Source organism: Lampetra planeri, chromosome 47 (genome assembly GCF_965212315.1).
Source record: "Lampetra planeri chromosome 47, kcLamPlan1.2.h2, whole genome shotgun sequence".
In the NCBI taxonomy this organism is placed as follows: Eukaryota; Metazoa; Chordata; class Hyperoartia; order Petromyzontiformes; family Petromyzontidae; genus Lampetra; species Lampetra planeri.
Window position 1 is genome coordinate 6630822 of NC_136153.1, and position 1153433 is coordinate 7784254.

The 1153433-nt window shown below is 48.0% G+C and overlaps 19 protein-coding genes, 1 non-coding gene and 1 pseudogene across 55 annotated transcripts; 12 read left to right on the forward strand and 9 right to left on the reverse strand.

Annotated features, from left to right (window-relative positions):
• Window positions 1–216: 216 nt before the first annotated feature.
• LOC144733554 (protein eva-1 homolog C-like) lies at window positions 217–65820 on the forward strand. Its single transcript, XM_078615534.1, has 8 exons — window positions 217–907; window positions 46718–46935; window positions 51143–51287; window positions 52080–52232; window positions 53314–53457; window positions 56929–57120; window positions 58694–58846; window positions 59748–65820. The coding sequence occupies exons 1-8, from the start codon at window positions 835–837 to the stop codon at window positions 60161–60163; spliced, it is 1494 nt and encodes a 497-aa protein (XP_078471660.1). The 5' UTR covers window positions 217–834; the 3' UTR covers window positions 60164–65820.
• LOC144733553 (small ribosomal subunit protein uS14 pseudogene) lies at window positions 21639–21968 on the reverse strand (annotated as a pseudogene). Its single transcript, XR_013588375.1, has one exon. The product of XR_013588375.1 is annotated as a small ribosomal subunit protein uS14 pseudogene (transcript).
• Window positions 65821–72751: 6931 nt separating the features above from the next.
• Window positions 72752–121590, forward strand: CYB5R4 (cytochrome b5 reductase 4). 4 transcript variants are annotated; one of them, XM_078615537.1, is made up of 19 exons: window positions 72752–72848; window positions 74323–74531; window positions 77101–77254; window positions 81396–81496; window positions 82903–82984; window positions 84920–84967; window positions 86153–86228; window positions 87519–87563; window positions 88720–88777; window positions 90522–90615; window positions 92388–92420; window positions 99304–99429; window positions 100474–100614; window positions 106915–107064; window positions 109912–110059; window positions 116271–116357; window positions 117600–117776; window positions 120072–120167; window positions 120465–121590. In XM_078615537.1, the coding sequence occupies exons 2-18, from the start codon at window positions 74364–74366 to the stop codon at window positions 120124–120126; spliced, it is 1743 nt and encodes a 580-aa protein (XP_078471663.1). In that variant the 5' UTR covers window positions 72752–72848; window positions 74323–74363; the 3' UTR covers window positions 120127–120167; window positions 120465–121590. The 4 variants fall into 4 exon arrangements, with proteins under 4 accessions (XP_078471663.1, XP_078471662.1, XP_078471664.1 ...); XM_078615536.1 differs by having other exon boundaries at window positions 72761–72968; XM_078615538.1 differs by lacking the exon at window positions 87519–87563 and having other exon boundaries at window positions 72761–72968.
• A 55752-nt stretch (window positions 121591–177342) lies between these two features.
• LOC144733556 (nephrocan-like) lies at window positions 177343–200230 on the reverse strand. 3 transcript variants are annotated; one of them, XM_078615542.1, is made up of 4 exons: window positions 199892–200230; window positions 189960–190263; window positions 184820–185730; window positions 177343–179751 (listed from the first exon to the last, which is right to left on the reverse strand). In XM_078615542.1, exons 2-4 carry the CDS (start codon window positions 190215–190217, stop codon window positions 179292–179294), a joined length of 1629 nt encoding a protein of 542 aa, XP_078471668.1. In that variant the 5' UTR covers window positions 190218–190263; window positions 199892–200230; the 3' UTR covers window positions 177343–179291. The 3 variants fall into 3 exon arrangements, with proteins under 3 accessions (XP_078471668.1, XP_078471667.1, XP_078471666.1); XM_078615541.1 differs by having other exon boundaries at window positions 189960–190296; XM_078615540.1 differs by having other exon boundaries at window positions 189960–190260; window positions 199892–200224.
• Window positions 200231–206020: 5790 nt separating this feature from the next.
• Window positions 206021–206092, reverse strand: TRNAC-GCA (transfer RNA cysteine (anticodon GCA)). Its single transcript has one exon. It is a non-coding gene; the product is annotated as a tRNA-Cys (tRNA).
• Window positions 206093–211532: 5440 nt separating this feature from the next.
• On the forward strand, window positions 211533–229107 carry GOPC (golgi associated PDZ and coiled-coil motif containing). Its single transcript, XM_078615543.1, has 8 exons — window positions 211533–211798; window positions 213994–214158; window positions 219678–219853; window positions 220664–220829; window positions 223820–223915; window positions 224500–224664; window positions 225755–225935; window positions 227080–229107. The coding sequence occupies exons 1-8, from the start codon at window positions 211547–211549 to the stop codon at window positions 227247–227249; spliced, it is 1371 nt and encodes a 456-aa protein (XP_078471669.1). The 5' UTR covers window positions 211533–211546; the 3' UTR covers window positions 227250–229107.
• A 4631-nt stretch (window positions 229108–233738) lies between these two features.
• CEP97 (centrosomal protein 97) lies at window positions 233739–251371 on the forward strand. Of its 2 annotated transcripts, none has more exons than XM_078615546.1 (12): window positions 233739–234114; window positions 235235–235331; window positions 235697–235836; window positions 236568–236726; window positions 238390–238491; window positions 239619–239732; window positions 240435–240601; window positions 241522–241686; window positions 242893–243035; window positions 243894–245487; window positions 246465–246540; window positions 246998–251371. In XM_078615546.1, exons 2-12 carry the CDS (start codon window positions 235298–235300, stop codon window positions 247982–247984), a joined length of 3681 nt encoding a protein of 1226 aa, XP_078471672.1. In that variant the 5' UTR covers window positions 233739–234114; window positions 235235–235297; the 3' UTR covers window positions 247985–251371. The 2 variants fall into 2 exon arrangements, with proteins under 2 accessions (XP_078471672.1, XP_078471673.1); XM_078615547.1 differs by having other exon boundaries at window positions 233739–234027.
• Window positions 251372–253762: 2391 nt separating this feature from the next.
• LTN1 (listerin E3 ubiquitin protein ligase 1) lies at window positions 253763–426529 on the reverse strand. Of its 2 annotated transcripts, none has more exons than XM_078615544.1 (32): window positions 426324–426529; window positions 424312–424569; window positions 422999–423097; window positions 421812–422042; window positions 420786–420838; window positions 419659–419836; window positions 418620–418793; window positions 417570–417760; window positions 415757–415970; window positions 401654–401848; window positions 399451–399703; window positions 396794–397269; window positions 394989–395030; window positions 375049–375271; window positions 367504–367743; window positions 296285–296438; window positions 290043–290199; window positions 278927–279218; window positions 267473–267680; window positions 266666–266776; window positions 265796–265938; window positions 265001–265139; window positions 264657–264798; window positions 264136–264406; window positions 263380–263626; window positions 261001–261075; window positions 260160–260346; window positions 259156–259354; window positions 257092–257318; window positions 255840–256034; window positions 255144–255311; window positions 253763–254318 (listed from the first exon to the last, which is right to left on the reverse strand). In XM_078615544.1, the coding sequence occupies exons 1-32, from the start codon at window positions 426363–426365 to the stop codon at window positions 254256–254258; spliced, it is 5847 nt and encodes a 1948-aa protein (XP_078471670.1). In that variant the 5' UTR covers window positions 426366–426529; the 3' UTR covers window positions 253763–254255. The 2 variants fall into 2 exon arrangements, with proteins under 2 accessions (XP_078471670.1, XP_078471671.1); XM_078615545.1 differs by having other exon boundaries at window positions 278927–279215; window positions 426324–426528.
• LOC144733564 (uncharacterized) lies at window positions 335375–342107 on the forward strand. Its single transcript, XM_078615553.1, has 3 exons — window positions 335375–335637; window positions 337526–337921; window positions 340795–342107. Exons 1-2 carry the CDS (start codon window positions 335571–335573, stop codon window positions 337888–337890), a joined length of 432 nt encoding a protein of 143 aa, XP_078471679.1. The 5' UTR covers window positions 335375–335570; the 3' UTR covers window positions 337891–337921; window positions 340795–342107.
• A 30-nt stretch (window positions 426530–426559) lies between the features above and the next one.
• NSUN3 (NOP2/Sun RNA methyltransferase 3) lies at window positions 426560–441550 on the forward strand. Of its 4 annotated transcripts, none has more exons than XM_078615551.1 (7): window positions 426560–426835; window positions 427866–428707; window positions 431168–431325; window positions 435695–435819; window positions 439030–439153; window positions 440160–440364; window positions 441236–441550. In XM_078615551.1, the coding sequence occupies exons 1-6, from the start codon at window positions 426597–426599 to the stop codon at window positions 440328–440330; spliced, it is 1659 nt and encodes a 552-aa protein (XP_078471677.1). In that variant the 5' UTR covers window positions 426560–426596; the 3' UTR covers window positions 440331–440364; window positions 441236–441550. The 4 variants fall into 4 exon arrangements, 3 of the variants coding, with proteins under 3 accessions (XP_078471677.1, XP_078471678.1, XP_078471676.1); XM_078615552.1 differs by having other exon boundaries at window positions 441347–441550; XR_013588377.1 differs by lacking the exons at window positions 440160–440364; window positions 441236–441550 and adding an exon at window positions 437768–437847 and having other exon boundaries at window positions 439030–439109.
• Window positions 441551–441762: 212 nt separating this feature from the next.
• Window positions 441763–459108, reverse strand: LOC144733561 (F-box only protein 30-like). 2 transcript variants are annotated; one of them, XM_078615549.1, is made up of 11 exons: window positions 458837–459108; window positions 456236–456314; window positions 452372–452635; window positions 451689–451895; window positions 451020–451484; window positions 450639–450758; window positions 449861–450078; window positions 448140–448284; window positions 446151–446381; window positions 445417–445716; window positions 441763–445168 (listed from the first exon to the last, which is right to left on the reverse strand). In XM_078615549.1, exons 2-11 carry the CDS (start codon window positions 456236–456238, stop codon window positions 444971–444973), a joined length of 2151 nt encoding a protein of 716 aa, XP_078471675.1. In that variant the 5' UTR covers window positions 456239–456314; window positions 458837–459108; the 3' UTR covers window positions 441763–444970. The 2 variants fall into 2 exon arrangements, with proteins under 2 accessions (XP_078471675.1, XP_078471674.1); XM_078615548.1 differs by having other exon boundaries at window positions 448140–448287.
• A 4813-nt stretch (window positions 459109–463921) lies between these two features.
• LOC144733565 (uromodulin-like) lies at window positions 463922–487818 on the reverse strand. 2 transcript variants are annotated; one of them, XM_078615555.1, is made up of 10 exons: window positions 487582–487818; window positions 482935–483047; window positions 479600–479688; window positions 475023–475127; window positions 472211–472371; window positions 470781–470916; window positions 469417–469511; window positions 468426–468594; window positions 467444–467603; window positions 463922–466473 (listed from the first exon to the last, which is right to left on the reverse strand). In XM_078615555.1, the coding sequence occupies exons 2-10, from the start codon at window positions 483014–483016 to the stop codon at window positions 466130–466132; spliced, it is 1341 nt and encodes a 446-aa protein (XP_078471681.1). In that variant the 5' UTR covers window positions 483017–483047; window positions 487582–487818; the 3' UTR covers window positions 463922–466129. The 2 variants fall into 2 exon arrangements, with proteins under 2 accessions (XP_078471681.1, XP_078471680.1); XM_078615554.1 differs by having other exon boundaries at window positions 487558–487818.
• An 11436-nt stretch (window positions 487819–499254) lies between these two features.
• On the reverse strand, window positions 499255–573832 carry SH3KBP1 (SH3 domain containing kinase binding protein 1). Of its 7 annotated transcripts, none has more exons than XM_078615559.1 (19): window positions 573660–573831; window positions 558003–558160; window positions 542662–542809; window positions 518325–518437; window positions 517438–517579; window positions 516312–516490; window positions 515333–515435; window positions 514873–514967; window positions 514057–514158; window positions 513108–513161; window positions 511027–511078; window positions 509857–509931; window positions 509022–509172; window positions 507370–507446; window positions 505543–505658; window positions 504464–504559; window positions 503494–503834; window positions 501379–501442; window positions 499255–500612 (listed from the first exon to the last, which is right to left on the reverse strand). In XM_078615559.1, exons 1-19 carry the CDS (start codon window positions 573661–573663, stop codon window positions 500571–500573), a joined length of 2112 nt encoding a protein of 703 aa, XP_078471685.1. In that variant the 5' UTR covers window positions 573664–573831; the 3' UTR covers window positions 499255–500570. The 7 variants fall into 7 exon arrangements, with proteins under 7 accessions (XP_078471685.1, XP_078471684.1, XP_078471690.1 ...); XM_078615558.1 differs by having other exon boundaries at window positions 513108–513164; XM_078615564.1 differs by lacking the exon at window positions 573660–573831 and adding an exon at window positions 564594–564690 and having other exon boundaries at window positions 513108–513164.
• A 4127-nt stretch (window positions 573833–577959) lies between these two features.
• On the reverse strand, window positions 577960–596402 carry LOC144733567 (uncharacterized). 4 transcript variants are annotated; one of them, XM_078615568.1, is made up of 13 exons: window positions 596313–596402; window positions 594167–594252; window positions 592433–592555; window positions 590677–591621; window positions 588057–588186; window positions 587520–587601; window positions 586393–586501; window positions 585707–585782; window positions 584243–584364; window positions 583692–583887; window positions 582384–582710; window positions 580541–580798; window positions 577960–580172 (listed from the first exon to the last, which is right to left on the reverse strand). In XM_078615568.1, exons 3-13 carry the CDS (start codon window positions 592516–592518, stop codon window positions 580140–580142), a joined length of 2364 nt encoding a protein of 787 aa, XP_078471694.1. In that variant the 5' UTR covers window positions 592519–592555; window positions 594167–594252; window positions 596313–596402; the 3' UTR covers window positions 577960–580139. The 4 variants fall into 4 exon arrangements, with proteins under 4 accessions (XP_078471694.1, XP_078471691.1, XP_078471692.1 ...); XM_078615565.1 differs by having other exon boundaries at window positions 584243–584370; window positions 596313–596401; XM_078615566.1 differs by having other exon boundaries at window positions 584243–584370; window positions 596273–596372.
• Window positions 596403–601757: 5355 nt separating this feature from the next.
• AGPAT4 (1-acylglycerol-3-phosphate O-acyltransferase 4) lies at window positions 601758–633453 on the forward strand. 2 transcript variants are annotated; one of them, XM_078615585.1, is made up of 10 exons: window positions 601758–602052; window positions 608840–608927; window positions 620721–620928; window positions 621720–621889; window positions 623946–624107; window positions 625008–625161; window positions 626968–627070; window positions 627507–627582; window positions 630508–630706; window positions 632831–633453. In XM_078615585.1, the coding sequence occupies exons 3-10, from the start codon at window positions 620751–620753 to the stop codon at window positions 632917–632919; spliced, it is 1131 nt and encodes a 376-aa protein (XP_078471711.1). In that variant the 5' UTR covers window positions 601758–602052; window positions 608840–608927; window positions 620721–620750; the 3' UTR covers window positions 632920–633453. The 2 variants fall into 2 exon arrangements, with proteins under 2 accessions (XP_078471711.1, XP_078471713.1); XM_078615587.1 differs by lacking the exon at window positions 608840–608927.
• A 3696-nt stretch (window positions 633454–637149) lies between these two features.
• Window positions 637150–649370, reverse strand: LOC144733574 (uncharacterized). Its single transcript, XM_078615588.1, has 9 exons — window positions 649248–649370; window positions 647333–647400; window positions 646373–646420; window positions 646198–646256; window positions 645538–645575; window positions 644206–644285; window positions 641817–641879; window positions 640468–640518; window positions 637150–637831 (listed from the first exon to the last, which is right to left on the reverse strand). The coding sequence occupies exons 1-9, from the start codon at window positions 649291–649293 to the stop codon at window positions 637778–637780; spliced, it is 507 nt and encodes a 168-aa protein (XP_078471714.1). The 5' UTR covers window positions 649294–649370; the 3' UTR covers window positions 637150–637777.
• A 4279-nt stretch (window positions 649371–653649) lies between these two features.
• LOC144733569 (vesicle transport protein SFT2B-like) lies at window positions 653650–674826 on the forward strand. 2 transcript variants are annotated; one of them, XM_078615569.1, is made up of 9 exons: window positions 653650–653892; window positions 660007–660093; window positions 661965–662078; window positions 663217–663299; window positions 663529–663610; window positions 665108–665143; window positions 665976–666034; window positions 667181–667210; window positions 667842–674826. In XM_078615569.1, exons 1-9 carry the CDS (start codon window positions 653827–653829, stop codon window positions 667879–667881), a joined length of 597 nt encoding a protein of 198 aa, XP_078471695.1. In that variant the 5' UTR covers window positions 653650–653826; the 3' UTR covers window positions 667882–674826. The 2 variants fall into 2 exon arrangements, with proteins under 2 accessions (XP_078471695.1, XP_078471696.1); XM_078615570.1 differs by lacking the exon at window positions 661965–662078.
• A 6534-nt stretch (window positions 674827–681360) lies between these two features.
• On the forward strand, window positions 681361–687344 carry PRR18 (proline rich 18). Its single transcript, XM_078615572.1, has 2 exons — window positions 681361–685370; window positions 685829–687344. Exons 1-2 carry the CDS (start codon window positions 684752–684754, stop codon window positions 686080–686082), a joined length of 873 nt encoding a protein of 290 aa, XP_078471698.1. The 5' UTR covers window positions 681361–684751; the 3' UTR covers window positions 686083–687344.
• Window positions 687345–708171: 20827 nt separating this feature from the next.
• PDE10A (phosphodiesterase 10A) lies at window positions 708172–844696 on the forward strand. 12 transcript variants are annotated; one of them, XM_078615573.1, is made up of 23 exons: window positions 708172–708813; window positions 786079–786207; window positions 798589–798668; window positions 804976–805099; window positions 807859–807908; window positions 810613–810753; window positions 811619–811774; window positions 812178–812228; window positions 813207–813269; window positions 814147–814205; window positions 817300–817351; window positions 818597–818739; window positions 819247–819339; window positions 821922–822108; window positions 823264–823406; window positions 824545–824628; window positions 830455–830605; window positions 831654–831809; window positions 832282–832454; window positions 832602–832713; window positions 833293–833373; window positions 834915–835003; window positions 837356–844696. In XM_078615573.1, the coding sequence occupies exons 1-23, from the start codon at window positions 708624–708626 to the stop codon at window positions 837465–837467; spliced, it is 2619 nt and encodes an 872-aa protein (XP_078471699.1). In that variant the 5' UTR covers window positions 708172–708623; the 3' UTR covers window positions 837468–844696. The 12 variants fall into 12 exon arrangements, with proteins under 12 accessions (XP_078471699.1, XP_078471700.1, XP_078471701.1 ...); XM_078615574.1 differs by having other exon boundaries at window positions 804979–805099; XM_078615575.1 differs by having other exon boundaries at window positions 798589–798617.
• A 130372-nt stretch (window positions 844697–975068) lies between these two features.
• On the forward strand, window positions 975069–1028015 carry GRIK2 (glutamate ionotropic receptor kainate type subunit 2). Its single transcript, XM_078615355.1, has 11 exons — window positions 975069–975252; window positions 984327–984584; window positions 995656–995837; window positions 1003474–1003527; window positions 1004057–1004227; window positions 1006042–1006185; window positions 1013257–1013364; window positions 1022610–1022723; window positions 1023755–1023969; window positions 1025724–1025775; window positions 1027950–1028015. Exons 1-11 carry the CDS (start codon window positions 975069–975071, stop codon window positions 1028013–1028015), a joined length of 1548 nt encoding a protein of 515 aa, XP_078471481.1.
• A 24174-nt stretch (window positions 1028016–1052189) lies between these two features.
• On the forward strand, window positions 1052190–1100856 carry LOC144733575 (glutamate receptor ionotropic, kainate 2-like). Its single transcript, XM_078615589.1, has 6 exons — window positions 1052190–1052407; window positions 1061644–1061762; window positions 1070167–1070384; window positions 1081636–1081858; window positions 1082494–1082744; window positions 1100311–1100856. Exons 1-6 carry the CDS (start codon window positions 1052223–1052225, stop codon window positions 1100467–1100469), a joined length of 1155 nt encoding a protein of 384 aa, XP_078471715.1. The 5' UTR covers window positions 1052190–1052222; the 3' UTR covers window positions 1100470–1100856.
• The last annotated feature ends 52577 nt before the right edge of the window (window positions 1100857–1153433 follow it).

The window sequence follows — 1153433 nt, forward strand, 5'->3', positions numbered from 1 at the left end:
ACCACGCCCACTACGTTTTAACCACGCCCCCTCCCCCGTTACCCCTCCCCACCTCCACTCCCTGCAGCGCTTGTCAATCCCCCCCCAAGCCGCCGCATGAGCCACTGCAGTGGTGGGGGTGTAGGGGTGGTGGGGGGTGTAGTGGGGGTAGGAGTGGTGGGGGGTGTAGGGGTGGTGGGGGTGTAGGGGTGGTGGGGGGTGGAGCGGTGGGTCCTGTGGTGGTGGCGGTGTGCGGTGTGCGCGCGTGTGGCAACGCTGCGTGGTGGCGAGCGATTCGGCCAGCGAAGGTTTAAAAAAAAAGAGAGAGAGAAGCAGCGGATGGGAGACGACGCAGAGTGTAGCTAGAGACGTCCACCGAAGGAGTTGAAGAGGGATTTGGCTTCCAAAGGACGAACTTCTGTGGGTCACCGCCGCATGACAAAGTTCGAGTGGTGGTGCGCATGTGAGTTTGTTGTTTATTAAACTTTTGCAGGAGTGACTTTTTCTCAATGTGCTGCAAGATCTTGGAGGGGCTGTCCGTGGCGGCAGCGGCGGTGGTGGCCGGATAACCGGGAGACGCGGATTTAAAAAGCACCCCCTCCTCCTCCTCCCACGCCCCTTCTTGCGTGCGAAGATCGACCACCGCAATAGTCGCCACTCCACCACATTTGCGTGCCGATCGCAGACAGACGCAGGAGGACAGGGGGAGAGGGCCGGGGAAACGGAGAGCCTCCGACGAGCTAGGGAGGAGGAGGAGGCAGCGGCGGCGATAAGAGCGCATTCATCGCCGCTCGCGGTTCAAGATACGCCGGGGGACACAACGCGGAGTTTGGAAGGGGATTATCCATCTCTGTGATGGGGCGATTTCTCCGTCATTCCATCGTCTCCCTTCTTCTGCTGGGGGTGCTGATCAGCGTCACACGCACGGGTGAGTGAGCGAAGTGGAGATTCGCGTGTGTGTCTGTGTTACTTGACGGATGTTGAACCTCTTTCGCACCGTACGTAGTAGGTCACCGTGCTGATCGGAGGTGCGTGGGGGGAGGATATTAAACACGACTAAACGCACACAGCGGTTCTAAATAAATGTTGTTTTCAACTTAAAGCTAGACAGGACTTGAGTCGGATAGTGCGTATGCATAAAGGTTGGTTGTGGAGTTATGCGATGGGCAGTGCAGGAACTTTGTAGCTAAGTCCAGTGTTGTACGGTACTCTGCTACAACGTCTATGGTCACCCGCCTTCATCAAGCCTAGACTGACCAGCGCGGTGACGTACGGTCAAACACCCCTCAAAACCCACGCTGTGGATTGACAAGGGCCGATTGCGTGGATTGTGATGGGCCCCCTTTGCAAAGTGTCTTTGGTGAGTCCCAATCTGAAACTATCTCGCAATACACGATGCGGCCAGGAGAGGGCGGTATAGCGGTGGATTCTTGAATATATCATTGCGGCGCTTAAAGCGCTTTATCCACCTCTTGCATGTGCGTGTGTGTGTTTTTTTCTCTCTGGGCACTTCGGTTTTCTCACACGATGAGCACGGTTGGCCACGTACGGTGCAAAAGAAGTTCAACAGACATGCGTTCGTACACAAGAAGCCAAACTGTCGTTGATATTCTCATTAAAATTTTTATAATATTGGCCAAACATTCCAATGCAGGACCCTCCTGAGAAAGTTGTGTGGGTTAGTGAGGATTTACTCTCTAAATGAAGTGCATTATTGTTGTTATCAACGTACGACTCGTTTGGCGACTCTGTCCTTGGTACCACTTTCCATGACAAAGCTGTAGAGCCACCCACGTGTTTGTATGGCCAATAAAGCGTGGATTATTGCGAGTGATAACCCACACGATTGGGAAGGTTATCACAAGATTTGCTTTATTGCCCATATAAAGGGATTTCGTTCCACTAACGTTGAGCTGCTGCGAGTGTCGAGAAATCAAATATCTTGCTCTGGGTCCATGGACTGTGCATCATATGGACAGCATGGGACCCCCAACAGCACTCTGGTGGCTTTGGCACGGGTGTTCACATAATTGGTAAATCCTTTGCACGTGCAGTCCATCGTCAATCCACTGCTGGATGAAGGCCCTCCCCAAGCCGTGCACGTGGTGGTCGGGGAGGGTTATTTTCCCATGCTTTGAACCACTCTGCACGATGCTAAGCCTCAAGACACGATTTCCTTTTTTTGGCAGGGTCCTCGTTGCATCGAGACGTTTGGCCAGCTCCACGTATGAGTGTTTGTACTTCGTGTGGGAGGAAACAAGAGTTGTTACCCGGGGAAATGCCACGGACTAGGAGGAGGTGCGCTCAGTTCTAAGCGTGTTTGTATTCAAGTGAATTTCGAGATCGTGGCCCTGTCGAGTAACGTGTCTAAACTATACTTCCAGACTGATGCTTAAACCCAAAAATCGCCTGGAGTTTTTTTTGGTGTTTTAATCTAATACCTGTTGGAGGCTGGGGTCTGGAATGTGGGGAGACTGACAGGCTGAATGGCTGAATGTGTGTTTTTTTCCCCCTGTGTTTCCACTGTCTCTCTTTATAAAATGCTATATTAGTCCCCATGCACCGTAACACAACTATAAGCGTGCGTGAGAAATGTGTAAAGGCATGTGTGTGTGGCTTTTCAATTAGACACCCATTGAATGAGAAGACATACTAGTTCCTACATAATGCATTCATAGAGACGTGTGTGTATAAGTGAATGCAGCACCCTTTGGCAAGCCACTCCTGAATGAAAAATTCCCCCCACTCTAAACTAAACGATATAAAAAATATATATTTTACCAGCTAAGGCCCACTGCCCAGCTCTTTTTCAGAAGTGACCTGGCCACAAATGATAGCTCAACTAAGTGGTTTATCGCGTGGAAATGTATAGCAGCCAAATACTCTGAACGCATGTCGTTTCTAAATGTGGAGGGAAAAGCCGGAGGAACCGAAGAAGAATCCAAATGGCCACGGGGAGAACATCCAAACTCCAAATATAGCGGCGTCTGGATCGGTATCGAACCCACGACCTCCTGTATACTAGGCAACGTAGTTAACATCTCGGCGCCATGGCACCCACTCTGTCTGGGACGTGGGGATTGTTGGACCTTACTTCCCCACGTTGATTTGGAGAAGTGTGGAGGGTGATCATGCAGTGCTAGTTTAGATATCACTCACCCCTGATGTTAGCCACTACTGGGGATTGAACTCTGGTGCCTAGGTTTTCGTGTATTTCGCACAAATCATTCAAATAACAACGAGCGGCATGCCACCATTCTATGCACTGAAACGTATAAGGCTATAAGCTACACACACGTGTTCTCTGCGTCCCTGTATTAAGTGCACATGCTTTACATTACAGTCTATGCCTATAATGATACACTTGGAATATAAAAGTCTGTCCTGAGTTGCAATGAAATACAGCTAGAAATATATGAAAGGTTTGTGTGTGTGTGCGTTATGTTTAAAGGAACTGCTCGTTGTTTAAATACCACAGGTATACATTTGTTGACACTGGTAACCCGGACATCGTGAATACACACCGGTATCTATAAAAGAAAACAAATTCCACCCATTTTTGTCCATCTGTGGATGAAGGCCTCGCCACGCTATCAAGGGATTTTGTTTTGACCACCGTGGTCCGTGAAGATTGGTGAAGGACCAGGGAGGGCAGGGCCAGTTATGATATTACTGGCCAATGATGTTAACCATGGCCCGGGAATTTAACTTGAGTCCCTGGATTCCCAGGGCAGCGCGCTAACAAAGGCACCCACCACTCCACCCCACGATGTCCATAGCACGTCTTAACAACATTACATTAGGTGACTTGAATTTGATTGACACCATTTATAATGGCTTCTGGGGCATTACACCTCCTCTCTTGGAAAATGTATTAATCTTTATCAGCTGTCCAAGATCTGCATCTATTATTGTTCCGTGTTGCACACTCGTACTTGTAAACAAAACTATTTTAAACAGAGCGGTCCCGTCACATGCAGCTGTCGTTGACATTGCATCACGTGCCTTTTCTACTGGGTGATACTCTGTGCTCAATTGGACGGCACTTCACTGTTGTTTCAAATCTTTTCGTTGCTGCATGGGTGGCTCACCTAGAAGAGAGGAGGAGGTGGGGGGGCGGACACAAAAACAACGAAGTCCTCGTTGTTTTTAATTTCTCGCATTCCTGAGCTATTGCGATAGCGGTCTTTTTTCAGAGTCAATGCGTTATCACAAAAGGTCTTCTCTGACCCACCACCCACACTGCATGCCATCGCCACCGCCACTGCCGCCACCACCACCACCCCCAGATAAACGGTCCGTGTGTTATCATGGCCACGGTGCTGGTCGGGCAATGTGAGGCTCACGTTTGCCTCGTGCTGTTTCCTCAGCAGTCAAAACGCTCAACTCCCGCGGTGGCCGGGGGGCTGGTAGTGGAAACTCCACATTCCTATGGCTGGGTAGAGTCTTAACAACCACTGCTAGCTTGGCCTGAGTATGTGTTGCAGCCTTAAGCAGGTGGTGCTGCTTTCAGGAGAATGAGCCGGTGTTGATGTCACGTGGAGAAATAGCAAAACGTTTACAGTTGGAGCGATGGCTGTGAGTTTCGATATCCAGTCAAGAGCTTCAGGAGATGCAGAGTGTACTTTCAGAGCTGTTCGTGGGGAATGAGGAACAGCGGAGAGAGAAGTTCACCAAATGTTCCACCGTTCCAAGTTCATGACGTCCACGCTGTTGTGGAGTGTCCTCTTTGAGTCTGCATTTGTGCGTAAGATATCTGCAGAATTCATGTGATGTTCTGATCACGGTTCATGACTGAGTCAACGTTGGCTGGGATTTGAACGTGTGCCACCGAAGGCATGAGACCAATGCTCTTCAACTGAGTTATGTGTTCGTGGCTCAGTGAGTAGACAGATTATTTTTCTGCCAACCTGGTTAATGCCATATTTGCCATTCTCTATTCTGTATTGTGACTCTTCAGTGGTGTCCATGCATCTATTTCATTCAACATTCGTGCTAAAGAGTGCTAATGTAGAGCAATTGCATGTTCCATGGCAACGTCTGTCGATCGGTAAATATGGAATAGCGAACCGTGACTCAAGTGTAGAAGTGCCCTTGTTATGTGATGTACAATGCTTTGGCCAAGAGAGAGACAATGCTTTGGCCATCTACTGCTGGATGAAGGCTCCCCATGCCCTGAGTCTGTGATAGAAATTCCACATTCTTATGCCAAGGGTTAGTATACTCAGAGGATATGCCAAAGTAGACTATTTGGCTGCCATAAATTTCCACGTGATAAGCCACTTCGTTGAGCTATCATTCGTGGCCAGGTTGTTTCGTAAAAAAAGAGCTATATAGCTTAGTGGGCCTTACCTGGTAAAATAATGTAAAAAAATGTATAGATCGTGATATAACACTTTACAGCCCTGTGGTTGACCCACTGCCGGATGAAGGCCTGCCCCACACAACGTCGGTGATGTGTGATCACACTCCGCCCACGCGGGTCGGTGCTGTTTGGTGAAGGTTCATGCTTTGGTGGCAAGGACCAGCACCGGTTCCGCAGCTGACCGGAAATTGCCCTCGGGTATGGTTAACGTAGGCACCGCGGAATAATTGATCTTCAGCAGAGCCTGAAATTGCACGATGGAACCGCATTGATGTGAAAAAATCCACCTGACGTGATGTGGAGCGTTAACTCGTTTCATCTCTTTAACGTGTTTTTTGGGGGATGTCACTTCGCAAAGCAGCTCCCAGAACGTGGAGTGAAACTTCGCCGCACTGGACATGACAGCCCTAAGACATGCATCTTCATGAGCTCCTGGGGGACACAGGGCTAATGTAGCTGCTCACCCCGAGCTCTCAATGTCATGATAGTGATATTGTATTTTGCTGTTCGTCTTTTGGCATCCTCTGGTCAAACACTGTTTGAGACTAGGCTCTCTGCCCCCTCCCTCTCTCCGCCCCCGCCCCCTCTCTATATTTAAGGCCTCGTCACAGAAACGACCTCTCTCTTTCTGCCGATACGTGTTCTCTCTCTGTGTGTCTGTATGATGTCTGTCTGCTTGTGTGTCTGTCTATAGTTTTCTGGTTAGATTTTTGTTGCTATTTCTTTTATACCTGATGATGATTGCTTGTGTTGCAATCGAAACGTCGTATGCTATTATTTAATTTATTATTTTATCTTTATACGTGACTTAACCGAAAGAACCAAAGAATAATTCCTGCAGTCACGAAAGCTCCAAAATTGAGATCTAAAGAAAGCTGTCTCTGGTGTGGACCAATCAGTTTGAAAGACAAAGCATATACTACCAGAGCATTTGTTTTCATGTTCACCACAAGTAAATGTGGTTAATACAGACATGATTCCTTGCAAAAGGTTTCAGTTTTGTGTTTTAACAACTTAACACAACTGTTTTATTGCCAGAAAGGGTTCAACTTATTGTTATATTTTGACATGGCTGAAATTTGCTTCTCATTTCCTCCAATATCCTATTCCTGATGTGAGTGTGACTACCCAATGCGTCATACCTGCAGCCATCGTTGTATGTCTCTTGAACTTCTTTCGCACACCGTGATACAAAAACACCCAGGACATGTCTCAGGAAAAATAATATATCACAATACCTGTAAGACCTCGGGAACTACACGCACAAGCATCGCGTTGAGCTAAAGTAGACCGGGGCTGTGTCCACGCTCATAACATACCGTGTTTTCCTGTAAATATTTCTGATTCTCTTTTAAAAAAGAACAAAAATCACGAGGTCCCTTTGATCAACGATGCTGATCATTGCTGAACAAAAGGCTTGCACGGACACAATCGTATCGCTTTCCGTGGGGCGATTTCCTCGGGGTAATGCGCGTCGGTGTGTGAGCACGACTCTTAGGTTATGTACGTGTCTCCGTGTGTGTGTGTATGGGGGGGGGGGGAGCGGTAGTGTAGCGGTTAGCGCGCTGTGCTATGAACCCAGCGACCTGGGTTCGATTCCCGCTCACAGCCAAAACTAGTTACGATTATCTGAACCGATACTGGGCCTCCCCTAGGTCGATTCACCCACATAATGATTACCTGGTGCGGTGTGTAAACATCGCCACTGGGAAGACAAAGGCGGTCGGGCATGGGGCTGGCCAACCCACCCCCTCGTGTACCGTTCTGGCCTTCATAGGTGCTCGCTAACAGCACTTGCCCCTACGGTCTCCTAACCTGGCCTTGGTGGCATTACTGCCACTTAAACTAAACACATTAAACTATTTTTATTTTACGAGGTAAGGCCCACTATGTAGCTTTTTCTCAGAAACGACCTGGCCACAAATGATAGCTCAACGAAGTGGCTTATCACGTGGAAATGTATAGCAGCCAAATAATCTAAAAGCATGTTTTTTAAATGTCGAGCGAAAACCGGAGGACCCGGAGAAAAATCCACGTGACCGTAGGGGAAAGCTGCAAACTCCAAATATGCAGCAGGTGGCAGGGTCAGGATCGAACCCACGACCTCCTGTATACCAGGCGAGGGAGTTAACATCTCTCCACCACAAGCTGCTGATGACGCGTGGAATCGCCAGCAGTTGTTTTTGTTCGTGTCTACCTACAGTATACAGTATTGATAATAGCGCCTGCGTTAACAATGTCCTTGATAACAACAACAAACGGGGACCTTTGTGTCTCCACACACTGCAAGGAAGATAATGCCCGGCTCTGCGGTTTTTAATATCTCGGCAGAAAATCTTGACCAACCTTAACTAAGTACCTGGCGCGGTGTGTAAACATCAACACCGGCGAGCCAGAGACGGCCGGCTTCATAAGCGCTCGCTGACAGCAAATTGCCCCAGCAGCCTGTGCAGGCTACTACGGGAGCGGGGCATCTTTGTCTCTGCGTGGTGTGCGTGGTGTGCGTGTGTGGGCGAGTGGGACGGAGTCAGTTTCTGCCTGCGTGTGTGCGTGTGGGTCCATTCGTGCCGACTGCTCACCTGGAAGCCGTGCTGTGTCTGTGTTGGCGAGTGTGTACACCTGTCACGGCTTGCAAAGCAACGCATTCTCAAGGCTGGCGGGGGCGGCGGTGACTCGCATTCCTCAGAGGGGGCCCCGTGGGAGGGAGAACACGCGATTCCATTCAGCTCGCCGGCACGATCAATGATCCGAAGGTGTACAGGGCAGAAAGGACACGGGCTGAAGCTGCGTGTGTGCATACGTTATTTGCGGCAGTACCCGGCGAAGAAAAAACATCGAACGAAATATTATAAAATCGTCCCGAGATGGTACGGAGAAATGCACGCATGGGATTGCGGTGAGAGACAGGAAGAGAAACACCGCTGACCGAAGAGAAAATGCAAAATTAGAGACCTCGCATTGACCGTCAAGGGAAGTAAGCGGACTTGGGCAGGACACGTGGCCAAAACGGATGCTCAGAGATGGTCGTTATTGTAAAGCTCGATATAAAATGACTTTCTCATTGATTTTGAATGACGGCCGGTGGTTGGTACCAATGAAGGAGTGACAGTCACAGAAGTGAACGCGACCGAGAGGAGGTCTCACGCAGGGATGATGCAATCCAGAAACTCGATGGATTATTATTGTTGCGTTGTGTGTGAACGTGACTGATGGTGACCGCTTGGGGGGGACCTTCATCCAGCAGCGGATAAATCATTGCTGCTCATGATGATAAAATCACATGAGTGCACAATATTAGATACATACGTTCCATATATGTGTCTGTGTGCATACATATGTATATTGCAGCTGGGCTGTGTGTTAATAAACAAAACTAATTTTTTTTGCAATTTTTATTTTACCATGTAAGGCCCACTGAGCTCGACCTGACCACAAATAATAGCTCAACGAAGTGGCTTATCATGTGGACATTTACAGAAGCCAAATACTCTAAACGCATATTTTTAAATGTAGAGGGAACAACTGGAGGAGGTGGACAAAAATCCACGCGATCACGGGGAGAACATGCAAACTCCAAATATACAGCAGGCGTCAGGGTTGGGATCGAACCCACAACCTCATGTATACCAGGCGAGGTAGTTAACATCTCGTCACATATCTGCAACAGTAATACATGCCTAATCTTTATCCTGATGGAATGACTGAGTGGTAAGCCCTTTATCATTCGGCTCCTTCATTGAGATGCTCAATCAATTCCGTAGCAAGCGTTTGCGCTTGAGCGACATTGGCAGATGTGAACCATTTCTGCCTTGAGATGTCACGAAGTGACACGTTGCATTCAAAACCAGCAGACGAGCAGCAGGACAATGAATTAATTTGCATTAATAATCTTTTATGCAAATGCGAAAGTGCTGACTACTCTGTATGGAAGCTTGCATGATAGACATATGCTAGAAGAGCAACTGTCAGCATTGAACATGTTACTTCCAATCCTAAAGGCTGGAGAAAAATCTATTTGATTATGTTTTATTTATTTATTGGTAGGTAAGGCCCAGTGAGTTATACAGCTCTTTTTCAGAAGCGACCTGGCCACAAACGATCGTTCGACGAAGTGGCTTGTCATGTGGACATTTATAGCAGCCAAATACTATGAACGCACGTTGATTCTAAATTATAAAAAGACGGCCACGCTCAGCTCCCTTTGGAGTTGGTGGTCTAGATAAGGCTGGGGTGGTCACATGAATATGGACGCACACCTTTGTTTACTGCTGTTTGCTTCTGAACGTGTGCACTGAATGTGCACATGCATATGTTTCTAAACATAGAACTTGTTTTCACGTAATGTGCACCTCCTTTTCGCAATGCATCAGAATATGATTTTATACATACTGGAGGAATCCGATGGGCTATAAAGCTCGTTTTCACAGATGTCCAGTAGACATCTGTGAATCTAAAGCCCACCGTGAATCTGCGTTAAGGGCTCCCCCACACTGTATAGGCCACGGGTGTTGTTGACCACATTTCGTCACGCCGCTCAGCGCAAGCTCGTGAACGGGAAGAGCCCGCGACCTGTTCTGGACGTCAACTCGCCAACGACGCTCGATGTGCCGGCCTCCACGAGTGGCCGGACGCTTTGCCACGTTCTCACGCTCTCGGCGCACACACGGTTGTCACAATTTAGACCTCGAGAGCCGCACGTGGCCCAACGGCCGGCGACTGCTTCTGAAGGGGACACGGCGGTGCCGCGCAGATGGTGTTCATAAGCGCAAACGAAACCGGAATGAAATGAAATGTGACTACAACCGCGATCCAACCTTAAGAGTTTTTGGCACCGGAGGCCAAACCTTGTGTATTTGGTGGGGAGGGGGGGGCAGAGTTGGTTGGGGGGGGGGGCTCCCTGGACCACCTCCTAGCACTGCTGGATTAGAGCCACATATTTGTTTTGAGTGGCATTGACAGTTGCCCGTCACGGTGTACGTGGCCAACGGAGGAGGTGTAATCCGCCAAACACGGAGGATGATGCTGTTTAGACAGCCGACGCCGTCACACGAGGACGTGCGACTCCGTCAGAGGTGCACCAGGGTGGGGGGGGGCAGGCGATGCGGGCCGGCGAGCGGACGGGGGGATGCGGATTTAAGGACAGGGCGGCAGAGAGACTGGCGGCAGGACAGAGAGGGAGGTTTCTCAACACACCGCCAGCCCCTCTGGAAAGAGGACGGCAGAGAAATGACGAAGGCGACGAGCGGCCTCGGGGTTTCACCTCTTCATCATTGATGAAAAGAGTTGGATTGACTCATGGCGACGCTTCCGTGCAAGGATTGATGCATTTCTTTTAACTTTGTGAATCTAGTGGCCACGAGTGGATACAGAAGTCAGGTGAAATTAAAAATAAACTATTGATTCTTCACAATAGAGGTTTTGTTGGGTAAGATTGCGTAAATATAAATGTGTCCACGTGATTCGATGCATGCATGGATTCATATCTCACTTCCAGGTCGCTGGAAAACCGGGAGTAAGCCGCTTGACCAGTAGCCACAAGCATAGCAAGAGGCATACGTGTATCTCGAGCTTAAAAACAATGGATATCAATCATTTAATTGATGCATTATTACACCTCTAGTGACAAACACGTGTGAACAGTTGGCACAATCAGCCCACAATGAACGCACAACGATGCCCACTTGCCCAGCAGTGGACGCGTGACTTATTACTCCGGCCGCATGGCCTGGTGCGAGACCACAGTGCCACGAGGCTGCCTCTGTTCAGTTGGGGGGGGGGGGGGGAATTCGTATGCTTAGTGAGCAACATGATGGAACATAGTGGCCTGCTCGAGACACTTTTTTGGGAGGTTCCAATCGGGCATCTTCCCTGTTTGTACGTATGTTGAACTTCTTTCACACCGTACGTAGCCAACCGTGCTAATCGGAGGTGCGGGCGAAGGATAAAACAAACTAAACACAAAAGAGCAGTTCTAAAGAAATGAGTTTTCAACTTAGATGACTGTGCACAGCTCCAGTGGCTTCCTCATATCGGAAGGAAGAGCGTTCCAGACGGCCGCAGAAGCGCATCGGAAAGTGTGCGATGCGGCGACTGTCTTTGTTCGATGGCTAGCCGAAAGCCGCTGCTGTGAGGATGACTGGAGTTTGCGTGATGATGGTTTATGCTCCTTGACAAGAGAATGGACCAATCGGAGGCACAACACACACGGCGTTCCGCTCCAGCACCTACCCTGCATGCCCCGCTGCACGCTCGCTGATGGTCTGAGTGGCATGTGTGCGTTGTTCCCGTCTTATTATTTTCCCTTGCTGGAATTGACATACCTGGACGTGCATTCGCTATTGACAGTCCCTTTGACAGTCTACCGCTGGATGAAGGTCATCTGAGGGCCGTGCCGAACGTGGAAGTCGTTTGGTTATACTTCACCATGCTGGTCAATGCGGATCGGTGAACGGGGGGGGGAGAGGGTGGGACCCAGGACCAGTTGGGATGTCGCTCACCACTGGTGGTGTTAGCCGTGGCCTGGAATTGAACTCGCTTGGTCAGATTGGCAACTTGTGTTACTGCCGAAGGGACAAGTGTTCACTCGAGTAAATCCACTGGTTCAGCAGTTCCACTGCTGGATTATATTTTTGTCGCCTGAGGAAGACCGCTTGTGTTGCGATCGAAACGTCGTGATTTATTTTATTTTCTACCCACGTGACTTTACCGAAAGAACCAAAGAGTATGGATTCCTGCAGTCACGAAAGCTTCAAATCAAGATTAAATCCGTTGTATTAGGGGGTTTTGCAACGATACAAGTAAAAAAGTGAAAAAATACATTCGGACGTCTTCACGTTTTGATTGATCGCCGGGAACACATCGCGATCGAATGCGACGCTGCAGATTGTCTGGGCTTTACTCGGCTGATGGGCCACAGCTGAGCAGGCTCGCGATGCCATGCTGCTGTTGTGGCAATGTCTTGTTGCCGTCACGTGAAATATTCATGGAGTTAATTTTATGTTTGTTTGTTTCAGTCCTAGCTGCCATCGTTGACATTGCCTCGTTAGCCTCCAAGCGCAATTGTGTACGAGCCCCCGTATGAATTACGCACGAAGTGTTTCAATGCACGCGTCGTGTTTTGTATTGTTGTGTTGTTGTAACTTCCTGACCACCCCCCCCGTGCCCCTACTGAACATCTTTGCTAAAAGGTCTCCATCGCTCTTCGGATTCCTCCGGTCCTCGATAAAAATGCCGATTCTGAGTGGCCTTCTGGCCCAATTTGTATCGGCGGGCCGGTTCATATTAAGGGGCGCGTGATCGCGTCGGGCCGAAAGCCACCACACACGCGGAGGCCCCCACAACGATTTTAATTACAGGAAGAGACGCCTGGATGGGGCGGCAGCTGCAACCCAATATTTTTCGCGCCAAGTCCCCCGTATTGTGTTACCTGGCCCCGCGGAGTGACGCTCGTGCTGGGGGCAGCATACCGCTGCGGGGGTCTGCCAGCAGGGCGAAGGGAGTGGGGAAATGTGGGGCGCGGGGAGGGTCGCAGGGGGGCTCCAGCCAGGAGTGGTTTTCCAGTTCGGCGCTCTCCCATCCCCCATCAGGAGCAGAGTGGTTTGTAGCTTCTCTCGCTCAACGTGGCGCAACAGCCCCCAGTCTGTGTCACCGCAGGGCAGTGGTTCTCACCAGCCTTGCACCACTTTGGTTCTGAATCGTTGAAAAAATATGTATAATGTTAATAAACAAATAGGGTTCATACTCTTAGTTTTTTGTATCAAGTGCTACAGCAAATCTGGCTGTGACGGTTCCACCTGATGACGGAGACTTGTGTTGCCTCCGAAACGTCGTGATTTATTATTATTTTATTTTTTATTAATTTTAATTTCAATGTTTTAACCTACGTGACTTTACCGAAAAAATCCTTGCAGTCACGAAAGCTTCAAATCTAGAATTGAACACACAGGGTTTGGTGAAGCATAGCAGACGTGCTTGCAGTGCCCGTTCTTAATTTGTGTTTCGATGATTTAACTTGTAAACAAATCTCGCCGTGTCTGACACCCCCTGAAAGGGCATCTCGCACCCCATGGGGGTGCGTGCACTCAAGGTTAAGAACCCCTGCCGTAGGGGTTTAGGTGGTGTTATATTGTGGTGCTGTGCCGTGTGCCGCTGTCTGTGTATCTGTCTGATGTTGTGTTTTGTCTGGGTATTATTTACCAGGTCTGTCTGTCAGTGTGTTCGCCTCTCTGTCCATCTGCCCATAAGTGCATGGGTCTGTGCGTACGTGCCGTCTGTCCGTGTGTCTTTGTGTCTTTCTGTTTTGTTTCCACCTTGGGGTTTTATTCAAAAGGGCCTATGTATCTTATCGTTTTGCTCAAAGCCAACTAGATAACAAAAAAGATCTAGAAAAGTTTTAGTGAAATGAGAACGATGCCGGAGGCGTCAAACCTTGAGAATGGAACCTCACCAATGGTGATGCTTGCACTGCCCAGAGATTCATTGACCCCATCAACTCCCACGCTCATTCTCAGAGCTGAGATAAGCAAGCCGCTGGTCCCAGCTCGGATCTGTGAACACGCTTAGGATGCCTTCGGCTCCACCACGGATGGAAAATCTATAGCACGAGGGACAGATATCAACCTTGACTTCATTTCACGCTGACCCGAGGCATACCAATTCGCAATAGCACACAAATTATATATATTTTAACCGGAAAATACATTCGACGTGGAAAAAGCTCTGCTTCTAAATTATAGTTCGCTCTGTCAGTTTCGTCACTGCAAGGGTCTCTTCAGTTCCAGTTTCATGTATTAGGTATTACCCTGTGAGCCATGCGGCTCTTGACTCGGTTGCAACCGCAACAAAACAAAAACATGAACAAGAAACATCTTAAAGTGACTACACGCAACAGAAAAATCCGACAGTGGCAGGAACGACTGAGAGACGACTGAGCTGCGTGATCATCCCGAAACTAAAAATTGGACTCTCAGTTCGAGGGAAAAAGGGTCCCCCGCTCGTGGTTTCGCTTACAACGAACGAGCAAGTCCACGCGCCCTGCGCCGGAGTGAAACCTCGCCTCGCTTCTCAGGCGAGCCGAGTCTGAAGTCTGCACAAGCGCCGAGCAGACAAACAAAGACGGCTCGCCGTTTGTAAGCCGGCGGCCGCCAGATAGATGGCTCCTAGGCACCGAGGGTTCCACGGCTCTCGGTTCAACGTCAGTTTCGACCGTTCCCAAGTTGCGCGGGGGGGCAGGAGACGGGGGGGGGGGGTTCGTGTAACCCTTGGCCGCGCGGCCGGCGATTCTGTTTGGTCACGACACGGTGCGGGCGGCACTTTGAAACGCGCCGTAGCACGGGAGCGACGCATCCGGTCGTAATTCGGGCATTTATTTTTACCCCCGTGTGCATTCTCATGCATGCACAGGCACGCACTCAGACTCACCCATAGGATTGCATGTACGTACGTATGTTGAACTTCTTTTCCACCGTACGTAGCCAACCGTGCGTAATCGGAGGTGCGGAGGAAGGACAACGAACTAAACGCAAAGATCAGTTTTAGTAAAACATTGGTTGTCATTCGAGATTTGAAAGTGCATTCCAGACGGCCACAGGAGCGTATCTGTAGGCGCGCGATGCGGTGGCCGACAATATATTGGCGTGTACATGTGTGGCAGTTCTTTTGTCCAATCCACCGCTGGGTGAAGGCTTCCCCCACGTGGCCGTGCGGGGCCGAGGGGGCCATTGGGCTATACTTCACCACGCTGGTCAGGAGGGGCGCGGCGCACCCAGCTCAAAATGTCAGAGCGTTCATATTTCAGAGGAAGAACATGACTACGGGAAACAAAGTTAATTGCATAGAAAGTGAGGGAGGAAAGCAGGAATGCATTGGATTTCGCTGCACAATCCTATGGAGCGCCAACAGCAGCACAACTTTGCAAATCATGAGTTCTGTTTTCCCAGTGGTCACCAATCTAGGCCCTATCCAGGTGCAATCCTGCCCGGCTTCTGATATGTGATGAGTTTGATGAACTCTCTAGGAGTTCGTCTTTGGCACGTACGATGCGCATGTATATAATATGCATGCACGTACAAGGACGCCACGGTGGCCAAACGTTAACTACCTCGCCTGGTATGCAGGAGACCGTAACGCCTGCGTATTTGGAGTTTGCACGTTCTCCGCGTGGTCGTGTGGATTTTTCTCTCGGTCCTCCGGTTTTCCTCTCCAAGTTTAGAAGCATGTTTTTCAAGTATTTGCCAGCTAGAAAATTTCCACCTGATGATAAGACACTTCAATGGGCTATCATTTGTGGCCAGGACCCTTCTGAAAAAGAGAGATATAGCTAATGGACCTTGCCTGGTAAAAAAAAAAAGTTTCATTTCGAGATATTGGTATTAGAGAGAGGGGAAGAGTTAACAGGACACTGTAGAATGTGGGAGCGGTGGCACAAAGGTTAGCACACTCCCATTTCATCAACCGATAATTATGGCCTGCTGCTTAAGATTGATCAAACAAAACCTCAAAACCGACACGGCAAGATGGGCCTTCATCGCGCAGTCTAATGATTCGTGCTGTAAATTGTCATTTGTATTATTAGACTGTGACATTACCTTTGAATATACGGACCCTTACAATAGAAATGTGGAATTTGCCCCACTGAGCCATGGCTACCAAATGAGATGGACATGACCCCCCCCCCCCTTGCTCCTGTGAGCTGAGGCACTTTCACTTGCCATGGACGCATCCAAAGAAAGCAGCACACATCACCCATGGACACACATCAAACGCTTTCTCTGCAGAAAGGGACACTCACTGCCAAAGAAGTCTGCTTATTACGTTTCCTTCAGTCATATGGCATTGATTGATAATGATGGCGATAAAGTATCTCGGACTATGCTGTACCATTGCCAATTCGTTCCGTGAAATTTTACGTGAAGCTGAAAACACATGGTGGGGAGTGGTGGCGCAGCGCTTAGCGCATTCTACTATGACTCTGGTGCCCTAAGTTTGATTCCCGGCCATGGCTAACACCAGCGGCAAGTGGTATCTGAACCGTTCCTGGGCCAACCTCCCCTTGACATCAACTCCCGCTGTCCTGTGTCCCCGCTGCCCTTCTGTGCCCCGCTGCCCTTGTGTGAGCCCCAATGCCCTCGGGCCTCAGCTCCCCCCTCTTGGCTCCCACGCCGTGCAATCTGAACTTCATTAAGCAGTTCGTGCCGAGACGCCAATTGCGCCCCATTGTGCCTTTTGAGGGCCACCCTCCTCGGCCCCGTGGCTGCCGCTGGCAGTGGCAGAATCGTGCAACTAAGGCACGGCTGTGGTCTCTAGGCTCCAACATGGGCTTCTCTAGTTGTTGAACACCGCTGAAGCGTCGGTGAGACTCACGCGGATTCCTGCTGCCCCCCGTGACCCTTTCACGGCAGTGAAGAGCGGTGCGCTGGCGTCTCAGTCGGACAACCCATGGCACCTCCGCTGGGTCTGTCCAGTGACCTCCTGTGCCGGCGGGCGTTCGACACTTTGCGTGGCCTTAAAAGTGCACATAGCCTGGCACAGGCGCCGTGGCGACAGCCCCGTCACTTAGTGGCGAAGGCGGTTGTTGTTGCTGCTGCTGGCGTCTGTCGAATTCTCGTCCCCTCGATGTCCCATTCTCAGTTATTTTATCGTCCATTCTCTGTGTGCTTGAATGCTTTGCCATCTCTACCGATGTCGGCGATTTTTTTTGTTTAAACCCCATCGTCGCATACCGACGACTGTCAAATGCAAATCATCGGCGTTTTTGTTCGTTCAAAAAAATGATGAAATGTTTGCTTTGAAAATCCGTCTGCGGTAAGAGGGTTCAACAATCGGCAGGCTTCCACTTAAACCGGTAGGGTTGCCAAGTACAGTCACGTGCTTGGCTGTCGGTGGTAATTCCCGTCGTGGAGTTTATCTGCTTTTCATTCCTTCATTTCTACTTCTCTCTTGTCTATTGTTCCTCGTCCAAGGTTGCGTTGATGTTGACCGCACATGATTATTATTGAGTTGCTGTTGATGGCATCAACCTTCCTTCGACACCGCTAGTGCCGGATGAAGCTAGTGCGGGACCTGTAGCATATGTTATAAAGGGGCCCTAAATAAATAAATAAACACAAATATTAAAACACACATTTTTTACTTGCATAGTAAAGTCATCGTATTTTTTCATTTTCTATACAGCCAGATAATACGACAAACCGCTAACCTTAAACACCAAGTCATTCATAAAAGTTGAAGGTAGTTTTTGTACTATAGTAATAGAGCAAGTGTAGAATCACTGAACCGGAATTAATAGCTTGAAAGCATTTAGCGTGGGGCCCTTGACAGTGCGGGGCCCGTAACATTTGCTACTTTTGCTACTAAGATAACCCGGCAATGGACACCCCTTACAATGACCGCTCTTTTCCCTATGACAATGTTTCCACAACATGCACACGCGCACGCGCTTGGGCTGCACGTGACTTAACAACCCTCGTTCGTCAGCGGAGATGGCTCACAGGGAGACCTCCTCCAGTCCGTCGAGATCAATGTTTGGCCCCGGTACATGTTAGCTGGCTAGGGGGGGGGGTGGCATTGTGATGTTTTAGGGCTGCCCCCCTTGAGCCAGGGGACCTGGTATAGTTTTCGATTTAAAGCTTTCGTGACTGCAGGGATTCATCATCTTGGTTCTTTCGGTAAAGTCACGTAGACGATGTCTTTCCGACAGACCTGTTCTTCACCTGAGGACGGCTTCTTGCGTTGTGGCCGAAACGTCGTGAGAATTGTATTTGATTATGTTTTATTTTTATTATTTTATTATTTCCCTTCTACGTGACTTTACCGAAAGAACCAAGAAGATGGACCTGGTATAGTTGTACCGTTCCGCCTTCCCCTCCCCCACATTTCACACCAGTTCCGGTCTCAGGCACCACTTGGGGTTGCCACCTGTCTTGATTTCCCCAATGATCTTTCTTGAGTTGCGGTCAATGCTGTCCCAGTAAATCTCTTAACAGTCCCATTTTTTGTCAATTGTTTAATAATATTAATGTGGCTGCATCTGACTTATAATGACAAAATTCATGCATTTACATGGAGTTCTCCCCTCTTAAAGCATTGCGAAAATCTCCTCTTCCCCACGATACATCCCGGCTGTTTGTACCGCAGAGGTGGCAACTCCAGGCATTGTGCATAACGCCCCCCCCCCCGCCCCCCCCCCCCCCCAAAATGTCCTGGCCTGAGACCAGAGGCGACGTCACCCGATTCCTGAAATGCACATCCAGCAATCATGAAGCAGGGAAGTGACCTCCCATGGGCCCTACACCCCACCCCCCCACCACCACCACAACTCCTGACCCTGACCTCCCTGCACCCTCACCCCCCACACAACAACAACCACCACCACCGCCGCCACTCCCTCAGGCACCATGCAACCCCCGCCATCGTCCGGCACAACAAGGGAGGTTGAGGCTTGTCGTCCTGTTTGCGTCGTCGCGGACGGACGCAGAGAGACGGCCGGCGCTGACTCTCCGCACACACACAGAGTAACACAGTAACACAGTACTGCCATTGTTGTGTGTGCGCGTTCCATGAACTATGGCCAAGCGCACCAGACAAAAATGTTGCCTCTGGCGTCCGTAGCCGCCCAGACAGCCGGTGAAGATGCCTCGCCGAGCTGGACCCTGGTGGGTTTCTTTGAAGGTAAAATGTTTGTATAAATATGTCAAATTTTATATATTTACGAAGGTGCATCCTTGAGACCGCTTGCTCACCCCACTGCTGGAGGAAGTGAGCTCTTAGAGAGCCGCTTGAGAGTCGAGGGTATTTGGCCTACTCTTCCCACGCTGGCACAAAAACGTTGTGGTGGAAGACGAAAGAGGTGGGAGTATCCACAATGTAGCCCGCCCGCATGTGACCTCGCTATAGACTCACGAACTGGTGAACACAAATCTACACTTTGTGTGGATTTCAAGGTACTCCGTTGTTTCGACTGCCACCCACAGGAGATCGAATCTAATCGGGGACCTCTGGGATTGCACACCCAGTGTGCTCACCGTTATAACACCGCGGCAGCGTAAGTTCGCTTCATGAGCACATCTCCGTGTGTGCATGTGTGAATAAACTGTTGGGTTTTGAGGGGTGTTACTGCACAGTTATCCGATACGCGTTTTTATTTGTGTTTTTTTTTGTTCTTTGCCACTCGTTGTTCGGCACGGTGTCTCCGACCCGTTAACTCGACACGCTGGGGAGCTTCTTCAGGAAGTGAGGCAAGAGACGATTCCAGGCGGGCACGAGGAGGTGCCGGGGACACCGCGCCGCAATCCAATCCATGAACGGGGGGGGGGGGCGGGGGGGGGGCGGCTATGGACAAATCGATCCTTGACTCGCATCCCCGATCACAATGGAGAAGCGTCGAGCAGATGTGGCACCACCTCCCCCCCCACCCGCCTTGCAGAATCACAGCAGCCGTGGAACATCGTTTCCTTTCTGTACCCGCGGTGGAATTTTAAAGGCAGACTGAGTGACAAGTGAGTTTGGCGTTTTGCATTGTCGCTGGTGTCTCTCTCGGGACAGGCTCGCGCAGAGACGCAGCAACCGCCTTGCCACTGCTTTGCCGTTCTGGTTTTGTATCCACGGCACACGTCTCCTGCTGAGACTCGCACAAAAGACCAAAGATTCCCCCCCCCTCCCCCCGTTATAGCCTGAACAAACTGTTGGGGCAAGTGCTGTTAGCGAGTAGCAGCACCTATGAAGGCCGGCACTGTGGCACACGAGGGGGTGGGTGGCCAGCACCAAGCCCGACCGACTTTGTCTCCCGAGTGGCGATGTTATTTTTTACACACCGCACCAGATACTCATTTGAGGCTGAATCGACCTAGGGGAGGCCCAGAACCGGTTAACATAATCGTCACCAGTGTTGGCCGTGAGCAGGAATTTAACTCGGGTCGCCGGGTTCGTAGCGCAGCCCACTAGCCGCTACACTACCGCTCCCCACTACAAAGACAAATATCCCCCGTATAGCCCGAAAAACAGACTGTTGGGGCAGATGCAGTTAGCGAGGACCTATAAAGGTCGGCACGGCACACGAGGGGGTGGGTGGCAGAGGTCGCAACCGGGTACCCGATACCTGTACCCGGCCGTTTGCGACCCTGGTGCGGCCGGGTACGGGTAGGCCGTGAGTCACTGGTTGAGTAACCGTTTGTCACTCATTTCGGGTAGGGTACGGGTACGGGTAGGGAACGGGTACCCGTACCCGGCCGGGTAACCATTTGCGACCCTGGTGCGGCCGGGTACGGGTACGGGTAAGGAATCAAAACTCGTTTGCGACCTCTGGTGGGTGGCCAGCACCACGCCCGGCCCGTCTTTGTCTCCCTCGTGGCGATATTTACACACCGCACCGGGTACTCGCGCGCACACACACGCGCGGTGCGAGGCCATCTGCTGTGGCAGACTTCCTGCAAGGGTTGTGCCCTCCTCCAGTGATGCGTGCCAGCTGAGGTGAAATGTCGGTGGAGTGGGAGCTGTCATGCATTCAAAGTTGTGGATAAATCGGCAACCGGACTTCAGCCACCCATAGCTCACCGACAAATAGATCCCGATCAAAACATTTAAAATAAACGGAGGATCAAACAAAAAGAAGAATTAATTTCCACCGTAAATTTTGTGACACATTTATGAAGCTCATTTCGGCAAGGAACTCAAAAGCGCTGTACATCACAAAAACAAACAAATCATCATCCGAGGGGAGAGGAATAAACGAAGAGGTTTTGAGCTATCTTGATTTGAAGCTTTCGTGACTGCAGGAATCCATACTCTTTAGTTCTTTCTCTAAAGTCACGTAGGTAGAAAATCATAATAAATCACGACGTTTCGATCGCCACACAAGCAATCGTCCTCAGGTGGGATAGAGATGCTTGCGTGGCGATCGAAACGTCGTGATCTATTATTTTTTCTACCTACATGACTGTACCGATATAACCAAAGAGAATGTATAGGAGCTAATTTAGAGACCAGAGAGCAAGTAAACGCATCTTGAGGCGCTTTTCGGTTCAACGCCGCCTTCCCGTGCGGTGGTGAGTGGCTGTCGAAAGAACCCACGAACTGCTGCTGGGTGCTCAGCAAAAAAACTCAGCAGCAGCAGCAGCAGTCGTGTGTCCTGTCCCAGAATTTCAATCCGATCGGCGGGGCAGCTCTCCGATTGTGTTGTTGTGTTGTCCCCCCGCTCGTCGCCTGGCACGATGTCCATTCGACGTTTCGGGTTTCGCGTCCTGCGAAGAGCCCTCTTCACCAAGCGGTGCCCACGTGCGCCAGCGACACGAGAGCTCTCTTTTTTTTTCCATCATCTCACATCGTTTATTTAAAACCCAAAATAACAGCGGTGGCGACGCGAGCTCAGAGTGGAGGCAACGACGCCTTCCATCCCCCCTCTCATCCGCCGCCGGCTTTAATCGAGCTTCTGGAAGCCAATGTCCTTGGCGTACTGACGGAAGCACTGGCGGCACATGTTGAGGCCGCACTTGCGGATGAGGCCGTGGCGGTTGGAGCACACGCGGCAGGAGTGCGAGCCCTGGCCGAACTTCCTCGGGTGAGAGAAGTAGATCTGCTGGTGGCCCATGGCGGACAAGGCGGCGGCGGTGGCGGCGCGAGCAGGCAAGGATCTCTCAAGTTACCCTCCCGCTCTTCAAATAATTTCCTTGCGATCTTCCGGGTCCCGCATCCGGTCCCCTCTCTCCATCAGCCGCACGTTCAATTCAATAAGTTTTTATTTTTATTTTATTTTATTTCTTTATTAAAACTTTTTTATTTATTTTTATTTTACTTTTATTAATTAAAAAATTTTTACCTACGTGACTTTACCGAAAACCCTAAGAATATAAATCCTTGCAGTCACGAAAGCTTCAAATCTAGAAGTCCCCCGGATCTTTGGATTTGCCCCAGGACACGAGGGAGAGAGAGAGAGAGCGAGAGGGAGACACGCCAGCGGATGCATTGCGAGCGCATTGTGTGCAGGAGGCAGGCTCTGGGTACATCGCTGCTAATTGAATGAAGTCTGCCCTCGGCTGTGTTGCGTTGGCCTAGGGACTTCCCCTTGCCCGGCCTCGATTAAAGGCCCTCTTGACGCATTGTCCCAATAAACGAGGCACATCCTCCTGCGCCCACTGCCTTATGTCACCGATTGCCGCCTAGGGCCCCTACCTCCTCCCCGCTATCGGACGTTTCCGCAATCGCTGGTGAATAAATAAACACGTTTAAGTAAGCACGGGCATCGTGCTGTGTTGCATTGTGCACGAGGCGTGTAGTAATAATAATGATGATGTACACACACACGCACACACACGCGCGCTGAGCTGCGGTGGTGGTGCAGCGGTAAGCACGCCGCGCAGTGAAACCGGTGACCCGAGTTTTGTGTCCCGGTCACTGCTTAACTAAACATCACTGTGCCGTTGTTATATGAATCGGACCTAGGCCTCCCCTAGGTCGGCTCGGCCTTAAATGAGTAAACCTGGTGCGGTGTGCAAACACCACCACTGGGGGGACAAAGGCGGCCCGGGCGTGGATGCTGGCCACCCGCCCCCTCGTGTGCCGTGCCGGCCTTCGTAGGTGCTCGCTAACAGCACTTGCCCCAACGGTCTGTTACAGGCTAGACGGGGGATCTTTGTCTTTGCGGTGTTTGTGTGAAGGCTCGAGTGGGATGTTTGTAAACGCGAGGGGCAGGGAGCCCACCAGTGAGAGTGACAGATTGGGAGGGCCGTAGCTGGGGGGGGGGGTAGGGAGTTCGTGTGAAACGGGACATCTGGTCAAGCCGCCTGACGGCCGAGTGTGCGTTAAAGCTTCGCGAGGAAACGCACGGGTGCAGCCAACAAGCACGAGACAAAGACAAAGACCCCCCCACTCCCCCCCCCCCCCCGTATAGCCTCAACAGACTGTTGAGACAAGTGCTGTTAGCGAGCATCTTTGAAGGCCGGCACAACACACGAAGTGATGGGTGGTCAGAACCACGCCCGGCCGCCTTTGTCTCCCTGGTGGCGATGTTTACACATCGCACGAGGTACTCATTTGAGGCTGAGTCGACGTACATCTCTCCGTTGGGTCTTCGGGTCGTACCGCCCGTTGTGAAGCCACGGTGTTGCGATGTTCCCGAAGGAGCTGTCGGCACGTGGAGCCAAAAGTACCGAACGTCACTCCGAACAGCACGAGGAGCAACCTGAAAACACATGCGAGAGATATACACGCGTACGGGACAACAGCAAAAAAAAAACGTGCACTGCTGTCGTATCACAGGCAAGTGCTGTTTGCGAGCACCTATCAAGGCCAGGGCTACACACGACGCGGTGGCGAGGGACGAAGCACGCCATCCAACTCCCGTTTGTCTCCCCAGCGCTGCCCTGAGTACATTTTTAGGCTGAGTTAATCTAAAGGAGTGGGCGGAGTGGTGGCGCAATGGTTAGCACACTCCATTGCGAACCAGGTGACCAGGCTTCGATCAGTGGCGAGTGATAGTATATACCGTCCTGGGTACCACCCCAGCCCTGCACTGACCAGCGTGGTGACGTTTGGGCAATTTCAATGACACAGCATGAATAGGCCTTCATCCAGCAGTGGATTAGGCCAATGGCTGTAAATCATTTCTCATTTATTTACAATGGATAGCGAGCCCAGGCCTGTCTTACATCATTTGCCACTGGTGCCTTGCGTGGCTTGGAATTGAACTCGGGTCAACCCTCCTATGACACCACTTCCCAATGCAGACCATGAAAGTCGTATAGAAACGCTCACAAGTCATCTCATTGCATCAGCCACAGAGATACGTGTGCTTGACGCTGTGTGAGCGGTCGTGGAGTGGATAGCGCGCTGCACTACGAGCCCAGTGAACCGAGTTCAATTCCCGCTCACGGCCAACACCAGTGACGATTGTCTGGGCCTTCCCTAGGTCGACTCAGCCTCAAATGAGTACCTGGTTCTGCGTGTAAACATTGCCACTGGGGAGACAAAGGCGGTCGGGCGTGGTGCTGGCCACCCACCCTCTCGTGTGCCGTTCCCGGCCTCCATAGGCGTTCACTAACAGCACTTGCCCCAACAGTCTGTTAAAGGCTATACGGGGGATCTTTGTCATTGTTTGATCCATCAGCATGATCCAGCTCGGCTCTAGCCAAACACAAAAGTATCGACGCTTCACTTAACCGGCATCGGACAAACCCCTCCTCGTGAAAGCTGAATAATACAATGAGACGACTCAATGGGCTGTTCTTATGACTGATGGCTGGCTCTTCTTCCACACGAAATTAGAGGCGGGTGGTGGAGGGGTAGTGGGTGTGGTGGGGTGGGGGGTGGTTAATACTCAATTTCTACACACTGGACGGAAAGAACTGGAAATGCAGTGGTTTTACCACCGGAAAGCAGCCGACGATGGAAAAGCCCCACTCGGATTAATCATAATGAGCATTAGCATGTGTTTTGAAAGTGCCCACAGCTGTAGCAATGAAGACACAGAGGCGCTGTGCACAGTGGAATTGGCACGGAAGGACTTCTTAGACCCCGTCTTGACAGCTGACGACCCAGCCACCATTCATTCGCCAGCAGTTCTACTGGTGAATGAATGGCTTCGGAATAATAATAACAGCAACAACACTTGATTTATAGAGTGTGTGTGATTCCTTTCGTGACACACGTTCACAAAATCCTTCACCCGTCTCGACCGTAAGGAAAACTACGTAACTCTAAAATAATGAAATACGGTTGCACGCACTCGTAACACACAACTTGACGCGGGGTGGCTTGTAAACGCGCGGAGATGGATCACGTGGGATTTGTGAAAATCCAAACCCACCCGGCTGGGAGGTGGCTAGAGTTGTGGCGGTGTTGGGTTATTAATTCCATCTGTGTTTCCTCCCACACGAAGCCAAACATTCGTAGTTGCAATTGGCCAGGCATTCATTCCAATGCAGCAACCTCCTGACAGGGAAGATACTCCTTGAGGCTGTGATGGATAAACACGTGACATTGTTGTTATTTAAATTATTTTTATATGTTTATGTTTTAGCTGTGGTTTCAACACAGCTAAGGACATAGCGTCCCAGATGAACTCGGCGAGTGATTTCCACAAACTGGGCCCATAAAAACTAAACGTCATGCGCCCATCAGATTGAACATGCACGCACAGTCGTGAGCTTTATTCGCGAGTGGGTGAAAGCCCATTCTGACTAAAATCTCTCCTTTTCAAGGGAGGCCCGGGTTAAAAAAAGAAAATAAATGTGAAATACGAACTAAACAAAATAAAAATAATTTGTGAAAAAACATGTACGCAAGCACATTGAGCGCAGTAATACTGCCATTCATGGCATGTTTCAAAAGCGCTTACACTCAAGAATGATTCTATGTGTCCAAGCACGAATGTAAGTTAACGCCAGTGTCCATGGTCTGAACATTCCGAGTGATTATGACTTTGAGGCGTAAGGAATGCCCAGTTCCTTGAATACCGAAGTATTCACTTCAGAAGCAGTGGAGAGAGCACACGATGGGAGCCTTGCATCCCGTGGCAGCGACCTGGGAGCTGTGGGCAACCGCGATGATGATGCAGCACAGGCCACGCTCTCTCCTTCCTTCCACTCACTGCTGCTGTTCATTTGTCACGTCCATGATGAAACTACTACACTCTTAGCGGTGTTGCCCTTTTGCTACGACATGGGTACATCTTCTTGGTTCTTTCGGTAAAGTCACGTAGAAGGGAAATAATAAAATAATAAAAATAAAACATAATAAAATAATTCTCACGACGTTTCGGCCACAACGCAAGCAGCCGTCCTCAACGGCTGCTTGCGTTGTGGCCGAAAGAATAAAAATAAACATAATAAAATAATTCTCACAACGTTTCGGCCACAACATAATAATTCTCACGAGGACGGCTGCTTGCGTTGTGGCCGAAACGTCGTGAGAATTATTTTATGATGTTTATTTTTATTATTTTATTATTTCCCTTCTACGTGACTTTACCGAAAGAACCAAGAAGATGAATCCCTGCAGTCACGAAAGCTTTAAATCGAGACATGGGTACTGTTGTGAAAGACCCAACGCAGAAGATTCCTGCGTTTGATCTTGTGCTAAGCTCGTGGTCCACCCTAAATCGCGTCCACTGCACAAACCATGGCAGATGCGGATACCTGATGCGCAAATGGAAAAGTTAATTCTCTCCTGTAGTGTGCGACTGTGATCATCCAGAACAGACCGTACAACCTATAACGACGCAATGACCCGATCCACAATCACGAAGGAGGCAGCGATTACACTCCACTGCTCCTGATGCGGTTATCTGGCTTGACCACCTGAATGTGAAATTGTATTCTTAGGTTTTTTCTGTAAAGTCACGTAGGTAAAAAATAAAAATAAAAATTAATAAAAGTAAAATAAAATAAAAATCACGACGTTTTTATTTTACTTTTATTCATTTTAATTTATTTTTTTTACCTACGTGACTTTACAGAAAAAACCTAAGAATATGAATCCTTGCAGTCTAAAAGCTTCAAATCTAGAATTGTGAAATTGTAGTTGCTGCTCTGCATCTAAAATTTGTCATGCGAAAGAAGAAGGCACCGTACACCATTCTCCCAGCTACATTTATTTTTGTTAACTAATTTCTTTAAAACTGCTTTTTGTATTTAGTTTGCTGTCCTTCGCCCGCACCTCTAATTAGCACCGTTGGCTTCGTACGATGCGAAAGAAGTTCAATATAATATGTATAATACTACCGTATCTGTCCGGATTAGTCTCTCTTCACCTCTGTACATTTTTCCTCCCACTTTACCAAACGTCAACAGTTTCAGTTTTTTGTCCCCAGCACCCATATAGCCACGTGTGCAAACTACTCTGTTTGCCATCTCTATGCGCCAATTCTTCTCGCTGTCCATGGGATATGCAATCGTCCTCTCCCGCACCATCGCCAGGCCTTAATTTCCAGCTGAACAACTTACAGGCCGCTCGTAATATGGAGCAGTTGGCACGTGACTAGTAGCCGCAGCCACAGCGAGAGGGATACTGGATGTGGTGTGCTGGTGGACAAAAAAAGTCGGGTCACCGACCCGGATGGACCTTGTTACAATTAAGCTCTGGCCGTATTTTAAAAAGCCCTTGCACTCCGAAGAGTTTCTCCTATCGCCCGCTTGCCTCTACATCGTGCCACTCTGCGTTGGCTCAGTGGGCTTTGAAGCGCTGTCTGTCAGTCAGGGGCTGCGTGGGAAAGTTGACCGTGATCTCCGTTCCATCTCCTCTCCACTTAGAGCCACCGCAGGGGACCAGGAGGCTCAGGCGTGTGCGAAGCCCCCTCTGTGTCGCTGTGTGCAAGCACACATGTCCGTGTTTGTTCAAGTTCGCCCGCATCACCAGCGAGACACTCGCTCTGTCCTGGAGGCTCTTTTTTCGGGGATGGTACTGCGTCGAACCGTTTGGCCATTTCCCTATCTGAAGGAGCGTTTTGCATTCGGGAAGAAGCTGGAGTGTACGGAGGGAATGCACGCGCGGCCAACGTGGGTGTCCGGACACCCACGAAAACTGATCGATGCCACGGCTAGAAGACACCTACAACATTTCGCGCCCCTGGTCAAAGTTAAATGTACGCTAAATCGAGTTTTATCAGGACAGAAGCAATTATGGTGTGACGAGAGTAGTGAACGGTAGCGTTATCAAATAACCGGCTCGCCGTGCATCTCTATTAAAACACCAGGAACCCGTTCGCTAGTTGGACATCCCGGACATGCAAAGTGTGGCTGCACCACTGGCTCGCTGACAGTGTGGGGACACGCGGGCGTGGAACTCACTCCCGGGGGGGCCCCTTTTGTGGCTTTTGGTGGCCCGCACTGAAGTGTCGCATATCGCAGGGAGCAGAGCACTTGGCCACGGAGCTGTGTGTAAACACTCAGGCGCTGCCCGTTTCAGGGAGTGATTAAGCGTGGGGAGAGGTTGGAGCACGTGGGATAGGAGCCGTCTTTTGTCACATGACGGACGTGACACTTGGCTGATCGCAACCAGGGCTTAATGTCTCACTGAATATGTTCGCGGGTGGACTGGAGTAGGTGCGTGAGTGTTATGCACAGCTGGAGCGTGTGGCATTCTGGATGTGGTGTGCCGAGTGTAGAAGAGCATTTCAGAGTCGCTGACTTGGACAGTCCCGGCTGAAATAAAGCCCTGAGTGAACCCACTTAAGGAAATGTGAAACAAGATAAACTAGCTCCAGTTGAAGGTAGTCTTTTTCTAGTTTTATGCGATTTGATGACTGCATTTAAATGGGCCCATTATGTGAAAAGGGTGCGTATCTGTCGTGCATGTGCATGTCAGCGCTTGATTGTTTTGTGTGAGTGTGTGAGTTGTGAATGTGGGCGCGCACTGGGCGTGGGTTTGTGTGTGTGGTGTGTGTGTGGTGTGCACACAAGCTGATGTCATCACACATAAAACAAAACATTACTTTAATTAGTGTTTATTATTCACATAATTTATGCGTTTTCGAGAAGAATGCGAGCATATGTTTGTGCCAAATTACCTGTTGGAATTTGATTCAACATGCTCACTCCACTCATCGCCTGCAAAATAAAATCACGGTTAATTTATCTGAGTTTTTCACTGAGACAATTATTTTACTCTCTCTTCTCTCTTGTATCATACAAAACCAGTAACTCCTCGTCAGGAATAAAACATTTAAAAAAACATCCAGTCACATTTAATGTGGATCAGCCAGACTGCTCTAAGTGTGGTGTGTTTGCGTGTGTTGGTGTGTGTGTGGTGTTGGTGTGTGTGTGTGGTGTTCGTGTGTGTGTGGTGTTGGTGTGTGTGTGGTGTTGGTGTGTGTGTGGTGTTGGTGTGTGTGCGTGTGTTGGTGTGTGTTCGTGTGTGTGTGGTGTTGGTGTGTGTGCGTGTGTTGGTGTGTGTGTGGTTTTTGTGTGTGTGTGGTGTTGGTGTGCGTGTGGTGTTGGTGTGTGTGGTGTTGGTGTGTGTGTGGTGTTGGTGTGTGTTCGTGTGTGTGTGGTGTTGGTGTGTGTGGTGTTGGTGTGTGTGTGGTGTTGGTGTGTGTGCGGTGTTGGTGTGTGTGTGTGTTGGTGTGTGTGTGCTGTTGGTGTGTGTGGTGTTGGTGTGTGTGCGGTGTTGGTGTGTGTTCGTGTGTGTGTGGTGTTGGTGTGTGTGTGGTGTTGGTGTGTGTGCGTGTGTTCGTGTGTGTGTGGTGTGTGTGTGGTGTTGGTATGTGTGTGGTGCTGGTGTGTGTGTGGTGTTGGTGTGTGTGTGGTACTGGTGTGTGTGCGTGTGTTGGTGTGTGTGTGGTGTTGGTGTGTGTGTGGTGTTGTTGTGTGTGTGGTGTTGGTGTGTGTGTGGTGTTGGTGTGTGTGTGGTGTTGGTGTGTGTGCGTGTGTTCGTGTGTGTGTGGTGTGTGTGTGGTGTTGGTATGTGTGTGGTGTTGTTGTGTGTGCGTGTGTTGGTGTGTGTGTGGTGTTGGTGTGTGCGTTTGTTGGTGTGTGTGTGGTGTTGGTGTGTGTGTGGTGTTGGTGTGTGTGTGGTGTTGGTGTGTGTGTGGTGTTGGTGTGTGTGTGGTGTTGGTGTGTGTGCGTGTGTTCGTGTGTGTGTGGTGTGTGTGTGGTGTTGGTGTGTGTGTGGTGCTGGTGTGTGTGCGTGTGTTGGTGTGTGTGTGGTGTTGGTGTGTGTGTGGTGTTGGTGTGTGTGTGGTGTTGGTGTGTGTGCGGTGTTGGTGTGTGTGCGTGTGCTCGTGTGTGTGTGGTGTTGGTGTGTGTGTGGTGCTGGGGTGTGTGCGTGTGTTGGTGTGCGTGTGTTGGTGTGTGCGTGTGTTGGTGTGTGTGTGCTGTTGGTGTGTGTGCTGTTGGGGGGAACAGTTTTGCAGCGGTTAGTGCACTACGATACGAATCCGACGACCCGAGTTCGATTCCCGCTCACGGCCAACACCAATAACGATCATCTTAACCGGTCCTGAGCCTCAAATGAGTACCTGGTAGCGGTTTTGTAAACATCGCCACTGGGGGAGACAAAGGAGGCCAGGCGCAGTGCCGGCCACCCACCCCTTCGTGTGCCGTGCCGGCCTTCATAGGTGCTACTCGCTATACTGGGGAGCTTTATCTTTGTGCTGCTCGTGTGTGTGTGTACACGTGTGTTTTGTTATGTCAACCGCCTATTTATTCCGGCCCAACCGCACTGCTGTCAGTCGGGCTTCAGTGGCTCGGCGTGTGTAATTACAGCTGCCTGCAGGTTGAACACACACAAAAAAAGCAAACAAGCTTGCTGCTACTAGGCAGTGTTTGCCAAAAAATATTCAATCCGAAAAACTAACTTTTTCATTACGCACCACTCCAGCTTGGTAGGCAAACGTACCCTCCTGGCTGATCGTGGGGGTTGGTGGAAGGCTCAGGGATGGGAGTGGACATGCTGTCCGAGTTTGCAGGGAACAGGCACAAGGTTTTGATGTGTGACCTTTCACCAGAAAATATCGCACTTGCAGACACGAACGCCGCAAAATGTAATTATTGGCAGAATTATTTTTTTTTTTATCAAATATTAAGAACGTCGCCAGTAACTTGATATATGCTGGAACAGGTTTAAGCTTTCCATTAAATATTCATATAGAAAGGGCTTAATGTTTCACTAAATGTATTCTGGGTAGCTGGTAGACTGGAGTAAGCATATGATTTATAGTCACAGCCATAGCAAGAGGTATCCTGGATGTGGTGTGCAGGGTGCGGAAATTAATATAATGTATTTGTGGATCGCCAACCAGACAGATCTGTCATCTGTTGTCCATATATATGGAGAACGGTGGCGCAGTGGTTAAGCATGCTGCGCCACAAGCCAGCGACCAGAGTTCGATTCTCGCTCGTGGCCAATATCGGTGCTGATCAACTGAACCAGTTTTTGGGCCTCCCCTGGGATCAACTAGGCCTCATGTCAACTCAACTTGGTGTGATATGTAAACATCGCCAATTAGGATACAAGGGTGGCCGGGTGTTGGTGCTGGCCACCCACTCATTCCGTGTTGGCCTTCAGAGGTGCTTTCTAAAAGCTATACAGAGGATCTTTGTCTTTATAGAAATATAGCCAAACGTACATACGAATGCAAATCCAACACACAGGGATATGTATACGCTGTTGTCTGTAAAATAAATAATCAGCATATAGAAGAGACAAAAGTTACGTTGTATTGTATGTGTGTTGGACTTCTTTCGCACCATACGTAGCCAGCCATACTAATCAGGGATTAGCACGTAAAATAGAAAATATTTTTGAAGGTGATCTTCTGGACCACGGGCGGATGGTCCACAATAAATAGAAGAAAAAAAACTCTGCCTACCCACAAATTCTGTCGTGATTTTTTTCTTTCTTTCTGTCCAATGCTTTGTTACCGCCGCAATCTCCCGCGACGGCCCACGATGACCATCCCGGCGTGTGCACGGTTACGTGCGTTCGTCCGTGCGCTTGATGCGGGCTACACGCGACAAGGCAGCAGAGGTTAGCGCAACAAACAAATCCGTTGTGCTCTTTCTTTACGTGCGATCGCTCACCGCAGCCTTAACCTCGCGCAACCGCCCCCCTCCTCCCGCCCCCCCCCCCCTTAAAACCGCGAACACACGGCCGAGTTTACACGCGGGACATCGCGAAGCCCAGCTCCCGCCACTTGCATCGCAATGAAGCGTTGCCTCTCGTCGCGCAAAAAAAAAAGTCTTGCCCTACCGTGCCCTGCCTGTTTCACGAGAGCAAGTGAGGCCCTTCACCACATTGTGGGATGCACTCTGGGCGTATTTCTACGGCAGGACAATGCGTTATGGACTGTTCATGCGGAGCAGCGGCCGCTACCGCTGTGGGGTGTCGTGGTTGTTCAGACCCCCCCCCACTCTCCCCCCCCGCCCGCCAACAAAATGTTTTAATACGGCTAAGAGCCACCACCCACAACATTTTGGACACAACAAAAAAAAATCGTTGTTTTTTTTGGGAGGTGGGCTGCATTTTTTTTTGGGAGGGGGGGCTGCATTTTTTTTGGGAGGGGGGGCTGCATTTTTTTTTGGGAGGGGGGGCTGCATTTTTTTTGGGAGGGGGGGCTGCATTTTTCTCCCTGAAACAAGGCCACGAAAAATACCCAATTACGCGGATATAAACGAACCCTTAAACTCACAGGAGCGCACGAACAAGCAGGCCCAGTACCGAATCATTATTCAGTAGCCGTGTAGATTTATTATCATTATAGTTACAGGATAACTTCGATCTGTAGCCTATCTGTAGTCCAACAAATTACCATTGGGGACCAGCAGGGCACGCCTATCCTCAAAACATGGATGCTGCCCCATGAGATTCCGTTGCACTGTCCCATGTGGTTTGGTTAAACAGTCAACAGGTTGAAGTCCTTTGGGGCAAATGCCCATTTGTGGAAATCATTAAACCCTCAGTGCTCGGTACACGACAGGGCGGGTTTGAGTTGGCACGGAACCCATGCCACGGCTTGACATTGAAGCCTCCATGAGCTAAGTGCTCGGGGAGGCTGGCAGTGTTGTGATTCACTCGATGCATAATTTTGGTCAAAATTTTACGGTCTCATTTGAATTTCGATTTAAAGCTTTCGTGATTGCAGGGATTCATCTTCTTGGTTCTTTCGGTAAAGTCACGTATAAGGGAAATAATAAAATAATACAAATTAAACATAATAGAATAATTCTCACGACGTTTCGGCCACAACGCAAGCAGCCGTCCTCAGGTGAAGACCAACAAGACCAGGTCTGTCGGGGAGACAGCTGTTTAATTTTTATTATTTTACTATTTCCCTTCTACGTGACTTTACCGAAAGAACCAAGAAGAGGTCTCATTTGACATTGTTTGTAACGTCTATTCCACGTTCACAGTACAGTCGTGTTTTTCTCCGTTCACTGCTATGGAAAGGACTCCCCAATTCGTCTTGATTCTTCATGGTGTCACGATTCCATAATCCATCCCGCTCCGGCACAATCAGCAGATATCGCTCCATCTCCACAGTGAGCTCTCTCCCGGGCATGGTCCCTCCTTTGGCTGACATTCTCTTGCCAGTCTCGACGACCGGTCATCATCCCCCCCGAGCGATGTGTTCTGCACCAGCCCCACTGAATTTTTCTCAGCGTTAAATATCGTGCGTCTAAGTTGTGTTTGTTCGGTCATCCGGTGTAATTCCAAGGATGCTCTCCTTTACACCATTGGAACCTCATTTGCCAGTAAAAAATATGATAAGTTATTTTTTACCCTTCTATCTGGCATCAAAACTGGCATCTTTTTTACAAGGAGTCATGTTTGCATAGACCACAATACCTGCATACATTATCAGAGTTATGTTTTTTGTTTGAATTATGACTGCAGGTATTGTGGTCTATGCAAACATGACTCCTTGTAAAAAAGGTGTCAGTTTTGTTGCCAGATAAAAGGGTAAAAAATCAATTATCATATTTTTTACTGGCAAATGAGGTTCCAATGGTGTAAATGCTTACCCCGAGCTCTCATACTCTGATGGTGCATTGTCTTTGAGCTGTGTGCCTTTTGGCGTCATCTGGTCCAACCCATGTGAGACTAGGCTCTAAGGAAAGCTGTCTCGGGTGTGGACCAATCAACTTCAAGGACAGTGCATACATTATCAGAGTTATGTTTTTTGTTTGCATTATGACTGCAGGTATTGTGGTCTATGCAAACATGACTCCTTGTAAGAAAGGTGTCAGTTTTGTTGTCAGATAGAAGGGTAAAAATCAATTATGATGCTCTCCTTTTTTTCACGTTTTTCACTGCACTTTTCAGGTTTAATTCCGTTTCCGTTGCCAGAGTTCATTCATGATTATGGTCCATCAGCACCTGTTGGCTACGTACGGTGCGAAATAAGTTCGACATACAATCACACATACGTACGGCCAAGCAGTTAATATTCCCCATTTGAAAACGTTCTCATGTTGCGCATAGTTTTCCTACATAGTGAATAATTACTTCTCACGGTCACAATTTAACGCACGTATCGCGAGTGAAAAGAATAGAATAACATCTGTGAATCGTTGCATTGTCACATGCTCTGGACTCCATGCCCTGCATGGGACCCCCTCCAAATGTGAATGCTTGGCTAAATGCTCGTCTGTTCGCTGGGCTCCAATCTTTAAATTATACCCCTTCTCTGAATTACACCCCCTTGTTTTAATACGCGTGACATGTGCTATTCCCCTGAAGCAAGTACTGTGCTGAACTAAGAGGTACCGCATACCGTACTGCGTAAATATGCGTTAGACAAAAAAAAAGAAATAATGTTCTCAGACACATTTCTTTTTCCTCCATTCAATAACCAGACATTATTGTTAAGTGCAGAGGAGGTGCACGTCTAAACTTGCGGGGGTGGGGAGGTGGGTGTATAGATAAACGGTGCCCGTTTGAAGATGTCAACCCTTGATATGGTACATTTTCCCTCGTCTTATTTATTTTATTTCCTTACAAACGTTACGATACCGAATGACAACCGTGCCGTTGGCATCGCGCTGAGAGCGGTGTACGAATTGCCATTTGGAGCTGGCGCAGCTAGCAGTGCACCACCTTGTGTCAAAGAAAAAGAAAAAAAAGCCCCGCAAAATTATTTTTGACAGACGCTACTTCTTTGAGGCCTCTGTTTCCACACCAGGTATGCCCATGTCATGCGCACTGCAAATACAAGGACTCTTCTACTTACGAACAAGTTCAGTTCCAGAGGTCTGTTCATACGTCGATTTGTTCGTAATTTCATCTTTACTCCTGTAGAGTCTAAACATGTTGCACGGCATGTCGACTAAACACGGGTAATGGATTTAAAAGTTGTATAATCTCCTGTCCATGTAGATGCCATTGGTTCTTCATATTTTGCAGATGTAGATGCCACGCTTCCGTGTCACGATGGGGTTGATAATGTTCATGAAAAGCACAGAGAATATCGTAGTGAACCACACAGCGACAACACTAACAGCAGACAATGGCGGCGGCCCAGGCATAAATGCCGGGAATGCTGGGTAATGACACTGAACAACCACCGCCATTAGTCGTGCGGCGATTGAACTGTTGAAAACGGACCGTACAATTATTGTGGACCTTACACTGTAGATTATATTGTAGTATTGGCAGCTCGCTTTCGAAGAGAGAGGGACGACGACTCAGAGGCGCGATGAGGAACCCAGGACAATCGGGAACGCAGCAGCCACGCTGTGAGTCAGCGCCAGCAATTCCTCAAGATCTGCAATCCTCTTTATATCAAGGTGTTAAGATTCATAGTCACATACATGTGCGAGGAAGCCGGAGCACAAGGAGAAAATCCACGTGTGTGGGGTGGCAATACCATTATGGAGTTCCACATTTTCTGACATTTGATCCTTATGGCGGTACCCCGGGGTACCAAATTATACAAAATGGCCGAGGCAATTAAATATTATATTTCTGGGACACTATTTTTTCCAGGGGTGTACTTCACTCCGCGACTGGGGTACCAATCAATCCGAAATCGGCGCTACTCCGCGATGTCAAAACGCAGCGAGGACGATTGCGCCGAAACCCTGAACGCTCGTACGCACCGTAGTGGTGTATCGTGTACAGCTAGTCGAGATGAGTCGATTGCCGCATCGCCGACCATCAACAGATGAAAGATGACTGCATCACGGACATTGTGCGAGAGCCGAGGTACTATGGTTAATTTGTGTGATCCACCAATCCTCCCTCTACCTACACAGCAGTGGATTACAGGCGTGCGCTACCGCAGCTGCCAAGGCTTCATTCTCAGGGAACATTTTCCAAAGCTCAGGCCTGGTCAGCTCCAGCTCAATTGAGCCCTGGTGGCAACGGGCGGTCCCAACCTTGTGACTCTGAAAATTTCCATTTTGATCGATGCTGTATTTATCAGACTTTTTTTTCCACCAATGTAGGGCACCTATTTTTAAAAAAGATTTAAGTGCTAGGACCACCCCACCGGGTCCCCCTTGGGAAGTTTCTGGATGGATCCGCCTCGCCCCTGGTTAGCGGGAACCAGACAGAGTGACCCCACCGCCTCCTCCCAACACAGCCGGTTATTCGCGAGTCGCGAGAGACGCTCCCACCGAGCACGGCGTCGTTATGCAGGAGCGCACCCGCCCCCTTAATTGGGACGCCCGTTGTGGCAGCGGTATAACAAATACGACGTTGTGTGTGGCGTTTATGCGAGTCTGCGTGTGTGTGTCTTTGCGCAAGTCTGTGTGTGTGTGTGTGCGGGGAGCGGTAGCGCGCTGCTGCTGCTACAAAACCCGACGACCCGAGTTCCCGCTCACGGCCAACACCAGTGACGATTATCTAAACTGATCCTGGGCCTCCCCTAGGTCGACTCAACCCTGAATGACTACCTGGTGTGGTGTGTAAACATTGCCACCGGGGGATACAAAGTCGGTCGGGTGTGCCCACGTTAATAGGTGCTCACTAACAGCACTTGCCCCAACGGTCTGTTATAGGCTATATGGGGGACCTTTGTCTTTTTCTACGCGTGGGTTTATTAGTGTGCCCTCCTCCGCGCCTACATTGTGCCACGTCTGGGTGACACAATGAGCTGTGGGACCCTAGATTCTCCGTTCTCGCGTTAGCGAGCGGTGATTAACGGAGTCTCCGCGCTTGCAGCATGGGTCGCCCTCCCGGACAGCACCAATTAATTGTGATGCGAACAACGCATTTGCTGTTTCATTATCATCCTCATCATCAGCCATTAAAATTCTACTGTTGGTTGAAAGCCTCCCCAAGCCGTTGCCATCTCTCACGATCCTTGCGATGTAACAAGGCAGCTTGTGCACCGGCTCACGCGCTGATTTCGTTACTCCATCTCTCCACGGTGGACGGAGTGCCGGATTAAGCTAGTGCGGGGCCTGTAGCATATGTTATACAGGGGCCCTAAATAATAATAAAAACACACATTATTTACTTGCATAGTAATGCAATTGTATTTTTTCATTTGCTATACAGCCAGATAATACGACAAATCGCTCACCTTAAACACCCGGTCGTTCGTAAAAGTTGAAGGCGGTATAGTACTATGGTAATAGAGCAAGTGCAGAATCACTGAACCGGAATTGATAGCTTCAAATCATTTAGCGCGGGGCCCTTGAAAGTGCGGGGCCCGTAGCTACATTTGTAGCTACTTTTTCTACTAGGATAATCCGACACTGGGTGGATGTCCACTCTTTGACGCGTTCCTTGCCGTGCCTGGGTGGATCACTTAAGAGCCCGTGTGATCGTGACCACGCGTATGTACGTGGAACTCCTATCGCACCGTACATCGCCAACCGTGCTGATCGGAGGTGCAGATAGCACGTGCTAATCACATACTACGAAAGTCAACGAGATTCCCACCGGAGGCAGTACAGCAAGTGTGGCTCTTGACATACCTATGCAAACTGTGAGCTGTTATCTTCACGTGCCGTGTGTCTGTTTTCTCCAGGTCACTCCTGTTTCCTCTCTCTCGCGTGCGAAAAAAAGACGCTCCGGCATTCAAACTGGAGCCTTCAAGGGAAAAAAAAAAATATCTTTAGCGGCTCGGTGCACGGCTCGCCCTCTCTCTCTCTCTCTCGTGGGTAAAGATACTGAAATAATCCTCGCGCGCGAAACCGTATCGCCGAAATCTCGACGAGCACTCGAATGCCGAGACGGTGACAATAGGGGAACGGTGTTTGGGGGCGGGGGGGCACGGTTGGTTACGTACGGTGTGAAAGAAGTTCAACGTACACACAAAGACAAAGATCCCCCATATAGCCTGAATAGACTGTAGGGGCAAGTGCTGTTAGCGAGCACTTATGAAGGCCGGAACGGTACACGAGGGGGTGGGGGTGGCCAGCTCCACGCCCGACCGCCTTTGTCTCCCCAGTGGCAATTTTTATACACCGCACCAGGTACTAATTTGAGGCTGAGTCGACCTAGGGGAGGCCCGGGACCGGTTCAGATAATCGTCACTGGGTGTTGGCCGTGAGCGGGAATCGAACCCGTGTCGCCGGGTTCATAGCGCAGCGCGCTAACCGCTACACTACCGCTCCCCACCCCCTTGGAACTTTCGCTTTTGCTTGGGCTTACTGCCTAGCAGCCTCCAGTGTGCCAGGCAAGGTGCACTTTGAGGCCACGTGAAGTGTCGAAGGCTCGCTGACCTCAGGAGGTCTCGGGACAGACACAGGTGGCATGGGTTGACTGACTGAGATGACCGCTAGATGCACCAGCTGCACTCACACGCACACACACTTCCTCAGATTTGGCGGCCACACATCACACACTTTCAGAAGTCATATTTGCATTCCCGCATGTCCATTTTAGCAATCTGGTTCGTTTGTTTATTTCCCTCCCCCACCAAAAAAATCCCCTTTTACTGACGAGTGACCCACGCGAGATTATCAAATATTTAGTCGTCGTGAGTTGTGTTTCTCTTGCGTGTAACCGGCGCTTTTCAATTTTTTTGTTGTAAACAAACCTCTTCGCCAAAACGTAATTTCCAGCGCGAGGTGGAACTGAAGGTGAACACCGCGGCTCGACGAAACACCCACGCGCTGCTTTATCAGAAATACAATCGCAAAGTTAAAGCCCTTTTTAACTTTGCGGGCGATCATTATCCATCTACTCGGTCTTTTAAAAATATTTTACTTTTTTTAACGGTGGCACACACGTGACTCTTGTGGTCTCGCAGCCGAGATAGCCTGTTTGGACATCACAGACTTTAAATTTCGATTTAAAGCTTTCGTGACTGCAGGGATTCATCTTCTTGGTTCTTTCGGTAAAGTCACGTAGAATGGAAATAATAAAATAATGAAATAAAACAATAAAATAATTCTCACGACGTTTCGGCCACAACGCAAGCAGCCGTCCTCAGGTGAAGACCAGGTCTGTCGGGGAGACAGCGTCTGAATGACGTTGTAGTCCACCGACTCTTTCCCCCTTTAAAAAAAAATTCATGAAATCTGGGTCAGTTAATGGTCAATTTAAGGGATAATGCTCGTGGTTAATGACTCATCGATTATGGTTAGCGCTAGATTTAAGTTATGGTGACTGGTCTGTTCACTGCTTTAGGGTTAGAAGCAGCGAGACCGCCACTAGTTTCAAGTTCAAGTTGATTTAACCGGTGAGGGCTCATGGGACCAGGATGGTCTCCTCTGCAAGAGTAACCTTGGGTCTCGGCACACTCACAAACGCAGAACAAATAAAGTCCAGTCTGTTCTGCTATAACGCGTGTTTTTCATGACGCGAATTGGATGTAACACGATGGATGTACGGGATTAGAGAACACTTTTTTTTTTAAACGCGGACGCGAATTGGATACAACGCGATCGAGTGAGGGGCCGTCCATAAATGACGTCACGCGATTTTGGACAATTTTTGACCCCCCCCCCCCTAATCACACGGCGTCACAAAAAGTCAGACCCCCCCCCCCTCAAATATGACGTCACAAAGCTCTGCCCCGCCTCCCCTCCATTTTTTTTTAACATGCTTCAAATCGCTTTAAACTATTGTCATTGTAGTGCGTATTTAATGTGCCGCTGCACTCTGATGCTGTAGGAGAAACATTTATTAAAAAGTCTATTTAATTAAGTAGAACGTGTTGTCTATATTTATTTAAAGTTGCGCATTTTCACGTGACGTCACATTTCTCAACCCCCCCCCTCCCCTCGTCACACATCGTCACAAATGTCTGACCCCCCCCCCCCTCGGTGCGTGACGTCATTTATGGACGGCCCCTGAACGGGACTAAGTCGCGCGAGTAGGAATAGCCGGTTGTAGCGGCTGCCTCGGCGGAGCATCACGCGAGGCATCGGGATGCCGCTGGATGCTTCCAGATGCCTCGTTCTTTGTTCAGCCTGCGTTACGCATCTCACGTGTTGCATTACCCCGTATGATTCATGATAACGCGGTGTTCTTCGGCAACGCAACTACTAGTGCGTTCTATGAGAACAGGCTGTATGGCAATGGATCAGTTCTTTATCGGAGCAAACAACAACTACGTCGCGTGAAAAGTATAAAATATCGCGTGGACGGGCTGTCTACCTGGACAGGGGCCCTACACCTCCTCTTGAGGACTTGGCACAACCACCGTCTGGCAGAGGTCGCGAACGGGTTTTGATTCCTTACCCGTACCCGGCCGCACCAGGGTCGCAAACGGATATCCGTACCCGTACCCGGCCAGGTACGGGTAGCCGGGTATCGGGTAGGGTACGGGTACCCGGTTGCGACCTCTGCCGTCTGGTCGATGTTGCATTTCTGATGTCGAGGAGCGCTGCCACCTCTGCCCCCCCCCCCCCCTTGTCCGTCTGCCTCCCTGACCCCGTCGAGCCAGAGATCTGGCAACATAATAACGATGATGGCGTTGATGGCGGGTCGTGGGTTAATTACGCAAGGCTCAAAAGGATCGAGTCGGGCGCGGCTACGATTCTCGGTGGTAATGACACGGCTGCCGTGGCTGGGGAGTAAGGCGGTGGGCGGGTGCGTTGTGCTCCGCTTGTCGATTTATGTAATAATAACGCCGTGCGGCATGTGTCCGCCCCTACCTCTACCGCCAGTCGATTTTAAAGTGTAGGGTTTGCTGTGAATCGTTTGATGTGCTGGTGTGAAAGCTTCGCTCACTCACAAGTGTGCGCGTGTGTGCGCGTGTGGAGGCGTGGGAGCGGTGGTGCTGCGGTGAGCGCGCTGCGGAAACGAACCCGGTGATCCGAGTTCGATTCCCACTCTCACTGCCCACACCGGTGACGATTATCTGAACACGTCCTGGGCCTGCCCTAGGTCGACTCAGCCTCAAATAAGTACCTGGTGCGGTGTGTGAACATCGTCACTGGGGAGACAAAGGGGCCATCCATAAATGACGTCACGCACCTAGGGGAGGGGGGGGGGTCAGACATTTGTGACGATGTGTGACGAGGGGGGGGGGGGTGAGAAATGTGACGTCGCATCAAAATGCGCAACTTTAAATAAATCTATAATTGTTATAACAACACTAATTGTTATAACAACACTCCTACAACATCAGAGTGCAGCGCCACATTAAATACGCACTACAATGACAACAGTTTAAAGCGATTTGAAGCATGTTGTATTTTCAAAATGGAAATGTGTTTTTTTTTGGGGTGGGGGCAGAGCTTTGTGACGTCATATTTGAGGGGGGGGGGGTCTGACTTTTTGTGACGCCGTGTGACGAGGGAGGGGGGGTTCAAAAATCGTCCAAAATCGCGTGACGTCATTTATGGACGGCCCCCTAGCTTAGGGACTCTGCGAGGCGTCCCCCTGGGTGAGACACGTGTGCCCTGCCGGCCTTCATAGACACCACCACGACTACTACCCCCAGCCCCCCCCCCCCCCCCAAAACAAAATAACAACGCCGTCGTGACAATTAAGAATGCTGCCTCGCAGCCGGCGAGGACTTGCAAGGCCCAGGGAGTTCAAAGTAAACAACCCTCTGGCTCTTCATGGTCGAGTGCCGCACGGAGGAATTGACCGACCCGGGGCTGTCGATGGGTCCCGCTCGGAATGCAGGTGAAGACGCAGCCCTGGAATTTGGGGCCGTGCGTAAATGACGTCACGCACCTAGGAGGGGGGGGGGGGGGTCAGACATTTGTGACGATGGGGAGGGGGGGGTTGAGAAATTTGACGTCACATCAAAATGCGCAACTTTAAATGAATATAGACAACACGTTCTGCTTAATAAAATAGACTTTTTAATGTTTTCTCCTACAACATCAGAGTGCAGCGCCACATGAAATACGCACTACAATGACAAGAGTTTAAAGCGATTTGAAGCACGTTTCATTTTTGGGGGTGGGGGGGGGGGGCAGACCTTTGTGACGTCATATTTGAGGGGGGGTCTGACTTTTTGTGACGCCGTGTGACGAGGGGGGCGGGGCGCCAAAAATCGTCCAAAATCGCGTGACGTCATTTACGGACGGCCCCTTTGCTCACAAGCGCCACTGTCGGCGCTTGAACAGAAAAATAAGTCCGAGAGTGTTTTTGGCCTACTCTTCCACGCTGGCCAGACGTCTTAGAATTAACGTGGGAGTGTCCCTCCTACCACGCGTTGGTGTCTGCCGATCGACTGTAGTGAGCCCTAGGGAGCGGGGTTTGAAGAGGCGAGCGCCCTCGCTTCGACTGCCACGTGGGAGGGAGATCGAACAGAAACGGCGACCTCCCAAGCGATGGGCCACTTGTTGAGCTATCATTTGTGGGATTTGCCTGGTTAGGATGGAGATGTTTACACTATGAGACATCTCCTTTACCAGTGGCAAAATATAGTAATAGGTTTTTACCCTTTCAACTGGTACAAAAACTGACACCTTTATACAAGGCATCGTGTTTGCAATAACCACAACACAAGCAGTCAAAATGCAAACAAAAAGAAACAACTCTGATGATGATAATGATAGGCACTGTCCTTGAAGTTGATTGGTCCACACCCGAGACAGCTTTTCTTAGAGCCTAGTCTCCATTGGTGTTGGACCAGATGACGCCAAAAGGCGTATAACTCAAAGACAGCGCACTATCAGAGAATACTCTGATAGTGCGCTGTCTTTGAGTTGTAATCTTGTTTCTTGCTGTGGCTGTCCCACCTGATGACGGAAGCTTGTGTTGCTTCCGAAACGTCGTGATTTAATTTAGTTATTTAAAAATTGTATTATTATTTTTTATTTTTCCACCTACGCGACTTTACCGAAAGAACCAAAGAGTATGGATCCTTACAGTCACGAAAACTTCAAATCTAGAATGTTTTGGTGATTTTACATTTCTTGTGCTTTTCACTCATCTCGTGTTGTTGTCCTGTTTGTTGTTGTTAACGTTCTTACCCGCCCCTGTGAAAAAAAGAAAGCTTTGTAGTTCTTCGGATTCCTCCAGCAGTACAAACAAATATTCTGATTCCGCAGAGCAAAAAAAAATCACACCGGACATGCCGAACAAGATCGCGCCACAACCCCAAAACACATCGGAGCCGCTGCATAGCACAGCCACGCAAAACATACGCAGCAGTGTCACTTCATAGTCGTTTGGTTGATGTGCGCGCGTGTGTGTGTGTGTGAGCCACGAGCGCGTGTGTGTGTGTGTGAGCCACGTGCGCGTGTGTGTGTGACAACCCGCCTACGTGTGTGTGTGATCCCACCACTGTGTGTGTGACCCCGCCATGTGTGTGTGGACCCACCTGTGTGTGTGTGTGAGAACCACGAGCGCGTGTGTGTGTGTGACCCTGCCAGCGTGTGTGTGTGTACCCACCTGTGTGTGTGTACCCACCAGCGTGTGTGTGTGTACCCACCTGTGTGTGTGTACCCACCTGCGTGTGTGTACCCATCAGTGTGTGTGTGTGTGACCCCACTAGGATGTGTGTGTACCCACCTGCGTGTGTGTACCCATCAGTGTGCGTGTGTGTGTGACCCCACTAGGATGTGTGTGTACCCACCTGCGTGTGTGTACCCATCAGTGTGTGTGTGTGTGTGACCCCACTAGGATGTGTGTGTGTGTGTGTACCCACCAGCGTGTGTGTGTGACCCTGCCAGCATGTGTGTGTGTGTGTGACCCCACTAGGATGTGTGTGTGTGTGTGTGTACCCACCAGCGTGTGTGTGGTCCGTGTTTGCGCGTCCATGAGCCTCCTGCCCCCCCTCTCCTCCTCCTCTTTCTGCACGCATGTTGAGTGAAGCAGGCTAGCGCCTCTCAGCAGGCAGGGACATTCCTGAGCTCTCCATCATTACCCACCTCCTCAGCCCGGTATCTCTGCTCCCCTCCGACACGCCGTGCACCCCCCCCCCCCCCGGCGCAAGTGAACGCTCGTGGTGGTGGTGGCGCTGGGACACAAGTGAACAGAGCAAAACGCTTCAGCACCCCAAGTCGACCGAAGGGGCCCCCTGGAATCATCTATCAGCTCAAATTTGATTCCTAAAAAAATATTGATTAATTCATAATTCTCTCTTCACCCATAATGTTCGTTTCGTTTGTCAGTCTGCTTGTCTCTCTCATCTAACTGCCATCATATCTCTCTACATTTCTCTCATCTCTCTACATCTCTGTCATCCGTACATCTCTTGAGCTCTTTGCATTTGTCCACATTTCTCTCATCTCGTTACATCTCAGTCTCTTGTCTAATGTCTCTTCTGTTGTCCCAGGAGTTTAGAAATTGAATGGTGAGGTGGGGCAGGGGGGGGCAAAATAATTCTGCTTCGGGCACCCAGTGAGCCCATCCACCCACTCCGCACGCCCGATATACCCCACGGCGCCAAAGACGTTCTCTGCACGGAGATAGAAAACGAAAAGCCATAAGCGCACCCAATTTCACGCAAATGTTGTTTGCCGTAAATTGACTTCGCCGGGGCTATATTTAAATGGATGGCTTTTGGATAATGGGGTCACGGAGGTCACGATATGAGTGCCCCCGCCCTGGCACGAGACGGCCGTGATGGAGAGTGTCCCAGAGGCTGCGTTATAAAACACGCATCGATCGTTGCTCCAACAGCAGACGGACGGTGGATATGTTGGCACGCTGTCGACTAAGAGCCTACAATTACGCTCTTCAATCTGCTGCCTTGCTGCAGCTTTATTTACAGCCTTCTCTCGAGGGCGCTTAATGTTTATAAGTGGCAAATTGGAAAATAACGTAGCCTCGATGCGCCCCCCTCCGCGCGTGTACACACAGACGGCGCTCAGCCGACGATCAATAACAACTCCCGATATTTTCTCGCCGTCACCAAAAATAAAACACGAACAAAACGTCCGTAATGCAGGTCTTTTTTGGGTTAGATTGCATATGTATACACGTGTCGTTAAACCCGCCACCACCCGACACAGCCAATTAGTAAGGTTCGTCACATGAACAGAACTTGCCAATTCGTAACTAGTACAGCACACCCAGTGTGTTGGAGAGTAAATCCACAACATTTAGAAACTGAGTATAATCTGAGTAAAAAAAAAACTGTATTATGGATGAAACTGGTCGTGAAAGCCTTCGTGTTAAACGAACGAAACAGCGGTAGCAGCACGTTGGCGGCGGAATGCGCGTAGTCGTCCGTTCGTGAAAGCTTTCGCGCGAGAGGACGTCGTTTTAATGTCAGGCCTTCAGTCTCTCCACACTCACCAGTGGCACATCCCGTGGGCAAATGAGGACCAAGTTGATGGCACCGTATACTTCCCCAGATCTCGTGGTGGTGCACACCTTATAATCCAGCGAACCGGGGGGGTTAAGGGTTGGTCCGTCTCGCAGATTTGTGAAACTCCAGAACCCCTCTGGGCTCTGATGTGGCAAGGTGATGGCAGCGTAGCAAATGGGTTCTTGAATCTATCCATGCAAAACTTTTGGGCGGTATGCCCTTGTTCGCTTGGATTTTCTCTTGGTACTCCACTTTATTCCTGCATGCCAAACACTGAAATTCATGGTAATGGGTCAAACATTCCGATGTAGGACCCTCCGGGAAAATAGTTCAGACACAGTGAAGCTTTCTTGGATGAAGGACATTATTATTATTTCTATCAAACTTGATTCTGAATTTGACTGTGATGGCTCACTCGGTGAGTTCTACCCTTGGTCAGGGTCAATTTGGCCTGCACAGGCTGAATAGTAATATGAGTAAGCTGTATGTCTTCAGCAGATGTGAGCCCACCAAGAACTAAAATATCTTATTCTTGGGTTGACCTATGTTAAAATAGACCACACAAAATATATTCGGAACCATGAAAAAAATCAGACTGTTTATGTTATTAAGGATACATGGCCCAGTCATGGCAACGTGGAATTTCCTCAACTGGCTCAGGACTGCAAGCAGAGATGAACACCGCTCACTGCTTTATTAATCACGTGACAACATCATCCCTCTCCATTCAATTCCGTCCGAACTCTGTACAGTGTCTCGGTTGCAAAGCATTGTTTCCAGTCACGAGCCGAAGCTTTTATATTTCAGCTACACTGCCTTTTCTTCTTTGAGCAGTGCAAGTCATTGTTTCCCTACCTCTAGGCGCATTAGAAGTAGCTATCAAGATCTAACAAAAAATAATAATGATATTAATCATCTGAGAGTGCAGAACCGTGTCACCAAATCACCAGGAGTGCACCGATCAGATTGTCGAAGTTAAGCAGGATTGAACCCCGACATTGAAAATGCTTCTGGGCAACGGCACAGCTTTTTGAAAACTGGGACTAGCCCATACTCTTAGTTCTTTCGGTAAAGTCACGTAGGTAAATAAATGAAATAAAAATTAATAAAAATAAAACAATAAAATCACGACGTTTCGGAGGCAACACAAGTCTCCGTCATCAGGTGGGACCATCACAGCCAGATTTGCTGCATCAAGTGACTAGCCCAGCCAAACCAGGACACTCGGCAGTTTTTAATTAAAGCCATCATGCGTGTTCGTGGTGGTTAGTTTCATATTTTCTCATTTTTGTATCTCTTACCCTGCTTATTACCCTCACCCGCAGACCATGTGTGGCCACTCCTGCGAGAGTTCGCGGTGTCTGCGTGCGGCGGGGAGACGGTGTCGCTGAGCTGCCCACGCCACACGGCGCTGCGCGTGCAGGGCGCCACGCGCGCCGCGAGGGCACACGCTCCCTGCCCTTCTCCGCCGTCCGCTACCCACGCCGCTGCCCACGGCGACCACAGCCGTGCCCACAACTGCACGGACTCTGCCCTGCTTCAGGTGCTTGCCCAGCACCGTCGCAACGTGAACATGAAAAAGTTATAAAACGATTAACAAAAAAGAGAAAGGTGACGAGAGCCCCGGGTTGGCTTGTGCGTGAGAGGTGGGATTTATAATGAAGCCACCGGCTTTCTTGCAGTCTCAACCAGGACACGTGGTGAGGGGCTGTCAAGCCCCTCCCTCTAATTAGCCCCACCTACTTTTGTATAGCCACACCTACTCAACCACTATCCCTGCCCACGTGGCGAGTGGCTTCCTCGATCTTTCGGTAGTTGCCCGTATCGCGAGTCGCGCACATTAGACCTGAATATTTTTGACCGGGACAAAAATACGCAAATTTGCAAATGCTTCGGAGCACCTGGACAGGCTCTTGTGAAAGGAGCACTCGTTCCAGCCAAAAAGGACGTTCAGAAGCTTTGGGGTGGGGTCAAGTTCGGATTAATGCTGGGAGCCGGTGGGCCACGTTGTTTTGGTTAGGGGTAAGGGTTGGCTTGTGTTTTCCATCAGCTAAATTTACTCCGCTCTACTGAAGTGGAATATCACTAAGGGGGGTGGGGTGCCTGGGGACTCGCGTCCTGTCATAATGAGCAGCAGTGCCCCCCTGTGTGCCCCCTAGGCTGGCCCCCCATTCAGAGGCAGCTCTTGAGGTTGCTGGCGAGGAACTTAAATACAAGTGAAAGAGCCATGGGCGGAGTTTGCGGGGGGGGGGGGGACACAGAGGGGGGGGCAATACCCCCCCCCCTAAACTGGGCGCATTTATTAGTTTATTTCCAGTAGTTTACAATTAAGGTAATAAATAAATTTGTTATATGCGACAGCGATTCCTAATGTGAGGGACAAAGCACCCCCCCCCCCCAAATATAGAAGTCAAACTCCGCCTATGCAAATAACTTATCGTGACTACTGCCATTAATAACGCTACACCACGCCGTCGCTTCCTTCCTTCTGCCAGATACCACAGCTGTTGGCGCATTTAACACCACACCTCCACGTTCTGCCGTTGTAACATCTCTCCACTCGTGAAATGTCACTTCCTGTGTCTCAGGATCCCTACGGTCTCACTGCCGATCACGGACTTTCCAGTTGCCGCTCACTTCCTCGCGATGTTTATATCATCCTCGTCGCACACCGACCCCTCCCTAACCCCCACAACCCCTTCCCCAGGCACCTGGGCTTCAAGCCAGAGCTCAGCGCAGTAAGGATTTCATTTGACCCTGCCGTGGGCGATGCACGCCTTTACCGACCGGTCACCGGGGGGGGTTTGCGTAGAGAGTAGGTGAGAGAGAGAGAGATGCAAGGGGCAGGACAGCGGGAACGTCTTTCACTGATCTCCGCGGGCTTCCTGTAAAGGTTCTCCAAGACCATCAAACAAATGAAATAAATAAATACATTCCGATCGGTTACGAGCGATTGAAGTCGAGCACCGCTTTAGAATGCTGGCCAAAAACATAAAATGTGCCGAATTCAACCGAGAGAGGCTCTTACCGGTCGTGCCGTATGTACTGTGTGTATGTTGAACTTCTTTCACACCGTACGGAGCCAACCGTGCTAATTGGATGTGCGGGGGAAGGACAACAAACTAAACGCAAAAAGCAGTTAAAAATATATTAGTTTTCAACCTCGATGTAAAAGTGCTAAGTTCCAGTGGCTTCCTAATATCGGCAGGAAGAGCGTTCCAGACTTCCGCAGAAGCGCGGTGCAGTGACCGTCCTTGTTCGATGGCTAGCCAGAAGCCGCTGCTACGAGGATGACCGGATTTCGCGTGATGGTTGATGCTCCTTGACGAGATGAACAAGGTATTGCGGATTATTGTTGCGAGCACTGTGTGTGCAATGAGCGCGACCGTAACACATTCCTGCGGAGGGAGCTGGTAGGAACGTTGGGTTGCTCGGTCAATGGCCAGGGTCAACGGCGACGTGGTGTATTCCGAAAATATGCCCGACTGTGAGGGCGGGCACAAGCCGGCGTGAGTAGGTTAAACGTTGAGTTTTATAAGGGCACCACGGGGTGACCAGCCCCTCCCCACCCAGCCCCACCCCTCCCACCCCCACCCAGCCCCACCCTCCCCACCCAGCCCCTCCCCACCCTCCCCACCCAGCCCCTCCCCACCCTCCCCACTCAGCCCCTCCCCACCCTCCCCTCCCCACCCAGCCCCACCCTCCCCACCCAGCCCCTCCCTCCCCACCCAGCCCCACCCAGCCCCTCCCTCCCCACCCAGCCCCTCCCTGCACGACGGAGACAATAATCCCCTGTGGGCTGGTGTAACCAGGAGGTTCCTACCAGTATAACATGCCAGTTGGGTTACAAAGAAAATATCATAATAAATGGCAAAAGCTAGGAGAGAGGGGGGATGGGTGAGGGTTGAGCGAGCGAGCGAGCGGGGAGGGAGGAAGGGGACCGCTAAAGACCCATCCGAGCAGACAGCTCCATTGCGTTAGCGCAGGGAACCTCAGAGACGCTCTTTGTTTGGCTTTCAGACGTTTGAGTCAACCGGGAAAAAAAATCTAACCCGTAAAAACAAAGTTTTTCACTATAAATCCTTTATATGCGTGGCATCGGTTTTATTTTATTATTCATTTCTGTTTTTCTTGAGTAAGAGTTTCATTTTTATCACATTGATATTTTAAATTAAATATGAAAAAAAAATTTTCCTAAAAAGTGGAAAATTTGGGAAAAAATTTTCACAAAAATAAATTGTCACGCACAACGAGTCTGTGTGCAAAATGTCAGCTCGATTGGATCACGGGAAGTGGGTTAAAAAACGACCGAAAGATTTGCACGGTCGTAAGCGCGCAAGCAAGTGAACTTAATATAAAGGATTTAAAAACGTAAACCACGGAGAAATGGAAAGAAGAGGTTGTTGTGGCAGAGGGGGGAGGAAAAAATATTGGTAAAATAATTAGAAATGAATCCCTCTCTGTGTGGTACAGGGTATATGTTTTGAAAATATGTCTGGCAAATTGACAGTTGCCAGGACTTGAGGCGGAATCTGGTGAAGAGTTGTTTCATTAGAACAAGCGAGGCTTTAATAAAGTGGAATTAAACGTGGCCGACAAAACGTGAAAGAACCGTGGCTCAGCATGTACAGGAGTTTGGCTCTAATCCCTCACGATGAGGGCCAGACCTTGAGCGTGCAGTTCCGAACGTATTTGAACAGTAATCATGAATGTTATGGGGTGGGCGGTGTCTGTGTGTAACTTAGAATACTTTTGGTTCTTTTGGTAAAGTCATGTAGATAGAAAATAAAAAAGTAAAAAAATAAAAAAAAAATAATCTGGTGGATACTCTTTGGTTCTTTCGGTAAAGTCACATAGGTAAAAAAAGTACAAATAAATAAATAAAATCACGACGTTTTGGGCGCAACACAAGTGCCCGTCATCAGGTGGGATGATGACCGCTTGTGTTGTGATCGAAACGTGGTGATTAAATTTATTTATCAATATTTTTATTTTATTCATATTATTTTTCTTTAATTTTCTATCTATATGACTTTACCGAAAGAACCAAAGAATATGCATTCCTGCAGGCACGAAAGTTTTTAACTATGAATACGACCACGGTGTAATGGTCAGCGTGCTGGGCTTGCAATCGAGAGGTGGCCGGTTTGATTCTCTCTCTCAGCGCAGCAGTTGAGACGATGGTGCAAGTTCCATTAACCGCCCCCTTCCCAGCCTCTGTCTGAGCCCGCAATTGTAATCATGGGCACTCCAAGTGTCCGTCCGTATGAAGCAAACATACTCATTGAAGGTTGATTGCTCAAATATTCCGATGCAGGTCCCGACTGAAAAAAAAACAAATATCGTGTCATCGTGAGCGACTACTTTTACGGCACGTTACAAGTTGAAATTATTATTATGGTTAAAACGACCTATAAAATCAATGGTGGAGCTCTGGCGTTACACGATGCACCGCCATGTGCTCGAAGACACAAAAAAATTGGTATTTACATAGCACCCAAATTCAATCTCATGCCGCTGTACAGAAACATTGCACATGTTTATTAAACATCCGTGCACAATGTGTGGTATGCGACGCGTCATTGCGAAACATTTGACTACGTGAATCATTGCTACACGATGCACTGATCTTATCTTGCACATTGTAACACGTGGCATCACTGCGTTACGTATCACACGCCGTCCTGTCGTGCGTTATGTATTCTGATGTACCGTTATGTGCTGTGCCGTGACGTGACGTCACATTGCAGCGCGCTCTGCAGCAGTGCCAGGACAAGCGGCGCTGTGAACTTCGTCTCCCTGGCCGCCCTCTCGGCCCCCACGGCCGCCTCTCTGGGCCCCATGGCTGCCCGTCGTCGGTGGCGCGGCACTCCGTGTCCTACCGCTGCCGGCCGAGTGAGTCCCTCACCCCAGGCCGAGCGCAGAGAGCATTCGCACAGACGCAAATCCACGACTGAAACCCTCTGCTACCTTTACAGCAACCCTAACACGGATGGTAATCCTGCACCCGGGTCGAGTTTTTAAAGTTTTTAAACTATTATATAACTATTATAAAACCTACTCTGGGATGGCGTCACGATGTGATGGATTCGCACACCGAACTTCCAATTCGGAGGTCACCAGGTCGATTCGATCTCCCGGCACGGCAATTGAAACAACGGTGCCATTTCCTTAAATTCCCTCGCCTCTGTCCACCGAGCGTCAGTAAGGCACACTTGGCCTATTGACAGGTCGCACGTGGTGGGGTAAAGTGTGGGGTACTTCCACTTATTTCAACACATCTCATCAACGTGGAAGAGTAGGCCAAAGTACCCTCCAGAGGAAGCTCCCTCTGGAGTGAAGGCCTATTAGTGGAGGCTTTTTGCCAGGAGTGGTCTGAGCAAGCAATTCAGAATCAGAATGTATTTACACTGGAGGAATCCGATGAGCTGTAAATCTCTTTGTCATAGATGTCCAGTAAGCAATTCCAAGGGCTACACCGTCTACCTTCACTTTTTTCCCACCCTCGCCCTGACATCGATCGCAGTCTTGACCTTCATCATGCCACGCTGTAGCCGTGGACGTACCCTTCCCCTCCCACCACCCCGCACGTCGAGCAGGGTGCGCGTGTCCGTGGCCGCGTGCCTTCACGCCGGGCAAGGCATCGCCGGGGCGTCTCAGTCTCTCGTGGACACCTTCTGCCCGCAGACGAGTACCAGCGCAAGGTCGCTTGCGAGGAGGACTGGCTGCAGCTGCGCTGCAAGAATTCGCGGGTGGTGGCGGTGCAAGCCGCCACGTTCGGGCGATCCAAGGACGGCGGCCTCGAGTGTCCGTCGCCGCAGGCGCGCGCCTCCGACAGCCGTGAGTTTGGCGAGCGTGCCCGACCCCGCGAACAGTAGTTTCGTGCAATCCCGACTGTGACAATTCGCGGTTTTGCCATGCGACTCAAAAAGTCAATTAATTTTGTGCCGTTCTTTTTACGGGTACTAAACTAAAAGAATGTTTTTTTTTACCAGGTAAGGCCCACTGAGCTATGTAGCACCCGGAGACAAATCCGCGACCGCTTTATTATCGTCTCTTGTGCTGCAGGGTTTGCATGGCCCAATTATGTACTGTGTAGTTATATCAATGGAAATAATGTATTGTTACACATCGGATCTGTTACATATATTGTTTGTAACCTTAAGCATCGATTTTTAACCGACGCTGCTGCAGTGTAATGGTTAGCACAGCAGACTTGCAATCCAAAGGTCGCCAGTTTGATCTCCCAATGCAGTAGTTGAAACTAAGGGTCACCCAGCCTCTGCTGTCAACCCAGCAGTATTATTGGGCACACCACAGTCAATCGGCAGGTCACGTGTGGCAGTGTACAATCTGGGTATTCCCACCTCTTCTAAGGTGTCTGGCCAACACGTAGTAGGCCAAATACCCTTTAGAGAGGGCCCTATAACTCCCTGTATTGGAGGCTCTTCTACCAGCAGTAGTGCGAGACAGGAATTGCAGGGCTGGACTTTAACCTTTGATGCATCTTTGTGTGCCTAATCGTGATAGCTCATGGACCTTGGGCAAACAAACCCAGGCCCTGGTGCCACTCCTGGACCAGGACAGGGGAGTTCCTGGGCCAGCGGAGGCTGCTTCACATTGATTATAGAATCGATGCAATACCTCCACCCCGTGTCCACGTGTGTGGGGAGCGGTAGTCTAGCAGTCAGCAAGCTGCGCAATGAACCCGGTAATCCGGCTTCGATTCTGGCTCACGGCCAACACCAGTGACGATTATGTGGACCGGTCATGGGCCACTGGGGAGACAAAGGCGGCCGGGCGTGATGTTAGCTACCCACCCCTTCGTGTACCAATGCCGGCCTTCATAGGTGCTCGCTAACAGCACTTGCCCCAACAGTCGTGTCAGGCTATATGGGGGGGGGGATCTTTGTCTTTGCAGAGTGCCAGTCTCCGGAGGCGCTGGCTGTGTTGGTGCGGAGATGCCAGGGTCTGACGAGCTGCAGCGTGGAGACGCGATCGGGAGCCCTGGGCAACCCCTGTCCACCCGGCGTGCGCAAATACCTGGCTGTGCTCTACACCTGCGGTGAGCAAGGCCCCTCCACTTTCCTACCACTACCACCACGACCACCACGGTCTCACCTATAGAGAGGTAGGGAGAGAGGTTGCTAGATAGATGGAATAGACCGGCTTAATAGATCGATTGATAAACGGATGTTAGATAGAGGAATAGAAAGCATGATTGGTTAGCCGCATACATGAACTGGCGGACAGATGTATATGGATCAATAGAGATATTGGTCGAGACATTTATTAAAAGGGTGTATAGATAGATGCAAACTTTCCATCTTTGTCGGAAACTTTGCAAAATCAAGCTCTGCCCTGATCCTGCTCTAACCCTGTCCACTTTGGGCCTTTAACAATTGTCAAATAGAAGGTGGTGGAATTAGCTGTTAAAAGCATGCTGAATTGATAATGGTGGAACAATGCTGATTGATTTTACGCAAAAGCAGCCATCGTTCCACCAAAATATGCCAGAATTGTGGCCAAAATAGCAACGTGAACTGTGGCTTGGAAGTCCTTTTATCAAGGGATACCTGGGTGTGTAAAAAAATGACAAGAAAACAGCAAACAAATTCCACTTTCATCCAAGATTGTTTTACTAATAATGCCGAATGACTTAATCCACATTGGAGATGAGGAAGCTGGAAACGATGGGGCATGACGGCTGGAATATTGGAAGCCCTGAGTTACTTCTGGGACAGGACAATCAATCAGATCGTCAATTAGAAAACCAAGATTTATCACGAATTATTGTATCACATTATTCATAGCCATACAGTTCTGTTCCACCATACCAGAGTTGCAGCAGAGGACACAGATCTATGTAATCCAAAATATCTGTAACATTAATGTAATTTGCGCTTTTATGGTTTCTAAATATGCTTACACAGCAGCTCAGTGTGACATGAAGGTCATTTCATCAGCGGGTCATTCTCTTATAGAGGGATATGTTTCAGAAATGTAACGTATTTAAAGATAAAGGCTCAGTTTATATGGAGCTCTGTGTGTCCCGACAATAAACATTTTCAAGTCACGTAGAAATTAAAGAGTTGAGGTCCTTACAGAAATGACACCAACCCAGAAGCCATTTAAAATCTCGATTGAAAAACTAATTTCTTTGGAACTGCTTTTTACGTCTAGGTGGTTGTCCTTCCCCCATACCTCCGATTAGCACGGTTAGCTACGTACGGTGCGAAAGACGTTCGACACACATCCATACATTGCGACACAATTCAGCAAGGCACCCACATATGCCACCAAGGCTGGGAATGACTTTTTAACGGCACTTTGCCCTAAATAAATAAATAAAGCTTGCCAGCACTCGGGGAGGAGGGGGGGAGGTGGTAATACCATTAGGGCCCTCTCGCGAGCCTTTGATGAGCGCCGTTCGCCGTTGTTGCCAGGACTCTGTGTTCACAGCGCCACTTTTTTTTTTTACAAGTGCCCTGTTTGCTGACGACTCTGCCGCACACGTGGCATCGGGGACTGCACGGGGCTCTGGACAATCCCACCGGGCACTGCGGGGGGCGCGGGGGTTAGCCCGTGCAGTAGCGGTCCATGTCTGTTCTACCCCCCACCCCACCCCTCGCTCTCTTCTCGCGAGGGGGAAATAAAGCTAACGGAGTAAATGGACTTGCGGTTACGTAATTAGCTACCCATTAGCAGAGTGCTCACAGGTTTGGACAAGTAACTCGATTAATTTACGCATGCGGGGCGCTGGGCACGGACCGCCCATGCCTCGGTTTGAAGGCTTACAGCGTTTTTATGTATGTATGTATTCTAACACGATTTAGCGTTCCCGTTAGAATTGATTGACAGGGTGCATTTTAGAGCATTTAACTGCTGCTTCTGCTCCAAACGCCTTGAATGCCGCCATGTAATTTGAAATTTGACTTGCAATTTTTTTTGCATAAAGTAATGTGCTACAGTAGATTTCTTTAGATTTGGAATATCAAGACGCTGTACAAAAATGACAAATGCAAATGAGTCCAGTTGGTAAATTTGCTTAAGCTATGGGTTTTTATTCAATGTCCTTTTTATTCAGAAAAGCCAAACAGGGTCAAAACTATTTTAGGAGGAACCTGCACTGGGACGTTTGACCAATTTTGTTGAGTGAGTGTTTGGCATATGGAAGGAAACCAGAGTACTTGGAGAATACCCACGCATACAAGGAGATAACTCAAGGCTCTGCACAGATACATTTAAAAAAATCCATTTGCCGCCTGGCTATCTCCTGGCTCTCTCACAACCTTGTGGGTTTGGGAGTTTCAAAAAAAACATTTTAAAACTATTTTTATTTACCAATGAAGGCCCACTGCGTTTTTTTTTCGGAAGCAACTTGGCCACAAATAATAGCGCAACGAAATGGCTTATCATCATATGGAAATCTATAGCAGCCAACTACTCCATGCGCATGTGGATTCTAAATGTGGAGGGAAAAACCGGAGGACCCGGAAAAAAATCAACGCGACCACGGTGGGGAACATGTAAACTGCTGGTTGTTTAACAGTGCTCATTTATCCTGGTAAAATATCCGCGTGGTATGTTTTTATTTGCAGGGGGGTTCTTCCTTGGGACGTTTGGCCAATTCCACAATAAGCGTTTGAGCTTGAGTAAAATTGGCATGTGTGAAAATGATTTGCCTTAACATGTCACTGAGTGATGCCTGCGTTCAGTACCAGCAAATAGAATCGAGAGAATAAATAGATTTGCATTCAAATATTAAAGGCAAATGACTCACTGCTTACCACTCTTTTAAGTAGCTTATATGATAGACATCTTCTCGGAGAGCAACCGTCAGCACTGAACTTGCAGACTGAATGTACACATGCATATATTTCTAACAAAATAATATTTATTCATATCATGGAATATTTGTCATCGTAATAATAATGACACGACTAAACTATAAATAAATAACATTTTGTCAGTCTTGGTCAATCCACTGCTGGACGAGCAGCTCCCTACACCGTTCGGGTTGAGTAAAAAAAAAAAATTACATTTCTCACGTACCACAGTTGTTTTTGTTCCGATTTCTATTTCCTTCTTTAGTGTAATTTATTTGATTTAATTTGTTTCCATCCTTTTTGGTGACCCAGGTCAAATATGACTCATCCTTATGGGAAATCCTTTGCCAGTACCAAAATATACTAATAGGGTTTTTCCCCTTTTTTCTGGCAACAAAACTGACACCTTTTGCAAGGAATCATGTTTACATTAACCACAATACTTGCAGTCAAATGCAAGCAATTATCAGAGTTATGTTTTTTGTTTGCATTTGACTGCAAGTATTGTGGTTAATGTAAACATGATTCCTTGCAAAAGATGTCAGTTTTGTTGCCAGAAAAAAGGAGATAAACCCTATTAGTATGACTCATCCTGTTCACTTTTAAAAATGGAACTCATCCTGGTCCCTTCAGTTCTCACGTGGTGATGAATCTTTGCGCGGCGTGAAATCGCACAAAGCAAACCGTCGCGAACGTGTGCCCCACAGTCCCGCGCAGGGTGTTGGACGACCACAGGCCCCGCGGAGTGCGCCTCTCCAGCCACTCGCGCTCACTGCCGGAGCCCCGAGCCGCCCCCTCCCTGAGCCGGGAGGCGCAGGCAGCACCGCCGGGGCCCGCCGGCCGCGGGCATCCGCACGGATACGCAGTGCGCGACGCGGCGACGCACTACTCGCCTCCCGGTTGGTTTACGTGTTCTCTCTCTGTGTATCTTTGTGATATCTGTCTGCTTATATGTCTGTTTATGGTTTCCTGGTTAGATTTTTGTTGCTATTTTTTTTATACCTGATGATGATTGCTTGTGTTGCAATCGAAACGTCGTAGTATACTATTATTTAATGTATTATTTTATCTTTATACGTGACTTTACCGAAAGAACCAAAGAATAATCCCTGCAGTCACGAAAGCTCCAAATTAAGATTACAACAACAACACTGACAGCCGCCGCCACTCGTCACGTGACGTTCACCGCGGCGCTTGTGCCAGGCCAGGTGCACTCCGAGGGCCACGTCGAGTTGTCGAAGGCTCGCTGACCGGAGGTCACGGGACAGGCACAGGTGCCGTGGGTTGACTGATTGTGATGACTGGCAGATGCACCACTTTGTGTCTCCTGCTGTGCCACACGAACTACACAGGCAAAGACAAAGACGCCTCCCAGGGTTAGCCTGCATAAGCTGTTGGGGCAAGTGCTGTTAGCGGGCATCTATAAGGCCAGCACAGCACACGAGGGGCTGGTGTTGTGACCAGATTCATGGCCAGCCTTCTTTATCTCCTAAGTGCTGATGTTTACACACTGAAATGGGTTAGGGTTGCCACCTGTCCTGGTTTTCCTAGGATTATCCTCTTTTTGAGGTAACTGTCCTGGGAAATCTGTAACTCTTTACAAAATATAAACCATTCTTAGGTTGCTTTTTTTGCCACATGTGCTCAAGACAATGCGTTTACAGGTATATTTCCCCTTTTTCGGTATTGTGAGATATTCTTCTTCTTGTGATATGTCCCGGTTCTTTGTACCTCAGGGGTCGCGACTTTATACCAGGTACTCAATGAAGAGCCTTCAGTTAAGAACTGAAGGCTTGCAAGAGTGAGCTAGACTCAGGACCGAGTATGGGTTTGAAACCTAACTATTTAAAACTAAACTATGTTTTATTTTAGCAGGTAAGGCCCTTAGAGCTATATTGCTCTTTTTCAGAAACAACCTGCCCACAAATGATAGCTCAAGGAAGTGTCTTATTACGTGGAAATATTTAGCAGCCAAATACTCTAAACTCATGTCTCCAAATGTGGAGGGGAAAACCGGAAGACCCGGATAAATATCCACGCGACCACGGGGAAAACATGCAAACTCCAAATATACAGACATCAGGTTCAGCATCGAACCCACGACCTCCTGTATACTAAATTTCGATTTAAAGCTTTCGTGATTGCAGGGATTCATCTTCTTGGTCCTTTCGGTAAAGTCACGTAGAAGGGAAGTAATAAAATAATAAAAATAAAACATAATAAAATAATTCTCACGACGTTTCGGCCACAACGCAAGCAGCCGTCCTCAGGTGAAGACCAGATCTGTCCCTTCTACGTGACTTTACCGAAAGAACCAAGAAGATGAATCCTGTATACTAGGCAAGGTAGTTAACATCTCGCCCCCGTGATGATTCACGACTGACATGAGCCTTGGCCAGAAATCAAGCGCAGATCACTATTGCACCCCCCAGACTTAATCCAGAGAATGTTTTTCTCACCACGTGGGTGCAGCTGGCCTCATGGAGCTGCAGAAGGAGCCTGCAGATGGACCGAAGTTCTCGGAGGGCGAAGATGCGGATGTGCCCACCCGTCTCAACGCCACCGACATCTCCCCGGGCGCGGCCATCATCCTCAACACGCTTGCGACATACAGCTACCTGTCCAGTGAGACTCCCCTCGCCAAAGACAAAATGATAAAGATCCCCCCTCCACCGTATAGCCTTAACAGACTGTTGGGGCAAGTGTTGTTAGCGAGCACCTATGAAGGCCGGCATGGCATACGAGAGGGTGGGTGGCCAAGACCGTGCCCGGCCGCCTTTGTCTCCCTTGTGGCGATGTTTACACTCCGCACCAGGTAGTCACTTGAGGCCGAGTCGACCTAGGGGAGGCCAAGGAACCGGTTCAGATAATCGTCACTGGTGGGAATCGAACTTGGGTCGACAGCTTCGTAGCACAGCGTGCTAACGGTTACACTGTCCAGTGTAGCGGTTCAAACAACTCCCCACGACAGTGAATTGATGAAGCGCTGCTAACACTGGTCAACAAAAAAAAACATTTTTCTGGCCTGGACTTTTGCAGCTGTTTTAGACTAATTTCAGGGTGCTGATTCCAAATCTGATCTCAGATTTGCTCTATCACATCAAATTTTTATGCTATCGGCATACCCCATTTTCATTGATTTTACCCGAAATTAACTCTGTCTCTTATGATTGCAAGTTGTTGCGAGTCAGTGACTGCTTTAGTGTTAAAATATGGTGCTGTATTTTTAGGATAGTGTGTTTACAATATCATTTTATGTAGATATCCACATTTATTTAACATTTTTCTTCTGCAGCTTTTATTGAAAATGCAATATTTGATATCTCAAAAACCGGATTTGATAGACAAAAACTGATGCCAGATTTGGAATCAGCACCCTTAAAACCGTTGAAATACCTTGCGCCAGAAAAAGTGTGTTGACGAGTGTAATTAATGAATTCCATTCTGATATATCTCCCTCAATGTTGTTACGCGAGCGAGCGCGCAGTATCTACGATTGACCCCTTCGCTCCCCGCGTCCCCGCAGAGCACGTGGAGCGAGCGGCGCTGGTGTTCGTCTCCTGCCTGTGCCTGGGGCTGGTGCTCACGCTGGCGGCGCTGGTGGTGCGCGTGCACTGCCGCCACGACGTGCGCTCTCTTAAGGGCGGCGCGCGCGCCCGCGCCTCCCGCTCGGATGGGGCCTCCGACGACAGCGACACGGACTCGGACTCGGAGTCCGACTCGGATTCGGACGGCGGCGGCGGGATCGGCGGGATCGGCGGCTCGACGTCGGGGTCGAACCGCTTTGCGCGGCGCTTCGACGTCACGCACAACGTGTTCACGTCGGCCGAGGAGATCGAGATGGCGCACCGCATCGAGGAGCGCGAGCGCATCCTTAACGAGATCTGGCGCAACGGGAGGACCAATCCCATCGCCACCACCAGCCTCAACCGCTACTATTGACCGACCCCTTGACCTTTTCTTCGCCGGGCGAAGGCAAACAGCGGTGAAGCGTAGCTTTGCAAACACAACGGAGCTGGCGGCGGAAGGCCGGTGTTCCGAGTGTGCCGAGCGATGGGCCGTGTCCCGCGATTTTTGCGTCTTCGGAGAGTCCGGGATGGCCATTGCGTGACTGCCCTTGCGGTTGGCTGTATGGACGCACAGCACCGTGATGCATCTGCAGCTGTGTGTCTTGCAGAGCAGCGAGTAAAGCAATGAAGACGACCTTGAATTCGCATTGTCTTTGAGATTCCCGACTCATACATTGTCAAGGATCGTAAGATTCCCGACTTATAAAATCATCGTGGAAAACAAGAAGTTTTATTTTTATATTTTGTATTGTACACGTTTTACTTTTGTCGTGAACGCTGTGTGACCTGGTGCTGTAAATGAAACGTTATTTGCACACTTAGTGGTTTTGTAAAAAAAAAAACTAAAAGAGTTTATATTTCTGTTTTATTATTAATGTTATCAGCCAAAGTGCTGGGTTTCGAATGCTGTTCTATGTTAATCGTGTGCGCCTGACTTTAAATGCAGAAATTCATCTTGAACGACGAATTAAACAAAATAAACACTTGCAACCAAAGCACGTGGTTCTGGGCATCTCACCCTGCCTGCCTTCGCAGGATCAGAGCAGCGCTCGGCGCAGAAAGACTATCCGCGTCCGAGCGTACTTCTCTTACAGTCCACTGCTGCATGCCCCAGGGCCTTGACAGACATTTGGCCTCGTTGCTCACTCACGACTGTTGTTTGTTCATTCTTGACGGTTTTTGCTTCAACTCTAATTACCTATATTTTTACTACTGATGGGAAGAAAGGGGGGCAAAGAAAACAAAAGTGACCCCGGAAAGGAAATAAATAATAAACAATCACCCAGGGCAAACCGCAGCTGTGGAAACGCGGCTTAGCACTCCGGCTAGGCCTGACCTCGGGTTAGAGGGGCCAAAGGGCGACTGCGCGATTTGAGCGCGCCGTTGCTTGATTACGTGTAATTGAGTTTTATCGCTTGAGCCAAGTGGCTTTGCGCGGCTGTGCGGCTGTACAGCGGCTTGCCGGGAGAAACAATTGCTGTGGGCCCCATGTGTCAGAGGTCGCAAATGGGTTTTGATTCCTTACCCGTACCCGTACCCGGCCGCACCAGGGTCGTAAACGGGTACCCGTACCCGGCCGTACCCGTACCCTACCCGTACCCGGCCGGGTACGGGTAGGGTACGGGTATCGGGTATCTGATTGCGACCTCTGGGATGAAGCCATGTTGCAGGCGCGGGTGAGTTGATTCTAGGAACTTGAATTGTGAGAAGAGACAAGACGTTGGGAAATGAGTGACAAACAGTTACTCACCGGTGACGCACGGTCTACCCGTACCCGTACCCGGCCGCACCAGGGTCGCAAACGGGTACCCGTACCCGTACCCGGCCGGGTACGGGTAGCCGGGTATCGGGTAGGATACGGGTATCGGGTACCCGGTTGCAACCTCTGCCATGTGTGTCAATTTTTTTATCATTGTTGGTCCACTAGCGCTGCACAAAGTGTCGCAAACGCCGCACACCGGCGCCGGCCATGTGTTTGACCCTTGGTGGTCTAATACAAGGCTCCTGTGCATTATCGGCGAGGTATGGTTAAGTCACGTGACGTGCAAGGCATGATGGGCGGAATGATGTCACAATCGTGCATCTTTCCTTCTAGGAATTGTCTTTTTGCGTGCATTATTATAACTCGTACTTGTTTCCTGCCTGCACAAAATTTTCCTGTCCGATGAGTTTATGATCATTTACAGAAAGTGATGGAATTGGTGCGATGTTGATGCCATCTGCAGATTCCTTTTTATATTGGTGGCAATGACGCAACGTGGCGATGTGAACGCATGCCGCCCATCATCGTAAGTAAAACGGTTTCGTGCTTGGATTCTCTTACTGAATCCCGTTGGAAGTTCTTGATTTACGACGCAAATACCGGCCAGCCTTTCCCACGGCTAGGTGAGGTTCGCCCGTGCCTCAGCGACGTGGGAAGAATGACCTGAAAATATCCCTTAGAAAACAATCAACACGATTGTAGGACCTTCACTTTTGGTGTACGTACAGAAATGTAGAACATGCATCACCATTACATGTGCACACGGCCATTTGGCAGCTAATTTGGGCACCTTTAAAAATACAAAAAAAAGAGGTGTTCTTGAAAATGCCTTGGGACTTAGGGCACCTAAGAATCCCCATGACCTTTGCCCTGTGAGTCTTTTGGCAAGGGCTCACAACTGTTCCCCTAAATCATTTGAACAACTTGCCTAATGGTTTTCACATGCCGATGAGAACTTACTGGTGTTCTCTATCAACCGAAATGTCTCGATTCTTATTTTTTTTTGCCAAAATCCAGTGTGAGGGAAATAATACATTATATATATATATTCAGGGACAAAAAGCAGCCCTCTTTTACGTTCAAATGTTATATATTTTGTTCCATCGTGTATATATATATATTTATTTTATAGAGTACTCGCTTGACAAGATTCCGCAGCATTGTCCGCAAGTGCATCGCAAATCGAACTTCATATTGCTCTTAGAACGTGATGCAAAAGGAAAAGGTCATAGATGTTTTATATCGTACATTTTATGCCTGGCTGCTCAGGGAGTGTTTCTGAAAATTTAATAGAAAAAAAAAACGCAGTGTAATTACATTTTCGTTTTTGCAGGTATTCCTAAAGGCGGCTCAACAACTCATGCATTAAACTGCCCATGCCGCGTCGAAATAATATGCACTCGTGATTAGTAGACATGTTCTAGACTTGAATTCTAGATTTGAAGCTTTCGTGACTGCAAGGATTCATATTCTTGGGTTTTTTCGGTAAAGTCACATAGGTAAAAAAATAAAATTTATTAAAGTAAAATAAAAATACAATAAAAAATTAAAATCACGACGTTTCGGAGGCAACACAAGCTTCCGTCTTCAGGTGGAACCGTCACAGCACGCTTGCTGTATCAAGTAAATGTGAAATTCCAAGAGATCCGACCCCGTATATATACTGGTTGAGGTGGGAGGAGCCAGGACAGGCCCCCTTTTTATTACTATGGCAAGGTTAGTGCGGCTGAAGCTACGGCTAGTCTACATAACAAAGGACTGAGCCTTTGTTATGTAGACTGGCTGAGAGGGGGGGGGGGTGCCAGAGTTGTTAAAAAACCCAAGAATAGTAGACATGTGATGATGCATCAATTCATCGCGTCACGTCGATTCTTATGCTCAGGATAACATCGAACTCTGTGTGGAAGAATCGTTTATTTTCGATTCGTAAATGTTGTATGTAATTGGTTAATGTAATCAACTCTGTGGTCATGAGAGGCTCTAAATCCATGACAATTGTAAAAAAATCAATAGAATTTTATCGAATTGCGACCACCGAATCGTGACAAATCTTCAAATCGCGAGGTGATAGAGGGTACAAATTGTTACACGACTTTGATTACCATACATTCGTTCAAAATTTCGCAGAGGCACATGAATGGTCATTGGTACCAGAACATGCTTGACCCTACATGTGTCTCTCTCTGCCCTGTCCGAAAGAGTTCCCCAGCACTTGCCTCTAAATCTGATCCCCTGCTGGATTAGGGTCTTGTAACCAGTTGCATTATATTCCTTTAAGGATATTCCCCCTAGGTTCACACTGTCACTTAGGATATTAACGTCACTTAAGATAGTGTGTACAACGGACCCGCTGAACTTAACATCTGCATGAAACACCTCCACCTCAGTGCACCCGTCATGCACGGCATGGAGGTGCAAACGTTAAGAGTTCTCCAATGTACAGACATTACATTTTTTGTTAAAAAAATAACAGGCAGCATGAATGGCTTGGAACATTGGCTGCAAGAATATCATCGGGTAGTGACCTAGGCTTTAATTTCTTGAGCTCATGCAGTGATGCCTGCAATTCCACAATGCGGTACTGGCAATTTCGTCTCATCACTGCCAAGCATTCCGTGCACAGAGAGGGCACTTAGTGCATGCGAGCGAGCCCGCGGCAAACTCCAATTTCTACTCGCCACGTGGGCAGATTGCCTGGGCCGACAAAGCTCCCCTCGCTGCATCGATGTCACAAAATAATTATTGGAAAATATACACTGTAATATCACGACGCCCGTTCAGGTTGTTAAATGAAATGATGATGATCATAATAACCTCCGGCTAATGAACCATCGGCGCACTTCATCAGTCGGTAAAGATTTCCTTGGCCCAAGATGTGTTGGCTGAATGTTGACCGGCCTTTCTCCTTGAGTTGCTGACTCACTGCCGTTGTTGTTGCATTTGTGTTTCATTTTACGGCAAGTGATGACAAACGACAAAGTTATATTTTTATCAAGAGGGGGACGCTATTATGTTGCTGTTGTCTTGCCCGGGTGTGATTGTGTACTGAATCAACGCTTGAGAGTGCATCAACATTGTTTGGCATGGTGCACATTAATTTGAGTTGACGGTTTCCCCTGCTTCTGTGTAAGCATCGGTGCATTGAATTCCGGACATGGTCAAAGTTTCGCTGCATTTCCACACCGTGCACTGGCATCGCCTAGCCATAATCAGAGACTTAATTGCGAACAGCCAATTTGCCAATTCCGCCTGAAAATAGATCTGTTACGGAAAGGATACTTAGCAGCAGGATAGCATGGAGAGCTGAAATTTGTGAAAGTAAATTGGACTAGTTGTTAACTAAATTATAATTCATTAAATCTTGACTTAAAGCTTTCTTGACTGCATTAATTCATATTATTTGGGTCTTTCGGTAAAGTCACGTAGATAGGTTCAAAGAAAATAACAAAAAATGATCGCAACACAGGCGGTCGTCATAATTTATTTTTCCTGATGACGACCGCTTGTCTTGCGATCGAAACGTCGGAGTATTTTGTTACTTTCTTTGAACCTATCTACGTGACTTTACCGAAAGACCCAAAGAATATGGAATTTATTATTTACATAATGACATGGGGGCTGTATCTGTTTGTGTGTGTTGATTACACAAGAGGCTGAATGGTCTTCTCACTCCACGGCCTGGGTTTGATGATTGTGGAACCCTATTGCTATTGCACCTTAAGGCTGCGCTGTTCACTCTGCCCAAAAACATGTTCTCACTCGTAGCATCCACACAGTGAGCCATTGTACATGTGCAGCCCTCTGTCAATCCACTGTGGGACGAGGGCTTCCCCATGCCATGCAAGTATTTCGACCAAACTTGACCACGCTTGTCAGTGTAGGTTGGTGAAGGCAGGGAGCATAGAAGTACGGTACAACATTGATTTGTTTTTCTACACTGCCCACAAACTTGCCCTGCAGAAGCCTATAACAACCTGCTATGCATGGTGGTCATCCATCCATGCAATGGCCAGGCTCAACCCTGCTTAGCTTCGGAGATCTGGTGAGATCAGGCACATTGTGGGTGATTTGGTCTTAGATAATAAGTCGCTATTGGTCGCTTAAAACAATATGTCATCGACTAAGTTATGATTAGGTCAGAAGTGCCTGTGTATTGTACTGTATTGCAATTGTGTGCAAAGCAAGAGTTGTAAGCGTATCCTTTTTTATGACCTAAACATTTCAAAACGTTGTTTAATGTTTATAAATACAGCACATTTATGACGTGGTATGGTTTTTTTGTCGATCATGTTTATACCATTTCCTCAGCAATGGATCCCCTGCGTGCACTGACGTGGAGTTGCTTTTACAGCGGCAGTATCTGCCTCAAGAGGGCATGCAAAAGTGTTCATGCGAAATGACAAATGAAACTTTGGCAGAGAGATCCAGGATTCCTCGGTGTGGCCGTGGTAGATGGGGTTGTCATGGCCTGGTGTTGACTTGGGCTGAGAGGTCAGGGGTTAAGGGCTGGGGGTGGGTGGGTGGGGTGGCTGGGGGCAGAAAGCACCGGTATCAATCACTCAGAGAGTTTAGCTGGCGATGAAATCCCTTTCATCGATCATTGTCTGTTCTTCTAACACCGTCCCTGCCTCGAACAATTTCACAATCGCCACTTCTTCACTATCCACGTGGGTATCAACGACACTTGGATCTATCGATTATAATCGATTCCTGTGCTCGCAATACGTGTATCGGTTTCGTGCGTGTGAGAATCGGTTATTTAAGATTGATTAAATTTAGCCTCTAAAACAAGAACTGGACAAACGAGGATTGAGAGGGACAATCAACGAGATTATGAATAAAAGAGACGAAAAAGACCGGATGCTTCAACGGTGACACACCGAATCGTGACGCCAAATAGTGACTTCATCAAATTTCTGCCGAAAGGGCTGTGGGGGTGGGAGGCTGAATCATGGCGTGCCTAGCTCGCTACGTGATGACGGGGGCCGCGACACAACTTGTTGTTGTACAAGTGGCACAGAATGTGAAATGTATTACCACCGTCGTCGCAGACAAATGCTGCTTTTAAAACGAACAAATAGGACGGGGTCCTAGCGCAGTGATTAGCTCACTGCGCTGTAAACACGGTGGCCTGAATTCAAATCCCGGGTGCGGTCAACCAACAGTGGCGATTGATATCTGAACGAGTTCCGAGCTTGGCCTCCCTTAAGCAACCTGCATTGACCAGCATAGTGAAGTATGGCCCAGCAGCTTCCCTGACCAACACCAACATGGGGAGGCCTTCGTTCAGCAACGAATTGACAAACGGCTGAAATGTATTGCGATTTTTTTGTTGTTGAAACGACGCATTGTCACAATCTGACATTTATTACGGTGGCCCTTCACAAAAAACATTAGTTCTTTCGGTAAAGTCACGTAGAAGGGAAATAATAAAATAATAAAAATAAAACATAATAAGATACAATTCTCACGACGTTTCGGCCACAACGCAAGCAGCCATCCTCAGGTGAAGAACAGGGCTGTCGGAAAGACAGCGTCCTAATGAACCTGTGGCCGAAACGTCGTGAGAATTGTATCTTATTATGTTGTATTTGTATTATTTTATTATTTCCCTTCTACGTGACTTTACCGAAAGAACCAAGAATCCCTGCAGTCACGAAAGCTTTAATAATCGACGCTGGTGTGATAAATAAACTGGGCCTAACCTACGTAAGTAGATTTTTTTTCTTCTTCTCCCACCAAACTTATTGACACGAAGTGATGGCTCGAAGCTGACATTTGAGGAGGCAATTAAGTCCACTTTGCCATTTGTAGTTTCAGATGACATATCTAGGCGATTGATTTTGCAGTCAATTTCACAGAGAAAGGCAGCTTTTGTGTTGATCTAGAGGGCATTCATCGCACTTTGCAGACAGCTGAAGACCTGTGTTCTACGTCTATGTCCATTAGTAATCGAAGTGTGAACATTTCTCATTTAAATTTTCGAGACAAATTTTCACCTCCACCCCCCCCATCGTATTGGAAGCAACCTCCCAGATAATCTCACTCTCACAACTGATGTTACTACATTGTAGACTGGTTGTGCGGTAGCAACGTCTGGGTCCAGGTGGTCAGTTTTTTTTTCCTTTACCAAGATATATCAGTCGTTTGGATGGAGTCGTGTTGTAGTGGTTTGCACAGTGTACAATGAATCCGGCCACCTGAGTTTGATTCCCGGTGACGGCAAACATCAGTGGCTCGTGATATCTGAAACCGTTCCTGGACCATCCCCTTCACCAATCCACATTTTACCAAATTGGTGAAGTATCGTCAAACAATCCTCATGTCCAACATGAAACTATGAAAAACTATTTTTATGTAACCAGGTAAGGCCCACTGAGCTATATAGCTCTTTTTCAGAAGGGCGACCTGGCCACAATGAAGTGGCTTATCATGTGGAAATGTATAGCAGCCAAGTACTCTAAACGCATGCTTCTAAATGTAGAGGAATAAACTGGAGGACCCAGAGAAAAATCCACGCGACCACGGAAACTCCAAATATACAGGCGTCAGGGTCGGGAAGGAACTCACAACCTCATGTGTATATGACTTGGGGAGGTCTTTATACATAATGGGATTAATAAGTGGATACAAATTACTATTCAGTCATAACAATGTTATGTATGGTGGTAATCAGACAGAGAATGGATCATGGCCAAATGACTTAGCCTTTGATGGCTTATCACTTTGGTATTTCACATCAAATGTAATAGTACTGTAGATATATTTATTTTACAAGGATACTGGCTTAAAATCGTGAACATTTACAGGAATTAACGTTGGTCATATTACTAATATGCCTTTGAAATAGTTTTGCAAGCCAAATGTTTTTTTACGTATGCTTAAATCACCCCTTTTCATTTTAAGCCAACCAAAACAAACGTATTAAAGATGTCTGTTTAAAAAAAAAGTCAATTAAATTACCACGATTTTAAAAGCCCTCACTCACATTTCTCTTGGCTTGTGTTGCCTTATTCACCCTGTGCTCATTAAAACACAGCAGAAACATCAACTCAGCAATACTATTATGCAGAGGGCACAATCCCCACGTATTAAAAAAAAACTTTAACACAATGTCCATGGATGTCTATTATTTTTTGCGAACCTAATGTCCTTGCACGCGGCGTCATTGGTTCGACAGTATTACATCACCGGTAGCCTTTCACATTCCTGCGGAGGGAGCTGGTAGGAACGTTGGGTTGCTCGGTCAATGGCCTGCAAATATGGCCGAATATGAGGGCGGACACAAGCCGGCGTGAGTAGGTTAAACGTTGAGTTTTATAAGGGCACCACGGGGTGACCAGCACCTCCCCACCCAGCCCCACCCGTCCCACCCCCCACCCAGCCCCACCCTCCCCACCCAGACCCTCCCCACCCAGCCCCTCCCCACCCAGCCCCTCCTCACCCTCCCCTTTCCACCCAGCCCAACCCCTCCCATTTTTGGATGCACGACGGACGGACGGACGGACACAATAATCCCCTGTGGGCTGGTGTAACCAGGAAGTTCCTACCAGTAACATTCACTTCACTCTTGTCATCACCATGGTTTCCATGCACATGAATCCAACACCTTTCAGAGCTCCATGGACCCTGGGAGAAAAGATTATTCAGTGGGAAATGTCCTGCACAGACAACTCATTCAACAGGTGGCGTTATAGCATTTAACTCTGGAGCTTCCACTGTTAAATTGCATGATTCCTTCGGTTTTTCCGTCGTTGAGTTATTTTCACTGCCCCATCAAGGTACAACCGATCATTCAAGTCTTGGCTCTTGCCCATTCATCGTCGTCATCATCAGCCATGGTCGATCCCACTTCTGGATGAAGGCTTCCCCAATCCACCGCCATCTGTCACGATGTAACGATCCACCACCTCGTACCTGCACTCGAGATGGATTCACCGCTCCCTCTCGTCAGTCAGTCCATGTCCTTTCGGATATGTTCCATTCATTGGCTGCCACTTCACCCTAATTATTGATGACCTGCAATCATTTATTATACCGATGTGTTTTGCCCAAGGCCACTTTTCTGAATAATTTGAATTGTCATAAACTTGCGTATGCCTTCTAATCCATGCGTTGCTCCTTCTCCGCGCAATTCTAAGCATGGAGTGGCTTATCATGTGGGACATTTATAGCAGCCAAATACTTGAAAAACACACTTAGTAGTCGTAGCTAGACTCCTGTCTTCATTATATCAATTGGACGGTCCTTAACTTCCTCGGTCCTGCGGAGGACTTGGGGAGCCTTCGTGCTTCCATTCGAACCTATACCGGTTAAAATTAGTACAATCTAAACTACTTTAAGTAATAAAGGAATAGACAATTACATCAAGGAATGTTTGAAATATTTGAAAAACAACGTATTCGCCAATGTAAATGTTATAACAGGACTGAACATGACATTTTCACCGAAATTGGCCCAAAGCATTGTTTCTAAATGTTTAAAATTATTTTTCCTATCTTATCTTCTTCCTTTCTCTGCTTAAGTGAGTTGAACTTTTGAAAAAAAATGAACTCACTAACTTTCTTCTACGTTTCACAGTGGAACCATTGATGTTCAAATGTGTTCAGTCGTGTTGGAAGATGGGTCGTTAACGACGTCTGAAATGTGTGGCGCAAATGTGACTGTCGTAAACTGGACGTAATGTTTCCCAACTTAAAATCCCAATTTTTTACTGACATTTAAAAAATACGTAAACAATTATTTGGGCTATATTCTATTTAATATTAATGTTTCAGAAATATGTGCTAGAAAAAAATTGGCATAAAAAATTCTGATAGAATACAGTAACAAATCCACACTTGCTCCAATATAGCATTATGGTGAGATGATGATGATGATGGCATAATGCAGAAATTTTTATTTTAACTCAATAGTCTCTTATCTGCTGTGGAGAAGATTACATGGTTCATTTTATTTCACCATAATTGCATCACACGGTGTGCTTAAATAATTTGCAGTTTAGTAACGGTTGAAAGAATTAGTGGAGCATTTAATAAATGTATGAGTATATTTCGTGTTCGTATGCGACAATTGGCTTGAAACGCTTTCGATACGGAGGGCAGTGCTGCACAGTCGGCACCAATTAGTGTAGGACATTGTTCGTTTCAATAAAGTATGGAATTCTGGTTTTGGGTTGCCATGTGTGCCGTGTGGTTTGTGTTTGTGTATGGAGCAAGTGGCTGTCTTACCATCTGGTGGGTGGATCACAGAACAGCTGCGATGTGACTCGTCAAGGAAAACATGACAGCCAATTGTAAGGACAGGTTGTATCAAATGTAAAAAGACTGCTGGTTGCTCACGTTTAAATAAACTCTCTGGAACAAATGGGTTTTTGTGTTTTGTGGACCTAATCCATGAAAATAATCGCCAGGCCAAGTTGGATCCCAGAGTCCGTCAACATTTTTCTGTAATTTGTTTAAAACAATTTATTTACGAATTGTTATGCTTATTAAAAATACAATGTGTAGTCTTAAACACGTATTGCAGTACTAGTCCTTCATAGACCATTTTTTATGTGAACAATAATTGTCTGATTTCGATTTAAAGCTTTCGTGACTGCAGGTATTCATCTTCTTGGTTCTTTCGGTAAAGACACGTAGAAGGGAAGTAATAAAATACGTGACTTTACCGAGAGAACCAAGAAAATAATTGTCTGTATTAACAATTGTCGTCTTATGGTTTTGCTATGCCCTTTTCTCAGCTTGAGAAGGACCCTTGAAACATATTGATGTGAAAGATGCTATGTAAACTTATTTATTATATTGGAATTATATTTTTAATAGAAAATATAACAAGGCAGGCGCTGGGAGAGGACTGCTGAAGACTTCCAGGATGGCTTCTTGAAGCCAAGTGATCGCTGGCAACACTGATGATGTACAATATTGGCGTAAAAACCAGACTGCTTTGAGACACATCTGGGAATCAGAGTTGAGTTGTTATGGATGCAATTAATACACCCTGAAAAGGTTGGACTGGCCCTCATATAATAGTTTTTTTTACGCATGAAAAGCTCCCCGATACAAATTAATATTTTTTAGATGGGGTCTACTTGTAATATTTGGCTAAATTATCCTCTTGAGTATTTTTTTACCTGTGCGATTATGCAATGCGATGAGCATTGCAAAGACAATGTATATATTAATCATGCATGTTTGTATGCATGTTTTGCCACAAGTGCGTGTGTTTAATGCAGATGTCTTTCAAAAGGTATCGATTTGGTGTTTGACCATCTTAATACCTGTTTTATTACCAGAAAGAGTTGACCTATTCTTAAAATTTTCATCATTTTAATATTGCCAAAATGGCCCCATAGATATAGGCACTTGGATATTACGTATAGCTTCATGTAGACGAAGTGCTAATTTTGCAAGGATGTTATTATTTTTTGTCTGTGGTCACCCAGAGCAGACCATGGAACAGACCATGGAGGCATCATCACTGCGATACACTCCGCTGCTTCTGACGCAATTACAGGACGGGTATCTTGAGGCTCAACCGCCTAAAGCTAAAATTATAGCGGTTGCTTACTTTAGCGTTCTTCATTGCAAGGACACTGGCGGCCCAATACCAAATGAACACTGTGCCCTGTGGTAATTTAGTCAGCAATAGCTGCATGAAATCCACAGACTAAGAGCTTAACGATAATTCCACAGGGTACCGTCAACGAGGCGAAACAGAGTAAACAAACGCTTGATATATTAACGCTTCGCAGAAGCGTCTGGATGCATGGATATGAATGAATGAATGAAAATCTATGAATGAATGGGCTCAGTGCCACCATCCGCCAGATGCCAACGTTATGGACATTATACTCTTAGGATTTTTCGGTAAAGTCACGGAGGTCAAAATAAAGAATAAAAATAATAGAAATAAAAATAGCAATTAAATAATATTATAAAAATAAGATAAATAATAGAAATAAAATAACATTATTTTATTTATATTATTATTTCTATTAGTTTTATTATTATTTATAATGGAAATAAAATAATGTTATTTAATTAATATTATTATTTGTATTATTTTATTATTTATTTTTACCTACGTGACTTTACCGATAAAAACGAAGAGTATGAATCCTTGCAGTCACGAAAGCTTCCAATCTAGACGTTATGGACATTGAGTTGAACGGAGGCCCTCTGGCGGTGACGGAAGAAATGTTTCTGAACGTCGCATTACGAAAGGGTTACACATTGACGGGAAACTCACTTCCGTCTCTGCTGGAATATATTTATTGCACGGTTTCAACATTCCGGTGAGGTTAAACACAACACAACACCACCACCGTTCACGTTTGTCTGATGAATGGGCGCATGAGGGACGGAAAATCAACTTCTTGGAAGATGTTTCAAGGAGATCTCGGCTACGTCCTCTGGTTCGGAACAATTGCGCAACACCCCACACACATTCACCGCTGTTTAACAACTCTCCCTCTCTCCCCCTCCGTTCCACGAGACCGTCAAGCCCATTGGGGACAAACTCCCGCGGAGCGAAGGAGGAGAAAGAGGAGGGAGAGGACAAACGTGGAGCCACGGAGAGAGAACCCCGTTTATAGACGCGCCTAGGCCTCTCGGTCTTACCCACCCTCGGCTAGATTCGTTCGCCGGCTCGGGCGGCCTCGCCCCCGGCCGCACCGGGGTGGCTCGTTCGCCCCCTTTCGGGAGCTTTTTCGATTTAAAGCTTTCGTGACTGCAGGGATTAATATTTTTGGTTCTTTCGGTAACGTCACGTAGAAGGGAAATAATACAATTGTATTTTTATTATTTCCCTTCTACGTGACTTTACCGAAAGAACCAAGAATATGAATCCTGGGAGATTGTTGCCTACGAAATAGAAGCAAAGCTGCTAGTGTTTTATATACAGTATTTTTAAAAATTGTATATTCTGTGTATTTAATTTTTCCGGGGTGGCTCTGTGCACCTTATCCATCGCTTCGGAGGCGTGCGTTTTGGTTTAGCCATATTTGTTTGTTGTAGTACATAGTTAGGCTGATAACTTTAATCTAAATTGTTTTATGGTTGTTATTGTTTGACTTGCATCCCACTGTGATTTTTGCACACAGCGTTGGTGTACGGTGCTTTTTCTGGAAGACTTTGCTGTTTTTTCCTGGATTTTTCTGTTTGCGCGTAGTCACTTGAGGATGTGTTTGTCATACTCTTTGTTTTTTTCGGTAAAGTCACGTAGGTAAAAAATAAAATAAATTAAAACAACTAAATTTTTCATTTAAAAAATAAAATAAATGAAAACAACTAAATTTTTCATTTATTTGGTTACGTAACTTTACTGAATCCTTGCAGTCACGAAAGCTTCAAATCTAGAATGTTTTTGTCACTTTAAGATGTTTTTTGTTCATGTTTTTGTTTGTTGCGGTTGCATCCGATTCAAGAGCCAAATGGCTCATAGGGCTATACCTAATGATTGAGACTGAAACGCAGAGATTCTGTGAGGCTGCCGCATCCGCTGGGCTGCGAGGTGACCAGGTAAGTGGCAGTACAGCGAGTGGGTTCAAGAACTCGTCTGTAGTGGGAGGGGGAGACTTGTGTTGTCTCCATCTGTATACCTATGGATGTTTATACCTCCCACAGAAGAAGTTTTACTTTTGAGGTAATTGACCTGACATACGAGAACGCAGGATCATGGTGGTAAATAAAAAAGCATTAAGAGTAAGGAATCCGTTCTGAGTAAGTAATTTTTTGCGGTATTTGCTCTCATCCGCTGATTCTCAACAGTCGCGAAGAAGTCCGCCCAGCCCGCCCGCCTCCGGCCCACGATGTCAGCCGAGAAGTCGCTCCCCGTGTTCAAGAGCCCCGCTGCTCTCGCTGGGACTCCGCTGCCTCCATCCGTGGGGGGCAGCGCCCCCCTCCTGGGCGTGTTCCCTGCCCCCGTGTCCCAGCAGCGCGTGTCGGGATCGGGCTTAGCGGGCACCCCCAGGAACAAGGTGCGACCTCCCCCCCCCCCTCACCGAGACCCCCCCCCACGATACCCTCCACCGAGACCCCCCCCCCCGAGACCCCCCCCCCGAGAACTCCCCTCGAGACCCCCCCCCCGAGACCCCCCCACGAAACCCCCCCAGACCCCCCTCGAGACCCCCCACAAGAACCCCTCCCAAGAACCCCCCTGAGACCCCCTTCAAGACCCCCCCCCTCGAACCCCCCACCAAACCCCCTCCTAGACCCCTCCACGAGAACCCCCCCCCCCCCCCCGAGACCCAGCTGGACATCTGTGAAATATAAGTGTTTTGTAGCTCATGGGATTCCGCCAGTATAAATACAAACAGGACCCTGCGGGGTGGGCTGGTAGGAATAATACTAATACCGGTACAGGGATATCGACCGCACACACACGCGCACACACACACGCACATACGCGCACACACGCACATACACGTACACACGCACACACACACACGCACACACACCGCACGCACACACACACGTACACACACATGCACGCACGCACACGTAATGAAGTTGTGTTGCTACGCTTCCAGTTCGCCGTGAATAACGATCCGAAGCCCAATAGCGCCCATTCATCACGCCGCTCGAGTGGGCCGGACACGCACACACGCACGCACACACACGCACACAGTCACACATATACACACACGCACGCACACACGCACACACAGACACGCACACACACGCGCATACACACGCACACACACGCACGCAAACACACACGCACACACACACGCGCATACACACGCACACACACACGCACACACATACACACACGCACGCACGTGCACACACGCGCACACACACACACGCACCTCTCACCTGCAAGGCAGCGGTCGCCGCTTCTCCTCCCACATCTCTCGTCGCGGCAGCTGTAACGATGGTGCAAGTTTGTTTTTATCATCAATTCCTCCTCACCCCTCCCCGCCACTGTTCACCCACCAGAATAAATGAGTTTGCCCATAGTCAGTCGATCAAAAAGTTTCGCCGTGAGGCGCCGGAAGCGACGGCCATCTTGTTTAATTCACAGATCGCAGGGGGAGCGGGCGGCCATCTTGTCGGACAGGGTCATGCCAAGTGTTTGCAGTAGGGGGCGATGTTGATACACGGACGGACGGACGGACGATATCATCTATTGGTGGTCTGGTCCACTTCGTTCCTACCAGTATAATCTGATTCTGAACTCACTCCCTCCATGACGTGCTGATGCAAGAGACGGTAAAGAGTCAGGGCCACTTTTGAGTTAAAATTAAGACAATTGGGGAGAGAAAAATCTGCCTAAATTGTCTGAAAACGAATGCTGTACACCCTATTGTAATTAACCTATTTAAGTCAATCACATGGAGCTTAGATTTAAACCACCAGAAATCTTGAGATATGTTTTATTTATTAAATTGGTTTAAATAGCCGCGCTAAATCAGTGTGTCATGTAAAACGGGTGCCTATGACGCGATCATCCGTAATGTGCCGAATCTCTGCAGATATCGGAAGCTAAGCTGAGGTTGAGGCTGGATTGTGTTTGGACGTGTGACCATCAGGCACAAAAATATTAGCATAGCGATTGGAAAATAATAGGCTTTCCCCTCTCCGGCAATAATACAGGTGTTAAGATGCCATAGCTCTGGTTGGAGAATACAACAAAAGCCCACCCACACTGACCAGCTTGGCAAAGTATGGCACAAAAAACAACAACCCCCACGACCCTTATAACAGCATTGGGACGCCCTCCAGAGGCCAGCCCAACACAACCCAGCATTAACCTCCAGTCTTAACCCTGCGCTGAACTTCGCGTGGACCCCAGGCTTAATCCGGAGATCCTCTTCACTCTAAACACCGGTAATCAAAGTCTAAACTCGGAAGTCCAAATTAGAAGTAACCCCAGGCATAAACTTCGTTCAAGATTACCGATGGGTATGAAAAGCTCCCAATACTCTTAAGGATGGAGACATCTTAACTTTATACTGAAATTGGGATGAAATTAAATATTTTTGGAAATTGTACATATCTTAAATCTTAGATTATGCATCGCAGAAAAAAATGCATGAGTTTGATGTCTCATGAATTATAATAATTTTTTTTAAACCAAAGCCAGGTAATGCCATAGTGCTCTAAGGATATTCATATATTTACATTTTAAATGGGTTAAAATGTTTTAGAGTGATGTCATTATGTAATACAATAAAAGGTGGCTGGGTGGCTCTGAGGTCAGCGTTGACCTGGTACCGCTGAAATCCTGTGTTTGAATCTGGGCAGCCGCCCATGATTGTTGAGCGTACTTCACCACATTGGTAAATGTGAGTTTGTGAAGGAGGAGGGCAGGACTGGAATAGACATGACTCGCTGCTGGTGTTATCCATGGCTGCTAAGCGTACTCTACAGGTTCACAGCGCAGTGCGTTAACCTGTGCGCCACTGCTCGCCACTGCTATACAACAATGACTCCGATGAGACCACGGCCTTCACGAGAGGCTATCAATCCCCGGACGCAACGTGCCTCGAGCGGGGTACCCTAACGTGCGGTGGTGCTGTCGCCATTGGCTTTTGTTCGCAGGTGTCGCTGAAGCCAGGCCGCTCGCTCATGGACTGGGTGCGCCTCGCCAAAAGCGGGCGTGACATGACGGGACTGCGCGGCCGCCTGCTGCACGTCACCGAGGCGGAGCTTGCACGCCACAACCTCCGTGACGACTGCTGGACATGCATCAGGGGTGCGTCTCGTGGCGCCGTACCGCGCCGCTTTGCTCCGTTTGTGCCGAGCGTGCGCGTCTTTGGGACTCGGTCGAAAGGAAGTGGCAAACCAAACGGGTTTAAAAACTACAATGCGCCGCGCATGGATCGTGTAACACTTTCCAATAAGTATTTTGTCTTTTGAAGTGTTGATTAGTATGGGAGCCGATGGATGACCACGAGGGTAAAAGGCTTTTGGATATTTGGAGTTTGTCCTTTTTGCGGTGGTTTGTCTGCATGTTTCGGGCAACGCTTTGATCACTTTTGCCGATTTTTCCAGACGCCACGTTCCCAATAGCGAACACAGATTTTATATGACAGCCATGTTCATATTGGGTCATCTTTAAGAGCGTTAAAATGCCCCCCCTGTTACGGATGGATGGCCCAAAATCATTCACTCTTTCAACCTTGGTTGTTTGTTAGCTTTGTGTGTTCTGAGCTGTTTAAAGTTTAAAGCCCAAGGTTAAAGCTTGGTAAGTGCGAAGCAAGACTTCATAGGTAAGGTCACGAGCATTGTTATGGCACCCTAGAGACTTCATGGGAACATCATTTCATTGTCACTCCCATACATTTAAATAAAATCGTATTTTTTTTTACCGCTGTCACGATCACCATGAGCGTTTTATTTAAAAAGATGACGGGCTGAACGAGCCTCACTGTCTCATTTGCAATAAAGACTCAGATCGTGTCACGAATTGCATTTAACAAGCAGTGCTGTGTGAAAATGACCCTGCTATGTAGTTAAAGAGCCTGTCAAAGCATCATCGATCAGATCGAGTAAATGTAGTGTTTTATTAAAGTAAAGGTGACAGCACATTCAGACATATTCTCTCTTTTGCAAGACCCAGGCAATGGAGGTCTCATGATTTAACTGCTCACCCCGAGCTCTCAATGTCCTGATAGTGGCATGGTCTTTGTGCTTTGTGCCTTTTGGCGTCCTCGGGTCTAACACCGTTTGAGACGAGGCTCTAAAGAAAGCTGTCTCTGGTGTGGACCAATCAGTTTCAAAGACAATGCACATACTGTCAGAGCATGTCTTTTTGTTTGCATGTTCACCACAAATATACGTGGTTAATGCAGACATGATTCTTTGCAAAGGTTTCAGTTTGGTGTTTTAACATCTTAACACCTGTTTTATTGCCAGAAAGTGGAAAACCGTATGAGCATAATCCTAGTTTGTTGAATTTCTGCAAGAATTATCAATGCAAGTAGATGACTCTGGCTTGTTGTTAGTTTACTCAAAGGTAATATGTTTATATATGTTTATATTGTTATGCTGCCATGGTGTAATGGTTAGCACACCAGACTATGTGGCCCAGAGGCCACCGGTTTGACATTCTGCCACGCAGTTGAAACAAGAGAAAAATGTATTAAATCCCTCTTCCTCTGCTCACCCAGCAGTGTAAACGAGGGGACCACAGTCCCATCGTCAGGTCACGTGCGGTGGAGAAGAGTGTGTGTTCTCCCACCTCGTCAAAGATGTCTGACCATCGTGCAAAAGGAGGCCAAAGCACCCTCTATAGGGTTTTTCTAGAGCTCTTTCTGTGGAGGCCCTTCTGCCAGAAGTTGCATGAGCCAAACAATTTCAGGATTTCACCTTTATCTACCTGATAGGCAGTGTCCATGGACTATGAAATGGTAATACGTGGTTCACCTTTGTTTGTACAGGCTTTCTGCTTCTCTCTGGCAATGTCCACATCTGCGATTCATGGTGTTCCACGTTATGCGGATTACTCGTATTGGTCACGCCTGATGAGGACGCTATGGGAAATCTGGACTGCATCATCTCTTGTCCGCATCATGCGGATTAGGCTGATCCCTGGCGATGGTGCCTAATGCTCCTAAAACCCATTCCCACAACCATGCCCATGCATTCGCCTCACTTGCCCCCTTCCCATTGTACCTCCCATCCATGGTCCAAATCACCAAGCATTGATGCATGTTTACATTGAGTGTAATTTTTGTTTGGGTTTTTTTGCACCGAGAGTGTATGTATGGTAATTTGTAATAATGAATTATGTAATTTCATGTATTTGACCGCATCTGTTTGACACACCAAGGGACATCACGGTAACTCGTTTTCAGGAAGGTCCTTCATGCACTGGGATGTTTGGTCAAGTCCTTATTTGGCATATGTGTTTTGTGTGTGCATAAAGTGCACGTGTCCGCATGGACAGGTTCACGAATCCACTTCACGTACTGCCATCTCCTGGCCACTTCACAGTCGAGCAGGTTGGGTGTGTAAAAACATCTGTGTGGTCCACCAAACCTTGGTTTCCAAAACAGTCGATAAAAGATGTGCCGCTACTGCACTTTGCATTGTAACGCGGACATCCTAATTATAATTAGGAAAGTGTTATACAGCTCATTTATACATAGCCTTAGCTAATATTTGCTAAATGTGTGTCAAGCAAGAGGAGTACATGGGCCCGTGGCTGCAAGTGTGCATTAAGGAGTGCGTACCACTATTCGTCCCATGATCTCGTTATGCCCCCTACCAGACCGTTCTCTTGGAGCAGCCTGGGGTGTGTTGCGTTCTTCCGCGATGACCTCTGCGTATAGCCTCGTCTGGAGTCTCGGTGACGGCAGCAGACGCGGACGGCATAGGTGAAATATAGTAATAGGTTTTTACCCTTTCAACTGGTACAAAAACTGACACCTTTATACAAGGCATCATGTTTGCAATAACCACAACACAAGCAGTCAAAATGCAAACAAAAAGAAACAACTCTGATGATGATAATGATATGCACTGTCCTTGAAGTTGATTGGTCCACACGCCTTTTGGCGTCATCTGGTCCAACACCAATGGAGACTAGGCTCTAAGAAAAGCTGTCTCGGTTGTGGACCAATCAACTTCAAGGACAGTGCATATCATTATCATCATCAGAGTTGTTTCTCTTTGTTTGCATTTTGACTGCTTGTGTTGTGGTTATTGCGAACCTGATGCCTTGTATAAAGGTGTCAGTTTTTGTACCAGTTGAAAGGGTAAAAACCTATTACTATATTTTGCCACTGGTAAAGGAGGGCTCATGGCATAGGTGAAGTTGACCGCGAGGTCTTCACCGGATTGCTGAAGGGCCTCCTGCCTAATCCGACGTTGCCCCACGGTGTCAATGGCAAGCTTTAGGGATTCACGGGAAGGGGGTGGATTTGTCGCTGCTGTGCGACGTGCCTGGCGAGTGTGAGCCGTCGATGTCTGAGCCACGCTTCAGTGTCCTCAAGCCCGTACTGTCGTGCTTGACATCCGTGTTGCTGACAAAATCATATCACATCACCAGCATAGTGTGCTAATGAAATTGGGCAGGTGAACTTAGTGCTCCAGGCCTGAGATTTCTTCATGGCCAGTGACGGGACTGCTCCGTGTAACTTGTCATTTTGAAGGCATTAAAATTATTCCACATATCTCTGTTTAAATTGAAGAGCTTTGGCAGGATTTGGAGAATGTATGCAGGTTCGAGACGTTATATTGATTGTTGGGAAAGGTAAGTGGGCTTGGGCAGGACACGTTGCTATGTGGAATGAAGATAACAACAGAAGTAACGTGTCGAAGATGTCTATTGCAGAGATTGTGCGATGAAATCAGATGGTGGTGCGCAGGTTTTAATTGGATTGTTGCACCGCAGGGGTTTGATGGATGGTGATGGTTTGGAAGGCCTTCCATATCATGAAATAAAATCATAAGTACCATTGTAATTGTGCTATTCTTATCACGCAATACTATCAAGAAGGCAGTATGTTTTGCAGACGAGAACATTCTTCAGTAGTTTCACAGTAGGCCACGATGTTGCCACGTAGTTTTACCCAGTTAGGTAATTTGCGAGTAACCTTGAAATTTGGCAAAATCTGAACCGTGATGGCAGCACACGTGGCCAACTATTTTTTTTATCACGTGACATTATTTTTATTGATCAATCTGAGACAGACGATGTGTAGTTTTGGTGAATACACCTGCAGCATTAACCAGGGCGGCCGCCAGCCTTGAACCGGGATCCTTTGCAACAAGCGGCAAACACATGACCGCTCAGCCGTGCCCCAGGAGGGGATTGATGGTGGCTGATGATGATAATAATAACGAAGAGCACGTGCCGTTCCTGCTGCTGTTGCTGCTGCGGCTTGTAGGGCTGGTGTACAATGTGACGGCATACATGGAGTACCACCCCGGAGGGGAGGAAGAGCTCATGAAGGCGGCCGGTATGGATGGCACGGAACTCTTTGAACAGGTGCCGCTTGCTCCACACTCTTCATTTCCACTTTTCCATCGTTATTCACGAACTTGCTGTCCGCGATTTTGGCTATGCGCGAATCGCATCTGGGACTCTAGATGACTGCATCGAGAGAGAGAGAGAGAGAAAGTGATTAAATGAAGTGGCGAGAGATAAATTGATGAGAGAGAATGTGATGCGAGAAAGTGATGACATAAAGTGATGTGAAATATCATAATTTTCATGTATTTAATGGCTTGTTTATTTATTTTAGGTAATTCATTCTAAAGATTTGATATTCACAGGCATCTATGGAATGTATCCCACGCGACTAACAAGGGAAGACTGTACACACGTGCCCATTGCTATGGGCGACACAATGGCACTTCATATATTTACCGCATTGAAAAGGGAACCGATACACTGAAATGACCCAAATCACATGCAATTGTGGTGCGATCTCATTAGATGTTGGAAGCTAAGAAGGGCTGAGCCTAGAGAGTGCTTGGATGGGCGATTGCCACGCAAGGCATGTTGTCACATGCCGCTGTGCGACTAAGTGGTGGGCAGCATGATGGAGTTCATAAAAATCTATGAATATCATGGACATCCTGTGCCTTTTAAAGCTGTGAAGAGAGACGTTCTTGTTTTTTATTTTGCGAAACGGAACATTTCAGCGTGCATTTCAGGCTGGACCGTTGTGTACGGCACATGCCAACAATCCAATGTTCACACTTTGTAAGTTTTACCCGGTTTTTTTGTAAGATCTATTCTTGTCAAATTTTACGTTGACATTTCAATGCGAAATATGATCAATGGTAAGCGATTTGGTTTTATAATAGTTGGTGATGTTATCTATTAAAGTTGTGGCATTTCACGTAATAATTCTGAAGACAGTAAGTGACTCTGACGTCCTATTAATAATTCCTGAGACTGCAATTGATAGTAAAGTGCTATTTAATAACTCTGGTATTTTAAGCTATATGGAAGTTTGCAGTTAATGATTCTGTGAGCAGTAATTTGTGGCAGCAGTGGTCGCGGGATTATAATTGATCGTGGCATGTTCATGTGTGAGTGTAGGCGTACGTAGTGCACTACGCTGCAAATCCGGAGACCCTAGTTCAATTCACACTCACGTCGAACATCTGCAACGAATATCTGAACCGGTTCTGAGCCTTCCCTTGGTCAACTCAGCCTGAAATGAATACATTGTGCGATGTGTAAACGTCAGCCGGGCATGGTGCTGGCCACCCACCCCCTTGTGTACCGTGTCGGTCTTATTCTGTGCTCACTCACCGCACTTGCCCCAACAAGCCTGTTAAAGGCTACTCGGGGGCTAGGGGGGTTTGGCGGGTGGGTCTTTGTTGTGTTGCTGCATGGTGGAGCCTTCTTGTTTTTGTCTTCACGCGACTTGGCTCTCTTAGGTTCATCGCTGGGTGAATTTTGAGTCAATGCTCAAGGAGTGTCTGGTCGGGCGAATGGCTGTCTCCTTGCCAATCCCAAAGGGTAATGCGACACATGGGCCACACGCAGCGTTGCTCCGCCACAAAGCCACGAGTTTGCAAACACACGACACTAGCCGCTTTGGTTTTAGGCAAAAGACAAAGGCCAGGGTAACTCGAGACACTGAAATGTTTAGTTTTTTGCTTTGCTCTCCTTAGTTAAAGTTCTGATTGTGTTCTCGGTCTTCATGGCCTGCCTTCTCTTGCTGTTCTCTGCAATACAGTTTCACCAAACACATGCACACCTATGTTAATACTCAATGCACGTGTGACCCAAACGTAACTTTTACATGTGCAGCCTTTTTGAAAATCTACTGCTGGAGGAGGCGTCTCCCCATGCTGTGCAGATCGTGGGAGACCATTGATGATACTTCACCGTGCTAGTCAGTGTGGGCTGCTGAACGTGTGGAATATAGATGACATCGGTCTATAGCAACACGTTATGCATGGTGCATGGTAATCAGCCATCCGAGCTCTATGCAGGCTACATTCGTACCTGCTTGACTTCGGAGATCTGATGAGACCAGGTGCATTCTGGGTAATTTTGTCATATGCGAACAAAAAGGTCAAGTTCTAGATTTGAAGCGTTCGTGACTGCAAGGATTCATATTTTTAGGTTTTTTCGGTAAAGTCGCATAGGTAAAAAATTTTAATTAATAAAAGTAAAATAAAAAATAAAATAAAAATCACGACGTTTCGGAGGCAACACAATAGCTTGATACAGCTATCGTGCTGTGACGGTTCCACCTGAAGACGGAGGCTTGTGTTGCCTCCGAAACGTCGTGATTTTTATTTTATTTTTTATTTTAATTTTATTAATTTAAATTTTTTACCTATGTGACTTTACCGAAAAAACCTAAGAATATAAAAAAGTCAAGCTTAACATCGTGCGGGGGCTAGAGCCAGGCACAGTTTTTGGTTCATCAGAAAATGTACAAGCGTCCAATTTAAAACACTTTTAATTTAATTCTTACAGAATTTGAATGTTAATGTAGGCGAGGAAAACACCAGGGTTGTAGAGTTTATTGAAGCGGTTTATTAAAACATGCGGTTTAGACAGGCACTTTAATCCGGAATGTGTTTGTGCCGGTGTCAACATCCTTTCATACCCTCTGTGTGTACCTGAATTGTCTTGTTAAATAAAATACTTGAGATTTTTTTTTTATACAGTCTAAATCCACTTTGAATGAACCGCAGTTTATCATGTTAATTTTATATAATGTACAGGAAATGTTGTACACAATATAAATGAGAATGTATTGTGGGAATAGTTGGCGCAGTGGTAGGCACACTGTGCTATAAACTCGGCAGCCTTCGTTTGATTCCAGACCATGGATAATATCAGCGGTTAATGAGATCTGAACTGATTCTGGGCTTCGCCAACCTGCACTGACTGGGATGGTGAAGTAATCAAACAATCCGCATGACTGAAACATTGAGGAGGCAGTGGATTGAGAGTGTGATGTATAAGATCTTCATTATTGAGAGGCATTTGACAGTTTAGTTCATATTTTAAGGGTGACCTGGATATCAATAATTATATGAAAACAGCAAATACATTCTTACCATTAAATTTCGATTTAAAGCATTCGTGACTGCAGGGATTCATCTTCTTGGTTCTTTCGGTAAAGTCACGTAGAAGGGAAAAAATTAAATAATAAAAATAAAACATAATAAAATCTAGAATTGTATTTTATTATGTTTTATTTTTATAATTTTATTATTTCCCTTCTACGTGACTTTACCGAAAGAACCAAGAAGACATTCTGACCAGTAAAGAAAGCAATGCAGAAATTGTCCTATAGATGTCATTTTATATGTGTACATGGGAAGGGCTTTGTGTACGAAAATACATTTTGACATTCATGAACGACTCTACTGACTGATGGAGATTTTGATACAAAAATATTTGAACGTTGTCTTACGTGTCGTTACGTAGATGTCAAGAAGCAAAAAGATCACATTGTGTGCGACATTGTAAAAGGAGGTAAGCCAATTATGTTTCCACTATAATTAAAATGTACTGCACATGAAACGTCTCTTTAATCGTGAGTGTGGACATTTATGTCACGTACCGAATTAAACCCTTCGCCAATATCTCTTGCTCCAAGAGACATCGTGAATATTTAACGATGGCAACTCAGCGGTGGGTGAGTTATAATTCCGTTTACGAAACGTTTGCGTGGCTTGCGCGAGCCAACTGCACTAACTTAAAGCGGTATCATCGCTCAATTTTTATATACTTAACCTGCAGTTATTGTTTGATTTTGAGTAGTTGTTTACATTCCTTACCCGCACATTCTGTGGAACACGGGGGTAAATCAATCACTCCTCTAAGGGTGCACACAGAAATATGCCTTTGTCTGGCGGTGACAGAAATAATGAAGAACGCATAAAATAAGTGAGAGCCAATGCTGTGGAACATGCAAGCAGCACTGGCATTATTTATCTGGAAATGTCATCAGCGGGGTGCAGAAAATTACATTTGCGCAAGACAACCTTTGGGGCAGGATCTTTTGCGATCATTTCCATATCTAAAAAAGAAATTAAGTAAAAAAAAAACTACTTGGAAAATGACAATTCATCGTTATCATCGTGACGATTTATTGCTCATATTGCAGCATGTTTCACAAATGTTAAAACGCGTCTCGAAGGACTAGCAGATTGCATCAAGGTCCAAGCCAATGTCCTGAACTGTGAATCAATTTATGACATTCGGTCCTGTGAGTATACATGTTATTAAAATGGTAATGAAATTATCGCAGACAATATCCACTAATTGTGTAAATCCCTTAGTTACCCTAGTCGACTAACTGATGCACCAACAAATGCAAGTGATTGTGACACTTCCAAATCTCTTTGATTTGTTTTGCTTTTGCCAATCGAGCAATGTAATAACTGTAATAACTTCTTGCAATAAAAGCACGCAATCAACTGAGGTCACATTCACCTTATTCTTAGGTTTTTTCGGTAAAGTCACGTAGGTAAAAAATTTTAATTAATAAAAGTAAAATAAAAATAAAATAAAAATCACGACGTTTCGGAGGCAACACAAGCTTCCGTCACATTCACCCACAAGTTCATACGACGAGAATTGGCGATGTAGGAGTCACGGTGGCGGCGGTTCAAACACCGCGGTTTCTGGTTTACCACCCATTTGCTTTGTGCACAGACAACAACGTGGAGGCACAGGGGAGTGAGGCCTTAACCCCGCTCATCCTTGCGGTCCCACAGACGCCCACACCGAGGTGAGTGTTCAACACTCACCATATTTTCGGGACGACCTACGGGACATGTCATGATTTTACACTTGGCCGCCTGTGACAAATTGACATGATCCGGGGTTGCAGTTTGATTTAGGAATCGATTCTTGCCGTGGCCAAGTGGCTTCGAGGTCAGAGGGCTGTCCTGGCCACGTCTGAGATTACGTGTAATGAAACTTGGTCATCAAGTGCAGTAAGTTGATGGTACTCCATTTGCTCACCAAGGAATGCACAAAAAAAACCAAATTACATTAAATTTGCTTCTGGACTTCATTTGACTAAATACCAGATTTAAATTATTGATTTGAACGTCATGCGATGAGCAGTGACAGAGTGTTGATTTGAAGCTTTCGTGACTGCAGGAATCCATACTGTCTGGTTCTTTCGGTAAAGTCACGTAGGTATAAAAAATTATAAGAGAAAAGAAAACGCGACGTTTTCGGTCGCATTACAAACGTCCATCTTCAGGTGAGAAAAGTTTTTTCTGAAGACGGACGCTTGTGTTGCGACTGAAAACGTCGTATTTTATTTTATCATTTTTTCTATCTACGAAAGAACCGGAGAGTAGTGACAGAGTGCTTCATGCTAATGTTTTGCTGCACACAACTGTAGAACAGGGGTCACTTCAAGGTATCTTAGACGTAGCTCTGTGATTTCCACTTCCAAGGGCTGTTCTCATACATGAAGGGTTGCACTGCTGTACAAGACATCCAAATGGATACTTCACCTTAGTACATGACGCTAATAATACAATCGGCATAAAATTCGAGAAAACCTTGAAACTAAAATGTTCGTCTTATTTTTACTGTCTCTTTTGTATACTTTAGGATTAATGAGCATGAATCTTAACTTCTCACACGACTTTTTGCAAGAGGCTTTTATCTCGTGCGTCAATTTATGCATGCGGCATGCGCGTTTACACGTATTTTATAATTGGTGAATTGTTACAGGCCTAGTGGCCTTCGCGTCACTCTTCAACGTTCACACAAGGCAAGTGCCCCCACAGCCTCCGTGTGCTCAGTCAGCCATGAGCAATGTTTGTTTGTATCTCTGTACAAGTGAGGATGTACCATCAGTACAACACAGAATTATGTAACTGACGCTTAAGGAGACTGTGTTGGCAGTGATCTTTCAACACAGCGTTAGTGACAGTACCGCACGTAGCCAACCGTGCTAATCGGAGGTGCGGAGGAAGGACAATTTACTAAAAACAAACAACTGTTCTGAATAAATGAGTTTTGAATCTGGATTTAAAATGTTACATTTTGCTTGCAGTTATTACACGGACTCCACACCAGGACTCCACACAACTCCGCTGAGGTGTGGAGTCATTGGTCATCTGTGCACAGGCACATTTTAATTGCTTCGTTTTTATACAAAAGTTAAAAAAATAATTTAAACAAATTAAATTGCAGCTTGTGGCAATTCAAAATGTCCTTTCCATAGCCTCGAGTAAAATGCATCTTGTGATTTACCTCCTGCAATTGACCTCAAAATGTATATTTTCTTAACGAGCTCTTTCATACACATAACCGCTTTCATCCCTTCGACGGGAGCTGTCGGCAAGTTTTCACATCTCCAGCAGCCGACATGTGTCTTTGATTCAGCAGCTTAACACTTTAAAAAGCGTGAACTTTGAACACTTATTTTAATAGAAGCATGAGAAAATTAATGGCCAGCGTTACTCCTGCAAATATATTCGTGGTTGCGCTGTGCGGTTCTCCGATGTGTTTTGTGGGCTGTGCCGCGTGTTGTTTGACAAGACATCCGACGTCGCGCCCCCACGTCCTGGGAGCTTCTTCGTCTTCGTTTACTCCGAAATATTCAGTTTGTAAAATCTAAAAACCCGGCACTTGTGGAAGTGAAACATCGGACGTCGTTCAACCCAAAAACGCATCGGAGAGTTGAGGCTGGTGTTTTTCGAGACGGACGGGGGGGGGTAGCGCCCTGCCCGTGTCACTCTGGCTCGTGCGCTCAGCACGAGCCCACCCCTCGCATTTGCGTGAACCAGTGCGGTGGAATCGTGGGTAGCGGAACGCAGAGGTCGCAACCGGGTACCCGATACCCGTACCCTACCCGATACCCGGCTACCCGTACCCGGCCGGGTACGGGTACTCGTTTGCGACGCTGGTGCGGCCGGGTACGGGTACGGGTACGGGTAGGCCGTGAGTCACTGGTGAGTAACTGTTTGTCACTCATTTCCCAACGTCTTGTCTCTTCTCACAATTCAAGTTCCTAGAATCAACCCACCCGCGCCTGCAACATGGCTTCATCCCAGAGGTCGCAATCAGGTACCCGATACCCGTACCCTACCCGTACCCAGACGGGTACGGGTAGGGTACGGGTACGGCCGGGTACGGGTACGGGTACCCGTTTGCGACCCTGGTGCGGCCGGGTACGGGTAAGGAATCAAAACCCGTCTGCGACCTCTGGCGGAATGGTGCTTAACTCTACCCGATGCTCCGCCTGTCTTCAGGTTCGATTGGTTCCAGACTGAGTGCAGCGTCTCCCTGGTTGTGTACTCCAAGCACAAGGTATCACGTCCCACAGCAGGGGGTGGGTGGGTGGGGGGGGGCGCTTGCCACCCCAGCTGTACGTGCCTCCACATCGCCCTGCGCTGATTTGTTACGTGAAGTCTTCAGTGTTTCCTGTTTTTTTTTTCAATTGTTCTCTTTTTCCCGTTATACGTTCTGTTTTTGTCCGACCAAGTTATTCTTTGGCAAAGAACACTCAAACTCACAATTGCATGAAATTCATATCCTGGTCTGCTGTCCATTTTCCACCGTATATTTTCATTTTGTTAGAGCGTTGGCACAGTGGGTATCGCTCTGCCGTATGAACCCGATGCCCTGAGAGTGATTGCCAGCCACGGCTAAGATCATTGGCGAGTGGTATCTGAACCGGTCCTGGGCACACTCCCCTTTACCAACCCGCACCGACCACAGTAGTGAAGTATGGCCAAATGACTACTATAACACAGCATAGGGAGGCCTTTATCCAGCAGTGGATTAAGAGATTTGTTAAACTTGGTCATTCGTAACCACTCTAAGCACCACTCTGGAAAAGGCAGCAACAGTTAAATCTTCACTTAAAGCTTTCGTGACTGCAGTAATTCATATTCTTTGGGTCTTTCGGTAAAGTCACGTAGATCGGTTCAAAGAAAAATAGCAAGAAACGACGTTTCGATCGCAACACAAGCGATCGTCATCAGGAAGAGGATGATGACGATCGCTCGTGTTGCGATCGAAATGTCTTAGTTTTTTGTTATTTTCTTTGAACCTATCTACGTGACTTCACCGAAAGAGCCAAAGAATATGCAGCAACAGTTGCTTCTCAAGGCATATACTGGCCCTTGACACCACAGGATGAGAGCTATAAATCAGTCACCATTTAATTAAAAACAACTGGTTATTTTTGGTCTTGTTTGTCCTGTTTTGTCTCCCACGACGTGACTAGTTAATTATTTATGTACTTATTCCATTAATCGACATGTGACATTTGCCTGTGGTTCGCATACAATTTGCTGGCATCATAAATAAGCAATTGTAACACGCATGATATGGTTCAGATGTCATAACCATTAGAGACTTTTAATAAATGCATTGCTTTGTGCCTGATAGGTTTAAAACAGACTCAAGCATACAGCCCTTAACAGGGCGAGGGCATTTCCATTCCGTGTTGGTTACGCGAGTTATTTGAATATATTTAACCGTAGACGTGGAGTAATGAAATAGGTTTGTGCGCACGTGCTCGGTGTTGATCGTTGCATCCCACGACCGTGAGGGAGAGTGGTCACTTGGGGAGGGCTTCATCCAGCATTGGCTTGATCGTGGTCAGTGACTTAGTAATAAACACGTTCATCCTGCGGAGGGAGCTGGTAGGAACGTTGGGTTGCTCGGTCAATGGCCAGGGTCAACGGCGGCGTGGTGTATTCCGCAAATATGCCCGACTGTGAGGGCGGGCACAAGCCGGCGTGAGTAGGTTAAACGTTGAGTTTTATAAGGGCACCACGGGGTGACCAGCCCCTCCCCACCCAGCCCCTCCCCACCCTCCCCACCCAGCCTCTCCCCACCCAGCCCCTCCCCACCCTCCCCTCCCCACCCAGCCCCTCCCCACCCTCCCCACCCAGCCCCTCCCCACCCTCCCCACCCAGCCCCTCCCCACCCAGCCCCTCCCTGCACGACAGACGGACGGACACAATAATCCCATGTGGGCTGGTGTAACCAGGAGGTTCCTACCAGTATGATGATGATGATGTCAAACATTCATTGTCTGCAGGACCTGGAACCTGAGTGCGTGGTTGTGGATGTTAGCGACCGTGAGCTGAGGGTGTCCGTGGCACTGGGGGAGCAGTCCTACTTACTTCACCTTGGTGAGAGTTGCTTCGTGGGATAAATCTGCCTCGCGCCCACGTCTGCGTAGGTGGCTCAGTGTAAATTATGCGAGGTGGTTGGTCGGGTAAACGTTTCTTACATGGCAGGGTTTTTCAAATGGAGTCGAATGCGATGGCTCTTTAAGTGGCTCGCTGAGAGATGTGGTCCTCCAATAGATACGGCTTTCCGAGCTGTGCACTTTTTAATCTTAAGATTGAAAACGAATTTCTTTAGAAGTGATTTTTGTGTATAGTTTGTTATTCCTTCCCCCGAACCTCCAAAAAGCACGGTTGGCTACGTACAGTGCACAATAACTTCACCATACATACAGTTCGTTTATCAACAAAACCGGAATTTTTTAAAGGAATCAGAATTTGTGATGATACATCCAGCATCATCGCGTGTTAACAAAAGCTCAGCTCTGCTTGGAAAACCTTCCTGATCTGAGTCTTTAAATAAACGCCATATTATCAGCACAGTCATGCATGTGATCCAGTTTAATCATTAGTTTATTGGCCAATGATTGGTTGTGATTGGCAGGCCAGATTAGTGTAATAAGGTGAATTTATTTAGCGTTGGTAAAAATAGGTTATCCTCCATCATATTAAGGTGTAATGCATTCTAATGAAGCTGCCTGTTAATGGGATTGTGATTCTCGATAAGCGTTAAATGGTTAATAGGATTAGCTAATTAGTAGTATGAGTATTAACACGATCTACCACAAATGCCTCATCGTGGGGTTATACTTACAAATATGTGTTAAATCTATATGATCTAACCCAAAATAAACTAATTGGAATGATAATAAGGGTGATGAAGTCTGCGTATAAAATTACTCTATTTTATTTTCCAATCACATTTATTTTACTTCATAAACTATCGATTGCATAAATGTAACTAAAACAGAAGCAGATCATCTTGCTGCATACATTACTTTATGACCCCTGTAATTCTGCACAACCCTTCATGTCTCATGTAAGCCCTTTCTAGACATAAGTGCATATTCTTTGGACACCCAATTAATCTTTCTGCCTGCATCAGCTCTTTCATCCACACTTCCGGACAAGTGATAAATCCTGCCATCGTTTAATGGTGTGAATCACTCTGCCCGCTCTGCCTCCACTCTAACGCCTTCTACTTATAAGGCTGGCTGCTCAGAACGTTTCTTAAGCTTATTCACACGAATTACGCATTGCCAGAGCAATCCAACTGCATTTACAATTTCTCTTCATTTGTAATTTTTATTTTCGACAGGCCCCGCTCAAGGATAAGTGCAAAATTCGCCACAGATGTTTGCGTCTGAACCGGCTCTCCGTATTGCAGAAGATCTCTGCATATAATTTTTTGCTGGTTAAGTTGAATGTAATTGCGAGGAAGTGTGCGCTCACCATTAATTTAATGATGGCAAATTGTTTCTGTAATGATGTAAGCGGGGGAGAAGTCTAGGTCAGCATAGATGGTCTTGGAAAATTTTATTTTGCGTGTCTGCAAGACGGTGTTCCAAATTTGGCTCTGAATTTCTGACGTGCTTTCTGCCCTGTGCAAATGCTAACGGTTGATGTGTACCCGCCCCTGTCATTTCCCCGCAAGAAATTGTGGTATTCTGTTGAATGTTAGAGAGCATTTCATATTCATACATGTTTATTACATTGTTGATTACCGCTGACTCGCTGCAGATTTTATTGTGCTTGGTTCGTGCCGAGTGGTTGCGAGAAATTGCAGTCACTCGTACTAATTGCAAGTCGGTGATATTTTTGTTTTCTTTACACAGAGCTGGAAGACAAGGTTCTGGAGGAATACACAGGTAAGGAAGTGGCCCGATGTAAAGTGCGCGCTGCAATTTAGTCATGTCTGTCGGACGGGGTCAAGGACTAGAATAATAAAATACGATTATCACAAATTATCCTGGCAGAGGTCTTTCAGAGCCATTGGGGGCACTGGAAGCACTCTGCATTCCCAGTTCTCGCGACATTTGGTGGAACCAATGAGTTTTGCCGGAGTGGCAAAACTAATTTGCAGCAATAGATAGGCGTTAAACGCCCCTGAAGGCACTTGCATGCATCGTAGATCCGCGACGATCATTTCGAAGAATGTATTACAGACAGGGCTTCACGACGAAACGTTATGCAAGTGAAATGAACGCTTTGGTGGTGGGAGGCTGTACAGTGTGGCCACCAAGTTGCCGTCATTTCCGTTGATGAGCAGAGCTGCGTTGGTGTTAACCGGTTCCCGTTCCGATGAAATACGTGTACGTACGTGTACGTCATAAGTTTTTCTTACGATTCCGTTCTGACGACGTACGGAAAAAGCAGCATGATGCCGTTCTGATGACGTACGTGTATGTGTACGTAATTAAAACGAAAGTGGAAGAAAAACTAGAATAACTCTATCGGTACCGAGGCTCCCACAAGGCCACTTTTGACGCCAGCTATCATAGAGTGCGGTTGTGTCACTACAGTTCTCTGCGGTGAGTACAATGGCTGATATGCCTCTCTAAATACAATTACCGGTTCGCTGAGCCACTTGTGCATTGCGAGGTTCAGATGTGAACGGTGACTCAGCCTGCAACTTGCAGATATTTCGGAACGGGAGAGGGTTAAGGGTCCACACTTAATGTGGATGTTCTCTCCATCAGTCGCTATCCTTTCACACCTCATTCCCCGGTCGTCAGTGCTGCTAGCAACAACAAAATGGTAGCACATCAAGCGTACTGCATGGTTGCTGTGTGGTTTTTATGTTTAACATTTTCTACATATTTTTTTAGCGAGCCTGCCTTCATTTTGCGAAAAATTCATTGTGGCGCACGAGGGGAGAGTCTGCATAGTCTGCTTGTTTCAGTGTTTCCCATCTGTCTTGCTGTGGTAGGTCAGAAACGCAGTTGCTGCATCCAAATCGCCAAAAGGATAGATGTGAATTCAAAGAAATGGGGAAATCGTATAATTTAGAAAACACGAAGAGGGTGTCATTTTAAGCAAGCCGGGGCGACTGTCAGGATTACTCGCCTGGAATCGTGGTAGCCAGAACCAAGCTGAGAAAACTCTGGCCAAGCAGTGAAAGGGTACACCTGCACGCATGACGTTGCGTGTGACGTCAGCAACTTGGCTGGCGTTCTACGTTGATGGAAAAGCAACCGGACTCTTCCCGAGGCGCGCCAGGCTAGCTCGGCATAGCCCCGACGCAGCTTTGTACGTACAGTGGAAAAAAGCAGCGTGAGAATTTGATTACGATTCACGCAGGATTTTTGCCGAGGAAGCTTGCCATAAATCCAGCTGTTTCTCCCCGTCGGATTGCTTTTGGAACGTAATTGCGCGCGGCAGGCTGAGTGATGCCCCATGCACGCACGCGAGCGCTCCTGCGGATCTGTGTCGGTGAACTTGCCTGTCAAAGGTGCAGTCTTCCCTGTTGTGCGCAATGATTTTGTGTGGCGAGGGGGGGGGGCTGGTGTAGGGAGGTGTAAACGATATGGTTTTTGTGAATTATGCAAACCACCACGTGCACCTGCAGCTACGAGGACTTGTTTACATTACTATTTTATTTATTAAAAATATGTTCCAGTTGCACGCACGACTGTTATAGAGGCATGAATGTTCAATATTTTGTTGGTAATCACTGGCGGAGCCAGTGGGGGGGTGGGGTGGCACGTGCCCCCCCCAATGATCCGATCGAAATCCCTAATTTACATCGGATCATTGGGGTTTTTTAGTAATAAATCGGCATTTTGCAACCCCCACTGCCACTGTGTAGCATATTATGAGATGATAGTAACGGCAAAGCGGGTATAAGTGACTCACAGAATTGTGCGCAGTTGCGTACACAGTAACCGACTTCCCTGAAGGCATTAACCTTCAGCGAGCGCGATGCCGATCACACACGGTTCGAATTCGACCCTCGATCGATGGCTGTGCCATCGCCGCACACGCGTCGAATAAAAAGCAAGGGACAAGTCCTTACTTACTAACAACTCCTCTATCATTTTTCATTGCTGGAGGGGTCGCCGCCCCCTACCTGAAAATTCTGGCTCCATCACTGTTGGTAATGAGTAACCCAACGTTTCCATACTCGATTTATTACTGATAACCCAAGGTTTGTTGTGGATACATTGTCCTTTCTGTAATCTCCAGCCTTTAGGGAGAGCTATCGGATACATGTAACATTTACTTCGTTTATTATTTGTTACGATCGTTTTCACAAAATATGAAATCACGTGATTAAGAAAAAAGTTGTCATCTTTAATTAATCTGTGAAAATATAATCAGACTTTGTTAAAATTGAGTCCTGTTCACACAACCATGCATTTGTTTCCACACTTGCACATTTCTTAGGACGTGTATGATCCAAGTACACATTCTCACTAATGCCAGGACTGCGTCGCGAAAAACAAAGTTGGACAGCTAGAATTTAAAACAGCACCAACATACCGCTGTTTCTTTGCCCCATTATGGTTTCCCTTAACAACAAACACTTTCATGTCATCCTCAGAACTGTTTGTAACCCCACACAGCACATTTCCACTCCAGCGGCTGTCTGTGCTCTATCGTCCCTGTCCAATCAACAGTCAATTGCAAACTAATGCAACCTAGTGGTGGCCTTAACATTCATTCCAATGCAATATATAATCTGTTTTTTGCACGAAATTGGAGCCAGTGAGATTTAAAGAGCTCCTTTGTGTGATTTCAAACTGATTGTTGCAGCATGTTCCCTGCCTTTTAGAGAAGCAAATCAAATGACGAATGAAGTGTTCTGCAATAAAGGCTTCTGCGCCTGGCCATAAAATAACATTTGCCACATCCTACCTGATGATCACACTGAAATGTCGCGACATTACAGGATCGCAAAATTGCATCTGCTACATCACGGGTATGCGTCTTGTGTCCAGCGATGGCACGTGCACTCTTGGGATTCTTGGCGAGGCCAGAGTTTCACAGTTTGGTGCTGGCTCAGCTTGGCAAAGAGCCAGTGGAAAACCACCCGTGCCATGAGAAACCCGCGCTGTTGCGGCTCGAGTTTGTCGGTGGCAAAAGAGGTGACCAGAAGTCCACGTTTGGGCACTTAGGCTGGCACTTTTGAGCTCCTGAGTTTAAATCTGGGCATTGACAATCTCAGCCAAGTCACCAATGAAGGAACTTAGAAAAAAAACAAGCCGTTATATTGAGTTAGATTTCTCACCTAATTCTGTATACATTAATACTGCTCTGGCAAACAAATTTTTGAAGCTATTTAATTATCAACTTGAGATGAGCGTTCATTTTAGAGCATGAAGTAGTGCCACCCTTTGCTTCGCAGGCTGTTGGAAGTTTTCCGATTCGTGCTTCCCTGCCTTGTGGCGTGAAGCGGTTCAAGTTCATTTATTAGGTATAGCCCTGTGAGCCATTCGGCTCTTGAATCGGGTGCAACCGCAACAAACAAAAAACAAAAACATGAACAAAAAATATCTTAAAGTGAATACAGTATGTGACTAAGTGCAAACAGAAAATCCAAGAAAAGACAGCAAAATATTGCAGAAAAAAATCACCGTACACCAACGCTGTGTGCAAAAATCCCAGTGGGATACAAGTCAAACAACCAACAACAACCACAAGACAACTTAGATTAAGGCCATCAGTCTAACTCTGTACTACAACAAACAAACATGGCTAAACCAATACACTTTTCGAAATCACCAAAATGAAGCCATGAAAGCAATGAAACAGTGATCATAGGAACTGTGACGGAATTTTCACAATAAATGGCATAAACAACATGTACTACCAAAACCCTGCAGCCATAAGTTGGCTGCATGAGTCACTCCACAACAGCAGGAGCATCAATCGGAGTAATCTAATTTTTCAATGCAGTGACCCCGAGTTCGATTCCAGGCCGTGGCTCTAACGTCAGTGGCGAGCGATATCTCAACTTATCCGGAAACCTCCTCCCCCTCGCCAGCCTACACTGACCAGTGTGGTGACAAGTCAGATGAAGCAAGCCCCGTGACTGACACGGCATGGTGTGAAGCCTCGTATCATCCAGTGGGTTGATAAACCAGTAACTTCCTGATGCATAATGCACGGGCATATGTAGTACTAATCACATTCCTGCATTTCCCATTAATATGCTAAATTCCTCTTGATATGCACATTATTTTGTCGAAGCGCCCTTTCCCCCCCTCCCAACCCAGCTCATATACGTGCTCCAAGCTCGTGTGCTGTTTCATTCAGACGCTGTCTCCCCGACAGACCTGGTTTTCACCTGAGGACGGCTGCTTGCGTTGTGGCCGAAACGTCGTGAGAATTATTTTATTATGTTTTATTTTTATTATGTTATTACTTCCCTTCTACGTGACTTTACCGAAAGAACCAAGAAGATGAATCCCTGCAGTCACGAAAGCTTTAAATCGAAAAATCCAGTGGGTTGATAAACCAGTAACTTCCTGATGTAGTTTATATTTTAGTTTATTTACGTGGTGGTTTAGCTGCCGCAGCTCCATACTATTAACATTCCTTCCCTTTATTAATGCTAACCCTACTCCCTCCCTTTGATGCTGCTAATCCTGCATAATGCACGGGCATAATATGACTTTGAAACCCCCCGCCCACCTCCTACGCATTCCACAAGTAGTGACTAATCCCATATCTGCATTTCCCATAAATATGCAAAATTCCTCTTCATATGCAAATTCCTTTGTCAAGGCGCCCTTCCCCCTCCAACCCAGCTTAAATATACGCTGCCAAGCCTGGTGGTGTTCATTCAGACGCTGTCTTTCCGACAGACCTGTTCTTCACCTGAGGACGACTGCTTACGTTGTGGCCGAAACGTCGTGAGAATTATTTTATCATGTTTTATTTTTATTATGTTATTATTTCCCTTCTACGTGACTTTACCGAAAGAACCAAGAAGACAGTAACTTCCTCTTGATATTTTTGTTCACCATTACCGACCAGCTTGGAATGAACACCCGCGTGTAAAAAACCTTGTAGGTTAATTGGGTTCTTCCAGCTTAATACAAATGTAGATGACAAAGAGGGTGCATCATTATCGTCATCATTAAGACACAGAAACTTGAAGGTTAAGACCAGGTTTCATAGTTCCGTTGTTTGGTTAATGGAGAGGTGAGTTCCGATATATTTAGATTCAGGAGGGGAATAACAGAGTGTAAGTGAATTTGAAGCTACTCTCGCCCACAGCAGTGGTCTCCTCAAACCTGTAGCTATGGTGACTAGCCAAACTCTGCTTTAATGAGACAGTATAGCATAAATAATAATAATGATGATAACGATGTAAAACTCACACACTGTCTTTAAGGCATTTGGCCGGAGTTAGAAATTGCAAACCATTAACAGTGACTCATTCGTACTGTCGGATCTGTAATTGGCGAGAAAATTCCTCCATAACAGAAAAGTCGGTGAAGGCTGGAAAGCCACACGTTTCAAGCAATACACAATAATGCGTAAAAATAACACGGCCATTGTGCACATGCAAAGATAAACATAATCAGCATTGCCTGAAGAGTGCATTATGGCCCACTAGCGCTACATCTCTGCTGCTGTCAGTTGGACACGTTTTTGACTCGCATTTCTTTTAATGGTGAGCTGAGACAAGAAGACCACAGATACACTTCAGGAAATGCTCATGTTTTTTTGTTTGCATACGCACAAGATGCTGTGGGATTTTGACACATTTTTTGTGGGTCTTGTTTGAAACGTATGGTTTTCGCAGCCCGCACTATTTCCCATTTACGATGGGTGTTTTTCTCGTCATCGTTCAGACGTTTGATTGTATCAATCACTGTTCGTGTCTTGTATGAGGCGAATCGTAATGAGCACGCGAATGTGCAGCACACGACGAGCGCACGCTCCTGCGGTGCCGTTGCATATACGCAGCAGGAGCTGTGGCAGCAAGACTACTTAAGAAGGGAGCAATGGGAATACCTGGAACAGCACTTGAATGCTATTACTTCTTTGTCATGTGGTGGCGTGGGGTTGTTTGCCGGTCCGGCGTGCTAATGTATTGGCTGTGTGTGTGATGGCTTCGGTCTGTGTCTTGGTTATGCGAGTTGTGCGTGTCCGTGTTGCGATGCGGGTTTATGCTCGCTGTGATACACCAACGTATGGTACGATATAGGATAATCGTATCGTCCATTTTGCTAAATATCGTCATGATTTGATTTTTTTGATTATTTTCTTTGAACCTATCTACGTGACTTTACCGAAAGACCCAAGACGATTTGATTATCGTTGCTTATTTACATTTTTGGACATTTACTTCCTGACAAAATGTTTATGAACCATCAGACTCGGTAATATTACAGTTCTAAATGAAGAGCTGTTATCGAGTGAATTGATGTTTTGTCAAATGTATCCCGGAGTAATTGGCAGAACGGTAATTATATGACATCACTGTAGTTTATTGTTCGCGGGTTGTACCCGTTTGTAGGTTATGCCTGTTTGCAGTTGTCCATGTTTGTGGGTTGTGTTGCTTTGGATTGGTTGTGTGTGTTAGTGGGTTGTGTGCATTGGCAGATTGTGCGTGTTTGTGGCTTGTGCCCATTCGTAGGTTATGCTTGTGTGTGGTTATGCCTGTTCGTGGGTTGTGCATGTTCATGGGCTGTGCACGTCAGTAGGTTGTGGCTGTCCGTGGGTTGTGCGTCTTTGTGGGCTGTGCGCAATCGTGGATCGTGCCACTTTGTGGGTTGTGCGGTTGTGCATTTGTAGTGCAGGTGACGTCCCCTCTGGGCAAGGTAGAGGTCTGCCTGAAGAAGGCGCAGCCCAGTATGTCGTGGAAGAGTCTCGGCCAACACCTTGGGGGATCCGGGCTGCTCGACAAGACGAGCTCGCGTGGTGAGTCGGCACCCCACCAGCGACGGTCAAGAGTAGGCGCAACGACGACTCCGCGATCATCGCACGTGATCAGTGTGCGTGCAGTTGAGTGCGGAAAATTGCGAACGTAAGAAATTACGACGTACGATTTGAACGTGTGCCACCCGTTTCGATGAATCCGCTCCCCATGCCACGTGGGATCTGGGAGGTATTTGCCCATGCTTTTCCACGCTGTCCATTGCAGGTCGGCGAAGGCGGGAAGCATCGACAGTGGAGTATGGATATTTGCTGCCCTGCCACCAGCTGACAAAGTAGCCCCGCAGCAAGCCTATAACACCTGTTTTGTGCATGGTGGTCACCTATCGAGCAGTATCCAGACTCAACTGAAGCGATTGGGCACATTCTGGGTGATTCGCTGTTAGGCTGTTTACTAATTATGAAAACTCATTGGGCCAACAAGCCTCTTTTGCAAGTGTAACCTGGATCGACAAGTGACGGCAACATCTATTAAGTTACTCGTGAAATGTTTCGAATTAGTTATTCATTCACCCTTACAATAAGTGACGTTTTGAGTATGCAAATGTTACGTTTAGGCTCACGGAGCAAAACGAGATCGCACAGAACAGAACGAGAATACCAATGCGAACATGACGGAACAATTTCGATTTAAAGCTTTCGTGACTGCAGGGATTCATCTTCTTGGTTCTTTCGGTAAAGTCACGTAGAATGGAAATAATACAAATAAAACATAATAAAATAATTCTCACAACGTTTCGGCCACAATGCAAGCAGCCGTCCTCAGGTGAAGACCAGGTCTGTCGGGGAGACAGCATCTGAATGAAACAGCACCATGCTTGTCTCCCCGACAGACCTGGTCTTCACCTGAGGACGGCTGCTTGCGTTGTGGCCGAAACGTCGTGAGAATTATTTTATTATGTTTTATTTGTATTATTTCCATTCTACGTGACTTTACCGAAAGAACCAAGAAGATGACGGAACAAAGCAATCTTGCGACGTACGCGTGATATTTTCTACCATTCCCTTTGCGACGGGGGATGCCTGCAGAGCTGCTCTTCCGGCGCGGCATTGTGACCGCCCGCTCGCCGGTGACCCACGACACGGTCCTGCTGTGCGTGCGCCTCCCGCGCGGGACGCACATGGGCCTCGCGCTCGGCCATCACGTGTACCTGCAAGCGCCCGTGCAAGGTGTGTCTCCACCGCCACTCGCCTACATTTCTTCCCCACATCGTTCAAGGCCCGGTGGGGCCAGGCGTCCCGCTTGTGAAAAAATAAAAAGGGTGGGGGGGGAGAAATGCTTAATTACTGCCTGCTCGATAGAAAAAGAAATGGGCTTTACCCTTTTTCAGGAAATGATTCAGGAGGTCTTCTTGGTTCTTTCGGTAAAGTCACGTAGAAGGGAAATAATAAAATAATAAAAATGAAACATAATAAAATAATTCTCACGACGTTTCGGCCACAACGCAAGCAGCCGACGAAAGAACCAAGAAGATGAATCCCGGCAGTCACGAAAGCTTTAAATCGAAATGAGTCAGGAGGTGTTAAGATGTTCAAACACCAAATAGACATCTATCGCAAGGCATCAAGCCTGCATTGACCACACACAATTGCGGTAAAACATCCACACATAGAAGCTTTGATAATGCATTCATTGTCCTTGAAACTGATTGGCCTACACCAGAGACAGCTTAATTTATGGACTTGGCTCACCAGTGTGAGACCAATGAACGCCAAAAGGCATCGAGCACAAAGACAATGCAAAATATCAAAGCACTCATAGCTCGGATTGAGCAGTGAAAATGACCTGCTCAGTATTATAAAGCACTGCATACACCTCCCCCCCCCTCCTCATCCCCCCTCGCCTGTGCTTTGTGCCCCACCAATATATATTTGCTGCCATTGTACGGGACTCAATTGCTCACCGAATGTGTTGCTGGTAGGCTGGAATGGGTGGTAGACACGGTGCGGAAAGGTCAGCTGGTGAGAGGCTTTCCTGGTCACTGATCTGGACTGACACATCGGCTGGGATTAAGCCCCCCGTGTGTGTACGGTGTACAGCGGTCGTGTCTCGGTGTCAAGGTGCGGCCGCGCTTGAGCTTTCGTTAATTCGAAAAGACATTTAAAGGTCTTCGTGTATTTGTGTTATCTTCAGACAGTTTGGGCAGTCATTTGGAACACTGGCAGGTTTCGTAATTAATTTGCGTGTTAAATCTTTTGCTGTTCGTATGATGATTAGTTGTTACGCAATTTATTCTCAGACTGTGTTGAACCAACTGTTGCATGTTTTTTAAATGTCATTGTTTTAAGTAAACCACTGTTTAAAAGCTTACAGGGCCCTATTTATTTGCCTGCTCTGAACCAAGGGGGATTGCAAGACACAGTAGCTATGATTCGGCACTGTGGGGCCAGGGTTGGCGGACCACATGGAGATTTCCGTGTGATCTCATTAATTAAACCTGCGGGGTTGTGAGGCGCTTATAAGATGGCACTCAGTGAGGCTTTCCTGGATTGGCAATTGCTGTCATCACCATAGTTATAAGTTAATGAGTTGGAGCGGTGCTTAGTGCGCGGCACTATGAACCCGGTGACCTGGGTTTGATTGCCAGCCATGTCTAACATCAATGGCAAGTGATGTATAAACCAATCCTGGGCCCTGCATTCACTAGTTCCCCACTGACCAGCGTGGTGAAGTATGGTCAAACAACCTCAAGGACCAATACTTTCCTGGGGGAAAGGCCTTCATCCAGCAGTCAATTGATAATAGGCTAAAAAAACATTGTTTGTATTATATTACATGTGAGTTTTATTTTGTCAGCTTGATGCTGTTACTCCTTATGAAGGTTTGCTTCGACTGTTTTGTTGAGGTTCAGTTTGCCTCCACGGTGGTAATATATTTTAAATTACTTGTGTTCGGTTGAGACCCGAGGGACCACCTCCTCTCTCCCACCTTAAGTGTCAGTGAAATATTTCTTGAACGGTGTCGCCGCGTAGGAGCGATGGCGTGAGAGAAACACATTGTCCTGCACTCTGATTAGCATGTCTCAAACGTACGTGACTGACACGTTTATCTCTCAAGCAGGATGCGGTGCTGCACGTTGTTCGGCTGCGTTTTATTGAGCGGCGTGTATGGTACTGACAGTTTTATTCTTTAAGCTGCGATGCTGTGTGGAAATTTCCACATTTTTTTTTCTACCACTCTCAACATGTCTGCTTTGACAGCCGTCCAGCGTTCACGTGAGCGATTGCGTTTTTGTGGATTGTATTTTAACATTCTGTATGAAACACAATTTTGCACCGAATGAATCTTTTATCGCGCATTATTATTATTATTTGGATATTGGACGTGGCCGTGCGGCTCAGTGGACCAAAACTGCCCAAGCACCAAATCACTTCCACTGTGATATCCTGGGTTTCACTCCACGTAAGCCTCGGTGATTTAACTGGATTCCCGAGTCTTAAGTAAGTTGATGGTCTCAGTCTCGTCACCGTTTGCCAAGAAAAAAAATAAAGCCTCCTAACACACTCGGTTAAGAGAAATCACGTTGGGCTGCAAAAACAAGTAAGCGAGCTTGAGCAGGACTCGTTGTTGGACGGGATGATGGCCAGTGGCTGAGACTAATGATGGCGTGGCAGCCAAAGGAGGCAACGTGCCTGAGAGCATGCCCACTGCAGGGGTGGAGCAATGAAATCAGCTCGTGTGCAAGTGCTATAGATGGATTGTTTAATCACAGCAACACCTCCGATATCCACTTCACGAAGGGGGAATTTTTATTGTTTTAAGGATGACATTCCTCCCGTAGTTTGTTCACGGTGCGGTACATTGTAAGGGCTTCGTATTCTTGCTTCTTTCGGTAAAGTCACGTAGAAGGGAAATAATAAAATAATAAATATATAAAACAATAAAAATGTATTATTTCCCTTCTACGTGACTTTACCGAAAGAACCAAGAATATGAATCCCTGCAGTCACGAAAGCTTTAAATCAAAATCGTAAGGGCTGTTCCCGCAACACGTTAATTAAAACAAAGCGGCGTGCATTTGTCCTTGCCTCCAAATGGAGTCTAAGCAGGCAGCAACGTCTTACACTGGTCAACACACTTTTTCTGGCATAAGGTATTCCAACGGTTTTAAGGTAATTTTGGGGTGCTGATTCCAAATCTGGCATCAGTTTTTGTCTATCACATAAGGTTTTTGAGATATCAAATATAGTATTTTCAATAAAAACTGCAGAAGAAAGATATTAAATAAATGTGGATATCTACATAAAATTATATTATAAATACACTATCCTAAAAATACAGCGCCATATTTTAAGAGTTAATTTCGGGTAAAATCAATGAAAATGGGGTATGCCGATAGCATAAAATGAGATGCGATAGAGCAAATCTGAGATCAGATTTGGAATCAGCACCCTGAAATTAGTCTAAAACAGCTGCAAAAGTCCAGGCCAGAAAAAACTGTATTTTTTTTGTTGACCAGTGTTATCATCTCCGGGTTAGCGGCGCTGATGAGCACGTTTGGCTACGTACGGTGCAAAAGAGGTTCAACGTACGCACATACAGAGATGGTTTGGGCTTTTGGGAGGATCTCCATCCAGCAGTGGATTGATTTTGGCTGATGATGGTAAAGATGCATGTTTTTATTTGTGCAGTGCAATATATTCAGGTTCTGAGGACATTGCAGTTTTACTGCCATATGACAAACGTTATTTTCAGGGCCTATAAAAATGTGCTGTGAGGTTTGTTATAGATGCAGCTTGAGAAATATTTCTGTAACAGCGTCTTCTAGGACCATCTCAGTGCAATATTTCTGACTTGATCTGATAGCAGAAAAAAATAAGTAAAAAAAACTATTTTTACAAGTCTCCAGCTCCATTGAGGGTCATAATTGCGTCACTTTATTTTGAATGGGCTCCTATTTTCACTGGAAACAGTGGACGCCTTGTTCCATGGCACACCACTCATACATGGACCGCCTTTCCATTAACGACATCTGCAAGCAGTTAATCAATCACTGGCCCCCTTACCCGTGCACCATTGACAGTGCCTGCCGTGTCCTGGCATGACCTGCTCAACCCACGGGGGGGGTGGGGGGGGGGCATTCAGGGGCCTTCGACTGTTGTTGCTGGGCCTCCCAGCCTTTTTAGGGCCTCAAAAAATAAGCCTCTTTTCGACTGCACAACCGAGCCGCACCGAGTCACCCGGGCACAGGTCAGGCATCGGCAATGTTGTTGGGCTTTTTTTCCCCCACTGAGGAATTGGAGCCATGCTGTGCACATCGCATGCAGAAAATGAGTCGACTCGCTCGGCCTGGATCTGAATAGATTAAAATGTCTCGTGAGGCCAGGGTTTCATGATTTCGTTCTGGCTCGACTCAGGAAATTTCCAGTCGGGAAAAAAAAACCACCCGTATCGTTCAGGGCCCTGCACTGCCGTTGCTTAGATGTGCAATCGGGGTATTAGAGACACTGACTATGAGCCTGTGGGCTCAGGGCCAGACTTGCAAATGTCATGATGAGGAACAAAGAAAGACCTGTGGTGTGTGGCACATACAGACTCAAGCAGTGCGCTGTCAGCAAAGCAGGGGAAAGCCTGTTAATTAACAGGGAAAGTTCGCTGCGCAAACACAATCATCAACATAACTGGGTTTCATCTTCTTGGTTCTTTCGGTAAAGTCACGTAGAAGGGAAATAATTAAATAATAAAAATAACACATTTAATAATTCTCACGACGTGTCGGCCACAACGCAAGCAGCCGTCCTCAGGTGAAGAACTTTCTTTACCGAAAGAACCAAGAAGATGAATCCCTGCAGTCACGAAAGCTTTAAATCGAAATATAACTGGGTTTGGTCAATAATGGAGAGAATCTCATCACGGTAACTCAAGCATTTAGCTGTTGATTGATTGGCGTTGATTGACTGGGACCACGGTGTTTGATCAAAGTGAGAGCCATTTGGGCTAACATCTAGCATCGCTGTGTTTTGAGATTGTACAGTTACGGCATTTGTGTCAGGCACGATTTCTGACATTTCGCTCCATGTGCCGAGAGCTTCAGGAACTGAAGCAAAACGTCGGACATTGTGGCGAGCAGCACGCTGTTCAACCTGAGAACACACGGGAGAGCCAAACAAAACAACCGTAAAAATGTATGCAGTTGTAACATTGAGCAGTTGCAAAAAAAATATGTGGGAAAGTGCAGGCACAACAGGACAGGGAATACATTTGGGCCAAAGAAAATCTGTGCAAACAATGCAAATAATTTCGATTGAAAAGTTTTTCAATGTAAGATTCATGACACGCAAAGAGTCACGGAGATCCTTTAAACATTTATATATTCATGTTTTGAAATATAAACAATGTAAAGTATGCAATAGTGAATGAAAATGCAGCAGTATTTTGTGTTATATTTTATTGCAAAAAAAACACTTTGGCATATGTTCCACAGTGTAGTTTGCATTGTAAACCTGTTGTTTGCTACATCCATTGTGACCGCAATTCATTATTACTGCTTGTTTAAAAAAACTAAATGATACTGCACGCCGTGTACTTCACAGTGGACGTTAAAGATCCCCTTCTTGCCGTATGGCTGATGTTGATGCAAACCAACAACTACAATTTTAACATTCAGTGGTCAAGCCAGATAACCGCATCAGGAGCAGCGGAGTGTAATCGCTGTGATGTCTCCATCGTATTTGTGGATCGGGGCATTGCGTCATTATAAGTTGTACGGTCCGTTCTGCATGACCACAGTCGCACAATGGAGAGTTTTTAATTTTCCATTGCGCATCTGCCATGGTTTGTGCGGTGGATGCGGATTAGGGTGGACCATGAGCTTCGCGGAAGATCAAACCCAGAAATTTTCTGCGTTGGGTCTTTAACAAACATCCCCTGATGTCACGAGTAGGCCATTGTGTGCCGGCATTGTGGTCCAAATTTGACAAATTCAAAATTACACGGCAAATTACTCAATTGGGATTATAAATAGAAATTATCGTTCTCTCCGGGAAGGCTAATGCCTCAAATCACGCTTGTAAATGAAGAGATGCAGGTCTCTAAAATTCTCACCTGGTTAAACAAAATAATCTCGAACTTGATACCATGCATGCAGCATAGAAAACTTTCTGCAAGCCACAATTCTGAACAGCTGACACCCTAATGTTCTGAGATTTACGAGCTAGTGTTGTGCATGTGTGTCTGTGGTGCAACTGATGCAACGCGGGTTCATTGCGCAAGCGTGGATAACACTAGTTGCAAGTGGTAACTGGACCTCTCTTGGGGTCTCCTTGGGCTTAAAAAAAGTACTTAGTGAAGTATTTAAACAAATTCAGTACTGGGGAGAGACAGAGGGAGCCAGGCATGGTGCCAGCTACACCATCCTCTCACGTACCATTCTGACCTTCACAGATGCTTGCTAACAGCACTTGCACCAACAGGCTTTGAGGCTTTTTGGTGAAAATGTGTCCGTTTCTTGCATGTGTGCGTGTTCACAGGAGTCGATATAACGCGTGCTTACACTCCCGTGCTGCCCTCGCTGACAGCGCCCTGGGAGGTGGTGCCGCGTCTCTCCACCGTCTTGCACTTCATGATCAAGGTTTACCCCAACGGCACCCTGACGCCAGTGCTTGGCTGCCTTGGCCCAGGTAACCCCCCCCCCACCCCCAACCTCTCACATTTGACCCCAAGAAGCAACGGCCGATAGGGCCTGGGGGTGGCAGGTGGCCGTGGCCTTGGGAAGGAGCTTATGGCAAGGATGGGGGAACCTATGACCCACGACTTAATTTGATCCGATCTGCTTGGTAACGATCCGCAAACGATGTTTATCAATTTCGATTTAAAGCTTTCGTGACTGCAGGGATTCATCTTCTTGGTTCTTTCGGTAAAGTCACGTCGAAGGGAAATAATAAAATAATAAAAATACAACATAATAAAATAATATAATATAATACTTTTATTATGTTTTATTTTTTTATTATTTTATTATTTCCCTTCTACGTGACTTTACCGAAAGAACCAAGAAGATGTTTATCAATTTAACACGTAGGCTTTCGCGACCAATGTCATCCATAATTCAGGTTTTTTTTTGGGTTAGATCGTGTAAATATATAAGGAACGTAACAGGAGGATTTCTCCACATATCTGGCTGTCACCTGATGAAGCTATTTGTAATTAGTGGCGAAATGTCGTACTCAGATTGTGAATTTTGTGGCTTTGCTCTCCAACATAACAAATTGGCATGTTCGTGACAAACCTTACGAATTGGCTGTTTAACGACACATCTATATCCTTACTCGATCTAACCCAAACAAAAACTTTATTCTGGATGTTTATTAATCGCTACGAGTATCTTTGAGTTTATTTGATTTGTTACACAGATGATCCCGTTTAGCCAGTTTCACGCTATTTTAGAGGGAAATATATTTTCGACCTCGGAGCAACACTGTTTTATTATTTGTAGTGTGCACAGTTACTGCTGTCACTGCAAGGGCCCATTTATATGCATTCGATGGGCAAGTTTTTTTTCGCGTAATTACATCGATAATGCCATAGGTGTGTGTCGATGCGTGGCCCACTGTTTGGAATTTATTTTTATCCTTTATGTAGAAAAAAAGTTCCTGATTACCTGTCTTAGCGCAATCTGGTTGGTCAGCTAAAACAAATTAACTGATGTTCTAAATCTACCGGAATAAGCTTATGGAAATGTATTATTCAATTGGCGACTAGACTTTTAAAAAAAGTATTTTTTTGTCACATGGACAATGTGATACTTATTGCAATGCCTTGTGCTTATCCACCACGGATCTCCCTTATAAAATAGCCGGGCAACTGGCTGAACAAAACCATCCGTATAACCCATACGAGTCTCTTTTTTTCAAATATGATTGACAATAAAATATTTATTCTTAAACATATATTATTTTTTTTCTGAAAAATCTACGTTATTTTGCATAGCAGCAGGATTGTTGCATGAGCATTAGTACGCGAACACGGGGGGGTGTTAGAGCATCCGCTTGCATGTGCTTTTGTTTAGCTGTGCGCATTTCTTTGCCTCGTCGAATTCTCTAAAAAAATTGAGGCTCACTTAACAGTCTGGTTTTCCAGTAGAAGGCTTATATATCATGTAACCGTGTGTGTATACGTGTGTAACAGGTCAACTAAAATACTTACACGTGGGTAATGTTTTTCTCACCGGTACCGAGAGTAAAGAAACGTCTCGACATTTTGGCCAACCGGCTTTGTTCAGCAATCGATTTGCTGAGACTCATAGTGTTTACAGAAAATACGTTTATTGACAAAGCCCAGTCAACAAAAACAACCATATCTTTCGCTCCCTAGGTCTTGTTATTTGATTTCAAATCAACTGTTATTCATGGAATAAGTTCACCAAATCAACACATTTATCACATTTAAATATATATGTATATAAGCCACTTAACAAATGTTTTGTCAAGTAAAATAAATTTCAAACTTATTTCACAAGAACATATTATGAACCCACAATGATTGAAACGAATTTTCATTTTTAAAAATCTATTCCATTTCAGTCGTTTAAACCTAAAGTAGACAGGGCCAGGATGGGATAAAAAGTGGCTCAGACCGTTTAAGGAATAACAACGGCTGTGCTTGAATAGGCGGTAGTCAAAGTGCACTCCTGATAAAATGAGCACCCTATTGATAACCCCAAGCCAGTGGTCAAATTACACATTCCCATAGCACGTGCCAATATCTCCGTAGACTAACCGCGGTGAACTGACCACAAAATACTACTAATTTTACAGGCCGAAAAAAAATAATGAGTGGTGTCAAATCTGCGCCCTGGATATGAAATTTTAACTTTCCAATTGTTTGTCAAGAGTTCTTATCCACAGTGCACGTTGGCTGGATTTATCCCTGGAAACAATAAGTTCAATCCAGAGTTCAATGTATCGGTTCTTTCTCTCGGTCGTGCCAGTTGAAACAATGGTGCAAGCTTCTTGAAATTGGGTACACCACAATTAGTTGACCGGCAGATCGCGTGTGGCGGGGTAAAGTGTGGGTACGCCCACCTTCCAAGCGTAGGCCAAAATACCCCGTAGACGAGTTCTCTAGAGCTTTCTCCAGTGAAGACCCTCCTGGCAGCAGTGGTGTGTGCAAGTAATTGCGGAGCTGCACCTTAACCTTTTTCTACCTCTTCTTGGTTCTTTCGGTAAAGTCACGTAGAAGGGAAATAATAAAATAATAAAATTTACCATATAATATACTAATATAATATTTTTATTTTATTATTTCCCTTCTACGTGACTTTAACGAAAGAACCAAGAAGATGAATCCCTGCAGTCACGAAAGCTTTAAATCGAAACGTAACTTTTTCTACCTCTTACAGTAAGTTTAGCGTTCAAACGAATACCGTGGGAAGTATTAATTTCCCAACACCCAAGACCAGGGAGGAGTCTCCGGTAAAACTTGGCGCTGTCGGTGCTCTGGGTGGCGCGTGGTGTCACGGCACACAGGGGACGCGGTGCTGGTGTGCGACGGTGCTGGCACCTTCCGGCGAGCGCAAGTGGCTGGTGTGTCGCAGCTCACCCTCGTCGCGGCCGGCACGGGGCTGACACCCATGGTGCGACTCCTCGCTTACGCCGTCGTCAGCGACCACATCCGGTGGGACTCCCCCCCCCCCCCCCCCCCCTTTCACTCGCTCGCTTAATGAATGATGTGGATATTGTAATTTATGTAAATATATTTAATGAGTTGAGTCGATCTTCTTGGTTCTTTCGGTAAAGTCACGTAGAATGGAAATAAGAAAATAAGAAAAATGAAACATTTTATTACTTTATTATTTCCATTCTACGTGACTTTAATAATAAAAATAAAACATTTTATTACTTTATTATTTCCATTCTACGTGACTTTACCGAAAGAAAACTTTATTATTTTATTATTTCCATTCTACGTGACTTTACCGAAAGAACCAAGAAGATGAATCCCTGCAGTCACGAAAGCTTTAAATCGAGAGTTGAGACTAATGTTGAAAGCGTTTGTACATCAGTTTTGTCCATTTTCCATTGAGAAATTGAGGGGGGGGGTGGTTGGTGGGGGCTACGATAACTCTGGAAATTATAATCCAATATGAACCAAACTTTAGTGTAGAGTTGTGTTACTGTTGGGGACTTGCTTTATTGAAAACCGGTCACTTTGATCAATGAACTTTGTAAAACTTGGAAACAAACTGGAGCAAGAAAGGAGTACTATATTTGCAAATGTACAAACCTGTGTTGCCCTCACAGCTACCTATCGGCTCCATACTGCTAATTACATCTAAGAACCAACTCAACCTGGAAAGCATATTGAATGTCATTTTACTGACGTGTTACAATTTCAAGCACATATGGTGGACAATAATGGCTACACCTGTACTGATGAGTTCAAACAATGAAGAGTCCGGTGTACAACATCATTTTTCTTAGGTTTTTTCGGTAAAGTCACGTAGGTAAAAAATGTAAATTAATAAAAGTAAAATAAAACAAAATAAAAAATTACGACGTTTCGGAAGCAACACAAGCCTCCGTCTTCAGGTGGAACCGTCACAGTCTATACTTAGTCTTAAGCCTCACCTTACCATATTAATAAAAAGTGTGCCATTCCTGGCCCTTCACCCCTCAACCATTATATATACGGGGTGGTATTTCTTGTGATCTGTCATTTACTTAATACAGCTGTCGTGGATGTGACGGTTCCACCTGAAGACGGAGGCTTGTGTTGCTTCCGAAACGTTGTGATTTTTTATTTTGTTTTATTTACTTTTATTAATTTACATTTTTTACCTACGTGACTTTACCGAAAAAACCTAAGAATATGAATCCTTGCAGTCACGAAAGCTTCAAATCTAGAATTACAACATCATTGTTGTCCTTCTGCTATCTGCCTTTAAAAAAAATCCTCAATCTCAGCTCTTTTGAGCTGCCCCATGCTGAATCATGGGCAAGAATGGTGATATCATTATTGACATGCAATACAAACACAAGTCTGTAGTTTTATCAGGATGAAAATAAATACTCTAAAGTGTCTTATTAGTGTCTTAGAGTGTCAGCGATGTCACTATTTTACATCTAAAGCATTGTTACTGCAGTTACATCACTCAAGTGCTATCGTCGTGCTCCTAAAAGTGACTTTAAATTCTCATCACGTGGTTTGGTGTGTGGAACAATGGGCACGTGTCTCAAATCCCTCCCCTTAGCTCCACCCAATAGTATAAATAGCTAAAGCGGTCGAGGGGCAGGTCTTAAAGTGAAGGTGCTCCCAACTCTTACATGGCCTCTGACCAACATGGAACATTAAGCAAATTATCCTCTCGAGCGGGGAGGGAGCGCTTTCTAGAGCTCCCTCTAGTGGCGGCACGTCCACCAGCGGTGCTGTGAGTGAGCCATTGCAGGGCAAAATGCCTCTATTCGTTATTTATGTTCTTGGTTCTTTCGGTAAAGTCACGTAGAAGGGAAATAATAAAAATATCAAACAATAAAATTCTCACGACGTTTAGACTGCAACACAAGCAATCATCATCAGGTGTGAAATCCACAGCAAGAAAATTTGAAAAAAGTGGCGGTTTTTTCTTAACGTCAGCACCACGGACAGCGATTTGGCAGTTGGTCAGATGGACGAGTCCATCTATGTTCGGAAAAGAGGAGGGGGGAGAAGAAAAGAATGGAATGCGGTCTGAAAGTCACTTTTTTCAAATTCTCTTGCTGTGGATTTCACACCTGATGATGATTTGCTTGTGTTGCAGTCGAAACGTCGTGAGAATTGTATTGTTTTATATTTTTATTATTTTATTATTTCCCTTCTACGTGACTTTACCGAAAGAACCAAGAATATGAATCCCTGCAGTCACGAAAGCTTTAAATCTAAATTATTTATGTTGTCGCAGTCAAATGGCTCTGAGGAGCAGCGTGACATGAGAGCAGCCCTCGTGTTATTTTAAGAAGCGTGGGCCCTTACAGATGATACGACAGATGTATTCGCGGTCACTTGGGTAAGGTCTTTCACACAAAACTGGACACCACTATGCCATGCTATGCCTGCATATGTCACTCATTTGATTTCTTTACAGCCCTCTGAGCTGGGCCAGACTAAATTTAGTTTCGGGCAGGAAAAGAAAAGCTACATTTGTTTGTAGGCATTGGTGACCAACACCTCCAGAGAGCATAATAAAACCGCAAATCCAGTGTTGGTGTAAAGCACCGATATACTTGAGGGTTTAACACTCAAGACGGATGGAAATTATAGTTTGGTCAAGAAGCAGGAAGCATATCCGTGCCTGCAAACTGGATTTATTCGGCACTGCCAGGCTAAGGTATCATTTCCATGCTGACGAACGATCATTCCCATCAGATTTTTTTCGTAAACATGCGACAGTGTCCCCACTGCCACCAAGGGAGCTGCCGCTTCATTTTTACGAAGATTCCAATAAAACCGAGCAACCGTCAAGATGGGAATGATACCCTTAATCTGCAGGTTTATTCCTGAGCTTTCATGGTGTGAGCCACTGATTTGCCGTATTCGCATGTATGAGGAGTCAGTGTGAAGCCTTCTCGACCACATCACTTTATGCCCAAGAAAATCAGTATTGAAATCAGGAATTACTAAAGAGCCAGCTCTGAAAATGTAGTAAGTGGATTGTTATCGGCCGCAAAAACAATTGTATTTTATTTTCGGTTATGCAATTGTGTTCTGTATTATGGGGGAAATGAGTGTTCGTTTTTGGCTATTGCCAAATCAGCCACACGTCATTAAGAGTAAAAACGAAATGTAAACGATTCCTGGGTGTGGTATCTACAAATTGGAAAGGTTATTTTAAGCGTGGAGTAGCCGGACAACTGATGATGCTTTTGGAAATATTTTAGGACAGACATGTAAGCTGACAATGAAGCACATTTGTGAACATTATATGTAAAACAAATATATATGTACAAGTTATAAAGAGGTGTAATTTTGGCAAGCTGCCTAAAAATGTAATGTGACACAAGATTCGTTCACGAGAATTTTGGTGCCTTAGAATATTACAATTATGCAAATTTTATTTAAAATCTGGGATGCTTAGCATGGCCCGCACAGTGGCCAAGGGCAAGCCCTTCTGTGCCTCATCGTGTTTAAATAACCCTCTTCAGCATTTCCATTTGGAAATCAATCTCGGCCGGCTTTATTGTGAGTCGGGTGCTTTCCAGGGACTTAAAGGATTGCCTATTTGTTATCAAATTGAAGCATTTGACCACATTCAAAATTGACTGCCTGGGGCCCACTGACATGTCCATTGCAAGTTGTGGCAATGGTGCCCTTGTGAGCATCTTGTGATTCAAAGCACGAATGGCAAACAGTGAAGTTTTTTTAAGAAATAGCTTTTTTCCCCTAACACTTTTATCAGAAATGTTCCCGAATGGGGTCACACGAAGAATACATTTGGAATTTTTGCAGGGTGTGCAATATTCCATGTGGGAAAATGGTCCGTGGAAGCAGATATCGCAGAATTACTGATGATATATGTTCATAGATGACCTCCAATACACTTTCCTAAGCACCATTTTCCTATGCACACTGCGACAGAGAAATGTATGTTGTATGACAGTCAAATCGATATGTTTCATTCACGGACTAAACTTTGGAGAAATGAAGTGCCAAAATAAATTTAATATTGTTGTATTTTTTGTGTGCAATCACTGACAATTGAGCTGGGACTATCATTTTACTGCACCTGAGAACCCAGTTTAATCGTAGGTGACTGCCTTGATACGAACCCAGAATCTTAGTGGTGCCTGTCACGCGCTCTGACCACCGAGTTATCCGGCCGCTTCGAGCTGAGAGATGTTTAAATGTCTCACCACCTTCGATTGTTTTATTGAGTTATCCGAAATGAGGACTATTGCTTAAATGAACACAACTCCTTCCACCACATACTATATGTACATGGTAGATGATTACCATGTACGTACAAGTGTCCGGGTGAGTGCCCATGGCACAAAAAAGCCTCAGTGGTAATAAATGTTCTGGTAATATTTACATTGTGATGTTATCTAAGCCTCAGAGTAGGGTCCCTTATCTTGTGTGTGTGCTGGGAATGCATAAATATTAAGTCTGGAACTGGGAAACTATCTAACTCATTGATTACTCTCCCAATTAAAATTTAGATTCATGAAGTTGGGGGGGAAATGTCTCACCTCTGTTCCCACACGTGTGCCAATGGACAGGAGGTGATGAATGGGACTTGGTAATGTAATCGGCATCATCAACCGAGTGTGGCTTGGGGGTTTCCTGACTTCAGGAGTCAGGATGTGTGTTGACGGGAGGTGTGGCATTGGTCATTGCAATGCACGATGGACCCGGGCATCCCGAGTTTAATTCCATGCCACGGTCCTGGCTCCCTGCTTCACCAACTGACCAGCATGGTGAAGTATGGTCAAACAACACCTACGACCGACATGGTGTGGCGAGGCCTTCATTGTCAAAGGGCTGTGAATGTATTTATTTTATTCTATATCCCTAACAGGAAGTGACTGTTGCTGCTACACAGTGGAAAATTAGCACTAAAAATCACATCAGCGTCAAGAAAAATGAACACTTAATCGGGCGTCACAGGCTCTCAATTACCACTCAGCTTCAACGCCGAGCTACCACTGCATCTATCTGCTTGTTCAACATCGCCAAAGGGAAGCATTGGAGGCCGTTATTCAACGCAGCTGTGCAGTTTAAAAAAAAAAAAGAATGTCCTGTCCATCTTGCTGCTGGAGGGGCTATAATCATCGACCTAGATTTTATCCTTTGCATCGCCGCACATCCATGTGTATCAGTACTATTTTGTACAGAGAGCACTCCTTTATTCAATTGTACTGCTCCATATAAATGGTTCTACTTCGGAAAATTGTTGGGTGCACTTATAGCAAAGAGGGGAAGTAAATTGCAAAGTATTATTTTGCTCGATATAGTCTTTTCACGCTTGGAGTTTTCTTCTCTCTTTAAATGGGTCATTACAGAGATGCGAATTTTGGAACAGAGTGCGTCAAGCCAACCAAGAGCTATTGGATATATTGACTCTGCCTGTCCACAGATGGCCTGAGGCTTAATGCACCGAAACACAGTCTAGGGGCATTGCCTCCGAGAGCTTTCATAGCAGCCCAAGGGTTAAGATGTTAATGCGTGATATTACCAGTGACATTGTTTTCCTGGGTATCGGGTCCTCTTACATGGGTGTCTTAGGTACCAATGCAAAGGGTAAATTGTGCAGAAGCATTGTTTGTAAAAGGTGAAGGACTAGATCCACGTCACTTATGTGGGAATGAAGTGGATAATACAACAAGAGGCATTTTCTCAATATGATAGGTAATGTGCCTGGGCCAGATGGCTTGGGAGCAAATGCTATATTTGGTCTCAATCTGTGGGCTGTGACTCAATTGACAGCGACCCCTGTCTGGAGACCGAGTAAACAATTCCACTTGTGTTGCACCGGTCGTAGAAGGCAGGCAGACAAACATTACGCAGTGGAGGGTAGCGGCAGCTTGATGAAGGAAGGGCGAATCAGTATTCAGTCGGTGCCCATAGAGTATTGGCGAAAGTTGAAAAAAACCTGTATATTTTTTATTTAAAAGAGAATAAAGTACACTTATTATGTGGCGTTGGTTCAAACGGATTCAACCCGTGTATAGCACGACATGTCACGCTCACTGTGCTGACATTTGGGTTTTGCATTTCTCGAGTTACAGGAAGCTGATTGCGTCAATGTCCATGCCTGCAATTTTGCGAGGAATTTTTGTCGCGTGCATCTACGTATTGTGTTGTATGCATATATACATCTATTTGTTTGCTTGATGAATTCACTTCATTGCAGGAAAATCGAGCTGGTGTTTTTTAACAAGTCACCGGAGGACATCCTGTGGAAGCAGCAGATTGATGAGCTGTGCCACCGAGACTCCAGGTGCTGCCCCCCCCCCCCTCCCGCCCGCTTAAGCAACCCGCCTCCTATCTCCGTCGTCCCCTTGATTGAATAACGAACACCTGCTGCTCTTGACCAGGTGATGGATGGAGAGGGGTTGGTAGTCCTCATTCGCCCTCCTCCCCTCCCCGTGCAACGAGCGGATGCTTGTCTTGCACCCCGCGTGACAGCAACCGCCTGTAACGCTGACGATTTAACGAGCCGTACTGTTGTTCTGAAAGTATGCTTGCTGTGTGTGACGATAATGTTTTCGAGGGTGCAAATGCGGTGATTCAATGCGTGAAGTGAACAACTGAGCGATGCTAGATTTCTGCAACTTTGGGGATTGCCGCTTGCCTCTCGTGTGATTTACATGTGTAAACACAGTACAGGGGACTGGCAGTCCACAGGGGGTAATGACAGGGGAATTCGCATGGGAAGAGACGGGGCCACAGGGGGTAATGAGGGGTTAAGGGACACAGGGTAACGAGCTGGGGGTCTACGAGAAGGATCGAGAATGGGGCTGTTGCCTAGTGATGGAAGGGGACAGATGCGGATCAACGAGCCATTGAGAGGGTTCGAGAGTAGAGAGCGTGGCCAAGGGTCAAGGGATGGCCACACTGGAGATAAAAGGGGTTGAGAGGAGAGGCTCGGGGCTGTTGTGGAAGTCAGGGTCTTCACCTGTTAAGTGAACGTGTCTTCAATAAATAATCGTCAAAAGAGCAGTGTCTCCTGGAGTCGTTACACATGTTTAGCATGTTGCAAGGGGGTTCAGTCAGACCTAGGCGAGGCCAAGTGAATCGACAGATGAACATTTATATTTTGTAGTGTTTTGTGCAGTCACGGATGATACATTCCACTTAAAACAGGTTCACTGCCTTGATGGTTTGATGGTACTCTATTTTGACGAATTTACAATTTACGTCTTGGCTTGTTTTGCCACTTAGAGCCAGAGAGTGGACAGCAATTGTAATTTAATTAAGGTCATGGTTAAATAAACATATAAACCACTTAAGCTCAATTAGAAACAACAAAATGCCTTGACATTTGTCTGACCTGTAAGACAATTGAATGATGCGCCAATTAACCAAATAGCTGTTCATTTATTTACATTGTATTTCTTTTTAATATCGAAGCTACTGATTTACGGCTGAGCCCGCTGCAGCAGCATCCACCCACCCACAGCCACGATTTTTGATTTCCAGCCACCACCAACTAATCCCTTGCAATTGCCTCCCCTCCCAGGTTCGAAGTGCACTATGTGCTCTCGGAGGTGAGCGACGGATGGCACGGCCGCATTGGCAGGCTCAGCAGGACGCTGCTGTCAGAGCTGCTCGTACCGGTGGCGAGTGGCGTTGGCGAGCGGAGGAGGCGGCTAGCGTGCGTGTGCGGGCCGACCCCCTTCACCGAGCTGGCCGTCAGGTGGCCGAGCAGGCGGCGTCGCACAGATTGTGTGTGTGTGCGTGGGCGGCGGTAGTGCAACGGTTAACGCATTAAATTTCGATTTAAAGCTTTCGTGACTGCAGGGATTCATCTTCTTGGTTCTTTCGGTAAAGTCACGTAGAAGGGAAGTAATAAAATAATAAAAATAAAACATAATAAAATAATTCTCACGACGTTTCGGCCACAACGCATGCAGCCATCCTCAGGCTCCCCGACAGACCTGTTCTTCACCTGAGGACGGCTGCTTGCGTTGTGGCTGAAACGTCGTGAGAATTATTTTATTATGTTTTATTTTTATTCTTTTATTACTTCCCTTCTACGTGACTTTACCGAAAGAACCAAGAAGGTTAACGCATTGTGCTACGAACCCGGCGACCCGAGTTCAATTCCCACTCACGGCCAACACCAGTGACAATTTTCTGAATCGGTCCTAGGTCTCCCGTAGGTAGACTCAGCCTCAAATGAGTACCTGGTCCCATGTGTAAACATTAGCACTAGGGAGATAAAGGCGGCCAGGCGTGGTGCTGGCCATCCACCTCCTTGTTTACCGTTCCGGCCTTTATACGTGTTCGCAAATGGCACTTGCCCCAACAGTCTGCTAAGGCTATACAGGGGGGTCTTTGTGCCTGCAATAGAGTAGTCATTACCATACTGCGCTATGAACCCGATGACCCAAGTTCGATTCCTGCTTAGTAGCGAATACTTTAACTGGTCCTGAGCCTCCCCTAGGTTGATGCAGCCATAAATTCGTATCTGGCGCGGTGTGTAACATCATTACTGGGGAGGCAAAGGTCGCCAGGCATGGTGTTGGCCATCCACCCCCTCGTGTGCCCTGCCGGCTTTCGTAGGTGCTGGCTAACAGCACTTGTCCACAGTCTGTTTAAGGCTATACAGGGAATCTTTACTTTCCGCAGTCAGGATTGGCGCTGGGTCTTCCGGCGATATTGACAGCCACGGCTGGAGCAAGGGAATTTGCTTAGAATGAGCCGCTGAATCATTATTATTTGTTTTGTGTGTGTGTATATTTCTTTCTGTCATTGCTCGTTAAATGGGCGCTTTTACGGAATGGTTTGATGTGTTGCTTAACGCGCTGTGTCATCTTGTCACACGGCTTTCGTTCCCGAATCAAACATTTCAACGAATTGAATAATATAATGCGGACGTGAGCTGACCTATCTCCAGAAGCAACATCGACACGTCTTTTTAATCACGTGTCCGTGTATATCAAGTGTACTCGCACCACATCTTCACACAGCCAGAAGTGAGCGGCTCAGGGAGTGGGCTGCTGGCTTGCGGTGCTGAGCCTGCACTGTGGAGAGTTGCAATTTCCTCTGCTGCCTACCCACTCACACAGGCATCTCTCACTGTGGCCGCATTGTGACAGTGAGCATCCCTTGAAGGGATAACAGCTTTACACTTTCAGGAACACTTTTGTTCTGTCATGAAAGGGAATTGAAAGTCGGCTTCAAAGGAGATGTCGATTTTGTTGTTTTCACTGCTTGTAAAAGTACTGAAATCAAAGAGGAGTGAATTAAAAAAAAGTTCTGTAGAAATCTAAATTCGGTCTACACATTCAGCTTTAATGCAATGCTTAATTATGTATTATACGTATAAAGCAGTATAAATGAGTACACCAATCTTGATTTGAAGCTTTCGTGACTGCAGGAATCCATACACTTTGGTTCTTTCGGTAAAGTCACGTAGGTATAAAATAAAATTAAAATAAATCACGACGTTTCAGGCGCAACACAAGCGTCCGTCATCAGGTGTGAAAGCATGGTCTGCTGCTGAGGCAGACTGTTTTAAAAGGTTTGAAATGGTCGAGGAGGCCGCTTTCCTATCTTACAGTTACATGCTAATTTCTCACATTAACATCACTAGTCCTCGCCACTTCTTTATTACCCTTGGGCTACACCCATTTCAAACCTTTTAAAACAGTCTGCCTCAGCAGCAGACTAAGCTTTCCCACCTGATATCGGATGCTTGTGTTGCGCCCGGAACATCGTGAGTACACCAGTTTGATCAACAGGTCACATGTGGTGGGGTAGAGTGTGGGTATTCCCACCTTTCAGGACATCTGCCCATTGTGGAAGAGTAGACCAAAATACCCTCAAGAGAATGTCCTCCTGCAAGGCGTGGCATAGCTAAGTGATTTCAGATAGCACCTTTAACTTTGTATTCTGGATGTCTGTATTTTACTGTCAATCCTGAGTTTAATGTGAGGTCTGTGTGTTTGCGTGTGCGTGTGTATGCCTGTATGTGTTTCTTCCGCAGAATTCTCGATGAGCTTGGATTTGAGGATCAGGAAATTCACACATTTACAGAATGAGAGATGCATCTGGTCTGGAATTCCCGCAGACATTCATTCAGGTATTACAAAAAAATCCCTCGACAGACCTGTTTCTTCACCTGAGGACGGCTGCTTGCGTTGTGGCCGAAACGTCGTGAAAATTATTTTATTATGTTTTATTTTTATTATTTTATTATTTCCCTTCTACGTGACTTTACCGAAAGAACCAAGAAGAAAAAAATCCCCACTTAAACCTTTACTTCTACCTTCATTAATATTAATATTATTATAATTTATAAGTCTTTAATTGAACATGTTCCTCGTTTGTGCTATTTCACAACTCGTGTCTCACTTGGAATGATTTGCGAGGCGAGCAGGTCTGGTGCGTGACGGTGAACGTGTCCTTGCCCACCTCGGGACATCAGTGCAACTATCGTGACATCACAGCAGCATGATGGACCAATCGTTCTACCCGTGCCCTTTAGCTCTGAGCCATAACAGCACAAACGACTGAAATCTTTCATATCTACTGCCTTCCCATATCTCGACTCCTGGGATTTTAAAACACAGCTGTATCCAGCTCAGCCTTTCCTGAAGCTTTTTTTGCTGTCCATCGTTCTGCGCTCCCTGCGTTTACACCAAATAAGTCTTCTCCACAGGAGACATTTGAAAACATTGGACATTATTCTTGATGGGTTTGTGCACCGAGCCTTTCTCACTATTTAAGTCTTGGCAAATATGGCATGTAACCTTTCAGCCGTGCCACCCCCCTCTCTCCCTACCAGTGATTTGATGAATTATCTTGATTTGGGGGGTAACAGTTGAACTCAAGAAGAAATGTATGTCACTTTTACCGTCTCATTTGTATTGTATGATTATTTGTGTGGTGTAATGTGTGGGGTGTTCCCACATCTTCCTAGATGTCTAGAAAGACTCGATTAGGACAAAATAGCGTCTAGTAGAGGCCCTTCTACCTGCAAGTGTGCAAGCATGGTCAGATCCGCACCTATACCTTTTATTTATTCTTCCTGTTGAAGGAGTCACGGCTCAAAGAACGGTAATGTAATTCCAGCAAACACCTTCAGGCAGCAGAGCGTTGTGTTTGCTCTGTAATGTTCGTTCTGCTAGCCTCGAGTACATTACCATATGAATTTCATACAATTTGCATTTTCCGTGAAAGAGCCATTTTCCTAGACACGCAATTCGATGCACGTATCGTGAGCGTGAGATTTAGTTGTGACGACTTGATGGACACGTCTATCTCTAACCCACAGCAACATGGCGCGTGGCCATCGGCGACGTCCAAAATCCACCGTGCGCGCGGCGTCGTAATCAATGCCTGCGTGCCCACCCCCGCATCACGACACTGTTTGCTAACATCACTGCTAAAACGAGTGCCTTATCTTGCTTGAAAATGTTGTTCCGCGCAGGCCCTAAATTATTATTTTCCTTGAGAGTAGTTTTGAAAAAATGTGAGTGCGAAAATAAAAACGTTAAACGATTTCTTCTTAGCAACGGCTGACCTATTTTTTGTGAGGAAACGGCAAAATCATGATTTCGTGTGGCCAATGAAAATGAACTGTAGATTCAGTTTTAAAGAATTTAGCCATTAAATTGCTTTGTCCTTCAGTTCATGAAATGCAGATACAATCACCCACCCACCCACTCAGCCACCCACTTCATCACCTACTCACCCACGCACCATATGGGGCAGTGTGAAGTTACGTGGTCCATGGTTTGGTATTCGTAGCCGCAGTCGCAGCAAACCAAGGCATGGTAGCACATCTAAAGTAACCCCAATAGCTAGGCGAGAGGGGTAGATCACAATGTTTTTTTTTTACCTTTGTTGTGCTGTACTACTTAGCTTGAGGCAGAAAATGTCCTTCCTGGAGCTGTATGGCAGAGCATAAAACAACATCAGATGAGGGAACAACCCTCGAAGATAAGACCACAGATTTACTTGGGTGATTGAAACAATCATGGAACATAAATTGCAGTGGTATAAAAAAAAACATGACAGAAAATTGCCACGTGCAAACATGAACACTACCTTGCAGGAGTAAAAGTGTACAGAAGTTCAACATTTTGGGTGTTTTTTTTTCTTGCAGTGACTGCAATAGGAACACTTGGAAACAGCCGACTATTTCGGGCCATCCGTGTATAGTTACCGCACTAAATTAGTTGGTAGAAATTCTAGACAAAACAACATTTTACTTCAAAAGCTCTACATTGTCACCCACCAATTCCAAAGCACCTTTTTAAAAAATGTAACAGCCTCCTTGGTAACATATGCGGCCATGGTTTTCACAATTGTTAAATCACTTTTTGAGTAGAGGGTCATTCGAAATATTTTGGGTGTCTAAATGTATCACCCCGAGTGTTTAGTCTATGATAACATAATGAGTTATTTTATTTGTGTAATTCCAATATTACAACAACACCCAACATACCTATTTTGTTCTACTTTGTACATTTAAGTTGTTGAAGCAGAGTTTTCCAATTAAGCTGATTAACTCGGTGTCACAATTTGGTTCTTAATGTATTGACGAATGGCCTAAAATCATCGCACTTGTTACACTTGAGAATAACCTGCTTTAATCGCAGTTGGGATTGCATCCTGATGCAAATCGACCGGGGTCTGTGGCGTCGCCATTATAAGCCCACTGAACTACCGAGCCACTGCTAGGAAACTCTAAATCTCACTAAAACAGGACGATGTTCGTCCAACATTTTGTGTAGAGCGTCCTGAGAGATTCATCAGTGGACTTTGAGCGTCTTGTGCTGTAAATGTTTGTGTACGGTCAATACGACCATAAAACAGCCTCGTGACATGGCCAATTTAGCTCGTGAGGTCGCGATACTCCTATTGTCATTGATTTGATGTCACGAGGTGGTGTAATTGGTATGTACTCGGCATTTGAATGCAACTTTCTCAAGATGCCATGTGCGTAGCATAGATGTGCACATCAAGGGAGCCCAGAATGTCTCTTTTTTTACAAAATATTCTCAAGTGGTAGAGAGGGGCTGAAAGACGGGAGATGAATGTATGACATGTCAAGCCAAATACATGTAATTTTAAAAAATTTAACAAATCATAGGTCGAGCAGAAGGACTTGAGCCTGAACAAATAGCAAGGGTCTGTAGTGCCGAAATCCATCATCATTATCCTCAGTCCTGATTTATTCATGGCTGTATGAAGGACATCCCGAGCCGTTTCCATTTCTTGCGAACTGATTTCATTGCTCCGTCTCCACAGTGGACATCTTCATGGGCATGTTCCCTCCCTTTGGTGACATCCATTGTGTATGTGGTGTATGTTGAACGTACGTAGTCAACTGTGCTAATTGGAGGTGCGGAGGAAGGGCAACAAACTAAACACAAAAAGCAGTTCTAAATAAATGAGTTTTCAATCTAGATGTAAAGGTGCATAGCAGTGGAAAGCCCATTAATTAGGAGGGAAAGTTCACTGCGCAAACACAATCAACAAAATAACTGCTTTTGGGCAATAGTGGAGAGAACCTCATTGCAATAACTCGAGCATTTAGCTGTTGATTGATTGGCTTTGATCGACTGGGATCACGTGCTTGATCGAAATGAGAGCCAATTGGGATTACAGCGAACATCGCTGTCGGATGTGTTTTTGGGATTGTACAGTACAGCGTTTGTGTCAGTCTGACATTTCACTCCATGTGCTGAGATCATCAGGAACCGAAGCTAAGACGTCGGACATTGTGGCGAGCAGCACGCCGTTCAACCTGAGAACACACGCGAGAGGTGCCACACAGCACAACCATGAAAGCGTATGCAGTAGTGTTGTAACGTATGTTGAAGTTAAATTTCGTTTTAAAGTTTTCGTGACTGCAGCGATTCATCTTCTTGGTTCTTTCGGTAAAGTCAGCGTAGAAGGGAAATAATAAAATAATAATAATAATAATAAAAACTTAATAAAATAATTCTCACGACGTTTCGGCCACAACGCAAGCAGCCGTCCTCAGGTGAAGAATGAAACACCACCAAGCTTGGAGCGTATATTTAAGCTGTTATAAGCCCACTGAACTACCGAGCCAGTTCTTTTGCACCGTACGTAGGCAACCGTGCTCATCGGAGGTGTGGAGGAAGGACAAACTAAACACAAAAAAGCAGTTCTAAAGAAATGAGCTTTCAGTCGAGATTTAAAAGTGCATTGCTCCAGTGACTTCCTAATATCGGCAGGAAGATGGAAGGTACAGAGCTGCACACCGTGAAACTGCTGTGTGTATAGCCTGCCACTGTTACAGGAAGAACAACCCACCCAAAGCGGTCAGAGGGTAGCACCGTAATGCATTCAAATATTAAATCCAGTCTTTCATCCTTCTAATAATTATCTAAATGGTTCTGCAAGAAATGAAACTGAAAATGCGCAACCACTTTCATTTGCCGAAGCCTTTTCAGTCATCCCTAAGCGAAATAATACAAACAGCCTGTTAAGGGAAGTTCTGTGGGGGTGGGATTTTTTTGCAAGAATTGCTAAATTTGTGGCACCCTAACGATCTGCATTCTTTTCCAAGACGCCCTATTAAAGCGACCGCTATTCTGATATCGATTTCAAGCCATTGCCAAACAACGGTCTTATTGTATTTTCACAATTGCAATGGTCGTAACGCCAACGCGGACCCGTCCCTACTGGACACCTGTAAAATAAGAGCTTCCTATTTCATCGGATTCCTACAGGTTAAATAAAGATTCTGATTCTGTTCATATCAATACAATGCCACGCTGGTTACTTTTTACAGTAAAGTCACATAGTTAAAAAATAAAATTAAAATTTATAAAAGTAATAATAGAAATAAATTAATAAAAATCACGACGTTTCGGAGGCAACACAAGTCTCCGTCATCAGGTGGGACCGTCTGATGACGGAGACTTGTGTTGCCTCCGAAACGTCGTGATTTTTATTATTTTATTTCTATTATTACTTTTATTAATTTTAATTTCATTTTTTACCTACGTGACTTTACTGAAAGAACTAAGAGTTTGAATCCTTGCAGTCACGAAAGCTTCAAATCTAGAATTACTTTTTACAGGTTGAAGTGGTTGGCAGGAAACGTGCAAGGACATTTGTCCAAACATAGACACAATGATTGTATCAGTTTTGGTAAATATCATCTCGGCAGCACCAGTGTCTATGGCGGGGCATACGAGTTTCTGCGTGGGTATATGGTGCCATTTATCCTTTGACTCTTCGTTGTTATCTGCTGAGAACATGTTCCCGAGACCGCCATCTGGGACACGCGTGACATTTCTCTCTGCGCCGTGGTCGTGGGTAGTTTTCTCGCATTGGGTAGTCACGTCTAAATTAGCTGATTGTGTGAAGCTTCACCCGGACACTTTACAAGGGCCCAGTTGTGGCCGCGAGAGATCGTGATTAGAGCGCAGTGTTTCCATGGAGGTGGTGTGTTGGTGGGGTTTTTTTTATGTCCCCTTGTCCCTTCTGGCGAGATGTTAACTCTGGGGTGCCGCGGTGGCGAGATGTTAACTCCCTCGCCTGGTATGAAGGAGGTCATGGGTTGGATTCCCACCCTGACGCCTGCTGTATATTTGGAGTTTGCGTGTTCTCCCTGTGGTCACGTGGATTTTTCTCTGGGTCCTCCGGTTTTCCTCTCCACATTTAGAAACATGCGTTTAGAGTATTTGGCTGCTATAAATTTCCACGTGAAAAGCCACTTCGTTGAGCTATTATTTGTGGCCAGGTCGCTTAAAAAAAAGCTATATAGCCCAGTAGGCCTTACCTGGTAAAAAAATAAATACAGTAGACTCTCAATTATCCACGCGAATGATGAGGAGGACGGCCGCGGATAATTTTCGCAGATCTCTCTGCTAAAAAACACTAATATAGGTATAAATTGTTTAAGTCGCATTTTGGTAAATTAACACTTTCTATTTAGAACAAATACTAACGATTGACCCATCAATGCGCGTGCTCAGTGATAACACTTTCCTGCTCCCGCGCAGAAGACTTCGCTACGAAGTGGATAGAGCCACGCCAATCAAAACCAATCAAACTCTGCCCACTGTTGTAAGGATATGCAACTACTGTACTGTAGAGGCAATCACGTGTATTTCGGATTAACCGGAGCACATTTCTTCGGTTTAAGCACGTAACTTGCAATAAACATTGTAATAACAATGTATATATGTTTTTAGAGAATTCATTTGGGCTTCAGGGAAAATTCAGAATTCATTTGGGCTTCAGGGAAAATTCACGAGTTATTAATATATGTCAAAATCTCAGGTGTGTGGTTAATCCGCAAATCGGATAAACCGCACGCGGATAATCGAGTCTACTGTAATAGTTTAGTTCTGTGAGCTGAACAGTCCACAGAAGAGACACTAGCAGCGAGTTGTTTTGATCGCGTTTCTCAGCGCGGATAAACATTTAAAATGACGAATTTCAGTGAGTTTAATTACGCGATCCTTGATAAACAGTCACTTACCGTTTCATCTTCTCTTTGTCTCCAAATCAACCTTTCCGTAGAACTTTCCCACGCCGGTTTAATGTGGAGTTTTAACAGTGTAGAAGTTTTATTTTACGTCTATGTAAATAAAATGTGAATGCTCAGGAATATGAAGCTATATCCAACTATTTGGGGATACGGCAGTGGTGCAAAAGCACACAATATAACTCAGATTCGCCAATAACGCTGCCCTCACAAGCAAATTGCCTCTGTCCAATGTCACCTCTTACATGTTTCCTTATAAGGCAGTGTTGTTGTTGTTGAATGTGTCGAGTTAACAGTAACGTATATGTGTAGTGTAACGGTTGACGTTTACAATGTCTATGTCGGTGGTAAGGCCTAGATGCCGAGATGTCACTGACTTCTGCTCCCACTCGCGAGCTGTACTGTATCTGCGCTCTGAGACGTGTCACGTTATGGGCGCATTACCGATGAATGTTTTTGTTGGATGACCGAAAGGAAATTTGCCATCTCTTTCCATGCTTTATTTTTTTTAAACATTCCCCATCCTTATTTACGCACTTAAACCAGCATGGATCCAGGGCGAACATTTGTCGAAGATAAAAACAAATTCTCACGTGACCATTTGTGAGCAGTTATTATGTTGTCAATGTAGGCCGTCACATTTAAAGGGTGAACAGATGAACATGTGAGGGTACTCGATCTCGGCTGTACGATGGATGGGATGGCATAATCCACCCAAAATTTGGTATGGCCTCTGATGGTCAGGCCCGTGAGCGTGTGCGAGTCTGCCGTCTGGTATTGTGTTGGAAGGCCTACCTTCGAAACATCTGAACCCATTCGTCAAATACAAACTTTCAACAATAAAAATCCCGCACCTCCGATTAGCATGGTTGGCTACGTACGGTGCGAAAGAAGTTCAACATACATACATAATTCAGCATCTCAAATGTGGGGACCAATTTATAAGCAAGCAAAGTTATTGAGAAAAATAGGAGGGCATTACCCTTTGTAGAATATATCATTTCGTTTCCAATTTCCCTGTGCAATGTGGCTGTGGCAGTCCTGCAGCATATATGTGAAGTCTTTATCTGTAGCTCGCTAATCCTATCGGACGTGATGCACCTTTTTTCGGTGGAGCCAGTATGCCTGTTATGAAAACCATGACAATAGCAGATCGTGGACGAGAGCTGCATGGTCAGAACACAAATACGATTCTTTTAAGTAAAATCTGGCAGCAGTGCAAATGTAGCCGGAGGCACATTTTGTACACAGACGCTGGTGATAAACTGCATCCATCGTTCTGCCGAAACATCCCTGGGCTTTTGAATATCGCGAGAGAAAAAAACGAATGTTAACAGCCAAGTTGAGATTAAACTGTGTGTGTGTGTTGTATTGTGGGGAGCGGTAATGTAGCGGTTAGCGCGCTGCGCTATGAACCCGGCCACCCGAGTTCGATTCCCGTTCACGGCCAACACCAGTGACGATTATCTGAACCGGTTCCTGGCCTCCCCTAGGTCGACTCAGCCTCAAATTAGTACCTGGTGCGGTGTAAACATCACCACTAGGGAGACAAAGGCGGTCGGGCGTGGTGCTGGCCACCCACCCCCTCGTGTACCGTTGCAGCCTTCATAGGTGCTCGCTAACAGCACTTGCCCCTACAGTCTGTTAAGGCTATATGGGGGATCTTTGTCTTTATATTGTGTGTTCAACGCACTGCGCTACGAACCCTCCACCCCGAGTTCGATTCCCGGCCATGGCTAATATCAGTGGTGATCATCTGAACCAGCCCTGGGCCTCACCTTGATGGGCACAGCCTTAAATGAGTGCCATGCTTCAACATCAGCACTGGGGGATACAGTTCAAGTTCAAATTCATTTCAAGTTCATTTATTAGGTATAGCCCTGTGAGCCATTCGGCTCTTGAATCGGGTGCAACCGCAACAAACAAAAACATGAACAAAAAAACATCTTAAAGTAAACAGAGGTCACACCATCCCTTAGTGCGCCGTGACAGCCTTCGTAGAAACCCGCTAACGGCACTTTTGTAGTGGGTTCGAATTAGGTGCACACACACACACAGCTTGGAGGCAACACTATTTATTAAACGGTAAGTAATATAACACTGTACATGAGGTGGTGACCACCTTCCTCAACTCACTAACACTCTGGAACACGACACAGAGTGGACCAGGCAGGCGACGGGCTGCCTGGTCCAGGACGATGACCCGGGACTTGAGGAGCGATGATGTCGTCTTCACTTCGGAGTTCAACAGCCCTGCTCTGCATCCACACCCCGCTTATATCCCCTTCCCAGGCCACGCCTCCCTTCTCAGGCCACGCCTCCCGTCCCAGGCCACGCCTCCCTTTCAGGCGCGTCCCTGCCCAGGCCACGCCTCCCTTCCCAGGCCACGCCTCCCTTCCCCCACCTCACGGGAAGGTCTGGGTCCCTCCACCACGTGACCCCCCAGGCACCCCCTTGGGGCCCCCAGCCCTCGTACGGGCCGACACAGTAGTGACGTCATATGTCACTACACTTTCCACAAACAGCATTTGTGGGCTATGCAGGGGAATCTTTGAAAGTACGTCGTCGTAACCCTCGATTGTATATATATATTTATTTAACCAGGTGACAGCAGCGAGATGATACAACAGCTTCTCGTTTTGAAACTTCAGCTGCCACGTGGTCGTGAGATGACGACGGCGTGTGTAAAAGGTGGACGAATGCGTTCGGCATGACGATGCGAACGGCGTGGGCGAGATGCGGGCTCTGATCTCGCTTGGGGCGTTTTCCGAACGCGGTGAAGTCCTTCGGGGCCGTCCATAAATGACGTCACGCACCTAGGGGGAGGGGGCGGTGTCAGACATTTGTGACAATGTGTGACGAAGGGGGGGGGGTTGAGAAAGGTGACGTCACATAAAAATACGCAACTTTAAATAAATATAGAATGGCTATAACAACACTAATTTGTATATCAACACTCCTACAACATCGGAGTGCAGCGCCACATTAAATACTCGCTACAATGACAATAGTTTAAAGCGATTTGAAGCATGTTTTATTTTCAAAATGGAAATGTGTTTTTTTGGGGGGTGGGGCAGAGCTTTGTGACGTCAATTTTTTAGGGGGGTCTGACTTTTTGTGACGCCGTGCGACGAGGGGGCGGGGGTCAAGAATCGTCCTAAATCGCGTGACGTCATTTATGGACGGCCCCTTCCTTGCTCCTTGTGCCGCTGCGTGTTCATGCTGTCACTGCGTAGGGGGGGTAGAGTAGCAAGGGTACAGCGATCGGCATATCCTGAAGCGCCGCGATTGTGCACGAATTTCACGTGTATATGCAAGGCGGCATACATCTGAGATGTGATGAGCACAGCAGTGGCGAAGACTGCAGTTGTCACTCTCTGGCCACGTCTCGGCTTCCCTGGGAGAATGCGAGGCCCCATATTCTTAGGTTTTTTCGGTAAAGTCACGTAGGTAAAACATAAAAATTAATGAAAATAAAATAAAAAATAAAAATCACGACGTTTCGGAGGCTTATTTTCATTAATTTTGATGTTTTACCTACGTGACTTTACCGAAAAAACCTAATAATATGATGCCTTGCAGTCACGAAAGCTTCAAATCTAGAATTAATGCGAGGCCCGTGCACTTTGACTTTAACTCATTTACATGCTAGCGGGAGAAATGTGGTAAGCCGAGAAAAGCTGGACTTTCGGTGGTGGGATTGTGCGAACGGCAAGCTAAGCCGACAAAGCCCCATCGAGATAATTATTTATCGAGAAAGGTTTGGTTCCACTTATAAGCATTGTTACTTACATGTATAGTTTAAACAATGTCACGTGCCTCAATTACAAACGTGTTTGTCCGTGTGCTTTGTTAGCGTGCCTTAGTCCAGCCCTCTTGATGATTTTGCTTTAGAAGGATTACCGCATGCTTTCGACAAGTCATTTACATTACGCGCGGTACACACAACAAATCCCGAGTGCCTGTTGCCGACTTCGTCTTAGCTCTGAGCGAGTGCCACCCATGTCTACAAACCGGAGTCCTACGATCCCTGGCCAGCCAAGCGCTTGATGCTACGGAGAATGCGTCCCTGGAGCGGGGCTTAGTCGTCCCATCTCTTTACAACTCCGCGAGGTCTGATTCGCATCGTCTGACCCCGCTTTCTGACAACCTTTCTTCTTTCACCCCATCTCAGACTGAATCTTACGAGAAGCCACCTGCAGTGAATGCTGCCTCCGTTAACAATGGGGCTATGTTTCGATTTAAAGCTTTCGTGGCTGCAGGGATTCATCTTCTTGGTTCTTTTGGTAAAGTCACGTAGAAGGGAAATAATAAAATGATAAAAATAAAACATAATAAAATAATTCTCACGACGTATCGGCCACAACGCAAGCAGCCGTCCTCAGGTGAAGACCAGGTCTGTCGGGGAGACAGCGTCAGAACCAAGAAGAATGGGGCTATGGTAAGGGTTTTTTTATTTTAAAAGGGCTCCCCACCCCCTCCAATTGTTGGACGTTATTTGACAAATTTCCAGGGCTGGCTGTCAGTGTTTTGAAGGTTCCAGGTTTTTCTTTTGCGCGGTCAGATAATTATAATTAAATGTTTGTTTCTGCTGAATACAGCAGAACAAAGCAGTCTGTTTGTCGTATCGCAATGATAGATGTGTTTTCAAGTCCACCGTCCTGAATTTCTGCTGGAATGCATTAAACTCCGCTTCCAAGCAATTGACGAATGGCGTGCCCGTTGCTTGTTGACAGGTCTGCTTATACTGGTAGGAACGAAGTGGACCAGACCACCAATAGATTATATCGTCCGTCCGTCCGTCCGTGTATCAACATCGCCCCCTACTGCAAACACTTGGTAGGACCCTACAAAAACCTTTGACTCAGTGGGGCTTTCCTGGCTTAACAAGTGTAATTCATACATTATGTTTATATTCTTTGGTTATTCGTTCTTACCAGCCCACCCCGCAGGGTCCTGTTTGTTTGCTGTAAATTGTGTTGTGCCCTGGTGGAGAAGTCGAAAGTATCCCCCGCGGGCAAAAGATCGTTTGGTCTTCTCCGTTGTGGTCCTGAAACTGGTTTGGCGTCCCTATGGATGTGGACCAGCCCCTCCTTCGGTCCTCCCTAGATTATAAGACCCTCCGGAAAGGAAGACGCACCCCAAACTTGGCCCCAACGCCAAATAAAGTTAAAAAAAGATCCATAGATTAAAAAAATACCCCGAAAAGCCTTAAGTCTTTTGGCAAGGCCTGAGCCATGGAGTCAACATTGGGGGGGACCAAATTTTCCAGGGTGTCTGGGGGTCCCAACCCAGAAAAATATCTACATTTGAAAACGAATTTCCTGCCTAAAATATTTAAAAATTCACTAACACATGGGATGGACTTTTCATTAATTTTTTTACAATAATGTCTAATAGTGTATTGTATTTACATTGCTCTGTTTTTACTTTTTTACCATTTCTTGTTTCATTGTAATGGCCGAAATTAGGGATTAATAAAGTACAACCATAACCACAATCATATAAACAAAAATCTATGCATTGATTTATATGAAGACAAGTCCAGATATTGTGGCCAAGGTGTAGCAAATTGTTCTTTTTATTTACATAGCATAGCATTTTTTATATATATAGCAATATATTGGGGGGGACATTTTGAGCATATTTGAATATTGGGGGGAATGTGTCCCAACCAATATATATTATAATTACGGCCTTGTCTTTTGGTAGTGAGCGCGTATAAATGCCGGCACAGCGCACAAGGGGGTGAGTCGCCTAGCACCATTATCGGCTGTCTTTGTCTCCCCAGTGGCGATGTTTACACATACATTATTCATTTAGCTCTGAATCGACATGCCGGAGGCCCAGGACCAGTTCAGATAATCGCCAGGGTTAAGTTAGGGTTAGGGTGCGAACCACAGTGCCAGCGCTCCACAGATAAATCCAATCAGGCACAGACAGCTGCCTGATCGTAAGACGCACCCCAAAGTTTTGCTCTGAAAACACAGGGGAAGGAGTGCACCAATACAATAAAAAAAGGTCGTCATTTTACCAACTCCACTTCGGACAATGGGCTGAATCGAACACCAACCAGACACGAATTTGAAAGCATTCTCCTGTGACTGGGGATCTTTTTTCTCTCTCGGTGAACATTTTATTTCTGTGCCCTCGGCCTTGGCTGATTCACGTTGGATCTCGCGACAAGGGCGCTATGATACAACAGCGATAATAATAAAAACAATAGGATTTTATCCCATTAGAGCGGCGGTTCAGCACTCCAAAACGCTCATCTCAGCACGGCAGTGGTAAGCGCACACGCACGAACAGAGGCGAAGCGAACCGTGTTTATATACCCATCTTCCATTAAGTCTTTGAAGTGAGCAGTCATTATTTCTGTAGCCTTCGGGCTTTGTATGACCCAATTGATGGTTCAGTTGTGCCATGGGTTTGGCACCTCAGAAGTGAACGGTGTATATCATACCTGTCAACCCCTTATCAGTTCCCTACCTTATTACAGACCAATTCAGACCGTATTGGTCACCCCGTGCCCTTAAAAATATCAACGTTCATCCTACAAAGTCCCATCACAAGGGAACAATTGATGTTTTTTGCCCGTGTTGAAACGGCTGTACGCCACATGGACCCGAAAACTCAATTTCCCTGCACAAGAATACGTAGTAAACCGTATGGGTTGACAGGTATGATATATACACACATATCAAAGGGAGTCCACACGGGTCGTCTTGCATAATAATGTCCGCAGGTCTAAGGAGATTTAGAAACACACGCGCCATTTACTCTGTGCCGTGACTTCGTGTGAGTTGTGTGTGTTTGTAGTCATTGTGGTGGTGGTAGTTGTTGATGTTGTGTTTGCAGTTTGCGTGTTGAGTGGTTGTTTGTTCGTGTGTCTGCACACCAGGGCTCCTGGTGCATTGGTGGCGGTTGTTTGCATTAAACATGTGTAACCATATTCTTAGGTTTTTTCGGTAAAGTCACGTAGGTAAAAATGTAAAATTAAAACCTCTCACTTGATACAGCTATCGTGCTGTGACGGTTCCACCTGAAGACGGAAGCTTGTGTTGCCTCCGAAACGTCGTGATTTTTATTTTATTTTTTATTTTATTTTACTTTTATTAATTTTTTTTACCTACGTGACTTTACCGAAAAAAACCTAAGAATATGAATCCTTGCAGTCACGAAAGCTTCAAATCTAGAATGTGTAACCATGCCATAGACTTTAACATTTACAACACTGCATTCGACACACATCACCTTCGATAACACCGTTAACATTATTCATGATAGAACACACGTATAACAACATTGCATTCAACTTTAATAACATTCCAAACACGGTTAACATTACTACCACTGTACCATGAACGTTTGCAGCAAAATAACTTACCGCTTTAATTCTAGATTTGAAGCTTTCGTGACTGCAAGGATTCATATTCTTAAGTTTTTTCGGTAAGGTCACGTAGGTAAAAAATTAAAATTAATTAAAATAAAATAAAAATCACGACGTTTCGGAGGCAACACAAGCTTCCGTCTTCAGGTGGAACCGTCACAGCACGATAGCTGTATCAAGTAAAAACTTACCGCTTACCCACGCACGCTCCTTTCTTGCGTGGCTTCAACTTGGCGTGCTATGAGGTGGACACCCGTCGTTTATTATGCGGGTGTCCATCTCATCACTTGTGAAATTCACTCCTCTCCCTCTGAGGAGAGAAGAGAATTTCGATTTAAAGCTTTCGTGACTGCAGGGATTCATCTTCTTGGTTCTTTCGGTAAAGTCACGTAGAAGGGAAGTAATAAAATAATACAAATAAAACATAATAAAATAATATAAGAAAAAATATTTTTATGTTTTATTTTTATTATTTTATTACTTCCCTTCTACGTGACTTCACCGAAAGAACCAAGAAGAGAGAAGAGAAGTTGTGGAGCTCCTGCAGCAGCGTCCATGGAAATTGGCGCCAAACCCCCCCCCCCTCCTCCCCACCGCAGCCGATTGGCTGGTGTGGAGCAAGGGAGTGATGATGACATGGTTGGCTCACTCCTGATTGGCTCACAGGTGATGACATCACATTCATCTCTCTGTTTAAGACCTGATGAAGCTGGTTGTTGTAATTCACGGCGAAACGTCACGGTACTCGAATTGCAAATGTTGTGGGTTTACTCTCCAACACAAACAGTGTGCTAGTAACGAACTGGCATGTAATGTTAACGTGACAAACCTTACTATTTGGCTATGTCGGGTGGTTGCGGGTTTAACGACACGTTTATATTTACACGTCCTAACCAAAAACCTCTATTATGGACGGGTGATGAACTCTTCTCTTCGTAGCTGATTTGCTCACAAGGGACGCCATCACATTTACCCCCGCACTTAGTTATTCCTTGACAATACCGTTTGACTGTTGTACATTTTGTCGTCACCAAAACATTCCATATTGACCCATTCCCAGCCATATTTAATCAATTATCATTACGTTAAATTATGTTTAAGTTTTTTTTTGTTTTTAAACGGCTGCCCGCAAAGGGGGCAGCCGAAGAGCCGCATGCAACTCCGGAGAGAGGAATCCGATGAGCTATGAAGCTCTTATATGGGCGGGTCAGCAAAGCAACCCACTGCTCACGCACCGCCCACGTGTGCGAAATGGCTGCAACGCACCCAGGAACATTGCTTTTTTAGCACTACGCATTTTCGTAGCGTACGCCAATCACAAGCTGCCCGATGAGATGCGCGCAGTGTTTCAGTTCTCAGGCCCCAAAGTGAACAGATGTATTGCGCATTGCACTAAACCACTCTGCCACTGCCCTACTCGTGCTCTGTAGTGTTGACGCCTCAGATATGTGCAATTACGTTAAGGGGTGACGAGGGTTGACTGTCGCAAAACAAGAGATCGTATGAACATTTTCTGTCCAGTCCTTGGAAACGTTTTCTCTGCCCCTTCTTTGTGGGTGCACTTTCATGTTTGCCATTCGCTGTAGAAGGGCTCTCATTGATTGTGTAGGCGTTGAGGGATCTCAGCTGTGTTCTTCTTTGTAATATGAAAACGAAAATGGGCGTCTTTGTGTACAGATATGAATGGCACGATGAAGCACGAAACAAACCTGCCATTCATTGGCAACTCTCCGAGCCAAATGTACGGAGAAATGTGTGCGTGTGCCGATTCAACATTTGACTATAAAAGCGGACTAAGGATAATATCCTCTCACATTCGAGCATTTATTCCGCAGAGCCGCCTGCAATCGCAGCGGAAATTAAGCATGCGTGTGAACACAACAATGCGCCGTCTAGAACACCGCGGGGATAAATGTTTGCAATTAAAAGCGATGGAAACACAGATGTTCGTCGCATTTGTTTGACGGAAAAAATTATCGCCTGGTCGTGCAATGATTTCTGATTGGAATAAACCGGCCGACAATTTGAATGAGTGCAATTTAGAATTTCATTTTAATTCACAGCTTCGCCGAAATGTGTTATGAATACCCAACATGTACTCCCCGGCCTCGATGTCCGCTCTTTGCAAATTTGCCATGCATTAACTACCTCAAGGAGTGGCGCTGCCTTCAGGCAAATCAGCTTTTTGCTGTCATCAGAATTTAAAAGTCCACGCGGACCGTTTCGTCCGACAAGACAGGTGGCCTTGGACTACGGCGGCAGCGTTTGTGTGGGCCTCGTCGAGTTCCCAAGCCCGTGTCTCTGCAAATGTGTCACACCGATGTGTGTCCTTAGGTTCGGCCCATGGAGAGGGCCTCAACTGGCTCGGATGGTGAGCCGTGAGGTGTCTGTTTGCCGGTGGGTCTTTGTCTAGATCTTGCGATTCTTAGCAAATCCGTTGAATACTCCTCTGGTGAACGATGCTGCCTGTGTCAGGCAAAGCCGGTCCTGTTGAACACACTCAAGTTGAGGAAATCTGCGTTGGCCCCGGGGGGAAAATTGCCCACAGAGGGAAGTATTTGCCACGCCGACGATGTTATTCCATTGCGTTAAGTAGCTGCGCAATTGTTTATTCAACATTTATTTTTTTGTTAACCCCTTGAATCGTCATTAAATAAATGATGTACTTTACAATGTCAAAGCTTGCTCTCAGCGGTGAAGACCAGTCCAGCTAAATGCGGGAATATTTAGCAATACGCTGCCCTTTAATGTCAGAAGCAAGCTCCCAGCTGTGCATTATCTCTGCTAGTGAAAGGGCAGAGTGGGTCCATTGGAGGCCCCCGGATGCTTTAACGATGAGATAATGACCCCCGGCAGTGAGGCTGTTTTCAAGGCCATGAGACAAATGAAAGCTCAGACGATTAAACAGGCGAGCTTCAATTAGCGTGGTCCACATGGTATGAATAACCACCTCGTGAAGGCCACCTATTAGTGTCGCGTATATGGGGCATCGTGCTCGCGAGATGCCGAGAGTGGATGACGTCTCGCTTTGAAGTTTGCAGGGCCTTTTACACACAAACCTAAAAAAAAATCCCAGGTGCATTGCGCTATATATACACAGTAACTGTGAATTATTTGTCCTGCCTTCCCGTTGCACCTTAACCCCAAATGCAACCTTTTCGACGGCTTTAACGAGGCTTCATCCCCAAATGTTCAGAGGTGGCTGCTGTGCGAGGGGACTGTGAGAGACCCGAGTTCAAATCTTGCGCCCCACCGCACGTTTTGCAAGACACGCGGTGAGTTTAATCATCAATTAATACGCTCTACGGCCAAAATAACGCTATCGTTCCCACCACTCGTACTATTGTTGAATTGAATACTCTACCCTATACCCTCACCAATGGCATTTTGAAACGTTTGCTATGTACAGGTTGATCATCGATTATTCCGGCTGTTTCCAACATTATCCGGCGGCTCCGGGCCGATCCGGCAAAACCGCTCCAAAGGCTGTTGACAGTTCCGCTATCGTCAAACACAATCATCCCAGGCAGAGTCTTTGAGATTGGAGTGCAAAGTACGGAATAGTAAATACTTTATTACAGATGGTTATTTATTTTTGCTTATTTGTATGTTTATGTTTTCCAATTTCAAAGGGTAAACTACTTTAAAACACTAAAAAAACATATACAACACACCTAAAAACACAATGTCAGGCAAGAATGTGTAAACAAGCTATTTTAAATGATCATTTAGTGATTATCCGCCAGTTTTTGAAAATCCGGCGCCCCCCCCCAGCTCCTGAAGCCGCCAGATAATCGATGATCGACTGTGGATGTGATCATCTTCATGTCCAAGCCCTTTTGCCTATCGGGCCATTGGAGCGTGACCGTCTGGTTCGCCCACATCTCCCTGCGGTGGACTTTCCACTTATTGATGCGTCCTTCTCCTAAGATAGCTTTCAACATGATTACCCAAACCAACAGAGTATATAACAATGAGGGACGCTGCCATGGTCTAAGTCAGTGGTTCTTAACCTGGGGTGCACGCACCCCTTGGGTGTGCGAGATGCCCTTTCTTGGGGTGCGAGACGTGGCCAGATTTGTTTTGGAAGGTAAATCATCGCAAACACAAATTAAGCACGGGCACATAAGTACAACTACTTTGTTTAATCAAACCTATGTGTTTATTAATATTGTACAATTGAGAACCTAAGGGTTGCAAGGCTGCATTGAAGGTTAATAAGAACCAACTGGTCAAAATGGTTAGCACACTGAACTGGTTTGGCACGTGACATGGCACAAGTTCCTTAGAGTTTCTGCCTCTGTCCACCTATTGCAGTATCAATGGTTGCACCACAGTTGGTCGATCAGAAGTTTGGCGCGTAGTCGGGGTAAGGTGCGGGGAGGTACTCCCATCTCTTCCAGCATGGAAGAGTAGGCCAAATACCCTTTAGAGGTGTTCTCTAGAGCTCCCTCTAGTGGAGTCGCTTCTGCCATCAGTGGTGCGAGTAAGAATGTATATGACTGCACCTTTAACCGCCTCTATAACAATTGCCCCCAGATGTAGTTATTTATCATTTGTGGATGGATATGACAACATCCCCTTGCCTTCTTACCTGATGACCTCCGATTAGCACGGTTGACTACGTACAGTGAAAAAATAAGTTCAACGTATCATGTGCACCAACAGGTGCTTGTGCACAAACATGTCCACGTACACGTACACCTCGTGTTCTCTTTTAGCCCCGCCCCCCCTCCCAATACGTTCCATTCATTGGCTACCACATTCTGATAAGCTCCCCCCCCTCCTCCCCCTTAACTTGTATTTAAGAACTTGCATCTTGGAATCCCTGCCTCACTTGATACAGCAAACCTGGCTGTGACGGTCCCACCTGATGGCGGAGACTTGTGCTGCCTCCGAAACGTCGTGATTTTATTATTATTTTATTTATATTATTACTTTTATTATTTTTTATTTCATTTTTTACCTACGTGACTTTACCGAAAAAACTAAGACTACTTACGAGAAAGTTTCATAGACCCTTGCAAACGACTTCGAACAGGCTGCCGATTTCCATTCAGCCAACCCTGCACATTTAATCATGGACTCTGGGCACTGCACTTGCACATCACACATCCAGTGAGCAGAGCCAGGTGAAGGGTCAGGTCTGGCGTTAGGGGACGCATTTTGGGTTTCCAGTTGGCCCGGTCTCCAAAAAATAATATATAGCGCTTCATACCGGTTGAAATGCAATACAGTACTGCAGCACTGTGGTAAATTCTGTAGATCATTTAGTATTTAGCACCTTGGCTAGACCATGTGTATTTATAGGATCTGTGTGCCAAACGTTCATGTTTTTACAATTCATAGATCACATTTAATTCATAGAATACATTTTTTTTAACTCGATCTGAATAAGCCACAGTGAATAACAGTGGAGTGTTTGGCATCGGGCATGCATGGCGTAGTGGTAAAATCTGAACATTTATTTATCCTGGAGCAATGCGATGGGCTATAAAGCCTTTCCTCCGACTAATGAGATGAAGACGTGCAGATGTCAGAATCTCTGGATGATCACCCCTAGCAGAGGGAAGGCTTTTTCAATTAATGTATTCACTTCAGGCACAGATTTGTGGCTTTGGCAAATGTTGACGGAATGGTGTCAAAAGTCGGCACGTTGTTGACCTTGCAGAATGGATTCTGTGTGACGGCTAAACACACAATTGCTGTGCTCGGGCTAATGATGATTACCATTGAAAGAAAAAGTCATTTGTAAATCCACTGCTGGATGAAGGCTTCCCCATGCCTGGTCGGTCAGATCTGCAAATTATTATTATTATTGGATAATTTATAATATTCTGAAATGTGTTGTACATTTTCTTGGTTCTTTCGGTAAAGTCGCGTAGAAGGGAAATAGTAAAATAATAAAAATTAAACATAATAACATAAAATGCGATAATAATCAAATAAATGCGATAATAAAATAAAATGCGATTATTATGTTTAATTTGTATTATTTTATTATTTCCCTTCTACGTGACTTTACCGAAAGAACCAAGAAGATGAATCCCTGCAGTCACGAAAGCTTTACATCGAAAAGTCTTGTACATTTTTAAGTTGCTATTTGCATTGGATTGTTTTTTTTTTACACATCATTTGTTATGAATCTGTATGCATCAAAACATATCTTCCTAGAAAAGCGAAAGACTTCCGATCTCAGTGGCACCTTGTCAAGCTATCAAGGTCTCTCTGTCTAAGCAATCTAAGAGACCTCCAGGAATTCACACAATACCACCAAGCTTCAATCGTGTGGTATATTTGTTGGAGAACATGACCAAATGGAGGAGTCTATGGGAGACCCGGTATTATCTCAAAGCCTCCAGGTCGGTAAGGGGCAGAGATCCTTTAATGCAATTAACATTAACCGCTTCTGTGTGGACTCCAGAGAGCTTTTGGTGCAGCAGGCTTCATTCTCTGCCTTGGGTTTCCTCGCCTCTGAATAACGTTCAGAAATTCTTATATGCAACCGACTGTCTAAGAACGCGGCGTTCTGACGCAGCGAGCGCATACACGCACGCACACACTTACATGCAAGCTGCTGCAAAATGATTATACTTATATTTTAATCGCGGTGGCTGAGCCACATGCCCAAAGGCCCCAAACATCAAGTGGCGTGCAATAAACATCACAACTGATGGTGTAATGGGCAATAACTTTATTTTTTTTGCGCAGGGTTTATAATAACTTGGGGAAAAACAGACGACTGGAGAGAATTCCTAGGTCGGAGCAGTGCGGGTAAGGAAGCAGAATGGTGATTGTGAACTATACTCATGATAATTAGGATATTGACAACATGCTTCCGAAATAAATGTAGTACAAGTTTACTAATTCTGGGTCATTGAGAATGAAAATGATGCTTAAAATTGTTGATTGGCTCTAGTTTTCAAGATGTGCTGCTGGGTCAGTATACACGACCCTTGACTTGGGAATGGCGGAGGATAAGTGAGTTATCAAGGGAAGGGATCTAATTTTAAACCAGAAATGACTAAAATACATGTGACTGGATATCTGATGAATCTATGACTGGATTTGGACAGTACTTTTTGAGCAAAACAATGAATGATGCAATCTGAACCTAGTATTGCGTCATACATGATATGAATTGCATCATGTTATTCCTCGAAGTCATGGATGATGCAATCATGACTAGGCTTACATCCCTCTGCTGAACAAATTGCCCAATATCAGCTCTAGAAATCATGCAGTGTCGTGCTCTCTTATTTGTCAGTGTTTGATTGTGCAAGGGGACACATTTCTGTTGAGCCAAAATGAGCAGAGATGCCTCGTACTTGTGTGGACAAATGAGTAATTTCTGCTATTTTTGTGGTGAAGTGACTTTTGCTTCACAAAAGTGCAGTATAACCACTATGGTAAAGAAATACTATCACCTTTATTTTGGCTGCAAAATTGGAGATCAGAACAAGATGTGGGCCCCACACATATGCGGCAACACTTGTGCAACAAATCTTCACCAGTGGTTGAACAGGAAAAGGAAATATATGCCTTATGCAGTGCCAATGATTTGTAGAGAGCCAACAGATCATATCAGCAATTGTTACTTCTGCATGGCGCCTCCAGTTGGGAAAGGCGTGTCACAGAAGAAAAAGTGGACTGTGCATTATCCAAACATTCCATCAGCGATATGCCCAGTACCCCACGGAGAAGGACTGCCGCTTCCTGATGCACCAGAATCATTCTCACTTGAGTCAGACGAGGAAGAGGATGAAACTTCTGGTCCTGAACCATCAAGGTCACATGACCCAGATTTTTCCCATCCTCCTCCTCTGAACCACACCTCATAACACAAGGTGAACTGAAAGACCTTGTCAGGGATTTGGAACTACCCAAGAGTAAAGCAGAGCTGATGGGCTCCAGACAGCAGCAGTGGAATCTCCTGGCAGGTGATGTTAGGGTTTCCATGTTCCATGACCGTCACTGCACGCCAAGCGTGGTGCCATCCAGCGCTATCAATCAGCGCTCACCGGGCCCCTCTAGGGTCGGTACTACACCCACACCACGTGGTGTCCGCGATGTCGTTACACCGCACGCCGTGTCTCTCGAGGGCCGGCACTGCACAGTGACATCCCGCGATGTCACTACACATAGACGTAAAATGTAAAAGCTTAAATATCTTGGGAACAGTAGCCAATCAGTTGTTTGAATTTTCCCATTGGAATTCAGCACATCAAAATCCATAATAAGCAGCACATTTCATCTCTGAAGCAGACGACGTCTAAAAAATTGTAGACCAGTGTTATTAAAACTAAATGCTCAGTAATGTCTGGCTGATTGCATTGTTCATTTCATCATCATCATCATAATCAGGTGGAATTGTGCGCTTCTGCACGTGCTGTTGACATGAGTTTCTTTCAGCCCCTTCCCGACCTTCGGCCGTCTTCTCTGCTGTCGGATATCATTCGCTACCCCGTCGTGCCAAATGTCCATCTACTTTGCTTCGCCGTCTGCTCCGAGGTTTTGTTTACTGTTTATTAATTATTGGAGCCGCTGCCATCCACCGGACCGCGATCACATCTGTTATCGACTGCCGTTTTGCGGAGGCTAAAGTGCATTCAATGTGAGATCGAATCCATCATGACCGGTGCTTTTAATGCCACCGCAGATTGCCCTTACTTTCTTCCGCTGGATCCCGTGGTTGCTGTGAAGTCGACACCTGACCTCCCAAGGTCTGCTGCTACTCTGACAGCGTCATCATCACCACCACCACCACCGTCCGGCTTAATATATATTGACCGAAGGTCGACAACCTCGGAGTGTCACTCCAATGCCTATCTCTGTAACCAGCCCTCCTCTCTTCTACACGCGTGTCCACAGTTCAAAATCCCATTTCTTCAACGTGGACGATTGCAGGAATAGGGCGCGCTGTGTATAATTGCAAGTTTGAAAATGTACCCCCGACCCCCCCCCCCCCCCCCCAAAATAAAACGTATCCATAATTAATCTAATTAATGAATGATTTAATGAAGTCCATGGGTCTATGCGGTGGGAATGCTAATATTCGTGCTTCTTCGCAGTGTGTCTCAGTCATCATCGGTGGTGGCCGATGGATTCTCCTAGCAGTGCATCTGATTGTTGCTCATTTCTTGCTTCGAGGATATTTTTTTGTTCACACATCAAGTGCTGATCGATAAAGGATTCTGTGCGAGCCCAACAAATCCACCCCGCAAGAGAGTCTGAAACCCGGGCATGTGTAACCGGCCTGCCTTAAGCCCAAAGCCTTCCATGGGGTCACTAAATTATCGCGGGTAGACAAGATTGCAACGCATGGCAACTTTTACTTCCATAGCATCTTAAGTGCAACCGCATCATCTCAAGGCGCTGGTCGGAAACAGCAGTACACGTGCTTCAAAGAGAGAACAAAAAAGGACGCTTTAGTTTTCTTCGCTACGGGGGAGTGGAGACAGTCGCGGAGACAGAAGAGCAGAGCTCTTGAGCCTGGATTTGTACAGAGGCAGGGAATCAATAGCTGGTGAGAGAGGATGTTCCAGATGGCAGGGGCAGCAGCGGAGAACGAGTAACCTCCTAAGTTGTGTGTGTGCTTGACTGAAGCGTTCACTTGTTAGAGCCCTCTGAGATAACAAAGAATATCAGAGCGCAATTGCAAGGGATGTGTGGTGTAAAATGCAAAAAATCAACAACTGGTACAAAAACTGATCCCTTGTATAAAGGTGTCAGTTTTTGTACCAGTTGAAAGGGTAAAAACCTATTACCATATTTTGTCACTGGTAAAGGAGGTCTCATAGTGTAAATTACGTAAACTGCTCATACGAATTATTCAAAATATGTCAGAATACGAAATATGTAAAAAAAATTCACGTGTAAAGGATTAATTTAACAAGGAAGAACATTCATGGATATGCATGGAAACGCTTTCCAACAACACGCGTTTGTCCTCGGATGTATTTTTATAAGTACGGAAGCTGACGGGCAACTGCCAGGTGAAAACATCTTTAAGCATTTCAAAGATTTCTTATTTATGCTGTTTTTGTATGCAAAAGTTTGGGCAACTGTTTGATACATTTGACTGTCTATTTGGAGGGTGAGTCCCTAACAGCAAAGTTGTAGTTGTTTTTTTATATTGGAACATCTTTGCGGGAGTTATCGTGACAGACAGAGCGAACGCATTAAGCGTTATCAACCTTCGCTGCACAAAAAAAAGCCATTAAACACAATTCCCCGGGTGCGGCCAGGGCTGCCAAGTTCTATTTTTAAAAGTCGATGGCAGGAGGAGCAATCACTGGACCTGCAAAAAAATATATTCGCCGACCTCGTTTTTTAAATCCTTTATATTAAGTTCGCTTGCTTGCTTACGACCGTGCAAATCTTTCGGTCGTTTTTTAACCCACTTCCCGTGATCCAATCGAGCTGACATTTTGCACACAGACTCGTTGTGCGTGACAATTAATGTTCGTGAAAAAAATATTTCCAAAATGTTACACTTTTTAGGACAAAAATATTATGTTTAATTACCAATTGCGTAATGGTGCAATGCAATCATCTGACCCATAGGTGGCAGCCATCTCAAGCCAGAGGACGAGAGGACTAGCCGCCACGCATATAAAGGATTTATAGTGAAAAACTTTGTTTTTACGGGTTATACTTGTTTACGACCATCTTAGTTCGTGGCTTCCATGTTGCTGTACTACCGACCTCATCACTACCTTCACATACAATAGCAGCCCCCTGGATTCAAGCTCCCCAGCAAGGAGTGGTCCGCTCTCAACAGGTTCAGGACTGGTCACGGTTGAGGGGCCGTCCATAAATGACGTCACGCGATTTTGGCCGATTTTTGACAAAAAGTCAGACCCCCCCCCCTCAAATATGACGTCACAAAGCTCTGCCCCCCCCCAAACCAAATTTCCATTTTGAAAATGAAACGTGCTTAAAATCACTTTAAACTATTGTAATGCGTAATCTGATGTTGTAGGAGAAAACACGTCTTAAAATGGAGGCATTGGAAAGTTGAAATTTAGCATAACATTCACTTGAAAATATTCAACTTCTAACTAAAACTGCAGATGTTCAGAATATTATATTTAAATTCTGTTATAATTATAAAATATTAAAAGTAATTATAACTATAAGAAAATACTTGAAACTCTGTAGTAGAACGAAGCAAAATGGAGAGTACAATTATAACAATCATATATTCATTCCACAGAATAAAAAGCCCTGGTAGAATCATTAGAATCAAAATGTTTAATAACAATCATTAAAACATGTTCAAATTGTATGCTTCTCCATTCTCCCATGGAGAAGCAAAATGCTCCTTCATGGAATAAATAAAAGGTTACCTTAGTAATTATAAATTATGAAATAGTTAATCATGAAAATTAATCCAAATTAGTGTTGTTATAACAATTATATTTAATTAATATGTATTTAAAGTTGCGCATTTTGATGTGACGTCACATTTCTCAAACCCCTCCCCCCTCGTCACAAATGTCTGACCTCCCTCCCCCCCTAGGTGCGTGACGTCATTTATGGACGGCTCCTCATGCCTCGCCAACCTCCACAGATGGGACATAAGAGCAAACCCCGCTATGTGCCTGTGGGAGCGGAGCAAACCCATGCACCACATCACATAATTCTGCCCAATCCACATGCCCAGCGGAGAAAGATACCGCTTGGCTTCGGGACTTTGTAATCGCCAAATAAATAAATAAATAACCTACAATCTTCACGTCGCCACACTTCAATATATTAGCCCCAAGAGAGTGCAACGCAAATTGATCGACGAAAAAGATTGGGCATTGCAGACGCGGCTGGTGGTTGTGGGTTGCCTGCTTTTCCACTGTGGTGGGATAACCAACCTTCATCTCTACCCCGTGTCTCCCGCCTCTCACCCCCACCCCCCACTGGCAGACTTAAGCCGGATCAATGAAAAATTTGGAGAATACCTCCAGAACTGTCATCCCTTCAGAAGTGGTAGATCTCCCAATTGATTTCCTGTTTCGTCGTCGGAAAGATGCGAGGTGGATTTGATCAAATGTGAAAGTTAGCTCCACAACAGCCCTTCGTTTCGAATGTAACTTCCTCCTTTTCACTTGATCTCTTTCAATTTTTTTTTCTATTTTCGCCTACTCTTCTAGGAGTATGCATGAAGTCCGTTTCTCGCTCTTCCAGAAAACGCGTCTTCGTGGAGCATATTCAATAAGTCAAGCGATAATGCTTTTAATGAAGGCAACCTATTTTTTTTCACAAGCTGGTATATTCGCATAACTCGCAGCTGTCGATTGGCACCCAACATACCCTGCTGTCAGCTGTTCGTCAGAACTAATAGACGGTGGGCTCTTGCAGTATCTCCAGGGTGATGCATTTATAAATACTCTACTCTAATATCATCCGGATAAATTATAGGGACTACGGTATTTTCTTTGAAAGCTTCTGCCTGTCTCCCACGAAATTTCAATGCACATATTCAAACCTTCTCTGTTCACCTGCACGATACAGAGACATCCCTTCCTCAATGCAGCGTTCAAACAGCCTTTGACCGTACGGAAAGATGGTCATTATAAATTCAGCGGGGTATCTATAAATTGTTCATCCCTGGAAAATATTGCCTTTTTCTATCCGGGCGATGGTGGCGTATGTCTGTAATCTATGGCGGAGCCAGGATTTTCAGGTAGTTGGGGGGGAGGGGGCAACCCCTCCAGCAATGAAAAATGATAGAGGAGTTGTTAGTAAGTAAGGACTTGTCCCTTGTTTTTTATTCGACGCGTGTGCGGCGATGGCGCAGCCATCGATCGAGGGTCGAATTCGAACTGCGTCGTGTGATCGGCATCGCGCTCGCTGAAGGTGTTTGCCTTCAGGGAAGTCGTGTACTATGTACGCAACGGCGCACAATTCTGAGTCACTTATAACTGCTTTGCCGTTACTTATTGCCAATTATGGACTCAGACTATTGCCCTATCATCTCATTGAGTCCCTGGCGCATAATAATATGCTACACAGTGGCAGTGGGGGTCGCAAAATGCCGATTTATTACTAATAAACCCCAATGATCCGATCAAAATTAGGGATTTCGATCGGATCATTGGGGGGAGGGGCACGTGCCACCCCCCCTACTGGCTTCGCCAGTGCCTGTAATCTAGCACAGTGGAGGTGAGTGTTGGTGGATCGCACAAACGTTGTGAAATTGTATTCCTGCAGATGTCGAGGTGCCATAACCCTGGCACACCAGGAGAAGGCAGTCCAGCAAGTAGATTCATCGCCATATATTGCCGTCTCTACTGGGATAAAGTGTTGCCCCCTCGAACGCGTGGATTTTCTCCGGATGCTCCAGTTTCTTTGCACGTGTGTAAAAACTTAAAAATATGGCTGAAATCATATTTAAAAAAACAATGCAGGACACTCATAAAAAAAGAGGCCAACGACTGAGTGTGGCTTTTACTGGATAAATAAGTCAAAAATAAGTACATTAATCAAGTTATAACATTGCTGAACTACTTTAGAGCCTGGCTGGATCGAATAACATTCAAAAGCAAATAAACACGATGGTCTATTTGTGACCGGGCCTGAGACCAGCGACACACTGCAAATGTTAAAAATGGTCACGGTGCAGGCTCTGACATTTGTGACTAAAGCCACTGGCTGGTGTGCTTACCATTACGCACGGTGCGAAAGAAGTTCAACAAACTCACATTGTGAGCCTGGATTCGAACCCAGACTGCTCGGCAGTGCTGACCCACTGCCCTTAATATCGGCGTAGCAGCGGCTTGCTGAGCCACCAGAGATATACGACATGAGCATTCCACGCGCTTCTGCGGTTGCATTTGTATGAACGTGGGAGAGATATGATGAGCCTGCGGTGAATTTTGCGCCGCGGTATGGAATTGTGGCGTTTCTGAGCTCAGTCAGCCACACACAGTACATGGCTAAATAATGTTGTGTGTTGGTGTAAATAGTTGCACACCGCTGTAAACGCCCGCGTAATCGCAACGCATACTAATGAACGTATTGGCGGTACACCGGTGCACGGTATATATAAAACATAAAAAATAAAATCGCGATATTATTTTTTCTCCAGCAATTTGCAACCCCGGTCAGAAAACCTTGCGTGGTGGTTGCGTCAACATCGGTCCTCGTTGATGTCAAAGCAGTTGGATTACGAATGTCATTTAACATGTTGATTTTAGACCAGTGTTATGAGGACTGGTGGGTAATGCGGCATTGGTGTACTGCCAATACGTCTACTTGTTGGACAATGACGGTTCCGGATGAGCCACACACACACACAGGGGCATGAGGGCACCTGCATCTTCCACCATTTACATTCAATTTCTTCCAGAGACGCAGGACCCGTTCCCATCAAGCCCCCAACACGCCTCCTCACCCCCCATGGTTCCTCCGTGTGTAATCGGTCCTGGTGCATTCCAGGACAGCCCCGTAACTGGTAGGCGAGTCAATGAAGCCACGGGTGGCCAAGGTGTGTGTGTGTGTTGTCGCTGTAAAACGGGATGGGAAGAGAAGGGGATGTAATTAAATGTGTGGATTTAGAATGATCACGCCCAGTCAGAGGTGACCGAACGCCTGCTGAGATGTGATCTAACCTTTAAGCGCCAGTGTAAATGATATTGTACTGTGTATGTTTATATACTCGAACATGTGCACGCGTGTATGTGTGGGTAGCGGGGAACGGTGGCGCAGTGGTTAGCGCGCTGCGCTAAGAATCCCGGGCGACTCTGGTTTGATTGCCGCTCATGGCCACCACAGGTGATGATTATCTGAACCGGTCCTGGGCCTCCCCAGGTCGACTCAGCCTCAAATGAGTACATGGTGCGGTGTATAATAAATATAGCCACTAGGAATACAAAGGCGGCCGGGCGTGGTGCTGGCCACACACCCCCTCGTGTGCCGTGCCGACCTTCATAGGTGTTCGCTAACAGCACTTGCCCCACTAGTCTGATGAAAGCTATACAGGGGGTATTTGTAGCGGTAGAGTGTGGTGTAGAGTGTGGTGGTGATACGGTAGTGTGGCAGGGAGCGGTGGCGCAGTGGTTAGCGCACCGCACTATGAATTCGACGACCCAAGTTGGATTCTCTCTCACAGCCACGACCAGTGATCAATATCATTCTGTAAAGGTTGCACAGGGGTGATGTATGTGTGTGTACACAGAGATCTCAGCAACCCGGGTTCAATTATTGACCACGATGCATATCATAATGCCTGATCATTGGTATCTAAACCGGGTCTACGCCTACAACACATTCCTGCGGAGGGAGCTGGTATGAACGTTGGGTTGCTCGGTCAATGGCCAGGGTCAACGGTGGCGTGGTGTATTCCGCAAATATGCCCGACTGTGAGGGCGGGCACAAGCCGGCGTGAGTAGGTTAAACGTTGAGTTTTATAAGGGCCCACCCAGCCCCACCCTCTCCACCCAGCCCCTCCCCACCCTCCCCACCCAGCCCCTCCCCACCCTCCCCTCCCCACCCAGCCCCACCCCACTCTCCCTTCCCCACCCAGCCCCTCCCTCCCCACCCAGCCCCTCCCTTCACGACGGACGGACGGACACAATAATCCCCTGTGGGCTGGTGTAACCAGGAGGTACCTTCCAGTATAATATATTTTATATGGTCAAATATCATAAGTAAAATGTGCGTTATAACCCCCCACCCACCCAACCGGACATAGCCAATTAATAAAGTTGCTACGTGAACAAACATACGATCTACAACGTTTAACAATTGGGTGCGACGTTTCGCCGGTGATTAAACCCATCGCCACCATTAATTTGCCAGAAATCCGCGTCTCCCAACCATTTGTTGACGAAAACGAGCTCCAAGTGATGTCGTGTGGCCAACATCTCCACCGAGGAAACAAAGGTGGAGTGGTGGGCTAAGTGGTCTTGGAAATTGCACCTGGTTATTATTGGACGAGGACTGCAATCTCATCGCAAGCGAGGAGTGGGGGGCGAAGACAACTTGCCCCTAACCCCCCCCCCCACCGAATGCCAATCGTCTAGCCGTGGTTCTGCAGAGGGGGCGGATATATTTGTGTCCCTTTCGTTTCAAATGTTCGATGGGTGCCACCAACTCCATGGGGAGTGGTTTGAATTGGCCACTCGGCAGATGTAACATCCATCTTACGAGGGGCGGACAAACCAGGCCCCCCGTATTTAAGTTTTTTAATCGACAGTATTTTATTTTGGCAAAAAATGAACACCATGAATTACACTATCCACTAGTTTAAGGGATTTTACGTACCTTTTAAAGAGGGCAGAAATATAAACTATTTTAAACTTAGGATATCTGACCAAATACAATCGATTAAGTAGGCGTATTTATATAGATATTTTTAATAAGCGACCTGGCCACAAATAATAGCTCAATGAAGTGGATTATCATGTGGAAGTTGATAGCAACCAAATACTCTAAACGCATGTGTCTAAATGTGGAGGGAAAACCCGGTGGACCTGCAAAATAATCCACGCAACTCCAAATATGCAAACTTCACATATCCAGGGGTCAGGATCAAACCCACGACCTCCTGTATACCAGACGAGGTAGTTAATATCTCGCCACCGTGCCGCCCCTATATAAAATAGCGATAAGCTAATGATTAAGTGGCATGCCGCCCAAACACCCGATACAGACCAGCTGCCACTGCGAAAGTTGGCCAGCTGTGTGCAGCTGCCCAACTTTCACATCATCATATGTGCCCGGCCGACTTTGAAAGCCACCTTTCTAAATGCATGTATTACTTATCAGCCTGTGTACGATGCTTTTGATGTTTGTACGTGGGTGTGTTTTGCATAGCCATGAATGTTTTATAGTCTCGGGGATGTTTTGATCGACTATGATCTCCGGATAGAAATGGCTTGCTCATACCTCGCAGCTCATTATCAATCTCCATTCAGATGCAAATGAAGAACATTCTAATTATGCACTTGCAGTGAATTGTGTGCATATACTCCCTGAGGAATTGGTCACATTTTCCTCCCCAAGCGAGACTGTCTTGAAAATTGACTTAATGTTTTGTTTCCGCTACGGGAACGAAATTAATCGTCAATCGCCACTACGAACGGCCTCGAATGAACGGTACACATTTTACAATGTTTGACAACTACAGTGACCACGAGACCGCTTCTCTGGTCTGCATAATAATAATAATAATCCCAAAATCGCTTAAAACCTCTGTCTGACATCCGTTCTTGAAAAGTGCGGAATTGGTATCTCTCATTGAATGACGAATTGACAATGAAGCACACAATGACCACTCAGTCAGGCCGTGTGCGGTCTGTCGTGTCGTGTGTCTTTTTAAATCCTTTATATTAAGTTCACTTGCTTGTTTGCTTGCGCGCTTACGACCGTGCAAATCTTTCGGTCGTTTTTTAACCCACTTCCCGTGATCCAATCGAGCTGACATTTTGCACACAGACTCGTTGTGCGTGACAATTTATTTTCGTGAAAAAACATTTCCAAAATTTTACACTTTTTAGGAAAAAATAAATTATATTTAATTACCAATTGCTTAATGGTGGCAGGCAATCATCTGACCCATAGGTGGCAGCCATCTCAAGCAAGAGGACGAGAGGACTCTAGCCGCCACGCATATAAAGGATTTATAGTGAAAAACTTTGTTTTTACGGGTTAATTTTTTGAACTATATCCTCTTTCATGCACTGGAGGCACGAGTAGACCTCGACATTGAGCATTTAAGCTCCTGAACACATCGCCATACTCGAGAATAGAATGTAGTGGTAGAATAACGATTAGCGGCACTGCGATACGAACCTGGTGACCCGAGGGTTCGATTCTCGCTCATGACTAATAACAATTGAGAACATTTGAACCGGTTCTGGGCCTCCCCTAGGTCGACTCAGAGTCAAATGAGTACCTGGTGCGGGGAGACAAAGGCGGCTGGGCATGGTGTTGTCCCCCCTCTTGCGCCGTTGCGGCCTTCAAAGGTGATCGCTTACAGCACTTGTCCCAATAATCTGTCGTGGCTCTACAGAGGATCATTGCGATTGCATATAGACACACACATCGGCAACGGCAGCATGGTGCTTAGCGCGCTGCGCTCCGAACCCGGCGACCCGAGTTCGAACCCCACTCACGGCCAACCAGCACCATTGACAATTATCTGAACCGGTCCTGTGCCTCCCCTAGGTCGACTCAGCCTCAAATGAGTACCTGGCGCAGTGTGTACACATCGCCACAGGGGAGACAAGGGTGGCCAGGCGTGGTGCTGGCCACCCACCCCCGCCGTCTGCCATGCCGACCTTCATTAGTGCTCGCCAACAGCGCTTGCCACCACAGCCTGCGAAGACGATATGCGGGGGGGTAATCTTTGTCTCATGTACACACACACACGTGTGTGTGTGTGTACATGATACACACGTGTGTGTGTGTACATGATACACATGTGTGTGTGTGTGTACATGATACACACGTGTGTGTGTGTACATGATACACACGTGTGTGTGTGTACATGATACACACGTGCGTGTGTGTGTGTGTACATGATACACACGTGTGTGTGTGTGTACATGATACACACGTGTGTGTGTGTACATGATACACGTGTGTGTGTGTACATGATACACACGTGTGTGTGTGTGTAAATGATACACACGTGCGTGTGTGTGTGTACATGATACACACGTGTGTGTGTGTACATGATACACACGTGTGTGTGTGTACATGATACACACGTGTGTGTGTGTACATGATACACACGTGTGTGTGTACATGAGACACACATGTGTATGTGTGTACATGATACACACGTGCGCGTGTGTGTACATGATACACGTGTGTGTACATGATACACACGTGGGTGTGTGTGTACATGATACACACGTACGTGTGTGTGTGTACATGATACACACATGCGTGTGTGTGTGTGTGTACATGATACACACGTGTGTGTGTGTGTACATGATACACACGTGTGTGTGTGTGTGTACATGATACACACGTGTGTGTGTACATGATACACACGTGTGTGTGTGTACATGATACACACGTGTGTGTGTGTGTACATGATACACACGTGTGTGTGTACATGAGACACACATGTGTATGTGTGTACATGATACACACGTGCGCGTGTGTGTACATGATACACACGTGTGTGTGTGTACATGATACACACGTGTGTGTGTGTGTGTACATGATACACACGCGTGTGTGTGTGTGTACATGATACACACGTGTGTGTGTGTGTACATGATACACACGTGCGTGCGCGTGTGTGTACATGATACACACGTGCGTGTGTGTGTGTGTACATGATACACACGTGCGTGTGTGTGTGTGTACATGATACACACGTGTGTGTGTGTACATGATACACACGTGTGTGTGTGTGTGTGTACATGATACACACGCGTGTGTGTGTGTGTACATGATACACACGTGTGTGTGTGTGTACATGATACACACGTGCGTGTGTGTGTACATGATACACACGTGTGTGTGTGTGACCATGATACACACGTGTGTGTGTGTACATGATACACGTGTGTGTGTGTACATGATACACACGCGTGTGTGTGTGTGTACATGATACACACGTGTGTGTGTGTGTACATGATACACACGTGCGTGCGCGTGTGTGTACATGATACACACGTGCGTGTGTGTGTGTGTACATGATACACACGTGCGTGTGTGTGCATGATACACACGTGCGTGTGTGTGTGTGTACATGATACACACGTGTGTGTGTGTACATGATACACACGTGTGTGTGTGTGTGTACATGATACACACGCGTGCGTGTGTGTGTACATGATACACACGTGCGTGTGTGTGTGTACATGATACACACGTGCGTGTGTGTGTGTACATGATACACACGTGTGTGTGTGTGTGTACATGATACACACGTGTGTGTGTGTACATGATACACACGTGTGTGTGTGTGTGTACATGATACACACGTGCGTGTGTGTGTGTACATGATACACACGTGCGTGTGTGTGTGTACATGATACACACGTGTGTGTGTGTGTGTACATGATACACACGTGTGTGTGTGTGTGTACATGATACACACACGTGTGTGTGTGTACATGATACACACGTGCGTGTGTGTGTGTACATGATACACACACGTGTGTGTGTGTACATGATACACACGTGTGTGTGTGTGTGTACATGATACACACGTGTGTGTGTGTGTGTACATGATACACACGTGCGTGTGTGTGTGTACATGATACACACGTGTGTGTGTGTGTACATGATACACACGTGCGTGTGTGTGTGTACATGATACACACGTGTGTGTGTGTGTGTACATGATACACACACGTGTGTGTGTGTACATGATACACACGTGTGTGTGTGTGTGTACATGATACACGTGTGTGTGTGTGTGCATGCGTTGTGTCACAGAAAACCGTGCCCAGCCCAGGCATTCCGGAATGCGTTCACTCTTCGCTGACGCGCGCGCATTTTCCGCCTCCACCACCACCGCCACCATCACGCAGCACACATCCCTCCTCGAGACGTCGAGACTCGAAGAGGAGGAGGGGCCCCGCGGCTTCCCAGCCCCTCGCTCAGCCTCCCCGCTCGGCGTCGCCGGGGCTTTGCGCGAATTTCGCGCCGCGCTTCGCGGACAGCGAACTTACTCGGGTCCGTTGACGCTCGAAGGGTGGTGGTGGTGGTGGTGACTTTGCACGGGGACCGGGGGATGTGACCCGCGTTGTGTCGGGGGGGGGGCAGGGGGGGCAGGGAGTGTGCCTGTCGTAGGGCGGTGGATGCGGGATTATTGGGTGCAAGGGGGGTTCCGTGGGTAGCGTGTTTACGCCGATAGGAAACTGCTCGTGTGTAAGGGAGTGCGTGCCAGGCTGTAGGATGCTGTTTGTGTGGATCGGTGTAGGAGTCTGGGTTATTTGGTGTAGGGCAGCCCTGTAGGGTGCCTGGTTTGTTTTGGGTTCTGCGTGTAGGGTGCTTTGCTGCACGAGTTTCCGCGCACGGTTTAAACTTCGAGGATCACCTATAAATAGGCGCGCGCAGATGATCGCAGGGTGCTGGTGTGTAGGCTCATCGGGCCAAAAAAGAGGGCTATTATGTGCCTGTGTGAAAAGGTTACCCGGGCATAGAGTGTGCAGTCAGTGCTGGTCCCTGCGTGACAGGCGCATGCTGTTGAGTTCTGGGTGTTGAGCGTGGAGGGATCGGGCATAGAGGGACTTCGAGTGCGTGCGTTATAAGATCCCGGGTGTTTGCTGCCCGGTGCGCATGATAGGATGCTAGGTGTAGGAGGTCAAGCGTAGGGGTGCAAGGGCTGTGTGTGTGTGTGTTGTATTCTACACACCGAGTGTTGGGCGCTTGCACGTGCAGGGATTTCCCAGCGATGTCGTCGGGAGAGCGGATCGATGCTGCTGCTGCCGCTGCTGCGTTCAACGGGAGCGCGTCCACTCGAACCCCGGGAGGCAACCGCAGCAAGGAGTACTACTGGGACTTTGAGTACTACGACTATGAGCCCATCTCGTTCGAGGGACTGCGCGCTCACCGCTGTGAGTAGAAGCGTGCTTCGGACCTTCGCGAGCCCACGGCAACCTGCGGGCGGGCAGCAGGCGACGACCCGCGATGTTTGTCGTCACCCAGAACTTCTTCTCTGAGTTGTGGTGCCGTAACTTTTAATTCTTTCGCGCGGATTTTTTGCAGCGACGTACACGTATTAATCGAGTGCGGTTTGGTCGTATACAAAAGAAGGGGGGGGGGAGCCGCTAAAGAGTTGATACTTTTCGATTTAAAGCTTTCGTGACTGCAGGGATTCATCTTCTTGGTTCTTTCGGTAAAGTCACGCAGAAGGGAAGTAATAAAATAATAAAAATAAAACATAATAATTATTTTTATTATTTTATTACTTCCCTTCTACGTGACTTTACCGAAAGAACCAAGAAGTTGATACTTTATTCGGTATCAATTGCCCCTGTCGGAAGCGTGGACTATGTATCTGCATTGTCCGTGAGTCATATGGCGCACAGCCCAGTGTATCGTCGCGTCTTTGTGGACTGTGTTCGTATTTAGAGAGGGGTAGGCGAGTGCGTATCGCACGCCGCTGCAAGCGCGCCCAGCCGAGTTCGATTCCCGGCCGCGACTAACATCGTCGGTGGTGCAGTGCCGGATTATCCTAGTGGCGCCGGTTTAGTGATTCTGCACTTGCTCTATTACTATAGTACTATACCGCCTTCAACTTTTGTGAACGACTGCGTGTTTAAGGTTAGCGATGTGTCGTATTATCTGGCTGTATAGCAAATGTAAAAATACAATTACTTTACTATGCAAGTAAAAAAAGTTGTGTTTTAATATTTACGTGTTTAGTTTTAATTTAGGGGCCCATTTACAACATATGCTACGGACCCCGCGCTAGCTTAGTCCGACACTGTGGTGGTGTAGATTTGAACCAGTTCTGGGGAGGGGCTCTATCGAGGTTGACTCGATCTTAAATGAGTGGCTGGGACAAATATGAGCACTGTGGAGAGAACGGTGGGTCAGGAAATGTTCTGGACACACCACTCGAGCAATGCCGGCCTTCATGGGCTTCGTGGCGGTGTGATGTTATCTCCCTCACCTGGTATGCAGGAGGTCGGGGGTTCGATCCCGATCCTGACGCCTGCTGCTGTGTATTTGGAGTTTCCGTGTCCTCCCCGTGGTCGCGTGGATTATTTTTTTCGGGTCCTCCGGTTTTTCTCTCCACGTGTAGAAACATGCTTTTTAGACTATTTAGATTATTTTGCTGCTATAAATATCCAAATTGATAAGCCGCTTTGTTGAGCTATCATTTGTGCCAGGTCGCTTTGTAAAAGATAATATAATACCGCAGTGGGCTTTGCCTGGTAGGATGGGGATGGTTTAGTTGTGTTTGTATGTGATTGGGTGATTTGTTTACCTTTCTTGTACTTTTCAGTCCTATCGAGTTTTTGTTTTGTTTGTTGTTGTAACGTTCTGACCCGCCTCTACTGGACATCCGTGCAAAATAGCTTTATAGCTCATCGGATTCCTCCAGGATAAATACATACTTGATTCTGACTTGCCCCAGCAACCTATGCAGGTTACTTTGGTGGTTATTTTTGTTTATTTGTGTGACCAGAATACCGTGTTGCATACGGTCAATTCGTCTGTAATAGAATCACAACATATTTATATATATATGTGCGTATGTGTGTATATATGAACACTTTCATCTCAATTGGGCTATCAGTATCGTGTCACGAGATAGTATCCAGGGGCATAATTTCTCACTGAAAGTAATCTCGGTCACTGTTAGGTTAATGTAGGCATGTGTGACGAGTCATAGCCACACCTGATTGATAGCGGTGTTGTGCTGGGCATGGACACATTTGCAGTGTCACTGACCAGGACAGACACAACTGAAATTAAACCCAGGAAGTGTCAATTCGGAACTCTCGCAGAGCATTGAAACCCCCTATCATATTATAGGGCAGCCCACAAAACCGGACATCACAAAACTACCTCTGAGGCCGCTCGAGGTGAACTCTGTCACACAACGTAGGGGGCAGCACTTCCCTATCTTCTCTGCCACACAGTGAAACTGACACTAAAAATTGTCAGAGGTAGAATTTGGACAAAGGCAGTGTGGAATCAAATTAATGATAGGGTCGTTTTTGTGCAGTCATTTGTGACCAGACTGATCATTTCTGTAACTCTGACCTCTCAGCCACCCGGCAATTGCGCAAATTACCACCACCATAATTTGGGCTTTATCTAAGAAACCTGCACCCTCGTTTCAACTGTCAGCAGGAGATCGAACCAGCGAGCTCAGGATTGCACGTCCAATCTTGTGGCTATTACACCGTGAAAGCGGCAGAATGAACGCATTTCCATTAATATGTAAGTGTAGCTTCTGTGTGAATGCATCCAGATGACTCGAAACCACACACATGTCTAGAACGTTTAAGGGCTTACACCTGCTAGATGCATCGTATTGCAATCCCTCGCTATAAGTGAAAATAATTTCAGACGTTGTGTGTGCAAATCCTGAAGTGGCGTAGTCTCCCTGCCACCTGCTGTTTCCACCTCCCGTCATCGGTATACGCATGATTGGAGGTCTCTCTCTCTCTACTCTCTTCTGTCCCCATGTCTACGAAACCTTCCTTTCCTTCACTGTCATTTCCCCCCCCCCAGGCAATGCACGTCTCCTGCCTATGATTGATGGGTCCACCTGCCTTTATACCCTTGCCTGTCTCATTGTTTCATGGGATCGTGGCTATTACGTGATTTCTCTCATCTTACACCTCTGTATTTCTGCTTTTTCCTTGCCTCGACCTTGAAATATATGTAATTATTCATTGCCCAAACCTCATTAAGTATTGCCCTTTCGTGACTGCGCAGGATATATTGATTCATTTACATTTTGACTGTAAGAGACAACACCGCGCCTCTTGTATATATATACACGTGCATGCTCTCTTTCAACCCTGTACGTGAAATGTTACTGTTTTGGTCCTCAGCCCCTGAAGATCCCTCTTGCCAGTGAGTCACTTCCACCACTCCACCCTACCACACGTTATATACAAAATGTGCATTAATAGCCCCTTGCATGCCATGCGTATGTTCAAATAAAAACGAAGCCGAATCATTAGATGTGACCTCTCACCCAATTACCCACAATGCACCTTATTTAATAGAATCTCGAAAGCTAAGCAGAGATTTTTTTGTAGTTTTGAGCCTGGCCTTTGCTGCGACGGGTGATCACCGTGCATGACAGACGGGGCAGTCGGTGTTGTGGGCAGCAGAGGGCAGTGCGGGAAAACATCCATTGGTGTCCTGCACTTTTCCCATCGTCAACAAGCCGCACTGAACAGCGTGGTTGAAGTTACGGGTCGACTCATCCCCATGGCCTGCAAAGAGTGGGGCAGCCCTCATCCAGCAGTGGATCGAAAATGTGCTGTACGTGTCCAGTGCAATTATAATTGTCATCCATCGCTGGAACTTGAACGTACATACATGAAGGAACCTCAATGCTGTATCGGCAACTGGGGTTTGTTTTACCATGTCGGTCATTGAAGGTTGGTGAAGGAGGAATCGAACTCGGCTCGTTGGGTTCATTGCAGAGGACATCAATCACTTGTTTCCATCGCTCCACCGCAATACATGGATTATTAAAAACGATGTGACGTGTTCACATTAATCATTGCATTGCATGTGCATCTGTGGAAAGTGGCGTGATGCTGGCCACCCACCCCCTCGTGTGCCGTTCCGGCCTTCATAAGTGCTCGCTAACAGCGCTTGCCTCAATCTAGATTATTTGAAAGTGCATAGCTTCAGTGGCTTCCTAATATGGGAATCAAGATCGTTCGAGGTGGCCACAGAAGCGCATCCGAAAGCGCTTGATGCGGAACCCGTCTCTCTCCGGAAGTTTGCGTGATGGTCTGTGCTCCAAATTTCGATTTAAAGCTTTCGTGACTGCAGGGATTCATCTTCTTGGTTCTTTCGGTAAAGTCACGTAGAAGGGAAATAATAAAATAATAAAATATAAAACGTAATAAAATAATTCTCAACGACGTTTCGGCCACAACGCAAGCAGCCGTCCTCAGGTGAAGAACAGGTCTGTCGGGAAGACAGCGTCTGAATGGTCTGTGCTCCGTGAAGACGAGGTCAGCAAGGCATCGTGGTTTATTTGTGTATGAACCCTACCCTGGAGTGCGCCTTAAGAAAATGCAGCGTCGGGTGATTTTTGAACATCGCCCCGGAGAAACATCCACGTCAGAGTGTACGCCGGACTGAGCTGTGGCCACAGCCCCCCCACAGTTTAATTTTGACAGGATAATAACTTCTGTAGACAAAGAGCTCTGCAAAAAATTACTTGATGAATGAGACCCCTTGAGGAGTCCCGCGGTTCCATATTGCTGAAATTTGCCGAGATAGGCATACTCGCTTCTTCTGATGGCACAGACCCTTCCGCGGGTCTTAGGTCCATAATTGCTTTTGCTAAATCAATGGACCTCGCTATAGCCGACTGATGTGGCTTCCCAACCAAACGGGGTGGCTGCCTTTGTCCAGCATGTCGCTGGCTTTATTTACGTTGTGCCTGGCTTGTTTTGTGTTCGCAGTGGAAACTGAGAAGTTTCAACAAATGGTGTTGTTGAGGTTTGTGTAGATCAGTTGAGATTGCATTTTCCACAGCAATCGGCGGTGGACAAAAAGGGTGCAGCCCTGCAATTGTTTCCTTACCCCACTGCTGGCGGCAGCGCCTCCACGAGAAGGAGCTCTCAAGAAATCCCACTTCTACGAGGGTAATTTGGCCCACTCCTTCCTGCACTCTGCTCCAACGTTCTAAAATCGATCAGAGTATCCCACGCGATACCCGGCTGCGCACGTGACCTGCCGATTGACGAAAATGTGGCGAAACTATTTATGCCGATCGGGTGGACAAGAGGCGCGGGGTTGGGGTGGGGGAGATTTTTGCTTGAGAAACTGGGCAATTGGCTTCACCCGCTGTGGCGGGAGATCAAACGGGTGACCTCTGGCTCGCGACACCCAGTGTCCGAATCGTTGCACCACGGGAGCATTTACCCCAGCCGGGCGGAAGCTGTGCACGCCTGTAAGCCAGCATTGCGACCGAGTCGAAGGTTGGTGGGGAGCGGTGGTGTAGCGGTTAGCGCTACGCTGCGCAACGGACCCCGGCCACCCCAGTTCGATTCCCCGCTCACGGCCAACACCAACCGGTCCTGGGCCTCGTCTAGGTCGACTCAGACTCAGATGAGTACCTGGTGCGGTGTGTAGACATCGCCACTGGGGAGACGAAGGCGGTCGAGTGTGGTGCTGGCCACCCACCCCCTCGCGTGCCGTGCCGGCCTTCATAGGTGCTCGCTAACAGCACTTACCTCAGCAGTCTGTTAAAACTATACGGGGTGTCTTTGTATTTGGTGAATCGGACACATTTCTGAATGTTGCAAGACTCTGCGATGTCGTGGGCTCCCCAGCAGAATGCAGTACAGCAAAGTGTGGAGCGATGTCATCTGTCCCTTGTGCACGCGAAGGTTTTCTCCGGGTTTCCTGGGTTTTCTCCCATATGTGTAAAAACACTCACCACTAATCGTCCGTAAATGTTTCGATAGAGAACTGCAGAGCATATTCTTTGGTTCTTTCGGTAAGTCACGCAAGTAGAAATAAAACAAAATATGTCTACTTACGTGACTTTACCGAAAGAACCAACGAGTATGGATTCCTGCAGTCACGAAAGCTTCAAATCATCTGTAAATCCTCAGCGATTGAGATGCAATTTGCATGAAATATGCAATATTAATTTATTTTAATTAATAGTTAATCATTGACAGCCATTTGTAAATCTATTCTTATTCTTTGGTTCTTTCGGTAAAGTGACGTATAAAGATAAAATAATAAATTTAATTAAATACTAGCATACGACGTTTCGATTGCAACACAAGCAATCTTCATCAGGTATAAATTAAATAGAAACGCAAACCTAGTATACTTAGAAATGTAATGTAATACAACAGAGAGTCGGATAACATAACAGTCAACACCCTACCTGGTTGATTACGTTCTTCCCGAGAATGCTAAATTTAAGAGAGAGATAAAACACAGAACCAGAGACATATAGACAGACACATAAGCAGACAGATATCACAGAGATACATAGAGAGAGACAACACAGAGACACACAGAGAAATCACGCCTCTGTGTCGAGGCCTTAAATAGAGAGAGGGGGGCGGGGGTGGAGAGAGAGGGAGGGGTTAGAGAAATTAGCATGTCCATGAGTGGTACGGTGAGGGGCAAGGTGTAAAAGCTTGAGAGAGGGGGGCAGGGACGGAGAGAGAAGGAGGGGTTAGAGAAATTAGCATGTCAATGAGTAGCACGTAAATCTACTGCGGATGGAACACCGCCACATCGTGTTGGTCACAGGGGTGGTTTGGCCATACTTCACCACGCTGGTCACGTGTTTTTCATCAACGGCTATCACGCGCCACTGATGTTAGTGGCCTTGGTTGGGATTCAAACCTAGGTCGCCAGGTTGACGGGACAGCGGGGTTAGCATGCAGTGTGACTGCTCTACGCCAGTGCAAATAAACACGTGATCAGTGTGTGCCATTCATGTGTAAGGGGTCGTAACAATTATTTTTTAAGAACCACACACCAAAGCGTCACAATTGCTATCATCAGAAAGTGAAGCCCCGTTTCTGTAAGGCGGTAATCATACAGCAGAATACCTAGCAATTTGAAACCGCGTATATGTTCTCGATCCGACTTTTAAACCTCTCGATAAGCCTTGTGTGCGTTGTTGGAGGTGATGTTTCTTTGATGCGCAGCGTTAATTTTTGCTGAATATAAAGCATTCTGTGCAAAAAATAGAAAAAACCGACAGCGCTTGCTTTACAATGCGGCAGTTTGATGTGCATGTCATAGTCGCCGCGATCAGGCATTTGAATAAGATTTGTATTTCCCCGTTAACGCACTGAGGGCGGGGTGAGACAACGACCACTATAATTAAGGTATTACAAATTGGGCTTATTGGAGGTAATGGCAAACGCCCAGTCCTGTCACACTGATGTCCCTTTGTATGAAAATACATTGCGCAAGAGGGTTCATCCACAGCTCGAGATTTCCCATTCACTAAAACATAATTGTGATCTGGATCATTTCCATGCCTTTCTGTCCCTAGCCTAGCCATTGTATGTGCCCGCACCTCAATCGCTGTGCATTTGACAGCATTAGCAATTGCGACTTGCCGACGATAACGGGAATGAAAGCAGCCGCGCTGAATAATTGCCAGAGGAAATATGTATCCCGATGCTCTAGCCGGTGAGCGTTTCTACTCAATGTCCACGGGTATTGTTCTTTATAAAAATGCCAGTGGGTGTTGGATTGATGAAATATTTCCATCCCATCAGTACATGAGCCACCCACAGATGATGATATTTCCATCCCATCAGTGCATGAGCCACCCACAGATGATGATATTTCCATCCCATCAGTGCATGAGCCACCCACAGATGATGATATTTCCATCCCATCAGTGCATGAGCCATCCACAGATGATGATATTTCCATCCCATCAGTGCATGAGCCACCCACAGATGATGATATTTCCATCCCATCAGTGCATGAGCCACCCACAGATGATGATATTTCCATCCCATCAGTGCATGAGCCACCCACAGATGATGATATTTCCATCCCATCAGTGCATGAGCCACCCACAGATGATGATATTTCCATCCCATCAGTGCATGAGCCACCCACAGATGATGATATTTCCATCCCATCAGTGCATGAGCCACCCACAGATGATGATATTTCCATCCCATGAGTGCATGAGCCACCCACAGATGATGATATTTCCATCCCATGAGTGCATGAGCCACCCACAGATGATGATATTTCCATCCCATCAGTGCATGAGCCACCCACAGATGATGATATTTCCATCCCATCAGTGCATGAGCCACCCACAGATGATGATATTTCCATCCCATCAGTGCATGAGCCACCCACAGATGATGATATTTCCATCCCATCAGTGCATGAGCCACCCACAGATGATGATATTTCCATCCCATCAGTGCATGAGCCACCCACAGATGATGATATTTCCATCCCATCAGTGCATGAGCCACCCACAGATGATGATATTTCCATCCCACCAGTGCATGAGCCACCCACAGATGATGATATTTCCATCCCATCAGTGCATGAGCCACCCACAGATGATGATATTTCCATCCCATCAGTGCATGAGCCACCCACAGATGATGATATTTCCATCCCATCAGTGCATGAGCCACCCACAGATGATGATATTTCCATCCCATCAGTGCATGAGCCACCCACAGATGATGATATTTCCATCCCATCAGTGCATGAGCCACCCACAGATGATGATATTTCCATCCCATCAGTGCATGAGCCACCCACAGATGATGATATTTCCATCCCATCAGTGCATGAGCCACCCACAGATGATGATATTTCCATCCCATCAGTGCATGAGCCACCCACAGATGATGATATTTCCATCCCATCAGTGCATGAGCCACCCACAGATGATGATATTTCCATCCCATCAGTGCATGAGCCATCCACAGATGATGATATTTCCATCCCATCAGTGCATGAGCCACCCACAGATGATGATATTTCCATCCCATCAGTGCATGAGCCACCCACAGATGATGATATTTCCATCCCATCAGTGCATGAGCCACCCACAGATGATGATATTTCCATCCCATCAGTGCATGAGCCACCCACAGATGATGATATTTCCATCCCATCAGTGCATGAGCCACCCACAGATGATGATATTTCCATCCCATCAGTGCATGAGCCACCCACAGATGATGATATTTCCATCCCATGAGTGCATGAGCCACCCACAGATGATGATATTTCCATCCCATGAGTGCATGAGCCACCCACAGATGATGATATTTCCATCCCATCAGTGCATGAGCCACCCACAGATGATGATATTTCCATCCCATCAGTGCATGAGCCACCCACAGATGATGATATTTCCATCCCATCAGTGCATGAGCCACCCACAGATGATGATATTTCCATCCCATCAGTGCATGAGCCACCCACAGATGATGATATTTCCATCCCATCAGTGCATGAGCCACCCACAGATGATGATATTTCCATCCCATCAGTGCATGAGCCACCCACAGATGATGATATTTCCATCCCACCAGTGCATGAGCCACCCACAGATGATGATATTTCCATCCCATCAGTGCATGAGCCACCCACAGATGATGATATTTCCATCCCATCAGTGCATGAGCCACCCACAGATGATGATATTTCCATCCCATCAGTGCATGAGCCACCCACAGATGATGATATTTCCATCCCATCAGTGCATGAGCCACCCACAGATGATGTGGGAAGGCTGTCGCAACCGTGACCGTTTGGAGTACGGTTTGCGGTTGGCCACATTTAATGAGCTCGCATTGAGCTACGCGAACATCCGTGCACGATGCCATTTATTGACAGTCTTAAATGCTGTGCTACAAACCCCCCCCATCAAATTGGAACTCGAGCGGTAGGAGCTCTCATGAAGGCGTCTTGACACTCGGAGTCGCCCGAGTAGCCCAGGAGGGCGGGTCACAGGTGTCAGCAGACACCACCCATATCCTGGGTTGTGATCCAGGCAGCCGCCCCAAAAAAGCCAGACTTTCGAGTGTCGCGAGTTTACGGTCCCACCAATGGACTGCGTGCAAAAAAATTTACAATCATATTAACTCCCTCGTCCATCTCTCTATCTATAACATCAGCTCAAGCCTCCTGTAAACCACGTGACCTCAGTGTGGCCAGCCTCCACTCTGGCCGCCGCCCCCTGCGAAAACAGACGCCGTTCCTCCTCGCAGCTCACTCCTGCTCGCTCCTTCCTTCTCTCTTCTCTCTCTCTCTCTCCCTTATCATCAACAGCATCATCACCCTCTCATCCCCGACATCTTGGCCCGATCATTCCTTCTGCCCGTCTTCCCTTTCCTACCCTCCCTTGGTGTGCCACGGGTAAAACGTTGCAGCAAATATTAAAAGGAAATCCGACAAAAAAATGTGGTTTAAGTGCGACTTTAGGAGTCAGAGCAACTCTCCCACGTGTTGAAATGTGTCCTAGAATTTACATATATATGTATATCACCCGACCCCCGCAGTGAACATGATGCATGAGTGCATTTGATTTGGTTTTGTACTTAATTTCGCGAAATTCCAGCTCTGTGACAAACATGCTTTTTTGTTCAGGGCTCATGAAATGTGTGACCTTAGTAGGGACGACGAGGTGAGCCTATTGCCGAGACCTCAGACCTCGTTCGGTGACGTCATATTCAGGGGGTCATTCTCTGACGAAATGGTGACGCGATCTGCAAGAGTTCTCAATGGAACAATTCATCTCACCAGGGCATGATGCCAATAGCGGCACAAATGGAAAATAATTGGGGGGGATAAAAGCTTTGAAAAAAATAAGCCTCAACACCGTCTTTTGTCAGTAATAAAATATATATTGTCCAAAAATTACCACATTCCATGTATATATAATTGAATAGTACTGCCTTAAAATATCTGCCTAGTTATTTTGACCCTAAATGGAGCAGTTAAGATTAATGTCAAGCACCGTTAAAGTCGCCTTCCTAGCTGTGGTTTGTGTTTCTGATGAAGCAAGATTATGATAAGAAAAAAAACCGACAGACGAGGGAATTTGATGACCCCTTGTCAAGGTGTTATGTGAACATGTTGCTCTGCAATTAAATCAAATGATGCCGATTGACTTTGGGGGGTGCAGGTTGAGTGAGGCGTTTCCTCTCGGCACCCAATTTCCAAGTAAATATAATATTTTCTTCAGAGACTAACTAGAACTGAATAGAAGCTCCTGGCAACGTGGAGTGAAACGTCGGACATCATGCTGAACAACACGTGGTACAAACCGACAACACATCAGAGAGCTGTGCATCACAATTCGCAAAAACGATGCAGTATAACTGCAAATTAGTTTTAAACTAAAACTATAAAATGTTTATACCAAGTAAGGCCCACTGAGCTATGTAGCTCTTCTTCAGAAGCGACCTGGCCACAAATGATAGCTCGACGAAGTGGCTTATCGCGTGGAAATGTATAGCAGCCAAACACTCTAAGTGCATGTTGATTCTAAATGTGGAGGGAAAAACCGGAGGACCCGGAGAACAATCCACACGACCAGTGGATAACATGCAAACTCCAAATATACAGCAGGCTTCGTAAGGGTCGCGATCGAACTCACAACCTCCTGTATACCAGGCGAGGTAGTTAACATATTGCCATATATACGTGTAATTATATTCAACACGATCTCTCTACATGACAAGAAAATAACAAAACTCTGTGGGCCTCTCATCTCATTGAATCAAGGACATCGTGGCTTCCAAGAGGAGCCTTCCCAGAGGGCGTTTCCTTTTTAAATCCTTTATATTAAGTTCACTTGCTTGCTTGCTTAGGACCGTGCAAATCTTTCGGTCGTTTTTTAACCCACTTCCCGTGATCCAATCGAGCTGACATTTTCCACACAGACTCGTTGTGCGTGACAATTAATGTTCGTGAAATTTTTTTCCCTAAATTTTACACTTTTTAGGACAAAAATATTATATTTAACTACAAATTGCTTAATGCTGCCATGCAATCATCTGACCCATAGGTGGCAGCCATCTCAAGCCAGAGGACGAGAGGACTCTAGCCGCCACGCATATAAAGGATTCATAGTGAAAAACTTTGTTTTTACGGGTTATACTTGTTTTCTGCGAGCGTCAACGTCACTTGCCAAGTGCCTGGCAGCGACAATGAGCCAACGTCTGCCAGGCATGAGGTTGAGTGCACCTCGTTGAAGAGCAATCAGTGCCACTAAACCCAGTTACCATTTCGCTATCGATTTCGAGCGGCTGCGATTGATCGGGGGGCTGATCCTGTGACACGGGAGTGTCTGGGCATCGGGGAACGCGTTTATTCATGAAGCTCATTCTCTCGTTCTTTCTCTCTTAGCCCCTTTTTTTGAGACCGTTGGGAGCAGTCTTCCACTGTTGGGAATTTTCGTCATCATCACATGCCATCTGTTGCTGATGTTTTCATGTCATCCATCTCTGTACGAGTGCCTCTTCCACTCCAGCTGTCCATCTCTTTCCTCTGCTCTCTACCGCTGTTTCCTTCCTCGAGAATTGCCATCGATTTTCTGTATTCCTGTTGGGTGGCATTTATGAAGCGTTGCATTGGACCGCCAATTCAGGCTGGGTGGTGCAGCGCCCACAACTGTCAGATTGGATTCAAAAGGTCATGAATTCAAATCCCAGTGTGGATACAATGATCTTCTTGGTTCTTTCGGTAAAGTCACGTAGAAGGGAAGTCTTTCCGACAGACCTGTTCTTCACCTGAGGACGGCTGCTTGCGCTGTGGCCGAAACGTCGTGAGAATTATTTTATTATGTTTTATTTTTATTATTTTATTATTTCCCTTCTACGTGACTTTACCGAAAGAACCAAGAAGATGAATCCCTGCATTCACGAAAGCTTTAAATCGAAATTCATCCCCATCATCTCCAAGTGTTACCATTTGCCTCGGGCATCTCTTGCCATGCAGTTCCTCAAGCCTCTTCCCAGCCCCCCCCCCGCCGCCGCTGTTCTCCCCTCCCCTGCGGGCATCGCTCAGGCATCGCTCAGGCAACAACGACAAATAAAAAGGGGAAAAAGGGGAGACCGCATTAATGACCACATCAAGCGGTGAATGAACGAGCGAGCGCGACCTTTGCGCAGCACCGCGGCAGCCTGATGAGCGTAGACGTCTCACGGCGTCGGCAAGGACCCGTCTGGCTGTCTATAAAGGCTGTGCGGTGTGCCGTGAATAAGAGAGCCGTTGTCCAAAAGTTGGCCGATTACATATCGTGATTTTTGAGGCCACGCGCGGTGCTACTGGCGATTGTGTTGAATGTATGTTTTGTGTTGTTGTTTCGTCTTCTTGTCATTTGTGCGGCATTGCCAACACAGCAGCATCGCCAAATATTTCGTTTTCCAACAGTGTGGGTGTATAAACAGTGAAAGGTTTAAAACAAGTACCTAAAGCAATGCTCATTGAATTTCGATTTAAAGCTTTCGTGACTGCAGGGATTCATCTTCTTGGTTCTTTCGGTAAAGTCACGTAGAAGGGAAGTAATACAATAATACAAATAAAACATAATAAAGTAAATAATAATTATTAATTTATGTTTATTTTTATTATTTAATAAATAATAAGTTTTTTTTTTTTCCCTTCTACGTGACTTTACCGAAAGAACCAAGAAGATCAATGCTCATTGATCGGGTGTGGGGTCAGAGGCCGCAGGTCAGCTCAGAGGGCGTCACACTTGTGCCGAGTGGAGATGCAACGAGACATCTCCTCTGTACAGTCGCTTGCTTGCCGGCACGTGTGTCAGAAAGTACGTATGTGTGCATGGTGAACTTCTTTCACACCGTATGTAGCCAACAGTGCTAATCGAAGGTGTGGGGAAAGGACAACAAATTAAACACAAAAAGCAGTTCTGGAGAAATTAGCTTTCAAATACTCTTAGTTTTTTCGGAAAAAGTCACGTAGGTAAAAAATGAAATTAAAATTAATAAAAAATAAAATAATAATAAATCACGACGTTTCGGAGGCAACACAAGTCTCCGTCATCAGGTGGGACCGTCACAGCCAGATTTGCTGTATCAATTGATTTAAACGATCACACAGATTGCCAGTGCCTCTTGCATGTTGCTTGGGCCGCGGCGAGCAATTAAAAACACAAAACAGCTGTCCGCATGACTCCGCGCTCAGAGTTAAGTTTGATGTGTCATTCGCAACGGAGCAAAGTGACGCGTGTTCCGGCCTCGCGCCGTGGATCTGCGAGTAGAGAGGCGGCGAATGTGATGGACGAACCACGCGGCAGGTCTGAGACGGCGTGCCTAGCACTCGCGGATTTCATAACCGGACATTAGCGGGAGCTCGCTGGATTGTGCTATTTTTTTTTTTAACGCCACCAGAACAACGGAAGATGGAGAAAGTGACCTAACCTATTCTGTGGTTTTTTTCGGTAAAGTCACGTAGGTAAAAAAAATCGAATGAAATAAATGAAAAAATAATAAAAACAACTAAATTAAATCTAGTTCTTGGTTTTTTCGGTAAAGTCACGTAGAAGGGAAATAATAAAATAATAAAAAATAAACATAATACAATACAATTCTCAATTGTATTTTATTAAATAATAAAAATAAAACATAATAAAATACAATTGAGAATTGAGAATTGTATTTTATTATGTTTATTTTTTTTATTTCATTATTTCCCTTGTACGTGACTTTACCGAAAGAACCAAGAAGATGAATCCCTGCAGTCACGAAAGCTTTAAGTCGAAAATCTAGTGGTTTTCATTTATTTTTAATTTATTTTATTTTTTACCTACGTGACTTTACCGAAAAAAACAAAGAGTATGACTCCTTGCAGTCACGAAAGCTTCAAATCTAGTGACCTGACCTCTGCGAGCGCGACGGCTGACTAATAACGCGTTGGCCCACGAGAGATGCGATGTCACGCTGAATGCCCTGTGCTTGACGTCTATCAGCCTAACGCCACCGCTGCCTTCTGCCCCTGGCTCTGCCGCAGATTCCATCGTCATCGGATTCTGGGTCGGCATCGCCTCGTTTGTCCTCTTCATGTTCTTCATCCTCGTCATGCTGGTTCGGTCCGGGACGACAGAGTGAGTCCACCCTGCCACCGACACGAATGCTCGCCTCGCGGGAGGCGATGTTTGCGGGAAACGTTGAAACTTTTGAGGCTCGGTAGCAATTCGCCGCTCCCTGCTGCGTGAACCAGAGGTCACTTCAAAGGATCTTAGAAGTAGCTCAATAATATTCATTTCCTTGGGCTGCTCTCTCTCTTGCTGTGCGTGGAGCTCCAATTGCTCGCCTGTCAACCCCTTCACGGTTTACTCCGTATTCTTGTGCAGGGAAATTGAGTTTTCAGGTCCATATGGCGTACAGCCGTTTCAATACGGGCAGCAACAACAATAGTCTGTGTTTCTCCCTGGCGATGGAACTTTGTAGGATGAACGTTGAGATTTATAAGGACACGCGGTGACCAATAAGGTCTGAATTGGTCTGTAATAAGGTAGGCACTGATAAGGGGTTGACAGGTATGCAAATGCATTATTTGTCTCCTAACAAGACACCAATAATATAAAACTGGTCAAGATCGGACTTTTTCGTTAGAAAATTTGCGTCATTGTCCGTATCATCTGGCGACCAGCGGTGTGATGATTCGTGACGCGATTGAGCGAACAAGATTCCTTCTCAGCAGCAGATATTCGTGATGAGAACGTTTTGGCCTTGAGAGTCAACTTTACTGTAGGTGCGTGCGTGATGTCACCAGTGGCGCACCCAGATCAAATATTCGGTGCAGGTAAATTGTAATACAAACAAGTCAATCGTTTTTTGGGGAAACGAAATTTATTGCATTTAACTTTAGTTTTTCACTGTATAATATAAGCCAAATTTAAATATGCATACATTTATAATGGTATTTAATATTTACTTATTTCCAAGTTTTAATGTAAATCTAAAAATGTATTTGATGATAAGAAAAGTGTCTGTTTAAACATTTTTGGGGGTGGGAGAAATGATCCCCCCACCCGCTCCGCCCCTCCCCTCACCCCGCCCCTCTCCCTTCACCCCGCCCCTCCACCCTCCTTTCCCCCACCCCTCCCCTCACTCCGCTACCCCCAACCCCGCCCCCTCCCCCTCCTTTCCCCCACCCCTCCCCTCACTCCCCTCCCCCACCTCCCCCCTCCCCCCTCCTTTCCCCCACCCCTCCCCTCACTCCGCCCCTTCCCCCCACCCCACCCTCTCCCCAACCCGCCTCTCCCCTCACCCCCACCCCGCCCCTCCACCCTCCTTCCCCCCGGCCCTTCCCCCTCCCCCCTCCCCCCACGTGGTGCACTGCTGCTTGTCATCACCATCCACATTTCCATCACCTCCACAACAATCATCATATTCACTACAATCATCATCACACCGATGTTGACCATTGTCTTTAGATTATCATCACTGTCATTATTACTATTGTTGTCTCCATCATTATTTTGTTTTTATTGGGGCGCTTGTTCTTTATATCGTATTATAATTATTATTTGGCATCACCATCATCAGCCGCACGAGCATAACCCATCGCCATATATCGTCATCGGGGTCACCTTCAAATGTGAGACCCCTGCACACACTTCAGGAAGTCAGTCAATGGCTCGCTCGCTCTCGCACCATTCTAAATCAATAACTCCATTCGCCGTGAATGCAGTCCCCATCTTTACCTCCACTTAAATGAAGACGTAGCCAAAAACGAATGGCCCCCGACATTGTGGGCACACAAACTACGGCTGTACCCAGTCTGACGAACGTGAGTTTGAAGCTTTACAAAATAAATGCAACTCTTTATTTTTATCACTCGGAGCTATCTCGGGCTGAGCTACAGAAAAAAAAAATCACCGGCACGCCACGTCTAGTGCACCCCTTGCTAACAGCACCCTGAGATATTGAGCCGGACATTTTAACGATGTGGCAGCAGTGTCGCTTTTGGGAGGGCTGAGATCAGCTACCTCCCCGAACTTGTTCGTGGAAGCCAAGTGGCTGACATTGTAGCTCATGAAACACCCTCTTGAGACACTCTCCAGATCTTCCCTCTCTGTACGTGCGTTGCACTTCTTTAGCACCGTACGTAGCCAACCGTGCTAATCGGAGGTAAGTGGAGGGGGAGGGGAAGGACAACAAACTAAACATAAAAAGCAGTTTGTGTTTAGTTTCTTGTCCCCCCCCCCACACCCTCTGATGGAGACCCTTCTGCCAGCAGCGGTGCGAACAGGCAATTGCGGGGCTTTATCTGCGTGACAGCTATGCATTGAGAGGCGAGAGAGCAGCATCCCTGTGACTTGTTCTTGGAAAATCCAGTGACCGGCGTCGTTGCAGCTCGAGGGGACCGAGCGTGCGGCGGAGAGCGCACGCCCTGCCGCGGAGTCCCAAGGCCGGTGAAATGAGCTCCGTGATCGAGCCGGGTTTCGGCAACAGGCGGGGCGACGACGACGCTGATGAGGAGGAGGAGGAGGAGATGGCGGCGATGACATGCATTCACCGCGAGCTGAGGCCCGGCCGCGCCGCGCTCCTCCACGCTGAGCAGGAGTGTCCTGCCGCCATCGCCATGGCCACCACCACCACCACCACCACTGCCGCCACCGCCGCCACCGCCACCTCCATCCTCTACCACTCGGACAGCTTCGACATCCCCAACCTGATCTCCGAGTCGCGGGTGGACGCCGCGTCGGGGGCGGCCGACGTGAGGCCCTCCCTGTCGGATTAGCGGCGACTGACGCCGGATATGTCAATGCCTACTGTGTAGGTGTCAACAGTTGTCCGTCCTGCGCCCCCACTTGATGCCAATGGTGCATTCGAATCTGCTGGTTTGACTTTCATGGCTCACTACGCGGCCTCAGACACGTCGGCGCCGTGATCGGCGAGTGCCAACTATCGCCGCGTGGCTACGTCAGACGGACGGTGGGAGGTTGACGCAGCCCACGCACTGGGCTGCGTCGGGGTCGGCACGTCGAGTGGGAGATCAAGCGGTGACTGGAAGCGGTCCAGCTGCCCCGCGCGAGATCGAGATGGCAGCCTCTCTGCTGCGGAGGCGTCGACTGCTGCGAGTGGTGTGGACGCTGTAGTAGTAGCCTCTGTCGGTCGAGCAGAATAGTAAGCGGTCGTAGTTTAGCCCTTTGATTTGTATTTGTTGCGCGTGCTACCCGCTGTGCTGTTCGCTCTTCTGGAGACAATGGATGCCAAATCAGGAACTGAATTGGAGCGAAAAACGATGCACATGATGCCAAACAATAAATAGTCCCAAGTCGGAAGCGCTTCAGGGAGCTGCTATACAGATACCATTACGATTACGCTTCACCGACAAAGGATCGGAGTGCCCAGCCGGTTGTGCAATTTGGCGTCGTGTCGTCAGACGAGGTCCGTTTGGAGCTGTGGAAGAGCAGTGTGACTCCACGTGTCTGAGCGTGGCTCCGTGGAAGCAGATTTCACAGAACTTCTTCTGAGATCCCTTGAAAGTGGCTTTTTTTAGCCACACACTAGGAGCACTGCACTTTTCCACATGCCCTGCCCCGGGGAAATGTTTGTCTCATGGCAGTCAAATCAAATAGTTTGAACTCAATAATGCTGCTCCGTAGGCAAATTAACAAGGAGCCCTTTAAATTAACGTGATGTGTCCTGTGCAATCAGTGGTGTAGGGATGAGGCCATCAATACACACTGGGCTTGAGGACCCGGTTGAATAACAGGTGGTTGATATTTATATTCGAAACCTAGATCTCAGTCTTCTTTCGAATAGTACTTCTGGGGATTGCAACAGATTACACATCATTATGGGACCTCCTTTGCCAGTACCAAAATATGAGAATAGGTTTTCCACTTTTTTCTTGCAACAAACAGGTGTTAAGATGTTAAAACACCAAATGGAAACCTTTTACAAGGAATCATGTCTGCATTAACCACAATGCTTGTGGTCAGAATGTAAACAAAAAACATACTCTGATAATATATGCATTGTCTTTGAAAATAATTGGTCCACACCAGAGACAGCTTTCCTTAGTGTTAGGCCAGAGGACGCCAAAAGGTATAACTCCATTTCAGACTAGGCTCTAAGGAAAGGTGTCTCTGGTGTGGACCAATCAGTTTCAAAGACAATGCATATATTATCAGAGTATGTTTTTTGTTTGCATTCTGACCACAAGTATTGTGGTTAATGCAGACATGATTCCTTGTAAAAGGTTTCAGTTTGGTGTTTTAACATCTTAACATCTGTTTTGATTTGAAGCTTTCGTGACTACAGCAATCCATACTCTTTGGTTCTTTCGGTAAAGTCACGTGGGTAGAAATAAAATAAAATTAAAATTAAATATAATTTATTTTATTTTATTTCTAACTACGTGACTTTACCCAAAGCATCAAAGAGTATGAACACCTGTTTTGTTACCAGAAAAAAGGGGAAACCCCATTCTCAGATTACACATCAATGTCGAGATTTAATATCTATTGGATTTCTTCAAGAGCAGCGACGTGGTTGTGTTTCAGATCGCCGTTGAATGATCTGACTGGGCAGTCGTCCACGAGGTTTTGCACGGTCTGGATCTCAGTGGGACAAAGTCAGCGCTGACTTTCTGTGCCACCCGGCCACCCCCTGGTGGTATTATATGAATGGGAATTAACCCGTGGGGCCCAGTCAGACGTTATCGAGCCTGCGCAGAGGATGCCACGTTGCATGTTAATGCACTCCCTTGCGTGGAATCGACCTACATTTTCCTGAGTGCGGCTTGATGAAATTGGGTTTTTGCACGGCGAACTCCGTGGAAATTCGGCCACTTCGCTGGCGGTCATGGGCGCTGCGGAATTTGGATGGACACACGCGTTCGGCCCGCGGTGGAATTGGTTTGGCGACTTATATTCTAAGCCTCTCGTAGAATCGGTTTTCATGGTAGCGCACGCCGGCCATTGGAAATCAGATTAAATATTAAGAATCCCCGAACTGTTAACTGTCATAGAGTGATGATAAATATTGGGGTGAGGATAAATATTGTACAGCCAAATAGCTGAAATGTTACATTTCAACAGCTAAGGGCCCCCCCCCCCCCACCCCCCCAAATATGGAATGGTTGAGCTGACAGCATGGTGCCGTGTGATGACCTTTCACTGCGTCATCCTGTGTTGGAGAACGGCCCCCAGAAAATGAAGTGGCAGAACTACTTAAGAAGCCGCTTCAATATACCTCTTTAAGCACGCCAAGTGCACGCATTTTACATGCCCTGCGAATTGTTCCGGTCCCTCGTTCACACAATCTAAATGTGAAATTCGTGGAAATGGAAAATAGGAATTCGGTGAAAGAGCTATTTCGAGAAGCCGGTTTTATTCACGAGTGGCTGAAAGCATGGGCAGAGTTTGCGGGGGGGAGGGGAGGGGGGAAATAACCCCCCAAAACTTGACATCTTTATTATTTTTAGTAGTTTAGAATTTTTTTTATTATTTACACCCACGATTCCTATTGTGAAAGACAAAGTTAACCCCTGCCCCCCCCCCCGCCCCCCCCGAATAGAAAATTCAAACTCCGCCTATGGCTGAAAGCCAGATTCAAACCCAGGATGTCAGTGGTGCCGGTTCAGGGCTCTGGCTCTGTAGTGCCAGTGGGCCAAGCGACCCATCCACCTCTCAGCATCGGCGTGTATACCCAGCTCTCCAGAGACGTGAATTAAAGGGATCTCGGACGACTCTCATAGCGTTACACAAAATGTATTTCAAGTGGGATGACATTGGCTGGCTCTATGTGACAACGATCTTTTTGTAAATAAGTTATAATGTATTTATAGTCCCCTTGAGCCACTAAACACACACACACACACACGTGCAGTATATATTTGTATAGCCATTGTGGATATTAATAACAGGTTTGTCATAGTATCAACCTACATGCAGCTTCAGCTGCCCTGTCTAAACCTTGCCAAATAAAAATTCACGGTGAAAGTGCGATTTTTTTTTTTACTGGTTCAGAGCAAGGCTCCCGTTATCGTTTTTTCGCTGCACAACCACGCCAGGGTCATCCCGGCGCACCTCGTGATGAGACGCCGGGTTTGTTTTCCCTCTGCAGAAGCCGAGCCGTATCGCTGGCGTCAAATGCGAGGAACGCATGTGGCGCGACATGTACGGCGAGATCGTTAACCCCGTCTGTGGCCGTGCTTCACCCCGACAGTCAGGTTCAGATGTCTCGTGGCTCCAAGGTTTCACGGTTTGGTTCTGACCAGAGGTCGCAATCGGGTACCCGATACCCGTACCCTACCCGATAAAAGGCTAACCATACCCGGCCGGGTACGGGTACCCGTTTGCGACCCTGGTGCGGCCGGGTACGGGTACGGGTAAGGAATCAAAACCCGTTTGCGACCTCTGGTTTTGACCTGGCTGGACCAAAGACGTTCCGTCTTCCCAGCAGCCCTCTCTGTAATATCTCTTCACCGACACCTGCTCTGTAGTCACCCGCATGTGGCCAGTGAGTGGTGTGTCGGCCAGACAACTCTTCACGTAAAAATCGTCCAAATGGAACCTTAATAAACACTACTTCAGCATATTCTTAGGTTTTTTTCGGTAAAGTTACGTAGGTAAATTTTTTTTTAATAAAAGTAAAATAAAAAATAAAATAAAAATCACGACGTTTCGGAGGCAACACAAGCTTACGTCTTCAGGTGGAACCGTCACAGCACGATAGCTGTATCCGAAACGTCGTGATTTTTTTTATTTTTTTTATTTTACTTTTATTAATTTAAATTTTTTACCTACGTGACTTTACCCAAAACCTAAGAACATGAATCCTTGCAGTCACGAAAGCTTCAAATCTAGAACTACTGCAGCAGTTTAACTCCTGCTGATTGCAGCCCAGCTCCTTGACACTGCTCATCAACAGCTGTTTGTTGTGATTGTGGCAGAGCTTGCTCTATTGTTGCTGCCCCTCATGATGCCAACCTGCCCGCATTACCCATCCGTCGTCTGCGCCCAGTGCCGATATTCTCGCTGTTTGGACGTCAGACGGGGAGTTATCTCCCAGGAGCGGCCGTGCGTTTCCTGGGTGACAAGCAAGGCTCGTTTTGTTTAATTTACACCGCTTATCTATCGTTCAGCTCATTAGACATGCAGGCAGGCTTTTGACAATTTAGATTAGCACAAATGGTTTGACCTCCCCCGTGTGATTAAAACACCGTGGGTTTTATGGCACAAAGGAAGCCTGGTTGCAAACCAAGAGCGCAGGTGGTGTTTGAAAGACAGACTTTTTTTTTCTACGTTTGATTCCTTTTATTAATGAAAAATACAAACTTTACAGAAATCGTAGGAAGATCAATTATGCTTCTACAAATGATATTTTCGAAAAGGCAAAGTCAACTTTACCACTAACAACCAAAGTACTTCACGTATGCATTGGTAAATAACTACGTATATTTTGTTTAACTAAGGCTAAATAAAACATGTACTAATCTGCGATGAGTTACATGCCCTTAACTAACGTAAAAACGTAAGTTTATTAGTATAAACAAAACAACCGTAGAAAATACTGCAGAAATATCATTAATGCTTTGTGTGTAAAATTACTAACTACCTTCAATATATAAGCACATTTGGTCTGAGATCCGCAGATGAGCGCTCAGTCACCCGCAGACAATTATCAAGACAAATAATTATTTGGCCCAGCAGGCACATTATCAACCCAGCAACCAATTGAGCTAAATTACCGGCACCCCGCTTGATTACACATTGACATTCGGCGTACCCACCGTGTTAATTTGTAAAACAATCCACATACGTTTCACTATTCATAACTTTGGCAACAATGGCCCTCAGATGCTAGCAAAGCGTCGTATGCCCCCTTGTGTTTTAACACGAAAAAAAACCCTCTGGATCCCACAATAAAGTCGGCCAAAAAATGAACACTGCCCAATATTTAGGCGCCCACCGCTATAAACAGGGCTTAATTTACACCATTGGAACCTCATTTGCCAGTAAAAAATATGATAATTGTTCTTTTACCCTTCTATCTGGCAACAAAACTGACACCTTTTTTTACAAGGAGTCATGTTTGCATAGACCACAATACCCGCAGCCATAATGCAAACAAAAAAACATAACTCTGATAATAAGGTGTCAGTTTTGTTGCCAGATAGAAGGGTAAAAAACCAATTATCATATTTTTTTACTGGCAAATGAGGTTCCAATGGTGTAAATGCTTACCCCGAGCTCTCATACTCTGATGGTGCATTGTATTTGAGTTGTGCGCCTTTTGGCGTCATCTGGTCCAACCCTTGTGAGACTAGGCTCTAAGGAAAGCTGTCTCGGGTGTGGACCAATCAACTTCAAGGACAGTGCATATATTATCAGAGTTATGTTTTTTGTTTGCATTATGGCTGCAGGTATTGTGGTCTATGCAAACATGACTCCTTGTAAAAAAAAGGTGTCAGTTTTGTTGCCAGATAGAAGGGTAAAAACCAATTATCAGGGCTTAATTTCTCACTGTGCATTCCGGGTCGCCGGTCTACTGACTGGAGTAGGCATAGAAACCGGACCGTAGGGTAGCCACAGCCAGAGCTGTGATGAATGTGCTCTGCCTGGGCACAGAAGTATTTTCCAGGCCATCGCCTCGGACAAGACCATGGCTAGAATCATGCCCTGACTATAACCGCCGTACGTACAGGAGTGTTGGACGCGAGGTTTGCCACCTCTTAGGTAAAAAAAACGGGGAAATATCAATGGTAGAAGAACGTCTCACATTACCAGAAACGGATAATCTTGAGTGTTGTATTGTCACACAACGAATACAACAAAAACCGCGATTGTTAAATGTTTAATGCCCCGGGAAGACTTAACACTTTTCCCCAATTTCGATTTAAAGCTTTCGTGACTGCAGGGATTCATCTTCTTGGTTCTTTCGGTAAAGTCACAGCTTAAATAGACGCTCCAAGCCTGGGGTGTGTCATTCAGACTCTGTCTTCTCGACAGACCTGTTCTTCACCTGAGGACGGCTGCTTGCGTTGTGGCCGAAACGTCGTGAGAAATGTTTAATCATGTTTTATTTTTGTTGTTTTATTACTTTCCTTCTACGTGACTTTACCGAAAGAACCAAGAAGATGACTTTTCCCCAAGATGGCCACCTCCTATAGATGGACGATCTCGCGAAACAGGACGAGGTAGCGAACCCCCCCCCCCCCCGGAGTGTCCGCGCTTCCCCTCAGTACTCGTCCGTGTTGTCGTAGTCGTAGTAGTACTCGCCGTCTTGCGCCCCCGCCGACAGCTCGTCTTCCCCATCGCCGCCCTCCTCTCCGCCGTCGCAACCAGGTGCCCCTCCGGGTGCCGCCCCCGCCGCCCCCGCCACCGCCGCCCTGTCGAGCCAGCTGCGTCCAGCCTGCGCCGGCGGGGACCGGCAGACGCCGGCGCGCACCTCGGCGCGGCGGCGGCGCACGAGGGCGCGACGCGTCTCGGCCAGAGCGCAGTCGCAGCGCCACGGGTTGCCGTCGAGGTAGACGCGCCGCAGGTTGAGTGCCGGCGTGAGTGCGGCGGCGGGCAGCGTCGAGAGGCGGTTGTCGCGCAGGTTGAGCACGCGCAGGCGGTGCAGCGGCGCGAGCTCCGAGGCGCGCACGCTCGCGATGGAGTTGCCCTTCAGGTCAAGGCGGGTCACCGACTCGGGCAGCCTGCGGGGGTTGGGTGAAGTCCGGCGCGCCCCGAGAGGAGACGGTCACCGATTCGGTCGGGGTGGAGCGGGGTTTATAAGCGCGTTGGCGCAAGAAACAACGTAGCGCTTATACCCCCCCCCCCCCCCCAATTTGCCACTGCTTACGTGTCAACCCATGCGGTTTACTCCGTATTATTGTACAGGGAAATTGAGTTTTCAGGTCCATACGGCATACAATACACAAGAACAAAAAACGGTGTCTATTTGTGTTTTTCCCTAGTGATGGGACTTTGTAGGATGAACGTTGAGATTTATAAGGGCACAGGGTGACCAATAAGGTCTGAATTGGTCTGTAATAAGGTAGAAGGTAGGCACCGATAAGGGGTTGACAGGCATGCCACTGGCACGGATGAGCTAAGCTGGCGTGCAGCCCTCACGACACAAGTGGTCCACCAGAACTGAACCGAGAAACAATGAACTCGCAAGACACCTGAATCTAAGAATCGGAATATTTATTTCCACTGCAGGAATCCGATGAGCTATGCAGCTTTCTTTCACAGATGTCCTGAATTTGGATCGATGCCCAAGCAAGGCTCGGGCGTGCGATTGATCATTGTTTTGACATTGCAATGTGATGTCAGCAGCACACCTCGGGTTCTGCATTGGAAAAAAAAATAATCTGGTGCCTCTTGAGCCACACCGGGCTGCCTGAGTCCGGCTCCAGCACAGCTTGATTGTGCAGTGGAAAAAGTGGTAACTTGGTGGATGTGTGTTGTGGGCTGTCATGAGTTTATATGTAATTATACAGCCCCTTTTGTCAATCCCTCTCTGTGCTGTGCAGATCGCGGGGGGGGGGGGGGGTGATTTGACCACTACGCTGGCCTGTGACGGTTTAAGGCGGGCAGCACAGACGTGGGAGCATAGAAGTACGGGACAACAGTGGATTTTTCCGCGCTATCCTCTGCTGCCCACCACGTAACCCCAGAGTGCTGACGTGAGCCGAGAGCTTTGTTCGTGACAACAACAAAAGAGACACCATTGGAACCTCATTTGCCAGTAAAAATATGAAAATTGTTTTTTTACCCTTCTATCTGGCAACAAAACTGACACCTTTTTTTACAAGGAGTCATGTTTGCATAGACCACAATACCTGCAGTCATAATGCAAACAAAAAACATAACTCTGATAATGTGCACTGTGCTTGAAGTTGATGCCTTTTGGCGTCATCTGGTCCAACCCATGTGAGACTAGGCTCTAAGGAAAGCTGTCTCGGGTGTGGACCAATCAACTTCAAGGACAGTGCACATTATCAGAGTTATGTTTTTTGTTTGCATTATGATTGCAGGTATTCTGGTCTATGCAAACATGACTCCTTGTAAAAAATGTGTCAGTTTTGTTGCCAGATAGAAGGGTAAAAAAACAATTATCAACAAAAGAGACTTTGAAGTTATGATCGGGCGCACCACTTGCGACACTCCTAAGATGCGACTGTAATGTCACCCGTGCACAGTATAATGTGGCCGCGCAGCGACGTCCACTCTATAAGTCTTTGCGTCTCATGAATACAGACTACGGCTTGGGGCGGGGGGGTCATACAGGCTGTGTGCTTTGCATCCTCGGAATGCATGTGCTAGAAAGACACTGTTAGAATTTTCAGTTGCAAATTTATTTTACGTTTTCACTCGATGCTGGGCGGTGCAATGGTTAGAATGTGTGGTACGCATGCAGAAGGGGGGTTAGGGGTGTACCCGGCTCATCATACCTCATAGGTGGTTAAATTAGGCACCACTTTGCGGGAAGTCAGAATCGGAAATGAGAATTATTTATTCATACTGCGGGAGGAATCCGATGAGCTATAAACTCCTTCTCACAGATGTCCAGTAGGGGTGGGAAAGAACGTTACAACAACATACACTACAAAAACGGCGGTTGTCACGTGTTTACAGACTCCTCCCGTCATGAGAATGTGGAATTTCCACAACTAGTTCTGATGCATTGCCCAACTCTCTTTTCTGCAAAAGGGGTAGCTATTAAAGCGCTTTGGCGAGTTTTTAAAGTGCTTATGCCTTAGCGCTTAGCTCGATCCATCTCCAACAGGGGCTCCTGATAACTCGCGTAAAGATAATCCTTTGCGAATGAAATATTTAGCGTCGTGTTGATTTGATATTTAGGGATTTGCTTTGGGAAAAAAAACGGGCAAGTTGATTTTAAGGGCTATACTGAAAACATTGGCGAAAAAAAAACTAATGATGGAAGTCTTCTTGGCCAAATGCGATGATGGTGCACACCGTGCACACACCTACGCACCCAATGTGATAATTGCACGTGGACTTCATTATTTTTGTTCATTTAAAATAAAAAAACACCAGGACAGATGCACGTTGGAAAGCGTTACAGAATCCATCGCGCGTACGCGTAAATTTTTATTCCTCGTTGACTTGATGGGCTTAGAAGTGCTGGCAAAACGCACTTGTAATCTAATGGTACAGACAGCTTTTTTAAGCGTTGTAGCTTTGGGCCAAATTGATTTGTGTTAAGCCGTATAGTAATTGGATACGTCACATACGGCGGTGAAGTGAGTCCATTTGATCACAGGAGCCATAACAGTGGTCATGCATTATTGAAACACCTATGCACATCGCAATTTGATTCACGCGCTACTATTGCTGCGCTGTTCCAGGGTGATCGATTTCCCGTAGCAGGCAAATTGATGGCACCAGAGTTTTTCCAGCAATGCCAACGCTGCCGTGGGGCGGTGGTCTAGCCCGCTGGACTTGATGTCCAGATTCTAGATTTGAAGCTTTCGTGACTGCAAGGATTCATATTCTTAGGTTTTTTTTCGGTAAAGTCACGTAGGCAAAAAATTAAAATTAATAAAAGTCAAATGAAAATAACACTTAAAAAAATCACGACGTTTCGGAGGCAACACAAGCTTCCGTCTTCAGGTGGAACCGTCACAGCACTTGATACAGCTATCGTCACAGCCAGATTTGCTGTAATCACTTGATACAGCTATTGTGCTGTGACGGTTCCCCCTGAAGACGGAAGCTTGTGTTGCCTCCGAAACGTCGTGATTTTTATTTTATTTTTATTTTACTTTTATTAATTTTAATTTTTTACCTACGTGACTTTACCGAAAAAACCTACGAATTTGATGTCCAGAGGTCACTGCCACGAAACAAAGGTTCCGAGTTTATTAAATGCCACAACCGCCCACCTCCCCCACTGCCGCCTGCCTTTATCTGCTCAGCAGTATCAATGAGTACACCACAGCCAATCGGCAGGCAGCGTGTGATGGGGTAAAAGTGTTGTCCTTCCACCGCACCTCCAATTAGCACGTTTGGCTACGTACGGTGTGAAGGAAGTTCAACGTACGTACAAACAAATGTGAATACTCCCATCTCTTCCAGGACATCGGGGCCATCATGGTAGAGTAAGCCAAGTTGCCCTTTGTGGAAGCCCTTCCACCAACAGCGGCGTGATCAAGCAATTTCAGTGCTGCACCTTGACCTTTTTAAATCCTTTATATTAAGTTCACTTGCTTGCTTGCGCGCTTACGACCGTGCAAATTTTCGGTCGTTTTTTAACCCACTTCCCGTGATCCAATCGAGCTGACATTTTGCACACAGACTCGTTGTGCGTGACAATTTATTTTCGTGAAATTTTTTTTCCAAAATTTTCCACTTTTTAGGAAAAAATTTTGTTTCATATTTTATTTAAAATACCAATGTGATAAAAATGAAACTCTTACTCAAGAAAAACAGAAATGAATAATAAAATAAAACCGATGCCACGCATATAAAGGATTTATAGTGAAAAACATTGTTTTTACGGGTTAATTTTTTACAGCCTACTAACCGTCTGCGCATACTAACCTCGTGACTAATAGCCTGCGAGCTAAATGGTCGTAACATGCTTTCTCAAGCCATCCAATTATTGGCCACTTTCCACATGACCGACCCCTAAATCTTGACCCTGGCCCCAATCATAACTTGTATGACAACACATGGGGCATACTATTTTGCTCCAAGGCCACTTTTCTATTTGGTTTACAGTTAGAAATCCGCGAGATGGCATTCGAAAAAGCAGGGAACGCTGTCGCAGTACCAAATCTCACGTTCTAAATGTAAACATCACTTTCAGCTCAATTACACAAATAGCCATCATTTTTTCCCCCCAATATTTTTTTGTCACAGGAAATCATTCATGTTTGTGGGATTTCACTTGGCTAAATAAGAATTAGAGAAAATGTATTTCAGAGAATTGTTGCTTCATAAATTATCACATGCAACCAGGTGAATTTCCATAATTATTATATTTAACCTTCAGCAAGGAATATGCAAAGAATAGTCTCTTCTAAACAAGCATTTTTGGTCTCACTATTTTAGCTGTGGGTTTATATTCACAACTGGCCATGCAATGCACAATACTGCCACAGATTATAGCACTGCAATTAACCTGTAGCCTCACTACATCCCTTACCCCAACAGTATCGATCCTTAATCCCATACGTGGGTATGATGTGCCCATTAGGACGTCCATTATAGCTTCAATTTGTCCATCCACTGTTGGATGATCGCCTGCCCACTGGGTGGATGGCAGGAAATATTTGATCATACTTTATCATGTTGGTCAGTGTGGGTTGATGAAGGCAGGGATCGTAGGCGTTGGAGGATAAAGGTAAATACAATATTGGATTTTGATTTCACTGCCCTATGCTGAGCATGGTGGTCACCCATTCAAGCACATTCCAGTCTCAACTCTGCTTAGCTTCTGAGATCTGATGAAATTGGGTGCATTTCTCGGTGATTTGGTCATTACCGCGCCCAAAATCAATTCCCAGTGGTAGCAGCAGTAGTGCTGATGTCAGCAGAATATTTCACTGCAGCCCACAGCTGTAAATGCATGTTCTCAAGATGATGATGATTGATAATGATAAATTGAAAATGATTATTGACAATGATGACTGATGATCACAGTAGATTGATGATGATAAATTGATGATAACGATGGCGATGACGATGATGATGCACCGCATGGATCCGCAATCCGCGGGCAGAGGTGTCGGCAGCCGAGGCTGGGGTCACCTGACGGGAATGGAGGTCAGCTGGTTCTGCTCCAGGGCGACGTCCGACAGCTTGCCGCAGCCGTAGAGCGCGTCCGTCTCCACCGCGCTGATGTTGTTGTTCTCCAGCAGCAGGTGCCGCAGCTCGTACAGCGCCGACAGGTCGGCGCGCGACACGCTCGTCGCCGCGTTGTAGCGGAAGTCGAGCTTCTGCAGCTGCGGGGGCAGCCCCGCGGGCAGCGCGCGCAGCTGGTTCCTCGGCAGCTCCAGCGACACGAGGGCGCGCAGCTCCGAGAACGATCCGTCCTCGATGGACGACAGCCGGTTCTCGCCGACGCTCAGCTCCCGGAGGCGGACGAGGTGCGCGACGTCGGCGCGACGGATCGCCCGGATCTGGTTGCCCTCCAGCGCCAGCGTCTCGGCGCTCGCCGGCAAGCCGGCGGGGAACCTGCGCAGCCGGTTGTGCGCGAGGCCGACGGAGCGGAGGCTCCGCGCCGCGCCGAAGAACGTCGCCGGCAGCGACGCCAGCCGGTTCCCGTCGAGCTTCAGCGCGACGAGCCTGAGCAGGGGCAGCGCCGTCGAGCCGAGCGCCTCGATGGCGTTGCCGTCGAGGCGCAGCGAGGCGAGGCTCGCGAGCGGCGCGAACGCGGCCGGGTCGAGCGCGCCGATGCGGTTTCCGTGCAGCTCGAGCACTCGCAGGGAGCGCAGGCCCGCGAGATCGGGCGGCCGCACCCCGTCGATGCGGTTGTCGTGCAGGCGCAGCGTGTCGAGGCCCGGCGGGAGCCGGCGCGGCACGGCCTGCAGGCGGTTGCCGGCGAGGTCGAGCGTGCGCAGCGAGCGCAGCGGCAAGAAGGCGCCGTCCTCCACCAGCTCGATGCCGCACGACGACAGGAAGAGCGACTCGAGTGTGGGAGACGAGCGGAAGTCGGACGGCTGTGTGCGCAGGGGAGATGAACGGCAAGGGGAGAAAGACGGGGGAGATGGAACAGGGCAGATGGACAGGTGAGAAAGACGGGGGAGAAAGACGGGGGAGATAAACGGGAGAAAGACGGGCAAAGAATACTGCTGTTTTTACAGCAATAGCATAAATAATTCCCCATCATCGTCGTCGTCATGAGCCATGGTCGATGAAGCCGCTGCCATCTCTCGCGATCCTGCGAGCGAGCTCTCACAACATGGCCATAATGGGCAGGCAAGGAACGGCAAAGCCCCCATGCCGTGCTCATTAGGAGCCGATTTGTAGGGAGGCACTGGGGTCAACCTACTCGTATACACGCCCTCACAGGGGATATACAGCCATTCCTCGTTATTCGCGAGGGATACGTTCCGGAATGGGAAATTTCGCGGGTGAAAATATGATAGCGGACGTGTTCGAGAAAGGACACGGCATATTAGAGAGCTTTTTGTTTTGCCCAATCTCTGACCTGGTCTCCACACTGTCTCCTGGCCCCACGCCTGGCTTCCTGACCCACAGATGTGCCCCCGTTAGTCTTTCAGCGTGGGATCTCTAGCGGCCGGTTGCCTGTCGTGACTACATTACTTCATCTGGCTGTCGCCTGATGACGCTAGTTGTAATTACTGGCGAAACGTCGTACTCAGATTGTAAATGTTTGGGCTTGGCTCTCCAACACACAACCGGTTAGTGCTGTACTAGTGACGAATTGGCATGTTCTGTTTACGTGACAACCCTTACTAGTTGGTTGTGTCGGGTGGTGGCGGGTTTTAACGACACATTTATATATTTACGTGATCTAACCCAAAAACCTCTATTATGGATGATATTGGTAGCGAAAGTCTACTATGTGTTAAACTGCATTACGTCTGTGCTGGGTTGGTGCTTGGTGAAGGTTGATGGTGGTGATTTCGTGAGGTGCCTGGATGATGGACTGGATCAGCCATTTTTTAAATCCTTTATATTAAGTTCGCTTGCTTACTTACAACCGTGCAAATCTTTCGGTCGTTTTTTAACCCACTTCCAGGGATACAATCGAGCTGACATTTTCCACACAGACTCGTTGTACGTGACAATTAATGTTCGTGAAAAAATTTTTCCAAAATTTTACACTTTTTAAGACAAAAATATTATATTTAATTACCTATTGCTTAATGGTGCAATGCAATCATCTGACCCATAGGTGGCAGCCATCTCAAGCCAGAGGACGAGAGGACTCTAGCCGCCACGCATATAAAGGATTTATAGTGAAAAACTTTGTTTTTACGGGTTATACTTGTTGTTCTGTCATGCCGGACTTTCTCATTTTGTTTAGAGACTTGCTGGGGCATGGCTTTTTGGTGATTGTCGCGGCGTTTCTGTGTGGGTCATCGTTTATCTCTCTGCAATGCCCGTGATATATTTTATTCCCGTTTTATATTTTTTACCTCTCTCTTTTCCCTTTGTCCTAGTGAAATTATACATTTTTGTAATTGTTGGGCGAAGAGGGTGGGTTATATGTGTATGAAGCTCTTGAAATACTGTGACATTCAAGTGAGAATCCTTATCCTTACCTGGCAATCATTCAACACCGTCACAGATTAAAAACAGAAACACGCTGGCATGCAATCAACCCAAGGTCCCCAAAACACAACGCGGTCAGCAACATGCAGCACTCTTGATTAAAACACTAAGATGAGGTGACACGAGATGAAACCAACTTTGCTCACAATGCCTTTGCAGAAACCCTCTGCTTGGAAACCCACTGGGGCAATTTTCGAGCGGGCCGTTGTCAACGGCCGGATTAACAAGGGAGGCGACACCACGTGTTCAACAACCGTATAAACACAAGGCGATCGATGCACGCGCAAAAGGATTGGGTGGGGGGGAGACACGGTCCGGTCGATGATGAGCTGTCGTTAGCGCGAGCACGCATCGTCGTTCAAACGTGTTGCAAATGAACGCGGGGCCAACGAGACCTAATCGGTCACAATTCAGTGGCACGGACGAAAGAATGGACGTCGCTGGCTCGTCGTGTCAGGGCAGAGGTGGGTGAAGAAGGGGGGGCTGGGCTGGGGTCCCTGTGACCTCGCATGACCCACCCTGCTCTGCACTCCCCCACCCTGACCGTAGAAGGGAATGCTCCACAGTAAACATCCTGCACCTGGGCGGCCCCACCAATCGCTTGCGCAATGACGGGGGTGAGCGGGGGGTGAGCGATTGTTTGCCGGCGGTCCCGAGCAAAACAAGTCAAAGGACAAATCAATCAGCCGCTGCACGAATGCGTCTTGACAGCGTCTCCGCTCACATTGTCAGCAGCACCCAGGTGCTTGCATCCTGTGGTTCTGTGTCTTCATTAACGAACCAATCAGCCGCTAACGAAGGATGCTCGTGTGCGGGGTTACCCTCCTTGACCCCTTCCCAACCTAATAAAGCTGATAATTACCGTCGTGATAATGGCCAGGAAGAAGTCCCATTGTGGGTTATTTCGGTAAAGTCACGTAGGTAAAAAATGAAATAAAAATTAATAAAATAAAATAAACATCACGACGTTTCGGAGGCAACACAAGTCTCCGTCATCAAGTGATACAGTAAATCTAGCTGTGACGGTCCCACCTGATGACGGAGACTTGTGTTGCCTCCGAAACGTCGTGATTTTTATTTCATTTTTATTAATTTTTATTTAATTTTTTACCTACGTGACTTTACCGAAAGAACTAAGAGTATGAATCCTTGAAGTCACGAAAGCTTCAAATCTAGAACCCATTGTGGGTGTTTGTCAAGAGGGCACTGCTAATGGCGTTGGCTGATGGCGCAGATGTTTGGCGGCGCTGCTCGTGGAGTTAAATCAATTCACGGGTCGTCGCCTGTTCAGTTGTTCCCAGGGCAATCCTCTCAGCTGCTGTCCTTAAAATCTTTCCGGGACATTATTAAATGGCCTCGTTTTGTCGGTTGTGTAAAAGTACACCACTGAAGGTCATGCAGTTACGTGCCGTTATCACTGGTGTAGTGAAATAGCCTTCCATGATGTCTCAGATGTTAGTTTGTTTTTTTTACCTCAGAGATGGAAACATTTCTGCCGGATATAAAAACTTCGCCGCTCATTTTCACACCTGTCAACCCATACGGTTTACCTCGTATTCTTGTACAGGCAAATTGAGTTTTCAGGTCAGTACGGCGTACAGCCGTTTCAAGACAGACAACAACAAAAGTGTCTGTTCGTTTGTGTTTCTCCCTGGTGATGGGACTTGGTAGGATGAACGTTGAGATTTATACGGGCACGGCGTGACCAATAAGATCTGAATTGGTCTGTAATAAGGGGCCGTCCATAATTGACGTCACGCGATTTTGGACGATTTTTGACCCCCCCCCCCCCCCTCGTCACACGGCGTCACAAAAAGTCAGACCCCCCCCTCAAATATGACGTCACAAAGCTCTGCCCCCCCCCCCCCCACAAAAAATATAAAACATGATTCAAATCGCTTTAAACTATTGCCATTGTAGTGCGTATTTAATGTGGTGCTGCACTCTGATGTTGTAGGAGAAAACATTTATTAAAATGTCTATTTAATTAAGTTGCGCATTTTGATGTGACGTCACATTTCTCAAATCCCCCCCTCGTCACACATCGTCACAAATGTCTGACCCCCCCCCCCTCCCCCTAGGTGCGTGACGTCATTTATGGACGGTCCCTAAGGTAGGGCACTGATAAGGGGTTGACAGGTGTGCCTTTTGGTCGTAGTGGCTGTTTGACCATCCTTCACCACACTGGTCAGAGCGGGTTCTGCTGGGGCACATTAATGATAAGAGGTTTTCATTATGATGAGTGAATAATGGTGCTGGAGGAATTTTTAAGGATGACGATGGTGTTAATGCAAGTGTCCAGTGGTATTAATAACGTTAATGGCACTGGTGGGTGTGTGAACGATGCTCCTGTTATAGAGTTAGTGGTTAACCGTGTCAATGATGATGATGATGCTGCTAGAAGCGGCCGTGTTAATGATAGTGCTGACATTGTTGCGTGTGCAAACGCTGCAACATCTGCTGCTACTAACGCTGTTCTTGTTAGTGGTTAACGGTGATGCCGGTAATGCCGGAGCCTTTGGTATTAATGACGGTATTGGAGGGGGTGTTAACACCAGCAGCAGAATTTACCGGCACCTGCAAGGCACTGCTGGAGAACACCATCGGAGACACCCCCCCCCCTCCACCCGTCCACCCCGCTCCTTGCCTGCAAGCGACGGAAGCTGTTGTGCTGCAACTCGAGGCGCCGCACGCCAGCGGGCAGCTCGCTCGGGACGCTGCTCAGTCGGAAGCACCGAGCGCTGACGCCCGCCTCGCCCGCCTCGCACGCACAGCCTCGAGCGCATCCCTCCACTGCGCTCGCCCCACACGGAGCCACCGCCACCACCAGCAGCAGCATCAGCAGCTTCGGGAGCAGCTTCGGGAGCAGAGCGCGATGCTCTGGGTGCGTGCACGTCGCTCGCATGGCGAGCAGTCCGCGTTCGCTCAGTCCACCTGGGGTTCACTCGCTCCTCGCACGCACAGGTGACCCAGTTTGTTCAGCCCTATCGGGGAAAAATCGCGCGTGTCATACATGGATATTGATTCATCCTGGAGGAATCCGATGAGACACAGAGCTCTTGTTCACACATGTCCAGTCGAACTAGGACCCATATCTTGTAACATCTGACACTTTAAGCAGATTGATTCGACCAAGCCTGACTCTGCTCATGAGCCATTATGCGTTTGAATTCGAGCCAGAGTTTGCTTGTACTGACTCAATGCTGCTGAAATGGTGCACTCCCAGAATGCTGTTGGGCCGATGGGTTGTTTAAAAATTTTTGTTTTTTTGGAGAGATATCCATATGAAGGAGACAATATCGTTCGCTTGTTGATGTCATCAATGTCCACGCCAGCTCTTCGCAACTCTTGACTGTGAGCCAGGCGATCGAAGGTTCATTCACAGCCACGGCTCACGTCAACGGCACGAGAGCGATGCCGTTTCTGGTGAAGTCTTCCGACACGCGGAGCGAAACGTCGGGCAATGCGCCGACCCGAAAAACCCACATCGGACAGCTGTACAGCAACAACCCCGAAAACGTAACGGCCCGTAATTATGAGTGCAAATTTCGATTCAAAGCTTTTCGTGACTGCAGGGATTCATCTTCTTGGTTCTTTTGGTAAAGTCACGTAGAAGGGAAATAATAAATAATAAAACTAAAATATAATAAAATACAATTGTATTTTTGTATTTTATTATGTTGTATTTTATTATGTTTTATTTTTTATTATTTTATTATTTCCCTTCTACGTGAGTTACCGTGTTGAGATAATCTCCATTATTGACCAAACCCAGTTATATTTCGATTTAAAGCTTTCGTGACTGCAGGGATTCATCTTCTTGGTTCTTTCGGTAAAGAAAGTTCTTCACCTGAGGACGGCTGCTTGCGTTGTGGCCGAAACGTCGTGAGAATTATTTTATTATGCTTCATTTTTATTATTTTATTATTTCCCTTCTATGTGACTTTACCGAAAGAACCAAGAAGATGAGTGCAAATGTTGAGAGAGCCAATTTGTCAACACGCTGTTGGGTGAGGGCTTGCCCGTGCCGTGAAAGTTGTGGGAGTCATTTCACCAAACTTCACCACGCTGAGTAGCGTGGGTTGGTGAAGCCGGGGCACGTGTTGGATCATAGTACAGTACGACATGCACTACTGTGCGTAGCAGAAAGTGGATATGGAGACTGTAACACACACAAAAAGGTCCCAGCGTGCATTGCACACCAAGGTGACAGCACCGTGTATGTTGAACGTGCCTTCATATTCTTAGGTTTTTTCGGTAAAGTCACGTAGGTAAAACATCAAAATTAATGAAAATAAAATAAAATAAAACTAAAATCACGACGTTTCGGAGGCAACACAAGTCTCCGTCATCAGGTGGGACCGTCACAGCCGAATTAGCTGCATCAAGTGAGGCAATGATTCAAGATGTAATCCCTCATAAGCAAGTTGAAGGGGAGAGGAGAGGGGGGGGGGCTCATCAGAATGTGGTAGCCAATGAATGGAAACGTATCGGGAGGGAGGGGGGCGGGGCTCAAAGACAGCACGGAGTGCTCAACACGTCCTGCACTCAGCCGATGCTGGCCGCTAGCCCAATAACACGGAGAGGTGGCCTTTTAGGTTGAGCTAAGACAACAATGCTGGTTTCCTCCCTATTCAGTATAGTAAGGCTATCATGGCCTGCGGTTGCCGTTTGTCTTATGCCGAACAACCCTCTCCCTACATACACTTATAAATTCCAGTGCTTGTGCTGATCTTTCAAAATTGGCTATCTGAAGAGAGTCCTAAAAAAACAGCAATACGTATATCTGATTTAAATAAAAATCAGCAATATTGTTTGTATACGATCCTCTTATTAAGGCATCACAAACCACCGAAAATGTGTTCCAGTCTCACAGGAATCAATGGATGCGATCATGTTTATCTGGCAGTGAATGTTATTAAATTCACCTTATGGCGGTTCCCCGGGGTACCATAGTACCCCGGCTCTCGCATGATGTCCGTGATGCAGTCACTGTTACTCTGTTGATGGTCGGCGATGCGGCAATCGACTCATCTCGACGAGCTGTACACGATGCACCACTACGATGCATACGACCGTGCGAGCGCTCATGGTCTCAGCGCAATCGTCCTCGCTGCGTTTAAACATCGCGGAGTAGCACTGATTTCAGAATGATTGGTACCCCAGTCGCGCAGTTAAGTACACCCCTGGGAGAAAAAAGTGTCCCAGAAATAAAACATTTAATTGCCTCGGCCATTTAGTATTATTTGGTACCCCGGGGTACCGCCACAAGGATCAAATGTGGATTCCTGTCACGTGTTTCTTCCGGTGGGAACTGTGGCGAAGTGGTTGCCACCACCGCACCCTGAACCCAGCGACTTGAGCTTGATTCCGAGCCCAGTGGCAAAGTGATGTCTGAAACCGGACCCGCACGGACCTACTACCCCGCTTCACCAGCCCGCAATGACCAAGTGTGTTGATGTAAATTCAAACAGCCGTCGTAACCGAGAGACACGGCGAGGCCTCCATCCAGAAGTGAATTGATAAAGGGTAGTAAATAAAATAAAAGGTTTAAAAAAAAGTTATCGCATATCTGAGATGTCCAATTTAAATATATCTGTGAAATACCCCTGAACCCCGCATCTCCGATTTTCGCGGTTACTACGCATGTTGGACAAGAAGGTCAACATCCAAACTCACCAAACAGACAATGCCTAGTATTTATATGTGAATCTCTCAACAAACTGCCTTCACTGTAGAGCACTACCCTACATGATCACCCACTGTCTGGAAACGTCCTGCAACCACTGCTCCATAGAGTACTGTATTCACAGGACTGATTTCTGCAATCAGCTCAAAAATGTTAGTTTACACGACGCTATCCTAAAGGTTTGTTTCTTTCATCTGACTTCACAATCTTTTTTTTAAAATTGCATAAGCTCCACTTAATCTTCAACACGTCAGCAACGGTTGGGACGGAAAATATTGCAGAATTGGAGCAGTGTTGACAAGTGAACTTTGACAACTCACGCGAGTGAAACGTAAAAGAAAAAAATGCAATTTTCACTTCATGGTCAACTTAACGGCACCGAACATCATTACGCAGGAAAGCCTCAAGACTGTATTTTTTTTTCAGGAGGGTCCTGCCAAGTTTTAGAGGGAAATGTTGCTTTGTGTAAGCCCAATTGAGTAATTTACTGGTAATTTCATCAGCATTGGGGTGTTTGGCCAATACCGGTTACATTGTATGTGTTTTATCTTGGAGAGGAAACCAGATAACACATTGGAAACCCATGCAGTACAGGGGGAGAACATACACGCTCAACAAACCCGAGTTGGGAATGGAACCCAGGCCGATCTTGTTTTGCACCCAAAAAAATACTGAATTAAAAACAATTAATTGTATTCAGAAGACTCGGTCCAAGAACCTGTCTTTAGGTAGAACACTCAAGAAGACGAAAATACATAAAGCCTCTTGCTAAATGCTCATGACATGAGCCTGTTAAGGGACTAACCTGGATGACACTGGCAATAGCTGTGAAACTGCAACTATGTGAACACGTAAGCCTTTGTTTATGCATATGTGAGCTTTGCATCACTATCCTGTGACAGACGACCATTTAACTAGTACTCTATTGACTTCTGCCATAATTAAGCTGTCACGATTCCTGGTCACAATTCAGGGTCATGGTTTTATTCAAATACTGTATTTTTTTGCCTCTCTCTTGGATTGTTCATCTCGAATGCTAAGTCTCGTTTGTTCTGTCTATCTCCATTAGCCTGAGAGTAACATCAGCATATCATTTGCATACATTCTAAATAGTTGATTCTTACGCACAACTTTTACGTATATATAGTGGCATAAGAATATATTTTAATTGCTCACTTGGGGAATCACCGAATCACTACATTTCTGCTGACAGCGCGTGGTTATTCTGACGTTAAATTCTGACATTTAATATAAAATATATGCCATTTGTCTATTTGCACACATTTCCTTAATGTAAAAATAAAGATATTTTTGTTAGTTTTTATCACGCTCAGATACTGACACTGAAACCGATAACACACGTGCACAACAATTGCAATTCTATAGCCTTGCAAATCCAGCGTACGCTAGCTGTCCAACCTTCACAAAATATGTGTGTCTATATATATGGGGTGAAGCGGGTGACCCAAGCTTCTTTACAGATACGGTAAACATCAGTGGCCAGTGACATGGTTAATTTAGACTTTAGAGCGTCTCGCGCAAAGAACGGCAGCCAAGACCTCGTGTCATATCTAAACCAGCCGTGGTGTGCCCTCACCTTCACCGCCCCAAATTCACAATGGTGGTTCAACAATACCCACAACCAACACGGCATGGTGAGGACCTCAACTCGTTGTGGAGTAATAAAGATGCTTCAAATTGTATTTGAAATAAATAAAAACAATTGTATGCTTGGCGTGGCAAAGATCTCGTCAAGGAGCATAAACCCTCACGCGAACTCCGCTCATCCTCACCGTGGCGGCCGTCTGGAACGCTCTTCCTTTCGATATTAGAAAGCCACTGGGAGCTATGCACTTTTAAATCGAGATCAAGAAACTCATTTCTTTAGAAGTGCATTTTGCGTTCTGTCTGTTACCCCTCCCCTCCTCCCCCGCACCTCCGATTAGCACGGTTGGCTATATACGGTGAGAAAAAAGTTCAACGTACGTACGTCCCGATGAGGGCGTGTGTTCATGAGCAGGTTGCGTCCGTGCATTAGTACGCAGTGACCCCGGGTGCCTCCCTCCTAATCAGTCCCTAATGAGCACGGCATGGGGGCCACGCCGCGCCTCACCCTGCCATTAAGACCATTTCGTGCAGGGCCCGAGACGTCAAAAGCGTTGACCCTTTCATCCGTGAAGCGCGACCAGGCTATGCCCGGACACACACACACACAAAGACAAAGGTCCCCCGTATAGGCTCAACAGACTTTAGGGGCAAGTGCTGTTAGCGAACACCGATGAAGGCCGGAACGGTACACGGAGGGGATGGGTGGCCAGCACCACGCCCGACCGCCTTTGTCTCCCCGGTGGCGATGTTTACACACTGCAACAGGTACTCATTTGAGGCTGAGTCGACCTAGTGGAGGCCCAGGACCGTTGCAGATAATCGTCACTGGGTGTTGGCCGTGAGCGGGAATCGAACCCGGTTCGCCTGAAATGGTCCTGATCACCCCTTTCACCAACCAATCCTGACCAAAATGGTAAACGTATAGTGAAACGACAACCACGATCTAGATCGCGTGAGGAGGCCTTCATCCAACAGGTTCGAAGCTTTCATGACTGCAGGAATTACTCTTTGGTTCTTTCGGTAAAGTCACGTAGAAAATAAATAAATTAAATAATAATAGCATACGACGTTTCGATTGCAACACAAGCAACCATCATCAGGTTACAAATGAATGAGAAAACAAACAGTAAACTTGGAAATAGAATGCAATACAACACAGAGAGTCGGCCAACACAAGTCAACACCCTACCTGGTTGATTACGTTCTTCCAAAGATTGCAAAATTTGAGAGAGAGACAAAACACAGACACGGAGACACACAGGCAGACACACAAGCAGAGAGAGAAACTCACGATGTGTGTGTCTCTCTCTGTTTGTCTCTGTGTGAGTCTGTAAACTATTGCTACTATTTTTCTTTCGCGTCAACGTATAGTGAGTTTTTGTACAGTTGTTTTTCTGTTTTGCGTGTATGTTGAACTTCGGTGCTGAACAGGCTCCAACAGTTGAAGGGAAGCGCTCTGTCTTCAACATTTGCTCACGGTGCCATTTACTTTCACGTACATGACTGCTGATGACACCCAGACACGCAAAGCGTGTCGGAGAGTTTTCCTGCATCAACAGAAAGCCAATAGGATGATGTACTACACTATTATTTTTACTGGGATAAACACGCTTTCTCTCTTAACTGTGTTTTTTTTTACATACAGTACATACCGTATGCATGTGGCAAACATCATCCATTCACAGTAACCCAGTTAACATGGAACGTTCAGCCAACGTTTGGTCCAACGGTTCCAACCACATGTGAACTGAAAAAGCCCTTTTTATACTATGATACAAAAGTCTATTTTAAAAATCCCTTTATTGTGAATCGTTGAATGTGTATTGTGTAACGTTGGCGAACCCAACTGCCTGCCTGGAGGTGCATGCACACCCCCCGAATCAGTGTATTTTATTTAACCAGGAGGTCAAATCACCTGTTTTGAAACGCATTAAACAGCATTGCCACTTTTGCAAGGGAAATCTGAGACGTCGTGATTTGAATGAATAGAAAGGCGTTAAACGCAACACGAGCAGTGTAATGATGTATTTTATATGTCAAAAAATTGTCACGTAATTATACTTTTGGAAAAAATAACATTTGCAACCACATAGTAAAAAATACGTGTCTGAATATTAACAGTATAATGTGTTAATGGTTGATGTTGAGAATAGACGCAGTATGTGGATGATTAAAAAAAAACATAAGCTAGTTTTAAATTAACCTTCAATGCCCTAGATTTGAAGCTTTCGTGACTGCAAGGAATCATATTCTTAGGTTTTTTCGGTAAAGTCACGTAGGTAAAACATCAAAATTAATGAAAATAAAATAAAACAAAAATCACGACGTTTCGGAGGCAACACAAGTCTCCGTCATCAGGTGGGACCGTCACAGCCGAATTAGCTGCATGCAGCTAATTCGGCTGTGACAGAGACTTGTGTTGCCTCCGAAACGTCGTGATTTTTGTTTTATGTTATTTTATTTTCATTAATTTTGATGTTTTACCTACGTGACTTTACCGAAAAAACCTAAGAATATACTTCAATGCCCTGCTTTAGTGATATATACACTGAAGAACATGTCAATGAAATTACATACCGCAGTGGTTGTTTAAAGTCACGAAAAGGAAATAATCTCGTTTGGCCGATAGGTCGTTATCTACCCTGTTAGTGTACGTATAAATCTCCAATTACATTTCATTAACACGTAAATGTAATTGCGGTGGTCGTTTTTGCCCACAGCTCTCGCTGATGTTAAACATGAATATATTCCGCACCATTTCAGAAGATTGATGTTTGCATCTTCTATTGAATTTACATGTTTCGTTTTGCCTGAAGCGGCAGTAATTGAATATGTATGATACATATATACACACACGCGCGCACACAATGTGAATACAATATAATCTGGTGTTAGCTACTTTTTGCAGGGGGCGAACAGCAGTGCCACGGTTTGCATACCTAATGCGCTACGAATCTGCCGAGCTGCAGTTTGATTCCTGCCCACCACTGACAATCAGCCTGGGCGAGTGATATTTAAACCGATCCTGTGCACTCTCCTTATCAACCCGCATTGTTCAGAATGGTGAAGTATGGTCAAATATCTCCCATGACCCACAACTGTGCGTTTTTTTAAATCGACAATAACATTTTTTGTAACTATCTATATGAATAAGTGTCAGATGTCACCAGATATATAGTGGCACGTGGGGACTGTGATACATCACAATGAAGGGCAAAACATAGCTTAACTTTTGTTATTAATATTTGTAATTATAACCACTCGTAGTGTATATACGCATCGATTAACACATCGGGTGCCTGGGAATCACCATGACAGATCCTGCACGCAATCGACCTCCTGACGACATCCGCAGTGAATTAGTAGAATATCATGAGTATGATATTAAACTAAGCACATTTCGTGCAAGATTAATATCAACGTGTGAGGCTCAAACGGCCAGTTCATAAGACTGTTTTGGGATTGCTTCGTATCCAAAATCTCCTTTCCAAAGGTTACAATTGCTTAAGTGTGATTCCCTCTACTGGATATTAAATTAAGTCGATGATTATTGTTAATCCCCTAATGCTTCGAGAGTCAACCCAATTAATTATAACCACTCGTAGTGCATATACGCATCGATTAACACATCGGGTGCCTGGGAATCACCATGACAGATCCTGCACGCAATCGACCTCCTGACGACATCCGCAGTGAATTAGTAGAATATCATGAGTATGATATTAAACTAAGCACATTTCGTGCAAGATTAATATCAACGTGTGAGGCTCAAACGGCCAGTTCATAAGACTGTTTTGGGATTGCTTCGTATCCAAAATCTCCTTTCCAAAGGTTACAATTGCTTAAGTGTGATTCCCTCTACTGGATATTAAATTAAGTCGATGATTATTGTTAATCCCCTAATGCTTCGAGAGTCAACCCAATTAATTATAACCACTCGTAGTGCATATACGCATCGATTAACACATCGGGTGCCTGGGAATCACCATGACAGATCCTGCACGCAATCGACCTCCTGACGACATCCGCAGTGAATTAGTAGAATATCATGAGTATGATATTAAACTAAGCACATTTCGTGCAAGATTAATATCAACGTGTGAGGCTCAAACGGCCAGTTCATAAGACTGTTTTGGGATTGCTTCGTATCCAAAATCTCCTTTCCAAAGGTTACAATTGCTTAAGTGTGATTCCCTCTACTGGATATTAAATTAAGTCGATGATTATTGTTAATCCCCTAATGCTTCGAGAGTCAACCCAATTTCAAGAGCTGCACGTCATTAAGAGATTAACCCAGTTTGCACACAAACTCTCAATTATTGGAATTCAATTTGTCGCGCGGTAACTTAGAAAACAAAAAAAATGCATGAGGGTTTGTGTCGCCGTATCAAGTAAACAAAATATAAAATAACGAGACTATTCCACGTATGAGTGTTCTGAAATAATATATTCCGAGGAAAAAGCAAAGTTTGCAGAGTATTCTGCTGAAACCAGTGGTTTTGGAAAACATCGGACCCCGGACCGCCCTCGTGGTCTCATGAACAAAACTCTGAGTTCACCTTCTTCACACGACGAATCGGAAGTCTATTATTTTTGTTAAAACAAATTATATTTATTTCGGCAGTGTACTTAAGCTGCCAACATTTTAAGTCATAACGTGAAAAAAATGTGTACCCAGCACATTAGAATAATAATCGTGACAGATTATCGTGACAGATTAACATGTGGACACAACCCAGAGAAGCACGTGTTAATTTTGTAGACATCAACCTCGGCAGCGCATCTCGTGATATCTGACACAAATTTGAAGCTTCGTTAACGGGGAAAAAAAGAACAGCGTTAGAGTTAAGGTCAGACTCTCCTGTGACGCACTGTATTGACATTTACGAAAATGTCGTGACTATCACATCTTGTGCTTGGCGAACCACCGCTTCGTTTGTAGTAAACACAAAACAAAGATCCCCCGTATAGCATATAACAGACTGTTGGGGCAAGTGCTGTTAGCGAGTAGCACCTTATGAAGGCCGGCACGGCACCACGAGGGGGTGGGTGGCCAGCACCACGCCCGGTCGCCTTTATCTCCCCAGTGGCGAAGTTCTACACACAACGCACAAGCTACTAATTTGAGGCTGAGTCGACCTAGGGGAGGCCCGGGACCGGTTCAGATAACCGCCACCGGTGTTGGCCGTGAGCGGGAATCGAACTCGGATCGCTGGGTTTGCAGGGCAGCGCGCTAACCGCTCCGCCACCGCTCCCCACGAACGCACACACACACAACATACCTTGCAAATAACTCGCAGACGACGAGTTTCCCTCCACTAAATCCAAGACTTTGGCCACGATGGGAAGTTTATATGCAGCCGCCCGCTCAATTATAACACAAAAGAGCGCTTCCAGATATTTGCCCTTATATGTAAGTGCCGCTGCGCAATTATTTGCCAAGGTCTGGAGGTGTGTTCGTGTGTGCGTGTGTGTGTGATGCGAGGTGATGTGTGCACGTGTTTGCTGTGGGTGTGTGCGCGTGTATGTTACGGGTGTTTGCCAACTGTGTGTATGTGCGCGTGTGCGTGTGTGGTGGGAGTTCGGGTTGGTGCACCTTAGTTCTTTCGGTAAAGTCACGTAGGTAAAAAATGAAATAAAAATTGATAAAAATAAAACAATAAAATCACGACGTTTCGGAGGCAACACAAGCTTCCGTCTTCAGGTGAAACTGTCACAGCAAAATATCTGTATCAAGAGATGTGTTGCCTCCAAAACGTCGTGATTTTATTGTTTTTTATTTTTATAAATTTTTATTTCATTTTTTACCTACGTGACTTTACCGAAAGAACTAAGAGTATGAATCCTTGCAGTCACGAAATTTTCAAATCTAGAATTGGTGCACCTTGGTGTGTGGCCTATGTCTGCGTGCACGTTAGCCTGCAGTAATTCCGCTGAATGGGGGAGGGGGGGCACATGTGTGTACGGTTTTACCTGCAGGTTGTGCAGAAATATTGTACGGATAAGCCATGCCGTGGAGCAAAGTATGAGCACAGTGCTTACGCATGTGTGATGTGTGGACGCACTGGGATTCATGCGTGTTGTTTATGTGAGACTCGTGGGATACGACACCTTAAATGGTACAAAGACCCCCCCCCCCCGTATAACCTGTCAGTGAACACCTATGAAGGTCGTGGGAGTAGGCGGCCAACAAAACCCCCCGGCCGCCTTTGCCTCCCACGTGTCGATGTTTACACATACTGTACTAGCAGGTACTCGTTTAAGGGTGAGCTCCGCCGATGTTGGAAAACCCAGGACCGACTGCGAATTGACTCGCCACCGATGTTAGACGGTAACCGTGGTTAGGAATCGAACTCGGGTTGCCAGTGTGCAACCAACTCTGCTGCCATGCAAAGACAAAGACCCCCCACCCCGTGTAGCCTTTTCAGATTGTTGGGGCAAGTGCTGTGAGCGAGCACGGCACACGTAGGGGGTGAGTGGTCAGCACTATGCCCGACCGCCTTTGTCTCCCTAGTGGCGATGTCTACACAACGCACCAGGTAGTCATTTGAGGCTGAGTAGACCTAGGGGAGGTCCATAATCAGTTCAGATAATCGTCCCTGGTGCTGGCCGTAGCGCAGAGCCCTAACCGCTACACCTACGCTGTCACCACAAAAACCACAAAAACAACGACAAAGATCCCCCGTATAGGCTGAACAGACTGTTGGGGAAAGTGCTGTTAGCGAGCACCTATGAAGGCCAAAACGTCCACGAGGGGGTGGGTGGCCAGCACCACGCCCGACCGCCTTTGTCTCCCTAGTGGCGATATTTACTATACACCGCACTAGGTACTCATTTGAGGCTGAGTCGACCTAGGGGAGGCCCAGAACCGGTTCATATAATCGTCACTGGTGTTGGCCGTGAGCGGGAATCTGAACTCGGGTCGCCGGGTTCATAGAGCAGCGCGCTAACCACTGCACTACCGCTCCCCCAACACACACAGACACACACACAGACACACACACAGACATGCCTTACGCACTTACCCAAGAGGTCCTTCCTCACTTTTTCCGGATGCTGGGTCTCATTACAATCAGCTTGAGTGAGCTCCTCAAACAAAAGCCCCTGTGATAGAATGTTTTTTTTTCCTCTTGACTTCTTCCGACCTTATTTCCTTTATAAGCAATCACAACACTGTTTGAACTACCGCACATTCTTTAGTGGCAAATGTGTGCAATCTAAAATAAAGAGATAAAAAAAACTTCTGAAATTTCTTTAGGGCGGTTTTGCCGAGCAAAGGCTTGCCACCCGAGGCACATTCTAGTGATGTATCTCAACGTGCAACGCATAGGAGAATAGCTGTGCTACAAACCTTGGAGTAATCGCGGCCACAGCGGTGGTGCATCGTGGCCAGATAACTCCCGTAATCTGCACGGTGTGGAGAGGTCATCATCCATCAGTGGATTAAAATAAGGCCTGTACATGACCTATCGGCAGACACTGGCATCGGTAAAGTTGTATACGCAGCGGTGGTGCATCGTGGCCAGATAACTCCCGTAATCTGCACGGTGTGGAGAGGTCATCATCCATCAGTGGATTAAAATAAGGCCTGTACATGACCTATCGGCAGACACTGGCATCGGTAAAGTTGTATACGCAATATATCGCTGACAGTTGTGTTGTGCTAAAACGTGGGTACCAGTCCTTTTCACGAGCAAACGGCATTTGTGTTTTTGCTGCACCCTGTAATTATATAACCTGCATATAATTGAAAATGGAAAACAAAAACTGCCAGAAATGCATAAATTGCCTTAATTTATAACCGGTTAAGAGGCCACAGCGACCTGAAATCACATTTTCCCAGGGAGACCATTACATAAACATGAGTACAAACAACTGCAGGTAAAAGTGAACTTTGGACTACAGTTATACTGTACTGTTAATCTTAATTGCTCTCGCTTGATGCCAGTTGCAATTCATTGTTGGCGACCAAGCAGCAGAGGGAAATCACTGAACTTCCTCCATCCATTTGTCTTCCGCTTGACTCCGCCAAAGTTTGCACGGCAATCAATTAAATTGCAGTTCAGACAGCTGCTCTCTGATAACCAGGAGGGGAAGCGTTTACTTTTGAGAGTGGCTTGGCAATGCATGGATTGGTGTGGCTTGTGGTTGGGTGAGTGGGTGGTCGAGTGGGCAGCCCTGGCTGCAAGTTTCAGATAAGAGAATGACAGATGGATAATTAATCTGACCCCAGCCACAACCTTATTTATTTCCGTAACGAATGTCCTACTCGACTCGACAGTAGTTTGCAACAGTGGCTCATAAAGTGCATATCTATTATGTCTAAATATATTTCAAATATACGGAAGTAGCCAAGTTGCAAAAGCAGGTTCTGTGAAACAATGATGCAATACCAAACAAAAATTACTTTGTTTAACACGTAGGCTTTCGCGATTAAGATTATCCACAATAGAGGTTTTTTTAGGTTAGATCGCGTAAATATAAATGTGTCGTTAACCCCACCATCCGACACAGCCAATTAGTAAGGTTTGTCACGTGACCAAAACGTGCCAATTCGTTACTAGTACAGCACACCGGTGTGTTGGAGACTGAACTCACAACATTTACAATTCGAGTACGACGTTTCGCTGGTAATTACAACAGCCAGCCTCATCAAGCGACAGTCAAGCCTGATTTGTAAACGAGACATTTCATCGTCTGTGTTGGGTAGTGGCTGTTTAAACGAGACATTTATATTTTATGCGATATAACCCAAAAAAAACACTCTACAATGGATAAACATTGATGTGTTAACATGATACAACTGGATCTAACATGGTCTTCATTTTTCAACCAGGGATGTCACGCAATGCATCAGCGTTCATGTTTCGAGCCTCGCTCGTACCCGGGCTCCCCCCAAGAAGCGAACGATCCAGCGGAGCAAATTATGCGGGCTCCGAATCTAGGAATCCCGGTTTCAAATGCAACATGCGGAATAAATACAATTTAAACCACATTAAAATGGCATACAATACTTTTCACTTCCATGAGCGATAAACCCGGCGACCTGAGTTTGATTTCCGGCCACAGCTAACGGCAGAGGTGAGTGATTGTTTTAACTAGTCCTGGCCACTCCCTTTACCAACATGCACTGACCATTGTGGTGAAGTAGAGTCAAACAACCCCCATGACTAACATGGCATGTGGAGGCCTTGATCCACCAGTGGATTGACAAAGGGCTGTAAACTGTTGTTATTATTTATATTTCGTGTCAACGTATGAGTTTTTGTACAGTTTTTGATGTTGCTGTTTTGTATGTATGTAGAACTTCTTTCGCACCGTACGTAGCCAACCGTGCTGAACAGGCCTCAAGTAACACATTCCTGCGGAGGGAGCTGGTAGGAACGTTGGGTTGCTCGGTCAATGACCAGGGTCAACGGCGGCGTGGTGTATTCCGCAAATATGGCCGACTGTGAGGGCGGGCACAAGCCGGCGTGAGTAGGTTAAACGTTGAGTTTTATAAGGGCACCACGGGGTGACCAGCCATTCCTCACCCAGCCCCACCCCACCCTCCCCACCCAGCCCCTCCCTCCCCACCCAGCCTCTCCCTGCACGATGGACGGACGAACACAATAATCCCATGTGAGCTGGTGGAACCAGTGGGTTCCTACCAGTATTTTCATGTATACATGTATATTACAAGTACATTACCCGGCTTGTGTTAAACTTGAATGTTAAATTAATGCACTCAGTGTTGTGTGAAAGGCCCACGGTCAACCACTGAATACGTATTATATAATGGAAAAAATAAAGACTACATGACATTTCAAAGGCTCACAAATGCTCACATGTACAGAATATGATTTCAATTAATTGTGTTGACATTTATAGTCAAATAATATACTCTCTTATTACAGCACACGTCTTTAAATATAATTGGTTTCAAACGCAATGTCGCGATGTTATTAACCAGTGGTCTTCAACCTATTAAAGCACCAGTGTCGCAGTAGCGGAACATGAAAATTCAATAATTCCACTGCTATTAAAAATGCATTCATTTCAAATTTACAGATTAGTCACCTTATGCATTTATTTTACATATATATGTAATGCTGTCATATTGCTCAATTCTGCCTGTGGCACTATATGTGCAGGTAAAAAAAATGCTGTAATAATCCATGTTTTTGCTCTAGGGGAATTTATTACAGCTATGGCATGCATATGTGCAATATATGCATAAGGTCATTGCCATGGGAATGGTATTCCAGTTTTGGATGCACATGTTATTCACGATATTTAATATGCTATTTTTTCATTTCTGCTTGTTCTCAGACATCACGTTGGTGTGATCCATCACCTTATTTAATATCATCATCATCACCAATGAATATTTATACCGTGCCTCCCATGTAGTGCGTTATAAATATCGAGGCACGGTACCCACGGTAACAGCCCTCCACTGTGAGGCACAAGGTAAACACAGCCAGTGAACATCAGCCTGCCAGCAGGGGGCAATGTCGCTATGCGATTTCTCAATTAAGTAATTTGTGAGCGATTGATCAATCTTGATTTGAAGCTTTCGTGACTGCAGGAATCCATACTCTTTGGTTCTTTCGGTAAAGTCACGTGGGTAGAAAATGAAATAAAATAAATGACGACGTTTCGGGCGCAGCACAAGCGTCCGTCATCAAGTGGGAAAGCATGGTCTGCTGCTGATGCAGATTGTTTAAAAACTGTTTTAAAACAGTCTGCATCAGCAGCATGCTTTCCCACCTCATGACGGACGCTTGTGTTGCGCCAGAAACGTCGTCATATACCTTTTTGGACCATGAAATCGGTTACGAGTGGCCTACCCCATCGAATACTTCCACGATAACTTTATTATCTACTGCGCAGCAGACGGCATGCATATATCTATTTTTTACTGAAAATACACCCGCAGTATTAATCAGGGCGACCGCCGGGTCGTATAGTTTCCTTGTAATTCCAATGGCCGTGGAATCGCCCTCATAGAATATCATGAATTCCTCTTCTCCATTCCGCATGAGTACATCATGGGTCAGAGCTGAAATGGATGTTATCTGAGGTGAAAACATTTTAGTGGTACCAATTACGATGCGTGGGTAATTATTAGCCAAGCGCCAACAAAGCGTTGCCACCGCAAATGTGTTAAATACATCTGAAGCAGGATGTTAGTACATCCCTTGGAAGCAAAGCTGGTGTGCGAAAATCCAAAACGCGCTTCTTCCAGAAGTTGCTTTTCGCCTTTCCCTGACAAAGGGTTTTAAAGTAATACGGATGTATGTTACATGAGATCTGTGCTTATCCAAACGTCACATATGACCTCTGTCTCACCATTGTGAGCATCGGTTACACAAAGATTGTGTTGCTGTGGTTAAATACGAAACACCGCGACATAAAAAAAATCGCTGAGGGGGCACCCGGATTTGAACCGGGGACCTCTTGATCTGCAGTCAAATGCTCTACCACTGAGCTATACCCCCACATGTGGAACAAGCGAGGGTGTAACCGTGTTAAGTGGCTACTGGAACGTATTTGCATTTCAATAGCCATGGCATGCGTGCTCTGTTTCTGAGTTCCTCTATGAGGCAAGCCAAGTCGGGCTTAGGGGCCGTCCATAAATGACGTTACGCGATTTTGGACGATTTTTGACCCCCCCCCCCCCCATCGTCACACGTCGTACCAAAAAGTCAGACCCCCCCCCCCTCAAATATGACGTCACAAAGCTCTGCCCCCCCCCCCCAAAGAAAAAACATGCTTAAAATCGCTTTAAACTATTGTCATTGTATAGCGCGTATTTAATGTGGCGCTGCACTCTGATGTTGTAGGAGAAAATATTTATTAAAAAGTCTATTTAATTAAGTAGAACGTGTTGTGTCTATATTTAGTTAAAGTTGCGCATTTTGATGTGACGTCACATTTCTCAATCCCCCCCTCGTCACAAATGTCTGACCCCCCCCCCCTAGGTGCGTGACGTCATTTATGGACGGCCCCTTAGCCATTAGCACCAATGAAGGTCGGCACGGCACACGAGGGGGTCGGTGGCCAGCACCACGCCCGGCCGCCTTTGTCTCCCCAGTGATGATGTTTACACACCGCACCGGGTACTCATTTCTATATCTGTACGCACACACACACCAGCAATTCAGTGTGGACATCATGGTGAGACATCAGCTTTGAGATATACACGGTCATGTCATAAGTCAAATCGTTAACTGCTCTTGCGGTTTCAAATATTATTAAGACACCTGTGAACATTTTAGGTCTCTGTCCAAAAAAACGAAATAAACTAGCCCAATTTTAGGGAGATTTTCGGGGTTATATCCAGTACAGTTATTGTTATAATTAATGTGCTTCTGCGATTTAGATTAGTACGCATGTTTTACCCAGGAAAACCTCACAGAATCTCATTACTTTCTATGACCTTGCCAAACTTTCTCAGTAGGGGGCGATGATTGACGGACACTCACTCCCTCGTGACCATTCCAAGAGGGAAAACTCAGGGCTGGTACCGGATCGTTCCCTTTGAGCATCAATCGCATGTTTTTAATATCCTGATAATATGAACAATATTAATATTCCACATTGACCTTCTATATCTAGCCATGCAATAAATTACTTTTTAATTTATTTAACTAGGCAAGACCTACGTGAGCTGTGTAGCTCTTTTTTCAGAAGCGACCTGGTCACAAATGATGGCTCAACAAAATGCCTTGTCACGTGGAAATGTATAGCAGCCAAATAGTTTAAACGCTTGTTTCTAAATGTGGAGGGGAAACCCGGAGGACCTGGAGAAAAATACAACGATTACGGGGAGAGAGAGACACGCAAACTCCAAATATAAGAGCAGGCGTTAGGGTCAGGATCAAACCCACGACCTCCTGCATACCAGGCGAGGGAGTTAACATCTCGCCACCGTGGCACCCCTTGTATGTTCAGGCCATGCTGCAGGATCACCCCTTGGACAAGCGTGAATGCTGTAACTAAGCTCCATTGTGTCTGAGGCTGTAAATACTGTACGGTTTATTTACAACCGTACGTCCAGGACACACCTCGTTGGTAAACACAGCCGCAAGAGAATGATGAACAATGGCCTCCCTCAAGGATCGAGACTAGTGTAGTGACACCCGACAGAGTAGTCTTCGACAGTCGGAGTCTTGATTTCTTCAGGCACGAGACACGGTCATCTTCCCTGTTCTCCAAGCGTACCGATCTCTCGCGTTTCCCCACTTAAATATCCCTCGAACCCCCTTTTCTCGAAGGTTCCTTGACCCATTTTCCCTCCTGCCAATCACCTTCCCACTTTCCATAACCGATGCCAACCGACCTCCCTGTCAATAATACTCCGTTTCCCGCTCTTTCCGTGTTGCATTTCTACCTCCAAATCTCTTCGATATTCCTGCCTCTCACCCCAAACCGCCCGGCGACCGACTCAGTTGGTAAGCAGGCTTTGAAAACTGGCATCGGGAGAGGCGAGGAGAAAAGACAGAAAAAAATCAACACATCACTGGAGCTGGCACTGCATTCACTTGCAATGGCTGTGGCAAGGATTGTCACTCAATAATTGGCCTACTAAGTCATTCTAGGCGCTGCAAACCCCACAGCTGACCTCGTAAGGCGCGCGAAATAATTGTCACACAAGCCTATATAACCCCAATCCCCTTATAGGCCCGTTAGAAACCCATAAGAGGGCTTGTTTTACTTCACGATTATCCGTGTCACGTGGTGTCCACTGCGTCAGGTGAGTATTCTTCGTAGCGATATAATCTCTACACTAGCGTGAACATCATCTCGACAGTTCATATACACCGATGTCATAGTCCTTTGCTGCACAGAGCACAAATCTCGAGAACACTGAAAATACTCGTAGCAGCTAATGCAACGTTATTGGAGGCATATTTCCGACGCTTGGAGACTCCGATAATATCCACAACAAGCGATTTCCTACTTGAATAAATAATCATGCAGCAGATGCCACCCTCTGATGTGTCCTTCTGTGCTAAGCCCAGTGTGCTATGATCCCTTTCCAAGTTATCTCGGGGTAAGCATGACCAGAAGCCTGGCATTTCAAGCCCACCCACACGAAATATATTTGTGGAAAGACCCAAATCAAGAATGATCCTGCTACAGAAACGACCTGCGGTGATGTGCTGTGAACAGAAGCCCTCTCTCACCCATCTACTTAAGCGACGGTCACTGCATTCCAGCCTGGTCCGATAAGATAGATATCCTGTAAACTCACACGATTTACCCGTATTATTGTACGGGGAAATTGAGTTTTCAGGTCCATACTGCGTACAGCCGTTTCAATACTAGCAAATGTTTTTGTCTATGTGTTTGTATTTCTCCCTTGGGATGGGACTTATAGTTCAAGTTCAAGTTCATTTATTAGGTATAGCCCTGTGAGCCATTCAGCTCTTGAATCGGGTGCAACCGCAACAAACAAAAAACAAAAACATGAACAAAAAACATCTTAAAGTGAATATGTGACTAAGTGCAAACAGAAAATCCAAGAAAAGACAGCAAAATATTGCAGAAAAAACACCGTACACCAACGCTGTGTGCAAAAATCCCAGTGGGATGCAAGTCAAACAACAACAACAACAACCACAAGACAGCTTAGATTAAGGCCATCAGTCTAACTCTGTACTACAACAAACAAACATGGCTAAACCAATACACTTTTCGAAATCACCAAAATAAAGCCATGAAAGCAATGAAAAAGCAATCATAGGAACTGTGACAGAATTTTCACAATAAATGGCATAAACAACATGTACTACCAAAACCCTGCAGCCATAGGATGAACGTTGAGATGTATAAGGGGTACGGGGTGATCAATAAGGTCTGAATTGGTCTGTAATAAGGTAGAAGGTAGGCACTCATAAGGGGTTGACAGGTGTGCGATAGATCGTGAACACAACTGCTAGATGCACAGTTAAATAACGCGATGCGAGCACCATAATCAAACACAGAGCCAAGGGCAGCTGGCACCACGGTGGCGAGATGTTAACTACAGCACGACGCATGGTTCGGTATTATCAACCAGGACCGCAACAATGTTCCTCGCATACCTGTCAAACCAGACGGTTTACCCCGTATTATTGTACAGGGAAATTGAGTTTTCGGGTCCATACGGCGTACAGCCGTTTCAATACGGGCACACCAAAAAAACATTTCTATTTTTCGATTTAAAGCTTTCGTGACTGCAGGGATTCATCTTCTTGGTTCTTTCGGTAAAGTCACGTAGAATGGAAATAATAAAATAATAAAAATAAAACATTATTAAATTATTCTCACGACGTTTCGGCCACAACTCTGTCTTCTCGACAGACCTGTTCTCCACCTGAGGACGGCTGTTTGCGTTGTGGCCGAAACGTCGTGAGAATTATTTTTTTGTTTTATTTTTATTATTTTATTATTTCCATTCTACGTGACTTTACCGAAAGAACCAAGAAGATGAAACATTTCTATTTGTTTGTGTTTCTGGCTTGTGCTGTGACTTTGTAGGATGAACGTTGAGATTTATCCGGGCATGGGGTGATCAATAAGGTCTGAATTGGTCTGTAATACGGTCGGGCACCGATAAGGAGTTGCTGGGTTCTCTGCTGCTGCTGTCACCACGCTCGAATCGCACCCAGATCCGAAAGAACGCTGACGAACAGAGATGGACATTGGGGGAGCTCTGTTCCAAGACAGCGAACGATTGCAGTTGTCGTGGCCCTTGGGTTGCTGTGCAAGACAATCAATTGATTTGAGAGGATTGATGGGTGTCTATGTATGCCCAAGGTCGTTGTCATGGTTCTTGTGTTACTGCATGTTGAACTTCTTTCGCACCGTACGTTGCCAACCGTGCGGGGAGGGAAGGACAACTACACGCGCAAAAGCGGTTACAAAGAAATGAGTTTTCAATTCGGTCTGGGCTATAGGGGCCGTCCATAAATGACGTCACGCATCTAGGGGGGGGGGGGGTCAGACATTTGTAACGATGTGTGACGAGGGGGGGGGTTTGAGAAATGTGACGTCACATCAAAATTCGCAACTTTAAATATAAACAACACGTTCTACTTAATTAAATATACTTTTTAATACATGTTTTCTCCTACAACATCAGAGTGCAGCGCCACATTAAATACGCACTACAATGACAATAGTTTAAAGCGATTTGAAGCATGTTTGGGGGGGGGCAGAGCTTTGTGACGTCATATTTTAGGTGGGGGGTCTGACTTTTTGTGACGCCGTGTGACGAGCAAGGGGGGGTCAAAAATCATCCAAAATCGCGTGACGTCATTTATGGACGGCCCCTTATAAAACTGGCCCACGTTGCACATCGGTGGGGACGGCCTCCCCAGATCGTGGGTCGGGGGGGGGGGTTAATTGACCATACGTCACCATGCTGGTCAGGGGGGGGGCGGGTTGAAGGCATAACAAGGTGTCTTGGCGGTTTGTCTCCGCTGTTTGCAGTGCGGGCCAAACCCAATAACTTCGCGCTCAACGCATCTCTGATTAAGTCACCGCAACGTGACGTCGTCAGCCGCTGTCGACACTCGGGCCGGCGCGGTGACGTCACGCGCGACAGACAGCGGACTCCCTTTTGTCCCCCCGAGGTGACGTCATCCACGCGTTTGCGAAGGAGGCGTGACATCACCGAGGCCGCCGCCGCCACCACCCGGCGCCGCTCGCCTTGACGTCACCCGCAACATTGTCCGTAACGATGAAACAACCATTCGTGTGACGTAATCGTTCACCCGGAGATGACGTAGAAGCCAAGTGACGTCACCGCGTCGTTGCCGACAGCTGTCATCGCGCGCGTTGACGTCATCTCCGCCGGCGGGACCGTCCAATCACGGCAGCGGGCCGCGGCTGGAGCCGGAAGCCGTGCCGACCGGTCACGTGGCGCGTGACGTCACCGCTGCCAGCGAACGCGGAAGAAGGCAATGGCGGCGGGCGGCGGTGGAGGCGGTGGCGGGGCGGGAAGCGGCGGCGCGTCGCTCTTGCGATGGCTGGACGTGCTCGAGAAGGAGTTCGACAAGGCGTTCGTGGACGTGGACCTGCTGCTGGGCGAGGTGGACCCGGACCAGGCGGAGATCACGTACGAGGGCCGCCAGAAGATGACGACGCTGAGCGCTTGCTTCGCTCAGCTGTGCCACAAGGCGCAGTCCGTGTTCCAGCTCAACACCAAGCTCGAGGTGGTTAGCAGTGGCGGCGTTCTCCCCCCCCCCCCTCTGCTGCTCGTCTCTTCCCCTTCTCCTCTGCAAGCACGGCATAGCGCCCGCGTGGTTACCTACTGCCACGGCACCGCGACAACGCGTGTTGCCGCACTGCTGCATGGCCAACCGTTCTAGGTTGGCTGGGAATGTAATGCGCACTGCCTTGGTGCAAGAGTCAGGGATTAGCCGCTTTCCCCACCACGTCTTCACCCTCTGCCCGACTTCCGTAGGTTGTCATCTTGCAGAGACTAATCGGGGCATGGCTTGTCCTCGAGACAACGCGCTGCGAGACCAGGCTTTCCTGGTCCCGCAAGTGAGACATTTTAATAGCCCCCTAATCAGACTGGCCATGCCTGGCCCCCCTCTCTGCGACGTGCCTTTTCTATCCCTCCAGAGACGAGACTTTACTATCTGCCCGCTCACGCAGAGACTTAACATTTCGTACCCACCCACCCTTCAAGAAAGTTTCATTTCCGCGATATCCACGTGAAAGTCAGCTGCCCCTCGCCTTTTTTCGGCAACTTTCCAGTTAATACTTGCATTGTCTTTGGACTGTTCGCCTTTTGGCGATCTCTGGTCTGACACTTGTGAGACAACGTCATAAAGAATGCCGTCCTTGGTGTTTACCAATCCATTTAAAATAAGCGTATATTATCATAGCTTGTTTGCATGTTCACCACATACACGTGTGGTTAATGCAGACCTGATTCCTTGCAAAATGTGTCTATTTGGTGTTTGAAAATATTAACACCTGTTTTATTGCAGTACAGTATTAAATGCGTTTGCCGGCAGCTTTTGCCACGGGAGTCACTTCGGACTTAACGGGGATCTATGCCATGGTATTTATTTAGTGGAAGTAAATGGCTTCAAATGGGCTTTAAATTCCCGGCAGCGTGGTTGCTCTGGCTTGTCTGGTGTGTGTGTTGTCATTGTTACTGTGACCGGCATCGGTCATGGAATAAACTTTGTTGTCCTTTCAGGCTGGGGTGGGAGCGCTGTCGCAGTGGTTCATGCATTGTGCCATGAACCCAGCAATATTCGTTTGATTCCCGGTTTCACCTAAGACCAGTGGCTGGTGAACCGTTCCCCTTTTCTAACTCGCACTGACCAATCTGATGAAGTATAGATAGAAGTCACTGTGACCGGAAATGCATCCAACAGTGGATTGTATAAGGTCTGTGTACATGACCTTAAATGCCCCATGCCACTGACCGTTAATAGGACTTCCTTATAGGAATCTGCGTTGTTTTGATACATTTGCGTGCCTGTGTACAGTGGATGTGTAAGGGCTACTCGGCGTTCAGTCATACTGTGTGAACGAAGTTTGTGCAGTGAGGAATTATTTGTTGAATGACTCATTCATTCATTATAGGAAGAAGCAACCCAAAAAAAGAGATTATATCTGATAGGTGCATACCCAGACTGCATGTCCCAGGAGATTCGATGTTAGTTTGTAGCTTTGTTAATGAGGAGATTGGAAATTTCTAATGAGTGACATAATTGCCCACTTAATCATGGTCATTATTTCACTCTCTTAATATTATTTAGACATTACTCGCAAACCTTTTCTTGGATTTATCTTTTTTCGATTCGTCAATATCAATCCCTAAAGCATCGGGTTACAGTCCACGATTTTATTGTTCAAATGTTATGCAAATATTGCATTGAGGCTAACAGAGTGAACAAAAATACACGAATGAGATGGGAAAAATGTGTGGCTCTACATCGTTAAAAGTCATAAAATGTGTTACCAAAATGTCTCACGTGGTTATAATTCAAGACTACCACCGTTTCTATTTTCACTACAAGCGTGTATTTAAAATATCTTATTAGGCAACTTAACATGTTTGAGTAACTTGGGCAATGTGGCTGTCCTCCACCTTGGTTGACCCTGACAACCAGCTTACCTATGCTGGAGAACCGTGTGCGCTGAGGAGGTGGCCATTTGGCTATCCATAGGCCGCTTGCGTGCATGAGATAGACTACTACAGTAGTATGTCGAGACATGGGGGTTAGGAGTGGAGTTAGCTTGCAGGCTCTGCGAAGAGGGACCCTAGAGGTTTCCGCCAAAGGGTGGATGCTACTGCTCACTGTCCCTGCGTGTGCTCCCATGCTTGGCTTGATCAAATGTTTGCGCTGCGTCGTTAACGTGGTTCTCGTTTGGCGGCATGCAGGCCCAGCTGATTGGGCTGCGCTCCGAACTGAGCGAGGCGATGGCATCCAAGGTGGTGCTGGATAAGGAGCTGAGGGATCAGCTGCTCCAGCTGCATGCCGTGCAGTTACAGCTACATGCCCATTCGGGGCAGAGCGTCGACTCAAGCAACATCAAGGCCAAGCTGGTGAGGCCTGTCACGGGCACACTAAAGCCATTCAGCGCCATTCTCCCTCCACAAGGTCCACGCACTTGTGCACCCTTGCGTCCCTGCCTGCATCCTGCACCTTGCCTTGTGTCCCTGCCTGCATCCCTGCTTTTACACCATGCATGCACCTTACCTTGCCTGCACCCTGCAGCTCGCACTACGTCCATGCTTGCACCCTGCATTTCACCATGTATCGCTGCCTAAAGCGTGCAACTCAGTCTGCATCCCTGCCTACACACTGCGCCTCAATCTGCATCCCTGCCTGTATGTGTCACCTCTCTCGGCATCCCTTCCTACCCTCCATATCCCTACAGGCACCCTGCAACTTTAACCCTGCAAGTTTTTATCATGAACAGAATTACACAGTCCAATCCAGGTTGTATTGTGTTCCATGTACAGAATGCATTTCCAGTTTGTTGGAGAAATGTGTAAAGATAGTGAAAAAAACCACTAAACAGATAGATGTTATCTTTTAGTTATGTATCTAGGCTGTGTGCCCCAGGCTGTCCAACATTACTTCGGTGAGGCCTCATTATTGAGAAAGGAATATTTAGAGTTACGGTCAGTCACATGACATATTTTATGGTACAGGAGTGATGCTACAGTGATATCACTAGTGTGCTCCAGGTCTTGACTTCAAATGCAGTTTTTTACAGTAACAGTTCTTCAAATTCTTGTCGGCCAGCAAAATGCACAGCTTAGATAAGAGCTGGAGCTTTTTAGGTTGCAACACCCCTCAATCGAGTCTTTTGGATGGTTACATTCTCCTTAACCCTTTCTCGTTCCGATGATGTACGTGTACGTCATAGGTTTTTCTTTTTATTCGGAAGAAAAACTAAAATAAAATAATTGTATCGGTACCGAGGCTCCCTCAAGGCCATGTAAGAGGGCGTGCTGCACGGTTTGGCCCCAGCTATCATAGAGTGCGGTTGTGTAGCTGCGGTTCTCTGCGGTAAGCACAACGTCTTTAAAAACAATGGTGCTATGCCCCTTAATAAAATTAACGCTCAACCGCTTGCTCGTTCCGAGATTCAGCAGTGAACGGGACTCGCCCTGCAACTTCAAGTCATCTAGGAACGGGAAAGGGTTAAGAGGTCTGATTCCTGTTGCTCTTCAAATCTTTTCCATCAGTTTATTGTGATTTCTACTACACTTGCCCATCTTACAGAACCAACCAGTGCTTGCGTTTAAACGAATTGCGTCATCCATATGTAGCATAATTGTACTGTGTTGCATGGCATGGTGATGGGGCTTCTATAAGGCATGCCCAATACAATGCAGTATCAGCAAGTGCTAAAAGTCAAGTGAAAACTTAACATACAAATGCATCATACCCTGCCCATGGCTTATTAAAGTTGTTAATTACTTAAGCAAGCTCGGGTGCATAGAAGTGTAATAACATTGGAATTAATAATGCGTTCCTCTTTCAAAATGTGCCAAACGTGTTAGTGACAACCACATACCATGTGGGCATGCTTAAGGAGTCATATACTGCATGGATTTGCATGAAAGTTAGTTACAAGGCCAGCCTCTGTTCTCATTTGCAAAAGCTAGTGCCTGGCAAATTCCACTCTAACGTAACCTGTCTGTCCACTTCAAATGTTATTTTCCCTATGGCAAAAATATTCTCGTGAAAAATGTCACACTGACATTCTGTGTTTCCCCCCCCCTGGCACTTGTAATGGTGATGATATTGATTGAGTTGAAAATGGTGAGGGTGGTGAGTTCTGTGAGGTGTCATCTCTCAATGTGCTTCTCCTAACCTTTCTGACACTGTCTTTTCCTAAAGTCTGTCCCCTCTTTGGAGATGATGGTGAGTTCATTTTCACTCGGAACAACTTTCAGCAGTTTCACTCATTCACAAAAGGGAGTAATTACGCAATAGAAATTATACTAAAACTGTCATATATAAAAGTGAAACAATCGTGACATCCTTATTCTCATCTATTTTCAGAAAAATATCTCAGTTTTTTTTTCTCAATGAACTTTTTTTCTACCACCTAACCTTGCTGATGTTTTCTACTCTGTGCTATAACCCCTCAGCCGCTACACTATATAGACACGCGACCTCCAATATCCTCCTATCGTTGTTTTAGAGGTCGCATGTAGCTTGCTACATATACGACTAACAATAATAAGAACAAGGTGGATAACAGACATGGGATAATGGTTAACTGTGGTCCTTACCATTTCACAGTGCAATGTCAGTACCTCTGAGCATCATTATTTGTCAATAACATAGATGGGGTGGAGGGAGGGGTGGCATCAGCTGGTCTTCCCCCCCTTAAACCACCCCACCAATCACAGGCGCTGCCTTTTCTAAGGGCACCCTCATTTGCTAGCCGTGTTTTTTTTCCCCATGACATTCGCGACCTCCGACTGACCTTTTGCAGGGCACCCACTTCCTGACATCTCTCAACATTCTTGAACTCCTGCACGTGAAGAGCGATAGCCCGTGCTCTGAGTCGGTCATTTGGTAAATTAATAAATGGCTGTTGGATTCACCAAAAGTCATTATCATGCCCTTTATTTACCCCAAAAATGCCTCTGAGTCTCGAGTATTTTTCATGAGGATCCTGCATTGCGATGTTTGGCTTATTCCACTAATGAGTGGTCGGCATGTGGCCGGAAACCGGAGCACCCGGAGAAAGCGCGCGCGTACAAGGATAACACTCATCGTTCTGCATGCTGCTTCACAAATCCATCGCTGCTTGGCCGATTGGTAGCCCAAGCCTACAGCGTCTTCTATAGCCAGGAAATCTTCCATCCAATGACTAATTACACTTTAACAATTTTTTTTGGGTAGTAAGTGTTATTTCCTAATTGCTTATGCCTCAAAAGTACAGAAAATTACTATTATTCCCCACAAACTTTGCTTTTGTGACCAAGACAGTGAAATGTAACTATTTTCAATGAGAAAACGGGCGAATTTGTGTCTTTTCGTTCACAAAAAGTCAGAAAAAAACAACATGAATCAAAATTTACGTATATTTATACTAAAGTAATACAAAAATGACTACAAAATATTTAGACACCAAGGGGCACTACCACAAGCGACACTGGCCACAACGGTCCGAGTTCTCTGTGGGGAGGAACAACGTCAAGTGGGAGCCACTGGTGGACCCCCGGAAGGTGCTGATGCCACCACTGCACATCAAATTGGGCCTCATGAAACAATTTGTCAGAGCTGTAGATAAGGAGTCGGTAACCTTCAAGTACCTTAAAGACTTCTTCCCTAAGCTGTCTGAGGCAAAGGTCAAAGCTGGTGTCTTTGTCGGACCACAGATAAAGAAGATCCTGGAGTGCAATGAATTCCCCAAGAAGCTCACTAGTCGGGAGAAAGCGGCTTGGAACAGCTTTGTCGCAGTGGTTCGTGGCTTCCTGGGCAATCACAAGGTCAAACTATGTGGAGCTGGTTGATACTGGTGAAGAACTATGGCACAATGGGCTGTAGGATATCCCGCAAAGTCCATATCTTTGATGGTCATCTTGATAAATTCAAGGAGAACATGGGAGCGTACTCGGAGGAGCAAAGCGAGCGCTTCCACCAGGATGTACTGGACTTTCAACACCGCTACCAAGGACAGTCTAACAAGAACATGATGGGAGACTACTTTTGGGGGCTGATTCCTGAAAGTGATTTACTGTATAATCGTAAATCTCAAAAAACTACTCACTTCTTAATTTTTTCTAGTAATTTTTTGTATTACTTTAGTATAAATACATGTACATTTTTATTCATATGTTGTTTTTTCTGACGTTATGTGAACGAAAAGACACAAATTCGCCCGTTTTCTCATTGAAAATATGTAAATTTCAAAATATCACTGTTCTGGTCACAAGCAAAATTTGTAGGAATAATAGCCATTTTCTATACTTTTTAGGCGTAAGCATTAACGAAATAATACTTACTACCCAGGAACAAAAATTGTCTTGCATAGCATTATGCTTAACCCTGCTTAGTGTTAAAGGTTTAAAAATAGATCGGGTGGATTCAGTGTGCTTTAGTCATGAAGTAGTGTGTCCCCAATCTGCATTTTAAGTTATTCCTATGCCCTTGCTTCCTGCTGCAGATCTTTTGTGCATGTTTAGATATAAAAACAACGTTATGCTGTGTGTGCATTTGCTTGTGCACAACAAACGTGTAAGTGTGCAATACATTTGCATAGATGTCGAGTGTGGGAGTTTTGCTGACATGCCCCTAGGACAAGCTGTAAAGCAGGATGCATCTTTGTTGTCTCCCACTAAGATTCAACTTTGGCATACATGCTGTGTGGAAGCCGAGGCAAAACATTACAGTTTCACCAATTCTTGCTCCATGCCGTAAAACGCACCATTGTTGAACTCCTAATGCTTGCGCCCTCACTCCCGCACACAGCTCCACGGTTCAATTTTACTTCAATATTTGAATTATCTTGTTGACTATAAAGAAAATGACCACCTGATACTGTATATATCTTTTTTTATGAGTTTATATGCACCACTGCCAACATAGTCCCGTATTATATTTTCCTTATTATTTTGAGTGGGTGAAGCTCTTAGTCCAGAAATCTCGGGGGTAATGAACGTATCACCCGTCAGCCAAATATCGCCTTCAACTTAATTTCATACAGCCCACCGCCACGTGGACACCCACCACTTAGAAATGTATTGGAAAGGATATTTAATCAATACTGTAATCATCTTGGCTGCTCTAATCGGGCACGACAGGGGAATATTTTCTACCTGGCAACACTGTGCTTCTAATTTTAGCAAGCTCAGTCATCTGCAAAGGTGAGCACTCATTGTTTTTTTTGTTGAGTAACGCGGAGGTGTGTTAATGTGTGGCCCACCGGAGGTTAATTGAAAGTCATATTCTGTCCGTAGTAACTCTAAAAGGTTCCTCACCCCCTGCCCTAAACCCAAGGCCCTGTACTCGCTAATTATTCACGCCCTACTCTTCACCGTTATGTGCATGTATGTTGAATTTTTCTAGCACCGTACGTAGTTAACCATTTAACATGTAGGCTTTTGCGACCAATATCATCCATAATAGAGGTTTTTTTGGGTGAGATTGCGTAAATATATAAATGTGTCATTAAAACCCTCCACCACCCGACACAGCCAATTAGTAACGGTTGTCACGTAAACAGAACGTGCCAATTCGTCACGAGTACAGCACACCGGTGTGTTGGAGAGCCAAGCCACAACATTTGCAATTTTTGGACAGCCAAGCCACAACATTTGCAGTCTTTGGACAGCCAAGCTTGGCTCTCCAACACACCGATGTGCTGTACTAGTGACGAATTGGCATGTTCTGTTTACGTGACAACCCTTACTAGTTGGCTTTGTCGGGTGGTGGCGGGTTTTAACGACACATTTATATATTTACGCGATCTAACCCAAAAAACCTATTATGGTAGCTAACCATGCTAAACGCGACTTTTGTGAACGTGCACTGTCCTGCTAACCGCCGCTCTATCCGATTTCCCCCCCCCCACCTCCACCGTGCCCACCAGGAGAAGGAGTTGGAGAGCAACAAGCGTGCGGGCATGAAGGACGCAGTGTGGGAGAGCGAGGCGGTGCTGCTGCGGCGAGAGAATGACGATCTACGGCGCCACCTGTCAGTATTGCAGGGCGAGGTCTACGGCGCTCGCCTCGCCGCCAAGTACCTGGACAAGGAGCTGGCCGGCCGGTAGGAGCTTGGCTTCTTGTCCGTGGTCTCCAGAATTAAGTGGAAGAACTAACTTCATGATAATGATGAGCACCCCGGGATTGGCTGTGTGATGCGGCATAGCGGAGAGAGAATTGGAAGCTCGAGAGAGAAGAGAGAGCGTGTTAGTTTTTGTCTTGTTCTGTTTAGCCAGAAGTTGCATTTTGCATGTCGTCAGCTGGTTGCATATTTTGAGCTCCGTGTAGTTTTTTTAATGTACCTCCTGTGAGCCCTGCTGAGGCTTTAACTTATTCATTCTGCCTTGTGAGAGGCGCCTAAACTCCACGCTGTGGATGTTCTCATATTAGTTAATCAAATGACACCTCGAGGTGGCACAGGAGTCGTTGTACAGGCACCTCGAGGTGGCACAGGAGTCGTTGTACAGGCACCTACACGTGTATGCACATGGCGACTGTGCACGTGTTCTTTTTTGCCTGAATATTGGAAGAAAAAAAACGTGCTAATATCTCCATTGCCACCAATGAGGCAAATTGCCAAGGTGAAGTATGTCAGCTGTTTGTCGAAGAACTTGCGCACATTAATGTATGCAGGTGTTCATTATCATAATACGTCAGTAAATACATGTGTGCTTACGCATATGTGTGTATTAATGTATGTGTGTGTATTAATGCCTGTATGTCTGTAAATATGCACGGCACATGCATTTTTATGCTGTATTGTGTGTTAGTGCATTCGTGCACATTGATATATGCATGCGTCAGTGTACATACCCGTGTCAAGTGATGCTTGTGTGTGCTCATTCGTACGTGTGTGTGTATATATGTGGTGCAGCGTGCAACAGATTCAGCTCATGGGTCAGAATCTGAAGGGTTCGGCTCATGACAAGCTGTGGAATCAGCTGGAGGCGGAGATCCATCTGCACCGTCACAAGACGGTCATAAGGGCCTGCCGTGGTCGTGCCAACCCCAAGCACATGTTACCCCAGCCGGCCGGACACGTGGGTTTGCATTGCTCGCACACCCGCGCACACCCTGGCAGCATGTTGTGCTCATATGAACTGTGTGTGTATCTTCTTGGTTCTTTCGGTAAAGTCACGTAGAAGGGAAATAATAAATAATACAAATAAAACATCATAAAATAATTCTCACGACGTTTCGGCCACAACACAAGCAGCCGTCCTCAGGTGAAGAACAGGTCTGTCGGAAGACAGCGTCTGAATGTGTGTATGTCTAGATTTTAAGTTTTTGTGACTGCAAGGATTTATAATATTTGTTTTTTGCGGTAAAGTCACGTGACTTTACCGAAAAAACCAAAGAGTATGTGTGTGTGTGTATGTATTTTGAACTTCTTTCGCATTGTACGTAGCCAACCGTGTTAATTGGAGGTGTGTGTGTGCGAGGGAGCGGGAGTGCAACGGTTAACGTTGCTGCGCTACGATTAACGCTCACGGCCAACACCAGTGATGATTATCGGAACTGGTCCTGGGCCTTCCTTATGCTCGGCTCAGCCTCAAATGAGTACCTTGTGTGGTGTGCAAACATCGACATCGGGGAGACAGAGGCGGCCATGTGTGGTGTTGGCCACCCACCGCCTCGTGTACCGTTCCGGCCTTCATAGGTGCTCGTTAACAGCACTTGCCCCAAAATTCTGTTAAGGCTACACTACACAGGGGATCTTTGTCATTGTCGCAGTACCAGGAAGCGATTCATTTAAATTCTATGTTTCTCATTTTTGATGTAGCGTGTGTTTTGTTTCATATCATTTGGCTATGTTTGCATACAATTTTCATGTGTAAATAATTCTTACACCCACAATTTTTAAGCTCGTATCAGTTTAATCAGTGAATCGTTACATGCTTTGTGGAACCACATTACAGGTTGACCTCTATAATATTATATTAATGTTCTATGCTTAAAAACAGCATGTGGAACATTGGTGCATTGGCTGGCTCATTGCTATACGTTTCTGATGTCTTGGGTTTTATACCTTGTAATGCATTTCACCAGTACAAATTGGTATCCAAACTTGGAATGGAGTCTTCATCTCGGTCAACTCAGCCTAAACTATTACTGGAGCTGTGTTTAATGCCAGCACTGGGCAAACAAGGGTGGCTAGTCGTGGTGCTGACCCTACCACCCACTCATGTGCCATGATAAGTTGAACATTTGCTGACCCAGTAGTCGTACTTCCTGTTCATGATACTATGCTACTGAATTGGGGATCATAGTCTTTTGTTCCACAACAGTAGCATAATTGTGGCAGAGGCATGCTTGCAACACAAGAATGCTTACATGCTGCTTAAAGGAAGCCACAACCAAAATAAAACATAGCTGCAACTTTGTAAGCTAACAAACAGATAAGGGTCTGTTTCAACCAAATTTACATTAAATTCATTTAGAGTTAGGTCAATCAGCCTCTGGGCCCGCTGTACCAATGCATTCCAGCAGCATTTGTCTTAAGCAGCCATACCCAGTGCTGCTTTAAACTTTCTCAGTGCTTGCCAACAAATTATACTGGTTTGCCTGATGTTATGGCCAACAGCATTCCATAGAAATGGTAGAGCCAATTTAAATCAGTATAGCAGCAAGAGCAACGATGTTTGCCATTTTAGTTATGGAAAATAATATAATTAAAGACACGTTTTTTTCCATTATGTATAGATAGGCAAAAAATACTTTGTGTCCAAATACTTTCATACAAACGTACCTGTATATGTAAGCTGTGCATCGCAGGCCCTTCAACACGAGTCGACATCTTCATTCATAAAAGACTTTTAAGTCATGACCCCACAACCTTCTATCGCAAGGAGAGCCTCATTATCCCGATTGCTTTGCTACTTCATGATGCCGGTGCGTGTGGTTGTAGCTTTGTCACTCTCTGCAGGATGTTGACCACACCAATGCACCAGGTACTAATTTTAGTTTGAATTGATCTAGGGGAGGCTTATTCCAGGTGCAGATACCAATTCTGACCTGTGATGTGCATGGCAAGTAATCAAAGCTAGAGTCCAGCGCAAAGATACATGTTAGGGTCATATGACAGTACGCCATCCTGTAGCTGTGAGCCGGAATTTGAGAACTGAATCAACAGTATTCTTTTATTTGCAGAAGCATAGTTCAAAATCTCTGTCGACATGAATCAATATCGTAATAAAACACCACCCAAAAAACAAATAGTCTTTGTAGATAGACTGTGCTGCAATCTTCGACATGCATTTAAAGCTCCGTTAATGAGATAAAAATGCTTCAAATTACTTCCAGGATCAATACTGTGATGCTGGAGTGAAATTACAGCAGCAATGCCACGGTAAATGCACAAGCGACAATGCAAATACAATTTGGATTTTTCTAGCGTCTAAATGCATCTCACGACGCTTTACAGACACACTTGCCGTAGTTTGTAGATGGAGGTAGTCAGTGATAAGTAGAGCAAAAAAGGAAAATATTGAGCCTGGACTTGAACAGCAGAGATGGCTGTGGGAACGGTGTGCCACAATGTGAGGCCAACAGAGTAGAATTAAGTGACCTCCCACTGACATTCTGTAATGTCCCTAAAGCATGCCTGAAAGATACTTTATAGTATATTTTGTTCCTTTAATTAAGCTTGGACATATAGCTTAGATACTCGTCTCCAAGATGAGGTGTATTATTGTGGCTGGGTTTGTCTTTAAGGAAGGCGAGCGCTTACAGCAGAATCAAGCATTTTGTTGAAGGACACTAGTCAAGAGGTATGCAAACTTTTTCGAGTGCAGGCCACATTTGTAATCTCCTAGCTCCCCGCAGGCCATCAAGATCTCACATGTGACATCACGTTTGCCTGTTTGCGGCGAAGTGAACATTCACATTTCCCCGACGCTCGCGTGCCTGTCAAAACAACGCTGTAGGTTTGCAGAGCCCCCCCTGCCATTGTCAGCAGCACACTCGCGGGCAGGGAGATTGGCGCACGCCTGAATGTCGCGCCGTGATCGTGTGTGCTTCTGCCCTGCAGGAGCCGGAGACGCTGAGGAAGCAGCAGGGTGTTGGGCAGGTGAGGAAGGTGCTGCTCGTCAAGGCTGACGACGAGGGTCTGGGCATCTCCATCACCGTGAGTTATGCAGCAGCAGCAGCAGAACCACTTTGAACTAAGAGATTTTCCGTTCCATGCCAGAGAAATTGCCTGGCGGTCAGAGTTTCGGGCATTAACAGGAAACCATAAGAAGCTTAATGTAATTTAGTCTGCCTCGTCTAAGCCTTGGGAATATAATTTGAACCCTAAAAATCCTAAATGTAGCTTCGTTTGGCTCTGTGAGCTTTTGGTGTTAACTTTGTAGCTTAATATTAATAAATAATTGACGTTGCCTTATTTTGCCTTTTTGTGAGCAGTTGTGTTACTTTGGGCATACATACATATATAGGAGGTTGCTGAACGTGTCCACTCTGTCTTTAATATCTAAAATATATCAACCAAAAGCAACAATTTAATAGTAATATGAATCAGATTTTTTCGAGATACTCAAAACTCGGTCACTTCATTGGGTTCTTCCCACTGGGTGCACGAATTGTCGCAGAGCAGTAATTGCAGAGGTCGTGTCAGCTTGTGGAGATGCTCGCTAACAGCACCTGCCCCAACAACAGTCTTTTAAAGCCTACATTGTGTGGGGGGGGGGGGCATCTTTGTCTCGAATGAAGGGCGGCAAGGAACATGGCGTACCCATTATCGTCTCCGAGATCCACCCGGGGCTGCCGGCCGAGCGCTGCGGTGGCCTCTACGTTGGCGACGCCATTCTCGCCGTCAACGGCATCAACCTCCGCGACACCAAGCACCACGAGGCGGTCGGCATCCTCTCCCAGCAGGTGGGGACCTGCCAGTGGGACGGACGTGTGTGTGCGCGCGCTTGTGTGCACGTATTTGCGTATGATGGGGTGCTCGCTAACAGCACTTGCCCCAATATTCTGTTAAGGCTATACGAGGGATCTTTGTCTTTGGTGGGGAGTGGTAGTGTAGCGGTTCGCGTGCCGCGCTACGAATTCCGGCTCACGGCCAACACCAGTGGCGATTCTATGAACCAGTCTTGGGCTTCCTCTAGGTTGGCTCAGCCTTAAATGATTACCTGGTAAGGATGTGTAAAAATTGCCACTAGGGAGACACAGGGTGTGGTGCTGGCCACCCACTCCCTCGTTTGCCGTACCGGCCTTCATTGGTGGTTGACTAACAGCACTTTCCCCAGCAGTCTGTTGAAGGCTATATGGGAGATCTTTGTCTTTGGGGAAACAAAGGTGGCCATGGGTAGTCCAAGTGACACCACATCCTCGCTTGCCATTTGTAGGTGCTCGCTAATGGCACTTGCCCCAATGGTCTATGAAGGCTATCCAGGGGATCTTTGTATTTGTGTTTGAGCCTATAACTGCGTTCATGCACTGTGGCCCCAGTGACCTTCAAAGGCCTTGGCCCAAAATTAACACCTGGAATGTTAACAAATCAACACGCATCTATCGGTTTCATCCTGATAGCAATTCATCGACATTTTAATTCATTAGCCTATGGGCTTCCTGGACAACTATTTTACTGGCAGCGTTTAATTATTCTGGCAAACTGTGGCAATGGTTCAACTTTCTGAGTCTCGTCAGGGTTTATACTGCTCTGCCCTCTAACATCAAGCAACCCAACAGCATTTCATATATATTCTTGGTTCTTTCGGTAAAGTCACGTAGAAGGGAAATAATAAAATAAAATAAATATAAACAATAAAAATTCTACGTGACTTTATCGAAAGAACCAAAAATATGAATCCCTGTTGTCACGAAAGCTTTAAATCAAAGCATTTCATATGTTCATAAGGTTACTCCTGAAGCCGTCCAGTGGCTCTCACCACCTTTGACAGATGCTCCAGCTCTTCACTCTTTGCCTCCCCCACCTCTCTGACCACTCGCATGCCGAGCACAGGTGGGAGAGATCGAGTTTGAGGTGGTGTTCGTGGCGCCGGACGTGGACTCGGACGATGAAAACGCGGAGTACGAGGATGAAACAGGGCGGCGCTATCGCCTCTACCTTGAGGACCTGGAGGAGCACAGCGTGGCCTCTAGCAAGACGGCCACGAGTGCTGGCTCCAAGTCGCCTACGCCCGGTAAGGAGCCACCGCCACCCACCGCCTACACCAGCACGGAGTGCGGCCAGATTGAGCGCCGTCAGTGGCGAAATGTTAACTACCTTGCCTGGTGTGCAGGAGGTCGTGGGTTCGATCCCGACCCTGATGCCTGCTGTATGTTTAGAGTTTGCGTGTCTCTCTCCCTGTCGTCGCGTGGAATCTTTTCCGAGTCCTCAGGTTTTTTTCCCTCCAAATTTAGAAAGATGCGTTTAGAGTATTTAACTACTATAAATGCCCACGTGATAAGCCACTTCCTTGAGCTATCATTTTTGGTCAGGTCGCTTCTGAAAAAGAGCTCGGTGGGCCTTAACCTGGTAAAATAAAAAGAGTTTTTCGTACATTTTTATGGTGTTGAAGGTTTTCGTGGCTCGATGAATGAGAAATCTTCTTAGAAGCTACTCTTTCAAGATATCCTTGGCGAGTACTTCTCCTTTTTGCTTCCCGACGTTTTGCCTCCCACTTTAGAGCCATCTTCAGGCAGTCTGCCGTAGCCTCCGAATAACACCGAATGTGCCACCGCAAGCACTTATCTCATGGCCATGCTGTCAGTAGCTGAGTACCTTGATTCTGCCATTGAATTTTATCCAATTAAATTGTCGGTGTTGTCTTGAAACGAAGTATCCATTCAGATTCCTCACAGAGCAAGACATCTATTTGTGCTTGAGAGCATTCGAGAGAAGTGCACACCACAGAGCTACCACTGAGATCCCTTTAAGTGACCTCTTGTCCACAGGGATTAGCGCTCTTCTGCTCCTACTCACTCAGCCACAGAGAATAATGTTTGTTATATTTGCTCCTGGATTTGTGGGTGAACGCTATCACTCCTTGACCCCACACTCCCAGCTTCACCCAATCCCCACCTACGTTTACTCAGTCCGCCTGCAGGCTGAGTTGGTGGCAAAGTCAATCTGCAGCGGTTGTCCTTTGCATAAACTTGTCCCGGTTAATTAATGTATAATTTACACCAATGACTTTGAGTTACAAACAAATGACCAGCACTGCCTCACACTCTCTTGAGTGAGGATCCAGTTTTACTTATTTGACTGAAAGTAAACATTTCATGTTTTTATTCACTTTCTTCCTGAAAGACTCAAGGTGGTGGTGGTTGTTGTTTTTGTGGCAGATGTAACAGCGGTGGCCACCTCGGACGGTTTGAGCCTCAACAATGGAGACTTGAGCGACGGCTCTGCCTCGAACGGAACCCTGTCCAGCGCCTCGGCTCTTGAGGAAACAGCGACGGCTACCACCGGCACGCAGGAACCCACCGGACCCACCCCTCCCACCTCCCCATGAGTCCTCCTCTTCCGGGTCACCCTGGCCCGCCGTTCCCCCCGGTGGTTGGGATGTTCCCTGCGTTTTATTCTGGCCGTATTCCCCTACCACGTGGAATTCGGATGGTCTCCTCGTACCGCACACATCCCCGACATGAGCCACGTTCGCTGTTGTCTGCCAAATGCCTAATTCTTGGCCCGCACATCCATCCCAAAACACAACCCACATTTGCACCGAAGCTCCAGGTCTCTACGGATGCTGCGGAATGGCCACGTGATGTGAGTGTCCAAATCGTGCTATGGAATTGACCGAAAGTCAATCGACTTTAGCATTGGCTTGGCTGTTGCCTTCAATCACGTCTTCGTTTCACTGGTAGAATGACCCATTCAGGGGGGGGGGGGGGGGGGGATATGATTTCCAATTCTCGATATCACACAATACACAACCTTCTGGAGTCCACATGTGGTTCCACTATGTTTCCTGCTTTGTAAAGCAGCGATTGATTGGTATTTAATGCGGTATGATTTGAGCATTGCATTGTTTATCCAGCCTGGCATTTCAATCAGCGAGTCAACCCGAGGAAACATCGGATATACCCTCACACTTCATAGCTTAGCAGTATCAGCATGGTGTAAAAGTGCAGCTTACAGCATTTAGACTTATTTTATTGTTGGCGGGGGGAGGGGGGGCTTTTGTTTGTTAACCATTTACAGCCAGTGCATATATTTAAATTCATAGTACACATTTTCCTACCAAAAGAAACCTGACATTCTCCACATCATCTTTATCACACACATTTGCTCAATTGTATCTTTGAGTGTGCTACCCTTCGAATATAATCTATATATATATTTACACGGTGGATCAAACTACATGCTGTCATTCATGGTAGACTTAGAGAGCTCTGACAGGATGCTCTACAAAGGGTTCTGAAACCTTTGCTAGCCATTGTATAAATGTCATCCGTTAACTTGTACAACAAAAGTGCTGTGTTACACAGTTGTGAGGTTACAGTAGATTAAAACGAGAGATCACTTAAATCATCATTGAGACAGCTGAAGCCCACTGGCATTTTCTCTGTACATTTGTACTCATACTATGTGCTTAGGTATACGAAGTGATGACATTGTAAGTTACTTTGCAGTCTATATTTATTCTTGTCCTCTGTAGGCACGACCACAGGAGTTGACTCTGCAGGCACGCGCTGCATAGATATTTGACCTCTTCGGCTCTGAGCTTGGCAATGATTGGCCGAGGCGGTCACGTGACTCACACATGTGACACCGAGCCATGTAATTGGCACACGGCCACGCATCTTAAAACACGTACAATAAGTTTGGCTGCATTACCAATATACAGCCTGTGCGTGTGGTTTCCTTTTTAGATAAATGTATACATTTTTAGATTTTCCTTGAAGGTTACTTTAAAATATGAATTACTACCATGATTGATTCTGCAGTCATGGTGCATATGTAAAGATTAGTGATGTTTTAAGGTTAAGTGTCCTCGGTCACTTGTGAGATTATTGTCAACGCTTGAAATATTAATGTAGAAGCTTTAATCAACCAAACACTCGGCACAAAGCCCAGTGAATCTGCTTTCTTAAATCTGGGAAAAGCCTAATCCTTTGGAAATGTGAAGCGTTTGGAGCGACAACCCTAAGCCTAATCTTTTCCTCAAATATTCCAACAGAGCTATTCCAACTTATTTTGAATTTGTCATAAAGACGGTCCACAGGAATTCATAAACTGCTCACAACATTCACATTTGTGAAATATATTTTAATCTTTCAAACACTTAATTTTACTGTATTTATTTGCTTTCGTTACAATTCATGGAGACGAGAAAACTCGATAAGAACATTAAACTTATCCAACAATATTGCATTCCATTGCACATGAATAACGGAGTTGCTTTTTAAAGGCAATGTTGGAAGATGGGTCTAATATCACGATTTGCAGGGGTAACAATCTCGGACTTCGAACTTAAAAGCTGTTAACAGGTATGTCTGTTACAAGCCTTGGAGGGAGCTTGGAGAAGAGTAGGTTGTTCACTTTCGGCCGTGGGCAGTTGGGACATCACCTTTGGGTGAGTCCAGGGAAATTTGAACAGGGCCGTACTGAGGCACCATTGATGCCGTCCATCTGTGCATATTGAATTCCTTCCCTTTACTATCCTGATGGATTATTTTCAGGGCCGTCCATGCACACATGAAGGGCATCTCATCGAGAGGGATGCTAGTTCTTGTCAGTGGCTTTGGAAACGAAGTTGTTGGGCTCACTCAATTTTTTTCCTCTTCGTTTGGTCTGAGTACTTTAATAACCGATTTAGGCTTTATTTATTTACTATTTTTACTGTTTTAGCTTTATTTTCTCTGTTTAGTTCCAGAAAAATGTGGAAAAATGTAAAATAAAAAATGGAAACAGCCTAAAACATCGGTGGCATGAAGCAACACTTTTTATATAATCTTAACGGTTTTTGAAACATTAACATTTTGATTGTCATTGTGTATGCGTTTGGTATGTACATCCGTGCATGACCATGTGGTGTGGGGGAGTCCTTTTTTAATGTTACTGGAAAGGAAGCAATGGTTGAGGGTCATTGGGGTACCCAAAAGGGTTGGGTAGAAATGTTTTGCACCAAGATTTTCGAGTCTTACGACTTACAAAATATTATCTCTAATCTAAAACAGACGTCCAATGAAGAGTGTGAATACTTGATGTGCCCAGTTTTACATGGTCTTCACAGCATCTATTCAATGTTACAAACAACGTTTTGTACGTACTGTACTGTGCCGTGAATGTTAGTGACTGGTGTGAGAGTACTTCTGTATAAATTATAATCCGATAGCTTTGTGTAATTAAACAAATTAAAATTGTAAATGTTGCTATGCTTGCTGACCTACCAAACTAATTTGTGTGTTATTACATGTGTACGTACTTTTGCTTTGTTTTGGTAACAATGTCTGTCAAAAATTTATAATATGGTAAGCGTTAATCATGGTATTTTATACCGGAGTGTTCTGTACAAGTATGATTGTGGAGGAGCAGTTTCATATAACCGTCTGGGACATTTAGCCTTATTCTAATCAAACCAACTAATAGCACTGCGTATTGTTTCATGATGCTCTAAAAATTTGTAATAATAGGCTTCTTATAAATATTACAGAAGCTCAAAATGTATATCCGAGACCATGCCACTTTAACCAAAGGCCATGCCATCTACACAGTCTTACAAATATGCGTTGTTGCAAAACATTATGCTCTGTCCAAAGTGCTCATGTAATGGGTTTTAATTTGTCAAAGGTCCTGATGCTATAGACAACTTGGATGCAGGTAACACAGTCACTTGGGAGGACCAATGTGTGATGTGATGAAAGTGACGAGACAGCTGAGGAAGCCAAGAGACAATCTAATAATTTTTCCGTATTTAAATGTTTTCTGTCTCGGTTTTGGTCATGTAATGAGAGAAATATCACCTTTTGGAAAGTATTTCCCACTGCTTATCGGTGGTATGTTTTCCACATTTATCAACGTTCTCAATTCAAACATGAATTACATTGATACATTGAATGGAATCATGTTGATTGGTGAATAGGGTGAGGTGCATTGTGGTTGGAGGCTTTTGAGGACTTTTATTAGTGCTGCCCTGCAGTGTCGGATTTGTGTGTATGTTGAACTTCTTCGACATCGTATGTAGCCAAACGTGCTAATCGGGGGGTGCGAATTAGCTCTTCATAGTTCATGTTGGGTTTAAATTGTAGCTTTCCAAACTCTAGTCTTGCTTCACCCCAGCCCATGCAATAATTGGTTATAATGTGTGCAAAAGGTTAACGACTTGATTAGCAACACAATTGGAAATATTGGTGAACTTGGTTTTTCTATTTTTAATGCAACCTTTTGGAATTTTAATAACACCAGATACACCATTCTAAATGTTTAAATAAGGAAGCCCTCGACATATAAACCTTATAGCGGGACCCCCGGCTCTCGCATAAACTGCGTTGCGACGTCATTTGATGTCTGTTGAAGGCGAACGACACGGAAATCTATTCCTCTCGACGCACTCTACACGATGCGCTAATCAACGTTTTCTGCGCATTCGTCCACGCTGCCGCTGCTGCGCTAGGACGACACGGCAACAGAATGATCCGCGCCAGGCGGGTCGCTGCGTTTATGTGCGCGGTGGGACGGAGTCGCCAAAAATAAACAAATTAATTGCGATTTTGACTTTCGTTTATTTGGGACCCCGGGGTCCCGCAATAAGGTTCATATCGTAACAATGTTTCATTGTATATATGTTTTATTGCCAGCGATCTCAATTGGAGCAACAATGGTATTTGCATGTTTAAAGGCCTCCTACACTTTTGAAATATGTTAAATTAATGGAAATATTAGATTGTTTCGGTAAAGTGACGTCGGTATAAAATAAAAATAAAATAAATAAACGATTCTTATTTTAAACACTCTAAATACATCTGTTTTGTGTTTTTTACTTTTTTATTTGTAATTAATTTTTCTTTTATACCTAAGTGACTTTACCGAAATAACTAAAGAGTATGGATCATTGCAGTCACGGAAACTTAAGATCTAGATATTAGATTGTGTTCAATGAAAGTAAGCATAGCTTTTAAGTCCAGGGAATTGGTTGTGACAGCACAACTGTGGCACACTGGCACCGTGACGTGTGCCACTCAAGCGCATCTCTCTTCCCTCTGCCCATGTTTATTTCTGCCTGTAGTTTGGACTTCAAATAAAACATGACAATTTCCGTGTACTCGTAAGATAGATGCGCTGTGCATTTAATGTGACCTCACATAGTGGTACAGTATTGTTGCACCGGACTGAGTTTTCATTTGCAAATAGAAATGTTCACTTAAATAATATCTTTCTCATTTACTGCATCTTACATGCATTAATAAAACAGCTCCTTACGATTAAAATGTCCCTCCCTTTATTACTGCTAATCCTACTTCCTCCCTTTATTACTGCTATTCCTACATAATACACGAGCATAATATGACTTTGAGACGCCTCCCACCACCTACACATTCCACAAGTAGTGACTAATCCCATATCTGCATTTTCCATAAATATGCTAAATTCCTCTGTTGATATGTAAATTCATTTGTCAAGGCGTTCTCCCTCCTCTAACCCAGCTTAAATATACGCTGCCAAGCTTGGTGGTGTTCATTCGGACGCTGTCTTTCCGACAGCCCTGTTTTTCACCTGAGGACGGCTGCTTGCGTTGTGGCCGAAACGTGAGAATTTTATTTTATTATGTTTTATTTTTATTATTATTTCCCTTCTACGTGACTTTACCGAAAGAACCAAGAAGATTAAAACAATACACAATAAATAATGTATTTTTTAAAATAGTGTATTAATATCAGATAATGTATATTTAAAGGTAGTTTCCATTGTTTTATTATCCATTCAATGTGCTCACAAATACAAGACTGTCATTACAGATGTTGCAAAGGGCCATTACAAGACATTATGCCCTGCATACTGAGGGTAATGCTAGGACAAATATTGTTTTAAAATATTCTAATCACAAATAATTATAGTAATTATGAACCCAGGAAAGCTTCACTTTTTTTAAAGAGGGGTCCTGCTTTGGGATGTTTAGCCATCACAATACCAATACCATACATGCATTTGGATTCCAGTGGGAAGAAACCAGAGCACCCGAAGACAACCCATGCACACAAAAGGAATAACAATAAAAACTCTGCACAGATAGATTCAATAAACTGACAAAATGTAATCTTAGTTTACTGAGCCCGTTACTGTGCTGTCATCTGGATAACTCACATCCGGGAGCGCTTGTGGGTAACCTTACCAGTCACCAAGCTCGGCCCTCATTTAGCATTACTGCTCATAGGCAAATGTACGACGGAAATTTTAAGGTCATTTTTATTGATTCACATGCCATTCTGAACATGTGCACTTTTATGGTCCTAATACAGGTTTTTAGAAAAGTGAACCAAAAATGCAGTCAAACTTTGAAGCTCTCTGATGTGGACCAATCCGTTTCAAAGACAATGCATATATAATCAGAGCATGCTTTATGTTTGCATGTTCACCACAAGTGAGTTTAGTTAATGCAGACAGGACTCCTTAACGCCTGTTTTCTTGCCAGAAAGGGTCAAACCCATCATTATACGATGCCATGCTCTGTGCAGCACAGAGACCACGTGACGGGTTTGTTGACATCCGGGTTACTTACCCAAGTGAGCGGAGCGCGCGCGGGGGGTGGGGTGGACTGCGGGAGGGGGCGCCCGCGCGCGTGACAAGCGGAAGCCGTCAACGCGCATGCGCAGTCGCTCGATTAATTCAAGCGATTTTAAAATATTACGCGCGGCAAAACTTTTTCTTCGACGTTTTGTTACGCCGACGCGGATAATAAATCGTTGGGTAAAAATATTTGTAAAAAAATAATTTGATTTTGACGTTGACAAACAAAAAAATCTCGCCGACCAATCGGGGAGGAGCTCGCGCCGCGGTTGCTTGGCGACAAGCGCGCGCCAGTGCGGCGCGGCCTGGCGGCAACGCTCGCCGCGGTTAGGACGGCGTCGCCCGCGATAAATCAACTTAAAACTTTACTAAAGCGACGAAATAAAAGCAATCACAATAATAATAAGTGTCGTTATACGCGTCGCCTGTTAGGGCAGAGCTACGCGGTCGCAAGGAGCCGTCGGCGTTGCTCGTTGAAGCCGTCTTGCGCGGAGCCTGCCGAGTGTATGAGGCCTCGTGGTGTAGGCCCCAACCGACAACTCGTTAAGGATCTTCCACAGGTCCGGGTTCTCATCGATTGACAGTCATTCTCGTCCACTGCTGGATGAAGGCATCCCTCCCCCACCTCCTTGCGCCGTGGTTGTCTTGTGAGTGAGGGTTTGTGAAGCTGAAAAGGGCCTCGCTTGGACCTGGTTCAGATGTGACTCGCCGTGGCCGGAGATCGAACTCTGTTGGCTTGGTTAAGAGCAGCGCGCTAACCACCCTCTAGCATAATTATATTGTTAATAGTATTAGTATTAGCTTTACTGTCATACAATTGCTGTTATGACTATCAGCATTGTAATTACTGTGCAGTATTTGTATACATTATTAGCAACATTAAAACATGGAAACGCATCGCTTATACTCAATACTATGATTAGTATTACATATCTTAATATTTAATCGATTGTCATTACTGTCATTTTCTTGGTTCTTTCGGTAAAGTCACGTAGAAGGGAAATTATAAAAATTAAACAAAATAATTATCACGACGTTCCGACAGACCTGTTCTTCACCTGAGGACGGCTGCTTGCGTTGTGGCCGAAACGTCGTGAGAATTATTTTATTATGTTTAAATTGTATTATTTTATTATTTTCCTTCTAGGTGACTTTACCGAAAGAACCAAGAAGATTAATCCCTGTAGTCGCGAAAGCTTTAAATCGAAAATTACTGTCATTATTTGCATCTTTACCGTAATCGCTGTCATGACTTGTACTGTTAATATGCACAAATTACGAATTGAAAACACGACCCATAAAACAACTTTCAGTTACATGCAATTGGGCTGCGTGTCTCGGGATCTTTAAGACGACTTTTAAGTTTAGATAATGAAGAAACCTACCCTGCCTTTTGGCGTCCTCTGGTCTAACACCGTTTTGAGACTAGGCTCAAAAGAAAGCTGTTTCTGGTGTGGACCAATCAGTTTCCAATGCAATGCATATATTATCAGAGTATGTTTTGTATTTGCATTCTGACCACAAGTATTGTGGTTAATGCATACATGATTCCTTGTGACATGTTTCAGTTTTTGTGTTTTAACATCTTAACACCTGTTTTGTTGCCAGAAAAAAGGGGAAACCCTATTCTCATGAAACATACCTTAAAGTTATATTACTTAGTATCAAATGCTTTGGTCAAGGATTTTATGACCCAATTAAATGTTCCCGCAGCCGAGCAGTTTGGATTTATTTCATTGTTAAAATAACCTTTTATATTTTTCGTAGGCGGATGTGCAAATACGCACAAGATAATCAGTTAAGCCTCTCGCGGAAAGGACTCTATGAATTATGGCAGCGCATTTGGACATCACAGCCAGCGAAGGTAAATGTGTTTGAATAAACATCGCACAATAGCATTGGAATGACCTGAATTCTGTCAATGTTTATCATCACTTGCTAACCATTCCTTTTGAACTGGTAAGCTAGTAAAAATAATGCAATAGTCTACGGTACTGTTGCTAGGAAAAATACTGCTGCCACCAATCACAATCGGTTTTGGGAGTCGCAGAACATGGTTAATGTGCAAGCTTATTATAACCACAGATTGGAAATAAGAGATCGATAGGACTGCAGCGGACAATAAGGTTTGAACCACCAACTAGCCGCACCGTGATTTTTCAGGAAAGCGATATTTCATACCACGCTGACATGGTCGAGGTATGCGTGTCTCTTTTTTTTTTGTGGCAGGCCGGGTGGTCGACCTGTCCGATCGTGGCCTGGTCCGGTTGTCTGCGGTGTCGCTGCCCACGGACGCTTGCACGTTGGTGCTTGACAGTAATAACTTGCCCAAGCTGGACGGTGTGGAGGGCTGCAGGCAGCTCATGCAGGTGCGCACGGCACAAACTGCTACTCGTTTGGGCTCCTCCTTTGGGCTATCCACACAATGGGGAATGTCATATACCATCCATGTATCACAGGGTTCTGCAACTATATTTTCTGGCGAACAACGAGGGCTGGTGTCGCGTTGTGTGATAACTTGTGACCCACTCATCAGCACCTCGTCTCCAGGTCTCTCGCATCTTGTGCATCTTTTTTTCTCTTACTAAACTCATATCGACAGCTCTGTAATCTCTTTTGTGTCTCTTGTTCGTGTTTATTTCATCTCAGCCAGCCATATCTTGGCCAGCCACTTCAAAAGCTCTGGCCTGTGGGCAACTAGTTGATGTAATGTATAGGATATAAGGACGTGCTCATTGAATAGGGGTTACACCAGCCCACGGGATTATTGTGTCCGTCCGTCGTGCAGGGAGGGGCTGGGTGGGGAGGGAGGGGCTGGGTGGGGCTGGGTGGGGAGGGGCTGGGTGGGGGGTGGGGCTGGGAGGGGAGGGGCTGGTCACCCCGTGGTGCCCTTATAAAACTCAACGTTTAACCTACTCACGCCGGCTTGTGCCCGCCTTCACAGTCGGGCATATTTGCGGAATATACCACGCCGCCGTTGACCCTGCCCATTGACCGAGCAACCCAACGTTCCTACCAGCTCCCTCCGCAGGATTGTGTTAATATTTATTCAATGCATATATAAGGATGTATCTGCTTATTATCCCTCTGTGTCCCTCAGCTGTCAGCTGCTGAGAACAGCCTGGTGCGCATGGGAGGTGTGGCCAGGCTCAGCAGCCTCAAGCAGCTCAACCTTCCTCGCAACAGCATCGCAGCCATTGAGGGCCTCAAGGATCTCTGCCATCTGCAGTGGCTGAACCTTGCCGGCAACAGCATCAAGGTGTGCACAGGCGGGCAGCTACTCACCGCCCCCCTCCGGGCACTGGGGCTGATTGTTGTCCTTTTAGAAACATGCTTTTAGGTTACTTAGATTATTTGGCTACTGTAAATTTCCATGAGATAAGCCACTTCGTTGAGCTGTCGTTTGTGGCCAGGTTGCTTCTGAATAAGAAGATTATAGTTTAGTGGGCTTTACCTGGTAGAATAAAATAGTTTTGTTTGTACATTGTTTTTGGTGATTTGCTTATTGGATTTCTCCAGTATAAATACATATTTTGATTCTCATATACCATTAATGCTGTTGGCATCATGTCACGAGATATGAACTGTCATATGTAACTCTTGCAAAAAACAGTGCATCACCCACCCCATGTTACATAGCAGCATCGAGAAGATGACTTGATATGGGGAGGTGTTGATCACCTACCTACTCTTTGGTTTTTTTCGGTAAAGTCACGTAGGTAAAAAATCTAATAAAATAAATGAAAACAACTAAATTAAATCACGACGTTTCGTGCGCAACACAAGCGTCCATCTTCAGGTGGGGACAACGTAGCGAAAGCACAACCGCTTAAGTGTGTTGGTAATCAAATAGAAAATTTGTTCTCGGAGTGGAACGAAAAACCATACTTAATGCAATGGATGTTTGTGCAGTCATATATTACTTGAGATCTTCAAAATGCTATACCTATGAACAAATTATTTTCATAGATTGCTGAAACTTTAATTTAATGAAAGATCTCAGCAGTGCCACGTTTGTGCTCAGATGTGTTATTAGGCTCCTGAGCTACTCGGCCTCCTGTTTTAAATATCAGGAGGAAAAGGAACCCCCACAGGCATGAATAGTCTGTTGCAGTTGTATGGAGTTACCATCAGCATGGAGCTTGGAAATGGACGTGACGTTCTTGTGCATTCTCAGGGCAGTGATTGGCACAGACTCCTGTTGCTTTGGCTTGGTAAAAGGCACAGCTCATGTTACTGACCATCACTGGAGGGATTTAAGAGTCGGCAGTGCCGAGTTTAGACTTGCAGCCTCACTCATGATTAGCAGTTGTTCAGCTGGGCGGTCCAGCAGGCATGGAACGAAACATCGGTTTATCATTGAAATGTAAACTTATCCTGGCAATATACAGTTCAAATTTAATGTGTCGAAATCCATTACTTACAGTTTTTTTTGTACTTGCATTGTCTTTAGGCACATGGAATAAATAAAACTGTACAAATCAGACTGCACAAATGGGAATTGAATCTAATTCTAACCCTGAATTGTGACAGTCAAATCCCTGGGGTTGTGTATCTACTATTCAGCTTATTAGTACCGCCTATGCTGCATGTTTTTCTGCGTACTTTGTTTGCCTGACCTCAAATAGCTCAGCTCAATACATTTCACATGGTTGTATCTAATTCTGTAACTTAAAGAATGGGATTTCAATTTGAAATCATAATCAAATTGGTAAGAAATATATAACAGCTGTAAGTTTTTGACAAATGATGTATCTGATTAAGACAAATAACGATACATTGACTAATGGGTGGTATATACGTGATAAGCACAACACGTGGAAAAAGCTTTTTAACATTTCGTCAAAGGCATAATTACTTTTCAGACCATAACTTTTGGATTATTAGCATTGTCTCTAATATGTTGTATTTGTTTCTCTCAGACGATAGAACACCTGAATGGCTGCACCTCCCTTACGTACGTGGACCTATCTGACAACAACATCTCCCACCTGGGCGACATGTCGAAGCTGTCCAACCTACGGGTGTGTCACATGGGGGGCACCAGATACTCGCACAATGTGGCACAATTGCAGCTAGTCTGCTTAGTGAATTATTCAACTATTACTTTTCCTCAAATATTAATCCATGTAATTGCAGCAATTAAAATGTACTGTTAGAAACGTGTTGATTCATCTCTGAAGTTGTTGCTTGGAGGCTTCTAGATTGAGTGGTGCCATAATTGATGATAGCATCTAGGTTTGCAGGCTTGGTGTCATTTAAAATGAAGGAACTTCCACCATTCACTACTGTGTGATGCTGCGCAATTGCTGAGCACCACACGCTCCATTAAGGGACTGTTAAGTGTGGCTCCGGTTTAGTGTTAATGCTGCGACAGCACCTTTCTTTGCAGCTGTGCTGTGTAGTAATATCATGTAAATGAGTCCGCAGAAGTGTGATGTATAAATTACCACACATGCAGGCTTGCATGTCCATGTATAATACATTATATGTTTATTGCAGTAATCATGAGAGGGCAATATGAAAGTTCTTGAAATTCAGGTTTTTATGATGCCATGTATATGTATGTTTGTTTCACTAATGAAGTGTTTAAGTTGTGGTCTGACAGCCTGGGGGAAAACAGTCTGGGAATCATCCCATTGCTTTCATGTTGCGTCTTTTACACCTCTTGGTTCGGGGGCAGAAGCCAAAGAATTGGTAAAGACATGAACCAAGCAGTAGATCCAAGCAAGGAGATCTTGTGAATTCACTTATATAGGTGTTGTCCATGGGAATTTCTTAATTAATCTAAAGGGCTAAACATATCTTTTGCAGAAAATAATGCACATTAGTAACGAATGATTTTGGTCCAGACAGATGGTCATGCAGTAATTAAATTGCTAACTTGTCCCTAGAGATGAGTGTAATCCATACATATATATGCATGGGAATTCTGAGAATATTTCAGTTTTCTTCCACATGCAGAATATTTGAGAAATTGGACAACTATCCCAAGTAAGGCTTTCTTCAAATAGTGCCTTAAGAAGTGAGGCTTTCCTTTTTAATTGGGAATTATTATTTTACATAAGCATATGACACAATGTATTTTTGATGTATGCACCATCTAAATGTGACTGCATCTGAATGAATGGGTGTTGTGTTCCAAGTGTAGACCCTTCTGCTGCACGGCAACATGGTGACAAGCTTGCGCGCTGCCCCCACGCATCTGCCTCCACAGCTGGGCATCCTTTCTTTGGCTGAGAATGAAATCACCGACCTCACCGAGGTGTGTCAAAGCACCCCTTACCCCATCCCCCCCCCACCCATCGTTCATCACCTCCGCAGTTTCACCAGTCACCTCATGATGCACACATGGGTGCTGTGAGGCCTATATGCATGTTCGTACACTATCAGTCTGAACACCTACAGTACTAATGAGAAACACACCGGCCCACCCATCGTTCATCACCTCCGTAGTTTCACCCGAGTCACCTCGTGATGCACAGATGGGTGCTGTGAGGCCTATATGCACGTTCGTACACTATCAGTAATAACACCCACAGTACTAATGAGATACACACTGGCTGGTGCAGTCCAACTTAACATACATTACTACATAATGAAATTGCAAGTGCTGTCCGTGTTCCTGCTATTTAAAGCAACACAAACACACCCTTTATATATCTGCACCTATGCAAATCTGTAGATGCATAGCAATGTTGGAAGTAGGTCTTTCCTTCAGACATCAGTTAAATGAGCATAGAGCAGTGAATATTAGGAAGCCACTGGAGCTATGGACTTTGAAATCTATATTGAAATCTCATTTCTTTAGAATGTATTTTTGTGTTGAGTTTGTTGTCCTTCCCCCGCACCTCTTATTAGCACGGTTGGCTACATACGGGGCGAACTGAAGTTCTACATACATCATACATACAGATGGACCATTTGTTGTAACTGTATGTGCGTGGTGGTTGGTGTCTGTCTGCAGATGTCACATCTGTCATGCCTGCGCAGCCTGGAGCAGCTGTCGGTGATGAAAAACCCGTGCATGCTAAGTGCACCCTCAGCGCCAGTCTGCGATTACAGGCCCTACGTGCTCAGCTGGTGCCTGACACTGCGAGTGCTGGATGGGCATGTCGTCACGCAGAAGGAGAGGTAGGGAGTGCTCTGCACGGGGTCGTGATGCGGCCACACGTCTTTGGTGACTCAAATACCGTGTACTTTGGTATATGTTAGGCACTCAACATGGGTTATGGCACACCCCATTACAACGGTGACAGCGTCATGGGTGAGTTGGCAGAAGGTGGCACTGGAGTAAATGTGTAAGGCAGCCACCTGAGCAGTGTTACACACGTTTGTCAGACATCGCAGGTTTGGCTTCTGCTAAAGTGGCTTTCGGCACGGCGGTGCTTTCCTCCGGTTGGGTAGAGGTGCTGCTACGACCTCTTCTGATTGGATGTGGGTGCTGCCAGGCCATATATGAGTGTAAGATTTAGCTGCATAATGTAGTATTTAGTTCTTATGTAAAGGTGGATTTTAGATACATTTTGGGAGACCTTTGCCGCACCCACAGAGTTCCCTCCTCTATATCAGCAGCGCAGCACTTGCTTAAGGACGTTTTTTTCTGCATAATGTAGTGAAGACCTTCTGCATGGTGTGGTGGACACCAAAGTAATATGGTTGTCATTTACTTTTGTGAGGGCTGCCAGACCGCACAAAAGTCCATAACTACATCAGAAGAAAATTCTACATTAATCGGATTATGTGGGGTTGTGAAGGGGTGTTACAATCTAAATGGTTGTCACCATCATTACATAATGAGGCCTGGTGTGCAGGCATTTAACGATTTACCCCCTCAGCAAATTGTATACAGTTTGCACAACCTATAAATATCCAATTCTCATACACGATTGAATTCAGGTATTGTGTGCGTGAGAATCAATATTAATTGAATAATTATGGATGCATAGTTAAACAACTAGTGGTTTGTAACTCTTTGAGGCTTCATTGCTAATCTGAGTTCACTGTTGCACGAATTGCGCTAACAACACAGTGTGCTTGCCGACTGGCTGCAGCTTGAAGGCGGAGTGGCTGTACAGCCAGGGTCGTGGCCGTTCGTTCCGGCCGGGCCAGCACGCCCAGCTGATTGGCTATCTGGCACAGGTGTGCCCTCAGTCCACCTCGCCGCAGCTGATCACCGCTGAGGATGCCAAGCTCCAGAAGATACTCAAACAGCAACAGTGAGAACTCTTGAACTGCCACTTTATAATTATCGAAGGACATTACAGCATGTGAAATTCCACTAATTATTTTCCGTAATTTCTGGGCATTCTTCAGTTAAAATAATGTGGGCGGACATATTGTTCCACAGGTGATGGGGTTTTTTGGGGGAACCCCTACGGATAGGAAAGGAACGACAATCGTATACATCTTGAAGCTCAAATAGAAGTGTGCAAAGCAAAACTGACCTTTCGTTAGCTGTGTCGCTGCGCTGAGCAGAACCGTCATGCCAGCCAGTGCTAGTTCTATACTGTACAATTACTACCGTGGCATTAGATGTGCAGTCTATAATTGTGATTTTCAGTTTAACACGTTGGCTTTCGCGACCAATATCATCCATAAGAGGTTTTTTGGGTTAGATCGCGCAAATATATAAATGTGTCGTTAAAACCCGCCACCACCCGACACAGCCAACTAGTAAGGGTTGTCACGTAAACAGAACGTGCCAGGCAGGATGACAGGAATCCAGGCAGGTAGTCAAGAAAGCTGAATGAAAAGCAGTTTAAATAACATTACAGAGCTGTCTCATATTGAGACCCCCCCCACCACCTACACATTCCACAAGTAGTGACTAATCCCATATCTGCATTTGCCATAAATATGCTAAATTCCTCTGTTGATATGCAAATTCCTTTGTCAAGGCGCTCTTCCTCCCCTAACCCAGCTTAAATATACGCTGCCAAGCTTGGTGGTGTTCATTCAGACGCTGTCTTTCCTACAGACCTGTTCTTCACCTGAGGACGGCTGCTTGCGTTGTGGCCGAAACGTCGTGAGAATTGTATTATTTTATTATGTTTTATTTTTATTATTTTATTATCTCCCTTCTACGTGACTTTACCGAAAGAACCAAGAAGATGAATCCCTGCAGTCACGAAAGTTTTAAATCGAAATTTATACCAGTTTGCAAGCTGTTTTTGGACTATATTTGGTTTTCATGCAAATAACCGAGTATTTGTTGAAAATGTTGACATGAACTGGGGCACTCCACTCAGTGTATTTTGAGACACGCAGTAGTTTCATGCAGCGCGTAATGTTTGTACATTTGTGAGGTACAGAATGTAGCCTTCATCTGCCATTTATAATTCATCGCACTATAGACTTGGTTGAAACAGAGAATATCTCAACTACAGTGCGTGTTTTTTTCCTCTCCTCTCTGAACGACACAGGCGCCACCAGAAGGAGCTGATGGAGGAGCTAAAGGAAGAGCGGCATCGGAGCCTCTCTTTGGGAGCTTCCCAAACACCGTCATCCCTCAACCCTGGAGACAGCAGCAGCCTCACGTACAGCGAGCTTGCTTCAGAGACGCCAGGTACTGTCAGTCGACAATGCAGTGGCTCCTGATTAAACCCAACTGTGCCTCGTTTTGCCTGTCTTGTTTAAAACACTTGTTGAGCGTGCTCCACACGGATAGAGTTTATGGTAGAACTAATCAGCTTGGTTACACGGCCATTGCAATGTTTTAAGCAGTGAGGAATCATTGTGGAATATAATGAAAGTGGTATGCCTATGTCATGGAATATGTATACTGTTTTGCTTTTATATCAAAAGTTGATTTGAACTGATATGTTAAAAGTATTGTTGATATGGAATGTATTATGAAGTTTTAGCATCCATCCATCAAGCACAAAAACATTTAGTTGCTCATACCGGGAGATCGATATTTTGTTGTCCCGTGTGTTGGTGAACAGCACATAGCAAGCAGGCATACAATACTTAACAGGAGTACCATTTAGCTAATATATCCTGCCACAAAAAAATAACATTTAGCTTTTTTAGGTACATCTTCTTGGTTCTTTCGGTAAAGTCACGTAGAAGGGAAATAATAAAAATAAAATAATTCTCACGACGTTTCGGCCACACCGCAAGCAGCCGTCCTCAGGTGGAGAACAGGTCTGTCGGGAAGACAGCGTCTCCATTCAGACACGTCTCCATTCAGACGCTGTCTTCCCGACAGACCTGTTCTCCACTTTAGGACGGCTGCTTGCGTTGTGGCCGAAACGTCGTGAGAATTATTGTATTTTTTATTATTTCCCTTCTACGTGACTTTACCGAAAGAACCAAGAAGATGAATCCCTGCAGTCACGAAAGCTTTAAATCGAAACTTTTTAGGTACGTCCACTTTCTAATCACATTTCCTCATGCCGGTATTTGGTGGTGGGTCCCGCAGACAGGCCCATTAAGGTGAATTTGTGGATGGGCGGAGGGGGTCTGCACGAGATGGCGTCCCCAGCCCTTTCACAGCGGACGGCGGCGTCCAAGCTCGGCGTGCGCCCGGTCAACTCCGACCTCCACCTCGAGGATGTACACTCGGAGGACGACCGACTGGGCTCCAGCATGCTGTTGTCCGAGTCCACCTTTATGATGTGCCCCAGCTTATTACCATCGCCCAAGTCCGGCAAACCAATGGGCGTCGCGGCAAACGGTGCCCGGACTCCGTTTCAACAAGCCCTGAAGCACGAAGACAAACCCCTGCGTCCTCAGCAGTCTCCTCAAACGGAGGTGGTCGGTCAGAAGAAGTTGCCGCATAAACGGAGGCAGTTGCCTTCGGTGCAGGGGTTGAGCGGGAAAGTATCGGCGCCTTCGCAGGCGGGTGAGGTTTCGAGGCCCAGTATCGATGCATACGGTCGTCCGTTATTAAAAGGAGCTCCGACATTCAAGTCGTCGCTACACGAGGGCAAGAAAATTGTGTCGACCCAGAGAGATGTCGGCACGCCTTCTCCATGCTTGCAAGAAGTTCACGAAGAGCACGATGATAGTAAATGGACACTCAATGCTCAGGCGGAGAGTGTGCCAAGTCTCAGGTTAGCTTCGTCCGCCGCTGTTCATCTAATGCAGCACAGAGAGACGCACGAGTTGAAAGTTGGAACAAAAGCACAAATTAACAACTTAGGTAGCAAAGCTTTTCAGGAGACAGTGCCGCAGAAAGATGTGGAAAAAGCACTTCAAAAGAGAGGGGAGCACTTGAATAGATTCCCTATTGCTGCAAGCTTTGCACAATTGTCCCCTGAAGAGAAGAGTTGTGGTGAAGAGCAGCACAACAGGTCGGATGCATGCAATGCCTTGCAGCGAGGAAACCACATCAGGAACGTCAGCGAACCTGAAACGAATGTCCAAGGCAAGTCGCGTAGCCGATTACACAATGACGAAGTGAGCCCTGCTTCCCTGCCCTGTGTTAAAGCTCTTAATGGAGGCTCCCTTGCAGACAATGGATCGTCCGTTCATAAAAATAGTGACAATGCTTTTTGTACGGTGCCGTCAGCAACCGTGGCATCCAGCGTTCAGTTCTTGACACGTGCAGACAGGCAGATGGATTGCACAGAAGCCAACGCAGAGCACTTGGTCGGCGAAAAATCCCCTGACCGCCGCGGTGGTGGAAATTCACCAAGAGCGACCGACAAAAGCACAAGACGGCACAATGTGAAGCCTGGCTTGCCAACTGAGCGTGCAGCGAGAGAGATTGCCCCTAGCACGGGAGAAGCATTCGAACCGATTTGCCGTGAAAGTCCTGCGAGCCAGGAAAGCGGTTCACCCTCGGCGGGGGGTAGTAACATCGGCGGTGGGGTGGCTGTGAAGCTGGATAGGGAGGCGGGGCTGGTGCGAAGCTTCGGGCCGCGTGCAAGAAGCGCCGCAGTTCGCATCCAAGCAGCGTGGCGCGGCTACCATGCTCGCGAGCACGACGAGCGCGTGCGGGCGGCCCGTGGGGAGATGCGACTGAGGCGCCTGCAGGAGCATGTGGTGTACCTGGCACAGGAGCTGGAAAGGTTCGTCTCTTCGCTCGCCTGAAGCCGAGGAGCCACACTCTGAAACACCATTGTTATTCATCTTCTTGGTTCTTTTGGTAAAGTCACGTAGAATGGAAATAATAAAATAATAAAAATTACACATAATGAAATAATTCTCACGACGTTTCGGCCACAACGCAAGCAGCCGTCCTAAGGTGAATAGGTCAGCCGTCCTCAGGTGAAGAATAGGTCTGAAGAGAAGACAGAGTCTGTCTTCTCTTCAGACCTGTTCTTCACCTGAGGACGGCTGCTTGCGTTGTGGCCGAAACGTCGTGAGAATTATTTTATTATGTTTTATTTTTATTATTTCCAATCTACGTGACTTTACCGAAAGAACCAAGAAGATGAATCCCTGCAGTCACGAAAGCTTTAAATCGAAACCATTGTTATTCCTTAGATCGCCTTCGCGATGACCCTTGTCGGCAGCTTCGTCATCATCACCTCATTTTTAGTGATATTAGTACATCGTTGCCAATGACCAGAATGCACCCGATCCCATCAGTCGTCGAGCTGAGCAGACTTGACCCCGGATAGCGCTTGGATGGGCCATCATAATTAAACAATTTTTCAGAGGGCTGCGGAGCTACATTGCAAGCAGCAGAGGTTAATGCAACAAATCAATAGTACGGTCCTATTCTCCCAGGTCTGCTCTCTGCCTCCACCGACCTGAACTTATCAGCGCAGTGAAGTATGGTTAAATAACACACGCATGACCTGAATAGCGTGGGGAGGCCCCAATTCAGCAGTGGGTTGACATGCACATATTAGTACACCGATGTAATGGGCTTGGATTCGCTAATACCAGAGTTTGATTGGACAGCCTCTGCTCATGGTCTTGCAATGTACATTTGGTCACCATATCAGTGGTTATTTACGTTTTCAGGACACATCACGTAACCCAACAATGTGCCTGATGTGAATAATGACTCTTTGTCTGGTGCGTAACTTTCTACCAGGCTGAGAAGCATGCACGAGGCGGAGAGAAGGGAGCGGCTCGTGCAAGCTGAAGCTGTCAAGTATCTGTGGAATCAGGTGCGGGTTCATCCGTTACTCAGTCGTCTTTGAATTTGAGGCTGTAATGTCACTCTTTGTGTGCCATTGTGTGATGTGTGTGACCATGCGTTGTTTTTCTTAAATGTACACTAAGATCCCCGTATAGCCTTAACAGACCGTTGGGGAAGTGCTGTTCGCGAGCACCTATGAAGGCATATGAGGGTATGGGTGGCCAGCACCACGCCCGGCCGCCATTGTCTCCCCAGTGGCAATGTTTTTACACACAGCAACAGGTACTCATTTGAGGCTGAGTTGATCTAGGGGAGGAACCGGGGACCGGTTCAGATAATCGTCACTGGTGTTGGCCGTGAGCGGGAATCGAACTCGGGTCACCGGGTTTGTAGCGCAGCGTGCTAACCGCGACACTACCGCTCCCCACTTAAATGTACAACTATCTTCATCGCAAGCTGTTGTTTTGTGTTGATTGTTTTAACAGGTGCGCACCCTACACGAGTGGAAAGAAGAGTTCACTCAGTCGCTCCGTATGCAGTCGACGTTCGCCGGCCAAAAACCTGAACCTCAGGAAGCCCTGCCTTTAGCAAATGAGCGGCCTGCACAAGGCACCTCCGACAAGCAGAGTGCAGCGTCTGTTGAAAGTGACGCTTCTGACTCCGACAGCTCGGATGACAGCGATTCCAGTGACTGGTCGGAGGGAAGACCGGACGACACCCCAAGCCACGCTCAGGGTGTGGCAGTCCAGAGCTCCCCCAGTGACGGGGAGCCCAGTCTCACACAAGAGTACCTTCATTCGGTGCAGCTTATGGTGGAGGAGGAGGAGGAGGAAATGGGGCCAGAGCCAGAAGGATCGGTCAGTTGGACCCTCAACTATGAGACATCCGTCAACCTGTCTGGGCAGCTACCTCAGGATGATTTGAGCGAGCGATCGCCAGTCGGCGCTCAAGCTCGCCCTGAAGCCCTCACTGCGGGCGTTCCAGCAGACACTGTGACCACTGTCCCTCCAGGTGAAGTTCTGCCATCTGCCGAGCTGTCTCCAGAGAGCAGATCGGCGGATACAGTGGCAGAAAACGGATCGGTGGACGTCTCCGAGGCGTCTTCAGGGTTCCGAGTGCCCAGCCTTGTGCCAGACGGTGCCACGTGCGGTTGTGAATCAGACGTCCACGCTGTATCTGATGAAGCAGGCCTGGATCTTTCCAAGGCTGTGTCGCCACCACCACCACCACCACCTCTGTCGCCGCCTGAAGTTGGCGAGCTGCCTCCTGTTACCGCTGGCACGGTGGGGGCAGACGACATCGCTCTTGCTGTGGAGAATGCGCCAGGGGGGCAAGCCCTGGGCGTTTCTGTTGATGCAGATGGACAGGAGAGCTTGCACCAACTAGCGCAAACAGAAACGTCGGTTTCCAAGCAAGCCGCGTCGCTCTCACGAGCCTCGAATGGGCACAACAGTTTGGTGAGCCTGGTATAAAACCAGCGAAGGGTTTTACAATTTCAATGAGTGCCTGCTACAGCTGAAATATATTTTCCGTCAGAATAATTGCCATTTAACAAGTGCCTTGGTTTTCGCCGTCATTATACTATGCTGTTTTGAAGTGCCATCGTGTGTGCAGGCTTATTCAAGTGTGCCGCTTTATTTAAATGCCTGGTTGTCCATTTAGTGTTTTTTTTGGGTTGCGCGTTTTCTTGTATTGCAAGTCTGTCACGTGGATGTGAATGCTGGTGTTGTTGATGGATGTGGGTATTTATGTGGATGTGATTGTGAAGAGTGGGATATTGAAGCTGGGTCAGTTTGTTATGTCACACACCTTGGCAGACTTTCCCGTATTCAAGTCCCTTTAAATCGTACATCTTGATGTGTTTTTTATTGAAGGCACTTCTTTTCCCAGGAGGTAGCTTTTTCAGAAGGAAAAAAACAAGCAATATGTTGAAAAAGAAATGTTTCATTCACATGTTCATATTCAAATATACACATACCTTTATATGCATTAAGCTTGTGTGCTTGCTTGACTGATATTAATATAATGTTTGCCTCGTGCCATTACAGTTGTATATTTCCAATCTTGCAGTGATTTATGGTTGTAGTTTCATAAGAAATATACGTGCAAATCTCTAAAACTAAACTCAATGTAATTTAACCTACAATAAGGTAGTAAAGCGAAAACTGCAAATTAAGTTACAGCCATGTCTCGCCTAACAAGCTAAATATGCGAAAATTGTTCGTTAAGAAAAAACTCGTGAAACAATCGTCGTTTTCCCATTGACCCCCATGTTTAAAGGCGAGTTAGGTTTCAGCCCCAACATGTTCCACTCCTGAAGAACTTTTTTGAACGTGAGAAATACAAATGATCACCTTAAAATAAAGTAGTAAAAGCATCAAATATAACACCAACACGTGAAGAAACACAATGCTTGCCAGGTGCCTATCCTCAGCACCTGAAATTAATTAGCGCCACCACTCACCCCTCCCGACCGAGTGACTCGAGGCAGGCCCCCTTCCCCCAGGGCGAATCGCGCACGATGCACAGCTGGTAAACACAATTGCAGGCTGCGATGCGCCGCCTTTGCCTCCGCTCGTTGCGCGAACATTTGCTCGTTTTGCGAACAAATTGGTCAATTCAAATTGCTCAGCGAATTATTGTAGAAAGGATGCTCGTTAACCCAGGCACACCTATAGTGTCTGTCTTTTTTTACCTCTGTAATTGTGTTGGGGACATTAGGCAGGGCGAACATTTACGTACGATTTTAATATCACGATGCTTAAATGCATTTAATGCACATTGAGTTGTAACAATCGATTGTAAGTAACGGATTGAACAATGATTACATGGCTAAACGTTGCCTCGCGCTTCAGCCCCAGAAATTGGATTAACTGCAATTGATTTAGACATGGCGGTAGTCATTGATGGAGGCCTTGGTAATTTGCGGGGGGAGCTGTCCTATAGTTTGACAAAAATTGGCTGTTTTGGCTGATCCGTGGATAGTTTTCGACTGCAGATTCACCAACAGTAAAATTAGTTATCGCAATGACTCCGACTTCTTTCCATTACCTTAGATGAAATCTCCCTGGGGTATAGACTGCTTCGTTTGAGCTGTATTGAGGATTCGCATAACTTATTTTCTTCCTGAAATTAAAATTCTGTGGATTTATATGGCAATAAATGCAGCTTTATCTCATCACTACATTGAACGACACCACTGGCATATTACAATTTATATTCTTTGGTTCTTTCGGTAAAGTCACGTAGATTGAAAAATATATTTTTTACTGTAAGAACCAGATTAAGTCTACATTACAGACTGCCAAGTACGCTCACTCAGGTTAAGAACCAGGCCACAGTCTACATTATAGACTGCCAGTACACTCACCCAGCTTAATAACCATTGCTACAGTCTACATTACAGACTGCCATTACTCACCCAGTTTAAGAACCAGGCTACAGTCTACATTCTAGGCTGCCAGTACACTCACTCAGCTTAATAACCATTGCTACAGTCTACATTTTGACTGCCAATCCACTCCGATTAAGAATCAGGCTACAGGCTACATTAGTAGATTTTTGTTTATTTATTCACTTTTTATTATTTTTCTAACTACGTGACTTTACCGAAAGAACCAAAGAATATGAATTCCTGCAGTCACGAAAGTTTTAAGTCAACATTACAATTTCTCCCAATGTTTTTGTTCAGTTGGAGAATATTTGGTCCACAGATATCAGTCGAATTGCCCCGGTGCTGACAGGCTTTGATGAATTTTTTTGGGGCAATGGATTTCACGTGGCTTGTTTCGCCATTCGCGTTTTGTCAATGCCACATTTTTAAAGAATCAAGCAAACAGACATTGAACATTGCCAGTACCCTACGCAAGCTATAAAAAAAATTCGGTGTTTTGATGTTGTGTAGGTCACATTTATGAACCTGCAATAACTAGTTATTCAGTGAACCTTTCATAATATGCACTTCATATTTTGAGTTTGCAGTTGGAAAATGTGTTGGCCTGCTCTAGGCAGATTGACATTAGCGAACAACTGAGAGCTCGTCAACAGTATGTGGGCTAGTTACGGCACCGTCTACCTCTGGATAATCGGAGCCACAACGGCTGTAAAGTCGTGTTAAATATGAGCTTGATAAAAAAAACACTTGATAGACGTAACAGTTGTTTAATCGTTGTTAAACCATTGTGGTTTTAAAAAAAGCACTTAGGGCAGTGTGACCAGATACATGAAGATGGTGTGCAATGGAGAAACAAGGTGCTCTGTGTGACACACCACGTTCCTTAAGTTTATGCCTCGCGTTCACTGTGCAAGCAGCAATTATTCCGGTCCGAGTTTTTTTGCAAATGAGCTACTGGAGTTGTTTACCGCGAGAGTTGATAACAGGAAGCACATGTGGTTGAAATTTGCAAACTATGAGTGGTTGAGTCTTCTGTTGCGAACTGCTGTTCGTTCCTGCATTTTACTCCAAGCTACACAATCAATGATTTGAATCATACATTCACTCGAAGCTGCAAGTCATTGATTTGAATTGTACATTCAAAACGAGAGGAGCATTTGTAGTTGTGTGGTGTATACGCACTTGTGAGCATGCAATGTTTTTCGAGACCACGACGCTTTTTCTTGTAGGACTTTTTTAAAATGTCAAGGCACTGGGAGCTTAGTGGCGTTAGCCTGACGTAGAAAACTATCTGCTAGAAAAATAGTGCATTTTTATATGGGAATTCAAGCGTTCAATAAGGGGCATTGCTTTGAATTCTGCTATGCTGGACCATGATGTGCCTTGGAATTGTTGTGTTATGAGTTTGGCTCATGACAGTTGTGCACCGTGACGTGGACTTCTAATAAAATTGACTGTCATTGCACAGCGTGTTGTTTTTAAAGTACTTCAAATATTCGATTTTTTATCTAAGTATTATTTTTTTTCAAAGAATATTTAAAAGATTCACTTGGCTATTGTTGTGCACTTTGCCCCTTAACCTCCAGTATCACTTGAAAAAGATGAGTGCATCTGAATAGCGACCTCTGGCGAGTTGACATCTCGGTGGCGAGATGTCAACTACCTCGCATGGTCTGCAAGAGATCGGACCCGACGCCTGTATATCTTTGATTTGCACGTTCTCCCTGTGGTCGCGTGGATTTTTATCCAGGTCCTCCGGTTGTTCCCTCGACATTCAGAATCAATGTGGTTACAGTATTTGGCTCCTATACATTTCCACGTGATAAGCCACTTCGTCGAGCAATAATTTGTGGCCAGGTCGCTTCTAAAAGAGCTACATAGCTCAGTGGGCCTTACCTGGTAAAATAAAAAGTTATGTTTAGTTGACTTAGTTTAGTTTTATTTTGGATTGCTACATGAGGTCTAACTAACAAACAGCCCCTAACTCTTAATTTGCAAACACCATAATCAATGTCGGATCAACTTAAAATATCTGGGAGCAATTATCACTGATGGGAAGGCCAAAGGATAGCAACAGTAATCCTTGCAAATATGGATCCCATATGGAAAATAAATGTTAACACATCAATAAAGATTGAATTCCTTCAGGAATTGAGGTCAGTGGTTTTGTATGCATGTGAAGATGGATTCTACCCGCTAAAGATGAAAAAAAACCCAGGCTTTTTCAATTACATTTTTTAAGTAATTATGAATGGAGAGGACACAACTAATTACAATGTATGCGCCACAGTTGCTGCCCAATCAGGACACAAAGGAGTACTTCTATCCGCCATGAAACTAGGAAAAATAAAGTTATTTGGGTATATCAATCGATGCAGAAAAGGCCATCCAAAACAATACTACAAAGCACCATCGACATTGAGGGGACTAGAAAAACGGGGTGCTTTAGGAGACGAAGTCAGAACATCGCAAACTGGGCAGGCTTATACCACACCCAGCTGTTTTGTGGGGTTAAGGATCAGGAAAGGTGGAGGGAGAGATCATGATCAAAGCTGCCAGCGCAGTGCTCCGAAGACATCATCAGACTGGTCATGGGAGACGGATAATGAACGCACAGAATAAAGACCCACAGCAGATAGATTGAGACATAGACCAGAACATCACCATCGCATTTGAATACCACATTCTCCAAAACATGTGCACATGAATGTACTGTGAATAAAAAAACACTTGTATCCAGCTTTAAAACTGCTGGGAATACTTAAAACAGGATGAAAGACATTTATCAAGCGGAAACACCCACGTTCATAATACCTGATTTGCATGTGAAAAAATGTCACTCGTGAAGTCAGAAGGATTTGGGGAATTCCACAAAATAATTGCAGGGTGGTACAGCAATTTTCTGGATTGCTGTTCTGTCTCATTTGTACTTGGGCTCGTTTGTATGTATCTAATCTAGTGAGACAACCATGGCTATTGGCGAGAAATTCCCATCCATTACAAAAGACTTAAAATATATCCAGGACCTGAAACTAAAAACGTTTTATTTTACCAGGTTAAGGCTCACTGCTCTTTTTCAGTAGCGACCTCGCCACAAATGACAGCTCAATGAAGTGGCTAATCACGTGGAAATTTAGAGCGGCCAAATTCTCTAAACACATGTTTCTAGATGTAGAGGGAAAAACCGAAGGACCCGGAGAAAAAAATCCACACCGTGGGGAGAACATGCAAACTCTAAATATACAGGAGTCAGGATCGAATGTATGTTGAACTTCTTTCGCACCATACGGAGACAACCGTGCTAATCGAAGGGTCGGGATTGAACCCACGGCCTCCTGTATACTCGGAGGTAGTTAACATCTCGCAACCGTGGCGTCGGTGGCGAGATGATCTATCAGGGCTAGGCGGAGGAAGAGGGTGGACAATTTTTCATGGTGCAAAATTTCAGACAGATGGTGACTACGATCTCCAGGTTGCAGATGAAACATCTACCTTTATAAATAAGAGGCAGTGTGCACTGACTGATTTCCATAAGTATTCATATTCTTAGGTTTTTTCGGTAAAGTCACGTAGGTAAAAAATAAAAATAAAAATTATAATAGAAATAAAATAATAATTGTATTTCTTTTTTATTTCTATTTTATTTTTTACCGACGTGACTTTACCGAAAAAACCTAAGAGTATGAATCCTTGCAGTCACGAAAGCTTCAAATCTAGAAGTAGTCATATTGCCAGCTGGCTTCATGTATACCCATCCCTTTATGATTCAAATATAAAAAAAAAAACATTAATTCTGTTGCACTTATTTAACAGAAATGAGAGAGGCAAGATAGCACACAATGACAAGAGATGCAACTTTTCTTAATTATAATTATATCTTTTATTTACCAATTACCACTCGTGTTGTTTACAAGAAGGCTCCGCTTTATTGAATGACACCTCTATACAAACTGGCTCTACTGGACTGCGCGTGGTTTGACGATAATGCAGACCTGTTTGTAATTCCATTAAACGTTTGTGTACACGGCTCTTAGCTCCACTGGGATGAAGTCAACACGTTCAAAATATTGTTTTTTTTTAAGACATCCCAGCAGTGCCCAGGTTAACGAATCACAATGCCGAAGTAGCCATCACTCACACACCAAGTCACAGGGATTCAGACTCTAAAGTGCCAACTCATGAATATAGTAAATGCGGTGGTGTAATGCTGCTCGGCTCATGTATTGTAAAGTCTCCTTGGGGTGGAAAGCAGCGTTTGCAGCTCAATGCGGGATGAGGTCACCGTGCAGTCGACGAAGTGAATGAGATTCCCGTGGGGGCGGTCGGTTTTGGTTGAGATCCACCTGGACTTAGAAGAAAGTCTCCCGGCACAAGGGGCATGTGGACTTGTTGCTGGACGTGAACCACTTGTACTGCAGCACAGCAAGAGCACACAGGAAGGGGAACGTGCACGCACACACACACACACACAAGCGCGCTGTCAGCAATCGTCACCGTCACGTTTCTTTTGCAGAGCGTTTTGCTTAAAGGGCCTCGAAATACAACCAGTCAGCTCTCTTGCGATCCACGCTTCTTAAAGACACCAGCTAAAAAAAACAGCTCTTACCGTGCAGATATGTACCCAAGCTGTCCATTGCTAATGTGAAGAAAAATAAAATCACATTAGAGTTTGCTTCGAGTAACTGCAAAAGGGTTATCTGCTCACATTCCTGCATTGATCTATTAAAGTGTGCGGGTGGGATGCCAACTACAATTGAATTGATTTGATGCCCTCATCATCGACGCCATCCCCAAATGTCACCGTCGGCCCCCACGGACGGTTTTTGTCTCCCCCCCCCTCTCGTCTCAGTGAACCCTCGCACCCCCTACAAAGACAAAGATCCCCTGTATAGCCTCCACAGGCTGTTGGGGCAAGTGCTGTTAGCGAGCACCTATGAAGGCCGGCACGGCACACGGGGGGGGGGGGGGAGGGGGGTGGCCAGCATCACGCCCGGCTCCATTTGCCTCCCGAGTGGCGATGGTTAGATACCGCACCAGGGACTCATTTAAAACTGAGTTGACCTAGGGAAGCCCCAGGACCGGTTAAAAATAATCATCACAGGTGTTGGCCGTGAGCGGGATGTGAACTCTGCTCACCGGCTTCGTAGCGCAGCGCCCTAACCGCTACACAGCTACTGCTCCCCATACTCCCCCTACCCCCACCCCCCCAACCCCCACCACTCCAGCCCCGCTCGCACCAGGCACGCCGCGTGGAATTTCTTGCGGCACGTGCGGCAGGCCTTGCGCGGCAGGGAGTAGTTGGAGCCGTGGATGACGGAGTAGCAGATGGTGCACTCCTCCACGCCCTCGAAGCGCTTGTCCACGTTGGCCTTCCACAGCGCCAGCCCGTCCATGATGCTTCCGTTCTGAGGAGGGGGAGGGGGGGTGGAGGATGGTGACGTGGATGGGGCCAAGCTTACGTGTGTAGCTACAGCGGCTCAGGTGCACGGAGGCCAGGTGGCTCAGACGTCAGTGGTGAGCTGGCACCGCTGAGGACCCAGTCGCCTGTGAATTAACCAAATTCTCCAGAATGATCTCAAGCCCGGTCAACATTGACTGCACGCAACCATTGCATGCAAATTTGGTTCCGCATTTACATTTCAGCACTGAGGAATAAAACAAATATTGGTGTCACACTCATGCATCGAACCATGACTCTCAGTGGCATAGCAAGTGGGAAAGCGCTGTCCCAAACTGTGGACCAAATGTCACTGGAAGCAATCTCAGAAGTAGTTTTGTGATATCCGCTTGTGTGGGCTCTACTCTCACACAAAGGGTTGCACTGCCCAGAGAGAGAGAGCGACCCAACTGTATACTTGGTGGTGGAGGCGAACACGCTGCTATCACAATGGCGGCCAAGGTGCAACAGCGCTGGCTTGGCAGAGCTGCGGTACCTGGTGAGTGAGGAAGGTGCTCAGCTGCAGCATCCAGTTCCACCACTGCTGGCTGGCGACCCCGACACGTTTCCCGCATTCCACGGCCACCGGCCCCAGCGGGTGGTTCGGTGGCAGCGTCACCACCAGCTCCATGTACACCTCCTCCACGTTGTACGTGGCCACCACCTCACGGGCCGCGGGCCGCGCGCGAACCTGCGGAAGTCGCGGCGACGGCCGTGATTGTGACTTCCGTTCAATTTTATTCGATCGCGGTTGCCGAGCGCAGGCCTAATAAGATGGCAAAAATTCCAAGCGGGACAGAAGCAAACTAACCAAGGTAGAAGTGAGATAAAGGTCGCACGTAGAAAAAGACAACCTGATCACGATGCAAGTAGCGGTGAGAAGGAAACCGGCACTATTTGGACACGTGTAGGATGGACAGCAACAGGAATATTTTAAAGTGTGTTGCTTGGGAAAAATGGAAGGAAGCGGAAACAGAGGAAGAGCTATGAGAGGATGTCTTGAGGACATCACAACAGATTGGTGCCGGAAAGATGTGGCACTACTTGAGCATATTGGCACAAGACAGGAAAAGTAGAAACAAATGAGGAAACCTGAGTGGTCACCTACGGGGCTATCTGTCCATGGATCGTGACAATGATGAGAAACGAATGGCAAACAGCACTCTTAAGGTCGTAATATATATAAAGAGTCGATGTGTTTCTTGAATTGAGCCAAGGTTATGAGAGCTTGGGAAAATAGACGATGGGTGGGAATTCTGAAGCGGAGCAGTGCGAGGGAAGGAGACGGAGTTAGTGTTTCGACCTGTCGTGTGGCGAGTGGGCAACAACGTGGGTGCAGGAATTCACGAGCGAAGTTCAAGCAGAACAGTAAATATTGTGGTGGCAAGAGAAGAGTTTTCAATCGAGATTTAAAGTGCATATATCCAGTGGCTTCCTAATAATATAATCGGAGGCAAGAGTGTTCCAGGTGGCCGTAGAAGCGCATCTTAAAGCGCGCGATGTAGTGACCGTCTTTGTTCGACGGCGAGCCAAAAGCCGCTAAGAGGTTGACCGGAGTTTGCGCGATGATTTATGCTCCTTGACGAGATCAGCCAGATATTGTGGTTTACTTGTGGCAACGTATTCGTTCGGCAACTTAGCTGCTAGCCAAAAGCTGCCGCGAGGCCGTGAATCCGATCGCACGATTGAAATACGAACGGGGGGATGGAAAACAAAGTGTGAAGAAAGAATCAGCGTGCCGCACGCACCGTCATGTCGTGGATGCGCTGTCCGGTGGCCTGCACGGCGGCTATCTCCTGCGCCGACAGCACGGGGCTGGCGTGGCGGCTCGTGAAGCGCTCCACCACGCCCGACACGCGCTTGTCCTGGTTGTTCCACCAGAGGCGCACCATGGCCGGCAGGCAGCGCAGCGCTTCGGCGTACACGCAGCAAGCCACGTGCGGCACCTCCACGGGCAGCGCCGCGGCACCATCGTCTGCGGGAGGGGGACGCGGGGGACGGGACGCGCGGGTGTGCGGCGGGGCCCGGAGAGGCCGCAAAAGTCGCACGTCAACTACGATAACTAAACTATAAACTCGTTTTTTATTTGACCAGATAAGGCCCCCATGAGCTGCAGAGCTCTTTTTCAGAAGCGACCTGCCCGCAAATGATAGCTCAACGAAGCGGCTTATCGTCACGTGGAGATTTATAGCAGCCAAATACTCTGAAACGCATGACGTTGGTTCTAAATATGGAGGGGAAAAACCGGAGGACCCGGAGGAATATCTACACAACCACAGGGAGAACACAATATACAGCAGCAGGCGCCAGGGTCGGAATCGAACCCACGCACTCCTGTATACCAGGCGAGGTAGTTAACATCTCGCCGCCTGGCCGATATGCCTAAAACCGAGTGCTTTTACCTGAATGTAACCTTTAATCACAATTTAAATGTAACGTAAACCTGACCCTACCACGGATTTTCAAAGTAAATCCGAACCAAGTTGCTGTTGTCAGCCTGAAGTATGACAATCACACACACAAACATCTAATCTAATCCATATTTATAGACCGTCTTCACTCAAGGCGCTTGACGTAGTTTACAAAACGATGACAGCATGAAATTATGTAATTGGCGGGGGGCGTACTCGGATTGAGGAATGGGTGACCGCGATAGAGAGGAGAACTTAGGGATCACGGAAGGGTAGGGGGGGGGACGGGAAGGAGTGGAGCGGAGTGGGGAGGGAAGAGGAAGAGAATGGGCAAGAGAGAAGAGGTGGAGCTTTGAGAGAAGAATGGAAGAAGGTTGAGGGGGAGACTGCTTAATGTGCAGGGGCAGTGTTGAGTCTATGGGCAGTGTTGAGTCTATGGTGTAGCGTTGAGTCTGTGGGCAGCGTTGAGTCTGTGGGCAGCGTTGAGTCTATGGGCAGCGTTGAGTCTATGGGCAGTGTTGAGTCTATGGGCAGTGTTGAGTCTATGGTGCAGTGTTGAGTCTATGGGCAGTGTTGAGTCTGTGGGCAGCGTTGAGTCTATGGGCAGTGTTGAGTCTATGGTGCAGTGTTGAGTCTATGGTGCAGTGTTGAGTCTATGGGCAGTGTTGAGTCTATGGGCAGTGTTGAGTCTATGGGCAGCGTTGAGTCTATGGGCAGTGCTGAGTCTATGGTGCAGTGTTGAGTCTATGGGCAGTGTCAAGTCTATGGGCAGTGTTGAGTCTATGGGCAGTGTTGAGTCTATGGGCAGTGTTGAGTCTATGGGCAGCGTTGAGTCTATGGTGCAGTGTTGAGTCTATGGTGCAGTGCTGAGTCTATGGTGCAGTGTTGAGTCTATGGTGCAGTGTTGAGTCTATGGGGAGCGTTGAGTCTATGGGCAGCGTTGAGTCTATGGGCAGCGTTGAGTCGATGGTGCAGTGGTGGGTCTATGGTGCAGTGTTGAGTCTATGGGCAGTGTTGAGTCTATGGGCAGTGTTGAGTCTATGGGCAGTGTTGAGTCTATGGGCAGCATTGAGTCTATGGGCAGCGTTGAGTCTATGGGCAGCATTGAGTCTATGGGGAGCGTTGAGTGTATGGGGAGCGTTGAGTCTATAGTGCAGTGTTGAGTCTATGGTACAGTGCTGAGTCTATGGGCAGCGTTGAGTCTATGCGCAGCGTTGAGTCTATGGGTAGTGTTGAGTCTATGGTGCAGTGTCGAGTCTATGGGCAGTGTTGAGTCTATGGGCAGTGTTGAGTCTATAGGCAGTGTTGAGTCTATGGGCAGCGTTGAGTCTATGGGCAGTGTTGCTCAATGTACAAGTGAAGTTGATTCCAGTGTAGAGGGGTGCACGCAGTCTTGCTCACCTGTGAGTGCCAGTGGCGGAGGCTCCGTGAACATGCTCCGCGTGACTTTATCCGTGGCTCCTCCACAGCTTCCGGCGCCGGAGAGAGATGGGGCGGCCGAGGGGAGAGCTGGACTCTCCGGCATGAGCCTGAACAGTCCCTCGAGCAGGCGGCTCAGCGAGCCCTGCTCACGGATGAAGCCCGAGTACTGCACGCGCAGCTGTGCGGGGGACGCGCAGACGCGGGGCAAACAGACGGACAGACGGGACGAGACGTGTGGACTTTAAAACCAAATAAGAATTCGTTGCCTAGGACCAATTCAATTAGAGCGAGGGCAATGAGCAAGGTTGAGCCTAGACAGTGCGTGCATGGGTGATCACCATGCACAGATTGTAATCGGGCCATTGTTGTACTGTAGTTCTATGCTCCAAAATGCATCCTCCCCACCTTCACCAACCTGCACTGACCAGGGTGGTGAAGTATGGTCAAAAAACCCCCCATGATCGGAAGGTGTCAAGAGGCCTTCACTCAGTAGTGGACCGACAAAAATGGCCGTATAAGCACATGATGACGATGAGGACAGTGCTGGTAATGTCGACGACGATGATGGTCACGAAAATGACGATCCTCTTGGTCGAGGAAGACACAACCCTAAATCACATCATAGCTCACCTCGAAATGCCGTGTTCTGTGCCGTCCGACACAAACGTAAACACTAACGAAAGATCATTTATCTTTAAAGTCACAGTCAAGCAAATCATTACAGCACTCTCGTGACGTCACTCCGACGTCGCTCCCACACAAGGAGCTCACTCGAGCACACGACATCAGCACACTCGACCGGAACTCTAAATCGATTTTTTGTTTTACTCATTAACAAAGTAACAGGTTTATTCTATACCCATCACCCAGTGATTGAATGAATGAAAAGACGAGTCCGAGTCCATGGCCTCGCTCTGCTGCTGCGAGGGGGCGGGGAGGGGGGGCGGGGGAAGGGGGGCGGGGGTGGGAGGGGGAGGTCGCACCTCTGACGAGGCGGCCTGGAAGAAGCTGAGCAGCAGCTTCCAGGCGAGCAGGTAGCCCAGCGTGGTGTGGTACGCGGGCGTCAGCGGCTCCACGCGCACCGGCTCGCCCACCGGCACCGGCGACAGCAGCTCCAGCAGCTCCTCCTCCAGCGATGCCAGCACGGACATCAGGGCGGCCGGGGGAGACCTAGCGCCGGGCGAGACGTCAGTTTGGGCCCCCCCCGCTCGTCGAACTTTATTTCGTTGTGGGTCAAAGGTGAGGTGGCAGTCACGTACTGCTGGGACCGGAGGAACGCTACGGCAATGTTTGTGTCAGTGTTTGGGAGTACGGAAGTGGTGGGTGACTTTATTTTGATGGCAACATTTGATTGGTAGAATACTTATGATAATTTGTAATTTACGTTGATTCTTTGTGTATTCTTGCACACCACTACTGATGCAATCATTAAATTGTTTTCACCTATACGGTACGTGTTTAATTCAACTGGCTACATCTCTCTTGTACGCTAGAGCACCTGTAGAACGAGTCACGTGCACAATAGACGTGCGGGATACGAGTTGTCTTGTATACAAGGTAAGTGTTGTCACCCGAATAAAATCCTTTCAAGGTTTTTGTTTATAATACTTTTTTTTTATATATATCATTTGCTAATATTCACAAGACACAATTCTGGCCACTCGATCGTGCCAGCCACAGGAAAGCCCTCATCACTCACAACTCACACTATGAGTGAAGTGGCTTCACTGATAAGTCTCGACACATGGCGACAATGTTAGGGAAGAAAGAAACCACTGCGGAAGGCGTGCGAGGTCGGACAGGATGATCACGCGGGCCACTCACAGGCACGACTCCGTCTCCCCCTCGTCTTCCGGCTTTGCTTTCCCGGTGTCAAACGCCGGCAGCTCGGGCATGAGCCTGAGGAACACAAGGCGGCAGATGGCAACACAACTCGGTACCACACACGTCACACACTGGGGCAGTATGAGCAGTCGGCACGCTTGCTACTGCTGGTCCCACATACTATTCAGGGCTTTCATTCATTCCGCTAGATGAAGCTGATTACTTATACATTGCTTCTCATCGTTGTTTGCTGTAATGCACAGCACCTGTGGAGTACCTACTCCTTCCGGAGAGCCAAATAGGACGTTAAAACTCCGGTTGCGGGCCAAGCATTACCCACACACACACACACCTCTGTCACTTCTGTCACTGCAAGATACCCTTGCAGTAGCAGAAGTGAGTGAGCACACCAAATTAAAAACAGAGCACGCAAAAATATTCTGCCCCGAGTATCCGCTTAGCGCAGCTAAGACGCTTGCAGTGAGGGATACATATTGTTCGTAGGCCATTTTTCAGTGGTAGGCCTCTCATGGTTGTGAGCCATGCGAGTGGCGGGACGAATACGAGCCGCGGGCTGCAGGTCATTCACCCCCTGACGTGCATAAACAACATTGTGCCGTCATCATTTGCAAAAGCAGGCCACCGTGTACTGCTATAATGACCCAAACCCGTAGCGTGATAATTGTCTGCGGCGAGTTGCAACAGGCTGGAGCCGAGGTACGGCGGTGAGAGCGCGTCGCTATGAACACGATGACCCGAGTTTCCGTGGCGAGTGATATCAGAATCGTTCCTGAGCCTCTCCTTTTCGCCAATAATGCGCACTGAGCAAGGGTGTTGACATGGAGAGGCCTGAATCCAGCGGTGGATACTATAACCAATCTGGCAAGCCGGGCCATTAAGCCAGCCACAGTTTATGACTTGCGGATTTGATTGTATAAACAAATGCAAGCGTGCGCACATGCAGATTCACGTACAAATGGATGCATGCAAACGTTAGGCACGCGAGCTCACACTCAAATGCACACACCCTAACGTACGAGTGCTTAAACGCAAAGGCGCATGTTCCAATGAAGCCGTGGCAATTACTCTGGCACACAGACAACATTACACATCTTCGTCTCTTCCTCCGATTGTACTCCAATTGTGCGATGTCAAGAGGCAAAATAATCCATTTACAACTCTCCGTGGCAGTGCATCATCCCGGGAAAGAGAACGGTCCGTGTATTATCACAGTTGTTCTTGTAACATGTCCTACAAGTGACAACTCATGCACACCAAGTGGCTCGGCAGGAGAGTGAGCGGTGCAACGTCACGAGGTTGCTTAAATCCCGGTTACATGATAAAAAAATAGTTCAGTTTTATTATTCGTTTCGTTTGTGATTTGCTTAGCTGTTATATACTTTGCACTCGCATCGTGTTTGTTGTTTTAACTTTCTGACCGGCCCGACTGGACATCTGTGACAAAGAGCTTCACAGCTCATCGGATTCCTCCAGTATGAATAAAGATTCTGATTCTGAACTCAGCCCATCGTTCCATTGGGGGTCGAAAGATTGAGCACAACTTTGTGTGGAAGTCCACAGTGAATATCTTATGGACAGACTCACTCAGTCGTAGGAAATTCCCTCCCACTGGCTCAGGGTGAGCGCTGCTTCGATGTCCAATCAAGCTGGCAACCACTTATTAAACTGATTTTGTTATTTACCAGGTAAGGCACACTGAGCTATATAGCTCCTTTTCAGAAGCGACTTGGCCAGAAATGAAAGCGCAATGAAGTGGTTTAAGTGGACATTTATAGCAGGCAAATAATATAAATAATATAAATGCATGTTTCTAAATGTGGCGGAAAAAACAGAGAAAAATCCATGTGACCGCGGGGAGAGAGAGAGAACATGCATACTCCAAATATACAGCAGGTCTCAGGGTCGGGATCGAACCCACGACCTCCTGCATACCAGGCGAGGGAGTTAACTCTAGATTTGAAGCTTTCGTGACTGCAAGGATTAATATCCTTAGGTTTTTTCGGTAAAGTCACGTAGGTAAAAAAAAATCTAAATTAATAAAAGTTAAATAAAAATAAAATAAAAATCACGACGTTTCGGAGGCAACACAAGCTTTCGTCTTCAGGTGGAACCGTCACAGCACGATTGCTGTATCAAGTGAGAGAAATTCCAAGAAAACAGTCCTTGTATATATACTGGTTGAGGGTGGGAGGAGCCAAGGCACGCACCTGGACATTATTATTGTGAGGTTCGGTGCGGCTGACGCACGCTGCTAGAGGGAGTTAACATCTCCTAGCCACCGTGGCGCCCACTTTGAAAGGTGGGGGGGGGGGGGACACCCGGCTTGCTTGCGCAACTCGTGGCGGCGAGCCTCCTCACTTGTCGAGCATGTGGAAGGCGGCGAGCTGGACGGGCCTCGCGGGTGCGCCCAGCAGGGGCGCCAGCGTGTTGAGGGCCGTCTGCAGCGCGTCCGGCAGGTGGCTCCGCTGCCCGGCCACTAGGCGTGGTGGCAGTCGGTGTCCGTGCAACTGCTCCACAGGGATGGGGCCCAGGGCCTGCGCCGTGGCCTGCAGCAGAGCCAGGCAAGGCCTGCCGGGGCCGGTACCCGCCGCGCCCACCGCGCCAGCTGCGCACGCACGAAGATGTACAACCCCACCCCCCCGCTGTGTATCCAATGCAATCGTCCAGCCATCTGCATTCTATCGTCCGACACCATCAAGTGTTTTAGATTTGTGTTTGAGCATCACTGGTAATGGAAGCGATATATTTTCTGCTTCACTTCAGGTCATCATCATCTGGAATGGTCAATCCACAGCTAGATGAAGCCCTCCGCAAGCGGTCATCCTGCAACGTATCAATCCACCTGGCGTCTACACACACAAGCCGATTTGTTCATCGGTCCATATCTCTGCAGTGGACATCTTGTCGGACGCGTTCCACTCCTCGGCTGCCACTCCGTTATTATTCTTGACCATCGGCCATAGTCTCCCCATGCGACGTGTACTGCCCAGGCCCACTCATAACTACGTCATTAAGCTGCAGCACATTCTCAAATGTACATATTCCTATTTCTCTCTCTCAATATAATTCCAGGCTTGCAAGGTGGGGAGGGGTGGGGCGGGGAATGATGCGTACCGCACAGGGACACAAACGCGGGCAGCAGCAAGCTGTAGGCTCCGTCCGCGAAGAACTCTGCCCACTCGGTGAAGAGGTGCGGAGGCACCGCAGCGGAAGCCTCCTCCGGATCCACGCTCTCCGGCGGTGGCGCGGAGACGGCGGCGGCAGCGCCGGGCGGAGGCGTCTGCAGGAGGTCGGCCACCGACGCCAGCAGGCGGCAGCTCTCGGCCGCAAAAGCGAGCACGTGCAGCGACGCTCGTCGCGCGTCCCCCAGGCTCTCGCCTGTGCTCTGCGCAGCGGGGGAGGGGGGGAGGGGCAACACAGCACAGGGGTCGCGGTGACACTGCGGTTATTACCTGTCCCGATTAACACACCCACACTATTAACCCTTTTCCGTTCCAATGACGTACACATGGTGGGCTCGAAGCGCGGACCTCGGCGATGAGCGGAAAAAACGCGCCGCGTCTCGTCGGCGCCACCCGCGACATCGTGAAACGCGACCCCCCGCCCCCCGCCGCCGTCACGCGCTCCGCACGAACCTGCAGCCACGAGAGCATGGAGCACAGCAGGAAGTCCCAGTGGCGGTGCGAGAGCGGCGAGTGCGCAAACAGGAGCCCGCGCAGAAACCGCATCATCTCCACGTTGCACGCCACCGCCGCCCCGTCCTCGCCCGACACATCCCTGCCGCGCGGACAGACACAAAGGCAAAGACCGTTTGCCACCCGCCCCACTGTGTGCTGTACCACAGCCTTCAGCACTTGTCCCAGGGGACCTTTGTGTTTGTCGTCATGTGCGATTGCTGTGTGTGTCTGCGTATGCATCTGCGTAACACTGATGGATATGAGACTACGGTGTGTCTGTCTGCGTGATGGTTGGCTCTGACCGTGCGAACAGGAAGACGTCGTCGCTCTCCTCGTCCCTCCAGGCAGAAAGCGTGTCCAGCGCCCTGTGCAGGCCGTCCGTGGGGAGCTCAGGCTGCGACAGGAGGCACACGGACAGCAGGGAAAGGCAGCCACGGGCCCCTGCAACACAAACGCACGGCCCCCAAAACCAAGTCTCAGAGGGCCGTAGGGATACGTTGCCGTCAATGATGGCCTACTAAGGCTGGCACGGCACGTGGCGGTGGGGCCGGCATCACGCAGGCTCGGCCACTTGAAGCACTCCTCACTGCCGGCGTCGTTAAACACACACCGATGACATTTTGTGCAAGGCCATGTTAACCTGGAGGAAAAGCCCAACCCGGCACAGGCACCACGCGACCTTGGCGTTGTGCATCGCCGAAAGACCCCCAAAAACCCTGGCGGCAAAGTGTCAGAATGACTGACCCCACTCGTGGCGAGTCCATTGATCTAGGAGAAGAAGAAACTGCCCACCTGTCTATTTCCCAATTTGTCCCTAACATGTTTTTCTGCCTGTTGCCTGTATGCATCCCCTGCATCTGTTTACTTGTCTGCCTGCCTGTCTTTACGAATTTCTGTCTGTCCGTCTTGTCTCTAGCTGTCTGTCCTGTCTCTACCTGTCTTATGCCCTCCTACCTGACTGTCTGCCTGCCCATCCATCTCTCTGCCTGCCGTCTGTCTGTCCATCCATCCATCCGTCTGTCTGTCCGTCCACCTGTCCGTCTGTCTGCCTGTCCATCCGTCCGTCCGTGCGTCCGCACGCCGATCCGCGGACATGCCTTGAGCACGGGTGCGAGCGTCCGGCGAGCAGGACATGAGCAGGGCGGTGGCGACGTCCACGAGCGCGTGTGCGTCTGAGCGCGGCAGGAACGGAGCGAGTGCCCACGCCGTGTGCAGCTTGGCCTCCGTGGGCTCCGAGAACCTGCGGCGGTGGTGGATCAGCAGCAGCAGCAGCAGCAAGCGCAGCGCGACGGCAGTCACCATACAGGACAAATACACAAGGATCCTCCCTATAGCCCTAACAGACTGTTGGGGCAAGTGCCGTTAGCGAGTAGCAGCTATGACTGCCGGCACGGCAAACGAGGGGGTGGGTGACCAGCACCATCCCCAGTCGCCTTTGTCTCCCCAGCGGCGATGTTTACACACCGCACCGGGTACTCATTCGAGGCCGAGTCGCACAGCGCCAACAAGGAAGACGGCACTGGCGGTCCAAACGTGACACCGTTCGAATGAGACACAGAGAGGTGACGACAGAGAGGCGACAGACGAATACCAATAGGAGGAATGGCACAAGACAGTACAAAGAGTACATAGGATGCACACTGCAAATGAGGAAGTATAAAGGAGACAGGCAGTACGAATGCAATAGTAAGGAGAGAGAGGAGCACTGAGACACAGTACAACACAATAAAAGCGGTACAAACAAGACAGTAAAAACGGCACATGCAAGACACAGTGCAGGTGAGGTAGTACAAAGGAGACAGAAAGTACAACTGAAACGGTGACAGTATCACCGAGTTCATAGTACAAGCAAGACAGTACAAGCAGTACACACAATACACAGCACAAAGGAGACGGTACAGAGGAGTCTGTAAAGTGCGGTGGGTCGAACCCGGCGTCGGTGATGGTGTGAGCGCATCGCGTCGTACCACTCGACGGAGCCGTAGAGGGCCTTCACGTCCGTGTCGAGGCCTCGCCTGGAGGCTTCGGGCAGCGCGTGGGACAGCGCGAGGGCCCACAGGCCCCCGTGCTGCACGGATCTGTGCGGCCGCACGCGAGATAGAGACAGAGAGAGAGAAATAGAGGACACATTACTTATTAAAAGGTAAAAGCGAATGACCAAATCACCGAGAATGCGCCCCATCTTATCAGATCCTGGAAGCCAAGCAGGATTTTAGCCTGAGCTTGCATGGGCAACCTCCATGCACAGCAAGTTGTTAAAGGCTGCTTGCAGGGATATGTGTGTGGGCAGCAGAGGGTAGTGTCAGCGTTAACTCTGCAAATGGTCAAGAATGAAATAAAAAGGCAAAATATCTCTGTAAATTCAGATTTTTATTCTGTGACGTGGCGCTGTGCACAGGTTTACCTTGCGTTACGCGAGAGTAGTCGATGCGTTCCACAAAACCGAGTCAGCTACCTCGCCGCATGTCGAGTGAATTCAAATGACAAAGAGCGAATTTTGTGCAGAAGTATTGTTAGCCGCATATACGCGGAACCGCACAAAGCGAACTTACACCAGTACGCCACGGAGACCTATGGTCAGTGTTCACATTTCGCTGAAACAGGCTCTGGCCCCAGGTGAAACTTCTGGACGAAGCACGCCCTGGCGCAGCGGGCACAAAGCGTGCTTTACTTGCGCCTGTAACGACTGATCGGTGCGGTAACGAATTGTGAACTGCAATTATCCACCTACAGGTCACCTGTCACCCCTCCCGCTGTCCCGTCGTGCCCGTCACCTGTTAAAGAGCTCCCCGAGCAGCTGGCTGAGCGCGAGCGGTGGGTCAGCGGCAGGCGTGGACGGTGTGGATGCCGCGCCCACGAGCCCCCAGCAGAGGGCACCGACGCAAGGCGGCAGGGAAGGCCCGGCTGGGCCGGAGCGACTCAACCGGCACCACGTGTCCGCCAGCATGCACTCGCACGCCAGCTCCAGGCAGCACGCGGGGTCTGCGCGCAAACGGTGGGGGGGACCACGGTGGCGAGATGTTAACTCCCTCGTCTTCTATGCAGGATGTCATGGGTTCGGTCCCGACCGTGACGGCTGTTGTATAGTCGCGTGGATTTTTCTCAGGGTCCTCCGGTTTTTCCCTCCGCATTTAGAAACACGCGTTTAGAGTATTTGGCTCTTATAAATATCCACGTGATAAGCCACTTCGTTGAGCAATCATTTGTGGCCAGAACGCTTCTGAAAAAGAGCTACATAGCTCAGTGGGCCTCATCTGGTAAAATAAAAAGTTATGTTTAGTTGACTTAGCTTAGTTTTAGTTTATTTTGGAATGCTACATGAGGACTAACTAACAAACAACCCCTAACTCTTAATTTGCACACACCATAATCAATGTCGGATGAACTTAAAATATCTGGGAGCAATTATCACGGATGGGAAGGCCAAAGGATAGCAACAGTAATCCTTGTAGCTCAGTGGGCCTTACCTGGTCAAATAAAAAAAATTGTTTATAGTTTAAACAGAAGTGTTGCCCGTGCAACCTTTAACGGACTGTCGGGGGAAAGTGCTGTCAGTGGGCACCTGCGGTGGACGTCATGGAACACGAAGCATTACCACCGGCTACCTTCGTCCCTGATGATTATACACAGCGCCAGCTACGTAGAGGTGGCCCACATCTGATTCAGATATCGCTTGGGGAAGACGTTATTAACAACACACTGCTTTGAAACCCACCTCGAATGATCGAGCGTGATCATTATTGTCGTGGCTTGGTTCACATTGGTTTACATCCACGATTGCCATCCACTAGACACTGTTTTGATACTTCAAATAATCAACATCCTTTAACCAGGCAAAAACCACCGTGTGACCTCTATTACTCACACAAACAAGATTTGTAAAATATTAGCTACAATCTGAGGTGTTCTTGAATGTGGTTTACAGCGACAATTGTATTGCCTTTTGACCTAATTACCTGGAATGTGCCCCATCTCCTCAGACCTCGGAAACCAAGCGGCAAGCTTGAGCCTGGATAGTGCTTCAACGGGGAACCAAGCGTGCATAGAGGCCGTTATTGGCTGCTGCGTGGCTACGTGGCTAGCAGCAGAGGGCAGTGCAGATTCATATATAGTTGGACTGTACTTCTATGCTCCGGCATCTACGTCACCGAGCCACACTGACCCTCGTAGTAGAGTACGATTCAATAAGCCCCTCCCACGACTCGCACGGCGTGGGGAGGGGCCATCATCCAGCAGTGAATCCAACAACGCTGCACGGGCGTGCGCCACCGTGCGCCACCGTGCGCCGCCGTGCGCCGCCGTGCGTTTCCTCTGCCGGGCAAAGCAAGGGGGAACTTACGCTGCAGCAGCGGCACGGTCTGGCCGCCGCCAATGGTGAAACTTCGCGCGGAAACATTTTTAAAAGCGCTTAGCGCTCACGCTCTGGAATCGCTCCTGCTAAACAGATAACCCTCCCGCGGCTCCGGTCCCAGCGTCTTCGCCTAAGCCGCTACTCCGGTGGGCGGGCGACTTCCCGGTGTCGTTTTGCACATCTTCGAAATAAATCAGCGCCGCATGCTTCCCTGGGTCTTCCCCCCCACCCTGTAGAAAGGCGGCTAGTGATTTAGAGTTCCCTTAAAAGGCGAACCCCCCCCCCCCAGCCCCGTTTGTAAGCGCAAAAATAACGGCCGAGAAACCCTGGGATGTCCCCCCTTTGTGCGAGATCCGTGCGCCGTCGTTCATACATCACCGGCGTACAGAGGCACTCAAGAGTTTTCCTTCACTGCGCCAGGCAATCGCCACTAATGACTCGTGTGTGTGTGTGCGTGCCACTGCCGCGTACAGTTCGAGCGGTACCTATCACCCCTTAACCTAATTCTAACCCCGATGCAGACTCCTCACCCGTTTTCGTATTCCTACCACCAACCCTGAGCATCACTCTAAAACTAACTGCTAATCTCTAAACGGACCCCTGCGCATATTCCGCAAAACCCAAATTATTGTTTTGTCAGCGTGCCATCGATGTGCATTCACGTGCCATTTATAGTCCGCAATTCTAGATCAAAAGTTCTCGTTAAAATACAACTTTGTTCCTATGCAATAACCTTAAGGGGAATCCCACAACGCTTTCTGAATCGCAGTGCTGCAGAGCCCACCGCGGGCACCGACCGATAAAACCATCAACGCTTGCTGACCGGCCATTAAGATGTGAGCGTCGTAACGGAGACCCGTCTCTGCAGAGGCATTAAGTGAGATGGGGCATCGCAGTGCACCGCTGGGCCATAAACCCTACACATCATTGGTTAAACAGGAATACGACCGATTATTATTATTATATCCCGAAGTAGACTAAAGGGATTTCTCAAAAGCGGAATGTCTTCCTGTTCACGAGACAATTATAACGGAGGTAAATCGCTCGTCCCCCTAGAACACGTGTTTTAAAAGAAGATCTGCGCAGCGGAAATGTTTATTAATTCAGGAGAGAACTGCACGCTTGTCACTGTGATTTGATCGCAATATTTAACGAATTTTTTTTCCTCCCTCCCTCCCGGCTCTGCCAATTTTCTGAGCCAAATTCAATTCTCTGACGTGCGGAGGCGTAGGGGTCGGCGCGTGCGAACTCTGCGTTTCACACCAAGAAAAGGGACCAAAAAAATGCGGAGAGAATAACAATATAAAGTAGAAAAAATGCAGTATAAATCAGAATGAAACATGATGTCCATGATTACCGGGTAATAAGCGAGCCCCATAGGATGAAAACGAAGGGAGTGAGAGCGAAGACAGACGGGTTACATGGCCAGAACAAAAGGGAGCAGTGGTGCAGGAAAAGAGGCGGCAGTGATGAAAACGGGTGGCAATGGGGAAAGGAGTGGGTGATGAAGAGGGCGACTGTCTGGAGAGCTAGCATCCATTTAACAATGGGAGTCAGTGTGGAAAGAGGGCATCAATAAAGGGGCATACGATGGATAAGGGGGCGGCAGTGACGATCGAGAAAGGGCCACTGTAAAGGGAGCCTGTATGTGTGTGCGTATAACTTATTTTGCACCGTACATAGCCAACCGTGCTAATCGGAGGTGCGGGGGGGGGGGTAAGGACAACAAATTAAACACAAAAGAGCAGTTCTAAAGAAATTAGTTTTCAATCTAGATGATGATTTAAAGGTGCATAGCTCCAGTGCCTTCCTAATATCGGAAGGAAGAGCGTTCCAGATGGAAGCGTGCGATGCGGTGACCGTCTTTGTTCGATGGCTAGCCAAACGCCGCTGCTGCGAGGATGCTGACCGGAGCTCGTGTGATGGTTTACGCTCCGTGATTACATCAGCGGGGTATCGTGATCCATTTTGCGGCAAGCACTTCGTGTGTACCGAATGCGAACTTATCACGTATTCATACTCTTTGGTTTTTTCGGTAAAGTCACGTAGGTAAAAAATTTAAATAAATTAAATCACGACGTTTCAGGTACAACACAAGCGTCCTTCTTCAGGTGGCGACAACTTAGCGAAAGTACAACCGCTTAAGTGTGAATTTAATTTATTAGAATTTTTCACCTACGTGACTTTACCGAAAAAACCAAAGAGTACGAATCCTTGCAGTCACGAAAACTTCAAATCTAGAATTATCACGTGATTCATTCGGCAACCGGCTGCAGTGGAGAGGCAGGGGCCGGCAGCAGCAGGTGCCAGCTCCTTGGCGAAGATAAACAAATCCACTCGCACAAGGGTGGCCTCTGCAATGCGGTCAACCTGCACAATTCATCACGGACCCTCCTCCCCCCCAAACTTCCCGGCTCAAAAAAAAACACTTCACCGATAAGAGCTATGGGTCCCCGGTCACAGAGTCGGCGAAGCTCAAGGGCCGAACGCCAACGCTGTTCGGCGTGCTTGCGTTCGGTTCTTCCCCGGCTTGAGCAGCGACGTCAGCGGTATCGCTGTCGTGCGGGGAGGCAGTGCCACTGAAATGGGGGGATCACGGGCCAAAGGGGTCTGGGTTCCAAGCAATGAATAGGGCCCCCCCCCCCCCCCACTTACCACCCCCCACTTACCTGCTCCCCTCGCTGCGCATTTCAGAAGTTCGCGTGATGGTTTATGCTCCCCGACGAGATCAGAAAGGGATTGCGGTTCACTTGTGGCGAGCGCTTTGTGTGAACTTCCAAAATATTCGTTCAGCTAAGCCACTGACAGGAGCATAGATGGGCAGGTGCGTGTGCCAGCACGTGCCAGCATGTGCCAGCGTGTGCTAGCATGTGCCAGCGTGTTGGTACATACATGTAAAGAAAACGCACACGCGCATGCTGGAGTGCTTTTAAATTGCACGTATGGGACATCGGAAATGAATGTTTTCTCTGTGGTGTATAAACTGCCTACGACCAAAAATCACCTGGGATGTGCCCAATGGAATCAGATCTAGGTAGAACGTATCAGTGTTGAGCCTGCACAGTGCTGGGTGATCACAATGCACGTGACTCGTGCTGCTCCCCACTTTCACCAAACCCGCACTGACCAGCGTGGTGAAGTATAGTCAAATAACATCATGATCCGCATGGCATGGGCAAGAGGCCTGTCAATCATTGTGGATTGTCAGCAGGGCTCTGCATGTAGAAGAGTTGCCACCCACTGCTACGATACAAATGGTAAAAATCTTTAAAGTAAAATCGCTAAAGCCAGCCCTTTCTGAGGGGCTCTGATCTCGAGGCACTGTTGGTCAAAGGGCAACATTCCCCGTGGTATTTTTCCACAACTTCAGGCAACCAGGGGTTGCTTTGACAGGGATCAGAAGCGAGTTCTCTGGAAAGCTTGCTGGCTGTGTTCCCCGACACGGTGCATTATGGCCCCCAGAGACACCCAGGCACATGGCGTGAACCCAGGACCTCGGCAGGGCTGGCTCAGCACCCCCAGCGTGATACATTAGCCCCCTGAGGCTGCCGTGCCTCCTCCGTCGAGGCTCAACTGGAGCTTCTCCATCCCCCACCCGGCCCCAGCCCGGAACCCGTCACTTCCAGAGCGGCTTCGGTCGAGTCACGGCGGTGACACGGTCGGCGGCGGCGTCGCGTCATGCAGCGCCCGCGCTAAGCGAGGCGCGGCGAGCACGCGCGGGGAGATGCAGCGAGTCCGCCGCGAACCTGGGCCGTGACGTCAAGGGGTTTAGTTCTGCCATGGAGAGGAGTTGAACCCCAACGCCGACACGTTACGCAGGCTGATGCCTATGTCCAACATCACCGTGAACTGCCCCGGATCTCGTCCGCTTTTGACAACTAAGCACCACTGAGCCTGCTTTGTACTTGGATGGGGAGGACTGCCTGGAAACACCAGGTGTTGTAGGCTTGGGCTATAAGGTTGTCAGTACAGCAATGCGTTTTCTTCAATCTATCTGTGCGGAGCATAAAGTGGTGGGACCTGCATGACTGCGCCGTGAGGTTATGATCATGAGAAAAAAATAATCTAGAATATTTTTTTCTCCAATATCTTTGCAATTATTCCAACAATTTCGTGTTAGAAAACAGCCCGCGGGAGGGGGGATATCTCAATGCTACATCCGAGATCCTTTCAAGTGAACTCTGGAAACGCAGAAAGTTGTGACCGGAGTTCATCGGAGCGGATCGCCTCTCGCGGAGCCTCGTGAGGAGCCTCGTGAGCAAGGCGAGGGGAGTGACTGTCTGCATGCCACTTGCCTGCTTGAAGCTGCTGGTTCATTGCGCGGGGATTTTAAACGCTTTCGTGAAAGCGCACGATACATGACCAAGCAGTTGCAGCTGTACAAACCCATCGTTGCATCCTAAAGCATGGCGAGCCTCTTGCTGTACGAGCTATTTATTTTAAAATGTCTAAAAATCCAGGACATTAAAACACAAACATGTCCCAACGAGACTGCAGTGCCTAGTTTTGATAACAATTAAAATGTCTCTGTAAAACTAGTCTGGGTAGATTTCTAAACGACGCGCTCAGACGGATCCCAATGAGCTCATTAAATTAATTTGCTCAATTCGATCTGCGACACTGTTTTCTTTCCCTGATTGCCCCCTGGGCAAAGACGTATTTGCACAATAACAGAACCCCATGCAGGAGCTTGCGACCACACAATGATGACTCGCTTTAGGGTCAACGGGGGCCCCAATGATGGCAACCGGCGCATTTACTCATGGAAAAACAAGTGAAACAGCCTAAGGCCTACTATACGTGCAGGTCACAGTCACACATAAAATCATGTTAAAATATAGGGTCAGAGTTTGGGCTGGGATTCCGTGAAAAGTTAAAGAGTCTGGAGTCGAGTTGCGAGTTATAATGGAGCGCGTCGCTTTTTCAAGTTCCGTCTTATTCCGCGTAAAAGAGGCCCTCCTGGAGTGACAATGAAGTGTCCGATTTCACGCGGCGGACACCTGCCTTGATATCCATCCCGCGCACGCCCGTAGGCTGAGATTTGTAGCCGTGTAAATGTGCCCGAGCGCGTGCCGCACGCACGTTTAGCCGCGGGCGGCGAAGGTGCCGGTGGAGGCCGGCGCGGGCTTTTGGTGCAGGTGGGGGGGGAAGCGTGGTGGGGGGGGGTAGAGGGAGCGTGGTGGGGGGGGGGGCAGCATTCATTAAATCGCGCGTACGGAAAATAAACGAGGGCCAATTTGCGGTCGTCTGCGTCGGCAAGAATTCAACTTGGCCCGGCGCGCGCCGGTACGTTTGCGGGTCGCCTGCCAAAGACAATCCGCGGCTCCGCGCCAATCACGGAGAGCCGGCGAACACAGATGAGTATCGGCAAGGCGGCATTTGAAGTCCCCGCGCACTCGAGCGCGGCTCAAGATTTAATTTCAAGCGGTCGAAGGAAGGCGAGAGCACGACAGAAAGAGAAAAAAACTTTTATCGGAGAAATCTGTGGGGAAATTTAATCCGACTTCATCTCAAGAGTTAAGAGGGAAAGGGTGCGATAAAAAAAAACTTTGGAATTTTACAACCACCGTGGTCGTAGCTGCAGGATGACAATGGGTGCGCGACCACGAATTCACTCGTTTGCTCGCTCACTCAATAATTTACTCACCCACTCATTAATTCGCCCGCTCACCCACTCACAGTGATCACCCGAAGGGCGTTCGCTGTTCGGTGCGAGCGCAAAAGCAATTTCTCTCCTCTTCCAAACACCGCTTGTTCTGCCCCCCGCCCCGACCTCCTCCGACTTCAGCCGAGGCTCTCTCAACATGGGCACAACAAACAAACAAACGTGCGTGCAATTTCTGCCACTTCTTTGCTTTTGCTTTGCCGGAAAGTTATTAGTGGCGCTTACAGTACGGGGTCAAACTTTTTTTTTGTCCTTGTCCACATGTGGGAATGAGAACGAGGCAGAGGTCTGGATCGCTTAGGCTGGGGCCCACGTCAGGTGCGGGCCCCGGCAGAAACGTTAATGCGAAAAGCATGCGGAGCCATCAATCATTAGCGAAACTCAATTGGACGCACCCCGGACCGATGTGTCCTGGGAATTACAACATGGATCACTGAGGACTGGGAAATGAACCCCGATACGGGGCTCTTCATGTAATAAAATCATTATGATTAGACAGATGGAATTTCCACTGGCGCTCACAAAGACAAAGATCCCCCGTATAGCCTTGACAGAATGCTGGGGCAAGTGCTGTAAGCGAGCACCTATGAAGGCCGGCATGTACACGAGGGGGTGGGTGGCCAACATCACACCCTTTATCTCCCCAGTGGTGATATTTACACACCGCACCAGGTACTCATTTGAGGCTGAGTCTACCTAGGGGAGGCCCAGGACCGGTTCAGACAATCGTCACTGGTGTTGTTGGCCGTGAGCGGGAATCGAACTCGGATCGCCAAGTTCCTAGCACAGCCCGCGAACCACTACACCACCGCTTCCCACAGACGCTTACACACACGCACATGTGCTCACTCTCTCGTACTGCACGCACTCGCTCGTACTGTACGTGCACGCCTAGAAGAGTTGGGAATACGCGCATGGTTTTGGAATGAAATATGAATGTTCGGGGGAATCTTTTTATGAGCGTTTCAGTGAGACGATGATACACGATTCCCTAGAGGGCAATGGTGAGATCAGAGACGGGAAAGGAAAACGAAGATAATACGATAAATTATTAATAATAATCATGCGACATAGATTTATCTCTCTATGTCATTCATTCATGCGTGGATTTAATCGTAACATTTTTAAAAGCCGTGTACCCTTTGCAAGCGACGACTGCGTTCGTTTTTATTTCGAAAAATTTGATATATGTAGTTTTTTTATATATATAAGCAATGTATAACACGGTGCTGCAAAATGTCGAATTTGTTTTAGAATAAAAATAATAATAATAATATCGAGAGCCGAAGCACCACATATGGAAGAGAAACACATGAAAAAACAATAGGTTTTATTTTACTCAGGAAGCCCTCACTAATTATGAAGATTCATTTTTCAAAGAGTCTGGCTTCAGCATGATTGATCAATTCTGTTTTGGAGTAGTTTTCTGCGCACGGGATGGCATGAGCGCCAATGTGAATGCCGGGGGCCTACAACTCAAATTGCACACTGACATTTGTGGCCAGGTTGCTGCTGCAAAAGTAAGTTAGAACCTCAGTGGGTTCATCTTCTTGGTTCTTTCGGTAAAGTCACGTAGAAGGGAAATAATAAAATAATAAAAATAAAACATAATAAAATAATTCTGACGACGTTTCGGCCACAACGCAAGCAGCCGTCTGTTGTGGCCGAAACGTCGTGAGAATTACTTTATTATGTTTTATTTTTATTATTTTATTATTTCCCTTCTACGTGACTTTACCAAAAGAACCAAGAAGATGAATCCCTGCAGTCACGAAAGCTCTAAATCGAAACCTCAGTGGGCTTTGCCTGATACAACGGAGATGGTTGCGTTTTATTTGTATATTGTTAATTGTAATTTGCACTAATCTATCGCGTTGTTGTACCGTTTGTTGTTGTAAAGTTCTTACCCGCCCCGACAGGACATCAGTGGAAAAGAGCTTGACAGCTCATCGGATTTCTCCTGCAGTGTCAATTCATATTCTGATTTGGAACCCACTCGTTGCCTGGCAAGTGTGGGGCTCTCTCAGACAGCCTCCATCTTTGTAAGACCCACCAACCCCAACCTACGAGTCTCAGTATTATATTCTTAGGTTTTTTCGGTAAAGTCACGTAGGTAAAACATCAAAATTAATAAAAATAAAATAAAGATCACGACGTTTCGGAGGCAACACAAGTCTCCGTCATCAGGTGGGACCGTCACAGCCAGATTAGCTGCATCAAGTGAGGCAATGATTCAAGATGTAATCCCTTAAAAGCAAGTTGAGGGGGGGAGGAGAGGGGGGGGGGAGCTCATCAGAATGTGGTAGCCAATGAATGGAACGTATCGGGAGGGAGGGGGGCGGGGCTCATTGGCTACCACATTCTGATGAGCTCCGCCCCCCTCTCCTCCCCCCTCAACTTGCTTTTAAGGGATTACATCTTGAATCATTGCCTCACTTGATGCAGCTAATCTGGCTGTGACGGTCCCACCTGATGACGGAGACTTGTGTTGCCTCCGAAACGTCGTGATCTTTATTTTATTTTATTTTTATAAATTTTGATGTTATTACCTACGTGACTTTACCGAAAAAACCTAAGAATATGAATCCTTGCAGTCACGAAAGCTTCAAATCTAGAATTCTCAGTATTATGTAGGCGCCATCCAACTTGCTGCCTCCACAAATGTTAGGCACCTACAAAATCCATACAGAAATAAAAGCAATATATAGCTTGTAGAATGATGAGGCCTAAAGTGAAACTTGGACTAATTTCTTAAAACCGAATCACTCCTGTGTGTAACCCACTGTGGACAGACTTTTGAGTCTTATCTCCACGTATAAGTCTTTATTTATATGGATACTCCAGATTTTCTCCCACAAGAGAACCACTCCCTATAAAGCATTTGGCCAAACGGCACAATGCAAAGCCCTCGTGACACACAGTCAAGATAAATAAAAGGCCTGTCGTGATAAATTTATGTCGCCACTAGCCATGTCTGCACTGCCTGGGGTCGCCTTAGGGCGATTGGAGTGATCTCCACGTCAGGTGAGCACCTTCAACAACCCACACCGTCCACTACGGCGAAGTACGGTCACACATATACATTTCCCCCCTAAGATCGTGCAGCCTGAAACTCAGTCCTCAAGTCATTTACAACTCTCTATGTATGTACGTTGAACTTCTTTAGCACCGTGCATAGGCAACCGTGCTAATCGGAGGTGCGGACAACTCTGATGTCGTGAACCACGACAACGGCCGCATGGCGGTTGGAATAAGCGACATTCGGAGAGTACATCCGACGCGGAGCTGCAACGTGGGTGCATTTGAGATTTAAAGTTGGGGTCGGTGGATCATGCAGGGATGGGGCTTGTCTGAGAGCCCCATTTGCAGGCTGGCAAGTGGGTCACTGACATATCTTTATATTTGAACTGCATTTCATAATTCGAGGTGCTAGGTTTGAGTATTCTAAATGTTTTATCCGTTACACGGATGATCCCATGTAGCCAATTGCCTGGATATTTTACAAAGGAGATCTGTGGTTAAATTTCGATTTAAAGCTTTCGTGACTGCAGGGATTCATCTTCTTGGTTCTTTCGGTAAAGTCACGTAGAAGGGAAGTGATAAAATAATAAAAATAAAACATAATAAAATCAAGTAATTCTCACGACGTTTCGGCTACAATGCAAGCAGCCGTCTTCAGGTGAAGAATGAGACACTGCCAAGCTAGGAGCTTATATATAAGCTGAGTTGGAGGTGGAAGAAGAAGAGAGCCTTAACAAAAGAATGTGCATATCAAGAGGAATTTAGCATATTCATGGGAAATGCGTATGTTTTATTTTTATTATTTTATCACTTCCCTTCTACGTGACTTTACCGAAAGAACCAAGAAGATGAGATCTGTGGTGCGTGAGCCCAACAGCAACAACAAAATAAAGACAAAAACGTCAACATTGCAGAGGATGAGTACAGGGTCCTGCAGGAATATTGCATGATTAACAAAGGGGATACTTGACAGTCAAAAACTAAACAATCGCCGATCGAAAAAAACTGTCCAAATATGATGACAGAAAGAGGTGCTCGAGAAAGGTGAGGTACAGGTGCAATAAGGTGCACTGTTACATCGCAACAAAACACCATGAGATACGATACCGGCTTGAGCAGGCCTTCATCCAGCAGTAGACGGACCATAAATAACCACGATAATGATAATGATGCGCACGCATGTCCACTCACCCAGCAGGCGGGAGTCGGCCTCCCGCTCCTCGGAGTCGCCGATCTCAGCCGCTGTCCCCTCGTCTCCGTCGGCGCGACCGCTCCGCTCGTCCGCCCTCTGCAGGTGACCCACGAGACGCGACAGCAGCGAGACGGCCGACAGGTGTGCAGGGGCGGCGGCGTCGTCGGCGGCGTCGCCATCCTCACCGCCGTAGTCGTCGCCGGGCGTCGGGCTACAGGGTCCCGGCTCCTCCGGCACCGCGTGCTCCGGTAAGGGCAGACGGCCGATCAGCGTCGCCTCTGTCAGGCTCTGCTGGGAAGGGGGGCGCAGGGGGACGTGAGGTTGAACTCTGCCGTGGGTTTTCACGGCCGTGCTGCTGCGTAGCTTCCCGCGATGTGTTTCTGGGTGTGTACGGAATCGGAATTTGTTTTTAGACTGGAGAAATCCGATGAGCTATAAAGCTCTTTTTCGCGGATGTCCAGTAGGGGCGGGTCATGAAGTTACAACAAGAAACAATACAAAAACACGATAGGAGTGCAAAGTATAGGAAAGATAACAAAATCACTCAAAATAAATAGATAAATAGATCAAGTAAATAAGCAAAAATTACAGAAGTACACCAATTCCAAGACTTGGGCAAGGCAGCAAAATAACAGCAAAAAGAGTCCCAAGATACAACACAGTCCCCGAATAAAAATTGCACATTAAAATCTAACTATCGATATATGGGTAAGGACGACGGTTTACAAATCACATTCACCAATGCAGAAGTATCTGGGTACTACCGTGTGCCGGGTCGCACAATGACCACATGCCGGGAGCTTGTTTATGAACTCAAGCGGTTAGTCCACCGCATTCGCAACCTACCAACCCAAGTTCAATTACCGGCCGTGGCGAACAACAGTGTGGTGAAGTATGGTCACACGAACCCCATGACTGACATGCCATATAAGGAGGCTTTTTTCCCAGAGTGGATTGACAAAGGCTGGTATATCACGATTATTAATTAAGGAAAAAATTAAGGTGTCGAAATGTCTCGATTTCTATATTTGTACGCTGCTCCTAACACATCTGATCCATTTTTACGTGAATCGTCTCCTGGCTCAACACTCACAGCTTAAGGCATCGCACGTCAGGTGTGACCGCACTGTTGCATTAATGTCACGTGATCTGTTTACAGAGTGATTGCCACTGACTAAATAAACTGCTCATCGGCCGTCACAAAATGTTTTGTTTAACTATTCATTAACCGCGGACCGTGCGCGGCCTTCCTTTTCTAGGAAAGAAAAATAAATGTTAATAAGTTGAAGAAAAACACTCACCATTCTATGCCAATTATATAAATACAACACGTGTGGTATTATTCAAGAGAACTAAAAAAAACATAAATATACGTGCATTTTTATTCATATTGTATAAGTGAGATGGGTTTGTTTTTATTGTTTCGAATTAAGCAAGCCAGCTGTCATCTGCCAAGCAGAGCCCAAACTCTCAGGAAAATTTGCAAAGACCAAGCCGGAATTATCATCTCACCAACACCGACTCCGTTCCATGCTTAAACGCAATCCACGCTCGAGCTTTTTTGGCATGCGCTGTGGCTGCAAGAGCTGCAGAACGGTAGGTAGGCAATTAAAATAAACACACTGCCAAATTTACAAAAACACGCTCCATGAAATGAAACTAAATCAATCTCGTAGCCACATGGAGCTCCCAAATTTCTGCGCAATTTGACGAGAGGGTCTCCCGCTGCGCTTTGACACCTGCCCAACGTCTTGCCGCTGTGGTCGCGTGAAAAAAAAAGAGCCGGTCTTGAGAAAAACAAGAAATGTAATTCTCTCTCTCTCTGGGACAGAAACTAAAAAGCACAGGGCAGGAGAGAGAGAGGACAGCGGACAAGAGAAGATGGATCGTAGTGAATACAGGCCCGGCATACCAAGTGGCATTCTGATCACCAAAAGCTCTTTCGAATTATTGCTATTCACCAGACATTAAAGGTCAGGAAAGTCTGCAACGGGCATCGTGAATAAATGGAGAGCCAATGTGCGCGTCGCTGTTTATTCCATAACGGAAGGGGAAGAAAATGGATTAGCGGGGCCGTATAATGAGCGCCTTAATGCGTTAATTAAAAAGCAAGGTTGAATGGAAAACATTTCCTATTGTCGGCGCGGTGGGAAGCGGTGGGAAACTGATCGAGGTAGCCAAACGGAAGAGGGGCTCCGACGCGCCGCAGTACACGCCGAGGTCGTCGGTTTTTCGTCATTCTTCAAGAGAGAAACGCTCCCTGCGATTCCCGCAACGCCGCACTCCGGAGGTTTAACTCACACGGGCAATTCATCAGGCCTCGTGATCTATGGCACTATTAGTAACCCGTTGTCGACAAACTGTCCCAGTTAAGCCTTAAAATATCTAAAGCAGACAGGGCCGGGTCCTGGGGATTGTAAAAGCAGGGAGAGGATGGGAGAATTTCGAGCAAGGAGCAGGAGGGGGGGGTGTTTGATAATCGCTGCGTCCCAGGGTCATCAAACAGTGGGGCAGGTTTGAGGACACGATTGGTGGTTAGTACAACGAGGATTTTCACAGAGTGTGTGAAAGGATTGGGGCCAGCACACAGGCAGTGGCCTCTATCGCCCCGAGGGCAATGATGCTGAGGTGGAGGCCGTTTGGACCATGAAGCACCACCTGTAACCAAACTTCCTCCTAGTAAATGCAGGTGCCTCTCCTCAACACCCACATAGACCCCTTAAAAGAAAAAAAATTTTGGTCGAGATTCTCATATCAGAAGGGCATAGGAAGATTTAAGAGTTTAAATGCGGTCGTCGCATTTGAACAAAGCACCAGTCATAGTTAACCCTGGATAGTGCTTGAATGGAAGACCCCGGTTGGCTACGTATGGTGCGAAAGAAGTTCAACATAAACTCAACAATTTTTTTTCTTTTACCAGGTAAGGGCCCACTGAACCACGTAGCTATTTTTCAGAAGAGACCTGGCTATCACAAATGATAGCTCAACGAATTGGCTTATCATGTGGACATTCATAGCAACCAAAAACTCTAAACGCACATTTCTAAACGTGGAGGGAAAAACCGAGGACCTGGAAAAAAATCCACGAGACCATGCGGAGAACACGCAAAACTCCGAATATAGAGCAGGCGTCAGGGTCGAATCCACGACCTCCTATATACCAGGCAAGGTAGTTAACATACATACATACACACATACATCCATCAATATCAGCTGACAATTGTGCCCCTCGTTTGGCACTGCGAGTTCCAGGGGGTCGAGCGATGCGGTTACGCTGACCCGTGCCTGGCCCCCGCCACAGATAAGGCAGTGCCAGACGCCTGTCCTGGGCCTTGACAGCGGTTTATTCGCAGTTAACGAAGCCTCGGAAATTACAAACAGTGGACTGGGCTGAAAGCATTCGGCCAAGATGGCCATTCCCGGCTCACGTTCCCAGCGCGGTTTAAAATCTTGGCTATTATGTAAAACAATGCGTGTCACGTGACCCCCACCCCGCACCTATCCCCTATTTATCATGGGCCAATTATTATAATCAGTTTGGCTGTGCGTGTAGCCTTGTGCCTCAGCACAGGGTGTCCTTGCACCTGAAGGGGTATAAAGGAAGAGGCTGTTTTTCATTGTTTGCTGTCATTTGGTTCACGCTGAATACATTGAATATGTTGATCTGGACGATGTGCTGAGGCAGCCTGCTCTAACGAACGTCATCGCAGGGTATCTAATGTGAATATGCTTAACCAGGTCAGCTTGCTTTGGTAATGTTGACCTACGGGATTAACTGGGCACCTCCGGTGACGAGATGTTAACCACCTCGCCTGGTATGCAGGAGGTCGTAGGTTCGATCGGGACCCTGATATCTGTATATTTGGAGTTTGCATGTTCTACCCGTGGTAGCATGCGGTTTTTTATTCGGGTCCACGTGATAAGCCACTTGGTTGAGCTACCATTTGTAGCCAGGTCGCTTCTGAATAAGAGCGACACAGCTGAGTCGGCCTTACCTGGTAAATACAAATCTTAGTTTAGTTTAACTGGTGAATTCAGCTTCTGGTGAATTCAGGTTTCAAAGTGCCAAACCCTTGCAACTGTCCAGCTTGTTTGACAGTGTGTATTGTGCTGAGCTGTCTAGATGTGAGTGTCTGTGTGTGTCTTTGCCTTTGTGACACAGTGGTTAAACCACAGCGCTAAAAACCCATCGATTTGAATCTGATTCCTGGCCAAGGCTAACTAACATCAGTGGCCAGTGATATGTGAACCACTTCTGGGCATCCTCTATGTTGATTCAGCCTTACATGAGTGGGTGCTGCAGTGTATAAAACATAAGCAATTGGGAAACAAAGGCGGTCAGGCGTGTGTGTTTTAGTAGCCACACTACCCTCTCGTGTGCTGTACTATCCTGAACAGGTGCTCACTAGCAGCACTTTCCCCAACAATCAAAGTGGACAATACCGGACATGGGACCTTTGTCCCTGCGTACACGACTGGCACGATTCGCTATGAAGCCCAAGTTCGATTCGCGACCATGGACAACATCAGTGACGAGTGATATCAGAATCTGCCCCTGGGCCTCGCGGCTTTGGTGAACTCAGTCTCAAATGCGTGTGTCCGCCACATCAGCACTGGGGAGACAAAAAATGGCCAGGCCATGGAGCTGACCCCAATACCTCCTTCGCGAACAGCACTTGCCACGACAGTCTGGAAATAGCAGTACTGGAGGTTCTTTATCTAGGTGTGTGTGTGAGAGAGAGAGAGTGTTTACAAGTCACGCAAAACTGGATCAAGGGAGACCCAACATTACGACATCATTTGGTCAGGCTAACGTAAACAGGCGCAGGCTGTAGCTGGCTGCTAGCGTGCGTGCGGCGATGGGGGGTGGGGGCATATGCGCTTCGCCAAAGGGGCGTAAGGATAAGGGAAAAAACCTGGGAGGCTTTACTCGAGGGATAACCGTGGGGGGGGGGGGGTTGAGAGAAGGGGGGGGGGCTGAACGATGGTGCAGAGCGCTCGGGAGGTTACCGCCGCCGCCGCCGCCGCCGCCGCGTGAGCGAGAGACAACGGAGACGTTGGCAAGGGACGCTGTGCAGAGCGAGCGGCGCAGATCCAGACGCTGATTTCGCGTCGGGGATGAAAGGCCGATGGAAAGCGAAAAGTTGTCCATTTCCTGCGCATTTTCTTGCACTTAACTCTACCTGGACAGATGGTATTAGCATCGTCGTCTGCGGGCAAAAAAAAATTGGCGGTGTTATTTCCTGTGTCCAGAGTCAGAGAGTTCGAGTGTCTGTGTACTTACTGTGTGTGTAGTAAATTATCTCTGAACAAGTTCCACATTTGAGAGATAATAAATAATTGAACATTTAAAAACATATGCTACTTGTAAAATAATGTTTAATGTATTTGCTTACTGTTATATAAACCAGGTGAGAGTGCATGGAGTCACATCCTCGAGGGCACAGATGACAAAATCAGTGCTAAGCTGTTCAAAAACTGAATACTCCAAGTAAAATCATTCATAATACCACAAAACGTCCACTGCAATTAATCATATCACAGGACAGCACCAAAAAAAAACTCATTACTTGCCGCCGTTCATTTTGAGACGTTTCTTTACGCTCGCACACTTTCAGAGTCCTTTAAAATGCAATATTTTAGGTCACCGCTTAAAAAAAAAGTTCTCTAGCAGAAATTCCAGAAGAGGGGGCTTGCTGCCCGCAAAGGGCGGAGGAAGTGCTGTGAGCTTGTCTGCTTATAATAAGAATTAGACTACGTATTATTACGTATGCACCGCACTGTGAGAAGAACCCGGGTTTAAGACCAACCTCCCGTAGACAGGCATATGAGCATGCGGTTAAGTCAATCTACTGCTGGATGAGGATTTTTACCATTCCGGTGTTAATCAGCATGGTTGGCTACGTACGGTGCGAAAGAAGTTCAACGTAGGTACGTACGTACAACTTTAGCTCCACAATAATCAGCTAGCTCCACTTAAATTTCGATCTAAAGCTTTCGTGACTGCAGGGATTCATCTTCTTGGTTCTTTCGGTAAAGTCACGTAGAAGGAAAATAATAAAAATAAAACATAATAAAATAATTCTCACGACGTTTCGGCCACAACGCAAGCAGCCGTCTTCAGGTGGAGAACAGGTCAGACTCTTCAGACTCTTCAGACTCTGCCTTCTCGACAGACCTGTTCTCCACCTGAAGACGGCTGCTTTCGTTGTGGCCGAAACGTCGTGAGAATTATTTTATTATGTTTTATTTTTATTATTTTATTATTTTCCTTCTACGTGACTTTACCGAAAGAACCAAGAAGATTAGCTCCACTTATTACTGTGCTTCGTGTGCAACCCATTCAGTTCCAGTTTTGGTTCTTAATTAAGACATACTTTAAGTTATCCTTGCGGTTATAGCATTTTTGTCAGTGAACCAATAGTTATTGCAGTTCTCCCGAAGAGAGTGGAGCAATATAAGAATAGGTTTTACCCTTTCTGGCAATAAAACAGTTGTGTTAAGATGTTAAAACACCAAACTGAAACATTTTGCAAGGAATCATGTCTGCATTAATACTGGGAGGAACCACCTGGTTCCACCAGCCTACAGGGGATTATTGTGTCCGTCCGTCGTGCATCCAAAAATGGGAGGGGTGGGGCTGGGTGGAGAGGGGAGGGTGGGGAGGGGCTGGGTGGGGAGGGGAGGGTGGGGAGGGGCTGGGTGGGGAGGGTGGGGCTGGGTGGGGGGTGGGAGGGGTGGGGCTGGGTGGGGAGGGGCTGGTCACCCCGTGGTGCCCTTATAAAACTCAACGTTTAACCTACTCACGCCGGCTTGTGCCCGCCCTCACAGTCGGCCATATTTGCGGAATACACCACGCCGCCGTTGACCCTGGCCATTGACCGAGCAACCCAACGTTCCTACCAGCTCCCTCCGCAGGAATGTGTTCACATAAACATGTGGTGAACATGCAAACAAAAAACATGCTCTGGTAGTACATGCATTGTCTTTGAAACTGATTGGTCCACAACCAGAGACAGCTTTCTTTAGAGCCTCGTCTCAAACAGTGTTAGACCAGAGGATGCCAAAAGGCGAACAGCACAAAGACAACGCACTATCAGGACATTGAGAAGTCGGGGTGAGCAAGCTCGGGGTGAGCCAGAAAGGGTAAACCCTATTCTTATATTGTGATACTGGCAAGAGAGATCCCATGATAAAGTGGAACAATGTGGATGTCCAGAATAAACGCCTCATTCGAAACCCAAACATCGCACCCCCTGGCTTTGACACATCTCCAAGACACCGGTGTAACCATCAACCGCATCAGAACATCACCAGGCTGATTCGCACATCTCCTTCGTGAATGGAGAATTAAAAGGACACAAGCCACCGTGTGACTGCGGGCATGCAACACAAACTACGGACCATCTAAGTAAACCACTGTGGGTCTACGCTCCTTCGACGGAGGAGGAACAGCAAAAACGACACCAAGTCTCTCCTGAAGCCCTCTCGTCGTCGTGGCTAGCTAACCTTGACATTGGCATCAAGCTCCCAAACATATTGCCAAAACCAAGATGGGATTATCTATACTCTTTGGTTCTTTCGGTAAAGTCACGTAGTTAGTTTCCCAGGAAAGAACCAAAGAGTATGGATTCCTGCAGTCACGAAAGCTTCAAATCCAGATGGGATCATCTGTCGTTCTCCCTCCTGTTAAACGCTTACATTTAATCATAATCAATGTGAGCAGACCAAAGCAAAGGTATTGTCAGAAAGTAAGAGGTGAGTTTTGTGAAAGTGTTATTATGTAATGCGTATTGACACCGTGTGCGACCTAGCGCCGTTAAGCTTGACACCATTCGATAACATTATTCTCTTACATATGTTGAACATTCATTTTCAGTTCCATTCTAGTGCCGCCAACATCATGCCATATATATTCGCTGTGGTTGCTGTTCAGGGAATCTACAAGCGCTAAGTTCTGGCCCTCGGTCGCGATCGTGACCACGGATTGCACCCCATCGCCCCACAACTGTTCACTTGCCACAGCGCAGAGAAAAGAAAACACTGCACAGCGCCAGCAGGCAGGCTCCGATAGAACAAAAATATATAGCATTGCCCATTTTACGGAAAAAACAGGCGAAACTCATCCGTTTGTAAAACAGCCCTTCTAAAATGTGACTTGTTTGTTTATCACGTTAATGCGTCATATACTACCTTAGCTGAATCATACAAATGTAAGACTGCAACAAAAACAACGATGAGTCATGTGTTACTTTGCACATCCGAATCCCGTGTTATTCTTCGTGAAAAATAAACACACGCACATACACAGACACACACCGCGATGCGTTCGGCGTTTTCACGTGTCCACATTCCTGCGTGCATGCGAATAAACGTAAAAATAAAAACTGTCAACAACAAAAAAACCTGTCACGTGTAAACCTCCAACCGTTACGACCCAAAAACAAACGGTCGCCTCAGCGGTATCACCGCACCGTAGCTCCACGTGGTGGGGCAGCCAAAGCGACGGTTTTGATGAAGAGGGGCCCCCGGAGGGATATAGGTAAGAGGGTCATCATCATCACCATTACCACCATCCATGGGCAGATAGCCCGTAGTAGCTGTCCACTGCACTTTTTGGAATTTGTTTCCGGTTTCCTCGGTCTTTGCGCCAATATGCTCACAAGTGGTGGCCACATCTTTCCGGCACCAATCTCTCATCATGTCGTCGTTTAGCCATTCTCTGTTGGGGCTTCCTCTCTTTCTGGTTCATTTCAATTTTTCCCAAACAACAACAACACTTAAAATACTCTTTGGTTCTTTCGGTAAAGTCACAGGGGTATAAAATAAAATAAATTAAATCACGACGTTTCGGGCGCAACACAAGCGTCCGTCATCAGGTGGGACAACCACAGCAAGAAACAATTGCTGACGTGGGCAAAAAGACTGCCGTGACAAGAGGCGAAATAGGTAAGAGAGGGGGGAGGAGCAAAGGAGGAGAGATAGAGAGGGGGGTGTGAGGTAGGGGGAGTGGAGCGCTGCTAGAGGGATGTTCCTGTTGTTGTCCACCCTACGTGTGTCCAAATAGTGCCAGTTTCCTTCTCATCACTGATTGCATCAGGTCTTCTTCACATGCAGCAAAACGTCGGTCATCGTGACCAATATTACGCAGCACAACCCGTAAACTAGATTGGAGGTGTGTGTAGCACAAGTGCGAAGACATATACGCAGCAGAATCGTGTTACGAATGATTGCAAGAAGGGGCCCTTCTCTAGCAATAGTATGAGCGGATGATATTTGCCTCTATATATATATAAATATATATTCCATCCTCATCAGCCGTGGTCAATCCACTGCTGGATGAGGTCTTCCTAAACTGCCAGCACCACATCTCACGATCCTGCGATACAATAATTATGACAATAATAATCCACCTAGCACTTGCAAACATATCTAACAGCTACAAATTAATGGATGAACGAATGAGTGGCGATGAATGAGAGGCAACGAATGAACAAAATGGACAAAATGAACGAACCCAAGGAGGCACTGAGTGGGCTACGGACATGGACATAAGCTCACGCGTCAACCCTGTGGGAAGCCGGGTTCCAGAGACGGTGGCACAGACCCACGGTCCCACGCAGCCCGCCCAAGTTCTCGCTCACAGCGGCACGAGTCTCGGAGCGAGTGTCGGCTTCAATTTCTCCTCCCGCTCTTTGTGTTGCTTTTTTTTTAACTTGACTGGAGTCTAAAACCTGGTGCATTTTCTATGTCGGTAAACTTGTTATTCACAATCTCACAAAATGCACCTAAGTTACTCCTTCTGTTGATTGCTTCCCCTCCCCTCCCCCATCACCCCGCGTTTCTCTTGCGGCCAATGACCAAATCATCAGGAATAATAAATAAAATAGTTTTAGAAAGTGCCTTTTTAAAAAAATACACAAAGCGCTTAACAATTACGCAGCAGTATTGTGGCCACAAGAGAGGTCCGGATAAGAGAGAGATGTGTGGGGGCCGTGACAAACGTGGCGGTTGCGAGGAGGGAGAACTGAAAGGAATGGGGGAAAAAAAAAGATTGGTCTTGCGTCCACGCCCCTCGTTGTATTTCTGAGCTCTCACTTGCACTCACCCACTGTGGTCGTAACGGACGTGACAGGATGCCATCGTGCACGGGTGACCTCCACGCAACGCCAGGTTGTCATCGGCCGCTGTGAGGCTGTACTACGTGGCGGGCAGCAGAGAGCTGCGTGGGAAAATCCATTGCTGAATTGAACTTCACTGCTTCCCACCTTCATAAAACGTGCATTGGCTATTATTGATTTGCTGATTGACCTATTGATTGACTTACCAAACTAAACGACCAATTGCATGACCAAGGAACTGCGTGCAATGCACGTACCGCTCCACAGATGAAATGAAAAGTTTCACAGCCAGTGCTCGGGACAGACAGCTCAGCGCGCAGCGTAGCGGTGTAGCTATCTTTTCACGCAGATGGTGCAACTGCATCGGAGAACATGGGCTGGAGGGGCACAGGTGCTGGGCTACGAAGAGGGAGAAAAGCAGGTGGCGAGAGCTGGAGAGGGGCCCCACTCCCCCCTCCCCCCCCCCCCCGTTTCATTTCTTCCAACAGGACTCAATGCAAAGGTCGCGCCGGTTCAACCTTTCGGCGCAGCGGTTGAAACAACGGCGCAAGTTTCTCAAGTCTCCCCTTGGAAACCTCCGCCCGGCCAGCATCAGCGTGAACGGCTTCACCGCAGTTAGTCGATCAGCAGGTAGCGTTTGGCGCGGTAGAATGTGGGGGTTACTCGCACCTATTCCGAAACCGCCTGACTAGCTGCACAAAGTAGGCCAAATACCCTCAAGATGGGATCTCTCTCGGGCTTACTCGAGTTGAGGCACCATCTGCCAGCACTGGCGTGGACCCACACCAATCAACCAACAGCCCTGGCACAAGTGGCTCTTTAAACACGAGAAACCACGACAATAACGACTCGCATTTTGCATCGCACAACAAAACGCCCCGGAGAACGTGGCTTTATTTCTGCCCGGGGGACCCCCACCCCACCCCCGATGAAAGCTGTGTCCCGTGAAACGCGTTCCCATTGAAAGAAGGAGGGGGGGGGGGGAGCGCCATACCGTTTGTCCCAGCAGCAGCGGCGCCCTCAGGAGGTCCCACTCGGCTGCTGAGGGCAGCAGGCAGCGCAGCACAGCAGGCACTGGGTGGGCGGTGGGCAGGCCCGACGTCAGCGCGACGTCGACCAGCGAGCAGACGGCGGCACCCAGCACGTCCAGGCTGGGGGACAAAGCTCTTTTGTCACAGATGTTCAGTAGGGCACGGAGTCAGAAATTAGTTTGTTATTTTACCAGGTAAAGCCCACTGAGCTATTGGCTTCTTTTTTCAGAAGCGACCTGGACACAAAGAATAGTGCCACCAAGTGGCTTATCACGTGGAAATTTAGAGCAGACAAATAACTCGCAGGCACCGGGGATACTCAGAGAGGCACGTGCAGACGCACGCACAAACGTTCGGAACACAATCACAAAAAAATTGGTTTTGTACCTTGGTAAAAACTGTTCTTTTGATGGTTGGTGTCGCTGAGAGATACACAATATATTTTCAGTAATGTGTTACGTAACAATGATAATGGCCTTTATTTATCCATTACAGCCTCACTCTTGAGCCTCCAGGACTTTTTTTTTTCGGTTGGGCACTAACATTGAGATGTTTGGCTCATTCCATGAAGGAGTGTTTTGCATCTTGGAGGAAACCAGAGTAACCGCAGCAGATGACACATATGAGAGAGGACAACACTCAAAGCGCCGCACAAGTGGATTCAAGGATTTACTTTCTGTACCGCCATCTCCAGGCCACCTGGTGGGCGCCGTGCATTTGGGACTTTCACAAATAAAGAAATAAATAAATCTGCCCCATCCACCCTCGCCTAGAAGGCGCTGAATACAGGCATTCACCACTACGCTTGGCTCTGACATGCATCTGCAATTACAGTAACCGTTCACTCGGTGGAGAGAACCTGAAATGTCCAAAATTGGAGAGATTCTGGATGACAGGGAGGAGCCGTGGCACACACACACACAATGGTTCCGACCATTTATCGATTTAAATTTCTATTTAAAGCTTTCGTGACTGCAGGGATTCATCTTCTTGGTTCTTTCGGTAAAGTTACGTAGAAGGGAAATAATAAAATAATAACAATAAAACATAATGAAATAATTCTCACGACGTTTCGGCCACAACGCAAGCAGCCGTCCTCAGGTGAAGAACAGGTCTGTCGGAAAGACAGCGTCTGAATGAAACAACACCAGGCTTGGAGCGTATATTTAAGCTGGGTTGGAAGGGGGGAAGGGCGCCTTGACAAAATAATTTGCATATCAAGAGGAATTTAGCATATTTATGGGAAATGCAGATATGCGATTAGTACTACTTGTGAAATGCGTAGGAGGTTTGGCGGGGAGTTTTATTTTTATTATTTTATTATTTCCATTCTACGTGTCTTTACCGAAAGAACCAAGAAGATGAATCCCTGCAGTCACGAAAGCTTTAAATCGATATTTTTATTTTGCCAGGTAAGGCCCACTGAACTATACAGCTCTTTTTTCAGAAGCGACCTGGCCATAAATGAGAGCTCAACAAAGTGGCTGATCATGTGGAAATGTATAAAAGCCAAATAACCTAAACGCATGTTTCTAAATGTGGAAGGAGGAACAGGAGGACCCGGAAAAAAATCCACGAAACCACAGGGAGAACAATACAAATTACAAATATACACCAGGCGTCAGAGTAGGGATCGAACCCTCGACCTCCTGCATACCAGGAGAGGCAGTTAACATCTTGCCACCGTGGCGCCCCATTTGATTGTCATACTCAAAATAGAGTTTGACAACCTAAAGTAGGACTATTACTTGCAAAAATGAAATATTTATCAATGAAACCACAAATAATATTTTTTGTTTTTTCATATATCACATTTTGTAAAACAAATTATTATTTAAAGCCTTTGTCAGTGCATCAGCAGAAAGCATCCCCACCCCACACCCGTTGTGGGTCAAGGGGGTTGGTTGACTACACTTCACCACATTGCTCAGTCAGAGCACAGGGCCCAGCACTGGTTCATCGTGCAATATGCTAACCAGAGCACCCAGCAACCCAACGCTACCCGCGGTTTTAGAATTATGTTTTGTTAAAAAGACTCATAAATCTGAGGCCTCAGACATATACGTACACCATTGCAAACACTGCCTCATCATGTTGGTTGTGTAGGTTGTTTTTCTTTTCCTCCCCAGCCCCCCCCCCTCCAAAATAAATTTGCGTATTAACAACAGCGAGTGGGAAAAATACAGATTAAAAAAGCAACACCTGGCATGGTTCACCAGACTTCAGAGAAGCCATCTCGGTGAAAAACCAACTGCACAACATTGCCGTTGTCGGCCACGATCCGACGCGCGTATATCGATATCGACTCGCGCCGTTTGAACCTGTTTCTGTTTTGAATCGACGTGTATTTTGAGTTCGGGATTACTGAACCGCTGCCAAGTGATTACAAATGCTCCCCAACGGCAATGCCAGTTACGTTTGAGTGCCTGGTCAACACCCAACGGCCGTAACAAATACAATCCCCGACTCTCCCGTTAAATGCGCGCATTAAGGGCACCGAAAGTTCACTGCGAGGCGCGTAAAAAGACGTTGCTCTAGCTGACAGAGGGTTGTGATGCGATTATAGGGCGCAGACTTTAACCTGAATTCGCTCACCGCCGTGCCAGCATTGCACGCGATCGCACAGACGGCACACGCTGCTTGACGCCTGGAAACTGTCCAAAAGCAAAGTGACAACCCACGAAGGTTGTTGTGATGGAATCGAAAACATGACTCTTAAATGGGCTGCAAGCAAGCACACTTTATTATGTTACTGACTTTGGGGCTGACTGGAAATGACGAGGAACAAACTGACACGGCCAAACAAAGTAAACAAGCTTCAAAATAGGGGTGCAGGTGATTTTCATGTCGTTTGTTTTTACAAGTGGATATGTTATGACCAACTGCAATGCGACTGTGTCATCCCTCTTAATGAGATGAAACGTCGAACGGGTTTTTTCGTTACGGCAGGCAGATCCTCACGTTGCGTTAACGAACTGCCCCAGACGATGTCTCCAATTCAGCCGCTTCTCGAATCGCTTCAAACGCCTCTCTTGCTCATCGCTAGACAACAGTCCTTCGCTCTCAGATACATCCGACAACTCTGACCCTCAGAACTGCAGGGGGCCTAAGTGGCTGCAGCCTCCATCAAAATGATTGCAAACGCAACACTGTAGCACGGTGATAAATCACACAGGTAATGTGGCCATGAAAGCCATAGAATCACTCTGTGTATGACTACCAGTTATGTGCCAAAATTGTAATAGTTTTGATATTTTGAGCTTTGACTTAGCTTTACAATTGCTATTTCACATTTTTTTAAACGCCAGTGAAATAACCAAGGTGTATAACAGTGGAGCATCTGGCATGGGTGGCGGTAATACGCTAAAGGGAAGGAATTTAATTTCCAAAGAAGGGCCCCCCCAGAACTATAACAGCCCTGGGCCCCCATCAAACTTAATCCAGCCCTGGGAATCAAGGGTGACAGTTCGTCAAATTGCTGCACCTAAACATTCCATAGCAAACCCTTCAGGGATTAAATTTAAAAAATGTGACCGGTGAATCTTTTGCTTTTGATTTAGACGCTGAAACTGCACGTACACATCGGGGCCTACCACGACCACCCCTCCGCCCACATCTTGCTGATCGTACCAAAAACTCGGCTTTGATAAGCAAATAACTGCAAGCAAGCAGCAGGAGAAAATGTATTTACACAACCCCTCGACTTGTCAATAGTAATTGGTGTAAACAGTTGCCCGCTCCCTGCGGCTAAGCTACGTCATGTGCCAAGCACGCGATGGCTCTGGGCAGGTACGATGATCATGTAATGACGGCATCGTGCCCACACAATCACTCTGAGGGTGTGTGTGTGTGTGTGCACAAGTGTGTATGTGGGGCTGCGATGGCTGGGTCATTTAGCCCGCATGCCCAGCCACCGCATTCATAAACAGCTTTTGTTCGGCCGGATAGAGGGGGCTAAACGGACGCGGCACGGGCTAGAGAAGAGATGGAGTGATGTGGTACAGGAGGATGTGGAGCTGAGTAGACTTGCCGATGACTGGTACCAGCGGTGTCATGATCGGCCTCTGTGGAGGAGGCTCGTGAAGGACGCTGCTACTGGGCAGTTAGAGGCCGTCGCCCTCCAACAACAACGGAGGGCAGAGGAGCGACGCTCACAACAACGAGCGGAGCGCCGGGTGGCTAAAGCACAGCAAGTTAGTACAGTAGGGGGCACAGGTGGTGCATCAGCCAGTCATCTCAGTCAGTCGACCCGTGGGCACCTGGGTCTGTCCCGTGACCTCCTGCCAGCGGGCGTTCGACACTTCACGTGGCCTCAACGTGCACATGGCCTGGCACAAGCGTGGTGGAGATGTCACCGCCACTTAGTGGCGAATGGCGGTTGTTGTTATGTGGGTATATATATGTATGGTAGCACACAGGGGAGCACAGGTGGTGCAAACTGCCAGTCATCTCAGTTAGTTAACACACAACAGCTGGATTGGTCCCGTGACCTCATGCCAGCAAGTATTTGGCACTTCACGTGGCCTCAACGTGCACATGGCCTGGCACAAGCGTGGTGGAGATGTCACCGCCACTTAGTGGCGAATGGCGGTTGTTGTTATGTGGGTATATATATGTATGGTAGCACACAGGGGAGCACAGGTGGTGCAAACTGCCAGTCATCTCAGTTAGTTAACACACAACAGCTGGATTGGTCCCGTGACCTCATGCCAGCAAGTATTTGGCACTTCATGTGGCCTCAACATGCACATAGCCTGGCACGACTGCTGCGGTGACGTCACCTTCACTCAGGTGCGAATGGCAGCTGTTGTTTTTATATATATATGGGGAGCGGTGGCGCAGTGGTTCACGCCATGTGCTATATGAATCGGGCAACACTGGTTAGATTCCCGGCTATGGCTGACATAAATAGCTAATGTTATATGAATTGGTCCTAGGCCTCCACGAGGTTTACTCAGCCTTAACTAGTAACCTGTAAAACAGCAGCAGTAGGGGGAGGAAGGCGCACTTGCCTCAACAGCCAGTTAGAGGCTATACAGGGGGATCTTTGTGTATGTGCGAGTGTGTGTCTGTGCGAGTGTGTGTCCATGCGTGTGTGTGTGTGCGCATCTCCCAGTCGTCTCGGTCAGCCGGCCCCATAGTGCCTGGGTCTGTCCCGAGGCCTCCAGTCGGTGAGCCTTCGACACTTCACATGGCCTCAAAGTGCACCTGGCCTGGCACAGGCCCCGTGGTGACGTCACCGTCACTTCGTGGCGGGTATTGGTGTGTGTGCGCTAGTCTAGCGGTTAGCGCGCTGCGCGATGAATCCGGTGACCCAGGATCGATTTCCGCTCCTGGCCACCGCCAGTGACGATTAAGTCAACCGGTCCTGGGCTTGCTCTAGATCGACTCAGCCTCAAATGAGTACCTTGCGCAGTGTGTAAACATCGCCACTCGGGAGACAATGGCGGCCGTGAGTGGTGCCGACCTCCCACGCCCTCGTGTACCGTACCAGCCTTCATAGGCGCTCTTAAACAGCACTTGCCCCAACAGCCTGTTATAGGGGATATACAGGGAATCTTTGTCTTTGTTTGCGCATATGTGCGGCGGGGCATTCTCTCGCGGCTTTGAACGCAGCTCGTCTGTGCTCGTCTTGCCGTGGCCTGTGACCATGCGACCTTCGACCCCCAGTCAAATCAGGTCTCGGCCTAGAGCCGAGGGGCACAGCGGCGGGACGGGGGGAAGGGGGGGGGACCGCCGATGGTTTGAGTTCAAACAGGGCCCCAGCTCGGTGCTGGAGGGCAGTGCGCTCTGGGATGCGCCAACCGACCTTCGGATAAGACGTTAAGTCGACATTCTATTTGCTCCGCGGATGGAGCCCCGAGTCTCCCGTGGCACTCTTCAATCAGACGCTTCGACTCCAGTGTCCTGGCAGCGATCCCACGACGGGTCAGAAAAACACGTCTGGCCTGGTCAAATTACCCACCGCTTGGATGCTGCCCAAATATCAAGACTTCCCCTGTGTGGGCTGGACATCTCTAACAAAGAGACGTATGGTTCTCAGCGGAGTTACCCTGCATAAATATGTCCTAAACTAAACAACTTATGCAAAGTCACGTTAATGTTTTATTCTCAAACTTAGCAGTAATTCTGGATTTTTCGTTGACATTTTCACAGTACTTTACAGTGAGGAGTTTAGTTTTTTTGTGCTGTAAAAAATATGTACCTTGCAGGGCTGATTTGTTTTCCCATGATCCTTTCCTTCACCCACAATGCCGTGCTGTGGAGAAAGCCGCCCTCCTTCATGTAGCCTCCCTGTTGCGTGAGCAGGGCCGTGAGACCGGCCTTCCATGTGCTGCTCAACTTCTCTCTCAGCTCATCTGCGCAGGGTAAAAAAAACAAATTCAACCACTTTTATTGTCTTGTATAAATATTAACTTGAAAAATGGGCCAGCAAAACATTTTACAAAAAACAGGAACTAAAAGGGCACAAGTAGTAACACTCGGCTCTTCATAATTTTTTTTATGATTAAATCCACCCATATCATAAAGCTCCATAAAAAGTTAAACATCGTGTTGATGTTTATTCTGGCACGATCCTATGTTTATCACATACACTACATTTGTAACACGCTGGTATGCACGGTTAAGGAAAATTGGGGCATTAGTCGTGTTTACACGTATGAAAATAAACCAGTTCAGCACAACCGTTCACAACACAATGTTTCCAAAAATAAACCACCCCGTTTAGGTGGTTCAAATACATAAATCACTGTATCTCGTTGTGCACGAGTGGGTGGATCGGTTAAAATTATTCTGCTGAATCGGTTTATTTTTATGCAGGTCAAGAAGTTGCGTGTAGTGTATCGGCAACACATTTTTGTCAGGGGGAATCCACAATGGGCAGATGCAGCGACTGGGCCAGTACCTATATAACCGCGGTTGTTATTCGATGTGTTATCTATCGGTAACCGCTAAAGGAATCGAACATGGACGTCACATGTCAAGCAATCGATGATCGAATCTGGTAAAGTTTTAGCAACGATCGAACCAATTGGCAAGTGCGAACGTTCGAACAGTAAGGCAGGAGGAACCAATGTGATTGGTCACGTCACAACCCATTATATATAACAAAATATATATATACTTTTGAAAGTTACAGCCCTTCGTCAGTTACAGCTAGATGAATGCTTCACCATGCCGTGTCGGTCACGGGAGTTGTTTGACCAAACTTCCCCACACTAATGAGAGTGGGTGGTTTTATTGATCATTGTTTTGCATGTCATTATCAATATTGCTGAAAAAGAAACTGAAACCCTGAAATTAACCCTACACACCACCCAGACAGAAAATGCACAGTGTGTTATACAGTCACGACATCCGTCCCACACACACTTCCAAATAGAATCACACGAGGTCTCAACAGAGCCAACGACAGCAGAAAAAAGTTCAATTGTGGGGGACGGGCATCGCCAATAACACAATTCGCAAAAACAACGTTTACTGGGCCCCCAGCACAGGAAATCCCTTCCGTTCACGTGGAAAAACGAGAGCAAGTTGCGGCAATCGCCGCCCGTGAACCTTTTGGGAAAAGCTCAATATGGCAGGAGCAGTGGGGATGTGTGGGCTCCGGACAGGAACTTGCCAGGGAGGTGACGGGCAGCACAGGAATGTTCCCAGCAGTATGGCACGCGTAAAAATCGAGGGTTAAAAAAAAAAATCAGTTCGGCTCGATGTATTTTTAGCCCTCGACTTTCGATCTGGGACACTAATTTCGAAAAAATGTTTCAAAACGAGCCAGCCACGGGAACATTATTATTTAATAGGCCTACGCCCTCCGGGAGCCGAGGTCTCATCTGCTTGTTTGTGGACATTAATGAGAAACAAAAACTCCCACGGCACGCAGCGGTCCGGTGTCGTCGCTAAATCTGCCAACAATTTGGTCGTTGCTCCTCAAAACAACCGAACAGAGAGAGAGGGATGCTCCCACAATCATCTCAGCGCTCGGCTAATGATCGCCAACTCTCGGCGGGCATGACGGCCCTGCATTAGAATTGCCACCTGTCCTGGTTTTCCCAGGATTGTCTTTCTGTTTGAGGTAGCTGATCTGGGAAAACCAGTACATGGCTTTTGTCAGTTAAGTAATATTACACCCACCCTACGGACAATGCATTACACGTATTTCTCCCATCTTCCGATATTGCAAAGAATTCTTCTTCTATATGCTTATATATTTCTTTTATTTTTATTTTACTTTTATTTAAAAAAAATTTACCTACGTGACTTTACCGAAAAAACCTAAGAATATGAATCCTTGCAGTCACGAAAGCTTCAAATCTAGAATTAATTCTTCTTCCCAGTTTTTTGTTGTACCGCAGAGGTGGCAACCCAAGCCATTATCACTGCCACCGGGCGGTTCAAGAGACCGACCGCCTTATTTAGGCGCTTCCTGGCCATGACGATCAGAGGCAGGCGGGGCCGCATCATTTTGTGATTTCGCGGAAGAGGGGGGGGGTGACCTGACCAAAACCACATGGCGGAGGAAGGTTGTGTCGTCAGCCACGTGACGCCGTGTTGGCCGCAAGGTGGTTGCGGCCTACGGGGGAAGGTTTAAAGGTTTTAGACAGCTGCGGCTGAGATTCTGGCAGAGGCCCCAACGCGTGGCACGACCAACTCCACGGTGTCCCACGCAACCCGTAAACGAACTCCCTTTCCAGAATTTGTCTCGCTCTCGCGCCTTCCGGACCAAACCTTGGATTGTCGACGCAGCCCCAAAATATGAAGAGCGAGCAACCGCGGGGATGACGCATCGTGATTGAAAGAAGCCACTGGAGCTATGCACTTTTAAATCTGGAATGAAAACTCATTTCTTTAAAACTGCTTATCGTGTTTGTTGTTCTCCCCCCTCGCCTCTGATTTGTTCAGCTGGCAACGTACGGTGCGAAAGAAGTCCAACATACATACATTGTTTGCGTCTCCTTGACTTATGTTTTGGTTTTACTAAACGATGATTATGATGATGACCCACAAATGAGTGCATTCATACTTGCAGGGAAATTGGCCATATTAACCAATAAATGAAATATTACATAGCATTTGTACACAGTAAACAGTTGTTATGAAAGATATAAAATATATATCCAGTAATGCACAAAAAGTAAACGATACTGGACTGTTTAACTAGTTACGTAAAACCTAAATTTTAAGTTAAATGTAAAAAGAGTGTCTTTTTACATTTAACTTAATCCGCTTTGAAAGAATCCCTTTCCCCATTCGTTTTGCCACCGCCACTTCCGCCACCGCCACCGCATGAATCCCAAACGCCTCGTATTCGCGGGCGGCTCGGGCAAACGAGACGCCATTTCTACATCGCGAGGCATGGGTTACTGTGACGTCTCGGGGTGAAGCCGTCAAGTGTGTGTGTCGGTGGAACGCGCAACTCCATAAAGACGTCAAAATGGTTCTCCCACGTGCCCACGATGCCACGGCCACCACCACCGCCGCTGTGCGCTGCATTCCAAGGAACCGTTTTAAAGCCTTCGCTGCTGCTGCTTTCTCAGCGAGGCACAGGGTTGGTTTATAATTAAAACAAGCCTCTGTCTTTTTAATGGGTCGACGCTATCTTTAGCCCAAGTCCCAAACTTAGCGCGCGTCCCCATCGAAAAATTGCGATCCAGTATTGAAAGAAATTTCGAACACGCTGTCCTATCTTCGACATGAATCCTGTCTTTAAATCATGGTCCGACATATAAGATGGGTCCTGTCTTTAACATGCATCCTTTGGTAGACACTGAACATGTGTTTAAAATGGATCCTATCTTTAACACCGTCTTCAAAAATGGCCCTCGACTTAATACGGGTCTATAATTGACTGACCCCATGTTCAACAATGACCCGATCTCTAACTTGGTCGATATATTTAACACGGGCAACACTTTCAACAGTGACAATGACCCTCGAGTGATATGTTTGGTGATGAACACTGCTGAACATCCGTGTTACAAACATCGCTCATGAGAAATACCGTTTTGTAACGCACGCAAACCATACATCACTTCTTTACTTGTTACGGCTAGACATTTCCACAAGACAATGTCCGAGCGAGCAGTGCACCATGTCGTGTCGGAGAACGGCCCCAGGAATAAGACATCGCAGAACTACTTCTGAGGTCACTCTTTATTCAGATTAGGGGCATGCCTGCTACACACGTCAATCAAAGCAAAACACACTGCATGAGAATAACTCCAATTCATACAAAAACATTGAATATAATGTTTTTTTTGGGTGCAATCAATCCTGAGTGGGCTGAGACCATTGACGCACTATACTCAGGGCAGCATTAAGTTTGATGGGAGCTCAGGGACTTTCTAGTTTAAGGGCCCCTTCTGTGAACTAAATTCCTTGCCTCGACTGTTTTAAAGCCACCCATGCCCCATAACAAAAGGCCCCCACTGCTATTCGCTTTGCTGATTTCAGTTCCAGTTGTTAAATGTGATGTACAAACTTTGAAGCAAAATCAAAGTCCAAACGCACAAAACGATTTCAGTATCGGCGATGCTATGGCTTCAACGACCAAATTACCCGTGGGATTTATCATATCACTACGACAGTGTTGCGTGTTTCAATCATTGTAAAGCAGTTCATATATTGGGGGGAAGGGGGAGGGGAGACACTTTAGAGTGCAGGCTGCAGCCCCTAAAGCCCTGGCATCAACCCAGCCACGCTGGACTCAACGTGGACATTCGTCTGCTTGGTTCTTTCGGTAAAGTCACGTAGAATGGAAATAATAAAATAATAAAAATAAAACATAATGTCACGTAGAATGGAAATAATAAAATAATATTATAAAGAACAAAGTCGCGTAGAATGGAAATAAAACATAATAAAATAATTCTCACGACGTTTCGGCCACAACGCAAGCAGCCGTCCTCAGGTGAAGAACAGGTCTGTCGGGGAGACAGAGTCTGAACTCTGTCTTCTCGACAGACCTGGTCTTCACCTGAGGACGGCTGCTTGCGTTGTGGCCGAAACGTCGTGAGAATTATTTTATTATGTTTAATTTTTATTATTTGATTATTTCCATTCTACGTGACTTTACCGAAAGAACCAAGAAGATGAATCCCTGCAGTCACGAAAGCTTTAAATCGAAAAGTGGACATTCGTGTTTCACTTAACGCAACCCCCGTGTGCATTCACACAGCACTTAACTTAGCCTCGTGAACATTCGTGAGGCACTTAACGTAACCTCGCATGCGTTTGTTTTGTCAATTAACATAGAATCGTGTATATACATGATCCACTTAACCTAGTCGCGTGTGCATTTATGTTTCCCTCCACGTAGCCTCAACTACATTCGCGTGTCACTTAACATACCATCGTGTAAATTCGAGTGCCATTCAACGTAGCCTTGTGTACGTGCATGCCTCCATTAACGCAGCCCCATGGACACGCTTGTTCACTTCACGTAACCTCACACGTGTTCGCGTGTAACTTAATAATGTAGCCTGGTGTGAATTCACACTTCACTTAACATAACCTCGCGTACACTCGTGTTTCGCTTCACGTAGCCTCGAACAGCTCTGTGCGCTAGAGCGAAAGGAATCGTCGCCTAGCGATGGCAAAGACAGGCGGTTGCAATTTAATTGGTTAAAAAGTAACCACTTAACAAAAAAACTACCTTTGCGAAAATCACCTGCGCGTGTCATGTGATTTACTTCTAATTCACGGTCAGTTCCAGTCGGCAATACCGCAAAGTAAAGTAATTTTAAAAAATTCTAGACATAACTGGTAGTAATGTGCATCGTGATGCTATGGCTTTAACGACTAAATGAAACCATATAATGTATCACAGTGCCGCAGTATTGAGTTTCAATCGTAACAAAGCACTGTATTTTGATTATTTTGGGGGGGGGGGGGGACCCTAAAAATACCAGGGCCTAGGCTGCAGCCCCCACATTAAGCCAGCCCTGGCCACACTTGAGAACCTGGTTTCATCACCGTTAGGCAACGCAAACCCCGGATTAGGAACCAGGATCTCAGTGGTGCCGGCTCAACGTCTCTAACTGCTCTGAGCCACCGGGCAAACCCCTAATAGAGTGTCTCTCTCCCACCCCCAGAGTGTCTCTCTCCCACCCCCAGAGTGTCTCTCTCCCACCCCCAGTGTGTCTCTCTCCCACCCCCAGAGTGGCTCTCTCCCACCCCCAGAGTGTCTCTCTCTCACCCCCAGAGTGTCTCTCTCCCACCCCCAGAGTTTCTCTCTCCCACCCCCAGAGTGTCTCTCTCCCACCCCCAGAGTGTCTCTCTTCCACCCCCAGAGTGTCTCTCTTCCACCCCCAGAGTGTCTCTCTCCCACCCCCAGAGTGTCTCTCTCCCACCCCCAGAGTTTCCCTCTCCCACCCCCAGAGTGTCTCTCTCCCACCCCCAGAGTGTCTCTCTCCCACCGCCAGAGTGTCTCTCTCCCACCCCCAGAGTTTCTCTCTCCCACCCCCAGAGTGTCTCTCTCCCACCCCCAGTGTCTCTCTCCCACCCCCAGAGTGTCTCTCTCCCACTCCCAGATTGTCTCTCTTCCACCCCCAGAGTGTCTCTCTCCCACCACCAGAGTTTCTCTCTCCCACCCCCAGAGTGTCTCTCTCCCACCCCCAGAGTTTCTCTCTCCCACCCCCAGAGTGTCTCTCTCCCACCCCCAGAGTTTCCCTCTCCCACCCCCAGAGTTTCCCTCTCCCACCCCCAGAGTGTCTCTCTCCCACCCCCAGAGTGTCTCTCTCCCACTCCCAGAGTGTCTCTCTCCCACCCCCAGAGTGTCTCTCTCCCACCCCCAGAGTGTCTCTCTCCCACCCCCAGAGTATCCCTCTCCCACCCCCAGAGTTTCTCTCTCCCACTCCCAGAGTGTCTCTCTCCCACCCCCAGAGTGTCTCTCTCCCACTCCCAGAGTGTCTCTCTCCCACCCCCAGAGTGTCTCTCTCCCACCCCCAGAGTGTCTCTCTCCCACCCCCAGAGTATCCCTCTCCCACCCCCAGAGTTTCCCTCTCCCACCCCCAGAGTGTCCCTCTCCCACCCCCAGAGTGTCTCTCTCCCACTCCCAGAGTGTCTCTCTCCCACCCCCAGAGTGTCTCTCTCCCACTCCCAGAGTGTCTCTCTCCCACCCCCAGAGTGTCTCTCTCCCACCCCCAGAGTGTCTCTCTCCCACCCCCAGAGTTTCCCTCTCCCACTCCCAGAGTGTCTCTCTCCCACCCCCAGAGTGTCTCTCTCCCACCCCCAGAGTGTCTCTCTCCCACCCCCAGAGTTTCTCTCTCCCACCCCCAGAGTGTCTCTCTCCCACCCCCAGAGTGTCTCTCTCCCACCCCCAGAGTTTCTCTCTCCCACCCCCAGAGTTTCTCTCTCCCACCCCCAGAGTGTCTCTCTCCCACCCCCAGAGTGTCTCTCTCCCACCCCCAGAGTGTCTCTCTCCCACCCCCATAGTGTCTCTCTCCCATCCCCAGAGTTTCTCTCTCCCACCCCCAGAGTGTCTCTCTCCCACCCCCAGAGTTTCTCTCTCCCACCCCCAGAGTTTCTCTCTCCCACCCCCAGAGTGTCTCTCTCCCACCCCCAGAGTGTCTCTCTCCCACCCCCAGTGTCTCTCTCCCACCCCCAGAGTGTCTCTCTCCCACCCCCAGAGTTTCCCTCTCCCACCCCCAGAGTGTCTCTCTCCCACCCCCAGAGTTTCTCTCTCCCACCCCCAGAGTGTCTCTCTCCCACCCCCAGAGTGTCTCTCTTCCACCCCCAGAGTGTCTCTCTCCCACCCCCAGAGTGTCTCTCTCCCACCCCCAGAGTGTCTCTCTCCCACCCCCAGAGTGTCTCTCTCCCACCCCCAGAGTGTCTCTCTCCCACCCCCAGAGTTTCTCTCTCCCACCCCCAGAGTTTCCCTCTCCCACCCCCAGAGTGTCTCTCTCCCACCCCCAGAGTTTCTCTCTCCCACCCCCAGGGTTTCTCTCTCCCACCCCCAGAGTGTCTCTCTCCCACCCCCAGAGTGTCTCTCTCCCACCCCCAGAGTGTCTCTCTACCACCCCTAGAGTGTCTCTCTCCCACCCCCAGAGTTTCCCTCTCCCACCCCCAGAGTGTCTCTCTCCCACCCCCAGAGTGTCTCTCTCCCACTCCCAGAGTTTCCCTCTCCCACCCCCAGAGTGTCTCTCTCCCACCCCCAGACTTTCTCTCTCCCACCTGCAGAGTTTACAGCGCAAAGAGCGGCAGCGCTGGCGTTCGCACTTCAGCCGGCGTGGGACGCAGCGTAGCGTTGGGTCTGGGAATGCCGTCTGGATTCGGTCAACAACTCTATAAAGATCGCTCGGTCGACAGGCAGAAAACCCAGCGACGTCTCCTTTCATATTTTGAAACATTCCTTTGTTTTTCTTGATGAATCTTTTTTTTTACTTTGCACCCCCCCCCCCGCCCCCCCCATTTCCATTCGTGCTCTTGTACGAATGGGGTCTTGCTTCGTTCAGCCGACACCAGCCCTCGCTATCATGAGCAGAGGGATTGAGCGCTATCGCTATCGTCCACGCACACGAAGCAACGACAAATGAGACTAATGATCTGTAAAGCGGCACAACGTCCGATACAGATATCCCATCGCAGTGGACATAACACAGCAACACGACGGGGTTATGTAAATATACCTCCTATATACGCGTGTTCACGTTTAAGACTATGCAAGGATACACATTTTTGCCAGCGTATATGTACCATTAAATAGTTTTGTTACTATGTATGTACTTGCATGCATATGTTTGCATGAACTGGCTGTACGGGCTATGTGGCAAGGCAGGAGACAATGGCAGTCCAGCAAGAGGGTTCGTGAACACAAGTGCTGGCCCTAAGTATGCGTGTGTTTTCTCTCAATGCAGTTGCCTCCCAGACGAAGCAAAAAACACTCTTTACAAGGTGGAATAATTGGCCGAACGTCCCAAAGCAGAACCGTGCTGAAAAATATTTACTTCCCGAATAAGTCACATTATTGTTAATAACGTGGCATTCGAATCGATCTCAGGCCTGATTTACATTTCCTCAGCATTCAATCGGTGATATAAGCCACCTAGACCCGTCGCGACAAAATCGGAGACCTCCCTCGTAACCAGGACCCCAGACCCTCGCGATAGTTGGATGGGCGACCTTTTCTGCCTAGCGCGGTGCCAATAGGATCTTGTGATTAACTTATTGTAATTGCACGTGGCTTATCGTCTGCCATTAAAAACGATCAACACTTTTAATGGCGCAGCTTATAAACGCGTCGCGGCGTCACCGCCATCATGGGAAATCATCCGAACGGAACAAGAGGGCCAATAAAAACCTCGCGATAACGCCCACTAACTTGTGGGAAATCGCAATAAAAAATTTCTATAAAGGAAAGCAAAAAAAAACGCAAGTAGAAAAAAAAGCACAAAACAAAAACATGGAAAGAGCGTGTTGCTCCATCGATAAACCGAAGAACTACAGATGCAGAGTGAAGTGTAAGGGCAGAGGGCTGGGCACGGGGGGACACCGACTGATGCTATGACCGCGTAGCTTTTCGCTGCTGCTCCACAAAGCGCTCCGATGTGTTTTCGGGTTGCGCCGCTGCGTGCTGTTTGGCACGACGTCCAACGATTACGGTGAAACAAAATGCTCACGGAACTGCACGCAGTCACAACCCGACAACAACAACAACACATCTGAGAGCTGCGACTAACTATGTTAAAAGGTTCTTTCGGTAAAGTCACGTAGAAGGGAAATAATAAAATAATAAAAATAAAACATAATAAAATAATTCTCACGACGTTTCAGCCACAACGCAAGCAGCCGTCCTGCTTGCGTTGTGGCCGAAACGTCGTGAGAATTATTTTATTATGTTTTATTTTTATTATTTTATTATTTCCCTTCTACGTGACTTTACCGAAAGAACCAAGAAGATGAATCCCTGCAGTCACGAAAGCTTTACATCGAAATTTAAAGATGTTAAAAGGGTTTCTATTTGGTGTTTGAACATCTTGACACCTGTTTCATTGCAGAGAAAGGGTAAAAACTATTCTTATTTTTCATGATGTTAAACGGCCTCTGCAGGTGCCGTCACTGACGCACGATCGATCCGTGCTTTACGTAATCCTGCACGTGGGCGGCATGATGTATGTGGCATGATTTACGCTGCTCTGTTGTTTTCCTCACAATTATATTCCAATTGCAGCTGTCGGTGCTCAGTCATGCGACAAAAAGGGTTTCACTTCAGAACTCTTGGGAGTGAACTGCCAGGAGATTGGGCCCTGGAAGATGAGATCACGAAACTACTTCTGAAAACCGCGGCGATGGAAATGTTATCCATGCGAGGTGGTACGCTTCTTACTCGGAATGTGAAGTGTTTATCGCACGGCAATCGTAAAGATATGTTAAATCATCAGAGACATAATTATCCAAGTTAAGTGAAACAACTAATTTTGTATGATGGGGTGGTTTTTTTTTTTGGTGACCAGGCTGAGATCATCAACTGCCTATATACTTGAGAATGGTTTCATCACAAGTGACATCTTAGATAATGTGGGAGTACCCACATTTTACCCCACAAAAAAAACCACGGCCCACTTTGCGAACCAGCTGCACGTAGCACAAAGTTCACACTTAGAGCATTTATTTAAAAAAAAAACGTCAGCATATTGCAAACAACCAAAATTCCGCTCAATGCACACACAGGAAATCAAACAAATAAATTAGTCATCTTTTTCTCCACATCGGTTTTTTGCATTTGTAGAATGTCATGGGAAAAACATCCACGGGTGCTGCTGCAATTGCCTTCAAATGAAGTGTGGCTTAAATTAAAGTTCAAACCCCACCGCTTACTGGAGGCCCTGCTTTCTATCCAAGGGTGTAAACAACCCTTCATGTACCCCGCATGCATCCTCTGGACCACTGGCACACGATGGCTGACTCGTAAAGAGTCTTTAAACCTCTTGGAAAGAAATGAGATGTCATGCTGTTAAGAAGAGTAAGTGGGCTTGTGTAGGTCACGTTAATAGGGGCGTCGTGGTGGCAAGATGTTAACTACCTCGCCTGGTATGTAGGAGGTCGTGGGTTGGATCCCGACCTTGACGCCTGCTGCTGTATATTTGGAGTGTGCATGTTTTCCTGTGGTCGTGCGGATTTTTCTCCGGCTCTTCCAGTTTTTACCTCCACATTTAGAATCGACATGAATTTAGAATATTTGACTGCTATGAATGTCCACCTGACAAGCCACTTCGTGATAATCAGGTCGCTTCTGAAACAATTGCTATATATAGCTCAGTGGGCCTTTATCTAAATAAAAAGTGTAGTTTAGTTTAGTCTAGATAGGATGGCGAAGTGGTACCTATGGGAGAGACGAAGCAAAACGATCGGCTTGTGTGGAGGCGCTACGTGGATTGTTACATCGCACGCGCGTGAGAGGTGATGGTTGCTTTGGAAGGCATTGAACCAGCAGTGGATTGTCCATGACTGATGATGATGATGGAGATCCACAGCATTATTGAGTGTCTCTTGGCAGCAGATGTCAGCAGAAAGGGTGATCTAAGCAAGTGTGATAAACACGCTACTGCTTGTAAGTTTTTTTTTAAATGCCAGGGTATTAAAGGCAAAACACAAACTTTAAATAAAAAGTGAGCATGTACAGCACATCATTTCCTGTCCTGAACGAAGTTGATCTCGGCCTTGACAATGCAAGAGCAGAGCGTAATTCACAGCACATTGAGGATGAGTCTATCTGTGACCACGTAGACTCCCGTTAAAAGTTTAACAATGCCATCTGGACAGCAGTAAAATAAAGCAGTATCAAGTAAAAAATACAAATCGCGCCAAGTTACGCTCAATTAAAATACCGCTTTGTGGAAAACATGCACGAGTGACATCCCACAAGAAGCAGCAGTTAACCATTTCCCAGGATTAGCGGGTATCTGCCGCCCCGTAAAAGTTAACGGGATCGCGATGGGCGCTTCTTTTCGGCCTGGGAAATGAACTGACTTGTGAGATCTCTCTTGCCTAGACCCATAACCTTGCACCGTAAGGACAGAAAAGCAAATGTTATGGCCTTATCGGCAAACTGTCGCAATTTTTCAGGACAGTGTTTGTGATTTTTTTCATTAGTTTTATATCCAATATTTCTCCAAGACTTCATCCTTCCTCTCATCACTAAGCCACACATGGCAGTCATTTAATATTTTTAAAAATGCATTATCTTACTGCCCTGCACATTTTTGTTATGATCAAAGCAAAAATGTTTTTACTAAATTTAACCTTTATAAAGGCTAGGAGTTTAAGACTACAGAGAAAGTGACCTTGTAGAGCATATCTATGCTCCCATAATATTTCCTTTAATGCCAGTATGCTGAAATATGATATACACACAGTGCATAGGCACACACACACATTGTGCATATACACACACATACAAAGAATGTATGATTCGAAGCCAAATTTCAAAGTGTCTCAACACTCTAACAAGAGCGGTGCTCATCTTTGTAGATATTAAGCCGGTGGTGGACATTCTACATTCATAACACAGGGACCATGCACGGTCAAAAGTATAACCACTTTTAGATTTGAAGTTTTCATGACTGCAAGGATCTCCATACTTAAGCGATTGTCCTTTCGCGGTGTTTGTCCCAAACTGAAGACGGACGCCACTTGTGCTGCGCCCGAAACGTCGTGATTTAATTTAGCTGTTTTCAGTTTAAATTTATTTTATTTTTTTACCTACGTGACTTTACCAAAAAAACCAAAGAGTATAACCACTTTTGTTGACTTGACAATCTGGAATGCTTTATACTGGCCCCGGAAAATCTGACAATGAATCATATTTATTAAGCCTATGACCATATCACACAAAATATGCCCGTTCTCATCTGACCTTGGAAGCCAAGCAGAACTGAGCCTGAACTAGGCTTGGATGGGTGACCATCATGCACAACACAGGTATTGTAGGCTGGTGCGAGACTACATTGTCATCAGAGGGTACGGCAGCAACATCCATCGTTACTCTGGAATTCTAGCCTCCAACTCATGCTGTTGCAGGAGGTGCAAATGGAATCCATTTGACAACCCCAGATGCCATCGGCCCTACCATGTTTTGATGGTAGGGGGCAATGGTGCTGTGTGTAATCCCAAATGTGTTATTTGTAGATAACGTTTCAGCAGTGGGATGTTTGGTCAACACCAGTTACATTGTATTCTGTTTTTATACATGTAAATATATTTAAAGAAATCAGAGTGCCCAGAAGAAACTCGTGTAAAACATGGGGGAGACACAAGCTCCACACAGTCAAAAATCAAACCCAGGCCACTCTTGCTGTGAGGCACAGGTGTTACCACCATGCCGGTCAAATAAACCCGGCCCGTTACTTGTTAAAATGCATAGGAAAGAAGAAACGCACTCATCGCTGAAAAGCGAATTGTGCCCGTCTCGTCTCCTCATCCGTTGAGGGTTCTAAGGATGCAGTCGCATTTATTTAGATGCTTGCAATACAAATCGCTTCGTGCTCTCGGGAGAGACACCCACGCGATGACGTCAATTCCTCAGTGACAAAGGGCGACGGGGCGTCATCCGCAACGGGACCACGCGCTTGCAGCGACCGCAACGGCGTGATCACGTTGGAGGATGCCGCGAGCAAGCGTGTCTCTCGTCGCCGCACCGGTTATTTGTTACACCATCGCGATCCGTTGGATGCGAAGCTCTGTCGTCGCTAAATCGCTTTTGCAGAGCAGCGTGCCGCTTTTTCACACAGAATCTAAAGTGGTACTCGCCCCGAGATAACGTCAAAGGGCTCGGAGGTCACAGAAGGCTGAGTTGGGTTCGAATCCAGATTTCAGCCGCACCGTGATTATGATGGGAGTTATTGAGTGTACAGAGGTGATAATCATAATACTTAAAATGTATATAGCGTCATTGATGCTAATAGCATCCAACAATGCCACACATTAATTATATATATAAAATCCCATATCCAGCCACTAACAAGCAAATTAAAACCCTACTATCAAACAAAATAAAAAATTTGTGAACCAATTAATAAATGGTACCGCAATCAACAAGTGACTGTAAAGACACACGCACACAAAACCCCCATGTTAAGTTTGAGTTTGCAATTCATTTGGGTAAACTTGCAGCTCCAACAATTGAAGATGGCAGTTTGACCGTCATGTGACAATCTCCTAAGCGGGTGTGTGGGAGAGTGTGACAGCTCACCCCCCCCCACCCCCAACTGTGTAAATGATCAAAGGGGGATTTGGAAGGATATTTATAAAGTATATGACATTTCCCAATGGATTGATCATCTCCATGATTTGATGGTGCCCACTGCACAATTCTGAATACATTTATTTAAAAAAAGGTAATATAAACACACATTCCAAGACGCCAACTGTAACATGAACTTTACGTGATGGGCACGTTTACGAGAAGCGCGCCAGAAGGAGGAAGTGGCCGGCGAGACTCAGAGTACTTAGCATACTTTTGTCAGAGTAAAGAGTCCGAACATCTGTGTCAGAGCACCCAGTACACCAGCCAGTGACTATACCAGATTCTCAAGTGTGAAGATTTAATTTCCCGAATGAATATGAAACAAATAACATGAACAAAAAAGTAATACAATATTATATTATTTCAACTCCCATCCGAGGAGTGAGTTAACGCATTCACATGTACACGCCTCGGTCAGTCCACTGCTGCATGAGGCAGGCCCTCCTCCAAGTTTGCACGGGCTGAGCAGGTTATGTGACCAATCCTCACCATGCTGGATAGTGCGGGTTGGTGAAAGCAGGGAGCATAAAAGTGGGCGCATGGAAGTGTAGTACAACAACGGGTCTTGCTGCTCTGCCCCCTGCTGCCTCGCACGTAGCCCCGCAGCCAAAATAACAATTCTCATCCTCTTACTTCTACCGGCACGCAAGGGATATAATTGGTCGGAAAACCATAAATGTCTACGTTTACACAAAAGTATAGTTTTCCATCGTATAATTGCCGGGCAGGCATGCGGATGTGGGATTTCATGGGGCCAAAAACGAATACCGCCACATTGTACTGAAGCTCACTCCAGCCTCCGCCGCAACAGACAAGGCTGACATTAAATGATAAACAAACGCGGACGATGCTTTTCAAGTTTGGAGTGAACAAAGCGGTGGCCGGGTGAAGATTTGTTTACATTTTTAGCGACTCCACTGGAGCTATCGCAGCTCCTTTTTCTGCAGGGAAACAAAATGTTTATTCATCTGGCGAAAAATGTGCAGCGCAATTATCCGTGGCAGGGTTCCATAGGGGTGCTTTTATTTTTAATTCAAAAAAGCAGTTTAACGATGTATATTTTGATAGGATGTGCATTTAAATAGACACATAAATAAGACGCACACGTGTGTATACCAACGGCAATAACAAAAATAACAGCTGATAATGTGTAACAAAAATGTCACGCAAATGTATTGTGACTCGGAAGGGTGTTTTTTTTTATGCAAACGTTTTGCTATTTTCTCCCAGTTACATTGCAAGTGAGCTAAGAGAATCACTTTTTCAGATTACAAAAGACACACTTGGAACTCTCATCGATAGCAGTCCGTCGCCTTTTGTTTTGTTTGAGCAGCCTTTGGAAGAAGACATCACGAAACTACTTCTGAGATTCCTTCCCTTGCCCCAAATTAAGAGGCGCACGTTCTCAAACGTCCCCATTATTTTGGTATCGCATGACGATAAAATACATCTAATTTGTTTAAGTCCTCAGAATTGTAATGCCCCAAATGCTTCTTCTCAGTAGACTTGAGTTAAACCTAGGACTGAAAGGTGGCAGCTACGTGCTTTTGACATGGAAGTTTTTGTTTAACCAGAACTCGAGAGACCAGGATAGTCAAATTTACATAAGCAACCGGCGTCAATTGCTTACGTACAAGCCCAAATTTGCAGGAAATTTTCGAATAAGAAAAAATTGGACTGGCACACCATGGGCCTACTCTTGCAAATGACGTCAGGGGACCTTTAACGCTCACTCGTCAAGCAGACAGCGCATCATCGTGGTCATCACACCCACAGTTATAACCAGGGCGGCCGCTGGATTGAACCGTGGTATTAGTCCCGCTGAGCCACCTGTCCCCCTTCTGTACGAGGCTCTAAAATAAACACAATGTCACATGAGGTGAATTTTAAAAATAAAGTTTTGCGGTATGGTGTGAGTTTGTGTAAAACATTTTATATCTCATTGTCAGAAAATCCTTTGCATATGCACACACGTAGACACGCATATACATTTTACAATAACGTTGTGCCCTTATAAACCTCAACGTTCATCCTACAAAGTCCCATCACAAGGGAGAAACACAAAAACAAATGTTTTGTTGTTGCCCGTATTGAAACGGCTGTACGCCATATGGACCTGAAAACTCAATTTCCCTGTACAAGAATACGGGTAAACCGTGTGGATTGACAGGTATGCTACCACGTAGAAGCCGGTTATGAAGGGGAATTATCCCATACTTGAGGTCGGCAACCAAAATAACAAGAAGATAAAAAAAAATTCGAAATCGGTAAAAAAATAAATATCGAAATCGTAAAAAAAAAAACTCAATATTTCAAGAGCTGCAATGCACCGTGTGGTGAATACGAGACGGTGGTCCTAAAAAGAAAACATCGCGAAACAACAATACTTAAAGAGCAACCGCATGCGGCGCCGGTAGAGCAGGTTGCCAGCCGTGAAGACAGACTTATGATTTTGTCAGATTAACCTTACAACAATAATAATGTCCAATATACAAATAATATAACAACAACCATGCCCTGTATCTACAAAAGCCTCACCGCGTCTCAAGGTCCTGCAGTATTACACGGGGCAAATTCCTTTCAAAATGTCGCTGTAAAAGTGGAAATAACCTCGAGCAAAGCACAAACACATGGGGTTAACACCGAAAGGTGTGCACAGATGGATTCATGAATTTGTTTTTGCTGTACAGACATCTGGCAGCCAATTGACAGCTCAGAAGACCTTCACTCAAGACCCTTTTTTTTAGAATGGTACCCTTTGGGATGTTTGTCCAATTTCATTTTTAGTATTTGTGTGTGTGTGGGGGGTGAAATCAGAGTTCCTTGGGAACACTATGCACGAGAGAAAAGATTACGCTCTAAAAAGTGAATAGCCACCCGATGGGCGAGTGTCTCAGAGGTCAGAGGACTGAGCAGGCACGGGCTGAGGCCTAAGGTTGGAATCCAGTCACCTGTGATTAAACCAGACGTTCAAAAGTTGATTGTCTCGATAACGAAATCACACGCAAAAAAATCCATCACCACTAATTGGCATTCATTTAATTCAGGAGAAAACTACATTAAAAAAAAGAATCGATTTCACTGTCACACAACTTATTCTCAGTGGCAGGAAAGGTGGAAAAGTACCACCCACTACCATGTGACCAGAGGTCACTTAAAGAGATCTCAGAGGTCGCTCTGATCTCCACTTCCACCATGGGCTGTTCTCGAACACAAAGGGTTGCAAATGCTCTAAGAGAGAGCTCAATGGATTCTTCACTTCACGCTTGAAATTGTATCCACAGTTAAATCAACAACCCGCTCACTGCACTTCTACCCAATTCCCACAGCCCTGCACAGGTGATGGGCATTCTCACGAAACACGACGAGATCCCCCAGGTAATCCGCCAACCCCAGAACACGGACGAACATCGCTAACAAATGAAGCTGTCAAAAAATGCAGGCGCGCCAGTTTACATCTTGTCATCTGTGCTGCATCTTGCTTCTAGCTCCGGCCTTAAGTTTGGGCGGAAGGAAATGCATTCCAGAACCCTAAATAAGTCGCCTGCCGGACCAACCCCCCCAAATCTCCCCCCCCCCAACTCTGCGTACTCTCCCGCTCATTCCTGCGCTGGCCGAGAAAGATGCATTCTGGCCGAACAAGATGCATTCTTTATTTGAACCCGCCCGCCCGCCCCCCTCCCTCCCTCCCGCCCACCCCACCCACCGATGTATTTGCCTGCTCATTCCCTCATTCCTTTCATTCGTACATTTCACATAAACACCGAGGGAAACATCCGACTGTCACGAGCACTTCCACTGGGAAGATGAGCGGAGTCTCCCGTGAGAAACCGGGGGTTCGGGTATTACTTAGTGGGGGAGGGGGAGGGGTGTGTTTGCCGTAGAGCGACTGCCTGCGGTGATGGGAAGCACTGCCGCCCCCGGTTCTGGCAAGAAGGTTTGGGGCAATTAAGCTGACGAAACAAATTGGCGATCGTGGCCACAGCTGTCTGCCGTCCAATCGAGAAAAACCCGGGCATTGGTTTGAATTTGTTCGGTACCTTTCGAGCGTTTAGTAAGCACGGGCATGTGCGTGCGTGCGTACACACGTGTTGCATACATTTCAACTAAAAACAGCCGTTCGCTCTCTTGTGCAGGAGTTCTGGGCCTTTCAAATTTGTTCCTTGACAATCCCTCGGTGAACCGGTGGCTACATCCTGCAAGCACAGTGATTGAGAGCTTTGATCGCAACGTTGGTCGGGGGGGGGGAGGGGGGGAAGCACCCCCCAATCAACAAGCGAAACCACCAAACCCAGCTCTCCCCCCATGCCGCATTAAAAGGAAGCTGGCTCCGATCCCACCTCAGCTGCGCTCACGTTCACCGCCACCCTCCACCGGGCTCTCTGCGCATGGGACCGAGTCGTGCCGCTTGTTATCGTTACACGAATGACTGAGCCGCTCTAATAGAGGGGCCACTTCAATAACCGCAAGAGCATTAGGCTGCGTAGCATTTAAAATCAGCGGGCGATAGGGGAACGGTTCCGCCAATGCACCTGCGCCTCCTGTACTGTGTGGGCTGGCGGGCGCTATGATAAACGGAAGTGTAATATCGGCCCCTGTGTTCCGCCGCTGTGTGTGCGTGCGTGTGCGAGTCCGAGGCCTCTGTCTGAGATTGACAAGAGACGCTGCCCATGCCACTGCGTCGCCAAACTGTAACCTTGAGAGCCATGGTGAACATTCTCTCCTTGGCTTATGCTCCATGCCTTTGATGGCCAGCTGTCCTAATAATGAGCCCGATTTGAAATAGAAATGTACTTGTGTTCAGGGGGAGCAGTTGCGGAGTGGTTCGCGCGCTGCATTGTAAACACGCTCGCCGATGTTCGATTCCGGGCCTTGGGCCCCAGGCCCCTTCGCTAACCCGCGATGCCCAGCAAGGTGAATAATAACTAGTTGGTTATAGATAGCGTCGTTCCTGCAAATTTCTCCCTCAAAATCACCGAGGAGCCACAGACAAGCTGGAAGGCAGCCAGGCGGTGAGCCGGCACCAACGATTGCTCACAAGCTCTGCAGTCCTCTGTATATTCAGATGTTTTCCGCCAATTAATCAGTATTCGTACATGTGGGAGGAAAATGGAGCACGCGGAGAAAACCCATGTGTGCGAGGGGGTAACACTATCCCCTTACGGAAGGGACAGATTAATTTAGTCCACACTTTTACTGGACCGCCTTCTCCTGGCAAGCCAGGGTATGGCAACCTCGACGCTCATGGGAAGGGAGTTGCCCAACTTTTGCTGAGATCTACCAACCCTCGCTGCCTCCACAGTGCTGGATTACAGGCCACGTGCATAGCCACGACCGCCCGGCTGAAGCCTGATAAATAACCACCATGATGATCATTCACGCAGCAGTGCATTGACAAAGGGCTGGCAATTATTACGACTATTATTGTGTTAAAGAGAAACATATATACATTGTATTTTTCTACAGGCAAGTAGTATCAGGTTTCTGAACATGAAAAAATGCATTGAATTAATGAAACGTTAACAATTTTAAAACAATTACAAACCCATCATGATTTGGGTGGATACAAGTTTTTCATACCAATTAACAAAAAAAGTTAATATAAAGGTACAGTCGTGCATTTTAGGATTACCGTGGCAAAATTGTCACTCAACATGTGTGCGGGCCTGTGTTATGGGGAGTGTTGGCGCAGTGGTCAGCGTGCTGTACTATGAACCTGCAAAACTGAGTTCCATTCCCGTTCAAAGCCAACAGCGGTGATGAATATTTAAACTGGTGCTGGGTATAGTGCGGTGTGTAGACATCGCCCCTGGGAGCACAAAGGCGGGCAGGCGTAGTGCTGGCCACTCGCCAGAGGTCGCAACCGGGTACCCGATACCCGTACCCTACCCGATACCCGGCTACCCGTACCCGGTCGGGTACGGGTACCCGTTTGCGACCCTGGTGAGGCCGGGTACGGGTACGGGAAGGCCGTGAGTCACTGATGAGTAACCGTTTGTCACTCATTTCCCAACGTCTTGTCTCTTCTCACAATTCAAGTTCCTAGAATCAACCCACCCGCGCCTGCAACATGGCTTCATCCCAGAGGTCGCAATCGGGTACCCGTACCTTACCCGATACCCGGCCGGGTATGGGTAGCCAGGTATCGGGTAGGGTTCGGGTACCCTTTTGCGACCCTGGTGCAACCGGGTACGGGTACCGGTAAGGAATCAAAACCCGTTTGCAACCTCTGCCACCCGCCCCCCCGTGTGCTGTGCCAACCTTCATAGGTGCTCCCTAACAGCATTTGCCCTATAAGTCAGTTAGGGCTATACGGGGGATCTCTGTCTGTGTCTTATTAGTGAAGTCAATGGTTCAGTCAGATGTTGTTTAAAAAACAACTATTATTCTTTGCACTGCTCAAGAGCTGTCACATTAAACTGTTGCCATTGGCTCATCCATTGCAGCAGTTTAATTAATTTGCAGATCATTATCAGTCATTGATAAATATATTGTATTTAATGGCTAAAGAATGCTACTTATTAGAAGAATAACAGAAACGTTCTCAGGCTCACTTTTTTTGCAGAAATTATCTTCCATTATTTGAACATGAAAACAATTGTTAAAAAAACAAGGAATAAAACTGCATTTTTCTCTCCCCCCCCCCCCCCCCCCACTGAGAGTGAGATAACTTCACAAAAAAAATAAACTATGACCCAGCAACAACTGAGAACACAAAAAAAAAACTCAGTCCCAGGGTGACTTGAAGAATTCTCTGACATGTGCGATGATGAAGTTAAATGAAAGCATATTTGGAGCCTCCCTTAAGGAATATATCTGGAACCAAAAATAGCATTATATGGTTCATGTAATTATTTATGTTCACCTTATATTATTTTTAGCGAACACACATCTCGAATTATCCCATCCTCGGTTCATCCCACGGGTCGTCAAAAAAAACAACCCACACACATACACACAGGAAAAATGTAAAGAAACAACACAAGCCAGGCAGACACGCGTGCCAAACTCTGCAAATATGGTCATGCAGGATCCAGCGGCAGAGGGTGCTGACGCATGCTCGTTTGTCTCCGGAATTCGCTCCTCCGAGTTTCCGGAGCCTCGTTACTCCACGCAGGATCTCATCCCCCACCACCCCGTTGCCCGCCCACCCCCGTCCAAGCGATCAAATGCTTGGAATGAACCACAAGCCACGTTTCCTGTTTCATCATCATCATCATCGCCGCCGCCATCATCATTACCACCGTCATTACAATTATTAGTATTCCTATGACTGTTTTGTTGAAAATAATAGGATAAAACAAATATTTAAAACTTTAGTGGTCGTTTCCTGCCGGGGCTCCGCTGCCCTGCAGTTACGGGACCAATTGTACGCTTAGTTCAAGTGGTTTGCGATAAGAGGGAGGTGCGGCAGCGGAGGATGGGGCAATCGGCGAAGGGGGAGTTGTGAGCGAGCGTGCCACAACCACCCACACGCTCCATCCCGGCAGCTCCAGTCAACCGAAAGACCGCAGCAAACGCTGGGGGGGGGGGGGGGGGGAAAGATTCCCTAATGAATGGGTTCTCAAAAAAGGCCCTGCGGACCCGTCTGAGTGTGCGCAAGGATAAAGCGTCCGTGTCAAAATCTGCGCTGCTGTACGACGCGGTAAATGCATTCTCTTACCTCTTCAATAACGATCGCACAACGGCCGCATGCTGACGAATGTCTGCGAGATTTCCAAAGGGGTCTCATGAAATGTGCCCTCAAAACCCAAAAATGGCCAAAGGAGCCTGTGCAGTACATGGTGTGTTACATCACACACAGCCAAGTGAGAAAATAATCGCCAATAAAAAATATTATTAATTAATGTAATAGACATGAGTGTATATCGTTTAATTTGCAAACCTTAGTAATACGTGGATAATACAAAAAAATAATATATACTCGAGGCTCATTTACAATTAATTATTTCCGGGCACACAAAAACACATTTGTGCGTCAAACTCTCTCCCCGTATATTATGGCGCTGCATGGACACGTGTATTAGCGCGTCGTCTACGCATCGCTAACCAGTGGCCAGGCTTACAACCAACATGCCCTGCGAAAGGGCCTCGGATGTAAAGTAAACCAAATGTTCCTCACATACATTTCTCTCCGAATTTATGGAACGAGACATTTTATTCTTTCAAGCGCGTGTAATTGACATGTGGACGTTTCGACGAGCCTGCAGGGGAGAAAAAATGTGCAAGAAACTTGACCTTATTTCTAAACTGGAATTAAATGATTTCCAAATGAGACCCCTAACGTTTGCAAACGTTACGGAACGATACAAAAAAGCACACATCCAGGGTTCGCTAAGAGGGCACTGCTGTTGAAGAGAGTGCTCAATGGGGAATCTATGACAAACCGTTCGTGCTCACAGGGACTACGCAAGATCTTTCCACGGATAACCTACATAATGCGCACGATTGATCATTCAGAGAATAATGATGTGGATGATAAAGATTATGTACTCCCCAGTAAATATGTGCACGTGTGCAACATGATATAACATTTTCGGAATTGAGAATAAATAAAAAAATGTTTTCTTTTCTGCCGGTTTTGGATACTAACAAACCGTATGTACCAGCTGACTCTTTCAAACAAATCGCTACATTTTTAGCAACGGAATTACAGGAATAACTCACACTCGAAGAGATCCAAAATGGAGTGGAATATGAAATGATTCTGACAAAACAAACAAGTTACAGTTTTGGATGTTTGGCCATAAATCAATCTTTCCCGAGGCCTCCAGTGGCCGTTTTTTGGATGCCATGGAGTTGGACTCCTGAAACACTTTTCTGGCCAAAATATTATTTCACTTGCATTCCTTTTCCCCCAGTCTCACCCCCAATTTATTTCTGGGTTTTTTTTTTCATAAAAATTACGCTGGTGTGGAGGGGCGCGAGGAGGGAGAAATACAAACCAGAATGGAACTGAAAACATGGCTACAGTGCAACGAGGGTTCTGCTTGTGGCCATGGTTGGGCGTTTTAAGCCGTTTCACCGAAATGTTTGTGAGACCGGTGAGAAGATGGTCAATCAAAGCGTCGTGTGAAACCAATACACCGAAGAGAGAAAACAAAACAACTGCACAGCACGGCTATTAAAGGGAACCTCAGATTTGTTCGGGAATTTGACTGCATGATAAACAAAAATTGTGCGCACAGGCGTACGCAAAATGCTCACACAGATGCACGCACTGATCGAGCAAACTTACACCCCCCGTGCCATTTCAGCTTGTGGGGCACGGCGAAACTTGCCACCTGAAGTGGCAAAACTTTAGCGAAACTCAATCACCCACGAATGTCTGTCCTTAACGCTCGTGACGTCACTCCACATCGACCAGCTCCCTCATTAATATTGATGAGCAGGTGACGTCCTCCATATGGACACCCCCCCCCACTAATAATCATGAGCAAGTGACGTCACTCCACATCGAACAACCCCCCTCATTAATAATCATGAACAGGTGCCGTCACTCCACAAGGAGCACCCTCTCCCCCATTCATAATAATTAGTGGGTGACGTCACTCCACATGGGGGGCCGAGGCGCCTCCTCCCCCCACCTCGGCGTCAACTCACAACCCTCACTACAAAGGCAGAACCCTCACGTCACGTGATCTCCGTCACGCTGTTGAGACATCGAAGTAAAAAGGACGTCGTGATGAACAAGAGATTATAACCTTTAAATGAAATAGGTCTGTGTCACCGCGCCCTTACAAATTGCACACGCATTGATGCAATGAATATATCACGTTGTGGTCTGCTTTTCGCTTGCAAGTTTCAGATTTACTGCAATACACCCGCCCTTGGATGGGCGGGTGATGGGCAAAAGGCGAGGCTATAATATATCCTATCCAAATGAATTGTTTAATATTGCACCTACGGTCATCGCTGGCCACGCCAAGTGGAACTAACGAGTGGGATATCTGAACCGGAGCAGCCATGTGCTGCTCGATGCACACTACGCAGAACGGCGACAGTGCTCACACCCAGGGGCCCCCGGACGATATCCGGCTCACCGAGATATTTATTTTCACGCACGAGAGAGCGAGAAATGGGCGGCAGTAGCAGCGGCGGCAATTTGATACCTTCTTATTTTCCACTTTCAATAAGATCCGTGCCGAGCGAGGCGGGTGGGCGGGGTTTACCCAAAAATGTATTTTCGGCGCAGAGCGGCAGCGGCGTGCGTTCGAGGACCCCCTCGGCTGCGAGCAACGAAACAGCGCCCTCTGAGATGAGCCGAGGGGGACCAACATCTAACCCCACCCCCCCCCCCAAGGGAGAATTCTTTTCCATCATTAAAAGCCCATTTTGTGTGTAAAAAAAACACGGGGGAGGGGGGGAAATAAATAATACATGTGGGCAAAAAAAACACCCTTTGGCAGACTCTCCGATATGCGTTTGTTCGCTGTGGTCGATGTTTTTTTATGCTGCATTGTAAGGAGGTTCATGAGGAAACACAAGCTTTCGAATTTTTTTTTTAAATCGGGGATTTTTTTGTTACGTGGAAGACATGCGCCAGATGCCAACATTTTTAAAGTGGGTCATGGCGCGGCAGTGGCAATTATTTCGGCTGAACGAATGTACACGCACAGCATTGTCCCTGCTCGTAGTTTAAGGATTTAGCGCAAGTTATTGATACGTAATGCCCGAGAGACAGCGACACGACAGGGATTTAGAACAACACTTTTGAGCGCAGGGGACCAGCCAAGTTGGTTATATAAATAAATGCTTAGCATTGCGGCACAGAGATATCCAGGAAAGAAACACACGCTCAATGGGTAAACGTTTGTTACAAACCATCTGAGATTAATTTCGTTTTTTTTGCTAGTTTCGCAACAGTAAATCTAACTCCGGGGGTGTAGTTGCCCTGACTTGAGCAAGTTTTCTGGACAGCCAGCTTACAATGCAATCCTGTAATCGACATGCCATAAGGATCCTGTCGGTGTGATGACTTACACAAAATATGCCAGTTACACCTGAATGACGCCACACTTAAAGCAGAGAGCATTTATGCAAAATGATTAATCGCTTGTCCACAATGTGAATTCACGGTACCCATTGGTGCTGTGGGCAGCTGAAAGTTTCCTGCAGTAAATAAAGAATGCTTGGATTAAGTCCAGAATTTAGGAGCAAAGTACTTTTAACTTGTAAATCACTGCAAACAAATCAAAAGCATATTTATATATAAACGAAAATGCTAACAAGGCCAGAACAAGTTTAGAAAAGATACGCAACTCTTGGCCGACTAAACAACCAAATTCAATGTCTTTTATGAAGAAAAGAAATACTTATATAATCTATATGCGTGAAAAAAAAGGAAGAAAATAAACAAACAACATGTCTTGCTACGCACACAGCATTTACACGATGAGCGTGGTTGGCTACGTACTGTGCGAAAGACGTTCAACGTACATACATCCGTTCCGTGTTTTGATATTGTTCAAAAGTCACTGCTCAAATGTGAGTAGTGAGCGTGGGCCTGAAGAACCGGAAATGTAGACAATTCCAGCCACTGGCTGACCAAAGCAAGCTCCCTGAAGGAAGGACCATCCCGGGATAGAGAACTCCCATAACTCAGCAGCAAAACATTTTGGCCTGCTCGCTAAATAATAATTTTAAAAAATCATAAAAGCAAAGTGAGACTAAAAAAACAACATTCTTAGTGTTTCGGCCAGAATGTCCACGAAGGGGATGCAAATGAATGCTGGATGGGGCCTGTGCGAATTGCGGAGGCTTGCAGCGATATCGCCGACTTGTGACCGGAAATGCTCCAGATTCCATGATAGTTCCCAACTGCTCAACGGGGACTGGGACCAGTCAGGCCGAGATGTCCCTGCTGGCCCTCTGATCACCATCGGGGGCCTCCTCTATCTGCAGGAGACCTACCACAGCAGGCATGACCATGAGCGCATGCTGCGGGGGGGACAAAGGCGGTCGCGTGTGGTTCTGGCGACGCCACCCCCTCGCGCGCCAAGATGGTGGTCTTGGTAGACGCTCAGGAACGGCACTTGCCCCAACAATCTACGCGGGCTACGTAGGGCATCTTTCCCTTTGTGTGCAGAATTAGTTTTGCAGTGGTTACTCTCCTGTGGCCATGAAACCAGCGACCTGAGTTTTATTCCCAGCCGTTGATAGCATCAGTGTTACGTATTGTGTTGTAAAGTAATCTAAAAAAAAACCAGCACGGATGTACACATTGGAAGTTATTGCGTAAATGCCAAAACTTGCTTCATGAGTAAACCATGTCGTCGTAGACGACTTCCATGAAGAGGAGTTCCTATTTAGAGCTGGGTAGCAATCCCACCAAGCAAAAGTGGACACGGCGTAAAGTATCATCAGGAGGAGCCACGATTAATACACTGCTGGATGAAGGCCTCCCCAATCCGCCACCACTTCTGATGATTCTGCGATACAAGGATCCATCCAGTACCTGCGCAAGCACTGGTTTCACTGCTCCATCTCTTGGCCACCACTCATGCTGTCACGATGTAACAATCCATCCGGCACCTGCGTATACATTGATTTCATTGCTCTATCTCTTTGCTAGACATACCCTGGACACTTTCCATTCCTTGGACGCCACTGCGTTATAATTCTTGACCATAATATAGGTTTTTGGGTCAGATCGCGTTATTTACAAATGTGTCGTAACCCTCCACCACCCGACACAGCCAAACAGTAAAAAATGTGTCACGTTTTTCAAAGGACAAAATAATAAGCGAATTATTTTGAGGATTACGACACATTTATAAATAACGTGATCTGACCCAAAAACCTATATTATGAATAATATTGGTCGCGAAAGCCTACGTGTTAAATTCTTGACCATCTTCCATAATCCCTTCTACCCGTGCCATGTTCTGCGCAAGCCCATTTACTTTTTTTATGGCTTGAACGATGGCATTAAACTACGTATGTTCTCTAATCCATGTCATCCTCTTGCTGCCTCTCTATGTCATTCCAAGCAAGCATCAATCCATGGACGCTTCTTTGTGCATTTTTCAGTTTCTGTTTTATATTTTTCGCTCGTGACCGACCGTGTTTCTACGCCATTCAATAGCAGATAGTAAAAAAACAATGCTACCGATATCAGTTTTGCTATACAATGTTCCCTAAATGCTAATGCCCAGCTTTACCTTGCCTTTGTGATACGAACAACGTGTTAACACATTTAAAGCAATGCGTAAGTTTATTCATGAATTTGTTCATTAACTTATCCTCCCATATCCTCATACGCCTACGTCACCATAAAGCATAAAGCATGGCAGGGATTTCCACATCTCGACTGAGTACACTCCTCTGACAGGGAACAAACATCGGCTATTTTTAATATCTGATCATTTTTTTCCATTCCGCTCTTGCAAAACGACGGCAGTGCCCCGAGCACGTAGCACAGGTGAGGTGACAAGCGACCGCTGTCAGAAGTGGACTGACCAGAAAGGCACGGCCAGTCATGCGCACGTACACACAAGACAAAGATGCCCCGTATAGCCCCTAACAGGCTGTTGGGGCAAGTGCTGTTAGCGAGCGCCTAATAAGGCCTGCACGGCACGCACGGTGGTTGTGGCCAGAAGCACGCTTGGCTGCCCTCGTCTCCCCAAAGCTGTTGTTTACACACCACACCAGGTACCCATTTGAGGCTGAGTCGACCTAGGGGAGGCCCAGGACCGGTTCAGATATATTCGTCACTGATGTTGGCCGCGAGTGAGAATTGAACTCGGCTCACGGGTTCAAACAACGCGCTACCCAATGGACAACCGTTGTATGTGTGTGAGAGATCAGCGATGGAAGCACATTGGGAGTCAGATGTTATCTTATCTAGATGTATATAGCGCCTTTATTCAATCCGATTTACGGCAATTATAAAAGCGGTACATTTGATGAAAAGACAAACACACACACACATATATAAAACACAATACCATCTAATTGGCACATGCGCAATGCCGCACGCACACCGCCACGGCGCTATACGCTTGGCGACACACCTTTGTGTGTCGATGATTAAAAGACACTTTGTGCGCCTTTTGTCGAGCACGGCGGAGCCACATGACGCGTTGCAGCTACAGAGCCCCCCCCCCCCATCCTGGAGCTCAGAGCCTCTCAGCTGCCTTCTCATCTTCACATACAACACGGTACCAACAAAAGCTTCAGAATCCTCACGCGTTGTTGTGCGTGTGCGCACGCGTGCATATTCGTCTTCGACGATATACGTGTGTGCATGCGCATATATTCCAATCATCTCATCCAGTTGACCCATGACACCTGGGGTCTGTCTCACGACCTCTGCCATGGAACTTTCGACACTTCACGTGGCCCCAAAGTGCATCTGGCCTAGCACAAACGCTGTGGTGGTGACCTCACCGTCGCTTAGTGGCATATGGCGGCTGCTTGTTGGTGTTGTACGCGGCGGGGCGGTGGTGCAGTGGTTATCGCACTCCAAAGCGGATCTATCCAATGCTGGATGAGGGCCTTCCTTCCCGAGCTGTTGTCACCTCTCACGCTCGTACAATGTAACAATCCACGCAGCGTCTCCACACGAGCCGATCGCTTCGATTCTCCCATGGGTACCACTTCGTCATTATTTTTTACCATTGGTCATCTGTCCCTTCTATCTAAACTAAACTAACGAAAATGTTTACTTGACAGGGTAACTTCCACTGAGCCCATATATAGCTCTTATTCAGAAGCAACCTGGCTATCGCAAATGATAGCTGAACAAAGTGGCTTGTCATGTTGTTAAATTCTAAATGTGGAAGGAAAAACCGGAGGACACGGAGAAAAATCCACGCAACCACGGGTAGAACATGCAAACTCCAAATATACAGCAGGCGCCAGAGTCGGGATCAAACCCACGAACTCCTGCATATCAGGCGAGGTAAGTTAACATCTCGCAACCGCAACCCCCCCCCCCCATCAACGTGACCTGCCCAAGTTCACTCACTTTTAATTCTAGATTTGAAGCGTTGATACAGCAATTGTGCGGTGACAGTTTCACCTGAAGACGGAGGCTTGTGTTGCCTCCGAAACGTCGTGATTTTTAATTTTACTTTTATTAATTTTATTTTTTACCTACGTGACTTTACCGAAAAAACCTAAGAGTATGAGTATCACTCACTCTTCTTAACAGCATGACATCTCATCTCTTTCCATGCGGTTTAAGGACTCTGTACGAGTCAGCCATCGTGTGCCAGTGGTCAAGAGGATGCCCGCTGGGCACATGAAGGGTTGTTTACGCCCTCGGATAGAAAGCAGGGCCTCCAGTAAGCGATGGGATTTGAACTTTAATTTGAGTCACCACTTCATTGAGAAGCTATTTCAGCACTGCCCGTGGATGTTTTTTTTTCCCACGACATTCTATAAACGACATTCTATAACAACCAACGTGAAGAAAAAGATTACGAATGTATTTGTTTAATCTCCTGCGTGCGGAGAAGTTGCATACAGTGAGAATACGGGCTGTTTAGGGGACAACCCGCAAGGCTCGGCTGACGGCCACCGTTTAATCTCCTTCATTAACTCCCATGTTTCTGATCTATGTGTCACAGCGGGATAGTATTCACTGATTACAAGCACAATATATACGATTATAAAAAGGCTCTTTGTCTGTATATGTAAACAGTTTATTGTGCATTGCAAGAACAGGCAGTCCTTGCTGCCAATCTTAGATGCAATCAGGCATGAAAGTTAGTGGGCAGGTGGAATTCTAAATGCGGGTTGGCTGCCGTCAATCTTTTTTTACCTTTCCACTTCACTGCACAGTAAGTTCACGTGCAGCAATTTCGCAGTTTCGTACCAGTTGCTTAATTCCAACTATGAGCCCACTCTCACGTCGTAAATCAAACAACTGCTCACTCACTGACATGCATAAAATGCCCATTGTGAAACTCGGAGGGTACGTACATGACATATAAAACAACCACACTGAATTGTGGTGACAAAAGCACGCCGATGACGCAGTTTGATCAAACGCGGCAATGCACGCAGGCGGGCGTGGAAGTTACGATGTGCGGGGCGCGCAACTCGCGGAAGTTCAACAAGACGCGAACGTCGTCGTCCTCCCAGAGCGACCGCCGGTCACAGCAAGCGCTCGTTGCGGCATCGCAGACTTCCAGACGAGGGGCATCTGTCCGAAGAATGGCTGACTACTTGGCCCCATCAGGATGACGCAGAATGGGCCGTTAATGTCCCATGTAACTCCCCATCTCCCCCAACTCACCCCCCCACCCACACAACACCCCCAATTTTGATTCATGCAGCGCAGGCTGCCCGTTCAGAACGACGCCACTTTCAATCGCAAACACGTGCAATGCTCCTGCACTTTCCTTACTAATAAAACACGACATTGCGAGTGACGCGATAGGTACGAGGAGATCGTGCCAAATTATTATGCTGTGCCTTTGCCGCGAAAACACAGAAGCTTGGCGGGATTAAGGTTGCACGTCATTTTCAGTCGCAAGATAATATTAGACCAAACAGTACTTGGACACTGCTGATGCTCACAGTGGCTTAGCAGAATCACAACTGTTTACACGAGCATGGCACGGATTTTGGATTTCAGGGAGAGAAGGCGGCTGAGCACAATTGCCAAAACAACGGGCCGTTGTTTGGGTATTCTTGGCAAGATGTACTGGACGAAACGATATCATAACAGTTACAGATGTCAACTGGCGATTAAAGAAGATATCTTTTTTACGACTGCGAATGTTTTTGAAATGTTTTCGGGCTACACCACGGTGCTGTTCGGCACGCTGCCTGTCCCACGAGCTGGGAGCCATTTTTTTTTTAAAATTAAACCTCGCTTTCATGTCATTTAAAGGTAACATAAAATATAGTCTAGAATCCTGTGAGGCAAAGGGTCAGCGAAAGATTTATGAGGTTTTTCTTTTCCTTTACATTTTTTAAAATTGTTAAAATATTTTTTTTTTTAATCCACTGTTTCAAGGTGGGCTGTGAGTTAGAGTCGCTGAGAGGGCATCGCTCTCCGTTGAATGTGGCTGCCCGGACGCTTTCACCACCCACGCAGACTCACAGAGCGCAGCGGCTCAAACACAGCCCTGCTTGAGGTGGACATGGGCGACTCAGGGGAGGAGTAATGTGGCGAGATACTTCGGATTCTTTTTTTTTGTCACTGTTGCTAAGCGCAGGGCCCAAAGGCCCCACAATGACAAGTTGGTCGTAACAAGCAGCACTGTTAAAGGTGTAATAGAGAAGAATTAAGGTTTCTTGGAGTAAGTGAAGTTGAAAAAACTTGGTCATGGAGACGACTGGAGGGGAAAGGATGACAAAAAGAAGTGTTGTGACCTGCAGTGCAGTGGTGATTGAACGCAGCGTGGGTGAAACGAAGCAGTCGGTCGGTTAGGCCGAATCCTCAACATGGGAGGAGGAATCAATAAGGGAAGTTCATGGAAACAGTAGCCATGTTGAGTAGCGATAGAGGAGTGGCAAGAAAGAAAGTGACCATTGGCGAGGGGGTGAATCGAGTGGATCAAAATGAAGTGCCCACTCCTTTACGTTCAATTCCATCCGTCGGATCCTGGGTCCCAGCCACCCGTGATAAAACTGCGTTCTCAAATGCAGCACGTTGACGCCAATAACTGAACACGCGCACACACGCAAAGTCCTTACATCTCATTCCTGAGGATAAAATATTGTAGCCTCATTGTTACACAACACTCTATGATGTAGGGCCTATAAAAATGTCTCTCTCGTGTCAATAAGAGGCAATTTAAAGGAATTTAGAATCACTTATGTGATGTCACCTCCCAGGGGTTGTTTCTCTCAACACATTCTCGTGTTGAATGTGAATTTCTTCATCTCCTGAGATGATGCACATGGCACAATCAGAATTGGCAGTAAAAGACAAAACAATGTTACACAACCGGACTAAGGCGGAAGGAAAAAATGTAGACTGTGGTGAAACTCAGCCACGGTAACTAACACCGGACTGTGCGCAGCAGCTCAAACTCCAATACCACTGCTGGCGTCATCAACCCACCATCAGTATTCGTTTCGTAAAATGAATATCAATTTGTCGAAATGGCACGCGGATAAAGTGGCAACCACCACAACAATTTAATTTACAAATGGAGCTCGGCGCTGCCACCGTTGATGGGGCATCGCTCCGTCGTTGTTGCTGGGATGAACTTTGATCTTTGACCTTGACTTCATCACGAGCCACCCAGCACACAAGCTGCCCCCCCCCCTTCATTTTGTGGGCTAAACCATGGGGACCCCCACCCCACCACCACTCCGTGTGCCGCCGTGCAGTGCAGGGTTCAAGTCTCATGCAGCGGCTGGGTCACGTGGACCATTTCCAACTGCCCACCACTCTGACACCCACCGCCCGTTCATCCACAGTCCCGATATCAACATCCCGCATCTTCGTTTAGGGTGATCGTACCGCTACTGTTGCTGATGCGAAGGTCGTTCAGCCCCAGGTCTCAAGAGCTTCACTCCTGACGGGTTGGCCACGGCCAAAGGGTATTTTGCTGCCCCTGTACTAAATGACGAAGATGAAACTGCACTGCATGGGTGACCCCCGCTAGAGGGAGAGCTACGGTCTCTTCACGTGGAAACGCGGCAGGCTGAACCGAGTGACCCTGTTTAATAGGCGTGTTGTGATTCATCGAGTGAAATGTTATTCTTACACTCGTATTGCAGGCACCGAATTGCCCGTGAAAGGATTCTTTATTCGCTACTTACGAATAACGGTTTGCGAATGCGACTCACAGGTCAATGGAGCGGACGAGAGACGAGGGGGGGAGCTTACGAGACAGACAATCCACACGAGGAGGCGGCACAAAATAAAACAACAAAAACATCTCGAATAGAATTGTAAACCAGACTTGTGGCATTTGAATGGCTGCATGCCTTGCATAATATATAATTGTTCTCAATAAAATATTGAAGGTTTCCTTGTAAACAAGCTGTACCACCATCACTTTATAACTCCACACTGCGAGTAAATAAATAACACGATCGAGTAGAGCTGTAATTTCAGCCAAATTCGTATCTAATCAGACATCCCACCACTTCGCTATTATCCACCGCACTCCGAATAAGTTTAACACAAACGTTCAAAATGCTTTCACTATTTCATTATTTCTGAACTCGGCTGAATATTTTTTCTCACATCTTTCATGCATCCCCACCGCTCAATTCCCCACTGCGGCCCACCCGCTCACCTCAATCGCCTCAGTCAAGTTTTATCCCGTTACTTCCAATCTTTATTGCCGGCAGAAGATAAGAAATAAAACGTAATTCCAAAGGTGACAAAGTTAATCATTGCCATCGCTTGCACTACACGTTCATCCTTGCAGAGCTGCGCCTTGCCCGGGGGCATTGCTCGCAACAATATTTTGCGAGTAGACAAAGCGAGGATTTTGCATTTACTGCCCCCAAGACACTTGCAGTCTGAACCTCATCAACTGCCGGTGGTTTGGCGGTGCGGTTTGGGCAACGTCGCCGTCAAAACAAGCGCAGGCTGTGAACAAATTACAGCGCACGGAGAGCGATGGCCCACAGATACCGTAGATTTACAACACTCGCAAGAGCGCCGCGTTAAGCAACGCGACTTGTCTAGGGCCGGACGCGTTGCTGAGAAGGAAATGAAGGCCGGAGAATGAGCGCAATGACAAAGTGGGAGCGAAGGGATGGGAGAGCGACGGGAGGAGGTGGCGGCGGTGGCAGTGGCTTTGGGAGGACTTCACCCGATAGGGTTGCTCATGACCGGTGATGCAGACGGACGAGACGGGACGGCATTATCGAGCGTCTCTTGGCAAAGCAGACATCAGTTGAAAGGGTGAACTGAGCGTGAAAAACACACTGCCACTTGCAAGCCTGAAAACATCCTGCGGCATTAAAGGCAAGACACAGTTCTTACGTTGTTGTTATTATGACGCTCGTTTACCCAGGTGAGTCTAGCCAAGTCTCAAAACTATTTTTTTCAGGAGGGTCCAGCCAAGATTTGCTCACAAGTGGACAATGCTTCTGTTTTGGTATCTCACGAGTTATTTGAACGGAATTTTTCAACATGGGGGTTTTTTATTACTTACTTATTCATTTATCCGGAAGGGCCACGCTGAGTCTATAACTCCGTGTGGGACTCTTTTTTGTTCAGGAGGGTCCTGTGCATTGGGTTTCCATTTCAATATGTTTTCAACCAATTAATGGTGAGCTGTGCATATATCGAGGCTGCTTTGGCTGGTGGGTTCACAACTGCCGGGATTACAGGCCACATTTGCATAAGTCTTGCCCCCCGCCGCCACCGCCCTCTAATTGAATGCATTTCATCACATCGACATGGATAATGCAAATCGGGACGTTTCGGCGTAGCGTGATGTACGGATGTCCATAGATGGAAAAAGATGGCGATTAATCCACTTGCTGTACTGCCTTCTCCTGGCCAGCCAGGGTATGGCGGCACCTCGGCACCCAGGCGGTAAGGGAGTTTCGCAATGCATGTGCAGCGATCCCACCAACCCTCACAGTGGCGGATTGCAGGCGCGCACCACCACCGGCCAATACCTTCCGTTATGTTTTTAGCTACGGGAATATGCTGGAGAAACCCCCGGACACACGGGGGGAGGACATACAACCTCCACAGAGAACGGTGCCCGTGTTGGGAATCAAACCTGGGGACTTCTTGCTGCGAGGCAAACGTTTTACCACTGCGCAACCACCCCTAGCGCCCACGTAACAAGTGACGATTTACAGCGCAAAGGAATGTTTTATTTCACGTATCCTAAACTGTTTATCTCGGCCTTGACGGTGCGATTGCAGAGATGGCCCAATCTGTGCCCACAAGCACTCATAATAAAAACATTTAACGTGCCATCGGGAGGCCGTAAGTTATTTCCGTAACTCGGCACACGACATCCGGTAAACCTCCCACGATGGTTGTGCCTGCTTAGCCGTGTTTTTACCCCTGGTCTATCACCGACCTGGAAAAACGATCGCCAAAAAATGGATCCGTGGATCCATTGCACGCATGGGGCGCGCCGGAATACAGCTGTGTGCTTTCTGCCACGTGCCAGGGCGTGCTACAGTTACCGCGCGCACAAACGTGCTTGTCGAAATTGTCCCGCATGGGGACAGAGGCTAAACGACGTAGGTACAGCTGTGAGGATACGGCAATGCCTCACCACGCCAGACTGCAAACACTGCAACATCCTGTTGCCTTCCCTCTGAGGTTAGCGTTACCTCTTCCATGTGATGAGGCCACTTTGGCAGGTGGGTTACAACTGCCGGGATTTACAGGCATCATTTGCATGAGTCTTGCCCCCCCCCACCACCCCCCTCTAATGGTATGCAAAAGGTAGCCAAGTAAGCATTGATGATTGAATCCATTTCATCACAGAGCATCGAGATGGATTATGCAAATCAAGACAGATAGGCGTAGCATGATGTGCGGATGTCCATGTAGCCTGGTTCGCTTGTTAGCGGATCAACTGCTAGGGTAACATTAGCAAGGCTTTCATGCACAGGAATGAATCTAACCCACAAGGCAGTGCCATCAGCCGCAATTAAAGAATACAATAAAACCAACACGATAAAATGTCGTACGACCCACTGAACACAAGGGGCGATGTTTGCAAGATATGACCATTATACTGCCGATGTTGTGACCATAACAACAATGTTACGACGGAAGTTTTTCAAGGACGTGCTGTGTTGCCCTGCCATGCTTTGTCGAGTCATACCGTGCGCTGTTCGGCACGGTGCCCGACGTTTCGCTCCACGCGTTGAACAGGCTTCCAAGCAAGTGGAGCAGATACGTGGGAACGCATTGCCGACCAGCATGGGAGGGGGGGTACAACCTGACAACCCGTCGAAGAGCCACCCTCGAGACAAGCACCCACACTTTAGAAACATTTTTATAGAAAAAAAATGCAAGCTTCACATCTGCTTGGGTGGGCACATGGCCCAGTTGGAACTCGTCTCTGTGCTAATAATTACACTGGGCATGTTTTGCCAAAGACAATGGTTTAGAGACGCTATTACACCATCTTGGCCGGGCCCTTCTATGGCTTCACGGCCACCACAGGCGCGCACCCTCTACTCAACCGTGCGTTCCACATCGCACGCCCGCGGACACACGTGCCGTGGACAACTGCTGCCTTTCAACAGTTTGGACGATCGAGGCCTGTCCGATTGAGCTCAGCGGAGACACCGAGTCAGATTACAATTCATACTGTCTTTCGCTTTTTGCTTTTTTCGACGCAACTATATTTGCAATCATGCAATCAACGACACGTCACGACCCATGCACCACGTCTGCTTCGGAAAACGACCCTGGAAGATGGCGCGACAGAAATACTTGTGAATTCCCTCAAATAGACTTACACAACTTTGCCACCGTAGATTGTATTGTTAATGTTGTGCCCGCGCTATTTGTGTTCAACACAGACGATACAATTATCTGCACGCCGTACGATCTATCGTAGAATCTCCATATTGTGGCACAACAAGCAGGTAATGATCCAGCAGCCAAAACCAAGCTGATGTCTGTGAGTACAGAGTCCAGGAGGGGTGAGGAGACAGCAGTGCCCATCGAAAAGCAAACAGAGCCTGCAGCATGGTCATTAAGGCCGTGCATGACCCCAACATGCTGTGTATACGTATATAGCCTCACCCAAATATGTCAACTGGTAAGAGCACAACAGCATTCCCCAATAAGGAGATATTAAAAAGGAAGAAATGAGACATCGGATTTTTTAAATTCAGATAACAGAGCTTCTGCTCGTAGGGTGCGGTAGGGCCTGGCACTCCGCCGCTGAAGGATAACAGCCACAGGCACACATGACTGAGTCTGAACACACCAACACAATACAAAGATGCCCCGTATAGCCTGAGCAGACTGTTAGGGCACGTGCTGTTAGTGAGCACCTATGAAGGCCAACACGGCACGCAAAGGGGATGGGTGGCGAGAGCACCACGCACCAGCCACCTTTCTCTCCCCAGTGGCGATGTTAACACAGCGCACCAAATACTTATTTAAGGCTGAGTTGACCTAGGGCAGGCTTGGGACTGGTTCGGATTTCACTCGACAATCCATGGAGGGGAATTAAACTCAGCTTATCGGGTTCATAGCTCTGCTGCGCTTGTGTGTACAGGTAGTCCCCGAGTTACGATGGTCCGACTTACGATATTTCGATCTTACGATTGCGATAGCGATACGACAAAATTGTAAAATATTTAAAATTTTGCGCGGCAGGCAAACGCAGCAGCGTACGTGGTACGGTGCTGTACGTTGGAACGCTGACGGGATGTAAGCATGTTAAAAGGTTTGATAGCAGATAGGATTGTTTCCTGAAAAAACTTAAATTGCAGTTCATATAGGTAGGCTAAGAATTTACCTTGTTTTTTTTACTTTACATTTTACTGTGCAATACAGTATTGTAATTCATAAATAAATACAGTATATAGTTTATACAGTACGGTAATGTAAATTGCTCTGTTTTGCTAAATTATCACCATTCTTTAAGACTCCTGGGTAGGCTAGGCTATCTTCGACTTACGATATTTTTGACTTACGATGGGGTCGTCGTAACGCATCTCCATCGTAAGTCGGGGACTACCTGTATATTTATACACAGCGACTCTCAAGTGGCTTCTTAAAGAGCAACGCAAAATTTGTGATCCAGCAGAGTTTTAAAAGGCAACTTTAGAGCTTCCTGGAGGAACACAAGCCGACTGACTGAGAAAGCAAACATCGTAAACACGTCAACTGAGAAGGCAGACAAAGACAACTGGAGAGATTGTGCACAATTAGTTGAGGGGGCGAGGAGGAGGGCATACATTTCACTCTAACACGCCGCCTGCTTCTCACGTCAGCGCCAATTTGAGGTTAATTGAAAATCGAGAGATGCACAGCCAGCCTAGTTTTTATTCACAAGTGGCGAATTCAAAACATTCCTGCGGTCTCGCTGCCGCGTCCTCCACATTGCGCGGAAGCTGCGACACCGAACTGCGGCGTGTACCCTCCCTGGTCTCCCCGCGCAGAAATCAAGAGTGCAATCGAATCGATTGCACTCTTGGACTCGTATTTTTGACGCATAAATAGAAAGTTCATGAATACCACGAGCCGAGACGTGCCAAGCGCTGGAAATATAACCTGATACAAGCAAGCAGAAAACTCCCAGTAAGCATTTGGGGATATAAATCGGTGAAACCCACATTTTGCATAACACCCTGCCCCTCAATTGTGTCTACATTACAGTGAAACAAAAAATACCAAAATAAAACTGCCGAAAGGCCCCGATAAAGCTCGATATAAAATGGCTGTACACAATGTACAGCCATTTTGTCACTCCGCTGATCACAAGGCAAGGGTCGTGGGGGTCACTGGACCACCATGTAGCCCCTCGAAATAACGACAACCTGTTTATTGGACAGCGATCGCCCCGGTCTGGCACCATATCCAGGCTCAACCTGCTTAGCTTTCTCACAAACTGATGAGATCATGCGCATTCCAGGTGATGTGGTCAAAGGTTTCTGCCCTTGCAATGTTACAATGAAGCAGCATTCCTCCGGACGATTGGAACATGAGCTCACGGGGGGGGGGATGGAACAAACACTCAATGACTGCACACACAACAAAAGATTAGAGGCCACTTTGGCACACTGGCTCGCAAACAGGTGAGGCTCAAACTCAGGAGGGTGAGGCAATCTCTTTGGTGATGTGCAGAGAGGGCAACAGAGAGGGGCAAGAGGTGCTGTTCCTCCATTGCTGAATAACAGCAAACCGCTGTCGCTGCCCATTTAATTCAGCGGGACAGGCAGACCGATAAGTCAAGCATCATTTTGTTTTCAGGAAGCAGTGGGCGGAGGTTTTCTGGGGGGGGAAAGGCGGAGGGGCAGGCAAGGGGTGGCGGTAGTTGTTGTGGAAAGAGGGGGTGACGAGGGGGGGGTGGCGAGGGGCGGGGGGGGAGGGGCGGAGGGGGGATAGATGGATGGAGGGAGGGGAGAGGAGGCGGAGGTGGTGGTGGTGGGCGGTGTGGGTGGAGGCATCCTTGCAGATAAAGCGCGTTGCGGCTCTGGTGCGGAGCAGTCGTGCGCTACTGAGCAGCACATTCAACGCCCACTGGCTACGCGCGTGTGCTGCACCAGCCAGAGCGCGCGGACGCAGCCAGCCACAGCAGCGCGCGGACGCAGCAGCGAACCGGCGCACGCACGTGCACAACGATCACGCGCGCCGTCTCACCAGCGAGCAGCCATGAGCGGCCGGCTTAACCTCATCTGTGCGTTTGTCTTGGTCGCCCTGCTCGAGTCAGCCTACGGAGGTGAGTGTCCGTCCCGAGCAAAGCGCCGTTCGCCGTTTGCTTCGCTGCAAAACTTTCTGTCGCGCTGCGCGTTTGTATGCAATGAAATGCTCGCTTTCCTTTTTTGTGTCAATGCACGATGAACTTGGCTAAAGAGAAAATGTTTGATGTTGGATGCACGAATAATGTAAACGCGTTTGCGTAAAAAAAAGGTGATGAACCTACCAACAGGTTTTTTTTCCCGTCGATTGTTTTTGGAACGACTCCAAACGTTTCAAAAATTAAGAAGATTCGTGCTCACATCCAATAGGCATCTAACAGCGTATAAAAATCACTACAGATTGAGTATATTTAAAACAATTCCGTGCATCTGTAACTTATTGCACTCAGCTTGGTTCCTTTGTGATGCGTACATTTGCTATCGCGACCTGTTTGCGGGGGGGGGGGGACCGAAATGGTTACATTTGTTTGGCGGGCACTCAAATCTAAACGTTGCAGAAAAAATAATTACGCAAAAAAAAAATATGAACCGCAGAAAAAGCAAAGCGACGCGAGACAGTGATCAAACAAATGCGGCTCAGGAACTGTGATGTCTGTATGACAAACCGCAAGCCCAACGGCGCATGAACGACTCGCTAAACTATGCGCGCAGCAGATGGCTTTAATTAAGTCCTGGCTTTAAAAAATGCTCTTGCGAGATTTAACGAACACTCAAATATTTTATGTGCCAGGTTGGAAAAAAAACGGCGAATGAGTGGTCCCACAAGCACAGACGCGCACACACAGACACACACAGATACACACAGACACAAATAGACACACACAGACACACACAGAGACACACACAGACACACACAGACACACGCGTGCACACGCTTACAGCTGCCTCCCCCTTCGCCCTGCACAATTAACACCTGGGTTGATTGATGTCCCCTGTAATCGCGAGCCGAGCCTATGCAGCATTAATGGATGCGCGTCCCAACTTGGCGGGGGATCGTTCACTTGTGCCGCTAACGAGGTGTGACCGTTGCGAATCGTTCTGGCAAAACAAAAAAAAAAACCTCGATGCGAATCAAAAAAAAAATGATCGACGCAATTCACGAGCGCCGGATAAAAGGCGACGTGACGAAAAACCTAAACGTGCCGCCACTCCAACGGCGCGGCCCCTTTTGTCGCGTCGGCCGCCTGCGCGGCTCGACGGTGCGGCGGTCTCCGTCTCCACCCCCCCCCCCCTCCCGTGCCGGCCACGAATCTCTAAACATCGAAAGGGCAAATTTGCCTTTGCGACTGAGTTTGTTCAGAAAAAAAAAATAAACAACCCCGCATCCAATCCACCTTGGGTGCCAGAGTCCACGGCGGGGCCGTGCTCCAGCAACTCCGCCAAGCTTCTCCGCGTCGGGGTGCTTTGTTAGGCACGTGCACTCTCCTACTGCCTTGTTGTTCCTCAATTCTTGTTTGTGGTGGTCGTGTAAAAAAAAACATTTTCAAACAAAACCTCGAGACCCTCAGCAAGGGGGAAGCAATGGAAGAGCGCACGTGGTGTGTGCCGTCCTCTACTCCATTTAACTTCACGACAGAAGTTAAGAGTATTTTTATTGTAATATTGTAATGTCAATCATTCCGTGTCAGTCACTGGGGTTGTTTGAGCATACTTCGCGACGCAAGTCACAGCGCTATTTGGCGAAGGAAGGGACCTCATCGCCACCGATGTCAGCCAAGGTCATGGATCAAACCCAGGTCACCGACTTCACGACCCGCCGCCACTGAACAGTGATGCGCGTGACCCCGTGGGAACATTGAGCGAACACTACGTAACGTGGTTTTCGCCGATTGACCGCACGAGTGCGAATCTGCTCCCGCGATGGGTCGGCTAAACAAACACCTCCTGACACTGCCTCGCTTTTAACAGGAGTCATGCGGAAAAGGAGAGACACCTTCCAGCACGGTCTCCAGATGTCGTCGTCATCGCACTCGTCGCCGTCGCGATCGTCGTCGTCGTCGTCATCATCAGCAGCGACGTCAATCTTCTCATCCATAATGGAGGGCAGAAGGCCGCAGGCGGCGGCCGCGGCGAGAGACGCAAGCGCGTCGCACCACGCACGGCGCCACCAGCACAGGCCGCGGTGCCGCGATCACCCGCACCAGGGATTCTACCCGCAGCACCAGCACCGGCACCAGCAGCAGCACCAGAAGCACAGGTGCAACCACAGGACGCCGCAGCAAACCTTGCACTCATGGAATCGCCCGTCTCTCAACGGCCGGGGACCCATTTAAGCGGCGGCGCCGGCTGCTCCACACCCACACGGTAACGAGCGCGCGCACGCACACGTACGCACACGCACGCGCGTACGCACGCACACGTACGAGAACTGTTGCTGTCCACATGATGTGTTCATACAGCAGTGGCGTGGCTATCGCGTGTGCGGGCGGTGCAATTGCACCTGATGTGGTGGGAGGGGGGGGGGTCCCATTTCATTAGTTGCAGCAGTATACCCCGACGTGTACATGTGGCACATGTGCTCGTACCTAGGCCACCCGCATGTCTGTATAATCGTGTCTGTACATTGGAACTGTACACCTGGCCGGTACACCTGTGCACATTCAAGCTGTGTCTCTGTGCATCCGAGATGGGGAATTACATACATACCTTTACAGCTATTCATCCCATCCAATCTGCACATCTCTCGACACAATCGCCCGATCCGCATGGCTTTACACGACCACTAAAATCCACACGCTTCACGCACAGCGCGACGTGTTTACACAGCTGCACGGACTCACTTCATCTTCCCACCTGCATCAGTGTAGCGCAGTGGGTACACCTGTGCTGAGCGAGATGACCCCGACACCTGCCGCCACTGTGCATACTGACGGCTAGGGCCAGGAAATTGGAAGTGGCAGTGGGGTCATGGCCATGGAATTAACCTCTACGTGAGCTCATCCTGTGGCAGTTCTCCCAGCGTACGCGTGTGTACGCATGTGCAGCATTTACACGTACACACAGCAGAAAACACGTATTTTTAGCAAAAGTGTATTCATACTTCAAAAGCCATCAATTTGGTCACCCACCAATTAAATGAAAAAAAACGGTTTAGTTTTCGTTTGCTTGGTTCTCTTTTCCTTTCAATGAAAGCAACGCCCCTATCAATAGGTGGTTAATGCTCAGAAAAGTCACATTCCACAGCCTGCTTTTTGTCCAAATGCTGTTTTGGTTTTACAATGCGGTCAGAGGAGGATCAGGCAGCCACAGGAGCACAGTACCACTTAGTCAGCTGACAGGTCTACGTGGAAATACTTTCATATGAAGAGCAGACAGATGTAGAGGCATGCGCTGGCACTCGCAATGTGCATCAAGTCAACGCACACACACTGCACACTCTTGGGTGGTGGTATTGCCTGCACTGCCACTCAATAACTTAACTATATTATAGACTTTCAATCGTTCATTCATCTTATTTCAGGATCAGTGAACTACACACTGTATTTACATTTGCCTCATCTTCCGTGGCATTAAGTAAATAAAACAAATCATCCTCATAAAATCTTGTAAATTTAAACTATTTGCAGCTAACCATCTGCAGGTGACACCAATGAAAGTCACGAAATCCCACTGTGCAGACCAGGGGCCCCCGAATGAAACCAGTTTACCTTGTCAGCGTCAGGGAAGTCTGCCCACCGCCCAGCACAGAAGGCTAGCAGACCTCAAGCGGTATTAAGCCGGCTTCTGCAGCCTGCATTGCGGACTTTTGGGCGACCCCGTGAACGATCAGTCGCCTAAATCAGTGGTCGCTGATAACACGGTCTGCCAGGGCCTTGACAAAAACCACTTCTGGTCTCACTGGACTCCCACCTGGGTACCACGTCATAAAGAGCTATCTTTCTGGGCAATTCCACTACTGCACAGCTGGGGATCGCCCTCGAAATCGATCGTGTCGATCGTGAAGTTCGGTGAAAACATGGAGATAAGCGATAGTTGCCGAGCTGAGAAGCGAGAGAGGCTCAGCTTGATATCTCCCCCTTTGGATAAACGCTAATTCCCTAGGTTAAACTCCGATAATTGATCTTGGGATATTTTTTTTTTATTAACGCCGACGTTGCTAGGAGAAGAGAGCCGACTGGCGGGTAGCCACACTCTCCGGGCGGGTCTCGTTCGCGCTCGGTGCAAATCATTTGCATGAAAGGAGCCACTTTGGCGCTTGACGGCACTGAGGATCGGGGCGTGCACGTGGGTGGGCAACCTCGCCACGCTCTCACACACACGCACACACAGTCGAACGCACACGCGCTCTCGCACGCGCAGGCTCGGCACACGCAGAGGGCATGCAATTCACCAGTGCTTATTACACTTCAGCAACATCCTTCGGCACAACCTGGCGAGCGGCAACCCGGTCGCTTTTGTTTCCAGAGCTCCCGACAATTCTCTCGCGCAGTTGAGGCCATCGATCCCTCCCCCTCTGCGCTACCAAAGCCCCACGGAACCCTTCCCGTGCTCACGGGCATCAGTCACAAACGCCAGTCGGATGACCTGGACTCAGCAACGATAAGAAACAGACGCTAGAGCCACATTCTCACCACAGGGATGTGCGACACCAGAGGCAATAAAATAACAAGCGAGCTACTTCTGCAGCGTGTAGCCTACCGACGTGGTCGCTGCCCACCTCTCCCCCCCTTATCAACGTTGGCAGCACCACCAATCGTGTGAGCGTGGCCACGGCCAGGGGATTAGTCACTCGCTTCTGAAGCACTTTGGTGCGGCATCACACGTTGGGCAAAGCAATTGTGAGCAACGTACAAAAGGAACGGTGTAAGTGTGGATTAACGCGGAGGGAATGTGGAGCTGCATTGCACTGGCAGTGGGGGGGAGGCCACTGAGATTTGTTTTACGAGCGACGGGACCTTGCCAGCGCTGTGCGGTGGCAGAGTGGGGAGAGGGAGGGCAGGGGAGGGGCGCAAGTCGACACAGCAAACCACTGCAGGCCTCTAGGTCATGGTCAGATTAGAGGGGGGAAAAAAACCCTTTTCAAAACACGCCGGTTTACTTTTTGGGAATTGTGTTTCAGTTGCTGCTGTGCGGCACTTGCCGCGGCTGAACTTTGGTTTACAAAATAAACATGTTGAAAAAAAACTAAACGGCAACAATCTAACTCTGGCGCGCGTGCCCTTCGATGTGCTTCACAGGCAGCGGGGATTTCGTGAGGAGCGGACGGGAGGCAGCAGACACGCGGAGCGCAAGGTCCTGGCGACGCGCGTGCGATGAAGCGTGACAAAAACAACAACAACAAAAGAAGAAAAATCAAACCACCAACAACCGTCAACGGGGGCAATAAAAACCAAACACTTACAGAAAAAAAATAAACAAAAAAAACGGCAGGCACCAGAGAGCATTTTTGTGTGGCTGCACATCAACTCGCAGACGCCACGATGCTTGCCGACTGTAGATCGCTCCTCTCTCTACGGCTAGCCAGCGAGCGAAGTAGTGAGCGAGGGACTGAGCGAGCTGGCGGGTGTGCTGAAGGATTCTGCGCGCTGCGGTTTGGAGGAGAGCACCGTCAAGTGCCGTGGGGGCTCTCTCCCAGCCCGCGAGTGTTCTGGGCAGAACGTCAATGCGTCCCTGCGGACGCTAAATGAACCACCCCCCCCAACCACACCGCGTTTGCCGACCCCCTCCTTCGCCACGCTACTCAAGCTCCTCCAACTCTCCCAGCTTCTTCCGCCAGCGGGACCGCTCGAGTTAAAACCCCGCGCGCATTTCTCAAGCATGTGTCGAACATTTTTCGAACATTTTTCGAAACTGTAAACCACCGTCTCCTGTCCCGCCCCTGCCGCCTGCCTCACAAAGCCTCCACCACCCCACCCTCCTTCCCCCCCCCCCACGGTCTCTTAATTGAGAACAAATTAAACTGGAACACAGCGTCCTGCTGCCAGGCTTCTGTGGGGAGCGTAGGTGAATAGCTGTCACAAAGGAACCCTGGTGTGAGATTCTGGGGCGTGAACGTCGTCGAACGAATGCGGTGTGTGTGTGGAGAGGCACCGCGGTCGGTGTGGCTTTGGGGGTTGGAGGGTCACGGCAGCGCTCTAGTTTTGCAAGTGTCCAGTGGGACTGGCACCGTCTCGCCACCGTTGCTTTAGTGTTTATAGACGAATGTTGTAACCTCTCCTCTCACGTGTTCTTTTTTTTTGCTGCTGCTGGTCAAGTATGAAGTGCTGCCTGTCTATGGGCTGCTACGTAAAAAATATATATATAAAATTAATATTATTATTTTTATTATCTTTTTGGTTTTTTTTCTTTCACTTTTTTTATAGATTTAAGATGGCATTTTTACCAGGTATGAAGCAACAGTATTTAACTTTGTCATTTGTTTCGTTCAGTTTCTCTCATTTGTTCCTGCATTAAAATGTTGTTATACGGACATTTTTTTACGAAAGATGTTTGTTAAAATGTTTCTCATTTGAATGCTCACTGTAAATAAAACTTTGGATAATAGACCCAACTGATGACTTCAATCTCTCCTCCTCGCTCTTTACAGCCACCGTGACCTTGTATCTCATAACAACTTTTGGTATAACCTACGACCCCACAATGAAACATTAAAACAATAAAGCAAACACACAAGAGACTGCTTAGTGGTCTAAGGCAGTCATGAACGCTGCGTGGACGTTCCAGAAAACGCTCCGTTGCTTTTACAACCCGCGTAAGGTGTCTTCACGGCCGTACCGTAGAGCTCCCTTGCGTGCTTTTGGGCCGTCACCGCGACATGTCGGGGTGGTACAACACGTGGCGGTGACAAACACAGCTCTGTTAAGGAAGTGCGAGCTCCTTTGGGAAAAAGGACCTGAAGAAAGTCCCGGCACGCGGAGCAAAAAGTCGGACGGTGGTACTGAACAACGGACGGCACAACCCCCCCGAAAACGCACGTGCGCCTGTGTAATGTTAAACTTCTCTGGCACCGTACGTAGCCAAACGTGCTAATCGGAGGCGCACTGCAGATCTATCGGTTACTTTTACTGCCCCGAAAGCTTTCATTGGGCACTTTGGCAATGGACAGAGGTGCCTAGCGAAGGCCAACGGCAAATCCTCGCTGCTGTGACAGGACAGGGAGAAACCGGCGGTTTACGGCCACGAGCGATCAGTTCGTCCCCACGCCTCCATGCAGGAGCTGTGTGGGAGCGGGGGGGGGGGGGCGACGGCAAATTTGAACGTCGTCGAACGAATGCGGTGTGTGGAGAGGCACCGCGTTCGGTACCATACGCGCAAAAAGAGAATACAAATTGTAACCATTTGCCGCCGCAGTTATGCCAAGGGGTGTTCAAGTGGCAGCCTTAAGTGTGAGCAGGTGGCAGTCACGGAGCAGGTGGCAGGCTCCGTGGCGGGGCAGCCCTGGGGGTGAGGCGAAGGCAGCAGCGGCACGAGCCGAGGGCGTAATTTTAAACAGGGGAAGGCATCATTACGTCGCTTTGTAAGTGGTGCGGCTTCAAAAAGAGAGGGGGGGCGGGTGGCATTTGAATCTAAATTCTAAAAAGCTGAACTTTCCCCCCTTGAAACGACGCCAAGAGAATTAACAAACCTAAACACTACCATGTGGACATTGGGGCCAAAGTTAACACAAACGTCTATCCACATGCCACGCTAATTGGATTAAGATGTAATGGTTTGTTGATGAAATATGCACACGGTTACGCCGTCGCCTAACGACAACAAAAACGTTGCACCTCGAAGCCGCCGGCGCTTCGTTACTTCTGCTTCAGCGGGCAATGTTCACACATTGTCCCCTTCAGTCGAAAAGACACAACTTCATACGCCGGTGGCATCACCGTACCGTACGCGCAAAAATAATAAAAACATCGCGCTGCACCCACCGCGCAAACGTGTCAGGTCAGACGTTTTGTACAACTGGCGTCGTGGCGGCATGCTGATCGATTGCACTGAAGCGCCCTAGGCGGTTGCAATTTGATCGACGGTTTGCAAGGCGGCTCGCGTGAGCTGTGTGCGTGTGTGTGTATTTGTGCGGGTTTTTAAGGGCAGCGGTAGTGCAGAGGTTCGCGTTACCTTTTATGAGCCCGGCAACGCGAGCTCGGTTCCGACTCACGGCCAGTACCGGTGGCGAATATCTTAACGGGTCCTGGGCATCCCCTAGGTCGACTCAGCCTTAAACGAGTACCTGGTGCGGTGTGTAAACATCGCCACTCGGGAGACAAAAGTGGTCGGGCGTGGTGCTGGCCACCCACCTCCTGAGTGTGCGTGCCGACCTTCACAGGTGCTGCTCGCTAACAGCACTGGCCTCAAAAGGTCTGTAAAGACTTTATGGTGGGACCTTTGTCTTGTGTGGGCTCTCAGCAGCACCGTTAATCACGCACAAACTAACCGCCCCATGAACACCCCCCCCTCCCCTGCCGCCCACAATCTTGCATCTGCTTTACTTCGAATTCAACACCAAACTGTCCTCGTTAGCAATTCTTGAAAAAGGACACAAAAAAATCCGTGTGCTGACAGAGCACGTGTTAGCGAGTTGGGTTAAGAGTCAAATTAATCTGTTAAAATTCGTGCGGCGTTAATTTTTCAATCGTATAACACGAACGTTGGCGGCGAGCGCTGGAACACAGTTGGCATCGCGAAACATTCCAGCAAGCCAACTGCGAAGGCACCTGGTTGACAGCGTGTTACGTCTGGCGTGTTTTATAAGTTTATATTAAAGCAATGGCATCCGTGTGCAACCCAGTTGCTGCTTTGAAATCTCATCTCCCGGTTTAAAAAAAAAAAACAGTTTCTTAATTTGTGATAACACATTGACAGAGGTGAGTGCAATGTTAAATAATGTAATGAGTTAGCCGCTGAGTGTGATTTTTTTATACTTTTAATACCTCGCTCGCAAACCATTTTTTACCGACCCTCTTGACACAGACGTAAAAAAATCCACTTGAGAAACGCCGCTCTTATTAACGACAGGCGGTCGGGGGTTAGGAGACAACAGGTGAAACCTAGTATGGTTTTGGCCTGCGATTGCATCTGTGCTGAGAGACAATCGTTTGACGCTGTCGAAATGTAAACATAGCCCCGTGTGTCTGCTGTACGGTGGACGTTACACGACCCCCCCCCCCCCCCGTGACATCGACGTTCACGCGAGTGGAACAGGGCGACTTGGTAACAGATACCACGTCTAAAGTTGTACATTACACTAAAACATTTGGTTCACTGAAATCTTCTACATTACCAGAGTTATACAAATAACAACATATGGCCATTTGTCAATTTACTGACAAATGGGGTCTGTTTGGCCATCCCTCACCATAACTGGTGAACAGCGGAGGGATGCAGGAACAGTTCAGAGACATTATCCAGGGCTGGAAATTGAACTCAGGTCACCAACAGTGTCGTGCGCAAATGACTATCCTGCAAGTTTCCTCCCCCCCCCCACAACTACAGTGATGGAGGTGAGAGGAAAATCTCACGACCACCGTCATTAGCACGGCCGTATAATAAGTGAGTGATATTTCAGAGGCTGACATGACGCACCGTATCGCTTTTTTAGAGCCGGAAAAGGGCATAAAGACTTGCATAGCTGTAAATCACACTTTATAGTGCGATACTACTCTCAGTGAAAACACCGAGAAACGTGATATTCGCACACAAGTTAGCTCTCAAATGAAACATGAACACTCCTGCATAGGTTTTCGCGGTTGAGCTGCACGGCTCTCCGACGATGAGTTTTCGGGTTTCACCACGCAATGTTTGGCACACCATGTCCGACGTTTCACTCCACATGCTGGGATCTCGTTGAGGACCTGAATATTTGAGTTTCACTGACTATTCATGCCAAACAACAAGACGCAGTACAACCCAAAAACATAGCGGTGTATGAATGGTTACGGAAAAAAAAAAGCTAAATTACATCAATGGACTTCTCACCCGGTGACGTAAAGGGAATTGAATGAAACAAAAGGAATGAACTAATGAATACATTTTTTGTTTAAATATCTGACAGCTCTCTCCCGGCCTCGCGCTGCACCTGCCACGCATGGCTGAGTGAACGAGTATCTGATAACCGGGTCACATGCCCAGTCTGGGCGCCCCAACGCATCCCTGGGCATTCCTGTACAGAGTCGATGAGCTGAGCAAACAAAGCCCAGCCGTGGTTATTGTTGTAGGCGTTGGATATTTTTTTTTTAATGGACGAAAATAAATAAGCTGTGCACAGCTTAATGGAGCGGCTCCAAGGGTCCCGCACCGACTTGATATACGATCGACGGGCGGAATGACAAGAATCAACGACGGCGGTGATTGTCACGACGATTATGATGATGATGATGTTGACGATGATAAAGCTGACAATACACGGTCAGGATGATCACTGCGATGACAATGATGGTGCTCATGATACTCATGATGATGATATTTTAAAATATATTTATGCAGAACAGCATGAGCAGTACGATATTTATAACTTCCAATTATGATGTTTGGCTATTTCAATGTGAATTTTCTTTACAATTTTGTGGTATTGACGATCATAACACACAAATATGGAAAAATGCAAAATTCAATTAAACTTTCTTGATTTAGAGCCCAGTGGCAACTTTCGCAATCCTCTTCCACTTTGGGAAACGCAACGTAATTTTTGCGCAACACTTGACCGAATTAACCACTCCCCGTGCCGGCATGAACCCCTGAGAGAGTTCAGAGCACAGAGGACTTCAACTGGCAAGACTCGAACCCATCGGCGTTCGGAGTTAGAAGCGAAAACAACCTCGTTGCACAAAGTCAAGGTCAGAAAATTGCAGTGCTTCGTGTATGTTGCACTTCTTTCGCTTATAACTCCGAACACCGTCCGTAGCCAACCGTGCTAATCGGAGGTGCGGGGGGGACAACAGATGCATTCTGGGAATGAGCCTCGTCAGCATCTCGTACTTGGCAATGCAAAGAAGAGAAAGGATTGCCACCAAACGAAGCAGAAATACTGGAGGAAAAAAGAGATCCATCATCGCGGAAATGTGTTTGTTAATAAGCAGTTGGAAGGGACAGATGATGATGATGCCTCACTCATCTCCTTCCATGTCCCCCATCGTGCTCTTCAATCCAAAACTTCTCTCGGTCTCTCACTGTCCCTCCCTCCTCCTCCCTGTGCCCAATCCCGTGTTCAGTTCTTCTCCCTCCTTGCACTCCTCCACTCGAATCAACTTCCCCTGTACATTAAGCAGCACCGCCCATAGACTCAGCACTGACCATAGACTCAGCACTGCCCATAGACTCAGCACCGCCCATAGACTCAGCACCGCCCATAGACTCAACACTGCCCATAGACTCAACACTGCCCATACTCAGCATCGCCCATAGACTCAGCACTGCCCATAGACTCAGCACTGCCCATAGACTCAACACTGCCCATAGACTCAACACTGCCCATAGACTCAGCACTGCCCATAGACTCAGCACTGCCCATAGACTCAACACTGCCCATAGACTCAACACTGCCCATAGACTCAACACTGCCAATAGACTCAGCACTGCCCACAGACTCAACACTGCCCATAGACTCAACACTGCCCATAGACTCAGCACTGCCCATAGACTCAGCACTGCACCTGTACATTGAGAAGTCTCCCTCCTCAACCTTGTTCCATTCCTCTCTTAAAACCTTTCTCCATCGCCCATTCGCTTCCTCTTCCCTAACCCTCACCCCTCCACGCTGTCCTGTCCCTCCGCAGTGCCCCTTAGTGACCCCCACGTGCCCTCTTTCACGGTCACTCATTCCTCGGCCCGAGCATGCCCCTTGCCATCTAAATCACTCTATTTTTACACTATGGGAACCTCATTTGCCAGTAAAAATATGATCATTGGTTTTTTACCCTTCTATCTGGCAACAAAACTGACACCTTTTTACAAGGAGTCATGTTTGCATAGACCGCAATACCTGCAGTCATAATACAAACAAAAGAACATAACTCTGATAATGTGCACTGTCCTTGAAGTTGATTGGTCCACACCCGAGACAGCTTTCCTTAGAGCCTAGTCTCACATGGGTTGGACCAGATGACGCCAAAAGGCGCACAACTCAAAGACAATGCACCATCAGAGTATGAGAGCTCGGGGCAAGCATCTACACTATGGGAACCTCATTTGCCAGTAAAAATATGATAATTGTTTTTTTTACCCTTCTATCTGGCAACAAAACTGACACCTTTTTACAAGGAGTCATGTTTGCACAGACCGCAATACCTGCAGTCATAATACAAGCAAAAGAACATAACTCTGATAATGTGCACTGTCCTTGAAGTTGATTGGTCCACACCCGAGACAGCTTTCCTTAGAGCCTAGTCTCACATGGGTTGGACCAGATGACGCCAAAAGGCGCACAACTCAAAGACAATGCACCATCAGAGTATGAGAGCTCGGGGTAAGCATTTACACCATTGGAACCTCATTTGCCAGTAAAAAAATATGATAATTGGTTTTTTACCCTTCTATCTGGCAACAAAACTGACACCTTATTATCAGAGTTATGTTTTTTTGTTTGCATTATGACTGCAGGTATTGCGGTCTATTCAAACATGACTCCTTGTAAAAAGGTGTCAGTTTTGTTGCCAGATAGAAGGGTAAAAAAACCAATTATCATATTTTTACTGGCAAATGAGGTTCCCATAGTGTAGATGCTTGCCCCGAGCTCTCATACTCTGATGGTGCATTGTCTTTGAGTTGTGCGCCTTTTGGCGTCATCTGGTCCAACCCATGTGAGACTAGGCTCTAAGGAAAGCTGTCTCGGGTGTGGATCAATCAACTTCAAGGACAGTGCACATTATCAGAGTTATGTTCTTTTGTTTGTATTATGACTGCAGGTATTGCGGTCTATGCAAACATGACTCCTTGTAAAAAGGTGTCAGTTTTGTTGCCAGATAGAAGGGTAAAAAAAACAATTATCACTCTATTTTTGTTACCGCTTTAAAAACTATGTATAGCGCTTTGAGCTAAGGTGCTCCATAAATATAAAATATGATAAGATAACAAGATGACCATGACACCCCATTGAGTGGCTCGACTTGACGAGCCCAACAGGGATAAGAAAGAAAAGACTGCGGAAAGGACATGGAAGACTCTTCGGCGTTGAACACCCACGGCGGCCGATGTCGATCGCAAACACTCCCGCACCGATTTACAACACAGACCCCGTCAAACCTGCTGACATCTGATCGGCGTGATGCAACTTGCTGCTGCAAGGTTCACCTTTCCCTGGAATAATAAACGGGGATGACAGATGCAAAAAAAAAACCCATAGTCACCATTGCAACATTTTTACGTCGGAGGTGACAGCAGCCACTGGAGTCAAAGTTAAATATTTTTTTTGGAAATAATTCAGGAGCTGTAAAACAAGAATGTAATTGAGCAATAAAAACCAGGGCAGCAATGCAGCCGTCGCCCGTGACGCGCGTACAACTTCGCGGGTCCCGTGGGACCTGGACACTTAACCCCGCAATCGCTCAAAGCGACGAACTCCACCGCTGACGCGGCAAAACATGCCCCGCTATCTCGCACGCCGTCCGGCTAATCGCTCCGCCTGGCCCAGCGCACGCCAACGTTCCATTGTCGGCAGGACATCAGAAATATACGCTGCCCATTTATAGAGGATTAGAACGGTTGGCTACGTATGGTGCAAAATAAGTTGAACGTACATGCGTAAATAAATACAGAAGAGAACGACTGGAAATCCATCCATGAAACTAGACGGCCAGCATATCTCTTTAGTACGGAAGTTCAAGTATATTGGAATCCACAAAGCCAGACAATGGAGAGAGATTGACAAGTAAAGTTAGGAGTGGAATAATCAAGGTGTGGGTCAAGTAGAGTTGGGTGATGCACAAAAATAAAATGCCAATTTTTTATGCAAGGCATCGTCCTTAAGCCAGGGTTCATGCGTGATTCGGGAGTGCTGGGTACGAGAGAAAACGGCCGGAGCACACGATGAGGCTGATGACGGAGATGGATTTGTCGAGTCGGGCAATTCCGGCACAATTTGTCCGACAAAGCCAATTGCTGTATTCACCAGCAAAACATCAGGGTACTCAAATACGTAAATGTTGTGGGTTTACTCTCCAACACACCGGTACGCTGAACTAGTAACTAATTGGCACGTTTGGTCTACGTGACAAACCTTACTGATTGGCTGCGTCGGGTGGTGGGTGGGTTAACAACACATTTACGCGATCTAACCAAAAATAACTTTTATCATGAAGAAAAGATCGCGTGGGAAATGAACAAGTGAGCCGACGGGTAAAAGTCGCGGGCATCGATATAGGAGCAGTTGGGTCGAATAGACTGCAACGGTTTGGGCATATGTGCAGAACGTCGAGGGGGTAAGTTGAAACTAGAGAACACGAAAGTTGAGGGAAAGAGAAAAAGGGGGAAACTGAAGATGACAAGTCAATAATGAGGACATGAGAATATGTGGCGTTACTGCGGAGATGGTGATAGATCGAAGACTGTGGATGGAGAGAGGACTTGGCCAGGACTACGCCCGGCCACCTTTGTCTCCCCAGTGGCAATGTTTACCCACCACACTAGGTACTAATTTGAGGCTGAGTCGACCTAGGGGATGCCCAGGACCAGTTCAGATAATCGCCACTGGTGTTGGTGGTCGAAACTCGGGTTGCCGGGTTCGTAGCGCAGCGCGCTAACCACTGTTCCACCACTCTCCACAGACCTCACCAAGTGGAGCAAATGCTCAAAAGAAGAAATACGTTTCACAATCATATTTAGCCACAATGGTTGGCACAACCGGTGATGGAACTGCCACTGTGGTATGAGGCCTCGGGTTCATATATAGGGTTAGCAGTTTCTTCCACTGCAGTTCACTCAACATAATCATTGCAACTTTACAGCCTGTAATGCTTATAATGCACATTCTGCCAGTTATGCAAGAAATAATCAACGAGGTGAATGAATTGACAAGATTAGGAGACCATATAACCACCACATGGTAAATAACTCCAGGAAATTGTTTGCAAAGCAATGATTTAATACATAACAGCAAATTGACTTCAAAATGTAATGATTGTGATTTTGCTAATATTTTGTGATGATTTTTTGTGAACCTTATATTTTTTGTGAACCTTATATTCTACGGCATATCGTGTTATTATCATATCACGAAAACCCTTATTGTCATGGCAAGGTGGCGTAATGGTAATAGTTGTGCCTAGCAGCAAGAACGTTTCATGCCCCGATCTGCATTAAGTTTATCCTCCAGGTTCTCCATTTTTTTTCCTCTCGCAAGAAAATAACAATCAGTGTAACTGGCGTTGACCACAGATCGCAAATGTTGAAAAATTACCCGCAAATTACTCAAATGAGACAAAATACGGCAGCAACATCGTACCCCCTACTGCAAAAACTTGGCAGGACCCTCCTGAAAAGAGTCTTGAGACTCGGTGAGACTTTCCTGAGGTAAACTAGCGGGGTAGTAGTAATAATAATAGTAGCAGTAATGACAAAAAATCATTCTCCAAAAACATTACCGAGAACCCTACTTTGTTAAAAGTAGCGTCTTGCACGCCGCACGTTTAAATACATTTTCTGCCACTTCTGCCAAATCGATTCCAAATGATCCAATCGCCACCCTCCCTCGCTGACGGGGTCAACGGGGCTAAACTTCGCAACAAGAACATTAATTTCCGGTTGAAGCGTCATTTTCTCCTCAGTTATTCCGGCTGCTGCTGCTGCTGCTGCTAAAGCCACGAGGTCATGCGATGCTACACAGGGGGTTGATGCAGCGCAGGGCTCCGACACCGCAAAAAAACAGACGTACCAATTTGGCCCACGGGCACGATTTTACAACGGCCGGGGCCGGCGGTGGCGGCGAGATGATATCAGATTGCCGTGCGTTGGATGATAAAGTACAACGTCTGCAATTCTTGCAAGATTAAAATAAATAAAGGTGGAGACCTGCGGCGGGCGGAGCCGACGCGCACTCGGCGTGATTGACGCATCGCCAAAAGCCCCCCCCCCCGTTGTTTCAACGCAGCCTTTGCACCACAGACATCACCCCATGAATCTCCTGGCCCCCCCTGCGTGCGCCAGCGGACTCAAAGTAGTTACAAACGACGGCCATCTGGGGTTAAACCGGGTTCTCAAGCGTAGCGAGCTGATGGTGCTAGTTCGATCACCGATGACTGCACAAATCTAAATGAGATTTACTTTGTTTATTCAGCTCTGAGAATTGTATAATTTAGTTTCATTGACTTGACATATGAATAGGAGGGCTTACTGACGTTCAAGGCAATCTGTACAATTGCGATTAATAGCAGCAGATTAAAGATGTAATTTTTATTTGTTATCCACTCAATTGTCTGTTCAGAAGCAGAGTGGATCTCGTCCATTCTTCTTTTAAAGGAGTGAAGACTGCAAGTGTTTACAGTTGCACCAGCTTATCTCATGGAACGCGGCATTAAGTTGTCCATCTTCATGGTTCTTTCGGTAAAGTCACGTAGAATGGAAATAATAAAATAAATACAATTACACATATTTTATTACTACCATTCTACGTGACTTTACCGAAAGAACCAAGAAGATGAATCCCTGCAGTCACGAAAGCTTTACATCGAAATTTAAGTTGTCCACTTAATTAGGCTAATTTCCTAGCTTTGAGAATTAAAATATCGGTTTGACTTGTCAAGCAACGAACATCATTCTCATATTCAGAGCGGATAGGAAACTTTTTCCGCCTTGCTGCGTGAACATGACGTAACTTGAAGAAATCTCGGAGGTAGTTCTGTGGTATGCGCTTCAGTGATAAATATCATTGTGAACACACGGGCAAATGTATACCGTGGTGATAATAACGTACGTACAGATGCGAAGAGAACTTTGAGAACGGAGTAAGAATTAATGAGGCAATAATTATTATTGCACACGGACTGTTAATAGTTCAGGCCCAACCGGTGTTCATTGATCGGGCTTGAGATGTTAATAGAATAGGACACTAAGCCAGTTACTGTGTCGTGTTAAAATCAATTCAAAACAATCTCCCACAACATTTTCCGACTCCTGCATCAAATCAACATCAACATGATGAGCAGCAATAGCCATGGGCAAATCCACTGCTGGATGAAGGCTTCCCCGATCCGGTGCCACCTATCGCAATCCCACGATGTGACAATCCACCCGGCGGCAACCGCATACGAGCCGATAACTACATCACTCCAACTCAACGCTGGATGGTCCTTCCGGGAAGGATGACCAAATCAAATACGCCAACCATGAGTGCCATGAGTGAGCGCATTGTATTGTTGTCACGTAAACTTCCGTACACCTGCCGACGACGATCACGGATTTCTTCGAGATGCCCTTGCTGCTGGCTAGGAATGTTCCTCCAGGTAACCGAAGGCCTCCCTCCCTTAGATGACACCCCGGCGTGACGCAGGATTTGCTGTGAGGCATCAAACAAAATCTCACACCAAGCCACGCGCCAATAAGTCTTTGCTCTCCAAGAATTGCAAAAATAAAATAAAAACCACTCCCATCAACAATCGGCAGCCTCGTAAAAACTAGCAATAGCTCATGTAAACTGTTTGCACAGCCATATTTGGAGGGGCGGGACCACGTGAACAATAAAGCAAACGTTCGAAAAGCTGTTGCCAAAGTCTCAGCGTCCCGAGTGAAATTTTCTCCGGCACGCTGGCAGACAGGTCATCCCGACTGGAGCCAGGAATCTGCCGCGTGTTGCTGGTAGCGCAAGTTCCCCTTCCCCCCCCCCCCCCCAAAAGTGCGTTCAGCTATTGTGGCGTTTATCCACTACAACGGCAAGAAACACGCACAACCCGTCCGAACACCATCCCGAAGTTCACCGCCCAACCGAGACCTTCCTGGGGCTCAGCGAAGCGCCGCTGTGCGTCGATGCACTCGACCGTTTTGGAGCGTGAGTAGTTGTTAAAGTGCCGAGTTATTTCCCAGAGAACGTAAGTTCTATTTACTGCCAGCTGTCACTTTCTTGGCCAATAACCTAGGAGTGTCTGAATGAAGTAAGTGCTTTCAATGAAAAAAAAAATCTAATGAAATAGAGATGTTGAAAGTTCCCACCAATTTTTTTGGTTTTATTATTGGTGGAGCACAGTAATATTTTGATAATCCTAGGATATGTAGAGAACAATCATTTATATTTGTGCAAAGTAAATAAAATTGTAAAAAAAATCTGAAAATGCAGTCGATAAAGAAATATAAACATTGGGCTTAAAAATTAACACCACCAAAACAGACCTATTTTTGTATAAAAAAGCAGACAATGTTTTATACAAGTGGGCAGCCAAAGAGATGCATCACAATATCTCTGTTGTCAATGCGCCTATGCATACACTGTGTTATATAACGGAACAATAGATCATGGGCAAGAATGGAGGTCCTTAGAACAAGTCGAAGGGCTGAGCATGAGAATCTTAAATAATCGCGTTCTCATAATAATTTTTCCCATCTTTGAAATATCTAAATGCTTAATTTAGATCAACTGTTTTTGTTTATGAAATTTATTTCGTTTCCTTATTTATAAGTTCGTAATTTCGAGATGACATTTAAGTGCTGAAACGTAACATGTTGCTTACACTGTGCTCTGGGCAGAGTAAGTAAGTTCTATTTACTGCCAAATTAGCGCTTAAAACTTTGACGCGAAACCAAACATCGCACAAAAACACAATGCGCAATTACGTAACACGGCTACAGAGTGCAGAAGTTATAATACTGGTAGGAACCACCTGGTTCCACCAGCCCACGGGGGATTATTGTGTCCGTCGTGCATTAAAAATGGGAGGGGTGGGGCTGGGTGGAGAGGGGAGGGTGGGGAGGGGCTGGGTGGGGAGGGGCTTGGTGGGGAGGATGGGGAGGGGCTGGGTGGGGAGGGTGGGGCTGGGTGGGGCGGGGTGGGGAGGGGCGGGGCTGGTCACCCCGTGGTGCCCTTATAAAACTCAACGTTTAACCTACTCACGTCAGCTTGTGCCCGCCCTCACAGTCGGCCATATTTGCGGAATACACCACGCCGCCGTTGACCCTGGCCATTGACCGAGCAACCCAACATTCCTACCAGCTCCCGCCGCAGGAATGTGTTAACGTGTTAGCCAGGCGAGGGCATATTTGAATAGCTCTCAATTTTCCCCATGCAAGCAAAAATTAATATCAATCCGCATACAATAAATAACAGTTGGCAATCCCATGCAAAGTTCATTGCACGCATAGATAACTAACTTATGAGCAAGGACCATATAAGACCGAAACACCTAGGACGGAATACTTCAGCATGGCCACAATTATATATATTTAAGCCCCTTGTCAAATCCACTGCTGGGCCTCCCTACACCATGTCGGTCATGGAAGTTGTCAGGACACACTTCACCACACACTGGTTCCACGTGCGTTGAAGGGGGTGTGCCCGGACAAGTTCAGTTATCACTCGCCACTGACATGATAGCCTTGGAAGGGAATCCAATTCAGGTCGCTGGATTGAAAGCGCAAGTGTGTGTGTGTGTGCAAACCACCGCACTGCCCTTCACACCCCGGGTAATAGGCCACACACGTCATATCACTTGGAAAAATGCAGAGGCGTACGGCCGGGGGCTCTTAATCCGGGAGATAACGGGAGGCGTCAAGGGTGGAACGCAACTGCCGTGCGCGCACGTGCCGTACCCCAAGCCGTCTCTCCACGTCGGTTTGCACGCGGATTACCGCTTGCTCGTTCAACCGTGGTCATTCTGCCGCGATCCTTCCGCTGTCACCTTCCATGTCACCAGCCACACTTTTTTTTTAACGCGGTACTTTCCCTGGAGTGCATTAATCCTGCCCCAGCATGAGCGCCATAGATAGGCAGATAGATGTGCACACACATCTGTGTGCGCGTGTGGGTGTGTACGTGCAAATCCACCGAGCTGCGTTCCTAGCAACCTGAGATTCTATTCCTGGCCATGCATAAAGTCGGCGGCGAGTGAACCTGACCTGGGGGACTTCTGTAGGTTGACTCGGCCTCAAATGAGCACCTTGTGCAACGTGTAGACAATACTACTTCCTCGTGTTCCCTGCCAGGCTTAGAAAGCACTCAGTCAAGGTCATCAGTGTAACATTAGTTGTAGCAAACGTAGCGTAACGCTACTCCATTTACAGCGCAAATCACTGATGCACTTATCAAATTATGCACAGAGACAGGGCAAATGACATTAGCTTGCTGCGTCTCCTCTTAGGGCAGGGGTTGGCCACCTGCGGGCTCTTTAAGAACCGCTTCGTGATATTATTTATAAAGGATCGGCTCTTGAAATAGAGGTTATTAACCAAATTCGAGAATAAAAATGTTCTTCTTGTTATTTTGGTTGCCAACCCACTCTCTTAGGGCATTCTTACGAGAGCTTTCTGACAGCTGCCCTGTGCTGTCGCGGACATGCATCTGTGCTTTCAGCGCACAGCCAGAACCCACGCTGCAGCAAGCACACAGATAAGGGCTGCGAGTCGCTGTAGCTTATCAACATTGTGCCGCACGCATGCAGGCATACGCAAGCATCGCAGCACCGTGTGACGGAACCTCTCAAGAACATATGACTCATGCCATCTGCGTATTGACGTGCAAAAAAAATACACAAAATATCTTCACAACAAAAGGACAACTCATGGTTTTGGCACGGCCTCTCATTCTACATAGTTTACGTATCTCCATGTAAAATATACATGTGAGTTTGTGTGTGTAATGAAGATTAAGCCATTCGGGTACCAGCTGTTGGAGCAATTAGTTTGGCTTGGGGTTCTGTTCTTTAACATATGGGCTTTTTCTCCAGCCAACGAGAAAGTGGGTGGCGTCCATAAAATAATAAAACATAAGCTGGTCTCTGGAAGGCAATGCCTATGATTTATATTATTCTCAATTCTTTCCTTTCTTTGAGATACAGTGCAAAAGTTGGACATACATCGACAGAAAACCCCCCCACCCCTCCAACTGCTAAGCCATGTGAGCTGCTGCTGCTGCTGCAAATGCTCCGAGCGAGCTCCTAGTATGGGTGAGCATGACGCCGGAAGGAGTGAACAAATGTGACCGCCACCACGCGCACACCACGACGCTCTTCATTCCCAAGTGCTTGTCATTGCTCAACTAAACCTTTTATTATACCAGCTAAGGCCCACTGAGCTACATAGTTCTTCTTAAGAAGCGACCTGGGATCACAAATACATAGCTCAAACACAAGTGACTTATCATGTGGAAATGTATCACAGCCAACTATTCTAAACGCATGTTCTTTCTAAATGTGGAGGGAAAAACCGGAGGACCCCGGACAAAAAAATCCACGCGACCACGGGGAGAACATGCAAACTCCAAATATACAGGTGGGTCAGGGTCAGGATCGAACCCACGACCTCCTGCATACCAGGCGAAGTAGTTAACATCTCACCACGGGGGTGCCATTGTTCGTCTGCGACACAGCACCCGTGTAGTTACTTCACATCGAGTCGTCTACCGGGAGAGAGGCACAAAACCACCGGCCAATGGAGTTGAGATTTCGCTGTTCACTGGCTCGACGCAGAGCCGGTAATGGAGCGTTCCGTTGCTGTCTCTGTAGAACGTTGTGTGTAAACTACGATTCCTCTCTGTTCGCACGCGCTAACACACGCACATAGATCCCCCCCCACCCCCGTCTGGGGCTACAGATGATAGGGGCAAGTGCTGTATCTCGATTGCTCATGGAAAAACACCAAAACAGGTACTCATTTGAGCCTAAATAGACATAAAGCAGGCCAGGTTTAGTGACGACCCGACAATGACTTTATGGCAGGATCAAAGCGCACTGCAACAAACACTCCTCCCCCATAATAATACCTCCACACACAAACAAAGATCCACCCATGAAGCCATTACCAGACTGTTAGGTCAAGTGCCGCTAGCCAGCGCCTAAATAGGCCGGCACGGCGCAAGGGTGTCGTGGTCAGTATCGCAGACGGCCACTTTTGTCTCCCCAGTGTCGATGTTTACACAATGTACAAGACATTCATTTCAAGGGTGGAGTCAACAAAGTGGACTCATGTGATTAGCTCAAAGATCAAAATTGGACCATTTTTTCTGCCAGCATCCAAAATGATGAAAAATAAAAATAGGTTTTTACCATTTCTGGCAATAAAACAGGAGGTGGTAAGACGTTCAAACACCGAATGGATACTTTTTTGCAAGGCATCAATTCTGCATTAACCACACATACTTATGGCAACACAAGGAAACAAACACGCTCTCATAATATTTCCATTGTCTTCAAAACCCGAGCTATACGTGTTCTAATACTTGCATTGTCTTTGTGCTGTTCGCCTTTAGGCGTTCTCTTGTCTAGCACGTGGTGAGACTAGGCCATGAAGAAGGCTGTCTCTGGTGTAGGCCAATCAATGTCAAGGACAATGCATATACATTCATTATCACAGCTTGTTTGTTTGCATGTTTTTCCACAAGTACGTGTGGTTAATGCAGACTTGATGCTTTGCAAAAGGTTTTTATTTGGTGTTTGAACATCTTAACACCTGTTTTATTGCCAAAAAGGGTAAAACCTATTCTTATTTTGTCAGGCTCATAGATGATGTTAGCTGTGATCGCGAATTGAGCTGAGGTTGCGGGATTCGTGACTCAGCGAACTAACCGCTGCACCACCACTACCCGCAACAAATACACAAACATGTACACAAAGTAGCTGCCTTCACAATTGACCTGTACACCAGATATTATAATTTCACTAGCTTATGCAAGCAGTTTCCTTTGCCAGAACTTGTCAGCTAATATTGATTGAAAGCATGCGATTTACACCTATTATTGTAACATTAAAAAAATGCTTAAATCACACACACACACGCACGGGGCGAGTTGGAGTGACACATTATGAATCGTGGATCAATTCTGCACCATGCCAGACTCCACCAATTGCACCACAGTGACAAGATATTAACTCCCTCGCTTGGTATACAGGAGGTCATGGGTTCGATTCCAACCCTGAAGCTTGTATATTTCGAGTTTGCCTGTTCTCCCCGTGGTTGCGTGGAAACATGCGTTAAAAACTATTTGGCTGCTATAAATTTCCACCCGATAAGCCTCTTTGTTGAGCTAACATTTGTGGTTATGTCACTTCTGAAAGAGAGCTATAGATCTCAATGGGCCTTAACTGGTAAAATAAAAACAGTTTATAGTTTTACAAACCATAACATACCAAGTTCACTACAGGGTCACTGCCACACCCTTTCCCACGTCCAGCGAACCTCAAAAAGCCCCTCCCCATGATGACCCCAATAGGAAGCGGCCACTCTTATCAATCAATACAAGAGAAGGCGGCACGATCCGGCAGACCCATGAGTTGGCCTGGTCCATGGGACAATTGCTGCTCCAATAATATTCACTCACTAACTGCCTGTGCGTAGGCCACTGGGCATTGGTGGTGGAGGCTGTGAGATGCACACAGAGGGCTCCATTGACCAGGCAGCAGCAGCAACCACAGAAATCCTGGAATTGGCAGTGTGGCTCATTGGCTAACACCAGGTGTCAGGGCACAGAGCCAGCACCGCTAACATCCTGGGTTCAAATGTGGGTGTCAGCCACTCGTGGTGAAACTTGCGAGGAAAAGTAGCAGTGATGTGGCCACGTGGTTGAAGGGGATGAAATCTGACGAGAGTGCATTGAACTGCCGATGTGAGTGTTGTGTTTTGTGGCCTGCAGTGTCGTGGTGATGGTGATGGAACACAGTGTGGGTGAGATGAAGGAGCCAAGTCATTGGAGGAGGAATCAAGAAGCGAATGGAATAAATAACTGGCATAGAAGCGGGAACCAGAGTCTGTATGGATCATACTAAAAGTTGCTGGTTACTGATCGCATTTGCTTTGTTAATATACATGTTTTACCTTCCTTTATTTTTGTTAGTATAAGAATGTAGTCTTGTATTGTTAGTTTTTTACACGCATTTTCAATCGGTTCCCTATTCCTGTATTGTGTAAAGCAAGTGCTGATAGTCGCTGTTTGTATCGCGACCAATGTAACCACGATTGCGTTTTAGCCACCTGCGATTAAAATAGGGTTCCCGTGAGTAGCGAATTGATGGCCACCAATGACTGCACAACAAAATATCATCCAATTTGGATTTTCAGTCAAGTTTTCACTTTATTTGACTTACTCCAGCTCTGAGCGATACAACATGTGTCAATATTCCTATAGGACACGCACTCTTTTTAAGTTGTATGAAAGGTATGCCCCGAGTGTAGGTGAACATGTCTAATGAAGTCGTTCTAAAAGATCATCTTCCAGGGACATTCTTCTAACACAGGGTGGTGCACTGCTATCTGTGAGAGTTCAGAAATTGAAATGTTCATAATATTAAAATGGCAACAATAGTCCAGGAAGTTGAACCTAGCGAGTGACGTCTCACTTCCACGTTGACCCCATGATCTTTCACGACGACTTGCAGGGTCGGCTCAGCTCAGTTCTAAGTGGGTGGCATGGGTCAGGAAGTAAGGTCAGGGGCTCCAAGGGATAATTTTGGCCTTCAAGGGCTGTCATGTGGACACAGGCTTGTGGGTCCAAGCGAGTGCCAGCAGCGAGCCAGCCTAGTTCCACCCTCGCCACGCAATACAAGGAACAGAGTACTGCCACGTTATAAAATTGGATTATACTGTTAGGAAACTAAGCACTCGGTGCACTGAGCTGCCCTCACTGTGACACAAGAATTATCGCAGCCGCACGCCTTCGTCAGCAAACCCACACCCGAAACGATCACACGTTTTCCAAAAAAAACAGACCAATAATGATAGCGGCAACACCAACGCACCGAGTGAGTTATAAACAAACCAATTAATCGCTCCTGGAACCCATTAGCTTGGACGCATGAGCGGGTGCGCTCATGACACCAGCACTGGCACCGCTCCAGACCCACAGTGGATGCAACATAGATAGAGAGAGAGGGGGAGAGGGAGGGGGAGAAAGAGGGGGCAAAAGCGGGCGGTGGTGGGAATGGAGGGACAGCAGGAGGTGAAGGGGGTCGGGGGGAGAAGGGTGGCAGTGCAGCCCCCCACGTGTCCCGGCGTGCTCGCCCGTCACCGGGAAGGTGACCGAGCTGACACCGTTGCCGGCGTCCATTATCAGCGGCCTATTTATAGGCGCGGTGTTGCGACGCGAGTGGCGTGCGTAGCCCTGTGGATCGGCCGGATGGTGAAGACGCGTGGCGCCGCTGGCGTGCGACGTGCGCCACCGCACGAGGCCCCGCCAACGTTTGTCGATGGAGCCCCGTGCCGTCGAAGAGCCCCCTGTGTTTTTCCAGAGTGTAAAAATAAAAAAAAGTCGATGGAGCGTACATTCCCTGAAGCTCAAATTAAATGTTGGGGCAAGTGCTCATCTCTGTTGGTGGTCAACAAAAATGTGGTAGAAATTCCACATTTCTATGGCAAGGCCCAGTTGTCTCAAAGAGACAACCTGAGATTATGTCTCACCAGACGGTGCTTATGTTGACGATTCTGAAAGAATGTGGATGATTACGATGATGACTCGTTGATGGTTACCATGATTAGGTCAAGAGTGATTTTGATGATTGCAATGATGACAATAAAGATGATGATGATGACTGGCTGCGATTTGAACGTGCAATGTCAATCGTGAGCAATGCCGCTCTACTAACCGAGCTTGACGTTGGACACGGAGTTGAAAGAGAGTACTACAAATAATAGACTCCGAGGGCCGGTGGAGTTGGGAAATCTGGTAAGGTCACGCGTGCGCGCCGTGGATTTCTGAACGCTTGCGAGTGGCACACAGAGACCTGTGGCCGGGAATTCACTTCTCAGAACACAAGGCCCAACCCACAAGGCAATTATAGGACGACAAACTCAAGGTCTTTCACGCAAGCGAGCGGTGTCACAGCAAACTACATTACAACAACCTCGCCCGCTCCCGGCACCGTACGACTCGCTGTAACTTAATAAAGGACATTACTCGAGTTTAAAATAGTCTCGTAATTTAAAAAAAAAAACACGACGTGGAAATTTCTGAATTAAACCTGACACATGCTTCCAGTTAAACAAGGCGACCAGTGTTATGAAAGGGTTTGCGAGTGGATTAATGAATAACGCGAGTTTGAAATGTGTGTTTAGGTCACGAATCGGCGAGCACACCTCATCGAAAACGAGGTCTCGCTGAAGAGAAAAAAGCCACCCCCATCCACCGACCAAATTTACAACCCCTGGAAGGCTTCAAAAACATTCCGAGGTTCAATTCTGTATACATACCAACTTTATTTGTGTGTATAATGTTCGTGTGTGTGTATATAGTATACATAGAGTGGGGAGCGGTGGTGTAGCCATTAGCGCGCTGCGCTACGAACGCGGCAACCCGAGTTCGATTGCTGCTCACGGTCAACACCAGTGGCGATTATCTAAATCGGTCCTGAGCCTCTCCTAGGTCGACTCAGCCTTAAATAACTACCCGGTGTGGTGTGTAAACATCATCACTAGGGAGACAAAGGCAGCCGGACGTGGTGTTGGCCACCCACCCCCTCGTGTGCGGTGTCGGCCTTCATTAGGTGCTCGCTAACAGCACTTGCCCCAACACTCTGGTGGGGGCTATACGTGTGACCTTTGTCTTTGTATATAGCAGTAGTACTAGTAGTGGGGAGCAGTCGTGTAGTGTTAAGTGCACTTTGCTACGAACCAGTGCTGCCCAAGTTCAATTCCCGCTCATGGCCAACATCAGTGGCAAATATCTGAACCATTCTCGGGCATCCCCTAGGGTGACAGCTTTAAATGAGCACCTGGTGGCGAGATGTGTAAACATCAGAACTAGTTCTGGCCACACCACCCCCTCGGATGCCATGCCTGCCTTCATAGGTACTCGCCAATATCGTTTGCCCTAACAGTCATTTAAAGCCTATACAGGAAATATTTTGAATTTGTGTGTGTGTATATAGTACACATATTAGTTTATTGTCCTTCCCCCACACCTCCGATTAGCACGGTTGTTTACGTACGGTGTGAAGGAAGTTCAACATACGTACATATATGCATTGTACATTGTGTACATTGTGCAAGTATACACACGTATACGCACACACGAGTGGCAGTCAAAAGGTTTTGAATAAATATATATACATAAGGCTCCAAAATCCTGAGAAATGTATGAATGTAAATACAGAGCTCATTACACTTAGCAAAACACAGCATTCCGGTGTCAAAGCGAGTGTCGCACGTTTTCCCTTCGCCATCACATTGGCGAGTCCCCACTTTCAGTGCGGCTTTCATCTCTCAATCTTCTACGGCAACATCTCTCGTGACAGCCCGACCCCGAGTCTGTAATTGAATAAATATTATTGCTAAGATTATTTTTTAAGTGCCGGCTTGTATAAATGTTTCCGCAAGCCTACGAGCGCTGCACTGACGAGTACATTACGCGCGGCTGTTTGCGTGTGTGAGCGCGTGCTCGCTAACAGCACTTGCCCCAGCAGTTTGTTAAGGCAGTGCAGGGGATCTTTGTCTCTGTTGTTTTTAAGATGTAGTTGGTTAAGCAATTTTAATAGCTTTGAAGACAGCACTCACGATAAAAATCAAAATCTGAAACTATTTGCATTTCTCCAACAGTCGTAAGTCCCCCCCAAAAAAACGATAAAAGCATTCCACCTTTTACATTTAACACACACACACACACACCACGTTCGCTGGCAAAATTGACATTTTTTTTTCTCTAATGCACATACACAGTGATACATTCACCAGTGCAGATCTCCAGCGATTTGCGTTTATCTCAAACCCGAGGGCCGAGTGGTGCCCGACCAATTGTAATCGCTAACGGGCGGGCGGTGCAATTTTTACGTAATTAAACGGCGCAAAAAAACTAACACCACACGCACGCCTGCGATGCCAGCTGGGTAGGGTACGCTCAGTGGATTCGTTCCGATGCTACGTGACAAGGTGAAACATGTGCGAGCCAAGGGGCATCATGGGAAATACCAATGAGGAATACCAGCGAGCAGTGTACAACGATAAATGACCCCATTGCCCCAACAATGAGCGTACACTACGGTAGATTATCTCGGTTAAGCAAAGTTACGTAAACAAAGCAGTAAATAAGTAATGGAACTGTATTTAGAAATAGTGCTGCCCTTGCAAAGTATGCTTCGTGTTAAGGCCCAGTAACAAAGATGATATTTTATGGCTCAATGGATATTATTGACTGTGGCCTGGTGCAGCCAAAGGTCATAAAGTGTCCGACAATAGAAATTTGGGGTTTAAAGTCCCCAGTCAACCTTCGCTCCGTGGGAGGTTCCTCTGCTGCGATTGTTTGGGACTCCCTTCCATCAGTCATCCGTGCTGTCGACTCCCTGCTTCTGTTAAAGTCGAGGCTCAAGACCTGAATTTTTCTCTCGGCCTAGGACTGCCTCTTTCTCTGTATAAAATATGCCCAGCTTGTATACATTGTTGTTTAACAGAGCAGCTTTAAATGTTTCTAGTTTTTAAATGCACGAGTATGCAGAGGATGATAGAAGTTCAAAGGCAAAAGAGTGCGAGTAAAGTTTGATGATGTCGGAGCAAAGTTTTATAAATGTAATCAGGGAGTAAAGGTTGTGACGAGTAGTGGGGGACATACAGAACAGGGAATTGGAGAGGCACGCAGAGGCTGGAGACAACACAGGATGACCATCAGCCCGATAGTGATGAGATTGTAAGAGCAGATCTTGGAGGTCAGTACAGTTGTCAACTGCGCCACGTTCATTAGATCTGGCAGAAGTTAAACGAGGCGAGGTGTGAAGGTGGCACCTGTGGGAGCTGTGGTTGGTGGTGGCAATCTATTTTGGGCCTTTAGCAGAAATTATTTCTGGGTGCGTCATGTGGCTCCAAACATTGCTATGGTCAAGCCACCCAGCTCAATTAAATCACAGTTGTGTGAAGTAATTTATTTAAGACACAAATTACGAGTAATATTATGTTTACAGTGTTACGAGTCAGATTTGGGGTATCCCTATTAACATAATGTATCCAAGGTCGCTTGAGTAATTATTTCGATTATTTGTCTGCTATAAATTTCCACGTGATAAGCCATTTGTTTGAGCTACCATTTGTAGCCAGGTCGCTTCTGAAAAAGAAACTTAATAGCTCGATGGGCTTTAGCTGGCAAGATAAAAATGGTTTAGTTTTATTTGGATATTTTTTAACTGATTTGTTTACCTTTCCTATACTTTTTACTCCAATCATATTTTTCTTTTGTTGTTTGTAACGTTCTGACCTGCCCCTACTGAACATCTGTCAAGAGCTTTATAGCTCATCGGATTTTTGGGGGCCCCACGCTTATGCCGAGCACCGCCACTGTGCGAGAGAAGGGGGCGAGTGGCCTGACCTAGCAAGTAGTGTTATTTTAACCGGCACCGACCATTTCGCTCGCTAGACGGGTAGCGTAATTCGAGCGGAGCGCAACCCTCCGGCCGTGACAAAACTTGCCCGCAGCATCGTAGGGGGAAGGGGGGGAGGGGGGCTACCCGGGCACAAAACGGCGAGTTGTCGGTCGGCCGGCACTTTTGAAACAAACCCAACGATTCCTCTCCGCTGATCGCCAGGGCTGCGGGAGGCGTCACGACATAAGGCAACCACGGCCCATCGCTCCGTCAGCACCCTCCTTTGAAGGCATGGGGGCTTCGTGCATCGGGTGCTCTCACCCTTTCATGTGCTCTTTTTATCTTCGTTTTAAAGATAACAAATATTATTAGAGTGGGGGGTGTACTGAGACGACGTGATTTAATTTTTGACGGCTTGGAGGCAGAGCATGCCGGCGGTTGGTCTGATCTGGAAAGTTCAATCAAAGCGACCAACGGCTGTCTGTCAGCCACGATCGACTTATCGGTCTTGTAAAATCTACCAGCAAACCGCTTGCTACTGGTGCGGAAGTGAACATTGAGCAAAAATAATGTCACCATTGTCGTCGTAATGGTCAACTCGCACACTTCACGCTCGAGTGAGTGGCAGGCCAGTAATTGCCTCCGGTGTCGGCCTTAGCCGATAGGCGGGAATTCCGCACTCCAACAAACAAGTTTTGCTGTTGCACACCGCACTAGCCCCGCAGCCTATAACACCTGCTGTGCACGATAGTTGCCTTATCCACATGCGACATTATTGTATGAATGTGCCACTGCACCGTTAGTCTACGAGAATGAACGAGACAGTACGTACGAGGTAATCGTGCACAGCACCACCGTTGAATAAGCAGTGTTCATGTAGGGTGATATAAAACAAGAGGGGGGGTGGGGTGTCATATTACGAAGCGTGAACCAAACCATATTTTTCCCAAATGCCTTTTGAGTTTTTGCGGATCACGGATTTGGGCAAGGGATTTCATTGTCCTGCACTTCCATGCACCCATGCCTTTGCCTCTACGCCTTTGGCGAACCCGCACTCGCATGTTCACTGATTGTGCTCCCAGGGCATTCACATTTTCCCACACGTATTGCGTGTACGCGCACATCCAAACACATCTACGTACGAACATGATAAATTAAAGCGCGTCTTGGGATTTCTTCCTTCAACGATAGCCAGACAAAATATGGAGTCATTTGTTTTCACAAAAAGATTATTCCCCGTTTATGTTTCAAATAAATGTCTGCATTGCCGTAGGAGAGCGGTGACAAAGTGATTAGCACGCCGGACTAAGCAACCGCGCTGCTTGATCCCAGGCCACGGCTAATATCAGTGGCATCTGAGCCAGATTTGCCCCGCCCCCCTCCACCACCGTTGGCTCCCTTCATCAAGTTGTACCGACTAGTATGGTGAAGCACGGTTAAACAACCCGCCAAGACCCACACGCCGTAGAGGAGCCCCCTCAACCAGCAGTGGAGTGACACAGACATAAGGGCTGCGCATGTGCGTGACCGTTTCGTCGGCGAAAAATTGTAAGCTGTGATCACGTTAGTGGCACGAGTGACGCTTTGCATGAAGCAATTGCCATTGGCTACACTGAGCAATGAATGTATTGCAATACGGGCACTGCCAATCGGTGCAAGTGTGGTCTTCAAGGTTAGGCTACGTGGTAGAAAACCCTTGGATTGCTACTGGTGGCTGTGTTGAATCGATATCCCTCACGAGGGAGGTTACCATCCAGCGAGATAAGACAACTGGAATGGTTCCTCTGCGAGGAGGAGGAGAGAGGGTACGCTCAATACGCGGCCCCAACCGCACGTCCACACTTGGATCCCGAGCCGCTGTGAATAACCTACGTGTAAACAACTATCAATCCAGTTGCTGATATTGTGACTACCTTGTGGTATAGGGCATCACTACATCTGTACACAAAAGTAACTAGCAAAACAAACTGCATTGATGTTGCGCCCCGTAACGTAAAACAAGTATCGGAGCGCAGGTTTTTAGCCAAGGGGACGCCCCTAATGGCAGCTGTCCCTGTGCAGCACAAGGCGAACACAGAAGTTGGGAGGCGATGTTGCTATTGGTTTTTCCAATGAAGCGACAGGTGCAACGCACACACAGAGGTGTGAGAAGAGCCCGGGTGACAGAAAAGGAGTCGCGAACTCACCTGTGAAAGTGGGATTTGAAATTCACACTGCCGATATACACAATGGCGAGGAGCTTTGAGACAGGCAGGCATTGGTAAATCTGTCGCCTGTGACGGTGGATTTCAAATTGACACCGCCAAGAGGCAGGTGGAGAAGCATCCCCGCCGGGTGGCGGTCCCGAAACGTGAAAAAGTAAATATCAAAAAAACTTGTGTTAACTCAACTAAAATCTGTTTTTCATAGGTGGTCACCGACACGCTCCGGCAGGTTACCACTCTCGAGGGGCTCTCAGGCAGTGTCAGTGGATCCACATGGAGGCGAGCAGTGCGGGACAGGCAGACAACAGGCAGACGACAGGCAGACAAGGAAGTGGGGGGGGGGGGTTCAATCACTCGCCTGTGAACGCATCCTTTTCCCTGCTCTGGCACGCGAGGCGGAAGATGGCGGAGATGAGGTCCTCTGCGGCCGCGAGCGCCGCTCCGCCATGCCTGGCGCCGAAGAAGCTGCAGGCGACGTCGCACACGAGCGACACGCACGGCTCGGCGCGTGTCGGGGCGCCGTCCACACCGCAGCGCGGGAGCGCCGCGCGCATCGCCGATACCACGCGGCGCACGCACTCGGCGGGCAGCAGCGGCTCTGCGGGACACAAGGCGCGCGCGCGCGACGGGGAGATGTTAACGACCTCGCCTTGTGTACGGGAGGTCGTGCGTTCGATCCCGACCCCCCCCCCCGACGCCCATTGGAGCTTGCGCGTCTCTCTCCCTGTGGTCGCGTGGATTCTTCTCCGGGTCCTCCGGATTTTCCCCTCCACATTTAGAAGCGTGCAGATTAAGAGTATTTGGCTGATAGAAATTTACACGTGAAAAGCCACTTCGCTGAGGTATCATTCGTGGCCAAGTTGCTTCTGAAAAAGCGCTATATAGCTCAGTGGGCCTTACCTGGTAAAATGATAAATGAATCAGAGTTGAATAGTGTATAGTTGAAGACGCACGCACGGCGGACACACCCACGTGAACGCACGCACGCGAACGCACGCACGCGCACACGCACGTGCAGCTGTGTGCGAATACACACCGGGCTTTGTTTTCATGCAGGGATTTATTCCGGGTCACTGGTAGATGAGTAGCCACGGGCAGCTAATCAGAATCAGAATGTTTATTTATGCTGGAGGAAGCCGATGAGCTATAAAGCGCTTTGTCACAGATGTCCAGTAGGGGCAGGTCAGAGCGTTACAACGACAATACAAAAACACGATTGGAGTGCAAAGTATAGAAAAGGTAAGTAAATCGCTCAAATATATATAAATAAAACTAAACTATTGTATTCTACCCAGGTAAAGCCCAATGAGCTATTAGCTTATTTTACAGAAGCGACCTGGCTAGAATTGATAGCTCAACGAAGTGGACACGATGTTCAGGGGTGGAAATATTTTCTGGTTTTCTGACCCAGGCAGACCCAGCTGAAATTAAGCCACACGCACGCATAAACAAACACATACATTCACGGTATAATGAACACACGTGTATAAATACACACAGAGACGCATGTGACTATGAATCGCTTGCTGTCAATCTCCCGTGGAACAACAGCCTCGTCACGGCGTGTCAATGACGAGTTGTTGAACCGTACTTCATCACACTGCTCAATGGTGGATGCCGAGGGCGGGGAGCACAGACACGGGAGCGTAGAAGTACAATGGAGCAAAGGATTTTTCCGCGCTGCTCTCCGCTGTCCACAGCGGAGACTCGCAGCCAGCTATGACACCTGTGATGCATGGTGGTCACCCTGCTCAGCGCTATGGAGGCTCAAGCCAGCTTTGCTTCCCAGATCTCATGAGAAGTGGCGCATTGTGCGATTTGGTTGTAGGCTTCCTGCCACATGAAACAAAATATACTCAGTAAGCAACTGGCCAAGAGGACCGCTGCTGGATCAAGCACTGCAGAGTTGTAGCTTCCCGCTCTGTGAGAAGGCGCGCCTCCAACGGAGGCATCTGCTGTAACGCACAACTAAAGAATCGCAGCCCTGCTTGCCGTCAGATGATGACGGTCCGTCCCTCAGCCGGCCTGCCCGAGACGCGGCCTCTTCGGCGCTCAGCGGCAGGTGCCCGAGCGACGTGTGCTGACGCAGGCGGCGCTGGCCCGGCACGATCGTCGCATTCCAGCGCCGGGTCTGGCCCAGAGGTCGCAAACGGGTTTTGATTCCTTACCCGGCCCGTCCGAACAGCGCCCGGCGTGGTGGAGGGGGGGGGGGGGGGTCGCACGTACTCGCGACCCGAGGAGGCCCCGCAACTCCTGCCTCGCGAGCGGCCACGTCGAGAGCTCAGACGTGAACTCGGGAGGGGCCCCGCGCGCGATCCGTCTTGCAGACAGCCGCTTCGCCTTCGGGGACCGTTCGCGCAATAAATCACGCGACGTCAAGCCGCTTGTTTTCCCTGCCACGCTTCGCGCAGAACGTTAGGACATTGCGCCGGTTTGCCCGACGTGAGCATTTGCACAGGAAGGCCGAGGGGAAGAAGCCGTTACAAGGTGGTGTTTTTTTTTTCTTTCACTCGCTCGTTCTACTTCTCTCCTCGCAAGGGCTTCACGATAAAAAAAGATATAAGAAAAAAGTTTGCATCAACATCCCACACGTATTTATCAGGAGCATTTCACTGAAAAACGTCAACGTTGATTTTTAAATCCCCAGGGGGTTCTGCGGCAGCTAAAATTCTTGATGAGGTGTGAATGGGTTTAGGAAATCCGTGTTGATTTGGTAAACTGGGTCACAGAGAAGACACGCAATAGTCCACTGCTGTAAGGAGTAGTGCAAATATTTTTCCAGTTACATTTCATGTTCTTTTCACCAATTCTATCGCAACTGTTCCACGTTCAATCATCATCCAGGCACACCGCAATGCAAGACAGCAGCGCCACAAATCACATCACACTTTGTTTCAGATCACGGAGGTCAGGCCAGATCCTGGAGGTCAGATGTCGATTGAGCAGTAGCTGCGGGACCTGGCGCAGGGTAGAACGCGTTGCCAACGGGGCGCGGTGGCACCAACGACTTTGGCCGTGATGACCTCTTGATCTTTGCTTCAAGTTCTTCATTGGTTACATTTGACCACAATCTCCACATCATGCTCCCTGGATGTGGAGATGAGCGAGCGGGTAGGTTTGTACCTGTCGGCCAAAAAATTGTTTTTGCAGTGAAAAAGGGTCAAATTAAGTGCAAAACCAAATTGGGTTCGAAGCCAGGATCTCAGCACTGCCAATTCTAGACGTATTCTTCTTGTGTGTGGCTTTTTATAGAAACTGATGAGTCCATCACGTGCAGGCCGTAAGCACAGCCTCGGGGGAAGCCGAGCGGAGGATGTCTTCACAACGCCTCCGCTGACTTTAACCGCGGGTCGCGATGCGGTCCCCTACAGTCTCCCTACGGTCGTGGTCAGGATTTCCGCAGTCGCATGTCGCCGGGGCTCTCTCTCTCTCTCCGACCGTCCGCTTTGAATATGCGGTGGTTGCCCCATCCGGTGTGGGTGCTACGGGTCGTTCGGTTCAAAGGCCGATGTACCACCCGGCCACGTCGGCCTCCCAGTGACGATAGCCTCGTCATTCCCCTTTGCACGGTGCCGGCCAGGGAAACTCCCGAGTTTATTATGACATTAAAAACCACATTCGTCAATAACACCACCCGATAACATAAACACTATTTAGCATGATCTTTTGAAAAAAGGGCCATTGTCTGTAAGGTAGCCTTTAATACATCCGTGTCTGTAGTGAGGCGGCGTTTAACGCTTGGATTTGAAAGCGTACGCAAGTGACAGGCTGCCAAGGAACCCAAAGTGGGCTTGGCAGGGACAATTGGCGGTGGCCGAGCTTGTCGACGGAGTGGCAGCCGAAGGAGGGAAGGCGCCTGGACGTTCGTCCACCGCAGGGATGGATCACTGACATCGGCTCGCGTGCGAAAGCCAAGAACGGATCGTTCCACTGCAGCGGTGTGCCAATTCAGTGCGTAATTTTTTGTTTTGTTAATTTAATATCTCATCGTGAACGCTGGGCGATCGCGTGTGTGAAGGAGCCGTGGCGCAGTTCTCCACCCCCCCCCCAAAGCCCCCATCCCATGTGTCACGCATCCCACAGTTGGCAGCCGTGCGAGCGCTACGCGCTGAGCGCATAGCGACAGGGACAAGACAACTCCGCGATTCCCACGACATCAACGTCCCGAGGGGCTACGCGACGGGATGTACAGGGAATTGTAAAACGGGAGGGGGGGGGGGAACAAAAAAAAGACATAGTAAACTAATCGGACGAGCGGGGCGGTGGACACTGCCAGACGCCACCCCTAAAAACACCGTCCCCCGAGGTAAGACGTATAAACAAAGCAACAGCTGCGTTCAAACGCGCCTGGCGGCAGGGTAAAGATAACCTCGCAATAAATCGCGCGCCCGTGCACTTCACAGTCGCAATCTGCAATCCGGGCGTTGGTGGCGCGGGGACGGGTCGAACGTCGAGGAGGGGGGGGGGGGGGGTTATGCATCGCCACACGGAGGGGGCCGTTAGAGCGTGCCGCAGAGATGCAACGCAAGGTGCCCTCCCGAGCGTGACTGGCCGATGCCCGTAAGCGACGGCCGCCACCGTGACGGAAAATATTGGAAAGCGGACAAGGAAACCGGAGACGATGAAGGCGGCGTCGTGCAGTTTGCACCGCGCAAGCCCGCGACATTTGTGCACACGTGCGCGTGTTTTCCGCCCATGGAGCTCTCGGTCGATCTCCATGGACACGTTATCTTATCTCCAGAACGCTGACAAAACGTAAACGTTGAGGGATGCTCCAGAATGAGGACAGCTCCGATACACGGATTAAAAGGTCAGGGGGTCAAGTGTCGATGCGAAGGCACGCCCTTGGAGCCGGGTGCATCTCCAGGACGACTCCCGGAGATGCATTCCCCTTCGGAGGCTTCTCCGCTGGGTGCTGCTGCCGCTGCTGTAGTTACTGCGGCTGTCGGGCCGAGTAGGGCCACTCGAGATAAAGTCCCTCGAAGGATGAGACTCGTTGATGGAACAGTGGAAGCTCAGGATGCGGGTCTTGCGTCCGTACGCACTACATACGCTCGCTTGCCTCTCGCTTGCCCGTCAATCACATCTTCGTAAAAGTTAAACAGTGTTATTAGATTTTTTTTTTATCTCGCCACATCAAAGCAGGATGGAGAAAGGGCCCGTTTAAACGCGGCATTGTTGTTACGAGGCCATATTTTACAAATATAATAATTCTGCGCTACTTTAAAATAAATCCCCCAGCAATGTCCGTAGCAACAGGAATGCTTTGATTTGTGAATAGACCGCCGGGGCACTGGTGCTAAAAGGGCCCGCACGGTGGCACGTCAATCTCGGCGATTAATCCCCCCCCCACCACCGTTGCGGCTTGTGGTGGGGAACCGGCGACACCGAATCGAGAGCTCTGGCGGTGCTGGGGCCTTTGTTTCAGATCGTTCGATGGCTCGCTTCCTCCGAACCGGTTGGGAGGGGGGGGGATGAAAAAAAACTAAAAGGAAAACAAGAATTGACCGTCACGCTTAAGAGGAAAACAACTTTGCGCGCTCGGCTGCTCAGCTACGTAACTCTGCAGTTGTATCGAGTTTGTTGACAACATTCGGTGCGTGAGGATGACTGGACAGGCAGGTTCAGTGGTGTGGAGCGAGCAGCTTCACAATCGCAACGTTGGGATTTCAAATCCTGGCTTGGGGGATAACTCGGCCCATCATCCCCGCTAGGTGGATAAAAGGAATGCCCACTGTGTGGGAAGTCAACGGTGGTTGTGCTCTGGAGAGACTCAGCCCCACCATAAGAATGTGTAGTTTCCACCACTGGCTGAGACCTATTTAAAATGTGGTAAAAAAAAGTGATTCGCAGTTAAATCTCGTGTTTTTGTATTAAAACCTCCACCCATCCTTATTATAGAGCCTCCATCATAGCTCAATAACAACAACGGAAAGAATAAACTTCCTTTTCTCCACCGCCACACTCGAACATTAATCCTTCTCGGAGGCATGGAACTGCAAAATTCCGCGGTGCATCGTAACCTCGGCACCGTGCCGGGGTGGGGAGGGGGGGGGTGTGGCGGACAGGCGGGCAGGCGAAAGCCATCCCCAGGTGGGAGGATCGCAGCGAAGGAAACGAAAACCGTGCAGGCCACCTGCCGGGGCGATCACGTCGCGAGAACGCGAGAACACACTGCGCTGATTGTTTCTCCACCGGCCGCTCTCTCGCGCTCCGCTCGCGATTTGTTTCGTTCCAGCGGCTCTCCTGGGTAGGTGAGCTGGCCGGAAGGAAGGCTCCTTCAGGCCGGTCACAGCAAGCGACGGTCGCTTTGCTACAACAATAATGAGAATCACTGCGTAGGCTACAGCGGCCGTGCTGCATAGCCCTACAATGTGTTTTCGGGCTGTGCCGTGCGTTTGTTCGGCCCGCGTCCCCGCACCTCCGATCAGCACGGCTGACTACGTACGGCGCGAAAGAAGTTCAACATACATACGTACATACACGTCCGACATTTTGCTCCACGTGTTGGAAGCTTCTTCAGAAACTAAACGTGCACGGACGTCCTGAAGAGTCAAACAACACGTGGTACGGCCCTAAAACACAATAGCGCGGTTGCTTCGCGAGTATTTTACATAAGGGAGGAAACAATAGCACCTGGAAAGAACCGCCAAGTGTGAGAGGGTAGGAATTAGATGTATGCAGAGTTACTCTTCAAGCAACTGACTAGAATGACAAATGTGATTCACACGTGAATTAAACGGTAAATTATAGAGGATCTCACCCAATCAGCGTCATCAGTGCAGTGAGGGCAGCACTTTTATATCCCACAGGCCAGAGGCTATGCGGTATGCGTGGAGAGACCACGAAGAATTTGGCAACGCGGGTGTTTTTTGTAACGCTCCAAAATTCTGGGAATCTTTGTGAAAAAAGTAACATCTGATGTGAACGTTGGGCCCACTCAAGCCGCACCGACCAGGCCTCTTCTGGGCTGTAACCAAAAATAAATAAATACATTATTAAGTTTTGGCAAGGAGTCCAAAAGGAAAGTTAATCGTCCGTGACGTTTCCTAAACTTTGGTACGCACATCAATTTGGGGGGAGGGGGGGTTAAGTAACGGGCCTGTTGGTTCGCAATACGTAGAGTGGGAGCGACGGCTTTAGCCAGCAAAGTGCCCATAAATCCACTGGCTCACGCTCACCCTGAGCCGACATTGGTGCTTCCAGGAAGGACGCGATGCGAGCATGTAAAGTATTCCCTCGTTATTCACAAATTTGCTATCCGCGATTTTGGGCTATCCGCGAATCGCATCTGGAACTGTACACGGCTACTCAGCGTCTCGCTTGCAAACAACCGGACAGTATTGTTTTATGTCGCAGACAGAAGGTTACATAATTAGGGTTCTCTCTGCATTACTTTAGCGCGTGGGGAAACGACAGTTGTTATGTTGCATTAAGTGTGTGTACATAAAGCATATGTGAGAACAAATACAATGAAGGGGCACTGTTTAGCCTGGGGACACTAGTTGAGGCAAGGGTTATTAGCGAGCACCTATTAAGACTGGCACACGGCACAGGTTGTTTGTGTACTCGGCTATGAGCTTGGCAATCTGGCTTTCATTCTTGGCCATGATGTAGCAAATGGATTCTTAGACTCGAGGCTTAAGTTTTTCGCTTAATATTTTCCAGCTTGCTAGTCGACACTGGTGGCACATCACAGCCATACGGCGGTATCGTGGACAGCAACAGCACGGAGGAGACAAAGACGGCTGTGTGTTCGCACAAGGTACCAGGCACAATGCGCACTGTGCCAGCCCTAACAGGTTCTCGCCGACGCCACGCGCCCCAGACTTAGGAGCAAGGCTAAGAACGGGGAGGAAAGGCGGGTCTCTGCGTTTGCCGCTGTGCGTGCAGCGTCACTCACTGCCATCGGCGTGTGAAGAGAGCGCGAGAGACAGCAGGGCCCAGCTGTCGGCTTGCTCCGCAGACAACGACGCTACTGCTGCTGCTGCCGCCCCACCGCTCGCCGCTTGCTTGCCCTGTCCGGGCCGGCACAGCCTCCGGCACGTGACCACCAGTGTCTCGGTGAGCACCGGTCCCATGAGCCACGCCTGGGCCAGGCGCAGGCGTCCCGTGTCTGCACATGCCTGGTGAAAGCAACGACCACAAACAACAACAACAGCTCTGTGAGCAAGGTTACCGCCACAACAACTATCATCAACAATGATAACCACCATCTTCGGCAAGGCCACCAACAACAACCATCAACAACAGCTGTTGTTGGCTACGTACGGTGTGAAATAGGATCAACATACATACATACAACAATAATAGCACAATCAGCAAGAGCACCAATGGCACCGTCATGAATAGAAACGATAGATTCTTGAATCAATCGGTGCAGGGATTAAAGATTTATCAGGTTGTATATGCAGCTTTAATGCATGTACTCCTATTTGCTCTCACATGCCAAACACACTCATTAATGTAGGCCTCTCTTGAAAATAACCTGTTACGGAAGTGCTTGATAATACGCCGAGTCAAAAAGCCATAAGTCAAGGTCACAGGTCAAGGTCACGGTATTCCTAAAAGAGCAGCGGCACTCGACAGGATGCGCTTGTCACGTGGGTGCCGGTCTTCCGCACAGTCGCAGGATCCAAACCACCGACAAATAAAAATAACAACACAAGAGCCACCACGTGGGCGCTGACGTTTTAAACGCGTGGCTCGCGAGCAGCGGGCTTCACCCAGGGTGTAACGGAGACCGCGCGCACGGCTTTGTACATCTGTTTTCACGAGCCTTGCTCCACCGGGCAGCTACGAGACGGGCGCTTGATCGCCGAGGGCAATTAGCATTGCGGGGAAACTCCGCGGGGGAGCACGGCAATAAAACGCGGCAGCCGCGAGCGCCGTGCTTCTGCGGCAAGCAACGGACGAGAGCAGTTCGCTCGAAAAGAAAATGTTAAAGGGATCCAAGGAGGCGGCTGTCTCGGTCAGACGGTGCTCCCGGCCACAAATCGTTGACAAGAAACGCCCCATCTGCCTTTCACAGTGGCCTCTGTGTTAACACAAAAAAAAAACACACACCAAAATAATAAATGAAAGAAAACGGCAATTCCCACGTACGTGAAATACGACAAGACCTCCACTTTGGCCCGACGCCCCCACAACCGACTTTACCTCCTTTCCGTCGAAGCTGTGAAAGATCTGCCCTCCTCCCTCTTGCGATCAACACCCACGTCTCTAGTTGCCCCCACCCACCCTCCCCAGCCTCGGCATCTCTAAGTCTAATGATATTTTTATCCCCAAGGGCTATAGCAAGGGCCAAGGGGCTGTTTGTGATTAAGTGAGATGAAAGATGACCCATCTGCGCCCTTTGGTGCAGCACGCTTGGCTGATACATAGCAGGCTCCTTCGAAGCGAGGCTGTCGACGTTTTGAGAATCCAAGCTCGCTCGTGCCTCCGCCCACGCGGCCCTTTAGCGGACGGTGAGAACAGCATGCTAGACTCCCAGCATGCACTGCATGGTGCAGCCCTGCAAATGATCGCTCACGCCACTGCTGGAGGCTCAAGAGAGCCCCTCTAAGAGAGCATCTTTGGCCTATACTTCCTCGCTGGAAGAGGTGGTGGTACCCACACTTTACCCCAATGCATGCGAACTGCCGATTGACCAACTGTGGTGGTGCTCATTAACATTGCTGGGTGGACAGAGGTGGGCGATTTAAGAAGTTTGCACAATTCCTTTAACTGCCACACAGGTCAGACTAATCAAACCGGCCTCCACTTTTTGTGTGCTAACGATTACAACATGGTAGAAAATCGTGTACGTGTTTGATAATATACGCGCAAAGTTCAGTAACGAACGTGAATTCTGTATTTAATTCATTTGATCTTGATAAACAACGTAACTATGTGCTTGAAAAAAAGCCTTTTCAGTCAATTTACATTGCCCGGTATAACGACATGATAGAGAGATATGGACATTTAAAAACAAAATCAAAGCTCAAATACACTAATCATACACAGTGACTGAAAGAAAAAAACGTGGATTAGGGAACAGACACAAAATGAAAGACATAATATTGACTGTGATTTAAAGTGACCTCTGGATTGCAAGTTCAGCGTGACTCCAACAACGCTGCAAGTAAAATAATAATTGCCGGGCGGTGGTGGCTATGCATGTGACCTGTAATACAGCACTGTGAAAGCAGCGAGGGCTGGTGGATGGAACAAGTATTGTGAAACTCCCTTCCCGTGGGCATCGATGTGCCATACCCTGGGGCTAGCAGGAGGCAGTACAGCGAGTGGACTGATCGCCATCTCGTTACATCTATACAGGGGTAGAGTGCTGCTCCCTTGCGCGTGTTCCGGTTTCCGTCAATATGTACCGTGCGTAGAGGGGTCGCTACTTAAAAATGATAATCATAATGTTTATCGAGATGTCGCGCAATGAATTAGCACGCACATTGCAGGTGATCAAGTCATCTGGTCGTAAAATGTGTAATACAAATGTTAATAATTATTGGGGTGGATCAGTTGCAAAAGGGTTGGCGCACTGCACTATGGACCCAGCCACTGCTGACATCTGCACCAGTGCTGATGCCCACCACTTCACCAACCCGCACTCTCCGGCGTGGTGAAGTATGGTCAAACAACACCCGTGAGAAAGAGGGGTGGGGTGGCCATCGTTCAGCAGCGGATTGACAAACGGCTATGTACGTTATCATCTTCACTTTCTCCACTCGATTTCCCAGCTCAGCACCTCCTCACGAAGCCCAATGCGTTCGAGTGAAACGCCGTCGCATGTTGAAGTTCGATTCAGTGACAAAAAGTTTTAATCCAATGGTGAGGAGGGAGCTTCGTTGGTCAAAATTTGATCGATACATCAGCGTGGATAAACATTATCCTTGTGAATGTGACAGCTTTGTTTGGTGGTGGGGAGTTAATGATGAGAAGGTTTGCATAAACCTACCACGTGGATCATTATTGTCATCGATGTTAAATTACATACCCAGTAATTAGATACAAATGATCGGATCTGCCACAGATTATCATTGGCGATCCCAAGGCGGATCTGCACGTTAGCAGTGGCAAGCGAGAGGCCCTGCTAGTCTCCTCTTGCCCTTCCCCGCACCTCCGATTAGCACGGTTGGCTATGTACGGTGCAAAAGACGTTCAACACACGTTCAAATATATATACACACAGAAGCTGAACAAAATATAAATAGCAACTGCATACGCCGTGCATTCATCAACCTCCAAAACATGTGGAACATTTCAAAAGCCCTGGCTGGCTTCATTTCTAGACCCGACAGGGGCGTCCGTTTGGAGCGATCGAGGGCTTCTGGCAAAGGCCCTTCGCTCGGCCGTTTGGACACTTACAAGGACACAAGGAGAAATATATCAGCCCAGGGACAATTTCTCTTTTTGTAGCACAGGAAGCGTGCGAGCAGACGCTGCGCTGTGTAAATTAGGTTGCCGCTAGGGGATGCAGACACTGCGCGCGCATGCATGCAGGCACACAGGCATGTGTACACGGCATATTTGCGACCGAACACAAGGGGCGATCAGCGTGCTTTGGCAATGAGAGACTATGCATGTATGAAGTCACGCTGACCTAAAGTATTCTTTACCGTCGAGCCTTGCATTCATATGTCACCGGAATTTCAGTGGATGCAAGCAGTGATAGGAATGATAATCTAATTTATCACTGTGTAGGGTTTCGCAGTTGTGCTGTATAGTTCTCCGATTTGGCATATCATTACGATGCATTGTAAATTATATTTTACACACACGATTCATCGCTTGCATTGTGAGCACCGCTATATACCCAATAACCACACTTTCATTCATAAGAGATTGAAGATGGGTACATATCATCCACTGTTTCCAGCCATGAGTATCTCTCACGACAGGTTCCATCCCAACGGCTCACAATGTTTCTCTATATCGCCTCCTATTTTCCACGACAGAATCATCGCCATCATTCCTCCAGATGACCCTCGTACGGTGCACCGTGTATGCGAGACCTTCCTTCTCATTAGACTTCACAGGCAATTTCTGCGGGAGATAAAACTCCATCGTAAGTTGAACTTCTTTCGCGCCATACATAGCCAACCGTGATAATCGGAGGTGCGGGGGAAGGGCACCAAACTATGTATGTACGTTGAACTTCTTTTGCGCTGTACATAGCCAAACCACCCTAATTGCATAATGTACGTTGCCTCAGTAATTTCCCCCCCCCCCCCCCACATTGTGCAAGAGTGCATAAGCGTGGTCACCACATCTACGCCTCGATATAAGGAACGAAACAGATGGACTTTTCCCCAAATCTGGCTGTCGTCTGATGAAGCTAGTTGTAATTACTGGCGAAACGTCGTACTCAGATTGTAAATCTTGTGGCTTGGCTCTCCAACACACAACCAGTGTGCTGTACTAGTGACGAATTGGCCACGTTCTGTTTACGTGACAATCCTTACTAGTTGGCTGTGCCGGGTGGTGGCGGGTTTTAATGACACATTCATATATTTAGGCGATCTAACCCAAAAACCTCTATCATGGATACGACAACCTCTTTGTTCATCTTTGATTCGCACTGGCTCGCTCTCGCCGTTCTCCTGGAGCGTCTCAAACAGATTCCGTATTTGCGCGTCGTTCTTCCACATGCTGCGCGCTCCGCTCGCGTGCCTGTCAACCCATACGGTTTACCCCTATTCTTGCACAGGGAAATAAAAGGGTGCAAACTATTCTTATTTTCCATAGTACGTATGAATATTAATTATTTCGCACCGCACGTAGCCAACCGTGCTAATCGGAGGTGCGGGGCCTACTCGGCTAGGCTAGCCTGCCACAAGGCAAGGGAACGGTTGAGATGAGATGTGATGCAAGGTGCTTTGGGATGCCGAGGCATTTAAGCGAGCGGCCTATAAAACCTTACCCTCCTTCTGACCCTTTTTCCCCACACCTGTCATGCTCCGTGATTGTGCTCCCGAGGATTTCAGTATTCACAACTCCCCACATGCGTTGCGTGTATGCAAGCGCACAGACATCCGACATGTCTACGAACTAATAAAATAAATGAAAGCATTTCTTCCTTAACGATAGCCAGACAAAATAGGGGGTAGTTTTTTGCAAAAAATCATCACCGCTGATTGTTTTCACAGACAAATGCGCGCATTGCGTAAGGGAGCGGCGGCGTAATGGTTCGCAAGCTGCACTACAAACCCCGTGACCCGAGTTCGATTCCCGGCCAAGGCTAACATTACCTCCGATTAGCAGGGTTGGCTACGTACCGTGCGAAAGAAGTTCAACATACAAGTGATATCAGTTTTAGATCCTCGCTAAGGCACATTGACCAGCGTAGTGAAGTAAGCTCAAACTATCCCTTTGACCGACACAGAGTGGGAATCAGTTTAACCGACAACAGACCATATTATTGTGTATGCACATAAGAACGGAAGACCCCGCAAGTCTTCCAATCCCGACATCAATCTTGACCCAAACAGCTGCACCAGGACTGCGTGGCACAGACCGGCTGACGGGAGGAATGGAGGACAAAATCAGCTCCAAACCAACTCCTTATCGGGGATCCTACAACAGTCTGTCCACCTGGCTTCACCCTGCCACGCCATCAGCAGGTGCTGCTGGACAGGTACCGGACACAGGACGAGGTCGCTGTGCAGCCGACTTCCACCGTCGGGGTCTCTGTGACAACCCACAGTGCGGCTGCGGACCGTACAAACAACGTCGCGAATTGCTGATGACCATCCAGCGCTCGGTTCGGCGATTACGCGCACGATGAACTAATGTAGCGTAGACACGTGCAAGCGGGCACCTACGTACGCTTTGGCGATGCCCTCAACGGAATGGGCAAGTCCACATTCTGTTGCAGAGATGACTGACAAAGGCCACTCGTACGTTGTATCTGGCCTCACACTTAGTAAAGGCCTAAACCTAACCACAAAAACAATAACACAAATGTACTTTCTCATCATTTACAAAATGGGCAAAACCGACGCGGCTCTGGCCGGGCGAATCGGAGAAACTCGCGTGCGTCTTAGGATTAACTCAGCGGCTGGGCCGTTTACGTAAATACTTTTTTTTTTATAAAAGCACAGAGGCTTTCCGTGTCTCCCGAAAGAAGCCAAGCAGCACCCATGGGGCATTACGTTAATGATGTAATTTTAAATAAAGGTCAGTGTCAAACAAATCACTCTTTCTTTCTATATTTCTGGATTAAACTGTAAAAAATCTGTGCATTTTTTTTGCTTTGCTTACGCTTCGGCTGAAAACAATGACGCCAAATATTTCCACTGACCTAATTCTTAACCGAAGACTCGCGATGTTTGAAAAATGCATTGTGGGAATGCGTAGCGCGCTCGAACGTATGGCAATCGCAGCTGTGTCATAACGGCACTCTCGTTTCCCCAACGCGTTTTTAGAGCAAAGATCGAAAAACCTGACGTCGAACACCGCGGCAAAGGCAACCACCAGAATCTGGCCGCCACTCACATTTTAACGTGAGTTATCGTAAGATATATTTTTTCTTCTACGTATTTCTGGGAAGTCGCTGCTTTGGCGCACTTATTTTATGGGCTTGTTTGTTCACTACTTATCAGCTGAAAAACCTAACTTTCCTTTTGAAATTTCAATGCAGAGTGCAAATCCAACCTTTGTACAAACTGGCTGAGAGGCAAATGTAATGACCCGGACCACTATGCCAACATGTCGCCCACATTACACACAAAAAGCGCTCGCTACAAATGAACCACAATACCTTGCTGATATCATCAAGGAGCATAAACCATCACGCAAACTCCGGTCATCCTTGCAGCGTCTTCTGGCTCACCATCGAAAAAAGATGATTACTGCATCGCGCGCTTTTAGATGCGCTTCTGCGGCCATCAGCATGGCAACTTCCTTCCGATATTAGGAAGCCACTGGACCGATGCACTTTTAAATGTAGATTGAAAACTAATTTATTTAGAACTGCTTTTTGTGTTCAGTTTGTTGTCCAATTTCCCTGCACCTCTGATTAGCACGGTTCGCTATGTATGGTACGAAAGAAGTTCAACATACATACATTAATGAATAGATAGATACATGTAGAAATACTGGGTACATGCTGAAACGGCATGGGTAGACCCTCATCCAGCAGCGGACTGACAAAGCGCTGTATGTGTACACATCAAATGTAATGTTGTCACATCATTGACTATTTCCAAGGTTACCCGGTGATTGTATTTAAGCGGCCCCAGTACCTGTGCACGTCAATCGTGCACTACTTTGCCCTCTCACTCATTCATTCCGATAACCTTTTACGTGACAGACCAATGAATTCCCACCGCGGAGCAGTGCTGAGAACATTGCAAGGGGACCCCCGCACGCGTGTGGGAAGGGCGAGATTTTGTTTGCAGGAAACAAATAAGGGACGCGCCACCCCTCCAGAGCGGGTGGCAAAACCCTTCTCGGAATTAACGCCACGGAGACCGTTTCAAGCCTAACAAACCCTCCCGCGTGGCGGCAGTCGTGCTGGTGGCAGTAGTATCAGCAGCGGCAGTAGCAGCAGTAACAGTAGCAACAGCAGTGGCAATGGCAGTGGCAGCAGCGGCAGCAGTGGCGGCAGCAGCAGCAGCAGCAACGGCAGCAGCAGCAGTGGCGGCAGCAGCAGCGGCAGCAGCAGTGGCAGCGGCAGCAGCAGTGGCAGCGGCAGCAGCAGCGGCAGTGGCAGCAGCAGTAGCAGCAGTGGCAGCGGCAGCAGCAGCGGCAGCAGTGGCAGTGGCAGCAGCAGCAGCGGCAGCGGCAGCGGCAGTGGCAGCAGCAGTAGCAGCAGCAGCAACAGCAGCAGCAGCAGTGGAAGCGGCAGCAGCAACGGCAGTAGCAGCAGTGGCGGCAGCAGCAGCAGTGGCAGCAGCAGGAGCGGCAGCAGCAGTGGCAGTGGCAGCAGTGGCAGCAGCAGCAGTAGCAGCAGTGGCGGCAGCAGCAGCAGTGGCAGCAGCAGTGGCAGCAGCAGTAGCAGCAGCACCAGCGCGCAATCAACCGGAACAATAATTGGCGGAGGCAACTACTCTGCTGCCGCTAAACCTCGGCGATCGCGGCGACGCCAGTCCTGTCTGCGAGCCGTGAAGCGGGAGCGAGGCGCCTTTTGTCGGACGAAACACAATTAGCGCTCGATTGTGCAAAGTGAATTAGCGCCGACACTTTTTGTGAGGTGACGCGATCCGCCGAATGGCGCCTCCCGGATCAACGCAACGATGCGTGCGTGATCGTCATTGTTGTTGTTGTTGTTCCCACCCAGGTATCAAGTCGATTTGGGCGCAAACAATAAACCCGCAGAGATCAAACGCTTGGAGGGATCGAGGCCGCTACCCTGTTTACTCACACCCTTGCAATAGCCAACCTACATGCTTATTGAGGTCACCGTTATTTCATTTTTATTTCACTGCCAATGTTTTTTATATGATATTGGTCATTGTTTGTACGCTGTTTTTTATTTCTTCCCTAAACGCAGCTGTTTAAAAGAAACTATTCCCGATTCGGTTTGTTTTTGCTCCGATTTCTATTTGCTCCATCGCTGTTACTTCTTTGCCAGGTTATTGCTTTGGTGATTTTGGTGACCCAGTTCACACTTGCAAATGAGACCACTCCTGTCATCTTGAGTCCTTCACCTGGTTAAACAATTTCAACTTGAACTTCAGCAAAACGCCCTCTCCTCCCATCTACGTTGTCGCGTCGCGTGTTGTTCGGCACAACGTCCAAAACTATTCATCAAATTATTATAACTGCACCATATTGACATTTAACAGCGCAGTGACCACAAACAAATGACCTCATCCAATTTAACATTGCGGGGAAAGTTCCTCTAACAGCATTTGCTCCCCTTTTCTCAACGCGGTGCTGCGCGCATGTTATGTCATCGGCCTTTGAGTGGTTTTACGTAATCTACGCAACGCAAGCGTCTGATGAAACGCGACCCTGTGGTGTTACTATGGTCGCACGGTGCCAAGTAGAATGTGCACGGTACCTATGCGACGGGGGTGGGGGGCATTGATTAGAAAAAAACAAATAACTTGCGCGCTAAGAAACTCACTTGCCGAACAAAAAAAACAAAGACGAAGATCCCCCCGTAAAGCCTGAACACACTGTTGGGGCAAACGCTGTTAGCGAGCACTTATGAAGGCCGGCATGGCGCACGAGTGGGTCGGTGGCCAGCATCACCGCTTTTGTCTCCCCCAGTGTCGACGTTTACACACCGCACCGGGTACTCACGTGAGGCCGAGTCGACCTAGGGGAGGCCCAGGACTGGTTCAGACAATCGTCACCGTTATCGTCCACGAGCGCGAATCGAACTCGGGTCGCCAGGATCAGAGCGCAGCGCACTACAAACTCGGGTTGCTGGGTTCATGGCGCAGCGTGCTAACCGCTACACTACCGCCGCCCACACTTGCAGAACAACACACACACACACAGGTGGTATTTCAGAGTCTTTCGTCTGGCCCCGTAAAAACAAACACTGCAGATTAGTAATCGGATGAGCTTATAGGAACCGAATGCCGCTAAACACAAACACCTGACGTGTGTGCAGCAGCGTGAGAGTTCAATGCCACCGCCCCTCCATCCCCACCCAGCACCACCACCACCACTACCTCCACGCAATCCTAACTTCCCTGTGACCCCTGTTTGACCCCGGCTGCGTGGAGACGCGCGAGGCCCGGATTACGAGCGCCTTTCATTCAACCGCGGCCACTTAGGTGCGAGCACCGTCTAATCCCGAGCTCACCCAGTCAAGTACAGGTCAGACTCGGCAAGGCCGCAACACTCATAAAGGGGAGCCATTGTCACGAGTCAGAAATCCGGTGGGGCCCACAACTCAAATTGAATCTGGTTTGTGGGTTTCTCATCGTGCGGTGCGATATTGGGTTGCTAAGGCCAATCCATGCTTGAGATTGTTTGCATGCATGGACAAAACTAACAGCCGGAGAAATTATTGAACTCCACATGGATAGGTTGGCAACCAGGTGGGAATCTTTATTGTAACCAGTTGAAGCTCGACTGTGCTATCGGTGTCAGGTCGGCAGATGACGTTACCATTCGGATATGTCACAGAGCGGCGTAACCCGTCATGTTAGAGAACGGCCCACAGAAGCGGACACCACTGAGCTACCTCTGTGAATCCTTCTAAGTTAGGGTGCAGCACTTTGTCAACCGCTACGCATGACAGTAATGCTCTTAGCAGGGCGGTCAGACCAATATTTTTCATTCTCAGAGCTGGAATTTACCCAAATTAAGCGCAGAAACAAATGCAATGTGTTTTATTTTGCAGTCAGAAGTGACCAGGCTGAGAACATCAATACACCGCACTTGCGTGGGTGGTTTAGTCACAGTGCTGCTCATCGCTGTGACACCTCTGGCCACCTCCTGCAGGTTGGGGTATTTTACAAATTCTCCTTGCGATCTGCCAAGCTGACAGGCATGTGCCACCACGCCCTGCCATTGTAAAAATGCCATTGGGATACATGTGTGGCAATGGCGGTGACGAGGGAAATTCATTCAGAGTGATAATCAAGATGCGTCTCTCCCTATTGCAGTCACTTTGTAACGCAAGACCTGCTGACGTAAAAAAAAGCCATAATGTGCCGGTAAACACCTGACCCAGAGACGACCTGCAATAGCGCGCAAGGACACTCACTGCCCGTTGTGAACATTGGTGCAATGATTAAAAGAGACCTCCTAAAAAAAAAGTCACGTACAGCCCAAAGACATTTACATTACACTAACACCAACAAGGGGTCCGATTCCAGACAAGGTCTAATTACACAGCCGCACGTAACACAGGAAATATGGTCTCTTGTAACCAAGGCACATGACGCTCAATCAAAGCACTCAACGGTAAAGACACCTCGGCATTCATATATGGTACCCAATGTGAAGTAAAGCGTGGATGAAGCCTGGTTGTAAAAAACTCTGAATCGCCAACTCTCATACACACGATTCAATGCACGTAAAACGAAGGCAACAATCTATTTTTCATAGATTGTTACGTCCGATGGATCGTTGCATGCCTAGCCCACGCACATGCAACAGGGCAGATTACGTGTGTGGGCAGAGGAAGAATCAAGATTGAGGAAGGCCGGGAGAGGCATGGGAAACAGGCCCTGCCATGCCATGGCCCTGTGGTAGAGGAGGGGCGGGGGGCAGGCTGGTGGGGTAGCACGCATACCACCAAAGGCTCTATAAGCCGGCCGCTGATCAATCATCATCGCTCACAATAAATCCACAGCTGGATAAAGGTCTCCCCAAACTGTTACCATCACAGTCCTGCAATGTAGCAAATCCATCAAGTGCTCGCACACGAGCTCAGTGCATAGCTCCATCTCCGACGTGTACGTCCTCCTGAGCATGTTCCCCTGTTTGGCTTGCTACCGTCATTAGTCTTGTTTACCGGCCACCGTGTGCCTTCATAGTTGCGCATCTTCCCCAAGCACCGCCACTCCTGCTTGTCTCAACAGTCAACGTGACATCTGTAAATTGAGTGCGTTCTCAAACCCATGCCAATGAACAGCAGGATGTGATTACTCTTAAGATACAAACATTATGTGGTAGATGATTTTGCTGCTATAAATTCCACGTAATAAGCCACTTCGTTGAGCTATAATTTGTGGCCAGGTTGCTTCTAAAGAACAAGCTCATAGCTCAGTGGGCTTTACCTGGTAAGATAAACAAAATTGTTACATTTTATTTGCATAATTTTTTTTTAATCGATTTGTTTACTTTTCCAAAACTTTGCACCCCCATCATATTTTACTACTGTTTCTTGCTGTAACATTCTCACCTGCCCCTACTGGACATCTGTGAAAAAAGAGCTTTATAGCTTATCGGATTCCACCAGTATATATAAAGATTCTGATTCTGAGAGGGGGCAGTGCTATCGCTTGAAAGACTTAGAGGGGGGAGGCCAGAAATCTGCCAAGGCTTAGGTGTACGCTGTGGGGGGGGGTCACACGAGGATAGTGTGATGTGTGAGACTGCCCCTTTGAACTGAGCGAGTAGCACTGGGTGGGTCCCAGTGCGTGGCGATAGCGGTGGCACATTTTTTGTTTATCATGTGCCGCCACAGTGCACTGTGGGTAATAAAATACAAATCAAACACACCAGGGTCTACCTTGCCGTGTAAACACAAACCAACGTGGCATCTTAGCCCATTCCTGGTGATCCAGAGGTCGACGGTTTGATTCGATCTCCCCTGGGCGAAGTGGCTGAAACAATTGACAAGTTTCTCAAATCCCCTGCCCCGCCGCTTCTGTCCACCCAGTTAGTCGATGGGCAGGTCGTACGTGGTGGGGTAAAGTGTAGGTACTCTCACCTCTTCCAAGCTGTCTGGCCAGCGTGGAAGAGTAGACCAAAATACCCTGTAGACGGGCTCTTTCGCTCCTGCTAGTGGAGGCCCTTTTGCCAGCAGTGGCGTGAGCAAGCAATTGGAGGGCTGCACCCTTTGTGTTTTTAGTCCATCAGACGATGGGGACTTGTGGAGCCGTGTTTTCAGGCAGCACTTGTGGAAGCAAGCAAACTCAGACTGGTTCAGAACTTTCTGGGTCTCATTAGCAGTGCCGAGATCTCGGTGAGAGACACTGATGGATGGCGATGTTCCCTCCGCTAAATGCTGCTGGTTCAGTGTTTACCACTGGCTTTTTCAGACAGTCGCCGATAAGATAAAGGACAATAATCGCGAAAAATTACATTCAGTGCCCGGTCTTGGATGTCCAAACAAAACCTGACATGAATAAGAACTGTACCGAGTCTAATGTGCTCAAAATGTACAGGCCAATGCATGGCATGCGTAAAATACCAAAGTTACATAAATATGTACTTAGTGGCGGGATAAACCTAGTAGTATGAGATGTCATCGCGGGGCCAGTTTGTCCGGAGTTGATGGTTTCAACTCAACAGGGAATTACCAAACCGTGTCGTCGGTTGCAGAGCGAACATTAAAATATATTGTGATATTTTCTAGCAAGAGCAGGCTTATTGTAGGGCATTGTTGTGGTGCCAAATTCCACATGTGAAATTTACCCGCGGCAAAAAAAAATTGTCAGAAAAAATATCATCCACCGACTGTCCTTAAACAACTTCGGCATCCGGCGCTGCATTTCAAGTGTGATAACAGCCACCAATGAGATCCCCACCTGCTCTAAATGGACGATTATTGAAACGCGAATGAATGCAGCATTGTATCTGGCTTTGTAAAGGTGCCTCACGGAACATTTCACAGCAGCAGTTTTGCTGAAGGTTTTTTGCCCGCGAATTAACCTAATTCCCTCCGCTGAGTGCATTGTTGGGATTTTTTCGCGAGTTAAGTTTCTTTTTGAAACTCACAGAAAGCCTCCGCTCTTAATTCCTTTCATTTTAAATTGCCTCTTTATTCCTCACAAGTAATCGCAACTGATGTTTAAAATGATTTTTAATCAGAGAAAGCTTTAAACAAACACGACCGTTTTTTTGTCTAACTCTTCGAGCAGACCAGTGAAACGAATTTAAATCTACAAAAGACCGTAATTATTTCATTTCGTTTTCATTTGGCTACAAATGAAATTTCACATCCGAGTGCACGGTATTATCACCGACGCAAACAAGCACAGTATCGCTTTTTACCCAACCTGGCTCAGGGGCTACAAGGCCTACAACACAACCCAGTGCAGACCAAGCGTTCACAAACACACAAGCCCAGCAGCGCTTTCACTGAGCGGTAAACGACTCTCCACATAGGACACTGGCGCACGAAAAAAACGGCTTACTCACAAAGATCAACAAAGATTCATGTAGGGAGACATTTACAGCAGCATAAACTACCCATACACATGCACAGGGCACTTACGCGCATTTGAAAGACAGGAGAGCTGATGAGCGGATGTAAGTGCACAGGTAATAATTGAATGCTCGCTAAGAATGTTGCGGGTGCAAGTGAGCGCAAACCACCACCGTCTAGGGAGACATTCAAGCTCCAAATTCCTGAAGTAGTGCAATGCAGACACCAATTACCGATTGACTGTATGCCTCGTGGAATTGAGATTTTAAATATACTGATTGCACAGCTGTGTAAATTAGAAACGAATTACAACTGTAACACAATTACATATTTAAATTACGAAGCACTCTAAATACTGCTCTACTAAGCATCTAGGCATTTAACAACTTAACGCTTCACCTGTTGAATTGTCAATATAGGGACTCACAATCTGGTTCAAGAAATAAACATTTTGTTGCTTGCTTCTTCCTTATTAGAGGTTATTTTTAGTTTAAATCACGTAAACATAAACGTGTCATTGCTTGCTTCTTGTTTTTCTAATCTGTGCTATCTCAATTTGGTCCGTCTCATCTACATCGACCGTCAGAAGCAGGGCTGTGCGCAACCTGTGTCGAGTGCAGGCCGCCACGTCGGGGATTCCTGAGCTCCCCGCAGGCCGCAGAATCTGAATGGTCCTCGTGGACAACTTTGCGAGAGCAAAGTATGCAAAATATAGTTGTTTTTTTAACAAAACTGTATAAATCCCATACAATCATAAAAGGGAGCGTGTGTGTGCCTTGTTCGATGGATGAATTATAAGCCAAGTCAATGTGAAGGGTAACTATGTATGCTGAACTTCTTTCGCACCGTACGTAACCAACCATGCTAATCGGAGGAACTATTTCAGGCTGGGTGAACCTGAGGCGTAAGTTCTCCTTAAGCAAAATGTCAGGCATCATGTCAACTGCAAAACGCTATGTGGTGGAATAGCAGAGCACTGCTCAAACTCGGAATAAACCTGGTGCCTTGAGAAACGGAACATACCCCCCATTGAGAAAAGAACCAATCCTGTCAGTGGCCCTAAATGTATTAGAGCATGGGAGCCTGGTGCGTGCGCACATCTCCCAAAGCCTCTTGCTGTCAAGAATTACAAATCAACAGTCCGGTGCAACAAATCCAGCCCCCGGCTTTACGACGTGCCGACTGGTGTTTTCCAGCCGTCCCGAGTCCACAAACGTCAAACTCTCATTCCGCGCGGAATCCGTCAGCAGTCGGCCAAGCGGAACGAGTTCCGATCGTTACTCTCTGCACTGGGGCTTGAACCCGGGCCCCGAGAGGTGCTGCTTACAAGGCTCCCCCCCCTAATTTGGATCTTATCCAAACACGAGACTGTCAGCCACCGATGGGCAGACCAAGACGTCTGCTGGTCGTGCCGCACGCCAAAGAGGGTTGTTTAATTCTCCACTAAGAGGTGTCGGAGGCTTCCTCTTTCAAGTACCAACTCCCTAGGGTCACATCTGAGCTTTGGAATTTGTGCGTGTGAGAGGTTTTTTGGCTAAAGAAGTCTTGATTGAAAATCTGTGGAATTTTAACTGCCAAAGCAAACGTAACATTTTTTTATCTGGCATCGGGCGAGTGGTTTTGACCCATCGGTGATAGAATGTTTCATCTGGGTTTTTTTTTTTATAAAGCTCAGAATGTTGTTTCGTGGTTAGTGGAGACAACAGATGCCACTGCAACCGTCGGTTTTAATCATCCGGCATGGAAAATGCAAAAACATTTGTGCTCAATTATTCCAAGAAATTAACTCTGGTGTTTTTTTTTACTGATTAAAGCCATCCGTTAATTACCCCTTATTACCCCGAAAATAACAAGGGCTTTCCATGAAGGAATGATAAAATAACAGGCTTGGTGGAATTTTAATTTGGGCTACCATTTACGCATTTGGTAAACCCTTCCCTGCAATAAATGACGAAAAGCAGCCTTAACACAACCACAAGTGAGCGAACACTGATTACAGGAAACAGGTGGCTGTGGCCTGTGTGGGGAGACAAGACTGAGAGGTGAGCTTCGATCGGGCGTTGGGCTGGTTTCTATCAAGACTAAAGCAACAAGTTCTGCCCGAACCGTGAAATTAACTCTCCGCACGTCTCTTATTTACAAAGCCGGCGAGATCCTTTGTTTGCAATTTCACCGCGCACGGGGGAATTTTGGGAAATTCCGTGGCAAAGGAAGCCCGGGTTGACGTTCGGTCGGCAAATCGGAGGTGCTGAGTGCGCAACGCGGTCAGACGCCGGACACTGGAGGGCATCAGCGACTGCAACCAGACACGGCGATTTTAATAGCGAAATGTTTTAACGACAACGATGAACTGAGAGCTCCTAATAAAAGAGCAATCACTTTAAATAGTGTTTCGGGAGACTGTTTATAGACGGTAGGGGTCAGCCAGCTGGACTTTTATATATAGCCACACAAGATGGTACACATAGGAGTTCATGGAAAAATAGGTAAGTAATGCGAAAGATAAAATAGAAGTGGCAAGACAAGTATGAGAGATATGCTTTGCTCTCCTGCCATACCCGACAGCCCGTGAAATACGGTCACTGCTTTGGTACGCGCATTTTCAGACATCTACACTGTATTTGTATTGTAAATAAACGAATGATAAATGAAAAAGGCTCTTCAAATTATTGTTTACAGTCCACCCGTGATGGTGGTGACTGATGCTGCGAAGGCATTCCGTGCTCGTGTCTCGGCCACACGAAGGGTGGTCGCCGCACAAAACAATGCAAAAATGCGAAGGCTCTACAGGGAGAAGAAGAAAAAAAACTTGTATAAATAAAAAAAGCGAAACCAATTATTCCCTAAACAAAAACAGATTGTCAAAACCGCAAGCTCCCAAGTATGCGTCGCATCACAAAAAAATAAATAAACCGAGTCGACACAATAGGGGGAGCCAAGCTGACGTCATGCCGAGAATTCTGAGATTATACACGGGGCCCTATTCGTTACAGAAGACATGTTCACCACGGTGACAAGATGTTAACTACCTCGCCTGGTATACGGGAGGTCGTGGGTTCGAACCCGACCCTGACGCATCTATATTTAGAGTTTGCAAATTCTCCCCGTGGTTGTGTGGCTTTTTCTCCGGGTCCTCCGCGTTTTTCCCTCCACATTTAGAATCCGCATCCGTTGAGTATTTGGCTGCTATAATTTCCACATGCTAAGTCACTTCATTGAGCTATCATTTCTGGCCAGGTCGTTTCTGAAAAAAAGCTATACATCTCAGTGGGCCTCACCTGGTAAAATAAAAAGTTACGTTTTTGAGAAATACCAGCCTGTTCAACATCACCAACTTGCATTGTGAGAATATTTGTTCCGCGCAGATACAAACGAATATTACAAAAGACACAGACAAACACAGAAACAGACATGTGTATATATATATTTTTTCTTAGCACACAGCTCTTGGCTGTGTTTCGGAAATGATTTAAGTGGAAGTTATTATTCACGTCTTTATTTATTTATTTGCCGAAGCGCTCTCTTTGCAAATCAAGGCTGCAACGGCCCACAGCGATACCACGACCACCCGTTCTGGCAGGCGCCGGGGGAGGGGGAAAGATTAAGAAACCCCAAGACCATTCGGTTGGAGGGCACCCTCCTGTCCTCCCGTCCGCCAGGAACCTTTTCCATGGCACAAGAGGGGAAAGAGGCGGCGTGCGGTTAACGGCCGCACTCCAACGCCGCCTGACCTAACGACTTCCAAATGTGCGGGGTCGAGAGTTAAAATGCTTTCGTACTTCCGCGTGTGTGTGTGTGTGCGTCCACGTTTTCGAGCGAGTGGGCAGGCAAATGACGGGCGAGGTGGATGCAATGCTTTACCCGCCCCCCACCATCACCCCCACTGGCCCCCCCAAAGTCAGGAATTCCGCTTATTTACAGCGGGGACACGGGGGCCCAGGTTCACGGCCCCGCTGTGTTGCTGGGTCCCCTGCCACTAGAATGGGGGGTCGTCATGGGGTCACAACCGGGCGAAGAGGGCAGCCGGGGCGCTTGCCCCAGGACCTCGCCCCCCACCCCCTCTCCGCTTAACGAGCTTTTGCTGAGATTAACTTTTTTTCTCCTGTTCTCGCTTTTTATATACGTTTAAAAGAATTCCTCGGTCTGTGCTGGCACATCGAGAGGTAACTGCATGCGAGGAGCAGTCACAAACGACGATGACAACGACGATGATCACGACGCTCGCTTCTATGTGTAAGTGTGCGTGCATTCTTAAGGTGACGTGGTGGTGGTGCGGAAAATTCGTGAGCAGTGTTGCGATACCGAATACCCGATTTCACGATACACATCGGAGGCAAGAGCAAGCCTTAATCTAAATCTGGTCCAAGCCTCCCCAAAGATGACTTACTCACCCGACAAAGGGTACCTGCTAGGTTGTGGTCACTATTAACCAATGGAGTGGCAAAGGTGGCCAGGCGTGTGTGGATACTAGCTGCTAAACACCACGGCCCTACCCTGCATTATTGGCGTCATATCACGATAAAAAAAGGCTTTTCCAATGGGAACTCTCACAACTAGCAGTTCACCACTTTGTGTACGAGAAAAGCCCTGCAAAGAAGATATCACAGAACTAAATCTGAAATCTCTACAATAAGCCTATTTGTCCCAACCAAGAGCATGCTGCTGTGGCAGATTGCATCGTTTGCTCACGAACAACATCATCAGTCGATAATGTTTTGCCAAGAGTTAATTTATCCAAACAGTAGACGAAATGCTCCAGAATTAAATGGCCAAACATCGTAAATCACGACCTTCTTAAACGTGATTCTTTGAGACTCAATAAGGTTTACGGCTATAAACACACGTCAAGATGTATACGTAATATCTAAAGTATGTGTCTTGTTTTTATCGGCCCGACCCGGCGAGAATATCTCACAATTCCAAAGTGGGGGGAGAACTGCATGTAAATGCAGTGTTCCGAGGCGGTGCATTCTTGCAGAACTGAACAAAAACTCGGCCTTGTCATGTTCCTGGAAGACCTACCCAGGACAGCACCTGTTCAGGGCCTCTGCACAGTTCGTTGTTTGGCGGCGGCTCGGATGCTCCTCTCCCAAACGGGAGCCATGAATGTGTGACCAGAGCTGCACTATCCGTTGCATTAAAAGCAATTGATTACTCTGCTTATCATCTTCTTGGTTCTTTCGGTAAAGTCACGTAGAATGGAAATAATAAAATAATACAAATAAAACATTATAAAAATAATTCTCACGACGTTTCGGCCACAATGCAAGCAGCCGTCCTCAGGTGAAGAACAGGTGTGTCGAGAAGACAGAGTCTGAATGACAACCCTAGGCTTGGAGCGTCTTTTTTAAGCTGGGTTGGAGGGGGGTAGAGCGCCTTGACAAAATTATTTGCATATCAAGAGGAATTTAGCATATTTATGGGAATCAGTTCGATTACTCGACCAATCGGATAACGCGAAACTAGTTGGCGGGGGGGGGGGGGAAACAAGTCTCACACACGTGTTCCCATGTGTGCCGCTGGACGGGAGGCGATGAGCGGGGCTAGGTGACGGGCATCGGCATGATCAGCAGTGTCACGATGGGTGCGGCTTGCAGGAGGTTTGCAGTCTTCGCGAGGCAGGATGTGGGGGTGGCTACCGTTTTAAAAGCAGCCCGAGTTATGGACCACAAAACATAATTATCAGTTTTGATCGATTAATCAACTTAAATCGATAAAAATCTAACGTATATATTTTAAGGTGCGAGTTAGAAACATTCGCTCAAGTATAATTACGTAAAATGTAAGCTTCATCGCCCTGCAAATACAGAATTAGAATTTGCGGGAGGCACTCGCTCACTCACCCATTCCCTCAGTCACACGGACTCGTGACGGTGCATTAGTCAGTCACGAGTCAGTCACACGAGTCAGTCACACCGACTCATGACGGTGCATTAGTCAGTCACATGAGTCAGACACATTAGTCAGTCACATGAGTCGGTCACACCGACTTGTGACGGTGCATTAGTCAGTCGCACGAGTCGTCCACACTGATGTTGTTGCTGCTGCGCACTGGTATTTACCTTCTGAATGAGCAGCAGCAGAACGGACGGCCCCAGATTCATCTGTGGATGTGAAGAAAAACAACCGATTAACTTTGTGCAATGTGTTTTTCCGTTTAATTTGTTATGTCTCCCATGTGTTATCTCTCATTTGCTGCATTATCCTAACGCGTATAATTCGATGATGATCGTCATTAACTGAAAGTACATTATCTCACGCATACAAGATTGGATGCATGTGTTGTGAGCGTACGAATGTTTAAATCCATGAGCTGATAAATCATAATAAGCCTAATGAGACTTACATTGTTGTGATAATAAATTACGAGATTGCTTTTCTTATTTCAGTTGCGGATGGCAAAAGTAAAATACAAATTAGATTTTTTACAGCTCATTGCGAATATCGCTTTCTGACCAAACACACCGTAAACTTTTCCCCCGATTTTTTTTCCCTCCGCCCCATCCGTGGCCTTCTCTGCCCTTGCCTTTCTTGATGAATAACAGTTGAAAACCAAAAGAAAAGAATCGCGCTGATTTATTACAAACAAAGCGTTAACGATGCATAGGATGTTGAAATTAGCGAGCAGCCCTCTCGGGCAACACACACACACACGCCGGCGTCATGTCCTCACACCGCTGACGAAGATCCAACACGCGCCAACGACCGATCGCACGAACACTCGCCCCACGGGGCTTTGTGACGACCATCGTGCCGGCGATGGATCGGAGTTCCATCAGGGTCAACTACCGGCCGCTCGGCCCACGTTCTTCTTCTTGTCGTACGGCTGATGTAGACGCAGAGCAACAACTACGATTTCACATTCAGGTGGTCAAGCCCCGATAACCGCATCAGGAGCAGTGGAGTGTATCGCCGTGATGTCCCCTCCGTATATTTGCAGATCGGGCATTGCGTCATTATACGTTGTACAGTCTGGTGTGGATGTTTTCATCCAGACCAGTCTGGTCGCACACCGTTGGAGAGATTTTACTTTTCCATTTGTGCATCAGGTATCCGCATCTGCTGCCATGGAATGTGCAGTGGATGCGATTTAGGGTGAACCGTGAGCTTCGTGGAAGATCAAACACAGGCATCTTCTCACGTTGGGTCTTTTAGGTGTTCGTTTGCGAGTTCTTTTGCACTCCATTACGCTCTCGAGGCTTCACTGGGGTTGAATTCTCAGGCCCAGCTGACAACGGCAAAGGCAAAACGTCGCATGGAGTTTGCGCACTGCCATGCGGTTTTATTGTTTTAGCTCGATGTCGCCGAGGAATCAATCGCCAAAAATGCCTCCCTGGCATCGGCAGATAACGGAAGTGAGCAAGGGAGGCAGGATGGATCCTGGACAGTGTTTGTCCGAGTTGACCACCGTGCACAAACAGCTGTTATAGCGCACAAGCCAAAAACAACGAATGTGCCCAGAGTAATCCTTCACAGAGATGAAGCGATGAAATCAACTCGTGCACAGGTGCTCGATGGATTGTCACATCGCAAGAACACGAGAGGTGATGGTGGCAAAGGGGACGCTATTATCCAGCAATGGAGAGATCATGGCTAATGATGATGATGAAATGTCTGGCAGGACAGCAAGTAGCCAGGTGGGAAGGTAAATAGCCAGGCAAGCAGATAGAGCAGACGTGTAGGCAAGTACATGGGCAGTGAGATTGGTTTACAACTGATTAGCAAGGACTTAATACCTGGTCTCCCCGAGCACAACCGCGTGGCACTGAGAAAACCAACCACAAGCAGCGTCACTCAATAGCGGTGACACCGACGGTAGCAAAATACGCACAGACGCACGCAAGGCCCTCCCCCTCGAAAGCCACACCTTGCACACGTCGTCCAAAATATCAGCGCGCTGCCTCTGATCGCGACAGGCGCGCAGGACGCTGAACAGCACCTCCACCAGGGCGGCTCGCTCCGGGGCACGGCACTCGCCCAGCCAGGGCAGCAGCGCGTCACGCAGGAACCGCAGCGCCGGCAACGGTCCCAGGACCTCGACGGCGCGTTCCCGCTCGTCAGCGTCGCTCGGTCGCGCCTCGGGCCGCACGTCGGACGGACGGCTCGCACGAGCCTCGGCCACTCCGTCGTCTTCTCCGAGCAGCGAACGGAACGTATCGTCGGTGGGACAGAGTGCCAGCACGGCAGAGAGGAAGTCGAGGTGCGGCAGGGAGCCGAGTTCCCGTGCGCGGGACAGGCCGAGTCGCGCCGCGCGACGGCACAGCGCCGGCAGGGGCCCGGACGGGTCCGGGCCGGGGTCACGGGCCGCGGTGTCCTCGCTGGCACCGGTGGAATCGTCAGAGCCTGGAAGCGGGGAAAAAAAGGTGCAGCACTGCAATTGTTTGCCATCTGGAACGCTCTTTAGTCCGATATTAGGAAGCCACTGGAGCGATGCACTTTGAAATCATATCGTTTGAAAACGAATATCTTCACAACTGCTTTTTGTGTTGAGTTTCAAGTTCTTCCCCCGCACCTCCGATTAGTACGGTTGGCTACGTACGGTGTGAAAGAAGTTCAACATACATACACTTCTGGCAGAAGGGCCTCTGCTAATGGAAGCTCTAGAGGCCTTCTAGAGGGTATTTAGCCTACTCTTCCATACTGGTTAGATGTCTTGCGAGAGATGGTAGGACTCGCACGTTATCGCACCGTGCGACCCCCTCCAGACTGCTGAGCAGACAGAGGGATGGGAGATTTAAGAAACTTGCACTATTGCTTCAACTGCCGTGCCGTGAAATTTAACCGCAACAAATTGTGCGCAAATCCACTAAACAACGGCAGCATCCCGCAAATTTCAGACCATGGGAATCACAGACGCGGAGGGATGCATATCTCCCGCGAGCACGATAGTGAGTTAGGACACTTCAAACAGCCCGCGTAAACACGCATTAAACAAGAGGGGCTTCATTTACGTGCTAGGGATGCTGCACAAACAACACGTTAAATCAAGAGGATTCAGGCCCAACTCCTAGCTCCAGCTGTCGCGAGAGAAGCAGATCAGCGTGTGATCATTGGCTTTATAACCGGGCATGCCACGATTCATCAAATGATCCGCTAAATGGAGCTCAAGATAAATGCATCAAATAGTGCGCTTAACAACTGATTGTATTGGACTTGTGTCTATTTTTTCGGCTCATGGAAGCCTTGCAGCCACTGTGGCATCGACTACACACACCACAATAACAAAAGAGATTTTTTTTTTTATTCCAGGAGTGCAACGTTGAGTCCAAGGACTCTTTTTCAGGAGGGTCCTGCATCATAGTTTACATTTTAGGATGTTTTCAGCCAATTACTGAGTGTTTATACACCTGGAGAAAACCCACGCACGCAAGGGTCAACTTGGAAACAGACGGCGATTAGTCCACTTGCTGTACCACCTCAACACCCACTGGAAGGGAGTTTCACAACATTTGTGCAATCCACCAACCCTCGCATCCACAGTGCAGGATTACATAGCCACCACCACCACCCCCGGTTATTCATGAATTGAATGATGACCCCGAATTGTGGAAATTCACCAAATGAATACATGACGAGGACTCATTTTTACAAAAGTATGTCTGTACATGCTTTGTGTGGGAAAAAAAAATACCATGCCAAAATCATGAACAGCTGAAACTACACATACACTTCAAGCAAGATGCACAACCAAACAGCGGTTACTCTTATTCTACAAGTACATGTCGAGGATGCGTCTCAACGGCTGTAAGAAACGCATTTGGGGCTTTGTTAATGATAAAACAGACTTAAAGGTCACAATCGTGCAGCCTCTAAAGCACCCTCTAGTAGCCTCGGAATGGCGAGACTGCCCTACCTTCCAGGACAATGTGAACAGGACATGGGAATAAATAAGCGTCACAATGCACGGTGCATTGTGGGAGCCGGCGCTCCGCATGTCGTCATACACCACTCTGCCGGGCAAGTGCCGGGGAATCTCTGCGCTCTTTACTGGGACCTGTTTGACAAGGTCTTACAAAATGAAATGTTAATTTTACTTTTTTATTATTATAGCAGAAGAGCCGTCACATTGCCATGTACCTATGTCGTTTAGGACCTCATGAGCCTCCACTGGACAGCTCTCATCATTACCAACATCGAAGTGTGCTGTGCTTTTTAACGATGTGTGATTGGTTGCTCCTGTGCTGTCATAACAAAAGGTTATTCTGACTTTCTGGTTTTATGACCTGAGGAGGATGCTTGGTGTCATTTAAAACTCTGCGTCGTATCTTGTTACTGAATTTGGTTGTCAGAATCGTTCTTCAATTCACCGGTGAGATGAAACAATAACAATCGGCGTGTTATATGCCTGTACCTCTGACAATTTCACCTGTTTAGCTATATCGGCCGGTGAAGGGTTACGCAACAACCAATTTGGCAACATCATTACGTGGCCTAACCCAAACATCTCATGGCTTGCATCTCCCTTTAAAAAAAAAAATCCTCGAGCGCAATGCTGGAATGCGCACGACGATGCGACGCGCGTACCCGGGGCGTCCGTCGCGCCGGTTTCAATCCGCCCCGCGGTTTCCTCTGCTCCGCCACCGCCACCGCTGCTGCCGTTTCCTGCAGCCTCGGCCCGCTCTACTCCGGGCTCTGGCGCAAAGCGAATGCGTCCCGGCTTCTTGGCGCGACGCGCCGTGACGGCCGAGGGCTGCGCCATGCCCGCGCCGGGCTGGCGGAGGGCGGAGAGGAGAGCGGCGACGCCAAGCAGAGCCCGCTCGGGCTGTGGCGCACCCACCTGTGCACAACAAAGACAAAGATCCCGCACCCCCGTGTAGCCTTAACAGACTGTTGGGGCAAGCGCTGTTAGCGAGCACCTATAAAGGCCAGCAAGGCACACGAGGGGGTCGGTGGCCAGCACCACGCCTTTGTCTCCTTCGTGCGATGTTTATACACCGCACCGGGTACTCATTTGAGGCAGTGTTGACCTAGGGGAGGCCCAGAAACTGTTCAGATAATCATCACAGGTGTTGGCTGTGAGCAGGAATCGAACTCGGGTCCCCGGCTTTGTAGCGCAATGCACTAACAGCGACACTACCTACCGCTCTCCATACACTTGCATGTGTACACACGCACACACACACGCGCACGTGCACGCACACACACACAGGCGTACACGCACACAGGCGTACACACACACACGTGCACACACACACACGCATGCGTACACACGCGCACGTGGCAACGGGGATGCCGCGTTAACGTTGCCAGAATGTTTATTTTAGACGCAGTCTTAGTCAACGGCACTCTGTAGAATATTAGAGATCAATTAAAGCATTCAGTCAGTCGAAATACCAAGATATTTTTGTTCCAAGGTACTACGTAGTAAAGTGTGCTGTAGGACTCAAAGTCAGCCAAACGGTCTGCTCTCTTACCGCTCCGATGGAGGGCCATTGGTCACATATTTATTTTAGAAAATATATTTATTTTCTATCACAAGGCAACGTTGACAAGAAGATTCTTCTCGTGCTTGTTGTGTTTTTTGTTCTCTTCATAATTGCGCAGGTGTCTTTTGAACGTGTTGTCACGCAGAACTGGTGCAATGGAGATATTGATCTGTCCATTTAACGGTCTTTATTAATTTGTACTTTGCTTTACATTTCCCTTTCATACTTTTAACCGATATCATTAACGTCCGTGGAGCATTAAAGGTTAATTTTCCTCCAATTACTGTAATCACATCGGTACTTTGGTAATTATTGATGTAATCTGCGCAGGCTAGTTTATCTTCAACAGCATCATTAGCATCATTTATAAAGAACAAAGGGGAGCCTAGCCATAAAGGGTAAAACTATTTGACAGTTGCCCATCTGAACTATATAAACATGAAATATTACATTGAAAAAAATTAAACGGCAGTATTGATTCCATTTAATTTGTACTACGCTCACTAACAGTAAACCAAAATACCTTCGAGGTAAAAAGAAACTACCGAACAGATTGCAAAAGGTTCGTAATCTCAATTACCAGAGATTAGATTACATGTTGCAATTTGAGCAATTGTAGGAAATTAGTTGCTTGCCGTGTTATCGAAAAACGCTCAAGAAAATATCAAAGCGCTTTCCTGTTCAAACGTGTATATACACAGCAACCCTCCTCTCTCGCTAACAACCCTGGTGTGCACGGATGGAGGTTAAACGCCACATTCTCATGGCAGGGGCAAGTCTTCCTGCAGGACAACCACTGCTAACTTCACAAAAAAAAGTATATTTCATTGGTCTACTCAAGAGAAAGGAAAGACATGTATTCGTTTAAAGCTCTATTTCATGAGAAAAAAAATATGAGCTGCAATTACTGCCTATGAATACGGAGACTTGTATAAATCTCTTTTTGGTTGCTTATATCAGAACTGTGCTCATCCAGCATCCACTGCCTGACAACAGCTAACTCTCGATTTAAAGCTTTCGTGACTGCAGGGATTTTTGCAATTTACAATTGTATTTCATGATGTTTTATTTTTATTATTTTATTATTTCCCTTCTACGTGACTTAACCAAAAGAACCAAGAAGAACAGCTAACTCCTGACATTAGAAGAAGGCCTTTGTCATGTATTCCTTTGGGCAAAGCTCTGAGGGTTATGCATCTCTCAACAACGCGGTGCGTTTCACCGCGATCATTCGCCGCCGTGCGTGCACGCGTGCGTGCATGCTCGCGTGCGTGCTCACGTGCGTGCGTGCGCGAGTTTACCTGTGCCAAACACGTGCTCCCGACGCTTTCCCAGAATGCAGCGAGCAGCTCGCAGTAAGCCTGCCTCTGGTTTGGCGGGAGATCGGGGTCCTCCGATCGCCGCCCCCAATGAGCCAGCAGCTCGGAGAGCTGCGCGAAGACTGGCGACTGCTGCAGCTTTGGGTCCGCAATGGCCAACTCCACCAGGGGTAGCAACTGTTGAGCAACAGCAACAGCACACATGTCACGTACATTTTTTATTGGTAGGAACCCACTGGTTCCACCAGCCACCAGGGGATTACCGTGTCCGTCCGTCGTGCAGGGAGGGGCTGGGTGGGGAGGGGAGGGTGGGGAGAAGCTGGGTGGGGAGGGTGGGGTATGGTGGGGAGGGGAGGGTGGGGAGGGGCTGGGTGGGGAGGGTGGGGAGGAGCTGGGTGGGGAGAAGCTGGGTGGGGAGGGTGGGGCTGGGTGGGGAGGGGCTGGTCACCCCGTGGTGCCCTTATAAAACTCAACGTTTAACCTACTCACGCCGGCTTGTGCCCGCCCTCAGTCGGCCATATTTGCGGAATACACCACGCCGCCGTTGACCCTGGCCATTGACCGAGAAACCCAACGTTCCTACCAGCTCCCTCCGCAGGAATGTGTTTTAATACGGAACCTACATGACATAAGGTGACTGTGTGGCTGTGATGGCTCAGAGTAGGGGCACTGAACTGAGAGGCTGGGTTTGAATCTGGTGACAATCAACTCATAACACTTGAGATCCTAGTTTAAACATGGGCGGCTGGTTGCCTGCAGTCTGACCCAGGACCTCAGCAGTGCCAGTTCAGCACTCTAACCCTCCAAGCCGCCTGGCCACCAAGGCTAACCTGCAGTCTTAACCGGCGAAGAATCTGTAACGTCACCGAACAAACGAGGAGGCTATTGCTGGCCAGTGTCGGCGAAAAGACATGTCAGAACACCGTATGGGGCTTCGCTTGCCAATGAGCCGAACGCAGCTCAACCAACGGACAACCAAATAGAGGGCAAAAATTATTATGGTTACAAAGACGGCGCGTTAAAAAGGCACTCTGGCTTGCATCACTCTCTTCGGTCAATAAAACGAGAGTGCAGCGCGACAATCCAATACGTCAGTTACTCTTAAACTTGATGTTCGAGTGCGGCATATGTGACATCCCAAGAGGGTCATGCCCGGCCTCTGTAATCATATACATTGTGATCGTAAGTCATGCGGAATTTAAGTTTTGTTACTTTGCAGAAATGAAAAGCGATGGAACAAAAAAAAAGACATTGTCGAGCCCTTTGCAGGGTGGTCACGTAGCCTGCAGTTGTTTTATGGGCTGCCCCCCCCCCCCCGCTGACAAGAAATGTAAAATAAAAATCTATTTCGGACCTTTTTAAAGTGGCAGACGCTGAGACACAAATATTTAGCGAATTCTTCTTGAGAGGAATCCGGTGCCGCATCCATTCCGATGGGGCGGCACAGCATAAAAAAAAAACTCCAACTCGCAAAGCAACAGGCTGCATTCCACGGTGAAAGATGAGGTGAAGCGCATTGCGTACTGTATACACGGACAGCGTCGAATTAAAACAACCTGATTGCAGCAGCATAAACAAGACAAAGACACCCCCCGTATAGCCTTAACAGACTGTTGGGGCAAGTGCTGTTAGCGAGCACCCACGATGGCTGGCACAACACACGAGGGGGTTGGTGAAAATTTTTACACACCGCAGCAGGTAGTCATTTGAGTCTGAGTCGACCTCGGGGGAGGTCCAGAACCGGTTCAGATAATCGTCACTGGTGTTGGCTGTGAGAGGGAATCGCATCCGGGTTGCCGGGTTCATAGAGCAACGCGCTAACCGCTACACTACCACTCCCCACACACACGCAAACAAATATATATACACAAATGTGTGCAGGCACAAATGCAAGTATACGCGCTGAGCGTGCACATCTCAACAGCAGTACTATGGGCAAAGACGCATAGATGGTATTCAACTCGGTGTAGAGTGAAAGAAAAAAACCACCACCTCTAAACAATGTAGCACATTTTGGTTTCAGTGTCTCTAATGGTTCCCAGATGTTTAATGTACACAGTGCTGTGGAACGCAGTTAAATACGATGAGGATGTGCAAGCCTCTGCCAAGCTCAGCAGTCCGGGGCGAATGCAGCGCCGACACTCGCAGAAACAACCTCGGTCCTGACTCCGGCCGGAGGTTGAGTGACCAGTGCAAAATCTTGTGTTTCATGTTTTTTATTAAAATATAATTCGGCAAATTGACGCAGAGCCTTAAGACCATTTGTTTTTTGCGCGAGTGTCCTTTTTCCGTACGTTGTTTGACAAATGCCTTCGGGTTTTTTTGTTACGAGCAATTTTGTGCGTGGGAGGAAACCAAAACGCCTGCACCAAACCCACGCATTCAACGGGAGAGCAACCAAACTCCGCACAGAGATTCTGTCAACAACCTACTTGCTGCACTGTCTCACACCGGGACTTCACAAGCAATTCCGTGCATGGGAGAAAACCGGAACGCACAAAACCCACAGGAGAGGCACCATGCGCTTGTAACACGTTTTTTGTGTGTTGTTTAAAACTTACGGGTTTTTTTCCAGCACGCAGTATTATTGTGTTATGATGTGTTTTTTGTGTGTTGTTTAAAACTTACGGGTTTTTTTCCAGCACGCAGTATTATTGCGTTATGATGTGTTTTTTCTTCTCGTCATTTACACATTTTACAAAAGTTACGAACATCAACCTCCGCACAATTTTCATATCCTGCTCTCACAACTTTGGAGGTGCATTCTGCCAAGAGCACCGCCATGGAAAGGACCGATGCATCGCAGGATCGTCAGATGTGGCGGCAGTTTTGGGGCGGGGGGGGGGGGGCTGGGTGGGGGCTTCATCTAGCAGCGGATTGACCATGACTGATGATGACCGCCATAGCGTGCTCTCGTATCTGCCCTGTACTATCATTGCATTACGTTGTGTGTGAGTGACGTTGCAGAAATAGCACCGAAGTGCTAGATAATGGCACACTTCACCATTAGTTTAAAATGTCTTTAGTCCTTAATGAAGCTTCAGACTTGCATTGGACAGAGCAGGACACACAGTCTAGGTACATATCTTGAACATAAGAGGTGGTTGGTATTTGGAATATGTCTATCTCTCTATGTATGTATGTTGAACTTCGTTCGCACAGTACGTAGTCAACCGTGCTAATCGAAGGTGTTCTTTCACATGCGTGCGATAGGAGTTCCTCAAACCCAAGGTGCATTGAGAGAAAAGGTAAAGGTGCAACCCTGCAATTTCTTGCTCAACTCAATGCTGTCATAAGGGCCCCCACTAGAAGGAGCTTTGCAGAGCCTTTCGAGAGGGTATTTGGACAGCAGTGGGATCATTTATGAAACGAGGAGGTGGCGGTGCATTGTAACCAATAGAATTCTAGCGCTTGGCAGGAATTGCTGGTCAAGAGGCAAGAATTGCTGCCACCTGACCGAGGGTTGTGGCTATGCGTTGGGGGCTAGGGCAGCGTACACCGACTGCGTATCCGGCATCCCAGAAACGCCCGAGTCCTCAGCCGTGCTATCAATTCGCCCAAGTCCACAGAGGCGCTTGCTAACGAGACTCACGTGGTGGGACAGTGGGGAAAACCCAAGGAGGAGGGACGACAAGGAGCTTGGCTCTGTCTCTCATTAGCCAGAACGTAACGGGTGAAAAATGACATCGTCGAGCACTTAGAGTTCCCACGTCAATAACGCTAATAATGGGGGGGGGGGGGGGGCAGGTATGCGCATTATCTTGTTTCAAAGGAATTTTTCAGATGGCTACTCCTCGGACCCAACACTGCTGCGGAGCGCAAGAGTCCGCACTCGTCCGCGCGCGCTCGATGCGGGTCGCTTCACCAAGACGGGCAATCGGGGTGGTCGCAAACGCCGAACGCGCTCGCCCACCGAAATGTTGGCGCGGCGGTAACACTCGTGCGTCACAGAGAGAAGGGCCTGAGTTTGAGCTCCAACTCGGGTGCCTTTCTGTGGAGTCTGTATGTTCTCCTCCTGTTCTGAGTGTTGTCCGGTTTGCTTCCATCGCTTAAACAAAACCCGATACAATGCAACTTGTATTGGCCAGTCATCCAACGCCGAATAAATTACTCGACTGGGATTACACTTCAGCAGCAACATCGCCTCCGATTGCGAAAACTTGGCAGGACCCTCTTGAAAAAGTCTCGAGTGAGGAGGCTTCACTGGGTAAACAACGATGAGATTTTTTTTTTAAAGAGAACAGACCCACGAACATCGAGAGGGATCCCAACGTGTTCAAAGTATCATTCGAATCATCAGGACAGAATCCAGCACTGCCCACGCCATGTGGCTGAAATGCGATCCGATTACACCCGAGTGAAACATTGCAAGGAGGCCACGCTTGTTTCCCTTGGCTGCCAGGAGTGACTATATTGAGCACACTGAGCCGAAGTCAAGGGTTCAAACTTCAAACGGCCATCAAATTTGTTGGGACATTAACCGTACCGTACGTGACCTTATCGGGAACGTTTAAAAATGTACAGATGTAAAATGAAGCGCGTTTTCATTCAATAAGGGCGCCGAATCGGGATGCAGCAGCTGTGCAAAATTGCCCCGGACATTATCGCCACCTGAATCTTTGGTTGGGTTGTTTTTTTGTAAGCAGGCGTTCATACCCCGCTTCCCCTGAGCCCCGACCGCCCCCGAAGTCTCACTCATAAAACCATTACGGTCGTAGCGGCAGCGAGCTCGGGGCCACAGTGAATTGGACGCCTCTTGAAAAGCCGAGGCCGGACCACTCCAACTCAAAAAGATGATTCAATATTATTCTTGTAACGGCTCCCCGGAATTTATTTATTTATAAGTTTTTGGAAAACATTACCGTTTTTGTAAATCCGGCCAGGTGGTACTGCGGCGAGCACGCTTGGCTCACAATTGTAAAATTGACTATTAGACCTCTCTCTCTCAAGGATGAATAATAATGTAGTTGTGTTATAGGGAAAGCCACACAGCCTCGAGATTTCAAGCGCATATAAGTACTGCACTGGGTCGTTTGGCCACATCCATGCATCGGTGTTCTACATGTGAGACAGAAACGAAGAATACTCTGGGAAAATACACTCAGGTAAAAGGATTAACACCCACCCAAAGATCCACACAGATGGGTTCACGAACCTACTTTTTATCCTGCCACTTCTCTACACCTCGCAGCAGCGGATATGAGAACATCACAAAGCTGCACGATGCCAGCCTCCGCCCCCCTCACCCTAACCTTTTGGATCACAACCGTGCACAATCACGCTCGGCCGCAATCAGCCTGGCCCACACCATGGTAATGTGGAATTTCCATTGTTATCCAAGGGACGCCACTGTATATAAGCACCGTCATACAGATTCTTAGGTTTTTTCGGTAAAGTCACGTAGGGAAAAATTTTTAATTAATAAAAGTTAAATAAAAATAAAATAAAAATCACGATTTTTCGGAGGCAACACAAGTTTCCGTCTTCAGGTGGAACCGTCACAGCACGATTGCTGTTTCAAGTACTTTTATTAATTTATTTTTTTTACCTACGTGACTTTACCGAAAAAACCTAAGAATATGAATCCTTGCAGTCACAAAAGCTTCAAATCTAGAACTGTCATACAGGTTGCATTCGGTGACAAAATATTCATGTGCAAGGCACTTTGAGAATGGCCAATGACTAAATCCCCAAGAACCAACTCACATGATCCCATCAAACCTCGGAAGCTAAGCTGGGTTGATCCTGGATGATTCTTGGATGGGCAATCGCCACGCATAAAACAGGTGGAGTAGTTGTAGACATTGTGGGCAGCAAAGGGCAGTGTGGTAAAATCCAGTGCTGTTCTGCACTCTACCCCTCACCAACCCGCAACTGACCAGCGTGGTGAAGTATGGTCATATAACCCTGCCTGGTGTCAGAAGGCCCTCATCCAGCAGTGGATTGACAAACAGGCTTTGCATTTACAGATGTACACACTTTGGAGTTTCTGTGGTATTTAAAGGCCGGATAAATGAAAATTCTTATCCAATGTGTCGAGTATATGTAAATTAATGCGTACATTTCTTGCTTTTGATTGTGATGAATGAGTGTAGATTTATTGGCTCATTTAATTACCATTAACCGCTAGCTAGGTGGCCCTCTGGAAGTGCAAATGCCGGCCTTTTGTACAGAAGTTCACCACAAAAACGCTGCCTGTTAAATACGCCAATTATCACAAAAATTCCGAGGTGTTTTTTTATTGCGCGCAATGTGACGAGAAGTAGCTGGAGCAGAGTTTTAGGAATAAAAAAAAACTAGCGCCGACGTTCCAACTTTCCAGTTAATTTCACTGAGACGATGGACAAGGGACTGAGCAACGTGGAAAACAAAACTAAAAGTGGTACAGAAGTTTCACTATTTGTACAAAAATTCCACAGCGTGGACCAAACCCCTCCATCACCCCGATGTTTGCATGGAGTCTGGAACATGTTCCTGCTCTTTGTGCTGTTATCAACATCATCAAACAAATACAAGCGATGACAGAAGACACTGCAATGAGGGTTTTAAATGGCAATAGTTTTCATTGTGTGCTAATAGTACAGCCAAAGGCATGAATACTCCAAAGAGGATGGTCAACTGTAGAAATGGAGTGAATTCAGCTCATACGCAGGTGCTAAGTGGATTGTTGTGTCGCGTGACTGAGAAACAATGTCGGCCTGGAGAGGCTTTTGTCCCACAGTGGATAGACCGTGGATGCTTCTTCTTAAAATGAGTACAGCACAGATCCTGAAAACTATCAAAAACATGAATTTGTAAAAAAAAAATGGCGTAAGCTAAATGTCAGTGTGAATTCTAATTAAAAGATTAACAGAGTGCATGGGATGTGATATACAAGAACCAATTAAAACTCACCAACATCAACATTAATAAAAGTGCCCTACAACAGGGGAAAAACACGTACGTGGATTCATCATGCGATGAGGCTTTGGACCGCATTTGCAGTTTTATTATCCAGCACGTCTCTAACATTGAGTTTTTCTCTGTCTCCTGTCGAACGCCAGCGTCAAAACACGCGTCGATTTCTGGCAGGCGAAACGCGAATAAGACGGGAGAGGATCTTGCGACACAGCCAAACAAATGCCTTGTGGGCAAGCCACGCTCACTCACTCGTTAGCTTGCGTTCACTCCATTCGCGCGCCACGGTGGCGAGATATTAACTACCACGCCTGGTGTACTACAGGAGGTCGTGGGTTCGATCCCAACCCTGCCGCCTGCCGTATACAGTATTTGGAGTCATCTTCTTGGTTCTTTCAGTAAAGTCACGTAGAAGGGAAATAATAAAATAATAAATATAAAACATTTTAAAATAATATATTATGTTTTATTTTTATTATTTTATCATTTCCCTATAATAAAACTAAAACATAATAAAATAATATATAATGTTTAATTATTATTTTATTATTTCCCTTCTACGTGACTTTACCGAAAGAACCAAGAAGATGAATCCCTGCAGTCACGAAAGCTTTAAATCGAGTATTGGGAGTTTGCAAATGTCTCTCCCCATGGTCGTGTGGATTTTTCTCCAGGTCCTCCAGTTTTTCCCTCCGCATTTAGAAACAATCGTTTAGAGTATTTGGCTGCGACTATAAATTTCCACATGATGATAAGCCACTTTCCTTGAGCTATCATTTGTGATAGCCAGGTCGCTTCTGAAAAATAGCTACATAGCTCAGTGTGCCTTTACCTGGTAAATTTTAAAATAAATTAGTTTGGTTTCTTTTCAACGTAAACTGTGCTCCAGCACCTGTGCTCGGAGACGAGCAAAAACTCACGCGAGAGATCGGACACAGGAGACGATGCCTCTCAACGCAGTTGCTGCAACGCCCCCCCCGGCCCCCCCCCCCCGGCCCACCCCCCCCGACCGCGCCCCCTCCCGGGCCATCTGGCACCAAGATTAAAAGTGTCCAGTTGAAACGGGGGACGTATTGTTTTTGGAGAAACATTAGTTTATCTTTTCGCGGTGAAGAAAATATGAAAATGCACGCATGGACACCCGCACGGGAGGCATGTGCACTCACACCCACACCCACACGCGCATCCAACGCTACGATGAATTGGCCGAAAAATACGGCGTTTCAAATGTACGCCATGTAAGCCTGAGAATCCACAAACACCGCACACATGCACGCAAAAGATAAAGATCCCTACGGATAGCCTTAACAGACTGCTGGGGCAAGTGTTGTTAGTGAGCACCAATTAAGGCTGGCATGGAACGGTGAGGGGGTAAAGCCACACTGTTAAATGTACACCACCGAAATGTCCATCCCAGGATGCCTAAGCATTCGCGATAAAGGAATGATACAAATATTACTGTATTTGTTTTGTTTGTACCGGCCTGTTAATAGTGTTCTCGTTTGGTGTAGCCTTGTTCAAACCTTTAATGTAACAAGTGTCACTTTAAATAGCTCACACACGCACGAGTCCATGCATGTGTCGTAAGATTGGAAAAGTCTATTTTAATCGACGAGCCAATTAATCATCATGAACACGAGCATTCCTCTAAAAACGCTAACACTGCTATAACATTGGGCACGAAGGCTCCTATTGCCCTCAATACCGATGCTGCTCTCACAACGAGGAGACGGACGTCCTCCTCTGTAAACTAAACTATTTATTTTAAGCTACAGCTCTTTGTCAGCTACAAATGATAGCTCAACGAAATGTATAGCAGCCAAATACTCGAAACGCGTGTTTCTAAATGTGGAGGGTAAACTGGAGAACCCTGAGAAAAATCCACGCGACCACAGGGAGAATGTGCAAATCCCAAACAAACAGCGGTCATCAAGATCGGGATCGAACCCACAACCTCATGTACACCTGGCGAGGTAGTTAACATCTTCCAGCCACCGTGGCAAACGCGCGAATGTCGCTCGAACGCCACGGACGGCGGAGCGGCGTTCGTAACATTCGTCCGTCCGCCTCTAACCGCTCGGCAGCGCGAGCCCCGGTCGACGCGGCGTCGCGCTCGGATGGTGCACACACTTTAATCCTACGCCGGGCGAATTGAAGGTCAGAAAATATTTGCCGTGGTCGAAAGGAAGCACTAGGATTACAGAGCAAATATGTGTTTTTTTCACCCAAGATCTGATCCTGGCCTGGGGCTTCGCACTTCAGGCCCCACTACCTGTTTTTGCACGGCGTGTGAAGGACATTTTTGTTATTTTATATTAGGGCTTTTCTTTATTCCTGTGCTTGGCTTTCGTGGGAAAAAAAAAATCAAGTGGATCGCCGACGGTTGACTTTGGCACGGGAAGACAGATCGGCTGGAACAGAAGAGCCAAAGACGAAAAAGGGAAAGAGTTGATGGAGAATGAGTGAGCAGTCGAAAGACCTGGTGGAGGGTGTTAATGCACAGATGGCGCAACAACAGCCTCAATAATTCCTACTGAGGTACAAGGTGGACGAGGAAGAAGAGGAAAGTCCATAAATTGGGACCAGAAATTGTTCAAATTCACGCTCGTTGTCATCATTGTGACCAGGGGAACGGCAACCTGAGGCTCCATCTCCACGTGTGGCTCTTTAAGATTGCTTCGTGACGTTATTTATTAAGTGCCACCGTTTCGTATTCAAATGCATTGCAGCTCTTGAAAGAGTTTTTTTTTTAAACCAAATTTCGAAAAAAAATATTTTGGTTGCCAACGCCCGGCCATGATGGATGGGTGTCGCAAAACTGTCGCCATCTCTCACCCTCTTGCAATGCGAAAATCCGTCTGACTGCTACACGTGCTCCGACTTCACCGCTCCAACTTCAAGGCCAACGTCCTCTCGGAAGTGTTCTCTCCTTTAACTGTGACTCCGCCGTTAGTCTCCACCGCCAGCCGTCATTTTTTCGAGCGACGTGTCCTGCCGATACATCCTTCCTTTTCTTCACAGACAACACGGTGTCTCTTAATTGCGCGTCTTCTCTAATCCACGTGTTCCTCTTCCTGTCCCTCTCCATGCGTCTTTGTGCAACTTTCAGCATTTGCTCAATTCTCTTTGTCAATTACCACATATCAGATCCGATGAGCACGGTTGGCTATGTACGATGCGAAAGGAAAAGATTAAGAAGTTACCAGGTTTCAGATCTCTGCCGGGAGGTGTATAAATCAGCACAATATATGGGGGATGGCAGAGCTTGGATAACTGTTGGTAGTGGCAGCTCACCGCCTGGTTGCTGCCATACTGATTGTCTGTGGTTCCTCACGCCTCCCGAGTCATTCTCTCTCCTGTGAACAAGATCTTCATTGCTCATCGGATTCCTCCAGTCTAAATAAAGATTCCGATTCTTCGAGAGTGAGCAAATACCATGCGGCGTGTTACAAGTTGAAATTACCGATTGAAAACATTCCTCTCGGGGCACATTGCTATGTCCAGTTTTGCAAAAGTACTCCAACATGCTCTCATTTTCCTCTTTATTTCATCACTATAATGAGCAAATGGAAATTGGAAATTGTTCTCAAAAGCCCTTCTAGAACCAAAGAATGTTGTGTTTTTGACATTTGGATGTATTTTCTTAATTTAGTTCAATTGTATTGCATTTGGAGTTACATGAATTGTCCATTCCAGTTGGCTATGGGTGGCATGTGTGTGTCTTAGTGTGTCTGTGTAATCTGTGAATCTGCATGTGTGTCTGTATCTGTGAATGTGTGTGTACAGAATTGTGTATATTTGCATCAGTGTCTGTGTGTGTGTGTTTGTGGGTCTGGTTCAAGCATATGCTATAAGTTCACATCTCTCTGCATGTGTGTAGACTTGTTTGTCAGTATGTGTCCTTGTATGTGCATTTGTAAGTGTGCGTTTCGGTCTATATGCCTGTAAGTCAGCCTTAAATGAGTACTGGCACACTGTAAACATCACAACTGGGGAAACAAAAGCAGCCGGGTGTGGTGCTAGCAAAATCAAACTCCAGTGTGCCAATCTGGTCTTCATCACTGCTTGCTAACAAGCATTTTTCCCCAACAGTCTGTATTAGGCTATATGGGGGGGGGGGGGAAATCTTTGTCAGTGGATGTATTTTTAGGTAGAGCGTGTACGTGTGTCTGTACACATGTCTATGACTACCACACCACACACACATTCCTAGAAAGGCTGCTGGTGCACAGCTTAATTATCCAAGCCACAGCCAAGAGGGCAACGAAAATCCCTACCAGAGACACCTACGGCTGCTTGAGCTACCCCAGGTGGTCCCCGGTGCAGGCTCTGACCAGGCCCAACGCTGCTCAGCGTCTGTTTGTCTGCAGAGGTCAGGTTACCGAGGTGGCGGGGCAGCAGAGGCGTTATGTAACCGAGATGCCGGACACCATCGCGGCTCCGACCGCTCTTGTTTAACAATAAGCAGACGTGCCACCATTATCGCACACTTCAATCGCAGCGTCTGCCCTGTAGGGGCTCAGGATAAACTCATCTCGTGCCCAACGCCGTTGCGGGTTATTAGGGGCAAATATGCGTCATTTTGAAGCTCCCTTCTGAATGGGTTGGGTTTCTCCAATTAAAGTGACACGAGCTCATTAATCTACGGATAACGAAACGTGACGAGAGGACAAAATGTACCGGCAGACATGAGCCGGTCGTTGGAATTTGTTGGACGAGACGCAGGTTGGACAAATTAGCGACAGAGCATGCCAAATGGACAGCAAATACGAGAAGTGAGTGGAACTCACGCATGCCGACCTGTGGCGATGCGCACTTGACGAGCAGGTGATGGGAACCAGAGGCAGGCATTGCAATGCACATCACGATGCTGCGACACCCAGGACCGCCCAGAAAGGCGGTCAAAAGGGGCAATTTGACCCCAGGATTTGTGTAAAGGAGAGGGTCCCACAAGGAGCCTGGGAATGGCGGAATAAGGGGGCCCCAAGTAGCATGCTGCCCCAGGCCGCCTCCAGGAACCTCTGGGTAGCCCTGGCGACACCTACATAATATACTTTGGGTGTTGTCATGATGGAAATACACGTAGCGCAGCTTTCTCTCTTATCTCCACATTGAAATAAATATCCATAAAGAGTACGTAAATTTGGAGGGTAATCTATGTACAGAGAAACCACACTGATTTGTCATATCGCGAGTAACGTCTTCTCAACGGGCGAGTGAATATCGGGAAAGCAATGGCTACATGTTGCACGGAGAAGAATGGTCAAGAGACTCGGTCGGTGTGCCGAGATTGGTGGGAGACAAGGAGAGCTTTTGATTTAAAAATAGTTTCCTGTCTTCATTCTCTCTCTTACTTTTGTTGGGTCTCAATCAATAGATCACCCTTGTGAGCCGGCATCACTGTTTCAGTGGGGAAAACGATAATACCCTGTGATCCTGTGAACAATATCAGCAAGACTTTGCACCAAGCAATAATTTGTCAATTTGTCATTGCCAACACTTAGCAATTTTTTGCAATTCAGGCTCCATCAATTAGTGGCTGATATGGGTGAATACGTTGGGTAAAAGGTGAATAAATGGAATTATTATTACTGAGCTTACCGGGTTCATAGCACAGCGTGCAAAGCACTGCTCCACCACTTCCCTAAAGTGGCGAGTGATATCTGAGATGTTATCTTCCTTACCTGGTATGCAGGAGGTCATGGGTTCGATCCCGACCCTGATGACGCCTGCTGTATGTTTGGAGTTTTCATGTTCTGCCCGTGGTTGTATGGATTTTTCTCCAGGTCCTCCGGTTTTTCCCTCCACATGTAGAAACGCGCATTTGGAGTATTTGGCTGCTATAAATGTCCACGGGATAAGCCACTTCGTTGAGCTATCATTTGTCACCAGGACGCTGCTGAAAAATAACTACACAGCTCAATGGGACCTTACCCTGTAGAATTAAAAATAGTTTAGTTTAGTTCTGAACATCCCCACCCCCCACCCCTTCACCAATCCGCAATGGCGTGGTGATGCACGATCAACCTGCACGGCCGACAAGGCGTGGGGAGGTCTCTTTCATCGAGCAGTGAATTGCCGAAGGTGTGTGAATTATGACTATCATTCAAACAATGTTGTTCTTACAGCGGGCTGTGCTGGGGGGCTCCGGCAGAAGGGCTGTGTCACTGACGCTGCTGAAGGTGCACGGAGCAACGCCGCCCCCTGGCGTCAAAACCACCGCCGCGATGCGTCGATTCGAACGCCAACAACACACGGCGCCGTACCGTGTAATTTGGTGCGCGTGACAATAGATTTTACGCTCAGTTCACTAAACGTTTACGTCAGTATTTTCCTCCAGGGTAAATGTTTTGTTGAGGTCAGACAGCACGGTACTCACGGTCGGTCGGAATGAATGAGACAGAACGAGACCGGCAGTGTCAATAAAATAAAAAAAACATACAAGACAGAAGGTGGCACAAGTGATAGGGTCGGTAAACACCAGAGAGCCGGGTAGATGGGCACTGTAATATTATGCAACGATTTTATCAATCCACTTCTGGATGAAGAGTATGGGGGATTGTTATACCATATTGCACCACGCTCACAAATGCAATCTGAAGGAAGAAACTAAGGACTGGGTCAGATATGACTCGTCACTGTTGTTAGCAGTGGCTGGGAATCTAACTCAAGCGACTGAGTTCACAGTACAATGCGAGAACCACTGCGCCACCGCTCCACCGAGCCAGGTAAGCATCACCTTGCTAACAACGAAGCATCGCTCATGAATTGTCTCCCACCTGGTTAAGGATGGCTGGATCAAAGCTATTCAACCAGACGCATCAACACAGGGATAGCCCCATGCGTTTGCGCCATGGTGGTGAGTTGTTATCACCCTCGCCTGGTATACAGGAGGTTGTTGGTTCAATCCCGACACCTGCATATTTGGAGTTTGCATGTCCTCCCAGGGGTCGTGTGGATTTTTCTCCAAGGTCCTATGGTTTATTCCTCCACATTTAGAAACAACATCATGCGTTTAGATAATTTGGATGCTTTAAATATGCCTGTGATAAGCCACTTCGTTGAGCATTCATTTGTGGCCAGGTCGCTTCTGAAAAAGAGCTAATAACTCAGTGTGCTTCACCCGATTAAATATAAATAGCTTGCGTTTTTTTACTTCCGTTAGCGTCGCCACGTGTCTGGACGCACCTGCTCGCACAGAAGGGCCTTGCGCAGGGCAGCACCTCCACCACCTCCACCTGCCTCTCCCTCCACCTCCGCCACCTCCCCCTCCTCCCCCTCCTCCTCGCCGCTCTCTCCGTCGCTCACGCTCTCGTGCACCGCCAGACGGAAGCAATCGGTGAAAGCCCTCACGATGGCGGCTCGCTCCGAGGGGCTGCTCTGCACTGTGTCGCTGCCCAGGCTGCAACACAAGCGTGCGTTCCGCAATCACAACGCTCATCATCAGCTGCATCATTGTGTAGGTCCAAGTGCAGTGCCTTTTGTCAATCCACTGCTAGACAAGGGTCTCCCCACATCGTGCTGGCACTTAAAAGTCTCGGCCTTATACTGGTAGGAACCTCCTGGTTACACCAGCCCACAGGGGATTATTGTGTCCGTCGTGCAGGGAGGGGCTGGGTGGGGAGGGAGGGGCTGGGTGGGGAGGAGAGGGTGGGAAGGGGCTGGGTGGGGAGGGTGGGGAGGGGCTGGGTGGGGTGGGTGGGGAGGGGCTGGGTGGAGAGGGTGGGGAGGGGCTGGGTGGGGTGGGAGGGGTGGGGCTGGGTGGGGAGGGACTGGTCACCCCGTGGTGCCCTTATAAAACTCAACGTTTAACCTACTTACAAATATGCCCGCCCTCACAGTCGGGCATATTTGCGGAATACACCACGACCCTGGCCATTGACCGAGCAACCCTACGTTCCTACCAGCTCCCTCCGCAGGAATGTGTTCTACGAGAACTGTTTGTTTTCTTTTGTGTGCCTTCCTTTAACACCACTTTATAGCCCTGTGCTATAATATCCTTCGAGTTTCTGGATTGCACGCTGTTGCACTTTAATTGAATGCCTAACCGAACATGCGTGCACTTCATTGGTTTATTGGCCTTGCACGCATTGTGTTAATGCCTTTAAACGATGAGATGAAAATTGTATTCACATTACCCAGGCTTCCTAAAAATAAACCTTTGGTTGAAATTAACTCTTGTCTGCTTATAAAGTATATATGTGTGTAGGTGTCATATTTTCGTGAGGAAATTGGTCATTGCAGGTAGTGCAACGTTATATCTGGGCATCGTGACATCATAACTTATGAAGATATGATCACTAACCTTGAGATCTTGACTCCAGGTCTCTCACCCCTCTCTTGTTTATCTCAGTTTTATCTCACTAATCTATGTCTGTTCCACAGCTCCCAAGTCTTCTTCAGCTCTCTTCAACCTCAATAATCCTGACCTCCTTGTCTCGGTGAGCCATATCTCTCAGCGGGTCACGGCTTGGGCAGATCAGTCCAATTGCGTTTGTGGGCCACATTTTACCAGCTCAATAACCCTGAATTATCTAATCGAATCACAACCCCAAAATAACAACGAATCACAAAGAATCACAGCAGAGAAAAAAACAATCATGACGTGCACGCTGTCAGCACCGTACCCTCTCTCCTCCCATTTACCCCTTCCCCACATCCCTCCCTCCTTCCCTCCATTCCTCACTTCCGCTCTACTTTACCTCCCTCACTCCCTCCCTTACTACCTCTCGCTTTCCCTACCTCCCTCCCCTTACCTCCCTCCCCCTATACCTCCCTCCCCTCATGCCTCCTTCCCCCTCCCTTACATCCCTGTCTCCCTTACCTCCCTCCATGACTCACTCCTTTGCTACCTACCTTCCTACCCTCCATGCCTCCTTCCTTCCATTCCTCCCTCCATCGCTCCATCCTTCCCTCTCTTTCTCCACGCCTCCCTCCAAGCCTCCTTTCTTTCATCCATCTCTCCCTGCCCGCCTCTTCCCCCCACCCCCACAGGCCTCACCCCTGGCGCAGGCTGCAGAAGAGCACCGGGTAGAAGAGGGCGCGGGGCCCCGTGACGGCGGGCGGCATGAGGCCCAGCAGGGGCAGCAGGTGCGGGTGCACGACGGCGGCGAGGCCTCTTCCGCCCTCCCGCAGCACGGCCCAGAGGCGCGGCAGCACGCCCTTGCGCACGCTCACGTGCGTCCAGCAGTCCTGTGCCGCACGAGAGAGAGAAGGGGGGGGGGCGTCAGAACGAATCGTCCTCAAGGTGTTTGACGAGGTTTCAAACGCAAACGTCGTAACCCCCGTTGCTATACATTCAGGTCGTGGGAATGTTCTCTGCGACTTACGGGCTGAGCTCAATCGATAATAGTCGCCGCGTTAAACGCTTGTACGCGTGGTGGTTTAATCTGTGTGGCCGTGGCGGGTGGTGGAGGGTCTTAATGGTATAATTTGGTCAAACCGTCACCTGGCCTAACCCATAAATCAACCATGAACCATAGTCACATAATCTTCCAAAGCCATACAATGAGATGACATCACATGATGCCTGAGCTGTGATGTCATGAAGCCCACAGAAGCAGAACTTCTCTGTTGATTTCAGGTAATAAAAGCACCAAATCAAATACGTACAGCAGGCAGTAAATATTTAGTCCTGCAGACGCGGACACAGGTCAATTAATGTATATGACAGCATTCCCTCGTCGTGTTATTCAAATCACTATCCGCAATTTTGGCTATCCGTGAATCGCATCTGGAGCTCTACATGACTGCATCGAGAGAGAGATGAGAGAGATTTACTTTGTTTATAACAACACTTTTTTTTATTTGTCTTATTGTAATTTTCATGTATTAAATAGCTTATTTATGTCTTTATTTAAAGTTTTCATAGGCCAATATCATCATCCGCGAAATTCCCTATTCACAAGCATCTCCGGAGCGTACCCCTCGCGAATAACGACAGAATAAGTTTACGAGAGTTATCTTGAGCCCATTTCACAGACGGACGGAAACACAAGGCAGGCGGACGAGGGCTCGTGCGTTAAGAAGCGGGGAGAGTGGGTAGCGGAACCTCGATGGTGGATGCGGCGAGCAGGGCGGCCTCCCAGAGCGGCGCACACGCCACGGGGTCCGTCTCGTCCAGCGCAAGCAGCACGGTGGGGCACAGCCGCCTCGCCTCCCCGCGCGCCAGCTCGGGTTCCGCGCGGCACAGCGCCGACAGGGCCTCGTACAGCGCCGCTCGCACCTGCGGAGTTGCCCGCGCGGGGAAGGAGGAAGAGGAGCAGAGGACGAGCAGCGTCAGTCCCGATTGGCAATCACCCGCTATCTATTATATTCTGATGTATCTATTTTTATTTTTAAGTTTAGTCCACTGAGTTATACAGCTCTTTTAATAATCGACCTGGCCACAAATGAAAGCTCAAAAACATTGAGCTGTCATTTGTGGAAATGTAAAGCAGCCAAATACTCTAAAAGCATGTTTCTAAATGTGTAGGGAAAAACTGGACTTCCGGTGGAATTACCATGCGACCATGGGGAAAGGCACATGTCAACTCCAAATATGCAGCAGGCATCAGGGCCAAGATCGAACCCACGACCTCCTGTATACCAGGCGAGGCAGTTAACATCTCGCCACCGTGGCGCCCAATCGTGCGGCGACCATCACTGATGGCATTGCGTGCTGTGATGAGCCCAACTCACTGCCCTGTGATGTGGACAGGAGATGGCAGTCAAGCAAATAGGTTGATGACCTGCCCGTATGGATTTGAGTTGTATCCTGTTACGTACAAAGATGACCGCAAGGTAATATCGTCGCTTGTGAAACCAAGAATAAATTGACAAACAATCCCGAAGCAGAGACTCTCCTTAAAGACTTAAGTCATGGGACTCTATGATACCATCCTGGACAAAGACCGAGCTCACGATCAATTGAGCGGTGGTGCAGTGGGGTTCAGACCCTGCACCATGAACCCAGCAACTGGAGCTCGATTGCTGACAATGGCTAACATCATCGGCGTATCATCTTCCAGACTTACTAAGTCGTAGAGGCTGCCGAATTCGAAACGGCTTTTGCCATCCCGACATCCTACGTGCCCACGTCACGGGCTTACCTGTGGGGCGCTGTGCTTGCTGTACTTCCACAGCTTGGGCTGGGCGAGCAGGGCGGCCAGGCGATCCGAGAGTGTGGCACGCTCGCCGGGGGGCAGCAGCGACAGCAGCCGCTTGAGAGCGAGCAGCGAGGAGGTGACCACGCGGATGTGACGCGCCTCCTTCTCGTCCGTGCTCACCCTGAGCAGCACGCATGCACACAAGAGAATGCCCCCTGGATTAGCCTTGAACAGACTGTTGGGAAACGTGCTTTTAGTGAGCACCTGTCAAGGTTCAGAAGGCACACCAGAGGGTGGGTGGCCAACACCACTCCTGGCCAACTTTGTCTCCCCGGTGCTGATGTTCACACAAGGTGTTGGCCTAGGGGAGGGCCAGGACTAGTTCATACACTCGCCACTATTATTGGTCGCAAGCAGGAATTAAATTCATGTCGACGGGTTTGTGGTCGGTGCAGTGCGCTAACCACAACACTACTGCTGCCCATACACGGCACAAGTGTCACGACACGCAAAGCCTCGCCTCCTAATTGCTCTGAACAATACAACTACCGTGAACACTACGGCGGAGGTTTTCACGTTTGTGCTGTATGGCTCTCTGATGTGCCTCCAAAATTGCGTCGGTTATTTGTTGTTTTGTATATTACCTATGTTCAACTTTTGTTCCATTTTCCTTGTCAGTGCTGAGATTTCTCGTGCCAAAGCGGGTAATATGCAACGATTGGAAAGTTCTTCTTCAGACACAAAAGGTAAGTTTATTTCACAAAGCAATGTGCGATTGTGAGGGAAGGCAGCGGCTTGGAGTGTCCTTTATCCAGCAGATCATGGTTGATGAGGATACTATGACTTATGACTCTAATCGACACCTGGCCAAGGCTCACATTAGTCGTGTGCTATATCTGAACTGGTATTGGACCCCCTCTTCCAAATGTACACTGACGAGCATGGTGAAGTATGGTCAAATAAATACATTTTAAAAAAATACGTACATTTAATTCACAAATATATAAACGCACGATATGCCTACATATGTACATATATACATAAAGAAAACAAGAGCATTCTGTCTGTTAAAAGTAGTATTCATGAAGAGTATAATCACATTCATGAATATGCAAAAGGTGAACACTCACTGTGGGTCGCTTAACGTGTCCGGAGTTAGCTTGAAAAGATTGTCTTGGAGGTGCTGCAAGTAAAAAAAACAAAAATAACAGTCAAACAACGCTAACAATTACACAATCGAATAAACCATAGTTACAAGAGTGGTCGTAATGCCATTGTTTCTTATTGTTGAATTCTGCATATCCGTGAAAATTTTGCCTATTCGAAGTTAGTTTACAGGTGGCTACCACTGTCCTTATTTTTTAAAAAATGTACCACCGTTTAAACCCAGTATCTTTTGCTCTGCGACGAAACAGGTCTTGTAGGCTTCATGCAAAAAAGACACATCCCAATCCCAAGGCTTAAATGGAAGGTCAACGATTCTGACGGGCCCATTATGGAGTTACACCCAGCAGCAAGACTACAACTCAGGATCTCAGCAATTGATTGACACAGCCATTATGAGTCCCCATGAGAGAGTGGGACTGCAATCCAGGGCTTGAACCTCACATATCAGCAGTGCTGGCTCAATCACTTTGACACAGCCGTTATGAGCCTCAGCACTATGGGGCAAATGAGAGAAGGCTATGATGAGAGAAGGCTATGATGAGAGAGACACGACGACACCAGGGCTTGAAACCAAGATCTCAGCCAAGCTGGCTCAGTGGCTTCGCAGTATCTAAATTGAATGTCAATTAATTACTTTGTAATTTGTGAATGGTATTTAAATTACACACCTCAAAAACATTTCCAATTTGTATGTAATATATGCAAAACGTGGTTGCATACTCTTTGGTTCTTTCAGTAAAGTCACGTAGGTGAAAAAATAAAAATAAATAACGAAAAAAACCCGACGTGGTTGATTGCTAATTTGTATCCACTTTACATTTAATGTAATTTGGATGAATTTCCCCCCCATCTCTGTCCGGCAGACGAACATAGCCACCGCGAGCCCTCAGCCATCTCCGCCGAACAATAAAACTATAAACGTCCCGGAGCGAGCGACCACCGGGACGCGGCCACATCACCACCACCACCACCTCCGCCCCACCACGTACGCTCAGGATCTCGTCCTTGCAGAAGGCGAGAGCCTCAGGCTGCTTGGCAGGCGGGAAGGCGGCGCTAAACGCGGCGCGCGCGGCGGAGGCGGCGGGAGCATGGCCGTCGCACTGCGCCACCAGCCAGGTCCCCATCACGGCCTTGAGGTGCGGAGCGAGGGCACGGCGCACGCGCGACGCCAGCTGCTGCATCGCCACCTGGGCCGCCTCGCGCACGCGCCGGTCCAGGTCCTGCGAGTGCCAGACAAAAAAATTGGCAATTTATCCACGCCCGTCAGTGACCGAGAGAGTGGTCAAATCGGTCCCGGCAAGTGCCATAAACTCAAGGTCATCGATTCGACCATCGCTGAATGGGCGGCTGGTCTATTGGCCTCAGCCCAATGCCGGAGACAAAAAAAAAGAGGTAATTTGGTCGTCCGTCAGTGAAGTAAGACAACTGTGCCAACAACATTCATTAATTCACGCATCACCCACAAACAGTGACATCGAGGTGTTGACCATAGGATGTGGGACAGCAAGTGTACGGTGCTTTTTCTGCAAAATTTTGCTGTCTTTTCTTAGATTTTCTGTTTGCACATAGTCACTTTAAGATGTTTTCTTGTTCATGTTTGTTGCGGTTGCACCCAATTCAAGAGGCGAATGGCTCACAGGGCTATACCTAATAAATGAAACTTGAAATTTGATGTAGGTTGCCAATCAGTCTGTGTAGCGTGTGAGTGTTATCCCCTTGTGTGAGATTTTTTTACAGACATTCTGGTTTCATGCCATCCTGAAAAACGGCCAAAAAAGATCTGACAAAAACATCCCAAGCAGAACTATTCTAAAAAGTGGTCTTGAGATTCACTTGAGGCATTCTTTGGTACGTTAAAAAATACTATTTTTATAGTTGTATGCAGAGTAAAACAAATTTATAGCCTTTTTTAAAATTCCACTGCTTCCCAAGCCATTAGGTTGTGGGGGTTATTCATCATAATTCACCAAGCTGGTCAGTACGGGTTTGTAAAGGCAGATCGTAGATTAGATATTGGAACACAGTATCATGTATTTTGCTGCATTGCTCTTAGCTAACAACGTAGCCCTGCAGCAACCCACAATTCAACACCAAAAGCACTACAGTTTCACAGCATGAAAAACACCCACTAATACAAAGAGCAAATTCGGTTTACTAAACAACGGGACAGTTTTACCGTGGAGATTTTGTTGTAGAGGCGAGGCCAGTAAGGCAGGATGGCTTTAACGACATCAACATCTTTCTCCTTGCACATTGCTCCAAACTCCTGCATGGCCTGAACAAACAAACAAAAACAAACACTCCTTCACTTACGGCACTCAAGTCAAGTGCTTTGAGCATACATTGAGACAGCATGCAGTACCACCGGCGCCAGCCTATAGAGTAACTCCTGCAAAATCCCCCCAGCACGTGCCCTTCCTATCCACAACTTTCAAGCATTACCATCTATCTGATGCAATCTAGAAGCTTGTGCATGACACCTACTCATCACTCTTTCTTCTCGTGCCATGTTTCTCAGACTCCACAAAGAGTACATTGTAGCCCCACAGTCAGAGCCATGCAGATAATGCAATCAGTATCATACAGACCAAACAATGAATATCATCACAGTTTCAAGGTCATTTTATTTTCTGAGAACTCAGAGACCAGGATAGTCTCTTGTGTAAGAGTGACCAATGGGGCATTAATCTGCCAGTAGAGGGTGAAGATTGCTATGTAGAATCCCAATTGAGTAATTTACGACTAATTTTAGAATGGCAATTTGGACACCCAACGCTGGCACACAATGGCCTATTCTTGTGAATCACGTCACAATATCTTTAACATCCACCATGAAGCAGACAGAGTGTGGTATTATTACGGTTATTACAAACGCAGTAATAGCCAGGGTGGCCGCTGGATTCGAACCGCGAACCTCTGCAACAAGCGGTGAATGCGCTTCCGCTTGGCGACGTCGCCACCCCAATTTGTGACCCGAAAAGCATGAGTGTGACCTACAAGCAGTAATGCACAATAATTATTGTGCAAATGCTATAAGCTGTATTGTTTACATCATGAAAAAGAAGTACTATATAGGCCTGCAATAAGTAGTGAAGAATAGATATATCATCAGTTCTGTTAAGAGCCTTGTCAGTATCGCGTACACAATGCAAGCATCATCCTTGCAGTATGTATAGATGAGGCAGCCTACGACTTAAATTAGTAGGGTTGGCAAATATGAAGCATACTGCATGTTCCCAACAGGCAGTACCATACAGCCCCTACAATCATCAGACCCTACAATCTTTACTATATGGCCCTACAAATAGTAATGTGAATTTTCACTGGAAATATTGCGTAGACTAGACAATAATTGCATTGCAGACCCTACGGCATTATTACAAAGCCCTACACATAGTGTAGTCTAAACCCTAAAACCAGAACCGTGTAAACTCCACAAGCGGACAGAGAGTAAGACCAACACGGGCAGTCCCTGTGTGGCTCGCATACTTTAAGCTTGGTGGTCGTATCCCGCTTGGAGAGCTTGCGCAGCACGAGGCGGAAGTCTGGGTCAACGACATTCTCCACGTCCTCGGCTCCTTGCACCGCGGGCACGAACCCCAGCTCCGAGGTCAGAGCGCCGATGCGGAGGTCAGAGGTCGCAGCGCCGAACACGATATCGCTGGTGGCGCCCCCGAATCCGAGGAATCCCGGCACGGAGCCGACATCCCGGGCGAGCAACTCGGCCGCGCGGGCACTGCTCGACGGCTGTAAAGAGGAAGGGCGCACGTGGCGTTGAGCAAACCGGTCAATACTGTGCAGTCAGCTGTCGTGATCTCAGTGCGACAGCTCAGAGCGGTTGGAGCACCTGAGGTGGCACTGCTGAGGTTCTGGGTACAAATCTAGGATCTCTCATTCATCCCCTGAGCCTAAAGATAAAATCTGCATAAAAATCAAGAAATCGATTCTAACATGCTTAAATTAATAAGTGTATTGTGAGTTTAAAGATCTGTCGTTAAGTAATCATTACATGCTCATCACCGCGTTAACCTGCATTGCGTAACATGATTCTGCAGTTGGGGAAAAACAACGCTAGCGAAGTCATTTAAATTGCACTTTAAAGACCCTACGGTATGGGCAGACATAGTAAAAATGTACCAGTTTTAACTGTGAGATTCCTTTGTGGCCCACAGGAAAGGAAACCAGCTCAGACAATCACACGTATGTATGTTTATACAATAACGTGCATAGCGTATGTTACGTAATAACAATACACACGTAAGTCACAATAAAACAGTGACGAACTATGGATTACAATGTTATCATACATTTACAGGTCGCTTTCTGTTCGATGTGAAGATGAATGCTTCACAAGAAACCGCGGGCTAGGTGTTTAAATCACGTGAACGTGTTCAGTTGATCAGAGCAAGATTGAAGTCTGCAGGCGCATTTTTGAAGTGCAGTATTACCACCGGGATCCCTTTAAAAGAATAGTACACAAGAGTTCGCAAACGGCAAACAAGAACAGTTGTCAATAATCATGGGACCTCCTTTGCCAGTACCAAGATATGAGGATAGGGTTTCCCCTTTTTTTCTGGCAACAAAACAGGCGTTAAGATGTTAAAACACCGAACTGAAACCTTTTACGAGGAATCATGTCTGCATTAATGTCTGCATCTGTTTGAGACTAGGCTCGAAAACAAAGCTGTCTCTGGTGTGGACCAATAAGCTTCAAAGACAATGCATATATTATCAGTATGTTTTTGTGTGCATTCTGACCACAAGTATTGTGGTTAATGCAGACATGATTCCTCATAAAAGGTTTCAGTTTGGTGTTTTAACATCTTAACATCTGTTTTCTTGCCAGAAAAAAGGGGAAAACCTATTCTAATATTTTGGTACTGGCAAAGAAGGTCCCATGATGTAGATGCTACCCCGAGCTCTCATTAGTCTGATAGTGCATTGTCTTTGTGCTGTACGACTTTTGGCGGCCTCTTGTCTAACACCGTTTGTCTGCATCTGTCTCTATGTCTGTAAGTTTACATGTTTCTGAGTCTCCCGTATCTGTTGAACATCTCTCAGCCCGTTATTATTTTGACGGTCTGTGCGCGTCTTTCTCCGTGTCTATCAGTGTACCTCTGTGTCTGGGTATACCGCTGTACGTGTGTCTCTCTCTCCGTGTCTGTCCATCTCTCTGCCTCTGTGAGTTGAGTCCGTGTCTCTCCCAGTCCTTCAGTCTCTCTCACGGTCCCCACGTCCCCACGTGTCCCACTTTACCCCAACTCAGGACCACAACCGGCAACCCCTCCCATCGCCACCACGTCGACAGCGACTCTCAACAACAACGCGAGACGCAAACAGCCCCTACAAATTACCCTCACACACACCCCGACATTCGTGTCATATCCGACGGCTTTCCCCTCGCCCATATTCGGTACACCATCCAGGCAAGACCGAGGCTCGGGCCTGGACCCCGCGGTCCCCCACCTCCCTCGCGGCTACGAATCTCCCCACGCGCTCACCCGCACGTTCCCCTTTGTCCGCTGCTTGTTCTTGCCCCCCATGCGCGCAGCTGTGGTGGCGGAATCACTTTGAATCGGTTCAAATATAATTTCCCGACGGCAATCTACTCTCTCCACAGGGCTTGTTACGGCTGTTTAAAACTCAAACGGCACGCCAGAGGTGGGGGGAGGGGGGGGCCGGTGATAGCGTGACCCGTGACCCCTCCCCCTCGTGACGTCACGAGGGGTCAGGGTTCACCAGCTGACAGCTGAAAGGTTCACACGTGGTTTGCCATGTGCTCACCTCTGGGCCGGACCACGCTGACACTACCGACTCGGCTTTTGCGGGGATGCCTCCCGGCCAGACTTTGTTCGTGCCGGCGGCCAGGGGAGGCAGGGGACCGGCCCCTCGGGGGAGAGGTCGCCGGTGGCAGGCGGAGAGTCCCTGGGGCCCGCACGGTGTGCCGGGCAGTGCTGGAGCACTTTGATGCGGAGTACGGAGAGTGGTTTGGGCAGCGTTGGTTGAAGTTCAGGTGCGGTTGTGTGCGGGTTTGGGTCGAGTTTGTTTGAGTGATTTTGAAGGGATGGATGACGAGGAAGAGATTGTGGGGGGAGGGGGGGGGGTATTTAAATATAAGTCAGAGATTGTGTCAGTGATCCCCCGTCAGTCTTTTTTCGAGACTGGGCCAGGCAGTGGTGTTGATAAGAATAACAGTGGACTCTTAGACTAACACTGCACCCACAGAATAACACTGGCACCACAGACTTAACAATCTGTCCGTATACATTTCGATTTAAAGCATTCGTGACTGCAGGGATTTATCTTCTTGGTTCTTTCGGTAAAGTCACGTAGAAGGGAAATAATAAAATAATACAAATAAAACATTAAATGATGTTGTCTTTTTATTATTTTATTATTTCCCTTCTACGTGACTTTACCGAAAGAACCAAGAAGATGTGCCCGTATACAGTTTTGTCTAGAGACCCGATCAGAGACTGGTCTACCATCTGTATATACTGTGAGCTGAATGGACAGGTTTGCCTTGTGTTCAATCGGTGTGTTTTTCTCTGCTTGTTTTTAAAGAGATGGTCACGTTAATGAGAATGGCAAAATAATGGCTTTGTTGTTTAAATACCAGTAATTGACTGCGAGCGCAGTCGAGATTGTGTCGACAACTATTCTGTCATCTTTTAAATATAGAGGCCCCATTGAAAACCAGTCTGGTTTCCGATGTGGATTTAATGACGACAGTGTCTTTCGACTCCAGCAGGCACTAGTGTTTTAGTCGATTGTTAGGAGACCCCATTATAGGCCGTTATTTTAGTCTATGATGTGAGCAGTATGTACAGGAATGGCACAAATTAGTGTGGGTGTCTTAGATGGAACGATGAAATCAGCTTTTATGTAGGTCCTAGGCGGATTGTTGCATCGTAGGATCGTGAGTAGATGATGGTGGCAGCTTGGGAGGCCTTTCTCCAGTGGATTGATCTTGGCTGATGAGAATGATGTCATTGTTAATGCTCCTTCATGGCTGTGTTCTTGCACCGTGTGGCTGTGAACAGGGCAGTGATGCTTGCACCCAACAAGTGGCAGTATGCCGCATTGCCCAACCTGTTTGCGATGCAGCAAAGGAGAGAGCAGTCCTGCCCTCAGCATCACTCACAGCAGCTGGCCGAGGAGGAGGAGGCATGTCACACACAGCACAGCGCCTTTCCATCCCACGATTGTGACAATGCGCCCTCCTGCAAACTCGCTGACGGCAGTTGGTCAGACTGCAATGGGAACGTTACTACCAAAGACATCACGGTCGGTGATTCTCCAAAACTGCACGCGAACTCTAATGGTGACACCTGGGCGTCTGGCTCCTGCGACAGACTAGCGCAAATGCCAGACGGTCCGAGAGATTGCGACGACATCCACACAACCTGCTGGACTTGTGCCCCGCAGTCCGAGTCGCGTCCCTCCAGTGATCGGAGCGAGACAAATGAAAACGAACGGCGTGCAGATAGGATCGCGACGCGGTGCCCGTCGCGCGACCACGCTTTCAAAGAGGCGGTGTATCTGTCAGCCACGGGCATCCTGCGCAGGGAGACTCGAGAAGGCTTGGCGGAGCACTTCCGCGACACCTTCCCCGCTGGCTCGCACGGACCTGAGTGGCCGCTCAGATCTCTCGACGACGGCCGGTCCGCTGGCGTCGCCGGATTGTGGTGCTTCTTGGCGCAGGCCGGCAGGCCCTTCCCGAAGCTCCGGCACGAGCCGGGCCGCCTCAAGGCGTTCTACGTCCTCAACGCCGCCTCGCTGTTACCCGTGCTGGCGCTGGGTGTGCGGAGCGGGGAGCGGGTGCTCGACATGTGCGCTGCTCCCGGTGGCAAAACCCTCGGCATCCTGCAGTGCGCGCAGCCAAGTGAGGTGCCGGGTGATTTCAGAATCAGAATATTGTATTTCTAATGGAGAAATCCGATTAGCTACAAAGCTCTTTTTCGCAGATGTCCAGTAGGGGCGGGTAAGAACATTACAAAAACAAAGAATACCAAAACACCAAAGCAGTGCAAAGTACAAGAAAGGTAAATAAATCACCATCCCAATCCTGCCAGGCAAAGCCCACTGAGGTATTAAAAAAACAAAACTAAAATATTTCATTTTTAGCAGGCAAGGCCCACTATATACAAGGACGGTTTTCTTGGAATTTCTCTTACTTGATACAGCAATCGTGCTGTGACGGTTCCACCTGAAGACGGAAGCTTGTGTTGCCTCCGAAACGTCGTGATTTTTATTTTATTTTACTTTTATTAATTTAAAATTTTTACCTACGTGACTTTACCGAAAAAAACCTAAGAATATGAATCCTTGCAGTCACGAAAGCTTCAAATCTAGAATGAGCGTAAGAACTTATTTTAATGACCAACTGGGTGAATCCTCGAGTCTTCACGGCCACCTTCCTGAAGAGCTCAACTCAAATATTTGCCACTGGGTGGCAGAATGACCACGGTTAGAGCGGCGCTCTTTATTTTACAGACAACGAGGATGGCTGAGCTAATAGATACGGGTCAACGCCAAAGGGTTCAAACCGGTGAGACCTCGACTGAAAAACATTGGGGAAAACAACCGAGATACTGATACGTAGACCCAATAAACCGATAGATGAACCCATGAAACCGAGGCACAAACATTTCACTGGCACGAAGCAAGCAAGGGCGAGCATTATGGAGAAAAACGGGGGTTACTAAATGAGTTTGCGTAGCAGCAAAAGGCTAATGTACTCCACAACTTGTTGAAGCCACAGTAAATGAATGAATAATAACCTTGGCTAGATGGGGTTATAATAATTGGTTTTTTACCCTTCTGTCTGGCAACAAAACTGACACCTTTTTTATAAGGAGTCATGTTTGCATAGACCGCAATACCTGCAGTCATAATGCAAACAAAAAACACAACTCTGATAATGGATGCAAAAGGCGTCATCTGGTCCAACCCATGTAAGACTAGGCTCTAAGGAAAGCTGTCTCAGGTGTGGAGCAATCAACTTCAAGGACAGTGCATCCATTATCAGAGTTATGTTTTTTGTTTGCATTATGACTGCAGGTATTGTGGTCCATGCAAACATGACTCCTTATAAAAAAAAGTTGTCAGTTTTGTTGCCAGATAGAAGGGTAAAAAACCAATTATCATATTTTTTACTGGCAAATGAGGTTCCAATGGTGTAGATGGGGTAAGTTTCCAGCTTGCGTCTCAAAGGCTGTGAGTGAAGACAACAGTGGAGGAGCTTACGTGCGGTCTGAGCCAGCGGGCAGCACCTGGCGGTGAGACATTGCCATCAGTAGGGCTGAGTGAATTACTCTCAGGTAAACAACAACCACGCACATGAGAATCCATTGCATGGCCCGCATGTGTAGAACCCACTCAAAATTGTGAGAAAAAAAGCGTGAGTCCCAGGGGTAATTCTAGAAGTTTCATTCCGTATGTGTGGCGAATGGATCACAGCATGTGCTTTAACAATGGTTTAAATAAGCCATTGATGGAGTTGTATGCTGATTTTTTTTCTCTTCATATCATTGAGATACGTTTTTGTACTGTCAGTGCAGAATGAGTAATACAATTACAGTACTTAAATGACATTTTAAAAAAATTAAATCTAATTCTCCGAAGGGATAAACTTTATGGTCTGAATTTTTAGCGTTACATATGAAATAGCACTCGGGTGCACCTTCCTGTCGTGTTATTACACAATCCCACGACACTCTAAAACTTTGTAAACATATGTAGAATAGTACATACAGGACATGGACTTTATTCATAACTGGGTAAGAGCCCACATACACAAAATACTCTTATGCAAGTGAACCCGGAGTGCAAAACACAATTCAAATATCAACACACAGAATACACAAATGAAATAACACGAACATTAAAGTTGATAAGTAGAAATATATTTCAACAAAATTAACTTAAAAACACGCAAGAGCGTAAGAAAATAACAAAGCAACATCACAGCTTATTGACGAGCGAGATGAACCCGGTTGTGACAGTTGAAGAAGGAGTGACTGATGGCCCGCAGTCCTGCCTCGCACCAGACCTGGGATCAATTACTATTGTACGTGTGTAATCCATCATGAACTGCAATCAACAATGTAATTGTAATTTTAGCTAACACCATCAGCAGCCCCGATCGATTCATTTTAGATTGAAAACTAATTTCTTTAGAACTTCTTTTTGCCGTCCTTCCCCCGCACCTTCGATTAGCACGATTGGCTACGCACGCTACGAAAGAAGTTCAACATACAGTACAATCCACCGCTGGATGAACGCCTCCCCTACCCGCTGCCCGTCGGCTAACGATGCCGCTGCAATCGCGATCCACCCGCAGGCTTGCTGTGCGCCAACGAGCCGGACGAATTGCGGCGGCGACGTCTGCTGCTGGCGCTGGAGTCGTTCGTGCCGCGCTCAGCGCTGCGCTCGCTAGTCGCCGTGTCGGCGCGGGACGGCTGCGAGCTGGGCGCCCTGCAGCCCGCGTCCTACGACAAGGTGAGGCGCTAAGCGACTCGCCACTCACAAGCGGTTTGGACGGACATGGGACTCCCCGTAGATCGATAGAGCAATGTCCCTGTTGTAACGTAAGCGAGACGTCGGACAAGTACACCGGTGCAAGGGCCTCTGCCAGATTTTGCTGCACGAAGGGCTGTTATTCAGACACACAGTCGACAGACAGTGGTGCCGGAGACTCCTCTCTGAGACTTCCCCCTACAAAGGGCTGTTATTGTAAACCAAGCAAGCAAGCAAGCAATGAGACAAATACACCAGTGGAAGAGCCTCTGCGAGACTTTCCTCCACGAAGGGCTGTTATTCAGACACGCAGCAGACAGACACAGTGGTGCCGGAGACTCCTCCGTGAGACTTCTCTGAAAAAGGGCTGTTATTGCTGTAAAGCAAGCAAGCAATGAGACAAATACACCAGTGGAAGAGCCTCTGCGAGACTTTCCTGCACGAAGGGCTGTTATTAAATAAGCAGACAGACCAGACAGACACAGTGGTGCAGGAGGCTAGGTGAGAATTTCCTTCATAAATTTCAATATCCATAATTTATTTAACAGGCAAAAAAAACCGACGAAGATAACACCCAAGAAGAATCTTTGACACGTTAATCTGGATGAAGGACTGATCATTTAACAAGAATTCGGACAAAAAACAGCACAAGAGACTCGGCGGAGACTTTCCTAGCGAAATAAAGAACCGTTAGAATTGAGAATTGGTTTTCCCCTTTTTTTCTGGCAACAAAACAGGTGTTAAGATGTTAAAACACCAAACTGAAACCTTTTACAAGGAATCATGTCTGCATTAACCACATATACTTGTGGTCAGAATGCAAACAAAAAAACATACTCTGATAGTATGTGCATTGTCTTTGAAACTGATTGGTCCACACCAGAGACAGCTTTCTTTCGAGCCTCGTCTCAAACGGTGTTAGACCAGAGGACGCCAAAAGGCGAACAGCCCAAAGACAATGCACTATCAGAGTAATGAGAGCTCTGGGTGAGCAGCTACATCATGGGACCTCCTTTGCCAGTACCAAATATGAGAATAAGTTATATTTTGGTACTGGCAAAGGTGTACCCATGAACCGTGACAATTATTCATCAGTTGCAAAGGCCGTACCGTTACCACTCGTCAGTTTGACATATTTACATCTCAATTGTCTGCACACTCAACCCCTGCGCGGTAAGGAAACATCACGGCACCACTTTGCCTTGAGCAGTGACAGTGATCGCTGGGATGCCTCTGTTCGGCCCCCGTCCGGCCCATCGAGCCGTTTGTTGCGTTTCGGCACCCCACGTTTCACGAAATGCCGTCTGTACGGGGCCCGCCCAGGGGGACAGAACCAGCTCTGGCACACAGCTGGGGCTCCATCAGAGGTCGCAAACGGGTACCCGTACCCGTACCCTACCCGTACCCGGCCGGGTACGGGTAGCCGAGTATCGGGTAGGGTACGGGTATCGGGTACCCGGTTGCGACCTCTGGGCTCCATGGTGCAGGGTCAGTGAGTAGCAGCGCACGGCCGAGCGACAATCCACCGCTCGCACAAACCGTGCGGGTAGCAGTGGATAAAGACCCAAGGACGATGGACGATACGAGTCTTGATTCCACACTGTGCGTGATTGCGCATCTGTTTGTTTTAAAAAGCTTTCTAAGGTACCGTATTTTCGATACCTTCACATCTGCACGCCCTTGCTTTCAACCCGCACTGATCAGCGTGTGTTGGCTTATGGTAAACACAACCCCCGCCCGGTGTGGGGAGGTCCTCATCCAGCCATGGATTGACATAATAAGTTCCGTACGTGCACATGATTAACTTTCCAAAGCTTCCCGTCATACGCAAAATCACACGGACACACATGTGCAAGTGCACACTCGCACTCGCACACTTTCATCCAGTATGGGCCACGTTGGGCTCATATCCATTCATCACAGCAGGGGGAGGGGGGGTTTGGGAGGCCGACTGGGGGGAGTCAGAGTTGGGGGGGGGGGCGGTGGGCGAGTGGTGATGGGTGTTTTCACGAAGTTTTGGCAGGCAAAGGGGCCCGTGAGGATTTACGGGAGATCCCTGCTGCGGTTGCCAGGGCCCGGCTGGCAGGAGCGTGGGGTCCACGGACGCTCGGGGCTGGCTGGGCGTAGTAGTCGTCCCTAGCAGGAGTCACAACTATTCATCCCGAGTCGTCCGTTTTGCTCATTGTAGCCATCATCATCATCTAGATTTGAAGTTTTCGTGACTGCAAGGATCCATACTCTTTGGTTCTTTTGGTAAAGTCACGTAGATGAAAAATAAAAATAATGATAAAAATAATAAAATGAAAATAACTAAATTAAATTACGACGTTTCGGAGGCAAAACAAGCTTCCGTCATCAGGTGGACTTTACCGAAAGAACCACAGAATATCATCATCATCATTTAATATCATACTGTGCACCTCCCGTGCACTACATCTATAGGCACCGGTTCACCAGTGCTGTTGGCGATGTTGTCAAGGGGGGGCTGTGGGGGGATGAAGAAAGTTCAGTTTTTGGGCTCTTTCAGCGAGCATTAAACCCGCCTTGTGTCACGGGGGACGCAGCTCGGGTTGACCGAGTCCCTTCACGAGGCGTCGTCTTCCGCCCAAGTGGGCACACCTTTTATAATCTCTGCAGCAAGGAGTATTTATCAACGTCGTTGAAAGCAAAATGTTTAATTTTGAGCGCTGGAATAACTATAATTAAGGGGGGAGAAAAGCGTATTTGATGTGACGGGGGTTTTGTTTAGCCACGTGTGACTGGGGCTGAGGCCGTCGCTTTAATCACAGGCAGGCTAAAACCCCGATTCGAACCCAGGTTCCCAGCGTTGCCGGCTAAGTTCTTCGATCCGCCGTTTGCCCCGCCGCCATATCCCGCATGCACCGTTTAATGCTGCCCACTTTGAAGCGCGTCCCTGCTGTTGAACCGAACAGAGGCCAAATGACGCAACGGGACTTTTTTTTTTGTCACGTAATGACGGTGGGCTTTGTGTTTTTAATGTACCGTAACCTCGGCCAAAGGTCACTCATATTGACCCGGGGAAACACTTAGGTTTTATTCCCAGGGGGCTGTTGATGTCACGTTTATGGTGATTGACACATTTAGAGCTATGCGATTCGTTTGCATGAGTAAACGATTGACAATTATCCGGTCGATTGCTCGACAATTCGGATAAAGCAAAAAATGGGGCGAAAAGTCTCGCCTGTTCCCATGTATGGCGCTGGAAGGAAGGTGATCGGGCCAGGGCTTGGCAGAGGTCGCAATCGGGTACCCGATACCCGTACCCTACCCGACACCCGGCTACCCATACCCGGCCGAGTACGGGTACCCGTTTGCGACCCTGGTGCGGCCGGGTACGGGTAGGCCGTGAGTCACTGGTGAGTCACCGTTTGTCACTCATTTCCCAACGTCTTGTCTCTTCTCACAATTCAAGTTCCTAGAATCAACCCACCCGTGCCTGCAACATGGGTTCATCCCAGAGGTCGCAATCAGGTACCCGTACCCTACCCGATACCCGGCCGGGTACGGGTAGCCAGGTATCGGGTAGGGTACGGGTACCCATTTGCGACCCTGGTGCAGCCGGGTACGGGTAAGGAATTAAAACCCGTTTGCGACCTCTGGGGCTTGGTGACATCATCATCAGCATCATCAGCCACTTGGCACTGTGTGGCTCGCTCACAGGCGGTTTAGCGCCTTTGGGAGGCAGGATGTTGGGGCGGCCACCATGTTTCAAGTGGCCTGAACAATTCTACCACGAAAACATAACCGATTAAAATTTTGAGTAAGATTACTTAACGAAATGAACTAACCGGTTCGTACTATTCATGTAGCCTCGGTGAAGGCAACACGTCGCTGTTGCAATGGAGACCTGGAATAAATATACGGAGGAACAACAAAAATCCATGGAACCCAGCAAGTACAAAAATTAACGTATAACACCTTTTAGAAAAGACAAACAGAAACAACAGTTGCCAGGCGTGTGATATATACAGTAAAATCAGCCTAGCAATGGAATGCATCCGAAGAGGACGTCCCACCGATGGGATGGAGCGATGAAATCGGCTCATGTGCAGGCGCTGGGTGGATTATTACTTCACAGGATCACGAGAGGTGACGGCAGCTTGGGGAGGCCTTCATCCAGCAGTTGATTGACAATGGCTGATGATACACGTACAGTGCGCGTTTCTGTCAGGGTGAAGGTGGGAGAAGTCAGCCGTGGCCCCGACTTGAACTCCTTCCACGGCGGGGGGGGGGGGTGGGGCGGGAAGGACAACGAACCAGGCACGAAAAGCAGTTCGAAATGAAACGTGGTTATGCGTGCGCACGTGTCGGCCTGTGCTCCCTGCCGCAGATCCTTGTGGACGCCCCCTGCTCGAACGACCGTAGCTGGCTCTACGGCGGCGGCAGCGAGGCCCTTGCCGAGCTGCGTGTCCGCGAGCGCGCGCACCTGCCTGGCCTCCAGACGCAGCTGCTGCGGTACGTCTGCTGCTCCGCGCGCCCCACGGGTGATCGTCAGAATTGTCAGGATATGTATTTATACTGGAGGGATCCGATGAACTGTATAAAGCTCTTTTTCACAGATGTCCAGTAGGAGGGGGGGTTGGAAGGTTACAACAATAAACTGTACAAAAACCACACGATACGAATGCAAAGTACAGGGACTCCTCTACTTACGAACGAGTTAGGTTCCAGGTCTGTTCGTAAGTCGATCTGTTCGTAAGTCCAACTTTACTTCTGTAGATTCCAAACATGTTATACGGCATGTACACTAAACACGGGGAATGGCTTTAAAAGTTGTATAATCTCCTGTAGATGCAGATGCCACTGGTTCTTCACGTTCTGCAGATGTAGATGCCACCACCGCCATCTATTGCGCGGCGGTTGAACTTACGACTCTCGGTCCGAACAGGTAACTGGACATACGGAGAGGTTTGTTTGTAAGTAGGGGAGTCCCTCTATAGGAAACGTAAAAAAATCCTATCGTTCTCTGCTCTGAACCAGGAGCACCAATGAGGCGGTAGGCTTGAGGCTGATTTCTCAGCCTCCCCTGATGAAAGCAGGCTCTCAGCCCAACTTGCACAGACATCCATAGACTCACTAAGACTCATATAGGCCGGGTTGTCAATAAACTGGGTTCTCAAATGTAGCAAGTAGAAGGTCTTTGTCCCTGATGAACGAAGATTCAAACTCATATCGGACTGCCTGGAACACACAGGTTTAGAGGAGTGTTTCGAAGAGATAAGAGCTTAGTTTTTTTGGATTGCATCGTGCCTTAATCTATGCAATGCTTCGTTCGAAACTTGGCCCCCCTTGGTGTGAAAAGAATAATTAATATATTTTCCCATGAGCTGCTAATCTACCCTCCCCCTCCCTGGTTGATTGGCACTAAGTGGCCTGGCTTGTGGGGAGAGCCGTGGGACCGCGCTTTCGGCACTGCCCAGACAAAACGCCACGCTTTGTTTTGCCGTGGCCGCCACGACCGGGGCTCGAACTTTTGACCCTGAGCTCAGAGGCTTAGTGTGCAGCCTCGTGACGTCGTAGCACAGGGGCGTGACACACTGCCACCTCTACCCTCGCCGCTCGCTAGGCTACTGGGTTCGATCCCAGTTTCTTTTTGCCCGAGATATTTCAGCATTTTCACACGCAGATGTTTAACTTGGTCATGGTCAACTCCTAGGTTGGCTGAGCTTAAGAGAGGTGAGCCCTCAACTTTCTATTTTAAGTTTTGGAGAGGGTTAAAAAAAAACATCAACATTCGTGTGCAGAGTAAAATCTTGGCATTGCCCGTTCCCATCTGTGAAATATAAAGTGGCTTTGTGGCTTGGCGCTTTGAAATAAATAAAATAGACGTATGCAAAATAATTCACCTAAATAATGTAGTCTCGAGAAAGGCCCCTCTATTCAAACATCCACTCTCTTCCTTTCCCATTGGGCCAATAATGGTTCTTATTCCTGACATTTTTCTTTAATCGGCCCGCGTTGTTTGTGAATCGCTAAGGAGCCCCCTATATAATACAAACAAGACCGATGTACCCCCCCTCCTCCACTCCACGAGATGCATGAGCTCATCGGAGTGGCGTTTACGCCGCACTATAGCGTCACGGTGAGCATCGACGCCGCCCGCACCTCTTTGTCGCTCCTCTGTTCCCCGTCTCTCGCCGACGCCTTCCCCCTTCGCGGCCCAATGAGTAATTCCGATCCTTTTCGGCCCTAAATTTTACTACGACGCCCGCCCACCACCTATTGACGCCCGCCTGCCCATCCGGAACTAATCTGACCGCAGCGGTCTGTCAGAATTCTCTGAAAGAGTGAAGGAATGTTTGGTAATTTGTTAGCGAGTTGTAAGCGTTGCTCTTCTTTTTTTTCCTTCCCTCCCCTGCCTTCGTCGTCCACCCTTCTTCTTTATGCCGCACTGTCTTTTCAGGGCGAGCTCGTCCCGCGTGTTCTGAAAACGGTCCGACTTCTCCCCGCTCCCCAGTCGCTGGGAAGTGCTGTCAACCACAGGTTGTGAGGTCCCTTTGTGTTGTGTTTTTTAAGTTTCCGTCTGACAACCCGCCCTCTCACCCCCCCCCCCCTCCAGCGTAATTTCCCTGGGGTTCGAGAGGTTGCGGGTTCAGTCCCGGGTTACGATGGTAAGGATCAAAGGCCCGTTCCCACCCCGTGCGTTTACGCTCGTGGGTACGACGAGGTTTCAAAGCGGCACGGCCCGCGAGGTTTGTCACCTGTTTGCTCATCTGAGAATTTCTTGCACCGTCCGATAATGGGACACGCGTGTCAGCGGTGCAACGTCGGCAGACTGAGCTTTGCAGGGCTCACACAGGTGTTCAAATCTAACTCCCAAGATCGTAGTTGATGACGACTCCACAGCTCTACGTCTGAACACTTAAGCATGCTTCTACACATTTTTGTGATTTTGCCGATCGACGGTGTTAGTCGATAGACTGGTCGTGGGTGATGGGGTAAAGTGTGGGTACCCTCACTTCTTGTACGTGTCAGCATACGCGTGCGAGCAGATCAGCACAGACGTACGTGTGCTTATTTACGTGCCGTGGGGAAAGGTGGCATAATGGTTGGTGCACTTGCCTACGGACCCAGCGATCAGTTCGATTTCTGCTCACAGCCAACATAGGTGATGAATTTCTGAACCGGTTCAGGGCCTCTCCTAGGTGGACTCAGCCTTAAATGAGTATCTGGTGCGCTGTATATACATCAACGATGGGAGAGACAAAGGCAGCCGGCGTGGTATCAGCCACACCACCTGCTCGTGTGCCGTGTTGGCCTCCACAGGTGCTCGCTAACAGCATTTGCCGCGACAACCTGTTAAGGATACATTGGGGGATCTTTAAGGGGCACCACGGTGGCGAGATGTTAACTACCTCGCTTGGTATGCAGGAGGTTGTGGGTTCGATCCCAACCCGAGTTCTTGTACATTTGGAGTTTGCGTGTCTCTCCCCGTGGTCACGTTTATTTTTCTCCGGTTTTTCCCTCCACATTTAAAATGAACGTGCGTTCAGAGTATTTGGCTGCTATAAATTTCCACGTGATAAACCACTTCGTTGGGCGATCATTCGTGGTAGCCAGGTCGCTCCTGTGAAAAACAGCTACGTAGCTCAGTGGGCCCGGTAAAATAAAAAAAACGTTCACGGTTCAGTTTTTACCTTCGCGCGTTTGTACCCGTGCGAGCAGGTCGGCGCTGCGAGCCGTGAAGCCAGGTGGGATCGTCGTGTACGCCACCTGCACACTGAACGCACGCGAGAACGCCGGGGTGGTGCGCGCCGTGCTCGAGGGCAACGCCGGCGTCGACGCAGAGGCACGTGGCTGTACTGCTCTCTCACCCCCCCCCCCCCCCCACGAGCCAAGCACGGCAGTGGCACAGCTATCAATCGTGCCGGAGATGCAGCTGTACCGGGGCCCATGGGACGAAGGAACCATCGGGGCTATAAAGGGGAAAAGGCAGAAACGGCCCCCCGCACCCCCCCCCCCATTTCATTTCTTGTACCAGGGTCCGTGCCAACCACCGTACGTTTGCGAAAAGCAGAATCCAGTCCCACGGTGGCTCGTGATTGGATGTAAACTGGGGCTGCTGTGACGCAATTTTTCACCGTACAATACGATATCAAATTTAAAGCACATGGTGCCAGTTACACAAAACTGATTAATTCCACTAATTAAATATGACGTCATTAAATTAACCTGTTGTAAATTACTCAAAACATTTCACAAACCGTTAATTTAATAAACAGCAATTTATTCGTAACTTTCATTGTAGAGTTTGCTCCTCTGTAAATATTGTCAGGGACTTAAATGTTTACGGAAGAAAAAAAATGAGCAACGAGACTCGAGACAGCTCGATATTTTGCAAAAACAGACGACACGATTATCGTGGACCTTATATCACACGATGAACGACAGTACCGCCACATCACAGGCAACACTAAGGGGCCGTCCATAAATGACGTCACGCACCTGGGGGGGGGGGGTCAAACATTTGTGACGATGTGTGACGAGGGAGGGGGGGTTTGAGAAATGTGACGTCACATAAAAATGCGCAACTTTAAATATAAACGCGTTCTACTTAATTAAATACTTTTTAAGCGATTTGAAGCATGCTTTTTTTTTGGGGGGGGGGGGGGGGCAGAACTTTTTGACGTCATATTTGAGGGGGGGGGGGGGGGTCTGACTTTTTGTGACGCCGTGTGACGAAGGGGCGGGGGGGGGGTAAAAAATCGTCCAAAACCGCGTGACGTCATTTATGGACGGCCCCTAACATATATGAACTCTTCTCTGCGATGCGGTCGCCTCAACCGTCATTACAGGTCGTCGACTTGGCAGACATGGCACGGGGTCTGCAGGGTGTGTTTTCATTGGACGGTGTTCCGGGCGGCAGTGGTGGAGGAGCAGGAGAACAGCCAGGCCTGCTCGTGGTGCCGGAGGAAGGCCGCGCGTGGGGACCCCTGTACCTGTGCAAGCTGCGCCGGCGAAGCTGATGTCGTCGCCTTCGCGTTCTCAGCTTACGACGACGTAAACGCACGGTGCCGCACCACCCAAGCAACGGCGATTCGCATTCGCTCAGTCATTCATTCGCTTCACCTTTGACGTTAGATTTCCTTCGGGGCAATGGGGAAATTTAACACGTAGGCTTTCGCGACCAATATTATTCATAATCAACGTTTTTGCGTTTAGATCGCGTTATTTATAAATGTGTCGTAACCCTCCACCACCCGACACGGCCAATCAGTAAAAAAGTGTCACGTTGACAAAAGACAAATAGTTCACTGCTTTAGCCCACCGGTGTGTTGAAGCGTGAAACCACAACATTTACAATTCTGGCGAATTGCCCGATGCTGGATGCAATTACCAGCGAAACGTCGTAAATGAAACACAGACACATTCTTTATGCCCGTATTGAAACGGCTGTATGCCATATGGACCTGAAAACTCAATTACCCTGTACCAGAATACGGGGTAAACCGTATGGGTTGACAGGTATGATAGTGTAGTGTATATTGTAGTGTATAATAGTGTATAGTAGTTTATAGTGTACTGTATAGTAGGATATAGGAGTGTATAGTCGTGTGTACTGTATAGTGCATACCTGTCAATCCCTTATCAGTGCCTCCTACCTCATCACAGACCAATTCAGACCTTATTGGTCACCCCGTGCCCTCATAAATCTCAACGTTCATCCTACAAAGTCCCATCACAAGGGAGAAACACAAATAGACAAAGCAATGTCGTTGCCCGTATTAAAATAGCTGTACGCCATATGGACGTGAAAACGCAATTTCCCTGTACAAGAATTACGTGTAAACTGTATGGGTTCATGGGTATGCAACCCCCCCCCCCTTTTTTTTTTGCTCATCTGAACACTGTGACATTCTTCTGTGTGCAGCGACAATTGCGTACCAGCCTCTGCATCGACACTGCCTGCACACGAAACATCCCTCGTGCAAGTTTTACAGAGCTGCAGTGTGTCCAATTGTTTTTGTTTCACGGGACCTAGGGGAAACGACCCGTGGCCGAGTGATATCAACCGACGTTGAACAACCCTCTTCCTTCCTCTGGAATCTACAGACAGCAGTTATATCGCTATAGAATACAGTTGTCTTTATATAAGAAATCGGAACCTTAAGATGTCGACACTGACTGAATGAAAATGCATGTACTTTATTCGGGTTTTTATAATAAAATTATATCCAAAGCAAGATTCTCCTTGTGGCTCAGATTATTATTCTGTCGTCTCTGTTTGCGAGTCTGCTTGGGTGTTATGTTCGTGGCTCCATGGCAAAGCAATCATTCTGCCGTGTTGAGATACACTGGTGAGTGAAAAGATATTTTAGATATGGCCTGTAGAAATCAGATTTTATTTAAAAGTAGCGTCTTAAAAGAGTAAGAATACCTGTAAAAAAAATGAAACTCTTTTTTTAATTGTCACATGCAGGACACTTTATTGTGAAACGATGGAAATGAACAGCATTCTGCAGCCAACGTCTCATGGGCTCCGAGCTTGGGGAAGCATTCCGCTTTTTGCCGCGGCGACGCAGTAAACACCATAAGTGAAAAGCGAACAAAAAGTGAAAAGGCCAAACTTGGCCATGGCAGGGTGGGAGTCTGGGGCTGGAGCACACAAGTCTTGACCCTAGCTAAGCCAATCAGTCCCAAGCACTAGCCCTACCCCAACGACCACCTGCCCTTTTTTTCATTTTGGTAATTCTTTTCACTTGTGGTGTTTACAACTCCCTTCAAATTCCCCTCTCAAAGGCTGTGGTTCACAGTGCCCTGCAATTGAAAAACACTCCACCTTAAATGTGCCCGCTTGCATTAATCGGGCACTGCAAACACCTCTGCGTTGACAATAAACGAATTCTAACACACTCTATACAACGATGAGAAACTCGTTGGACAAAAAAGTAAGTGCAGGCTGCATACGAGCAAAAGGTCATTTTTAAACACCCAAATGCGTGATGGCGACCAAAGGGTCAGTCCAAATTAAGCCTTGCATGCCACATGACATCACCATACTGCGTGTGTAATGCACTCAGCCTCGCTCGAGACCACAAATTCAAGAGAACTGTGGCCATGATTGCAGAACAATGAGACAATCATATGCCGGGATCCTATGCTGTTATAGACATCACGTTTTGCATATATTATGATCTGTGTTGAACCAACTGCTGTGGCAAAAGGCACACCTGAACTATGCAAACTGAGCTAGCAGACGCCAAAGTCAGTGCTATGTCAGGGCAACCGGCTTCACAACTATCAGTGTGGCTCCACACATGAGAGGCCATGCTCGCCAAATCTCTTCCAGTGGTGGGCATTTATGTGTGTTGGGCATGACGTGTTTTAAGATATTTGTCAACTGGGTCATGCCTACCTTTAAATGAAGCCACACCGGGAAATGATCTGGTGTAGGTTAATTTGATTGTTGAAGGTACAATGAGACCATCAGACGTGTGTTGGAAAGAGGTTGCCTGTTGTCCTACTCTAGAGGACGGTGCATGCTTGGCTCCCCGATTACCCAGGAGGAGGGAAACGAGACTACATTAGCACAGGCTTAACTGCAGAGACACCACGGCACGAATGCTGTCCATATGAACCACATGGAGTAGTGTCGCATGCTCCTCCGAGGCTGTAAACAATGCACAATGCAAACACTGCGGGATGTGTTTATAAACGTTATTCTTCGGGCTGTGATCGCAAAGGTGATGAGACGAAAAAAGAACACACAACCTGACCGAGTGGGAAGCTCAATATGGCTCAATTCCTTTAGGGAACCCATAAACGGGGGAAACCTTGGCATTAAAAGGCAATTGAACTGAAGCATAATCTGCGATGTAGCCGATGACCAAATAACCGGAAGTGTGCCCCATCTTGTCAGATGGGTTGAGCCTGCATAGCGCTTGGGATGAGTGACCACTCTGGGCTGCTTTGGGGATACATGGTGGACATCAAAGGGCAGTGCAGCAAAATGAATTGTTGTACTGTACTATGCCCCCACTAAGACGCTCCCCACCTTCACCAATACACGCTGACTTGCGTATGCAGATAACGCCAACAACCAACAGGGGGTTATAGAGGCCTTTGTCCAGCAGTGGAATGACAAAACATGGCTGTGCATGTACAAAGTGAAGCTTAGGTAAGATTAGTCCTGGAAAGCGAAGTGGTCATGACCTTATTGAGCATCGGTTTTGCTCCGGTCTTGTTGACGGATCTCAATGGAGTTGTGCCTGGCTGAAGCGACAGAATAATGGATATGCGCACACGTGTGGCAATCAGCAGTGCAGAAGAGTGATCCCCAGCATCATGTTAACGTCTATAAGTTGGCTTCTATAGGAAGCTGAGAATTGACATTTACAACAAAAATCTATTGCTTAGTTCAAGGAAGGCAATACAATACAATATAGGCACCCGTTAGGTATGCAGAGAGGTCTGAAAATTGTTAAACGTGACCACTAGCGACGGTGTAGGTTAAACAATGTGCGTGCCAACTTTGGAATATTAATGGCAACACTCGACGTGAATGCACAAGTAGCTGGGTTTCAAGTGGGTCGTGTAGTCACACGCACCTACTCGCTTCAGCGCGCATCAGTGTTACGTGAGCATCGTGGGTCAGAGAATGCTTGGCTAGACCACAGCCCAGCTGTCGAAATGGTCACAACATCTTGGCACACTGTGAACCACGCGGCTTAACTTATTACAATATATCTCCTATTTTTGAATTTTATAGTTACAGAAATAATAAAAGTATTTGAGCAAATTCCATTATGCTGTAAGCTATGGTGTTGCGACAAATACCATAATTGCAAAAGGGATGTGCACTTCGTTACTCCGACATTTTAAGTGCTGTGCTTAGCTTAATTCAAATGTGACCTTAAGAGTCTAAAAATAACCATTCACTTGCCGGACTGGCTTGTCACACTTATATTTTTTAGAGCATACGCTTTTCAAGAGGTTTCCGCTTGGGATTTTTGCCAACTCATATTAATTATGAGCACGTATGCATTATTGTAGAAAATTAGTGCCTGGAGAAAGTCCAAAAAGCATGAGAAAATAAATCCCAAAACTCCAGCGGCAACTCGGAAACCTCCTAACCACACCACCTCATAGACCTCGTATCCACTGTACCATCAACCCACGCCAGAGCCGTGGTGAGCCAGCCCAACTCAGGAGGTGCCAAGGTTGTTTTTCCCACTGCTGACATCACATGCCATGAACTTGTCATGAGCCCTGACCCTGGTGGCTCTGCATGGCTTTGAGTCACATTTTAGGTGTCTTCTGAGGCAGGCGTATCAAGGTTTGGTTGCGGCTCGGCATGGCAGAGAGAAAATGGAAAACCACCCGTACTCTGAGGGCCCCACGCTGGCTTAGCTCGAATGTGGGAGTGAAAAAGGGGCATTACAGACACCTCCGTTGCTCTGCAGGTGGGTGTCTTGTGCACCTGACAGCCCAATCTCTACACGATCCACCAACCCCATATTCAGGCTGCTGGAGCAGCAGGCGCCCACCGTGGCCACCGTGGCCATCAGACGCCGGCACGGCGAGACGGGGGGTGCTTTCGCCCGCAGCGGCAGTGCTCCCCCACCGCGTCCCGCATCTCGGCTCTGCTCGCGCGTACGCCGCGGCGTCACACGGTGGGGCGCAGGCTCCTGCGCAGGGCTCGGCGCGCGTGCTCGCGGGGCCCGCCCATGCAGGGCAGCGGCACGGCGTCGGTGCGAACCTCCACGGTGTAGCAGGGGCAGTGGCGCAGGTGCTCCGACATGCTGGGCGTGTCGGCGAACGCCCAGTGCCGCACAGGCTCGAACGCCGTGCTGAAACTCCACGCCTGCACGCCGGACCGATAACGATGGCAATGGATATAGAGATCACTTTGTGAGAGAAAGGTCGCTGCTGAAAGATTATCTTTGTGATCGTGGCAATGGTGGAGATAACGGTGAAGATGCTGCCGATAATAACGATGGATGGTGGAGACGATGATAGTGGCGGTGGAGATGACAGCAACGGATAAAGCCTGTGATGTTACTGATCAAAGGCGACTAATGATGATGACGACGATTACGGTGAGCGGCTTGCCTTGGCTTTCGTGCTCCAGAAGGCCCGACCGTCGGGCCCCCGTGTTCGCTCCCACACGAGCGCCACCATGCCGCGTTCGTGCAGCAGGCTGGAGCACACGTCGCGCATCGTGCGCGACACCAGCGCCAGCTGGCAAAGGCTGAACCCATCGAGCATAGCGGCCACGCGGCGCACGATCTCGAAGGGCAGCGCGCTCAACTGGTCAGCGCTGCCGTTCGCATCACCAGACGGTGATGGCGATGGCTGGCTCATGCTCACGCCCAGAGCTCCCATCTCCGCGCTGTGCACCAGCCGGTAGCCCTGCATAACACAACAGCTTTTACAACACAGACTACACTAACCTGGCTCTGGCCGCTGCAATGACAGGACACTGAAATACATTGTCATCGACTTTTACAGGTATTTTGTCAATCCACGACTGGATGACGCCAAAATCAGGAAACGAACGCCTCGACCCCCAGCCCTGACACTAATTAAAACAAAAAACAGGGTCTGGGCTCAGACCATCAACTCACGACACTTTAGAACACAGTTCATTCACAAGCAGCCAAAACCTAGCTACAAACCCAGAAGCTCAGAAGTGGAGCCCGTCCCTTAATAGACTGGCGCGTGCCATCTCTGCCATCCCTTTAACTGAACTGCAAGCGACTGCCCAAAGAACCGCCACGATTACTTAAGGCACCGGTCGAAGGGAGACCCAAGCGGCAGGCAATCCGCAACCGGTGAAGTGGCACCTGCGCAACGGGGCACAGCCGGCGCTGCGAGTGCGAACAGCCGTAGTGCGCGAGCGGGCAGCGCTGCTCCAGCCAGCCATTGAGCGCCGAGTGTACGTCGCCGTGCGAGTTGCGAAAGTGCCACGAGAACTCGTCACGACGGAAGCTCTGGCCGCAGACGAAGGTGAACACGGAGCGCTGCTTCGTGTGGTACATGGTGACGCAGTCTTGCACCAGGTCCAACGCCAGAACCTAGTGGTGGCAGACATGCAATGGACAGAGACAAGACAAAGAAATGCTTAGCCATGGCTGGGACAGGGAGAGACAAACTGTTTAACGGTAGAGTACACGATCCAACTAAATATGAGCCCGACCCCCAACGAGCCAATTGCGCAAGATAGCCCGACCTTGTGACCCAAACCACAACCTACTCTCCTCTTAAATTTGTGTTGTTTTTTCACTTCTAATATTTACCAGATTCCCTCCCCAAGCTGTTTCAGAGTGCCCTTTCCACCGTCAATGTTCCCACCTACGTTTTGAGCCTCTGCTCACTCCTCTGTGTTAGCAATCAACCGATTCTTACACGTTCTGTAAAAGGTGAGCGCAGGTTGGCAACAAATAGGAGTAATTGCATACGTGAAAGGTGATTTATAAACAGCAAAAAAAAGGTGCCATTGTAAACATACAATTGGTCCCCCCATGAAGCTTTACATGTCATGTGACATCACCACAATGTGCGTACAATGCCGATAGCCCTGTATTATACCACCGACTCATGCGGGTCAAAATCGAGGCCAAAATATTTTAGCAGCAGCGAAAGATAACCGTATAGCCATTCCTTTCTTGTGTGGAATCATGGGTATAGTTTAGCCACCAATGACTACCGTTGCCTTTTCTTTCCGATGAGTTTCTGGCTCTTCTTTTCCGATGCGTTTCTCATTAACAGAAAGTTTTAGAATGTATATACTGTATATACCCCCGGCGAAATTTCCATCAAAACTGGAATGGCGAAAAGGTCATGTGTTCAGGACAAGGCAAAGTCTCTGTTGTCTAGCCAGTAATGATGTTTACACACCGAACCAGGTTCTCATATTTAAGGGATGACTGGCCACTGCTTCCCACACATGTAAACACTCACTCACATGTAAACATTTAGTCACCTTGTGGGCCTTTGTATATATATTTTTAAAAAGGCAGCCAACTAGGTCAGTTTAGAAAATTCGCCCCACCAATTTCGAACGCTTAATAGGGATGCATTAGTTTAGCAACAAGGGATAACACAATGTGAAATGGTTAAGTTGATGATGATAATGAGAATGACAGCCCTAACGGTGGTGACGTTGATAACAACGAAGACGATCATGTGGCTTCTGCATATGATTACAGTCCTTTTGCTGATGCTCACAACGACACTTGGCTCCAAACACATAAGTGTGCAAACTTAATTTGGAGCTTTCGTGACTGCAGGAATTACTCTTTGGTTATTTCGGTAAAGTCACGTATAAAGATAAAATAATAAATTAAATACTAGCAAACGACGTTTCAATTGCAACACAAGCAATCATCATCAGGTATAAATGAAATAGAAACACAAATCTAGTATACTTAGAAATGTAATGTAATACAACAGAGAGTCAGATAACATAACAGTCAACACCCTACCTGGTTGATTACGTTCTTCCTGAGAATGCTAAATTTGAGAGAGAGAGATAAAACACAGAACCAGAGACATATAGACAGACACATAAGCAGACAGATATCACAGAGATACATAGAGAGAGACAACACAGAGACACACAGAGACACACAACATAGACACACAGACAGACATATAAGCAGACAGATATCACAGAGATACATAGAGAGAGAACAAACATAGGCACACAGAGAAACCATGCCTCTGTGTCGAGGCCTTAAATAGAGAGAGGGGGCATTTGTTGTCTTTGAGCTTGTTATCAAATTTCTCACACACACACCCCCCACCCCCCTTGCGATGCAGCCTCCACACACCTGTGGCAGTGGTGCTACAGCGAGCTCTTCCTTCCGGAGAAATCCCGTGTCAGAGGCAAGGTTCGCCAGGAAGTCCTTGGAGGCCAGGAGCGTGGGGAAGACGAATGTCTGCGTGCCCACGTCGACGTGGTATCCATCTCCAGTGCTGCTGATGAGGCAAGCAGAACTAAAGCCGTCAATGAAAAATCTAAACGACACCTCCGGCAAGCAGGGGTAAAGCTCGGGGTTGTCGTCGGCTAGGTTCCGTACGCACACGAGTACCCACCCGTTCTGCCGGGGTGTGTAGGCCGAGGCAGCCTTGCACTGCGCCAGTGTTCCTTTGTCCCATCCCGACGTGCATTGCCCAGCATTGCATTGTCTACCCAGACCGAAGTATAGTTCCTAGCCCTATTCCCTGTAGTGTAGTGGTTCTCTACCGGGGGTACACGGTGATTGATAAATGTGTAATGATATCGTGCATGAAAGTCATCGGTGAATAATCATGTATGAATCTGCCAATTGAAAATAAATATGGTAAAAAGTAAATCCATATGGTAACCTAGAAAGATATAAAAGACCTTTCTCAACTCACTGATTGTAAACAATGTGGTTTCCAAGAGCAACCAGCGAGCACGAACTAATGACGTCACGCATGCAGAGCGCCCGTTGAATTTTTTTTACTCGCTTGCAATTACGAGCTCGTTAGGATGGTACCTGACAAAATGGACAATTGGCTAAAATACTGATGTTCATTATTCATAGAATTATTTCTCAGACCCATGTTGGGTCAGGTAAGGGGGTACTCGGTTGAAACAAAATTTAACAGGGGGTATGGTAGCCAAAAAAAGCCTGAGAACCACTGCTGTAGTGCATTGGTCTGTCCTCGCTTTGAATTGGCACGCCCTTACCATGGCCCTGTATACAACCCATAACCCAGTGTATATTCCTACTGCACGTACCTAATCCCACCCTTAGTATCTATGGCTACCGTAGGACCTTTATGTTCCCTGTCATATGTATCCTTACACCTAATGTCTTTCCATATCACCTACCCGATAATGAATATGCCCTGCCATGTATATCCTCCTTTAACCATAATGTAGTGGCTATCCGTATCGTAATACTTTGCCCTACCCTTGTAGTATTTACCCCTCACCCTGTTTTATACCGCTACTCCACAGTGTCTACCCCAATACTAATCAATGGTGGAGCATACATTTTCAGGTGGGGGGGGGGGCAACCCCTCCAGCAATGAAAAATTATAGGAGTTGGTAGTAAGTAAGGACTTGTGCCTTGCTTTTTATTCGACACGTGTGATCGGCATCACGCTCGCAAAAGGTGAATGCCTTCGGGGAAGTCGTGTACTGTTTACGCAACTGCGCATAATTCTGAGTCACTTATAACTGCTTTGCCGTTACTTATTGCCAATTATGGACTCAGACTATTGTCCTATCTTCCCATAGAGTCCCTGGCACGTAATAATATGCTACACAGTGGCAGTGGGGGTCGCAAAATTCCGATTTATTACTAATAAACCCAAATGATCCGATCGAAATTAGGGATTTCGATCGGATCATTGCGGGGACACGTGCCACCCCACCCTCTTCCCCCACTGGCTCCGCCAGTGGTGCTAATGTTAACCCACAGTGCAACCGGCCTGCCAGATGGTGTCAATGCCTACACCCCGTGCTCCACCCTGACCTCTAACTCATCACTGTGCATTGCCCCCCCCGCTTTCACACCGCATGTCGGAGATGCCTGTGCCTGGCCGCGCCTCCCCCTCCAGGCAATACATGAAGGCAGCCGTGAGCACGTCCATGCGGCCCAGGCTCGAGTGCTCCGCCTCCTCGTCCACCCCCGAGTTCAGGTCGCTTGTGTCCACGGCGCGGTCCTCTCGGCTGCGCCGAAACTGCAGGGCATCGCCCAAGCGCGACTTGTAGCCCCGGAACGACGTCGGTACCTGGGGGCGGAGTACGGGGTCGTCACGGTCAGGTTCAGAGTTATTTGGCTGCAATACATTTCCACGTGCCAAGTCACTTCGTTGAGCTATTATTTGTGGCCAGGTGGCTTCTAAAAAAAGAGCTCTGTGGGCCTTACCTGGTCAAATAAAAAAAATGTTTTAGTTTTAAGTGGGCATGTGTGAAAAAGAGCTTCCTAGCTCATCGGATTTCTCCGGGATAAATAAAGATTCTGCTTCGGAGGTGTCAACGGCACTGTCCAAGGGCATGAAAAAGTGAAAAGCAACTGAAACATTTTAAAGAGGCCCGACTGCAGTACTGGAGGTCTGGTTGGGATAGGATTAGAGTCAGCGGCAGGACTAGTACTCATGGCCGGTGGTTGGCATGGGCTCTGGTGCAAGGAATTAAATGCATGCCCCCCCCCTGCCCAAGTTCCCCCCTCTTTGTAGCCTTGCACCTGGGCGACTCCGGCCCATAGGCCCCAGGTACAGCCGCACGGCCCGTACATTAGATAGCTACGCCACTGCCAGTCACATACATCGTCAACATCGGAGGAACATACCTTGAAAGTGCTGACAGTGGTGATCGCCTGCGGCTCCAGGGAGCCGTAGACGAAGTCTTGTTCGCGTGGCGTGCACGCCGCTCGTTGTCCAAAGTGGATGAGCATGCTGCCCTGCTGGCTCTGGCAGAGAGAGGATGGAACATTTGCTGTCGGTGGGACCCACCTAAGTCGCTCCCGCTCCAAAGTGTTCACACAAGATCAAACGTTGCACAACGGCGGAAAATGCCGCGTACCTTGCGTGCTGCACTAAAAAAACAACGCGCACTTCACCACCAAACGCTGCGCACTTTTCAAGCTGTACTAGCACACACTAAATAATGCGCACATGCAATATCAGGCGCTGCACACTGCACTGGCGATACGCCACCTGTCCGCACCCACCTGGCACGAAGTTGAGTCCGTGCCGTTGGAGCCTCCCGCTAGCGGGAGCAAAGCGGCGGCACCGCCGTCTGGCCCCGTCACGCCGTTGTGCGGAGGGGGCAGCACCGGCCCGTCCTCCGTAGGGCCCCCCATGGTGCTGGCCGAACCCGCCACGGAAGCCTCCGCCTTGGCGGTGGCACGCTGCTGCGACCGTTCCTTGCTGAACAGGGCAGCGTCAAATGTGTCCACGATGGCTCTCACGACCTCGTCCGTGTCACCAGTGTCCTCTGTGTCCCGGGACGCGGGACAGCCACGGCCTCCCGTCGCACGGTCCGTGCCATTGTTGAGAAGGTCAAGTGCGGCCTCCAGGCACTTGGTGGTCTCCATGGTGGCTCTGTACAAGTCCTGGAGGTCCTTCTCGAGATGACCCTTACTTCCAGCCGGAGAAGTAGGACACGCAGCATCAGCGGTGGGGCAAGGCATTATCTGTGATGGCAGAAATCATCATCATCACCATCATACTTTTTTAGTGTCATCATAATAATTTCCAAAGTAATTTGCAGTGTTAATATCATTATGATCATTATTACCATCATTAACATAATCACCATCGTCACCATCACCATGACCATTTTTATCATTATCACCTTACCACGTCGATAATGATCATCATCATCACTCAGAACTCACTGGTGGCTCTGCCATGAGCTCTGGGAAGAGCCGCGCACCCTGAAGAGTCTGCAACAGCAGCCTCTGGTCGCGCTGAGCCACGGCGAGATCCAGCTGCTTGTCAGGGTCTCCATGGCGACACAGCTGCTCAAACAGCTTGCGGTCCGTGTAGCTGATGGGCCAGCGGTTCCATTCCATGCTGCAGCATACCACGCTGGCAGGGCATGTCTGTGACATAGGGAGTAGCAGTGGGTCAGGGACAATTATACTTCCATTTAAATCAATACAACCATGAAGGATGGGTAAGAGTGAGTGATGGAGCAAGTGAGTGAAAGTGTGAGTAAAAGGGTGAGTGAATGGCTGAGTGAGAAAGCGTATGAGCAATAGAGTAAACAAGCGAGCATGTGAGTGAGAGAGATTGTGATTGCATGACAGGAAAGTAAAGGGGTAAGTTAGCACGTTTGGCTATTTCCAGTGCAAAAGAAGTTCAACATACATACATACAATGATAGAGCCAGCGAGTTGGTGAGTGAGTGAAAGGGTGACAGAGAAAACTAATTTGAGAGTGTGTGAGTTAGAGAGACTGTGTACGAGTGAGTGGGCGACTAGTGAGTGAGCAAGTGACCACGGTAATAAACAGCGAGCAAGCGGCCGAGCGAGTGAACGAACGAGCAACCCAGCACACACGAGCGAGCCACGCCCACCTGCAGGTGCTGACCCAGCCTGCACCGCTGCATGGAGAAGGGGCACCCGAAGTCGCGGTTGATGCAGGGCACGCGCTCCAGGGGGCACAGCAGCGCGTGCTCGTCGCCCTTGCACGCGTGGTAGCGGGCGCCGCACGCGCACGGGCAGCCCACCTGCGCGCAGCACACGCGCGCCTCGGGCGTGGCGCGGCAGCGTGAGCTCACACAGCTCAGGCAGTGGGCATGGGCCGAGGGAGGCGGCGGAGAGGCCCCGCTGCGACGACGCTGCGCGAGACACCAGATGCGGGGGGGGGGGGTCACGGGAGGGGTCAGGGGGACGCAGAAGAAATATGGGGAAGTGTGAAGGGGATAATCATTTTCTTGGTTCTTTCGGTAAAGTCACGTAGAAGGGAAATAATAAAACAATAAAATTAAAACATAATTAAATAATTCTCACGACGTTTCGGCCACAACACAAGTAGCAGGACGGCTGCTTGCATTGTGGCCGAAACGTCGTGAGAATTATTTTATGTTTTATTTTTATTATTTTATTATTTCCCTTCTACGTGACTTTACCGAAAGAACCAAGAAGATGAATCCCTGCAGTCACGAAAGCCTTAAATCGGGATCATCATTGTTATGTTATTTTGTTACTCTTTTGTCAATCCCACCGTTTCATTTGCAAAATCTGTTATGTCTGTGCTGTGTGAAATATTTGGCTTGTTTTGTTCCAACCAATACATCTACAGCTTTGTCAATTCTCTGCTTGATTAAGACCTCCCCGTGCCATGTCAGTCATGGGAATTATTTAACTACACTTTGCAAACCTGGTGAGTGCAGGTTGGTAAACTGATGTTAGCCATGGCCAAAGGTCACTGGGTTTATAGCTCAATGTTAACTAACCGCTGTGCCACTGCTGTCCCCTATCACTGATCTTATTCTTTTTAATTGTCTTCACCATCGACATCACCGTAGTCAACATCATCGTCAACATCATGTATGCTTTTATAATTACATACATCTCCAGTGAATCTCCATCAACATCACTACCGCCTACAACAGAAAATAACCATTGACACTCCAGTATGTGTGTGACCTTACCCAAAGCTATATAATACAAAAAATACATGTGCATAAACCAGGTGAGAACCCAGTAAGTGAACACATCTCTATGGCAACTGAAACCTGGGGGGGAAATACAGAAAGAAAGACAAGTTAACTAAGTAAAAAAATGTGCAAAAAAATTAAATTTAAGTATCATAAAAAACCACGCTTGTTGAGTGTTAGCACTGCGTGGCTGTATGGAATGATGGCGTGAGTATGGCCCTGTTTATCCACTTTCACTGCCTTGGTACTGATTCTCAACACAAGCTCAATGGCTTGGCAACCATAATCTCTCCTCCCCCCACCACTCAACTTCCACAGCGTAACCCACACTCAACACGACCATAAAAGGTTTCCAGATGAGCAGCCGCACGAGAACCGGGAGTAAGGGATGAGGGCGGCAGCATCTTAGCAAAAGGGGGGGGAAATTACTTAAAGAGTCGTGTCTGTCTGAAATACTTTTCAGCATCTCAAAGTTCCTGCTTCTCTCCATTCACTTCAATATCCACGCAGTCGATAAGCAACCTTTTCTGGGGTTTGCATTGGAAAAAGGCCAGCACAGAATTACCGGGCTGCTCATAATTGCGCAGTGCCAAGCTACGGTCTTCAAAAAGTGGGTGCCTTGCCAGTGTGTATACAGCAACAATGTGCTTCAACATAAACAACGTCAACTTTGCACGCTGCTTGGGATTTACACGCTAACATCCGTTGGCACTTAAAAAAAAACTACTAGTTCCATACTCACTGTTTAAACGTACAATTTCTGTGGATGAAATATTTATAATGAGGAAAGCTATAATGATGGCTGGATGTTTACATGTACACAGACCGGCGAGCGTAGGGTTCGTTGCACTTAGAGAGGACAAAGCGCAAGATGGAATGTGCGCCTTTTGGCGTCATCTGGTCCAACCCAAGTGAGACTAAGGAAAGCTGTCTCGGGTGTGGACCAATCAACTTCAAGGACAATGCATATATTATCAGAGTTATGTTTTTTGTTTGCATTATGGCAGCAGGTATTGTGGTTTATGCAAACATGACTCCTTGTAAAAAAGGTGTCAGTTTTGATGCCAGATAGAAGGGTAAAAAACCAATTATCAAGATGGAAAGATATTTATGAAGGGATCCCACCATCCCCGATGCTTAAGGAGTTGGCAGAGTTTTCACTCGAATGGTTTAAATCTTGAGCTAAATGTGACCTTTAGGTCTGTCTCTAAAGAAATACCACGCAACGAACCACCAGTGCTTTACTGCACCGCGAGAGCATTTAATAACACAATTAAACCCCCAGCATCCCATTAATCGTAGCTGCGTCCAACATGGTTTATGGCTCGCACCTTAAGGGACATTCACAATGGGCATTTTTTTTTAAAAAAAAGCTCTTTACACATTTTTAAATTGTGACTGGAATCTGTTTTATATGTATTGCAATAAAGTTGGAGGCTACAAACATTCAGCAGTTGTTTCCACTATAAAAGTTTCATTGCGTTTTTGTCAGATGTCGCTGAGCAGCCCGGGTGGCTTTCGTGGTCAGTGCACTCACAACTGAGCCAATTTGCACAGAGCTGACAGTTTATATCCTACCACAAACAAGACAGCGAAGAGGTGCTGGGTTTATTTCCGGGAATAACGCGTAAAATAATTTGTATAATTTCATTATAGAACTGACTACTGGTACAAATATTGCAATGCATGCCCCGCCTAAAGAAGATACTTCAGACTCATTGAGACTTTTCAAGATAAATAAATAACTATATTATATCAGTATAGCCAATATCTATTGCGTAAACGCTCACACTGCAGCATAAACATGCGCACACTTGGGCGTTTTAATTCACAGATCGATTGTGATTGAGCAAAGTGAGGATATAGAGTACATCCAGAGTGAAGAGTAGACCAAGCAAGGGTTGACCTACAGCAAAGAGTGTGTCACAATAGAGGTGATGGTGCTGGTGCCTGTGATGAACACGATGGTAGTTGTGATGCCAATAACTTATGTGGGCAATGACGAAAACAAGTTAAGAGCATGTGCCATTCACACAAGTTGGCCTATTGGCGTCAATCATGCCAAAACAATTCAACATGTGAAAGTTAAATTTCGATTTAAAGCTTTCGTGACTGCAGGGATTCATCTTCTTGGTTCTTTCGGTAAAGTCACGTAGAAGGAAAATAGTAAAATAATAAAAATAAAACATAATAAAATAATTATCACGACGTTTCGGCTTGCGTTGTGGCCGAAACGTGAGAATTATTTTATTATGTTTTATTTTTATTATTTTCCTTCTACGTGACTTTACCGAAAGAACCAAGAAGATGTGAAAGTTAGCCACGGCTAAATAAAAAAAGTTTGTCATTACGTATATTGCAATCTCGTCCAAACATCATCCAAATACAGTTATCCAAATTATTATTGCAAGAGATAGAACATCTCTAAGGGCCCAAACCTGGATATTTACGAGACTTTACGATATTTCAGTGGCCTATAAATGTCCTCTCACATTCATGAAGTAGTACGCTTATTGTGGAATAAGCGTTTGTGTTCGACACACCTTTACTTGACCTTTTATTTGCAGTAAATGTGAAACCAGATGCCTTGCCAATAGGCCAGCAAATGTACCATGAAATGTGAGTCAGAAATAGTTTTGCATTTCGTTACATAACATTACACTGAAAGACGTGTTATACTCATCCCTTACACGAGTCATTAGCATGTCCAACAACAGATTGATTTGCATAGAAGCAAACATTCCCTAACCATGAATGCAGAGCATGTCATTCACTCACCATGGTTGGGGTCCTTCCTCGAAATTGCTGGCAATGAAATCACGTGGAACTCCAAATTACTCTCAGCATGGTACTGACCCTGCACAGTAAGGAACACACGAAATGGGGCAGCGATTCAGTGTTGACTGCAAGGTGGCAACGTGTCTGTGAAAACATCTATCCCCTTGTATGCAAGGGCATTCTCCAAGGACTCCCGTAACCTCCCACATGAAGACACTACTTTATAAGGAAATGTAAAAACATCCCAATGCAAGACTATCTTGAATTCCAATGTAGCACCAATGTAAAGAGACTTAAGTCATTCTGAATACAAGACATCATTGTTGTTGTTTAATACAATTTCACAGACATCGTATTTTACACAAACGATAACTAGCATTTACAATAAAAAAGTGTTGTCGATGTTAAAAAACACTGTTAAATTTCACCTTTCAAAATATATTTTAAAAACTCAAAACTAGATCGATCAGAAAAAGGAACAACTGCTGAAAATAGTTTACACAAATGACATCTAAGCACCAAAGGTGTGGAACTTCCATTAAAAAAAACTGCTAAACACCTGGATGCAATATGCAACTAAAAAAGATGCGAAGTTGCCCATCAATATAAATATGTAATTGATTCACAATTGTCTGTGTTGACGATGTATTAAAAGGAAAACGTTGATGTCATTAAAGCAACAATTCAGGGTGACCTTACTGCACGAGTCTTTTCAGCAGATTGTTGTTGGATGAGGGAATGCAAAGGTCACATTATGTCAGCAAACTAAACAGGGTAATGTTAGTACATATGGTCACACAGTGATTTGCAAAGAATACAGCTTTGCAATAAAATCCTACCAACCCAATACATCTTATAGCATGATGCTAACAATGTTCACGGTAATATTGTTAATCGGTATTTCATGGTCACCTTGAAAATTCCTAAGCAGGTGGTAGAGCATTACTGCTCCATTTAACAACACCATCACTACTACTACACACCACAAAAAGCATCATCATAACCTCGATGGCCATGACCAACACAAACGTCACCACCACCATCAACTCTATCGTCACCACAAGACCAACGGCCAATTGTAATTATCTAACCTTGCTGCTGTAATAATCATAATTATTACAACAGCAAGGTTAGATAGCAATTATAATTACTTTTACAGCAGCAATGCTAGTTGAAATTACACTGTGATTCCAATGAATTACGAATGACACAATTACAATTGTAATTTATCTAACCTCTGTTCACCAACATCACCACTATTTCCACTCTCAATATCAGGAACAGTATGACCACCACTACCAACCACTACTACTGCTACGATATGCACCACCACGAGCACCTCAACCTTGATCACACGCTTGGGGCTGCCCTTGCCCTGGCACGAAGGTAATCAACAGTCACAAGTTCCAGTCGCCAAAAATACAATGACGACACACGGTCAGACAGCTGCCACCATCGTCCATGAGCTCTGTCCCTCACCAGAGCAGTGGCACCACAACCTCAGACGATGGGGCATTGCGTTTGGTGGCTTTGACTGACATGGTGGGCACCCAAACACAATCGCATGCGCACAATGTTAAGTTGGCTACTGCTATCAGTTTAGATGCACGATCATGTGTGCATATTATGTATGTATTTACGAGTGTAGTGTTCAGGGTGATGCATCTTGCCAATCACAACAGCCAGATCTGAGTTTGGCCAGCGACCTCCTGTCAGGGAGCCTTTGCCACTCCGAATGGCCCCAAAGCGAACCTAGTCTTGAACACTTGGCGAGGAATGACGACTGTTTTAATTAGCAATGCATTATTCAGTAATAATACGATGCAAAAGTGTGGAAACACGCTTTCCCTTCGCAATGAATTTGTTCTGGGGTTTCGAAGCAAATTAATCTGACAAACTAAACCTATTTGAAAGTAGTTTTTTGTAATATTTCCATACTGCACCATATACATTTCTGCTAATAGTACTTCAAAAGCTCCAGTAATAGTTAAATATCAGTGATTTCTCACTCGAACTAGTGTGGGCCACATCCATCTCGTGTGCATTGCCCTGACCAAGTGGAGAAAATGCCACATTACGATGGTAGGAAATGACACACTTTACAGCCAACAGTAATGCAATAACATATACAGTTACAGTCTATCTCATACGGAATTGAGCGTTTCATACTTTTAAAACTGTTAGAAATTTCCATCAACACATTTTAATGTTTTTAAATGGACCGTGTCGAAGTTTAAAGGGACATTGTTCAAGTGAGTCTTAAAAATAAACTCACCGGCTGTACTACCAACACTGCAGCTGTATACATAATACGTTAATAACAGTATTACAATGTGGCATTATATTTATTGCTATGTTTGATTCCTTACATGTTCTACTTTTGAACGTATAAAATAAGTCATTCAATGTTGTCCATAATTCATATATTAAGTTTATTCAACGTTTTCCTAGGATCGAACATATATATATAAAGAATCAAAGATAGAAACACGTATCATGCATTATTAAATAAACTCTATCCGTGCATTTAAATTAAACACTTTAAAAAACCCCTCTTTAAAATTGACCGCGAATGCGGCCTAGGACACGGTGAAGCCTTACGTCTTTCCTAGCCACCGGATCCGGCCATGCTCGGGGGGCTGCAGCCGCGGCGCACAGGGGGTGTTCCGGTCGATAGTCGGCGTCGACTTAACAAGCGACGGAACGCCGCTCAACGACCACTAAAGTCTGTCGTGGCGTCGCAGACGAGCGGAATTAGCAAACAATTGTAAGTAAAGATTAAAAATAAAGTATGTTGAAGCGCTGCCAAGTATAAGTAATAATAACTGCATTAGTCCCGGCAGCGATAGCCGTAGTGTTGACGTGACGTCATGGCGAGGGCGTGGCTAAAGAATATGAATATTAAGTGGGCGATGACGTAAACGGCTGCGCTCTTGCAACGCATTGCATGACAGATTTGAAGCTTTCGTGACTGCAAGAATTCATACTCTTAGGTTTTTTTCGGTAAAGTCACGTAGGTAAAAAATAAATAATAAATAATACAAAAAGTTATAGAAATAAAATAATAAATCACGACGTTTCGGAGGCAACACAAGCTTCCGTCTTCAGGTGGAACCGTCACAACACAATTGCTGTATCAAAGTCTGAAGATGGATTTATTAAGTTATTTCTATTATTTTTTCTAATAAAATTTTTTGTATTAACTTTTTACCTACGTGATTTTACCGAAAAAAACCTAAGAGTATGAACGCATTGCACGACAGATTTCAACGCAACCTGGCCATGCAATGCAATTTGGGGGCAATCTGTATTCGGGATGTATGTTAAACTTCTTTCGCACCCTACGTGGCCTGGCATCAGCAATGAATGCGACCACGTGTGCTTCGCTGCTGTCTTGCCCGCATTGCTTTCTTACGAAATCCGCATGTTTGTTGTGTGTTCTCCCATTTAATTTCAAAATTTTCTCCGAATCGTGTTTGCAGACATCCGTGTAGGCAATTGTCAGTTTCACATCCCAGTCCATTGTTATATTTCTCTGCTTCCTCCGTGTCGTTCGTGGCTTTGGACAATTTGCTTCTGCTTTGCTAGGTAGGCATTGTCCCCTCTTTAAAGGTTTGTTTTAAATTACTCTATGGTAGTTAAACACGTAAGGATTTCGCGATCAATATCATCTATAATATAAGTTTTTTTTTGTTTGAGTTAGATCGCGTTAATATAAATGCGTCGTTAAACCCGCCACCACCCGAGACAGCCAATTAGCTAGTTGTAATTACTGGCGAAACGTCGTACTCAGATTGTTATGGATTTGCTCTCCAACACACCGGTGTGCTGAACTAGTAACGCATTGGTGTGTCCTGTGTACATGACGCGCCTTACTGATTGGCTGTGTCGGGTGGTGGCGGGTTTAACGACACATTTATATTTACACAATCTAACAAAAAAACTATATTACTCGATGGTAGTTCATTAATTGCAATGCAACGTCGCATATCTGACCATCATATCCACCCTGATAAATTAACTGGACACACCCAGTGAGCAGGCTGAAATCCAAGCGTAACTTGAGCCAGCTCTGAGAACAATCCCTGCCATGTTAAAGAAAATTCCCATGAGCTGAGCCTCAGCAAAGCCATAATCGAACCACTTCACGAAGTGGTATTGTTACTGAGTGAACCGATGCTCAATAAGGTGTGATATATATTCTTAGGTTTTTTTCGGTAAAGTCACGTAGGTAAAAAATTTAAATTAATAAAAGTAAAATAAAATAAAAAATTAAATAAAAATCACGACGTTTCGGAGGCAACACAAGCTTCCGTCATTACCTACGTGACTTTACCGAAAAAAACCTAAGAATATGAATCCTTGCAGTCACGAAAGCTTCAAATCTAGAAAGGTGTGGTATACTTCATGTCAACTTCTGTAGACTGCATCATCCGTATGCCTTGCAGAGACGTTGATGTCTGCCGCTCACACCGTTGGTAAGGGATGATCGATGGAATATAAAAATGAATGTCACCACTTCACACAGGCACATATCGAAAACGTTTATTTGGCACACTGGACAGAGGAGTGCACAATACACCGCCATAAATTAGATGTGTATAGAAGAGGCTTAGCAAAAAAATAAACGGCTAATCATGACACTTATGGCGGGACCCCGGGGTCCCATAAGCCCCCGGCTCTCGCATAAACTGCGTTGCGACGTCGTTTTATGTCTGTTGAAGGCGAACGACACGGCAATCTATTCCTCTCCACGAGCTCTACACGATGCACTGATCAAAGTTTCAAAGTTTTTTTTATGACTACGGCAATTTTGGCAACAACGGGTGCTTGGTGAAGAACGAGAGGATTGATTTCTGGTGGGTCGCGGCGTTTACTTGCGCGGTGGGACGGAGTCCCCAAAAATAGAGAAATTAATTACGATTTTGACTTCCGTTTATTCGGAACCACGGGGTCCCGCCATAAGGTTCATATACAGAGCACTCTGACATAGTGGGCACTGGGAGCTGAATTCTGCGTGTATGCAGGATAATCAATTGATTCATATCCGACAGATCCATAGTGGGACTCTTACTTCTCAGAATCAGACTGGAGGAATCCGATGAGCTATGAAGCTCTTCTTCACAGATGTCCAGTATGGGTGGGTTAGCAAGGTGATGAAATATTGTGAAAACCGACAGGTCCGTCTGTTACAGAGTAAGAAAGTTAAGCAATGCAATATGTGCACTTGGAATTGGTGGATGGATTTGAATGAAAGTGTTGACTTTCTCCATTATTTCACGCGATTATTGTTGTGGCGTACAGCAGCTACAAGTGTGTATCGCAAGGCCAATTGAGATTCGGCCTTTTGAGATTGCCCTTGGGTTATTTTCTGAATCTGATGCCCCGAATGTAAGACACCCTGGAATAAATACAGCACTCGTCTGCAGCGGTAAGGTGGGGCATGTTGTTTCACTCTGTCCACAGCAATCACAATCACCAATTGCACCGCATATTCTGCGTTTAAAATAGTGGACGTCGAAAACGATACATTTATTGTAACTTTAATGTCTGGATTACCGTATAGAAACGATTATTTATACAACCTACACTCATGAACCTTAACAATGCAATAAGACGTCACCTACACCCTTCAGAACATTCTAGATTTGAAGTTGTCGTGACTGCAAGGATCCATACTCTTTGGTTCTTTCGATAAAGTCACGTAGGTGAAAATAATAAATAATAAAATAAAATTCTAAAAATAATAAACTACAGCAAATTATGTATTGCTGTGGCTGTCCTACATGATGACGGAGGCTTGTGTTGCTTCCGAAACGTCGTGATTTAATTTAGTTTTTTTTCTTATTTTTTTTAATTTCTTTTATTTTTATTTTCACCTGCGTGACTTTACCGTAAGAACCAAAGAGTATGTACCCTTCAGAACAGCCAATCGCAATGAGTAGACCGTCCTTAACGGAACTGAAAACCCTGGGCAAATAAGACCTTAATGCCCCTTCAACTTCATCCTTTACGAACCCAGTCAATACTTGTCACGTAACCCTTGCGTGTATTATAATCGTACGCTGGCGCATCTGTAAAAACTGGGTAACAAAATATATATTTACAAAGTAACAAAACATATAGAAACAAAGCAGACCTCACTCTTAAATCATCGGTGGCCCGCGCAGCAGCTTTGCAACCTGGGTGGCCACCGGGATTGCCCTCCGCGAAAGAGCAAGACGTGCCAAGGGGCCACTTCGTGGGTGCTGCCAAGCTGCTGGGGTGGGTGAGCGAGAGCGAGTGGGAGCTCCCACTCCGTTGTGAAGGTGGGACAAGAGGAGAGCCGAAGAGATGATTCACTTGACAAGGCCACACGGTGAGCACGCGAATATTATTTTTCAGTAATTTTTTTGTTGCATACCAGGGGCGAGACAAACAACAAGGATCTATACTCTTTGGTTCTTTCGGTAAAGTCACGTAGGTGAAAAATAATAATAAAATAAAACATAAAAATAAGAATAAAATAAAAATAAAATTCAAAATAAAAATAGAAATAACTAAATCAAATTACGACGTTTCGATTGCAACACAAACAATCATCATCAGGTGTGGAAATCACAGATAGAATTGTTTTACTAAAGTGGATTTTCTAGCTGTGATTTCCACACCTGATGATGATTGCCTGTGTTGCAATCGAAACGTCGTGATTTAATTTAGTTCTTTTTATTTTTTATTTTATTAAAATTTAATTATCATTTTTATTTTTTAATTTTTTCACCTACGTGACTTTACCGAAAGAACCAAAGAGTATGGATCCTTGCTGTCACGAAAACTTCAAATCTAGAAACAACAAGCAAAACAAGGAAACAGTAACAAAATTAGCTATTTATACACCTCCCCCCAGGTGAAGGGGTTAACAGTCACACCTGTTGGAGGTTATCTGCCTGTATGATGATCTTGCTGTGTGCAAGACTCATTGTGGCAGGGTTACTGAAGTGGGGTTTTGTTTTTCTCTCCGGATGTTGACAACACAAGTGTAATGCTGCCTTGGGAGCCTGTGGTCTTTACATTGTCTCAGAGAAGTAAATATATCACCTAAGCAAGTTAGCACTCGACACATCATTCACTTTACAAGTTAGACTCGGTTTTATTCTTCTATTATTACACTTAAATATTTTATTTGTTTTGTTTGTTTATAAACTATGGATTCCAAAAGATCACTTCGTACCATTCGCATTGCTCTGTCGTTAGTGCTGGCGGGAATTTTTTTTTTTAAATAGTGGTTAATAAAAAAAACACTGAACGTTCTCAATCATCTAAGATTCGACTGTTATTGGCTTTAGGACATTTGAGGCGGTTTGAACGTTGATGATAATGACAATGATGAGTTCTAGTCGCGTAACAATGCATCGATTCATACTTTAAATATAGATGCAAAAGCACCACGATACATACATCGAACGGTGAAGTTTTTCGATCCGTATGTTTTACGTCGTGGGTTCTTGTAAACATTCCAGCCAGGTAGAGGCTGTAACATTCACCACAATGTAAAGCACAATCAATTACGGAATCGTGATGCTAAATTGTGCCAATTGATTTCATCTCGAGGGAGAATTATTCAGATCCCGAGTTACCACAAAATTGTGTGGCAAAACGACTTGGTTTGTGATATCAAGTCAAGGCTCTAGACGTTTTGAAGAAAAATACATTGAAAACATCCAGTTTATTCCAGACAGAAATAATGCAATACAAAAAAAATCCCGATACAATTGCAAAACCACCCTTTTCAGTTCACGTTCCAAGTTTAGGAAGCGAAGAACAGGCTCTTGACAAAAAAATATTTTTAGGTTTTTAAAAATCCTGTCGGTTTTACAACTTAGAGAAAAAAACACATGGTATAAATCAATACCCATGACTAGGGTTGCCATCTGCCCTGGTTTTGTCGCAAGTTCTTTCTCGACTTGAGGTAGCCGTCCTGGGATATCTGTAAATCTTCCCAGGACAATAAAAGTCATTTTTTTGTAATTTGTGAAACACTGCACCAAACAAGAGGATTCGTGTACGTGGAGTTTTCTCTCCTCCGATACTGCGAGATATTCGTCGTTTTCCTGTGTACCTCAAAGGTGGCAACCCCATCCATCCATGACCCCTTCATAACGTTCCTGAAATGAGGTATGAAATTGAATTTTCCACTGCTTAGTGAGGAATCGTGTTGGAGTGAGACTGAAACTGCGATTGGCATTGAAGAGTGCCTCAGGCAAGAGGTCACTACAAATTAAAAAGTGTTGTTCTCAGGACCATGGCTTGTTGGATTGTTTTACATGCTGTCAGTTTTATTAACAAAATGACAATAAATACATTTTATAAAAAAAACCCACCAGTGTTATTCTTGTCAGAATACTGTCTATGAAGCACAAGTTATTGCTAAGATTTATTGAGACTGTGGAAACAGCAATTACATCATAACAAGTTGGCAGACTTAAAAAACAATACAGTAAAAACCCCTGGCTATCCAGACTAAAAGGAGCAGCCCTGACCCGGGTATCTGAAAGGGCTGGCTAGCTGCAAATGCATTGCACATCTATGGAACAAAACATCAACAACCCTGTAAATCACACTTAATATCGCTAAAATTAATTTTAAAACTTTTTTTTACATACATTTACTGTACTTTGAAGACCATGAAATAAAATACAGACCAAAACAATTTAAGTACTGTGCTGTACTTTGAGTTTGTGGTATACTGCACTATACTGTATGTGGGGGAGTGATGGCGCAGTGGTTAGCGCGCTGCGCTATGAACCCGGCGACCCGGGTTCGATTCCCGCTGACGGCCACCACCAGTGACGATTATCTCAACTGGTCCTGGGACTCCCTGATGCCAAATAAGTACCGGTGCGGTGTGTACAACATCGCCAATGTGGAGACAAAAGGTAGTCGTGCGTGGTGCTGGCCACCTACCCCCTTGTGTGCCGTGCCACCTCATAGGTGCTCGCGAACAGCACTTTCCCCAACAGTCCGATGACGGCTATACGGGGGATATTTAAAAAGCACTGAGTGTAGGCCTACACTGTGCCACATGGTCTAAGCAATCCCAGAGGCTGTGGGGCAGCAGGTTCTTTTTTAAATCCTTTATATTAAGTTCGCTTGCTTGCTTGCTTGCGCGCTTACGACCGTGCAAATCTTTCGGTCGTTTTTTATTTAAATCCTTTATATTAAGTTCGCTTGCTTGCTTGCGCGCTTACGACCGTGCAAATCTTTGGGTCGTTTTTTTACCCACTTCCCGTGATCCAATCGAGCTGACATGTTCCACACAGACTCGTTGTGCGTGACAATTAATTTTCGTGAAAATGTTTTTCCAAAATTTTACACTTTTTAGGAACAAAAAATTATATGTAATTACCAATTGCTTAATGGTGCCAAGCAATCATCTGACCCATAGGTTGCAGCCATCTCAAGCCAGAGGACGAGAGGACTCTAGCCGCCACGCATATAAAGGATTTATAGTGAAAAACTTTGTTTTTACGGGTTAATTTTTTTATTTTGCCGAGCTTCGTCTGGACAAACGTGAATTTTGGCTAGCCAGAATTTTACTGTATTAAAATAAGATACCAGAGAAACACTTTTTATAGTTCCTTGAAGTGAAACCAACTGAACCTATAATTAGCCACTTCAGATGGAACTCAAATTAAAAACAAATCCTGTGTACACATACATATATATCTTTTTACACATCATAACCAAAAGTAACAATTCCTCGGCCCGACCCGTTCCAGCACAAAACTGCGTCTGCGACGTTCGTGAGATTTAAGAAAGCCACGAGGAGAAAAGTGGCGTGGTCCCACCAAATCTCGAGGCGAATCCCAACCTCGATCCCCCCCCCCGATCTATTTCGCCATCTCGCCGATGAACTCAGTCCGTGCAGTGTCCCAGATCTGCGTCGGGCAAGAAGGCCGGGTTGAAGGAGGGCTGCGGGCCCCCCGTGAGAGCGACGGACCCCGCCGATGACCGGGGCGGCGCGGGAGACGTCCCGGAGCCCGCGAGGCGGATGGTGGCGGCTGCGGCGGCGGCGGCGGTGGTGGCGGCGGTTGTGGTGGTGGTGGTGGTGCCGAGGCAGGCGAGGTCGTGACGAAGGGTGACGCGGCGCGAGCGACGCGACCGACGCCAGAGCGCCGCGACGATGAGGACAAACAAGGTGGCCGCCGTGAGGAGCACGCTGAGGATCAGCACCTGCACGGAGGACGGCCTGCTCCGGCCTGCGAGTCGCACGCCGGGGGGAAAGCGCAAAGGACAGTAGGATTGTGCCGCGTTAAATGCGCATGCCTGTCAACCCATTCGGTTTACTCCGTTTTTTTGTACAAGAAATTTTGTACAGCCGTTGCAATACGGGCAAAATTTTTTTTTTGTATTCTTGGTTCTTTTGGTAAAGTCACGTAGAAGGGAAATAATAAAATAATATTTTATTATGTTTTTAATTTATTATTTTATTATTTCCCTTCTACGTGGCTTTACCGAAAGAATCAAGAATATGAATCCCTGCAGTCACGAAAGCTTTGAATCTAAATTTAGTTTTTTAGTCTAATTGTGTTTCTCCTTTGTGATGGGACTTTGTAGGATGAACGTTGAGATGAATAAGGGCACGGGGTGACCAGTAAGGTCAGAGTAATGGTCTGTAGTAAGGGGTTGACAAGAGTCAAAGTGCCGAGCTGGCATCGCTGGGATCCTTGGCTTCACATGCAAGTTTAAGCCAACCGTGATTCAATTCGGATCTCGAGTGTAGCGAGTTGATGGTCTCAAACCCGGTCACCGATGGCCACACGTTAAAATTACCGCAATAAATTCGGTTCCGCGCTAATATATCTGGACGAATTCCAGCTCTGAAGATAAAACATCGTTTTTGACTTCTAGATTTGAAGCTTTCGTGACTGCAAGGATTCATATTCTTAGTTTTTTCCGGTAAAGTCACGTAGGTAAAAAATGAAATTATTATTATTATTTTATTTTTATTAATTTTTATTTCATTTTTTACCTACGTGACTTTACCGGAAAAAAACTAAGAGTATCGTTTCTGACTGTCACGCGATAAACGAAAGCCTACAGGAGGCATCTGCCGTGATTGCAGAATGGAAGACGTCATTCCAGCGCTCAAGCGGCCGCTGTGGGTCGCCTACGGGAAGAAGACAGAGGAACCGAGAGAGAGAGACCGACCGGCTGCGTCTCCTCTACCTGCGCCAGGGCGACCCGCAGTCTCGTGCTCCGAGCCCTTGCGCCGGATGGGCCCGTAAGAGACGGTGCGCGCCGAGGTGACCTCCCTCCGGACGCGGGCGGTGACGTCGTGAGGCTCCGTGCCTTCCTCGCCGTCGCCCGACACCACCAGCTCGCATGCCTGCGGGGGACCAGCGGGGGACCAGCGGGGGTTACGGAGCCCTTTTCGCACGGCAACTATCCATCAGCGGCCTCTGCGTCGCCATTATCTCCCTTCGAAAGCCTCATGCCGACTTGCGTGTGTGCGTGGGCTCACGTGGGTGCCGGTGGGCTCACGTGGGCTTGGCCCTGAAGTTCTCACGGTGAACTAGAGATGTGCTCTCCAATTATTGAACTTATTATGTATGTTCATTATATGTATGTTCAACGTCTTTCGCACCGTACGTAGCCAACCGTGCTTATCGGAGGTGCGGGGGCAAGGGCAACAAACTAAACACAAAAAGCAGTTCTCAAGAAATGACCCCTTAATGTATTCTTATCCCAGATCTCCTTTTAAAAAGGATAATTTTGTGTCGGTGAGTTTGGCCACATGAAAGCCATGGTCGTCGCATAACAGTCAAACTGATATTTGAATGCTCAGAGCTTGAAGGTATCCAATTTAATTGTAGAACCAAAGTTGATGCGATGGGGTTTTTACGTGTCGTCATTGGTGACTGGGCCGAAACTATCAACTCACGACACTCCAGAATACAGTTTAATTAAGACCCTCCGCCATCCAACATAGCCAAAAACGTGCAATTGTCACGTGTACAAGCGTTTGACTGGAAAACTATCGCCGTTTCAGCTCATCGATAAGTTGCAGGACAATTCTCCCGAGAAAAATACTGGAAGCACGACGAGATACGATCGCAAAGTCACGCTCAACTGATATCACCGTAATGGTCACGCGGCGATAAAAATCACATCGCGCCACGCCGCGCAACCGTCCGAAGGCGGCACTCACCGGCACGCACTGCATGGCCGCGTCGTGGCAGATCTGCACGGTGCAGTGCAGGTAAACGGCCAGGTAGGACGCGCCGACAAACTTGAACATCTGCAGGTGGAAGCGGGCGTCCGACGCCTCCCCGTTGCGCACCACCGTGAGCGTGCTGTCCGCCAGCAGGGCCGGGCAGCTGCGGGCGGGAGCGGCAACGGGAGCACGGGAGGGTGGCGTTCGGAGCGCTGCCGTGTACCGAGGCCAGGTGGAACGTTCACGCACAGTAGCGGCGCTCAGGCGTAAGCGAGCCGAGAGAAAGCTTGGCTCAAGCAGCTTCAAGGGTCCTCGGATTTATGAATGAATAAATAAGGGTGCGTCAAATAGCAACTGAAATTTGTAGCACGTCAATTAACGTAAGAAGCGAATTCATATTTAAGATATTTGTTTTTGCGAAGGTGTCTTTTTGTCTACATTTCTCTCGTCTCACTCCTTCGCTGTTTCGTTTATTATCTGTTCTCTCACCTCACAGAGGGGTTTTATTAATTGAACGGGAGGGGGGGGGGGCAAAAACATTGGTCCGTAATGAGCTCGCACCACCACTGGGTCACGCATCAATACACTTCAATAATAATACTGGTAGGAACCTCCTGGTTACACCAGCCCACAGGGGATTATTGTGTCCATCCGTCCGTCGTGCAGGGAGGGGCTGGGTGGGGATTGAGGGGCTGGGTGGGGGGTGGGAGGGGTGGGGTGGGGCTGGTCACCCCGTGGTTCCCTTATAAAACTCAACGTTTAACCTACTCACGCCGGCTTGTGCCCGCCCTCACAGTCGGGCATATTTGCGAAATACACCACGCCGCCGTTGACCCTGCCCATTGACCGAGCAACCCAACGTTCCTACCAGCTCCCTCCGCAGGAATGTGTTGCAAAAAACAACTTCTGCGCTGACCGGCTGCCAAGAGGCCCGTCTGCAGTGACAATCAGTCGACATCGCACGTTACTGCACATTGTCCATTACCTGTCCTGGATGAAGATGTGCTGAATCGAGTGGTAGGGGTCACTAGAAGGGGTCGCCCAGCACCTCTGCACCCGAAGGATGAGATGCGCCGGCAGCTGTAGAGGGCGGCACACGGTGATTGCGAGCACTCGTTGGGGGCTATGGCTGCTCATAGCGGCAGATGGGTTTGTAAACTATAAACTAAACAGTTTTTTTTATTTTACCAGGTAAGGCCCCACCGAGCTACGTAGCTATTTTCAGAAGTGACTGCGGCCACAAATGATAGCTCGACGAAGTGGCCTATCACGCGGAAATGTATTCTAAATGTGGAGAGGAAAACCGGAGGACCCGGAGAAAAATCTCCACGACCACGGGGAGAGAGACACGCAAACTCCAAATATACAGCAGGCGTCAGGGTTGGGATCGAACCCACGACCTCCTGTATCCCAGGCGAGGTGGTTAATGTCTTGCCACCGCGTCTCCTCCGGTTAATGGAAACGTTCAGTTTGTCGAACAAGTCCACTGCCTGCAGAGCTGACGCTTGTGTCTCGGTGAGACACCACGAGTAGCCAGAGGCATTAAGATGACATCTGCTTGGGGTATGGGGTGGAGTGTTTCTCCCGGTATCCTCCCACGTTAAAACAATCCTTAATTATACGTAGGATTGCAGAGCTTGGGCAACAGTTGGCACCAGCTCATCACGTGGCTGACGACTTTCCCACTTGTCTGAGTTTCATTCTCTAATTACGAGAGCGAGCGGGCACTGTGGGGCACGTTACAAGTTGGGGGGCGCCACGGTGGCTAGGAGATGTTAACTACCTCGCCTGGTTTACAGGAGGACGTGGGTTCGATCCCGACCCTGACGCCAGTATATTTGGAGTTTGCATGTTCTCCCCGTGGTCGCGTGGATTTTTCTCCATGTCCTCTTATTTTCCCCTCCAAATTTAAAAGCATGCGTTTAGAGTGTTTGGCTGCTATAAATTTCCACATAATGATGAGCCACTTCGTTGAGCTATCATTTGTGGTCAGGTCGCCTCTGAAAAAGAGCTACACGGCTCAGTGGGGCCTTACCTCGTAAAAGAAAAAAAATGTTCGTTCAATTTCAGACGCTGTCTTTCCGACAGACCTGTTCTTCACCTGAGGATGGCTGCTTGCGTTGTGGCCAAAACGTCGTGAGAATTATTTTATTATGTTTTATTTTTATTATTTTATTATTTCCCTTCTACGTGACTTTACCGAAATAACCAAGAAAATGTTCGTTCGTTAGAAATAACACATTCAATATGAATGAATAATCATTAACAATATGAATATCTAACAATCACTATTCGATTGATGACGACCTTGGTGACCGTGGCAATGGGATGTCGGCAGGTCATAATCACCATGTGAACGCGCACGTAGACGCTCTCCTCCAGGCTGAGCATGGGGATGCTGTTCCAGCGCTCCTCAAAGAGGCCGTCGCGGTACAGCTCCATGGAGATGGAGAAGTTGCCCTCCTCCGTGTCCAGCATCACGGGGCTGGGAGAGACGGGACGCGTGTGTCATTCCGCCGTCGTGGTGACACGGCATCGTGGGCGGGCGCGTTTGACGATTGTTGTAGACGTTTACGGTTCAGGCCTATGGCCACCCTGGTCAATGCTGTACTTGCAGGTGTATTCACCGTAAATGTATGTATGTTGAACTTCTTTGGCATTGCACGTAGCCAACCGTGCTAGTCAAAGGTGAGGGGGAAGGAAAACCAGACTAAACACAAAAAGCAGTTCTAAAGAAATTAATTTTCAATGTGGATTTAAAAGTGTAAAGCTCCAGTGGCTTCCTAATATCGGAAGGAAGAGCGTTCCAGCCGCAGCCGCAGAAGCGCATCTGAAGGCGTGCGATGCGGTGACCATTTATGTTAGATGGCCAGCCACAAGCAGCTGTTGCAAGGATGACCGGAGTTTGCGTGATGATGGTTTATGTTCCTTGACGAGACCAGCAAGGCGCTGCCTGCATCACGGTGGATGTTAAATATCGCGTGACGTTATTTGAAAGGGAGTGGGGCCATGTGGTCCAATTTTTTTTTATTGCAACGCCTAAACTGGGACATCGAATTAAGATAGACACCTATCTTGGCTACGTACGGTGCGAAAGAAGTTTAACATACATACATATGTGTGTTTACGTCCCAAATTACCTGGAGAATGTTGATTAAATACAGAATAAAGAGGCTGTGTGTGTGTACGTGTGCAGGCGATCTGTGCCTGTCTTCAGCGTGCTGCTAGTCGCTCACAGCACTCGCCCCAAAAAGCATGTTAATGCAGTGTATGTTGAACTTCTTTCGCACCGTACGTAGACAACCGTGCACATCGGAGGTGCACAGGTAGCACAACAACATCGGAGGTGCACAGGTAAGACAACAACATCGGGGTGCACAGGTAAGACAACAACATCGGAGGTGCACAGGTAAGACAACAACATCGGAGGTGCACAGGTAAGACAACAACATCGGAGGTGCACAGGTAAGACAACAACATCGGAGGTGCACAGGTAAGACAACAACATCGGAGGTGCACAGGTAAGACAACAACATCGGAGGTGCACAGGTAAGACAACAACATCGGAGGTGCACAGGTAAGACATCAAAATCGTAGGTGCGGGGAAAGGACAACAAAAGGCGTCGCACGGGATATTTGTATTTGCGTGCACGTGCGTGCGTGTGCGTGCGTGCGCGTGCGTGCGCGTGCGTGCGTGCGCGTGCGTGCGTGCGCGTGCGTGCGTGCGCGTGCGTGCGCGCGCGTGCGTGCGCGTGCGCGTGCGTGCGCGTGCTGCTCACCGCACGTCCACGTGCACCACGTTGCCCCCGTTGGCGTACTGCACGAGGTACGTGACCGGGTAGCGGCACGAGAAGGTGATGTTCACGTACGTTCGGCTCACCACGCCCGACACCTTGTTCTGGATCGTGTTCGTGAACACGATGTGCTTGCCGTCCGACGCCTGTGTGCTCCGTGTGCGTGCGTGTGTGTGCGTGGGTGTGCGTGTGTGTGTGTGTATGCGTGTGTGTGCATGTATGCGTGTGTGTGTGTGTATGCTTGTGTGCGTATGCGTGTGTGGGTGTGTATATGCACGTGTGTGCGTGGGTGTGCGTGTGTGCGTAGGTGTGCGTGTGTGTGTTTGTGCGTGTGTGTGTGTTTGTGCGTGCGTGCGTGTGTGCGCGAAAGGGGAGCGGTGGTGTAGTGGTTAGCGCGCTGTGCTACAAATCCAGGGACCCGGGTTCGATTCCGGCTAACGGACCAACACCAGTGACGATTATCTGAACAGGTCCTGGGCCTCCCCTAAGTCGACTCAGCCTCAAATTACTACCTGGTGCGGTGTGGAAACATCACCACTGGGGAGACAAAGGCGGCCGGGCGTGGTGCTGGCCACCCACCCCCTCGTGTGCCATAGGTGCTCGCTCACAGCACTTGCCCCAACAGTCTGTTCAGGCTATACCGGGTAATCTTTGTCTTGTGTTTTTGTTTGAACACAGACATTGAAATGCGTCAATCTCAGGAATAACGCCTCGGAGAATTCTCGCCGCACGGACGTGAATTGTTGAACGAGGATCATCGTGAAGAGCATCACAATCAATGTGTATATCCGGGAATGCAAAAAGGAAGTTGTCATCGCGAGCAATCCGACCGTCGACCCATGGACACGCACCACGATGCATACAGGGAGAAGCTGGTGGCGCAGGAGGGTTAGAGATAGAGGGGCAAGATGTGCCGGGGAATAGGAAGGGATGCTGGAATGGAAGTCTCCGAGATCAAGCAATCGATCAAGTCTTTATTTCTATAGCGCTACTTCATGCAAAAGATGCAAATCAAAGTGTCGTCCAGGTAAAAGAAAAAACATTGTCAAAAGACTCAATCGCAAGAACAATTAAGGAAATTTCCAGACAAACCCAATTCGCATTATAATCAATTTCTAGCGAAGACATATATACAAAAATATACATATAAAATAATCTTAAGTAAAAGCAAATTTTAAAAGATTTAACTTAAAATTGCTTAATGATTGTGAAGCCCTCCGACAATCAAGGCAGGTAGGGGAGGAGGAGGGGGGGAGGGGGAGGAGGAGGGGAGGAGGAGGAGGGGGGAGGAGGAGGAGGGGGGGAGGAGGAGGAGGGGGGGGAGGGGGAGGAGGGGGGGAGGAGGAGGAGGGGGGGAGGAGGAGGAGGGGGGAGGGGGAGGAGGGGGGGAGGAGGAGGAGGGGGGGAGGAGGAGGAGGGGGGAGGGGGAGGAGGGGGGGAGGTGAAGGAATGACCGGGCCGAGATGTCAGGGATGAGTGGGTGATGATGAATGGGTGATGATGAGTGGGTGATGATGATGATGAGTGGGTGATGATGATGATGAGTGGGTGATGATGATGATGATGAGTGTGTGATGACGATGATGAGTGGGTTATGACGATGAGTGGGTGATGATGATGAGTGGGTGATGATGATGATGATGAATGGGTGATGATGATGATGAGTGGGTGATGATGATGATGAGTGCGTGATGACGATGATGAGTGGGTTATGACGATGAGTGGGTGATGATGATGAGTGGGTGATGATGATGATGATGAGTGGGTGATGACGATGGTGAGTGGGTGATGATGATGATGATGATGATGAGTGGGTGAGGATGAGTGGGTCATGACGATGATGATGAGTGGGTGATGATGATGATGAGTGGGTGATGATGATGAGTGGGTGATGACGATGATGATGAGTGGGTGATGATGATGATGAGTGAGTGATGATGAGTGGGTGATGATGATGATGATGAGTGGGTGGGTGATGATGATGAGTGGGTGATGATGATGAGTGGGTGATGATGATGATGATGAGTGGGTGATAATGATGATGAGTGGGTGATGACGATGAGAGGGGAGGAGAGAGAGGCAAAGAGGAGGAAGGAGCGAGCAGAAGTGATGCAGTCATCCCAGCCCTCACAAACCGCGGCCTAAATCGATCGCACTCAGTGACGATCACCACCTCGAGTCATAATGATTTGTCAAATTTGTGGGAAGTAAGTTTGTACTTGCTCAATAGGTAGTGCACTGGACCCATAGGTTAACACAGGACACCCGGACTCAGTTAAGACCTGCAATCCTCCAATCATGAGTTGTCAATAACACTGCCCCAAAATGAAAAAACTATATTTTTACAACAGGAGACGTTTCGGCCAATGTCGCTTCTTCATAGCGCCTGCTGATTTTATTTTCTTGTTGGTATTTGTGTTTGTACACCACTGCCAACGTAGGATCACCAGAGAATCTGTTCAATGACGCGTCGTGCTCTCTCAACCACTGCGCCACCCAGCCAAGTATTGCATAGAACTCCTCCTATCTGCAACCCTATTACCCGTGGCTCCTATTATCCATAGGAACGCGAGAAAACTCCAATCGTCCGCTGCCCTATTCTTCCAATTATCCGCGATCGTCCGCATCCCTTTTTTGCCCTCGGATAAAGGGGAGTAAAATCGCGGGCGGCCACACAGATGAATGTGATGCGCCACGTTTTGTCACCCACAATTGCTGGGCCTTGGAAGTTTGGTAATGCTGCGTGTGGGCTGACATGAGATGCGGTTTCAAAACATTCCATCGGGAGGGCACTCACGGTGACGGTTCCACAGTTGGAGTAGTTGGTCTTCACTTGGAAAACAAAAGCGTCTTCCGTTTCAGTGCCTCGGCACGAGCGGTCGTTGAGGTGCAGGTCGTAAATCTGGGGTGGGTGGCGGGGAGGAGTTGGAGAAAAAAGAAGAGCGAAGGGGGAGGAATACATTTAAAAAAACACTGCCAGGGATTCATCTTCTTGGTTCTTTCGGTAAAGTCACGTAGAAGGGAAGTAACAAAATAATAAAAATAAAACATAATAAAATAATTCTCACGACGTTTCGGCCACAACGCAAGCAGCCGTCCTCAGGTGAAAACCAGGTCTGTCGAGGCGACAGCGTCTGAATGAAACAACACACGTGCTTGGAGCATGTATTAAGCTGGGTTGGAAGGGGGGGAAAGACGCTGTCGCCTCGACAGACCTGGCCGATTTTAAGCTTTCGTGACTGCAGGGATTCATCTTCTTGGTTCTTTCGGTAAAGTCACGTAGAATGGAAATAATAAAATAATAAAAATTTTACATAATAAAATAATTCTCACGACGTTTCGGCCACAACGCAAGCAGCCGTCCTCAGGTCGAGAACAGGTCTGTCGAGAAGACAGACTCTGAGAATTATTTTATTATGTTTTATTTTTATTATTTTATTATTTCCATTCTACGTGACTTTACCGAAAGAACCAAGAAGATAAAGGAAGGCATTTACGCAATCATATTGCAATCGGTTCTATCGGTGTCACGTGACGAGGCAAAATGACTCTCATTCATTCAGAACTCTGGCAGGAAGCGATAAATTACCCATTGTTAAAGGGCGCCCTCTTAAGCGACCCGTCCCTAGACGGCATGATGACCAGTGGACGAGACTGGCGATAGAAGGGCAGCCAAAAGGGGGTGAACGTTCCCTAGAGAATGACCACTGCAGGGACGGGGCTGGCTCGTGTGCAGGATGGAGATGGATGGACCGCGAACGAAAGCGATGGCGTGGGCAGGCCTTCATCGTGCAGAGGTTGGACAATGGGCAGCGATAATGTAGTCCCGTCAATTGCCCCATGTCCACTCTAGACAGTGCGCCTATTCAAATGCCTTACTTACGGGGTGTGTGTCACACGGCGAATCGAATGGAACATCTTCAGCGGTTAGAACTGGAGTGTGCCGAAACTAAAATGTGTCCACTGTAGACGTTGCACCGATTCAAATGCCTTACTACGGGTGTGTGTGTGTGTGTGTCACACGGGTAAATCGAATGAAACATCTTTCAGCGGTCAGAACTGGAGTGTGCCGGGTATTTTTTGTTGCGAGCGACAGACCAAACGTAACGCGACAGCGTTTTGCCGTGCGGTCGTTGGTGACCGCACAACTGTGCCCGTTCATGCGCCACACTCCGGGAGGCCCAGTTGAACCCAGCGGTTGTCGCCACTTACTCATAACGCGTTGGCACATTTAAAAAAAATTATAAGTTTGAAAAAGAGCATCCCATTACGTGCACGGCAAACCAACCTGTCATATTTACAATCAACTGCACGTTCAGGCTGAGATCGTGAACTCGCAACACTCGACAACCTGGTTCGATCCATCTGAATATTTGTTTATATTTCGATTTAAAGCTTTCGTGACTGCAAGGATTCATCTTCTTGGTTCTTTCGGTAAAGTCACGTAGAAGGGAAGTAATAAAATAATAAAAATAAAACATAATAAAATAATTCTCACGACGTTTCGGAGGAATCCGATGGGCTACAAAGCTCGTTTTTCACAGATGTCCAGTCGGGGCAGCGGGTAAGAACGCTGCAACGCGGCTGAAAAACCAGGATTCCAACCCATGATCTCAACAGTGCTGGCTCCGCATGTGTGAAAAAGCGCTTTATAGCTCATCGGATTCCTCCAGTATAAAACACATATTCTGATTCAGTATCAGCCCCCCTCATTGAGCCACCCAGTCACCTCCACAATGTTCCCTGTTAATGGATTTTTTTATGCCACGAGTCTGTTTGTTCCAGGCACTGAAGCCCAGCATCTGAGACGCGTTGGCTGATGATGACATCAGCATAATGTCCTGGACCACCCAGACACGAGAAGCCTTCCTTGAACGCAACAGGTCACGACCGCCCGTCAGGCTGATTGAGTGCAATATTCAGACGCTACTGGGAATGCCCCATTTACATTCAACGGCAAGAAAGTGTTTTCAATAAGAAAAAAAAAATACGTCACTTAGAAACGGATTGTGTAAATGTTATTTAGCAACCGACAACGTTGTGAGTGCCATAGGCAGGGACTTCCCTAGGTCGTGGGTGGTGCGGGTATCTGGGGAAAATCGCGGGTTGCCCCCAAAAGCGCGGGGCCGGGGCTAATGCCCCGATTCTCCGTACCATGGGAACGGCTCTGTCTCATCACCCCATTGCACGATTTTGAAACGGGTGGGGGCTTTGAAATTGTAATTGCCTTAACCAGGACCAATATGCCAAATTAGTCCAATTGTCAGGTTGAAAGTATATTTTAGGTATATGTTCACCTTATTTACACAAAACTACATTTATTTTTTTCTAATGACTCCTCATGATTTGAAATTAATCAAGCGGTACCATGGGACCTTTTTGGCACTATCAAAGTATGAAAATTAATAATAGGATGTACCCTTTCTAGCAATAAACCAGGTGTTAAGATGTTCAAACACCAAATAGATACCTCTTGCAAGGAATCAAGTCTTTAGAAGGCCGTCTCTGGTGTAGGCCAATCAGTTTGAAAGACGATGCATACACAATCAGAGCATGTTTGTTTGCATGTTCAGCCCAAGTGCAGTGTGTGGTTAATGCAGACTTGATTCCATACAAAAATGCATCTATGTGGTGTTTGACCATCTTAACACCCGTTTTATTTCCAGATAGGGTAAGAACCCTATTCTTATTTTTCATAGTCGAGCGGTCTTAGTTAAGTTCTCTGAACAATCGTAACAAACAAAAAAAGCTACAAGCTTTATACACAAACCATACACATAGAGAGCGTACAACCTCCAGGGTTTCCCAAATTGCAGTCCATGCAGCCCGCCACCACGCTCCGAGGACTCTCTCCGCGACTACCAATTTACTCCCCATCAAAAAATCAATTAGCTCGTTTCCGCGCTGCACACACCCGATTATCGTGAAACACGCCCCACGTGACTCGCTCAGCGACTTCACGCTGCCCGCGTTACGCACAAACACGTGTGCACGCGCGCGCGCGCACCGAGATCTCCAAATGTTGTGGATTCACTCTTCAAACACACCGGTGGGCTGAAGAAGTAACTAATTGGAGTTTAGTTAACGTGACACATTTTTTACTGATTGGCCGTGTCGGGTGGTGGAGGGTTGCGACACATTTATACGTACGCGATCAAACCCAAAAAACATTTTTACGAATAATACTGGTCGCGAAAGCCTACGTGTTAAACTGATCTCAAACTTAATTTGAATTAGCGTGAATTGCTTAGCGTGTCACGTGGGACGTATTTAACAATCATCCGGCGTGTGGAGCGTGAAACGAGCAAAACATTGTAATGGAGAGTAAATTAGTAAAGGCGGAACGACGCAGCGTGATGAGTCACGAGGATAGAGGTTTTGGAAAATCTGCATCATGACCCATAACCTTAAACGACAGGGTCCCTGGCTTGTAAACGTAAGGCAGTTAGTTCTCCAGCACTCGATGAGACACTCTCTGTCAATCGATCAATCGATCTTTATTGTATGCGCCAATATCGCCCTCGATGTCTAAAGCGGTGCACGGTTTATTTTGAAAAAAGATGCACACCCAGAAGGCCGTGAGCCGATGGGTTCTTATCAAAATGTTGATTGTTTTTTTCTACGCGAAGGCAGCTATATGGATATACTAAGGGGGGTTATTGCCCATCTGTTTGGCTGTTTCTACTCTCCACAGCCATGTGAGTGCCTATCTTGTCCTCCGTTCATTACAGTGTGTTTATATATGTTATTCACTCGCCAATGTTAGGCACAATTATTTTATCACCAGCGTTACCAGAGCTTATGGGCAATGTTGCTAATTTGCAATTGAGTTGTATGAGGCCTGACGAAGGTTACTGCAACAAGCCTGTCAACCCCTTATCAGTGCCGACCTCATATTCTTGGTTCTTTCGGTAAAGTCACGTAGAAGGGGAATAATTTTATAATATAAATATTTATATTATAAGGAAATAAAATAATAATAAAATAATATCTATATTCAGATTTATTTTATTTTATTATTTCCCTTCTACGTGACTTTACGGAAAGAACGAGGAATATGAATCCCTGCAGTCACGAAAGCTTTAAATCAAAATTTAGTGCCCTACCTTATTTCAGACCAATTCAGACCGTATTGGTCACCCAGTGCCCCGTATACATCTCAACGTTCATCCTGCAAAGTCCCATCACAAGGGAGCAACACAAACAAACAGACAAAACATTGTATTTGTTGCCCGTATGGAAACGGCTGCACGCCGTATGAACCTGAAAACTAAATTTTCCTCGACAAGAATACGGAGTGAACCGTTTGGGTTGACAGGTATGCTGCAAGATCACAACAACAACAACCACAACACACCTTGGACAACGACTTACCTGCACGGGCGCATTCCGGTTGGTGAAATACGACCTTGGGATGGACACCTCCATGTAGTCCTTGGTGCAAATGACCGTCTCGTTGATGTCTGAAGGTGGAGCACAGCAGACGCACGCTCAAGACTACTACGAGCAAAAAGACAACAACGAAAAGGCCACCCACACCCCCGATTAGATGCAGAGATCGGCCGATCAATGTGCCGCTGTTGGCGAACTTCTGCGAGAGCCCAGCTTGACCAGCAACCAACCCTCGAGAAGCGTCATCCACCTGTTGTAAATGCCAATTATGAAATTTTGGTAAAATTAATAAAAATTAATGAAATTTCGAAAAATGCGTAGTTCGCATACATTATGCTAATGTGTGTAATTATATATTTGATGGCATTCCACGTTTCCCAGATGCCTGTCGTGGAATGTGGCGAGTAGTGGGTTTCTTTCATTATTTAATTTTAAAAATATATAAAAAATGTTGGCCTAATTATTCTTAATATTATTTTTTGGATAACGGGCATAGATACAACACACCCGACGTCGAGCCTCGTAATGACACTTGTTTAGGCTGAGTTAACCTAGAGGGGAGGCCAGGTCATGTTCGGATTAGCAATCCGCCACTGGCTCTGTGCGTCACTATCCAGCAATCAAAACCCAGAGTGTTAAGGTCTTCAGTGCCTTGCCAAAACCACAACTACAACCCAACATGCGAACTCCAAATATACAACAGACACCTTGTATACCAGGCGAGGTAGTTAACATCTCGCCACCGTGGCGCCCATGTTGATTGGCTTGTGAACACAGTTTAGAGTTTCAAAGGGTTGCAATATACCGTCGTAAATGTGAGCCGTAAGCAGCTCAAATTAAACGACGGCGGAGCAATGAAACATCAGTCTCGTTTGCGTAATTGTTCCCAATCGTTCGCATCGCATTCAACTCACCTGAATAACGTTGAAACGGAAGTTCGCGTTTTGTGACAGTCAAAGACGGACACGACACGACTCTACAATTGGTGCTGGCACGAGGATTTGGTTGGGGCAGAAGTAACAGGAGCCATGCTCACCGATCACACGAGCTGTTATCTGCCTCGCCTGGTATACAGGAAGTCCACGGGTTCGATCTCGAACCCTGATGGCTGTATTATTGGAGTTTGCATGTTCTTTCCACGTGGTCGTGAGGATTTTTCTCCGGGTCCTCCGGGTTTTTCCTTCCACGTGATAAGCCACTTGGTTGAGCTATCATTTGTGGCCTGGTCGCCTCTGCAAAAGAGCTACATAGCTCAGTGGGCCTTACCTGGTAAAATAAAAGTGAAAGTTTAGTTTAATAATTTAGTTTTACCTACTGGATATCTTTGAAAAAGAGCCGTATATCTGATGGGATTCCTCCAGCATAAAAACAAATTCTGATTCTGAGCTACAAGTTCCCCTTCATTATCATCATCATCATCATCATCCACGATCTCGCCCTACCACCTCCTCACATCACATCTCACCCTACTCCCTTCCCCCTGTGCCCTCTGCTCCAGCAAACAAGGCATGCTGTCAAAACCCCACAGTCACCCGCTGCTCAACGGGAGGTCTCGCTTCTTCTCTGTAGCTGCTCCCATTGTGCGCAACTCCACTCCACTGGCTGTCGGCGTGGCCGACTCCAACTCCTGTTCTAATCCTGGATTAAAGCTTCCTTCTGCTCCGCTGCCGACGACGGATCACTGCGCTAAGTCTATTCAATTCAGCACAGACCAGGCCCGGCACACAAACCGCACCTGCGGTGAAGAGCAGACCATGCATCGTCGCTCGCCTGCTCCAGCGTCGTCTGCTAGAGAAGCCGAGCACAGCTGCTGCTGCTGATGATGATGATTTAAGCATCAATACTGCCCCTCGCCGCACGTGGTTTGTCATCGATCTAAGTTGTTCTTATGGACTCGTTTTGTGATTGAACTCTTTCGAGTGGCGTCAAATAAAGTGCTATCTCTTGGCCATAGTCTCTGGGTGTGCGCGTGGTTCATTCCGTGTAATCGCTTGGGTGAATCTCGACTTGTGTGTGGAGGCGATGCAGTATATGCAAGTCTCGCATGAGGTTGCGTTCCGAGGCACAAACACAGAGAAGTCGATTCCCCTGTCCCCCTGCATGGCACACTGAGTGAGAGGAGCTCATCCACTCGCTTCCCTGCGAGCCCCTAACACGGCACGACCGTGCGCTGTGTCGTTAAAGCCACCTGGAGGAGTTGTGCACAATTCATTGCCCACCGACGTGGGCAGCTGTGAGCAATGCAGGCAGTATAAACAGGCGGAGGGGGTAGCGGTGGCGCAGTGGTTAGCGCACTGTGCTACGAACCCCGGCGACCAGAGCTAAATTGACGGCCACGGCTACCGTCAGTGGCGAGTCGTGTCTGAAACGGCCCTGGGAGCACCCTTCACCAACCCGCACTAAAACCAGCGTGGTGAAGTATGGTCAAAGAACTCCCAACAGCGAAGCAGCGTGGAGGAGGCATTCCACCACGTAAAACGCAAAACAGTGGTGCTACGTCTTCTTGGTTCTTTCGGTAAAGTCACGTAGAAGGGAAATAATAAAATAATAAAAATGAAACATAATGAAATACAATTCTCACGACGTTTCGGCCACAATGCAAGCAGCCGTCCTCAGGTGAAGAACAAGTCTGTCAGAAAGACAGCGTCTGAATGAACACCACCATACTTGGCAGCGTATATTTAAGCTGGGTTAGAGGAGGAAGGGCGCCTTGACAAAGCATAATATGACTTTGAGACCCCCCCCCACCTCCTACGCATTCCACAAGTAGTGACTAATCCCATATCTGCATTTTCCATAAATATGCTAAATTCATCTGTTGATATGCAAATTCCTTTGTCAAGGCGCCCTTCCTCCTCTAACCCAGCTTAAATATACGCTGCCAAGCTTGGTGGTGTTCATTCAGACGCTGTCTTTCCGACAGACCTGTTCTTCACCTGAGGACGGCTGCTTGCGTTGTGGCCGAAACGTCGTGAGAATTATTTTATCATGTTTTATTTTCATTATTTTATTATTTCCCCTCTACGTGACTTTACCGAAAGAACCAAGAAAATGAATCCCTGCAGTCACGAAAGCTTTCAATCGAAATTTAGTGGTGCTATGATCCATCAACCTCGGTGCCTTCTGTAGCGACGCTTTCCAGCTGCTTGTGACCTGTGCCCACGCGCGAGTGGTCCATCATTTAAAAAACATTTTTTTTTATTACGCATGTGGACAACTCTGGACCGGTTTTCAATTCCTCTGAGCGTCCTCGACAGCAGCAGCAGCAGGAGCAGCAGCAGGGGGTGTGGGGGTGTCGTGGACGCTGCTGCCCTTACCGGCTGTGGCGAGCGAGTGCCACCCCCCCAGCAGGGCCAGGGCGCACAGGAGCAGCGTGCGGTGGGGCGCGTGGTGGGGCATGGCGCCCTGCGGCGTCTACGCACGGACAGGGCTGGCGGGGAGGGAGAGAGAGAGAGGGACAACAGGGGCAATGGTGAAGGAGTTGTTGCTCGTGCGCGAGAACCAGAGGTCGCAACCGGGTACCCGATACCCGATACCCGGCTACCCGTACCCGGCCGGGTACGGGTAGCCGTTTGCGACCCTGGTGCGGCCGGGTACGGGAACTGGTAGACCGTGAGTCACTGGTGAGTAACCGTTTGTCACTCATTTCCCAACGTCTTGTCTCTTCTCACAATTCAAGTTCCTAGAATCAACCCACCCGCGCCTGCAACATGGCTTCATCCCAGAGGTCGCAATCAGGTACCCGATACCCGTACCCTACCCGTACCCGGCCGGGTACGGTACGGGTACGGCCGGGTACGGGTACCCGTTTGCGACCCTGGTGCGGCCGGGTACAGGTAAGGAATCAAAACCCGTTTGCGACCTCTGGCGAGAACTAACTCCGTTTAAAGACCGAGACAGGAGGGACTTCTTCACAATTGTCGCGAATCGCCTGATGAAGCCGGCTGTAATCACCAGAGAAACGTCGTAAACGTTGTGGGTTTACTCTCCAACACACCGGCGTGCTGAAGTAGTAACTAATTGGCGCGTTTTGTTTACGTGACAAACCTGACTGATTGGCTGTGTCGGGTGTTTTTGGGTTTGATCGCGTAAATATGAATGTGTCGTTATACCCGACACAGCCAATGAGTTAGGGTTGTCACGTAAACAGAACGAGGCCAATTCGTTACCGGTACAGCACACCGGTTGTGTGTTGGAGAGCCAAGCCACAACATTTACAATCTGAGTAATTACAATTTGTAAATGTTTATACTCTTTGGTTCTTTCGGTAAAGTCACGTAGATAGAAAACATGTAAATGTTGTGGCTTTGCTCTCCAACACAGCCGAGGAATTTTACGTGTGTGTCGTTAAACCCGCCACCACCCGACACAGCCAATGAGTAAGGGTTGTTCACGTAAACCGAACGTGGCCAATTCGTTACTAGTACAGCACACGGCTGTGATGGAGAGCCAAGCCACAACATTTACATTTTTTCTACCTTCGTGACTTTACCGAACGATCCAAAGAGTATAAACATTCACAAAATTATAATTACTCGTAATAAATTGGCATGTTGTGCTTACTAATTGTCAGTGTCGGTGTTGTTGGGTTTAACGACACATTTATATTTACGCAATCTCACCCAAACAAACTTCGATTATGGATTCTTACTTTCTTCATGCAGTCTTAGTCCAGCTTTGTAATGTCTTTTGTTTGTTTATAATTTAGATACAATATATACTTTAGATCTCGGTTTGTGAGCGCTTGCATGACTGCATTGATTCCCTACTGAGTCAAAAGCCTTTTCATAGTCTACAAAGGCGGGGTATAATAGTATTTGATATTCATTATTCTTTTCTAGAATGTGATTGATAGTACGTGGTATATGGCATAAAAAACTATATATTGCCGAAACCCCACTTGCTCGCGTTTTTCCACTATGAATTATTTTCGCTTATAAGCTTACATAAGAGGCGAATGGGTTTGGCATTTGACGTAAGGTTTTTTAAAAAGCCATTTCTGATAAGGAGAGATGATCGAGGCGTTTCATGCCTTTGTAAAACATTTCTAGTCAAAAGCTCCGCTCATTTTGTCGCAACAACTGGTCGAAAAACTATGTCGAGCAAGTTTGCTGAATACATTAAAAAAACATATCTGTTGCCAGAGGGACACACATGGAAAAACATTTCTCATTACGTTAACCGCGGCCAATTCTTGAACACGAATCAAAATCACAACGAGGTGGACACAAACAAAGAGGCAGATGAAAGCAGGTTGGGAGCGCTTTTTCAAAACTAAACTTGATAATAAAAAAACAATCAGCCTCAACAGGGACGTTTTAAAGAATCGTTGCGTGTTACAAAGCGAAGCGACGCGTCGATTAGAAGCGAGGACATTGCCGGCGAGGATGGAACGCCGGACGACGACAAAGGAGGGGTGGGGGGGGATGCAGGAAGGAGCGTGGGTCGGTGCCGCGTGGGGGATGAGACCGCGGGGCAACGGGGAAGGCGCGGATCAGAAAAGGGCGCGCGCGCGAGTTGGAGTGATCGATTTCGATTGATCACGATTGAGTGATCGAGTTTTAGTGATCAAGTTCGAGTGATCAGCGATCACGTTCGAGTGATCACTGTAGAGTATATGGCACGTTTGAGTGATCACGTTTGAGTGATCAAGTTTTAGTGATCACGTTTGAGTGATCATGTTTGAGTGATCACGTTTTAGTGATCACGTTTGAGTGCGCGGAAGAGTTAACTCGGACTGCAGGAGGGGGAATCCGATGAGCTGTGAAGCTCTTGTTCACATATGTTCAGTGTGGGGTGGGCGCGGCCTCAGCCAAGTTACAGCAAACAATAGAACAACAATACAACAACAATACAACACCAACAATACAACAACAACAAAATAGAGGAAAAGGTGGGAAAGTCATTAAATATAAATACATACTTAATTATGAGTCCGATTTATCAAACTTGGGCAAGGCAGCAACAGCAACAACAACAGTCCCAGATCACAGCAAGATAACGCCCCACAGCAGTAGCCCCTCAACGCAACGGCACATGAACACTATGGGAACCACGTGAACAGTGGACTATCGATCCACAGCAGTAGCCCCTCAACGCAACGGCACATGAACACTATGGGAACCACATGAACAGTGGACTATCGATCCACAGCAGTAGCCCCTCAACGCAACGGCACATGAACACTATGAGAACCACATGAACACTATGGGAACCACATGAACACTATGGGAACCACATGAACACTATGGGAACCACATGAACAGTGGACTATCGATCCACAGCAGCTAAGGATCAAAGTGACGAATCGCATTCGCAAATGCGGCCGTTCTGTAATCCAGCGCCAGTATTCTGCTTCGGGCTCTTTTCGTTTTCTTCTTTGTTTTTGGCAGGAAAGATGCACGAGGTGAGGCGGTGCGGAGAACATCGTGACGACGAGTGGATGAGTTTCGGCTGTTCGAAGGCTCGTGATGTGGCAGTGGTGGCCAAAGTAAGAGAATGATGTCACGTGTCGCATCACACGGCTGCCGCTTCGAGAAACGACTGAAAATGATTGATACATGTACGCTGATGATACAAATAGGAGGGAGTGGATTATTTTGTTTTGCTTGTCAAAGAGGTTTGCTGCTCAAAATCGCATCGAGGCATTGATCGTCTCCCGTTGACGGCCAGGGGTGGAAAGTCCACAGTACGATGGCGGGAGTAAGTTTAACCGAAGCCGTTCTCGTTGTATCGACCCCGATAGGATGACGGGCTGAGTTAAACCCCCCAACCAGGACTTGAACTCGCAACCCTTGCAATTGCGCGTCGCTCGCTCGACCATCTGGCCAGATTGGTTTAAAGCGAAGAAAATTAACAGCGAGGTAAACATTGAAAAACAAGTAGGGAAATAAAAACACTGCAATGCAAAAACACAAGCCAGTATATGTGTATGCATCTCACTGGGCTGTGGTACTTTAGAAAGCACGCGAAACACGTGTCAATCACACTGTCGCCTTTAAAGGAAAAACATATATATAATCGGTAACGTTATTTTAGCAATGGTCCTTTTTCAAAGCAATTTTTTTGCCCGAGCAACATATTTTCTTCACGCCATTGTGAAATGCAACTTTGCCCGAACGAAAGCGATATATATATGTTTAAATGTTACGTATTAATTCTACTTTGTTTTGTTACGCTCTACATAATAAGCAGGGCGATTGCCCAGCAAGTCACCCAGCGCGCACTCTCCCTTGTGAAGGCCACGCCGTGGGTCTTGGTGACAACAGCGGCGGCGTTAGACCGCGTACATAGTATACGTGTGTGTCGTTAGACCCCGCCACCACCCGACGCAGCCAATTAGTGAGGGTTGGCACGTATTAACAACGTGCCAGTTCGTTAAGAGCACGGCACACCGGTTGTGTGTCGGAGAGCCAAGCCACAACATATACAATCTGAGTAATTACAATTTTGTAAATGTCGATTTAAAGCTTTCGTGACTACAGGGATTCATCTTCTTGGTTCTTTCGGTAAAGTCACGTAGAAGGTAAATAATAAAATAATAATTATTATATTAATTTTGTAAATGTTTATACTCTTTGGATCGTTCGGTAAAGTCACGAAGGTAGAAAACATGTAAATGTTGTGGCTTGGCTCTCCAACACAGCCGTGTGCTGTACTAGTAACGAATTGGCCACGTTCGGTTTACGTGAACAAACCTTACTAATTGGCTGTGTCGGGTGGTGGCGGGTTTAACGACACACACGTATATATGTACGCGATCTAACCAAAAAACAATCCCTGTATTATGGATAATATTGGCCGCGAAAGCGACCACGTGTTCAACGACCACGTTCGCTTTTCCCCTTTGTGACGTTGCAACTCGGGGGGCAAGTGGCCCACGTGTCGTGGCCGGCTGGCAGGTGAATCCGCTCTCCCTCTCTCTCTCTCTCTCGCCTCACCTGAAGCTTCACCGCACGCCTCACCTCTTCCACGCTTGGCGGAACAGCTGAGCCGGCTGATGTCGCCGAGGTACCGCTCGATGCGACTTCTGTGCGCGAGGAGGAGGAGGATGAGGATGAGGAGCGCGCCCCGGTCGTGTCGGATACGCGATCGGTGCGCTGCTGCCTCTCGAGTGCGTCCGCGCCACGGGCGGCGCGAGAAGGTTCAGCAGACAGACACCGCCCTGGAGAATCTCTTGGGGGTGGTGGTGAAGGGGGCGGCGGTGGTGGTGGTTGTGGGGAGGAGGGGGGAGCCACTGCACAGTTAAATAGGAGGATGTGATGATGATGGTGGTGGGGGTGGTGGGGGTGCGATGGATGGATGGGGAAGGGAGCAGGGTGGATGGAGGCCGTTGCGGGGGTGGTGGTGGGGTGGTGGGGCAGACGATAAATCTCAGGGCGAGTTTGTCTTTAAGAGCCGACCGGGCAGTATGACGCACAGGGATGGGGAGAGGGGGGGGCCTGGTCTCTCTGAAAAAAGTGCGCACGCTTCAGAGGGCGTCAGTAAACTTGAATTCAGTTTTGCCTTTTTAATTGCGTAAATGTCATCGCCGTCGGTTGAGACAATTCCGAGAAATGGTAGCGGTTTGTTTGCGCTTGAGTGGAACTTGTACGGCGAAAAACAATCCCAGAAATGTTCCTTGCGCTGTGGCGAGGATGGGGCAGGATCCAAACATCGCGAGGTCTCAGGAGATCCAATCAAGGGGACAAAAGCAGGAAGGAGGTGGTTGAATTAATCACTTCGTCGCCAACAGTTCTAGCACCAACGGGACATTTATATCCAACTAGCGGGAAGTACCTGGCGTTGCTCGGCGAAAAAGACACACACACACATCGACTTACACACACACAAACACATCGACTTACACACACACATATGGACCCAAACACACACATCGACTTACTCACACACATATCGACGTACACACACAGCGACTCTCACACACACACACACATCGACTTACACACATCGACTTACACACACACATATGGACCCAAACACACACATCGACTTACTCACACACATATCGACGTACACACACAGCGACTCACACACACACACACACATCGACTTACACACATCGACTTACACACACACATATGGACCCAAACACACACATCGACTTACTCACACACATATCGACGTACACACACAGCGACTCACACACACACACACACATCGACTTACACACATCGACTTACACACACACATATGGACCCAAACACACACATCGACTTACTCACATACATATCGACGTACACACACAGCGACTCACACACACACACAAACACATCGACTTACACACACACATATGGACCCAAACACACACATCGACTTACTCACACACATATCGACGTACACACACAGCGACTCACACACACACACACATCGACTTACACACATCGACTTACACACACATGGACTTAAACACACACATACATAGACTCACACACATCGAACTACACACACACATATGGACTTACACACACACACACACATACGGACTAACACACATGGACTCACACACACATTAACTGACACACAGAGTCACACACACACATCGACTCACACACGCACATAGAGCCACACACACACATCGACTTACATATCCAATCATCTCCATGTTCAGCTGTACGTGCACCGCGATGCCAAGAAACCTCGCGGACTTAGCCAGGGACACACACACACACGTGCCGATGAATGTAAGCACAGATGATGGCAAGAAGTAGCTACAAACTAGAGTTACGAACACAGGCATCAAATTGTCCGTGGCTCCGGACTGAACCGGGTTTCTGCGGCGGCAAAGTTGAAGACGCGAACGTACGCCTTGAACTTCTTTCGCGCCGTACGTAGCCAACCTTGCTGTAGAGCATCAACCCCGCTGACTCTAAATGACGCACGAGATGTCAGTGACCTCCGACGGTGGTTGTTGTCGAACGGTTTGTTGGACAAAGCGTATCCGGAGAGGGTTAAAAGAGTTAATAAGTGGAGTGACATTGGTTGGGTTACATAAATAAAATTCACTTTTCTCTACGATTCCTCCACGTTGACGCATGTCGTGTACGTTGAACTTCTTTCGCGCCGTACGTAGCCAACCGTGCTTACCGGAGGTGCGGCGGGAGCCAAAGACAACAAACTAAACACAAACAGCGCTTCTCAAGAAACGAGTTTCGATCTAGAAGATGATTTAAAAGTGCAAAGCTCCAGCGGCCTTCCTGATATCGGAAGGAAGAGCGTTCCAGACGGCCGCTGAAGCGCGGCACGATGCGGTGACCGCCGCCTTTTGTCCGATGGGCAGCGAAAATCCGCCGCTGCTGCCGCTGCTGCTGCTTCTTCAAGGATGAGCGGGGGGAGTTGAGGCGCCTCCAGCAGGTGTGGGAACGAGACGGAGTTGGTTCGTGCGTCAGCGTCGGCTCCGCTTGCTTTGTGGTCTCAAAGGTGGGCACGGGGAGAGAGGCGAGGGGGGCTCTGGGCAGGGTGGGCGCCTAGGGGGAGGTCGATTTTCGACCGTCTGCTGCGCGTGGCAGCCGGACCGGGCACTGCGCTACCCGCCAGCAGCATCAACGCACGTCTTGATGGATAATTATAGATTTTTTTTTGTTCCTGGGTAGTAAGTGTTATTTTCGAAACTCTTTGGTTCTTTCGGTAAAGTCACGTAGGTATAAAATAAAAAAATCACGACGTTTCGGGCGCAACACAAGCGTCCGTCATCAGGTGGGAAAGCCTCAAAAGTTCAGAAAATTTATATTATTTTGTGACCAGGACTTTTTGTGAAGGAATGACACAAATGTACACCACGTTTTCTCATTGAAAATAGGTACATTTAAAATATCACTGTCCTGGTCACAAAAAAAAGTTTGCGGGGATTAATAACCATTTTCTGCACTTTTGAGGCATAAGCAATATAAAAAAAAATATTTTATTTAGTTATACAGTGATTAAAATTATCATCATCACCCACCGTGGACTCACCGCATCAACCGCCTCCTACTCCCCCCCCGACCATCATCCTCCCCCATTATCTGCACAACAACAACAACAACCAAAATATAACAGTCTCGTAAATCGTGGCCGTGAAGCCGCCACGGCACAGACGCGTTTGTTTGTGCGATCACCATAGCGATCCACATTCGCCTCTTAAACATTCTACGAACGCACTTTAAAACTGCCCCGAATGGGTCGGGGTGGGTGGGGGGGAGGAGGAAACCCCCGCTACGTTATCTTATTGAAAATTATACCTAAATGCATTTTAAAAATAAAAAAAAAATTACAATCACGTAGCATCCATTCGTTGACTGTGCTTCACTCGAGCCCGCTTTATTGTTTGGCGGGTGGGCTGGTGTCACATCTGCGTCGTCTGCTGGGTTTTTGTTTGTGTTAAACCAGACTGCCCGCACCGCTCTCTCCACAGTTCACGTCGAGACTCGGCACCCCCCCCCCACACACGATTATTGCTAAAGGAGCAAATCCGGCTGTGTCGCACATGGCCCGCCAAGCAGAGTTTGTCGAGTATGAACAACGTGGCGTTTAGAGAGACGTTGCAAGAACGGACGAACCACCACCCCCCCGCCCGCGCGCCTTCCCCCCGACATCCATCAACGCCATCGCCGCCTCGTCTCCAGCAGCAGCCGCAGTTCGCTTCGCGCCGTGACGCTTTTGAGTCTGCGCTGTCCCCCAGAGCATCACGGAACGCGCCGGTTGACACCTGACGTCTCCAATAAAGAAATCCACGACGGGGCTATGCAGGGCAACGTTGGGGGGGGGGGGGGGGGTGGTAAGGGGGGGCCTTGGGAGAGCTTTGTCTCTGGGAGCGTGAACTTGCCCTGGCGTGATGAGCGAACACAGCGGTGCGCTGTGTGGATCACGACAGGGCGGCCACGTCGTGAGAGCGACAGTGGCTTCATGCCACCCGTGAATGGGGTCGTGACCTGTGGCACCGTGGACTCAAAAAAGCGGCCTTCGCCTCCGGCCACGGGAAAGGAAAAGCAGATTTAAACTAAACGATTCATCATCATCACGATGCATGGGCAGATAGCCCCGTAGGTGTCCACTTTCCTCCGTCTTGTGCCAATAAGTAGTGCGCGTATCTTTCTGGCAACAATCTCTTAAATCTTTAACACGTAGGCTTTCGCGACCAATATTATTCATAATCAACGTTTTTGGGTTTAGATCGAGTTATTTATAAATGTGTCGTAACCCTCCACCACCCGACACGGCCAATCAGTAAAAATGTGTCACGTTGACAAAAGACAAATAGTTCACTGCTTTAGCCCACCGGTGTGTTGAAGCGTGAAACCACAAAGCGAAACGTCGTACAACTCAAATTGTAAATGTCCTTTTCATCTGCAAGGAAAGGCCCGAATCTTGCAATACGTGAACGTTTGCTTACAGACATCTGCATACAATTCATCCAATAACTGATGGCCAATGGTCGAGACTAATGATGGATTGAGACGCAAACTCGGGGACGAGCCCGAGAGGACGTGAAAAGATTGAGTGGTGAGATTGGCTCGTGCGCAGGGACTAGATTAGGTCGTCGTAGTGGGACCGTGAGGGCTGGAAATGTCTCACTGGGGGCTTCCTCCAGCGTCGGACATATCAGTGTTCTTCATTGCAAGGCCAGTGAGCCACTGGCGGTCCCTGGCGGCCTTTAGTGTGGGTCCCGACAATACACAACTTTGAAAACAACCCCTTGCAAGCGGTGTGCTGGGCCTCGCACTGCTGATGTCTTATCGGCGAAAGCGGCATCCCCTCTGAAAATTCGTGACGAACACGTGGATAGATCATGGTCGGTTCTGCGGCTGCACTGTCCCACACCAAGAGCCCCCAAAGACAACCAGAAGGGAGACGCGAATCAAACGCCAACACAAAACGCTTGAATACATATACACTCTTTATTTATTTAAAAAATATAAGATCATTGTAGCCCATTTCAAAAGCTCCCCGAAGAAACAAAACCCGGAGCTCCCACCACGTATGTGTAACTACTCGTGTCTGCTGGCTTTTTTTTTTGGCTTTTTGTTAGTTTTTTTTTCTTCTCTGAATTAATCGTCGGTATTAATTACACGTGTGCATGCACACTCGTTAAGTGAGGTGGGTGTCGATAATATACACACGGGCGCGCGAGCACGGCATGACACAAGACGTTGCTGCTGCTGCCGCTTCAGAACGCGTGCGTGCGTGGCTTCATATTGCTACTGCGTGATGGTCGTTATCTGCAAGTTGCATTTCGTGCAACAAAACAAAACAAAAAAAACCCCAGCGTGCAACCAACCCCGCGGCGTGTTTGGCTCCCCAATTTTATCGTTGCCAAATACGACGGCGCTGTCACGAAACGCGGCGCGAAGCACTTTCAAAGCGGACGTGGACGAAAGCGTTTAAGTCTCTCGTCGCGCATTCTCTCTCTCTCTCCGACGTCGTCTCCCGGTTGTAAGAGGGCGCGCGTTGTTGGCGACACGATGTCACACGCTTCGTTCCCTGCACGTGCCGGCAAGCTCCCACGGCAACCGAGCAGCGAAACGTCGGACATGCCGCCGAACGACACGCGTCAACAATCCTGTAACGGCACAACCGCGAAAGCGAACGCGGTGTGCGAACAGGACAAATGTTTATTTGTTTTTTTGCTAAATTCGAGGGAATGGCTTTGCGAATACGACTCCCTCCGTAAGGTCGGTCCACCGTTCCCTTCGTGTGCGTGTCCGACTGATTTGAGTACTGCATCGGTAGACCCGACCATTTGAGCTCTCCTGCACCGACCAATAAGCAAAAATCAATAGCGCCCAGAATCAAATACGTTTGTGCACAATTTCTGGGCAAAGAATTGCATCTCCCAATTGAACGAAAACGTTGATTTAAACGTGTAACGGTAGCGGCGGCGGTTATATCTGGATACTGGTAATGTAACTCATGAGTGTGTAAGAAGACGACAAAAATATTTCCAATCTGGTAATTAAATGTTTTATACAGTAATCGATGTGTGTATAGATAGTGCTGTATCGTGTATCAGTCACCAAAAGACATGTGATTTATGGTCAGCCACGTGAACGCCTCGACACAAAACCGCATGACCGCCATGAAGTGCACGGATATAAAAACAGGGTGCTTCAACGTTTTTGTTTAACACTTCTGATAATTTGCAACAATACCACGAGAAATGTTGTGCCTCCGGGCTCTGGAGACCACCTGGAGAAGACTGCAGGCAATGCGTTGACAACTATGGCGAACAAATGGACTCTGACTTTTTGAAGCTATTCACATCTACTTGTTATCACGTGACAGTGTTTTATCCGTTATTTTTCCATTAAAAACGAGTCCCATATAAGTGTTAACATTTCTTTGAAGCACCCTGTATATAGTTTGTACACACTGTGTATACATTGACATACTCTGTTTAGGTCCCGGGTAACAGTGTTAGTTTCGCCTTTAAACGTACCCACCACCACACCACTGCAAGTCATGCCACTGCTCAATGGCTCACGTGAATTGCACATGACAGCGAGGCCCCATAGCCAATGACTCCATGGACTCGGAACAATACACGACACGCAGTACATCTGTGTGTATACACACACCACACCAGTACACGTGTGTGTGTATACACCACACAGCCTTACACTTTGTTTTGAACAAACTGCCATGCGTGCGTGCTGTGTATGCGTATTTATGTAGACTGCATGGGACACAATGCACACGTTGTCGAATGTGCCTTCACTCACTCTACCCCAAACACCCGAGTTCCATTGCTTAAAACGTCCTTAGTGACTACCCCAAGCTGGATCACAACTGAACTTTCGATTCTTGATGATCGCTTAACTTGCAATTGCATATGACATCGTATATCATCGTCCGTTTACATTTGGTACAGGTGCACCCTGCATCTGTCTAATATATCTGCAGCTTCATTGTTATTGTTCCACGATCCGTCTAAGAATAATCGGCACGAGCCGACTACGAGATGGAATGTTGTTGTTGTTGTAATATTGAAATGTGTTCGTTGCGGTATTTCGGATTTGTCATGCGGCAGTTGTTTTTCCCCCCGATTTGGATTAGATTCATTGCTGTATTTTAGTCGATTTATTTCGGAGTTCGTAATTTTAGTGACCACCCAGGCGACGCTTGCAATCTCGCCGGGTTAAACTAAATAAACTTGAACTTTGACCTCCAATTTTTTTTGTTTTCGATTAACTGTGCCGACCGCTTGCAACCACCACGTTGACATTATTTTGGCCGATTCGACAACATGCCAACGTGTCCCCCCGTACAGCGCGGAATAACGCTCACAACGGAGCGCAGTAAGCGTGCGCGCACAACTACGGATGGGAACAAAGCACACGCACACACAAGCATTGGTCCAGACGATGAGATGGCGGGTCTAATCAGCCGCATTTGTAAAAGTACGCGAGTCCGTGCGTGCCCGTGCGTGCGCGTGCACAGACTGGGATATATCGGCGCACATTTGGTCGCTGTGTGCCCCCAACACGTGTGCCCAGTAGAACACTGCCCCCCGCCCCTCCCCAAAACTGTGCTCAGCCCAAAACATGCACGTGGTGTAAACAGCGGGTTGCACTGGACAGGTGAACACACACACACACACAGGCTGAAGCACACGTACACATGATGATGATATATTACATGGGGTGGTGCACCGGTAATTCTCGAAAGCGCCGCGTGTCCTCATGCCACCGCATCGCCCCCCACCCCCCTCCCCCCGTGAATATTTACAGCGGCAACCATTGGAGCCACACGCGTGCGTCGTCAGCGGCTTCCTTAGCAAATTGTTTCTCACGCGCACACACAAAAACGACCGGATCGCAAATTCACGCAAACAAAAAATTTGCAACACGGCCAAGGCAGTCGCACTTCCGCTGGAAATAAATCATACACAAACTGGGGGCGCGTGCACGCGCGCTGCGAAAACGCACAAGCGGAATACGAGTTACCAAACTCGCACGTGACAATTTGTAATGCTTTTATTTTTGCAAGTGCCAAAATCACGCGGGGGGGGTGGGGGTGGTGGGAGGTGGGGCGGGGGGGCTGTGCGTGGGGAACAGAAGCGGGGCTCCCACTGCCAACGCTGTGCCCCCCCCCCCCTTTATCTATAGAGCAATGCCAGCGAGCGATTGGCGGAGCGACGTCCTTCTACAAAACCGCGAGGATGTTCCACGGAGACAGAGGTTAAAGCGAACTATTAAAAAAAAACTCATTTTTTGTATTTTACCAGGTAAGGGTCCACCGAGCTACATAGCGCTCTCTGCTTCAGAAGCGACCTGGCGATCACAAATGATCGCTCAACCAAGTGGCTTATCAACGTGTGGAAATTCCTATCAGCCAAACAATTCTCAACGTGATGTCGATTATAAATGTGGAGGGGGGGGGGGGGGGTGGCAAAAACCGGAGGACCCGGAGAAAAATCCACGCGACCACGGAGAGAGAGAGAGACGCAAACTCCAAATATACAGCAGCAGGCGTAAGGGTCAGGATCGAACCCACGACCTCCTGTACACCAGGCGAGATAGTTAACATCTCTTAGCCACCGTGTCGTCCCAGGCGAAGTCAGCTGCTCGGAGTGACACGTGCATGATGAAGCCAACGGCTTCCCCGCAGCTCAGCGTTTGTGTTTGGTCCATTTACCCGACACCCAGAAAGTGCGATTGCCTTGACGGACAAGTCTTTTTCCGCGAGGTTTGGCTGCCTTTTGTTGTTGTTGTAGAACCCATGCAAGAACAAACAAGAAAGGTTACGTTAATTAAAAATCGATCCATGATGCGCGGAAACCCGTTAATACCAAAGCACGAAAATAGAAGACTCCAAGGAACGACCACGGCCAGACGACAACCAACCAGAACGTGGGGAACAAATGGGAAAAAATGTAATTTTTTGAAATCTTTTTTTTTAAATGAAAAAATGGAAAAAAAATGAAAAAAATAGAAACGATGCAAAAAGACGCACGCCAACCCCCCCCCCCCCCTTGCTTGCTGTTTGTGCGGTGGCTCGCATTCCCCCAGTGGATTGTCACGGACACACTAAAAAAAACTCAACAACCACCTTATTATACACCGTAGCGATCACCTTTTCCAGAGCATACGGGATTACTAAAGTTAACGTGGGGGCGTGAAGACAAAACACCACCACCATCACCACCATCACCCACGACCGAGAATCCTCCACCACCGCCGAGTCAACATCGCCAGGTGCTGCACCCAGATCGTTACTTTGCAGGAAACCAGACGACCGGCTGACAGCTGACAGAGTTCGTTCGCAACCCTTCGCACCGCAGCTCCGCACGCACACACACACAGGGTACCCCCCCTCCCCTACCCGCATGGCACGACGCTTCCCGTGCGTTCCCGATGCCGCCACGGCTCATCGCGCTGTGAATTGCGTCCACACACGGCGGCGTGTGGATTCCACCGCAGTCGCAAAACGGCACATCGCCTCCCGCCGTCCGCGTGTCAAGAGGCGAAACCACGACCCCCGTCCGTGTCCACCCCGACAAGGGTTCGCGTGAAACCGGGCGGTTATAAACGATTCCTTCGCACGGAGGATGTTACGCCGTGGTGAATGTTTACAAAACACGTGGCTAATGCACGGCGACAGCGCTGCTGTACCGTTCGGCGACAATATTCGGGGGGGGGGGGTAATGCTGCACGCGTAATTAGCGCCCCAATTTCTTGTCCCCCCTACCCACCCACCCCCCTACCCACCCGCCTACCCACCCACCTACTATCCTACCCACACACCCTTTGTCATTGCTCTAAGTGACCGGCGCCTTACGAGTCTCAAGCGCCGACCTACGGTGGGGGGCAAACGAAACAGCGGCCACGCCGCTCGTTAACATCCACGCATTGTTGTGAGGGCACGGTGGGTGGACGATGGGACGATATTCTGGCTAGAAAAGACTTGACGGTGGTTTAAAGGCCAACATTGCAGGTGATTCGTTTTTTGTTAAGTGGAGCGACGCAGTGAGGGAGGGGATTTTCTACACCTTCAGCTAAAGTTACGTCCAGACCTCCGATGCAAATTAAATAGCAGAGGTTTTATTTGCGTCTTTGAATCCGGTTTGCTGTCAATTACAACGTCGCTATCGTTATTTAACGTGTTTCTAATACAGTTTGTATATTTTTAGAGGAAGCATTTCATTGCAACTGGTAACATCCCAGACTCAGAATATATTGTTTGAGCCAAAATGGTGAATATTCATAATGAACAATATTCGTATGCACTGGGAATAACTAACAGCACTTCGTCAATCTATTGCTGCCATGACAGCCCTCCCCCAATGCGCTTTAGTTATGGGCGTGTTTGACCATACTTCACCACGCTGGAACAACCAATGCAGGTTGGTGAAGTTTGGCCCAGGGCTGGTTTTTATCACTCACAACCGATGTTAGCCATTGGCCATGAAATCAATACTCAGATTGCCAGATTGACTGTGCAATTTGCTAACCAACTCTGCCACCACGTCCACTCCAGTGAACGATAAAAACATATATATGTGAAGCCCCCACCCCCCTCCCTCCCCAGCGCCAACCACTGAAAAGCAGAGATGAGAAACGAGAATGTAAAAGGATCGTGCAAAGGAATGTTCATCGTTCCAACAAATTGTACCGAACATTAACGACAACACCGACCGCTGATGATTGCCAGCGGCTCGGCGATGTTTCGTGTCTGGCGGCGTTCGTGTTCCAGGAAGCGTCGCCCCCCACATCCGAGGTACACAAACCTGGGACATGTCATGGGAAGAAAATCTCACAATATCACGTGTAGATGCATTGTCTCGAGCGGTGTATTATTACTATTAAGGAACTAACAACAACAAAAACCGGGACTTTTAAAGTCTCGGGAAGACTTAACGAGATTTCCCAGTACTGCTGTCTCAACAAGAGGACGATCCTGAAGCAACCGGGAGAGGAGGTGGATCCGAGTTACAGCAACGTGAGAATAAGAGTGCACACCAAGAGCCAATGGGGCACCATCACCCAACCTCGTATCAACAAAACGGCTATCATACAAGACACAACCTCTTCACACCGACATAATTATTATTATTGCGCCACAGGTCCGATTTGCCCGCTAACCCAATGTCCCCTCTCATCCAAATGGTGCCCAATAAAGTGCCGATGTCTCCATTGCCAACAACACACTCAGTCAAATTGTAACGGTGAGGGTGCATCGGCCGTTTGGCAAATTGGGAATCTGGCCCAAGTGAACTGGATGGCTCAAGATGGCGCAATGCTGCCCCCCCTCTCTCTCCCTCTCTCCGTGCTACAGATTAGCGAAATGCGGCTCTCCGATGTGCTGTTGGGTTGTTGCCGCATGTTATTTTTGGCACGATGTCCGACGTTCTGCTCGACGAGCTGGGAACGTTCTTCAGGAACTACGGCGAAGAAGCTAACCGGGAGCGCCGGCCCGAAACGCCCGACAACGTGCGGTCAAACGGTAAAAACCAATCGGAGAGCTGTACGGCACAACCGTGAACACATGCGCGGCGGGCGTACAGGGTGACCAATCGGTGGTGAGATATTTTTAAAAAATCACCAGGAGTTACACAAGCTATCAGGAATAGTAAACTTGGACAGAAAACGTGGCCTTGTATTTAGGGATGACAGTTTACTGTTTTCTTCCAAGTAGGATGCAAAGGCGACTTGCACGAAAGGTCATGATGGTGCAATTCACAATTCCTTTAATGCGTTAACAAATACCGTACTGTCATAGCAGTCTATACAGGCTGAAGCACTTTAATATAAAGTCGCATCCTCATCGTACTGACGTTCGCAACTGCTCCAGTGTTTGCTCGAGACCTAAAATGAGGCCCTAAAGTTCAAACGTAGGCTACGCCGCGATAGCAATCCCCGCACGTCACAAATATTCTCATGCAGTCGATGTTACTTTGCAACGTTAATTTGGCATCGTTTATAGATTCCTTCTGTTGTTTTTATTAAAATACCGTTAAATAGATCATTAGACGCTCGAGTGACAGGAGTTTGTGTTTGAGAAGACGTGAAAAATTTAAGAGCATAGACACGCACGCACGGTACACACACGTGGACTCGTAACTCGTCTCCTCGCGACCTCCCAGTGCCATTCAGTGCTTTCAAAACCCGCAGCGGCGACCCTCGACCGACGACGGTGGTGGTCGTCTACGTCTTGTAAAATAAACTCCCACGCCCGGCTCGTGAGCCACTTTCGGCCAACCTTAACACGGGAGCTCGAAAAAAATATAGAAACCGCCACCGAAGAATATACGTCGACACATTCACGGCGAACGCCAAGCACCGCGGATGGAAAGGATACCGCTGCGACCTAGGAGACGAACTTCAGGGTGCCGACCGGCTACAGGAAAGCTGCTTGGACCGCGATAAGTAAGAGCAGAGGTGGGCGGGCGGCTGGCTGGCTGGCTGACTGGACAAGAGGTGGCAAGCAACAGTGCTGAGCACACCGAGTTTCTCAAGAGAAATTAAGAGCGGGCGGGCGGGGGGGCTCTGGCTGGAGAGAGAGAGAGACACAGAAGACTGTGATGATGCGGTTCGTGTAATTTTCCTGACTCAACCAATTCCTGACCCTGCTTTGTGAGAGAGACACGCGCGCGCGCACAGTGCAAAATTCAAGTCAGCGGTGCAGCATAGGTTCATATCTTAAGGCCATTTTGGCTCACAATGGCAGGGATTATTTACAGTGAAAATTCCAGTAACAATATGCATCTAAACCCAGAAAAAGGTTACACCAAACCCAGATATATATTTATATACTTGTACATATATAGAAATCAGATCTCCCCATGTCACCAAGCTTTGATTGAGAAAACAAAGATATTCACAAAATAAAAAAAAATAAATGAACTTAAATTCGCTGACGTCCGATATTAATAAAAACAACAAAAAAAATAAAGATATATATTTTTTTGTCACACTCGTTCTCTTCGGCCGTGCCCTGGTCCTCTCGTCCGGTCGATCTTCCTCCAAAGCGGGCTCGCTCACTTCACCAGCAGCTGCTTTTTTATCCTCTCCACCTCCACCTGTGAGGGAGTGCGCAGAGAAAACGATCCGACATGTAGCAAGGCCTGGGGCTCTAACACCCGTCGAGAAGCAATGCCTCATCGCGAGATGGACAACGGCCTCATCTTCGAAGACCGACGAACCGGATATGTCCGACAAAAACTCGCGAGCCTCGCCGAGCTCGACGCGGCGCTGGGACGACGAATCGACGAGGTCGGCGGCTCTGATGATTAATCTTCAAGAAAAGCATCGTATTTGACCGCGCTTCTGTGGTCCATTACACGACCGCTAGGTCTATTTAACAATGCTGGCTGCCCCCATATCCGGCCTGCTGGAGAGCGGAGACCTTTACAATGCACGGCCAATGCGTTGCAGCCGATGATGATGCCGATGATGATGCCGATGATGTCAACAAGCCCCGCCCTTTACCCCCCGCCCAGTGGAACACGGGGGGTGTGGGGTGGGAACAGAGGCGAGGCTTCCGTCCCGACTATTTTAGCTTTTCCAATTGGTCGAGTAATCAGGCGGTAATGGGAAGAGTGATTTAATTATCTTCATTGAAAACTCATCGTTTGAGCACTGCTTTAGCTTGCTGTCCTTCCCCTTTACCTCCGACAAGCACGGTTGGTTTTGTACGGTGCGAAAGAAGTCCAACATACGTACACACAATCAATGAGTTAAATCATTGGACGGCCCAACTGTAGTTCACTGTGGGCACCCATGTGTGCCCACGTGAGCGGCGCGTGGTCGTGGCGAGCGCGAGGAGTTGGTGCGAGCGCGTGGTACCTGAAGCTGCACTCTCCGCTTCTTCTCCTCCTCCAGCTCGCTGACCAGCTGCGATATTTCTCTCCTTTCGGGCACGTCGCACGGGGGGGGGGGGGGGGTAGAGAAAGACAGAAATGAACATTAGGGGGCAACAAATACATTTAACTAAACGCAGCAACGCAGAGCGAAACTTCAGTGCACTGTCAAATGCATCATCTCGAAGAAGTTCACGAATCTGAGGACCAACAAAGACACCTTCCTTTATCTTAGCTTCACTTAACCTTGGACATTTTCCACGGAGACGCTTGAAAGCTGCTTGTGTTTTGTCCATGGCTTAGACAACGTTCTTCGTCAGACCCAGCTTGATGTGTAAGGGTGGTAACAAAATCTTCCTTGATTCAACAAGTGGTGGGATGCTGAACACTTTTCCTCCCAGGCTCCAATGACTGTCGGAGTGGCCAATCTGTCTTGATGTAGTGGGAATCTCTCGCACGACTATTCCATTCGCAGAGAAAACAGCAGTACTTTGTGTATTTAGTCTGCAGACCAAGCAAGACAGCAACAACCTTCACATCGCCACAAAGCTGCCACTGATGTTGGTCATAGTTTATGCACCTCAAAAGTTGTTTGATGTTGTCATAGGTTTCTTTCATATGGACTGCATGACCAACTGGAATTGATGACAAAACATTGCCATTATGCAGCAAAACAGCTTTAAGACTCATCTTGGATGAATCATCTGGATCATGAACGATGTTGAGGGCTACCATCACACCATCGATGTTGTTACAGGCTACAAGATCACCTTCCATGAAGAAGAACGGGACAAGATCCTTTTGACGGTCATGGAACATGGAAACCCTAACATCACCTGCCAGGAGATTTCACTGCTGCTGTCTGGAGCCCATCAGCTCTGTGTTACTCTTGGGTAGTTCCAAATCCCTGACAAGGTCTTTCAGTTCACCTCGTGTTATGAGGTGTGGTTCAGAGGAGGAGGATGGGAGAAAATCTGGGTCATGTGACCTTGATGATTCAGGACCAGAAGTTTCATCCTCTTCCTCGTCTGACTCAAGTGAGAATGATTCTGGTGCATCAGGAAGCGACAGTCCTTCTCCGTGGGGTACTGGGCATATCGCTGATGGAATGTTTGGATAATGCACAGTCCACTTTTTCTTCTGTGACACACCTTTTCCAACTGGAGGCGCCATGCAGAAGTAACAATTGCTGATATGATCTGTTGGCTCTCTCCAAATCATTGGCTCTGCAAAAGGCGTAGATTTCCTTTTCCTGTTCAACCACTGCTGAAGATTTGTTGCACAAGTGTTGCCGCATATGTGTGGGGCCCACATCTTGTCCTGATCTCCAATTTTGCAGCCAAAATAAAGGTGATAGGCTTTCTTAATTATAGTGGTTATACTGCGCCTTTGTGATGCAAAAGTCACTTCACCACAAACATAGCAGAAATTACTCATTTGTACACACAAGTACGAGGCATCTCTGCTCACTTTGGCGAAACAGAAATGTGTCCCCTTGCACAATCAAACACTGACAAAGAAGAGATCACGACACTGTATGATTTATAGAGCTGATATTGGGCAATTTGTTCAGCAGAGGGATGTAAGCCTAGTTATGATTGCATCATCCATGACTTCTAGGAATAACATGATGCAATTCATATCATGTATGACACAATACCAGGTTCAGATTACATCATTCATTGTTTTGCTCAAAAAGTACTATCCAAACCCAGTCATAGATTCATCAGAGATCCAGTAAAATGTATTTTAGTCATTTCTGTTTTAAATTGAGATCCCTTGATAACTCACTTATCCTCCGCCATTCCCAAGTCAAGGGTCGTACACACTGACCCAGCAGCATATCTTGAAAACTAGAACCAATCAGCAATTTTAAGTATCATTTTCATTCTCAGTGACCCAGAATTAGTAAAGTTGGACTACATTTATTTCGGAAGCATTTTGGCTGTAGACCAGGGAGAAGAACAAATAAGGACACGTAAAGTATGTGTGTTGAACTTCTTTGGCACCGTACCTAGCCAACCATGCTAATGCCGAGGCACATGACGATAAAGATACACCCGGCAACATCGCGCCCCCCCCCGCCCACAGCGCTCCTTACTTGTGCTGAATCTTCATGGCCTCCATGGCTTCGCGCAGCTCTCGCACCTGCGCCTGCAGGTCGTCTCCACCGCCGCCACCGCCACCGCCGCCACCGCCGCCCTGTTGCTCCGTGCCGGACGGCGGCTGTCTCCGCGAACTGAGCGCCTCGCTCACGATGGCCGACAGGGGCCGCAGAAGCGGGGACGACGCCCCTCCGCTCGCCCCCTGCGACCCCTGCGACCCCTGCGACGCTGGAGGAGTCACGGGCGTCGCCGCCGTCCCGCCCAAGCCCAGCAGTGGCTTCTTCTTTGGTTCCAGCATCTTGCTAATGGGACGCCCGCCGTCCGTTTGCGACGAGTTCTGCGGTGGCGGCGGAGGGACAGGGTTAGCGGCGGCCGCGCTGTCTTGCTGGGAGGTTCAGCTGTCCGCGAGAACGACGATAAAATCGTTCGCAGATTCTCCGTTTGAGTTGGTCGGGTTGTGCCGCCCCACGCGTCCGTTCGCCACGTCCCGGAGTTTTGCTCCCAGCGAGTAAACGTCAGGCGTGGCGCCAAACGACACGCGGTACAGCGACACGCGCTACAACCCGAGAAATAAGCACCACGTGCGCAAAACCTACGCAGAGGTAGCAATTGCAGGGGTGCAGTGCTCCCCGTTTTCTTCAAATAAACCCCATTATTTCCATGAAGGCTAAAGTTACAGCTCATTTATTGCTTGTGATGTTATTTTTGTATTGCTTTTCATCTTATAAAAATATAAAGAAATAAAAGAACGGTAAACAAACCAAACACCGAAACCGCCAAGCTAACTCCGGAACGCACAAACCCAAAGCCGACAGTCCATACCGCGCATCGCGGCGGCGCTAAACTGGGCCGCACTCCGTGGCAGCGGGGGCACAGCCCCGAGCGCGCTAGCGCATCGCCGTCGCCTCCATCGCCCCCCCCCCACCGCCCCCCAGCCCACCGCCCCCCCCCCCCCCCACCGCGTACCGGCTGCTCGGGGGTGCGGTGCTGCTTATCTTCCGCTTCCTCGCCCGAGTCCGAGCGAGACACGGCGCCATCCGCCGACGGGCTCTCCATTTCCCACTGCACGCAAGCGGGGGGGTGGGGGGGGGCGGGGGCGGGGGGGGGGCGGGGGGGCGTAGTCCGGCACGAGTCAGGGTTGGCTCCGCCGGAAACACTCGTGCATCACGGTAAGAGAGAGCCCTGGGTTCGATTGCCGACTCGGGTGCCTCGCTGTGTGTGGAATTTGTAGGTTGTCTCCCTCTGTTTCTGCATGGGTTTTTCCCTCTGGATTTTTCCTGGTTTCCACCCATAGATAAAAAAAAAAAACCAATGTGAATGGTATTCGGCCAAACATCCCAATGCTGGAAGATTAATTGTAAAGGACTCAAATGGATTTACGCGTAGCAGCAAGATCACCCCTCACCGTTACTGTGAAAACTTATAAGGACCCTCCTGAAAGAGTCTTGAGATAATTGGTCTTTTACCTTTTTATCTGGCAACAAAACTGACACCTTTTTACGAGGAGTCATGTTTGCAAAGACCACAATACCTGCAGTCATAATGCATACATTATCAGAGTTATGTTTTTTGTTTACATTATGACATTCCTCTCTTAAAATGTACTCGTTAAGATCGCATGAAACACGCGTTCAAACCACAAACGTAACTTTCAATCATCTCAGATTCGTCACGTGTTTACGTCACGGCAATAAAGCCCCCCGGAGTTAAAGAGGCCCTTGCATCGACAGGAGCGACTGAGCGTGCTGACGTCAGAACACGCGGTGTTGCCAGGTCGAAATTATCCCCCCTCTAGTACCGGATGAGTGACGCTAAGATGACCGCAGCGGAAAAAAATACGTATCGTTCGCGGAGCGCTTCCAAGTGATAGGCCTCGTTGGGGGCCGCGGGCCGTATGCAATTAAGCTGAGGGCCGTCGTATCTCGTCTGTGGAGGGCCAAAGGTTCCCCACCCTTGCCCTGACATCCAGAGTTGTGCCACCATGAGACGCCCAAGGGGGTGGTGGTAGAGAGGGGGGGGGGTGGTGGTGTCAATGTGGACCATACCAAGACATTGCCAGGGAACTGGCTGGGTGGCCGGCGGCCTTTGTGCTTGGGCCGGTTGGTGGTCGGGTGATTGAGCTTCTCGGGAGAGGGGACCACCACGTCGAACCCCACCAGCTCTGCACCCCGGTCAAGCAGCACGGAACACAGAACAACACTGAGACAAAAATCCCCCACCACCTCCATGTAGCCTCAACACACTGCAGGAGCAAGTGATGTTAGCGAGCACCTATGAAAGCCGGCACGGTACACGAAAGGGGGTGGGGGGGGCCAACACCACACCCTTAAACACAGAATACACAAAAAGACAAAGATCCCTCGTATAGCCTTAGCAGACTGTTGAGGGCAAGTGCTGTTAGCGAACACCTACAAAGGCCGACACGGCACACGAGAGGGTGGCCAGCACCATGCCCGGCCGCCTTTGTCTCCCCCGGGGTGATGTTTACACACCCACCAGGTACTCATTTGAGGCCCAGTCGACCAATACACACACACACAGACTGATACAACTACACGCTCACAAAGATACAGACAAAGAGCCGGCATAATACGGCCACACAAGCTACTGAGGCAAGTGCTGTTGATGATTAACTTTAATTAAGATGGGCAAGGTGCACAACTTTGGCGGTGGGTCGGTACGATATCCGGTGAATTGCATGACGATCATGCCGATCGGACAGGTTCAGGTCGAGTTCAAACTCATCCATTGGCTGGGTATAAAACTCAGCTTGCCTGGATCATTAGCACTGTGTGCTAATTAAAGCATCGCCGCTCACCACAAAAGACAAACAACCCCCATATATTCTTGGTTCTTTTGGTAAAGTCACGTAGAAGGGAAATAATAAAATACAAATATAAAAATTTTATTTTGTCTTTTTTTATTGTTTAATATTTGTATTTTATTATTTCCCTTCTACGTGACTTTACCGAAAGAACCAATAATACAAATCCTTGCAGTCACGAAAGCTTTAAATCAAAATTTAACCCCCATATAGCTTGAACGGACTGTTGGGGCAAGTGCTGTTAGCAAGTACCTATGAATGCAGGCAAGGCACACGAGGGGGTGTGTGACCAACACCACGCCAGGCCGCCTTTGTCTCTGTCTCCCCAGGGGTGATGTTTACACACCACACCAAGTACTAATTTGAGGCCGAGTCTACCTAGGGGAAGCCCATGACCGGTTTAGACAATTGTCACTGGCGTTGGCTGTGAGCATGAATCGAACTCGGGTCGCCGGGTTCATAGTGCAACGGGCTAACCACTACTTTACCGCTCCCACACACACACTCATACAGGAATGCATGCACGCGCACACACACAGGAACGTGGTGCCCTTAGCTATCTCCTGTGCACTGTCTACTTGTATTGTTACATTTTAACAGCACCAATACAGTGATGTCATTAGATAAGCGGTGTAATTTAAGCACCATGACTATGCATTTAAAACCATTATCCTCATTAATGGACTGCCTGGGACACACAGCCTAGAATCCTATCTACAAGTTGAGAGCTGCGTTAAATTTGCATCTCAATTTAACAATCCTTCACTTGGTCTTAAGCAAACTCAAGAATCTACAGAATTAACCCCACGCGCTGCTACATCAAAAGAACAGCGGGGGGTCGGCTACTGTGAGCCCAAGAGGTCAATACAAATACGAGCATTGAGCATCGCACGGCCTAGCGTGCGACTCCGATGCTCACGTCGGTTCAAAAATTGTTCCGCGCCCGATACAAGAGCAGCCCACGAAACACGGCCTCGTGAGCAGAGAGCGTTTGAGAGCGGGGGACGGGGTGTCGGTCATCCTCGTAGCGACCGGGCCACTGACTCACCGCTGTCTGTGCTCTTGTCGGACGAGTCCAGCTCAACCAGCTTGGGGTGGGAGAATCCTACGAAGTCCCCCGTAGGCCTGCGGGGAGTGAGCAGGTGCAGGCTTAGCGCAACGAACAACCGCGGCACTGCCACGACGCATACGGAGAGTCCCCAGGTGCCTCCCGCTGCCTGCCGCTACGTCCATAGCCGTTGCACAGTGTATACACGCTAGCAGTGTTCGCCCAGCACAATCAGACTCGGGTGCTGTGTAGGTTCAACTTGAGGGGCAATAACAACAGCTGTTGATTTCTAAATGATTAACCGATGGGTGTTCAAGGTCTAAGCGTCGCCCTAGTCCATGAGCAATGAGGCGACACACACCCTTCGACCAGGGGCCCTGGGCACGTGGTTATAAATAGGTACAAAGTATTAATAATAATTCCATTTACAAAGAGCTTTTCAGAAAGGGTCTCAAAGCACTGTACAGGGCACAGCAACAGCAGACACTCGGCTAATTTTTTTCATATTATAATACTTTTACTTATACTCTTTGGTTCTTTCGATAAAGTCAAGTAGATATAAAAAGAACTAATAAATCACGACGTTTCGATAGCAACACAAGCCATCGTCTTCAGGTGAAACAACACAGCAGGCGGACTGCTGAGGCAATTCACTAAAAGTTTAGTAGGCGGAAGACTCGTTTTAAAGTGCTACCCATTTTATTGATCCTGTTGGGATCAAAAGCCGAGTCAACCCCCAACCCGGATTTGAACTCGTAACCACCCAATGGCGAGCCGCTCGCTCGACCACGAAGCCACCTGGCTGGTATCGAGTGATCGAGTAAGGGGCGCCACGTTGGCGAGACGTTAACTACCTCGCCTGGGATGCAGGAGGTCGTGGGTTCGATCCTGACCCTGACGATGCCTGCTGTATATTTGGAGTTTGCGTGTCTCTCTCCCCGTGGTCGTGTGGATTTTTCTCCGGGCCCTCCGGTTTTTCCCTCCACATTTAAAAACACGCGTTTAGGGTATTTGGCTGCAATCAATTTCCACGTGACAAGCCATCCTCGTTGAGCTATTATTTGTGATAGCCAGGTCACTGCTGACAAAGAGCAATGAAGCTCAGTGGGCCTTACCTGGTAAAATAAAACTAGATCATAGTGTTTAGTTAACACGGTGTGCTAAAAATGAACCACAGTACTTTGCTGATCCTATCAAAGAGGAGCATAAATAGTAACGCAAATTCCGGTCATCCTCGCAGCGGCTTTCGGTTAGCCATCAGATGTGCGCTTTTTTGGCTGTCTGGAACGCTCTTCCTTCCGATATTCGGAAGCCACTGGAGCTATGGCACTTTCAAAGAATCTAGATTGAAAACTCGTCTATTTATAACTGCTTTTTGAGTTTAAATCTCGACTTAAAGCTTTCGCTACTGCAGGAATTAATAGTATTTGGGTCTTTCGGTAAAGTCGTGGAGATAGAACACATTTTTTTAAGTGAATAAAAAATAAGAATAAAAATTGAAAAAATTTAATATTATTTTGTATTTTTTTATTCACTTTATTTTCATTTTTTGCGTTAAGTTTGTTGTCCTTCCCCCGCACCTCTGATTAGAACGGTTGGCTACGTATGGTGCAAACTAAAGTCAACATACGTACACACACACACACGCGCACCTCACGGGGGAGACGGGCGTGGAGGGCTTCTCCGGCCGCTTGGGACCCACGCCGGAGCCGATGCGGGCGATGGCCGGGCCCTTGGGAGCCGCCGGCTTCGGGGGGATGGCCGGAGCAGCCGGCTTGGCGGGGATGTCCGGGTGCCTCTCGTCTGCGAGAGACACAAGTGAGCCGGTGCGGAATGTTAACAATAACGATTACGTTGATGTAAAATAAGAAGAGGCTTTACCCTTTCTGGAAATAAAAACAGGAGGTGTTAAGATGTTCAAACACCCAATGGATACTTTTTTGCAAGGCATCAAGTCTGCATTAACTACGCACATTTGTGGCAAAACATGCTCTGATAATATATGCATTGTCTTTGAAATCGATTGCCCTACACCAGAGAGAGACGGCCTTCTTTACGGTCTTTTCTCACCAGTGTTAGACCAGAGAATGCCAAAAGGAAAACAGTACAAAGGCATTCTTAGATTTGAAGTTTTCGTGACTGCAAGGATCCACACTCTTTGGTTCTGTCGGTAAAGTCACTTAGGTGAAAAAAATAGTACATTTTATACCGACGTGACTTTACCGAAAGAACCAAAGAGTATAGAGGAGTTATATATTTGGGACCTTTTTGCCAGTATCAAAATTGATATTATTATATTTTAGGAAAGTAAAAAAATGTAAAAACTTTTTGAGCACACGCCCCAAAACATCGAGCGGCCAGCAAACAAACGGCGCTCGCTCATCAAAGTCGTAACAGATCGGAGTTACCGCGTAGCTCGCCTTGACGGCGTTCGTCTTAATCCGCGCGGCTATGTCGGGAAACCGTTGTCTCTGCGCGTTGACTTACCCTTCTCCTCCTGCTTGAAGGGGAGCTCGGGCCGTTCAGGCTTGTCTGGAACGACCTTGCGGACATCCTTCTTGTCTGGCAGGAGGGAAGCGCCCACGCACGCGATGTAAGCCGTGACAAGGGGAACGACCGCGTTCCCCATTCAATCCGTGAGATCTTAAAACAACTCTGGCGCCATCTACCGCCTAAGTGGAGGTTTTTTGGTGAATCCACAATTTGAAGTCCGTTATGCACAGAGCCCTGAGTTCAATTCCTTCTCTCTCATGTGCCTGGGTTTCTCCAGACACTCCGGTCACTTGGCACAAGTGGAACACTCGTTGCAAAAGAGCGGCAAAAAAAACACGAAAATTCTGATATAAATTTTGCATGTTTTGTCTTGAACCAACTGTATATAGTTATTGTCACTTTTAGGTGAGCAGAAGCCAGGGGGAATTTACACCACAACTGTCACCACACCACACCACACACAACCTGCCAATCGAATAACGGTGTAGTATGGGGCGGTGTAGCATGGTGTGGTGTCGTGATGTGGCCATTATATAACACACAACTAAACTCCACCGTACCATATACCACAGCCAGCTCTTTCGGCAGGTCCGTGTATGGTGGAGGTAAATCGTGAGTGCCCGCACCTTTTACAAAAGGTCGAGTCAGTGTGCGAGAATTAACCCAAACAAACTCTCGAGAAGCTCTAGAGCTCCCTCTCGTGAAGGCCTTCCCACCGGCAGTGGCGCGAGACAGCAATTGCAGGGCTGCACCTTTACCTTTTACATGTGCACGCTCCCTCGCTCGCACACCCAGACTCTACAGTCTACAGACACCCTGGACTTTTGGGGCAATTGGTGACACCGTATATCATAACACAGCGGCTTTTGGCGAGCCACTAAACAAAGACGATCACCGCATCGCGCGCTTACGGATGCGCTTCTGTGGCCGTCTGGAATGCTTTTCCTTCCTGTATTAGGAAGCCACCGGAGCTTTGCACTTTTAAATCATCATCTAGATGGAAAACTAATTTCTTTAGAAGTGCGTTTTGTGTTAAGTTTGCTGTCCTTCGCCCGCACCTCTGATTAGCACGGTTGGCCACATGCAGTGTGAAAGAAGTTCAACAGACATACAGACATACACATGATGCCAACACTGCTCAAAATCATCCCGCTGCCAACTCACCTCCTAGGTTCACCTTCACGAGGGTGGCTGGAGGAGGCGGCTTTTTGGGCTTCTGTGAAGAAGAGAGGGATTGAGGAGAGACAGTGGGGGGGGGGGGGGGATGAGAGGGGGCGAGGATACAGACAATTGTATCAGTCAAGGCTGAACAGTGGACAAGCTGCCGAGTTGATTCCTTGATTATTTCAGCGAGAGAAAACCACTCATTGAGGAGGCTTTAATTGGGCTTTTAGAACGTAAATTGAGATCACAGTAGGTTCAAGGAAGCCACAGGCCATGAAAATTTACTTTTATCTTGTACACACTTTTTTAAGACGAGTTTTGGGCTGTTCAACTTGATTTGTTCGCTTCGTTCATAGAAAAAAGAATTAAAAGTTATGGTCAGGAGTGATTACCGACACAGCACGACAGGCTGTCAGCACAGCGATCCTAACCACAACTTTAAATGCTTTTCATTTTCATTATCAAAGCTTCAAACTCGCTTTAGACAGACAGGGACACGCATACACCTTGGTCTGGATCTACCAAAGGATATTTGTTTTTTGTTACATCTCACCTCTGATAAAAGAATTTTCCAAAAAACACTTCGAATTTTGCGCAGAAATCACAAAGGCAACAAAAACAAGGCGAATTGTCTAGCAAGCAAGTGGAACCCCGTGCACGCTCTGCCACCGTAATTTGGGTTTTTGTTTCTTGATTTTTCGGTTGGTTGCCAACGTACGCGGCCTTGGACTCTCAATCGGTGCCCAGCTATGTATGTGCCCCACGGGAGTCAACGCAAGCCGCTGTACTCGCATTTTCCCAAGCGCGCCCGACCCCCCCCCCCCCTTAGGGGGCACAATGACATTTTGAGGCCAGGGCTGCGACGGCGAGACGCGACCAACCGCATCAGCATTCATTGCGAAGGTGGCAAAGGCGTGGGGGTCGTTAGCGCGGCTGCGACGGGTGGCTTAAACGCCTCGCGACCAACAGGAGGCCCCCGTTACATCACAGCCACGTTAACATTCCCCGGTCTTGGTGCACAAGCAAGCGTATGCAAACACAGCGGCGTAGCTATCGAGTGCGTAGGCGGTGCAACTGCATCCCGTCGTCCCACAGGATGGTGGGGGGCCCAAGAGCCGGGCTAAGAGGAGGGGGGGTGGTAGATTAGATAGGACCCCCCTCCCCCCAATCCCATCCCTTATCACATCTCTTACTCCACCCCACCACCCTTCTCAATTTAAATTTCTCACATCAGTGCCCATGACAACCATGGCTACTCCCACTGTGCAAAGACGATATTTTTGTTTTCAAACTCCAACGCAAAAAAACATATCAAAACTAATTTCATATGTGCATATATATGTATGAATGTGCGCAGAAGAGGCTGATGGAAACCGGATTAAAAAGCATAACAAATCGATGAGTCAAAACAACAACACATAGCAGAAGCTGTGCATACTTCTACAGAAGTGTGCACACGTACAGCTCTTTTGTCAATCCACTGCTGGATGATGACCTCTCCCACGCCTGCACGGTACGTGGGGGGTAACAACTGAACACACTTCTATAGCAGCGCATCGAAGCAAGCTTCTGCGGAGTTTAGAAGCGCGGCAGGTGAGCTTGGATTGCTGCACTCCAACGAGCGAGCGAAGCTCCCAGGTACAACAGGATGAGGCACAAAGATGCGCTCTAAAACTACTAAAAAAGATATTTTACGAGGCCCACTGAGCTATGTAGCTCTTTTTCAGAAGTGACCTGGCCACAAATGATGGTCAACGAAGTGGCTTATCAACATGGACATTTCTTAGCAGCCAAATAGTTTAAAAACAGCATGTTTCTAAATGTGGAGGGAAACACCCGAGGACCCGGAGAAAAATCCACGCTGCCACGGGGAGAGAGTGTCGCAAACTCCAAATATACAGGCGGGCAGGGTCAGAATCGAACCCACGACCTCCTGCATACCAGGCGAGGGAGTCAACATCTCGCCACCGCGGCGCCCCGATCAACGCGGGAGCGGAGTGACTCGCATCGCTGCGACTACTGCGATGGTAAAATGCCGCCCCGAAAGAGCGGCGAGGCGGCTCCACCTAAGGTCCACTCACATCCTCGGCAACTCTCAGTGAAGGTTTGCTGAGGAATTTAGGTGACGAGCGCTGCTGCTGAAGGGCGGGGGGTGGGCGGAAATACGTGAGAATGTGACAAGTGAAAGAAAAACATGACAAGAAGATTAAAGTCACGGGCGACGGGACTCCACGGGAGGCTTTACGACGTTTCCAACTTGAGTTAGATAGGAAGTGATGCTTGTGGCAATGTCTGTTTGAAGCGATGCATCTTGATATATATATTTTTTTACTCGCCATTTAGTCAATCCACGAGTGGATGAAGGACTAGCGAAGTCATCTCATCCGTGGCGGTTTATTTGAGCTTACTTAACCATGTCGATGCATTGAGTCAATAAAACAAATAAAATAAAGAAATTTTATGTTTAATTTTTTTTTCTATTTTCTGACAATTGGCCATCGAGGATGGCATTCTGCAGTCTGCTATATCCAACACAGTTGGGTTTCGATATCATAATAACTCATCAGTGAGCCATGGCCACCAGCTACAGCCTGATAATGAATATCCCAAGTATTAGATTGGCACAGAGACCATGGCTATGACCACAGGGCCTCAGAGTTTCAGCAACGTATAGAGTGACTGTGAAAATCATAGCAACGATGTGTCGGCAATAAACCTTGCGAACGCAATATATGAACAAACATTCTCATTCATAATCAACACTGCCTACTAAAAAAAATATCGTCTGAACGGTGTTAGGACAGACAAGGGCGAGCCATTTTCACAGAAAGAAAAAAATCGAGCAGCCAGATTGACCGAAACACAGCGATGGGGAGACCGCATTTTACGGCGCGGCTGCAAGAAAACACTTGCGGCGAGTTTGCGCGCGATCGCGGTTTATCGCTCGATGCTCAATTATTTCCCGCCAACGGGCAACGGCGGCGGCGGTTACAAAGCGGCCGGGGACCAAGGAGCACAGCTGGGCCTCACCTCTTTCTCCACCTCGGCGGGCAGCAGCTTGACAAAGTTGTCGGGGAAGACGCCTCTCTTCCCGTTCACCTCCCCCTCCCACCAGCCCGCGTCCCCGCAATCCTGAAAACCACCCCGTCCGGCCGACGGCAGTGGCGAAATCGCACGCGCATGAAACGCGACCAGTCAAAACGAACCCTTTATTTTGCTTCAACAGGGAGACAGATCGTGACCTTGGCGCTAAACATCGGGGCACAAAACGCAAAGCATTGCTACGCTTCCACAGGTAGCACAAATCATGTTATTCTGATAATGCAACCTTTTTCGTGCGAAATTATGATACAGCGACGCTCCGACAAATCAGCATCTAGTTTGCACGCAGACCCTTGCATAGGCCCCAATGTGGATGAAGCGATCAAAGGTAATCAGAATATTTATTAATACAGGAGAAATCCAAATAACTATAATGCTCTTTTCCCAGATGTCCATTCGGGGCGGGTCAGAACGTTAAAACAACAAACAATACAAAAACACGACACGAGTGCAAAGTATAGGGAACGTAAACAAATCACTTAAAAATAAAATAAAAAAATGTAACAATTTTTTATCCTCCAAGGTAAAGCCCACTTAGCTATTAGCTTCTTAGGCAAGCATCAAAATGCAGGGGGTCATCAACGCCTTCAGAGCTCAACAGCATGGCATGGCCAGTGGAACTCACAACTCCTGGGACACATTCCATACGGGAGGGGGGGTGACGGGAGGGGTTGACAGAGGGGGGGGGGGGGCCCCCCCTGGGACGCCCCCCCCCCCGCCGTGGGGGTGATGCGCGCCTCTCACCTTGGCGATGATCTCGACCAGCTCGCCCTCCTTGAGCGAGAGCTCGTCATTGTTCTGCGCTTCGTACGAGAACAGCGCTTTGCAGTATTCCCGAGCTGTGGGGGGTGGGGGGGGGGGGGAGGTCACACGGGCTCCTGGTGAAAGTGTGGCCCACTCTCACACAACAACAGAGACAAAAATCCCCTGCATAGTCCCAACGGAATGTTGGGGCAAGTGCTTGTTAGCGAGCACCTACGAAGGCCGGCACGGCACGCGAGGGGGTGGGTGGCCAAAACCACAAATTTCATAAGTACATCTACCCGCGTCGCTCGACTCGTTCATCGCGAGTGACGTCACAGGGGCACGGCGCGGCACGGTCTCGCACAGCGGATTAACACCTCCGGTTTGGCCCCATGGTTTGTGTGTCCCGTCGTTTGTGTGTTGGGATGAGACTGCTGTTGTGCGCGGAGAAGGCTCTTGCCTTTGTGCCGGGCCTCAGGCTCGGGCTTGGAGGCGTGGTCCGCGATGGGCACCGGCGCTTGCTTCTTCTTCGTCAGGGAAGAGTGGCTTCCGGGGAAATTGGACTGTGACAGAGGAACAGATGGACGAGACAACACGCGCATACATAAGCGAACACAAATACAAGGTTCCCCCTGAGAGCATGATAAGCTGTTGGGGCAAATGCTAAGCAAGTGTTTATTGAGGGCGGTTGGTATGGCACATGGTGGGGTGGGGTGTGGTCAGCACCATGTCCAGCCGCCTTTGTCGCCCCAGTGCCGATGTCCGCACAGACTGTGGCAGGTACTAGTTTAACACCGAAGGGAGGCGTAGGACCAGTTCAGATACCAATCAACACCGATGTGAGCCATGTCCAGGAAATTCGCTCAAGATCGCCAGGTTTCGTAGCGCGTTGTGCTAACCACTGTGTCACCGCTCCCCAAATACATACATGCCCACAAACACACACAAGAGCGTGGAATGATGAATACGATTATCACGCGAGGATACACTAAACCAGTGTTCTTCATTGCAAGGCCCACGGGCCAGTGGCGGGCCCTGGCCGCCTTTAGTGCGGTCCCCTGGCGTGCGGTCTCCCAAAATACACAACATGTGAAAACACCCCATAGCAGGCGGGGTGGCGGCCCTTGCACTGCTGATGCCTTATCGGCAAAAGTGCCCCCCCCCCCCTCTGAAAATGAGTGAAGAACACTGAACTACGGTTCTGTAAACAGGGTCGTTTTGTTGCGTTTTAACAAAAAGATGTTCATTGAAATCAGAATATTTATTTATACTGGAGGAATCCGATGAGCTGTAAAGTTATTGTCACAGATGTCCAGTAGTGTCACAGATGTCCTGTGGAAATCAGCTCGCTGTGCCATGGGCTCCCCGGCGCCGAGTCCGGCTGGCCAGGGTTATCGTTACGATTCACGTAAACGCGTGGGGATGCCCAAGGTGCTCACCCTGTCGGCCGCCTTGCTGCAGTCTGCGCCGTCGGCGCTGTCCTCGGCGGCGCGGGGACGCAGCTTCACGTTGCCCTCCTTGAAGATGTCCCCGAAGCCGAAGCCGCGGACCTTCTTCGGCTGGATCTCGCCGGCGCCGCCACCCTCCACTCCACCGCCGCCGTCCCTCTGGCTGGAGTCTGGTGTGGGGGGGGGGGGTTGTGACGGCACCATTGTCGCACCGGGACACCAACGGGACGGGGGCAAGCCGGGCGGCGGTGGTGGTAGTGGTGGTGGCTATGCACGTGGCCTGTAATGCGGCAACACTACGGAGGCAGCGAGGGCTGGTGGGGATCACCGCTAAATATGTCGTGAAACTCTCTTAGCGTGGGCGTGTCACGGAAGTGCCGCACTCTGGCTTGCCAGGAGGCGGGATGGAAAACTGTGGACTAATCTTCATCGGTCCCTTCTTCTGTACGAGTAGTGCCCTCAATGCACGCATAGAATTTCTCCAGGTGCTACCGTTTCCTGCCACATGTATTGACACATTAATTGGCTGAAAACATCTTGACATTTAGCGGAGCGCAGAGCTTGGGCAATTGTTGGTACCCGGCTCGATGCCTGGCTGCATTTCAACTTATCCGTGGTTCGTCAGCAACTGTGAGATGCAATTATTATGAGGGACAACATTGTTCGTGTACTGTGTGTGTACTGTGTGTGTACTGTGTGTGTACTGTGTGTTCGTGTGTGTACTGTGTGTGTACTGTGTGTTCGTGTACTGTGTGTGTACTGTGTGTTCGTGTGTGTACTGTGTGTGTACTGTGTGTTGGTGTACTGTGTGTGTACTGTGCGTCCGTGTACTGTGTGTGGACTGTGTGTTCGTGTACTGTGTGTGTACTGTGTGTGTACTATGTGTTACTCGGCAGGCAGCCGTCTCCTCGCGCGGTTTCCCCCTTGCAGAGAGAAACACATCGAACACACCGCAAGTATAAAGCTCAAACGTCACCGCCAAATCCTTCCATCCCTCCATCCCCACGCCGCAGCGGCTCCCCCACGCGCAACGCAGAGCGGCCGCGACACGGCCGTGCCGCGGCGTCGCGCCTAGACGGAGGCCCACGTGGGCACGCCGGCCGCTCCCTCGGCCTACCGGTGGAGTCGGAGGTCTCGGCGGGCGGTGGCGACTCGCCGTTCTCCTGCTCGACGCTCTCCTCCGTCACCTCCTTCACGAAGTTGGAGGGGAAGACGCCGGTGCGTCCGTTGTGAGAGCCCTCCCACCAGCCCTCCTCCACCTGGCAAGGAGACGACGCCACCCCCAGACAGACTCTTGTCGATATATGCTGCAGAGCGAGCAGCTGATGCTTGCATGTGGAACCTCTTTCGCACCGTACGTAGCCAACCGTGCGAGACGGAGGCGATGAAGGCGGGCGCGGCACACAAGTGTTGGGGGAGGAGGTGGTGTTGTGGCCGGACAGCTTCATCTCCCCAGTGTCATGTTCACACACACTCCACCAGGCAATAGTTTAAGGCCGAGCAGAGGAAAGGGAAGCCCAGGACCGGTTCTGATGTTCGTCACCGATGTTGGCCGTGAGAAGGAATCGAAACGAGGTTGCCAGGCTCGACGCGCAATGCGATAACCACGACATTACCAACGATGGATTCTGAACCTACTTGCTGCACTGCTATCCTCAGGGTACCCCGCGGTCCCGGCAGTTTTGAGAGCCGTACACGTCTACCTTGACCCACCAACCCTTGCCTGCAAAGTGTCAGATTTCAGGTGTGCGCCAACACAACAATCGCTTCGTAGGCAGACACCTACATTAGCAGCCTGTCCATCACGGCACGAAAATTCTCAGCCGCACATATTGATTTTGAGGAAAAATTAAATATGAATCTGCTTTTGTAACTTCTCCAGGGTGCAACGTCCCGACAAAGCGCGTTCCCTTCCGCAGATTGGGAAGACGGCGCCCACTCGTCGCAACCGATGAGCACGTGCCCCAGAGAGGCCGGTGGCGGTGCCGGGAGCGAGAGACCAACCTCCTTGATGATGTCCACCACGTCGCCCACAGCCAGGTCCAGCTCATCGTCGTTTTGCGCCACGTAGCTGAAGGCCACCTGGCAGCGCCGCTTGCGCACCTTCTCGCTCAAGCCTGCCACGCGCACCAACAGCACCCCGCCGTTAGAACTCGGGTACGTGCGTCAACGCGGTGGTGATGGCCACCCACCAGGTAAATGAGTACCCCGTGCGGTGTGTAAACATCGCCACTGGGGAGACGACGGCGGTTGGGCGTGGCGCTAGCCAACGACCCCCCCCACGCGTGCCGTGCCGGCCTTCATAGGTGCTCGCTAACAACACTTGCCTCAACAGTCTGTTAAGGCTACGCGGGGGATCTTTGTCTGATGGCCACCCAGCACGAGCTTATTTGGGTGTTTTCACTGCGTGGTATTTAGCGGAAAGAGTGCCAGGTTTGAGGGGTTACCAGCCCCTGCATGTAATACAGTATCTATTTTGTAGATGTATAAAACAAAGACCAAGGTCGTTGGCCAGCGCCACGCCCAACCATCGTCGTCTCCCCAGTGGCGATGTTAATACACCACACTGTAAACTCATTTGAGGCCGAGTCGACCTAGGGGATGGCTAGGAACGGTTTAGATAATCGTCACTGGTGCTGGCGGTGAGCGGGAATCGAACTCGGGTTGCCAGATTTGTGGCGCGGCGCGCTAACCACTGCACTACCGTTCCACTACCAAACATCACAATGAGGATGCGCCACATTAGATGCGGCTGGGCCATGCGCGTTCATACAATTTAGAAAGTCTGACGCAAATCGTTTCAGTAATCTCCAGCTGAATCGTCCGACACACACACACACAGGTGTCACACTCCTATGTGTTAAAAGATGCCGTATATTTACAGACAGGTGCAGACCCAGGACAAACGCTCGCCTCACAATTGCTCCACGTATAGTGAAACACCAATCAATCATGTACATACGTAAGCACACAACTAGATCGGTGGGAAAGCAACGCTATCGAAGCAAACGCGCGTGTCCCCGACCTTGTCGCAAGTGAAAGCAGGCACACACTTGACCTCACGCCGATGAGCACATTACCTCCTCTCATGGTCCGACCAGCCTTCCGCCATCTCTCGGCCAGAGCCGACTTGCGTCTAACCGGCGGTTTGTGCATGGCGACGATAATCCCGGCGCGTCCACGAGCGTTTCAGCTGCGCCCCCCCCCCCCCCCCCAGCCCTCCCGCGTTTCGTTCGACCCGACGGCCTGACCGGCGCGTGGAATCGCGGCCCCTCTTCTATCTAGTCGCTCACCAACCGTCACCACCCTCCAACGCAGTAACGGCGGGCTCGCGCGAAAGACCGCGCAGGCGGCAAATATTTTTTTTATTCCTACCAAATCCTAAGGTGCGAATTGCAAGACGACCAAATCCGCCGCGCGAAACCGCAGCGGTCACGCCCGTTGCCCTGCGATGGTCTCCCTTATCTGCCGCCACCTTCGCACCGCAACGAGCACAACCTGGGCTTGAGCACAGTTCGGCGTTTGAGAGGAAAGGGCCGTGCCGGAGTTATAAAGTCAAAAGGGCGCGACGTGGGGGAGGATTGCCTCACGCCATCGCGAGGGCCGCCCTATCGAGGGAGTGAGAGCGGCGCAGGTTTTAACTGCTCGGGAAGTGGCCGAGAGCACCTTGATACACAGAGGACTGCAGAGCTTGAGAAATTGTTGGCGCCAGCTCAATCGCATGGCCGCCTTCCTCTGCTCGTCAGCGATTCCTCCTCGTGCCCCTCCGAGTTGTCCTCTCTCTCTCTCTCTATGATAGTGAGCGAATTCTGTGCATGTTGCAAGCCTAAATAACTATAATTACTTGTAGTCAAGCTTACACAGCACAAACCGCACTTGTACAGCGCATCCATATCGGAGGGGTGTTCATAAAAACGGCGTCGTAAATAGGCCGGGCGCGAATGGGTGTAACCATTGCTGAGCTACACAAAGACAAAGTCCCACCACCGCCCGTATAGCCTCAACAGACTTTTGGGGCAAGTGCTGTTCGTGAGCACCTCTGAAGGCCGGCACTGCACGCGAGGGGGTTGGGGGGCGAGTGCCACGCCCGACAGCCTTTTGTCTCCCGAGTGGCGATGGTTACACACCGTACCAGGTACTGATATGGGGCCGAGTCCACCTGGGGGAGGCCCAGGATCAGTCCCTGGTGTTGGCCGTGAGTGGGAATCAAACTCGGGTGGCCGAGTTCGTAGCGCAGCGTGCTAACAAAGACACATATCGCATGCACACACACGCAAATCGACAAACTGACCCACATTCACACAAATACCACACACGCACAATAAATGTATTTCTTCACATACAGATCCACACTCATGCACACGCACGCCCATGTGACTGTTGAAAGGTGGCACGAGGTGGTGGGTGAAGCCAGCACAGGGCTCTGTGTCGTTGTTTCCACCGTCCTGCTGAGCCAGGTGAGTAAACGGCTGGCGAGGGCGGCCACTCAGGCGAGACGCCAACGCAACCGAAGCACCGCCGTGACGCGGCCAGCGATGACGGCGACGACGTGGGGAACAGTTACCAACACCGGGAGGATGAACGGAAATCGGCGCCCGCTTGCCCACACGTCTACGTTGAACTTCTTTCGCGCCGTACGCAGCCAACCATGTCAGTCGGAGGTGCGGGGGAAGGACAACGAACTAAAACACAAATATAAAAGAAACGTCTTATCTAACCCAATGCCTTCACGTCGAAGAAAAACCACCGACTGGGCCGGTTTAACGGAGCGACGTGTGGAGCGCCCCTTGGTTTGTCAACCGCACTGAGACGTTCACGATGAACACCCCGACGATGGTAGCCCCCTCCGATTAGCACGCTTCGGCTACGTGGCGGTGCGAAAGAAGTTCAACATACATACAGACATAACCTCCACCACCATTGTGCGCCCCCTACTTCAACATACATATGTACATACAGGACCAGCTGTAACCGTTAACAACACTGGACGGTGCCTAGCCGTTGTGCTGGCACGCAGGCTGCATCGCTCTCCGCCGCACCGCTGCGGCTTGGAACAGTGGAGAGGGAAGGGGTCGTTGTGGTTCAAATTAAAGATGGGCTTTTCCAACTAGATGTCTCTGAGTGTGGACATAAAGAAGAAATGAAAAAAATGTTTTGGTAGAAAAGAATCAATTCAATAAGAGTGTGTTTCACAACAGAGAAATAAAAAAACAAAATTCTGGTCCATCAGCCCTGGAGAATTCTGGACGAACATTTTCCGACAGAATATATTTAAGCAGACAAACGCTGGGACTGGCTTTCACTTCCATTAGCAGGGTGCGTTCAGTCGGAGAATGTGGTTCCCTGCGGCCATCTGATTTGCACAATCACGGAAGGGGGCAGACATTTCACCCGGCCCGTATTTGAACGAAAACGCAATTTGTCCGTATCGCCACCGACGCACGGGAATATTCCGCAAAACTCCCGTCGTCTTTCACGTCGTTCCGCGCGCACACGAGCGGAATCGTCCGACAGGGTCGAGTAACAAACCTGAGCTGGAGAAGAAAGAGAGACCTCGGAGCCTGAAAGCTGTCGAGGGGGGGTGGAGGAAGGGAAGGGGAGGAAGCGAAGGGGCAGAAGGACAGCGGCAAAGAGGAAAGCGGCACGCAAGGAAGGGGGTGGCAGACCCGTTTGAGAGAACAGAACACGGGGAAAAAGAGAAACAGCCATAGCCACAGGGCGAGACAGACAAGAGGCATTAACCCATCGCACACGAGCAGAGTGCGTGTGCGTGCGCACCACATCATCAGCGCAGCGGACGGCAGCTTCGAGTTGTCTGGCCGGGCAACATTTTCAAAGAGATCACAAGCAACGTGCAAACACACGTTTTTCAGATTTCCTGAATGCAGTTTCTTATTATAAGCAACGTGTTTCATTGTTCCAAAGCTGCGGTTGACTTTAAAATATTGCCTCGAACGTGTGCGCGTGTGCAATCTTGCCGTCGCTATTTTAAATCAATGGAAAGTCATTCATTAGCGGCACTTTAATTGATTTAATTGCGTGAAGCTCATGTCAAAGTCACAGCGGCAACCCGTAACGTTCGATAACGTGTCCCACAAAACGGCGGCGTGCGTTGAACGAAAACACTGGTGCATCTGATCGCCGAACATAGATTAATGTCAAATCCATTATAACTGTAGTTACAATATTACACGAGGCAAGGGATTTTTTTTTTTACAAAGGAGACAATGCTAATTAGTATGCGTACAACTCCCTGGCTCAAATGAAGGACCAGCATTAGATTTCACAGAATTCCGTATCCTAGCGTGCGCACACACTCACCTTATTGAATAGTACACGGCACTGTAAAGGATTGAGCAATGTAATTTTTTTTTAAACATGTGTGTGCTATGTTTATCCTTTGTTCAGTAGGGGTGGGGGGGAGGGGGGATAGAATTTCTAGGTTTGTTTGCAGAGTACGTACCCTTTTTTCGAGAGCCTGTTAACTCCCCCGGAAGCAAAAGAAGAAGGGGGGGGGGGAAGGGGAGGAAACATTTAAATAATACTGAAGGAGAGACGGGGACACACAAGGAACGAAGAGGAGTGGGCGTCATTCAGGCTCCAGCTCAGGCACCCGGGGCCACAGATCCGGTGCAGCCGATGCAAGAAGTTAAATCTGATTTGTGTTATTCTGCCTTCCTGGAACTCGTCCTGACGATGCCCGACTTAGTCTCATGCTCAGCCACCAACCGCCACGAGGCAACGATGAGAATCGGCGCATCGAAACGCTTCTGCACGCCACGCGGCAACGAAATGTGCTCGCCCGTGTCGGGTGGTGGAGGCTCTTGACGACACAAACTTGGCCAGAATCATTACGTTGGCCCTCACCAGCCTCGCAATTTGTAAATTGCCGCATCCGTAGAATTTGGCGGGAATTAAATGGTTTTGCCGCCTGCACGTTTCACGTTTATCTGGGACAGACGATAGAAGGTCGTGTGTCTTTGGCACATTTTCCCCTTGGTGTTTATAAAGCGAGGGGATAGGGGGGGTGGGGTCATCATAACTGTTTGTGAAATTATTTTGACCCCATCCCAATTTGGCCAATCTAAAGCGAACAAACAACTTGAAATAAAACACTGACGACTGAAAGTAAAAAAAAAGAGGCGTCACCCAAACGTAAAAGCATTCGTTATTTCCCCGAAATACACGACGGCAGTCTGAACTCGTGATCGCCGTCAGCCATTTGCACGAACCGTGGAGCAAGCTCATGCCCGAACTGCCGGCTCAGCCAAACAAAAGCACGAGGGGCTGAGAAACAACAAGGCAAGGAACCCGACGGAGCAAGACGAACAAGCGACGGAAATCCATTACTGCCACCAACGATGGATTATGGAGGAGCTCGATGACCGATGGATGATGAGAGACGACAACAATGGCCGATGACGGGAGACGCTCGCTCGGCTCGCTGGCGACGCAAGGCATCGTTTTAATTAAACTAAAAACTGTTCATAATAATAAAGATATTTATAACGCGCCAACAACTCGGAGGCGTGGAGCCAAGCTCAGGGCTGCTCGAAAGCCTGACCAAACAGATAAGAGGCCTTTAGATGTTTCTTAAAAGTCAGAGTGCATTTGATGTTGCGGATGTGCAAAGCGACAGAGTTCCATGCCGAGGGGACGACGGAAAAGAACTGATGTGAGAATAACAGTTGGAGACCTTTTCTGTCCGAGGCAGATTTTGAGTGACGCTGCTGCGTAAGGGTTCTAACCGTGAGCCTTCAATGCAGGGCGAGAGTAGTGAGGCGAGGAACGGCCGGGAACCGGTGGTGAAGGTGCCATCGGTTCGCCACCATACCAGGTAAGGCCCCACTGAGCTACACAGCTCTTTTTGCAGAAGCAACCTGGCCACAAATGATAGCTCAAAGAAAGTGGCTTATCATCAAGCGGAAATTTATAGCAGACGATTACTCGCGTGGTGCCGATTCTAAATGTGAAGGGGGAAAAACCGGAGGACCCGGAGAGAGACACGCAAACTCAGGGTGGGGATCGAACCCCCGACCTCTTGCATACCAGGCAAAAGGTCAGAGGCCACGAAGCCATCTTGACGTGCACAAGCACAGGTCACAGCCCTTGCGTCAGTGCACTGCTGGAAGAGAGGCCACTCCCCACACCACCGTATGGGTCGTTATGTGACCAAACACGTCACTGCGCTCGTCAGTACGGGGAACCCACGGGACACCACTTCACGACTACCCACAACGTAGCGCAGCGGCCGCAGCCCTTCGACAGCCTGTTGTGTGGGGCAGTTGCCCCATCGAGGCTCAATGATGCTTGGCTTAAAAAAAGAATGTCCTTTGTAATTCCCCCCTTCCCCCCCCCCCCCCGAAGGTTTATGTTTATCCTCGCATCAAAAAGCAGCCGACAGCAGCGGATACCGCAGAGATCGGGAGACATCCTCTCAAGTGACCTCTGGTCCACCCGGCGAGCTAAAATAATAATGCGAGCGATGTTTGTCACGTGATAGTGGAAACGATATTCAATGTTTCGAGTTGGAATTACGACAAATTTTTTAGTTTACAGGAAAACATCGCGCTTCCCTCCCCAAGCCTCCGGGGTCATGTCGTGCAGCGTCGTCTCGCTGTGGCCACGTGATGGGGAGGACTTTCTCGAGCGTAAACAAAAGCGACGGACGCTGGAGACGCCGCCGCCGCCGCAGACAGGCCCCCGCACGCTCGGCGGCAGAGCGAGCGCGGGCTCGCGTGCCTTTTGCTCGCCCCCGAGCGCTCAAATTCCTCTCCGCGTTCATCTTCTCCCCGACGTGGTGTGTCCTCCCTCCGACTTGGCTGGGGCAGCGGGGCGCAGCGGGCCCCCCCCCTCCTCTTTCCCCCATCTTTTACCTCCCCCTCCTCCTTCGTATGGTTCAGTTGCGTTGGGACTGTCCTCCGCGAGTCGCGCGGCGTGCTGCGTAGGGCTCGCGTTATGTTCCAATAAAAGCTAAAGAAAAACAATAAAAATCCCCGTCCGTGGCGGCTGACGCTCACGGCCACGCGTCGTGGGCGGGTTCTCGTCGAAGGGTGCCAGGAGAACTCTGCGCCTTGAATTACACGTGGGAAAGTCACTTAATCATATAACAACAACAACCGCCATTCGCCACTAAGTGTCGGTGACGTCACCACGGCGCTTGTGGCAGACTATGTGCACTTTGAGGCCACGTGAAGTGTTGAACGCCCGTTGGCAGGAGGTCACGGGGCAGACCCAGGTCCTGTGGGTCGACTGACTGAGATGACCGAGATGACTGGCCTATGTGCCACCTGTGCCCCCTAATGTGCCCACTTGCTGTGTTTTAGCCGCCCGGCGCTCCGCTTGTTGTTGTTGTGAGCGTTGCTCCTCCCCCTTCCGTTGTTGTTGGAGGGCGACTGCCTCCAACTGCCCAGTAGCAGCGTCTTTCACGAGCCTCCTCCAGAGGCCGATCTTGACACCGCTGGTACCAGTCATCGGCAAGTCTACTCAGCTCCACATCCTCTTGTACTACATCTCTCCATCTCTTCTCTAGCCTGTGCCGTGCCTGTTTAGCCCCCTCTATCCGGCCGAACAAAAGCTTCTGCAATGTCGTGAACGCAATAACCCTCCATAAGAGGTTTTCTGGGTTAAGATCGCGTAAATATATAAATGTGTCATTAAAACTCGGCACCACCCGACACAGCCAACTAGTAAGGGTTGTCACGTAAACAGAACATGCAAATTCGTCACTAGTACGGCACAGCGGTGTGTTGGAGAGCCAAGCCACAACGTTTACAATCTGAGTACAATGTTTCGTCAGTAATTATAACTAGCTTCATCAGGCGACAGCCAGATTTGTGAAGTCCACCTGTTTCGTTCCTTATATAGAGGCGTTGATGTGGTGACCACACTTCTGCGCTCTTGCGCAAAGTGGGGGGGGGGGGGATTAATGAGTCGGCGTACATTATGCAAGCGCATTATGCGAGCCCTTTCAGCAATAACCCTCCCGGCACCTGCAGGAGCCGATATGATGGCTCCATCCCCGTGGCGGGCGTACTCGCTCCATCCCTCTCTGGGAACGCTTTCTACCCCTTGGCTGCCACTGCCCCCCACCGTTATTCTCGGCAGTCCGGGGTAAATCGGCGGGAGAGGTCGGGGGGCGCAAGCCAAGTGAAAACAAAAAATACGGATGATGCAAAACCTAAGGAAATTATGCTACACAAACCTACGTACTGTTTACCTACGTAGAATGGGGGAGAGGGGGGGGGGTGGAGATGTAAAAACGCATCGCTTGTTTGTATAGTTTCGTAAAGTTAAACTCGCCTACCCGCCTGTGGTCGTGCGGGCACCGAGCGAGGAGCGAGGAACGGCTCGCGACTGAAAGCCGACGTCCAGTTTTAACAGGGTGCCAACGGGCGCGGCTAATAACGCAGACCTTGGCAATCCGTCACCAGATTAAAACGAGAGTTGGCTGCGTTAGGGTTGCACGTCGAACGAAATGCAGTTGTTGTTGTTTCCTATACAAGCCGGTCGCCAGGTGGCGCTACAGGCTTGCGTAAGTAGTCCGCTCGCTGCCGTTGTACGATTGACACAGCGTGTGGTACACTGCTGCTGCAGCACACTTTGCTGGTATTTATTTTATTTAACGCGTGTTTCGACACTTCACGTGGCCTGGCCGTGCACATGGCCTGGCACAAACGCCTTGGTGACGTCACCGCCACTTAGTCGCAAATGGAGGTTGTTGTTTTTATGCAGCTATAAGGATGGAGGGAGCACATTCGCGGAAGGGATGATCAAAGGCGAGGTGTGGAGCAATGAGGTCGGCGCGCACGTGTGCCGGTAAATAAATCACATCTGTAGAGAGAGCAGCAGCATCAGCTGCTACTGCTACAGAGCTAACGCGAAAGAGACGGACTTCACGATGAAGTGGAACGAGAAGGCTTGCCGATGAGCTACCCTGGGGGGCACACCGAGACAAAGATCCCTCCCTCGTATAGCCTTGAAGAGACAGTGGGGGGGGGGTTAAGTGCTGTAAGCGAGCACCTATTAAAGCCGGCACGGCACGCTCGTTGGAAGGGTGGCGTCCGCAACATGCCCGGGCCGCCTCCGACTTCCCGGTGCTGAAGTTGACACACCGCGAAAGGCAATCATCCGAGGCTGCGTTGACCTCGACAAAGCCCCCAAACAGCGGTTCAGATCATTAATCAGCACGCATCTTCACCGTGGCCAGGATCATTAATCAGCACGGATGTTCACAGTGGCCAGGAACCGAACTTGGGTTGCCCGGCTCCGCTGGTCAAGTGCCGCTAACCACTACGCCACCACTCCCCACAGCGGACACAAACAAGGGGCCGTCCATAAATGACGTCACGCGATTTTAGGCGATTTTTGACCCCCCCCCCCCCATCGTCACAAAAAGTCAGACCCCCCCCCCCCTCAAATATGATGTCACAAAGCTACATGCTTAAAATCGCTGGAAACTATTGCCATTGTAGAGCGTATTTAATGTGGAACTGCACTCTGATGTTGTAGGAGAACACATGTATTAAAAAGTCTATTTAGTTAAGTAGAACGTGTTGTCTATATTTATTTAAAGTTGCGCATTTTGATGTGACGTCACATTTTTCAAACCCCCACCCCTCGTCACAAATGTCTGACCCCCCCCCCTCTAGGTGCGTGACGTCATTTATGGACGGCCCCCAATGTAAACACACAAATGTAAGCACGTACGCAAACAAAAACAGAACTGCCCGTGTAATTGGCAGGCTTCCACAACAAGACCGTTGCATTAACACACAAACATCCTGCCAGTCGCAACGGAACACTCCGGATGCACGGCGATGGTTGTGGACATTCTCACACACTGGCAGCACACAGAGCATATCCAGCAGTCCACGAAGCTGTCGCCTGATGAAGCTAGTTGTAATTAGTGGCGAAACGTCGTACTCAGATTGTAAATGTTATGGATTTGCCCTCCAACACACAACCGGTGTTGCTGTACTAGTGACGAATTGGCTACGTGCTTCTTCTTGGTTCTTTCGGTAAAGTCACGTAGAAGGGAAATAATAAAATAATAAAAATAAAACATTTAAATAATACAACAATATTTTTATTTTATTATTTCACTTCTACGTGACTTTACCGAAAGAACCAAGAAGATGAATCCCTGCAGTCACGAAAGCTTTAAATCGAAATTTGGCTACGTTCTGTTTACGTGACAAACCTTACCAATTGGCTGTGTCGGGTGGTGGCGGGTTTAACGACACATTTATATATTTACGCGATCTAACCCCCCCAAAAAAACCTATATTATGGATGATATTGGTCACTAAAGCCTTCGTGTTAAACTGACCAGAAGGAGCTTTCCACCCCTTGTCTCCAGGTTATGTTGCGACCGTTTCACCGGTTGAACCGCATGCCACGACATGAAAATCAAACCATTTCGAATTCTCAAAGCGAGCACTGTCGCGTTTATCACCGCCCTGCGTCAGAGAACAGCCTCGAAAGATAAGATGCCAGAACTACTTCTGAGCGGATCTATTTATCCGAACTATGGGCACACGTAATGTCGACGAAAAGATACAGAACAAAAAGTTGAATATTGCACAACGAAGCGTGGCGAGGTGCATGCTTGCAATCACGAGAGCGAAATAAGAACACACTGATTTAGAGCTTTCGTGACTGCAGGGATTCATATTCTTGGTTCTTTCGGTAAAGTCACGTAGAAGGGAAATAATAAAAAATATATAAATATAAAAATTCTCACGACGTTTCGACTGCAACACAAGAAATCATCATCAGGTGTGAAGTCCACAGCAATAAAATGTTATAGTTTTATATTTATATTATTTTATTATTTCCCTTCGACCCAGAATAACACACTGCTTGGAGAGAATGTGCCGCGTCAGATTCATCGGACTGAAAATCAATAGCAGTGGGGTTTGGACTGGACATGTCGCGAGATGGGGTGATGGCTGATGGTCAAGATGAGCTCAGGAGTGACAGCCAAGATAGAGGGACCTGCACCCTTGAGGAGGTCCGCCCAAGGACATGGAGTGACAAAATCATCTCGCTTGGTGGAGGTGCCGGCTGGATCACTTCACAGGATCATCTTGGGAGATGGTGACAGTGTGGGGGTTGCCTTCATGCCTGATGATGATGCTGATCTTGCCAAGGAGCATAAACCATCACGCGAACTCCGGTCATCCTCGCAGCGGCTTTTGGCCAGCCATTGAACAAAGACGCTCACTGCATCGCGCGGCGCTTTCAGACGCGCTTCTGCGGCCGTCTGGAACTCTTCCTTCCGATATTAGAAAGCCAGCGGAGCTATGCATTTTCAAATAATCTAGATAGAAGACTCATTTCATTAGAAGCGCTTTTTGGTGTTTCGTTTGTCCGCCCCCCTCTCCCCGCACTTCCGATGAGGACGGTCGGCTACGTACGGTGCGAGCGAAGTTCAACGTACGCATGTACAAGACTAGCTGTACTACCCAGCTTCGCCCGGGACTTGGATCCACCACGCCCGGCCACCTTTGTCTCGCCAGTGGCGATGTTCACACACCACAGCAGTTACTCGTTTGAGGCTGAGTCGACATAGGGGAGGCCCAGGACCGGTTCAAATAATCGTCACTGGTGGTGGCCGTGAGCGGGAATCGAACTCGGGTCGTAGGGTTCGTAGCGCGGCGCGCTAACCGCTACACTACAATGCGTTACGCTTCCACATGCACGGGTCACGTGACAGATGTGACATCACAGCTCACTTGCCATGAAAAAAAAGATGCATTATTGAGCTACCCCCCCCCCCACCAAAAAAAAGTGTTTGCATGGTGTACAGTCTGGAAAGTACCCCACTGGCAAATTTCAAGTTTGTTGCATGTCGGGAAGTACACTAAACATTTTGAACAGACACACACAATCACAACTTTGCCTTTGATATATATGGAGATTACGTCTCAGAACGATGTCTTGATGGTGTTGGTGGGGGGGGGGGGCAACCATAACAAGGCCCAAGGACTCCCATCAAGAAGGGCACGGGTTTGATTCCAGACTCGGGTGCCATCTCTGCGTGGAGTTTGTATGTTTTCTACCCCTGCTCTGCATGATTCCCCCCCGGGTTGTCCGGTGTTCTCCTCCCAAAGACAAATTTACCAAACAATGTAACTGGTATTGACCAAAACATCCCAATGGTGAAAAATGACTTAATTGCTATTTCACGTACCAGCAAGGTCACACTTGGCAAGACCCTCCTGAAAGAGAGTCTTGAGACTCGGTGAAGCTTTCCTGGGTAAATAAGCGGATGGCAATAATAATTTGCTGATGGGCCATTGGAAGGCATCTTTAACGACTGAGCGCGGAGGGTAAAAGGAGGGTTTAATGCGCACGTCGGCTTTCGCGACCAATATCATCCATAAGAGGTTTTTTTACCCTTCTGTTTACGTGGAAAACCTAACTAATTGGCTGTGTCGGGTGGTGGCGGGTTTAACGACACATGTATATTTACGACACCTAACCCAACACAAACCTCTATTAGGGAGGGGGAAGGTAGTGGTGATTAGCTCGCTTGTGAATGAGCGTCGTGTGTATACAGTGTGCACGTGCGTGTGTGCTGTCGCATGCACCTGTGTTGACTTGTTGACAATCGCAACCCTAAACTCTGACCTTGGTGGAACAAAAGATTATAATTTACAGAAGAAGCGGTGTCGAGGGATTGTTTTTCCTCGCTCACCACCTGTGGATCACGCGTGCTTCAAAAACGCTGCCTTCGTGACATTTCATACGTACGTGTTTTTATGTCGTTGTCAATATAACACATTTGGTTCGACTTTTGCGCATTCCCTCTAAAAATAGGGGCCACATTGTATAAAAAGGGAAGGCACGGCATTTAGAAACTGGCCGAAACTGCAAAGAAAACCAACATGTGACTTACCAACACTTGCGGCGAACACTGCGGTTATTTTTCTACTTGTTGATGTGGTCCTGACAGAACGGGCAGCCGTAAGTTCCTTCTCAACGACCACACACTTTGCGGGATGCTCCGGCGGCATTTTTTATGGATTGACCAATACCCCCCGAGGTTCTAACTGCCCACGCTTGGCGTCAAAAGGCCAGCTTGACCGCAAGGGGTAAACCAGCATGAGCGCCTGAACCCCATGACGACTAGTGGAGCACCCAACACTATAACATGACCACACATCACTAGCACGAGACCAAGCAGCGATACCACCAGGCCACGTATCGCTAGCGCAGGGGTCTGGCAACCTGCAGCTCCAGAGCTGCATGCCCCGGGCTCTTTAAGGACTGCTTCGAGACGTTCTTCACATTGCGGATCTTGAAATATTGAGTTTTTGTTTGACCGAATTAGAAAAAAATGAAAAGTTTGTTATTTTGGTTGTCGACTCCTGCACGACCATCCAGCAGGAGAAATAGACCACCCAGAACTACCACTACACCACCCACAACTACCACTAGACCACCCACAACTACCACGAGACCACCCACAACTACCACGAGACCACCCACAACTACCACGAGACCACCCAGCAACCAATACGTCATTGGCCAATGTAACCAAAAAACATACAGGAGACCACTTTATGCCACCATTAAACACAAAGAGCTCAGTCATACACACCCACTGGACAAAACATTAAGTATACACGTGTGACTACACAGTGCCGGGCCTAAAATAGTGACTCAAAGCGCATGGGCTGCCAATATGCAAAACAAGCAGGAAGTCAAACGGATGCAAAAAAAATATAAATGCCCCAGGGAAAAGGACTGCGGTTCAATCATTAAACAAGGGACGTGACCACGCAGCGAGACTTCAACGTACAGCCACGGAATGGGTTTTCAATAGCCGCAAACGCTAATGTGATTTCAACGCAACTTGGATTTATAAGACGACCGCATGTGACCGAATGTCGAGATGATGTACACGCGGGGAAGGGGCTAAGTGTGCATTTCTTCATTAAATCACAGATGCTGACCACGACTCCCGAGCGGAAAGCAACGAGCAGCAGCACGATCGAGGGCATAATAGATAAGCGAGTGCAGGAAAGAGAACTTAAGCAAAAAGTTATTCTTAGGAGGGGGCAAGAGTTAGAAAGTTGGCTACAGGGCAGAAAAAGAAAGAAGGAACTTTTGATGAAAGACATTTGCGGACAAGTTAAGAATGTGTCACGTACGGCAGGGCCCTTTTTTTGGCATCGCGCTGCATAACCAGAAGCAGACACAGCTGAGCTGGGGCTCGCTGTGCAACCCAGGGATTAACCCAACCTGACCGGCATGACCTGTTAAGCAACAGCAGCACCACCACCACCGTGCCACGTCCGTCGATGCGTGCGACTTCCCCGGTCTCAGTGTGCGACGGTATATTTTTGGTTTTGCGTAGGGCAGGGCCATCAATTCAGGCAGGGCTCGCTGGCAGAGAGGGGGCGGGTGGCAGGTCTCTGTTGTGTTGTTCAATCGATCACCTTCACGAGGCCTGGCTCCACCGCGCCATCCTCGCTTGCGATTACCCCCACTGTTGTGGTGACGTGGTGAGCAGCGTGGCGAGCGAGCGGTGTGGTGCAGTGCGGAGAACCGTCTGCGGTACACGTGCGGTGGCGGTGTGGTGGGGGTACATGGTGTGGTGTGTGCGGTGCACTGGTGTAGTACACGGCGTGCGGTGCGGTACGGTACATGGTGAGCGGTGCGGTACACGGTGAACGGTGTGGTACATGGAGAACGGTGTGGTACATGGTGAACGGTGTGGTACACGGTGAACGGTGCGGTACATGGTGAGCGGTGCGGTACATGGTGAATGGTGCGGTACATGGTGAGCGGTGCGGTACATGGTGAACGGTGTGGTACATGGAGAACGGTGCGGTACACGGTGCGGTACATGAGGTGTGGTGCGGTACATTGTGAACGGTGCGGTACACGGTGTGCGGTGCGGTAAACGCTGTGCGAGCAGCGTGTCATGCAGCACACTGTGTGCATGAGCACTCCCGAGTAACCGTACACCCAAGGGTGTGGCACACACAACGAGTGGGACCTCTGCAACGGCCACGGCCGATGATATCGCAGCAGCAGCAACAACAAACAAGGAGGGCACGCGCAGGCGCACTGCGTCCGCTCCGCGTCTTCCCAGGCTCGTCTTCTAATCGCCGGCGTTGTATAAACACCTATTAGATGGTGCGCCGTCTAAAGAACACCTGGCCACTCCTCTTAACCCCTCATTTCTTTAGGAACGCTTTCTGCGTTCGGTTTGTTGTCCATCCCTAACCGCACCTCCGATAAGCACGGTTGGCTACGTACGCGCGTGAAAGAAGTTCAACGTACATACCAGTCCCTCCAGAAAAACGCGATTATGCGATCGCATGATTCCATGCAAAATCAGCCAAAGTCCGCATATTTATGCGGGGGGCGCGTTTTTTCAAATACGCCGCACTTTCGCCGCATAAATTGCAGATTTCCGCGCGCAAAATATACGGGCTTGCATGATTTCATAATCCCCGCATTTTCGTTGCAAAAAGTCACATATATCTTAGCAGAAAGTTGAAAAATGTTGCGTTTACTTCACACAAGCGCAGCCATTTCCCCTGTTGCCATGGGAACGTTATGAAGTGACGTCACTCATTACGCGACATCATTGAAAAGCTGCAAACCCCGCGATGCCAATGAAACCATGATGAGAGTTTATGCAACTTTACAGTTGTAAGATTGCACTTTTTTGTTAGTAGTATGTAAATTTACATTACTGTAAGACTGTACTGTTACTGTATTGCTTACGTTACTGTGCATTGAAAACACTTATTTTAACAGAAGATGTCTGTTTTGTATAGCTACCTCTGTAAAACAGGAAGCACACATTTAATTTTTTAATATTTTATTTATTCATTTTTACAGAAGTTGTAGCATATTCATTTTGTAAAGCTACAGAACTTGTTCGACTCAATGTTTTGTAAGTTTGAGCCATCTGTTTGTTAAGGTCTGAAATAAAACAAGATGAGAACTTAAATATTCCCAGCACTTTCTGTGATGTAGTATGCTTGCTTATCATAGGAAGTAATAAGAAATGACTCTTTACATTAAAGTAGTAGCCTAGTGAATAGGGTGTTGGGGGAATCACTTTTTTTTCTCTTTTTCATCAAACCGCAGTTTTTGCAAGTTCCCGCAATTTTTGCAAGTTCCCGCAATTTAATCGCATAAAATTGCATAAATATCCCGCATATTCCATCGCATTTTTTAAGAAAACGTGCCGCATAATCAACGATTTTTGCCCGCAACAATCACCAAAAAACTCCGCGTTTTTCTGGAGGGACTGACATACGTACATAACTCCACACAGGAGGTAGTAATAGGTTTTTACCCTTTTATCTGGCACAAAAAAAACTGACACCTTTATACAAGGGGGTCATGTTTGCAATAACCACACCACTTGAAGTCAAAATGCAAACAAAAAGAGACAACTCTGATAATGATATGCACTAGCCTTGAAATTGATTGGTCCACACCCGAGACAGCTTTTCTTAGAGGCTAGTCTCCACAGGTGTTGGACCAGATGACGCCAAAAGGCGTACATACAGGACGTTTCAAGGAATGGATCAGGTTTTGCATCCCTTCTTCGATCCACTGCTGGATGAAGGTCGCTCGATGCCGTATCCCCGTTGTTGGGATGTTTGACCATACTTCACCATCCTGGTGAGTGCGGATTGGCGAAAGGGGATTAACCGCTGTGGTGGAGAATCAAATTCTATTGCCGGGTTCATTCGCGCAGTGTGTTAACCACTGTCACCAATTTAAAGTTACGCTAATTATAATGTAAAACAAAGGTCAATTATCTATTCAGGAAAGCCTCAATGTGCCAAACACTCTTTTGCATGAGATTCCTGGATTTGGTTGTTTGGCCCAATGACATTTATTAAGCAGTGTTTAATATGCGAGTGGGGAAACCGAGGAAAATGTATGCATCCAAGTGGATACGAAAAAAAAGATCTATAAACAGGCGGGTTCATGAACACATTTTCTGTGCTGCCATCTCCTCCTAAACTCACAACCCATCTGGGGTTTGGGAGCTTCACAAATGTGCACGAGCCACCAATTCTACAGAGCGCCACATCACAGGCCTGTCGACAGCTGCAACCCCCCCCCACCCCATCTCTGAACACAGCTTCATAGCTTGTGGGATTCCTCGCGGATAAATAAAGATCTTGATTCCCATTACTCTGAGCGACCATCGGTTCGATTGCTCGACTAATCGCATCGCACAAAAACAGTTGGGGAAGGAAAAAAAGGTTTCGCGCCTCCGTTTCACGGCATGTGCCGCTGGTCGGGAGGTGACGGGCGGAGGCTTGGCGATGTAATTTACATCATCAGCCGCGTCAAGCTCTAAAGGGGCCTGGGTAATCGACCCAAAACTAGTAGTCGATTATTGCATTTAAATCGATCAATCCGATGACAGACGTGTACGTCATCAGAACGGAATCGGAAGAAAAAAGAAAATAACTTTTTCCGTACATCAAGGTCGAAAGACGTATGGAGGCTCCCACAAGGCCATGCGGGAAGGGCGTGTGGCACAGTGTTGGCATCAGCCAGTCATCTTGGTCATCTCAGTCAGTCGACCCGTGGCACCTGAGTCTGCCCCGTGACCTCCTGCCGGCGGGCGTTCGACACTTCACGTGGCCTCAAGGTGCATATGGCCTGGCACAAGCGTCGTGGTGACGTCACCCCCAGTTAGTGGCGAATGGCGGTTGTTGTTGTTGCACTCGTTATCGCTACGGTTCTCCGTGGTGAGTACAATGTCTTTAAAAACAATGCCCCTCGAAATAAAATTAACGCTGAACCGCATGCGCGTTCCGAGATTCAGCGGTGAACAGGACCCACCCACACCCTGCAGATGTATCGGAACGGGAAAGTGTTAACTTGGAAGCCTCTCAATCACGGTGCCCACATTTCATTAAGTTGTTATTCGGATTTATTTTGAGGATAACGCGTTCTCTACTTGTTCTACCCCACAGCTGTTCCCCAGTGCGAAGCCAATTCTCTCCCTTCTCCCTGATGCAGCCGAGGAGAGCGGCGGCACCACGACAGAGCAGCAATGACAGAAACATCTCCTCGTGTTAAAGCGCCACCCGAATGTAAAAAAAATAAACTCATCATCAACATTAGTTAGTCCACTGCTGGATCAAGGACTCCCCAACCAAGCAGCCAGCCATCTCTCACGATCGCAAGATGCAACGATCCGCCCAACACCAGCACACTCTAGCCAATTTCATCACTCCGTCCCCTTGGGTGCCATTCTGTATTTTCTTCATCGCCATCTGCCATCATTCCTTCAAGAGACAAGTCTTGCCCAAGCCCACTCACTGCGAGTCCCTGCTATAGTTCATTCATTATTTGTCCAATCATGACCATCTTATGATGCACTCCCAGTTCGGTGGGCTGCTACGCTGCAACGTTACTCATTTGACTAGCTCTATTAAAAAATACCTCCTATTATAGTTTCTTCGTTTTCTTTGTCATCTTCTTCTTCTGATCAGGGCAGTCCACTCATCCGTCCGTGGTCACAGAGAGCCAATCCTGGGCCACAACAGGGACAGTGGCAAAGAAACCGGGCCCCACGGGGGGGGGGGCGGACACTGGCACGAGGGGGTAGGGGCCGCGCGGGAGTGGATGGGAGATGGCGGCAACGTACAGCGACCACGCCTGGGCGGTTTCCACGAGTGATTTGGGACCAGTTCCCGACAGCGGTGACTGCAGAATTCATTCCACTTAAGGGGCTGCTGGCACCCGCCTCGCCGCTCCCGTGACTGACCTCCTTTCAAGCCGGCAACTTCTGAGTCGCGCAATCGCACCGACTGTGTCTTGAACGCAGTGGTGGGGGGACCATCGCATCGTAGATCATCAACAGCACTGAGATTCCACGCGTGAATCCCACGCCGATTTTCTTTTTGCATCCTTTACGTGGGGGGGCGGGGGGGGACGGTCGCTCTTGTCAATAGCATCCGGTAAACTGCAGCATTCGTTTAATAAATCGCGACTTCTGCTGCGGACAACTAGGCTTGGTCGGTACCGGTGCAAAGTTGGCTTGCATGAACAAACGGCGCTTGATAACAATGGCTTGGGAAGAGAATCGGCCAATGGATCCAAACTTACTTGCAGTTTTGTATGGCGACACAGAACAGGATTCTGTTTGTATACGAGATATTCAATGGGATCAGGCCCAAGCGTTGTAGACATTGAGGGTGTAATTTCCCGTTAAAATTTACCTGCAGTCAGGCTGTTTTCCCCAGGAAGGGATAACCCAAATGCCTGCTGATAAATGAAGCACACAGAACTAAATGGGGGTTGCCAGGTGAAAAATAATAATTCAAATTTATAAAGCGCCCTTAAAAAAATCGTTCTCAGCACCGCGTATAGATAAACGGGCATGGTAATGTACAACCCTTTGTCAATCCGCTGCTGGTTTAAGGCCTCCTTAGGCCGTACGGGTCCTTGGGGGTGATTTGACCATACTTGACGCTGGTCAGTGTGGCTTGGCGAAGGCAGGGAGACACGGACGGTGAAAGGATAGAAGCACGGTGCATCGTCCGGATCAGGCTGCGTTGCCCTCTGTCGCCCACCACGTAACCCTGAGGCCTACAACAACCTGCTGCTCATGGTGGTGGCCCATCCAAGAACTATCTAGGATCACCGGTTGCTTTAGCTTCCTAAACCTAACTGGTAAATACTGTCCTTCGCAAAAAGTAAACGTCGTATATAGGACAGCAAGACTTGCAGTAGAGCAGAGACTCCCAATACATATTAGCAGCTGACATTTTAGAACCTTCACAATAACCTTAACATCTGGCACAATTTCAAAAATGCTACACGGACAAACTTCCTCGTGAAATCATTATCTATTGCCTTTGAATTATTTAGAGCGGTGCACAACCTGTGCTGCAGAAATGACGTCCGTTGTTTTGCCCGGTGCAAAGGGGAACGCGATGAAGGTTCCTGGGTCAAAGGTGGCTTGCTCAGGATTGATGAGTCAACCCCCTCTCTTTTATTTTTACTATTACTATGCCACTCTCCGGGTCTCAAGACCTTTGAATGCCGGTTGTTTACTTTGTGTGGCTAGTTTACGTTTATTGCGAGTCTCCAGTATGTGACTGCAGTCATTCTAGATTTGAAGTTTTCGTGACTGCAAGGATTCAAACGCTTTGGTTTTTCGGTAAAGCGTTGTGCTTTCGCTAAGTTGTCCCCACCTGAAGAAGGATGCTTGTGTTGCGCCCGAAACGTCGTGATTTAATTTAGTTTAGTTTTTACCTACGTGACTTTACCGAAAAAACCAAAGAGCAGAACAGACTGTACAACCTATACCGACGCAATGCCCCGATCCACAAATACGAGGGAGACATCGCAGCGATACACTCCCCTGCTCCCGACACGGTTATCTGGGCTTGACCACTGAAAGTGAAATTTTAGTTGTTGCTCTGCATCTACATCAGCAGCCATACGAAAGCATAAGACGAAGACTGCAAATTTCATAAAGTCTCTCCGGCACTTACAACGTGCCTACACCTATCACTGCATATTTTATTCATTTCATACGTACGTATGTAGAACTTCTTTCGCACTGTATGTAGCTAACCGTGCTAATCGAAGATGGAGAGTGTTTACATTAGCTGAGAGGATCCGAGACACATACATGGACATCTGTGAAACTACAGGACATCAGTGAAACAGAGCATTAAAGCTCATCGGATCCCTCCAGTATAAATACACATTCTAATTCTATACATCTCATTTACAGCGGAGGCATGTTGGTCCCACGAGGGAGTCATCGATTTCTTTGTGCGTGAAACCAAGCGGAGAGAAACACTGGCCCTGGGCTTTGGCCCGCGTGAGATTTCATCCAGGACACCTTATCCCCTTAAAGATTAACCGGGGTGTGGGGAAGAGGAGTATAGACTAGAAAGGGCTCAAAACCGCTGGCACCAAAGCCAGCAATTAGCCCACGAATACAAAGCAGACCTTTTGCTTGTCAGTAAGCAATGGAGGTGGAAAAGACGCCGATTTTGGGAGTTTTTTTTCCCCAATTAAAAAAAAAGTACCCATAAGCTACTTATTTAAATAAGTAAAAATGCAATAATTAATTAATTTGTGGAGCGGTGGCGCAGTGGTTAGGGCATTGCGATAATGTAAAGCCAGCTAAAAAAGTTCGATTCCCAGCCACGGTTAACATCAGTGGCTCGTGATATCTGGAACGGTTATAGACACCCCCAACCCTTTTACCGAACCGCACTGCTAACCAGCGTGGAGAAATATGGAGGGCCCTTAAATTCAGTCGTGGATCGACAGAGGGCTGTATATGATTACGATTATTGATTATATTAATTCATCATACTTATACAATGGCTATATAAATAATCCAGTAACCACTGAAGTGTGTTTTCCCACCTCAGGTGGTACCAATTTGTGCTCTGGCAGACGCCCTGACTATCTGGCGAAGAATCCGTGGATTTGTCTGAAGGCAAGTCAAGATGAAACGAAGTGCAGCACCAGTCACATCTATGATCATAATAAAAACAACGCCGTCGTGTGTTTATCCAGACTCGCAGAGTCCCAAGGCACTTTTTCACGAGGGTCCTGCATTGGGAATTTTGCCCAATTCCACATTAAAGAATATTTTACACACGCGGTGTTATAGAAATTACCGTGAGACACCCCACACATACGAGAAGAAAGCTAACATCTGTGGGTCCGCAAACACTGGGTTTGACTAATCCACTTGCTGTACTGCCATCCCTCTGCCAAGCAGGAGAGTTCAACAGCATGCATGATAAAGCAAGCAAATAGCCCATCGCCAGGCACGCCCCGTGGTGGGGTAAAGTGTGGGTAGGCCCACTTGTTCTTAGAGCTTCGAGTGGATGGCATTCTGTCAGCGGTGGCATGAACAAGTAATTGCAGGGGCTGCACCTTAATCTTTACCACAATAGAAGAACTGCCCCCACAGCCTGTGTAAACAACGCAGGTAAGGCTTTGGCATCCTTTCAGGATGGAACGATTTGGTGTTGAAGCACGGTGTACGTATGTTCTAGATTTGAAGCTTTCGTGACTGCAAGGATTCATATTCTTAGGGTTTTTTTCGGTAAAGTCACATAGGTAAAAAAATTTAATTAATAAAAGTAAAATAAAAATAAAATAAAAATCACGACGTTTCGGAGGCAACACAAGCTTCCGTCCACCTGAAGACGGAAGCTTGCGTTGCCTCCGAAACGTCGTGATTTTTATTTTATTTTTATTTTACTTTTTTTAATTTTAATTTTTTACCTACGCGACTTTACTGAAAAAACCTAAGAATATGGTGTACATATGCACGCCGAATTTCTTTCCGACTGTACGTAGCCAACCAACCGTGCTAAACGAGAGGTGCGGGTGTGCGTCGTCGGGGCTGGCTGAGAAGAGGGATTCTGGTTCAGTTGAATGACGGCCGTTGGGAAATGAAATCCTAAACCGATGAAGAAAAACAGGTCTGCTGGCCGAGGAGGTTCGTACACCGCCAGCGGCTACACATCCTGCTTGGAGCAAGCCTGGGCAGATCACGTCGCGTGAAGCATTCTCACGAGCCGGCGCCGAAGTTCATAGAAGGGGTGGGGGGGGGTGAAACGTGTAAGGCGTCCTAAGTAACTGTCCGTCGGCGGATAGTATTGCTGCGTGTTTTCTGTGCTCACCACAGGAGAGAGGGAGGGAGGGTGAGACCCTGTGTCGGATGCCACCACGCCCTGAAAGCAAGCTGGTAATGCCTGCCCAGCGAGCGAGCCTCCGGAGAGGGACGGACACCATCGCCGCCCTCTCCAGCGCAAGCTCGCGACGTGGAGACTTTGTACTGGCGCTGCTCTCGGGTTAGATCTTCAAAAACAACGAGTGGCATTGTGGGAGGATGAGTGGCATTGTGTCTGACGGGCATACGCGGCAAGCGAGGGAGCACGTCGAATAGGAGGCTAGTTTCGCAAGCGGTAGAGTGTTGCACGTGGATGTTAATCTTCCCCCTCACCATGAACTCACGGTACACGTACAGCCCTTTGTCAATCAGCTGCGCAGAGATGTTAACTACCTCGCCTGGTATGCAGGAGGTCATGAGATCGATCGCGACCCTGAAGCTGTATATTTGGAGTTTTCACGTTCTCCCCGTGGTCGCGTGGAATTTCCCTCCGGGTCCTCCGGTTTTTCCCTCCACATTTAGAATCAACATCACGTGTTCAGAGTCTTTGGCTGCGATACATTTGCACATGATAAGCCACTTCGTTGAGCTATCATCTGTGGCTAGATCACTTCTGATAAGTGAGTTTGTCGTTTGGGTCGTGGGCATAATTTAACCATACTTCACCCTTTCCCGGTCAGTGCGGATTGATGAAAGTGGGAGGCGTAAATGCGGCAGCGTCGTTCGACTGCTCTCTGCTGCTGCCCACGGCGTGACACAACCATCACCCCCCCAGCTTATGATTCTTTGAAACGTCGTGTTTTCAAGGGAAGCAATGAAACCAAGTCACAGGAGGATCTATGAGCCGATGGACTGCTACTCTGCACTGCCTGGGGCTTGTCGTCTTGACGGTACCAGAGTCGGGGAAAAATAAAGCACTTGTCACTTCCTTCTGCACTCATAAACAACCCCATAGGATGGTCAGTCGCCTGAACACACATGCAACTACAGCCGGGCTTTCCAATTGTGTGGTTCATTTATCTACTGATTAATTATCCCTTCGATTGATTATATCCCTTCGATTGATTATATCCCTTCGATTGATTACATCCCTTCGATTGATTATTTCCCTTCGATTGATTATTTCCCTTCGATTGATGGGTCGAGAAACTACTCAATGGAGAGCAAGAACACAGTGGGGAGAACAAAAAAACCTGTCATCTCTGCTCCCACACGTGCCGCTGGACGGGCGGTGACAGACAAGACTCGGCGATGTCATTGGTGTCTCGTCGGCCGCGTCACGCCGGGGAGTGGCTTCTCTGGGGTTTCCGGTCTTCGTGTGTGTCAGGAGGTGGGGGGCGGCTCCCGTCGTCACAGGGGGTCCAACGCAATCGACCACGACGACGAAGGCAGCCGATTACAATTCACGTCCGGCTCAATCGATGCAATCGGGAGATGGGCACGGCAGTCGAGCGAGTGCGACACGCAGCGTCCGTCGCAAAATGAAATGGGGCGAGGAAGCCCGGGGTGCGCGTTGGAACGCCGGCGAGCGACCGTGCAACGGCATGGAGGAAGCGGCCATCATGCGGTACGGAGCGCGGACTGTGATGGCGGGAGCGGAGGGAGGCGGTGGTGGGGATGGGGGGGGGGCGCGGAGGTCAGGGAAGGGAGGACGGATGCCGGCGGTGGACTTACCGCGACGAGACGTTTTGGGCATGGTTTGCATGCCGACGGGCAGACCCACGACGCTCATGCGGTTCACCAAGTTTGCCACGTTGCCGGTCTTCTCGCCGTGCCGGGTCAGCGTGCCCTCCTTCTTGCCGCTGTCCTCCCTCTTGAGTTCCTGTTCGGGGAAACGTCGCACGCGGACACGGGGACACACGCAACGCACACGTTAACATCACCGTCACCATTATATGTTGTACGTAGCCAAACAACAACCGTGCTAATCGGAGGTGCGGGTGGGGGGGAAAGGACAACAAACTCAACGCAAAAAGCATTTAATAATGCAACAAAACACACGTGATGAATAAATAAAATAAAGAATAAGCACCACCAGAATGCGTCTTTGTCTAATATTATACATAATCCCACCATGCAAATTCTCGCGTAAAGAAATATTGTTTTTTATTTACATATACAGGACACGACCTGGGACTTCCTTTCGGTACACATTTATGACCAAGTCCAGCAGTTATGATATGTTAGCTGTGGCCGGGGCGGAAATCAAACTCAGCTTGCCGGGTTAGTGGTGCGACGTGCTAACCACTACGCAAGCGCTCCCCTCCACAAATGGAGACAGAAAAAAAAACCCATAGACGAGCACATACACAACAAAAACAAAGATCTCCTGGATAGCATTAACATACTTTTCGAGCAAGTGCTGTTAGCGAGTACCTATGAAGGCCGGCACGGCACACGAGGCGGTGGGTGGCCAACACCACGCTGATGTTTACACACCACACCAGGTACTCATTTGAGGTCGAGTCGACCTAGGGGAGACCCAAAACCGATTCAGATAATTGTCACTGGTGTTGGCCATGAGCGGGAATCGAACTTGGGTCGCCTGGTTCGTAGCGCAGCAAGTTCACAAAGACACACATCACATGCGAACACGCACATATGGACAAACTGACCCACACTCGCACAGATAAATGCCACACACAAATAATAAATGTATTTTTTCACGTACAGATCCACACTGGCGCACACGCCAACACACTCACACATACGCCCATACATATTTAAGAAGAATATCTGAAGATGACCTCGAAATTCCTCCGCAGCCTCACTGAGCGGGGTATAATATTTGGCCGCTCGACATGCAAAGAGCAGCATGGGCACTGTACACCCTCGCCGCTCTCCGCTATAAATCCCCTCCAGATTATTCGTATTATTTTTTTCTCTGCTGAAAGCAAGCACAGGGAGAGGTGTGTCATCATCGCTACATCACCGTGCCATCAATTTCGCGTCTGCGACCTCTGACTGCGAGTATCGCCGCGCCACTTACTCCTTTGACAATTTCTTGATTTTGTCTCAAGAAGGGCCTTCATGTGCTCCCCCCCATCCCCCAAAAGGCACATGGCAGGACGGAACACACTGTGCTTGGCGCATCTTGGGCTCCCTTCGCAGCTTCGTACAGGGGTTACTGGCTATGCCGCTCCGAGCAGAGATGCAACAATTTGTATGCATGTCGCCTTTATCGATTTATAAAGGCTCACGCCACGGTGGCGAGGTGTTAACTACATGGTCCGGTATGCAGGAGGTCGTGGGTTTGATCCCGACCCGGAGGCCTAAATATTTCGAGTGTGTGTGTCTCTCTCCCGAGAAGGGTCGCATGCATTTTTCTCCGGCTATTACCTCCACATTTAGCATCAACGTGCTGCTATAAATGTCCATGTGATAAGCCACTTCGTTGAGCTATTGTTTGTGGCCAGGTCACTTCTGAAGAAGAGCCGTAAAGCTCAGTGGGCCTTAGCTGGTAAAATTATCTCTACATTTAGAAGCATACAGTTCAAGTATGTGGCTGATCTCCATTTCCACGTGATAAGCCACCAAGTTGAGCTATCGTTTGTGGCCAGGTCACTTCTGAAAATGTGCTACATAGCTCAGTGGGCCTTCCCTGGTAAATAAAAAAAATAGTTCATAGTTTGGTTTTACAAATAAAAGGAAGCATGCGTGTGATGGGGAGTGGTCGTCAAGTAGATTAGCTCGCTACAGTGCGGGTTGGCGAAGGCGGGGGGGTGGCCACGGTCTGGTTCAGATATCACTTGCCACTGATATTAGCCATGGCCGGGAATCAAACTCAGGTCGCCAGGTTCATAGTGCAGTGCCACTACTCCACCCAATTCCACTTTGGCATGTGTTTTCTCATGTGGGAGGGCAGTGGAATTTCCAGAGACAACCCACAAGTACAAGGGGATAACACAAATATCTTCCATACTGTGTTAACAGACTGTTGGGGCAAGTGCTGTTAGCGAGCACCACCTATGAAGGCCGGCACGGCACACGAGGGGGTGGGTGGCCAGCACCACGCCCAGCCGCCTTTGTCTCCCTCGTGGCAATGTTTATTACACGGAACCAAGCTTTAATTTGAGGCCGAGTCGACCAAGGGGGAGGCTCAGGACCAGTTCAGATAATCATTACCGATGTTGGCAGTAAGAAGCAATCAACCTCGGGTTGCCGGGTTCGTAGTACAGCGCGCCAACCGCTACACCACCGCTCCTCACAAGAAGGGTCCACATGGACAAGGTTAATGCAAATGCTGTACTGACATCCCCTAGCCGCATGACAGACCAGTCGGTTTGGCTGGTCACCCCGTGGTGCCCTTATAAAACTCAACGTTTAACCTACTCACGCCGGCTTGTGCCCGCCCTCACAGTCGGGCATATTTGCGGAATACACCACGCCGCCGTTGACCCTGGCCATTGACCGAGCAACCCAACGTTCCTACCAGCTCCCTCCGCAGGAATGTGTTGCAGTGGCGACCTGGACACACATGATAGCTCACAGAAGTTGCTTAACTTGTGGAAATGAATAGTTGCAGTCATAAAATCAGCATGTTTCTCATATACGTAAATGTCATCATGAGCCATTGTATATCCACTGCTGGGTGAAAGCAGCTTCATGCTGTGGCCATCTCTCACAACACTGCCATCTCTCGGATTAAGAGCAGCCTCACAAATTCTAAACACTCGCCGACAAATGCAACCGGGCTAACGTTAACTTAAACAACCGCCACCATGATAAATAAGCAGAGTTCCCGTCAACAAATCTGCACTGCTTGACACTTTAAGGATATGGTGTTCTCGAAACCTTTCTTGTTCCAACTTAAAACATACAGAACACGGCTTAAATGAGTAGATTTATTTACACGAGCGTGCAGCCGTTTGCCGAATGAAGGCATCCACATGCTGCTGCAGATAGTCGGGATTGTTTGACCGGACTTCAACAACCATCATGGTCAGTGGTGGCTTGGTGAAGTGGGGCGTGGGGCCCAGCGTCGACTATCGCTCGCCAACGATGTCCAGCAGTGGCCAGGAATCGAACTCAAGGTCGCGGGGTTCACGCGGTGCAGCACACCAACCACACCACCGCATATCTCGAGCGAAACGCGCCAAGTACGTTGTCGGTGACATTTATTCATTCATATTCTTGGTTCTTTCGGTAAAGTCACGTAGAAGGGAAACAATAAAATAATAAAAGGAAAAAACAATACAATTCTCACGACGTTTCGACTGCAACACAAGCAATCATCATCAGGTGTGAAATCCACAGCATTGATTGCTTGTGTGGCAGTCGAAACGTCGTGAGAATTGTATTGTTTTTTCCTTTTATTATTATATTATTTCCCTTCTACGTGACTTTACCGAAAGAACCAAGAATATGCATCCCTGCAGTCACGAAAGCTTTAAATCAAAATCTATTCATTCTTTCGTTTCATCCTCCCACATTCCCAGCATAAACCCCCATCTGGCCGTTCGTCTGGCCAGCATAAATATTTTTTTTTCTCGCACAGCGAGCACTTTTTTTAACACGTGGCGGAGCGCGGCGCAGACACAAGGCAAGGCGCGTTCCAAGTCGCGTTACATAAAGAAACATCGCACATCGCCGCCGCCACCGCCACTACATTAGCCTGGCTGACGGGAGAGCCAACACGGACACACCCAAGCCGTCTGCCAACAGGACAAACAGGTTATGGTACCGACACTCAGGGCTCTTACCTAACCCCCCACAGTAAGTGGGGTCTTGGTGCAGTTTATGGCGTGAAGTGGGGGGGGCTTTGGAATGGACTCGATAGGAGAGAATGCGTGAGTGTGTGTCCCTTGCGTGTGTTTTCCCTTGCGTGTGTGTGAGTGTGTAAACGCCACTCCGTGTCACGCCAGCAGTCAGTGACCAATGAAGGGACGCTTCCCGCCGGTTAGAGAAAACCCAGCGACAATTAATTACTGGGAGAGAGAGAAAAACAAGCCACCAAGAAGTCCAACAACAAGAGATATGGGAACAGCAATTTTCTCACAAAGCGCCAATGTAATCGTGAGCCATTATCTATTCTAGATTTGAAGCTTTCGTGACTACAAGGATTCATATTCTTAGGTTTTTTCGGTAAAGTCACGTAGGTAAAAAAGTTAAATTAATAAAAGGAAAAATAATTATATAATTATTACTTTTTATTTTCCTTTTATTAATTTTAAAATTAATAAAAGTAAAATAAAAATAAAATAATATATAACTATTTTATTTTCCTTTTATTAATTTAAAATTTTTACCTACGTGACTTTACCGAAAAAACCTAAGAACATGAAGCCATTATCTAGCCACTGCTGTATTAAAGCAGCCCCCGCGCTCCTGCCATCTCTCAAGCAACCTTGCCGTCTATCGTCACTTAATTGGTACATCTTGATGCTCACAACCAAGATAGAAACCAAACACCAACCCACGGTTAGAAGAGTTGTGACGTCTACGTTGTCCGCTTTTTCCATGAATAAGCGTGCATCACCCATGGCTCTGGCACAGCTACAAAAGCATTATCTCATCTCTGGGTTTGGCCCACCTAATTATTTTCTATTAATAAGTAACAGAAAAAAAACACAATTGCATTCAAATCAAGACTTCCCTGGTATTATTAGCATAGGTGGGTACATTTCCATTTTCCTTTAACGGAATTGTTGAGAACTCCTTAACAATCTTAATTTAGGAGCTTTCGTGACTGCAGGAATTATTCTTTGGTTCTTTTCGGTTAAGTCACGTCTAAAAATAAAATAATAAATTAAAATAACATATTACGACGTTTTTCGATTGCAACACAAGCAATCATCATCAGGCATAAAAGAAATAGCAACAGAAATCTAACTAGAAAACTATAGACAGACATACAAGCAGACAGACATCACAACGGCACACAGAGAGAGGACACAAATCGGCACAAAGAGAGGGGTCGTTTCTGTGACGGTCCCTTAAATATAGAGAGGGGGGGCGGGGACGGAGAGAGGGAGGGGGTAGAGAGAATTAGCATATCAATGAGTGTACGGCAACGTACTGCTGTTGCAAGTAAGATGACAATGTGGAACGGGCACGCAAGCTTGAAAATTAGGAGACAGGCACACGAAAATTAAATAACCTAGCAAAATATCGAAATGTGATGTAATACAACACAGAGAGTCGGTTAACACACAATTAACGCATAGCCTGGTTGATTACGTGTTTCAAAATTTGCTAAGTTAGAATTTTAAGTGTGAAAATTCCAAAGAGAGGACACAGGCAGAGAGAACAAATAGCCAGAAAGAAAAAGGATAAGCTTAAAACTTCCCCGGAGAAGTGGTTCAATCTTAATTTAGGAGCTTTTGTGACTGCAGGAATTATTCTTTGGTTCTTTTCGGTTAAGTCACGTCTAAAAATAAAATAATAAATTAAAATAACATATTACGACGTTTCGATTGCAACACAAGCAATCATCTGTGGTATATAATCTGAACTTGTGGTATTTTCACAGCAGCATCCTGATTATAGCTGCCTAGGATTGGAATAAATTTACGAGCTGTGATTTCTGCACGGTTTTTTTTTTCACAGCAGCGCGTTAACTAGAGCCGTCAATGATTGGCTGGATTTTTAGTCACATGCTTGGCCTGTTTCTCCTTCCTCATTCTCTCCACCCTTATGGCGTTAATTAGAAACAAGTTTTTTTTACGAGACTAACACTTTTATCCTGGTGTTGAGCAAGACGTGACGGCCAGTGGTCAAGACTCACGGTGGAGTGTATGTAAGTGTGTGTGTGTTCAACTTCTTTCGCACCAACCGTGCTCATCGGAGTGGTGGCAGCCAAGGCATGAAATGAGCACCCAAGAGGTCAATCGCGCACCCAAGAGGTCAATCCACTCCTCCTCGAGACGTTGCAGGTGCTGGGTCGATTGTTATCGCGGTAGTGGAGCGTTTAGCGCTACGCTGCGCTACAAACCCGGCCACCCCAGTTCGATTCCCGATCACGGCCAACACCACTGCCGGTTATCTGAACCGGTCATGGGCTTCCCCTAGGTCGACTCAGCCTCAAATGAGTACCTGGTGTGGTGTGCAAACATCGCTACTGGGGAGACAAAGGCGGTCAGGCGTGGTGTTGGCCACCCACCCCCTCGTGTGCCATGCCGGCCTTCATAGGTGCTACTCGCTAACAGCACTTGCCCCAACAGTCTGTTCAGGTTATCCGGGGGATCTGTCGCTTTTTGTTTATCTCGCAGGACCAGGAGATGGCTGCAGATTTGGGAGGCTTTCATCCAGCCCATCCTGCTACTGCTACGCCCTGTCCCCCGGCCTCCAGCTACTAACATGCCAACCCCAACGCCCATCACTACCCCTATCACTACGCCAACCCCTATCACTACGCCAACCCCTATCACTACCCCTAGCTCCATCACTACCCCTATCACTACCCATATCACTACGCCAACCCCTATCACTACGCCAACCCCTATCACTACCCCTATCACTACTCATACCGCCACCATGTCACCCCAACCACAACCCCTATCACGACACCCCTATACCTACTCTGCCTGCCCCTCAGCTACTGCCAGGCCCCACTCCCACCTCTCTCAATGGTCACCACAACGACACCACCACCACCACTTTCAATCACCACACTCTCTTTATTTCAACCACTATCCTCTTATGTACAATTGTTGTAAAGCGTCTTAGAACAAAAATGCTATATCTATTTAAAAAAAAACATAAGATGACTGATGACGAATAAGCATTTATTTTAAAAAAAACTAAACACCAGTTAGTTATATGAACAAGTGGATGTTGCTTTGGTGTAATGGGCGAATTCACTGGCAATGAGGTCACTGGTTCAGTTTCTCGGCAGAGTAGTTGCGAAAATGGTGTTGAGTTTATTAAAATACTCCCACCGCTAGCCAGCCAGCAGAGTCAATGGTTGCACCAGTTACTCCATCGGTAGGTCGCGTGTGGTGGGGCAAAGTGTGGGTAACTCCCGCCTCTACAAAGATGTCTGGAAGAGTTGGGCAAAAATGTCCTCAAGAGTGGCTCTCGACAGCTCCCTCTAGCGGGAGGCCTGTCCATCCCAGAAATCGCCGGGCGGCAGATTTGAACAAAAGGAGTGAACACCTTGTGAAGGAAGAGCTTCGCAGCTCACCGCATTTCTCCAGGACAAATGAAGATTCCGATTTCTGTGATAACTGTGAGCCTGAGACAGGGCCGTGGAATCTGAGGGCCGTGGGCGGATTAACTGTAAGAGGCACACAGTGGGCATGGGAACGCGCACTGAGTCATGGGACGAGAGAGAGAGAGAGCACGCACAGCTGATAAGCCAGCCAGCCAGCCATGCTAAAGTGTGCTTCTTTCACTTGGGTCACAAAGACACACTGTACTTCCACTGCTTTCAAAATATTTTTTTTTTATAATTATCGACATTCTTTACTTTGTCCAGTTGTTATTTTGAGGTCCTTTTTTCGTAGTTTCGCGAGAGCAGTCATTGCTTTTTTTGCTGTTGTTGTTGTTACTGTCAGCCATGACGTAGGTATGGTTACAAGAATGCTCATCAACAGTGGTATTTGGGGGAAAAAAGCAGGAATCGCCGTACAATGGAACGCAAAAAAAGCCACGCTAGCTGAAGATAACAAGAAAAGCGATGCGAATACGAAGACAAACCCTATCAGCGGCAATTCCCTCAATTCTAGATTTGAAGCTCACTTGATACAGTAAATTTAGCTGTGACGGAACCACCTGATGACGGAGACTTGTGTTGCCTCCGAAACGTCGTGATTTATTATTTTATTTCAATTATTATTTCTATTATTTTTATTATTTATTTTTTACCTACGTGACTTTACCGAAAAAACCGAAGAGTAATTTCCTCAATAGCAGGAGTCTGGGTGATGCAGGGACATGCCTTGTATGCCCAATCCCTGTAACTGTTATGAGCACATGTGAGGCCTAGGTTTGTATCCCTGGCTCCTATTGGCGATTCAACTGGGCTCTGACGTGTAGCAGCAAGGCGAGTTTCAGCCTCTGCCATTAATTAATTCCCACAAAAAAGTATGGAACATCACCATCATCATCAGCCATGAACAATCCACTTCTAGATAAATGTATCCCCCAAGCCAATCCCGCCATCTCTTACATTTTAAACGCACACTGAAAAATAATAACAATATAAAGCTCCTTGTGAATTCACTGGTGGATGATGGCCTCACCACGCAGTGCCGGTCACGGGTGTTGTTTGTATTTTACGGTGCTGGTCATTACGAGCTGATAAGGCACCACGGTGGCGAGATGTTAACTACCTCGCCCGGTATGCAGCGGCTCTTGGGTTTGATCCGAACCCCGATGCCTGTATATTTGGAGTTTAGGCATTCTCTCTGTGGTCGTGTGGATGTTTTTTTCCGGGTCCTCCGGTTTTTCCCTCCACATTTAGAATCATGCGTTCAGATTATTTGGCTGCTATAAATTCTCCGCGTGAAAAAAAACGCTTCGTTGAGCTCTCAATTGTGGCCACGTCGCTTCTGAAAAACAGCCACAAAGCTCAGTGGACCCTACCTGGTAAAATATAAATAGTTTTTTTGTAGTAAATAAAGGCAGGTAGAATAATAAGCAACACCACTGCAACACTTGAGTACTATAAAAAAAAAGTGTCCACAATGTGTTGTTTACAGCGTTAACGCCAGTGGAGCCTGTTTGCAAAGTCGCCGCTGCTTCGAAGAAATGTTGTGTACGTGGGCGGCGGCAGCGGCAAAGAGTGCGGACCACTTTCCTGGCATTGTGGTGCCAAACCTCGCAATTAGCCGGCGACGCGTGTGGAATGCCTTCCCGAGTCTTCAGCCGGACTCATTGATTTATCTCTGTTTGTTCCCGCTGCCAGTGACGGGGGATCACAGCGATGTTCTCGCATCCTCCCCTCCCTGGCAATGGAGGCCTCATCGGCAGCGTTGGCAAATGCGACCACCGAAGCGACGCAATTTAGATGTTACGATTTCAAATATGACATAGAGAGTCCGGAAAAAGGATTGCACACATTGGAGAACAAACGCTAATCGGGGATGCCGTAATGGCTTCGGGAATTTAAGCGGGACCCGGGCAGGATGTATACCTCGCTAGAAGGAATGAGTGCGGATGGAGAAGACTGGCGACGAAATCGCCGCCAAAGGAGAGATTGCAAGGAAGAGGACGTCCACCATGGAGATGGAAGAATGAGGTCAGTTTTCTCGCACAGGACAGCGATGGATTGTGAGATTGCAGAAGCATAAAAGGATGACGATCGGGAGGGAAGGCATTCATCAAAACAGTGGATAATAGACCGCAGGTAACGGTACGCTCGGTTTTATAAAGAGTCTTCATACGAACGCGTCTTAATACAGACAGTGCGTACGTCCAGCACGCGTGATCGCGTACCAGGCGAGAAACAACTCTCTAACGTGCACAAGAGGGAAACGACTAACTCCTTGAAAAGAAAGCATTCTCTCCCCTACTGGCTTACAGCACTGAACTCAAATTGCATCCGCCCTGCAGAAGTCAAAGTTTCCCCAGACGTGACGATATTTACCCCCGGCTGCTGCTGCCTTGGCTGAAGAAACACCGGCAGTCAATAAAAATAATGTGGTCAAGTTCTGCCTCGCTGGATGATTTCCAAAAATAAATCTCCGTTCCCCGCGTGGCCAGGACATCCCCGTAACGTGATACATGTGGCAACGTGGAGGCTTGTCTGCGGCGCGGGAGAGCTTTCAAAGAAAATAATTTTTGCTTAAGAAATTCTGACGCTCGACTAAGAGGGATTCGCGTAAACCAAAGCAACGAGCTGTGATTTAACGTTTCTGCGGCAGTCGGTAAAATAACTAACTTTATGGATGTGACCCTTGGGTCTATAATAACATCATTGGAAAATCGATGGAGTCAAGGAACGTTCGCAGGCGCGGGGCGTTTCAAACCGCAGAAAACAGAGTACGGCGTCTCTAAATAATTTAAATTAACATTAAGGAAATCGAAATTCGTTCACACTTCTTAACACTGTACATGAAACTTTACTGCCAATTAAAATATGTAAATTTTTACGCGTTGGTTTAATAATGTAAAAGGGTATCTAACATAATTAAACTATTCTTTCATTTTACCAAAACCCTTCGTAATTCTAAGTATTTCGAAGCTTTCGTGACTGCAGGAATTACTCTTTGGATCTTTCGGTAAAGTCACGTAGAAAGAAATACAATAAAATAATAGAATACGACGTTTCGATTGCAACACAAGCAACCATCAACAGGTACAAATGAATGATAAAAAAACACAGTAAACTTGGAAATAGAATGTAATACAACACAGAGTCGGCCAACACAACAGTCAACACGCCACCTGGTTGATTACGTTCTTCCAAAGATTGCAAAATTTGAGAGAGAGACAAAACACAGACACGGAGACACACAGACAGACACACAAGCAGAGAGAGAGACACGCATAGGCACACAGAAAGACGTCTATTAACTTCTAATTTAGCAATCTTTTGAAGAACGTAATCAACCAGACTATGCGTTAACTGTGTGCTAACCGACTCTGTGTTGAATTGCATTACACTTCAAAATTTTACTAAATTTGCTTTCTACCGTGTAACGCTCCGTGCTTGTTTGTTTAGAAGTGCAGTGTCCAGCTCGTCCGTTCCCTATGGGCAGGAATTCTTCACAACTCCCCCTCTGCCCCACCCTTCTCTCTCTATTTAAGGCCTCGACACAGAGACGTCTTTCTGTGTGCCTATGTGTGTCTCTCTCTGTTTGTCTCTGTGTGAGTCTCTCTCTGCTTGTGTGTCTGTCTGTGTATCTCCGTGTCTGTGTTTTGTCTCTCTCTTAAATTTTGCAATCTTTGGAAAAACGTAATCAACCAGGTAGGGTGTTGACTGTTGTGTTGGCCGACTCCCTGTGTTGCATTGCATTCTATTTCCAAGTTTACTATTTTTGGTTTCTCATTCATTTGTACCTAATGATAGTTGCTTGTGTTGCAATCGAAACGTCGTATTCTATTATTATTTAATTTAATTTATTTCTACGTGACTTTACCGAAAGAACCAAAGAGTAATTCTGAGCATATAAAAAAAAATAAGGTTAAACCAAGACAAATCCATAACAATTCATTTTATTCTGAAAACACTGCAACTCTGACGCACACCCACCAACCAACGCTGGACACGAAGCTCACGGCATTTCCACCGAGGTTGTTGGTGAAACTACCTCAAATCTAGATCGAAACTACCTATTGAAATCGGTATAGAACACAAAGGTGTGTGGTGTGGCCGCCACCATGCCACCATCACACTGCACCGGCTACTCATTGAATGCCGAGCCAACCTAATGGAGACCCAGAACGGTCCAGATATCACTTTCCTACCGATGTGATCCATGTTTGGGGAAAGAAACCCAGGTAGTAATGTGCCACGACTCGCCACCACGCACGCAAACCGCTCTAAATTGCGAAACACACGAGCCAATAAACCATGCGCCACCATTCCCCACCACACCCACGAAAACCTCTCTGCGTTACGAAATGCTGGGAGCCCACAAAAACCACTTTGCCGACGACTACGTAGGTGCGTGCCACTTGGGTTCCACCGCATGCTGCTGGGCACAATGCGAGTCGTTCGTCACGATGGTCGCACAACACGCAGCGTGAAAACACGACGAGTGCGGTTAGAGAGTAGCACCTATGAAAGGCAGGAACATGGCACATCAGCTGGTGGGTGGCCAGCACCACGACCGCCCAAACTTTGTTATCCAAGTGGCGATGTTTATACACCGCACCAGGTACGGGGCCATCCACTCTGTACGTACGCATGGAGGGGGGAGGGGGGAGGGGGGAGGGGGAGTTAACCGAAACACGTACGCTTGTGTATGGGGGGTCTACTGACAATGTTCGTACGCATAGGAAACGGAGGGGGGGTGGGGGGGTGAAGCCTCGATAATAATTTGTCTACATTGGCCTTCAAATGAGTTAGATGGTCCGGCGGTGGACTATCTGTTTGCTTAGACATGTTAATATTATTAATCCTTGATGGTTTCTGCTTGGATTAAATATCGGCCATTCTATAGGATTCTGGGGGGGGGGGGGGGTGCGTCAGGTGTACGTACGCAGGTGGGGGAGGGGGTGTAAAAAGTCCGCGTGCGTACAGGGAGGGGGGGAGGGGTCAAGTTGACAGATGTTTGCGTACCCCCACAATGGATGGGCCCTACTTACATTTGAGGCTAGGTCGTGCACAAAAAGACAAAAGCAAAGATCCCCCGTATAGCCTTAACAGACTGTTGGAGAAAGTGCTGTTAGCGAGCAGCACCTACGAAGGCCGGAACGGCGCAGAAGGAGATAGGTGGCCAGCACCACGCCCGTCCGAACTTTGTCACCCCAGTGGCGATGTTTACACACCGCACCAGGTACTCATTTGAGGCCCCGGTGGGGCACACACACAAACCCTCTCTAAATCGGCTGAACACGGCTTCACTCACCTTCATATCGCTCGCTCCGTTTTCACTCATGTCTGCTGCGACGAGGCGGCGTTGGCGGAAAACTACAGCCACAGCGGCGGAACGGCCGGACGCTCAAACGTCCGAGCGCCACCTCAGATTCGAGCGGCCCGGGCTAGCGTCGGAAACCTCACGAGCAAACGCCCAGAGATAAGGGCCCTCTCCCAGAGAACGAGGGCTCCGGTGACATTCCCTTCCTGCCTCGCGGGCGCTTGCACTCCACGGGAAAGGCGGGGGAACCAGTCTGTCGGCAGCAGCGGCGGCGGCGGGAATGAGGAAGGGTGGAGTGCCGAGCGAGCTGCGTGGAGCCAGGCAGTCACGAGCGTTCGACGGCCAAAGGTGGGTTTTTTTTAATTTATGTGAATGAGTCACATGGGCTGATAGAAAACCGTGGCAGCGGTCGTCGGATTTTGTCGTTTGTTGGCAGTTGGAGCAATCGGCCGATGATAACGGCGAGTTTCGCCCATCACATCTCTCGTCCAACGTCACAACGTGGAAAAACAGAGGTGAAACTTTTTTCTCCCCCCAACCCGACCTTATTTGTTTTTTTCCGAATGGTCGATGGTGGGTAGAGCAATGCATTACTCAGAGGAATGGTTAGTCCAGTCTCTACATGCTGCCATGGTACAATGACGAGCACGCTAGACTTGCAAGACAGAGGTCGTCGGTTCAATCACCCGTATGTGGGTCTGTACGTTGAACTTCTTTCACACCATACGCAGTAAACCGTGCGAATCGGAGGTGCGGGACATCGCGGCGGTCGAAGACAAAATCGTGGACGTTTCTTAAATCCCCCTGGCTTGAGTCCATCCCAGCAGTACTAATTGGTACACCCACGGGTCAAAGAGGCTGGTCGCGTATGGAGGGGTAACGCGCGAGTACTCCCACCTCTTCTAAGATGTCTGACCAGTGAAGAAAGCTCGGAGCAAAACCACCCTCTTAGAGCCGTGGTTTTTAACCTGGGGTGCACGCATCCCCTGGGGGTGTGAGATGCCCTTTCTGGGGGTGCGAGACACGGCCAGATGTTTTTAATAGGTAAATCATCCAAACACAAATTAAGCACGGGCACATAAGTACAGCTACTTTGTTTCATCAAACCTATGTATTTATTAATCTCCATATATATAAAAGGCAAAGTTGTGATTATGTGTGTCTGTTCAAAATGTTTAGCGTACTTCCCGACATGCAACAAACTTGAAATTTGCGATGTGTGTACTTTCCAGACTGTACACCATGCAAAAATTATAAAAATACACTTTTGTGTGTTTTTTTTGGGGGGGAGGGGAGGGGGAGCTCAATAATGCATAAATGTTTTGCTCGGCAAGTGAGCTGTGACGTCAAATCTGTCACGTGACCCGCGCATGTGGAGGCTTAACGCATTGTAGTTTAGTTGTTAGCGCGCCGCGCTACGAACCCAGCGACCCGAGTTCGATTCCCGCTCACGGCCACCACCAGTGACAATTATTTGAACCAGTCCTGGGCCTCCCTTTGATCGACTCAGCCTCAAACGAGTAACTGGTGGGGTGTGTGAACATCGCCACTAGGGAGACAAAGGCGGCCGGGCGTGGTGAATCCAAGTCCCGGGCGAAGCCGGGTAGTAAAGCTAGTATTTTACTTTTTTTTTTATCGATTGAGAAGCAATGGGGTGCAAAGTCTGCAGTAAAGGTTAAGAACCACTGCACTCGAGGCAATCTTTAGAATGCTCTCAAGCGGAGGGCTTTAAACCACCAGCAGCAGGAGGCACGAGACAAAACACGCGCAGGCACCGTCACCTTTACGTTGGAGGGGCGCTTGGGGAGTGCCGAGGAATTGGGCTTCGCCCCACGGGTCCAGTTTATTTCCAGAAGGGGAACAAAGGACGGGTTGCATTGTGGGTCCGCCAAAGCGGTGGAGTCACTACATTTGTTTCAAAAGCCCTTCGCGAGATCAAACCGGAGTGACGCGTGGGGGTTACTGGAATAGCGACGTCTGGTATGCGACGGACTAACATTACCGTGGCAGGCGCAAATTAACGGATCCCAAGATAACAAATAAATTGTGCGATTAAAAGAGATAAAACAAAATGTGCTCATTTACTTCACCAACCAGGGCTTCCCAAAGACCAAAATAAATTTCCGAAACTTTCTCTAAACGATGAGAGACTCATCGGAGACCAAGGTCCATGCAGGATGAAAACAAATATACGATTGATGAAAATAATAAAAATACACGTCAACGCTGATTTGGAGACTGCAAAAGGCACGATTGTGACGACTGCACCAGTCCTGCCACCGTGCCCTGCATGTCACGCGACTTACCGAGCGGATACCACACACATCCTGACTGCGAGTAGAAATTGTGGCCAAGTTATCTGAGTCAGCAGCAGCAGCAGAACAATGAAAGGGACATGGACAGAAAGTTAAAGACCTGCACCCCCCCGACAACCCTCCTGCCTCATACAGTAAGACCGCTCGCACCGCCCGCGTACGAACGCCAGCGATGTCACACGTCTGGTGACGTCATGCCTCACTCGCCCGCCTGCCCGGTGAGTGCCAGCACCTTGACAAAGTTGTCGGGAAAGACGCCGCGACGGCCGTGCAGGTCGCCCTCCCACCAGCCTCCGCTGTCCTTGCGCACGGCGGTGACGATGTCGCCCACGTGCAGGGTCAGCTCGTCATCCGCCTGGGCCTCGTAGTCGAACTCCACCAGCACCTCAACTGCGGGGATCGTACGCACGCGCACGCACACACACACACACAAAGATCCCACATGTAGCCTTAACGGACCAAATGCTGTTAGCGAGCACCTACGAAGGCTGAAACGGCGCACGAGGGGTGGGTGGTCAGCACCACACAGGCTGCCTTTACCAAGAAGATGAATCCCTGCAGTCACGAAAGCTTTAAATCGAAAAATGGTATACAGGAGTTTGTGGGTTCGATCCCGATCCTGGCACCTGTATATTTGGAGTTTGAATGCTTTCCCCGTGGTCACGTGGATTTTTCTTTGGGTCAAGTTTTTCCCTTCACATTTAGAAACACGCGTTTAGAGTGTTCGGCTGCTTGTAATTTTTGGACGCGATAAGCCACTTCGTTGAGCTATCACTCGTGCCCAGGTCACTTCTGAAAAAGAGCTGCTTAGCTCAGTGGGCCTTACCTGGTAAAATAAAAAATGCAGGTTTTTAGTTTAGTAAGCCCTCTGTACACACGAGGTGGGGTTGGTAGCAAGCGCCAAGTGTGGTCAGTTTGTATACCCATTGCTTATTCAGTATGTATCCGGTACGCCAGGAATTCATTGTGGCCAAGTTAATTTACAGGGAGAAAGATGCTTAGGATTGGATATTAGATGACGTGCCGTTGGTGGTCACGGACGTCGATTGAACCCGTATATCTATGGCATTGAATTGCAGCATGCTGACCACCATACCGCCACTGCTCTGGAACACACACACAAGTGCTTGTAAGCACAGTGCTGCATGTACAGGCAGTGGCAATATTATCGAGGCTAAACCTCGAACCTGGGCTCGTGTGCAAGTATATGTCAATGCAGTACATTGAATACACCGCCCTAAAATACATAAAGTATTTATCGCGTTATAAGCATGTGAGTGTGCATGCTTACAAAGACCCCCGCATAAAACCTACACAGACAACAGCGTCAAATGCTGTTAGGGACCGCATCAGGTAATAATTAAGGCTGTTGTTACCCAAGGGAGGCCCGCGACGGTTTAGATAAAACTCATCACTGATGTTCGCTTTGACCGGGTATCGAACACAGGCCACCTGGTTCATCGCGGAGTTAGCTAGCCAATGACACCACCACCAGGGGTGAGCAACCATGAAAAGTGCCTTAAAACACATTCCTGCGGAGGGAGCTGGTAGGAACGTTGGGTTGCTCGGTCAATGGCCAGGGTCAACGGCGGCGTGGTGTATTCCGCAAATATGCCCGACTGAGGGCGGGCACAAGCCGGCGTGAGTAGGTTAACCGTTGAGTTTTATAAGGGCACCACGGGGTGACCAGCCCCTCCCCACCCAGCCCCACCCTCCCTACCCAGCCCCTCCCTGCCCGACGGACGGACACAATAATCCCCTGTGGGCTGGTGGAACCAGTGGGTTCCTACCAGTATGACTCGAGTACCTCTAGTGCAGTGCGCAAACATCACCACTGGGGAGACAAAGGAACCCCCCCCCCCCGGACGTGGTGCTGGCCACACCACTCTGGTCATTTGCCATGCCGGCCTTCAGTTTCATGTATTAGGTATAGCCCTGTGAGCCATGCGGCTCTTGACTCGGGTGCAACCGCAACAAACAAAAACATGAACAAAGGTTCCCATAATGAACAAAGAACATCTTAACAGATGCTCGCAAACAGCACTTGACCCGACACTTGACCCAACAGTCTACTCTCAGATCCGGAGGGTGGGTGGGTGGTGATCGGATGTTTTGTGTCGTTTCTAAATTTTATTTACGTGCAGTCGTTGCCTGCACCGCTAACACCGAATATAAAGCAATGGAGGAGGTGCAAACCATTCAACAGTTTACAAATTTCGAAATTCTCATAAACAAAGATCCCAATGAGCAACAAACCAACAAAGAGAACAAACACTCCCCCACAATGAGAACAAGCAGTGCGTGCAAGCTGACACAGGTTCACATGAACAAGTGTCACCACGCTGATGAAAAACCTCTCTCTGCAGCATGCAGCCCACAGCTTGAGATATGTCGGTTAAATATAAACCACAGGGCTGTGTGGTGGTGGTGGTAGGGCAGCTTCGTAGGCAGAAAAAGTCTGGGGCAAACCGCACCTCACCCAGGGCAGGTATGGAAGGTTTCGGGGGGGGGCACAAGTATTTGTGTCATGGTTGTTAGCGTATTTAGCCTGTGCAACAAACAGTTTGCAATAAGCCGGTGGATTTATTTCTAAGACTGCAACCGGGGAACATTTTCGTCTTCGGCATCAGCAGCCATGGTCCATTCACTTTCGGATGAATGCCTCCCCCCACAAGCCATTGCCATCTCTCAGAAGCCCTGCAATATTAACGATCCATCTAGCAGCACCTGCGCATGAGCTGAGATCATCGCTCCTTATCTGAGGAGGGGGGAGCTTTCAGTTATTTTGATTTCAGACCTGGATATATAAATAAAACTTGACTTGACCATCATCCATTCTAGCGAAGTGTCCTGCCTAAAACCCTATTTATTTCTCAAATCAACACAATTTCCAGCTTGCATTAGTTCTCTAATCCATGCGTTCCTCTTTCTTGCTCCAATGTGAATCCAAGCATGCATTTCTCCATGCTTTTCGCAATTCTCAGATTTTGTACCATTTTATTCCTCAACGTGTCTGATGCATGTCTTAACAGACGATACTGCAGTCTTTGCGCGCATTGAAATAGCTGCTTTTCAAAAATGGCAAACAGTGCAAAGCTTGGACATTTATTGAAGGTAAACGGAGATCAAAAAAACAATAAAAGTGGTTTACGTAGGGATTATTAACAACGCTTCGTCTACTGCTGATATAATGCTATGACCATTTGACATCACTGGGAGGTGCAGCCAGTCATCTGCATGTGTAATATTCTAAATAGCAAACCAGCCACTAATGTTCTATCAAAAGCTCTGTGTAGTTACATGAATCTTACTTTCTTGGTGAAGAGCCGGGCTCGAAAGAACACTAACCTGGTGGAAGATCTTTGATTCAAAGTCATAAATAAAGATCCTATAGCAGAGGTGTGGATCATGCAGCCACAAGGTCACATGACGTGACCTCCCACAAAAGGGCTGCTCAGGTCAACAGCCACAGACTCTTTACAAAAAATGAAACCCTTATCAGAAGAGGAAACACATACGGTAGATATTTTTTTCAATTCATAATTTCACCACCCCCCCCCCCCTATTTTATTTCGATTTTACTGTCCACAGAGTGCCATGAGACAGAGTATCCATTCCGAAAATTCGCAGAGAAGTGTTAAAAAGCGGATATCAGAGCTACAACTGAGTTCCCTTCAAGTGACCTCTGTTCAATACATTAGGGTGCAACACTCTCCCACCAGCCCTATCACAGACAGGAACGTGCATTACATGACATTCAAAGCAATATTATTATTCTAATTCACAGGGATGGAATTTAACCAAATTAGGCGTATAACCAAACGTAATGTGATGACGTTTTTCGTGCAAAAATTGGTGACGGGGCTGAGATCATCACTTCACTGCACGTGAGAAACCCCGTTTATAATCACAGATGACTGGCTGGCTGGATTCGAACCCAGGGTTCTCAGCGACACCAGCGGCGTGAACTCTGGGCCAGCCGTCGACCTCAAGGGAAGATAATCCTAAGATAGTGTACACGAGCAAATAAATAAAAACGACGAAGCCCATTTCCTTCTGCCACGGTGATAAACGCAATCTGCACGCGAATGTCAGCGTCGTCTCCTATCCGCGAGGCTGCTTGGCGAAACGCTGCGCTCAAGAGTAGCACGTCCTCGACCCACCTCCCCGTCACTACGCCGCACGCAAACGCAACCTCGAAGCAGCGGTGCGTTTCACACCGCACGCACGATTGGCACTTGCAACTGGATGAGCCCTGCGGGGCATAAATATTGGCGTGGGCGCTCGCGAGAAACGCAAACCCTGCTTTTTCAGCTTCTCTCGGACAGGAAGAAACCCTTTACCACCGGCAGCTTCGGGTCGCGTCATCTCCTCGTCGCCACTGTCGTCATCGTCGTATTTGAAGAGCGTCTTTTACAAGCGGAGCCTCAAAGTGCAACTATCCGGCGGCGATTCGAGTCGGTGCGCGCAAGCGGCTACACGCACTGTTTATTGTCTTCCGCTTCGCAAATGCCACGGCAAAAGCGTTATGTTCAAATGTGCGAACTAGTAGTAGTAACCGAGGCTTCACCGCTACCTTAAGATGCAATTGTTTTGCACGGGGAAAAAAAAAATTTTCCTCCCCCAATGACTGATTAATTGTGCCTTCGTCACAACACGCAGACATTTCCTCTGAGAAAACTCAACGCTAGCAGTGCACAACACCTGCGTGTTTCCAGAAGATGATGATGATGATACACACCTTCAATACAATGTTTATTTACACGTGCAAAGTCATTTTTAATGCACTTCGCATGGAGTGTTTATCGCAACATCTCAATCAAGGGCAACGAGCCGTATTCGTAGGCCATTTCAAAATGTGCTTTGTAGAGTCACTGGTGGCCAGATAGGCCACCGGCTGGCTACAAGGTACTTCAGAAACCGGTTTAACCATGGGTGGTTGAATACGGGATGCAAACCCACAGTGTGTCAGCAGTGTTTGGTTTTATTGCCCTTTAAGAGGTTTAGCCCACAGAGTCACCTATTTCAGTAACAACCAAAAAAGCTAATTTAGGAACTATTGTGCAAAACGGTCATTATCACTGCACAATGCAACACTTTGGTGTCGTCACTGCACTCAAGCGGGCCTCCAGTTCTGGGAGAGTCTGCCTCCCGCTCACACGATCTGCCCTGAAACAGGTTTCACTGCACAAACAACAACAACGTCTTCTTGGTTCTTTCGGTAAAGTCACGTAGAATGGAAATAATAAAATAATATAATAAAACATAATAAGATAATTCTCACGACGTGAATGAATGAACGCTGTCTCCCCGACAGACCTGTTCTTCACCTGATGACGGCTGCTTGCGTTGTGGCCGAAACGTCGTGAGAATTATCTTATTATGTTTTATTTGTATTATTTTATTACTTCCCTTCTACGTGACTTTACTGAAAGAATCAAGAAGATGAATCCCTGCAGTCACGAAAGCTTCAAATCGAAATTTAATGGGCGAGTTCCTCAAATTCACCTGCCTCTCTTCACCCAACAGGACAAATGGGAATGACCAGGGTTAAGTCGATCGGCCGGTTGGGTTTGGTGGGGTAAAGTGTGGGTGGCTCTAACCGTTTCCAAGAACTTCTGGTCAGAATGGAGTTTGTTCGAGGGGCCTCTATAAGGGCTCCGCCTAGCAGAGGGCCTTCCGGCCAGGAGCAGCGTCAGCAGCTGGACATCTGTGAAAAAAAAGCTTCATAGCTCATCGGATTCTCCCAATCTAAATAAAGGTTCCAATAAAGATTCCGATTCTGAACTGCTGGCAGAAGCACCTTGATAACCGACCCGAAACCTAGAATCGAACCCAGGATTTCAGCAACGCTGCCTCGTGACCACCGACACGGTAGGAGTAGTAGCCGCTATGCAAGCTACCCGGCCACCCCAGTTAAATGGCAAAACGACAACATTCCGATGTGGTCAGAGCGCCGGTCTCCGGGAGACAGCGCCGGCGCTGTCTGGCGAGCGTCCAGCCTGGCAAAGCACCGCAGGCGCTGCGACTCGGACAATTCATCTATAAGCGATCATTATCAGCCATCTAAGGAGCTCGTTTCCTGCTATGATCGTAATAAATTGCCGAAAGGTATCTCCCCCGCCCCCCCCCCGCTCGGGATGACTGACAAGAGCGTGGGATTAGCAGCTGTTCGCGTTCCGCAGACGGGGAAAAAAATAAAATGTACTGCTGCGTGCACGCTTGGCAATCTTTTCTGAAAATGTCTGACAGCTACAAGGGGAGAAGCGGCTCTTCCAGATTTAGGAAGGCCACAGGGCATGAGAACATCATCAATTAACCCACGCTGTTAATCGAATGAGTGACAGTCTGCTAACAGTTAAGATTCACCACAGTTGGATAAACAAAACGTCATCCCATGAAGACCCTCAGGTTGTCTTCTGTGGTGTGAAATCCATTTTAAAAATCAAATTTTTTTAAAGGCATTTTATTAGGCAAAACACATTCAACGTGTACCGGTGCTCTCACCTCTTAACGAGACATCTGACCAGTGTGGAAGAGTTGGCCAAATACACTCTAGAGTGGCTCGCGAGGGTCCTCTCGTGGAGGCCCTTCACCAGCAGTGGCATAAACAAGAAATTGCAGGGCTGCACCTCTACATTTTTTTACTAATTCAGAGGAGGCAACTTATATTTATGTTTGACCAAAAATCAAATGTTTCTCGAGAAGGATTAAAGACAAACCAACCGAGACGCACCCACGATGAAATGCAACGGCCCCGATGAAGTATAGATAAATCCGCGTGATGATAAATCCGCGTGATTTTAAAAGCGCACGCACTTACCCCTGGCACAGCAGAGGAGAGAGAGAGAAGTAACGGGAGCCTTTAGGCGGCCAAGAAGTCTTCTCGCTTCTCGCAAGTCGCACAAAAGAGGGAAGCGGAGGCGCGGGGGGGGCAGGCCTAGTCACGCCGCGTCGGCTCAGCGTCACGCACCGCGAGAAAACTCGCTCACGCGGAGAGAGAGATGTCCTCGCAAGAACACGACGGAGACACGCGGCCTGCTTGTGACCCGCTCCCCCCCCCCTCGAATGCAACGTTACTACCTCGCAAGTCATCGGCGTGTCATTGACATGCTTTAAGAAGTGTGGTCCGACGAAGATCTTCGGCATCGCTCGGTGCATTTTTCAAATTTCTGGGCTGTAAAAGGCCGCGTGGACTTCGTGCGCACCGACGAAATGTGTGCAAATAAGCTAAAATGCACGCGTACGTGCGTATTGCATGGAATGCTTCGGGCTGTAACACGGAGTGACGATAACTCTTGCGAAGATGGTGCAATGCAAATAAAATTTCATATTTAAGCCGTGTTACGATTAGTGACAAGTTGCCCTTGAGAAAAGTTAAGCAAATTTATTAAAAAGGCTACAAAAATTTTTTTGGAGAACGGGTAAGCCTTTTCAACCAAGGCAATGAAATCATACGCCGTGCGTGCGCTCATACGCAACTCGGAATGTAACGTTACTATCTGTAATCAAATACTGTATTTCCGACAACAGAGTCACATTATGAAGTGTTACGACAGCAATGGATGTGCACGATTTTTCTTCAACTTAAAAAAATGGGCAGCTTTCGGCATTTTAATTTCCACGTGGGAATGTCGGCAGTTTACGGCACTCATTCAAACACAGGTCTCCCTTGAAAAACACAGATTACCAGGTCTCAAAGGGCCCTTACCTGGTAGTCATCCATTTATGTATAGAAGATCTGCAGGACACAAAAAAGCTGCCTCTCTGCTGGGGTGGCAATGCAATACGTGGAGGATTTCCCCAGCTTGCGAAAAGTGAAAAACAAAACTGAACAACTAAGGCTTTTCGAGTTTCCTGTAATACATCCCTTTCCAGCAGGCTATGTCGAAATCAGCCGTTTGCTAGCAGCCCTGGTCGCTCAAAAAGTAAAACTTATCTCCGTAACACAATTAATAACGCTGCGCTTAGTGCAGCAAATCAGTTTTTTCCGCGATAGAGTTCGTATTGATAAAGCGTCCGAATGCGACTTCGTCAAGATGTCATACAAATAGGAGGGGGCACGCAGCATGGGAAGGGGTTTGGGAAAAGAAAAGTTGTTTGTTTGGAGGCAGATGGCGAATACAGCGTAGAGGGGGGCGAGCAGACAATGCTACGGGTTAAGGTGCAGGTGATGACACTTCATAAGGAAAATTATTTCGCAAGCAGAGAAGAGGAAGGTGAGTCATATCAATTGTTTGTTTGTCCACGTGAGAACTCAAAAGAACAGACTAGTGTCATTCGCATAGGTGAATTGTGCCACCAAAATTACCAAAGTTAAACAAATAAAATAAACATCAATTTCGTGAGATATATCGAAAATATTGCACGAACATAAATCAATAATAAATAAATGGGTTGAGCCGAGACTTTAGCAGCTGTTGGGTCTGAGCGGTGCAAATGGCAAGGAGCGAATTCCAAAGACCAGGAGGAGCGATCTTTCAGAAAGGAGCGACCTCCCTCCCCCTTTGGAGGCTTCAACAAGAGGCTTTGGTTACTGTGGAGGAGGGAACGTTGCATTAAGAGCTAGGTGTGAGCGGATCAAAGACATTACAGTACCTTAAAGATGGTCAAGTCAATTTTGAAGCAAATAAAAACACATCCTTATCTCACGACGGAAACACCAAATTCAAAAGACTTCTTTGCTTCCCCAAACCACGAGCCACATCTTGACCTCTGAGGTCTTTTATTAACATGCATGGCACTTGACTCATTTGCGTGTGCGCACACACACACGCGCGCGCGTTTCTGCCGGGCTTGTAGGTAATCGTGTGCCACTGTCGGACCAAGATCATGCGCGGTCTAAATAATGAACCAAACCTTTCCCAAAACAGAAAAACGCTGCACGCAGCTAAGCGGAAGCGTGGAGTTTTTTTGAGAGTAAATAAACACATTTCCTTCTTTCGCGCTTGACAGCGTTTCCTTGGGCACGCTGGAATGGACAAAGATTACTCAAATTCTCAAGCCAACGGTGGGACCATTTTTTTATTGACGTAGAAACCATTGTGAAAATACTTTTTGAGGAGGGTGCTGCATTCAAATGTTTGGCCAATTCCATAAGCGTGTGTTTGTTTTACTTGTGGAAGTACCCAGAGAAAATCAACGTCTCTACCATGGGATCATTTGCAGTTTGCAGGTCTCTCTCTCCCCGTGATCGCGTGGATTTCTCTCCAGGTCCTCCGGTTTTTCCCTCCACATTTAGAAACGACATGCGTTTATAGTATTTGGCTGCTATACATTTCCACGAGATAAGCCACTTTGTCGCGCTCTCATTTGTGGCCAGGTTGCTTCTGACAAATTAGCTAGCTCAGTGGGTCTTACCTGGTAAAATGAAACTTTTAATGTATTATTAAAGACTGAAAGGCCCACACAGATGGGTTCAGAACTCGCTTTACTGCCATTCTCCTAGCCACTTTTGGCCCTCAAGCCAGTTTGGGAGTTCAATAACAATTCTCATGACCCACCAACCCTCGCCTTGGAAGCAGTGAATGACAGGCATGGGCTGCTGCTACCACACCCAATGTACGTGGTTGTTATCGGTTGAAAGCCAGTACACGCACAATGGGGGGAAGGCAGGTTGAAGACACTGCATACCTCATGGCTCACGGGCCTGGGGATCTAATTTCAGGCAGGGTATACCTGGGGGTGCATGAAGAGGATGGAGTCCTTCCATAACAGACGCCTCAGGAAAATCTGCTGCATCTTCTGGCCAAACATAATCCAAAACGCAGAACTGAACAAGGAGACCGGTTGTCCTAACATCACAGAAGACATCAAGCGACGGCGACTCAGATGGCTTGGACATGTCCTCAGAATGGACCAGGACCGTATACCAAGAAAGGCCCTAAGATGGACACCACAGGGCAAAACGAAAACCCGGGAGACCACCCTGGCGCAAGACCGTGAAGGCCGAGCTGGTGCCAGCAATCAACCTCACTTGGGGCGAGGCTCAACATGTTGCCAAGAGGAAGAAGCGAAGGGAACTCATTGCGGCCTTATGTCCCATAGGGGATGAAGAGGATTAACCAATACCTGGGGGTCGCCTCATCAGGTGGAGACAAAAACTGCTGCAAGTCCCTGCCTCACAATACACCAGAAACCGAGTTACTTACACAGGGACACATGGCTCCCGATAGAAAATGTCACCACCACTGCACCACAGGAAAGGGATAACAACTTGGGATTCACCCACCACAATTAATCTGACTTCTACATAGCTTAGACAATTAAGCTCACTTTGGGCCGCATGAGGAAACACGTTTCAGCGAACAGTTAACGTATTGGATTCATAAAAAAGATATCGCACAAAGTGTCAGGCACATTGAAACAATAATTCAAACAAATACTCTGTGCTGGGCGTGGTGGTGCCTGTGATAAGTACTTGGAGGCAAGGGTTGGTGTACCTCATTAATTTTAAGGCTTCTCTAAAGGGCAGTGACCTGGCCAGGAGATGGCAGTACAATAAGTGGCTTCATGTGGCCACCTCTATGTGAGAAGCTTTGAATGCGGTCCTGTCATGATGCGTCCTGTCATGATGCGAAGGTTTTACCCAGGTACTCTGGTTTCCTTTCCACAAGGAAATGACGAAAAACATCCCAATGCAGCATCCTCCTGAAGAAGTCTTAAGAATCATTGCAGGCTCTCTTGGGTAAAGAGCATCAGTATTGCAATGACTAGTCAGTCTGGATTACTATGGCACACGCACGGTCCAGGTCAGATCTACAGACGAGTGGCTCGTGTAACATTTAAACGCATTCGAAAGGGACAGCGGAGCTGGGTGTCACGGTTGACTTGTATAAAGTTTCCATGTTCCAGTTTAATTACGTCAAGTCAATTAGGACGGCGGCTCGAGAGAAAAAAGGCTACGGGCTGCACGAGCGACGGACGAGGGTAGGAGACACATGTGCTGACCCCAGGCTCGTTTGCGCTCCGGGAGCAATTGGTGTCAACAACGCTGCTCTCAGCGAGCCACATCTACACTCGTGTCCTGCGGAAAACACGGATAAACGGTCCCTTTGTCATTCGCGGGGAAGCATTAACAATCCGGTGGGGGCCGCGTTGCCATCGCGCTTGGAGACGTTCAGCAGTAGTTTCACCGCCATCGCTGCGATATAAAAAAGAAACTGTTTGCTCATGTCAACGGCACGATGCCCATTCACAAGGGGAAGAAGCCATTGCGCGCCAGCGTCACCTGCAGAGCAAATAAGCCCCCGTCGCTCGCGCGTTCCACCGCACCGCGGCACTAACAGGGCCTCATTGTGAGCCCAATCACAGGCAGCACACATGCAGATTAAGCCACGACGAGAATAGAGCTTAAAGAGGCATTTGTTTGTGGCTGGGTTATTTTGGGACCTTAATAAGTGGCATGTTTTAACGTTTATTTTTATATACACACGTGCACTTCGCCTATGCACACGGGCACAAAAATCAGAGAGGAAAACATAAAATACTTGTATCTGATAAGAACGGGGGGCTCTGCACTTGAATAACTTGACATGATTTGGCGCACCCATGCTTTTCAACAACTGTCCAATAGCATGCCCCCTGCCATAGGAATGTAACCCATGGGGCTACAGCCGGAATACTATTGGCTGGCACGTTCGAGGGGAGGGCAGAACTAAGGGTCTCAGGAGGTTTGGTCACACATGCGAACGACTGAAATAATGGTCAAGGCCAGTGTCTGATATTCTCTGGGTCTTTCGGTAAAGTCACGTGGATAGGTTAAAAGAAAATAACAAAAAAGGTCGTAGTTTTAGTTTTTTGTTATTTTCTTTGAACCTATCTACGTGACTTTACTTTAAGACCCAAAGAAGATGAATTCCTGCAGTCACGAAAGCTTTAAGCCGGTGTCTGACTTGACATTTAAAGTCTAAGAGAGGCAAGGGCGCTCCAAAAGTGTTTTCTTTGAGACAAGTGATTATACATTGTACATGTGTGTGTGTGTACAGCCCTTTTGTCAATCCACGACTGGATGACCTACTCACAACCATGCAGGTCGTGAGCATTATTTGACCATTCGTCAACCGCACTGGTCAATTATGCCTAGGTGATAAACACAGAAGTAAAGACAGAGGAGTACAGTGCAACAGTGCTGTTTTCGACACCCGATTGTGCATCGTGATTACCCATCCAAATATGATTCGGGCTCATGCCTGCTTAGATCTGTGGTCTGGCGAGACTGGGCGCAAACCAGGCAGTTTGGTCAATGGCTATATGTGGTATGAAAATTAATATATTGAAAACCACATTAATATTATATATGTACACCCCTACATAGGGTTTTCAACAACACAGCCGCTGAACGCCAAAGGGTTTTTGAGCCAACAGAAGTCTGCTGCATGATGGATTTATAAAATTCGCGGACAAAAAACACACACACACATGGCCACACACAAACTAGAGGAACTACATATGGATAGGTCGCTCAATAACAAAAGCAAACATGCAACATGATCAGGGAGGACGGCATGACACCACCAACCAAGCGATCGCTCATCCAAACACGGTCGTGTGATGGTGCACTAGGCAATGGCGCGCCCTGTTCCACTGTTCAAACACCATTCCAGGCATCGGATGTGTTCCTCCATAAAGCCGTGTTGCCACGTTCTGGAGCATTCTTTCTTTTATCGTTCATCAGAGAGCACAGTACATGGTATTCTTATGAAGTCACCTGTATATATATATTTACACGAAAGGAACACATCGATACACATTACAGTACATAATGAATTTGTCGTGTATGCCCAGTGTAAAAAGAGTGGATTTACACAGTGCTGTATATATGCAGTGTGGACTGTACGTACGGTATTTACAACTAGTCTATATAGTACTGCATACTGTACACAAGATTCAAGACCAAATCACCCGGAATTCACCAGACCCTCTTCACATCTTGAAAACTAAGCAAGTTTGAGCATGAATAATGCTTTCATGGGTGGTCACCACACGTCACATTTTGTAGGTTGCTGCTGGGCTGTTGCAGGTAGCAAGACAACATTGCAGACAAATCCATAGCATCATCATCATAATTAATTCACCGCTGGATGAAGGCCTCCCCCCCAAGCCGTCACAATTTCTCACAATCCTGCAATGTAAACAAAAAATCCACCTGCGCAAGAAATAATGTAATGGTTCCATCTCTTCGGCGCATGAATTATATCCATTTGGCTGCCACTCTTTGTCACTTTGCTTAACCGTCAGTGTTCATCGCTTCCAGCGAAATTGCCCTGCCCAAGTGCGCTGACTTTTTCTCACAAAGTTTGAATTTGCCATTGACATGCGTACGTTGTCTAAGCCACGAGTTCCTCTTTCTGCCTCTCAATGTCATTCCGAGGATGCACCGTGATTCTTTGTGCACCTGTTCAGTTTTTGTTCCATTGCATTGTTTAATGTCCGTGTTTATGATCCACGCTTCCTACCTGCACACAGTATAACACGGTTAAAACACAAAGATTTACATTCGTTACCACAAAAGTGGCATCCCCGCACTGAAAAGACCACCGAAGTGGAGCTCATCTCCGTTGAGGCAGAGATGGAAATTACACATTGCTATGGCAGGGGCCAGATATTCCAAAGGAAGACCAATGTCAATTAACACAATTATGATTATACTACACAGGCTGTATACATTGTTTAATGCCGTTTTAAGCACCAACTTATCTTAACCGAAGGTAATGATGTACTGGAGTAAATGTAATACATTCCATTCAAGCTACGGTTCAACAAAGACATGTGCGTCTGTGTGTTGTGTGGGTATATTCGTGCGGGTATCTGTGTGGGGGTATATTCTCGCGGGTCTCTGTATCTACATTAGCGTTTCCAAACGACGATAGCAGGTACATCAGTAACCGATTTAAGAATCGAGACGCGGTTTCTGAAAGTCAACAGTCGATAGTCAAATTTCGATTTAAAGCTTTCGTGACTGCAGGGATTCATCTTCTTGGTTTCTTTCGGTAAAGTCACGTAGAAGGAAAGTAATACAATAATACAAATAAAACATAATAAAATAATTCTCACGACGTTTCGGCCACAACGCAAGCCAGCGTCTGTCGAGGCGACAGACGCTGGCCAAAACGTCGTGAGAATTATTTTATTATGTTTTATTTGTATTATTTTATTACTTCCATTCTATGTGACTTTACCGAAAGAACCAAGAAGTCGATAGTCATTTCCAATTTACGAATGCACACCGATTTGCATGCGCCAGCGCTCAAACGGCACGACGGCCTAGATCAGTCTCCTCGTGGTATAAATTTTGCCCTTGATTCTCAGTTCAAAGGTAAAGGTGTGGACCTACAATTGTCTGCTTTGCTTATGCCCCTGCTGACGGAAGGCCCTCTACTGGAGGCAGCTTTAGAGGACAGAGTATATTCTTTCTAGATTTGAGAGATTATATTCTCTTCCACGCTGGCCAGATGTCTTCAAATAAACTAAGCAATACATTTATTTTATTTTACCAGGTAAGGCCCACTAAACTATATAACAGCCCTTTTTCAGAAGCGACCTGGCCACAAATGATAGCTCAACTTAGTGGTGTATCGTGTAGAAATGTATAGCAGCCGATTACTCTAAAACACACGTCGTTTCTAAACGTGGAGAGGGAAAAAAAAGAGGACCCGGAGAAAAATCCAAGCGGCCACGGGGAGAGAGACATGCAAACCCCAAATATACAGCAGCAGGAGGCGTCATGGTCTGGATTGAAAACCACGACCTCCTCCATACCAGGCGAGGTAGTTAGCATCTCCTATACACCCACCGTGTGCGCGTACCCACACTTTAAACCCCACCAAACACGTCCTGGATTGTTATTGCTGGGTGGAGAGGCGGAAATATTTAAGAAGTTTGCCCTATTGTTTCTACTGACGCCCAAGAGAGACAATCGACATCTGGGATTGCAAGCCCATTGTCATAACGAAACAGCACCTTGGCGTAATGCGAGCGTGTTAGTGGGGAAAAGTGGCGCGGTGGTTAGTACACAATCCGCAAAGAACCCGGTCACCTGAATTAAAATGCCGACGAAAGGTCAACAGCGGTGGCAAGTGATATTATAACCGGCCCTGACCTTTCTTTGGTTAACTCGTGTCATGTATAAGGTGGCTCGTTTGTTGAGATTAACACTGCAGAGGCAAAGGCGGCCGTGGGTGATTCTGGTTGACACTGTTTCGGCATTCAGTCTATGCATGCTACGTTCATGTGTGTTGACGAGTGTTTCATGTACGGTATATGCAAGGCTGTCTGTGTGTCTATGCCGATTTGTCCGTGTGTCTATATATGCTGGTATGTCCATGTGTTTGTCCGTATGCGTGTGGGTGCCTGTGTGTCAGTCGCAAGTGTTGTGTGTATACGTTTTTTGTGTGCGTCTGCGTTCGTGTGGGTTGAGTCTGTTGTATATGCGCATGTGCCCGTCAGACTGTGTGCGTTTAATGCATGTTGGCATCCTGTGCATGAATTCGTGTGCTGCGTTAGGCAAACAGAACGCGATTGCACCGTTACCAGTGCACAGATTAAGGAGCCCCGATTGAACGCAATGGCAAAATAGCCCCGCTATTAAAACGACACTGGATAACACACACACAGTGTCGAAGACATCGCTTCTACTAATCTGCCCTTAGTCTCGTCACCTCGCAGGTTAAAATCTACTCACACGCCCACCAGACACGCGGAGGCACCGATGAATTTCGCGTTTCCAGCATCCACGCCGCTCGGGCCTACTTTTCTCGGGGTCCAACGGAAGCCTCGGTCTCGCCTAAGACGCCTGGCCGAGCTTCACTCGCCTCCTGCCGGCCGAGGAAAGCGACACCTCAAACCTTCCCCCCCACCACCAAATCCCGAACGCGTGGTTGAGACTTACCCATGCTTCGCTCAGCTCCAAGGGCGAGAGACGTGACCGCGAAAGTTAAACACCAGCAAGATGGTACAGTGAGTGCGGCTATCGTTACACAGAAGAGAAGCAATAATCACAGTTGTCGCTGTGGCAATACAGGCGGCGACGGTAGGCGTCACCAATAGGCGCGTCCTCTCGCGCGACTTCCGCCACTTCTCGCGAGATTTCGCATTCCTTGGCCCCGCCCACTTCTACCTGCCCCACCCAAACCCCGCCCCTCTCCCTCCACATCCCCCTCCACTTCCCCCCTCCACCACACAACAACAACAACAACTTCCGTTCACCACGAAGTGCCTGTGACGTGAGTCCACGGCGCTTGTGCCAGGCTAGGTGCACTCCGAGGCCACGTGAAGTGTCGAATGCTCGCAGCTGACAGGAGGTCTCGGGACAGATCCAGGTGCCATGGGTCGACTGACTGTAGATGACTGGTAGCAGATGCATCACCTGTGCCCCCTACTTTGCCAACTTGCTCCGTTTTAACCGCCCGGCGCTCCGCTCGTTGTTGTGAGCGTCGCTCTTCTGTCCCTCCGTTGTTGCTGGAGGGCGACTGCCTCCAACTGCCCAGTAGCAGCGTCCTTCACGAGCCTCCTCCACAGAGGCCGATCTTGACACTGCTGGGACCGGTCATCAGCAAGTCCACTCAGCTCCACATCCTCCTGTACCACATCAGCCCCATCTATTTTCCAACCCGTGTCACTCACTCACCCACTAAGCCATCATCAGCTCCATCTCTTCTCAAGCCCATGCCGTGGCCGTTTAGCCCCCTCTATCCGGACAAACAGAAGCTGCTTGGGCATGGGGTGGCTGGCCATGCGGGCTACATGACCCCAGCCAACGCAGCCTCGCCTGCCGGAGGAGCTCACCGATGGGACTTTGTCCAGATCTTTCAAGAATTTGTGAGCTCACACAAACAAGCCTGGTAAACCCAAGGATGGGATAGTAGGCAGGCCAGCCTGAAAGTTTTAAATCCGCCGCAGATGTTCCCACGAACAACAAAGTGGCGGTGACCTCACCACGGCGCTTGTGCCAGGCCAGGTGCACTTTGAGGCCACCTGAAGTGTCGAAGGGCTCATTGGCAGGTCATCGAACAGACCCAAGTGCCGTCGGTCGACTGACTGACTTAATGAGATGACTGGCAGATGCACCAACTTCTATATAATCGGTGACATTTCGGGCAATGGACCTTCATTTTAAGGCCGTGTTATTGACGAACCTGTTGAGGTTTTGTTTTTGTTACGGTGTGCTGTGCTTGTGCATCACTGCCAACGCGTAGCACGAAAGGCTGCTGCTCGAAACGTCGCCTGTTTTATTTTTTACAGCAGTTGTATGAAGGCAATCCGTTGGCCATTCCCCGCGACCTTGCTGACCACGTGTCGGGCCCCACTGCTCCATACAATGCACGTGTCACACTGTTTGTATGAAGGCAGCCTGATGAGGTGTCGTCCTGACCTTCACAGGTGCTTGCTAACAGCACTTGCCCTAAAAGTTTGTTGAGGTCATACGGGGGATGTTTGTATCGTACATTGCACGGGTGGTCCATCTGCCAGTCATCTCAATTAACCCATGGCACCTGGGTATGTCCCGTGAGCGGCCAGCAGCGAGCCTTCGACACTTCACGTGGCCGCAAGGTGCACCTAGCTTGGTACAAGCGCCGTGGTGACGAAATCGTCACTTACTAGTGAACGGCGGTTGTTATTGTACTTTGCCTTCAGATAAGGCTGTAGATGAGATACACGTCCAAATGGTGGCGTAACATTTACAAGCTGCTACTATATGCTGATGTATGTAATGTAGTTTTTAAGATTACAGTACTCTTATTAATATTGTATTACAAATCAAGACGACAGCATGCATCCGTTCGCATACTCTGACAGTTGCCATTGCATGTTATTGTTTTACAAGGCATTTCAAAATCAGAATCTTTATTTATACTAGATAAATCCCATGACGGGCCGTCCATAAATGACGTCACGCGATTTTGGACGATTTTTGACCCCCCCCCCCCTTCGTCACACGGCGTCACAAAAAGTCAGACCCCCCCTCAAATATGACGTCACAAAGCTCTGCCCCCCCCCCCCCCCCACAAAAATAAAACATGCTTCAAATCGCTTTAAACTTGTCATTGTAGAGCGTATTTAATGTGGCGCTGCACTCTGATGTTGTAGGAGAAAACATTTATTAAAAAGTCTATTTAATTAAGTAGAACGTGTTGTGTCTATATTTATTTAAAGTTGCGCATTTTGATGTGACGTCACATTTCTCAACACCCCCCCCCCTCGTCACACATCGTCACAAATGTCTAACCACCCCCCCTAGGTGCGTGACGTCATTTTTGGACGGCCCCTGAGATTAAAAAAACTCTTTGTCACAGATGTCCAGTAGGGGCGGGTCAGGAAGTTACAACAATATAAAACACGATACGAGTGCAAAGTATCGGAAAGGTAAGCAAATCATTAAAAAAAACGAACCTTTTTATTTTAGCATGTCAAGCCCACTGAGCTAATAGCTTCTCTTGCAGAAGCGACATGGCCACAAATGATAACTCAACGAAGTGGCTCATCACGTGGACATTTCTATCAGCAAAATAATCTAAACAAGCATTTAACCCCGTCAGTGTGATTATCTATTCTGACATTTACACATACAGTATTATATATGGAAGGTCCTCCAACTCGCCCCCGTCGCACTTTGCGAAGGCGACATGGGTTGCTTTCTTTTCAGACGCTATGCACGAACGTAGCAGCGGAGAGGAATTAACCCAGAAAACATCCAAACGTTCGGCCACCGTTGGTTGGCATGTGGTTCTAACCATTGCACGTTGGCCAATGTTGGGCCCCAAAGTTCCATATTCACTCGGGTAAGGGTTTCTGCCACGATCGGCAAGATTTACTCGGTTGCTTTGCCCACAGGAAGACCAAAAAAATGTGTCATCTTCTAGAAATACCACATTTGGTCAATTGTTGTTCATGTACGTTGTACGAAGGCCTTGCTCTCCCCTCCCACCTAAATTGAGTCAAAATGTTCAAACTGTAACACTGACGGATGCCCCCCCCCCCCAATCATGCTCCAGCGTTGATTTTGAGGTTTTCTCGTGCACCGAGCTTAATAATTACATGGCCAGCATGAACTTAAGTGTTTTTTTTTTTATCAAGTAAACAAAACATAAATGGTCAATGTTTCTTTTACTTTTTCCATGTTAGCAGGAGTAACATTTTTAAGATCAATCTTTGCTGTTGTTTTTGGTTATACATTTGGATAGTTTTTCTCACAGAGAAGCTAGTTGCATCAACACTATAAGAACGTTTTACACACCCACCGATGTCCAAATCACATTGGTTTGCACCTGCTCTCGTAAGGTGAGCAGAGTTGAGCCTGTACCGTGCTTGAAGCCATTTACCATGCGCAAATAACACGTGCAATAGGCAGTGGACGTTTTCCTGCACTCATCTTCACCAATCTGCACTGACCTGCGTGAAGTATGGTCAATCATCTTTCAAAGCTACCAAAACAAGGCGGCATGGGAAGGTCCTCGTTAAGCAGTGCATGCAATTGTTGACTGCGGAAAGATGCTCACGAGCTAAATGCCAATGACGAGGTCTGCTAGCCACATCAAGAACTCGCCCGATCAGCTAAAAATCAGCGAGAAAGACTCTTGGTCTAAAAATGACTTTGAATGCCTTAAATTGTCTTTTACATTTGAAGGGGGGGGGGGAAGCAACTGTATTCCAGCATTTTCTTCCACAATGACGCTCTTGAATGTTTGTGGATGCTGTGTTGAGACTAGGTAGGTATATTTTTATGTTATTTTTGAAAAGAAAAAAACACTTCCAAAGAAGGAAAAAAAATGTTTTGCTTGAATAACTCGACCCCACTACGTGAATGTACAAAAGACGCCTCCCCCTACCACCACCACCTCCTTGGCTGCGACAGATGAGGGAACACCGTCCCCTGGTGGTTATATTTGCTGCAGCCTGACTTAAAATGATGTGGCAGCAATACCTATCGCCTAATCACGTAATAATTCATCTAGCGATGTTAGTATCTATTTACACACTATACATATAAAGAGATATACGTGTAACAGTGCTAATTCCAAAGTTGTCCCTTGTCCAATGAATGCATTTTACAAATCAGTTCTGTGCTGACAAAGGAATCAATTGAATAGATTTTAAGCTACGGACGGCTGAGCATTGTGGTTGTTCACACTTTAAAAACATGAAGGTAAATGTGAAGTGCGAAAATGAATGAGACAAATGAGGCATTTGCATTAGCTTATATATGTATATTTTATTTTTCTTAAACAACTGTTTAATTTCAAACAAAAAAAAGGACGCAACTTTTTTGTCTCCCTTCAAAAACACTTCACCGTTGCACCAAATTACCAAATAAATCAAAAGAATGTTAAACATTTTGGTTAAGGATTCATACGAGCAGCAGTGGAGCATGGACACAAAACCTTTGAAGAAGCTTGACCCGACAGAATGGCAAATTAAGCACATGCTGGCAGTTAAATACTCGGTGGATGAAGAGGTTTCTTTAACTTGCTCATGTCATAGTGGGTTATGCGACAGAGGTGAGAGATTAGTAAGGTCCGTAAACCACTGTGGTTTCCCGTCTCTGGCAGATAAGCAAAGCGCGAGATGGGTTATGGTCGAGGCGATGTGGCAAGTAGCTACATTTAAATCCACTAATGCTCTCTTCAACCGTAATAAAATTGTATTATACGACCTGGTGGCTCAGCAGTAGAGCCATCGGCTCACAATAAAAAGGTTATGGGTTCAAATCCCAGTTGAGGGGTTGACTCAGCCCACTTTATGGGGAAGTTAAGTGGCTGCTCTATGGAGACTTGCTCTCATCATCGGAATATGGAATTTCCACAACTGGCTCAATGCTTCAAGGAGATGAGCATCCTGATAGAGCTCAAAGGCATTTGAGGAGTTCTTTTGGAACAAGTGGCTTGCAATTGTTAAACTCTCAAAATAAAAAAAAGCCAAACGATTAGTTCCTGAAAGCCACACTTCGTAGAAGCGCATGTAAGTCAAACATGCATTGTTACAAATGAACGAGGCCATATTCTTTGTTCTTTCGGTAAAGTCACGTAGATAGGTTCAAAGAAAATATCTAAGCGACTTTACCGAAAGACCCAAGAATACGAATTCCTGCAGTCACGAAAGCTTTAAGTCTAGATTTGAACGAGGGCCGTTATTCACAATTTAATCGGCGGTTTTAACGTTACTGTGAGAAAACAAGTATGTTGGGATCCACATGCACAACAGATCCCTGTTCAGCCAATACAATGCCCGACAGTGCCCATATGAGATACTGGAATGCACATGTTTTACTCTCCTAAAAACACCAACTTGAGTGCAGGCACACTTAAAAAATCCACTGCCATTACCAATATTTAACGCTGTCGGTCATACAAGCAGTAATCGTTTAAAAAGATAAACGAAGTTGACAAGGAATATTTTACTAGGTCCAAGCCAATGCTCGAAAATCTCTCTTCGGGCCTATAAACGAATGCAAAATGTGCAAAACCCATGGAGCATGTACAAAACCATAAGGGGTGGGGGGGGTTATATTCACCTATTGGCCCTACTCCTACATTTGGCAGCGGGTGCAGCAAAAAAGCACGATACCACATGATGCAACTACATTATGCCTCACCACTCGCTCACACTCGTAGTGGCAACATTGGCTGTAATCGCCAGACGATAACGATAATGTTGCTGACACGTGCGCACAGCCAAGTGGCCGAAGGGGACACTTACGTTACCGTACGCCCATCTCGCCCCGCGCGCTGTCATCGCCCACTGCAGAGCCAAGTGCCGGCATTTGATTCGCCGGCTGAGAATCGTCAGCACGAGAGATGCGTTCGGATGCCCAACACACATATCACCGTTAACGCTCTGCAACTATGATTATCAGCAGCGCTTTAAAAAAAAACACACATACCCACATTATCACCGTGCCCTCGTGGAGTAATTTGTAAAAGAGTGTCAATCAGCTAATTTTACAAGTGGAAAGATTTTGTGTGTATGTTTGTTTTTGTTAAGATAGCCATTGCTGCCTCATAGCCAGGTTTTTATATATTCAGACATCTTTCCGAATAAAACATTCTTTTCTATTGTTGGAAAGGTGATGTTTTACCTATGAAATAGCTGTTCAGTTGCATTCTTAGGTTTGTACCTTCCTCAAAACACCACACACACAGACACACAAATACAAAGGCACACACAAACACATACAAACAGCACGGAGAAACACACCTCACAGATACATTACACACAACCACAGGTGGCTGTGCTGGAACACAGACCAGCAATCTAGGCACAACACAGCAACGACTCTCCCATCTCCTCGAGATCCGCCAAGCCCAAGCCTCAGGGCTGCAGTGACAAGACACCCCAAGTCAGCTGTGGTGATGACATTGCCTTGCCTGCACTGCTACTTGTCCATTGATTCACTGGGTTGCTGCTCCTGTGAAATAAAAAGTGAGGTTGTTACAGTGCGGTGCTGCAATCCTACAGCCGGCATTGTCAACGGTTTTGTTGTTGTTGCTTTAACCGCAACTGCTGAGCACAGGACCAAAGACCAAACACGCCAAGCGGCCAGCAAAGAACAGCACTATTAAATGTATAATATATAAGATTAAATAGATTTCTTGAACAAAGCAAAGTTTTTAAGAACTCGGGGGGGGGGGAGGGGGAAGGGGTGGTGGCGCACGCCTGTAACCCAGCACTGTGTGGGCCGAGGGTTGGCGGGGATCACCGCACAAACGACAAAATATTGCGAGACTCCCTTCCCGTGGACATCGAAGGTGGGTGGGGGTGGAAGTGTTCACGCACCTTGTCAGGGGCACCACCGCCGCTGGTCGTGGTGGTAGTGGCTGCGGCGTCGCTGGGCGCGTCGCTCGTGCCGCCGGCGCCCTCGTTGTCGTTGTTGTCGTCCTCATCGTCGCTGACCTCGTATTTGTCGTGCGTCCACACGGGGCTGTCCCCGGGCCGGTGCCATGGGCGACCTCGCGCGCCCCGCGGGAAGAAGCCGCGTGCACGCGGGCGCCGCCCCCAGTGCCCGTCCTCCTCACGCTCGTCGCGATCGTCATGCTGCGGCGGGGAGGGCAGGGAGACCAACGGTGTGAGCTCACCGTCAAACACGGCGGCAACGTGCAAGTTGCACGCAGGTCAATGAGAAACCGACAGCACACGGAGCGAAAGGTTGGACATTACGCCTAAAAACATGCGGTACAGCACAAACATTTCAACATGCAGTAAAACCTCATTATTTCGGTATTCGATCATTTGTCATTGAGGATAATTCGGCACGGCCGCGCTCTCGGCATATATACAGTATTAGTAATTCGCCACGAGCCGAATTGCCTTACCAAATTTTCAAATTTCGGCATAAGTGTGACGCCGCGCGCCACGACCAAAACAATGACTCATTCTGGTGGCGACGTGCATGGTGAGCATTAGTGCAGACCTGTTGCATTGGACTTTACCTTGTTAATGCACTGTGTGCATGCCAACCCTCTTAGAAATGTCATCTACACCTACATCAAGAAGTAATAAAAAGGGACCAAAGTATAAATCCCTTAGTCTGTGAGACAAATCCAAAGTGTTGGATAAAATTGATGCAGGCATGTCAACGCGTATGGTGTGTGAAGAGTTTGGAAAACTAATTTGGAGTTATTTATGTTTTATTGGGGCAGGAGGCACTAGGGGGTACCATTGTACATAATTCGGAATACTGGATAATTCAGCAAGGATAGAGCCCCATATGGGTTTAATTAACATGGGTTTACTGTAGCGCTAGAAGAGCCATACTGCACAACTACAAAAACTTTAGCAGTAATAACATTAAGTATGTTAATTAAACTCTCGATAATCCATGAGTGGATTATCCGAGTTGTAGATTAACCGTGCTTGTGAAAAAAATTATGCCTTCATGCTCGTGTGTTGGTTTAATTATTAGTGGCTCCTCACTCAGTGCTCAAGTGTCCTCAAACAAATCCAATAACTTTAAGTAATTAAAACAGATACAGTCTAACGTCTTAATCCCCATCGAAATATATCTACATAACACACATCTGCGCGGTGACATCACCCGCATCCCTTAGCATCGAGCTGGGTTGTATGTTGGGCTGACGTTATGCCTCCCCCCGACCTTCCGCCCCACCCCCACAGCAAATGCTGGGGCAGTGCTTGTGTAATATTTTTCTAGCCTAATTTACATGCTGAGCTTCATCTGTTTTATCTTATCCACGCCAACCCCTCTCTTCACCATTATCACAGATAACCAAGAGTTGACTGTATTCAGTTATTCAGCAAAGCCTCATGGTGCCTCAACTCTCATTTTCAGATAAATTAATCCCTTCAGAGCTGGACTATTTTCCATCTGTAACAAGGATTGAGTTTAGCCACCACTCGCTTGTGTGGGTTTGCTCCGCTTGTGTGGGTTTTCTCCGGGCACTCCAGTTATCTCCCACATGTGTAAATATGTATTCATGCAAATGGCCAAACATCCCAATATGGGAGAACACCAGAGCTTGCGCAATTGCTGGCACTGGTTGTGGCCACCTTCCCGCTTGTCTGTCCATCTGAATAATGTTCTCTCTGAGAGTGCACAAAACACGTTAAAGTTACAAATTGGTACTTTAACAAATTTGCCTGCATGCTGCCACTGTCATACCAGGAAGTACTTCTTGCTCTTAGGCGTGTATTCTGGGTCCCACTCTTCCTCGGGGGGGCGGCGCTGTGGGAAGGTCTGGTAGCCATGGGTGCCCTGGCCACTCCAGCCGGCGCCGGAGCCTGACCCCCAACTGGGGCCACCGTAGGGAGGAGGGCCGCCGCCGCCGCCGCCACCCCCGCCGTGGCCTTCGTTGTAACCCTCGCTGTGGTGGCCACCGCTGTGATATCCGCCACCACCACCACCACCGTAGTTGCTATTGTTGTAGTTGTTGTTGTTGTAATAGTTACCGCGGCCACGGTACTGCCCACGGAATTGGCCGCGGTAATGCTGACGGGCAAAAAGAGCGAGAGTATGCAAGCAGGGGGTTAGAGTTGTGTACGCAACGTGCAAAGGACGTGCGGGCTGCTCGTCTTTCTGAATGTTTTGCGGGTCGCTGGTAGACTACAGCAGGCATGTGATTAGTAGCCACAGCCATAGCGAGAGGTATGAATGTGGTGCGTCAGATACCACTGCCATATAAACCCTGGTCATGTCTACAGTCAAGTAGCACACTAAGGAAAAATGCTCAACTTGCAATTGGATGAGAGTTTAGATCTGGTCGCGATTGTCTCAATCCGTTATCTTTCCAGAGTCGATAAATTGACTATCACGTCAGAGGAAGTATAAAACTATTGTACGATAGAATTAACTGGCCTTTCATAAATATATAGAATTTACACCACTCGTTGAGGACAGAAGATAGTGATGATTACTACCCAACACATGTTTGAATGCAGACATACTTTTTTTTTTATCACAAACAGCAACATAGGGTCAAAAACCACGCATCAGTAAAACTGCTTATTAACCTGCCTTGGTTTACCAAATCAAGAGCAACTCAGTCTCACAAGAACATTCCATTAATTGAATCTTGAATTAAAAAATCTCGTTTTGTGCAACAGTAGCACAGATATTAAATCACATTGCGATACAAACCAGTCGGTTTGAGTTTGATTCCCAGCTATGGCTAACATTAGTGCCGAGTGACATGAGCCAGTTCTGGGCCCCCACATCACCAACCCCGCTTGCGCTGATTAGCGTGAAGCATAGTCAGATGACAGCCCAGACCTAACAGCATGGACATGCCTCCCTCCAGCAGTGGACTGACAAGAGGGCTGTAATCTATTTCTATTTGTTTACTACTGAAAGGTACAGTCTGGCTTTAGGAAAACTGTACGAGTTAATAAATGCTCGTAAGATATTAAAAAAAAAATTACTCAAGAGTTTCCCATGTCCCGTAGAGCGGTGTCACATGAATGCGTGACTCACGAAGGGCGGGCGGGCACGGAAGTTTCCACGGTTGAAAAAATAAGGCTTGTTTCCGAGACGGGATTTGTCGAAGCCACCGGGTCCGTACGGTGGCTCATGGGGCTCATGGGGCTCATGGGGATCATGGTGATCATGGGGATCATGGTGATCATGTGGCTCATTCCCCGGGGAGTAGGAGCGGGATCGCTCACGCGGCCTGTAGCGCACACACACCACACACACATATATATGAACTCTTGACAATTCAGGGGTAATGGGGTGGGGGGAGAGGACGCGACTGATAAACACTTACGGATAGTCCAAACCATGCGGGTTAATATCAGTAAGAAATATCTCAACTGGTCCTAGGCATCCCCTAGGTCGACCCAGCATGAAATGAGTAAAATGTTAAGCATAAAATATCAGCACTGTGGTACTCGCCACACCACGATCACGTTTGTACTGTGTTGACCCTCATAGGAACTCGCCAACAGCACTTGCCCCAACACTCTGTTAAGGCTACTAGGGGAGTCTTTTGTGTGTGTCCTTGCTTCCTCACACGCCTCACACACCGGTAGTTGTGGTGCTCCTCGCTCCCCTCCCTCCAATACTCTGGCTCGTCGCTGCGCTCCTTCCTGCGTCGCTCCAGGTCATAGCGGAGGTCCTCCGGGTTTCTGTTCATCTCCTCCTCCGCCTGCCCCTTCACATCAGTAGCAGCAACACTGCATATTAACCGTCTGTCCAAAAATCACAGCAACAAGAGGTGTGCAACTTTGTACGACTTTGTGTCTAATCAACGTATAAACTCTTGCCGTGAGAATGTCAAATGTCCACCGCTGGCTGGTTCAGGAGTGTAAACATAAGACAATCCTCCGCACTCATTGGAAGGGCAAAAGGTAACGTGCACACTGACAGCCAATTAGTCAATCCACTGCTGAATGAAGGCTTCCCAATGCTGTGTGGGTCATGGGGGTTACTTAACAACATTCTACCATGCTGTGCAGTGCCAGTTGGGGAAGGTGAGCATCGAATCAAAGAAAAACAATGGGTTTTGCCGCGCTGCCCTATGCTACCCAAAACGTAACCCCACTGTCACCTATGACAACCTGATGTTCATGGTAGTCACCGGCCAACAACTATCTATTAACTATTTTTATTTTACCAAGGCCCACTGAGATATATAGCTCTTATTCAGTAGCGACCTGGCCACAAATGACAGGTCAACAAAGTGGCTTATCATCAGCCAAATACTCTAAACGCATGTTTCTAAATGTGGAGGGAAAAAGCTGAGGACCCAGACAACAATCCACGCGACCACGGGGAGAACGTGCAAAACTCCAAATATATACCGGCGTCAGGGTCGGGATCGAACCAACAACCTCCTGCATACCAGGCGAGGGATTTAACATCTCGCTACCACTGCGCCCCATCTGGGCTTAACCCTGGGAGCTTTAGAGGTCTGACAAGATTGGGTGCATTCTGGGTGATTTGATCAGAATCAGATCTGAATCAATCTTTATTTATACTGGAGAAATCTAATAAGCAATAAAGCTCTTTTTCAGAGATGTCCAGTAGGGGTGGGTCAGATCATAGGCAAATCACTGTGGATTCATGAGTGTAAACAAAGAACGATGTCACTCATAAGTGACGTTGTCCTATCCATCCCTCAATTTAATGAACTAAACAGGAGGATTTCTCCAGAAATCTGGCTGTCTGCCTGATGAAGCTAGTTGTAATTACTGGCGAAACGTCGTACTCAGATTGTAAATGTTGTTGATTTGCTCTACAACACACCGGTGTGCTGTACTACTAACGAATTGGCATGCTCTGTTTACATGACAAACCTTAAAAATTGGCTGTCGGGTGGTGGCAGGTATCACGACACATTTATATTTATGCGATCTAACAAAAAAAAACTGGATTATGAAAGAACCAGGGATTTTACCAAAGTATGGTGATAAATGTGAAACTGGAGTAATTTATGTACAAACAGATGAGGTATTTACTGTTTGTCACACTCCATCCTCATCACTCACCCCCGGGCTGCTCTCCCTGCTGTGCGCGTCTGTGTGTGTCCGTGGCTTTATGGTACGTGGTGAAATATCAATGCGCCTGTCCACATAGTACACACACACACAAGCGTAAGGATACAATCAGCACCAATAATCACAATATCGGACTTCCTAATGGCAATATCACAAGAGGCTCAAGAAGAAACGCTGCAGAGTGACGATGCGGACGTGCTTTGTATACGATTTGCTTTCACTCGGCTGTTATTTCCAACTTCATCTTGCCATACTCTTAGGTTTTTTCGGTAAAGTCACGTAGGTAAAAAATAATATTAATAAAATAATAATAAATGAAAATAACGCAATTAAATCACGACGTTTCGGAGGCAACACAAGTCTCCGTCTTCAGGTGGGACCGTCACAGTTAAATTTAATCTTGCCATACAAGCATAACCTCCCAATGTTTTAACCTAACAGTTATTTCATTAACACATTTCCCATCACAATCCATTTTTCCGCAAGGGAAAAAAAGCTTGTGAAGTGCAAACGATCTAGATTAGCCTGTGTTGCCAGTGAAACAAGATTTTAAAAAAACACCAACGTATCAAATCTAGATTACAATATATGTAGGTCTAGTGGATAACATTATAACGTTTACTTGTTTGTGTTAAGATTAGATTTATATATTTTGGCGCTGGGTTGCGATACCTCACCTATGGATCTCGGGGCTTTTCTTCTTTTTTCGAGTTTCCTCCCCGGCCTCCTCTTGGGCCCGCGCAAACCGCTCACTCAGCGTCACGTCAGACGGCTTGAACTTTCGCTCTGCGTTTGGGCGCATCGGGGAAACAAGCGGAGATGCGGTTCAGGAATCTCTTGCAATCCATCCTATTCCCACACATGAACTGTTCACATCGCTCCATCTCCACAGTGGAAAAAACCTCTCAAGCATGATCCCTACTTTTGGCTAATCTATCAACATTCTCCCCTGTAATTTTAATTTGCTCCTCATCCATGTGGTCCACTCTTTTCAGTAAAAAATCCCAAGCATACATCGCTCCACATTTCTCCATATGTCGTCGATGACAACTATAATGGAATTATCAGCGTTTCATATAAATCATAACATTATAATACTACATATTGCTGGCAGAATAAATTACATGAATATGGTGACAATGCAATAACCATTACATGTCTAGTTTCTTTACTATAAATTGCCCCTGAACATGTTGAGTAGTGTAACACAAGCCCAGTCGTTGAATTAACCATGTGTTTGATAACAATTCTATTCAATAATCTATTGTTTTTTACTCACTTTTACTTTCATTTGTACAGGGATTTCTCTACTTATGAACGAGTTAGGTTACAGAGGTCTGTTCGTCAGTCGATTTGTTTGTAAGTCCAACTTTACTCCTGTCGATTCCAAACATGCTGTACGGCATGTACACAAAACATGAGGAATGGCTCCTGTAGATGTAGATGCCACCACTGTCATCTATTTTGGGTTGTTGAACTTACGACTCTCAATCCGAACAGGCAACTGGACATATGGACGGGTTTGCTCGTATCTCTGAAAGTTTGTAAGTCTAATGTTCGAAAGTAGAGGAATCCCTTACTGTTTTTATTCATTCTGTCCAGCTTATCGATTTTTGTTTGCTCATATCATTTATGAGCCTATATGTATAAAACAAACCTTTATTCCTACACAATTTGATGCATTTATTACGAGCCTTAAACATATATTAATCAAACAATGCATTGCTTTCTCCGAATGAAACACCAGCTTGTATTTGTTACCCAGCAATCAATGAATCAGCATGGGGAGGCGTCGGAGACCTACCTTTGACATGGTGCACCAGGCTGACTATGTGCTGGGCAAATGTTTCCACTGGGCTCTTCTCTCGCAATTTGGCTGTATCGTGCTAAACGAAAAATACAAAAACAAGAACTTTACCACACACACTCCACACAAATGAGGCTGAGTAGGTCAACACGGTCCAGGCTTTGTGTCTGTATCTATCATGCATCGCATGCAGGATAGCGATAGTGCCACTCGACTCGCGTTGTAGAGGAATGGCCAGGAAATTGATTGCTCTCGACACTGCTGGCAGTAGGGCCAACAATAGGGAGAGCTCTACATGGCCTCTCTCGAAAAAATATTGTCTCTCTCTTCCACACGGGTCATACATCTTGAAAAAATTGAGAATACCGACACTTCACCACACACAACCTGCAGATCAAAACTGTGGTGTACCCCATTTACCCTGCTGTGTGGACAAAGGCCGGGGGGGGGGGGGATTTAAGTAACTTGCCCATTGTTTCAACTTTGGTACTGGTGACCTCTGCTCAGCATGACACCATGGGTCGCATGACTTGCCTGGATGTGATCGAAAATGGAGCGAAACTCTTTTTCTTCGCCCTTCTTTTTCTTTTTGGAATCCTTCTTTTTGCGAGCTTTCACCAGGTCAACGGAAAGCTGACGGTCGCTGGGGAATAAGCAACTCGTCCTGACGACGGACAAAAGCACGCGCACACGCACAAACCAGCGCACCCACGTGACCGCACGTACACAAGACGTGCAAACGGGAACGGACGCGCACAAGTACGTTCACACACGCATGTCCACGTGCATGCAGCAGACACGCACACGGTCAGCAGACAGAGGCGCATGTCAGAAGGGGGAAGTGGCGAGATTAATTTTCATGCACAATATAAACATTAACTTGAACCCGAACAGCACAGAAAATATTCAACGACAATTGCAAGTGCGGCAAAGTGTTTTTCAGCTTCAATACATTTTTAACTTGAGGCACAATTTACAAGGGCCTCTTAATGTCCTTTAGAGATCTTACCACACTCACCTTCCCGACAAACAAGCCTGCAAACATCCCTGCTCCGGCATAGCACATTAGAGCGCATAACCCACTCGCTGCAACATCACACTGCATACGCACTAGGCGCGACAGCACTCTTCCATCATTTAATAATTCTTCATTTCAGCCTGTGAATCACCATTTCAGCTTGTGCATCACTCAGCACCACCTTCATTTTCATTCTCTACAGTCCGTCTCGCTCACTCAGGACTTCCGGCCAAGACATGGACTACGTCTTGCATTTTTGTTTTCTGCGTTTTTATGATGGCAGCACTATGCTACTGTTGTTGAACATTTGGTAGTAGCCAATGAAAAATTATTTGAAATCGAGATTCATTCTTGCAATGTAATGGTATTTTAAGTATCTCAGAGCTTAAATAATATATAATTGCATGTAAAAAAATATATTTTGAGTATCAGAAACTCATCTTGTGTGTAGTCTTTGGAGTGGCTCTTAGCAGTCAGATGCACACTCAGATAAGCGAGTCTTTGAATCAAGGTGCTTAAAATCGAGGGATGCGATGAGCTGCAGACATTTCAACAGTTGTGTTCCGTCAAATCTTCGACACAGCTTAAGGTAACTCTTTAACTCCCGATATCTCATTTTGTCCGAGTTGTCCACATTTTGGTTGGCTTTTTTGATGCTTCAATAACAAAGTAATGAGACTGTGGAGTATGTCCATCGATGACTTGACACCAGCAGCGTTCGAGTCCAGCCAAATAAAAAACGACACCTAACGAATGTCACATGATCTTCAGTAGCGTGAGACTTCTTGTCACTTAAAGAGTTCTCTTGGACACGACACGCAGTTTCAATTTCATCTGAAAAGCTGGCTTGGAGTAAACGTGTCCATGTCTGTCATTGTTTTCGATGGCATCAGGATACCGGGCGCCTTGATTGCTTGTTGCTGTTTGGATGCCTTGCGTGATCTTTCACTTGGTAATGTCCGATGACGACAGCATTCAAAATATTCACTCCTTGCACAAAAGTGTACGCACTTGAAAAGGCATTACAGAAAGCCATCATGCATAGCTTCTGCTTGCATATCCGCTCCATCAAATCTCTGGAAGGTGATATGCATGGTATTATTTTTAAAATGATTTTTTCTCAATTTGAAGGTTACACTCTGGATAGCTTCATGGTCAGACAACAAAGCTTAAAGCATTGCCTTCACAGAGATTGAATATGTCACGGTTTCTTCTTTGTTTGCATTCAAATATAATTTTTCTGTTTTGATATTTGCAATGCGAGGCGTCTTATAAATTATTCAAAGTGAACTTTTCTCAAAGCTGTTCACAATCCTTCTGATTTAAATACCGCCACTTTCTTGTGCAAATGAATGAATTTCCATTTCATTACTTTCTTATATGTCAGGAATTTAAACAAATAAAGCCAACACAAAATTTGCATCTTTTAATCTTTCTTGATGACTTGAAAAGTATTATAAACCAAATGGTTTCTAGATGACATGCTGATATGATCCGTTTGTGGTTCTATTAGTGATTAAACAAGTCTAAGTAATTTCACCCAAAATAAATAAAATTAAACTAGACCTTACCTTCTGGATGCCTTGTCTGTTTGTTTATTAACAATTTAGACACGAATTGCCAATTAATTTTGGTATTTGGGTCCAATTTTAATATACTTACTCAGGTGTGATTTTGGAAAAACTGTGAACCCAAATATAATTTAAGCCAATTTGTTTTTAATTTGAGCCAATTTGTTTTGTTAAAAACATTTAATGAAAAATGCAAATTGGATTTTTTGGTTTCAAATTTACTTCAGAAGTGATATTTCCTCTTGAAAGAGTGGCCTTCCTTTGCCAAGCCTTTAGACCAAGCTTGACATCAATGGTGGAAAAGCATTCGTGGCCTTTCCAGAAGGAGACTCCACGCCATATCCAGCTGTGGGAGCGACCATCAGCAAACACCGCTGCTCATGTGAAGAATCACGGAGGAGCGTGCCGACTTAAAGAAGTTGACCTAATTTTCTCCAAACGCTACCAATTACAACCGCTCCAACGGAAGTAAATGTGGAACCATGCAGGCTCGCTTTCTCTCTCTTTCCCACTCTCCCTGTTAACGCCTCGGCGGCCCTATCAGCCTGCGGGCGTCCGATGATACCTTTTAGGGAACGGAGGCGACTTTTCGGCTCGTCCCACGGACAGGCCAGAGAGACCCACGCCATCAAGGCTGCAACGCAGCGGGCTGCGCGTCACGATGTCGGCCTTCTCGGCCGAACCTTCTGCGCCGTGGCCTCGGGGCCCATCCCTGCCGCGATCCGGCGTTGTGGGGCGGTGGCGGCGGCGGTGGCGTCGCTCAGGGTTCCTGTTTGGAGATGCAGCGGCGGCTGAGCCGGGGGGCCCCTGTTCAGCGCCATCGCCCCGAGCTCCCGCCCTCTCCCTGCCGGGCGATACCTGCCAGCGAGCCTTTGACTTAGCCGCCGCCAACGCCGAGCGGCCCCGTTGCTCAAAGTCGCCGGACGACTCAAATGCCTCCAGGCCACCCTCCTCACCATAGCCCTCATCTAGGGCCTCCTTGTGGGTAGGGAACTCTTCGGCGGGCTCTACCGTCAGCGGTTTCTCGTGCACAATTCTTCCTTTGGTGCCTTTTACTCGCTCCGAATGGCGCTCTGACTTTTTCCGATGCTTGGTTGGCGCACCGGGCTTGCCCTTGGTGGCAACTTCCGGTGACGACCGTCCTCTGGCCTGCTGTGGCGGCTGCTGCTGCTGTTGCTGTTGCAGTTGGTGCTGTTGCAATTGATGCTTTTTTTGCGGCACGGGGATCTTGGGGGGCGGCGAGGAAGAGCGCTGCTTGCGGTCGTGCGAGCGGTGGTAGCGCGGGGAGCGCGAGCGGGAACGCGAGCGTGAGTGGTAGTGGTACGAGCGCGAGCTGGGCAGGCGGAACATGTTCTGCCCGCGGAAGAGCCTCGGAGCACCGCGTCCAAAGCCGCGGCCACGCCCGGGTTGGAAGGGCCGTCGTGGGAAGCGCCCGCGGCCATAGTGGTGCTCCTGGTAGTGATGGTAGTGCTTGTGCTCACGGTCCGACGAGTAGGACCTGGATCGAGACCTAGCAATGCAAGCGGAAGAATTTCCGGTTCGATCAAAAGTGGTTTAACTTAGTCATTTACAACAGCGACGATTCACTCCCTCCACAGTACCGTGAAATGTTGCGATTGAAATGTTATTTTGTATGTGAATATGGTGAATGTGGGAATTCAGTGTCTGCTAAATGTTCATGAATTGCAGAATTTCCATTTGGTACGTAACAATTCACTACATCTATTTAATTAAATGTTACAATTAGAAGTCATTGACTGCTTTGTTTGTATTGTCTGTTGTGTTTGCAGTTTTTCCCAATATATCAAAGGTAACAAATGCACAAAATTTACATAAATCGCAAATAATCAATTAGTTAAATTGTGTACCTTACCTGCACTAACTTGGTCGTATTCTTAATGTTTTGCAAAACAGATGTTGGTAACATGGGATACATCTGTTTTGTAAAATAGCTCAACGTCACTGAAACATAAAACTAAACGAGAGCCCATTTCTCTGCATAATAAAGTAGAGCCTGGAAAGCCCCACAATAATACAATTAGTTAATCCAGGATGACTTTTCAGGACGGACCTCCATTGAGATATTTAACTAAATCCGTTTAAGTATAATATTTTATTTGATCTACTTTGTAAAAAAACATACAAGGTGAAGAGCCTCAACGGTTCACACAAACAGGATCACAATCTCAAGTTCTCTCCAGGACTTCCATATCTCCTAGCCACCTTGCCAAGTGTGTGTGTTTGGGAGTTCTCAATCTGTCATCCACCAACCCTAGAACTGCTTTGGATATTATTGGTCATAAACCATATTTGCCACTTACCGGTGTTTTTTCTTTCGGGAATTTGACCATGACCTTGACCCCGATCTGGATCGTGAGGACCTGGACTTTGACCGTGACCTTGGCATTGCTCAGCCTTCACAGCTCACTGTGACACTGCACAACCTACACACATACACAAAGGGGCTGTCACCATCAACCATACACAAAGCACTGACAGCATACAGAAGGTGCCCTGTCCTTCAAACAGCAGCTGTGTTTTCACAAACAGCCTGCCCACACACCACATGTAGTCTTTAATTAAGTAATTTAACAGTAACTGCAATTATAATGGATGCACACTAGATCTATGAGCCCCATGGGTACAATAGCAAGGACTCTACACTTAGGCCATCTGTCAAGTCTACCAATCATTAGCAATCATTAGTTTTCGTGTAGAACTCAAAAACGCATTGGACAGTTAAACAGCACCACTAAGGGAATTTATCCAGAAGCATTCACGCGATAATGAGCGATACATTAACGTGCCATTTTAAACATTGTCTGTAGAGATTTGGTCAAAACGGAAAATGAAATAAAATTCGAACTTGATTATGAAGGGGTACACGAACTGGAGCTGTAGCTGATTGCATAAAATATTCTCCATCAAATATTTACCAGGGAAATAAATCAATAACGGGGCTTTATACCCACTATGGTATGCTCCCTCACAGTTCATTAAAACAAGATTTAAAGCTGCAAATACTGCTAAAACCCAACTCACACATTGCGTGGCAGTGGCTATTAGCCCAAAAATGATACATTCAGGCAAGTTTCGACTTCTGTGAGAAGCAGAAATTAAACATATCTGCAGCTATTGTTATCGGATGAGGTTTCCAGAGCACATATATACCTTTAACTTATAACTGCTCTTTAATGTAAATTAAACTTTATTTTTTATATTTCAACAAATGTCACATGTAACACATCTTAAAATAAACACCGGCCATAAATAACACCCAGAATGCGTCAAATAAAAAATTGCAAACCGAGCAGGTTTGAGCCAGGATAGTGCTTGGATGGGCAACCAGCACGCTAATCGGTTGTTCTAGGGCTTATAGGGGGGGGGGGGGGGCTAAGCACAAGGCAGCAAAGGGCAGTGCAGTCAAGTCTAATGTTGCCCAGTACAAGCAGTCCCTGGGTTACAGAAGACCCCATTTACGGATATCCTTCCATTAAATCATGTTAAAGAAATTCAACATTAAATTTATTTCATGAGTCATTTACTGTATGTACTGTGTATGTGTGTATATGTGTGCTTGTGTGTGGGGGGAGCGGTAGTGTAGTGGTTAGCACGCTGCGCTACGGAACCTGGCGACAGGAGTTCGATTCCTGCTCACGGCCAACACCAGTGATAATCTGAACCGGTCCTGGGCCTCCCCTAGGTCGACTCCGCCTCAAATGAGTACCTAGGGCGGTGCGTAATAAACATCGGCACTGGGGAGACAAAGGTGGTCGGGCGAGGTGCTGGCCACCCACCGCCTCGTGTACTGTTCCAGCTTTCAAAGGTGCTTGCTAACAGCTGACAGGCATTAAGTATGGGACACGAACCCCCACGACAGTTGATTAAACATGCAAAATTAATGTTAAGTACATTTTTCAATATTTCAGGACTCAATTCTTGTGTGTGAAAGCAAATATAAATACAAACACTGGTCACGATGATCCGCCAAACTGTGCTTCTTTCCCAAAATCCTTGTCCCTTATCACTCTACCAGGAACTGGACATAGAATCACCTCCAAAGTGCTTCTCAGTGATGGATGATGCTGAGTTTGGAAGGAGCAGCCTTCTTCCTGTGTTATTGGTGTCTGCTGTACACCAACTGGAGCGAGAGGAAAGTACAGCGGAAGTGAAACAAATGGGTGCTCAACAAAGCATTGTGTACCTACATAAAGAATACAAAAAAACATTACAATGATCGCCCTTTGTTTAATAAGAGCTTTGTGCGTAACTGTATTCGACCCAAATACGCTATTGGCAACCTATTACTGTATAATATTCAACTATTCATTCTGGTTTTTCTTTCAAATTTGAGAGTACAGATTTGAGTAGAACCAATTAAAACAAACAATGTCTTCCTGGATTTAATAATGGCTTCATTTCTTACCGATAACATATACACTATAGATTCAGCTTATCATATGCAGCGTATCCCTGGATATATTACAAAAAAGTATAGGTCTTTACTGTAATACATTGTAATGAAACAAAATTGGGAACTTAACAGCCTTAAGTGACCATGGAATTGACGACGCAATGCCTAATCGTGACAATAGAAATACGGAATGTGTAAATCTTAAGTAAATGAATTACAATGCCGACATGTAATTATATTGTTGTGCACAATTGTATTCGCCTCGACTCCTCCGCCAACAGTAAAATTACGAGCTCGATCATTCCATAAACGCTCTGTAAAATTGAACAAACTCACGGTCATGAGTTTTTTTTTGCGTTGAATGAGGTTCCATATTTCACATGGAGTACTCTTGCCAATAACATTGCCAACTGTACTTTATAAGACCTAATCTGCTGATGGGACCCAGCATGAAAATTGGACCAGAATTTGCTTGCTTAAACAAATCCTGCTTGATAATAGCCTGGAAAGCTAATCGACTGATGAGCCGAAACCTAATTTTATGTATACAGACATACTGTATTTCTTCTTATTATTTGCTCTGTAAAATCTGTTTTACTGGCGATCGACTCAATGGCTACTGAAAGTTTCCCCCTGCAGATCCGGCGCACAGATCGACAATTAAATCACAATGCGAGCTGCTTCGCGATTAAAAACAGAACCCCAATAAAGATGCCAATTTGATCTCATCTTCTTGGTTCTTTCGGTAAAGTCACGTAGAAGGGAAATAATAAAATAAAACAATCAAATAAAATATTTTATTATTTCCCTTCTACGTGACTTTACCTAAAGAACCAAGAAGATTAATCCCTGCAGTCACGAAAGCTTTAAATCGAAATTTAATTTGATCTCAGTCACACACGTTGGCAGTTCAACGTATCAACGCGATTTGAAGCATGATCGAGGGGAAAAAAGACAACTCTTAAAGCCACTTTCATGCGCATCATTACGGCACTCGAAATGACGTTGACGTGCCATCACATCCACAACTTTCCAGTTGCACGAGTTACTTGCTCTATCAACGTAACGGTGCGCCTGAGACTCACGCAGTTCTAAACACGTTTGTGTCAATGCCAAACACGTTTGCGTCGCATTTTTTAAACGTTAAAACGCATTAATCACCCCCAGCGCGAGAGCATTGCCAATCCACGCTGCTGGATGAAGGCTTTCCCCCACGCAGCGCGGATCACAGATCGACTTTACCCAGAGTTGCCAAAAAACAATTCAAAGTCTGCTGCTCCCGCATTTACATTCGTGTTTTACAATTAACAAAAAACAAACAACAATTCACACAACACTCTGCCAGCATGTGCAATGCAACTCTTGCTCTCGTCTCTGCCAATGGCCGCGTCGATGTGAACGCTTGCAAACAGTGACGACGTTTAGCGAGGCACAAGACGACCGACGCGAGATGCGATGGTGAGTGCGGCTTGTTGTTGTCGGAGGCAACACGAGCGCAGTAAGCACGGCGCAACAACGAACGTCTCGCCTATAGCACCTGCTATGCACGACGATCGCCCCCACCGACTCGCATGCACAGGGGCCCAAAATAAAGGCCTATCCTAGCGCCCGACGTAAACAACTCGACGGCTCTCAGGCACGCGGTAAACGCAGCACGTAAACAATTCTCTCGGCGTCAATGCGACGGTTGCCGTGCACGCGATGACCGCTCGATCGATAACTTTAATCGCGATTATTCTCAATCGACCTCTTGTTTTGTGACGAGCGAGAGAGGGAGCGTTCCTTACACTTCCAAGTCAGCGGAGAGCGCCAGGCCTAACTGGATGACGTCACGACCCGCGATCAGTGACGTCATCACGCAGAACAGCGCGCTCCACGACGGCAACGTGCGCGTGTGACGTCATCGCGCGCGGGGCACGCAGACGTCACCGCGCCGTTCCGTGAGCGATGACGTCACGAACGTTCATGAGCCGCGGCGACGTGACGTCATCGAGCAACGCACGTGTTACAACTTCCACGTGCCCGTACCTAGTGCAGCCGATTATAAAACGTGCGCCAAATTCAATTTAAAGCTTTCGTGACTGCAGGGATTCATCTTCTTGGTTCTTTCGGTAAAGTCACGTAGAAGGGAAATAATAAAAAAATAAAACATTTTATAATGTTTTATTTTTATTAACAACAAACTAAACGCAAATAGAACATATTTTATAATGTTTTATTTTTATTCTTTTATTATTTCCCTTCTACGTGACTTTACCGAAAGAACCAAGAAGGTGCGCCAACGTGTTTGTTTAATACCCCGACTGGAACATCTGTGAAACAAGTATAACCCGTAAAAACAAAGTTTTCACTATAAATCTATATATATATAAAATCGCAAATCTGTCTGTCTGTCCGTCTGTCTGTCTGTGTGTGTGTCTGTCTGTCTGTGTGTCTGTCTGTGTGTCGCCGGACCATACGCAGTTTCATTGGACGGCGGTTGCCCCTGGCAACGGGTAGCGACGCATTCGCTGCGGGGTGGACGCCATTTTTAATTCCCGTTAAAAATATGCGCACGCAATAACACGCGACTCTGAGGTAAATTCATCAAAGTTTCACGTCCTCTTCACTCCCCCCCCCCACCACAATGTGTGCAATTACTATTATAGGGTCGGTAGATTATAAAATTATAGCGATTAGACAGTATTATTGTAGCGCGGGGGGGGGGTGGGTAACGGCCCCGGTACCCAGCCTCAGCCGGGTGGGCAATCTAGGCGAGGCCGGAGGCTCTGCACGGTACTAGGCCTCGACACCCCACCACACTATAGGCCGTACATATTACTGCACAGCGGCCGAGGAGATCGTGCCTGGGGGGGGGGGGGGGGGGGGCAGCAGCCCATCTGTGTATATATGTAAGGTTATTAAGAAATATATTTTTCACCCGGGCAACGCCGGGTACTTATGCTAGTCCTTTATATGCGTGGCGGCTAGAGTCCTCTCGTCCTCTGGCTTGAGATGGCTGCCACCTATGGGTCAGATGATTGCATTGCACCATTACGCAATTGGTAATTAAATATAATATTTTTGTCCTAAAAAGTGTGAAATTTTGGAAAAAAAATTTCACGAAAATAAATTGTCACGCACACCGAGTCTGTGTGCAAAATGTCAGCTCGATTGGATCACGGGAAGTGGGTTAAAAAACGACCGAAAGATTTGCACGGTCGTAAGCGCGCAAGCAAGCAAGCAAGTGAACTTAATATAAAGGATTTAAAAAGAGCTTCGTAGCTCATCGGATTCCTCCAGTATTAACACATATTTTGATTTCTGAAGCTTGTGAGCCGCGTTCTGGTGACTTTGCACGCCTGTTAGCCAGCACTGTGAAGGCATCCAGGGTTGGTGAATCACACAAGTGACCTCGCGCGTGGGCGTCGAGGTGGTTACCCGTACCCTTGCTCGCCAGAAGAAGGCCGTGCAGCAATCGCCATCTGTTTCCAATCTGTACGGGGATATAGCGTTGCCCCCTCACGCGTTTCCTCCCACTTGTGTGTATGTTGAACTTCTTTCGCACCGTACGTAGCGAGCCGTGATATTCGGAGCTGCGGGGGGAAGGACAACAAACTAAACGCAAAAAGCAGCAATTGTATAAACACTTATTGTCAATTGGTCGAAAACATCTTACAATAAAAACCAAATGCAGGACACTCATCAAAATAGTCATAGGAATGAGTGTGGATTTCCTATATAGTATAAGTACATTATAATCTGTGAGTACTCAACAGACCAAGATGATTTTTTTTATTTAAAGCTGAGTATCATTTGGTGATGCTGCTGCTGCTGCATTGGCAGTGCTGCACAAGCACTATTATCGTCGCATATTTTAAGTTATTTTAAGGTCACACTGTGTTATTTTTTGAATGGGTTGAGTTGTTTTAATTGTACTTGTGAACCACTGCCAATGCAGCAGTAGCGTCAGGAATTAATTTGATTCTACAGTACTTATACGGTACAATACGGCCATTGATGACCATGATGATGCTGTTGATGATTAATGATAACGTTGATTGATGAATGGTAATGATTTGTGGCGATTAAACACCATGATGAATACTGATCATATCTAATGCTTAATTACCATAACGAATCTGATTTTTGATGGCCATGATTCGTGATCATTTATGACCATGGCGATGATTGTGACCGTGGTGATATCGATGCGCTTATGCCGAGGAACATCCTACCCGAGTAATTGTGCAACGTTGGCCCAGTGTGACATGTAGTTCAACCAACATTGGTCCAACATTTAAAATTTACTGCGACCAAGAAGGCGACTTGTTAACTCCCGCGCCTGGTCGCGGATTCCATCCCGAGCCTGATGCCTGTATATTGAAGTTTGCATGTTCCCTCTCCCCGTGGTATAGCGTGGGTTTTTCTCCGGGTCCTTCGATTTTTCCCTCCAGATTTAGAAACACGGGTTGAGAGGGTTTGACTCCCATACATTCCCACGTGATGAGCCACTTCGTTGGTGCTATCATTTGTGGCCAGGTCGCTATATAGCTCAGGGGGCCTTACCTGCTAAAATAAAAGTGCCCAACTTCTGTACCCACGTGGTTCCTTCTGCAAGGGGCCTCTCGCAACGCTAAGACATCACTTAGGACATTAACATTAAGAGGAGATCCGTGGCTTACGTATTGCATGCACGTCAGTGACGTCACCGAGGTGCTCCCGCTGACACGTGTAACCCGAAAGGCTCAATGACGTCACCTGAATAAATCATTATTAAAAAAAAACATTAAATGGGTGATGCTGCTGCCGCGTTGGGAGTCGTTGTACGTCGTAAAGCACACGTTAGCAAACAATACACTCAACACGTTCGCCAACATTGGGGCCCTAAAATTATAATACAAAAATTGCTGAGTTTTCAGCCAATATCCCTTCTTCTTACCTCCGATTGGCACGGTTGGCTACGTACGGTGTGAACGAAGTTAAACACACATAGCACATACTGTACTGTGTTGTATTCCTAATACAGCACTGTGCATTCACTCCTTTGGGAGCAAAATGCAGTGTCACCCTACACCACGCGTGTCAGTGCGGATTGGTGAAGTGGGTGGAGGACCCAGCATCCATTTCAGATTTCACCTCGTGAATGAATGTGGCTTAACACTGCTCCAAAACAATTATATGGTTGAATCCGCCTTGCAAGGGCAGTGTGCAAGACATGTGGTGAACCAATTTTGTTCAATCACGCTGAGAAGCCAAAATGATACTAGGTGCATGAGAGAACATGCTCAGGCTTAATGACATCATTCACGCTGTTAAGAAACGTGGACTTGGGCAGGGCACGTCTTACTGGTAGGAACCACCTGATTTCACCAGCCCACAGGAGATTATTGTGTCCGTCCGTCCGTCGTGCATCCAAAAATGGGTGGGGAGGGGCTGGGTGGGGAGGGTGGGGCTGGGTGGGGAGGGGAGAGTGGAGAGGGAGGGGTTGGGTGGGGGGTGGGGCTGGGTGGGGAGGGGCTGGTCACCCCGTGGTGTCCTTATAAAATTCAACGTTTAACCTACTCACGCGGGCTTGTACCCGCCCTCACAGTCGGGCATATTTGCGGAATACACCACGCCGCCGTTGACCCTGGCCATTGACCGAGCAACCCAACGTTCCTACCAGCTCCCTCCGCAGGAATGTGTTCCCTCGTCCGAACTAAGAACCGCATATGAGTGAATTAAAACCGCATGTAGGGGTTGGGTAGAAATAGATTTGCCGCATATTCGCGAAATCGCACAAACCGAACCTGTGTTGCCAAATTCGATGATCCGTGCCTGGTGCGGAAGGTGACAGCGGCTTCTCGTGTGGAAAACCACAACGAATGTCGTAACAAAAGGGTGACTGAACTGTCAATGATTAACCTCCCGTTCAGAATGACGACTTTTTAATACATAACGCAACGTACTCGTTAGCGTGGTGTTATGAAATGCATCACATATAACATGATGTTGCGTCAAACTCAGGCCCCGTATCTTAATGAGAGGTCGGGTCCTTACCTGTAACGTCTGGCAGTTTATCAACATTAATTCAAGCAAGCCTGACTGTCGATGTCACGTTATTTCGTAACCGGTACAGAGTTTACGTGTGCTGCAGTTAATGGTGCTGAAATGATGCACTCAAAGAAGTTTGTTGAGAGCCAACGGGTTATGTAAGACATATACTTTAATTGTTATATGGAGAGACACATATGGGATACGCCTACTAATCTAAAAGTTTCAATGTATCTATATAGATTTCAGTATTAGCTTCATGTATGTGTACTTTCTCTTAACTTATTGCTCTGCCATACTAGAGGTTTTTTTTGGGTTAGATCGCGTAAATATATAAATGTGTCCTTAAAACCCGCCACCACCCGACACAGCCAACTAGTAAGGGTTGTCACGTAAACGCAACATGCCAATTCGTCACTAGTACAGCACTAACTGGTGTGTTGGAGAGCCAAGCCACAACATTTACAACCTCTATTATGGATGATATTGAAAGCCTACGTGTTAAACTTATTGCTCTGCTTCGGGAACGCATTGCCAAGTGTGATTGTGTTTTGACCTGAAAAGTTTTCCCATAATCCAAATGTACCAGCACATATTTTATAACGTTACTTTGAGTACAAGTGAGTTTCTCTCTTTCACACCTTTCATTGTTGGAATACGTCTTGTTACTCAGTAATGAAGTTACTATTCGGTAACGATATTCACATGCCAATTAAAAAACTAGTCATTAGGGGAAAACAATACAATTCTCATCCGGCCCTAAAGTGCAAATGCGATCTTCAAATCTTTACCCACTCTATCTGGCCTCTCTATTGATGCGTGATATGAAGAAGGGCCATTGCTCGAAACGTCGCCTATTTTTGCGTGGAGTTCTCCTCCCCGTCCCCCTCTTAAAGTTCCACAGTGCTATTGACGAACGTCCTTCACGTTGCTTGTCCTTTCCAGAACGAACGCAACTAAGTTTGCCGTGGCACCATGAGACTTTTATTTTGTAGGGATCGCCACCAGGGCGCGGCTGCTGGAAGGGGAATGTAGGGGCAGAGGTGGGGGGAGGTGGGGGGAGGTGGGGGGAGGTGGGGGGAGGTGGGGGGAGGTGGGGGGAGGTGGGGGGAGGTGGGGGGAGGTGGGGGGAGGTGGGGGGAGGTGGGGGGTAGAAAGGCTGGGCGTGGCCTCCATACAGGGCGTGGTCTCCTAGCCTCCCCCTCCTCCTGCTAGCCCCCCCCTCTCCTCCTCCCCACTGCGTTCCGGAGTGAGAGTCTCCCCTCGCTCGACCTCCACGCGTGTTCCTGCATAAGATCGTGGCCGCTCCTTCCCGTGAGCGAACCATCACCGCCTCGCGCTCTCGAACCCAGGGATCATTTAACCTCGTGCGAGGCAGTGGTGGCGGGGAGGACGAAGCGCTGGGGTTAACCCCCCCCCCACACACCCACTCCGTCTCCACTCTGTCTACGACCACGTACTGGGAAGGCTGCCAACACACCATCCCCCCTTACCCTGTGCCTCCTCCAACAGGTGAGTTTGATTAGTAAAGGAACGCGTGATAGATGCGGCTCCCGGTAATGACTTGCTCACGCGACGGCTTTCGGGGAAGGGCTTGCAAATAATGAGTTGAGTCCGAGAGGGCGAGAGAGATCCACAGTCTGTTTCTTCGAGGGTGTTTTGGCCTATTCTTCCACGGTGGCTTGGCGTCTTGAATAGAATCGAGAGTACCCACACTTTACCCCACCACACGCGATCAATGAACTTGCTGTGGTCCTTTGAGTCGAGACCGCTGGATGGACAGAGTGGAGCCGTGGGGGATTTAATAATGTATAACTTGATGTGACGATGACAGTCGCTGGCTGATAATAGGCAAGCAACGCCGGTGACAACCTCAACGTGGGAGATTGGTGCCAGGCTAGGTGTACTTTGAGGACCACGTGGCCACGGGTCATCTGGAGAAACATAATTGGTAATACAAACAGATAAAAGTCTCGCCATTCTCAATCCACAGATGGATGAATGCCTCCCCACGCCATGTGCTGTCGGTCACGCCAGGATTTGACCGTACTTTCCCCAAGCCCGCGTTACATGCAGGGACAGGATGATCCCATTCTAGTCAACCTCACTATTTTTAGTCTAACCAGCCTCTCTCTCTATGCAACAGGTGATTGAATATTGTGAAAACAGCGAGAGGAGATCGTATAGAGATATTTAATACGCGCCCAGAGATTGGGTGGGGAGGCATGCCGGTGCTTTGAAATCAACATTCTATTATCACAATAATTTATCCATTTTTTTTGTTTGTTTACGTTAGAAGGGCACATCTACAAACGCATCACCCTGTACGACAAGGCAGTGGATAGTTGTTACGTATAATCGTGCGAACTCTAGCTTATGCTGCTTTGCTAGATTATAGTTGCGGTGGGGGCGGGCTTGACTATACTTCACCAACAATAGAAATACAACAGTGGCATTGTTGTTAAGACAATGGGGCTGTACAGCTGGGGGCTTTGTGTCTGTTGACATTCTTGTGAGTGGGTTAGGTAGGGGGGTGGTTGCTTGAGTTGCCACTGCTGCGCTTTTTCAGTTGCTGGGAGCTCGCATGAGATGACCATACTTCACCAAATCGCAAATTCAACAGCGTGCATTCGTATTGTTAAATTATGCATGGGCTACATAGACGAGTTTGGTGTCTGCTGCTATTCTTGAGTGGTGGGGGGGGGCGGTTCTTGAGCTGCTCCTACTGTCAGAGTTGGTGGGGAGGAGGAGGAGGGGGATGCCGGTTGCTTAAGTTGACCATACTTCACCTAATCAGAAATTCAACAGCGTGCGTACATAGTATGAAGCAGACGTGGGCTGGTGAATGTCAGCCTCGTCTCTGCTGCTGGCCTAGAATTTGGGTGGATTTTGGGGGGTATGGGTTTGAGTTGAACATACTTCACAGTATAAATACGACACACTGGCATAGCTGTGAGTGAGACGTGGATAGTAGTGGTGGTTGCTGAGCATTGTTGGCTATAGTTGTTAGACTGGGGGGGGTTTCTTTGGTGTTGAGTCGAAGGCGGCGGCGGGGGGGGGGTGCTTCTGTCGTCTGAGAGTCATCACATTTCCACGACTTCTAAAAGAGTCGCAACCCTCCCACCCGTCTTGCTGTCCGCTGGTGACAAATGAAGATTCCCCGGTGCTGGAATAACGGCATAGGTCCCAAAGACAAAGATCCCCCGTATAGCCTTTAACATAACTCTTAGCGGGGTGGGGGCAAGTGCTGTAATTAACGAGCACAGTGGTTGGATGGCCAAGCACCACGGCCGCCTTTGTCTCCCCAGTGGCGATGTTTGCACACCAGCCCCCCCCCCCACACACTAACATGTACACAGCGCGCCGCTTTCCACGCGACTGACTCCATCCTCCACCATCAAACCGCTACGCGCACTAGTCGCTGTGGGAGCCGTGGGGAAGCCTCCTCCTCCTGTTCTCGCCAATTCCCTCCCTCTGTGGTCCATCGCTCTCGGTCCCGGAAAGATTCTCGTCTCGGGATGTCTCCATCCTCATCCTCCTCCTTGGCGCTAAGCCAAAGTAACGATGACGACCAAGATGATGGAGTTATGACATTTCACACACCCCGAGCGAAGTGGGCCCTCTTGTTTAAAACCGCTAAAAAAAAATCTGTGTTATCGGGCGAGTTTGTGTGGTTCTGTTAAAGCATTTAAAGGGGGTGGTGTTAATGTCATAAGGGGCCGTCCATAAATGACGTCACGCACCTAGGGGGGGGGGTCAGACATTTGTGACGATGTGTGACGAGGGGGGGGGGGGAGAAATATGACGTCACATCAAAATGCGCAACTTTAAATAAATATAGACAACACGTTCTACTTAATTAAATATACTTTTTAATAAATGTTTTCTCCTACAACATTCAGAGTGCAGCGCCAGATTAAATACGCACTACAATGACAATAGTTTAAAGCGATTTGAAACATGTTTTATTTTGGGGGGAAGGGGGGGGGGGCAGAGCTTTGTGACGTCATATTTGAGGGGGGGGGGTCTGACTTTTTGTGACGCCATGTGACGATTGGGGGGGGGGGGGTCAAAAATCGTCCAAAATCGCGTGACGTCATTTATGGACGGCCCCTAATGCACTGTATATTGCGTGGTCGCGAACTATAACGCTCAACACGCCGCGGGTGTGTTGATGTTGTGTGTTCTAAAAAGGAGGCTCTCGATGGAGCCGGTCGTTTTGCGCCTTATTCTTTAATTGTGATCAGCGTTAAAGAGGATAAGGGGCCGTCCATTAATGACGTCACGCGATTTTGGACGAGCTTTGACCCCCCCCCCCCATCGTCACACGACGTCACAAAAAGTCAGACCCCCCTCAAATATGACGTCACAAAGCTCTGCCCCCCCCCCTCCCCCCAAAAATAAAACATGCTTCAAATCGCTTTAAAGTTTAAACTATTGTCATTGTAGTATTGTCTATATTTATTTAAAGTGGCGCATTTTGATGTGACACCCCCCCCCCCTCGTCACACATCGTCACAAATGTCTGACCCCTCCCCCCCCCAGGTGCGTGACGTCATTTATGGACGGCCCCATAATACACGATTGGTCTCACTGGACCTTTGTCAGTTCACTGCTTGTATGAAGGCCGGCTCGTCTGCGCCGTGTTCGATAATACGGTGGGGGGGGGGGGGGGGGTTTAACCATACTTCACCATGCTGGTCGGCGCATGTTGTTGGATTGAAAATAGGGCTGTCTAAAGCAGGAGCGGTTTCAGAACTTATTGATCCTCTAATAGCGTGATATTCATCCATCGATCTCTTGTCACTTCACTGGGAAGATGAAGGCCACCATACGCCCCTTGTTTGATCACAACTTCGGCCAGCTGGTCAGTTGCTCGAGTTGAAATTTGAGTTGCACGATCGATCGGGTTCCAGGCGTCTCCGATGTGAGCCGTGGGTCGAGAATCGAACCTGCGCCCGACGGCTTGCCAGCGCAGTGCACTGACCACCACCAACTACGTTTGTCTATACCCGCGTGAAAAAATATTGGTGAATAGCTTTCTAAGTCCCATCAGCCCGTTGGTCTTAGGGGCCGTCCATAAATGACGTCACACGATTTTGGACGTTTTTTGCCCCCCCCCCTCGTCACACGGCGTCACAAAAAGTCAGACCCCCACTCAAATATGACGTCACAAAGCTCTGCCCCCCGACCCCCCAAAAACCATATTTTCATTTTGAAACTATTGTCATTGTAGTGCGTGTTTAATGTGGCGCTGCACTCTTATGTTGTAGGAGAACACATTTATTAAAAAGTATATTTAATTAAGTAGAACATGTAATCTATATTTATTTAAAGTTGTGAATTTTGATGTGACGTCACATTTCTCAAACCCCCCCCCCCTCGTCACACATCGTCACAAATGTCTGACCCCCCCCCCCCCTAGGTGTGTGACGTCATTTATGGACGGCCCCTTACTGGGCAAACGTTGTGGGCAGATGTCAAAATTCACACAATACATGTCCACACATGGTGTGTCAGTGCTACAGCGGTATTCATTAAGTCAAACCGGCCTTCGGTAATTGAATTACATGATGTTATAATTACAGTACTCTGCTCTTACTATACTGAAGTAGAATATTATGTCATCACTGTGTTTATCGCAGCATTGGGCTGGGTTTATACACCCACATTGATGATACCGTACCGTACACACTTGCCTACTACGTTGTGCGTGCCGTGCAGAAAACGCCTTTATTAGACAGCACTATGACCCCACCTCGGTCGATGGCTCCACCACCTTCACCATACTCGCTCTTGCCCGCGTGGTGAAGTATGGTCAAATAGCCCCCGTGACTCGTACTGCATAGGGAGGGCCCCACACATCCAGTGGTGGATTGACTAAAAGGCACCGATATGTATTCCCAGGTCTATCTTGTACGAGAGTGAAATTTGAAGTCCTTGTGGGTTTTCGCCGGACTTAAAGGATTTACTTTGTATTGAAGCTGGGATGATAGGTTCGATTCGTCGATTAATCGACTAAAAGATTGGAATTAGCTTCTTTCTTGTTGTTGCTGGTCATTACTCGGATCCCGTTAAAAGTGTTCACCACCCAAAGTCGAGCGACATCCCTCTATGTACCCCACTTGGCGTAGCACAGCTGATGATGCCAATTTGGTCAGAAGGCCCCCCACTCGTCACCTCCCAGAACAGAGGTGTGAAGCTTTACAAATACAACTATTTTCACCAATCAGTCCATTTGTCAGTGAAACCAATAATACTGGTAGGAACCACCTGGTTCCACCAGCCCACAGGGGATTATTGTGTCCGTCCGTCTGTCGTGTATCCAAAAATGGGAGGGGTGGGGCTGGGTGGAGAGGGGAGGGTGGGGAGGGGCTGGGTGGGGAGGGTGGGGAGGGGCTGGGTGGGGAGGGGAGGGTGGGGCTGGGTGGGGGGTGGGAGGGTGGGGCTGGGTGGGGAGGGGCTGGTCACCCCGTGGTCCCCTTATAAAACTCAACGTTTAACTTACTCACGCCGGCTTGTGCCCACCCTCACAGTCGGGCATATTTGCGGAAAACACCACGCCGCCGTTGACCCTGGCCATTGACCGAGCAACCCAACGTTCCTACCAGCTCCCTCCGCAGGAATGTGTTTGGTAGAGGATTCGATTTCTTTGTACCGTACTTTGCACTGAGAAGTCACGCCATGTGGCTCATGTGAAACAGACTGGGCACAAATCCTTTAATATCTTTTCTTTCTAAATACGAGTTTCCCCCCATTACGTGGTTGCATTTTGTAATGACCCGCTGGTGTGGGCAGTTATGCAGCCTCTGCCTAATTCATGCGTGGCCTCTCTCCCTCCATGAGCTCACCCCACGCTTGGATAAGTGCCACTCTTATTGCTCCAATTCTATGACTGCAATAGGGGCATAGTCTAACGTTGCATCTACAGTTGTTTGAAGCATGGGCGGTTAGTAATCCAGGGCTTTTGTATAACCTCCATCAGGTCTTCAAGGCAGACGGGGGAAATCGAGTTCACTTTCCCTGGATTTAATTCATGACCATGAATGTATGTGGATAATCTATTTAAGCGAACGTTATTTTATGGACTGGATTCTATGGATCTTAAGGTGCACTTTTTTGCCCATCTGTATTGTAAAGTAAAATTTGGGGGTGCATCTTATAATCCGAAAGTGGTGTGTGTGTGTGAGGAGGTTTTTTTTATGGACAGTACCTTTGACACCGGGCTTCAGTTTGTGGGTGCACCTCACACTCCAAAACTTCTGGTAATCCGGGCTATGTGGTAGTTCTCAGTCACACTGGATCGCATACTGCCCAATGAACTCCGAAATCTCTACGAGTTCGATACTCAGCCACGGCTAATATCGATGGATAGTGAATATCTCAACTGGTCATAGGAAATCGACCTGCAATTTGCCCGGCCTCATCGGATCTCAAGAGCTACTAAGCAGGGTTTGAGCCTGGATGGTGCTTGAATGGTCGCCCGCCATGCATAAAGAAAAAGGTTAACGGTATAAGCTGCGGGGGTCTGGTAGCCAACAGATGAAGAAAGTACAGTCATAGCCATTGGAGTACTGTGTTGCTGTTATGCTCGCTGATTTAAGCCCGCGCTGGTGAGCGAGTATGTTGGAAATGTGGTCGAACAACCCCCATTACTAACATGGCGCGGAGAGGCCTTCAGATGCGAGTGGGTTGACGGAGCTAAAATATTATTCTCTATATTTTTTTTATTATTGATGAGTGAAATGCCAAAATGTGAACCAGTCCCAAGATTCCGCGGGTGTTTCCATCCCAAACGGCAAGTTTCATGAATGCGCCATTGCATAATGTCGCCGTGGGTTGCTGGAATGTGCGTTTTAAACGATCACATGCAGCTCTCCGGCTTCCAAAGAGTGGACAGTGCAGGCCGCTTGTCGTCACTGCCAGCAAAGTGTTATTATGCTGGCAATGTGATATGTTGCGTTAATGTGTGCCACACGTTTATTTTGGGTTTGTGGCCTATGATAAAAAATGAACACAAAGTGAGCCAATGGGGCCATTCCATTTTTTTGGGGGGGTATGAGACTTGGTTTCGAGAACATTTCAGATTTCTGTAGGAGGAAGTCACAGCTTGGCGTGTCTGATGTAACCCCTGCTAATTCGACCTTGGATGCAAATCGTTTCGGGGGCCGCAAAGTGCATTGAGAAAAACCGTCGTCATTTTTAATCGTTTGCGGTCTCTTAACGGGTGAGAAAGTGGCTTGGGTCGTGTGAACCGACGGCTAATCTCTGATTGGCTGTGGTTGATACTGATCCTCAGAGTGACTCCAGTTGGCCAGTCGGAACCATCGGCCAGACAGTGACTAGGGTTACTCGCTTGACATCCTCATCTCTCAAGACACAGTGGGGTGAGTGACTCGCGCACATTTTTCCCCTCTTGCTGCTCCTGCTGCTGCTGCTGCATGTACGGGCGTGTGAAAGTGGCTGCCTTTGGCGAGCACGCAGGTATTTTCCACATCACGGCCAACGAGAAGCCGTGAACTTTGTTAAAAATGTGGGCAATCGACGAAAGCAATTTTCGAAGCGAGTGAAGCGTTAAATTGGCGACGGAAACTTGTAGGTGGCAGAGCGAAAAACCTCTCGATATTAATTCAAGGTTTCATGTTTTTGAACGAATAAGGAATTAGTCAAATTGTTTTCCGATATTCTTGTGCTTTCTACACAGTGTAATGCATTTAATATTGCGGCTAATGTCACAGTTGGGGTATTTTAGGAATTCCCTTTGGGCTTTCAGAGATGGCGTTTCTTGCGCAGTAAGTGGCAACAGGCTCATACAGTGCTAGCAGTTTGTATATCTGGGCCCTCAGGTTACTTGAGCCGAACCATGGCACTTTAAGGAGATCGTTGTGACGATTGACTATGGTGGCAGCTCAAGGGGCCGTCCCACGGTGGCGAGATGTTAACTACCTCGCCTGGTTTACAGGAGGTCGTGGGTTTGATCCCGACCCTGACGCCTGCTGCTGTATATTTGGAGTTTAGGCATTCTCTCCGTGGTCGTGTGGATTTTTTCTCCGGGTCCTCCGGTTTTTCCCCTCCACATTTAGAATCACGCGTTCAGATTATTTGGCTGCTATAAATTCTCCGCGTGAAAAAAAACGCTTCGTTGAGCTCTCATTTGTGGCCACGTCGCTTCTGAAAAACAGCCACAAAGCTCAGTGGACCCTACCTGGTAAAATATAAATAGTTTTTTTGTAGTAAATAAAGGCAGGTAGAATAATAAGTAACACCACTGCAACACATGAGTAGCATAAAAAAAAAGTGCCCACAATGTGTTGTTTACAGCGTTCTCCCATGGGCGCGTGGATTTTTCTCCGGGTCCTCCGGTTTTTCTCTCCACATTTAGAATGACCGTCCACGCGTTTACAATATTTGGCTGCTATAAATCTCCACATGGTGAGCCACTTCGTTGACCTATCATTTGTGTCCAGGTCGGTTCTGAAAAAGCTATGTAGCTCGGTGAGCCTGACCTGTTAAAATAAAAAAAATAGTTTAAAGTAGACTGACATGTGATGGTGAGTGACACTCAACAAAGAGGTAACTGTACCTGAATGTAAAATTACCGTTCCTGCAATTGCTGGCACACCCCACTGCCACTGAAAGGGTCTCCCACAAGACGGAGCTTCTTGAGTGAGTCCGAGGGAGCCTCTCTTGAGGGTACTAAAATTTTAAATGACGTTGATTCACTCTTCAACACAAAGTAGTGACCTATTTGTCCTTTGTAAACGTGACGCATTTTTTTTACTGATTGGCCGTGTCGGGTGGTGGAAGGTTACGACACATTTATAAATAACGCGATCTAAACCCAAAAAACTTTTATTATGAATAATATTGGTCGCGAAAGCCTACGTCTTAAACAAGCTCTTCTACGTTGGCCTCACATCTTGGAAGAGTATCCGCACTGTAGTCCACCAAACCGCAACCTGCCGATCCGCTATCTGCGGCGAACCCGTTTATACTCCTCGTGGACAGAGACGGAGATTTGAGAAACTTGCCAATAGTTTCAACTATGCATGTGACAGCGACTTAATATCTCACTGAATATTTTCTCGGTCGCTGGTACACTCGAATGAGTAGAGTACCTGACTGGCAGTGACCACAGGCAAATCTGCGTTTTAACTTTCCACGCCGTGTAATGGAATCAAACTGCTGACCTCTTCATTGCAAGTCCGGTGTGCTGCTAACCAGAGGTGGGACAAAGTCATTGTTATGCAAGTCCAAGTCGAGTCGCAAGTCATCAAATTCATGACTCGAGTCTGACTCGAGTCCACATCTCATAGGTGGGACAAAGTCATTGTTATGCAAGTCCAAGTCGAGTCGCAAGTCATCAAATTCATGACTCGAGTCTGACTCGAGTCCACATCTCATAGGTGGGACAAAGTCATTGTTATGCAAGTCCAAGTCGAGTCGCAAGTCATCAAATTCATGACTCGAGTCTGACTCGAGTCCAAGTCACATGACTCGAGTCCACATCTCATAGGTGGGACAAAGTCATTGTTATGCAAGTCCAAGTCGAGTCGCAAGTCATCAAATTCATGACTCGAGTCTGACTCGAGTCCAAGTCACATGACTCGAGTCCACATCTCATAGGTGGGACAAAGTCATTGTTATGCAAGTCCAAGTCGAGTCGCAAGTCATCAAATTCATGACTCGAGTCTGACTCGAGTCCAAGTCACATGACTCGAGTCCACACCTCTGCTGCTAACCATCGCACCTCGGCAGGCTCCTTATTGAGGACAAACCGAGTCCCTCGCTTCTGGAGCTGTAACTGTCCACAAGTTTCGATTTAAAGCTTTCGTGACTGCAGGGATTCATCTTCTTGGTTCTTTCGGTAAAGTCACGTAGAATGGAAATAATAAAATAATAAAAATAAAACATAATAAAATAATTCTCACGACGTTTCGGCCACAACGCAAGCAGCCGTCCTCAGGTGGAGAACAGGTCTGTCGAGGAGGACGGCTACTTGCGTTGTGGCCGAAACGTCGTGAGAATGATTTTATTATGTTTCATTTTTATTATTTTATTATTTCCATTCTACGGGACTTTACCGAAAGAAGCAAGAAGATGTCCACAAGTTCTCTTCCTCCTCGCATCCCGAGCCAACTTTTCCGAGCCGGACCTAACGCGATCAAAGCAACAACACTGTGCGGCGTTGACAGCGCGGATGACGGGGGCCAGCGATGCGTAGCAGTAGTAGCAGTCGAGCATTGCACACTGCCAGTTGGGAATGCCAAACGCGGAGCGGCGGCGCTGCCTGGAAGCGCGGGGATTTGTCGCGAGCGCTGCCCCATCGCGTCGCTGTTAAATTTTCATGAAGCCAGCTGCATTGTTTAGAGCCGCCCTTTGTTTGTTACAATTAAGACATTAGCAGCGCCCTTTGTGGGCTACCTTTGAAAGAGAAACCGCGTTGCGGGCAAAGCTTCGTCTGCTTGCGGCGAAGCAGAGAGGGATGTTGGGAGCCCCGAGGGGAGGCCCTGTTTGGGGTCAATCGTGATCCCTTTTTTGCGAGTAGTTGAAGGTTTTTTTTCTTGTGAAATCTTGGAAACTGCATTTGCATGCACACGAGTATGCGAGCATGCGAATGTCGTGAGCGATTAAAGTTAAACCCACCCCCTTTAACTCGGTGTAAAATTACGCAATTTTAAATAAACAAGGGGGGCACGTTGCATGCTGTTGTGTTCCTTTGAACTGCAAGCCTCATATATTTGTACGTCTGCACAAATAACATGCACTGAGTTTGCACCTGGTTAAACAAAATCAACTCAAAACTGCTTCGTGGGATTTCCACCACGCATGGTGCCATCTGCCCTCTCCAACTCGTTCCTGTCCTGGGCCATCACCCCCCCCCCCCCCCGGTTCACCACTTCGCACCTTCCTAGGCCTCTCGATCAAGACCCTGGTGCTTCCATGTCCATCATCGTTTTTCTCATTTCGATGTTGTGTTCATTTCTTCTTGCTAAGGAAGAGATTTTACATGTTTGTAACCTGTACTGAGAATGTGACCAAAATGTGGACGGATACAATGGGTGGAAAATGTGGTTTAGAAAAGGCGAGGTTTATCCTGCACTATTTTTTTCTGTTGTCATTCGTCTAGAACCAGCAATGAAATGTCTCGTATGAATTTTGCGCCGTCTGTTCTCATTTATCTCGCGTATTACCCTAGAGTGTTTAACCCCCCGTGAAAACAAATACGATTCATCGCTCCACATTAAATTGCCCTTTTCCCCCTCTGGAGCGCATCATTTTTCAGAGCTGCTAAAGTCACATCGGTTCAAATGGGATATTCCATTGCAAGCAGAGAGAGAGAGGGGGTGGGGGGTGAATTGTGGATAAGGTGCAGGGAGGGTTTGGTGAAATCGAGCGACAAATGGGCTCATGCCCAAAGGTCATGTCATCTGAAACCGGGAGAGATGTGGAACAAAAACTCCTCTCCCCATTGTCACGCACCCTTGGAGAAGTGAAGGTTTACTGTTGGCGTTGATGTGTGAATGTAACGTTACCCCCCCTCCGCTACTCCAACCATCGGCACGCTCTGTGGTCATGCGGCTAATTTTCCATCCGCTGCCAGTGGGGGAGAATGTGGGCGATAACACGAGCTGCCAGCAATGCCGGAAGTGGCAATGCCACTTCCTCTTTTTCAGCCGGGTGCAGCTAGCGCGGGGATGTTCATACAACATTTACACCATTGGAACTTCATTTACCAGTAACAAATATGATAATTGTTTTTTTTACCCTTCTATCTGGCAACAAAACTGACACCTTGTTTTTATTTTATTTTTTACAAGGAGTTTTGTTGCCAGATAGAAGGATAAAAAAACCAATTGTCATATTTTTTACTGGCAAATGAGGTTCCGATGGTGTAAATGCTTACCCCGAGCTCTCATACTCTGATGGTGCATTGTCTTTGAGTTGTGCGCCTTTTGGCGTCATCTGGTCCAACCCATGTGAGACTAGGCTCTAAGGAAAGCTGTCTCGAGTGTGGACCAATCAACTTCAAGGACAGTGCATATATTATCAGAGTTATGTTTTTTGTTTGCATTATGGCTGCAGGTATTGTGGTCTATGCAAACATGACTTCTTGTAAAAAAAAAGTTGTCAGTTTTGTTGCCAGATAGAAGGGTAAAAAAACAATTATCATGTTCATACAACGTTGAACTGCCATCAATCCACATGGTTTAATTGTTTATCGTCATCTATCTCATAATGTATTTAGTTTGCACAGCAAAGCATCACCGAGTCTCAAGACCAGGACGTTAGTTTATGACTGAATGTTTCCTGGGTCGCTGGTTTTAGACTGGAATAGGCCACATAGCTAGTAGCAAGAGCCACAGTTAGAGATATACTGGATGTGCTGTGTCTGATGTGGCAATCGTTCCAGACGTTGTTCCTCACTATTGAAAAACCAACCTCCCAGATGGCCGCGTGCAACTTGTTTCAAGGCCAGGGCTCAGTGCGGCCAATTTGGCGGTCGTGGGCTGCTCAAGCCCTGCCATCGAGGGGAGGAGACGGCATTTTCTCTCTCGGTCTCACGTCGAAACCGAGATGGCACAGCGGCCGAGGTGGAATTCTTTCTCAAGACCACAGCTGATGTGCAACTGGCTGAGATGCAATCGTGGCCGAGAGGAGAATGCAACCCGAGATAAGATGATGTTGGTGGTGGTGGTGGTGGTTGAGATGGGATCGTGCTTGAGATGAGGCCATACTTGATCTGTGGTGATGGAAGGAAAGAAGACCGCGATAAGCTCATGGTTGAAGATGTCATAACTAACATGAAACTACGGTTCAGACAGCGGCTGAAATGTCACGGTTGAGAAGTGATGGCTGGGATCTGATTGCTGAGATATGTGATATGAGATCAGCTTTAACTGTTGTGTGTGTGTCCTTGTTACTTGTTTGGCACACGATCGCAAAGCCTACAAATGGACATCGATCACTCAGTAATGCACGGCCATTGTGCAAGTTAATTATTCACGTATTAAAATTAAACCCTTCTGGAAAGCCACCTCCGTGTGAATATTTTATGCTTTACTACTCATTTGTTCTCAGGAGTTAGCGGCCGGTGAGTTCCCCGTGTTTTATATCAACAGACAAGTGATGATGGTGACGATGCCAAGGTTTCGAATTTTAATCAACAGCTTTTGCGTAAGTAGATTTTGAAAATAGAATCGCAGTTTTAATTTCAGGCAGCCACTCAGAATTGATTTAAAGGAATACGCAACCCAAAAAAAACCGAATGCAGTACAGCATTGCATATCTGACTCACGAGGGAGCGCGAGGTCTAGGGCGGATATGGGAAGAGGTCGCATACGTGAATGTCGGTGGAAGGTGACAGCCACTCCACTGGTTACTGCACAATAATAAAGCACAAACTCCTTGAATCGTGGGAAAACTCTTCGCTCTGTGGATGTTCACATTTCTGCCCGTTTGACACATCCACCCTGTACCCCTGGTCTCCAGCTAGTCAGACGTGTAACCTCAGTGCGCAAGTAAGTCCGAACGCTTGTTATCGCCTCTCATCCCGCTCTGAGTCTGGTCCATCACGAATGCGCACTGTGACCACACACGTGGCCAGCTCATTGGCACGACGCTTGTTTTAAGCCCCGTTGTAAAACTGTCTCGGGCTGAGGGTGGATCTCGAACATCTCGTCACCGGTGGACCGGCTCCGGGCCTCCGGGCTGACACAAACCCCCCCCCCTCGTCACACATCGTCGCAAATGTCTGACCACCCCCCCCCCCCAGGTGCGTGACGTCATTTATGGACGGCCCCTAAGGCCCCTTGCAGTGATCCCACCACTCCAGCTGCAGCCCTGTGGTTGCCCGGGCAACCAGGAATGTGTCGCTGGCTGACCGAGGATGGGCAGGATTTGCTCTTTCCCGCTCGCCAGCTCTCTCTCTCGTGTGTGTGTGTTTTGATAACCCAGGGAACTTGCCCTCTTAACAGCTTCCCTGTCCACTGGGCAGGCTTGTGTTAACACCCGGGCATGTGTGTGTGTCTGTAGTGTGGGGGGAGCGGCGGTGCAGCGGTTAGCGCTACGCTGCACTACGAAGCCGGAGACCCGCGTTCGATTCCCGCTCACGGCCAACACCGGTGACGATTATCTGAACCGGTCATGGGCCTCCCATAGATCGACTCGGCCTCAAATGAGTACCTGGTGCGGTGTGTAGACATCGCCACTGGGGAGACAAAGGCGGCCAGGCGTGGTGTTGGCCACCCCACCCCTCATGTGCCGTGCCGGCCTTCATAACCGCTCGCTAACAGCACTTGCCCCAACAGAGTCTGTTGAGGCGGGGAACGCGGTAGGATCCAAGCTTTGTGTACTGAACCTACAAACCCGGTGGCGCTGGGTTCGATTCGGTGAAGTGTAAACTGCTGCTGAGGCCCCCCATTGGTCGGTCAAAGACGAGTGCCCTTGGTGCGTTGTGAGATGAAATCAGCACTGGGGAGACAAAGGTGGATGGCTGTGCTGCTGGCCACGTGACATCTGTCCTGTGCCGTGCCAGCCCTAATGGATGTGTAAGCCTAAGAGCACTTGCCCCGACCGTATTGCCGTACTCGGGAAGGCGACCAAGAAAATATTCAATTGAGAAATTAAGCCCCCCCCCCCTCCCTCATTAAACACACGCGCACACACAAAGTGCTTTCCACAAATGAACCACGATACCTCGCTGATCTCGTCAAGGACGAACTCCGGTCATCATCCTTGCAGCAGCAGCGGCTTCTGGCTGGCCATCGATCAAAGACGCTAGCTGCATAGCGCGCTTTCAGATGCGCTTCTGCGGCCGTCTGGAACGCTCTTCCGATATTCATAAGCCACTGGAGCTACGCACTTAAAATCACGATTGAAAACTAATTTCTTTAGGACTGATTTTTGTATTTAGTTGTTTTTTCCTTCCCCCGCACCTCTGATTAGCACGTGCTGGCTACGTACGGTGCGAAAGAAGTTCAACATACATTGATGAAACCACAGCGCGAGTTTCAGCAGTCTAAGTGGATACCCCCACTTGTTAGTCGAATGGGAAGGTCACATGTGTTGGGATAAAGTGTGTGGGTACTCCTCCAACTTTCAAGGCGTCTGGCCAGCGTGCAAGAGACGGCCAAAATACTCTCTCGAGGGTGCTCTACTTAGTTCCCTCTTAATTCCGTACGTATGTTGAACTTCTTTCCCACCGTACGTAGCCAACCATGCTGATCGGAGGTGCGAGGGAAGGACGAAACTAAACGCGCAAGAGTCGCTTCCTCCCTCATCGGTTGTGATCCTATTCCTCCAAACAAGAAATAATTCCGTAGTTGGAAAAAACGGTGAAAGTCACCCAACTCATTTTGGCAGCATTTTCTGCCAGCGGTGTCGTGAGCAAGCAATTGCAGGGCCTTGCGCCTTTGTGCCACCGCTTTTGCGATCCACAGAGCGCTCCGCCATCGTGGTGCCGTGTGGCAGATCGTATCGTCGTTTGTTGCGAGTGGCATGACACGGGCCGTCCGGGGACAGGCTTGCCATCGGGAGCGTATCACGCCGGGGACAAGCGCAAATGTGATTGCCCGCGATGGTAAATTGCATTAAAAGCTAGTATCATCCAGAACCCCCCCCCCCCGCTGCGGAATGACTTAAAAGCATCCGTTCTGGTTTGCGGTGCCGGGCAAATGCGAGGTTCTGTCTGCGGTCATAGACCCATTAATCTCCATCGTCTCTCCTGGCTCTGGTTCCCTGCCCACAGGGCTTGGTCTACAAGCAGATTTAAGAATATATTTTATTTGAACCATTATGGGCGGCTTTAGGTCAGTACTGGTTGAAGTCAAAATTCGAAGTTATTTCCTACTCAAGGGCACATTGAGATGGTGATCCGTCGCTTGTTTACAGCCCTGAGTCAGTGGTGGAAATAATACAATGCAATGGCGGGGCCAAGTCCATCCGCATGACAACTACTGTTGACTTCCCCACAGTTAAATTTCGATGTAAAGCTTTCGTGACTGCAGGGATTCATCTTCTTGGTTCTTTCGGTAAAGTCACGTAGAAGGGAAATAAAAAAAATAAAAAAATAAAACATAATAAAATAATTCTCACGACGTTTCGGCCAACAACGCAAGCAGCCGTCCTCAGGTGAAGAACAGGTCTGTCGGAAAGACAGCGTCTGAATGAACACCACCAAGCTTGGCAGCGTATATTTAAGCTGGGTTAGAGGAGGAAGGGCCTGCTGGCTCGTTTTATTGACCCCAGAGGGAGGCACGATGGGCTGAGTTAACCACCCCAGCCATGATTTGAAGTCATACGCTGCCCATTTCCAAGCCACTCGCTTTACCGCTGAGCCACTTGGCTGTTGACCCGGGGGTTAAAGCCGGGAAGAGAAAAAATATATGAGGGCGAAGAGAAATGCGAGTGCAGTTGTAAAGTTTTGAGAAAGGGGGTCTCCATTCGCTCTTTGACAAGCGGTGGCTGCTTGCCAAGTGCACTTCCTTTCGTTATATATAAGGCGAAACGGGGGATCTTTGTCTGTGAAACATTCCGCTGTGTGTCCGTGTGTGTTTGTGTATATAACGCGCTGAGAGTTATTTTCCTGGCCCGTTTAACCCATTCACACCCGGGTCTGTCCTATGACCTCTTGCCTGCTCACATTTTGGCTTTAATCGGGGCCTCAAAGTGCACCTAGCATGGCATAAACCCTGGTGACATCATTGCCACTCAGTGGCGTATGTAGGTTGATGTTGTGTGTGTATACACATGTATAGGTCGCTCACGGCCAGCACCAGTGACGATTATCTCAACTGGTCCTGTTCCTCCCCTATGCCAACTCACCCTCAAATGAGTGCCTGGTGCGTTGTGTAAACATCGCCACTAGGGACACAAAGGTGGTTGGGCGTGGTGTTGGTCACCCACCCCCTCGTGTACCGTGCTGATCTTCATAGGCGCTCGCTAACGGCACTTGCCCCCACAGTCTGTTATGGCTATATGGGGTATCCTTTGCCATTGGATTCACATATACACACACACACGAGACCTCTTTGAAAACCCTTTCGATCCGTGATTGGCGCAGGCGGTACATGGTGTGTATTTGTTAAAGCGCCAGAGAGACCGCGGAGAATCGATTCCCCACGGTTCCCGAATTTATTTGCGCAAGACGCACACCTCGGGGTATCGGTCACCGTGACCGAGACCACGGACCCCCCCCCCCCACCGCCGTTATTTACTGAAGGCCCCAGCGAAGTGGGGCACTCGCGGGGGCCTGCCCCACGAAGAGGGGGGGAGCCTCGCTGAGCTCTGCGTGACACGGGCAGCGTGGTGGCCCAGGCACGAGGCGTCTACGCGGGCACGCGGGGGTATGGAGCGAGGAACGGTTTTACTTTTTTACACGATACGGCTCGTTGAACGTGTGCGCGTGTGTGAGCGGCAGGCGGCTAAAGAGCAGAGAGGATGGGACAGTGGGGAGTCACAGCCGTCCAAGTCGGTCAGCCCGTGGCACCTGCTGGGTCTGTTCCGTGACATCTCTGCCAGCGAGCCTTCGGCGCTTCACGTGGCCTCAAAGTGCACCTAGCCTGGCACAGGAGCCGTGGTGACATCACCGCCACTTGGCGGTGAACGGCGGTTAGCACACTGATCTACAAACCTGGTCGCTTCTGAAATAGATCTATATGGCTCAATGGGCCTTATACCTGGTAAAATAAAATAAAAAGTTGAAATCTGTTGAATGTTTTTGTTCCCGAGTTTTTAATAACCCTCGCTTTAATTGCGTTTTAAACCTTCAACGTCACTGTTGTATTGCTGGCCGATTGGCATTTTGCACCTCTTAGGACATTGGGGGGGGGGGGGGTGTCAGGGACTGCGATGGCTTTTTAACTGCGAGCGAGCGCGTGGGAAGAGAGCCATGCCGTCCTCGCTGCGGCGGTGTCGTTGGGGTCATTACCCTGTCAAGGGGAGCGCCGTTGACGCGTCTCCACGTGTGTCTGTGGATGTATGTCGCTGTGTGTGTGCGACCGGCGCGGTGCATCGAACCCCCGGACACAAACGCACAAAGTCCAGGGCAACCTCACGGAAGCGCCACCTGCACATGTGGGGTGGAGATTCCCTGGAGAGGACAGTGGAAAAAATGAACCCTGCTTTGAAGGGCCTGAAAAGTGTAATGATTTACTAAAGGAAGATAAAACCCCCAAAAAGCCAAACATTTATTATCCTGTCAGATATGTACCTAGGCTGTGTGTCCCTGACTGTCCAACAATAGTTGGAAGCCTACACTTGCATAGAGTTTTCACTTCTTCACTCGTGTTATTGTGATTGTGCTGTCAGCCTCATGTCACGAGACACGTATCCAGGGGTCATTTGAGAACCCTTCAAAGCGACGTCTGCATTTTAATTATGTTCTGCATTGATGTGTATGTAATTATGTGTGTGTGTGTCTGTGTGTGTCTGTGTGTCTTTGTGTGTGGGTGTGTCAGTAGCAGTTATGTAGTGGTTAGCACACTGCACTGTAAAACCGGCGATGCGGGATAGATTCCCGCTCACGGCCAACACCGGTGACGATTATCTGAACCAGTTCTGGGCCTCCCCTAGGTCAACTCAGTCGCAAATTAATATCTGGGATGGTGTCGAAAACATTGCCATGAGTGAGACAAAGGCGGCCGGGTGTGGTGCTGGCCACTCACCCACATCGTGTGCCGTGCCAGCCTTCATAGGTCCTCGCGAACAGCACATTCCCCAAAAGTCTGTTCAGCCTATACGGGGGATCTTTGTCTTTGTGTGTATCTCACAATAATCAGCGGGGCACCGGGTGGCTAAAACGTACCAGGTTAGCATAGTAGGGTAGCATAGGTGGTGTCTGCCAGTCATCGTCATCAACCCGTGGCACCGGGGTCTGTTCCGTGACCGGCTGTCAGCAGCGAGCCTTCGACACTTCATATGGCCTCCAGGTGCACCTAGCCTGGCACGAGCCGTGGTGACACCACTGCTGCTTAGTGGCGAATGGCGGTTGTTGTTGTTGTTGTGTGCATCTTGTTACTGGCCACCCCACCACCTCATGCACCGTGCCGGCCTTCATCGGTGCTCGCTAACGGCACTCGTCCCAACGGCCTGAAAAGGCTGAATGGGTGGGGGGGGGATGGTCGTTGTTTATTTGGTGTGTGTCAAGCGCTATCTTTATCTGTGTATGTGGCTGTCAGGTTGTAGCATCGTACGCACGTCCATCCACCATGGGCCTGTCCAGCTTCATCAAGTCCCAGTTTGTGCTGCACCTCCTCATCGGCTACATCTTCTTGGTGAGCGGCCTCATCGTGAACTTCCTGCAGCTGTGCACGCTGCCTCTGTGGGCCATCAACCGCACACTCTACCGCCACGTCAACTGCCGCCTCGCCTACTCGCACTGGAGCCGTGAGTGATGGGGACACGGTGGGGGGTGGTGGCGGTGGTGGTGGGGGGGGGCGGGGACACGGGGGTCACATGGGGTGGGGGACAGGAGTGGGTGTGGGGAGACACGTGGGAGATGTGGTGGGGTGGAGACGCAAGGTGGACAACACTTTAGGGGGAAACGGTGGAGCCATGAATGATGGGGACACGGGAGGGAAGGAGTGATGGAGACACGGGGCTGACATGGGGGAGAGAGGAGTGGAGGGGCGGGGGCTTGACTGGGGATGGGGAGACATGCGGGAGACGAGGTGGGGTGGAGACTCGGGGTGGACAACGCTTTAGGGGGAAACGGTGGAGCCATGAATGATGGGGAGACGGGAGGGAGACACGGGGCTGACATGGGGAGGGAGAGAGGAGTGGAGGGGCGGAGGGTTGACTGGGGATGGGGAGACACGTGGGAGACAAGGTGGGGTGGAGACGCAGGGTGGACAACACTTTAGGCGGAAACGGTGGAGGCGCGAGGGGGAGAGAATGGGGGATAAATGGAGGGGGAGACACAGCAGCGTGAAGACACAGAGGGAGACAAGCTGAGCATGCACGATGAGACGACAGACAGTGACAGGGGACTGGTAGATAGCGATGTTGGACTAGGATACGAGACTTATAGGCCAACGGATAACTAGAGTGAGATGAGAGCTGTAGGGAAACCGTGGCGGGGGGGGGGGAATTGTTACAGAACCCATGCATATGCATAATTTTTCTTCCTTGTCCAATGCCCCCCCCCCCCCCCCCCCCCCTCCCTGTGTGCACTGCAGAGCTGGTGTTGTTGCTGGAGTGGTGGTCGGGCACCAGCTGCACCATCTACACGGACCCGCAGACCTACGAGCACTTTGGCAAGGAGCACGCCATCGTCGTGCTCAACCACAACTTCGAGATCGACTTCCTGTGCGGCTGGACCGTCTGCGAGCGCTTTGGGGTGCTTGGGGTGAGCGGGCGTGGGGGGGGGGGGGTCCCCCTTGGGGTGAGAGGGGTGAGAGGGGTCTTCTGCTCCGACCTCTTTTTTTTTCCCCCCTCTCTCCCCATCCACTTCTTCTCTCAGCTCCATTCATCTTCTCTTTCTTTTCTCCTCTTTTGTGCTCCACGTTCCCCTCTTCGGCTCGGCTCCTCCCGGTCCCTATCTCACGTCTTCTTGCTTCTCCTTTCATCTCCTTCTCCCCCCCCCCCTTCCTTTCATCACCCCCTCCTTCATTCTCTCGTCTGGCCGCTATAGATTTCCACACGACAGGCAACGACGTTGAGCTCTCGTTTGGCCAGGTCCTGAAAAAGAGCTGTGTCGCTTAGTGGGCCTTACCTGGTAAAATAAAAAGAGTCTGTAGTTTTTAGTTATTATAAACTATTGATTCATTCGCGTATGATTTTGATGCATGTATCACGAGCATATGAATCGCTATGAAACCGCGGATCGTCGTCGCATGCCTACCGGCCCCGGCGTGCGCTCGTGACCGCGCCGTCTTGTAAGAGTGCGGGTCGGCTAGAAGTGCAGTGTGCGGTGCGTTCCCGCTGCGGTCCACGATCCTGCGGCGGAAAATGTTTAAGGCGAAGCGATCTGCCCCCCGTCCGCGCCCTTGAAACCTGCCTTTCAAAAACAGAGGGCACGAAAATGATAAAAGCCGCGACTAAATGACGACCGGGGTATATCCGCGCGCGATTCTCACCGAGCGTGCGAGTCATCGGGACGAAGAAACCGGTGAGGTGTATCTGATCGCAAGCCGCAATACAATTTCACAGCATTCACAAAAGATCATCATCATCATTCGTGGGGGGGCGGGGGGCTATGGGGCTAATGTTATTTTATTTTTCTGTGCTGAAACAGATCTTGTCTTTTTTTGTTATTGTACATGCACTAGTACATATTGCTTTTTGCCAATAGGATTTGAAAATAAGTACAAAAAATGAATGCAATTCGAGACAAAATTGATGGTGGTGGTGTTGCTGCTGCGGGTGATGATGATAATGATAGTGGTAGTGGTGATTTTATCTGTATCCATAGTGTTCGTTGTCGTGACGATAGCCGTGGTAATGATGGTGACGATGATGGTGGCGGGAGTGATGATAGTGGTGTTGGAAGGGATGATTATCGCTGTAAGTGTCTGTATATATATTGAACTTCTTTTGCACTGTACGTAGCAAACCGTGCTAATCGGAGGTGCGGGCGAAGGACAACTAACTAAATATAGAAATTAGTTTTCAAAGTGGAGATATATTGGTGGTGTCAACAATAGTGGTGGTCATGTATGTGATGGTAGTGATTGTAGTGATGGTATTGATAGTATTTGTTGTGTTGGTGGTGATAGCGTTGGTGGTGGTTGTGGTATTTGTGGAGCGGTAGTGCCGCGGTTAGCGCATCGTGCTACGAACCCGGTGACCCGAGTCCGGTTCCCTCCCACGGCCAACACCAGTAACGATTATCTGAACCGGTCCTGGGCTTCCTCTAGGTCGACTCAGCCTCAAATGAGTACCTGGTGCCGTGTGTGAACATCGCCACTTAAGTGTGCGGCCGCTGGTCGCGGTATTGGCCACCCACCCTCTTGTGTATCATGCAGTGCCGGATTATCGTAGTAGCAAAAGTATCATGCTACGGGCCCCGCACTTTCAAGGGCCCCGCGCTAAATGCTTTCAAGCTATCAATTCCGGTTCAGTGATTCTGCACTTGCTCTATTACTATAGTACTATACTGCCTTTATGAACGGTTAGCGATTTGCCGTATTATCTGGCTGTTTCGCAAATGAAAAAATACAATTACTTAAGTGTGCAAATTAAAATTTTTATAAAGTTAGGGCCCCTTTATAACATATGCTACAGGCCCCGCACTATCTTAATCCGGCACTGGTACCATGCCAGCCTTCATAGGCACTAGCTTAACAGCACTTGCCCCATGAATGTGTTCAGGTTATATGCGACATCTTTTGCCTTTGGTGGTGGTTGCGATGGCAGTTAGCCCACATCACGAGCCCTCGCCGTGTCTGCGCGTGCGTCGCCAGAGCTCGAAGGTGCTGGCCAAGAAGCAGCTCTCGTACGTGCCGCTCATCGGCTGGTCCTGGTTCTTCCTGGAGATCGTGTTTTGCAAGCGCAGCTGGGCCGAGGACAGTGTGACTGTGGCGCGGGACCTGCAGAGGCTGCGTGACTACCCTGAGAACTTCTGGGTACGCCCGCTCACACTCACGAACCCTGTTGTGTTCGTGCGTCTGTCTGTGTGTGTGTGTGTATAGTGTAGTGCGCTATGAACCCGGCGACACGGGTTCGATTCCCGCTCACTGCCAACATCAGTGACAATTATCTGAACCGGTCCCGGGCCTCCCCTAGGTCGACTCAGCCTCAAATGAGTACCTGGTGCGGTGTGTAAACATTGCCACTAGGGAGACAAAGTCGGTCGGGCGTGGTGCTGGCCACCCATCCCCTCGTGTACCGTTCCGGCCTTCATAGGTGCTCGCTAACAGCACTTGCCCCTACAGTCTGTTAAGGCTATACAGGGGATCTTTGTCTTTGTGTATGGTCGGGAGGTGCTCGTTGACAGCACTTGCCCCAAACTTCTGTTAAGGCTATATGGGGGATCTTTGGTGGTGGGGAGTGCTAGTGCCGTGGTCATCGCCACTGTGCTATGAGCTTGGCGACCCAAATTAAATTCCTGCTCACAGCCAACGTCGATGACGAATATCTCAACAGTTCCTGGGTCTCCCTGCGGCAAACTTGGCCTCAAATGAGAGCCCCGGTACGGTGTTTTATCCTCAGCATTGGGGAGACAAAGGCGGCTGGGCGTGGTGCTGGCCACCCACCCCCTTCCGTGCCGTTCCCGCCTTCATGAGAAGGAAGAGCGTTCCAGATGGCCGCAGAAGCGCATCTGAAAGTCTGTTGAAGCGACGCGGGCGATGTTTGTCTTGTCTTTGTCGCGCTCTAGATGACCTCAGAAGTACATCTTATCGTCTGTAAAGGCTCTACAGGGGATCTTTCTCTTGTTCTTTGTAGTGTTTCAGACGGCCGCAGAAGCGCATCATCGGAAAGTCTGTTAAGGCGACATGCTAGATCTTTACATCCTGTCCTTGCAGCTCCTCCTGCACTGCGAGGGCACACGCTTCACACCGGAGAAGCACGCCATCAGCATGGAGGTGGCGGAGAGGAAGGGGCTGCCCAAACTCAAGCACCACCTGCTCCCCCGCACGCGAGGGTTCGCGCTCTGCGTGCAGAACCTGCGCGGGACGGGTGAGCGGCCGCGTTGGCGCGTTTCCTTTTTCCGTGCGACCTGGCGGCCGTGATGTACGCGAGCTGGTCTGATGCCGTTGTCAAGGGGGTTGGTACCCGACGCGTCGTTGTTCGGCGCGATGTCCGACGGGTTCGGCGCACGGGCCCCGAGAGCTTCCGGTGCACGAAGAAGTTCCCGGCGCGTGGAGCGAAACGTCGGATATCTTTGCTGAACAACACGCGGTGCAACCCGAAAACGCATCGGAGAGCGTAACCCCTTTGCCGTTCCGATAATGTACTCGTACGTCGTAACTTTTTCTTCCGATTCCGTTCTGACGGTGTACGTGTACATCATCAAAACTATACCGGAAGGATATTTTTTATAACTTTATCGGTACCGAGGCTCCCATAAGGCCATGCTGGAGGGCGTGTGGCACTGTTAGTGCCAGCTATCATAGAGTGCGGTCGTGTCGCTGCAGTTCTCTATGGTGAGTAAAACTTTTTGAAAACAATGGCGCTATGCCTCTCTAAATAAAATTAACGCTGAACCGCTTGCACGTTCTGAGATTGAGCGATGAACGGGACACCCACAACCCTGCAACTTTCAGACATCTCGGAACGGGAAATTGGCTTAATAGACCTAATGTGCATGTAAGGCTCTTTTGTCGATCAGCTGCTGGATGAGGGCCTCCCTCGTGCCGTGCGGGTCACGGGGAGTTTATTTGTCCATGCTTATTCTTGGGTTTTTTTGGTAAAGTCACGTAGGTAAAAAAATTAAATTAATAAAAGTAAAATGAAAATAAAATAAAAATTCTAGATTTGAAGCTTTCGTGACTGCAAGGATTCATATTCTTAGGTTTTTTCGGTAAAGTCACGTAGGTAAAACATTAAAATTAATGAAAGTAAAATAAAATAAAAATCACGACGTTTCGTAGGCAACACAAGCCTCCGTCTTCAGGTGGAACCGTCACAGCACGCTTGCTGTATCAAGTAAATGATTTTTATTTTATTTTTATTTTACTTTTATTAATTTAAATTTTTTACCTACGTGACTTTACCAAAAATCCCAAGAATATGAATCCTTGCAGTCACGAAAGCTTCAAATCTAGAATTGTCCATGCTTCCTCGCCGTGACGCACAGTGCCGGCGTGTCGGGGCTAGAGGCCCACGTGCCGAGCGTCGCTCTCCTCAAGCTGACCCCACGCCCCCCTGTGGGACACCTTCAGTCGTTGGCCAGTGCAGGTAGACGTTAAAGCACAGTGCAAGTCCAGCGTTTGGATGTTTTGCGTCGCTGCTCTCCGCTGACAGCGTAGCCCCGCAAGCAGCCTACCCGCACCTGTTGTGTCATGCTTTGGCAATCGCGCGTGCAAGGGCTGTCCAGGCACGACCCTGCTGAGCTTGCAAGGGTGCATTTTGAGTGAGTGATTTGATCGTAGATACATACAGGTACACTGTACATTACGGACATTCGACTTGTGAAATTTCAGAGATACAAACAAACCTTCCCATATGTCCAGTTGCCTGTTCGGACCGAGAGTCGTAAGTTCAACTGCCGCGTGATAGATGGCGGTGGTGGCATCTACATCTGCAGAACGTGAAGAACCAGTGGCATCTACATCTATAGGAGATTATACAACGTTTAAAGCCATTCCCTGTGTTTAGTGTACATGCCGTACAACGTGTCTGGAATTGACAGGAGTAAAGTTGGACTGAAGAACAAATCGGCTTACGAACAGATCTCTGGAACCTAACTCGTTCGTAAGTAGAGGAGTGCCTGTATTATTATCATCATCATCATCATTTCCGTGGTGTGCATGCGGAGTGCAGTGCCAGCGATCTACGACTGCACCCTCAACTTCCGCGGCCACACGAAGCCCTCGCTGCTGGGCGTGGTGTACGGGCGCACATACAAGGCGGACATGTGTGTCAGGTGTGGGGCTGCTTCGCCACGCACAGCGCTGCTACCACCACCACTACTGACACTGCCAACACTGACACCGCCACCACTACTACTGACACCGCCGCCACCACCACCACTACTACTGACACCGCCACCGCCACCACTATTACTGACACTGCCAACACCTCCACCACCACCACCACTACTGACACTGCCAACACCTCCACCACCACCACTACTACTGACACCGCCACCACCGCCACCACCACCACTACTACTGACACTGCCAATAGATCCACCACCACCACTACTGACACTGCCAACACTTCCACCACTACTACTGACACCGCCACCACTACTACTGACACCACCACTACTGACACCACCACCACCGGCATCATTGTTGCCACTGCTACCGCTAGAGGCTGCCAGGGGTTCACCAAGATTCTTTGATTTTTTTTTCCAGGAGAATCCCGATGGAAGAGATCCCTGAGGATGAAAAGGAGTGTGGAGACTGGCTCAACAAGCTTTACAAAGAGAAGGTAATAAGAATGATAATCGTGGCGGCGATGATGATGATGATGATGATCCTCTTCTTTGCCTATGACTGCATCGCCTGGGATGTGCCAGATCGCATCAGATCTGAGGAGCTCAGCTGGGGGGTGAGGCCTGGCTAGCGCTGAGATGTGCGAGTTGCGTGCACACCAGGTCGTCGCGCACACCTGCAGCGCTGCGATGCACATCGCTGAAGAAGTGCTCACTAGTGACGCCATCACATCTACCCCTCTATTTAAGGACCGAAACAGGATGATTTCTCCACAAATCTGGCTGTCGCCTGATGAAGATAACTGTAATTACTGACGAAACGTCGTACTCGGATGGTAAATGTTGTGGCTTTGCTCTCCAACACACCGGTGTGCTGTACTAGTGACGAATTGGCCACGTTCTGTTTACGTGACAACACTTACTAGTTGGCTGTGTCGGGTGGTGGCGGGTTTTAATGACACATTTGTATATTTACGCGATCTAACCCAAAACAACCTTTGTTATGGATGATATTGGTCGTGCAAGCCTATGTGTTAATCTGCACGGCATTCTGTAAAACGATGAGGAAAATAATTGGAAAAAGAAATTTGAGAACACGAAACAAACATGACCGAAGATGTCATAGCAAGAAATGGGAGCATGAGAGCAGCAAGTTTCAGGTTTCAAGTTTATTTTGTTTAACCAGGTGAGAATTCAAGAGACGAGGCATTAATCTGGCAGGAGGAGATGATGATTGCTGCTGTGTATAATAATCCCAGTTGTGTAATTTATGGTACATTTTTTTTTATTTGACCGGCAACGTCCTCTGTGAAGCTGACGGCGCCATAATGTTACTACGGTTACTACACACCACAGTAATAACCAGGGCGGCCGCTGCTGGATTCGAACCGTGAACCTTTGCAACAAGCGGCAAAAAAGGAGGTTTGTGATTGGCAGTTCAGAATCAGAATCTTTATTTATGCTGGAGGAATCCGATGAGCTATAAAGATCTTTTTTTTACAGATGTCCAGTTCACAAATGGGGGTACCCTTAGGGAGAGAGATGGAACCGGAACACAGGAGATCGATGTAATGTTAACATTCTTGGAGAAATAATATGTAGATCACTATTGCAACAAAATAATCAAATCCCAGCAATCGACATTTTTTAACACATTCCTGCGGAGGGAGCTGGCAAGAACGTTGGGTTGCTCGGTCAATGGCCAGGGTCAACGGCGGCGTGGTGTATTCCGCAAATATGCCTGACTGTGAGGGCGGGCACAAGCTGGCGTGAGTAGGTTAAACGTTGAGTTTTATAAGGGCACCACGGGGTGACCAGCCCCTCCCCGCCCAGCCCTACCCCTCCCACCCCCCACCCAGCCCCACCCTCCCCACCCAGCCCCTCTCCACCCTCCCCACCCAACCCCTCCCCACCCCTCCCCACCCAGCCCCTCCCTCCCCACCCAGCACCTCCCTGCACGACGGACACAATAATCCCCTGTGGGCTGGTGTAACCAGGATGTTCCTACAAGTAACATACATGAACAGGAGGAAGTTACATCTGTCACACTTGAAAAAGCAAAACGCTGCCCTCAACAGTATTAACACAGGGAAAGCTGCGACCTGTTCTCGGGAACTAACTTAGCAGAGCAATTTTAAGACCCTCTTTATCGTTTTGACCACCGTGCCGGGAGATCGAATAAAACCGGCGACGCCTCGATCGCAAGTCCAATGCGCAAACCGTTGGGCCGCTGTCGCGGCGTCGACGACGAATCTACGCGTCGTTAAATACCCAGCGCTGAAGCCGGGGCCGAGCCAGTGGAGCTAAGTGTTTCGGTCACAGGCCTGTGGTTCTCTGCCGTAGGCGAATAAAAAAAAAAACCGTTTGCTTCCACTTAACCGGCAAGGGCTTTCAATTATGAATGAGCCTCGTGTAAAATTAACTTGCACGCGGTTTGCTCGAGGTGGCTGCGCACACACGTGACCGGCCGTTGCATTGCGCCTCCTCGTTGTCCCCCATTCACGGCGTCCGGGACAATTATTTCCGTGGCCGCAAAGTGCGGCGGACGCGTTGCGCTCACGCTGTGCTGCGTAGTGGCCGGCCCCGCCAAGTCAGGCGTCTGTGAAGGAGAGCTTTTGTTACTCATCGGATTCATCCAGTGTAAATACAAATTTCCGATTGTGAAAACGCTCGCCTTTGGGCGCCAGCCTCACAGTTGCAAGGTCACGAGTTCAAACGCTGGTCAGGTGTCGACCACATCGTCATCAACACCACCACCAGCATCCCCCGGGGGTTGTTTTGGCGGTTTGTCGTTTACCCATTATCGTCATTGTTTCTGTCTCTCGGTGTAATCCTAAGCTTGCACTTCCATGCTGTGCGCGCACTTTTCAGTTTTTGTTCCATTTGTTTAGTGTATGGACGTGTTTCTGAGCCGTATGTCATGCTTGGGTAGTTACACACTGTTTGAAAGCTATCTTCTGTAGGCCCCATCGCGATGTAACTTTTTGACTGTGACGTCAGCTTTCCAACAGCACTCGAAGCTCCTCTCATCCACCTCTGCATCATGATGTTCCCTGTCGACCGTTAATCGTTGCCCTCGGCACACACATTGCTCTGCTGCTACCTCTTCCAGGCCTTCCTCTGACCGATATGTGCAATTATTTAGTAAACTGCCCCTTGGGCCTTGAATTAATATGATAAAATTGCGCGACTGATAAAGGCAATCGTTGGTACCTTATATTACTTCAAAGCCATACGTATGTTGTATTTAATCACGGTACATTTCAAGACTTGTATCTTACGTGTTTAAATTTTTTGTGCCTATCATCTGAAAAAGAGTTATATAGCTCGGTGGGCCTTACCTGCTAAAATAGAATTGTTAGTATTTTTTAAAATATATATTTGTTTTGGTACGTGTAAAACTCAACCAAAATATTTTCTAGGATGATCTTCAGGAGGACTACGAGCAGTCGGGCAAGTTCCCGGGAAAGATGTTTCAGCCACCCAGGCGCCCGTGGGTGCCGCTCAACTGGGCCTTCTGGGCCTCGCTCCTGCTATCGCCGCTCTTCCACTTCGCCGCCGGCGTCGCCACGAGCGGCTCGGCCCTCGCCATCGCCGGGCTCATCGCCGTCGTCATCGCCGGTGAGCTGCAGAGGTCGCAACCGGGTACCCGATACCCGTACCCTACCTGATACCCGGCTACCCGTACCCGGCCGGGTATCCGGCCGGGTACGGGTAGCCGTTTGCGACCCTACTGCGGCCGGGTACGGGTACAGGTAGGCCGTGAGTCACTGGTGAGTAGCCGTTTGTCACTCATTTTGGGTAGGGTACGGGTAGGGAACGGGTACCCGTACCCGGCCGGGTATGGGTACGGGTACCCATTTGCGGCCCTGGTGCGGCCGGGTACGGGTAAGGAATCAAAACCCGTTTGCGACCTCTGGTGAGCGGCTGCCTCCTCAGCCTACCAGCGGTCTCCACTGCTGCCTTGCCTGCCCTGCCTGTCTCCACTGCTGCCTTGCCTGCCCTGCCTGTCTCCACTGCTGCCTTGCCTGCCCTGCCTGTCTCCACTGCTGCCTTGCCTGCCCTGCCTGTCTCCACTGCTGCCTTGCCTGCCCTGCCTGTCTCCACTGCTGCCTTGCCTGCCCTGCCTGTCTCCACTGCTGCCTTGCCTGCCCTGCCTGTCTCCACTGCTGCCTTGCCTGCCCTGCCTGCTGCCTCCGTGTCTCTTCCCGTCACCACTTCCTGTGGGGAGCGGTAGTGTAGCGGTTAGCGCGCTGCGCTACGAACCTGGCGATCCGAGTTCGATTCCCGCTGACGGCCAACACCAGTGACGAATATCTGGACCTCCCTTAGGTCGACTTAGCCTCAAATGAGTACCTGGTGTGGTGCGTAAACATCGCGACTAGGGAGACAAAGCCGGCCGGGCGTGGTGCTGGCCACCCACCCCCTCGTGTGCCTTTCCAGCTTTAATAGGTGCTCGCTAACAGCACTTGCTCTAACAGTCTGTGAACGTTATACGGGGGATCTTTGTCCCTGTTATACATGGGAAGTGCCCTAACCACTGCACTACGAACCCAGTGACCCAAGTTTGATTCCCACTCGGGGTCCAATAACAGTGGCAAATATATGAACCTTAAATAAGTACCTAGGTGGGACAAAGGCAGATGGGGGTTTGCTTGGGCAGCCCCCCACCCTTTTGTGTGCCGTGCCGGCCTTCATAGGTGGTCGCGGTGGCGAGATATTATATTCCTTGCTTGGTATGCAGGAGGTTGTGGGTTCGATCCCAACCCTGACGCCTGTATATTTGGAGTTTGTGTGTCTCTCCCCGTGGTCATCTGGGGTTTTGTCCGGGTTCTCCGGTTTTTCCCCTCCTCATTTATAAACGCGCGTTTATAGTATTTGGCTGCTACAAATGTCCACGTGATGATGAGCCACTTCGTTGGGCTATCGTTTGTGGCCAGGTCACTTTTACAAAAAGAGCTATACAGCTCAGCGAGCCTTACCTGGTAAAATAAATATAGTTGCAGTTAATAGTTAACAGCACTTGACCCAGCAATCTATGCAGGCTAAATGGGGAGCGGGGGATCTTTGTCTTTGTATATGCGTGTTAAGTGTGGTGGTGGTGCCTTGTGAGCACTCCCAGAGCGTTTGGGAGACCCTGTAAATATTTAACCTCCGATCAGGACGATTGGCTACAGGTCAGTGCGAAAGAATTTCCACGTACTGTACGTACGTGACCACTGCACCGCCCCGCCAAATGTGCGCGTGCACAGGCATAAGTAGGCCAAGTCCGGAACTTACACCGTATGCTTTATGTATTTATTCAGTGGGAAACTAAGCCCCCCTCATTACACACACACACACAAAGTGCTTGCCACAAATGAACCACGACACTTCGCTGATGTCGTCAAGGACCATCATCACGCGAGCTCCAGTTATCATCCTCGCAGCAGCAGCAGCGGCGGCTTCTGATTGGCCACCGAACAAAGACGCTCGCCGCATCGCGCACTTTTCAAATGCGCTTCTGCGGCCGTCTGGAACGCTCTTTCTTCCGATATTAGGAAGCCACTGGAGCTTTGCACTTTTCAATCTAGATGATTTAAAACTGGTTTCTTTCGAACTGCTTTTTGTGTTGAGTTTGTTGCCCTTCCCCCTAGCACGGTTGGCTACGTACGGTGTGAAAGGATTTCAATATACGTACGTACATATGTCTAGTTTAACCTCTTGTCGCTTTCACCGTTTGTGCCTCCGTTCTCTGGTGTGCAGCGTCGGTGGGGGTCCGCCAGCTCATCAGCGTCACGGAAATCGACAAAGGTTCCAGCTACGGAATCAATCAATCCAAGAAGTGCAGTTAAGAGAGTATGGGATCAGCGCAGTGTCCCGTGACCCCCGTTGCGTGGAGCTTTTAATAATAATAATACTGTTGATAAATATTAAAAGGAAATATTAAATAAAAATGAGCAAAAGCTGGAATCCGTAATGCTGCCAAAAAATTAATTATCGCAGTTTTTAATGAAATCTGATCGTTCTATTTTATCTTTCTTAACGTACATTTTGCCTTGGCCTTACCAATTGCTTCTGCAGTTGATTTTTTTCAAAAGCCCAGAAATATGTTTCCGCCCAAAATTATTCCCCCCCCCGCATGTGCTCACATATCCGTGTTACGGTAAACAAAGAACGCATTTCCTGAGGCAGGGGGCCCGGGTTCCACCTTGATATCCACTTTGCCAGCTGAGCCAGTGCAGGGCCCTCTGCTCTAACTACGGGTGATCTTCCGCCGGACATTTGACATTCCGAGCCCCGGAACCAAACCGCCGCACGCTGTTCTCGCAAGACGTCTGAATCTGGCCGGTGGCCCAGCAGGGCCAGGGGCGGCGGGGGAGGGGGGGGGGGTCTAATGACGTCACACAGTACGCATCGCTTGCGCGCATCTCGACTCGTTCGTTGAGCGTGTGACGTGTGATGTCAACGGCACGCCTCGGCTTCTGCAGTGGGAAAACCGACCCTTGGGGGTCTCCTGATCCGTGTCGGGCTGGCTCGGCGTGGCCCCGGTCTGGCTCGGTTGTGCAGTGGGGAAAAACAACTAGAGGTGTTTGAGAACCTTTTAAAAAAATCATGTTGCCTTTGGCCCCACAAGCTGTTGAATCGTGACTAATGCACTGCTTGAAAGGGTTTCCTGAAGATGTTTTTTTAAGACTTGCAAAGGAACGTCGTGTTACTTAAAACAGAAGAAAACATTATTTGGAAAATAGTTAAAGCACACTTTTTTCTTAATTTTAAAAAAATATATATAATGTCTCTGGGAACACGCTTCCTCGTGTACGCTGGGCTTAAAGGAAAAACAAAACTGCATAAGGCAGTTTTGTGCCTAAGGCACTGAAACCTTTATCATTCTCATATCTGTTGTTTACAAACGACCAATCAAAACCGTACATCTTAGGAAAGCAGTGGGAAGCGCAAATTCGTCGCTTGAAATCAAGGAACAATCAAATGATCGCATGACATTTTATATCGTGGAACTCACAAAAATGTGCCTAGTGGCGAGTGCACCACTCGTTACGTAAGAAATGTAATGGCTCGGTAGAGCAAGTGAGTGAGTGAGCGCGTCCGCGTCCGCGTCCGCATGGCTTGCCATGCCGCTCCTCGCCATTGACGCGTGCTCATGCCGTCCGTCACGGAAGAGTTCAATGTTTACGTCTTTGAGTGCAAAGTGTGTGTGTCGTGCGGACGCGCGTGACTTCAAGCGCGTCGGCTCCGACGCGACGCGTGCATCGTGAGCACGCGCGGCGCAGCGCGTTTATGCAGCTTGTGTGTGTGCGCGCGCGCGTTGTGCTAGGCTTATGTACAGATTCCCCCCCCCCCACTCCCACTGTGTAGCCTATCTGGGTCCTAGGAGCAAGAGCTGTGTAAGCGAGCAGCCTATGACGGCCGGCATGGCGCACAATGGGGTCGTGTGACCAGCATCATGCCTTTGTCTCACCAGTGCTGGTTTTTAGACACTGCACCAGGTACTTATTTATGGCTGAGTCGACCTAGGAGAGGCCTAGGACCTGTTCAGATGACCACCGCTGATGTAGGCGGAAATTTAACTCGGGTCGCCGCGTTTGTTGTGGCACAGTGCGCCAAGCAGTACGCTGTCGTTCTCCACTGCTTGTGTTCATGTGCGCGCACATGCAGTTGCTGCCCAGTGCACAGTTATGTATGCGGCTACACGCATATACGCACACAGGCGTACACGGTAGTGGCAGTCACGCTGGTGAGATGTTAACTACTTCGCCTGGTATGCAGGAGGTCGTGGGTTCGATCCAACCCGGACGTCTGTATATTTGGAGTTTGCGTGTCTCTCTCCCCGTGGTCACGTGGATTTTTCTCCGGGTCGTCCGGTTTTTCCCTCCACATTTAGAAACATGCTTTTAGAGTAAATGGCTGCTATACATTTCCACACGATAAGCCACTAAGTTGAGCTATAAGTTATGGTCAGGTCACTTCTGAAAAAGAGCTGTATATAGCTCAGTGGGCCTTCGCTGGTAAAATAAAAAGTTTAGTTTAGTTTTAGTAAAATATCAAAACGTCGGCATTACCCCCACGCTGCATCAAGCACACGAAGTTGCTCGTCTGTTACCAGCAATTCCATGTTCCTGTGGCAGGGGACAGTTTGTCCAAAGGGTGACAACTGTTTGACTTAACTGTATGCAGTGGTGCAGCCTCATCAGATGGTACTGATTGTTTGCCAACCCCAAAGTGATGGCAGTGATGAGAATTTTACAAACCCCAAATGTACCAATGAGGTCCCAACTGAGACTGCTAAAGCAACAAATTGAAATTCGTCATCGGACATTGCCTCCGTTCACGTGGGTTAAATGTGTGTGCCTTGTGGCGGGGTAAATCGTGCATATTATCCCACCTCTGGGATGCTGTCATGGTGAGCACACTCGACTTGCAATCCAGAGGTCGTCGGTTCGTTCTCCCGGCGCGGAAATCAAAACAATGGGCGGATTTCTTAAATCCATCTCCCCTCCTGCCATAAATGGGTAACGCCGCAATCGATCAGTAAGTCACGAGTGGCAGGGTAAAGTGCGAGTACTCTCACCAGAATTTCGGGCCAGCAGCATGCTCGAGCAGGCCAAATGTCCTCGAGAGAGAGGATCTCTCTCTAGGGCTCTCTTTAGTGGAGGCCCTTCCACCAGCAGTCACGTGAGCAGGCAATGGCAGGGGGCTGCACATTTACCCATTCCACCTCGACCAAGGTGCGGGGCGATTTCCCGTTCACGTGGCGAGATTAAATGAGCCCTCTGCTGGAGGACTGACTTTGTCACTCCCCCCCCTCCCCACGCATACGTATGCACGGACATGCGGCCAACCTTTATTCGTTTCAACTGCCCCCATTCACAAGGGCCCCCCTACCAGAGGTCGCAACCGGGTACCCGATACCCGGCTACCCGTACCTGGCCAGGTACGGGTAGCCGTTTGCGACCCTGGTGCGGCCGGGTACGGGTAAGGAATCAAAACCCGTTTGCGACCTCTGCCCCCTGCCCACCCGCCCCCCAGGACACGACTTGAATATCGTGACGCTGCGTTCATGCGACCGTCTTTTGCTTTGTAAGAGTTCTGTTTTGGGTGCGCCGTGTGCGTGTGACCTGTGGGCGCGTGACGAAACGTTGCTCCCGCGTGGACGCGTCTGCTGGCGCGCATTCCAAAAGAGACCGTTCAAAAAGAGGAGTTGAGAGAAAGAAAAAAAATCGACCGCTACATTGTGCCGGTTTTTAACGTGTGAATCGTGTTTGGAAGAAGAAAAAAGCCCTGTGTGGAGTAAACTATGGTAAATCACGTGTGGAATTCTATAATTTAGCATATTGCACATTGTGACTTGTTACGCTATCGGTGCCGCGTCGTATGTGCTTGTTGAACTTCTTTTGTACCGTACGATGCCAACCGCGCTAATCGGCGGTGCGGGGGAAGGACAACAAACTAAACCCAAAAGGCAGTTCTAAAATAAATTAGTTTTTAATCTAGATTCGTAAGCACATAGCTCCAGTGGCTTCCTAATATCGTCGTCACCACCCCTCTGCGGGTCCTGCAGTCAGCGGAGGGTCGTGCGTTATGCCATGGGGACATCAGTGCAAGACACACTTCGAGAGGCGTTACTCGGTGGAGCTGTCTCACCGGGCGTCAGATGACATCCCATGATAGTCTGTAAAGAGTGGTTTGCCCAACTGAATCACCACTAATCATAACGATATGAATCTCACTAATCGTGTCACGTCTGCCCCCGTTGTTGCCTGATCACAAATGCTGTGTGGAATTGTAAATAAAGATTTTACTACCCAACTGTGTCATTGTGCATGTGTGTGTGCAACGGTTAGTGCGTTGCGCTAAGAACCCGGCGAGTTCGATTCTCGCTCACGGCCAACGCCAGTGACGATGATCTCAATTGGTTCTGAGCCTCCCCTAGGTCGTCTCAACCTCAAATGAGTACCTGGTGCGGTGTATAAATATCGCCACTAGCAGCCGGGCGAGGTGCTGGCCACCCACCCCCTCGTGTGCCGTGCCTTTATTTCAAAGATGTTGGCGATCATGGCTGACCATTATCTTTGTTCATAATTTTAATCGAGAAATATACACGACAAAAAAACATTACATTTTATAAATAAACATAGGAGAATGTATTCACGGTGGGTTATAGGGACACCAATTATCACATTGCCGGCAAGTATTAAACAAAAAAACGATTCATGATGGATACAATTTCATGCTAATTTGCAGTAATTGCCACTTCAACTTCGACTAGGGGTTGGTAACCAAAATAACGAGACATTTTTTTTATTCGGTAAAAACTCAATATTTCAAGAGGCGCAATACATGTGAAAGGGAGGTGGTCCTTCGTAACGTCACAAAGCAGGTTATCGACGCCTGCCCATGTTAAACTGGACTGCCATGGTAAACTGGATTTCCCATGGTAAAACTTGACTTCCCATGGTAAAAGTGGACTGCCATTGTATAACTTGACTTACCATGTTAAAACTGAACTCTCGTGGTAAAACTGAAAATCCATGGTAAATCTGTACTCCCATGGTAAAACTAGATCTTACATGGTAAAGTTGGACCTGGCATTGACTCTACGAATATATTGCCGAAATAATCTCACGGCCCAGCTCTGAAACTTGAGTGTGGCTGCGAGAGAGGCGCGCGAGGTCGCTCCCCGCGGACAAGCCGTCACCACAGCGGCGCCCGCTTGATCATCCCCTTCCAGCCGAGCGACTCTGCGGTCTGACTCGCCACACATGGGGAGGGAGATCACAGCGCGCCGACTCAACGCCACGTTTTTTTAGCGCGCGTAGGCAGCATTGGTTCACACAGAGCATCCATCGCAAGAGGAGTTTGCAGCTGTGGAAAACGCACGCTTCTCGCGCTGTACGCCGCGGTTAGTAGTAGATGCGTCCCAGAAATAATAAGTAATATTAATTTTTTTAAACACGCTTTTATGAAATGTACCGTACTAGTAATGGAAGAACTCCACGACTCCAGGAAGTGGCCCCGAAGCTTGCCATAACGAAATGGAGCGTGGTGATTTACAGCCAACGTCAGTTGAGCGTGGACAATTAGACCCAAGCCGAAATATAACACATAAAAAATTATGTTTAAAAAAAATATATATTTTTTTTAAATGATAGAATATAGTATTGTCATCAGTATGATATAAGTATACCAAGTTTGCAGTCGATGCCACATTTTGGAAGTGGGTAAAATTTTAGTTACAAGATTTGAGGATACAACAGACAGAGTTAATAAAAAGCGTGTAAATAAATTAAAAAATACTTTTAAAAAAACACGCTTTAATGAAATGTACTGTCCGAGTTGCCCCTTCCCCTGCCCCCTTCCTCCATCGCCCCTCCCCTCCTTCCACATACCCCGCCCCTGGGCATTGAGTTACAAGATTTCTTTTTTGAGGATACAACAGACGAAGTGAGTTAAATAAAAGCCTGAAAAATAAAAAAGGGGCGCATTCAAAAGCGTGAAACGAACGCCTACCCAGTGTCGTGCACGGTACGCCCACACATTACTGCCCCACGTCCTGCCCCATAGCCACCAGCATCTAAGTGATTTCAAATCGCACGCATTGGGAGAATTTAGGGTGTACCTAAGTTAGTCCGCGTATGTTAAACTTATTTTGCACGGTACGTAGCCAACCGTGCTACTGCCATTGCGTAAATAGAGCCGCGTGTGGGTGTGTGTGTGCACAGGTGTTCCGTGTGTACACATGTCCGCGTGATGCAGATGATTGCTTGGCGTGTCACTTGGGACGTGTTGAACAATCATCAGGCGCGTGCAGCGTGGAGCGAGTTAATTAGTTTTCTTGGTTCTTTCGGTAAAGTCACGTAGAAGGGAAATAATAAAATAATAAAAATAAAACATAATAAAATAACATAATAAATTACAATTATGTTTTATTTTTTATTATTTTAGTATTTCCATTCTACGTGACTTTACCGAAAGAACCAAGAAGATGAATCCCTGCAGTCACGAAAGCTTTAAATCGAGAGTTAATTAGTATTTGAAGGGGGAGTAAATTGGTGAATGCGGAAAGACAAAGTTGGGTGGGTCGCGAGGACTGGCGTTTGGGAAACCTTTGACCTGGAAAGAGCCCAAATCAAGTCCAATATACCAGTTATTCACTCAACATGACGTGCACAAGGCGATGTGTGCGAGTGGATGGATGTCGTAGGGCAATGCTGCACAATCCCGACAACCTTGCCTCGATTGCCAGCCACCCACGAACGCCGGTGGCTATTGGTATGCTACCCAACTTGGTTTGGGCCCCCTCTAGGTCACCTCAGCCCGAAATGAGTTCGCAGTCGCTTTGTCAGCACTGTGGAGCACAAAGGTGGCTCGGTTTCGCGTGGCATTGGCGACACGGAACTCATGCGGGGACAATGCCAGCCTTAATAGGTGCTCGCAAACAGCGTTGTTGTTGTTTTCGTGAAAATAAATATACAATCAGTTTAATACAAATCTGGCTGTCGCCTGATGAAGCTAGTTGTAATTACTGGCGAAACGTCGTACTCAGATTGTAAATGTCTGTGTGTCTATGTTGTGTGTCTCTCTCTGTGTGTCTGTGTTGTCTCTCACTGCTTGTGTGTCTGTCTGTGTGTGTCTCTCTCTGTGTGTATCTGTGTGTCTCTCACTGTGTGCCTCTCTCTGTGTGTCTCTGTGTGTGTCTCTCTCTGCTTGTGTGTCTGTCCGTGTTGTGTGTCTCTCTCTGTGTGTCTCTGTGTGTGTCTCTCTCTGTGTGTCTTTGTGTGTGTCTCTCTGTGTGTGTCTCTCTGTGTGTGTCTGTGTTCTGTGTCTCTCTCTGTGTGTCTCTGTGTGTCTCTTTGTGTGTCTCTGTGTTGTCTCTCTCTGTGTGTGTCTCTCTCTCTGTGTCTATGTTGTGTGTCTCTCTCTGTGTGTCTCTCTCTGTGTGTCTATGTTGTGTGTCTCTCTCTGTGTCTATGTTGTGTGTCTCTCTCTGTGTCTCTGTGTGTGTCTCTCTCTGCTTGTGTGTCTGTCTGTGTGTCTCCGTGTCTGTGTTTTGTCTCTCTCAAATTTAGTTCTACCTGATGACGATTGCTTGTGTTGCTATCGAAACGTCGTATTATATTATTTAATTTATTTTCTTTCTACGTGACTTTACCGGAAGAACCAAAGAGCAGATGGTAAATGTTGTGGCTTGGCTCTCCAACACACAACCGGTTAGTGCTGTACTAGTGACGAATTGGCCACGTTCTGTTTACGTGACAACCCTTACTAGTTGGCTGTGTCGGGTGGTGGCGGGTTTTAACGACACATTCATATATTTACGCGATCTAACCCCCCCAAAAAAACCCTCTTATGAATTCTACAATCATGATTAAGAATATAATTACCTCCATCCGCTGGTTTAGGAAGAGCATCTGTTTTTCCAAGCATTCAATCTCCTGCAAACGGATGGGACAACAAGGTCCGCCAACCATTTTACACAATGATTATTATTTGTGCCCTCATATGGATAATAAAACATTATTGTGTCTCTGCACAGCATGTTGGTGAGCGTCGCCTTAATGCATTTCAATCGTTTTTGTATTTACGTTACCACGGAATCGGCCTTATTCACAAACGCACAATGCGTACGTCCACCTGGACTACACGTCACGTCATTGGAACCTCATTTGCCAGTAAAAATATGATAATTGGTTTTTTACCCTTCTATCTGGCAACAAAACTGACATCTTTTTTACAAGGAGTCATGTTTGCATAGACCACAAAACCTGCAGTCATAATGCAAACAAAAAACACAACTCTGATAATTTGCACTGTCCTTGAAGTTGATTGGTCCACACCCGAGACAGCTTTCCTTAGAGCCTAGTCTCACATGGGTTGGACCAGATGACGCCAAAAGGCGCACAACTCAAAGACAATGCACCATCAGAGTATGAGAGCTCGGGGTAAGCATTTACACCATTGGAACCTCATTTGCCAGTAAAAAATATGACAATTGGTCACGTATTTGTGTGTCCCACTCTACACTTGTATTCCAACATTTACCTTACGTTTGTAAATGTATAAAGCACACGGTGTTAGTGCCAGACTTGGCCTGCTTATGCCTGTGAGCGCACACATATTTGCCAGGGCGGTACAGTGGTAACGTATGGATATATGTATATATGTACTATGTTGAACTTATTTCGGACAGTACATAGCCAAGCGTGCTAATCGGAGGTGCCTCACAGGCAAGAAGGGGCATGGGTTCGATTCCCCGACTCGGGTGCCTTTCAGTGTGGAGTGAGTAATGACTCCACCTGTTCTTCATGGGTTTCAAATATCCCCCCCATTGTTCGAAAAGAAATCGTACAATACAACTGGTTATTGTCCAAACATGCCAATGCTGAAAATTAAGCTGCAAATTACTCATTCGGGAACACACAGAAGCAACAACAACATCCCCCCTTACTGCAAAAACAAACTTGGCAGGACCCTCCTGAAAACGAGTCTTGAGACTCGGCGAGGCTTTCCTGGGCAAGCAAGCACAACAATAATAACAATTTGGATTTAAAGCTTTCGTGACTGCAGGGATTCATCTTGTTGGTTCTTTCGGTAAAGTCACGTAGAAGGGAAATAATAAAATATTATGTTTAATTTTTATTCTTTTATTATTTCCCTTATACGTGACTATCGAAAGAACCAAGAACAATAATAACAATACTATGTGATATCGTTTGAAACTCGAGTCACTCACAATCCTCAGGTTCTCTTGCCGATGGCGGTTGATGTGCGGGAGATATCTCTCCAGTCTCTCCACCTGACCCCACAGAGGTGGACGAACAACCTCAACACTTGGACTCGCACGCAGGCACCATTGTGAACACGAATGACACGTGGCCTCCACACGTCTTTAAACGGCCACGGGTCAACCTACGAATTGACGCCGGAGGCACCGCGCTTTTGCAGCCCCAAGACTCACTCTCGATTCTCTCGTGCCACGTTTCCGAAGTCAACACGAAGTTCACTCGGCAACTCTGTCGCGTGCATTGCGCGCTCGAGCACAGCGACCAGCAATTGTTTCAGAGTTAAAGTTAAAGAACCACGTTGCACCAGCCTGCAAACACATTCCTGCGGAGGGAGCTGGTAGGAACGTTGGGTTGCTCGGTCAATGGCCAGGGTCAACGGCGGCGTGGTGTATTCCGCAAATATGCCCGACTGTGAGGGCGGGCACAAGCCGGCATGAGTAGGTTAAACGTTGAATTTTATAAGGGCACCACGGGGTGACCAGCCGCTCCCCACCCAGCCCCACTCTCCCCACCCAGCCCCTCCCCACCCAGCCTCCCCACCCTCCCCTCCCCACTCAGCCCCTCCCTGCACGACGGACGGACACAATAATCCCCAGTGGGCTGGTGGAACCAGTGGGTTCCTACCAGTATAAGTCTAACACGTGGGCTGCAATAAGCTACTAAATTCCTGACTCAGAAATTATTAACGTGAGTGAGTTATGTTATTTAAGCGCCTACGCTTTTGGAGGGGGGGGGGGTTCAACTTCTTTTAAGTTATACATACACTTTATATTTTACTTTCAACAAATCATCGACAATGTGTGCCTCATCTGGTCAGATATCGGAAGCATTGGCAGAGTTGAGTTTGGATAGTGCTTGGATGGGCAGGGCAGCACTGCATGGTGAGCAGCAGAGGGCAGCATCAACAAACCCATTCCATCTTACTTTGCTCCCACGTCCATGCTCTCCACTTTCAACCAAACCGCACTGACCAGCGTGGTGAAGTATGGTCGAACCACGAGGCGTGGGGACAATTTAATCCGGTAGTGGAATGACGAAAGGATCTGCGTCGGTGTGCACGTTACGGTCATGAGACAAAAGACAAAGATCCCCCGTATAGCCTGTAACAGACTTGGGGCAAGTGCTGTTAGCGAGCACCTATGAAGACCGGCACGGCACACGAGGGGGTTGTGGTTGCCAGCACCACGTCCGGCCGCCTTTGTCTCCCCAGTGGTGATGTTTACAAACGGCACCAGGTACTCATTACAGGCTGAGTTGACCTATGGGAGGCCCAGGGCCAGTTCAGAAAAACGTCACCAGTTGACCGTGAATCGAACTCGGGTCGCTGGGTTCGTAGCGCAGCGCGCTAACCGCTGCGCCACCGCTCCCCTCGGTCGACACGCACACAGTACGTGCACAAAACCCACAGATCACAGCGAGAAGATGCCATTCAAAGATCACGTGTCCCAACTTGCTGCACTGCCACCTCCTGGTCACCAAAACAGACCTCAACGAGTTCGGGACCTTTAAACATTTTCATTCACAAACCCAGCTGCCTGCTAAGTGTTGGTTTACAGACAGGAGGTAATCACGTAAATTCGCATGTTATGTGATTATTGTTCGTTATGCAATGTTTTTTACGTATGCTATGCATGCAGTAGGGGGCACAGGTGGTGGTGCATCGGCCAGTCATCTCAGTCAGTCGACCCACGACACCCGAGTCTGTCCTGTGACCTCCTTGCCAGCGGCTGTTCGACACTTCACGTGGCCCTAACGTGCACATAGCCTGGTACAAGCGTCGTGGTGATGTCACTGCCACTTAGTGGCGAATGGTTGTTGTTGTTGTTATGTATGCAGGAGCGGTTATACATTTTGGGGGTCCCACTGTAAATTCCACTTCTTCCCCTTCCTGTTTTAATGCCACCCAATTTTTTAAAAATATTTAATACGCGAATAGTAAACCTAAATCAGAGTTAAAAACTGACACGACTACTTTAATTTTGGCACATCACTCACTGGCGGTCACGCACATTGCGATGCTGCGGCGTTTGGCTTGAATTTCCCAAATTACTTATCGAATTCGTCACCAGTGCTGCAGTATTGCATTGCAACTATTATATACAACGGCGTCTTATTTTATATTCACAGAGCGCGTATAGTAACAAAAGTTACGTGATTTAGATGGCATACGGAGGCGCGTGCAAGGGCCGAGGAATGGGTGACCTTGAGAGGAATGGGTGACCTTGAGAGGAATGAGTGACCGTAACAGAGGACACGTAGGGTTCACGAGAGGGCACAGGAGGGAACATTTCATGACCCAGGGCAGCAGCCCCCCTCAACCCCCAGCGCCGATCGTACCCGCTTGCCGATGCCTTGTAGCCGGGTGGCGATGATTCTCTCCAAGGTGGCCGCCGTTTCAGATCGTGCCGACGGCTCAACTGCAGCGCAGGCAACAGAGCATGTACTTCTAACCTCTGGTTAGCACGGTTCGCTACGTACGGCACGAAATAACGTCAACATACGCACACTGTAACACGACCACTATCGTCTCGTGGACAATTTTGGAATTGCTGCAAAGCGCCTTTAGAATGAGGCGCTTTATAAATGTACGTAACATAAGATAGGCCCTGTTGTAAGGCCATTAATGGACTCTGATCACGTTCGTGAATGGCTAGAGCTGGGAGACTTTAACACATTCCTGCGGAGGGAGCTGGTAGGAACGTTGGGTTGCTTGGTCAATGGCCAGGGTCAACGGCGGCGTGGTGTATTCCGCAAATATGGCCGACTGTGAGGGTGGGCACAAGCCGGCGTGAGTAGGTTAAACGTTGAGTTTTATAAGGGCACCACGGGGTGACCAGCCCCTCCCCACCCAGCCCCACCCCTCGCACCCCCCACCCAGCCCCACCCTCCCCAGCCAGCCCCTCCCCACCCTCCCCACCCAGCCCCTCCCCACCCTCCCCTCCCCACCCAGCCCTCCCCACCCTCCCCTCCCCTCCCCACCCAGCCCCTCCCTCCCCACCCAGCCCCTCCCTGTACGACGGACGCAATAATCCCCTGTGAGCTGGTGTAACCAGGAGGTTCCTACCAGTATAAAGTGTCACCGAGTCCAGAACCTACAGGTTGATCCATTTACAGACGCCTCACTGATTTAGCCTGAAGACCGCTCCTGCCTTCTTGCTTGCTTGCTTCTCAGGAGGCGGATTAAATGTGGTGAAAGCGATGGCTCCGTATTCGTGGAGGGTATGAAAAGATTGAACGAGGGGTACTCAGATTGGCCGAGGATGTGGAGAGGCCTTGCAATAAAATGTTTAAATTTCGATTGAAAGCTTTCGTGACTGCAGGGATTCATATTCTTGGATCTTTCGGTAAAGTCACGTAGAAGGGAAATAATAAAATAATGAAAATAAAACATAATAAAATTCTCACGACGTTTCGGCCACAACGCACGCAGCCGTCCTCAGGTGAAGAACTGGTCTGTCGGAAAGACAGCGTTCTAATGATCATTAGGACGCTGTGAGAATTGTATTGTTTAATTTTTATTATTTTATTATTTCCCTTCTACGTGACTTTTCCCGAAAGATCCAAGAATAATAATAAAATATTTATAAATGGACCACTCTATAATTTGACGAAGATTGTCACGTATCTTCGGGGTTAATTATAAGGGTGACCTGGTGGTAGATTTGTTACCGTTTTGATGAGGCATCACAACTTTGAGGGTCAATGGCCTAGAAGGAGGGGGACAGGGGAAAGAAAACCTGAATCATTAAACAATAACGTACGGCCCTTTGGAACTCCACTACTGGATGAGAGCTTCCGAAGCAATGTCAGTTGTTTGACCATACTTCTCCATGCTGGTCAGTGCGGGTTGAAGTGGCAGGGGGAGCGGTGCATAACCAGTTCAGGTATCACCACTGGTGTTAGCCGTGGCCGGGATTCGAACTCAGGTTGCCGAGTTGATATTGCAGTGTGGCGACCACTGTGCCACTGCTTAGTTATAGTATTGTGCAAAACAACCGTTTATTTCCCACTGATTAATCGCGAAATAGGTTTAGGTTTTTATCATGTCACAGGTAAACCCCATTGAGAAATACATTATAATGTTCAATGGGGACTTGGTTACAACATAGAAACCTGGCCAACAGCAAACAGCAAACAGTGAAACAATATAAATACTCTGGAGTGGTAGTGCCTTCCGCTGATAATTATAATCGTTGCTGCAAGCCAGCCGAGCATTCTTGAAAATACTGAGTGAGAAACTCAGCCTTGGCTTCACCTATGCATTGCCCACACCCGTGTAGGTGCCTGTGTGTGTGCGCGCTGTGTGTGCTTAGAGGGAGCTATAAATGCCCTTGGAAGAGATGAATGTGGTTGTTGATCGGCAACAGAGCCCCATCTGCAGTCCGCAGCTGGTGAGACACAGGCAAGAGGCTCGTTAGCATAGCCAAGATCCCGTGACACTCTTCACATGGTGCGGCTCCTGTGTGCCCGTGTCATGGCACCAATCACGCGTGCTTTCTCCTACCTTGAGAATGAGTGTATTGTCCTCGATTCCAAAAGCGTCCAGAAGGACCTGTCCAACATAGCAACAACAACAACAACGTTAAACTTATATTCTTGGTTCTTTCGGTAAAGTCGCGTAGAAGGGAAATAATAAAATAAAAAAAATATAAAACAATCAAAATTCTCACGACGTTTCGACTGCAACACAAGCAATCATCGTCAGGTGTGAAATCCACAGCAAGAAAATCTAAACGTCGTGAGAATTTTTATTGTTTTATATTTTTATGATTTTATTATTTCCCTTCTACGTGACTTTACTGAAAGAACCAAGAAGATGAATCCCTGCAGTCACGAAAGCTTTAAATCAAAACGTTAAACGTATAAAGACTTCGATCTGTAAGAGGCGCATTAACTACTACGCGGGCTGCAATGATTCGACCCTGCCAATTGGCATTAGATCCTCAGCAACAGATGGCATGCCGATGATGATGATGGAGACGATAATGATTGCCAACAGTGCAGGGCTGCTGCCAAATATTGGTGAAACCATCGGACGCAGCTTTTCTCGACGTCTGGCAGTGCATCATCCTAAGCATGTTAGGCACAGTGGTAAGACGTGTGGCTCACGGCAAGACGGGCCTAGGTTTGATTCCCGACTCGTGTGTATTTTGAACTTCTTTCGCACCGTACATAACCAACCGCGCTAATCGGAGGTGCGGGGGTGGGGGGGAACAAACTAAAACACAAAAATCAGTTCTAATGAAATGCAATTTGAATCTAGATTTAAAGTTGCATATCTCCAGCGGCTTCCTAATATCGGAAGGAAGAGTGTTCCAGACGGCCGTAATGTTCTGCGTGGATTTTCTCCGGGTTCTGCGGTTTCTTCACCATAGCTTTCCTGGCGAGGCTTTCCTTGGTCAATAAACGCGAACAGATCCATAGAAATAGATGGTGGCGTGCTCCAGCTTGTCATCAAGGGTACCTTTCTGACTGCGCGTCCGTCCGCCGCCCTGTTGATGCGCACGCACCGCGGACTCTCCGCTCGTTCGCCTGCGAGGAAGGCACGGGGCACACTCGGCTGTCGATGATCCGGAGAGATGGGAGCGAGGGTTGGCCGAGATTAAGCAACATCACACGTTATGCATAAAGGTGACAACGTGCGTATTATTTTTATTTTCCCACCATAGCATGGGGGGGGGGGGAGATATAGGATGTGTCACGTGATTTCCTGGCAGCGATTTCAGCCGCATCATCTCTACATAACAAAAAGGCTCAGTCCCTTTTACACGCACCTTCACATCATCCGCACCCAGTTTACACAACAAAGGCTCATTCCTAGCAGCGTGCTTCAGCCGCACCGAACCTCACAAAAACAATATTCAGGGCCTACCTTGGCTCCTCCCACCCTCAACCAGTATATATACAAATACTGTTTCTTGGAATTTCTCTCACTTGATACAGCTATCGTGCTGTGACGGTTCCACCTGAAGACGGAAGCTTGTGTTGCCTCCGAAACGTCGTGATTTTATTTTTATTTTACTTTTATTAATTTTAATTTTTTACCTACGTGACTTTACCGAAAAACCCTAAGAATATGAATCCTTGCAGTGACGAAAGCTTCAAATCTAGAATTAACACGTGATTATTCTTTATTAAAGTCATCGGATTACTCGCCGACATGCTTTGTGGTGTACGTGGACACTGATGGAACCAGCGTGTGTGAAAATATAATTTCTTTGCAAGATCGGTTACTCCACCCCACGCCATCACTGCCCCCGTGCATCCCGTTGCTGCAAGTCGCTGTCATTTGCACAGCTTTCTAAAGTTGTAAATATCAGGATGGCCACCTGTTCTTGTTTCCTAGGGGCATCCTCCTTTTGACGTTGCTGTCCTGGGAAATCTCGAAGTCTTCCCGGGATATTAAAAATCGCTGTTATTGTAGTAGTAGGTTTTTACCCTTTCAAATGGTACAAAAACGGACACCTTTATACAAGGGATCATGTTTGCAATAACCACAACACAAACAGTCAAAATGCAAACAAAAATAAACAACTCTGATCATGATAATGATATGCACTGTCCTTGAAGTTGATTGGTCCACACCCGAGACAGCTTTTCTTAGAGCCTAGTCTCCATTGGTGTTGGACCAGCCACCACAGTCCGAAATAATGTTCCAGTCATATTTATTTTGCACGCCACATCCATCTCGCCATACTTTGTCCCCATCATACTGCGGTAGTGTGAGTGTGGTGATGGGGGCCGTCCATAAATGACGTCACGCGATTTTGGACGATTTTTCACCCCCCCCTTCGTCACACGGCGTCACACAAAGTCAGACCCCCCCCCTAAAATGACGTCACAAAGCTCTGCTCCCCCCCCAAAAAAATAAAACATGCTTCAAATCACTTTAAACTATTGTCATTGTAGTGCGTATTTAATGTGGCGCTGCACTCTAATATTGTAGGAGAAAACATTTATTACAAAGTCTATTTAATTAAGAAGAACGTGTTCGAGAGGAATGTTGACAAATAATGAAGAAAGGACAGAACAGAAAATGGATGTCAGATTAAAACAAATACGACCATGACAAAGCTATTTGAGAGCTCTAAACATATATATTTTTTTATTAAACAATCAGTGCAGATAAAACAAATTACATTGAGAGAAAACTACAAACGGAGAAGGCTTCAGACCAAATCTAACACTTCCCATGAACGGTGAGGATATCATAGAATGAGTACATTTGCTATGAGAAACTGATCACATATCCGATTAACTACGCACGGTGGGAAATACGTTCAACATACATACACACATCAGACGGCAAGGTGCGCGCAGATTGCAAGCAAGGCAAGGTAATAGCAAAGGCAAAATGAGACGGGGCTTCTTTGTCTTACCGTTGTTCAGGAAAGCCACCCACACCAGATCCCCGCCATCCGCCATGCTCCCTATTGCCGCAGAGAATAGGCGGCAGCGTCATTACCCAGAGCACCGCTTCAATACCCCTGCGCATACATTAGCACGGCACGCGGCCGGCTATGTAAACACATCGCACTGTAGAGTATTCGTCGGCTCACCATGTCCACATGGACAGGAGCAATTATAATGCGACTTGAAATGATGAGTTGAGCTGTAATTTAATGTTTAAAAAAAAAACACCATGACAGCAACTTCGTTACTTATTTCTAGATTTGAAGCTGTCGTGACTGCAAGGATTCATATTCTTAGGTTTTTTCGGTAAAGTCACGTAGGTAAAAAAATGTAAATTAATAAAAGTAAAATAAAAATAAAATAAAAATGACGACGTTTCGAAGGCAACACAAGCCTCCGTCTTCAGGTGGAACAGTCACAGTCACAGCACGATAGCTGTATCAATTGATACAGCTATCGTGCTGTGACTGTTCCACCTGAAGACGGAAGCTTGTATTGCCTCCGAAACGTCGTGATTTTAATTTTATTTTTATTTTACTTTTATTAATTTAAATTTTTTACCTACGTGACTTTATCGAAAAATACCTAAGAATATTCGTTACTTATCTTTATTCTTCTGCATATTATCAATCCACTGCTGTACGAGGGCTTTCTCGCACCGTACGTGTCGTGGGGGTTATTCGACCATGCTTCACCACGCTGGTCAGTGTGGGTTGGTGAAAGTGTGGGGCGCATAGGTGCACGGTACAACGATGGCTTTTACTGCACTCCATATGTTGGCTACCACAGAGCGCCACAGCGTATAACCACTTGTTTTTTTTAATGCATGGCGGTCACTCATTTAAAGTACCATCCAGACTGAACCCTGATTATTAATAAGCTTTTGAGGTGTGATGAGGTGGGATGAATTTCAGGTGATTTGACAACAGACAATTATTATTATGTCATGTCCACGCTCACAGAATTGCAGCATGGAACCGTAAACAAAACTATTCAGAAAAACGCCTCAATGTTATTCGAGCTTCCTTTTACGTATGCTCTGTAGTGTAGGTTTATTCTTGATAACGGTCAAATATCAAGCTTGTAAAATACGTATTGTTATTGATATAAAAAGCGCTTCTCATCTGCAAAATCGAGTTACATAATACAAAGTAAAGGTGCAGGCCCTGCAATTACTTGCTCGAGCCACTGCTGGTGGAAGGGCCTCCACTGGTGGGAGTTGTAGAGAGCCCCCAATGGAGAGCATTTATTGACCCACTCTTTCATAATACATGGACTCAAACCACAACATGGGAATTCAATGGTATGAACTGGACTCCCATGGAAAACTGGACTTCCATGGTGAACAGAACTCCCATGGTGAACTGGACTTCCATGGTGAACAGAACTCCCATGGTGAACTGAACTTCCATGGTGAACATAAGTACCGTGGTGAACTGGACTTCCATGGTGAACAGAACTCCCATGGTGAACTGAACTCCCATGGTGAACTGGACTTCCATGGTCAGGGGTCGGCAACCAAAATAACAAGAAGAGCCATTTCTCTTTAGGATTTCAAGAGCCGCCACTGCAGTCTTTAAAGAGCCACCGCATGCGGCTCTGGAGCCGAAGGTAGCCGACCCCCGCTCGAAATTAATTACAGCTGTTCATCTTCTTGGTTCTTTCGGTAAAGTCACGTAGAAGGGAAATAATAAAATAATAAAAATAAAACATAATAAAATAATTCTCACGACGTTTCGGCCACAACGCAAGCAGCCGTCCTCAGGTGAAGAACGGGTCTGTCGGAAAGACAGCGTCTGAATATTTAAGCTTAAATATACGCTGCCAAGCTTGGTGGTGCCCATTCAGACGCTGTCTTCCCGACAGACCTGTTCTTCACCTGAGGACGGCTGCTTGCGTTGTGGCCGAAACGTCGTGAGAATTGTTTTATTATGTTTTATTTTTATTATTTTATTATTTCCCTTCTACGTGACTTTACCGAAAGAACCAAGAAGATGAATCCCTGCAGTCACGAAAGCTTTAAATCGAAACATGAATACAGCTGGTACATTAAAGGGATACATGAAAGGGAATTGGAGTATCGATCAGTATTTCTGATCACCGCTGCCATTGTTTGAGCCTGACCAGATAAACGTAAATACAGTACACGCACATTGTGATTACGAGATAATTGTCTAAAATAACATGGTCATAATGTTTGAGATTCTTTTTTTCTAAGTTGGTGGTCCAGAACACGGCTGTTAGCATGGTACACGCGGCACGGTGACGGAGTGCGTCATTCATCATAAAGCACTCTCTGTTTTTAGCCTGAACTAATTTTGTATCTCATAATGTACAGAAATAGAATTGACTCCAAGCTCGGTTAATACATCATAATTAAATAAAAACAGACAATGTTCCTCCTTCACATCCACATACAAAAAAAGAATACATCCCATCAGCCACACGGCTTTTTGGGAGTGCATTATTTCAGCAGCATTGCTTCAACGCGAGCAAACTGTGGACTGATTTAGACATTAATCATCTCATCGGCAGTCAGGTTTGTTTGAACGATCGGTGTTTGAACCATCATCGGTTCAAACAAGCCAACTTTGGACTGATTTCAACAGTGTCTCATCAGCAGAATCAGCTGCAAATATCTGAACTGTTAATATCTCAACTGTCAGATTTTCACAGGTAAAGAAAGGGACCCTCAGCTAGATATCGCGGTCGTTATACGGAGCCTATTCCGTGTGTTTCCACAAGGGGGGGGGGCAACACGTGGGTAGGGCGCCACTGTGGCGAGATGTTAACTACCTCGCTGGGTGTACAGGAGGTCGAGGGTTTGAACGCGACCCTGATGCGTGTGTCGTCGTCCCCCCCCCCCCCCACCGTGGTTTTTTTCTATGAGCCTCTGGTTCTTTTAATTCCCACATGAGCCGCTTCGTTGACTTATCATTTGTGTTCTTGGTTCTTTCGGTAAAGTCACGTAGAATGGAAATAATAAAATAATAAAACATAATAAAATAATTCTCACGACGTTTCGGCCACAACGCAAGCAGCCGTCCTCATTCAGACTCTGTCGTCTCGACAGACCTGTTCTTCGCCTGAGGACGGCTGCTTGCGTTGTGGCCGAAACGTCGTGAGAATTATTTTAGTATGTTTTATTATTTTATTATTTTATTATTTCCATTCTACGTGACTTTACCGAAAGAACCAAGAAGATGAATCCCTGCAGTCACGAAAGCTTGAAATCGAAATTTATCATTTGAGACCAGGTCGTTTCTGAAAAAGAGCTACATCGCTGAGTGTGCCTCATCTGATAACATCTAATTAAATTTATTTTATTTTATTTGTTAGTGATTTGCATATCTTTCCTATACTTTGCATTCCTAATTCCTATTGTGTGTTTGTATTGTTGTTGTAACGTTCTGACCCGCCCCTACTGGACATCTGTGAAGAAGAACTTTATAGCTCATCGGATTCATCCAGTAAAAATAAATGTTTTGATTCTGACTTCGCTGAGATATCGTCTGTGGCCAAATCGCTTCTGGAAGAAAAAAAAAACCTATAGCCCAGTGGGCCTTACCTGGTCAAATAAAATAAAAATCAGTGGTTCTTAACATTTACTGCACCCCTTTGGTTTTCAATCGTTGGAACATGTCTAACGTCAATAGCAACATAGTTTTTATGAAACAAAGTAGTTGTATTTACGTGCCCGTGTTTTTAATTTGATTAGATGATTTACCTTCTAAAAATTGAGATGCACCCCAGCTTAAGAAGAAGAACCAAAGCGTTTAAGGGTTCCAATGTGCTCCATAATACAGGCTTTTTTGGGTTATATCGCGATATTGGTCGCGAAAGCCCTTAGGGGCCGTCCATAAATGACGTCACGCACGTAGGGGGGGGGGGGTCAGACATGAGGGGGGGGTTTGAGAAATGTGACGTCACATCAAAATGCGCAACTTTAAATAAATATAGACAACACGTTCTACTTAATTAAATTATTTACTTTTGATAAATGTTCTCTCCTACAACATCAGAGTGCAGCGCCACATTAAATACGCACTACAATGACAATAGTTTAAAGCGATTTGAAGTATGTTTTATTTTTTAAATGGAAATATTGTTTTTTGGGGGGGGGGGGGCAGAGCTTTGTGACGTCATATTTGAGGGGGGGGGTCTGACTTTTTGTGACGCCGTGTGACGGGGGGGGTCAAATATCGTCCAAAATCACGTGACGTCATTTATGGACGGCCCCTTACGTAGTGCCAATGTGCGTTTGTGCCATAAACACATTTTAATCCCTTTTCCAAACGCCAATTTTCAACGCGTGGCTCACCCGCGGCGGGGCACCCGTAGTCACGAGACTCGAGGGGAAAGCCCCTCCCCCACGTGACCTGCGTGTTTACTTCAGCGTCGGGTTCGTCCGCTCCCAGCGGTTCGCTTTGAGTGCCAAAAAAACTTTGTAACAAAATAATTTCTCGACCGTAAACGCGAGAGCCACTTTGTTTTTTTGCTTTCCGCGTCGCCCTCGAGTTGCGTTGTTGGCGCCGCGCCAGTAATATGGATAAGCTGAGGCGAGTGCTCAACGGGGAGGAGGATGAGAACGAGAGCGGCCTGGTCGGGCAGGTGAGCCTACGGCCTTGCCTGTTTCGCCAGCGGGCGGAGTTGCATGTCGTGCCCCGCCGCCAAAGCATCGTGCCCGGGTGGCGGCGGGCGCTGTGCACGGACCTCTTGTTTTACAAGGGCTGTGACACCCGTTAAATTGTATGGTTGAGTTAATCTCCGGGTAATTTTTTTGTTTGTTTGCCAAAATGTAAATGCCAGTACAATCAGGGCCTAAGTGTGTCTCTGCTCGCCTTCGATCCGGGGGCTTTGGAGGCGAAGGGGTTGGTGTGTCACGCAGAGATTTGTTCAACGCGAGAACCCGATTCGGCTGCGAGGTGGTAGGTACAGCAAGTAGGTTTTTTTTTTATCCGCGTGAGTCTTAGAGTGATGTTACCCCTCCTCACCCTCGTGTGAGTGATTGGTGTTTCCATGTTGCAGTACTCCCGTTTGGCAACCCAGACATTGGTGCGTTCGTGGATAAATAACAGGATATTTGAAATGTAATCGCATCCGTTGTTTGGGATAGTAGTTGGACTACATAAAGACTCGCCCCTCCACGACAGGAATCTGGTATTTTCGCTGACTTGGAGCTGTAAGCGACTCAATTGAACGGGAAACAATTTTGCGTGAATGCAATGAAGTCTCAAGACGAGATGCAAAAAAAACACAAGCCGGTTCCGGAGTGATTTGGAAGGCTTCCAAACTTGCTGGACTGCGAATGGGGATGCTTGTGACAAGCTGAGATTATCTTAAAAGTTTGCGGTAAGAATGAGGCGTGTCTACCTTAAGAATAACTTGGCAGACAATTGTAATGGCAGTAAATACTCCGTTAGCAGAGGGGAAAAAATGCGAGTCTCCGAGAAAGTTATTCAATGAGGGAGAACAAGTGACAATGACGATCCCTTTAGACAAATCACGTCGTTGGCCCTTATGCTCAACTTACGTTGGTATTGTGGAATCGTTGAATGCGCTCTGTTTTTTTAAAGCCCTATTTCGCAAGTGTGCAACGTGTACTTGAAGTGTCGATTGAGTGTTTGCGTTCATGCTTTGAATTGTTTCTTTTTCTTTCCCCCTGATGACTCACGCTAGTGTGACCCAACGGTATTGGGGGGCAAGGGTTGATGGATCACGCAGAGATGTTTGAAACTTCCTAACCCGCTGGGTCACGATGCGACCATGGGCATGGGAGCACGGTAAACCAACTGGTGTTTTTGCCGAATACAATTTGCCTGGAGCTCTTAAGTGTTATTAATTTGGTGTATTTGCTCCAGCTATTCCAGTATTTGACCACATACCAAACACTAATGAATGGAATTTCCCTAACCTCACAATGCAGGACCCGCCTAGAAAACAATTATTTGGAGTCGGTGAGGCTTTTTAGATGTTCATGGTGCGGGAAGGGTCAGGAATCATAGGGATTTCATGACCGCCACACTTTGCGATCACCTCACCCTTCATTAATGACTAGAGATGGAGGCTGCTGTTGCAGCAGATTGATGGCAAGATAAGCAGTCTTAGTACTACTGGCCCTAACCCATTAGCCTACATTCGAACCCTTAAACCTTTACCCTGAGACTCAATCCTAACTCCAAACAACAAACCCCAACTCTTAACCCAATCGCCTGATAACTAACCGTATTCTCTAACCATGTATCTTAAACCCTTAATCCTACACAAACAAAACTAAGCATTTCCCCTGAATATTTAATCAACTGAAACCCAAAGAAGGTTTGTGATAGGATTTAATTTAGTTCTATGTAGACATTAAACATTTGTAGGGGTGGTAGTGCCACAGACGCTTTATCATCGTCTGCGTGGACAGTTGTATGCTTTCTTTAATGTACTGTACAGAAGTATGGTTCCTATTTTTTGCCGCACCCTGTTTAAAAAGGTCTTAATATTAAAGTCAAACTATGTGTGTGTGTCTTCTCAGTTGAAGTCAAAGTATGTGTATGTCTTCCTCCGCTAATGAGTGTAGGGGTGGTGCCGGGCAACCTTGAATCGGTGGTGGAAATTCCACATTCCTATGGTTTGGGGAAAGTCATGCGTCATGAAGTGGCATACTGTACACGTTTAAGCGCTCTCTTTAATGTCTGTATCTTGTTACATGTGTACAGATGTATGGGTGTAATGACCTTCTGAGGTTAATAGTATCCGTGATGTATTTTGTCAATGCATTATATATGACCTTTTCTCTTTCGCGACACACTTTGTTGAGGATTAGGGTAAGGTTGAGCCAGGTGAGTGCATTGTCCAGGCTTTGCCCAACCGTGAGACGTCATTTGCAAATTGCATGAATCCATTTAATGCCAACATCAGTTTCCACTCTCGAAGAGCCAAGCCACGGTTATTACTAGTGTATAACAAACATGACAAAGGGTACAATAATCATAACATATGTAGCAATAATTTTGTATATTGGATGAGTTAAGAAGAGTTGCGACTCTTAGTTTGAATGCAGATAAAAATAATATTTATCTTTTGACGCATTGTGAATGACCATCATGGAGCCTTTTTACGTAGAGTACTTGTGCTCAAATCAGGGTGGCATTTAATGGACCAATTCCGAAAAATATTTCATCAATAGACCTCGAAGTCACAACATTGTGTGTAATGTTAACTTATTAGGAGATTAGCCAGTAAGCCATAACAAACATTGTCCTCCTTCCTGTTTTTCATGGGACACTAAATTTAGTTGGTTGGGGAATGTGTTGAAGTGACAAACCCGTAGACTTGCATAGAGACCCATAGACTCAGATGGACACCCACCCATAGATTTAAGGGAAGATGCAGCGCCTCGCAACCTCTGGGTGAAACGCGCTTTATAAGTGTAAATTATTATTATATGGAGGTGCCACCGGATTAGCGAGGGACTGAGGGTGAGATCGGGGAATGTGGCAGATTGAGATATCAGGACAGTGGATGTGACTCGAGAAAAGGCACAGAATAGAAGCATATGGAGAAGGACCAATTGAGCAGCCTATTCCATGCAGTTATGGCTAATTTTTCTCTGAAAAATGGAGTGACTCCCTTTAAACAAACGAGCTCTTGCTTGCAAACTTGAGCTTGTACAAGGCCCTTAGGCAACGAACTGCATAGCCACTAAGTTGACTCGCAAATGAATGCAGGTGATCCACTTTTCCCCTTGATAGCTTCGTCTGAAGGCTTTCTGACTTAAACATTTAAAGCCCCATTACATGATGGGGTTGGGATGCTGCCACTGGACTTGCATTCCAGGGGTCGCCGATTGATTTCATGGCTTGGCAGTTGAAACAATGGGACAAGTTTGTTAAAATCTCCCCGCCTGTGTCCGCCCAGCAGTATAAATGATAACACCGCAGTTCATAGATCGGCAGATAACGTTTGTTGTGGTAAAGTGTGGGTACTCCCATCCCTTCCAAGATGTCTGGTCAGTGTGGACAGTAACCCAAAATACACCCTTGTAAACAATTTATGAAGTTTTAGGAGGAGCACGGTAGATTAATCCCATTCTCCTGACGTATAAAGGTTGATCCGACTCAAAGACAAACAGCTATTATCTTGTAGCACATGGGCTGTGTTCTGCTTGGCTGTCTAAAGCACGTTTTCAGCTTCCTTCATGAGAAAAGTGCCTTTTAAAATGCATTTACGAGCTTCCTCACAGCACTCCTGAGAAGTTGCGTTGCAATGAGGTTGTTAAGTCATGTGGGAGTAATGTCACGTTTGTGCCATAATAGCGGTTAACATTTCTTGGTAATTAAGCTTCACACGATCTGACAGCCCAGGACGCAGGCCTAGGTAAATATTTATAAGATTAGAGCTCTTTCACTAAAGACATATGCGCCAACGACTGCATTAAAAAAAACATGTTAAATTAGTTTCTGCCCCAGGGTGGTTGGGAAGGCGTAAGCTCCCCTTACGGCACGGATTAGCGGTCACTTGAAAGGATCTTGGAGGCAGCTCTGTGATATCCGCTTCTGTGGGCGGTTCTGCAATGCGAAGGGTTGCGCCGCTGCGCGAGCAATTCCCAATTGACATTTCGGGGCATGGCGTGATGGCAAATAGCACAATCGGGATACAATAGTGGGGGGGTTGGGGAAAGAGAGAATGCATTTTTTCCAAAGAAAAAACCCGTGGCGTGCGTGTGACTGCATGCAAGCTTTGCCTGCTGCAGCTCGTGTAGCTGTCTGCGTTCCGGAGAGGTTGTGCCACAGACGGGTGTTACATTTCGTTATCGTCGAGCGTGGTGTCAAAACCTGACACCGCCTTGCAAATTTAAAATTGGTCCCGAAGAAGGATTTACACTTTTACAGCCTGCGGTTATTGTCAATAAAATATTTAAGGGGGGGGCTGTAAATTGCTGAAAGTAATGTCACAGTGGCAATACGAAAGCGCTCGTAGAGAGGGTGTTCCGAATGAAAAATGCATGCAAGGAAAGGGCTGCTTTTTCAGCTATACAAAATCAGCTATTTCAAAATTGTTACCGGGCTACGTTTTGACACATATACATGAAAGCTTGTGGTGGTCAGCACACTAACATTTCAATCCAGAGCTGGCCGGCTCGATGATATCTCGTCAGCACGGCAGTTTTATAAGATGGTGGGGAAGTGTCTTAAATCGTCCTGTCTCTGTCCACCCAGGAGTGTAAATGGTTGCACCACAGTTTCCCGCATCTCTGAGTAGTACGGTTAGCTACGTACAGGGCAAAAGAAGTTAAACATGCATGCATTCAGTTAGCCATTCGGCATCTGTGAAAAAGAGCTTCATAGCTCATCGGATTCTTCCATTGTAAACACATTTTGATTCTGTAAATTGTGGGGACTTTCACCGCTTCCATGAAGAGTTGGCTAAATACCTAATATAGGGTCATTCTAGAGCTCCCTCTCGTGAGTGGAGGACCTTCCGTCAGTAGTGGAGTGAGTAAGGTATTGCAGGATGGCACTTTTACCTTTTTTTTTTAAACATGAAAACTGTGAAGAGGAATTGCACAACTTGTAAGCACCGAGGAAGGGACATTCATGACTACAGTTCTTGTCATGATTTCACGTCTGGCATTAGGTTATGTTTTCATCATCATCATCATCATTCAAAGATCCTTGTTTGGGGATTGTCAGAGATGACTATAACCGCAGCATCTCTCAAATCCTCCTTCATAGGATCTTTATAACCCCCATGCCTGCCTGCCCCTTTTCGTTATTACTTTTCTTGTGTTCTTTCAAACAATGGCCCTCACTTCATTTAATAAGTTATGGGCGGCATGCTGCGAGTGGGCTTAACATCTCCTCACACCTGTAAATTCAGCCCATATCCCTGTTTGGCATGAAGCCCAATTGCCCCATGATACTGAAAGAGTTCAATAAAAAAAACCCCGTTGATAATGCATTTTAGCTGGGTGGAGGTGGCGCAAGCTTGTAATCCAGCATTGGAGGCGACGGTTGGTGGATCACTCAAACGTTGCGAAACTCCCCTCCGTTAGGCGTCGAAGTGTCATACCCTGGCTGGCCAGGAGAATTCCGTACAGCAACAATGCGGATTCCACCTGTTCCATCTGAATGAATTCGAGTGTTTCTCCCTCACATGCGTGGGTTTGCTCCGGGTGCTCTGGTTGCCTCCCACGCCACGCATTGATTGGCCGGTGACGCCTCAATAGATAGAGGACTCCAGAGCGCTGGCAATTGTTGCTGCCTTCATGCTTGTCTCGGTACGCGAGCGAGCAAATCCTGTGTGATGCGTTAACATTTTAAACTTATTCTTCTTCTTGGTTCTTTCGGTAAAGTCACATAGAAGGGAAATAATAAAATAATCATGAGGCCGGCTGCTTGCGTTGTGGCTGAAACGTCGTGAGAATTATTTTATTATGTAAATTTTTTATTATTTCCCTTCTACGTGACTTTACCGAAAGAACCAAGAAGATGAATCCCTGCAGTCACGAAAGCTTTAAATCAAAACTTATTCTTATTATGCTCGATGTTGGTAAGCCAAACATTCACTGGCCCCTGTGCATTCATGCGATCTTAGGATTTGGCAAAGGACCTTGTGTGAATGAATACACCACGAGCATAATAAAAAACGGCGTCGTGCTCATCTCCTTTGTAACCGTGGCCCGTGATCTTGTTGCCCCGTGCGACTCGCCACCCGCCGACCCCCTACGCCCAGATCGTGGAAGGATCCACGCTGAGTTGGGGGACACGCTTGAAGTCCTTCGTCGCGTGTTTCATCTTCGGAATCCTGTGCTCCATCCTGGTGAGAGAAGCAGCTGCAGCTTCGTTCACATGGCGACACGCACATCCTACCGCAACCATAATAGAGGTTTTTTTTGGGTTAGATCACGTAAATATATAAATGTGTCGTTAAGCCCACCACCAGCCGAAACAGCCAACTAGTAAGGGTTGTCACGTAAACAGAAGGTGCCAATTCGATACTAGTACAGCAACTCCGGCGTGTTGGAGAGCCAAGCCACAAGATTTACAATCTGAGTACGAAGTTTCGCCACTATTTACAACCAGCTTCATCAGGCGACAGCCAGATTTGCGGAGAAGTCCACCTGTTTCGTTCCTTATATAGAGGCGTAGATGCGGTGACCACACTTCCGCCGGGCGCGGTGTTGACGATGAGAAGGGTTAACTGCAGACCAACAGATGTGTACCGAGGTGCATCTGATAATTTTGTGATCGCTCTTCGTGTGGCTGGGTTTGAGCAGGCTGCCACAAGCTGGTTTAAACTGACAGCGGCAAAATCTGGCGGTTTACAAAAACTGGCTTTTTTTACTGGTTCATGGTAGCTTCGTTTTTGGAAGCCACGTCATGCAGTGCCTGGTCAAAACAAATAAGCTCATGGTCTTGCATGCACATCCGTTCTTAAACGTTTGAAAATGTTATGGCGATTGTATGATGCGTCCTAGGATATAATATTCGCGATCATCTCATTTTTGTTAAATATTTCATTTTGAGACCAAATATTAACGAAACAACAGCAATTAAAGTTTGCAATACTCATTATAGTTAGCAAAATATAGCTATTTACCCATGAAATGTGGGCGTTTTCATTTGTTTTATGGAGTAACTGACTACGTAATGGCATCACTTCGGCATTTCATTTAGAATGTATTTACTAATGCCTCGTTTAATGAACAGGATGTGCATTATTCGTATTATAGATCATAATATAATTATTAGAAGATTTATGGCAGGATTAAGTTGAGTGAACTGCTGTTGAAGAAAGTTTAAGTCATCTTTATTCGTACTGGAAGAACATTAGAGCATACCAAGGATGCATTAAACTTGTGTAATTGTATTATAAAGTTAAGGGAAACTGATATAGCGATTACCGTCATGTTGTGGTATTTAGTCGTATCATGTAAGGCTGTACGCTTGGCCAGATTTGCAAGTGTCTCTACGAGAAATAGTCTGTAAACAGTTGACAGGTAAGCGTACACACATATACATGTGTATGTATGTACGCTTGCACTTAACATTCACCCCTTCTGCAGTTGGCCGTACTGACACAAGGATGACGATTTCAGAATGTATTATTTTGTTGTTTAGTCTCTTTTGTATTATTCTTTGGGTCTTTGTGTTGCGATCGAATCGTCGTAGTTTTTTGTTATTTTCTTTGAACCTATCTACGTGACTTCATCGAAAGATCCAAAGAATATGAATTCCTGCAGTCACGAAAGCTTTAAGTCACGATCTCTTTTGTATTGTACGGCTCATTACATCATATGCCTGGTTTTTATTGTAATTTTGGCAAGTTCTGTCTCATTCACTGAATCAGCCTGAAAGTATCATGTTATAAAATTGTTTCCATGAACAATTGTTTTTTTTACTCGCACAATTTGATGCACATATCGTGAACGTCAACGCGGTTCTGATGGGAGAATTGTCATCGAGTTATTCTGTTTAAACTACCTTCTGCCACCAGGTGTCACCACGGTATTGGTCCCAAATTTGATCATTGGCCAAAGACCCATTTTTAAAAAGGGTTTACCCTTTTTTCATGCTTGTGGCACGCTTTTATTTTGTCTTATTCTCCAACTCTATTTTATTGTGCTAGTGATGCCATGTCATAGATGCATCCAATTAGATGTCTCGCATAAGTGTGCATTCCTATCATAGTCGAGAATGGCCCACGGAAGAGGATACAACAGAGCTACCTCTGAGTTCTCTTCAAAGTTACCTCTGGTCTACACAGCATGGAAAAGGACTTCCCCATGCTCCCTGCCACAAAAAGTAATGTTCATCACGTGACAATCAAAAGGGTATAGTTAAGTGTCACACGTAGATTTTAGCTACACTAATTTGCCGAACCAAATTTAACGTGATATTATACTGGTAGGAATCCACTGGTTCCACTAGCCCACAGGGGATTATTGTGTCCCTCCGTCATGCAGGGAGGGGCTGGGTGGAGAGGGAGGGGCTGGGTGGGGAGGGGAGGGTGGGGCTGGGTGGGGAGGGGCTGGGTGGGTAGGGGCTGGGTGGGGAGGGTGGAAGGGGTGGGGCTGGGTGGGGAGGGGCTGGTCACCCCGTGGTGCCCTTATAAAACTCAACGTTTAACCTACTCACGCCGGCTTGTGCCCGCCCTCACAGTCGGCCATATTTGTGGAATACACCATGCCGCCGTTGACCCTGGCCATTGACCGAGCAACTCAACGTTCCTACCAGCTCCCTCCGCAGGAATGTGTTTTCTGCGTAGCTATTGGTGGCGAGGCTGAGACCATCAACTCGCTTATACAATACTTGAGAACCAGGTTTCATCACAGGCTGCTGCCTGGATTTGAACCTAGGATTTGAACGGTGCCAGCTCTGCGCTCTGACATCTGGGCCACACTTGGTCTGCCTTCTTGGTCCTCTTTCTCCACTCGTATTTTTCTCCTGGGCCATCTGCACATCCACTCCTCAGTCTTTCATATCCCTGGCTCACCTCTTCGAAACGCCTCTTCCTAGGCCTGCCCCCCGGTGCTTTGCCCTGGTGCTTCCTTGCTCCTAACCTTTCTTCAAATGTCCGCTATATTTTATTACGCAACATCCCTGCCATCTGAGTCAACCATCTTATTACTGGTCCAACAGATAATCTATTTAATTAATAAAGCCTTATATTTTTTGAGCCATCAAAAATGACTGCTTGACAACTTTAAAGGAAGGTGGGGTGGGGGTATGCAGTGAAAGGAAGAGGAGAACGCAAGACCGGACAGGATGGAGGGAGTTGAAGCCAAATAGACTGCCCTCGAGCAGAGAAATACAGACATAAAAAAACGAAGCCTTTGTTTGTGAAACTATTCAACTCTGAAATGAAGTAATGTTCTGAGCGTGCTTGCCATTGCTTGATCTTTAATCCATGGCTCTCCTTTCCCCCATCGCTCTGGGACAGGGCACTGTGTTCCTGTGGTTGAAGAATGGGCTCATCCTCTTTGCTGTGTTTTACACGCTGGGGAACATCTGTGCTCTCTGCAGGTAAGGTCACATCACAGCTGCCTTGGCCTTGAGTGGGCAACATACAGCCTCTCGGCCAGAAGCCCAGGGCCTGCTTTTTGTGTTTAGTTTGTTGTCCTTCTCCCGCACCTCCAATTAGTACGATTGGCTTCGTACTGTGCGAAAGAAGTTAAACGTACATACACGCGTGTTGCGCGCTTTGTGTGCTCGCTCGCTTGCCTGTGTGACCTTGGTATGTTCTCCCCCACAGCACCTGCTTCCTGATGGGCCCTCTCAAGCAGCTGAAGCGAATGTTCAATCCGGCGCGGGCCATCGCCACCAGCGTCATGCTGGTGAGGCCACTCTTACCGCCATCGCATAGTCGTCGTCATCAAATCCTATCACATCATTGGAACGTTTGGTATTTCCGCCATTTTTATCGCGCAGGGGTCGGGCAACCGGCGGCTCCGGAGCCTCGCGCGGCTCTTGACGGCAGAGGTCGCAAACGGGTTTTGATTCCTTACCCGTACCTGGCCGCACCAGGGTCGCAAACGGGTACCCATACCCTACCCGATACCCGGCTACCCATACCCGGCCGGGTATCGGGTAGGGTACGGGTTACGGGTACCCGATTGCGACCTCTGGGATGAAGCCATGTTGCAGGCACGGGTGGGTTGATTCTAGGAACTTGAATTGTGAGACGAGACAAGACGTTGGGAAATGAGTGACAAACGGTTACTCACCAGTGACTCACGGCCTACCCGTACCCGGCTGCACCAGGGTCGCAAACGGGTACCCGTACCCGGCCGGGTACGGGTAGCCGGGTAGGGTACGGGTATCGGGTACCCGGTTGCGACCTCTGCTTGACGGACTGCCTCGTGACGTGACACATTTATGTATTCACATGCACTGGGGCTCTTAAAATATTGAGTTTTTTACCGAATTCGAAAAAACTGCCTCTTGTTATTTTGGTTTCCGACCCTTGTTATAGTGCAAGGCCCATCACAGAGTCTCTTCTGTGTTGTACAGATGGAGTCTGCAGTATTTTACCCTTCTATCTGGCAACAAAACTGACACCTTTTTTACAAGGAGTCATGTTTGCTAGACCACAATACCTGCAGTCATAATGCAAACAAAAAACATAACTCTGATAGGTGTCAGTTTTGTTGCCAGATAGAAGGGTAAAAAAACTATTATCATATTTTTTACTGGCAAATGAGGTTCCAATGGTGAGTCTGCAGTCGTTTCGCAGGAGGGGGCGACATTGCTATGTGTTTTCCCCAGTTGAGTCATTTGCGGGTACATTTTAGAAATGTATCAAATTTGGACCATGATGCTGGCACACCATGGCCCACTCTGCAATCGTCATTGTGTTGTTCCTTTCATTCAGGGTTTCCCACTGAAGGATTATTTTGCCTTGAGATTCCATATCGCCTAAATGTTTGATTTGTCCCACATCACCTTAACTACAATTGGGCCAACCCGGAGTGTCTCTCATCGTCCTCTCTATTGATGTTTCATCTCCGTGTGTGTTTATGTGGGTGGAGCGGTGGAGTGGTTTGTGCAGTGCTTTGCAATTTCCCAGCCATGGACAACATCGGTGCTACATGTCCTGACCCTCCGGTGGGTCAATTGAGTTTCAAATGAGTACATAATGTCGCGTGATGTTTTCAGCACTGGAGAGACAAACCTGGTCGGGCTTGATGTTGGCCTCGCCACGCCATCGTTTGCCCATTCCCGCCTTAATAGGTGCTCGCTAACACCACTTGCCCCAAACAGTCTGTTAAGGCGATACGGGGGATCTTTGTCTGTGTGTGATTATATTTGGCTTTGTGTGTGTGTGTATGCAGTGCTGTCTGGTGTGCACGCTCTGCTCTGCCTTCTGGGTAAGTGCGATGGGGGACTTAGCCTTGATGTGGTGGGCACCCCACAGTGCCGTGGCCAATGTGGGGCACTGCTTTCATCTGTCTTAACTACCGCTCGGCTGCCCTGGCGCTTGCTGTGTCAACACTTGCCAGAGACCAAATCGCCTAGAATGCATCCGATCACGGATTCTAAGCAGGGTTGAGCCTCAAAGCTCAATCGTTACGTGACTTATGCACACGTACGTGCCTACGCGCATTGAGTTTTGGCTTGCGTATGTTTATGAACCGCATTGATGCACATTCAAACCGCTTCAAAGCCTTTTGTTATACGCATCACGTGGGCGTGGTTAAGGTGACCAACGCCCACAATGTCCATTGAGTAATTTTATATAATAATAGCGGTTTTTCCCCTTTTTTCTGGCAACAAAACTGAAACCTTTTAACAAGGATTCATGTCTGCATTAGCCACAATACTTGCAGTCAGAATGCAAACAAAAAACACACTGTGATAATATATGCATTGTCCTTGAAACTGATTGGTCCACACCAAGGGACGGCTTTCTTTTCAGCCTCGACCCAATTGGTGCTCGACCAGAGTTTTGTTGCCAGAAAAAAGGGGAAAAACACTATTATTATATTTTGGTACTGGCAAAGGAGGTCTAATGATGACATTGAGTAATTGTTTCACAAGTGGCTAAGGCGAGCTGGCTGGCTGGCTGATGAAGGATTGTGGGTGGATGACGATAACCCGGCACTAATTGTGCTGTCTACGTTGTCTTTTGAGCTCTTGCCGATGTGAGTTTCTTCTCCATGTGTCCGCCGTTTCACTTGTGTCGTTTTTGTCTGTCTGCAGTGGAAGAACAAGCCTCTGGCACTGCTCTTCTGTATCCTGCAGTTCCTCTCCTTGACCTGGTAAAGATGATATCTTCCCGTAGGCTCTGCCACCAGCATCTGCAAAGGCAGTGATGGTGGTGGTTAGCATGCTCTGTTGTGAACCTGGCGACCTGAGTTCAAATTCCCGGCCACGGTTAACGGCAGTGGTGATAGCTGAAGTGTGGGTTGACGAGTTGTGTTGAAGGGGGTACCCCAGGACCCAGTTGAGCAGTCTGGGTTGACCCAAACTGATCAGCGTGAAGTATGGAGAAAGGTTTCATACTCTTAGTTCTTTCGGTAAAGTCACGTAGGTACGTGACTTTACCGAAAGAACTAAGAGTATGAATCATTGCAGTCACGAAAGCTTCAAATCTAGAATGGACAAAGGTGCCCAGTGCATATGTGACTACCAGTGTTATTATTCGTGGACACGTTTGCGTATACATTAGGGATGACTTTCAGATTACAACAATTCTCCAATATTGGAGTTATTTAGTTATTTTCAGCACAATTTTGAACTTTTTCGCATTTTCAGACCTTCATCTATTCTGTACTAATGTAAAATGTCTTCATTCGGCATGGAAAACGGCACCAAAAAATCGGATTGGCCTGATTTTCAGCTTTTTGGGAATAATCCAAAAATTGGGAACGCATCTCAAGGGTGCGCATATATACAGTGTCCACTTCGTCTGTTAAATGTTATTGTTCTAACAAGTAAAAATGTTTCTGCTCAATCGTGTCGTTATAATGTCTAGAGCCATAAACGTTTACCACCTGACACCGCCAAACAAGCCAAGTTGTCACGCGGGCAAATGTCCCAATTGATTTTGTATTTCAGAAAAAACTAATTATGTTTAAAAGAAAGGAAACATTTAGATAATTCTGTACGCTGTTGCTTTTCCGCACATTCTGCCACGTGACAACTTGCTTTGTTTGGCTGTGCCGGATGGTAGACTCTTACAGCTCCAATTGGCGTGATACGCGAACGATCTGGACTAATATAAACCAATTAGGAATCGCAGTCTTGATCGTGAAAGCCTACAAATGGGATTAGTCTGACAAGCGTAGTAAAGGTATTTCTGCAAGTAGTTGTTGCTATGATAATGCCAGTGTACTTGGCTCTTCATTAGTGGCGGCAACGCAGCCGAGTCTAATGGGAGTGTCTTTATGGTCCTTTGCCAACAGGTACAGCCTGTCGTACATCCCCTACGCACGGTAAGCGCCTGCATTCACTTCTTTCACATCGACACTGGTTTCCCCCCGCCCTCCTTAAACACACAGCAGCGCGGTTTGATTCCTCGCTGAATATTTTATGGGCTCTCGCTGGCTGACCCGGAGTAGGCGGCACGTGAACTCGGAGCCACAGCTCCTTTTGCGGGGAGGTCTACTGGATGTGGTGTGCCTGGTGCGGACATTTTTGCCGCGTCACTGACCCGGACAGGTCCGGCTGAAATTAAGCCCTGGACAGCGGTGTTCACCAGCAAGCATAAATACGATGTCTTGTGATAGAAAAGACAAGGATAGTTGAAGACAAACTCCACACTGCCCTCAATATGAAAAAATTAATCGGTGGGGTTCTGTAGGTATGTTTGTTGAACTTCTCTCGCATCGTACTTAGCCACCGACGCTAATTGGAGCTGCAATTGCCGTTCTTCATCGGAGCAATTTAAGTGAATGTTTCTTGTTTCGCCACCCCCCCTCTCTCTCTGTTCCTCTGTCTCCCACTGCCACCCCTCTCTCCCATTCCCCCGTGCGCACACCGCTCTTGCTTGTATTCCACCCCCATACCTGTTCCCCTCCCTCTGTCACCCCTCGTCCCGTGTCCCCCGTGTGTATCCTCCAACAGGGACATGGTGAAGAAATGCTTCACGTCCTGCCTGGCTTAACCGCAGTCAAGGGGCTGTCAAACATTCCCTCCACCACCCCCCGCAAAGCTCACGGATTGTACCCTCCCACGGTGGCAATCCACTGCCGAGTGAAGGCCTCACCAAGTCATCACGCCACCTCTTTCAGATCCTACGCACGAGCCGATCTCGTTGCTCCATCTCCCCGGGTGAACGTGCTGTCGCCCTGTCGTTGTTGTTGACCGTCGGCCGCCATCACTTTCTTGCCATGACGTGTCTTTTGGAGGGGAAGGCCGCTTACTTTCTTAAAAGTCTTAATGGTGTCTTTAACCCGCGTACGTTTTTCCCGCTGCGCGTAAAGACATAGCAGCCATGCCCAAAATGAACGTATTGGCGGTACACCAGTGCGCGGAGTGTAATTTTTGTGTGCAAATTTTGGCCAATACTTATTTATTTTACCGCGATTCACAACCCCGATCAGAAGGTCTTGCCTGGGTGGTGCATCAACATCAGTTCTGGTGATGTCGAAGCAGCTGTAAGGCGAATGTCCGTTCAAATTTAGATTTTAGACTGGTGTGTTATGCTGCACCGGTGTACCGCCAATACGTCCAAATGCTGGTTTGAACATCTGCTACGTGCTTCAAGGGAAACTTGCTTACAGACGCCAATGAAGCTCAGTGTTTTGTCGCCTTAATAACGGTTGTGTTTTATAGGCTTATGCTGCAGTGTGAGATATGTTGAGCTGCATGCAGCACATTTACTCAGAAGGCCCGGGCTCTGCAGGGCTCGACGAATCAACGAGGTTCATTCTTCACACTGACTGTGGTGTTTAGTTCAGCTTTGCCGATTCGTGCTGTCTGAAAGTGGCCTTTAATGACGTCGCGCCTTTAGATAATCATGATTGATTCCACACACACAATGTTAGACATTTATACGTGGATGGTTTTTCGTGGCTGTACAGAAAGGCACACAATGTTACATTTTCACTGAAAAAGCACACATTTAAAAGTTACAAAAAATGTTGAGGTGACTGGGTGGATCAGAGCATTTAAGTACTGTGCCAGCAATGCTAATTTCCTGGGTTCGAATCTAGGTTCACAAGTACAGTGAGTTAATGTTCTCAGCCTGGTCACCAAAAACGGCACAAAACATCGCATTGAATTCGATTTTGCACATAATTTGGCTAAATGTCGGCTCTGATAATACAAAATATCGCTCTGTCACGCGATGAGCATCGCTCAAATTGGCAGAGTGGGTGAAAAAATTGGTTCCCGCTTCCGCCTACACCAGAGGTCACTTAAGGGGATCTAAGCGGTAGCTCTCTGATGTCCGCTTTTGTGGACCGTTCTCTAACACGAAGGGTCGCACTGCTGTGCGAGAGATCGTTTGGATACTTTGTCTCACGACACAATGGCGGTTGCACAGTCGGGATAAAATGTGTCAAAAAAAAACGGTGTAAAAACACCAAATATAAGAAGTATTTAGGACACGTTGCCTTCTTTTTGTAACGAGGAATCCAAAAAAATACAAAAAAGCAGAGTGGCTTTATTTTCACGGTATATTTTTCATGAAGGCCTTTTCAGCGCTGTTTATATTTCTATGTGCACAATATTTTTAGAAAGGTATTTTAATAACTTGCTGCGATGCATTTTGAATAATTTTAAAGATACATGGAGCTCATCGATGCGAGTGTGTCCATTCGCCAGCTGCGAATACACGAGAGGAGCTTTGCTTTCAAAGGCTGGGGTAACCTCTTGTGCGGGGGAGAATATTCGTGTAACAATCGGCAGCACAAACTGGGACATCGAAACGCTGTACACTACACCACATAAACCGACGCAGGAGTGTATAACGTAAGTCGATCATTTGCGTATAATTTGCATCAAGTGTAAATACTGTAGCAGATGGGTGCATATTGAGCCTGTGAATTGTAATCGATGAGACTATATTCGTACATGCCGAATAGTTTGGGGTTTGGCCATCCAGTGGTTTAGTAACACGTGTGAAATTTCTTTGCGCTGATTAGCTTGCCAAGGAACTGTTCAATCTTAATTTTTGGAGCTTTCGTGACTGCAGGAATTATTCTTTGGTTCTTTCGGTTAAGTCTCTCTCTGTGCCGATATGTGTCCTCTCTCTGTGTGTCCTTGTGATGTCTGTCTGCTTGTATGTCTGTCTATAGTTTTCTAGTTAGATTTGTGTTGCTATTTCTCTTATGCCTGATGATTGCTTGTGTTGCAATCGAAACGTCGCTATTATTTTAATTCATTATTTTATCTTTAGACGTGACTTAACCGAAAGAACCAAAGAATAAGGAACTGTTCGTTACAGTCCTCTCAATGGTAACTGCTTACTTGCTTTCACATTCACACACTTAGCGGTGTTAATCTCTATTTTAACTACTTACATTGTTATTTTCACCGTAATTACTTCTGTTGCATTATGGTGTTCCTCGTACGTTGATGCCAAAATCACGTCGTTCTTAAAGTGCGGTAGTTTCTAAAGTGTTATTTTGTAAATGCCTCATGTTGGAAACAAGTAATTTACGCCTCATTGAAAGATCACTAAGGGGTGCCACGGTGGCGAGGTGTTAACTCCCTCACCTGGTATGCAGGAGGTCGTGGGTTCAATCCCGACCCTGATGCCTGCTGTATATTTGGAGTTTGCATGTTCTCCCCATGGTCGCGTGGATTTTTCTCCAGGTTCTCCGGTGTTTCACTCCATATTTAGAAACATTCGTTTAGAGTAGTTGCCCGCTATAGATGTCCACATGATAAACCGCAACTTGGTTAAGCTATCATTTGTGGCCAGGTCGCTTCTGAAAAATAGCTCTATCGCTCAGTGGGGCCTTACTTGGTAAAACAACAATAGTTTAGTTTAGTACTGAATTAATCTCGTGAGCATCGCTAAGCACTACAGCTCAAGCACACGCAGTGATCCAGTGCCCTAGATGCAGCCATCTAGGGCGAGCAGCCGAGTGGTCATCATCATCGTCATCATCATCATCCATGGTCAATCCCTGATGCACGAAGGCCTCCCCAAACCGCGGCCACCTCGCGCTTGAGCAATCCCAACGAGCACCTTGCACAAGAGATCGGGTAAATACTCGGAATATGGCGCGTGCGGCATTAGTCTTGCAAACAGCGGACTGCTGGGCACTATCCAGCTGTGTGCGGGTTTTATCTGCTAGACCACTTTTTATACGTTCAATCCATGCGTAGGACTACTTAATTCACCCGCAGGCGTTCTGCCAAATATTTTCCGTTCAGCGACGTTTACACACTCGCATGCCAACTTTCGCGTGCTGACGGCACGCGTTTAGGAGTGCCCGTTCGTGAAAAGAGCAAGCCACGTTAGCCGAGGCTGCAGGTGGGGGCCCCCCTTATCCCCTTCTTAATTTGCACCCTTATCGAGAATATGGAATGTGGGGAATGATAATAGATTTTTTAATAATGGTCCCTGACCTCCACGGCACAGCAGACCTCCCCGGAGTGTTTTATTCAGTCGTGGAAACCAGCAGCAACTCGCTAGTCCCGGACTGGGTGGAGACCGGGCCAAGCAGTACGCCGATTGTTGCTTCAAGCCCGGCGGCTTCTCTGGTTAATGCAAAAAAAAAATAGATTTCGCAAATCAGCATCAAGGCAGTTGCCTGTCTCCCGTTTACAGCCATGAGAAAAATTGGACGTTACACATTCCTATGGCGAAGGCGATTAAATCCGTAGCCGAATCACCTTCCAAAAACAAAAAATGTGCACCAATTTCATCGAACCAAGTAAACCTTCAGCCTGGATTTGAACTCCCTTCCTATTGCGGCCCGCTTGCTGTGCTGCTGAGGCACGTGGCCAGTGTAATGCTGTCGGGGTATTGACCCTAAATATGCACAGTCTGCCTCGCACCGGCCACCGATGACTGCACGCCCCAAAACAAAACCCGACGCATTCCAATGTGGTTCCTGCATGCACTTAATTTGGCTACAAATCCAGCCTCGCCGAGCGTTCATCTCGCGTGGCAGTGCTGGGTGTGCACCTACCGCCCGGTCACTTGACCGGATTCCCCCGGGGGGGAGGGGGGGGTAGTTTTGTGGTATCCGCTTCCGTGGGCCGTTCGCTGACGCGAAAGAAAAGGCCGTGCGGGAGATGCAGACGGATGCTTCGCTTCGTCACGCGGGACCAATGGCGCTGTTGGGACGAAATGGTCGGGGAAAGTTTCAGTGGTGATGTTGCCGAGCCCGGGTGCAGTTTGTCCAGCCGAAAACGCATACGAGAACAACATTCCAGGAGCGCGCGTCCACAAGCTCGCGATCGCAGCCGTATTGTTTGAAAATGAAAATGTTTGTTACAAGTTACCGTTTATTGTGCACCCACCGAAGGTGGACCGCTTCGTACTTTATCCTCACCCACCTTTGGTGTGATCACGTGACGATTGCCGCTTTAGTCTTGGGAACGGCCAAGGATGTCGAGCATCGCACCTGCTTTACGAAGTGCAGCGTGCCGCGATGCTGCGTCGTCGTGCGCGTATCGATTAGGGGTTTGACAACCCGATGGGTGTGTCGCTCACGACGATTGACCGGACGTTTCGCTCCGCTTGCTGGGAGCTTCAGAAAAGAAAAAAATTAACCCGTAAAAACAAAGTTTTTCACTATAAATCCTTTATATGCGTGGCGGCTAGAGTCCTCTCGTCCTCTGGCTTGAGATGGCTGCCACCTATGGGTCAGATGATTGCCTGCCACCATTAAGCAATTGGTAATTAAATATAATTTTTGTCCTAAAAAGTGTACAATTTTTGAAAAAAATTTTCACGAAAATAAATTGTCACGCACAACGAGTGTGTGTGCAAAATGTCAGCTCGATTGGATCACGGGAAGTGGGTTAAAAAACGACCGAAAGATTTGCAAGGTCGTAAGCGCGCAAGCAAGCAAGTGAACTTAATATAAAGGATTTAAAAACCAGAACGGGCACACGGGAGCGATATGCGGGACGGCCGAGGAGGCAGTGTGCGTGTGTTGGGGATTCAAGGGAGGCACCTGCACAGCTTGGCACGTGGTGTGTAAGTCCACGCCTGTTTTGGAAGTGCACCCCAAGTTGAACGCACATTTGTGGTGAGACCCAGTGGCATAAATAATGCAAAAGGCAGTTATGCTATTTTGCATTTTTTACCTACGTGACTTTTACCGAAAGAACTAAGAGTATGAATCCTTGCAGTCACGAAAGCTTCAAACGTGGGATGTTCAACCTGGGCAGGAGTAGATAATTGAGTATTTGACAACTTTGTATAAAAACACTTTGTATAGTTTACATTTGTGGTTGCATTTAATATTTTAAAGCTAACAAGGACCTTGTTCTCTGGATTATCACCCCCCCCCCCCCATTTAATTTCGGGTGCCGCTTATAATCCGGTAGAGGGTGGAGGGTGAGAAAGAGCTGATTTGTATAATTTTATTTGACACGGAGCACAAGTTTGGATTGAGTCGTATCCTTTTAGGAGCGTCTTGCAATCCAGAAATAATAGTAGCTGTCCACATAGGAGCCTTTGTTAAATTTGAATGATAATTAAGGATAGTTTGCCTTCAACGGAACTCTAATTGTTTACCTAAGGTTTAGCTGTTATGGTCAATGTAAGCTTTGTGTAGTGTGAAGTGCTGGAAGTGAATATCGTGATGGGCAGAGTTGAGGCCAGAATGGATTATTTGGTTTCCTATAATTCGGTTTATTTTATTACGATGATTCACCAAACTAAGTCGGGTTACAATTTAGCTGTAATAATCATAAGTTGATTCTACATTTTCAGTTAAAGCGATTATGATCAACCTTGCATTGATGTTTTTACTTCGCTTGCCGTGTATTTTATAAAAAAAAAAAAAATTTGGGGTTCCATGTCCGTTCGCAGTCGAGCAGAAAACAAATTATTCTCCCATGCTTTTCGCGCAATCATTTTACCAACGGGAACGCGTTCGAACGTGCCTGTGCAAGAAAAAAAACAACAGCTCCAATTTCCCCGTCGTATCCGCCTCCTCTGCTCACCTCTCGCGAGGCCCCAGAGAGTTGCTGCTGTGAGCCCTGAAAGAGCGCGGTCGAGTTTAGGTCCGCCCGGTCCACCGCCCGTGTCCACAAATGCGCACCCACCCTCGTTTCGCGAAGATTTTGTTGCTGACAATCCGTCGAGGGGCGCCAACCGTTGGCACAAATTTTCCCCAAAAAAAATTCCAATTCCCTGCAGCGGTTGTCAAGTGGTGTGTTGTGTCAAAGGATGTTTAATCTTCACCCTCAATGTTATTCTTCAACAGGCGCCGGACCAAGAGATCACAGACGCGCGCGCGTTCGTTCGTGTGTGTGTGTAGCAGTTAGCGCGCTACGCTACGAACCCAGCGAGTGATTCCTGCTCAACGCCAACACCATTGACGATTATCTGAACCGGTCCTGAGCCTCCTCTAGGTCGACTCGGCCTCAATTGAGCACCTGCGGTGTGGAAAATATCGCCACTGGGGAGACAAAGGTGGCCGGGCGTGGTGCTGGCCACCCACACCCTCCTGTGCCTTCATAGGTGCTCTCCAAACAGCCCTTACCCCAACAGTCTGTTTAAGGGTATACGGGATGTGCTTGCCTTCATATGCCATATCGATATACCAATTTCCATAAGACACGACGCTTTATACACTTTACACAGTAAAAAATACCGTGTACCTGCTCGTGCTTGTCTTTACCACCTCTGCAATGTCGCATTCGGTATATTTATTTAATTTTCCCTCCCCTATCGTTACTTCCCGCTAGTCGGCGGCTGTGTTGGGAATGCCGATGTTTTCACGAGTGCCTGGTTCGGTTTGTGTTATTTGCCACTCGTGGTAGTTACTATCGGCCATTTGTGCCATTGCTACTTTTTCACGAGTCGAGGGTTGTTGTTGTTCAAGCCGGGCCAGCAACATGCCATAATTCACCTTCGCTGCACGTTCTTGTAAAATATCCATTAGCAAAATAAATAATTTTAAGCAATCTGGCCTGGGGATGTGTTTTTATTGTTGGTTGTTGTTGTTGTTTCAGTTGTACAGTCCGCTAAGTTGTATACGCACGACTTTAAAAATGCTACTGCCTCTGCTTCTCATGGTGGCTGTGATATTAAACAATAGCCTCGCCGGGTTGTTTTGTGGCTCTACCGCGCATTGCTCGGTACGATGTCCGACGTCTCGCTTAACATCCTGGGAGCTTCTTCAGGAACTGATAAACGCGCCCCCAACTTACTGCCAGCACGTAGAACGACGCGTCGAATGTCACGCAAAAGCAACACGCGGTACAACTCCAAAACTGCCAGCGTGTTTCCTTCCATGTAATTGTAAGGTTCGGATGCGTGGGTTGGCCGGCTGATGACTGGGAAAACCCCCAATTGAAGCAAAGTCAACTCCACCAATAAGCTCCAAGCATTGTCTCGATTTCGGTGAAATTTTTATGTTGCCAACAATAGCAAAACGGAGTGTGTGGAGCACTTGTGTACGACAGTGTGTCTGTGAAAGGGTGTCTTATGTTCAAGCGTGTACGGCCACGGGGCAGAATGTTCGGTGCGTCTCAATTAGCCTCTGCCTTGTCAGCAGTTCCGTGTGGTAAAAGCAATTTTGAATAGAGCAATCTCTGGAGCTCGCAAACCTGATACGGGGAGAGAGTAAATAGTACTTCGTGTGTGTCTTTGTGAGCTGTAAGGTTATACTGCACTATTGTGTGAGCGCTCCAGTTGAGTGTGTGTGTGTTGTACAAGCGACGGTGTAGCGCTTAGCTGGCCGCGGTACGAACCTGGCGACCCAAGTTGGATTCCCGCTCAGGGCCAACACCAGTGACGCTTTTCTGAACCGGTTCCGGACCTCCCCTAGGTCGACTCAGCCTTAAATGAGTACTGTACCTGGTGCGGTGTGTAAACATCGCCACTGGGGCAACAAAGGCGGTCGTGCGTGATGCTGGTCACCCACCCCCTCGTGTACCGTAGCCGGCCTTCATAGGTGCTCGCTAACAACACTTGCCCCAGCAATATACGTGGGATCTTTGTTTTGTTTTCGTATAGGCGTGATACGAAGACAGCGGGTAGCGTAGTGGTTAGCGCACCGATGTCCCGAGTTCAATGCCAGGTTACGGCTAGCCTAACATCACTAGAGACGATCTGAGCTGATCCTTGCTGAGGTCAACTCGGGAATACAAAGGAGGCTGGGCGTGTTGCTGGGCACACCACCCCCTGATGCGGTCAAAATAAGTGTTCGAGAACAGCACTTGTCCCAACAATCTTCTCCGGCTGCAGGGGGGGGGGGGGTCTTTGTACTTTCAAAGCTGTATGCCCCTTGTGCTTTTCAAGAGCTTAATGTAGAATTTTCCTGAACTCAATAACGTGACATAATGGGTCATTGAATGAACGTTTAAAAGTCTGCCTCGGGAGATCAAACGTTGCTGCGTTTGCCGAAATGGCTCGAGGAGGGCGCGTAGCGCAATCGTCGACTTGCAACCAACGCCGTTGCATGGCTAAAAGAAGCGACATTAATTCGTTCAATTAGAACAAGATCATCTGCGGCACGCCACACGGAATGAGAGGCGCGCAACGTGTTTGTTTTAACAGGCTTCACTGTCGATGGGACTCGGAAAGTTGAAACCCCGGCCGCGTGTTTGCTCAACCAATGATGCTGTTGGATAACATTGGCCCGGACTGAAGGGTTTAAAGTGATATTTGATGTGAAGTGGCGGTGGCTTTCGTCTGTTTATTAATGTGCAATTGTGTTTTTTGACGTTGGTGCCACATCCCGTTCGTGGTGCCACAAAGTGCGTTGCTCTGTACACGAAGCCACTCGAGTCAAGTGCTGTTTGTGAGCAGCCATCGTAGTGGGGACGCACTAATCCCACGCTAAACTAAAACTAAACTTTTTTTTTTAACCGGGTAAGACCCATTGACCTTTATAATTCTTTTTCAGAAGCGACCTGGCCACAAATGATAGCTCAACGAAGTGGCCTATCATCATCGCTTGGAAATGTTTAGCAGCCCAAACACTCTACACGTGGAGGGAAACGCCGGAAGACCCGGAGAAAAATCCACGCGACCACGGGGAGAGAGAGAGAGGGAGAGACACGCAAACTCCAAATATACAACAGGCGACAGGGTCGGGATCGAACCCACGACCTCCTGTATCCCAGGCGAGGAATCTAGCATCTCTGGCTTTACCCCAAAGCGCCTTTTACAAACGTGTTCCGTGCACCATGAACCCGACGACCTGAGTTCGTTTCCCGACGCCGAGCCACAGGGGGGAGCAGGCGTTGGGTTAAGAAGATCGGGGAGAATTGAGGACGTGGGGACTCAATTGTAGATTGCTTGCAACAGGGCCTATGGCAATCACTGTTTGTCATACAGAGGGACTAACCCTGTGGAATTTCCGCGGTCTGTATCCGTGCTATCAACACAGACGACCATCGCCACGGGATCTCTAATCCGGCGGGCGTAAGCCTTTGACCGAAGACTTCTACATGCAACCCAAACCCCTGGTCGTGTCGTAAACCCACCGCCTCAGAACTCCGTTCGCGAACTCTCTCCTGAAGCCCTCTCACCGTGACCAGGAGACCTCGACATTGACATCCCGCTGCTGAACATACAGCTGCCATTATGCGCAAAACAAGAGCAGCCGATCATCATGGCAAGGACGACTTGGTTTCGCTATGCATCCGTCGCCCCGCGCGTGTGTCTGTGTGTGTGTCTGTGTGTGTGTGTCGGGGGAGCGGTAGTGTAGCGGTTAGCGCTACGCTGCGCTACGAACCCGGCGACCCGGGTTCGATTCCCACTCACGGCCAACACCCAGTGACGATTATCCGAACCGGTCGTGGGCCTCCCCTAAGTCTACTCGGCCTCAAATGAGTACCTGGTGCGTTGTGTAGTAAACAACGTCACCGAGGAGACAAAGGCGGTCGGGCGTGGTGCTGGCCACCCACCCCTCGTGTTGCCGTTCCAGCACTTGCCCCAACAGTCTGGTTAAGGCAACACGGGGGGGGGTGGTCTTTGTATTTGTTTGTGGTGGTTGCCATGCCGGGAACAATGTCAACTGCGCTTGGCACGCGGGTGGAACGCGGACAAAGGGAGGCGAGAGGCGCGCCCCGCGTCGCCCTTTTCAGAGCGGCTCGCTGAGTGACAGCAGACGCTCCCAAAACCCATCCGCCAATGCCTCCTCATCATCCTCCTCCCGCCTTCGCCGCTGTGTTGCTGTTCCCTCCTCTCAGCATCTTGAGCCCTTGCTGCTGCTGCTGCTGCTGCACCGTGTCAAATCGTCGAGTGTGCGGGGAATGATTTTTAAAAGTTGCACGGGGCCAAGTGGTCGTGCAGGGGGCCCCCATCGATTGAAGTGGCAGCAAGGGGCTGAAGATTTGTCACTCTATGTTTTTATTTTATTTTATTTCCCGGAACGACTGTCTGGCTGTCTGGCATGCACGAGGGATGATCAGCGTAAGGCACTACCTGCACTGGAGGCACAAGTTGCGTCGCAGGAGAATAATCCCGTCGTGTTTGTCCCCTACATTGCTGTGGTATTGATCATTGTTATGCTTGTTAGCCGAGGAAAGCCTCGCCGAGTCTCATGACTCTTTTTTTTCAAGAGGGTCCTGCCAAGTTTTTATTTTGCAGTAGAGGACGTGAAGACGTCAGCCACCAACTCAGCGTCCAGCCGGCTTCGTGCGTCGCGTTGAAATCACGCCCCCCTCACCCCCTCACCCCCCTCACCCCCCCTCACCCTCACCCCCCTCCCCCTCACCCCTCCCCCTCACCCCCCCTCCCCCTCACCCCCCCTCACCCTCACCCCCCTCCCCCTCACCCCCCCTCACCCTCACCCCCCTCCCCCTCACCCCTCCCCCTCACCCCCCTCTCCCTCACCCCCCCTCACCCTCACCCCCCTCCCCCTCACCCCTCCCCCTCACCCCCCCTCCCCCTTACCCCTCCTCCCTAATCTCTCCACTCCTCCCGCCATCACCCCTCACCTCTCCCCCCTCACCCCTCCCCCTAACCCCCCCTCACCCCTCCCGCCATCACCCCTCACCCCTCCCCCCCTCACCCCTCCCCCTCACCCCTCCCCCCTCACCCCTCACCCCTCCCCCTTACTCTCCCCCCTCCCCCCTAACCCACCTCCATCTGCGCTGGATACGCCACCATACTCTCTAATAAAACAAGTTTTGGTCGCTGGCTGGCTGCCTGGCTGCCTGGCTGGAGTGAGAGCCAAGTCCAAAGGGCTTCACGTCCTTGGCTCTCCTCCCCTTCTCGCCGCGCGCCTTGGACCGCCCCCGGTGGCCAAAGCGACGAGTTGGGGCTCCCCCCCTTTGGCAATGAGAGACGTTTTCAACAACAGTGAATAATAACAACAAACTTGATTCTAGATTTGAAGCTTTCGTGACTGCAAGGTTTCATATTCTTAGGTTTTTTCGGTAAAGTCACGTAGGTAAAACATTAAAATTAATGAAAGTAAAATAAAATAAAAATCACGACGTTTCGGAGGCAACACAAGCCTCCGTCTTCAGGTGGAACCGTCACAGCCACGACAGCTGTATCATTTACTTGATACAGCTGTCATTTACTTAATACAGCTGTCATTTACTTGATACAGCTGTCGTGGCTGTGACGGTTCCACCTGAAGACGGAGGCTTGTGTTGCCTCCGAAACGTCGTGATTTTTATTTTATTTTACTTATATTAATTTTAATGTTTTACCTACGTGACTTTACCGAAAAAACTTAAGAATATGAAACAAACTTGATCATAGGGGTTTCCACTTTTTTTCCGACAACAAACAAGCCTACGTGTTAAACTGTTAAGATTGTAAACACCAAACATCTTAACACCTGTTGTGTTGCCAGGAAAAAGGGGAAAACCCTATTATCATATTTTGGTACTGGCAAAGGAGGTCCCATGATGTAAACAACTTATTTAAAACGCGGTTTCAATCAATTTAGTTTTCATTAAAATGTATACTCTTTGGTTCTTTCGGTAAAGTCGCGTAGGTAGAAGTAACGTTTTCACCTGAAGACGAGCGCTTGTGTTGCGCCCGAAACGTCGTGATTTATTTCATTTTATTTCTACCCACGTGACTTTACCGAAAGAACCAAAGAGTATGGATCCCTGCAGTCACGAAAGCTTCAAATCAAGATTCATGAAAATGCGTTCATTTACGTTCCACGCTTTATTTTTATGTAATCATAGCGCTAACGCAATATTGCAAAGAGCTACTCCTACGCAGCTGCAGTGGCTGCATTTTGCGAAGACGGAGGGGGCCTGCAGCGTTAAATGTTCGAGACCGTGAGGGTAACGACGCTGTGATTCGGGCAAGAGGAGCCGCGATGTAGAAGAGCCTCTCGGTGCGACCGTGAAGAGACGAACAAAATATTGGGGCCCCACCTGACCGATCGCCGCACCCCCTGAGCTGATAACGTCGTTACTACGCCACTGGTAACGTCAAGTTCAAGTTTCAAGTTCAAGTTCATGTATTAGGTATAGCCCTGTGAGCCATTCGGCTCTTGAATCGGGTGCAACCGCAACAAACAAAAACATGAACAAGAAAACTTCTTAAAGTGACTATGCGCAAACAGAAATCCAAGAAAAGACAGCAAAATATTGCAGAAAAAGCACCGTACACCAACGCTGTGTGCAAAAATCCCAGTGGGATGCAAGTCAAACAACAACGACCACAAGACTAAGGCCATCAGTCTAACTCCGTACTACAACAAACAAACGTCGTTACTACGCCAGGGGGTGGGTGGTCAGCACCACGCCCGGCCGCCTTTGTCTCCCTAGTGGCGATTTTTGCACATCGCATCAGGTACTCATTTGAGGCTTAGTCTACCTAGGAGAGGCACAGGACCGGTTCAGATAATCGTCACTGGTGTTGGCCGTGAGCGGGAATCGAACTCGGGTTGCCGGGTTCGTAGCGCAGCACGCTACCGCTCCCCATATACTCGACACACACACACGGACACACACACGGGCACACACACGGGCACACACACATACACATCGGCACACACACACACACGGGCACACACACACACGGGCACACACACACACACGGGCACACACACACACACGGGCACACACACACACACGGGCACACACACACACACGGGCACACACACATATCGGCACGGGCACACACACGGGCACACACACACACGGGCACACACACGGGCACACACACACACACGCAGACACACACGGGCACACACACAGACACACACACACGGGCACACACACGGACACACACACACGGGCACACACACACGGGCACAGACACACACACGGGCACACACACGGACACACACACACAGAGGCAGGCCACTGGCACGACGGCTTTTGTCTGAAGCGGCGGTAGCCCGTGACGCATGCTCAGTTGACGCATTCCCATGCAGCCGAATTAAAGCGCCCGCCGAGGCGCGCGCTAGAACAGAGACGTGGCGCTGCTGCTGCTGCTGCTGCACGGTGCTGCGGTGCTGCTGGGCACGTAAGCTTCACACGTGTGTGTGTGTGTCTCTTTGTGTGTGCGTGTGTGTGTGTCTGTGTGTGTGTGCCCGTGTGTGTGTGATGTGTGTGTCTGTGTGCCCGTGTGTGTGTCTGTGTGTGTGTGCCCGTGTGTGCATGTGTGTGTGCCCGTGTGTGCGTGTGTGTGCCCGTGTGTGTGTGTGTGCCCGTGTTTGTGTCTGTGTGTGTGTGTGCCCGTGTGTGTGTGCGTGTGTGTGTGCCCGTGTGTGTGCGCGTGTGTGTCAGTTGTTGGGGAGCGGTGGTGCAGCGGTTAGCGCGCTGCGCTATTAATTCGGCGGCCCGAGTTTGATTCTCGCTCACGGTCAACACCGATGACGATTATCCAAACTGGTCTTGGGCCTCCTCTAGGTCGACTCAGCCTTAAATGAGTAGTTGATGCGGTCTGTAGTAAACATCGTCACTGGGGAGACAAAGGCGGCCGGGCGCGGTGTTGGCCACCCACCCCTTGCGTGCCGTTCCGGCCTCCATAGGTGCTCGCTATACGGGGGATCGTTGTCTTTGTGTCAGTTGTCGACTCAGCCTCAAATGAGCTCCTGGTGCCTTGTGTAAACATTGTCGCTGGGGAGACAAAGGCGGTCGGGTGTGGTTATGGACACACCACCCACTCGTGTGCAGTGCCAGCCTCCATAGGTGCTCGCTGACAGCACTTGCCCCAAAGAGTTCGTTGAGACTACACGGGGAGATCTTTGTCTTTACTAGGCGGAGTGGTGGCGCAGTGGTGAGCGCACTGCACGGCGCAACGAAGCCCTACGACCCGAGTTAATTTTCCCGGCTAACATCCGTGGCGAGTGAACTGCGATCATACTTGACCCACACGGTAGTGTCGGGGGAGGCCTTCATCCAACGGTGGATTAACTTAGGACTGTAAATGATTATCGCAATTCTTACGATTTTATAGCAGAATAACAACGTGGGACAGGGGACGTGCTCTTCGTACTATATCTACTGTTTAACATGAGCGTCGTTCGGGCACTTATAGTTTGCAAATGTTCTTACACAGCCACCTGGTGTGATACATCGTCTCATTAAAATGTGAATAATGAATGGGCATGTGAGCATAGTATGGTAACTGTGCATGGGTCAGCAACCAGGCCAGTTGTATCATTGGAAGCTCAGTTTTACCTTTAGATGCGAGTTTTATCATGGAAAGTCTAGTTTTACCATAGGAAGTCCAGTTTTACCATGGGAGCCCAGTTTTACCATGAATGTTGTGAACGTTAAAACTGAACTCCCATGGTAAAACTGGACTGCCATGGTACGAGTGGATTTCTCCCGGATGTGGTGAATTACAACGGCGTGGATGAGTTGAGACGCAGTGGCTCTCTGTTCAAACGAGCAATGGAACAGCGCTCTTTACTGTCAACAACCAACCCCAAGCCAGCGGTGGAAACTCCACATTCCTATAGAGGGGGGGGCAGTCCATCCATGGGGTTAGGTTTAATTGTATTAGGTTCACTTTCTTATACGCGAGGCTTTAATCCAGCAGTGGCTTGATCATGGCTGACGATGGCGTGTTCAACTCCTTGGCTGCTGCTCTGTCGTTCCATCGACGTCGTTGTCCATCAGACCAACTTAGAGCGGCGGTTCTCGTCCGGAGAGGTGGGAAGCACGTGGCAATGTGACGCGATTCATACATCCGTGAAATTATATCGTACGAATCTTGCCAAACATAAAATAACTACGATAACATTTAAATCCACACGGTACCCGCCGGGGAGAGGGCGACAAACTGAACACGAAAATAAAGTTCTCAAGAAATGAGCAGTTCAGTGTAGAGGTCTGCACTTGAGACAAAACGTCGATTTTCTGAGGTCCTGCCGAGGTTTCGCCCCCCCAACGGCAGCCGAGACCTCCTCTGTACGCAGGCGGTTCGGGCATCGTTCTGCGCAGATCGCCCTCGGCCCTTCCGACCGCCACGGAGGAAGAGTCAACAGGCGATTTTACGATCCTGCGCACAGGCAACAGGCAGCGAAACGACTCGTCAACAACACCGCGGCCTTCATAGGAACAAAAACACATCACACGGGTCGACAATCTGCGACTCCTGAGTCGCATGCGGTGGCTCTTTAAGGACCGCTGGCTTCGTTACGTTATTCATTCCTAGACCCCCGTCTCGTATTCACCACACAGTCCATTGCGGATTTTTTTTTTCATATTTTAGGTGTTTTGTTTTGTTACCGAATTCCGCCCAAAAATTCCTCTTCTTATTCTTTCGGTTGCCGTCCCCTGCGCTATGAAACAGAGTCATTGTCCAAAGCGTCGCCGGTCATATAAATGTACATATTTATTTATCCTATCATATATATTTACATACTTATTTATTCTATTAAGGCCGCAGCGTTATCGACGAATCTGATGGAGGAGTCTCGGCTGGGGAGCAGTCCTCGTCAGCTCAGCAGCTGCTGGAATCGCTCGCCGCCGCGGCTTCTACGCTGAGACGAAATGTCCCGTGGTGATGGTGGTGGAGATGATCGTGGTGGTGGTAGTCAGACTCTCGATCGTCAGCCCCATCCAGCGACGTTTCGTGCCCGAGACCCAGCTAAGGTTTCTGAACAATGCTACCGCCTATCTGTCAACCCCTTATTACAGACCAATTCATACCGTATTGGTCACCACGTGCCCTTAAAAATCTCAACGTTCATCCTACAAAGTCCCATCGCAAGGGAGAAACACAAACGAATAGATACAAAATAATTACCCCTATTGAATCGCCTATACGCCGTATGGACCTAAAAACTCAATTTCACTGCACAAGAATACGGAGTAAGCCGTATCGGTTAATAACCATGCGACCGATGTAATTAAATATGGGTATAAGGTGCAGACGAAGTGTGGGGCAAGCCGCGACTTGCGCGGTTTGTATTTTGGCTATTTGCATCGCTTCGTGTTTGTTGAACACGTCAGCCAGCAGCTGCCAATAACGCACGCGGGCAACACGCAATGATCGAACACACCGTGTTTACACTGCGGCGTCTCGTACACACAGAGGCGACCGTGACTCAACGACTACTGCACATCATACCGGTGGTCTCTTAGGAATCGGACATTTGTCTCGAATACAATGCAGTTATGAAATAGAAAGAAAAGGCGAGAAGCTACATTTTAGACTGGGGCAAATGTTGTTGACGAGCGCTTATGAATGCTGGAACGGCGCGCGAGCGGGTGGGTGGCCAGCACCACAGCGCACACGCACTGAATGTCAACACTGCAGAGGCGTTCGCTGTTGCCCTGCTGTATAACCCTCTGATGTGTTTGTCGTGGTTGCACCGCGTGTTGTTAGTTGCTGAAGAAGCTTGCACCACGTGGAGCAATAACGTCGGACATCAGACCGAGCTGAGCACGTGGTGGCGCAGCGCTGCGCCGAGTGTCAATGCTTGCTGCGCAACCTCAGAGCACCGATGTCTTCTGCAGCGAATCTTGGCTGGCACAGCATCGCCAAGGGTGGCATCGTCATCCCTCGCCCACCCGTGGGCCCGAGAGAGCGGCCACAGCGTGGCACCCCCAGGGACCCCGTCGCGCTCTCCCTGCCACCCATCGGGAACCGCGGGGACCCCGGGCCCTGCACCCCAAGGAGAGGGGACCCAACTTCCTTTCGGGACCAGCAGCAGCAGCAGCAGCCGCACCGCGCCACGCCTCGCCGTCTCCTCGCCCTGCAGCCGAAGCAGACGCTGCGGCATTCGTGGCCAGGGTTTGTCAGGGGACCCCAAGGGATGGGACATCGGGGATCCCTCCTCCTTGGGGGTCGGAGTGAGGGTAGACTTTGTCAGCCTAGGCCCCCCCCCGCGGGCGAGAAGGGGGGCACAGCAGAGGGGGGCGCTCTCCCGGGTGCTGAAGGAGACCCGGCGGCTCCGTTCTCCCTGTGCCTCACCCCGGAGGCGATCGGGGTCCTGCAGAAGAGGAGGCTCGCCCAGGGGCTGCGGCTGGGAGGAGTGGACGAGGAGGGAGAGAAGAAGCGACGAGGGCAGGCGGGGAGGGGGCGAGGCGTGGGCCACGTGGCGAGCGGAGAACTGGTCCAAGGTGAAGCTGCTGCTGCTGCTGTTGATAACGCGGACACAGACACACGCAGGGATGGAGATGAACACATGACCACAGCGAGGCACACATACACAGCGACACAAATGCACAGAGGGTTACGGGCACCGAGGAAACGAACATTCACAGGCTGTTGTGTATTGCTTGGGGCAAGTGCTGTTAGCGAGCTCCTATTAAGGCCGGGATGGGTGGCCAACGCCACGTCCGGCCGCCTTTGTCTCCCCAGTTCTGATGTTTACACACTGCACCAGGAACGGTATTCATGTATGGCTGAGTCGACCTGGGGGAGGCTCATGTCCAGGTACTAGATGAATTTGTGCATCGCGGGTCTGTGAGAGATAGTAATGTCTGTGCGGAGGTGACGCCTTCATCCAGCAGTGGATAAATCGCGGATGTTGACGACGACGACGACGACGATGATGATGATGCGTGTGTTGTCACAGGATTGGGAGGCGAGATCTTCAGCGAGACGGAGGTGCCGAAGGGACTTCTCAGGATTTCCCTGCTCAACGACAGACACCGCTACGACGACGTGGAGTACGAGGACGATGATGACGACCGTGGTGGTGGTGGTGGTGGTGTGAAGTCAGCCAGCACTCTGCACGTGGACGCAGGGGTTCGTGACAAGTGCGTGACGTGGCTGCGAGGGCTGGAGGAGGCAAGGGGAGGTCACAGTCTGCCTCACCTCATTCTCTAGACATCGTCAACATCTTTATCAGAGTCTTCACTTCGGCTGGAGGAATCCGATGAGCTATGAAGCTCTTTTTTCACAGACGTTCAGTAGATGCGGTCGGCAAGTTACATCATCATCAGCATCGTCACGTTGCCATGAGATAATCAGGAGCATAATCGTTGAATTCACATGAATCATAGTCATGTTTAATACACATTTGCATGTTGTGCATTATGAAAGGTCTATCACCATCATCGCTATCAACATCCACGTAATTTAATTCATATCCTCACAATCACGGATGGCTCACGTGATCATTATGAGTTAATCATTGACATCGCCATTCAATTCACATCATCATCACATTAAATTCACATTATCAGGACGCATATTGGATCGTGGTGGCTATGCACGTCGCCTGTAATCCAGCGCTGTGGGGGCAGCAGCGAGGGTTAGCAGTGCCGGACCAAGCTGGTGCGGGGCCTGTTGCATATGTTATAAAGGGGCCCTAAATTAAATAAAAACACAGAAATATTAAAACAATTTTTTTACTTACGTAGTAAAGTAATTGTATTTTTTCATTTGCTATACAGCCAGATAATACGACACATTGCTAACCTTAAACACCCAGTCCTTCATAAAAGTTGAAGGCGGTATAGTACTATAGTAATAGAGCAAGTGCAGAATCACTGAACCGGAATTGATAGCTTGAAATCATTTAGCGCGGGGCCCTTGAAAGTGCGGGGCCCGTATCTACTACATGTGTAGCTACTACACGTGTAGTAGCTACTACTTGTGTAGCTACTACTTGTGTAGCTACAATATGTGTAGTAGCTACTACTACATGTGTAGCTACTTTTGCTACGAGGATAATCCGGCACTGAGGGTTGGTGAATCACCACTCGTGGGAGTCGCCACACTCCCTTCCGTGGACGTCGAGGAGGAGCCGTATACCCCGGCTCGCCAGGAGAAGGCGGGACAGCAAAAAATGTGGACTCCACCTGTCCCGTCTCTGTGGGATCGAGTGTTTCTCCCTCCACGGGTGGGTTTTCTCCGGGCCACTCCGGTTTCCTTTCACATGGTAAGCACTTAACACATTCCTCCTGCGGAGGGAGCTGGTAGGAACGTTTGGTTGCTCGGTCAATGGCCAGGGTCAACGGCGGCGTGGTGTATTCCGCAAATATGCCCGACTGTGAGGGCGGGCACAAGCCGGCGTGAGTAGGTTAAACGTTGAGTTTTATAAGGGCACCCACGGGGTGACCAACCCCTCCCCACCCAGCCCCACCCCTCCCACCCCCACCTAGCCCCACATTCCTCACCCAGCCCCTCCCCACCCTCCCCACCCAGCCCCTCCCCACCCTCCCCACCCAGCCCCACCCTCCCCACCCAGCCCCTCCCCACCCTCCCCATCCAGCCCCACCCTCCCCACCTAGCCACTCCCCACCCTCCCCTCTCCACCCAGCCCCACCCCTCCCATTTTTGGATGCACGACGGACGGACACAATAATCATCTGTGGGCTGGTGGAACCAGTGTGTTCCTACCAGTATTAATTGGCAATCCATACAGCATCTACTGCTGCCTTGGATTGGTTGTAGGACCCTTAACGTTCAACTCTGCCATCTATCCATAATACAGCTTTTTGGGTTAGATCGTGAGGTCATCGTTGGAGGCCATCGATGAATTCACACGATCATCGTCGTCGTGTGTAAATCACGCGATCATCAGACATCATCCGCTTGATCATAATGCAACCTGAACCATTATCACAAGCAAGGCACGCTCATGATCATTGCTATTTAACCACCACCACCACCACCATCATCATCGTCGTCATCATCTATGCACTTATACTCTTTGATTCTTTCGGTAAAGTCACGTAGGTATAAAATAAAATAAAATCTATGCAGTAAACATGACAAACTTAATCGCCATAGAGCACCCTCTCCATCACAAGCCATCATTCTGTAGCGCAGTGGTTCTTAACCTTGACTGCAGCCTTGCACCCCTTTGGTTCCCAATCCTTAAAACAAATGTACACTTTTAATAAACACGTCGGGTTTGATTAAATAAAGTAAGTTGTAACGTATGTGGCCGTGCTTAATTTGTGTGTTGCGATGATTTACCTTCGAAACATATCTGGCCACGTCTCGCACCCCCAGAAAGGGCATCTCGCAGCCCCAGGGGATGCAGCGTGCAGCCCCAGGTTAAGAACTCACTGGTGTAGTTTGTTGTTCATTAATTGCGTTGTGGACCGCTGTTATATTATGATGAGATTGTACAGAAATAAGCCGAGGCAGTCCTCCCCCCCCTCTACTTTCAAATGGAGTGTTATTGTTTTGAGTGTGTGTGTGTCGAGCCAATGTGTGCGCGCGCGTGTGTCATTTGTAAATACGTTCGAACATTTCATAATAAAACAAAACGAATGAAAGCAACGGACGAAGCCCAAAGTGTGACGGTGTCGTTGTATTATTGTTATTGTAGTAATACGAGGGGACATGCCCGTGACTTTACACACAGTGGGTGGGGGGGGTATGGGGAGGTTATGGAGTTGGGAGGAGCGTTGGGATAGACGTGTGTGTGTGTCTCGATTTAAAGCTTTCGTGACTGCAGGGATTCATCTTCTTGGTTCTTTCGGTAAAGTCACGTAGAAGGGAAGTAATAAAATAATAAAAATAAAACATAATAAAATAATTCTCACGACGTTTCGGCCACAACGCAAGCAGCCGTCCTCAGGTGAAAACCAGGTCTGTCGAGGCGACATCGTCTGAATGAAACAGCACCATGCTTGGAGCATATATTTAAGCTGGGTTGGAAGGGGGGGGAAAGGGCGCCTTGACAAAAGCCTTTTCCCCCCTTCCAACCCAGCTTAAATATATGCTCCAAGCATGGTGCTGTTTCATTCAGACGATGTCGCCTCGACAGACCTGGTTTTCACCTGAGGACGGCTGCTTGCGTTGTGGCCGAAACGTCGTGAGAATTATTTTATTATGTTTTATTTTTATTATTTATTACTTCCCTTCTACGTGACTTTACCGAAAGAACCAAGAAGGTGTGTGTGTGTGTGTTTGTGTGCTGTGTGGTTGATTGTTGGTGGGAGAAGTGGCGTTGTAACGACGTTATCAGTGGCGTAGTAACGACGTTATCAGCTCAGGGGGTGCGGCGATCGGTCAGGTGGGGCCCCAATATTTTGTTCGTCTCTTCACGGTCGCACCTGGAGGCTCTTCTACATCGCGGCTCCTCTTTCCCGAATCACAGCGTCGTTACCCTCACGGTCTCGAACATTTAACGCTGCAGGCGCCCTCCGTTTTAGCAAAATGCAGCCACTGCAGCTGCGTAGGAGTAACTCTTTGCAATATTGCGTTAGCGCTATGATTACATAAAAATAAAGCGTGGAACGTAAATAAAAGCATTTTCATCAAAATATATTTAATTCTAGATTTGAAGTTTTCGTGACTGCAAGGATCCATACTCTTTGGTTTTTCGGCGAAGTCACGTAGGTAAAAAATAAAATAAAAATGAAAACAACTAAATAAAATCACGACGTTTCGGGCGCAACACAAGCGTCCGTCCTCAGGTGGGGACAAACACAGCGAAACAACAATCGCTGAAGTATGCCTAAGAGATAGCTGTGACAAGGGATTATATATGTACGCGATCTAACCCAGAAAAAACCTCTAATTGATGATATTGGTCGCGAAAGCCTACGTGTTAAACCAAAATACACAAACTTTATTTCATTTGGATCACATGTACAACAGTTGTTGTGACGTCGCCTCTTACCGACAGGCGGACGGAGAGATGGGCAAGAGAGACAAAGGAACAGGCAGAGAGACAGACGAACAGGCAGACGAACAGACAGACGAACAGGCAGAGAGACAGACAAACAGGCAGACGAACAGACAGACGAACAGGCAGAGAGACAGACAAACAGGCAGACGAACAGGCAGAGAGACAGACAAACAGGCAGACGAACAGACAGACGAACAGGCAGAGAGACAGACAAACAGGCAGAGAGACAGACGAACAGACAGACGAACAGGCAGAGAGACAGACAAACAGTCAGACGAACAGACAGACGAACAGGCAGAGAGACAGACGAACAGGCAGAGAGACAGACGAACAGGCAGACGAACAGGCAGAGAGATAGACAAACAGGCAGACGAACAGACAGACGAACAGGCAGAGAGACAGACAAACAGGCAGAGAGACAGACGAACAGACAGACGAACAGGCAGAGAGACAGACAAACAGGCAGACGAACAGACAGACGAACAGGCAGAGAGACAGACAAACAGGCAGAGAGACAGACGAACAGACAGACGAACAGGCAGAGAGACAGACAAACAGGCAGACGAACAGACAGACGAACAGGCAGAGAGACAGACAAACAGGCAGAGAGACAGACGAACAGGCAGACGAACAGGCAGAGAGACAGACGAACAGGCAGATGGAGACATTGGCATAGATTTGACGGCTCGCTCCGGGTGCTGCATAAACTCGTGACGCTTTCCATACAGGGCCGCGCGTCACCGCTAGAGGGCGCGTGGAAGCTGTGAGTGCACAGTGTGGATGTTGATGGTGGTTTAACACGTGCTCGGCTTTCGCAAGCAATATCATCCATAATCGAGGTTTTTTTGGGGTTAGATCGCATAAAGGTATAAATGTGTCGCTAAAATCGGCCACCATGCGACACAGCCAACTAGTAAGGGTTGTCATGTAAACAGAATGTGGCCAATTCGTCACTAGTACAGCACTAACCGGTGTGTTGGAGAGCCAAGCCACAACATTTGCAATCTGAGTACGACGTTTCGCCAGTAATTACAACTAGCTTCATCAGAAAAACCCCCTCTATTATAGATGATTATGATGATCAATATGCAACTGCCGATGATGAGAATGCTGGTGATACTGTTGACGACGACGATGATGATGATGCCACTGATGATGGTGGCGTCTGCTTCTGCATCTGTTAAGAAATGCTAGATATACAACATCACGATTGTGCTATATTAATTCTAGATTTGAAGCTTTCGTGACTGCATGAATCCACACTCTTTGGTTCTTTCGGCAAAGTCACGTGGGTAGAAAAATAATCGATCACGACGTTTCGATCGCAACACAAGCAACCGTCCAGGGGCGGTTTCTTCATTAGGGCGATTGGGCGACGCACCACCAATGTGTGAAAGGGACTTTTTCAATCACATTAACAATCTCATTCAACCACAGAGCTATGCTAGCCGTTACTGTGCCTCTGGATATAGTCCAATCAGCGTCATGTCACGTTCTGTGGAGTACCGCCTCTTTTTGGGCGATTTCACTCCGGCTGAGAATCGCCCCGAGTGGTCCCATAGACTTACATTCAAAGATGTTTTTTTTCGAAGGGCGGGCGCTGCAATGCATTCTCTATGGCTTCCGGGAGGGCTCGCACTAACGTGCTTACGTCATCATACGTAAGCAAAATTATTTGTCGCCACCTAGTGGAATCTTTAATAAAAGAAACTGAGTGGATTGTAATAATAGTGAGTATAAAAACAAACAAGATGTATTGTAAGAGTCACTTTATTTTTCATTAATATTAAAGAAGTGAAGTTGCCTTTACATGCTTAAGCTGTTAATTTATCCATTGCATGGGTGGACCTTATCCTTATCAATCATCCAGACATTTGCCCCCCCTGAGAGATTTTGCAGGAGCCGCCACTGCAACCGTCATCAGATGTGACAACCACAGCAAGAAAAACCATCGTGCGCAGTTGCGCGGCCGCCTTTGTCTCCCCAGTGCCGATGTATTCGCGCAGCACCAGGTTACGCACCGGTTCAGACATGGCTCTGAAGCGGTCCTGGGCGTTTATTTGCGAGTTACCCGGATAACCACTTCACTGGACCGCACGAGAATGTATTCCCCTGCAGTAGGCATCAGGGACGCGTCTCATACTCACACCACCCAGCCAGCAACCCAATCCTGATCACTGCTCTCAAGATTGAACACAAACCCCTTTGACAAAGCCTTTCTCGACTCGGAGTCTCGCTCATTCCGGTCCGTTGTCTCTGCGGTCCGTCTACGTTCAACCACCACCACCACCACCGCACTGCAGGTCAAAACACACACACACTCACTTCTGTTCACGTTCATTCAACCACCACCACCACCACCACCACCGCACTGCAGGTCAAAACACACACACACTCACTTCTGTTCACGTTCATTCAACCACCACCACCACCGCACTGCAGGTCAACACACTCACTCACTTCTGTTCACGTTCATTCAACCACCACCACCACCGCACTGCAGGTCAACACACACACTCACTTGTGTTCACGTTCATTCAACCACCACCACCGCACTGCAAGTCAACACACTCACTTACTTTTGTTCACGTTCATTCAACCACCACCACCACCACCGCACTGCAGGTCAACACACTCACTCACTTCTGTTCACGTTCATTCACTAGTATTGCACGGAGTTCCCTCCCCATCGTCTCTCTACCCTCCCCCCTCACCTCCCCCCCTCCCCCCACGTTCTTACAACCTTGCACAACCTTGCTGGATTCGATAAACCGTATCGACTGCTACCTATCACAAACGGTGCCGTTTGTTGCCGACCGCTTGGCGTTTTTTTGGGGGGAGGGGCGGGGGGAGGGGTAGGGACAACTGCCATCTATTGACTCGGGCGCCCGTCAAAGCATCTGCTCGGAAATTCAATTCCAATGTCAGCCCCTTCAGTCACCGCAGAACGACATTAGAATTGACAGCAGTCAGTCACGTGGGGATTGACGCGGATTAGATTTGTGTAGAACGAGTGGAGCGGTGGCGCGGCGGTTAGCGCACTGCACTACGACCCTAGCGCCCTGGTGATCGATTCCCGGCTACGGCGAACATCGCTGAGGTGAACGACGTTTCCCACTTGACCAACTCGCACTGACCGGTGCGGTGAAGTATGGCCAATCAGTTTCAAAGACAATGCCGTACATCATCACATCGCGTTTTGTTTACATGTTCGCTACAAGTAGCGCGTGCGGTTAACGCAGACGTCATTCCTTGCAAAATGTTTCTATTCGGTGTTGGAAGAATCTTAACAACTCCTATGTTATTGATAATTGGTTTTTTACCCTTTTATCTGGCAACAAAACGGACACCTTTTTACAAGGAGTCATGTTTGCATAGACCGCAATACCTGCAGTCATAATGCAAACAAAAAACATAACTCTGATAATGTGCACTGTCCTTGACGTTGATTGGTCCACACCCGAGACAGCTTTCCTTAGAGCCTAGTCTCACATGGGTTGGACCAGATGACGCCAAAAGGCGCACAACTCAAAGACAATGCACCATCAGAGTATGAGAGCTCGGGGTAAGCATTTACACCATGGGAACCTCATTTGCCAGTAAAAATATGATAATTGGTTTTTTACCCTTCTATCTATTAAGTCGACACATGACCGGAGTTTTGCTTATATGTACACTGTTACCCATGATGCTCCACTGGAACTCATAATGCACGTGTGCTTTATTCATTTTTTTTTTACGCTGAATGGTGCCCAGTAGTTTATGTGGAGTTGCTTTTGCCAAGAGCATCTGGCAATCCAGCGGAATATGTTTCACGAGCCTGGCCCTGCTGGATGAGATCCTAGTATGTCGAAAACGGTGCCGAATTGGCTCGCTTCAACATAAAACATCACCTGGTAATATTGCTCTGCAATATTATCAAGCAGCAACGAGCTGAGAGACGGATGCATACATATACGCATTTAAATGTGGAGGCACAGAATGGAGTGCTGCTGTTAGCGTTGTGCTTTAGCAGCATCCACTGATGGAAAACGGAGCCGCATCTGTGCCTCATACATTCGTACCGTACCTACAATCAGCACAATTGGCTACGTACGGTGCGAAAGAAGCTCAACATACGCTACACACATACTGCCCATAGACACACACTGCCCATAGACTCAACACTGCACCTCCGATGAACGCGGTTGGCTACGTACGGTGAGAAAGAAATTCAACATTCGTACAACGCACGCACGTACATGCATGCCTACCCTCCCTCGTTCATCGGAGCCAGCATCCCACGCATACACGATTTCTCCATAATGTCAATTACATTTTCAGCTTCTCGCTTCACCATTGGATGAAGGCCTCCCACCCTCCCCCCCCCCCAACTGGGTTATTTGACCATACTTCACCACAATGATGGGCGCGTGTTGGTGGTAGCGGAGGCAGGTGGTGGGGGGGGACGAGACCCGTTCAGGCTATGATTCGCCACTGATGTTCGCCGTGGCCGGGATCTCAACCTCAGGTGGCTGGGTCCGTTTCACATTACGCTAACCACTGCGCCACCACTCCACCAGTCCCAACAACAACAAGAATCAATTATAATCAGCGGTCACATACACGGGTTACATTTTTTTTTTATCAATTGCTCATTCATTTTGGCCAAGGTTTTGGGGGTGCCACCAAAACCAAGCCACAACAAAAGTGTGGGGGGGGGGGAGGGGAGGGCGGTTGGGGCGGGGTGTCCCTTTAATGACCAGCCTCCTCCTTCTCCTGCTGCTGCTCCTCTTACAAGGTGGCTTTGGAAACTGCAGCATTTTCGCTCTCCATCAATTGCCAGTTTCCATGGAAACGCTGATATTGTGACTTCATCCGGCTGTACCACGTTGCGTTGCGACGGGGTGAGGAGGAGGGTGGGGGCGAGGAGCCTTGGGTAAGGTGACGACAATTTGGAGAAAACGAATGCGCACGTTGGTTAGTACAGGCCAGCACAGCAACGGATGGGCTTGGGAATAAACAAAAATGAAACGAACTGTGTCTTGTATTATTTTATTTTATAGGTAAATGCACAACGTGGAATTGGAGGTCGTTGCACCAATTACTTTGCGTAAATATTGTGGCAACCGCGGTTCCTTTTGTTGTTGTTGGTGTCGGTGTGCGTGATGGATTGAAACATTATAACAGCTTGGGGGGGGGGGGGGTGGGGGGGGGGTGCTGCGAGAAAAGAGTTAAAATGGGAGAGAGAGAGAGAGAAAATGAAATAACCCGCGGATGAATGAATGGGCTTGTGCGCGTGTGCGTCACCGCTGTGGGGCTGACGTCATCGCTTGCCTCGGGGATCTATTCCACAATTACAATATTGAGGCGGGGGGGGGAAGGGAATAAATAAAATAAAATGAAAGAAACAAAAAAGGAAATAAATTAAAGCGGAAAATAATATTAATAATTAATTTCCGCCGCTCACGCAATGTATAATGCAGCATTTTTTGGGGGGTCTTTATTTTATTTGAAAAAAATTGTGTAAATCATAACCGTTGTGGCCCTTTTATGGGAACGCGCTCGTTATTGAACGCACGTATCGATTCTGATTACGGAGAATCACACGAGAAGCGTCCTTAAAAAAAAAGATATCGATTTTCATTCGCCAGCATGCATTTAATTATTCGTTCAATATCCCGTAATTCTTTAATGACTCAACTCGCCCCCGTTTTTGATCGCCACGTGGCTGAAATATGTAAGCTGCAACGCACGCGCGCGCGCGCGCTCGTGCAAAAGCGAGTGAACAAAGGATTGAATGTACGCCCGTGAAAAACAATCGCGGCGTGCTCTGGTCGTGTCTGCTGCTGGGATACACGAGTGGAGTGTGGCTGTTGTTGTTGTTGTGGTTCTGGTTGTTGTTGGTTGTGGTGGTGTGCAATTGGGTCGTGGAACCAGCGCAGGAAGAGGTGGCGAGATGGAATCACGCGAGTTGAGCAGCCACACTTCCCGATGTACGTCGCTTCGCAAACGCGTCGTCGCTTTATTGGCACCGCCACCACGATTTGTGGCGGTGGGCAGCGCCGTCCGCTCCTCTCTCTCTCGTTACCCCCGTCGCATTTTCAGCCCTTCGCCTCCACCACCAGCCACCCGCCTAGGGGCCCGTACATCGCTTCGATTTAGCGTCGTTAGCGACGTTCGTCGCCGCGCCGTTCAGGAACGCATCCCCGACATAAAAGCGGGGAATTACTGCGCGCGATTTTGGAGGGCACTTACTGGACACGGGGAGGGAGGGGGGACGTTGCCGTGGTTGTCATTGGTTCGCACGCTGGCCTTGTAATACAGAGGTCGGCGGGTTCCATTCGATTTCCCGTCGCGGCAGTTTCAACGTTGTTGCGAGTTTGCCCCCCTCCTCCCCCACCCCCCGCCGCATCTGATCAATGAGCAGCTGAATTGGTTTAACACGACCGATATTATCTAAAACAAATTTGTTTGATGGGTTGGATCGCGTAAATATAATTGGCTGTCGCCTGATGCGGCTGGTTGTTTGCTGTAATTGCAAAGGTTGTGGTTTCACTCTCCAACACGAACGGCGCGCTCAACTCGTAAAACTAATTGGCACGTTTTTGTTTACGCGACAAACCTTAACAATTGGCTGTGTCGGGTGGTGGCGGGTTTAACGACGCACTAATATCCTACGCGATCTAACCCAAAAGCCACAAACCTCTTCTGGACAGTTTCAATTGTTGCACCACGGTCAGTCGATGTCATGTGGTGGGGTAAAGTGTGAGTACTCCCACTGCTCCCATAGCAGCTGGCCATCGTGGCAGGCGAGTCAGGAGACATGTACTCTCTCTCTCTCTGCAAAGGCTTCTCTCGTGGAGCGCCTTCCGACTGCAGTGTCGTGAACGGGCAATTGCTGGGCTGCGCCTCTATCATTTGCTGGACTAAGGACGCAACGATTTCCCCCCCCCCCCCCCCTTTTTTTTCTTCCTCCGCAGCGGCAACTTTGACGGCTGACGACAACAACTTGTGCCGCAATGCAGGACGGTTCCATTCAACCTCAGCACCGAATAAACTCGCACCCCCCCCCCCCCCCACCACCATCACCCTCCCGTGAGCTCTGCGCATGTCTCGTTGCGCTCTCGTCCTCTCGTCCTCCTGCACGGGTTTTGCATTCCGCCCTCCGCCTGCTCGTACATCGGCAGAGCCCTTAATGCAATGTCAATACATGAATACTTAACCCCCACGACATTTGATATGTTTGAATACACGCGTGTGCACGCGTGCGCTGTGTGTGTACTACACAAAGACAAAGACTCCTCCCCCCGTGGAGCCATAACAGACTGTTGGGGCAAGTGCTGTTAGCGAGCACATTTGAAGGCCGGCACGGCACACGACGTGAGTGGGTGTCCAGCACCACGCCCGGCCGCCTTTGTCTCCTTAGCAGGCGATGTTCACGCTAATTAGAGGCTGCGTCGAGTGAGCGAGAGGCCCATCGTGCTCGTCACTGGTGTTGGCCGTGAGCGAGATTGGAACTCGGGTGGCCGTGCTCGCAGCGTGCACACAGACACCTGCGCATGAGAGAAGCTCACAGATTCCTCGAAGAAACCGCACGTGGTAATTGTACACGGGCTGTCAGACAGAGCCCACTACGACCGGAGTGCGCAATGCAGACACAGAGACACAGAGAGAGACACACATAGAGAGAGACACACAGAGAGAGAGAGGCACACAGAGAGAAAGACACACACAGAGAGACACACACAGAGACACAGACACACACACACACAGAGAGACAGAGCGGTAAGGAGTCTCGAATGCCCCCTTTTGCTCTGCGGCGCGCTCACTTGCCCCCCCCCCCCCCAATAATAAAAGCACCCCAGGCTGTTCGCCGCCGCTGTACGAGAGAGAGCGTGTAATTGGCACTTTACAGCGCGAAACGTGCATGGAATATATATCATAATTACAACAAAGCGTTTTGCTGCCGCTGCTGCCGCATTCGATGTGAGCGAGACGTCCGCTCCGCCGCGTGGCACCGCGTTCAAGGTCACCGGGGGTCTTTGTGGGCCAATTCCAGCGCACGTCGCCATCACCGCATTGCCTCTGCTCGGCTCGTTCAAGTCGCTGCACGAGCAACGCCCGGCGCCCCTAAGAACCGCCCCTTACATTCTCATCGTCGTCATCGTCGTCGTCGTCGACATCGTTATTACCACCACGACTACCATCTTGGGCTTTAGGTCTTCTCTTCCCCTTGGCCGCCCACCCTTTGGACGCCGCTCCAATGCCGCTCCTCGGCCACCCGCGTTCCTCCACCCTTGCGCGTCACGCGTCACGCCACAGCAGCCGCGTGGCACGGTTGGCAGGGTTGGCACGGTTAGCACGGTTTGCACGGTTGGCACGGTTTGCACGGTTGGCACGGTTGGCAGTTGGCACGGTTGGCACGGTTGGCACGGTTTGCACGGTTGGCACGGTTGGCACGGTTGGCACAGTTGGCACGGTTGGCAGGGTTGGCAGGGTTGGCAAGGTTGGCACGGTTGGCACGGTTGGCACAGTTGGCACGGTTGGCACGGTTGGCAGTTGGCACGGTTGGCACGGTTGGCAGGGTTGGCACGGTTGGCACGGTTGGCACAGTTGGCAGGGTTGGCACGGTTGGCAGTTGGCACGGTTTGCACGGTTGGCACGGTTGGCACGGTTGGCACGGTTGGCAGGGTTGGCACGGTTGGCAGTTGGCACGGTTTGCACGGTTGGCACGGTTTGCACGGTTGGCACGGTTGGCAGTTGGCACGGTTTGCACGGTTGGCACGGTTGGCACGGTTGGCACGGTTGGCAGGGTTGGCACGGTTGGCAGTTGGCACGGTTTGCACGGTTGGCACGGTTGGCACGGTTGGCAGGGTTGGCACGGTTGGCAGTTGGCACGGTTTGCACGGTTGGCACGGTTTGCACGGTTGGCACGGTTGGCACGGTTGGCAGGGTTGGCACGGTTTGCACGGTTCGCACGGTTTGCACGGTTGGCACGGTTGGCTACGTAGGGCGCGAATGAAGTTAATAACGCAGACGTGACAACCTCCTCTTCGTAATGACATCAACAGGAATGTCTTGTCACATTCTGCTCAGGACTCCCAAGCTGCTTAGCGCTATCCCACCGTTAAATTACCAGCAGCCTCAGTGTGCACACATGAATATATATCGTTAACCCTTGTTGATCATAGTGGCTTTGTTAAGGTCCATCTCTCTAAGCCACACAGCAGTCTGACACTTTGTACAATAAGTAGAGACGACAGCTTCACTGTTCAGACGCGGGCATTTGAGGCGGAGAATAAATACCTGCTTTGCTGCGATTAATAATATTTTAAAAAATACAATGAAAAACAAAATCATCATCATCATCAGCTCCGGTCAATTCGCTGCTCGCAAATGAATTGCAATGCAATAATAACTGGGTGGTCTCAAAACGAAATCACCACGAAGACTGAAACGTGGCGACGAATTCAACATTCCCGTTGCACCCCTCTTCCAAGACAAAGATCCCCCCGTGTGGCCTCAACGTGGTGCAAGTGCTTTCACGCATGCACGCGCACGCGAACGCACGCGCACGCATGCACGCACGCGCACGCATGCACGCGAACGCACGCGCACGCATGCATGCACGCGCACGCACGCGCACGCACGCGCACGCACGCCGGCAGGATGCGTGCTTTGCCTTCGTGTTTGCGACACGCAGAACCACGCCGTGGCATCTGCGTGTCACAGTCGGGTTCTGCGCCAGAGAGGCCGGCGGTGATACGCGCCACGACTCGTGCAACGCGAATTCTTCTTCCGCTGGTCACAGCGGCTGTGTAGAACAATACGCAGAAATCATCGTCGCCGCGACGATATCCGTGCGAGCCGTCGATATGGCAACAACGTTCACGGAAAGAGAGAGAGAGAAAGAGAAAAAAACGACTCTGGAAAGGTTAAGAAAATGAAGGGGCCTTCTTTTCCCTCGTTCGTACGGGAGCGATCGAAGGCGTTGATTTGCGACACGCGAGAAATCTGCCGTCTTCGCACGATGAATGGGAGGTCTCCATTGACAGCGGCACATGAGGGGTGTGGGAGGGATGCTGCTGATGCTGCTGCTGCTATGGCCACAGTTGCACGATAGCAACGGCGGTGAGAGAGAGAGGGAGAGACAGAGAGGCGTGGTGGTTGTTGTTGTTGTTGGTGGTGCATGCCTGCGACCCAGCACGATCTTGCGGTTCACCGACACGTGCTCGCCGTGTGACGTAGGGGCTGTGACGACTCCGACGAACCCAGGGAGTGGAGGCACCGGGTGGCGCAGAGGTCAGAGCTCTGAGCCGGCGCCGCTGACGAACCTGGGTTCAAATCGGGGTTGCAGCCGCCTCCTGCGATTCAGTTTGGTTTTCAAGGGTGGTGAGTTGATGGTCTGAGCCCGGTCACCGATGACCGCACAGAAATGAAATAAAACAAAAAACCCCCATCACATTAAATTTTGGTTCTCCACTTAATTTGACGAGATTTCAGCTCTGAGCGGCACAATATTGGTTTGGATGTCATGCGACAAACCTTTATTTTCAGATGTAGAGTGCTGACCTCTGTCTGCAAGAGGCCGCTTGACAGAATGTCAGAAGTAGCTCTTTGACATCCGCTTCTGTGGGCAGTTCTCCATCACGAGGGGTTGCACTGCCCTGCGAGAAATCCGAATCGATTTTTCATCGCGTGACGTGACGGCGGTTGCACAATTGGAGTCAAATTTGGGGAAAAAGAATATAATAATAAAAAATTAACCTAGCAAGTTGGTGCGTAACATCCATCTGTGTGGTCCATCGAGTGTTAGTAGCAGCAGTAGTATTCCACTGTCATCAAGGGTTCTCTGGTTTCCTCTCACACGCAACACCCTTTCTCTACAGAGGAATTGGCCAAACATACCAACGCACAAGCTTATTGAAAGAGTCTTAAGACCCAGTGAAGATGTCCTGAATATATGAATGACACGCACCTACGGAGTAGCACGGTTGACTACGTGCGGTGCGAAAGAAGTTCAACATACAAACATACAAAGGGCTTTCATTGGTACAACACTGTCTTCTGATTTTCCTTCCAAATGCCAAATACTCAACGATTACTACAGCACTTAAATGGGTGGGTGGGATGGGATGGTGGTGGAGGGAGTGTAAGGGTGCGGTTCATGGCAGGGAAACATTTGGCAGAGAGAGGGAGATACCAACAGTCGCCATTCGCCACAAAGGGACGGCGACGTCACCACGGCGTCTGTGCCAGGCTAGGTGCACTCTGAGGCCACGTGAAGCGCCGAAGGCTCGCTGCTGGCGGGAGGTCACGGGAAAACCCCTGCAGGTGCCATGCGTTGGCTGACTGAGATGACTGGCAGATGCACCGGTGGTGCCCCCCTACTGTGCCAACTTGCCGCACTTTAGCCACCCGGCGCTCCGCTCGTTGTTGTGAGCGTCGCTCCTCTGCCCTCCGTCGTTGCTGGAGGGCGACTGCCTCCACTTGCCCAGTAGCAGCAGCAGCGTCCTTCACGAGCCTCCTCCACAGAGGCCGATCCTGAGGGAGACACCACGAACAGTAACAACAAGGAGCCCCAGGGGCCGCCACAGCTACACCAATGAGTCCAATGACATCCCCGGAGGGCCGTTGACCAAATGGGATTGAATAAAATTGGCTAAAAATCTCAAAGTAGATTGTTTGGGGGATGTTGCTGCTGCTGATGCGGCGTTGGCAGCGGTGCAATGAAACACATTTAACGTCAAAAATAAACTCAGCAATAACGCAGCCGGTTACAATAACACAAAATATGTGACGTTTCGGGAAATAGCCCTTCTTCACAGCACATGCATAGAATATGCCAAGGAGACAAGAGTTAGCGAGGGTTGGAGACTACTCTGAAGATCATGGACGCCTGCTGAGAAACATTTGCATATGCTTAGTTAGCCAATAGGAACTATTGAAGACGACCGCTTGTGTTGCGATCGTAACGTCGTAGTTTTCTGTTATTTTTGATTAATTTCTTTGAACCTATCTACGTGACTTTACCGAAAGATCCAAGAATATGAATTCCTGCAGTCACGAAAGCTTTAAGTCTAGATAAAAAAAAATTCAATAATCAAATGTTAATACTGGTGATCAGAAAGGATTTTAAAAACGTTATTCTCATCAGGGCCCCGTGATATTAAGTGCAGTCTACAACTCTGTATCCACTCGATCTCTTTGATGGCTCTACGCATGTGCTATGAATAAAGGCTATTCCCCAAAACCTACGTTATATATTTTTTTTATTTGAAAGCCAGAGTGTTATTGACGAATGCGTTGAGTATTTCTTTTATAATAATAATTAAAATGTATGAAGGACTCGCGTGAAATAGTGTGTGGTCGTGATTCTCGATGTTGTTGTTGTTTTTCTGGACATATAAAGGGGACATGTATACGTGCCATTGCGAATGTGATTCATTACAAGAACACAATTGCCCGATAAACGCGCTCCTAACAACAGGAAGAGTTACATCGCATCGTTAAATCGATGCTTTGTGTGTGTGTGCTGATGACGATGATGCTGCTGCTGCTGCTGCATTGGCATCAAGGATTAAGCATAAATAACAACCATATTACAGTTTTTTTTTGGGTTACATCGCGTAATTATATAAATGTGTCGTTAAACCCGCCACCACCCGACACGGCCAATTAGTAAGGATCGGGTGGTGGCGGGTTTAACGACACATTAATATTTTTACGCGATCTAACCCCAAAAAAACTATTGTGGATGATATTGATTGCGAAAGCCTAAATCATGAATAACAAACAAATAAAACGCAACACGTTGAATCTGGATTTGAAGCTTTCGTGATTGCAGGAATCCATACCCTTTGGTTTCTTCGGTAAAGTCACGTGGGTATACAAAATAATAGATCACGACGTTTCGATCGCAACACAAGCGTCCGTCATCAGGTGAGAGACAATCACAGCAGGGACACTGACCGAAGGGCTTCAGGTGAGACAATCACACGGTCGATTGTGTTGCGATCAAAATGTCGTGATCTATTATTTTGTCTACCCACGTGACTTTACCGAAAGAACCAAATAGTACGCAACACGATTGTTAATAGCACTGCTCAAAAAATAAAACAAATATTAGTGACGTCTCAGGACTTCCTTGATCGGATCTCTGTGCTATATAAGGCCAGTGCCTGAAACGTCAGCTATGATATATCAGCATCATTTTAGGGCAGTGCTATTGACGAATGTGCTGATAATAATGTGTTACATTGTACGGCGCTAAGCGGGACAATGATGTCCCAGAATGGGGCTATTAGCTATGGCATCAGTCAACACGCCAGCAGCATTTTGATTACATTTGTAATGACCGAAAAAGACCCCAAGGCCAATGTTGCAGCCTAACGGCTCCTCAAACAATACACCCAGGGTCTCCGATTGGAGGAAAGAGGCCTCCACAGGGATTGGCCAGGAAGGCGGGGGGCTTTTAATGTGATTGGAGGGAAAGTTTTGAAGGAGAATAAGGCGGGAAACAAAGGGGTGGAACCCAATAGGCGACGGTTTGGAGCCGTTAAGAGGGGAAGGACAGTGATTGGCTGAGGGAACATAGGGTGAGGGAACATTCCAGAAGGGGGGTGGGGGCTGAGGGATATATAAGAGGAGAGAACACAAAGAGGCGGGAGCTTCAGACTTTTTACTTTTAAACAACTTTTATTGCCGCCAGCAGCAACAGCACTGGAGGCGATTTCGATATGAAATACACAAAGTCACCAGCAAACAAATGAAAATCAACGCTACAAATCCACGCGCTGTGGCGCTAAAAGCACCGCGCACAACACGAAGGAAAAGTCACGTGGTTGTGGTGGTGGTGATTGTGGTGGTGGTTGTGGTGGTGGTTGTGGTGGTCATCGCGCACGCCACGGTGACGAGCGAGCGCTTCAGAAGGTGAACACGAGGGTGCCGTCCACGCTGGTACAGAGGGGGGCTTGTCCTGCTCCCCAGCGTTCGAAGAAGACGAGCACATCAGCTTCAGAGACAGATACAAGCTGGAAGAGAGTCACGAAACCTCGGGTCCTTTACTGTGTAATCCATAGTAGGGTTCCTTATGGTGTAACTAATAGTGGCTTTTATATTCTTGCCGTCGGAGTCATTACACATTTAACAGGCAGAATTCTGCTGATGAGACTCAAAAAAAAACAGTCGAACCTGTTTCTATGGAATCCTTTTTGTTTATTGCCAGTATCAAGATGGCAATGATACAGGAGGCGTTACGGTGTTCGTACACCAAAATGGACACCTATTGCAAGGCATCAAGTCTGGAATAATCACACGGACTTGTGGTGAAATGTGCTAACACGTGCGCGTTGATAACGAGTGCATTGTCCTTGACAATGATTGGCTGACACCAAGAGAAGCCATTCTGCTAGATTTGCCTGCCCAAACGAACGCTGCTCGAAAGCATTGGTGCAAAAGCACTACCGGCTAATGGGCCAACATTTTTGTGATGAACAAACCCTTATCTTTTGATTTAAAGTTTTCGTGACTGCAGGGATTCATATTCTTGGTTCTTTCGGTAAAGTCACGTAGAAGGGAAATAATAAAATAATAAAAATATAAAACAATAAAAATTCTCACGACGTTTCGACTGCAACACAAGCAATCATCATCAGGTGTGAAATCCACAGCAAGAACATTTTCAAATTTTCTTGGTGTGGATTTTCAAATTTTCTTGCTGTGGATTTCACACCTGATGATTGCTTGTGTTGCAGTCGAAACGTCGTGATAATTTTGATTGTTTTACATTTTTATTATTTCCCTTCTACGTGACTTTACCGAAAGAACCAATAATTTGAAACCCTCGTCTGTTTATGATTTCAATATAAAAAAAAAACTTGGGTATTCCACAAAGGCCGCCTGCCCGGGGCAGTGCAGTAAACGTGAAGAAGAATGGAGAGGGACAGCCAAAGGAGATGGAGCGATGGAATGAGCTGGATGGATCGTAGATTCGCAACACCTTGCGAGACTGCGGCGGCTTGGGGGAAAGCCTTAATCCAGCAGCGGATAGGTCATGGCTGGTGATGGTGAGAGCACATCCGAAGGGGGTTTTTTAAGCAGGAAGGAATGTTAAAACAAATATGTTGAGAGCGTGGACAAGGAAGGTAAATGAGAGATTTTTGGACAAAATGAGCACAACATCTTGACTTGAAGCTTTCGTGACTGCAGGAATTCATACTCTATGGGTCTTTCGGTAAAGTCACGTAGATGGCACTGCCCGCGTATTTGCGTGGGATACATGGCCCGGGTGGAGGGGAGGGGGTGGGGGATGGGGGGGGAGGGGCGGGGGGGCATTAAGTCAGCGCGTGACGTCAATCACACAGACGGGCGCCTCGTCTCCCACGTGGAAGGAAGTTTCACGCCACTCTGCGTGATCCACCGACCCTCGCCTCCACAGTGCTGGGACCATGTTACACGCCACGTGAACAGCCACCGCTGCCCGGCTTGGCCAAGGGGCTGCGCCGTGCATGTGCTGAGACTTTGGACGCTGATAAGACGCGAGCCGCGTTCTTTGAAAAAGGCTGCGTGTGTTGTTGATGTGCTTGGTTCTTTCGGTAAAAGTCACGTAGATAGAAAAAAAAAATGACAAAAAAGTTTAAATAAAAAAATAACAATTAAAAATAAAAGCTAAAACCACGACGGTTTCAATCGCAACACAAGCGGTCTTCATCAGACGGAGAGAGTGAACAGCGGTTAGCGCACTGCGCTACGAACCCCGGTGACCCGCATTTAATTCCCCGGCTACGGCTAGCGTCAGTAGCGAGCGATGGTTGAACCGGTTCTGGGCGCTCCCACTCGGTCAACTCAGCCTTGCAAGTGGGTAACGTGGTGCAGTGCGTACACATCGGCACTGGGGAGACAAAGGCGGCCGCGCCTTGCGCTGGTCGCATACATAGCCGATGGTGCACTCGTGCGCATTGCTCAAGGCAGCCTGTGCAGAGGCTACACGGGACAACTTTGTTTTCATCTTGAGGCCCACTATAGTAATTTTGTTTCTTGCTGTGGTTGTCCCACCTGATGACGGACGCTTGTGTTGCGCCCGAAACGTCGTGATTTAATTTATTTTATACCCACGTGACTTTACACGAAAGAACCGAAGAGTATTTCATCTTATTCTTGTTGCTGTTGTGTGGTGCTCACAGCACACACACACAAACTAAGCAATTTTATTTTTTATGTTACCAGCTAAGGTCCACTGAGCTAAATAGCTCTTGTTCAGAAGCGACCCACAATTGATCGCTCAACGTGACGGCTTATCGCGTGGAAATTTATAGCGGCAGCAAAATGCCCTAAACGCGCGTCGATTCTAAACGTGGAGGGGGAAAAATTAACCCGTAAAAACAAAGTTTTTCACTATAAATCCTTTATATGCGTGTTCAATGGGCCACAACCCAGCCCACATTGGTCTTTGAAACGGGCGGCTAGAGTCCTCTCGTCCTCTGGCTTGAGATGGCTGCCACCTATGGGTCAGATGATTGCCTGCCACCATTAAGTAATTGGTAATTAAATATAATTTATTTTTTCCTAAAAAGTGTAACATTTTGGAAAAAAAATTTAAACGAAAATTAATTGTCACGCACAACGAGTCTGTGTGCAAAATGTCAGCTCGATTGGATCACGGGAAGTGGGTTAAAAAAACGACCGAAAGATTTGCACGGTCGTAAGCGCGCAAGTAAGCAAGCAAGTGAACTTAATATAAAGGATTTAAAAATAAAATAAAAACGGATGAAGCCGGAGAAGAATCGTCGCGAGCACGGTGAGAGCGAGAGACGCGCTTCAACAAGCGCCTGGGTCGGGGTCGAACCGGACGGCAAAGGAGTTCACATCAGCCCTGGTCACGGTGGAGTTGATATTAACCTCGGAGCAAGTGAGGACAGCGAGTGGATCGAAGTGCAAGCAAGGTCTGCGGTTGTATGCGATGGGAGCGTTGGTGTGGAGTGGGTTACGGGGGGGGGGGGGGGGTTTCACAATGCATGCGCAGGCATGCGCGTGATGGGAGGCGAACTCCGCGTGTTGGTGCTGTTGATGTTACAGCCCAGCGCGTGTGAGTCGTCTATTGATTAACGGCCTCTCACTCCCTCCCTCTCTCGTGCAATAAACGACGACCCGCAAGTTGGTTCCGCACGGTCACGGGCGATGGTGCACAACACCAGTTGCTATGGGCGCCCTGCACATTGACCTTGTCTTCTTATAGCCTCACGCCCGTGGGTCCGCTGAGCACGGAATTAACGGCGGACGGCGAACGGAACGCGACTGAGATGCGAGGAGACCGCTGCTAGAGAAGTCGACGGCCACGAGCGGGGTCAATGAGCGTCGCTGAGTGGGGTGCCTGGGGGAGCGGTGGCGCAGCGGTTAGCACAGCGCGCTGAGAAGCAGGGGACTCGATATCGATTTCCGACCACGGCTAACGCCAGCGGCGAGCGATACTCGAACCGGTTATGGTTGCCACCCCCCCACCAAACCGCGATGACCAGCGTGGAGAAGTATGGCCAAACACAACCCCCATGAACCAAATGTGGCATGCAGATCGCAAAGGTGACTTACAGTTGACACGAAAGAGTCGTATTTTCTGTACACAACTGGCAGTGAATCGCGTAGTTTCGCTCCAACTTCGATTACCTTCAGGATTGATCATACTGCTACAGTGTTGCGTTAAACGATTTTATAGCAGTGGGGGCGATTGCCTTACCTCTTCCAAGACGTCTGAGTAGCGTGGAAGAGTAGGCCAAAGGACCATCTAGTGGCGCTCTCTTTAGTCGAGGCCCCTTCCACCGGCAGTGCCGTGAGCCGAGCCATTGCAGCGCTGCGCCTTCACCATCGCCGTGTTTTGTTGTGGGGGCTCCTTTAAAATCCGTGGACTCGGCGTTGCAGCCCCTAAAGGCGCATTGCGTTAACCCGGGCCCCCTCGTGACGCGGCGTGGCCAACAACAGCACTGGAGAGACAAAGGCGGCTGTGGGCTGTGCGTGTGTTCCTTGGCTCCAGGGCAATGCTCGCGCTGGATGCGCGCCCCGCTCGACCGGGTCGGCCATCTCTGAACCCTTAAAAGCCGCGGCAGGTTCACTCCTCGGTGAAGTGACGAAGAGAAAGTGGCGCGTAGCAGCAGAACGTTCATCGTGAGCCACGCTGCTGACGACTGCACGTGCGGAGTGAGTGGGTGAGCAAGAGAGAGAGAGGGGAGAATGAGGGAAGCTGAGAGGGAGGTGTGTTAACCGAAGGAGAGAGAGAGAGAGGAAGGGAGAGGTGGGCGAGCGAGTCAGGGGGAGGGGGTAGAGGAGAGGCTGGAGGGAAAGAGAAAAACAGAGAGAGAGAGCGAGCGAGCGTACGGGCTGATTGTGTGTGCGCGCTCATGGGGAGAGGGAGATATAGCCGAGGCTGAGTGCAGTCAGTGTGCGTCTGGGGTAGAGGGAGGGAGGATACGAGGGGGGTGGTGGACGCATACAGAGAGTGCGTGTGTGTGTGTGTGGCAGAGAGATAGTGGGGATCGAACGGCCGGCCCTTGGTGCTTTGAGACTTTTGTTTTTGTAGATTTTTTTCGTGTCTCTCCCGGTTTGTTCCCCGGCTCGGCATGAACGCGACTGCACCGCGAGTCACGACAGCGCCTCGTGGCGACACGAAGATCGGCAGCTCCGTGCGCGGTCGCGCCTGAGATGGTCAGAAAGACCATGTAAGCTCCCGCGGTAGAGAACACTCCTCTACCTTACCCACCTACCCTGCTACCCCCCCCCTCCCCCACACACACACTCACACTCGATGTCAAATAGCCGGCAAATGTCGAAGAAACGAAGAGCGGGCGAAGATGGATTACAACATTCATCTTTGTCATCATCTTCATCATCACCGTCGTCGTCATCATCGTCGTCGTCGGCATCGTCTTCATCTCTGTCGTCTTCTTCGTCATCGTCCTCGCTCAAGACGAAGGACAGCATTGAGCATGGCGAAGGTGAGTGGCTCGAGCATGCATCTTATATTCCAGGTGTGTGTTGTGTGTGGTGTGTGTGTTGTGTGTGTGTTGTGTGTGTGTGGTTTGTGTGTGTTGTGGTGTGTGTGTTGTGTGTGTGTGTGGTTTGTGTGTGTTGTGGTGTGTGTGTGTTGTGGTGTGTGTGTGTGTGGTGTGGTGTGTGTTGTGTGGTGGGGAGCGGTAGTGTAGCGGTTAGCGCGCTGCGCTATGAACCTGGCGACCCGGGTTCGATTCCCGCTCACGGCTAACACCAGTGACGATTATCTGAACCGGTCCTGGGCCTCCCCTAGGTCGACTCAGCCTTAAATGAGTACCTGGTGCGGTGTGTAAACATCGCCACTGGGGAGACAAAGGCGGTCGGGCGTGGTGCTGGCCACCCACCCCCTCGTGTACCGTTCCCGCCTTCATAGGTGCTCGCTAACAGCACTTGCCCCTACAGTCTGTTAAGGCTAAACGGGGGATCTTTGTTGTGTGTGGTGAGTGTGTGTTGTGTGTGTGGTGTGTGTGTTGTGTGTGTGGTGTGTGTTGTGTGTGTGTGTGCAACCGTCGAGGTTGATTCCGCCTTGCATGAGTATCAGAGGCGTTGTCAACATCAGCACGGTGGAGGGAGACAGAGAGACAGAGAGGACCGCATGAGCGTCGTGCCTCACCACGCCACTGCATTCCGTGCGCCCGTGTGTGCCCTTACAGAGGTGCTCGCTAACAGCACTCGCCCCAGCAGTCTGGGGGGGGGGGTATATCTCTGTTGTTGTTGTTGTTGTGTGGTGTATGCGGGGACAGCGATGGGCTTGACGTGACCATAATTTTGATTGCGTGGTGCGCGCGCGCGCGTGCGTGTCCCGCGAATTGACGCGATCCCCGCTGGGTGCACGACTGAAACACACGCAAAGCTCCACTTATTGACACGCTGTGTAGGCCTGCATCCACGCGTCCCCACGCCGCGTGTGGGCAGTGTGGCTTGCTCGCATTGTCGCTCTCCGCTGGCCACTTTGTTCCCGGCAAGCGGATCGACTCGGCGTGCATCTGCTGACCCCTTGCTCGCACCGGCACCTCTGCGGAGGCGTCCGAGACTCAAGTGTGTGACACTTTCGTTTTTTGTCAAAAGTCATGGTGAGCTCGGGGCAGAACGCGTCGCTCGGAGGCAATGACGCTCAGGTGGTTGAGACGAATGTTTGACGAGGTGGTGGGGGGGGGAAGGTGTCCGAGATACGGAGCGAGGACCTCGGCCCGTGTGCGCGCGCAGGTGCGAGATGGATTGCCAAGGAAGGCGATGTGCACCCGTGCGGTGGGTTTTAGCATCGCAAAGTTGAATTGCACGCCGGTTTTTTTTTTGCGTTCATGTCAGGGATTGGATTGACGACGAGAGACCGAGAGAGAGAGAGAGGGTTGGGGGGGGGGCACGCGCATCACAACAAACGCACACGCGCCGGGTGAAACCTCTTTACATGCAAATGCTGCGCAGAGTAAATGGACTTGGGCAGCGCACGTGACTGAGAAAGGTTGAGGAGCGGTGGTCAAGACGAAGGTCGGAATGGAAGCCCAAGGAGAGATCGCGGCGCGGAGATGGAGCTATGAAATGAGCGCGTGTGCCGGTGCGAGGTGGACTGCTACAGCGTAGGGTTGTGAGAGACGGTGACAACTTCGCAGGCCTTGATACATCCAGCGAGCGGACTGCTCACGGCTGCCACCGACTTGATAATGATCATGGTGAATGCATAAGCTTGCGTTGCGTCATCGAGGATGATTGGTCAGTGTAATGTATCACGTGCAAATGATTGCCAATGCAAATATTGTGAAGCTGACAGAAAGCACGTGTATATAAGTTACTACATTTGCATACACGCGTTCACTGTAAGTGTAAGGTGAGGAGAAACCATTCATTCATTGGCGCCCTGAGAACGATTGTCTAAAGGCGCTTGATAAATTGAAATTATTATTATTATTAAAAAAACTTTTATGCAGTGTTCAAATATCGGTTGAGAAAAATGGGGAATAAATATTGGGAGAAAAAAAAAACCAAGGATGGCAAAAGTATCGCAAAATACACAACTACAGCATGAATAACGCCACGGCATGTGGCACCTTGAGACGTCGTGAAAGGCGCCTTATAAGTGTCCAATATTATTCTACACGTTAATGTGCGCAACATAAACACGCGCAAACAGGAGCACAGAACAACCAACAACACCTGGCAGATACATGTTAATCACAAACACCGGCAACACATGACACCTTCGTCAGTATCATGCATTATATGAAGTACCCATTACCTTTATAGAATATTTGTTTTCACGTAACATTGATCACGTGCAGAAACGAAGACGCCCCCGCCTTTGCCGGCCAGCGCTCGAGATCACCCTCGTCTCAGTGACAGAGCACCACACGCACTGACCCAGTTCGTGCAGATCGTCGTGCAATTGTTTTGGATACAAATTCAGCGACGCTGCAAACTTCACAGCAGCACATTTCATCCGGAGCGGTGGATTGACACATTTTTGGGGAACTTATTTCTCACAATACGTAGCCAACCGTGCTACTCAGACACGTGTCTACGATAGCCACAGACGTGACGCAATGTAGGCTGGATGTGGTGTGCCGGGTGGAGAAATATATTTCCCAATCACCGGCCTCGATAAACCCGGCGGAAGTGAAGCTCTGGTGTTAGATGGCCGTTTTGAAATTAATCGCTTTTATTAAACAACACAGAAATGAGCGGACAATGAATTCATATTTGCCTGTCAACATGAAAAGTTAAATAAAACAAACATTACGCATCTCATCATGCCGCACGGCTTTCTGAGAGGGTACAGTTTCAGCAGCGTTGATTCAAGGAAAACTCTGGACCGGTTTATTTTGCTACGTGGAGAGATGGATAGCTGAAGGAAACCTGTCGTCTTCCGATTTGCTTTGTCATTTATATTCTCCACAAGGACGCTCATGATTATTAGGACTTGTGTTTCGCGATACACCGTATACCCATTCTTTGGGTCTTTCGGTAAAGTCACGTAGATAGGTTCAAAGAAAATAACAAGAAAATAAAAAAAACTACGACGTTTCTACCTGATGGCGACAGCTTGTGTTGCGATCGAAATGTCGTAGTTTTTTGTCATTTTATTTGAACCTATTTACGTGACTTTACCGAAAGACCCAAAGAATATGAATTCCTGCAGTCACGAAAGCTTTAAGTCAAGACTGTATACGTAATTTTTGCGTCACTTAGTCTGCAAGAGTTTCTCCAATATTGATTCATACAAGCCTGCTGATGAGACGCTGCGTGTCAAAACCGGGTCTACAGTTTTGCTTTTTATGAAACAATGCTGCTGAAATTATGCACTCCCAGAAGCCCATGCGGCTGGCGGTGTGCGTAGGGGCTTGTGTGGATAGACAGGCATGTGAAGGAGACATGGTCTGCTTTTATTTGTTTTTCTTTTGCTATGAGCAGGTAAGAGGTGTAGTTGTTGGCCACGTGTTGTTCAATGGGCTACTGCCACAACGCTTTCCACTCACGAGTTATTGTGACCGCTGGAACAAAACAAAAATCATCAAATTTTATTTTATGCACCAAATATAACGTCTCCAATACAGGGCGGCGTGGGGGTCACAGTTCACAAACCTCATAATATCAACCGGTTGCATCAAGGCCGTAGCCATGGAGTCAACATTGGGGGGGACCAAATCTTCCAGGGGGTCTGAGGGTTCCCCCCCAGAAAAAAAAAAAACTAAATTCTTGCCTAAAATATAAAAACAATTCACTAACACCTAGGATGGACTTTTTTTTTTATTTTTTACAATAATGTCTAATAGTGTATTGTGTTACATTGCTCTGTTTTTTCTTCTTTACCTTTTCTTGTTTCATTGTATGTAACGGCAGAGATTAGGGATTAATAAAGTACAACCATAACCACAATCATATAAACAGAAATCTATTTTAGAGCAATATATTGGGGGGGGGCATTTTGAGCATATTTGATGTGTCCCCCCAATATATATTATAATTACGGCTTTGGGTTGCACCCGATAGGCTGGAATCGTAAAGATCTGTTGCCATTGTGACCATCGCAAATCGTGGCCATACAGGGCTAATTCGAAACAAACGCAAACAAACGTTGTACGCCACGTGATGTGCGTGCAAGTGTCGAGACAAGTCCGTCCGCCCGTCCTGCGTTCTGAGGCTCCTCTACCTTCGCCTTCGTGAGGCTGAGTCGACTTAGGGGAGGCCCAGGACCTGTTCAGATTTACCGGTGTTGGCAGTGGACGATAATCTAACGCCGGGTCGTCCGCTTCGCTTGACAACTCCCGGACACGCCGAGGAGGAGGTTCCTCATCCAGCAGTGGATTTACAAAAAGGGCCGTGCGTGCATAATGACATTTCATAGTTGTGTGCATTCCTGAGCAGTCACGGGTGAGCTAATAACAGCCCAGGCGTTCCCGCAGAGTCCGTGACTATAATTGCCCACCGTAAGTGCGGAAGCTTCAGGGCATTTCGCCCATTCTGTTGTCTCCAAACACGCCGGTGTTGGGGAGAGATTCATGTAACGCGCCCCACCCCCACCACTTGTGTATGGACTCGCCGATTTGCGATTGCTGCCCACGCATTTCGGTTGATCCGATGTGCGAGAGATTTAGAATCACCGAGTACGGCGCGACATGTCAGCACACGGTGGCTCTTTAAGGACCGCTGGCTTCGTGACGTTTTTCGTTCAGGGACCATCGTCTTGTATTCACCACAGAGTGCATTGAGGCTCTTGAAATACTGAGGTTTTTTTTTAACTGAATTCGAAAGAAACGGCTCCTCTTCTGATGTTGGTTGCCGACCTCTGGTTCATAGACGGACGCTTCCGTGTCGTAATTGTTAACGCGCTCGGGGTCATCGTGCCTTACATTCCCTCCACCTCTTTCCACACATCAGTACAAACTGCATCGATATCGATGGGTGATCCACAAGTTAATCGATCGGCTGGTCTCGCGTGGGGGGGGGGGGTTCAAATGTGGGTAACTCCCACTTCTTCCGAGACTCACTGCCAGTGTGGAAGAGTAGGCCAAAATAACCCTCCCGAGGTCAGATTGCGCTGTCCAGAGCTCTCTCTCTCTCTCTCTATCGAGTGGAGGCCCTTCCGCTAGCAGCTTGCGCTGGCAAGCAATTGCAGGGCTGCGCCTTAACCCACAATGGTTGTACGTACAGGAATGACAATAACCACCAGCAGCAGCTGCGGCAGCGTCGTCGTCGTCTTCAAAAAAATAATAAAAATAGTTGAGCGCGTCAAACGTTGCCCTCGGAATGTCCCTTTGCGTAAAAACCAGTCCATCAAGTCGGGCCGCGCCGTGAGCAGCGCAAAGGGAACGCCGTCAGATAATTTCAGCTGCCACACGTTTGACAACGCCCCCCTTTGATAATCGTCCACACCCCCCCCTCCCCCTCGAGACATATTTATTTATTAGTCTTCTCTCTCTCTCTCTGTATTCTTCAAGTGGAGTAGTCTAGTTCCCTCCTGATCGGCACGGCAATCTACACACAAATACATACGGTCATCACATGACCACCACGAACCACCACCACCACGATAATCATCACCACCACCACCACCACCGCCACCACCACCACCACGAAAATCATCACCACCACCACCACCACCAACTGCGTGTCGCAATGGATACCTGCACATGACCGGGAGAGTGGCAGCAAGCTGCTGATGTTATGGGTAACATATGTAAGTACCGTACAACACAATGATCATCATAATACTACTACTCATAATCTTGTTCCAGATTTCTCTTCACATGTCACGTACACTCGCCTTTGCCCACGCTTTGCCATTGAGTTCACTTTGCTGCTTGGCGCTGCCTTAATTTCATCTCGCAGTGTGTCTGTGCGCATACGTGTGGAACGGTGGCGCAGTTGTTAGCGCACCCATACGCTAAGAACTGTTGCTGTTCGATTTTTCAGGTCACGGCTAACGCCAGCAGAGCGAGTGATATGTATGTTGGGTCGGAGGGGGTTGGGGGTCATATTCGTTATGATGTATCTCCTTTAATGTGTGTACATATAACAAAAAATATCTCGTGATATCATTTGTATGTGAGATATATTATCTATACAAAAAGGTAACACCGCGTGTTTTCTGTATCGCTATGCTGAACAAAGTTAGAGGCGAAACAGTCGGTGCGGTAACTCGTGCTCCTCTACAGCGGTGCAGTGAGGGACTGTTAAACAGCGCTAGTAGCGATAGAAGAGTGAACAGGAGGCGGCTGACCACCGCAGGTGAGTTCGTGACTTTGCAAACTAAAAAAATACCCGCAAATTACTCGAAATTGATGCTTCCACTTGCGGAACGTTTCCCTCCACTGCTGGCAGCAACGGCGGACTAATGCCCGCTTCTAGGCCAGGTGCCGAGTCATCTTGTGCCGCACAGGGTTAGCTGGCACTGGGGTGGGGGGGTGCCCCTTTCAATTGTGTCGAGATGAGACGCTGTGTGACGTCGTGCCGTGACGTCACTAATCGCGTGCTAGCAAAGCATGATCGTTGCCATTTTTTCTCTGCGAGCGCGCGTGACGCATAGGCCGGCCTGCATTTATGTTCGCACGGTGAACTTCTTTCGCACCGCACGTCGTAGCCAACCGCGCTAATCCGAAAGGTGCGCGTCGTTCACATATTCAGAACATCTTCAATGGGTCTTAAGATTCCTTTCAGAAGCTCGTGCTTTGGTATGTTTGGCCAATTCCTATTCAGAGAAAGGGTGTTGTTGCGTGGTAGTGGAAACTGGAGAACCCGCGACGGCAGTGGAAACCTACTGCTGCTACTTACACAAAGATGGACCACAAAGATGGAGTTAGGGGCCGTCCATAAATGACGTCACGCACCTAGGGGGGGGGGGGGGTCAGACATTTGTGACGATGTGTGACGAGGGGGGGGGGGGGGGTTGAGAAATGTGCGTCACGTAAAAATGCGTAACTTTAAATAAATATCGACAACACGTTCTACTTACTTAAATAGACTTTTTAATAAATGTTTTCTCCTACAACATCAGAGTGCAGCGCCACATTAAATACGCACTACAATGTCAATAGTTTAAAGCGATTTGAGCATGTTTCATATTTTTTTTTTGGGGGGGGGGGGGCAGAGCTTTGTGACGTCATATTTGAGGGGGGGGGGGTCTGACTTTTTGTGACGCCGTGTGACGAGGGGAGGGGGGTCAAAATCCCTCAGCATCACATTCAGTCGTGATCTCTTCACGTCTCATAATCTTGCAATGTAGGAGTATATCGAGCTGCTGCGCACAAGCTGAATAAGAACATCGCAAACAACACAAATGTCTAGTGACAGTAATGAAATATTTAGTTTGAAGAGGGTCCATCATCATCATCATCAGACGTCATGAAAAAAACTAATGATTGTTATGAAAGGACCGAGGAAGAATGGTTAGAAATGTTAACATTTGAAGCTCGGTTTGCTTGTGGTCTAACGTAAGGCAAGTCCTCGGTTAACGCTTGGCAGTGTTCACACTACAACGCGTTTTCACTAGACAGCGGTTATTACCGTTATAACGCGGTTTCTGAACGGTCCACGAGGAACTACTTTCTTGAGCTGTGGCTGAGCGGAGTGATACAGCGACGCGGCGGCGTACCCTCAGTGCTTTGTCACGCCGTCTCACTGCGTGGTATGCGTCTTAGTACATCGTTTCTCCTCAATCCTTAGCGTTGCACTATATACGGGGAAATTGTTTTCGCTCAACCCGTTAGGGGCCATCCATAAATGACGTCACGCGATTTTAGACGATTTTTGACCCCCCCCCCCGTCACACGGCTTCACAAAAAGTCAGACCCTCCCCTCAAATATGACGTCAGTTCAAATCTCCCGTCAGTCACGTGGCCTCTGTGTGGCCACCTCCATTCAGAATTTATCTCTCCCCATTGAGAAATCCTATTACAAGCAGAAATGCAAGAGTTACACTTCAACATTTATCAAAAAACAACTTTTCAAATAATTCAAGTAAAAATAAAAGTAAAACATTTCATTTTGGGAAAATACGAAAACAAATCCAAAATGGGCTTCAACATCAGAAAATCTGATTTCCTAAACAATGAGAAGCAACACTTATCACTGGCGTGTCCACAGAAGACAAGCGCGAACAGATCACACACAAACACACACACACTGCGGATGGGACTCAGCAAGTTGGAATTAATCCCGTGAAAAAAAAAAAGCATCGGTCCGTAAAGCTCATAGCGCCTTATCGATTAAAATATGAATGTATTATTCACGTGAGAAAAACCATACCCTTGCCTCTATTATTATTACGTGTTTTTTTTTAGCTTGTGGGCATCTCGTGTTCACATTGTGGTCTTCGTTGGGGCTGACGGATGAAGCTCCCTCTCCCCCACCGCGTCTGTGCTTTCTCGCCTTCGCTACCTTTCCGATCTCGTCAAGGAGGATATCACCACCATCACACAAACTCCCGGCATCCTCGCAGCGAAGACGGTGACCACCGCTTTCAGACGCGCGCTTCTGCGGCCGTCTGGAACGTTGTTGCTTCCCATGTTAGGAAGCCACCGGAGCAATGCACTTTTAAATCTCGACTGAAAACTCATTTCTCTATAGCTGCTTGTGTCGTTGTCCTTCCACCGTCGCACCTCCGATTAGCACGGTTGGCTACGTACGGCACGAAGGAAGTTCAAAGTACACACGCACAGAGGCCTCACTCGCCATGATGGTCGACTCGTAACTTCCATGACTGCATCCGGCACGGGGAGGCCCTCATCCAGCGTTGTGATTAACAAATGGGCCGCTTGCGCACAATCGCTCCATTGTGTTGGCGTGTGCAGTAATTGGCCGCTTGCGCACAAGCGCTTCCACGTCCATCGCCCACCCTTTTGGCCTCGCCCCCCCTCCCTCCCGATACGTTCCTTTCATTGGCTACCATAGTCTGATGAGCTCCCCCCTCCCTCTCCCTCCCCCCTCAACTCGCTTTTAAGGGATTACATCTTGAATCATTGCCTCACTTGATACAGCTAATCTGGCTGTGACGATCCCACCTGATGACGGAGACTTGTGTTGCCTCCGAAACGTCGTGATTTTTGTTTTTATTTTATTTTACTTTCTACGTGACTTTACCGAAAAAACCTAAGAAGATGATTCCTTGCAGTCACGAAAGCTTCAAATCTAGAATGGGCTGCGACGTTTACGTAAAGCTGCCCTCCTTGAAATTCTACCTGTGCAACTTCATGCAAAACAAGAATCGAGTAACGCTAAACGCGCGTGATTTAGGCTATGCTACGTTTTTACTATTTATCTATGTAGAATTTGGGGGGGTGGTTAAAGATGAAAGATTTGTGGTTGAGTTTTTATTGCTTATTAAAGTAATTGGTTTACTTTGCTGACGCGCATTGCAGACACGTGGGCACTGGTTCGCTGACCCCCGACGGGTAAGAAGCGCATTAATAATGCCTCAAGCGAAGCGTGCGCGTGACACGTGCGAACGAGGGGCGGTGAATTCGCGACTCAAATGACCGCTGCCCACAGCGTTAATAGGCGGCGTCTTTTGGGTCATCAGCAGACAGATCTCTGTATAATTTAAAAGCACCACGAGACCCCCAATCGGTGACGTTTGGGGGCAATGGAAATGCTTCATAGCAGAGAGACCCCTCATATATAACGAAGGGCCATTGTTTGAGTGAGTGAGTGAGTGGGTGAGTGTTGTGGTGAGTTAGTAGGTGCGTGGGATAGTGTTGTGACCTGCAGTGTGGTGAGTGAGTGTTGTGGTGAGTGAGTAGGTGAGTGGAATAGTGTTGTGACCTGCAGTGTGGTGAGTGAGTGGGTTAGTGTTGTGCCCTCCAGCGTAGTGAGTGGGTGAGTGTTGTGGTGAGTGGCTGACTGTCGTAGTGAGTGAGTGGGTGAGGGTTGTGGTGAGTGAGTAGGTGAGTTGGGTAGTGTTGTGACCTGCAGTGTGGTGAGTGAGTGGGTGAGTGTCGTGGTGAGTGAGTGGGTGAGTGTCGTTGTGAGTGAGTGGGTGAGTGTCGTGGTGAGTGAGTGGGTGAGTGTCGTGGTGAGTGAGTGGGTGAGTGTCGTGGTGAGTGGGTGAGTGAGTGTCGTGGTGAGTGACTGGGTGAGTGTCGTGGTGAGTGAGTGGCTGAGTGTCGTGGTGAGTGAGTGGGTGAGTGTCGTGGTGAGTGAGTGGGTGAGGGTTGTGGTGAGTGGCTGAGTGTCGTAGTGAGTGAGTGGGTGAGTGTCGTGGTGAGTGAGTGAGTGTCGTGGTGAGTGAGTGGGTGAGTGTCGTGGTGAGTGAGTGGGGAAGTGTCGTGGTGAGTGAGTGGGTGAGTATCGTGGTGAGTGAGTGGGTGAGTGTCGTGGTGAGTGAGTGGCTGAATGTCGTGGTGAGTGAGTGGGTGAGGGTTGTGGTGAGTGGCTGAGTGTCGTGGTGAGTGAGTGGGTGAGTGTCGTGGTGAGTGAGTGGGGAAGTGTCGTGGTGAGTGAGTGGGTGAGTATCGTGGTGAGTGAGTATCTGAATGTCGTGGTGAGTGAGTGGGTGAAGTGTCGTGGTGAGTGAGTGATAGATGCGAGTGGCTGGTGGCCGCATGGACACGAGCGGTTGCGGTAACAAAAAAAACCTGCGGATCCTTCTATGAGTCGATCAATGGACTGCTCACCCTGCCATCGCATTCCCATCGCCGCCAGCCCACACACCCAACCCACCCCTGCCCTCCAACTTCCTAACACTCGAGACGGCCGCGGCTTATCTTCTGTCGAATGTCACCTGTATCCTGTGACCGTATCCTGTGTCCCGCATTACGCACTCGCTGTTTTGTGCGCGCACCACCGCCCTGTTTCCCCTGCGCCTTGGGGTACAAGTGGGGCGCTGTGGTTTCTGCTAGAGGATGGATCTGCCGCTGATGCTGCTGCTGCAAGCCACGAGTGATATAATAACGGCCTTGAATCATGCGCGCTCTCGCACAAACACACATCTATATGTGTAATGTGTACGTAGAACCGCGTGTTGGTGCGTTGCGGCAGGCACACTCAAATTTAAGAAGATGTGGAATTCCTGTAGAATGCGTGGGACAATCTCGCCAAAAACAGACGTCAATGGCGCACAGCATTGGCTGAAGCTGCTCGGTTGCGTGAGAGACGGCGTCTTGGAGACACGGAGAAACAACGAGCCAGGAGGCGCGGGGCTAGAAGTGGTTAGAGTGTCGACCGGTGCATCTGCATCTCAGGAGTTACCGTCAGCCCACCGTGCGTGTGGTCTACGCAGCAAGGTGCGTCGCTCAAACGGCGGTCTTGCTCGTCACAAACGCAACGGCCACGTGAGATGACGAACGATTACTGACTCCCGATGCAAGAGAGCTCATCGTCCTTGGGAACGAACTTGCGTGATGATGAACTGTGTCTTTAGGGCATGTTTTAGTTTGTTTTTGATCAAGCGGCCTCTGATATCCCGTGGGGCTCCTCCTGGGAACACTTCGCACCTCGTCTCGAACACACTTGAAAGGGGGCACCCCCAGTAACAGCTGCCCCTGTGCGGGTCACGTGGGCATTAGTCTGCCAGTGATGATCGCTAGGTGGTCTAGCGTAGGGGCACCCCCAGTAACAGCTGCCCCTGTACGGGTCACGTGGGCATTAGTCTGCCAAGAGGGGGGTTGATGATCGCTAGGTGGTCTAGCGTAGGGTCACCCCCAGTGGCAGCTGCCCCTGTGCGGCACAGGGTGACTCAGCACCTGGCCTGCAAGCGGGCATTAGTCTGCCTGTCGGGGCGATTATTTGACCACACGTTAGTGGCGGGCTGGTGAAGTTGGTGAGCATAGATGCGGGAGCGTAGAAGTGCAGTCCAATGATTAGCATGGTCCCGCAGTCCCTATGGTTGTGAGTGACACTGAAGCTGTACAAGTCCTGGGCCCGACGCCTTAGACCGAGAGCCACAGCGCCCGGCGTGGTGAAGTATGGTCTTAAAAAAAAACCCACTGCGACCAACACGGTACGGGGGAGGCATTCATCCAGCAGTGAATTGACGGATGTCTGTAAGTTGGTTAATAATTACAGGCGTAACCGCGTGTGTCGGCTGCTCTTGACCGATTCTACAGCGCACCACGCTGCACACACATTTACAGTAAAACCTTGGATTGCGAGCATAATTCGTTCCGGAAACGTGTTTGTAATCCAAAGCACTCGTATATCAAAGCACTCGTACATCAGTTGTGATCACGTGACGCTCGGCAGACAAAGCGTACACACGTACTACTCGTATTGCAAGACCTCGCTCGTTTATCAAATTAATATTTATTGAAAACATTTGCTCGTCTTGCAAAACACTCGCAGACCAAGTTACTCGCAATCCAAGGTTTTACTGTATATCGTAACAATAACGCCACTTATTTACCAAGGACAATCCTGATGAGTCTCAACTCTCTTCTTCGGTTGGGGGGGGGGGTTCTGTATTGGTCGACGTTGTGGTCAATCCCATTAATGAATCGATTTGTGCTGGGGCGGAACTCCCCGGGAAAAAGGAAAAAACCCACCACACAAACGACGGGGAAAAGTGGTGGGGGGTGACACTCAACACTGCCATCTCCTGGCGACACGTGACAAGCCCCGCGCCTAGCACACCTGGCAAGCCCCTTCCGAGTGTCATTATGAAGAGGGCCAACCCAGTTTGGTTGACGAGATCCGGTGACATTGTCGCATTCAGGGTGGATTTGGTCATAAGGCATGACCGACGTGTGACCGCGCTTCGTGATGGTTCAATGCTTTGGGTGGTATTAAACACATGTATTTGAGGACGAGGATACCTTTATGAAAGCAAACACGCTTTAATAAAGAAGTTGGCCTCGTGATCCCTCCGGCGAGCGGTCCACCTGAGCAAATAGTGCCGGGGTTAGTGCCGGGGTCAGGAGTGAGTTATAAAATTAAGATTGAGGCCTTTCTGGTGGAAGATGTCACGACACGGAGTTGGATTCAACACGGTAAACACACGCGCGCACACGCTGCGTGTCGTGGGGCTAAAGGTAAGGAGCATGTGGTGCTGGCCACCCACCCCCTCGTGTGCACCGTGCCGGCCTTCATAGGTTGCTGCTCGCTAACAGCGGCGTAGGTTTTTATTTTATTTTCTTTGAACCATCTACGTGACTTTACCGAAAGACTCAACGAATATTAATTCCTGCAGTCACGAAAACTTTATGTCAAGATTTAACCTGCTGTTTTTATTTGGAGTTTGCACGTTTTCTCTCCCCGTGGTCGCGTGGATTTTTTTTCCGGGTCCTCCGGCTTTTCCCCTCCACAACAGGCGTTTTATAGTTTTTGGGTGCTATACATTTCCACGTGATGAGCCACTTTCAACTGAGGCTAGGTCGGTTCTGTATAAGAGCGAGGTAGCTAAGCGAGCCTTGCCCAGTAAGAATATAAATTGCTTTGTTAGGTGTTCAGTTTTCCACGAACCAATTTCATCGCTCCATCTCCTCCGTGGTTTATCCTCGCAACGATTCCACCTCTCTGGCTACTCTGGGTTCCTCCCCGACGAAGGAAATCAACAACGCCACCAGCAGCAGCAGCAGAAGCGGCAGCAGCCGCGGCAAGCCTCGGCAAATTGAGGGTCAAAATTTAAACTGCTCCGTTCAATTGCCGAGGAAGCTCCCGGCACGTGGAGCGAAACGTCGGACATCGTGTCCAACGACACCCTGGCACATCCGGAGGAGCCGCCGTGCAGCGCTATCGCCCCCGCAGTTGCGCTGTGCTCCCCCCCCCCCTCTGTCCAACAAGTTTGGGGGAAGGTAATTTTTTGTTTGTTAGGGGGAAACTCTTTTTCTTGTGACCTTGTGGGTGCCTGAAAGTTGCCTGCAAGTTGCGCGTCTTTCGTGGGACGCTGATTCGGTGCATTTCTCATGGACGCCGTTTTATCCGCTCGCTCGCTCGCTCCATCACCCGCCCGCCCGCTCCGACGACTCAGGGATGGCGCGAATATTTTGGGAACGCTGCTGCACGAAGCGCTGCTACGGATTGGGGATGGCCCGGGAGAGAGAGAGAGCGAGAGGGAGAGGCAGGCGACAAAGAGCGCCTGACTGTGACGTCAATCGCAGCCGTGCGTGTCCAGAGGGAGGGGGCGAGAGGGGATGGAGGATGGAGGCGGCCGGGGGGTGGAGAGGGGGGAGCTTTTAAAGACACGCGATCTGCGCTGCGCAGAAATGTGTGCGCTTTAGGCAGGAGCGGTGGTGCAGCGGTTAGCGCGACGCGCTACGAACCACCGGCCACCCGAGTTCGATTCCCGCTCACGGCCGTCAACACCCAGTGATAGCGATTATCTGAACCGGTGCCAGGCCTCTCCTAAGTCGACTCAGCCTCAAATGAGTACCTGGTGGGGAGACAAAGGCGGCCGGGCGTGGTGCTGGCCACCCACCCCCTCGTGGTGCCGTGCCGATCTTCATAGCTGCTCGTTAACAGCACTTGCCCCAACAGTCTGTTAAGGCTATACGGGGGATCTTTGTCTTTGTATGTAAGATAAGTTTGATTTTGGTGAGCGTACTCGCTGCAAACCGCATCGTCTGGTTCGATTCCCAACAGCTAACATCAATGACGCGTGGTATTTGAACCGCGCCTGGGTATCCCCCAAAACCTGAGTTCGATTCCCGCTCACGGCCAATGAATATTCACCCCGGGCCTTTACCAACAGCACTTGTCTCAGCAGCCTACTCGACTATACGGGGGGTCTTTATCTGTGTACGTAATATCTGTCTACGTATAGGCTGTTTGTCGTCTTGTGGACAGATTACGGGAACGCAGACAATTAATAATTGCGCGTGCACGCGAAAGACGACGCTACAGCAGTGGATTCCTGAATCCATCTGTGCGGAATCGCCAAACAGCCCCCATGACGAACACTGCATGAAGATGCCTTTATCTATTGACAGATCTGTAGATTACCAATTTATTATGAATTGCCTATTAGTGTGAATCTTAGGGGCCGTCCATAAATGACGTCACGCACCTAGGGGAGGGGGGGGGGGTCAGACATTTGTGACGATGTGTGACGGGGGGGGGGGGGTGAGAAATGTGACGTCACATCAAAATGCGCAACTTTAAATAAATATAGACAACACGTTCTACTTAATTAAATAGACTTTGTAATTAATGTATTCTCCTACAACATCAGAGTGCAGCGGCACATTCAATACGCACTACAAACACAATAGTTTAAAGCGATTTTAAGCATGTTTTATTTTGGGGGGGGGGGGGGGGGGGCAGAGCTTTGTGACGTCATATTTGAGGGGGGGGTCGGGTAAAAAATCGTCCAAAATCGCGTGACGTCATTTATGGACGGCGCCTTATTGCTTCGGTGATCACAGTTGAAGTAAAAATAAAAAAGAGGGGGGGGGGGGGAGGAGGGACTGATGTGGAGGATGTAATTCTCTGTCTGCGAAATAAAACATAAGTGACCGTCACCAAAATTAACCATTTTGGTGACCCGCTACTGCCCGATGAACACACTGCTCAGAAGGTCCCCTCCCCTCCACCCCCCACTCCCCCCACCATCTCAACCCCCCACCCCCAACACCCCCATTATGTAGGCTGCGTACAGGGGCACGATGCTCGTTTATGTCCAAGGGCGTTCGTGTGCTGCCGGGTCGCTTCCGCGTGAGGGTAGCGCCATGGGTGGCCGTCAGCGCCCTCGCTGTTTGTTCGCGATGGTGGGCGGCTGTGGCCTGCGGGTTTCGCTCCACGATGGTGAAGGTGACGGTGGTGACGGTGGTGGTGACGACGACGATTTGGGGGGGTTATGCAGCATAAGCCGTCACGCGAACTCCGCTCATCCTCGCAGCAGCAGAATCAGCAGCAGCAGAATCGGCAGCAGCGGCGGCTTTTGGCGAACGGTCGGACAAGAGGTGGTGGTCACCGCATCGCGCGGAGCTTTCAGATGCGCTTCTGCGGCCGTCTGGAACGCTCTTGTTTTTGCCGATATTAGGAGCGTTGCACTTTTAAATGATCTAGGGCGAAAACGAATTTCTTTAGAACAGATTTTCTGTGTGTGTTTAGTTTGTTGCCTGTGCCCTGCACCTCATATTAGCACGGTTGGCTACGTACGGTGCGAAAAAAGTTCAGCATACACACGTACATAGGCCGCACTCGCCATGATGGCGTATGGTGGACACGTAACTTTTATGATGCACACTGCATGGGAAGGCGAACATACATACATACAAAATACATAACACTGGTAGGAACCACCTGGTTCCACCAGCCCACAGGGGATTATTGTGTCCGTCCGTCCGTCGTGCATCCAAAAATGGGAGGGGTGGGGCTGGGTGGAGAGGGGAGGGTGGGGAGGGGCTGGGAGGGGAGGGTGGGGAGGGGCTGGGTGGGGAGGGCTGGGTGGGGAGGGTGGGGCTGGGTGGGGGGTGGGAGGGGTGGGCTGGGTGGGGTGGGGCTGGTCACCCCGTGGTGCCCTTATAAAACTCAACGTTTAACCTACTCACGCCGGCTTGTGCCCGTCCTCACAGTCGGGCATATTTGCGGAATACACCACGCCGCCGTTGTCCCTGGCCATTGACCGAGCAACCCAACGTTCCTACGAGCTCCCTCCGCAGGAGGAATGTGTTAACGTTGTGAGCGATTCAACGTAGCCAACACAAAGTGATGCCCATCTGTCGCAGCCACGGGGGCGAAACGTCGCTTATCTGACTAACTGCGCGACCGAGACGCATTGCGGGTTTGCGTGAAGGTCAGATACGCGACACATCCGCAGACAATGTGACAGTCACGCCACCGCGCACAGCATGGCTCGCGAGCGGCACGTACGCAGGCGTGCCAGGGGTGCCGTTTACGCGTTGTGTAAACGCAGACACAGATCAAGATTCACCCTCCCCCCACCCCGTGGAGCCTAACACAGGCTGTTGGGGGCAAGCAGCTGTCAGCGAGCGCCTATCAAGGCCGGCACTGCCCTGGTGTGATGGCACTGCTACCATCAGGACATCCACGGCAGCATCCGATGGGTTGGGCAATGACCCTCTGAATAGGAGGCATTGACTCTTCACCACGTGGCATTGTTGAACAGGTCCCTGTGCAGGTAACTTATGGAGTCGGTCATCATTACCTTAGGGGTAACTTGTGACATTGGCCATCTCTATGGGACTAAACAAAATCCCCCCCAGCAATTACAGCACAACGTATTCGGCTGCTACATGACGTATTGTAGCCCAATTGGGCTTCACAGTGAGGCGTCTTGCGAACGTAGCAATGGGCAAGGGCGCAGCCCTGCAATCGCTTGCTCACTCCACTGCCAGTGGAAGAGCCTCCACGAGAAGGAGCTCTGGAAGGCCCGTTTAAATGAGGGTATTTGGCCTACCCTTCCACGCTGGCCAGACGTCTTGAACTAAGTGGGAGTACCCACACTTTACCCCACCACATGTCACCTGCCGATCGACGAGTATGTGCGCTGCTGGGTGAAGAGAGGTGACGGTGGAATTTAAACTGTTAAACTAAAACTAAAGTTTGTATTTTACCAGGTAAGGTCCCACTGAGCTGTGTAGCTCTTTTTCAGAAGTGACTTGGCCACAAATGATAGCTTAGCGAAGTGGCTCATCATCGCGTGGAAATTTATAGCAGCCAAATACTCTAAACGTGTGTCTAAGTGTGTGAGGGAAAAACCAGAGGACCCGGGATCGAACCCGGGATCGAACCCAGGACCTCCTGCATACCAGGCGAGGTAGTTAACATCTAACCACAGCGGCGCCCTAAGAGACTTGCCCTGTTGTTTGTACCATGCTGGGCGATCCAATTGCGCCGACGATTACCCCACGGCAGCTTCTCCGCTAGTACAGAACTCTATTTTAATACGTCTAAGATTCTCAGGGCTCACTCGTGCAATCGGTTGGAGCTCATTTCCACTGGAGGCTCTTTAAGACAACGCAGGCAATTCCACATTCCCATGGTGGGTGCCAGTCGATCCATGGGATGACAGCTAATGAGTACAAGGGTGTTGTAATTCCAACCATTGGAGGGTAGCCATCTCTCACTATAATTTTTCACGGCACGATAAGATATTAGATTTCACCCTATGACGATTTGCCGCGATATCGGGTTTCCTCAGCTTAATTAATTTCATTTCACGTGTTGTATTGCCTTGTTGTACTTGAGGTGCGAAATAAATACAGCTTTAAATGTGTTCAGCTGCAGTCCACTTCCCAGTGAACATGGAAAGTCGGGCCAACGTTCCAAGTCGGGCCGATGTTCCAACGTTGTCAACGCTCCAACATGGAACGTTGAGCCAACGTTCGGCCGACGGCTTCTAATCACATGCCAACTTTTCCCCAAGGTTGGCATGTTTACCTGGTGGACGTACACCTGTGGAAAGTCTTCTAACAATATCAACGTTACGTTTTATAACGCTTACAAGGCACATGCTGTCCGAAAACGACGATGTGATATTAACACCATTCTGTACATTAGTCTGGAAAATGTTTTTTTCTTTTTTTACAAAGCACTCATTTAAGTTCGTGATATTATTTTCGAACACCCTTGAATATGAGACCGATGTTCCACCTCAATGGATTTCCCAGGTTAAATATTTTGTAATACAAAGTTAAATTAAATAAATATTAGATGCAAAATATACTTTTAGAACCTGTTGCTATTGTTGTGAACTTTAACTCATTGGCATGCTTTGCTTATGTGACAGAGTTTACTAGTTGGCTACGTGGGGTGGTGGCGGGTTTAACGACACATTTATATATTTACGCGATCTAACCCAAAAAAAACCCTCTATTACGAGCCGTTCCAATATTGGAAACAATAAATTAGCCTCGCGTTGAACTGCGCAATGGTTTAACTTTTTTGTTGTTAAACATTTCAATGGGAGCGCGGTACAGAGCGCAAATCGCGACGTGAGAGGGAGAGGGGTAGGGGGGGGGTCAGAAAATCCGCGGACCTCTGTCCCGAGCGATGTGCAATGCGAGTTTAGAGTATGGAGGAGAGTCCACCGAGTGGGAACCACCAGCGGTGTGGGCGTGTGTGTACTTTTTATATGTTTTTTTATTTAAACACATTTTTTTTATTTTCCACAAGATAAGGCCCCACCCACAGCAGCGACCCGGCCACGAAAGAAAGTTGATAACGAAGTGGCTTATCAAGGGGACATTTATTGCCGACAAATAGTATTAAACGCACGTTGATTCTAAATGTGGAGGGGGAAAAAACACCGGAGGACCCTTAGAAAAATCCACGCGAACACGGAGAGAGACGCAGACTCCAAATATACAGCAGCAGGTGTCAGGGTCGGGATCGAACCCACGACCTTCTGCATACCAGGCGAGGTAGTTAACATCTCACCACGGAGAGAGACGCAACTCCAAATATACAGCAGGTGTCAAGGTCGGGATCGAACCCACGACCTCCTGCATACCAGGCGAGGTAGTTAACATCTCACCACGGAGAGAGACGCAGACTCTAAATATACAGCAGCAGGCGTCAGGGTCGGGATCGAACCCACGACCTCCTGTACACCAGGCGAGGTAGTTCACATCTCCTAACCACCGTGGCGCCCGATGTGGAGCCGCGGAATGTTTTTTTAAAATGTCGAGCTGAGTTCTGGTCCCAGTGACCGTGGCGGCTGCAAGCGCGGCATGAATAGAGGGGCATGGATACACAGCTAATGTTTCCTTCACATTGTACCCAGTCGGGTCAGAGCGATTCCCTTTTACAAGTGAAACTGGATACACTGGCAGTGTACAAACACTTAGACGCGCGCACACAAAGGGACAAAGATCCCCGTGTAGCCTCCGCAGACAGCAGGGGCTGTTAGTGAGCACCTGTGAGCGATGGGTTTGTGACCAGCACCAAGCTGAGCGTCCTTTGGTCTCCCCAATGGCGATGTTTTCACAGACCGCACCGGGTACTCATTTCAGTCTGAGTCGACCTAGGGGAGGCCCAGGACCGGTTCAGATAATCGTCACTGGTGTTGGCCATGAGCGGGAATCGAACTCTCTTGGCCGGGTTTGTAGTGCCGCGCACTAACCGCTGCACCACCGCTCCCCACACACGCACACGTTTGCACGCAGCCATTCGTACCAGCTGGGGTGTCCGACGACAAATATGAGCCAAACTCCCTTGCCTCCCACACCGCAGCTCCTACGAGCACACACACACAGCCCACGAGTACACACACACACAGCCCACACACATAGCCCACTCGCGCACACACACAGCCCACGAGCACACACACACACACAGCCCACGAGCACACACACACAGCCCATGAGCACACACACACACAGCCCACACACATAGCCCACTCGCGCACACACACAGCCCACGAGCACACACACACACACAGCCCACGAGCACACACACACACAGCCCACGAGCACACACACACAGCCCATGAGCACACACACACACAGCCCACGAGCACACAGCCCACGAGCACACACACACACACACAGCCCACGAGCACACACACACAGCCCATGAGCACACACACACACAGCCCATGAGCACACACACACACAGCCCACGAGCACACACACACACAGCCCACGAGCACACACACACAGCCCATGAGCACACACACACACAGCCCACGAGCACACACACACACAGCCCACGAGCACACACACACAGCCCATGAGCACACACACACACAGCCCACGAGCACACACACACACAACCCACGAGCACACACACACAGCCCATGAGCACACACACACAGCCCACGAGCACACACACACACAGCCCACGAGCACACACACACACAGCCCATGAGCACACACACACACAGCCCACGAGCACACACACACAGCCCACGAGCACACACACACAGCCCATGAGCACACACACACACAGCCCACGAGCACACACACACACAGCCCACGAGCACACACACACACAGCCCACGAGCACACACACACACAGCCCACGAGCACACACACACGGCCCACGAGCACACACACACAGCCCACGAGCACACACACACAGCCCACGAGCACACACACACACAGCCCACGAGCACACACACACACGGCCCACGAGCACACACACACACAGCCCACGAGCACACACACACACAGCCCACGATCACACACACACACAGCCCACGAGCACACACACACACACAGCCCATGAGCACACACACAGAGCTCACGAGCACACACACACACAGCCCACGAGCACACACACACACAGCCCACGAGCGCACACACACACAGCCCACGAGCACACACACACAGCTCACGAGCACACACACACAGCCCACGAGCACACACACACACAGCCCACGAGCACACACACACACAGCCCACGAGCACACACACACACAGCCCACGAGCACACACACACAGCTCACGAGCACACACACACAGCCCACGAGCACACACACACACAGCCCATGAGCACACACACACACAGCCCACGAGCACACACACACACACAGCCCATGAGCACACACACACACACAGCCCATGAGCACACACACACACAGCCCCCACACACAGCCCACTAGCACGCCCACTAGCGCACACACACAGCCCCACGCCACGCTCTGCTTTTAATTACAACGAAACTTATCTCGTAATAAGCTATCGCGTATCGCTCCATTGTATACATTCATTACGTGCGTGCGTCACTGGGCCAGCTGATAGAGACGAGCCTGACATGTCCAACACTGATACCTCGCGATATATATAGAGAGAGGGAGCTGACAGTTACACACAACTCCCTATCTGTCCATACGATTTCAATATCTTACTGGGCGTATGCGACCCGCCCCAACTTGCTGGTCTGTTGACTGTCGACTTTTATTGCCGCCCTCAAACGTACGCGGTGGCCCAAAAGTCAGGACACACAGAGGGATGTTATATTTCTTTTGACGAGTCACGTGGGGTTATTTCCTTTGTGGGTGTTTTTTAAAACAAATGTACGACCTGACTTCCATGAACATGAACGGCCTCGCCACTTGAAATCAGGGCAATCAGAGTGGGTAGATATATTTCATTCTGCTTTGAAAGCCCATCTCGTTTTTTTAAAGTGGCCTTTCTCTCTCTTTAGTTTGGCCGGTTGCCCCTGGTTCTATTTTTGTTTCCTGATTTTCATGCGTTGCGCATTGGGATGCTAGGATGGAATGCCGCGTTATACATTTGAATTATTTGGAACGCACGCATGGGTTCTCTATTTAAACGAATAGAGGATTATTATTTTGATTATTTTGAAAGATTTGCAGGCGTAATATCTGAACGTTTGTCAATTTAGTTGTGTCTCAATTCCCTCGGCGTTCTTGGTCGGGTTTTGTAAACAACGGATTGAAAGTGTCTTCTTGGTTCTTTCGGTAAAGTCACGTAGAATGGAAATAATAAAATAATAAAAATAAAACATAATACCGAAAGAACCAAGAAGATGAATCCCTGCAGTCACGAAAGTTTTAAATCGCGATTTAAAGTGATCGCGCAGAAAAGAATAAAACGTTAAGAATGATAACGGACAAAAAAATATTCGCTTCAAGAATAAATATACAAACATGTTTCTCATGCCAGTGCTTTGAAATAAATGAAATAGCCACATCTGTGTGTGTCCTCACTTTTGGGGCCACCCTGTGCCGCGATTTGAACCTGCGCCGAGCTTGAGAGCGAGCGGCCAAGCGCCGTCGTCTGCAGGATCGACAGACGCGGGGCCGCGCCAATGTCGAACAGAATCATGGACACCTCCTCCTCCTTCCCACCCACTCCTTCACTGTTGTTCCTCTTGCCTTGCCTCCCCCCACCCACGTAAGCCAGAGGTAAGCCAGAGGTATCTACGGTATATAAACATGGTGTCCATAACACAGGACAATTTGAGGCTATAAAGGGGTGAGCGCATCACGTCATTTTCTTGACATGGGTTACACCCTTAATTTTGGAGCTTTCGTGACTGCAGGAATTATTCTTTGTTTCTTTCGGTTAAGTCACGTCTAAAGATAAAATAATAAATTTAAATAATAGCATATTACTACGACGTTTCGATTGCAACGCAAGCAATCATCATCAGGCATAAAAGAAATAGCAACAAAAATCTAACTAGAAAACTATAGACAGACATACAAGCAGACAGACATCACAACGGCACACAGAGAGAGGACACATATCGGCACAAAGAGAGGGGTCGTTTCTGTGACGGTCCCTTAAATATAGAGAGGGGGGCGGGGACGGAGAGAGGGAGGGGGCAGAGAAAATTAGCATATCTCTCCGTCCCCGCCCCCCTCTCTATATTTAAGGGACCGTCACAGAAACGACCCCTCTCTTTGTGCCGATATGTGTCCTCTCTCTGTGTGCGTTGTGATGTCTGTCTGCTTGTATGTCTGTCTATAGTTTTCTAGTTAGATTTTTGTTGCTATTTCTTTTATGCCTGATGATGATTGCTTGTGTTGCAATCGAAACGTCGTAGTAATATGCTATTATTTAAATTTATTATTTTATCTTTAGACGTGACTTAACCGAAAGAAACAAAGAATGGGTTACACCCATCTGCTCTCTTGCCGCTCGGAATAACGAATAGCACCGATCGATCAAAAGACATCATCATTGCGTACTAGTACACTCATTGTACTAGTACACTAATTGTACTCGTAACGAATTGGCATGTTTTGTTTACGTGGCAACCCTTGGTAATTGGCTGTGTCGGGTGGTGACGGGTTTAACGACACATTTATATTTACGCGATATAACCTAAACACCTTTAGAATGGATAATATTGGTCGCGAAAACATGCGCGTTAAACTCATACTAATTGATATCCACGCCAAACAAGGATTCTTTGTTGATGACTATAGTAGTTGTTGTTGTTATTATTCTTCCACTTGTTTAGCCGGGGAAATGTTCAGGATGGCGCCGCCAAATGTCCCCAGGAGGGGTGCTGACGGCGGCTGCCTGGAATCCTTCTCGAGCGATTTGCAGGGAATTCTTGAGCATTGGGGTGTTTGGCCGATACCAGTTAGTACATTGTACGCGCGTGAGTGCGCGTGTGTGTGTCTGTGCGCGTGTGTGTGTATATGTGTCTGTGTGTGGGTGTCTGTGTGGGTGTCTGTGTGTGTATATGTGTGTGTGTGGGTGTCTATGTGTCTGTGTGTGTCTGTGTGTGTGCGTGTGTGTCTGTGTGTGTCTGTGTGGATCTGTGTGTGTCTGTGTGTTTGTGTGTGTATCTGTGTGTCTGTGTGTTCTTTTCTTGTGGGAAGTGGTGGTGTAGCGGTTAGCGCTTCGCTGCGTTACGAACCTGGCGACCCGGGTTCGATTCCCGCTCACGGCCAACACCCAGTGACGAATATCTGAACCGGTCCTGAGCCTCTCCTAGGTCGACTCAGCCTCAAATGAGTACCCGATGCGATGTGTGAGCATCTCCACTGGGGAGACAAAGGCGGCCGGGCGTGGTGCTGGCCACCCACCCCCTCGTGTGCCGTTCCGGCCTTCATAGGTGCTCGCTAACAGCACTTGCCCCAAAAGTCTGTTAAGGCTAGACGGGGGATCTTTGTCTTTGTTTTTCTTGTTAGTTCTCGGAGAAATCCCCGTGTATAGCAGGGAGAGAACATACACACAGGAAAGGCACCCGGGTGACTCTGTCCACACGGTGGCGCTGTGCACACGGGGTCGTTTGTCCACAAGGGGGCGCTGTGCACACGGTGGCGCTGTGCACACGGGGGCGCTGTCACCAAGGGGCGCTGTCCACACGGGGGCGCTGTCCACACGGGGGGCTGTCACCAAGAGGCGCTGTCCACACGGGGGCGCTGTGGCCGCGTGGCTGTCCAAGGCGCGACGCTCGCGTGAACTCTGCAGGTTTCACCCGCTCGCTCACCCCCCCCCCCCTACGGTAACCCCCCCCCCAACATCACCACCACCGTCTCTGATTTGCTTTGCAGGCACGTTTCAAACACACGCACACACACAATGTGTCGGAAGCAGCACACAGCCGTTTGTGGGTGTGCAACAACAAAACAACAACAACATCAACAACAAAAAAACCACAAAAACAACATCAACAACAACCACATCAACAACCCGTCGGCGTTTGCTTCTGTCGTTCAACTCTTTTCGTCACCGCACAGCCACCGAGGGCGCGTTGCGACAGAATTCGCACCGAATTGCTCTTTGCTTGTCGTGAGAATGGTATTTTATTGTTTTATTTGTATTATTTTATAATTTCCATTCTACGTGACTTTACCGAAAGAACCAAGAAGATGAATCCCTGCAGTCACGAAAGCTTTAAATCGAAATTCAACTAGATTGTGTTGTTATTGTTGTTGTTCGGGAAAATGTAAGGAACCGGAAAGGGAGGAAAAGCAACGGAGAGAATGGCTTGATGACGCCGCGGGAGATGGGTGCCAGTGAGATGTGCACACTGCTCGGGCATGTTGGCACGGAGAGAGAGGAAAGAGAGGAAACGAACGGGGAAATGCGCAATGGACACCTCACGGCGATTCTTCCCCATGGGTCGCGATGACGCTGACGGTAGACACTGATTAGCAGGCGTGGACCGATGTTTTTTTTGACTCGTCGGATGAGAATTGACCGACGGTACGGACCGCGTGGCATTTTTGGTACATCATGACGTCGGCTTGAATTGAAGCTTTCGTGACTGCAGGGATTCATACTCTCTCGTTTTTTCGGTAAAGTCACGTGGGTAGAAAAATAAAATAACACAAAGAACAATATTTTGATTTAAAGCTTTCGTGACCGCAGGGATTCATATTCTTGGTTCTTTCGGTAAAGTCACGTAGAAGGGAAATAATAAAATAATAAAAATATCAAACAATACAATTCTCACGACGTTTCGACTGCAACACAAGCGCAATCATCATCAGGTGTGAAATCCCTTCTCCGTGACTTTACCGAAAGAATTAAGAATATAAAGAATACTTTATCACGACGTTTCGATCGCAACGCAAGCGTTCGCCGTCCGGCGGAAAAAATACTCCAGCTTGTGTTGCGATCGAAACGTCGTGATCTATTATGTTTTATTTCATTTTATTTTCTACCTACGAGACTTTACCTAAAGAATCAAAGAGAATGACGTAGGCTATTGACATCGCTTGACGCTAAATTTGAAGCTTTCGTGACTGCAAGGATTCATATTCTTAGGTTTTTTCGGTAAAGTCACGTAGGTAAAAAATAAAAATTAATAAAAATAAAATAAAAATCACGACGTTTCGGAGGCAACACAAGCTTCCGTCTTCAGCACGATAGCTGTATCACTTGATACACTTGATACAGCTATCGTGCTGTGACGGTTCCACCTGAAGTTCAACGTAATACACAACCTCAAGCGACAGTGTTGTCATATTGGATAGAATATAACAGCGACGCTGCGCGGATGTCAATAATGTCTAACATTCTCTTTCACGTTGGCTTTAAAAACATTTTTTACGATACAGTATATAAGGAGGGGGGATATATCTATCACAGTTATCGCACATCTTTACACAATTATAGCGACCAACAGCTTTGCAATCCATGTATGGGGCGCGTTTAAGAATTGACAATCCAGCGCTCAAACACAACGATTGCGATTGATGCGTCGTTGGGGCTCCCGGTTCACACAAACCCACGGGTTAGTTGCACGAGAAAGTCTGTGAACGCGCAACACTCGCACAACACAAGCGCCCGCCTCTCTCGGAAACGAGCAAGCCAAAAAAAAGCCCCCAACTAAGTCGTGTTCTATCATTCCAGAGCTGTGCATTTATCGTACGAACTTCCATCTGTACCCCGGGCGATAGCTCGTCACAAAGCCACATCGGAGTCACAACCCGCTCTCAAATGGTGACCGCCATCACCTAGACCGATGTATTCGTGCATCGGGACTCGTGTGCGCAAATGCGGCGAGCCCCGTGGCCCTGTAACAGGGCCGGCCCGAGGCATAAGCGAACTAAGCGGCTGCTTGGGGCCCCCTGGCCACCTTCTAGCACAGATGAGTCTGCGTGGTGGGAGGGGGGCCCCCAAATCAAATTCTGCTTAGGGCCCCCAAGAGGCTCGGGCCGGCACTGCCCTGTAACTAAATAAGGCAATGCAACCGCCACCAGCACTAGCAGCAGCGTGGCACGGGTTGCCGGGCCCACGGATTCGAGCGGTGGGTGTGGGTGGGAGGCTCGGGCGAGAGCTCAGTCGGTGGTGGTGGTGGTGGTGGTGGCGGCAGTGAGGTCAGAGTGTTTACCTCCGATGTTGACAGGAGACGGTGTGGTTCTCGTCGCGATAAACGAGCAGCCGCGTGGACCTCAGGAGTTGCCACCTCTGTTGTGGAATAAATCCGGGACGCGTCGCGGGGAACTGGGGGCACGTCACACAATAAGTGTGCAGGAAGATGGGGCAAGCACACGCGCACGCGCTGTCTTGTGTGGCGTATTATCATTATTATCATCATCATCATCAGAATATGTATTTGTACTGGAGGAATCCGATGAGTTATAACGCTATTTCCCCCCCCCCACAGATGTCCACTAGAGGCAGGTCAGAACGTTATATGCACAACGTTGCAACGTACACAAACAAAATCCTTGGAATGATAATGCCCTGGGAAGACTTCTTATATTTCGTCGGACGGCTATCTCAAGAAGAGGGCAATCCTGGAAACAAAACCAGACCGGATCGGCGCTGCAAGCACCACTGATCGTCGGGCATTCGTTCGTGAGCGAGCGAGCGACTGTCGGCATCATGTGATTTGCATTTGAGGGTGGTGTTTATTGTTATTATTGATCATATTATACATCCGCAATTGTATCCCGTGTCTGGTTAGGACGTGACCGCGATCTTCCTCCGCACGCCGTTAGGGGGTGGCAGCACTTTCCCCACCCGCTCTGCGCGTGACGGTAACGTTCGTCACGTGACAATCAAACCCGATATGATGGGGTTTAAACAAAAAAAACTAAACTTTTTTCTTGTTAATCAAACCGAGTGCAAATCTGGACTCCCGCTGCTTAAGCAAAATCTCGATCGTCATCGACTGCTGGCCGCGTTCGCTCCGTGAAACGCGCGCCCTGCGTGTCGGCGTTTCGCGCGTGTACGCGTACAACGCCATCTGTCAATCCGCTTCTGGATGAGGTGGCCAAAAACACGTGACGTGAAGGTTTCTGCAGCGCAGTCTCGTTGGCGTCCGGGCTGAGGCCGTTTTCCAAACTCGCTACAACCCACGCGAGAAGAGCCGCTCACAGTGTCATCAACGGGCTGCTAAAAAAAAAACAACCCCTGGCTCCTGAAACAAACCCCAAGTTCTCTCAGCGTTGCTGGCTCGGCGTTCCTGACCTCTCTATGAGCCACTCGGGCACCTTTTTATTTTATTCTGAGGGTGGCTTTCAATGCGCATGCCAAGGACACCGAACCCAACCACCCCCCCTCCCTCCCTCGGTGGCACGACCCCAAAACATGACGCCGATCCGCTGCTGTTACAGGACCGCACAGAGCGGACCCTTTCAGCGAATTCGGGATGACTGCGTCCGCGGGCCTTGTATCAACTGGCAGATGGCAAATATCTCAGGGGCGCTCTTAGCAAGACTTGGCGGCAGCGGCGAGCGCGTTTCATAACCGACTTTAGTGTCACACTTAGAGGAGTCTTATTACCGCACAACAAACACGGCTCCGTTGTCAACACATTGCTCGCAGACGCGGGCCACGCTGTATCAACGCTCTATCAAGACATTCATGGAGAATTAAGCCGCCCCTCTCCTCCCCCGCGTCTCCCTCGGCGGTCAGCCCACAATGCATTCTTGTAAACAAGCCGTTCGCAGGGTCAAGCTTCACAGGGCCTATCTTGTGTAAATACTCGGCTCAATGCAATGAATGAGCACCCCCTCCATCTCACCCCCTCCTCCCCCCCCCCTTGTAAACACCGCCCAACGCGCGGCTCCAGAAGGAGACTCCCCCGTGGAGAGACCTTCAAAAACAATGACTTTTTTTTTTTACGCGAGAGGTCAGACTCTGACGACCGTATCTCCAAACAATACCCTTTTGACATCCTCGATGTCGCAGAGAAGTGTGCAAACCGAGCACTCTGGGCGTGGAGTTTTTAGCAAACGCACGCGCACGCGCACGCGCATGGAATACAAAGATAAAAGATCCGCCGGTATGGCCTCAACAATCTGTTGGGGCAAGTGCCGGAACGGCACGCGAGGGGATGGGGGGGGGGCCAGCACCACTCGTGTCCATGTTTGTATACCGCGGCAGGTACTCCTTTGAGGTTGAGTCGACCTAGGGGTAAAGGTCGCAAACGGGTTTTGATTCCTTACCCGTACCCGTACCCGGCCGCACCAGGGTCGCAAACGGGTACCCGTACCCGTTCCCTACCCGAAATGAGTGACAAACGGTGACTCACCAGTGACTCACGGCCTACCCGTACCCGTACCCGGCCGCACCAGGGTCGCAAACGGGTACCCGTACCCGGCCGGGTACGGGTAGCCGGGTATCGGGTAAGGTACGGGTATCGGGTACCCGGTTGCGACCTCTGCCTAGGGGAGGGCCCGCGACGGGTTCAGATAAATCGTCAATGGTGTCGGTGGCCGTGAGCGGGAATCGAACTCGGGTCGCCGGGTTTCGAAGGCGCAGCACGCGAACCGCTTGTGCCACCGCTGCCGTGTGTGGATGACTCACGTGTGTGCACGCACATGCCCAGGAACGGATTAACGCAGAGGGAGCTTCAGGGGACTGCAGCCCACAGCCTCGGATTTTGAGGGGGTCCCCCAAAAATTATGAATAGAAATCATGGTTGAAACTCAATAATGTGGCAGTAAGATATCCCCGCGATAAATCCGATTGGGAATTTGGTAATTAAAGCCCTGGCATTTCAATGCGTGTCGCTGCCTGTTGCGTGTCCAGTTGGAATTCATGGAACCATCCTTGCGGTTGAACTTAGGTTCTGAAGTTGAGCAGGAGCATGGTTTTCAGCTCGGTCATGAATGACCGCGTAAAAAAAATGATATAATAATTTGCATTTTCACTTCCGCTCATTTCCATCTATGAGAATAAAAATAAAATGGTTCAGCGTTGAACACTGTCTGAAGGGTGTTCCCCTCGTGCGAATAAAAGTTTCAATTCAAGCAACTTCAGAAGTACTCTGAGCCGATGTCTGGGGCTGTTCCGTGGCACAAGGAGGTGCGCTGCTCGCTGTCAGAGTTGGGGGTGGATATATATTTGGCGCCGATAGCGCCACTGGCACAACATTGGGGTGAAAGCTAGAACAGTCTAAAGAGTCAATATGACCCCCCCCCCACACACACACACAGAAAACGATGACGCACACGGATACTGACACACACTGGCAAAGATTCAACCTTTCAGTTTTGAACTGTCAAGTCAAATAGAGTTTTGCAAACACACGTGTGAGGACGTGGTCTGGTCATCTTTACACATGCCCAGCCGTCTTTGTCTTCCAAGCCGCTGACGTTGATCATACCACAATGGGCGCGGTACTAATTTTGAGATCAGTCGATATCGGAGAAACCCAGATAAAGTTCAGATGCCAATGGCGAACTGGTTAATAATCACATTTTTTGCGGCAGAGATTTTCGCAAACATTGCGTTGACAGCTGCAACACACACATGCATAGACAAAGACAAAGATCCCCCGTATAGCCTCAACATACTGTTGGGGCAAGTGTTGTTAACGAGCACATACGGAGACCGGGATGGCACACGAGGGGTGGGTGGACAGCACCATGCGCGGTTCGCATTTCTCGCCTTTGTGGCGATGTTTACGCACCGAACCAGGCATTAATTTGAGGCTGAGTCGACCTAGGGGAGGCCCAGGACCAATTCAGATAATTGTCGCTGGTGTTTGCCGTGAGCGGGAATCGAATTCGGCTCAACGGGTTCGTAGCGCAGGGCGTTAACCGGCTCCACTACCGCTCCGCACACACTCACACACATCCCTCGTACAGGCAATGCCGGAAGTTGGGACAAGCACTGTCAGTGTGCATCTATAAAAGGAAGATTGTGGTGACAGCAATTATGCCTGGTCGCCTTTTTTCTACCCAGTGTCGCTGTTCAGGCACTGCAACTGGTACTCACTTTAAGGACGTGAGTTTGACCGAGGGGAGGCCCCAGCAAACCAGTCCAAGTATCACTCGCCACTGATGGTAGACCGTGGCCGGGGAAAAAAAATGGGCCAGTGGTCAGAGTTTGTAGTGCGGTGCACGAACCACTACGCTTCCTCTCTCCCAAACAACATCAACAACAACAACGGTACGTTTGCCACAAGATGTACTCGAGATATTGTACCGGGCTAGGTGAACTTTGGCAGGAGGTCACAGGGCACACACAGGTTTTATGGGGTGAACTGAATGAGATGATCACACGCATGAACAAAGAGACGACGATTCCCCCCCGTGTAACCTTAACAGGCACCACGCCCGGCCGCCTTTGTCTCTCCAATGCCCATGTTTACACACCGCGCCAGGTTCTCGCTTGAGGCCGAATCGACCTAGGGGGAGACCCCGGAACAGGTTCAGCAATTCGTCACCGATGTGAACCTCGAGGGCAAAATCGAACTGGGTCCGCCCGGGTTCTCACCGCAGCGGACTGACCCATCGCTCTCCAGGGACACGCGCCGTGAAACGCAGACGGACGTCTTGATGTGGCTATGGCAAGGACGCAGCGCGAAGCAGCCATCACCCCCCCCCCTACACACACCCCACCGCCTCCTCCTCCTCCTCCCACAACAACCACCACCACCACTACCAAAAACATTCCCCGTGCGTCACAGCAGTGGGCGCGGCACAAGCCGGCATGCCACAGCGTGCGTCAAGGGGCTCCGGGGAAGATTGCATCGCCGTCTCTGTGGTTGGCGCGAGTGCGTGTGTAGCGCGCGCGCGTGCCCGTGTGTGTGCGCGTGCGTGTGTGTGCGCGTGCCCGTGTGTGTGCGCGTGAGCTGGGGGGGGGGGTGGGGGTCGTTTGCGCAGCGGTCAGCGCGCTGCGCTACGAGTTCAATTCCCCCGCTCAAGGCAAACATCGGTGCCTATTACAGGAACCGGTCCTGGGCCTCTATCCCGTTGGTCGACTCAGCCTCAAATATACACCTGGCGCGGTGTGTAAATGATCGCCCACTGGGGAGACGAAGGCGGCCGGGCGTGGTTGCTGCTGGGTCACCTATCCCGTCGTGTGCATTGCCGGCCTTTCAAGGGTGCTACTCGCGACCAGCGCTTGCCCCAACAGTCTGCTGAAGGCTATAAGGGGGGTGTCGTGGTCTCCGCCTTTGCGTGCGTGTGCGTGAGTCTCGTTTCAAATGGCAACACGCGTCAGCTTTGTTGTCTGCAATCTGCAATTGTGGCAATGGACGAAGCCTGCGCGCGTATAGAGAGTTTGCTGCTGCTGCTGTTGTTGTTGTTATCGCCTTGCACACAGAAAGAAGCAACGTTTATCTATAATTGTTATACTCGTGTGTGTGTTTTTCTTAATTTCCGTGACGACGGCACTTGCCCCGACAGTCGGTTTAAAAAAAATGACGCCTTACGGGGGGACCTTTGTCACTGTGGGGAGCGGTGGCGCAGTGGTTAGCGCAACTGAACTTTGGCAGTCGCTGCAGACGCATCATCATCATCATCACCACGTGAGAGCCGACCGACTATTGCGTATTACAGCGGATCTCTTTTTTCCTTCTTCTCAAGAATGTAATGCATCACTCGGGGAGCGGTGGCGCAGTGGTTAGCGCCCGATTCCCAGCCACCACGAACGATTCCCAGCCACAGCTCACGTTGGTGACGAGTATTTCCATCGGTCACAACCGAGGGGGTCTTCCCCTAGGTTGAGTCAGCCTTAAAACTGTGCGCTACTCTATGTTGAACTTCTTTCGCGCCGTACGTAGCCAACCGTGCTAATCGGAGGTTGCGGATCGTAATTTCGTGCGGTGGATAAACAGCAGAAAGTGGGGAAAGCAGAGTTGGGGGGTGAGCGTGGTGATGTACAGTGTGGTCCAGATGTCTTGTGTCCCCCAATTAATTCACCCCTAACGTGTTTCTCTTCCCCTTTGCATTAGCGTTTCTGTTTTAAATAAACCTTACTTGAAACAAAAATATGACAGTTTAGAGAATTAAACGGGGGTCACAAGACATTTGGACCACCCCGTACACCCCCATCCCCATCCCAACAGTCTGCATGGCTGCAATTTGATCCTTATCAGAGAGAATTGCTCATCCATACATTCACTCGTATGTTTGATCATTTGTTTTCATTACTCCCGTTTATAATTGAGCGTGCGCTTTTGCCAAGTTAATTTGATCGAAGTTGGTTTTAACCTCACAGCAATACGAGGTGTGTAGCTATATATATAATGAATTGTTAAGATTGAGATGTCATTGTGTGTGCGCGTCGCGTGCACGCGTTCCACGTGACCGCAGGCAGCGATCATTGCTCATCGCGTCACGTGGGACGTGTTAATTTGTACTTGAATGGGGGTGTCAATCGGTAGTCACGGAAAGACGGTGAGTGACGGTGGGCCACATGAACGGGAGTTTGGGTAATCTTGTCATGAGTAGTTATAGTGTTTATTTAAGAACCTTTGACAACTTAAAGAGACCAACTTGCATAAAAAAAATGCCTCGTTCGGAGAGTTTATTGCAAACGTATAAACAATTGCACACTGCCATTATTAGTTAACTCCAAAAAATATATACTATGCACATATTACGAAAAAAATATTACCAATAAAAAATTTGATTCACTTGACATTAAAATGAGCGTGGGATGTGATGTTATCGCCTGTTTTCAGCTGAGATCCAGCGATAAAAAAATTCCATAAGCCGATGGCAGGACCGGTCTATCCATAGGAAAATCACTGCGTACTTCCCACAAAGCGGTACCTATTTTATCTACCCCTGAGGATGAAAAGTTCCGACGGAATTGACCAGGACCGGGATTTAACCTCGCGACCTGCTGGTTGCGTGTCACGCGTTCTAACCAGTGCACCATCCAGCCTTGATCACACGGGCACGCACACGCGTATGTGTGCATACATCTAGTGTAACATGTTACATGTCTTATCGGTGACATACCCAACCTGATTTGCCAATCCACTGACGGATGGATGGGGCGTGAGGGGGGATTCCCCCCTTGATTTTCGGGTCATCGAGGTTAATTTGCCATACTTCACCACACGGGTCAGCGCGGAGAGCACGTGGGGGTGGGGGGGGGGTGCATCACGATTCGTGACGCATGCGTTTCGGAATATGAATGAGCCTCAAGGCGAGAGTGCAGCGGCGCGCCAGTTCAGCTCTCAAACGAAACGGAGTCTGCACAGGGGCCGTCTCTGTCGGTGGGAGCGAGCGGCGTGGGTTTTGCCACGGCTATGACGCAAATGAAGGAGGCGAACGGTTGGAGTTACGTAACGAAAGCAAAAGTTCGCTGAAAAAAATATGAATTCGCGTTTTGGTCGTGCGCCCGCCCCGATGAGGCGTACACAAAAAAAAGAACCTCGAAGGAGTTTTATAATTATAGATTTGAAGCTTTCGTGACTGCAATGATTCATATTCTTAGGTTTTTTTAGCTGTATCAAGTGAGAGCTATCGTGCTGTGACGGTTCCACTTGAAGACGGAAGCTTGTGTCGCCTCCGAAACGTCGTGATTTTTATTTTATTTTTATTTTACTTTTATTAATTTTAATTTTTTACCTACGTGACTTTACCGAAAAACCCTAAGAATATGAGTTTTATAATCCACAATTAAAAACGAGTCATAAGCTTGAGGTGTGTTTTCACACGCGGTGTACAGTAGGAGAACAGCTTTGCCCCGAAGAATTACTTTTTCAACTTCCCTTCTGGATGACACAAACACGCGAATAGTCAAGGGGATTTCGCGTTCAATCTTCAGCACGACATGGGCGTATTCGTTTTTTTTTTGGAGTCAGATCGCGTAGACAAAAATGTGTGTCGTAAAAACCCTCCTTCACCCGACACAGACAATGAACAAATTAGTTACGTGAATGTAATAATGTGGCAAATGTATCGTTGGGTTTAACGACACACACACGTTATTTCAATGATATGAGCCAAATTTTGTAAAAAAATATTACGAATCATAATGTTGGTGGCGAAAGCCTTCGTTTTAAATAGTTAAAACATTTTTTTAAATGCGATGATTGTGCGCCTGGGTTTAATACCATGAGAAGCCAGCAACAGTCAGATGTTATAACGAGAAATTAAACAAAAATAACAAAAAACGACGACTTTTCAATCGTAACGCAAGCGTTCGTCATCAGGTAGAGGAGGATGACGAACGCTTGTGTGGCGATCGAAACGTCGTAGTTTTTTGTTATTTTTTATTTCCTTTGAACCTATCTACGTGACTTTACCGAAAGACCTAAAGAACGTGAATTCCTGCAGTCACGACAACTTTAAGTCAAGATTTAACCGTCAGATGATTTGAACATAGGCCGTTGCACAATCTGGTTTGAATCCAGGGTGTGATGCCGAGGACGAGAGTCTCGTATTAGTCATAGGTTTGGGAAACGCAGCTCATAAGTTGACTATTTGCAAGAGGATATTTCATCCCGTATTGTAAGAGTGCCACGGGAGCGTTGCAATTGAAACAAGTAGCATACACAATAACTTCGAACAGAACAACAATCGCTATGGCGCAATGATTACACTGGTCAACACACTTTTTCTGGCATAAGGTATTCCAACGGTTTTAATGTAATTTTGGGGTGCTGATTCCAAATCTGGCATCAGTTTTTGTCCATCACATCAGGTTTTTGAGATATCAAATATTGCATTTTCAATAAAAATTGCAGAAGAAAAATATTAAATGAATGTGGATATCTACAAAATACAGCACTATTTTTTAACACTAAAGCAGTCACTGACTCGCAACAACTTGCAATCATAAGTGACAGAGTTAATTTCGGGTAAAATCAATTAAAATGGGGTATGCCGATAGCATAAAAATGAGATGTGATAGAGCAAATCTGAGATCAGATTTGGAATCAGCACTCTGAAATTAGTCTAAAACAGCTGCAAAAGTCCAGGCCAGAAAAAAAACGTTTTTTGTTGTTGTTGACCAGTGTATTTGTTCAAACCCATTTTCCTCCAATCTCTTTAAAGCCTTGCCTCCCCACCAATCCCTGTGGAGGCCTCTTTTGGTCAATCGGAGACCTTGGTAATCTTCAAACTCGCCGTCGGGCTGCACATTGGCTTGAGGTAATCTTCGGTCATTGCACTAAGTAAGGAATTGGCACGCTTTGTATTATGGAGGCAATCATCGCTGCAATCGTTAAGTTCACTGCAGTGTAACAGCGTGGTCCAGATGTTTCGTGACCCACCCCCCAATTAATTGACCCCTAACATTCATTTCCTTTGCCCATTCATTTAAATGCATTTGCTCGAGTGGACATGGCGACGTTGCTTGACATGTTATCGTAGGACGTGACGGCTGATCATCCCGTGCAAATGAAAATGCTGGCTCTCATGCAGCCTTTGTACGTCCGTGTTGTTGAACTTCTTTCGCACCGTACGTAACCAACCGTGCTGATTGGAGGTGCAGGGGAAAGGGCAGCAGACTAAACACAAAAAAGAAATTCGTTTTAGACCTCACTGGACTTACTGGACCCTTAACAAGGGCACTGCTCGTATTCACTATAATAATGATGATATTTAATAACGTCATTATACGTATTTTTTTAAAATATTTCTTACGTTACATTACACACCCATTGGTATGCAAATATTTTCTATTACGTTTTAGAGGATTTAAAGGCGGGGTCACAAGACATCCGGACCGCGCTGTACAGTGTAATTGTTTCTACACTGTAGCAGGCAATGCTGATGGTGACGGTGGTGGCGAGTTGCTATCGGCGTCTGTGTGTGCACAGCGTGACCCATTTGTAGATGCCCGACGGAAACAATATTCATTACGGCTGGGGAGACATTCTAGACGTCCACGTCTTCCACAAGCCCCCCCACCAATCTCCATGCATTGAATTCATCTTGTAACCCCTCCTTAAGATCTGGGAGCCATCGCCGGTAACAATGCCGTTGAGAGCAAAGTAGAACGGGGGGCGTCAAGTGCCAGTGGGGTATCTGTAAATGGACCGGCCTGCGCTTGAGTGTGGTGTGATGATGGATGTGCACGACACACAGGAACGTGGATACGTGAGCATGCGATGCATGTGGCAGGACTGTGGGGTGGAATAAAAATAATAATATTATTATTATCCACAGTAAGCGCTCTACGGTTGGAATGATAATGTTAACGCTGCGTTTTCGTTTTATTGAACGCAGCTGAGAATAAGGATGAACATTTACGCCTTTTTTTTTTTTACCAAGAGGCGCATTTTGCATTCAACTTTGTAACTAATGTGAAGTTTAACGTGTTATCAACAATAGAAAACGTTGGTGAATTATTTAAAAAACACAATCGAATCACCCCCCCAAATTATAATCTTTGTTTAATCAATTTAATTTTGAGCACTAAAGTTAACAAATGGGAACTGCCAACCCCATATATGCAACATATACATATAGTCGCTGTATACGTATACTTGACACGCCAATCTAGACACGCCGCTTCGGCCCGTGTACAGCTGTTTTTCACACTGTCGGAGGCAAGCGTCGTTAGCGAGCACCTATTGAGAGGGCATTGCAGTGCCATGTCTACAGCAACGCAATTGCATTGGGTCAGCACCACACACTCAGGACCGCCTTCGTTTCACGTTGTTGTTGTTGTTGTGAACTGTGGCTTGTTTACCACTGCCCACGCAGAAGCCTCACCCGACACACAATTTGTGTTTCATGTCCAGCTACCACTCTCCTCTTACGCAGGGGTTTGTGTTCTTGAAACACGGCGCGTTCATTTGAAATCGCGTAAAATGAAACGTGACTTTAAACGAGGCAGAGTTCACGCGGACAAGATGTTAACAGTGGCGCGCGAGGAGGGAGATGCTGATGCTGCTGCTGCTGCTGCTCGTGCTTGCGGATGACGGGCTGCTTTGCTGCTTGTACTTCAGGCAGCAATCGCTCCTGAACTTTGCTGCCCCGACTAAGGACCAGCTCGCAAGCGCGTTCCGTACACACCGCGGCCAAACGCGGGACGGAGGAGGAGCACGTTATTTCAACAACATCGCGCGCGTAACAAGAAGAAGTGTGAATTCTTCAAACGCGCTCTTTCAATAAAAATCGCGTGACGTTGACGCGCGCAAGGACGCGAGGCGACTGCACAACTGCGCACAAGATGTGTGGTGATATGGGTCGTTCCTTGCTTTGAGCTGTTCGTGGACCGCGGGCAAACTTCTCGGGGGAATATTGCCCCTTACTCAGTACGAGTGGCTTATTAGGTCACGACCTTACATGGCAAATCCCTTGTGTGTGAATTGTATTTTTCAAAATAAGCTCGTACTGTGCCCCAAGTTTTACATGTTTTTTTTAAACCACAAAAGGAGATCACCAGAAATGGGACAGGCTGGGCGAGCTGGTGTTGTTAGCAAGCACCTATTTTCGGTGATATTTTTCTGTTACAATGCTGGCCATAATATTGTCGATTAAAATGTTGTGGTTTACTCTCCAACACACCGGTATGCTGAACTAGTAACTCATTGGTATGCTTTGCTTATGTGACAAAGTTTACTAATTGGCTATGTCGGGTGGTGGCGGGTTTAACGACACATTTATATTTACTCGATCTAACCCAAACATCTCTATTATGGATCAAATTGGTGCAAAAGCCTACTGGGTTCATTTTCTTGGTTCTTTTGGTAAAGTCACGTAGAAGAGAAATAATACAATTATAAAAAGAGAACAATAAAAAACCGCCACTTTTTAAAAATTCTTGCTGTGGGTTTCACACCTGATGATGATTGCTTGGGTTGCAATCGAAACGTCGTGAGAATTTTATTGTTTTATACTTTTTATTATTTTATTGTTTCCCTTCTACGTGACTTTACCGAAAGAACCAAGAATAATAATTTTACACTCCTACACACGTAAAAGTGTTGAGGTTGACGTGCCACGTTGTTCCTTTATAATTTATTGGAAAGCTGTACGCACCACACAGCGTCGCATATCCGACTCTCGCATATCCGCCACGGTCAAAAATTGATGGCCCGTACCCAGTGAAGTTTGCACGCACTGGATAGATTTGTCGTCTGATACCGATGTACACAAATATGACCATCGCACGCAATGAAACATTCTTAATCTCGCCGACACTCGTCCACTTTTGAAGCACAGAGTGAAGCATCTCACCCACTTTTAAAGCAGTTTGCTACTTATATTGTCATTTTATCCAGATGTTCAACATAGCAGACCTTCTTACGTAAGTGCCTGTAAGCAGGGCCCGGCAGCCTGCGGCTCTGGAGCGGCGTGGCGGCTCTTTAAGGACACTCACTGCCTTGTCACAGTTATTTATTGAGGACCACCGCCGTCTCGTATTCGCCACTTGCATTACGGGTTTTGAAACATTTTTTTTCACAGAATTAGGAAAACAATACGTCATCTTGTAATTTGAATTGCCGACCCCTGACCATGGGAGCCCAGTTTACCATGGGAGTCCAGTTTACTTACCATGACAGTCCAGTTTACTATGGGAGTCCAGTTAACCATGGAAGTCCAGTTTACCATGTGAGTCCAGTTTACCATGGGAGTCCAGTTCCCCATGGGAGTCCAGTTCACCATGGGAGTCCAGTTCACCATGAAAGTCCAGTTCACCATGGGAGTCCAGTTTACCATGTGCAGGGGTCAGCAACCTGCGGCTCTGGAGCCGCGTGCGGCTCTCTCAGGACTGCTCCGTGACCGTTGTTGTTGATTCAGGACAACCGCCGTCTCGCATCCACCACGCGGTGCATTGCAGCTCTTGAAACATTGAAAATTTCTTACCGAAATAGAAACAAAAATACTCCTCTTGTTAGTTTGATTGCCGACCCTGTGCACTAATGCCCGAGTCCCCAGCAAGTGGGATGCATGACGATGTGCCGTATACATTTTATCGTGTACGTTTATTGCTCTATAAATACCACGTTTGTACTTGATGCGGTGTGTAAATGCCCTGCTGTGTTTGGTTAAGTTAGAGTGCGCGCCTCCCAATCCGAAGCTTTTGACTTCAAATCTCGGTCAGGCCCTTTATCTAGCATGGGGCGGATATATTGTGGGCCACTTGATTGGAAGTAAGCGAGTAGAATATCGCAAGAAATGACTCTACCCCACTTATTGGAATGATGCATTTCTAGCGATGGCTCAGGTTTGCCAGGAGGGAGATTACCACCATCCTGTGACGTTAGAGTGGAAATCTCCTTTGACTCGTGAGTTTGGTCGGTATGATGGCGAGATGTTAACTACCTCGCCGGGTGTCCAGGAGCTCGTGGGTTTGATTACGACCCTGACGGCTGCTGTATATTTGGAGTTTGCGTGTTCTCCCCGTGGTTGCGTGGATTTTTCTCCAGGTCCTACAGGTTTTCCCTCCACATTCATCAACATGCGTTAAGAGTATTTGACTCCTGTAAATTGCCACGTGATAAGCCACTTCATTGTGCTATCATTTGTGGCCAGGTCGCTTCTGAAAAAGAGCTATATAACATAAAAATGGTGTAAATATTAAATGTTTGTGTTAATTGACAGGATGGTCCAAATGTCTCGTGACCCCCATTAAATTCTCTAAAGCGTAATATTTTTTCAAGTAAGGTTTATCGAAAACAGAAATAAATATGCAAGGGATAGAAAATGTTCGGAGTCAATTAACTGGGGGGGGGGGGGGGGTGCAATGCAAGTATCTGCATGTACCATCATTCGCGCATGCAGCGGTGCCTGGAACACACATTCCTGCGGAGGGAGCTGGTAGGAACGTTGGCTTGCTCGGTCAATGGCCTGCAGGGTCAACGGCGGCGTGGTGTATTCCGCAAATATGCCCGACTGTGAGGGCGGGCACAAGCCGGCGTGAGTAGGTCAAACGTTGAGTTTTATAAGGGCACCACGGGGTGACCAGCCCCTCCCGACCCAGCCCCACCCCTCCCACCCCCCACCCAGCCCCACCCTCCCCTCCCCACCTTCCCCACCCAGCCCCTCCCCACTCTCCCCTCTCCACCCAGCCCCACCCCTCCCATTTTTGAATGCACGACGGACGGACGGGCTGGTGGAACCAGGTGGTTCCTACCAGTATAACAAGGCATTTACAGTGTGCGTTTAACCAGTGTCAGAGCGCGACCGCGTCTCAAGACGCTGTACGGAGCGAGATAATTTCAGGTCATTTTGAGTCGGCAAATCTCTATCGTTTTAATGGGAGGGCGTGGCATGTAGAATGCTAAAGGTCAGAAAGCAACCTTTGGGTAAAGGTGAGAATGACAACACTTCTTTGAGAGAGAGAGAGAGTCGTAAAAACTGAACTAAAAACTATTTTTATGGCACCGGGTAAGGCCCACCGAGCTATAGAGCTATTTTACAGAAGCCACCTGCTTATCACAAATGATATCTCAACGAAGTGGCTTATCGCGTGGAAATGTACAGATGCCAAATACTCGAAGGGCGTGCTTCTAAATGCGGAGGGAAAAACCGGAGGTGCCGGAGAAAAATCCACGCGACCACAGGGAGAGAGACGCGCCAACTCCAAATATGCAGGTATTAGGATCGGGATCGAACCCACGGCATCCTGTATACCAGGCGAGGGAGTTAACATCTTACTAGCCACCGCGGCTCCCTTCTCGCCACGGGAAGCAAAAACGAGGAAAATCTTGAGCCTGGTCTTGAAAGGGGGCTTCCCCGCCCCCCACCTGTGCAACTCACGATGGTTAGCGTTGACCATACCTCCCCACTCTGGTCAGCGCGCACTTTTTGAAGGTGCGGCGAACATAGACACGGGGGCATAGACGTGCAATACAACGGTGAATTTCGCTGCCGCCGTATGCCTGGGTCATTAGTTGACGCGCGGATGCGGTGGCGCGTTTGTTTAATGCGTAGCAGGCTTTCGCGGGCAATATTATTCGAAGCAAAGGTTAGTTCTCGTAAATATAAATGTGTCGTTAATCCACCACCACCCGACACAGACAAATAGTAAAGTTTGTCACGTGAACAAAACGTGTCAATTGTTACTACATCAGCACTAACCGGATGTGTGCTGGAGAGTAGGCCACGTTTTCAATTTTAGTTAACGACGTTTCGTTGGTGAATACAACCAGCTTCACCAGGCCATGTTCCAGAATTGTGAGGAAGTCTCCGTGTGTCCGGTGTTAAATAGAGTAAGATAATGTCATCACTGTGTGCCTACCGGGTGCGAAGATCAGGGGGTGGGGGGTTAATGTAATGATATAAATTACAATGGATTATATTAAGCTGATAATGTGCAGTACTGTGCATATTGTGTGGACACACATTCAGCTCTTTTGTGCGTTTTCTGCGGCCATCTGGAACGCTCTTCCTTCCGATATTAGGAAGTCACTGGAGCAATGCACTTTTAAATCATCATCATCTAGATTGCAAACTAAGTTCTTTAGAACTGCTTTTTGTGTTTAGTTTGTTTGACCTTCCCCCGCACCTCCGACTAGCACGGTTGGCTACGTACGACGCGAAAGAAGTTCAACATGCAGAAGTACATAGCACCGGTTGGGTTAGCCACAGTTAAATCAATGTACAAGATAACCAATACATTTTATTATGATTTTTTTTATTATTATGAAGGCGCGTTTTAGTGCGTAGACGGAGAGGCGTTCTCGCATTGCATGCGCGCGCGGGCCTCCGGAGTGGACTTTGACCACGGCCCCCGTTCCATGCCAATACAGTAGTCGCCAATTGTCACGGCGGGAGCCAAAGCTGCCGCGCCAACAAACAAATAACCGCCCTCCACCAAGTCACTCAGCCGAGCACGGGCGATGGACGAGCGGGGCCATCGTGCAGCCACTCACCACTCGCCGCGCACGTGGGGTTTGTAGGAACGCCGGGGGTGGGTAGGTGGCTCGTTTGCGGTTGGGTTAGTGCGATTTGGCAAACCTGTGTTGTGCAGGTCTCATGGTGTACTTCCCAAAGAGGCTCTTCGTCAAGCAGCGTTTGCCGATGGGCAGGATCACCGCGCCGTTATCGATTGTTGTTGTGATCAAACGGCTTGTTCACGCAGGAAAGCCTCACAGAGTTTGAAGAATGGAAATGATAAAAAAATAAAAATAAAACATAATAATATAATTCTCACGACATTTCGGCCACAATGCAAGCAGCCGTCCGCAGATTTGTCGAGAAGACAGAGTCTGAATTCAGACTCTGTCTTCTCGACAGACCTGTTCTCCACCTGAGAACGGCTGCTTGCGTTGTGGCCGAAACGTCGTGAGAATTATTTTATGTTTTATTTTTATTATTGTATTATTTCCATTCTACGTGACTTTACCGAAAGAACCAAGAAGATGAATCCCTGCAGTCACGAAAGCTTTAAATCGACATTTAAAGAGTTTGAAGACTTTTGTTAGGAAGGTCTTGCCAACTGTTTGCAGTAGTGGGTAATGCAGCTATGTTTTAATCCCAAACGAGTATATATATTTTTGGCACTGGGATATTTTGTCCGCTACCAACTATGGCGTGTGTGATTTATTTTCTTAGCTGTTGAGGTTAACCGGAGAACCTGGAGCAAAGCCATGCAGCACAGGGGGAGAACACACAAACTCTACACAGGAAGGTGCCACGCTTTGGGAACAGAAACCCATGCCCTTGCTTGTGTGAGCGTGGCACAAGTGTTACCACCGTGCCATCCTAGCCACTGTCGTCCTAAAATCATGTGAACGTCGTAGAAGAAGTGTCACCGGCTGTTGGAATGCAATTGCTAAATTGTTGCGTACGAATGATATAGGGCACTTCAAGCATGGAATTATACTTCCATCGTTATTTTATTCAAAGGGTGATACAGCTGATTGGAAGAGTCTATTGAGCAATTGAGTGAGCGTATACGCACAAGCTAGATGGATCGTTGCATTGCGAGTTTGCAGCAGCTTTGTGAGGGCTCCATCCAGTAGTAGATAAAGCATGACTGATGATGAATATACGTAAAATAAATAATAGTTTCAATTCTGTTCATGTACATATTGTTCCCGCTTGGCTAATACCAGATGAATAGATATGTTTCATTTTCCCTGAGATCCTGGGTTTATGTACGTGGAATTATTATTGTTATTAATCTGCCCGGAACGATAATGCCGTGGAATCTACAGAAATAAACGGCAAATGTTGCAAGTTGGGTGGCCTCAGCTACAACGTCTAAGAAAAAAACCAACCCCATCCCGCCATGAAAACAACAAGGGGTAATTGCCCCTAATTTGGAGGGCCCCTATCCTCAGCGGATGAATGAATTGGTCAACATATTTACCCTTCTATGTCCAGATTAAGAGTGTTGCGTGATGGACGATGTGAAGTGAGTCCGATTGCAAGGACTATCCGTGATGGGAGGGGGGAGGAGGGAGGAAGGGAGGAATGGGGGCTAATACTCTTTCCGTGGCAGTTTCCTTTCATGACAAAGGAATTCCTATTGTCCATGTGGAACAAAGGTGCTCCGTTGTTTGCCAGGTACTTATATAATTTGCAGCACAACAGATTGCGACCGCCATCTTCAAGATTCTGTAAACAAACAGCCTGCAGACTTTTTCGTAGAGAGAGAGAGAGAGGGATGGAGTGAGTGACAGTCGATCATAGGGCAGAAGACATAAGGAAGGTCTTGAGCCTGGACTTCACCAGAGGTGGAGAAGGGGGAGGGCGTTTGTCAACCATTTGGAGGGGTAGCAGCAGAACAGAATTGGCGAGCTCTTGCTGAGAGAGAAGGTTGATTGGGGCCGTGGTTGATCGAGCAGATCGGTGGCGAGACAAGAGGGGAGAGATAGGGAGGGGTGATCTTGAAGATGACGAATGCCATCTTGAAATCGATTGAAGGTTGCATTGGGAGCCAGTGGAGAGAATGGAGTTGTGGTGATGTGATTTTATTTATAGGTGTGGTTAGAAAGTCTGTGGGGCACATTTTTGATCGTCTGGAGTTTGGAGATGAGGAATGTGGGCAGGCCGACGAGGAGAGAGCCGCAGTGGTCGGGTTGGGATAGCCGGCGACGGCACGGACGAGAATCTCGGAGGCAGCAGCTGGGGCTAAGCAAAATGGGAGATGCGAACGATGGTGCTCAGATGGAGGTGCCCAGGTCCTCCTGCAGAGTTGAGATAAGGAGCGAGAGAACGAGGGCTCGGGATCAACTCAGTCGGTGAAGTGGCTCGTGCATTTCCGTTATGGAATAAACCAAACAGTTATTTTTTTTAATGGGCGGTGTAAATGACTCCACTTTTATACGGCTTTACATAACGACTTATCTCTATTTATAACCCTGGGGCGAGGGTCGATTAAGGAGTGACATCTCTTGTGCAAGAGAGCCTGGGAGCACGAAGAATTTTAGAGGTATATTCTTGGTTCTTTCGGTAAAGTCACGTAGAAGGGAAACAATAAAATAATAAACATATAAAACAACAACACAATAAAATTCTCACGACGTTTCGACTGCAACACAAGCAGTCATCATCGTGGTGTGAAAACCACAGCAAGAAAAGAAAGAACCGAGAATATGAATCACCTGCAGTCACGAAAGCTTTAAATCAAAATTTAATTCGAGAGGTGTTGCAATAAGGGGCAATCGTCCATGCGGAGTGAAACGAGCGACTCAGCACCGTGTCGCTCGCCATCGATTCATCGTTCCTTCACCGTTCTCATCGATTTTGCTCCCTCGTCCGCTGCTCTCTTCAAGATGTTCACTACCTCGCCTGGTATGCAGGAGGTCGTGGGTTCGATCCCGACCCTGACGCCTGCTGTATATTTGGAGTTTGCGTGTCTCTCTCTCCCAGTGGTCGTGTGGATTTTTCTCTGGGCCCTCCGGTTTCTCCCCCCCCACCACCACCCACATGCAGAATCAACATCACGCGTTTAGAGTATTTGGCTGCTGTACATGTCCCCGTGATAAGCCACCGTGTGGCCAGGTCGCTTATGAAGAAGAGCTATATAGCTCAGTGGGCCTTGCCCGGTAAAATAAAACAACGTTTAGTTTTAGTTTACCTGCCCGCACGTCCTTCTGTGTTGAACATCGTCTATGACAGTGGTTTTTAACTTTGACTGCAGCCTTGCACACCTTTGGTTCTCAAACGTAAAGAATATAAAATGTTAATACACAGGTTTGATGAAACAAACTAGTTGTATTCACGCACCCGCGCCTAATTTGTGTTTCGTTGATTTACCTTCGAAAAAAATCTGGAATGTTTCGCACCCCCAGAAAGGGCATTTCGCATCCCCAGGGGGTGCGTACACCCCAGGGTAAGAACCACTGGTTTATAACGTCATTGTTCACCCTCTCCTTCCCTGCTCCTCCTCATCCTCCTCCAGCAAGTCATTCCCTCTTACTACCTGCCCGATATCAACTTCCTTCAGTTCATTCCCTCTCACTCGCACGTGCATCAACACGTTCCCTCTCACGACTTGCACAATCCAGAGTCTCTCTTCCTGATTGATGGAGCGAAGTCCACATTGATGTCCCGCCTGATGCAGAACCCCTTAATTTTTATCCCCCCCCCGCCTGCTTCTTTGTCAATCAAGGGAGAGCAAATCAAAAAGTTAAATCAAAGTAAGGGGGTTTGCTCAGAGCTGAGAGGGGCAGGAATTGTTATTTGTGAGTTTTTTTTTTTATCTAAACGGGCACGACATAGGCTGGAGAAGAGATGGGGCTGATACGCTACGGGGAGGATGTGGAGCTGAGTGGACTTGCCGATGACTGTGACCAGCGGTGTCAAGATCGACCTCTACGGAGGAGGCTCGTGAAGGACGCTGCTGCTACTGGGCAGTTGGAGGCAGTCGCCCTCCAGCAACAACGGAGGGCAGAGAAGCGACGCTCACAACAACGAGCGGAGCACCGGGCGGCTAAAATGCTGCAAGTTGGCACAGTAGGGGGTACAGCTGGTGGTGCATCTACCGATCATCTCAGTCAGCCAACCCATGGTACCTGCTGGGAATGTCCCTTCGACACTTCACGTGGCTCCCCGACAGACCTGGTCTTCACCTGAGGACGGCTGCTTGCGTTGTGGCCGAAACGTCGTGAGAATTATTTTATTATGTTTTATTTTTATTATTTTATTACTTCCCTTCTACGTGACTTTACCGAAAGAACCAAGAAGATGACTTCACGTGGCCTCAACGTGCACCCGCCTGTCACAGGCGTCGTCATTTAGCGGCGAATGGCGAGCTATATATATTGGTGTTGATTTTGTTTTTGGGCTCGGGGAGCTGTTGTTCAAGTCGTGAGTGGATCTCCAGGCCGGATGGGGAAATGAGTTGACGGGCTCGTTCGCTGACACTGCAACAGCAACAACACAAAACAACGCGCGACTGAGCGAGCGAGCGAGCGATGCCAGATCAAAAATTAACAGCACGGATGCATTCCGTTCAGTGCGGTCAACGCAGGACTGCGATGTCTCAGAAGAGGAAGGCTAGAAAGGAGAATGGGGGAAAAAAAACCACAACTGCTCGACAGTCATTGCAGTACTGCAGGTGCACGAGGCGATACCGCAGAAAATAGCAGCAAGGGGAGGCGAGTGGAGGCTGCGTGTTTTGCGGGTAAAGAGTGGCAGTGTGGTGGGGGGTAGGAGGGGAGAAGGGGAACCCCCCCTCTCCACACACACGCAGGAAGGAAAAGTTAAATATAAAATGAAATAAACGAGTGCGTAACTGCAATCTCGAGGGTAAATCAGCTCTCAGCTGACGTCACGCCAGGCAGACGATGCCGTTGCCACACCGCTAGGCTGCTGCGTGCGTGTGTGGCTGCTGCGTGCGTGTGTGTGCCTGCTGCGTGTGTGTGTGTGTGGCTGCTGCGTGCGTGTGTGCGTGTTAACCTGCTGCTGTGTGTGTGCCTGCTGTGTGTGTGTGATCCTGCTGTGTGTGTGTGATCCTGCTGTGTGTGTGTGATCCTGCTGTGTGTGTGTGTGTGATCCTGCTGTGTGTGATCCTGCTGTGTGTGTGTGTGATCCTGCTGTGTGTGTGTGTGATCCTGCTGTGTGTGTGATCCTGCTGTGTGTGTGTGATCCTGCTGTGTGTGTGTGATCCTGCTGTGTGCGTGTGTGGCTGCTGCGTGCGTGTGTGTGTGTTAGCCTGCTGTGTGTGTGTGCCTGCTGTGTGTGTGTCTGCTGTGTGTGTGCCTGTTGTGTGTGTGCCTGCTGTGTGTGCCTGCTGTGTGTGTTAGCCTGCTGCGTGCGTGTGTGTGGGGCGTTTGCTTCGCCGTGAGGTTGGGAGTGGGGTGGGGGGTGGTGCATTAGGCGATGACGTAGGGAGCGAGAGAGTCGAGAGAGAGAGACTGAGTGGCACACACAGAGACACGCGCCGCAGAGCGAGAGGGAGCCACAACGCTGCTGGAGAGAAAGAGAGAGAGGGGATAGATGGTTTCGACAGAGCAGGAGATGGAACACAAGTTGGGTTTGTAGAAAGAGGCAGGCACGCAAGTTGAAAGAAGACGGACAGGCAGACACAGACAGAGAGAGAGAGACACAATGCTGCCAAGTTCACAGCGATAGATTGATGTGTGCTCTTAGGGATGCATGGGATGGATGTATTTGAAGTCGTCTTGCAGCGCGATGGGACATTGCTGGTGCCGTGAGTCTGTCTGACAGGCCGTACATCTCGAACGTCTCGGCCACATATACACATAGACACACACACACGCGCGTTTATTTGTAATACATATAACAGACATGCTAAGGGCATATATCCCGTGTGGAATTGCAATATGCACGTGGAGTGCATATTGGCCGTAGCAGCAGTAGCAGCAGCAGTCCGCCGCTAAGCCAGTGATGCTGACGGGGTTTGCCTTGGCTCGTGCGTTCTTGAGCAAGCCTCTCGATTCGGTGCCATTCACGAAGAGGAAATCGTCAAGAGCGACGATCTCCACGACTGACGGCGAAACAAGTCGGGGAGACCTGCAACAGCTTGGCGCTGGCTGCTGCTCCTGCTGCTGCTACTGCTGCTGCTACCAGGGTGCAACAGCTCCCGTAGGCCGGCTTGGAGCGGTGGGGGAGGGGGGGTCCTGACTGTCAGCCGAGGTTTGGGAGGTTTTGGATACAAAATCATTAGAGACCTGCGAAGCGAAGAGCAGTGACCACGCAGCTTCCCGCATCTATGCGTGTGCGCGCATAGCTAAGACGAGGCTTGTTTAAAGAAGAGGGGGGGTGGAGGAGGAGGAGGAGGTGGTGGTGGTGACTGCTATTGCCGGCCAGGCTACTTTGGCCCGCTACCGTCCGCACCACACCAGAGACGGCTGCCCTGGTCGTGCCGGCACCTTGCTATGTGACACACGGGGGGTGGGGGTGGGAGAGGAGGGGGAGGGGGGTGGTGGTGGGGGCTGATTCGTCGCATCAGCTGAAGAAGATTCCGAACGGAAGAAATCTTCATCACCATCATCAGCAGCAGCAGCAGCTGCAGCTGTAGCGTCACAGCAACTATGGATAACGAGCACACCGGCTGCTTGCGGAGGCTTACGGACTGCTTCCTCGCCACAAGTACGTACTGCTGCTGCTACTACTGCTGCTACTGCTGCTGCTACTACTGCTACTGCTGCTACTGCTATGACTGCTGCTACTGCTATGGCTGCTGCTGCTGCTACTACTGCTGCTACTACTGCTGCTACTACTGCTATGGCTGCTGCTGCTACTGCTGCTACTACTGCTACGACTGCTGCTGCTCACGACTGCTGCTACTGCTGCTGTTACTGCTGCTACGACTGCTGCTGCTGCTACTGCTGCTACGACTGCTGCTGCTCACGACTGCTGCTGCTGCTGCGGGCTCTGAGACGTTGGACTATTCTCCCGTCTGGCCTGTCACGCGTCTGTCTCTCCTCGTGCGCGATGGGGTCGTGTGGCGCTTGCCGACAGAACTTGGACCCCCCACCCCACCACTCCCCAGACAATACGCTTAGAGGTTATGCAGGGGGTCTTTGCGTTTTGTGTGAGTGTGTTTATACTACACGTGTGTGTGTGTCTGTGTATGGTACGTGTGTCTGTGTGTGTGTGTTTATACTATACGTGTGTGTGTGTCTGTGTATGGTACGTCTGGGTGTATCTGTGTGTTTGGTACATCTGTATGGGGTGCGTCTGTGTGTGTGTCTTTGTATGGTACGTGTGTGTGTCTCTGTGTGTCTGTGTATGGTACGTGTGTGTCTGTGTCTGTGTGTGTCTGTTTATGGTACGTGTGTCTGTGTGTGTGTCTGTGTATGGTACGTGTGTCTGTGTGTGTGTCTGTGTATGGTACGTGTGTCTGTGTGTGTCTTTGTATGGTACGTGTGTGTGTGTCTGTGTATGGTACGTGTGTCTGTGTGTGTGTCTGTTTATGGTACGTGTGTCTGTGTGTGTGTCTGTGTATGGTAAGTGTGTCTGTGTGTGTATCTGTGTATGGTACGTGTGTCTGTGTGTGTCTTTGTATGGTACGTGTGTCTGTGTGTGTCTGTGTATGGTACGTGTGTGTGTGTGTGTCTGTGTATGGTACGTGTGTGTGTGTGTGTGTCTGTGTATGGTACGTGTGTCTGTGTGTGTGTCTGTGTATGGTACGTGTGTCTGTGTGTGTATCTGTGTATGGTACGTGTGTCTGTGTGTGTGTCTGTGTATGGTACGTGTGTCTGTGTCTTTGTATGGTACGTGTCTGTGTGTGTGTCTGTGTATGGTACGTGTGTCTGTGTGTGTGTCTTTGTATGGTACGTGTGTTTGTGTGTGTGTCTGTGTATGGTACGTGTGTCTGTGTGTGTGTCTTTGTATGGTACGTGTGTTTGTGTGTGTGTCTGTGTATGGTACGTGTGTCTGTGTGTGTGTCTGTGTATGGTACGTGTGTGTGTGTGTCTTTGTATGGTACGTGTGTTTGTGTGTGTGTCTGTGTATGGTACGTGTGTCTGTGTGTGTGTCTGTGTATGGTACGTGTGTCTGTGTGTGGTACGTGTGTCTGTGTCTTTGTATGGTACGTGTGTGTGTGTGTGTGTCTGTGTATGGTACGTGTGTCTGTGTGTGTGTCTGTGTGTGTGTCTTTGTATGGTACGTGTGTCTGTGTGTGTGTCTGTGTATGGTGCGTGTGTCTGTGTATGGTACGTGTGTCTGTGTGTGTGTCTGTGTATGGTGCGTGTGTCTGTGTGTGTGTCTGTGTATGGTACGTGTGTCTGTGTGTGTGTCTGTGTATGGTACGTGTGTCTGTGTGTGTGTCTGTGTGTGGTACCTGTCTGTGTGTCGCTGGGTGCATACTCCGTGGGGAGCGGTGGTGCAGTGGTTAGCGCTCTGCGCTCCAAACCCGCGCGTCCCGAGTTCAATCCCCGCTCACGGCCAACGCCGGTGACGATTTTCTGAGCCCGTCCTGGGCCTCCCTTAGGTCGACTCAGCCTGAAATTAGTACCTGGTGCGGTGTGCAAACATCGCCCACTGGGGAGACAAAGGCAGCCGGGTGTGGTGCTGGCCACCCACCCCTTCGTGTGCCGTGCCGGCCTTCATAGCTGCCTGCCTAACAGCACTTGCCCCAACATTCTGTTTGAGCTATACATGGGATATTTAGTCTGTTTGCCTATTTGTCATGAAGGCAGTGTATATGGTAGCGTAGGCTTTCGCGACCAATATGATCCATAATATAGTTGTTTTGGGCTGAGATCGTGAAAGAAAAGCTATATTATCGTAGCCTATTATGTTTATATAAGCTTGTGTGTTTGTATATGTTATGTGTGTGTCTTGTTTGTTCCTGCCTGTGTCTTTGTCTTTGGTAAGGCTGTCTGTCAGCCTCTATGTTAATCAATTATATCTCTGTATATGTTCCGTGTGTCTGTAGTGATTCTATGTACAGTACATGTGCATGTGCGTCTGCCTACCTGCCCATCAAACAGCCGTGTCCGTGGATCTGTTTGGGGTTCGTCAATCGTTTCTGTCTCCGCGTCTGCTCGTGTCTCCTGTTCTACCTCTTTTGTAATATGCTTTTACATACGAATGCAGTTTTCTGTGTCCGTCTGCGTGGCAGTCGAGCTGGCTGTCTGCCCATCTGTAAGTCTGCCCACATATCTGCGTTTTGTCTGTTTCTCGCCATGAGTTTCCCTATGTCGATATCAAGTTGTGTCTCCGTGTCTCTGGGGTGTGTGTGTGTCAGCGTACCCACGGCCTCGTATTAATCCGATGATTGTGTTCCTGTTCAATGATGCCGGAGGGTATTGTACAAAGCAAACTGAATGCGTCTCTAGAAAATGTGACATCTGGACAAATAACATAGATCTGTTTCGTTTTAACGTCAGCTCCACTGCGACCTTACAATATCCCGCTGTTGTACGTGTCTGTGTAATACGCAATGCGTGTGCCCATGGGTATAATGCACAACTTTTAAATCAATGAATTACAACCTCAATTATTTTTAAATGACAAAAAGTAGTATTTCAGTGTGCCTATAGAGGATAGTTTTGCAATCGGTCCGTATCGCCTGCTCTGACACGTGGATTGTAAATATGGACGGGTACAGTACGTTGAACTTCTTTCGCACCGTTCGTAGCCGACCGCGCCGATCGGAAGTAACAAAGAAGGTGGAATAACAACCCCGACAAGTGCACACCGAGAGAGCCACGCTTGGAATCGCACTGAGAGACGGGAACGTGAGTCCCGGAGGACAAAATCGAGGGACATCACTTTGAACCGTTTGGAAAAGTGGCTCCTGTACGCGTGGCTTAGACGGGGGGTGGGGGATAGGTGACAGCTGACGGGGCGAGACTAGCGACAGAGTCGCAGTCGAAAGGAGGGAGCAAGGGGGAGAGACCGCCGCCCAGAGAGATACGATTCGGGCAGGTCGCGCAGGAGCGAGATGGAAACCCGTCGTGGCAAGACCGTCAAATCGGGGTGGAGGCGGCACCGGGGAGCCCCCCCCCCTCATCCAGCAGTGCATAGAACATGGCCGGTTATTTTGCTTGTGCAATTATGGTTCCGTACGCACAAATGCGCGCACGGTGTATGTGTCTGCGTTTGTTTTACAGTGCAGTCGTATGCACGGGACATTGCCTCCTCTGGAAGCCTTAAGCCATATTTAATTTGATTTCGCGCTTGCTAGCCCACATGAGTAAAAGGTCCCCCTCGCTGCAATCGATTTCGATCGAAGTGTAACGTCACTTTGAAGACCCTGCCAGGGGCACCCCACGGCACTGGTGGAGTGTGGGGGTGCACATCAGCGTGCCACCCCCCCCAACCAATGCTGTGTCATTCTGACCCCCCTGTCCCCCCCCAATAGCTGCGCTTTGTATTTAGCTGTTTAATAGGTCACGGTTGCGGAGACCTTCACGAAATTTTTCCCGACTCGCTCAAGGTGCACGCGCGTACATTGACCGCGAGTCCTGATGACGACCGCTTGTGTTGCGTGTTGCGATCGAAGCGTCGTAGTTTTTTGTTGTTATTTTCTGTGAACGCTATCTACGTGACTTTACCGAAAGACCCAAAGAACGCGAGTGGAATGCACACCTGTGCCTTGCCGCATCGCGTGACTGAGGCAGTTGACGTCGCTATCAAAGGGCTTAAGACGGTGGCAGCGGCATTGGGAGCCGGCGGGCAAGAGGTGGCCCAGGATCTATTTCTACGTGGCCCAGGTCATGGATCACCTTTTTGTACGTGGCCCAGATCAGAGGCGACCTCTTTGTACGTGGCCCAGGTCATGGGTCACTGCCGTGAGAGACGGCCTGAGATTTTCGAGGCCCTTTAATCCAGAAGTGGATGAAATATAACGGCTGCCGCTGATGATTATTATGATGGCGACGGTAATACCAGATTTGACCCACAGTAGTTGTAGATGGGCTTGCCACTCGGACCAGTTTTTACGTTTATTTTGTTTGTAGCACTGGATCAACTGGTAATGCAAGTTCCGTGAATTCTACGCGTCTCATCGACCGAGTTGCATGACGCCGTCATTAAAGAAGACCCTGGTGGGTTAATTTTAAAGAGGTTTAATCGCTTTGGGCCACCATTATCGCCCCCCCCACCCCACCTCCACTACGCTGAACTTGACGATCACCAGCAGCCAAACAATTACGCTGAGGTTGTCGATACACGCGTTAGTGCACGGTCACCGAGGTCGCATATGCGGTCGCGATTTCTCATCACCGGGGGTTCTGGTCGGGGTTCCGAGTGAAACGTCTATCCCAGCGACTGAAATGTTGCGCACGCGAGCCCCACGTTCGTGCGTCACGTCTGCCGCCTGCATCGATTCTCGGCTCGTGTCCAGTGCAGTGTGTGCGCGTGATGGTGCGACTGTCATTTCATTTTGCCGTGGACGAATCCGACCTTTTTCGCGTGCACAGCGATGCCTTCTCAATCACCCGCACATTCCCTTACAGTACTTGTAGAGCACAGTGAAGCACCATTCCCGCAACCCCCCCCCCCCCATCTTTTAATGCATTCTTTCACGTAATTCTTTGTCCGGTAACGGACAGCAATTGTGTATTTCGTAACTGTAATTTTCTGTAGATGTTCTCACATCCAACCTTTTGACATATCTGGCGATATTGCAGTCACCAGTGATTCGGACGCTTGTGCTGTATTGTATGCATGTTGAACGTCATGCCAACCGTGCGAATCGGAGGTGCGGGTTGTTGTGTCACACCTCGATTGCCCTTTTGCGCTCACCTCTCTCAAGCCCTTTGCCAGGGCTCCTTCAAAAAAATCCCGCCCTCAGTGATACCACTTTGGACGTCTGTCAAAAAGTGATTCATAGCTCATCGCATTCTTCCGGTACAAATAAAGATTCTGATTCCATTTACTGTGTAGAGAACACATATGTACAGCACTTGGTCTATCTAACGCGGGGTAATGCCCCCCCCCCCCCGCCAGACCATATGTCGGTCTTGGGGGTTGTTTGACCGTACTTCACAACACTGCTCACGGAGAGTTGGTGAAATGGGGAGGGGGGGATTCAGAACTGCATCTCGCCGCTCCGACCAACGTTCTCGAGCTGTGACCGGAACTTGAACTCAGGTAGAGGCCTGTGCGGTGGTGCGAGTGAGTGTGCTAATCACTGCGCCGCCGCCCCACCCACTTCATCAACACATCACCCAACATAACGATTATCCCACTATTTGCCCGGCATCTCAGGAGTGTATTTATTATGCTATGACGTCAGGGCTATTTGGCCAAAACGTTGCCGGTTTTATATATTTTTTTCCTGTTTTTTTAAATGATTATTTGCGCTTGTGCACCATTTTCCAATGAATTATCGCCGAATAGTCGCGTTAAAAACAAAAAAGTGAGACAACTCAAAAGTTGTAAGATTCTGGAATGGGCTCCACTCTTTGCGTGCCCACCGCAGACGGCGAGAGAGATCCACCGTCGTTGATTTCGAGAGCGTGACGTGTTTCTTAAAGTACAGCACTGTACTTTCGTCAAATCTTGGCTAGGTTCACGAAATGTTAAATGTTCCTAGACAATGCGTGCCTTCACAATGACTTGACGTAAGCCAGGTCGCCCTGGATCTTGGATCTTGTGTCTCAACTGGCCAGTATTTCATCTCCCGGTTGAGTAATGTGTACATATCACATTGCTGAATATTAGCGGTGAGTTTTGTATTCAATTTTGCGGGCTATTTTCAGGTTTTATTTCTCATTGCCATGGATTTAAACGTGAAATATGTTTTTAGTATAACGTTAATTGTTTATGACCCGCATTTATGTCCTTTTAACATTTTTGAACTAAAATGTAATTTAAATATATTTATTTTAAATATAATCGGCAAAAACATAATTTTAATGTGAGGATGTTTATATATTTATACGTAAAGTAAAAAGCGACACCAACGCATCGTCTCAATGACTTCCCGTGGTGGCTGCTCTTTTGGTGGGAAAAGCAAAGAAGTGACCCCTATGGAAGTGACATCACTTCCTGTGACATAACATTTCTGGATCAGTTTTGAGAAAAAAAAAATTTCAAGTCATCCAAAAATTGAATTTTTTAAGCCGGCTTTTGATAACTTTTTTTTGGATGTATGCGATAATTGAGAAAGTGTCGGCTTGTGTATGTACGTAGCCAACCGTGCTAATTGGGGGTGTGGGAGGGAAGCACAACAAACAAAACACAAAAAGCAGTTATAAAGAAATTAGTTTTCAACCCTAGATGATTTTAGAGTGCATAACTCCAGCGGCTTCCTAATGTCGCAAGGAAGATCGTTCCAGACGGCCGCAGAAGCGTATCCGTAGTCGCACATTCACAACCGAATAGTAAAGTGTCCTCGCTCAAGGTTGCCGGTGACATTTTACGCAATGCTAAACTCCCACATTTGGCCAGGAAGGGCACACGGGGCGGGACGAGGGCTGTGGAGTTTGCACCGCTGAAGCCACGTGGCCAACAATGAACACCGCTTTGCTGGACAACCGAACGGCAAATCTGCATTCCCCGTGTTTGTTGTTTAAACCGACCTCACTGAAACGTCAGTACATATCGTGCTGGTGCCAGAGGTCGCAACCGGGTACCCGATATCCGTACCCTACCCGATACCCGGCTACCCGTACCCGGCCGGGTACGGGTACGGGTAGCCGTTTGCGACCCTGGTGCGGCCGGGTACGGGTACGGGTAAGGAATCAAAATCCGTTTGCGACCTCTGGCTGGTGCACAGGCAGGTTTGTAACGGTGGGTGGGTGGTGGGGGGGGGGTAGCCATCTGCTCAAAACTTATCGCACTTACAAACAAACATTATAAAAGATGAAAGAAAATTCCGCAAACTGACTCGGGTCAATTGATAGTGCGTTGGTGCTAAACACGGACAAGTGTTTTCAACCGAACCGTAGCAGCTATGCGCAAGCTGGCACGGGTCACGATTTCAATCAAACACAAAGCAGACACTGCACTCCTCTCTCAAGGGGGGGGGGGGACCCACGTCATACACCCCCCCCTTCTCGCTGGGCCTGCTCTTGGCCCTAAGCATGCGGCTCGTGGCTTTGAAAGCAAAACCCCTCTTTGTCTAAGCCATGCGCCACGAGTCTGGCCCTCTCGGTCACTTGTGCTTCGCGGACTTTGCCGGGCGAGTGTATGCGCGCCACGCCGCACATTGTCGCGTCACCGCCGTGTCTGTCTGTCCGTGCCCCGAATATGAGTTGGGATGGGGGGGCAGCAGTGTAGGGGTCAGCGCTACGCTGCGCTACGAACCCGGCGACCCGAGTTCGATTGCCGCTCACGGCCAACACCCGTGACGATTATCTGAACCGGTCCTGAGCCTCCCCTATGTCGACTCAGTCGCAAATTAGTACTTGGTGCGGTGCGCAAACATCGCCCACTGGGGAAACAAAGGCGATCGGGCGTGGTGCTGGCCACCCCACCACCCCCTCGTGTGCCGTGCCGGCCTTCATAGGTGCTCGCTAACAGCACTTGCCCCGACGGTCTGTTACAGGCTACACGGGGGATCTTTGTCTTTTGTCCGCGAGTCCGTGGGGGACTAATCGTGCTCGCCGTGACGCTTCAGGACGGCGCGCGTGTCGCACAACGATAGCGCAGACACCCACCCCCTCGTTATCTGGGCGCCAAGGAGAGAGAGAGAGAAACACAAAAACAACTTCCTCTCTCGCCGACAAGACGCCCGACCGCAAATGTCGAGTTGCGAAAACGAACGGTCGATGTAGTTCGTTTTAAAATCGCAATTTTCGTGGCGCGAGTTAAGGAACGTGTCGCGCGAAGGGGGGGCAGTTTTATTTTTGTTTACTGCAGCGAGAAATTTCGATTTAAAGCTTTCGTGACTGCAGGGATTCATCTTCTTGGTTCTTTCGGTAAAGTCACGTAGAAGGGAAATAAGAAAGAATCAAGAAGATGCAGCGAGAAAGTTCAATGCAACCGCGGTGCGCCCGGGAGGGAAATGAGAGAATTGTATTTGTGCGTTGTGTGTGGCCACCGTGCTGGCTTCTGTGTCGTGAACATGCTGGCGCATCTTTACTGCGACTCTGTACCGACGACGGTGGTAAGATGTTGTTATCCGCCTCGCCTGGTATGCAGGACTAGGGTCGTGGGTTCGATCCCGACCCAGACGCCTGTATATTTGGAGTTTATAAGTCACATAGGTATAAACAAACTAAAATAAATCACGACGTTTCGAACGCAACACGAGCAGCGTTCGTCTTCGGGTGAAACTCGCGATAGCTGCCGATGTCTGCTGCGAGCAGCACATCATCGTGTATGGATTTCTGTAGTCACGAAAGCTTCAAATCAAGATATTTGGAGTTTGCGTGTCTCTCTCTCTCCCGTGGTCGTGTGGATTTTTCTCCAGGGTCCTCCGGGTTTTTTCCCCCTCCAGATTTTAGAAACGTGCGCTTCCAGTTTTTTTGCCTGCTCATTGTGGCCTTACCTGGTAAAAAATAAATAAATAAAAAATAGTTTAACTATCAATCACAACTCTCAATAGTGCTGTTTGTTACTGGACGCTTGGCATTTTGGAGCCTTTGGGAACGTGCTCGGCAAAACCGTGATTTTAAAAAAGGCGACACAGCCTTGACGTGTATTTGATGTGCGGCTCCTTTTTTGTGAAGAGCTTTGTAGATTGTTGGTGTGTACTCTTTTCTAGTAACTTGCGTCAGTAGCAATACATGTAATGGGTGCGGAATGGTAAAACGTAACCGGTGTGTAAGCAAAGAAATAGGAGAGCGTGAGTCTGGACGTTTGACATTTATACGTGGGCAGGTGCGGTTGTGTTTTAATCGGCTGTGGTCCTGTATCATGCGCTCAAAAATCTGTCACGTGATATATATTGATTTTTAAACATATCAACAAGTATTTAGTTTCTTTTTTAAGTCAAAGCGGTTTCCTGCTCATGAGCATCGACACAGTGCTTATCATTTTGTTTGACACCGTAAACCAGCGGTGGAAATTCCACTCACCTATGGCAGGGGCCAGTCTCTTAAAGCAGGAAAACGCTGGTTTTCCTGCTTTAAGTTTTACCCACCAAGCAACGTAGCAGGAGGCTGTTTCTTCCTGACCTGCCTTTTTTGCTTTTACCATCTACATGGCAGAGGCTCGGTCCCATTAGCTGCAGCCGCACTTGAACAACTCTGGCACCCCCCCCCCTCTCAGCCAGCCTACATAACAAAGGCTCAGTCCTTTGTTATGTAGACTAGCCGTAGCTTCAGCCGCACCAACCTTACCATAGTAATAAAAAAACTCCTATCCAGGGGCCTGCCCTGGCTCCTCTCCCCTCAACCAGTATATATACGGGGTCGGATCTCTTGGAATTTTTTCATTTACTTGATACAGCGAGCGTGCTGTGACGGTTCCACCTGAAGACGGAGGCTTGTGTTGCCTCCGAAACGTCGTGATTTTTATTTTTTATTTTAATTAAAATTTTTTACCTACGTAACTTTACCGAAAAAACCCAAGGATATATAGATTCCAAGGCAACAAAACTGTGCAGTTACATTCGGACGTGAGCAAGTTGAGTTTATTTTGCCAATAAATACAGTGACTGGGCCTCTAAAATGACAGCTTACACGAAAGACGTAAAATTACCTCTAGGTCCCCGCCTCGTTCTAATCGGGCGCAATAAAACACGTGCATCCGTGGAACTTGTCGTCACACGCGAGATAAAAGACTCGAGCACTGCGAGTCTTCTCGCGCGTGGCTCTGTCTCGCAACTGACGTAGTCCATCACGTGCAGGACAGATAGCCGGAGCACAGCCTCGGGTGGAAGCCGAGGGGGGGGTGTCTTCACAACGCCTCCGCTGACTTTAACCGCGGGTCGCGAGGCGGTCCCCTATGGGCCCCCCTACGGCCGTGGTCTGGATTTCCGCAGTCGCATGTCGCCAGGGCTCTCTCTCTCTGTCTCTCTCTGTCTCTCTGTCTCTCTCTCTCTGTCTCACTCTCTGTCTCTCTCTGTCTCTCTGTCTCTCTCTCTGTCTCTCTGTCTCTCTCTGTCTCTCTCTGTCTCTCTGTCTCTCTCTGTCTCTCTCCGACCGTCCGCTTTGAATGGGCGGTGGGTGCCCCATCTGGCGTGGGCGCTGCGGGTCGTTCGCTTCAGCGTGGCATCATTATTCATCCGAGGAAGATCTGTGACCAGTCTGTAGTCAAGTCGGAGCGATTTATTCCTCAAATGTGCCCTCACGTGGCGCACATCTCTTTATAACCTTGAGGCCAGTGGTGGACATTCCACATTCCTATGGCTAGGGGTGAGCCTCTCCATGAGGACAACCCCACTGTGGACCTCACCACAAAGTGGGCGCCAATTTCATTGCCCCTCCACGGAGGGACGATGGGCTGAGTCAATCCGCCCACACAGGAGTTGAACTCGCGACCTTCCGTTCGCGAGCCGCTCGCTCTACAGCTGAGCCACCTGGCTGGACACCCGGACCTCCGGGGACCGAGTGTCAACTCTCTTCTTGTCACGTGGACATTTCACGAGTAGCTTGAAGACCGAACGAGCGGTGATTGGCACGGGTCCAGCGAGCGTCAGCGCCACAAGGGTGCGTTGCCGATGTGTATCGCAGTCCGTCCAAAGTGCCCCGCAGTACAGGGGCACTGACCTCAATTCTAACTGGCAGGCTGATGGCCAGTGGCGCGTGTGTGTTCGTGCAATGTGTGGGGGGAGTGGTGGCGTGGTGGTTGGCGCACTGCACTACGAAATCCAGTGTGCCCGAGTTCGATATCCCGTTCGAGGCCAATAACAGCGACGATTGTCTGAACCGGTCCTGGGCCTCCCCCAGGTCGACTCAGCTGCAAATCAATACCTGGTGCAGTGTGCAAACATCGCCCACTGGGGAGACAAAGGGGGTCGCGCGTTGTGTGCCGTGCCGGCCTTCATAGGTGCTCGCTAACAGCACTTACCCCAAAATGATGTCAAGGCTATAAGGGGGATATGTGCCTTTGTGCATGTGAGTGAGCGAGCAATGTGCATGGGAGTGGATGTTTGCTATCGCGACGCAAAGCACTCCGCTCCCTCGGTGTCTGCGTCGTGTGCGGTGGGAGAGGGAGGGAGATGAGAGGAGAGTGGCCTACAGAAATGTGGAATATGTTGTCTTAGAGAAATAACGCGAATGCAGCAGAATGCAGCGGATGGTGACGTGGTTGACGCACTGTGCTTCGAACCCGGCGACCTGGGTTTGATTCCCCGGCTTGGCTATCATCAGTGGCGAGCGATGTCACAACTGGCCTGCCCCCCCCCGCACCACCCTACTTCCCCCCTCCCACCCCACCGCTTGATCATCAAAGCAACTTGAACTAACAAGTAATAGTGAAGTATGGTCAAACATTCACCATGAACAGCATGGCGCTGGGAGCGTGTAATCCACCATTGGATTGCCAAAGCGTTTGTGCGCGTTGTTACAAAATAGTAGAACGGGATTGCATTGAATGGTGATTGGGAAGCACCATTAAGACGCAATTAATAGATGTTAGACATTCATGCTGTGTTTAAATAGTGGTCCCATTTGATATGTGTACACCACTTTTGACTGCATACTTGATTTAGATTTCAATCGTATTTAATCGTCATTTTCCGCACCTATGTCAATCAACTTCTGGATGAATGCCTACTCTTCCCCCCACCACTCTGTCGCTCACGGAGGTTGTTTGAGGATCCTTTAACCACGACGGCCGGTGCAAGTTGCTGAACGAATGTCCCGGCAATCGGTTCGCGAAATCGCTCGCCCTGCTATTCGTGTTGGCCGTGGCGGTGCGTCGAACTCACTCGGCGAGATTACACAGCCAGGTGCCCTGACCATTGTACGATGAACTTCTTTCGCACCGTACACAGCCGAATGACAACAAACTAAACGCACGCAAAGACGCAAAAGTTATCACTCGTTGTGCGCCCTACCCATAAATGTGTGCGGCACTCTTGTGCATGCGCATGACACGCAGCGGGAGAATGGAATGCACGATGCAGATGAATACACAACTTTAATTCGTTACATAAAAGAGAAGTGGGCTCTGAAGAGACGTTGAGTCAAACCAGTGGGGTCATCGACGAGGGATTTTCCTTTGCTCTGGAATTCGTGTGAGGAATGCTCGCTGCACACGCGCGGACAGCGAGGCAAGTGTTGTTTCAGACAGTGGGACCTACACAGGAGAAGGAGAGAACCTCGCGCTATGCTCACCAGAGGCAAAAGTTCAGAGAGACGCGGGGGGGGGGGGGGGGGTCAGTATTTGACAGCGTCAGTCAGAGGAACAAATTCATAAAAGTGCGTGGGGTCACGTCTGAGGATACGTACGTATGTTGAACTTCTTTTGTACCGTACGTAATCGGAGGTGCGGTCATGCCGGGGTTGGTGGTGGGGGTGGGGGGTGATAAAACGTCACCACGCCTGTCAGTGCAAGCTCGAGAGGTACGGAAAAGTTGGGCCGCGTCGGATTTTAAGGACGGTGACAGCAGAGCCCGAAGACACTCGAAGACAAGTCGCGGAGGGGGGTGTGGGTGGTGTGCCCTCTTTGTGAATGGTTCCCGGTGGGTTCTGGTTTCTCTACAGACAGGGTCTGTCAACTTCGCCCACTCCCCCCCCCCCACTTCGCAAACTTCGTCACAGGATCAGAGGAGATGAACTCTGCTATGCTGCAAGATGAAGATGTGAATTGTACGCAACATCCGCCTGCTGCCGACTCATTGCTGAGCTCACTCTGCGTGCGCCACTCTGACGCTTTTGAGGCTCTGCGATCGGCAATCATGAACGTTTCTTAAGAAAGGGAGGGGGGTGGGGGAAATCGCAGAATCAAAGAAACAATGATTTTTTTGTCAAAATGCTGTGGGTGTCTTTTTTCGCCACATCCACACGTTTTGGGGGGGGTGACCGGACTCCCACGACCCCCATGACCCCCTTGACTCCTACGACGTCCGTGACCCCCACGACCCTCACGACCCCCATGACCCCCACAGCGGGCTGTAGTGAGATGTCAATACATTATTACTACGATATATTGTACGATGTAAGGTCCACAGAAATACATTGTCCGTTTTTTAAAAAAGTATCCTTATGCCATAATTGTCGTTCGTTCATTTAATAACAACAAATATACGTTCATATCTCTGGTCGAATATTTGTGAAATAAGAATAATTAAAGTTTTGAATAATATATAAACGGTCAAAAACATCGCCGTTACTCATTAAATAATAAACCGTTTTCCGGAGTAATCAACGGCTGGGTGGTTGTACATAGTCGTAATTTTCTGACCGTGTGGACAACGTAAAGATGCAACGATTGGAATACTTGGCAGGTAACGTGTCGAGTGACACTGCAGCCGAATAACTTTGAAGCAATCGCAATTCGTGCTCGAGATACCTCCGAAACACGAAAAGGAGACGGCAAAATGTCGTGACAGTTACGGGAAACTGACGTCGCGTTCAATCGTCGCGGTGTGGAAGGAATTCTGTCGCGAATCGCTGCGTAGAAATTCAAGCCAAAGTCGTGCTGTCGACTTGTTTTTTCGCAAGTGTGCTCGCTCGCTCTCTCTCTCTCCGTGTCACATCATTGAGGTGGTGGTTTGTTTTTAATAGACACTTCCCAAAGACTAGACCTCCGTAAACATCCGGGCGTGGACTGGTCTGGAACGAAAGTGCGCTATTGTTCAATGAGGCGCCCGGAGTTTATATATAACGTTTCTCTCTCTCTCTTGCGAGACTGTTACCATCCTGAATTGCTTGTCCCTACATAAATAACAATGCGGCCTCTCCGGGTGGTAACATGCCTGTTTAGCTGTATCAGAATTGTACGTAGGACAGTATAAGTTCATTTGCGTTGTGTTTACAAGCTGATTACACCGAGGTTTACCCTCGAACACACCGGCGGGCTGAAGTAACTAACTTGCACGTTTTGTTTTCGTGGCAAACCTCGCTCATTGGCCGTGTCGGGTGGTAGTGGGTTAAATGACACATTTATATTTAATATTTACACGATCTGACCATGGGCGGAGTTTGGGGGAGGGGCTCCAACGTGGACACCTTCATTTCGTTTCAGCAGTTTACAATTAAGATAAAAAAAATAAATACATTGATTCTATGCTCCCACGAATCCTAATGTGAGGGACAAAGCGAACCTCCTGTCCTCCCCAAGTATAGAAGTCAAACTCCGCCTGTGGATCTAACCCATGGCACCTTTGCGGTGGATAATGTTGGTCGCGAAAGCCCACTCCCTCGGACAGCCCTCACTGAGTCACACGGCTCTTTTTCAGGAGGGTCCTGCCCAAGTTTGCACGGTGGGTGTCAGGGCTGATTGCTGTGGATATTCCAGTGGAGTCATATGTTGTAATGAGGTGGGAGCCGTCGCGTTCCCGCCCGCATCATTTATTCCGAAATCTCAACAGTTCCCCTTTTTGAAGTTTGGAGCGGTTCACCATTTTTTGGGCCCGACGGACGAATCTGTTCGCGTGCCGTTGGGCGTCATCGTCAGCCACGGTCGCATCTCGATTCAAATTGGCGACGACTATTTCTCGCCGAGATGACGGTACTGTTAGTCGTGATTCAGGCTGAGTTTGTCAAACTCCAATGCTCGCCACCCACCGGCACACTAAAAGTCTTTACCCCGTTGAGCAATTTAGCAATTTGACTTTCCGTTAAAATATGAATGAACTCGTCCCACGCGCCCAATGATTGTTAAACACTTCCCACGTGACGTGCTGAGCTAATTAACGCCGTCTTAGATGGCATTTGGCCTACTCTTCCACGCTGGCTCGATGTCTTAGAAGAGCTGGGAGCACCCACATTGTACCCCACCGCTAATGTAAGGCAGGAAAGTAGCAGACAAAACTGTTTATACTGCTGGGTGGAGAGAGAGCGAGAGAGAGAGCGAGAGAGAGAGAGCGAGAGAGAGAGAGAGAGAGCGAGCAAGAGTTGGGGGTTTACATAAAGCAAAGTTTAAAAATTTAAATTAAAAAAAATAACGAAATGATGAACGAAGCAAAGTGCCGAATACACCGAGCATCTTCTTGTTTCCATTGATCGTAAAAAAGAGAGAGAGAGGTGGTTGAATTTCAGAAAACTCTCCCCATTATTTCGACTGCCACGCCAGGAGATGGATTCCAACCGGCTACGTCTGGGATACCCATTACACCATTTGTGGCAGCTCGCCTTCTTGCTATGCAACTGAGCAGCGCGGATAGGCGAGCGAGCGAGAGCAGGAGGGAGGGAAGAGTCGAGGGTTATTGCGAGGCCATGGGAGAGCCAGGAGAGAGAGAGTGAGGTTGACGGAAGCAGCTGAATATTTCAGAGTGCCGGAGAGAGAAGCAGGCAGTGGGGGGGGTGGGAGGGGGGGGAGAAGGCATTTGCCTGTAATGCAATCTTCAAATAATGACACGAGTTCAATCAATACGCGCTGCTGCGATTATCTTCGAAAAGTGCTGCGTTGGACAGCATGAATCATTTATGTATTTCTTGTGTTTGCGAGGAGACACCGGCCTGTGCAGTGGCCGTCGGGACAATAAGGCGGGGGGGGGGCGGAGGGGCTTGACGGCGACAGTGAGCACCTCCTCGGCTTACGTTTCCTGTTTTTCCGCCAGCCGTCCATGTGGATGAGATGGAGAGAGGGAGTGTTTTTTTTGTGTGTGCGAGCGTTGTGTGTGTGTGTGCGTGGTTGGGGTCGTTGCGTGTTTGCGGGGGTGCGGTTGCGGTGTTTCTAACCCGCTTGTTTATCCAGGAAAGAGCCTCCCTGAGACTGGTGACTTCTTATTTATAATGTTTGTTCTTCACGAGGGACCCCCTGTCAAGGTTTCGCAGTGGAGGGAGGCGACGCTCGGTTAGACGTGATCCCAATATAGTACATTTTGCCGGGGGTGGGGGGGGGGGATTTTTGTTTGAGGTTTGGGAAAAAAAACCTTTGGACCGTGACACTGCACGGGACTTGGCCGGGTACTCTTGCGAATGCCGTCACGGGATCTTGAACGTCCATGGTGGTGGAGCGGACGGTGCGGAGTTTTAGTATGGTTAATGCGCACTGCGCCACGGTATTAACCGGGGCGGCCGCTGCATTCGAACCACGAACCTCTGTAACTCGCGGCGAACGCACTACCGAGAGACCACGTGACGCTTTAATGTACCCCGCTATGCGGTGGGTGCGTGTGTGTGCCCGCATGCAAGTTATCATCGGCACTGGGGAGACAACGGAGTCGAGGTGTGGTGCTGACCAACCACCTCTTGTGTGCCGTGTCGGCCTTAATAGGTGCTCGTTCGCAGCATTTGCCCCAATGGCCTCTCCTTGCATGCACGTGGGTGGAGGCGTAGCTACGAACCCAGCAACCTGCGTTTGATTTCTCACGGTTAACGTCAGTGGTGAATACCAGAACTGGCTCTGCGCCTCCCCTACGTGGACTCAGCCTTACACGAGTACCTGGTGCAGTGTGCAACATCAGCGCTGGGTAGACAGAGGGGACCAGGAGTGGCGCTGGCTCCACCTTATGCGCCGTTCTGGCCTTGCCCCCCGACAGCCTGAACAAAGCTGTACCGGGGGGAGGAGGGGGGGTACCTTTGTCTTTGTGGACGAAAGTGCATCCACGGAATGAATTGAACTGCTCCGAGTGCATTAGCGCAACACGGTTTCGTCATCGCCATCGGCGTCATCGCCATCGGAGCCACGGTCAGTCCGCTGCGAGCTGAGAGAGAGAGACTCACGCTGACCTAAAACGTTCTTCCAGAGGCGACGTGTGCACGCCGCTTTTCATTACCAACCTCGGCTTTCCGAAAGCGCTACACGAACCTCCACCCCCCCCCTCCTCCACTTCTCGTACCGACCTCTTTTATTCGGCCGCTTGGCTGCAGCCGTGGGTACCCGTGAGCGCTTTCTGCTGTCGTGCCGCGCACAAGTTCAACTGCCGGACGTGGTCTCCGAGTGGAACTGACTGCGACGGGATTGTGTTCGTTTCTTTGGGAACCCCTCCAAAAAACACACACACACATACATACACGTACGTTTACATCACATTAATAACATTTTAGAATAAATATTTACTTCATGTTTCGGCGTTGCTTGCCCATCAATCAATTATTTTGAAGTACAGTTGTAACTTTGCCACGTTCTGCTGTAATGCTCCGTGTAGCCCGATATTCCAGCATCGAATTTCGCAGTTGCATTTAAAACATTATTATTGGGATTATACTTGTGTGCGTGCATAAGAACACTTAATTCTCTTTAAAAAAAAAACAGTACATACGGTGTAAAAATCATATAAATAATATCAATACTTTACTGCGCTTTGACTTTGATCTATTGTCAATATATTTTAAGAATATATTAAACACTAATAATATAATAATTTAGTCCATTGTTAGTGCACTACCAGTTGAAAAATCCACGCGCCATGCTGGTTATGGAGGTTATTTGACCATACTTCACCACGCTGGTCAGTGTGGGATGGAGTGGGGGGGGGGGTGCAGGATTTGTTCAGATTTGGCTGGGAATCAAACTCAGCACGGTAAACATGAAATGTTGGGCAAATATTGGCCCAACGTTGGTCCAGCGCTGCTGGATTAGTGGGTGGTCACTGCATTCCGAATGCAGTGAACTAACCACTGCAGCCACCACGGCCTCCGAGTAGCGGTGATCGCAATGCGCTCTGAACCTGGAGATCTGAGCTCGCTTCCCAGCCTTGGCCAACATCAGCAGTGATTCCTCCCCTATCACCAACCCACAATTACCAGAATGGTGAGGTATGGTTGTGAGCATACTCCCAGTCCCCCCCAACGACTAACAGTGTAGAAGAGGCCGCGATAACGTCACCCCGCAGTGGACTGAGACAGAGGTGATAATTTATTACATCAGCGTCTGTCTTTCCGGCAGACCTGTTCTTCACCTGAGGACGGCTGCTTGCGTTGTGGCCGAAACGTCGTGAGAATTGTATTTTATTATTTTTTATTTTTATTATTTTATTACTTCCCTTCTACGTGACTTTACCGAAAGAACCAAGAAGATGAATCCCTGCAGTCACGAAATTTATGACATCGTTATTGGGATGTTTTGTTGTTGTGGCACAAATACCAGCTACATTGTGCGTGCGCTTTTAGTTGCTACGGGAGGACAGGCACAAGAGAGAACCCAGAAGGAGAACCCCGCGCAGAACACGTGGGCGGGCAGAGAACATCGTGGGCGCCCGAGGCAGGGAATGGAACCCGTGCGGCTCTTGCCGACGAGGCGCGAGCATCGCTGCTGAGCAGAGGTCGCAAACGGGTTTTGATTTCTTACCCGTACCCGTACCCGGCCGTACCAGGGTCGCAATCGGGTACCCGTACCCATACCCTACCCGATACCCGGCTACCCGTACCCGGCCGGGTATCGGGTAGGGTACGGGTACCCGATTGCGACCTCTGGGATGAAGCCATGTTGCAGGCGCGGGTGGGTTGATTCTAGGAACTTGAATTGTGAGAAGAGACAAGACGTTGGGAAATGAGTGACAAACGGTGACTCACCAGTGACTCACGGCATACCCGTACCCGTACCCGGCCGCACCAGGGTCGCAAACGGGTACCCGTACCCAGCCGGGTACGGGTAGCCGGGTATCGGGTAGGGTACGGATATCGGGTACCCGGTTGCGACCTCTGCTACTGGGGGTGGCCGCCACCCTTGTCGCCCACGTTCAGTTTCATCCACGCGACGTGAACGTGACACGCGCCAACGTGGGTTCTCCCCCGTGTCAAGTCACACTTTGGCCTCTTGATCGCGGTCTTTGTTGTTGTCGGTGTCGGTGCTGTACCATCGTCCGCAGCCGTGCACCGTTTCTGAAACGCCACGTTTGGTGCCGGCGGTCAGCGTCCATCGCTGACGAACCACACCCTCTCAAGGTGTTGGCGCCTCAAGGTGTTGGTATTAAATCGCACGGTGACAATGATGATGACGATGGTGGTCTTTACAGCCCCGAGCGAATGGTGGAAGCTTCACATGCCTATGGCAGGGCTGAGTCACAAATCGTTGTTACATTTCCCGAGTGGTACTCAATTTGTGTTTAATCAGCAGCGACGCGGTGCTGAGTCGACCTCCCAATTGGGGGATTTACTTTTGTCTGCTTGCGTGTTCGTGAGTCATGTTCTCTAAACCCACCCCATTGTTCGGCTAGACCTGACTCCATACACTGGACACATAGCTATAGCTCCATGCTTGGATGGCCGACCATAGTATATAACAGGTGTTATAGGCTGCGGAAGCTATTCTACATCGTGGGCAGCAGAGGACAGTTGCAGAAAAATCCATTGTTGTACCATACCTCTGCTGCCACATCTACGCTTAGCTGCCTAGTCCAAGGCATACTTACCAGCGGGGTGAAGTATGGTCAATTAAGCCACACCACAACCTGCTTGGCATTTGGAGACCCTCATATAGCGGTGGATTGATGAAGAGCCATACGTTGATAACATTATGATCGTTGTACAGGTCAGTGTATACAATGGCCACAGTGCCGGACTAAGCTGTAGCATGATGTTATAAAGGGGCACTAAATAACAAAACACATAAATATGAAAACACACATTTTTCACTTGCATAGTAAAGTAATTGTATTTTTTCATTTTCTATACAGCCGGATAATACGACAAATCGCTAACCTTAAATATCCGGTCGTTCATAAAAGTCCAAGGTGGTATAGTACTATAGTAATAGAGCAAGTGCAGAATCACTGAACCGGAATTGATAGCTTGAAAGCATTTAGCGCGTGGCCCTTGAAAGTGCGGGGGGGGGGGGGCCGTGACATCTGTAGCTACATTTGCTACTAGGATGATCCGGCAATTGGATGACCACGTGGTGCACGGGTTATTCGCGATCGGAAGGATGCGAGTCCTAATCTTGAATGGTGGTCAACCCCGGCTCGAGATTCAGCACATGATTGTCAAACGGGCTGTCACGTGCGCGCAGACGCATGCTCGCCGTGCCCTGTGTACGCATGGCCAACGTCATGTACTGTATGTTTAAAGAGCAAAAAAAAACATCGATGGACAAAATTACGTCAATGAAAAGAGGGGTGTGGGACCTTAATATCATTCGTTTTTCGTTGTTGTTGTGCAATCGTCTTGCGCTTGTGAGCTGAGGCAACCGTCTGGCCAACCCGGTTTTTAAATCCTCGCCGCCGCATGCGCTTGGCATTTGAGATCGCCTCGCGTGACGTGGGAGCGACGGGCATTCTTTGTGCGTGCGGTCCATCTGCCGGGGAAAATCCCGTTGCAGGGACAAGAAGAAAAACAATGTATTCAGCTCGCTAAACAAATGGGACAGGCAGGCAGTGTGGGAGGGGGAGGATGAAATTTTAAAACTAACTCGACTGCCTGTTGTGTTCTCCCGGGGGGGTGTGGGCGATGCAGTGCCGCAAACATTAACACAAATACATGGCGTGTGCGCCTTGTTAAATTCCGCTTTTGTTCAAAGGCTTTAAAAAAAACATTACGACGAAACTTGCAACGGGGCACATCCGCCAACATCAAAGTGGGTCTGGGGGCTTTTTATTTATTTATTTCGCGTGAGCACGTGACGCCCCCAAATCGGCCGCCGCTTTTTCGGGGGGGTGTGGGGGGAGAATTGCGAATTACAGGCAACACCACGTGCCCCCCCACCGCCTATAATGCCGCACGTGTTACGTGTCGGGCTGCGGGCGAAGTTAAAAAGTAGCGGCTGCCCATTAAAAAAAGTGGGGGGCGACGAAAAAAAGGGGGGGGGGGGTGCTGTGGTGGGGGGGTGGTGAGGGGGGGGGGGTTTCACACAAAAGTGCCACTCCCCACCGCAACGGGACCAATTTTTAGTTTTCTCTCGCTGACAAATAAGTAGGGGGGGGCCCTCGAGTGGAATTTTTTGCCCCTCTGGGGTTTTCTCGGAAAACCTCTGGGGCAGCGTCGGGTTACGTGGTCACCCCCCCACCCCCCCACGTAGTTTGGAGTTCGTAGCCACGCAGTCGGCTCGCAGGAGGGGAGGTGTTTTTGATTGTCCAGCGGAAGCTTGCCTCTGTAAAGCGTAGAAGGCTGAACACGTGGCAGGCTTTCGCGACAAATATCATGCATAAGAGTTTTTTTGGGGGGTTAGATCGCGTAAATATATAAATGTGTCATTAACCCCGCCACCACCCGACACAGCCAACTAGTAAAGAGTTGTCACGTAAACAGAACGTGGCTTATCGACAGACCTGTTCTTCACCTGAGGACGGCTGCTTGCGTTGTGGCCGAAACGTCGTGAGAATTATTTTATTATGTTTTTTTATTTCCATTCTACGTGACTTTACCGAAAGAACCAAGAAGATGAATCCCTGCAGTCACGAAAGCTTTAAATCGAAATTTAGAACGTGGTCAATTCGTCACTAGTACAGCACTAGTGTGTAGTGTATAGTGTTGTGTATAGTGTAGTGTATAGTAGTGTATAGTGTAGTGTATAGTAGTGTATAGTGTAGTGTATAGTAGTGTAGTGTATAGTGTTGTGTATAGTGTAGTGTATAGTAGTGTATAGTGTAGTGTAGTGTATATAGTAGTGTATAGTGTTGTATATAGTGTAGTGTATAATAGTGTATAGTGTAGTATATAGTAGTGTATAGTAGTGTATAGTAGTGTAGTGTATAGTGTAGTGTATAGTGTAGTGTATAGTGTAGTGTATAGTGTTGTGTATAGTGTAGTGTATAGTAGTGTATAGTGTAGTGTATAGTGTAGTGTATAGTAGTGTATAGTGTAGTGTATAGTAGTGTAGTGTATAGTGGAGTGTATAGTGTAGTGTATAGTAGTGTATAGTAGTGTAGTGTATAGTGTAGTGTATAGTGTAGTGTATAGTGTAGTGTATAGTGTAGTGTATAGTGTAGTATACTAGTACAGCACTAACCGGTGTGTTGCAGAGCCAAGCCACGACATTTACAGTCTGAGTGCCGTGACGTTTCGCCAGTAATTACACCTGTGATGAAGCTAGTTGTAATTACTGGCGAAGCGTCGTCCTTGGATTGTACTCGTAGAAGACTTACCCTGGCAATGCAGGAAACAGCCTCGGGCAAGCAGTGGGTGTGCCGTGCACACGCGCAGAACACGCGGAGAGGAAATCAAAACGTTACTTTATGATAATCTGTTCCAGCTGGTACCAGAGTTTTTGTTTTTTTTCGTGCAGAGACATTAATGCCGGGCTGTAACCATCACATGCAAAGGCTGTTTACACTTCCCCCAGGTAATGTTTACAATAAACACCTGCTGCCCATGTGCACACAGCCTTGATATTTTGAAACGAGGCTTTCAGAACATGTTTTTGTTCTTGTTGCGCCCAGCGTTTAAAGTTATCTTGTTTAAAACGCGGCACGGCGGGTAAATAAAATTGTGTTTCTTCTTCTTCATGTCAACGTTTGTTGCTGCCTGTGATGTTAAGTTTTTCTCTGGTGCTCTGGGGTTAGGGTGCTGGGAACCCTGCGAGATGGAAATGTGGAGGATTTGGGTTACGGGGGTTCAAAGCTCCCCCCATTGTTGCTCTGAACAGTCATCAATCACAGTTATAAATCCGCAGGTGTCCCGTGTACATTTATGAAAGGGCATTTTTTTTTCTCAAAAGCTTCTGCCGCGTGTTTGTCAGCGCAAGCGACATTGTACAAATTTGCTGCTAAATGAAATAGTGCGGGCGATGAGCATGTGCGCGCAATGTAAACTTGAGGGCAGTTTGTGGGCTGGTGTCGGAGCGGTGGAGCGGTGGTTAGCGCACTAGACGTGCGAACCCGGCGACCCCGAGTTTTTAATTCCCGGGAATGGCTCGCGTCGGCGGTGCTCGATACCCGAACTTGTGCCCGCTGCTCGCCAAAATCGATCAATAATCGCCGGGCGAGGTACGGTCGAACTAATCTCACGTGGCGCGGGCCTAAGCCTCCAACCAGCCGGGAGTGGATTGACAAAGGGCAGTCGTGTAATGGCGAGGCTTGTGTTGAAAGGCGCTCGTTGTGCCCTTGCCATTGCGGCTGAATACGCTCATTCACGTTGGAGGTTGCAATTTTGTAGTTTTCTGTCCGGCGAAAATTTGATCATTGGGCATGAAACGGTTACGCACTTCACATTTTCGCGAATGCTCCGTTGACAAAAAAAAATTTGAATCGAGCGCAATCCTTGCCGACTTTTTGTTGTTGTCACCACGACCGCATGAATGTGTGTTGACGCAGTTCAATCGTGAATTATTGATGTTGCCTTCCTGTCTCGGACACATCAATGACTTTGGGTATATCAAAGTGACGCGTGCACTGACGTCCTGTTAACGTTGTCCAGCGAACACGGAAACGTTGCGACGTGAAGCGGTGAACGTGTGTTATAGAACTCTGGAAACGTCACCCCCCCCCCCCCCCGGTTTTCCTTCATGCCCTCCCCACCCCTCACCGTCCCTCGGCGTGAGTGCGTGTTGACACTGTTCGTGGGTACATGTCCATGTTGACTATACACTCGTTTGCTCGTGTGTCTGTGTGGCTAGCACATGTACACACGCAGAGGTCAACGCTGGGCCGCTGGATAACATCAGTGGCAAGCGGTGTCTGAATCTGCCTTGGATCCTTCGCCAGGCTGGTATTGTGAGTCCGAAGCGAGCGCCTGACGTTGTTTGTACCTGGCAGCACTGTGGAGACAAAGGCGGCCGGGCGCGATGCTCGCCATTCCGCCAGCCATTCCACCCTCAAGTGCACTTATTAGATGCTCGCTATCAGCGCTTGCCTCAAGAGCCTGTTATGGCTATGTCGGGGGATCTTTGATCACGGCTGGTGGCTAATGACGACGATGTCTAAGACATTATCGCGCCGCCGATATCCGTCCACGGCATTCGCAATGTACGATTATTATTCCCAGTGGAGGATGCGTAATGCCGCCGTGTGGGTCCGAAGCGAATCTAATATGATCACTCCCGCTTTGCCCAGCAGCCGCTTTGAGGGGTTGCGGCGTTTGGAATCACCGCGTCAGCGAAAACGTTCAGGCAACCTCCTTCGCCGGTCATTCCAGGCATCGGGGATGGGCAGTGGAAATAAACGTTCTCGCCGTACCCCCACGGGGGCACTGACCGTCTCCTGTGAGACCCTTGGTACAAGTTTATTATTTTGAGAATTTTTTTTTATTTTATCATGCCGCCGCTTGTTTATCCGGGAAAGTCTCGCCGAGGCTCAAGGCTCTCTTTTTTTTAAGGATCCCGTAAAGATTTTCACAGCATAGCGGTGATGTTGCTGCTGCTGCTGCACCACGGTGGCTAGGAGATGTTAACTACCTCGCCTGGTATGCTGGAGGTCGTGGGTTCGATCCCGACCCTGACGCCTGCTGTATATTTGAAGTTTGCATGTTCATCCCGTGGTCGCGTGTATATTTCTCCATGTCCTCCAGTTTCCCCCCTCCACATTTAGAAATATCACGCGTTTACAGTATTTGGCTGCTATAAATGTCCACGTGATAAGCCACTTCGTTGAGCTATCATTTGTGGGCAGGTCGCTTATGAAAAGAGCTATGCAGTACAGTGGGCCTTACCTGGTAAAATAAAAAATAGTTTCGTTTAAAGAGTTTTAGCTTCGTGTGTCATCGCGATTGAGTAATTTGCAGGAAATCTTTTAACATCGGGATGAGGTTTGGCCATGCAGAACAGAGGGAGAACATGTAGATTCCACACAGAAAAGGCGCCCGGGTCGGCAATCAAACCCAGGTGCTTTTTGCTGTGAGGCACGGTGGGGGGAGAGTGGCTTAGCGTGCGGTGTTGGGGGGGGGGCGCAATCGCTGTGTGTGTGTGGGGGGGCAGCACTCTTGAGTAAACACGTTAACGTCACAAGCCCTTTCTACGCGAAAGAAAATAAACCGATCCGGTGAAATCCATGGAATAGACCATTCGTCTAAAAGGGGAAATTTCAAGCTATTTATTTCTCTAAACGTCGTTAATTACGATCCGCCTCGAGGAGTTTTGGTTCGTTAAAAACGGTTGCAACCGAACCGGTTTATTTATTTCCTGCAGAAAGTGATTTCGTTTTGGTTGAGATATATCAGAGTGTAGTGCGCGCGAGAGGTAGGAGTGTGCGGTGCGATGCCAAATCGATATTTTTCCACTGCCACAAGTAAGCCGTGCCGGGCCATGCCAAGCCAGCCTGGCGCAGCTCAAGAAGCGTTATAGGTTGCTTGTTTTTCCACTGCTAAAAATGTATCTAGTGTGTCTGGGCATCCCCGTTTGGGGCCTCTTTTGAGTGAGGTGGAGGTGAGGATGTTCCATCACATTCGTCGAAAAGTAGGAAAGACCTTGACTCTCCATCACCGTGTAGAGGGGTTGACGGAGGGACCCAAGTTCCAGGTTACGAAGAAGGGTAGGGGTTTCCGCAGCTGAGGCACGCCAAAACCAAAAAAAGCCCGACATATATCGTGCGAAGGAGAATAAGAATATTTCACGAAACCGGAAGTGGGGGGGAGAGGCAGACGCGAATATTTCGCCTTGAGTGGTATTTTTTGTTCGCGCAATTGACAAAAGTCAGAATCTTCTTTTATGTTATCCTGGCAACACTTACATGTATTTCCTGGACAGCTATCTCAACAAGCAAGAGGGATGATTCCTGGGAAAATCGGGACGAGTGGCAACTCCCGACGAGCGGGGAAATTGGACAGGGGGGGGTCCCAATTCGTTTGTTGCACGAGGGTCAATGCCAACCAGGCTGTACCACTGGCCTATAACCCCTCCCTCCACCCCTGCCTTTTGAGTTAGTTCCAACAACAAAACACAGATTTAGCAATGCCCACAATTGAAGCAATGTGCGCTCGGACCTCTTGTAAGGTACCGTGTGGTGTCTTTTGGCAACATTACGGCACAATAATCAGCAACGATGTGATGATTAATTTAAGCGGCATTTGTTTCGGACGAAGGGCCTCGTTTGGGTGTCGTGCGCGGAGAGACCACCCACGTTCTGACCACTCAGCGACTGCCTGCCGCCCGTTTCGCGTTTCGCGGGAACCCCTTCGCAGGGAAAAAAGCGACTCATCGACTAGGACCTGCCCGTCAAACTGCGTAACCGAGCCGAACAATTCACGCCACAACCAGCCGTGACGACGTGTAAGCTCTCGGTCACAGCGGCTGATGGGCATTTTGGACACCGACGAGTCGTGGACAACGTTTGCCTGGAATTCGGGAGCTTTCTTGCCAGCATTGAAATATAACAATAGGCTTTACCCCTTTCTGGCAATTAAACAGTTGTGTCAAGGTGTTAAAACACCAAACGGCATCCTTACTCAAGGAATCCTGTCTGCATTACCGTGACCACACGTACTTGCGGGGAACAGAAAGCAGTCTCTGGCGTGGACCAATCAGTTTCCAAGACGATGCGTCATCTATCGTCAGAGCATGTTTTTTTGTTTGCATGTTTTTTTGTTTGCATGTTTTTTTGTTTGCATGTTTTTTTGTTTGCATGTTTTTTTGTCTGCATGTTCACCACAAGCACGAGTGCTTAATGCAGACAGGATTCCTCGAGTAAGGATTCTGTTTGGTGTTTTAACACCTCGACACCTCCTGTTTAATTGCCAGAAAGGGGTGAAACCTATTGTTATAGCCTTGAATTATTGGAGCCAAGCGGCAGGCGGGGGGGGGGTCTGTCGGGCGCGTCCTCTCTCCTTCCCGCATTGATGTCGTCCCGTCCGTCTACCGCAGTCCGCTTTCTGGTGGTTGAAGGCTGGCAGTGTGTGTAGTAGCAACCCGCACCCGCCCCCCACCCACCCTCTACACTCCTCTCTGTCCTGTCGGCCAGATTCGCCACCCTGTCGTTCATCTGCATCCCCCCTCCCATCCGTTCACCGACGTGCGTCATCTACACATCCCCCCACAACACTCACCCCACCTACTACTATGGGATCTCTGACCACGTGTTGTTGTTGTTATGATCTCGTTGCGATTGTACACAGCTGCCAGGTTTGTGGGATCAGGTGAGCAGATGATGAATGCGATGGCACGCGGTGTTTACCTTGGCCTGGTTGGTGCGAAAGGAGTTCAACATCCATACGTCAGCCATGATCAATCCACTGCTAGATGAAGGCCTCCCCAAGCTGCCCGCCGCTGCCACCACCTCTGTCACGATCCTTCAGATATGATCTCGCTCTGTGCTCAAACATGAAGGTGCAGCCCTGCGATTGCTGGGTGGACAGAGGTGGGACTAGGGGGTGGGGGAGACAGTGGGTGGTGGGAATTGAATAAATGTGCCCACCATTGTTTTGATTCCGGCTCAGAAGATCAAATCGATCCTGGCGACTGCTGGATCGCAATCCCGGTGTGCCGACCGCTACTCCGCGGGCAGCAGCAGTAGCAGCAGCGGCAGCGGCAGTAGCAGCAGCAGCAGCAGTAGCCCCATCTCGCTCTGTGTTATCGGAGTCGGATGAGTTTGCGCGCGGGCCCGAAAAGGCTTTTGTCTCAAAAAACAAACTCTGGTAATGTCTTTGCGGGTCATTGAAGAAACGGACGTTGCGGCGATCGCTCACCCCGTGCCTCTCTCCCTCCCTCTCTCCTCCGACAGGCCTTACGGACGAAAAGGTAAAGACTTACCTGTCGCTCAACCGGCACGTGCTGGATGAGTACGTGGCGGAAAGCGTCAGCGTGGAGACCCTGGAACGGTGGATCCGCAGGAAAAACAAAAAATGCGAAGGTAAGCGATTTTTTTCGGGGGGCGGGGGGTGGAGGGGGGCGTGGAGGGGGGGGGGGCTGTCGCGCTCGCCACTTTACTTGCTCGCGCGGAGTGCTTTGATTGCGAACGCCTGCAGTGCGCAGAGCGCTTTGTCAGCAGCGCCGTCTGTCTGAGTTGAGGTGCTTGGGGCAGTGTTTGGGGGGCGGTGGGGTGTGGGTGGATCGCGTGAGGATGGGATTATCGCGTGTGTGTGTGAGGTCTTTGTCGTTGGGGTGCACAGTGCTGTGGGCTGATTTGTTTGCCGTGACAAGACCTTGATATGATGGGTTCGATTTCTGGCTGTGCTGCTCAGTGCAAGGTGGTATTTGAGTTTGTGCTTTAAGCCCCCCCCCCCCCCGCTGTCGATACCATCAAAAAATAAGCGGGACCAATTGTCCGAACAAAAGTATCAGACGTCTGTAGCAAATGTGTGCACGCAAATGAAAATCCCTCAATTTATAGAACGATGCCTCGAGCTTGATTCGGCATTCGATGCGTGCCCTGTACGAGTTTGTGTTAACAGCAGCATGCTGGAGATCAAAGATGGCCAGTCTGTAAAAGTAATAATGGAAATAAAATAAAATAATAAATCACGACGTTTCCGAGGCAACACAAGTCTCCGTCATCAGGTGGGACCGTCACAACCGTCGTGATTTATTATTTTATTTTATTTCCATTATTACTTTTATTACCTTTTAATTTTTTTTTTACCTACGTGAATTTACCGAAAAAACCTAAGAGTATGAATCCTTGCAGTCACGAAAGCTTCAAATCTAGAATGGCCAGTCTGGCCACATCCCCGCTGTGTGTGCTGTGCAAGCCGGCCTAAATAAGTGCTCTCTGACAATGTCGTTTGCCCCATAAAAGTCTAAACGCCTAACTGGGTGGCATTAATAATTTGTCGTGCATGGTACATTGGCGTGCTCGTGATTTTCTTGTCCATTATCTTAGTTTTTTTTGGTCGACGGCTTTGGGGCGGAAGGATGGAAATCCACAGGCCGTTCAGAGGGCGTTAAAGTGCCCTCTGCGCTTTATCGAACGAGTGATTTTAATGGAAAGAAACCAAGCGCGATCGTCAGTGTGACCAATCAATTCGTTTTTATTTTAAATTGCGAATCCGTCGATATTCAAACTTCGCTTTCGTAGTTCGGGGGGTGGGGGGGCCTTTTGTCAATGTTACAACAACAGTAAATACCGATAAAATCGAAAGCTTGACTTGAATGACGCAAATCGTCTTTTAAACGACCGCACGACTCAAAACTTTGACCGTCTTCCACAAACTCCAAAAAAACTCGCAGCGGTGCCGTGTTTTTTTCCAGCCACCTTACAATAACTCTTTTCAAACGAAGGCTGTCAGCAGAATTCCGATTGGCGCAAGAGGCTGCGATTTTAACTCTTCGAGCCGTTCCCAGAGCGAGCCTGAGTCACGCCCCAGTCGCTCGCACCCCCCCCCACCCCAGGCTGAACGTTAGGGGGGCCGCACGGACGCTGCCATTCAACCACTGCCGGCGAAAAAACATGTCCCGCGTCTTCTTTCTCAAACCGGGTGGCGAGGCCCCCAACAAATCCCCCCACCCACCCACCGCAAATAACAACAGACGGGCAAATTTCCCTATCTCCTCTCGCCAAAAAAACAAAACACTGCGAAATGCCGGTTGTTTGCGCCGCTCCGCGCTGTTGTGCGTTGTCATGCCGCGCGAAGGCGGTTCGTGCGGGCGGCTTAACCGTGATTAAAGCACGGGAGAGGATGAACGGGGTGCATGTGACGGCGGAGGTGAGAGATTAATGATCTTAGACTAGTGCACGTTACGCATGTGGCGTCAGGAGGCCGCTAATCTGGAGGCCCCTCCTTTGAATCATCACCGTCATCGAGTAGCGTTTAGCGTTTCTGCACCTGTTGGCAACGCGAGTTTTGTACACTTCCCATAATCTTTCGCCGCCTTCTCTGCTAATGTAATTTGCTATTTTCCGCCTGGGGCCAAGTCTCTGTCTCCTTTTTCTTCCCGTTTGGCCCGAGGTCCTTCCTGCCGTCTTGCTCACGTCAGTTTCTCACTGCATCAGTTTTCCTGGTGACGTCTCTGCGTTATCCAGCCTTCTTCTTCTTCTCCTCGATAATAAGACTGCCTCGCCCTCGTCCCATCCTCATTCTGACTTTGTTGTGGCCTGCGACTGTTGAGTCGGTCGGGTCTTACGGCAGGCAACGCTGGTGGAATGCACATAAGCGTGCTTTATACGTACGTACGTTGAACTTTCGCACCGTATATAGCCAACCGTGCTAATTGGAGGTGTGGGGGAAGGACAACAAACTAAACACAAAAAGCAGTTCTTCTAGATTTCAAAGTGCATAGCTCCAGGGGCTTCCTAATATTAGAAGCAAGAGCGTTCCAGACGGCCGCAGAAGTGCATCTGAAAGCGCGCGACGCGGCGACCGTCTTTGTTCGACGGTTAGCCAAAAGCCGCTGCTGCTGCTGTGACGGTGGTTTACGCTCCTCGACGAGATCAGCGAGGTGTCGTGCGGTTCATTTGTGGTGAGCACTTTGTGGTTGTGTGGCCTCCATTCGGGTCGCACTTGCGTGCATGTGCATGCGTGCCCTCTGCAGTGTGCAAACCCTTTCTCCGAGGTCGTTTTCTTTCGATGGCTTGCCGGTGACTGAGCCGCCCACGTAGGCAACGGTCTCTCGAGAGCAATGGTGCGGCCTTTCACGTGGCAGTGCTTCACGGAGCGACGCTTATTCATGAAATTGGGCAAATTTTCCAAAGCAGCTCGCTGTTGGGAAAAAAAGCGTTTTGCCATTCCGCGAGTGGTTTCCTGGAAAAAAACTGAATGGCGAAATGTTTTTATTTATTAATAATGATTTTCATTATTGTTTGCAAAAATGTGATATCTAATCTAGAGCTCGAACGATTGTTCGATTCGGTTGATTAATTGGCGAAAGTTTTGATCGACTACTTTTTTGCGGGGCCCCTTTTACAAACGACGTGGCTGACGGTGCCGATGGCGTCGCTAAGGCCTCGCTCGTCACCTCCCGTCCAGCGGCACAATGTGCGGACAAGAGGAGAGAGGTTTCTGTTCTAATCTTCCCCCAAACAATTTTAATCGCGTTATCCGACCGGTCGACCTTACGAGCGGTAGAGTAATCGATCACTGATATAATCGAGTAGTCCAGTTCTCGTATAAACCAACACCACACGCTTGAGGTGGCTATGAAAAGTCAAATCACACGGCGGTGGGACAGGGCGGGGTGGCGCGGGGGGGGGGGCGCAGAACAAGGTCCACGGTAAAAAGCCATGAATTCTATACAGTCCTACGTCACTTTAACTTGTGATTCGAACAAAAAACAAATCTACGGTTGGATTTCTTACACGTGTTGACAAATCATCCCCTCCTAAAGACGGCACTCTCGTGTTTTATCGAAAGTGGGGGGGGGGGGGGGCGGCGACGGGGGGGGGGGGGGCGGGGGGGGGCATGCACTTCAAGGCCAAGCCGGCTTGGATTTCCTGTCACGGAAAAAAAGAGCAAATTGATTGTGACGCCCTGACGGACAACGCTATCGACTGTTCGCCTTTCATTTCCGCCGATGGCCAGCGACGGCGAGAATTCCTGACCCCCGCTCCCCGCCACCTGCACTTAGACTGTATAGGTGCTCGCTGACAGGACTTACCCCAACAGTCTGTTAAGGCTATACGGGGGATCTTTGTATTTGTATGGATGGTGGATGTGCCGCTTCGAGAGGAGACGACATGGCATTTTCACCGAGTGTCAGCCAGTTCTGCAATAGGCTTAGGACGGAAATGTTCCCAGCAGCTTACAGAGCGTTAACATAGCACCTTCATTTGTGGGATGATCTCTGAGCCACACGTTTGGTGTGACTAACAAATTGACTCATTATTATCATTATTGTGTTATTCATAATGTCCACCCTTTTCTCTCACTCAAACTCAACAGCAATTCAATCTTGATTTGAAGTTTTCGTGACTGCAGGAATCCATGCTCTTTGGTTCTTTCGGTAAAATCACGTAGGTATAAAATAAAATAAATCACGACTGTTTTAAAACAGTCTGCATCAGCAGCAGGCCATGCTTTCCCACCTGATGACGGACGCTTGTGTTGCGCCCGAAACGTCGTGATTTATTTTATTTTATACCCACGTGACTTTACCGAAAGAACCAAAGAGTATCAACAGCAATTCGTCCGTAAGTGATTTGGCCTCTGATTTTTTTTCTTTCTTTCTTTCTTTCGCGAAGTCCGTTACAACTTCCACGGACGATCGTGGCACTGCTGTAGGTAGCACCCTCTCGGGATGGACATGTGCCGCCGGGAGCCGTAGGGCTGATCTATTGTGCGGACACGCAGGAGGTGAAGTTAATGGACGGGCTTGGCAAGCTTGTAATGATTTGGCGCACGCTCGTTTTGCAATGTTAATGCATTGCTGCTCCCTTAACGCACTGACCGTTTGTGACTTTCGTTCCGCGCAAGAATCGTTCATTCTCGCTGACTGGACTGACTTGCTCAGTGTCCGAGTCAACTTGAAACGTGGCAAAATAATCACGCATGTATCGCCTTCTGTGATTATCAGTGAGGTAATGCCAATAGCTTAATTTGTTACAGCCCTCTGTCAATCCACTGTTGGATGAGGACATCAACCACTCTGTATCGTTCATGCGGGTTGTTTGACCATACTTCACCACGCCGGTAAGTGCGTGTCGGTGAAGTGGGAGGCTCAGGACCTGCTTAGGTATCACTCGCCACCGATGTTAGCCATGGCCAGGAATCAAACTCAGGTCTTTGGGTTCATAGTACCGCGCAATTACCACTGTGGCATTGCACCCCCTACCCGAATAATGCCAACAGGCAACTTACATGTTTTGTTTACTCAGGGGAGCCTGACTGAGTCTCAGTGCTTTCTTACGAGGGTACTGCTGGGGATATTTATTTATCATTCTTTCGTGGTTTTTTTATCATTTGGGAGCAAAAGCAAAAAGTGCCCGGAGAAAACCCACGCTTACGAGGGAGCGACAGTCACGCACATCTTCAGAGAAAGGGTATTCCAGAAGCCTGCTCGAAAAACTGTGTAGCCAGCTTAACACGTAGGCTTTCGCGACCAATATTATTCATAATCAACGTTTTTGGGTTTAGATCGCGTTATTTATAAATGTGTCGTAACCCTCCACCACCCGACACGGCCAATCAGTAAAAAAGTGTCACGTTGACAAAAGACAAATAGTTCACTGCTTTAGCCCACCGGTGTGTTGAAGCGTGAAACCACAACATTTACAATTTTTGAGTACGACGTTTCGCTGGTAATTGCATCCAGCATCATCGGGCAATTCGCCAGAATGTCTTTTGTTTTAATGCCTGCGCTCGGCTTTTGTTTTATGTTATTTCCAGCCCCCCTCCCCCCGCACCCTCAGTGTTATCCCGATTGTGCTATCGGTGTCACGCATGAGACAAAGTCTCCATTCCGACCTCGAGAGAGCAGCGCGACCCTTCGCTTCAATTGACCTTTAAGTGACCTCTGGTTTACGCAATATCGGGCAGCAATGTCCTACCCGCACCGCCACCGGGAGTAATGTTCGTCACGTGACGAAACGAACTGATATTGTCATTCTCTGAGCTGGAATTCGGGCGGATTATTGAACGTAACATCGTGTCGAAATTTGCGCAGCCATTGGTGACTGGGCCGAGCCCATCTAACTCGGTTGAGAAGCCAATTTAATCACAGGCAGCCTTTCCGGAGTTCAGCATGCGCCAGTTGAGCGCTCTGACCTCCAAGCCACCCGGCCTCGTCTGGGCTGTGCTTGTGTTTGGCAGCAGTCACAGCTCAGCTCCTCGGTCTGCACGGAATAAATCTCTCTTTAGGCTGAGTCGACCCAACAGGAGGAGAGTTTGCGCGGTCGGCAGTTAAACTGAACTAAACTAAATTTCGATTTAAAGTTTTCGTGACTGCAGGGATTCATCTTCTTGGTTCGGTAAAGTCACGTAGAAGGGAAATAATAAAATAATAAAAATTAAACATAATAAAATAATTTTCACGACATTTCGGCCACAACGCAAGCAGCCGTCCTCAGGTGAAGAACAGGTCTGTCATTCAGACGCTGTCTTTCCGACAGACCTGTTCTTCACCTGAGGATGGCTGCTTGCGTTGTGGCCGAAACGTCGTGAGAATTATTTTATTATGTTTTATTTTTATTATTTCCCTTCTACGTGACTTTACCAAAAGAACCAAGAAGATGAACTAAACTATTTTTTTTATTTTAGCAGGTAAGGCCCACTGTGCTTTATTGCTAATTTTTCAGAAGCGACCATGGCCACAAATGATAGCTCAACAAAGTGGCTTATCGACTGGAAATGTATGGCAGACAAATCCTCTAAACGCGTGTCGTTTCTAAATATGGAGTGAAACACCGGAGGGTCCGGAGAAAAATCCACGGGGCCACGGGGAGAACATGCAAATTCCAAATATACAGCAGCAGGTGTCAGGGTCGGGATCGAACCCACGACCTCCCGCATACCAGACGAGGTTGTTAACATCTCCTAGCCACCGTGGTGGTCGCCCGTTACGAGAGTGAGGCCGGGCGTGAGCCCGCACTTGGCGATTGGACGCACAGTGGAAGGGGACCAGGGGCAGTGGAAGATAGACAACCTGGTGGCTATATGCAGAGGTAAAATTAAAATGATTGAGTCTGAGTGAGACTGGCTAGAGAAAGGGGGCGGTGGGGGTGGACCACATCTTCAATGAATGTTTTCGGTTCCTTTTTTACTAATGGTATTATGGAAGGGACAAATGTTGTTGGTGATGGTGGTCGCAGTGGATTTGTACCCCCCAAACGCACAGCAGTCCCAAGGAGGCTCGCTTGATGGACTGGCTTGCCCAGGCTGCTAAACCCTGGTACATTTTTCGCAATTGCCCTCACCTGTGGCAGGTAACCCGAGAGCCTGGGCACAGAAGCGCATGACGTGGCGCAAATAGAGAGATTACCAACAGTGCGTTTCAAACCAAAACAAGCCATTGCGGTTTACTTACCGATGTATATCTAGGAGTGGGGTCGTTCGTTTTAATTTTTAAATATGGCTTACTCCCCATAGACACGCTCGGTTTGCTCGCATTGTCGGCTCGGGTTGGGGTTGGGGGGGGGCGCGGTTCGGATTGCCGCGTTCACGCGGCTCTTCTGGGCATGCTCAGGAAATTGGAAGGGGCTCTTCTCACCGCGCCAGGGCACGCGCACGCCACCTGGACAGGCCAGCGTACACACGCGTCGTCGTGGATGGGATGGCGGAGCTTAATTGTGATCTACGGAACAATAGGGGGGAGGGGAGGTAAATGAAAGGTATTTGCATAATTTTGACGGACTCTTACGACCGCATTTAAAAAATAGCTTTTTTGAATTAATAAAAAAACGTCTTTCTAAGCACGTCACCCGCTCGCTGCCTTATTATCAGCCGGTGAGCGTGGGATATACCAAATAATTTTCTAATATATTTTAAAATTGTTGGGTGGACAGATAGCTGACTGTAGAGACAATAAAAGCTGTGCATATGGGTAGGCAATTAGCACGGTTGATTTCGTACGGTGCGAAAACAGTTCTAGGTACGCACATGGCATGGCTACACGGGTGTGCGATGCTGCGGAGAGATGAGAAAGATCGCTCAGAGAAGGAGATACACGGACGGCACAGGTGTGTGTATGTGTAATGGGATACGATGTCTACACTGTTCCACCTGTACTGAGACTTGATAGGTGCTCGCTAACAGCACTTGCCCCAACCCTCTGTTAAGGCTATACAGGGCACATTTGTCTATGTATGGATAGTGGATGTTCCGGTTGGAGAAGTGACGAGATTTTCAGCGAGTGTCAGCCCAGAGCCATACGTTTGGTGTGGGTAACAAATCCACTTATAATTATTGTGTGTTCATAACGGCCACGCTTTTATCTCACTCAACAGCAATTAGTCCAGAAGTGTTTGGCCTTTGACAGGACCGTATGTCCGAGTGGGAGGTCGACAGGGATTGTATGCCTCAGTCGGGCAACCAGGAGGGTGGAAATAGGATGTCATGTGGACTCGGTGTCGATGTAAATCGGGAAGACGAGGAGGAGGTTGGAGGAGGAGGATCGGATAAACAACTTGGAGCTTCATAATAGGATGTGACCTGGGGGCATGGAGGTGAGGGAGGGGGGGTGTTGTAGATGTAACGAGGAAGACGAGGAGGTTGTGATGATGGAGGAGGGCCATGCCACCGAGAGCTTCATTGGACTTCTTGGTTCTTTCGGTAAAGTCACGTAGAAGGGAAATAATAAAATAAAAAAAATAAAACATAATAGAATAATTCTCACGACGTTTCGGCCACAACGCAAGCAGCCGTCCTCAGGTGAAGAACAGGTCTGTCGGAAAGACGCTGTTCTATTTTTATTATTTTATTATTTCCCTTCCACGTGACTTTACCGAAAGAACCAAGAAGATGAATCCCTGCAGTCACGAAAGCGTTAAATCGACATTTAACTTCATTGGAGTTGCACTCGAAGGCGGGCGACCAAGGGGGACGACCCCGAGCCGGACGGCCGCGACGTCGACGGCTTTGAGAGTTTTGTGCCCAACATGCTGGTGGTGTCCAGCAGGACGGAGTTAGCGATGGGTTAAGGTCAATGACAGGTGACACCGTTGCCATTGGCCACGGTGACCTGTTGACCTAGAACATGGTGGTTTTCATGCCCCGACGAGACAAGTCGGTAAGATCGGGGCCGCAGCCAGTACTGTGGAGGTTGGCGGTGTCCTTGATCGCGGGCGGTTCTCGTTGGTTCTTGTGACGGATAAGCGGAGTTCTACTCCACTGTCTTTATAATCAATCTACGCAACAACTGGCTAGGATTGAATCGGTGCTTAGACGACCGCCCGTGCGCTACTGTGCACTGTATTTTAATGGTTCCGTGTCATCGGCAACAGTCAGCAATTATGCCGCCTTGGCGGAGATGTCACAAACATTGTGGACTCGAGTTTTTGTTGTTGTCAACACAAGCGGTCATGCTGACGAACGCTGGCGTTGCAATTGAAACATCGTAGTTTTTGTTATTTTCCTTGAACCTATCTACGTGACTTTACCGAAAGCCCCAAAGAATATGAATTCCTGCAGTCACGAAAGCTTTAAGTCAAGGTTGTCCTAAATGTTGTGGGTGTCTCTTCAGCGAATCTAAACGTCACGGGGGGGTGGCAGGGGGGGGGTGTCTGAACGCCCCACAACACTCATGGCAGCTGCGTGAGTGTTGTGGTCAACCTCGTCGATCGAAAGATGGTCGCTCTCCCTCCTCGCAGCTCGACCTTTTTGTACGCTCTCGCCACGATTCCCTACAAGCCGCCTGACGACGATGACGACGATGATGATGCTGATCACCGTCGCTATCTTCCTACTGATAGACGGGGGCAGGGCACGTTGCACGGTCGAAAACCAGTCCCTGCTCTCAGCTGCCCCCCTTAATCCCAAGGTGGGCCACTTCTCGCGAAAGTGAATCGGGCGGAATTCTGTTCCGCATCATGACCCTGTGTGCACGCCTGGGCGTGTGGCGGAGGAGGAGCAAGGGATTAAGCAAGTAAATAAATGAACGGCGTGCTGGGGCCTTCTGACGAATGTGTTTGTAGCCTGGTGGGGTTGTAGGGGGTGGTGTGTGTGGGGGGAACCCTGCCTCAGGTGTCATGTCTGGAGAGAGGGGTGGCATTGCCATGGCGATGTCCCTGCGTCTTCATCCCTCACCCGGCCTCGTGACCTCGTGACCTCGTGACCTCGTGACCTCGTGAGCTGAGCAAGACGCTTTCCGCGCCGTGCCAGCGGAGGGTCGAGCGGTGCGGACGGTTGCCGCATCTGCTCGCTTTCAGATGCGCTTCTGCGGCCGTCTGGAACGCTCTTCCTTCACCGATTGGGAAGCCACTGCAGCTATGCACCTTTAAATATTCTAGATTTGGAAAGTAATTTCTTTAGAATTGCTTTAGTTTGTTTATAATAACAATTCACATTTATTTCTAAGGTGCCTTGCACTAATGTCTCAAGGAGTTGTCCCTTCCTCCGCATTCTCCGATTTGCACGGTTGACCGTCTCATCACTTTCTCGCATCACCGTCACGCTCATCACTTCATCTCTCATCACTCTCTCTCTCTCATCACTTTTTCTCTCTCATCACTCCTGCTCTCTCTCTCCGTCGATGCGGTCGCGTAGAGTTCCAGACGCGGTTCGCGGACAGCGAGTGTCGTGAATAACGAGGGAGTACTGTAACGCGAACGCAATTGCTGACTCGCCACGCCACGGATCGCCACGGAAGGACGTCGAGCTTGAGCCCACCGTCGAAATGGGAAATGAACCAATAGCCTCAGGTCAGGGATTGAACCTAAACCCATGGGGTAAACTGCGTGGCCATGGCCACGGCGCATCCCTTCCCAAGGTCCCTGAAGTGGGATTTATAACCGCTCGACGCGCCGGCCGCTGCGGGCGTCACGTTGTGGAGCACGCACTGATGTACAGTGGCGCCGTTCTTGCGTGTCGCGCGCAATTGTCGGGAAGGAAACCTGTCCACGCGCGCGCGCGTGTGTGTGTGTGAACGCATCACGTGACGGCCTTAATGTGCACGTAGCCTGGCACACGAAGCGCTTTGGTTTGACCGCTCCATCGCTTCGTAGAGGAACGCGGTTGCTGCTGCTGTTGCTGTTGTTGTGTACGTGCCGGTGAATTGACGTGGGCGTTTGTGTTTTCGTATATGTTTGAGTGTTTTGTGTGCGCGAGCGAGGAGTGGTGGCGCAACGATTATTTGCCCGACGCGATTGAACCCGGCGAAAGCCCCGAGTTCAATTCCCGCTCGCAGCGACGAAATATTTTAAACGGACCGAGGCATCCCCTCGGTCGACTCAGCCTTAAATGAGAACATCGGCAATGGGGGGATAAAGGTGTCCTTGTGTGCTTGCGAGCGGCACTTTCCCCAAAAGTCTGCACCTCTGATTAGCATTGTTGGCTACGTATGGTGCGAAAGAAGTTCAACATACATACATACAGCCTGTTAAAGGCTATACGGGGGGATCTGTGTCTTTTTATGTGTGTGCGAGAGTGTGGGTGTGTGTGTGCATGCGAGTGTGTGTGTGTGCATGCGAGTGTTTGTGTGTGTGTGCATGCGAGTGTGTGGGTAGCGGTAGCGCAACGGTGAGCGCGTTGCCCTACGAACCCGCAACGTACATTAGGCGATTATCTAAACCGGGTTCTGGGCCTCCCCTAGGTCGACTCTGCCTCAAATGAGTACCTGGTGCGGTGTGTAAACATCGCCACTGGGGGAGACAAAGGCGGCCGGGCGTGGTGCTGGCCACCCACCTCTTCGTGCGCCGTGCCGGCCTTCGTAGATGCCACTCGCTAACAGCACGTGCCCCCGGCAGCCTCTTAAGGCTGCCGGGGCGGTGGGGGATCTTTGCAATGTTTGTGAGATGAGACGAGACGCAGTGGCTAGCATATTAGCCGCGACCATCTTGGTGACCTGGGTTCACGTCCCTGCCATGGGTAACGTCAACAGCAAAGTGTTCTCGAAACCTTCCCTGGTGCCTCAGCAATGCGCGGTGCGGTATGTAAACAAGATCCGCGTCGGGGAGGGAAAGGTGGCTGGATGTGATGGTGCCTACACTGCCCCACCTGTACTCTGTCAGACTTAACGGGTGCTCGCTAACAGCACGTGCCCCAACAAACAGTTTCCTATGCTAAAAAATGGGAATCTTAATGCATGTCGCTGTGTGTCTATGGTCCCTGCATGTGTGTGTGTGTCCGTGCGTGTGGGGAGCGGTGGTGCAGCGGTTAGCGCGTTGCGCTATGAACCCAGCGACCCGGGTTCGATTCCCGCTCACGGAGCAACACCGGTGACGATTATCTGAACCGGTCCTGGGCCTCCCCTAGGTCGACTCAGCCTGAAATTAGTGCCTGGTGTGGTGTGTAAACATCACCACTGGGGAGACAAAGGCGGTCGGGCGTGGTGCTGGCCACCCACCCCCTCGTGTGCTGTGCCGGCCTTGATAGGTGCTTGTCCCAGAACTATGTTAAAGATATACGGGTGAATCTTTGTCTTTGTGTGCAGTGCCTGTGTCCAAAGATGCGTGTGCGCGCGGGTGTCTACGCAAATGCATTTGTGTGTGTGTATATGCATCGTGCGTACGATGTGTGTGTACGCTCTGGGCTTCTGTCAATATCTGCAAGTAACCGTGTGTTTTGTTGTCTTTTTGTTGTCGTTCTGTTTCACCGCACTTACACTTGCACGCAACACGCAAACACGCACACGCCGCCGCGCACTCGCACGCACTCACACGGACACGCGCACGCACACACGCACACATACACGCCGTGGGTGTGAACAGACAATGCGAGCGTTCGTGAGGTCACACGGGTGAGTACGTCGCCCCCTAACTCATTACCACGTCAGCATGCGGCCTCGAAGGTGCTTTACGTGATATCACCCACGTACACGATTCTCTCTCTCTCTGCCCCCCCCCCTGCCCCCCCCCATCGCTCTCTGTCCCCTCGTGCTGTTCACTCGCCCCTTTGTTCCCGCCGTCCTCTTCATTCTCTGTCCCCTGGGGGAGCGGTGACGTGGGCCCAGCCGTCGCCCCGTTCCGCGGCCGCCGCCGTTGCAGGGGGTCGCCGGTTCGAATCGAGCGGCCACCCCTGGATCAATGCTGCGGGCGCGGTGATAATCAGCGGACGTCCGTGGCCCATTGTGCGCTGGCGCGTGTCGCGGTCGAAATTTTGCTCAAATTCGAAAGTTGCCCACAAATGGTCTCAACCGGGACTGTGCACGGCCACCGTCACCCCCCAAATTGTCAGACTTTTTCACTCTTGAGTTCCTCACCTGCGGGTGAACGAGATAAACGTGCAACTTGGAAGTGAACGTCTGGCCCCCCACGTCACCCCTCCTTTGCCTCTTCTTCCTGTGCTCTTCTTACGTATTCCGATTATTGCCAGGGGAGTGCGCACACACACGGGGCGAAGAAGCGCCGCAAAAATCCCGTCCGGCATTCCCAGCAGAAACATTAGCCACGGGAATATCGGGACGCTGAGTCCTGGTCGAGGTGGCAACTGACCCTGGGAAATCCGTAAGTCTTCCCGAGAATATTGAAAGCTCCCGGTGTTTGTCAGCAACGTGATAAAACACTACTCGAGGCAATGCATCGCACATGCAGTTCCTCGCCCTCTTCAGGCATTGTAAAGATATTTGTTCTTTTTTTTCGATTTAAAGTTTTCGTGACTGCAGGGATTCATCTTCTTGGTTCTTTCGGTAAAGTCACGTAGAAGGGAAGTAATAAAATAATAAAAATAAAACATTATAAAATAATTCTCACGACGTTTCGGCCACAACGCAAGCAGCCGTCCTCAGGTGAAGAATGAAACACCACCAAGCTTGGAGCGCATATTTAAGCTTGGTGGTGTTTCATTCTTCACCTGAGGACCGCTGCGTGCGTTGTGGCCGAAACGTCGTGAGAATTATTTTATTATGTTTTATTTTTATCATTTGATTACTTCCCTTCTACGTGACTTTACCGAAAGAACCAAGAAGATATTTGTTCTTGCCACGATACGTCCCGGTTTTTTTTGTCGTTGGGCCTCAACAGGTGGCAACGCTCGCCACACGTCGCGTTGGGGGAGGATTTCAAGGTGACGACAAAAAGGGGCCCGCTTGCGCGATGTCCCCGAGCGTTCCGTGCCGGGGAGCGTGCCGTTTATCAGCACGGTTTACCGAGCGCTTCACTCCACGCGCCTCTCTCAATTAATTTGACTTAGCTCTCATTCATGGTATCTGCTAAATGAAGCGCAAAACCTAATTTGTACGTTACGGGGACGCGGGGGTGGGGGGGAGGGGGGTTCGTCATGCCAATAATTATTTGTGACCGACTTGAGACCATGAAACTCACCGCACTTTTACGAATCTGGTTTTAATCATATGGGCGGGTTGCCTGGATTCGAACCTAGGAGCCCAATGGTGCTGGCTCAATGTCTCTTGACACACACGGTTATTGTGGGCCACGTGGCCACGTGTTCACCTCGGTCTAATTGACACTTAATCATACGTCATTTAGCACAACCCCGCCGCGTAGGTTTTCGTGGTTGCGCTGTTGTTGCGTTCCTGTTTTTGGTTTTGTACCGTGCGCTCGGCATGGTGTCCGACGTTTCGCTCCGTGCGCTGGGAGCCCCTTTGGCGACTGAAGAGTTCAGCTGTGAAAATCGCAGTTCCTGAAAAAGAATATCTCCCGGCCCGTGGAGCGGAACGTCGGACGCCGTGCCGAATCACGCGCGGTACAACGTGAAAACACGTGGGAGGAGCGTCGCAACGCGGTGTTTGCAAAACAACAGAGGGAGAGAAAGAGAGGCAATGGGACGACTGACAGCAACAAGTCAAAGAACTTCACTGTCTGCATCCAGTGTTCTCCACATAATGCATCGGCAGCTGGCACATTAGCCGCAGCAGCTGCAGCTGTATCACAGCCGGCGTGCGGACAGCTGATCGCGGATCTCTTGAAGGGCACGTGCGTCACAGTTGGGATACCTTTACAGCGCGTTGAGTTTAGCTTTCAAAGGTTCACGCTGCCCGGCGTTATGTCATCCGCGCAATGCGCTCATTTTCAGCTGCATCGACCGCATCGATGAATGTAGACTTATAAATAGTGTGCGCATAAAATGTCGCGTGTGTAGCGGAGCAGTGGCGGACTAAGGGTTTGGAGAAGAAGAGAATTTCAAAGTATTGAGGCCGTGAAAAATAATTTTCAAAAAAAGTGTGAGTTTAGGTGTGGTGGTGGTGGCACTGCAAGTCTGTAAACCCAGCGACTTGGAAGTTGACTTGGTGGATCGCAGCTGGATCATGGCCAATGTCGTTGCTACGATTAGCACGTTTGGCTACATACGGTGTGAAAGAAGTTCAACATACTTACATAGCAGAAACCCACCCTGACAGAAGCAGCGAGGGTTCGATACCTGGCTCTGGGGAAGGGTCGCCAGTGGCAGTCGGAATTGGGACTTGGCCCGACTGTGTCTCCGTGAAGTTAATTCGTCCTAAAACAATCATACCTTTTTTAGTATCTCGTTCCCAGTGGTTTTTGGCATGTGCCCTCCCGCGTATGTAGTTTATTCATTCTTGAGCCACGGGCAGTGTTCTGCCGAAGCTTATAAAAATACGCGGTGTTTACATAACCTTCAGTAGATGTATTCAAATGCCACCTTTTACGGTATGTATATGGGTGAGTGAGTGTGTGTGTATATGCTCGGATATACACACACGCGCACGCACACAGTCCAAATCACTGGTGGGCAATAGGTCATTCCCCGCGCGGACGGAAGAGAGAAAGATAATGTTAAGCCCTCGGTCTAAAAAGGATGCAGATAAGAGCCCATTAATTTTCCCCTAAAGCAAACAAGCTCGTGCACTTTGAGGCGTCGTTCATTACGTGGCCTCTTGCAAAGCAACTCATTATTACGGCATCGAAAATGCATCTCTCTGCGTCGAACAACGGCGCGCATCTGCCTCGTCGATTCGGTTCGCGACAACGATCCTCCGCTCCGGTGCGTTCGGCCGCCGCTTGCTGCAGAGGTTCGCGGTTCGACTTCCGGCGGGCCGCCCTGGTTATTACCGGCCCGGCGTGAGAACCGTACGTGACGCCGTCTGCTTCGCGGCGGACGTTAAAGATCCCTTCCCCTCTTTGGCGTTACTCGCAAAAGAGAGCGCCAGGCGGTTTGCGCGCCTGCGTCACGGCGAGCACATTTTGCCGTATTTCGAGATCGGGCGAACACAAATCTGGCTGTCGCCTGATAAAGCTAGTTGTAATTACTGGCGAAACGTTGTACTCGGATTGTAAATGTTGTGGCTTGGCTCTCCAACACAACTTTGTGCTGTACTAGTGACGAATTGGCAGTGGTGGCGGGTTCAACGACACATTTATATTTACGCGATCTAACCCAAAAAAACGCGTATTATGGACTCTGGGGTGGTTTGGTCAGATTGCACCCTCCGTATAGAGCAGCTGGCAACCCAGCAGCTGTTAATTCACTTGGGCTTACTGCCGATGAGATGCGGAAAAGTTGAAACTCCTCAAAGAGTTTTGCCTGCGTACACAAGTCCGCCTGTGGAAGGCTTGTAGGCCTATGAACAACATTTTTTGGGGGGGGGGAATAAATACATATTTAATTGTTAATATATGGACTAATCGTTTTATAATTATTCATTTAATAATCTTTACTTTCACCCAAATCTCCTTGACTTTCACCCAAATCTTTGTGTTGGGTCTGGAGCTGAAAGAAACTCTAAGCTCAGCAGGCACCAGCTCGGATCACGTTAGTAAAAGTTATAATGCAACGACGTTTTGGAAGTTTTGCAGACTTGTGTAAAACACCGATGTTACAGTCACGAGAGATGAAAATCTTAGTTTCGTGGAAGCAGGAAGCACACATTTGATCATGTTCCGATTCATCTATTCGCGTGCTTAAAACTTTCCATTTCAAAATACGACGTTCAAAAAAACACACGACGTTACGACTCAAGGGCCGGTTCACAACAGCGGAGGAGGCCGATTCATCACGGACCTTTCTCTCCACGTGCTGGGAGGCTTCCTCAGGAACGGAATTCAATTCCCCCAGGAAGTTCCTGAATTCAGTTTCTGAAGCTCCCCGGCATGTGGAGAGAAACATCGGACGGCAGCGCCGCACAACCGCGACAACCTAAGCGGTGGATGACGAACCTTCATCGACACTCGCGCTTCTCCCGACATTGGCACATACAGCGTAGACATGATGCCCGATTTCACGAACGCGAAGAAGGACCAGGAGGCATAGCGCAGCGATGCGCTACTCCGCACCTCCTGACGCAATCGTCTGGCTCAACCACCTCAGTGTAAAATTATAGTTGTATGTACGTGTGTTGAACTTCTTTTGCACCGTACGTAGCCAACCGTGCTAATCGGAGGTGCGGGGGGGGGGACAGACTAGTTGTTGCACTTGATCATCAGCCGTGCGAGGAAGAAGATGCTGTTGTGTTTGACTCTGCTTCTCTCTCGTCCTCTGTCACCTTGCCCCACTCCGGCTCGTCATACCATCTCGTGTTTTCCCTTCGGGTTGTGTCTCTGCTACCTCTCTCTTCCCCTCCCCACTCTCTTCATGTGCACACACGCGCACACACACACCACACACACACACACCACACACACACACACCACACACACCACACACACACCGCACACACACACCACACACACACCACACACACCGCACACACACACCACACACACACCACACACACACACCACACACACACACGCGCCACACACACACCACACACACACACCACACACACACTACACACGCGCATACACCACACACACGCGCACACACACGCGCACACACACGCGCACACACACGCGCACACACACGCGCACACTCACGCGCACACACACGCGCACACACACACTACACACGCGCATACACCACACACACGCGCACACACCACACACACGCGCACACACACACACCACACACACACACCACACACACACCACACACACACACCACACACACACCACACACACACCGCACACACACACCACACACACACCACACACACACACACGCGCCACACACACGCGCACACACACACCACACACACACACCACACACACACACACACCACACACACACAACACACACATCACCACACACACACCACACACACACACGCGCCACACACACACCACACACACACACCACACACACTACACACACGCGCACACGCACGCGCACACACACACACACGCACACACACACCACACACGTGCGCACACACACCACACACTCGCACGCACACACGCACCACACATGCACCACACATGCGCACCACACACACCAAACACACCACAGACACTACACACACACACACACCTCGTTGCGCATCCAATCGTGTTAGCTAATTACCTCCGAACTAACCAATTATCATGGCAGTAGGCCGCTAATTGAGCCGCTCTGTTGCTGGTAAAGATGATCACTTGGGGCTGGGGCAATTTGGAAATTAGTTTTTTACTTTTTACGTCAGGGAGATCAAAGCGACAATGCTGCCGTTCCGCTTTCCTCACGCGGTCAGCATCAGGAAAGGGGGGTGATGGTGCCGTGTCATCTTCGAGCGATGATTAGCAAACGGATTTAATTTGGTTAATGACCGCTTCGTGGATTGAAAGATCAGGGCTTGCCTAGCAAGCCTAAGTTTAGAAGTTACGCAACAAGGGATTGCCATCAGTGTTTTGCAGTTCCTGAAAGCCATAGTGTTTGTCTCCCTGGTGTTAACTGGAGTCCTAACCCACGTGGCCCGAACGGTGTCGGCCCGAGCGTGACCTTATAGCTGGAACACCTTCTTTTGATAAATAGCATAGACAGCATTGTAACGACTTAAGTCTTTTGAATCGAGGACGAAGGCCCTCTGCTCCCTATCTGACGCAAACCAAAATGTAAACTCCCCAATTGGTTTTCGGGTTTTTACCGCGCATTGTTCAGCATGATGTCCGACGTTTCGCTCCGCGCGCTGGGAGCTTCTTCGGCTCCCGAACGTCGGACGTCGGGCCAAACGACACGCGGCACGCTCCGAGAAGCACGTCGGACGGAGACAGCGCAAGGGGATAGCGGGTCACAAATAGAGGGAACGGCACAATTTTTGAGCGAGCGACGCGGCATTTCGCCAGTTGACGCTCGTTCCTCTGCCCCCCCCCCACCTCTCCCAGCAGTACCAGGACACGAACGTTCAGGCGGTCGTGTACGAGCTCAACAGCCACATCGAGCAGAGGCTGGACATGGGCGGCGACAGCAAACTTCTGCTGCACGAACTCTGCTACATCATCCACAACGGTACGCAACTGCCGGGCCGGGCGAGCAAGGCAGGCTGTCGCCTCCTGTGTGACGGCCTGAACCAGTGGCAAACATGGGCGACTCCGTGCCCTCTGGTGTCAAAGTAAAAAAAAATATTGCTGAAATCAAGTTTCTTTTAGTGGGAACTCAACAAGAGACCAGGATAGTCTCAGTTTACAAGGGTGACAATCGGGCATTGTTTCATCAGCCGGAGGCGATGCTCGCCGTGCGTAATTCCAATTGAGTAATGTGCGGTGTGACTTTTCGATTGTTGGAAAATGTGGACCCTGGTGCCCGTCACACAGTGGCCTGCTCTTGCGAGCGACGCCAGGGGATCTTGAAACCGCACCGCGGTAAACAATGAGGGCGGCCGCTGGATTCGAACCGTGAACCTCTGCACCAGGCGGTGAAAGCGCTTCGTCTCCCGTTCACAGCCCTGAGCCCGTGGTGGACATTCCACATTGCTGCGTGTGTGTGCATGTTGAACCTCTTTCGCACCACCGAACGTAGCCACCCGTGCTCATCGAGGGTGCGGGAGGGCAACAAACTATGATGAGGGGGCGAGTCACTCCATAGGAAGGCCACTGTTGATTTATCCATGAAGTGGTAGTCACTTTATCTATCCCGGAGGGATGATGGGCTACGTCAATGCCCACCCAGGATTTCAACTTGCAGCATACCGCACGTGAGCTGCTTTCTCTACCGCTGAGCCACTTGGCTGTTATAGGAAGCTGATAAGGGTCTGCGACTTTGTATAGAAAGCAGTTACTGACCTGGATGATGCAGTGTTGTTTCTGTACATGCGGTCCCCTGCCTTAAGCGCAATGCACTTGGTCTATCATCATCATCAACATCATCATTGTCGATGTCCCAAGGCCTTAATGCCCAATCCGTAACAACTCTGTGTCTCGCTCCACAAAACCACAAAACCACAAAATCACAGGCAGTAATTCTCTAACTGTGGAGACATGTGTGAGGCAATGAGAACCAGGCCTGGAAATCATGGGTTTTCTCCAAATTTTCACATTTTATTTTATGCACGAAGATGTGCAAAGATCAGATAAAACAAAAATGAACATTCACCATTTGTCTTGTGCCAACACACTGGCCAGTCGTGGCTTCCTTCATGGTGAAATTCACTACGTATCGTTTTTGGCGCCTACCTGACGTGGCTCAAGGACTCACTGGCCCGGCTAGTTTATGACGACTCCCCCTGGCCTGGCTAGTTTACAACGACTCACTGCCCCAGCTACTTTAACCACTCACTGCCCCGGCTAGTTTACACGAAACAATCGGTGCGGTTTTCCTTGCAAATGAGAAAAAAGGCATCCATCATTGCGTGTTTGTCTTTCTTCAGAGTAAAAATCCCAACCCCCCCCCGTCTCAGATCAGACGCGGCAAACACAACATTGGCCGTAAGCGAGGACTTTGTACCGGACCTTTCCTCGCAGGTGCCAATTATCTCACAGAGCCATTGTTGGAAGCCCAGGCAAATAATGTATGTGCGTTTGTTGAACTCCTTTCGCACCACCGTACGTGGGCAACGGTGCTAATCGGAGGTGTGGGGTAAGGACACAAACTAAACAAAAAAGCAATTCTAATCCTTTTCTAACGCGGCCAAATGATGGGTCGCACATCGGACTCGCCAGTTAAATGCAATCTCTTCAGACCGGCAGTTGAAACCACGGGGCAAGTTTCTTATCTCCACCTGCATCTGTCCACCCAGCAGCATTATAAATTGTTAGTAGATCGCTAGGTCACTTGTGAGTGATGGGATAAAGTGTGGGTACTCCCCCGCCTTGGCCAGTCGTGGAAGAGTAGGCCAATATCCCTTCTCCCTAAAGTAGTTCCCTCAAGTGGGGAGGCCCTTTTGTCAGCAGTGGTGCGAGCGAGCAATTGCAGGGCTGTACCTTTACACCAAAATGCGCACAACGTTAGATCTGAGGATCTAAGCAGGCGTTAGGCCTGTAGTGCGTCTGGATGGATAACCATCCAGAGAGGGCAAAGTGGTGCGTGTGTATTTGTGTACCTGTGTGCACGCACTTATACGTGTCCACGTGCTTGCGTACGTGCGTGTCTAGGTCTTGGTTTGTGAACATTCGAGTTGGCGCAGTGTGGTGATACTATGATATATCGTCCAATATAATGTCCACCTTGATTGTTACTGTTCATTTTGCTAAACATTGCAATATAGTGGTTTTATCGTTGCGCATGTTTTAAAAAATATATATATTTTATTTGCTGACAGAAATAATTGTGAACTAGCAAGAGCATAATAATTACAGTTTCCAACAAATGTGCATTAGCAAATAAATGAGCGCTTGGCTACACATATTTTTCCGCCTTAATTGGGCGGAATGGTGGTCATATGAAATCATGATATTTGTGGCTAATGTACTTATTTTTTTATTACGTTACGCGCCGGTTACAACCACGGTTCCAACTACGTGCTAATTTTGAGACCAACTTTGCACGTTTACTGCGTGCGCGCAACACCGAGAAGGCTTCTGGCAGGCGAAGAACACACGCCAATTAGAAAACACTTACAGGGTTGTGGGAATATTCTAACGGCAGCAACAAATCGTCAAAGTGCGAAAAGTCATCTCGTATCGTCAAGGATTTCTTATCACGGCGACCCTGGTGCGTGCGCGGTGGGTTAACGTCACCGCCCGTTGCGGACTGTGCGGGCGGCGCTCTTCAGGAGGAGCAGGCCGAACGCGAGTTGCTAATCCCCTGCTTTTGTCGCTCCCAAATTTCAGCAACGAACGCCGATGGATTTTCCCTCTACTTCCTGGGCGAATGCAACAACGTGAGTGTCAATTGCACGGTGACCACCGTCATCCAGGTCTCCCCTGACATACCATCTCTCTGCAGTCTCTGCAGGTTCTCAGCTAATAATAACAACACCAACGATGGTGATAGTAAATTAGTACTTTCGGCACCGGGGCCATTCTTATAACGCAAGGCTACGGTGGTGACTCTGTGTTTCACAGGCGAGTAGAGCCTGCCAGTATAGGGGGGGGGCCCATGTTGTCAAGTTGAGTTTTCTTCCCAATTCGATAATAGACGAGTCTGCAGTAGTTTCACAGCAGGACTCGATGTTGCTACGTGTGATCCCAGTTGAGGACTTTGCGGTGTCATTTTTCAAATTAATAAAATCAATAAACTATTTTTTTTATTGAACAAGGTAAGGCTCCACTGAGTTGTGCAGCTCTTTTTCAGTCGCGACCTCGCCGGAAATGAGAGCTCAACGAAGTGGCTCATCAATGTAGAAATTTATAGCAGCCAAATACTCTGAGCGCGTGTGGATTCTAAATGTGGAGGGGACTAACCGGAGGAGCCGGAGAAAAATTAAGGCGACCACGGGGAGAGAGACGCCACAAACTCCAAATATGCAGCATGCGTCAGAGTCGGGATCCAACCCACTAACCTCCTGCATACCAGGCGAGGTAGTTAACATCTCCTAGCCCAGGGGTCGGCAACCTACGGCTCCGGAGCCGCATGCGGCTCTTTACGGGCTGCTTCTTGACGATATGTACGTATGTACAGTATGTACTCAGATGCATTGCGGCTCTTGAAATACTGAATTTTGTACCGAATTGGAAAGAAATGGCTCTTCTTGTTATTTTGGTTGCCGACCCCTGTCCTAGCCCTTTAACGTCCACCACGGCGCAACTTTGAAGTTCTTGCCCCCCCGTCTGTAATTAAGCCGTGGCTCGAAACGCGAACCTCTGCAACAACGAGCGGCACAAACAAACTCGCCGTTCCGCAGCGCTCGGAAACGGTAGTCGGCTAAAAGGCAACGCTTCGGTTTACACGGGGGGGGCAGCCCTCCGTAGTTGAAATGCGTAAACAAACATCGAACATCGCTCGTGGAATGGTACGCAGATGTACGCTGCGACGCGGTTCAGGACGAGTGAAAACACTGAATATATATAAAGAAAAAATATCAACAATCTGAAAAACTCGCGCGCGAGCGAAGGCTGGGAAACTGGGCCGAGGAATTTGCCGTTTCGCCGACGCGCATCCTAAATCTGCTCCCACGCGCTGAACTGTAACTCCGTGTCTTTATTTGCTTTGGTTTCATGGGCACGCACGGCATGATTGCCCCCCGCGCTCGTGTCCTCAGAAACTTCAAAGCACTTAAATCAAAACGCAGTAACGCAACGGGCAGGCACGTACGGACCATCTTGCGCTACTGTGAAACCCGGCCGTAGCGTAGTATGTCACCCCACGCCTGATACGGGCCTCTCTTCACCGCTATACGTTTCCTTTCCACCGCTGGGATGTAGGGGGCTGTCCATGACGATGTTTTATTGTAGCTGCCAATGCATCTCAGATGTGACTTCACCGTTGGGTCCCTCTCGCTTTAGTCGCTCCGCTTGCTTCGGTTCCATATATGGCCTCGGCGTTTGGTGACGGAGTGGGGAGTGCTGCTCGTGAAGCGTGTGTGCTGTGCCGTGAGGCTCAGCGGTATTTGCAGCATGAAACGCGGAAGGCAGGGACAAGTCCACTCAGAACATTTCTCCCACTGCTGCCGTAATTTTGCTAATGATGCCTCGGCGTGTAATTTCGCAGGCGCCGGGCATTACCGCTGAATTCTAAGAATGCTAAATACAGCGCGTGTCCAACTTTGGCTGTTGAATTCTCTCCGTAAAATGAGCCAGCACTAAAGGCGTTTCGTTCTTCGGATTCTATGATTTTGAAAAACGTTATTTATAGTACAAACCGTGTGCTATGGAGAAGGGCCATTACCCGAAACGACACGTATGATACATTTTTCCTTTTAAGGCCACAGTGTCATTGACGAACGCGTTGAGTTTATAGTACGGCTGAGCCACACAATTATTTAAATAACCCGTTACTTTACCGATTATCGGCTAGATTACCCGACTAGTAACGAAAATAGTTGCGGGAAAAAAAGTTGCACTTCGGTTCCCGTGTGTGTCGCTGTATAGGGAGGATACTATGGGAGGGAATTGGTGATGTCACTGCAATCATCAGCTGCATAACCAAAAGTTTCGAGAGGTCAGAATTAGGCTTGGAAGGGGAGTGGGTGGGCGGTCAAACTTCCAGTCCACCCACAGGTGTGGGGGAGTTGTGTTCAAAATTGCCACATTATTTCTGTTCAATATGTCTGTAACTTAATCGCAATTGTCCCATGCGCAATCATATCTTGATCATTCCAAATATGGTCTGCGTGGGCCGACTTGCTCTGCAGGGATTTATTATTTACCGCCGTTTAATATTTGCGTGATATTTTCGGTTTATCGTGTGACGCAGTTGTTCTTGCCGCCGATTTCTACTCGCTTCAATGCCGTCCTTTTCTTTTTGACTTTACTTGCTTTGCCTTTGTGACTTCGGTGACCCGGGTCACTCTTACAAGCGGGACACTATCCCGTCCCTTGTTGTCGTCTGATACTTGAATTAATATACAGTGGAGTGTTCTGACCCCAGCCGTGAGAATTCCATGGGGGTCAACTCTATTGTGTCCCACTTTGACCTTTGCGCAGAGCTTGTGCCTCTTCACGCCGACTGGAGCCAAAGAGGGTCAGCAGAGGCTGATCCCGGCTGGGCCCGTGGGGTTTGGCGCCACCGTGTCGGCCTATGTCGCCAAGGTGCGACAGACGGTGCTGGTGGAAGACATCCTAGGGGTGAGCACGGTGGGGAGAGCACGGTGGGGTGAGCGCGGTGGGGTGAGCACGGTGGGGTGAGCACGGTGGGGAGAGCACAATGGGGTGAGGACGGTGGGGTGAGCACGGTGGGGTGAGCGCGGTGGGGAGAGCACGGTGGGGTGAGCACGGTGGGGTGAGCACGGTGGGGTGAGGGCGGTGGGGTGAGCACGGTGGGGAGAGCGCGGTGGGGTGAGCACGGTGGGGAGAGCACGGTGGGGTGAGCACGGTGGGGTGAGCACGGTGGGGTGAGCGCGGTGGGGAGAGCACAATGGGGTGAGGACGGTGGGGTGAGGGCGGTGGGGTGAGCGCGGTGGGGAGAGCGCGGTGGGGTGAGCGCGGTGGGGAGAGCACGGTGGGGTGAGCGCGGTGGGGAGAGCACAATGGGGTGAGGACGGTGGGGTGAGGGCGGTGGGGTGAGCACGGTGGGGAGAGCGCGGTGGGGTGAGCACGGTGGGGAGAGCACGGTGGGGTGAGCACGGTGGGGTGAGCACGGTGGGGTGAGCGCGGTGGGGACAGCACAATGGGGTGAGGACGGTGGGGTGAGGGCGGTGGGGTGAGCGCGGTGGGGAGAGCGCGGTGGGGTGAGTGCGGTGGGGAGAGCACGGTGGGGTGAGCGCGGTGGGGAGAGCACAATGGGGTGAGGACGGTGGGGTGAGGGCGGTGGGGTGAGCGCGGTGGGGAGAGCACGGTGGGGAGGGGGGCGGTGGGGAGGGGGCGGTGGGGAGGGGGCGGTGGGGAGAGGGCGGTGGGGAGAGCGCTAAACTGCACTTGCCCCAACAGTCCGTGGTGGCTATGGATGAGGGTGGGGATCCTTTATCTTTGTTTTTGTGTTTGTCGGTGGCAGGATGAGCGGTTCCCCCAGGGTGTGGGGCTGGACCCGGGCGCCCAGGTGCGCTCCGTGCTCTGCCTGCCGCTCATCACCGCCAACGGGGATCTGCTCGGAGTCCTCGAGCTACAGCGGCGCTGGGGAAAGGAGCCCTTCACCATCCGGCACCAGGAGGTGTGTGCGTCTGTGTGTGTGCCTGTGTAGGGAGCCGTGGTGTAGCGGTTAGCGCGCTGCGCTGCGAACCCGGCGACCCGAGTTCGATTTCCGCTCACGGCCAACACCAGTGACGATGTATTCGAACCGGTCCTGGGCCTTCCCTAGGTCGACTCAGCCTCAAATGAGTACCTGGTACGATGTGTAAACATCGCCACGAGGGAGACAAAGGCGGCCGGGCGTGATGTTCGCCACCCTCGTGTGCATGTGCCGGCCTTCATAGACGCTGCTACTCGCTAACAGCACTTGCTCTAACAGGGGGACTTTGTCTTTTGGGCTCTCATGTTTGCATTGTAATGTTTGTGTGGGTCTACATGTTTGTCATGTGTGTGTGTGCATTGTATGTGCGGCCGTTGGTGCACAGGTGGCCACCGCCTTGCTGGCGTGGGCGTCTGTGGCTATTCACCAGGTGCAGGTAAAGAACAACTCGCCAGCACCTCGCTCGCTCGCTTGCCGCTGGACGCTCACTCACGGCCCCTAAGCTAACCAACCCATCACCGGCTACTCCCCCATTGCCTCCTACTCGACTCACCCATTATATCGTCTTCATTAAAACACATTTACACACCCGGCATATCGCGTCCTGCTCGCCTACCGCAATGTGGCTACCACTAGTCACGTGCCGCAACATTGCCAGTCTGTCCGGCGGCTCACGATGTACTCCGTGAGATATTAAGCGCCGTTCTTTTTCATCCGTGCGGCGGTTTGAGTTGGTCTCGATGCCCACTCATTCGTGAGTTTTCAATTTGAAGCTGAGCCCACCCGTTGGCACATGGTCGTGAGTAAAAAAATAAACCCACAAAACTGAGAAACGTCACAGTCGCGGGACTAGCCTTTAAGAAACAACCCCGGGCCTGACCCCTGTCTGTGAAACGCAGAATTGCTCTTCCGCTAAATCACGAGCGAGGGCTCGTGGGCTTCGTGGTCAAAGCTGTGGGGTAGACGGTCAGTGCCGATTAGGGCCCTTTTAATTCGGTGCCTCGACGTCGAGGCACTTGACGTCCACGGCTTTGGGTGCACCGCCTCGCGGCTGTCAAGGTGAGCGCTCAGCCCACCATTGCTTTATTGAACGAACGGATTGACTGCGTTGGCGGTGGTGTACAAACGATAATCGAGAGAAAATAAAGTAACACTTTCGTCATCGGAGGGATACGTGGGAGGTGGCTGGGTGGCACCACTGAGGTTTTGGGTTCGATTCCAGGGAACTGGCTGATGGTTATACAGGGTCCTCAAGTGTCGTGAGTTGATGGCCGCAGCCCAGTCACCGATGATAGCACGAAATCAACGATGGCTCTGGATTGGGCAACTGCGCGTAATTTGGCACAGCGTCAGGTATGAGAATTAAAACATATAATTGTAATTGTCACGCGACACACACTACTCTATGTTGCAGGGCAGGTGGGAAAGTGCCGCCCCCAACTGTGTGGACCAGAGGTCACTTGAAGGGATCTCAGAGGTAGCTCTGGGGTGTCTGCCTTTGTGGGCTGTTCTCTAACACTGTTCTGCGAGAGATCTCAATTCGTTCATCATCTCCTGAATTTTCACGGTGCAATGTGAACTTCATTTTTAGGATGTAACGATTATCGTAATCTCATTTCCCTTTTTGACCTTGTAATGGGATTTACAATTTGTATTCAATTGTGCTTGTGCTTTGCAATGCTTTCATTTTTAATAAAGAAAACTTAACTAAAAGATAACTGCACTTAACTCAGCACAAGCCTGCCGGAAGTATTCGATACATTTCAAATTCACAATCTATAGCACTGATAAGGCACGTGCTGTCAGTTACACAAGAGATCATTACATAATCAAATTAACGATGAAAATAATGACATACTATAATTACCACGCCGTTAATTACTCTGGAAATAAATGAGCAAAACATGAATTTGAAGGGTAATTGTTAATCGTAATGATTTCGTATGGAAATTAAATACAATTAAGAAAAAAACATTTAACTGTTGATCGGGATGTGACGATATTTAGCGAATGGAGTGATACGGTAATCGCGGACCTTGGATCGGAAGATTTGGCAGCAAACTTAGACACGACTCCGATGGCACATTCAGGGATACAGTTGGTAGCGAAGACAAAATAAAAGTAAAGAAACCGACATTATCTTGCCGCCTCATTGGTTTCGGGTTTGCCCCCTTCTTTCACCGCTGAGAGACGACCGAATCATCGTTGGAGGTCTCACTTTACACTTGAAAGCATGGGTGAAAGTTTACGCACAAACGGTATTGAATTGGCGCGTGGACCGCTTTCCTTTCGCGGATATCAAGGAGCAGTCTCGGAGCGCTGTCACGTGCCCCCCCCCCCTCCTCCTCTCCCAGGTGAGTCATGGGCTGGCCAAGCAGACGGAGCTCAACGACTTCCTCCTGGACGTTTCCAAGTGAGTCCACGAGATTGGGATGGGGAGCAGCGTTAAAGCGACCGGCTTTACCCGAGCCTGTGGCTCTTTGTGTTTTGTGTCGTCGGAAGGTTGAGACTAAACATGATGAGAACAAGCACAAACAGAAAATCCAGCCATTCTCAATCCACCAATGCCATTCATATTTATCTATTAATTTATTTGCTCAATCATACTTCGTCAACGCTGGTCAGTGCGTCTTGGTGAAGATGGGAGGCTCAGGACCTGTTTAGACATCACTCGCTACTGATGCCAGCCATTCCCAGGAATCAAACTCAGATCCTCGGCTTCGAAGTGCAGCGCGGTGACCACTGTTCCATTGCACCCCCTATCCGAGTAATTCCAACAGGCAACTTTCATTATTTATCTGCTCAGTGGAGACTCACCGAGTCTCATGACGTTGTTCGCGGGATATTTATTCTATAGAAAAAGTTATTTTTTTTTGTCATCATTTGGGAGCAAGAGCCAAAAAAAGTGCCCGGAGAGAAAAACCCAAGAGGGAGGGGGGGGTGGTGGGGGCGGACCGGTTCAGATATCACTTGCCGCTGGCATCGGACTCCGGTCGCCGGGTTCATAGCGCAGCGCGGTAGAAACACCGTGCCACCGCTCCACCCGCTGGCAAAGGTGACGCCGTGTGTACATGTTGTCCCGTTGGCGAGCTTCGCAGCGCTTGCTTACTGTGAAGTGCGTTCTTCGTCTTCTGTCCGCGACACCCTTTGCCTTCCACCCCCCCCCCCTTGAAAATGCCCCCAGCCCCACTCCACCTGCGATGATTAATTCACCCTTGGCATCTATTATTTAGCGAGGGATATTGTGTTTGCTTAACGAGTCCCGAGCACGTGAGCAGAGGCCGCGCTGCCGGTCTTGTCGAGAAATGTATGACCCTGGGGCAGGCACGTGGCCTACACTACGCACGTCACTGCGTCGCAGCTGTTGCAGCGCCCGCACCGTCGCTCGCGACGGAAATTAGAGGGGGGGAAAAACGATGATAATTAATAATTTACCACATCTCGCATTCCGCGCAAGTCTCAAAGCGCAAGGATACCGCGAGGGGAGGCGTCGCCGCGTCTCACGGCCAAGCCCTGCGGACGTTTGCCGCTCCGCGTAAATCCCAAATCGAGCAAATCGCGGTGTGGATTTTTATTATTTGTTTATTACAAACTTGTGGCATATTTGGGCCATGACGCCAGCACACGGTGGCCTCATAATTTCGAATGACGTCACGTGATCTGTGATGCCCGCTGGGAGGCGGGCGGCGTGGTATTCCCACGGTTCGAGCACCAGGCTGGCCGGACGGCCGCATTCCGACCGAGAACGTCGGTAACAAGCGGGGAGCGTGCCACCGCCGGGCAGCTGCGCGGGCAATCAGCGGCGGGTTCATGACATCGCCACCAGGCGGGACTGTTGTGAGTGATATTCTTAGGTTTTTTTCGGTAAAGTCACGTAGGTAAAAAAAATAAAATTAAAATTAATAAAAGTAAAATACAAATAAAATCACGACGTTTCGGAGGCAACACAAGCCTCCGTCTTCAGGTGGAACCGTCACAGCACGATAGCTGTATCAAGTGAGAGAAATTCCAAGAAAACAGTCCTTGTATATATACTGGTTGAGGGTGGGAGGAGCCAAGGTAGGGCCTGAATATTGTTTTTGTGAGGTTCGGTGCGGCTGAAGCACGCTGTTAGGAATGAGCCTTTGTTGTGTAAACTAGGTGCAGATGATGTAAAGGTGTGAGTGACCTCTGAAAAGATGGTGTTCTGATTAAGAACAACCACGTCATGTTATTGGCCTTCCTGTGAAAGTGATATAGCTGTCCTATTTATAACCAATAGGAAACAAAACAACAAAGCACTCAAATGCTGTCCCCATGACCCTCAAGTCCACACGACACAACCCCGTTGACGCTGCCAAAAGCCATGACCTGCTCTATTTGCACGGTGCAACCTCGCGTCGTGGCCACGGGCGTCTTTCCCCGCCCTGAATGGGTCTCAAACGGTGCGGCTACAATGCTAGGAGCTCATCGCAACGAACGAAGGGGAAATGTCTCGCTCGTAGGACGCCTTCAAAGCCGCCCCGAGACCTCCCCGAGGCACACATCAGAATGTGAACAACTTAAGATGTTACCTTCACGAGGCAATTCACGTTGAAAAAATCATTACATTTTATTATTTTTTTATGGTTTGTCGGTAAAGTCACGTAGAAGGGAAATAATATAAATTCAACATAATAAAATTATTATTTTATTATTTCCCTTCTACGTGACTTTACCGAAAGAACCAAGAAGACGAATCCCTGCAGTCACGAAAACTTTAAATCGAAATTAATTTTTTTTAACACGACAAAAAATTTATAGAATTTTTATTTATTAGAAAAATCATTTCTCAACCTCCAGCTGCTTGATGAGGCGTCGCCCCAAACGCCCCTAGTGGACACGAACCGCGCCTGCGGGAAGTTGTTGCAGCCCGTTTCGTCAAAAATCTACTTGGCCGATAAGGGGCTTCTGCACCACAAAAATGCGGGACACACGTGAAGTAGAATCTCTCGCGATACCGGCAGAGGGGAGAACTACGTGTGAAAGCGTTGCCTTGACTGGTGCATCGTCATCGTCATTATTATTCTCGTGACAACTGACAAAACCCGGGGGCCTTTAATGACCCAGAAACACACTTTTTTTGCCAGGACAGCAACTCCTTCAAAAAGAAAGAAATCCTGGAAAAACCTGGACAGGTGGCAATCCTAGCCATCAGGGATATTTGACCATACTTCACCACGCTGGTCATTTGCGGGCTGGGATGCAGAATAAACATAGGTTGTGCTGCATTGCCCTCTACTGCCCACAACGCCTACTGCTACTGCTCCGGTCTTTTGTCCGTGGTGGTCACCCATCTTGCACACTGGGCAGGCTCAAAACACCGGCTGAGTTTCTTGGATGTGGTGAGATGGGGTGCGTTCTGGGCGAATTGATCATCGCTTTAAGTGTGTCCCTTCTTGGCTTTCCACGGAGAGGAGACCGCCGAAGCGTCCGTAGGCACGGACCCCTAACCCGCCCTGTTGTCCGCCCTGCCTTCAATCCCGCAGAACGTACTTTGACAACATCGTCGCCATCGATTCACTTCTGGAGCACATCATGGTGAGTCCGTCACTTTTCGATTTAAAGCTTCTTTCGTGACTGCAGGGATTCATCTTCTTGGTTCTTTCGGTAAAGTCACGTAGAAGGGAAATAATAAAATAATAAAAATACAACGTAATAAAATACAATTCTCACGACATTTCGGCCACAACGCAAGCAGCCGTCCTCAGGTGAAGAACAGGTCTGTCGGAAAGACAGCGTCTGAATGAGATGCTGTCTTTCCGACAGACGCTGTCTTTCCGACAGCCCTGTTCTTCACCTGAGGACGGCTGCTTGCGTTGTGGCCGAAATGTCGTGAGAATTGTATTTTCTAATGTTTAATTTTTATTATTTTATTATTTTCCTGCTACGTGACTTTACCGAAAGAACCAAGAAGATGAGTCCTTCACTGTTTCCGACCCGCAGTTTATTTGTGCCGTAGATGTTGCCGCTGAAGAATAGGGGGGGGGGGGGGGGCGAGCCGATAAATAATTGAGCGAAGGTGCGCGTTGGTGAGTGTGTGCGTACACATGTGTGTGTGCGTGCGCGTGCATGCGTGTGCATGTGCGTGCCATGTTTGCCGTGGCTGTGTACACGAGAGAGAAAGGGAGGGGGGGGGGACGCGACAGTGGCACTGTGGGATGTTCGGTCGACGGTGGAGCGCCCCAGCGCGTCCATGGCGCTTTGCGTGTACGCTACCCGAGTCATGTTGACGCCCTGTGCGTACGTTGAACATCTGTCGCACCGTACGTAGCCAACCGGGCTAATCGCCTTGCCAAAACAGCCACGGGGCTCGCGCGCTCCACTGTCCAGGACAGAGATATTAGGAAGCCACTGAAGCTATGCACTTTTAAATGTTAGATCGAAAAGTATTTCTTTAGAACTGCTTTGTGTGTTTGGTTTGTTGACCTTCCCTCGCACCTCCGATTAGCACGGTCGGCTACATAAGGCGCGGAAGAAGTTCAACATTCTTACAGATCACCTAAAGTAGCGACCCAAGTTTGATTCCCGCTCACGGCTAACACCAGTGACGATTATCTGAACCGGTCCTGGGTCTCCCCTAGGTCGACTCAGCCTGAGATGAGTACCCGGTGTGGTGTGTAGACATCGCTGCGAGGGAGACATGGTCCTAGTCACCCACCCTTTCGTGTGCCGTGCCAGCCTTCATAGGCGCTGGCGAACGGCACTTGGCCCTTACAGTCTGTCAAAGGCTACATGGGGGATCTTTGCCTTTGTGTTGTGCCGCGCGTGCGTCGGGCGATGCAGATCTACGCCAAGAATCTGGTCAACGCGGACCGCTGCGCTCTCTTCCAAGTCGACCACAAGAACAACGAGCTCTACTCCGACCTGTTTGACATCGGGGAGGAGAAGGAAGGCCAGCCTGTCTTCAGGAAAACAAAGGAGATCAGGTGATCCGGCGCTTGGGAGGCGAGGGTGTGGATTGTACAAACGTCGTGGAACTCCCTGTAACCTTGGGCGTCGAGTCTGCCATGACGTCCACATCCAGCTGTGGATTGGACCACAGGACCTGTAGACGCGCTTGTTGTGACGGGTGTACAAAGGGGGGGGGCGGTTGGGTAAAAGTTCTGGAAACGGTTGATAATGATGGCGATGGCTTTTCTCGGTGAACAATTTTAGGCAATTGCTCGAAATTACCGTGAACCAGAATGTCAGTTGTGAGGCAGCATCGATGACAGAGGAAGTCGGAGACCACGGTCTTTTTGCCGCTAATCGAATTCTGATGAGAAGTACGTGAAAATATAATTCCGATGACCAGTCATTTTCCATTTGGCCTCAACCCAGGTAGGAAGTTGACTTCCGCGCGGCGCAAAATCACTCGGCGGTTGCCGCTGTGCTCGCCCGTTTGGGTCCTCCTCCTTCATCTCGTTCATCTCATTCGTCTTCTTACCTTGCAGGTTTTCCATCGAGAAGGGCATCGCTGGGCAGGTGGCCAAGACGGGGATGGTGCTGAACATTCCCGACGCCTACGCAGACCCGCGCTTCAACCGGCAAGCGGCTCGCACTCACCGTGCATACACACCACCCACACCACCCACACCACCCACACCACCAACATCACCTACATCACACACACCACCAACATCACCCACGCCACCCACATCACCCACACCACCAACATCACACACACCACCAACATCACCCACACCACCCAGACTACCTGCACCACCCACACTACCCACACCACCAACATCACCCAGACTACCCACACTACCAACACCAACTACACTACCCACACCACCTACACCACCCACACTACCCACACCACCAACATCACCCACACCACCCATACCACCAACCCACCACACCCACACCACCCACACCACCCACACCACCCACACCACCCACACCACCCACACCACCCACACCACCAACCCACCACACCCACACCACCCACCACACCCACACCACCAACATCACCCAGACTAACCACACCACCAACCCACCAACCCACCACACCCACACCACCCACCACACACACACCACCCACACCACCCACACTACACACGCCACCCACTCCAGCCTTAGCCACCTGGCTGGGGGAAAGAAAGATCCATCTGACGGAATCAACAAAAGGGCTGACCATGTACACATGTTTTAGTTATAAGACATCGCTTTGTGACGACGTATGTATGTATGTTGAACTTATGTCGCACGACGTAGCCAACCATGCTGAATGGAAGTCTGGGGGAAGGACAATAAACTAAACACAAAAATCAGTTAAGAAAAGGTTTCAATCTAAATTTAAAAGTACACAGCTCCAGCAGCTTCCTAATATCAGAAGAAAGAGTGTTCCAGACGACCGCAGAAGCGCATCCGAAAGAGCGTCTTTGTTCGATGGTTAGCCAACACAGGCTGTCGCGGCGAGGATGACCAGAGTTTGAGTGCGATAGTTTGGGCCCCCTCGACGAGATAGGCGAGGTGCTGTGGTTCGTTCGTCGCGAGCAACTTTGCGTGCAACGTGCGCGCCCTCATAATGCTGTCGTTCGGTGGCTGCGGCGGTGACGGCGGTGACGGTGGTGACGGTGGCGGCGATGTTTTTTTGAGTGTGCATTTCTTCACCGCTCCCAACGTGGTGCCATATTTTAATTGCATTTTTTTCACAAATCGTTTATTGAACCAGGTGAGAAGCCCAGAGAGAGTGGCTGTTTGTTTCAGGAGACATCCGGATGATTGTAATTGCTCCTGGGCAGCTATTAATGTGCACATTTAGTTCTGGGTAATTGAGCAAACGTTGGCATTGGGCAATGTGGCCGGCATGAGCCGATGGTTTGTAAATGAGGATATTGAAGCGTTTTAAATGTGCGCTCAGTGCCAGGTTAAATGCGGAAGCTTTAGGTTCTGCAGCCCAGGGTGTTGGATTTTGAGGGCCCCCCAAAATCATAGCTCACCCCCCCTCTCCCCAATAAATAAATCTATATAGCTTTATAAAATGCAGTCCTGTGCATTAACCATTTGTGTACATTTTACTGCATTTTTCTTTGGGTCTTTCGGTAAAGTCACGTAGATAGGTTCAAAGAAAATAACAAAAAATAACAAAAAACTGCGACGTTTCGATCGCTACACAAGCGGTCGTCATCAGGAAGAGGGGGTTATTTTTTGTTATTTTCTTCTACGTGACTTTACCGAAAGACCCAAAGAATATGAATTCCTGCAGTCACGAAAACTTGAAGTCAACATTTTTACGGCGTTAATGAGTGCCGAATGCAAACGGCCATTTATCTGTTTTTTTGTTTTACGTTCAGAGATGTTTATAGATGTTTAGTGGGTTAGATACAAAACTCGCCCTAGTCCGGTCTGCTAACAGTGACACCGAGGCAGGATCCCTGATCTTATTTTGTTATTACTGGGTTGTTGAGGTTTTGGATCCGTTATTTTGGATAACCGTGGATTTGAACTGGGCGCAAAACCTTGCGACTGCGAGAGCTGGAACGTCACACGGTCAGTCAGCCCTTCGATCGTCCCAGAGAATGATGTGCATCGGAGGAAGGCGGTGGGGGGGGGGGGGTGGAGTCGTCGTCATTGTCGCCGCGCACTACCAACCCGACGTCAGCCGCCCCGTCTCCTCCGTGACCCCGCTGGGTTGCGAGCCAGATTTGGATGTCTTCTTGCGAGGCCTGCGTTTGCACTACGAACCCGGTGCCCCGAGTTCCATTCCCGCTCACGGCCATCCCCAGTGACGATCATCTGAAACCGTCCTGGGCCTCCCCTACGTCGACTCGGCCTCAAATCGGTACCTGGTGCCGTGTGTAAACGTTGCCACTCGGGACACAAAGGTGGCCGAGCGTGGTGTTGGCCACCCACTCCCTCGTCTGCCGTGCCGGCCTTTATAGGTGCTACTCGCTAACAGCACTTGACCCAACAGTCTGTTCAGGCTATATGGGGAATCTTTGTCTTTGTGCACGCTGCTCAAGATGCAACCGTCTCGCGCGGTTTCGCTTTGTGCCCCTTTTTCTGGATTTTCCACTACGTCAAGTGAGGCGGGAAACCTGTGAAACGGCGTCCTTCCGTCTCTCCGTTTCAAAATCGATAACCTCCCCCCCCTCCCCTTGAATCTCTCCCCCCCCAACAGCGAGGTGGACCTGTACACGGGCTACACGACTCGTAACATCCTGTGCATGCCCATCGTGAGCCGCGGCAGCGTCATCGGGGTGGTGCAGATGGTCAACAAGCTGTCGGGCAGCGCCTTCACCAAGACGGACGAGAACAACTTCAAGATGTTCGCCGTCTTCTGCGCCCTTGCGCTGCACTGCGCCAACGTGAGTACTCGACTGGGGGGGGGGGGTGGGGTTGGGGGGGGGTGCCGGGGTCTCTCGTTCTCTGACGTGCGCCGCGCATTGTCCGGCCTGCGCCCCGCGCGTTGTTCGGCAACGATGCTGTCGCCACGTTTTGTTGTCCACGTGCTGGGAGCTCAGCCGGGGGAGGGGGCAGGAAACTGAATTGAGTTTCAAATTAATAATTGTAGTGAGTTTCAAAATTGGAACTGAATTGATTTCCGGAATGAAAACTGAATTGAGTTTCACATTCACAACTCAATTGAGTTTCAAATACACAACTGTATTGAGTTGCGAAATCAGAACTGAATCGAGTTTTAAAACCGCAACTTGATTGAGTTCCATAACTGGGACGCATTTCAGCTCCTGAAGTAGCCCCCAGCATGTAGGATGAGACGTCGGACATCGCGTTGAACGATCCGTCGTAATCCCCGAGCTGCAATGACTGCACGCAAATAATTTTCCGTTAAATTTCACTCGGCTCGGTTCAATTCCAACGCGGAGACAAAAATGTAAGATATCGGTCAGAGCGATCCGTGCCGGCGTGCGACGAAGTGCTTCCCCCTAGCGTCCACAAATAAACGTGGACTTGGAGCGCCGTGGAAGTCGTTTAGGGGAACGTGTTCACGAAATCAGCGTAGGCGTCCCCTCCATGAACAGAGGCGATACACCCCCTTGTTCGGCAAGACTTCTGAGTTGATACTTTTTTCCCCCGACCGATAAAATTTGGAAAGAAACACAAACTTCGTGTCAGTTTTGACTTCTTGGGGCTCATCGGCAAGTGTCAAACAAACGCTGCCGGCTTGCCTGATGTCGTAGGCACGGACACTGCGTGGCCTTTTCCACAATGCCAACGGCGTAACGGGCTGCGTTTGGAGCACTGGCAAGGTGTCTTAGTGCACCTGAGTTCAGATCCTGACTAGGGTTGACATTGGTGGCGAGCGATATCTGAACCGGTCCTTTTCCCCAATCAGCACTGACCAGCGTGGTGAAGTATGGCCAGACAACCTCTACGGCCGACTTTGCATTGGGAGGCTTGGGTATCCGCGATCAATCAGGTATTCACATTCGGCGGGAGCTATGCATTGATTTTATTTCCCCCTTCCCGGCGACTGTGCGGAAACGATAAACGCGCGACAGATGTACCACCGGATCCGGCACTCGGAGTGCATCTTCCGGGTTACGCTGGAGAAGCTGTCGTATCACAGCGTGTGCACTGCGGAGGAGTCGCAGAGCCTCATGCAGTGCACGTTGCCCACGCCCATCGCCAAGGAGATAGAGCTGTGAGTAACCATCCTCGCTTTTTTTTTCTTCATTTGCATGTGAAAAAAATTTTCCCCACGAAAAAAAGGAAAAAGAACGTAGAGAAAGCAGAACCACCCCCGTCGCCCCCCCCCCCCCGTCTGGGGGGTTGCAAAGTAATTGCCGCGTCCGCCACAGACTTTGAACGCATCGACAGAGGAAAACCTCGTTGTGGTCTCGGGCAGGAAAGAGCAGCATTCGAGAGAGAGAATAGGAAGACAGAAAGATGATTGTTACGATAACAATGATTTGTTTTTGATAGCGCCAATAGAGCAAATAGAGTTAGTTTTACCTCCCCGCCCACGCCCCCCGTAAAGCCGCGATGTGACCCAAATTGCTCTCGAAATCGCGCGCAACACAGGCGAATTGAAACGGTGCGTTCGGGAGTCCCGAGCAACCAAATACCCGGCGCCACGAATCGCTGCGAGCGTATCGACGCTCGAAAGAACGAGTCGGTCTCCACTGCGAGCAACTGGTTTCCCGACCGCACGAAACGGGTTGCGAAGACATTCCACGCTTTCGCGAGATGTTAACTACCTCGCCTGGTATGCAGGAGGTTGCGGGTTCAATCCCGACCCTGATGCCTGCTGTATATTTGGAGTTTGCACGTTCTCCCCGTGGTCGTGTGGATTTCCCTCCGGGTTTTTCCCTCCGCTTTTATAAACATGCCTTTAGAGTATTTGGCTGCAATAAATGTCCACGTGATGAGCCACTTTGTTGAGCTATCTATTTGTGATCGCCAGGTCGCTTCTGAAAAAGATCTACACAGCTCAGTGGGGCCTTACCTGGTAAAATAAAAAAAATAGTTTAGTTTTTTATAGTTCTGATTCAGTTCGCGTGCAACCGGCCGCTTGGCGGTGGACCCGAACCTTCTGTGAAAGCGGCGCCGGTGACCCCGGCTGGTGAGGACCGGTGCTGGCTCTCGGTGCGCGCGCCGGGAACGGTGATCTCGCGATCAAAGAGCCGGGCGTCTCGCCAGGAACCTGAAAAGGCGACTGGCGAGCCGGTTGCGGCTCGCAGTCCGCGCCGAAGGAGCGAGCGAGCGCGACGAATGTGGAGGCGGCGTCGCGTCGTCGCTGTGCTGATTGTGTGCTCATTTGGCCCTGTGTGCTCACACAGGTACCACTTTGACATTGGGCCCTTCGAGGACCTGTGGCCTGCCTTCTTTCTGCACATGGTGCACAACTGCTGTGGCCAGAGCAGGTGCGTGTGGGACACATGTACTCGCGTGTGCTGTGTTGTATGTGCGAAGTATGTGTGTCTGTGTGTATGTGCGATGTGAACGTCTGTGTGGTGACGAGTGTGTGTGTTATATTTCGATTTAAAGCTTTCGTGACTGCAGGGATTCATCTTCTTGGTTCTTTCGGTAAAGTCACGTAGAAGGGAAATAATACAATAATAAAAATAAAACTTTATAAAATAATTCTCACGACGTTTCGGCCACAACGCAAGCAGCCGTCCTCAGATGAAGACTAGGTCTGTCGGGGAGACATTCAGACGCTGTCTCCCCGACAGACCTGGTCTTCACCTGAGGACGGCTGCTTGCGTTGTGGCCGAAACGTCGTGAGAATTATTTTATTATGTTTTATTTTAATTATTTTATTATTTTCTTTCTACGTGACTTTACCAAAAGAACCAATAAGATGAGTGTGTGTGTGTTAGATACAGTATATATATATTCACACATTGAGGAGCACAGCTGCTGGATCTGCCAATCATCTCAGGCAGTCAACCCATAACACCTGGGTCTGTCCCGTGACCTCCTGTCAGTGAGCCCTCGACACTTCACGTGTCCTCATAGTGCACCTAGCCTGGCACAAGTGCTTCGGAGACGTCACAGCCACTTGGTGGCACATGGCGGCTGCGGTGTATATACATGTCTATGTCTGAACCTCCCCTAGGTTTACTCGGCCTTAAATTAGTACCCGGTGCAGAGGCCGGTCATGGTGCTGGCCACCCGTCCCCATGTGTGCTGCGCTGGCCTTCACTGGTGCTCGCTAACAGCACTTTGCTCTAACAGTCCGTTAAGGCTACACGGGAGATCTTTGTCTCCTTTGCGTGCAATGTGCACGCAAGCGTTCGAGTGCGTGCGCGCGCGCGTGTGTGTGTGTGTGCGTGTGTGTGCGTGTGTGTGCGTGTGTGTGCGTGTGTGTGCGTGTGTGTGCGTGTGTGTGCGTGTGTGTGTGCGACATGGATGTGGATAAGGATTAACTCTGCAGTCTAATCTGTCCCGGCTTTGACACAGAGCGTCACACCTAATCTTGCCCTATACCGCCTCACTCGAGCTGCGAATAATGCTGCAATTAAACGTCGTCGTAGCTGCCTTTGGTAAATGTTAACTGGGCAAGAGGGGGGGGGGCGGGAGAGCTGAGTTTGGGGGGGCGGGGGGGGGGGGCTACGATTGCTCTTTGTGCCCCTGGAGTCTGCCAACGGTGCCCTTTGATTGGCTTCCTCTGGGAAGGTCCCATCACCCCCCTGCGAGCCACCTGATTGGCTCCCTGGAGGAGTGGCTTTTTCGCTCCCTCTTCTCGTGCGTCAGCGCAGTTGCGTAATCGCGGCTCTGGGGACAGAAATTAATTATTTAAAGTGGTTTCAAATATAAATATATATGTTTTGGAGGTGGCCCAATGGCTCAGAGGGCTCTCACAATGCCCTTGTAGAAGCCATTGAACGCACGGCACTGTGTGGCTTGGGTTCAAGTCCGTGTATCGGCCAGATGCACTGAAATGAAAACACAACAGCTGTGAAAGGAAGCGACTTTTATTTTGGCGAGGCTAGCCCAATCGGCAGGCGATGAGAGAAATGTAGACGAAAAAAACGTATATGAGATAGATTATATTGACGTGTTATGTTAATTGTCCTGCGTTGATTATTTACGGCGTGAATTTTGCACACTGATATTTGTATGAATCCAGGGTCCTTGAGTTTCTTAGGGCCATAAACATTCCCTTGATTTGCTTTTTCCGAAAGTAGATTTATAAATGCACAACTCTTATAACCTAGGTTCATCACGAGTGTGCGATATCGATGCAGTTTTGTCTTGAAATGTTTAATTTGCTTGTTAATTGTCTGTGTAGAGTGTCGAACATCGTGCAATGGTAGTGAGTTCCTGGCCAATGGACCGCTGAGTCGGTAAGTGAGTGGGTGAGTAGGTGAGCGAGTAGCTAGGTGAGTTCCAAGCTGATGGACCGCTGAGTAGGTGAGTGGGTGGGTGAGTGGGTGGGGGTGAGTAGGTGAGTAGGTGAGTAGGTGAGTGAGTGGGGAGGTGAGTTCCATGCCGATGGACCGCTGACTGCAAAGCTGCGAGGTCCAAATCTCGCTGTCCCGAGTGTGTGGAACGATCCGGAGGTCACCACACGAGCCGCCAAACAGAGATGGCGACGATTGACAACGGAGTGGACCGGTACTCACGTGGCCACCAGCTGTCAGACAGACGTTTGAAGCTTCAGCAAAGTGAAATGAATCCTTTAATGCTTGGCCAGCCGCACTATCCGTGATGTAATTATTGCCTCACTGTTGAAGACTCGAATAAAACTTCACCCGCGGTGGTTACTAGAGTGCTACGGTGGTGCACTCCACTGTTACTTCGGATGCTTTTTTTACTTTTTTTTTTTATTAAACGTCGGCGACGACGACAATCCCCGCCGTTGCCGAAGAGGCCTCTGTCGGGTCGAGCGCCGTTAGCGAGCGCCCACGAAGGGCACAGGTGTCGCTCCACGGGCTGGTGCAGCCGGCACCGTGCCCTTGCCGCCGCGGTCTCCCCGGTGTTTACACGAGGACTCGCACTCGCGTTTATTTACCCGTTCCGTTAATTAATCATGCCTGCGGGTTCGAACGCCAATTTTTTCATTCGACGTTTCCGTTCGATGGCACTTCGGCGACGTCTCGGTGTGCGCTCTTCCAACGGCTCTTAATTGCCTCCCCTCTGTGGCAAAGGTGCAGCCCTGCAATTGCTTGCGCACGTCACTGTTCATGGAAGAGCCTCCGCCAAAGCGAACTATAGAGAGGGTGTTTTCGCCTACTCTTCCACAATGTCCAGACGACTTAGCAAAGGTTGGAGTACCCACACTTACTACCCGACCACGAAGCCTGCCGATCAACCGACTCTGGCATCGCACGGTTTGGCTTAGTGGTGTATAATAACCAACGATTCCGATAGATAATATAATGCCCATATCAGTAGAGCACACCAGTTTGTTGCCTTTCCCTCACACCTCCGATTAGCATGGTTTGCTACGTACCGCTCTAAACAAGTTCAACATACGTATGCACAACATACGACACCGCACCGTGCCACACCGGTCCACACTACACCACCTCTTACCCCACCGTCATTCGATGGACGCGTGGTGTGTTGGCGTGGTAAAGTTGTGTATGGAATGACCACAGCAAAAGGAGACACGTGGGAGGTGGTTGTGTGAGAGCCACGGGGCGTGTGTCGGTGTTTTTTGATGCAGCGTTCACCTGTGAAAAAGAGCTTTAGAGCTCAAAGGATTCCTCCAGAGTGAATTAATACTCTGATTCTGATTCGACCAGGGAGTTGCGTAGAATCGTCGTTGTCGTCGTAGTAATAACAATATAACACCGCAGCGTTAATCTACGCAGGGAGCCGGGTGAAGTCTTTATGCCCTTTGGCGGAGCTCCGTTTCCGCCCTCTAGCGTCCTCGGTGTTTGACGACCGTCATTATAGCGTGGAAAAAAAAAACCCATTGGCGAATGTCACATTATATTTGTGACGTCAAGACGGGGAATTAATCTGCCGGCTGGGCTTATGCAATGATGCAATGCGATCGGCTTAATTGAGCGTCGTGGGATTACTTATTCTGCTGACGTCTGGGGAGGAAGGAGATGAAATGTGTCCTCGCGCTCACTGAGGAAGTAATCGCACTCGTGCAGGGACTCTGTGTGCAACTGTGTGTATCAGTTTGATATTTGGCACAGTAGGGGGCACTGGGTAGTGCATCTGCCAGTCATCACCGTCAGCCAACCCATGGCACCTGGGTCTGTGCCGTGACCTCCTGCCATCGAGCCTTTGACACTTCACGTGGCCTGAAAATGCACATAGCCTGGCACATGCGCCGTGGTGACGTCACCGCCACTTAGTGGCAAATAGCGGCTGTTGTCGTGTGTAATCGTGTGTGAGTGTGATTAATGGGGAGCAGAAGCACTAACATCGTGACAAGGGAGACAAAGGCGGCCAGGCGTAGTTCTGTCCGCAGCACCCCCTCTTGTGCCACGCCTGCCTTCCTAGGTGCTATATCTAACAGGACTTGCCCCAACAACCTGTGTAGGTTACATGGGGTATCTTTGTATTTTGTGTCTGTGTTTTGGCTGGGGGAGTGATGTCACCACAGTTTGTACATCATGGCGCATTCTCTTCAACACGAGGAGCAAAACACGAGGTCACTCCCTAGGTCAACTTGGCTGTAAACCGTTGGCCCGCTATTGTAGGGAAGTAAGTAATTTATTATTTAAGGCTTCAGTTTCTTTGCCTTCTGGGCAAATGCTAAACTGTTTGCCTAAACGTGGCAAAACCAGGGGCCGGACTCTCATATCCTGCAGGGCATGGCCCAATTCCCAAGTTAAGTTCAAGAAATATGTTCATTTTCCTCTCCGCCGTGGCTATTCCGTTGCTCCTCGTTGTCAACTGCTTTGCGTTTCAGGCTGGTGGCTCTGCATTTGGGATAAACCCCCTCACCTTCCACCCCCCTCCCAAAAAAATAGTCGCTTTCTTCACCTGGTGTTATCGACAAGATCTCTCCCCGAACACACTGGGCTCTTCTTCTTGGTTTTTTCGGTAAAGTCACGTGTTCTATTCGGCAGAGAGTAGCAGAATTTGCTGCCCGTGCTGCGCGTGGCCAGGAATAGAATTTCGCAGCCGGGAAGGGGGAGAAGCGGTGGGTGGAGGTGAATGCACAGAGACAGCGAGAGGGGCCGCAGCAGCAATTGTTATTCAGTCACCTGGGATCGATAGCCCTCCACGCCCCGGGGTCTGTGGCTGCCATACATTTACACGTGATGGTAAGCCATCCTCGTTGAGCTATCCATGTGTGGCCGCCAACTCGCTTCTCAAAAAGAAGCTATTAGCTCAGTGGGGTTTTTTTCCTGGTAAAATAATAAGAGTTTAGTTTTATTTGTGCATTTTTTTTTTTCAAGTGATTAATTTTGCCTTTCCTATACTTTGCACTCCAATCGTGTTTTTGTCGAGTTTGTTGTTGTTACGCTTTTACCCGCCCCGACCGGACATCTGTGAAAAAGAGCTTCATAGCTCATCAGATTCCTCTGGTATAAATAAATATTCATTGGTCATATTTGCCATTTTGACGTAAGCATCATCGTCCTCATCGCCATCGCGATCATCATCGTTGTCGTCAGTAACACAGACAATATTTAGCACTTCACTTTTATGCGATGGCGTTTTTTGTGTTTAGTTTGTTGTCCTACCCCCGCACCTACAATTGTCACGGTTGGCTATGTACGGTGCGAAAGAAGTTCAACACACACACACATACAGTTGAAAAAGAGTTTCTTCGTCATTATCGTCATCATTACCATTAAAAGTTGCTGTTACTGATAGAGAATGTTAATTATTGTCATCAACATCATCATTCTTATTATCATACCAATGCCAGTAGGATGTAAATACTCTTAGTTTTTTTGGTAAAGTCACGTAGGTAAAAAATTTAATTAAAATTAATAAAAATAAAATAATAAAAAATCACGACGTTTCGGAGGCAACACAAGTCTCCGTCATCAGGTGGGACCGTCACAGCCAGATTTGCTGTATCAAGATACAGCAAATCTGGCTGTGACGGTATCAAGATACAGCAAATCTGCAGTCACGAAAGCTTCAAATCTAGGATGTAAATAAACATCACTGAAATGTACTGTTACTGAAAGAGCTTTCATAATTGTCATCGTTATTATTATAATCATCATAATCATCATCACCGCCCTCATCGTGGCACTAACGATGGGTAAATGTCACCTATATGTACGGGGGATCTTTGTCTTTGTGCCGGTGAGCAGCTTCGAGCTGGAGAAGCTGTGCCGATTCACCATGTCTGTGCGCAAGAACTACCGCCGCGTGCCGTACCACAACTGGAAGCACGCGGTGACGGTGGCGCATTGCATGTACGTGCTGCTGCAGCGCAACCCGGGCATCTTCTCCGAGATTGAGGTGAGGAGGGCCGGTGGGGGAGCGCTGAATGCCCGTCGCTGCTGAAGGCTGAGCCAAATTGCTGAATATTTGAGTACAAAAATGAGTACAATGAGCAATGGGCAAGCATTAGCTTCATCATCTATTCACAGTCACCCATCATAACACTGGTCAACACACTTTTTCTGGCATAAGGTATTCCAACGGTTTGAAGGTAATTTTGGGGTGCTGATTCTAGCAGTTTTTGTCTATCACATCAGGTTTTTGAGATATCAAATATTGCATTTTCAATAAACACTGCAGAAGAAAAATATTAAATAAATGTGGATATCTACATAAAATGGTATTATAAACACACCATCCTAAAAATACAGCACCATATTGTAACACTAAAGCAGTCACTGACTCGCAACAACTTGCAATCATAAGTGACAGAATTAATTTCGGGTAAAATCAATGAAAATGGGATATGTCGACAGCATATAAATGAGATGTGATAGAGCAAATCTGAGATCAGATTTGGAATCAGCACCCTGAAATTAGTCTAAAACAGCTGCAAAAGTCCAGGCCAGAAAAAAAAGTTTTTTTTTGTTGACCAGTGTAATCAGTCGCAGTCAATCGTGGACGTTGTCCTCTCTTAAAGCCTCAACCTCTTCTCCATCTCCCATTCTCTTCCCTGCCCTCGCCCCTCCACTCCTTCCCGTCCCTCCCCTGCCCCTTCGTGATCCCCAAGTGCCCCTCTATCACGGTCATCCTTTCCCCAATCCTTGTAGCACGCCCCTGCCGTGGCGGAGGTACACAAGCACAAACGAACAAAGGCACTGCGGCCTTAAAAGGAAAATATATAATAGAAAGGCGACGTATCGAGAAATGGCCCTTCTTCACAGCACTTTGAAGCGCCGTTGCCAGAAATGTCGCCCAATTATATATTGTCCTATTAAGAATATCTCGGCCTAGCAGAGAACACCAACGTCTCTGGAAAACGCAGAATGAAAACAAAAATTAAAGACGCGAACTCCGCATCCGATCGTAGAAAAGCAAGCATTGACGAATGCTCTCCTCCCAACAGTGCAAGGGCTTGATGGTGGCGTGTCTGTGTCACGACCTGGACCACCGGGGCTACACGAACACCTACTTCCAGAAGTTTGAGACGCCTCTCTCTGCTCTGTACTCCACGTCCACCATGGAGCAGCACCACTTCGCCCAGACGCTCTCCATCCTGCAGGTTGGTGGCTCGTAAGGAGGAGGAGGAGGAATTAACCTTTTGCAATTTAGGGGCCGTGGGGTGGTGAATTGTTCCGATTTAAAGCTTTCGTGACTGCAGAGATTCACCTTCTTGGTTCTTTCGGTCAAGTCACGTAGAAGGGAAATAATAAAATAATGAATTCAGACGCTGTCTTCCCGACAGACCTGTTTTTCACCTGAGGACGACTGCTTGCGTTGTGGCCGAAACGTCGTGAGAATTATTTTATTATGTTTTATTTTTATTATTTTATTATTTCCCTTCTACGTGACTTTACCGAAAGAGCCAAGAAGATGGTGAATTGTTGTGAACTCCCTCGCACTGCAATGCTGGATGGAGTGGTTTCGATTTATTATCGTCGTCATCGGCTGCCTTTTCATTTGCGTGCCCGGCCGCGTGCGAGTTGACGCGCCGAACGTTTCTCTGCCTCTGCGCCTCGCGCGTCTCTCGCCAGCTGGAGGGGCACAGCGTCTTTGAGAACCTGGACTCGGCCGAGTACGAGGAGGTGCTGGAGATAATTCGCAAGGCCATCATCGCCACGGACCTCGCGCTCTACTTTGGCAATCGCAAGCAGCTGGAGGAGATCCTGCAGGGAGAGCAGCTGCAGATCAAGAACCAGGCCCATCGGTGAGAACCGTGCCACCTCTCCTGCTGATGCTGGTGGTGACGAGCGATTACCTGGTGGGGATGGGGGGGGAGGAGGGTGTCCCCAGGGGCACTTGCCTCAACAGTCTGTTAAGGCGTTACTGCGGATCTGTGTCTGTGTGTGCTCAGGGACCGTTTGATTGGCCTCATGATGACGGCGTGTGACCTCTGCTCCGTGACCAAGCTGTGGCCGGTGACCAGAGCCACCGCCAACGACATCTACGCGGAGTTCTGGGCGGAGGTCAGTTGCCGCTGGAGTGTGTGAGCTGCCGCTAGCTCCTATTGCACCTCCCCCTTGATTGCTCGCGATGCTTTTTTTAATGAACACTTTACAACCGAAGCTGAAAGGTATCGTCTATATCCTGCCCCCACGAGTGAATCTATTGGCCGCCCACCCATTACAATGTGTGAGTGTTTGTGTGTTCTGAGATGCGGTGGCGTAACGGTTCGCGCGCCGCGCTACGAACCCGGCGACCCGAGTTCGATTCCTGCTCACGGCCAACACCGGTGACGATTATATTTTCTGAACCGGTCCTGGGCCTCTCTAAGATCGACTGAACCTCAAATGAGTACCTCGTGCCATGTGTAAATGTTGCCATTCGGGAGACAAAGGTGGCTGGGCGTGGTCCTGGCCACCCAACCCCTCGTGTGTCGTGCCCGCCTTCAGAGGTGCTCGCTAACGGCACATGCCCCAACAGTCTGTTAATAGGCCATGTCGAGGGGTGTTTTTTTATTTTATTATGAGATCGAGGACCATTGCAGACTCGTGTGATCTGGAGCCTTTACTGAGCCCTTTGTGTCTGTTCCTTATTTCCCGAAGGGAGACGAGATGAAGAAAAATGGAATCCAGCCGATAGCCATGATGGACCGAGACAAGAAGGACGAAATCCCTCAGGGCCAGGTGAGGGCCAACTTTTTCAGCAATTCGTTCATCCACTCAGTTAATTGACTCGCACTCCAATTGTCCATTGCCTCACTGTTGTAGATTAAAGTCCCCAGAGCCTTCTTTGCGATCGAGCTCGCAGCTCTCGGTGGGGAGCAAACCCTGGGACAAGGGCAGCACCCCTCTTCTAACGAGCGAGCGACTTGATTCTGACCCCCGCTGACGAGACTCTCGCATTTACCCCGCAGACAATAGCCCGTATTGAACCGCGTCATTGGAACGACGCGTCGGCGATATGGCCGTGGCTACGTACAACCATGGCTGGGGCGTCACGGAGGGGAGGGGAGGGGCTGCCTGCTTATGATGTGTCCCGGTTGGGCCCCCTATGAAGTTGGTAGCTTTAATTCACGGCTAAAGTATTAACACAGCTTTTTATTTTACGAGGTAAGGCCCCGCTGAGCTATGTAGCTCTTTTTTTCCTATGCGATCTGGCCACGAATGATAGCTCACCGAAGTGGCTCATCATCACGTGGACATTCATAGCAGGCACATACCGTACTCGAAACGGACGTTCATTCGGAAAAAATAACAAAGGACCCGGAGTAAAATCCACACAACCAAGGAGAGAGAGAGACATGCAAACTCCAAATATATATCAATATAGCAGGCGTCAAGGTCGGGATTGAACCCACCACCTCCTGTATACCAGGCGAGGTAGTTAACATCTCCTAGCCACCGCGGTGGTTGCACGTTACGAGATTGAGGCTGGGTAGGCGATTGGACGCACAGTGGAAGGGGACCAGGGGCAGTGGGAGATGGACAACCAGGTGGCTAGATGCAGAGGTAAGAGATCCAGGAGAAGAAAATGTATCGAGACTGATGGAGGCATTCATACTGCCTAGAGACAGCGGGGGGAGAGGGGGGGGGAGGTGGGCCAGAAGAAGTGGGCCAGGTAGAGGTGGGCAAGGAGAGGGGGGCCAGGTAGTGGTGGTGGACCATACCCTTCTACTGCAGAGGATTTGAGGGCACGTTCGATGGCGTGGGTTTCGTGCAAGGCCATCGTCGTCAGGGTGACGGCATGGCAAGAAGGGCTGTGGGGCTTTTCGATTTCTCACATGGGCGCCCCATCAGTGTGGAATTTGTGAGTTCCCGTTTCCTGTCGTGGGTTTCCTTCTTCCGAGTTCTTCCCACAGCTAAAGTACGAAACAGTGTAACTGGTCTCGACCGTAAACATCCCAAATGCTGAAAAGTTACCTGCGAATTACTCAATTGGGATCGCACACGGCGGCGACAGCAGCAGCAGCAGCATCGCCTCCTGACTACGAAAACTGGGCAGGATCCTCCTGAAAAGGGACGTAAGGCTTTTGTGGGTTAATAATAATAAGAAGAAACAACAACAATATTACACACAACACCGCGCAGCCTATACAACGACAACACGCTCCGCCCTATAGAGTGTCAATAACGCGTTCACTCATGCATGATTGTGACCGTCCATGCCTTTCTTGAGCGCGGCTGATGTGATGTTGCGGTGCGTGCCTTCCGTGGCGGTGCTGCAGGTGGGCTTCTATAACGCGGTGGCCATCCCGTGCTACACCACCCTGGTCGAGATTCTCCCCACAGCCAACCCCCTCCTGCAGGGAGTCAGGTGAGGCCTTTGGTCTGTGCGGCCCTCGCTGTCGAGCATGCAGCCAGTGCAGCTGTCGAGCATGCAGTCAGTGCAGCTGTCGAGCATGCAGCCTGTATGTGCAGCTGTCGAGCATGCAGCCTGTATGTGCAGCTGTCGAGCATGCAGCCTGTATGTGCAGCTGTCGAGCATGCAGCCTGTATGTGCAGCTGTCGAGCATGCAGCCTGTATGTGCAGCTGTCGAGCATGCAGCCTGTACGTGCAGCTGTCGAGCATGCAGCCTGTATGTGCAGCTGTCGAGCATGCAGCCTGTATGTGCAGCTGTCGAGCATGCAGCCTGTATGTGCAGCTGTCGAGCATGCAGCCTGTATGTGCAGCTGTCGAGCATGCAGCCTGTATGTGCAGCTGTCGAGCATGCAGCCTGTACGTGCAGCTGTCGAGCATGCAGCCTGTATGTGCAGCTGTCGAGCATGCAGCCTGTATGTGCAGCTGTCGAGCATGCAGCCTGTATGCGCAGCTGTCGAGCATGCAGCCTGTATGCGCAGCTGTCGAGCATGCAGCCTGTATGTGCAGCTGTCGAGCATGCAGCCTGTATGCGCAGCTGTCGAGCATGCAGCCTGTATGTGCAGCTGTCGAGCATGCAGCCTGTATGCGCAGCTGTCGAGCATGCAGCCTGTATGCGCAGCTGTCGAGCATGCAGCCTGTATGTGCAGCTGTCGAGCATGCAGCCTGTATGCGCAGCTGTCGAGCATGCAGCCTGTACGCGCAGCTGTCGAGCATGCAGCCTGTACGTGCAGCTGTCGAGCATGCAGCCTGTATGTGCAGCTGTCGAGCATGCAGCCTGTATGTGCAGCTGTCGAGCATGCAGCCTGTATGCGCAGCTGTCGAGCATGCAGCCTGTATGCGCAGCTGTCGAGCATGCAGCCTGTATGTGCAGCTGTCGAGCATGCAGCCTGTATGCGCAGCTGTCGAGCATGCAGCCTGTACGCGCAGCTGTCGAGCATGCAGCCTGTATGTGCAGCTGTCGAGCATGCAGCCTGTATGTGCAGCTGTCGAGCATGCAGCCTGTACGCGCAGCTGTCGAGCATGCAGCCTGTATGCGCAGCTGTCGAGCATGCAGCCTGTATGTGCAGCTGTCGAGCATGCAGCCTGTATGCGCAGCTGTCGAGCATGCAGCCTGTATGCGCAGCTGTCGAGCATGCAGCCTGTATGTGCAGCTGTCGAGCATGCAGCCTGTATGTGCAGCTGTCGAGCATGCAGCCTGTACGCGCAGCTGTCGAGCATGCAGCCTGTACGCGCAGCTGTCGAGCATGCAGCCTGTATGTGCAGCTGTCGAGCATGCAGCCTGTATGCGCAGCTGTCGAGCATGCAGCCTGTATGCACAGCTGTCGAGCATGCAGCCTGTGCAGCTGTATGGGGGCCCACGTGCTAGAGGGGCCCAGGCACTGGGCTACGAAGTTGGGGTGGAAATGAACGGGGAGCTCTCTATTTAGCGCGCCACAGTGGCGAGATGTAAACTACTTCGCCTAGTGCACAGGAGTGCGTGGGTTCGATTCCAACCCTGACGCCTGGTATGTATTTGGAGTTTGCGTGTCTCTAGCCCCGTGGTCTCGGGGATTTTTCCCTCCACTTTTACAAACGTGCTTTTTAGAGTATTTGGCTGCTGTACATTTCCACGTGATAAGCCACTTCGTTGAGCTATTGTTTGTGGCCAGGTCACTTCTGACAAAGATCTGTGTAGCTCAGTGTACCTTGCCTGGTGAAATTTAATAGTTTTAGTTAAGTTTAGTTTATTTAACTCTTTGCGTCAGGGCCCATGCTTACGACCCTTCGCCACTGCACTTTAGAATAATCAATGGTGGGACGGCCAAGATTTGGAATGATAAACTCGTCAAAGCTTTAGGGGATTAAAGCCCTGGAGCGTTGATGAAGGACCAATTGCATCACATCCAAAGGAAACCATGCAAAGCAATCATAACATCTTAATGAAATCGGAGCCACTCATTGCTTTCTGTGATGGATCAATTAATCTGATATTTAGGATGATCAAGGGCTGTGAAATAGAGGGTCATGATGACGAGGGTTGGATGGTATTGGTGGCTCTGGGTAATTGTGTGGCCTAGCACCCAGCACACTGTGTCCCTGTCCACTCCGCTTCCCTGTGTCGCTCGTGCTGGGAGGGAGAGCGATCAGAGCCGAGACGGCTGAGATTCAGACAGGTCAGCATTTCGGACTATTGAGATTCTTCGTGACCGCGGTTGAACGATCGGGGGGGTGACCATTTGACGAACGTGTGGCCTTACACTCGACACAGCGTGTGCCCCCTACATCCGACCTCGTGTGTCTCTCCGCTGTGTCCTCCGGTGTGGGCAGGGAGAACCTGGCCCAGTGGGAGAAGTTGGTCAGAGGTGAGGACACCTCGGTGTGGATTCAGTCGCAGTCCCTCCCCAACGATGACACCATTCCCGTCGAGATCGACAACTGAGAGAGCGAGAGACGTTGAAAAGGAAACAAATATACCAATCGGAAAGGAATGACGACGGGAGAAGAGCAGGAATGGCGAGAAATGAGCCCGCTCGTTGCACGTGGGGCCTTTTCCCGCGCGGCAGGGGGCAGCGCAGGCGGCGTGGCAGGGACGACGCAAGGACGGCGCTGTGAGTGGGGGATGGTCGCCGCGGGTCTCCTGGTTCGACGCGCGCGGTGCACCGTCTGCATCGTTGGGAACGTCACGCAAGCGCGCGCTTACGCGAGCCGCGTGCAGGGAGACTGAGAACGTGCGAATGGCCAACTTTGGTCCTCAAAACGGGTTGCCTTAACAAGAAAGCGCAGAAATAAAAAATGTCGCGCTTCAAAAACTACTACTACTACTACAACAACAACATCGACAAAAGACACCAAACGATTTTTTTAAAAAGTATTTTGTTACGTTTTATGAAGTACAGCGATGCTGTTAGCTGCCTGTTAATGTCGGGTTCAAGATAAACCGGAGCAAAAAAAGAAAATATATATTTTTGTTTTGTTTGCGAAAACAAAATCGCACCACAGCGAGACGATGACTGCGGTTGTCGGGCGTTCCTTCGCGCCGTTTCGTTCACCGCAGACCTCTCCCCATCGCTCCCCCGGCTACAGCCTCACCTGCACAGGGCTCGCTGCCACCCGGCCATGCCGCTCACTCCAGCGTGCCTGCCTGCCTGCCAGCCATGTGGATCGCTCGTCGGCACGTCACGTGATCAAAACCGGCCAATGGAGAGACCGCCAGAAGGCCAATGCCGTTGGAGAGTCTCATCGATGAATGATTCAGTTTACTCGATGAGCCAAAAAGGAAACGTGGTCGTTCCTCTGGTTTTGACTCGTGCAGACGGTTAGCACGATTGGCTATGTACGGTGCGAGAGATGGTCTACACTTGCTGTGGTAAGTTCAGCGACTGCGCAGGAATGGGGCGGCCTTATGCGACAAGGCACGCTCGGCGGTTTGGGGTTTGGACGTGGGGACTGGCAGTCCAGACAACAAGAAACAAGGTCTCTTCTGAGGGGGCCTCTGTCCCAAAGGTCTCCATGTCAACTTTCAGCCAATCTCGCATTCGCGAGCTCTGAAATGAAAATAAAAAACAAAAGACTGAAATGAACGAAAAGACTTTGAACAGAGGAGCATTTTTTGCACTACATCTTAATGGCTTGCCTGCAATTTTAGTAAGGAATAAGTTAACCCTCAAGAGTTTCAGCCTCATTGTAAGAGACTTGAGACTGGAGCGACAGGCCCGGCTCATTGGAACTCTGTGAAGACGATGTGTGAAACTGTTGCATCGGACAAAAAAACTAAAGATTTAACCATTGGATGCAAAGTGGCGGGCACGAGTAATTTTTGCGAGACGCCTTACCGGGGTGGTGGGAATTATTTTGTTGGTTGTCTGAAGTCAAAAAAGATCAGGGCTTTTTCTTTTCATGACTGCACTTTAGAGCAAATGTTGGGTAACACTCCGATGTATGTGTCTAACACGTGGGTGAAATGACTTTATAATGAACTCATTAAGCTAACTGTAGTCGCCACCGAACGGGCGTGTAACACGATATACTTCAGCAGCGGGTAACTTTTAGCCTCTTGTTAATAAATAACCCAACCATAATCCTAACCTATAACTGATCGTATATACCTGCCACATACCGTAATGCATGCTGTACACATGCTGACGTGAATTGGGAGTATTATTGAATATTTATATTTGATAACACATCACCGCAGTGGGCACAAGCTACTCCCTGGCAGCTCTGTAATTGCCGTCCGGCTGCAGGCGTGGAAGTGTTCCACGCACGCGAAGGACAAATGGTGAGTAAGCAGCGCGACGCGTCCCTTCGTTTGTGACTTTCACTTTGTAGCGTCGCTGATAGGTCAACACCTGACCATGACTGCGCGCAGTTTCTGGTCACGATCCATTTGAAAACAAGAACCCACCGCCTTGCATTCAGCCACGACTCGCATTACAGGACAAATATGTTTTGTTCCCCCACCACCGCCCCCCCTCTCCCCGAAAGGTCAACCCTTGCGTAGCCGCACGTATCTTGTGAAACGAACAACATGAATGCAAGAAACGGTCCAATCTCGGCGATTGGTAAACATCAAATTAATAATAATTTCACAATGATTTACACTGATAACGAAACCCTGATATTACAAGGCAATGTTCAGCGGAACGTCATTCGAAAAAAAAGAGCAAGCCCACGTCTGTACCGGGTGTCATGGTTCAAATCTTGCCAAAATCTGGCAAAATGTAGCCAAAATCTGGCAAAATTGACCTAATTGAGTAAAACCACATAGTAGCAACATCGCCTCCTACTTGCAGATTATGCCTGCATGTTAAGAATGACATTAATACTACTACGTGCTGCCTCGTGCTTTTTCAAGACCGCGAGCTTCCCCAAACGTTCGGTTGATCGTGGCAATAATCTAGTGGTCGATATTTGACAGCTTTAAACAAAAATCTTGATTGTCCGATGGGGGTCCCCCCTGCACTTTATCGCCAACACGAATTTGGCGGTGTGCAGTGCACGTGGCATTCTCATGGATTAAATGACCGAACTAGAAAAAAAACCCTTTAGCGAATATAAGTAGCACGCGGTTATATGCGAAATGTAGCTTTGGTTTACTTAAAAAAAATTCCTGCAGGCTTATTAGGATGAAAACGCATTTAAATTATCTGTGAGAAGAAATATATTTTTTATTTTACATTTCAAAGCAGGTTGTTGCAGTTTAAACATACATTGCTAAAACAATGCATGTAATATGTAAATAGATTGACCAGTTGAGGTCTTTATTATTTGAATATCCAACTTTTTTTTCAATGAACTGATTTATTTTATTAGAAAAAAAAGACAAAAAATGCTTAAGGGCTTATCTTTTGGTGTTTATTTATTACTAATGTCAATCTTGGGCTTTGAAATATCCCTTTTTTGGTTCGTGGGTGTGGGCTGTTCTTAACCTTGCTTAACATTTTTTAATCTGATATGTGTAATATGTTCTTAAAATAAATAAAGTTTCCTTTTCTTTTTGTGTATGCCCAGGAACGCGTAAAACCTTCACTGCTCTACCGCGTCGATGCAACGGTTTTCGTTGTTGTGTGATCTCGAAAACAAAAACACCATCCGTTTCAGTTGAATGAAAAACGTTCACAATGGGCGACCAATCACTCCCAGTTACATTAATGCATTTTTTTGTACCGTCATCACTTACTCGTCGCTTAATTTAGACACCGTCCCATTCACCTTCGGTTAAAAAACCCGAATGTGGCAGCCAAAACGCGCATCAAGTTAATTTGGTGTTACTTGACGAAAAAAACGAAGAGCCACAGAATCCAATTAGATGTTTATTAGGCTTTTGTTTTTTTTGCTTTTAAAAAGCAATAACGTTATGTTACAGACGCTGCTAATGTGACAGCTTTGGTGTCATCTTCAACATAGCTTTGTTCTAAGTATCGCCATTATTTTTTTTGTATTTACTCGTAATACAAAAATGAATGCGAATGAATGACAATCGAGCAGATATTGTTTCTATCTCTCTCATAGCTACTTACAGCGTTGTTTAGGATGTAACGGTTGTGGATAAGTAGCATTACACGTACCTTCCCCAATGCATTGTTTGCAGATTAAGGTCTTTTTAGGGTATTCAGGTTCAGCCGGATTTCTTGTTGTTGGTGGAAGGAGAGGCTGCTCTCTGAACATTTCAATTATAAAACACCACGTACAAAAATCAACACGCTGAAATCAAATGACTGCTAATCTGCATGTGTCACTTTCATCCCACGGTCGGTATTTAAGAATTGGGTCTCTCGTGCTCGCCAAATGTGTGTTTTTTTTCTTCTTCGGGTTTTTCTTTATTCTTTCCCGCGCGTCGTTGGGCACGGTGTCTGAAACGTCGGACACCGTCGCCCAACGTCGACACCGGCGGCACAACCCGAGAACGCGCGTCTGGGGAGACGCTGCACAGCACAAAGGCGAAATCTTACACGGCGACATTTGGGGGGTCTCTCATTTCCACGAACGGACACACGCACACGCGCGCTCGCACGCGCGCACACAACGCGAACAAAGCTCCGATGTTATTGTAACGTGCGCCCTTAAGACTGCTGCCGCTTAGAGAAAAAAACAACTGTGAACCAGAGGCCGCGGCGTTTAATCGAGAGAACGGAAACAAAATATCTATATGTATTTAAAACATCAAATATCCCTGCAAGTGGTCTCCTCCGCTACTGATTATGTGTGTTGTTACGAGTGCTACCGGTGGTGTAAGATCACTGAACTGGAGAGACTGTTCCGTGTGTGTGGGTTTTTTTTTTTGGGCGCGTGTAATTTATTCTTATTATTATTGATGTCGTCATGATGATTATTACTTCTGCGTTGTTATACAACCGTCGCCGTCGTCTCTGGTGAAGCCACTGCTTGGAAAAATGGGAATTAAGGGGTCTTTTAATTTTCGCTCCAGCAGAGGGCAGCAGCACGCCCTCATCTTAATCCTGATCTCAAGATGCACTCGCCCGTCTGTGTGTGTGTAGTGGGGAGCGGTGGTGCAGCGGTTAGCGCGCTGCGCTGTTAACCCGGCGACCCGAGTTCGATTCCTGCTCATGGCTAACACCGGTGACGATTATCTGAACCGGTCCTGGGCCTCCCGGTAGGTCGACTCAGCCTCAAATGAGCACCTTCTGCGGTGTGTAATCATGGCCGGGCGTGGTGCTGACCACCCACCCCCTCGTGTACCGCGTCGGCCTTCACAGGTGCTCTCTTGCCACAAAAGTCTGTCAAGGCTACACGGGGGCATCTTTGTTGAGCCAGGTTGAAGGCATCAGTTGGCGCAGCCAGGATTTTAAAGAGACGGGAAGCAGACGTAAGAATGCCGGCTGAATTCGCTTTCACACTATGTGATATCAATTCAACCTGCTTTAAAAAAACCCCCATGCAAGTTTGGAATCGAATGAATAATATTAACTATATTGCGACTGAATACCTTTTTAACTGTGGCAGTCCGTGCACTGGGTAGGGACATGAGACCCCCACCACCACGTGCTGTGTGAACGGCAGCTGGGCTGTCGAATCATATCCGAGGTGGCTTCTGCTTCTGTACCCCCTAAGCGCACGTACTCAATGTGAACCAGAATTATACATTCGCAAGAGACTTGCGATCCAGAGGGTCCGCCAGTTCTCTCTCCCTGGGCGGCACTTGCGGCAACGGTGCAAAGTGTCTAAAACTCTTCCCCACCAAAGCAGTGTCGGTGGATACCACCGCAGTCGATCGGCAGGCCGCGTGCGGTGGAGTAAAGTGTGGGTACTGCCACCTCTTCCAAGACTTGTGTCCAGAGCTGGAGGAGTAAGCCAAAGTGATTTCTCTCCAGAGCTCCGTCTGGTGTAAGGCCCTTCAAACAGCGGTGGTGCGAGCGAAGTAAATTGCGGGGCTGCGCCTTTAAACTTAATTTAGTCTGCGGTGGAGGAATGCCGTGTGCGTGTTTGAAATGTGAATATTTAAACATGTATACCCATTGGAATGCGAGTAGACTTAACGAAAGCAAAAATAGTGGACTGCATTGGCAATCGCACGGGCGTGGAGTGAGAAGCTGTTTCCCATATCATCGCGTGCACAGTGCCCCGTAAATTGAACACCCATTTCTTGTCGTCCTTCACCCCGCACCTCCAATGAAGCGCGGTTGGTTACGTACGGTGCGAAAGAAGTTTCACGTGCGTACACACGTAACAGAATGACAGTGTAGATGGCAGGGTCAATGATGAACGTGGTGGTGAGGGTTTTGGGGTACACGTGTTAATGTCCGATTACAACATCCCCTTTGGTCAATCCACTGCTGGTGACATACAGAGGCAAAGGGGAGCTGCCTTTTCACACCGGACGCTGCAATCGATGGGTGCCAACCTCAACTCGAGTTGCAAAACGCTGCGACCTTTTTTTTTTGGTAATCATCGTTAACATTTGTGCACCATTGGAATGGTTTCCCCAAATTCACTTTGTTTTTGTGAGCTCCGTAAATGCATTCTGGACGGAGCGGTGGCACAGTGGTTAGTTGACACAGCATTGCATCCGGTCACCTGAGTTGGATTCCTGGACACGGTTCGGCGGTGATATTTAAGGTTCTGCCAGCTCGTTCGATTTTGATTTGAAGCCTTGACCAACGTTTAGTTAAAAAATATGCATCTAAATAAAATCGCATTGAGAAAGATTAAGGAACGTGTGGATTAGAGAACATGCACAGTTTATTGGCATTATTAAGATGGCTCGGACGAGTATGTGGGCTTGGGCAGAGCACGTCACGAGAAGAGAAGATGGTCAAGTAGACCGGCAGAGTGGCGGCCTAGGAAGCTGTCACTCCGCGTGTAGCATCGCGGGAGATGGCGACAGACTGGGGGAGAATCTTCACTCAGGAGTGGATTGATCGTGGCCGAGTAATGATGATGTCAGTTGATCCTCTTGTGAGATAGTACGATGGCTCCACTCGGCAGAGGCGAGCGATGAGGTCGGCTTGCGTTCAGGATGCTCGATTGAGTTTTACCTTGCCGCCGTAATCGTGAAGGGATGGAGGATTTTTAGGGGGGGGCGCGGGGGGGGGGATGGCTCTCCCAACCCAGCAGTGAATTGACCACAGCTGGCGATGACGACGATATCTGTGCCAATTCCTAGCATCGGTGGCTTTCCCTTCACGGCTATTTTTCACACACGTCCATTGGAGGGGGTGGGGCCGGGGGGGGGTCAGGGACGGGGGGGGGGTCACTGAGACCGGGGCGCAGTTTGAGCTGCGCGAAGACACGACGGGGGAGTGGAGAGAGTGGCGATTGAGAGGATGAGCGAGGGTGGGTAAGACGCTTTGGTGGAGCGCGGTGTGTGTGTGTGTGTTCAACGAGGGTGGCGTGTCAACGCGACTCCACGCGCCGTCGCTAATCGCCGGTTGCGTCGCACGGAAACAGTTGCGTAAATACAATTCCACAAAGTCACGTGTTTTTAAAAAAGCAACAAATTCCACCGTCGTTATCAAAGCGAGCGGCTCGTCATCATTGATTTTGAAATCACTTTGGGCTGTGCTGCGCGTGTCCAAGGAGATGAAAAGAATGTTGCAAAAGGATATTATTTGTCGTCGTTGGTATCTCAACATTTCGTTTATTATTATTTAAAAAACATGTTATTGGTTTACTAAAATAAAAGACTTTGAAATAAAAGAAAATTGCATATTTTTGGGGAGGATTGTTTTAAAACGCGCGACACAAAAAACAATGCGTGCTTTTATTTTTACGCCGTCCCTGATTTTCTTGGTCTGTCCACATTTGGTGCGGTGCCACTTTTACTATCGCAAACAAAATACGGAACACTTAGACACAAAACTCGTGTAGGGCCAGCGTCAGGGTGACCCGTCAACACAAAGATACACGTTCCAGTTTAAGCAATCTTACGTAAGCCTTGTTATGTACATACTAACCATTCATATATGTGTCTGTGAGTGTCTTCGTGGATAGATCTATACAGGCTGGCCCAAAAGTCAGGACGCAGGGTTATTATATTTATTTTAACAACTCAAATAGGGTTTCATTCATTTTAACAAATTATCAAACCCACTGCGATTAACTTTAATGCAGGCATTAATTTTCTTTTGAAATTAATTCAGGATTTTTTTAAAAAAAGACATTCGTTAATGATCTTCTGTCATCTTAATCCATTTCAGGGTTCTTGATCGAGTTTCGTAAACAATGATAATCCCCACAAGAAGAAGAGTTTTTTTTTAGAGATTAATAATGATCACGGATATATCATTAACTCAAAGAATAAACAACATGTTTTAATGCCAGTTTAAAAGTGCGTGAAATCACCCAATGTGTCCTGACTTTTGGGCCATGCTATACAGTCAGAATATGTACACTTGATATATGCATACACGTACAACACGTGCACACACACACACACACGTGTGTGGACATTTATCCAAGGCGATGAGCAGAGTGCATCGCCTGGCAGTCGGAAGTTACCGCTCAACGATGGTTGTGGATTTCCATCACTGGTGATCTGGAATCGACATACAGAGACGAGAGACCCGATCTCCGTTGAGAACGGGGTCACTGATGCTTTAAAACATGTATTTAGTATGTACACATAAATTGTGTATATATGTATGTAAGCCCACATTCATATGGTGGGCAGACACGTATAAATGTATTATATGCATTTATAAACATAGAGATGACTATACGTGTACATACGATTGCTTGTATACTGTATATATATGCACACATATAAAATGTTGACCTGTATTATATGCTATAGAGTGCAATACCGTATGCAGTGTCTTATCATTATAACAACTTCCACGTGTGTTTTATAACAATAATAATGTTCCTAGGATGCAAAAGTTATGTTGACTGTCTACTGGGTTGGGCAGGGATTCTTGGGAGGGAGGGCGGGCGGGCGGGGGGGGGGTGTGGGCGGGGGGTTACGAAGTGGGGGGGGGGGCGGTGTGGGGGCAATATGAATCATGCACATGTGGCAGTGGATATTTATAAATAAAATGAATGCTTGGGCAATGGAGTGTTTGCTTTAATTCGATCGTGTTGACTGTCGCTTGCAGGAGCGTTCGTATTTCACCGTCTCATCACTGGCGATTGCGTCTGCCGGATCCCCAGTGAACACGGAACGTTGGGCCAACGTTGGTTCAACGTTGGGCCAACGGTTGCAACCCACATGGCAACGTTGGTTCAACGTTGGTCCAACGGTTCCAAGCCACATGGCAACGTAGAGGCAACCGTTGCATGTTTCCTGGGTCGCATGCTGCATTGGTCACTTGGCAGCACTGTTGATGGTCACGTCTGGAACTTGAGCTGGTGGCTAGGAGATGTTAACTACCTCGCCTGGTATACAGGAGCTCGTGGGTTCGATCCCGACCCTGACGCCTGCTGCTGTATATTTGGAGTTTTGCATGTCCACGCGATCACGTGGATTTTTCTCCAGGTCCTCCGGTGTGTTTCCCTCCACATTTAAAATCATGCGTTTGGAGTGTTTGGCTGCGAAACATTTCCATATGATAAGCCGATTCGATGAGTTATCATTTGTGGCCAGGTCACTTCTGAAAAAGAGCAATAGCTCAGGGGACCCTTACAGTGAGGGAAAAAAGTATTTGATCCCCTGCTGATTTTGTACGTTTGCCCACTGACAAAGAAATGATCAGTCTATAATTTTAATGGTAGGTTTATTTGAACAGCGAGAGACAGAATAACAACAAAAAAAATCCAGAAAAACGCATGTCAAAAATGTTATAAATTGATTTGCATTTTAATGAGGGAAATAAGTATTTGAACCCCTCTCAATCAGAAAGATTTCTGGCTCCCAGGTGTCTTTTATACAGGTAACGAGCTGTACCTGGTAAAATAAACAAATAGATTTTGTTTATTTGAGAAATTGATTACACTTACCGATTATCGGATCGATTTGTTCGACGATTCAGAAAACACGAAAACACTTGGGGACGGGGGGCAGGAGGGGGAACAAACAAAATCTCATCTGGTTTCCCCATTCGTGCCGCTGTACGGGAGGTGATATGGACATGAGTTGGTGAAGGCATCGGCATCATCCACGACGTCGTCACACATGATAATTGTTCGTCGATTAAGAAACCTCAGTAACTAATCATCTCGGCTGTAGTCACATTAACCAATGCTGGAACGGTGTTACGCATAAGATGGACTCATTCAATGCGGAGAATGCAAAGAACAATCGGCAATGTTTTTTGTTTGGTTAGGCCACGAAATGATCTGGTTAAACGTGTGCCGTAGGACCCTCCACCATCGAACATAAACACATTTGATTGTCACGTGGTGTGCAAGCGTTTTCACAATGTGCTAATTCTTATTGCTTCAGCCCACTGGTGAGTTGATGGACAATTCTCAAAACGGAGTTTAGCAATTAGATACTTAACGCAGCTTTGCACATCGGTGGTTCGGTCATCCGTGTGATCGCGGTGTTGCGGCTGCCACTGCACCCGCCGTACACACATACAGACCGGGACTTACAAGTGAGTCACATGGGCTTCGGTGCTCACTTTTCAACATTAAGGGCCCTTTGGGGGTAATCGTTGACCACATGCGTACCGGTGCAGTGTCAACCGCACTCCCGTGGTCGCGCGGATGACCTAACACCCGTGTGCAAAGCTGCGTTCTAATTGCTAAACTTGTTTTTGAGAATTGTCCCATCAACTCACCAGTGAGCTGAAGCAATACGCATTGGCACATTGTGAAAACGCTTGTACACCACGTGACACTTTCATTTGGCGAGGTGATATCGTGGAGGGTCCTACGGCATACATTTGCCCGGATCATTTCGTGACCGAACCAAAATAATCAATCGAAAATAAAGAGAGTAATTTCCCACGATGTTTTCCCAAGTGTGCTATCGGTGTCATGTCGTGAGACCAGGCATCTCTTGCAGGGTGGTCCAACCCTTCGTGCTAGATACGTGGATGTTACAGGATTTCTGCCAAGATCCCTTCAAGTGGAACATTGGTCCATAGAGTCGGAGACAATATGGCGGTAAAACTGATATATATTTTTTAATTCTCTGAGCTGTACTTCTGCCAAATTAAGTGCGGAACACAATTTAATGTGATGAGTTCGTTGGTGGCTTGGCTGAGACTATCAACTAAATGCACTTGGGAACCTGAATTAATTACAGGCGGCTGTTTGGATCTTAACGGAAAGTCTCTTAGCGGTGCCAACTCAGCCCTTGTCCTCCATTACAAATTTTGAATCTTACCCTCAACGACGCTGTGAAAAAAAAATCATATCAATCGCCTGCCTAAAGGTGTTACTTTGTAATTTGCCGAGTTCCACTGTAAATGTGTTTGTTCCTTTTAGACACTGGCGATAGAGTGTTGCAAGTCTGAAAAGGTCCTTAACTCAAATAGCTTTAGGTGTTTTCGGTAAAGTCACGTAGGGGAAAATTAAATAAATATTTTTTAATAACTTAATTAAATCACGACGTTTCAAAATCACTGTACTACAGTGTCCTACAGTGATTTTGGCTGTAACGGTTCCACCTGAAGACGGAAGCTTGTGTTGCCTCCAAAACGTCGTGATTTAATTTAGTTGTTTTCATTTTATTTTTTACCGACGTGACTTTACCGAAAAAAACAAAGAGTATGGATCCTTGCATTCACGAAAACTTCAAATCTAGAATCAAATCGTTTTTTTCAGAATCGGAATCAGAATCTTAACTTCGACCAGAGGAATCCGATGAGCTATGCAGATCTTAAATTTCGATTTAAAGCTTTCGTGACTGCAGGGATTCATCTTCTTGGTTCTTTCAGTAAAGTCACGTAGAAGGGAAATAATAAAATAACATCATTCTCACGACGTTTCGGCCACAACGCAAGCAGCCGTCCTCAGGTGAAGAACAGGTCTGTCGGAAAGACAGCGTCTGAATGAGACGCTGTCTTTCCGGCGTCTGAATGAGATGCTGTCTTTCCGACAGACCTGTTCTTCACCTGAGGACGGCTGCTTGCGTTGTGGCCGAAACGTCGTGAGAATTATTTTATTATGTTTTATTTTTATTATTTTATTATTTCCCTTCTACGTGACTTTACCGAAAGAACCAAGAAGATATGCAGATCTTTCTCACAGATGTCCAGTATGGGCCACGGGGTTAATTTTAGAATGGAGTAAAATCAGAAAAGTCTTTAATGTATTAATTTGAAACTTCTGCGCTGAAACTTCGGTGAGTGCTTTTTTTCTTGTCGTGACCCAAGTCTTGGGTTCGTTTGTTATCGCGCGGATCTGTTTCTTTCTTTCTTTCTTTACGAGCTCTGTTCATTGCCCTGCGCTGATCTCATCCCATCCGCCGTGGCCTTAGAGGTAAATTTCTCGCCGGTTGAGGCCAGTCATCGCATGAAGGCTTCATAATCCTTTCATGGAGCAGCGGGTGAACGTGTCGAGTTATCTGTGTGCCAGCGCGTCTGTGCAGGTGAGGTTAGCTCCACGGAAGATTACAACGGAAACGCTCCACACTGTAGCCCTATTAACTATTCATATAAATATACATAAGTTCACACGGCTGCTAAGAGCGCCCTTATTTATTTTTAATTGATTTTTAAATACCGCGCAAAAAAAAAAACATTTCAAGCGCGTGCGTTGAATATTGCAACAGCTGGCATTGATCTGGCATCGTAACCCTTTGCTTGACGTCAGCACCGAGCCGCAGATTCACGCCGGAATTTGTTTCTATTTTTGGCGCGTCTCCGCGAACGGACTACGTTGACAGCCCTCAGTCAATCGTGGACTTTCCACATTGCTGTGGCGGGGGGCCAGTATGTCCACAGGATGAGCCACTGTTGACTTTGCACGCGGTGGTACTTAGTTATATTGACACCACAGATCTGATGGGCTGAGTCAATCGCCAATTGTATACAAAGCACGCAGTACACTAACTTATGGTTGCAGTACAAAGGTCAAGGTGCAGCCATGCAATTGCTGGCGGAAGGGCATGTATGTATGTATGTTGAACTTTTTTAGCATCGTACGTAGCCAACCAACCGTGCTAATCGGAGGTGCAAATCCGAGGCCAAGTAGTAAGGCACCACCACCACCACACAGTTGTTGGCGGTTGCGGTGTCACGGCTGTCTCGTGCTGGTTACGCGTTGCGCGGCGTAATGTCCGCTGTTCAGGAGCTGAAGTAAGGATTCCTGCAGAAGCTTATTTTCGAAATAGAGGAAAACGTCGGACTTCATGCCTGGCGATGCGCGGCAAGACCTCGAAAACACGTCGGAGGGACCGTCAGTTGGTCGTCGTCTGCCCTGGTAGTCGTACAAACGTTGGACAAACGTTGCATGTTTGCTGGGTGGTTCGTACTAAAACGCGTTGTTTATTGAATACAACGCCATCGTTGCATTGAACCCCCTGGAGCGATTTTGAAAGGGAGGCTCACCGAATGTGCTGACGTGTTGGGCTTCTCCTCTTGCAATAATAATACTAACAACAACAACACTAATACATTCACCTTGCAACGCACCGCACGATATTCGCTTCTGACTCATCGGAGAGACACAGCGAGGGAGAACGACGCTCGAACGAAGGCGGCGGCCACCGCATCGCGCGGCGCTTTCAGAAGCGCGCTTCTGGCGGCCGTCTGGAACGCTCTTCCGTCCAATATTGGGAAGCCACTTGGAGCGATGGCACTTTCAAATCATCTCGGTTGAAAACTCATTTCTTTAGAACTGCTTTTTTTGTGCGTTTAGTTTGTTGTCCTTCCCACGCACCTCCGATTAACACCGTTTGGCTACGTACGGCGCGAAAGAAGTTCAACATACAGCACACACGTACGAGCCACATAAATGCAGCAGCATTGGTCACGCGGTGAGCCAGCGCTAGCTACCAACAATTGCCCATGCCCTGCGGCCGTCCATGCATTAAGGTGATAGCGGCCAGCGAATTCGTGTTTACACTTCTCAAAGCACCAGTCTGGCCTAATGGGTGACGTAATCCTCCTTTGGTTTAGGTGACGGCGAGTCCGGCTTTCAGAGGCACTACCCCCCGTGGTTCTTAACCTGGGGGACACGCACCTCCCCCCTGGGGGTGCGAGACATGGCCGTGTTTTATTTTTAGAAGGTGAATCATCGAAACGCATGTTAAGTACAGCTACTTCGTTTCATCACACCCGATGTATTTTTTTGTTAACGTACATTATTACAAGGTGAAGGTCAAGAACCACTGCGCGAGAGCTCTGTATGGCGAATGTTTGTTGCTTTGTACGTAAGTACGAGGAACTTCTTTCGCGCCGTACGTAACCAACTGTGCTCATCGGAGGTGCGGGATAATCTGAAGCTGCCGCAATGTCTCTGCTACCTGAGCCTGAGCATTCAAGCCAGCGGCACGACACTTATTGACATGTAAATTACCGTCATCATCATCACCATCAGTGACGGTCAATCCATGCAGAAAGATTCGGCTACGACCTGCAATCAACCACATCGAGGGAATTAACTGTGCTTGATTGCAGGCGTGTGGTTGCTTGCAACAACACCTTCATAAATCGATATTTGCAGTCGAATAAGCTTACATTTTTGATTTTACAGCCCATTAAGACAAAAATAGGTGTTGGAGGAGGGATGGGGGCAGGAAGGGAGGGGGATGCAAGCCGGAGGTGGCCGCTTTGATTTCACGGCCGACAGGAGTTAGAACCACGGCGCACGCTTTTGAAATCGCCACGGCCTTTGTACATCCGGCAGCGTAAACGGGTCTCCAGCGCGGTTAGTCAATGGGCAGGCCGCGCGTGGGGGGATGAAATGTGGGAACTCGGCGTGGCAGGAAGAGTCGATCGAAGGTACCCCCCCCCAGAGTGACTTTCTTCTAGACTCCGAAGTCACCTGTTGTGCACAGCCTCCTAGGGCAGCAGTGGAATGAGCAAGCCACTACGTGGGCTGCACATTTACCATTTTGTCATTCACGACCCGCAAACTCTCGCAACTCCCTTCAGCAGCCGTGCCACCCGTTAGATGTGTAGGCAGATCGTCTCAACGCCATACGAAGTCCAAGCAATATTCCACTTTGTTCACAATGACCGTTATTGTTAAAGTTTATATTTGATTCGGTATCATTGCACCCTCCCAACAATAACTAACAAAGAAGGCCCAAAGGGGTCCGCCCGTCTACGGGAGAATGACGAAATATCTGCCCAGAGCGTTGCCTCTCCGAGCCAGGGCTTATTGACCGCCCCCCCTCCAGCCTGCTGAGAGAGGACAATGAACACAAACGTACCTGTGGCACCAGACACAGCATGCGGCGTTTCGAATCCATTTGTCACAAACGGAGCGTTATGTGTCGCTGCCTTTGGCAATGGTGCACAAGCAACAGCAACAACACCAACAACAACAACAGCAACAACACCAACAACAAAACTCACCTTCGTCCGTAACCCCATGACCTTTGAAGGAAGGTGGGAAAAAAACACAATAGGTGATGTTTTTGGCTACGGCTCTGCTTCGTAGCAGATTCGATTCTATTGTTGTGCAAGGTGGCGACATGTTCAGGAGATAGATCCCAATGCCAATGATAATTATTCATAGATCCCAATGATGATTCATAGATGCCAATGCCAATGATAATGAAGATATAAAATAGTCGCGTAAGGGCGAGCTGTATGAGACTGGAAAATCCTTCATTCCTCCATTGAATGGTTTATTAATTGCACGTTTCCACTATTTTAACAGCAGATGGCAGCAACAGATAGAACGTGATGAAAGGTCCAGTAGGAAGCGAGGATGTGGAGTGCATGTGCAGCTGAGTTGGCGTTGATTGACTTGATGAGTGTGTGGGTGATGTTTTTTTTAAAAATCTGGAAAAGCAAATAGTAGCAATGGTACAGATCAAGGTGCAGCCCTGCAATTTCTTGCTTACGCCACTGCAGACCAAAGGGCTTTCACTCTTCGGGCGCTCAAGACCTTCTGGGGGGCATTTGAATTCCTGACCCACGAAGGCCAGATGTCTTGGAATAGTTGGGAGTACCCACGCTTTACCCCACCACGTTCCACCAGCTGATCGACTCTCTGCCGTTGTACGCACGTTGTTCTGCTTGGTGGACAGAGGTGTGGGGATTTGAGAATCTCGCACCGTTTGTTTCAACTGCCATGCCAGGAGATGGAACCGAACTGGTGGCCTGTGGGTTGCAGGTCTCGTGAGCTGACAATTACACGATCGTGCAAGCATTAGCTCAGAGTTGTCCTACAATGCTACGCTCCAGCAAATGCCTGCCAGCAGTGACTTGTGTTTGCAGTGGGGAGTGCGATAATTAAGGTAAAATACCAAGGCATTCGAGTGTTAGAAAATGTGTGGTGTTGCAGCAGATGTCAATAGTTTTATAATCTGCAGCTCATGCAATTAAATATAATTTGAAATGGTTTTTTTTATGAACCATGCTTAACAATTAAAAAACGCACAAAAATTCAAGCAAAAAATCTGAACAGGTGTTCAAGTTGCTATATTGCGTTTGATATGCTTTGTGTTATTAGCTGTTATAATTCTTCGCCGAGTTACATTTCAAAACGCGAGTTACATTTCCCGTGGTGGTGGAGAGCCAATTCATCAAAGTGGTACCTATGTTATCGACCCTAGAGGGATGATGGGCTGAGTCAACACCCCAACCAAGATTAGAATTTGCAACCTCCATACTGCGAGCCGCTCGCTCTACTACTGCTGAGACACTTGGCCAGATACATTCAAAGTCCTCATGAATTCTCTATAAAAAAAGCTGCAAAAAATAAAGCCAATAAAATGAACCGGTGAAATAAGAAGCACACAACTTGTTTAGAATTCATACAAATCCTATTAGGAGAAGTGGATACAGCCTCAGAAATAGTTTTTCCTGGTAACCAAACGGGAACAATTGCCAAACTCTTAAAATGCCGTGGTACTGAGAGCAATGCATCAATCATGGTACCCGGATGTTGAGCAAGCAACACTATTCATTATGTTTTCTCTGGCAAAAAGTATGCGTGACCTGCCATTACATAACACACGTTACGAAATCAGACATTTGTGATCACGTGGGTTATTATTATTTATATTTGTATGATTGTATTTTATTTATTTCTATATTTGAAGCTTTCGTGACTGCAATAATTCATACTGTTAGGTTTTTTCGGTAAAGTCACGTAGGTAAATAGAAAAAAATTATATAAATACATAATAAATCTGTCTTTTATTTAGTTTGGTGATGTTGGTGACTCACTCACTCCTGCACATGTGCACACGAGACTCATCCTGGTCTCTTAGGTTCTCACCTGGGGAGGTGGGCGAGAGCGGCAAGCGAGCAATGATGCAGTGGTTACCACACTGTGCTTTGAACCTAGCTACCTGTGTTTGAATCTCGGGCATGGGTTAATATTAGTTCCAACATCTGAACAAATCATGAGGCCAAAGCTTCACAACTCACACTACCAGGGTGGGGAAGTATGGTCAAACAGCCACCCATGGATGAAACAACACGAATAAAACCTTCACCCCTAAGGCTGTTGTGACGAAGGGGTTGTAGAATATAAATTATTGTACTATTATTGCTGAATCAGAGTTGATAATAGCTGTACCAACCTCAAGTGCTATAAAGAATCGCCAGTATAATTGGCAGGGGTGTCTAGTGTCTTTTATACAATAAATGATGGGCCATTGATGTGTAATGAAATACATTGTTATTTGAAATCAATGCCACAACGTTATAAATAATAATAATAGTGAAGATACTGCCACTGTTGCAATCAATTACAAAAGAGCGCAGTCACAATGAGTCCTCTGCTCTGTTGCGGTATTTTTCCTTTATCCAACCCAACGATTCAATAAACCCAGAGACACAAGACAACTGATGGGCCGCTTATTGCGAGCGCGACGAGAGCTACATCAAGACACAATTTAAAGAACACAATGCATTTGTGTTAAAAAAAAACCTTTCGAGTGAACAAGTGCGGCGCATTTGACTGGGTCAGTAAACACGCTCGCATCATAAATAACCGCGTGCGGTGGGTGGCCCTGCTCCGGAGACGCGTAGACTGCAGGCTGGTTGGCATGCGAAACGACACAGACATTCGACAGATCGCCATACGTCTCGCGTCGTAACCTTGCATCGCCTGCGCCGGGACCCGACTCTGTTATGAAACCTAACGAGGGAACGAACATCGCTTCTGAATTCTGACCACGGCTCATCCGACCCGTGACTGCGGATCTGACTGTGGCACGAGGCCAGTGTTTCTTCACCTTCTACTGCAGCAGCCTTTGCACCCTTTGGGTCTCAATCCTTACAGCACGCGCAATGTGAATGCACACGTAGGTTTTAGAAACAAAGTAAGTTGTACTTACGTGCCCGTGCTTAATTTGTGTTTCGATGATTCATCTTCCAAAAAAAAAAATCTGGCCACGTCTCACACCCCCAGAAAGGGCATCTCGCACCCACAGAGGGTGCGTGCACTTCAGGCCAAGAGAACTCACTACAACAGACCAAGCGATGCCCCAATCCACGGCACGACCGGCGCCTCTACGTTAGCTAAGGGGGGGTTTGATTCACGATCTTTCCTTGCGTTAATTGCACACAACACCAGCTCGCTCGCTCGCTCGCTCTCTCCCTCTCTCCCCCGTGCTAATTTCGAAGTAAATCCGTGTGATTACGCCTGCGCAGCTCATTCCCAGCAATTCCTCGCTCGCGCACCTGCGCGGTGTGTCTTAATTATCAACGGGGGTCTCACGCAATGTGGCGTCGCTATGACGGCCACGCCCGTGTCGCCGTGTTCTCACGCCGACGCGGATTCCGCCTTCGAACCCCCACCCCTGAGTCGTCATCGCAGCAGCCGCTAATTGACGGCTTGCGAGCAGCCGCTAATGAGTTGTACCCGCAGATCATCATCATCACCACCACCACCATCATCAGGCCGCTGCACACACTTGCCGCTCCCGCAAAAACCCACGTTTTAAACCGCGAGAGGGCCCTTTGAAAGCGGCGAATTCAAGCAACGCGCGCTATTCTGCGTGAAAATGTTGTTAGCCCGGGGCAAATGACACCGCATCGTTCATCTGGGCCCAAATTACAATTAACGGGGGGAAGAGGCACGCGCCACGCGCGCGTCGTGCACGGCCTGCGATCCAGAAGCAATATCGGTCGGGTTGGTGGTTCATGCAATGACGGGACGGGTGTGGAACACCAGCTGCAGGTGGCTTTTCCAGGATCATCCTCTTCTCGAGAAGGGATCTGTGCTGGGGAATCTGTCAGTCGTCCCGGGGACACGTTCCAATTCCTGTTTTTTTTTTAAACATCAGTTGCTTCAGACGGCAATACACAACTCAAGTGCGCTAACACGTAGCTGCCCTGTCTTCTGGTATTGTGAGATATTATTCTTCGCATGATACGTCCTGGGTTTGTATTGTACTTCAGAGGTGGCAATCCAAGATGCAGGACAATGCAGTGCTTCTAGGAATTGGTCCGGCAGGTAGGTTTCTGAGAAGCCATCCGTGCGGAGATTGAGCACGATTTTCTACTTGTTAACGTGTGAGCCTTCTTGTTCGCTGCCGACAGACAAAAAAAATAGAAAATGAACTCAAAACGGAAGTGACCACACTTTCGACGTATGCCGAACTTCTTTCGCACCATACGTAGCCAATCACGGTTGTCGGAGGTGCGGGAGAAGGACAATAAACTCAGCACAAAAAGCAGTTTTCAAGAAATTCGTTTGTTAATCTCGATGATTTAAAAGTGCGTATCTGCAGTGGCTTCCTAACATCAGAAGGAAGAGCGTTCCAGACGGCCGCAGAAGCGCATCTGAAAGCGCGGCGCGATGCGGTGGAGCGACTTTGTTCGATGGCTGAGCCAAAAGCCGCCGCTGCCGCCAGGATGACCCGGAGTTTGCAAAGTAGAACTCCGTAAAACAATCGTGACATTCGTGAGGTTTTCACAGCTGAAATATTAATCATGATTTGGTATTATTATGATATTTTGTACCGTAATCTAGAGGGGCTCGCTCGAGATTCATCTAGTTGAGACCCGTCTGACAGCAATGGCGTGTGGAATCAATTGCAGGCCTGCGCTTTTACTGTTAACCCTGTTACTAGTACGTAATTCCAGAGCTGAAAAAATATATCTCTTACTAAAGTGACTTTAGTCGAGTGCTTAATTTTCATATATTTTAGACCACTCCTGGGTGTGCTGATAAATTCGTTTTGTGGTTGTCTATTATAATCCTATCAACCCATATTAGATTCCCCGACCTTTCATAACATCTTCGGCAAAAATTGGTTAATAAATTTAACGTTAAGCCTGCGCTAGGTCGACTCAGCCTAAATTGAGCAGCTGATGAGGTGTGTTATCACCATTCCTGACAAGATGAAGGCATCTGGATACACAGTAGAGTGCTGGCCACATCACCTGTTTGTGTGCTGCGTTGGCGTCAATAGGTGCTCGCTAACAGCATTGGCCTCATCGGTCAATAATGCTAAGTGGTGGGGGGGGGGATGATTGGCTTTTTAATCAATACATTGTTTGGCGGTTGCTGTGCTTGTAATTAAACACTTCCTTCCGTGCCTGTTGCACTACACACTGACCGTGCCTCAAGAATAATAATCATGATCTTTGCCATTCTTGGTACGCTTGTTTACCCAGGAAGGCCTCAGTCTAAGGAGAATTTTCCCGGCGGGCCCAGCCATATTTTGGCAGTCACGAGGCGCTGTTACTGTGTAATCCCATTGAGTAATTTTGCTGGTAATTTTTTTGTTACATGAGGTTGGGATGTTTTGGCCAATAGCAGTTAGATTGTATGGTTTTAAGTAAAAACAAATGTTTAATCTCTGATTTGAAGCTTTCGTGACTGCAAGATTTACTCTTTGGTTCTTTTGGTAAAGTTACGTAGAAATAAAATAAAATAAGTTAAGTCTGAGTTGTGTGTAAATCCTCCCCGTAGAGGTGGTTCACCTCGACTGGGAGGTAAGACCCACTGAGCTGTAGAGTTATTTTTTTCACAAGCGATATGGCTATCACAAATGATAGCTCAACGAAGTGGCTTTTCAAGTGGAAATTGATAGCCGCCAAATAGTCGAAACGCACTATTATAAACGTCGAGGGCAAACACCAGAGGACCCGGGGAAACATCCACGCGGCCACGGGGAGAACTGTGCTGACTACGAAAATACAGACGTCACTTTCGTGATCGAACCCACGACCTCCTGTTAACCTACTCACGCCGGCTTGCGCCCGCCCTCACAGTCGGGCATATTTGCGGAATACACCACGCCGCCGTTGACCCTGGCCATTGACCGAGCAACCCAACGTTCCTACCAGCTCCCTCCGCAGGAATGTGTTAACACCAAAGCCTCGTGTTAAGACGTTCAAACACCACATAGAGAGACATTACTCAGACGTGTGGTAAGACATGCAGACAAACATGCTTTGATAATGTGGATGTATGTGGAACTTCTTTCGCACCGTACGTTGCCAGCCGTGCTAATCGGAGGTGCATTGTCCTTGAAACCGAATGTCCTCACCAGGGACAATGCCTACATTTTCATTGCATATTTGCTTGTATATTTCTTCCCAAAGCATGCGTGGGGAATGTCGACATTGATGCCTTGCAATAGGTGTGCCTCTTTGGTGTTTGAACATCTTAGCACCTCCCGTGTAATTGCCGGAAAGGGTAAAGCCTATTCTCTTGTATTCAGCATCATCATCATCTTGACACTGGCATGATGATTATGATGATTTTAAAGCCTGTGCATCGGGACATTCCGTGGCGTGACCTAAGATTGGGGAGCTCAGACGAGAGGGCGAGCTGACCACACAGGCGCGTGGCACCTACACACGGGCGATGCTGGAGGATCTCATCATCATTATCAACCCCCCAATAAACCGCCTCGCGATGCTAATTGCAGGCGCAAGGCTAATCACCGGCGTCCTTGCCGAGACCAACTAACTCACTCACCAACGCGACAAATGGAGAAGACACATCGCTAGCCTCTCGCTCATCAAATCTGTACCGTCTCGTTGCCGAGGGTCGGAGAGACGTGACGAGGCCAGGGGGGAGGGGTGCATGACGCGTTGGGGGGGGGGGCATGACGCGTTGGGGGGGGGGGCATGACGCGTGGCAGGCGACAGTTCGCGTTGTCGCAGCGTTGCAGACGGGTGACCTCGTCACCCCCACCCTGACCCCGCGGACCCGACGGTGGAACTTGGGGAGGGGGGGGGCTCCCCTCCCGGCCCTGGGGGGGGGGCCCCTCTCCTCCCGGCCCTCCCCTCCACGCCGCTGTTGTCTGGCTCGGCAAAGCGAGCAGACGAAAGTCGGTAACATCATCGTCATCTTCTTGGTTCTTTCGGAAAAGTCACGTAGAATGGAAATAATAAAATAATGAAAATGAAACATAATAAAATAATATAATAATATCATATTATTCTCATTCTACGTGACTTTACCGAAAGAACCAAGAAGATGAATCCCTGCAGTCACGAAAGCTTTAAATCGAAAATCATCGTCATCATCATCGTCGTAGCGCGAACAATTGGAAGGCAATGGAGGCGGCATTGTCTGCCTCTGCATTGTATTAAGACGCTGATCTGCGTCCTCTGCGTGGAGGCGCAGGCGTGGGAAGGAGGCATTGGCCGCTTATTTGTTTTGTTGCCCCCCCGATATTCTCTCACAATGACGCTCATTTTTCGATTTAAAGCTTTCGTGACTGCAGGGATTCATCTTCTTGGTTCTTTCGGTAAAGTCACGTAGAATGGAAATAATAAAATAATAAAAATAAAACATAATAAAATTTCGATTTAAAGCTTTCGTCACTGCAGGGATTCATCTTCTTGGTTCTTTCGGTAAAGTCACGTAGAAGGGAAGTAATAAAATAATAAAAATAAAACATAATAAAATTTCGATTTAAAGCTTTCGTGACTGCAGGGATTCATCTTCTTGGTTCTTTCGGTAAAGTCACGTAGAATGGAAATAATAAAATAATAAAAATAAAACATAATAAAATAAGTCTCACGACGTTTCGGCCACAACGCAAGCAGCCGTCCTCATTCAGACTCTGTCGTCTCGACAGACCTGTTCTTCACCTGAGGACGGCTGCTTGCGTTGTAGAGAAACGTCGTGAGAATTATTTTATTATGTTTTATTTTTATTATTCTATTGCTTCCATTCTACGTGACTTTACCGAAAGAACCAAGAAGATTAATCTTTGCAGTCACGAAAACTTTAAATCGAAATCCTTTTCATGTTCGTGTAAAAGGGACAGATACCGGAAGGAGGCGGATTGCCTTCTAATTTATGTTGTTCAATTTGTCCGTGACGAACATTTTAATGCATTTGTGGTTCAGTTGTTTGCGTTCTTGAGGCACTTTCTAATGCCTTTGTTGCATGCACGAGGGGATTGCACTCGGCACAGCAGAGCAGCGTGTTTGTTTCCACCACCGAAGGGTTGTGTTGTTGTTGTGTTGTTGTTGCTTTTGGAGGCACTGGAGGTTAGGCGCGTGTTTACATCACGACACGGAAGCACGCTGGCCAATGTAAATTAGCCGCAACTGCCGTAACAACTTGAATTGCCCAGGAACGATAAAGGGCACATTAATTTGCGAACACTTGTACCCACTAAAGTCATGATCACAACATCTGCTGTCGTTTGTTCTTTAAAAAGAAAAATGTAACCTTGTGGTGGGCATATGTTTATGTGTGTGTTTTTTTTTATTTACATTTGCCTCGACAACATAACAATTGTGATGGGACTGGCGTGCCCTGCTCGTCAGGATTTCTGCTTCAAATGGGACTTTCGTAACCTTTCCCAGCACGCGACAATAAACGCTCAGTCATTGTCACCGTGTGATTAGAAACATTTAAAATATTGATCCATTGGTTGAAGATAGAGAGGGCAAATATCATCATCGTCGGCCACGTTTAATCCACTGCTGCATGAATGACAGTCTAAGCCGCATACTCTTAGGTTTTTTCGGTAAAGTGACGTAGGTAAAAATAAATAATAAAAATAATAGAAATAAAGTCTTTTTTATTTCTATTATTATTTATATTATTTTTTTACGTATTATTTACTATTTATTTCTACCTACGTGACTTTACCGACAAAAACCTAAGAGTATGAATCCTTGCAGTCACGAAAGCTTCAAATCTAGAAAGTCTAAGCCACCACCACCACCACCACCTCTCACGATCCTGCGATGTAACAATACCACCTAGCACCTGAACGTGAGCGGATTTCACCGTTCCATCTCTGCGATGGACGTTTTCTCTCTGGGGCCCGTTCCATATCCCTGGCTGTGCCGCTGTGATATCATCCGTCGGCCATCGCACATCTCAGGCGACGCATCCTGCCCAGGGGCCACCTCCTTTTCGCGATAGTTCGAACGATGTCATTAATTCACCTGCTGCGTGTTCTCTAATCCACGCGTTTCTCTTTCTGTCTCTCGGTGTGATCCCAAGCACGTGGCTGGCAATTTGCGGCAAAACGCGGTGCTTCTGTACGCACCGCAGCGCGCATTCGTGAGTGGTTTTGTTGTTGTTGTTAAACAGTTGAACAAATATGAGTCGTGTTTTTGTGCTCGAAAATGTTTGTACCACTTAAGATAATTATCATCAGTGCAAAGTGCCGAAGGTAACGTTACACGTCGCTTCATATGCGTAGCCTGTCTGCAAATGTGCAAATACGGGACTACACAGAGACCCCCCCCTCCCCAAAGCATGCCGTTCGACAACATTGCAAAAATTTGTACGCGCGATTAATTTGACACTGCGCGCAATTTTAAACAAAGTGAGAATGTTGTACATTAAAAAAATACCGCACAGGGCATGTTTTTTTGTAAACAAAAAAGGAAGCCTATTTAAAAAAAAAATCTTGTATCTGGGCACGTCTGTGCTTTTGCACTTAACAGGTCTTGAAAAGCAATTGGCTAAGAAGGGACATGCTGCGATATTGACACAATTGTTTTATTACCATGGTTAACAACACCGAAGGTTAAATTGTGCAAGGGAGCCAAGCGGAAGGGCTTTTTGTTCATTGTGTGAAATCGAGCGGCACTGCTTAAGTGTGCGCGTGTATGTAATTGTGTTGAACTTCTTTCGCACAGTACGTGGCAAACCGTGCTAATTGGAGGTGTGCGTGAACCCTTTGTTCGCGCGGTGTTTTAGCGTACGGCCCTACGAACCCGGCGAGCCGAGTTCGATTCCCCGTTCGTGGCCAACATCAGTGGCGAATGTCTGAAATTTGTTCTGGGTGGCCGGGCGTGGTGTTGGTCGTACCGGCCTTCATAGGTGCTCGCTAATAGCACTTGCCCCAGCAGCTTGCGTAGATTACACGCGGGGAACTTTGTCTTCTGCTGGATTTAAAATGGCAATGTTTGGCGCATGTTTCGGCCATAATTGGCACTCGCTAACAGCACTTATCCCAACAGCCAGGGCAACAAGGGGATATTTTTTCTTTGTTATGCACATCTGCGTGTGTTTACAAGTGACGGAGGGTGCGTGCGCATATGCGTTTGTGCAAATGCGTGGGCGTCTGTGCGTGAATGTCACTCTGAGCGTTCTGTGTTCCTTTCTCGAAATTGAATATTCAAATGAGAGAGAAAAAAAAACCGGAGCGAGGGAAAAACTTCCGAAGATACTTTCTTACAACTCATATTGCCACAATGGCCTGTGCCTTGCGTGACACATACAGGACTCTGTGAGTATTTTTCCGTGAAAAAAAAAACATTCTTACCATCAGCGGCAGAGGTATTAACAGATGGGTTTTATAAATCTAATAACGGTGGCATCATTTAAACGAGAATATGCAAGAAGTGGTTTGAAATTGCCACCATGCAATATATCTCTTTAAAAAAATAATAACAAGACGCGCGGAGTCAGAGCTCTTACAAAATACACCCTGGCGCAATTTCTGACACTTCGAAACGACAAAGACGGTGGAAGAATTCCAGTCGAATTCTAGATATGAAGCTTTCGTGACTGCAAGGATTCATGCTCTTAGTTTTTTTCGGTAAAGTCACGTAGGTAAAAAATAATAAAAATAAAATAATAAGAAATGAAAATAACTAAATTAAATTACGACGTTTCGGAGGCAGCACAAGTCTCCGTCTTCAGGTGGGACCGTCACAGCTACATTTACTGTATCAAGTGAAGAGAAATCCAAGAGACAAGATCTTAAAAACAAGTTATAATCCTCCCCCTCCCCTTAACCAGTATTTAAGATCTTGTCTCTTGGATTTCTCCTTACTTGATACAGTAAATTTAGCTGTGACGGTCCCACCTGAAAAACGGAGACTTGTGTTGCCTCCGAAACGTCGTGATTTAATTGATTTATTTTCATTTATTATCCTATCTTATTATTTTTCATATTTTCTCTTTCTACGTGACTTTACCGAAAAAACCTAAGAATATGAATTCCAGTCGAACCGGTGCTCGATTTAAGAAATTACCGTGGATGGCGTCCCGCGGTGTTTTTAAAATGTCAACCTCGCCGAGGTCACAGAAGCCGGTTCGGTGGGGCAGCGAACGGAGTTCGGGGCCCCGGTTCGGTGCGCGTGCCGAGGCTTCGGGCAAAACAGGAGCGGCTCGCCGGTTCGGCGCATTGAAACGGCGAGTGGCACCGTGGTGGTCCAGAGATGTTGACTCTCCCTCGCCCGGAATGCGAGAAGGTCCGTGTGAGGGTGCAAGATCGCTGACCCTTGACGCCCGCTGTATATTTGGGGTTCGCATGTCTCTCTCTCTCTTTCTCTCTCTCCGTCTCCCCCCGTGGTCGCGTGGATTTTTACTCAATTCCAACATTTAGAAACAACGTGCGTTTGGGAGTATTTTGGCTGCTATACATTTCCACACGATGACAAGTCACTTCGTTGAGCTATCATTTGTGATTGCCAGGTCGCTTCTGAAAAAGAGCTATATAGCTCAGTGCGCCTGACATGGTAAAATATTTTTTTTTCAAATGAATAGCTTCTTAAATACGCACACTCTTTCACCCACCTCTGTCCAACCAACAGCGTAAACACAAACGTGAGATGTGCTGGGTTAAAGTGAGGGTGCTTCTGCCTCTTCGAAGCCGTGCGGCATGCGTGGAAGAGTAGGCCAAATAACCCGCTTGAGAATAGCTCGATGGAGCTCCCTCGAATGGAGGGCCTTCGGCCCGTGGTGGCATTAGCGAGCAATTTCAGGGCTGCCCCTTTACCTCTTCATCCTTTTACTGGGCTCAAAACAACGAAGATGTCACGTGAGGGTGACTGTGTGGGTGACTGTGTGGGTGACTGTGTGGGTGACTGTGTGGGTGACTGTGAGGGTGACTGTGTGGGTGACTGTGAGGGTGACTGTGTGGGTGACTGTGTGGGTGACTGTGTGGGTGACTGTGAGGGTGACTGTGAGGGTGACTGCGTGGGTGATTGTGTGGGTGACTGTGAGGGTGACTGCGTGGGTGACTGTGTGGGTGACTGTGAGGGTGACTGCGTGGGTGACTGTGTGGGTGACTGCGTGGGTGACTGCGTGGGTGACTGCGTGGGTGACTGCGTGGGTGACTGTGTGGGTGACTGCGTGGGTGACTGTGTGGGTGACTGCGTTGGTGACTGTGTGGGTGACTGTGTGGGTGACTGTGAGGGTGACTGCGTGGGTGACTGTGTGGGTGACTGCGTGGGTGACTGTGTGGGTGACTGTGAGGGTGACTGCGTGGGTGACTGTGTGGGTGACTGCGTGGGTGACTGTGTGGGTGACTGTGAGGGTGACTGTGTGGGTGACTGTGTGGGTGACTGTGTGGGTGACTGTGAGGGTGACTGTGTAGGTGACTGTGTGGGTGACTGTGTGGGTGACTGTGACGGTGACTGTGTGGGTGACTGTGAGGGTGACTGTGTGGGTGACTGTGTGGGTGACTGTGTGGGTGACTGTGTGGGTGACTGTATGGGTGACTGTGAGACTGCGAGGCTGTGTGGGTGACTGTGTGGGTGACTGTGTGGGTGACTGTGTGGGTGACTGTGTGGGTGATTGTGTGACTGCGAGGCTGTGTGTGATGCGTCATTGTCACGGGCGCCTGGCCAGCATGTCCGAGGCCATGGGCTTCAGCATGAGAGCAGCGATGAGTAAATAAGAATGGCTTTGTCAGTGGACTCTTTCTCCTTCTCTTGGTCTGGTCAGTTGAAACAATAACAATCATAATAATAATAATAAGTATTACCTGAAAAGCATTCATAGTGTCTCAGAACTTGAAATCAATATTTATCCATTGAAATCTGTTGCTCGGAGTGGCAATGATGTGGTTATTGCCCGATGTGCTAGGATGTAGAGAAGCGTGGAGAGTGGTGCTACCGCTCGGCTTGGCTTTGACCACAATTTTGGTGGCAGAGCAGAGAGAGAGAGAGCGGTGAGAGAAAGAAGTCCGCACGGCGAGATACGAGATGGAAATTGTTTGCTGCCATGGCCACGAGTGTGGAAATTGACGCTGGGCGTTGTAAAAAAAAGAAACGTTAAGATGCTTCCATCCCTCAGCTGTCCCGGGTGCAGAGTTTTCTGTTTTCTCGGTGATTTGGAGGCCCCTGTAATGGAAAGTTGTCATGCACTGTGACAGAGGCAGTCTGTTACTCTTGGCGGCGGTAGAAAATCGTCTGCTGGGTGTGTGTGTGTTTTTAAAGGCGGCAGTGCCAAAATAAAATATCTTTAGCAGAGGGGGCAGACGGTTATGGTTTAGCTTTTACGCGGTGGCTTAGGGAATAACAGCAAAGAGTGGCTGATAAAAAAAATGAAACCGGCTTCCATCTCTCTGTCGGAAATTCCGCACAACTCGGTCCGCTGCGCGGGTCCATGAAAACAAAATGTAATAAAGTGAGCGAGCGCTTCTGTATTCTTGACCACGGTCCATACCTTTTCCGCCCGCTCTCATTTGTATCGAGGGGACGGGATTGCTCCTCTCTGCGGCGTGACGAGCGAGCGACGTGCGCTCTGCGCTTAGCCGCGTGCGTGTGTGCGGTGATAGTGGTGTCAGTGGTTCGTGAACTATCCAAAGTAACCGGCGGCTTCGGGTTCAACATTTTCCAAGCGCGCTACGCTGGCCGCTACGAACCCGGCCACCCGACTTCGATACCCGCTCACGGGCAACACCGGTGGCGATCATCTGAACCGGTTCTGGGCCTCCCCTAGGTAGACTCAGCCTCAAATGAGTGCCTGGTGCGGTGTGTAAAACATTGCCTACTAGGGAGGCAAAGGCGGTCGGGCGTGGTGCTGGCCACCCAACCCTTCGTGTGGCCGTGCCGGCCTCCATAGGTGCTCGCTAACAGCACTTGCCCCAACAGTCTGTTCAGGCTATACGGGGGATCTTTGTATTTGGGGGGGGGGGGGGCGGGGAGGAAACAGCGCTGTAAGTGGTGAGTGAACTGCCCTAAGTACCCGGCGTCCTGAGTCGCCAACACACGACAAACATCAGCTGGTGATCATAACAACTGTAGGGGTCGATCCTGGACCTCCCGTGGGTAGACTCAGCCTTGAATGAGTGACTTGATGGGGGTGTCTAAACGACAGCACTGGGGGAGAGAAACGACGTTGAGTGGTGCTCGCGAACGGCATCTGAACGTGGCCCTCTCGCGTGATTCAGCCCCGGGGAGTGACTTGAGCCTGCAAATGCAGAATGTGTTTAAGGAAGGCCAATGCTGACGAGCATCTGAAATATCACCAAGGACAATTGAGAGATCTATCTGCTCGAAAAATGCATCATGATCTATATTTGCACTGCACTGTATTGTCATGTTAATGATCGTGTGTTGAACTTCTTTCGCACCGTACGTAGCCAACCGTGCTCATCGGAGGTGCGGTTTTAACCTTGTTCAAAGTGCAATTGCGTTTACTCGTGATATGCAACTTTCAATTATACATTTTCAATCCACTGCGGGTGAAGGCCTCCCAACACCATACTGATCACTGTAGGGTGTTTTGACCATGCGGGAAGTGCACGCGCTCATAGCACTGTGGGTACTGAAACTCTCAGAAACCCCCACCCGCTTAATGTTTAATTTATAAATAATTAATGCAGAATATATGCGAATACAAATAACCCCGCACAGAAATTTGGAACAAGTTATGTTAGCGAGCACCTATGAAGGCCGGCACGGCACATGAGGGGGTGGGTGGCCAGCACCACGCCCGGCCGCCTTTGTCTCCCCTTTGGCGATGTTTAGACACCGCACCAGGTCCTCATTTGAGGCTGAGTCGACCTAGGAGCATTTCAGATAATCGTCACTCGTGTTGGCCATGAGCATGAACCGAACTCGGGTCGATGGGTTTGTAGCGCAGCGCGCTAACCGCTGCACTACCACTCCCCATATAACAACATCAACAGACATTTGGCACTAAGTTGGGGTCACATGAGCACGTGCTTGTGCCAGGTTATGTGCACTTTAAAGCCACGTGAAGCGTCGAACGCCCGCTGGCAGGAGGTCACGAGACATACCCAGGTGTCATAGGTTGACTGACTGAGATGACTGGCCGATGTTCCAGCTGTGCCCCCTACTGTGCCAACTTGCTGTATTTTACCTGCCCGGCGCTCTGCTCGTTTTTGTGAGCGTCACTCCTCTCCGCCCTCCGTTATTGTTGGAGGGCGACTGCCTCCAACGGACCAGTAGCGTCCTTCACAATCCTCCTCCATTAATACACACAGACACACAGCCGCTATATACACAGACACCCATTCACTCTCCAATCATAAATGTAGAGACTATAACTACTCTCACGGTGGCTTCTCTCCTGCCATTCCTATTAGCATCCAGGCCCTGTTCGTATAAACCTGTCCTTCTCTTCGTCACAGCGCGTGCCCTCTTTCTCCCCGGCACCGCTGTTCAAATGTTTGCCACTCCGTCCCTGTTGATCACGTGGCTGTTTGGCTTCGCTAGGTGACAGTGACTCCGCGAGGCGTGGGGGGAGGGAGCGACTGTGAAATCGACAACACCGTCGGGAGGCGGGTGGTGGATGGGTGGCGCTGAGGGTTTTTCGGCCAAATTTCGCAGCGCTGGTCAATGCGGGCTGGTGAAGCGGACAAGGCGGGGTAGGTCAATTCGAATACCACTCTTCATCATCCGTGGAGTGCACGCGCTCATATCACTGTGCGTACAGAACCACCCCCCCCCCTTAATGTTTAATTTATAAATACTTAATGCAGAATATATGCAAAAACAAATAACCCCGGACAGAAATTTGGAACAAGTTCAGTTAGCGAGCACCTATGAAGGCCGGCACGGCACATGAGGGCGTAGGTGGCCAGCACCACGCCCGGCCGCCTTTGTCTCCCCATTGGCGATGTTTACTACACACCGCACCAGGTCCTCATTTGAGGCTGAGTCGACCTAGGGGAGGCCTCGGAGCATTTCAGATAATCGTCACTCGTATTGGCCATGAGCAGGCGGGTTGCGCTGATGCATATCGTATTCCGACCAAGAGACTTGGCCGCTACCAACTAGGGGGGTGGACAACTTCTGACTGGTATCCACCATGGGCAGAGTTCACCACGCGGAGCGTGACCCGCGGGCGATGTCCACCGTGAAGAAAAAGCAGCGTGTGCAAGCCGCCCGTGCCACAGACACACTTGCTGTTGGCGTTCACGTTCTGGAGGCATTTCATATCACGTCCCCCCACCCCCCACCCCGCTATGGTAACCCGTTCAATGACACATTTTTTCATGCAAAGCTAACCACAGTGAACTTTCTCTCGCATGTCAAATTTTAACCAGTTATTTATTTGACCAGGTAAGGCCCCACTGAGCTATATGGCAATTTTTTTTAGAAGCGACATGGGCACAAATGAGAGCGCAACGAAGTGGCTTATCACGTGGAAATGTAAAGCAACCAAATACTCTGAACGTGTGTTTCTAAACGTGGAGGAGAAAAACCACAGGACCCGGAGAAAAATCTATGCGACCACGTGGAGAACACGCAAACTCAAAATATAGAGGCGTTAGGGTCGAAATGGGAATCGAACCCACGTCCTCCTGTATACCAGGCGAGGTAGTTAACATCTCGCCACGTATTTACCGTTGAGAGATAGCATGCTTTAAGAACATTCTTGTTGGTATTTGGCACTCTGGGTGGTTTCCGGTAAGCCAATTTTGGGCCACTAGCTCCATAAGCAAACTAAGAACATGCGTAGGGGCCCACGTTGCTCAAGAGGCCCCCAATTCATGAAGCAAAAACAGACACGGGCGAACCAATATCAGGCCAAATATGAATCCTAATAAACATCAAAAAGCTAAATCTACGTAAAAAAGTCAATTCATCTCTCTCATTACCATCTTGTCTGTAACACTATTGTTTTGCTACATTTCCTCTATCGCCTGAACTGATCTCTTCTGTCATTTCACTGGGAGTGTTTGCGAATAGAGAGATGACCGATGTGGCTAACCACTCTTTGCAGAGCACTTTGAAGTGAATTCGGTGCGGGTACGTCATCGAAACGGGAATCCAAAGTAAAAGGCCACGCGGGAGGGCATGTGGGGATAGGGTCACAATTGCGGGTGATTTTCGAATTTGACGCCGGCACACGCAATGGCCTACTCTCCCGAAAGACATGAGGGATGTATTTAACATCCGCTGTGGAGCAGCCGGCGCGCGGTATCATTCCGGTGGATATCGCGCCGCGGTGTTAACCAGGGCGGCCGCTGCGTCCGAACGGTGAGCGAGCGGCGAACGCGCTACCGGCTAGGCCTCGTCGCCGGCGGTGCGCGTGTCCGTGTGTGTGCATCGGCGTGCACGCGAGCTCTTTGGGGAGATGAACGCAGGTGTGAGGTCACCGGTAAGCGGGGTTGACGTAGCGACACCGGTGGGTTTTTCATTTTATCCTGGAATGTTGCATTGGTCAGACTCAGCAGTCTTGCCAATCCACCACCTCCACGCGAGTCCCAAGATCTGTGAGTGTCACCACTCGCACTGGACCACAGCAGCCCAGTAAACGTGTCAACGTTGGGCCAACCTCATCACGTGTTTGGAGACCCGCTGGACCAACGTTGCGCTGACGTTGACGCAACGTTCCATGTTTACTTGGGAGGCGACGTGTTGATGAAATGTCATTATCGCCGCATTCTCTTTCTTCCCAACCGTATGCGTTTTAATTAACTTTGCCCGTTACGTTTGTTTCTCTTACTCTGTTCAATTTCTCTGTCTCTGCTATCCGCGGAGACAAGCTATCAGGGCAGGCACCAGCGAAAGAAACCCTTGTGGATTTCTGAGGGCTAAAGTAGGAATTATTGTGATCCCCCCCTCCGGCGACATAATGAAGGCTCATCGGTGAGGTTACCTTTCATTGGCAAAGTGCTCATGATTGACACTTTTAATTACGGGCAGGGCCTCAGCGATTTTTTTTAGTTACGTGGACGGCGCTACAGCGACTCAAATGCGCGTCGAGAAAATTTCATTATGATCCGGCATTCAGCCGTGCGCGTGTATATCAAATTACAATATGAGACATCCAGAATGATACGGCAACGGCTTAATTGGGCTCGGCATCAAGTCCTTCTGAATGGCAGTGGCAGGAACGGAACACCTTAAACCCACCCCCACCCCATTCCCTGCGCATTAAGTGAGTTGTGGCGTACGTGCCCGCCAGTAATGCCGTGTGTCTTGTGCTTTTTTGTGTCGGTGCTCCATCAATGGTACTTTCACGGAGCGCCAGGAATTGATGCGTAACACGACCAAAAAGACGGCCCTTTTACGCACGACATTTGCTACAGATGAATTTGCAGCGTTCTAATTAACGCGCCGCTAAGTTCGCCAGATTACCGGAGCGAGGCTGGATTAGCGGGGATGCGCATTTCATTTGGGCAAATATCAAGGATGCTTTGTCATTTTTTCGTTGCCAATTTTGCACGTGCGTGAGCGTACGCAGAACGATGCGTGTGTGTGACAAGGCAAGGGCGCAGCCCTGCAATCACTCGATTGCTCCAATGCCGCCGACAGCAGAAGGCCCTCCACTCGAGGAAGCTGCTGGGAGTCCCCTTTAGAGACATCTTGGATCGGAGACGGGATCGCCCACACTTTACCCCACCACGCGTGACCTGACGATCAAACGTGGTGTAGACATCCGTTGTCCTGCTGGCGGGGTGGGGGTGGGTGGGGGTGGAGGTGGGGGGTGTGGGGTGGGCTTCGGGGGAGGGGCGAGGGGGGATTTAAGAAACGTGTTTCGTTGTTTCAACTGCTGTGCCTCGAGGTCAAGGTCAAATTAAACCGTCGGCCTCCGAGTTGCAAGCACAGTGTCTAAACCATCATACCACGGCAGCATCCCTGAATCATGGTTTTATATATATATAAATTGGACAATGTTTTGAACCAACAGCTTACTCAACATTTTCAAAGCACCGCCGTTATAAGACGTCTGTAATTCAGTCATCCGAGATTTGCAAGTCTGCATATTTCAGAGACGTTCCGTGCAAAAGCCGGGACGAGACGCAGACCGCCGGCGTGCGAGGCTGTGTTCGGAAAGAAACGCTGCAGAGCAACACACCCCCCCCCCTCCCCACGGACTCCTTGAACCCTGGAGAACGGAGACGCGTGGAAAAAAAAAAGAACGTCTGAATATACGTAAATATTCACAAGAATAACAATAATACGAACGCATTCCATTCACATCCGTGAAAGGAGATGTTGAATGGCCTGAACAGAAATATTCCAATGCAGATCAGAAGTTCAACGTACCTACATTGGCACGGCAGTTGCAACAATGGTGCAAGTTTAATGAATTCCCAACCGCCTCTGTCTGCCCAGCGGTGTACATTGCTTCTGTACAATTAGTCCCAGGTTTGGTTTACGCGGTGTTTTTACGGGGCAATAAACGCTCCTTTTTAATGGGGACCTGGTATCTCAATAGAAACCCGGTGACGGCAAAAGAAAAGTGAGCAAAATCGAGCATCATCACGGTACAACCAGCACACGAAATACAACAATGCTGGCCAAAACGCATAACATACAATAAGTACTGGGTGAAAAAGAGCAGCGAGGTTGTTAAGAGTGTAAAAAAAAACTTTCGTAATTTAAAGTGTGCAAAGTAGAGCAACCGATTGCACGTATCTGTGAAAGGACATTTTAGGTCCAAAAGTTATTTTAAAGATGGACAAGGATACTAATAGGGGTTTTCCCCTTTTTTCTGACAAAAAAAACTGACACCTTTTGCAAGGAATCATGCTTACATTAACCACAATACTTGCAGTCACATGCAAACAAAAAACAATACTCTGATAATTTATGCATTGTCTTTGAAACTGATTGGTCCACACCAGAGACAGCTTTCTTTCGAGCCTAGTCTCATATGGTGTTCGACCAGATGTTTGCATTTGACTGCAAGTATTGTGGTTAATGTAAGCATAATTCCTTGCAAAAGGTGTCAGTTTTTGTTGCCAGAAAAAAGGGGAAACCACCTATTAGTATATTTTGATACTGGCAAAGGAGGTCCCATGATGGACAAGGATGCTAAGGTATTGCCGCCTCTTCCAAGACGTCTGTCCATGCAGAGCTCCCTCGAGTGGAGGCACATTCCGCCAGCAATGACTATGTCACAATTTTTCATTTTACCAGGTAAGGTCCACTGAGCTATGTAGCTGTTAGTCAGAAGCGACCTGGCCACAAATGATAGCTTAACGAAGTGGCTTATCATGACGTGGAAATGTATAGCTACCAAATATCCATAATAGAGTTTTTTGGGTTAGATCCGCTAAATATGTAAATGTGTCGTTGAAAAAAATCTGCCTGTCGCCTGATGAAGCTAGTTGTAATTACTGGCGAAACGTCGTACTCAGATTGTAAATGTTGTGGCTTGGCTCTTCAACACACCGGTTAGTGCTGTACTAGTGACGAATTGGCCACGTTCTGTTTACGTGACAACCCTGACTAGTTTGCTGTGTCGAGTGGTGGCGGGTTTTAACGACACATTCATATATTTACGCCATCTAACCCCAAACAAACCTCTTTTACGGATGATATTGGTCGCGAAACCCTACATGTTAAACCAGCTACCAAATACTCTGAGGACATGTTTCTAAATGTGGAGGGGAAAACCGGAGGACCCGGAGAAAAACCCACGCGACCGCGGGACAAACGTGCAAACTCCAAATGTACAGCAGCAGGCGTCAGGGTCGGGATAGAACCCACGACCTCCTGCACACCAGGCGAGGTAGTTAACAGGTGTGAGGAAGCATTTGCGGGGCTGAACCTTTTACCTTTTTTAGAACTCCTTCGCGCATGCGGTTGGTGGAGGTGTTGGGGGTGGGGGGGGGGAATCCGCTGTCGAGTTCACGGAGAATCTGGTGCCCATCTCGCGGTGATGGAGCGCTGTCCGCGGTGCTGAAATCAACGCCGGGGGGAGGGGGGGCGAGACATCAGGTGACGTGTGTGTTTGTGTGTACGTGTGTTTGTGTGTGCGCGTGTGTGTTTGTGTGCGCGTTTGTGTGTGCGCGTGTGCGCGTGTGTGCGCGTGTATTTGTGTGTGCGCGTGTGTGCGCGTGTGTTTGTGTGTTTGTGTGTGCGTGTGTGTTTGTGTGTGCGTGTGTGCGTGTGTGTGTTTGTGCGTGCGAGTGTGTGTTTGTGTGCGTGTGTGTTTTTTTGTTGCGGGCGGAGTTTTTATTTTATTTTTTAAAACGAAGCGGCCGCCGTGCGTGATGGGAGGTAAATCTGAGGTGAGATGGCGGTGTGGAGGCCACGAGCTGCACAGCGGCCCCGGCGAGCACGGCGGCTGTGGGGGGGGGGGCGATGCATCAGAGAGAGGCTTCCAGGAGGGCCTGAGAGCTGTTAACGTGACATCAGAATGGTATACCGCGCCACGGCCAAGCCAAACGGGGAGAATTTACGATACGTCCGCGTGGCCTGAGTGTTTGCGCGAGGGCATTTATATATCTGTGTGTACGCGCGTGTGTGTGCGAGTTTGTTGTGTGGGGAGCGGTGGCGGAGCGGTTAGCGCACCGTACTGGAGGCAACACAAGTCTCCGTCGTCAACCGGGAGATGAGCACACACGAGATCAATGCTCATTTGAGCAGGAGATCACTTTTATTTTTTTGTTTCCTTAAACACCTTTTTTTTACTTCTGTTGAGGAGTTCCCACGGACGCACTCGGAGACGGAGATAAGTTATGGGCTTTCGCCAAGGGTTTATTAAAGGTTAACAATAACACACAAGGGAACACAACTCCCAGGGGCTAGGGGTCCTACACTGAGTCCTAGTCCCTGCCCGACTAGCTCCGGTCTCTCTCTCTCTCTCGTGTCGGATCGGGAACTCTGCCGACTCCACCGACCGGAGAGAGAAGCACCTCTACGGCTACCACCGGCTTCTCCCCAGACTCCCTATTCGATCCCTCTCTACCCCTGGTTCTCTCTTCACCCTTCCTACTCTACCCGTTCCCACAGTGACCCCGCTTACGTCACGGGGTCTCCCCTAAGTACCCTAGGAGACGTGACGTCATCGCACTGAACGGCACACCTGACGTCACGTCCCAATTTGACTCCGCTACACTTCCATGAATGCGATGTATTGTAAACAGTTTGAGTTCGCACCGAGATCGAAGCGGCCCGTGAAATGAAACGTCGGCGGCGTCACTTAAGGCGCACGCGTCTCCGTGACGTCTCCAACAGCTGACTGCCTTTCTCTGTCGTCCTACTCTGCGCGCACTTTGCAAAGGGATTCCTTTTGTCTTCATCCCGAGAAGACGAAGCGCATCGAGACTTTCCCCCTAGGAACAACCAGAAGAAAAAAAACATCCTCCGCCACCAAACCTCGCGGTTTGCCGAGATGGTGACACAGTGCGCTGTCGCGAGCGACGCCGTCGAAGGTAACGGGCTGGTGTGAGTCAATGGCCCTCAAGAGAAAGTTCACGTGTGTCCACAACAGAGGTCGCAATCGGGTACCCGATACCCGTACCCTACCCGTACCCTACCCGATACCCGTACCCTACCCGAAACCCGGCCGGGTAGCCAGGTATCGGGTAGGGTACGGGTACCCGTTTGCAACCCTGGTGCGGCCGGGTACGGGTAAGGAATCAAAACCCGTTTGCGACCTCTGATCCACAAGCCAGCAAACGCGTTCGCCGATCCGACGTACGGGTCTGGTGACCTCTCTCATCATCATCATCATAGGCCTTTGTGTCTCGAGAGACAATTCTTTTGCGCCTTACGAGGTCAGCTGTAGGGTTTTCAGCGCCTAGAATGACTTAGTAGGCCAATCCTTGAGTGGCAATCCTTGCCACAGCAATTGCAGGTGAATGCGGTGGCAGCTCTAGAGGTGTGTGTTGCTTGTCCTTGACGCCGCTCCCTCTTGGTCTGCCAAGCGGTGCGCCTTTTCTCCTCGCCTCTCCTGAGGCCTGTTTTCACAGCCTGCTACCAGCTGAGTCGGTCGCCGGCAGTTTTCTCCAAGTCATTTGGGTTGATGTCGCAGCTCTTCATGTCCCGTTTATAGACACATTTCAAGCACAGGACCGGGCGACCAGTGGCCCGTGTGCCTGATGCCAGCTCGCCGTACAAGACATCCTTGGGTGTTCTGCCATCCTGCATGCGGAGCACGTGGCCAAGCCATCTCAGGCGCCTATGACTGAGCAGAGAGTACATGCTGGGAATATTGGCCAATTAAATTTCGATTTAAAGCTTTCGTGACTGCAGGGATTCATCTTCTTGGTTCTTTCGGTAAAGTCACGTTGAAGGGAAATAAGAAGACAGACGCTGTCTTCTCGACAGACCTGGTGTTCACCTGAGGACGGCTGCTTGCGTTGTGGCCGAAACGTCGTGAGAATTATTTTATGATGTTTAATTTTTATTATTTTATTATTTCCCTTCTACGTGACTTTACCGAAAGAACCAAGAAGAATATTGGCCAAGTTCTCTAGCCTCTATATAATTACCACACTACAACAACAATAATAATACAAATAAACAATGTAAGCAATGTGCCAGCGGCTTGTCGAGGACATGTGTCAATAATAATTAATAAGCAGTACATTTGATTATTTGGGTTTTTCCGGTAAAGTCACGTAGAAATAAAAAATAAATTAAATAATAGCATACGACGTTTCGATTGCAACACAAGCAATCATCATCAGGTACGAATGAAAGAGAAAACAAACTTATTAAACTTAGAAATATAATGCAATACAACACAGAGAGTCGGCTAACATAACAGTCAACACCCTACCTGGTTGATTACGTTCTTCCAAAGATTGCTACATTTGAGAGAGAGACAAAACACAGACACGGAGACACACAGACAGACACATAAGCAGAGAGAGATAACACAGAAACACACAGAGAGAGAGACACACAACATATACATACAGACAGACACACAAGCAGAGATAGACAACACCGAGACACACAGACAGACACATAAGCAGAGAGAGAGATAACACAGAGACACACACAGAGAGAGACACACACATAGGCACACAGAGAAACAACGCCTCTGTGTCGAGGCCTTAAATAGAAAGAGAGAGGTGAGCAGAGAGAGGGGGGGGTAGAGAAATTAGCAGGTCATTGATAGATTTGAAGCTTTCGTGAATGTAGGAAATAACAGAGCAACAACACATTTTAATATTTTCTCTTTCTACGTGACTTTACCGAAATAACCAAAGAATAGATATTGGCGACATCATTATTTGTAGCGCAGGCATATCACGAGCATGCTACGTGTCATAGGCGTAATAACGTTGCTATGTGGAATGGCAATTGAGTAATTTACGGGTACTTTAAAAAAAAAAATCTGCCACGTTTGGAATGGGATGCTATTATTTCCGATCAAACGCCTGCTAAGGAGGCCCCCGTGTATCGTAGGCATTTGAAGGACACAAGGCTAAAATGGCCTCTGAAGTCAGTTATCAGAGGCTTGTTTGTGGTGAGAACCAGAAAGGAAAAAAAGAGATACCAGCCCACCTGGATAACATTTATGTTGAAAAAAATAATAACTTAAAACCAATTTTAAAAAAATTCAAATTATCATCTTATTCTGCAGAGGACATAACACTCGAAACGGACGACATGAACATGCGTAAACACACACACACGAAGACAAAGAGCCCCTGTGTAGCCTACGCAGACTGGGCTCGTGTTTGCGAGCACTTTTGAAGGTCGGAAAGACACACGAGGGGGTGGTGTGGCCAGAACCACGCCCAACCGCCTTTGTCTCCGCAGTGCCGTTTATTACTCACTGCACCGTGTACTCATTTAGGGCTGAGCTGACGTAGGAGAGGTTCGGATATAAATCACTGTTGGCCATGACCCGTATTCAAACGTGGGTTGGCTCAGCCCAGAGCGCTGCGCCCTAACCACTGCACTGCTCTCACAAAGACAAAGATCCCCCATACTGTATATCCCGTAACAAACTGTTGACGCAAGTGCTGTTAGCGAGCACATATGATGTCCGGCACAGCACACGAGGGGATGGGTGGCCAACACAACGCTCCGTCGTGGCGATGTTTAAACACCGCACCAGGTACTCATTTGAGGCCGAGTCGACCTAGGGGAGGCCCAGGATCGGTTCAGATAATCGTCACTGGTGTTGGCCGTGAGCTGGGAATCGAACTCGGGTGTTAGCCCGGCGCGCTAACCACTACACTACCGCTCCCCATCGTTTGTGCGCGTGTGCGCGTGAGTGTTCGTGAGAGCGCTGCACACAAATCAAGGCACACGCATTTAAAATCCAGTCTCGTGCTTAGTTGACTGAAGTTCAGTGAGACGAACCTGTGGTTAATAAGAACTGTTGACCGTACCCATGACAATTGGCCTCTTCAAATGGCCTCAGAGTCTCTTTGGAGATGAACACGGGGATCATAGATTTTTTTAAAAATACAGCCTCCTCCTGCAGACACGTGCCTACTTTTTTTTTATTGAAGCGTGTTAACAAAAGGTCCACGTGCTCACCACACAGAATTGCAGTGGTCTTGTGCCTGTGCGTGTGTAATGTTTCGGGCAGTGGTGCAGTGGCCAGCGAGCGCACTGTGCTACGAGTCTGGTTCTCCACTCACGGGCCAACCTCGTGTAACGAATATCTATCTGAACCAGTCTCGGGCCTCCACTAGGTCGACTCAGCCTTGAACGAGTAGCTGGTGCAGTGGTGTGTGTAAACGTCAGCATTTGGGGAGACAAAGACGGGTCGGCGTGGTTGCGAGCCACATCTCCCCCCCCCAACCCCCTAGCCTTCATCGCTGTTCATGAACAAGACTTGTCCCAACAGTCTGTTCGAGGTTATATGGGGGTAGGGGTGGTCATTGTCTGTGGTTGTGGTTGTATGTGTCTGTGTGTTGAGAACACATTTTGATGCTTGCTACCAACGAAAGAAAAACTTTTTAATTTTTGGAGGATTTCGCGACCAATATCATGCATACTATAAGTTGTTGGGGTTAGATGGTGCAGTGGTTAGCGAAATGCATTGTTAGGTCCCCCCAAAATAACCATTTTGCGGCCACAGTTAACATATTTAGCGAGTAATGCCCGTGCCAGACATGGAGTCTCCTAGATTTGAAGCTTTCGTGACTGCAAGGATTCATACTCTTAGGTTTTTTCGGTAAAGTCACGTAGGTAAAAATTTTAAATTAATGAAAGTAAAATAAATTATAAATCACGACGTTTCGGAGGCAACACAGCTTCCGTCTTCAGGTGGAACCGTCACAGCACGATTGCTGCATGACCAGAGTGGTGAAGTATGACCCAGATGGTATTGGGCAATGTCTTCATCCTGCAGTGGATTAACAACCGGCTGTAAGTTACTATTTGGGAGTTACATGAAAGCATATGCAAATAGATGTATTGAAAGCACTTCTGTATTCCATCACGTGTACTGTATTTTTTTTTAATTATTAGGGTGGGCCTCAGAAATGGCTTTGAAGTACAGAAGTTGGAAAGCCATGAACACATGCGAAAGTGAGCACACGAGGATTACTACACAGCAACGTATTAAGCAAAGCAGCACACACACACGCACACGGCGTACCAGCGTCTGAATGGTGCATTATGACAAGAAGTCCTGGTTCGCAGGGTTAGTTGTAATGGAATAAGAAATTGTCAAATCACGAAAAAAAAGTGACTTTTTTTCGTGACAGGCTGCTTCTTTGTTCAGGGCTGGCTCTCAAATGAGGAAACGTAACGTGGGGCTGCATCTCTGCCATCATTTTCACTTTCAGGGCTTCGGTGATGTTGTCCACGCGCCGTATTTTCTGCGGAGCGAATGCCGACGTTGTAAACGCAGCGCGCGTATTGCTACGCGTGCGACGAAGTTGGAAATGACGAAAAATGGAACAGTCACGCTGCCAAAATGTCCAGCGGCTAAATCTCGATCGAAAACTCGTTTCTTTAGAACTGCGTTCAGTTTGTTGTCCTTACCCCATCTGTCCCGCACCTCCGCTTAGCACGGCTGGCTCCGTCAGGTTGTGTGTAAGAAGCTCAGCAAACACGCCGTTGTCAAGGTCTGCTCTCCACGAGAAAGCTTCAGGAGGGAGAGTTACTTTGTGGCATTGTTCTTCGTCTTCTTCTTCCTCCAATGAATGTTGAAGGAGTGTGGAATCCAGTGGTTGACTGCGTGGTCCATAGTTTGCGCTGCACGGCCACGTGAAAAACCAAAATACTTTATTAAAAAAAAGAAGAAGGGTGAGTCATATGACCACGTGACGACGCACTTTCGGCAAAAGTTATTCGCAGCGATGTTAGTGATGACGAATGCTTGTGTTGCAATTGAAACGTCGTAGTTTTTTTGCTATTTTCTTCGAACCTATCTACGTGACTTTACCGAAAGATCCAAAGAATATGAATTCCAGAGGTCTGTCCGTAAGTCGATTTGTTCGTAAGTCCAAATTTACACCTGTCGATTCCAAACATGTTGTACGGCATGTACACTAAACACGGGGAATGGTTTAAAAGGTTGTATAATCTCCTGTAGATGTATATGCGCGGGGCGGTTTGAACTTACGACTCTCGATCCGAACAGGCAACTGGACATACGGACAGGTTTGTTTGTATCTCTGAAAATTCGTAAGTCCCAATGTTCGTAAGTAGAAGAGTCCCTGTACATATAGTCAGCTGAGACCTGACGGCATCTGCATCATCTGTGCGTTCATTATCACTGTCATTCGTAAAATCTTGGGTGCAGATGTGGAACTAACCACCGTTTTAGAGCAGGCTCTCGCGATAGTGTTGACAATTTTAATTTTTTCACAAAAAATCCACAGTGATAAAACAGATGTTTTTCTTTTTACATTTGCTGTGTTCCTCTCAACATCTCGTTTTTTTTACCAACCCATTATCTCTTTATTAGCTTTGTTCTTTTCATGCGCGACGCCTTTAGGGATCGTGAAAGGCACCTAATAAGTGTCAATTAGTTATAATTATTGATGACACATTATGACATCCTAGGATGCGGTTGGCAGCCGCCATTCTAAAAAGGGCCAGAGTAATTGCACTACAAAAACCCATTGATTAATATCCTTTTTATTTGATTCATAAACTAATTGTCCCATGCCCTGAACCAATGAGACATCCACCCGCAGGACAACGAGGGTTCTTCAGGAGGCTGTGCAGCAAGTAGGTTTAGAATGGGCTATGATATGTTTTCACAATATATTTTTTTGCCTGTTCATTTTCATCCTCCACTTTCAAAATTAACTGACCAAACATTCCAAGCGGAAGTAAAAATAATAATAATAATTATAATCATTTTAATTTATAAAGCGCCCTTAAACAATGCGTATGCATGGCAAGGCGGAAATAGTTTAACATCAAGCAAGGAAAGAAGAAGTTAGAAAGACGGTTTGAAAATAACGAAAGAGAAAAAGCCATTTTAAACGGATACGTTTTTAGTCGAAGTCTTCCGTAAGAAATTATGAATCTCAGCGTGTGTTATCTGTGTGAATAACACAGTAAAACTATATTCTTGGTTCTTTCGGTAAAGTCTATGTGACTTTACCGAAAGAACCAAAAATATGAATCCCTGCAGTCACGAAAGCTTTAAAACAATAAAACTACTTTAAAATATCTTCTTGGTTCTTTCGGTAAAGTCACGTAGAATGGAAACCTTAAGACGGCTGCTTGCGTTGTAGCCGAAACGTCGTGAGAATTATTTTATTATGTTTTATTTTTTATTATTTTTATTGTTTCCATTCTACGTGACTTTACCAAAAGAACCAAGAAGATGAATCCCTGCAGTCACGAAAGCTTTAAATCGAAATTTACTTTAAAATAAATGAAAATGCATCACATTTTTGTTTTACTAACTTTTCCATTTCCCTTTTTTTTGGGGTGGTGGGGGAGTGGGTGGGTTGATTGTCAAGATTTATAAATCATTGATGACAACGCAAACGGCCGAATAATTGGGGCACCAAATCAGTGCCGTTTTTTGTTCCTTTTACAAGAATTGATCTTCAAATGCAAATCTGGAGCCATTTCTTGTAAGCGTCGTGGCTTCCAGCAGTTAATAACGAATTGGCGATTGAGGAGAAAGTTGGCAGAGGCAGGCGAGTGCGTTAAACGTGGAGGCCACATAAACGAGGTGACTCGGGCTGAGAAATCAATTGCGGATAGTGAGAGGGTACGTTATTTAATTTTCGAGTGAGTCACATTGGCTGCAGGAGCCTCTTGTCCGTGGCCAAACGTGAATAATGTTTCTCGTTCCGCGTTCTTCGCGTGTTTTCCCCACCCCCCTCCCCTCTCTCTTTTGTCACCGGGAAATGATGTCGCGTGGCATTTCATCATCCGGTGGTCACTTTGCACGATAATGTTGCGTTCAGTGCACGGTTGCCACGATGCGGCGATGTATCGGATTCTATAAATATTCACGATAATCGCAATGGGTCACTTTTCAGTATGTCGTCACGTGGCGATTATTGTTATTTTTTTTAAATCAAATATTTCATTTTTAGACAAAAATTTGTGATGAATTAATAATGATGAATGTGAAAAATGGCAATTACCAATTAAACGAGTGCTTTGTCAAATATTTGCCCGAGTTTTTCATGCGCTGGCGATTATACGATGTCAATTTTGAACAGCGCGTGCGTTCATAACACTGCAGTTTGTGAAGTTGCAATGATAAGACCTCTGGCAGGCCTGTGCAGATGAATAACCTTCAAATGTAACCTTTACTCTTACAGCAAAGCACGTCAACAAGACGATACAAATGTGAAATACAATTACAAGTCGTGTTGCTTCCACATCTTCCCAGATGTCTAGCCAGCGTGAAAGAGTAGGCCAACAATATTCTCGAGAGAGAACTTATTTGACAGCAGTGAGTGGCGTGAGCATGAAATTGCAGGGCTGCACCCGAACAACCACATTTTTTGTTTACAATTGCAGGTTTAAGGGAAGCTGATATCGTGACAATCGCCATATCGCAAAATGTATTATCGTACTGTGTCGTGAAAAATTACGTCTCTCTGAAACCCATGGTGCAGTGAAGTGAACGCGTATTTGATCTCTTTCAAGGTGCGGTCGTGAAAGCGTTTGCTTGAGCGTACGGTGATCTCTGTTGCTAGCGTGAAGCACGCTTGCACGAGGCAGAGGCTCGCACACAAGCAATGCCCCAGCGGAATAACGTGGGGTCATACGGACACCGGGGTCAAATGAACCCGCCAGGGTTAACATATAAGACTCAAACAATACCTGGCTGCATTTATGTTCTGGAAGCATGTTTCTTTGCCCAGTTTTAGTCGGGTGCAGCACAATAAAAGAGTTTATTATTTCAGATCCAATCAACAAACAAACACGACGTGGTCACGCAATGACCAATGTGACCGCATACCCCATGAGTGGTCAACTTTGGCCAGCAATGTCACTGCCAATGAAGCCTGCAGATTAATTCAATGGCTGATTTCAATCTGGTTGGATAGCACGGCGGTGATGATAATTATGATGGTGTCATGCGGATAAATAGCAACATTTATACAGTACGAAGTTAAGTTATGTGGTTTAGTCAACAGCCGTCGGGAAACTACGAAGGCAAGCTCCGTGATAATTCCGGGGGAATAAGTGACGGTGCAGAGTTGTTCGCGTGATGTTGTTCCATTGTTTGAAGCTGTTCACCACATTCACAATGAGTGCACTTGAGTCTCCGAGTCTCATCTCTGCAGACGAGGCAGTGCTTCGAGGGTACAGCTCTCAATCCCAGGGTTGACAGTTCAAGTAGCTGGCTGAGCGTTGTCACAACCCTTCATCCTTCCGTAGTCAATGAAACGAGTGGCATTCCATGGGTAGCAAACAGTGGTCGTTATATGGACAAAACCCACCCGTGCTATCGGAATGTGGACCTTTCAAAATTCGATCCGTGCCACCAACAAACACGAACACCGCCCCTTGCTTCTTTTTTTTACCAAATCAATTCCTTCCGGGATGCAGCATGCAGCTCGAGTATCGGAAGCAAATTCACAACAATCGGCCACAGGGTCACACATCTGGGGGGCACATTTGCCGCCCAGTGTACCACCGAGAGCTGCAGGCAGCAGTGGCGTCTCTCACATGACCACCGAGGCACAGGACTTGCGTCATGGACACGGTGCCAATGAAGCCACCGTGGACATACCCAGCACACGACGTCGCTCATCGATGCTTGGGTCATAGATTGTAAAAACATGTTTTGTCTTTTTTACGTTTTGTGTCACATCGTGAGATTTAAAATCCATTGTTCTCTCGCAGGGCGGTGTAACCCGTCGTGTTAGAGAATGGTCCATGGAAGCGGGTATTAGATAACTACTTTTGAGATCCTTTCACGCGACCTACGGTTAAATAAGTAAGGGGGCAGCATTTTTCCACCCACTCAGTACTTTTTCAGCAGCCCTGCTACAGAGTAGCAATTTATCACATGACAGTCAAACCCATCATTTTTCATTCTCAAACTTGGAATACAGCCAGTCTGAGACCATCACCTGACGACACTAGAGGACCCAGTTGAATAACGGGCGTGTCGGACCTGGATTCGAACCCAGAATCTCAGCAGTGCCGGCCCGGCAAACTAACACAAATATACACAATGGGCAAGGCGCAGACATAACAGAGAGGCAACAGACACGGAGAGACAGACACGGAGAGGCATGGAAAGAGTCACGGAGGAGATGTGGAGAAACCAAAACCAACGAGACAGAGAGAGAGAGAGAAAGACACAGAGGACTGTGTTTGCTGAGACACAGAGAGCGACAGATACTTTGGCGCGCGCGGGGGCGGTGGGTGGCTTATTCTGCAGAATTTGGGGCCATGTCTACATGAAAATAGTTGTGCACCGACAAATGTAGGCGCTGCCCGTAGCACCAGTGCCCTCATTGCGTGCACGTGATTGCCGCATAAGGAATGGCCTTCACAATACGCCTGGCGCTCGGTCATTGTGGAAAGCCCTTGACATTTAACTCAGCCGACATGCCGAGAGGGGTGCGCCCGTGAATTACCGCAACACCGAGAGACAACGCGCACCCCACGCGGCTTGAGAGACGGGGGTGGCGGGGGTGGGGGGGGCACTGCAATCATTTTCATCTTTACCGAGGAGATCTCCGCCCGAGCCTTTAAAAGTAGATTTCGAGGTTCGGCATTCTTTTCAGTGGGACCATGGTCACCCCGCAGGATTTCGATTTAAAGCTTTCGTGACTGCAGGGATTCATCTTCTTGGTTCTTTTGGTAAAGTCACGTAGAAGGGAAATAATAAAATAATAAAAATTAAACATAATAAAATTTCGATTTAAAGCTTTCGTGACTGCAGGGATTCATCTTCTTGGTTCTTTCGGTAAAGTCACGTAGAAGGGAAATAATAAAATAATAAAAATTAAGCATAATAAAATTTCGATTTAAAGCTTTCGTGACTGCAGGGATTCATCTTCTTGGTTCTTTCGGTAAAGTCACGTAGAAGGGAAATAATAAAAGGAAAAATATTTTATAATGTGTTATTTTTATTACTTTATTATTTCCCTTCTACGTGACTTTACCGAAAGCACCAAGAAGACCCGTAGGATTTGTTTAACAAGCGGTGGCTTTGCTGATGAGACTCGGGAGGTTGAAGCCACGCCAGAGTTTGCTTGGTTGCTTAAACAAACACTGCTTGATGATATTGGGCTGTGGAAGCCAATCGGCTGATGGATTGCTGGCTATTTGCATTTATATGCGCAGACACGGAATGGGATTCTGCTTATATTGGCCTTTTCGGAGAAGGGGGGGTCTTTCTTGGGATCTTTGGAAAGTTCTCCAAATAAGTTGTACGAATAATACAATAAAAATAAACACTGTCATCATTAATAATGCATTATAACACTTTCGTTGTCATACCGCCTTAAATGTGTCTGATCTTCTCATATTTCAGAAGCTGAACAAGTTTAAACTGAACTATGCTATTTTACCAGTTAAAGCCCACTGAGCTATTAGCAGTTTTTAAGAGGCGATTCGGCCACACGGGAAAGCCCATCGTTGACGTCACACGTGGGCATTCGAACGTAGCAGCCAAATGATCTGAACGCGTTCGTCTAAACGGAGAATCGGGGCGAACACCAGAGGACCTGGAGAAAAAAAGCCATGCGAATACCACGGAGGAAAGATAAAATACGGACTCCCAACTATACAGGCGTCGTTAGGGTTGGGATCGAACTCACAACCTCCTGCGTACCAGGTGAGGGATCTAACATCTCGCTTCTGCAGCACCTCGTTTTCCAGGTTTATCCCTGGAGAGTGTTTCGTATGGGTGACCTCCACGCATTATACAGGTGTTATAGGTTGTCGTGTAGAGCTGAGTGGTGGCCAGCAGATGGCATTGCAGCACAATCCTTTGCTGTACTGTACTCTGCTCACAGTCCATGCAACACACACGCCAGGAACGTCCTCGATGAGAGTTAAGAATGTTCTTGATGCTGGTCCTGACTTGCGATGCTTGGCCAATTTTATTCAAATGAGTGGCGTTGTGGAAGGGGAATTGGGGTACCTGGAGAATTCCCCCTCCTCCCAATTCATAGTAGGTGAAGCCCTGCACAGATGGATTCTATACAGTTGCTGTGCTGCCATTCCTGGCCACCTCTGCTTAGATAGTTTGGCAGTTTCACGACCCTCACCTCCACAATTGCCTTATTTAAAGAAATGTGTGTCACCCCCCCCTTCGCTCCGCTGATGGTGTGAGAGTTACTTGATATGTGGTGGATATGCAGCGGCCCTTAATTTGGGATCATATGCGATAGGTACTTGAGTATGGTAACAATCTTAGGCGAGAGGGATAGAGAAACGAAATCCGATTGTACAAGGCCCTTATCTAGCAATGGATAGATCATGGCTCGTGATAATATTTAACCCAAATTTCAACTGAAAGTGAATCTATGTTTGCATTATCTTGATGCCTGTTCAACTTCTTCTGCACCGTACGTAGTCAACCGCGTTAATCAAAGGTGGGGCGGGAGGACAACACACTAAACACAAACGCAGTTTTAAAGAAATGAGTTTTCAATCTAGATGACTTAAAAATGCATCGCTTTAGTGGCTTCCTAATATCGGAAGGAGGAACGTTCCAGACGGCCGCAGAAGCGCATCTGAAAGCACGCGATGCAGTGACCGCCTTTCGTCGATGGCCAGCCACAAGCAAGCTGCGAGGATGAGCGGAGTTCGCGCGATGAGTTATGCTCCCTGACGAAATCGGCAAATTACCGTGATTCATTTGTGGCAAGCAACTTCGTGTGCAATAAGTGCGACCTTAGAATATCAACACGCATGCTCGTGACAAATATTACGACAGTGTTTTGCCATTAAACGCGATTTGCAAAGCCATAAGCATTGCGCCCATTCATGTCGGACAGGTGTAAGCAATTACCGGCAGAGTCACGCAATTACCTTCTTACAAGGTGGTTCGATGGGCTTTGTCTTGTCTCAGAAACAAAAAACACCTCATCACCACTCTCCAGCGTCTGGCCCTTCAACGGCTGCGTCTGTCACAAGGGGGACCGCCCCACCCCCACGCCCACTGCATCTAAGATGTTCACTTTTCCGCTCACTTGGGTTTATTTGTTTGCGAGTGATGTGCAGCGTGGGGCACATTGTTTACCTAGGAGGGAAAGTCCTTAACAGGCGAGCGCACTTGCGGTTCGTGCCGCGGAGTGAGCGTTGCTAATTAGCTACGATGAATGTAATTACCTTGATTAATTAATAACACGATGTAACACGATTTTTGGTCCTGGCTAGTACGTGTTATTTCGTAATTGCTTTTGCTTGAAAAGTATAGAAAATGGCTATTATTAACCACAAACTTTGCTTTTGTGACCAGGACAGTGATATAAAACATTAATAAAAATTAAAATGTATTTATACTAAAGTAATACAAAAATTACTACAAAAGATTTAGAAGTGAGTAGTTTTTCGAGATTTACGACTCTACTGTAAATAACTCACGAATCAGCCCCTTAATGTAGTCTCCCATCATGTTCTCGTTATACTGTCCTTGGCAGCGGCGTTCAAAGTCCAGTATATCCTGATGGAAGCGCTCGCCTTGCTCCTCCGAGTACGCTCCCATGTTTTCCTTGAATTTATCATGATGAGCATCAATGATATGGACTATGAGGGACATCCTACAGCCCATTGTGCCGTAGTTCTTCACCAGGGTCTTAACCAACTCCACATAGTTTTCGACCTTGTGATTGCCCAGGAAGCCACGAACCACTGCGACAAAGCTGTTCCAAGCCGCTTTCTCCTTACTAGTGAGCTTCTTGGGGAATTCATTGCACTCCAAGATCTTCTTTATCTGTGGTCCGACAAAGACACCAGCTTTGACCTTTGCCTCAGAGAGATAAGGGAAGAAGTCTTGAAGGTACTTGAAGGCTGCCGACTCCTTATCTACAGCTCTGACAAATGGTTTCATAAGGTCCAATGTGATGTGCAGTGGTGGCATCAGCACCTTCCGGGGGTCCACCAGTGGCTCCCACTTGACGTTGTTCCTCCCCACAGAGAACTCGGTCAGCTGTGGCCAGTCCCGCCTGTGGTAGTGCGCCTTGGTGTTCCTGCTGTCCCAAAGGCAAAGATCACAGGGAAACTTGGTAAAACCGCCTTGGAGACCCATCAGGAATGCCACCATTTTGAAGTCTCCAATTACCCCCCAGCCGTACTCATCATACTTCAGGCGTCCAGCAAGGTCTTGATGCTGTTTTAATCCTCTTTGAGGCGCACCGAGTGAGCCAGGGGAAGAGACGGGTACTTGTTACCATTATGCAGCAGCACGGCTTTGAGGCTCCTGGATGAGCTGTCAATGAAGAGGCGCCACTCATTCTGGTTACAGGCGATTCCGATTGCCTCGGAACAGACTGGTCACATTGTGGCAGAAGCAGAGACCATCTTGACGGGTGAAGAAGCTGCAAAAAGGTTGGTGACGCTTCCTCTGATCTGCGACTTGCACACTTTCATCCAACAAGTTCCACTGCTTGAGCCTAGACGTCAAAAACTCGGCATTGGACTTGGTGAGACCAAGATCTCTGATCAACTCGTTGAGGTATGTTTGGTTGGGGTAGTATGGGTTTTTCTCCTCAACTGGATCTACGACGTCTTCCTCGCTCTCTGACTTGCTGCCCTCTTCTCAAGACGGCTGCTCTCTCTCCGGAGGGGTGGGTACGGGGAGCTCATGGCAGTGTGGCTCCGGGGCGATGGATGAAGAAAGGTCCGGACACGTGATAAATTGTAAAACATAACATTTTTTTAACTTTTACAATTTAAGATTGTTTTAACAAAGTTTATTACGTAAAATTCCGAGCAACAATTGTCCATCATACCTTCCACAGTTTTTTTGCATTGCTCGCAGGTGAAATGAGGTGCCCAGGGTTTGTCTTTATCTCCGACAGACATGCCGAAATTTGACTTCTGGGCCTCACACATGATAGCAGATGCTTCCACAGAGTTCTTTTTCGCTCTTGTCTTGATAAATTGGCCGCAGACATAGCAAAATGCGTCTGCCGGATGCTTGCAGCCTCTTGATGTCATCTCAGAAAAATGCAGATATGTATCCACTTAGGCAGCTGGAACTAAACTGAACTGGTTTATATTACTGGAAAGTTCTAGAATGTTCTAGAAATTACTCCAAGTTTACTCGGCACTGAATCTATCTGGAATGTTCTGGAAAATAGGTCAATTTCAAAATATCACTGTCCTGGTCACAAAAGCAAAGTTTGTGGGGAATAATAGCCATTTTATGTACTTTTGAGGCATAAGCAATTAGGAAATAACACTTACTACCCAGGAAAAAAAAATGTGATACACTGTAATAGCATCGTAATCATCATTTCGACTTGCAACACGCTGCCGCCGCACAGTGGTTCCTCGCTGTTGCAGAGAGAGAGAGAGAGGACGACTCGGAGCCGCGAGGTGGCACCGCAGACGATCGGGAAAACCGGTGCCAACAATTGCCAAGGCTCTGCGGTCCTGCGTATATGAAGGTATTATCGGTCAACTAATGAGTGCTTACATGTGGGAGGAAACCGGAGAAGCCGCAGCAAAACCCACGCGTGCGAGGGGGAAACACTGTATCCCGTACAGACGGCAGAGGCGCGGTCGACATGTTTCCGTACTGCCTTCGACAGGCGAGCCACAACATCGGTGGGATTTACAAACCTTCACTGCCTCCGCAGTGACGGATAACAATGCCACGTGCGTAGCCACCACCGACTCCTGCAGCAATCCACTGCTGGATGAAGGCATCCTACCAAACGCAGCCATGCGGGGTTGTTAGTCCGTACATCAGCACGCTGGATAACGCGGGGGTGGGGGGGGGGGAGGAGGCACCCACCCACCCACCCACTGCAGCAAACTGGAATGTTGAAAAGCAAACAAAATAAAAAATATACCATTCTGGTCTGTTGTGTATATGTTCTATTCTCTATCGTTTGGACGTTACATTTGGGTGAGCAATCGCTTCCTTGTCGAGTAAAGACAAAGGGTTAAAGGTGCAGCAACTGCAGTTACTAACTCGTCGTCACTGCTGGCAGAAGGGCCTCCACTCAAGAGGAGGCTCTCGACCAGTGGTTCTTAACCTTTACTGCAGCGCGCATGCCTTCGGTTCTTAATCGATACAACATGTACAATGTTAATAAAGACAACGGTTTGATGAAACAAAGTAGTTGTGCTTACCTACCCGTGCCTCATTGTTCTTTTCGATTATTCACCTTCTGACAAAAATCTGGCCGTGTCTCGCACCCCCAGAAAGGGCATCTCGCACCCCCAGGCGGTGCACGCACCCCAGGTTAATAACCACTGCTCAAGAAAGGATATCTACAGTGGGAAGTTGGCCGGGTCGTCCACACTTTACCCCACCACGCACGACTTCCAGATCTGACTGTGGCGTAACGATACTGGCTTGCAAGGTGGACGGCCTGCGGGGGGGAGGGGCGTCATAATTCACGTGCCCGAGGTTTCCCTTGCCGCGCCGGGAGATCGAATCGAACCGACAACCATGCATTGCAAGTCCAATGCGCCGAGCCATTACACCACGAAATGTAAACCCCAAAAAATCCTCATTCGTTTTGGGCCCTCTCGAGATGTCCCCTTGCACTGGAAGCAAGGTGTAAAGAATAGATGATAACGATCCCGTTGATGATAATGATGATGGTGATTATAATCAATACGTCACAATCACAATGCTCGCCGTGCAGAGCAACCGGCGCGCCATCGATAATCAGCGAAGCCATCACTCAATCCGCATCGATCAATCAATCGTAATCTTGTTGGCCAGTTAGAGCTCCGTGATTTGATTACAGCTGCCTGTAATTCAATGTGTGGGGGGGGGGGTCGTCATTAAAACCTCGGGGAATCCCCACGGCAATCGGTACCTTGCACAGAGCAACACGGCACCTGCTGGACGCACGTTTGTTGAACCTCTTTCACACCGTACGTAGCCAATCGTGCTTATCGGTGGTGTGGCGTGGACGGTGGACACTTGACAAAGGAGCGCACGTGGCAGTCAACTTGGAACTTTGAGTCAACGTTCGTCCAACGCTTCAGCACACATGGGCAAGGTTTATATATTCATTTGATCAAATGTTCAAACCGACTGCCGTTAACAGTAACGCATGCACACGTTATCGTTTGGAACGAGTTTAGTACTTTTCTAAAGATTACACGTGCAATCTGTGAACATTTATCAATTGTTTGGTTTCAATTCAACTTTCATTCAATGTACATGAATAGTGATAATAGATGACATTGAATTAAAGAATAAGCAATTAAAATGGTTTAATGCCAGTGGCACATGCATGCTAAAACTTAGTATATTCATAGGCAGTCTTCCATCCAACTACTGATCAGACTACTAATCAGAATTCTTATTTTTGTATTTTGTTGTTGTTGCTGCTGCAGCTGCTGTGGTCACGCACCACGGATCTCCCGTGTAAAATAACCGGGACACTGGATAAACGGGTCCGTCATCATCCGTGTAACAAATCAAATACACTCCTAATTGGACTCAACAATGATTTCTATTCCGGAAACATGACGAAGTCGCCCTCATTATCAATCAACAAAGTCGTCATCCAGCATCTCTTCAAATAGTCGTCCGCCAAATCGCAACACACTTCTTTTCAATGTCACTTAGAACAATTTTGTATGACGAGATGATTTGCCTTCGAACTGAAGACCCCCTCCCCCCCCATCGTGACAGGTCACCACCACTGGGTTGAAGGGAGCCTGGGTTGCTTGATGAGACACCGTTTTGTTTTGCCAGACTGGAGGCAGCGATGCTGAAAGGAAACACGCCCTCGAAGCCAGTGGGTGTGATTGGTGGCTTTTGTGTAAGCAGCGCTCTGAACCTATTTATGTATCTATAGAAAGAGAGACGGACATTTGAAGGATATCCTCGTCTGCTTTACACGTTATGATATTTAAGGGGATACGCTTGTCGACGCGATTGATACGTACGCCGTGTATTGAGCGTGCAAATAGACTGTACTTTGTTTCAACGATGCCAAAGTTTGGCGATTCGATGCCAGGGATCTGGCACTGTTACAGTACACAGCACGGCCACCCCTCCACTCTCTCTCTCGCCAAGTGGACATTCAAGCGTTACCCCGTGACGTCATTCAAGCGTTACCCCGTGACGTCATGCAAGAGTTGCCCCGTGACGTCATTCAAGAGTTGCCCCGTGATCTCATTCAAGAGTTGCCCCGTGATGTCATTCAAGAGTTGCCCCGTGATGTCATTCAAAAAGAGAGTGTATTCTTCAACTGTCCCGGTGTCGTTAAAACGAGGCAGGAGAAAGATAGAGAGAGAGAGAGGCGAAAGAATACACAATAACAATGGATGATTCATGGCTTAGGTATAAATGACCAGCGGCTTGTCTTTCCGAAGAGGTAACGCGGTTCGACGCCTTTCTTAACCGTCTGAATAAGGTGCATCAATCACTTTGCTGATATATATTATACCAGTGGCATGCACCCACCCCCCTCCCTTAATTTGCCGGTTACATAAATAGTCAAGTCCAGTCGTGCATTTGTTCGCGGCTCGGGCTACTATTGTCGGCTTTTCGTGGCCATTGTCAAAATGGGGCTATTTTTACGCTTTGATTAATCGTCAGACACCGCGAAGTTTTTTTTTCGCGCAAGCGCAATCATCACTTGAGTTTCCAGTTGTGTTGTTCGCTGATATAATGTAACATACACACAACGACATACACGATAATGCTACATGCAATATATACACGCGTGTGTGTGTGTGACGTGGAAAGGGGCGCTAAATAGCAACACCGGTGACGAAAATCTGCACCGGTTTCTGGGCCACCTCCAGGTCAACTCAGCCGCAAATGAGTACCGAGTACGGTGTGTAAACACCAGAAATGGGGAGACAAAGGCGGCCGGGCGTGGTGCTGCCCACCTACCCACGTCGTGTACCATTAATAGGTATTCGCGAAGAGCACTTGCCCCAACAGCTTGCTCAAGGCTATATGGGGGGTTTTTGCCTTTGGGTGAAAGCGGTGGTGTAGCGGTGAGACCACTGCGCTACAAACCCGTCAATCGAAGTTCCCATCTCGCAGTGGCCAACACGAGTGGCAAGTTGTATCGGGCTCACACGACCACCTGGTGTAGTGCGCGCGCGCGTGTGCGTGCGTGTGTGTGCGCATGTGTGTGCGTGTGTGTGTGCGCGTGTGTGTGCGCGTGTGTGCGTGTGTGTGCGCGTGTGTGCGTGTGTGTGTGTGTGCGTGTGTGTGCGCGCGTGTGTGTGCGCGTGTGTGCGTGTGTGTGTGCGCGTGTGTGCGTGTGTGTGCGCGCGTGTGTGTGCGCGTGTGTGCGTGTGTGTGTGTGCGTGTGTGCGCGCGTGTGTGTGCGTTGTGTACACGGCATCGGCACCGGGGAGACAAAGGCGGCCGGGCGTGGTGCTAGCCGCACACACACACACACCATCCCCTCGTGTGCCTGTGGCGTTTTTCGTAGCTCGCTAACAGCACTTAGCCCCCGAGGTCTATAAGGCTAACGGGGGGGGGGGTGGTCTTTGTCTCCGTGTGTGTGCCAAGCAAGAAACGCATAAATCTTCAAGGACTCGCCTAAAGACCAGCGCTTTGCAGCTTTCTGCAAAAAGCGCTGGGCTGCATCAGCGCGCGCGTGTGTGCGGTGGCGGTGGTGGTTGACGGGGAGAGAGCGTGGTGGTGGTGGGGGGTGGGGGTGAGTGAAGGGGTGGTTAGGAGAGGAGGGAATGCGAGAGAGAGCGAGGGAGCGAGAGAGCCGAGCGAGAGAGCCGAGCGGAGCGAATCCGCGCCACTCCTCACTCCACCATGCACGCAGGAGCGCAGGCGACGCCGCGAGGGGAGCGCACGAACGACACAAGCGCCACCATTCAGCGGCTGCTCTTCACGCCTGCGGCTTCGCAGAGATACCCACACGTCGCCTCTTCCTCTTCCTCCTCCTCCTCATCCTCCTCCTCCTCTCCTCCTCTTCTTCGTCCCAGAATCTCCTCTTCATCCAATTCTTCCGCCCTTGCCGGACCGCTGGCTGCGAGCTGCTAACGACTTGGAAGGCTTCCCAAGCACGCTCCCTCTTCCTCCTCATCATCGTCCTCCTCCTTCTTCGTCCTGAACGCCACACAACCACCACCACCACGACTACTACTACTACATGGCTGCGCTTGGACACACGGCCGTGAGCGCAGCGGTGTTGTTTGGGCGTGAATGACTCGCAGGGGTTAGCCTCACCCCATCACCACCACCACCAGCAGCAGCACTTGCACCAGCCGTGCAATCTCTTCAGCCGCAAAGTCCCACAACTGTGATATCTTGAACCCTCCCCATCCCCTTGTAGTAATAATAATAATCATCAACATCATCATCAGCAGCAGTATCATCATCAGCAGCAGCAGCATCATCAGCAGCAGCAGCAGCATCATCAACATCATCATCAGCAGCAGCAGTAGCAGCACTGGCTACAAGGAACCGCTCAGGATGAGCCGCCGTCCCTTCCCAGCCCGTCGGATACGGTTCAATTCCGGGCTGCGAGTGTTGGTGTGGCTGTTCTGCAGCGGGCTGTCCGTGGCTATGCCGCACGTTCTGAGAATAGGTAAGTGTGCCCCGAACACCCACTCACTCGCTCAACACACACACACACACTCCCTCTCTCAAAGCCAACCTTCGCCGATGTGTGTGTGTGTGTTTGATTGCATCCAACGTATTTTTTTTGTCATACACGCGGAGCGTTTATGCGCAAATGCGCTTTCACGCAATTACACGCGGCATTGTGCCGAGTGAAACGAAAGTGTTAATGTCGTGAACTGGCACAAACCAAGCCCGCAAGCTGCTAGCCCTCCTGCATTTCGAGCAATGTCATTCCAACTCGGGGCCATAAACAAAATCTCGGCTGTTGAAAACAGGTGAGTGGGCTCTCGCCTAGTCGAGGGATGAGAAACACCGTACCCTGTACCCGGGTTACCTACCTAGTTACCTACCCAGTTACCTACCGACCTCTATCGCTAAGGGACTGAGACCAAGCACATCAAAGGCGGGGCGAGAACAGCGGTTGGGAAATGTTAGCTGGGGTCACGATCGTCAGCAGGCGATCATCAATCCACTGCTGGATGAATGCCTTATCTCCACCACCACCTCTCACGATCCTCCCGATGCAATAATCCACACAGCACCTGCACACGAACTGACTTAATCGTCCCCGCAGGAACACGATGCTCGTGTGTGTGTGTGGATCAAACGAGCGTCTTTGGTCTTAATAAAATAAATACCTCTCATCCACCCTGCCCCGGAAAGATTGCGAAGGGGGGGGGGGGAGATATGTTGAAAGGAGAATTGCATCCGCACGTGCGTGGTGTAATTCGGAGCGACATGGTCACATCGGCGGCCCTAATTCTAGATGTGAAGCTTTCGTGACTGCAAGGATTCATATTTTTAGGTTTTTTCGGTGAAGTCACGTAGGTAAAAAATTTAAGGACGTAGGTAAAAAATGTAAAGAAAAATTAATAAAACGTCGTGATTTTTAATTTTTAATTATTATTTTATTTTACTTTTATTAATTTTAATTTCAAATTTTTACCTACGTGACTTTAGCGAAAAAACCTAAGAATATCGGCGGCCCTGTATGGCGGTGCCGAGCTAACGTGGCGACTGCACACGGCTGGGCTTTGATTGCAACATTTGTTCCCGTCTGCTTCTTTTCAGCTGCTTGCCTTTTTTTTTGTAACTGCGGCCGTCAATAGGCAAATGGGGCTGTGCCACTGAGCCCTGTTATGTACAGTTCAATTAAAGTGAACTACAACCGGAGCGCACAAATTGGAAGTGATGGAACGGTGCATTAAATCACGTTTATGTAGGTGCGTAAGTTCGTTACGTCCTTAATGCGGTGTACGCATCTTCAGTGCGCGTGGATCTATCATCCGTACTGTCGAGGCAAGCGTGTGGTGTACGTACACAGATTGTGTGTGCGCCCAGACCAGCACATCCGGCAGAATGTACGTATAATAATATGCTACCGCAAAAAGGTGGTCATTAAGGAGAGGTCAGCATAGCCATGGAGTCTTGAATCCATCTGTGCGGAGTTTTGAGCGGTACCACCTCGTTTAAAGCGCGTTTTCTCCTCCCACGAGGCCAAACACGTATGGATTGAATTACGAAACAAATAAAACAGCCCAGCGCATACTCCTCCTGCAAATGAATACTGAGACTCGGGTGAGCCTTTGCAGGATGAATACGTTCTACCACTGATATTAACACACAACTATCATAGGTATGTGTTGTTCTGTGTATGCACGTGGTAGTAGAGTGTATTCGGTGCTTCCGTGGATTATAAGCTCACGCTGTTCACTGTGTTCAAGCGTTATGCCACACGCACACACACGCACACACACACGCACACACACACGCACACACACACGCACACACACACGCACACACACGCACACACACACGCACACACACACGCGCACACACGCACACACACGCACACACACACGCGCACACACGCGCACACACGCGCACACACGCGCACACACACGCACACACACGCGCACACACACACGCACACACACGCACACACACGCACACACACACGCACACACACACGCACACACACGCACACACACGCGCACACACACGCACACACACACGCACACACACGCGCAAACACGCACACACACACACACGCACACACACACGCACACACACACGCACACACACGCACACACACGCGCACACACACACGCGCACACACGCGCACACACGCGCACACACACGCACACACACACGCACACACACGCGCACACACGCGCACACACGCGCACACACACGCACACACACGCGCACACACGCGCACACGCACACGCACACGCGCACACGCACACACACACACACGCGCACGCACAGGAAATCCATATGCAGGCAATGTTCAGTTGTAAAAGAGTCAAACGAATATACGCACCCAGAGAACCATCACCATGTAGCGTGAGATATATGTAGGGTTGAGCGGTGGTATAGTGGTGAGCGCGCTGCGCTATAAAACTGGCCAACAGAGTTTGATTCGCGGCTGTGGTGAGTGATATAAGAATTAGTCCGATACCCTCCCAAATTCCGTATTGACCATCGTGGTGAAGTATGGTGAAAAAAAACAATGACCCCCCTATGACCGACGTGGCGTGGAGAGGACTTAACCTATGAGTGCATTCATCTTTAATTATAATTATATGTAGACGTGCGTAACAGTATACATCATAAGCTATGCAGGTTGCATAGGCAGGCTCTATCCTGAGACTCATTGTAACTGCTAATTCAGGGGCGAGTGAGTGGGCGGGTTCCACGTCTACGCTCTTCGGCTTTCCACGACAATGTATGTACACAATGTATGTATGTATACGATGTACGTGTAGTCATGTATGTGCTACATACATAACGTGCACACTGCAGCAAATAGACACGTACAAACACACACGTGCAGATAGACTGTTGGGAAAATGTGCCGTTAGCAAGCACCTATGTGGAATGCGCATCTACAGCACACACGCTTCGTCAAAACAATGCTGTCTTTCCGCGATCTCATTTTGGGCTGAGTCGACCTAGGGGAAGGCCCGTTGTGTTTGGAGTTGAAGGGGAGTGCCCGAATGATTGCGCGCACACACACACACAAAATAAAGCGCTATATTCTCTAAGTCGCTTACCAGGAACGTAGCGAATAGAAATTCGCGGAAGGTTCGTGATGTCTGTGTCATCCGATTGAGAGCTTCTTCGGATTTTCATTGTTGTTGTTGTTGGTGTCCAGCCAGCTTGGGCTGGTGTTCAGAAAGTGTCTACGGGAATTGCCTTACAATTACACTGGTCAACACACTTTTTCTGGCATAAGATAATTCAACGGTTTTAAGGTAATTTTGGGGTGCTGATTCCAAATCTGGCATCAGTTTTTGTCTATCACATCAGGTTTTGAGATATCAAATATTGCATTTTCAATAAAAACTGCAGAAAAAATTATTAAATAAATGTGGATATCTACATAAAATGATATTATAAGCACACCATCCTAAAAATACAGCACCATATTTTAACACTAAACTAGTCACTGACTCGCAACAACTTGCAATCATAAGTGACAGAGTTAATTTCGGGTAAAATCAATGAAAATGGGGTATGCCGATAGCATAAAAATGAGATGTGATAGAGCAAATCTGAGATCAGATTTGAAATCAGCACCTTGAAATTAGTCTAGAACAGCTGCAAAAGTCCAGGCCAGAATTTTTTTTTGTTGACCAGTGCTATGCGTCATTATCATCATCATCATCAGCCATGATCAATCCACTCTTGGATGAAGGCTATCCCTAAGGAACCCTGCGATGTAATCATTCTCATCCACCGAGCGCTTGCAGACCAACTGTTTTCATCGCTCCATCTCCTAGGAATGAGATTTTTCTTGACACGTTCCATTACTTGGCTGCCACACATTATAATTGGCGATACAACACAGTGGTGCGTCGATAAGGAATTATTATTCAGCGTGGTCATCGGTCATCATCAGTCCACTGCTGGATGGAAGTTTCCCGACGCCGTGTCAGTCAGGGGGATCGCTTGACCATACTTCACCACGCTGGTCAATACGGATTAGTGAGGGAGCGAGCTCACAACCAGTTTCAGATCTGTGGCCGGGAATCGAACTCGGGTGACCAAGGTTTCAGAGCGCAGGGTGCTAACCGCTGCGCCACCGCTCGACCTGGTAGTGTTATATTGCAGTGTGTGGCATTTGACGAACACAATTGGAAGAGTGACACGTGCATTTCGCCTGGCACTGAGCTGGACTCAATGGGACGGATGCATTTGAACGCACTGGGAGGGTCATTACAGTCGTGACATTTTATAGCAGCTACCATCCCTCCCTCCCTCATAATAAACATAATTTAACGTGAGCAGTAAATAGTTCCTCTTTTTTTGCCCGTAATGATTCATTAAGCAGTTACCGCCGCACGGTCACGCCCCGTGCGCCGCTTTTAAATAAAGTTGATTGCCTCTTTAATGTGGCTGATGGCGTTGGTTGGAACTCACACGGACACATAAACGCCTTGCGGACAACTGCCGTAACTCGGATATACGCAGGTGCATTAAAGAAGTAGCCACACACACAGAAGCATTTAAAGTTATTTATTTATGAAATTTTTGCCAATCCACTGCTAGATGCAAGGCCTTCCCATGCCTGTGCCTATCACGGGGACTGTTTGTCCATTACCACGTTGGTCAGAGCGGGTTGATAAATCGGGGGAACCCCCAACCGGTTTGGATGTCACTCGCCAGCGATGCTAGCCGTGGTCGGGAATCAAACGCAGGTTACCGGGTCCGCTGTTCCACCCCACGGCGCTTGTGCCAGGCGAGGTACAATTTGAGGCCATCATGTGAAGTGTCGAAGGGTCTTTGGCAGGAGGTCACGGGAGAGACCCAGGGTTCTAGGGGCTGACTGAGATGACTGCCAGATGCACCACCTGTGCTCCTCACTGCGCCAGATTGCGTGTATATATACATACAAAGACAAAGATCCCCCGTATAGCTTTAACAGACTGTAGGGGCAAGTGCTGTTAGCGAGCACCTATAAAGGCCGGCATGGCACACAAGAGGGTGAGTGGCCAACACCACGCCCGGCCGTCTTTGTCTCCCCAGTGGCGATGTTTACACATTTCTCCAGGTACTCATTTGAGGCTGAGTCGACCTAGGGGATGCCCAGGACTGGTTCATATAATCGTCACTGATGTTGGCCGTGAGCGGGAATCGAACCCGGGTCGCCTGGTTCGTAGCTCAGCGTAGCGCTAACCGCTACACTACACACGCACACATTGACACACATTTATCAGTCTTGGGAATTTTGGTCCTCACCATAGGAATATGGAATTTCAACCGAATGTACAAAAACATCAATATACATATTGTTCATCGGAGCGTGAAATCACCGAATGTATCACCGTGCACATTATACGACGAGGACACGAGATCTCTCATGTTCGGCTGAATTTGGTTCGTGAATAGCCCCCTTTCTTGGGTTCATCAAAGTGCTGTGCATGATGCAGGACAACTCTGTTCGATGCAACTTGTTAATTAACGATTTTGTTCATTAAATTTGAAATCGCAAGGTGTTGCATCGTTTTGTTGGCGACGGGGAAAACCCACGCGCCCTTTGTGTGCGCGTTGCATTGTAACATTCTCTCTTTTGTGACTCCGAAGCCGAACCAACCTCGCCGATGCGATGGGGAACAATCTCAGATGAGTGCTGTTCAGCCAGCACGCGAACAAAAAAAAGAGCCAGTCTTCATCTCAGTTGGCTCTCGCATGGCTTTGTTGTTGTCGAACTTGTAACTTGAAACTGCGGGACAAAGGCCTCCCCCCAGTTCCTCTCATTCAGTCGTGGTCATCCAAAATAGACGCTGTCAAGCCTGGTGGTGTGTCATTCAGACGCTGTCTTTTCGACAGACCTGTTCTTCACCTGAGGACGGCTGCTTGCGTTGTGGCCGAAACGTCGTGAGAATTATTTTATTATGTTTTTTATTATTATTTTATTATTTCCCTTCTACGTGACTTTACCGAAAGAACCAAGAAGACATCCAACACCTTTTTTGTCTCGCCACTACCCATCTCTCGCGTTCTCCTACCTCTGTTTCTCTGCCCCATCTCGGGGTCTCCTCCACTTCGTCGTCAAATGTTGCCTCTCATTTCTCATCAGCTGTTCCCGTGACGCGTCCAGCCCAGTTCCACTTGATTAATTTCGCTTTAACAACGGGCATCGGTGACCCCTGTTCCATTTCTTAATTATACATTCCCTAACGTAGCTCTTCTCCTTACACGTAACATGCTTCTTCATATAGATACGTGGTGATATTTAATTGTCGGCTAAAGATATACCTCTACTCGACGACACTGCAGATTTAATAGTGTACTGCCAACCGGCTGAAGTGGCTAGAAATTCCAACACCTGAAAGGGCCTTTATATTGAAAGGAATCTTTAAAAAGCGTCTTTAATGTTTTAATTAACCATACGATGGCTAAAGGTATACATTTATGAATGCAGTTACTTGATGACACGACATCTTTAATATTGTACTGCCAACTGGCTTAGGTGGCTGGAAATCATCATAGCTGAGAGGGCCTTTATTTTGAAAATAAACATATTCGAGGCCCTTATTTTGAAAGAAAACTTAAGACGGCTGAAGGTCCCATCTATATGAATGTAGCCACTTGATGGCACTGCAGATTTAACGGTGTACTGCCAACTGGCTCAGGTGGCTGGAAATTCTGACAGCGGAGAGGGCCTTTATTTTGAAAGGCACCACGAGACGGCTGTCCAGCATGAGCACGGCTCGAGATTTGATTTGGGCTTTAGACCGAGCGCACACATTCACATGAGCAGCGTTATTGCTCGGGAAATTTAATTCCTGAACGCCACTGTTTAAATCAAAGCGTGTTGACTTGGCAATTATGACAATTTCTCCCTGGTCTGGCTGATTTTTCTTCTTTCAGTTTTAAGCATGCGGTGTTTTTCATGGCTTTGACTGGAGCCGTTTTGAATTATCATATTTTTCCAATACAGTATATGTTTGCAGAAGAATACAAATGTACAATATATAAACATAGCTGGATTATTTAACCAGGCGAAATCCCATTTCAATGCGTTAACTTTATTTGCACACGAGATCTGAATGTGATTGGATACATACAGGGCGACTATTGTTGCTTTAAATATTATTACTATACAATTGTAGGTATTTTCAAATTCAGATGGTGTGCTTTGTAATCAATACGCAACTTTCCACTTCACTCATTTTTCAGGAACACCTCTGAAATTAACTCCACATCTCCCAGAGCTTATATCATTACGTGAAACAAATGCCATTCCTCCACACGAGTCATCAAACATCATCATTGTTACACAATAGTAAACTCTTGTGGATGAGAATACCAATGATCACAACAGTAATGTGTGTACATTACTGTTGTGTACATGAACACCACTAAATGTATTCGTCACTATGTTAAAGTTGTTTACGTGGTCACTTTAACATAATGTTTGATTTCAGCATTAATGAAAGTATAACATCGAAAGGAAGAAAAAACCCGTGTAACCAACATGAACATATGCAAGGAAAAAAAACATGTTGCCAAAATGTCCTAAATCAGGGCCTCTTACCTGTGAGTCTTGAAGACGCAGTGATGACTTAGCTGGGTAACAAAAGGGCGCTATATGTTTTATTACAATTTGAGGCATGCGCTTCGGCTGTTGAGGATGGCGCAACAAGACGCCTTTTCTGCATATATGTAAATTCATCTTAAATGTAGATTTGGAATTGCCAAACGAGTAGCATTTAATTAGGACTTAAGACCCGTGAAATTGGCTGTAATTGACACGGTTGACTAGAGGAGGTTTTGTCTGCCCCTGCCGGCAGAGGGAGCTATCACCCAGGCTGCGTCTGTTATGCTCTGGGCATCCATCACTTTCCTTCAAAATAAAAGTCCCCCGGCTCATATCTGAGCAGATAAAACAATGTGCACGTGCAATGAACAACCCAATGTCAATGCACTGCTGGATGAAGGTCTTCCCAACGCCATATCGATCGGTGGGGTTTGCTTGACCATACTTTACCGCGTTGGTCAGTGTGGGTTTGGTGATAGGGGTAGGCCCAGGACTGGTTCAGGTATCACTCACCATTTTTGACGTTTGCCGTGGCTGAGAATTGAGCTCAGTTTGCCATGTTCATCGTAGAGTGCACTAACCAATATGCCATTCCTGCTGCCATAGATTAATATCATAGCAATTCAAGTATAACGCGTAGTTGTTGATAGAAGTGCACCATTTACAATTTAGTGATAGCACCTGAGCTAACCCAGAGCATCTTTAACATTCGTAAGTACATTTTTTAAAGCTGAAATTTGCGCTTATAATTTTTCCCCAGTAGCTACCCAACGGACTTCGCATTTCTCCATTATAATGTTTAAAATATATTTGTAACCAATCTACATATGTAAAACATATTTTGGCTTTCCAATTGATTGATATAGTTTGTTTAGTTATCTGGGTCGGACCTTATGGTATTTCGACTGCCTCATATCTGATTAAACGCTTTAATGCGTGTGACCAAATCTCGGTGGCTGGGCCTCATCTCATCCATCAGAGCTCAGAAGCCAAGCAGGGGCCGAGCCTGCACAACGCTTACATGGGGGGTTTAACCAATCACCACGCACCAACCACCTCGCACCGACCACCTCGCACCGTGACTTCAGCGTGGTGAACTCACGGTGCTGATGTCCCTCACGGTCTGCAAAGTCGTGGAGAATCCCTCCCATCCAGCAGTGGACATACAAGATGTTCCACGCGTGTACGAGTACACGTCTGGTTTGTTACGTTTGTATTTAATTTATGTATAAACGTTGCTTGTCTAGTATCGCTCCGTGCGTGCTATTACCGCATCTTGCCTTGACGAGGGGGATATTCTCTGTCACCAGTATACATCACAGCGTGCTTTAAAACACTTGTATGGGATCCATACTCTTTGGTTCTTTCGGTAAAGTCACGTAGGTATAAAATAAAATACATTAAATTAAATCACGACGTTTCGTCATCAGATGGGACAACCACAGCAAGAAACAATTGCTGAATTATGGGGCTCTCGTTTTTAATGGGAAAAGAACGGATAAAACACTGTCACGTGATAACAAATGTCATGTTAATAGCTTCAAAAAGTCAACGAGTCTCTACATCATGGGACCTCCTTTGCCAGTACCAAAATATACTAATAGGGGTTTCCCCTTTTTTCTGGCAACAAAACTGACACCTTTTGGCGTCATCTGGTCGAACACCATATGAGACGAGGCTCCAAAGAAAGCTGTCTCTGGTGTGGACCAATCAGTTTCAAAGACAATGCATAAATGATCAGAGTATTGTGTTTTTGTTTGCATTTGACAAGTATTGTGGTTAATGTAAGCATGATTCCTTGCAAAAGGTGTCAGTTTTGTTTCCAGAAAAAAGGGGAAAACCCCTATTAGAGTCTCTACTTGTTCGCTATCGTTGGCAACGCGTGGCCTGGAATCTTCTCCAGGTGGTCTCCAGAACCCGGATGTGACGCATTCCTCTCGTGGCGTCGTTACAAATCCTCAGAAGTGTTCAACATTTTTCGTGTGAAGCACCTCGCATATAAAAAAACAAAGTTAAGCAAAGCGAAACAAAAAGTGGCCGAGAACATTGCTACCCGCAAATTGAGTGAGACCCCCCCCCCCCCCCCGTGGGTCCAGGGGCAGCGTTGTGGCTTGCCCCCCCTCTCCGTCACGAGCAAGGTCACGGCCGCTCCTCTCAACGCGATCGGCAACCGTGGGGGGGGGGGGGGGGGCCGAGCCCGTTGCTTTCCATCGGGCTACGGGACGGAACCCGCGGTTGAGATCAGGACCGAACGGATCTTTGCGGCTGATATGCGGCGCTTACATTACAGGGCCTCCCGTTCGGTTGAGTTCCCGTCTTGCTCTCGGAGCGACTTGCCACCCAGATCCGTTCAAAAAAACCCCGCGCGCCTGGCGCGTGTGCTACCGCGTGGTCCACTCAGCCTGAAAAGGAGCGCGCGTCATATGGGACCGCCCCCGTCGGTTCGTTTGGACTCAAACGAGGTCCTGGCGGGCGGCTGTGTTAGCTGGCGACGAATAACAGGAAGAATCATGCGCACGCGTGGATTGTGTGATGTGGCCCAACGCGCCTTTTATCCTTGGAGGTGTCTCACGAGAGGTGGGGGCGTTACCTGGGTCTCGTCGCACAGCGCAGGACGAGATGACATCACACGCATTGCACGTGCGCATGGACGTCTTCCGTAGCCGACCGCGCCAATCGGAGGTGTCGGGGAAGGACAACAAACGAAACGTTGACACCATCGCCTTGGGCAAAAAAGGCAAATCCATTCATACGTATTAATCACCAAATCTTTGTGAAACCCTTGCATCGATTTCGCCAATTTTTTTTACGTTTAGACCCTAATTGCAGCACAACTTTACACTGAAATGGAATTTGTAATTGGGTTATTGCGACCGCCATGTGACAGGCGGGCCGACAGACAGACAGAGCTAATGCTAATGTCTTTAAAAGGGAACATATTTAGCGCATACCCTGGACAAAGTCTAGCATATGCGCTGGGGTCTGTCAATACAGCAGCATTGTACGGCGAAGTCACACGTGCTTTACATATATATGCGCTATTCAACGCATGCAAAGTATGCATTTCATCCATTATCATTACAAATGCATGCATTCGCGATGGTTAACAGTGTGGTGCCATTAGGCGTGAGTGAATAAAACAGAGCCAACGTTTGCAATTTAGTCGAGCAGCGCTGTGCAATTGCCAGTATTCTGGGGAATGTAATATCGTGATAATATAGTACGGTATTGCATTAATTTTTTTTTCAATAGCACAAGATCCAATTATTTTTATTCAATATATATTCCCAGACCTAGTTATTGCTGGGACATGGGTGACCCCATCCCGCTTTCACCTCGTGGCCTCCTTTGGGGCCACGACCTTTGGGGGAAGGTTCTGGCTTCTTTAAAAAAAAAAGTTATTTTTTGTTTGAAATCCCCCAGTGTATAGATTAGAAGGGGCCCCCTGGTGATGAGCCCGCTTGCCGCTGGGTTCACGGTCGTCGGTTTGAATATAACCTCAGTTGCCTGATTATAATGCACCGGGGTGATGTCATTACTGATCAATTGTGTGTGTGGCGCTGCTAATTTGTTTCGGGGTATCAAAAAAATATATAATCCCGTGGTAGTATTCGTGTGACGAGGCAATGTAAAAGTGTGGCCTTCAGTTGCTCCTTCGCCAAATGTTGCTGCTGGTGATGATGATGGGAGCAAGGGTTGAGTCCAGTCAGCCTTGCTCTTTACTGCAGCTTTCATCATCATCATCAGTCATTGTCTATCCACTGCTCGATGAAGGCCTTCCCACGCCGTCGCCACCATTCGTGGTCCAGTGCTGTTACCATCCATCTCGCTCCTGGACACGAACCGATCTCATTGCCCCATCTTCACGGTGGCTGCTGCTCTCGGACGCGCTCCCTCCTTTGGTTGTGATTCCGTCGCCCGTCTCGTCAATCTGCCATCATCCTGTCTCTCGATGCCTCCTGCCTGAGCCAATTTATGTTTCCTCGCTGTCAATTCGATCTTTATAATTTCCGTTTATTATCTGACCCATGTGTTCCTTTTGTCGGTCTCTTGGTATAATTCCCAGGATGCATCTCTCCATGCTTCCTCGTGCAATTATACACAAACTATACACCGAATTTTTATTTAAAGCTTTCGTGACTGCAGAGATTCATATTATTGGTTCTTTTGGTAAAGTCACGTAGAAGGGAAACAATAAAATAATAAAAATAAGCAAGAACAAATTATTGCTGTGGATTTCACACCTGATGATGATTGCTTGTGTTGTAGTCGAAACGTCGTGATAATGTTTTGTTTTATATATATATTTTTTATTGTTTCCCTTCTACGTGACTTTACCGAAAGAACCAAGAATATAAACTATACACCAATGAAATACACCTTTGATTCCATTTCCTTTATCACTGCCAACGTTTCTGATTCGTATTTTTCGCAGCCGGTGGTTTGAACGGTGTGGCCACTTTATTCTTCGGACAAACGTGTAGCCGAATGTTCAACTTTACAATGACAATCTATGCAAGAAGGCTGGTCAGCCAAAACAAAACGAACATTTTTGCAACCGCATATGATTATCCTCTTTATTTATGTGTCTGTACTTTAACATGCATCGAATGCTTCTGAAAATCGACAAAATAGTTTCCTGGTCACATGAGTATGGGGAGGTGGTGCTCTCCTCCTCTTCACAGCCCTGGGTGAGTGGTGACAATTCCACATTTCTATGGTAGGGTTGAGTCTGTTTTATCGGACGGCAGCTGTCGAGATTCCCACGAAGTGCTGTTCATTTTATTGACCCCCGAAGTCAGGAAGTGCTGAGTCGGAGCCCCAAACTGAGATTTGAACTCTCAACGTCCTCATTTAAGGGTTAGACATTCTCGCCACTTTGCGCCACAAATTTGAACGCGCACATATGCCAGTACGGCATGCAAACAACCGCGACCAATTACGCGATGGCAAATAGCATTGGCACGCACGGCAAGAGAACAGGCTCCGAAGGAGACATTTAAAAGGCCTACAACTGCAACAGCCCCAAATAGCCCAAATACGCCGCGACACCTGCAAACAGGCAGCACACAGGGGACCCAGTCACAGGCCCCCATAAACTGGAGCCTTAAATCAGGCGCAGACATTGCACGTGCAGTTTAACGGTCAAAGCCGTAAATAAACACCACCCTTGATCGGCCACGCAAATGCTTTCCAGGTGTGGCTTGCCTGCAGTTAAGCCGGAGGTGATGGATGTCTCCGCTGTGCGACACACTCTTCTCATGCTATCGTGGCCACGCCCAACGTTGATCAACAACACGCCTCGTTTCGCCAGTCAGTCTCCGGGTCGGTGCTGGCTCTGGGCTGGTCCCCCAAAGAGTCTGGGTGCCCCCAGGGCCAGATTAAGATTTTGTAGGCCCCTAGGGCTACAGGTACTGTGAGGCCCCCAGTAATATTTTCCAAAGGAAAACAAAGTTAAAGAAAAATAAAATTGTATTTTTACAAGGCTAACAACAAATAAAATTCAGCATTCACAAATTAAATAACTTTTCACTTCATCTCTGGATGCCCTCCAGATAGCAGCCCCTGAAGCCCCGTGCCTTAATGCGGCCCTGGGTGTCCCACGGTAGGCCAGGCGGGTCGATCGGACCTGGCAGCACCTGGGTTGTGGAACTCCCCTGCCGAAGGCTGCCGGGGAATTGCCGTTCGGTTGGGACCTTAAATTCGTTTTTCGATTTTAGCTCGGCCACCGCTTAGCAAACCCCAACCCCCATCGTCATTGATGTAAAGCGCCCTGAGGTTGCGTGAAAGGTTTCCGAATAAGCTGTAAGCATTCTCACTATTAAGTGAACTTGAAGACTCACATCCCCGGGCTCACTCCTTCACTTGCCCTGCACGATCAGAACCAGTCACAACCTGCAAGTGTGGTGGGGACACGAACTTGCATCTTGGTCCCATTCCCGTGCCGTTCCTGGGCCGAGAGAGCCTGGTTTCAAGTGGTCATGGAAACGAGACATCACCTTCCTCTTTTCCACTGCACAACCGAGCTGCGCCAGGGCTGCGTCAAAACCAACCATGTGCCTTTGGGTGCGGCTCGGGACAAGCGAGGTTGGTTTTTTTCCACTGCAGAAGCCAAGCCGTGCCACCTGACGTCACATACGTCGAGACGGGGGGTATTTCCCCTCCTTCCCACCACCCTTTTCCATTTGTCAACCTTCTCCGCTACCCAGAACCCAAGAGAAACTGAGTTTTGGCTTCGGTCCACAGCATTTCTGGACCATCGCAACCCCCCCCTCCTTATTCTGTTACAGTTTGTACCGTGTACCGGGTTTTTGTTAAAGTATTCAACATATTTTTTTAAACGAGTCATCGAGTCACGTGTAGCCGTGTGGTGGACAATTTAGAATAGTGTAAGATGCCTTGCGAGGCCAGCGTGTCGCGGTTTTCGGTTGTGGCTCAGCACGGCAAATGGCCAGTGGAAAACCGCCCGTTACTGTGAGGGGCCGTGCGTTATAGCTCGGCTCGGATGTGCCAGTGGGAAAAATGTGGTGATAGGAGACACGAGCTGGGCTCTGCGGGGAGATTATTTGACTCTTTCAGAGTTGTTGCTTTCAGGGAGCGCGTCCGGCAAATAAATAGAGTTCGCTCGCCTTTATATTACCAGATAAGAGCCTGGGAGAGGCGATAAGACTCCCTCGCGAGGTGGACGATTTAGAAGCAGGTGGTGAACGATTGAAACGTTAGAACTGTATATTTCCTGGAAGATCTCGGCTTAAATTACTTTTAATAGGGGGTTTCTATTTTAATAGCATCTCTTTAACATTGAAAAGCGACAGTTGTGTAATTGGTCTTGAATGATGATTTTCAAATAATACCTTATTGCACAAACGTAGCGAATGATTACAGTTGTCGAGAAGTTTTGCCGTGTGCTGCATCATCCGTCGTGATAATCACTTTTCTTGCATGGTGTCGTCCATGTGGCGGTAGTGTAGTGGTTAGCGCGCTGCGCTACGAACCTGGCAACCCGGGTTCGATTCCCACTCGCGGCCAACACCAGTGACGATTATCTGAACCGGTTCTGGGACTCCCCTTGGTCGATTCAGCCTCAAATGAGTTCCTGGTGTAATATGTAAATATCGCCACTAGGGAGACAAAGGCCGTCGAGCGTGGTGCTGGCCACCCGCCCGATCGTGTGCTGTGCCGGCCTTCATAGGTGATCGCTAACAGCACTTGCCCCAACAGGCTATGCGGGAAATCTTGTTCTTTTTTAAAATCACCTTTCTAATTGCTTGAGCAGTTCACATCTAATGTAAAATTACGGCTGGTTTTTAGTCTGAGCAATGGGCAAATGGAACTGCATTCGTGTCCATGTTCTTGAGTGGACGGCAGTTTATTGGATAGGGCGCTGCTGTACGAACCCTGCGAATCCTACTCACGGCCAACATCGGTGCAAATATTTCTACGTACGTAGAAATATTTCTACGGTCGTAGCCAACCGTGCTAATCGGAGGTGCGGGAGCCAGTCTTGGGCCTCCCCCAGGTCGACTCAGCCTTTAACGAATACCTAGTTGCGGTGTGTGAACATCGGCACTGGGGAGACAAACGGCGGTCGAGCGTGGGGCTGGACGCACCACCCGCTCGTGCGCCGTGTCCCGGCCCTCATAGGCGCTCGCTAACAGCACTTGGCCCAACAGTCCGCGTGGGCTACACGGGAGGATCTTCTTGACCCCGAGATCTAACGTTCAAAAGCCTGGCAACGCCGCCCAAAAGATTGGTTGTTAAACCATTCACATCAAATGTAAAATGCGCTGGAGATGACAGTGGGCTTCGACAATGTCCTTGCGTATATGTCACGCGATAAATACTTTTTTGGCTGAACGTCAGCTTATTAATATATATTTTTAGAAAATGCTTTTACGCTCCGTGTGGATTTGCAGGCAAATACGATTTTCGCTTTTGATTATAGCTCCCAGGTACGGGCGCAAATAATATCTCGGATTATTGTGCTTTGCGCTAAAAGTGTGGTGTCGTGAAGCAAATCAATTTTTCTCTCCCATAAAAGAAAATCATTCAATCTCCCTAAGACAAATATTGCTTGAAGTCGGATGTTATTTTTAGGAAGCTCTCAAGATGTTAAAACTTGAAATATGAGCCGTCAAGGTAATTTGATTACCTTGGTGCTCGAGTCTTACAACCCCGCTCTTTCTATTTTACACATTCTGTTTCGAGTATTTGTTTACACTCATTTATTTAACTTTCTCTGCGCTTGTCCAGAGACGGTACCAGACTGAACAGTTGCCATGACAGTACAATTTTCAAACATCACACTGATTGTTTTTCATGGGGGGCGAATAAGCAACTTGCCAACTGCCACATCGAGCTGCATTCGACGTAAATTTGACAAAGAAACAGGTCAAGTTTCTTTTTTAATTTTCGTTTCAGAATTCCTGCTATTTGGAATACAAAAAAATCCACCCCGCAATTCTTCCTGAATGTAATTATAGTTTTGTTTAGAAAAAAAAACCAAAAAGCTAACCATGATTCATGCTGATTTTCTCACCTGCAATTGTTTTGGCAAATTTTTCATTTTTTGGGGGGAGGAGGGGGGTGTGTGACAAGGCATTTAAAACGGCAGGCATCCCATCTGGCGTTGTGCGCGAACTAAAGTGGTATAAATGCTCCCCAAAGCCTTGCCCTGCATTCTGTTCCTGCCAACGTGCTTGTGGGTAATTCTGGCAAAGTAATTCAGACTCCCCGCTTGGCGGTTCTGTTCTGCTTCTGAAAACACAAATAAATGAGCGCCGCAGCGGCGGCGATTGCCTGGCAGGAATAACAAGTGCTGAGCTCGCCACCTTCTTAATTGTGCAATTCCAGCCTTTGTATATCATAGTCACTCCGTGAACGTGGAACGTTGGGCGAATGTTGGGTCAACGTTGGGCCGAAGGTTCCGACCACTCGACCACCGTTGGTCCAACGTTGCACATTTACCGTGCGAGTGAAAATGTTGGCACGTGTGAATGTGTGAATATATTTCCACGCGCCAAAAAAAAATCGAATGGGTAAGTGGTTAATGTCAGCCAAGATGTAACTATTCAACCTCCCCGTTTTGAACACGTGTTTTGTACGTGTTAACGTCTCGTTGCTGCGGTGCAACGGTTACCCGTTATGTCTGGCCAGTGTGAAAGAGGAGGCCAAATACGTTCTAGAGGGGGCTCTCCAGAGCTTAAGATAAACGTCTTCTTACGTGCATAAACTCTTGCGCATGAGGACGGATTTAAATCAATAGATTAGATGAGTAGTGCGGTTCGGTCGTACACGTGTGCAGCGCTTGAGCGCGTGTGCAGGTGTAGTGCGCGTCCACGTTACCCGGCGTCTGGACTTGGCAGTGATCAATGTGGGAAACTTGTTTTTGTGTGTTCCCGTGTGTGTGTGTGTTTTTTCTTCTTCTTGCGAGGAGCTAAATCCCCAGCGAAATGAGAGCCTAGCCCCGATTGCACGCGTTCAACCACCCGGCCGGCACCGACAACGAGCGTTTCGCTGATCTGCGAAGTGAGAAAAAGGAAAAAAAAAACCGACCAAACGCAATCGCTTCATATCAAGGGTTCATTTCTCACCCAATATATTCTGGGTCGCTGGTAGACTGCGGCAGGCAGGTGACCAATAGCAGCCACAGCCGTGGCTAGGACAGGGGCAGGGTGGATGTGGTGTGCCAGGTGGAGTGCCCACATCTCCCAGCAAGCGTTTTTAATCCCCCCACCACCACCGCAGCCTATAACCATGCAGCGGTGTAAATGGGGCCACCACGGTTAATCGATCGGCAGGTCACGTGCAGTGGGGTAAAGCGTGGGTACTCGAACTTCTCCCACGACGTCTGGACAGCGTGGAAGAGTAGGCCAAAATACCCTGTAGAGGAGTCTCTCTGGAGCTCCCTCTAGTGGAGGCCCTGTTGCCAACAGTAGCGTGAGCAGTTTATCATCTGGTAGGTTATACTGGTAGGAACCTCCTGGTTAGACCAGCCCACAGGGGATTATTGTGTCCGTCCGTCGTGCAGGGAGGGACTGGGTGGGGAGGGAGGGGGAGGGTGGGGCTGGTGGGGGGGGGGGGGCTGAGGGGGGGGCTGGGTGGGGAGGTTGGGGAGGGGCTGGGTGGGGAGAGTGTGGCTGGGTGGGGGGTGGGAGGGGTGGGGCTGGGTGGAGGAGGGGCTGGTCACCCCGTGGTGCCCTTATTAAACTCAACGTTTAACCTACTCACGCTGGCTTGTGCCCGCCCTCACAGTCGGGCATATTTGCGGAATACACCACGCCGCCGTTGACCCTGCCCATTGACCGAGCAACTCAACGTTGCTACCAGCTCCCTCCGCAGGAATGTGTTTGTTTTTATTTTTTTTGTGTTTTTTTTCCAGGAAAGTCTCGCTTAGCCTCGAGACTCATTCTCAGTCGGGTTCCACCAAGTTGTCGCTTTTTTCAGGGGGGGGGGGGGGCGCAATGTTTTTCCGATGTGCAATCCCCATTGAGTAATTCTGCTGGTCATTCTTAAGCACGTGGGATCATTGGCCACTCTCAGTTACATTGAGCGACTTTTTTAGGCAATTTCAGGGCTGCAACCCTTTTTAGTGTAGTCGTGGGGATGGCATCCCAGTGCACAGATGTGTGTGTGTGAGTGGCTAAGTTGGCTAAATTAGTAGTCGTAGTTAGTTGGAAGTGGGAGCAAACCGAGTTCGATTGTCGTTCACGGTCAAATGCCACTGATGAATATCTGAACCAGTCGCGGACCTTTCTAAGGTCGAGGCAGCCTTAAATGAGTGCGATGTGAAAAAATAATCGCAATTGGGGGGAGACGTTGAAAATCGGGCGTGGTGTTGGCCACCCCCAGCCATGCCGGCGGCCTAGATCGGTGCTCATGAGCAGCACTTGCTCCAACAGGCTGTTGAAGGGCTAAATGGGGGGCCCTTTGGCCTTTGTTCATAACCCTAGGTTAGAATCGTGTCGCAGATCGATGGCGCGAGAGGCACGTAGAGTTTGATTTCTGTTGGCTCGCACGTGGTCTCTAGGCTTTCAAACACGTACCGCTTTGAACGAACCACAACATAAGAGGAGGGCCGTGCATTACGGTGATGCACGGCCTATTTCTTACGGCCAAAATCCCCAGGATGCCAGCGGAAATTGCCCAAATGTAATATGCGGCCTCTAATTGACAATACTCATGGTGGTACAATGACATCATCATCATCATCCTTTGTCCGAAAAATACAGAGGCTAGCTTTGTGGATGGGCACTGCGGCCAATACCGCGTCGCCGTTTGTTTATCACGCAAGTCTATGTGGCACGTCAAGAGCTCGCTGCTGTGGTTAAACTCCCTTCTCTTTTGCTGAGTTGCCAATTTTGGAGATTTTGTCGCAAGATCTGGCAACTAACTTTTTTGGGGTTCGTCCAGCGACAACATTTATTTGGCGAAGTAACTGGCGACAATTCTAGCCACTTGTTGGGAACGAGGGCCATTCTGCTGATTTAGGAGCGATTCCAGGCATGTTGCTGATGATCCAGTATAATATTGTTAGGCTTTTTCGCTAAAGTCACGTAGGTAAAAATTAAAAATTCAAATTAATAAAAGTTAAATTAAAATTAATAAAAGTAAAATTATCAAGTGCTCTCACTTGATACAGCTATCGTGCTGTGACGGTTCCACCTGAAGATGGAAGCTTGTATTGCCTCCGAAACGTTATTTTTATTTTATTTTTATTTTTATTTTATTAATTTAAATTTTTTACCTACGTGACTTTACCGAAAAAACCTAAGAATTTGAATCCTTGCAGTCACGAAAGCTTCAAATCTAGGATCCAGTATAAGTTTGCTCCGTGTGAAACATTTTCGACCACGTTTGAAAGATCCATCTCGTAACGCTTAGTGGCTTTTTCAGGTTCGTTTGTTGACCTTGGGGAGTGGGCAGCCCAGCCTCGTCACGGTGTGTTACACACTCGGGCCAAGACTCCTGTACGATGCTGAATTGACTTGCACATTATCAGCTGACCGCTCGCACATTAAGGCATCCGTAACGTTGCTATAAACGTTACTTATGAAAACCCATCAAAAAATAAACTGGAATCACAACCTTTAATTTCTCCCATCATCGCATTATCCACCCCCACCCCGCCCGCCACTGTACCCGTTGTTTTAATGCCACTTAAAACACCCGCTTGTTATTCGCATTATTCCATTCCCCATAATTGAATGCGTTAATTAAACTCGTTAGAGCGGATGCTGTATACAATCGTCTGGCAGGTGGCAAATTTGGAGCCGCGACTTATTTTTTTTTTATTTTTGCGCCACACCGCGCGGCGGTCCACGATTCCATTTGCGGGGAGCCGTGCGGGGGGGGGGCCGGGCTTGGGGAGGAGGGGAGGGGGGGAGGGGGGGCCGTCACGTCACAGTCCTCGACGATGACGACGACGACGACGGCTCGACGAGCCAGTTGGTTAATGTCGCCGTGGCGCGGCACATAACGGCCCGCGGCTCTGATTTAGCGCGCGTCAAATCACCACCCACCCACCCACCAACCCACCAACCCACCAACCCACCCACCGCTCCAAAAGAAACAAAACGGGCGCTTTTAGCTGCGCTTCCCTCGCAAAGGGCCGAACGAGACGGCGTTTCATTCGGGGGGGGGGGGTGGGGTGGGCGGCCTATGGAGTGACGGGTGCTTCGCCAACAAACGGCTGCGTGTTTAGTTTTATTTCTTTCCTTCCGGGAACGTCTTTCTTGTTCGCTCCGGAATAAAGTGTAACGACGCAAGCTGCTGGGTTCACTTGGAGATGGCTCACGGGGGGGGGGGGGCAGTGCGGACAGGGAGGGAAGGGGGCGTAATGCGACACACGAAGAGAGGACCGCGTCTGGAGTCTCCGAGGAACGAACACCGAGGCAGAAAGGGCCTCGCCGTGGTTATGGCTAAATAGCTTGCCGAGGTTTTTTTTTGTTTCGTGAGCTAATTTCGTGTTTATTTGTGGGGTTGGGTGGCGGGGTGGGTATCTGAATGTTTGCACCGGTTGCGCGCAGATTGAGCATTCGCGCTCGGGCACAGTGGCGGCTTGACTCGGCAGCAACATTTGGCAGCTCTGCTTGTGACATCTCTTCGGAGAGACTGAGCTTTCAAAAAACCCTCGGCTGCTCTCACGCTCTCCCGCCCGCCAGCTGTTGGACGCGCAAATGTAGCGCTCAGTCTTTGTTCCATCGGCTGGATTGCCGAAGGGTGCAATGGCCGTTGTGGTGAAGTTATGGGGTTCAAGCAACTCTCGTGACCGAGGTGTGGCGTGGGGTGGCCCTCGTGCAGCGATGATGAGAGAGCGAGAGAGTGAGCGAGAGAGTGAGCGAGAGAGTGACCGAGAGAGTGAGCGAGAGAATGAGCGAGAGAGTGAGCGAGAGAGTGACCGAGAGAGTGAGCGAGAGAGTGAGCGAGAAAGTGAGCGAGAGAGTGACCGAGAGAGTGAGCGAGAGAGTGACCGAGAGAGAGAGAGTGACAGAGAGAGAGAGAGAGCGAGAGAGTGAGCGAGAGAGGGCCGTAATGAGTTTAAATTTTCGGTCGAGAGCTTTTTTTTTTGGGGGGTGGGGGAGACATTGAACGACTCTCTGAGATGCTTCTGTGGAGCGTGCGACAATGGGAGGCCGGTCGCTCAGACGAGCCGTGGGGGTTGGAGGAGGGGTGGGGGGAAGTCGAGGTTTGCCCACCGCATTCGCACACTCGCCAAGCGGATTGGCCACGAGTCCCAATTTGTTGTTGTGCCCTCGTCGGCAAAAACTGCACCGGCAACGTGAGACTTTGTAATCTCCGCCGAACGTGTTGTCATCTTGTGGTGGTTTGACCCATCGCTTGACCTGAGCGGTGCTGGCCGGATTCTCCGCGAGAAGGACGGGATTACAGCCCCTCGCCGCCCCTGCCCCACCCCTCCCGCCCTTCAGCGCCACGCAGCCAGCTCGGTCCGCTTTTCGCCATCCTTTAATTGTCCCGGTTGACGCGAGACGTTTACGGAGGCGGATCGGAATGCAGGCGAGGAAATTAAGACGTGCGGCAAACGGCAGCTTGGAGTGCATTTGGGGAAAAAAAATCCCGTTTGATAATAATGAGAAGCAGGAGAGAGACGAGACGTCTATCAGGGAGATGGAGCGGTGAAATCAATTCAGGTGCTCATTGGATTGTTACGTCTCATGAGATGCCTTCATCCGGTGGTGGATCGACCATGGCTCACGTGATTTTTCGATTTAAAGCTTTCGTGACTGCAGGGATTCATCTTCTTGGTTCTTTCGGTAAAGTCACGTAGATTGGAAATAATAAAATAATAAAAATAAAACATAATAAAATAATTCTCACGACGTTTCGGCCACAACGCAAGCAGCCGTCCTCAGGTGAAGAACAGGTCTGTCAGAAAGACGCTGTGACAGACCTGTTCTTCACCTGAGGACAGCTGCTTGCGTTGTGGCCGAAACGTCGTGAGAATTATTTTATTATGTTTGATTTTTATTATTTTATTATTTCCATTCTACGTGACTTTACCGAAAGAACCAAGAAGGCTCACGTGATGTTGATGTCCCTTGAGGTCAACTTACCAAGGATTTCCAAGTGAATTATTCAACGACAAATGTGTGTATGTTGAACTTCTTTCGCACCGTAGATAGCCAACCGTGCTAATCGGAGGTGCGGGGGAAGGACGACGAACTAAATACAAAAAGCAGTTCGAAAGAAATTAATTTTCAATCTAGATTTAAAAGTGCAAAGCTCCAGTGGCTTCCTAATATCACAAGAAAGGGCGTTCCAGACGGCCGCAGAAGCGCACCTGACAGCGCGCGATGCTGTGACCGTCTTTGTTCGACGACTATCCAAAAACCGCTGCGAGGATGACCGGAGTTCCCGTGATGAGAAAATATAATTACATGCTACATTTTACATTCGTGTAGAGTCGGAATGCTACCACATCTCCAGCACATCACAGGGGGGGGGATGTTTTGCCAAACGCACGTGAAGAGGAAATGTGTCCGAAAGTCTTGACTTGAACACAAGCAAGAGTCTCAACTGTGCACGGAGTTTAAGAGGGAGAGATTTCCAGACGGCCGGAGCAGGACAGGGAAGTGAAATACTCTTAGTTTTTAAAGTCACGTAGGTAAAAAAATGAAATAAAAATTAATAAAAAATAAAATAATAAAATAATGACAAAATATTTTGTTATTATTTTATTTTTATTAATTTTAATTTATAACATTTATAAAATAATAACAAAATATTTTGTTATTATTTTATTTTCAGTAATTTTAATTTCATTTTTTACCTACGTGACTTTACCGAAAAAACTAAAAGTATGAATCCTTGCAGTCACGAAAGCTTCAAATCTAGGGAAGTGAAACTCACCGCACAGTGCTCTCGCTCCCGTGCGGGCCACGCGAATCAATCTGTTCAGCAGTGAAATATGACATCGATTTATAGGATTAATATTTTGACGATTGATTGTTTAAATCATTGCAGGCATAACACCGGCCAAGTCACACATTTGTTAGTTGGAGTTTGTTTTGTGTGTGTAACCACGAGTTCAAATTGTGAGTCAGCCCACCCTTCACAGTTTAAAAGGGAAACGTTTTAGTCAAAGGAAGACCCTAAGTAAATACATTTGTGATGTTATTCATTCATTTAATAAACCTGCACTGCGTAGAGTGATTTCAAATACACTTTTTGAAAAAACGAAATAATTGATTAAGTTATTATTACGTTATGGTGCTGCAGCTAATCTTAGAATGCATTTCTACATGTAGTTAATCACAAGAGCATACCATGAATTGTACTACTTCTACCGCTAATTATATAAAAAATATATCAATACACGTATACGGAATTTGGCCAAATACTCCAAAGCGGGACACACAGAGGCTGATCTTGGCATTTTTCTGGTAAAAATCCTTGGCAGGTCCAATGAGCACCGCATCCTTCTTTGACCGCATCAGCTCCCATCTCTTCTGTAGTCCGTGCCACGCCCGTTTAGCCCCCTCTATCTACCCCGCCAAACAGAAGCAGCTTGGGCATGGGGTGGCTGGGCATGCGGGCTACCTGACCCAGCCAACGCAGCCTCGCCTGCCGGAGGAGCTCACCGATGATGGGACTGCGTCCAAACCTTTCAAGGATCTGTAAGCTCCTCGCACAATCCAGCCTGGTAAACCCCACAATAGTTCGTACACATGTCCAGCCTGAATGCTTACAACTGGCGCAGAGGGTTCCTTTAAAGTGCTCCATGCTTTGCAAGCGTCGAGAAGGGAGGGAATAACCGTGACAGACCAGGTGGCTTCGACGCAGCGTTACGCAGCAATCAAAATTAGCGCTCCCTTATCTGCCGCACTATTCAGGGAAATGAATGTGGCTTTCGCTGCTCCATTGTGATTGTTCGGAAACGCTCATCGGCTCTCTTATCAGCGCGATCGGAGCGTTGTGCGGACGCGACCTACTTTGACGGGAGGCGACATTAAATGAGTCGGATGCTTTGAGGGCTGATCCTCGGCACTGACAACCGCTCGGTTGCAGCGCAAAAAAAAAATGTTCGCCATATGGCCTCATTAGATCATCCCCGCCGTCGCTCATGTTCCCTCGGATGCACCGCTAAGTTGGTGGGGAGCCGGCGCTGTCGCAGAGATTCTCCTGCGGAAGAGGAGGACATGCCACGGGCGCGTGCACAGGACGCGCAGGGCATTGCCGTGCCATGCCGCCCGCCCCCCCCCCCTCCAGCTGAAAATGAGTTCCCGTTCGCGTAGGAACAGAAACAACGTTGCAAAGTCGTGCCGCCTTGACGCGGCCGAGCGGCGAGCGAGATTTTTCTCCTCCAGTTTGCCGCAGAGGTTTTTGCGGTTCGGAGCCAGCGCCGAAAAAACGCGACGCACGAGGCACTCCTCCATCCTGCGCACGTGTCCCACCTCCACCCTGCACACGTGTCCCACACCTCCACCCTGCACACGTGTCCCACCTCCATCCTGCACACGTGTCCCACACCTCTACCCTGCACACGTGTCCCACACCTCCACCCTGCACACGTGTCCCACCTCCATCCTGCACACGTGTCCCACACCTCCACCCTGCACACGTGTCCCACCTCCATCCTGCACACGTGTCCCACACCTCCACCCTGCACACGTGTCCCACCTCCATCCTGCACACGTGTCCCACCCAGCGCAACATATGTTTGCGTAGTTGCACCTCCAACACGCACTCGCCGTGTTCTCTTCTGGACTTGCGCGTCGCTTTACACTCTCTTGCCGCAATATTCCCAGTATCCGTCTGGGTCAGCTGGTGTTCAAATGCAATCCGAAGGCACATTCAAGGGGACTTTTGGTGTGAGAAAAGACAACAGTTATTGTGTTTTTTTTCTTCATGAAAAGTTGTACGAAGCATTTCGAACCAAACAAACGTAGGACATCAACACCAGGACACAAAGGAGCGGACGATTGGATCTCGAGAAGATCTAAGGCAGGGAAGAGGCGGGAAGCAGAAGAAGAAGATGTGCTTCTGCGGCCGTCTGGAACGCTCTTCCTTCCGATATTAGGAAGCTACTGGAGCCGTGCACTTTAAACTCTCGATTGAAAACTCATTTCTTTTAGAACTGCTTTTTGCTGTTTAGTTCGCTGTCCTTCCCCGCACCTCCGATGATTGTGGTTGACTTACGTCGGGTGCTCAAGAAGCTCAACACACGTGCGTACGAAGGCCAAGAGTTACGGGCAGCAAAGGCACAGAGGCGGGCGAAGACGTTCAAGCCCAGTGATGGGGCCTTCGCCGCGCCTCATGAAATTGAGCCACTGCTGATCGGCGGTGCATCGTGCGAATATCGTGCGAGCCGTGGCAGAGCAGCGAGCGGTCACAACGGCCGAGGCCAAATCGACCGACCGATCGACCGACCGACCGACCGACTGAACGAACGAACGGCGGACGGCCCCCACGTGAAGCGAGCGGCGATTGATGGCGCGTCCTGGGGCTTGCGGCTGACGTGCCTTTCTGGAAAGGAAGGGCTTAAGCCGAAGGCTCGCTCCGTCTGACGAGGGTTGTGTTTAGGGGAGTAGGGGGTGCTGCATTGCCACATGCTGCGTGGGGTGCGTGCAAGAAGATTTCTCCTGAAAATGCTACGCCCGCCCGCCCGCACGCCCGCACCCGTCATCCGCATGGGGCTCTCTCACTAAAATATAATTGATGGACAAAACTTTCCCTGTTTGCAAAAGTGAGCTGGCAAAAACCAAAACCCGAATAGAGCGAGAGGGAAACACATTAACATGCGGCTATCATGTGCAACGATGTGATCTTCTCTCCAGATTTTTATACTAAGTTTTATTGCCCATTACTCAGCTGGTACTTGTGGTGTGGGGCTGGTGATGGTGATGGTTTTGCCGGATGCTCGTTTCGCGCGCGCGTGTGTTTTTAATCACAGCTGTTGAGCACACAGGCCGCCCCCAAGGCCCAAACGCCAAAGCGGGCAGCAACAAACGGCACCGTTGATGATGCCATCGACATCAGCTAAAGTTTCTTGAGCTGAGCAAGTTTATATTACACGCGCTTGGGAAAAGAGACGATGGGATGGAATCCAACAGTCGAGGAGTGCGAGGGACATTGCTTAACGAGAAGTGTTGCAGGCTGCAGTGCGGTGATTGTTTGAGTGAGTGGGTGGGTGGGTGCGGAGTTGAGTGTGTGAGTAATTGATTGAGTTCATGAGTGAGTGGGTGAGTGCGTGGTTGAGTGACCTGCAGAGTGGTGGTGGTGGTGGTTGAATATAGTGTGGACAAGACGATCAGTCCGGTAGGCACCGTTTTTTTTCCAACATGGACGGAGGAATCGATGAGTTCATGAGAAGGGTAATCATGGTAGTAATGATATAAGAGTGATAAGGAGGCAACTGGCTGCTGCGTGAATGCATTCGTGAGTTCTGGATCATCAATCAACCGGAATGCTTTTGCGTTTTTGTTGATCAAAATCTGTCTCTCTGTGGTCGAGGTATAAATTGGGGAAATGTGCAGTTTTACAATTGTTTTTATGGGAGCCCAAAGACTATTTATCCCTGTGGCCAGGAATATTATGACTGTTCACCCACACATCAATCTGAGGAAATGTGACAATTTCCCCCCCCCCCCAACATCTACAAAAAGTCCCTGGGTATCCTGCCGTGGTGCAATCGTTATCACACTGGACTTGCACTCCCAGAGGCGGCCCGCGCTGCAGTTGAAACGATCAGCCCAACTTTCTTAAATCTCCCCGACTCTGTCCAAACCCTGGTGCGTAACATCGGTGACACCATAGTTGGTCGTGTGCGTTGGGCAAAATTGCGTGTACTCCCACCTCCTCCGATACATCTGGTCAGCATGGAGGAGTAGGCCAAATACCACTTTAGAGGGATCCTCCCGAGCTGTGCCGAGCGGAGTTGCTCTCCGCCAGCAGTGGCTTGAGCAAGCAATTGCAGGGCTGCACCTTTACCTTTCTTTACTTTACAAAAATTAATCAATATCGATTAACCTCACCACACAATTCGCCAATACCAATGTACAAAACTGCATGGCTATTTTGGGCACGATTGGTTATGAAACACTTTGAAATAGCTTTGTTATATATATATCTTCATATAAATATTTTCTGTGAGCCAGCAATACATGGGCGTGCGTGCGTGCGAGTGTGCGAGTGCCTTCCCGTGTTTGTCCGTCCGCGTGTTTCCAAGTGCGTGGGTTGAATCCATTAAGGAGGTAGAGGCTCCCTGAATGGACTGGCTTGTCCAGTGTCTTTAACTACCAAAGTATGAGCCGCCAGGACTGATTGATGGTCTCGCCTTCACTAAAACGAACTTCATTAATGAGTGCTAGACAAACCTTATACACTAGCCTTTTGCCCGTCCAAGGACGGGTGTATTGCAGTCAATCTGAAACTAGCAAGCAAAAGGCAGACCGCGACGTGATATTCATTGCATCAATGCGTGTGCAATTTGTAAGCGCGCGGTGACACAGACTTATTTCATTTTAAGGTTATAATCCCTTGTTCATCATTACGTCCTTTTTACTTTGACGTCTCAACAGCGTCACTGCGCCTTTTGGCGTCATCTGGTCCAACACCATGTGAGACTAGGCTCAAAGGAAAGCTGTCTCGGGTGTGGACCAATCAACTTCATGGACAGTTCATACATTATCAGAGTTATGTTTTTTGTTTGCATTATGACTGCAGGTATTGTGGTCTATGCAAACATGACTCCTTGTAAAAAAGGTGTCAGTTTTGTTGCCAGATAGAAGGGTAAAAAAACAATTATCAGCGTTACCGAGATCGCGTGACGTGAGGGTTCTGCCTTTGTAGTGAGGGTTGTAAGTTGACGCCGAGGAGGGGGGAGGAGGCGCCTCGGCCCCCCATGTGGAGTGACGTCACCCGCTCATGATTCTTAATGGGGGGGGGGGTGGGGGTTCCATGTGGAGGACGTCACTTGTTCATGATTATTAATGAGGGGGGCTGGTCGACGTAGATTTGACGTCACGCACTGGACACACAGACATTCTTGGCTCATTATCGTAGTGAATGTTTAGTTTGAGTCTATGTATTTGTTTAGTAAATGTTTAGTTTGAGTCTATGTATTTGCATTGCAAGATGCATTGTGCTTTGAACAAACCTTCCGACAATGCAATGCACCACTGACATTTTATGAGTTTTTTTTAGTACTTCTCTTGATGATTGAAGGGTTTTCCTGTTTAAATTTCTATTTAAAGCTTTCGTGACTGCAGGGATTCATATTCTTGGTTCTTTCGGTAAAGTCACGTAGAAGGGAAATAATAAAATAATAAAAATTAAAACAATTAAATTCTCACGACGTTTCGATTGCAACACAAGCAATCGTCATCAGGTGTGAAAACCACAGCAGCATCGCCAAATATTTTGTTTTAATCTGTAATGAATCGTTTGAACATTTGTCCATGCACTTGAGTACTGTATCGACTACGTGTAAACATTCTAACAATAAAAAAGTCCAACTGATGTCTTGTTTAAATGAGGATTAAGGCGATGCTCATTCCCTACCGATCCACACTCCACATTGCTAATGCCAGGGGTGAGTCTACAGCAACTTTGCTGTAGCGGTTCCACCTGAAGACGGAGGCTTGTGTTGCTTCCGAAACGTCGTGATTTAATTTAGTTGTTTTCATTTTAATTTATTTTTTGCCTACGTGACTTCACCGAAAAACCCAAAAAGTATGGATCCTTGCAGTCACGAAAACTTAAAATCTAGAACCACTGTTGCCTTCCCCAACAAACTGGTACTCATTTTTATCAACCCCAGAGGGCTGATGGGCCGAATCCACAACCAAGATTAGAATTCGCAAACCTTAGAACTGCAATCCGCTTGTTTAACCGCGCAGCCATCTTCCTGCTAAATAACAAAAACCCTATAAAGATTCTATATTTCAATATGGTAAGATGCAGTCATAAAGGGAGCTTAAATGTCCAGGCAGTTAAAAGCCCCAGGTCCATACGCCGATTACCATTTGGCCACGAGTCAAACTTGGATGAAACTTGGATCACTGGGACTGAAACCCAGCTGCAGCCTATTTTAATAGGTGCTCGCAAACAGCACTGGCCCCCAGAGTACTGCCAAGATAAATGGGAAGTGCTTGTCTCTGCGTATGAACGCTCCCAGGGGTGGGGGCGGTGCAGTGAGCGTGGGCAAAAAAGCTGCGGCCGTAAATTGTATTTCCAGATTGGCAATTAATTCACGTCTTTGTGGTCTCGGCAATGCCAAGGGGAACGTCTCACGAGTTTTACCGCAATGATACAAAATAGCCTCATAACAAACAAACAAAAAACGACCTCGAATTCCGTTTACTACTACTTCAGTGCACCGCGAGGGATGGGGGATGGAGGGGGTGGGGAGGGGGGGGCTGCTTCCTTCGGTATTGCTCAATTATTTAATTAGAGAAGGTAGGTCGTTGATTTATTAAAAGTGTTTACCTTGGGCACACCTGCGCACAGACGGCGAAGGGCCAGCGCGCACGCGTTTAGAGTGTCGTATGAGACGCAAAGTGGGGGGGGGGGGTGTTTTGTGTGTGTGTTGTATTGTGTGTGTGTTGTATTGTGTGTTGTATTGTGTGTGTGTTGTATTGTGTGTGTATTGTGTGTGTGTTGTATTGTGTGTGTGTTGCATTGTGTGTTGTATTGTGTGTGTGTTGTATTGTGTGTTGTATTGTGTGTTGTATTGTGTGTGTATTGTGTGTGTGTTGTATTGTGTGTTGTATTGTGTGTGTGTGTTGTATTGTGTGTGTGTGTTGTATTGTGTGTTGTATTGTGTGTGTGTTGTATTGTGTGTGTATTGTGTGTGTGTTGTATTGTGTGTGTATTGTGTGTGTGTTGTATTGTGTGTGTGTATTGTGTGTGTGTTGTATTGTGTGTGTGTTGTATTGTGTGTGTTGTATTGTGTGTGTTGTATTGTGTGTGTGCTGTATTGTGTGTGTTGTATTGTGTGTGTGTTGTATTGTGTGTGTTGTATTGTGTGTGTGTTGTATTGTGTGTGTGTTGTATTGTGTGTGTTGTATTGTGTGTGTGTATTGTGTGTTCACGCATAGCGCCCTCCCTATAACGCGAACGTCGCGTTCACGAATTTCGCTCGAATTGCGGTCGACAAACAAATCGCCCCGACAATAAATGTCCCGGCGGCGAGCAAAGCTGTAAAGGACAGCGCTGACATATCCATTTGAATCAAACACAGTCCCGGTTCGAGGTCACCCCACGGTATCCGGGCCTGTGATGCCACCGGAACTCCTGCTGGGAGGGGTGGGTTGTTCTGTTCGAATCTAATTGGACGCTCCGGTGGAACGACCAGCAGCCCACATTGCTTCGCAAAGCCGGAGGGTCCCACACCGGTTCAACGTTCGCGATTCCATCCCTCGGCTCGGCGTGCCAGTTGCTCTGTCCCCCACCCTGCATCGGTATCAATGGGTCACAATAACACCGCGGTTGCTAGATGTTAACTGCCTCGCCTGGTACGCAGGAGGGTCGTGTGTTCGATCCCAACCTTGACGCCTGCATATGTGGAGTTTGCATGCTTCTCCCCGTGGTCGCGTGGATTTTTCTCCGGGTCCTCCGGGTTTCCCCCTCCACATTTAGAATTAACACGGTGCGGTGAGAGTATTTGATTGCTATAAATGTCCGCGCGATAATCCACTTCGTTGAGATATTATTTGTGATAGCCTGGTCGCTTCTGAAAAAAGAGCCACATAGCTCTGGTAAAATTATTTTAAAATAATAATTTAACCTGGTAAAATGATTTTACCAACTAAAATTATTTTACCAGGTAAGATAAAAAAAAAACTGTTTTAGTTTAGTTGATTGGCGGTTCGTGTGTCATGGGATAAAGTGTTGGTACTGCCACTTCTCCTTTAAATATGTCTTAGCCAGCGTGGAAGAGTAGGCCAAAGATACCCCGAAGAGGCGCTCTCTAGGCCCCCCCCCCACTCCCCAATGGAGGCCCTTCCACCAGCAGTGTCACGGGCACGCAGTTGCAAGGCTGCGCCTTTAACTTTAGTTAAGTGGCTCAGCATTTGTTGTTAATTTCGAGTGCCACTATCCACCAAAGCAACACCATCATCATGATCATTGTTATGATGATGATGATGACTGTGATAGCCATCGTCATCGCGGCTTTTAACGTTCTGTCTGCGTGTGCGAGTAAACCGTCGCGTTACAGAAGAAGTTCTGTGTGAATCATCTTTCTGGGCCGGCCATTCCCTGACACAATGCGATGCTTTACAGACTGGAGGCATTCTGGAAGGATCTATTTATCAGGCGCACATTAGAGCTGGACAATCCTATGCTTTTTGGCCTCCTCTTGTTAAGAGGTGGGTGCACCCACACTTTACCCCACCACATCCCACTCTAAACATCTATAGATCTGATAATTGGTTTTTTGCCCTTCTCTCTGGAAACAAAACTGACACCTTTTTTTTTACAAGGAGTCATGTATGCAAAGACCACAATATCTGCAGCCATAATGCAAACAAAAGACATACCTCTGATAATATATGCACTGTCCTTGAAGTTGATTGGTCCACACCCGAGACAGCTTTCCTTAGAGCCTAGTCTCACATGGGTTGGACCAGATGACGCCAAAAGGCACACAGCTCAAAGACAATGCACCATCAGAGTATGAGAGCTCGGGGTAAGCATTTACACCATTGGAACCTCATTTGCCAGTAAAAAATATGATAATTGTTTTTTTACGCTTCTATCTGGCAACAAAACTGACATTATGGCTGCAGGTATTGTGGTCTTTGCAAACATGACTCCTTGTAAAAAAGGTGTCAGTTTTGTTACCAGAGAGAAGGGTAAAAAAACAATTATCATATTTTTTACTGGCAAATGAGGTTCCAATGGTGTAAATCTATAGATCTATTTACGCAAAAAAAAGTGCGACTGGTCTGTCGTTGAGGCTACCGCACACACTTGCATCTGCCCCTCCGCACGTTCGCCCTGCACGCAGCGCTCATTTCGGGAAGCCATTCATTTGCCTAATACCTGTGAACCGTGAAGCCCCATTAGCTCACAACACGGCTTTGTGTCGCTACTTTTTTTATTCTTCGTCTTCTCTAAACCCGTTACGCAAGCCTGCACTCCCTTCGGAGTGGGCACTGTGACATATCGTTAGTTTATTCAGCCGTGGCAGCTTAGAGAGCTGGCAACACGAGAGGGGGCGGTGGTGGGGTGGGTGTTGGGACGCGTACGTCGCGAGGCGGCTGGCGAATGGAAATGACAGAGGCCAGTGGCTTTAAATGTTTGCTGGTGAGTTGGCAATAATGCTGATGACGACAATTGTTTTTTGGAACTCGCGGTTATTATAACACGTGGGAGGCTTTCGCGATCAATATTATTAGGATTGTTTTTGGTGAGATCGAGTAATTGTGTCGTAAATTCGCCTCCACCCTGCACAGCCAATTAGTAAAGTGTGTGTCACGTGGACAAAACGATTAGCTGCTACTTCAGCACTAACCGGTTGTGCGTTGGAGAGCAAGCCCACAACATTTACAATTTGAGTTAACGATGTTTGGCTGGTGATTACAACCAGATCATCATTAGAGCTCCTTTGCCAGTACTAAAATATAATAATAGGGTTTTCCCCTTTTTTCTGGCAATAAAACTGAAACCTTTTTACAAGGATTCATGTCTGCATGAACCACAATACTTGCAGTCAGAATGCAAACAAAACACACACTCTGATAATATATGCATTGTACTTTAAACTGATTGGTCCACACCAGAGATAGCTTTCTTTTGAGCCTCGTTTCAATTGGTGCTCGACCAGAAGACGCCAAAAGGCGTACAGCTCAACGACAATGCATTATCAAAGTAATGAGGGCTCGGGGTAAGCATATACATCATTAGACCTCCTTTGTAAGTACTAAAATGTAATAATAGGGTTTTTTCTCTTTTTTTTGGCAACAAAACTGAAACCTTTTAACAAGGATTCATCAAGGATTCACAACCAGCTTCATCAGGAAAATGCCAGAATTAGTGGTTGGTGAGCACAGATCCAAACGGCACCAAATATATGTCAAGCGGCTAGCAACAAACACTTTACCCCACCACACCCAACTCTAAATGTATATATATCGAGTTAACACGTGTTGTTGAACTTTAGTAGGGTTCGTACGCACTTGGGTAAAGAGACGATGGGAGGGGAATTGCAATGTGGTAGAGTGCGTGGAGAGACGCGGAAAGAGAAACGCCGTGACCTGCAGTTGTGTTGGTGGTGGTTCCACAGTGAGAGACGAGATATTTTTCACGGGATCACATTTTTCGTGGGATCACCTTTTTGTGGTATCACGTTTTTGTGGTATCACATTTTTCATGGGATCACATTTTTGTGGGATCACATTTTAATGGGATCACATTTTTCATGGGATCACATTTTTGTGGGATTACATTTTTGTGGGATCACATTTTTCATGGGATGACATTTTCGTGGGATCACTTTTTTGTGGGATCACATTTTTCATGGGATCACATTTTTGTTGGGATCACATTTTTCATGGGATCACATTTTTCATGGGATCACATTTTTCACGGGATCACATTTTTTGTGGGAGCACCTTTTTGTGGGATCACGTTTTTGTGGGATCACCTTTTTCATGGGATCACATTTTTCGTGGGATCACTTTTTCATGTAATCACCTTTTTATTTGCCTCTTCTCTCTCCGTCTACGTCTAATGGGTGCACGCGTAGATGATTACGAATACACCATGGGTTGAGGAATCAACAACGATGACGATGGTGCTGATTTTGATTATGTTGATTGTATGTATGTATGTTGAACTTCCTTCGCACCGTGCGTAGCCAACCGTCCTTATCGGAGGTGTGGGGGGGGAAGGACAATAAACTAAACACAAAAAGTAGTTTATGATGGTAGTTGCTAGTGGCTGTGATGAAGGCAGCGGAATGAGTTTGATAAGCAGTGTCGCTTGGTTCCACGTCAATACTGATGACGGTGGTCGTGATGGATGATGGTGATTGCGGTGAGGGTGATGTTGATCCACAAGTGGCGTTGACGGTATTGCGTCTGTTTCTCCTGCTTGTGATGAGGATAATTATGGTGATGCTGATGGTGATGGTGGTGGTAGTGTTGGTGGTGATGGTGGTGGTTGGGTTGCTGCCGATTATGATGGTGAACGTGAAGGATATTTTATTCGTCGTGACAAAATAATAATAATCCCAAACCATAAATTAAAAATAAAATACCGGTCCACTTCATTATTTCAGCATGCTTAGTGCTTTTGGTAATCGGGCAATTATTGTAGTGCAAGGCAACCGAGAAGACGCTAAGTTTCACAGATGGGTATAGTCTTCCAGTAGGGGAAGATGATGCTGTCATTTTCAACTTTGAGAAAATGTGGATAATCACGCCGGTACACGTGACGTGCTTTGAATGAATTACTTCACGGCGTGCTTAACGTCCACTGCACAGCAGACAGCGAGTTATTTTTGTTATTGTTGATTAATACGCTCGCAACATTAACCAGGAACGGCCGCCGGGCTCGAACCGCGCACCTGCGTCAGCAAAATAAAAACCTCGGCACTGAACGACGAGCGTCCAACCTGATGGCGGGCAGCACCGTGTCGTGCAATCGCGACGTAGGCGGCCTTTGCTTTCCGTATGCCTTTCGCATCTATCAATTGATCATTTATTACGGATAAATTACGTGGGGGTGGGGGGGGCTACAAATCCATACGCTCTCAACGGACGCGCGCACCTCAATCGGGCGGTGATCCTGAGTTGGGGATGTTTACCGTTGCGACATCCCAAGACCCCGCGTCCTCTCACCGCCTCATACCCCCCTTGACTCTCCCGCCGCTCTTATCATGATCTCTCTCGCCCATGTATTCATTTATTCATTTGACGCCTAGCCCGCGTTCGAGCGAGACAATTATCGAGCCACGGTGTTTGTTTATCTCCGGGAATTGGCACCAACCCCAAATGCCCCGCCGTGACCCCAATAAGAGCCGGAAGATTTTATTTTTTTGGTGCGGGCGAGGGGTGGCTGAAGGTGCGCGAGTTTGGGTACGCGGTTTGTTGTTTTTGTTTGTTTTGTTATTAAGGGAGCTTAACGCAACGGCGACACGCACGGCAACCGAGCCAGTTGTGGGCCGTGATCTCCGACGTTTTTGCTCATACATTTGGTCGGGACGTTTTATTATATTGACTCGTTTATTCGGCAAGAGATTCAGGCTCTGGGCTCTTTCCACACCCCGCTCCCAGACCCACCCCACCCTGCTTGGAAGGAGGATTACAGAGCTTGAATTGCCGGCGCTTATTACGCCTCTATTTTACATTTACCAAGGCGGTGACTGCTAATCGCAAGGTAGTGTCGCAGTGGCAAAATGAAAACAAGTGTTTTTCAGACTGTGGTTATTATTATTATTATAATTTTTAGTTATTATTCCAGTTGCTACGCACAGGTGCAGAGGTCCAATTTTCGAAACCGGCCTGCAACAGACGGCACGGTTAAAGTTGTAATAGATGTGCGTGAACACGCTTCTTGAATTGTGCGAGGTTATCATAGGAACTTGCTAAAAGAGACTCAGGAAGGGAATTCCCAACACAGATTGCCCATGAAAAAAAAATCTAAACCAGAAAAAATATTGTCATCGCACAATCGCAGTTTCCTGTACACAGTCTGTGTCGGTGTGGGCCCGCTGTATATACAGTGGGGGTGCCGAATTGTAACGGTTAGCGCCACTACACTACTAAACATTGGCGACACGAGTTCGATTCCCGCTCACGGCCAACACCGGTGACGATTATCTGAACCGGTCCTGGGCCTCCCCTAGGTCGACTCGGCCTCCAAGCCAGTGACTGGTGCGGCGTGTAAGAATTTCGCCACGAGGGAGACAAAGGCGGCCGGGCGTTGTGCTGTCCACCCACCCCGCCTCGTGTGTCATGTCGGCCTTCAGAGTCGCTCCTCGCTAACGGCACTTGCCCCGCAAGTCTGTTGAGGCTATACGGGGGGGGGGGGGGGGGATATTTTTCTTTGTTTACAGGTCACATTTATTCGCGCTCCCGCGATAAAGGTCCGTGCACGGGCAGCCTTGGGCTGACTACGTTGACGCCTTTCGCTGGTCAGCCGCAGGCCTTGAGTCCAGATTATCGGGGTAGATGGCTGTAGCCTCCAGCGCGGTCTGGGCCCCTGATCCAACCAGCCAGCCACAGCTTGGAATTGTGATGAATACGGCCAGAACCCCAAATTGGCTGTCGCATAGACACGCCGTGTTTTATTTGGTTTTATAATCTCCCCTTTAAAGAAAAAACATCAGGTTCAGTATTTACCAGTCCAAATTTACACAAGGATTAATTTACTGGGACATTTTTTGTGACTTTTCCTCGTAAGAGAATGAGCATGCGGCAGCTCTGTACGGTCAAATGTTGAACTCGTTAATTATTGTATTTTTTTCATTAAAAATACTTTAATTATAGTTAGCAATTAATATTCCCATTGATATTACAGCGAGTGATTGTTAATCGTGTGTGAGGAAAAGGCTGTGCATTACCTATGGGTTTTCCCTCCCAAAAATGAATTAAAACTTCCGTGCCTCGGGATTTCAGGCAATTTTCGAGACTTCAATTTGCAAAAAAAAAGTTTCTTCCCATTCTCAAGCAAGTGCTGGTTGATGGCCTTGTGCAGCAATCAAACTCAGGTCGACGGCATGGTAGCGCAACACGCTAACCGCTACACTACCACATACACACCACTCCTAGTCAAGGACATGACCAATTGTCCCAACGCAGGAGCCTTCGGAACAGGTCTTGAGATTCATTGAAGCTTTTCTGGCGAAATCATCATCAGCAACATCAGCCATGGCCAATCCACTGCTGGATGAGGGCCTCCACAAGCATCCACCACCTCTCGCGATCCTGTGATGTACTAATCCACCCAGCACCTGCATACCAGCTGATATTATCGCTCCATCTGCTCCCTCAGTAGATGTCCTCCCGGATGCCTTCTGTCCAAATGAAGAAGATGATTTTTTACTCTGACCTGTAGAAGCTGGATAAAGGGGCACATTATTCAAGCACCTTTCTGATATAAGCGGCACATCCTTACTCGGCACTGGCGGGGCGAAGGACAACTTCTGGAAACAGCACACTTTGGTTATAAGCACACATGTCCTTTCTCCCAAAGGGGTGTGCTTATATCCAGCTTCCACTGTATAGAGGAGCAACCCGAGACTTTTCGACACAAAACGCAGACGCAGTTTTGCTAAAAATTTGTGATCAATAAAATCCATGGGGCCTGGCATCCCAAAAAAACAAATGTATACGATGTCTTGGCAGGTCTGGGCCGGCCAGCGTGATTATGAAAGAATTCAATTTGTATTTAAAAAAATGGCATGGAGGGGAGGAGGGACTCGAGGCGAAATTAAAAAAATTTGTGGCCTAGGCAGGGCAGGTGGAGCCACGCCAGGTGGAGTGAAGGGGTCCGATTGATGAGCGCCACGGCAAATGTGCACGTTGTCCCGTTCCTCAAATAGCCGGCGAAACAATTTCTGACGCTTGAGCTCAGTCAAAATGAGAATGGCCCTCGGATTAAGATTAAAAAAGTAAATTCTTGGAGTGGTGCGGTCTTCAGCCAGTGGTGGAAATTCTACGTTCCCATGGTGGGTCCAGTCTCTCCAAGAGGAAAAAGCCAGATGGTGTTTTTTCCCAAAATACCAAGAAAAGTCAAGGTTATATTTTGGCCTCAAATGAGCATTGAGGCGGTGCTTGTTTCTTGTTCACAGGCTTGAGCCGGTTGGTAAAATTCCATATTCCTATGGCGGGGTGAGTTTGTTCAAAGGATAACGGCTTTGGATACTCATTTGATCAACGCCGAGAGCTTTGAAGTGCTGGGTCCACACATAGGATTCGGGTTTGATAACAATGCTTATCAGAATGTTGTCTGATGACATTGTAAACAGCACTTCTGCTTCTACTGCCTGTTCCTCTTCCTGTGGTTTCTACCTTGGACACCTTCACCGAATTTTTTACACAACTGTGCAGGCTAGGGATGGCCAATGTAACACGTCTCTCTCTTCTCACGCTCCCAACGCCTTGACGCCCGTAGCATATTTATCCTGCTGAAATGTGTTGCAATTAAAACAGCATTTCTGGATGCAAGTGGCAGGCGCGGGCCAATTTAAAAGTGACCGCCAAACCCGACATCCTGTCTCCCGAAGGCGGGAAACCCCATTATAAAGCTGCTCGTGATTGCAACCGATGATGCCACTGACATCACCAAACCCCGACCATCAACCTCCCATCCAGCGTCACACGTGGGGACAGAAGGCGATACTTTTTTTTGTTCCACCAATTATTTGTGTGTGTGTTTTTTCCGTTTCGTCAAGCAATCGAACCGATAATTGGTTGATATAATCGATTACCTATAACGATCAGTGAAAGAGAAAACGCGGCTTTGATTGTCTTAGCCTGAGCACCTAGAACCGGCTCCCAATCAACACTCTCCTGCCACGGGCAACGCATTTGCACCCCTGGCCACATCCGTTTACGACCGCCGTTCGCAGATGCCTCTCGAAGTGTGGGATCACATTTTTGTTGGGATTACATTTTTGTGGGATCACCTTTTTGTGAGATCACATTTTTCGTGGGATCACATTTTTCGTGGGATCACATTTTTCGTGGGATCACATTTTTGTGAGATCACGTTTTTGTGGGATGACATTTTTCACGGGATCACATTTTTCACGGGATCACAGTTTTCGTGGGATCACACTTTTTGTGGGATCACGTTTTCGTGGGATGACATTTTTCATGGGATCACATTTTTCGTCGGATCACTTCTTCATGTAACCACCTTTTACTTTGCCTCTTCCCTCTCCGTCCACGTCTAATGGGGGCACGCGTATGCACGGCCGTGCGTTTGGCGGTAGGGTTTAAGTGCGGCGTAGGCGGCGGCGATTTCGTTTGCGGCAGCGGGGCCACTTTGTGATGGGGTTTTTAAAAAAACATGTTTATTTTGGAGTGCCGAGCTTTGTGGCTCAAGATGCAGCCTCGACGATCTGTTGGCCGTGACCCAGACTTAACCCCGAAGCCTGTTGCGACAGAATCGTCGCACGCATGCGGCGCGTCGAATAAGCCCATCCGCAACTCCCAACTTTTTAATGACAACAAGTATGGCAACATCATGCGTCGGTGACGTCACACTTTCAAGCACATGCTTGCATTTGTTTTCTCGCAACTGTGTGGAAGCCGATGGCTAGATATCGATGCAAAATGTATCCGCAAATTGCGGATATGGTTCTTGTCGCTGCTGGTGTATTCGTATCGGATCATCTTCGCGGGGAATCGCAGTGACCCCTCTCGCCAGTAGTCCGGGACGATGACAGATGGGTCAAGAATAATCACGGAGTGGCAGTGAAGGAGTGGAAGGCGGTCCCAGAGTACGTCCGTCGTGGAGATAGAGCGATGGAATCCGCTCGTGTGGAGGTGCTAGGTGGTCTTGCGTCACAGAATCGCTGGAGAGTTTCAGCGGTTTAGGGAAGCTTTCGTTCAGCAGTGGATTGATCATGGCTGATGAAGAGTCATTAGCATAATCTTCTTTGTTCTTTCGGTAAAGTCACGTAGAAGGGAAATAATAAAATAATAAAAATAAAACATAATAAAATACAATTCTCACGACGTTTCGGCCACAACGCAAGCAGCCGTCCTCAGGTGAAGAACAGGTCTGTCGGAAAGACTGCATAAGTTATGCATGCGTGTGTCTTGCAATGACATAATGCAAGTCTTTATGGGCGTGTTGATGTGATGGCGCTTTTGGTGGAAGATCTGTGACGAAACGGTGCCACGTGTTGATCAAAAGTAAATTAGACTTGACTCGATTCGTGACGTACAATTCCATCAAAAGCTTTTTTTCAAATCATCATCTTCAGCCATTCTCTACGAACTGCTGGCTTAACCTTGATGCCCTTAGCCCTGGGTTCTGAGCAGGTGAAATTGTCAAGGCCTGTGCACGGGGCACGTCTCGGCTGCTGCAGGTCCGTCACTAGGCCGCTGGAACGGCATGGCTCAAAACAAACACGCGCAGAACTTGACTTAAAGCTTTCGTGACTGCAGGAATTCATATTCTCAGGTCTTTCGGTAAAGTCACGTCAATAGGTTCAAAGAAAATAAAAAAAAATCGGTAAAGTCACGTAGATAGGTTCAATAAAAATAACTAAACATATACATTTTTTGTTGTTGTTATTTTTTGTTATTTTTTTTTTAACCTATCTACGTGACTTTTCCGATAGACCCAAGAATACGCGCAGAACTCCCGCTCCCTCTCTCCCCGTCACCACGTACAAACTCGTTGTAAACTTTCGCTTCTCCGCTGGTAGATCCCACTTTGGTGGAGCGGTGAGACCGATTCCCGTCCTCCGCTAAGCGCTGCCGCACCGATCTCGGCCTTTTATTCGCAGAATTTCTGCGGCGTCCCCCCACCCCCCCCCCCCCATTTTGTTCTTTGATCGGTGATCTGTACCGGGCTCGCGTTGAATACATTTTTTGTAAATGTTGTAGCCCAGTGTTGTTTATTGCAAGCCCCACGGGCCACTGGCAGCTCTTGGTGGCCTTTACTGCGGCCCCTGACAATACACAACACGTGACAACACCGCCCATCATCATCATCGTGCTGCTGTCAAACCCCCGATGGTTTCAAAACGCGTGGCGGCCCTCACACCGACGGTGTCTTTGTCGGCGAAAGTGGCGTCCACCCCCCTCTGAAAATTAGCGAAGAACACCGCTGTATAGCCCGTTGGGCTATCCGCTGCGTCTAGCCTCTCGGCTCGACGGCCATCGGTTGTTGTCAGTCGTTTCCGCTGCCCTACTCTATCTGGCTTCACCCGTGGGATGATTGCTTTTGTAATCTTGGAGAGATTCTCACACTAATCCCTGCTGCGGTCCACGTGTGTGCGCGTGCGTGTGTGTGTGTACCATGTGGGGAGCGGCGGTGTAGCGGTTAGCGCCCTGCGCTGCGAACCCGGCGACACGAGTTCGATTCCCTCTCAGGGCCAACGCCAGTGACGATTATCTCAGCCGGTCTTGGGCCTCTTCCCCGAGGTCGATTCAGCTTCAAATTAGCGCCTGGTGCGGTGTGTTAAAAAAATCGCTACTGGGGAGACAAAGGCGGTGGGGCGTGATGCTGGCCACCTCACCCACCTCGTGGTGCCGTGGTGGCCTGAAGAGGTGGCTCGCTAACAGCACTTGCCCCAACAGTTTGTTAAGGATATACGGGGGATCTTTGTCTTGTGTGTGTGTACTATAGACCGATTCCCACGAAAGTATTTACGCATTCATTAAATTGCTCCTCGCATTACGGGGCGAGTTGTGTTGAGTGTTTACGGGTGATTGTTTTGATAGACGAGATGGAGGGAGAGGGAATACAAGCGCCGGTCTGTGCATGTGTACTCTGAATGTTCCGTTTTAAAAGTCGCACACCAACGTTTATTTTTGTAAATGTCAAAAAATGTCAAGCGGCTGCTTCCCCCCCTCCCTCGCAATTCCTTCGTCTTACTCCGCTATTTCGTATTTGTTTTAGACGATAACTAGGGACGCGTATTGACACACACGTTCAGGCCGGTTGCACAGACACCGTGTCACCCCTGTATCTGTTGTTGTTGACAATATTCGGTAAATAAAAAGCACACAAGATACAAGGCGGGGGTGTGTCTATGCACAATGAGCATTGGGGGGCCCTAGATTGGTCCGGACGCAGGGGCAAATTCGCAGTCGAGGAGCGATGTGACTTGGTGGCTATAGCGCACTGCCCTGCGAACCCGCCAACACGAGCTCGATTGCCGGCCACGTCAAATGTCGAGTGATGCATGAACCGGTGGCTGACCACCTGGATCCTTCTTGATTGGGTGACATCCAATGCCGACCAGGTGTCAAGGGCCGTGCAGGGGGGTGGCGAAGATGTCAGCAGCAAGTGGACAATGCAGAAAAATGTATAGTTGTATTGTACTTCTATGCTCCCCGCGTTTCAACCCACACTCGTCAGTGTGGCGAAGTATGGTAAATCTCCCCATAACCGGCACGGCATAAGCAGGCCTTCATCCAGCAGTGGACTGACCACTTTGTGGGGAAGTCAAGGGTGGTTGCCCTATTAATGGACGTGTCCCTGCCATAGGAATGTGGAATTTCCACCACTGGCAGAGAGCTGTAAACGGCAGATGAGCACCAATGCTTGAATGCTCATTTGAGCCAGACATCTCTTTGACTCTTGACTAACTGTGATTGACTGCTGTTACTATGATGGTGAATTTTTACTCTGATGGTGATTTGCTGTTATGATGGTGAATTGTTACCATGATGGTGAATTGTTACTCTGATGGTGAATTGTTACCATGATGGTGAATTGTTACGATAATGCTGAATTGTTACTCTGATGGTGAATTGTTACCATGATGGTGAATTGTTACGATAATGCTGAATTGTTACTGTGATGGTGAATTGTAATTATGATGCTGAATTCGCCAGGCAGCCATTGCTAACATCCATCCATGTTGACATTCTTCACTGGGTGGTGTTTATTTTACTTACACTGGAGGAACGATGATGGGTGATGTAAATTAATCAATTCATTCATTAACACAAACTCCCTCGCTGGTGGAGGATGCAATAAATCACGTGTGTGATATTTATTTATAAAAAAAAACATTTCACGCGTGTTTACGTCGCTATAGATTGCACATGCCACGTGCATCATTTGAGTGTCAAACGATGATTATGAATCGTGACACTTCATCAATATTTTTTTTGCATTCCTAATGATGATGATCATCACGATGAAGAGGACTGTGAGGCAAAGGGGCAGCCCTGCAAGTGCTTGCTCAAGTCACTGCTGGCAGAATGGCTTCCACTCGAGGGAGATCTAGAGAGCCACACTTTACCCCATCCTATGCGACCTGCCGATCTGTAGTACTAACTGTGGATAATTTTCTACGTAGGCTTTCATGACCATTATTTTGATCTATAAATTATTTATCTTGGATTATAACGTCGTGGTGGTATAATCTTACTGTCTAAATGATAACCCTCTGGCGCACGACAGAGCCAACCGTTTCAAGTTGTCACGTCATGGCAAAATACGCAAATGGATTTGTTTTAACAGCAAAAAAGGAAGCAACATTTGTGCAACGTTTCACTGGACATTACACCAAGAGCTCAGCCGGTCACATATTGTTAACACGTGACGAAGCTCGTCGTTAATGCCAGGGAAATCTCGCTTAAAAAATAAAAAGTTAAATTCTGCTCGCTTCTCAACATTTCTCCTCTGGTTGCGTTGATAAACCAAATCAATTGGCACGTTTGCCCACTACGCAAAACAACTTGATTTGATTGGCTTCGTCCACGGTGGTGGTGGAGGGTTATTGTTAAGAAATTGACATCGTACCTACGTGACGATCTAACCAATTCGTGAATCTCTTAACTGTGGTGAGCCCAAATTTCGATTTAAAGCTTTCGTGACTGCAGGGATTCATCGTCTTGGTTCTTTCGGTAAAGTCACGTAGAATGGAAATAATAAAATAATAAAAATAAAACATAATAAAATAATTCTCACGACGTTTCGGCCACAACGCAAGCAGCCGTCCTCAGGTGAATAACAGGTCTGTCAGAAAGACAGCGTCTGAATGAACACCACCAGGCTTGGCAGCGTATATTTAAGCTGGGTTGGAGGGGGAAGAGCGCCTTGACAAAGGAATTTGCATATCTTCACCTGAGGACGGCTGCTTGCGTTGTGGCCGAAACGTCGTGAGGATTATTTTATTATGTTTTATTTTTATTATTTTATTATTTCCATTCTACGTGACTTTACCGAAAGAACCAAGAAGATGAATCCCTGCAGTCACGAAAGCTTTAAATCGAAATCTAATTTTATTTTATTATGTTTTATTTTTATTATTTTATTATTTCCATTCTACGTGACTTTACCGAAAGAACCAAGAAGATGTGGTGAGCCCATTGATGCCACTCGACGAGCAGAGGAGCCAGTAGATCGGTATCGAACCGGCGGCCTCTGGATTGCGCGCTAATGATGACAAAGCGAGTAACGACGCCCTGGCAGGATTGCGAACCTCCGCTCGCACGATTTGGCAGCCCTCGCTGCCCTTGACAGCGCGTCGGTGACATCATTGCGAAATTCGGGCAAAATGACCATTGAACACCGAGAGAAAAAAATTACCGCAATTAAGCTCTAATTAATGAGGGAGCCAATGAATGAATTAATGCGGCGCATACGAGTGAGACGAGCTGGTTTGTATCGGCGCGCGCGGGCATGGCGGTTCGGTTTGGCCCTTGAGAAGGCCCTTGGTAGGCACAGCGCCGTGATTGAATGTGGCACGCACTGGTGGCCAATGCTGTCCGCGGTGCAATCGCCGTAAGTTTAGTTTGGAACATCTCGGGGGCACTGGGCTGCGAGCTGGCAGATGGAGCAAAGCGTGAGCATAAACATTGATATTAATGATGAATGTCCCGTTTGTTAAAAAAAGTTAATTGTTGTTTTTGCAAATTAATCGTTATAAATGGAATGGCAGCATGCCAAGGCCAACACATGTCAGCGTTTGTATGTGCCCGTTCACACGTGTATTCAAACATAGATACACACTGTAGACACGTATCCTTGGATCCAAATATAACGACACATGGCAGGGACTAGCAGCCGCAGCTATAGCGAGAGGTATTCTGGATGTGGTGTGCCGGGCTCGGATATATTTTCTGGTAAGCCAATCTGCACAGACCCGTCTGAAATGAATCTGCATATATAGCACATGCATGTATGTATGCATGCACATATATGTACAGGATATACATACATGGGAGTGGTGCTACAGTGATTCAACGCTGTGGTGTGCTGCTTTGAAACCTACGTTCAGTGGTCATGGTACCAAAGCTTTCTTCATGGGATTCCCTAAAATGTCGAGGTCTCAAATGACGATGGTGATGATGGCGGATTTATGGCACCGGCATCAAAACCTAGAGACGAAAGTGGCATGATGAATGAGGGTTCAATTTTTTCGGCCGATATTTTTCTAGGCTTGGCTTGGAGTCGGGATTACGAGCGAAAGGCACTATCACTAGGACACAAGGTACGGTACGACCGTCCATAGTAGTCCTATGTCCTTGTACTCCTATAATCGCATGAGGACAATAAATGTATTGCGAGGATGAAATGAGGCGAGATGTATGTAGGTGGTGTGACCAAATAATTTCCGGTACAGCGTTCCCAGACTGTTCCTGCTGAATGTAAGCAACCGAGCATAGTGGCATTGCGAAGGGCTCGGCAAACCAGGAATAGGGATTCTGTAACAAAGACTTGGCCCGGCAGCCAGATAATATTGAGCGGATGAGCGCACACACGTTCCCGTTCGTGCGTGCATACACGGACTATTAATTATCCAAGGTGTTGAGTGAAGTTGAAAGTTGGCTTGTTTTCTCCTGCCTTCCTTTCCCCTGCCTCTGCAGAAAATACAATATTAAGGAATGGAGATTAAATGCGCCCAGCTATTCATTTCTCATTTTTATAATTTCTGGTGTTGTGCGCACACGGTAGGCCAACGTTCTCCCCAGTGAGCAGGCATGTGGTGAAAAACGTTAATTAAATTCAAATTACTTTCTGAAGCCAAGAACATTAACTAAGGGGGAAGGAGAGGGGAGGGAGTATAGATTAAAAAAATGGCAATTAGATTTTTTTACAACATAAATAAATAAATACTTCTGGGGGGAGGAAATCTCGTAAGTTGTTGTTGTGAGCAACCCGCATTTAAAATTGATCTAAAAATGTTTATTCATTTTAAAACCCACGGTTTTACTTTGATTGCGTCCCTTGCGAATATTTTTTGGAGGGTACAGAAAGGGCGGATTTGAATTTATGGATTTTTGTGCAGATTGCTCGAGTTTAGACGTTGCATGTATTAACAGCCATTGAGGGAAATGGTATCAAACCTGTTTATCTTCCCGTAATTATGTTTCTGATTTGTTTTGGGGCGATTACACCGCACAGATTTACTGAAATCAAAACGATTTAAAGCACTCTGCCAACCCACTGGGTGGATCAAGGCCACAGCAAACTGTCGGCCATGAGGCGGGATTTGTAACCATCCCGCATTGTAGGTTGGTGAAGGGAGATCCAGGATCGGTTTAATTGTGACCAATCATCACCGATTTTATCCACAGATATCTCCAGATTTTATAAGGGCAGTGCAACGATGGATACACTGCCTTCTGCTGATGAACGCCACGTGACCCTGCAGACAGCTGCCGGGAACACACTGGCATGTGTCGTGGTGGCCCATCCAAGCACTATCCAGAGATCGGGGGTTTGTTTCTCTCAGAGGAAAGGAGGTATGAATATGGAGCGGAGTATATCTGGTAATGGTTATCGCCAGGGCGACAAGCTTCCGTAATGCGCTCTGAGATACCTTGAGGACAAACGGTTGCCGTGCAGTGGATCAGATAATGTGAAAGAACAGATGCAAGCCTTCCCGTGTGTAATCACTGTCTGCCCGCAATGTTCTTACGACTTCAAAGGAAATGAATACGAGGGTGCGCGTGCCCACGTTCGGCTCTGGCCAACGGGCACCTGGTCTCGCGTTCGGTTAGCGCAGATGCTGTAATCACGAGTTCCGTGGGTTTTTGGCGAGTGATGTTGACGTGTTTTCCGAAAGAAGAAGAAGTCGGAGGAACAACAACAACAACAAGAAACTAAGACGTGTTAAAAATCGTATCAAGGTTTTTTTTGTTTTCCTTGGCACTTGCCACCTGTGCTTCCCACTGATGTGCTCTTCATCTCCGCAATGTGTTTTCCTGTTGGCACCGCGTCCGACATATCGCTGCACATCATTGGGAGTTGTTGTTGTTGTTGTTCTTTTCTCCCTGACTCAATCTCCCAGCGAGTAAGAGGAGTGCTTTGCACGTCGCGAACTGATGGAGCTGCCCACCACTCGCAATTGTAAATGATGCAATGCAGTCGATGTTGTTGTTGTTGTTGTTGTAAGAAATACAAAATAGACACATCTCGAGCCTTCCCTTAATTGTTTATCAGATGCAGCCTTCGCATGTCGTCCGTGTGGCCGCGAGGCATTCAGAGCTTCAAAAAATTCACCTTCCAACTAAATCACGATAAATGTGCCCATAGTTTCGCGGTGTGTGTGTGTGTCATTGTTGCTGTACAGCACGCTGTCTGACGTTTCATTGCACGTGCCAGGAGCTTCTCCAGGAATCTGGGACATCATGCCGAACAAACGCGTTATTGATCTTAACAAAACTACTTTGATCCCTGTCGCCGGAAACACCCCCACCCCCCGGCCACATTCACGCATTCCGTAAATAACCCTCGCCCCCACGCTGCCGTCCATCCATTGTAATCTGCGGTGTCGCCTCGTGTAATTGTCGCTGATTAGGTCGCACACAAAGACAAAGATCCCCCGAATAGCCTTAACAGACTGTTGGGGAAAGTGTTGTCAGCGAGCATCTATGACGGCCAGCACGGCACACGAGGGAGTGGGTGGCCAATACCACGCCCGGCCGCCTTTGTTTCCCCAGTGGCGATGTTTACACACCACACCAGGTACTCATTTAAGGCTTAGTCGATCTAGGGAAGGCCCGGGACTGGTTCAGATACTCGTCACCGGTGTTGGCCGTGAGCGGTTATCGAACTCGGAATGCCGGGTTCGTAGCGCAGCGCGCTAACCGCTGCACCTCCGCTCCGCAACTAGGTCACAGACGCACACACCATGAACTAAACTATTTATAAAACGATAAACTATTTTGATTTTACCAGGTAAGACCCACTGAGACATATAGCTTTTTTTTCAGAAGCGATCTTGTATCACAAATTATAGCCCAATGAAGTGGCTTATCATGTGGCAATTTATAGCAGCCAGAGACTCTAACCGCATAAATCTTGACTTAAAGCTTTCGTGAATGCAGGAATTCATACTCTTTGGGTTTTTCGATAAAGTCACGGTGATAGAAAAAAAAAATCGAGACGTCGTGATTTAAAAAAATATTTTTTTCGATCAACGCGACTTTAACGAAAGACCCAAAAAGCACTCTAACCGCATGTTTCTAAATGTGGAGAGAAAAAAAAACCGAAAGACCCGGAGAAAAATCCACGCGACCACGGGGGGAGAGAGAGAGAGAGAGGGAGAGTCAATGCAAACTCCAAATATACAGCAGCAGGCGTCAAGGGGTTCGGCATCGAACGCACGACCTCCTGCATACGGGCGAGGTAGTCAACATCTCCTAGCCACCGTGGCGGTTGTTGAGACACGTGCGCCGCAGCTCGTCGCCGTGAGCCGTCTTCCTTCGCTGCGGAGCCGCGTTTCGCATGAGGCGTGCTGCTGTGCCTATTCCCCCTCCCCCCGTTCATTGCCATCACTTAAGAGCTCGCGGGTGAGAGGCAAGGTGCTTTAATTAACATGCTCGTTTGCGTTATGCGTGCCGGTGCACGCGCACGTGCGCGTGTGCCCGTGAGTGTACACGTAAATATGCCAAGATGCATTCATATTGCGGCATAAATGGAAGCGCTTATTTATTTTGTGCGGGGAAAGCAATTTATTAAGGGTTTTTTTTTTTCTTGTTGCTGCTGCTGCTGTTGTTGCTGTTGTGCCTTGTGGGAATGTTTGATTGATTGTGAAGTTATGCGCGAATATCCCACGGCTGCGTTCTTCACAAGAGGCCATTCCTGTTAGGTCGCCGCGGTAATGAACAAAAAGTAAGTGGAGGTGCAGCCCTGCAAGTGGTTGCTCACCCCCATTGCCGGCAGAAGGGCCTCCCGCTAGAGGGGAGGGAGTTTGGGAGTACCTCCGTCGATTCGAACCGGTGACCTCTGGATTGCGAGTCGAGAGTGAGGACCATGACACCCTGGCAACATCCCCAGTGTGTGTCTCTGTATATGTGGAGCCGGTGACCCGAGTACCGATACCTGCTCACAGACAACACCGGTGACGATTATCTGAATGGGTTCTGGGCCTCCCGTAGGTTGACTCGGCCTCAATATGAGTACCTGGTGTGGTGTGTAAAAGAGAGACAAAGGCGGCCGGGCGTGGTGTTGGCCAACGACTCCCTCGGGTGCCGTGCCGGCCTTAATAGGTGCTTGCTAACAGCACTTGTCCCATCAGTCTGTTAAGGCTATACGGGGGATCTTTGTCTTTGCGGTATACAGTGTATATATAAATGTATATAGAGTATATACATGTATGCAGATACATATACACACAAATATTCCAACAATAATGAAATTTGTGCATGAAATTAAGTGCTTATTTTATTTTTTGGAGCGACTGAACGTTTGTATTTATTCACCCTTTCGGGTTTTGTTTTTGTATTCCTGCAAAGTGTGCTGCTGCAATTGTTATTTATCTATTTACGAGAGCTAATATATCGTGTGAGGTTGTTGTTGTCGTTGTTTTCTTGTTTCTTAAGTTGCCATTGCTGTGATGTAGCCCTTTGCTGTTAAACAAAACGGGGATAAACATTATATAGAGAGGATAAAAAACTTACCCCTCCGGGGAGTTTTTGTTCCACGGTAATCTCTTCTGGAATACATTAAAGGTTAGGGGGGGGGTGCAAAATTTAAAAAAGTAGGCCGCTTATTTATTTATTTTAACATATCTGGTTAGGCGATGGGCTGTGGATTTGCACGGGATGGTTCGCCAGAGCTGATTGCTGAACAGTTGTTAATCTATCTTAAGCTGGGATTAGAGACTTCATTAAGGAAAGGGGAATATTCACTGGAGGCAAAAAAAACCAAGAAAAAGACAAATTGCATAAGTCCATCCGAGCGTAAATAATCGTGGGATTTTGGTGGCCAGAAATGAATTGAAATTGGTTCCGCGAAACAAATCGGGGGAGACGTGACAACTACACGGCGTTCTTGCATCATTAGATTAAAAAATGTTTAGGAAAATTCGCTCCGATTGATGAGACCCTGAAGACGTTACATTTTCACGGCATCTGGAGGGCCAGCGGACGCTACGACAAGCCGGGGCTGGTCCAGTCGACTGACTGAGCCTTTCACAATGTGATGGGCACAGCAGTTTGTACAAAGCAATGCGCTTGCGTGGCAAGATTAGGTTGCCGAGTTTATGCATTCGTATGTATTTGTTCTTGGTGCGGATGGCTATCTATCACAATAACGTTCTGATCTCTGAGTGTGTGTTTGTTGCGGGAGTAGTGGCATCGTAGTTTGAAACATTGCCCTGTTAAAATCAGCAACCAGAGATCCATTCCTATCCTTGGAAAACTTCAGTAGAAAACGGTATACATCCTAGGCCAGGCCTTCCCCTATGTCGACTCGGCCTTAAATGAGAAACTGGTACCGCATCTAAACATCAGCGGTGTGCGACAAAGACGGCAGAATGTGGTTCTGGCCTCACTTATGCTCTTGCATCGAGCTGACCTTAATAGGTGCTCGCTAACAGCACTTGCTGCAACAGTCTACACAGAACATATGTGTGTGTGTTGTGGGTTTGGGGAAGCGAGGTGGCCTGGCGCAGGATTAGATGTGACTCGCTACTCAAAGTTAGCCATGGATGTAGGGTCGTGTTATCCAATAGGCCACAGTACGCCCTGTGCTTAGGGCCTACGAATACTCAAAGGGCTTATGGGAAAAAAACAATTTGACCATGTTATTTTTGTTCATTTGATAAAACATGTAACTAAGATATCTCATTGCATGTATTTAGATAGCAAGGATAGGCACAGTGTATATATACAAAGAGGTGGAGTCGTGTCAATGTAGATCTATTTTATTTTTCATAAGGTGAGAGAAATTAACACGGGAGATGAACTTTTCGAGATTTATTTTCATTGCAAAATTAGCCAATAACATCTTCAAATGGTGTTTATTGCACAAACAAGCGAGTGGCAGCGGCGGTAGTAGTAACGTAGGGGCAGCAACAGCAGCACCAACTTCAGCGAGTTATCACTGAAGGCCTACGAAACAGAAGTGCCTCGTGTCTACAAGAACCTTCACCCGGCCCTGCATGGATGGCAATCAAATTCAAGCCTCCGGGTTCATAGTGCAGTGCACGTGCCATTGCTTCTCCCCACAGCAACAACAAAAAACCACCAGCGGAAGCTCCCTCTCTCGAGTGTTTTCCGGGATGTTACCGCGTGTTGTTCGGCGTGATGTCCGACGTTTCCGCTCCGCGTGCTGGGAGCTTCTTCAGCAACGTGTGCCAAGAGATGATTATATTTAGATAATTAGACCGCTTGTATGAATTCCCAGAAATGACAATAGCACTGCGATGAGCTCTCTGTCATGTGTGGCCACGTCGCCCTCTCAGAAAGGGCTCATACCTCAGTGGGCCTTACCTGGCACGTAACATGGTTTAGGTTTAGGCTTAAGAGAGGGGGGGGGGCAAAATGGACTCTTTGACCCTGGCTTCAAACAAGAGAGGGCCCCCACAACAACACTTGATGTAAAAAAGAAATTTTATTTTTATATCGCAGTGCCATTCATGCCACATTAATTTTGTAAATGAGGACAAAATCCAATATACGCGGTTAGTTACGTACGGCATGATAGAACCCCAACACACACACACACACACGTGCCAAGCGAATGAAAACCCCCTACCTACCAAGCAATGTCATAAAATTAATAAGCAAATTAAGAAGTGGCGTCAAAACAAGAAAGCACAAACAAACAACAAAATCTTGATTTGAAGCTTTCGTGAATGCAGGAATCCATACTCTGTGGTTCTTTCGGTAAAGTCTACGTGACTTTACCGAAAGAACTAAAGAGTATGAACAAAATAAAAGTTATAAAAACAAAGAAAATTCGTCCATAAGGTCTACACATCCCAGAACACAATCCCAACTTCCCAACCAAGCGAGGTAACATTGACCACGTGGCCAGTTTGTTGGGTTGTCAACGAGGGTGCCCCAGGCGGTGTGATCACCCCATGCTGCAGGCCCCGGGCCTCCAGGAACCAACGTCTAGGCAGCCCTGACGTGTTGTTGCTGGGAGCGAAAACCCGGACATTGTGGAAAACAACAACAACAACAACGCTGACAATGCGTGCTACGACAATCCTAAAACCCATCGGTAGAGCGTTGTAGAACAATAGTATAGCCTGCAGACAGATTATTGGGGTAAGTGCTGTTAGCGAGCACCTATGAAGGCCGGCACAGCACACAAGGTGGCCAACACCACGACCTTTGCCTCCCCAGTGGTGGTGTTTACACACCACAACCTTAGTACTAATTTCAGGCTGAATTGACCTAGGGGAGGCCCCGCGGACCGGTTCAGATAATAATCGTCACCGGTGTTGGCCGTACGCAGGAATCGAACGATTGCCGGGTTCGTAGCGCCGACTGCCACGCCGCCGCTGTGTCAGAGCACGACCGAGCAAATCCACAAATCGGGTTTTACCGGTCGGGTTTGTCCACCGTGGCGCGTGTGGCAGATGCTACGCGGTCTCCAATGCCCTGCAATTTATTCCCAATGACCTTGGTTTGCTTCCCAGTCTCGCGCATCAATGGCAATCGTTGTCTGCGCACCCGGGAGAGCCTCCGCTGTAAGGTTGTTCTGGCCTGATGTGATCTCCGGCAAGTGGGAAGAGAAAATAAACACACACTACCCTGCTCCCCCCCCCTTCCCTACATTAGGCCCTATCTTCACAAATAGGTGATTACAGACACGAAATAACCCCCCACACCAACTCAACAATAGGTTGAAAAGACACGCTTTGTCTTTAGCTGGCGCGTGTCCCTGTGTAAACTCAGAGTAGAATCGTGCCCTATAGATTTTCTCCTCTTTGTTGTTAAACTTCCACTTGGGGAGGGGGGGGGGGAGACTGGGGGTGTTATTTTTTGCTGTCAAATAACGGAAATTGAATCGGCATTGGTGCGGTTTGCAGCGCTGCCCAATTGCCCTCTTTGTCAGGACACTGAGGCCGATGCCGTTGTTTTGGTGGAAGAAAGTGTAAGTCTGTTGCGCCGGGCCTGTCTGCTGTGATTCCTCGCAAGTCTCATTTGCATTTACAATAGAGCAATATCCGTGCACAATGGCAATAGTAATAATACTCTCATTTTATATAGCAGCGTCATTCATGCCCACAGCATCCCGCAACGCTGTACGTTAATTTTACATAAGCACCAAATCCCATGTACGCAGTTGGCTACGCACTCCGCGGAAAAAGCCCAACACACACGCGGCACACATACCAAAAAATTAAAACCCTACTACTACGAAATAAAAATCTAAAATGAATAAACAAATTAAGAAATGGCACCAAAACAAAAAAGCGCAAGCAACAAAAAGGTTATCACGACAAAGAAATTAGTCCATGGGGTCACATTCCAGACCACGATCTCAACTTCCCAATCAAGCCAGGAAGCCATCACAGCGATGGTTAGCTCACGAGGCTTGCAAGCCAGAAGTCACCATTTGGATATAAATTGGTGGGCCACAGTTTTAGCAGCTTAACAAGTAGTAGGAGGATTTCGCGACCAGTTTTAGCCATAATAGAGGCTTTTCGGTTAGATCGCGTAAATATAAATTTGTCGTTAAACCCGCCACCACCCGACACAGCCAATTAGTGAGGTTTGTCATGTAAACCAAACATGGCAAAACAAATTCTATGGCAAATACAATTGTAAATGTTGTGGGTTTACTCTCCAACACACCAGTGGGCTGTACTATTAACACATTATTTTGTTTTGAATTGGCATGTTCTGTTTACATGACAACCCTTATTAATCGGCTGTGTCGGGTGGTGGCGGGTTTAACAACGCATTTATATTTACGCGATCTAACATAAAACACCTCTATTATGCACAGTTTAGCAACAGACAGGTCGTGTGGGGTGGGGTAAAGAAAAAAACGTCTGCCCAGTGTGGAAGAGTAGGCCAACTATCCTGCAGAGGGGCTCGCCAGAGCTCCCTGCAGTTAAGACTCTTCTGCTAGCAGTGGCTTGAGCGAGCAATTGCAGGGACTGCACCTTTCCCCCTACCCGAGGTTTTACGTATTGAAACGAGTGATCGTTGCCCGAACGATTTAACAAGTGGGCATCCTTTGTCAAGTATGGCCCCTGTCAAGGGAACGTGGAATTTGTCCACGGCTGGCTCGGGGCCAAGAGGAATGAATGGGGCCCCGAAGCTCGTCTGATACCCCATGGCATGCAATGTGTTTTTGATGAAAGTAAATGAATGACGGAGAACGATTTGTGCTCGAGTTAATCCTGCCTTTTACAGGTCCAGCATTGCCATTTGTCGCCGTGATTATGCACTCAGACCTTTTATCACATTGTGTTGAAATAAATGAAATGATTCGGGTTTTTATTACATTGGTATACGGAGATAACAGCAAGTAATAATGCGACGTAAAAAAAAACGAAATCGTTCATAATAATAACAATGAATGTGTCAGCTGGCCACAAACCATTAACATCCAGGGATGAAAGAGGAACCCGTGAATGTGCTTTTAAATTGCATTATTCGCGAACGGAATGTTTCTATGTGAAATGCACCGCTTAATTAAAAGTTTTATATTTTCAAAAAGTTCCGTTTGAAGTTGCTTTGAAAGCATTCCGGAAATATACAGAGAGCAGTGCAAGAAGCCCTGACGCGATGTCATGCTGCTCTCACGAGCATTGAGGCATCGGCGCAGTCCTGTTTACAGTCCTGCAGAGCCAGTGGTGGAAATTCCACATTCCTATGGTGGGGGCGATGAGTCTATGGGACAACGTTCACTGTGGATTTCTCCACGGAGTGATACTCATTTGACCTCGTGTTTGATCCTTCACCCTTCTTGCACCCCTCCACTGGAATCAACTTCCCCTGCACATTGAGCAGCTCTGTTCATTGACTCACCACTGCCTATAGACTCGGCACTGCCCATAGACTCAACACTGCCCATAGACTCGGCACTGCCCATAGACTCACCACTGCCCATAGACTCAACACTGCACCATAGACTCACCACTGCCTATAGACTCGGCACTGCCCATATAATCAACACTACTCATAGACTCAACACTGCCCATAGACTCAGCACTGCCCATAGACTCAACACTGCCCATAGACTCGGCACTGCCCATAGACTCAACACTGCCCATAGACTCGGCACTGCCCATATAATCAACACTACTCATAGACTCAACACTGCACCATAGACTCAGCACTGCCCATAGACTCAACACTGCACCATAGACTCAGCACTGCCCAGAAACTCAGCACTGCCCATAAAATCAACACTGCCCATAAAATCAACACTGCCCATAGACTCAGCACTGCCCATAGAATCAACACTGCCCATAGATTTAAAGCTTTCGTGACTGCAGGGATTCATATTCTTGGTTCTTTCGGTAAAGTCACGTAGAAGGGAAATAATAAAATAATAAAAACATATAACAAGAGAAATCCACAGCAAGAACATTTTCTTGCTTAGGATTTCACACCTGATGACGATTGCTTGTGCTGCAGTCGAAACTTCGTGAGAATTTTTCCTGTTTTTTATTGTTATTATTTTATGATTTCCCTTCTACGTGACTTTACCGAAAGAACCAAGAATATACTGCCCATAGACTCAACACTGCACGATAGACTCACAACTGCCCATAGAGTCAATACTGCCCCTGTACATTGATCAGTCCCCCTTTCTCAACCTCCTTCCATTTGTCTCTCAAAGCTCCACGTTTTCTCTATCGCCCATTCCCTTCATCTTCCCTGCCCTCGCCCCTCCACTCCTTCCCGTCCCTCCCCTGCATTTTCGTGACCCTCACGTGCCCTCTGTTACGGTCACTCATTTCTCAGCCCTTGCACGCCCCTGCCATCTAAATCACTCTATTGCTGTTACCGCTTTTTTTAAATACGTAAAGCGCCCTGAGCTAAGGCGCTCTATGCACCTATACAAATAAGATAAGACGACGGTCGCTCCTCGAGGGATGGTAGGTTGAGTCAACCTCCGACCCGGAATTGAACTCGAAATCTCCCTCTGATGCAGAGCCGCTCGCTCTTCCACCGAGCCCACGTGGCCGCCGCCGCACGGCACGCAGAGCCGCACAAACAGCTGAAGCAAAGGCAGAGGTCCCTTGTGTAGCTCACGCAGGTTGCTGGGGCAAGTGCCGGTAGCGAGCACCTATGAAGGCCGGCACTTTGCAAGAGAACTCGGGTGGCCGAGGTCGTAGTACAGCGAGCTAACCACTGCACCACCGCTCCCCAGACGCACACACACACACACACAAAGGCAAAGATCACCCATGTTGCCTCGCCAGACTTTTGGAGCAAGTGCTGTTAACGAGGGGGTGGGTGGCCAGCACCACGCCCGACGGCCTTTGTCTCCCTAGTGACGATGTTTACACACCACACCAGGTACTCATTTGAGGCCGAGTCAACCTAGGGGAGGCCCAGGACCGGTTTTCATAATCGTCACTGGTGTTGGCCGTGAGTGGGAATTGAAATCGGGTCGCCGGGTTTGGAGGCAGCGCGCTAACCACTACACGACCGCTTCCCCCACACACACTCAAAGACATGCACTTGCCCTGACAAGTATTTCTACTGTCACCATCAGCACACACAACATCCTGGAAGCTGAATATATATTACTTGAAAAAAATAATTGTTTTATTCGAAGTGCTAAAAAATATGAATGTTGGCAGTGTTCAAGCGTGCTTAGCCCGGATGCCTACACCACTGACAATGAAGGCTCAAAATGTATTTAAAGTTGTCGAGTGCAAACAGCTCAGTCGCGGTTAAATGTATTTGAAAGTTAACTTCTCTATTTGAAAACAAAGCCCGAGGCTTTTGCTTTTATTTCTAATCTTTGCTGCTATAATTGCATTTCACTGTGTGTGGGCGCACAGTGAAAAAAAACCAACAACGAATGTTCACTCACGTGTATTCAGAGTGTCTTAATGGGTGCTCACCGGTGGCCTTACATAAAGGAGCGATAGAATAATTAATTGATTGGCAGCGAAGTGTGGGGGGGGGGTCGCAAGGGCTGGAGGGAGCTGCCCCCCCCTGCCCCCCCCCCCCCACTAACTGTGTGCCGGTTTCAGGGATCGTATTTGTGCCACAATAAAAAAAAACAACAACCCGCATATTACGCAATTGGGATTATACATGGGAAAACATCGCCTCCTACTGCCAGACTAATGCACGTTTGCAGGCAAGGTTCTGGGTCGCCTTGTGCCGCACAGGGACAGTTGCCACTGGAGGGGGGGTGCCCCTTTCGAACGTTAGAGACGAGGCGCGTGAGATGTGAATCACTCTGAGATGCCGTGGCATAGAAGTAGGGCGCTCTATAAAAAAAAAAACTAAATCATTATCACTATCAACTGGGCGTAATGATTGGAGGAGGAGGAGGAGGGGGGCTGCTGGAAATTTTTTTTTCCATAATGAGTAAAATTAAATGATGGGCGTTGCGGCCTTTCCTCATTTACATAAGGGGTGAGTTCGAGAGCCGAATGCGTGACATGCAATAGTGGCTCAGACCATTACTCATCCTGGTCGCCATTGGTTGCTGTTGTCATCTGGTAACTTCCCATTTCCATCAATTCATTCTGCCCCCCCCCCCTCCATCAATTTCTTTACGTTCCTTAGCTGCTACTGTCCGCTCGCGGCTTCCAAGAAACTCCGTGATGTCGTTTGGGCACCGCTGCCGTTCTCTGCTTCTCTCGCTCTGAATGCTGCATGCCATTGTGCCCATCGACCATGAGCAGTTCTTACTGCGCCGTCGTTTTGCTTGAAGTTGGTTTCACATTCGTCGTGTGTTTCCCCGCCTCCCCACCCGTGCTCCGCCACATTGCTCTCCCTTTTAAACAAGTGGCTGTCATCCGCACTTGCCCCTGCCACTGGAAAAAAAAAGATAAACCACTTGACCCGCAGCGCCTCCGCAGTCACCGCTCGTTGGCTTGCGGGTAACCTTTCAAACAAACACTACGCACCGCGAATAAGCGATTCCGTGTAATGGTTGCGACCTTTCGAACAAAACAATGCGAAATGGTAATTTGTTTGGAGAGAGAGAGGGATGGAGGGTAGGAGAGAGAAATGTAAACAAAACAAGCCCCTTACGGTAATGAAATAAAATAAATAAAAACATCTTAAAGGATGAACTTATTTGAATGCGAATGGCGTTGCAAAAATAATTGGCAGATGTCTGGCGCTTCCTTTGCCCACACGGGGGCACGGCTTTAAACGCCGACACAACGCCCGCTTGAACTCTCGCGAGCAGCTGGCAAAAAAAAAAATGCGCTCATCTTCTTTGGCCAAAGAAGAGAACATCGCCCGGGTCTCAATTTGCGATGATGACCGCCGTGCCGTCCAGTCCGGCCACGAAATAGCGACCGGATTCTGCTGAGGAATTCTCTTCCGAAGGCACTTTGTCCATCAGCTGCATAAACAAAAAAATTAACCCGTAAAAACTAAGTTTTTCACTATAAATCCTTTATATGCGTGGCGGCTAGAGTCCTCTCGTCCTCTGGCTTGAGATGGCTGCCACCTATGGGTCAGATGATTGCCTGCCACCATTAAGCAATTGGTAATTAAATATAATTTATTTTTTCCTAAAAAGTGTAAAATTTTGGAATTTTTTTTTTCACGAAAATAAATTGTTACGCACAACGAGTCTGTGTGCAAAATATCAGCTCGATTGGATCACGGGAAGTTGGTTGCAAAACGACCGAAAGATTTGCACGGTCGTAAGCGCGCAAGCAAGCAAGCAAGTGAACTTAATATAAAGGATTTAAAAAGAAGGCAGTCGAATGGAGTGCACGTGTGATCGCAAGTGGGAAATTCACGCAGTGAACAAACACTAAAAACCCAACAACAATAATATTGTTTTTAATGCAGGCGGTTGATGAATAATTTAATGAGAACTAATCGAGGAGCAGTGAAAATAACCCTACAAATAAGCGTGACACGCTATTTTATGCACTGTTACATGTTTTTCTCTCTCTCTCTCTCGTCAATCTGGGAACCCTTGAGCTGTTTTGGTTCTCCGAGGTGTTGTTTGGTTTGCGTGTGCCTCCCTAAAACTGTGTTTGCATGCATGCAGACACATGGACACGACTGCGACTGATAAATAGTTAATGGAACATTCAAAATGTTTACTTTTCATGCTAAACATCTCATTGCGTCATGCGCAACTTCAAAAGGGACATGCGGCTTGCTGCTTACGTTTCATATTTAATGTCTCCTTTAATATTTATGCACAAGTAGCATAAAGAGCCTCGGACCGAATCACTCACCCGCAACGCACCTCATTCCGTGACATGCCGGAATTGAGCCTTGCTAGCGATTGGATGGAGTGCCACAGTGCATAACAGGATGTTATAGGACCGTGGGCCCTGTTGTTTTTGGCAGAGAGGAGTGCTGATATTTTTTTTATTGTTGTACTGTTCTTCTATGCTCCCCAACTTACGCGTCCCCACCGTCACAACCCACGCTGCCCGGCGCCGTGAAGTATGGTCAAATAAGCCCTTTGGGGCCGTCCATAAATGACGTCACGCACCTAGGGGGGGGGAGATCAGACATTTGTGACGAGTGGGGGGGGGTTGAGAAATGTGACGTCACATCAAAATGCGCAACTTTAAATAAATATAGACAACACGTTCTACTTAATTAAATAGACTTTTTAATAAATGTTTTCTTCTACAACATCAGAGTGCAGCGCCACATTAAATACGCACTACAATGACAATAGTTTAAAGCGATTTGAAGCATGCTTTATTTTTTTTGGGGGGGGGGGGGGCAGAGCTTTGTGACGTCATATTTGAGGGGGGGGGTCTGACTTTTTGTGACGCCGTGTGACGAGGATGGGGGGGGGTCAAAAAATCGTCCAAAATCGCGTGACGTCATATATGGACGGCCCCTTTGACCCGCATGCTCTGAAGAGGAACTCGTACAGCAGTGGAGCAACAAGAGGACAGTCTATGTGCGACGTGAAACACAACAATAATTGCATGCATTCTCGAGCTGTGTCGGCCGCGGGGTTTGTTCGACCATACTTCACCACGCTGGGGCGGTGGGGGCAGGACCGGTTCTTATATCGCTTGCAAGTGATGTTCGCCGTGGCTGCGAATCAAACTCAGGACTGGATCACGATAAGAACAGCAGTCCACCCATGTAAGCATGGAAATACCAGCGTCCACTTTCGTAAATCGTCGAGCTGAGAATACATTACATGTTTCAATTTAAAGCTTTCGTGACTGCAGGGATTCATCTTCTGGTTCTTTCGGTAAAGTCACGTAGAATGGAAATAATAAAATAATAAAAATAAAACATAATACAATAATTCTCACGACGTTTCGGCCACAACGCAAGCAGCCGTCCTCAGGTGTAGAACAGGTCTGTCGAGAAGACTCTGTCTTGACAGACCTGTTCTACACCTGCGTGAGAATTATTTTATAATGTTTTATTTTTATTATTTTTATTATTTCCATTCTACGTGACTTTACCGAAAGAACCAGAAGACATTACATGTTCCTCGATATTGATAGTTCCACAGGCTCCTTAACTGAGCGGCACGAATAGACAGGTAATGACGTGCAGCTGTATCTGCCGGTGAATCACTCCCTGAAATATTGCGCTTACGCCAGCACTGAATGGGGCAGTGCTCATTTCTGTTTGCCGCTGCAGCCCAAGCAACCAAGTTTACACAACAAAGGCTCATTCCTAGCAGCGTGCTTCAGCCGCACCGAACCTCACAAAAATAATATTCAGGGCCTACCTTGGCTCCTCCCACCCTCAACCAGTATGCAGTAAAACCTTGGATTGCGAGTAACTTGGTCTGCGAGTGTTTTGCAAGACGAGTAATTTTTTAAAATAAATATTAATTTGATAAACGAGCGAGGTCTTGCAATACGAGTAGTACGTTTTGTCTGCCGAGCGTCACGTGATCACAACTGATATAAGAGTGCTTTGATATACGAGTGCTTTGGATTACAAACATGTTTCCGGAACGAATTATGCTCGCAATCCAAGGTTTTACTGTATATACAAATACTGTGTTCTTGGAATTTCTCTTACTTGATACAGCTATCGTGCTGTGACGGTTCCACCTGAAGACGGAGGCTTGTGTTGCCTCTGAAACGTCGTGATTTTTATTAAAAATTTTTATTTTACTTTTATTTATTTTAATTTTTTACCTACGTGACTTTACCGAAAACCCCTAAGAATATGAATCTTTGCAGTCACGAAATCTTCAAATCTAGAAGTGATGGGACTCTCCGGACAACAGCTCCTGGGATTCCCATCGCGAAGGAGTGCAGCCTCACACTGGGCCATTCACATGGTTCTAGCACGATGACGACGATGACAATGATTCTAATGACGGTGAAAATGATGTGCGTGACCTGGATGATGATGGTGACGATGAAAATGACAAAGGTAATGATGACGGTGATAATGACGATAATGATGACGGTGATAATGAGGATGATGATGATGATGAAACTGATTCGGCACAGTCAATTGAGGTCAGGATTTGAATTCTAGATTTGAAGCTTTCGTGACTGCAAGGATTCATAATAATAATAGGATTCATAAAAAAAAAATAACAAATAAAAGTAAATAAATAAATTATTTGTTACTTTTTTTTTTACCTAAGTGACTTTACCAAAAAACCTAAGAGTCAGGCTTTGAAGTTTGGACTGTGCTCATGGAAGTCCCGTTGCTCTATTAAAGAACACGTGCAAGGTGCATGCTTAGAACTACACACACACGTGGGTCAGAGAACATGTGCAGTTTAATGCAGTTCACTTTGAAGAACCCTGTGAGCTAAGACGCTGTTAACTCGGGTTTCATCAATACAAACCACACCGTTTTCGTGACAAACATAACATATCAGAGAAAAATAAATGAATAATACAAAAACATGGTCAGACCTCATATACTCTTTGGTTCTTTCGGTAAAGTCACGTAGGTATAAAATAAAATAAATGAAATCACGACGTTTTGTTTCTTGCTGTGGTTGTCCCACCTGATGACGGACACTTGTGTTGCGTCCGAAACGTCGTGATTTAATTTATTTTCTACCTACGTGACTTTACCAAAAGAACCAAAGAGTATGGATCCCTGCAGTCACGAAAACTTCAAATCTAGATTAGCCCTCATATCATTTCAAATATAAATTGTATCTTTTAAATTAAAGACATCGTATTGAACGTTGAGGCATGGGGCTTTTGGCACGGCACATTACTGGATGGGACGAGACTAGCGATGGAACGACAGTCAAAGGAGGGAGCATGTTGGAGAGGATGACCACTTCAGAGGTGGAGCAATGAGATCAACTCACGTGCAGGAGTGCGACGGCTCGTGATACCGCAAGACTACGATTGCATGCACCACACATGCACGCAGTACCTCTACACAGACATGTATGTGTAACGTCTAAGAGGTGTTACATTGTTTTGGAAACGCATCCTGTGGAAAAAAAACGTTACAAAAAAAGCGTCTACTTTTACTAAAGCGATAAGTCACATTCTTGCACAATGCTGATAGCGCTAATGCAAATGACACACTATCGTTGCAACACATAAATACTGTGACTCTGTGTAAAAAAAAAAACCCAAACCATAGGGTGTTCGCTTCTAGGTGTAAGCATGACTGATGACTTGTGGTATTGCATGGGGCAGATAGTGCTCATGCAATCCGTTTCACACCGTTGTGAATTCCGCAGTCTCCGAAACCCTCATTATGTTGTCATTAACAGGAAACGCGCCCGTGTTAGAAGAGTCCATGATGCTCACGTTTCGCCTTCGCTGAAGAATGGGATATTGTGGGTTTTTTTTATTAAAGAAATTACTCCGTGCTTTTATGGCTGTTAAAATGTGTGTTGCAATACCTCGCTTCCCTTCCCCCTCCACCACCATTTCCCCCCCAACCCCCACCACTTTACCCCTTTACTTTTGATCCTTTTCCCTACACTTCCCCTTAAAAAATAAATAAATATTCCGGCTTGTTCTTCTCTCCGCGAGTGAGGTAGCGAGCCCCATTGATCCCCCCCCTTACCTCCAGCGCCGCCAGCAACGCGTTCCGGGGGGGCCTCTGTCCACGACATTTCTGTGCCCCACACACCACCACCACCTCCCGTTGTTCTACTCGCTCCGTGCCGGTCTCTTGTGAAAAAATAAAAAACAAAATTCGCGCGCGCGGTGCGATGATGCACATAGGTCAGGGGGCAAATTGTGTCGCGGGTTTGGTGGCACCGCGCTGCGAAAGCCGTCCACCCGAGTTTCATTCCTCGCCCGCGGGCCAACATCGGCTATTGATGTCTGAAACCGATCCCGGGCCTCGCCTCGGTCGGATCAGCACCAGGGAGACAAAGGCGGCCGGGCGTGGTGCAGCTCTTGTGCATTGCGTTGGCTTTCATAGGTGCTGGCTTGGCCCAACAGTCCATTAGAGCTTTCGGTTGGGGGTGCGGGTATTTTTGTGTGTTTTTTGTGATGCTCCTACGAACCTTGGCTGTCCTGAGTTCGATTACTGGCCATGTCTGAAGTCGGTGGTAATTATCTGAACTGGGCTTGGGCCCTCCTCTAGGTCGACGCAGCCTTAAATGAGTACCTGCTGCATGCAATGTGCAGCCGTCGGCACTGGGGAGACAAAGGTGTCCAGGCATGGTGCTAGCCTAGCCAACCCGTCTCACTAGGATTAGAATCAACCGTGATCATCGGACTGGACGGAATCCGATGAGCTATGAAGCCCCTTTTCACTTGCCTCGGTGGCCTGAGAAGGCCAGGTGGCTACGTACGGTGCGAAAAAAGTTCAACATACATGCATCTTTGCTGGGTACACGAGGGAGGTGGTAGTGGCCACTCGTTCTTATGAACGAGTAAGAAGCGTGACCTGCACGTTGTTTCATTTTGTAAATTAAATATTATTTATCCGCGGCTGGGTGATGCTGATGCGAATTTAATTGCTCTCTGTTTAAATGGCGAAGATGTGATCTCGTAATTAGAAAATTACATGTTGCAAATGAACATGCTTCTTCTAATAAAATAATGTTTTTATTTATTTTTTATTCTTTCAGTGGGCTATTGCCTTCCTTGAAGGGACATATAATTATTATTATTATATTATTATTCATAGTGCATTGTGAGTGCACTACAGGATGAAGACATTCCAGTGCTGTGCCACTCATTGAGTTTGTATTACACTGGTCAACAACAAAAAACAAAATTCTGGCCTGGTCTTTTGCAGCTTTTTTAGACTAATTTCAGGGTGCTGATTCCACATCTGATCTCAGATTTGCTCTATCACATCTTATTTTTATGCTATCGGCATACCGCATTTTCATTGATTTTACCCGAAATTAACTCTGTCACTTATGATTGCAAGTTGTTGCGAGTCAGTGACTGCTTTAGTGTTAAAATATGGTGCTGTATTTTTAGGATGGTGTGTTTATAATATAATTTTATGTAGATATCCACATTTATTTAATATTTTTCTTCAGCAGTTTTTATTGAAAATGCAATATTTGATATCTCAACAACCTAATGTGATAGACAAAAACTGATGCCAGATTTCGAACCAGCATCCGAAAATTACCTTAAAACCGTTGGAATACCTTATGCCAGAAAAAGTGTGTTGACCAGTATTATCCCCATACTTCACCACATTGGTCAATGCGGGTTGGCGAACGGAGCAAACAGATATATTTATGGAATATCTTGTCGAATCTGTCACGGAACGGCGCAACCATTCGTCTATCAGAGAATGGTCCACGCAAGTGGATAGCACAGAGCTACCTCTGAGATCTCTTCAAGTGACCTAGGATTCACACGCAGCAGAGGACAGCACTTTGCCACCCACAGTGCACATGGGAGTAATGTCCATCGCATAGCAATCAAAACGGATATTTTAATTCTCAGGACTGGAATTTAGCCAAATTAGAATCAGAAATCTTAATTTAGACTGGAGGAGGAATCCGATGGGCTCTGAAGCTCCTTTTCACAGATGTCTACAGATGGTTCACATTAAGTGCAGGGCCCAATCTAGCGTGATGTGTGTGTGTGGTCTGAGATTGCTACCAACGCTTTGAAGAAAAGAAACACTCTGAAGACTTTGAGACTGCGTTCCATTAAATACAATTATTTGGTGCTGCTGTATTGGCAGTGGTGCACAGGTACAATGTACAAAAATAAATATGATACACATTTGTAAGTAACAATGCCTTGGAAAAATAATCATTCGTAGAGAGAAGCTATTGCTCTGCAATGGAAAATAAGACAGCTCGCTGGCGTTTTTATAACCTGTTCTCGGGGCTCTAAAAGTAATTGCCTATTTACGTAATGAAATCGCAAGACAGTATATGTATCGTGAGTTTTTATTTATTTCATATTCTCTTGGATTTAAATAATTGTTTAGTGAAAGATTTGCATTAATCGGAGCACAAATGGAAAAGTTGAAGCAATTTAAAACTAACCGTGTCGCTCCCACCTCTACGGTCTCACGTCTTCTTAACCTCTTCCGCCGTTTAGAATCAATATTTACTTGTTACACGGGAAATCCCGTTTAGCCAGTTACCCAGTTAGATTCAGTGTCCCGTAGCAGCCACTAACAACAGAGTTGCCGTCGGGGTTGAGAGGAGCCCAGACAGCAGCCAGCCAGGAAACTCGAGACGTAAATGAGCTTTAATCGTAGTATGACGAGTTTATTTTGAAAAAAAATTCTGATTGTTGAAGGGTTTGTCTGTTATATAATAGCTATGATTAGATAACTATTCATATGCCGATTTAAAAACGGGTCATGAGAATTTGACTGATAAAATCTAAATTATTCTGATTTCCCATAAGTCACGTCTCCAAATCGCATGATCTACTCTATCTATATGGGCATCCTATTCACACGCTATGAATATGGGCAATTACCTGAAACGTCACTCTTTATTTATTTTAGCTTTTACAAATGTGTAAAGCTGTTTTGGTATAAAAAAAGAAACCCCAAAGCTTATATTTCATAAATTATAAGTTGAAGGTTATAAATAAATAATAGTCCTAATTCTATAAGCCACAATTATGACCCACACAAGTAATATTAATGATATTTTTACACTTAGCCAACAAAGCACATGCACAACGTGATGTAGGAGATATTATCAATTAAACATTTTTCGGTTCTCATTAAAATCCCTCCCCACACCACCCCCAATGTAATTTGACAGTTTTTTTTTGTAATAATGTGCGAGCAAAAAGAAAAAAAGAATTAGCCGCACAGAAAAGTTGATGATTCCTGGAAAATAATGAATACGATAATCATCTGGTTTTTCGACCGAGCTTTCTACCATTCATTGTGTCATTATTTCATTATTTGGCGCGGCAATTTAAGTTGCGTAAAATGGGTCAGATTCAAAATTAAACACCTGCTATTGCATCCATTTTTTTTCCGATTATGCAATGAATATTTTAGAATCCAATTAAAACAATAGCTTATTATGTTCCTTTAATACGTTTAATATTTGATCAACGTGAACTGCACAGTCAACTGGGGCCAAGCGTGGACTTTGAGTCTAGCACAGAGAGAGCAATTTGCCAGTTTTTTCCCTTCTCTTTATCTTTCACCCCAGGCGTGGCCAGAAGTCTTCACGGGATGTTGTGAGTCAGAATATATTGCTTTAATACACTCCCCATATCAACACCTCTGTAGCCAACACTTGGTATTGAGGATCCAAAAGACTGGCGAAATATCAAACAACTGGTTCAAAGTCAAAGTGCAATCATCCCCGTGTCGTTAATGTCTTCCCCCAACTCATCCGTGCTGTCGACTCCCCGCCACCGATAAAGTCAAGGCTCGAGACCCCTACTTCTTGTCCTCTGACTATGACTGACTGCCCCTCTCTACAACAAAACACATGCCGGCGGAGGGAGCTGGTAGGAACGTTGGGTTGCTCGGTCAATGGCCAGGGTCAACGGCCGCGTGGTGTATTCCGCAAATATGCCTGACTGTGAGGGCGGGCACAAGCTGGCGTGAGTAGGTTAAACGTTGAGTTTTATAAGGGCACCACGGGGTGACCAGCCCCTCCCCACCCAGCCCCACCCCTCCCACCTCCACCCAGCCCCACCCTCACCACCCAGCCCCTCCACACCCTCCCCACCCAGCCCCTCCCCACCCAGCCCCACCCTCTCCACCCAGCCCCTCCCCACCAAGCCCTTCCCCACCCTCCCCACCCAGCCCCTCCCCTTTCCACCCAGCCCGACTACTCCCATTTTTGGATGCACGACGGACGGACGGACACAATAATCCCCTGTGGGCTGGTGGAACCGGGAGGTTCCTACCAGTAATACATGTTTCTGTGTTTGCCGTGTACATCCACATTGTGCTGTATCGACTCGCTCGGAGACCCATAGACTCACAGAAACCAGTTCACTTGCGCAGAGATCCACGCTCTCACTGAGATTGATATATTCACTTAGAGACCAATGGCTGACTGCCTTTATTCTCCCCAAAATAAATATGCCCACTCTTGCTGTACATCGCCTTTAGATGCGGTCACACTTGGACGTTTAGTATATATATTGCATTGTAATAGTATTGTCTTCCTCGACATGATGCATTCGTATGCAATGGTCCAAGATCAATGATGACAATTCCACATTCCTATTGATGGGGGCAGTCTCTTTCAATAAACACGGCAATTGATGTAGACTTCTAACCAAACAGTGTCGTCTCAACAGGCGGTGTGCGGTTGTCAGGTTTTGACGAGGATAGTGGTGGTGGTGATGATGATGAAAGCTCACTTTGTTAACCACAGGAATCTCATACAGAACTGCTGACGCCGGAGCGTAATCAACACGGAGGCCATTGTCTCTGTGTTAATTTAAAGGGCATTTTGTAGTTATCAAGGAAGTTGCTTATCGTTAACGACGGCGACGGCGAGCGCGTCAACTGCAGTCGATGGCTTTGAGAGCCGAACGCGGAACGGCGCGTGGGGTCCTCTCGTCGCTCCGCCGCTAAACGGATTTCGCGCCGCGCTCACCCGATTCAAGAGCCGAATGGCTCACGGGGCGAAACCAAATAAATGAAACTGAAACTAAACCGGTGAGCACCACGACGCGTCGCAGACGTGTTGGCCTGCCTTGACACCCTGGCATCTATGATGGTCCAAGGGGGTCAACTCTTCTGAGCTTGACCTTCCGAGAGCTACATTTTGACTTAAAAACTTTCGTGACTGCAGGAATTCATATTCTTTGGTCCTTTCGGTAAAGTCACGTAGATATATAAAAAAAATAATAAAAAATAAAGTGAATAAAAATCATACAATTAAAATAAAAACTGCTGTCCACCCCCGCCCCCCGATTCCCCCCTCCCCCTGTCCCTTCCCCCCCCAGTATTTTAGCTATCATTCCCCCCTTACCCCCATTCCCCTCCCACGTGTAAACCTTCACGACCCTCTCGCTCGCGGTCCCCGCCTGGATGGGGCAGTGGGCCCACTCCTCACGGCCCTGTCGCCTCCAACTCGGGGTAGCTGTTTGTGGATTCTTTTGACCTCCCACCGCCCCATCCGTTCTGTGACCCGCGCTTTGTAATACTAATAATTCATGATAATTAATCATAATTCAAACTTCCGACATCTGACGAGGCTATCCCTGATCACAGAGACCAGGGATTGCCTCGTGGGGGAAGAGAATCCCCCGGGTGGTGGGGGGGGGGGGTGGTGGTTTGACGAAATCACAAAAAGCGAGACAAACGCAATTGATTGAACGCAATGAATCCGATCGAAATTCGGAGCAAATCAGAAATCAGAAATCATTTGGCGACGGCCACCGACGCTGCTCGGCAGCGCTTTGCGGAACGGCCTTGAGCGCGCGCAGTAAGTGGGATCGAGTCCACTGGCGGCCCCGTCTGTCGAGCGCGCTGAAGCTTCACTCGCACCGGCGCTCCACGCGACGACACTCTGTGCAACGCGCCCTTGAGATGCGCGAGCGACGAAAAGTGTTCGCGTGGTTTACGAGGCCGAAGACGAAACAACAACAACACAACTTCACAACATTCAAGGCAGGTTCCGCGAGTGCGTGTGCGGCGTCAGCGGTGCAATTTAAAGCTGCTCAACGTGGGGTGAAGCGAGTCGGCATTGATGGGTCGTGGAGGGGGTCACGAGTCTGCGGGCTGCCGGTGTTGGATGCGAGCAGTCCGACAGCACGATCAATCACTTCTTCAGGTGCCTTGGACGTGTGGTGGCTGGTTAGCCCAGGTGTCAGTGTGGTGGGCGCTGTCGGTGTAGCCGCTTTAGCGCGCTGCGCTACGAACCCGGCGGGACCCGAGTTCCGAGTCCCGCTCACGGCCAACACCCAGTGACGATTTGCTGAACCGGTGCTGGGACTCCCCTAGGTCGACTCAGCCTCAAATGAGTACCTCGTACGAGTTCGAGTCCAGCTCACGGCCAACACCCAGTGACGATTAGCTGAACTGGTCCTGGGACTCCCCTAGGTCGACTCAGCCACAAATGAGTACGTGGTACGAGTTCGAGTCCAGCTAACGGCCAACACCCAGTGACGATTTGCTGAACCGGTGCTGGGACTCCCCTAGGTCGACTCAGCCTCAAATGAGTACCTGGTACGAGTTCGAGTCCAGCTCACGGCCAACACCCAGTGACGATTTGCTGAACCGGTCCTGGGACTCCCCTAGGTCGACTCAGCCTCAAATGAGTGCCTGGTGCGGTGTGTGAACATCGCCACAGGGGGAGACAAAGGCGGCCGGGCGTGGTGCTGGCCACCCACCCCCTCGTGTGCCGTAACGGCCTTCATAGGCGCTCGCCAATGGCGCTTGCCCCGACAGTCTGTTCAGGCTACACGGGGGAATCTTTGTCCATTTGTCAGTGTGGTGGCTGCTGCGCAAGTGAGAAACAGCCAACCCGAGCTCCCGAAAGGCCCCAGGTTTTGGATGGAGCGGTAAACCGCCTCGTTTAGCCGACTGCGCTTGCTGCCGCAACGACGAGCCTCTATCGCCGCCAAGGGCTTGACGCGCGTTCCGCTTGCACGAAGACAAAGACTCCCCCTCTCCCTCCGCCTCCCCCGTATCGTCTTCACACGCTGTTGGGGCAAGCGCTGATAATAAAGTCGGGCACGGCACAGAAGGGGGTGGGTGGCCAGCACCACGGCCTGGCCGCCTTTTTATCCCCACTAGGTACTCATTTGAGGCTGAGTCGACCTAGGGTAGGCCCAGGACCGGTTCAAATAATCGTCACCGGTTGTTGGTCGTGAGCGGGAATTGAACTCGGGTGGCCGGGTTCGCAGTGCAGCGCTCACTCTCACACGCACGCATGCATCTGTAAATGTTGGTTAAATCGAAGCACGCCGATTACACTTAAAAGGGCAACGGCACTTGTGCGTGTGGGGGAGTGCGGCACAGCACGGTCGGCTACACACCTGCGATTAAGCACAAGTCGGCTACGTACGGTGTGAAAGAAGTTCAACATGCATACATAAGGCATTGGTGCATTTTAATCAAAGTCAAATGTGACTGTTGTCTAGTCCATCAAACGGCCTGATTTGTCGCTGGTGAAAAGGCCTCTGCTCGAGAAAGATTTGGAGAGCCCATCGAGTTGGCGTTTTGGCCTTCTCTTCCACTCTAGTGCTGAATGTTGGGGAAGAGAGGTAGGAGGGGCGTACCCACATTTTACCCCATCACACTCAACCATCGACTACCCATTTACACTGTTGCCGGGGTGGACAGAGGCGGGTTTTTTCGATATATAAAAAAATAAACGCTTGCACCACCGATTCAAATGCCGCCCCGGGAGATGGAATCGACGCGGCTGCCATCCGGTTCACAAGCCGGAGCGTTCCGACGCGCGCGCAATCCGCCCTGCGACGAGTCCAGGCAAGGGGACATTTGCCCCGCCAGAGATCCCCGCGGATTGATCCGCGCGCATGCCGACAAAAACATAATCCCCGAGCCGACGTTCGCCCACCCGCCCGCCCGCCCGCCTTGTCCCACCCCCAACGGCGCGTCCCGGATCGGAGAAGCCCGTTTGTCTTATCTGGACTGCGCAGGACTTGAGCGATGCGAGACCTGGGTCACGCTGACCCAGCGGCGGGAGCCTTTGTGCCGCAAAGTCTTCTCTCCGTCGCGCGCTAATCGTGTAATGAGTGTGTTTGACGCTTAGAGGTGACCGTGCTGAGAAGTACCGAAGCGTAAATTAGTGTTCGCTTTTTTTTTTAAATCGCACTACCCCCTCCCCTCCCCACGTTCTACGCTATGCGTACGTCATTCTAATGTGGCCCGATCTTGTTACTGCAAATGCAAAAAAAGCAACGCAAAGCATATTGCTTAAACTAAGCCAAATAAAAATGTAAATGTGTTTTCGCATTACGAAATGGTCTTCTATAACAAGGTTTGCGGTTATACGGGCTTAGTTTGTGGTGTCAATTCGCATGCATGGCTGGGAAATGGAGCTTAATGTCGGAATAAATAATAAAGGTTCAGTTCTGAACGGCTCCAACGAGAGGGAGCGAGCCCACGTCGAGGGGCTTCGAGCGGGACTCTTACGCGCTGGGAAGGCGTTTCGCGAGAGGTGGGAGTTCCCACACTTTACCCCACCGCACGCGAGATGATCTGGAAGGGACACCCTCTCGCCAACAGTTCCACGAGCAAGCAATTGCAGGCTTTCGCTTTTACCCAAATGTACAAATAATTGTCATTGTAAATTTGATTCGAGAATAAGTTCGGTCAAATTTGTCCTGTCCGTCTCGTCTGTCACGATTGTTCCGTCCCCCTCGTTAGTTTAGCCTGGAGACAAACACCCTCGTGTAATTCGCATGAACCCGTTATGAATAGTAAGTCGTCGATTGTTTGAACCAAATGAATGCCGAGAACGCAAAGCGTAATAGACGATTGGCCGCCTGCCTAATTACCGCCGCTGTTAGTTCGTCTGCACGACGTCTCGTTTGAATAAGGCACGGCGCAACCACTGACTTGATAGCTTAGCCTTGGTGCTGGCACACGGATGGCTTACCGTGGCAGGGCGTCCTGTGGGATCGTGAAAGTCCATAAGCAGAAGGGACAAGTAGCTTAATGACCCCACTGGAGGACAGATTGTTAACTTGGGCAGCAACTGTCAGCCACCATCTGGGTGAGGGGGATTGGGGTGTGATTCTACTTCTGACGTCTTGAATGCGCAGACTTTAGAGCCAGGGCCTGTGATATGCCCCAGAGCCTCTTCTGCTGTCTGTAATATCCCGGGATATTTGTGTTGTTGTGTTTGTTAAAGTTTCAATTTCTGGCTCTCGAAAATGCACCAAACAAACGGGGGGGGGGGGGGGGGGGGTAGAAACCAAATGGATAAATCAACACGAAGTTGAAATCCTCGTCTCGGACGTAGTCGCTGGGCAAACTAATTTTCACGGCTGTTCAGAGAAAAAGATGAGCCTCTTGCAAAGCGCTAGATCAAGATTTATATCATAATAGGATATTCAATTTCAAAGTTTTATGTTTACTTGTCCAGTATATTAATACATAAGTAAGCTCACGGGCATCTTCAACATTGCACCCTCTACTTGATGGAATGAGTGCGGAATGATGCCCGCAATGCCAAGGTGCGTCAGCGCACGATGCAAACTGCTTGAGCCAACGCAACGGCATGTGCCCAGCGGGTCATTCACCGAGGAGAATGGAGCGATGCAAATCAGCTGTTGCGCAGGCTCCACAGCGGATCACTCCACTCAAGACGGTGACGGCTTAGACAGGCCTTCATCCAGCAGTAGATTGATCATGACTGAACAAGACGATGATCAATGCAAATTAATATATCTGTGCTTGAAACCAGGAATAATTAGGTGATTGTGTTTTTTTTTCGTTAGGTCACCGTGTGAAGAAAACAAATGCGTGTGTCGTAAACCTTCCTCCAACCGACAAAGACAACTCATACAACTGTGACGTGAATCAAACACGTGGCCGACTCAATCACTGCCTCGGCAGCGCTACCGCCGCTGATGTTGTTGACGGAGAGGAATCTCACGACGATTTTGTTGGGTTACCGATGTTTCGCTGGGGATCACACCCAGCACTATCAGGCGGTTAACCGCGGCCTCGGATCTCACAGCGAAGGGGCTTCTTGAACCCGGGTCCTTAAGCATTGCGTGGTTTATGCACCAGATCTTGTCACATCTCAGAAACCAGTGAGCCCTGGATAGTTGTGAATGGGCAACCACTATCAACAAAAACATGTGCTCTAGACTGCTGCCGCACCTATGTTGTCGTCAGCAGAAAGTTGGCGATGCTGAAGAATCCACCGTTGTGCCGCACTTCTATGCCTCCCACGTTTTGTGCTCATCGCCTCCATCAATCCACGCTGACCGCCGTGGTGAAGTATGGGCAAACAACCCCCACGACCATCAGGGCATGGGGAAGCCCCCCACCCCGCCACCCTCATCCAGCAGTGGATACACAAAAGGGGCAGTACAGGCACGCGGGCAGATGTGCAGTGAAGGAGAGAGGAGTATTTCGCCCTGTATCTAATCAATGGGAAAGAACCACAAACATGAACATGAGATTGCTATATTCATGCAAGCGCACAAACACATACTTTCGATTTAAAGCTTTCGTGACTGCAGGGATTCCTCTTGATATGCAAATTATTTTGTCAAGACGCTCTTCGCCCTTCCATCCCAGCTTAAATAGTCGCTCCAAGCCTGGGGCGTGCCATTTAGGCTCTGTCTTCTCGACAGACCTGTTATTCACCTGAGGACGGCTGCTTGCGTTGTGGCCGAAACGTCGTGAGAATTATTTTATTATGTTTTATTTTTATTATTTTATTATTTTATTATTTCCATACTACGTGACTTTACCGAAAGAACCAAGAAGACAAATACATACGTTTGTGTACATTTTCATTCTGGAATGGGAGCACGCTCCACGGAGACCCTGGCGAAATCAAGTTCGATGCCCGGTTACGATTGCACGGAACATTGCCCGCTGGGAAGCCGAAGGCAGGCAGGGCATGAGTGGTGCTGACCTCTCCCTGCAGTACCATTGCGGTCGTAATAGGTGCTTTGCTCGCTTGCCACAAACAGTCCATATTGCTGAATGTAGCGTCTCAGTCGCGGCGATAAAAAAGGGTTCATATATCACTGAGTGTGTGTGTGGGGGGGTGGGGTTGCTTCCACAGCAGCGTGAATGGTGAGTGCAGTGGACTTGCAATGCAGAGGTCGCCGGTTCGATTCAAACTCCCAGCGTGGCAATTGAAACAATTGAGGCGAGCATGTTGAATACCTCCCCCATCACCCACCACTTGTCCACGCAGAAGTCAGTCCTAGTACAGACAGCGCCGTTAGTCGATGGGCAGCTCAGGTGTGTTGGAGTGAACTGTGGGTAAAGTATGTGGGTACTATTCTCAGGTTTTTTCGGTAAAGTCACGTAGGTAAAACATTAAAAGTAATGAAAGTAAAATAAAACAAAACAAAAATAAAAATAAAATTCACGACGTTTCGGAGGCAACACAAGTCTCCGTCATCAGGTGGGACCGTCACAGCCAGATTAGCTGCATCAAGTGAAGCAATGATTCAAAATGTAATCCCTTATAAGCAAGTTGAAGGGAGGGAGGAGAGGGGGGGGGGAGTTCATCAGAATGTGGTGGCCAATGAATGGAAACGTATCGGGAGGGAGGGGGGTGGGAGGGGGAGGGAGCCAACAAAACATTTGGCGACGGCTTGGACGCGGCTGCTGCGCACGCAGCAGCCGCGTCCGAAAAAACCTGAGAATATGAATCATTGCAGTCACGAAAGCTTCAAATCTATGTGGGTACTACCAAGACGATTGGTCAGTGTGGAAGAGTGAGCCAAAGTACAAACTATAGGAGCTCTTCGGGAGCATCTCCCCGGTGGAGAGGGCCTCTGTCAGAAGTGGCACGAGCCAATTCATTTCAGGGCTGCACCTTTACCGTTGGTTCGTGAGATCTTCCTATTTTGCGTGGCGTTTGAAACAAGGGCAACAGGGCTACAATTGTATATATATTTAAATGTAAGCCATTCCACGGCATCACGATGGTGAGATGTTAACTGTCTCGCCTGGTGTTCAGGAGGTCGTGGGTTCGATCCCGACCCTGACGCCTGTTGTATATTTGGAATTCGCGTGTCTCTCTCCCGATGGGCGCGTTGATTTTTCTCCCGGGTTTTCCCTCCACCTTGATGAACACGCGTTTAGAGTATTTGGCTGCTATACATTTCCACATGATGATAAGCCACTTCGTGCGAGCTATCATTTATGGTAGCCAGGTCACTTCTGAAAAATTATATATATAACTCAATGGGTCCTTACTTGATCAAATGAGAAAAGTAGTTAATAGTGTTTAAAAAAAAAGTTTAGCTGAGCAACACTTGCAATGCGCACGCTCAAACAAACAGGGCCCCCAATAGTTCGAATGTTGGCGAGTAAAGGGTTAAGCATAGCTGGTGCAGGCAGCCACCTGTAAATAAGTGGCAGTGGATCGAGATAGGAAGCCGGGGGGGGTGGGGGGAGGGACTCTATCTGAATGCCCTTGCTTGCCATCCATGCCTCGCTGTATCTGTAACAAAGCGCCACCTTCGTAGGCAATGTCACTCAGTCGCCTGAGCTGAACTGTGCAGCCAGCATCGCGGTAAAACAAAAACATTGGAATGCCAAGCCTGTGGAGTGTGAATGAATGTCGCCCGTTCATCAACGTTGTGTTGCCGTTACAGAGTGCGGGGTGTGACGTGGAGCGCACGTTTCTGGCAATCCGCCGCTGGATGAGGGCTTACGGATGTATTAGAGGACACACACAGACAGGTCACGGGCATAATTCACGTGGTTTGATACGAGTTAAGCGGGTTGGGGCATGTCATGGCAAAGTAGCGATGACGGTCGATGGTCAGCAAGAATGATGGAAAGCATCGGAGAGGACGTCAAACCGTGGAGATGGAGCGTTGCATGCAACTCGTGGCGCATGTGCCAGGTTGACTACGTGCTGTGCGAAAGAAGTTCAATATACTTACATTATATAAGAATAGGTTTTACCCTTTCTGGTAATCAAACAGTTGTGTTAAGATGTTAAAGCGCCAAACAGAATCTTCTTGCAAGGACTCGTGTCTGCATCGACGACACACAGTGCTTGTGGTGAACATGCAAACGAAATAAAACATGCTCTGGTAGTTTATGATGCATTGTCTTTTGAAACGGATTGTTCCACACCAGAGACAACTTTCTGTGCAGCCTAGTCTCAAACAGTGTTAGACCAGAGGACGCCAAAAGGCGAACAGCTCAAGTGCGGTGTGTGGTTAATGCAGACATGGTTCCTTGCGAATGGTTTCTGTTTGGTGTTTTAACATCTTAACACAACTGTTTAATTGCCAGTAAGGGTAAACCTTCTTCTAATATGTTGATACTGGCAAGAAGGTCCCGTACGTCCACACATTGTTGCACCTTGGCATCATGAGATATCACGACAGCTTGGGACTACGTTCATCCAGCAGTTGTTTGACCATAGCTGATGACGATGGTCCATTGAAAGGGGGGGGGGGTAAGCGGGGTGGGTGGTGAGTCCTAAGATGTGTCTACATGGGTTTGCAAATTAGCTGTGCCCGTGACAGCTCTTAAGCATACGGGCCGTGATTGAATGGAAAGTGTTGATGCTGTTTGTTAATGGGATTTCCACGCTGTCTTCCCTTGTCATTGGTTTGAGAGAGAGGGAGAGAGAGAGAGGGGCTGTACCCAAGAGACTGAGATGGGATAATGGGGGTGCAGAGGGACAGATCATTGCCTATAGATTGGCGCCGCGTTGGGCGTTGATGTGTTAGCTCTGAGAACGTGCTTTGATACAAATGTGTGTTTTTGCGGAGGCCCGACGTTCAAACAGCTCTTGGGAGATTTTGACTTCTGGGCACCTCGTTGCGATGTCGTTGATGGGATCAATTGTGGTTAGTTGTCTCGAGAAAGACCGAGGGGAGGGAGGGGGGACATACAGACTCACGTGTAATCCTTGAAAACGAAGGTGGTGGGGTTTTTCATTCTGTCCGTGTGATGTTGATGATAGTGGTGGTGATGATGACGGTGGTGGTGGTGATTATCATGCCACCTGGGGCTGTCTCGAGACCTCCTGTCAGCGAACCTTCGACACTTCACGTGGCCTCAACGTGCACTTAGCCTGGCACAGGCACTTAGTGGCGAATGGCGGCAGTGTGGGTATTAGCATTTGTGGTTATCAACAGATATGATAATAATTTCTAATCACCAGTGATTGTTATTTATGATGTTATTGTTGCCTACAGTATAGTTAATTTGATTTATATGATTAATAGCAATTAAAGTTCCATTGAAGCATGCTACAAAAAGTGATAAGAATGATGATGGTAATGATGATGTTGATGATGACCAGGAGTTAAGATAATAATGATGACGATGAATGACAATTGTACAAAGGGTGATGATGATCATGGCTCTCAATATGTACCATGGTGAATACCAATTGTTCAAATAATAATGATGAAGATAATTGTGGCAAATGGCACAAAGTCACAATGTTTACATCAGCAACAATGCACGTGAGCAGGTGACACGTGGCTGAATATAGCGGCAGGGAGATGAAGCAATTTAGCAGTGTTTGATGACGCTATCACATAATTATGAATTCACACATTTTTATTTATTTCCGAGAGCCGTAGAGGGAAGGCAGTAATGTTTTTATTCGCTCTAATAAATTCCGGCAGATTACAGCTATCTCACACTCACAGGGGATCCATTCCGTGCCCATAACTATTTGTTATATTCATTACCGCTGCCAATACAATTCCCCTGGGAATCGCGTATGACGAGTAACTTTGGAGATAATTAAGAGAGTGCGGTGCTGATAGGAGTAAATCAAAGATGAAAATCGATGAATTTTACACCCCATCACTGTAACGAAAAACCAAAAACCCTACAAACCCATGCTCATTTTTCTGCCCCCTCCCCTCTCCTCCCCCCTCTCCCCACAGTGCTTTCCACCTTTTTTTGTGCACCGAGTCTTGTCACCGACGTCTTGATGCAATGGTCGGGCGACACTTGGCTTGCAATTCTTAGAGGTCGCCAGCTCGATTCGATCTCCCGACCAACGGCAGTCGAAGCTATGGTGGGGTGAAGTGTGGGCAACTCCCACCTCTTTCCAACGTCTTTGGATGTCCCTCTGGTGGGATTTCTAGAGGCATCGTGAAAGGGGAGGGTCACTGGGTACCCAATGCTCCGTGTAGAGGCCCTCTTGCCAGTAATATGGCGGGCAAGCCACTGCTGCTGCACCTTTACCTTTTCTTACTCAAGCACGCGCACTTAGGCATTCATTGTTGAGCGTGCGAGGTTATTGGGGGACGAGAGGAAAGCCCCTTCGAGGAGGGGGCACTGTAGACGCGGCCTCTAGTGGAGGGCCCTACCACGAACAGCGACGTGAGCGAGCAAATTGCAGGGGGAGGAGGAGGGGGTGGCTGGCACCTTTAGTATCCAACCCCCGTAACTTCGATCGCTGCTTTCGTGCACTCTCTCTCTCTCTCTGCGTGTTAATAAAACCAGCGGCAGGGCGGTGAAGTGGCCGGAGTGGCTCAGGGGAATTGCAGTCGACATCCCTCCCTCTCACATGCGAGGAGTTCAGCCTCTCGGCCCGGCCAAAGTGAAAAATGAGTGTGCGAGCTCCTTCGAGCGTAAAGGATTTATCCCCCAACCCACCGTCTACCACCAGCCCAGGTCGGTTTAATCGGCTGGAGGGGGAAGCTGGAGGGGGGGGGGGGGGGAGGCTGCGGAGCTGGGTGTGTCGTTATATTCCCGTGACACGTGCAGGCCGCCCCCTTAGACCTGTAAAGGAGAGCCGACCCACGGTTGCAGGGGGTTCGTCTTTAATTCCTTTCCTCCCATCCACACCTGTCCCCAGCCGTCCCAATCTCGTTCCCGCTAACCGCCGCCTCTTCCTGCCCATTCTCTTCCTTATATCTCCTCACCTGCTCCTCCCCCTTCTCCTGTCACCGTCCCCCTCCTGTTGGTGGGAATCCTTGCCCTGACACCCCTACATCACCCCTATGGACCCACCCAGCACTGCTGAATGAGGGCGACGGGAGAGATCAGACGGGGGCTATTCCTGCGCGATCTGAGATGCACGCGCAAAGGTCGACAACGAGAGGCCACTTCTCGCGACGTGGTTCGCGTGAGGACGGACAGACGGGAAGTGTGCCGAGGCCTCTGATGGGCGCAGAGAGGCCTCAAAGAGGATTGGTTAGAAAGCCGTCCCTTGGTGTGGACCAATCAATTTCAAGGACAATGCATATATTATCATAGTGTGTTTTTTGTTTTCATTTTGACTGCAAGTATTGTGGTTAATGCAGACATGGATCCTTGTAAAAAAGGTTTCAGTTTTGTTGCTAGAAAAAAGGGGTAAAACCCTATTATTAGGATTGGTTATGGCCGGAGAATTGAACCGATTTCGTTGAGAAATTCAAACGTAAAAGGCGCGGGGACACGAGGGTGGACTATCGGGGGGGGGGGGGGGGGGGGGGGGTAAAGGTTGACAACCGTTAGGAGGAGGAGGAGGACGAGGCATGGTAGAGGGAAATGGGGTGAGTGAACCTTCGAGAAAGGGGGGCTCGAGGGATATAGAAGGGGTTGAGTACCAAGGGGGAAGGGGCGCTTAGAGAGAAGACGAAGCCCGGGCCTTGGCATAGCGTTGGCGTCCACAGTGAAGGCTCTTGACAAAGCAAGCACGTGTGTCGGCGTCACTGCATACTTTGCGCTTCTTTCGCACCGTACGTAAGCCAACCCGTGCTAATCGGAGGTGCGGGGAAAGGACAACAAACTAGACACACACGGAAAAGCTGTGGCATTGAAATATGCCGCCGCTGTGTAACTCTCACGCTGTCATCAGCAATTTGTGCCTCTTTGTGCCAGTTTGATTGTGCCAATTCTGACCTGCCTCGACTGGACATCTGTACAAAAGAGAGCATTATAGTTCATCGGATTCCTCCAGTATAAGTGCAGATGGTGATTTATATCATTGGTGTTGTTATTATTATGCTTGTTAACCCAATAAATCCTCCCTGAATCTCAAGACGTTTTTTTTCTTTCAGGAGGGTCCCTGCCAAGTTTTTGTAGCATTGTGGGAGAGATGTTACTGTTGCTGCTGCTGCGTGCAATGTCAATTGAGTCGTGTGCAGGGTCGTTTTTCTGCGTTGGGATGCTTGGCGAACACAAGCCGCGTCGCATTTTGTTGATTCGTGTTTAGCTATGAGAGGCAACCTGAGAACCCAGTGGAAAGTCACGCAAACCAGGGAGAGAACACGCAAACTCGACGCGTAAAAAGCGCGCCCGAGTTGGAAATCGTACCCAGGCCCCACGTCTTGTTGCGTGCAGGTGCGAGTATCACCCACCCCTTGACCGGCAGACGAACGCCCACCTGTGAAACCGGCTTTCCCGAGCGAGCCGCGTGTGTGCCACACGGGGACAGCTGCCACTGGGCGTGCTCTTTAGAATTGTGTTGAGCCGAGGTGCGCCCATGCAAGTCGCTTTGTCGCGCGCGAAGCTCTCTCTCTGTGAGACGTGCCTGGCGTGAAGGCGAAGGGCGACAAAGTCGTCGTCGTTGTGTTTCTCACTGGCCGGCTGCGGCGTGCCCACGTGACCTTGCCCGGCCATGTCTTCCCGGCCAGGCGGAATCTTTGAGACGGTGGAGGGAGGCCCCGCGAGCGCCGAGGAGATCGCCTTCAAGTTCGCCGTGAACAGCATCAACAGGAACCGGACGCTGCTGCCCAACACCACGCTCACGTACGACATCCAGAGGATTAACATCTACGACAGCTTCGAGGCCTCGCGCAAAGGTGGGGGAACGCCGCTCGGTCTCCCCCCCCCCTTCCCCCTTTGACCCCCACGCACCCCCCCCCCCCCTCTTGAGACCTTCTTGTGCTGGGGGAGGGGCTTTGGAAGGCTAAGATCAGATCGCAATCTTTATTTAGACTGGAGGAATCCGTTGAGCTATGCAGTGATTTTTCACATGTCCAGTTATGGGCGGTCATGTAGCGTGATAACATCTGGGAACTCCCGTTCTGGATGGGGGTTGACTCAGCCCATGACACACCCGGGATGGGTTAAAACGGGTACCGGTTTGTGGGGAAGTCAACAGGGGTTGCGACCTACGGAGAGACTCGCCCCTCCAATTTCTCCACAGGGAGATGAGCACCACCTCAACCCTCGAGATTATCACCTTGACACTTGAGGCCCACATCTTCAACAGTGTGTGGCCTGGCCAGCAACGAGGAGTAGACCAGCATCCCCTCTACAAGGGCCACTCTTCAGCTCCCTTCTCGCGGATGGAGGCCCTTCTGCCAGCAGCCGCGTGAGTCAAGTTAAACTCAGGGCCTTTGTTTTGTTTTGCCCGTAATTGGAACAGCGAAATTGGATTAATGGTCACCGGCGGGTGGGAATTTACTTAGGAATTCTGGGGAGTGCGTAGCTCAGGGGGGTTCGTGGTAGGGGGGGGGGAGGTCATGGAGGTTATTCAAATGAGGTGGCACAGCATATGGTCTTCCGTGAAGCTCCTTAGTCGTTCTCTTCTCAACGGGGGGGGGGGGGCGGGGGAGGGGGATGAGGCAGGGCGAGGGGTGGTGGTGGTGGGGGGGGATTTATCACCCCGGTATTCAAATTGGCACCAAGCGGCACTAAATTGCGCCGAGAGCGACCGAGCTGCGTGTGTTGGCAGTGCCAGCGTTGTGTGCGGGAGTGGTCCCCCCCCCCCCCGCCGTTTGAGTGGATCCGCTGGAGCGTGTTGTGTCTGTGTGCGACTCTAGTGCGTGGGCGGTATTTTAGAAGTTGTGCAGCAGCGTCCCCCGCACATTCATATGCGGTGGAGTTGTCAGATTTTTTTTTCTTCTTGAATTAATGCCAAAAAATGACATTTTTTTCCATCCGTGGCTTTGCTGCCCGATTTTTCGTCTTTTTTCCCTCTCCGTTGGAAATAATAATAATAATAAATGTAAAAAAAGTGTGTATCTGTTTGTCTCTTAGCACCATTTCCCCATAAATAAAGATGAGCTCTTATCGTGTTTAGCCCGACGTGCCTTCGTTTGCATTTTAGCCGCGATAGCGCCACCATCACTTGGTGACATTTGACGGCGGAGTCGGCTTCAGACGTGATTGGGGGGAAGGGGGCGATGGGGGGGGGGGAAATAAAATAAAACCGTCCAGAATTTGCACGTGATGGTGAGCTATTCCCCCACAATCGCCTTTTAAGGGAAGCAATTAATCGTGTTGAATGGTTTTTTTTCACGAGCTTTTTGAAAATTTTCATTGAGCAGGGAGGGAGGGAGGGGGGGGGCCAGTGTTCATATTTATACATATTTTTGGTCGTCCGTCCGATATATTCGCGTGCCAACTTTGATCAGACGTCAAAGCTATGTTTGCTTGCACGTAATAAGACACGCAATATTTATGCCCATATTATACTCGAGATTGCATTTTTGTTTGTTTGTTTCTAAATTGAACCCCCATATTTATTTCATGGCGAATTGGTCAGCGCACTGGAATTGCAGCCCGTAGGCTCGCCGGTTCGATTCCCTCTCCTGGCACGGCAGTTGAAACGAGGGCACAAGTTTCTTAATGCCTTTGAGGACCGGCACGGTTAGTCGATCGGCAGGTAACGTGTGGTGGGGTAAAGTGTGGGTACACTGCTCTCTTTCAAGATATCTGGACGGCGTGGAAGAGTAGGCCAAACATATGCCCTGGAGGCGCTCTCTAGAGCTCCCTCTAGTGTAGGTCTTCTGCCAGCAGTGGCGAGAGTCAAACTGTTGCAGGGCCGCACCTTTACCATTTCCATCTATATTACAACAGGGATAGCAATTTTTTTTTTTTTTACAATATTCCACTTATATTTAAGCCCCATATGTATGCAACGTCATCCAATCTAATTCGTGGGTTGCTGCTAGGCATTGTTAAGTTTAAATATTAAAGTCGGTAACAGAGCTAGGTATGTTAATGTGATTATCTTTCTTATTCAAAACTTTTATATGCCTTATATATGTATTCATGCATAATGTATGTGTGTATTTATTAATAATGCACCATATGCATCTGTACATTGAGTTTGTGTATTACACGCCTGTGCGCTGTGTGTAATGTGTGTGTTTTGTGTGTGCTATTGTGGGTGTGTGTTGCATGCTTGCGTGCTGCGTGTATTACAAGCCTTTCTGTTGTGTGTGCATTTGTGCTGCTTGTGTGAATAACACGTGTGTTGTGTGTTTGTTCCACGTCTATGTAACTTGGGAACACGAGATCGATTTCCGCTCAAGGTCAATACTACCAGTAACGATTATCTGAACCAGTCCTGGACCTCCCCTAGGTCGACTCAGCTTCAAATGGGTGCTTGGTGTTAACGTTTCCATTAGGGAAAGACAGGCGACCGAGCGTGGTGCTGGCCACTTGCCCGCCAACAGCACTTGCTCCAACAGTCTGTTAAGGGTATATGGGGGGAGGGGGGGGGTCTTTGTATAGCTTCAGACCACAGGTTTAATAACATTTATAAGAATGACATCACTTGCAAGGGTTAGTCATCGGCACAAAGAGTTAATATTTACTTTGGGGGGAAAAAATTATCGGAGAGATTTCATGGCATTTAAATTTTCATCCCTGTGGTCAACAGCAGCCTAAGCACTTTAGTTTGTCCTCCTTGATGTCACAGATGAGCCGAGGTTGTAGAAAATCCTCTTACCAGCAAGCTAAGAGGCCATCGAGACGTCATATATCCTTTGCTCAACAAACGCTGGGATGCGACTGGCAGTCTGGTAAATATTCGAGCACTCTGGAATCCGCGAAAGATGGTTTTGTTTTGGTCTTTTCCCCTACAATTTATTCCATCGCCACCAAAGTGAATCAAGTCGGGTTAGGATGCGTGTTGAGCCAACGGATGGGAAATTCCACATTCCCGTGGCAGGAACTTAGCCTCCGACTCCTGGCAGGGACAAGCGTCTCTCTTGTGCACGCCAATGTTTTAGTCGCATCGTCGGTTTCGCCAAATTTTTGAAGGAGCGCGCGCGACAAAAAAAAGCATGCGCTGAGCGCACGAGAGACGGATGATTATTTTTTGGTTGAAAGGCGTTTGGAGCGGATTCTTGAAGTCAAATGGTAGCACGATGTATCAAGCGGTGGGCTGAATAATAAATCACAGCAGACATCGCTTAATTCAGCGAAAGAGTGGCTGAAGGGTCCCGCGCGTTCCCGGAACACCGCATCGCACCGCTCGCAAAGGTCGCCCCAGTGGTCTCGCGCGCAGAAATATTTACCGTATTTTCCAAATTTAACGTCGCAATATTTGCACCCCCCTGCTCCCCCCCCCCCCCGTACATGTAAGCGAATTTTTTGGGGGGTGAGTCTCAACAATCCGCTCGGTGTGCGTGTGTGCACATGAGCAGATCCGTACGAATTTATTGACGTCAGGGGGTCAAGTTTGGAGTGGGGCTGACCTGGCATGCTACCAAGAAGGGCCATTGATCAAAACGTCACTTATCATACGGTATATATAGATAGAAGAACAATTCTTTTAAGGCGGTGTTATTCGACGAATGTGTTGAGTATTTGGCTTACTTACCGAAGCGTATTGCAGCGTGTCGAGCACAGACCCTGAGGCCCAATGCACCAAGTGGCCAGCAACAAACAGCACGGATGAAGGGGTAATCGAGATTAGAGTTCATGCTTTTATCGAATTGAGCAAGGTTGTAAGAACTTGGCAAAGCAGACGTGATGGGAGGGAAGTTGAGAGTGTAGCAGAGCGAGGGGAAGAAGCAGAGAGAAGAGAGGGAGGGATGGATGGAAGTGAGATCACCTGCATTGTTGTAAGCACGTGAGGCAGTTGGTGAGTGAGTGTATTGTTGTGACCTGCACGTAGCCCGCATGCCCTGGCAGCTTCGGTTCGGCCGGATCGAGGGGGCTAAAGTGGCGCGGCACAGGCTAGAGAAGAGATGGACTGATGTGGCACAGAAGGATGTGGAGTTGATTAGACTTGCCGATGACTGGAACCAGCGGTGTCAAGATCAGCCTCTGTGGAGGAGGTTTGTAAAGGACGCTGTTGGGGAGTTTGGAGGCAGTCGCCCTCCAACAACAACAGAGGGCAGAGGAGCGTCGCTCACAACAATGAGCAGAGTGCCGGGCGGCTACAACGCAGAGGGTTAGCACAGTGGGGAGCACAGGTGATACATCTGCCAGTCATCTCATTCAGTCAACCTATGACACCTGGGTCTGTCCCGTGACCTCCTGCCTGTGGGCCTTCGACACGTCACGTGGCCTCAAATTGCACCGAGCATGGCACAAACGCCTTGGTGACAACACCGCCGCTTAGTAGTGCACTGCGTTTGTTGTTGTCGCGGTATGGTGGAGGTGAAACAAAGTGTGGACGAGATGATATAATCCGTCTGGTTGACAGGTTGCCGTGACGGGGCAGAGACTCTTCTAAGCAGAGATTTGTGAAAAGTATACCCTGTCTGTGTCGATGTTGAAACACCACAAGTATATAATCACTGTGCTTGTGTTTAAAGTTATCACAAATGTGCATGGTGTAAGATATGTGTACACGTTGTAACATTGCTATCGTTGTTGTTGTTGTTGACAGCCTGACTATACTGTGTTGATGAGTCCTGATTTGTAATGAAACCGGTTCACCGTCGTATATCACTGCTTACTGTCAGTCGCTCACGTTTGATCAATTTGATGTTGACGGTGACCAACGATAAGAGCAACCACAGTGCACTTCTTTTTAAAATGCTGATGTTTTTTTGTTGCCGAAATGCACAGTTGCGGTGTTGTTTGCAACTTGTGTCTTTTTTCCCCCAGCCTGCACTATTATTGTGCTATGGTAGGATTTTTTTGTCTTGCAATATACAGATTTGATTTGCAAACTCTGTCGCTCAAGTTTCAACGAGGATGACAATTCTTTGAGATGCGTCATTCGATCGCGCCATGCCGAAGTTATTACGAGCATGAGCGTGATGTTGGCTCTGGAGTTATCTGAAAGGAAGCTACAATTTCAACGGTGCGTTTTGGGAGTTTTGTTGTGTGCCCATAGATAAATCATGGTGGGATACACACACACACACACGTTCACAAAAACGGAATTTCGTGAAACACCGCCAAAATATCTTTTTTATCTCACAAATTATTTACATTGGAAAATCTCGAACATAATGTGTAAAAAGTAAAAAAGGTAAAGGAGCAGCCCTGAAACTTCTATCTCACGCCACTGCTGGCAGAAGGGCCTTCACTAGAAGGAGCTCTAGAGATCACCCTCTGCAGGGTATTTGGCCTAATCTTCGACACTGGCTCGGCATGAGGTACCCACACTTCACGCCACCACAGGTGACACGTGGCGTATGCCACTATAACGCCTGGGTTGACGGAGGCCACCTGTCGATTATACGTCGAGTGTGCTCACCATGACACCACGGCTGCGTCCCTATCACTTATTATCAGGGCTTAGTTTCTCACTGATACTAAACACAAATATATATATATATACACAGTGGAAATATCCCCTGGCTGAGATAGGGAATTTGCCAATCTTTCTCGTGCAGTAGGGAGATTGGGGCCCCCCAATGACATGGCACTATCTGATCACCAATAACAACCCCTTCAGCAGTTAGAGGAAGTTGCAGATAAAGGTGGCCTGCGAAAGATTGTCTGGTGAAAGCTGTCTCCCAGCTGCTGATGGGCACAGACTGCATGCCCCACTGCATGCCAAGCGAAGAGAGTTGGAGTACTCAAGAAAAAAAATAACAACCACAAACATCACCACAGCTGCGTTTACAATTATCGGTGCTTTGTTAAATTTATGAGATATATATTTTAAGAACGACAAGCACAATGGAAAAAAGCCGTGTTTCCCATATATATATTGCTTTTCTACGAATCTGAACAAAAAGCAAGCTGGACCTTCCCAGTAAACTTGCAACGTTGTGTCAACAATGGCATGTGGTTGGAACTGTTAGACCAACGTTGGACCACAACGTTCAATGTGTTCTGGGTTAGCATTTGTTCCAAACTATGATATGCAACCTAAAGTGAATGCATATCTTTTAACATGGAAAACATGAACAACTCTGTTATTACACTGCTGTGTTAAGGCCATTCCGAGCCCTGTCAATAACGGGGGTTGTTTGACCGTACTTAACTGCACTGGTCTCAGTGAGGGTTCGTGAAGGCAACGGGCTCAGGACCGGTACAGATATCACCCATCAACGATGTCAGAGGCGGTTGAGAATCGAACTCAAGTCACGGGGTTCATCGCACGGTGTGTGCAAACCATCACATCACCGCTAGAACCTTTATGCTCATATAATTTAGTTTAAGTGAATTTATTTTGCAAGGAAGGCAATAATGTGGGCCGTAATGTGTGCCAAATAGATTCAACTCTGAAGAAGAACCGTTGCCAGAAATGCCAGACTGTTATATATTGTTTCTGTTATAAGTCCGTGTTAATGAGAGTATGTTTTTTGGCATTTGTGCTTTTGTATTTGTGTTCATGCACCACTTCCAACACAACCCCTGACTTGTACAACAACAAAAAAGTTACGAGTCATCGATGTGACATATAAAACCCGGCCCAGTTTATTTATCGCTGGGCTTGCTTTCGGTGAGAGAGCATTGCATTTTAAGTCAAGCTGACGGAATTTCTGTCCAATGTATTTTTTTGCTGTGACGTTACCGCAAAGTGTCATTGTCAAAATCTGCACATATATTGTGTAGACGCTGTAGTTGTAGATCGAGATGTCACCAGCACATCGCCGACGATTTCTGCCCTCCGCCAGATCCCGCAGCTGCTGCTCAGTCAACACGGGGTCTCCAAGATCTGCCCTAACAGTCTAACTCACTATCAACTAACGATTAACTATTTTATTTTATTTTACCAAGTAAGGCCCAACTGAGCTATATAGCTCTTTTTCAGAAGCGACCTGGAAATCACAAATGATAGCTCAACGAAGTGGCTCATCATGTTGAAATTTATCGCGGTCAAAATAATCTAAACGCGTGTTTCTAAGTGTGGAGGGAAAAATCGGTGGACCCAGAGGGAAATCCACGCGACCACGGGGAGAGAGACACGTAAACTCCAAATATGCAACAGGCATCAGGGTTGGGATCGAACGCACAACCTCCTGTATACCAGGCGAGATAGTTAACATTGCCAGCATGACGAGATGTTAACTGCATAGATTGCAAGTGGTATTGGCCAAACATCCCAATGCTGAAGAATTACCAGCAAAGTACTCAATTGGAATTGCAATTAGCGATGTTGCCCCCTCCTGCGAAATTTGGCAAGGCCCTCTGCAAGGGTGGGGGAGGAAGTCTTTAGATTGAGTGCTGCTTTCCTGGATAAACACGCAGAATCACAATCATCGCGTGATTAAAAACAACAACTGTAAAACAAAACATCACATTGAACAAGAAGCCCTCCCTTTGCTCATTCATCCGTGTATTAATTGAATGAAATTGTCCTTTAAAAAAGGACATTTAGAAGGCACGGGAGAATACATTAAAGAGAGAGAGAGAGAAAGGCTTCAGATCGTGACAGGAGGACGGCACAGCCCCTCCTGCGTGCGAGGTGAGAGAGTGACGGAGTGAATTCCAGACTGGAGCTTGTCGAAGGCTCTTAACAACCGCTCTGGGCTAGAATAGAGCGACGCTGACCGACCGACCGACTGACTTTGCGCCCATTAGACCCGAGCTTTCGTTCCGTAATTCGCACGGAATGCCTCCTGCAAGCTGTTAGTTTCACGGCTGTTACCGGACGTGGTTCTCCCGGCAGCCACAGCGGCAGCCTTCGACACGCCGCCGCCGCCGTTTCTGCCGAGCAACAATTCAATTTCAAACCAATTTTTACGGCTGCTATATTTACACCTGGGAGCAAGCAAAATAAAAAAATGCCGATTAACTAAGGACAGTGTGCTCTGTCTGTGTCTGCCTGTCTCTATGTCTCCTCTTCATATCTCATTGTTCAATATCATCGTATCTCCGTGTGTTCCTGGCCCACACACCTATTGCTCTCCCTGTTCTTGTTTTTGAGTAATGTGCCCATTTATTTCACGATATGTTAATTTGTCCTCGACTCACTGTTACATCATCTTCCTCGTCCTCCTCCTCACGATCTTCTAACCCTTCTGAATTGCTTTGCCTCTCATCCCCGAAATCATCCCTCACTCACCAATCTCATTTAAACATCCCACCATGTGCTCTTCAAATTTAGTTTCTTTCTCTTAGTTTTTTGTTACTTTCATCTTTCCCTTTTTCTCTCTTTCTCTGTGCTCACTCCAACACTCATCTCTCTCCACCTGTCCCACCCTCACCCCCTCCACTTACTTCTCAATTTCTCTCTTCTCTTCCATCTCAATGCGTCTCTGCCCTACCCTGATTCTTCCCTCCCCAATCACTTATCTTTCCCACCCCTAACATTACTCTTGCACTGTAACCCTCACTGCACCACCCTCTGCGCCACCCTCTGTGCCACCCTCTGTGCCACCCTCTGCGCCATCCTCTGTACTACCCTCTGTGCCACCCTCTGTGCCACCCTCTGTGCCACCCTCTGTGCCACCCTCTGCGCCATCCTCTGTACTACCCTCTGTGCCACTCTCTGTGCCACCCTCTGTGCCACCCTCTGTGCCACCCTCTGTGCCACCCTCTGCGCCATCCTCTGTACTACCCTCTGTGCCACTCTCTGTGCCACCCTCTGTGCCACCCTCTGTGCCACCCTCTGTACTACCCTCTGTGCCACCCTCTGCGCCATCCTCTGCGCCGTCCCCTGTTCCATCCTCTTCGCATCTCCCGTTTGCGAACATCCCCGCCGCTCCAACCTCCACGACATCTCCCCCCCCTCCCCCCCCCCACCGCCACCACCCCGTGCGCACCGTGCACCTCGCCGCAGCATGCGACCAGCTGTCCCTGGGGGTGGCCGCCATCTTCGGACCTTCACACTCGGCGTCGGCGAGCTCCGTGCAGTCGATCGCCAACGCGCTCGAGGTGCCCCACATCCAGACGCAGTGGAAGCCGCAGCCGTCGAGCAGCCGGGACACGTTCTTCGTGAACCTGTACCCCGACTACGCGTCCGTGAGCCGCGCCGTGCTCGACCTGGTGCAGTCCTACAAGTGGAAGAGCGTCACGGTGGTGTACGAAGACAGCACGGGTGAGACGCACGCGACCTCCTCCTTCTCATGAACAACTTCTGGCTTGGCCCGGAGGTGGCGGGGGGGGGGGGGCGCTTTAGAGGTGGAGGGAGTTGGGGGTGCTGGGGGGTGGAGGACCCGAGAGAATGCTAAAGTCTCAACGTTGGCGCCGGAGTGAATGCAATGCAGACACTTGAGTCTCGACAGTTGTACTGGCGTCAATGTCACACCACCGACACTTGAGCTGCTTGGGGTCACCCCTGATCCTTTGCCGCGGATTGCTTTTGCCAGGCGCCACCACCCACGTGGGTGTCGCGTTGACGTGAGCACGGTGCCGTGGCCTATTTGTGGCTATGTTTTCGATTTTTTCTCCCCTCTTAATTTTCGTTACATTTCGACGGAATATTTATAACACGTGCGACAAATGTGACGTTGTTGATTCTTGAAAACGGTGTCATACGTTTGTCGATAATTTCAGGATGCGTTCAATTCGTTTGCTGAATATGTCGTCGAAAATGTAGCGAATGTCAAGAATCAAGCAGAGCAACACACATCACACACAGTAACAATCGTGATTTGTTCATTCGTTGTTGATAGAGACACTCACCGTCGCCCTCGGGCGCATCAGAGTTCTTTCCCTTCTACGTGACTTCACCGAAAGAACCAAGAAGATGAATCCCTGCAGTCACGAAATCTTTAAATCGAAATAAGTGACTTACCATCGCACCTCAGCTCAACACACTTGAAAGGGGCACCCCCCCCCCCCCGTGGCAGCTGTCCCTGTGCGGCACAAGGCGACCCCGAACCTGGCCTGCAAACGGACATGAGGGGAGTGCGACGATTGATGTGCGTTATCCCCAGTGAGCCATGTGCAATCCCAGTGTCTCGCTACGTCGGAGTCTCTTGGCTTGCAATCGATCGTTCCCGGTAGGAGTTTATAAACCGAAAGGTGGACCACCCGAAAACGAATATATGCTCATGCCCCCCCCCCGCCCACCCCCGATGGGGCTGGCACCTCCACTGAGGAATGTAACGGCGTGCTGTGCGGCTGACGAGCAATCCGTGTCTAACCACGACGCCTTTGTGCCACGTTGTACACGTGGATGCGCGAGCCCCCAGCCCATCAAGCACGAGGCCGGCGTGCTCGCTCGCTCCATCGCTCGCTCCATCGCTCGCTCCATCGCTCGCTCCATCGCTCGCTCGCTCCATCGCTCGCTCCATCGCTCGCTCCATCGCTCGCTCCATCGCTCGCTCCATCGCTCGCTCCATCGCTCGCTCCATCGCTCGCTCGCTCCATCGCTCGCTCCATCGCTCGCTCCATCGCTCGCTCCATCGCTCGCTCCATCGCTCGCTCGCTCCATCGCTCGCTCCATCGCTCTCTCCATCGCTCGCTCCATCGCTCGCTCCATCGCTCGCTCGCTCCATCGCTCGCTCCATCGCTCGCTCGCTCCATCGCTCGCTCCATCGCTCTCTCCATCGCTCGCTCCATCGCTCGCTCCATCGCGCGTAACCGGCGGCCCGAGGCACCGCGGTGAGGCTGACCTCCTCGGTGAGGCTGCCCCACTGCACCGGTGGATTTGCCAGGGGTTCCCCCGTTCCCCCGTATCGACGGCGCGCCACCTGCGTTCGGGCTGACCTTGGCAAGAGTGCCGTGAAATGTGTAACACTCTCGCATCTCTCTTCCCTGTGGGTTATTTATGCGTCTCAGTGCTTATGTGTGTATTTGTTGGGTGTGTGTGTGCGCGTGGCGGTGTTGGGGTTAGCGTGCCGCGCTACGAACCTGGCGACCCCAGTTCGATTCCCGCTCACGGCCAGCACCGGTGACGATTCTCTAAAGCGGTCTTGGGCCTCCCCTAGGTTGACTCGGCTTCAAATGAGTACCTGGTGTGTAAACATATCCACTCGGGTGACAACTGTGACCGCGGGTGGTGCTGGCCACTCACCCACTCGTGCGCCGTGCCGGCCTTCATAGCTGCTCCCTAACAGCACTTTCCCCAACAGTCTGTGAAGAGGTTTCTACGGAGGAATCTTTGTCTTTGTGTGGCCGCGGGGAGCGGCAGTGTAGTGTGTTATCAGTCATGGCACACGACAGGCAACAGGGGTGGGAGCCACCAGCCTAATGGCAGTGGCTGAGTCACGGCAGGAGCATTGGCCGCTGTGCCTGGCCACCCGCACCATCACGGGAGTCTTCAGCGCCATGAGTGGCACAAATGGGTGGAGGGGGGTTCATGGAGGGGGGAGGGGGTGGAGGGGGGCCTCACACGACAACGCAGAACTTGTCGTGGCGATTGCGCAATAGATGACGCCGCATTGCAAGAAAAATCAGATGAATCCTGGCTTGGCACAAATGCCCAAGTGGGGGTAATCATTCATTTATGAATACATTTAGGTGGGTGGCAAGAAAGGAAAGGGTTAAAGTCTTCTAACCGTAAATGGGAGTCTTAATGAGCCCCTTTTACCACCCTCTCTGCCATTTATTTATCAGCTTATAAGTGCTCTGTCGCCAAGCCAATTTATTTGTTAGAATTCATTGGTTCCAATGCTGTGCACTAAAATGTAATGCAGTTATAATTGGCCCGGAATGAGTTTATTATTGAATTGCGCAATTATTGAGTGCCTAATGGAGAGATTACAATTGGTCTGAAATGGACACGAAATAATCCATCTGTTCTGGTACAACGTGTTGATCTCGCAGCTGTGCGGTGTTGCGGTGGAGCAGCGGTTGTCATCGCTGCGCTATGAACCTGGCTTACCTGGGCTTGAGCACGCACTTATGCATGTTGAACTTATTTCGCACAGTACGTGGCCAACTGCGCACAAAAAGCGGTTCTAAGAAAATGAGTTTTCAATCGAGATGATTTAAAAATGCGTAGTAGCTCCCGGTCGTTTCCTTCTGTTGGACAGAAGAGCGTTCCAGACGGCCGCAGAAGCGCGCGTCTGATAGCGCCTGATGCGGTGACCGCCTTTGTTCGATGGCTAGCAGCGCAAAGTCCAAGTTTTAGCGTTTTCAAAATAAATAATTAAATCGTTAAATAATTTCAATGGTTAATCTACTGCTGGATGGAGGCCTTCCTCGCTGAGCTACCACGGCTTCTCACAATCCAGCGATGGAGCAGCACGAGGCCAGGTTTTAACGTTTTAAAAATAAAATAAATAAACGTGCGCGCACATACATATTCAGTGTATCACATTATCTGAGAAAAGACCGCGCTTATGGTTGCATATTTCAGCGCTGTGGAACATAAATGGGTTCTCTTTGTGACAACAGGGTGAATAAGCAAGCAATAGCGTGATAAACAAAGGCAAAGATCCCCCGTATAGCCTTAACAGACTGTAGGGGCAAGTGCAGTTAGCGAGTAGCACCTATGAAAGCCGGCACGGCACACGAGGGGGTGGGTGGCCAACACCAGGCCCGGCCGCATTTGTCTCCCAGGTGGTGATATTAACACACCGCACCAGGTATTCATTTGAGGCTTAGTCGACCTAGGGGCAGCCCAGGACCGTTTGGAGCTAATCGTCACCGGTGTTGGCCGTGAGCGGGAATCGAACTCGGGTCGATGGCTTCATAGCGCAGCGCGCTGACCGCCCCCCACTAGCCGCGCGACAAACACTCGCGCGCACACAGCCGCTTGTAAAATAGCCGCGGTAATTCGCGGCGTGGCGCGGAGGAGGCGACCTTTTAGTGTTGCATGCGGCCGGGCCGGGGCGTCGTCGTGCTAAATCGGCGTGATATTTACACTTTCGCTTTACGAGGATGATCCTCCGTGTTTGGCTTGCGATCGTCGGCCGACGGAAGCTCCATTTTACGCTTGGGTGCGGAATCTCTCCGCCCCCCCCGCTCCCCGGGTGCGTTTATCCCGTGGCTAGCCGGGCAACGGGGGGAGGGTGTTGGAGTGTTTGTCCCTCGTTTGTCGCCTGCTGCCGGCTGCAATCGTGGGGTAGCTAAAGAGCTAACGACAAGACTCGCTCTCAAGTCTGCGTTCTCTGGTTTTGTCTGCTTTTCCTAAAGGCCTTCGGTGTGAGTCTTGAATCTTACATTGCTTTGGAATGTGATGTACTCGGATTTGGTGAGAGTGTGTAGATGATGTGGCTTTTTTTTTTCGGGAGACGTGTATGTTGAACTTCTTTCGCGCCGTACGTAGCCGACCGTGATAATCGGATGTGTGACACGCACATAAAGAGTGGAGGCAATTTTTTCTTTGAAATGAATGATGTGTGTAAAGAGCTGAAGGGCAAAGCGTAGAAGTATTCCTTGGGGCATGTTTATTTGATTTATCTATTCAAATTATTACTATATTTATTATTCTTTTTGTCAAATGTTATCCCGATTGCGCTCTCAGCATCACATCAGGAGATGAAGAATCCGTTTGGAAGCTCTCACAGAGACGTGCAACCCTTCGTTTCTGAGAACAGCCAACGGAAGTTGATATCACAGAGCTACTGATTAGAGATTTCTTCACTCACGTTAGAGGACAGCATTGACCCTCCCACCGTGCATGACAGTTAGACCAATGTTTTTCTTTGCCAAATTAAGTGAAGAATCAAATTGAATGTGATGGTTTATTTGTGCGTTCAGTTTTGACTGGCTGAGACCGGACTCTTGATCACAGGCGGCTTACCTGCATTTGAACCCGGAAGCACATCGCTGGCCAGTTCTACCAGCTCTGACCTCTGACCTCTGAACCACTCATCGACCACAACGAAGACACCTGTTATTTTACCGGTGGTCATAGTCGTAAAAAATTGTCCATTATATGTATGCCAAGTATTTTTTTCGTGCAGTTCCTTGCGCTCAACTTTAAAAAAGCACAACATTTCAATTTAGCAATATTGTAAGAAAAAAGTTTCAAGCCTCACCATAACTACCGTCACTGAATGACCTTTTTTGTATGCCTCGAGAAGTTTTACATCTGCAGACATTCGCAGATGCCACTCTTGTTTGATAATAATGTCTCAAAGGAACGTCATTATCGAGGAGACTAAATTGGATTCAAACTGACAAAATTGTGGGCCCCGGAGGTGAACACATTGACCTTGGTGCCCTGCTAGCGACCAATCACCATTGTCAGCGGCAATCCTCGCACGGACAAGTAAATTGCAAAAGAAAAATGTTAACTTGCCAACACTTGACTCTTTTCTACCCTCTCGCCCCACCGTAGTGCCCATATTAAAACTTCCCAATATTGAAATTCGTCATAATGCATTTCCCGGCACAGAAGTTTGTAGGAGGGTGGCACGGAAATGTCAGGTCGATCTTTCCCCGGGTGTAGTAAAAGGGCAGCCCCCAAATATACAAGAAAGGATTCCGAATGAGATTAAATCCTTCCCCTTCTGCCACCAAACCCGTTCTCTCTGCGCGCGATTGCGAGCGCTCCGATTTAAACGGCGCTCACCTGCAACGCTTTGTTAGGCTCATCACGGCGTGGTAATTAATTCAAAGCAAATCAACCACTTAATTGATTTGCAGGGTGGTTAATGGGGTTCCTGATTGGCAGTTGACTGAGATTGCGTGGCATTAGCGGTCGCGCATGTGCCTGCCTGCCGCAGAGGTTCGCGCTTCAAGCCCAGCGGTCACCCCAGTTAATGCGGCGGGTGTGCTAGCCACAGATGCTGCACAGCGGACGCTATGTCGATCCATTGATGTTATTCGAAAAAAAGATTTAGACTACGCCGTGATGGATATGATGGACCCAGATTTGCCAAATGTTATCGATTGTTCGGAAATTACTTCATTGGGAAAAGCTACGTAGCAGAAGTAGTCCCCTCCTGGCAGACTGATGGCTTCTTGTTGGCTGTTCGTGCAGTCGTCTTGTGCTGCACAGGAACTAGCTGCCACTTGGGGGGAGGAGGCTTTGGCTCTTTGGCTCTCTCAACTGCCATAGAGCACGTTGAGATGCACTGAACGGAAAGCATTGCGTCAATTAAAAGTGGTGGTGATAATAATGATGTGCTGTATATGCCCAACATCTTACGTCCTTGTATATCGTGCTTTGTCATAGCATGGATGAATAGAATCTATAGGTCGAGAATTGATTCAGAAATAATTAACCGCCTCTACGGGGAGGGTTTCCACACAACTGTTAGATCTTTCCCTTTAGAAGCTAACCCCCTCTTCCTGACGACGAACGCTTGTGTTGCGATCGAAACGTAGTTTTTTGTTATTTTCTTTGAACCTATCTACGTGACTTTACCGAAAGACCCAAAGAATATGAATTCCCGCAGTCACGAAAGCTTTAAGTCAAGATTTCACAAATAATTGTTTTATTTATTTTTTATGGATTTGTGAAATGCCAAACAATCCCAGCTTTTTGTGTATCGTGTGTTGTCTTTATCCCGCACTTCTAATTAGCACGGTTGGCTACGTACGGTGCGAACGAAGTTCAACAGACATTCATACATACCGATGATGTTGCACCTGTAAGTTGTGTGAATAACGAAGGTGACACGGCATTGTTAGCTTGTGCTTATGCAGGGCAGACGTGCTCACTGTAATTCTTACTTGGGTGCCACGGTGGCGAAAAGTTAACTACTTCGCCTGGCATACAGGAGGTTATGGGTTTGATCCCGACCTTGACGCCTGCTGTATATTCGGAGTTTGCGTGCCTCGCTCCCTGTGTTCGCGTGCATTTTTCTCCGAGTCCTCCGGTTTTTCCCTCCACATTTATAATCACGCGTTTAGACTATTTGGCTGCTATCAATTTCCGCACGATGACAAGCCACTTCGTTGAGCTATCATTCGTGATGGCGAGGTCGCTTCTCAAAAAGAGCGATGGAGCTCAGCGGGCGTCTCCTGGTGAAATTATTAAATAGTTTTAATCGTCAACGGCCGCTCGTGCCGACAATCCCAGCCACCGGCAAAAAACTCGACCAAGCACCCACGCGACAAACAATGTAATTTCCATTTCGGTGGCTGCCGTGTCCTTTTCGTAAGGCCACGTGGTGTAAATTTTGATTGAAAGCTTTCGTGACTGCAGGGATTCATCTTCTTGGTTCTTTCGGTAAAGTCACGTAGAAGGGAAGTAATACAATAATAAAAATAAAACATAATAAAATTATTCTCACGACGTTTCGGCCACAACGCAAGCAGCCGTCCTCATTCAGACTCTGTCGCCTCGACGGACCTGGTTTTCACCTGAGGACGGCTGCTTGCGTTGTGGCCGAAACGTCGTGAGAATAATTTTATTATGTTTTATTTTTATTATTTTATTACTTCCCTTCTACGTGATTTTACCGAAAGAACCAAGAAGATGAGCCACGTGGTGTGTTTGGCCCTGACACCGACTGTGTAAATGTGGCTTTGGAGAGTCGTCATAACAATTGGCTATTAAGCGCACACATCCTTGTGTCCGCAGCGGAGCTGCATGAGGTCGCCTCCAAAAGGTTCATTTAATTTGCTTGGCGTCTTTGCTTCGTGTTAACAAACGGAGGCTTAATGGCCCCGCGTAAGTATTTGTTTGTGATGTTATCACCCTGTTAATGTGGGAGAAGACCACGTGGCCTTGTGTGTACGTGTGTGTGTGTCTTCGTGTGTGTGTACGTGTGTGTGTGTACGCGTGTGTGTGTACGCGTGTGTGTGTGTACGCATTTGTGTGTGTGTGTACCCCCGCGTGTGTGTACGCGTGTGTGTGTAGGTGTGTGTGTGCGTGTGTGTGTGTGTACGCGTGTGTGTGTACGCGTGTGTGTGTGTGTACGCGTGTGTGTGTGCGCGTGTGTGCGTGTACGCGTGTGTATGTGCGCGTGTGTACGCGTGAGTGTGTGTGTACGCGTGTGTGTGTGTACGCGTGCGTGTGTGTAGGCGCGTGTGTGTGTGTACGCGTGTGTGTGTGCTTTGGGGAGCGGTAGCTTGGTGGTTACCTGACTGCACTGTGAACCTGAGGCCCATGTTCGATTCCCAGCCATGCCTAACATCATCTGTGATTATCTGAACTGATCCCTGGCCTCCCTTAGATTAGCTCGGCCTTAAATGAGCACGTGGTATGATGCGTAAACATCGCCACTATGAAGACAAAGGTGGTCGGGCGTAGTGCTAGACATCTGAGTGTCATCCCGGTCTTAATAGGTGCTCGCTAACAGCGCTTGCCCCAACAGCCTGTGAGCTATAATGGGGCTATTTGTGTGTTCGGGGCTTGAGTGATGGTGCAGTGGTTAGCACACTGTGCTCCAGTCTTGAGAATGGCAATATGTTCAGGAGCTACATGCCAATGTCTAGGCCTGTACTCCACGAGATGACCTCACGGGAGAGTTCGTGTAGTTTTGCTATTTCTCCATGTACGATATGGCCCACTGTTTTGTGTTGCCTGGCCACGGACGCACGGCTGCGGCTTATCTTCTATGTTGCATTCATGACGGAGATGTGCACATCGGCCTGTTGATTGATTGGTCTTATGCGGTTGATCGTTACGCTGGTGTCTTGGAGGAATGTCAAAGGCTGGAGGTGCCATGTCAGGTGTCGATTCTGGACGCCTGCGATTGTTTGTCAGCAATTCCTCTCGGTGAGATTCTAGGTAGAGCGACAGCAACAAAACGGAAAGGGGAATCGGGACGTCAGTCTGTGTCAGAGGAATATTGTTGAGGATTTTTGTTGACGGCTGGGGCAGTTGTCATCAGCAAGAAGACATTTAAAAGTCGCTTGCGATTTGCACGAATCTTCAGGAAATCCTACGGGAATTCTAAAGAGACATTCAAGGTTTAGCTTCTGTAGAGTTTAATTCGTGCAATAAACTCTCACACACACACTGGAGGGTGTATGTCAATACACAGCGGCTTATGAGATAAACAAAGAAGAAAACACGCAAAACCGTGAATTATCTCCTTAATGTCCTCACGACAATGTTGACCTGATGACGTTTGGAAACTTTAATTGACGACTCTGACAACCCTGCTCACCTTGGCCAAATGGCATTTTACGTATCACCTTCCCACCGGCACGCGTGTTTAATTATCCTCGACGGCGACACTCGTTCAGCCCTCGCTCGAAGGGCTGGCGTGCCTGGGTCCCGCGATAAATCCGGCTCCGCTTTCTCCGCGCTCTGCGGAGATGGCACTTTTGACCGGGGCCAAGCAGCACAAGCCGGCGCACACAGCCACCCCGTGCCCCTTGCACGCGCCCCGTGCCCCCTTGAGAAAGGGAAGTGAGGTCAAATGGTGAATTGGAGGGTGGAGGAGGGGGGGTGAGCCGGTGACTGTTTTGAGAAATGAAAAAAAGTCAACATTTCGGGTGGGTGATGCTGAGAGGGTTACGAATGCTCTATGCCTCTTTGGCATGATTGGGTTTTTTTGTTTGCTTGTAACGCCCTCGGACTAGAATTTAAAGCGGGATTGCAAGTAGCCCCCCCTTTTCCCCTGTGCCTGTCTATCCACCTGTCCATAGCAGGGGGCGAATAAAGCTCCTGCCATGTTGATCGAGTTTTTAGGGAAACTCTAGCGCGGAGTTGTGTGTTGGCACTTTCGCAATAAACTCATTGAAAACCGGACACGTTCATCAAATGGTTGTTCGAACATTTAGAGACCCAAACCAGAGCTAGAAAGGGGCTATTTTCTCATTTAAGTTACAGCTGAAGAGGCTCCATGTGTAAACAAAAATGCGCGCGTGTCCAAGTGCGTCTGTTATAGTGATCGTGCATAGGTGCCCGCTAACAGCACTTGCCCCAAGAAACGTGTGTAGGCTATATGGGAGGTCTTTGTTTTGTTCATGTATACAGCAGTGGTGTAGTGGTTCACGCACTGCTTCTACAAACCCGGCAAACCCGAGTTTAATTCCCAGCCATGGCTGACATCTGCGGCAAGTGAATTGAAACTGTTTGCTGGGCTTCCTCCCCGCTTAGGTCGACTCAGCCTTATTTGAGTACCCAGTGCGGTGGTAGCAATATCAGCACCGGGGAGAGAGTAAGGCAGCTGCTGTCTGTGTGTTGCACTGTGCTAATATGTGCTCGCTAACAGCACTTGCCACAGCTGCCTGATCGAGGCTGTACGTGGGATCATTTTTCGTTGGTCATGGTCGTGTTGGTTTTCTTTGTGCACTGCACCCTGGGTCCTATGCACATCAACGTGAGATGGAAGGTGATAATTCTCATGCGGGATCATTCAATCTTGGTCGTTGGATTAATTATGCATTAAAAGCTGGCATTGTACAAAGAAGCACGTATTAGAGTATTATGAATATGTAAGAATTATAACAGTTAATATAATACATTTGTCTTCTTAGCTTCATCCATCAGTCAAAGTTGTCATTGTGTGATTCTATAATTAATCAATTTCGAGTTAAATTTTTTTCTTGTGATATGCAATGCAGTGATTTGTTATAAACATTTTTTTATATCCACCTGTCACAATATTGCAAACAACTTTTTCCCATCACCGGTGCATTACGGAAAGAGACACCATCATCATCATCATCAGCCATGATCTATCCACTTCTGGATCAAGGGTTCCACAAGCCGCCCCGTGAAATCTCTCACGGTCTTGTGATGCAACAATATTTTTATTTATATATATACATTGAAAACTAATTTCTTTAGAACTGATTTTTCTTTTGAGTTTGTTGTCCTTCCACCGCACCTCCAATAAGCATGGTTTGCTACGTACGGCGCGAAAGAAGTTCAACATACATACAATCTCATTGAGCTGATTTGATTACCGCAATCACCATCCCTTCAGATGCAGGCCCTTGTTGTGGCTGCCACTCCATCATTAGCCTTGCCCACTGACCAAGCTACGTCTTCTGGCCAATCCCACTTATTTTTGCTTGTTATGTACGCACGGATGTTGAACTTCTTTCGCACCGTGCTTAGCCAACCGTGCTAATTGGAGGTGTGGGGGAAAGACAACAGCCCAGGTTTGCCTTCTGTATTTGTGCCATCTGGTCCTCTGTCTCATGTAATACCCAGCATGCACCGCGCCACTCTTCTTTACCCACTTTTCAGCTTTAGTTTTGATTTTCTTTCGGAAATGTCCACGTGTTGTTATTTTTGGGTAACCGTGCAGCTACGCAAGAAAACAATAAAGAAAATCCCAAAGCTTAATTCCCTCACCGTTTCACTCGCTAGCCGTCATTGTTTTTTTCCCCTCGCCAACCTCTCTTCCGGAGCGCAGGCCTCATACGACTCCAGGAGTTGATCAAGGCGCCGTCGCAGCTCAACCTGAAACTGAAAATTCGCCAGCTCCCGCCGGACACGCGCGACACCAAGCCGCTGCTGAAGGAGATGAAACGAGGCCGCGAGTTTTATCTCATCTTTGACTGCGGCCACGAGACGGCGGCCGAGATCCTGCGACAGGTAACAATCGACAATTAATAGTTACAATTAAAAAAATATACGTTAATAGATAAAACAACGTGTATTTTAAACCGAAACAGGAGATGGATTTCTCAACAAATTTTGCTGTCGCCTGATGATGCTGGTTGTTGTTTTAATTACTGGCGAAACGTCACGGTACTCGAATTGCAAATGTTCAAGAGGGTTTACTCTGCAACACATCTCTGTGCTGTACTAGTAATGAATTGGCATGTTTTGTGTTACGTGACAAACATTACTAATAGGCTGTGTCGGGTGGTGGCGGGTTTCACGGCACCTTCGCATTTACGCGATCTGACCCCAAAAACCCCTTTATGGATAACCGTGGTCGCGGAATCCTCCTACTTGTTAAACTGACATCGTGACGCCACGCTCACGAATGGCATCTCAAAACGCCGTGCAATTTGTAACGTGCGCAGTCGCCACACGCAGGCGCGGGGCAAACCACAGGCAAGCGCTTGCGAAGGCAGTCGGCACCGGCGCCAACAATTGCCCAAGCTCCTCCATGGTCCAGTTTTGAGACTTTTGGCTAACTCCACCAAGCGATTGTCGTACACACGTGGGAGGACACAGGAGTGCCGAGAGATGCAAATAAAACAGGGGCGTGTGAGGGGGGCGAACACTCAATCTCCAACAGTTTTACCCAAACTGAGCGGCGGTTCTACGTTGGCATTTTTTTGTCCGAACCGAAGTGATGAGTGGTTATACACGTGTGAAGAAACCGGAGTGCCCGCATAAAACCAGCGCGTGCGAGGAGAAGAGGCAGGGTGGTGGCGGGGAGGGGGGGCGGATTAATGCCCAATTCCTCGCACAAATGGAAATGTATGAAATCAATTTCCCATGCAGCTGTGTATGCCCCTCTCTCTCTCTCTTCCGTGTAGCTTTCGCACGAGGCAAGATCGTGAGTGATGGGAGTTTTTGCAGCCTGTACAAAAGCCATGGCACAACACACGTGGGTTACGGATCTCTAAAACAAATTATGCTTATTAAAATTTCTGAAAGAAAATACGGTTTTATAAATATAATTTCAAAATGATATCATATTGCCATGTATTAGAATTTGACCGTCTGAAGTTTCATTTCAGACACCACCTCCGATCGTTTTCAGTGTTATTCGCGGAATAGTGGAATTGAATGGTATTGTGTAGATCTGTTGCTTGCATTCCGTGTAAAGCACGCACGTGTAATGCAGGTGTTTACGTACGTTAAAAGTGTTTCTGCTCAAATCCACGATCAACACCACCTTAATTATCAGGACAGTCGCCACCACTTGCACCACCAAAACCACAATCATCAGGACAATCGCCACCACCAACAGCGGCACAACCACCATCATCACCACGACAATAATCAGGAGCACCACCACAACCATCAGGGTAGTCGCCACCACCATCATCACCAACACCATCATAATCATCAAACCAGTCGCCACCACCATCATCACCAACACCATCACAACCATCAAACCAGTCGCCACCACCATCATCACCAACACCATCACAACCATCAAACCAGTCGCCACCACCATCATCACCAACACCATCACAACCATCAAACCAGTCGCCACCACCATCATCACCAACACCATCATAATCATCAAACCAGTCGCCACCACCATCATCACCAACACCATCACAACCATCAAACCAGTCGCCACCACCATCATCACCAACACCATCACAACCATCAAACCAGTCGCCACCACCATCATCACCAACACCATCATAATCATCAAAGCATTCACCACCACCATCATCACCAACACCATCATAATCATCAAAGCAGTCACCACCACCATCCATACTCTCTCCTCAATTTCCATTGAGGAGAGAGTATTCATGGACATATTTTCAGGATCACCGTAATTGTTTGTTGCTAAACGAGCTCTTTGCGAGGTGTGTCCTCGCCTTGTCTCGCGTGGAATGAATTTATTAAATCGGGGAAAAAAGGAAGATAAAAGCTTTTTGTGCTTAATGCAAAAAAACGAAAACGTGACTTTCATTCTAAGTTCACGTTCACCCCCTCGCATTGTCACATCCGTCTGGGTGGCTCAGCATTAGAGCCACCGGCTCGCAGTCACAAGGATGCGAGTTCAATCCTGGTTGGGAGCAGAGGGACGGCGGGGGGGGGCGTTCACTCAGCCAATCATCCGTCCAGGGTTGAGAAAACGAGTACCACTTTGTGGGGATGTCAACAGCAGTTGTCCTATGTAAAACCTCGCCATTCCCCCCTTCCGCCATAGGAATGTGGAATTTCCAGCACTTGGTCAGGGCTGTAAAAGGGGAGATGAGCTCCGGAATCAATGCTCATGTGAGCGGGAACCTCTCTTTGACCTTTGAACTTTGCTGTAATACGGTTCGTCGGTTTCCTCCAATAGCAGAAGTTGCAATCGTCGCTCAAGAAAATATGACCGTGTGATCGTGCATTTGGTAGTTCGCTCAGAGGTGTCTTTGCCTCCTTCGTAACCCCCGAGTAGCTGGAGCATCCTTTCTTGAATTACAATCACCTTCACGATTATTGGAATGAAAACGTTCGGTTATAGGGTTCGTGAATTGAATTCGTGCCGCCTTTCACACTACATTGCATGAGAAAAAGACGAACTTCGTGAGCGAAGTATTTCGTTGGTTACTGTTGATGCAATTGATAAAAAAAATGAAGGCAGCTGAAAATCATCTACGACATCAGGTTAAATTTCGATTTAAAGCTTTCGTGACTGCAGGGATTCATCTTCTTGGCTCTTTCGGTAAAGTCACGTAGAAGGGAAGTAATAAAATAATAAAAATAAAACATAATAAAATAATTCTCACGACGTTTCGGCCACAACGCAAGCAGCCGTCCTCAGGTGAAGAACAGGTCTGTCGATAAGACAGAGTCTGAATGTTGTGGCCGAAACGTCGTGAGAATTATTTTATCATGTTTTATTTTTATTATTTTATTACTTCCCTTCTACGTGACTTTACCGAAAGAACCAAGAAGACATCAGGTTAGTCTGAACATCCTTATCCGTTCGACCGCACACTCAGCCCACATATCACACTGCGTGGGCTCCTAGGCATGTGCAGTGTTATTATCTGTTATTATGTATGTTTATAAACGGCCGGAATTTAAAAGATTCATCTCCGAGACACTGCAATTGCCGCTGTTGCGGAACACGGACGGATTCTTAATGATGTACACCCTCATTACGTTACGTCATCGGAACACCAGGTTGGCGTTGCAAGGCGAAAAGGAATATCGTCTTCCTCCTTCTCTTCACTGGCGTAAAACGAAAAAGTATTTTTCTGTGTTGCCGAGTAATTGCTTTCCACGTGACGTTGCTCTCGCCGACAGTTTTAATTTGAGATGTTTCTTTTTTTCTTTTCACTCTTTGTGCTTGCCCATCTAGGCGCATGAGACACATTTGAATGGAGGAAATGCGTATGCGCGCGTTCGTATGCTTCTTTGCGCGTATTTTTTTCATTTTAATCTACGCGCGTGCGTCTGTTTTGGATTGTCTGTGCCCGAGTGTAGTCACTTTGTGTGTGTGTGTGTATAATTAGGGCCCCTAATTCGTGTCCATGTGTGCACAGACTACAGAGTGTGTATGAAATGTGCAGTACATTAATTTTAGATTTTTCTTTCTCTCTCACCATCCGACTCCAAAATAGTGTTAATTTCACAATACAATCCTGCTCAAATATGAGTGCTCATTGCATGTGGAGTGGGTAGTTGTTGGTTATATTTGTACTTAGGGCTTTCACAACCAATGTTACGCTTCATAATTAGTTTAAATTTTGGGTCAGATCTCGTAAGTATAACGTTTAAAAAACATTTTTTCTGAAAAAACAAATCAATTAGCTCATTTGCCCATGACGTGACAACCCAATTTGATACTCTGTTGTTTAGTGGATGGTTAGAGTCAAACATATTGACATTATACCCACACGGTATAACCCAAAAGAGACCAAATATGAACGAAGTTCGTTGGGTTTGGGGACTGCTTAAGGTTGGTACCAATTCGCTTCCAGTAATTCTTGCAAATCGCCCGATGAAGCTGCTTGTAACCACCAGCGAAACGTCTATTATTGTTTGTTGTCCTTCCCCCCGCTCCTCCAATTAGCACGGTTGGCTACGTACGGTACGAACGAAGTTCAACATACATACTTGAATGTTGTGGGTTTACTCCCCGTCACACGAATGTGCTGAAGTAGCAGGTAATTAGCACATTTTGTTCACGTGACAAACCTTACTAATTGGCTGTGTTGGGTTGTGGTGGGTTAACGACACATTTATATTTACGCGGTCTAACCCGACAACCTTGATTATGAATGGGACTAATATAGTTTAAATTGACGTAGTGGTCACCGTATCGATAGAGACGTGAACAGTGGAAAAAATCCTGGAGCAGTGACACGGTGATTCACCCGCTGTGTTTTGAAAAATAGCGATGGAGCGGCAGAAAGGGATGGAACGCGTCCGAGGGGATGTCCACGGAGAGATGGAACCATGAAATCAACTCAAGTGCAGGTGCTAGGTAGATTATTGGCGCCATGGTGGTGAGATGTTAACTTCCTCGCCTGGTATACAGGAGGTCGTGGGTTCAATGCCGACCCAGACGCCTGCTGTATATTTAGAGTTTGCACGTTCTCCCTGTGGTCGTGTGGATTTTTTCTCCAGGTCCTCCGGGATTTCCCTCCACATTTAGAAACATGCGTTTCGAGTAGTTGACTGCTATATATGTCCACGTGATAAGCCACTAAGTTGAGCCATCATTTGTGGCCAGGTAGCTCAGTGGGTCTTACCCGCTAAATAAAAAAAAACCTGTTTAGTTTAAATAGTTTAGCTTAATTATTTTATCTTTGGGGATCTTGATAGATGCTGTGTTGACGTCTTGGGGAGACCTTCATCCAGCAGTGGATTGATGATGGCTGTAGATGATGATGATGATATGAACTGACAAAACCAACGTAGATTCCTGGCTACGGTTAACATCGGTGGCGAGCAATATCTGACTCCCCCACCTGACCCTTCACCAACCCCCATGATCGACGTGACATGGGGGAGGGCCTTCAACGTGCAATGGATTAAAAAGAAAAAGATTCCGTAAATTATTTTTTAATGATTATGAGCAGCATATTATTGGTATGGCTGCTTAGGCCAGTGGTTCGTGTACTTGCCACTGAACCAATTTGTGACGGTTCAATGCTTCAAATCTCGCTCACTTTTCACCAAATAGCGCCTCTAGGCATCATCAGGGGGCTCTGTCCCTGTAATTCACAGTGGTCGTAGAAGCAGTACCCAACGCGAATTGATTTCATGACCCCAAACGAAAAATTTGAGAATTACCCGTTGCCGAATTGCGAAAAGAACTAATGACAAGCCCTTATTCGCAACGGCCTCACTGCAGCAAAGCGATAATTGTCACCCGGATGATTGTACGATAAGTGGACATTGAAGGGGATATGTGAAATTTAATGGTGATGTGTTGCGCTTAATTTGCTGCCGTCAAAGTGCGTGTGTTCCTCTGCGTGTGCGGTGCTGGCCACCCCACCCCCTCGTGTGCCGTGCCGGCCTTCATCGGTGCTGCGACTCGCTAACAGCACTTGCCCCAACAATCTGTTATAGGCCATACGGGGGATCTTTGTCTTTGTGTGAAACGGTGGCATAGCGACTCGTGCACTCCACTGCACCGGTGACCTCTGAGTTTGATTTCTTGTCACGGCTAACACCATTGGTGAATATCTGAACCGGTGCCGGGTCTCCTCTAGGTCAACTCAGCTTTAAATCTGTACCTGTTACGGTCTCTAAATATCAGCGCTTGGGAGACAAACGTTTCTTGGCTTGGTGCTGGTCAAACCACTGATGCCATGTGCCTCATCTCGGTCAATTCAGCTCGTCTGTTGTGTGGGCATTAACACGAGATAGACACAGCTGCCAGCCATGCCACATGCTTGTGTGCCGTGCTGGTCTTGATATGCGCTCACAGCACCTTCGATTCGTACGGTTGGCTACGTACGGTGCGAAAGAAGTTCAACACACATACGTGCAACAACTCTTGCTCCAGACGTCCGTATGGCTACACGGAACATTGTGGTATGATGAAGAAAGGTCATTACTTGAAACGTGACCTGTGACATACAGTATTTTTATTCTACGGCAGTGTTATTGTCGAACATATTGGTTATGTGGTGCATCTTTGTCTTTGTGGGGAGCAGTTGTGCATTGGCTTGACATCTCTGGCACGTGTTGGCATAAGAACTCGCAATGGGCTTCTCTCAAGTTGACTCAACATCAGCACTGATGTGTGGCACTATGTTGTATGTTGTTGAACTTCTCTATGCACAATACATAGCCGATCGTGCTAATCGGAGGTGCGGGTGAAGGTCCAAGGAACTTAGCTCTATGCCTTCCTGGGCCCAATGACCATTTCAATAAAAGTCTTGTAAATACATTCCACGTGAATATGGAAAAATTGATGGGCAAATCAATCGCCGAACTGTGTGTGTGTACCTTTCGATTTAAAGCTTTCGTGACTGCAAGGATTTATCTGCATGGTTCTTTCGGCAAAGTCATGTAGAAGGGAAATAATGAAATAAGAAAAATAAAAATAACAAAATAATATGTTATTTATTATTTTAGTATTATTTTATTAATTAAATAATATTTAATTATGTTTTATTTTTATTCTTTTATTATTTCCCTTCTACGTGACTTTACCGAAAGAACCAAGAAGAGTGTGTGTGTGTGTATATGTGTAGCAGTGGTTCTTGCGCTGCACTACGAACCTCACCAACGTGAGTTTGATTCCAGGTGAAGAATAACAACGACAAGTGGTACCACAACTTATCCTCCGCTTTCTCCTAGATGTGTTAACAAAAACAAGATAGAGGTGCAGCCCTGCAATTGCTAGCTCATGCAACTGCGGGCGGAAGGGTCTCCGACTAGAGTGCGCTCCAGAGAGGCCCTTTAGACAACTGATCCTTGAGTTGTGTTTTCTGCAATCAGAATCTGTATTCATACTGGAGGAATCCGATGAGCTATGAAGCTCTTTGTCACACATGTCCAGTAGACATTAGCACGGGAGAGACCAAGGCAATCGGGCGTGCTGTTAGTCACAACACCTTCCTGTTAGCCACGCTCACCTTAATTGGTGCTCATTAAAAGCACTTGTCCGAGCAGTCCGCAAGGCTAAATGAAGGATATGTTTCTGTGTGTGTCTGTGTGTCTGTGTGTGTCTGTGTGTGTGTCTGTGTGTGTCTGTGTGTGTGTCTGTGTGTGTCTGTGTGTGTCTGTGTGTCTGTGTGTGTGTGTGTCTGTGTGTGTCTGTGTGTGTGTCTGTGTGTGTCTGTGTGTGTTTCTGTGTGTGTCTGTGTTTCTCTGTGTGTCTGTGTGTGTGTCTGTGTGTGTGTGTGTTTCTGTGTGTGTCTGTGAGTGTGTGTCTATTGTGTGTCTGTGTGTGTCTGTGTGTGTATCTGTGTGTGCGTGTCTGTGTATGTCTGTATGTGTGTGTGTGTTTCTGTGTGTGTGTCTGTGTGTGTGTCTGTGTGTGTGTTTCCGTGTGTGTCTGTGTGTGTGTGTCTATTGTGTCTGTGTGTGTCTGTGTCTGTGTGTGTCTGTGTGTGTGTGGATATATTCGCAGGCTATGGCAATGGGAATGATGACGGAGTATTACCACTACATATTCACCACCCTGGTAAGTGCATCGCACGGTTCATCCTTGTCAATTGGCTGCCACCCACCGTTTGTCATCTGACTTTGCCTCCAACTCCATGGGGAATTGAATTCCACTTGGTGAAGTGAGACAATATTAAACATAAAAATACACAACACCAACGGCACGTGTCGCTATGTTTATGATGTTAAAGAGGGGATCTCTGTGTGCGTGCACACACGTGTGTGTGTGTATGTGTGTAATGGGGAGCGGTAGTGTAGCGGTTAGCGCGCTGCGCTATGAACCCGGCGACCCGAGTTCGATTCCCGTTCACGGCGAACACCGGTGACGATTATCTAAACCGGTCCTAGACCTCCCCTAGGTCGACTCATCCTTAAATGGTTACCTGATGCGATGTGTAAACATCGCCACTAGGGAGACAAAGGCGGCCGGGCGTGGTGTTGGCCACCCACTCCTTCGTGTGCCGTTCCGGCCTTCATAGCTGCTCGCTAACAGCACTTGCCCCGACGGTCTGCTAAAGGCTCTACGGGGGACCTTTATCTTTGCACAGGACCTGTTTGCCTTGCATCTCGACAACTACCGCTACAGCGGAGTCAACATGACGGGCTTCCGCCTCATGAGCCTTGACGACTCCCGCGTCTCCTCCGTCATGGAGCGCTGGACCATGGAGCGCCTCGCTCCCACGCGGCCCGAGTCCGGCCTCGTGCACGGAGTCATGACGGTAGCCGCTCGCGCTCGACTCCGTCTCCTCACTTGACTCCATCTCCATCTTCCCTTTCATCCCAGTCTCACTCCTCACTCCCATCTCAGTCTCACTCCTCACTCCCACCCCAGTCTCACTCATCACTCGCACCCCACTCGCACCCCAGTCTCACTCCTTACTCCCATCCCAGTCTCACTCCTCACTCCCATCACAGTCTCACTCCTCACTCCCATCCCAGTCTCACTCCTCACTCCCATCCCAGTCTCACTCCTCACTCCCATCACAGTCTCACTCCTCACTCCCATCACAGTCTCACTCCTCACTCCCATCACAGTCTCACTCCTCACTCCCATCACAGTCTCACTCCTCACTCCCATCCCAGTCTCACTCCTCACTCCCATCCCAGTCTCACTCCTCACTCTCATCACAGTCTCACTCCTCACTCCCACCCCAGTCTCACTCCTCACTCCCATCACAGTCTCACTCCTCACTCCCATCCCAGTCTCACTCATCACTCCCACCCCAGTCTCACTCCTTACTCCCATCCCAGTCTCACTCCTCACTCTCATCCCAGTCTCACTCCTCACTCTCATCACAGTCTCACTCCTCACTGTCATCCCAGTCTCACTCCTCACTCCCATCACAGTCTCACTCCTCACTCCCATCCCAGTCTCACTCCTCACTCCCATCCCAGTCTCACTCATCACTCCCATCCCAGTCTCACTCCTCACTCCCATCCCAGTCTAACTCCTCACTCCCATCACAGTCTCACTCCTCACTCCCATCCCAGTCTCACTCATCACTCCCACCCCAGTCTCACTCCTTACTCCCATCCCAGTCTCACTCCTCACTGTCATCTCAGTCTCACTCCTCACTGTCATCCCAGTCTCACTCCTCACCATCCCAGTCTCACTCATCACTCCCATCCCAGTCTCACTCCTCACTCCCATCCCAGTCTAACTCCTCACTCCCATCACAGTCTCACTCCTCACTCTCATCCCAGTCTCACTCCTCACTCCCACTCCAGTCTCACTCCTCACTCTCATCATAGTCTCACTCCTCACTGTCATCCCAGTCTCACTCCTCACTCCCATCACAGTCTCACTCCTCACTCCCATCCCAGTCTCACTCCTCACTCCCATCACAGTCTCACTCCTCACTCCCATCACAGTCTCACTCCTCACTCCCATCACAGTCTCACTCCTCACTCCCATCACAGTCTCACTCTTCACTCCCATCACGGTCTCACTTCTCACTCCCATCACAGTCTCACTCCTCTCCTCACCCACATCTCGATCAGGAGGTCGTGTGTGGTGTGGTCAAGCGTGGGTGCTCCTTTCCAAGATGTCTGGCCAGCGTACAAGAACAGAGCTCTCTCAACTTGGAGGCCTTTCTGCCGGCATTGGCGTTGAGCAAAGGGCTCCACCGTCACCGTCACCTTCACGTTTTTTTAGTTTGCACACGCTATGTGAGTTTTGTAAGGTACATCATTCACGAGGTAAAAAAAAAGAATGGTTGCGTGTCACAAGATTCCATTTCTGCGAACTACGCGTGCGCGTGCAAACCCTCACGCGGTTTATCTCTCCGGAGGGAGCATCGCCCTCCCGCCTTGTAATTGCTTCGACGTCGGGCACAATTGAGCGATGCAATATCAAAATAAAGTTCATTGGAACTGCTCACGCCGGCAGCCGCACGCGCGCCAGGCGCTCCGCGGGGCTGGAACTTGAACCCTCGCTGCCCACCGGCCTCCGCGCTGGTCGGGCCTTCCTTTAAGACGCCGGTCCAACCTCTGACCCCCACCACCACCGCCACCCCCCCCTTCCCATCCGCAGACCGACGCTGCCCTCATGTACGACGCGGTGCACGTGGTCTCGCTGGCCTCCCAGCGCTCCACGCAGATGACCGTCAGCTCCCTGCAGTGTCACCGACACAAGCCCTGGAGGTTCGGCGCTCGCTACATGCAGGCCATCAAGGAGGTGAGCACGCGCGCACGTGGTCTGCTGCTGCTGCTGATGCTGCATGCAGGCCTTTTGAAAGGTGAGAGGGTGCGTGCGGGGCGGGCCTAATGCGTGAATACCACGAGGGCCTCTAAATTTTAACAACGTTAGGAATGAAAACTATTTAGCCGCTGTTACGATGAACGGTGGCTGAGTAGTTTTGAGAGCTCGCGTTCAAGGACGATGCAGAATGAACGTTCTACGACCCCACCTGACTGTCGTATTTTCAAGTCTCCTTTTCCATTGTGAAGGCTTTCAATGTGACAATACAGCTCAAAGAGCTATCTGCAAGAGCTGTGTTTGACTTCTTGCATCTTCGTTTGTCGATGTGCAGACGTTCGCACTTTAGTCCGTTGTCAAGATAGCCACACCGAACGTGGTTCCATCGTTTGCTCTGAATGTACGTTGGTAAAAAGCGCACTGAATGGACAGGCTTGCCCAGGTCGTAATGTTGACACGGCACCTTTTAAATATAAAGCCGTGTGGTGATGGTGGGTGGGTGGCGCAGCTACACTTGGTCTGTAATCCAGCACTGTGGAGGTGACGGTTAGTGGATCACAAAAGAATTGTGAAAATCCCTTGCCGTGGGCATTGAGGAAGTGCCTTGCCCTGGCCTGCCAGGGCAAGGCGGCACAGCAAATGCGCATCACACCTGTTCCTGTTCCACCTGAATGAGTTTTGCGCCCCTCCGTACACACAGGCTGTCTGCACACTCTCCGCTTTCCTCACACATAAACATTAGAAGTTCAACATACCCACATACATACATTTGCCCGATCAACATCTTCATATATAGAGAACTGCAGAGCTTGGGGGGGGGAGGGGTGGAGGTTTGGCACCAGCTCATCACGTGACTGCTGCTGCTGCCGCCTTCCCACTCGCGTTATGGTTCAAGCCTCCGAGTCGTTCTGTCCTCCAGAGTAAGTGAATACTTTGCAGCCTGTAACAAGTTGAAATAATAATAATAATTATTATTATTACTCACAAAAGTTGTGTAATCTGCATGCAAGTATTATACACACGCACCTTCGCGTGCAAATAGTAATGTTTATTATTGGTCATATGAGAGTTTTTTTTTCGCGACCAATATTATGGAAAGCCTTCGTGTTGAACTATATAATTGCTACATACAATGTGTGGATAGATATTTTACGTATTTTAAAAGTGTCCACGTGAAGAAACTTGATTGAGTAGCGTCCATCTCCGCTGGCTCTCGGGCATCAGTTGGTGGAAATTCCACATTCCTATGGCGGGGCCACGAGCGTAGCGGACAGCCGTTTGGGTGAAACCGCGTCCCCGTTTGCTCCGAATCCCACGCATTACGCGGCCCGCAATTTGAGCACCTAAACGTTTATCGCGCAATCGCTTACGGTGCCACTCTCGCGTAATGAAGTTCCCAACACTAAATAGCCTCCCGGGGTAAATTCAATTTATGAAACGAATGTCGCAAAGGAGGAGGCTGTCACGGACAAAGTGGGCTGCGGTTTGCGGGTGAGGAGCGGAGCGTGGCGGCGAGGTTCGTGGCGTTAGAAATAACGGTGTCCGTGTCGTTGTTGTTGTTGTTGTTTTTTGTGCGCGGAGCAAGCCGGGGCTGCGTGGGTCATTCGATAAGGGAGAGGCTATGGACGTGTGCACGTGTCTCGCCCATCTAAGTCATGTTCAATTTCCCACATGCGGCTAGTTGCGTGTGGAAAAGAAAAATAGATAACTTTTCGGGCTAAGAAACAGCATTAAGGACAAGATCAATGGGCTCGCATAATGCGCATGCATAATGTACGTTGACTCATTAACCCCCTTCCCCCCCCATTTTGCGCAAGAGCGCAGAAGCGTCGTCAACACATCTACGCCTCTATATAAGGAACGAAACAGGTGGACTTCTCCACAAATTTGGCTGTCGTCTGATGAAGCTGGTTGTAATTACTGGCAAAGCGTCGTACTCAGATTGTAAATGTTGTGGCTTGGCTCTCCAACACACAACCGGTTAGTGCTGTGCTAGTGACGAATTGGCCACGTTCTGTTTATGTGACAACCCTTACTAGTTGGCTGTGTCGGGTGGTGGCGGGTTTAACGACACATGTATATATTTACGCGATCTAACCCAAACAAAACTCTATTATAAACAGCACTAACTTTCTATTTTTTAAAAGATAATCACCTGCCCCCCCCTCCACCGCCGCCTCGGCCCAGGGCTTAAACCCAGGTCCTTGGGGGTGTGGGGTTGCTGGGTGGTGCGTCAACACACGCGGCGCATTTGCCCCTCCGAGCAAGGCAGCCCTCATTAGAGCACCATTTATTTTTAATGAGCGTTGCACGGGCGCTCTGCCATGTCAGGGAGAAGGGATCCGCCATCTCCGATGGGAGTGTCATTAAGCAAGGTGCTCCTCTGATAGAGCCCCACTGGGCTCAAGGCATTCCCTGGGGGAAGGGGGGGGCAGTGGATTCAGATTGCCTTCCTTGATGTCTCCGAAGCCTTTGGAGATGTGTGCGGCACTTTTCCCTTTCCCACCATGCTGGAGAATTAAAAACAAGTCTCCACTGCTGTCTTGTGACAACTGCCGCCGGTGATGGCAGTTATGACGACGATGATGATCATCGAGGCTGGTGATGTGCATCTCTGCCAGGCCAGGGATTTGACCCTTGGGTGGCTGGGATTGTAGCGTGATGCGCAAGAGATGCTGCCGTATTGATCGGCACGCACAGTGGCGCAGATGAAGGCAAAGTTCACTGGGTTTGATTTAGCCTTGTGTACACTCGCACAGACGCACGCAAATACAACGGTGCAACGGTCAGCAAATTGGACTTGCCATCCAGTAGTCAACGGTTCAATTCCACCTCCCGGCACAGCAGCTGAAACAACGGGGCGTGTTTCTCGAATCCCGCCCTACTGCCTCTATCATCCTAACAGTGTAATAAATGGGTACCGCCACAGCCAGTCAATCGGCAGGCCTCATGTAGTGGGGTAAAGTGTGGGTAGTGTCACCTCTCCCAAAAAGTCTGGCCAGCATGAAGAGCAGGCCAAATAACCCTCTGTGAGGGCCCCGGACCGATTCAAATATTCGCCACTGTTATTGGTCGTGAGCGGGAATCAAACGCTAACAACTTTTCTCGGACTCCCAGAACGCATAATACACACACACACACCACACATATAGACACATAAAAGGCATAATATAAAGGCATACATTCACGTACACAATAATTCAAGGAAACGTATAAATTATTGTCTTTTATAACTGTTAACAGTGGTGTTAACAGAGATGTTGGCTGCTTGGTGGCTTGGGCCTTTGGGCATGCACTCAACACCCACGGGTAAATAAGAATACTACGAGAAACACAACCAAAGGCAGATACACACACACACACATCGCCTCCCACACTCTCTGAATTAAATTATTCAGAGGAAGAGCCACTCGCTGCTGCTGTTTGATGTTACTCTGCCCCGAGTAGGGGAACATCCACTCGGGTTGACACCCATCCGGTTTGACCTTGATAGGATTTGACCCGGCCACTCCGGCAATTGGCGTCTGCCTTTGGGTGGCAGGAATTGATTTGTACTGAGATGTTGTGGTATTGAGTGGAACTTTATTACAGTGGACTACACAGAGTTGATAGACCTAGGTTGACTGAGAAATATGTCCTCTGCCTCTGGATAATGTGGCAACTTCAATGACCCACCCAACAGTCTGGCAATTGGTTTCTATGTTTGGGTGACAGGAATTGACGTTTACAGAGTGGCAAAAACTCACTCGCTACCACCCACTCACTTGCACCTCCGATTAGCACGGTTGGCAACGTACGATACGAAAGAAGTTCAACATACTTACACCCACCCGCTCAGAAACTCTGCTGTCCACCGCTCGGGAAAAAACAGGAGCCAGAATCGGTTTACGGGACCTTCTGTATTCCACAGGAGGTCCCAAGTGCAACTGGCCCATCTCCTGACAGAGGAATGCCATGCCTTTGCTCTACGGAAAGGGTTTGGAAATTCTACGTCGCCAGCTGCAGTAAATTACCCGTTGCTTCTGAAGGCTCCCTAAGGGCCGGCGGCGGGGGAAGTGGTAATAATTTCAGTCTCCTGGCTCCACCAAATGAGGGTTAGCCAGGGGATATCATCGACGCCTGACCCATCGGAGCCTTCAGCACATGCTTATTTAGATTCATTTCCGCGGTACCTTGATAAGTATGGTTGAGCGATTTAATGTGGAGGCTTTATCAGCTGATCACTGCTGTGGATGTGAACACGCCATGAGGCTAATCAGCCCACCCACCATCAGCCTATTCCCCAGTGGCACTGTTTACAAGACAATTGGGACCATGAGGATGAGCGGGAGGAGGTGGGGGTATTTTTTTCGCTTGTTTACCCCCATACACACATCCACAGTGGCGTAATGTGGTTGGCATGGGCCCCTGATGCAAGGCATCAAATGGGACCGCCTCTGTCCAATTCCCCCACCCACCCAACCCCCACACTGTTCCCAACCCAGTTCCTGGGACCCCTCTTGGCCCATGGGGCTCAATGCAGTTGGCACCGCCTACTCACGCACATTTATACAAGGCGAAGATTTTCCCGCGTAGACTTAATGGACTTTTGGGGAAAGTGCTGTTAGCGACCACCTATGAAGGCCGGCACGGAACTCGAGGGGGTGGGTGACCACAGCACCATGCCCGGCCGCCTTTGTCTCCCCAGTGGCGATGTTCTTACACCCCCCCCCAAGGTACTCATTTAAGGCTGAGTCGACCTAGGAAAGGATCAGGACCGTTTCAGATAGTTGTCACTGGTTTTGGCCGCGTGCGGGAATTGAACTTGGGTCGCCGGGTTTCGTAGCGCACTAACCGCTACACTACCGCTCCCCACATCAATGCCACCACGTGAAGTCACACACACACAATACACACACACACAACACACACATACAATACACAACACACACACACACAATACGCAACACACACACAACACACACAGACACACAACACACACAATATGCAACACACACAACACACAACTCACACACACAATACACAACACACACAACACACACAATACACAACACACACAACACACACAATACACACAATACACAACACACACAATACACAACACACACAACACACACAATACACAACACACACAATACACAACACACACACAATACACAACACACACAACACACACAATACACACAATACACAACACACACAACACACACAATACACAACACACACAATACACAACACACACAACACACACAATACACACAATACACAATACACAACACACACAACACACACAATACACAACACACACAATACACAACACACACAACACACACAACACACACAATACACAACACACACAATACACAACACACACAACACACACAATACACACAATACACAACACACACAATACACAACACACACAACACACACAACACACACAATACACAACACACACAATACACAACACACACAACACACACAACACACACAATACACAACACACACAATACACAACACACACAACACACACAACACACACAATACACAACACACACAACACACACAATACACACAATACACAATACACAACACACACAACACACACAATACACAACACACACAACACACACAATACACAACACACACAACACACACAATACACAACACACACAACACACACAATACGCAACAAACACAACACACACAATACACAACACACACAACACACACAATACGCAACACACACAACACACACAATACACACAATACACAATACACACAATACACAACACACACAATACACAACACACACAACACACACAATACACAACACACACAACACACACAATACACACAATACACAACACACACAATACACAACACACACAAAACACACAATACACAACACACACAACACACACAATACACACAATACACAATACACACAATACACAATACACACAATACACAACACACACAACACACACAATACACAACACACACAATACACACAATACACACAATACACAACACACACAATACACACAATACACAACACACACAACACACACAATACACACAATACACAACACACAACACACACAACACACACAATACACAACACACACAACACACACAATACACAACACACACAATACACACAATACACACAATACACAACACACACAATACACACAATACACACAATACACACAATACACAACACACACAACACACACAATACACACAATACACAATACACACAATACACAACACACACAACACACACAATACACACAATACACAACACACACAATACACACAATACACACAATACACAACACACACAACACACACAATACACACAATACACAATACACAACACACACAACACACACAATACACAACACACACAATACACAACACACACAACACACACAATACACACAACACACAATACACAACACACACAATACACACAATACACACAATACACAACACACACAACACACACAATACACACAATACACAATACACAACACACACAACACACACAATACACAATACACACAATACACAATACACAATACACACACAATACACAACACACACAATACACACAATACACAACACACACAACACACACAATACACAACACACACAATACACACAATACACAACACACACAACACACACAATACACACAATACACACAATACACAACACACACAACACACACAATACACACAACACACACAACACACACAATACACACAATACACAATACACAACACACACAATACACACAATACACAACACACACAATACACACAATACACACAATACACACAATACACAACACACACAACACACACAATACACACAATACACACAATACACAACACACACAACACACACAATACACAACACACACAATACGCATACACACAAACAATACGAGACCAGTGCTCAATTTACTTCATCCCCTCCCCTCCCCCTCCCCTCCCCTCCCCCTCCCCTCCCCTTTGCTGTCCTCCCGTACCACAGGCTCAGTGGGATGGCATCACCGGCCGGATTGCATTCAACCAGAGCAACGGACTGCGCACAGACTTCGACCTGGACGTGATCAGCCTGAAGGAGGAAGGGCTGGAGAAGGTTGTTCAAACTCAGAGTCGTTCGTACGAACCCGTGACACGCAGGCTGCGCAGAGAGAGAGCCCCAGCAGATATGACGCTGCGTTTACAGGGGCGGTTGGTTACGAAATTTCGTCTGACGTCGCATATCCCCCCACCATCGCATTCATTTCATCGGTTCGTGGGTTTTCTTCTTTGTCCAAGTTCTCTGGCGGCGAAGGTCCACATGTGTTGCGAGTGTTCAACATTAGACTTATTCAAAAAAGCTCTTTGCAACTTTAGTGTGGTGCTGCCCACTGAGTGAAACCAAGCAACCGTTGGTCTGCACATTTGGAGGCCAACATTCTACTTGTATATAAAAATATGTTTTTGTGTAATGTGTCTAGTTATCATGCAGTTGTCACGTTTCCGACCGTCACAAATCCACCCAGGAACAATTGACCGTCCACACCTGGTGAGGTTTGTTGTTGTTGTTGAATGATGGTGTTATACCGTCGTTTTGTTCAATGTCACGTGCATTCTTTTTTTTTAACGATCAGTGGAAACAAGAAGATGCTCGGTGTAGTCGACACTTTGCTTCGTTCATCATTTCGTAATTTTTTTGTTTTGTTTAAATAACTTTGCTTTATGTAAACTCCCACCTCTCGCTCACCCTCTCGCTCGCTCACTCTCTCGGTCACTCTCGCTCTCTCTCGTTCTGCACGCAGCCCTTCTCGCAGTCCAACGGCCTCCGACGGGTAGCTCATTACTGCATGCAGAGCCCACGTGCATTCACCCCCGCCATCTAAAGCACCGTCAAGCCATGCTCCCTTTTTAAACCACACTGCATGCGATTTTTGTCCAGTAGCACATGCATTGACCTTCACTTTATTATTAAATGTTCACAAATCTGACCCTGTATTCACATGGCCACCTTTAACTCGCTCGCCAGTGAGTTGGATATGCGACGTTGGGCTGCATTTTCGGCCGCAGTGTGGTTAAAGTCATCCGCGCTCGTTGTGTTTATTGTTAATAGCTGTGATGGCGTCATTGTGATTATTGCGTTGTTGAGAATGTTGTCGTGATTGTTGTTCATCTTTGTTGTATTCGTGATTATGGATTTTATTGTCTTCGTTTTTATTTTTATTTTACCATCTCCCATTCCGTAAAATCACAACCTAAATGTTAAATGTATTCGAGTATCAGCATCTACTTTCCTGAATTTAACAGTTCACTTTTTAAATGTCAGCGAAATACGTTTAAGCAGCTCCAAATGGCATATGAATACTTAATTTAGACAGCATTTAGCAGGACCTAATTATAAAACTTTGGCAATACATGCGTGTAAAAATCTCACCCATTGGCATCCTCACATCAATATTCATGTTACATTTTTTCTGTGACCCATGTCTTTTATGTACCAGGTTGGAGAAAGTAAAACAACGAAAACTAAATTGTACTCGGCTCTCAGTAGTACCTGTGACACAGATGTGCCCTATATCTAATTTTCCTCGATGACTTGGTGGTCCATCGGTAAAGGTTGGAGCGGTTCATTATATTTCGTAACCGTAAGTCAAACTGTTGTGTTTAGTGTTGCTGCTAAATTGCCCTTTGCACCGTGTGGTTAAAGTCGACATAGAGAGACTTCGCCGTGGGTGTAATCGTTGTCACCGCATCTGCACGCTTTCAGATGCGCTTCTGCGGCCGTCTGGAACGCTCTTCCTTCCAATACTCGGAAGCCACTTGAGCTATGCACTTTAAAATGTAGATTGAAAGCTCATTTCTGTAGAACTGCTTTTGTGCTTAGTTCGTTGTCCTTCCCCTGTACCTCCCAATTGCACGGCTGGCTACATATGGTGCACAATAATTTCAACGTACGTACGTACACACTGGACTTCCAATGCAGGGTTCGCCGCTTCGATGGGCAATATTATTAACACCCCACCGCTTCTGTCCGCACAGCTGGGTGTATGGATAGACTACAATTAGTCGATCGCCTGATCGCGCGTGGTGGATTCTCCGGCCGTTGCGGGGGGAGGGGGGGGTTCACTAATGTCCTCTAGAAGAGCTCTCGAGAGCTTCCTCTGGTGGACACTCTTCCTCCGCCAGGATTGCGGCACGAGCAAGACATTGCAGGGCTGCACCATCACCACCTTTATCTTGTATTCAATAATGTGGAAAATCAGTGTGTAAGTTGCCACGCCATTCACCGCGGCACGTTGTATTGTGTCCGTAAATTGTTCAAGTGTTCGTTTCGTAAAAAAAACCGTATACGTGAAGGGAAAAGTGGAAAATGTTTTAACCGTGATTTTGTTTTATTTGAATTCAATGATCGTAGCAGTATTTGGTAAAGAGAGTTTGGCTGACTTCAGATGCTGGTCAAGTGTTTTCCTTTGTTTAAGGAAAGTATTGCCAGATTTATAAAAAAAAAATGGTATTTGGCACCGTACATCACTGAAATAAGGTGACCACGTGGTTATTTATTTAATTTAATTTATTTTTAGTACAATTAAGTATTTGGTGGGAAGATAAATTGCCTGTCATGGTTGTCGGCCCGTCAGGCTGAGTCCAAGGAATGGTTAAAGATTAATGAAACCCACTCACGTGACGCGCATCAACTTGGGAATAACCATTTCACACAAAAAAGTACAACTTTCATTCATTTGCCTTTTACAACACTTGGAGCGAAACTTTAATAACCCTTCACCACATTTTAACCGCCCGCACTTAACAAAAAAACACCCGCGCCATAATTGCTCGCTTGAATAATTTAGAGGGCTCGCAATGGAGGGAACGACGGAGGTGGTAATCTGATTGAATAAAACAAAACACCGCCTAGGCAGTTCAGCAAAATGAGACTTAGCCATGTGAATTCATCAGAAATAAAAGTGGGCTCAGTGTCCGCGAGGAATCGATAATCGTCGAGAATACGCTACTTTAAGTGTCGCTGACATAACATGAGGTTTTTAAAAAAGAAATGTTGAAGCCCTTTCATTACGGGGTAATGGTACGGTGGTGCTAGATGATGTATGAAGTAGGTGGTTTTAACAAGAGACAATGATTTAGAATTGGTCTTCATGAAATATAAATACCTCACACTCAGACCGTTAATGCGGTGGTGGGTATCCTTCAAAAACCCCATTTAGTTAGATGCAGTGGTGATTATATTATTTTATTTCAAATAGACATTTGGCATGATCTCAAATTTTACAGAGAGACTTTTCTTAGCCATGCTTCAAGAGGAACGTTTTAGCTCAGTGGGCTTTACTCAGGAAATACACTTATGATAAACTTCTGATATATATAGTTCCACGATTCATAATTTTGCTACAGCAGTGAAGCTGTCGGTAACTGTATGCAATTCTTTATGTCCTGGCCAGGCAGTTGTAAATCCTTAAAACTGACCCACATAATAATAATAATAACTCACCAGATTCGTAAATAACACATCGCCGATATAATGATATAGATGCACATCTAAAGGCCACACACTGTAACTAACAGCAGCATTGCAAAATATTCAACTTTATAATAATACGAGCGTTATGTGTTTGCCGTGGAGGTTTTCACGGCCGTGCTGTGTCGCTCCGCTCATAAGCTCGCGGCTGATGCGGCGTGTTGTTTGGCACAATGTCCAACGTTGATCTCTTCCCGAAGGATCCCCCGGCATGTGGGGCGAAACGTTGTACGTCGCTCTGAAAGGCACGTGATACGACACATCGGAGGGCATTAAGGGCAATTAAGATGATATGTGTTTATCCAGACGAGTTGAACTCAGTCTCAAATTAATTTTTTCTTCAGGAAGGACCCTGAATTTGGATGTTTAGCCGATTCCGTTGACGAGTGTTTTGCCAGTGGCAGGAAACGATGCTTAACGATTTGCAAAGATGGGGTCAGGAACCCATTCGTTGTGCTGCTATCATCTGGCCATATTGCAGCTCAGTGAGCTTCGGCTCATCTGCGTAACCCATCAACCCGTTTCCTCCAAAGCGCTGGGATCACAGATGCAGTCCAGGAACTTAAAGCTCTGAACCTTAAACCTAACACCTCCAAGAAATAAAATACATAATGTACTTCATTTTTTAGTTCATCGCTAACCCCGAAAACCCGAACAATGACTGTAACTGCTGGAATCGAATCTAAGGAAGGACGCTAATACAGTCGAGTGCAATTAATTACTAACTATTCTAAGGGGTGTGAACTGTGGATTCACAGTTCTGTACTTAACTAGACAAGTAATTAGACGCCGTTACGTATTCGATGACAACTGGTAGGATGAAAATGTTACCCAATTAGCCACCTCCAGCACAAATTGCCACGCTCTGGATATATATTTTTATACAAAATTAACGAAATATGATTTGGGTCTTTCGGTACAGTCACGTAGATAGAACAAATAATAACAATACAAATTTAATGAAAATTTTAATTAAGTGAATGAAAAATAAAAATCACGACGTTTCGATAACAACACAAGCAATCGTCATCAGGAGATTGCTTGTGTTGCGATCGAAACGTCGTGATATTTTTTTCCATTCACTTTTCATTTTATTTTTTCTATCTACGTGACTTTACCGAAAGACCCAAAGAATACGAATTTCTGCAGTCACGAAAGCTTTAAGTCAAGATTTAAATGTCATGAAGGTTTGACGATTTTTCACGAAATCTTCAGCGCAAACGCGCGCGACGCCAACGCTTTCGCAGATTGCGTCACCTCCATGAGCGTCGCTCGCGAACCAACCAATCGGCACCCTCGTGCCGAGTCGTCTCGAAAAGGAAACGTCGGAAAAGCGATTTCCGGCTCAGATGAGGACCGCGATTGGTGCCCCTCTCCCATCCACAGCCCTGAGCCAGCGACGGGAATTCCACGTTCACGTAACGGGGGGGGGGCGGGGTGGGACGTTGGGTGAAGCGTGCGTTTCAAGCATCTGGCTGCTGTGAATTACCACGTGATGACGATGAGTCACTTCGTTGAGCTATCATTTGTGGTGGCCAGATCGCTGTGTGGCTCAGTGAGGCCTCGCCTAGTGAAATAAAAAATTGTTTAAGTATACTAAGGAGAGCCGCTGTTGACTTCCCCAAAAAGTGGTAATCATTTTATCGACCTGGGAGGAGCGATGGCCTAAATCAACACCCAACCATTAGTTGAACTGACAGCCTTTTGATTGCGAGCCATTTTCTGTACCGCTGAGCCATCTGGTCCCAGATATTTTCTTTCACTTCGAGGAGCGTCTGACCAAATGCTGTCTATAAAGCACTCTCCTTTTAACCCGGCGTTGCCCTCTGGGTGTGGTAGCGGCTGTCATCGGAAACATGTGTGTAGGTCTTCCCAGGACATGAAGAGTCCCAGTTTTATTGTGAGGTTTGTAATAATTATTTACCACTCGAGACAATCCGTGGAAAATTTCAGCCGGAACAGTTCAGAAGGCTCGCATGCCACATCCATCCCGCTTTATTTTGTCCTCTTGACACCACATGTTTTTATGAACTAATTTCTCCGATAACAGGAACGTAGGGTACAATAATATAGGATTGTTATGGGTAGGTGCGGATTGTAGTATAGTGCTAGTTAGTGCCTTATGCCGATACTAATCCGTACCCTAAGCCAACCAAGCAGCAGGCGTCCAATAAAAGATCGATTGAGAAAATGAACCCTGAAGGCAATGCATTCCATGCATTCCATGCATTGCCCACTGTTCTCTCCTCTTCGGGTATTGTGAGATATTCCAACTTCTCATGATATGTTTGGTTATTTTGCATTTTTTCCCCAGCATTTTGTCACAAATGTGCTACATCGTTCTTTGATTTGTCAATCCATCGGCGCGATTCTTGTGGTATGATTTGAATCCGTATTATTCTGGTCTAACCTTTGCTGCAGAGCCCGTGTGTTTATACTTTGCTGTGGATGTTGCACGTGCATGGCACTTGCTCTTTCTGTTTTGTTTCACTCATGTTTTTTTTGTTTCCCCCATGGTAGGCGATTAGTGAGGTGGTGCAAGGGCCTCATAAAAAAGTTTGGACGAAGGTTTGTGTTTTAATTATAAATTCACCCGTTTCGCAGGTTATCTGCACCGGTCAAAGCGGTCGCTGTAATCTACACCATTCCTTTAACGCGTCTCTCGTGTGTGTGTGTGTGTGTTTTTTCTTGGTTCTTTCGGTAAAGTCACGTAGAAGGGAAAAAATAAAATAATAAAAATAAAACATAATAAAATAATTATGTTATTATGTTTTATAAAATAATTATTTGTATTATGTTTTATTTTTATTATTTTATTATTTCCCTTCTACGTGACTTTACCGAAAGAACCAAGAAGATGAATCCCTGCAGTCACGAAAGCTTTAAATCGAAAAATGTGTGTGTTTTGTTTACAAATAATGGGGGATGCTGCCGTGGGGGGGATGGTTGGTGCAACGCACTTGCAATTCGGAGGTCGCCAGTTCTGTTTGTCCCGGTGGCGAGGCGGTTGTTGCAGTTGGCGAGTTTATTAAATCCCCTCCACCGCCTCTGCTCACGCAGCAGTGTGCCTGCCTACCTACCACTACCTGTGACGTTCCTATCCGCCCCCACTGGACATCTGTGAAAAAGAACTTCAGAGCTCAACGGATTCCTCCAGGTGTAAAGAAAGATTCCGAGTCCGTTTCTGAGACTACGCTCGACTCTTGGCAGGTCGTGTGTGGTGGGGTAAAGTGTGGGCACTCCCATCTCTTGCAAAACGTCTGACCAGTGTGGAAGAGTAGGCAAAAGTATACTCCCCCTGAGTGGAGGCCCTTCTGCCAGCAGTGGCGTGGGTAAGAAATTGCAGGGCTGCGCCTTAACACTTTTATCCTCAACGACGAGATGTATTCCATTAGTAATGTTTAAAAAAAGGTTAACATTTGTAACTCAAGCATCTTGTATAACAACGGTGAAAATTAGAAATATGTTTTTTTAATTCGATTCGGTGTTTGTTTTCTCAGCGTATGAATATTCATTGACGTTTATGTTTGGTGTCTGTGATGGGATGGGAAGGTCAGATGCAAGAGTATGCATAATTAATTAAGCGTCACCAGCTGTTTTGGCACACGCTGCGAAACCCATGCTGTTGCCTCTGATCACTTTTGATTGTGATTATCAGTTGTGGGGAAAACACAGCTGAAAAAACACACTTAAATCGAGGAAAAACTATATATTTTTTTACAAAAGACTGCCCGTGTCATTGTACATTTAACACTGCACATGCCTTCGCAACCAAATATCACGATTCATTTTCACGCCAGTTCGCGCGAGCAAAGAGTGTGCCCATACATCCTCCGCCACCTGATGCATCCAATGAATAAACGTGCCAATTCATTACTGCTGCAGCGCACCTCTGTGCTGGACAGCAATGCGGGAATATTTGACAAGGGATTACGACGCTTCGCTGGTCGTTACGCACATACGTTCGCGATGTGACCCAGTGTCAATGCGTTTCTATGTTTAACATTAATTTCCTTAAACCTGTCAAGAATACCAATCGTTCGCACACAGGGAACTATCCAAATTAGCGTGAATTGAGCCGTGCCTCTAGAAAGATGACTCAAGTGGAACGCAAATGCTAATTAATTAAGTAGCAATCATTTATGCAAGTGAGGTGAAGGATTTGACGGGTAGATTCCTTTGCGGCTTTGCTCCGGAAGGGGGGAAGTTTGGGTGAAAGCCACTGCCATCGGCACAATGCATTTGACACCACAAACAACATTTACAAGAGTCGGAAACGCTTCCATTCACGAAGAAAATGAAACGTAAAGTGAAAACAAAAATTAAAGTGCGAAAGAGAAGCGCGGTGAAGATCTGCCACGCTGGGAATTGCGACGCGCGGATGAGATAAAATTTCCTCGGGATCAATGAGTGAGTATCCAGAGTGTTTTAAGGGAAGTGACACGTGGGAGATGCTGGACGATTTTGGGGGAGGCCTTCATCCAGCAGTGGATAGGGCATGGCTGCTGATGATGATAGTGCAATGTGAAGTATAACTTTCAAGGCCGACTATTCTAAATCTCTGTGTGTGCGTGTGTGTTCATTCACCAAGGCAAATTTCTCATAGCTCGAGGAAAAACTACTTTCCCTAATGTAGTGTAAAATGAACAAAATTACCATTTGGTTGCTTATTGCAGTTAAGCCATTAGACGTGTTGTTCGCAGCGCTAATCCCTTTCCCTTTATAATTGAACACATCTACAATGCGGATTGAACAAGTGGTGTAAGCACGGCAATTATAATGCCGAGCCCACGGTCCATCCCAGCCCGATGTATTTCACGTCGCTCGTTGCGACGAAAGAAAATCCCGGGGGGCTCCCAATCAGCAGTGACCGCGTTCGGCGATGGGGAATGCTCTCGCCTTGCAGGAGAGCGCGACTTCTTTCCCTTCTCCTCCTTCCGCGTTCTGCTTTTATAGCCCCGCGCTCAAATACCGAAATGTTGTTCCTCGCGCTTTAAGTTTGCATGGGCGGCGCGCATTTTCGGTGCTTTGGTAGGTTTAGACCAAAAAAAACACCACAATGCGTGCACTGCGCGCGTGCCTCTGTCGTGTGTGTGTCTGGGGGTTAGTGTGCTGCGCTACTATTTTGGCGAGCCGAGTTCGATTCCTCGCTCGCGGCCAACACCGGTGATGGCGATCTGAACCGGTCCTGGGCCTCTCCTTGGGCGACTCAGTCTCACAAGGAGAGGTCCAGGGAGACAAAGCTGGGTGGGCGTGGTGCTGGCCATCCACTCTCTCGCGTGCCGTGCTGGCCTTCATGGGTGCTACTCGCTAACAGCGCTTGCCCCAAAAGCGGCCCTCCAGTAGGTCAACTCAGCCTTAAACGAGTACGAGCACAGGGAACAATTCAACGAAAACGGGGGGAGCAATGTTTCGAATCCTATATCATACGCGGGGGTTATCTGCACATATTCTGAACTTGCCGGTGGGAAAACGTTTGCAGACAATTGCGGATTATTGGAGCAGTTCGTAGTGCGACTCCTCTTAACTGCGAAACTGTGGACGCCGCTCCATGAATGACCCCGGGCGAATTTTTTTGCGGGCGATGTCAGATGACAGACATACTAAGGGGGGCCCACACGGGCAAGAGGAGTTGTTTTTGGCGGACCCTACCGCTCCCGCACGTGGCAATTGGCACTGCGGAGTAATCGGGTGGTGGATAAGAGGAGCTTCTCCCGCGTTCGGCGTGCCGAGTGTCACGTGGCGCCAATCGGAGGCTCGCGCGGCGCGGCAAAACCCTCGTCTGGACGAGCGCCGCACAGCCCGCTCACCGCCGCCTTCTTGTCACCCAGATAGGCACGTGGGACACGGTCACGGGACTGAAGATGCTGGAGGCCAACAAGGACAAGTCCGTCAACGTGACGGACTCGCTGTCCAACCGGACTCTCATTGTCACCACGATACTGGTACGCGCCTTGGTCCTGTGGGGGGGGGGGGGGGGGGCATGCCGCACGCACGCACGCCTCGCTGATCTCGGCAGGCAGCCTGAACCATCGTCGCGCAAACTCCGCTCGTTCTCGTGGCCGCGGCGGGGGATTTTGCCGAGCCGTCGCTTTTCGGACGCGCTTCTGCGGCCGTCCGGAACGCTCTCCCTTCCTAAGTCATGTAGATTGACAAACTCAATTTATTGAGAACTGATTTTTTTGTTTAGTTTGTTGTCCTACACCCGCTCCTCCGGTTTGCATGGGTGGCTACGTACGGTGCGAAAGGAGTTCGACATACATTCACGTGCACATATACTTGGAGACGTACACACAGGTCACGTTGAGAGTATTTGTTTAACCAGGAGATGAGTCTCATTTGCCATGATGCCCTGGGTCACCAGATTGACAAAGGGAAATAATAATAATAATAAAGTACAGCAATGAAGGACAGAGAAAATGGATCAAAAACAACTGCGTCACATGAGAAATCGAAAATATCGCACAAACATGAAATGAATATTGATACAAATGCAAACATAATCAATGCAGACACATACACATAGTCATACACATATACCCAGAGACACGCACAGATAAACCTGTACCTAAACACACAGTTATGTAGACACATATACACATACAAACACATACAAACATCCCCCGTATAGCCTGAACAGACTTTTCGGGCAAGTGCTGTTCGCGATTAGCACCTATGAATGCCGGCACGGCACGCGAGGGGGTGGGTGTCCAGCACCACGCCCGACCGCCTTTGTCTCCCCAGTGCTGATGTTTACAAACCGCACCAGGTACTCATTTCAGGCTAGGTCGAACGAGGGGAGACCCTGAACCGGGTTCATAAATTTGCTGTCACTGCCATTCGTCGGAATCGAACGTGGGTCATCTCGAAGACGCACGCTGTCGTGTAAAGCTCCCCCCCGATGATTTTATGATGTTCTGTTCTTTTTCCTTCCTTACTTCCTTCCCTCCCTCCCTCTCCGCCGCCGACTCCGAAGGAAGGGCCGTACACCATGTTCAAGAAGTTGCACAGAACTCTCCGTGGCAACGAGCGCTTCGAGGGCTACTGCATGGACCTGCTCAGGGAGCTCTCCAAAATCCTGGGCTTCACCTACGAGGTCAAGCTGGTGGACGACGAGAAATACGGCTCGCAGGACGAGAACGGCCAGTGGAACGGGATGGTGCGCGAGCTCGTTGATCACGTGAGTGAGAGGTGCGCGCGCGCGGGGGAAAGGGAACTTTCTCGCACATTTTCCGGCGAGATCGTCCGCCGATGAAGTCAGCTGTTGTGATCGCGAGCGAGCGAGGGAGCACCGTCAAACTCGGATTGTGCAACGTCGCGGGTTTACTGTCCGTCGCACACCGGTGTGCTGGAGCAGTAACTAATTGGCACATTTCGTTTGCGTGACAAACCTTACCGATTGGCTGTGTCGGGTGGTGGTGGGTTAACGACGTGTTTATTTTTACGCGATCTAACCCCAAAAAAACTTTACTTTGAGCAATTCCTCGTTTAATGCGGTAGGAGCGTTCCTGAAAAGTGTCGAGTCAAGTATTATAACGGCGCGCGTTCCGCGTTATAACGGTGCGCATTATAGCGAAATCGCGTTGTGTGAACGCACATTACGCGAAGACTTGCCGTATTGTTTGTGTGCGTGTGGCACAAGCGCCGTTGTGCCGTCACCGTCACTTCGTGGCGATCGGCGGCGGCTGTTGTTGTCTGTGTGCGTGTGTGTTTGTGGCGATTCCCGCTCGTGGCCAACAGCAGTGAAAATGTACGTGCATCGGTTCTGGGCCTACCTTGGGTAAACGCAGCCTCAAGTAATTACCTGCTGCAGTGTGTAAACATTGTCACTCGGGATACAAAGGCGACCGGGTTTGGTGCCGGCCACCCACCCCCGCATATGCGCCACGCCGGCCTTCATAAGTGCTCGCTCACAGTACTTGCCCCCAAAAGTCTGTTGAGGCTATATTGGGGACATGTCTTTGGGGAGCTGTTGGGCAGCAGTTATCACAATGCGCTACAAACCTGGCGATAACAGAATTGTTCAGCGCCTCTGCTAGGTTGACTCAGCCTAGAATGAGCACTGGGCAAGGTGAATTCCCAAACATTAGCACTGAGAATAAGATTATCGTGGAAATGTGTTTGAATGTGCAGCACTGTTTAAAATTCCTCCAGCAGTCTTTATGTTAAATTCCTGCACCCCGTTTTGATATATCTCAGATCAATGATCTCCTATAAATAGCGATGATTTACATGCTTATTTCATGGATGCAACCGTGGTCTAGCGGTCAGCATAACCGGACTCGCAATCCAAAGGTCATCAGTTCAATTATATTTCCTGGTGCGGCAGTTGACAACAACGGTGCAATTTTCTTAAATCACCGCCCCCCCCCCTCCACTTGCCTATGTTCGCCCAGCAGTATAAATGAGGACAACAAAAAAATGACAACCGTCGTAGATTTGAAGCTTTCGTGACTGCAAGGATTCATACTCTTAAGTTTTTTTCGGTAAAGTCACGAAGGTAAAAATTAAATAATAAAAATAATAGAAATAATAATAGAAATAAAATAATAAATCACGACGTTTCGGAGGCAACACAAGTCTCCGTCATCAGGTAGGACCGTCACAGCTATATTTACTGTATCACTTGATACAGTATCACTTGATACAGTAAATCTAGCTATGACGGTCCCACCTGATGACGGAGACTTGTGTTGCCTCCGAAACGTCGTGATTTATTATTTTATTTATATTATTACTTATATTATTTTATTTTTATTATTTATTTTTACCTACGTGATTTTACCGAAAAAACCTAAGAGTATGACAACCATCGTAATTTTAGTTTTTTGTCGCCCGCTGGACTTGCCATTCAGAGGTCACCGCTTCGATTCGATCTCCCGCGCACGGCGGTCTCAACGTCGGGGAATTATCTCGGCTCGTGCACCGTGCCTGTGTCCACCCAGCAGTGTGAAGGGGCACAAGCACACCGAGTCGTTCAGCGGGATGATGCGTGTGGTGGGGTAAAGTCTGGGTCCTCCCTCCTTCCCACCTCTCCCAAGGCATCTGGCCGGTGTGTCACAGCAGAGCCCCCCCCCCCCCCCCCCCTGGTGCAGCTGTGCGAGCACGCAACTGCAGGGCTGCACCATTCCGCCTCTTGAATCGCGATTTGCAGTTTACTCAAATGTGTTGCTCTAAGGGCCGTCAGCCGGGTCACGTGACGCGGCACGCGCGGGCAGATGTTGCTGCGGTACCGTAGACGACCAAATGAATTTCTCATTAGCGCAGCATATTTAAAATAGGAAAAGAATAAACGTGCCCAATTATTTGCATCCGACGTGACATTACCCCGTTCGAAATGGCCCCCTTACGCGGGAATGTCTGAGACAATTAAGGGAGATGGGTGACTTTAAGAGCGGCAATTTAAAGGCGAGGTGAATTCGAACGGATGGCATTACACTCCGCGAGCACCTGACAGCTGGGGAAATAATAGTTGCTTATGTGTACTCTGTATACACATTGCGCAGGAGCTCCATCACAATCGAGACGCATGGGGCTGCTTAAAAAAAAACACGTCCGGGTGTTTTCAAAGCGGGTTACTTTCGGTGCGAATTTTTTTTCTTTCTACATTTCTCAAGGAATTAGTGAAATTGTGTGCATGCTGACTCTGTGTGCCTACGCTGTACGTGTGCGGACTGCAATGCTTGTTCCGGTGGTAGAGTAGTCGCAAGGGCAGGAGCTATTAACTTATTCGGACATGAGTTCAAATCCTGGCCAGGGTCATCATCATCACTAATTCTTCACGGGTTTCATCAGAGTATTGGTCTCTACAGGCTACGTATGAAACCATCATCCTTGTCACTGTTATCATCATACTTAAATTCATCACATGAATCCACCACCACTACCACCACAAGAGGATGACCCTGTCTGTACCTTTGTCCCAGGATGCACGCGTGGGTGTTCTCAAGGCCTGCGAGGTTTTTGCTCTACGGTTGTATGCCGTGCGAGGGTCTTCCACTGCTCTTTATACAAATTGTCAACAACTAGATTTGGCCCAACGTGAATCCGGACCGTGCGATTTAAACGCTTAAAGTTTTGCTCAGAAGTCGCGAGTAGTTTCCCTTCAGAGATCTTTGATATTGATCCTATGCCGTTTGAGACGCCATTGCTAAACCTTTCAGGGTAACGACAAGGACACCCAATGGACTTGCGTTTGAAGCTATACTGAGCGTTTACACGCGAGTACTTATAACAATAGGTTTTACCCTTTCTGGCAATAAAACAGGTGTCAAGATGAACACGTAGGCTTTCGCGACCAATATTATTCATAATAAACGGTTTTGGGTTCGTTCTCGTTATTTATAAATGTGCCGCAACCACCCGACACGACCACTCAGTAAAAAATGTGTCACGTTGACAAAAGACAAATAGTTCACTACTTTAGCTCACCGGTGTGTTGAGTGAATCCACAACATTTACAATTTTTCGAGTACGACGTTTCGCTGGTAATTACATCCAGCATCATCGGGCAATTTGCCAGAATAGTGGTGAACTTGCAAATAAAAAACAGGCTTTGATAATATATGATGCATTGTCTTTGAAACTGATTGGTCCACACCAGACTGCTTTATTTTAAGCCTACTCTCAAATTGTTAGACCAAAGAACGCCAAAAGGCGAACAGCACAAATACAATGCCACTATCACCCCGAGCTATAAATGCCCTGATAGTGCATTGTCCTTGTGCTGTTCGTGTGTTGGCGTCCTCTGGTCTAACACGTTGAGAGTAGGCTCAAAAGAAAGCTGTCTCTGGTGTGGACCAATCAGTTTCCAAGACAATACTTCATATATTTTCATAGCATGTTTTTTCTTTGCATGTTCACCACAAGTACGCGTGGTTAATGCTAACAGGATTCCTTGAATAAGGATTCTGTTTCGTGTTTTAACATCTTGACACCTGTTTTATTGACAAAAAGGGGTAAAACATATTGTTATATTTTAATATAATGGCAAGAAAGGTCCCATACGCCAGTACTTGTCTAGCAATTTATTGACGCTTTATCCCTCCCATCCGATGAGCGCGGTTGGCCACGTACGCTGCGATAGAAGTTCAACGTTAATCACGAACAAAACATTTGGTGTTCGGGCCGGTTAAGTGCGGCGAGGGCGGATTTTCGTTGTTTTTTGGCAGCGTGCGTCCAAGGCCCTGATCTTTACGGCCCTCGGCACGATGCATCAGGGCGGCACGGGGACCTAAACGGTTAATTCGATGCCCCGGCCTAATTGAACATGTATATTTTAATCGCCCCGCGTGCGTGGAGGGGGGGGTGGTGATGGGTTATTCCACCTCCCTCCCCCTCCCCCGCAGACTTCGGGGAGTATGGGCGGGTGGGTGGGGAGCGTTCGGATGGGCGGGGAGCGGAGTGAGCCTTTTGTGCGGTCCCGAGATAAGCGAGGGGGGCACTTTGAAAGCGGCGGTTGCGGCGGTGACGAATCTTCGTTCGAGCTTGGACCCCCCCCAACCCCCCCTCGACGCTGCTCAGGACGGGCACGGCCGTCCAGACAGTCGCTACTCGCTTCAGCCGAGCGAGGTCCGACCGAGGACAACTCACGTTGTTTGTTTTGCCGTGAAGTGCGTAAGTGGACAGGTGGTAGGGCTGTGGAGCTGGTGTGGACAGATCTATTATTGGTTTAATGGGGGGGGGGGGGGGGGTGCTGATTTGTGCTTCCATTACGTTTTGGAGTCGTGCCCAGCTGGAGGCTTTATAGCCGCGGCTACACTCGCCAAGGTGCACAGGTGCATTCCTAATAATCATCGCCCGGCATTAAATTAAAGTGCTTTCTTTGCTCTGCGCTTGAGGAATAAAGTTATTAACGGGAGAGCGTCCACCTGTGTGCGTTGGCTTGCACTTTGTGCAGTCGTTACAATTTTGGCAATTGTCTTCCCCCCTCCCTCCACCCACGCAGCGCTCCTCTCCGCTATTACAATATCCCACAAATACCAAACCCGTGCAGACAATGCGGCCTGATTATGACATCAGCGGATGATTTAGTGCACATTTGATTTAGGATAACAAACTCGTGTCGTGTTGCTGTGGAGCGTTGTGGGTAAAATGATACATATAAGCACAACTCCTTTCTGTCTCAACACGAAAATACAAATATGGTATTAGTCCGTAGGCCTACAGCCTTTGCAAACAGATATTATCCATAATAAAGGTTTTTGGGTTAGATCGCGTTATTATAAATGTGTCGCAACCCTCCCCAACCCGACACGGCAAATCAGTAAAAAATGTGTCACGTTAACAAAACGCCAATTCGTTACTTCTTCAGCCCACCGGTGTGTTTGAAGAGTGAATCCGCAACATTTAGAATTTGAGTTGTACGACGTTTCGCTGGTAATTACATCAAGCATCTTCGGGCGATTTGCCAGAATCGTGAAGCCATCCACCTGCTTCCGGTCTTAAATAGTGCAGGATGACGTCATCGTTGTTGACCCCCATCAGGTTTCGAGATCAGAGGCAGAGGTGGGGGGGGTGGGTATTGCAATAATATAATAGATCAGTAATAAGCCAATTAGCATGTGACTCCTCTATAAGGAATTGCAATATACATTGTGTATTACTTAATAATACGCTTCCAGGCTGCGCTAAGTCTGTAGCTATCAGAGCGGTTACAATTATTTGTATTTATCCAGCAAAATTTGATTATCAAGAAAACTCTGGACTGGTTTTGATCTTCTGGGTCTCATCAGCAGAGTGCAGCTTGTGAAACAAATGCCCGCTGCTGGGTTAATGAATGTTGTTGGCAAGAGCACTCCGTCGGAACTTCGGGGCCCTATTCAAAGCAACGGCAAAGATAATGGACAAATACGTTATGCGTCGCTGTGGGGCATTTTGGGTAACAGCATATATCAGCAGAAATTCGTTCTGTGTCTCTACATTTAAGTAAACACATTTGATTTATTGCTGAAACCCAGAAGATCAACCGACCCAGAGTTTGCTTGCTTAAACAAAAACAATATTTATTATCGAAACGTGGAGGCAAAAGAATGGAGTTCCGCTGATATTTGACGGTGAATGGGTCACATTTGGCAGGCGTGAAAATCTGCACCATATGATGCGTGCTGTAAGCTCTGTAATGGGCAGAACCTCGATGGCCAGTATAGGAAACAGCTTTGTAAGAGACTGAGCAGCATTCATCACTGTTTCAGAGGAGGCGGGGGAGGGTGGCGGCAGTGAGGGGGGGGGGGGAGAAACAGTGATGAAAAAAATAAAGGGAGCAAAAAATGTTTGATAAAGCACAGTCCTTGGCCCTAAAGTCATTTGTCAAACAAGCTCAGCGGTGCAAACCCGAGTGAGATTTAATGGCGGGATTTAGTGCTCACAATTTAATGCAAAGATTGATCGCGGAGCAATTTATCCTCCAGCATTAGGGGCCTCCTTCCAGCGTGCGTCTGTGATGTTTGGTGGATGCGCCTGGTGGGATTCTAGCGGAGGTAATTTCTTTTTCTTCTTGCGCTGGATTGCAGAAAGCGATCGGATGTTGTTTCTTGTTTAAGAACGCTGCTCGAGTGTGTGATGCAATTCTTTCGGGCGCCCCTGGCAGTGTCGACAAAGTACTCATGGAGATGAGCAATTGGGGAATTGAGAGTTTGAATTTTGCTTAGCGTTTGAATGCGGACTGTATCTCAGGGCGCTTTTGCAAAAAAAAAAGCATGGAAATAAGCAATTACATATATTGGCAACCTAAATATTTACATCTAGATAAGATCGTATTTTTTATTGAGTTATAAATAATCGTATATCCATAATAGAGATTTTTCTTTTGTTAGATCGCGTGAATATGAATGTCGTGAAACCCGCCACCACCCAACACAGTCAATTAGTACGACTTGCCATGTAAACAAAACATGCCAAATTGTTACTCGTTCAGCACACCAGTGCGTTGGAGCGTAAACCCACCACATTTACAATTAAATAATCGTAATTTAGAAGTTCTAAAGCACCCAGTTTTAGCGCACTGTCGGAGAGAAAGAGATGAGTGATTGAGAGGCATGGGAAACCGCAGACGAGTGGGGGAGGCAGCCAGAACCGGTGCCAACAATTGCCCGAGCTCTGTGGCCCTACATTAGGATGTTTGACCAACTCCATATGTGGGAGGAAACTGGAGGATCCGGAGAAAACTCACGTGTCCAAGGGGTATAACACTCAACCTATAGCAGTTGCCCAAACTCTCAACATACTCAGTCTCCATGATGATCATAATCATCATCATGATTACGGTACCATCATCGTCGTCGTTGTCATCAACATTAGCAACACCGCTCTTGCACCAGGTATTACTCTGCGGCATTTGAGTTGAATACAAAAAATAACTACCTTGGTTTTATGACAAAATTAGTACAAACCTCGTGAACTGATCACTGTCCCACTGCACTTTCGATTAGCCGCAGTTGGCTGTGCACGGTGCAAAAAAAGTTTAACATACATGCACACAATAGTTCGTTTAACACGTAGGCTTTCGCGACCAATATCCATAACAGAGGTTTTTGGGTTGCTGAACTCGTAACAAATTGGCATGTTTTTATATTTCGATTTAAAGCTTTCGTGACTGCAGGGATTCATACTATATGGAGACATTTATATTTACACGATCTAACCCAAAAACCTTTATTAAGGATGCATACAATAATGGGTACTCACAATTACCTCAATACGTAATTAGATTACATTATGAAAATCTGGTAGTATTGAAAGAACAATGACCAACGTTTAATTATGATAGCGGGTGGTGTGTTGTATTTTTTGTTTGAAACATCTGTGTAAATTTACCACAAGTACGGTCGCTTAAGTAATGTCCCTAAGGCATGACCTGGTGTTGGAATCTGGTCATGGTGAGAGGATTGAGGTGACAAATGACGGCGAGGTCACCCGCAGACAAATAAAACAGGACTCCGTGCGATGTGTCTGGCATTCCAGAAGTAATTGACGATAACCGAGGTTGAGAGCGCCGATCTTTTTTGTTTATTTATCCGGTATCTTTGTGTGGGGGAAGGTTTGTACGTACCGCCGTGCGCACGTAAGGCAACCGTGCCAAACGGAGGAACGGACAACAAAAATGACAACTGTAGTCATTTTCTTGGTTCTTTCGGTAAAGTCACGTAGAAGGGAAATAATAAAATAATAATAATAAAACATAATAAAATAATTCTCACGACGTTTCGGAGGCAACACAAGCTTCCACAAACAAAAAATACTGCTTTTGAGTCGACATGTACTACTGTAGTGATAGCAGGTACCACCACAATATTTACTGCTATAATCATAGCAGGTACCACCACAGTCAGTACGCACTGCTGTTAGATTTTTAAGAGTAGTTTTGAAATATTTTTTGGGCCTGGGCAACGCCGGGTATATAAGCTAGTATATATTATTTTTTAAGAGCCACTTAACCGAGGAGTGGATGTTTGCGGTTGTGTGGGGTTGTCACGTCACTGGCCCTCATCAGAAAGCTGACTGAATGACCCAACAAGACAGAAACAAAACATCGTTGCGTGCATTTTGCGATGAACCGCTGCGCTGGACTTTTGTGTGCCACACACATCACGGGTGGGCGATCACGACCATCGCTTCCGGTAGCTGTGCTTTTCGAGACCCGACTGAACTGATGAGTCTCACAGAAGGCAAAACTCGATCTTTGTTGCCTTATTTCACGAGCGAATGTATATACTGCATGTTGAACCTCTTTCGCACCCGTACGTAGCCAACCATGCTCATCGGTGGTGGGGGGGGGGATGATAGTTTGGACACAATAATCTGAAAGAAGGCAATTACAGACGCATCAAATGATGTTATTTCATTTCAAGCAATTCAGCTTATGTGTTGTAAACAGAGGATGAGCACCGTCAATCTCATTCGAGCAGGAAACCATTTCAACTTTTTCAGCTCTCCGAAGTCTTTTCAAGTCTTATCGAAATGTTGTTGTTCGGCTTAAAGTGCAAAGTTTTGCCTCCATGCGCTGGGAACTTCTTCAGGAATGGAACTGAGGAAACTCGGTTAGAGCTACCAGCACGTGAAGTGAAATGTGGGACATTGTGCAGTTATAGCACAAAAGACACAAATTACAAATTACCTGAAAAATGTATTTGTGTATCGAATTTACCCGAAACTCACAAGTGACATCACCAATATGATGTCAATTTCACACTATTTCCACGAAATAAAAGTCGTGTAATTTGGCACCGGGTGTCATCTCTATCACGTTAGCATTGCCCCATTCGAAGACACTGCACGCGAGCGGGGGAACGGAAGTCATCTGAAAATGACATTTTAGAGATCAAAAAAATTCACCCCCGAATATATTTCAATGCAGAGTTAGTCGTCGAGTCTGGCTGGTATTGTTGCTGCCAGCTTACGAAACCCCAGCGCTGAGCCCTTTTGCTGGCAGAGCAACAGCAGTGCACACATTACGGCGCTGCTGCTGCTGCTGCTACTGCCGCGTGGCGAATATCAAACCGATGGATGCCCCCAGAAGGCGCACACTTGCCCTGGTCAGCCCGCCGCCAGCACCCGGTGATGATCACAGGCTGCCGGGCCAGCAGCGGTCTCATTGACTTGCAATTGCGCACTTTATACATTATTTATCCTAAAAACTATTTGTGCTGCGAACTTGATTTCCTGGGAGGCACAACCTTGTGTGGCGCATTGCCTAGGCCGATATTTTTTTTATTTTATTTTATTCTTCGCCCCAGCCTGTGTTTGTTGTGTGTTTTTTTGTTTGTTTGTGCCGCTGGGTATTATCAGCTCAGCGCAAATCGTATGGGGACCTGTGTGTGTGTGAGCGTGTGTGTGGAGCGGTAGCGAAGTGGTTTGTGCGCTGCGCTACGAAACCCAGCGACTCGAGTTTGATTCCCGCTCACGGCCAACACCGGTGACTATTATCTGAACCGGATCTGGGCCTCCCCTAGGTCGACTCAGCTTTAAATTAGTACCTGGTGCGGTGTATAAACATCACCACTGGGGAAACAAAGGCGGCCGGGGGTGATGTTGTCCACCAACCCCCTCTTGTGCTTTCATAGGTGCTCGCTAACAGCACTTGCCCCAGCAGTCTGTTTAGGCTATAGAGGGAATCTTTGTCTTCGTGTGTGAGCATGTGGCTAGCGGTAGTTTAGCTTTGAACCCGACGACCCAAGTTTGATTCCCGCTCACGGTCAACACCATTGACAATTATCTGAACAGGTTCTAGGGCTCCTCGAGGTCGACTCAGCCTCAAATGAGCACCTGGCGTGGTGTACAAACATCGCTGCTAGGGAGACAAAGGCGGCCGGGCGGTGTTGGCCATTCACCCCCTCGTGTGTCGTGCCGGCCTTCATAGATGCTCGCTAACAGCACTTGCCCCGACAGTCTATTCAGGATATACGGAGGATCTGTGTCTTTTTGTGTCTTTGCACTGAAAAAAAGGTATAAGGTGCTGCCCATCAATTGCTTGCTCATGCCACTGCTGGTGGAAGGGCCTTCGTGAAAACTCGTTTATTTAGAACTGCTCTTTGTATTTAGTTTGTTGTTCTTTCCCGCCACCTACGATTAGCACGGTCGCTTACGTACGTTGTGAAAGAAGTTAAATATACGTACACACGTACATGTCGTCATTAATTCAAGTTGGATATCTGCGAGTGGTTTTAATCAGGTCACGTGGGAAACCGGTTCAATACTGTCGATGCCACCATACCGAGCCATCACGTCCGTCCTTTGGCTCGATCCTGTAGCTGGCGACGTTGGCTAAGGTGAACACCCGACCTCCAAAATCTGCTCTCGTAGTCTCCTAAGTAAAAGTAAAAGGCGATGGTGCAGCCCTGCGATGTCTTCGTCACGCCGCTGCTGGCAGAAGGGAGCTGCAGAGAGGTCCTCTGCAGGAGTGTTTGGCCTCCTCAATGGCCACACTGGCCAGACACTTGAGAAGAAGTTTGAGCAACCCACTCCAACACACGACTACCTGCGGTAAGCCCATTTATAAACTAGGCTTTGTTTGACCAGTTAAGAAGCGACCTGGCCACAAATGAAAGATCAAATAAGTTCTAGATTTGAAGCTTTCGTTACTGCAAGGATTAATATTTTTAGGTTTTTTCAGTAAAGTTCTGTAAGTAAAAAATGAAAATTAAAATGAATAAAAGTCAAATACAAATAAAATATTTTATTTTACTTTTATGAAATGTTTTATTATTATATATTTATTTATTTTAAAAATTTAAATTATTTTTATTTTACTTTTATTAATTTTTATTTTAATTATATCTTTTATTTTTATTTTACTTCTATTAATTTTAATGTTTTGCCTACGTGACTTTACCGAAAAAACCTAAGAATCTCAAATAAGTTGCTTTGTCACGTGGACATTTCTAGCAGCCAAATACTCTAAACGCACGTCTTTCCCAATGTGAAGGGAAAAACCGGAGGACCACGGGGAGAACATGCAAACTCCAAAATATCGAGGTGTCACGTTCGTAATCGAACCCATGACCTCTTGGGTGGATAGAGCTATGGGGGAGGGGGGGAGGAATTTGTGGGAGGATTTAAGAAATGTATCCCTTCTTCTTGGTTCTTTCGGTCAAGTCACGTAGAAGGGAAGTAATAAAATAATAAAAATAAAACATAATAAAATAATTCTCACGACGTTTCGGCCACAACGCAAGCAGCCGTCCTCAGGTGAAGAACAGGTCTGTCGATAAGACAGAGTCTGAATGACGACAGACATGTTCTTCACTGAGGACGGCTGCTTGCGTTGTGGCCGAAACGTCGTGAGAATTATTTTATTATGTTTTATTTTTATTATTTTATTACTTCCCTTCTACGTGACTTTACCGAAAGAACCAAGAAGATGAATCCCTGCAATCACGAAAGCTTTAAATCGAAATTTATCCCAGTTTCAACTTCCGCACCGGGAGATCAAACCTCTGCATCGCAGGTCCATTGGACCACGGCAGCATTCCCAAACAGCCGTTGCTGCAGATATGCCACGTGCTGCAAGCCCGTGTATATGAATATGCGTCACGCCCTGGGACATCCGTGTGTATTTACCCAACACAACACTGTGCATGAGTACCTCTTAAATAACCAAATAATGAAGGCAAAGGTATGAGTCACTTGCGTTTGTATCTTCCTGCTCAGTCAAATGCTGGATAGCACTGCTCCAGAAAAGGTGTATTGGACTGCAATGTTATCTAATTTAATTGTTACGGTTGTGAAGCCGAGCCTTGTTTTTTCCAATCCCCTTTATTACCTCTCATCGTAAAAGCACAAAGGCTCCATGATACATTTCGCAGTACGTGCGCGCGTGTATTTACAACAGCTACAATGCATCTTGAAATACATTTCATGGGTATTTCCCGCCCTTGTTGTACATCTAAGGTCAAAGACAATGCTGTTAGAAAGAACCTATTAAGGGCGTCGTGCGCTGCGCAGTTGTGAATCGCGTGGCCAGAACCATGCCTGAGTCGCCTTTGTCTTCAATTCATTAAACGCTCATTAGGGATTCTAGATTTGAAGCTTTCGTGACTGCAAGGAATCATATTCTTAGGTTTTTTCGGTAAAGTCACGTAGGTAAAACATCAAAATTAATGAAAATAAAATAAAATAAAACAAAAATCACGACGTTTCGGAGGCAACACAAGTCTCCATCATCAGGTGGGACCGTCACAGCCAGATTAGCTGCATCAAGTTAGCTGCATCACTTGATGCAGCTAATCTGGCTGTGACGGTCCCACCTGATGACGGAGACTTGTGTTGCCTCCGAAACGTCGTGATTTTTGTTCTATTTTATTTTATTTTCATTTATTTTGATGTTTTACCTACGTGACTTTACCGAAAAAACCTAAGAATATGCTCATTAGGGAATTGGCGAAATAACTCAAGACAGGGATGTTCCTCAAGAAGACCATCGAGACTCAATGGGACGTGCCAATAAAAAGGGACCTACCATTTTTTTGGTTCTTTCGGTAAAGTCACGTAGAATGGAAATTATAGAATAATAAAAATAAAACATAGTAATAAAATAATGTAATGTTTATTTTATTTTTATTATTTTATTATTTCCATTCTACGTGACTTTACCGAAAGAACCAAGAAGATGAATCCCTGCAGTCACGAAAGTTTTAAATCGAAATTGGACCTACCATTGTTTACTAAAGATGCAGGAAATGCTCTAAGTCAGTAATTATCAACCTTTTGTCAAATTCACTGCTGGATGGCAGTTTTATCCCACATACCACGTTGGCCGCGAGGCTTGTTTGATCGTACTTCATCATTCTGGTGGTCCGTGTGGGTTTGTGATGGGGGCGACCCACTGATGTTCGTCGGGAGAGGATACATCAGGACGCCAGGTTCACAGCGCAGTGCCGTTAGACCCTTCGCCGGCGTCATCCCCAAAGATGCACGTGCACGTATCCAGATGTACGGTGCCGTGAGACCTTATACTGTATATACCAGGGGTCGGCAACCAAAATAACAAGAAGAGCCATTTCTTTCCAGTTCGGTACAAAATTCAGTATTTCAAGAGCCGCAATGCATCTATGTACAAACTGTACATACGTACATATCGTCAAGAAGCAGCCCGTAAAGAGCCGCATGCGGCTCCGGAGCCGTAGGTTGCCGACCCCTGGTATATACATTCTGGCGATTTTTCAACACTGAATGCAAGCTTGGGCAAGGCAGCAGAAGCAACAGCAAAAACAGTCCCGGACCACACCAAGACAATAACACACAGTAACCCCTCAATAAATGTGCACGTTAGAATGTAACTATCGATACACGGGGAAGGATCACAGTTACACATCACATTGGGAAATGTGGTTGTATCCAGCAACAGCTTTTATGTGTGTTTAAAGTGTCCACGCGACTTTATGCGTAGATGTAAACGGAGACATTTGTGCACTCTGGGGTACCAATACCCTCTAATGAGATGTATCACGCGGGGCCTTTGCAGCAATCATTTTGTTTTTGCAATTATTATCTGCTCCCATCGTTAATTGCAAGTTCATTGGTGACAACAAAAACTCTGAGACATGATCCATTTTTTTCCCATTACCCTGATTGTTTGTGCCACTTAATTAGGCGCAGTGCTTTGTTTTAAAGAAAGAAGTACAAGGGTTGAAACACTGCCAATTAATGTGGGTGATGTGGCACAACACTGAGTAAAAATGGCCAAGTGGAGTGTTTGTGCACATGTGTGTGTGTGTATTTGTGCATGTGGGTGTATCGGTATTGTCTCGTGGAGCATATGTGTGTTGGTGCGTGTCTTTTTTTGTATGTTTGGGTGGATCGGTGGCATTCGTGGTTAAAGCACTGTTACCAACCCCGGCATTCTGAATTTGATTCCCAGCCATGGCAAATAGCCGTGGTGGGTGATGTCCGAACCGGTCCTGCGCCTCCCCTAGGTTGACTCAGCCATAAATGAGTATCACGTGCAGTGTGTGATCTTGAGCAGTGGGGAGGCAGAGGCTGCCAGGTGTGGTGCTCGCCACCCCACCCCACCCCCTCGTGTGCCGTGCCGGCCTAAATAGTCGCTCGCTAACAACACGAGTTCCAACAATCTATTAATGGCCATATCGCACATATAGCGTTTGTGTGTACGTTTGCATGTGTACGTTTGTGCGTAGGTGCTAGCGAGCAGCACTGACCCTAAGTACGCGTGCGTGGGTATGTGTCTGCATGGCGTGGTGGTTCGCGTGCTGCGCTGGGGATGCTGACAGTCTGATCTTTATTCCTGGCCATGGAGAACACGGGTGGCAAGTGGCATCTGAATCTGTCACGGGCCTGCACTAAGTACACGACTCAGACTTAAATGAACACTTGGTGCGGTGTGTCAACATCACTAATGGGGAACACAAGGTGGTGGGAGATACTAGATCTCCTGCATGTGGCATGGCTTGAACAATTGCTCGCTAACAGCACTTGCTCCAGTGGTCTGTAAGACAATTAACAGATCTTTGTCTGTGTATGTGTGTGTGTGTGCGTGCGTGCATGTGGGGAGCGGTGGTGCAGCGGTTAGCGCGCTGCGCTACGAACCTGGCGACCCGAGTTTGATTCCCGCTCACGGCCGATACCGGTGACGATGATCTGAACCGGTCCTGGGCCTCCCCTAGGTCGACTCAGCCTCAAATGAGTACCTGGTGCGGTGCGTAAACATCGCCGCTAGGGAGACAAAGGCGGCCGGGCGTGGTCCTGACCACCCACCCCCTCGTGTACCGTTCTGGCCTAACAGCACTTGCCCCTACAGTCTGTTAAGGCTACTGGGGGGATCTTTGTCTTTGTGCGTGAGCATGTGAACGCGTAACCCATTAAAACCCTGGGCCTGCCCCCGTGACCTCTCGTGTCAGCGAACCTTCGACACCCGACGTGGCCTCAACGTGCGCCTCGCACAGCATTGGCGCAGGCGCCGTGGTGACTTCACCGCCAATTAGTGGTGGCTGCTGTTGTTGTTGTTGTTATTGTTGTGTGTGTGTCTGTGTGCACGTGTGTTTGCATGTAGAGGCATGTGTTTGTGTGTGTTTGTTGACCTCCAGAGTTCAATTCCCGCTTCACGGCTAACACCAGTGGCAATTCTATGAACCGGTCCTAGGCCCTCACCTAGGTCGACTCAGCCTCAAATGAGTAATTGGAGAGGTGTTAAACATCACCACTAGGTCGTGGTGGTGGCCACCCACAACCTCGTTGCTCGCTCACAGCACTTGCCCGAACAGTCTGTTGAAGGCTATACGGGGGATCTTTGTATTTGTTTGTGTTCGTAATTGTGTGTGCATACACGTGTGTGTGTGCATGTGGATTGTTTATTAAAAACACTTTTGTAGGTTAACGTGTCCTGAGTGTTAATGTTGCCATGGTAACCCAATGCTGGCATATCCACTCCTTTGCAGAAATGGATTTTACCTCGGGACTGGGAGACGATGTTAATCTCCCACCACTTTGTTTAGAGTGGCTTCTGCTCGAGATTTTTGTTTGTTTATATTTTCCCCTCCAAATTGCTCTTATTAAATGATGCCTATCTCGCCGGAGATGACGGTGAGATGGTCAGTTCCGTTAAAACGTATGGGTCAACTGATTACATTCTATTTCGGGCGATATAAATAAATAACCGAAATGGATTGTGTAATCTCTGAGAGGAAATATCGTTTAATTTGTTGGCCTTGTGTGCTTTCTTTTCCTCGAATTACTGTTCTCCCCCAAGTGTTTGTTTATTAAATAAGAGATCTGCCGGACGGGTTTCAGCATCACTGAGTCATCTCAGTAGTGCCTGACCTTAAACGCCAACGCCACATCTTGTGTGTCCTCGTTTTAAAGGAAATAATTGCATTCACAATCTAGAGTGGGGGGGGGGGGTGATGCTTGGTACGTCAATGTTCTGGTTGCTTCAGAAAACTATTGTATATTTTAGAGAAAAATATACAATCGTTTTCGTCAGCGACTAAATAATCTGCACGTGTGTGCATACATATATGGAGAATACGTCTAAAATGTACGAATGTTCTGATCATCATCATCACGATCCACGGGCAGATGAGCCCCTAGGTTTCCACTGCACATTTCGTCATTTTCTTGGTTCTTTCGGTAAAGTCACGTAGAAGGGAAATAATAAAATAATAAAAATAAAACATAATAAAATAATTCTCACGACGTTTCGGCCACAACGCAAGCAGCCGTCCTCAGGTGAAGAACAGGTCTGTCGGGAAGCCGTCCACAGGTGAAGAACAGGTCTGTCGGGAAGACGACAGACCTGTTCTTCACCTGAGGATGGCTGCTTGCGTTGTGGCCGAAACGTCATGATAATTATTTAATTATGTTTTATTTTTATCATTTTATCATTTCCCTTCTACGTGACTTTACCGAAAGAACCAAGAAGATGAATCCCTGCAGTCACGAAAGCTTTAAATCGAAATTTCGTCATTTGTTTCCACTTTCCTGAAGAATTTCCTCTCTCAAGTAGTGGCCACATCTTGCTGCCACCAATCTATGTCGTCGCTAAAAGCCATTCTCTGTGAGGCCTTCCTCTCTTTCCGCTTCCCTTCATGTATCCGAACAGCACACTTTTGATTCTCCTGCGTCATCCATCCGACACACGTGTGCGTACAGTGCAAGTGAATGGTGCGTTAATTAGTGCATGTTACCCGCTGTTATGCATATGAATTAGGAACGTGGACATTAGAAAAGAAAAGTGAACGACAGTAACAACTGCATTAAAGAAGCAAGTTTAAGGGTGCATGCTTGCATTTGGACTGAGAGGCAGCGTGAGGAACACGTGGATTAGGGAACATATGCCAGTTGTGGGCATTGTATTAGCCGTTAAGAAAGGTTGGTGAATGGGCAAGTGGCTACAAAGGGATGTTGGCCTAAGGTTGAGACTTACGGTGGAGTGACGGCCTAAAGCGGGAACGCATCTGAGAGAATGCCAACTGTGGAGATGGAGTGATGGAATCAGCTCGTCAGCAGGTGCTGGACAGATTATTTGCATCACGAATCTACGAGAAAAGGGCACTCCTTGGGGAGGCCTTCATCCAAATGTGGAGTGATCAAGGCATGCTGGCCATGTGCCACTGTGGTTAGATCTCAAAATCAGAACCTGTCTCGTGAATAGACTCGCTTCCGCCATAGGAACGTGGAATTATCTTGTCTGAATTGGGATGTTAAACAGGAGTGTGAGTGGTGGTTTGCGCTTTTCTCAGTTGAATGGAAATCACTTTGACTGCGGTAAACTGGAATGTGTGCATGTAAGTAATATTTGTAATAATACATTTTCATCATTGTCATCATTTAAAATTTATACTGCGCCTGCCATGCAGTACATCTCGAGGCGCCAGAACAAAGGGGCATTTGAGATCATTACTCCGTAATGAAGTGTTTGCAAGCCAAATGTATGCAACGTTAAAAAAAAAACGTACATTGTCGACCGTGCACACAACAAACGGGAAGAATCGAAATTGAAATTCTAAGCTCTGCTTGGGACTACTCGCACATTATTTTCTAGATATTTTTTTTTACCACACGCACCGCCAAGGCAAGTATCTGTCTCGAGTCTCTCGGTGTGTCGCGACAAGAGAAAGTTCGCGAGAAAGTTCGCGAGAACGACGGTAGCCGCCCGGGCACGCAGGACCGTCAAAGGAGTTGAAACTCGGTAGCGTTTACTAAAAGCCTTTAAAAAATAACATATATAAATACACATATATATATAATAACGGCAGCGCAAAAGAGCTGCCTACCCACTGGACACTGCCGTGACCCCTGCCTTGAGGCAGCACGTTGCTCAATCCCAGCCATGGCTTTATTTGATTTTATTTAAAGCTGCAGACCAAAGAACAAACGCCCATCATGCAACAACTGTCTCGGGGAGTCTGGAGTAACTGAAGGAATTACACCATTGGAACCTCATTTGCCAGTAGAAAAATATGATAATTGTTTTTTTTACCCTTTTATCTGGCAACAAAACTGACACCTTTTTTTTACAAGGAGTCATGTTTGCATAGACCACAATACCTGCGGTCGGAATGCAAACAAAAAACATAACTCTGATAATGTATGGTGTGAATGATTACCCCGAGTTTTCATACTCTGATGGTGCATTGTCTTTGAGTTGTGCGCCTTTTGGCGTCATCTGGTCCAACACCATGTGAGACTAGGCTCTAAGGAAAGCTGTCTCGGGTGTGGACCAATCATCTTCAAGGACAGTGCGTACATTATCAGAGTTGTTTTTTGTTTGCATTCCGACCGCAGGTATTGTGGTCTATGCAAACATGACTCCTTGTAAAAAAGGTGTCAGTTTTGTTGCCAGATTAAAGGGTAAAAAAACAATTATCATAACTGAAGGAAATTCATCGCACGATCGAAGGTTCACGCTGGTGGGCCGAGTGAGCCAACTTGATCGACTGCCATCTCACGTGTAGCTCCAATTACGAATATTTATGACGCACAAACCTTTGCCTCCACAAGGCGCTGGATTGCAGGATCCACCACCACAGCTGGGTATCTTATTGACCCCGGGAGGGACAATTGTATTTAGTTGGAACAATCCGCTTAGTATGGCTGATGTTTATTTAGAGCAGCAACTGTTTTTTTTGCATTTTAGCTGTTGCTTGATTTTGCACCAAAGTTGAGTCACAGCTAACACGGAAATATTGTTAATGCTCCCGCAATGCATCAATTTAAGATGAGTTTAGAGACGTATTATTTTCAGACCTCGTTTGAATAATGCAAATTAAGTGAGCGAGAAAGCAAGCAGACCCGGGCACAGTTTAGCTTTTCAAATGTGTTCGTTAATGATTGTTGTGTACATTGTCCAAATGGTACTGCGTTGCTTTTGCCCCGCTTCCAACATTATATTTGGTCTGCAATCACTTCCATTTCTGAATAATTATCTAAAACACCGCCTTGCTGCGCGCGGGCGTTGGAGTCGGACGGCGCAAGCGGTGGCGGTATGAATAATACACGATGATGGGGCTGAGTCAACCGCCAGCCGGGAATTGAACTCGCAACGTTTCAATTGTCGAGCCGAGTGTTCTAAACATAGCGCCACTTGCTCTTTTGTTCCCCGTCTCGGTGAAACCGATGGGCTCGTGAGTCAGACTCTCAATCCCTGGCGATGCCGCGCGTGAGAGGAGTGATTTTTACAATTGCGCGGCGCGGTTTTTAAACATTTTTATTTCCCCTAACAATCCAGAGGCTCCACGGGTTCGATCCCATCTTCGGGTGCGGCGGTTGAAACAATGGGTACTTTTCGATTTAAAGCTTTCGTGACTGCAGGGATTCATCTTCTTGGTTCTTTCGGTAAAGTCACGTAGAATGGAAATAATAAAATAAAATCATAATATTATTTTATTATTTCCATTCTACGTGACTTTACCGAAAGAACCAAGAAAATGGGTACTTTTTTTTGCATTGTTTTTTTGATGTTGTTGACAAGAGCCGTGTGCGGAGTGAGAGCGATATCGAGGGAAGGGGGGCACAGACATTATTGAGGACAAGCCATGGAAAGCGGTGCTCACGGGGCAGCGGGGAAAGGCAGGGGAATGGGGCTCGCTACATCACGAGCATAGGGACTACGAGTGGAAGAAGCACGGACTGTTTTATTGCTGTTTTAAGGTGAAGGGAAGGCCCAGGGGAGAAGGAACACACGCGAAGGGGGAAAAAATGTGGTGGGGACGCGGGAGAGGATTGTACAAAAACTAAATCTACCAAATAAAATAATCTGCGTGCGCAAAGTGAACTTACCATCGATGTGAATCCCGTAGAGCAGTGATGACCCGATGTCTATCCGTGGGGCGATTCCTAGAATGACGGTCCCACCTCCACCCCCAATCGAGACATTTCTTAAACCCCTCCTCGCCTCTGTCCACCCAGCAGATATAACAAAAAGTTACGGCACAGTAATGAGTCATAATTGGTTTGTTTTGGGTGAGGTCGTCGCGTAAATAAGGGGCCGTCCATAAATGATGTCACGCACCTGGGGGGGGGGGGGGTCAGACATTTGTGACGATATGTGACAAGGGGGGGGGGGGGTGAGAAATGTGTCGTCACATTAAAATGCGCAACTTTAAATAAATATAGAATTGTTATAACAACACTTAATTTGATAAATGTTCATTCTTTTTTTCATTATTATTTAAATTTACTAAGGTAAGAGCTTTGTGACGTCATATTTGAGGGGGGGGTGGGTCTGACTTTTTGTGACGCCGTGTGACGAGAGGGGGGGGGGGGTCAAAATCACCCAAAATCGTGTGACGTCATTTATGGACGGCCCCTAACGTGTGTGCCTTAAACCCTCCTCCACCCAGACACAGACAATCCATAAAGGGCGTGACGTGACTCGAACGTGGCCGAGCTTATCACTGCCTCGGCAGTGCCACCGGTCGGTGCTGTTGTTATCGTTGGAGAGGAGTCTCAGGGCGTTTGAATGGGTAATGTCGATTTGCCGGAGGTCACATCTAACTAAAAAAACCTCGCTACGAATCGGGTAAACACCACAGTTAGTCGATCGGAAGGTCGTGCGTGGTGGGGAAAAGTGTGCCTATTCCACAGGGCCTTACAACACATATCTACAGGCATGGGCTTGCTTCCTGCATTTCGAGCAAGCTATATTTTTCATCTTTCTTGAATGGTCATTGTTTTCAACACTTTATTGCATTATTTTTTCTAGCGAAGTCCATGCATGGTGAATATATATTTTTTAACGAGGCTCCAGCACTCCCACCTATTCCAAGACACTTGGTCAGCGTGGAAGAATAGACGAAAGCACCCTCTATCGAGGAGCGCTGTCGAGCTGTCTCGAGTGTCAGGCCCTTCTGCCAGCAGTCACGTGAGCAAGCAATTGCGGGGTTGCACCTTTAACCGTGCATATTTTCCACGGCCTCTGTGCCAGGTGTGGCCCGAACGAATGAATGTATGTGAAGAAAGCGAATGGTGTTCGGGCACCCATTACCCAACCACTAGGCCTTCGACAGATACTGGAAAATGACAGAAGCTCGCTGCATCCAACTACAGCCTCTGGTGCTGAATTGCCCATCGCTGGACCTAGATTGCTGGAAGTTGACGGCCGCATTATTACACTGGTCAACAAAACAAACTTTTTTTCTGGCCTGGAATTTTGCAGCTGTTTTAGACTAATTTCCGGGTGCTGATTCCAAATCTGATCTCAGATTTGCTCTATCACATATCATTTTTGTGCTATCGGCATACTCCATTTTCATTGATTTTACCCGAAATTAACTCTGTCACTTATGATTGCAAGTTGTTGCGAGTCAGTGACTGCTTTAGTGTTAAAATATGGTGCTGTATTTTTAGGATAGTGTGTTTATAATATAAATTTATGTAGATATCTACATTTATTTAATATTTTTCTTCTGCAGTTTTTATTGAAAATGCAATATTTGATATCTCAAAAACCTGATGTGATAGACAAAAACTGATGCCAGATTAGGAATCAGCGCCCCAAAATTTCCTTAAAGCCGTTGGAATACCTTATGCCAGAAAAAGTGTGTTGACCAGTGTTATTTGTGTCTCGGTCATTTCTGTAGTAACTTCACCACTGAGAGTGCCCGTTTTTTTTTAGTTGAAAATTTTACACAAGTCTACGCGACACGATTTGCCAAAAGCAAACTGGTGGGCGATTGTGTAGAGCCGAAATTCAATTACAATTATCGGCAGCTGGAGTCTAAAGATAGCCCGCCCCTCTTGACTGCAAGCATCTCAGGACATTCCTTGCAATGTAGATTATGAATCCAAATGGGCTCTCACCTGCGTTTTCAAAGGCCACTGGATTGATTTTAATCACATCTGGATGCGTTTAATGACCGTGGCTAAAATCCAAGTAATGTTGGGTGTTTTATTCTATCGCTGGGAGGAAAGGCACACCAGTTAGAGCACCGTTGTGTGGGTTTGATTCCCAGTTATGGTTAACCGTGGTGGTGCTAGGCATAAGAAAACTAAGTAAAAGCGTATGGCCACAAATGGCTAATGGAGCCCCAGATTAATTAAAAACAGGGGTGTATCAAATTTTTGTTGGCTCAAATTTAAATACAGTACTATTAATAATAATTATCATCATCATAACAATGGAAAGCTCAGCATTCTAATAATGCAAAAATAATTGTAATTCGCCTGTTAATGCTATCACAAGGGTGTGATAGCATTAAGTTACGCAGCTTGTCATGCATATGTAATGTTTATAATCAGGTGACGAACTAAAAATGTGGCGCACTAAAAACATCGTTTGGGCTTAGGTCCTTTCAAGGGGCGGTCAGCACGACTGACTGGTGACGTCAGTGGCTAGCTTGGTGTCTGTCCCTTCACAACCAAGAGTGGCCTGCTTGGTGAAGTATAGTCAAGCAACATCCCACGAGCGCCATAGTGCGAGGAGACCTTTTCAAGCAGCGGATTTACAAAGGGCTGAGAATGATTCGTGTAGCGACACGGACACATGCTGTGAATTGGGCACGATTGTGAATTACAGCCTGTAGTTTTAATGATTCAGTCGCTGGTTTTAATGGCATTTGTGAAAATTATTTTTTAAAACGTGTGAACCTGCTTCAGTGCACTTCTACTCCAGCCGACACGCGAGTTAAAAGCATTTTGTCGGTATGCGATGAAATCGGCATGTGCACAGCGCTCGGTTGATTGTCACATCGCCGGGACCGGGAGAGGTGTCGGCGACTTGGGAAGGCCTTCATCCAGCAGTGGACTGACCATGGCTGCAGCTGCTTATGCTGATGATGATTTACTTAGAAAAAAATTTAAATGAGTCTTGAGACTGTGAGGCTTTCCTGGATGCATTAAAATTCCTGGCAAAAAAAAGACAACCCGTTGAAGCTTTTGTTTCAAAAAGAAATAATTCCACAGCGATTCTCCGCATGCTAATACGCGCGGCAAATACGCGAACAAAGACAACAAAAACAAAAAAATCCCGTCCGGGAATTGAGTCCGTCCATTGAAAGAGGATCCTTTGTAACACCAGAAAGTGAGCCCATTTGCAGAGAAATCAAATGAAATAACGGAGCGCATTGCACGCTTAATATACTGTCGTTGGATGCGTTAATCTGCCCATAATATGAGTAGGTCGGCACTTTTACTGCGTTCATTACCAGCCGTGCAGAGATAAGGGAGATGTGCATTTTGCTCTGTGTGTTGCCTGTAACTCAACATCTCTTGGGATGCCAGGTCCGGAGATTACTGCATGGGCTGCGAAAATTAATGGAGCTTGCAAAATGACTAGGAGGTGATTGTAAGAGGTGTTTTCTGCCTTTAGAAAATAAAGACATTTATATGTGGGGAGAGGGTCGCGTTGCGGTTAGCGCTGCATTATGACCCTGGCGACCCGAATTCGATTTGCGCTCAGTCAACACCAGTGATGATTATCTGAACCGGTGCTGGGCCTCCTCTAGGTCGACTCAGACTCAAATGAGTACCCGGTGTGGTGTGTAAACATCGCCCCTAGGAAGACAAATATACACACACATGCCACATGGATGTAGCATGTGTGTGTATATTACGCACGTAAGAGAAAACATAAATAAATAACGGGCCGATGTTTCACCTTTTCGAACAGAGAGGGCAGATAGACAGATTGACCCACTTATAGCTTGTGCAATTGTTACCAACTCAATTGCTAACTTTTGTGTTGATGTGCCGAAGGCACGCTAGCAGGAGGTCACGGCACAGACACAGGTGCCATGGGTCGACTGACTGCATCGACTGGCAGATGCACCACCTGTGCTCCTACTGTGCCAATTGCTGTGCTTTAGTTTCCCGGCGCTCCGCTCTTTGTGAGCGTTGCTTCTCTGCTCTTCATTGTTGCTGGAAGGTGACCTCCCAGTAGCGCCCTTCACACACTTTCTCCGCAGAGGCCGATCTTAACACCGCTAGTGCCAGTCTTCGGCAAGTTCACTCAGCTCCACATCATCCTTTGCTGCAGTAGCAGCTCATCTCTGCTCTAGCCGGTGCCGCGCTAGTTTAGCCCACTCTATCCGGCAAAAAGAAGCTGTTTGGGCATGCAGTGACTTGGCATGCGGGCTACATGCACCAGCCAATGCAGCCTCGCCTGCCGAAGAAGCTTACATAAATGTGCACACGAACACTCATCATTTACATACATACATGCACACACATTCGCTAGTGCATTTGACTTAAATGCATTTATTCTTTGAAATGCAATTGGTGGTTAATTATTATTTTTGTCATGTTTCTATGATGGTATGCACTTACCCATTAATTAAACGTTAAGGGCCAGATTGACATTTTGGCGAATGTTTGTTATTTCCGTCCTATTTTTTGTGTCACAAATGTCCCCATGGGCCGCATCATCATTAATGCGAATAATTGCCACGGCGATGTGTTTTAGCCACTTCGTTAACATGTCAATCTGTCCACAAAAGAACCACTCTTCACAAATTATGATCAATTACGTATTACGAACGTGAAAGAGATGATGGGGCATGTTTCTTAAATCCCACCGCGAATCTGTCCACCCAGCAGAATGCCGTGGTGGCGAGATGTTAACTACCGTGCCTGGTCTACAAGAGGTCGTGGGTTCGATCACGATGCCTGTATATTTGGAGTTTGCATGTTCTCCCCGTGGCCGCGTGGATTTTTCTCCGGGTCCTCTGGTTTTTTCCCTCCACATTTTTCAATCGACATTTGTTTAGAGTATTTGGCTGCTATACATTTCCAAGCGAAAAGCCACATTGTTGTGCTATAATTTGTGGTCAGATCACTTCTGAAAAAGAGCTAGAGAGCTCAGTCGGAGTTACTTGGTAAAATAAAAAATTGTTGAGTTTAGTATCATTTAGTAAACCGCGTAGGTTTTTGCTGTTATTATTATTCACCTCGTTGCCCAGAAAATCTTCACCGAGTCTCAACTTTTTGCCATGAACTTTTTGCCATGAAGTCCCATTCCAATTTTTTTTCACAGCAAGGGGGGCATTTTACTGCTATGTGCAATCCCTATCGCGTAATCTTTAGGTAAAAATTTTCAGCATTGGGATGTTTGGCCAAAGTTTTCGAGTGCTGTGTGAGAATGAGGTTTGGTTTTGTGTTTCGCAAAACGACATCACCGACCGAGGGACCCCAGCGAAAATTGAACCTTTGCCACAACCGTGATCAATTTCCTGATAACGTTTCAGGCTCGAGGCATGGATTTATGTAATGCACAATGCAAGATGTGTGTAAGGTTTGATTTATATATATATACATTTAGATGGTATTCTGTCTGAGATAGTGGTTACAGATATACATTGATTATATCATAATTATCTTATTCATACCAAGTCTTTGCTGACAGCCGTTTGGCTGTGGGGGCTCTCTGGGTTTGACAAGGTTCCGGTTTTTCGTCTGAAACTCAGAAATCAAAGACACGTGGTCAAATAGTAAAGTTCCCTTTCGGACCGCCTCAGCAGTAAGCTACTTGCAACAACATTCTCGGTACATGCGAACTGTGCTTTAGGAAGGGGAGAAAAGGTAAAGGCCGGTTTTCGTCTGAAACTCAGAAATCAAAGACACGTGGTCAAATAGTAAAGTTTCCTTTCGGACCACCTCAGCAGTAAGCTACTCGCAACAACATTCTGCGAACAAATTTAAAGGCGCAGCCCCGCAATCACCTGCTCACGCCACTGCCGGCAGAAGAGTATGTTACTTGAGAGACCTCTCGAGAGGGTATTTCCCCCTGTTCTATGCTGACCAGGCGTCTTGGAATAGATCGGCGTACCCACACTTTAGCTCACCGCACGCGACCTGCCCGATCAACTAACTGTGGTGGTATCCACTTATACGGCTGGGTGATCAGAGGCAGCGGCGGGAGGTTGAACCGGCGAGCTCTGGATTGCAAGGGCGGTGTGCTCACCTTTTACTCATTTCTTTAGAAATGTTTGTTGTTGCGTCTAGTTTGTTGTTCTTCCCCCGCACCACGGATTGGCACGGTTGGCTACGTACGGTGCGAAAGAAGTTCAACGTACACACACACACCAGCAGCAGCAGTAACTGCACATACTATGCATAGCGCATAGGACGTAGTCTGCAGCAGCACGCTCTGATGGAAATATATTAAAAGAGGCTCGTTGTTCATCATGCATCCCCGCGCAAAGCTAAACTTTTCGTGATTTACGCACACGCGTTCGGCCCGTGTCCTCAAAACACCTTGTGCTCACCGTGTCGAGGAGACGACTTTTTTTCCCCGCTTTTATTTCACACGAAGCTATTGGCCTCCGCCGCCGCACGCGAGCTTGTGACACTTTATTAAGCGGGACCGGCAAGAGCCGGCGGAAGAGGCGACATCAGCCTCCTAAATTACAGCCACGAGCCCGCAAAGCGGCAGGCTCGACGAGCCAGAACGTACATCACGTTGCTGTTGTGAATCATGGCGTAATTATTTTAAAAGCCCGATAAGAGGCTAGCCACAGCATGTGTTCTAAAAAGAAAAAAGCCCCCCCCCCCCCTTCCCGTCTTATTATTACGATTATTGAATTAGGCAAATGTGACATTCTGTGTAAACCTTATCCCTCACTTGGCAAAATGTCTTTGGCATTTTGCTCACCTCTTGAAAAATAATGAAGGGACGCCGCTTTTGGACGCGCCGTACAAGAAGCGCACGTAAGCCAGTTGAGAGGAAGTCACGTGGACGTGCGGATTATTATGTAACGCTTTGCAGCATGTGTTCGGCTTTGAAAGTATTAATGAAGCCGACTGGATTTAGCTGTCAGGGCACCAATGCATTAGCACATTGGCAAATTATCCTCGTTTTTGCTCCGGATTGTGTCTCCGAGTTTTCAGCAACCTTCTGATCAATTTGGTTTCTTTTCAACGGTGCTTAGTGCCCTAATTGCAACACGACTTTACACTCAAGTTTTGTTCGCAGTCGATCACGTTTATGAGAGTTATCGTCTCGGGTTATGGGATGGATTAAGCTTTTGCATAAACGCTTTCAGCCTTTGATGGCAAGTAGTAAAACCCCACTGACACTCATCATAGAATAGAACGATTCCATTAGAAAAAACACACAGAGAAAGATGCATGATAGATTAACAGGGATAACGGTAGGGTTGCCACCTGAACTGCTTGTCCCAGAATTATCCTCTTGTTGTTGTTGTAGCTGCTGCCATTTGAAATGTGTGAGCTTTTCTGGGACAAAGTCTCAATTTTGCAAGTTATGTTCTCATAAAACATATAAAGACAAAGATCTTCCGTTTAGCCCCAACAAGTTCTTGGGGCTGTTAGCAATCACCTTTGATGGCTGGCACGGCACACGGGGGGGTTGGTTTCTAGGCCAGCCGACCCGGCTAGGTGAAGTATGGTGAAGCGACTCCCCCGTACGGAGGCCTGGCCTTTATAGTGCAGCAGTGGGGGTTTATTCAACGCGAACACAATTATCATTATTCTTCTTTTTCTCATTATAAGGCAGTGAAACAACGAATGCAAATCAGGCGAGCGTGCCAGTCCGGATAAGTAAATGGTTAACAATTACTGTGCAGGTGTCAGCGGTCGGGTTGTAACAACCCCTGTCGTCGTTCACTGCGATGTCCGACGTTTTGCCCCGAGTGCCGGGGTGAGGGGGATTCGAAGTGCGGCAAACCCGCTAACAGTGCAGCGTGAAAAGCGCGCTGAAGGGATGTGCGTCGCGCAAGCAACAGCCGCGAACGCCGACGCGGTCACGAGATCTCGGACTAATCACAAACTACTGTCGTTGTTGTTGTTGTGGTCGTCGTCGTTGTTGTTGTGGCTGTGTGCGTCTCGGTAGAAAATGTTGATGCGTCGTCAGGCCTTTGCAATGCTCAGCCCTCCTTGCACGGCCATTTTAACCCTCGTCTCACGCCGCTGCGGATCGTTCTAATTCGCCTTCTATCGGTTATTTATTGTTATTATGTGTGTGTGTGTTTTTCCCCTCCCTCCTCCTCCTCCTCCAGAAAGCTGACCTGGCTGTTGCACCCCTCACCATTAACTACATGCGGGAGAAGGCCATCGATTTCTCCAAGCCATTTATGACGCTGGGAATCAGCATTTTGTACCGCAAGCCCAACGGAACCAACCCAGGAATATTTTCCTTTCTCAATCCCCTCTCACCCGACATCTGGATGTATATTCTGTTGGCTTACTTGGGCGTCAGTTGTGTGCTGTTTGTCATTGCAAGGTAATTCTATTCAAACAATTTAAAAGTGTTTCTTCTTTCTTCTGCATGCACACTATTTTAAGTTGTCGGCAGACTCAACGTTTATTCATTTTGACACACACATATTTAGAGGTCACCAAGTGTGCGCTCAAAGTCATCAGATCTCAGAAGCTAAGCACGGTTTGAACCTGGATAGTGCATGGATGGGCGATCACCATGGATACATAGGCGGCTGTGTAGCTAAGTGGTGGGCAGTATCAGGGCAGTGCAGCACAATCCATCGTTGTACTATACTTCTATGCTCCCACGTCTATGATTTTCTCTGCTTTCTCCAATCCCGCACTGACCAGCGCGGTCAAATGTGGTCAAATAATCCCAACCATCCGCACGACATGGGGAGGCCTTCATCCAGCAGTGGATTGGAAAAAAGGGACTGTACATAAATAAAGGTATTTTCCAACTTGGTTCGGTAAATAATGAACACAACTGCAGTAAAAGTTTATCTGTACGGCTTTAGGTAGAGTCGTTTCTGATGAAAACTCACTAAACCTTGAAACTAGGCTATTTGAACATCTGTCAGAACATCAATCAGTATTTATTGCGGCAGATGATGAGCACCCATTGATATCCATTATATTTTATGTAATTGACATCTGGATGATGCCAGTTATTTGAGGTCAAATGTTATCGCTGTTATTATTTATTTCTGAGTAATTTTGAAATGCAGGCTTTGGACTATGGCTCACATTAAGCAATAGATGCTCACACATCGATCTTGCATTCAAGATGCGGTTCAAGCTTGCACAGCTGTAGAATAACATTAGGTGGTACATATATGTTTTAATTAAATGTATATATATTTTTTTTATTAAATGTCACCGATAGTTCAGAATAATAAGAGTGGCAGCCAAGGAATGGAACGCATCCGATAGGACGCCCAACTCGGAGATGGAGCAATGAAATCAGTACAATGCTCTCTCCTCCACTTCGTTGAGCTATCATGTGTTGCCATGTCGCTTCTGAAGAAGAGCCATAGAGCTCAGCCGGCCTTACCTGGTAAAGTAAAAAATAGCCTAAATGGTTTGAGTATTTTAACGTGCAGATGATAGGTGGATTAGATCATCACACAATCGTGAGCGGTGGCCGCAGCTTGAGGTTTTCATCCAACAGTGAATTGACCATGGCTGATGATGATACTAATGATGATGACGAGAGAAAATGCACTATATATAGTGTGCCATGAACACCTTTCAGGCGACAGTACAGACAGCTTTGAAAGCCTATTAGTCGTTTTTTGAGCTTCCAACGCACAGGCATTTCATTTTAAAACCACGATGCAGCTTCAGAGCAATTGAACAGAGCCCTGTGATTCTCAAGGGGTTTAAGAAAACTGCATGTCTATTTATCAATCAACGGGGATGTAACGATTCACCTTACTGAGCAATGCGTTGTCAGTGTTCAGAATAATGATTTGCTCTGCTCTTCTTTTGTCAATGTCACGTGGGGGGGTGTAGAATGTGCAGCGGTAGGAATCTATGAACTCTATACTGGTGCAATGCTTTATATATATATATATATTTCATGGATTGGAAATAGAATCATGCGAATTATTGGTGGTGGCAGTGGTGCAGTTGCTTGCACCCCTGCGCTATGAATCTGGCCGGAGTTCTTTTACTGACCACGGCTAACATCGGTCCCCGCTTCATCAGTCCACACTGACCAGTGTGGTGAAGTGTGGTATTAATATAACCCTTGTAACTGACGTTGCATGCAGGTGCCTTCATCTGGCAGCAGATTGACCATGGCTGCTGCTGATGATGATAATTGTCATCATATGCATATGTAAATCACCAGTCACTTGAAGAGAGCTCAGAAGTAGCTCTGTAATATCCACTTCCATTGGCCATTCTCCAAGACGAAGGGTTGCATTGCCCTGCTAGAGATACATAAATCGGGATCAATTGGGGGGGACGGGGTCATTTAATATTTTTTTACAAATAAAAAAAGCACTTTTCACTAGATACATTTTATAAACGTGTTTGCAATAGAGTACTATACTCACGCTAAAACACAGCAATTGCGAGATTAAGAATTTATTTTATACGAGGAGTTGACGAATCGTTACATCCCCTATCAGGGGCGTCTTCACCATTGGCCAGGCACTCAAGTCTGCAAAATCGAGGTTTCATTTTGGTCCCTAAAGCAACATTTGAGACACGAAAGTTGGTTCCGTGCGCTCGTTGGGGTCTCAGCCAGAATGGGCTGTGCGTTGAGCTATGTCCTGTGCGGTCACACGTGTTTATGTTCACTGGAGTAGAGTTGAGCCAGAACAACATTACACCATTAGGCTTTTTTTTTGCCTCGATGCCATAATGACAGGACATTGTGTAGAGCGAAGCCCCCTTCGAAAATTGTAACCGAGAGCAACTTCAGAACATTTTAACCTTGATCCTCATGTGCCATCATCATAATGATTATTCACAAGGTGACATCTGTTGGGTCAAGTCCTACCGGCGCGGAGAAATTGTACTTATTTAATGTAGTTAAAACTATCATAAAATTGCCCTTATTTAATGTAGTTAAAACTATCATAAAAGTGCTGAAATATCAACTAAAATGCTGCACCGAGTGGGTAATGTGGTTTTTATATAGAAATTTGAATATTCATTCCAATCACTTTTGGAAGTTTCTTGTGGATGACAGATTTTTTATACATTGCAGGACATTATGATTCCGCATAATGTGCCACTATATTTGCTAAATCATTACTCGGCATATTGTGTCGCTATATTTGCTATTGCTAAAACAAATTAGATGAGGTCTACAGGCAAGTAAAAATCACGTTAAACTGCAAGGCATTCTCATAGGGTCTGAAATGCAGATTTTTGTCTTCTCAATTATCCGCTGTGATTTAATGCCAATTTCATACGTAATTTAAATTACCTTTCAAGGTATCTCAATTTATTAAAATAATGTAAAATGCCGTTTTAAGTATTTAAACTTTTAACTCCTTAAAACATTGCCATGTAAATTAATCAGTGGTGAATGTAAGTGACTTTTCATAATCTGGTTAATTACATTTTTACGAGATAACTTAAAATTGTTGGGACACCTTGACAAGAGCTGTAGTTACATTGAAACGTTTTCATATTCTCCTTAAAATAAGTGCAAGGCTTTTTCTGAATCGCACATCGAACAGCCTAGCGTGTAGAATTTAGTCACTTTGTGTGCAGTCATTTCACTCATCAGAGACCTACCCAGTAACCATGGAACGTTGGGCCAACATTGGTGCATGTTTGACTGGGTAACGCTCCTTTAAATTACTCTTGTAGGCATCAGTCTCAAATGTAATTCAGCTTTGTAACCAACCATAGGAACGTGGAATTTCCAAAACCAGAAATGCAGTCATGGAGGTGATCGCTGCCCACCTCTCATTTCAACAGGGATACGATTTGACTCGCCCCCCCCCCCCCCCACACTTTATTTTATCATCACTATTTATCATAACGCCACCTCTGTAATTTCCTTGCACCTACAGCAATTTGCATTTAACAGCACTCAATAATGCAATTCCATTCATTCAAGACACCCTCTGCAAAAAAAACAACCAGCAGTCTTCCAGCATGGCTTAGCCCTGCATGCCCTACTGAAGTCACGTGCCCAAAGCATTGTGCCTGCGGTGTTTGTAGGCTGTGCCCCATCCCGGGGCCTGCACGGCTTTGTTTTACGGTTTAGCAGCCAGTGGCGGCTTGTCATTAGGGGCAAATGGGGGCCGGTTCCCCACTAGTGAAATAAATAAATAAAAGTTTAACTCTTAATTAATAGCACAAGGTAACACAATACAAAAAAAAAGTGTTTACACAGTGTAATAATATATAACAGGCGATGTTTTTGGTCTATGGTCATTCTTCAAAGCAGAGATATCAAACAAACGGTCATTGGCCAACACTTCACCTGTTGCAGATTTCATTTTGACAAATGAGTTGAATTTTGGTGACATGTGCTTGTGCAGCACCGGTCAACACGGTTTCCATTTTAGTGTCCGTTATAAAGATTATGAACTGTATACCATTCCTCCCATTCTTAGCCACCCCCTTTCCCCACCCAAACCTCCCCCATGGCCCCACACACCAACGGACTTCCATTGCCCCATACATATTTTTCACTCACTAGCCGCCACTGGTTAGTATGAGGAAACCAGCGTCGAATTAGAAGTCCGCTCGACCCTGAAACTTTCAGCAGTGATGTGTTGATGACGACTTTTCTCAGTACGTGTTGTTTTGAGGTTGGGAGTGATTGCGGTTTTTGCTGGCATGGCTAAACCTTAGGGAGCTCAGCATCCAGTCACATGTTTACGTCCACCGGTCGGTTTTAAATGTTCCCACCACTATCGCCGTAGCCTTGCCAATACTGCAGAGCAAATCTACACGTTTACCTGCGTACTGTCCAAGTTGCGAGATTAGCTCACCGTCCATATTATTATTACTTCTTAATTTGCTGAAACGACGTAGCAGCATGGACACCTAGGGTAGACTATCGCCGTCCGTGAAACAGAATACCTTCACGGTAGCCTCGTGCTATAAAAATGCGGCAAAAAGCTAAATTTGCGAAATTATAAATTTTGATTCATGCTGGCAGATTAAAGCATTGAAAGTCTCCTGCCATTCTGATCATATGTGCTGACGCTGTAATTAGCGCTGCGGCTCTAAAGCACTGATTGCCACCCTTGTCGCAGAAAGCTTGGAATCAGAATTTTTTAAACATTCTGCCTCTACATATGCTGCCACACCGCAGACGTGTCTGCTGTACAGCAATACTTTGGCCTGCATGGCTGTGAGCTCACCAAATTGATTTCATAATTATTTAAAATGTGAGATCGCGTACAGCAGCATAAATGGATGTCGTGGATTGAAGCTGATGACTTCCAATATTATTACAGTTGTGAATCATTCACAGTCATTAGAAGGTTTGTAAGTTAAACACACCTGATGAGGAGATGCCTCGGGCACTCAAATCTGTGGCTCAATACGATGAGAACCACTTTTTGGGAGCTCCACATTGACCATCCAATGAGGTGACTCACCCCTGCCATGTGGTCACCTGCCTGCTATTGACTGTCCCCATCTGCGTGTAGCGTGTGACGCATAGCCAGGGAAGCATCTCGCCTGATGCCCGGCCGGCCGGCTCACGACACACAGTCACCCGCCAAGGTTTGCTCCGCAGGATTGGCCTTTAAGCTCGAGTGGGTTCCATGCTGGTGGCGGACTGGAGGCTGAGTTCCCCCCCCCGGTGAGAGAGTTTTGGCGGAGAATCCGTGCAGCCATGCCAGATCCAAAAACCGCGAATAGCTGTTGGTCTTGTAACGACAACTGCATGCAAACTGTGGCCCAAGTTGGAACAGAACATACGTCCAATTTTTTTTTCTTTCAAGTTCAAAATCACAGTGCGTCATGAATGTTTGATTATTATCATCGTTAATGTTTTTTTTGAACCCTGCGAGAATTCGGTAAGTGACATGTTTAATTTCATTTGTTTGTGACACGGCATTGTGCTTTTGTTTTATTATGTTTTGTTTGTGTATACGTGCTGTTTTTTTTTGCACAGCCATCCTAGATACTGTGGCATTCAGCCATCGAATTTTGATTTTGGTCGCTGATAATATGAATTGTGTTTGTGGGAGAAAGAAAATAATAATCAAAAAATGTAATTGTACTGGTAATACTGAGCAAACTCATTTACAAAACTTAAATGCACAAGGGATGGGAATGGCGGCGCAATGGTCCGTGTACTGCGCCATGAACCTCACGTCCCGAATTCGATTCCCTTTCACCAACCCACGCTGACCAGCGTGGTGAGATATGGTCGAAACGACCCCCCTCCCCCCGCGATAAACGTGGCGTGACGTGGCCTTCATCCAGCAGTAAATTGACACCACGCTGGCAATTATTGTTCGCACATAAGATGGTCACTTAAATTTTCCAGCTCAACTTCATGAACATAATCATTAACACATCAACACACGTTTGCACACGGGCGAGTGCATTTGTGACTGTGCAGGCTGGCAGGGATGTGCATGCATAACATCACGGCACGTCCGTGCATAAATATCGAGTGCCTTCAGTGTTAATGCAATATACGCGTGACGACATCCATGGGCGAGTGTGCACATGAATGCGTGCACGTGTGCGTGCGTGCGCGTGCCATTGTGCGTGTGCGTGCGTGGGAAGCGGACGCACGGCGATTTGTGCGCTGCACTAAGAAGCCGGTGACCCGAGTTCCATTCCAGCTCGCTGGCAACACCAGTGACGATTATCTGAACCAGTCTTGGGCTTCTGCTGGTTCGACTTGGCCTCAAATGGGTACCTGGTGTGATGTGTAAATATCGTAACGAGAGAGAGACAAAGGCGGCCGGGTGTGGTACTAGCCACCCATCTCGTGTGCCCTGCCAGCCTTAATTGGTGCTTGCTGACAACACCTGCCCCAACAGCCTGTTAGAGGCTATATAGTGCATCTTTGTCTTCGCTGTGTGGCATTGTAGTGGGCAGTGCACTGCACAATACAAACCGGGCTGCCCAAGTTCGATTCCCGCTCGTTGCCAACATCAGTGATGATTAAACCCCAGATCAAATCAGCCTTTAAATGAGCACATGGTGTGGTGTGTAAAACATCGGCACTGGGAGAGACAAAGGCGGCCGGGCGTGGTACTTGGCAAGAACCAACCCACTCAGCCCGAGCCAAATTTGCTTGGTACAACTGGAATATCCTGGAATCGTTGTGTGCATGCGTGCATGTCTGCATGCATGCATGCATCCTATGGGCTGTTGAACATTTCCCTTCACATCTCTGTTAACTGTAGGTGTCCTGCATGTGGCCTTGGGCGGCAATGGATCAGCCACCGAAGCGTGCATTTTTTTGTCCGTGCGTGTGTTCGTCGATGCGTGCGTGCCTCATCGAGTGAGCTTGCGTGTGTGTGCGTCTGTGCGTACGTGAGCGGTCCGTGTAGCGGTGAGCGCGCTGCGCTACAAACCCGGCGACCCATCTTCGAATCTCGATCACGACCAATAACAGTGGCGAATATTTGATCCGGTCCTGGGCCTCGCCTAGGTCGACTCAGCCTGAAATGAGTACCTGATGCGGTTTGTAAGCATCATCGCTACTAGGGAGACAAAGGTGGTCCGGCCTTAATAGGTGTTCACTAACACCACTTGCCCCAACAGTCTGTTGCGGCTATACGGGCGATCTTTGTCTTTGTTGTGTGGCCCTCTCAGCGAGCCCTCTCTGCTCCATCTCATTCTGATTTGTCATTTTATTTTATTATTTTCTCTTCGGTTGTGTGCTCAATCCTAGCTTGACTCTAGTCTTTTATGAAACTACCTTTTTTTTCTCGGCCTACTAATGTGTCATGATCCAGATGCCTTTATTGTGCAACCCCCCAAAAAGCTCTCCCTATTTAAATCGCTAATGGCAATTTTTTTTTGCTGTTGGCGCCTAAAAATACCTATATTTGACAAATTTATTCATGGACAAGATCGTAAATGCACACACAAAACACCGTGTCTTTCTTTAGCAATCAAAAAATAACATTCACATTTAGAATTGGGCATGCACGACGGTGTGAAATAACAGGAATGGTAGAGAAGGTGATGTTATGTTAATGCCACAATGTAAACGGCCATTACCAAACTGTCAAAATAATTTGGTGCAATTTTGGAGAGAGGTGAAAAAAAATATTCCGTGCTCTTAAAAAAGTGTTGGGAAGGGACCTCAAAAGTTAAACAAAAATAATGATCACATTTGTGTTAATAACAAAACATTACCCTTATGAATAAAAAAGGGTGAATGTTATGGTTTTATTTTCTCAAGAATGTTTACAGTTATTTGCATGACATTATTTTCATTATTTATATATATATAGTCAGGTGTTTTATTTCCCAATAATCTGCACAAAAAAACTAATTGCTGAGACAGTGCACATGGTTTCATATTTGCAAATTCTGAAATTAATTACTTTGATAGGAACACAGGGATATTTACAAGGTGTCACTTGTAGGAGGCATCTCATCGTTATTCTTTTGCAAACGCAAATTATTTCTGTGGGCACTCCAGTTTCCCCCCGCACAAAGTAACACGTGGAAATAAACATACCGATTAATATAATTGTTCAAACATTTAAAGCAGGACCCTCCTGGTAAATAGAGAACAATGTTATTGCCTACGCGTGTTAATGCGTCCATCGCAGTTAGTCAATCAGCAGGTTCGCGTGCGGTGGGGTAAAGTGTGGGTGCTCTCACGTGTTCCCAAGACCTTCTGGCCAGCGTGGAAGAGTAGGCCAAATACTCTTGAGAGGGGCTCTGGAGTTCGCTTAAGTGGAAGCCCTTCCACCAGCTGTAGCTTAAGCCAAACACATTCCATAACAATGGTCGCAGACACGTACGTGTTACATTTTAGACATTGCAGGGTTTTACCTTTTCGTACTTGTTACTTGACAAAAAATAACTGTTAGGAGCTTGTTTAAATAAAACGACGCCACCACAATGCGTGCACGGCAATACCTCCGGCAACACACACAGAAGAAGAACACGACAATCTCAACTGCAAGTCATTTCAGGGCTACCTGCACGTTGTGCCTCTCTGCCTTTACCATGTAGACTCACCGCCCCCGCATTAAACGACTACAGCCATCCACGAGGTCAACTCGGCCTTCGACGAGTATACGCTGTGTTGATTGTGGTGCTTGTCCTCCCCCCCATCCTTTACACGAGGATTTGCAGGGCTGCACTGTTACCGTTACCTCCGCGTTGATTATTCTCAGTGGGGCTATGATTTCGGCGAGGGTTGAAGTTGATGCTGCTGCTATGCACGTGCGTGCGAGCGCACGGCGAGGAGGCGTGGCGCAGCGGTTAGCGCACCGCGCTTTGAACCCAGCGAGCCGAGTTCGATTCCCTGCTCACGGGCAACATCGGTGGCGGGTATCTGAACCGGTGCTGGGACTCCTCCCCTAGGTCGACTCAACCTTAAATAAGTACCTGGTGTGGTGTGTAAGCATTGCCACCGGGGCCACAAGAGGCGGCCGGGAGTGGTGCTGGCCAACCACCCCCTCGTGTGCGACAGTGCTGGCCTTCATAGGTAGTGCTGCCCGCTAACGGCACTTGCCCCAACAGTCTGTTCGAGGCTACGTGGATGGGGAGATCTTTGTCTTTGTGCGCGTTATGCTTGGGCTGTGTCTGCTTGGCCGCTCACTTGTGCACCTCGCCCAGGTTCAGTCCCTACGAGTGGTACAACCCGCACCCGTGCAACCCGGACTCGGACGTGGTGGAGAATAACTTCACGATGCTCAACAGCTTCTGGTTCGGAGTGGGAGCCCTCATGCAGCAAGGTACGGATGAAGGGACGAGCGAGCGAGCGAGCGAGTGAGCAGCGGGCAAGGCCGTCAACGGTGGCCGTGTCACCTTCGTGTGGACGCTGTCTTGTTCTTTTAACGTGATGGCTGACGTCGACGGAAAGCAACGAATACAATTTCACATTCAGGTGGTGTTCACGTTGATCAATCACATTGGTCAATCGATGTGAACACCACCTGGATGTGATTAATGTTAACACATTGATCAACCGGTGCGACGTTTTATGCCTCTCTCCATTGGTGACAGGTTCCTGAGCCATTTGTCTCTGAGAAAATGACCCGAAATGTGTCCAAGAGTGATATTTCCTATCCTTGAACTTCTGTGCATCATTCTTAATGTCCTTGTGGTCTGGTCATCTATGTATCTAAATGTCTATATATGTACACCTCTGTTATCTACCTGTCCACTGTCTTTCCACAAGTAGAGTTTTATTTTAATGTTTAGCTACATATCTGAACTGCATTATTATCTTCCTGCCTGCGATAACATCACTTCGAATGTACCGAGATGTCGTCAGATCGCGAAAACTAAGCAATGTTGAGCCTGGATAGTTTCTTGCATTGGGTGACCACCGTGCATAACAGGTGCTGTAGGCAGCCGTGATTCTACTCGGTGGGCAGCAGAGGGCAACTGCGGTAACCACGCTTCAGCAGCGAGTAAAGTCCGAACACTTTGTTATTGCTCCCTCTTTGAGTCTGGTCCATCGCGAATGCACGCCGATAACACACGGCAAGCTCTTTGGGAAGGACGGCATTGTAAGTCCGTTGCAAAAGTGGCTCAGAGACTCGAGGATGTGGATCTCGAACATCTTCCGCCGTCGACTGGCTCCTTGACACTGCACTGCCGCTGGACGTATCGAGCCGCACAACAACACAACGGATATTCCCTGGCAGCGCCCTCACATTCATCCCCCTGCTTTGCTTGCAAGATCTCATGAGATGGGGCACATTCAGGGCGATAGATGGTCGCAAGGCAAAATTCATCTTGTCGTCGTCCCATAAGGAACCGTGGGCCCGCGCCCATTGACACCTGCACCGCATCGCGCGGCACTTTCAGATGCGCTTCTGCGGCCGTCTGGAACGCTCTTCCTTACGATATTAGGAAGCCACTGGGCGCTGTGCACTTTTAAATCATCGATATTGCTTTTTGCGTTTAGATTGTTGTCCTTGCCCCGCACCTCCAATTGGCACGGTTGGCAACGTATGGTGTGAAAGAAGTTCAACGTGCTTACGCACGTACATGCACACAGTGAATCCCTTTAAGTCTTCTGAAGCTACCCCATACCCAGTGCACGCAGGAGCACCACTTAGACACATTCACCCTTTAGGCTGCAGGAAATGAGTGCATCGGCGCCGGTAGAAAGCCTCGCTCCAGAATGGCTCGACAATTCAAACACAAGGTGCAAGTCATTTAAAGCACAAGTATTAGCCTTTGGACAGAAATCGAACGAGTAAACAATGTTGGCTGTAATTGCCCTCGCGCACCGTTTCACGAGTCGGACCGGGAGGCCCACTCGATGTTTGCTCGGGTTTTTTTTTTTAACAAACAGTTCCCGGCACTTCTTGTGAACGCGCGGCAAGGGGGGTGGGGGGGGTGAAGGGACAATTGTGTAGAGTGGTGGCAGGGGGGGGGGTTGGTATACCCCCCCCCGGGCTAAATATCAGGTGATTGTACAATTTTGAGACATTTTGTGTCGAGCTGGACTTCTGCTATGCTGACTCCAAGTGGCATATTATAAGATCATGCTTAAAAATAAAACCGCGCCATTGTCAAGGTGGCAGGGAATGACAGGTCTGAAAGTGGCAATTTGGACTCGGGGAAGGGGGGAAATTACGTGCAAGTGAGTATGGGGCGTGTGCGGTATGTGGCTGCAGTGCGGAGCGGTGGCGCAGCGGTTAGCGCACTGCGCTACGGATCCCGAGTTCCAGTCCCGCTCACGGCCAACTATTAATAGCTGCGAATGTTTGAACCGATCTGGGGCCCTCCCCCAGGTCGACTGAGCCATAAATGAGTACCTGGTGTAGTGCGTAAGCATCAGCACTTGGGGAGACAAAGGCAGCCAGCAATAGAGTTGTCCACACCACTGTCTAATGTGTTGTGTCCGCTTCAATCGGTGCTCGCTAACAATACTTGCTTCATCATGTTCATGAAGGAGTGGCGAGGTGTGGTAGCGTCATGCCTCATTTCACCACAATGTGAACCCAACTGTCGATTCCTGGCCACGCACATCATTGTCAAGTGTTGCCAACAGATGTCGTGTACTTCTCCGATGTTCGCTCGGCCATAATTGAGTACCGGTGTGATGCGAGCACCACCGCTGGCGATACTTGTGTTTGATTTGTATGTGGAAGACTGTTGCCGGAGTCTGTGCGTGTGTAGTGCTATATTCCCAGTAACCAAGGTTCGATACCTGGGCATGATGCACAGCCATCGCTCGTGTCGACTGATGAAGAAATCTCACCCAAGGGTCCCTCCGGTCAACTCACGATGACTTCGATATCCGTATCAGAGAGAGAGAGAGATCAAAGGCTGCCGGGAGCCTGCGATGCTCACAATATTACGGTCTGCCATGCAAGTGTCAGCATTGTGGACCTTCACAGGTTTTCGATAGGCACGGTTTGCTCCGACCCGTCTAATCAATATCATCCAGAGCTGTCGCAATCGATTGCTCGTTCGAAGGTTCTCTTTAAAAAAAAAATGTTGACGTCGGCCGGCAACACCGCGTGGCATCGTCCGGTTGCACCGGTGTTGGGAAACGGAGGCCCCACGCTGCGTCCGCTGGCTCATGGCACGCGGTGGTGGTTTGCATGGCTCGCCCATCGTGCCCGCACACTCGTGGCAACACAACGTATGCACGTACGTACGCGTGTTGAACTTCTTTCGCACCGTACGTAGCCAACCTGTGCTAATCGGAGGTGCGGTGCAGGGTGGTGCGGGAAAGACAAATTGAACACAAAAAGCAGTTCTGAAGAAATGGGTTTTCAATCGAGGTTTAGATGAGGACCTCCTTATTTAGTGCAGGTCACGGGGGTTATTTAAGCTTACATCATCATGCTACAAATCCGGTGATCCTAGTTCAATTCCCCAGCCATAGCTAACATGAGTGGCGAATATCTGTACGAGTCTTGAGCCTCCCCAAGGTCGACTCAGTCTTGAATAAGTAGCCGCTGTGCTTGTGTAAAGTTCAGCAAAGTTCACTGACCCCGGAACGACTCGCCCATCGCGCTCGCACACTCGTGGCGAAACAACGTATGCACGCACGTACAGTATATACGTACGCGTGTTGAACTTCTTTCGCACCGTACATAGCCAACCTGCGCCAATCGGAGGTTTGCGGGAATAAACAACAACACAACAAGCAGTCGCTGAAGAAATTAGTTTTCAATCTATTGGATAAAAACACGCGGGTTCGAGTTGCCGTCTGGGTCCCGTGCCTCCGATTATCACGGTTGGCTATGTCGGGTGCGAACGAAGCTCCGCACACACGTGTACACAGGCGCTCTTGAAGATGTGCGTCGTTTGCCAAAAGTGTCACGCCTGCAGGTGCATTCGCGGACGTATTTAGCGAGCGGCTTGCCCCGGGTTTCCTTCCGTAACGACTCGTGGTATAAACCCATTCGTCGAACGTGGCTTTGGGGGCACCCCTCGAAGGTGTTGGGCTAATGATTTGTACTGAGTCAGCAGCCCTGAGATTGTTGCTCTCAAGCCAGAGGGAGAGAGACCCCCGCCGCCAACCTTTGAGGCTTGCGTTGTAAACCGTAAATAATCACCACTGGGTGCGCAATTAATGTAACAACAACAACGACAACAGAAATAAATAAACGCACTCATAATTTGCATTTAAAGTTTGATCGATCTCTGCTCGGTGTGGCGCGGTGACGCGTCCGCAGCATGCTGCAGAGGTTCGCGGTTCGAGTCAAGCAGCCGCCCTGATTAATGCTGGCCGACAGTGCGCGTGATTCACACTGGATGTTAACGATCGCGCGATGTCGTTCCAAAATAGGCCACGTGTGTGCCAGTTGCCACGGGCCGAATTTTTTTTGCTCGTTTGCATTTTTTCGTTACTTGCTTATTACTTATTTCGGTAAAACCACATAGGTACCTCACTCTTTGTTGTAGCCTTTTCTCCCACCCTCCCCTCCCTTTCTCCCACATTTTTGGGTGCGTTTTTGCTGCTGTTGGTTTAAAATCTCGATCTTAATTGCACATGGACCATGACGTTTTTCATATAATTCATTTCCACTGGTCTTTTTTTCGTAATAGTTTGCGTGTGTCTCATGTACGCCCGTTAAACACCTCGTTCGTTAGTTGTGCAATACTCCTCAAGGGCTCCGTTACTTGTTCTCCGCATCATTGAAGTTTTTTAAAATCTTTGTTTCGTTGTTCCCGCCGCTGTGCGAACGCACCACGGATCTCTCCCGTGTAATATAGCCGGGCAAATTGCCGAAGAAAAGCATTCCGCGTTAACAATTCACCTTCAGCATAGCAACATTGTTTCCCCCACTAGGCAGACCTACATAGCCTTCTGTGGTAAAAGCTCCCTCTACAATTGCCTCGCGCTAAATAATCCACGCAAACAACGGAATGTGCGCGGCACCGTTTTATTACACTGTGTAACAACAAAATATTTTTTTTGTTCCTGGATAGTAAGTGTTATTTTCAAATTGCTTATGCCTCAAAAGTGCAGAAAATGTCTATTATTTCCCACAAACTTTGTTCTTGTGACCAAGACACAAACGCAAAGTTAATAATCCACTCCATTAATAACACTGTGTAACAAATTTATTTATTATTTGTTCCTGGATAGTAAGTGTTATTTTCAAATTGCTTATGCCTCAAAAGTGCAGAAAATATCTATTATTCCCCACAAACTTTGCTTTTGTGACCAGGACACAAACGCAAAGTTAATAATCCACTCGAATAATAACACCGTGTAACAAATTTGTTTATTATTTGTTTCTGGGTAGTAAGTGTTATTTCCTAATTGCCTATACCTCAAAAGTGCAGAAAATGGCTATTATTCTCCACAAACTTTGGTTTTGTGACCAGAACATTGATATTTTTAAATGTACCTATTTTCAATGAGAAAACATGTGCATTTGTGTCGTTCCTTCACATGAAGTCCTGGTCACAAAAGCAAAGTTTGTGGGGAATAATAGCCATTTTCTATACTTTTTAAGCATAAGCAATTACGAAATAACACTTCTTACCCAGGAACAAAAATCGTGTTACATAGCGATGTATCACGACTCAGGGAGAACGCAGCGCGGGGTCAGATCAGTGGAAATTTCCCCGCCCGAACGTCTGAAGAAAGGATGATGCTGTAACAGAGGTAAAGTGAGACCCCACATTTTGGGCGACATTCAGCTCCGGCTTTCCAAGTCCCTGCGCATTACTGCGGAGGCAGACGTGAGGTACAAACGATCGCAAGTGGCGTCCTCGATCATCGAATTCACTGTGCGCGCAAAGCGGGTGCCGCGGTGGCGAGATGTTAACTACCTCGCCTGGTATGCAGGAGGTCGTAGGTTTCATCCCGACCCTGACGATGTCTGTATATTTGGAGTTTGCGTGTTCTCCCCGTGGCTGCGTGGATTTTTCTCCGATTCCTCCAGTATTTTTCCCACCAAATTTTAGACACACCCTTTATACTATTTGGCTGCTATCAATTTTGCACATTGATAAGCTACGTCGTTGAGCTGTCATTTGTGGCCAAGTCGCTTCTGAAAAAGCGCTATATAAGCTTAGTGAGCCAACCAGTATATATACAAGGACTGTTTTCTTGGAATTTCTCTTACTTGAAACAGCAATCGCGCTGCGACTGTTCCACCTGAAGACGGAAGCTTGTGTTTTCTCCGAAACGTCGTGATTTTTATTTTATTTTTATTTTACTTTTATTAATTTTAATTTTTTTTACCTACGTGACTTTACCGAAAAAAACCTAAGAATATGAATCCTTGCAGTCACGAAAATTTCAAATCTAGAAAAAAATACATTAGTTCGTTTACCACCATGCATGCCAAATTATGGGTAACAACACTATTCTCACCCACGAAGTTCCACCTCTCCCTTTCCTGCCTCGCAACATTCCCCGCGCACTCAACTAGACGCGCGAGGTTTTTTTCCCATCGCAACCCGCCGGCGGAAATCGCGAGCGATTCGATCGCTGCAGCTCAGGCTGATAATCTATCGGCTGCCAGGTTAACCCTTTCGCGACCCCGACCCTAGCCCCTCGTCATCTCCGACCTAGCCTTGTTATTCTATTTTCGTTACTCGTGCCGGGCTTGAACCTGGGTCAGTGTGTGGGGGGGGGATCAGCAGTTCGCTTCATCTCAGCGCCAGTGCCTCGAGTGGCACCCCCCGCCCCATCCCCTCCACCAGCCCGAGCTCTGCCGCAAGTCCCCTGTGGCCAGCGTAACTGGTAATCACAATTCTGCATGTGCCTCCAGGCAGTGAAACCAGGTTTTATTACGATGATGATGATGGATTATGATGAATTGCCTCGCAACCGCTGGGAAGGTAGTGTGAGTTGCTGTTGGTGAATTATTGCACGTGTAAGGCATTTTGCCTAATTGAGTGGTATGGACGCCTTTGCAGGATCATGTATGTTTGTTTAAGAGCGGAAGGCTACGGTAATATTTTTGTTCCATTCCGTAATTACATTTTTAAATTACGGTACCATATTTACAAAAAAAACCGTAAGTTCCTTAATGCCAATAATCCCCGGAATGCTTTAGGCAAAAGCAAAATTAATAAATATGATGATAATTAACTCGTGTTTATTTTTACTTTGGTTATGTAATTAATTGTACAAGACATTTTTCTATTGCGCAGTTCAAAGCACATGTTATACTAAAATAATGTTTCATGCATTACATAAATTGATGCTTGACAAAGGTTTGCAATAATTGAAAATTCATTATAAAGCAACCCTGTTATGGCATGATATTTGTAATTTGTTCGATTTTTTTAATATTAAAAGTTCGTTAATCTTCTTAATCAACGTACATTTTTAATTCTTGAAAGTTATTTGTTTACGTGACAAACCTCACTCATTGGCTGTGTCGGGTGGCAGCGGGTTTCACGACACATTTATATTCACGCCCTCGAACCCAAAAAACCTCGCGTGGATTTTTTTTTATTGTGTACAATTGTTTACAACAGCCATATCAGACATTTGTACATCAAAACGGTATTAGCCATGAGTTGACTGCAGCTCAAAGACTCTGTCCCTCAAGGCGTGTGGTGACGTTAGGAGATGTCCACGAGTGTGCGCGGCATTTGGAGGCCTGGAGACCAGAATCGGTGATTTCGCTGTCGTTGTGTTCAGGGAGGCAGCCCCCATATCCGGACAGCAGAGTGAAGGTCCATGGAGTATGTTCTGGCAACTGTGGAGAGCAAGGGCGCAATTTGATGATAACTTCATTTGTGATATATTTTAGATGTTTTGTTGCGTGTATAAAAATACAAACATTGCAACAAATATAATACCCTGTTAATTTAACGAGCGTTATTTATTATTATTTAAGCTCTCTCTCTCCCATGGTTTTACACTTATATGTAATCATCAGTGAGGTGAATCATGATGATGATGATGACGCAAATGATATTCGTTATTTTCTAGGTGGATTTTTAAAGATGAGCAACATTTATATTTATGATAAAACATATGATAATTCAAATATGTATATTTGCTGATTATGATTAGTTTGACTTATTTACGTGTATTTATTGATGATGAAGACTGTGATGATTGTCGTTTGGGTGTTGACGATAACGATATTTGGTGTTTATGATGATTGAGTTTAGTCATTTGTGATATTTATATATATTTTTTGTGATTTAAATGACGATAACAAATGATGGTGGTGATGACTTTATATTGATGATGATAACCATCCACACTCTAAGCTCATCCCCACAAAATCTCCAATGCCAACATCGTCCAGAATTCACTGAAAACGTGTTTGATGATGCACGTATGTTGAACTTCTTTCGCACCGTACGTCACAAACCATGCTAATCGGAGGTGCGGGGGAATGATGATGATGAGGATTTTTTCCAGATTTATTTGCACAAGTTTGTCAACTTTCGATTTAAAGCTTTCGTGACTGCAGGGATTCATCTTCTTGGTTCTTTCGGTAAAGTCACGTAGAAGGGAAGTAATAAAATAATAAAAATAAAACACAATAAAATAACAAATTTTTATGTTTTATTTTTAAAATAATAAAAATAAAACATAATAAAATACAATTTTATTATGTTTTATTTTTATTATTTATTACTTCCCTTCTACGTGACTTTACCGAAAGAACCAAGAAGAAGTTTGTCAACCTTCTTGACTGACGATGCTCATACTGACTAAGACGATCCACACCCCAGGTTCGGAGTTGATGCCCAAGGCCCTGTCGACGCGCATCGTGGGCGGCATCTGGTGGTTCTTCACCCTCATCATCATCTCGTCCTACACGGCCAACCTGGCCGCCTTCCTCACCGTCGAGCGCATGGAGTCGCCCATCAGCTCCGCCGACGACCTCGCCAAGCAGACGCGCATCGAGTACGGGGCCGTGCGTGACGGATCCACCATGACCTTCTTCAAGGTGCGCGCGTGCGTTGTGCGGCATTGTGCGTGCGTTGTGCGTGCATTGTGCGTGCATTGTGCGTGTGTTGTGCGTGCATTGTGCGTGCATTGTGCGTGCGTTGTGCGTGCATTGTGCGTGCATTGTGCATGTGTTGTGCGTGCATTGTGCGTGTATTGTGCGTGCGTTGTGTGGCATTGTGCGTGCATTGTGCGTCATTGTGCAGCATTGTGCGTACATTGTGCGTGCGTTGTGCGTGCGTTGTGCGTGCATTGTGCGGCATTGTGCGTGCGTTGTGCGTGCATTGTGCGGCAATGTGCAGCATTGTGCGTGCATTGTGCGTGCGTTGTGCGTGCGTTGTGCGTGCATTGTGCGGCATTGTGCGTGCGTTGTGCGTGCATTGTGCGGCATTGTGCAGCATTGTGCGTGCATTGTGCGTGCATTGTGCGTGCATTGTGTGGCATTGTGCGTGCATTGTGCGTGCGTTGTGCAGCATTGTGCGTGCGTTGTGCGTGCATTGTGCGTGCGTTGTGCGTGCATTGTGCGTGCATTGTGCGTGCGTTGTGTGGCATTGTGCGTGCATTGTGCAGCATTGTGCAGCATTGTGCGTGCGTTGTGCGGCATTGTGCGTGCATTGTGCAGCATTGTGCAGCATTGTGCGTGCATTGTGTGGCATTGTGTGGCATTGTGCGTGCATTGTGCAGCATTGTGCGTGCATTGTGCGGCATTGTGCGTGCATTGTGCGTGCATTGTGCAGCATTGTGCAGCATTGTGCGTGCGTTGTGCGGCATTGTGCGGCATTGTGCGTGCATTGTGCGTGCATTGTGCGGCATTGTGCGGCATTGTGCAGCATTGTGCAGCAATGTGCAGCATTGTGTGTGCGTTGTGCGGCATTGTGCGTGCATTGTGCGTGCATTGTGCAGCATTGTGCAGCATTGTGCGTGCGTTGTGCGTGCGTTGTGCGTGCATTGTGCGGCATTGTGCGTGCGTTGTGCGTGCATTGTGCGTGCGTTGTGCAGCATTGTGCGTGTATTGTGCGTGCGTTGTGCAGCATTGTGCGTGCATTGTGCGTGCATTGTGCGTGCATTGTGCGTGCATTGTGCGTGCATTGTGCGGCATTGTGCGTGCATTGTGCATACGTATTTTGAAATTCTTTCGCACCGCACGTAGCCAACCGTGCTAATCAGAGGTGCGGGGGAAGGACAACAAACTAAACGCAAAAAGCAGTTTTAAAGAAATCAGTTTTCAATCCAGATTTAAAAGTGCGTAGCTCTCAGTAACTTCCTAATATCGGAAGGAGGAGCGTTCCAGACGTCCGCAGAAGCGCATCTGAAGGTGCAGCGCGATGCAGCGACCGTCTTTGTTCGATGGCTATTCTAAAAGCTGCTGCGAGGATGACCGGAGTTTCACGTGATCATTTATGCTGTTTGACGAACGTTGTGCGTGCTTAGCGACCTTCTTGAAAGTGTGTGACCAGAGCTTTTCTCTTGTGGCACAGGTGAAGTTGATGGTCACGACAATGAGCAGAGCATCGGGTGAACAATAGACAGAAGGGGGGGGGGGGGGTAAAGCGGTGCACCGACCAGCCACTCTGGCGTGGCCTGCTCCATTGGGTGGAGAAGTAACAACCCCTTAACCCCGCCGTGAGATAATTGTATTTGAGCCCACAGCAATTTAGCCAAGATGTTAGCTTCCTCGCCTGGTATACAGGAGGTTGTGGGTTCGATTCCAACCCTGACGCCTGCTGTATGTTTGGAGTTTGCATGTTCTCCCAGTGGTTGCGTGGATTTCCATCCCATTCCTCTGATTTTCCCCTCTGCATTTAGAAACATTTGTTTCGATTATTTTGGTGATATAAATGTCCACATGATAAGCCACTTCGTTGAGCCATCATTTGTGGTAGACAGGTCACTCCTCAAAAAGAGCCATATAGTTCAGTGAGCTTTACCTGATAAAATGAAAAGAAAAATCAGCTTCGTTAAAGTATTTTATGTCCAGCAATACCTCGGTTTACGTCGGGGATGCGTGCCTGAAAGGTGCGACAACGAACATCGAAACGACGTAAATTAAAGAGACTTACAGGGTTCGGTGGATGCGACGGATACTAGAAAGGACGGACGATGCCATCAGCGATGCAAGTGTGGGTCGACGCAGCACAAGTCAGGTCGCCGTGTTAATAATAAAGTGACGACGTATTTGCGAAACGATTTTAACGGGGGAGACGTAAATCGGGGTATTGCTGTACTACGAGTGAAGCTGTGAACAAAATGATTCTACCTACCAGCTCGAACCTAGTTTCCCACATGCTGGCCTGCGCAGAGCACTGACTGGCTCTTATTTAACATGGTTTGACGTGGAATGCACGAATGGTTGGAACGGTTTCATCGAGGTCCACAGTCGGCCATCCCTGATCGCATGGGAGCATATCGACCATGGTCACAAGTAGTACTAATTGCATATCTGCATTTCCCATAAATATGCTAAATTCCTCTTGATATGCAAATTATTTTGTCAAGGCGCCCTTCCCCCTCCATCCCAGCTTAAATAGACGCTCCAAGCCTGGGGTTTGTCATTCAGACGCTGTCTTCTCGACAGACCTAATCTTCACCTGAGGACGGCTGCTTGCGTTGTGGCCGAAACGTCGTGAGAATTATTTTATGATGTTTTCTTTTTATTATTTTATTTTTTCCCTTCTACGTGACTTTACCGAAAGAACCAAGAACACGTGTCAGAGCTGTCCCCGTGTAGATTGTTACGAGCCTAACAATATTTCCAAAACGCCGAAACCCATCTGGGGCCTTTTCAAAAGCGTCCGAATAAACCACAGCCGATAGATTAACGTGCCGCATCCTTCACCCGACGCTGAAAGGGCGCGCGGCGAGAAGGACTGGGATGTGTACGGGGGGCAGGGGGGGGGTGGCGCAGGCACTCGCCAAAATCGCCGAGCCTAAATCGTAAGCCGGGCGAGCGTTGTTATTGGGTGCAATTTTACCCTCGCCGATGTCCCGTCCGTTTCTGTTGAGCCAATTTTTATGATTTTGTTGTTGTTGTTGTTGTTGAAACAAGGCAAGAGAGCTTTGGCAATGTCCCTTTTAAAATGAGCCCTGGGGCTAAAGAGGTAGCCCTCTGCTAATATTTCTGTCAATAAAAGGCGAGCGCATTGTTTTGACCCACGACGGTTGTCCTGTGTTCGTACGGAGCGACAACGTACTCACGACGCAGTCCGTTCTATCCCCCGCCACAACAGAGGCACCCCCCCCTCCCCACCCCCACGACTTCAACAGCGACACTTGACGCTCTCAAGTGGCAGCAAGACAAGTTCGAAGATGATAGACAAAGAGGATGTGGGAGAACGGGACGGGGAAGGGGCGTTGTGTCTGTCAGAGATTTCGCATGACAGAAGAAGGGTCTGGCCAAGAGCGAATCGACAAATGGTGGAGCGAGTTTCAAGCATGCGCCGCCAGTAACCCCGCAATTAACCCTTGGCCTAGGCTTTCACTCACCGATGTCAAGTACATCTGGTGATTGTGTTTCGCAAGCAATAATAATTGTAACGGTAAAAATGCGATGATGCGCGGGCCCGAATCTAGATGCAGGCCAACTCTCGATGCACTATTGAATAGCTGCGTAGTTCAGGGATCCTTCCCGCAGTTGTCGAAATATTAGTATTCGTAATTCTGTTTCTACTACTATTTGTACTTGGCCCAGGTAAGGCCCCCTGAGCTATATAGCTCTTTTTCAGAAGCGACCTGGCCACAAGTGTCATTTTCGCGAAGTGACTTATCACGTAGACACTTATAGCAGCCAAATACTCTAAACGCTTGTTCCTAAATGGGGAGGGAAAAACTGGAGGACCCGGAGAAAAATCCACGCGACCACAGGGAGAACGTGCAAACTCCAAATATACAGCAGGCGTCAGGGTCGGGATTGAACCCACGACGTCCTGTATACCAGGCGAGGTAGTTAACATCTCACCACCGTGGCGCCCAACAATCCCAGCATGAGTACTGAGGTTATATGTGTCGCCACCCATTTTGATATCTACTCGAGAGTACAAGCCTTGAGGACTTCATCGCCCACCGGCCTAGTGAGCAAGGCTTTGCGTGCCGTCATTAACCCGTACCCTGGCCCAATGCTCACCGATGAAACAATTACACCCGTCGTAGTGCAGCCTTCAATTATGAGCTGAACAATATGTCCAATAATCACGTTTCCTGTATCCAATCCTTCTAGCCCGCCCCTTTCCCCGTGTGGGGCACCACTGTTAGAAATGTTATCTCCCTTGCCTGGATTGCAGGTGGTCGTGGGTTCCATCCCGACTCTGACGCCTGGACAATTGAAGTGTGCGTGTTCTCCCCGTGGTGGCCGTGTGGAATTTTCTTCGAGTCCCTCCGGTGTTGCCCCTCCCACTCTCCACATTTAGAATCAACAACGTGCATGTCGATGATTTGGCTGCTGCTATGAACTCCCACGTGTGACGACGATATCAGCCACTTCTGTGAGCTATCACACGTGGCCAGGTCACCTCTGAAAAAAGAGCTCAGAGCTCAGTGGGCTTTATCTGATTAAAAAAAAAAATATATAGTTTTACTTTTAGTTTTATTCACACGCACACATTTGGAACGGTTCCTGCGATGCTGCAATAATCGTAATAATATAAAATATTTACAACCCTTTGTTGGGGTGGAGCGGAGGCGCGGTGGTTAGAGCAATTGCACCCATGAATCTGGCGAGTTTGGTTTCCAACTGCGGCTAATATTGGTGACGAAAAATATCTGAACGGGTTCTGGCACGCCCCCTTCACCAAGCCGTGCTGACGATGACGTGTGGTTCGATGATCCCCGTGACTGATATGTCATGGGAGGCCGTCATCCAGCAGTGGATTGACAAAGCGGCTGGTATAAAATTATTTTTTTGGGTTGGACAACCAGCGTGCGGAAACACATCTTGTAGGCTGCTCTAAGGCTGTGTCGTTGTACTGTACTTTCATCCATTATCTATGCTTCCCACCTTGACCAAAACCCACATTGGCCAGCATGGTGAAATGTCTTCAATTACCTCCTTGATCCACACAGCCTTGGATTGACAAAGGGCTGTAAATTAAATAATCAGTCACATGACTTTCTTAGCACACTGCTATATGAAGGCCTCCAGGTCAGTCACAGGGGGTGTTGACTGACCCTACTTCCCCCACCCCGATCGGTGCCGGTTAATGAAGTGAAGCCCTCACTCACGGTTGGATGCCCTCACTCACGGTTGATGCGAGCTACGGCTGGGAATTGAACCGATGTGGCCAGGTTCATAGTGCAGTGCTCCATGGCCGTGGGGCTGTTGTTACATCTGCGCGTTTTTTTTTTAGTGCACGGGGAAGTCATCGAGAAGCGAGGCGTGGGGGGTGCCGTCTCTGGCGAGAGGCGGCGCACGAGTAAAAATAAAAACTCCACGCAATGGAACGCGTCCGCGAGACTAAACGACGCTCGATTCCGAACACCTCTCGCGGGGGCGATGCTCGGGCGACAGTCGCGTTGGTAAATCTAAACGAGCGTTTACCTCTTCGGAGCAATATCTGCGTCGACGTTATCCTCGTCCGACCGACCTAAAAAATGGAACAAAAAGCCTGTAATTTGGAAGGAGAGAGAGAAGAAACCAATAATACGTTTGAAACAAAGACAACAGTTTCGATGGAACTTTTAAAGCGAACTCCCGCCTCCTCACCGCAGGTGCACTGACGAAGATGCTGGGTGTGGGGAATCTGTCGACAGTCGAAACACACATACTTGGAAGTGTGGCGTTGGTTGTCTCTGCTGACATTGATGAATGCTTATAAAGCACGTTTTAGACGCAGCGGGGAATAACAACATTTTTGTGGCCTTGACAAGGGCATAAGAATCCTCTCTCTGTCTTTGTTAAACAAAACAATAAACCCTGTCCAAAAATAAGTTACTCTTGATATTAGCTGTAAATTGTTGCACTTTTCTTTTCATATTTTGTGCTGTATCATATTGTAGTTTTAATCAGTGCTCACTATTTTATATGAGATACTGTTTAGAAAACAAGGTTTTAGATGAAACAGAATGTGCTGAACAGAAAAGTTTGTAAAAACAAAACAAGGAGATATGCACGCTTGGATTTAAAGTTACAGACAGAAAGTGGAACACGTGGATCAGAGAATTTACGCAGATTAATGCCGTCAATCCAGCAGGAGATTGCCTTTGACATTTGGAAACACATTGCCTTTTCAATTCACTGCTGGATAAACACTGTCCCTCGCTCTGTCAATTTATTGGAGTAGCCAGGAATAAAATTCAGTTTTTCTGGGTTGATAATGCAGTGCGCTAATCACTATGCTACTGCTCCTAAGACAGGCAAATCCTCCTAATTAGTATGCAGTGCCAGTGAATGTTTTTGTGTGTCTACAAAAATACAAACATCCTCCTGTAGCCAAACAGACTGGGCAAGTGCTGTTAGCGAGCAGATATGAAAGCCGGCGAGGCACATGGGTGTGTGGTGTGGCCAGGACCAAGCTTGGCCACCTTTGCCTGAACTTTGCTGAACTTTACACAACCACAGCGGCTACTCATTCAAGACTGAGTCGACCTTGGGGAGGCTCAAGACTCGTTCAGATATTCGCCACTCATGTCAGCTATGGCTGGGGAATTGAACTAGAATCAGCAGTTTTGTAACACGATGTAAGCTTAAATAACCCCCATGACCTGCACTGCATATAAGGAGGTCCTCATCCAAATCTAGATTGAAAACTAATTTCTTTAGAACTGCTTTTTGTGTTCAGTTTGATGCCCTTCTCCACACCTCCAATTAGCACGGTTGGCTACGTACGGTGCGAAAGAAGTCCAACATACATACATACATCCAGCAGTAGATTGACAATAGGCCTGTACGTGTCCAAATCTAGATTGAAAACTAATTTCTTTAGAACTGCTTTTTGTGTTCAGTTTGATGCCCTTCTCCACACCTCCAATTAGCACGGTTGGCTACGTACGGTGCGAAAGAAGTCCAACATACATACATACATCCAGCAGTAGATTGACAATAGGCCTGTACGTGTCCGTACAAGAAGAGCCCTTTGTGGCCAATTTCTGGCTTACCGGCGGCCATGCGTTTGGCTGTCAGGTTCGGTATGTAAAAGCGATATCAGCGATTAACCCTGACCTCACTTTGTGTGAGCAAGGCTTTTGCGTGGATTGATGAGAGTGGATGGCAGTGTCCTTCCAAAGACGGATGCGTGTGTGTGGGGATGGACAGGTGTTGTACGGTTCATTGCAATGGAGGGTTTCCACCCCACCCTCCCTCAGTCAAATGAAGTCCCTGGGAGCTGCTGCCGTTGTGGAAGTGGTCAGCGCACCGGTTCGAATCCCATTTTTCCAGCGCAGCATGTTGAAACAAAGGACACGTTTCCACCCGGCAACACGTGACCTTTGATAGGAAGGTCACGTGCGGTCGTAGGATAAAGTGTGGGTGCTCTCACCTCTTGTGAGACATCTGGCGAGTGCGGCAGAGTAGACCAAACACCATCTAGAGACGCTCGCTCGAGTTCACTCTTTTGAACGCCCTTTCGCCAGTCGTGGCACGAGCATGCAAATGCAGGGAGGCGCCTTTATCTTTAAGCTAGTACCTAGTCTAGTGTAGAGACGCGTCATACTTATTCTGCAGTACATTTAAGACCTAACAGTGTACACTTTTGGGTTTTCTCTGCGTACTCCTTACTGATTTTCAGAATCTAAAACACATATTTAATACACGGGCACGTTGGCTGAGAATTAAATTCATCCACTGGAACCAATGCCAATTTCCAATTGTCTGACAATCAACGCCACTTGTTAACATCCGTTCATCACAACCGGTGCGCATGCTGGAGTGTTCGGTCAATGCGCGTTCGTCTGTACATTACCCGGGTTAACCCGAGTGTACGATTCAGCCGGAGTCATGAAAAGGGGTGTACACACCTGGCCCTAGCCATTGCTTTAAAACCTTTTAATGTCAACTCCCTTCACCGTCGCCTTGTCTTTAGACACCGGTGGCACTTAAATGTGTTTTCCGCTGCCTTGCTGCGGCTTGTATATTATTAATCTATCTGCCTTGTCTCATGCTTATCCCGTCTTGCTCACCTATTTTTGTCCCTAACGTGTTCACGTGTGTCTATTGCACTATCTTACGCGGGAACGTTGGTGACTCGCGGTAGTGGCCTATCATACTGCGCTCCAAACCCCATATTAGCGAAGTTATATAAATGCCCTATTGTTATCCGTATTTTGATTGGCAAGATGTCCTCATTGTGATTTTTCATAGAAACGCTTTAAAGCGCTAATTCTGTGCATGTTGAATACGGTCTCGCGATATGCGCAGCTTTGCATTTGCGCGCATTGTTATACCGCTGCAGTCTGTGTCTTACCATATTTCATACAGTACAGTACTTAATGACCACAACTACGATTAAGCGTGTTATTCTTATCGTGTTGGTCCTAATTTCATTTCACTACTTTGCAATCGGGGTGATCGTTATTCTAATTGTAATAGCCATGCTGCGTGATATCATTTCATTATGTAGACTGTTGTATAGCAATGCGCCTGCTTTCAATTATTGTAGGGTCAAGGGTTCACATAGGCAAGCCATCACTATCATTGCTAGAGTCTTAAAATAGGTACCTCTTTGTGCGAATTCGTCAATGTTTGTTAAAATTGTCCCTGCCATGGGAATGTGGAATTTCCACTGGTAGAGATGAGCGCCGCACAATGCCCGTAGGAGCACCTAGACCTTTTGTCAATCCAATGCTGGATGAGGGCCTTCCCACGCCGTGCTGATTGTGGAGGCCGTTTGACCATACTTCACCCCGGCTGGTCAGTGCGGATTGGTAAAGGCGCGCGGCATAGACGTACAGCACAACTGGATATAAACACAACACGTTCCCAAAGCCTCATGACAACTTACTTGTGCATGGTTGGGCACCCATCCAGGCACTGCCCAAGCTCAGATCTGCTTGGCTTTCGAGGTCCGACCAGATCGGGCGCATTCCATGTCCGGATGATTTGTTCATAAGCGTTGAGGGTTATACTGATGCTTTTCTTAACAATTAACATCTCGCAGTGGCGAGTAGCAGGAGAGGTCGTGGGTTCCATGCTGACCCTCACACCTGCTGTATATTTGGAGTCTGCATGTTCTCCTCGTGGTTGCGTGGATTCTTCTTAGGGACCTCCGCTTTTTCCCCTCCACATTTAGAAACACGTCCTTCGATAATTCAGCCGCTGTATATTTCCACATGATAAGCCACTTCATTGGGCTATCATTTGTGGCCAGGTCACTTCTGAAAAAGAGCTACATAGCTCAAGTGGGCCTTATCTGGTCAAATAAAATAGCAGTTAAATTGTTGCAATAGCATTCATGGTAAAACATTAATTAAGTAAAAAAATAACTAGTTTTTCGATGCACACACTTTTGTTTGCACTCAAAAGTAGAAAATCTATTCTTTTGACACCAGAATGTATCACATTTGACGTGCTGAATGAAAGTGGGTGGCTTCCTTTCGATGTGTTTAATTTTCTTTATGCAAGCCACCCACTTTTATTAAACACAGTAAATCATCAACTCTGATTAATTCTGGGGTCAAAATAATTAATTTTCTACTTTTGAGTGAAAATAAAAGTGTGTGCTTTGCAAAACTATTTTTTTTTACCTATTTTTTTCTTTTTAGGCATGGAGAAACTTTCAAATTACATTGCTGTGATTGCACGGGTGGAGCGGTGACGCAGTGGTGAGCATTGTGGCGCCATGAACACGGCGATCTGAGTTTGATACCTGGCCATGCTCTCTGGTTCTTTCGGTAAAGTCACGTAGATAGAAAAAATAAACAAAGAACACAACGTTTCGGTCGCAACACAAGTGTCCGTCATCAGGTTAGAAATAATGATCTGCTGTTGTGGCTTTATATTGGCAAGTAGAGGGGGGGGGGAAGGGGGGGGTTGTAGAGTCGTGGCTGCAGGAGTTCACGGGGGGGGGGGAGAGGGGGGGGCATGGCCAGTAGCAGTGGTGGTTGATATCTGAACGAGTCTCGGAACCAACGAAAACTAACCATCATTTCATGGGACCTCCTTTGCCAGTACCAAAATATACTAATAGGGTTTTTACCCTTTTTTCTGGCAACAAAACTGATACCTTTTGCAAGGAATCATGCTTACATTAACCACAATACTTGCAGTCAAATGCTAAAAAAAAGTGCGCCTTTTGGCGTCATCTGGTCGAACACCATATGAGACTAGGCTCTAAAGAAAGCCGTCTCTGGTGTGGACCAATCCGTTTCAAGGAAAATGCATAAATTATAAGAGTTGTTTTTTGTTTGCATTTGACTGCAAGTATTGTGGTTAATGTAAGCATGATTCCTTGCAAAAGGTGTCAGTTTTGTTGCCAGAAAAAAGTACTAACCATCATTGTGAAGTGCGGCCCAACAACTCCCAGGGCCGGCATGGCATGGGGGGAAGACCTTGATCCCACAGGCGATGAATTATTATTTATATTATTACGATCGCACAGATGGAAATTGCTGAATTAATTAATGAGTCTTGATGAGCTCTCGCATTAGAGTTACAGTGATTGAGTAATATTTTACATCTTTTTTTATGGCCGAGTGTGGTGGTGGCGGTGGTGGTGGGGTGCAGATGTGGTGCTATGCCGGGGGCGGGGGGGGTCGTTGTTGATTTACTCAGATACGGAGCCGATGTGAGACTTCCACCTTCCGTGCGATAAGCCGGACGGACTTCTGTGAAAAGAGCTTTACATATCTCATCTTTTTTCCTCTAACATACATACATATTCTGATTCTCTTCATAGAAGGCAGTACGCCACTCACCGGCGTGGTGAAGTATGGTCAAATAACGCAGTGTGGGAAGACCATCACGCAGCAGTGGATTGAGAAAAGGGACAGTGCAGCAAGCACTTCCCAGACCCATTTGTTCCTCGCCTTTTGCGATACGAGGCCTTAATATGGGCAAAGAACAAACACGTAATTTGGCCACTATTGACGCTTGTAAAGGTGCAGCCCTTCAATGGCTTTCTCGTGCCCACTGCTGTCCGAATAGCCTCTTCCACCAGAGAGCAATGTGGCCTGCTTCTCCACGCTAGCCAGACGTCTCGGGAGAGCCGGGCGGGGAGTGCCCACACTTTGCCCCACAACGCGAGCGCCCGCCAGCCCGCCCGCCCGCCCGCCTCGGTGGCCCGCCAGCCCGCCGCGATCTGCTTTGCGCTTTCATTTCTCACCCTCAGAAATCCAAGATCTCGACGTACGAGAAGATGTGGGCCTTCATGAGCAGCCGCCAGACGGCGCTCATGAAGAACAACGAGGAGGGCATCCAGCGCGTGCTCACCACGGACTACGCGATGCTCATGGAGTCGACCAACATCGAGTACGTGACTCAGCGCAACTGCAACCTCACGCAGGTCGGCGGACTCATCGACAACAAGGGCTACGGCATCGGCACGCCACTGGGTGAGCTCCACTGGGGAGTTACGGTGTTTTAACTTGCTTAAATATATATGTGTCTTCTTGGTTCTTTCGGTAAAGTCACGTAGAAGGGAAATTATGAAATAATAAAAATAAAACATAATAAAATAATTCTCACGACGTTTCGGCCACAACGCAAGCAGCCGTCCTCAGGTGAAGAACAGGTCTGTCGGGGAGACCTGGTCTTCACCTGAGGACGGCTGCTTGCGTTGTGGCCGAAACGTTGTGAGAATAATTTTATTCTGTTTAATTTTAATTACTTTATTATTTCCCTTCTACGTGACTTTACCGAAAGAACCAAGAAGATGAATCCCTGCAGTCACGAAAGCTTTAAATCGAAATTTAAGCTCACGAAGTTGTTCAATAATGACCGGGGGGGCACGAGCCCATGTTGCTCGGGCGAGACACAAGTTACTCCCGGGACGCGCCGCAGATTTGTAAATGTAACGCTCCACAGCCAAGCAGCGGGCCGGTGAATCGTCCGCGCTCCCGCCGCGCGCGACTTGCGGCTCCCGGCCCCGTGTGTGTTTAGTTGCGCCGCTCGTAAGTTGTGGCCGCACCAAAAATCCAACCCTTGCCGGCGGCGGCGTTGCGCTGCGTTTGCGCCGCGATCGGTGCAGGCTCCCCGTACCGGGACAAGATCACCATCGCCATCCTGCAGCTGCAGGAGGAGGGCAAGCTGCACATGATGAAGGAGAAGTGGTGGCGTGGCAACGGCTGCCCCGAGGAAGACAGCAATGAGGCGAGCGCTCTGGGCGTGCAGAACATCGGCGGCATCTTCATCGTGCTCGCCGCCGGTCTCGTCCTCTCCGTCTTCGTCGCCATCGGGGAGTTCATCTACAAGGCGCGGAGGAATGCCAAGATCGAGAAGGTGGGCCCAGCCAGGGTGGGCATGATGGTTGGTGGTTATAGCGATGGTAGTGACGCTGGTGGTGGTGGCATTGGTACTGGAAATGGTTGCAGCAGGGTCTCAGTTATGGTGGTGGTGATAATGGTGATGGTGTTGGTGATGGACATGGGCGTTGTGGTGGTGTTAGCGGTGGTGGTGGATTTGGTGGTGGAGGTAGTGGCGGTGATGGTGGTGACTGTGAGCATGGTGGTGCCTAAACGGGGGATCTTTGTCTTCATCTTTGGTGGTTAAGGAGCGGTCGTGTAGCGGTTAGCACGCTGCGCTACGAACCTGGCGACCCGGGTTCAATTCGCGCTCACGGCCTACACCAGTGACGATTATCTGAACCGGTCCTGGGCCTCCCCTAGGTCGACTCAGCCTCAAATGAGTACTTGGTGCAATGTGTAACATCGTCACTGGGGAGACAAAGGCGGCCGGGCGTGGTATTGACCACCCACCCCCTTTGTGCGCCGTGCCGGCCTTCATAGGTGCTCGCTAACAGCACTTGCCCCTACAGTCTGTTAAGGCTATACGGGGGATCTTTGTCTTCATCTTTCGTGGTGCCAGTAGTGGTTAAGGTTGTTGTTGATGATTGTCCCGGTGTTGGTGGCAGTGATACCTGTCCTAGTGACTGTGGTCGTGGTGGTGTTGGTGGTGGTCGTGTGAGTGGTGATGCTGTTGGTAGTGGCAGTGGAGATCTTTCTGAGACCGAGCTGTGATCATTTGTGTGAGAGGCCCATTTCGTTGTCCTTCTCCTGCACCTCTGATTAGCGCGGTTGACTGCATAAGCTGCGAAATAAGTTCAACTGACATATGTGGGGCCAATGAGCTGGTGGCAGCACAGCAACTAGTTTTCTGACAAGGACGCCTGTGCATTATAGTCTTGAGTGGCGCTCTTCCTACCATGCAGGTTTATTTTTCTACCGTTTCATACCGAACAAAGAAAAATCGAAATTTCGATTTAAAGCTTTTGTGACTGCAGGGATTCATCTTCTTGGTTCTTTCGGTAAAGTCACGTAGAAGGGAAATAATAAAATAATAATAAATAATACAACTTTTCTCACGACGTTTTGGCCACAACACAAGCAGCCGTCCTCAGGTGAAGAACAGGTCTGTCGGAAAGACAGACCTGTTCTTCACCTCTGCTTGCGTTGTGGCCGAAACGTCGTGAGAATTATTTTATAATGTTTTATTTTTATTATTTTATTATTTCCCTTCTACGTGACTTTACCGAAAGAACCAAGAAAAAGAAAAATCTACTTTACCTAAAATAACCAGGCGCTGGCTACATTAGCTTGACAAATAGTAAATATATAAACCGCTGTTGCGAGGCACGGCTTGAGAGCGTATGCTGGTCGCGTTTCACGTGGAGCGACGCGCGTGCTGAAGACGAGTGAGTCGAGCACGGTGACTTCACCATTTTTGGCAATTCGTCTGATGAAGCTGGCTGTTGTAATCACCAGCGAAACGTCATTAAACTAAAAATTCTAAATGTCGTGGATTTTCTCTCCAGCACACACCGGTGTGCGGAACTAGTAACTATTTGGCACGTTTTGTTTTACGTGACAGACCTCACTAATTGGCTGTGTCGGGTGGTGGTGGTGGTGGCTTAACGACACATTTATATTCATGGGATGTAACCCAAAAAGAACCCCTTTATTATGAATAATATTGGTCGTGAAAGCCGGCTACGTGTTAAACTGACTTTGATGCTCTCTGCCATGTGGTGTGTTTTTTACATCTGCACCGCGGTCGTCCCCGTGTCTCCGACACTCGGCTCACCCCTGCGCGAGCATTTCAATGTCTTGGTTCATCGATTCACTCCGCGTTGGTGTTTTTCTTCGTGTGGAACTCTATCTATCTTACTAGATTCGGTCTCTGCTCCTTGGGCGTGTAGCGCAATTCACTCACTCCATCCGAGGAGCCATTGAATTTCCGCTATTTTGGGTCAGTGATTCGATTCGAGAATCAATCCCTCTTTGGCTTGTCTTGTTTTGATCTGCCTCTTAGTTCTGTGTTACTCTCGAGTTAATGGGCTTAAATTCCACCAATTCTGCATCCAGCAAAGGGTCAAGGCCTCCATTTCCGCCGTGTCAGTCATGGGGGTGGATTTGACCATACTTCACCATTCTGGTCGGTGCAAGTTGGTGACGGGGGACAAGGGCAGGGATCTGGTGCTACCATCACTCGCCACCGATGCTAGCCGTGGCTTTGAATTTAGAATCTTAATATTTACAGAAACTGGAGGCATCCGATGAGATTATAGAGCTCTTTTTCACAAATGTCCAGGAGAACTGAACTTGGGTCCCCTGGTTCATAGCGCAGCATACTCACCACTGTGCCACTGTTCCACCCCCTATCTGCATGTTATTATAATAAATTGTAAATTATCTATTTTCGTGTGGGTTGCTGGCGGCAGATGGCAGTGCAGCAAAATCCGTTGTTGCGCTGTACTCTGCTGCCATTTCTATGCGCCCCACATTCCCCAACCGGCAATGACGATAGTGGTGAAGTATGTGCATACAAACCCGCAAGACCTGTATGGAGGCCTTCATCCAACAGTGAATTGACATGTACATGGGTAATGTATTTATACACGGACGATTTGATGTTTGTATCGTGAGTGGTAAAAAACAATTGAATCGATTGCATTATTACATTAACTAAAATTCGTAAATCACAGGGGCTACATTCTGTGGGTTTTTGTAAAAATAAGCCATCGGGACTATCCCTGCCACGAAGGCACAGGAAGAGACGTCTCCTACCCCTGCTGGCTAATGGCGGTGGGAGCCCCTTGCAAAAAATGGTGGGCAAATGACCTACATAGTGATAAAATAAAATACAATCTTGCAAAACCGCACCCATTAATCTCGAAGATGTGTGCCCGTTGGGAATAATGCACCTCAAAGTCTTGAATTCATTATTGGAACACATCCTTTGAGTCAACTCTCTCAGGCGTGCCATTTCTCTGTATGCGTTTTATGTGTGTACATGTGTACGTGTGTGTGTGTGTGTGTACGAGGGCTGGCCAATGGATTTGAGAATGTCACAGTTTATTAATATCGAATGGCTCAATAGCTCAAAATCCACGACGAGTCTTTCAATGTAATCGCCCCCGTGACATCGCGGCCGTCGGGTTGAATAGTGGCTATAAAAACAGTGCTTCGCAATCAACCAAAAATGCAAATGAAGTAATTGTGCCTTTTACAAATATTGCATTTCGTTTTTTACATTTGTTTTATATACCATATTAAAAGAAGCATGAAAAGTCTACCAACCTTGCCTGCTGGCGACGAGATAGCGGGTTATTGATAGTGAAGTAATTGTGCCTTTACAAACATTGTATTTCATTCAGATTTATGTTATTTACAGTCTTAAAAACAAACATGCAAAGTTCCCCAACTTAGCCTGTGAACGATTAGAGAACGAGTTATTAATAGTCTTTAATTTGAGCTGGAACAGATCAACGCTGCCCTGGGAATGATTATTATGGCAGGGCAACATCCATCTTGCCTTATTTTGTCCGAAACCTATTCATAAGATCATACCAATATGCCATGCGATAATAAATCATTATTATCGATAGACGTACCGTGTATTCTAGTGGTAGTGCCTTATTCCCATTAATTACTCCTCCAAGCCAGCCATTATACGAACACACTCCAGTGTGGGAATCTTTATCCAACTCAACTTTTAACTAATTTTATTTTACCAGGTAAGACCGACTGAGCTTTCTAGCTCTTTTTCAGCGACCTGGCCACAAATGATAGCTCAACGAAGTGGCTTGTCACGTGTAAATGTATAGCGGCCAAAAAGTCTAGAACACACGTTGATTCTAAACGTGAAGGGAAAACCCGTAGGACCGGGAGAAAATTCCATGTGACCACTGGGAAAGAAACATGCAAACTCCAAATATACCGCAGGTTTCAGGGTCGGGATCGAATCCACACCGTCCTGCATACCAGGCGAGGTAGTTAACATCTCGCCACAGCCATTGGCAATGCACACATTGACAGCATTACAGCCAAGAAAAAGGCCTGCTGGTAACCCCCGTAAGATGTTTCAAACGAATCACTCCTCCTAGGTAGGAATAAACTCTCGTCACATGGAGCGAAACGTCAGACATCGTGCTGAACAACACGTGGTACAACCCAGACAGCACATTTGAAAGAGTTGCACAGCAGCGCAACCCCGCGAACACCCACCGCAGCAGTAACCTGCACTTGTTCAAAGAACGTATACGATACTCCTTCAATCTCCACTGTGTATTGAATGCTTAGCTAGGCTGCCACACGTCTCGCAAAGATGGGGTTCATTGTGAAGAGAGCCATAGGCGATGAGCGCTGGCACATTTACGTTCTCGCAGCACGTCGCTGTGTTTTTTCGGAAAAGTCTCCTTGCCACGAGCTGCGGTGTCGTGCCAGAGGGCGGAGATCCCACGAACCTCTCCTCGTGTGGACGCGCTGCGTGTTTGTGGTGCCAGGAGACGGGAGAGATGCGCACAGCGGTGAGCGTGGGGTCGTGCGCATCGCTCGACCCGTAACACCTGGGTCAATCCTGCGACTTCCACACCTCATATGAGTGCACCTAGCCTGGCACAAGCACTTTGGTGACGTCCTCGTCGGTTAGTTTGTGGTGAATGGCGGCTGTTGTTGCTTGGTGCATGGTGGTGCAGTAGCTTGCACAACGATCCACCTGAGTTTGATGCCTGGCCAAGGCTAATATTAGTGGAGACTGATATCAGAGCCAGGCCTGGGCCTTCTCTATGTTGACTCCACTTTCAATGAGTGCCTGGTGCAGTGTGTAAATATCAGTGCTGGGGAGACAAAGGCAGCCGAGCTTGATTTAAGCCACAGCCATCCTCTTGTGCCCCGTGGCGGCCTTATCAGATGCTTGCTCACATCAATTGTCTTTGTGATCTATGAGACTAACCAGAGGATGAGATGTGCCTTTGTGTGTTCGTGTAATGGTGAGTGCACTGCACTGCACTACAATCCTGTAAACGGAAAATCATTCCCGGCCATGCATATATCACCGGTGATCATCGTATCTGAGCCAGTCCTGGGCCTGCCCTAGGTCAACTCGGCCTTAAAATGAGCCCCTCCTGTGGCAATGAACGTAGGCGCTGGGGAGACAAAGGTTGCCAAGACGTGGTACTGTCCGCACCGCCCCCTCATGTGCCGTGCCAGCCTTGAGTTTTGGGAGCAAGGGCATGTCCCTTGAATGCAAGCTTTGTTATGCAATCCCGGCTGTACGGCACAACGAAGGGGCCTTTCCGTTGTGCCTGTGTGCATATTAGCACTTCACATTTGATGCAATTTCGTAACGTGTTTTCTGGGAATTGACGATGTCTGTTGCAGAGCACGGCGGAGTGTGCATGCCTAGGGCAGTCGTAAGAAGCAGACGAATGATGAGAAATCGAGGCAGATGAGTGCAGGTCACAGAGTGCTTTTTTAAAAGTTGAACGAAGTAATAAAGCAACACGTGTGCCTAAAGCAGAATATTTTAGTTGGTGCGCATTTTTTAGCTAACCATCGAACAAAGACGGTCACCACTTCGTGCGCGGCGCTTTCGGATGCGCTTCTGCGGCCGTCTGGAAGCTCTTCCGATATTAGGAAGCCGCTGGAGCTATGCACTTTTAAATCATCTAGATTGGAAACTCATTTCTTTAGTTAGTTATTCCTCTTCATCCTCTGTGGGACGTTAGGCCAAAAGAACAGATGTTTGTGTTTAGTATGTTGTCCTTACCCCGCACCTCCGATAAGCACGATTGGCTATGTACGGCGCGAAAGAAGTTCAACATTCATACAGACTGAAATGACATGGATCGGAAGGATGGACATTGGACATTGCCAAAGGAAATGTAAGCATGTGCAAGGAAGCGTAGAGAAGCTCAAGGTTGAAATTGCGCTGAGAGGTGGGACATGATGCGTGCACAGGTTATGGACGTCACGTTGACCCTTGAGAAAAGTAAGTAGACTTGGGCAGGTCACGTCGCTAGAAGGGGCGATGGCCTGTGGTCGAGATTAATGAAGGAATGTCAGCCGAAGGAGGGAACAACCACCGAAAGGACGTGACGCGCAGAGATGGAGCGATGAATTGGCTTCTGCGCACGAGCTAGATTAATCATTGCATCGTGTGGCGAAGGTTAAGGGGGAGGCCTTAATCCAGCAGTGGATAAATCATGGCTGATGATGAAATGCATGCGAGCGCGAATGACCTCTTATGCCATTGATGTCCAACTGCGTGTAGTTATGCAGATACTGTATTGTAATGCACACGTGTGTTGGTGTGTGTGTGTGCCTTCTTACAATTACCGATTAATCCATCTCTTGAGCTATCACTCATCCGTTAAGCCATCCATCCAGACGCCCATATATCCACTGAGCTGGCCTATAATATAGCCATCATGTGTTAATCAGTTTGGCTGTCTGTCATTCTTATACGATGCTTACCCATCACTCCGTTCGCATATTTTGTCACATCCCTGCGTCTATTTGTTAGAATTGCATCCGTCCGTATCAAGTAAACACGGTGAATGACTTTGTTTAATATTTATGTGTACATTTACACAGGGATAATTTGTTGTGCGTGTGTAACGACTTTCGGGGTTGCCACCTGTGCTGGTTTTCCCAGGATAGTTCTCTTGTTGAGACGAGCTGACCCTGGGAAATCTGCACTTCTTCCCGGGACATTTAAAGTCCCAGTTTTTATTTTTAGTTTTTGTCAGTCGCATGAGACGGAGCTCAAGACCGTGCATTTTAAAGCTTACCTAAGTAACCTCGATTCAGGTCACTCATTCGTTAATCTTTGCACGTTCCCGTCATCGAATTCAATCTATTCTGTCACCATTTTTCTTGAAACTATGTCAGGCGCCTTGAGTGAATGTGCTCTATAAATAAAAAAATAAGATAAGTTTTGCATCCAGTTGTCCCCCCATCGTTTAGGAGTAGCACCATGGAGACAACACGTGACACCAGTGGTGGGTGCCACGGTGGTGAGAAGTTAACTACCTCGCCTGTTATACAGGAGGTCATGGGTTCGTATATTTTGGAGTTTGCATGTTCTCCCCGTGGTCGCGTGCATTTTTCTCCGGGTTCTCGAGTTTTCCCCTAAAAAATTTCGAATCAACACGCATTTAGAGTCTTTGGCTGCTATACATTTCCACGTGACGATAAGACACTTTGTTGAGCTATCGTTTGCGAAAGCCAGGTCGCTTCTGAAAAAAGAGCTTACCGTATGTAGCACAGTGAAGCCTTACCTGGTTAGATAATAAAAAGTGTATTTTTAGTGTTATTGGGATGTTGCCCTGGTACAAGGAAAGGAAATGCCCCCCCCCCCCAGTCCAATCTGTAGCTCTCTTCGTATCTCGGTGCCAACGCCACTCAAGGTCCCGTGGGCCACGGTGCAAACTTCACCACCGCCTGCGCATCCAGATAGCCACGCATCGTGCGATTGCCATCCTGGAACGGTTCACAAACTTGTTGTAAAAAAAAACTCCTTGTAAAAAAGGTGTCAGTTTTGTTGCCAGATAGAAGGGTAAAGAAACAATTATCATATTTTTTAATGGCAAATGAGGTTCCAATGGTGTAAATGCTTACCCCGAGCTCTCATACTCTGATGGTGCATTGTCTTTGAGTTGTGCGCCTTTTGGCGTCATCTGGTCCAACCCATGTGAGACTAGGCTCTAAGGAAAGCTGTCTCGGGTGTGGACCAATCAACTTCAAGGACAGTGCATATATTATCAGAGTTATGTTTTTTGTTTGCATTATGGCTGCAGGTATTGTGGTCTATGCAAACATGACTCCTTGTAAAAAATGTGTCAGTTTTGTTGCCAGATACAAAGGTAAAAAAAAATTATCATATTTTTTTACTGACAAATGAGGTTCCAATGGTGGTTCACAAACTCACACCCGTTGCATCTCTCCCCCACCGCCAAAACCACACTGCATGTTTTATTTTAGGTACGTTGGAAAATTTTCTTGCGGGGGGTGGGGGGGGGCGGGCGGTGGGGTGTAGGGGGTAAAGTGTGGGTATTATCCATCCTGGCTGCGGATACGAGGAGTGGTCCGAGCTTCATGGACGAACGAGCCGCCTGACGCTTTGTTTGCGACGGAGCGTCGGGCACCTTGTGTTTGCGTTGTGCGCAGGGGCTCCGCGCTTGCAATCAGCGCGTGTTCTCTGCGTGTGCCGAGGGGGTTCGCGGTTTTCGAATGATCTCGTGGATAGCGGGCAGGAGAGGGCAATCCACTTGTGGCTGGGTCCCCGGACGACACGCAGGGGTATAGCGGCGCGCAAATAACAGCGGAATGCTCTCCGTGTAAACGCGAAGGCGGGAGAAGGAAAAAACTAAGTTTGAACTTCCTCCAAAAGAATAAGGAGACTTTCTTTGGCTTTAATTTAAAGTGTCACGGCTCTCAAATGGAAATTAATTTTAAAGGTAAGTTACCATATTGTGGGCACTGTTCAAGTTCTGAGGTGAGTGTATAATATTCACATCATGTAATATTCATTACACTTTTGGCTTTCTTTTACATTTTTGTTCATTTCATTAATATTTCATTGCCAAGGCGTTTAATCAACATCACATTTCCCATTAAACCTTTTTTTCAGCTTTACTTTACATTTTAATTAATTCCAGTGCTTCCAGTGAGTGCGGTGTATTTGCTTGCAATTTCTCATTGTATGTTCTTACTGTGTTTACCTTATTTTTGCAATTTATATCTTATTTGTTTGAATATTATTTGAATTAATTTAATTGTTTTTTTCTTTTTTTTTTCTTCTGTTTTTGTGTGGTATGTGATCCCCGCTTTACACTGCATGCATGTTTGTGTTTGTGTGTGTGTGTGTCTGTGTGTGTGTCTGTCTATTTGTGCTATTCCACACGCTTGTATGTGTCTGTGTGTTCGTGTCTGCCTGCAAACTCTTGTATACACACACACACACCATGCACGTATTAACACCACAAATGGATGTGCACACATACGAACACTTTACGTATGACTACGTGTGTACATGCATTACCATGTGCGCATGTACAAAACACATCTCAAACACACACACATGCTCTCGTGTGTTAATACACGCGCACACACGCACCCTGTCTCTATTTAATTGAATTCTCACACTCAAACACACATACGTACACACACATTCTCACACACATGTTCACGCACGACGACATACTTACATTCACACATACACATGAACATGCCTCCATATAAACACCCACGCTTCCACACACACACATGCTCACACTTGCTCGCACACACACACACGGCCCTGCCAATGCATCCATGCTCACTTGCTCTTACACACACACATTCTCACACACATACACACACACGTGGCTTTCTCTGTCCATCCATGCATCCATGCTCACTCGTTCGTTCGCTCGCTCTCATACACACACACACATTCTCATACAAACACGTGGCTTTGTTCATCCATGCCCGGCCGCCTGCCCGCCTGCTCTGCCCACGCGGGCTGCCCCCCCAAGGAAGCGGAGTGCTTCTCCCCGGTCCTGCCCTGCGTGGGCACGCAGTGCTCACTCTCCCCGTCTGCCACGGGCTTCTCCGGCGACGTGGAGAGCCGCAGCCTGCTGCGTGGCGATCGCATGCTGCGCACGCAGTCGTCCATACAGACCGTGTGACCGGCAGCCTCGCCGGGCATAGCTGCTACCCCCCCCACAAACCCACCTCTCCCATGGGGTGTGGGCAGCAGCAGCAACGGCAAACGCCCCCCCCCCCCTCCAGCACTCGAGGTAATCCGCTCGCTCGTGCAAAGTTTTTTTTTATTTGCATCATCTGTAATGGCCCAAAACGTGCTGCACGAGGCATCACCCCCCTCCCCCCCAAAAAAAAAAACAATGGGGAGATTCAATGCAAAACAGATCGGGTGGAGCCATGATGCAGTTGCTCCTCACCGGTTGACTACGCTCACTCACTCGCTCACTCGCAGCTAGTCAGTCGACTCCGTATCACTCTTCTTAAGCTTCTACCAAGGTAACTCTTGAGCCGTGGATTTACTCAGCGGATTCTTCCTCGTTCCGGGACGTGACCTACCCGACTAAATTGCCTCGTGTCACCCACCACGCTGTGTTCAACGCACCACAAGTGCAGGCCGCATCTTCAACTTCTTCCCTTGACAGGTCAAAACATGCTTTGGCGACCAACTGAGTGAAGTGTGTCTCATGGCGTGGGGAGGCCCTCATCCAGCAGTGGATTGACATAGGGGCTCTACACGTACATGCCTTCCTGAAACAGGTGTTATTAAACGTAACCGCAAAGAAATCACTCGAGAAATGTGCACACACGTGGACGCAAATGAAGGAACGGCATTGGCAGTTGTGTGCCAGCGCATATTAATTACAGCTTGTTTAAATGCCCTATAAAATAATAGCGCCTGCCATGGGAACGTGGAATTTCACCGGCTAAAGCACCCACCACTTTATAGGAGTGGTTCTTAATCTGGGGTGTATGCACCTATGTATTGACATACATGTTTTTATCATTGAGAACTAAAGGGGTGCAATTCAGTAATGGTAAAGAACCGCTTTAGATGATAATTTAACTCTCAAATACCACACACCTGCTTAATTGCAATGGAACGTGTCTGGTGTGTGGTACCGCAGGTGTGTTTAACATGGAATGTACGGTTTTATAGCAAGCCGGGAGGGAGGGGGGGTGAGAAGGAGATGAGTAGTGGGGTGTACATGGGGTCTGTTGAGGATGGGAAGGACGTGAAACGGAATGTGTGCGCGTGCCGTGCTCAGAATTCAGTTAATATTTCTTTTATATTTTAGATGTAACTGGAGACAGATTGACAACGATGAAATGGGAAATTACATCTGCATTGGACATGTGTGGCCAATTTCCCAGGCACGGCACATTGGTGTCAGTTTCAACCTCTCGGCAGGCCGCACTATGTAATTTCTCAAACGGCGAACGTATACAAACAGGCACGCGTTTGGATAAGTACAGACGGCTTATGCACCGGTTTAAAGTTAATTTGACGTATTTGTGGCACACGCTCGTGTAATCCATTACGTCACAGATGCAGGTAAAGAATTACGTCACAATGGTGGGGACAGATAGTGGTGCTCAGTCGAGGCTGTGTTGCTTCACCGTGGATGAGTCCTGCACAGAGACAACCGTTTGCCAACGGGCTAAAATGTACGAGCCTCGGCCTGTACACATGGCATTTCCCTCCAATCGTGTTGCTTGAAACATACATGGATTGCACGGTGATCAAAAGTTATACCAAGTTTTTTAAAGTAACTTTTTTTTTGTAGACGAGTGAGAGAGATGGTTATGTTCGCTTAAAGCGTCACCACGCTTGAGTTTGTACTCAAATGACAGGGGACACACACCAGGTTTACCATTGGTCCGATGGTGGCTTTCCTTGGAACGTTCCCACCACGGCATGCGAACTTACGACAGCAGGTCACAGCATTTGAACGCTACAGCTTAGATTCCTTAATTGGTGTCCGAAAGCTCCTGAAATGAATGAAAATAAAATAACTGGGACAAAAAAGATAAGCACTACACTATATTAAATATGAACGCCTTTTGTCACAATTTATTGAAACACCGCAGGAGAAAATGTTTCAAGGTTGCAGAATTATATTTTTTTATATCTCTCTCTTCCTCTGTGCACCATTCCGTAGTTCAGGAATCGCTGCTCGCTCGAGATAATGTTGGTAATTGTCACAAACGATACTTGCATTTTCAAGATAAAGGGGCACGGGAGACGGAAAGCACTTACACTGGAGGCATTTTTTTGTTTACGGTGTCACCAGGGCGGGTGTGATAAGAGGTTTTAAAACTATTTCCCACCAGTAATTGCGGAGGGAAGTAGAATAGATTGCAGTTATTCTTGAGCGTTCGAAATCATTCGCTTAAGACTCCTAATTTCATATACTTTGTGCCTGGGAAACAGACTTGCTGCTTAGGATTGTGCACTAAAGGCAGTTTCGGATTTGCATTACAAATCCTTCTGTAATGAAGGGTGTGAAATTACTCGCGCGATATTCACACACGCTCTCGTGTGATTATAATTCTAGCTCACAATGCACTTACTATCCCGTGGGAATAAAGAAACGTCTCTCCAATTATAGGCAGGCATGCAAAAGCCATCATTTATCCGCTTCTTGCAAATTCAGGGTAGAACCTCGAATTCACTTCTCGTCATACAACCTCGTTGGGAAGAGTTCACTGCGCCAATGCTGCGGTGCAGTGGTTGGCACACTCTGAATCGAGCTCAGGTGACCTGAGCTACACATCAGAGGCAAGTGACATATAAAGTGGTCCTTAAAGTGATCCTGGCAACTTCACTTCCCTTGACCAACGCGCACTTGACCAGCACAATGAAGTACGGTCAAACATTTACACTATGATACCTCCTTTACCAGTGGCAAAATATAGTAATAGGTTTTTACCCTTTCAACTGGTACAAAACTGACACCTTTATACAAGGCATCATGTTTGCAATAACCACAACACAAGCAGTCAAAATGCAAACAAAAATAAACAACTCTGATGATGATAATGATATGCACTGTCCTTGAAGTTGATTGGAAGTTGATTGCAAACATGATGCCTTGTATAAAGGTGTCAGTTTTGTACCAGTTGAAAGGGTAAAAACCTATTACTATACGGTCAAACAACCAACCCACGACTTGCACGCCACGGGGAGAGGTCTTCATCCAGAAGCTGATTGGCATTCACCGTTAAGCATAAAGGACGCTTCTTTGCTGGGGAACTTGGCCTGTGATCGCAGGGTTGCGAGTTTACATCCAAACCCGAGTCAATTCATTGTCACGATCACCACCGTCTTGTCCTGAGGTGAGTAAAATGTGTACCGCGCCAGTGAGGCTACGCCGATTGGCAACATAGGTAGGGGGCAGGCATCGGCAATCGCCTCGCGGTGAGATTGCTCTGCCTCACAATGACGGGAGGCTGTCAGAGGAATGTGGAACGACGTTTCACCTGCCGTGCCTGGAGACCACTAGGCAGAGGTCGCAACCGGGTACCCGATACCCTACCCGATACCTGGCTACCCGTACCCGGCCGGGTACGGGTAGACCGTGAGTCACTGGTGAGTTACCGTTTGTCACTCATTTCCCAACGTCTTGTCTCTTCTCACAATTCAAGTTCCTAGAATCAACCCACCCGCGCCTGCAACATGGCTTCATCCCAGAGGTCGCAATCAGGTACCAGATACCCGTACCCTGGGTACGGGTACGGCCGGGTACGGGTACCCGTTTGCGACCCTAGTGCGGCCGGGTACGGGTACGGGTACGGAATCAAAACCCGTTTGCGACCTCTGCCACTGGGCCAGGCGTCGCAGCTTCCCAGCATTTCGCATTTGTAAATTGCCGGTGACTAAAGTGCAAGACGTGACCCCCCCACCCCCCCGAACGATCCGCGGGTGAATCTCGCGAGGTCTCTCGCGTGGTTAAATACGTCGGGTCGGGGCGCGCGCGTGAGATTGAATTGGAACAACGGAGGGTAGCAACAGGTGAAAAGTGAAGATGAATGACTCACGCCGGTTCATTGAGACGTATTCGCCAAGAGACCGAGAGACGGAGGGAGAGGAGGGGGGGGGAGAAGGGTAGGTGTATTGATTAGACATTGAGAGCTGTTCTTTAATTCCTTTTTGTGAGCCTGTGTTGTCGAGTGCTGTGACACTTGGGCACTTTTAAGTGCGTGTGCCTATTGAGAGCCACACTTGTACACGAGCTCTAACCGGCAGACAAATGACAGCGGCTCAAATTCGTACGATACAAAATGGTGTTAGCGTTTGGCTGGGGTGGTGTGAAATCGTCAAGGTTATCCGTCTAGCCAGGTGAGAGCGACACAGGCCGGGGATATGGGCGGCCGCATTTGCTAGACGTGAACGTGGATCGTCAAAGCGACGTGGGCAAAACGAATACAAAATAAAGCCCAGCGATGATGCAAATGGCAATCGGCGCGTACCAAAAGGAAAGCAACCAACAGTGTCACGTGAGAAATAGAAAAAAACATTGAACGCACGTTAATAATTGTTGAATAATAAATTACCTGCAGCCTAATTCGGCTCGGGAAGATAATTTTTAGAGTTTATCTAAGTGCATTTACAAAGTTATAGAGAAATTAAAGAGATATGAGGTGACTATTGCACTAATAAGTAAACAGACAAATATAGAATTGTGAGTCAATTGAAATTGCAAGGGATGTCAGATATCCTTAATTTCAAAACGATATTAAAACTGACACTATATTTACAGAGTACCATTTAAACATAAATTACCACACCCTTCAAATATTTGCCAAATCTCCTTTCGCAACACGTGGTTCACTTATGCACTTGCAACGAATGATTGCATTACGATTGGATGGATAAGTATAACGCTGTTGGTGTTGACATTTTCGATGGATCATTCGCCCCCCCCCCGTCTCCCGACCGTAACTCCGTGTGCATGCAGAGTTATGCGATTCGGCAGAGACAATCGGTGTGTGTTTGGCACGCTGTGAATTACTTTGGCAAGAGAGCAAACGGCAAATTTCGACTTAAAGTGGGGTGGGGTGGGGGAGGAGGCGGGGGGGGAAGTCGCCCTCTAAAACTTATAGCTCCGTTACAAAAGCCCCACGCAGACAGTGCGGTGTGTCAAACTTCGCCGCAAAAAATAACTCGGTTTTGTCAAAATATGATTCGACAATCGTATTCGTTCATTCCGCCATCAGATGGAGAATCCGGTTAGAAATCCTGCGTAGCTGCGCTTCCTGCTGTGTGTGACGGAGAATGGATGTGGAACTGATTTTCAACAGGACATCTGAAAAAACCCTTCAAGTGGCATTTTATTATCCTTCCCGGTGCAGCAATCGCACTATCCCACACTCCGCGATGCGATTGTGTGTCGCGTTACGATGAAACGCCGATATTTTTCAATTCTCAGAGATGGAATGTATCCACACTAAGCACAAAACCAAATTTCTATTTGCGGATCTCCGTGCAGTCATTGGTGACTGCACAAATATCCATCAAAACACGCGACAGTTGAGAAACCCAGTTGCATCACAGGTATGTGAAACACAGATTGGAACCCCGGTTCTCAGCAGTTGCCACCTCAGCGATCTGACACCCTGAGTCTTCCACCATGTTGAAGAGTGTGAGAGTTTTCAAGCAAATGTGACGACGTCATTCGGGGGGCTTCTCAGCTGAAGGCTTCCAGGGCAGCACCCAGAAGGCCACACGATTTCGGTGCAGAATGAGACCGCATTAGATATTCGCAGCTGAACTGTGAGGAAAGTATCTCGATTTAAAGCTTTCGTGACTGCAGGGATTCATCTTCTTGGTTCTTTCGGTAAAGTCACGTATAATGGAAATAATTATTATATTATTTTGTATATTATATTATTTTATTATGTTTTATTTTTATTATTTTATTATTTCCATTCTACGTGACTTTACCGAAAGAACCAAGAAGATGTGAGGAAAGTAATCAGTGAGTACCGCCAGCTGTTTGGTAAACCTCAATGAATTGATTCTCTAAGACATATTGATGCCCTCTCTTATGGCACATTGCACCAATCTCTACTGGACATCTGTGATAAACAGCTTCGTAGCTTTGGTGACAGGAGGTCATGGGTTCGATCCCGACCCTGATGCCTGTATTTTTGGGGTTTGCATGTTCTCCCTGTGATCGCATGGATTTTTCTCCAGGTCCTCTGGTTTTTCCCTCCACATTTAGAAAGGTGCGTTGAGTGTATTTGTCTGCTGTAAATATCCACGTGGTCAGCCACTTCATTGGGCACTCGTTTGTGGCCAGGACGCTTCAGAAAACGAGCTGTGTAGGTCAAGTGGACCTTACCTGGTAAAATAAAATACTTGGGTTCGCTCACAAGATTCCTCCAAGATATTATAGAGGAGCCCACCAGAGCTGCCTCTAGTAGAGAGCCCATTCCACTAGCAGTGGCTTGAGCAAGCAATTGCAGGGCTGCACCCTTTACCCTCCGCACTGCTCATCCAAGCTTCTCTCGCAGAAACTTGATTTTGCCAACTAATTTTTTCTTATTATGGATGCGTTTATATAACAGGAATATGCCCGATCACCTTTCAACAGCGGTGTTTAAGAGTTGCCGCCGTCTCTTCACGCGTACAAGTTGTGCTGTGTTAGGCCAATAACAGTGTATCCAATTCGAGTCAACTGTGACCATATCCGGCATCCAGGCGAATATACGTCCAACTCCGCTCTCCATTATATTGTCACCTTTACCTGGCTTTGGCAGACAGCAAAAGTGTTGAACTTCATATCAGTGAAGAACTGTATTGCCCAGTGCTAAGGCTATGTCATATCGCCAAAGCCATCACCTGAAAGCCATATCGGGAGATTACCTTCGGCTGAAAGTGTGCATCACCGGTCATACCATTAAAGGATGATGGCTTGAATGGATAGTGTACGAGAAATCGCACTTTATTTCTTCTGTGCTGCGGAGCAGAGAGAAATTGAGTTTGGGACAGAGGCTGCGGGATAGAGGAGGCCTTGGGTGTTGGAAACCACATGTCAATGAGGTCATCTCAAGAAGATCTGTATTGATACACAGATGGACATCAATGTATTGAGGTTTTTGGCGAAATGCAATTCACCGGTGTTTGCCTCTGGGGGAGAGGGGCGGGGGGAGGATGTCAGTTGTGCCATTGCACATCTGCTCTTGTTTGTGCACACGTGTGTGTGTGTGTTGACAAGTGGGGAGCGGTAGTGTCGTGGTTAGCGCTACGCTGCGCTACGGACCCGGCGACCCGAGTTCGGTTCCCGCTCATGGCCAACGTCGGAGACGATTATTTGAACCGGTCCTGGGCCTCCCCTAGATCGACTCAGCCTCAAATGAGTACCCGGTGCGGTGTGTTAAAACATCGCCACTAGGGAGACAAAGGCGGCCCCGCGTGGTGCTGGCCACCCACCCCCTCGTGTGCCGTTCTGGCCTTCATAGGTGCTCGCTAACAGCACTTGCCCTAACAGTCTCTTAAGGCTATACGGGGGATCTTTGTCTTTTGAGTTGACAAGTGGGAGTGATGGTGCATTGGTAAGCATGCCATCGTTAACCGTTTCTCACCAACAGCACTTGCAACAACATTTTGCGTGAGCTACATGGGTTGTGAATGTCTGTATACCGTGTATGTATATGTGTGTACGTGTGCGTGTATGTTGTGGGTTGTGCATATTGCAGTGGGCAGCACACTGCACTCCAAAGCGAGCAACCAGAATTTGAATCGCTCTCGCGGCCAACATCATGTGCGAATATCTGAACCGGTCCTGGAACCTACCTCTAGGTCGTCTCTGGCTTAAATGAGCACCCGGTTGCGGTACGCGTAACAACGTCAGCAGCCGGGTAAAACAAAAGCGGCCGGGGTGTGGCGTGGCGCTGGCCACACTGCCCCCTTTTTAACGATTCGCCACTTTGGTGTACACACGGCACTCGCCCCAACAGCCCGCTAAAGGCGATTTTTGAGTGGGGGGGGGCTGGGGCGGGGGCGACCTTTGTCTTTGTATCTTGTGTGCACCCAGCGCTCGGTGCTGAGCGCGATGGCGGAGGAACTCCGCATATCCCTCCGGTGCCACAGCAGAGTGAAGCGGAGGGTCCCGGTGCTCATCCGCGTCGAGGACTCGCTCAACATGCACACCTTCAACGACCGCCGGCTGCCGGGGAAAGAGACAATGGCGTGACTCGGCACGGCGGGATGGCGAGGCCGGCGAGCGGTGACGGCCGTTTTCCGACGTCGACCGACCTCTCTCCCCGCAGCAGCAGCAGCAGCGGCGGCGACGGCTCCGACTCCGTCTCGGCCTCGACCTCGTCCACACACTCTGGCACCGAGCCTCCTCCGCATCGGATTTTCTGTGAAAACGTTGCGTCCGCCACCTGCCCCCGCCCGAAGGGTTTCGATCTCGGAGCGATGCCCCCGGTGAGCCCGTGTAGATAGAGGGACTGCGGCGGCGACGATGATGATGGTGACGGCGGTGGCGTGGACTGGAACTTGGCATTGTCGGGGACGTTTTTGAGTGTGAAATGAAGCAAAGTGAAGCGGATGGAACAACAACAGCAGCAGCAGCAGCAGCAGCAGCGGACATGCTAAATGAACACTTAAAGGAATTTACTTTAAAAACAAGAAATCACTCACGTAACAAACTTAAACAAAATAAGGACATGTTTGTGGTTGTCGTTATTGTTTGACGAAAATGCTTCTTTAGTTTTGTTATGTTTTTTTTATTCTTTGCAAGTGAAAACAAATTCATTTTAGGTACAGTAGTTGCGTTCTGAACACTGCTCGTTTGTTTAAAATACAACGTTGAGTGAGAATGTCCGATGGTGAAAATGATGAACTGTTCATTCATTGGTATACATACACTCTGCTTGCTACAATAAGTTTGTTATTACCGTTATTATTGCTACTATGATGATAATGTTGTTATTGCATCCGAGATGAATTACCCATGGTATTTTGTTCCAACATGGATTGTAAGAGTTTTATTTAAGAGCACTATATTACACTATATTTATATGGTTGAGTGGCGGTCAAATGATTTTTGAGAATGGGGGCATTTATTGAAAAAAGTCACAACCTAATGTCGGACCTTGTTCCAAAGTCCTTCTCTATGTGGTAATCATGTGGTGGAATAAGTGCGTCGATGTTGGGTGGCTACACTATTAAAACATAATTAGTGAGTCGGTGCTTCTGATTAATTTCCCATTCTAAAACAGTTTTCGCTATCCTTTCGTATTATGTATATGGAAAAAAAAAATCCGAATTTTTTGAATGTGTGTTATCCATCTCATCGAGTTGTCGCTACGATTTTTTTTCGTGGTGTTATTTTTTTTTGTCTGTTGGAACTAAAATATTTCTCCCGTTATGGTTAATAGACCGTTAAAAACCCATTTTACGCTCATTATGACAGGAATGACGATTGTTTTAAAACGAAGGAAGACATTGCTTGGTTATTTGCATCCTAATTTGAAGCAGAGTTGTGTTAATGGAACTGTGGGATGGCAATAACGCTAGACGTGCCACGCGCATACGAACGAGAGCAGGGGGGGTGGGTAATCTCTCTTTTAAATGTTGCCCGGTCATAGGGAAAAAAGATTTGGGACGGAAAATCCTGTCGGTGATTTTGGCTGGACAATTTTACGCTGATTTGGGATGGAAAATTCTGATGGTGATTTGGGATGGAAAATCTTGACGCTGATTTTGATTGGAAAATCACGTTAGTCACGTTCGTGATTTTGGCTGGAGAAATTTAACGCTGATTTGGGATGGAAAATCCTGATGGTGATTTGGGATGGAAAATCCTGTTATCACCAGCCAAAATCACTAACGTGATTTTCACCAGCCAAAATCACTAACGTGATTTACACTAACGTGATTTTCCATCGTGAATCTGGCTGGAGAAATTTAACGCTAATTTGGGATGGAAAATCCTGATGGTGATTTGGGATGGAAAATCCTGTCGGTGATTTTGGCTGGAAACATTCTGACAGTCGTTTGAGATGGAGAATGCTGAAAGTGATTTTTTGATGGTAAAAATGCTGAAGGTGATTTGGGATGGAAAATCATGTTGGTGATTTATTGGCGCATCGGCGAATGGGTGAGATGTTTGGTAAACCATTTGCATGCTGGGTTCTGCCAAGACAATGTAAACTTTTTGGATAATTCGATTCTTTTTTGACAAACACTGTTTATTTTTAATTTTTCCCAGCCAGTAAAAAATGGTGCTTTTTAGATGACACACACAGCAATTCATGTTTTCAAACCGATTATTTTTTGTTCGATAAAATATTTAGAATGTTGGTAAATATATACGTTTAACATGTCTGAAATTGAATGTTGTAAAGACATGATGTAGACATGATGAAGCTGAGTCCCTTTTATATATTTAACTTTTTTGAGAGAAAAGAAAGGCAGAAGGTTTTTAAGACGCTTTATTTCGACGATGTCGCTCTTGTTTGTGAGTACCGGATTATCAGGATAAAGGGACATGATTTAATATGTTTTCGTCGTGTGTTCGGATTTGTAAGTGGTGTGTTCTGATTTTAATCTTCTCCCATTGTTCAGTCAGCCCGAGGAACATTTCCATCACGACTAATGGGCGACTTTGTTGAGATTAATGATCAATTTTCTGTCATAATTTCTGATGGTTTTCTATTTTCTCTTTAGTCCCAATATCGAAACCTTTTTTTGTAAACATATAAGCAAATACAACCCACAGTAATTGATTCAACATAAAATAATTGACAAGGCGTATAACTTTTATCGGAATGTCTGTTCATCTGCAGTGAATTTTGATTTTAATCCAGCCAATCGTGACATTCCAGAATGCAATTTAATAAAACTAATCCTTAAATAATTCGTAATGGCACTGCTTGGATGAGAATTTCACGGTTGCGCCGCATATATTCCCGATGCGTTTTCCAGTCGTACCGCGTGTTGTTCGTCATGATGTCCGACGTTTCACAGCACGTACCGGGGGTATTCTTCAATCCCTTAAGAAGCCTCCACTGCGTGAAACAAAACACTGAGCATCGTGCCCAACACGCGCACAACGCGTGAACACATCGGTAGAGCTGTGACTTGTCAATGGTAATGCAGTATGAGCAGCAGGCAATGACAAAACCGTTTGGGTCCTAATTGCAGTGCCTGGTTTTCCGGCTCACGATTTAATATCAGAGGGAACTCGGTAGCTCTGCTGGAGGCTCATCATGGTTGTGTTGGAGCACTGAGACATCGCCACGGAGATGTTGGAATCCGTGGCGGCTGCCTCCTGATTAAACGGGGTTCTCAAGCGGGGAGCGTGCTTGATGATCGCAGTCTGATCATCAGTCAGGACAGAAACACAAAATACAGGGTGTCCGTGAAGCTATCATCCATAATCAAGAAATTATAATTAGACATCGGGATGCGGCAGCGAGGCAGTGGTTAGTGCACTGCATGCTGCGGACGCAGTGAACCCTGAGTTCCATGCCTGAACGTGCCTAACGTCAGTGGCAATTGAAGTGTAAGCCGATCACCAACCCTTCCATGTTCACCAACCACGCACCGACCATCGTGGTGAAGTATGCTCGAACGACCCCCCGTGAATCACGATATGGTGCGAGGCCTTCATCCAGCAGTGGATTGACAAAGGGATGCGAGTTATTTTTTTTTATTTGTATCAGTATATACTTTTATTGCTTTTATTTACACACAACACGAGCCCGCTGCAGGGTACTGATCGCAGAAAAAGAAGGGGGGAGGGCGGAAATTCCGTGGGAAAAAAAGGCCCAACATCGGCGCTACTTTTATAATTATTATCGTTAGCAACTTGAGCTAGGTTGCATAAAACATACAGACGCGCACTCTTTTATTTTGAATATTTTATCGCGTACGTCTGATCCCCTCCTAAACCTCCGTCTGTCCGTCGTGGCCTTGACGACACACGTCGAATTTAGATTTGAGAGAGCGAGGGTGGGGGGTCCCTGGAGTTCGGCCTGTGGTTGTGTAAAATGCGTCTGTTGCGAGCTCTTAAAAACCATTTGAACCTGTCAGTTCATTTTTGGTGAACATCACTTTGAATATTTCACGCAACCGCAACATTCAAGCGCACCGTTCGAACCGCTGTATGATAATTATAACTATTTAGCAACGGAGAATACCGGTAAAAAAAAAAAAACACGCTCTGCCTGGAATTCATCTTCTTGCTTCTTTCGGTAAAGTCACGTAGAAGGGAAATAATAAAATAAATAAAATAAAACATAATAAAATAAAATTCTCACGACGTTTCGGCCACAACGCAAGCAGCCGTCCTCAGGTGAAGAACAGGTCTGTCGGAAAGACAGCGTCTGAATGAACACCACCAGGCTTGCCTGGAATGTTTGGTTTCTCACTCAAATTCCAGCTTCAGTTCCCGAACTAACTCCCAGCCTGCGAAGCGAAATATCGGACATCGTTTCCGAAACAAATAAACGAGCGGTCATAATCCGAAAACGCGTTGGAGAGAGATATGGAGCACTACCGCTAACGACTACATTAGTGGGGGGGGGGGGGGGGGTGGGAAATAAAGTGGATGATTGACACGCTGTAGACATTTATGAGTGACAACTCGTGTATTTAGATCTTCCTTAGGCATACCCAGAAAATGACTTGACGTCTCCCCCTTGCTGCGACATATTTCCACGAGGTCTTTTTTTCTCTCTTCTTGACAGAACTCCATAATAACAATTTGAATATATTTGGCAACGCCACATGCATTAAAGATGAGGAACACAATGCGGAATAGAGTGAAAAGCGACAACTGGATTTTGCCACACACCGCCACATGTGTTGCCTGGTGTTTGAGGTGACATTTTCGTTTTTCTTTGGCTCACTCTTTGAGTCGTCCCCCCACCTTCTTGCCCCCCCCCCCGATTTTCAGAGTGATAGGAAGCCTGTCAAAGCTGTCAGTAGCCTTTCTTGTGAACACGATTGCTGCCCCAAAGCAACCCCCCTCGCCCCCCATTCTCCCATGCACTAGCACATTTCTATGCATTTTCATCGACCGTACCATAACAACAGCGGTTGCAGCCTAAGTGAATTTATTTCAATTTGCAGTGGGTGATGCGGCCGGCGGTCCCACAGTGGCGATGCGCGACGTCCATTGGCCACGTGTCGGACTCATGATCCAGAGGTCGCCGGTTCGGATTGTCACCTCCCAGGCGCCGCGGTTTGGAATGACAGCGTGGGGCAGCGAGTTTCCTGGAAGCGAGCACAGTGCCGCGTGGAAAGTCGAAATTGCCAGCGGTATTGTTACGAACACGGATGTCGTGACCTAGTTTTGGTAGAGCCCTTCATGCTGCCAGGATGTAAATGATCATCACGCTGGACTTGTAATCCAGATGTCGCCCGTTGAATTTCATCTTCCGGCACAGCGGTTGAGAGCATAATTTCCTCGTGTCTCTAAACTACAGCACATTTATTTATTTAACCAGGTAAAGGCCCACTGAGCTATACGGTTCTTTTTCAGAAGCGACCCGGCTGCCACAAATGATAGCTCAACGAAGTGGCTTATCATGTGGACATTGTATAGCAGCCCAAAGACTCTAAACGCACGTTCCGTGTAAACGTGGAGAGAAAATAGCCGGAGGATCTGGAGAAAGATCCTCGTGATCACGCGCAGAACATGCAAAACTCCAAATATACGGGCGTCCGGGTAGGGTTCGAACCACGACCTCCTGTAAGCCAGGCGAGGTAATTAACGTCTCTCCACCCGAGCAGTCTGAACAAGAACACCACAGGTGACGAGTATGTTGCGTGTGGTGGAGTCAAGTGTCGGTACTCCCACCTCAGGCAAGCGTGGAGGAGTAGGCCAAAGCACCTTCTAGAGAGGCTCTCTAAAGCTCCGTCTAGTGGAGGCCCTTCCACCTGCAGTGGACTGAACAGGGCATTGCAGGGCTGCACCCTTACCTTCTTTTGCGGACGGTGAAAGCAAAATGGAAAGTTTCAAGCGGCTCACTCATCCGGTGTGCATGCCGTGTGGCGCCCGTTTTACTTTGGCTGACCTTCAGCCAGTGGTGGAAATTCCACATTTCCTTGGCAAGGTCAAGTCTTCTCACAGCATGGCTCTCGGCATCTCACACGTATCGTGGTTTATTCGTTTTCTCCAAAAGGGGACTATGAGTTGACCCCTGGCTGGGATACGAACTCATGATGCCCCTTACCGACTGTGAGTCGAAGGCTGTGCACACAGCATCACGAAGTCCTAAGACGGTATACGTACAAGCGCTCCAAGGTAGCCTTTATTATTTATTCGACGGCACATTGTCAGCCGCATGGAAATCCATTTCTCGAATCAATGTTTAGTGCATGGAAGTGCCTCTATGTACAACTCGTTTAGATGTGCATCTTTCCCAGAGGAGAAACAAATGAAAGTCATTGCTCTGCAATCACATTACAGGTTAATGAGTTAACAGAGAAAGGTGTTGGTCATTGGGAAATGCCAATCAGCGAATCACAATTTCGTTTAAAATATTTATGATCTCCCAAGCATACCCCGGAATGCTGCCCTGCCACAGTGGTGGTGGCAATGCTTGGCGCACTGTACTTGCAAACCAAAAGTCGCCGGTTTTGATTCGATCTCCACACCCCCCACCCACCACGTCTGTCCACCCAGGAGCTGCAATGGGTATCACTGCTGTGAGTTGATCGGCAGGTGACGAGATGCGGGGTAATGTGTAGGTGTGCTCACATCTCTCCCAAGCAGTGCCGGATTATCCCAGTAACAAAAGTAGCTGCATATGCAACGGGGGCCCCGCATTTTCAAGGGCCCCGCGCTAAATGCTTTCAAGCTATCAATTTCGGTTCAGTGATTCTGCACTTGCTCTATTACTATAGTACGAAACCGCCTTCAACTTTTGTGAACCACTGGGTGTTTCAGGTTAGCGATTGGTCGTGTTATCCGGCTGTATAACAAATAAAAAAAATACAATTACTTTACTATGCAAGTAAAACACGTGTGTTTTAATATTTACTTTTTTTTTATTTAGGGCCCCTTTATAACATATGCTACAGGCCCCGCACTAGCTTAATCCGCACTGCTTCCAAGACGTCTTGGTCAGCGTAGAAGAGATCCCCAGTATAGCCTTAACAGACTGTAGGGGCAAGTGCTGTTAGCGAGCAAATATGATGGCCGGAACGGTACACAAGGGGGTGGGTGGCCAGCACCACGCCAGACCGCCTTTGTCTCCCTAGTGGTAATGTTTACACACCGCACCAGGTACTCATTTGAGGCTGAGTCGACCTTAGGGGAGGCTCGGGACAGGTTCAGAAAATCGTCACTTGTGTTGGCCGTGAGCGGGAATCGAACCCGTGTCGCCGGGTTCATAGCGCAGCGCGCTAACCGCTACACACACAACAACAACCGCCATTCGCCACTAAGTGGCGGTGACGTCACCATGACGCTTGTGCCAGGCCATGTGCACCTTGAGGCTACGTGAAGTGTCAAACGCCCGCTGGCAGGAGGTCACGGGGCAGACCCAGGTGCCACGGGTCGCCTGACTGAGATGATCGAGATGACTGGCTGATACACCACCTGTGCCCCCTACTGTGCCAACTTGCTGTGCTTTAGCCACCCGGCGCTCCGCTCGTTGTTGTGAGCGTCGCTCCTCCGCCCTCTGTTGTTGTTGGAGGGCGACTGCCTCAAAATGCCCAGTAGCGTCCTTCATGAGTCTCCTCCATAGAGGCCGATCTTGAAACCGCTGGTACCAGTCATCGGTAAGTCCACTCAGCTCCACATCCTCCTGTACCACATCACTCCATCTCTTCTCTAGCCCGTGCCACGCCCGTTTAGCCCCCTCGATCCGGCCGAACAAAAGCTGTTAGGCATGCGGTGGCTGGGCATGCGGGCTACATGACCCAGCCAACGCAGCCTTGCCTGCCGGAGGTGCTCACCGATGGGACTTTGTCTAGATCTTTCGAGGATTTGTGAGCTCCTCACACAATCCAGCCTGGTTAAACCCAGGATGAATCGTAGGCAGGCCAGCCTAAATGTTTTTAACCGCGAAGATGTTCCATTAGGGGGGTCCACGTTTCACAAGCATAGAGAAGGGAGGGAATGACTGTGGCCGAGAAGACCCACACACATACACACATACCCACACACACCGGGTGACCGTGCCTTTCTGTAAGCGCTGCTTCCCCTTCTGCGGGGCGCCTTGGCCCAGCGCTGTTGCTGTCGCGTTGGGAGACGGGGCCGAATTCGCCCCGAGACGCATCGATTCTCTTCCTCGCTTTCAGTTTCTCTTAATTAGCTCCCAACCCGCCCCCCCCCCCCCTTGGGCGAAAGATGCGCCGTATTGGTTTACTTCTTTTTTTGTTGTGATTTAACGGCACCTTGAGTAGCTTGTATAAAAGAGGCGCTTTATAATTGTAATTATTATTAACGCGCGTAGGTTGACAGCGACGTTCGAGGAAGGAATGAGAGCAGTGCCTTGTAAATCGTTGTTCATGGTAACAGATGTCAGCAAGGAGGAGGCAGTTTTATAAATCAGTAAAAAAATATGTATACGTCTGCTGTTGAATTGCGATACAAATCAACAGGGTGGTCAAATATTTTCTGCAGCAGGAATTAATTTAAATAAAAACGCCAATTTCAAAATCTATGGTCGCGTGGAACAATACGCATCGGACACGCATTTTCAGTTCTTTTAAAACTCAAACAAAAAAATCACACATCAAAGATTTATATTGATTAACCTCCTCTCAATACCACTTACATCATCCCACGCAAGTTCTTTCTGTAATCATTCTCTAAGTCGCTTGGTCTAATGAAGACGCATCACTCATTAGGGCATTGTAGTACTTATTAAACTCAATTCTTCATGATTATATATTTTTTAATAATCCTTGCAAGGAAGTAGATCGATATATATATTTTTTTGCGGGTTATCAAACTAATTCTTCAGGGGCTCTTTGGAGCTCACTTGTGTGGAGGTCCTCTCCTCTGCAGGGCAGTGGCATGAGCAAGGAATTGCAGGGCTGCACCTATACCTTGTTGTTTATCAAATATAATTGATAATATGCACGAGTAGAGGAAGGGGTTAAACTAAACAAGGCTTTATGAGCCCGACCAATAATACTATTTATTTATTTATCCAGCATCTCAGGAGCCACGTCTTCTCCAATACAGGGTGCTTCAAAAACATGTTAACACTTCTGAGAATTTGCAACAATACCACCAGGAACGTGCCTCCAAGCTCTGGAGACCTGCTGGAGAAGATTCCAGGCATGTGTTGACAATGATGGCGAAAAAGCAGAGCATCACTTTTTGAAGCTATTAACATCCACTTGTTATCACGTGACAGTGTATTATCCGTTCTTTTCCCATAAAAAAAACGATAGTCCCATTTCGGTGTTAACATTTTTTTGAAGCACGCCGTACACATACATATTAGCAGCGCTGACTCTTTCAGGAGGATGCCCGCTTACATTGGGATTTTGTTTTATGAGATGTTTTTTTGCTCCAGCCAATTTGTACGCGTGTGTTTAGCACACACACATGCACGCAAGCGCAATGGGGACGACTGTCCATCCCCGTAGAGACTGGGCACGGATGGAGAGCAGTCCCGCTTTGCTGGACTGCCTTCCCCTGGCAAGCCACCTTCCTCGACGCCTGCCACAAGCGAGTTTCACGACTTGTCCACGTGATCCGCAAACCCCGACGCTGCTGGGTGACCGGCACGCAGCTTGCCACCGCTGCCACGGCTTTGTTCGCTCGCACATTTTTGCCCCTGCACGTAAATTGGGGGCCTACTTGTCGTCTTGCGAGGGGGCAATGGGGGGGGGTAATGACGCATCACAGATGTCGACTGCTGCTGCAGCGTGTCGTTCGGCACGGTGCCCGACGTTTCGCCACCATGGGCTCAGAGCTCGTTTGGTAAACTGGCGTGTGTATTTTAGATTGAATCGACCGAGTTTCGACTTGAAGTGTTAATTCAGTTCCTACAGAAGGTCCCAGCGCAATCGAGCGAAACGTCTGTCAATCGTGCCGAACAAACGATGCGCAGTGCAACCCTGAAAGGGAACACTTCAATCGGTGAGCTATGACATTACATTACGTGGAATAACGCATTATTAAGAATATTTAATACACCAAATTATCATGAAAAAAATCAACATCAAGAATTATTTTTGGAGTAAAAATAAAAACCTGCAGGTTGAAGCAAAGCCGAGACTGAACCAAATACATGTATTATGAATGTTGAACTTCTTTCGCACCTTACGTAGCCAACCGCGCTATTATTTATTTAATTAAAACCCCGCTCAAGCGTACGGCCGCAAGACACTGTAGATATTCACTGATGGATCACATCCACGTGCACACGAGTTTGTATGCTCGTGACCACGACCGTCGTGGGCTTGCAAAAGAGAAATGCCGCGTCTTACTTGATGTCTTCTGCTATTATTGTGGATTCGTTTTTTGTTTTCCTTCTCATTCCGCGTAAATAAAAATGTTGCACCTTTATTTATTTTAGAAATTTGGTTTTCTTTTTATACGTTCTGGTGACTTTCAGACCGGTGATTGTATTTCGAAAATGTGATTTTTTTTTTTGACGAATGGGCATAGCCATGCGTGTCTGTGCATCCGCGTGCGTGCGCGCGCACGCCACGTGTGCGTGTGTGCGCGCGCGCGTGCTCGTGAGAGAACGGGGAGCGGTGGCGCAGCGGTTTGCACGCTGCGTTACGAACCCGGCGATCCGGGTTCGATTCACCGCTCACCGGTCGCGACACCAGTGACGATTATCTGAACCGGTGCTGGGCCTCCCTTAAGTAGACTCGACCTCAAATGAGTAGCTGGTGCGGTGTGTAAAAACATCGCCATTGGGGAGACAAAGGCGGTCGGGCCTAGTGTTGACCACCCACCCCTCGTGTACCGTGCGGGCCTTCATAGGTGCTCGCTAACAGCACTTGCCCCAACAGTCTATTGCTATACGGTGGATTTTGTATGTTGATTGTAAGAGACAGCAGTGGAGAGAGTAGTTTCGTCACGGCGCTGTGATTCTGGCACACACATGTACAATCTACTGCTCGATGAGAGCCTCCCCATGCCGTACGGGATGGAGAGTTTTTTTTTTTCTTTTTGCCACGCTTCAGCACTTTTATTGAAGGTTTGGCAAACGCGGTGAGCATAGAGCATTGCAGCATAGTGGAGTACAACAATGGATTTTGCGCACTGCCCTCTGCAGACAATAGTCCCGCAGGTAGCCTATCACACCTGTTTTTATACTTGGTGTTCACCCGTGGGAGCACTATCCAGGCCTAAACCTGCTTAGCTGTTGGAGATCTGAAGCAATCGGTCACATTGCTGGTGATTTCGTGACGTCACTCTGGCTACCTGGCTCTAATCACAGGGCATGCACAATATCAGTTGCCAAGTGGTATCTGAATCAATCCTCAATCTCCGTCTGGCGTGGTATGTAAATGTAATGTGAGGATATATCCGGGTTGCTGATGGATCACACCTCGTTACGATGATTGGCTCTACCGGTCCTGGCCCATAGCCAATGGGGGGGAAGTCTAGGGGCGTGGCCCTGACGTCATGGGAAGGTGACATCTGTAAGTAGAGGATTGGATCTGCTGGCTTTAGCCATCAACACTTGGGAGGAAGACGTGGCCACAATGCACCATTGTGGTGAGCCATGCCGGCATAAAGAGGTGCTCACTCACAGCAATTGCCCTCTACAATCTCTAGGGCGCCACCGTGGCGAGATCGTAACGACCTCGCCTGGTATGCAGGAGGTCGTGGGTTCGATCCTGATACTGTATGTTGGGAGTTTGCGTGTTCTCCCCGTGGTCGCGTGGATTTATATCCGGGTCCTTCGGGACTTCGTTCCACATTTGCACTTGACAAGTCACTTAGTCGACCAGGTGACTTCTGAAAAGTAGCTACATATCCCAGTGGCCCTTACCTGGTAAAATAAAAAATAGCAGTCGTAAATAGTTCGTTGGTATATAGAGTATGGACATTCGTTGTTCTTGTGTGTGCTAATGCAGCGAGCCTTCGACACTTCACATAGCATAAAAGTACACCTAGCCTGACACTAGTGCCGTAGGGACGTCACCGCCAATTAGCAGCGAATGGCGGCTGTTGTTATTATTATTGCTTGTGAAGGTTTCAGCCTATTGTGCCACGAACAGTGGTTTGTAAGGCAGCCTATTTTCTCCATGATTTTGTTTTTAATAAAAGGTGATGAAGTTAACATGCAATTGGTGTGAAGCGAGCTCTCCTATGATCGATACAGCATTTGGTTCATCCGTGGCTTGTTTTTAGCTGCATAATGAGCCCAATTCCACAGAATTGAACAGCAGTAGCGAGCAAATATTTGGTTTCAATCCCAGCGTCTAAGGAGCTGCATGCCCTCTCCTATGCACATGCATATTAGCATCGCCTTCCCTGATGAAATAGCCGTTGTGTGTGTGTGTGCGTGTGATTGCATGGGTATGAGGTGTGTGTGTGTTAATGTCTGTGGTCTGAGCAGCGGCGGCGCGTAGCGGTGAGCTGAGTTCCATTCGCAGACACAACCGGCATCAGTGACGACGAACTCGGCTCGAGCCTTCCTCTTAACAACCTGCGTCTACCAGCGCCGACGCATTGCGCAACAACCCACTCCCTATGACATATGGCATGGCCGTGCCTGAATGAGGTGGTGAACTGATTCAAGGCGCGTACAAATGATTGTCACGGATTCACAAAGAGGCTAATGTAGGAGCCAATTTGGCTTGGTGCGTGCCGTTGCGTAAGCATGCAGCACTGGGGAGAGACGGAGGCGTGGTTCGGGCTGGGTCACCCCCCCCGCACCCCACGTTCCAGGTCTAAATTGGTGACAAAACAGATCTGTGAAAGGCCAGCTCAGAGGGTACAAAATCCCGTGGATATCTGGAAAAAAGTCCCAAGCCCGGGTATGATGCAGTAAATTTGGCCCTAGTAAAAAACAAGAGGGTCGGGCGAAAGGGTGCCCGATCCTTTCTGCATTGAAAATAAATAAATTCATGACGAAAGGAATGCAGTGCACGTGACTACCACAGAGGTAGGATACCGGCTGAGGATGGAGCTGTTATCGTTTGGAGCATGGGATTGAGCATGGGGTTGAGCGGGGAATCGAAATCGCTATTTTCATTCATATCGATTCCTGTCCCGTATCTCCTGATGTGTCTCAAGCAGATACCTCTCGTAACCTTATTTTGGGCCATGACCCGATTGTAATTTAACCCCCCCTCCGTATTTTTTCACGGACTCACCAGTATCTCTTTGCAGCGCCGGTCACAGAGGGCTTTTACCAACCTCGACTCGTCCACGAGAAATGTCGCCAAGGTCTTGTCGCCGCTGCTGCTGCTGTCTATGTGCATCCCACGACTCACGAGCCATTGATCTCTGAGCTGCAGTAATCCTTTGATAAACGTGCTTTTCAAGTTCTAGATTTGAAGCTTTCGTGACTGCAATGATTCATATTCTTAGGTTTTTTCGGTAAAGTCACGTAGGTAAAAACATTGCCCCACCACCTTCTCCAACCATTATATAAACGCAGTGGTAACTCCTGCAATCTCTCATTTACTTGATACAGCTGTCGTGGCTGTGACGGTACCACCTGAAGACGGAAGCTTGTGTTGCCTCCGAAACGTCGTGATTTTTATTTTTTTATTTTTTATTGCTTTTCAAGCTCAAATATTAAATCCCACAGATGCAGTTAGCGTAAGTGTTCATAACTGTTAACTGCACGTCTTAGGTGTTATATTGAAAACTTGTAAGTGTAATTCAAACATCCTTTATTTTTTTGGATATGCAATTATTTTTTCAGAATGAGCAAATATTTATATTTGAGGATCTGTATATGTTCGTGGAGGTGCTTGGCAGAGGCAGCTCGAGTAGCTTCATGGGGGAGGGGCCAAAGGTCGTCTCAACATCATTTCAATCTTGGAATTAAAGTCTGCCTACATTAACTAAAAAACAAACGTTCAATGTATATTCTACGGTAAATATCAACCAAATACTAATTTGTGAGTTTTCCAGGATGAGGGGATGGCATGGGGCGCTGTGATAGCGAAATGTTAACTCCTTCGCCTGGTATACAGGGGGTCGTGGGTTCGATCTCAACCCTGACTCCTGCTGTCTATTTGTAGTTTGCGTGTCTCTCTCCCCATGGATTTTTCTCCGGGTCCTCTGGTTTTCCCCTCCAGATTTTGAATCAACATCACGCGTCTTAGAGTATTTGGGTTGCTATCATTTGCGGCCAGGTCACTTCTTAAAAAATTAACCCGTAAAAGCAAAGTTTTTCACTATAAATCCTTTATATGCGTGGTGGCTAGAGTCCTCTCGTCCTCTGGCTTGAGATGGCTGCCACCTATGGGTCAGATGATTGTCTGGCAGCATTAAGCAATTGGTAATTCATTTTTTTTCCCCCTAAACAGTGTAAAATTTTGGAAAAAATTTTTCACGAAAATTAATTGTCACGCACAACGAGTCTGTGTGCAAAATGTCAGCTCGATTGGATCACGGGAAGTGGGTTAAAAAACGACCGAAAGATTTGCACGGTCGTAAGCAAGCAAGCAAGCACGCAAGCACGCAAGCAAGCAAGCGAACTTAATATAAAGGATTTAAAAAGAGCTACATAGCTCAGTGGGCCTCACCTGGTAAAATAAAAGATATAGTTAGTAGTAATAGTAAAATGAGGGCTAATCACCCCCCTCCCCACTCCTCCACGTTGATGCACCACTTGCAGTCAGCTGATAGGGCTGGTAGGCGGCACATGATGAACAAACGATTATGGGATAGAGTGTTTCTACCTCGCATGTGTGATGGATATTTTCTGGGAGCTCCATTTTCCGGCCTCATGTAAACACTCATTGGTTGGCGGGTAACACCTTCATATATATACAGGGCCGCAGACCTTTGGCAATTGTTGGCACTTGCTCGACCACATGGCTGCCGCATTTCCGTATGTCTGTGGTTCCTCCTCGCGAGTAGTTTTCTCTCTTCGGGGCCGAGCGAATAATAATCGCTACAAATGGGAATCATTATTATTATGATTCACCACTGAGTTCGGGGGGGGCTGGGGTCTTGTGTGCATTGTAATCTCCGGCGCAATCCACCAATCCGAGGTCCAAAATGCTGACCTAGGCACGCGCCACTTCCTCGCCCCCCCCCAAAAAAAAATGATTTAGCTGATGATGCGGGAATGTGATAAACACGTCTCGCGTTTGATATTGTGCGCATGAATAATTCACGCGGCCATTTATTGACGAGCACAGTCATGTGCGATATTCCAAAATTTCTTCTCGCCGAGAATTATTGATACTGCATAGTTCAAAGCTGCAGTTTAATAAGCGTGCAGTCCATGACAAAACCTTAATCAATTAATCTATGAGTAATTGGGCTGGCGGTGTCGAGAATAAATAGCATCTCAAAGATAAATACAAACGGATAATCGTGGATGCTTCTCAGAATATGCAGATGACGCATATTGTTTTTGCGAAACAGAATGTTTTAAAGGTCAACGCTGAGGATGTTTTCAATACAGCTTGTGTAACACGTACGGATAAACACAATAGTCTTGCACATTCGTCTGGGAAAAGCTTCATTGGAGTCCAAGGATTTTCTTTTCTGAAGATCTTGCTTGTGGAAGTGTTTTTTCCAATTCACGCTTGTTTCTTTTTTTGTATTTGCGAGACAAAACTGTGGTATTTGCAGAAAAGCTCTGCAATTTAGTGGATATAAATAATATAGGGTGTGTTTGTGTGTTATATCGCGTAAATATGTCGTTGAACCCGCCACCACCCGACAGAGGCAATTCCTAAGGTTTATCACGTAAACAGCACGTGCCAATTAGTTGCTACTTCAGCACACCGGTGTGTTGGAGAGTAAACCCACAACATTTACAATTCGAGTACTGTGACGTTTTGCTGGTGATTACAACAACCAGCATCATCAGGCGATTAGCCAGAATTGTGAAGAAGTCTTCTTGTTTCGGTCTTAAATAGTGTCAAGGTGATATCATCACTGTGAGCCTTTCAGAGACACCCAGACTCCACATTGACGGGTATAGGTACAGGCGCAAACTTGTAATTGCTTGCTCAAACCATTGCTGGCGGAAGAGCTTCCACTGGAGGGTGTTTCAGCCTCCTCTATCACTGCTGGTCAAATGTCTTTGAAGAGGAGCAGAGTACCCACACTTTACCCTACAGGCACCCCTTACGAGTCTCTCACCTGCCCAGGCTCTCACCTGTCCTGGCTCTCAACCTGTCCAGACCCTCATCTGTATAAGGACTTGAACAGGGTCTCAGCTGTCCAGGGTCTCATCTGAACAGACTCTTACCTGTCCAGGCATTCCCCTAAACAGGTTCTCACCCGATCAGTCTATCACCTGTCCAGGACCTCACCTGCCCAAGCCCTCACATGAACAGGCCCTCGCCTGAATAGGTACTGACCTGAACAGGCTCTCACCTGTCCAGGCTGGCGTATGAGGGACTTTAAGCTCTGGCTCAGCGCTTCCGAGTTCTCGACCGAACGTTGCGTCCGATTCCCGAAATATATGCACTTTTTGTGTTTATTCTTATTTAATGAATAGGGTATTGGCCGCCTTGCTTTACTGCCTCCTACTGCCACACAACCCCACCTCAAAATACCAAGGTAATGAGTTAAATTCCGAGTAGAGGTTGATGTTTAGCCCTACGTACGTCTGGGGTGGGTAAATGAGCAATGACTGATATGAGTCAATTATTAAAAACGACGATCTGCGTAGAGTACCTGATGACGCTCAAATCAGTTTTAGAAAAATATAAACACAAGTTGATGTTGGATTCTGTCACGAAAATCCTTAAGCTACCGGTGAGAGGCGTTATTGATCAGAATTGTATCAATACATTGGCACGTGTAAATAGTGCGTTTGCAAAAGTGCACAATATTGTCGGATGGTGGAGGGGTGAATGACAACATTTGGGGCATAAAATTACCACGTGGCCTAATCCACGAAACAAATATGAATCGTTGATTAATGTTGGGTAGGCTTGATCAAACTTTAGCCTTGTGGAACTATCACCACTGGCTGGGGTTCATCTCTCGTTGCTAACCTGCATGACTCTCTGGGAAGACGATGACTTTGACAAGCCGTAGATAATACCTTAAGGGCACTGTGCACAACACCCGTAGCAAAAATACATATCTACCAAAATAGCTTAGTAAATAAAAGATTGGTTTACGACCTCCATGTGTCAATGCAGTCTTCAAGCAACAGGTTTAAGGTGCAGCCCTGCGGCAGCTTGCACACACCACTGCTGCCAGAAGGGCTTCCGTTAAGCGGAGGTCTGAGGAGGTTCTCTTAGAGATGTATTGGCCTACTCTTAGTTTTTTCGATAAATTCACGTAGGTAAAAAAATGAAATTAAAATTAATAAAAAATAATAATAAAAATAATTATATTTAATTAAATTTTTTACCTACGTGACTTTACCGAAAAAACTAAGAGTACGAATCCTTGCAGTCACGAAAGATTCAAATCTAGAATGCATTGGCCTGCCGTTTCACGCTGACCAGATGTCTTGGAAGAGGTTAAAGTACCTGCACACTACCCCACTACACACGGACCTGCCGATCATAGATTAACTGTGATGCATCTTTCTATACTGTTGGGTGGACAGAGGTGGAGAGAGGGGCGGGCGGGGGGTGTAATACATTCGCCCGTTCTTTCCACTGCCGCACAAGGAGATAGAACTGGTGACCTCTGCATTGTCCCGTGTGCTCACCATTACACCCTGGCGGCATAAATGCATCTACAACAAAATTGGTTATCGTATAAAAGATAGGCTTACGGCACCTCGTGCTTTAAGAATAATAGTTTAAACTTGCAACGTGCCGCCCACACAGCGTTCGCTTCACTGTCAAAGGCAGAGAACGACTCAGAGGTGCGAGGAGGGATCGCAGCGAGGTGGGTGAAGGCAGCAGCCAGGTGGTGACCACCCCCGCCTCAAAGCTCTGCTGTCCTCTAGACATTAAGATGTTACCGACCAATGAACGAGTGTTTACGTGGGAGGAAAGTGGAGCAATCGGTGACATTCTATGCGCACGAAGGGGGACGATGCCCTCTCCCCGTTGCAGATGGAACAAATGGGAGTCCACACCGGCAGCGTCGCCATCTCCTGACAAGCCAGGGTATGGCACCACGATGCCCAAGTTGCATGACGTTTGCTTGTGTTTGAGTACTACGGCTTTTAAAACATGACGCGTTTGAAAATAAATGCTGAGTATGTCCAATGCAGGGTGTGCATCTGTGCACGTGACACGTTTGCACCCACCCTAACTTTGATTGGTCAGTTTTAATGAAATAAACAAGAAGGCGTCAACAAAAAACACCGCGATTATGAACCGAAAAATAACCAAACAGTGTCATAGACCTCTCCTCCTGTGCAGATTAAAATTCGGAAAAGTAAGCGGCACGCTTGAATGGAATAGATCATGTTTAAAATATTCGAGATAGGATTTTAAAACAATTTTAATATATAAACATTAAACATTAATGGCTCTTATTCCATTTTGGAAAGTTCAGCTTTGTGTTGAATGTCTTTGTAAATTAGCTATCATTACACCATCTGTAATAACTAATAACTAAAACATATTTTCCAATTAGATACAAGCCGCGAAGGCCAGCGAGCATTGTTCGTCAATCTGTATTACGTTAAACATTTAAATAAATCCTCAGGCCTTGACATAAGAAGATTAGTTTTTACTCGCAGTATTTAGGAAAATGTATTGTATTTTGGTTGGCCATTAAAGCCTCTACACAATTTAAACGGCAATAATGACAATCCTTTGGGACGTATTTCCATGAAATTGGAGCCATTATATTTGTGCCAGGGCTTCACATTTTCAGGCTGCCATTGTCATTACCCACGCTGCATTGCAAAGGCCCAAAATGGTGAATGGCATCGTAAGTGCTGCACAAAGAGCTCCACGTGTGTGTGGCTGCGCGCGGGCAAAGAATTAGGATTTAGGCTTGTGTATAAATGAGAACGGATGCTGCCAAAAGCGTAACGGGTTCTCCAACTGGATTTGTAACCCAGAGGTCGCCGGTTCGATTTTCTCTTCTGGCTTTCAGCAGTTGAACGAATGGGGCAAGTTCCTTAAATCCGCAGCAACGCCTCTGTCCACCCGGCAGCATACACGGGTGGGCACCAGAGTTGGTATGGTGGATTTAAGTGTTGGTACTCCTGCATCTTGCAAGACGTCTGGCCAGTTTGGTCGATCGATGGATAAACTGACAGATACCACAGCGATGTGGAATTTCTACCACTGCCCAAACATATGAATGCTGCCCTGCATTGCACACTTTGATGTTGGTTATAAAATCTGGATATGTATATATATGTTGAACTTCTTTTGCACCGTACGTAGCCAACTGTCCTAATCTTAGGTGTGCGTGACGGACAACAAACTAAACGCACAATAAACAGTTCTAAAGAATTGAGTTGTCGTAAATAACAACCGTCGCAAGAGTAGGCCAAATTCCCTCTCATGGGGGCTCTCTCTCTCTCGACCTCTCTCACGTGGAGGCTGTTCCACCAGCAAGGGGCACGAGCAAAGCACTTACAGGTCTGCACCTTTACCTTTGACCATTTTTTTTTTAAAGCGAGCGCGGTGCTGCGGCCACGTTTTCTTTCACAAGACTTGAGAGAGCGCTTGCGAGATTAGCGCACTGCCACTGACAAATAATGCCGGCGAGTGCCGCTGGTGTGAATAACGCCGAGAGGCACGGGGTCCCTACTGGGCCCTTTCCCACAATGATAGGAGAAGCCTCGCCAAGGTGAGAATTGCAGGCAAGAAACGAATCCGACAAAATACACAAAGCAATGCAATGCAATTTGGGGCTCTTTTTTGCATGGTGCTCAATTAAAAAAAATAATAATAGATTCCCTGCCAGAATCATGAGATGTGAGTGAAAATCATTTATAAATGGAATTATACTGATGGACAGAAAAAATAATAAAACCACACGGGATTGAGAAACAAAAGTAAGTGGGCATGAGCAGGACACACCGCTAGATGGGATTGTGGCCGATGGGCTGTCTGGTGATGGAATGGCAGCTAAAGGATGGAGCGCGCCCAGCAGGATGCCCGACGCGCAGATGAGGCGACGCTTGAAGTCCACATGCAGGAGTGAGGTTGCACGATAGTAGCACTGTGTCGTGGGAGCTATAGCAATGGGGTTTGGGAGGCTTTCATCTAGCAGCGGATAGGCAATGTCTGACTATGATTATGGCCAAATGTATTGTGACATCGTGGGGCATCTGTTAGATGGCGCCAGCCTGGCCAGCACAGCTGGTTCTATTGTACGGGAGGTAAAGGTCAAGCCATGAAAACGCTGCGTCCTGTGGGGCCGGGAGCTAGATTGGACAATGACAATGCTCACCTGATGATCGGGTGCGCTGAGAGGGCATTGTTATACTCTTGGTTCTTTCGGTAAAGTCATGTAGGTATAAAATGAAATGAAAATTAACAAAAATAAAATAAAAAATAAAATAAAAATCACGACGTTTCGGAGGCAACACAAGTCTCCGTCATCAGGTGGGACCGTCACATTCACACTCACTTGATGCAGCACATCTGGCTGTGACGGTCCCACCTGATGACGGAGACTTGTGTTGCCTCCGAAACGTCGTGATTTTTATTTTATTTTTATTAATTTTAATTTCATTATTTACCTACGTGACTTTACCGAAAGAACTAAGAGTATGAATCCTTGCAGTCACGAAAGCTTCAAATCTAGGGCATTGTTACCCAATGTGTGTCTTGGGTAATTGGCTCAGCTTGCGGCTCCATGAAGGCGGGGGGTGGGGGCACAGAAGCCAGAGAAGGGAGAGAGTAAGGCAGGAAGATATGGCCGTGCAATGATGTTTGTGATGGTGGTGATAATGCTGTTGCGAGCCTGTAAGTTAGCATTTAAAGTTGTACATCTAACCCTATTTTGGAGTTCACCTTCCCGCACTGTGAAGGACAATTTACACAGATGTGTGTGTGTGTATTGGGGAGCGGAAGTGTAGCGGTTAGCACTACGCTGCGCTACGAACCCGGCGACCAGAGTTAGATTTCTGCACACGGCCAACACCAGTGACGATTATTTGAACCGGTCCTGGGTCTCCCCTAGGTCGGCTCTGCCTCAAATGAGTACCTGGTGCGGTGTGTAAACATCGCCACTAGGGAGACAAAGGCGGTCGGGCGTGGTGCTGGACAGCCACGTCTTCGTGCGCCGTGCCGGGCCTTAATAGGTGCTCGCTAACAGCACTTGCCCCTGCAGTCAGGCTATACGGGTGATATTTGTCTTTGTATATATATACACACGAGAAATTACAAGCTTATGGGGAAATAGCGATATAGTGAAAATGCACGCGATTGCAAGCCCGGCATTGGGTTCTTGGCCGCAGATAGCATCGATGGTGATATCCGAACAAGTCCCTTTTTACCATCATACGCTGACCAGTGTGGTGAAGTATGGTCAACCCCCACAACCAGCACGGGATTAATCCAGCATTGAATTGATCATGGGTTATAAATCGTGACTGTTATTATTTACCAATAAGCTGATGTTAAAGCTTGACCAAAGCGAAAGGAAAGTTGTGATTTTTTTTCCATAATTGCAATCGACCTAGTTATGACATGGTTAAAAAATAAAATACATGATCATTAACAAAAACAATTCTGAAAGTGTGCTAACAAGCATGCGAATATGCTTGTTTGGCAATTTCAGAGAGAGAAAATAGAAGGGACGTGGATTAGAGAACAGACGGAGGTTACATGCATGATTATAACTTGAGCAAGTTGAGTCTGAGCTTGGGCACATCGCCAGAAGGAGAAAGTTACGGTGGCCCATGGGAAAGAATGAAGATTTGAGAAGCAGCCAAGGAATTGGAAACGGGTGGAGATGACTCGCGTGCAGGTGCTAGATGGATTGTATCGTCGCCTTGTCACAGGAGATGGTGTCGGCTTGGAAGGCTACCATCCAGCAATGGATGACACGATGACGACGATCGTGGTGATGATGATGGTGGTGATGATGATGACGAGACTCAAGAGGCAACGTGGGAGGGTGATCGGAGGAGATGGCAAAAGAGAGTCGTTCTGAAACACCATTGTATTCGGGTGACAAGTATGATTAAAAAGTGTGAAATAGTTGCAAGTTTTGGACGGCTCAGAAATTGCATTTCACAGTTGCGTTCGAGTGCTGGCTTGAGAGGAGTGCAGAGGGCTCGTTTGTGCACACGCCTGATTGTATGAATATTAAACGCATTCCTCCCTGTTGAAGGGAAACAAATGATGTGTGGTGCAATTCCCAGGCAGTATGCCGAGCAGAAGTGAGGGCTCGGTGTTCTTCTGGACGTTTTTATTTGTATTTTACACCGACAGATTTCTTTCAAGTTGACTGACTATGCGCAGCTTGTAATGTTTTGTGGCAAAGTAAACAATTTTAGCTGAATACGAAATAAAGAAATAAAACAGTTTGAGTTATGAGCAACGGTCAAACGCAACCACTGAGGCAAATATTTGACATATTGATTATATTAAAACAAAAATCTCGTACGTATGAAAGTGCCAGTATGTACCGAGATAAGTCAAAATGGTTTTGAAAAATGTGCATTACAAATAGTTGGCTATTCGTTTCTCAATATACTAGCTCACCGGGTGTTGGTTTATCATCAAAACAAAAGTGTATGATTAGCAGCACATAAATATTGGACTGGAAATTAAACCGCCGGCCGCGAAATTTAATATTACGTCACTTTCAATACCTTTACGACTGCTGCTGGAAAGCATATGAAGCTCGCCGATTACTGGAGATATATATTGTTGATTGAATGACTCGCGTAAAATGCAATAGGCTATTGTGGAAGGTGTGTACAATGTAGGCCAAAACGAGTTATGCCCTGCAATTGCTATTAACACCACCTTCAACAAAACGAATATATGAGGCGCTATTTTCAGCATGACCATTCATTTATAGGTATGCCCCGGGGAAAGAAAGAAAATAAACAATCGGGAGATATTTCTACAGAGAACATTTAAATTCAAAGCCCCCAACATGTTTCCCGCCGATATCAAATATGCTTCTTGGATATTTCACTTTCTGGCGACGAAATCCACCCCTCGCGCGGTTGCTTGGATAGATTATGAAATCGCAAGACTTGGAGAGACGGTGACAACTTGGAGAGGCCTGCATCCAGCAGTGGATTGATCATGGATGATGATGATGATGAGACAATGTAAACAAGATGACGGCAAAACAATGGTGTCATTGGGAGGGGAGGTCTTCACATGAAGTGAGAAAATGCCGAGATGCATACTTTTTGTGCTGTTTATTTTTTTGCGTCCAAGTCTTCGAGCAAATAATCCTGCTCTTAATATGCCTGTTCTTTTCCCGAGGAAAAGCCCCCTTTCAGCAACGCGCCTTTATACTAAAGTTGCATTCGTATTTGATTATCCATACGAGAGTTACACTTGCCCCCATCCTGTCACAAACCGATGGATGGATGGGAACAAATGCAGGAAAGCTTTCAACCTTAGTTGGCGAGACTTATTTTTTTAACACCGCACAACGAAAGCTCTAACACAGAGGGGGCATGGGGGAGGGCGGCGGGGGGGGCAGAGCCTCTCGTGACAAGAGTGTCCTGATTAGCTGTGTGTACTCACACCGTCATTGCCTGCATCTTCTTGTCAACCACGGCCAGGGTTTGAGGGGCGAGATTAGTCCTCGCTTGTGCTCCGTGAGTTAAGAGGTGGCGGGTGGTCGGTTGGGTGGAATTTGTGCTAACAGCAGGCGGTTAGATTTTATTTTCTCCCTTCGTATTTTTTTGTTATTCTCGTACAGAAACTCCAAGATGCACGTAATCACGCTTTGATTCGTGTGTTTTTTTTGCGTTGGAAAAGATTACAAAGATAAAGATCCCCTCCCCAGTATAGTCTGAACAGACTTTTGGGGCAAGTGCTGTTCGGGTGCCTGCACACCACACATGCGGGAAGGGCGGGGGGCCAGGACCGATTCAAATATTCGCCACCGTTATTGGTCGTGAGGCGAGGGGGGGGATCGAACTCGGGTCGCCGGGTGCGTGGCACCAGCAGCACTAACCGGCGCGCCACTGCGCCTCTCAACAAACACACACGTGTCACTCACACACACACACACGTGTCACACGTGTGTGTGTGTGTTGCACGAGTATATCAGAGGCCAGCAAGGCCTTCTCTGCTGGCCTAGAGATAGTCAGAATCAGATTTTTTTTAAAAATAATTTTACATATATTTTCATCAATGCTATATGTATTTTACAAAGTTCGTTCCCATCAGTCTATTAACGTCATCTCATTGCTACTCTCTCCCTCAGTTGCGCTGCTTCCAGTGCAGCTCATAAAAATTTGAGATTTTATCCAATCAGATTTTTTCCACCTGGGCTGTCTCCGCCTCCCCAGGTGAAAAATCTACCCTGAGGCCTTCAGAATGTCGAGTGAATCCCCTCTGCTGTTGAAGCAAATGGGGACGATGTTGTTAATCGTCATTATCTTTCACCAATCAGATGTCGAGTTTGCCATGTTGGGCGTATTCTTTGACACGCGGGAGCCTTCTAGCTGGCCTAGCCGCATACGTTGGGCTTGTTCGTGTGGCGTGATCGGAGGGCCACTTAGCTAACTGAAGTAAAAGTAGCTCGCACGTAACGTAGCATCATCTAAGATTTATTTAAACTTTCTTTCGTGACGTTTATATTTTTAGATGTAGTGCTTTAGATTTTTTTATTCTGTGGGGAAGCCTGTTGAATCCTGATTGTGTTATTTGTGTTTTACGGCATTTTTGCTTGCTAGGTGGTCGTATGAGTAAATGTGACTGGTTGTTGTGAGTGTGTTCTTGTTTCTTTGGTAATAACATTGATTTGGGCTATGCGATGTCTATTTGTGATGAGGAATCCTGTCATACTGCGAAATAGTGCTACATCCTTGATGGTTTCAGTCACCATGTATTCACGTCTCTGCAATTAGTGTATTGTAACTCTCATAGGTGTTGAGCCTCGTGTTAAATCACTTTATTCCGCTCGATAAAGGTCACTGTCACTGTGAATATAGGGTGGTTACGTCGAATGACAACAGCCTGTAGCCCTCGTGTCACGGTGAGGTTATTCAAATGCGGTTTAATTGCGAGAGGATAGCACTGAAGGCCGAGGTGTAGAATGCACGGCCCCCCGCCACTGGAGTATATCTATATTTAATCAAAGCTCAAAGCAATGAACGCACGCATTTGCATTGACGCATTCACGTGTGTATTCGTGTCGTCACGTGACTGTGCACGATTGCGTAACGTGTGCGCGTACATTCTATGAATGTTGATTGGCTTACAATAACGACGGGGCGCTTATTTGCCATATTTTTCTTAAATACCTAAGGGCGGCAGATTTCACTCATCGACAGCAAAATGTTTCAGATTTCCATTTCGTCTCGATACGTTTGCACGCTACTGCCGGCACGCCGCCGCCACGGTCTACACACGCCAATCACCATCAGCAACCCTTGCCAATCAATCCACTGCTGGATGAAGGCTTCCTCAACCTAATGCGATCTCTCACGATCCTCCCCAGCTGATTATATTTTCTGTGGTTCCCATTGTTCCATCTCCCCGCTTGGACGCCGCCGCTTTTCCCTTTTGCCGTCACTCGGTTCGTATCATGACCACGTGGCACCCTCCTGCCATCCAGCAGCAATCCTTCATGTCCTCAAGAGTCAGGATGATTATTCATAGAAAGGCCTACGGTGTTGACATTTCTAAATTGGAAACATTTCTCTTGAACTGATTTTTCTGTGTTCAGCTTGTGCCCCCCTCCGTGCCTCCAATTAGCACGGTTGGCTAGTACGGTGCGACAGAAGTTCAACGTACATACACTACGACGGCATTAACCTGTGTGCATGTTCTCTGAAAACTGAAAAGTGCACAAATAAACACAATGCATGCTGTGAATTCCATTGAGAGACAGAAAGAGAAACATGGATTAGGGAACAAACTATTATATACATCTAAATGTTAAAGTCGGTGATTTTCTGCCGAAATTGTTGCACAGCAGTTTTCATCGCCGTGGAAATTCCACCTTCCTATGGCAGGGAGAATCGAACCGTAGGAAAACCATTGCATGATTCTGCAGGTAGAGGTGCAGCCCCGCAATAACTTGCTCGTGTCACTGCTGGCGGATGTGCTTCCGCGAAAGGAGGCTCCAGAGAGTCCCATCTTGAAGGTAATTTGGCCTACTCCTCCAGGATGGCCAGACATCTTGGAAGCGGTGGGCGTACCCACAGTTTACTCCACCACATATGGTATGTTGAACTTACATCTTGACTTAAAGCTTTCGTGACTGCAGGAATTCATATTATTTGGGTCTTTCGGTAAAGTCACGTAGATAGGTTCAAAGAAAATTGAACCTATCTACGTGACTTTACCGAAAGACCCAAATAATATGTTGAACTTTTTTCGCACCGTACGTAGCCAACCACCGTGGTGTAACTATTTATATAAATGGGTACACAGAGGCGTGGGAAATAAAATAAACTCTCACCACGTGACGGGAGATTGGATCGAACCGAATAACCACAGATTTACATGTTCAGTCTGCTCACCGTTCTACCACCGCATGTGTTTATTTTATTTAATGTAATCTCCTAAGAGGCACATTGGTGTTTTTTGTTTGTTTTTTTAACGGTCAAGAAGTTTTTGTTTGAGAAGTAAAATGTTGCATCGCAAGTGAAATTTTGACATTTTGTGTGTCGTACTGAATTTCACATCTCTTGCTCTCTGGGGGGGGGTCACCTCATTTCTCTCTGCTACTCATACGGTACCTTTTTGTTTCGGCCACCTCGATTTAATAAGCACAATCATGCCGGAGAATTGTCCCGACGCGTAGGACGTCATCTCACCCAAGACGTCCTATATATATGTGCACCAACGTGCAGTGTGCGACGATAATAAAATACAACTGTTTCTAATCTCGCTGTATTTATTTACACACTGAGAGGGGGGGTGGGGGGGGGTGCTGTTGGTGGTATAGTGACGAGCAGCAGCACCGGGCTTGCGAATCGGTCAGCAAAATAAATCCGTAGGTTCTGCCACAGTTAGTCGATCGAAAGGTTTCTGGCCCAACGTGGAAGAGTAGGGCAAAATAACCTTAAAGAAACCCAAAAGAAGGGTTTCCCACACACCGTGCTGCAGTCTCTGCTGGCGGGCACTCTGCTCACACAGATGGGCGACAGTGTTGGGCGTTTTGTGCATGGAATGTTGACTTTCGAATGTGCACGCGTGATTGTGGGAGGCGTGCGTGAACTCAGAGGTGTGTTTACGAGCCGTCTCTCTGGCTGGTGTTTGTGAAATATTTATTTCTCTATTAAAACGTAATTGCGGCGAGGAGATTTGCATCATCGCGTTGTTTATTTTTTTTTTGCTGGGCAGTAAACCCCTTTTGAGGTTGTCAAGCCGGCATAAATTATTGAATGTGCTGGACATATGGGCTGAGTGAGCGTGTGCGCGCGCGCGTGTGTGTATATATACTGTTTATCAAAAAAATTGCGTGTAAAAATGTGCGTGCAAGATCGGCGGCCTCTGTGGAGTAGGCGCGTGAAGGACGTTCCTGGGCAGTTCGAGGCAGTCGCCCTCCAGAGGCGCGACGCTCACCATCGACGAGCCAGAGTTGCCGGGCAAGTTCAGATGGGGGGCTGGGGGGGGCAGAGTGGGGAGGGGATGGGGGGCACAGTGGGGAGTAGTAAATGCGGTGCTTCCGCCAGCGATCTTTGGGTCAACCCCGCAGCACATTGCGTCTGTCCAGAGACATCCTGCCCAGCAAACATTCGGCCTCAATAATACACCTAGCCTGGCACAGGCGCTGGTAGTGATGTGACTGTGGCATGGGAGCGAGTGCGCGGCTGGTGTGGTGGCGTGGTGATTATCAAACGAGTGCGACAATATCAGAAAGGTAAGGAAAATAAGTAATATTAAAAAAACACTTTTTTTTTAAACACGCTTTAATAAAATGTACCGTACTAGTAATGGAAGAACTCCACGACTCCATGAAGTGGCCCCGAAGCTTGCCACAACGTAAGGGGCCGTGGTCAATTACAGCCGTCAGTTGAGCGTGGACAATTAGACCCAAGCCGAAACATAACATGTAAACATAATGTTTTAAAATATATGTTTTATTTGTTATGATAGAATATAGTACAGTATTGTCATCAATATGCCTTAAGTATACCAAGTTTGCTGTCGATACCACATTGGGAAGTGGGTTAAAATTGAGTCACAAGATTTGAGGATACAACAACAACAAGAACAACAGACAGAGTGAGTTAAATAAAAGAGTGTAAAAAAACAACTGAGTTCGATTCTCTGCCGTGGATATCATTCGTGGCACGTGCTATCAGAATCAACCCGGAGTGTTTCACGGGTCAGCAATTGAATCGAGGCCATCATCAGAAACGAAAGTGCACAGTACGAACCACATGAATGACCGCTGCCTTCAGGACTAACGCACAAGCACTCACAGACTACACCCGTGCCAACGGTCATAAGGAAACTTTAGTCATCTTATTGGCCTGACACGTGTGTACACGAACATATGTGTATTGGCCCCGCACCATGCACCTGGTGACCTATGTTATGTTGCCATCCACGGCTAACATCCAGTTTAAAGTGACATCTGAGCGCTGTCCTGGGCCTCCCCTAGGTCGACTCAGCCTCCAATGAGTACCTGGTGCGGTGTGTAGTAAACATCGGCACTCGGGGTGACAAAGACGGCCGGGCATGTTGCTGGTCACCCCCCCCCCCTCGTAGGCGCACCGTGTCAGCCTTCGTAGGTGCTGCTCGCCAACAGCACTTGCCCCGACAGCCTGTGTAGGCTACACGGGAGGGGGTGAATCTTTGTCTTGGTGTGTATTTGCGTGCGCGCGTGAGTGGCGTTAGCTTATGGTGAGCAAGTTTTAAAGCATTGTCATGCGCGCAATGATATAGCGGCTGAACACAAACACATGCGCGAATTCCGGCTTTTAAAATGATAGCCGACGGCCAGATTTGTCCAACGAGACTCCTAATTTGTGTTGATACGGAAGCCCAGTATCATTTATGCGTACAGCCCATTAACATTTGCAGAGATTGAGCCAAGGGTGTGGAGTACCCAACCCACGTAGTACATCACCACTTATGAAAGAGATGCTTTTGGCCTAAATTAGCGATGCTTTTGAACTGCTGATTATTCCTACGCTGCGCTGAAACGCATAATGTTAACGCTGCAATAAGAATGTATTTGCAATTTAAGGCGCATGCGAACCAATTTGTTGTCATCTCAATACATTAGACGAAATTAAAATGTTGCCATTTGCTGTTCAATCTCATACACAACATATTGACATGGCCAGATGGCTTAATCAGCCAGCCCTGCCGAGAGGAACCCTGGTTTGAATCCAGTATCCGGCCACCCATGACGAATCTGTGTTCTCGACTGTAGCGAGTTGGTGGTTTTAATCCCAGCGATTAATGTCGGCAAAAAAACAACAACCCATAACATTCAATTCGTGTTCACCCCCCCCCCCTCTCTTAATCTAGCATATACCAGTACCAAGAAGTACAAATGCTGATGTAATGACAGGGTGACACCTGTCAGCCTGGAGTGGTAATTGCGGCTATGGGTGCCTTACGTAATGACTTATTATAAGGGGGCGTATCCGGGGTGAAGGTGAAAGGCGGAGTCAGTCGAGAAGCTCCGGGAACCGGCTAGAGGGTTCTGGAAGGGAGCATGGCTAGAGGTGGAGCTTGGCCGTACCGGGGCGGATATAAGGGGGACCAAACGAGCGGTTCGGGGCTGTTTGGAGTCCTGGGTCCTGGCTGCGTCACCGCCCGTCGTCATCTCTTCCTTTTCCGACCACGTGGCTGATCTGCCGCAAGGCCCTCTCCGCCGCTGTCGCTACGCTAGTCGGACAGCTGCGTGGTTGTATGCCGGCGAGGGGGCTGTGAGTGTTAGGATCACCTCTGTGTGTAGCGGCGTTACGTAATGTATCGCCCAGTGTGCTCTTAATAAATAAGAAGCCTTCTACTCGCTGTGTCTCGGAAGTTGCTCACTACACAAGTACGACGCACGGCACGCGTAACATACGTGCAGGAAGAGAACGTCCGCTGGGGAAATGGAGCGATGGATGAAGTCGGTTCGTATGCAAGTTGCTAGGTGAATCATTGGGGAGGCCTTCATCCAGCAGTGGAATGACTATGGCCGATGATGATGATGCGAGATACAGGTGTATCCGTCGTGTGGATGAAGAGGTCTATGGAATCGATCTCAGAGGTGATTTCTGTGATGTAATCTTAACGGGTTGTTCTCTGACACGTGGTGCTGCAATGGTAGCTATTACGAGTTCCAAACGGTATTTACTTGTTTCGTGACTTGACGCTAACAGCGCAGTTGGAATGCAATTGGAAAATATGTATTAGCAAACCATAGATAATACAGCCCTGCAGTGTTTATCTGCTTGCTCAGTTTACATGCCACAAGACTGCACCAGTGTCAGATCAATACAACATGCCATTGGCATCTTTTACGTGGGTAAAGGGTTAAAATGAATTTCCAAAAAAACATTCACATCCAAAACGCATTTGCCATAAACCCGATATAACTATACCACAAGAGGCATCATAAATTCGTGCATCTTCGATATGCACTTTAAGTATTCCCAAAATGCTGCCTATGCATCTCATGGCCAGACCGAAGCTTCTCGAACGCAAGGTCAAAGCCCTCAATACGCGGCTGAGGATGCCGCCGACTCTTTACCAATCATATCGCGTTATGCTCAACACCATAGACCTGGCATTGACTTCGCCCCACGTCCGGTGACATCGCAGTTCACCTTCGCCTCTCAGGACATGGCCTTGGCAGTGGCAATCAATTCCTCTGTGCACGTAGGTTAAAGCCCGTCGTCTTCACACTTTATTATTTTATATATATCGCACACACACAATGTGGGGGTTGGGGGGGGGAAGAGTTGCAATGGGGGCAACTGCCCCCTCCTTCAGACCCCAAAAATTAGTATTCGATTGATATTTAGAACGGACAATATGTTGATTTTATTTTGTTTAAGGGCGCTATTTAAAAAGTGTTGAAATGTTGGGACGAAACCGCCGCCCGACCGGCATAAAGTTTCTAGATTCGCCTCTTCGCAACAACAGTCGCCATTTGCCACTAATTGTCGGTAATGTCAACACGGCGCTTGTGCCAGGCCAGGTGCACTTCGAGGCCACGTGAAGTGTCAAAGGCTCGCTGACAAAGAGGTCACGGGATATACCCAGGTGCCATGAGTTGACTGGCTGGGATGACTGGCAGAGGCACCAGCTGTGTGCCCTACTGTGCCAACTTGCTGCATATCCCACCCCCCCGCCGGCGTTCCGCTCGTTCTTGTGAGCGTCGCTCCTCTGTATTACATTACTGCTGTTGTTGGAGGGCGACTGCCTTCAACTGTAGAGGCCGATCTTGATACCACTGGTACAAGTCTTCGTCAAGTCCACTCAGCTCCACATCCTGTTGTGCTGCATCAGCTCCATCTCTTCTCCAGCCCATGCCGTGCCCATTTAGCCCCATATATCCGCCCAAATAGAAGCTGTTTGGGCATGTGATGGCTGGTTAGCAGGCTACATGACCCCAGCCAATGCAGTCTCACCTGCTGGAGGAACTCACCGATGGGATTGTGTCTAGATGTTTCGTGGATCTGTGAACTCCTCCCATTATTTAGCCTGGTTGAACCAATGATAGATAGTAAGCAGGCCAGCTTGAACATTTTAAACTGGCTAAGATGATTATTAAGAGGAGGGGTCCACGTTTCAGAAGCATATAAAAAGTAGGGTACAACTGTGGCTGAGAAGACCACCTCGATCATGGTTTGGAGAAACAAGCCAGAGAGCTTCCACAAAGCATTACGCCGGCGATGAAAAGATAACGCCACTTGACTGATTCGGAGCGGGACCTCTGCTGCCAAACTAAAACTAATCATGAGCGCGCACTGCAAAGGGAAGGGGATTTCTCCACTCTCGCCACAACTGTCCGATCACTCATGGGTAGTTGAGGATATGGAGTGATTTACGCTACAAAATACCGAGGCAGTGCTTTGTTATTATGGGGCTGATCTTAAGCCCCCACCTCTTAGTGGCACGCTCCAGGTTCAGAAGCAGTCTCCAACCTCTCAAGATGGACAGCAATCACCAATTCATCTTCAAACATAACATGGTTGACCAATATAGAACCATCCCTTGACCGCTCCCAGGCATCGATGATCAGCCTTCTATGGAATCTGTACCAGAGGGAAATTCCACTGATATAGCCACGGAAAGTCGCTTGAACCACGTGGTCAAAAACTACGTTAAAGAATGTAGGAGCCATAGGACATCACTGTCGTACGCCAAGGTGAACGTGGAATGGGCCGGATTCCTTGCCACGCAGCTTTACCTGAGCCTACTCACCATCATGAAGGTCCCTAATGATTGTGAGCAGTGGGTCAGGGACCCCAAAAGCATGTCAAATAACCCACAGCCCAGGCCTAGTGATGGTATCATAGGCCTTGACCAGATCAATAAAGCAGACATGTAGGGCCTACTGAAATTCCCTCCAGCTCTGTTGTAGCAGTCGGGCAGAGACATTTGGCTTCTGTGCAAGACGAACTCGTTCTGAAGCCACACTGGGGCTTTGCAAGTATCTCGTCACCATCCCTGGCAAGGCAATGTTGAAGAATCCTTGCCAGGACCATTCCCGGGCCACACAATGAGGAGGGAGATGTCCCGCTCGTCGTTACAATCACGCACGGATGCACAGAAACACACAGTCATACACACACACACACATGAACAAGCACACACACGTATGCAGATGAAGACAAAAAATGCCCCCGTTTACCCATACATACTCTTGAGTCAAGGTGCTTTTAGCGAACGCTCGTTAAACTTGACAAAGCACACAATTTGGAGGTGTTCCCCGATACAATATCGGCCCACCGTTGCCTCCGGAATGCTTCATATTTATCCAAGACCAAAGGTACGAATTTAAAGCCGGGTTGATGTAATGAAAGACGAGCGCAGATTGCACGTACCACTGTCTTGTGGAAAAAAATCAATTCTCGGATGAATTATGCATGACTCATATTTTTACGAACTTTTTTTTAAAGTTGATTCATTATACGGATTGATGTACGGCATGATGCAATTATGCATGAATTTGCGAGGTGCACTCTTAAATAATCAATGGCATTACTATTAAGAGTACATCCCTGTAAAATTAATATCAACTAATAGTTGATAAACGTATTTTCCATGAAGCGACGATTACACCACCTTGGCCCTTTACATTTTTTCACAACATATATATTGTTAAGTGTTTAATTCCCACTTGCCCCCCTCCCCCTCACCATATCCTTGATGCCATGGAACAATTCCCTGCATCATATTCTCAGGTTTTTTCGGTAAAGTCACGTAGGTAAAAACATTAAAATTAATGAATCATTGCTTCACTTGATGCAGCTAATTCGGCTGTGACGGTCCCACCTGATGACGGAGACTTGTGTTGCCTCCGAAACGTCGTGAATTTTATTTGGTTTTATTTTACTTTCATTAATTTTAATGTTTTTACCTACGTGACTTTACCGAAAAAACCTGAGAATATGAATCATTGCAGTCACGAAAGCTTCAAATCTAGAATTCCCTGCATCAGTTGGCCTCCATGGACCATGTGGAAAGGAGGCAAACTTCAAAAGAACCGTGGGATCCATTCTTAAAGAAGCCCTTTTTTAAAGCGTCACCTTTCACATTCGGGACCCCCCACCCCTTCTCCTCGGCCAAGTACTACCAAGACGCACACCTTGTTACCTGTGTGACATCCTCCCAAGCCAACACGCGCAATGTCTTAGCCACTCCCACAAGGTGAGCCACTCCCACACGGTTAGCCACTCCCACACGTCCAGAATCAGAATATTGAGTTATTACTGGAGGAATCCGATGACCTGCAAAGCGCTTTTCTCACAGATGTTCAGTGGGGGCGGGTCAAAACGTTACGAGAGCAACAAACAAGACAAAAAACGCGATCAGAGTGCTAATTATTGGGACGGTAAACAAATCTCCTTTTGAACGTCGTACATTTTTTTATTATATTATTTGAATCATCAATGTGACTTTACCGGAAATACCCAAAATTATAAGATCAATTAACCAGGTAAAGCCCACTGAGGCATTAACTTATTTTTCAGAATCGACATTGGCCATCACCAATCATAACTCAACAAAGTGGCCTCATCACGTGTAATTTTCGAGCAACAAAACAATACAAATAAATCCATGTTTATCCCCCCCACCCCCCTCATCCTTTCCACCCCTCGCGTGTTCATTTTAAAGGAACGGGCAGCCCAACCCACGTAAACAATGAGCTCCGTGTGTCCCCGTAACGCCAGGCAGCGAGATTCTCGTGTAAACAACAACAACAACAAAAAAACACGCATTAGGATAGTCCACTCGTGTCGGTCGCAGTGTTGTTGTCCTTGCGTTTGGGGATGTTTGTGATGTCGTAGTCCTGATACAGGGGTGGGGGTGGGGGGGGGGCGTTCCTGACGGCTCGGTAACGCGTTGTGACAAGCGCGTAACAGAGCTTTTAGCGCAAAGATGAATAAAAGATGTGGCACGGAGAGTGAAAAAAAAACCCATCTTCCCCTTCTCACCTGAGGCCTCCACTATTCACTTTTAACCTACTCACCTTCTGCCATCTTTGCTTTAGTTACCGAGGAGCCAGCGGCGCACGTGGGGCGAAACGCTCGAAACGACTCCGCGTCTTCCTCGCCGATCGTCGCCTGGGACTCGACGTGAGCCCACATCCCCCCACCCTCCTTCGCCGGCCGGAGAGGGCATCGGCTGCGCGGTCGAGACTTGCCGAGTTGCTCCTCCGGGGAAAGGAAGGGCGCGTGGCTTGACGGAAATCCTCGCCGCGCTGTCGCTCGCGAACGTGTTAATCGTGCAAAAGTGCACCGAATGTATAATTCATGTCGGCTCTTGCGCAAAATTTTTTTGTTGAAATTTTAATTCTGCAGGCCCGAGTTGCTTGGGAAACTTGCGGCTTTGCGCCTGGCGAACGTTTCGCCGGGTTCCGCGTGCCGTGCGTCGCAGGGGATTGCCACGACTGTCCGCACACTCCGCTTAATTATGGCAAGATTCAATCTTGATTTGAAGCTTTAGTGACCGTAGGGATCCATACTCTTTGGTTCTGTCGGCAAAGCCTCAGCAGCGGACCATGCTTTCCCACCTGATGACGGACGCTTGTGTTGCGCCCGAAACGTCGTGATTTATTTTATTTTATACCTACGTGACTTTACCGAAAGAACCAAAGAGAATGGCGAGATTGTTTACGCCGCGTTTGCTTTGCATTTTCCTGAGCACAGGGTCGGGTGGGGGGCTATTAATGGTAATGTGTTAGGAGGATTTGGAGTTGAAAACTTCGGTAATCCTCACAGCTCCTCCGCTGTGCAGTCGCTCTCAGCAGACTCCGGGGTGGCTGTAGGATTTTCGTACCGGTCGCGTGCGTAGCGCGCCGCGTGTATTTTCGGGATTTGCCTCGCGACGTTCGAGATTTCTGATGCCTCTGGCGCTCGACAACGCTGGGAGCGTCCTCAAAAAAAAATGTCTCAGCGCAGTGGCAAAACATCAGGCGTCGTGACGAAACTGCACGCGCTCCAACGCTGACGGCGCGTCGGAGGACTGTGTCGGCTTACACAGCTGTGAACAAGCACGCGGCGATTGGCGGATTGTGAGGGGGTGCGAGCGGGCACGCGACAGACGCGCTTGCGTGATGCACGAACACACATTGCGAAATGTAAAAATTGTGTCTGCTATCGTGCGGAATGAACAAGTCAGGCGAGAGCCGTGCGGTGGCTTGCATCTGAATTGCCAGCACTGAATTGGACAGTGGAAATTTCCACGGTTCTTTCGGTGGAATTCACTCCATAGTTTGAGCCAGCTATCCGCGACCACGAGAATTATACTTGCTTTTTTGTTAGTTATCTTTTATCAACCGTGGGAAAAATGATCAGTCACGTTAAATACTCGATCGCAATTGATTTTGGGGTTAGGTCGCGAAAGTGAAATTTGTGTTGGTGCAGCCTCCTACACCTGTAAATAAAGTTGTCGCGCCAACATACATGGCAATGTATTACTGCTTCAGCACCACCCGTGTGTTGGAGAGCAATTTTACGACATTCAATGGGTGTTGACGTTTCGCTGGTACAGGAGTTATAACAAGGGAGGTGTCAGAATTGTGTGAAGAGAAAAAATATATAACAGCGTGAGAGTTCAACACCGGGGCAGTATTTTAACGCGGGGAACTTGTAATTGCGAGTGGAGTGTTCTAACACGCCGCGGCAGATACAGGCTGTCGTATACATTAATGCAATATAATTGCGATTTAATAAACGCCATGCATGTGTAGTGACATAAGAAGGGAGGGGCTGCTGGGGGCTCTGGGACCCTGGGTGGGTCAGGCGCTTAAGCCTCTTGGCACCAGGCGCTGGGTTCCCAGGCGGGTCCAGACGCGTAAGCCCCTTGGCGCCGCCAACGGGGGGGGGGTGGCTGTGTGTGCTCTGTGGGATGTCTGGTGGCGCACACGGCCCCACCCCTCGTTGGACTAGGCATAAAAGGGGAGCTCCCTGGACGATCAGGGGCAGTTGTAACTCAAGACCCAAGACCCACGACCAGCCATCTGGAGACCCAGATGGGACGTTGTGAGAGCGAGTGGTGGGACTTTGGAACTTCCGACTCTACGATCTTGTGAGGGCGAGTTCCAGAGCGTAGCCAGAGTAGAGTATCTAGGCTGTGTACCTAGGCTGTGTACCTAGGCTGTAACAGAGTATCAGGAGTGTTGGAGAGTTGGAGAGTTGGAGTGTTGGATTGTAATAAAGAAGTTATCTCTACAAGTGTCTCCGGAACCCGTTACACATGCAACCGCATCTCAAAAGCTGCACCGAACAAGTGGAACTGTTTAAATTATCTCGCGTTTGGCTCCTTCCGAAGCGGCACGATTCTCGTTCATGCGGCTTGATACGCGGCGTCGCAGTAAACACAAGCCTTTGTTAAACAATTCTCAGAAGAAGTGCCATTGTCAAATGGAATCACAGCACAAAAATACCAGCGATTATATTAAACTGCAACTAAATTACAAACGAAGCGCTTTCCCGATTTTAGCCTGCTCTCTGTGTCCAGCAGGGCAAAATTGTGCATTTTCCGTAATCGTATTCAAAAAAAAATGTTCACTTGGTCGGAGGCTCCTTTAGGCCACGGTGTGTCACGGTCAGCACACCAGACCTTACAATGCATTTTTTTTTATCCCCTCCTCCCTACGACCTCTGTCCACCCAGTAGTATTAATGGTTACACCACAGTTAATCAATCGGTGGGGTAAAGTGTGGGTACTGCCACTTATTCCAATATCAGCGTGGGAAAATAGGCGACAAACCATCACCGCAGGCTCTCCAGTACTCCCCCTCGTGTAGGCTCTTCCGCCAACCGTGACAGTATCAAGAACTTGTAGGGATGTGCCTTTGCCTTTCCCTACAAGTTTAATATCATTACGCAGGGCAACTCAGGGGGGGGGGGCAGCTACCCACACGTGGCAGCCTGCATGTGTCGGAGGAAGTGGCTATTAATTATGACAATGTTCACAACAGCGTCCTACGCAATCTCTCAAAAGATGTTTGCAGCAGGGCAGTAAAACCACCCTAGCTGTCGAACTGTAGAGGGGGGGGGGGCAGGGGGGGTGGCTTAATGTGCCCTCCCGAGAATTGTCACGCGGCATCGCAACATCGCCTCTGCCAGGCATGACCGCCGCTTGCGAAGCGTTGCAACGTCACACGGCTGTAGAATTCTCTTCGCCCGTGAGACAATGTTGTAATGTTTCTTGACTACATATATGCAACCAGTGTTGCAGCTGCCGCGCTGGGATATTAAATGGAACCGGTTGACTTGTGGATTACGTGTCTAGTGTGATGTTTGTTACATCACAGTGGCAGCATCCCAAGTGAAACGCTACTTAACATTAAGAGTATCAAGACTCAGCCAAGGCCCTATTGGGTAAACAAATTTGTATGATTATGAAAATTTTACAAACTTGAAAAAAAAACATGATAACAAACTGTAAAATTATTTTAAAATTATTATGTTACCAAGTAAGGCCCACTAAGCTAAATAGCTCTTTTTCAAGAGCGACCTGGCCACACATGATAACTCAACGAAGTGGCTTATCACGTGGACATTTATAGCAGCCAAATGCTCTAAGCGCATGCTTCTAAATGTGGAAGGAAAAACCGGAGTACCCGGAGAAAAATCCACGGGACCGCGGGGAGAGAGACACGCAAACTCCAAATATGCAGCGGGCATCAGGGTCGGAATCGAACCCAAGCACTTCAGCATAGCAGGCGAGGTAGTTAACATCTCACCACCGGCAGCGTCCAGTGGGGCGTTCGTGACGTCGGCTTTTTGCAGCTGTCACCAAAATCAGCGAAAGTTGCCCGAATGAGCGGCGGCTGGGGGTGTGGGATAATAGCGAAGGTTGCCACCCTGCAGACATCGGAGGGTTATTCGTTTCACTTGACCGACTTCGTAAGCCTGCTCCCGCCCGGGGCGAAGTTGCGGGGGCAGGGGGGGGTTGAAAGTCTCCCCGAAGATGGGACCTGGCAAAGTTTCAGAAAGTGCCCGAGTACTTTCGATGCGACTTTGGTGCTCGTACAGCCTGCAGGCCTGTTGCCGATCAATCGCTGCAGAATTATTGACCGCAGCCGAGTTGTCTGAGGCTGCGAGTGAGTCGCCTGCATTTGCAATCATTACGCCGATCGTTTACTCTGCAAATGACTCGAGACTCTTCTTTTTTGTTTTCCAGGAGGGTCCTGCCAAGTGTTTCGCTGTCGGCTGCAGAGTTGCCGCTTGCTGCTGTGTGCGATCCCCGACTTGAGTCATTAGAACGTTTGGGTTTCAGCGTTGGGATCTTGCTGTGGCCGATACTGGTAAACATTGTATGGGGGTTCTAGATTTGAAGCTTTCGTGACTGCAAGGATTCATATTTTTAGGTTTTTTCGGTAAAGTCACGTAGGTAAAAAAAAATTAATTAAAATTAATAAAAGTAAAATAAAAAATAAAATAGAAATCACGACGTTTCGGAGGCAACACAAGCTTCCGTATTCAGGTGGAACCGTCACAGCACGACTGCTGCATCAAGTAAGAGAAATTCCAATAAAACAGTCCTTGTATATATACTGGGTGAGGGTGGGAGGAGCCATTGTGAGGTTCGGTGCGGCTGAAGCACGCTGCAAGGAATGAGCCTTTGTTGTGCAGACTGGTTGAAATGGGAGGTTCCAAGAGTTGTTAAGGTGCGGCTGATGTAAAGGTGCGGCTGCTGTGAATGGGACTGAGCCTTTGTTATGTAGATGAAACAGCACTTTTGCTACGTTGCTGGGATTAATTCTAGATTTGCTAAATATGTGTCGTAAAACTTAAAGCAGGAAAAACAGTGTGTGAAAAAAGAAGAAGAAACTATACGGTAACTGAAGAATAGTGCCTGTCAAATAAGATGGTCCAAATATGTGTAGTTAAATATGTTTTGCATGGTTAATAACATCAATATTGTATGGGGGGTTTTGTTGTTGTTATTAGCTTTGGGAGGAGGTACCCTGCTGCCAATTGCACGAGGTGCGCGTGTTATGAAGTAGACGCACTTTGGAATGTGTTCTGTAGCTCATGCATCTGAGTGACCGATTTTAGATCGCTTCTTTCGAGATGGCCACGTGGCTTGCAATCGGGAGTTTGTGACTTCTAATCCGGGCTGGGTGTTGTTGTTGTTTTTGTTGACTCGGCTCAGCGTGCCACCACGGTCCATTAATACGACTTAGGGATGCGCAATTTCCTCTGCTGGCTCTGCAGGGCTTTGAGCAGCAGGAGATGAACACCAGTGCCTCAAAGCTCACTTGCAAAGGACAACACTTTGACCTTGCCTATTACAATTACACAGCAATCAACTCATAAGTAGCACATGGTATTCACACCATTCCTATAGTGCACGGCTACCATATATATCCTACATATACAAAGGGCTACATGTCCACAGGCGGTCTGTTACGCACGTTGTTTTGCGTAGTTTTCCAACAAATCAAAACTCCGATTTAACAACCGAGATAGGTTTCCGGTGCACCCATAAGCAACACACAGCAGCAAGCCCCTGGCGGTGAAAATTCTGACGGGAGTGATATGTGAGGATGGTGGATGTGGCGAGAGAAGAGGAACAGAAGCTCACGGGGAAGGACTATCGGAGCAGCTGACCCAATGCATTAGTGGAACGTTTTGCTTAGAAGAGCATGCGAGTCTATGGATCACAGTGTATGTCTGTCATTCTGCATAAAAGTCAAGTGATCATGCAAATATGTATATATGTGAGTCGATGAGTCTGTTTGCAAGTATCTAGGTCTCTGTGTCAGTCTATTGATCATGTAAGTGTATGCGGGGCTACGGTTATTTATGTAATTCCATTTGGGTGCGTCTGTCTGTACATGTGTGTGTCTACGGTTCTCTATTGAAGTCTGTGGGAGCATGCATCTCACTGTAAGTCTATGGATCGTGTACGTGAGTCTATGGGTCTGTGTGCAACTCGATGAGTTTTTGTTTGCAAGGAACGGTGCACGTGACTGGAGAAGAGGCACAGAATTAAAAGTGCACGCGATGGGTCTTTTGGCTTAGAATGACAGACAGGTTTACGGAATTGAAAATATATTTATTATTCTTACACTTTATAAAAAAAAAATGTTACACATTAATTTTGTTTTATTGAACTGCTCAGCAAAGTAGGTGGGCTTGGGCAGGACGAGTCGTTTAGAAGAGATAAGCGAAGGCCAGCACGGGCCAAGGGCAATGACGGAGCGGTCGACAAGGAACGTGATGTGACCGTGGTCATGGAGACTTTCACGACCAACATTATCCATGATAGAGGTTTTTTGGGGTTAGATCGCGCAATTCTAAATGCGTCGTTAAAACCCTCGACCACCATCCGACACAGCCAACTAGTAAGGGTCGTCACGTAAACAAAACATGCCAATTCGTTACTAGTACTCGAATTGTAAATGTGGGTTTACTCTCCAATATACCAGTGTTGCAGTACTCGTAACGAATTGACACGCTCTGTTTACGTGACGACCCTTACTAGTTGGCTGTGTCGGGTGGTGGCGGGTTTAACGACACTTTTATATTTACACGATCTAACCCTAAATCTCTATTATGGACCGAGAGTACGTCTGCCAAAAGGGCATGGAGCCATTCAAATCACCTCGTGCGTAGGCGCTCGGTAGGCTGTCATTGCATGGCAGAACTGTGGTTTGGAGATGCCTACGTCTAGCAGTGGATCGATCGTCGATGATGATGATGATAACGACGAATCTTTCAAAATGCATGTACTCTTGGAGAAACCCATTGTGCTGGCACAAGGCTAATCGATGTCTTGTTGCGTTAGGTTGAATCGCGTTGCATGGCTTTCTACAATGTGGCTTTTTTTGGGTTGGTAAGTGGATGAGTGTGGTGATGATGGGCGGCTGGACGGGCGGCCGGCCTGCAATCCTGGAGTCTTGATCACAGGGTTAGAAGCCAGGATCGCTGATGGCCATGTAAGTGGGGGGCATCAGCCAGAGAGGACAGATGGATCCTGTGCTACTTTTCCTTTTTTTACGAAAGCACAGCGAATTCACCCCCCCCCGCCCCTACACCGCGTCATTTGCGCTGCTCATTCTGTGAGACTTTGGTGTCAAGCGGCAAGAGTGAGAACGGCCCCTCGCAACGGAAGCGGCGGCGGCAGGGGGCAACCAAATTCCCTCCCCACCTCCCCGTTCTTGACTCGCTCTATCGCTGTGCCCCGCAAATTACAGCCTTTCGATCGAGATGTTTCGTTGGGCGCGGTGACGGCGGGCAAATGTACAGCCACGCAATGTCCCGCTCGCGCCAGTGCTGTCGGATGGGCGGTCCGCTCGAGGGGAGCTTTCTTCGGCCTACTCTTCCACACTGGTCCAGAGGTTCTTGGAAGAGTTGGGCGTATACCCTCACTTTACCCCGCCACACGAGATTGAATAACTGCGGTGTACATGTTAATGCCACTGGGTGGACAGAGGTGATGTGGGGGGGGGAGATTTAAGAAGCTTGTCCATTGTTTCAATCTCGACGACAGGAGATCGAATCGAACTGGCCACCAGCGTTGTAACCGTCACACCGCTGCAGCACGAGATTGTGTTGTGTTCGTCAATTGTAGCAGCCTGGTGCGTGGAATTGAACCCTTGCCACGACGGATCCGATTACCTCGAGGTGAGCGGTCATTTGTATCCATCACCCAACCAGCATCTTATCTTCACGTTGCCATTCTCATCCACCACCCAGTTCGTTCATAATTCATGTCCATGCCACTGGTGGCCAATTTGTGTAACCGGGCAGAGAGAGAGATATTTTTTTTATTTGAACTTTCAGGAACATTTATGACCCCAGAAAATACACTATTGAGCTTTGGCATATCCAAGTAGTTCATTTGAGGAAAAAAAAAGAAAACCGACAGATTCTGGAATTCAACCAAATGCCAAAGGGGGCAGTGAAACAGTGGCCTTAACACTCGCCGCTTTGAACCCGGGGAAACGAAACGCAATACGCGCCGAGTCGGATGTGTTATCAATGCTCTCGCTGCGGTTGTGAAATCGCGAGTAAGAGGTTCCCAGCATTCAAGGCGAGCCTTGTTCGACCCTAATCCGGATGTTGACATCCACGCGTACACATCTCCCCGTGTCACTTATAGCTGCGGCACAACGAACCAGCACACTTGGCGTGACTGACCGACGCTTAAATACATTTTGCCTGGATGGCAACAATTGGGTGGGGAGGGGGAGCGGTCACTGAAGTTTTCGGTGAAAGGGTTAAGAGAGAGAATGCGATTTGCCGGATAAAGATGTTCCGATAGCTTTCATGCTCCTGTAGTTTTCACATTGCACGATCAAACCCCGATCTCTAGTTCGCTCCTCTCTATTGATCTCACGCCACTGCTCGGGGCAGTTTTTCCCCTTTAGTTTTATCTTTGTAACTTTTTTTTGTTACTTCGCAGGACGATCGCACGCGTAGCTTTGCTCAACAAATTTCCGGAGGAAAAAAAAAGAAGTCACGGGGTTTGTTTCCATTGCGGGCACACTGCACACCGTTTACTGTCACCGAGAAGTTGTTGATTTTGTACGCTGCATCTCTGTCTCCGACTCGATAGTTTCATTTGTATATCGAGCGGAAAACGCGCCCCCCCCCTCCTTACAACCGTCGCAGCGCCGCGTTATCCCGGGAGCTTCTTCAGGAATCAATTCGGTTGCCTCTCCACGGAACGACCGAGCACTATCAAAACACCCGCCAGGCGCGTGCGTCGTGTCCGTGTCGAACCTCTGTCGCACCCTACGTAGCCAACCGCGCAAAATCGGAGGCGCTCGCAAGGGAGCCGCAAGGCACGCGGAGGGACAAACCCACGGAGTGCGCCATGGGGCTCACGATGATTCTAGATTGGAAGCTTTCGTGACTGCAAGTGTAGGGGTGTTAGAGAGAGAGCCCGTTATGCATGGCAGCCTATGGTAAACAAACACAGTAGGCGGGACTACATGAGTGCACGAGCAGGTGCCCTCTGCGACGTCCGCGCCAGACACCCTGGGGGGTCGATTCGGTCGTTATGATCCCCCGGGGCCCCACCCCTCAGGGAGGGGTTGGGTATAAAAGGGGAATGTATCGAAGGGCTCGGGAGTGATGTTTAGCTAAAGAAGAGGAGTCGGAAGACGTCTGAGATAGAGCCCTGGACTCCCCCTGGTACGCCGTCCTTATCAGGACCGCGCAGGCTCGAGCCAGTGGCGTGGTACCAGAGCCAGAGCCAGTGCTGGTCTGGACTCTGGGTACCGGGCCCGACTGACCAGTGTCGGGCCAAGATAGCCTCCCCTAGCCCATTAGTGGAGGACTCAGAGGCAGGCTAGGGTTAGCTAGAGAGGTGTGTCCTCAGATAGACGGGTGAGGGGGCCGATACCCCCTCAAATGTGTATGTCACAACGTTGGTGTTAAATAAACAAGTGTGCCTCCAACTCCGGTGTGAACGAGTCGTGAGCGTTACTACATCTGGCGTCAGAAGTGAAACAAAGTACGAACATGGATACACGCCGGACGACTCGAGTCGGGGTACCAGAGGCAGAAGACACCACTGCAGTCGGAGGGCCCGAGACGGCTGAAGATGCCATCGACCAGCCGGGGCTGGGCGCATCCACGCCACAGCAGCTGGAGGAAGGGGAGCCGTCGATGGAGGGGCTGAGGGAGGCGCACGCGAAGCTGACCGAGCTGCTGTACGCCGCAGCCGCCATGCTCGACACCATCACGCAGCTGGGGGCTGCGGGACCGCCACGGGGCAACGGCAGCCGACGATCACAGCGCCTTCCCGCCATTTCCACGGAGCAACATTTTGAAACTCCCGCCATCGCCGCAGCTGCTGTTGAGGGCGTGGCCGCTCTAAGCATCGCGTCCAACGGCGGGAGTACAGTACCTGCCGCGTCACCACCAACGGGCGGAACGTCACCACGGGTGCGACCGGCGATGCCATCGCTGGTTCGTGCCGACGCTGAGTTGAGTGAGGCGGACGAGGGAGTGCGTTCTTCCTCTGCAGCCGCTGCCTTACATCAGCGGCTACCTCCACTCAAGGAATTTGTGGGCGAGGATGGCGACTGGGGCGGCTTCCAGCGGCGCTTCCTCGCTCACCAGGAGATGGCACAGTGGACAGACGCCGAGGCTCTCCGCGCGCTGCCAGCACTTCTCGACAGCGACGCCCTCGCCACTCTAACATCGGCTTCGAAGGAGAGGCGCTCCACGCTGCGGAAGGCGATGCAGGTGCTGTCGGCGGTATATGGTCCACCATCGGACTGTCGCCAACTCTTTTACGATCGCCAGCGGGGGACGAAGGAGTCGCCCCTGGCGTACCGCACAAGCCTCCTGGCACTGGCGAAGGAGGCCTTTCCACGAATGGATGACGAGGGTGTCGACGCCATGGTGACAGAGAAGATACTTTTGCTGGCGGACGACTTAGACATCGTCATTGTCGCACAGGACGATGCAGAGATGTGCTCCCTCCAAGCGGCCCGTCTTCTCCACGCAAACCTGTCCTCTCAACGACGGAAGGCCAGCAAGGCGGCGAGCGGGCGTGCCGTCGCTGCAGCCACCCTCCCGGCGGAAGAGGTTTGCGCCATCGACCATCAACGGCAGCATGGAGCGGGAGTACGGGAGGACCGGGCCGGTTCAAGCCGTCTACAACATCCATCGTCGCCACCAGCGCTTCCACGCTGTTACAACTGCGGCATCCGGGGCCACGTCGCCTCGGGGTGCCGCTCTCCTGGGCAGCGCGGGACGACACCTCAACGGGACGCCGGCCCTCGTCACAAGCTCCACCATCATAATCCGGCGAGTCGCGGCACCCCTCATGCTTGGCCCACGCACACGCCCGTCACACACTCAAACACCGCAGCGAAGGGGGGGCCAATATCGCGTACCATGGCACCAACACGCACCGCTCTGGGTACTCAGATTGAACCCAGCCAGTGGTCCGTGTTGGCCCATCGGGTTGTAGCCGCGTCGTCAGGGTCGTCGGCCGTTGTGGGTCACATCGATGGGGTCGAGGTGCGCATCCTGGTCGATACAGGAGCATCGGCGACCATTATTTCGGAGTTGATTTATAACATTCTCCCTGCCCAAAGCCGTCCTTTGATGCCTGTTAACGTGCCATTCTTTGCTGCTAACGGGGGTTCACTTGGCATCATCGGACAAATTCGTGCCCAAATTTGTGTCGGGGATATTAAATTGTCTGGGCCGATTTTTGTTTCCTCCTCGCTGGCGGTTCCGTGCCTGCTGGGGACGGACTTCCTGGCCAAAATGCCGATTAGGATATTAATCGACCAGGGATGCATTGAGCTCCCATCGGGCCGACGCATGGCGTTTCTGCCATCCCCCGCTACGAGCCGGACGGCGTTCGCGACGGTGCCGGCGTTCGTAGATAGAACGGTGCGCGTTCCTCCGGGGGCGCAAATGTTGATTCCTTTGAAACTTCGGCGGCCCTTCGCTAAGGGCATTGGGGCTCAAGGGGTTCTGTTGGGACCGTCTAGGGCCGGGGTCAGTGGACCTGATTTACTCCCGGCCCAGACCATAGTGAGAGGGGAAGGAGAACCCTTCATCGCGGTCCTCAATGTGGGCTCGCAGACGGTGGTGGTCCCACAGGGGACCGTGCTTGCTCACGCAACGCCGGTGCCCTGTGAGGAACCCGTCGCGAGTCATGTCGGCGCTGTCCCTGCACCGCGACCACATTCGGACAGCGATGAAGGGTGGCTCGAGGCGCTTTGTGCGGGATCGACGGACCTGTCAAATTTAGAGCGTCAACGTCTTAAGACACTACTAAGGGAATTTTCCGACGTTTTCAGTCGGGATAAATACGATTTGGGCTGCACTAATCTGCTGCGTCACCATATTGATACGGGTGACAGCGCGCCAATACGCCAGAATCCTTTTCGGTTGAGTCCCGCCGAAAAGGACCATGTCAAATCGGCTGTTGATGACATGCTAGCCGCCGACATCATTTCTCCCTCCAACAGCCCTTGGGGAGCGCCGATCGTCCTGGTTAAGAAGCAGGACGGTTCGTTGCGGTTTTGCGTTGACTTTCGGCGCCTTAATAAAATTACGGTTGCCGACGCATACCCGCTCCCACGGATGGACGAATCGCTTGACGCCTTGGCGGGAGCGCGATTCTTCTCCACATTGGACTTACTTTCGGGATTCTGGCAGCTTCCTCTGGACGATGATTCAAAGCCTAAAACTGCTTTCCGTACTCCGCACGGCCTGTTTCAATTCAACCGGTTGCCGATGGGCTTACACTCAGCGCCGGCAACTTTCCAGCGGTTGATGGAATTGGTTTTGGCTGGATTGCAATGGGAGTCGTGCCTGATTTATTTGGATGACGTTATTGTCTTTGGCAAAACTTTTGATGAACATCTCCAGAGGTTGCGGGCGGTTTTCCTAAAGATGCGGGCTGCTAATTTGAAATTTAAGCCCCAAAAATGCCATTTGTTACGCGAGTCGGTGCGTTATTTGGGGCACATCGTGGGACGCTCAGGTATTTCTACCGATCCCGCCAAAACGCAGTGTGTAAGCTCCTGGCCGACTCCCACCTCAGTGGGAGAGGTTAGGAGTTTTATTGGGTTTGCGTCGTATTATAGACGCTTCGTCGCTAATTTTGCGACTATAGCAAAACCCCTACACGCTTTAACATCAAAAGGGGTTCGGTTCTGCTGGGGTCAGGAGGAGGAAGCTGCTTTTTGCTCCCTTCGGGACGCTTTGGTAAACGCTCCTCCCCTGATTTACCCTGATTTTTCAAAACCGTTCTTGCTCGACACCGATGCGAGCAACACGGGTATTGGGGGCGTGCTCTCCCAGGTAGTTGACGGCGTGGAACATGTGGTTGCGTACGGCAGTCGGGTGTTGTCTCCAGCGGAGCAACGGTATTGTGTCACCCGTAGGGAACTGTTGGCAATTGTCCATTTCGTCCAACAGTATCGCCCATATCTGTACGGTCGGCATTTCACCGTCCGCACAGATCATGCGGCACTGCAGTACGCCCTGAGGGTTCAACAGCCATCGGGACAATTGTCCCGATGGTTGGAGGTCCTCCAGGATTACGATTTCCAAACCACATACCGTAAGGGCGTTCGCCACACCAACGCGGACGCTCTGTCACGCTTGCCAACCACCTCCGAGTGTGCATGCCTCCTGGGGTCTGGACGTTGCAGGCCTCCAGGGGACACATCGGTACCTGTCTTGGCGGCCGCCAACGACGACGATGCAATGGTTCCTAATTCGATCGAACAGCAGGGCAAAGATTCCCTGTTGGGGTTGCCCGTCATTGAATGGGGGCGCCTCCAGATGGAGGATGTCTCCCTCCTCGGGTGGCGACGTCGCGTTGGCGGTGCGGCGGGGGGAAAAAGTGGTGGTTCCGACGCATGGGAAATGTGCCAAGGTCTGCTAATGCATTGGGACGGGAAGTCACGTCGACATCGGCTGGTTGTCCCTACTGGGTTGCGGGGTAGGGTGGTATGGGCCGCTCATGAGCGCCTCCTACACCTGGGGACCCAAAAGACTCTCGCCTTGCTGCAACTTGATTTTTACTGGCCTGGCATGACGAGGGATGTGGGGGATTTGTTGGGATCGTGCCCTCAATGTGCACAACGCAAACCGCCGGCACGGGAGTCTAACCCGCCCTTGCAATCGATCAAAGTGTCCAGGATAAACGAGCTGGTCGCTCTGGACATTTTGGGACCATTCCCCGCCACCCCCAGAGGGAATAGATATTTGTTGACGGGTGTCGAGTATTTTACACGTTGGCCTATGGCCTGGCCTTTGGCCAACCAGTCGGCAGCAGCCATCGTGGAGGCCTTTGTTCAGGGTTATGTCCTGGACAAAGGTGCTCCGGAGAGGCTGCTGACCGACCAGGGCAGAAATTTTTCCGGTAAACTACTCAGACAAGTCTGCGATCTCCTGGGCACAAAGAAAATTCGGACCTCCCCATATCACCCACAAACTGACGGGATGGTCGAACGTTTGCATCGCACCATCTCGTCCATGTTATCACAACAAGTTTCGGACTCGCAAACGGATTGGGACCTACAAATTCAGGGGGTCTTGGCGGCGTACCGGATGGCACCCCATGCGGCTACGGGGTTTTCTCCCTTTTACCTTATGTACGGCCGAGAACCAGACCCGCCTGTTCGTGCCCAGTTGCGGATCCCCGTGCCGCAGGGAAAAACTAATCTGGCTGACCACGTTAAATTTAATCTGGACAAATTGACCGAGGCACGGGATGCTGCAATGCAAAACTCTGACCTCCGTCAGAAGGCAAATGAGCGCCTCAGATTGAGTCGAGCGCACATGCTGCAGTGGAAGCCGGGGGACAAGGCATGGTTGCACTGCCCCCAGGTGCCACTGGCAACCTCCTCTAAACTTGTGCGGCCGTGGCGGGGCCCTGTGGAAGTGGTGGAGGTGTTACGTCCGCAGTGCGTGCGCATCAAGTGGGGGAAGCGGCGATGGTTCGTGCACCCCTCCAGATTAAAACCCTTCGCTGCGGTTCACAACCCCACTTCACACGCGCGTGGCCAAACATGTGGGGGGTCGGCCGACTTGCTGGGTCCGTCTCCGTCGCTCTCACCTAATGCCTTGCCGGCTGTGCCACCTTCAGGAGCATCAGGAGTGACGGGCTCACGCCCGATCACCCCTCCTGCGGATGCCGAGGGTCACGCGGAGTCAGAGGAATGCTCACCTCAAGACGGACAGTCGCCACCTGATTGTCCGCCACGCGGGGTTACCCCGTGTGAGGGGCCCGCTGCAAGGACGCGCGCTAAAATGCGCAAACTGTTGTGAGGCCGGAAAATGTGTACATAGCTGTTGTGTTTATTGGGTGTTGTGTGGATGGTGTGTTTCCCGCTCCTCGGATGTACATATGCTGGGTTCACCGTTTGTTGTGTGTGCGGGGTGGGTTCCCTGCTGGTTGTATATAAGCTGTTTTTTTTACGGAATTCGTATTTATTCGGGGGGGTGCGTCGGGTTGTTTCTCATCTTGCTGTTGCGTTCTTGTTCTGGTTCCTGTTATTGTTCAAAAAATAGTGAGGCACACGCGCGGTCAGGGGGTGAAGGCACCTTTATTGTCAAATTTTTGTATGTTGGCAGCCGGGACGGCTGCATGCTATGCGGGGGGGAGTGATGTAGGGGTGTTAGAGAGAGAGCCCGTTATGCATGGCAGCCTATGGTAAACAAACACAGTAGGCGGGGCTACATGTGTGCACAAGCAGGTGCCCTCTGCGACGTCCGCGCCAGACACCCTGGGGGGTCGATTCGGTCGTTATGATCCCCCGGGGCCCCACCCCTCAGGGAGGGGTTGGGTATAAAAGGGGAATGTATCGAAGGGCTCGGGAGTGATGTTTAGCTAAAGAAGAGGAGTCGGAAGACGTCTGAGATAGAGCCCTGGACTCCCCCTGGTACGCCGTCCTTATCAGGACCGCGCAGGCTCGAGCCAGTGGCGTGGTACCAGAGCCAGAGCCAGTGCTGGTCTGGACTCTGGGTACCGGGCCCGACTGACCAGTGTCGGGCCAAGATAGCCTCCCCTAGCCCATTAGTGGAGGACTCAGAGGCAGGCTAGGGTTAGCTAGAGAGGTGTGTCCTCAGATAGACGGGTGAGGGGGCCGATACCCCCTCAAATGTGTATGTCACAACGTTGGTGTTAAATAAACAAGTGTGCCTCCAACTCCGGTGTGAACGAGTCGTGAGCGTTACTACACAAGGATTAATACTCTTAGTTCTTTCGGTAAAGTCACGTAGGTAAAAAATGAAATTAAAATTAATAAAAATAAAAAATAAAATCACGACGTTTCGGAGGCAACACAAGTCTCCGTCATCAGGTGGGACCGTCACAGCCAGATTTGCTGCATCACGATGCTTCAGCACGACGGCTTTCCGTCCGCCACCAAAGACGGAAGATTCGCCACGGCGCGACAACTTTCATTCATTGGCTTTGCAGGGTGGAGGCGGGCGTTCGACGACGCACGTTTGACTCGCGCGGTGATCTGACCGCCCCCCCCCCCACCAAAATCAATTGTGAAGGACAATCGCTTCATTGCGGATTCGTCGTCACTGAAATGAAGCGAGCATGTTTGGTGGATTTTTTGTTTGTTTATCCGCTCGTGCTTTGAACGAGATATCTCGCGATGAATGACGCCACGGGCAGCGACAACCAAACGTCTTCACCTCGCCTGCCAACCTCTTGGGTGTCGCTCCAGATGCCGGCGGCAAGGTCATTGCACGTGGGAGAAGACGACTCCCCCCCCCCCGTTGTTTTTAACAGCCTGCCCCAGCGCCATGCGAGGAGGTTGTTCTTGATGAGCGCTTCACTCGGCGTTGCTCGCTCGCGCATTGCCGAAGGTGGCGAGAACGGGCGTGGGAGTTTCGAAGGATGACCACACCGGGTGGGAGTGGTTAATGAGGGGTTGGGGTAGTGGTAGAGGTAGTGATAGGGATATGGGAAGTAATAGGGGTGGGATGGTTATAAGGGTGGTGATAGGGGTGGTGATGGGGGTTGGGGTAGTGAAAGGGGTAGTGATAGGGATAAGGGTAACAATAGGGGTGGGGTGGTTATAGGGGTAGTGATAGGGGTTGGGGTAGGTTTGGTCGTAGCTGGGGGCCTTTGGCAGCAAGTAGCAGTAGCAGGGTGGGCTACGTTTAGAAGAGATGGGGGTTGTTTTAAGGGAGGTACGGAAGCGTGCTCCAGTGAAGATGAGTGTGGTATGTGAAGTGGGAGTTGGTTCCAGTGAAGGGGAGTGGGAAGGGGAAAGGAACGAGAGAGCGAGTCTGGGCGCAGGGTAGTGAGGGAGCCACGGAGAGAGACCGCAGAGATTGGGAGCGTAGAGAACACGATGGGACAGAGCAAAATATGAGATGAGAAAGATGTATGGTGAACTTCTTTTGCACCGTATGCGGCCGACAGTGCTATGGATAAGATGTGGTGGTGCAAGAGGATGGAGGGCATTGTAGATTCGAATTGTGTGGAAGGTTAAACATGATCCTGGCTGAGACATTTGTTCTAGATGTGAAGCTGTCGTGACTGCAAGGATTCATATTCTTAGGTTTTTTCGGTAAAGTCACGTAGGTAAAAAATTTAAATTAATAAAGTAAAAATAAAATAAAAATCACGACGGAAGCTTGTGTTGCCTCCGAAACGTCGTGATTTTTAATTTATTTTTTATTTTACTTTAATTAATTTAATTTTTTTACCTACGTGACTTTACCGAAAAAACTTAAGGATATGAGACATTTTGTGTCTGTTTGGAGATGAGTGAAGGGATAGGCAGGAAGGCCGTGAACGTGGTTGTCACCCATCCAAGGGCGAATACAGCCTTCAGGCTCGCTTCGCTTCCGAGGTCTCATGAGATCGGCAAACATTCCCGGGAATTAATTATTCGCTTTATACCATTTGCAATTGCCATGTTCGAAGCTGCCGTGGGTGTCATGGTGAGCTCACTGCACTTGCAATCTCAGAAGTCGCCGGTTCGATCTCCGACGCAGCAGTCAAAAACCCAAAACTGCGCAATTGTCTCCTACCTCCTTCAAGAGACGCCGTCTGATCAGCGTGGATGCCAAGCGGGCCGAACAATCCTCCCGACACGAACTTTGCTCCACGGCTCCCTCCTTTTTGTTCGTGCGTTCCCTTCTGCCGGCTGCGGTGCGAGAAAGCAATTTGGCGAGTTTGCAACCAGCAGCGTGCGGTGTCAGCGCGAACGGATCGCGGCGTACGACAACCACGCCGTTCGTACGGCAGCCCTTCCGCGGGGTTCTGCGTGGAGCGCTTGACACTCTCACGCGCGTGTTTCTGGAGATGGCGAGCGTCTTGCGATCTCCAAACAGCACGATGAAGACAATGTCAGAGAGTAAATGAACATTTCGCTGAAGGTGGAAATGACCGTCCTTGACAATTGGGGCAGGGGGGGGGTGGAGTGGGGAATTTTTTTTAAATGAAGTGAAATACGAACTTCAAAAAAATAGAGAGGCTATCGACTGTCGAAACAAAACAAAAAAATATTAAACCAAAAAAAAATATCCTACAAAGTCAACTACGGCTTACACGCATCGATTCAGCGACGAGAATTGCTGATGTTGTTCATCGCAGGCGAGGCTGCATCTGCATGCCGCGCGCGTGAGCCCGGTCCCGACGAACAACCGAGCGAAGATGAATCCGAGAACAAGTTGAGAAGCTCCATGGCGCACGCTCGATTGTTTTTTCAAAAGGCTTGATGTTTCAGAAATTAGGATTCTTCTCTCCATCCCCCCCCCCACCTACCGCGATGATCTTGGAAATGCGGTTGGCAGTGCTCAACTCGTAATCTCACCGTGGTGAAATAAGCAAGGTTGAATTTATATTATTGGTTCTTTCGGTAAAGTCACGTAGAAGGGAAATAATAAAATAATATAAATAAAAAAAATGAAATATTTTATT

Excerpts from the sequence above, each read along its gene's own strand:
- LOC144733554 (XM_078615534.1), top strand. The coding sequence starts at position 835 with ATGGGGCGATTTCTCCGTCATTCCATCGTCTCCCTTCTTCTGCTGGGG. Across the intron at positions 908-46,717 it reads GATCAGCGTCACACGCACGG|ACCATGTGTGGCCACTCCTG; the intron begins GTGAGTGAGCGA and ends CCTCACCCGCAG. Across the intron at positions 52,233-53,313 it reads GGCGCGCGCCTCCGACAGCC|AGTGCCAGTCTCCGGAGGCG; the intron begins GTGAGTTTGGCG and ends TTGTCTTTGCAG.
- CYB5R4 (XM_078615537.1), top strand. The coding sequence starts at position 74,364 with ATGTCAGCCGAGAAGTCGCTCCCCGTGTTCAAGAGCCCCGCTGCTCTC. Across the intron at positions 77,255-81,395 it reads CTGCTGGACATGCATCAGGG|GGCTGGTGTACAATGTGACG; the intron begins GTGCGTCTCGTG and ends TGCGGCTTGTAG. Across the intron at positions 84,968-86,152 it reads GTGCGACATTGTAAAAGGAG|ACAACAACGTGGAGGCACAG; the intron begins GTAAGCCAATTA and ends CTTTGTGCACAG.
- LOC144733556 (XM_078615542.1), bottom strand. The coding sequence starts at position 190,217 with ATGCGAGCGACGTGCACGCACCCAGAGCATCGCGCTCTGCTCCCGAAG. Across the intron at positions 185,731-189,959 it reads ACAGCTTCCGTCGCTTGCAG|CCGTCCGACTTCCGCTCGTC; the intron begins GCAAGGAGCGGG and ends CTGCGCACACAG. Across the intron at positions 179,752-184,819 it reads CTGACCTCCATTCCCGTCAG|GCTGCCCGAGTCGGTGACCC; the intron begins GTGACCCCAGCC and ends CAACCCCCGCAG.
- GOPC (XM_078615543.1), top strand. The coding sequence starts at position 211,547 with ATGGCGGCGGGCGGCGGTGGAGGCGGTGGCGGGGCGGGAAGCGGCGGC. Across the intron at positions 214,159-219,677 it reads GCAACATCAAGGCCAAGCTG|GAGAAGGAGTTGGAGAGCAA; the intron begins GTGAGGCCTGTC and ends CGTGCCCACCAG. Across the intron at positions 224,665-225,754 it reads TCGGCATCCTCTCCCAGCAG|GTGGGAGAGATCGAGTTTGA; the intron begins GTGGGGACCTGC and ends TGCCGAGCACAG.
- CEP97 (XM_078615546.1), top strand. The coding sequence starts at position 235,298 with ATGGCAGCGCATTTGGACATCACAGCCAGCGAAG. Across the intron at positions 238,492-239,618 it reads CGAAGCTGTCCAACCTACGG|ACCCTTCTGCTGCACGGCAA; the intron begins GTGTGTCACATG and ends TTCCAAGTGTAG. Across the intron at positions 246,541-246,997 it reads TCAAGTATCTGTGGAATCAG|GTGCGCACCCTACACGAGTG; the intron begins GTGCGGGTTCAT and ends TTGTTTTAACAG.
- LOC144733564 (XM_078615553.1), top strand. The coding sequence starts at position 335,571 with ATGAGCGGCCGGCTTAACCTCATCTGTGCGTTTGTCTTGGTCGCCCTG. Across the intron at positions 335,638-337,525 it reads GCTCGAGTCAGCCTACGGAG|GAGTCATGCGGAAAAGGAGA; the intron begins GTGAGTGTCCGT and ends CGCTTTTAACAG.
- LTN1 (XM_078615544.1), bottom strand. The coding sequence starts at position 426,365 with ATGGGGGGCAAGAACAAGCAGCGGACAAAGGGGAACGTGCGG. Across the intron at positions 423,098-424,311 it reads ATACGACCACCAAGCTTAAA|GCCATGCAGGAGTTTGGAGC; the intron begins GTATGCGAGCCA and ends TTGTTTGTTCAG. Across the intron at positions 415,971-417,569 it reads TTCTGCAGCCTGCGCCAGGG|CCTGGGCAGCGACACAGTGC; the intron begins GTGAGGCCTGTG and ends CTTGTGTTGCAG.
- NSUN3 (XM_078615550.1), top strand. The coding sequence starts at position 426,597 with ATGTGCTCACCTCTGGGCCGGACCACGCTGACACTACCGACTCGGCTT. Across the intron at positions 428,708-431,167 it reads CCTGCAGTGCGCGCAGCCAA|GCTTGCTGTGCGCCAACGAG; the intron begins GTGAGGTGCCGG and ends ATCCACCCGCAG. Across the intron at positions 435,820-439,029 it reads CTCCAGACGCAGCTGCTGCG|GTCGGCGCTGCGAGCCGTGA; the intron begins GTACGTCTGCTG and ends CCGTGCGAGCAG.
- LOC144733561 (XM_078615548.1), bottom strand. Across the intron at positions 451,896-452,371 it reads GGCTGGGTCAGCACCTGCAG|ACATGCCCTGCCAGCGTGGT; the intron begins GTGGGCGTGGCT and ends CCTATGTCACAG. Across the intron at positions 446,382-448,139 it reads CTGTAGCACCACTGCCACAG|GTTCTGGCGTTGGACCTGGT; the intron begins GTGTGTGGAGGC and ends TGCCACCACTAG.
- LOC144733565 (XM_078615555.1), bottom strand. The coding sequence starts at position 483,016 with ATGCCCCACCACGCGCCCCACCGCACGCTGCTCCTGTGCGCCCTGGCC. Across the intron at positions 472,372-475,022 it reads CCAACTGTGGAACCGTCACC|GCGTCGGACGGCAAGCACAT; the intron begins GTGAGTGCCCTC and ends CGGAGCACACAG. Across the intron at positions 470,917-472,210 it reads GTGGTGCACGTGGACGTGCG|CCCCGTGATGCTGGACACGG; the intron begins GTGAGCAGCACG and ends CGTCTCTCCCAG.
- SH3KBP1 (XM_078615558.1), bottom strand. Across the intron at positions 515,436-516,311 it reads GCAGCAAGGCGGCCGACAGG|TCCAATTTCCCCGGAAGCCA; the intron begins GTGAGCACCTTG and ends CCTCTGTCACAG. Across the intron at positions 507,447-509,021 it reads ACGCCCGTCTCCCCCGTGAG|GCCTACGGGGGACTTCGTAG; the intron begins GTGCGCGTGTGT and ends CACTCCCCGCAG.
- LOC144733567 (XM_078615565.1), bottom strand. The coding sequence starts at position 592,518 with ATGCCAAGGTCACGGTCAAAGTCCAGGTCCTCACGATCCAGATCGGGG. Across the intron at positions 585,783-586,392 it reads AAAAGCCCCGAGATCCATAG|GCGCATTGATATTTCACCAC; the intron begins GTGAGGTATCGC and ends CTATGTGGACAG. Across the intron at positions 583,888-584,242 it reads GAGGAGCACCACAACTACCG|GCCGCGTGAGCGATCCCGCT; the intron begins GTGTGTGAGGCG and ends TGTGCGCTACAG.
- AGPAT4 (XM_078615585.1), top strand. The coding sequence starts at position 620,751 with ATGGGCCTGTCCAGCTTCATCAAGTCCCAGTTTGTGCTGCACCTCCTC. Across the intron at positions 621,890-623,945 it reads AGCGCTTTGGGGTGCTTGGG|AGCTCGAAGGTGCTGGCCAA; the intron begins GTGAGCGGGCGT and ends GTGCGTCGCCAG. Across the intron at positions 627,583-630,507 it reads ACAAGCTTTACAAAGAGAAG|GATGATCTTCAGGAGGACTA; the intron begins GTAATAAGAATG and ends AATATTTTCTAG.
- LOC144733574 (XM_078615588.1), bottom strand. The coding sequence starts at position 649,293 with ATGGCGGATGGCGGGGATCTGGTGTGGGTGGCTTTCCTGAACAACG. Across the intron at positions 641,880-644,205 it reads TACAAGGCATCGGCAAGCGG|GTGGAGAGACTGGAGAGATA; the intron begins GTACGATCGGCG and ends CTGTGGGGTCAG. Across the intron at positions 637,832-640,467 it reads TCCTAAACCAGCGGATGGAG|ACCGCAGAGTCGCTCGGCTG; the intron begins GTAATTATATTC and ends GTGGCGAGTCAG.
- LOC144733569 (XM_078615569.1), top strand. The coding sequence starts at position 653,827 with ATGGATAAGCTGAGGCGAGTGCTCAACGGGGAGGAGGATGAGAACGAG. Across the intron at positions 663,300-663,528 it reads AACATCTGTGCTCTCTGCAG|CACCTGCTTCCTGATGGGCC; the intron begins GTAAGGTCACAT and ends TCTCCCCCACAG. Across the intron at positions 663,611-665,107 it reads TCGCCACCAGCGTCATGCTG|TGCTGTCTGGTGTGCACGCT; the intron begins GTGAGGCCACTC and ends GTGTGTATGCAG.
- PRR18 (XM_078615572.1), top strand. The coding sequence starts at position 684,752 with ATGTCTTCTGCAGCGAATCTTGGCTGGCACAGCATCGCCAAGGGTGGC. Across the intron at positions 685,371-685,828 it reads GAGCGGAGAACTGGTCCAAG|GATTGGGAGGCGAGATCTTC; the intron begins GTGAAGCTGCTG and ends GTGTTGTCACAG.
- PDE10A (XM_078615573.1), top strand. The coding sequence starts at position 708,624 with ATGTCAAATAGCCGGCAAATGTCGAAGAAACGAAGAGCGGGCGAAGAT. Across the intron at positions 811,775-812,177 it reads TCACCATCCGGCACCAGGAG|GTGGCCACCGCCTTGCTGGC; the intron begins GTGTGTGCGTCT and ends GTTGGTGCACAG. Across the intron at positions 833,374-834,914 it reads ACGAAATCCCTCAGGGCCAG|GTGGGCTTCTATAACGCGGT; the intron begins GTGAGGGCCAAC and ends GCGGTGCTGCAG.
- GRIK2 (XM_078615355.1), top strand. The coding sequence starts at position 975,069 with ATGTCTTCCCGGCCAGGCGGAATCTTTGAGACGGTGGAGGGAGGCCCC. Across the intron at positions 984,585-995,655 it reads GGTGTACGAAGACAGCACGG|GCCTCATACGACTCCAGGAG; the intron begins GTGAGACGCACG and ends TCCGGAGCGCAG. Across the intron at positions 995,838-1,003,473 it reads CGGCCGAGATCCTGCGACAG|GCTATGGCAATGGGAATGAT; the intron begins GTAACAATCGAC and ends ATATATTCGCAG.
- LOC144733575 (XM_078615589.1), top strand. The coding sequence starts at position 1,052,223 with ATGCGGGAGAAGGCCATCGATTTCTCCAAGCCATTTATGACGCTGGGA. Across the intron at positions 1,081,859-1,082,493 it reads CGGCATCGGCACGCCACTGG|GCTCCCCGTACCGGGACAAG; the intron begins GTGAGCTCCACT and ends CGATCGGTGCAG. Across the intron at positions 1,082,745-1,100,310 it reads GGAATGCCAAGATCGAGAAG|CGCTCGGTGCTGAGCGCGAT; the intron begins GTGGGCCCAGCC and ends GTGTGCACCCAG.